The sequence below is a fragment of the Giraffa tippelskirchi genome, chromosome X (assembly GCF_054371585.1).
Source record: "Giraffa tippelskirchi isolate mGirTip1 chromosome X, T2T-mGirTip1v1.2.pri, whole genome shotgun sequence".
In the NCBI taxonomy this organism is placed as follows: Eukaryota; Metazoa; Chordata; class Mammalia; order Artiodactyla; family Giraffidae; genus Giraffa; species Giraffa tippelskirchi.
The window spans coordinates 138,854,467-139,957,625 of NC_137289.1; the positions used below are offsets into that span (position 1 = coordinate 138,854,467).

The window sequence follows — 1,103,159 nt, forward strand, 5'->3', positions numbered from 1 at the left end:
TTAAAATAAATTTCAACATGGATTCTGGAGAGTAGAAGGAAGCTTGGAATAGGAAGGCCGTTGGGTCAGCTTTGGATGGCGCTCAAGGGCTTCTCTAGTAGCTCAGCTGGTAAAGAATCTGCCTGCAATCCAGGAGACCCAGGTTCGATTCTTGGGTCGGGAAGATCCGCTGGAGAAGGAATAGGCTACCCACTCCAGTATTGTTGGGCTTCCCTGGTGGCTCAGCTGGTAATCCGCCTGCAATGCAGGAGACCTGGGTTCGATCCCTGGGTTGGGAAGATCCCCTAGAGAAGGGAAAGGCTACCCACTCCAGTGTTCTGGCCTGGAGAATTCCACAGACTGTGTAGTCCATGGGATCGCAAAGAGTCGGACACAACTGAGCGACTTTCACTTTCAAGGACTGTGCTGTGAGAAGCAAGTAAAGAATTATAAATTGGAGGGGTGTGTGTGGCGGGAGCTCACAAGGATACCTACATTATAGATGAATCATCCTGGCAGCCAGTGGGGGTGGGGAGTCTCAGCAAACAAAACCCATAGATCGTCTGCAGAGCACAGAGCCTCCGAGGCACCCCCGTCCACGTTATGTCCTTGGGGGCGACTCCAGCGGTTTCATTCTACCTTTTTCTGAGCTCTTCTCAGAGGAGGAGGCGTCCCTGTGAGACGCCTGAGTTGTTTGCTGGGTTCAGCACTGCCCGCAAACAGTCCAGCACAACCACCTTTCTCTTTCAAGTGACATTAGCAATTCCTTTCCAGATCACCAAGGTTTGGGAGGTCCAGCTTTTGGCAGGGGTCTCAGAAGAGCTTTGAGGGCAGGGGAAGAAGCCAGGAAGGCACCCAGAAGCCTTGACCGCTGGCGATGCGGATTCCAGGTTGCCGACCCCTGCACACCCGGCTCAGGAAAAGAAAGTTCTGGACCCGACGGGAGGGCAGTGTACGCTGCGGCCACTTCCCAGTGCTAAAGGGCAGTGGGGTGCAGACGGATCTCCCCACCTCACCCAGGCACCCAGGAGCCACGCACCGCGTCCAGGAAGCCACGTGGGACTCGCGTCACCGCCACAAAGAAGGCAGGTGAGGAGAGGCCCCGAGTCCTGTGTCTTCAGGTGGCCACCACCTGGTGGGGAGAGGGTGCTCCCTGGAGCCATCAGGGGCCCAGGCTCAGCCAGGGAGGCAGACAAGCTGGTGTCCCACTTACCTTGCCTGACACCACCTACAAAGTGTAGGTCACACAGCAGTGAAGAGGGGTTGGATTTATTTCCCTCCATGTCTTCTCTGAAGTGTCTTTCCTATTCTCAGCCCCTGGCATAGCCCCATTTTCCCCCACAGTCTCTTTCACACACTCCATCCCCGTTTCGGGCTTAATGAGCCGATGGGATCCAGTTTCACCACCACTGGAAGTGGTGTTCTGTGCCTCTCCCAGGCCTTTTCCTGTCTTTACAAAGAGAGCTTAAGTTGGTCAAATTTGTACTTGTGTTGTTTGCACCCCTCCTCTCTCCCCCCACCCCACAATGAGAGCTGTTTTTCAGGCCTTGGATCTAATAGCCTCACTGTGACCCTGTGAGGTGGGGGTGGGGAGGGGTCAGCAAGGATGCAGGGACACACGTCTTGGTCAAGTGTGAGTTTCCATACCTGGACTCTGCAGTCCCCAGCATTTCAGGCTGTTTGGCAGCTGTCAGTACTGCCTTGTGAAATCCAGCCCTGGGTTGCAGTAGTTTTTTGTTTGCTGGATCAATAATTTTATAATTTATTTATTTAAAATTAAATAATTTGAGTTGAATATAATCACTTATTTAATTTTAGTTATATATATATATATATATATATATATATCACATCTTCATATCCATTCATCCATTGATGGACACTTTGGTTGCTTCCATATCTTGGAAATTGCAAATCATGCTGCTATGAGCATTGGGGTCTGTGTATCTTTTCATATTAGTGTTTTTGTTTCTTTCGGATATATACCCAGGAATGGAATTGCTGGGTAATACGGTAATTCTATTTTTAGGTTTTTGAGGAACCTCCATACTGTTCTCCACAGTGGCTGCACCAATTTACATTCCCACCAACAGTGTACAAGGGTTCCCTTTTCTCCACATCCTCATCAACATTTGTGTTTTTTTTTTTTTTTTGATGATGGCCATTCTGACAGGTGTGAGGTGCTATCTCATTGTGGTTTTTGACTTGCATTTCCCCAATGCTTAGTCAGGCTGAGCATCCTTTCATATCCCTGATTGGTCATCCAGGTTGCAGTAGTTTTGATGAAGTTGAACTGTAGGGGTCACTGCTGTTTTGTGAGAATATTTATTTGTACACTTCTCTGTCTTTTGGGCAGAGTGGGCATTTAGTCATTTCACTTCCTCTTCCCTGCTCACGTAGCTGTCCATGAACCAGGTTGATAACATGAACCTGTCAGGTGATGTGATAATTAAATGCAAAGATTCTGTGACCAGCCTCTGTGGGGTACAGAGCAGTGCCTCTCAGCCTGGTACCTGTGAGAAACCCCTGGAATTCTTCAGCCTCAGAGCCTAGCTCCCCCTGACCAGGGACCTGGGGATCTCTGGGGCCCACACCTGGGCACCAGTGTTTACAGCTCCCCTGGCATTGGTGGGCGCAGCCTGGGTTGGGTACGTGAGTGAAGACAGTGAGCAATGCCTTGGCTGCCCTCCCTCGGGAGCAGTGGCTGGAGCTGGGCCCTGTGCTCCCCAGCTTGCTCCTCCAGCTTCCTTGGAGACCCTGCTTTCCATCCCCTTCTCTGTTGTCTCCCAAGAGCCCTGCCAACCTTTCCTGGCTCTATTTCTCTCACCCTGGCAAATGTTGAGGTCTTTAGCTCCACACACTGTGCAAGGGGTGGTGCCCTCAGCTGGTATTGTCACCTGTAGGGGATGCTAGAAAGGCCTGGGACTGTGAGTCTCTCTCCCTGGCCTTGCCGGAACACAGTTTTCTGTCACTAAAGGGTGAGGAGGCTTCTTCCTGAAAACCTGGGGCTTGAGGATTTTCAGTCTGGATCCTTCCTATGGATGTCCTGAGATGCCCCCAGACCAGCTTCCTCCAGAGGACCTGGGTCACTAGCAAGGTGCCTGTGTCAGGGCCACTATGCACAGAGGCCCCGTGTTGTCATGGAGGGTAAAGGGTGCAGCAGAAGCCTCTGTCCCCCCAGCATAGATTTTTTAATTGCTTCTTTCTTCAGCTGTCTTATGTTTTCTATATCTGATCATATTTCACTTCATGCTAGATATTCTATTTAAATATTGTTTGGGGAAATAAGTTGATGTTCTCTTCCTAGGAAAAAAATTTTATTTGCTTATGCCAGACACCTGGGAGTGCTGAATCCCTAGATGAGATGAGACTGAGCTACAGCTGGTGTGGTTAATTATTGGTTAATATTGTTGTTGTTGTTCAATCACTCTGTCATGTCCAGTCTTTGTGACCTCATGGACTGCAGTGCACCAGGCTTCTCTGTCCTTCACCATCTCCTGGAGCTTGCTCAAACTTGCTCAATATTGTTTAATATTGGATCACTTTTACTCTGAAGGGATGACTCTTTATGGTCCCCATTCAAGGGAGGAAGTGGTTTACCAGCCCTGTTTGTTTGGTGGCTCCCAGAGTATAACTTTGTCCCTCAGTCCAACAAAGCCAACAGTACTACAGCAAGGCCTCTCATCCTTTTATGGAGGAGCAGTAAATACCCTAGAGCAGAAGCCATCCACTCAGCTGCTCACATTTCTCTAGTTTTCTGGTCTTTCCCAGGTCTTAGCTCAGTAATTGCTCATAATGTTAACTTTTTGATGTTCTTGAGACTATTTTTATTTTATTTATATTTTTAGCTTTTTAAAAATATATTTTAAAAATTAATTTATATTGGAGTATAGATGCCTTACAATGTTGTGTTAGTTTCTACTGTATGGCAAAATGAATCAGCCAAACCTATACATATATCCCCTCCCTTTTGGACTCCCTTCCCATTCAGGTCACCCACAGTGCATTAGGTAGATTTCCCTGTGCTATACAGTATGTTCTCAGATACTATTTTTAGAACATTTCATCCAGCTTTTTTAGTTGTCTTCCAGGAGAATGTCCAGTCCCCCTGTCTATTATGACAGGAAGCAGAACTCCATGGCTGCACTGGGTATAGATTAAAATACCTCCTCTTCTGTAGGGATGGTGGCTCAGCTCTCACCTCAGCCTAGGTTGATGGTACTACCAGCATCTCTTCCCACTTCTCCCATATCTGCAATATCTCCTGGGCACTATGTTCTGCCCTACTTGGTCAGGTTGATGCAGCTTAGGCCAACTAGGAGGAAGAAAGCTAGCCTTAGGAGAGAACCATGGTAAGAAAGCATTTCCACCTACCATTCTGTGTCCCTGCATGGAGAAGAGGGGTCAATCGAAAGAATGGAGAATTCTGAATAGAAATGAAAGTGAAGGGATTGTTGAGCATCTGTTGGATGTTCGGTAACATTCTAGGAACAGACATTGGGTCCTTTGGGTGAGTGGATCAGTCTGGATATACAATGAAGAGAAGAAAAATCACATAATTGGAACAGAGCAAGTTTAATACAAAGATGTATTAAGTATAATGGTGTATTGTAGTAATGAGGGACTGGCTAGTAAGAAATACAGAAAACTCTAACGAATATAGAAATAACAGCTATAAGGAACAGTGGCTACCCCTAGGGCTGACAGTGGGCCCAAGAGGGCACAACTATGACTGAATGATACAAATCATTGTGCTGCTGTGCTGGTGGAACTTGTTGTAAATTGACCCTCTGGAACTTGCCAGAAATATGCCCTGTAGGGTAAAACTTGTTTCTTCTGCAATCTGTCTTCAACACCTCCTACTGAAAGAAACTTAAACTGTGCTATTGGCAAAGGGAAAAATTAAGGGACCATATCCATTTTCACAGAGAAGACAAAAGGGTGAATGTGAAGTTGAAAGGGAGCACCAGTGTCAAAAGTTCAGAAAAAATAAAAATAAGTAAAACCAATGAATCACTGAGGCAGTAATTAGTGAAAGTTTATTTTCCACACACCAAAAGGACCTTTTGCAGACCAGAAGCACTGAAACTAAAACATGGAATGAGACACAGAGGTATATTGTTATAAAGCAGCTTATATAGTGTGGAGGCAGTGATTGTCTTCAATTCATTATATTAGAATTTTCTTAAATGAGAGAATTGGTTAGTGGTCTGCTGCTGCTACTGCTAAGTCGCTTCAGTAGAGTCCAACTCTGTGCGACCCCACAGACGGCAGCCCACCAGGCTCCCCTGTCCCTGGGATTTTCCAGGCAAGAACACTGGAGTGGGTTGCCATTGCCTTCTCTGTGGTTAGTGGTCACCTCGTATCAATTTTGGGGAATAATTTGTTTCACCTATGATTTTCAGAAGCATAAGCAAGAAGTGAGCCAGGCAAAGTTAGCCTCACTTGCTTTGCAAAATAAACTAAATTAAGCTTTGCTTGTATGACTAAATTGGTTTTGTATGCTCAGGGAATTTTCAATTTTCTGGTCTCCGTTTGTGTTTGATTTTAACACCAGCATACTGCATCCTTTCTATCACTCAGCTTCCCTGTACACCCTCTTACACATAATTACACTCTTCTACTCCCGGGAAGCAACTCTACATTTCTACCGAAGGAGATAGATCCTTCTTTCTTACAAGTGAAGAAACTCTTACCCTTCCCCCCAAATGACAAGATGTACAATGCCAAGAGTCACTGTATAACTGCCCTGGTGAAATGAAACCAAAATTCCAGGCACTGTGCTGGGTGCTCTGTATTTTATAATATTTGATTCTTAGAACCTTGGGAGGGAAGTGCCATTTAAATATAAAGAAGACGTGGTGCTTTTCTTCTGGAACTTAGAAGGAGAGAAGAATGTCCAGAGATTTCTGTTATCAGGCAAAGTGACAAGTGCTAAAAAGAGGTGACAGAAACCCACTGTGGAATCCTAGAGAAGAAGCTACTAGTTCCTTACCAGGGGGCTGTAGAAAAGGGTCTTGGTGCAGGTATTATTAGGACAAATGTCCTTCTGGAACAGGCTTCAAGGGATGTGAGAAAGTTCCAGAAGCAATTGAGCAGGATAGAATAACAGGGGATGGGAACATCTGCTATGGGACTGGGAGGCGTGGGCCTGGGCGTTGGGTAGGGGGGCAATACCTTTGTTCAAATCATAACTCTGCCACGAGCTTTGGGGCTTTGAGCATGTTAATGAAACTCTTTAAGCCTCAGTTTTCTCATTTTTACTATGCAACAGTAATACCAACTTCTTAGTGACTGGCATGTGGTGAAAGAAAGAAAGAAAGTGAAGTCACTCAGTCGTGTCTGACTCTTTGTGACCCCATGGACTGTAGCCTACCAGGCTCCTCCGTCCATGAGATTTTCCAGGCAAGAATACTGGAGTGTGTTGCCATTCAGCACTCGGTAAATCGTAGCTGTTATTACTTAGTGGAGGAATGGTGCATGCACATGGCTGTTGGAAAATAGCAAGTAAGGAGCAGTCCAGCTAAAGGGAAGGGTGGCACAGATGTGTGCTGTGTGCTAAGTCGCATCAGTCGTGTCCGATTCTTTGCGACCCTATGGACTGTAGCCTGCCAGGCTCCTCTGTCCATGGAGATTCTCCAGGCAAGTATACTGGAGTAGATAGCCATGCTCTCCTCCAGGGGATCTTCTCGACCCAGGGATCTAACCCCTATCTCTTATGTCCCCTAAATCGGCAGGCGGGTTCTTTACCCCTAGTGCCACCTGGAAAGCCCCCAGCACAGATTTAGTGGGCCTTATTAAGGGCACATTTTGAAAGTTGGATTATTCCCAGATTTGTACCCAAAGCTGGTGTTGAATATGAGTACAAAACCCGGAAAACTTTAGAAAAAGTCTGAACTCAAATCTCTTACATTCTACAAGGTTTCTATGGTGGAATTACCCTGGTGGCTACCAGTTTACTTTTTTTTTTTCATATGTGTCGAAAAAGTACACTTAGGTATAAAGGGAGGGAGGCAAACCGCCACACTTGGCGTCCTGCCTGATCGCCCCCTCCCCTGCGGGGGAGCCAGGCACTACTGCGCAGCCGTAGAAGCGTGGGTGGTTTGCGCGGTTTCGCTTCCGCGCCTCAGTCCGCGGCAGTTATTCGGCGAGGGCGGTCGTGTTCCGGCAGCAGCGCAGACGCCCAGCCTGAGGCGCTCAGAGCTGGGCATCCCGCCTCACAATGTCCGAGGAGGAGGGTAAGACGCCCCCAAAGCTGACCCCCACTAGCTTTTTCCTCTCTTTACCTGGTTCGGGGAAAGGTTCTGATAACGGCTTGAACCCAGTCCATTTAGAGTGTTGCGCGAGCAACCACGGAACTGACTGGATATTGGCCAGGGCACGACGGTTATGGCCTCTCGGCTTCAGTCCCGTATTGGTCAGGCACGCCCGGGGCCTAGGGTGTTTGAGAGGCTGTAGCTGGTCCTGGGGCTTTTGGGGTCCCAGGGTTCATGGTGCCCCAGGGGTTAGAGGTAACCCAAAGCTTGTGGGTTTCCAGGGTTGAGGGGTTCTGGGGCTTTTGGGGGTTCTGGGGCTTTGGGGGGTTCTTGGGTTCGTGGAATCCCTGAGATATAAGGTGATTTGGGGCTTCTGGAGTCCCGGGATTCATGGTCTCCCAGGGCTTGAGGTAATCTGGGGCTTGTGGGTCCTGGAGTTCATGGCGTCCCTGAGGCTTGAGGCTATCAGGACATAATGGAGTCCTAGGTTCATGGCGTCCCGGGGCGTGACGTGATCCGGTTCATGGCGTCCCGGGGCATAACGTGATCCGGTTCATGGCGTCCCGGGGCATGCAGGGGGGTGCAGGTTTTCTGGTGTCCTAGGGGCTCAAGGTGGCTGCAGAGTTCATGGCGTTCTGGGGGGCTGGAGGGGATCCTGAGGCTTTCAGGTCTCTGGCGTTTATGGCGTCCTTGGGACTTGAGGTGATCCCAGAGGACGCTGATTCTCACGGCGCCAGCACGTGGTGAGAGCCAGCCTCGTTTTCGACATGAGGGCGGCAGTTCTTTCCAGGACCTCTAGTGGCGGTAGAACAGGTGCCAGAGGGTGGGCCACCTAGGTTGTTCCCCGCGCCCTCTAGAGAGCGGTGTGCCAGACTGGCGCGCAAGCAGTTCTGTGCAGCCGCAGTTTTTTTTCTGAACTTTATTTTAAAGCTTCCAGTGCTCGCGCCACCAGCAGCTGCAGAGTGTGGCGCATTGCACGTTGCACAGGAAAGTGATTTGGCTTAGCGGCTGGGGCACTCCTGGGAGGAGAGGATTTGCTTTGCTGGCGCAGCGAGTTCTGCACTTGGCAACCTCAAATTGTAGCAGCGCTTTGAGGGGTGGGATGTCTGTCCCCCGCCCCGCCTCTCCAGGGGTGCCAGAACATTATAGGCTTTTGAGATTTGGCCACTGATTTTTTAAGTACTTCGTGCTGACTTGCTGGAACAAGTTGATCCTTTATTCTTTCTTTTTCTCTGTCAGAGGGGGTTGGGGTCCAAGAAGGACCAAGACTTTCAGCCATTATGTAGACTTTTAAAAAATATTGCAACATTATTATTTCGTTTTAGATTTGCATTTCACTGAGGTAACATTGGTTCCTAACATATGTTTCATGTGTGCCTTATATTTCTACTTCTGTATACCCTACAGCATACTCAGCACCAAAATGTTATGTGGAATTTTGAGTTTATAGAATTGACAAGCTAGCGAGTTGATTGATTATAACATCTTTTGAGATTGGAGCATTGATTTTGAGGCTGTGTTTGAGCAAAGACAGATTGGGCAGCCTCTGTGTTTTATGGTAAATATGCAAATTAGGAGAAAGAAAATAAAGATATGTGTATGGAGAAATCCCGACACAGAGTGCATTCTTTGCTTCAAGAGGGCAGATGCAGGAGTCAGAGAACACTGCAAAATGTGAGGACCCCTGTAGCAGGGGAACCCTTCTGTGCGAGCTCCAGGACCAACCTGCCAGCTATATGGGCTGAGCATGGTTCGGTAGAAGAGACTAATTTAGTAAGTTGAGGATAGCTTCCCTCCCTCCTCTACCCAGTTTTCTCCGAATTAAGACTGCTCCCAGGTTTTATAACAGGAGGTTGTCAACTGGTTTAATGTTTACAAGTAGAGATTTTACAAGCATCTTTTGTATGCATTGTTTTATAAAGCAGGGAATGGGGTCAGTTCAGTTTCAAGCCTGCCTGTAGCGAATGCAGGGCGACGGACACAGTATTATCATCCTTTGGGATCAGGCGGACTTTGTAGTGTCTAAAGTTTGATTGAGAGAGTAGAAGGACTGCTTTGTAGAGTCCTGACAGAAGATTTAGAAAGTGATTGTTTTGATGCACGTTTTTGCTAAAAAAAAAAAAAAAGAAAGAAAGGAGTGATCTGGCCATTGTTATCTGTCCTGTTGTGTATATCTGTAGTTGTGTATATTCTGTGTATATTCTTTGCAGTAGGCTTCCCTGGTGGCTAAGACAGTAAAGAATCTGCCTGCAATGCAGAAGACATGGGTTCAATCCCTGGGTTGGGAAGAGCCCCTGGAGAAGGGAATGGCAACCCCTTCCAGTATTCTTGCCTGGAGAATTTCATGGACTGAGGAGTCTGGCAAGCTCCAGTCCATGGGATCACAAAGAATTGGGCATGACTGAGTGACTAACACTTTCAGTTTTCATTTTTTGCAGTAGTTGTCATGTGAAAGGCAGGTTTCAGCTCTCATCATTGTGAACTATATGTTACTTGATAAATTATGGCAACTTAGTTCCTTGTACCTTGGGAGCATAATCTTCAAACAACTTCTAAATGTTATAGTGTCTTAAAAATTGCCTGTGAAGGCTATGCATATACCTAAAGAAATTAATTGGAATTTTGCAAATTAACTGAGAAACTGTAGTGGAATTGTCAATTGCTTTACTCATACTAGTTTGAAAGATCTGTTGATGTACAAAAGCTTATCTTAAAAATAAAATTTCAATTACCTTTGCTTTTGTTATTTTCTTTTGATTTTGAAGCCTAAACTTTATTGTAGAGAATCTTAACAAATACAAAGAAATCTAATGAAGATAATTTTGCCACCCAGAGATAGTGACATAGAGATAACCATTGGGATGTTTCCTTCTGCTCTCAAAGTTAAGATTATGCTGTATTTTTCTGCTTTGAATCTTTTTGCTCCTTTAAGATTATTTCACAAGCATTTCTAAATATTAATAAATGTTGAGAATGTTCTGCTCATTGGCAATATACCATTCTATCATATGGAACTACCATAATTTATTTAACCAGTTTCCTTTTGTTTGGATACCAGGTAGTTTCTAAAGTTTTGTTTTATTTCTGTGAGGACTATTAAGTAGATAGAGTTCACTGCAACTCTCCAAAGCCAATGCCAAAGTTTTATGGATGACAAAACAGAGGCAAAAGAGTAGATGTATCTGGCCCAGAGTTCATACCTCTGGATAGCTAAAGAGCCTGAATTGTAACCTACACCACGTGACTCCTAATTTAGTACCATTTTCACACCACCTTACACTGGCTCATTACTTTATTCTAGTACTTTGATCTATTTGAAATAAATATATATACAGAATCCATAGTATGCAAGGTAAATGTGACCTACAAGTTAATACTTCAAGCTTAAACATGTTCTTTTTTCAGACCAACTTTAGGAAATAAGAAAGCTCATTTATATACTTTACATTTTGCATATTGTGCTATCTTTTGTATTCATTAAAATACGAAGTTTGCCAAGTTTATATTTCACATGTAGTTTACTTGTAGTCATCTATTTCACATTTTGTGAGAGTCAATTTATATTTAATTTGTTTGATAATAACATTACTTTTGTATGTTATTTCTCCATTATTTAGTATCCTAAAGATTAATATTAATTTTTTAGAGAACAAGTTTGGAAATTCATGGTCACCCCAGAGTGTGGTTGTATAATCTCAGTTGTATCATTTAAAAGTTAAAAGCATAACACTGAACACAGCACATGGGCCAGGTGGTCTAATTTCTTAAAGGAAAAGAAATTTATTACTCTATAGAATTGAAGGTCCTAGAAATAATACTATTTGTGTTTATGTATACATATATCTCTCTAAGCTTTATACTAAGCATTTGATTTCTTAGCTAACTTGGTGATGACTGGAGATATGAAATATTTAATATAATTTTTTCAGCTAAAATGTTTTTTAAACACTCCATAACTTTATAAGGTGGTTTTCGCTAGAAACTTTTTATTTACTGTGGCATCTAATCTACATATTCTCTTTGCTTCTTCTTAGATTGTATAATTTTATCTGTTGGAGAAGACAGTGATGATGATGATGATGATGATATTGAAGTTGTGATAATAGGCTCTGATACAGATATTACTGAGGACTCATTTTCTGACGATGAAGTGGTGGTTCTACTAACAGATTCTGAAGATGACGGTGATGTCCCTGAGGAAGTGCCTGAATTTTCATATGGTAATTTTGTTAAATTTCCTCTTGTGCAAAATTTTGATCCCCGGTCCCAATTTCCAGTAAATTGCTTAAACATTCCTCTAACTCTTACCTTAATTCTTTATTATCAGAAGGCCAAGTTTTGTGGTAATAGCACAGTGTTTACTTGTGCTTGCATTTTCCATTTATTTAAGCTCTGTCATGTCTCCTTTTCTGTTTTTGTTTTATGGGGAGTGGGGAGGTAGCCTGGGAAAGCACTGGGGAGAGTATATTTTGTCTCTGAAAAATTATTTATACCTGGCAACTAAAATTATAACTGTTTGGTGACAAAGCTAAAACTGAACTTTTGGGAGAAACAGCTTGGGTCAAGAGTCCATGGAATAGATGACATGATTTTCTATATTGAAGATCTCAAAAAATCACCAAAAAAACTCCTAAGCAATTATATAATTAATAAATAGCAGTTATAGCAAGATTCTGAGGATACAAGGTTAATATCAATACCTTCCCTGTATACAAGCAATAAACATTTGGAACTTGAAATTCAAAACACAGCACTTTATTTACATTAGCACCCAAGAAAAAGCCCATGGAAAGTAGAATCCTGCAACCAGAACTCTAGCTACTTGTCCTTCTAGTGGTTGCTTCTCAGCCACAATCACAAGGAAATGGGAGACCCATTGCCTCCTCACTTATACACAGAGCCGGGAGACATTAACCCCTTGGGAACATCCCTTCATTAAATATGTGACAGTATGCTCTTCGCTGTTTGCGTAGAGAATTGGGTTTACTACTCTTTAAAACACTGAAATATTGCTGCTTTGATTGGAGGTCAGGAAACTTTTTCTGTAAAGGGCCAGATAGTAAATATTTTAAGATTTGCAGTTTTAAGGCCTCTTGCAACTACTCAGCTCTGCTGTTGGAACATGAAAAGAACATTATATTAGTAGACGAGTATATGGCTGTGTTTCAGTAAAACTTTATAGATGCTGAAATTTGGATTTCCTATAATTTTTCCATTTCATGAAATATTCTTCTTTTGTTTGTGATTTTTAAAATTTAACACTTAAAAATGTGAAAAATAAACCCCAATTAAAACCGTTTGTAGCTCCTGGGCTACATAAAAACAGGCAGCAGGGTGGGTTTGGTCTGCAGGCTGTAGTTTGCCAACCCTGGTCTAAATGATGCCAGAAGTCATCACTTTTTATTGGTTCTGGTTTTAAAACTATATACAAGACCAACAGGATGCTTTCTTAGTGTATTATAAACATTGACAACAGCCCTCCTTAGTGTGGAAAGAAATAGAGGAGAATTTTCAGTTGTGGATACCCTTTTACCTGTCATTTCTGCTTCTAAGAATTTATCCCACAGAACTACTTGCAGAAGTGCAAGACTGTTCAGCAGTATTCTTTGCCAGAGGGAAAACTTTAGAAGTAACTTGAATATACATGAGTTAGGAACTGGTTAAATAGATTATGCATGGCCTATTTGCATGATAGGAAACTGAGAAGCTGTTAAAGTGATTGCAGTATACCTAGAGGTTTTTGTTTGGAAAAACCAATACATGTTTAGTAGAAAAAGGAGGTTGCAAAGCAGTACTTATAGTTGGATCCCTTTTATTTTATCTAACTGAAAGAAAAATTTAGGAGATTTCAGAGAAGGTGGCTAGATAGTTTTCTTATTGTGGTAAAATATATATATTTATAATTTTAATCATTTGTAAGTGTTCAGGGTAGCATAAGACAGCCTAATTGTTGTTGTTCAGTCACCAAGTTGTGTCCAACTCTCCATGACCCCATGGACTGCAGCACGCTAGACTTCCCTGTCCCTCACCATCTCCTGGAGTTTGCCCAAGTTCAGGTCCATTGAATTGGCGATGCCATTCAACCATCTCATCCTCTGTCTCCTTCTTCTCCTTCTGCCCTCAATCTTTCCCAGCATCAGAGTCTTTTCCAGTGAATCAGCTGTTCACATCAGGTGGCCAAAGAATTGGAGCTTCAGCTTCAGCATCAGTCCCTCCGAAGAGTATTCAGGGTTGATTTCCTTTAAGATTGACTGGTTTGATCTGCTTGCTTTCCATGGGACTCTCAAGAGTCTTCTCCAGCACCGTAGTTTGAAAGCGTCAGTTCTTATGGTGCTCTGCCTTCTTTATTGTTCAGCTGTCACATCTGTACATGACTACTAGAAAGACCATAGGCTTGACTGTATGGACCTTTGTTGGGAAAGTGATGTCTTTGCTTTTTAACACACTGTCTAGGTTTGTCATAGCTTTCCTGCCAAGAAGCAATAGTCCTCTAATTTCATGGCTTCAGTCACCATCCTCAGTGATTTTAGAGCCCCAAAAGAGGAAATCTGTCAGTGCTTCCACCTTTTCCCTTTGCCATGAAGTGATAGGACCACGTGCCATGATCTTAGTTTTTTTAATATGTAGTTTTAAGGTGGCTTTTTCACCCTCCTCCTTCACCCTCATCAAGAGGATCTTTAGTTCCTCTTTGCATTCTGCCATTAGAGTGGTATCATCTGCATTACCGGAGAAGGCAATGGCAACCCACTCCAGTACTCTTGCCTGGGCAATCCCATGGACAGAGGAGCCTGGTGGGCTGCGGTCCATGGGGTCGCTGAGAGTTGGACACGACTGAGCGTCTTCACTTTCACATTTCACTTTCATGCATTGGAGAAGGAAATGGCAACCCACTCCAGTGTTCTTGCCTGGAGAATCCCAGGGACGGGGGAGCCTGGTGGGCTGCCGTCTATGGGGTTACACAGAGTCGGACACAACTGAAGCAACTTAGCAGCAGCAGCAGCATCTGCATTACTGAGGTTGTTGATATTTTTCCTGGCAATCTTGATTCCAGCTTGTAACTCATCCAGCCCAGCATATCACATGATGTGCTCTGCATATAAGTTAAATAAACAGGGCGATAGTTAACAGCCTTGTTGTACTCCTTTATTAATCCTGAACCAGTCAGTTGTTCCTTGTAGAGTTCTAGCTGTTGCTTCTTGACATGTATACAAGTTTCCCAGGAGACAGGTAAGATGGTCTGGTATTCCCATCTCTTTAAGAGTTTTCCACAGTTTGTTATGATCCACACAGTCAAAGGCTTCAGTGTAGTTAGTGAAGCAGAAGTAGGTGTTTTTCTGGAATTCCCTTGCTTTCTCTATGATCCAGTGAATATTGGCAATTTGATCTCTGGTTCCTTTGCCTTTTCTAAACCCAGCTTGAACATCTGGAAGTTCTCAGTTCACGTAATGCTGAATCCTAGCTTGCAGGATTTTGAGCATACCCTTACTTGCATGGGAAATGAGTGCAATTGTCCATTGGTTTGAACATTCTTTAGTACTGCCCTTCTTGGGAATTGGGATGAGGATTGACCTTTTCCAGTCCTGTGGCCACTGCTCTGGTTTTCCCAAATTTGCTGACATATTGAGTGCACCACTTTAATAGCATCATCTTTTAGGATTTTAAATAGATCAGCTGGAATTCCATCATCTGTACTAGCTATATTAGAAGCAGTGCTTCCTAAAGCCCACTTGACTTCACACTCCAGAAAGTCTGGGTCTGAGTGAGAGACTATACCATCGTGGTTATCTGAGTTATTAAGATCTTTTTTGTATACTTCCTCTGTGTATTCTTTCCATCTCTTCTTGATCTCTTCTGCTTTTATTAGATCTTTACGTTTCCACCATTTCTGTTCTTTATTGTGCCCTTCTTTGGATAAAATGTTCATTTGATATTTCCAGTTTTCTTGAAGAGTTCTCTAGTCTTACCCTTTCTGTTATTTTCCTCCATTTCTTTGCATTGTTCACTGAAGAAGTCTTTTCATCTCTCCTTGCTATCCTCTGGAACTCTGCATTTAGTTAGGTGTACCTTTCCCTTTCTCGTTTGCTTCTGTTCTTTTCTCAACTCTTTGTAAAGCCTCCTCAGACAACCGCTTTGCCTTTGTGCATTTCGTTTTCTTTGGGATGGTTTTGTTGACTGCCTCCTGTAACAGTATTACAGACCTCTGTCCATAGTTCTTCAGGCACTCTGTTTACTAGATCTAATCCCTTGAATCCATTCCTCACCTGCACTGTGTGTTCATAGGGAATTTGATTTAAGTCGTACCTGACTGGCCTAGTGGTTTTTCCCGCTTTCTTTAGTTTAAGCCTGAATTTTGCTGTGAGGAGCTAATGATCTGAGCCACAGTCAGCTCCATGTCTAATTTTTGCTGGCTGTATAGAGCTTTTACTTCTTTGGCTACAAAGAATGTAATCAATCTGATTTCAGTTTTGACCATCTGATGATGTCCATGTGTAAAGTTGTCTCTTGTGCTATTGAAAAGGGGTGTTTGCTATGACCTGTGCTTTCTCTTGGCAGAATTCTGTTAGCCTTTGCTTTGCTTCATTTTGTACTCCAAGGCCAAACTTGCCTGTTACTCCAGGTATCTCTTGACTTCCTACTTCCTATCCCCTGTGATGAATAGGACATCTTTTTTTTGGTGTTAGTTCTAGGAGGTCTTCTAGCTCTTCATAGAACTCATCAACTTCAGCTTCTTTAGCATCAGTGGTAGAGGCATAGTCTTAGATTACTATGATGTTGAATGGTTTGCCTTGGAAAAGAACTGAGATCATTCTGTCATTTTTAAGGTTGCACCCAAGTACTGCATTTTGGACTCTTTTGTTGATTTATGAGGGCTACTCCATTTCTTCTAAGGGATTCTTACCCACAGTAGTAGATATAATGGTCATCTGAATTAAATTCACCCATTCCTGTCCATTTTAGTTCACTGATTCCTAAAATGTTGGTGTTCACTCTTGCCATCTCCTGTTTGACCGCTTTTAATTTACCTTGATTCATGGATCTAACATTCCAGGTTCCTATGCAATACTGTTCTTTACAGCATCGGATTTTACTTTCCTCATGAATCACATCCACAGCTTAGTGTCAACTCCCCTTTGGCCCAGCCGCTTCATTCTTTTTGGTGGTATTAGTAGTTGTCCTCCGCTCTTCCCCAGTAGCATACTGGACACCTTCCGACCTGGGGGGCTCCTCTTTCAGTGTCATATCTTTTTGCCTTTTTACATAGTTCATGGGGTTCTCACGGCTAGTGTACTGGAGTGGTTTGTCATTTTCGCTTCCAGACAGCCTAATAGCTCTGGTTAAGATTTTTAGTATAATGTTGATAGTGGTGAAAGTGGGCATCCTTGTCTTGCTCCGGATCACAGGGGAAAAGCTTTCAAGTCACTCACTACTGAATGTGATGTTAGCTGTAGGTTTTCATAAATACCCTTTATCTAGTTGTGGAATTTCCCCTCTGTTCCTGGTTTTCTGAGAATTTTTGTAAGAAATGGTGTTGGATTTTGTCTGATGTCTTTTTGGCATCAATTGATATGATCGTGTTTTTTTCCCCTCTTTATTCTATTAATGTGATGTGTTACATTGATTGGTTTTCTTATGTTAAACCAACCTTGCATTCCTAGGATAAATCCCTCTTGGTCATGGTGAATAATTCTTTTAATATGCTATTGGATTAGACTTGCTAATATTTTGATGAGGATTTTGACATCTGTATTCATGAGGGATATTGGCCTGTTTTTCTTTTCTTATAAGGTCTTTATCTGACTTTGGTATCAGGGTAATTCTTAAATTTTTTGGAAGAGTTTGAGAAGGATTGGTGGGTTAATTCCTCCTTAAATGTTTGGTAGAATCCAGCAGTGAGGTCTTCTGGTCCAGACCTTTTCTTTACTGGGAGGTTTGTGGTGATTGATTCAATCTTTTTACTTGTTATAGATCTGTTGAGATTTTTTTTTCTTGGGGCAGTTTAGATAATTTTTTAAATTACAAGGACAGATTATTTTCTCACATACCAGCATCAAACAATTTAGAAGATATATAGGGAAAAAACCCCAACAGATAATGGCTACAAATAAATATTTAAAATTGTAAGGAATAAAAAAATAGCAGAACCTATATGAAAGGAAAGCACATACTTTACTGAGGGTCATGAGAAAAGGCTTGAGTAAGTGGAGAGACACAAATTTTTCCTGGTTGAGAAAAAAATACCCTAATGTACCTTTAAAAAAACCTTGGGAAAATCTATTTAATGGACAGGTGGTAATTTACCATATCAAGCACACAAAAAATTTAAAAGTACAATTATTGAAATATTATGGTACTAGTTTTGAAGTAGGGAGCCAGATTTAATGCAATAGGAAGATCATAAACAGAATAAAGAATTTAGAGTTAATAGACTACAGTATATTAATATGAATAACATATTACATAGCAAATCATGCTGGTATGAGTGGTTAACTATTAGAAATGGGGAAGCCCAGTTGATTTTGCCTCACATCACTCTTAAATAATTTCAAGATGAATTAAAGAGCTGAGTATGCAGTAAATGGAAGTATGGAAGACTAAATGAAAGCATAGTTGAATGTTTTTTTCTAATCCTAGTGGAAGATTGAATATAGAAGCAGTTCAAGAAAACACAAAAATATTAATGAATTTGATAAAGTTAGGGACAAATAACCCCTCCCTATCTCACAAACATCAGACCTCAAAAATCATATCAATACCTGGGAAAAGTATTTCCTGAAAATATACATTTTCCAGAGTTACTATCCTTAAAATAGCAAGACATCATGGAAATCAAACAGGAAACATTGAAACTCTAATAGGGCAATGAGCAGAGGACATGGACATGAAAAATAACAAGTTGCAGGACAAGACATCTTAATAGATAGAAAACATCTGAAAAATATTCAACTGCATTAGTAACAAGAGAAATGCAAATTAAAATAGGATACAAAAATGAGATAAACTTTCATCTATCAGATTAGCAATTTTTACATGATTTGTTTTAGTGTTAATGGAGAAAAATAATTGCACTACAGTTTTTATGAATGTAAATTAAATTAGTGTAACCTTTTTGGACATTTTGGCAGCACCTATCAAGAGCCCCTGAAAGATTCATAGCCTTTGACCTAGGGATTCTTCTATATATCCATTATAAGAAACTATTCAGAGATATACATAACTATTTACATTTGAATGTGTACACATCATTATAGCAAAATAGTGAGGAATTGGAAGCCATATTAATGTCCTGCAACAGAAAACAGATAACATAACCTGTGGACATACACATAATGGAATATTATACAGGCATTTAAAATATTTTAAAAATTATAAATGGCATACAAAATTGCTCAGTGTACAGTGTGGGTCAAACTACTATATAAAATAAAGAGAGAGTAAAAGAAAAGGAATTATATTTCAGGGTTATGATATTTATTAGTGATGGATTACTTAATTTAGATTCTGAATTTTTTATAAAGAGCTTAATTTTAGGTTGACTTTTTATAGAAATCTATCACATGCAAATATGCACAAATCATAAATACACAGCTTAAAATTTCAAATTAATTCACACATATAGCCAACACCCACACCAAAACATAGATGGTTATGAGCTCCCCAGAATCAGCTCTCACCTCCCTTCCAGTCAGTACTCTCTTGCAAGGTAGTGCTATCCTGATATCTCTCACCATCCATTATTTTTGTCTGTCTTTAGATTGAGCTTTAGATCATTCAAATCATACAGTATCCTTTTAGGTTCTTGGACCCAATTCTACTGAGTGTGTTGGGGCTTCCCACACAACATCAAGCAATTCTTGGACACCAGTGGGGTGTCTGAGAATTCAACTCAGTTCTAACACTGCCTAATGTAGATAGTGTCAGATTCCACAGGTTGAGATATCAGTCTTACAAGACTGCCTCCCCTGCCCATACCCCAGTCACAAGTCCAGGCTGTTACCCGTGCTTCTGATCGACTTGCTACAAATCAGAGGTTCCCACAAACTGCTCAGGTTCGATTAGTTTGCTAGTGAGACTCACAGAATTCAGAGAAAGATTTTAATTACTAGAATAACGGTTTATTATAAAAGGATATAACTCAGGAACAGGCAAATGAAAGAGATGCACAGAGCAAGGTATGGGGAAAGGGCACAGAGCTTTCAAGCCCTCTCCTAGCTCCACTCTCCTCAATATCCATGTGTTCACTAACCTGAAAGCTCTCTGAACTCGCTTTGAGTTTTTATGGAGGCTTCATTACATATTCATGATTGATTAAACCATTGGCCATTGATGACTGATTCAACCTCCAGCCCCTCTCCCCTCCTGGAGGTCAGGGGAATGGGACTGGAAGTACCCATCCACTAGTCACATGGTTGGTTCCTCTGGTGACCAGCCTCTATCCTTAGGTGATCCAGAGACATTCCAAAAGTAACCTCAATAATATAACAAAAGATATCTGATCACTCATCACTTAAAACATTTTAAGGATTTTAGGAACTCAGTGGTAGAAACCAAGATAGAGACCAAATATATATTTCTTATTATAAATTCGTGATATCACAACTATATTCTCTTTTGTGTCTAGCTTTTATTCAACACTATGGTTGTGAGGTTCATTCTCACAGTGTATAGCAGTAGTTGGTTTATTCCCATTGCTGTGTAGTTCTTTCTTTGTATGAGAACACTACAGTTTAATTACTCATAGCTTGTATTAGTCAGAAAAAAGCAACTAGTTTAAAAAATAAAAAGTGAGGTTTTTTTTTTTAGAAGTGAGGTTATAGCTCAAATTGGAGGTATTTCATAATTGAATTTTCCCCACAATATTAGTCAGCATTTATCTAACTTGAGATTCTTTATCCCCTTTGATTTCTTGCTTGTGAACCTTTGTTCATGACTAGTATCTCTACTGTAGAATGAAAAGGAAATAGGAAAAGAGATGAAACTCGAATCCCATCATTCTGCCTCTTACTACTCTGGCTCAGGATGGATAAAGGGTATTAACTCTCTCATGAATGACCCTCCCAGAAAGACATGCTATAATAGCATTGCACTCAATGTCTTTTTCTGGTTACAGAGATAAATGACTCAACTGTAAACAAACCTTCATAATTCTAGAAGAGATTTTGGCTTATTTTTCACGTGCAGTTATTTAGGTTCAATATAAAATTTAACTATGGAAGCAGTCATAATTTTAGCACTGAGATGATCTTAGATGTAATTTCACCCAGTTTTCACCTGTCAGGGGAGGAGCTGATGTCTTAGCGGTCTGCCCAGGCCACACCATGGTGGAGGCCCAAGCTCGAAGAGACTCCTGACTTAAATTTGGAGGCCTGCAGCCTCCCTGAATGAAAAGCCTCTGAGCTCCTTGACCAGAGCAGTTAGGACTCATGCTCTGTTCATTTGTTTTCAGCACTTACGCTGTAGCCTTTAGATTGTAAAGCATTTGCTTCACAATTTGGAACTGTGTTTGTTCTGGGTTCTTATTCCTACTTGTGGGCAGTAAAGCCCTTCAATTTTTAAAAGTTTATCCTAAATCACTAATAGAAGAATTCTCATTTTGTTGCTCTCTAAAATTCAGCCAGAACTCCAATCAACCTGAGTTGGCATTCTGAAAACATATCATCCATATTAAGTTTATTAAAGCAGTAAGTGTGTTAAGTAACTTTTTTTGCATTTGCTTTTCAGACATAGAAGATCTTGCAGCATTAAATAACCAAGTAGTTTCATGTCTGGCAAGTTTAAAAAGACGTAACCCTGACTCAGAGGAAGTGGAGTCTATGCCGTTGTACAAAAGAGGGCGACCATCTATTCCAGAAGACAATTGCATGGTTTGTACAGTAAAGTGAAAATTTTTCTTTTTTTCATTCAGCTTTATAAACAGATTGAGTTTAATTTCATACAGTGAAATGCACAGATCTTAAGTATAACTTAAGATCTTAAGTTCAGTGAGTTTCAACAAATATGTATACCCCCCTCTATCAAGGTAAAGAATATTTACATTAGCCCAGAAAGTTCCCTCATGACTGTTCCCAGTAAGTCTCCATCCCCTTGAACGTTGAAATACCATTCTGATGGTTTTTTCTATCATAGATTAGTTTTGCCTGTTCTAGAACTTTATAATAACTAGAATCACACAATGTGCATTCTTTCATGCCATGGTCTCTTTTCCTTAGAGTAATGTTTTGAAATTCATCTGGTTGTAGCAATATTTCATTCCCATTTGTTACTGAGTAATATTCCATTGTATGAATATCTATGATTTGTTTATTGATTCTCCTTTTGATGGACATTAGGATTGTTTCCAGTTTTTGGTTATTACGAGTAAAGTGGCTATGAACATTATTATGGGAGTCTCTTTGTCAACATAGGTTTACATTTAATTTGGGTAAATCCTCAGGAGTGGAGATACTGGGTCACAGGGTAGATTAAAGTTTATAAGAAACTGACAAACGGTTTTTTGAAGTGGTTGTGGTATTTTACATTTTCATCACATTGTGCTATGCTTCTAGATCTCTGAAGTTGAATAAAATAGATTATTAAACTGTTTATAATTAAGCTTAACAGAAAATACAGTAATTTACTTACATAAGGATGAGGATAGTAATACCACCTAATTAGTGTAGGCAGTTCTTTTAACTTCTGTCAACCCCAATGTTTTAATCTTTGGGGGATAGTGTTATTTGCCTTCCAAAAGCCATGGTTTTTGACGTACTTACATGGAAGTACTTTGAAAAGCATAAAGCATTGTAGAAGGGTAAGATGACAATATTGTTTTTATAATTACTAATCTATAATTCCATAAAATTTTTACTGCCTAATAAATTTGTAATGTGGGGCTAATTCAGATAATTTTAAAAACAAAGACACTGATAATTACTTGGTATATTTCTATTAAAATTATCCTTATAGTCCATAATTTATCCTTAGAATAAAGAGTTATTATAATTAAATCAAATGACTATTTGCTGTCTGTTTACTTATTTATACTGTTTTATTCCAAAAAGGGATTTTAAGGTGTCTTAGAGTAATTTTATTAAGAAAAACAGGTGCTTAAGTGCTTCCTGCATTGTCCACAGAGTGTCACTGTTAGATTATTTGAAAGTTAAAAGTCATGTAACATTTAGTTCTTTGTGGTTAGAAATATTTGCTTTTAAAGCAGTTCTGGTGCCATAGTACTAGAAGACTAGTCTTTCCATCCTGGAGTACATAAGGGGTTAAGCTTAATGGAAAATGTTGTCTTAAGTATAGTTGACCTAATTAGAAAACAGTTCTGCAAATATCTTTCCATGTTATTGTAATGCTTGCAATGGGCAGAGGTCCTTTAGTCCTTTGATGCTTAGTGTAAGCGAAATTGAAGTCTTAAAGATTTTCTTTCAATTCTTCTTTTATATTTCCTTTTGGTTTATTAATAAATCCTATGTAGGAACATGAACACCTGATTGTGAAGAAGGTGGAAGTGTCATTAATGAATGTACATCAGACTGAATATTTTTGTAGTATTAATTGATAATTGCCAAATATATTCACATTTACTGTCATAAAGAAAATGATTAAAATTCTTTTCAGCTTTCATCTACTGTGGAGTTACTCTGAACTTGTGAGCCCAAGGAAATATTTCTCTTACATGAGTACTTTACCATTTTATTTTCCTCTTTTCCTTATCTAATAGAAATTCATAGCAGTTTTGTACCCTGCTTCAGTAACTTTTCTAATTTTTGAAATAGTTTTAGATTTATGGAAGAGTTATGAATATATTACAGAGAGTTCTTGTCTTTCACAAAATTTTCCTTAATGTTAACTGACCTGCGTAACTTAAAGTTATGGTAATTGTTTAACCACAGTACAGTTTTCAAAACCAGGATATTAATATTGGTACCTTACAATTAGCTAAACTGTATCCTTGTTTGAATTTCACCATCCCTTCTCCTCCAGTCCTTTTTCTGTTCCAATCCAGTATTCCTCATTGAATTTAGTTGTGTCTTGCAGTTTGTGACAACTCCTTAGTTTTTCCTTGTCTTTTGTGACCTTGACAGTTTTGATGAATGTACTAATCATTTATTTTGTAAAATGTGTCTCTTGATTTTTGTATGTCTGATATTTTCTTTTGAATAGATTGAAATTATGCAATTTGGCAAGAACACCACATACACCATGTTGTCTCCTCATGAATCATATCAGGAGTTTGAGATGTCCATGTGTCTTTTTACTGGTGATGTTAACACCAATCATCTGGTGGTCTTCTGGATTTTCTCACTGTAAAATTACTATTTTCCCTTTGTAATTAATAAATATTTTGGGAAAGAGTGTACTTTGTGCTAATATCCTGTCCTCAGCTATTTGCTCTGTGTTGAGTTAGCTCATGGATTTTACCATGGATTTTATCTGCAACATTTACTACTGTGGTGTTTGCCTATTGGTGACTTTCTGTTTCCCGTAGTTCTTTGTATTTATTAAGTGGAATTAATTTGTAAGGAATAACTATCCTTTCTCCCCCATTTATTTATTCAGTTATATATTTTATATCAGTATGGACTGGTGGGCATTTATTGTATTATATACATTATAATCCAATACTGCCACTATTTTATCATTCAAATTTTACAGCTTTGATGATATATTGAGAGCTCCTTCTGGTTGGCTCCTGTCACCTTTTGACATGCTCCCACTTCTTTTTTGAGCAATTCCATATTTTCTGACATTACAAGGTGTTCTAGCCTCATATATACTTTCCCTGTCCCAGCTCTAGAATTCATCTCTCTTTCAATTCACCTCTGATTCCTATTATTGGAGAGTGGTATTTAGAAACCAAGCTCTGGATGCTAGGTGTGTTCATTGCTACTCTTGTGTCATTGATCTTAGTCCCACTTAGTGGACAGAGCTAGGAAATAAGTGTATCTACTAATCCAGCATACACATACATTTATGACTATGTCTGTTTGTATGTATATTATAAACTGTTCATATGAATATTCAGGAGCTTTTCTTAAACTTAGCTTCTTATATAATAACTTCCTTCTTTTAGCCCTCTTTTTAATTGGCTCTTATCTTTTTCATTCTCATTATTGTGGGGTTTGGTTTTACTTCATCTATGCTTTATATTGTAGATTTCTGAAATCCTTTTGAGGTAAAAAAGAAAACAATTAAGATAGAGAAGTATATATTTTTAGTGCTTTATTTGGTTGCTAGAGATATCAGGTATTGACTTACTTATTTTTCTGATATTAACAGGAGAACAATGCACCTGAAGATTTATTTTGTGGAAATCGTCGTAACCAACTTACTGAACTCCAACGCTATTGTGAGGTATCAAAGTTGTGTCTTAAATGTAGTTTTCCAAAATATTGATTATAATTTTCTTTACGTCATTTAATGTCATTGTACTCATTTTAATAATATTTTATTTATTTATTTGGCTGCTCTGGGTCTTAGTTGCAGCATACAGGTTCTTCCATCTTCATTGGGGCTTGCAAGATCTTTTAGTTGCAGCATGGGTGTCATTGTACTATTAGTAGAAATTTTGCTATGCCAAGTTCTCTATGATTATTCATTCCATTGTGATGCTTTAAAAAAAATATCTACTTAGAACAACATTCCTAAGTGAAAAACTTGAAATAAAAATATGGTTTTTGTTTTCTAAAAAATATAGCCTGTAACTGGTCAAATGTAGTTAAGGGTCTTTCATCTAGACTGTTCAATACTGAATTTCTCCAATATTCTCTTTTAAGGAAATTGGCTGATTTGGATGAAATTTATTATGCCTAAATGTGTGTTAAAATATCTCAGTTGAAGCAAAATGGCAGCCCACCACTATTTTTTAATGAGTATATCTTATATAATTTTGAGGGGATTTTGTAAAAATTGACATATTGGTGGAGACTGATAGAAGTATGTAACTATCAAGGATTTTGTGAGCTGCATACCCTAGCAATAATGAACATTTGTAAAAAATAAATGTTTCTTAACATATAAAGTTTCTTGGATACAATGAACTAACATACTTTGAAAAGTAAGAAGTATTTATGAGAGTCTTTATCATTATCACTATTGAGAACAGAAGTGGAACACTTAAAGGGGACTTGGGGCATCTTCTGGGGGAGGATGTACAGAGAGCGGGAACGTAGGGGCCAAGTAGGGAGTTCTGATTTTGAGCAGTGCTAGCCCAGCCTGCTTTACATCAGCATCCACGAGGTTGATGAATGAGGTTGATACGGCTCTGCCAGGACCTTCTGAACGATTGTGCAAGATGTGGTGGGAGGGAGCATCTCCCATAAGACAGGCCCAGGTTTCAGAGTCACAGCCCTGCAGTGGGCCCTGGGGGATCCTCTCCTTTTCTCCTCCGGTGCCGGCTCCCTCCTGTCTTCAGCGCCTTCCCTTCCCAGTCTAGGCCACACGGGGCAGCACTTCCATCTGTTCTTTTTTATCCTTCCCAGCATCCCCTTTAGTAAAACCCCAGCCCTGTCCAGCCAGGCTGGGAAGCAGAGGGGAGGACCTCTGCTGGGGACCGGTGACCCTCAGACAACCCCAATCCTTCTCTCTTATTTCATGGAGAAAATGGGGACGTGTGGAGCAGAAATCCCCTCCAAGTCCCGATTCTTCTCCTCACAGCCCACAAACCTGCCTAGTTCCATCTCTGTTGACCTCCTTCCTGACCGCTGGAGTGGGAAAAGGGTTCCCCCTGTAAGACTAACACTAACACCTCCTCTGGTTTCTGCATCTGACCCTCTTTCCCTGTGTTCAGACACCTCCGTTCATCCATCACCCCCTTCTCTCCCGCATCTTCAGCCTCTGTCTCTGTCACACTCAGCATATTCATTCTCCCACTGTTATTTTTTAAAATCACTTCTTTTGGCCTCCTATCCCTCTCTAGCTGTCATCTTCTCTCTCTGCTTACCTTTGTAACCCAGTTCTGTAAATGTCATTTATGTTACAGAGAAGGCAATGGCACCCCACTCCAGTACTCTTGCCTGGAGAATCCCATGGACGAAGGAGCCTGGTGGGCTGCAGTCCATGGGGTCGCGAAGAGTCAGACATGACTGAGCGACTTCACTTTCACTTTTCACTTTCATGCATTGGAGAAGGAAATGGCAACCCACTCCAGTGTTCTTGCCTGGAGAATCCCAGGGATGGCAGAGCCTGGTAGGCTGCCGTCTATGGGGTTGCACAGAGTTGGACACGACTTAGCAGCAGCAGCAGCAGCAGCATTTATGTTATCTAAGCACCTGACTTCCTGTTTTTAGCTCTCTTTTAATCATAAAAGTAAAACATATGCACGTAGTTCAAAGAAAAGTTAAAGAATAGAGAATGGCTTAAATGAAACATGGAAGTCTTTTCTTCTCCACCTTTGGCCCTATACCTTGGAGGTAACCACTTTTAACAGTCTATTTTAAATTCTTCTTGTAGTTTCTACCATTATACAAATAATACACCCTGTTTCTTTTTGTGTTAACTGTTAACTTATCACTTTGAAAAATTAGGAATTTAGCTCTTTCATCTTCCCCACTCTGAAATTAGTTATACTGATATTTATAGTTTATTGCTTTCTGTTAGTTTTTGCTATTAAACTTCTATTACCTGTTCTGTCAGCTTTAGACAGCAGTCTTTTAACTGTAATCACACCCCATTGTATAAGAACTAGACATTTGCATTCCATACACTATCCTCCATTTATTTTCTTTCTATTTCTCACATTCCTAACACTGACAAATATATAAATTCTGCTCTGTAAACTATTAATAAGCCTTCCATGTTTTAGATACAAATTATTTATAGAAATAGAAATTAATCAGTACATACAGTGCTAGGATTTTATAAACATTTTTTTCTATAGAACCAAATGGTAGCTTTGGCCTCATAGGGAAACATATATCTTTATTTTTAACTGAAGCATAATTGACATACAACATGATACTAATTTCAGGTGTACAGTGTAATGATTAAACATTTTTATACATTGCAAAATGATTACCACAATAAGTCCAGTTATCATCTGTCACCATACAGAGTTACAAATTTTTTTTCTTATGGTGACAACTTTTAAGATTTACTTTCTTATGTTACTTTCAAATTTGCAATACAAGGTTATTGGCTGGAGTTGCCATGCTGTACATTACATCTCCATGACTTATTTTATAACTGGAAGTTTGTATCCCTTAATCCACTATACCCATTTTGCCCACCCTGCAACAGCACTCCCTTCTGGCAGCCACCAACTGTTTTCTGTATCTATGAGTTTTGTTTATTAGGTTCTGCATGTAAGTGAAATCATGGTGTTTGTCTTTCTTTGACTTATTTCACTTAGCAATCCATGTTGTCACAAATGACAAGGTTTCATTCTTTTTTATGCATGAGTGCTTTTCCACTGTATGTATATATACCACATCTTCTTTATTCATTTGTTCATTGATAGACAGTTAGGATGTTTCTATATCTTGACTGTTGTAAATAGTGCTTCAGTGAACGTAGAGGTGCATTTATCTTTTCAAATTAGTTTTTCATTTTCTTTGGACAAATACCTAGAAGTGGAATTGCTGGATCATATGGTATTTCTATTTTAAGTTTTCTGAGTAAACTCCATATCGTTTTCTGTAGTGGCTGTGCCAATTTACATTCCCACCAAAAGCACTGGAGGGTTGTCTTTTCTCCACATCCTTGCCAACACTTGTTATTTCTTGTCCTTTTGATAATAGCCATTCTGACAGCTATGAGATGATGCCACGTTGTGGTTTTGATTTGTGTTTTCCTGATGAGCAATGTTGAGCATCATTTTTATGTGCCTATTGGGCATCTGTATGTCTTCTTTGGAAAAATGTCTGTTCAAGTCCTCTGCCCATTTTTTAATCAGTTTGTTTGTTTTTTGTTGAGTTGTATGAGTTCTTTGCATGTTTTAGTTATTAACCTCTTATCAGATACATGATTTGCAAATATCTTCTCCCCTTCAACAGGTTGCCTTTTTATTTTGTTGATGGTTTCCTTCACTGTGCAGAGTTTTTTTTTTTTAGTTTGATGTCGTTCCGTTCGTTTATTTTTGCTTTTGTTGCTGTTGCCTTTGGAATCAGATCCAAGAAAACTTTGCTAAGACTGATGTCAAGGTGCTTTCTGCTTATGTTTTCTTATAGAAGTTTTATGGTTTCTGGTCTTACATTCAAGTCTTTAATCCATTTTGAATTAGTTAAGAAATATAATCTTATAAGTTGCTAAGTTGCTAATTCTCTACTAGTCAGGGTCCTAAGCGTTAAGGTTAATGGATTCTCTCCTGTCTTCCAATGGCACTCAAGATCATGTCGTATTCTAGTTGGATTTTATTTGAACAGTGACTTTTTATTTGTCTAAACATTTTCTTATATAGAAGATTATTTCTTTTGGAGTTTCTCCTGACTACTTTTGTTGAAAGGAGAAATATGCCTTTTTATTTCTTTGCTAGGATTTTTGAGCTTCAGAGTCATTTCCATGTTGAATGGAAGCTGCTTTCTTAACATAATTTTTTCCCCACAAATCCTTCCTGTTATAATTTGCACCAATTACTCTAGAGGCACAACTGTCATCTCAGTACTTCTTTTGACTGCCTGCTGTTTCTTGGATCCCATGGCTTCTTCATCTTGGATTCCCCTCTTGCTTTCTTTATAATTTTCTCTGAGTAACTACTTTTTAAACTTTTTTTTTTCACAGAAAGTTGCATAGGAGTTGAATTTCCAGTCTTCGTATATCTGAAATTTTCTTTGTGTCCCTTTATGTCTCTTATGCCCCATATTTGTCCCACATGCTGAGTATGCAATTCTAGATTCAAAATTACTTTCCCATAGAAATTCTATTCTAGTATCCAGTGCTCTTGAGAAGTCTGTTAGTATTATGATTTTTTATAGGTGAATTTTTTTCTCTGGCTTTAGAAACTTTTAGAATCTTTATTTTTTTCCCATGTATCCATGGACCCTTTCAATTTGAAGATTTGTGCCATTCTTTAGCTCTGATAGAATCTTTCTTCATTTCCTCCTTTCCGTATACTGTATTCCCTCTGGAGTAACTTTTATTTTATTAAAAAATTAATTAATTTGACCGCATCAGTCTTAGTTGTAGCATGTGGGCCTAGTTGTCACATCGTGTGTGGGATCTTAGTTCCCTGACTAGGGGTTGAATCCATGTCCCCTGCATCAGAAGGTGGATTCTTAACCACTGGACCACCAGCGAAGTCCCTGGAGTGACTTTTAATTGGATGTGACAACTCTTACATCATCCATGTTGCTTAATATTCATCTCATTTTCTGTCTCTGACCTGTGTACAGCATTCTGAGAGATATTTTTGTCTTTGTCTTCCTGATGTTGTGTTTGTATTTTTGGGGCACAATCAATTATATTTGTAATTGTCAGTAATTTGTTATTTTCTGATTGCCACTGTTTTATAGCATTGTAATATTTTTGTTTTATTGTGTGATATCATCCTGAGTGTCTATGAGCATTTGGATTATTAAAAGTGTTGCTCTGTTTTTGAAATTACATCTTTCTCTTCTAAGTTCATTGTGCTATCCACTGGTCCCCCTCTGCTCAGTCTAAATCTACCTGAATGATTCTCTCTTTATTAAAGGTTTTGCTTTGATACAATTCTGATTCCCAAATCTATGTCTTTAGCCTCTGCCACTTTTCACAGCCCCAGAATCATGAATGTATCTAGCCAATGCCTGCTGAAGAACTCAGTATAATGTGTACAAAATCATCTTCTCCATATTCCCTCTCTCAGGTTAACTACCATCATGTCTTTAATTAAGCTAGAAATACAGACATTATCTTTGACTAGTTCCTTCCCCTCTCCCCCATTAACCAAGTCCTGAAGATTCTCTTTCTTTAATATCACTCAAAACAGTTTCTTGTACATCCTAAGCACCACATCTTTGATTCAGATCCTCACCATTTTGCATTTTAATCTTTTCCAAAGATGAGTTTGCCTCATGTCTTTCCCATGCTTGAGTTTCTATTGGGTAAAAATCTCAAAATGGCACTACTTGCCTCCCCAGCCTCCTTCCCCAATGCTTTTTCCTCTAGGTTTCACATTTTGTATTAAGCCATAGATAGTTCCCGAAATATATTATGCTAATTCATGTTCTGGTATTTTAGAATTTTCTGTTCTTTCTGAACTATATGCCCTTCCATGCATCCTCACCAAGTGAATAGTTTCTCACCTTTTAATTCTCAACATAGACATTTCCTTCTCTGAAAAGCCTACCATGACTGCCAGCCTGGATTGGGTCCCATTTTTTTTCTGTGCACACTTATTACTTGTGTCATGGCACTGGTAGTAATAATAATAATAGATGAGCGTTATTGGACCGGTTACTATGTACTATTATTATTATGTTAGTATCATTATAAGACTCCATTACCTCATTTTGTCCTCAGGATAACTTTGAGATTTTTATCCCCAATTCTACATATGAGAAGATTGAAGCACAGAGAAGTTAAGTGATTTGCCCAAGTTTACAGAGCTAATAAGTGGTAGAACTCTAGTATTTGAACCCAACCTTGTTCCCCTAGACCCTGTGCTATTTATCCCAGTGTAATAAGCCAGTGAGTCTCACACTTGATCATGCATTAGAATTACTTGGAGGGCTCTCTCCTAGCAATGAGTTCCTGTATCAGCAGGTCTGAGATGGGGGATTTTGCATTTCTGACAAGCTGTGGGTGATACTGATGCTGCCAGTGCATGGACCACAGTTTGAAAACCACTGTTCTAGGCTGCTAATCAATTTATTTATTGAAATCGTCTATTTTTCTCTCTCCCCAGCTAAAATAGAAGTTCCTTAGGGGAGGAGTTTTTTTTTTTTTTTTTTTTTTTTAAGTGTCCACATTCCCAGCATCTAGCAAAGTTGTTCTGACAGGTAGTAAGCCCTCAATAAATGTTTACTTGAATTAATGAATGAATGAGGTAGTGGTTCTGGCCTCTTTGTATAAGTGTATTTTTGCCTGAATGAAATTTCTGTGTATTTCAGGATTTTTCAGGTTTTATCAGTCACATACTGATTGGCATAGAGGGGCTGTGTACTCAAAGGTTTTGTAAGGTTGTTAATTGCATGACTTTAAAATACTTTGAAGCCAAACATCTGTTGTATTTGGCTCACTGTTCTTTCTGGAATGGGCTGCTCTCTGCCTATTAGTTTATACTGACATTGTATGGAAAGAGACTCTTTTGCCTTTTGGCAGATTTGAACATTTCTTTCCTAAAAAAGCACCTTCCTTGATGTAAATTGACTCCATCATAAATGTGATGGCTTATAGGAATTGTGGTACATTTAAGAAGCTTTGCAGTATTCAAGCTTCTTCAAATGCATGTATGATATGGAGTAGTTGAGTGGGAGGTTGGAGTGTTTTAGCTCAGCCAGCTTGGCTCTGGATCACCAACAACCAGGCATCAAGTGAGAAACAAGTTTCTGATGGCTTGAGAACTTTCTTTGATTCTGGCAGTCAAAGTTTGGTTTATTGGTATTTTCTCATATGTTACTGTTTTTTTCAAAATAGGAACACTAAATTTTTTATTGTAACAGAATTTGCACGAACTTACTGAAACTGTGAATAGTCACATTAACCACCTTCGTGGAATAGTTTCAGAAATGCAGCGTTCTTTGGGGAGACCACAGATGCTAACCTGTGTAAGTGTTATAAGAACATTTTTACTACTTCCATAAACCTATATTTCCTAAAGATACCACTCAGTTAGAAGTGAGAGAGAGCTAATAACTCGTGAGATTAGCAAGACTGATCTATACTTTAGCAGTAGGTTGGAAACTAAACTTCTGTTGGAAGAATGCTAAAGTTTAGATTTGAGACATGATGCTGAATATTTTTGTTTGTAATCATAAGGTATAAAGTGCGATCAAAATGTATGTATGAAGAAGAATAAAAATCATATAATCGAAATTCAGCGCTTATACTTGACTGTGGAAAATGATGTTGCAGGGAAAATAGGTATTAATGATTTAACTACTTTTCAATGTTTATTTTTACTCACAGAAGATTTATACTGGCTATGTGTCATTTTAGAGATCATCTGGATTTACACGTAAAGGTTTTGACTGTGTACTCGTGGAAAAATTAAGGTCTAGAATCCAAAGAAAGGAGCTTAACCCATCCTGTTCTTTGATCCTGGACAGGGAGATGGTAACCCATCTTCACCAGCAGAAAGGCAGGAAAATGATGCTGAGACCAATCCAGGAGGAACATCTTTTCAGTTAGCAGCATCCCCTGAACTGCAGCAGCTGGCGCCCAGCGAGAGTCCACCACTTCCCAGGATTGTCTCTACGTACTCATTAGAGCCGAGTCACGACTCAGACAGCCCGTGTCCTAGGCTTACTCTTCTGTCCATTTTCAATGAAGGTGATAAAAGTACTAACAGTGATGTCTCATCTGCCCAGGATCCTCCAGCAGAACCCACAGCAGATCGTCGACAAGCAGAATCCAGTCTGCCCAGCAACTTTGAGGCAGTGAGATATTCAACTATAAATAACAGCATGAACCCAGACACTGCCTTGCCATCTCTCTGCATCCTTTCCAATTTTGGTGAGTTTGAAATGGCACACATTGTAAATAGCATCTTAGTAATCTAGATTCAAAAGCTTCCTTAATGCAAACTAGTGCTAGCTGTTTTTCGATTCAATGGACATGAACTTGGGCAAACTCTGAGAAATGGTGAAGGACAGGGAGGCCTGGCATGCTGCAGTCCTTGGGTTCACAGTCCAAGAGTCGGACACAACTGGGTGACTGAACAACAACAATAAAAATACTGAGATAATTGTAGCTTCACATGTAGTTGTAAGAAATAATACAGAGTCATAGCCTTTACCCAATTTCCCAAAGTGGTAACATCTTGTGAAACTATAGTAAAATATCACAACCAGGATATTGATGTTGATATAATCCATGGATCATATTCAACTGTTCCCAGTTTGACTTGTATTCATCTGTGTGTCTGTACTTTTAGTTTTATTCTGATTTATCATGTGATAAGGTTTGTATATCCACCACCATAGTCAAGGGACAGAACAGTTCCATCACATGGATCACTTGTGTTGCCTTTTTATAACCATGCCCATCACCCTCTGATGACCTGGCCCTCTTCATTCCCTTATCCCTAATTCTTGGGAACCACTGATCTATTCTTCATCTATAGAACTTTGTCACTTCAAAATTGTTATATATTTGGAGGCATATAGTATGTAACATTTTGATACTGGCTTTTTTCACTCAATATAAGGCCCTGGAGATTAAACCAAGTTGTTCAGTAGTTCCTTCCTTTTTATTGCTCAGTACTGCTACTTGGTATGGATGTGTCATAGTTTAACCATTCATCTGTTTAAGAAAATTTGAAGTTTCGTAATCCAGGTTTTCATGTTAGGACTAAGGCTGCTGTGAATCTTCATGTACAGGTTTTTGTGTAAATAGAAGTTTTCATTTCTCTGGCATGAATACCCAAGAGTGCAATTGCTTGCTATATGTTAACCACATGTTTAATTTTATGAGAAACTACCGGGCTTCCCTGGTGGCTCAGATGGTAAAGAATCTGCCTGCAATGAAGGAGACCAGGGTTCGATCCCTGGGTTGGGAAGATTCTCTGGAGAAGGGAATGGCTACCCACTCCAGTATTCTTGCCTGGAGAATCCCATGCACAGAGGGCCTGGCAGGCTATAGTCCATGGGTTGCAAAGAGTCAGACATGACCGAGTGACTGTCACTTTGTACTTTGACCTATTTTCCAGTGTAGGTGTACCATTTTCCATTCCTGCCAGAAAGGTATGAGTGATCCAGTTTCTCTGGAGCCATATTTCTGCTCTTTCATTGTTCTTTCTCCTGTTGATGCTTCATGATTCCTTCTTTCATCATATCCTATGTGGTAGAAGATTTTCTTTTAAATTTACTTTTAAGAATAAGCCTGCCAAGGACAAAATCTTTTAGTTTTCCTTTGTGTGATAATGTCTTTGTTTCCCCTTCTTCTCTGAAGGACAGTTTCACTCAGTATGGAATTCCTGGATGAAAATTTTTGTATTACAGCCCTTGAAAACTTTTTATTTGTAGAAACACCAGGAGAAGCAGAAACCAGCCTTGCAAGCAACAGTGAGACAATGCATTACCCACCTTTACTGGAAAATGGCAGTGGCCAGGATACTGTCTCATCTATCTGCATTCCTCCCAATTTTGGTGAGTTTGAAATGATACACATTGCAAGTAGCACTGTTTCATCTAGATTCACTAACATCCTTAATGCAACTCAGTGGTAGCTCTTTTATATATTATGCTTTTAATTTTGAGGTAATTTTAGATTCATGTGTACTTGTAAGAAACTATACAGAGATCCTATTTTTGCTTCATCTATCTTCCTTAATAAAAACATCTTGCAAAACTATAGCAAAATATCACAACCAGTATACTGACATTGATTAAATCCACATTTGTCTGTGTGTGTGTGTGCATTGAGTTCTATGCAATTTTATTTCATGCCTCAGTGTGTTTGCTCTGGGCTTCCCTGGTGGCTCAGATGGTAAAGAATCTGCCTGCAATGCAGGAGACCAGGGTTCGATCCCTGGGTTGGAAAGATTTCCTGGAGAAGGGAATGGCTGCCCACTCCAGTATTCTTGCTTGGAGAATTCCATGGACAGAGAAGCCTGGTTGGCTATAGTCCATGGGTCACAAAGAGTCAGACATGACTGAGCGACTAATACACACACAGAGTCATGATACAGAACATTTCCATCATTACCACAAACACCCTTCATATTGCCCTTTTCTTAACCACAACTACTTCCTTCTGGACACCCTTTCCTCCCACTCTGCCCCATTCTAACACCCTAGACCAGCCCAGAATTGACTTTCTATGATTTTGTCATTTGAATATTGTTATTTAAATGGAATAAAGTACTATAGAACCTTTTGGGCATGGCTTTTTTTTTTTTTAACTGAACGTAGGTGGCTCAAGTGGTAAAGAATCCACCTGCCAATGCAGGAGACACAGGAGATGTGGGTTCGATCCTTGAGGTGGAAAGATCCCCTGGAGGAGGAAACGGCAACCCACTCCAGTATTCTTGCCTGGGAAATCCCATGGACAGAGGAGCCTGGTGGGCTACAGTCCATGGGGTCGCAAAGAGTTGGACACGACTGAGCACATGCACACACACATTGCTTGTATCAAGAGTTTCTTCCTTTTTATTGTTGAGTTGTATTCTATGGTATGGGTATGTAACTGTTTATTTGTTCACCCACTGAAGGACATTTGGGATATTTCCTATTTTTCGCTGTTACAAGTTTAGCTCTATGAACAGTCCTTTGCCAGCTTTTGCATAAATATAAATCTACATTTCTTTGAGATGAATGCCCAAGAGGGCAATTCTGGCTCACATGTAATTCCATGTTTAGTTTTATAAGAAACTACTAAAATTATTTTTCAGAGGAGCTGTATAATTTTTCTTTCTATCCATAATATATGTGTGATATAATTTTTCTTCATGCATATTTATTCTCTTTCCATTGTTCTTCTTGATGCTCAAAGAGACAAGTTCTTTTAGTTTTCCTTCATGTAAGAATATATTTATTTCCCATTTCTTAATGAGGCATAGTTTCACTGCATATAGAATTAATGATTGACAGTTATTTTCTTAAGCACTCGAAAAATGTTTTTACTGTAACTATGCCAGAGGTAGCAGAAACCGGCCCGGAGAATAACCCCGAGACAGTGAGTTACCCAACTTTATCAGGAAATGACAGTGGCCTGAGCTCATCATCTGTCAACCTCCCACCTAATTTTGGTGAGTTTCAAATAATACATAGTATAAGTAGCACTATGTAATTTAGATGCATCAGCATCCTTAATGCAAGTTAGCAGTAGCCCGTTTTTTAAAATTAAACTTTTTATTGTGGGATAATTTTAGATTCACATATATTTATAAGAAATAATATAAAAAGACCCCTTTTACACTTTACCCTTTTCTCTCAATGATAACATCTTGCAAAACTAGTAAAATATCACAACTCAGGTATTGACATTGATATAATACACAGATGTTACTGAGATATCCCTAGTTTTACTTGTGGTAATTTGTATGTGTTTATATTTATTTCTGTCTGATTTCATCACATGAGTAGATGTGATATCCACCACCATGTCAAGACAGAAACATTTCCATTACCATAAGGATGCCTCTTCTTGCCCCTTTATAGACACTCCCACCTCTCTCAGTGACCCTCTCCTTCCCCATTGTTCATTCCCTAGCCCCTGGCAAACACTGGTTTCTATAATTTTGTCACTTCAAGAACATTATACAAAAGGAACCTTACAGTACATAAACTTTGAGGATTTTTTTCACTCGCCATAATTCTTGAGGGTTCATCCATGTACAAAACTTCCTTTTTTTGCTGAATAATTTTACAGGAGTTCAATAGAATCCTTGAGGATTCATCCATGTACAAAACTTCCTTTTTTGCTGAATAGTTTTACAGGAGTTCAATATGCAGTAATTGTTTTTAACCACTCAGCCATGGAAGGACATTAGTTTTTTCCCCATGGTTTTTAGTATTAAGAGTAATGATGTTATGAACATCCATGTACTGGTTTTTGTATAAATGTAAGTTCTAATTTTTCTGTCTTGAATTCCAAAGTGCAATTTTTGAGTCTTATGGTAATAGCATGTTTAATTTTGTAAGAAAATGCCAGTTTTCTGGAGAGGTTGTACCATTTTTCATGCTTACCAGCAATGATCCAGTTTCTTTATATTCATATTTCTGTTATCATAGCTCTTTCTTTCTTCCTGATGCTCCCAATTTCCTTCTTTCATCCTATCCTTTCTGTTTGAAGATATTCCTTTAACCTCTCCATATGGGTAAGTTTGCTAGGGACAGATTCTTTTAGTTTTCCTTTGTTTCAAAATGTTTTTGTTTCACCTTTTACTTGAAGGATAGTTTCATTTCATGTAGAATTCACGATTGAGAGTTCTTTTCTTTCAGGGGTTGAAAAATTCATCCTTACACAAATGCCAATAAAAGAAGAAACTGGTGTGGAAAACAGCTCTCAGACAGTGTATTATCCAGCTTTCTTGGGACGTATCACTGGTCAAGGTACTGACCCTTCATCTCACTCCGTCGTACCTAATTTTGGTGAGTTTGAAATGATACATATTGTGAGTAGCACTGTTTAGTGTAGATACATCCACATTCTTAATTACAAACCAGTTGTAGCTCTTAAAACTTTTTGGTATAATTTAAGATTCACATGCAGCTGTAAAAATAATGCACAGAGATCCTATTGATCCTTTACTTATTTTTCCCAATGACTACACATTGCAAAACAATGGTACAGTGTCACAACCCATATACTGACATTGATACAACCCACATATGTTATTGAGGTGCCTCCAGTTTTACGTGTGTGTGTGTGTGTACACTCTCATGTGTGTATTTAGCACTATGCAGTGAGTGAGTACACCACAGTCAAGGTAGAGATTATTACCATCACTCAAGGATCCCTTGTTACTGCTTTTATACAAACACAACCAGCCTTTCCTTCCTCCAAGACCCATCGCTAACACCTGGCTACCATTGATCTCTTCTCTGTTTCTATAATTTTGTCTCAGATTGTTATATATAAGTGGAATAATGTACCATATAACTTTGGGATTGGCTTATTTCACTCAGGTTATTTCCCTGAAGAGTCATCCAGTTTGTGGCATGTGTCAATAGTTTATTACTATTACTGCTGTAGAATATTCCATGCTATGGATATACAACATTTTAACTCTTCACCTGTTGAAGGGCATCTGGATTTTTTTTTTCAGTTTTTGGCTATTAGGAGTAAAGCAGCTATACATATTCATATATATACTTTTGTGTAAATATCAATTTTTATTTCCTAATAGATCCTTCCTATTGATGAAGAGTTTTCCATGGTGTGTGTGTATACACACACACAATGGTTTATTTTTTTTTTAATTCATACATTGAAGGAAATTTGTTTTTTTTTCTTTCTGAGTTTTTGGATACTTCAAGTAAAGTGCTGTGAACATTGATATATTGACTTTTACGTAAATATAAATTTCCATTTCTCTGTCATGAATGCCAAAAGTGCAGTTGCTGGGTCTTATAAGTAATAGCATGTTTAGTTTTGTTAGAAACTGCCAAACAATTTTCCATAGAGGCTGTACCATTTTACATTTCCAGCAGCAAAGTGTGGTTGATCCATTTTCTCTCCATCCATTTCCCTGATCTGTCCATTGTTATTTCTTCCTTCATGATGCTCCAAGATTCCTTATCTAATAATATCTTTTTTTTGAAGATTTTCCTTTAGCCATTTTTAAGGGAAAATCTGCTAGGGAAAATTAAAAATTCTTTTTTCCTTTGTGTCATAATGTCTTTATTTACTGTTCTTTCCTGAAGTACAGTCTCACCCAGTATAGAGTTCACAGTTGCGAGTTCTTATCTTTCAGCAGTTGAAAAAGTTATACTTATAGAAATGCCAGGACAAGCAGAAACCACCGTGACTAACAGCTCTCAGACAGTGGGAAATGAAGCTGTAGTGGGAAATGACAGTGACCCAGATACTGGCTCTTCACCTCTCTGCACTCCACCCAGTGCTGGTGAGTTTGAAACGATACTTTGACATATCTTTAATCTAGATTCATTACTCTCCGTAGTGTAAGATAGAGGTAGCTCTTTCTAATTAAAGTTTTTATTTTCAGAAAAATTTAGCTGTACATGCAGTTATAATAAATAGTACAGAACGATCCTGGGTTCTGATTACCCAATGTTCCCCAATGGTAAAACGGTATCTACCATTGTAAAATGGTAAAATGGTATCATCTTACAGAATAATAGAAAATTACCACAACCAAGATATCAACATGATACCATCCACAGATATTATTGAGATGCCCCCAGTTTCACTTGCATTAATATGTGTGTATTGAGTTCTATACAGTTTTTCCATATGTACAGATCACGTATCTTCTACCACAGGTAAGCCTTGAAACAGTTGCATCACTACCATGCTCTCTCATATTTCTCTTTTATAACCACACCCATCTCTCTCCAACTGACATTTGCCCTCTACTCCTACCCTCTGCCCTGTTTCATGGTAACTATGAATCTGTTCTCCAGATCTATTATTTGTCCCTTCAGCATTGTTATATAAATGGAATCATGTAGTGTTTGAGATTGGTTTCTTCCTTCGATGTAATTCCCTGGAGATTCATTCATACTGTTGTGTGTAGCAGTGGTTCCTTCTTTTTTATTGCTGACTATTATTTCATAGTGTGAATATACCAGGGTTTATTTTTCTGTTCATCTGTTTTGAAAACCTCTGTGTTTCCTCTTTTTGACTGTTAAGGGTAAAGTTGATATGAATATTTATTCATAGTTTTAAACTTTTTCATTTCATTCATTTCACTCTTTCACAAAAGTTTTCACTTCTCTGGATGAATGCCCAAGAATGCAATTTCTGGAACCTGTGGTAACTGGATCCTTCATTTCAGTTCAGTTGCTCAGTTGTGTCCAAATCTTTGTGACCCCATGAATTGCAGCACGCCAGGCCTCCCTGTCCATCACCAACTCCCAGAGTTTACCCAAACTCATGGCCATCGAGTCAGTGATGCCATCCAGCCATCTCATCCTCTGTTGTCCCCTTCTCCTCCTGCCCCCAATCCTTCCCAGCATCAGGGTCTTTTCCAATGAGTCAACTCTTCGCATCAGGTGGCCAAAGTATTGGAGTTTCAGCTTCAACACCAGTCCTTGCAATGAACACCCAGGACTGATCTCCTTTAGGATGGACTGGTTGGATCTCCTTGCAGTCCAAGGGACTCTCAAGAGTCTTCTCCAACACCACAGTTCAAAAGCATCAATTCTTTGGCGCTCAGCTTTCTTTATAGTCCAACTCTCACATCCATACATGACTACTGGAAAAACCATAGCCTTGACTAGACGGACCTTTGTTGGCAAAGTAATGTCTCTGCTTTTTAATATGCTGTCTAGGTTGGTCATAACTTTCCTTCCAAGGAGTAAGCATCTTTTAATTTCATGGCTGCAATCACCATCTGCAGTGATTTTGGAGCCCAAAAAAATAAAGCGAGCCACTGTTTCCACTGTTTCCCCATCTATTTCCCATGAAGTGATGGGACCAGATGCCATGATCTTAGTTTTCTGATGTTGAGCTTTAAGCCAACCTTTTCACTCTCCTCTCTCACTTTCATCACGAGGCTTTTTAGTTCCTCTTCACTTTCTGCCATAAGGGTGGTGTCATCTGCATATCTGAGGTTATTGATATTTCTCCTGGCAATCTTGATTCCAGCTTGTGCTTCTTCTATTCCAGCGTTTCTCGTGATGTACTCTGCATATAAGTTAAATAAGCAGGGTGACAATATACAGCCTTGACGTACTCCTTTTCCTATTTGGAGCCAGTCTGTTGTTCCATGTCCAGTTCTAACTGTTGCTTCTTGACCTGCATACAGGTTTCTAAAGAGGCAGGTCAGATGGTCTGGTATTCCCATCTCTTTTAGAATTTTCCACAGTTTATTGTGATCCACACAGTCAAAGGCTTTGGCATAGTCAATAAAGCAGAAATAGATGTTTTTCTGGAACTCTCTTGCTTTTTCGATGATCCAGCAGATGTTGGCAATTTGATCTCTGGTTCCTCTGCCTTTTCTAAAACCAGCTTGAACATCTGGAAGTTCATGGTTCACGTATTGCTGAAGCCTGGCATAGAGAATTTTGAGCTTTACTTTACTAGCGTGTGAGATGAGTGCAATTGTGCGGTAGTTTGAGCATTCTTTGGCATTGCCTTTCTTTGGGATTGGAACGAAAACTGACCTTTTCCAGTCCTGTGGCCACTGCTGAGTTTTCCAAATTTGCTGGCATATTGAGTGCAGCACTTTCACAGCATCATCTTTCAGGATTTGAAATAGCTCAACTGGAATTCCATCACCTCCACTAGCTTTGTTCATAGTGATGCTTTCTAAGGCCCACTTGACTTCACATTCCAGGATGTCTGGCTCTAGGTGAGTGATCACACCATCGTGATTATCTGGGTCATGAAGATCTTTTTTGTACAGTTCTGTGTGTTCTTGCCACCTCTTCTTAATATCTTCTGCTTCTGTTAGGTCCATACCATTTCTGTCCTTTATCGAGCCCATCTTTGTATGAAATGTTCCCTTGGTATCTCTAATTTTCTTGAAGAGATCTCTAGTCTTTCCCATTCTGTTGTTTTCTGTATTTCTTTGCATTGATCACTGAGGAAGGCTTTCTTATCTCTCCTTGCTATTCTTATTCTCTCCTTGCTATTCTTGCTATTCTCCTTGCTATCTTTCCTTTTCTCCTTTGCTTTTGGCTTCTCTTCTTTTCACAACTATTTGTAAGGCCTCCTCAGACAGCCATTTTGCTTTTTTGCATTTCTTTTCCATGGCGATGGTCTTGATCCTTGTGTTCTGTACGGTGTCACAAACCTCCGTCCATAGTTCATCAGGCACTCTGTCTGTCAGATCTAGTCCCTTAAATCTATTTGTCACTTCCACTGTATAATCATAAGGGATTTGATTTAGGTCATACCTGAATTGTCTAGTGGTTTTCCCTACTTTCTTCAATTTAAGTCTGAATTTGGCAATAAGGAGTTCAGGATCTGAGCCACAATCAGCTCCCGGTCTTTTTTTTGCTGACTGTATAGAGCTTCTCCATCTTTGGCTGCAAAGAATATAGTCAGTCTGATTTCGGTGTTGACCATCTGGTGATGTTCATGTGTAGAGTCTTCTCTTGTGTTGTTGCAGTTGTTGGAACTGCATCCTTAGTTTACAGGAAATTTTCAAACTGCTTTCCAGTGTAGCTGTACCATTTTCCATTCCTGCCAGCCATGTATGAGTGATCTGATTTCTCTGCATCCATATTTCTGTTCTTTCCATTGTTCGTTCTCCTTCTTAATGCTCCAGAATTCTATTATATACTTTTTTTTAGAAGATTTTCCTGTAGCCATTTTTAAGCATAAGTCAGTTAGTGACAAATACTTTTGGTTTTCCTTTGTGAATATCTATTTTTTCTTCATTACTGGAAGATAGTTTCATCGGATATAGGTATGAGGGTGGAGTCTTTTCTCACAGCATTTGAAGAACATTTTACTAACAGAAATGTTGGTCAAAGCAGAAACCGGCCTGGAAAATGACACTCCAGTGATGAGTCAGTCACCTTTCTTGGAATATGACAGTGATGAACATGCTTCATATATCTTCATCCCTTCTGATTTTGGTAAGTTTATAATGATACATATTATAAGTAGCACTATTTAATTTAGGTTTATTAACACCCTTAATATGAACTTTTCCTAATTAAAAATTAAGTTTTTTTTTAAAAGAAAATTTTAGCTGCCCATGCCGTTATAAAAAATAATAGAGAGATTTTGTGTATACTTTACCAAGTTTCCCACAAAGATAACATCCTGTAAAGTTCTAATACAGTGTCAGAACCAGGATATAGACATTGATAAAATCCACAGATTTTATTGAGCTGTCTTTAGTTTTATCTTTATTTGTGTGTTTATATTTGTGTGTGTGATTTATTATTATATTATTTTGCAACCTGAATACATTTCCATATCCTCCATCACAGTCAAGATACAGAACATTTCCATTACCACAAGGATTCTCCCTTTTGCCCTTTAAAACCACACCTACCTTTCTTCTGTCATGCTCCTACCCCTACCATTCCCTGTACCTGCCCTCAGCAACTACTAATCTGTTTTCATTCTTTATAATTTTGTCATTTCAAGAGTTTTATATAGACTTACATAATATGTAACCTTTTGGGATTGCCTTTTTTCATTCACCATAATTCCCTGAAGATTTATCTAAGTTGCTTTGTAAATCAATACTTTTTTATTGTTGAGGACTACTCCATGGTATGCGTGTACCATCGTTTATCTATTCACCAGTTGAAGGATGTCTGAGTTGTTACCAGTTTTTGGCTATTTGGAGTAGAGCTACTGTGAATGCTTGTGTATAGGTTTCTGTATGAACATCAGTTTTCACTTCTCTGGGCTAACACCCAAGAGCACAGTTGCAGCATCCTATGGTAATTGTAAGCTGAGTTTTGTAAAATATTGCCAAACTGTTTTCCAGTGTAGTTGTACCATTTTATAGTCCCACTAGCAATGTATGAATGATCTAGTTTCTTTGCATGTGTATTTCTACTCTTTCTTTTTTATTATTAATATATTTTTAAAGTTTTTTATTAAAAAATTTGGCGGGGGGTGCTGTACCACATGGCATGTGGGATATTAGTTTCCCAACCAGGGATCAAACTCATGGCTTCTGCAGTGTAAGCACTGAGTCTTAACCACTGGACCACAAGGGAAGTCCCTTTGTTCTTTCTATTGTTCTTTCTTCCTTCCTCATGCTCCAAGGTTCCTTTCTTCATCATATCCTTTTGGTCAGATGATTTTCCTTTAGCCGTTTTTAAGGATAAGTCAGTCGTGACATTTTTTTAGTTTTCTTTTGTCTAGGGATGTCTTTATTTTTCCTTCATTCCTGAATGATAGTTTTGTATGAAATAAAAATTACTGTTGAGATTTCTTGTCTTTCATTACTTGAAAATGTTTTCCTTATCAAAATATTGTTCAAACAGAATCCAGCACAGAAATGAGTTCTGAAGCAGAGAATCATGCAAGTGTAATAAAAAATGACAGTGACCAACAAGCTGATTCAGAATGTATCTTCATAACTCCTGAATTTGGTGAGTTTGAAGTGACACCTATTATGAGTAGCACTCTAATTTAGACCCATCAGCATTCTTAATATTAATTCTTAGTGATTGCTTTTTCAACATTAGACTTTTCATTTTTAGATATTTCAGAATCACATGTAGTTGCAAGAAGTAATACAGAGAGATCTTATGTACCCTTTACCCAATATCTCCCAATACTAGTATTTTGCAAAAATATAGTAAAATATGACAACTAAGATTTTGAGAATGATATGATCCACAGATCTTTTCAGATGTACTCAGCTTTACTTTTATTTGTGTGTGTGTGTGTGTGTGTGTGTGTGTAGTTCTCTGCACTTATGTGAAGTGTTAAGGTTTGGATATTCACCACTACCAGTCATGATACAGAATTGTTCTGTCATTCAAGAACCGTCTTTTGCCTTTTTATAAACACACCCACATCTTTCTTGTCATTCCTTACCTGGCTTCATCTGCAACCCATCCAAATATTAATGTGTTCTCTCTCTTTATAATTTTGTAATTGCAAGACAATGTTCTATTAATCGACTCATAGTATTTAATAGTTCAGTTCAGTCCCTCATTCGTGTCCGACTCTTTGTGACCTCATGAACCGCAGCACGCCAGGCCTCCCTGTCCATCACCAACTCCCGGAGTTTACCCAAACTCCTGTCCATTGAGACGGTGATGCCATCCAACCATCTCATCCTCTGTCGTCCCCTTCTCCTCCTGCCTTCAATCTTTCCCAGCGTCAGGGTCTTTTCAAATGAGTCAGCTCTTCACATCAGGTGGCCAAAATATTGGAGTTTCAGCTTCAACATCAGTCCTTCCAATGAACACCTAGGACTGATCTCCTTTAGGATGGACTTGTTGGATCTCCTTGCAGTCCAAGGGACTCTCAAGAGTCTTCTCCAATACCACAGTTCAAAAGCATCAATTCTTCAGCACTCAGCTTTCTTTATAGTCCAACTCTCACATCCATACATGACTACTGGAAAAACCATAGCCTTGACTAGACGGACCTTTGTTGGCAAAGTAATGTCTCTGCTTTTTAATATGCTGTCTAGGTTGGTCATAACTTTCCTTCCAAGGAGTAAGCGTCTTTTAATTTCGTGGCTGCAGTCACCATCTGCAGTGGTTTTGGAGCCCCCAAAAATAAAGTCAGCCACTGTTTCCACTGTTTTCCCCATCTATTTGCCATGATGTGATGGGACCAGATGACATGATCTTAGTTTTCTGAATGTTGAGCTTTCAGTTCAGTTCACTCACTCAGTCGTGTCCGACTCTTTGCGACCCCATGAATCACAGCACGCCAGGCCTCCCTGTCCATCACCAACTCCCAGAGTTTACCCAAACCCATGTCCATCGAGTCGGTGATGCCATCCAACCATCTCATCCTCTGTCGTCCCCTTCTCCTCCTGCCCCCAATCCTTCCCAGCATTAGGGTCTTTTCCAGTGAGTCAACTCTTCACATGAGGTGGCCAAAGTATTGGGAGTTTCAGCTTCAGCATCAGTACTTCCAATGAACAACCAGGACTGATTTCCTTTAGGATAGACTGGTTGGATCTTCTTGCAGCCCAAGGGACTCTCAAGAGTCTTCTCCAACACCACAGTTCAAAAGCATCAATTCTTCGGCGCTCAGCTTTCTTCACCGTCCAACTCTCACATCCATACATGACTACTGGAAAAACCATAGCCTTGACTAGACGGACCTTTGTTGGCAAAGTAATGTCTTTGCTTTTAAATATGCTATCTAGGTTGATCATAACCTTCCTTCCAAGGAGTAAGTATCTTTAAGCCAACTTTTTCACTCTCCTCTTTCACTTTCATCAAGAGGCTCTTTAGTTCTTCTTCACTTTCTGCCATAAGGGTGGTGTCATCTGCATATCTGAAGTTATTGATATTTCTCCCGGCAATCTTGATTCCAGCTTGTGCTTCATCCAGCCCAGCGTTTCTCATGATGTACTCTGCATATAAGTCAAATAAGCCCGATGTCAATATACAGCCTTGCTGCTGCTGCTGAGTCACGTCAGTCATGTCCGACTCTGTGCGACCCCATAGACGGCAGCCCACCAGGCTCCGCCATCCCTGGGATTCTCGAGGCAAGAATACTGGAGTGGGTTGCCATTTCCTTCTCCGATACAGCCTTGACGTACTCCTTTTCCTATTTGGAACCAGTCTGTTGTTCCATGTCCAGTTCTAACTGTTGTTTCCTGACCTGCATACAGGTTTCTAAAGAGGCAGGTCAGGTGGTCTGGTATTCCCATCTCTTTCAGAATTTTCCAGTTCATTGTGATTCACACAGTCAGACTCCCTTGAGATTCATCCAGGTTGCTGCGTATATTAGTAGTTCCTTCCTTTTTGGTTGCTGAGCACTATTCCATGGAACTGGTGTACCATGATTTGTTTATCTGTTCACCTACTGAAGGATATCTGGGTTGTTTCCAGTTTTTAAGTATTAGGAGTAAAGTTGCTGTAAACATTCTTGTGCAGGTTTTTGTCTGAACATAGTTTTCATTTCCCTATGATAAATGCTCAAGAGCACAGTTGCTGGGTAGTATTTTTAGTTTTATAAGAAAGTGGCAAACTATTTTCAGAATGACCGATTTTATAGTCCCACCAGCAATGCATAAGTAATTCATTCTCTCTGCATCCTCACTGGCATTTGGTATTTTCACTATTTTTAAAAATTTTATCCATTCTGATAGGTATACAGTAATATTTTGTTGTGGGTTTAATATGCATTTGCCTTGGATAATGATGTGCAGCATCTTCACATGTGGTAATTTTCCATCTGTATGTTCTTTCTCTGAAATGTCTGTTCTGTCTTATAATTTTTTTCTTTTTTTTTACTGCTGTGTTTTGGGAGTTGTTTAGATATTTGAGATACTAGTCTTTTGTTGTTTCTGTGGTTTGCAAATATTTTCTTCCTATCTGCAGCTTTCCTTGTCATCCTTTCTCCAGGTGTTTTTGTTTTATTTTGAAGAAAGAAAATTTTTAATTTTTTGAGGTTCAATTTATACTTTCTTTTTATGGATTTTATACTTTCTGTATAGAGTCTATGAACTCTGTTTAGTCTTTGATCCCAAATTTTTTCTCCTATGTTTTTTCTAAAAGTTTTATATTTTACAGTTCACATTTGTGTTAATTTTGTATAAGGTGTGAGATGTAGGTCGAGGTTCTTCTTTTTGTTTTTCCTATGCCTATCCAGTTGCTGCAGCAGTTTCTACCCCTCTGCCAAACCACAACTTTGTAATTATTGTTGTTATACAGTAAACGTCGTCATCAGGTAGAATGATTCCTCCTACTTTATTCTTCTTTTTCAACAATCATTTTAAATATTCTAGGTCCTATGCCTTCCCATCCTCATTTTAGAATAAGCTTGCTTATGTTTCCCCCCAAAATTGCTGGGATTTTGATGGGAATTGTGTCAAACCCACAGATCAACTTGGGCTTGTAGATTCCTTTTTTGGGGAGCTTTTTAATTGCAAATCTAATTTCCATGATGGTTATAGGACTATTTAGATTGTCTCTGTAATCTTGGTTAAGTTTTTGTATTTACAAATACTAAAATACTAAAAATTTTGGGAGAATTGGTATAGTTCTTCTAAGTCATCAAATTTGTGAGGGTAAACTGAATTGTAGTATTCCCTGTTATCTTTTTAATGGCTGCTAAATATGTTGTGATATCCCATTGCATTCCTGATGTTGACAATTTGTATCACCTCTTTTATTTTTGTGAGTCTTTCTAGAGGTTTATTAGCTTTATTAATCTTTTTTGCGGTACCAGCTGTTTGCTTCATTTCTTTTCCTATTTTTCATATTTTCAGTTTCATTGATTTCTGCTTTTTATTATTTCCTTATTTTTTGTATATTTTGGGTTTCTTTTACTCTTCTCTTCACTTTTGGTGCAGGAACTTTGATTATAGATTTGGAACTTTTCCCTCTCTTCTAATGTAAGCATTTAGTGCTATAAATTTCACTTTCAGTATTACTTTGGTTGCATCCCATATATTTTCATGTGTTGTATTTTTATTAAGTCCTATACATTTTATCATGTCCATGGAAATGTTCTCTTTATGTATTAATTAGAAATATGCTGTTTAATTTCTAAGTGTTTAAAGATTTTCTACTTTCTATTATTGATGTCTAATTTGATTCCATTATGGTCAGACAATATACCATATATTATTTCATTTCTTTTAAATTTGTTGAGATTTTTCTCTGGCTCAGAATGTGGTCTATCTTGGTGAATGATGCACAGGCATTTGACAAAAATATGTATTCTGCTTTTATTGGGTGAGTGAGTGAGTGATAGTCACTCAGTCGTGTCCAACTCTTTGCAACCCCAGGGACTGTAGCCTGCCAGGCTCCTTTGTCCATGGAATTCTCCAGGCAAGAATACTGGAGGGGGTTGCCATTTCCTTCTCTACAATGAGAATCCTGTTGGTTGATTGTATTGTTTGGGTCTTCTATATCTTTGCTGCTTTTTCTGGTTGTTCCACCAGTTGCTGAGAGGAGGGTGTTGAGGTCCTCAAATATAACTGTAGGTCTGATTATTTCTCCTTTCAACTCTTTCACTTTTTGCTTCATGTATTTTGAGACTCTGTTGTTTGGTATATTAAGGATTGTTATGTCTTCCTGGGGGGTTGAGCCTTTCATCCTTATTGTCTCTAGTAACTTTGTTTGCTCTGAAGTCTATTTTTTAAAAAAGATTTATTTATTTTTGGCTCTACTAGGTCTTCATTGCTGTGCCTGGGTTTTCTCTAGTTTCCATGTGTGGGCTTTTCATTGCAGTGGCTTCTCTTGTTGTGGAGCATGGACTCTAGGTGGGCTGGCTTCAGTAGGTGAACCGTGTCCCCTGTATTGGCAGGTGGATTCTTAACCTCTAGATCACCAGGGAAGCCTGTGAAGTCTATTTTATCTGATAGCCACATAACTACTCTTTTTTTAGGGTTAATATTTGCATGGTATATATTTTTCTATCATTTTACTTTCAATTCATTGATGTCATTGAACTTATAGATTTTCTTGTAAACAGCATATAGTTGGATCTTGTTTTTATTCACTTTATCAATTGCTGCCACTTAATTGATATGGTTAAGTCATTTACATTTAAAATAATTATTGATATCAGGGTTTTAAGTCTGCCATTTTATTATTTTTTCTTTGTTTCCTGATTTTATTTCTTGCATTTCTGTGGGTTACCTGAACATTTTCTAGTATTTCATCTTGATTTATTTGTTTTTGAGTGTATTGCTTCATATAGTTTTCCTTCTGGTCACTCTGGGTGTTATTATATATGTATGTGGCTTGTCACAGTCTACTGGTATCAACACTTTACTCCTTAGAATGATGTATTGAAACTTTAACTCTAGTTTCCTTTGCCCTTCTCAATTTTAACTATCATTGCCTTAGGTGTCAAATGGTATTCTCATTTCAGTAATTACATATGAATTACAAAACTCATGATAGTATTGTATTTGCCCATATTTCTGCTCTTTCTGTTCTTTATTCCTTTTTATTGTTGAATAATATTCTGATATTGAATTTACCAGAGTTTGTTTAACTGTTCACCTGTTGAAAGACATCTGGGTTATTTACAGTTTTTGGCTATTACAAATAAAGATGTTAAGAACACTCACATGCAGATTTTGTGTCATCATGAGCTTCTATTTCTCGTGATTTCTAAATGCCCAAGAAATTGCTGTGTCATGTAGTAATTACAGGTTTAGATTTATAAGAAACTTCCAAACTGTTTTCCAGTTTGTTCCATGTTAACGTCTCTCCCAGCAAAGTATGAATGATTGAATTTCTCTATATGCACTTTCCTGCTCTTTTTATTGTTCTTTCTTCCTTCCTGATGCTCCAAGATTCCTTCTGTCATCATAACCTTTCTGTTTGAAGATCTTCCTTTTGCCTTTATTTAAGAGTAGGTCTGCTATTGACAAACATTTTAAATTTTCTTTTGTCTGAGAATATGTTTATTTCTCCTTCATACCTGAAGGATAGTTTCCTCTATACAGAATTTGCAATTGAGACTTCTTTTCTTTTAGCATTTATACCTGTATTAGTGAAAGAAGATAACAGCGTGGAAAACAGACCTGAAACAATGAATCACCCAACTGTGTTGGGCAATGACAATAGTCAAGCTTCTTCCTCATCATCTGTCCCCATGCCTTCCAATTTTGGTGAGTGTGCAATGATACTATTTAACCTATATTCTTCAGCTTACTTGATACAAACATTTTTTTCCTATTCTGAGGACAGGTTTTAGATGATAATAGTAATAAGGAATAATATTTATTGAGTATGTATTATGTGCAAGACACTGTCCTGATCAACTGACATGCCTCTTCTCTATTAATAGTCATAATGACTTCATGTAGCTACTTGTATTACTTGCATTCCCAAAGTCACAGAGCTGGTGAGTGGCAGTTCTGGAACTCTAACCCAGCTCTCTCTGACTTTAAAGTTCATGTTTCTTAACATCTCTTGTGTTGCCTGTCAAGCCACAGTGGCAGAGATGAGAACACCCCAGGTTCCGTGGCCTCTAAGGTCAAGTCTTCCTAATACTTAACAGTTACATGTCCCTACTTCTAAGTAGGTAATCTATTATTAATATCCATGGGGAGGGCTCAACATACTTTTTCTGTAAAGTGCTAGATAATAACTATTTTAGGCTTTGTGGGCTATGTAGTGTCTGTCACACCTACTCAGCTCTGCTGCTATAGTATGAAAGCAGCCACAGGTGTAGGTAAGTGAATTGGTGTGGCTGTGTGCCAATCCAACCTTATTTACCAAAACTGGTGGTGGGGTTGGCCTGTGAACTGTGATTTGGTGACTATCATCCCAGAGGAGACCCTTTTTCTTTAAATTATTTTACTACCCAAACTAGAAGAAACTTAAAAAACTGTGTTCTTTGTATAAAGTAGTCACTGTGATATGCTGTTGTTAGAAATATAAATTGGTGTAAACTTTCTGAAGGGTAATTTGTTTAAAAATTTGTAAAAGTATTTATTTTACTTGACTCAGTAATCCCACTTCTATCCAAAGGTATAATAAAAAGATTTGCATTAAAATTTTGGTACAAGAATTAATTTCTATAGACTCATGAGAAATTCGAAACAGTTCAATAAGCAACCATAGAGAAATAGTTACGTGACTCCTGGTATACCCCGATATATGAGGCAGTAAGCATAACGGTTAAAAGCATGGACTACTGAGTTGGACTGCCTGTGTTCAAATCCTGGCTTTGTGTCTTACTAATTATATGACCTTCAGCCACTTCTCTGACCTAAATATTAGTTTCTTTATCTGTGAAGTGACAAAAATTATAGTGCCTACTTTATAGAATTGTGAGGATCAAATGGGATAATTCATTTAAAGCTCTTCACACAATGCCCAGAACATAAGTGCAACATAAATGTCACTTGTCAGGAAAATCATGATAAGAATACAGACTTGGAAAAAAAATAAAATGGAGAAATATGCGAAGTATAATGATAACTGAAAAAAAGCAGGATCCAAGCTACATGTAAGGTATAGTTTCAGTTTTGTGTTAAGAAAAAAGAATAGAAAACATTAGGTTTGAGGCACTTGGCATAAAACTAGACAGACTTAGCTTATAAAACTAGCTCTATAACCAGCAGCGTGATCTTGTTCAAATAACTTACCTTCGTTGGGCCTCAGTTTCTTCATCTGTTAAGTGAGAATAGGTTGTTAGGATGATGAAACTGAGCTTATAGATGTAAAATATTTAGCACAGTGCTTGATATATAGTAGATACTCTATAAATGCTAACTATTTAAAAAATTTTCAAATTGTATCCACTCACACTTTCTAAATTGTCTTCAGGGACCACATACTCACTCAATAATATACCTCTGAGTGTACTTTTAGAATTTAGAAGGGAGCAATGGGATCTCAGAGCAACATGATTATATATGCACCTGTGGCCTAAGAATTAAATTTATTCAAGACAATGAACTGATGAGTTCAAGTACAGCAAATTCAAGACTAACAAAGGTGAAACATGCTAACAGTTATGCAGATGGCATCAAATAGACTCATTTAAGAAAAAGATGAAATAAGTATAGAAAAAAATTCACCCAAGTAGAAAATTTGTGAATTAAAAATCAATTGGTTTAATGTTCTTAGACACTTTATTGGTAACCTTGCATGAAAAAAAACAAGGATTTTAATTTTCCCCTATATTTTTAAAGGATACCTTGGTGATCCAAGAAGAAATGTCAGAATGCTTGATATTCATTTGATGGCTGTACAAAAGAAGGCCATACCTAGGCACGCAGCCTGCTACTTGGTTCATATTTTGTTCTCCAAGGAAATCCTGATTTCCAGCTCAGTAGGTGTCAGTTCCCAAGGCTGCCAATCCATGGATCCAAACAAAATGGCTGCAATAAGAGGTATGTAGGGACTTCCTTGGTGGTCCAGTGCTTAAGACTCTGTGCTTCCACTGCAGGGGGTGTGGGTTTGATCCCTGGTCAGAGAACTAAGATCCCACATGTCACACGGCATGGGAAAAAAAAAAAAGAGGTATGTAAAGTCATTATAGAATCTTTGTTCATTTAGTTATCTGATGAGTGTTATTGATAGTTGAAGAAATAATGATGAAGTCTGTGTAAATCTTAGAACTGTTCACTTTCACCTGTCTAACCTAGATTTTTACAATTTAGTAGTGTATAATGGGTAGCAACTTCTAAAGAATAAAATATATTCATAGACTGATCAAATAAGATAAACTTCATTAGTTACAGTTGCTTATGGTTAATACTAGGTCAATTCTTCAGTGCTGAAACTTGGCACTAAAAAATAAAGAAAAAACCAAAATAAGAAAAAGTGGGAAAATAAAGCACGTTTCATTGTTAGGAACTGAAAACACAGAAATAGCATCTCATAATTAATCCATTCTGGCCTCCTGCCTTCTTGTCTTCCAGTAATGTGTATGGAGGTCCTGGAACACATAGGCACTAAGAATACAACAATGAAGAAGTAGTTCTAACTGCAGGAGTTCACAGTCTAGAAAGGGACACATTGGGGAAACAGATCAATTCCATTCCAGTGTGGTAATGTGGAAACTCAGAGAGCAGAGCACCTACTTTGAGGGCATTAGGGAGGACTTCCTAAGGACAAGACATTTGAGCTGGATTTAGAAAGACTCCTTAGCTACATAAAGAAAACAGGAAGAGTATTCTAGGCAGAGGGAGTAGCTTGTGGGGAAGATAAACATGTAATATGCACAAGTAACTGGATCATGATGTGATAATGTTTGTAATAACACTGTTTTCTCCTTACAGGTTTCCTTCTGTTTTTAGATCTAATTTATCCATAGGGTTATTAAAGGGTATTAGCATCTGAAATAATTGACTTTTTGTTACACATTTTTTTCCTTAAAGCACTGAAACCTCATCATGGGCTCCTTAGGTCAGTGTTTTAGGGAATTGCACATTAGAAGAAATGAGATATTCAGCTAAGCATCCTCTTTGAGTAGAATTCCTAAACTCTTACTTACAGAAAAGAATGACAATGAAAAAGAGAAAATTTCAGTATTTTAAATAAAATTTTTTTGTCAGTTTCTTTGTTATTTTCCCCTTAATTTTCGTGAATTCTTGGTGCTATTTGCAGAACATCTGGCAACAATTTTCCCCAACTATGATTTGAGTGAACATGGAGAAGAGTGGCAAGCCTGTATTTCCGATATCAATTCTCTGATCCACAATTTATGTTCGAGAAGAACACCCGTAAGTGATTTTTTTTTAATCTAAATATGGTCACTGCCATATAAGTACATACTGCATACAACTCCAGAACTGATGGTATGACATACAAGATCTTCAGTCCATGTGCTCAAATTCTTGTTTATTTAATTTAGAGGCAAGGTGTGTTCTCTTGCATCCTGCCTGTTCATTTTACTCTTTGACATTTTGTGCCCCATAAAAATATCCTAAAGATAAAATAAATACAGTGTTATAATTAGTATATTTCAAGCCAAGGGTTACACCAGAAAAAGATTTCAACTACAAAGATATTTGGCAAGTCTTTTTTCAGGATCCCACTGAGTAACACATAAAAGAGCAGACTGTGGTGCTACTTAGCTGTTCTATTGGTAGTTAAGAATGGCACAGAAGAAAAGGAAGGTACTTCATTACTTGTTCACTTTCAGTGATGGCAGAAACTAGTGAAAATGATGCATATCATTAGGTTAAGTTTTCACAGATATTTTATAATCTGTATAGTTACATGGTAAGTGGGAATCTGACTTCTCTCTCACCAATCCTATCTTCAGAGTGCATTTTTTTTTTTAACACAAACAAGTCAGTAGGGAAGAGAGTCATGTCTATTGCCTTCTGATGAAGCATTTAACATAATGACAATTCCTAACTTCCACCCACCTCTCTAAAGCCTCCATTTTATTCTCACCATATCTAGTCACTCCTGTGTCTCTAGAGTAAGTTGATGGAAACTGTTTGCCAAGAATATTTGTAGCTGAGCTTATGTTTTCTTGGTAAATGGCTTGATTTCAGTGATAACTCAAGCACCATCTGTATGAAACCAATCTGCTTATTTTTCACATTCCCTTTTATATCCTACAAAAATTACACCTTAAACATTTGAGTGTAAAATTATGATACTGCCTGGAAATGGTAATTTGAATATTGCTTAGGCATCAGAAGAGAAGCAGCATCTGCCAGTGCCTGCTGTGTCCTTAATTAGGAGAAGGATAGGTCCTTACTACTCAAAGTGGGTCCACGGACCAGCAGCAGCAGCACTGGAAAGCTTGTGAGAAATGCAGTCTTGAGTTTCATACCAGGCTCACTGAGGCAGAATTTGCATTTTAGCCAGACCCCCAGGTGATTTTTGTGCACATTGAACTTCGAGAAGCCCTAACCTAGAGTAGTGGTCAACTCTAGGTATATGTTAAAAACATGTGAGACACTTTTTTAAAAAAAAGTTAGTAATGCTGGAGCTCTCCCACTCCCTCCACCAGAGATTCTGGTTGAATTTGCCATGAGTGGGGCCCCAGGACTGCTTTAAGAAAACAGATCTCCAGGGTAATTCAAATGCTCAGATGTACAGCCAGATTAGAAGACCACTGGGGAAAGAGAAAAAAAATTAAAAAAAAACAACCTCAAAGTTGTCATCTTTGAGAAACTCATGTATTCATTTATTTATGATATGTTCATTAAGCACTTATTTTGTGCCAACAACTGTTGTTTGTTGTTGTTGTTTTGTCACTAAGTTGTGGTGTCTTGACTCTTTTTGCGACTCCATGGACTGTAGCCATCAGGGCTGCCTCTGTCCATGGGACTTCCCAGGCAAGAATATTGGAGTGGGTTACCATTTCCTTCTCTAGGAGATCTTCCTGACCCAGGGATTGAACAATCGTTTCCGGCATTGGCAGGCGGATTCTGTACTACTGAGCCACCAGGGAAGCCCATTTAGTTCGTTAAGACTGCTACTAAATCCCCCAAGAGCCAACTCATTGGAAAAGACCCTGATGTTGGAAAAGATTGAGGGCAGGATGAGATGGTTGGATGGCATCACCAACTCAATGGACATGAGTTTGAGCAAACTCTGGGAGATGGTGAAGGACAGGGAAGCCTGCTGTGCTGGAGCCCGTGGGATCAGGAGGAGTCAGGCAATGATTGAGTGACTGAACAACAACAAAGTCCCCCAAGAAGTAGCGAGCCATGGCAGCTGGAGGAGGAATCCACCTGTAGTTTTACTTCATGCCACACAGGATTCATGCTCTTGAGCCCAGCTGATTAGAAACAGTTGCTTCCCCATCACCCTGGAGGACCCTGGTAGATGATAAAGCATGTCCATATTTTCCCACTATGGGACTTTGTTTATAGGTACAATTTTGTGTTTCAACAGAAAACTGTTCATAACAATGGAGGGCCTACCAACCCCGAAAGAGATTCGAATGATAAAAGAGATGGTGATGACAATGCAAGTAGTTCCTGGATTTCTCAGCAAGCAGCTATCTCAGAAACAAGAGAACATGGGAATTCTCCCCAGAACAGCAGAGCTCTCCCTGAAGGAATTCAAGAACCTTCCACTGATGGTGCAGCAGTCTCTTATGAAACGCTAGGTGAGTGTTAAAATAAGTTCTCTTGGTGATAAATGTTGACTCTCAGTGATGCATTTGTGGGGCTCATACATTTCTGTCTACTTTTATGTATGTTTGAAAATTTTCATGAGAAAGCTAAACAACTTAAATCTCTTGTATCTGTGATTAATGAACTATAGAGACCTAGTTCTGAGACTGATAGTTTTTAACATTAAACTAAGTCTATTATTTTTTCCTTTGAAAAGTGGTTCTCAGCTGATTCCTTTGACTGGTGTGAACTCTCAGGTTAGTCACCTTTCTCTGCAGGTAAAAGAGGAGCTACAGCTGGATGGCCCAGGAGCAGTTCGGGGTCTTGCTGTCTGTGTGTCAGGCACATTGTAGATGCTTCATAAAGTGATTCTGCTTGAATTAATGAATCTCGTTCATCAGAACACTGGCCCTCATTGCTAGTTAAGTGCTGGAGGCATAGCCTGCTTTGTTAGTGTCAAGTAGAGTGGGTTCTGTAGGTGACTGTGCACTCACAGCTTGCATTGCCTTTCCCCAGGATGCTGGAATTTAGTGGCACCTGAGGCAGGAAAACTGTTTTCTGTCTTTCCCTGGCCCCCCATATCAGCCCTAAGTAGACTATTACCTATGAATCTGATCAGACAAAATTATTTAAATAATGTATCTTTATAGTGTATTTTTTCCATTATAATCAGGTTGTATGTACACCATGGAAACAGACTCTGGTCAAATTATACCACCACAACAAAATCATTGGGTGAATAGTTCCTAGATTAAAAGGAGCAAAGAACAAACAGCCACAGGCAGGAGCCTGAGCAGCCCTGAGACCGTGGCATCTGGGGTCCATTGATACCTCTGGGGCTCTGTGTCTGTAGCTTCCATGATTTTTAGGTTCTAGTTTTCTGTTGTCATTGTTCAGATTCCCAGGAGAGGGAATCCAGTTTGGGCAGTTTAGGTCACAGGTCTCTGACCCTGACTCAGCTAGAATCAGAGGACAGGGCAACTAAGCAGATGGTGGGTGAGCCAGGCAGCCATCACAATTTATATGTAGTCTATTATGCCATTTTATTGAAAACTGGAATATATTTTGGAGGAAAGAAAAGTTTCCACAATCAAGATACCTTAACAAACTATTGTGGATGTTTTAATTTTCTCCCAGCTTTTTTTTCTTATGAACATTTTAAAGACTATGGTCTCCATATAATTACTCTTCTTTTAAATATATGTTTTTCCTTAAGAATATCCAGTTTTCATAATCAATTCATTTAACAGGCATATAACATTTCATTGAGTAAGTATAACATAATGTATTTAGCTACTTCCCTCTTTTTGTTGTTATTTTTTGTTTTTCATTTGAGGACTTTTTAGAGAAAATCATCAGTCATGAAAATCATGCCACCAAAAAAGAAGAATTGTACACATTTTGGATTCTTTTAAATTACGTCCTCAGAATTTGAATTACCAGGTTAAATAGTATTTACCTTTTTTTCTGAACTCGATAAATATTGCTAGATTAACCTTACAGATGTTAAGTCTTTGGACCCACTGAGTGAATTTTTAAAATAATTTAATCTCTCTTGCCAGTTGTTGGATCTGGGTGATTCAACAGTTTATACTCTCACCCCTTAAATGATGGATTTCCAAGATGAAAAATATGTTTATTGTAAGAATCATACCATGTTTGTCTAATACATTTTCTTGAACAAGTAATTCTTTGTTATATGTACAATAGAATATTTTTTAAGTATGGTTAATTTAATCACTATGGACTGAAGAAAGATGGTGATGATTAGGCTATAGAGTTGAGAAATAAAAACAGGCTTAAAATTTATTTTTAAGTTCAAGTAACATATCTAAAATACAATATTCTAAGATAAGTTTGTTGATATTTGAATGATAAACAATACCAAATAAAAAAGCCGACATTTTAAAATTATAAACATTTTAGTAAGAATCATGATCCTTAATTTTGAAAAAGCCTTTTTTATGAGTAGGAAAATAATAAAAACTACTTAGAATTTTTGATGCAATAAAAATTAATTTTAAATAATTACTTAGAATTTGTTACCAAATGTAATGTTAAAACTGATTGTATCCTAAAAGGTAGATTGTCCTCTTAACAATCAAAGCATGTACCATTATATCAGGAGTGATTCCTGTCTCATTTCTAATGCTGTCTCATGATACACTAAAAAGTTAAAGCTTTAATTTTTTTAGCCTCTCAATTTCTCGTTTTTTTAACTGTAGAAATTTTTATTTGAATTTCATTCCATCGATAGATCACTTTAGGTAAAACTGACATCTTAACTATACTGAATCTTCCAATTCATTAGCACAGTGTAATAGGCAGAATTCTGACGTGACTTCAAGATTTCTGTTTGTGCATTGTGCATGCAGAATGCATCTCCCCTTGAGTGTATCCTGCTAATGAGTGTTAAATCCACTAATCCACACTCAAGGGGAGATGGAAGCTCTCAAATTCTTGAGCCTTGAAAGTTCAGAAAAATCATCTTTTCTATTACAATGTTTTCAAAAACTTGAACCTAACATTTGCCCTGAAAATGGACATCTTCTTTCTCTTTTGCTTCTAGAATATCTTGGAGATCCACGTAGAAATATACAGATGCCAAAATCACTTCTGATTACAGCAAAAGAGAAGTCTCGCCCAGAGCTATCAGCCAGATACCTTATTTGCAACCTGTTCACAGAAGAAGTCCTGATAAGTAGTATCCATGGCCAGGTGGGGTGTGGAGTGTACTCCCTGAACGCCAATAAGATTAACGCTCTTCGAGGTTTGTTACATGTTGAGTATGTGAGAATAAAAGCAAAGTGTGTTAGAAAAGGATAAAGAAAAATTTATTCAGTTTGTGTAAGTTTTGAGGAGAGAGGCTGCTCTTTTACTAATTCCCTCATTAGGGTATGACAGGAGTAGGTTCATGAATGTGTTTCTTTTTGCCTTTGGGTTCTTGGGGCTAATTGCTCTGTCTTGAGCAGCATTATTAGAACAGGAAAGGCATTATTGACTGTGACTTCTGGTATGGACTGCCAGATGTATGGAAACTCAAACATCTTCATTTACTGGGGATCAAAATTGAAGCTGCTGTGCTTTATCAGTTTGCAAAAGTGTCAGCAATAGTACAGCAGGTTAATTTGCTAGTTTTCCCTTGTGCACATGAGCATAGTATAGTCTTTATCTATGACATAAATAGATGAAATAATAAAGCTTCCAGAAACAACTCTGTGAAATACTAAATTTAGACCAAGCAGTAAACAGAATATTTCTCACTTATGTCACTGGTACCCAGCAAAGATACAGTTCTGAGCCCTGGCCTAATCTCAGTTGACTGGTTCCTGCCTTCATATCACATGTTTCACATCCATCAGATTTGAAGAACACTTGTGTTTCACACTACACTAAAGAAATCTGACTTACAGCACCTTTTGTAAGCAATTGCTATCTCATCTAATCCAGTGGTTTTCAAACTTTTTTTTACTGCAACACATAGTAAGAAATGTTTTACATTGTGACTCAGTGTATGTGTGATTTTTTTAAAAACTGAAGCAAAAATTTCACAAACAATACTTTTTCTGTAACACTTATGTTTCAATATTTTCTATTCTATTACCTTTTATAAAAAAAAAAGTGCTGCTATTACTGATTTCACAACCCAGTAATTGGTCACAACTTGCAGTTTAAACGTCTCTGAACTAACCCACCAGGCAAAAAATCAAAACCCATTTCCTCTTACCTTACAGTAAAAAAAAGAACAGAGTTTGTAACCAGTTTGGAAATGAAGATGTTTATAGAAGAAATAGTCTTTCTAATTAAAAAAATGTGTTTTAACTGCTGATTGCTGATTGCTATCAGCAATGTGTAAACCTTATTATTCTATTCTCATTTCACTTTTTATCCTAAGATTTTATAATTTGGAGAGAACTCTTCTGGAAATTAGTAGTCACAGATAAATATGTCCAGAAGCCAAAGATATTGATGTCATATAAGAAACTATGATTTGATGCTCTCTGAGAGCTCAGTTATCATTTAAGGTCTCTTTAGAGAATGGTCCATATGGAGAAAGTTAACTCCTGCCCCTCTCTCCTCCATTTCTGAATATCACAGAACTGGAAAATTATAGCAATAGGAAGTACATTAGGTCCTCTAATACAGCGAATCTTTCAGAGCAGGCATTCCCACCTGCATCTGTCACGTTTGATTCACCATATCTCTTTACTGTGGGATTTTTCAGTGGAGACTAACTCTGGAGTTAAGCATTTCTTATGTGCACAACCAAAATCTTTCCCCACTAAGAAACTTTTATGACTAATGTTTCATAAAATGCATTTTTGGAAACAACCAACCAATTTAGGTTCCTCGTTGCAGTCTATTGAAAGCTTTGCAGGTACTTGTCTTCCAGTCTATTATCTGTCCCAGTTTTGCTGTCTTTGGGAGATGGGACAAGCCTGCTTTCCATAACTTCTTTTTTGTTAATAAAAATGTGCAGCAGGATAGAACTTGATACTGAATCCAGTGTCATACCACTAAAGCCTCCTTCCAGGCTACCACTGATCTGTTAGCCCTTTGAATATGAAAGCTTTTTTACTTTGTCACATGACGTGCTAAAAAAATTTGGACATACACTGCGTTTATGGCATTGTCCTGATTTCCCAGCCTGTTTTTTAAATTTTAAACATCTATTTTATTTGACCAGAATATATTAAATATCATCACTTCAACATGTAATCAATATAAAAATTACTGACAAGATAGTTTACCCTTTTTTTAGCCTATTAATCCTATCGAAAAGCAGATGACATTAATGTAGGCAAGTAATGCTGGCCTGTAGTGATTGCCAGATCCTTTTCTAAGAGCTCAAAGGTACTTAGGAAATTACCTAAGAAAGTATCTAAGAGCAGCTCTGCTCTTCTGGTTAACACCTGTCTCCCCCACCTTTCACTTTGTCCTCCCACTTTCTCTAAGAGTGCTCCTTGAGGTATGTTGCCCTGTCACCTTTTTTACAGAAGTTTTCATTTAACTGCAAGATCTAAAGACTGTTATTTCTTTTGTCTGAGATAAACCAGGCAGTGGCAAAGAATTTAGCAGTCATAGCTTCTTGTCTCTAAATGTATGAAAGACACTGCAGCCTCTGGTGTATTAGAGGCTTATTATTAATAGTATGTCTCTGGGATACAATGAATAGCATGTTAGATGTGTGTTTGATAAATTTAAGAATAAGGAAAGTTTACATTGGGTACTGAAGAGAGCAGAAGGTTTCCATCCTGGTTATATAGCAAGATCATGGGATATTGGGTTTTTGTGTGTGTGTGTGTATGTGATTGAAGAATGGTGCTATTTCATATTATTATCCTTTCAGATGAAAAGATTTGTTCAGCTAATTTAATGAAAGTTACAGTCCATGTGTTTTAATTAAAGTCTTAATGACCTTTTCACAGACAGAGAAATAGTACTAAGGTTGAATAAATTCATTTCTCTGAGAAGTGATTTCTAATTAACTGTCATATTTTGGGACTTTACCACCAGAGTTTCTCCAGGACATCTATCCGACTTGTGATCTATCGGAAAATGGATACGACTGGAAATTGTGTATGATAGCTATGAATAGTTATATTCATAGTCTTAGATGTGACCGGAAGAGGTCCACAGCTGAATCACAGTAACCTCCAGCAACGACTCCTTCAACAGAGTCCAAGCCAAAAGATACCGACTTAGCTGACTAAATGTTAGCCATCCAACGTTTTCTCTTTTGCTATTGTACCAGCCTGTAAGTTTCTCAAGTTATTAATTCCAAAATTAGCCTGTTGTAGTGGCATTGTAGATCAGTATTCACACCCAAAGAAATAACTTCCATTCTTTTTTTGCCCACAAGGGAGGCAGAATTGCATTAGGAAGATAGGTGATGTTTCATCTTATGAGTAAAGTGATGGGCAGTATTCCAATAAGAACCTCTCAATAAGAGAATGGTAGTAAAACTCCTAAAGACTGTTATTATTGCTGTTTTAATGTAGAGTGAAAATAGTACATTTAGCTCTTAATGACAGATGTAACCTGAGTGTTAGTGATGTAGATATGAGTAGTGACGTAGAGCCATACTTGGATAGGCAAACCATAATACCGAGCACAGGAACTTGCAGGTATTGACACTCAATATGTCAAGTGATTCTGCAGTACAGAGCTTGAGTTAAGCTACACTGTTTCAGAAGGGCAGTATGGCTTACATATAACCAAACAACCTTGCAAATTCTTAATTTCAGATTAATTCATCTAAATTAGTCTTTGGCTTCACTATTCACTATTATTTTGCAAATTTTACAAACTACTAGTAATAGAGTTAATATAGAAAAGTTAATTTACACCCTAGGCAAGACTAAATTTCAAATTGTACATGCAGATTTAAAATTTGATTTGTATTTTGTGGTATCTGAAATAGTTCCTGTATTAGAAGCAGAATTACAAAAACAAAAACTGCATATTTACAGAAGTTTTTGAAGATTTATATAGTTAGCTTTATTATGGTGTTTGTTTATATAAGTTACTAGACCAGCCCTGTCCAATAGCACTTTCCATTATGTTGGTAAAATTCTATGATTTTACATTGCCCAACATGGTAGTAGCCACCTGTGGCTTTTGAGCACTTGAGATTTGGCTACTTAGATGTAGGAATTACATTTTAAGTTGTATCTTATTTTAGCTAATTAAAATTTAAATAGTCACATGTGGATAGTGGCTACTATATTAGCACAGATTAGAATGCACATTTTTTTTTAAAAAAGTGTTTACAATTGTCCCCATAGTTTGAGTCATAGTAATATACACACTGGAGAAGGAAACAGCAACCCACTCCAGCATTCTATTCTTGCTTGGGAAATCCCATGGATAGAGGAGCCAGGTGGGCTATAGTTCATGGGGTCAAAAAGAGCAACTGAGTAGCTTTCATTTCACTTCCGTATATACATAACTTTCATATCATACCCATTGAGCAAAATAAGTTTCATAAAGGTGTTTCAGATCTTATTTAAACTAAATTAGACGTTTTGTTATTGTATTAGTCCAATGTTAAACATTTAAAATGCCTGTTCATAAGACTTGTTTTTGATAAGTTTATCTTTAGTATATTGTTTTCCAAATAAATACAATAAATAAACATCTTGTTTTCTTAATACAGATGCTTTGTTTTTTTTTCATGTAATTTTATAGAACTTTTATAGAACTTTTACTAATGTCATCTATACCATTTTTATTCCCTGGTGGCTCAGATGGTAAAAGAATCTGCCTGCAATGTGGGAGACCCAGGTTTGATCCCTGGATTGGGAAGATCCCCTGGAGAAGGAAATAGCAACCCACTCCAGTACTCTTGCCTGGAGAATTCCATGGACAGAGGAGCCTGGCGGGCTACAGTCCATAGGGTCACAAAGTGGTGGACACTACTCAGCAACTAACACTTTCTGCATAGCATTTTTAATTTAATGATAACATTTCCAGCCAGGTTCATAAATGTGGCACAGTTAGAATGTTTGCTTTCTTGCTTGATAAGCAAACAGAATAGTTTAATCCAGTAACAATAATTTACCATTGTGGGTATAACTGTAGGGATCTTGAAAACTTTGGAAGTGTTTTGTCCTTCCTGGGTAAAACAAGTGTTACTAAAGCATAATATTATTTTATACTTTAATATTTATTTAAATATATGCCAATATTTTAATTTTGGTCAGCAAGGCTTCAATGTTTAGCTCTGGCTTTTACTTTTCTTTATAGCCCATATCCACATCTAGTGAAATAATATCTTTGCAACATTAGGCAACAGTGGTGATCTAACCACATTCACTCTTGTGTAGAAGTAAAGCACTTGTCACTCCTTCCTTCACCCTAATTTAACTCACGTTAAATTTGCAATGAATTTTTTCACCATGGAAAAAAAACAACCCTGCACATTCACTCTGAGATGGAATAATTGGGACTCGCAAATGATCAGTAAAATTAATTTGAAAGATTGGCGGGTGACGAGTTTAAATCTCAGGACACCAACACAGGTGGGCAAGAAACACTTTTTCTGTAACAATTCCTGTTTTGATTTCACAGCTTTCAGGTGATCTCGCCAGCCCCTTTGGGTCAAGACCCCCGCTCCGCCCCGCCCCCAGGAGTCCCCAGTGGGCAGGGCTAGGTTTTAGCTCAGTAGGCTGTGCGAACCGGGTCGGGTAACGCCAGGCTTTCCAGGCAGGGTTCGGCTCTGAATTCCCCTCCACCCTGGGCAGTACCGGACCGCTTCACGAGGTTCTGGCTGTTCTCAGGAGGTTTTCAGCCCAGCCAACCCACTCTCAGCTCCCGCACGGCTGGCCTCCCAGCGTCCAGCTGTCCGCTTCTCTGGGGAAACCGGCCAGGAGACGGTCTCCTCAGCGCCTTGCCTGAGTCGGCAAGTCAGGCTCTGGGGCCGGCAGAAATCCTCGTTTGTGGGCCCCGCCGAGGGGCCTGGTCAAAGTGCTGCAGCTGAGCGCATGGGCTGCTTGGGACTACTGCTCGGGCGCTGCAGGTACGGTCTCAGCCCAGGTACAAAGTGCTGGTTTGTTGCCAGTCCCTCGGCCCCTTCTGAGTCACAGTCTGACTCCCAGTGGGCAAGCCCTGTGGGGCGACACTGGACTAGTGGCTCCCACAAAGTGACCCACTTTGTCACTGGCTTCCCGCCACCACCTGCCCTCAGCCCCTTTCCCACCTGAGGACTCGGAGACGGGGGAGACGACAGTGAGGGGCTGCGCGGGCATGGGGGAGGGGCAGTGTGGTGTGTGGAGCCACTTCCCCGAACTTTGCACGTGGTGTCTGGGGCTCTGCAGTGCAGAGCGTGCTTCAGCCTCACCCCCGCGTTCTAGGCTCCCCTCAGTGGTGTCCTCTTCATGAATGGTTGGTGGTTCCTGGGAGGGTGAGCGAAGTCGGAGCGACCTGTGACGCCATCTTGATGACGTCGCTCTTAGGCTCGGGTTTCAGCTTCCACGCGCTGGAGTGGAAACTTAGCATTAGTTATTCAAGACATGTCAGTTTCCCACAACTGCGAGGAGAGCCCCTAGGATGTGAATGGAGATAGTAGGTTGGGGAGAATACCAACTGGTGGGAGTTTTCATCCGTAGCTGTAGGGGTCTTCCACAGTGCTGTGGCTGGGGAGAGGTTTCAGAATCGGTTTCTTGCCATTTTTCTTAGCCATCATCTGAGATAGCTAGTTGTCCCGTCTGCTCTTTAGTCGCTGGCCCAGAACCATCCTTATTTCTGTCCACAGGACCCATTCAGATGGAGCAGCTCCTATCTCTACTCTTTCCAGGTCCCCCTGGACCTCATGGGAATTGTTTGGTTGCCACTTCATTATTTTGCATCACGAGAAACGGGTTTTATCCAGTTTTCCATATACTTTTTTTTTATATTTAATTTTTAAAATTTATGTTTGGTTGGGCTGGGTCTTTGTTGCTACAGGGGCTTTTCTATAGTTGCGGCAAATGGGGGCTACTCTCTAGTTGTAGTGCTCAGGGCTTCTCCTTGCGGTGGCCTCTAGCAGAGGAGCACAGAGCTCTAGGGTACTGGGGCTTCAGTAGTTGTGGCGCAGGGGCTCAGTTGTTCCAAGGCATGTGGAATCTTCCTGGATCGGGGGTCAAACCGATCCAGGGAAGATCGGTTCTCTCCTACATTGACAGGCAGATTATTTACCACTGAGCCACCAGGGAATCCCGTTTTCCATATACTTCTGTTACCGAATTAGGTAACAGACTGCCACTTGGGCCCTAGCCTGGCCAAGGCCCGCACTGCCTGGAGGTGAAGATTCTTTTTATGTTCAGGCTCTGGCAGCCAAAAAGTAAACTCAAGCTGACATCAAAGCAGGGCAAGCTTAATTCAATGGCCAGAGGATGGAGAAGTGAGAACTTACTTTGCCAGTCAACTTCTCTATGTGGGGGTGGGAGGTGGGGGTGGGGGATGTGGTCATGAATAAGAAAGATTTTTAACTGGTAAGGTCAATAAGGAGGAGTCATATACTTTGATTTTCTGGGAATAGGTGGGATTCTTCCTGGAACTGGAGTGCCATCTCTTTTCTGCCCTTGTATGGTCCTTTGGCATTTGGGTCAGAAGCAGGTCAAACCATCCTGGCGAGGACAGGTGGAAATATTACTATTACAGTGAGTTGGTAATGAGATGCAGGGCAACCTTTGTCCCACTTTGGAAGCTGAAGAAGCTTTCACTAGTTTTCTTGTGGATAGATGCTATTGTTCTGTGCTGTGAACACAGCTAGAGGATATGGTTAGTTGTGGTTTTCTGCTCCTCTGCCTGGATGGAGAGGGGCAGAGGTATGATTCTGTGGCAAGAGCCTTGGGAACACTTCCATGCAGGACCAGCTACTTAATTTGCAGGGCCCCATGCAAAATGATGAATTCAGGTTTGATACTGTTTAAATAGCATGGTTTTAATTTTTTATTATTTAAAAGTTTTTTTTTATTTGAAAGATAATTGCTTTACAGAATTTTGTTGTTTTCTGCCAAGTATCAACATGAATCAGCCATAGGTATACATATGTCCCTTCCCTTTTGAACCTCCCTCCCACCTCCCTCCCTATCCCTCCCCTCTAGATTGTTACAGAACCCCTGTTTGAGTTCCTTGAGTAATACAGCAAATTCCCATTGGCTATCTATTTTACATATGGTATTGTAAGTTTCCATGTTACTGTATCCATACATCTCACCCTCTCCTTCCTCCTCTCCCCCCCATCCATAAGTCTGTTCTCTATGTCAGTTTCTCCATTGCTGCCCTGCAAATAAATTCATCAGTACCATCTTTCTAATTCCAGATATATGGATTAGTATACGATATTTATCTTTCTCTTTCTGACTTACTTCACTCTGTATAATAGTCTCTAGGTTTGTCCACCTCATTAGAACTGACTCAAATGTGTTCCTTTTTATGGCCGAGTAATATTCCATCATATATATACGTATCACAGCTTCTTTATCCATTCATCTGTCGATGAATATCTAGGTTGCTTCCATGTTCTAGCTATTGTAAATAGAATAGCACAGTTTTAATTTTTAACATTTTGTTTTGGGATAATTTTGGACTCAGAAAAGAGTTGCAAAAGTAGTACAGAGAGTTTCCATACACCCTTCACCCAGCTATTGTAAATGTGATACAATTATCAAAACTCAGAAATTAACATTGGTACAGTGTTGTTAACTCCAGACTTCATGTGTATTTCACCAGGTTTTCTGCTAAAGTTCTTTTTCACTTCCAGAAGTCAATCCAAGATCCTATGTTTTATTTAATTTTCATGTGTCCTTAGCCTCCTCCCACCTGTGGCAGTTCTCAATATTTCCCTGTTTTTCCTGACCTTGATACTTTTGAAGAGTACTGATTAGTCATTTTGTAGAATGTCCCTTAACTTGAGTTTGTCTGATGTGTTCTTGTGATTAGACTGAGGTTTTGCATTCTTGGGAAGAACACCCTAGAGGTGATGTGCTGTTCTCAATATCACAACCTTTTCAATTTTTCAGTGAAATGGTTATAAGAATGTTCAGTGGTTTGCCCCAAATCAGAGCTGCTAGTGCCAAAGCCAGGACTAGACCTCAAGTCTCACTTTTATGCTAGAGTTGTTAGTGCAAATCTGTAAATTCTTTCATGTATTTTTCAATACTACTGAATTATTCAGCAGTTGCCTTTTAGGATTATAACTGCTGAGCCCTTGTTTGGCACCTGCACAATGAAGTAGGGGGAAGGGGAGACTAGATGATAGATGGACAGAAATCCTAAAAGAAAAATAGTACAGTTGACCCTTGAACAACGTGGAGGTTAGGGGCTCTGCCCCTCTGCAAAGTCAAAAATCCATGTATAATTTATAGTCAGCTCTTTCTGTATACCTGGCTCCTCTGTGTTTGCAGTTACTCTGAATCTGAGGTTCCACATCGGCAAATTCAGCCAACTGTGGATTGTGTAGTATTTACTGATGGGAAAAAAATCCACATATAAGTAAACCCACACAGCTCAGACTTGAGTTGTTCAAAGGTCCCCTGTACTTTCAAATGCTCTGAGGCTGAGCACTTGCTCAGTGACTCTGCCAGTTCATGGATGGTAGGGGTGATGGTCACCACTTAGTGAACCCCAGCTATGTGCCAGGTCTCAACTCAGCATCACCATCTCCCCTTTCTAGAATCTCTGCTTTGCAGAAGAGAAGCTGAGAACCACATTTCCCAGAACCCCCGTCTCAGTATGATTCTAGTTTAGAGTTTGTTGATGAGAGGAACTAGCATGAAATTTGCAGGCAGAGGAAAAGAAGCCATTTTTCTCCACAACTGGGACACATGGGCAGACTGTGATTAACAGAAACTTCCTGAAGAACTCATGAGAATCACAGACTTCACTGCTGCAGATGGGTCAGGGCTGGAGGGGGCGATTTTCAGAGAATCTTCATGAGCTTCCCAGTAATCTTTTGAGAATTTTCCACCTTGGTGCTTCAAGCTGAGGTCTCCAGTGTCTGTTTCCTTGATCTTTGGTGACACTGTCTTTGACCTATCTTTCCTACCTCTTTTAATACTCCTGTAAACCATTAATTGGGGCTTCTCAGGTGTCACAGTGGTAAAGAATCTGCTTGTCAATGCAGGAGACACAAGAGATGTGAGTTCAGTCCCTGGGTCATGAAGATCCCCTAGAATAGAAAATGGCAACCCACTCCAGTGTTCTTGCCTGGAAAATTCCATGGACAGAGGAGCCTGGCGGGCTATAGTCCACGGGGTTGCAAAGAGTTGGACACGACTGAGTGTTCACGCACTAGCAGCAGCAAACTTCTCATTCCTGAGCTTCTTGAAGGCAAAGACTGTGTCATCAGTACATAACCCAGTGATCTTGGATTAGTAGGTGCCCAATAAACAGGGACATTCCTCATTCATCTTGTCTTACTGTGCTTCAAATTCTACCCTTGGGAAAAAAAAAAAAAATTCTACCCTTGTTACAATTTCTCCCTATTCATCTTCTGTGCCTTCATGTAGCTGAACTTGTTAAGTCCATTCTTCAAAGTTGGTTTGTTTTGGAGTGCGAGAGAGCATGAGCACTTCTTAGTCTTGAGACTTCTATACAAAGATAAATGTGCAGTAATGGTTGCAGCATCCTTTCTAATAGGATAAAAAATTAGAAGCAATATGTAAAAGGTAAGATATGCCTTTTGTACAGATATAAAAGGGACACACATTAGAGATTTTATTTAACTCATTACTAATGAGGGAACTTGTAAGATGTCACAACCATTTAAAAGGACAATCCAAAGAACAGACACATTTATAGATTAAAATTATTAAAATTAAAGCACAGATGAATAAAAAATTGGCTTTTCCCATAATTGGGGAGGAAAGTCAATTGAATTTTCACCAGACAATTTATTTGCATGTCTATAGATAAGAATTATTTTACATTGCTATCAGTTATATGCAATTTACAGAATGGAAAATAAGAATCAGATGACCAAGAGTGGTGTTCTCTAAACAATGTGGTTTTGCACTGAAGCACAAATTTTTCCCTATAAGTGTAAATATCCATTAATAGATAATGGTAATATAAATTAAGAAACTACTACTACAGTGGGAGAGAGTGAAAAACCTGGCTTGAAACTCAAGATTCAAAAAACTAAGATCATGGCGTCCGGTCCCATCATTTCATGGCAAATAGATGGGGAAACAGTGGAAACAGTGACAGACTTTATTTTCTTGGGCTCCAAAATCACTGCAGATAGTGACTGCAGCCATGAAATTAAAAGACGCTTGCTCCTTGGAAGAAAAGCTATCACCAACCTAGATAGCATATTAAAAAGCAGAGACGTTACTTTGCCGACAAAGGTCTGTCTAGTCAAAGCTATGATTTTTCCAGTAGTCATGTTTGGATGTGAGATTTGGACCATGAAGCAAGCTGAGCACCAAAGAATTGATGCTTTTGAACTGTGGTGTTGGAGAAGACTCTTGAGAGTCCCTTGGACTACAAGGGGATCAAACCTATAATCCTAAAGGAAATCAGTCCTGAATATCATTGGAAGGACTGAAGCTGAAGCTCCAATACTTTGACCACCTGATGTGAAGAACTGACTCACTGGAAAAGACCCTGATGCTGGGAAAGACTGAAGGCAGGAGGAGAAGCAGATTACAGAGGATGAGATGGTTGAGTTGGATGGACATGAGTTTGAGCAAGCTCTGGGAGTTGGTGATGGACAGGGAGGCCTGGTGTGCTGCAGTCCATAGGATCACAAAGAGTCGGACACGACTGAGCAACTGAACTGAATGGGAAAAAACACATCTGTTAAACAGAATGTAGCAGATGTTAAAGTGAAAAGCAAGCCCTAGGTTGAAAATACTCACTTGTCTGTCTGATAGAGGACTTGTATCCATTATATATTAAAAAATCTATAAATTGATAACAGTGAACACCCCAGTTTTAAAATGGGCAAAATTCTTGAATGGGCACTTCATGAAAGAAGATTTAGGAATGTCCCATAAGCACATGAAAATGTGCTCAATATCATTGTTCATCAGGAAACTGAAAATTAAAGTTGTAAGGTGATACCAGCATACATCCACCAGAATGGCTAACACGTAAGGACTGACAGTACAAATTGCCTGGATTTGGACAATTGAAACTCCATACACTGCTAGTAGAAGTATAAAATGTGATAGTCTCTGTGGAAAAATATTTGGTAGTCTCTAATAAAATTAAACATATACTACCTGTGACCCAACAGTTATAAGCATATTCTCAAGAGAAATGAGTGCATATGTCTACAGAAAAGTTTCTAAAAGAATGTTCATAGTAGCTTCATTCTCCAGAGCCGCAAACTGAAAACAACCCCAGTTGTGGTGGGAATATCATTCAGAAACAAAAACAAAAAAACACAAAAGTAGCATACATGCAAAAATATGGATGAATCTCAAAGGTATTTTATTGCATGAAAGAATCCAGACACAGAAGAATAGTTACTATGTGAGTCCTTGAATGTGAAGTTTAACAGGAAAACTAATGCTTGGTGTTGGGAGTCTGAGTAGTAAGTGGCTTTATCAGCGGGTGGTGGTATTGACTTGAAGGGACATGAGTGAATCTTTCTGGGGTGATGGAAATTCTATATATTGATCTGGATGGTGGTCACATGAGAATAAACATGTGAAAAATCCTCAAGCTGTAATTAAGTAATGTGCATTTATTGTATATAAATTATTCCTCAACAAAGTAGTATTTGAAAAAATTCAGTCAATCTAGATAAACTGATTTAAAATTTGTCCTTACAAAGACGTGTCTCTTAAGTTCAGACAGCAAGTCACAGAACAGTAAATGTAATGCAATTCCATTTGGATTATTAAAAACCATTGATGTGTGGTTATGGGCAATATATGAATGCATCACAAAAGATGGAAGATACTTGTCTGGATATTTACTGTGGCTCTTCTGGGCAGTGGGTAAGAACAGGTGTGGAGAGGTTTATGGTTTGAATCATTTACAATGTAAATGTATGCATAATTTTAAAAGGCTAATTTTAATTAAGGTAATATTCACAGAATATTCGGGCTTCCATGGTGGCTCAAATGGTAAAGAATCTGCCTGCTGTGCAGGAGACCTGGGTTCTATCCCTGGGTTGGGAAGATCCCCTGGAGGAGAGCATGGCAACCCACTCCAGTATTCTGGCCTGGAGAATCCCCATGGACAGAGGAGTCTGGCGGGCTGCATTCCATGGAGTCACAAAGAGTCGGACATAACTGAGTGACTAAGCATAGCATAATATTCACAGAAAATGGAATATACCATCTAAAAGAAGAGTGCTGAAAGGGACACTTATGCAGTTGGACCAGGCTAGGCCTGAGGTCTCATCTGGATGTATTTTCAGAAAAAGTTCTCTTGGCAAATAGAGGGATTTTAGTCAGCTCTAAAAGCCAGAGCCAGAGATGGTTTGTGAATCTAGTCTAGTGCAAAAATACAGTTTGGGTTTTGGCCCTCTAGTATCGTGTCTTTCACACTGAAGATCATTTCCCTTCAGTGTTGGTGAAATCAGGTTAATGAGTTGGAACTAGCATTTTAAAAAAATGAAATAGAAAATATCAGAGGGCAGTATTATTTTGGAAAATGTTTGTCTCAGTTTGGAATCTACACTGTTTAGGAACTGAGTTGCCATGTAAAATGTGTTTCCTATTCAGGTCACAAGTCAAAAATAATGAAATCTACTGGCTCTGGTAACTTTAGCTCTGCTCTGCTTAGGTCACTGCATTGATGAGTACAGGGTGACTGGTTTTTCCCTTGCCCTGTAATTTAGAGAGATTTAAGGGACAGTCCGTAGGAAGGGGAATGATTTTCCCTCTGGCTCCAAGGAGAGCACTAGCTTCCCTTCAATCAGAGTCACAATGACTCCATCAGCAATGGCCTTTGGCATCCAGATCAGATTTGGGAAGCAGGGACTGTACCACAGTGGGTTGTGTTTAGTGGAATGAGCTTCCTTGTTACATTCCACCTGTCATTTGACCCTTGAAATACTTTCTTTTTAGTCCTTGAAATCCACATTGTTGTTTTAAACAAAAGCAATTTTATTTTATTTTTTAAACTTTTAAATTTTATATTGGAGTATACCTGATTAACAATGTTGTGATAGTTTCAGGTGGACAGCAAAGGGACTCAGCCATACATATACATGTATCCATTCTCCCCCAAACTCTCCTCCCATCCAGAAACAAAAGCTATTTTAGATGTTTGTTTAAAGGAAATGCCAACTGCCAGCCTTCAAGATGTAGTCAATGGTAGGTTTCTCTTCTTTCCCCATCTCAAACACAGAGTGATGTGGGAATGAGTCGGGGGGGAGACAGACAGACACACAGAGAAAAAGGAACATATGTATTACCAGGACCATTAATAACATATATATTAAAGGACCAATATGTTATCCTTATCCCTAAATGGCCAGATAAAAGTGAAGGTGGAGGTCGCTCAGTTGTGTCTGGCTTTTTGCGTTCCCATAGACTGTATAGTCCATGGAATTCTCCAGGCCAGAATACTGGAGTGGGTAGCCTTTCCCTTCTCCAGGGGATCTTCCCAACCCAGGGATCAAACTCAGGTCTCCCACACTGCAGGTGAATTCTTTACCAGCTGAGCCACAAGGGAAGCCCAAGAATACTGGAATGGGTAGTCTGTCCCTTCTCCAGCGGATCTTCCTAACCCAGAAATCGAACAGGGGTCTCCTGCATTGCAGGTGGATTCTTGACCAACTGAGCTATGAGGGAAGCCCAGATGGCCAGATAAAGGCCCTGCTTAACTGAGATACGAAGAAGGAAATGGCAATCCACTCCAGTGTTCTTGCCTGGAGAATCCCAGGGACGGGGAAACATGGTGGGCTGCCATCTATGGGCTCGCACAGAGTCGGACACGACTGAAGTGACTTAGCAGCAGCAGCAGCAGTAACTGAGATATTTGACTTGGACAGGACCATTCAAGCCCAGCCTGAGGAGGCACTAATATATTTGCATTGCTAACATATTCATTTCTCAAGAATGTTGATACTTCAGGTTTTTAATGGCACCACTTAAGTGAATTTCTAGGTAAGTCACTTTCTTTAAAGTGATGTTACTGAAATAAAATATTCATTTTAGTGGATATCACTTTTCTCTATTAATGCTTGCATTTTCAAATTAATTGGTTTACTTAAGTAATGAATGATGTCTATTTACGGAAGATGTAACACATTGATATCTTTTTGCAGTGCCTGGCAATGCAGTATCCTGTACTTATATCTGTGCTTACTTACTGGGCTCCAAGAGTGATTCTAGTTTTAACACCATTTTGATCTGCTTATGAATGTGCTCAGTGTGCTCAGTTGTGTCCAACTCTGTGCAACCCTTTGGACTATCCCGCCAGGCTCCTCTGTCTGTGGGACTTTTCAGGCAAGAATACTGGAGTGGGTTGCCATTTCCTTCTCCAAGGGATCTTCCTGACCCAGGGATCAAATCCTCATCTCTTGCATTGTAGGTGAATTCTTTACCATTGGGGAAGCCAATGCTTAAAAATACTAAGTAAAGTTGTTACCAAATTTACAAACTGGGCTTAAGAACAGAAGTGTTCACATAGTCACATTTACCAGCTTGTCAGTCACTAAAGCATATTAACTAATTCATAGACTTTAGTGTGCATCTGCATATGCAGGCAAGTATTCTAATGTGTGATGGGTATGATACACAAGGCTATTATTGAATACTATTTGGGTCTATTGAGGGGGTAGCAGAGGAGTCAAGCTTTGTTATTCTTATATTAAAGATTGATTCTTTTTTCTCAGATGGACCTGTGCTTTCTAGATTATTACTCTAGAAAAGTAGCTTTCAAACTTCATTCTAAGAAACCCCAGGGATTTCACAAATGATTGATTAGAGTATCATTGAAAGCAGCATTAAAAAACTTGAACCTGTCATTAATGGAATTATTGTTCATTTTCTTAGGTGTGATGATAGCATTGTGGTGTAGATTGCATTTATTTTTGAGTGGTGCCTGCAAAAGTATTTAGGAGACAAGTGAGATTATGTCTTCAATCCTACTTTCAAATTGTATAGCAAAAAGAAAAGATAGGGAAAAAGAAAGTATGCTAATAATTATTGAATCTCAGTGGGAGTATATGAGTATTTGTGGTGTTAGTCCTTCTGTAGATTTGATGATTTTCAAAGTAAAAATTAGGGGAAATTGTGTGTATACACTGAGGGATCAAACTCAGATCTCCTGCATTGCAGGCAGATTCTTTACTGTCTGAGCCACCAGGGAGGGAGGGAGGGAAGTCGCTCAGTCGTGTCCGACTCTTTGCGACCCCGTGGACTGTAGCCTACCAGGCTCCTCCGTCCATGGGATTCTCCAGGCAAGAATACTGGAGTGGTTTGCCATTTCCTTCTCCAGGGGATCTTCCCGACCCAGGGATCGAACCCAGGTCTCCCGCATTGGAGGCAGACGCTTTAACCTCTGAGCCACCAGGGAAGCCCTATATATATGTATATGTCGTTTTTGTTTGGTCACTAACACGTTTCTGACTCTTTTTAACCCCATAGACTGCCGCACGCCAGGCTTTCCTGTCCTTCACTATCTCCCATAGATTTGCTCAGATTCATGTCCATTGAGTCAGTGATGCTACCTAACCATCTCATCCTCTGCCACCCCCTTCTCCTGCCCTCAATCTTTCCCAGCATCAGGGTCTTTTCCGGTGAGTTGGCTCTTCATATCAGGTGGCCAGAGTATTGGAGCTTTAGCTTCAGCATCAGTCGTTCCAATGAATATTCAGGGTTGATTTCCTCCGGGATTGACTGGTTGGATGTCCTTGCTGTCCAAGGGACTCTCAGAGTCTTCTCCAACACCACAGTTCAAAAACCTCAATTCTTCAGCGCTCAGCCTTCTTTATGGTCCACCTCTCACATCCATAAAACAACAACAACAGTGTGTGTGTGTGTGTGTGTGTGTGTATAAAATACTTATATATGTTACATGTATATGGAGAGAAAGCATTAAAACATAGTAAAAGGAGAATGCTTCTTGGATCCAGGTGTAGGCTACATGGGTATATGTTGTTCCTTCAACTGTCTGGGACACTGAGGCAGGTGTTTCCCTCCAGAAGGTAGTGGTGGAGTGCTTTTGTGGGGGAATGAAGGCAGCAGGATTCATCAGGAGGAGGAGTCAGTCACAGCTAAGGCCTCAGCTCAAATCATGGAGCTCTGTGTCTGGGATGGCCCTTCCCTGTTGTCTTCCTTGAAGCATGGGCGTGAAGGCTTTATGCCTCCTCACCCACCAGTCATTGGGTGTGAGCTGCCTGCCGTTGGGTGTGTGACTTTGGGCGAGGTGGCTCTCTTTGGCTGAGAGCAAGTCCCAGATGGGGCCTCAGCTGACAGCTGTCAGCCTCAAACACTGCACCTGGGGGATGGGCATGTCTGTCCTGAAGGGGAGGTCTGGGTGGCTCACCACAGCATCCTCGATGCAGTTTTTCTTTCTGGTGTGTTCATTTGTTTACTGGAGTCATATTCTTGTAAATGTGTTATTATTTTGGAAGTTTACAGCTTTGTCATGTGTTTCTGTTTTGTTGGTGGTGGTTTTCTCCCCCCGCAGTAATTTAGGCTTGTAGATTGGTCCTCATGTAAAATACTGCCCCCATTCATGTGTGCTGTGCTCAGTTATATGTCATCATCCCCAAATAAAAGAACTTGTAATAGCTCTCATTGTGTCAGTATCATATTACACACAATTGTAGGTTTTATGTTTTCTTTTTTCCCTTTCTTTCTTTTTTGGTAAACCTTGAGTGCTGCTTATCTGACTTAGAATTTATAAAATACATTTAGACAAATACCACTTTTAAATCTGCTTTATATATTGAAGATTCAAGTAAGACATAGTCTACATGAAAAAGAATTTGCTCCTTGAAAGCTATTGGTCTACGAGTCCTCTCTAGTCTCTACCCGAGGCAAGACAGTGCTTGACTTCCAGATATGCCATGTGAAGTTTGAAAACAATAAAGATAAAAAGAAAAAGTTTGTGATGCTAAGTATAACTGGTATCTGACTCTGCTGAGCCCATCCATTCTGATTGTAACTGAGCAAGAACACTTTGCCTTGTCTGTATGCACTGACCACTTTCTGGAACAAGAACAAGAAAGAACAAGAGAGGTTCTTTCCTGGTTAAGCACATGTTTTCTTCTGATTTTCTTGTTCCCCTCATTGCCACAGTTTTTAATATGAGCTTCATTTATTCAGCCAAGGGTATAATATTATCCCCCTAGAGGGAAAAAAAAAAACAGTAATTCCAAAAGCAGAGCCCACATGTTGCAGAGAATTCAAAGTTATTCTTCCTGGGAAAAAAAACCTTATTTACTTTAGAATGTATTTGACTTTTTAAAACATGGATATAAGAGTGGGCAGGTTTGCCCAGACAAAGTCGCTGCTTTCACGAAAGGTCTCCAGAGAAAGACCAGTCCCCACTGAAAGTGACAGTGTTGAATGTTGAATGTTGCAGTTGCCGCCTGGAAACCCCACTGCAGTCTCAGGATACCTTTGGAGAGTTGACCTATGCAACTTTTTAGAGCATACACAGACAAATCATTTGTGACAGCCATAATATGAAGAATTGCTAACCCCTTCCTGGCCCCATGTCCTTACCAAATTACAACCTTAAATAGTCTACTCTTCTTTAGTACTTTCTCCCTCTGCAATAGCCTAGTATAGCCCTTATTCTATGGTGTCATATTGTAAATAAGACCATTAGTACCCAGCTATGCATGCTGAGGGTGCTCACTAAATACTGAGTTCATTGGTTATATTTTACAATAAATTCCCTACATTTCAGAAGATCAAAACCAAATGTTAATGATTTGATTATCTCTGACATTAAGCAGTAAGCACAGGGACTTCCCTGGTGGTCTAGTGGTTAAGAATCCACCTGGCAATGCAGGAGGCACAGGTTCGATCCCTGATCTGGGAAGGTCCCACCTGCTGCAGAGCAACTAAGCCCATTCACCACAACTACTGAGCTTGTGCTCTAGAGCTTGGGAACCACAACTACTGAGCCTGCATGCTCTAGAGCTCATGCTCTGCAACAAGAGAAGCCACCACAGTGATGAGCCTGCACATTGCAACTAGAGAGCAGTCCCCTCTTGCTGCAACTAGAGAAAATCCTTTGCAACAATGAAGACCCAATAGAGCCAAAAATTAAAATAAATAAAATTATTAAAAAAAGAGAAGAATCTGCTTTCCAATGCAATGGACATGGATTTGATCTCTGGTCAAGGAACTAAGATCCCACATGCCACAGGGCAAGTAAGTCTGCATACCATAACTAGAGAAGCCTGAGCACCACAATGAGAAGCCCTTGCAGTGCAACTAGAGAAAGCCTGATGCAACAAAGACCCAGTGCAACAACAGCAATAAAAAGCAGCAAGTACAAATTGTGCAAAACATGATGCAATTTTTTTTTAAGTATAGAAGATTGTCTTAGTTTGAGTTCCTGTAGACATAGATCCCAAGACAAGGATTCAAGTGCAAATCATTTAACTGAGAGGTGAAGGAAACACTGGAGTGGGGTGAGGAAACGAGATAGACATGGGAAGGAGCTAATATCAGGTGCTACTGGAGCTTAAGCCTACTGAGGATCTCTGGGAGGTGGTATAAGAAACTCAGAGTTCTCCTACCTGAGGGTGAGGAGGCTGAAGCATTTCATAGACAGATCCCGTCAGTTCTGGGTTGAGGACCGTGAGGGTTGAGGGAGCCTTAATTTTCTAGCACTTTCATAAAGCCCTGGTGGCAAAAATGGGCTTTATGTTAGTGGATTAGGGATATGTGTGGGTGCTACAAACATGCTATTGGATATCTAGAATGATATGCCAATATTTTTCAACAAGATCTTGCACTTCTATCATTAAAGAATTGTTTTTTTTTTTTTCCTGGTGATGGGCAGGAGGCTGGTTTCATTTACTTGAGTTTAGTAGCTAAGAAGAATAATGCTTTTTCAACCTCACAGGTTTAATGTGAGTATCAAGTAATAATATCCATGAAAGTACAACAGAAATGGAAGATGGAAGTTGAAATGATTTGATTGTTTGCAATGGATACAAAAATGAACCAAGGAAGAACAGCAAACAGGAAAATAAAACTATCACAGATTTTTTTCTTGTTTTACTGTGTTTTAAGTGGTTTTGCTTCTGAATCCCAAAATGTGGAGTTTCAAGTGATTTTGTTTATTTCATGTTTTCTGATTCATCAGAAAGCCTTCTTGGAATCTGACATGTATTTTGGGACTGTTGACCAGCTGTTCCTGACTTGGCCACATGAAGCTCAGACTGTCTCAGTCTCTGAACTAAAGAGAACCAATAGGGACTTCCTTGGTGGTCTAATGGCTAAGACTCCATGCTTCCAATGCAATGATCTGGGTTCAATCCCTGGTAGGGGAACTAGATCCCACATGCTGCAACGAAGAGTTCACGTGCCGCAACTAAAGATCCCACATGCTGCAATGAAGATCAAAGATCCTACAACTAAGACCCTGTGCAGCCAAATAAATACAAATAAAAAATTGAAAAAAAAAACAGAGCCAATAGTATTAGCAGATCTCTTACCACCAGGAATGCAAGGTTAATAGTCTCTTTGTAATCAATTTTTGTAACTGTTACATTTGATTTCAAAATGAGTGTGTATTCTCTATTCATTGAGTGTAATATTCTTTGTATAGATACTAGATCAGGCTGTGTTTTTAGTGTGGATTTAATCTATACTGTTTTTAATATATATATATTTCTTGCCTACCTTATTAATAACTTTTTGAGAGAAGTTAACTAGAAATCTTTAATGATGGTGAATCTGTTATAAAAATGTGACTGTGTATTTTGAAACTACATTATTCGGTGCTTACAGGTTCAAAATTATTATAGCTTCCTTGTTCTTTTTATCATCTAGTTAGGTCCTGGTTTATTCTTTCTGTCCTTCTCCTTTAAATTCTGTTTTGCCAGATATTAATTTTGCTAGATAGATTTTTTGTTATTATTTGTCTAATATATATATATTTCCAGTCCTTTTATCTTATGTATGTCATTGTGTTTTAGGTGTGCCTCCTATAAATAGCCCATGTCTAGTTTTTGTTTTTCACCTACCAAATATTAATAGAAATAGATTTACTTATCTATTAAAGGTAGTATTAAAACCATAGATTACTGCTGTATTTGGGTTTAATTTCTGCTTTCTTGTTCCTCTTTATTTTTTCATTTTTGTTTTCTTCTGGTTTGAAAGTTATCTACTCTAGTTATTTCTTTGTCATTGATTTCTTACTCCCATTTTGAATTGCCTTTTGACCTTTTGTTACTAATGAGATGTTTTCTGCAAGGTTAATTGTCTTTCCTTATCATGGAATAGAGTGAAAATATTATAAACATTTATCTTCTGGAATAACATTCATGGCACATTTGAGGGTTGCTGCTGTGTACCTAATGACGTATAGTGTATATGTTGCTTTATTCCATGCTCACAGAGGATACAAGTGCAAATTACTGAAATCTTCCCAAACTTTCTTTGGCATTTCTATCCACATAATTTGGCTGGCCCTCCCTTTTCTTCCCCTTTCTCTTTCCTCATGATTTTTCTCCAGTAGCCTTTGAAACGGAGAAGGCAATGGCACCCCACTCCAGTCCTCTTGCCTGGAAAATCCCATGGACAGAGGAGCCGGGTAGGCTACAGCCCATGGGGTCGCTAAGAGTCAAACATGACTGAGCGACTTCACTTTCACTTTTCCCTTTCATGCACTGGAGAAGGAAATGGCAACCCACTCCAGTGTTCTTGCCTGGAGAATCCCAGGGATGGCGGAGCCTGATGGGCTGCCGTCTATGGGGTCGCACAGAGTCGGACACGACTGAAGCGACTTAGCAGCAGCAGCAGCCTTTGAAAGGAGGCTTAAATAGTGACAGGTGTTGCAAGAGGTAGCATGAAGAAAAGTGAGGTATATCAAGTCCTGAAGCCTCAGCTACCCAATTCTGTAAAATTAATAGTTTTTAAAGGGAACCTATTTTTTTTTCCTTTCTCTCCATTTGTGTGACAGCTTTGTCCTGTGACACATGCACCTTCAGCTGACTTTCCAAAGCCTTCTATTTTGGAGGTCATAATTTTGACTGATAGGCCTATAATTAGTAAGTGCTCATTAAGTACTCTGTCCGGAGTATTTCTGTGGGATGGTAGAGAATGTTCTTAGCAGCTGCCAGGGTGATAACAGTCCTGCAAATTGGCATGACTCCAAAAGTACTAAAGAACTTCGTTAATATTAAAAGCAAATGAACGAAGAAGCATAGCAGTAGCTGTAGCAGCAACTGTAGCAAAGGAGAAAATAGTGTCAATGGTTTTTAGTCACCAAATCTAAGGACCTCATTTTTCTCCATAGTGTTCAAAGCTTGATACTGTCAGTTTTCCTCCCACCCATCTGAGTCATGCCTGTTTCTACTGACTCTGTCCTCCTGCCTTCTAGCTACAGGTGTTTTCCACCTGTTGATCCAGAGTCCTTTTCTCTCCTCTGTGGTCCTCCCCTACACAGAGCATTCCATTCCATTGGCTTTAAATATAAACTTTATGCCTTCCAAATCCACATCTGTCTTTTACTCAAACTCCAGTTCCACGTTTTTAATTGCTTACTGAGTATTTTCCCCATACAGGTCCTGCTGAAGCCTTAACTAAATGCACCTAAAGTCATACTCTTCCCTTGAAAGCAACTTCCACACTCTATATGACCCAGCAATTCCACTCTTATATATGTAGCACAGAAAGAAATGTGTGCACAGTGCACCAAGAGATGTGTAGTTAGAATGTTCATGGAACATGATAAAACATGACCAAGTAGAAATTGACTCAGGAATGTAAAGTTGAGTTAAAATTAGAAAATCCAGCAGTTTAATTTATCACATTAATAGAATAAAGATGGGGGAACATGATCATTTCAGTAGCTGTAGAAATTCATTTGATAATATTAAACATCCTTTAATGGTAGAAACTCTTAGCAAAGTCAGAGAAGATGGGAACATCCTTAATCTCTAAAAGATTTACTGTAAACATGCTGTGCTATGCTTAGTCACTCAGTCATGTCTGACTCTTTGCAACCCGGTGGACTGCGGCCTGCCAGGCTCCTCTGTCCAAGGGATTCTCCAGGCAAGAATACTGGAGTGGGTTGCTGTGCCCTCCTCCAGGGGATCTTCCCAACCCAGGGGTCGAACCTAGGTCTCCTGCCTTGCAGGCAGATTCTTTACCATCTGAGCCACCAGGGAAGCCCTCCTGTGAACATACTAAATGATAAAATGTTGAAAACTTTCCCTTGGAAATCAGGAATAAGAGAAGGATGCCCTGATAACCACTGTAATTCCACATTGTTCAGAGTGTTCTGGCTAGTACACAAAACAAGAAAAAGGCATAAGAATTGTAAAGAAAAAAACAGAAAACTGTCATTATTTATACATATGATTATATTCATAGAAAATCCAAATGATTTGGCAGATAAACTATTTGAATTAATATGAGAATTTTAGCACAGACCCTGGATGTAAAAGCTCAGTACTCCAAAATCCAATATATTTCTCCATACCAGCAACAAACTGAAAAATTGATCTAAAATACCAAGAAATATATCTAATAAAGGATGTGTAAGATTCTACAGAAAAAAATGATAAAACCTTATTTTCTGACATTAAAAGAGTCTAAGAATGGGAAGATATACAATAGTAAATATGAACAAAAAAGATGCCCATTCTCCCCAAATTCATTTCTAAATTTAATGCAATTCCAATGAATGTTTCTTGGTGGATATTGACAAACTGATTTTAAAATTCATATGGAAATCCAAAAGGCCAAGGATAGCCATTACCCTTTTAAGCAGAAGAATAAGGGAGAAAACTTGATTCATTGGATAAGAAGGCTATTATAAATCTATAGTAATCAAGACAGTATATCATTTTTCAGGGATAGAAAAATAGACCAATGGAGTAGAATGAATAATCCAGAAACATATCCACAGTTAAGGTTAATATTTGTTGTATGTTGCACTCTAGAAGAGAATTGTCAGTCCTTAGAATGAATAGTACTGAGACAATGGGTGCATGTGTGTATGCTCAGTAGCTCAGGCGTGTCTGACTCTTTGTGACTTCATGGGGTGTAGCTCGCCAGGCTCCTCTGTCCATGGAATTTTCCAGGCAAGAATACTGAAGCAGGTTGCCATTTTTTACTTCAAGGGATCTTTGCAACCCAGAGATCAAACCCTCATCTCTTGCTTCTCCAGCCTTGGCAAGCAGATTCTTTACCAGTAGCGCCACCTGGGAAGCCCAGATAGTGTGTTCAGTTCATTCTCTCAGTCGTGTCTGTCTCTTTGTGACCCCATGGACTGAAGCACGCCTGGAGCTTGCTCAAACTCATGTCCATCGAGTCAGTGATGCCATCCAACCATCTCATCCTCTGTCGTCCCCTTCTCCTGCCTTCAATCTTTCCCAGCATCAGGGTCTTTTCCAATGAGTCAGTTCTTCGCATCAGGTGGCCACAGTATTGGAGCTTCAGCTTCAGCATCAGTCCTTCCAATGAATATTCAAGATTGATTTCCCATAGGATGGACTGGTTGGATCTCCTTGCAGTCCAAGGGACTCTCAAGAGTCTTCTCCAACACCACAGTTCAAAAGCATCAAGTCTTTGGCACTCAACTTGCTTTATGGTCCAACTCTCACATCCATACGTGACTACTGGAAAAACCATAGCCTTGACTAGATGGACCTTTGTTGGCAAAGTAATGTCTCTGCTTTTTAATATGCTGTCTAGGTTGGTCATAGCTTTTCTTCCAAGGAGCAAGCGTCTTTTAATTTCATGGCTGCAGCCACCAACTGCAGTGATTCTGGAGTCCAAGAAAATAAAGTCTCTCACTGTTTCCATTGTTGCTCCATCTATTTGCCATGAAGTGATGGGACCAGATGCCATGATCTTCGTTTTTTGAATGTTGAGTTTTAAGCCAGCTTTTTCACTCTTCTGTTTCACTTTCATCAAGAGGCTGTTTAGTTCCTCTTCTCTTTCTGCCGTAAGGGTAGTAGCATCTGAATATCTGAGGTTATTGATATTTCTCCTGGCAATCTTGATTCCAGCTTGTGCTTCATCCAGTTCAGCATTTCACATGATGTACTCTGCATATAAGTTAAATAGGCAGGGTGACCATATACAGCCTTGACGTACTCCTTTCCCAATTTGGAACCAGTCCATTGTTCCATTTCTGGTTCTATCTGTTGCTTCTTGACCTGCATACAGATTTCTCAGGAGGCAGGTAAGGTGGTCTGGTATTCCCATTTCTTGAAGAATTTTCCACAGTTTGTTGTGATCCACACAGTCAAAGGCTTTGGCGTAGTCAGTGAAGCAGAAGTAGATGTTTTTGTGGAATTCTCTTGCTTTTTCTGTGATCCAGTGGATGTTGGCAATTTGATCTCTGGTTCCTCTGCCTTTTCTAAATCCAGCTTGAACACCTGGAAGTTCATGGTTCACATACTGTTGAAGCCTGGTTTGGAGAATTTTGAGCATTACTTTGCTAGTGTGTGAGATGAGTGTGTGCAGTAGTTTGAACATTCTTTGGCATTGTCTTTGGGATTGGAATGAACACTGACCTTTTCCAGTCCTGTGGCCACTGCTGACTTTTCCAAATCTGCTGGCATATTGAATGCAACACTTTCACAGCATCACCTTTTAGGATTTGAAATAGCTCAGCTGGAATTCCATCACCTCCACTAACTTTGGTCGTAGTGATGCTTCCTAAGGCCCACTTGACCTCACACTGCAGGATGTCAGGCTCTAGGTGGCAATGTGTAACTGTGATTAAGTTAAACCTCTATCTCACACTATATCCCCACGTCTATTCCAGGTATACTAAAAGCCTAAACATGAAAAATAAAAAAGTTCCTAAAAGACAATATAAAGTATCTTCATGAGGTTGGGGGGTAGGGAAGAATTGCATAAACGAGATACAGAAGATACCTAACCATAGGAAAGGGGCATTATTGATAAATTAGATATTAACTTTAAGAACTGTTTATTAGAGAACTCTGTAAGAGTGAAAGGTAAACCAAAGGGTGAGAGAAGATATTTGCAAACTTCTGCAGCTGACAAAACTAGTATTTTGGTGTATTAAAAACTCATATAGGCAAGTCTTGAGGAAAAGGATGAGGATGGTTCTGACAGACACATTTGGGGAAAACTGAGGCCAATGAACTTTTGCCTCATTTACTGCTTAAAAGTTTCAGAGGAGTCTTCTGGACAGAGACCCTTTGCCATCATGAGATGTCTCAGCCTAATAAAGAAAGGCATGGTCAGACATGGTATTTTAGGTCATGTTCATTCAAAGCAGAACTTGAGACAGGGATTCCAGTGCATGCTGTTTATTGGAGGAATGCTCCTAGGAGAAAGGGAATGTGGGAAGGGTGATAGGGCAGGGGAAGGTGCTAGGCAAGTATGTGTTCTTAGCTTCAGCCTGAACCCACAGAGAGTTCTATAGCATGAACTGCACCACAGAACTGTTTCCCCTTGAGATAAGGAGGCCATAATTCCATACCTATGTGGCATTTAGTCATTGACTGTGGGCTGTACCCCAAAGGTGGGAAGTGGGCATAGCTTCCTAAATAGATGTGGCTCCTACTCAGCTGGGGGAAATTTTCCAAAGAAGGGGACTTTGTAAACTATTAGCAGCCACCTCACAACATCTGGAGGAAGGGGTGAATTAGTTTGTAACAGGCATCACTGTGGAGCAACAAGAGTATCCTCTGCAGTGAGGACTTGGCTAGTATGCCTGAGTCAATCTCAGTTCCCTTGTGGTGTGGATCTTATGTTGGAGCCCAGAAGCCTAAATGAGACTGGACATCACAGGGCACAGTGATCTAGAGTAGAAGATAAAGAGTGAGCTCTGTTTGCAGAAGAAGGTAAAGAGGAGGTTGTGACAGGGACTCAGAAGAATTTCTAGAGAGGAGATTGAAACAGCCACATGAAGAGGGCCAATATTCTCCTATAACACTGACTGAGCCAAAAACACAAAACCAGAAACACATCACAAGTTCATCAGCTGGCAACACTGACTTTTTACAGCCAGCAGTGAACACAGCACGAGAGAATATAAGGGCATCTCTGTAAGATCAACCCATTTCCATCATCCAAGCTCTAACCCCGAGAAGACCCTAGGCATTGAAAATAAGTGCCATTGGGGTTTGTGAAGAATAATATGTTAGGCTTTTAAGAAATAAACCACAGTTACACTACACACCTGAATTGTAGCATAAATGAAATTTCAACACCCACTTTAAAACACCTTACCGCCACTAGATTGTTATAGTCAGACACATAAATGGAGTAAACAAAAGTTTGACCTTTGACAACAAAATCATTAACCCTTTGAGAGCAAGGTGATTAAACCCACACAGTGAAGTGTTAGATAATTCTATTTTATCTCATATTGTTTCCCCTAATGAAGTTTGAAACTCACCCTCTTGTTTCAACCCACATATGTTACCAAGAGCCACTGGTAAAAGTCAAAAGACACCATGGAAAAAGAAAACTTGACTAGAAATTGCATTGGGATATCTGTTACTGGGCTTCCCCAGGTGGGTCAGCGGTAAAGGATCCGCCTGTGTTGTGGAAGATGCAGGAGATACCACAAGTTCAATCCTGGATCGGGAAGATACCCTGGAGGAGACCATGGCAACCCACTCCAGTATTCTTGCCTTGGAGAATCCCATGGACAGAGGAGCCTAGCAGGCTACAGTCCATAGGGTCGCACAGAGTCTGACACAACTAAAGCTACTGAGCACACATCTGTTACTGATTTAGAGAAAAATCACTTTATTTTTTTTTAAATAAATTTATTTATTTTAGTTGGGGGCTAATTACTTTACAATATTGTAGTAGTTTTTGCCATACATTGACATGAATCAGCCATGGGTTTACATGTGCTCCCCATCCTGAACCCCCCTCCCACCTCCCTCCCCAGAAAAATCACTTTAGACTCATGAATCACACGACAATGCCAGATTAAAAAAAAAAGAATATATATATATAAATTAATTCATAAGGAAAAACATTGAATTTTATGTGGTCTCTGGCATTCTCTATTAATTGTATAAGCTTTAAAATGAAAACCATCACAATTATAACTGACAATTTCTGACTATGTAAACATTTAAAGCTTAGTATATAAGAAACTAAAAAACACAGGGGAAATATTTTTTAACAAATATGGAAAACAGAACTCTATTAGCCTTTGCCCTGCTTCATTCTGTACTCCAAGGCCAAATTTGCCTGTTACTCCAGGTGTTTCTTGACTTCCTACTTTTGCATTCCAGTCCCCTATAATGAAAAGTGCATCTTTTTTGGATGTTAGTTCTAGAAGGTCTTGTAGGTCTTCATGGAACTGTTCAACTTCAGCTTCCTCGGCATTACTGGTCGGGGCATAGACTTGAATTACCGTGATATTGAATGGTTTGCCTTGGAAATGAACAGAGATCATTCTGTCGTTTTTGAGATTGCATCCAAGTACTTCATTTTGCACTCTTTCGTTGACTATGAAGGCTACTCCATTTCTTCTAAGGGATTCTTGCCCACAGTAGTAGATATAATGGTCATCTGAGTTAAATTCACCCATTCCAGTCCATCTTAGTTCACTGATTCCTAGAATGTCGGTGTTCCCTATTGTCATCTCCTGTTTGGCCACTTCCAATTTGCCCTGATTCATGGACGTAACATTCCAGGCTCCTTGCAATATTGCTCTTTACAGCATCGAATCTTACTTCTCTCACTAGTCCCATTCACAACTGGGTGTTGTTTTTGCCTTGGCTCCATCCCTTCATTCTTTCTGTAATTATTTCTCCACTGATCTCCAGTAGCATATTGGACACCCACTGACCTGGGGAGTTCATCTTTCAGTGTCCTATCTTTTTGCCTTTTGATACTGTTCATGGGGTTCTCAAAGCAAGAATACTGAAGTGGTTTGCCATTCCCTTCTCCAGTGGACCACATTCTGTCCGACCTCTCCACCATGACCCATCCGTCTTGGGTGGCCCCACACGGCATGGCTTAGTTTCACTGAGATAGACAAGGCTGTGGTCCATGTGATCAGACTGGCTAGTTGTCCGTGACTGTAGTTTCAGCCTGTCTGCCCCTGATCCCCTCTCTCAGTGCCTACCGTCTTACCTGGGTTTCTCTTACCTAGGATGCGGGGGTCTCTCTTCATGGCTGCTCCAAAAAAGCGCAGCCGCCGCCCCTGACTCGGGCGTGGGGTAGGTCCTCTCGGCTGCCGCCCCGACCTCCGGCCCAGGGTAGCTCCTCTCAGCCGCGCTCACTGTGCCGTCACAGCTGCCCACTAGACCATTCAGGTATGACCTAAATCAAATCCCTTATGACTATACAGTAGAAGTGAGAAATAGATTTAAAGGACTAGATCTGATAGACAGAATGCCTGATGAACTATGGATGGAGGTTCGTGACATTGTACAGGAGACAGGAATCAAGACCATCCCCCAAAAAAAGAAATGCAAAAAAGCAAAATGGCTGTCTGAGGAGGCCTTACAAAATAGCTGTGAAAAGACGGGAAGCGAAAGCAAAGGAGAAAAGGAAAGATATACCCATTTGAATGCAGAGTTCCAAAGAATAGCAAGGAGAGATAAGAAAGCCTTCCTCAGCCATCAATGCAAAGAAATAAAGGAAAACAATAGAATGGGAAAGACTAGAGATCTCTTCAAGAAAATTAGAGATACCAAGGGAACATTTCATGCAAAGATGGGCTCAGTAAAGGACAGAAATAGTAGGGACCTAACAGAAGCAGAAGATATTAAGAAGAGGTGGCAAGAGTACACAGAAGAAGTGTGCAAAAAAGATCTTTACGACCCAGATAATCACGATGGTATGATCACTCACCTGGAGCCAGACATGCTGGAATGTGAAGTCAAGTGGGCCTTAGAAAGCATCAGTATGAACAAAGTTAGTGGAGGTGATGGAATTCCAGTTGAGCTATTTCAAATCCTGAAAGATGATGCTGTGAAAGTGCTGCACTCAATATGCCAGCAAATATGGAAGAGTCAGCAGTAGCCACAGGACTGGAAAAGGTCAGTTTTCATTCCAATCCCAAAGAAAGGCAATACAAAAGAATGCTCAAACTACCGCACAGTTGCGCTCATCTCACACGCTAGTGAAGTAATGCTTAAAATTCTCCAAGGCAGGCTTCAGCAATACGTGAACCATGAACTTCCAGATGTTCAAGCTGGTTTTAGAAAAGGCAGAGGAACCAGAGATAAATTGCCAACATCCAATGGATCATAGAAAAAGCAAGAGAGTACCAGAAAAACATCTATTTCTGCTTTATTGACTATGCCAAAGCCTTTGACTGTGTGGATCACAATAAACTGTGGAAAATTCTTCAAGAGATGGGAATACCAGACCACCTGACCTTCCTCTTGAGAAACCTGTATGCAGGTCAGGAAGCAACAGTTAGAACTGGACATGGAACAACAGACTGGTTCCAAATAGGAAAAGGAGTACGTCAAGGCTGTATATTGTCACCCTGCTTAATTAACTTATATGCAGAGTACATCATGAGAAATGCTGGGCTGGAGGAAGCACAAGCTGGAATCAAGATTGCTGAGGGAAATATCAATAACCTCAGATATGCAGATGACACCACCCTTATGGCAGAAAGTGAAGAAGAACTAAAGAGCCTCTTGATGAAAGTGAAAGAGGAGAGTGAAAAAGCTGGCTTAAAGCTCAACATTCAGAAAACTAAGATCATGGCATCCGGTCCCATCACTTCATGGCAAATAGATGGGGAAACAGTCGAAACAGTGGCTGACTTTATTTTTCTGGGCTCCAAAATCACTGCAGATGGTGATTGCAGCCATGAAATTAGAAGATGCTTACTCCTTGGAAGGAAAGTTATGACCAACCTAGACAGCATATTAAAAAGCAGAGACATTACTTTGCCAACAAAGGTCCGTCTAGTCAAGGCTATGGTTTTTCCAGTAGTCATGTATGGATGTGAGAGTTTGACTGTGAAGAAAGCTGAGCGCCAAAGAATTGACGCTTTTGAACTGTGGTGTTGGAGAAGACTCTTGAGAGTCCCTTGGACTGCAAGGAGATCCAATCAGTCCATCCTAAAGGAGATCAGTCCTGGGTGTTCATTGGAAGGACTGATGTTGAAGCTGAAACTCCAATACTTTGGCCACCTCATGCGAAGAGTTGACTCATTGGAAAAGACCCTGATGCTGGGAAGGATTGGGGGCAGGAGGAGAAGGGGACAACAGAGGATGAGATGGCTGGATGGCATCACCGACTCGATGGCCATGAGTTTGGGTAAACTCCAGGAGTTGGTGATGGACAGGGAGGCCTGGCGTGCTGTGGTTCATGGGGTTTCAAGGAGTCAGACACGACTGAGCGACTGAACTGAACTGAACTGAACTGCTGGAAAACAGAGGTTTAATACGTTAGGAAAATTTTTAAAAATGATATCCTAATAATAAAGAAGAAAAAGACTAGCAATTCCAAATGAGGATCTATGCTAAATAAAGAAGTATGGCAAAACAAAAACAATATTGTAAAGTTAAAAAATAGATAAACTAATTTTAAAAAAAGAAGTGTATGGGAAATACTTATTGAGTATAGTATTATGGCTAGACACAGTTCTAGGTACTAGTAATTGAAGAATAAAAATCAAATAACTAATTTGATACTAGAAAAACTGATACTTTCATATACTGCTGATGGAAGTAAAATTATGCAATCCCAATTGAATTTGGCCATACCTATCAAGTGATAGTATTGTTTTAACTCAGGGATGTACTTTGGGGAACATATCTCCAGAGGACAAACTAATCCCAAGAGGGGAAGAAAACATGTGCCTGAAGATGTTCATCACATTGTATTTTATAACGAGAGAGAAAGAGAAAAAAATATATATGAAAACCCTTAAATTATTTAGAATTTTTATTGAAGGTTTCTCAAATTTATTTTTCTATATAATCTCTTTTTCATAGAATATTAAGTTGCTTGAGAACATGCCTTCTGAAAGAAGGGGGCCCATAATTTTGGTGATCTTCCTCTTGGGGATTATAGAATTAATGATGTGGTTCATTTGGCAATAAAGTTCCAGTTGGGTGAAAAGTTTGGAGCTCAGGCCCCACTAAGCACTAGCCTTTCACCTAGAAGAGAGGGAGAGAGCTTCTAGAACATAAAGAGGATGAAGTCTCTTGACTAGGTACTCTTCTAGATTTTCTGAAGTGTAAACATCTCATGTGGCCTTTTGGCTAGATAAAGCAGCTCCAACCTACCTACTGGACACAGGCCCTGAACTCAGAAAAAAATGAGAATGAATCTCTTATTCTGTAAAGACTAAGATTCATAGAAAGGACAGGACCCCTTATCAACTAGACGTTCAGAAGGAAGGGCAAAACTACGTGATTGGGTCTCAGAATAAATAATCTCAGAGTAGTGGTGATCACCCGTAGCTCTCCGAGGTCCTGAACAACTGCCTGTGTCTCGACAACCTAATAGAACCTTCCTCTCACTAGTGTCTCTCACCTAAAGGATTCACTTCTTCTGCTTGCCTTGACAGTTGGCCTCTGACTCTCTGACATAATTTATGACCATACCTAATGGAACTTCAGTCACTGTTTCCTCCATGTACTGGCAGCTTCATTCATTAGGTTTCTTATATGGTGATTGCAGCCATGAAATTAAAAGATGCTTACTCCTTGGAAGGAAAGTTATGACCAACCTAGATAGCATATTAAAAAGCAGAGACATTACTTTGCCAACAAAGGTCTGTCTAGTCAGGGCTATGGTTTTTCCAGTAGTCATGTATGGATGTGAGAGTTGGACTGTGAAGAAAGCTGAGTGCCGAAGAATTGATGCTTTTGAACTGTGGTGTTGGAGAAGACTCTTGAGAGTCTCTTGAACTGCAAGGAGATCCAACCAGTCCATCCTAAAGGAGATCAGTCCTGGGTATTCATTGGAAGGACTGATGTTGAAGCTGAAACTCCAATCCTTTGGCCACCTGATGCGAAGAGCTAACTCATTGGAAAAGACCCTGATGCTGGGAAAGATTGAGGGCAGGAGGAGAAGGGGATGACAGAGGATGAGATGGTTGGATGGCATCACCGACTCAATGGACATGGATTTGGGTGGACCCCGGGGGTTGGTGATGGACAGGGAGGCCTGGTGTGCTGTGGTTCATGGGGTCGCAAAGAGTCGGACACGACTGAATGACTGAATGGACTGACTGACAGTAGGAGAGAATGGACTTCCCTGGTAGCTCAGACCAGGTAAAGAATGTGCCTGCAATGCAGGAGACCCGAGTTCGATCCCTGGGTCGGGAAGATCCCCTGGAGAAGGGAGCAGCAACCCACTCCAGTATTCTTGCCTGGGAAATCCCATGGACAGAGGAACCTGGTGGGCTACAGTCCATTGGGTCGCATAAAGTTTGACACAACTGAGCAACGAACACTTTCACAGGAGAGAATATATGCTTTATTAATTCTTGGTTGTACTGTCAGGAAGGAAGGGAACACAGGAGAGGTAAATTTCAGTTATGAGTCCTCTTAGATCAGTAAAGCCTAGTATCTGTTACTGTATTTTGTTGTTGCTTGGGTGCTGGAGAAAGGAACTACAAGAAGATTACATGGAAGAAACAAAAAGAGGAGACTTTCAGAGAGGGGAGAGACATAAAGAGCTTCCATGTGACTTACCTGTCATACTTTTCAATCTTTCAATTACTGGATTACAAACAGGGTGCCTTACATATCATTGGTATTGATAAACAAGTGAATATTAAACTAAGCACTAGAAGAACAAAGTTCTTGTCTTGGCGTGTGTGCCCACTCTCTCTTTCTCCCTTGCTTTCTTTTTGAAAACTCTTTGTATAGCATTGGGTAAAATTGTTGAAGTTCTCTGTATTAAGGTAGGGTAACTGCTGCAACAAGCTACCCCCAAATTCCAATCACTTACAATAACATAAATTTATTTCTCACTCAGACAACAATCCAATACATATGCCTGGTTGACTGACTTTCCTGGACAATTCTCTTGAGTCTCCAAGTGGTGACTTGGACTTCTTCAATATTGTAGCTTTGCTGTTCTCTAAGTCCTTGTAATAGTCTTCATTCATCTAGTCATTAAGGAAAAAGATTAGAAGCTTATATATTGGAGGGTTTTATGGGTCAGGCTGTGAAATGGTACACATCGCTTCTCCCCACATTCTACTGGACAGGAGTCACATGTTCATGACTAACTTCAAGGGATCTATATGCTAAAAAGGAACACAGCTTGATAAATAACTGGCCAGTCTCTTCCATATTCTCTGGGTTTTAGTTTCCTCAACTGTAAAATGACACAAATAATATCTGCCCTTTTTCATTGAGTTACTGTAGCAATCAAAGATTATCTCTGTGAAAATGGCTTTTAAACTGTAAATCAGCATATACAGGAAGGGGATCATTGCTTGGCTTACCTATCTTTGAATGTTAATTTTTAGAGTGAAAGAAAGGTGTTCCTTCTTTGGTAGGACTCTTTATAGTTGATCCCAGAATATACCAAGTATATTTAATGGGATAATGTATTTTTTCACATGGGGTAAAAATAGAGATTGTAAATGGACCTTTGACATTTCATAATTTGAATGTCTTGATAGATGTATGTATGTGTGCGTGCTAAGTGACTTCAGTCATGTCCAACTCTTTACAACCCCATGGACTGTAGCCTGCCAGGTTCCTCTGTCCATGGGATTCTCCAGGCAAAGATACTGGAGTGGGTTGCCATGCCCTCCTCCGGGGGATCTTCCCAACTCAGGGATTGAACCTGGTCTCTTACATCTCCTGCATTGGCAAGTGGGTTCTTTACAACTACCACCACCTGGGAAGCTTCTGATAGAAGTATATTGCTGCTGCTGCTGCTGCTGCTAAGTCGCTTCAGTCGTGTCCGACTCTGTGCGACCCCATAGATGGCAGCCCACCCGGCTCCGCCATCCCTAGGATTCTCCAGGCAAGAACACTGAAGTGGGTTGCCATTTCCTTCTCCAATGCATGAAAGTGAAAAGTGAAAGTGAAGTCGCTCAGTTGTGTCCGATTCTTCGTGACCCCATGGACTGCAGCCTACCAGGCTCCTCCGTCCATGGCATTTTCCAGACAAGAGTACTGGAGTGAATTGCCATTGCCTTCTCTGAGAAGTATATTAGGATGAAGTTAAGTGAAAGTACCATTTGCATCCAAGCCTAATTTCTTGCCAGGCTCCTTAAGATCTTATAACCTCCCAGACAATAAAACTACCACAGGATTGATTATGCATGATAAGTTCTATAATCTTGGACAGTCTTCCCTAGACTGGTTACTGGAAGTGGGATATCTATTATGATTGTTGTATATGACATCCAATTACTCACATATAAACAATGCACATACACACACAACTCCTTTTTCACTTTTCTGAGGCCCTCACCCTGAGCAGCCAGAAGCTCCTCTTCCCTCTAACTTTCCAAACAAACAAGCAAAGAAAACAAAAACTAAAAAGACAAAAAACTCAAAGTAAAAAAGAAAAAGCCTCCAACTTCTCTTCTCCTTCTCAGGTTTGCCATGAAGCAGAAGACCTGATAGAGTTGCATTATGCTTACACACCGAGCAACATGGCAATGATTTCTGAACCCTGATCACTCTTTAGTTTCATTATCTTTTGACCTGAAGCTAGAAACAGCCATCTGGGAATGACTGTTATTTAAGCAAACATCACTCAGCCAATTGTGACTGAAGCACTGGATCATGCTGAACTATGAGATTTCTTAATGAAAGGAAATAATAAGAAATCACAATAGTTAGGGACGTTCTTTGAGACTCAGCTTAGTTTCCTGAAAGGAGAAGACATCTGTTTGAAACTCCGGGACCTTAGGGTAGTTCACCAGAGCATACTAAGCCTTAGGAATAATGTCTAATTTATCTTAGAGCAGAGCAAACTCACAGCTTAAAATTCAAAGCAAAGATGGCTCTGTTCTCAATCTGTATAAAATATCTGAATGTGAACATGACCTAAAGGAAATTAGACTGCACATAATCATGCATTCTGGTGCAGTGTGGTATTAACTCGAAAATACTGAGCCTTGGGTTTTGTGGAAGGAAATAGAAGTTTGGATGTAAAATGAAGCAAAGAGATGCTCTTGGAAATATGAATTGGTATAAAATGAAAGTAGTGTCTAATCAAATAAGGGCCTTCTACAGATAGACTGTCCTTTACATCTGGGTATCTTGGCTGTTTGTCTCTTATCAGGAGAAAAAAATGGGTCAGGGAGTTATACCAAAGCATACCTCTTTCAGCTGGACTAACTTTGAAAGAATTAAAAAGTCTCCTCTTTTCTAATGCCTCTCAATGTCTTTTTTTTTAAAAACTAAACAAACAAAGAAACAAAAAACAAAACTCCTCCTACTAGCCATTTCCAAGATATATATCTACTTACATTCCATTCTGGTCTGTGTTGTACTTATCCTATATGTCTCATGAAGCTATGCAAATTGGTGCCAAACCCAAGCATGCTAAAACTGATGCTGGAGTCCTGACACAGATTGGACTCACCACTTACTCACTGACTGTTTGCATTAGTGAAGAGGAGATGGTTTTCTTTTCAAAAGGTTTTGAGTATTATGTGTTATATTTGAAACAAAAGTTTTCCCCTTTTCAGGACAATACACATGCATCCTCCCAGATGTTGTAATGAGAAAGACATGGAGAAATGTAGACAGTGTGAGAGTGGAAGAGGAACTGGGATTCAGGGGTTCAGGAAACCTGGAATCTTATACTGTCTCTCACTGAATGTAGGAAATTGGCAAGTGGCTCATCGCTCTGAGCCCCCATTTTCCCATTTGCAAAATAATAATAATCAACAATTAAGTGGCAGAGTGGTATAGTGGGCAAATGCACTCACTCCAGAGAGATTGCCAGGTTCAAATTTCTGGCTTTGCTCTTGTTACCTGTAACACTTCTATGTCTGGGGGTTTTGTTTGTTTGTTTGTTTCTGTTTTTACATCTAGCTGAAGCTTGAACTATATTGCTCATTGCAGAATGTTCTATTTTACTTTTTGCAAAATTAATAAACTTATTTTTTGAGGGAAATTTTAGTTTCACAGAAAAACTGAGTGGAAAGTACTTTTGATGTTATACATTCTGTGAGTTTGGACGAATGTATAATGACACACATCTACCACTGTAATATCATATAGAATAGCTTCACTGCCCTAAAAATCCTGTGTCCTGTCTATTCATTTCCTCTTCAGCAATGCCTGGCAACCACTGATCTTTTTACTGTGTACATACTTTTGCCTTTTCCAGAATGACATAGAGGTGAAATCATACAGTATGTAGCCTTTTTACATTGTCTTCTTTCACTTAGTAATATTCATTAAGTTTCCTCCATGCCTTTTCATGGCTTGATAGCTCATTTTTTCTTTAGCATTGAGTAACAAACACTCCATTGTCTGGACATGCCTCTGTGCTCCATTGCTAAGTCATGTCCGACTCTTTGTGACCACATGGACTGTAGCCCACCAGGCTCCTCTGTCCATGGGATTTTCTAGGCAAGAACACTGGGGTGGGTTGCCATTTCTTCCTCCAGGTGATCTTCCTGATCCAGGGATCAAACCCCCATTTTCTGCATCTCCTGTATTGGCAGGCGGATTCTTTACCACTGAGTAGCATAATTTATTTGTCCATTCACTTTCTAAAGAACATTTTGGCTGCTTCCAAAACATACATATTATGTCTTCTTGGAGAACTGACCCTTTAACATTATTTAATGCCCCTCTTTATCCCTGATGACTTTTCTTGCTCTGAAGTCTGTTCTGTTGAAAACTAATTTAGCTACTACAGTTTTGTTTTGATTCTTAGTGTTAGGTAGCATTGTATATCTTTCTCCATCCATTTACTTTCCTATATGTGTCATTATATTTAAAGTAGGATACTTGTAGACATATAGTAATCTTGTTTTTTTGACTCACTCTGAGAGTCTTTGTCTTTTAATTGGTGTATTTAGAACATTGATGTTTAAATGTGATTATTGATATAGTTGAATGACTATACCATATTTGTAATTGTTTTCTATTTATTACCCTTATTCTTTTTTTTCCCTGTTTTTCTTTCACACTTGTTCTGCCTTTTGTGGTTTTAACTGAGCACATTTTCTCTTATTTTTAGCATATCAATCATACTTATTTACTTTTTTAGTGATTGCTCTAAAGTTTGCAATATACATTTATAGCAAACATGAGTCCACTTTCAAGTAACACTATAGCACTTCATGGGTAGTGAGTAGTACAGGTACTTCATAACAACAAAATATTCCTAATTCCTTTCTCCCATCCCTTGTATCATTACTGTTATTCATTTCATTTATATATAAGTATATATATACATATAAGCATACATAATTGAATACATTGTTGCTATTATTATTTTGAATAAATTGTTATCTGTTAGAGCAATTAAGCATAAGAAAAATAAGAATTTTACTTTTCCTTTTTAAATTCATTCTCTTATTCTTTCTTTATGTTCAGTTCAGTTCAGTGGCTCAGTCGTGTCCGACTCTCTGCGACCCCATGAATTGCAGCACGCCAGGCCTCTTTGTCCATCACCACCTCCTGGAGTCCACCCAAACCCATGTCCATCGAGTCGGTTATGCCATCCAACCATCTCATCCTCTGTCGTCCCCTTCTCCTTCCGCCCCCAATCCTACCCAGCATTAGGGTCTTTTCCAATGAGTCAACTCTTCGCATCAGGTGGCCAAAGTATTGGAGTTTCAGCTTCAACATCAGACCTTCCAATGAACACCCAGGATTGATCTCTTTTAGGATGGATTGATTGGATCTCCTTGCAGTCCAAGGTACTCTCAAGAGTCTTCTCCAACACCACAGTTCAAAAGCATCACTTCTTTGGCACTCAGCTTTCTTCACCGTCCAACTCTCACATCCATACATGACCACTGGAAAAACCATAGCCTTGACTAGACGTACTTTTGTTTCTGACCTATATCACTTTCCTTCTCTCTGAAGAACTTGTAACATTCTTGCAAGGCAGATCTTCTGGCAACAGATTCCCTCAATTTTTATCCTAGAAAATCTTTATTTCTCCTTACTTTTGAAGGATAATTTCAAAGGTTACAGAGTTCTAGTTTGGTGGGTTTTTTCTCTTAACACTTTAAATATTTCGGTCCACTCTCTTCTTGCTTGCGTGGTTTATGAGGAATCAGATGTAATTCTTATCTTTGCTTCTGTATTGGTAAGATAATTTTTCCCTCTGTCTTCTTTAAGAATTTTTTCTTTATCTTTGACTTTCTGCAGCTTGAATGTTTTAAGCCTAGGTGTAGTTTTTTGGGTATTTATCTTGCTTGGTGTTCTTTCAAACTTCCTATATCTGTGGTTTGGTGGCTGACACGTGCCTCAGTTAATCCATTTGTAAAGTGGGGATTATTATAGCAGCTACTTTCTGAAGTAATTGTGGGAAATAAGATGAATTTGATATGCGATGAGTACTTGAATACCTAGATTTATTGACTAGGCCAAAGCCTTTGACTGTGTGGATCACAATGAACTGTAGAAAATTCTTCAAGAGATGGGAATACCAGACCATCTGACCTGCCTCTTGAGAAACCTGTATGCAGGTCAGGAAGCAACAGTTAGAACTGGACATGGAACAACAGACTGGTTCCAAATAGGAAAAGGAGTACGTCAAGGCTGTATATCGTCACTCTGCTTATTTAACTTATATGCAGAGTACATCATGAGAAACGCTGGGGTGGATGAAGCACAAGCTGGAATCAAGATTGCTGGGAGCAATGTCAATAACCTCAGATATACAGATGACACCACCTTTATGGCAGAAAGTGAAGAAGAACTAAAGAGCCTCTTGATGAAAGTGAAAGAGGAGAGTGAAAAAGTTGGCTTAAAGCTCAACATTCAGAAAACTAAGATCATGGCATCTGGTCCTATCACTTCATGGGAATAGATGGGGAAACAGTGGAAACAGTGACTGACTTTATTTTTCTGGGCTCCAAAATCACTGCAGATGGTGATTGCAGCCATGAAATTAAAAGATGCTTACTCCTTGGAAGAAAAGTTATGACCAACCTAGACAGCATATTAAAAAGCAGAGACATTACTTGGCCAACAAAGGTCTGTCTAGTCAAGGCTATGGTTTTTCCAGTAGTCATGTATGGATGTGAGAGTTGGACTATAAGAAAGCTGAGTGCTGAAGAATTGATGCTTTTAAACTGCGGTGTTGGAGAAGACTCTTGAGAGTCCCTTGGACTGCAAGGAGATCCAACCAGTCCATCCTAACGGAGATCAGTCCTGGGTGTTCATTGGAAGGACTGATGTTGAAGCTGAAACTCCAATACTTTGGCCACCTGATGTGAAGAGCTGACTCATTGGAAAAGACCCTGATGCTGGGAAGGATTGGGGGCAGGAGGAGAAGGGGACGACAGAGGATGAGATGCTTCGATGGCATCACTGACTCAATGGGCATGAGTTTGGGTAGGCTCTGGGAGTTAGTGATGGACAGGGAGGCCTGGCGTGCTGTGGTTCATGGGATCGCAAAGAGTCAGACACGACTGAGTGACTGAACTGAACTGAATGTTGTTAGTACTACATTAGTGTTAGCTAATATTTAATATAGACTTGCTAGGCAACAAGCTAAGTCCTTTTCATACAGGATCTCCTTTCTTCCTCACAACAATCCTGTTCTCAGGAGGTGCCTATTAGCCCCGTTTTACAGATGGGGAGACTAAACGCTTAAAGAGAGCAAATGTCTTGTCTGTGATCTCACAGGTAGTTAAGTGGCAGGTCTGGAACTCCTCCTCAGGTCTGTCTGATTGCCAAGACCATGTGTTAAATTATCAAGGAGTAACATCTCAGAAGGAACTTGGATGCTATTTAATCTCTGTGGTCCCCTTCAGTGTTAAAATTCTACTGTATGAAGTTTGAAATAATGACAGAATAATACTATGGTAAAGTGCACAGGCTTGAAAGTTGGAAAGCCTGTGTTTAAGCCAGTCAGGCATACTCTCTGCTTCCCCTGCTGTGACATGAAGCTAATCCACTTACCTTTCTTATTGAGTTGTTTTGAGGATTGAAAGAGCTGCTGTGTGTAAAATATTTTTTTTGCAGCACTTTGTAAGTGGTACTGACACATTGTAGGTGCTCAAAGAAGTTAGATAATAAAACAATTATAATTTAAAATCTTCTTTAGTAGTTATATTATTGGAAAGAACCATGAAATGCTTTGATTGTCCAGGCAGGAGGGCAAATGGTGAAAAATTTTGATGTGGAGCTTGGCTGGATGAGGTCAGAATAACTTCTATAATAGAACCCAGTCCTTGGGCTGCACAGAAGCCCTCCTGCACAAAAAGCTGAAATGACTGTGGTATTTTATTTGACTGTGGAGGTTTTATTTCTTTTCTTTTTAAAACAATTTATTTATTTTTTAATTGAGGATGGAGGTTTTATTTCTAATGTTGGCAGTCATAAGAGAATTGGGACACTCTTGGGCATTATGACAAGGCTCTTATTTATGATCAGTCTCATTCACAGGAAGGATTAAGTTGGAGGAAGTATTCCCAACATGGCTGGTCCTGATTAGAGAGGGAGCAGATGGCCTTTAAGCCGGACATCAGCCATGCCAGACAATGTTAGAACTGCCTGCTTTCTGAGCTTCTCAGAGTGAAAAGGCTGCCATAGTGATGTGATTTGGGCATGGCATTTCTTAGAGTAGCATAAAGGGATATATGATTGTTAGAATTAGAGGTGACAGCTGCTGTGGGAGCCAGACCTATGGAGCATGGGGAAAGGGGCAAAATTCCTCTCTCTCACATTTCTCTTTGTGTGTGTGTGTGTGTGTGTGTATGATTCTGTTACTGCTATTTCCATCTCCTCTGAAGAAACAGGGATTAAAAGTAGTAATTCTATGCCCTTTCTTTGGCCCCCCAAGTAGCTCTACCTCCAAAAATGTGAATTATAATCTCAAAGCCCCTTGCCATCCTTCTTCAATAACCCCTGCTCATCACACATCATGTTTATAAAAAGCCACTACTTTGTTTTTCAGATCTCTCCCCTTACTCATAAGGGATGGATGGAGGACATATTATGTCCTCCTGACATTGTGTTATGACTGGAGGATACAATAGGGACCTTTAAACTGAAGTACAGCACTATGTAATGGGCTATGAGAGAAGTATCTTAATTTGGGTTTCTCCCAAAGTAGGCTTGTGGAACAAGGATTTAAATGCAAGTAATTTATTTGGGAAGTGATGCCAGGAAACACTGGTAGAAAAGATTTGGGAATTGAGGCAGGAAACAGAAGAAATCTAACTAAGGGTGCATTTTTAAGCTAGTTACTACCATAGGCAACTAGGGTTCTTTCTCCCTGGGGAACTCTAGGAGCTGATGTAAAGGTGCCTCATTCTTCCAATCAAGGGGCCACTCGGCTGGGGCAGTTAGCCATCAGATCCCTCTTCATCAGTGTTTGGGGGCTGCCCAGAGTGGCATTAACTCCCTGGCACTCCTCCTGCACACCTGGCCAAATGTGCTCTAGTGGGCCAATATAGAGTCACAGGTGTTCATAGTAAGCATCCTTCTGTGTCTTCCTTGTCCTAGTAAACATCTCTTCCAAGGAGATGTGGGCAGAGCCCCAGTTGCATCTGCTAAAGGAAGTACATTGCATTTACAGGGAGGGTACACAGGAAGGCTAGCCATTCCTAGTTTGGGTGATCAACAAAGACTCCATAGAGAAGAGCTTTCCAGGCCGGAACAAAGGCATGGAGTGTTTGGAAGAATGCAGTGACTTCAACATGGTTGGCATGAATGTGGTCAGGGATATGGTTTGGAGCAGGGGAAAAGACAGTGCCCGTGAGCAGACCAGGACCAGCTCTAGGAGGTCTGTACAACAAGCTACACTCCACACTCTACTGGGGATGCAGTGAAAGCCACAGCTTTAAGAAGGTTTGTGACCTGGCCACATTTGCTTTTTAGCAAGATCACTGTGGCTATGGTAGGCAGGCCAGGTGGCTGTTCCTTCCTGTTTGCTTCCTGTGAGTTTAATGTCTATTTCCTGTTGCTGTGAGCATCATCCTAGCACTAACTGATTCCCATCCAGTTTGCATTTTTCTCAACACTCTTATAATCAGCCTATGTCTCCTTGTATATGGGTGTTACCACCTCTGTGAGGATCTGGGTCGCAGCCCCATGGGGTCCCTTCTCCAGGTTTCTAGGTTCTGATAACTTCAACCTCTTCCCTTTGTTCTTCACATCCCCAGGAGGCCACTGATTCTTGTGTTATCTAGTGTCCCCTGTCTACTTTTCAAGTTCTTCAGTGTCTGTTTCAGCAGTTTCACCTCCTGTCCCTGGTTTACCTCTACTGAAATAACAGTGCTTTGTCTTTCTGCCTGGATCCTGGTTGATGCATGGGGGCACACTGACGGAGTATCTGGAGAACATGAATTGGCAGTCCACACAATTGTTGGATTTTCCCCAAAGCTCTCAACAGTCAGGACACAGACATGGAGAAGGCAGATGGTTGGCTGATCAGATTTCAGGGGTTTGAAGAGGAAGATGTTCAAGAGGGTATATAAACATCATGGGCAGGTGAACTAGATAATAACAATAGCAACAGCAGCAACAATAATAATAGATACACTTAAAATTTCATTTACTGTATGCCAGGCACTGTTTTAAGTGCTTTATGTATACTATTATTTAACTTATCCCCACAACAACCCTAGGGCATATGTACATACTTTTCTCTATTTTACAGATGAGGATACCAAGGCACCAAGAGGCACAGTAATGTGCCCAAGCTCAAATAGCTAGTAAGGGGCAAAGTTACTGTTTGAACTTGGGTAGTCTGCCCCCATAGTTGTGACTCATCATCTTTACAAGTGGTGAATTTCCTCCCCTACAGATCTGATTCCATGGATATATGACTTAATGCCTCCATGACAATCTGTGACTTGGCTATGAGGTTTTAGTGATGAAAATACATTTCCAAGAAGCCCTCACAGGAAGTCAGAGAAAGCTGAGCTTAATCTGCAAAGAGGAGACTGAAGAGAAAGCTGAAAGAGAAGGCATGGACTGATAGGGGCATGGAATGCCTTTTCTGCAAAAGCACAGATGGAAACAAGACAGAGGAGCTAAGAGTTTATCATTCTCTGTAAAGCTTAATTAGGTCATTGGTGAAGACAGAATATTAAAAAAAAATCCCATCAGCTAAAGACCTGTGGAATTTAACTCCCTCATTCCTGCTCCTTAGATCTTAGAATAAATGAAGCCTTTTCCCAGTTACAAAAATGATGGTGAAAAATGATTGATTGTCCTAATGAGGAAAGAGAACAGCTGCCTGAACAGCAGATGTAACTTTTATAATCATTTCCTCTTCATTGGTTTTCTCCCTAAGGACCCCAGCACTGATGATAGTATTTAAGAAGGAGGGCGTGTAATGGGCAGAGGCCTGGAATTATCAGGAAGCTTGGGCAAAGAGGGAAATGGTTGGCCTGAGTTCCTTGTGATTGGCTGCATTTCTAACAGGCCCAAAGTTATGGCTATTCATCAGGCTGGTTGAAGACAGAATAACTAAAGTTTGTGGTGACCCAGTGTCCCAGGATTGAGGGCCAGGCCTGATAGAAAAATCACCCACAGCTACCACATGTACTTAAATCTGCTCCAGCTTCACTAAGATCCTAGTCTGAATAGTCATGCAGAAAGGAACATCCCTACCAGGAAACATTTAGCAGCAAGTCTGCAAAGAAACTGAAATATGATACCATAGGCAGCAGGCATGGTGGTTGGGAGCATGGGCCCTGGCAGCAAAGGCTGTATTCAAATCCTGACTCTACCACTTATCAGCTGTGTGACCATGGGCAAGTCACTTAAACTGTCTGTGCTTTGGTTACTAGCTATGTGACCTTGGGCTAGTTTCTTATATCTCTGTGCCTTATTTTACGTTTCCTAGTCTGTAAAATAAGGATGATAAGAATACCTATTTCATGGGATTGCTGAAGGGATTAAATAAGTAAATGCAAAGCCCTCAGTACAGTGCCTGTCATTATAGCAAGTCTATTTATGTGCTTCATAACTATTGTAAATAAACATGCCATTGGAAAAACTGTAGATCATTCAAGTTTTTATGCCATCTGCAAAAGTGTGATGCAGCCAAGTTAGTCTTCAGTGCCCTTCAGATTCCTGGACCTCTTTCTTTGTCCCTTCACCTCCATGACATAGTCCTTTATTCTGTACAAATATTGCACACAGATCTCAGGCAGGCCTAAGACCTCAATTCATGGTGTGATGCTAGTGACTGTAAGTCTTCATCGTGTTTCTCCTCTCAGCCTTAAATCAAAAGGCTCATATGGCATTTCAGACACTGGCCAGAAGTGATGGACATCTTGGGGCTATGTGGTGCTCATTTTGAAGACCAGTTTTATGTGACCCCTCCTGGTGTCCTTTGCCACAGCTCAAAAATCTTGAGCTTATACTTCTGCCAGCCCGGGCCCTAGATCCCAGCACATCTTGTTCAGGCATTCCCAACATTGCGCCCCCGAAGCAGTCATCTGTTCAGCCTTTCGATGAAACCATTGCTGGTTCTGGATGTGTTGGATCAGACATGCTTGGTAATAATTTTATCCACATATCAGGTTAGCTGTCCCAAATTTTCGTGTGGTTCAGTTCAGTTCAGTTCAGTCGCTCAGTCATGTATGACTTTGTGACCACGTGAACCGTAGCACCCCAGGCCTCCCTGTCCATCACCAACTCCCGGAGTCCACCCAAACCCATGTCCGTTGAGTCGGTGATGCCATCCAACCATCTCATCCTCTGTCGTCACCTTCTCCTTCTGCCCTTAATCTTTCCCAGCATCAGGGTCTTTTCAAATGAGTCAGATCTTCGCATCAGGTGGGCAAAGTATCGGAGTTTCAGCTTTAACATCAGTCCTTCCAGTGAACACCCAGGACTGATCTCCTTTAGGATGGACTGGTTGGATCTCCTTGCAGTACAAGGGACTCTCAAGAGTCTTCTCCAACACCGCAGTTCAAAAGCATCAATTATTCAGCGCTCAGCTTTCTTTATATTCCAACTCTCACATCCATACAAGACTACTGGAAAAACCATAACCTTGACTAGATGGACCTTTGTTGGCCAAGTAATGTCTCTGCTTTTTAATATGCTGTCTAGGTTGGTCATAACTTTCCTCCCAAGGAGTAAGCATCTTTTAATTTCATGGCTGCAATCACCATCTGCTGTGATATTGGAGACCCCAAAATAAAGTCTCTCACTGTTTTCACTGTTTCTCCATCTATTTGCCATGAAGTGATGGGACCTTATATGCAGAGTACATCATGAGAAACGCTGGGCTGCAAGAAGCACAAGCTGGAATCAAGATTGCCGGGAGAAATATCAATAACCTCAGATATGCAGATGACACCACCCTTATGGCAGAAAGTGAAGAAGAACTAAAGAACCTCTTGATGAAAGTGAAAGAGGAGAGTGAAAAAGTTGGCTTAAAGCTCAACTTTCAGAAAACTAAGATCTTGGCATCTGGTCCCATCACTTCATGGGAAATAGATGGGGAAACAGTGGAAACAGTGTCAGACTTTATTTTTTGGGGCTCCAAAATCACTGCTGATGGTGATTGCAGTCATGAAATTAAAAGACGCTTACTCCTTGGAAGGAAGGTTGTGACCAACCTAGATAGCATATTTAAAAGCAGAGACATTACTTTGCCAACAAAGGTCCATCTAGTCAAGGCTATGGTTTTTCCAGTGGTCATGTGTAGATGTGAGAGTTGGATGATGAAGAAAGCTGAGCGCTGAAGAATTGATGCTTTTGAACTGTGGTGTTGGAGAAGACTCTTGAGAGTCCCTTGGACTGCAAGGAGATCCAACCAGTCCATCCTAAAGGAGATCAGTCCTGGGTGTTCATTGGAAGGACTGATGTTGAAGCTGAAACTCCAATACTTTGGCCACCTCATGTGAAGAGTTGACTCATTGGAAAAGACCCTAATGCTGGGAAGGATTGGGGGCAGGAGGAGAAGGGGACGACATAGGATGAGATGGTTGGATGACATCACTAACTCAATGGACATGGGTTTGGGTAAACTCCGAGAGTTGGTGATGGACAGGGAGGCCTGGTGTGCTGCGATTCATGGGGTCCCAAGGAGTCGGACACGACTGAGCGACTGAACTTAACTGAACTGATTGGACCAGATGTCATGATCTTAGTTTTCTGAATGTTGAGCTTTAAGCCAGCTTTTTCACTCTCCTCTTTCACTTTCATCAAGAGGCTCTTTAGTTCTTCTTCACCTTCTGTCATAAGGGTGGTGTCAACTGAATATCTGAGGCTATTGATATTTCTCCCGGCAATCTTGAATCCAGCTTGTGTTTCTTCCCGCCCAGCATTTCTCATGATGTACTCTGCATATAAGTTAAACAAGCAGGGTGACAATATACAGCCTTGACGTACTCCTTTTCCTATTTGGAACCAGTCTGTTGTTCCATGTCCAGTTCTAACTGTTGCTTCCTGACCTGCATACAGGTTTCTCAAGAGGAAGGTCAGGTGATCTGGTATTCCCATCTCTTGAAGAATTTTCCACAGTTCATTGTGATCCACACAGTCAAAGGCTTTGGCATAGTTAATAAAGCAGAAATAGGTGTTTTTCTGGTATTCTCTTGCTTTTTCGATGATGCAGCGGATGTTGGCAATTTGATCTCTGGTTCCTCTGCCTTTTCTAAAACCAGCTTGAACATCTAGAAGTTCACGGTTCATGTATTGCTGAAGCCTGGCTTTGAGCATTTTGAGCATTACTTTACTAGCGTGTGAGATGAGTGCAATTGTGTGGTAGTTTCAGCATTCTTTGGCATTGCCTTGCGTTGGGATTGGGATGAAAACTGACTTTTTCCAGTCCTGTGGCCACTGCTAAGTTCTCCAAATTTGCTGGCATATTGAGTGATGCACTTTCACAGCATCATCTTTCAGGATTTGAAATAGCTCAACTGGAATTCCATCACCTCCACTAGCTTTGTTCGTAGTGATGCTTCCTAAGGCCCACTTGACTTCACATTCCAGGATGTCTGGCTCTAGGTGAGTGATCACACCATCGTGATTATCTGGGTCGTGAAGATCTTTTTTGCACAGTTCTTCTGTGTATTCTTGCCACCTCTTCTTAATATCTTCTGCTTCTGTTAGGTCCCTACTATTTCTGTCCTTTATTGAGCCCATCTTTGCATGAAATGTTCCCTTGGTATCTCTAATTTTCTAGAAGAGATCTCTAGTCTTTCCCATTCTATTGCTTTCCTCTATTTCTTTGCATTGATCGCTGAGGAAGGCTTCCTTATCTCTCCTTGGTATTCTTTGGATCTCTGCATTCAAATGGGTATATATTTCCTTTTCTCCTTTGCTTTTTGCTTCTCTTCTTTTTAAAGCTATTTGTAAGGCCTCCTCAGACAGCTATTTTGCTTTTTTTGCATTTCTTTTTCTTGGGGATGGTCTTGATTCTTGTCTCCTGTACAGTGTCACGAACCTCCATCCATAGTTCATCAGGCACTCTGTCTATCAGATCTAATCCCTTAAATCTATTTCTCACTTCCACTGTATAGTCATAAGGCATTTGATTTAGGTCGTACCTGACTGGTCTGGTGGTTTTCCCCACTTTCTTCAATTTAAGTCTGAATTTGGCAATAAGGAATTCATGGTGTGGTTCAAGTAGATACAGTTACCCCTAATGTTGCAAAGCAAGATTTTTTTTTTAGTGAAAGCATTTGTCTTTCATTTCTTTTAGCCTCATGATATCTCCATTTTGCAAGTGGGAAAAATCAGGTTTGGTTGCACATACTAGGAAGCCTATCTTAAAGTACCTTCAAAAATATAGGAGGTTAATTACCCCAAATAAAGGACTAGCTCATTGTCAGGGCAGTGATCAGCTCTGGTCCTAAGAAGACTGACTTATTTTCTCTTGAGAATCTCTCAGCTCTACTCCATTGGGTGGCTTGATTCTCAGGCTGGTAGATGGTGTTTCAGCACCCCTTGGGCTCAGCTCCACACCCCAAAACACCTGAGGAAGACAGGAATCATCTTTTGTGATGGCTGTCTTTTTAAAAAAACCTTATTTTTAATTGGAGGATAATTGCTTTACAATATTGTATTGGTTTCTGCCATACATCAACATCAATCAGCCATAGGTTTACACACATCCCCTCCCTCTTGAACTTCCTTCCCACCTCCCGCCCCATCCAACCTATCTAGGTCGTCACAGACCACTGGATTTAAGCTCCCTGCATGATACAGCAAATTTTCGCTGGATATCTAATTTTACATATGGTAATGTATATGTTTCAATGTTTCATTCTCAATTTGTTCTGCCCCTGTGTTCACAAATCTGTCCACTATGTCCGCATCTCCATTCTGGTGGTTCTCTTTTAAGAAGCACCCCAAAAGTGTCCTCTTATGCCTCATTGACCGGAATGATTCTGGAGGCTTGGAGAATATTGTGTGCTAACTAGCTTAGGTCTGGAATTTTGAGCCAATCACTGTCAAAGGGACTATAATTACATTTAGCTCAATTAGTCTCACCAGTGGCATTGGGGATGGGTTGGATTCCTTTCACTGTGACAGGATTGGGGAAAGAAAGACATCTAAACAAAAGCCTGTGGTTTTGTCAGGAAGTGGTCATTGTCAAGATTCTGGATAGGTAACTGGGCAGTCCGCTTCTGTAATGGCCTCCACCATTTTTGCCTCCTGGTATTCACACCCGACCCCTCCCCTCCCCTTTCCTCTTCCATTGAATAGGGCTAACCTATGTCACCAATACAATATTCTAGAAGTGACAATGTAACTGCTAAAGCTAGGTCCTAAGAAGCATTGGGGCCTCTGCCTTGATTGCCTCCTGCTAGGAGAAGGCAATAGCATGCCATGAAGACACCTTTGTAGCTCTGTCCTGGGGCCCACAGAGAGAGGAACTGAGGCTTGCAGACAACAGCTTGTACCAATTTACCAGCCACGAGTGTGAATCGTGTTGAAAGTGGATCCTCATCCAGCCCCAGTCAAGCTGACATCTTAATGCAACCTCATGAGAGACTGAGCCAGACTCACCCAGATTCCTGAACTTCAGAAAACCATGAGAGATAATAGATTATCTTTGTATGAAGCCACGAAGTTTTGAAGTGATGTTACACAGCATCCTACAACCAGAATGGCGACCTTCAATGGATACTGCAGCCATTTTTTAGGTCCAAGGGGTTTCCCTCCTCCCTTTTCTTTATAAATAATTAAAGTGAAATGAGTACTTTTAAAAAGAATTCTCTATCTTTACTCCTCATTACTTTCACTGCTTCATTGAATTGGCAACTACTAGCCAAATATGTTTTCTGAGGAATTTCACTTGAGTTCTTAAAAAATTCAGAACTTCTAAGCTGTGCCACAGAGAAGGCTGGCATGGAAAACATTGAACTGGGAAGTTGCCTGAGAAACAAAGTAAGAAGTTTGCCAGGCCCACCCAGATAGCTGACCTAGAGTCAGTCCTCAGCATGTACAGACTCTTTCAACTTGGAAAAAGAACATTTCACTTGACAAATAATCAAGACAGAATTTCCCTCTGGAAATATGATAAAGCTAAAAAGGATTATAACATTTCATTTGCTTTTTTTCCTGATTATATAGGTAATAACTTTTAAAAATAAAAAATGTGGAGATAAACACTGAAAAGAATAAAGAAGACACTAGAAACCATGCATAATTTCACTACAGAGACTGCTACTAACGTTTCTTCATTGCATTTCACTATAAAATTGTGACATGAAGTATACAGTTTTATATCCTGCTTTTTCTGTTATACTTTGAACATTTTCTCATGTGGTTGAATATTCTTTGAAAATGTGTTCTTTACTGGATTCTTAAGGTTTTATTAAATAAGTGTTGTTGTTGCTGTTTAGTTGCTAAGTAGTGCCCAACTCCTTGTGACCCCATGGACTGCAGCATGCTGGGCTTCCCTCTCCTTCACTATTTCCTGGAGTTTGCTCAAACTCATGTCCATTGAGTCGGTGATGCCATCCAACCATCTCATCCTCTGTCATCCCCTTCTCTTTCTGCCCTCAATCTTTCCCAGCATCAGGGTCTTTTCCAATGAGTTGACTTCGCATCAGGTGGCCAAAGTTTTGGAACTTCAGCTTCAGCATCAGTCCTTCCAATGAATATTCAGGGTTCATTTCCTTTAGGATGGACTGTTTTGATATCCTTGCTGTCCAAGGGACATTTATTTAGCTATTCTTCTAGGTGATTCCCACTTTTTTCTATTATAGACAAAGCTGGGGGGATAATACTTGTACATTCATCATTGCCCACTTTTCTGATTATCTCTTTAGTATTAATATCTCTAATTCCTAGAAAAAGAATTATTGGATGAAGTTTGTGGTATTTTCTAAAGACATTGTTCTAAGATTGCCAAATTGCCCTTCAGAAAGTCTTACCAATTTATAGCATTTGAAGAAGGTGATGGGATTGTTCATGTCACTGCGCATTTATCAAAACAGAGTAGGACAGTTTCTAAATTATCATTTCTAAATTATCAGTTTGAAAGGTAAAAGTAGTATCTTGCTTTAATTTGCATTCATTTATTAGTTGGAAGTTGAATACTCTCTCACACATTTATTAGCCATTTTTATTTCCTCTTTTGTGAAGTATTTATCACAACCTTCACCAGCTTTTGCCATTAGGATTTCATCTTTTAAAAGAAACAGATTTTTAAAGTAGCTAGATCAATAATATTAAATATAATACAAACATGTTCCTTGATTGCTCATTTGCCTTTTAATTTTATTTGTGGTGTTCATAGATGATCATATTGATTTCTTTCTCTGCTCTTATATTTTGGAAGTATGTTACCATGTCCATATGATTTAAGCATTTGTATTTAAATTTGTGTTTCTCTTAATTATCAACCCATCAAGAATTTCTTTTGTGGTACGGTGTAAGAATCTAACTTTGAGGCTATTTTTTTTCTGATTTAGTTAGTTCATTGGCCTGAGAGAGTTTATTTAATAAGCCTTTAGTTCACCACTGATTAGTATGATGACCTTTGTTGCATATGAGATTCTTATGTATATGCATCTAGCATGGTTCACTGTGGCTTTAGGTAGGGTACATTTTTGCCTCCCAGGTGGCTCAGTGGTAAAGAATCTGCCTACCAATGCAGGAGACATTGGTTCATTTCCTGGGGTGGGGAGCTCCCCTGGAGGAGGAAATGGCAACATTCTCCAGTATTCTTGCCTGGGAAATCCATGGATAGAGGAGCCTGGCAGGCTACAGTCTGTGGAGTTGCAAAGAGTAGGACATGACTGAGCACACATGCTAGTTAGGGTACATTTAGATACAGTTGAGGTCTCCTTTTAATATTCAAAATGTTAACAGGGACCAACCATACTCTACTGGACTCCATGTTCTCTATAGTAACAGAAACAGAATTGGTGTTCACCAGTGGGTGAGATAGCACCTGAGGTTCTCTCTTTTAGGGATGCTAGAAGCTGGACTGGTCCATAAGCTTCTAGGGTAACTGGGAAATTTAACTGGGGCTGTTACAAGAGAAAGGTACTATACATATTGCTCAACTGGGGCAGGGGGAGAAAGATAAGGGAGAATGATGTGAAGTGTCATTATTTCAAGATAAAGTCTCATTTGAAATCTTCATAAGATATGGAGTCTTCATAACATCACCCTTGTGACAGAATCTTCAGTGTTTCCTAAACAATTGAAGAAGGTAGTTTATGAGACATGTTACCTCAGTAGTAAGTTTTTAATGTTGGTAATTCAGGATTCTTTTAGAAGCAAGCACCTTTTAAAAGTGTGAAAAGTGAAAGTTAGTTGTTCAGTCATGTCCAGCTCTTTGTGACCACATGGACTATAGCCCGCATGGCTCCTCTGTCCATGGAATTCTCCAGGCAAGAATACTGAAGTGAGGGGGTGGTCCCAAGATGGCGGAGGAATAGGATGGGGAGACCACTTTCTCCCCCCAAAATTCATCAAAAGATCATTTAAATGCTGAGCAACTTCCACAAAACAACTTCTGGACACTGGCGGAGGACACCAGGAACCCAGAAAGGCAGCCCATTCTCTTTGAAAGGAGGGGTGTGATTACTGGCTTGATTGCTCTCTCCCCTTTTGACTCTCCCTTTTCTCCCCCAGGTCACTTATATTTTATCCCTCCCCCTTCTCTTCTCTGCTTAACTCTGTGAATCTCTCTGGGTGTTATGGGCTGTGGAGAACACTTAGGGAACTGAGTACTGGCTGGAATGGTCTCCCCTCCTTTTGAATCCCGCTCTTCTCCTCCTGGTCACCTCTGTCTTCCTTCTCCCTCTTCTCTTCTCCATGTAAATCTGTGAACCTCTCTGGGTGTCCCTCACTGTGGAGAATTTTTTCACCATTAACCTAGATGTTTTATCATCTGTGCTGTATGGATGGAGAAGTCTTGAGGCTACTATAAGAATAAGACTGAAAGCCAGAGGCAGGAGGCTTAAATCCAAAACTTGAGAACACCAGAGAACTCCTGATTCCAGGGAACATTAATAAACAAGAGCTCATCCAAAAGCCTCCATACTTACACTGAAACCAAGCTCCACCTAAGAGCAAACAAGTTCCAGAGCAAGACATACCATGCTAATTCTCCAGCAATGCAGGAACACAGCCCTGAGCATTAAAATACAGGCTGCCCAAAGCCATGCCAAACCCATAGACATCCCAAAACTCACCAATGGACACTTCATTGCACTGCAGAGAGAAGAGATCCAGCTCCACCCACCAGAACACAGATGCAAGCTCCCCTAACCAAGAATCCTTGACAAGGCACTAGTCCAGCCTCACCCACAGGGAGCAAACTCCACAATAAAGAGGAACCACAAACTTCCAGCCTACAGAAAGGCCACCCCAAACACAACGATCTAAACAAAATGAAAAGGCAGAGAAATATTCAGCAGGTAAAGGAACATGATAAATGCCCACCAAACCAAACCAAAGATGAGGAGATAGGGAGTCTACCTGAAAAAGAATTCAGAATAGTGATAGTAAATATGATCCAACCTCTTGAAAACAAAATGGAGTTACAGATAAATAGACTAGACACAAGGATTGAGAAGATGCAAGAAATGTTTAACAAGGACCTAGAAGAAATAAAAAAAAGAGTCAATCAATAGTGAATAATGCAATAACTGAGATCAGAAGCACTCTGGAGGGACCTAATCATAGAATAACTGAGGCAGAAGATAGGATAAGTGAGGTGGAAGATAAAATGATGGAAATAACTAAAGCAGAGAGGAAAAAAGAATGAAAAGAAATGAGGACAACCTCAGAGACCACTGTGACAATGTTAAACGCCCCAACGTTTGAATCATAGGAGTCTCAGAAGAAAAAGACAAAAAGAAAAGGCATGAAAAAATACTTGAGGAGATAATAGCTGAAAACTTCCCTAAAATGGGGAAGGAAATAGCCATCCAATCCAAGAAACCCGGAGAGTCCCAAACAGGATAAACCCAAGGCGAAACACCCCAAGACACATATTAATCAAATTAATTAAGATCAAACCCAAAGAGCAAATATTAAAAGCAGCAAGGGAAAAGCAACAATAACACACAAGGGGATCCCCACAAGGATAACAGCTGATCTTTCAATAGAAACTCTTCAGGCCAGAAGGGAATGGCAGGACATACTTAAAGTGATGCAAGAGAAAAACCTACAATGCAGATTACTATACCCAGCATGGATCTTATTCAAATATGAAGGAAAAATCAAAAGCTTTACAGACAAGCAAAAGCTGAGAGAATTCAGCACCACCAAACCAGCTCTTCAACAAATGCTAAAGGATCTTCTCTAGATAGGAAACACAGAAGAAGTTTATAAACTCAAACCTAAAACAACAAAGTAACTGGCAATGGGATCATACTTATCAATAATTACCTTAAATGTAAATGGGTTGAATGCCTCAACCAAAAGACGAAGACTGGCTGAATGGATACAAAAACAAGGCCCCTATATATGCTGTCTTCAAGACACCCACCTCAAAACAAGGGACACACACAGACTGAAAGTGAAGGGCTGAAAAAAAATATTTCATGCAAATGGAGACCAAAAGAAAGCAGGAGTAGCAATACTCATATCAGATAAAATAGATCTTGAAATAAAGGCCATGAAAAGAGACAAAGAAGGACACTACATAATGATCAAAGGATCAATCCAAGTAGAAGATATAACAATTATATATATATACACACACACACACTCAACATAAGAGCAGCACAATATGTAAGGCTAAGGCTAACAAGTATGAAAGGGGAAATTAACAATAACACAATAATAATGGAAGACTTTAATACCCCACTCACATCTATGGATAGATCAACCAAACAGAAAATTAGCAAGGAAACACAAATTTTAAATGATACAATGGATCAGAGAGACCTAATTGATATCTATAGGACATTTCACCCCAAAATAATGAATTTTACCAATTTCTCAAGTGCACACAGAACATTGTCCAGGACAGATCACATCCTGGGTCATAAATCTAGCCTTGGTAAATTTTAAAAAATTGAAATCATTTCAAGCATCTTTTCTGATTACAATGTGGTAACAGTAGAGGTCAACTACAGGAAAAAAACTATTAAAAATACAAACATATGGAGGCTAAACAACATGCCTCTGAATAACCAACAAATCACAGAAGAAATAAGAAAAGAAATCCAAATATGTATAGAAACAAATGAAAATGAAACCATGACAACCCAAAACCTATGGGATTTAGTGAAAGTAGTGCTAAGGGGAAGGTTCATAACAATACACGCTTACCTGAAGAAACAAGAGAAAACTCAAATAAATAACATAACTTTCCACCTGAAGCATCTAGAAAAAGAAGAAATGAAGAACCCCAGGGTTAGTAGAAGGAAAGAAATCATAAAAATTAGGGCAGGAATAAATGAAAAAGAAAGGAGACTATAGCAGAAATCAACAAAACTAAAAGCTGGTTCTTTGAGAAGATAAATAAAATAGACGAACCATTAGCCTGACTTATCAAGAAAAAAAGGGAGAAGAATCAAATCAACAAAATAGAAATGAAAATGGAGAAATCACAACAGACAGCACGTAAATACAAAGGATCATAAGAGACTACTATCAGCAACTATATGACAGTAAAGTGGGCAACTTGGAAGAAATGGATGAATTCTTAGAAAAGTATAACCTTCTAAAACTGAACCAGGAAGAAACAGAAAACCTTAACAGACCCATCACAAGCATGGAAATCAAAACTGTAATCAAAAATCTTCCAACAAACAAAAGCCCAGGACCAGATGGCTTCACAGGTGAATTCTACCAAAAATTTAGAGAAGAGCTAACAGCTGTCCTACTCAAACTCTTCCAGAAGATTGCAGAGGAAGGCAAGCTTCCAAACTCATTCTATGAGGCCGCCATCACCAAAACCAGACAAAGATGCCACAAAAAAAGAAAACTACAGGCCAATATCACTGATGAACATAGATAGAAGCAAAAATACTCAACAAAATCCTAGCAAACAGAATCCCAACAACATATTAAAAAGATCATACATTATGACCAAGTGGGCTTTATCCCAGGGATGCAAGGATTCTTCAATATCTGCAAATCAATCAATGTGATACACTGCATTAACAAATTGAAAGATAAAAACCATATGATTATCTCAATAGATGCAGAGAAAACCTTTGACAAACTCAACATCCATTTATGATAAAAACCCTCCAGAAAGCAGGCATAGAAGGAACATATGTCAACATAATAAAAGCCATCTATGATAAACCCACAGCAAACATTATCCTCAGTGATGAAAAATTGAAAGCATTTCCCCTAAAGTCAGGAACAAGACAAGGGTGCCCACTCTCAACACTACTATTCAACATAGTTTTGGAAGTTTTAGCCACAGCAATCAGAGAAGAAAAAGAAATAAAAGGAATCCAGATGGGAAAAGAAGTAAAACTCTCACTGTTTGCAGATGACATGATCCTCTTCATAGAAAACCCTAAAGACACCACCAGAAAATTAGTAGAGCTAATCAATGAATATAATAAAGTTGCAGGATATAAAATTAACATACAGAAACCCCTTGCATTCCTATACAGTAACAGTGAGAAAAAGGAAAGAGAAATTAAGGAAACAATGCCATGCACCATTGCAATGAAAAGAATAAAATATTTAGGAATAAATCTACCTAAAGAAACAAAAGACCTATGTATAGAAAACTATAATGCACTGGTGAAAGAAATCAAAGATGACACAAATAGATGGAGAAATAGACCATGTTCATGGATCAGAAGAATCAATATAGTGAAAATGAGTATACTACCGAAAGCAATCGATAGATTCAGTGCAATCCCTATCAGGCTACCAACGGTATTTTTCACAAAACTAGAACAAATAATTTCACAATTTGTTTGGAAATACAAAAAATCTCAAATTGCCAAAGCAATCTTGAGAAAGAAGAATGGAACTGGAGGAATCAACCTCCTTGACTTCAGACTATACTATAAAGCTACAGTCATCAGGACAGTATGGTATTGGCACAAAGACAGAAATATAGATCAATGGAACAAAATAGAAAGCCCAGAGATAAATCCACGCACCTATAGACACCTTATCTTTGACAAAGGAGGCAAGAATATACAATGGATAAAAGACAATCTCTTTAACAAGTGGTGCTGGGAAAACTGGTCAACCACTTGAAAAAGAATGAAACTAGAACACTTTCTAACACCATACACAAAAATAAGCTCAAAATAGATTAAGGATCTAAATGTAAGACCAGAAACTATAAAATTCCTAGAGGAAAACATAGCAAAACACAGCAAAATACTCTCTGACATAAATCACAGCTGGATCCTCTATGACCCACCTCCCAGAGTAATGTAAATAAAAGCAAAAATAAACAAGTGGGACCCAAGGAAACTTAAAAACTTTTGCACAATGAAGGAAACTATAAGCAAGGTGAAAAGACAGCCTTCAGAATGGGAGAAAAAATAATAGCAAACGAAGCAACTGACAATTAATCTACAAAATATACAAGCAGCTCATGCAGCTCAATACCAGAAAAATAAACGACCCAATCAAAAAATGGGCCAACGAACTGAACAGACATTTCTCCAAAGAAGACATACAGATGGCTAACAAACACATGAAATGATGCTCATCACTTATCAGAGAAATGCAGATCAAAACCACAATGGGGTACCATCTCACACCGGTCAGAATGAGTGCCATCAAAAAGTCTAGAAACAATAAATGCTGGAGAGGGTGCCAAGAAAAGGGAACCCTCTTACACTGTTGGGAATGCAAACTATTACAGCCTCTATGGAGAACAGTGTGGCAATTCCTTAAAAAACTGGAAATAGAACTGCCTTATCGCACTGCTGGGCATACACACGGAGGAAACCAGAATTGAAAAGAGACACGTGTACCCCAATGTTTATCTCAGCAGTGTTTACAATAGCTAGGACATGGAAGCAACCTTGATGTCCATCGGCAGACAAATGGATAAGAAAGCTGTGGTACATACATATACACAATGGAATATTACTCAGCTATTAAAAAGAACACATTTGAGTCAGTTCTAATGAGGTGGATGAAACTGGAGCCTATTATACAGAATGAAGTAAGTCAGAAAGAAAAACACCAATACAGTATATTAATGCATATATATGGAATTTAGAAAGATGGTAACGATGACCCTATATGGGAGACAGCAAAAGAGACACAGATATGAAGAACAGACTTTTGGACTTTGTGGGAGAAGGCGAGGGTGGGATGATTCAAGAGAATAGCATTGAAACATGTATATTACCATATGTGAAACAGATCACCAGTCCAAGTTTGATGCATGAAACAGGGCATTCAAAGCTGGTGCACTGGGACAACCCTGAGGGATGGGATGGGGAGGGAGGTGGAAGGGGATTCAGGATGGGGAACACATGTACACCCATGGCTGATTCATGTCAATGTATGGCAAAAATCAGTACAATATTGTAAAGTAATTAGCTTCCAATTAAAATAATTAATTACAAAAAACTAAAAAAAAAAAAACAAAACCTAATCCCTACATCAGGTGACATGTGTGCCACCTGCTGGTTTTATGGGGTATGAGGTCACTTAGGAAGCTTATATTTTCACTAAATTGCACTCAAAATCCAGAGTTCTTTGACACAGTGTGCTTGATTATGTCTTTTTACATTTAACAAACCAGGGACTGAACAACATAGCTTGCCATAATTTAGTTACAAAAGGAAGTTTTTCACGCAGACCATCAACATGGAAGTCAAATGATACAAATCAGTACTGAATACCAGTGTCCAAGAAAAGTGAAGCATCTGATATAATGAGAACAAAGAATTCTAGGGTTTTATAGACTAAATACTTGTGACAATAAACTCAATTAGTCTGTTCTATTTATCCTCTAATTTCAAGTCCAACCTATTTTTAGCAGACTTATTCAACGTCTAATAGACTGATGAACTAAGCTACTGTCCTATCAAAACCAATATTAGACCTTTTCACTTAAATTGTTAAGTTTCACTACTCTTGGTTCTCAAGGTTTTAATTGTTAAAATGATATCATAATTGATTTCTGGAGAGGAGAAGAAATAAAAATAAAGGAAAAAAAAGAATACTGGAATGAGTTGCCATGCCCTTCTCTAGGAGATCCTGCTGACCGAGGAATTGAACCGCCGTCTTCTGCATCTCGTGCATTGCAGGCAGATTCTTTACTGTGTGAGCCACCAGGGAAATCTACACCTTTTAAAATGTTCCCTGTATTAGCTAGAGAGATACTAGCTGCTATAACAAGTATTCCTCCCAATTTTAGTGGCTTTAGTCAGTTCAGTCGCTCAGTCGCATCTGACTCTTTGCAACCCCATGGACCGCAGCATGCCAGGCTTCCCTGTCCATCACTAACTCCCAGAGCTTACTAAAACTCATGTCCATCGAGTTGGTGATGCCATCCAACCATCTCATCCTCTGTTGTCCCCTTCTCCTCCTGCCCTCAATCTTTCCCAGCATCAGGGTCTTTTCCAACGAGTCAGTTCTTTGCATCAGGTAGCCAAAGTTTTGGAGTTTCAGTTTCAACATCAGTCCTTCCAATGAACACCCAGGACTGATCTCCTTTAGGATGGACTGGTTGGATCTCCTTGCAGTCCAAGGGACTCTCAAGAGTCTTCTCCAATACCACAGTTCAAAAGCATCTATTCTTCGGCGCTCAGCTTTCCTTATAGTTCAGCTTTCACTTCCATACATGACTACTGGAATAACCATAGCTTTGACTAGACGGATCTTTGTTGGCAAAGTAATGTCTCTGCTTTTTAATATGTTGTGTAAGTTGATCATAGCTTTTCTTCCAAGGAGCAAGCATCTTTTAATTTCATGGCTGCAATCACCATCTGCAGTGATTTTGGAGCCCAAGAAAATAAAGTCTGTCACTGTTTCCACTGTTTCCCCATCTATTTGCCATGAAGTGATGGGACCAGATGCCATGATCTTAGTTTTCTGACTGTTGGGTTTTAAACCAGCTTTTTCACTCTCCTCTTTCACTTTCATCAAAAGGCTCTTTAGTTCCTCTTCACTTTCTGCCATAAGGGTGGTGTCATCTGCATATCTGAGGTTATTGATATTTCTCCCGGCAATCTTGATTCCAGCTTGTGCTTCATCCAGCCTGGCATTTCGCATGATGTACTCTGTGTATAAGTTAAATAAGCAGGGTGACAATATACAGCCTTGACATACTCCTTTTCCTATTTTGAACCAGTTTGTTGTTCCATGTCCAGTTCTAACTGTTGCTTCTTGACCTACATACAGATTTCTCAGGAGGCTGGTCAGATGGTCTGGTGTTCCCATCTCTTAAAGAATTTTACACAGTTTGTTGTGATCCACATAGTCAAAGGCTTTGGCATAGTCAATAAAGCAGAAATAGATGTTTTTCTGGAACTCTCTTGCTTTTTCGATGATCCAGTGGATGTTGGCAACTTGATCTCTGGTTCCTCTTCCTTATCTAAATCCAGCTTGAACATCTAGAAGTTCATGGTTCATGTACTATTGAAGCCTGGCTTGGAGAATTTTAAGCATTACTTTACTAGCGTGTGAGATGAGTGCAATTGTGCAGTAGTTTGAACATTCTTTGGCATTCCCTTTCTTTGGGACTGGAATGAAAACTGACCTTTTCCATTCCTGTGCCACTGCTGAGTTTTCCTATTTTGCTGGCATATTGAGTGCAGCACTTTAACAGCTTCATCTTTTAAGATTTGAAATAGCTCAACTGGAATTCCATCACCTTTACTAGCTTTGTTCATAGTGATGCTTCCTAAGGCCCACTTGACTTTGCATTCCAGGATGTCTGGCTCTAGGTTGGTGATCACACCGTCGTGATTATCTGGGTTGTGAAGATCTTTTTTGTATAGTTCTTCTGTGTATTCTTGCCACCTCTTCTTAATATCTTCTGCTTCTGTTAGGTCCATACCATTTCTGTCCTTTATCGAGCCCATCTTTGCATGAAATGTTCCCTTGGTATCTCTAATTTTCTGTAGAGATCTCTAGTCTTTCCCATTCTATTTTTTCCCTCTATTTCTTTGCATTGATCAGTTAGGAAGGCTTTCTTATCTCTCCTTGCTCTTCTTTGGAACTCTGCATTCAAATGGGTATCTCTTTCCTTTTCTCCTTTGCCTTTACCTTCTCTTCTCACGCATTTGTAAGGCCTCCTCAGACAACCATTTTGCCTTTTTGCATTTCTTTTTCTTGGGGATGGTCTTGATCCCTGCCTCCTGAACAGTGTTAGGAGCCTCTGTCCATAGTTCTTCAGGCACCCTGTCTATCAGATCTAATCCCTTGAATCTATTTGTCACTTCTACTGTAGTATCCTAAGGGATTTGATTTATGTCATACCTGAATGGTCAAGTGGTTTTCCCTACTTTATTCAATTTAAGTCTGAATTTGGCAATAAGGAGTTCAGGATCTGAGCCCCAATCAGCTCCCAGTCTTGTTTTTGCTGACTGTATAGAGCATCTCCATCTTTGGCTGCAAAGAATATAATCAATCTGATTTTGGTATTGACCATCTGGTGATGTCCATGTGTAGAGTCTTCTCATGTGTTGTTGGAAGAGGGTGTTTGCTATGACCAGTGCGTTCTCTTGTCAAAACTCTATTAGCCTTTGCCCTGCTTCATTTTGTACTCCAAGGCCAAATTTGCCTGTTACTCCAGGTATCTCTTGACTTCCTACTTTGCATTCCAGTGCCCTATAATGAAAAGGACATCTTTTTTGGGTGTTAGTTCTAGAAGGTCTTGTAGGTCTTCATAGAATCATTCAGCTTCAGCTTCTTCAGTATTACTGATTGGGTCATAGACTTGGATTACTATGATATTATGTGGCTTAGCAGACTAAAACTTATTTTTTGTTTAGACTAAGCCACTGTGATATTAGTGGCTTAACAGACTAACACTTATTTCTTGCCTTCATAACTGCACGGAGAGTTCCTGGTCAGCAGACAGTGTTCCATGCAGTTATTCAGGGACCCAGGCTCCTTCTATCTTGTGTCTCTGCTGTCCTGTAAGGCATAAGACACCACCACTTAACCTTGTTCATCTAGCTCACAACCACATGAAAGAAAAGGTAGAGAAGACACACTTGCTTCCCAATGACCTGAGCTCAGAAGAAGCATACATCACAGCTGGTTACTTTCTTTTGTCAAAAACTAGCCGTATGGCTCTACCTAGATGTTGGAAATATAGTATCTGGCTGAGAAGTGATTTTCTAGGAACCTTTTTATACCATGCAAGCAAATGAATGAATTTTATCATATGGCTAGCTGTCTCTGCTATATTCACTAAGAAAATTTTCAGATATATAATTCATGGAGTTGATAAGACATTGGTATAACAGAGTTTATCAGCCTTGTCACTACTGACATTTTGGATTGAATAATTCTCTGTTGCAGGGGCCTTTCCCATACATTTAAAGTTGTTTAGCAGCATCTCTGGACTCTCCTCTTTAGATACCAGTAGCATCCCCCTAGTTGTTGCTGTTTTTTATTCATTGCCTTTGTCCTTTGTTTGTTTGATCTTGTACTTTTTCTGTCTTCTCTTGTTTTAATTGAGCATTTTCTATGATTCCATTTTCTCTCTTCTCTTAGCATATCATTTGTACTTCTTTTTTTATAACTTCTACTTAGTGATTGGTCTAGAGTTTTCAACATATACAACTATTCCACATCAACTTTCAAATAACCCTGTACCACTTCACAGTAGTATAAGTAAGTACCTTCTAACAGAGTATTCACAGTTCCTCCCTCCCATCCCTTATAACCTTGCAGTCACTCATTTCATTTATTTGTGAGCTATATTTGCTGAATACATTGCTGCTTACAGTTGTTATGAGCTGTTGTGTATTAGGTTAATTAACAGTTAGAAAAATAAAAATATTTTATTTTACCTTTATTCCTTCTATTGTACTCTTCTTTATGTAGTTTTGCCTTTCTGAGCTATATCACTTTTCTTCTTTTAGAAGAAATTTTTTTTAACATTTCTTACAAGGTAGGTCTACTGGCAATAAACTCCATCAATTTCTTTTTTGTAATATTTATTTATTTTTATTTTTGGCTGTGCTGTCTTCGTTGCTCTGTGGGCTTTTCTCTAGTTGCGGTGCATGGGCTTCTCATTACAGTGGCTTCTCTTGTTGAGGAGCACAGGTTCTAGGTTCAGGTTTCAGTAGTTGCGGCACATGGGCTCAATAGTTGCAGCTCCTGGGCTTTAGAACGCTGGCTCAGTAACTGTGGTGCACAGGCTTAGTTGTTCTGAGGCATGTGGGATCTTCCCAGACCAGGAATCAAATCTATGTCTCGTGCATTGGCAGATGGATTCTTGACCACTAAGCCACCAGGGAAGCCTCCTCAGTTTTTGTTTGTCTAAGAAATTCTTTAGTTCTCCTTCACTTTTAAAGAATAATTTGACTGGATACATAATTGTAAGTTGGTGGGTTTTTTCTTTAAACACTTTAAATGTTTCACTCCAATTTCTTTGCTTGCATGATTTCTGAAGAGAAATCTGTTGTGAATTTTAACTTTCCCCCTCTATAGGTGAAGTGTTTTATTTCTTTGTCTTCTTTCAATATTTTTCTCTGTGTCTTTGACTTTCTGCAGTTTAAATACAATATGTCTAGGTATAGATTTTTTAATATTTGTCTTTTTGGGTGTTCTCTGAGCTTCTTGAATCTGTGGTTTGGTGTCTGTCATTAATTTTGGAAAATTCTCAGTCATTATTATTTCAAATATTTCTTCTCTTTCTACTCCATCTGATATTTCTATTATGCATATATGACACTTTTGTAATTATCCCATAGTTCTTGAATATTATGCTCTTTTAATTTTTTTCTCTTTGTATTTCAGTTTTAGAAGTTTCTATTAACGTATCACTGATTCATTCCTCAGTAATATCTAATCTGTTGCTGAGCCCATCAAAGACATTCTTTATTTCTGTTAGTGTTTTTGATTTCCAGCATTTCCTTTTGATTCCCAGAATTTCTGTCTCTCTGCTTACATTTCCATCTGATTTTGCATGTTATCCACTTTTGCCATTAGAGCCTTTAGTATATTAATCATAGTTGCTTTAAATTCCCTGTCTGATAATTGCAAAATCTCTGCCATATCTGAGTCTGATTCTGATGCTTGGTTTATCTTGTAGACTTTTTTTTGTCTTTTGGAATACCTTGTAATTATTTGTAGAAAGCCAAACATGATGTAATAAGTAAAAAGAACTGAGGTAACTTGGCCTCTAGTGTGAGGTTTTATGTTTTATCTGGCTAGGAGTTAAGTTGTGCTTATTGTTTGCTGTAGCTGTAGGTATCACAGGCCCCTAAACCATCCTATGTGCTCTTCTCTCATTGTATTCATTGGTCAGCTACATTCAGAGTATCCAAAGCATATAGGGAGGTTCGAGAAGGAGGGGACATATGTATACTTATGGTTGATTCATGTTGTTGTATGGCAGAAATCAACACAACATTGTAAAGCAATTATCCTCCAATTAAAAATAAAATTTAAAAAAGCATATAGAGGATGATAGGCTTATAAGGTAGGGGAACCTGAACCCCCTGAATCATTGCTTAAAGAGAAGCCACCATGGAGAGCCTTTCAACTCAAATACCTGCAATGAATTTCGTGTGAATGAGAAATAATCTCTATTAGAATTTGGAATTAATTCATTTCTGTAGCATAGTGTAGTTTAACCTGAATAATTCAGGAGCTCAAAACATTTGATATTAAAGAATAGAGTGACCCTAGAAATTTGGAAGACTTGAGGAAATGTAGGGATAGATATTAGTGTTTATGCCTATCAGTAAACAAAATGCATTTATTCCCATTACTTTAAAATGATGTATTATAATAATTCTAATTGCAGAAAACCATATAGGCAAAATGATAAAGTCCTTCAACAGTCTCACAGTTCTGCAGCATCTACCTGAGGCTCTAATGTGTCAGCTAGGCACCCAAGAGTCAAGATAACTATAAAGTGGGGCCCAGCCTACTTCCCTACAGTCTGATTCTGATAATGCTGACCAGTACATTCTTTTCCAAGGTAGGAGTCAGAAGAAATTTTCCATTTTGGTTGCTTTTCATAGAAATTGAAGAATGAGATTAAGGGACTCATTCAGCTATATGCAGATAATAAGTCAACTGAATGGCAGATATTAGAAGGAAGTCAAACATGTAGATGTTTAATCCTTCCCATTAATTAGAATAAAAATCCTGTGGAATGTGAAGTGTTGGAGGTCACTGGGTTAAATTAATCCCTGGTTTTTCTTAGACTACTTAAGAGACTTTGGAGTTGCTGTCTTTAAAAATGCAAACTGCATTGCACTATTTACATATTTTATGTGAGAAGTGGCAGGTTTTAATTTTAACTGCATACCAACTTCTCAATTGTTCCCTGAACAGAGTAGAAACTTAGAGAAAATTAGATGGAGGGAAAAAAACTGATAGTAAAACCAGAAACTGAAATGAGTTTAAAGTTCAAATAAAGTGCATTCCAATGTGCTGGAACATTCTATAATCCATGCACATTTGATCAGGAAAACTACATGATCTCTTATAGTGTTTTTTACCTGTCTGAAGAGACTCAAAGCAAGTAAAATTCATTCTAGAAGAAAAAAAATAGATAGACTCATGATATGCACAAAGAGCTAGTTGTAGGGTTTTAAGAATTTCTTCAAATATGATAGTAAACTTTAAGGACAAAAAGGGGTTGATTTTATGTTTTGGCCTTCCTTGGTTTTGTGCTTTGTAATAGTACCTACCTTCTATTTAAATTGTGTGAAGGAATGTTAAATGACAAATGACAGATTAATTTTGAGCCACATACAAAAAAGAAAAAGTCTGAAAGGAAGAATATTCTTTTTCTTTTTTTGACTAAGTTCTTTTGTGTGCAGCTTCATGAATTGAGGTGCCTGACTTTGAGGTGAGGATATACTCTTGTAAAAGCTACCTTATCACTTTTGAGCACACTTTCTTCAGGCAACATTTATAGACATCTGCCTTCTGCTTGCAGTAAGCTCTTTGCCCTCTATCACCAAATATTACATTAGTCAAGATAGGATAGGCTGTACTGCAGTAACAAAACCACCTTTGTGAGTAGGATGAAAACTGCCCTTCTCTTACTGTCAAGAGACTTTCTTTTCAACCAATCCTGCTTTCGCCTTCAAAATGATGTTGTTATTGTTGTTGTTTTTCCTGAGGGCTTCAAGTTCTTATTTTGAACAGTAGTACCTGAGCATCTTCTCTCTGTATTCCATCTTCAGTAGTCCTCAAGGCAATGTGGATGCTCCTGACTGTCCAGATGAGAGTCATGCTAATGAAGTGCAGAAAAGAAAAACCCCAAAGTGAATTTTCATTTTCAGCAATTAGTCCTGAAACACACTGCTTTAATTCTTGGTGTTCACGTGTACTTTTGTGACAAGCTTTTGAGTGCAAAGCACCCAGGCTCAGCTCTATGTCCCCTTGGGCATGTGAGCAGATGTGTATAGGACTGGGGAGTTTTTAAGTCTCTCATTAGGCATTTACTTTCTAATCAAAGACTCTTTCACAAGAAGCTCAAATAAACTGTTAGGGACAGCAATAAGGCACTAAAGTTTGCCAAAAGATATGTCCAACCTGCATGTTAATGTGGTGCCATTTTTTTATAAATATTGAAATGTGTTTTTTTTTTAAATTGGGGTATAGGTGGAAGTATCATGTAAGTTACAGATGTACAACACCTTATGTAAACCCTACAGTCAGGTTTCCTGTGGGTCATTAAATCGTGAGTGTTCCCACAGTGACATGCAAGAGGCAACCTGACCCATTACTTGGGAAGAGACTATGAATCATTTTTAGGTTATGTGTTTTGCATAAGAAATGATCTTACTTTATATTTTTATTTCAGTTTGTAAATTCTACTCTGTAAGAAAAGCCCATTCTTACCTTGTAAGAAAATTCACAGTTTTTAAAGTTTATACTCCATTTATAGATATTATAAAATATTGGCTATATTCTCTGTGTTGTACAGTATATCCTTGTAGCTTATTTATTTTATGCATAATAGTTTGTACCTCTTAACCCCCACTCTTGTTTTGCCCCTCCCATCTTCCCTCGCCTCAATGGTAACCACTGGTTTTCTGTATCTGTGAGTTTGTTTCTTTTTTTTTGTACTGACTAGTTTTATTTTTTAGATTCCACATATGTGTTATCATACAGTATTTGCCATTCTCTCACTTATTTCACTTAGCATAATACTCTTCAAGCCTACCCACGTTGTTGCAGATGGCAAAATTTTATTCTTTTTTATGGCTGAGTAGTTGTTGGAAGAGGGTGTTTGCTATGACTAGTGCATTCTCTTCGCAAAATTCTGTTAGCCTTTGCCCTGGTTCATTTTGTACTCCAAGGCCAAACTTGCCTGTTACTCCAGGTATCTCTTGACTTCCTACTTTTGCATTCTAGTCCCCTATAGTGAAAAGGACATCTCTTTTTGGTATTAGTTCTATAAAGTCTTGTAGGTCTTCATAGAACCATTCAACTTCAGCTTCTTTGGGATTAGTGGTTGGGGCATAGACTTGGATTACTGTGATATTGAATGGTTTGCCTTGGAAATGAACAGAGATCATTCTGTTGTTTTTGAGATTGCACTCAAGTACTGCATTTTGGACTCTTTTGTTGACTATGAGGACTAATACATTTCTTCTAAGGGATTCTTGCCTGCAGTAGTAGATATAATGGTCATCTGAATTAAATTCGCCCATTCTGGTCCATTTTAGTTGACTGATTCCTAAAATGTCAATGTTTACTCTTGCCATCTCCTGTTCGACCACTTCCAGTTTACCTTGATTCATGGATGTAACATTCCAGGTTCCTATTGTATTGTTCTTTACAGCATCGGACTTTGCTTCCATCACCAGTAACATATACAACTGGGCATTGTTTTCACTTTGGCTCAGCCTCTTCATTCCTTCTGGAGCTATTTCTCCACTCTTCTCCAGTAGCATATTGGGCACCTACCAACCTGGGGAGTTCATCTTTCAGTGTCATATCTTTTTGCCTTTTCATACTGTTCATAGGGTTCCCAAGGCAAGAGCCTCCTGAGAAATCTGTATGCAGGTCAAGAAGCAACAGTTAGAACCAGACATGGACCAATGGACTGGTTTCAAATTGGGAAAGGAGTATGTCAAGGCTGTATATTATCACCTTGCTTGTTTAACTTATATGCAGAGTACATCATGAGAAACTCCAGACTGGACGAAGCACAAGCTGGAATCAAGATTGCCGGGAGAAATATCAATAACCTCAGATATGCAGATGACACCACCCTTATGGCAGAAAGTGAAGAGGAACTAAAGAGCCTCTTGATGAAAGTGAAAGAGGAGAGTGAAAAAGCTGGCTTAAAGCTCAACAGTCAGAAAACTAAGATCATGGCATCTGGTCCCATCACTTCATGGCAAATAGATGGGGAAACAATGGAAACAGTGAGAAGACTTTATTTTCTTGGGTTCCAAAATCACTGCAGATGGCAACTGCGGCCATGAAACTAAAAGATGCTTGATCCTTGAAAGAAAACCTATAACAAACCTAGATAGCATACTAAAAAGCAGAGACGTTATTTTACCGACAAAAGTCCGTGTAGTCAAAGCTATGGTTTTCCCAGTAGTCATGTATGAATGTGATAGTTGGACCATAAGGAAAGCTGATTGCTGAAGAATTGATGCTTTTGAATTGTGGTGTTGGAGAAGACTCTTGAGAGTCCCTTGGACTGCAAGGAGATCAAATCAGGCAATCCTAAAGGAAATCAGTCCTGAATATTCATTGGAAGGACTGATGCTGAAGCTCTAATATTTTGGCCATCTGATGTGAAGAACTGACTCATTGGAAAAGACCCTGATGCTGGGAAAGATTGGAGGCAGGAGGAGAAAGGGACAACAGAGGATGAGATGTTTGGATGTCATCACCGACTTGATGGACATGAGTTTGAGCAAGCTCTGGGAGTTGGTGATGGACAGGGAAGCCTGGTATACTGCAGTCCATGGGGTCACAAAGAATTGGACACAGCTGAGCGACTGAACTGAACTGAACTGATGGCTCAGTAGTATTCCCTTGTGTGTGTGTGTGTGTATATATATATATATATATATATCTCACATCTTTGTCCATTCATCTGTTGATGGATGCTTAGGCTGCTTCAAAAAATCTTAACAAGTTATTCAGGAAGCTTGAGGCTAGAATCATTTTCAAGGGAGGGGATTGTAAAAGTTACTTTCTATATCAGAAGGGAAGAGAGTTGTAAATGGCTGCTTTTCACCCTATGGAGAGGCTATTTTCCATACGAACGAGATGCGTAAATTCCTATTATTCCGGGAACTGCCTGCGGTTCCTCTAGCGCCTGCATTCAGGTGCTAATGAGGAACAAAGGATTTATGCAAGACCAAAAACAGCATACAGGAAGCCTCCTGTTAAATGCTACCTTACAATTCCCCCTATTTTATTATATTTGTAAAAAAGGTCCTGACCATTTGAGTTTGTTTAGTATAAACCAATCTTATAGAAAGGCAACGGTAAACAACAAATAAAGTCACCAAGACAAACACCAAAGTTACAGTTTCAGACCCAATGCTGTGAATAATATTTTGAAATCAACCTCGTGGGTTTAGCCCAGATAATTAAACTGCTAGTCGCTCAGCTAAAGTCTCTAGATTAGTGGAAAGAGGCAGACGTTTTTTAACAAGGAGTTCTTTTTGTACATACAGTGAGGCATTATTATGTATGTTTAATAAATGAATTTTGATTTGTACCCAGTTGTAGGTACTATAATTAGATTCAACAGGAGTAACACAATATTGAGTAGAATCCCAATCACAATCAAAAGTGAATCATTTCTTAACAAGTATATAGTTAGCAATTAATACAGGTTACAGAAGGTAAAGTCTTATTAGCATGTAAGTTTCCTATAACAAAAGGAAGTGGAGCACGGGCCTATAAAAAATAGGATTGATTGATTATAGCAAAAGGAATAGTTATTAAAACCACGGCTAGTCCTTGTAAAATGTCCGTTCTAAGTTTCAAGTTTTTCGGTGCTCACAACAGGTTTCCAGGTGTCTCGTAGTTTAGGCCCATTCTGTTTATAGATTTGAAGGTGAAGTGGGGAGATTTTTCTGTCAAGTCACTCAAGAAGTCCTTTGTCATGGTAATAAATTCTTTCCCTAAGGTTTTTGTAGTGTAACCATGGTTCACAATTCAAGCAAAGTCTTTTTTGGGAGGCAGGGCGAAAGACCAAGTTTGTTGAAATTCTGTTGGTCCCATGCACAAAGGAAGGACTTCATAACCTAGAGAAATATTAATTAGTTTTTTCTTCTACTTTAGGGTGTGAGGGCCCTTTAATGCTCTAGGGAGAAGGCATATGTATAGAGTCATTAGTATAAACAATTGATCTTCTCTCCTGTCCATTTTACCACCTGTAGTAAAAAGGGGGTTGGGTATGAATAATTAATTTGCCTCGGGCGAGGGGGAGGCACAGGCGACCAAGCTAAGCATGGCGAGGAAAATGTTTTCTGGATTCTGCAGCATTCCCTGTCGAGAGACCAGATTTTCAGCTCGATTAGTAAGGGTTTTTATTTGTCCCCAAGTGGGGAGGTTATAAGGTTGATGTCGCCAAGGGCGGCGCTTCCTGGAGATCTTTAGAGCCGCCATGGCCCATATTGGAATTTCTTCCTCCTGGGGTTTTTGTTGTTTCATCTCTGTTTTGAAGGCTGGGGGCCCCCTTGAGTCGAATTTTCCGAAGAGGAAGCTATGTGAGTTTGTTGGATCCATCTGAGGAGATATAAACATACCCCTTTCCCTGTAAGATTAGTTTCCCAGATTTCCATTGTTTTGTTAACCCGTGTTGGTACCAAATGGGCAGAGGAAGAGAAGTGTCCTTCAATTCCTCAAAATGTTTTTCTGCTCTAGTTATCTCCCTGTGGTAAATTTAAAAAATTTAAAACAAATAAAGCTGTATTCTAGTAAAGTCTTCTTTAGATAGGGGAGACAGTACTGTTCTGTGTATTCCCTCTTTTTAAGTTTTTTTATTTGCAGTTTTAGTGTGCAATGTGCTCGTTCGACTATACCTTGTGCCTGTGGATTATAAGGAATACCTGTAATATGTTTAATAGAGAATGATTGTAAAAATTGTTTAAAGTGCCTAGAAATATAGGCAGGGCCATAGTTCATTAGGTTTCAACCCGCGAGGATTAGTTTCTTGTGTGATGGGTTAAAGATGTAAGAGTCTACAAGTGGAGCATTTTATTAATAATTTTTTTTTTTTTTAGCCTGGCAGTATGTGATTTTCTATAGCTGGTGTAGGGAGCCAGCATTGTTATTTTAGAGAGCATGCTGTTCCTCTGGAGTAGCAAAAGAAATAAGTTTGTCAGCTTGTACATTACCATAAGTCATAGGGCCGGGAAGACAGGAGTGTGCTCGCATATGGGTAATATAAATGGGATAAGTGCGGTTTCTGATTAAGGATTGCAGTTCGAAAAAAAGTTGTTGAATAATAGGTTGATTGGAGTTTATGGTGGAGGTTTCTATATTTTTTAATACAAAAACTGAATATAAGGAATCAGACACTATATTAATGGGGTAAGGATGCAGGCAAATGACTTGAATAAGAGCATACAATTCATTTTGTAGAGCAGAATGAAATTTAGTATGAAAGACTTTATATTCCTTAAGAGACCAGAATGAGGCTTTGGCACTTTTAGTCCCATCTATATAAAAAACCTCAGCTTGCGGTATAGGCTGTGAGCTGATAACGTGGGAAATAATAAATTTAATATTTTTGAAGAAATTTTACAGCTTACCAGAAGGATAATGAAATGAAATTTCTCCAAAACATTTTAGAAAAGCTACTTGGAAATCGGTAGAAATTTGTAATGCATTCTCAAATTGAGATTTATTGATTGGTATTATAATTTTATGAGGATCAGAGCCAATTAGAGTTTTAGTCCTATTTTTACCATTGATAATGATTAGAGCTATTAAATCAAGATAGGGGGTAAGTGACTTTATTCCCCTAAAATGAGTATAGATCCATTCTATTGGGTGCTCTTGTTGAGCAAGAAGTCTTGTGGAAGAATGGAGAGAGGGGAGTATAAATAAATCTAGTCTGATGTGAGTAAGAAACTGTTGTTGTAATTTCTTTTGTACTAAATAGAGTTCCTCTCATGCCTTTTGAGAAAGCGAACGAGGGCTATTTAAATCAGGATCTCCTTTTAAAGTATTAAATAGGTTATTTAATTGGTAATTAGCAATGCCTAAAGAAGGTCTAATCTAATTTATATCACCTAAGGGCTTTAGCTACGTAGTATTGACACATGGAACAAGATCTTTTAATATGTTTTAATTCCAGTTGTGTATCTATAAGTTCTTTAGCCACCTGTAATTTCTTTTTTTGTGAGGGGTCACTGCTCTGTCTAAATAGGCTCATCATTTTTTTTGAAGTTATTTTAATAATTGCATTGTTTGTTAAATGAGCAGTGGCCCCTAGGAAAAATGTGGAATGTGAATTTGAGTCTGTCATTGCATAAGAAAGTCTCTCCCTATTAAATTAAGGGGTGCATCTATCACATAAGGTTTTAATGTTGCAGGTTGGCCTTCTGGTCCCTCACATGGATATATTTGAGTACTAAGATAAACCTCCTGTACTTTAGTTTGAGAAATTCCTGCAATTTGGCAAGAAATTTTTTGTATAGGCCAAGATTTGGGCCATAAATATTTGGAAATAATAATAATATTAGACCCAGTGTTGAGGAGACCAGAAAATTTTTTACCATTAATTTTGATATTTATATTTGGTCGGGCAAATTCAGATATTAATGAAGTCCACAAGGATTGTTTTTGATCCATGCTGCTGAATCTGCCCATCCGTACATCTTTAGAGGAGTTAATAGAAAGGTAAGGTAAAAGAAATAATTGGGCAATTTTGTCCCCCTTTTTGAATTGCCATAAAATCTGGGATGACATCGTAATTTGAATTTCTCCCCTATAATCTGAATCAATTACTCCAGGGTGAACAGTAATTCCTTTAGAAGTCAAACTAGAGCGGCCAAGTAAAAGACTGAAAGTTTGTGGGGGCAGGGCTTCAAACAGTCTGGTAGGTATTCGAGAGGGGACTGTTTGAGGGTTTGAGGGAAAAGATGGAATTTGTCCCTGGTTATTGTTGGAGGTGACCTGGGGGGGTCGGTCCCCTGCTTGGAGTTTTTCGGAATAAGTTTCCCTTTAATGTCAAATTTAGATTTACAATCTTTGGCCCAATGCATTCCTCTACGGCAGTGAGGGCAGATTTTGGGAGGTTTTTTATTAGCCTTCTTAGGGCAATCCCTTTTTAAATGGCTTTTATCTCCACATGTAAAACATCCTTCATTTCCCTTTTTAAGGGCAGCAACCATTGTTTCAGCTAGCAATTGCATCTTTTGAATTTCTGATCCTAGATTGCAACAAGCCTTCAAATAATCTATAATAGTCCCTGCCTCCCTAATAGGAGCTATGGCCTTTTGGCATTCCTGATTTGCATTCTCATAAGCAAGTAGTTTCTCTAGTTGTCTTTTAGCTTCTTCTCCGATTACAGTACGGGAAATAGCAGTTTGTAATCTAGCTAAAAAATCAGCATACGTTTCATTAGGTCCTTGCAATATTTTAGTGTAGCTACCTGTAGGCTCCCCTTGAGGAGTAATTCGTTCCCAAGCCTTAAGGGCCACTGTTTTTACTTGTTCATGCAACAAAGGAGGGCACTGTATTTGAGAATGTGGGCCGTACATAGTTATAGCCTTTTTTATTTGTTGCATATGATAAAAGTTAATAGCCTTATATTGAGGTATTACAGGCCCTTGAGCATCAGGGTTTTTTAAAACTGGAAAAATGGAAAAACCATCGGCTTCAGAGACCTGTGATTGTAAAACCATTAATTTAGAAAGCCTCTGTCGTGAAGGAGAGTGGGCAGGTAGCAAATTTTTACAATTAAGAGTATGTGGTAAAAACTCATCATTGTTATTTAGAAAGGTGTTAATTTTAATGTCAAAAGGTGTCCTAGAGGAGTTGTCGCCAGAATCATTAGGTTTTAGCAAAGGAGAGGCTTTTAGATTTGTGTCTGCTGGCAGATGGGGAGCACTTGGAACAATCTGGGGAGGGTTTGTAAATATATTATGTTGTTCCAATTGGGCCTTTTGTAAGGTTTTATCATTTAGTTTATATTTATGTAATAAGTGTTCTGCCTGTTGTTGAATATCAGGAGGGCCAGGATTACCTTGAAGTGGCAGAATCATAGTTTCAGTAGGAGCCCATAAAGGCCAGAAATCTGTAGGAATGTTTTTTCCCTTTCTGGCGGCTTGTTTAACATTCTTTTTGACCTGGTGCCAAATTTCTAAATCAATATCGCTTTCCTCAGGGAACCAAGGGTTACATTCAACCACTGTTTGAAGGCCAGCCTCTATTTCCTGGCCTGAAACTGAAAATCCCTGAGCTTTAAATAAGTGATAAAGTAACAATAAGTGATAAAGTAAAGTAAAAAAGCGATTGGGCTTTCCCGCCATTATATTTACATCTTTAGTATTTACCAGCCTGAATAGGCTCGCTGTTATACCCATGTCTTTAGTACTTACCTGCTTCAATAAGCTTCCGGGGTCATTCTGCCCAACCTGCCACGTATTCCAAGTCCCTATTCTGGCACGCCAATTGTTGTGGTCCTTTAATGGAAAGGAACTTGGGGGTACAGAGGTGACTGATAAGAAAGTGAAGGAAGAAAGAAAAGAGGCTGAGCAGCCTGAAGGGGACAGAGAGAGAAAGAGAGAGAGAGAGCGCGAATGAAATGAGGAAAGACACGGGGACCAGTGTTCTGATGGAACAAAGGCGTTTATTCAACATATCGTGGGCATATATATACTCTCTTACAAGATAGCCTTTTTAGCAGAGACAGGGATAAAAAATTCTTGCAAGTTATTCAGGAAGCTTGAGGCTAGAATAATTTTCAAGGGAGGGGATTGTAAAAGTTGCTTTCCATATCAGAAGGGAAGAGAGTTGTAAATGGCTGCTTTTCACCCTATGGAGAGGCTACTTTCCATACAAACGAGATGCATAAATTCCTATTATTCTGGGAACTGCATGCGGTTCCTCTAGCATCTGCATTCAGGTGCTAATGAGGAACAAAGGATTTATGCAAGACCAAAAACAGCATACAGGAAGCCTCCTGTTAAATGCTACCTTACAGGGCCTGGTATCTGCTTGATGTTCCCACTTTCTGCCTCTCTGGTTCCTCTCCACGGCCATCAGGGTATGCATGCTTGTAAAAACAGTTCCCTCCAAATGGGCAGCTCCCATAGCCTTCATCAAAATACCTGCAGGCCTTGTTGCTCATTGCCTTCTTGTATTTCTGAATGAGTTTCTGCTTCTCTTCTTTCTCCTCCACCCAGTACTCACTTGGAATGACAAAGTTAGATGTGATCTGGCATTCTAGGCAGGACTTTATCATCTTGCTCTCAAATTGCTTAGCACTCCTCCAGTTGCGAATACACTTGAGACAGTAGGTGTGGTTGTGGTTTGAGAGGATCCCGAAGCAGCGCTCGCTGGGGTTGGCTTTCTTGTAGACTGCCTCCATGCAGATGCCACACACCGTGTCCTTGCTGCGCCACACCGCAAATGAGAGCTCCATGTCCTTCTCATGGGCCTTGATGCAGGATTTTATATGCTGTGACCTCTGGGTGGCATCCACGGGATGGAGGACCTGCAGCCTGCACATGTCACATGCATCTCCATGCAGATACTTGCAGTTCTCCCCATAGTGGCAACTCCCCCACCGTGGCATAGGGGCAGACCTGCTTCTTGGTGTCCACCGCGCTTTGCTCCCTCTCCGAGTCTTCCTTGGTCACTGAGCCCTGCAGGGGGTCTTGCCCCGGAACAAACTCGATGGCGTTCACGGTCTTCTGAACTGGCTCCTACAGTTGCAAAGTTTGAATTTCTTGACTCATCCTCGCCCATATTCATTTCAACAGTTGGTCCAACTGATGAGAGACTCGAGGAAGCAGCAAGGGATGACTTTGCTGTTAGATCTGTAGCAGTTGCTTCTTCCTGTTTCAATGGCTTGCTATGTTCATATCTGTAGCGGTCTCCATAAATACAGTACCCTTGCTGAAAATACTTGCACTCTACACCATATGGACCATCAAGAGAGGTTGTGTGAGTAGTGACAGTTGTCTCCTTCCTTACAAACCCCATGCATGAAATACCATCTGGGTTTCTGGTTTGTTTTTCATACCTTTTGTTTCTCAGTCTTCACAGTGATATCCCTTCTTGCCAACCCATCTCTACATCTCTTAGTGTTCCTCCTTTCCATCGAGTCCAAGTTCAATCTGCTTGCTGATGACAGGCCAGTAAATTGAGAGATGAGGTGTTGAGGTCAGGAACAGGAAAGCCAGCAGACTGAGGTGATAGCAGACTAGGTCTCTGAAACACCATCCTACATGTATCTTTTTGAGTTAGTGTTTTTGTTTCTCTAGGGTATATACCAGGAGTGGAATTGCTGGGTCATGTGGCAGATTTAGTTTTTTGAGAAGTGTCCATAGTGTTTTCCACAATGGCTGCACCAATTTACGTTCTCCCCAACAGTGCATGAGGGTTAGGGTTATCCACATCCTCACCAACATTTGTTATTTGTGTTCTTTTTGATGATAGACATTCTAACAGATGTGAAGAGATATCTCATTGTGGTTTTAATTTGCATTTCTCTGATGATTAACAGTGATGTGGATCTTTTCATGTACCTGTTGGCCATCTATGTCTTCTTTGGAAAAATGTCTATTCAGAACTTCTGTCCATTTTTTAATTGGGTCACTTATTTTTTTGATATTGACTTGTGTGAGCTGTTTTGTATATTTTGGATATTGACCCTTTATCAGTCATATCATTACCAAATACTTTCTCCCATTCAGTATGCTGTCTTTTTATTTTGTTGATGGTTTCTTTTGCTGTGCAAGAGCTTTTAAGTCTAATTAGGCCCCATTTGTTTATTTTTGCTTTTATTTCCTTTGCTTTAGGAGATAGATCCAAAAAATTTGCTATGATTTATGCATATTAATGGCGGTGCCATTTTGTTTGTAACTACTGGAATGTGTTGGCTTTTTAAATAGAATTTTATATATAGGTAAGAAATTCAGATCAAATGTTCATACAGATCAACTTGAAAATTATTGCTTTGGGACTTCCCTGGTGACCCAGTGGCTAAGACTCCATGCTCCCAATGCAGGGTGCCTGGGTTCGATCCCTGGTCAGGGAACTAGGATCCTATATGCCACAAGTAAGACCTGGTACAGCCAAATAAATTCATTAAATAAATAAAAAGAATTAAAAAAAGAAAATCATTGCTTTATTAATTAGTTGATAAGGCTCTGTGTAAAATCCTGATGTTGTGAACACATGATAGGGAAGCTTTGATGGAACAGGAAAGGACGAGCAAAGGGCTCAGAAAGTTCTTAGTTCTGAAAAGTTCCATTTATCTTTGGGGGAATGCAGGACAATGGAAGATGAATCCTGTGAGACCAAAAAGACCTGTTTAGCAAACTAGTGACATTTTCTTCCCAGAAAGTACACAGCTTATATATTAACTAGCAGTTGTTCTTGAATAAACTTTTAACTTTAGTACTATTGTTGCCTTGACTGTGGGTGAGGCAGGAAGGTACCCAGACCATCAAGGCTGTGTCACAGAGTCTGGTACAAGGAGAAGAGTAGCAGAGGGAGGAACTGGGGAGAAAATAAAGGGGACTGGGAGGAGGCAGCATGGCAGAACCCTTGGGGCATTCTCATGAGTGCAGCTTCAGAGGGATGGGGTCCATCTGTGAACACAGAGTCTTACTCCCAGGGTCCTAGTCACTGAGGTCAGAGGAGGTCCAAGCTGCAACCACAAGTTTTTGTGCCTCTGGGCCTGGAATACTTCCTGAAGAGAAGCCAGAATGCCAGAGTACAGTTTCAAAGACTGGGAAGCTGGAAGCCAGAGACCACTCCCAAAGGAAAAGCCCCCTTGTCTCAAAAGGAGAAAGGAAGACAATGAGTACCTGTCTGTTATGGTCTCAGTCTTTGTGTCCACGTGCATGCTAGGTTCCTTCAGTCATGTCTGACTCTTTGCAACCCCATGGACTGTAGCCTGCTAGGCTCCTCTGTCCATGGGGACTCTGCAGGCAAGAATACTAGAGTGGGTTGCCATGCCCTCCTCCAGAGGATCTTCCCAACCCAGGGATCCAACCCGTGTCTCTTATGTCTCCTGCACTGACAGGCGAGTTATTTAATACTACTAGTGCCACCTGCCCCCCACCCCATCACCATATAATGGAAGCCATAACCATCAATGTGATGGTATTAGGAGGTGGGGCCTTTGGGAAGAGCAAAGCCCTTATGAATGAGATTAGTGCCTTTATAAAAGAGGCTGCAGAAACCCTCCTTGCCTCTTCCAACTTGTGAAGACATAGAAGATGGCCATTTGTGAATTAGGAAGTGGGCTCTCAACAGACACTGAATCTGCCGGTACCTTGATCTTGGACTTCTCAGCCTCCACAACTGTGAGAAATAAATTTATGTTTATAAGCCATACAGTCTCTGGTGTTTTGTTATATCAGCCTGAGTGGACTAAGACACCATCTATAGGACAGAGTTTAACTCTTTGTCCCCTGTTCCATCTCTACCTCTAGTGCTGGGAAAATGAGGTTGTGATGTGACCTTTGGACACTGGGACCTGGCCTTCCACTGACAGAAGTGGTACTGAATTTTCAGTTTCAAAGTTCTGCTGGGTTGATTCTTAGAGACCCTTTCCTGTCACTGAAATCCTTTGACAAGGCAGCTCAGCACCAATACCCTCACACACAACCCAAGAATGCATATGGTTCTCAGCAGCTGAGAGAGTTCCATTGATCTGATGAGGCCTCTGCTCTCACACAGCCCTCCCTGCACATGCCCAGACAGTCCAGCTCATTAAGCTTGCAGCCTGGTAGGTGCCCAGTGGAGGCCCCTTTCCCATCCTCCAGACCCTCCACCCCAAGCTACTCTCTGCAGAAAGGGGACCCTGCAGTGAAGCATTTTGGCAAATGTGTGTTTGTGAATGCAGATGCATCATGGGTGATAGGAAAGGGAGAAAGAGAAACTAATGGACTGATTGGGACAGATGAACCAAGAAAGAGGGAAGTGGGGACACATGCGGGACGTGTGAGTGAGAGAGTAAGTGAGAGAGAGAGTGAGGTGAGGGAGAGCACAGGGCATTATGAGTAGAGATAAAGATGAGTAGTAGTGTGGGGAGCCATGGAAGTGACCTAACAGATGCTGCTAGAAGAGGGGCTGGGACAAGGTGGCCAGGTCCTGGGAGTGGTCTAGAGGTGGGAGAGAGAGATTAAAGATCTATTGGGGTGGAGACTGTTGGCATTTACCTCATGGTTTCACAAGCTCCTCAGGGCACAGGCTGCACTTTGGGAACATTCTTTTCCTTTTATCCCCCTTCACGGCTTTTGCTGACTATTTAACTACTTCTTACCTGATAAGAGCAAATCTGGGAGTTGAGAGGGCTCTCTTGTGGTATGATCTGCCCCACCCTGAAGAGCTGCTGCTGGGGCCTGACTGTGTGGGAGCCCCGGCTGAGGGCTGCCCAGCCAAGAAGCAGAAACCAGACAGGTCTTGCTTTTTAAATTTTTGCACACAATAAAAACAACTCTTTTTTTTTTTACATGTTCTTGTTCACTGTTCACTATTCTCACCTGCTTATTCTTCAATGTAAACTCTAGAATCAATTTGTCAAGCTAAAAACATTACAGTGAGGTCTTCATTGTAATTGTGTCAAAGCAATACATTACTGCTTTTCATTAAAATTGAATTTGAGCCTAAAATAATAAAGAACTTTTTTAGTCAGAAAGGACTTATTTTTGCTCATTCATTTATTTTATTACCCAGTAGTATATATCAAAAACTTAGGAAAGTGCTGAAAAAGTGGCCCCATTGTCTAATGACATTTGAGGCAAAGGAAAGAGGAAGAACAGTCCTTGTACTTGCACCACCCACCCTCCTCACCTGGTCCCAATCTCAACCCTAGTGGAGCCAGTTATTTAAAATTTTGATATTATCTTCATCATGAATTTTTGCATTAATTTTAATATAGAAATATTGTACTAAAATATTTATCTTGATTATTGAGTTTTTTGATATCCATTTAAGTTTTACACCTGAGGTGGTGCCTTGCCTGTTTCCCCCATGTCCCCAGTCCATGTGGTACTTAACAGTGGGTGAGAATAGAGAAGGTAAAGGGTTGTAGACTGCTCATGGAGCCAGGATGACTGAGGACCAGGAGTGAGAAACTTTTCTGCTTAACTCCTAAACAGAACTATGCAGCTCTTCTTAACAGGCCTTGTATAAATGTCTGTTCTCTGAAGGGCTGCCCTGGCTACAAGTATGGCAGGCGGCTTGCAGCTGAAGAGGAGAATGATACAATTCAAGCATTGCCACCTCCAAAGGGTCCTGGTATGGGAGCCATGAGCCACATGAGGCTCTTAAGCCCTTGAAATGTGGTTAGTCCGAATTGTGATCCGCCATAAACATTAAGTTTGCACTGGACTTTGAAGACTCAGTATATGAAAAAAGATCGTATATATTATTCAAAACTGATTGCCTGTTGAAAAGATAATATTTTTGGATACATTAGGTTGAATAAAATGTATTACTAAAATAAATCTCACCCTTTTCGCTTTTATTAATGTGGGAACTAGCAAAATGTAAATTTCATGTGTGGCATGTGTTTGTGTCTCATCCTATTTGTGTTGGAACAGCACTGGTCTGGGTGGTAGCAGGAATGTGTCCTTGAACATATGCAGGGGCCCTGATCACATGGCCCCTGGGAATTTTATCACCCTTTTAGGCGCTTCCTCTAACCTCTTCTGTCTCACAGGATGCTCACTATGTAACCTGTATTAAGAGGTCACCAGCTCAGCAGATATAAATTGGAGCTCACAGGCAGTCAGAGATAGGACCTGATGTTATGGCAGTAGGGGAGGGCACTGGAGAGTGATGGAAAAGGAAGTGTGGTGGAGATCCTTTTAGACCCAGCATCTTTAAACACATTTCTTGTATTTCAAAAATGCCCCACAATGGATGAGATGCTTACTTTCCCAACCTACTTTGCAGGTAGGGATTAGGGCTCAGCCAGTCAAACACACAGAGGGCAGCATCTGAGGTGATGTGGAAGCAGCCAGTGTTACTGCATGAATCCACAAGGTTGAGGGTGGCAGCAGCAGTAAGGCAGAGATTCAGCATTAATGGGTGGGTGATGCCAGCTGTTATGATGCTGCCCAGGAGGTGGCAGGAGTGTCTCTACCAAACCAGTCCTTGGTGGAATTTGTGGCATTGTTTTTCTTTTTTTTTAAACTACATATCCTTTAAACTGGTTCTCTGGCCTTTCAGAGATTCTCTGTATCCTTCACATTTTTCCTAGCTAGAATGCTGTTATCTGCAATAAAATCCTGGCTGATATACAGTGGTTTCTGCACCTGCTGTATGAAAGTGAAGTGAAAGTGTTAGTCGCTCAGTTGTGTCTGAAGTCGCTAAGTTATGTCTGACTCTTTGCGACCCCATGGACTGTAGCCCACCATCCTCCTCTGTCCATAGGATTCTCCAGGCAAGAATATTGGAGTGGGTTGCCATTTCCTTCCCTAGGGGATCTTCCCAACCCAGAGACTGAAACCAGGTCTCCTGCATTGTAGGCAGATTCTTTACCATCTGAGCCACCAGGGAAGCCCCACTTGCTATATAGTAGTCCCCAAATACCCAAATGGTGCTTTAAGCAGTCACTCTTGCTTGAAGACCTATAAGTACTTTGTGTTTAGCATTGTGATAACAGCTGGAGGGACTCAGAAAAAAATGACCCTTCATTGCCTTGTTCTAATAACTCACACAGGTGATGTGTGATTATTGGCATTCTGGTACCAAGGTCTTCCCAAGGGCAGAGGAAAACAGATTCTGATTTGTCTTTAGCTTAGAGCTGCATTTAACTCTTCAATTTGAATTCTCTAAAATAATTAGCTGCCTGCCTTCTTTTCTGGCAGCTGTTCTCAAATCAACTTTGAGACCAAGGCTACTCTGGACATGCACAGAGTCACAAAATCTCACTTACACCACTTAGTGAGTTTACCACTCTTCCTGCCTCTAGGAAGTTAAATGATGGAGTGTGTGTTGCTCATACAAAGGAGGACATATTTTCAAATCATACACTTATAATTTTGCAAACACCAACTTTAGTGTTTGAGTTCCTCCAAAGCTAGACTCTGAGATGAGGACTTAGATGCAAGTGATTGATTTGGAAGGTGATCCCAGGAAGCACAGGGAGGGAGCAAGGAAAAGAGGGTATGTTGAGGAGAAGGTTATTGCTGTGGCAACTGGGTTCAGTTCTGCTAAGGATTCTCTGAAAGATTGTGTAGAACATAACTCAGAACTGTCCCACCAAGGGGCAAGGAAGTTGGGGTATTTATCTGTCAGCTCTCAGTCCTCACTGAGAGTTACTCATGAGGGTATTAGCTCCCCAGAACTTCTAGTTTGCCCTGCATGGACAGAGACTGCTACTTACTATGGCCAGAGAAAGTCCTCAGGCAGAGAGACCCAGATACATGAGGCTGGGATCTTCCCGTATGTGTGGGAACTGTCCACCAAAGCTGTTGATGACCTTCAGGTGGGCCAAAGGCATACTGGCTATATTGGTTGGCTATATCTAGTTAATAAAACTTTCATCATGTCTTTTTTCTTTCATTCAACATATGTTTTAGAGCACACAGTATGTTTCCAGCATGCATTTTGGCATGGTGATGTAACAGTGAACAAAACAGATGCAAAACCCTCCCATAATAGCTTATTCTAGTGATTGTTCTCAGGAGTATCAAATTCTTCCAACCACAAATACCTAACAGATTTTCAGTAATGTATGCATTCATTGTGGCTCAGCTGGTAAAGAATCTGCCTGCAATGCAGGAGACCTGGGTTCGATCCCTGGGTTGGGAAGATCCCCTGGAGAAGGGAAGGACTACACACTTCAGTATTCTGGCCTGGAGAATTCCATGGACTATACAGTCCATGGGGTTGCAGAGTCGGACACAACTGAGTGACTTTCATAAATAAACATATGCATTCATTTAATATTAGTATTAATACTTGATATTGTACTAATTGGATAAATTGTGGCACTGTTTCTATTATTTTTCTTTGTTAAGAAAATATAATTTCAAAGACTATTGGAGCTTAAAGTGTTCCTAAAATGACTGAGGCATGCAAAGGTGAACTAAACTTTCTGAAAGACATGTAGCAGAACAAGGACCGAAACCTCAGTTTTTTTCACATAAATGCAAAATAGCACCACATTGTCCGAGATTGGTGATTTTTTAAAGCAAAAACCAAAAGGCAGTTTAAGTGCACCTTTATATGTTGGGGTAAGAGTGGAAATTGATGCAAATTTTTTGTAAAACAATTGGCAATAAGCATACGAGCTTTAGAGGTAAACATTCCCATTGACATAATAATTCAGCTTTTAGGGATTTATCTTAAGAAAATAATCAGAAAATTGCAAAAGCTTTATATACAAGAAATATTAATTTAGTCAAAAGAATGTTTTTAAAATAGTGATATGGGAAAATACAATGCTTAGTGATGAAATGAGATTATATAGCTTCATATACTGGGTGTCTCATTTTTTCAGAACGATCCGCATAGAGAATAAAATATAGCAAAGGAGCAGTTATAGCTTCATGGTATGACATGTGGAATATTTGTTTTTTCTTGTAAAATTGCATTTTCTGCAATAGACGTGTGTTAACTTTTATAGTCAGGGGATACAAATCTAAACATTATTTTGCCTTACTTTTCACCTCTAAGCATTTTGCTAAGTGTCAAGGAAGTGTTTAGTGGGTATTTTTGTGTCTCTTGCCTTGAAAAAAAAATCATCCTGTTTTAATCTAGGCCCCGATATTCAGAAGCCTTCCAGCTAGAGTGGCTGTGGAGAGGGTACATTTTGAAATGTCCCTCTGCAGCTTCATCTCCCTTCACTGGAGTGTTTCCCTTCTCCCCATGGACGTCCCATGGACATGGGTCCCTTGTCTGCATCCTGCTAGTAGTGTTTTCCTGCTTTGTGGCTTCTATTCCTTTGTTTCCTTCTTCCCCATCAGCTCCCCCTTCATTGTGTTTCTTTCAGTTCCTCTTATAGAAACTGAATCCCATGCTGCTGCTTTCAGTCTTTCTCCCCTCTTAGTTTTAGCCACAAAGTCTGATGGGGACTTCATCTCATCTTACCTGCTGTGTCTTGCCTTTGGGATTAGACACTTACTATGAAGATGAAAGAAAATGAGACGTCTATTAAATATATCACCTTTGGACTTTCCAGACCCTCCAGCTCTGCCAAACACCATAGGAGCCTTTGGCCCCCTGTGGCAACACTTCCCGAAATGCATGCTCTCTTCCAAAGCAACTGAAGAACACAGACCCCCTACTTTCCCCCAAACAAGGCTGTTGTTTTTATCTCCCAGGTTGCTACCATGTGGGAATGTCGTGGTGTGAGAAAATATCAATACCCAAAATGCAGATCGCACTTGCTTCCCATCAACTATGAAGGGGCCATTAATCATTCTCCACCCTCCCATCCTTCCCCGTCTTTATTACAGAGAAACTGTTCTTGTAATTTCTGGGGAGTATCTGTGGGTGGTGACTAACCTTTGGCATTGTCCATGTGGTATGACAGAAACGGTCTAGTGTCTCCTAGCATCAGCCTGGAGAGTTCAAGGGCATCGGAGGAGGCCCCATGACAAGGTGCAGCCAAGCAGAAGGAAAGGAAGATGTTGGGATGGGAGCAGCCTGAGGCTGGCTCCCTTAGGCCTGGTGTTGATGCATTCTTGCTTCTTTGCTGACTAAAGCTCCGAAGGCATTTGCTTTTTTCGTTCTTGGCTCAGCTGAGTAAAACTATGCTGTCTGGGCAGCATTTATTAGAAAACCCCTGCTCATAGGGGTGCAATAAATATTCTTTTTGGAAAATCTGTGGTACTTATATGGTTGCTACTGTAGTTCAAGCCCAAGAGAGATACCGTGCTATAGCTATTGGGATTCAGTGCTAGAAACAGAAATCCCTTAAAGTATTTAAATAGAAAGGTTTTGAGTTTAGAGAATAAGGTGCTTAGCATATTGTTGGAGTGAAGTGTGAAAGTCGCTCAGTTGTGTCCGAATCTTTGTGACCCCATGGACTGTACCTGGCAGGCTCCTCCACCCATGGAATTCTCCAGGCCAGAATACTGGAGTGGGTAGCCGTTCCCTTCTCCAGGGGATCTTCCCAACCCAGGGATCAAACCCAGGTTTCCCACATTGCAGGCGGATTCTTTACTGTCTGAGCCATCAGGGATGTCGGGCTGGGCAAAGAGGAATGATTGCCAGGGTATCACAGAACTGACTAATCCAAAGAAATCCTACCTCCGTCACGATTAGGAAGGTGGAGGATCAGAGGCTGCTACTGGAATACACTATCCAGGGTCCAGGAAGCCACCATTGGTGCACTTCTTGACACCCCAGAGATGCAAAATAAACATTGGAAATCTGCTCCAGAAACTCCTTATGTTTGCTTCAAGGTATAAAAGCAATAAGATGATGACCTCTGCCTCATGTATTCTTTCCCATTGGTGAAACCTTTTCAAGTACAGAGGCTTAGCTGCAAAGGAGTCTGAGAGATAAAGTATTTAGCTATCTGGATTTTTTAGTACAGTGAGACACAATGGAAGGAGGTGGAAATGGAGGCCAAGTGCCAACAGATCATACCTTATAAACACACATACCTTATAAAATGGCACTGGCCTTAGAGCATGCAGGGGACCCAGTTAGGGATGCCTGAGGGCTCAAGAGGGTCTGAGACCAAGAAAAAGTGGGGTAAACAGAAAACATGGTAGAATCTCTTCAGGGAAGAGAGAAGGTAGAATTCATCACAGAATTGTCCCTGTCTGATTTTTAGCAATACACAAGGAAATAAGGAGACTATACCCCTGCTAGGGAAGTGGCTTGACTTTTGGCTTATGGAAATTGCTGATCATCAGTGTTAAGTGCAGATAACATTATTACCTGGGACATTAATTACGTGGGACATGGAGTGGATCAGAAACAAAGGTATAGTTCTTGGAAGGAGCTGGTGATGGAGTCAGGTCTCTGGCAGCCAACTTCTCTGGCATTTTCCATGCTGTGGAATGGGGTTTAGGGAAAGGCGTAGTGAAATAAGAGTCCTGACAAGACCCAGGCAGAATGAGGCCATGTAAATGGATGGGCTCTTTGGGCCTGATACTGAAAATGAGCCTCTGTATACCAGCACCAAACTGAATCTCAGAGACAGAGTTTGGGGAAAGCAGAAAATAACAGTTTTATTGCTTTGCCAGGCAAAGGGGGCCACAGTGGGCTAATGTCCTCAAAACTGTCCTCAACCTGGGGGAGGGTGGGTTGTGAGAAGTCTTGTAGTCAAGGGGCAGGTTTCCTGACAAGGATCAGGGTGTGTGCAGGGCCTGCATTCATTCAGTCTCGATATCATCTGGCATTTGGTGGTCCTGATGGGTTTTGTGGTTCTTGAGGTTATTAAACTGTGACTTTCTCTCTAAAATGAAGAATGCTTCATTAAGTAATTAATATCTTCCCTTTGCTGGGGATTTTAGTTCTGCAAAAGACCTCAAAAATACTGTTATGAGTATCCCTTGAGGGGGAACCAGAATCCTGCCCCAAGGCCACACTATTGTTTTTTGACTACATCTCCTTTGTCCCCACATCCTCCCTGTTCCCTGATTTGCAACTGTTTGAACCTGCCCTTTGGAACTCACAGAAGGTCATGGAGGCTGAATGAAGCCTATTTCCTACAAACAAGAAACGGGGGACACAAAAAGGGTTTTGTGCCCAGGAGCCCCACAGGGTCCTGCTCGGTTTTAGGCCCAAGTAAGCAGATGAAGAATACTGGGAAGTTGGCTTAATTAGCCCCAGTTCTACATCCCTCCCTGTATCCATGCCCTTTGCCTTGTAATTTTGCATCTTCTCTTACAAAAGGCAAAATGGGTTTCCCTATCCCATGATTTTTTGGGCTTGGCCTTGAGACTTGCTTTGGACCACAGAACAGGGGAAGAAGCAGCACAAGTTCAATTTTGAACCAAAGCCTTAAGAGAGCTCACATGTTTCTATTTTCCTTCTCATGCTTTTACCAGTTCATGAGAAGAGCTTCCCCTGGGTTCTGCTTATTCAGCCTAGGCCCAAGAATCAACCCATGTGGGAGAGACTAGAGCCCAGCCCATTGCAAGGAACCAATCCCAGTGGACCTACAGCTTGAAAGAGGGCCTTCTAGCTGAACTCAAGCTAGTTCATCTGAGCCCCAGGCAAACTAATGGTGTGTGAGAAATAAATGCTTATTGCAAACACTGAAATATTTGTGATTGTAGTTATGCAGCAATAGCTGGCTGATACAGGGACTGTCACTGAATACTCAAAGGGTTTATCGTTTCCAGGTATTTCAATGAAGAGTATCAGGAGAACATCTACAAACCCAGACTGGCATGTGCAAGTTCTTAGGAATGGCAGCATAACTCAGTACATCCGGGTGACCTTTGGAGACAGCTGAGACAGAGCTATGGCAGGTCAGTGGCTGACACCCAACTCATAGCCCATCTTCTCCAGATAGGTTTCCCTAAATGGCCAAGCCCACGGAGATCTCTTCATCCTCTTCTCTCCTCATATATAGCCTATATTCCTCCATCAGTTCTGATCATATGCCATCACATTTAGAGTGACCTAACTGCAAATCTCTCCAGGTAAATGGACCCACGTCACTGTATTTTTATCTAACCATGTGTCTATATTTTTTCTGTGTGGATTTAATAAGGGATTAGTCAAGTATCTTGTTCAGATACACATGCATTATTTTTAAAGCAGTGGTTTTTGAGATTCAGTCACTTCTGAACCATCTTCATAATATTTGTATATTTCCATGTATAAGCAGGAAAATAAGTGTCTAGGGGGTGAGAGATTGTAGGCGGGCTGAGGCTGTGACTGGCTGTGACTCATAAAGACTAGAATGCTGAGAGGAAAGAGAAGTCTTAGAAGAAGTTCTTTAAGGTAGAAGGAGAGACTGGAGGAGGCGGAGGACTGGACTGGAATTAAAGTGGAGTGGTGGTTAAAGAAGGATACTGAGAAGGAAGCCTTTGGAGGACAGCATTAAGAACCAGGAAGGGGCACTGTAAGAGGTAGAGATGAGAGTATGTTGGCGAGGGCTGCAGGGTGAGTGCTGAGGAGTCTCACTATAAGACAGGGCAAAGGGCAGATGGAAGAGAAGCAGGAGGAGGGTAAATATTGGGCAAGTGGTGTCTGTGGACCATCTTCATGCCATGTAAAATCATCTTGTTTTCCATGTGAAGAGATGTCTATGTACCACACTGAGGAACTTTGGTCTAAACCAGTGGGCTTCCAAATCTTTTTTGCTTGCATGTCCTCTAAAAGAATTTTGAAAAATTACATATCCCCTCACATTTTTAGAGTTCATATTTAAAATGCTTTATAAGTTTAAATATTGTAATTCCAAAGGATGTAATAGCTAGTATATTATAACTCACTTCAATTCAATCAGTCATGTCCGACTCTGCGACCCCACGGACTGAAGCACGCCAGGCTTCCCTGTCCATCACCAGCTCCCAGAGCCTACTCAAACTCATGTCCATTGCATCAGTGATGCCATCCAACCATCTCATCCTCTGTTGTCCCCTTTTCCTCCTGACTTCAATCTTTCCCAGCATCAGGGTCTTTTCCAATGAGACGATTCTTCACATCAGGTGGCCAAAGTACTGGAGTTTCAGCTTCAGCATCAGTCCTTCCAACGAATATTCAGGACTGATTTCCTTTAGGATTGACTGGTTGGATCTCCTTGCAGTCCAAGGGACTCTCAAGAGTCTTCTCCAACACCACAGTTCAAAAGTGTCAGTTCTTCGGTGCTCAGCTTTCTTTCTAGTCGAACTCTCACATCCATACATGACTACTGGAAAAACCATAGCTTTGACTACACGGACCTTTGTTGGCAAAGTAATGTCTCTGCTCTTTAATATGCTGTCTCGGTTGGTCATAGCTTTTTTCCCAAGGAACAAGTGTCTTTTAATTTCATGGCTGCAGTCACCAGCTGCAGTGATTTTGGAGCCCCCCAAAATAAAGTCTGTCATTGTTTCCATTGTTTCCCCATCTATTTGCCATGAAGTGATGGGACTGGATACCATGATCTTAGTTTTCTGAATGTTGAGCTTTAAGCCAGCTTTTTCACTCTCTTCTTTCACTTTCATCAAAAGGCTCTTTAGTTCTTCTTTGCTTTCTGCCATAAGGGTGGTGTCATCTGCATATCTGAGATTATTGATATTTCTGCCGGCAATCTTGATTCCAGCTTGTGCTTCATCCAGCCTGGCATTTTGCATGATGTACTCTGCATATAAGTTAAATAAGCAGGGTGACAATATACAGCCTTGATGTACTCCTTTCCTGATTTGGAACCAGTCCCTTGTTCCATGTCTATGTGTTTTCACCATCACTGAGCTACTGGGCAACTGGTTATCTGCATCTCATTGTCCATGTGTAAAAAAAAAAATGTGGTTGAAATCTACTCTATGCATCCTCCTGTGTTGCTGTGAGACTCATATGATATCAAAGGATACTTGTGACAAGTAAACTGTCAAGAATTCTCTGATTTTTATTTGTAAACTTTTTATTTGGAACTAATTAGAAATTCACAGGAATTTGCAAAGACATGTACAGGAAGGTTCTGTGTATCCTACGCTCCACCTCCATCAACTCTGACATCTTGCTTAACTCCAGTTTACTATTAAAACCACAGCTTATTCACATATAGCCAGTTATTGCAAGTTATACTTGTACTCATTTGTGTGTGTGTGTGTGTGTGTGTGTGTGTGGCTTCATGAAATTTTATAACACGTATTTGTTCTTTAGTTGCTCAGTTGTATCCGACTCTTGGCGACCCCATGGACTATAGCCCACCAGGCTCCTCTGTCCATGGGATTTTCCAGGGCAAGTACTGAAGTGGGTTGCCATTTCCTTCTCCAGGGTATCACATGTATAGCTTTGAGCAATTACCATCACAGTCATTATACTGAACTCTTCCATCATCACCAGGCTCATTCATGCTACCTTTTTATAGCCATGTACTCCTTTCTCACAATCCCTAACCACTGGCAATGACTCTGTCTTTCATCTCTATAGTTTTATTTCTATAGTGTTATATACATCAAATCACAGTATGCAGTTATTTGAGATTTCTTTTTCATTTAGCATAATTCCCTCAAGGTCCATTTAAGTTGTCGCCTGTATCAATAATTCATTCCTCTTTATTGCTGAGTTGTATTCCATGGTATGGATGCAATGCAGTTTGTTTAACCATTCACCTTTTGAAACACATTTGTATTGTTTCCCATCTTTGGCCATTGTGAATATAGCTGTTTTGAACATTTACATACAGGTTTTTGAGTAAATATAGGTTTCCTTTTCTTTTGAATATGTGAAATACTGGGTTGTATGGTAAATGCATATCAAGGTTTATAAGAAACTGCCAAACTTTTCCAGAGTGGCTGTACCATGTTACATTTCCACCAGCGTTATGAGTTATCAATTTTCTCTGTATCCCCATCAGCATTCAGTGTTCTCACTATTTTTTATTTTAGACATTTCCACATTGCCACAGGTGTACAATAATATTTCATTGTGGTTTTAATTCACATTTCTCTAATGGCTAATGATATTGAATATCCTACACCTGCATATTTGCCATCTTTAAATAATCTTTGGTGAAATGTCTCATCCTGTTGTAATAGATAAGAATAAGACTGACTCCATACTGGATCTATCCTTTAGCTCTAAGCCTTGTGCTTTGTTGCCTGTGCTGAGTCATGCTGGCTCTGCACCTTCCTAAAAGAATGTAGCTTATAGCCAGACATATACATAATAGCCTTTTCTCAAGGTTCTGCCTCCCAGGCTTGATATTCATATAAAGATAAAAAGTTGTATTAACAGAAAATAAGAGTATCTTGTTGAAGGTTTACAGGAACATTGTGACCAGACTTATGTGGACAGCTGCAGGAATGAAGGATTATCACATCCCCTCTGGGGTCTGGCCAGCACCGAGAAGTTTCCAATAGTATGCCACATGCCCTCCCCTTTGCATAGGCCTAGATCCCAAAGAATTTCTCCTATTTTTTTTTTCTAAAAGTTTTATAGCTTTATGCTCTGCATTTAACCCTGTGATCCATTTTGAGTTAATTTTTCCATGGTGTGAAACTTAGGTTAAGGTTCATTTTTTCTGCCTATGGATGTCTAATTTCTCCAACAGCATGTGTTGAAAAGTCTCTCTCTCCTCCCTTGAATTGCTTTTGCACCTTTGTCAAAAATCAGTTGGGCACAATTGTGTAGCTCTATTTCTGGGTTCTTTGTTCTGTTCAATTGATCTATGTGTCTGTCCCTCTGCCAATACTACACTGTCTTGATTACTGTAGCTGTACAGTAAGCCATAGTATCAGGTTAAGTGATTCCTTCGATTTTATTCTTTGAAAAATTGTTTTAGTGATTCTAGGTTATTTACCTTTTCATATAAATTTTACTACAGTCTTATCCATGTCTCCAAAAATCCTTGATGGGATTCTGATAGTAATTGCACTGCTGCTGCTGCTAAGTCACTTTAGTTGTGTCCAACTCTGGGCGACCCCATAGAGAGCAGCCCACCAGGCTCTGCTGTCCCTGGGATTCTCCAGGGAAGAACACTGGAATGGGTTGCCATTTCCTTCTCCAGTGCATGAAAGTGAAAAGTGAAAGTGAGGCTGCTCAGTCATGTCCAACTCTTAGCGACCCCATGGACTGCAGCCTACCAGGCTCCTCCGTCCACGGGATTTTCCAGGCAAGAGTACTGGAGTGGGTTGCCATTGCCTTCTCTGAGTAATTGCACTAAGCCTGTAGATATCAGTTTGGGAATAACTGACACCTTTACTGTATTTAGTGTTCTAACCTATGAGCATGATACGTCTCCATTTATTTAGTCCTTCTTTGATTTTTTCATCAGCATTTTGTAATTTTCAGGATACAGATCCTGAACATGTTTTTCTAAGATTATACCTAAATATTTCTTTTTTTGTAGTGAGTATAAATGGTATTGTGTTTTAAATTTTGGTTTCCTTATGTTTATTGTTAGAATATATAAATGATACAAGTGTTTTTGTGTGTTTATTTTATATCTGCAACCTAATTGAATGCATTAATTTATTTATTAGTTCTAGGAGGTTTTTTTTTTTTTCATAGATTCTTTGGAATTTTCTATTTAGAGACTGTCATCTGCAAATGGAGTGGTTTTCTATCTTTCTTTCTGAGTTGTATGCATCTTATTTCCTTTTCTTGCCTTGTTGTGCTTGCTAGGACTCCTGGTACTATGTTGAACAAGAATGGTGAGAATAGACGTCATTTTCTTGTTCCTGATCTTAGAGGGAAAGCATTCATTAAGCTTTCATTAAGTATGATGTTAGTTGTAGGTTTGTTTTTTTTTTTTAATAGATGATCTTTATCAAGTTGAAGGCATTTACCTCCCTATTTCTAGTTTTCTGAGCTTTTATCATGAATGGCTGTTTTCAAGAACTTTTAGAATGTTATTTTCTTTTAACATTTTAAAAATGATGCTTAACTGACATCTTGGTTCTGAGTGAAGTTCTGATAATATGAGGGCACATCATTTTACTTGTCAGTTCTGCCCCTCCTGGCTGGACTGGGAGGACACAGGTGAGGGTGGGGCTTCTTTTTGGGTGGGATTGAGGAAAACTGGAGGGGGGTGATCTTGAGGCTTTGTGGAAAGGGGTTTGTTACCAAGTTATCTAATAGAAAACCATGGTGCTGAGAGGGTTATCAGTTTCCCAGGGCTTTTGTAACAAATTGCCACAAACTCAGTGTCTTAAAACAACACAAATTTATTCTTTTACAGCTCTGGAGGTCAGAAGTCTAAAATCAGGGTTTTATCAGGGCTGTGTTCCTTCCAGAGGCTTCAGGGAGAGCCTGTTTCCTTGCCTTTTCCAGCTTCTGGAGGCTACTTGCATTCCTTGGCTAGTGGTCTCTTCCTCCATTATCAAGGCACATCACCCCACCCTTTGGTTCCATTAGCACATCTCCTTTTTTCTCTCTGGCCTTAACTCCACTGCCTCCCTCCTATAAGGCCTCTTGTGATTATTTTGAGCTCGCCAGGGTAATCTCAAGATCCTTATCTTAATTACACCTGTAGAGTCCCTTTTGCCATGTAAGGTGACATAGTAACAGGTTCCAGGGATTAGGACGTGGACATCTTTTGAGAGAGGGGACAATATTCAGCCCAGCACAGAGGTGTGACCATGGATATAATGATAAGGTATTCTGGAGAGCAGGACTATGGAATTAGACTGTGGTTTGAATTCCCATTCCAGATTTACAAGCTGTATGACTCTTAATGAATTTCTTCTTCTGGCTAAACCTTTGTTCATTTGCAAAACTGTAAGCCCTACTGTGAGATGACAGCTGCCCATCAAAAATGTACACAAGTTTTCCAGAGTATGCAGTGGTGACTGAAAAGCACCTTTCTAGACAGGAACTACATTTTCTCAGAACCATGTGCATCTAGGTGAGGCTCATATGAGTACCAATGGAATGTGAGTGGAAGTGATGTGTGTTACTTCTGACTGAGGTGCCCATGACAAAGGGGTAGATTCTCCATGCTCTCCTCTTCCATCTGCTGGCTCCATGTTAACTCACAGATGACCCTGAAAGCCTTGTGATGAAGATGGTAAAGCTTCCACTAGCCTGGTGGTGGTGGTTTAGTCACTAAGTCGTGTCCAACTCTTGCGATCCTGTGGACAGTAGCCTGTCAGGCTTCTCTGTCCATGGGACTCTCCAGGCAAGAATACTGGAGTGGGTTGCCATTTCCTTCTCCAGGGAATCTTCCTGACCCACTAGCCTAGATCCCTCAATAACTGAGTGGAGCAGAGTCTGTCCTCCTGTCACTGCCAAAATGGACACTTGTGTGGCCTATAATGTGAACCAGAAATAAATTTATTTTATGTTAAGCTGCTGACATTTTAGGTTTATTCATTGCAGCAGCCAGTATTATCTTAAGCAATACATCTACCTTGCAGACTGTTATTATCCCCTGGAACTATAAAATGAAATCCTGTGTGTAAAGCGCATATGAAGGGACTAAGAGACTCACAGATTAAAAAGTCATGAACTTTTCTGCCTAGATCAGTGGTTTTCAAGCTGGAGCATGCATCAGAATCCCGAAGAGCTCCTTAAAACAAAAATGCAAGACCCCACTTCAAGAGTTTCTGGTTTGGGGTGAACCTCCTGCACCCTGAATTTATCCTTAGGCTTTTCTCTCTTGCCTGTGTGTTCTGTGTGGCTGTCACCTCCATGAGGGTAGGCATTGGGTCTACCTTGTTGGCAACTCCCTTCCAGAACTAGCACAGTATCTGGCAAATCACAGGCCTCCAACCAGAAGTGGAAGAAGGAAAAAGGAACAAGTTGGCAGTCTGCGGCTCCAGGGCTGGAGCCAATATGCTTCAGTTAAAGGTTTGACCATTTCCTCGTTCTTAAATAGCCTCGGGTGGGATTCTTTGTTCCTCCATGACCCTGTGAAGGGGAAGGGCAAGAGAGGCTGCCACAGTGTAGCCTGTGCTGTTGTCTACCAAGTAGATTTTTTTTCCCTTTTGCTGGTATCTCTTTAGAACAGCTCCTGGGATTGATGAAATATTTTGCATCCCACAAAGTATATCCATTCTCCTATCAGGCAAACTTTATTTTGCCTTTACATTCTGGGGCTTTCATCTATGAATGAACATATTCACTTGATGACACTGGAGGATTTCATTTCAGAGAGCTGCTGCCCATTTGAGAAAGTATGTCGACTGTATTTCCTCTCAGTGGAGCCTCCCTGCAGAATAGAAAGCACAGGGCTCACAGCAATGAGCTATCACTTCTCAGGGCTGGCTCCACACAGAGGCTGAGGAGGTAGCCCTCTCGTGGTGTGAGGAGAGGCCTGGGGGGACCAATGAGGCCTGGGAAGCAGCTATTAAAAAGCAAGTGTTATCTGGGAAAGAGGGAGATGGGTTCAAAGAGACAAATTCTGTGTACTTGGCAATTTTGCCCATGGTGAGCTCTGAATTCTTTCTGTGAAGTAAGAAGTTCGGTATTAGCAATTCCAAAGAGTCATTCTGATTTCAGCAGCTTTGAAAGCGGGCAGCGGTGGGGAGACAGGAGTGCAGTCAGAATTTCTTGGCTTCAGCACCAGTGTGTGGCTGCCAGAGGACCAGGGGGAGGCAGGAGGCTGGCTGCATTTAGTTTACCGTCCCAGAGCTCTGACAAGACAGGGCAACCTCTCCCTGATCACCATTCTCTTGGGTCACATTTGGAGGCCTGAGCTATATCAGATTTAAATTTCTTGGGTTAATTTATACTCCACTATAAGCACGTTTTTGTAAAAGCTGAGAACCAGCAAGGATAAAGAAGCTGTATTTCCATTACAGTCTTTCTTGTGATTTGTTGTGAAATGAGTAGTCCACCAGACTCCTCTGTCCATGGGATTCTCCAGGCAAGAATACTAGAGTGGGTAGCCCTTCCCTTCTCCAGGGGATCTTCCCAACCCAGAGATTGAACCCGGGTCTCCTGCATTGTAGGCAGATTCTTTACTGTCTGACTCACTAGGGAAGCCCCATTGGAGAGGAGGTGAGGGGAAATTCAGCACGGGCTTGCCCCATGCTTGGCTTTGTGTGTTGGGGGACTTCATTTGTATTGAAGCAATGGGAGCGGGAAGTTGTGCTCCCGCCCCACCCGCCCCCACCCCTCCCCCATCCCCGCCCTGTGACCTGGAGTTTAATCATAATCCACAGTGTGGTGCGATGTGGGAAAGTGTAAACAGAGCTATGTGGCCAGCCTAGGCCTCTCAGACTCAAGTTCATTGCTGCCTAAATGTCCTCACTCAGCTGATGTTTCAGTATTAAGCTATTCTCTAATTGAAGTTTTAAATTTTACTTGGAGTATTTGGGGAGATGTGGTGTCTTATGTGGGAATTTTCTGAGAGCTCTATTTCCCCCATTTCAAATCCTTGCTAATGTAGTGTATTTGGGCGCCTGTATGATTTTTATTCATTAACCACTCATCTGAACTCATCCCGGATCATCTCCTCTATTCTATGTGCTTTGTTTCTGTTTTCTCATTTTCATCCCCAAACTTTCGGAATTGTTGGTTTTCCTGCTCTGGATTTTGAGGACAAGGCCTGCCAGTGATTTGTTTCATATGTAGGTTCATTTCTTTGTGTCACTGGTAAGTATCCACTGATGTCTTGGAGTTGTGGGAGATCTGATTCTCAAAAGCTTGTAAGTTTTTGCGTTGAAACGTGTATTACCATATGTACAATCGATGACCAGTGCAAGTTCGATGCATGAAGCAGGGCACTCAAAGTTGGTGCTCCGGGACAACCCAGAGGGATGGGGTGGGGAGGGAGGTGGGAAGTGGGTTCAAGATGGTGGGACACATGTGCACACATGGCTGATCTATGTCAATGTGTGGCAAGGGCCACCACAGTGTTGTGAGGTGATTCTCCTCCAATTAAATAAATAAAATTTTTTAAAAAAGCTTTTAAGTTGCATTTTAATTTCAGATCCTTTCTTCCAAATGTGGGAGTAAAAAGAGAGGTTATGAATAATCACACATGCTTTTTAATATATTTGTATGTAAATAAATTTGGGGTAAATGATTGCTGGTTTTTTGAGTAGTCATGTATGGATGTGAGAGTTGGACTATAAAGAAAGCTAAGCGCTGAAGAATTGATGCTTTTGAACTGTGGTGTTGGAGAAGACTCTTGAGAGTCCCTTGGACTGCAAGGAGATCCAACCAGTCCATCCTAAAGGAGATCAGTCCTGGGTGTTCATTGGAAGGACTGATGTTGAAGCTGAAACTCCAATACTTTGGCCACCTGATGTGAAGAGTTGATTCATTGGAAAAGACCCTGATGCTGGGAAAGATTGAGGGCAGGAGGAGAAGGGAATGACAGAGGATGAGATGGTTGAATGGGATCACCGACTCAATGGACATGAGTTTGAGTAAACTCTGGAAGTTGATGATGGACAGGGAGGCCTGGCATGCTGCAGTCCATGGGGTCGCAAAGAGTCGGACATGACTGAGTGACTGAACTGAACTGATTGCTGAGAGATCACCTTTAAACTTTCTCTTTTAGTCTCTAGAGTTTAAAATAGTTGCTGTGGATTTTATTTTGCACCTTTAGAATATTCAAGTATGAGCTGAGATTTTTTTCAGCTTTATTGAGGTATAATTGACAAATAAAATTGTAAGATATTTTAAGTCCATTGTGATGGACTTCCCTGGTGGTCCAGTGGCTAAGACTCAACGTTCCTAATGCAAGGGCTCAGGTTCGATCCCTGGTCAGGGAACTAGATCCCACATGCAGCAACTAAGAGTCCACATGCTGCCACTGAGACCTGGCACAGCCAAATAAACAAATAAGTAAAAGTAAGTACTAAAAATAAATAAAGTGTACATTGTGATGATCTGATATATGTGTATGTTGTGGAAGGGTTTCCCCATCTAGATAATTAACACCTCACATATTTATCTTTTTGAGTGGGTTTGTCTGTGTGTGTGTGTGTGTGTGTGGACATTTAAGTTCTATTCACTTAGCAAATTTCAATTATAATCACCATCCTTTACATTAGATTGAAAGAAAAGATCAGACCTTATTCATCTTATAGCTGAAACTTTGTACTTCTTTACTAGCCTCTCCCTATTTCCTCCATGCCTGGAAACTTTTCTACTCTCTTATTCTGTGAGTTTGACTTTCTTTAGATTCCAAATTTAAGTGCTAGCATGCAATATTTGTCTTTGTCTGACTTAGTTCACTTAGCATAATGCCTTCAGGGTCCATCCATGTTGTCACAAATGGTAGGATTTCCTTCTTTCTCATGGCTGAATAATACTTGTGTGTGTGTGTAGCACATCTTTTGGTTGATTATGCAGATCATTTTATTTAGCACCTCTGATATGGAAGGGACAGCACTAGGTGTTATGAGGATTCAGAGATGAATAAGGACAAGCTAGGAAGCTGACAGATGATTATGTGACACCAATCATAATAACAACAATATCTAATATTTCTTAGCATTAAAAATATGCCAGTATACTAAAATTCACTGAGCTGTACACTTAAAAATATGTGTAAAGTCTTGTAATAACCTGTAATGGAAAAGAATCTGAAAAAGAATATGTATATATAACTGAATCACTTTGCTACACCTGAAACTAGTACAACATTGTAAATCAATAATAGTTCAATTTAAAAAATATGTGCCAGGCATGCCACATACATTTCTCATTCTTTATATCTTTAAAAATCTAGATATAGTTGACATATGACATTATATTAGTCTCAGTTGTACAATATAAAGATTCAATATTTGTGTATTTTTGAAATGATCGCAAGTCTAGTTAACATTCATCACCATACACAGTTACAGAATTTTTTTCCTTGTAATGAACATGCTTAAGATCTACTCTCTTAGCCACTTTCAAGTATACAATACAATATTATTAATTCTAGAACCCATGTTGTACATTACATCTTTCAGGACTTATTAATTTTACAGCTGGGATACCCCATCTTCTTTATTCATTGATGGATACATAGGGGACTGAGATTATTTTTAATTCTAAACTTTATGTCAGTAGCAAATTGTCACAGGAATAGTTTCCTCTGGGGCAGTGAATGCAGATTTGAGTTCATATAAAATTTAGGAAGAAGACATTACATTTAGGAAGAAGACAGAACATTTGAAAAGCAGTGAGTGTCTCTTCTCTCTTCGGCTTGTTATTCCCACTCAACACATCCATCTCCTTCTTGTAGATAAAGACCAGTCAAAGGCAGTTTGTAATCCTTTTTCTGGGTCCTTTTCACCTGTTTTTGAGTTTTCCACATCTGAAGCTTGAAGCCAGTTCTGATCTTTCCTGAAGCTTCCTCCCAGATTCTGCCCCCTCCCCATGTTGTCTGTGATGGTAGGAGTCTGGCTTGTGCCAGTCACATGGCTAGCACCTCAGTTGATGCAGGACAGAAGGGTGCAGCCCTTTTCCCAAAGGAATATGCTGCCAGGAAAATTTTAGGTCACAAGGGCTTAGGCTCCTGGAAGATAGACCCTTATTCCTATGGCCAAGGCCCAAGGAACTGTCAAGATAACTTTCTATTGGGCCTAAACAGTCATGGAGGAGTCTGGGCCACTTTTGGCTCAGGCAGAGGGACTCAGAGCTGGGAAGTACCTAACCCCATTGTAAGACTTCAGCGGGAGTGTGAAAGAACTACTGATATTACACTTGATGATGGAGATAAACCGGAGACGATTGGATGTGTTTTATACAGTAACTGTGCCCAGTTAGGAATTTTGGAAATGGTATGGAATTGACCTATATATATATGTGTGTATGTGTATATGTATATATATATATATTTTTTAAAGCATGTTAATTTTTGGCTGACAGAAACATTTCATTAGAAAAGCCTATTCTATGACCTTGATACTCAAAGGAAGGTCTGTGAACAGCTTTGGCATCCCCTGGGAGCTTGTTGAGCTTCCCTGATAGCTCAGTTGGTAAAGAATATGGCTGCAAAGCAGGAGACCCCAGTTCAATTCCCGGGTTGGGAAGATCCACTGGAAAAGGAATAGGCTACCCACTCCAGTATTCTTGGGCTTCCCTTGTGGTTCAGCTGGTAAAGAATCTGCCTGCAATGCGGGAGACCTGGGTTCCATCCCTGGGTTGGGGGAGCTTGTTAAAAAACACAGTCTCAGGCCCTGCACAAGCCCTACTGAATCTGCCTCTTAATAAATCCCCCAGGCAATTTATATGACATTTCCTCTCTCTCCCCTGCCCTCTTTTGCTTTTTCACAAACTTTTTATTTGAAAATAATTATAGATTTACAGGAAGTTGCAAAGATATAATAGAAAGGTCTGATTAGACCCTTCACCCAGTTTCCTCCAGAGGTTACATCTTACATAATTATAATATTATCACTTTTCCACAAGCCTACAAAACCATTACCCTTCCTTACTGAAAGCTAGTGAACCTGACGGCACTCACCTGGGTTGCAGGCCACTGTTGTGCCTCATTCTACTTGGCAGGATTCCGTAAGTAAAGGAGATGATGCTGCCAGGTGCAACGGAGAGACAGTGTGGCTCACAGAGTGAGGCGCTGTTGCTGTGCAGGTGTCCCTTTGTGGGCTCTATAGTGGGGCTTCAAATGGTCAATGTCAAGAGGGGTGCTATGGATCTGGACATAGGGAACAGGTTGAGGCCATACAGGAGAGCTGGGAGATGGAAAAGTCAAGCCAAGTCATTACACCCTAGGTAAGCACAAAGGAGGAGAAGAAAGCTTGAACGTGAGAGGCAAGGTCTTTGGGACAAACCTGGAATTGCCAACACTGATTTCCAGGTGTTTTCACTGAAGCAAAAGAGGACTTATTAGAACCGTTTGGAAACCCACAGCAGGGGCCAGGAGACAAGTTTGGAGTCTCATTGCTGAGGTTCAGGCCAGAGATGGTGACAGGATAGGGTGGTGGCTGAGGAGAATTGGATCCTGGGAAGGTCAGGACCTTGTCTGAATCCAAGCCCTCCCTTGCCTCCTCTTCCCGATAGTTCGCCTCCCACTGGCTGGCTCAGCCCATCAAGGCCAGAAGACACTTGAGGGCTTGTCTGTCAGTGCTCTGTGGCTGAGTGGCAACCAGCCTTGATCTAATGTCCTTCATCTGACTTTCTGCCTTGCTTTCTGCTCACAACATGCTGAACCCTGCTCAGAACTCATTGCCTGCTGGGACTAGTACTCTTCCTTACTTGTATTTTTCCTCCCCCAAGTCTATTCACTTTCTTACCTGGCATCTAGCCTATCTAGATCAAATAGAGAAATAAACTGCAAATTGTCCCCCAGTACTCGCTCTTCCTTTCTTTTGTGATAAGAAAACTCTTAATTTTTAGTAAGGTTCCTTTCCCAGGCTTCCATAAAACTGGGTGTGGCCATAGGACTAAATTCTGGCCAATAGGATATAAGAAGAAGTGACGTGTCCCTCTTCCCACTTGCTGGGAAGTGAATCTGGTCAGGAACCATCTTGATGGAACAAAAAGAGGGATGAAGCCTAGGTCCTTGATGACTTCATTAAGTAGAGCTACCACACCAGCTTGGACTTCTTTGTGAGTCAGAAGTAAACTTCTGTTGTGTTTAGGCCACTGTTGTTTGGGGTCTCAATTCTCATTTCTTTCCCATAAAAAATTCCCCAATTTCTTAGCTCATGGAGTTTAACATCATAACCCTTTCTGAGTGCCTATATGTGCTAGACATTTCTACAAGCTTCAGATCACCACACACTAAAGCTTTGAGGTAGATACATATCACTACCATATTTACGCATGACGTCTTAGTCTCAAGTGCCAATAAAAAGATCTGAGATTTCACCTAGGTCTCTGCGATCCCAGGTCTCTGGTGATTGTGCATTAAGCCTCATAGGAGTTGATAAAAATTCAGGCAGTTTGGGTTTTATTAAGTATACAATAGTGAGTGGAAGCCAAATGGAAATTTAGATTTCCAAAAGAAAATCTAGGCTCTCAGAGGTGAACTAGAGCAAGATGTCTCAGGCTTGAATGTGCATAGGAGTCTTTGGGGATGATCCATCCTTACCTAAAATAGAAGGCAGCACAACAAAAAATATGTGGGCCCAATATTTTCTGCCCCAGGTGTTGGCCTGAACAGCCCATAACTAATAATAAAACCTTGTTTTCTGATTTTAGTATCACTTTACAGTGATATTCCTGGGGTAGGGTTAGTTGGAGTGGATTGATGGACAGCAGAGTCTCTCAAAGTATGGTCCCCAGACCAGAAGCATCAGTGTCACCTGGGAAGTTGTTAGCACTGTGGATTCTCAGGCTCTGACCGAAAGCTGCTGAATCAGAGACTCTAAGGGTTCAGTTCAGTTCAGTCGCTCAGTCGTGTCCGACTCTTTGCAACCCCATGAATCGCAGCACGCCAGGCCTCCCTGTCCATCACCAACTCCTGGAGTCCACCCAAACCCATGTCTATCGAGTCAGTGATGCCATCCAGCCATCTCATCCTCTGTCCTCTGTCGTCCCCTTCCCCTCCTGCCCCCAATCCTTCCCAGCATTAGGGTCTTTTCCAGTGAGTCAACTCTTCGCATCAGGTGGCCAAAGTACTGGAGATTCAGCTTCAACATCAGTCCTTCCAATGAACACCCAGGACTGATCTCCTTTAGGATGGACTGGTTGGATCTCCTTGCAGTCCAAGGGACTCTCAAGAGTCTTCTCCAACACTGCAGTTCAAAAGCATCAATTCTTTGGCACTCAGCTTTCTTCATCGTCCAACTCTCACATCCATACATGACCACTGGAAAAACCATAGCCTTGACTAGACGGACCTTTGTTGGCAAAGTAATGTCTCTGCTTTTTAATATGCTGTCTAGGTTGGTCATAACCTTCCTTCCAAGGAGTAAACGTCTTTTAATTTCATGGCTGCAATCACCCTCAGCAGTGATTTTGGAGCCCAAAAAAATAAAGTCTGACACTGTTTGCACTGTTTCCCCATCTATTTCCCATGAAGTGATGGGACCAGATGCCATGATCTTAGTTTTCTGAACGTTGAGCTTTAAGCCAACTTTTTCACTCTCCTCTTTCACTTTCATCAAGAGGCTCTTTAGTTCTTCTTCACTTTCTGCCATAAGGGTGGTGTCATCTGTATATCTGAGCTTATTGATATTTCTCCCATCAATCTTGATTCCAGCTTGTGTTTCTTCCAGCCCAGCATTTCTCATGATGTACTCTGCATATAAGTTAAATAAGTAGGGTGACAATAATCAGCCTTGACATACTCCTTTTCCTATTTGGAACCAGTCTGTTGTTCCATGTCCAGTTCTAACTGTTGTTTCCTCACCTGCATACAGGTTTCTCAAGAGACAGATAGGGGCCCAGAATTCTGGGGATTTCTCTGGGGAATCTGATGCACATTTAAGTGTGAGAAACACTGGTATAGAAGAAGAACCTGAGAAGAGGCAGTTATAGTATAATGGAATAAAAGCTTTCAACTGAAAAATCTAGGTTTAATCCTAGCTGTTTCTTTGTTCTTAAGTGGAGATGGAAGCACTAAGTTCACTAAGTAATTTGCAGAATTAAACGTAATGATGTTTTTGCTGTGTACCAGTTAAGAGCACAGACTCTAGAGCACAGTCTGGCTTCACATCCCAGCTCTGCAATTGTTAGCTTGGACAAGTCACTCCTTCCTCATCTGTTAAAATGGGGATAGTAATAGTATACCAATCTCATATGTTTATAAGGATTACGTGATTTAACATTTGTAAAGCCCTTAGAAGAGTTTCTGGCATTGAATAAGTGCCATATGTTTGTTAACTAATAATAATAATAATAAATTCAAGGCTTGGTATACACTGTGACTACTCTGAAAGTATTTTTGGTTTAAGAAAGAAAACAGCAAACTGGGATTATGGGGGAAAGGCGATTGGAAGGATTCTCAGGGAATCAGTATTCCTGAAATCAGGACAGAATGCCAACTGCTTGAGGCCAAAAGAACTCCTCTTCCCACTTGAAACCCATCCCTACCCCCAGGGTGACTGTCCTGGCACAATCCAGAAGTGTGTAAGATCCATCTGCTGTGGTCGGATTCGGCAGGCATTTGGTTGGAATTGTCCCCTGGATGGCCCAGCATCTCTGCACAATGTCCATTCAGGTTTAAGAGTGGTATTAATAGAAACCCAGCCAGTGCAGTTTAAGGTACCCCTGCCATCGCTCCAGTGAACTGATTGACCTGTAGCGGCCTCACAGGGCTTAAGACCACAAAGGGACCCCAATCAGCTGAGCTGGAGAAAGGAGGGGCTGGTGTTATGTAAAATGTAACTGTTTAAAATTATTTATTTATTTTTTTAAACAATGGTATTGAGGTATACTTTACATACCATAAGATACACCCATTTTTAACATTAGAATAGTTTTTCTTCCAATTTTACTTTTATATAATTGATATACAACACTGTATAAGTTTAAGGTGTACAACGTAATGATTTAATATACATATGTCATGGAATGATTATCGCAAGTTTAGTGAACATCCATCATCTCATATAGTTGCAAAATTAAAGAAAGAAAAATTTTTTTCCTTGTGATGAGAACAGTTAGGATTTACTCTCTTAACAACTGTCATATATGACATATAGCAGTGTTAATTCTGTTTCTCATATTGTATTAATACATTACATCCCTAGTACTTACTTATAACTGGAAGTTGTACCTTTTGACTGCCTCCATCCATTTCTCCTCACCCTACCCCTCTCCTCTGGTAACCACAACTCTGATCTCTTTTTCTATGAGTTTGTTTGCTTTTGAAGTATAATTGATCTACAATATGTTAGTTCCTATTCCACAACATAGTCATTCAATATTTCTGTACATTTCAAACTGATCATAAGTCTAGTTATGATATATCAGTATACGAAGTGAAGTTGCTCAGTCATGTGCGACTCTTTGTGATCCCATGGAATTCCGTCCTTGGAATTTTCCAGGCAAGAGTACTGGAGTGGGTTGCCATTTCCGTCTCCAGGGGATCTTCCCAACCCAGGGATTGAACCCAGGCCTCCTGCATTGCAGGCAGACGCTTTACCCTCTGAGCCACCAGGGAAGCCCTACATTCCCCACACTGTTCCACCCATTTTGTGTACAATTTAATGACTTTTTCGTGCATTTACTGGACTTTCCTGGTGGTACAGTGGATGGGAGTCTGCCTGCCAATGCAGGGGACACGGATTCAGTCCCTGGTCGGGGAGGATTCTACTTGCTGCAGAGCAGTTAAAGCCCGTGAACCACAATTACTGGAGCCCACACACTCTAGGGCCTGTGAACCACAACTACTGAGCCCAAGTGTTTGAACTACTAAAGTCCATGCGCCTAGAACCTGTGCTCTGCAACAGGAGAAACCACCACAATGAGATGCCACTGCACCACATTGAAGAGTAGTGCCTCCCCACCCATTACAACTAGAGAAAGTCTGCACACAGCAATGAAGACCTAGCACAACCAAAAAAGTAATAATAACAACAAAGAAAATTTTAAAAATTTACTGAGTCATGCAACCATCACTGTAGTCCAGTTTTTTTCTTTTTATAAATTTTATTTTTATTTAAGTATTGTTGATTTACAACCATGGTCCAGTTTCAGACACTCCTAGCAACCCCGTAAGATTCTTCATTGCTTATTTATAGTTGATCTGTGGAGATCAGTCCTGGGTGTTCATTGGAAGGACTGATGTTGAAGCTGAAACTCCAATACTTTGGCCACCTGATGCGAAGAGCTGACTCATTGGAAAAGACCCTAATGCTGGGAAGGATTGGGGGCAGGAGGAGAAGGGGACGACAGAGGATGAGATGGTTGGATGGCATCACTAACTCGATGGACATGGGTTTGGGTAAACTCCGGGAGTTGGTGATGGACAGGGAGGCCTGGCGTGCTGCGATTCATGGGGTCGCAAAGAGTCGGACACGACTGAGCGACTGAACTGAACTGTCTTCCCATTTCTAGCCTCAGGCAGCCACTAGTCTACTTTCTGTCCCTGTAGGGTTGACTTTTCTGGACATTGTCTATACATGGAGTGGCCTTTTGTGAATCATTGTGTGGATATATGTTTTTATTTCTCTTGAGTAGATAGATATCTGGGAATGGAATTGCTGGGTCATAGGGTAAATTTAGGCTTCAAGTTTAAAGAGTTGCCGAACTATTTTCCAAATTTGGCTGTACCATTTTACATTCTCACCAGCATTGTAATGAGAGCTCCAGTTTCTCCACATCTTTACCAGTGTTTGCTATTGTCTGTTTTTTTTAATCATCATTTGAATGCATGTGAAATGACATTTCATTATGGTGATTATTTGTATTTCTCTGATGACTAATGCTGTTGAGCATATTTTCATGTGCTTACTGGCTATTCATTTATCTTCTTTGCCAAAATGTCTGTACAAATCTATAGAATTTTTGTGTTTAAAAGTAGATATGAGGTGGATACCACCTCTTCCTGCCTCTTGGCACCCAGAGAGGAGGACTCTTTCCAAAATGAGTCCAAGTCCCTCAGGCTAGTGGTAGGCTGGGGTTTCCAGGAGATTAGCTCTTGTATCTGTCACTTAAAACCTTTTCATTGGAGACTTCTCTGGTGGTCCAGTTGCTAAGACTGTATTCCCATCGCAAGGGACCCAGGTTCAATCCGTGGTCAGAGAACTAGATCCCTCACGCTGCAACTATGAGTTTGCATGCCACAACTAAAGATCTTGTATCCCACAATGAAGATCAAAGATCCTGCATTCTGCAACTAAGACCCAGTGCAGCCAAATAAATAAATATTTTTGGAAGAACCTTTTCACTGCAGGATTAGGGAGCAAATCTGTAAACTGCTGAACTAGAAGAAAAGGGAGTTAGTTAAAGTAAATGCTTGGTTTGTTTTCTGTGATTTACGTTTTTCCTTATTTTTTTATAAAGCCAGTTAACCTTCTGTGGGAAAAAAAATTACCAAGCTAAGGTTAGATTTATTTAGCTGTTATTCAGATATGTACATAGTTTAAAGGATGGGGAGTTCGGTTGTTTTCTATTTATGCCTTTTCTTTTTCATTATGAATACCCACATTGCAAAGTGAATTGGCAAATTCCAAGCAATTTTCATTTGTGTGCAACTGATTAACAAATGATGCCACTAAAAAGGGCCCTGCCACTTTCTTGGACAAAGAATGTAGATGGCATACAGTAAGTAAGAATAAATTTCTAACTACCAAATAGCAGTGCATCATTAGTGAGATGGCATGTAAAGCTAATGGCATCAAGAATAATGGAGAAGGAGTGATGAATGGGAGCCAAAATGTTTCCTAGAAATTTGTAGTGTGGTCCCAATAAGCTCAGCAGAAAAGGCTGCATTACTGGGAAGGCCAAACCATTCCCTGGCACTTGTAGAGAATCACCACAGAGTTTACACCTGAGTTTTCAGAATTGCCTATAGCATGTTCTAGATATGTTGCTGCTCAATCTGGACAACTCAGGGGCTCAGAATGTGAAAAAAGTGTGATTCCAAGAACTAACATTATCAGGAGAATGCAGAGTACCATTATTACTTGATGTCGAAGCTATCTTTAGTGGCCAATGGTGGCTACTGGTCAGCAGGAAGATGCTAGGGAGAGCTATTGGAATAGGCTGAGAGGGTCTGGATTCCAGATTTCCTCCTTACTCCATCCATCATGCTCCCAAGATGTTGAGGGATGGATATCCTTCCTTTAAAGGGACACAAAGCTGAGGGCCCCAGTTACAAAAGATTCCTCATAACTTAGTTTATTATTTGTAAAATGAATATAACAATAATCATAGTAGAACTGATGTGAGATAATCTGCATTGTGGCAGCAGAAAATAGGCACTCAGTGAACAGAGGCCGTTACTATGCTGTGTTCATACATTTTGAGTGGTTAGCTTGTAGGCAGGACAGTGCACATAGTTGCAATTTTTCCAACCATTGATTGTGTCATAATTGAGTCATTCGTCAACACATTTTTGAATACTTACTATGTAACATTGATTGTTCTGGCTATAGAGCATGCAGAGGTATAAAACAGAGTCTCTATCCCCAAATTGTTAAAAATCCAGTTGGAAAATTAATTCTAGAAGACTGTGTGAATGACTATGACAGAGGATTGACAAGGTACCATTGGAGGACAGAAAAGGAAGTGATTCACTGTGCCTGGGATTAAGGAGGGAGCAAGAGTCTTGGAAGGTATTCCAGAAGACGTTATATTTGAGCTGAGCTTTGAAGGATGGATAAGAGTTCATGAGGTAGAGATGGCAGGGAGAGCATTTCCAGAAGATAAAATAGGCAACAACATGGACCTAGTCATAAGATTGTGATGTGTTTGGAGAACTTTAAGTATCCTAGTGACTAGTGGGCATAGGATTGGATGGTCACAGGGTTGGGAGCATATGGACTGAAAATATACTTCAGAGTGAGATTTCACAAGACTGCTTGGGATTTTAAGGAATTTAAGCTAAACACTGTAGGCAAAAAGAAAACAGAATGGGTTCTGAAAGCAGTGGCATGACTGTTTTCCCAAATTAAAAATGTTTTTCAACCTGCTGGGCACATGTCAACTAGTAAACATAACCTAGTTGTACAATATCTTTAGAAAAATGACTTACGGAAGGAGGAATCCAAAACTTAACAGAAACCTAATAGATCACCTGACCTCTGACCATCAATTTAAAAAATCCCATTACAATAAAAACTGTTATAAAGACTGCCTACTATACTATTTCTCTCTCTAGGCATATGGCTTAGAAACAGCATTTTCTTTTTATCTAGTCACAATAACTTATATAGAATGGATAACCTGGTGCAATAAATTCCATCTTTGTTCCTGACACACATAACAGTTTCTTTTCTGCAGGGAGAGCAACTGCTTCTGGACCGCACACAGGAAGAGGAGGCTGAGTTGAACTGTAGCTGAACTCCATTTAGTTTTTCTCCTCAATTATCAATCCCCAACTATTCCTTGACCTTCCTTTACCATCTCCTCCTTAAACATTCCAACCCCTTCATCCAGAAAAGCTCATTCAGACTCCCAAACCACCCACCCAACTTCCCAAACAAAATACTCTAATCCCAAATATCTGGAGCTCAAAAAGGAACCCCTGGTGATTTCCAAATAAGGTGGATTCTTGGCATTTGAAGATTCAACAACTGCCATTCCAACTCTTCATCAGTGACCCTGACAGTCATTTCTATTTTTGGTGGGGCATGGATTTTGAGCATCGCAACAAGCCTCTTACTAGGGAAGTCCAGGCAATTGCTAGCCACATCTCAAGGTGGCTTTGTTTTCTCTGCTTGTCACATATGCAGTTTTGCTCAAGAAGTTTTGTTTCACTGCATTTAATGAGGGATGCTGTGTTCTCTGGATATTAACCAAGTCAAGAATTCATGGAAAGTCTTATGACTAATACCTTAAGAATGCTAAAGACCTATTCTGCTTCTAACACTTGCTGATATGGAACGGGGATGTGGCGTGTTTGTGTGTGTGTGTCTTTTTTAACCTTATTTATGAAAAAAACTAAACCTACAGAAAAATGATGGAAATAGAATAATGAACTTGCACAAACTTTCACTTAGATTTACTTATTCACATTTTTCAGAAGGTGAGACAATAAGACCGAGTAATTGGTGAGACAGAATGTTAGTTAAGGTAACTCTAGCTACTCTAACAGACCTCCAAATCTCTATGTAAGTTTGTATAATTATCATTATTTACCGAATCATTTGAGACTAGCTTGCAAGACAGCATGACCCTTTACCTCTAAATATTTCAGTATGTAAATGGAATTCTCTTACAAAACCACAGTGTAATTATCCAATTCAGGAAATTGAGCATTGATATTCCACCATTAGCTGGTATAGAGTGCATATTAAAACTTTGCTGATTGTTTCAATAATGTCCTTTAGAGCAATTTAAAAACATTTTATTGGAGTACAGTGACTTACAATTTTGTGTTCATTTCAAGTGTACATGAGAGTGATTTAGTTGCGAATATACATGTATCTGGGTCTTCCCAGGTGGCGCTAGTGGTAAAGAACTCGCCTGCCAGTGCAGGAGACATAAGAGACCCTGGTTCAATCCCTGTGTCGGGAAGATCCCCTGGAGGAGAGCATGCCAACCCACTCCAGTATTCATGCCTGGAGAATCCCATGGACAAAGGAGCCTGGTGGGCTATGGTCCATAGGGTCTCAAAGAGATGGACATGACTAAAGTGACTTAGCACACACACATACATATATCCACTCTTTTTTAGATTCTTTTCCCATATAGGCCATTACCCAGTATTGAGTAGAGTTCCCTGTGCTATACAGTAGGTCCTTATTAGGTATCTATTATATATATATAGTATCATGTATATGTCAACCCCAGTCTTCCAATTTATCCCTACCTGCTCCTTAACCCATGGTAACCATAAGTTTGTTTTCTAGGCCTGTGAGTCTGTTTCTGTTTTGTAAATAAGTTCATTTATAAAATTTTTTAGATTTCACGTGTAAGTGATATCATATGATGTTTGTCTGCCTTTGTCTGATTTCACTCCGTATGATAATCTCTAGGTCCATCCATTTTGCTGCAAATGGCATTTTTCTTCTTTTATGGCTGAGTAGTATTCCATTGTGTATATATAACTTATCTTCTTTATCCATTTCTTTGTTGATGGATATTTAGGTTGCTTTCATGTCCTGGTTGTTGTAAATAGTGCTACAATGAACGTTGAGGTGCATATATCTTTTTGGATTGCGGTTTTCTCCATAGAGCAATTTTTAAAAATAGTCTGTGTTCCAGTCCAGGCTCAAGAATAGCATTCAGTAGTCATGTCTTTAGTCCATTTTAATCTAGAACATTTCTTTTATCTGTCTTTGTGAAGTTTCCCGACTGTAATTTATTTTGAAGTGTACAGTCCCAATGTTTCATAAAATGTTCCTTGATTTAGGTTTTTCTGATGCTTCCTCATGAATGGATTCAGGTTATGCATTTTGGATAAGAACTTCACTTGGATTTTTTTTTACTTTAATTAATTAAGAATGTGATTTTCAAACAGTACAGTCATTATCAAAAAATTCTCCTGCCACAAAATGTCATGGGTAGATTCCAAGGAGACTCATTTTAGTGGAATTATTATACCTTTACTAACATAGATTTATGAAAATCACTTCCCAGGTTGCTGATGTGGAGTAGAAGTTGACACAGCAGACAGTTATTCTGGTGGGTCATCTCCTTCCAACGTTGCCCGTCTGTTCATGGAGTCTTGGTGCACCATACTGCTGGCCCTCAGTAAAGCATCCAAAAGTCAGTAATGGAGGGAGTGTGCAGACATGAAACAGCATTTACCAACAAGAAACTGGCAGTGACTAACATTTCTAAATCTTACTTTTACAAAACACATCAAAAATATAATAAATAATTCACATTAAAGGGTACTTATCAAAACATGAAAAGTTCATTTCATGATACAGCACCTTGACTTGGGTAGTTTTGAATCCTCTATTATTTGTTAAATGGACATGGATAGTATCCACTCACTGACACTAGTAAGAATTCCAAAGCTTTCACTGATTCAGATGTGGAGTGCCGACTCTTCTAAGATGGGATGCGGAAACAATATAAACTTAAATCTGTACTTATTTCTTCATTCTTTCATTCACTCAACAAAATGTGGACTAAGCTACTTAGTGTCTGGCTTTTAGGGATTAAAGATCTAGTTCCTGGCCTCAGGGAGCTCTTATTAGAATTTGATATTTGGACTCAAAAGTCAGAGCCCAAGTTATCTTCTTGCTTAATGGCATCAGTTCACATTTTGTCCTAATTTAGATGGTAATAAGGCAGAGAGCTTCCCCGTGGTAATTTCGTGACTCTTGCTTCATCTCATTGGCTCAACATTGCTGCTATCATATATTGGCATGTCCTTGTACCTCCCCAAGAGCTAAGAAGCCCACTTTCAGGGTTGTCACATGCCATGACCCTGTCTTCAACCTGCCACTGACCTTTTTAGCCTGCATTCTACCAAATTTCAGTGGCCTTCAATGCCTCTCTTGTTAAAGTCTGCAGAGGTGTCCTGTATGCCTTGGATTATGCCGTGTAGATGTATTAACTCATTAAAAATCCATTATGTCATGAACCCAGTATAATAGTAAAATTGGACTTGGATTCAAGTAATGTGGTTTCTTGGCTGTGGTGGGGATGGGTCAATGTTGTTCATCACACCTGTGTTATCCTCTTTTTGGACACAGAGCTAGTCTTCATTTTCTAGACTCTCTTGCAGTTAGATGTGGCCACGTCACTAAGTTGTGTCCAGCAGAATGTGAGCAGAATTGGTATCTATGTGTACCACTTCTAGGCCTGACTCATAGAAACATGTGTTCTGCCATGCTCTTACGGAGCATGCCCTTCTTGCAGAGAAGCCACATGTTGGTGATGGAACCAAAGGGTGCCAGGCACCTGAATCCCTGAATCACCATATAGACCCCTGCTATCCCCAGTGAACAGGGATACCCACCTTGGATTGTCCTAGAACCAAGAAATACATGCCTATATATTAAGTCCCTGAGATTTTGGAATCTGTTATTTAACAAATACTGTCTCATCAATACCTTTGACTTGTCTTCATGTTCTGTTTACCCTTGGGCAAGTCACCTTGCCTTTCAGAGTCTCCATAACCTCCTCTGTCAGTGGGGAATAGGATGGGCATTCTTGGCCCCATTTTACAGATGAAAGGATTAAATGAGGTAACATTTGCAAAGATACTTTGTAGATGACTGTACAATACAAATGTAAGGTGGTGCTATTATTTTTGGATCTTGTCCCCGTAGGTAGCTAATATGTTTTCTATTCAAGTACATCTATTCCTGGGGCTTCCCAGGTGGCACAGTGGTAAAGAATTGACTGCCAATGCAGGAGACACAAGAGACGTGGGTTTGATCCTGGGTTGGGAATATTCCCCAGAGAAGGAAATGGCAACCTACTCCACTATTCTTGCCTGGAAAATTCTGTAAACAGAGGGGCCTGCTGGGCTACAGTTCATGGGGTCGGACACGACTGAGCGCGCGCGCGCACGCACACACACACACACACACACACACACACCTTTATTCCTTCCCTAACCAAGTAACATTTCTTGGTAAATGTATAGCTGGGACTCTGAAACATACTGCTCAATGAGAGAAATCACCATTAAGAAGCACTCAGACTGTGCATGTCAGTTTGCAGACCATGCCTGCCTCAGTCAGCACTGAGTAGTTCCTACTGCCTAGGTGACATCCTGGAACTGGCACTTCTAACCAACTAAAATTCCTATGATCATCTAGGCCCAATCATAGGCATCAGAACTGTAAATTTCCCAAGGCTTTCTTGGATCCCTAAAGGTCTCATTATAATAGCAGACATAATATTGAGTGCTCCTGATATACTGTTACTGGCTACATTACTCCAGGTCATCTTCACAACCACCCAAAGGAGATTCTCTCTCATTTTGCAGATGATAAAGCTGAGGTTGCCCTTACAGAGGGTAAGAATTTCACTCAAAAATAACTCATGTAGACAGATTCAAACTTGTGTCTCTGAACAGCCTATACTCTTAACCTCTATGTATCCAATGGTTAACTCTGCTTCACAGCCCACCATTGCCCATTCCCTAGTAAGAGTCTCATTGCTGAAAAAACCAAATCTCCTTTTAGGAGAAAAGGATTTTACTTTGTGAAAGGAGCCAGCAACAATAATCCCTTTGAATGTTTCAAATGGACTTTAATATTTCTGAAATAATGACATTTCCTCCAAATTTGTTATTTATCATAGTGATTGTACCTTAATTTGCCTGCAAGCTATATTCATGCATTTTTTTTAATGTGAAGAGAGAATTCTCTGGGGGCAATTATACAACAACATTGCGGCATCAACGTTCAGCATCTGAGAGAAAGTGCAGGGGTGAGTAGTCTTCCTACTTGCATAGGGCTGACTGCCTTCAGTGGGTTCTGTGTTGGGATGGGAACCTAAATCCATCCCAGTGTGCTGGCCAGTGCAGTGCATGAAAGGGATGCCCCAGATGTTTCCTACTCTACCGGTTGTAATTGCCTGACAAGGGGCAAAATCATTGGGTTATTTCACTTGACATCTGACGGGCACTTAACATTCCAGATTTCATGTCTGTCTGTGCTGAACCAGTATCCTATAGGATCGTTCTATATTTATTCCAAGTTTTTTCCCTACCTCCTACAGAAGCTGAAGAATTCTGTTGTCAAGCAAATGTCCTGTGTCATAAAGGAAAGGCAATATGTGACAATTTGTCCTTATGACGTGTATAAAGTCCAGAGTAAAGTAGCTCTGAGTTGAACTCTTGAAATTTCAAAATATTCAATCTCTTGAAAATTCAGACAGATTAAATCTCATCTTGACATCTTCACTGTCATCAAAAGTTTCAACTCATGAGTAAGGAAATGCTTCCCATGGGACAATATCACTGAATTCATCACTGAAGTCAAAAGGAAAGCAGTACTGGGTCAGCCAATACTTCATGTGAAAAAGTGAAAGTTGCTCAGTCATGTCCAACTCTTTGTGAACCCATGGACTGTAGCCCCCCAGGCTCCTCTGTCCATGGGGATTCTTCAGGCAAGGATACTGGAGTGGGTTGCCATGCCATCCTCCAGAGGATCTTCCCAACCCAGGGAATGAACCCACATCTCCTGCATTGCAGGTGGATTCTTTACCAACTGAGACACCAGGGAAGCCCAATACTTCATGTACATTTCCCCTAATTCCCCAACCACTTGACAGGGTAGGTCTTAGCTCCATCTTACAGAGGAAGAAGCTATGCTAAGCAGGCCTAATTAACTGGCCCAATATGCACAGCTAACAAATGGCAGATCCAGGCTTTGAAGCAAGACAGTCTTGGCCTCACAGCCCATACCCAGCAACCTCTCTGCTCAGAACACATCTGTTTCCTAAATAAGGAATTCCTATAATCCAAACATCCATAGGAAGTTGTTATGAAGGAACTTTGAAGCAAGAAACAGAAGGCCTGCTTTTTCAGAACCTTTCTGGTCAGCTGTTCTGAGCCTTCCCTCTTCACTGTGAATTCCCCACAAAAGAACCTTGCTGATGCCAGAGTCCACCCCACACCCCACACCCCCACGCCAGGGAATGAAAGAGGACCAGGCAGGAAGATCTTAGCGAATATCGGAAAGATGGAGCCAAAGAGACCCATGCACTTCTAATTAAAGAGCATGCCTTCCATGGCCTGCTCAACGTCCTGCTGCCTTCTCAAAGCGTACCCAGAGAGTTTCAGCTTTGGCAAAGGCCTGTGAGATTTCATGCTCCTTTTCCCCATGTAATAAAAAAGTCATTTTTGCCTCAAGCTAAGGAAAACACTGGCATTTTTAGCTTTTAAATGTTTGGGTGAGGTTTTTGTTGTTGTTGTTGTTGTTATTGTATTTTATTGTTGCTGTTATTTGGAAATCTTGTGGACATTCGCAGTTTTTGGTTCCCTTACTGAATTTTTCTGGAAACTTCTATGGAAAGGATGGTTAAAAGCAGAGGAAAGAGGTTGGTTTTTAAGCTCCAAGTCTTTGGATGGATGGAAGATTTTAAAAACTGTGCTTGCTGGGTTTCAGATGGCATACAATTTAGTCCTAGCCTTGATGGAGAGCAGGGGACTGGCATGGATGCCATCTTGCTCTTGACTCCTTGTAAAAACTAGAGTCAGATGCCCTGTCCGTTTTCACTGACCAGCCTAGGGGAGGTTTTACCCATGTACACATCTTCCTTTGCTTATTTAGAGGGTGAATTCACCCTCTAAAAGGAAAGCCGGAAAGAAGGATCCAACCCTTCATAATTCGAACAATACAGGGAAGAAGCAAAGCAGAGCCTTCACCGAAATATTCAACGTGGTGGTCAGACCTCACCACCCAGGCTCCAAATTCCAAATGAGCTTTGCCCGTTTCCCCATTTTGTCTCTTGCCATCTTGGGGCTGCACCAAAACATGTCGCCTTTAGCTTTTTGCAGTCCACACAATTGCCTTGTACAGCCTCACCCTCTAGTGGAATTCCCTTTCTGCTTTAAGGATCAGGGAACTGATCCTAAAGTGATACACTCTTTAAAAACACTCCACCCTGTCCCTCCTAGCATCATCCTCTCTCATCCCAGTCCACTTGGATCCCTCCAGTTTTTCCCTCTTCCACTCAGTTTCTGAGGGTAGAAAACACTCCATTTTCCTCTTTCCTTTTGGTGACTTGAATGTCTCAGAGGATATTTATGAGGGAAGTCATGCATTTCCCGGGCTTCCCAAGTGGCTCTGTGGTGAAGTATCCACTTGCCAATGCAAGAGACCCAGGAGATGTGGGCTCAATCCCTGGTTTGGGAAGATCCCCTGGAGAAGGAAATGGCAACGCACTCCAGTATTCTTGCCTAAAACATCCCATGGACAGAGGACGAGCCACAGTCTATGGGGTCTCAAAGAGTTGTACACGGTGAGTGAGCATATACGCAATTCCCCATTCCACTTCCTACCCACATTTCCAGATCCTCAAGGCTTCTTTAGTAGCACAGCATCTGCTCCATCTCCCAAATCTTCCAGCCTTAGACCCAAGTGAAAGGAGTGAGTCATTCAGTCAGTCGACAAATTTCCGTGCAGTGCCCACCAGGTGCTAGGCCCTTGGAGATGCAGTGGAGAAAAGACATAGTCCTGCTCTCATGGGGACTTCTCAGTTAAGTGGCAAGCTTGCCACCATTTAGGCTTCTCTGTCATCCCCACACTAATCCTAGCCTCAGGGGAACATATGGAAGCAGTGCCAGAGCCTTCCATCCTGGCTTGGACTACCTACCACCATCACTGCTGCCACCTTCACAGTGTGTCCCAGAACTGTCCACCTAATTGCATACTCATTCGGGGGTGCTCATGAACACCCCCCCTCCCCCCGCAATTCCTAGAGTCAGTTACTTGGGCACTTTTCTAGCCTCTTTCTTACACACATGATTTGATGGGTGTGTTTGAGCTATGCCAGATCTACATTCTTCGCGGTTCTGTCCAAGTTTATGTGAGCCGGATAAGTGACTTCCAGTTAAGGGCAGGTCACTATATCCTTAGTTTCTACAAAATCTCTCTCCACACATTCTCCTTTGATTTAGGGGGTGACTAGAGAGAAAATTGCACTCATCTCACACGCTAGTAAAGTAATGCTTAAAATTCTCCAAGCCAGGCTACAGCAATACGTGAATCGTGAACTTCCAGATGTTCAAGCTGGTTTTAGAAAAGGCAGAGGAACCAGAGATCAAACTGCCAACATCCGCTGGATCATCGAAAAAGCAAGAAAGTTCCAGAAAAGCATCTACCTCTGCTTTATTGACTATGCCAAAGCCTTTGACTGTGTGGATCACAACAAACTGTGGAAAATTCTTAAAGAGATGGGCATACCAGACCACCTGACCTGCCTCTTTAGAAACCTGTATGCAGGTCAAGAAGCAACAGTTAGAACTGGACATGGAACAACAGACTGGTTCCAAATAGGAAAAGGAGTACATCAAGGCTGTATATTGTCACCCTGCTTATTTAAGCATTTCCCATGCTTAAATGAGAAATGCTGGGATGGAGGAAGCACAAGCTGGAATCAAGATTGTCGGGAGAAATATCAATAACCTCAGATATGCAGATGACACCACCCTTATGGCAGAAAGTGAAGAGGAACTAAAAAGCCTCTTGATGAAAGTGAAAGAGGAGAGTGAAAAAGCTGGCTGAAAACTCAACATTCAGAAAACTAAGATCGTGACATCCGGTCCCATCACTTCATGGCAGATAGATGGACAAACAGTGGAAACAGTGGCTGACTTTATTTTTCTGGGCTCCAAATCACTGCAGATGGTGATTGCAGCCATGAAATTAAAAGATACTTACTCCTTGGAAGGAAAGTTATGACCAACTTAGACAGCACATTAAAAAGCAGTGACATTACTTTGCCAACAAGGTCCGTCTAGTCAAGGCTATGGTTTTTCCAGTGGTCATGTATGGATGTGAGAGTTGGACTATAAAGAAAGCTGAGCGCCGCAGAATTGATGCTTTTGAACTGTGGTGTTGGAGAAGACTCTTGAGAGTCCCTTGGACTGCAAGGAGATCCAACCAATCCATCCTAAAGGAGATCAGTCCTGGGTGTTCATTGGAAGGACTGATGTTGAAGCTGAAACTCCAATACTTTGGCCACCTCATGCGAAGAGTTGACTCATTGGAAAAGACCCTGATGCTGGGAAAGATTGAGGGCAGGAGGAGAAGTGGACGACAGAGGATGAGATGGTTGGATGGCATCATCAACTCGATGGACATGGGTTTGGGTGGACTCCGGGAGTTGGTGATGGACAGATTCTGCGGTTCATGGGGTCACCAAGAGTTGGACATGACTGAGAGACTGAACTGAACTGAACTGAGAGAGAAAATTTTTATCTTAAATCTTATTTTGCATGTCACAATATGGAGATTTATCCCAGACACAAGCATGCATTCTTAATTATAATCATAGCATTGATCTGGGCAAGTATAAGATATATGGCCACAATTTACTGGCGGTTTTGCATTACCATTTTAGTGCAATTTACATCTACCACTAAAGCACCATCTTACGCATAAGACAAAATTAAAAAGATGCTTGAAATGTTATGTCCTATCCAGGAAATGTTGTTACTATTGCATTTTAAAGATGAGGAGTTAAGGTTTTCATTTTTAATTACATTACTGAGTGATTCGTCTTAAGGGAACCTAATTGTGAAGAATATAAATTACTTCGCAAGTTTATGGTGAGGGACTAGTAAGCCTTTTGGGAAGCAAACAAACAAGCAAATTAGAATTCAGCAACATTCAATAGTAAAGTGTAAAATTTCTCTCTGGTTGTAACTCTTTTAAAAAGCCTCTTTACAAGGATATTGTAATCAATAATTTAATCATTCATGAAGCATTTGTTTCTGTGATTTGAGGGCAGTACATACTACGGCAGAAAGCTTATACAGCTTCAAGGCTGCTGCCCACCCCACTTCTAGGCCTGTCTTCTTCCCTGAAGAGTTTTCTCTCCTCTCACAGGGGCCCTGTATTCCCAGAGCCATCCTTGGAGTGCCTGCTTAGACAGGAGTCATTCTCCAGGGCAGTGCCCCAAGTTTGCAAATTCTCTTTTCCTCTGCTACCTTCACAACTGCTGTTCTTTCCCTCCAAGCCACTCAGCTAACTGTTAGGGGAAAGCAGCTGATTAAACAAAGTCACACTCCAGTGTTGATGAATAAAAGCACTTAGTGCTCCCTGGGGTGTCTGTAGCTGAGACTGTGAGCCTATAATGGTGGAATTTCAGGCTGTAGTACAGGCTGGTGGGGTATAATTTTTGGTGTGTTTTGATGCCACTCAAGTCATACGACTTGTAGATGCTAAAGGAGCTGATAGAAAAGGATCTCATAAAATGACATTTTGCCTAAGGCCTTTCTTCCAGGGCTTCAAATAGTCAGAAAGAGGTCTTAGTGGTCTCCTAGTCCCAGGAAAGCTTTGTCTGGGTCACATCCATCTGCTCCTTCTTTGAACTCCTCTGTGACCTTCAACCATAGATGCCACCTCATAGAGCTGTAGCATTGATGCTTGGACCGATTCATTCCCCACAAATGGAGTCCTGACTTCAGGAGAAATATAGCAGATCCTTAACATTTGCTGAGGAGGCATTCCCAGGCCTTTTGCTTTTCCATGAAAATAAAGTGTAGCTTCCCAGGTGTTAATGCACATGAGGATAATAATAGACATTTCCTATGTTTCCAGCACTGTTCATGTGCTCTCCACATATGCAAAATAAATTCATGAAACTAATGTGTAAAATTAATTTATATGTTAATTTTTGAATAATTTTTATGAGTTTGTAGCATTTATACTTTTGAAATTATTAAAGGTTAAAATGGCACTCATCCTATATTAACTCATTTAATTTTCATGACAACTTTAACATGTTGGTAGCATTGCTCACCCTATTTCATGGATGGGAAAACAGAAGCACTGGGAGATTACTTTGTGCATTGTTAAATAGCTACTAAGGGGCAAAACAGGGATTATAAATGCTGGCAGTGTAATCCCTATGTTTGTGCTCTTAGCCACTATGCCACACTACCTCTTGGTAGTTGCTAGGAGGCAGCAGAGATGCTGCCATGCCTGAAGAACAGCTGGACTCAATCATTAGTCAAATGTTTCACTCTCCACACCAACCTCAAATTGTCATAATTCAGTTTCAGCCATAGCAAGATGGCACCTTCCCACATATCATGGATTATCAGGGCCCTCATTGGGATCAAAACCATGAATGACAAATCTAGAATTGCTAAGTGTCCCCTGTGTACCCCACTTTTGTGTTTCCTACACTTTTACATAGCATGACCCAATCCACACTTGTTAAATTGAATGAAAGGGAATTGCCACTCTCTAGTGAGTTTGGGCAAGTCCTCCTGTCTTGCCAGCCACTTAATTCCAGACCTATTGGATAGCCTTGGCATGGCCACATTTCCCTCCTATATTCTCCTTGTGCATCACATGGCAACTTCCTCCATAAACCCACCACACATGCCCCAGCCTAAAGAGCCATAGTGAGGGCCTATCACTGCTACATAATAGCCTCCAAGGCTGCTACATCCTCTAATGGGAGAGGAGGCACAGTGCTCTGTTTTGGGGAGCCAGCCCCATCTGGGCCAGAACTAGACCTGAAGCTGTTCATGTCTGTGGTCAGGCAGTCAGTCAGCCTCCTCTAGGTGATTCCAGGGATCTCATTTGTTCTTCCCAGACCACCTGCATCTCCTTTCCCAGACTAACTGGCCTCCCACTGACCTTGGCTGGAGGGCTCTGGTCTCCTCATCCTGTTTTCTTGGCAATAGCCTCATGACCCTGGCAAACAGGAGGCATTAACACCTAAGATCCAGGGAGCCTCGTCTGTCTTTCATGGCCCACAGACAGAGGGCCTACTTGTTAACCTAACTTTATGGCGCTGTCCCTGGCACCTGGAACCTCCTGAGACTGACCTAGTCCCATTAGCCAAGGCTGTATCAACGGTACTTTATTTCTTGCTGGAATTTCTGAAAACTGAGAGGTTGCTCAGGGATTTCTGAGCCTTGAGTTGATTAGCAGTTAATGATGTGTGTTTTGATGAGAAAATAAAAGATTTTGTTTATCCACTTGAGAGGAGGAAAATTAGGAGTCAAAAGCAGAGAAGGAAAAACACAAATTCTCAGCTTTTCAATGGGGTTTTAAGTGGTTTGGGTCTGCTGAGTTCCCAGTCATTGCTGGAAAATTCTCTGGGTGTTGATTTTATGTATCAGCTCTCAGAAAAATTCATGAAGTGTTCGGCTCTGCCTAAAGCTGTCAGGAGACACACAGAAGGCCGAAAGGGCTGCTGGACAAGTCATTTTACCATTCAGAGAATGTGTGAATACAGCCAGGAGGTCCATTCATATTTCCACCTGAAGCAGAGGGAGAGAGGACCCCACTGGGACCAGAGGCAGTTTCCAGCGTTGAATCTTCCAGCCAGAGCCATGGTTCACAAGGATGTCCCCAACTGAGTCAACATGTATAAAAAAGATGTCTTCTGAACCAACTCTTGGTCCACCATTGTTTAAGTCATGGGGAAATGCAGAAGGGCTCCATAAAGGCAGTCTGTGGTAATCTAAAAGGAATAGGCTTTGGAGTCAAACCAATCTGGGTTTGAATCTCACTTAACTATTCCAGATTTCTCAATCTCTCTGAGTTTCATTTCTCATTCATAAAATGGGCCAGTACTATTTAACTTCCAGAGTTGCCATGAAGATTAAATGGGTCACTAAGTGAAATTAACTAGCACAGATTTACTCTCACTACCCCTTCCCTTTTTTCTTGTAGAAAGTCTGCATTCTCCCCTCTCTAGAGCACACATGGCCTTTAATGGCAGACACACAAAACAAATAGACCAAGGTGGTTAACATCTTCTGGGGGGTTGGGTTTTTTTCAAAAACAACTCACTGGGGAACTAGTAATTCATAATCCTTCCTTTCAGCTATTCCCTGATCAAATCAACAAAGTGTCCTTTATTAAGTGCTGATGTTGGAGTTTTATAGATGGTTTGGGCCAATAAACTCAGCTGGCTGGCGTTAGGCAATCAAAGCCTTGATTTCCAAATGGGCCCATAGAAGGGATGTTCTTTGACAGTAAGTCTTACTCAGGCCAGTTCAGCCAGTCACATAACAAATAGGTATTGGCAGTTATATGTGGAGCTAGATGAGAGACTGGGTGAGGGTCTTTCCCTATCACTATTACTAAAATGACAACTTTGGGCACATCTTACTGGCCAGCAGCCTTACCTTTGCTTTGCAAGGCCTGTCCACGGGATAGGAAGTACCCTTTGGTGAGAATCTGTTTTGAAGACTTCGCTGATGTTCTTAGGTAGTCCTAACTCTGAGGGCAGATGACAGCGTTGGAGGCTCTCAGCTCTTCTGGAATAGTCTCTTCTCACTAAACTGCCTTTGCCTCTGGGGTTGGAAGAGTCAAACTTGTGACTTGGGTCATCTGGAAAGGAGATATTGAGGGAGCAACTCATAGGTGTGGTTATACGTAGTAAAGATATTAAAGTAGAGATACTCCAAGGTCACTGACACATTTAACAGCAGGTTCAAAAAAGAAAGCCTAAGACTTAAGTCTTATTATTCTTTATTTTTGATTCTTCTTTATTTTGCTCCTTGAACACATTAAACCGTGTTCTTTCCAGTTGGAGGAAGTTTTTCCGTCAAGGTTAGGGCCTATCAGAATTTCCTTTCCATTCTGGCACTAATTTAATTCTGTAGGGTTATTTTAATGGAGGAGTTTCCCATTTAAGCAACAATTTTCAGGAACATCTCTGGGTTTAAGGTAGCTTTAGTATGCCTATAAAAAACCAAGAGCCATTCAAAGCAGCTGGTTATGAATTGCTCATGAGATGGGTGATAGTGAGTTCAACACTAACATTGGCAATTTCTTTAAAACTGAAGAAATGCACCTTGGAATTGCTCAAAGTCCTAGAAGGATAAAAGAAAAGAATATTCAAGTTTTCTCACATGAAGATAGTGGTGGTAATGGAAATGAGGGGGGTTGACAGCTGCAAAGCAAAGGACATAAGTCAATTGGGAAGTCATTTGGGGTGTGGCTGAGGTCAATATCATAGGTGAAACTCAATGGGATATTTTATTTCTCATTTGGGGAGAGATGGATAAGAAAATTTTCTTCAACAAAATCTAAGCCTTGTCATGTTCCCTAAAAGCTTAGAGGTATCATTTCAGTGCACCCCATGCCAGGAAATAGAACAATAGGCATTCCTGGTGTCCCAAAGCCCAGCGCCTGCATTTGTCCAGTGAGGGAATTTCCTCCTGTACACAACTGTGTGAAGTAATATTCCTGAAGCATGTTTGATCCATCCAAAATCTTTCTAAAGCTTTTTGGACAACTACTGATGTGGTTCTTTATTTTTTTTATTATTTTTTTTAATAAATTTATTTATTTTAGTTGGGGGCTAATTACTTTACAATATTGTAATAGTTTTTGCCATACATTGACATGAATCAGCCATGGGTTTACATGTGTTCCCCTTCCTGGACCCCCCACCCACCTCCCTCCCCATCCCATCCCTGTGGGTCATCCCATTGCCCCGGCCCTGAGCCCTTGTCTCATGCATCGAACATGGAATGGTGTTCTGTTTCACATATGATAATATACATGTTTCAATGCTATTCTCCCAGAACGTCCCACCCTCACCTTCTCCCTCAGAGTCCATAAAATTGTTCTATGCATCTGTGTCTCTTATTCTGTCTCGCATATAGGGTTATCGTTACCATCTTTCAAATTCCATATATATGCATTAGTATACTGTATTGTTGTTTTTCTTTCTGGCTTACTTCACTCTGTATAATGGGCTCCAGTTTCATCCATCTCAGTAGAACCGATTCAAATGTATTTTTTTTTAATGGCTGAGTAATATTCCATTGTGTATATGTACCACAGCTTCCTTATCCATTCGTCTGCTGATGGACATCTAGGTTGCTTCCATGTCCTGGCTATTGTAAACAGTGCTGCGATGAACATTGGGGTACACGCGTCTCTTTCAATTCTGGTTTCCTCGGTGTATATGCCCAGCAGTGGGATTGCTGGGTCATATGGCAGTTCTATTCCCAGTTTAAAAGCTGCTTACAAGACAGGATCTGCCGATGAGTGCTAAAATTAGTGGGTAAACATTTGTGGAGAAACGCTTTCTCTCTCTCAAGGTATTTATTAATTACAAAGGGAAAAACAGTAACAATGTGCAACCAGCATAACAGTCACACCACAAGCAAGTGATCAAAGTTAACGTCACTAAAAATCAGAGGTGTCAACAACACGTACCCTCTGATATGATGTCCTGAAAAGGGTACATTATCACTTCTCTGTATTTCTTACCCAAAATGCATAGTTTTAACTTAACTATGAGAAAGCATCAGACAAACTCAAATCTTCTAGAGGGAAATTTTATAAGATAACTGGCTAGCAGTCTTCACAAGTGTCAAAAAAAAAGGGTGGGGGGAACCGAGGAAGTGTCACAGATTGAAGATGCCTAAGGAGTAGATTCTGAAACAGGAAAAGGACATTAGTGAAAAGAGTGGTGAAATCTGAATAAGGCCTATAGTTTATGTAATAGTACTGTGCTAATGTTTATTTTCTGATTCTGATGGTTGTACTATGATTATGGAAGATGCTAACATCAAAGGGTGTACATATATGAATTCTCTGTACAATTTTCCCAACTTTTCCATAAGTCTAAACTTATCTCAAAATAAAAAGTTAAAAAACAAGTTTCCGGGGGAAAAAAGACCCACCAAGCAGCATAATATTGCCCTCTGAAGTGCCTCAGTGCCTCAGCGAACCAGATGGGGGTGCATAATTACCTTCCTTCACATTCTGTGTTTAATTTCTACAAGTTGTAACTTGTGCGGCCTCTCAGTCCCGTGGGTAGCCTAGGAAAATGATATTTCATGTTTCAAGACTAAAAGGGTAAAATTGAGAAGAGCCTCTCTAGCTTGGTTTCACAAGCTTTATTACTTGTGAGAAACATGTCTTGAACAGGGAAATACCAATGATGTGAAAAGATACAGTTTTAAAGGCTAAAACATGGAAGAGGGACTATAAGTCAGGAGGACTGCCAATTATTTGATTTTTTTCTCCTTAAAAGCTGTGTACTTCTTTGGAGTCAGAATCCAATTGTTTCAAGTCTTCATTAATCAGTGACACCATTCATCAAATGGACACATTGGCATAACAAGCTCTCATAAATACAGTGTTTGTGATCTTTCTGAAATTATTAGAGTGAGGAATGGGGGTGGAGTGAAATCACACAGTACCCCATCTACTTAGTCTAAAACATACTTACATATGCCACAGCAAATTAACATCCTGTCATGTTTTCTGTTTCATCTCTCGTCTGTTTCTCTGTCTCCCTTCGGTTCTCTCTCTTGCATGTATAACGAGCAAACCAAGGGCTCCCCCCCAACCCCTTAATTGAGGCAGTTCAGGTCAAATCATGATTGCTAATGGAAAGAAACCAAATCATTTGTCACAGAGCTTAATTTTGCCTGCACTGCCTGATTTCTTGCTGTTATTATACTTACAGTAGATGATAAAAGCAGTTGTTACAGCCTCTTCATAGGAAAACAAATCCCAGCTGCAATCTGAATCAAAGCACCTGGGGCTGCGGATCAGCTGGGATTGAACAGGTATTTTTCCAGCCTTGGTTGCTCCTCAGATTGATTGAAAAGAACTGCTTCAGTTTTGAATGAAATTTAACTCCCACATTTCCAAGTACTATATTTAGTCTCATATGAGTGAGTATTTGAGGTCGCTCTTGAGAAAATATGGAGGCCTGGGAGCCCTTTTCTCATTCTACCACCTCAGAGCTCAGACTTGCTCTAGGTTTCTGAAACTGCAGTTTGTGGGCTTGGAACCACCTGTGTGTTAAGATGGAGACTGAGGGTATATACACTGAAAGTTGGAAAGCCACCACCAAAAGCCCAAGAGAATAGTTTCTTCTCATAGGGAAAGGATAAAGCATTTGATTGAGCATTTATGGAAATGATAATTCCCTGGAAACCTATGATTTCAATACTTTCTCCAATTTTTACCTTGCTAATGACCTGTTGACAGAGGTGGTGCCGGTTTTGAGACCTTTTTGTCAAACTTGTTTTGTCTTACAGATGGACAAACAGGCTTGATAGGCATGACTTTTGCCACAAAGGAGTTTCAGAAGTAATGTGATAGCTGCTAGTCATGATCAGCCTTCTGGTTAGCCACCTCATGGGGCTCCAAAACCACCACATAGGGCTCCCCTGGGGCCACTCTAAAATGCACATCAGTAAGAGTGTAATCCCACCTTTCTGGAATCCAACCCTGGCTGTGGTGTGTGATCCAGGTGAGTAGGATGTGTGTGTCCTGTGTTTATGTGCGAGTGGGGCAAAGCGTTATTTGGCATGAAAGAGGACAGATCCTAAGAGGAAAGATTGAGGGATACCAGGCATACCCCTGGATGAACCAATTATAACTTCCCAAACCACTGCATTTGAAGATTTGCTCTAGGTCAGACATTTCCAAGTCTGACTGAACGTCTAAGTTACCTGGAGAAGCTTCAAAAGTACAGATTCCAGGGCTCCACCCTAATTTTATTAGATCAGAACTTCTAGGGGAAGGACCAGGGAAAAAGTCTTTTCCAAAAGCCCAGCAGGTAGCTCAAACCAAGTTCCAGGTCTGGTAACCACTGCTTCTGACTGTGCTTAGTCGCTCAGTTGTGGCCGACACTCTGCGACCCCGTGGACTGTAGCCTGCCAGGCTTCTCTGTCCATGGGATTCTCCAGGCCAGAATACTGGAGTGGGTTACCATGTCCTCCTCCAGGGGATCTTCCCAACCCAGGGATTGAACCCAGGTCTCCCGCATTGCAGGCAGATTCTTTACCACCTGAGCCATCAGGGAAGCCCAAGAATACTGGAGTGGGTACCCTAGCCCTTCTTCAGGGGATCTTCCTGACCCAGGAATTGAACCCGGGTTTCCTGCATCGCAGGCAGATTATTTACCAGCTGAACTGCCAGGGAAGACCCCTGCTCCTAACTACTAAGAACCAATCACTATCCCTGACTATATGGGATACTGTGAATAAGTAATAATAGCTTAACATTTATCAAGCATTTGCTATATGCACAGTGCTTAGAGCTTTATACACATAGTCTTATTTAGTCCTTATAATAGCCCCATTAGTGCACATTAGTGCACAATTGCACTCATCTCACATGCTAGTTAAGTAATGCTCAAAATTCTCCAAGCCAGGCTTCAGCAATACGTCAACCGTGAACTTCCAGATCTTCAAGCTGGTTTTAGAAAAGGCAGAGGAACCAGAGATCAAATTGCACAATAGTGCACAATTGCACTCATCTCACATGCTAGTAAAGTAATGCTCAAAATTCTCCAAGCCAGGCTTCAGCAATACATCAACCGTGAACTTCCAGATCTTCAAGCTGGTTTTAGAAAAGGCAGAGGAACCAGAGATCAAATTGCACAATAGTGCACAATTGCACTCATCTCACATGCTAGTAAAGTAATGCTCAAAATTCTCCAAGCCAGGCTTCAGCAATACGTGAACCGTGAACTTCCAGATGTTCAAGCTGGTTTTAGAAAAGGCAGAGGAACCAGAGATCAAATTGCCAATATCCACTGGATCATCGAAAAAGCAAGAGAGTTCCAGAAAAACATCTATTTCTGCTTTATTGACTATGCCAAAGCCTTTGACTGTGTGGATCACAATAAACTGTGGAAAATTCTGAAAGAGATGGGAATACCAGACCATCTGACCTGTCTCTTGAGAAACCTGTATGCAGGTCAGGAAGCAACAGTTAGAACTGGACATGGAACAACAGACTGGTTCCAAATAGGAAAAGGAGTACGTCAAGGCTGTATATTGTCACCCTGCTTATTTAACTTATATGCAGAGTACATCATGAGAAACACTGGGCTGGAAGAAACACAAGCTGGAATCAAGATTGCCAGGAGAAATATCAATAACCTCAGATATGCGGATGACACCACCCTTATGGCAGAAAGTGAAGAAGAACTAAAGAGCCTCTTGATGAAGGTGAAGGAGGAGAGTGAAAAAGTTGGCTTAAAGCTCAACGTTCAGAAAACTAAGATCATGGCATCTGGTCCCATCACTCCATGGGAAATAGATGGGGAAACAGTGGAAACAGTGTCAGACTTTACTTTTTTGGGCTCCAGAATCACTGCTGATGGTGACTGCAGCCATGAAATTAAAAGACGCTTACTACTTGGAAGGAAGGTTATGGCCAACCTAGATAGCATGTTTAAAAGCAGAGACATTACTTTGCCAACAAAAGTCCGTCTAGTCAAGACTATGGTTTTTCCAGTGGTCATGTATAGATGTGAGAGTTGGACGGTGAAGAAAGCTGAGCGCCGCAGAATTGATGCTTTTGAACTGTGGTGTTGGAGAAGACTCTTGAGAGTTTCTTGGACTGCAAGGAGATCCAATCAATCCATCCTAAAAGAGATCAATCCTGGGTGTTCATTGGAAGGTCTGATGTTGAAGCTGAAGCTCCAATACTTTGGCCACCTCATGTGAAGGGTTGACTCATTGGAAAAGACCCTAATGCTGGGTAGGATTGGGGGCGGGAGGAGAAGGGGACGACAGAGGATGAGATGGTTGGATGGCATCACCGACTCGATGAACATGGGTTTGGGTAGCCTCCGGGAGTTGGTGATGGACAGAGAGGCCTGGCGTGCTGCAATTCATGGGGTCGCAGAGAGTCGGACACGACTGAGCGACTGAACTGAACTGAACTGAACTGAATAGCCCCGTAGGAAAGGTACTATTATTTCCATCTTAAAGATGAGGAAACTGAAGTTTAGAGAGATAAAGTAACTTGCCTAAGATTTTACAGTTAATAAGTGGAAGAACCAGGATCCATACACAAATGGTCTGATTTATGAGTCGAGGTTCTTACTTACAAGGTCATAATGCTTTGGGACACTGAGTATTCTCTTAGATAATTTTGGCCCTAGGATGAGTGAGTGGAGGAGAGAAGTAAGTATATCAAAAAAGAATGAAGCACAGTGTGTAAGCCTGTGCGTGCTTACTACATGAGTGTTAGCAATGTGGGGAGCAGATGGAGAACTGAAGAAACTGATAGATGGCTAAGCCTGAGGGAAGAAGAGTACAATGGAATAGTGAAACAAGAATGAATTCTGGAGCCAAAGACTTAAGTGTGAATCCCAGCTCTGCCATTTGCTAACTGTATGACTTTATGCAGTGCATTTAACCTCTTAGGGCCTTGGTTTCCCTGTCAATAAATAAAAATAATAATACTTGTGTTGCAGGTTTGTAGATTGTAGATAAGGGCTTTGCACGGAGTAGATCCCCAGTTATGGCAGTTATTATTACATGTTACTATATTGCAAAGAAAAAAGGGCAACAATTCTCAAAGGACTGATGTTCTCACCCCAAACTGAAAGTGGTTATCAGAAATAATCTGACTGAAGACATAATTCAAACTGACTAGAAAAAGTTCAGAACAAAATTCTTTTAGAAAACTGCCTGGGAGACATAGGATCTTTAGATGTGAAAAAAAAAGAAAAAGGAAAAAAATGTAATCCGAAACACAATTGTTCTCTGCCCCACATGAGGAATTATAGGAAAAGTGGGGGTTTGGTAAAGACCTGAAGAGTAGATGTAAATTCTTTCAAGTATCAAGATGATTATAAAGGATTAGTTGATTTTCTCCCCTATAGTCTCCTCTTCTCTCAAAGGCAGCCTTGTGCTTTTAGACATGACAATGCTGGTTCTAATCTGGGGGCATCAGGAAAGAGACCTCAGGGAAGAACAAATTCTTCCCTTAGATGAAGATTGTGTACAACCCAGTGTGTGTCCATTGGCTGGACATGGTCCTTGGAATTTTGCTGATGGGTTTGGACCCTAAACTTCAAAATGATGGCAGGAGATAGAAAGACATTTAGACGTCGTTCTACAAAAGCAAGAAGAAAGGCACTACTGCCAAAAAGATGACTAAGAGGGAACAATAATAGTCTTCTGTCATTGGAAGAATATAATGGTCCCAGGGAGAGTAATTAGATAATATAAAAAGGATTCTTGGGGAGGAAAATTCAGGCTCTCAGGAACATTTTCTACATGTTAGGACTTGTGAAATAGTGTTCCAAAAGAAGAGGAAGAAACTGTCTTCACTGAATCATGGAAAGTCAAGTGAAAATTGAACATGATAAAACACTCCAGCTGGGCATCTCCAATATAGTTCTTGAAGATGAATTTGCCAAGATTTAGATTTAAGAAAAATTTTGAACTATAGCCCAAGAATGAACAAGCTATTGCTGCATGGAAAACATAGACAAGTCTCATTAAGTATAATGTTAGGTAAAATAAGCTAGACACAAAGATGCATACTGTATGATTCTGTTCATGTAAATGTCCAAAAGAGGTGAAACTAATCTACATGTTGAAAGTCAGGCATCCTAGTTGTCTTTGGAGTGTGGTGATTGGGAGAGACACAAGAGAGTTTTCAGGGGTGCCAGTCATGTTCTGTTTCTTGATTTGGGTGCTAATTACATGGATGTGTTTTGTTTGTGAGTATCCATTGAATTGTATACTCATGATTTATATATTTTTCTATATGTGTATTTCAATAAAAAGTTATAAAGTTTTCATCTATAAACAGAGAGTAATTTCTTTCAAGAGTAGCAAACTCCAGATATCTAACTTTAGAGTTTATTTCTAATTGCTGTACCCAGGAAAATTTTATCTTTTCTTGAACTGCCAATTCTTCAACTTCATGTGCTGGTCAGAATAAGCCTAGTATGTCAGTTCAAGTGTTCTGACAAGCATATATCAATGCTAAGATGGACTTAGATGTGCAAGAGGTTTATCAGAAGAAATCCCTTTGAGGGATAAAAGGGAAGGAAACTGTGGAGAGCCTTTAGGCTAAAATGCAAATTTGACAACTTTGTAAGGGATGGAGAGGATAGAGGGTTGATGTAGGAAGACTTTCAGCCCATAGCATGATCCTGAGAAGATCTCATCTAGGTTGATGGTGAAGTCTTGGCAAGTGTTGCTCAATAGAGGAATACTATACTGGGCAGAACTAGTGCTTTTCTAGTATCCCAGCATAATCAGTCCTGACTGGGTGCAGCCCAGAGGAAATGGGGCCTTGGCGTGAATGCTGTAGTGAACTTGAAGGTGCAGCAGTTTGAAGCTGTCAGTCAAACATAGTCACAGCAAGTAGGTCCTCTTGAAAGGAAATCTGGGCAGAGCCTGTCCATGCCCACCACACCTTTGTGTGCTGTGATGCTCATGGGATGGGAGTTGGCTACAGCATACTCCATACAGAAATGTTATCTAGCATGTTATAAACATGAAGATTAATGTGCTCCAGGTTATTTCCTTACTGTTTAATAGCAAGGAAAGAAAGAAAAATAAAATGTGGCACATACCATATAAACACAGTTGTTTCTAAATCAAGTGTATTTCAAAGCTTGTTGGGAAATGTAGAGAGCTTCTTAAAAGAAAAACAACTACTTCTCAGGTTCCATTTTAGCCCACTTTCTAGAGAATATTCTTGGAGCCACTTAAAGAAAAATGACTTGTGTTATATTCTGCTAGGGTCATAGCACAAAATAATGTAAATATTGTTATCCTGGAATTTTAACTCCTGTTTCATTGATTTAACTGCCCAAATTCTCAGGAATAATAAGCTGGTCATTTGAATTAGGGACACCTTTCTCACAACATATGGGTTCCTTTTCCCACCTATTCTATCATCTATGTCCAGAAATAAAATCCTGTAATTAGCTTAACAAGGGGGCCTTAATATACTGACAAAGTTGCTAACTTCAATGTGACAACTTGTTTTTGGCTAGCTATTCCTCCTGCTGGTTACCACCACAAATTTCCACAATTCAAGAAAAAATAAGATTGTTCATCTATTTCTTAACAATGCAGAGTCTCTGTTGCGGCAAATGGCATTTTTCATTCTTTTTTATGGCTGAGTAGTATTCCATTGTGTGTGTGTGTGTGTGTGTATACCACATTTTCTTCATCCATTCACCTCTCAGTGGAAAAGAATCTGAAAAAGACTATACACACACACACATTATATAATTGAATCACTTTGCTGTACGCTTCAAACTAGCACAACATGGTAAATCAACTATACTTCAATAAGAAAAACAATGGGGGAGTTTCAATTTATCTGATAGAGTGCCTGAAGAACTATGGATGGAGGTTCGTGACATTGTACAGGAGGTGGTGATCAAAACCATCCCCAAGGAAAAGGAATGCAAAAAGGCAAAATGGCTGTCTGAGAAGACCTTACAAATAGCTGAGAAAAGAGAAGTTAAAGGCAAACGAGAAAAGGAAAGATATACCCATCTGAATGCAGAGTTCCAAAAAATAGCAAGGAGAGATAAGAAAGCCTTCCAAAGTGAATAATGCAAAGAAATAGAGGAAAACAACAGAATGGGAAAGACTAGAGATCTCTTCAAGAAAATGAGAGATACCAAGGGAACATTTCATGCAAAGATGGGCACAATAAAGGACAGAAATGGTATTGACCTAACAGAAGCAGAAGATATTAAGAAGAGGTGGCAAGAATACACAGAAGAACTATACAAAAAAGATCTTCATGACCCAGATAACCACAACGGTGTGATCACTCACCTAGAGCTAGACATCTTGGAGTGTGAAGTCAAGTGGGCCTTAAGAAGCATCACTATGAAAAAAGCTAGTGGAGGTTATGGAATTCTGGTAGAGCTATTTCAAATCCTAAAAGATGATGCTGTGAAAGTGCTGCACTCATTATGCTAGCAAATTTGGAAAACTCATCAGGGGCCACAGGACTGGAAAAGGTCAGTTTTAATTCCAATCCCAAAGAAGGGCAATGCCAAAGAATGTTCAGACTACCACATAATAGCATTAATTTCACATGCTAGCAAAGTAATGCTCAAGATTCTCCAAGCCAGGCTTCACAGTACATGAACAGAGAATCTCCAGATGTTGAAGCTGGATTTGGAAAAGACAGAGGAACCAGAGATCAAATTGCCAACATCCATTGGATCATAGAAAAAGCAAGAAAATTCCAGCATAACATCTACTTCTGCTTCATTGACTATGCTAAAGCCTTTGACTGTGTGGGTCACAACAAACTGTGGAAAATTCTTAAAGAGATGGGAATACCAGACCACCTTACTTGCCTCCTGAGAAACCTGTATGCAGGTCAAGAAGCAACAGTTAGAACCAGACATGGAACAACAGACTGGTTCCAAATTGGGAAAGGAGTACATCAAGGCTGTATATTGTCACCCTGTTTATTTAAATTATACACAGAGTACATCATGCGAAATGCTGGACTGGATGAAGCACAAGCTGGAATCAAGATTGCTGGGAGAAATATCAATAACCTCAGATATGCAGATGACACCACCCTTATGGCAGAAAGTGAAGAAGAACTAAAGAGTCTCTTGAAGGTGAAAGAGGAGAGTGAAAAAGCTGGCTTGAAATTCAACATTCAAAAAATGAAGATCATGGTATCCAGTCCCAGCACTTCGTGGCAAATAGATGGGGAAACAATGGAAACAGTGAGAGACTTTATTTTGGGGGGCTCCAAAATCACTGCAGATGGTGACTGCAGCCATGAAATTAAAAGACGCTTGCTCCTTGGGATAAAAGCAATGACAAACCTAGACAGCATACTAAAATGCAAAGACATTACTTTGCAGACAAGGGTCCATCTAGTCAAAGCTATGGTTTTTCTGATAGTCATGTATGGATGTGAGAGTTGGACCTTAAAGAAGGCTGAACGCTGAAGAATTGATGCTTTTGAACCGTGTTGTTGGAAAAGACTCTTGAGAATCCCTTGGACTGCAAGGAGATCAAACCAGTGAATCCTAAAGGAAATCAGTTCTGAATATTCATTGGAAGGACTGATGCTGAAGCTGAAGCTCCAGTACTTTGGCCACCTTATGCAAAGAACTGGCTCATTGGAGAAGACCCTGATGCTGGGAAAGATTGAAGGCTGGAGGAGAAGGGGATGACAGGGTATGAGATGGTTGGATGGCATGACCGACTCAATGGACATGAATTTGAGCAAGCTCCGGGAGTTGGTGATGGACAGGGAGACCTGGTGTGCTGCAGTCCATGGGGTCCCAAAGAGGTGGACACGACTGAGCGACTGCACAACAACAACCAAATATCATCATAAAAATAAGGACAAGAAGGGAACTTCCTCACCCTGATAAAGGGCATGTATAAAAAATTCACAGCTAACATCATACTTGATGGGGAAAGGCTGACTGCTTTCTCCCTAAGACCAGGAGCAGGGCAATGATATCTGTTCTCGGCATTTTAATTCAACATATTACAAGAAGTTCTAACCACTGTAATAAGGAAAAAAACAGAAATAAAAGAAATACAGATTTGAAAGGAAGAAACAAACTATCCCTATTTACGGATGAAATGATTGTGTACGTACAAAATCCCAAAGAAGCTACCAAAAAAAAAAAAATTCCTAGAACTAATAAGTGAGTTCAACAGGGTCTCAGAATACAAGATCAGCATGTGAAAATCAATTTTCTATATATTAATAATGAACAGGAGGAAAGAAAACCACTATGCTATTTATAATCACACCAAAGAAAATTAAATACTTCAGTATAAAACTAACAGAACATGTATAGAATCTGTATGCTGAAAATTACAAAATGCTGATGAAATGAATCAAAGAAGATTTAAATAAACGGAGAGACATATCTTATTCATGGACTGGAAGACATGAGTTCTTCCCAAATTGATCTATAGATTTAATGTAATTCTTGTTAAAATCCAAGCAAATATGATAGCCCTAGAAAGGTTAAATATAAAATTTATATGGAAAAGAAAATGACCTAAGAATAGTAAAAACAATTTTGAAAATGTAGAAGAAAGCTGGAGGAATCAACATAATCCATATTAAGACTTACTGTGTAGCTGTAGTAGTAATGAAGACAATTTGGTACTGACAGAAGAATAGACACAGATCAGTGGAACAGAATTGAGAACTTAGATATAGACCCACACAAGTGTGGATAACTGCTTTTTTGATAAAGGCATAAAAGTAATTCTGTGGAAGAAAGATAGCCTATTCAACATGTGGTACCAGAGCAAGTGGACATTCAATTCCCACTCTAAATCTCTAACAAGGAACCAACCATAGTAAGAGTGAAAGAGATAATCCAGGATGATGGTAGTCTGCAATTTTTGCAAATACTCCTGTCAAGTTTGGGAGCAGTCCCTTTAAGGCAGGATGTCAGTGAATGAGAAAGTAACTTTAATCCTGTGTAGACAGAAATGTGGATCTCAGAGACCAATGGGGACACTTTGGTGAGTGGGGGTTGATGGTGGGGTTTGATTTACATTTCCAATGGAAGGCATGAGAGCTATGCAGAGTCACAGACCCAGAAGCCTGATCCTAGGGCTGGGGCCAGTGTGGGGAAGGGTCATGGAGAGGACGAGCTGGTGAATGGGGCTGAGCGATGCCTCAGGGACACTGGGAGAAGCCATTTTCAACCTCAGACCCACACACTGGTGGTCTGGCCCAGAAATTAGGCAGGGATAATCCAAGGGTTAAAAATACCAGAGAGTCACCTGGAGGGGCCAAGGTGGGCAGGAACTGATGGAGAGTAATCTCGCAAGAGCACTTGGATGTTGACCTGGCCGAGAGACCACAAATGCAAAGGACAGCAATGAAGACTGTGAGCCATCTTAGCCAGAGAGATTTTACTTTTGCTCTCTTTCCCTCCTATAAAATTGTTCTGTTCATAAAACTCTGTGATTTGAGAAATCCTCCCAACTGAAAAAAAATGAAATGATTGGAGTCCCTCCTGTATTATACATTGATGTCCTGTTCAAAAATGAAGGATCTTGCAAGTTGTTTTACCCTTGAACTTACAGCAACAGAAACCTTGTCAGTTGTGTTGGAGAGAGTTGCCACTCCTGAATCGGACACACCTGACAGTCCCTACACACTGAAGCTGCAGGAGTGCAGTGCATTTTGTGGCATAAGCCATTTGTGAAATCGATGTCTGTGTTCTTGTTTGTTTATAAGCTGCGTGCTAGCTAGGTCAGATAGGATGTATCTGTGGGAGAGATCATTAATCCCTCCCAGAAGCCGATGGGTTTGATGGCCGAGAAAGCCCTCAGCAGCTCTTCTTCCAAGGGCCAACTGCAGAGATAGACTCGTGTCCTGACCACAGGGCCAAGCACCGGGGACTGTGGTTTTCAGTGATTGGAGATGTTAAGGGGCCACTGGTCGTTGTCCCCTTTAACATAAACACTCCTGCCTTGGAGTGTCTTAGCAGTTACTTTATAGGATTGTTTTGGATAATGTTCTAATTGTCATTGCTCCTTACTCCAGGGCAACTTTGTCAATTTTTCCTTTGTCACTGGGAGATCAGGCTGGCTCATTTCTGAATGGATTTTTGGGAGAAGAAAAGGTGAATTAGCCCCCTGGAAAGAACAGAGGAGTTGGCAGGTGTAAAGGGGTGTGTGTGTGCATGTGTGTGTGTGTGTGTGTGTGTGTGTGTGTGTGTGTGTGTGTAGTTCTCTGAGCATCATTTCCCCCATTCAAAGGCTGGTGGTATGTGGCCATCTCTGAACTAGCCTATCCTTGGTCCTTTATGTGGCAGTATTTCAATCACACTCATGTTGGTGCTGTTAATCCCATCCAGCAAATTGTCACCTCTCCAAAACCAAATCTGGGTCTGTTTTCCACTTAACCAAAATCCACTGCCTTATTGTTTCACACCTGTGACTATTTGTTTCTGGTCCTTTCTTGGTGACGAATATGCATGCCCTTCTGTCTTATGCAACTTGGCTTCTCACTTGGCTTGTATAGGACTCTCCGTTGATTGGACAAGCCCCGAAAGCATCAGGAGATGATCACATGGCTTCAACCCCAAACCCACTCAGAGCAGAGAGGACAGGAGATAGAAATAACCTCTCCTGACACTGGTTGCAGGAGTCTCACCCTCTGTCAGAGGGAGGAGAATGCCTCCAAGGTGCTGCTGGCATGAAAACCACCATGTGCACAGTGAACCATGTACTTCAACATGTTCTAGTTTAGACTATTTTCTGCACTTGTCCTCAGTCAGATTAAAATATCAATTACTGACCTACTTTCTCCCTCCACTTATTTTTGTTAAATCTCTTGATTTAAGAACATCCCTTACCCCTTGCTGTGCTGTGCTTAGTCGTGTCCGACTCTACAAGCCTGTGGGGTGTATCCCACCAGACTCCTCTGTCCATGGGGATTCTCTAGGCAAGAATGCTGGAATGGATTGCCATTCCCTCCTGAAGGAGATCTTCCCAACCCAGGGATCAAATCCAGGTCTCCCGCATTGTAGGCGGATTCTTTACTCTCTGAGCCACCAGGGAAGCTCAAGAATACTGGAGTGGGTAGTCTATCCCTTCTCCAGGGGATCTTCCTGACCAAGGAATTGAACTGGGGCTTCCCTGGTGGCTCAGATGGTAAAGCGTCTGCCTGCAATGTGGGAGATCCGGGTTCAATCCCTGGGTCGGGAAGATCCCCTGGAGAAGGAAATGGCAACCCACTCCAGTACTCTTTGCCTGGAAAATTCCATGTACGGAGGAGCCTGGTAGGCTACAGTCCATGGGGTCGCAAAGAGTCGGACACGACTGAGCGACTTCACTTTCTTTCTTTCACTTTACTGCATTGCAGGCAGATTCTTTACCAGCTGAGCTACCAGGGAAGCCGGCCCTTACCCCTTACCTGGTGAGAGTGTTAATAGCCTTGGTAGGGAGGCCAGAGGTCCCCAAGCGGTAGGAGGAAATAAAACTAGAGGAAATAAAAAAGTGGCAGACTTTTTTTCTTTTCTCTTCTAATCCTGTGTTGTCATGGCGACACCTGGTTCCACGTGAACTTAACTTTATCTCAAACCTTGAGCTAACCAATGTGTTTTTCTCATGGAAATATCTTTCTTAAGTTATGTTAATGAACTTGCTTGGAAATCTGCCTTTCTTCAAGATTCATGTCAACTTATTTATGGCTGAAGATGACTTTCCTTGTGCCAATGCTATCTCAAAATGCATGCTGAGGGGCCTGGTGCAACTCTCTGTTTTGAGGTGTTTCCTTTCTCTGATTAGCAGCTTGCTAATAGGTCTATAACTCCTTGATAAAAACTAGCGGGATGATATGGGAGAATGGCATTGAAGCATGTAAATTATCATATGTGAAACGAATCACCAGTCCAGGTTCGATGCATTATATAGGGTGCTCGGGGCTGGTGCACCAGGATGACCCAGAGGGATGGGATGGGAAGGTAGGTGGGAGAGGGGTTCTGGAAGGGGAACACATGTACACCCATGGTGGATTCATGTCAATGTAGGGCAAAACCAATACAGTATTGTAAAGTAAAAAAAAAAAAGCTAGCAAGGGGGCACTCTTTCTGTCCCCTTCTGAAGTCTCTGTCAGAAGCGTTCTCTATCTCTTTTATACTTTAATAAAACTTTTATTACACAAAAAGCTTTGAGTGATCTAGCCTTGTCACTGGCCTCACATTGAATTCCTCTCCTCTGGAGGCCATGAATCCTGGCGTTGTTCATGGTTCTTAGCGGCAACCTTTCACTGGGACTAAAACAAAACATAACTAATCCTGTTATTGCATCAGCATCTATCTCAATAAAAATCTTTAAAAAAATCCCACCAAAAAACCAACACTATACAATATAAAAATCAAATAACATTGTAAGTAGACAAATAATGTTTGCTAGTTGAAGGGACTTTATGGCATATGAATTACCTTCCTTACTGTATATGCACATGTATAATTTTTACATGTGGATTTTGTGTGCTTGGATCTTCTTAAAGCAGGATCCTGTTGTGTCAAGATTGGAGTTTGTATCAATTATATGTTATCATAATAATATCCTCTTGTATGTTCTCCTCCAAAACTCAGTTGCTTACAATGAGTGTTTTTTCGCATTCTCATAGATATATGAGTTCAGTGTGGGTTAGGCTCAGTTGGACAATTCTGCTTCAGAATGCAGATCTAGACTAACTTGGTTCTTTGATACATTTTGGCTCCAATACTGGTCCACATGTCTCTCATCCTGTTTGGACCAGTGGGTCCCTTGAGACATTTCTTTTTTTTTTTTTCCACTGTAGTTGATTTACGATATTTGTTATTTTCAGGTACATAGCAAAGTGATTCAGTTTGTATGTATATAAACTGTTCTGTTTCAGATTCTTTTCCATTAGAGATTATTAGAAGATATCAAATATAGTTCCCTCTGCTATACAGTGGGTCCTTATTGTTTATGTATAGTAGTGTATATCTGTTAATCTCAAACTCCTAATTTATCCCTCCCTCCTGCCCCTTTGGTAACCATAAATTTGTTTTCTATGAGTCTGCTTCCATTTCTCAAATAAATTCATTTGTATCATTTTTTTAAGATTCCACAAGTAGGTGATATTATATGATATTTGTCTTTCTCTGACTTCACTTAGTATGATAATCTCTGAATCCACCCATGTTGCTGCAAATAACATTATTTCATTCTTTTTTATGGCTGAGTAATATTCCACTGTGTGTGTACATATATATTGAACTGGGGTCTCCTGCATTGCAGGCAGACTCTTTACCAACTGAGCTACCAGGGAAAGCCATATATGTATATACAAATATACATATACATATGTGTGTGTGTATACATATATATATATATATATATATATATATATATACATATATATACACACGCTTCTGCGCCGAGCCGTCGCAGCCGCCTCGCTTCTGCGCCGAAGCGTGGCCGAGAGGGGCTAGGCCGGGCCGGGGCCGGGGGCCGGGGGCGGCGGCCGAGAAGGGCTAGGCCGGGCCGGGGCCTGGGGGCGGCGGCCGACAGGGGCTAGGGCGGGCCGGGGCCCGGGAGCTGGGGGCGGCGGCCAACAGGCGCTAGGCCGGGCCGGGGGCCGGGAGCTGGGGGCGGTGACCGAGAGGGCCTAGGCCGGGCCGGGGGCTGGGGGCAGCGGCTGACAGGGCCTAGGCCGGGCCGGGGGCTGGGGGCAGCGGCTGACAGGGCCTAGGCCGGGCCGGGGGCTGGGGGCCGAGGGCCGGGGGCGGCAGTCGAGAGGGGCTTGGCCAGGCCGGGGGCTGGGGCCGGCGGCAGCGGTGGCGGCAGCAAGAGGAATTACCCAAGGCCCAAGGTAAGAGAAATCCAAGTAAGACGGTAAGTGTTGCGAGAGGGCATCAGAGGGCAGACACACTAAAACTAAAACTACAGAAAACTAGCTAATCTGATCACACGGACCACAGCCTTGTCTATCTCAATGAAACTAAGCCATGCCGTGTGGGGCCACCCAAGACAGATGGGTCATGGTGGAGAGGTCTGACAGATTGTGGTCCACTGGAGAAGGGCATGGCAAACCACTTCAGTATTCTTGCCTTGAGAACCCCATGAACAGTATGAAAAGGCAAAAGGATAGGACACTGAAAGATGAACTCCCCAGGTCAGTAGGTGCCCAATATGCTAATGGAGATCAGTGGAGAAATAACTCCAGAAAGAATGATGGGATGGAGCCAAAGCAAAAACAATACCCAACTGTGGATGTGACTGGTGATAGAAGCAAAGTCCGATGCTGTAAAGAGCAATATTGCATAGGAACCTGGAATGTTAGGTCCATGAATCAAGGCAAACTGGAAGTGGTCAAACAGGAGATGGCAAGAGTGAACGTTGACATTCTAGGAATCAGCGAACTAAGATGGACTGGAATGGGTGAATTTAACTCCGATGACCATTATATCTACTACTGTGGGCAAGAATCCCTTAGAAGAAATGGAGTAGCCATCATGGTCAACAAAAGAGTCTGAAATGCAGTACTTGGATGCAATCTCAAAAACGACAGAATGATCTCTGTTCGCTTTCAAGGCAAACCATTCAATATCACGGTAATCCAAGTCTATGCCCCGACCAGTAACGCCGAAGAAGCTGAAGTTGAATGATTCTATGAAGACCTACAAGACCTTTTAGAACTAACACCCAAAAAAGATGTCCTTTTCATTATAGGGGACTGGAATGCAAAAGTAGGAAGTCAAGAAAACACCTGGCATAACAGGCAGGTTTGGCCTTGGAGTACAGAATGAAGCAGGGCAAAGGCTAATAGAGTTTTGCCACGAGAACGCACTGGTAATAGCAAACACCCTCTTCCAACAACACAAGAGAAGACTCTGCACGTGGACATCACCAGATGGTCAACACCGAAATCAGATTGATTATATTCTTTGCAGCCAAAGATGGAGAAGCTCTATACAGTCAGCAAAAACAAGACCAGGAGCAGACTGTGGCTCAGATCATGAACTGCTTATTGCCAAATTCAGACTTAAATTGAAGAAAGTAGGGAAAACCACTAGACCATTCAGGTATGACCTAGATCAAATCCCTTATGAGTATACAGTGGAAGTGACAAATAGATTTAAGGGACTAGACCTGATAGACACAATGCCTGATGAACTATGGACAGAGGTTCGTGACATTGTACAGGAGACAGGGATAAAGAAAATCCCCATGGAAAAGAAATGCAAAAAAGCAAAATGGCTGTCTGAGGAGGCCTTACAGATAGCTGGGAAGAAAAGAGAAGCGAAAAGCAAAGGAGAAAAGGAAAGATATTCTCATCTGAATGCAGAGTTCCAAAGAATAGCAAGGAGAGATAAGAAAGCCTTCCTCAGCGATCAGTGCAAACAAATAGAGGAAAACAACAGATTGGGAAAGACTAGAGACCTCTTCAAGAAAATTAGAGATACCAAGGGAACATTTCATGCAAAGATAGGCTCGATAAAGGACAGAAATGGTATGGACCTAACAGAAGCAGAAGATATTAAGAAGAGGTGGCAAGAATACACAGAAGAACTGTACAAAAAAGATCTTCACGACCCAGATAATCACGATGGTGTGATCACTCACCTAGAGCCAGACATCCTGGAATGTGAAGTCAAGTGGGCCTTGGAAAGCATCACTACGAACAAAGCTACTGGAGGTGATGGAATTCCAGTTGAGCTATTTCAAATCCTCAAAGGTGATGCTGTGAAAGTGCTGCACTCGATATGCCAGCAAATTTGGAAAACTCAGCAGTGGCCACAGGACTGGAAGAGGTCAGTCTTCGTTCCAATCCCAAAGAAAGGCAATGCCAAAGAATGCTCAAACTACCGCACAATTGCACTCATCTCACATGCTAGTAAAGTAATGCTCAAAATTCTCCAAGCCAGGCTTCAGCAATACGTGAACCGTGAACTTCCAGATGTTCAAGCTGGTTTTAGAAAAGGCAGAGGAACCAGAGATCAAATTGCCAATATCCGCTGGATCATCGAAAAAGCAAGAGAGTTCCAGAAAAACATCTATTTCTGCTTTATTGACTATGCCAAAGCCTTTGACTGTGTGGATCACAATAAACTGTGGAAAATTCTGAAAGAGATGGGAATACCAGACCATCTGACCTGTCTCTTGAGAAACCTGTATGCAGGTCAGGAAGCAACAGTTAGAACTGGACATGGAACAACAGACTGGTTCCAAATAGGAAAAGGAGTACGTCAAGGCTGTATATTGTCACCCTGCTTATTTAACTTATATGCAGAGTACATCATGAGAAACACTGGGGTGGAAGAAACACAAGCTGGAATCAAGATTGCCAGGAGAAATATCAATAACCTCAGATATGCAGATGACACCACCCTTATGGCAGAAAGTGAAGAAGATCTAAAGAGCCTCTTGATGAAGGTGAAGGAGGAGAGTGAAAAAGTTGGCTTAAAGCTCAACGTTCAGAAAACTAAGATCATGGCATCTGGTCCCATCACTCCATGGGAAATAGATGGGGAAACAGTGGAAACAGTGTCAGACTTTACTTTTTTGGGCTCCAGAATCACTGCTGATGGTGACTGCAGCCATGAAATTAAAAGACGCTTACTACTTGGAAGGAAGGTTATGGCCAACCTAGATAGCATGTTTAAAAGCAGAGACATTACTTTGCCAACAAAAGTCCGTCTAGTCAAGACTATGGTTTTTCCAGTGGTCATGTATGGATGTGAGAGTTGGACGGTGAAGAAAGCTGAGCGCCGCAGAATTGATGCTTTTGAACTGTGGTGTTGGAGAAGATTCTTGAGAGTTTCTTGGACTGCAAGGAGATCCAATCAATCCATCCTAAAAGAGATCAATCCTGGGTGTTCATTGGAAGGTCTGATGTTGAAGCTGAAGCTCCAATACTTTGGCCACCTCATGTGAAGGGTTGACTCATTGGAAAAGACCCTAATGCTGGGTAGGATTGGGGGCGGGAGGAGAAGGGGACGACAGAGGATGAGATGGTTGGATGGCATCACCGACTCGATGGACATGGGTTTGGGTAAACTCCGGGAGTTGCTGATGGACAGAGAGGCCTGGCGTGCTGCAATTCATGGGGTCGCAGAGAGTCGGACACGACTGAGCAACTGAACTGAACTGAACTGATATATATACACACACACATATATATTTGGTGTACCAAATATTCTTTATCCATTCGTTTGTTGATGGAAATTTAGGTTGCTTACTTGTCATTTTAGCTATTGTAAGTAGTGCTACTATGAACATTTGAGTTTGTGTGTCTTTTCAAATTAGAGTTTAAATCTTTTCTGGATTTATGCCCAGGAGTGATATTGCTGGATTATATGGCAACTGTATTTTTAGTTTTTTAAGGAAATTCCGTATTATTCTTCATTGTGCCTACACCAAATTACATTCCCATCAACAGTGTAGAAGGGTTCCCTTTTCACCACACTTTCCCTTTTATTATTTATTTATTTATTATTTATACTTTTTAATGATGGCCATTCTGGGTGGTGTGTGGTAATACCTTATCATAGTTTTGATTTGCATTTTTCTAGTAATTAGTGATGTTGAGCATCTTTTCATGTGCCTGTTGACCCTCTGTTCGTCTTCTTTGGAGAAATGTCTATTTAGCTCTTCTGCCCATTTTTTGATTTGGTTGTTTGGTTTTTGTTACTGAGTTGTATGAGCTGTTTGTATATTTTGGAAATTAAGCCCTTGATGGTCACATGGGTTGTAAATATTTTCTCCTGAGGTTGTTTTTTCATTTTGTTGATGTTTTCCATTGCTATGCAAAAGCTTTTAATTTTGATTAGGTCTCAATTGTTTATTTTTGCTTTTATTTCTTTTGCCTTGGGATGTCCTAAGAAGACATTGCTATGATTTATGTCAAAGAATATTTTTCTCATATTCTCTTCTAGGAGTTTTATGGTGTCATGTCTTATATGTAAGCTTGTAAGCAATTTTGAGTTTATTTCTGTGTATGGTGTGAATGAGTGTTTTAACTTCATTGATTTACATGTGACTGTCCAGCTTTTCCAACACCACTTGCTGAAAAGACTGTCTTTTCTCCATTGTATATTCTTGTCTTCTTTGTTGTAGATTAATGGACTATAAGTATGTGAGTTTATTTTGGGGTTCTCTATTTGTTCCATTGATTCATATGTCTGTTTTTGTGCCACAGTATTAGCCGTTTTGATTTGTGTGCCTGGTAGTATTGTCTGAATTCTAGGAGGGTTGGAGGCATTTCCATTTTTGATGACAAATGTACAAAAGGGGCAAGCAGAAAAATGTCACATCCCTTAGTGCCTAGGCTCAGAACGTCACAACATCCCTTTTGCCCATACTCTACTGGCTAAGTAAATTGCATGGCCAAGACCAGTGTCAATGGAGTGGGAACATGTACTTGAATTCTAGTGGAGCTACAAACCCACATGGATGGCAAAGGTCATGAGGACATGGAAGAATAAGGATTCAAAGAATTAAAGCAATCTGCTGAACTGGAACGGGTGAAGAGCCCCTGTGTGGAGAATGACTCAAAGGGATTTAATTAGTATGCTTGGGCTGCCATAACAATACCACAGACTGGGGACTTAAATAACAATTTATTGTCTCACGGTTCTGGAGGCTAGATGAACAAAATGAAGGTGTGGGCAGGTTTGGTTTCTTCTGATGCTTGCAGAGGGCCACCTTCTTGCTATATCCTCTTATGATCTTTTCTCTGTGTGCCTGCATTCTTCATGTCACTCTGTGTTCTAATCTTCTCTTCTTATAAGGACAAAATCATATTGAATCAGAATCTACCTTAATGGCCTTATTTTAACTCAGTCATCTCTTTAAATCTCGTATCTCCAAATAAAGATTCACATTCTCAGCCACTCAGTTCAGTTCAGTCACTCAGTTGTGTCCGACTCTTTGCCACCCCATGAACCGCAGCACGCCAGACCTCCCTGTCCATCACCATCTCCCAAAGTCCACCCAAACCCGTGTCCATCGAGTCGGTGATGCCATCCAACCATCTCATCCTCTGTCATCCCCTTCTCCTCCTGCCTTCAATCTTTCCCAGCATCAGGGTCTTTTCACATGAGTCAGCTCTCTGCATCAGGTGGCCAAAGTATTGGAGTTTCAACTTCAACATCAGTCCCTCCAATGAACACCAGGGACTGATCTCCTTTAGGATGGACTGATTGGATCTCCTTGCAGTCCAAGGGACTCTCAAGAGTCTTCTCCAACACCACAGTTCAAAAGCATCAATTCTTCCGTGTTCAGTTTTCTTCACAGTCCAACTCTCACATCCATACATGACTACTGGAAAAACCATAGCCTTGACTAGACGGACCTTTGTTGGCAAAGTGATGTCTCTGCTTTTTAATCTGCTGTATAGGTTGGTCATAACTTTCCTTCCAGGGAGTAATTGTCTTTTAATTTCATGGCTGCAATCACCATCTACAGTGATTTTGGAGCCCAGAAAAATAAAGTCAGCCACTGTTTTCCCATCTATTTGCCATGAAGTGATGGGACTGGATGCCATGATCTTAGTTTTCTGAACGTTGAGCTTTAAGCCAACTTTTTCACTCTCCTCTTTCACTTTCATCAAGAGGCTCTTTAGTTCTTCTTCACTTTCTGCCATAAGGGTGGTGTCATCTGCATATCTGAGGTTATTGATATTTCTCCCAGCAATCTTGATTCCAGCTTGTGTTTCTTCCAGCCCAGCGTTTCTCATGATGTACTCTGCATATAAGTTAAACAAGCAGGGTGACAATATACAGCCTTGACGTACTCCTTTTCCTATTTGGAACCAGTCTGTTGTTCCATGTCCAGTTCTAACTGTTGCTTCCTGACCTGCATACAGGTTTCTCAAGAGACAGGTCAGATGGTCTGGTATTCCCATCTCTTTCAGAATTTTCCGCAGTTTATTGTGATCCACAGAGTCAAAGGCTTTGGCATAGTCAATAAAGCAGAAATAGATGTTTTTCTGGTACTCTCTTGCTTTTTCGATGATCCAGTGGATGTTGGCAATTTGATCTCTGGTTCCTCTGCCTTTTCTAAAACCAGCTTGAACATCTGGAAGTTCACGGTTCACATATTGCTGAAGCCTGGCTTGGAGAATTTTGAGCATTACTTTACTAGCGTGTGAGCCACTAGGCATTAAGATTTCAACATATGAATTTTGGGAGGACACAATTCAGCCCATTACAAGGATTGTCTTCTAAGTAGCTTAAAGCACTTCATAGAGGAATATACTGAGTTGGTCATTACGTGATGAGGAATTTAGAGACAAGGGAAGTAGAAGGGGTCCAGACATGAATATTATGTGAATTAAACCAATTTGAAGAGACCACTACAGAATAAAGACTGGAATACATTTCCCTTGTGACAAATGCCTGCGATTTTCTTCCACTTGAGTCCACCTGAGGTACCTGTCACTGAAATAAGTCAAATGAAATATAATAGAAAGATCAACCTACTTTTGACAACAGGAATCTTTGCTTATTTTAATCCCACTGACCTCAAAATCAGTACAATTCAGTCCAAGTGTTCTGGTCATTTTGTCTTAATCATCCTAGTCAGTTATCTGCCAGCAGTAGGAGAGAGGAAAATTCATTCTACAGGCATGAATATTCTTAGTGGAGAGGTATAGGAAACCCCTCTACCTACAAGTCAAGAAGCCCTGGTGGACTCATTCTCTGTAAAACAACAAAATCTAAAACCATCAACAACAATAAAAAAAAACCTTTCTAATAAAAATTAGTATGAACAATAACTTACACTACCAAAAATCACCCCCCCAAGCCCCAGATGAACACATGAATGTAACTAGCAATATTCTTTATTGTTCACTTAGAGGAGATTTAATCTGTGTGGTTTAAAGATGTTACCTCCTTCCTTAATTTTAAAGAGAAACTCTCCTTTTAGTGCAGTAGGGACTGGTAATGAATTTTCTAGTAATGAAATTAGTGTTAATGGATCTAATATCAAAAGGCAATTGTAACCATTTAAAAGCAGAGGAAGCAGAACTGTATGATCACAGACTTCTAAACCTTCTTTTGAGCTAAGTTTCCTCTTGTTCTTAATCTCACTGTGCTTTTTAACTCTTGAAATTTGTGAGTTAATGAAGTGGGGAGTGTAGAGATAATGGCAAGATTCCAATTTGCCAAGTAAACAGATCTCTTTTTTGCATATAATTCAAGGATGTCAAGCATCAGGATTCAAATGGACACTGAAAAACTTTTTTTTTCTTCCTATTCTTTGAAGGGGCATTAGAGAAAGAGGAAAAGATGGACACTCTTGATTTTTAAAGCAAATTTTACAAATTTTAATAAAATGGATCCAGATTAAATTAGAAAATGGACTAAAATAATGCTTACAGTTTAGGAGTGTGGTGCAAACCAGCAGTTACCCTGCATGGCAGAAAAGGGTGGCTTTTATTCATTCATTCATTTATTCTTTGTTAATATATGTATTTATTTTTCTTTCTCTATTTTGATGACTCCTATCATTATGGATGCTAAATTCTCAGGGAGTCACTTATACTAACACTCTTAAGTGTATCTCCCAGGAAGAAAAACTTTTCTTAAAGTTGCTGGGCATGTTTGAAAAACATCAATTAGATAGTTTCATCAATAAACTGGCACCAAATATGGATACACAAAACTCTATTTTACATATCATTTGTCCCCTCCTTCTGGTGGCTCAAAGGGTAAAGCGTCTGCCTGCAAAGTGGGAGACCCAGGGTTTGATCCCGGGGTCAGGAAGATCTCCTGGAGAAGGAAATGGCAACCCACTCCAGTACTCTTGCCTGGAAAATCCCATGGATGGAGAAGCCTGGTAGGCTATAGTCCATGGGGTCACAAAGAGTCGGACACTACTGAGTGACTTCACTTTCACTTTCTTTTCTGTCCTAGGCAACTTGATTCTAAGTTGTCCAAGTCAGCATACAAACATTTATTTGGTTATCTATTAAACCAGTTTTATTTTTTTCGTCCTTTTAGGTTATCTTTCAAACGATATTGATTGGAGACTAATTTTGAGGTCTTCTTGGTAGAAACTGTATTTTTCTTTTTTTGTCCTTTGGTCGCAAAGAGTAGGACACGACTGAGTGACTGAACAGAACTGAACTGGACATTTAATTTTTTTTTTTTTGAATGGATAGTACATTCACATGATTCAAAAGTCAGAACAACATAAACAGTTACATGTTGGTTGGGAGGTGTCACATCCATTCCTTCCCCTATCCTCCTGTTACCTGTTCCTTTATCCCCTAGAGGTAGAGATTTTTTATTAATTTCTTATACATCATCTTATACAACGCAAATCAACATGGAAATATATTCTTATATCCCTCTTTCTTATACAAAAGATAGCCTATATGTGGTTCTCTACCTCAGTTTTTTCAGTTAGGCATACAGTCTGGAGTTAGTACCAGATTTGCACTGGGAGATCTTACTCATTCTTTATTTTACATCTTCATAGTATTCTTTGTATGGCTGTCACAGAGTTTATCTAACCAGTTCCCTATTGGTTGACATAGGGTTGTCCCAATCTTTTTGCTATTATAAATAATACTGCAATGAGTGACTTGTGTATATGTTATGTCTGAAAGCGTATCCATAGACTACATCCCAGGAGTGAAATTATTTAACCAATGGGTATTGAAATTTTGATAGATATTTTCAGTTTGCTTTCCATTAGAGTTGTACCATTATGAACTCCTCTTACCATCCCCACCCTGCTGCAGTGTATGAAAGTGCCTGTGTCCCCACAGTACAGTGAGAAGTGAATATACTTAGAAGCCTAAGTTGGTACTTAAAGTGCTCAACACTTATCTGTGTAGCATAGCTGCTTGCTCTGATCATCTTCTCTAATGGAATAATTCCAAGTAGCAGTCAGTGGCTGAACTTTCTGCTGAATGCAACTTAATCTTTTTCTTTTAAATCTTTTAAATGGTGAAATACAACACATATGTGTAGAAAAGTTCAGAAAACAAGGATGCCTAGCTTAATAAATGATTGTGAAATGAACACATGTGAACCACAACCCAAGTCAAGAAAGAGAGCATCTGCAGCACTCCAGAACAGCTTTGGTGTGCCTTCCCTCCTCACAAGGAAGTCACTGTCCTGTTTTTTTGTTTTTTGTTTTTTTTAGTACATATTCAGTTCCTGGTGTTCTTTATACTTTGACTTCCTATAAATGCAACCTTAAAAATTCTAGGTTAGTTTTGCTTTGGTTTGAACTTTATATAAATAGAAAAATGCAAACTTTACTCTTTTTTATTATGGTAAACTACACATAACATAAAATTTACCTTATTAACCATTTTTAAGTGTCCAGTTCAGTTCAGTTGCTCAGTCGTGTCCACCTCTTTGTGACCACATGGACTGTAGCACGCCAGGCTTCCCTGTCCATCATCAACTACTGGAGTTTGCTCAAATTCATGTCCATCGAGTTGGTGATGCCATCCAACCATCTCATCTTCTGTCATCCCCTTCTCCTGCCTTCAATCTTTCCCAGCATCATGGTCTTTTCAAATGAGTCAGTTCTTCACATCAAGTGGCCAAAGTATTGGAGTTTCAGCCTCAGTATCAGTCCTTCCAACGAATATTCAGGGCTGATTTCCTTTATGATTGACTGGTTGGATCTCCTTGCAGTCAAGGGACTCTCAAGAGTCATCTCCAACACCATAGTTCAAAAGCATCAATTCTTCAGTGCTCAGCTTTCTTTATGGTCCAGCTCTCACATCCATACATGACTGCTGGAAAAACCATAGCTTTGACTAGATGGACCTTTGTAGGCAAAGTAATGTCTCTGATTTCTAATATGCTTTCTATGTTGGTCATAGCTTTTCTTCAGTCCAGTTCAGTGATATTAAGTGCATTCACATTGTTGTGAAGCTGTCACTACCATCCATCCCCATAAGTCTTTTCATCTTGTAAAACTGAAACTGTATACCCATTAAATTATAATGCTCCATTCTCCCATCCCCCCAGCTCCTGGCAACCACCATTTCACCTTCTGTCTTTATGATTTTGACTATTCTAAGTACTTCATATAAGGAAAATTATATAGTATTTGCATTTTTGTGATTGGCTTATTTCACTTAGTATAATGGCCTCAATGTTCATCCATGTTGTGCCATATTACAGGATTTCCTTCTTTTTAAAAGCTGAAGAATATTCTGTTGCATGGATGGACCACATGTTGGTGTTCTGTTGATAGACACTTGAGTTGTGAATAACGTTGTTATGAATATGGGTATACAAATATCTTTTTGAGGCCTGCTTTCAATCCTTTGGTTATATACCCAGAATTGGAATTGCCAGATCATATGGTTCATAGAAATAGACTAGTATAGTCTATACTCTTTTGTGTTTAACTTGTTTCTGTTAAATTTTGCTGTTGAGATGTATCCATGTTGATGCCTACAGCTATAGTTCATTTGTTTTGGGAGTCTATTATTCCATTATATGAACATGTTACAATTTATCCTTTCTACTCTTGATAGATCTGTGAGTTGTTTGCAGTTTGGGTCTACAGTACTATAAACAGTGTTGCTGTAAAGATTTTGACACATTTCTCTACTGCACACATCTGTACTTTGTATGCACCTAGGATTGGAATTGCTGACTCATAGGGTGTGTACCTTCAGCCTTAGTTGACTTGGATGTGTTTCAGTGAAAAGAATGAGAAAACCTGAGTTAAATAGAATTTTATTTAAGTTAAATTGAGTTTTAACTTAAATTTAAATTTAAGTTAAAATTTAAATTTAAGTTAAAATTTAAATTGAATTTGAGAGTTAAATTGAATTTTATTTTTAAACTCCTTTCAAAAGATAATTTCATTTTTTAGGTCTTTCAGTCAGTTTTTTTGTGACCCCATGGACTGCAATACGCCAGGCCTCCCTGTCCATCACCAACTCCTGGAGTTTACTCAAACTCATGTCCGTTGAGTCAATGATGCCATCCAACCATCTCATCCTCTGTCATCCCCTTCTCTTCCTGCCTTCAATCTTTCCCAGCATCAGAGTCTTTTCAAATGAGTCAGTTCCTCGCATCAGGGGGCCAAAGTACTGGAGTTTCAGCTTCAGCATCAGTCCTTTCAATGAATATTCAGGACTGATTTCCTTTAGGATGGACTGGTTGGATCTCCTTGCAGTCCAAGGAACTCTCAAGAGTCTTCTCCAACACCACAGTTCAAAAACATCAATTCTTGGGCTCTCAGCTTTCTTTATAGTCCAACTCTCACATCCATACATGACTACTGGAAAAACCATACCCTTGACTAGATAGACCTTTGTTAGCAGAGTAATGTCTCTGTTTTTTAATATGCTGTCTAGGTTGGTCATAACTTTTCTTCCAAGGAGTAAGCGTCTTTTAATTTCATGGCTGCAGTCACCATCTGCAGTGATTTTGGAGCCCAGAAAAATAAAGTCAACCACTGTTTCCACTGTTTCCCCATCTATTTGCCATGAAGTGATGGGACCGGATACCATAATCTTAGTTTTCTGAATGTTGAGTTTTAAGCCAACTTTTTCACTCTCCTTTTTCACTTTCATCAAGAGGCTCTTTAGTTCTTCACTTTCTGCCATAAGGGTGGCATCATCTGCATATCTGAGGTTATTGTTATTTCTCCCAGCAATCTAGATTCCAGCTTGTGCTTCATCCAGCCCAGTGTTTAGGTCTTTAGCTCTTGGTATTAATAGATGTACACCTCACTTTTTTTAAGCAAGGTTTCTGTATGTGGGCTATGACCCATAGGACTCAGAAGGATGACTGCTGATGTCTCCTAGATATCTAGAACAGGTACTAGCAAACTAAAGCCCTGTAATCTGTTTTCATAAATGAAATTATATTGGCACACAGCCACCCCATCATTTACATATTGCTGATGGTTGCTTTTGTGCTACCATGACAGAGTTGAGTGATTGTAGCAGAGAATATATGGCCTAGAAAGCTCACCCAAAATTTCCTATCTGGCTATTTTTTCCATGACAAATTACCAACAATATAATGGCTTAAAACAACACTGATTTATTATTTTACAGTTCTGGAAGTCAGAAGACTCACAGGGTCTCACTGGGCTATAATCAAAGTGTTGGTAAGGCTAATGTTCTCCTCTGGCAGCTCTAGGGGAAAATCTGTTTCCTTTCCTTTTCCAGCTTCTAGAGGCTACTTGCATTCCTTGGGTCATGGCCCCCTTTTCCATCTTCAAAGCCAGCAATGTTGCATCTCTCTATACCTTTCTTCAATAGTCATATAGCTCTCTGACCACTGCTGGGAAAACTTTTCTGATTTTAAGTATCCATATGATTAGATAAGGTCCTAGACTACTCAGATGTGTGTGTGTGTGTGTGTGTGTGTGTGCATGCACGTGTGCACGTGCACATGTGCACGCTCAGTTGCTCAGTTGTGTCCAACTCTTTGAGACCCCGTGAACTGTAGCCTGCCAGGCTCCTCTGTCCATGGGATTCTCCAGGCAAGAATACTGGAGTGGGTTGCCGTTTCCTCCTCCAGGGGATCTTCCCAACCCAGGGATCAAACCCACGTCTCCTGGATTGTCAGATGCATTCTTTACCACTGAGCCACCACGGAAGCCCAGACTACTCAGATAGTCCCAGAATAAGTTCCCTCTCTCAAGATCCTTAACTTAATCAGATCACTGGCATCCCTTCTACCATGTAGGGTAACATATTAATAGATTCTGGGGATTAAGACATAGACATATTTGTGGACCGTTATTCTGCCTAGCATACTAGCCCTTTCCAGAAAAAAATTTGCTGACTCCTGATCAGAAAAAAAACATTGAGGAATTTCTAGTTGGCATCTAATGTAATCTAATAGGAATGTGGCCAGAGTATTAGAGTTTCAGCTTCAACATCAGTCCTTCCAATGAACACCCAGAACTGATCTCCTTTAGGATGGACTGGTTGGATCCCCTTGCAGTCCAAGGGACTCTCAAGAGTCTTCTCCAACACCACAGTTCAAAAGCATCAATTCTTCTGTGCTCAGCTTTCTTTATAGTCCAACTCTCACATCCATACATGACCACTGGAAAAACCATAGCCTTGACTAGACGGACCTTTGTTGGCAAAGTAATGTCTCTGCTTTTTAATATGCTATCTAGGTTGGTCATAATTTTCCTTCCAAAGAGTAAGTGTCTTTTAATTTCATGGCTGCAGTCATCATCTGCAGTGATTTTGGAGCCCCCCAAAATAAAGTCTGCCACTGTTTCCCCATCTATTTCCCATGAAGTGATGGGACCAGATGCCATGATCTTAGTTGAAGAGCTGACTCATTTGAAAAGACCCTGATGCTGGGAAAGATTGAGGACAGGAGGAACAGGGGATGACAGAGGATGAGATGGTTGGATGGCATCACTGACTCAATGGACATGAGTTTGGGTAAACTCTGGGAGTTGGTGATGGACAGGAAGGCCTGGCGTGCTGCAGTCCATGGGGTCGCAGAGTCGGACACGACTGAGCGACTGAACTGAACTGAACTGAATAGGAATGTAACTTCCTAGTCAAGAATTTGACATTTCCATGGTCTTTAGCTTCTCCTATACAATCTACCTAAAGTCATCCTGGCAAATGAGACAAGTGGTAGGGCTATATTATGGACACTGGAGTTCTGTGGAGGAATTAAAGGCATCCCTTGATGCCTTTCTCTTGCAAAATTCTATCTTCTCTGACTTTCCCAGTGGACTTTAACATGATTTTCAGCATCAAATTCAGTAGCAATCTCTCCCAACAGGCTAGCAAATTTTCATTCATCTTTTAGTATTCTGACAGGTATTAGCATTTTCCAACTCAGCTGAAAATAACCTCACTGAGATCATATTATAAAACCCTATTAAACACGATTGGCAATATAAAGCAATCAAGAGCTGCCTTTCCATATTTACTGAACATATTAATAGTCTGTCAGCCTCTCTCTCTCTTCCTAGTGCATTTCTTAAGGAATCAAATATTTAGGAAGCACTGTTTGCCTCCCCTTTCATTCACTCTTGCTTTTCAGCAATCCTATATGATAATCATCTTATTTCTTCCCTTCTGAATTCCAAGATAATATACCTGCTATTGTATTTGGTCTTAACTGTAGTCCCCGCATTGTCAGATCTCAAAATGGTCCTTTTCCTACTTCCTTTAGTGCTTAAAGCTGAGGATTCACTCAAATCTCACTTCAAATATTTTCCTGAAGATCACGTTCTTTACTCATTTTTTCAGTCAGTATGTTTTGAATGACTTGTTAGCTCATCCTTCTGTATCAGTTTCTTTGATTTTTCCCCAGAGGGAGAAAGTTATAAATCATAAAGAAAAATGAAATGATTCTAATATTTTAGCTATTTATATATTCAATGGGATAGGGATAGATAATAAATGTTAGAGAAAATTTTTTGAAAGACTGAAACATTAGGATTTCATGTTTTTGTATATTTTGAAAGATCTCTTGAGGGGGAGAGACAAATTGGGAGATTTGGGATTGACATATACACACTACTATATATAAAATAGATAACCAACAAAGACCTACTATATAGCACAGGGAAACTCTGCTCAATACTCTGTAATGACCTATATGGGAAAAGAATTTAAAAAGGAGTGGACATATATATATATAAACTGAGTCCCTTGCTGGATACCTGAAAGTAACACAACATTGTCAATCAACTATACTCCAATAAAATTTTTTTAAATAAATAAAAATTATCAAAGAAAAAATTTTAAAAAGATCTCTAATTGAATTTTTCAATCAAAATCTTGAATAAAAATTCCATACTAAGTAAAAATTTTCTTGTTAAAAGACAGCCCAAGACATAGTAACTCCCAAGGAAGTCACTAGTGTGGGGCCAAGGGACTGGCCACTGGGGCTTTCTCTGCTTTAATATTTTGGCTTAAAATGTAGAAGGCATGCATATCAGTTCTGCACTTGACCTGAGACTGTGAGGGATCCTGAGGGATGTAGGTACCCAAGGGATGTAGGTTTAACACACAGATACCAGCTGGGAAGCTGTAACTATAGCTATAGGATGATGGTTAGGGTTAGCCAAAGGCTGTCACTAGTGAATTGTCTACTAAAAGCCCTGAGTGATAAAGGCTTTGCTGAAAGTGCCTTTCACGGAAAGTGGGGTGTGGGATTGGGCAGATATGAGTGGTGTAGATTCCAGGAGAAGATCCCAATCAAAGAAAGGAGGATGATTAACTAGGGGGCAGCAGTCAGGAGCTGGCAGGGAGGATTGGGCTGGAGAAGGCATTTGGAGATTAGTTGAATAAGAGCATCAAGGGAATGCCTGATCTAGATAAAAAAAAAAAATCCCAAGGCAAAATCAAATCATTATTGCTGAATAAAACAAAAGGTCAAGAGGCCTGATTGTATGGAGATCCCTCTGAAAGTCCCTTTGGAGGCAACCAGTCCTCCCCAGATTAGAGCCTTCAAGCGAGAAAATGACCAGGAAAAATGGCAGCATTTAGATGCCAACATGTTGGAACATTGAACTAAAATATTTAACAGGAATGAATGGAAAAGTCTGCTTTTAGGTCTAAAACAATCATTTATAAAAATAGAGAATGAAGGAGACTTCGCCTAACAGCAGTTTGTATTAAAATTCTGAGGAACTTTTGTTAATCAAAAGTTCAGAGGTAGCCAACAGGGATGAAAAAATATCCTCAGACTAAACCTTAGCATTTCCTTGAGGGTCTCACAAAATTCTCTTTGAAAAAGTTTTGTGGTCATATTCGTTTGGAAAATACTGCATGCTCTCTTGGAGATTTACAATATTTTTTAGTTGGTTAAAGGCTCAGAAGAGTGCTGTGGTTAAAAAGTCTTGATAAGCTTTAGTTAATCCAGTGTATTAATCAGGATAGGACAGGTTATACTATAAGAACAAACATCCCTCAAGTGTCAGTGGTTTAAAATAACAAAACTTTATTTTTACTTATGCTATGAATCCCTCAGGGATCAATTGAGGCTCTGTTTCTTGTCATCACTGGACCTAGGTTGAAGGGGCAATCACTATGTAGAGCACTGAAAGTCACTGGAGCAGATGGAGAAGAGAATATGGCAAAACATGCCCTTGCCCTTAAAGCTTTTACCCCCAAGACGATATACACCCCTCCTACTCATGTTCTATCAATCAAAGTAAGTCACACGGCCATACATTACAGGGATGTAGTTTTGAACTAGATATGAAGAAGAATTTTCTGCAAATTTGAATAAAACCCTGTCCCAATCATGGCACATAAGGCATCACAAGATCTGGCCCCTGTTGGCGACTCCAATCAAATCTCATGGCATTCTTTCTGGTTACCAGGGTTGGTTTTAGGCATTCTCACCTTTCTAAGAATGCCAGCAGCATGCCAGGCTCTTTTCTGCCACAGGATGTTTGTACTTTCTGTTCTCTTTGCCTGGAAATATCTTTCTTTACCTTTTATGTAGTTAGCTCCTTCCCATTCTTCTAAACTCAGCCTCAGTGTTTTCTCCACATGCAGGCTTTCCTTGACTATTCACTCAAAATTAATACCTACTTCTTGTCACTTATTTTCTCTCCTGGTATCCACATTTATCAATCATAGCATTAGTCATAAAAGTGTAGTTACTGTATCTACCTATTTATCTTCTGACTCCATCCATATGTAAGTTCCATGTGGGCAGAAAACTTATCTATCATTTCACCACTGAATGAAGAGTAGTTTCTTTTATGGATCTTTTTTTCAAGCATATACATGAGAAAATAGTGTAATGAACTCTGACATCCCCATCCCCAAGCTTCAGCAGTTTTCAACTCATGGCAAATCTTGCTTCATCTAGATCCCCAGCCAATCCTCTCCTGAATTATTTTGAAATAATCACTATTATCTGCAAATAATAAATATTTCAGTATGTCTCTCTAAGAGATAAGAATTCTTAAAAAAATAACCACAGTATAATTTTCATACCTTAGCATCTTACCAGTACTAATGCTTAGAGCTATTTGGGAAGAGCATGGGCTGTTTCAGAAAGAGGCAAGTGCCTGGTTGGTTGACAAATGTTTCTTGAGCCCCTGTGCCAGCCATAGATTTTGAAGTGAATGATACAGACAAGGTTCCAGGAGCTGACGTTCTAGGGAAGGGGCAATGGTTAGAAATGTGAGATGAGGTCCCCTTCTCCACAGAGCTGCAAACATGGGCTGTGTCCAAGTCAGTCTGTATGAACAGGGATTTAAAGATGTCATAAAGAGGAGTTCTGCTTTATGGGGGGATATCAGACGACCTGATCTGCCTCTTGAGAAACCTGTATGCAGGTCAGGAAGCAACAGTTAGAGCTGGACATGGAACAACAGACTGGTTCCAAATAGGAAAAGGAGTATGTCAAGGCTGTATATTGTCACCCTGCTTATTTAACGTATATGCAGAGTACATGATGAGAAACGCTGGGCTGGAAGAAGCACAAGCTAGAATCAAGATTGCTGGGAGAAATATCAATAACCTCAGATACGCAGGTGACACCACCCTTATGGCAGAAAGTGAAGAGGAACTAAAAAGCCTCTTGATGAAAGTGAAAGAGGAGAGTGAAAAAGTTGGCTTAAAGCTCCACATTCAGAAAACTAAGATCATGGCATCTGGTCCCATCACTTCATGGCAAATAGATGGGGAAACAGTGGAAACAGTGTCAGACTTTATTTTTGGGGGCTCCAAAATCACTGCAGATGGTGATTGCAGCCATGAAATTAAAAGACGCTTACTACTTGGAAGGAAAGTTATGACCAACCAAATAGCATATTAAAAAGCAGAGACATTACTTTGCCAACAAAGGTCCATCCAGTCAAGGCTATGGTTTTTCTAGTGGTCATGTATGGATGTGAGAGTTGGACGGTGAAGAAAGCTGAGCGCCGAAGAATTGATGCTTTTGAACTGTGGTGTTGGAGAAGACTTTTGAAAGTCCCTTGGACTGCAAGGGGATCCAACCAGTCCATCCTAAAGGAGATCAGTCCTGGGTGTTCATTGGAAGGACTGGTGTTGAAGCTGAAACTCCAATACTTTGGCCACCTCATGCGAAGAGTTGACTCATTGGAAAAGACCCTGATGCTGGGAAGAATTGGGGGCAGGAGAAGGGGACAACAGAGGATGAGATGGCTGGATGGCATCACCGACTCCATGGACATGAGTTTGGGTAAACTCCAGGAGTTGGTGATGGACAGGGAGGCCTGGCTTGCTGCGATTCATGGGGTTGCAAAGAGTCAGACACGACTGAGCGAACGAACTGAACTGAACTGGTCCATCTTACAGTTTATGGATACTTATTTTCATGATGTTTTGGCCTTCATTTGACACAATTCCTTATTTATGACCCAAAATGTTCGTATGAAAAGCATTTTCTATGGTTTCTCTTTGCAGGAAGTAGCCTTGATTTTTCTCATTTCTCTATGATTTACCCCTTATATTTACCAAACAGGTCACTAAGGTGTAGGAGGCCATGACTGCTCCCAGCCCGTATGCCATGTCTGTGTGAATTTAAAAGGCATGCTTTGCCCTGGACAAAGCAGCCTGTATCAGAGTGCAAGGCTTGGTGTGCAGATCACAGAGTTGGGTTTTAGACCCCTCTTGCCCCTTAACCAAGCACTCACCCTTGTGTGGTAAAGCACTCTATTTCAGTATGGGGCAGGCCTGTAGGTGACTATCTCCTCAGGGTACTTTCCTGATTGTTTTAATTCTATGCAACTTACGTTCTTGCCCCTGAACACAAGTAATTCAGTAAAACCATCAAATGTAAAGGTGAGAAATGACATATGATTTGTGACAGATATCTGCTATTTGTTTGTCAAAATCCAACTCTATGTGTGAGGAGCAATTAGTGGGATGATGGGAGCAGTGGGTGCCATCTGTGAGGAGACACCCCAGGCCCAAGAACGAAGGAGAAGCCCCAGCGAGATGGTAGGAGGGGCAAAATCACGTTTAGAATCAAACCCCTTACCCACCAGAAACACTCAGAGGGCTCAAACAAACCTTGTACGCACCAGGACCCAGAGACTGAGACAGAACTGTGTTTGAGTGTCTCCTGTGGAGGTACGGGTCAGCACTGGCCTGCCACAGGGGCAAGGGCTCTGGGTGCAGCAGACCTGGGTATGGCATAAGCCCTCTTGGAGGAGGTTGCCATTAACCCCACCATAGAGCTGCCAGAACTTACACAGGACTGGAGAAACTGACTCTTGGCGGGCATAAACAGAACCTTGTGCACCAGGACCCAGGAGAAAGGACCAGTGACCCAGACTTGCCCGTAAGTGTCCAGGAGTCCCTGGCAGAGGCATGGGTTGGTGGTGGCCTGCTGCAGGGTTGGAGCAGTGCATGCATGGGACCTTTTGAAGGAGGTCACCATTATCTTCATTACCTCCACCATAGTTTAGAAAGAAAGAAAGATAGCGCTAAGTCTTGTCCGACTATTGCGATCCCATGAACTGTAAGCTGCCAGTTTCCTATGTCCATGGGATTCTCCAGGCAAGAATATTGGAGTGGATTGCCATTTCCTTCTCCAGGGGAACTTCCCGACCCTGGAATTGAACCCAGGTCTCCCGCATTGCAGGCAGATGCTTTAGACTGACATACATGGGAAACTTTTCTAAACTTTTCTGATCACCATACTTTGGCCCCAGGTAAATAACAAGGAGGGAACACAGCCCAACCCATGAACAGAAAATTGGATTAAAGATTTACTGAACATGGCCCTGCCCATCAGAACAAGACCCAACATCCCCCTCAATCAATCTCTCCCATCAGGAAGCTTCCATAAGCCTCTTACTCTTCTCCATCAGAGGGCAGACAGAGTGAAAACCACAGTCACAGGAAACTAACAAATCTGATTATATGGACCATAGCCGTGTCTAACTTAATAAAACTATGAGCTATGCCGTGTAGGGCCACCCAAGATGGACGGATCATGGTGGAGAGTTCTGACAAAACGTGGTCCACTGGAGAAGGGGATGGCAAACCACTTCAATATTCTTTCCTTGAGAACCCCATGAACAGCAGGAAAAGGCAAAAAGATAGGACACTGAAAGATGAACTCCCCAAGTCAGTAGGTCCCCAATATGCTACCAGAGATCAGCGGAGAAATAACTCCAGAAAGAATGAAGAGACAGAGCCAAAGCAAAAACAACCCCCAGTTATGGATGTCACTGGTGATGGAAGTAAAGTCCAATGCTATTAAGAGCAATATTGCATAGGAACCTGGAATGTTAGGTCCACGAATCAAGGCAAATTGGAAGTAGTCAAACAGGAGATGGTAAGAGTGAACATCAACATTTTAGGCATCAACGAACTAAAATGGACTGGAATGGGTGAATTTAACTCAGATGACCATTATATCTACTACTGTGGGCAAGAATCCCTTAGAACAAAAGGAGTACCCATCATAGTCAACAAAAGAGTCCAAAATGCAGTACTTGGGTGCAATCTCAAAAACGATAGAATGATCTCTGTTCGTTTCCAAGGCAAACCATTCAATATCACAGTAATCCAAGTCTATATCCTGACCAGTAATGCTAAAGAAGCTAAAATTGAATGGTTCTATGAAGACCTACAAGACCTTCTAGAACTAACACCCAAAAAATATGTTCTTTTCATTATAGGGGACTGGAATGCAAAAGCAGGGAGTCAAGAAATACCTGGCGTAACAGGCAAATTTGGCCTTGGAGTACAGAATGAAGCAGGGCAAAGGCTAATAAAGTTTTGCCAAGAGAACGCACTGGTCATAGCAAACACCCTCTTCCAACAACACAAGAGAAGACTCTACACATGGACATCACCAGATGGTCAATACTGAAATCAGATTGATTATATTCTTTGCCGCTAAAGATGGAGAAGCTCTATACAGTCAGCAAAAACAAGACCAGGAGCAGACTGTGACTCAGATCATGAACTCCTTATTGCCAAATTCAGAATTAAATTGAAGAAAGTAGGGAAAGCCACTAGACCATTCAGGTATGACCTAAATCAAATCCCTTATGATTATACAGTGGAAGTGACAAATAGATTCAAGTGATTAGATCTGATAGACAGGGTGCCTGAAGAACTATGGACAGAGGTTCGTGACATTGTACAGGAGGCAGGGATCAAGACCATCTCCAAGGAAAAGAAATGCAAAAAAGGCAAAATGGTTGTCTGAGGAGGCCTTACAAATAGCTGTGAATAGAAGAGAAGCAAAAGGCAAAGGAAAAAAGGAAAGATATCCCCATCTGAATGCAGAGTTCCAAAGAATAGCAAGGAGAGATAAGGAAGCCTTCCTCAGCGATCAGTGCAAAGAAATAGAGGAAAGCAATAGAATGGGAAAGACTAGAGATCTCTTCAAGAAAATTAGAGATACCAAGGGAACATTTCATGCAAAGATGGGCTCAATAAAGGACAGAAATGGTATGGACCTAACAGAAGCAGAAGATATTAAGAAGAGGTGGCAAGAATACACAGAAGAAGTATACAAAAAAGATCTTCATGGCCCAGATAATCACAATGGTGTGATCACTCACCTAGAGCCAGACATCCTGGACTGTGAAGTCAAGTGGGCCTTAGGAAGCATCACTACGAACAAAGCTAGTGGAGGTGATGGAATTCCAGTTGAGCTCTTTCAAATCCTAAAAGATGATGCTGTTAAAGTGCTGCACTCAATATGCCAGCAAATATGGAAGAGTCAGCAGTGGCCACAGGACTGGAAAAGGTCAGTTTTCATTCCAATCCCAAAAAAAAGGCAATGCCAAAGAATGCTCAAACTACCGCACAATTGCACTCATCTCACACGCTAGTAAGGTAATGGTCAAAATTCTCCAAGCCAGGCTTCAACAGTACGTGAACTGTTAGCTTCCAGATGTTCAAGTTGGATTTGGAAAAGGCAGAGGAACCAGAGATCATACTGCCAACATCCGTTGAATCATCGAAAAAGCAAGAGTTCCAGATAAATATCTACTTCTGCTTTATTGACTATGCCAAAGCCTTTGACTGTGTGGACCACAACAAACTCTGGAAAATTCTTAAAGAGATGGGAATTCCAGACCACCTGACCTGCCCCTTGAGAAATCTGTATACAGGTCAGGAAGCAACAGTTAGAACTGGACATGGAACAACAGACTGGCTCCAAATCAGGAAAGAAGTACGTCTAGGCTCTATATTGTCACCCTGCTTGTTTAACTTATATGCAGAGTACATCATGAGAAATGCTGAGCTGGATGAAGCATAAACTGGAATCAAAATTGCCAGGAGAAATATCAATAACCTCAGATATGCAGATGACACCACACTTATGGCAGAAAGTGAAGAAGAACTAAAGAGCTTCTTGATGAAAGTGAAAGAGGAGAGTGAAAAAGTTGGCTTAAAGCTCAACATTCAAGATCATGGCATCTGGTCCCATCACTTCATGGAAATAGATGGGGAAACAGTGGAAACAGTGACAGACTTAATTTTGGGGGGCTCCAAAATCACTGAAGATGGTGACTGAAGCCATGAAATTAAAAGACACTTTCTCCTTGGAAGAAAAGTTATGACCAACCTAGATAGCATATTAAAAAACAGAGACATTACTTTGCAGACAAAGGTCCATCTAGTCAAAGCTATGGTTTTTCCAGTAGTCATATATGGATGTGAGAGTTGGACTATAAAGAAAGCTGAGCACTGAAGAATTGATGCTTTTGAACTGTGGTGTTGGAGAAGACTCTTGAGAGTCCCTTGGATGGCAAGAAGATCCAACCAGTCCATCCTAAAGGAAATCATTCCTGAATATTCATTGGAAGGACTGATGCTGAAGCTGAAACTCCAATACTTTGGCCCCCTGATGTGAAGAACTGACTCGTTTGAAAAGACCCTGATGCTGGGAAAGATTGAAGGCAAGAGGAGAAGAGGATGACAGAGGATGAGATAGTTGGATGGCATCACTGTCTCAATGGGCATGAGTCTGAGTAAACTCCAGGAATTGGCAATGGGCAGGGAGGCCTGGCATGCTGCAGTCCATAGGGTCTCAAAGAGTCAGACATGACTGAGTGACTGAACTGACTGATTGAGTGGTACAAATATAAATCATGGTATTTTACAAAATTCTCAAATACGCTGACAGCCAATTATGTGAATTATTTCATAAAAGTGTGGTATCCTTGTCTCATTCTGATGCATTTCCAAAAAATGATATATAGATAATAAATCCAGGGCTTATAAATTTACTTCCTGTCAAGAAGTACATATCATTATAATGTCTGTTGTTATGGAAATAGTTGGGATTTTTCAGACATATAAGGGCATCTCAATAGGTTGAAAATGTGTAAGTGTGTTACACTCCTCTGTCCCCTAAATTTTCTTCAAATGTTTCCTATTGGAGGAAGAATCGATCACAAGAAAAAAAAAAAAAACCCTAAAATATGCTGAGATAGCATACCTTCAATTTGAGAAAGCTAGTTTCCCCCACTATTTAAACAAATGAAAAGGTAGCAGTTGTTTGTATCCAAGAACTAGCTGAAGTTCTGCACTTTGGTTTACTGTGGTATAGCATGTATATGCTAAGAGGCTGGAGGAATGCTATGTGTTACCTTGCTCTGTACCAGACCCGGCAATTCAGTGATGTTCGATTCTGTGTGTTAGCCACAGCTACGTGGGGCTATTAAGCACTTGAAATGTGGCTAGTCTGAGCTGAGATGTGCTGTAAGAACAAAATGCACACTGAATTTCGAGACTTGAAATGAAAAAGAATGTAAAATGTCTCACTAATAAGTTATTAATATTGACTTCATGTTGAAATGGTATTTTAGATACATTGGGTTAAATGTTATGATATTAAGATTATTTTTACCTGTTCCCTGAGTAAACTCCGGGAGGTGGTGATGGACAGGGAGGCCTGGCGTGCTGCAATTCATGGGGTCGCAAAGAGTCGGACACGACTGAGCGACTGAACTGAACTGAACTGAACTGAACTTTCACCTTTTATAATGTGATTATTAGAAAACTTAAAATTATCTTAATTTTAAACTTAATGTGGCTCACATTATGTATTTTTTGGGCAGTGCTGATTTAGATATAGAAAGTGCTAACATGATGCCTAGGTGTCAACTGTGATGAGGAAAAACTCATCTATTCCTGTGAATATTTTCTCCATTTGGCAATCAGACTGCTGGCCTGGTTTTCTCTAGGGGAGACACAGGCAGAGAGGAAGGTATTGTGGAAATGGAGTGATAAGGGGCTTGTGCATCATAAGACAGGTTTGCAATGGTACACTTTTTAGGTAAGGGCTTCCCAGGTGACTCAGTGGTAAAGAATCTGCCTGCCAAGCAGGAGTCCTGGGTTCATTCCCTGGGTTGGAAAGATGCCTTGGAGAAGGAAATGGCAACTCACTCCAGTATTCTTGCCTGGCCAGTGTCATGGATAGAGGAGCCTGGTGGGCTACAGTCCATGGGGTTACAAAGGGTTGGACACAGTTGACTGCTTCTAGCCAGACCTCCACTCACAGTGGCCTGCCTCTCAGGTGTTCTGTTAGTCTCTTTGGAACAAATCACATTACCTAAGATGTTCAACTTTTTGGAAGAATTTGTCATTACATGTAAAGGCTGCATTATGCATGTGGATATTTTATGTAGAATTTTTGGACAGGAAAATAACTAACCTAAGTCCAGTGAATTGGGAAAACGTAGCAAACCTTTGGCAGAGTCCTAGTTGATATTCTTCATGGCAAATCCATTTTTCTTTCCATACTGTGTGAAAGTCCAGACTTCTCTTATCAGGATTTATAAGGTATAAATCTCTTGTTAAAGAAAAAAAAAACTACTGCTGAAATTCCTACATGATACCCATGTATATATTTGAATTCAGTTACCGTTCCACATTTTCAGCAATGCCTCCTGAATGTTGGATCTTTATTTATAAGAAATAAACTATTTCTTATCATATATTTGCAAGGTGGGTATTTTGATCCCATTCTACAAATGAAGAAACTAAGATTCAAATGCTTATGTAGGTTTCCCAAGGCTTCAAATCTGCTCAGTGGTAGGTGGACTGAGGATTTGAAAACAGGTCTTTCTGGCTCCGAAGTTGTTCTTTGCTCCAGAACTTACTGCCTCCTTTTAAAACACTTAGGAAGAATTGTTCCAGAGCCACAAAATTCTACATGTAAATTAAAAGTTTGGGTATGCTTTAAGGGCTGGTCTTTATTCTAGATTCTAAGAGGTCCCCAAGTTGGAAGGCCCACTGCCAAAGATAAATGGGCAAGGAGGAGGTCAGTGAACACTTTGGAGAAAAGGAAGAAAAAGAACAAGACTGTAAGCCAAATGGCAAATTCTTCATCATTGTCCTTGAGACCCTGGGCAGACCATGTAATTTCTGAGGGTCTTACTGCTTTACTTGAAAAATCAAGATGGTATCTGTCCACTCTGCCTCCTTTATGGGGTTATAATATGGACCAAATTTAGATACTCTATGAAAAGAGCTTTGTAAACTATAAAATGCTGTATAAGTTAGGTACTATTAAAGTAAAATTTTGTTTTCATATTGTTACTATTTTTAATATGGTATGGTATTTGATTCCTCTTAAGTGGGTAATTGTCAAAGGAATGAAGAAAAGCTTATTTGTTTCTGTATATTTCAAGGAGAACAAACCTAAAGTTCATCATCTAGAATGGTCATGAGAGAGAATGAATTTTAAACACTTTGTAGTGGTAATACAAAAAGTTAGATGGCCAGAAACTAATGCTCTGTGGCCAGAATGGAACTTATGGTCACTTTGGTCAATACCTAGAAATTTTCTTATTCCTAAGTATAGAAGACATATTTAAAATAGACTATACATTTTTTATGAGGGACATAAAAATAAGACCTGACTGAATTATAGACACATACTGTGTTCTTGGATGAGAAGATTAGAAAAATGTTAGTTCCACTCAAATTAATTGATAACATTAACATAATCCCAATCAAGAGTCCCACAGGACATTGTTGATAATTTAATTCAATTACTTTAAATTTTATATGGAAAAAGAGCCAGGATAATTCAAAAAAGAGGAGTAATAAGTGGAGGGTTGGCATTTAGGTTAGACTCCTATCCTCCTCTCTTTGCTCCAGTTCCTCACCTTCCCTTTGTAGCTCCATCATTCGCCATGCGACTCTGCAGTTCTTCTAAAGGCCCCTTAATGAGCAGCTTAGCCATGTGATTTGCTTTGGCCATTGGAGTGTCAGCGGGAGGGGTTTGTCAGTTCTGGGCCTAGGCCTTGTGAGGCCTTCCAGGTTTCTACTTGTTTCTTATATCTCTCATTGAGCCGGGAAGAATGCTGGTTAAAGGAGGATGAGGGATGCATGGGGCAGAGCCACCTCATGTGACTCATAGACCTGCAGTGAGAAGCAGGTCTCCTCAGCCATTGCAGCCTGAATCAGACCCAACTAGATAAGTTGAATTGCATTCAATTTGCAGATGCCTGAGTGATAATAAATGATTATTGTTTTACATCCTTAAGTTTTAGGGTAGCTTGTTATGCAGCAATAGCTGACTGATTTGGCCCTATAACAGATGAAAATCTATTGTATTGTTATAACCACTAAGAGCTGGAAACAGCATTCAAATCTGAGTCTGTTTTACTCCAAAGACCACATCTTCATTTCCTGAGAAAGTTATTCCAAGGTTTTTGTTAAGAGACAATGGCCATACTATCCAAAGCAATCTATACATTTAATGCAATCTCGGTCAAATTACCCATGACATTTTTCACAGAAATAGAATCAACAACCCTTAAATTATAAGAAGCCATAAAAGACCCAGAATTGCCAAAGCAATCCTGAGGAAAAAGAACAAAACTGGAGGCATAGCCTTCCCAGACTTCACACAATACTGCAAAGCTACAGTAATCCAAATAACTGATACCGTGGCAAAAAAAAAATAAAAAACCCAGGACATATTGATCAGTGGAACAGAATAGAGAGCCCCAAACACACCAACAGTCAATTAATCTTTGACAAAGAAGGTAAAAATATACAATGAGAAAAGACAATCTCTTCAGCAAGTGGTGCTGGGAAAGCTTGACAGCCACATATTAATCAATGAAGTTAGAACAGTCCCTCACACCATACACAAAAATAAACTGGAAATGGCTTAAAGACTTAAATACCAGACATAACACCATAAAACTCTTAGTAGAGAACACAGACAAAACATTCTCTGAGCAATACTTTCTTAGATCACTCTCCCAAGGCAATAGAAACGAAAGCAAAAATAAACAAATTATAAGCTTTTGCACAGCAAAGGAAACCATCAACAAAACAAAAAGACAATCTTAGAATGGGAAAACATACTCACAACTCATGTGACTGACAAGGGCTTAACTTCCAAAATATATAAACGGCTCATACAACTCAAGAACAACAACAAAAGAAAACCAAACAAAAAATGGACAGAAGACCTACATAGACATTTCCCCATACAGATGGACAATAAGCACATAAAAAGATGCTCAGTATCAATAATTATTGGAGAAATGAAGTCAAAACTACAATAAGGTATCACCTCACACTGGTCAGAATGGCCATCATTAAAAAGTCTACAAATAATAAATGCTGGAGAGGGTGTGGAGAAAAGGGAACCCAACTAAACTGTTGGTGGGAATGTAAATTGATACAGCCACTGTAGAGAACAGTATGAAGCTTCCTTAAAAGCCTAAAAATAGAGTTGCCATATGATCTAGCAAGTCCACTCCTGGGCATAAATCCAGAAAAGATGAAAACTATAATTCGAAAAAATACATGCACTCCAATGTTGATAGTAAGACTGTTTACAATAGCCAAGACATAAAAGCAACCTAAATGTCTATCAACAGATGAATGGATAAAGAAAATGTGGTATGTGTGTACACACACACACTCACACACACACATGGGGCTTCCCTGGTAGCTCAGCTGGTAAAGAATCTGCCTGCAATGCAAGAGACCCCAGTTCAATTCCCGGGTCGAGAAGATCTGCTGGAGAAGGGATAGACTAGTCACTCCAGTATTCTTGGGCTTCCCTGGTGGCTCAGACAGTAAAGAATCTGCCTGCAATGCGGGAGACCTGGGTTTGATCCCTGGGTTGGGAAGATCCCCTGGAGGAGGGCATGGCAACCCACTCCAGTGTTCTTGTCTGGAGAATCCCCATGGACAGAGGAGCCTGGTGGGCTACAGTTCATGGGGTTGCAAAAAGTCGGACACGACTGATTGACTAAGCACACACATATACATATATATAATGGAATAATATTCAGCCATGAAAAGAATGAAATAGTGCCATTTGCAGCAACATGGATGGATCTAGAGATTATCATACTAAGTGGAGTAAGCCATACAGAAAGACAAATACCATATAATGTCACTTATATGTGGAATCTAATTAGCCCCCAACTAAAATAAATAAATTTATTTAAAAAAATAAAATATGATACAAATGAACTTATTTACAAAACAGGAACAGACTCAGATATAGAAAACAAACTTAAGCTTACTAGAGGGGAAAGGGGGCGGGGGAGGGATAAATTAGGAGTTTAGGATTAGCAGAAACACACTGCTATATATAAAATAGATAAACAGCAAGGACCTACTGTATAGCACAGGTGACTATATTCAGTATCCTGTAATAAACCATAATAGAAAAGAGTATGACGAAGTTATATATATCTCAATCACTTTGCTGTATACGAGAAACCAATTCAACATTGTAAATCAGCTATACTTCAATTTAGAGAAAGAGAGACAATGTGCATAATACAATCATTGTGCACTAGACCCAGACCATTCAGAAAAATATCCAAAGACCTGCCTTTTCGTGCAACCTATACATGAATGCCCTTGCTGTGCTAGGGGAATTGATAAAAAATCAACCCATGTGCCCCAAACCTTCCAAGACCATAAATGGTTTTAGCTCTCTTGTTAGAAATTCTGTCCAAGGCAAATGGGACAAAATTAAACTTTGTTATGAAACTCCCACTCCATTCTTTCCAGAAAACTAACCTCTTCAGATGGTATCTTCTCCCCAAGAGGTCCTGAAGGTATCTTGGAAGCTGTGGACCTGCTAGGGCGGGATAATGTACAATAGTTCAGGCAATAATTCAGGACTTAGAAGGGCAAAGCTTTTTAGTTTAAAGAGAAAGAGTGACTTCTGTGTTACCATTCTACACAGACTGCAAGAATCTTTCAGGAAGCTCCTATTGTCAACTTCTCAACAACTGGTAATGACTCTTGGCTCCCACACTACACATTTCTGTGGCTGTGCAGCAGTATTTCAGTCTCTTTCAGTATCTCATAAAAATCACAGCTAATAAACTCCAATCGGCACCTGAAGGAAAGGGTGCTTGCTTCTGACTGTAATATACTGGCCTTTGCAGCACTTCAAAGGGCAGGCGGCTGCTCAAGTCTACCTTGCCCTGGTTTCCATCCCTAGGTGAAGATTAACCATGTGTGCTCTGGGAAAATCTGTTCTGAGTTTGCCGTCAAGTGTTTTGTATCCCTTTAAATCAGCTGTTCAATTTGACAGCCCACTAACACAGGCACCTTTTTCAGTTGAGGGAGGGCACATACTCTGTTTCCATTTGATCCTTTAGTTTCTTCATGTCCTCTCTTACCCCTCTTAGGCTTCTGATTTCTTCTTTTCAGAAGATGAAGCATGTATGTCCATGAGAGAACCCTAATAATTTAAAAGTTTAATAACAAGTCAAAACTAAATTTGAGAGTTATTGGGTGCCTGACTCCTGATACTTGAAAATATTTTGTCCTTAGCTAAGGTTGGGTGTCAAATTCATGATGATAGGATAAGTGATATAATTTTTTTAATGGAATTTCAGTTGAAAAAAATTTTCATATGTATCCAGAGCCTTCTTCTCTGAACTTTTCCTTGTTACTGTAGCTTTGCATTGAGATCTCAAAGTTTGGGTTCTTAGAAAACACCGTGTGAAAATGCACAGACTATTTTTTTAAATAGGCTATTTAAAAATATCAATTTCTTCTTTCATCACATCTTAGAAGTGTGGAGAGCATTGTTGAATCCTGGCAAAATGGGAGAGCAATATTTATTGACCAGAGTAAAATTACTCTGAAATGCTATGTGATATATATCACAGAGTGGGGGTATTACTTAGCGATTTAGGAGAAAACTTTCCCCTAAGTTTTAACCACATTTCTCATTCCTCTCAAGAGAAAACATTATTTCTCAATTTGCATTCACATGTTATTGACGAGGTCAAAACAACTTACGACTTCATGTTCACATCTCTGAAATCGAGATGCATCTAGTTGATGGTGCCTTATTTTTGTCAACCAGGCAGTGGGCATTGTCTGCCCCCATGCAAACTTAGATCGAAAACTTTCTGTGCTTCTTCCAGGTAAAAGTCTAGAAAGCACACAAATGCCGAAACTTGCAGAATGGGCATCAGTGACTTGGAAGAAAACCCCAGAGACAACAGTGGAGACCACTTCTATGAAAGGCAGTGTCATCCAAAACTGTAGATGGTCAGTAAGTATTATGTGGGCAATGTTCTTTCTTCTTGGTGGTGCATAAAATCATGGTGTATCTTATAATCGTTGGCAGACTTGCTGAAATGCAAAGGCCCAATGGGCCACCTTCTTCCTTTTTCCTCTGATCAGTTGTGTCCAGCCAGGGAAGTTTGACACATAGATTTGAGTTTGATGCTGGCACCAGCCTATGATTACTCCTGGCATAGTTCACCCTGTAGCTTAGTGGCTAACAGGCAGTAGGACTTGCCTCCTGCTGTTTTGTCATTGCACTATGGGTGCCCAAGTCACTGGATGTGGGGTACAGATCCCACCAGCTCTCCACATATTTATTTGCCACTTTGTCAGATATTTCCCTTTCTGGCCATGCTTTTTTATGTAGAATGTACTGTTCAGGCCCAAAGAATCTTCTGGGAGGAGAGAAAGTTTAGAGTCACCTGCCAGTAATCAGACCTTTCACAGTTTCAGTTGTCTAAAACAGAACACCAGATCTAGGAGTGTGTGAAAATGTCCTTCAAGTGGCAAAAAACTGTCACAGGTTTCTACAACAGGAGCACAGAGCCTCAAGCCTTCTCTCAGATAATTAGTTGTAAAATAAATTAGGAGTTTAGAACAGTCATATACACAAATGGAAAAAAAGCAGAAGCCAAAGCTATGAAAACGTGGAGCTAGTGGTAAAGAACCTGCCAAAGCAGGTAGACATAAGAGACGCGGGTTTGATTCCTGGGTCAGAAAGATCCTCTAGAGGAGGAAATGGCAACCCACTGCAGTATTCTTGCTTGGAAAATACCATGGACAGAAGAGCCTAGTAGCTGCAGTCCATAGGGTAACACAAAGTTGGACACGACCAAAGCGACTTAGCATACTAAGCTGTGAAAAGGAAAAAAGAAAAGAGCTATGAGAGTTAATGCATCTTTGTCTAGAGTTGCATAGAAATCTGATAGCCAGAGACATGATGGATAAGTCTTTTCATGCCTTTAAGTCTCAGTTTTCTTATCTGTAAAATGGGATAAACCTACCTCATAAAGTGACTGGAGTCATTAGAATGCTTTCAAAATGCTTGTGTACAATAAAATCTTACACATTGAAACAATTACATGTATTAAGAACACCATATGACTTGATAATCTCTAAATGCACATGACCCTTAAATAAACAATGGCCTTAAGTCATGAAGTAAGAATTAAATATATTCTGAATAATCTGTTTAAGAAAGTGGTCGCTTGGTGAGGGGAAGTAGGGGGAAGAATGCAGGCCATATTTTAGAAAGATTTCCCTCAAAAATAGTTGTATATATTGGAACTTAGTGGCTTTTAGTTACCTGTATAATTCACATTATGGAAAACCTCATCTTCAATAATGCTGAATAAATGAAGCATGGTTGTAAAAATATACTCTAAGGTCTCTGATCTCCAAATCAGGCTTTGGAAGGCTTTAGTGCTATCACTGATAAAAACCATTGCAAATCATTTAGCCAAAAAATGTTCTTTGAAAATGGGCCTTTTTTTTCTTGGTATCCATGTAAACATAGGAAACCAGGACTGTTTTAGCTACAAATTGTAGCAAATACTTAAAATGAAAGTGTAAGAGCAGAGCTCCATAATGGGCACCTTTCTAAGGTTACCTTAAAGTTGAATCCAGAAAACAATGTTGACCACCTGCCATTACTGCACATTGGAAACTTGTATGTAATTGCACCTTCCCAAAAGTGGCCACCATGGACTTCCCTGGTGGCTCAGATGGTAAAGAATCTGCCTGCAATGCAGGAGACCTGGGTTCGATCCCTGGGTTGGGAAGATCCCCTGGAGGAGGGCATGGCAACCCACTCCAATATTCTTGCCTGGGAAATCCCATGGACAGAGGAGCCTGGTGGGCTGTAGTTCATGGGATCGCAGAGTCAGACACGACTGAGTGACTAAGCACAGAAGTGGCTAAGAAAAAGTGGATGAATAGAATGCAGAAACACACTAAGTAATTAAAGAGTAAAAGCCCTATGTGATTCAGCTTCTAGCAAGCACATTTCTCAGCTTCTCTCTCATCCGTGTTATTCATTAAAATCATCTAAACTGATGTTTATGCAGGTCATCCAGCCCTGCCATCATTCTCCAGTGCGAGTTCTGTAGACAGACTGGCTATATAGGAAGACCACTCATATATAAGGTTCCCTAATGCTGAATATGTTTTTTATCTTAGAAACTTAAGCAAATTTGTAATCTTCTGAAACAAGCTACTCTGACTTTCAATTTAAAAGCATAAAACTAGACTTTCAAAGAGTGAAGAGTATGTTTTGCAGTTTTCCTTGGGAGGCTTTCTAGGGGTTTTCCATAAGACAATTGCAGTGTTACATACATACTCAGACTTCAAGGACTTGGTTTTTTTAAAAGTTAAATATATCATTAATATTTTAATATTAATACATATTGAAATTAAGATATTTGGGGTTGAATAAAGTATATGGTTATAACTAATTTCATCTAGTTATGCCTCCCTTTAAAAATAAGGATACTGGAAAATTTACGATTACATATGCAGCCCATATTTATGGCTTGCATAATATTTCTGTTGGACAAATGGGTCTAGGGAATGATAAGGTTGGCTCACCCTGGTTCCCTGTATCGAGTCCTTTTAGGACTAAGAAACTAAGAGTGATAAATGGGAGACACTGATCCTAGACCAGGCTCTGACACTAACCATGCCAGTCTCCTCTGTGCCTCATAATCTAGATCTGTGGTTTGGGGTAACATAACCTACCATCCACACCTCACAGGTTGGCTGTGAAGATAAAATAAAATCATGTATGAGAAAAAAGCCATTGGCACACTGCTCAGGGCTGTTGATCTCGTCTAGAATACTCTCAATGCAAAATAGGTATCAGCAGGTTTTCTGAGGCTACTTCTCTTCCCTATTCCAGACCTCAGAGGACATCATATTATATTTCCTTTTACCTGGGAACATCACACTACACCCACAGCTCACATTTACTGTCTGCTTTGTATAGTGGGCATTGTGTGAGGACTTGATAAACATTAGCCCATTTAATCCACAAAACCAGCCTACGAGATTGATACTGTTATTATTGAGCATCAGAGCTGTGTGGCATTTAAGATGATGGGCTCTAGAGCCAAACTATTTGGATGCATAACTGAGACCCACCACTTAATAGCTGTATGACGTTGGGCCAACTACTTAACCTCCCTGAGCCACAGCTTCCTCATCAGTATGATGGGGAAAATAATAAGACTGTATTAGTTAAGGTAATACTAACTGATATAACCAGCAAAATCAAATGGGCATGATGGCTCATATATAACAGAATATTTGCACATGTAAATGGGATATTCCAAACAGGGATCCAGGAATGCAAGCTTCTCTATTTCTCCTTAAAATGACTTTCAGAGTCACTGAGCTTGTCTGCAACAAGCTGTAAGAGGAAAGAGTATGGAAGATTTTGTATGGCAGGAACCTGAGGTTCAGAGAGACGTGTCCTAGATCTTACAACTAGGCAGTAGAGGCGTTGATATTGACACTCAGCTCTATCTAGTTCTGGAGCCCATATCGACTGCACAGATCATAACCCTAGTATTAGGGACACCAGTTTGCTGTGCAGATAGCTGAACTATCACCAGAAATGGGGGCACAGTTGACCGCTTGCCTTAGACTTTACATCTGAGAAGATGGAGAAGGATCTGACCTACAGCTCCACTGGCTTCACACTAGAGGGTATAGTGGAGAATGTGCTCTGCACAGAGTAGAAATTGGACACCATTGCTGGTCCTCCTGGGCATCGCCACTTTTGTTGCTACCATTCCCACACCCTTTTTTTTTTTCTCATTGCCTGCCTTCACTTCCTTTTGAAACCACTACAAACCCTTCATGAGCTTGATAAAACAGCTCCTAAGACAGAGAAACAAAAACTATTCAGACACAGATCTGCAAATGAGCTGGAAGTCAAGGGTTCCAGTTCTAATTCTTGCTCAGTCACTTACCAAGTGTAGTAGATTTCTTCATAGCTCTAATTCTCCACTCTTTATTGTATCCATGCTCTTTGCTATGTGTTTTTGTAGTTCCTATCACTAGTAGCAGAGAATATATCCCTGTCCTGTCAGTGTTGGACTTGGCCATGATCCTTGCTTCGGTGAATGAGCTATTAGCAGACATGTTGCAAGCAGAGGCTTGAAGTATGCTTACATCATTAAGCTTGTTCTCTTGCCTGCCTTAAATTCTCCATTAGAAGAAGAAACTTTGGCTAGCCCACTGGTCCAAGGGATGTGAGACACTTGGAAAAGACTTGAATTCAACTCGCAGTTTGGAACCTAGCCCAATCTAAATCAACCAATCCCTGGTCAGAGAAGAGTGAATGTTTTTTAAGGGACTAAAGTTTGGGGTAGTTTGTTACACTCATTGTTTTGGTAATTGCTGACTAATAAGAGCTTCCCAGGTGGCACGGTGGTAAAGAATCTGCCTGCCAAAGCTGGAGATCCAAGAGACCCAGGTTCATCACCTGGAGAAGGAAATAGCAACCTGCTCCAGTATTCTTGCCTGGAAAACTCCATGGACAGAGGAGCCTGAGAGGCTACAGTCCTTGAGGTCGCAGAGTCAGACACTACTGAGTGACTGAGCACATACATATCAACCATGAGTACCCTCAGCAAGTCATTTTTCTCTGGAACTTAGTTTACTTCTCTATGCAATGAAAGCATTGAACAAGGCACCCTAAAGCCCCTTTCAGCTGTCCTAAAGACAAAGGCAAGTTACCTTGCCACATTTTTCCCTAAGGCTTTGGGTTTAGGTATAGAAGTGGGACTCTTAAGTGAGTATCCTTTAAATATGATAATTAAGCAACTCTAATTGTATTTTTGAGCAATATCACATTGATTTATTTTCATATTTTAATGAATAGAAGCAGATTTCATTAGTTTTCAAATACCAAAACCTGGCTTTACTAGCCCCTTCTCCATAGCCAGCAAGGACTGTTTCTGTGGCCCTCCTGGTAGCTCAGAAAGTAGAGCCTGGAGGGTGCTGAAGTGGTGGCAGGTGGCCTCCATTCAATATCCAGCCTTGAGGAGATGGAAGTATAACTTGAAAGGTATTAGAGACATCCAAGCAGTTGTGAAAAGAGGTTATGTCCATCCTCCCATTTTTCAAAGGTGCTTATATTGGAGAGAGGTCCAAGGAGATATACAGCCGTGGAATGTACATATGTGCCTTACTGGTCCCTCAGAAATCTCAGTGATTGTGGTAGTAGATTTATTGTGCATACCACAGGTCAAGGTTCATAGGTTACTTTCCAAATATCCTTTTCAGGTGTCTGAGAATTCCTAGAAAGATACATTGTGGTACAGAATACTATTGAACAAAGTCAGATCACTACTTGCTCCAGTTGGAGCCCAAATGAAAATAAGATAAATATTCTCTCTGGGGTCTCCAGGTCCTGATGAAGTTTCTGGCACTAACTGCCAGGGGCCAGATGGGCTAGAACTCTATTCTGACTGGAGTAGATACACCCGACATTCTGTACCTGACATATTTCTTCTGACACTTACTTATGCAGCAAAATAAACTGAATCTAGTCAGCTTTCCATTTGATTAAAAAGAATGGTTTCTTCTTGCACCCATACATAAAAGTACATACCAGGAGAAACATTTTAACCTTAGTTTCACAAGCCAAACACTAGAAATGACAGAAATCTCCACCAATAGATGACTAGTTAAAGTAGCCACTGAAGTGGTCTAGGCTAGTGCTTAATATGAAAATACCTTAGGTCAAAGACCCAAATTCAGATTCCATAGTGTTGATTACATATTTGGGGTACAGGGCTAGTCATGTAATATCTCTGTAGTTCAGTTCCTCATCTTTGAAATGGGGATGGTACACCTCTATAAAAAATGTTTGGGGTTAGTGGAAATTAAATGATCCAAGATAAGTAAGGCACTTAGAACAATGCCTGGTACATAGTAAACATATATGTTAGCTATTATTATATTGTTAAAAAGAAAAAAGTATATTTACAAACTCTATTGAAATGGAATACTCACCCCAAAACTTAGTGGCTTAAAATATCAACCACCATTCATTATTTCTCGTGATTTTGAGAGTTGACTGGGCTCAACTGGGCTGTTCTTCTTCTCCATGGAGTAACAGTTGTTATCGTCTGAAGGCTCAGCTGAGGCTAGAACATCCAAAGTGACTCACTCATGTTCGACTGTTGGTGCTGGCTGGGGTTCTTGTCCAGAGCACCTTGGATATCATCTCCATATGACTTGGGATTCTCAGCATGGTATCTGTGAGAATTTCTGAAGTGTGAGAAGATGGAAGCTGCAAAGCTTGTAAGATTCAGCCTTGGAATTGAGACACAGCTTTGGGAGTTGCTTCCCTGGTGGCTCAGATGGTAAGGAATCTGCCTGCAATGCAGGAGACACAGGTTCAATCCCTGGGTCAGGAAGATCCCCTGGAGAAGGAAATGGCAACCCACTCCAGTATTCTTGCCTGGGAAATCCCATGAACAGAGAATCCTGATGGGCTATAGTCCATGGGGTCATAGAGAGTCGGACATGACTGAGCGACAAACACTTTGGGAGTTGCACACTTCTGCTGCATTTTATTGGTCAAAGCAAGTCACATGCGGGCCCAGATTCAAAGAGAAAGGAAAAAAATTCCAGCTCTCAATAGGAGAAATGGCAAATTATTTGCAAGCATCTTCAATTCATCACATATTGTTAAGTAGAGGGGAAAATGTAAAGAAGGTGTGGATGTGTTACTATTTATGTAACAAGGGAGCTTTTATACATATATATGTACAGGCATATACATAAAATAACATATAAACCATACCTAAAACAACATATATGTTCACATATATGTATATGAATTTGTATGTGTATATACTGCATTGAATAAATATCTTTTGACAGATATAGGAAAAACTGGTAACTAGAGGACTAGGAGACTGAACTGCAAGATTGACTTAATTTTCACTGTGAATTGCATTATTTGAATTATTTTCACCATATCCATATTTTATGCAAAATGAATAAATAAAAATGTAAAAAAAGAGCAATAATATTGTTTCAGCTGTTATTAGTACAAGGGAAAATCATTCACAAAGAAAGCAGTTCCATGAAACCAGCCCTTCACTCTCCTCCCAGCTATCAATACTGAATAGCTTTGGGTAACTTTGAATTGTCCTCACTGACAAGAGAGGTCCCCCCAACATATGCATGCATGCATGCACATGCACACGCGCACACACACACACACACACATACACACACACACTCTCTCTCTCTCTACTGGTATTTTTTTTTAAACCACCAAAGTAGTTCATGTGTCTGTCAGGTTCTCACTCAGAATCAGGTTACTGGATATTTGAAAAACATTTTTCCATTCCAATTAAAAATGATCATTTATTTGTGACTAGCATAACATCTCATTTGTGTTTGAAACTGAAGAGCAGAATGACTCCACCAAATCGGGAATCTGTAAACACAGTATCATATTTTGATAGACACATAGCTGTGGATTTCAGCGTCATTGTTTGGTAGCTGTGGTTTTATGCTATTTCTCTGTGGTATTAGATGGTTGCAAGGAGGTTTAAATTCTTCTCTTACAAGGGAGTAAAAACAGAAAGTAAAGGCACAAATTCCCAGCCGTCTCATGTGCTGCAGTAAGGAAGGCCATAAAGTTATTCCAAGGTGCCGGACAGGAATGTTCTGTCTACTCTGCTTCTTGCTGTGTGAGTCCCTCTTGTCCCTACAGTTAGCTAGTGATGCCACTGAGGTAGAAAAAAGATGATTCCAGGCTCCACAGATTATGTTCATTTTGTTCTTATGATGTTTGGATTTTTATTCTAGTCATGTGCTTGCCCATAACAGAATCTATTGCATTTCATTTTTAAAAGTCTTATTCTAAGTTTATGGATTTGGAAGCAAGTGTTGCGCATGCATATATATATATATATTTGACCATGTCATGTAACTTGTGGGATCTTAGTTCTCTGACCAGGGATTGAACCTGGGCCCTTGGCAGTGAGAGCATGGAGTACTAACCATTGAACCACCAAGGAATTCCGTCACTTTCATTCTTAATTTTTTAAAATATCCATTTGCACTTCCATTTGTGACCCCATTTAGCATGATCTTTTGAATCAAGGCCAGCCAAACTGAACACTAGTGAATTTCATGCACAAATAAATCAAGCAAGGGCCAAAGTGCAATTCATAGAGAATTTTAGAGGTCAGATTCACTTTCTCATTCCCCCTTGCCTTTAAAAGGAAATTTGGGGGTATTATAAATATTCAGCTTCTCTGTAGTCACCAGGATCATTATTCAGGGCTTACAGATTATGTGACACAGTTGTGCTTATAGACTTATAACATTTTGAAGCTGAAAGGGGCCTTAGAGATTATAATGAAGAAATACAAGTTCATAGAGGTCTAATGACATGCAATCACATACGCGGTTAGTGAAAAATTCCAGATAAAACTTGCAGATTTTACAGCTTGGAATCCATTGCTCCTTTTCCTGTACCATGATATTATAGTTATTATCGTAGTGTTCAATGTCGCCCTTGCCTTCAGCACGTTTACAGTGTTATGAAATGCACTGGGAGGGGATAATTCTGTAATGAAGCTTCAACAAAAACCATGCTGCTTACATCCTTATATGTTTGTGCTTCTGGCTAAGATTTCATTGGAAGAAACAGTTCCACGACTAAAGCATTTGGAAATCGCATCAATAGTCCGATTCAAATATAATGCAGGGTATAGGTTTAATAGAACATGTATAAAGCTTGCATATGAAGTGAATTAACATGCCAAAAGAAGTCAGGTTTGTGACTGGGTACAGCTGTGGATCAAATCAGGATTCTAAATTAAGTAAGTAAATCCTTTTTCATTACTCTAAGTTCTAATGTCCTCTTTCTCTTCCATTTAACTCAGCAGTTGGTAACCAGAGTGTGATTTTGTCCCTCAGGGGACATTTGGCATTGCCTGGGGACATTTTTGGTTATGATAACTAGGGAGGGGTTACTACTGGCATCTAGTAGGTAGAGGCCAGGGATGCTGCTAAACAACCTACAGTGCGCAGGACAGCCCCCCTACAACAGAGAAATGTCTGCCCAAAATATCAACAGTGCTGAACTAAGAAATCCTGATCTAGTTAAACCCTACCTATTAATCAGGACCAGCTCAAAGCCCATTGCTCCTCTTTGATGTTTTCCTGGCCTCTACCAACACTTTCTGCTCTGAAATTTTATGGTTTCTACTCCCCAGTTTAGCACTTAGTTGTTTATCTTCAGTTCAGTTCAGTCGCTCAGTCGTGTCCGACTCTTTGCGACCCCATGAACCGCAGCACGCCAGGCCTCCCTGTCCATTACCAACTCCTGGAGTTTACCCAAACTCATGTCCATTGAGTCAGTGATGCCATCCAGCCATCTCATCCTCTGTCGTCCCCTTCTCCTGCCTTCAATCTTTCCCAACATCAGGGTCTTTTCAAACGAGTCAGCTCTTCGCATCAGGTGGCCAAAATATTGGAGTTTCAGCTTCAACATCAGTCCTTCCAATGAACACCCAGGACTGATCTCCTTTAGGATGGACTGGTTGGATCTCCTTGCAATCCAGGGGATTCTCAAGAGTCTTCTCCAACACTACAGTTCAAAAGCATCAATTCTTCTGCACTCAGCTTTCTTTATAGTCCAACTCTCACATCCATACATGACTACTGGAAAAACCATAGCTTTGACTAGACGGACCTTTGTTGACAAAGTAGTGTCTCTGCTTTTTAATATGCTGTCTAGGTTGGTCATAACTTTCCTTCCAAGGGGGAAGCATCTTTTAATTTCATGGCTGCAATCACCATCTGTAGTGATTTTGGAGCCTGGAAAAATAAAGTCAGCCACTGTTTCAACTCTTTCCCCATCTATTTGCCATGAAGTGATGGGACTGGATGCCATGATCTTAGTTTTCTGAATGTTGAGCTTTAAGCCAACTTTTTCACTCTCCTCTTTCACTTTCATCAAGAGGCTCTTTAGTTTTTCTTCCCTTTCTGCCATAAAGGTGGTGTCATCTGCATATCTGAGGTTTATCTTACTTGTGCATAATTTTTCAAGCTGAGATTAGTCATAGCTGTTCAACTTGGTTATAAGTGTCTCGTGAGAAGAGAGAGTGTTTTGTGAATGTACTTGTTCTGGGTGCCTTATAAGCACCTAACCTAGCCAAACATGTAGGAAATGCTTTTCTGGGGGAGATGTGACAGGAGAAAGTTCAGAAGAATGTCTCAGATGCCCAGAGGAGCTACTTAAACAAATATCTGGAATCACTAGTAAAGAAAGTCAGTATATTTTTCTAGTTGATGTGAGAGTATGGAAGAAGGTGGTGGTAAAAAGCAAGAAGGCACGGGGAAGAAGATGGAGGAAAATGGAAGAGGAGTTTGAAGTCCACAGAGGAGTTAATGATAGAGCAGGTTGATAAAGGGAACCTCTAAAGATTCATTCACCATTCATCCATTCAACAAATACTTATGGAACATCTTTGAGATATGGGTACTGTTGTAGGCATAGTAAATAGCAATGAACAGAACAGGGTGTATGAAGGCTGATATACCTTATGCTGGAGAGAGGGGTAGATCATTAATAAACTAATGATGTAACATAATGTCTTATCTGTATACACACACACACATGTGTGCATGCTAAGTCACTTCAGTCATGTCTGACTCTTTGTGACTCTATGGATTGTAGCCCTCCAGGCTCGTCTGTCCATGGGGTTCTCCAGGCAAGAATACTGGAATGGGTTGCCATTTCCTCTTTCAAGGGATCTTCCTGACCTAGGGATTGAACCCATGTTTCTTACATCTCCTGCATTGGCAGGCAGGTTCTTTACCACTAGTGCTGCCTGGGAAGCCCACACACATATATACAGCTTATACAATGTAAAAGTCACATATATGATATAAATCTAGATAGTGATAATCAGTGCTATGCTAATAAGGGATAATTGCTGACTTTAGAGGTATGGAGAGCCCAGATTTATAGTGTTTGCCAATTTCAATGGTATAAATACTCTGACCATAGATGCTTTTAAACTACAAATGTGAGGTCACTGAACACAGTTAGGAAGAGATGTGTACAGTACTATAAAGAAGATACAACGTGGGTCTGAGAGACTGAGGATGACAAAGATGGTATTTTCTTTTTATTAATTGAGGTATACTTGATGTATAATATTATTTAAGTTTCAAGTGTACAACATAGTGATTAACAGTTTTTGAAGGTTATATTCCACTGGTAGTTATTATAAAGTACTGGCTATATTCCCTGTGTTGTACAATATATCATTGTAACTTATTTATTTTATACATAGTAGTTTATACCTTTTAATCTCCTACCCCTATCTTATCACCCTCTGCTTCCCTTTCCCTACTGGTAGCTACTAGTTCATTCTCCGTATCCGTATGCTTCTTTTTTGTTATATTCACTAGTTTTATTTTTTAGATTCCAAATATGTGATATTATACAGTATTTCTGTCACTTATTTCACTAAGCATGATTCCCTCCAAGTACATCCATGTTGTTGCAAATAGCGTTATTTCATTCATTTTATGACTGAGTAGTATTCCATTGTGTGTGTGTGTGTGTGTGTATATAGATATACCATATCTTCTTTATCCATTCATATGTTCATAGACACATCAGTTGCTTCCATATCTTGGCAGTTGTAAGTAATACTTCTATGAACATTGGAATGCATGTATCTTTTCAAATTAGTGGTTTTGTTTCTTTAGGATATATACCCAGGAGTGGAATTGCTGGGTCATATGGCAGCTCTCTTTTTAGCTTTTTGAGAAACTGCCACACTGTTTTCCACAGTATGCAGTAGACTGCACCAATTTACATTCCCACCAACAGTGCACAAGTGTTACCTTTTCTCCACAAACAGGGATACTATCTTCAATGCTTCAGTTAAAGGAAATCTCTCTGAGGATGTGACATTTGAATAGTGTGGTTTTTGTACAAAGTAGTGACTTTTGTTTTATCAATATATTTACTGACTCACAATACTACACCTATTTCACCTTCTCCCTGAAGGGCTGTGAACGTGAGTAAAATTAAACTTCTGCCAGATCTTCTTTCTGTCCCTCAGAGGAGCAGCTGGTGAGATGCCTCAGAGGAGAAGGCTGAAAAGAGCTCCCTTTGCCACATCACAGCCCTGGACCTAGCATGTGCTTGGTCGTCTGTGTAAGAGTAAAGACTATCATTCTATCTGTTGGGGTACCAGGGTCCTACCCAGAGCTGGCTGGAAATTTTGCCTCTTTCCCAGAGATAGACTGTAGATTTTTCTAGGAGTCACTCCACAACACGAGCCTGGGATACTTGGCAAGGCAGTCCGACTTCAAGTCATAACATTCTCTGCATGCTTTCTGGGTTGTTGTTGAAAGAAACTGCATGTAAATAGGATTTTCCATTTTCAAACGAATGCCCACAGAAATCCACAATTACAAACTGGTGTTGCCTAAAAGAGTGGCAATTTGGTTGAGAAATGGGTTTCAGTTTGTAACTTCCAAGGATAGATGATAAATTTCTAGAAGTAAAAAAACTGGAAACATTAGGGTAATGTTTTCAAACTATTCTCAAGCAAGCCACTGATTTAAATGAAAAAAATTCCCGTGAATGCCAAAAAAGCATACTTCAGATGTCCCCATCAACTGTGAGACAGTTGCTTTCCCATGAAGACCCACCATATGGACAGTGTGAGAAATCTCAAATTAAAATAAATTGTTATTCAGAGAGAGCCTTTCAATCGAGCCAAGACTCCCAACTTTACATTTTGCAGCCTTTGCCACACAATTATGAGGTCCAGTTTGAGTTGTTTAAAATTTTTGTAGTATTTAATCTCCCAAGTGCAGCAATCTTTGTTTTAATCTCTCCTCTGCAGTTCAGTGGCCTTGTAGCCAGTGTGAAAGAAAACAGGAGCCCTGGGCCCCAACTTCTAGCCTCCTGGTTTCCCTTCCCCCTACTCTGGCTTCAGACCTCAGACTGAGCTGGGCTGCTCAGCTCTCCAGGATCCAGTCCTCCTTTAAAATTCTAGGCTAGCATAGGGAGGCCCGTAGGGGACAGAGGGGAAGATGGGTTGAGTGGGACCCTTGGTTCTGTTTGTACAGTCAATGTAATTGACACGGACATTGCCTCAGCCACTGAGGATTTTTACCAGGGAGATAGAATGGTCTTGTTTTGGCGACATTAGTGTCAGGAAGGGGGACACTTCATTCTCCCCTGTCATGCTGCTTGGTGATTGTAGGTCAAGCTCTTCCTCTGGGATTCTTCTCCTTTGGCCCTTCACTTCTGGTGGTTGTGCAGGGGTAGGAGGGGTGGGGGGTGGGGTGTGTCACTGGAAATGGAGGCAGGAGGCAAGAAAGCCAAAGGAAAGGTTAAAGTCAATGATGCTCATTTGCTGAGGCTGCCGTAACAAGCTAAGTTGATGGCTCAGAAGATTCTTCCTTGCCTTTTTCAGCCTTTGGTAGCCCCATGTGTTCTTTGGCTTGTGACATCATAACTGCAACTTCTGCCTCAATCTTTATATGGCTTTCCTCCCTCTGGCTATGCCCTGATTTTTCCAATGAGCGCTGACTCATTGGAAAAGACCCTGATGCTGGGAAAGGTTGAAGGCAAAAGGAGAAGGAGGCAGCAGAGAATGAGATGGTTGGATGATGGCAGCATAGACTCAGTGGACACGAATTTGAGCAAACTACAGGAGTTAGTGAAGGACAGGGGAGCCTGGCATGCTGCAGTCCACGGAGACACAGAGAGTCAAACACAACTTAGTGAATGAACAACAGCCCTACCTCAGTATGACCTCAACTTACTGTCAGTAATTATATCTGCAACCACCTATTTCTAACAGAGGTCACATTTTGAGGTATTGGGGGTTTGGACTTCAACACATCTTTTGGAGGGAAACAATTAAACCTATGATGCCACTGAAGAAAGGGTAATTTTTTTTCCAATGATGATACTCCACTCATACTCCAGTCTTAACATATGCCCAGTGCCTCAGTGTAGATGCAGCTAGGAAACAAGTGCGTGGGAGGAAACAGCCTGCCAGTCCAGGCCTAGATGGCAGTTCTCAAACTGCATCTTTGTTGAAATTCTTTTCTTTTTTTAAAATTTATTTTAAAGATATTTTCATTTTATTTATTAATGTTTTGACTCCTCTTCGTGGCATGCGGGATCTTAGTTCAATCTTCATCCAGACATTGAACCCATGCCCCCTGCAGTGGAGATGTGGACTCTTAACCACTGGACCACCAGGGAAGTTCCCTTTGTTGAAATTCTTGCCCTAAGTCACAAATTAAGGGTGTTTAGGGCAACCTCCTAGTTTGGAAGTCTTAACTCCAAATTTCCCAAGTCCTAGAGATGTAGCTAGACCTGTAATGGCATTTTAACTATGTCATTTGTGATCTAATACAGTTGATATGCAGTGACGTGGATATCCGATCAGCAGCTGGATTAAGAGCTCTTCTGCAGAGCTCACCCCTCCTGGGGAAAGAGGCTTGTGGACGTGAGAGGGTGGGAGCTCCCCAGTGTTACAAGAGTCACTGAAGAAGTCTTCTTGGTCAGGGTTCTCTCTCTGTGTCAGCAGCACTGAAAATCCTTTTTCTCTTACTCTGACTTTGACTCCAATATTTACACTGGAGCCCTTCAACTACCTCCCAGCTAAACAAGCTGACGTGATGAAGTTTGGCAAACAGAGGAAGAGAGAGGGGTGTTCCTTTTCTCTCCAGGTTTAGAGGTGAAAGGGGGCTTCCTGGATAATGGTATAACCTACTTATAAGTAAGCTGCAAAATGAAATGATCTCCCTCATTCATTCTCTTGGTAGGGGGCAGGGCATAATGTAGACATTTCTCTCAAATGAACACAGCCATAACATTCACACCCATCACACAGATATTTGCTTCTTAGGTGTGCTCAAAATGCAAATGCTTTTATGATTGTAAGCTAAACAAAGAAAAGAAAAGTCATACCAACAACTCCCCACACTCCTGGAAATCAATTTGAGGCCTCCTGAGATTTTAGACCACCTTCCACAAGACTGACAAACCCTGGCCTAAGTGGTTCCTGTCCTCATTTTGAGATATGGAGCTCTGGAGGCCTGGGGAAGACTGTAGATCCTTTCTCAGGAAAGTGTTTTTAAATGTATTAAACACAATGCAAAGATTTACAGAGGAAGCCAATTATATTTAATATAGTTACCAAAATATTAAAAAACAAAATTTTGGTATAAGGTTATTTTTTTTCGCATTTGTTAATGCTTTAAATAAGAAGTTCAGTTCAGTAACTACGGTAATGTCTAAGTGGTAATGAGTGTAAGAAATGTTATTTTAGGATATCTGAAAGAACACTAATGTGTTGTGAAAAAAATCTGATTGCTGTTGGTGACAATCACTGGTATGGTTAATACTACTGAGATATGTAGCCTATATTCCTAAATGAAGGGCATGCTCAATTTCATCTGGAGGTGAGTAAGTATTGCTGCTGCTGCTAAGTCGCATCAGTCGTGTCCGACTCTGTGCGACCCCATAGACGGCAGCCCACCAGGCTCCGCCGTCCCTGGGATTCTCCAGGCAAGAATACTGGAGTGGGTTGCCATTGCGTTCTCCAGTGCATGAACGGGAAAAGTGAAAGTGAAGTCGCTCAGTTGTGTCCGACTCTTAGCGACCCCATGGACTATAGCCTACCAGGCTCCTCCGTCCATGGGATTGTCCAGGCAAGAGTACTGGAGTGGGGTGCCATTGCCTTCTCTGGAGTAAGTATTAAGGTGTCATTTCTTCCCATCCAAGTTCACAGACCCTTTGGCAATCTGTGGACTCAGACCAGAACCCCTGACCTATGGGCCTCTGGGTCTCCTCAGCCCTTTACGACCCAAGTCCTCCTCAGTGGCCCATGTAGACCACATTGTCCATACTTACCATCCCTCCCTATCAGAGGAAGCTGAGCCAAATTCTGAGCCCTGCCTGAAAAGGGCAGAACTTAGAAAGTCTGCATAAGGCTCCCTGAGAGTTTGTCTCTTCAGATACCCCATCCACCTCTCCTAAGATAGCTCTGACTTCTCTCTCTGCAAACGCCCTTCCTCTCCCTCTCCCTCCCTCATGGCCGTGGGCGTGGTCCCGGGAGACCCTATTCCTGCCCTTATTGCTCATCTGTGACTCCTGCAGCCAGACAGGGGTTGGCCCCTGCCTCCGTGTGTGCTGGCCTGTCTGATGCCACCTCTGAAATGAACTGCTCCCCTAACCCCATCCACCATGGGCCCCTCTGCACCTACCCCCTGCTCTTCTGTCCAACCCTCAGCTCAGCCTGCCGCCCCCAGAGCATTCTAACATCCTTGTCCCAGTTAGTTCATACAGAACAGCAAGGCCTCTGTACTTGAACCAAAGAATCAGTAAGCTTCTCCAGATCGTCCACCTGTTCCAGAACACCCTTGATCAAATTCCTTTTTAAACCCAATCTCCTCAACCCTCACCATATATTTAATAATTTCCCCTCTCATCTTGGGAAAAAGATGAAAATAATAAAGTCCTCATGCATGTTGAATCAAAACTGCATTTCAGTATTTCAAGAAAATCTTATGTAGCAGTATGATGTTCTGGAACTGTTCTGTATATATTACAAACACTATATCATTTAATTCTTGTAACAACCCTCAGATCAGTTCAGTCGCTCAGTCGTGTCCAACTCTTTGTGACCCCATGACTCACAGCACGCCAGGCCTCCCTGTCCATCACCAACTCCTGGAGTCTACCCAAACCCATGTCCCTCGAGTCAATGATGCCATCCTGCCATCTCATCCTCTGTCGTCCCCTTCTTCTCCTGCCCTCAATACTTCCCAGCATCGGGGTCTTTTCCAATGAGTCAGCTCTTCTCATCAGGTGGCCAAAGTATTAGAATTTCAGCTTCAACATCAGTCCTTCCAATGAACACCCAGGACTGATCTCCTTTAGGATGGACTGGTTGGATCTCCTTGCAGTCCAAGGGACTCTCAAGAGTCTTCTCCAACACCGCAGTTCAAATGCATCAATTCTTCAGTGCTCAGCTTTCTTTATAGTCCAACTCTCACATCCATACATGACCACTGGAAAAACCATAGCCTTGGACTAGATGAGGTGAATATAGATGAAGAGACTGAAGAACAGAGTAGGGTTGCCAAATTCAGCAAATTAAAATACAGGATGCCCAGTTAAATTTGAATTTTAGATAAACAGCAAATATTTTCAGTTGTTTCTTAAATAGACCCCATGCAACATTTGGAACATACTTATACTGAAAAGTTGTTTGTTATTTATCTGAAATTCAATTTTAACTTAGTGTCATGTATTTTATCCAGAATCCTATACAGAGAGGTGAGGCAACTTGCCCAAGATCACACAGCCAGAAAGATTCAAACTCAGATAGTCTGGCTCTGGAGTCTTTGTTCTGAGCCATCAGTTTCCCATGGGTTTTTCCTTGGAACAGCTAACCTGGAACCAGAAATTCATCTGGGATGGCTTCTCCTTATTTTAAAAGGTCAAGGTCATTGTTAGTTCCACAGGCTAGCAGAAAAAGGGATACAAGCCCAAAGTTCAACAGTCAGGAATTTCCTTGTGGAGTAGAGTTGGCTTCTGTACAACCTCTAACTTGGTCATTTTCACCAAGAGCATCTGATGTTTTGCACAGACTTATGGCACAGGAACCACTAAAACAATTATGCTGTTGCTCATGTGGGGTTCAGCTCCCTGAGGCTGTGATCTGAGATGGCACACCAAGTCCCCGGGGAAGGGGCAGAGGCCTCTTTGGTACTGGTCATCTTGAAATTTAGAAATTTGAGTAATTGGTGAAGAACAGGTTCTGGGATACCATATAAACTTGGATTTCTATTTATTTGTCTTGCAAACTCACATGTGGCACTTTTTACGTGGCAACACTATTTTACAGTCCATGGGTTGCAAAGAGTCGAAACAACTAAAATGACTAAGCATGCACTATTTTACTTACTTTATAAATATTAATTTGCTTAATCTTCTTGTCTACACTATATCAGGTAGTTACTATTAATATCCTCACTTTACAAATGAGGGTACTGAGAAGTAGAGAGCTTAGGTCACTTGCTCAAAGTCATACAGCTTAGTAATCGACAGGGCTGGAATTCAGATCCAGCGGCCTAACTCCATAATGCATATGTTTAAACATTAGCATAATGTGAAGTGGATGAGTTTCTGAGATTAGATGACTTGTTCAGTTCAGTTCAGTCGCTCAGTCGTGTCCAACTCTTTGTGACCCCATGACTCACAGCACGCCAGGCCTCCCTGTCCATCACCAACTCCCGGAGTCTACCCAAACCCATGTCAATCGAGTCAATGATGCCATCCTGCCATCTCATCCTCTGTCATCCCCTTCTCCTCCTGCCCCCAATCCTTCCCAGCATCAAGGTCTTTTCCAATGAGTCAACTCTTCGCATGAGGTGGCCAAAGTATTGGAGTTTCAGCTTCAACATCATTCCTTTCAATGAACACCCAGGACTGATCTCCTTTAGGATGGACTGGTTGGATCTCCTTGCAGTCCAAGGGACTCTCAAGAGTCTTCTCCAACACCACAGTTCAAAAGCATCAATTCTTCGGCACTCACCTTTCTTCACTGTCCAACTCTCACATCCATACATGACCACTGGAAAAACCATAGCCTTGACTAGACGGACCTTTGTTGGCAAAGTAATGTCTCTGCTTTTAAATATGCTATCTAGGTTGGTCATAACCTTCCTTCCAAGGAGTTCAGTTCAGTTCAGTCGCTCAGTCGTGTCTGACTCTTTGCGACCCCGTGAATCACAGCACGCCAGGCCTCCCTGTCCATCACCAACTCCCAGAGTTTACCCAGATGACTTGAGCATTCCCTAAAAGGGCAGATTAAGTCCGTGTAATGATCAAGACTATTCTAGGGGTTCAAGATCTGTCCAGATAATTAACTGGATTGAAATTAAAATGGTCTGGACAGATCTTGAACCCCTGAGGTATTCTTGGTTGTTAACATGGAATTATTCTGCCTGTTCAGGAAATTCTCAAGACATCTGATTTTGAAATCTCATGAATTTTCCATTGCTTTAGTCCCCAGTGGTTCAGTGGTAAAGAATCTGCCTGCAATGCAGGAGCTAAAGGAGATGCCAGTTCGATCCCTGGGTCGGGAAGATATCCTGGAGAAGGGCATGGCAACCCACTCCAGTATTCTTGCCTGGAGAATCCCATGAACAGAGAAGCCTGGCAGGCTATAGTCCATAGGGTTGCAAAGAGTCAGACATGGCTGAAGCGACTTAGCACGCATGCTAATGGTTTAAAATGAAAATATTTGGGGAGAACACCTTTATCACTACCAGCAACAGCCTAAGTAGATGTGCTGTGTGCTTAGTTGCTCAGTTGTGTCTGACTCTGTGACCCCATGGACTGTAGCCCACCATGCTCCTCTGTCCATGGCAAGACAGAGGCAAGAATACTGGAGTGGGTTGCCATGCCTTCCTCCAGGGGATCTTCCCCACCCAGGCATCGAACCTGAGTCTCCCGAATTGTAGGCAGATTCTTTACTGTCTGAGCCACCAGGGAAGCCTAAGAATACTGGAGTGGATAGCCTATCCCTTTTCCAGGGGATCTTCCCAACCCAGGGATCGAACCGGGGTCTCCTGCATTGCATGATGCTAACATATAAATAAATGGTTTTGTAAAAAATGTAGATTTCTAACATGCAATGTTAGAAATGTAGATACTAACATGTAAATAAATGATTTTGTAAGAAATGGCCAGGGTGCTTGGACTCATGAGAGAAAGAGAGGAAAGTTTTTATTTTGGTTATCAACATCCAAAATGGATATGAGACCCAGAAAATGATTGCTGCTTAGTAGGACGTGGAGCACAATTTCTGCAAAAAGATGTGGCAAATCAAGAGTTAATTCAGGTTTTTCCTGAGTAGTCTCAGTCAAGTCTCTTCTTCTGCTTTCCTTCTAAACACTGAAAAATTGAGACAAGGTAACAGTTTTCCCAGGCAACTCACCCTCCTTTTGGTTAATCTCACCTCCTCCCTCTTCCCCCAACAAGGAGGAACATCCAAACCCATTCCTTGTCACCCTGCAATCACACCAGACACCATGGCCACCGTCTTCTGGTTTTCCCACTGTAAAGCAGCTTCCAGAAGATGTGCTGTGCACAGCTGTAAGAATGCAGGCTGCAAGGGCTATTTTACTCTGTTGCGTTCTGTGACAGCATGATCCATTGGCTGCTCTTTGGAACACAATATAGTAAAAAGAATTGGCCCCTGCTGGTGCTTAAAAGGTGCTGGAAGGGGAGTGTTAATTTATTGCTAATATACACTGTGTTAAAAATAGCAAGAAAAATGTCTTTTGTTCCCACTTTGCCTTTTGGTGCTCTAGAAGTCGGGTGGCAGGATGCAGTGGTCATGATTAGAGGTCACGTTATGGTCACAACTTAAACCTGTACCATTGCTGAGAGGTAGGGGAATGAAATCCTTTGTTCTGTGCCTGCAGGAAAGCTTCCCGAAGGAGCTGTCCTCCACAGAGGCCAGGACACGCTTGCCACACTAATGTTGGGGGCATTTATCTCCTGGCCCCAGACCTTCTGAACTTGCATTTGCACTTTCTGCCTGTCCACCCGATGCTGCGGTAATGGGCTCTGGAAACCTTCTGCGGAAGATCAAGTCTGCTGGCGACAGGCAGAGAGGAAACAGGCTTGAGATCCCAGAGACCTCATTTCAGGGTTCTGGAAACAGAGGCTGGGAGAGAAAAATGGCCCTTTGGCGAGGCGCCCAATAAATAGTCTTTGGATTGAAGACTTGTGGACTCAGAGTGGTCAGATGGGAGCAATGTTTAAGGGAGAGGCGAGGAGGCTTCTGAGAGCTTCAGAGAGTGGATTTCCTCCCGCACTTGGGTATTTTTAAAAGCTGCTTATGGGTGTTCGCTGTAAGAAACAAGCACAGCCAGAGGGGAAAAGCAGCAGAGCTCACCAGGACTTTCTGGAAGATTGACTGCCGGATGCTCTTTGACTCCTGCATCTCAGTCACCAATTGCTTCTTCTGTCCCTGGCAGTGCCAGCTCCGAAACCATCCTTCTCTTTGAGGAAGTCAGTAGACCCCCTGGGAATCATGTTTGGCTGCAGTCAAAATTAGTTTCCATGATTAATTAATTTAATTAATTAACACATATTACCATATTTGGAGTTCTGACCGCCTTTAATATCATTTACCTCTGTAAAAACTCCTATGAATTAAGGCAAATATTTTTGTGGAAATAGCCTAAAATAGCCTCCCTGACCAACCTAGAAGAGGGGAAATGATAGTAGCCTGGATCTAACCATCTCTACTGCTCTTTAGGGGCTTTCCAACATATATGATTCTTTTTTCTAGAGAAAAATTCAAGTACACATTTCTTCATCTGATTCCCTCCCTGTTCTCTCCCTTCCCCTCTCCTCTCACTCTTTCTGATTTATCTAAATTCCCTAGAAACGGGCTTCCCTGATAGCTCAGTTGGTAAAGAATCCACTTGCAATGCAGGAGACCCTGGTTCGATTCCTGGGTCAGGAAAATCCGCTGGAGAAGGGATAGGGTACCCACTCCAGTATTCTTGGGCTTCCCTTGAGGTTCAGCTGGCAAAGAATCTGCCTGCAATGTGGGAGACCTGGGTTCGATCCCTGGGCTGGGAAGATCCCCTGGAGAAGAGAAAGGCTACCCACTGCAGTATTCTGGCCTGGAGAATTCCATGGACTGTATAGTCCGTGGGGTCGCAAAGAGTCGGACATGACTGAGCCACTTTCACGTTCATCTGGAAATGGACTAGCCCAACCCATATGTGAAAAGAAGGGCAGGTGGATGGAGCACTTAGTGAGAGGCAGTGGGGAGAATCAGTCTTCCCCCAGGGGGCCAGGAAGCTGGGAGAAGACAGTTAATTTCTCCATGCTAAGTGTCCCAGCCTCTGGCCTGCGCTCTTGTTAGCAACTCACTTTCAATTCAGTCGTGTTGTGTGTTTTCCCTGGCTTAGCCTAAAAGGTCATCCACTCTGCTTTCTGTGCCATTAAGAGAAATTTGTCAGGGCCTCTCTGAGAGTGGGCCCTTAGCTGTTCATCATTTGGAGTGAGTTCTCCAGCTTTGCGCTGGCCCAGTGGTTTATTAAGCAAGGGCATCACTGGTAGGTAGCCTGGGGCTGTGTAAGAAAGATGTGTGTTCTGTGCTTTTAGGAAGAAAGGGGTAGGGGTGGGATGGGGCTTTAGAGAGAAAAATGATACAACCAAAAAGTAAAAATAAGTATGGAATAAATACCATAATTAGATCTGTTATTTTTATGTCATACAGTCGGAAACCACATTTGAAACCTTCCTCCTCCAATAAGAATGTGCATGTCAATCATTGCTGGGCAAAATACTTTTTTCTTTTTGTTGTTGTTGTTGTATTACATTTCATTAGAAGTCTGAGGGGCCTTTGAATCTTAAACAGCAGCCAGATAACCTGGCCCCAGCTGTACAAGCCTATTTTCCTTTTCTTCTTGTCCTCCCTTCATTCCTACAGAAATAAAGTGCCCCAGACCTACTGGCAGTTCAGGTAGGACATTAATCAAAAACCTAGTAGAAACGAAAAAGTCCTTCCAGCAGCAGGCAAGAGTTAGAGCTGTGAGCCAGGACATTCAAGTTTGCCTTCAAACTGACATGAAAATAAAAAACTTTGTTTAATTTCAGAACCTAATACCAGACCCAATCTAATCCTCATGGGTCAATCTATTAACTTATGTTTAGCGTCAGTATCATATCCTAAACCCTCCCCACCTCCCCCACCCTGCCCCTGCCGCCACCACCTGCACCCTGGAAAGAGCTATCTGTATTTAGAAACTATTCAGTTTATACAGATTATATATAACTACTATTTCATTTATTTGTGTTTGCTATTTCTGTGCTTATTGCACTCAATTGAGGACACACATAACACTCAAAAAGAAGTTCTTAAAGATTTATCAAAGGACAGGAAGAGAATGAAAATGGTGAAACAGCTTCCCATGAAGATGATAAATTGAGTTGGTAGAAAAATCTTTGGTTTATTTTCCCATTTTTACCCTCTGATATACATGAGATGTATGGCTAATTATAATCATTCTAAAGCTTATGGCAATGAAAGGAATAAAACGTTTGAAGCCCCTTGGTCCTGCCTGCCTTTAGCAACCACACTTAAAGGGCTTCAGTACAGAGCATTTAACAACTGTGACCAGGGCCAGTCCATGAAATGAGCTGGTGGGATTTTTTGGCCCCAAAGCATCATTGTGGGGGAAAATTTGATGCTGAACAGGACAACCAGTCGGCCACACCTCTGGCTCTCTCTGGGATATGGAGCAGGTCATAGTAACTTCCATAGTACTTGGATTCCTCGTCTGTAAATGCAGTAGGATTCTATTTAAAAAGCTGCTAAGTCTCTTCCACTGGAATACTCTAGGATTTTGGAGTAGAATAACATTTTCTTTGACCTCATTTATCTTATAGGGAGATGTAAATAAAGTTAAATGTGACAATTCAGTTGAAGTGGTGCCCTCTCTTTGGGCCATAACTCTGATGTCATGGAGATGAACTAGTAAGTAGTTTTAACCTTTTGTGGATCATGGGTCCCTCTGAGAGTCTGATGAGAACTCTGGATCCTCTCCCCAGTAAAATACACATATGTCTATTTTTGCTCACTTTGTACAAAGGCCACATCAAGGATGGTGGATTTCTAGGAGCTCGTCATTGGATCCCAGTTAAGAACTGCTGAGCTCCTGAGGTCTGTGCTCCATTATACAGCTCCAGGTTGGACAATATTTTTTAGCATTTACTAGTTCATTAAGCATTTTAGCTTGCAAGATCATCTCAAGACAGAGGTGAATGACTACACTCAAACATTTACTCACTCTCCCAGATCTTTCCTATTCTACTTTCCTCCTGAGTTATACCCTGGTTAACATTATATATATCTAACAACTACTTACTAAGCACACACTATGTGGCTGATACTTATATTTTAAAAACATTAATGTCTTTAATCCTTGCAAAAACCCTACGACATAGATAGTATTGACATTTTCATGATATAAGTGAGAAAACCAAGGGACAAGGAAGTTAAATAATCTGCCCAAGGTCATTGAGTTACTAGGTGGTGGATCTGGGTTTTGAACACAGCAGTATGGCTCCAGAGTCTGTGCTCTTAACCACTGTCACTGTTTTCAAAGAGTTTGGGTAATGGAGATTTCAAGACAAAAGCTATTCTGTGAAAATTCTTCAAGTTGTATAGTTATAATTTCTGCATATTTCTGTATGTATTATACTTCAATTTTTAAAAATCGCTCTAGAAATCTACTGTATCAATTGGGAATACTTTTGGCAGTGTGAAAAATCTCTTGAATAGTGGACTAAACCAGAGAGGTATTTAGTATTTATTTAACAAGGGAGTTGGTGGTCTCAGAGTTGATTTGGCAGCTCGGGTGCAGCCCAGTGACTCAGGCTCTTTCCAGTTTCCCTCTTGCCCATTTTCAGTGTTCTGGTAGTGTCTCTCCTCCTGGTCACAGATAGCTACTATGTCTCCAACCACCACATCTGTGTAAGAAGGGATGGGCAGTAGAGGCAGTCTCCTCACATACTTTTCTCCTTCTGCAAAACCTCTCTGCAGACTTTCCCATTAGTCTCATTGATCAGAATTAGGTAACATGGCCACTTACATATAAGGGAAAGTGGAAACATGAGTCTGACTTTTCCAAGCCCTGTGGGCTGTGATGGAGAAGGGAGAAAGGGTAGGAATAAACATGGTACCTGTGAACAGTGTCTTCTACACAGTCCTTAGGTAACAACACTTCTGCATTGAGAGAGGAGGAGAGGAGTGGAAGTGAAGGGACAGCCTTCTTTGAGATCAAAGGTAACTAATTACTATTTTTTTCCTCTGCATTAAAAAAAAAGCCTCATACTGATTCCTTCAGAAGATGTAGAATATACCTGATAATGGAAACTACTTGGTGTGGCATATTTGAAAGTCTCTGCCAGCAAAAAATTAAATAAATAAAAAAGGAAATCTCTGCCAGGAGATTGGAGGGATGAACTCTTACCCAATGGTTTAATTTAAATCTTTGAACAATGGCTATTTCATTACCTTCTTTAATGGAATATACATCAAATTTAGTGAATCTCCTGGACACCAGGCTAGATTTAGCCAGATGGTACAAGTTTCCAAACTTCTACTAATTCTTGTACATTTTAAGCAGTTAAAATGCCTAAAGGGACTGGCATTCTGATAGGAGAAGAGTGGTTATTTAAGTGGTCTTGCCCACAATTTTGTACCTGAATGGCAATGATCCTTCCTTTCTTCACATTATCTACTAAACTCCGTAAAATTCCTGTCTGTGGTGAGAACCATTTTTCTGCAGCCTTCAAGAACCCTGTTACCACAGTGTTTGGTTTGTGGAGTTTTGTCTTAGTTTAAGTTCACCCAGAAGATGATCTCAATATCAAAAAGTGTTAGTCACTCAGTCATGTCCAGCTCTTTGCAACCTCATGGACTGTAGCCCACCAGGCTCCTCTGTCCATGGAATTCTCCAGGCAAGAATACTGGAATGGGTTGCCATTTCCTTCTCTGTCAATATCAAGGATTGTGGTATACATAGTTTCTTTGGGAGATGTCTGGTGGGGGTTTGGGGAAGTGATACAGGGAAGGGAAAGCAGTGAACAAAGGATACATTATCAAATAAATTACCATGTTAATTGAGTGGAACTTGATCTCCCTGGGAAATTCTGAGGAGATAGCATAAAACACATAGTTCAGGGTTCTTCTACCTGAGGGTGAGAGAGCTGGGGTATTTATACACCAACTCTCCAGCATTATTGGAGGAGTTCCTTCCAAATGATGTTAATTCCCCGTCATTTCTGTCCTGCCACATAGGCAGACAAATCTGACTTCAATGACTACAGATAGTCCTCAGACAAAGAAATGTAGCTGCTGACGTTTGGAAGTGGAAAGGTAGGGGGATGTAAATTTCTTAGAATTAAAGTCCAGAGCCCTCTGCTCTTACTTCCTCATCCTCATTTTATAATCAAAGTAACTGTGGTCCAGGGACTTCCCTGGTGTTCTAGTGGTTGGGAATCTACCTTCCAATATGGGGGATGTAGGTGCTATCCCTGGTCAGGAAACTAGGATCCCACATGCCATGGGCCAGCTAGCCCCATGCACCACAACTAGAGAGCTGGAGCACTGCAACAAAGACCTGATACAGCCATACAGACATAAATAAACATTTTAAAGAATAGTAACTGTGGTCCAGATAGGTAAAATCTTACAGCTAAACAGTGGCTGGGTTACAATGACAACCCTGTTCTCTCACCTTTTCATCTTAGCTTCTTTCATCCTCACCATGTTATTCACAAATGGGAGGAGACTTAAAATAATAAAAGATTATTGCTAGGTCGGGCTTTCCTCGTAGGTCAGTCAGTAAAGGACCTGCTTGCAATGCAGGAGACCCGGGTTTGATTCATGAGTGGGAAAGATCCCCTGGAGAAGGAAATGGCAACCCACTCCAGTATTCTTGCCTGGAGAATCCCATGGACAGAGGAGCCTAACAGGCTACAGTCCATGGGTTTGCAAGAGTCAGACACGACTTATTGACTAAACCACCACCATTGCTAGGTTGTCATGAAATTTAGAAAATGATTTTTCTTTGTGTTATTAGTGCTGTGGGTGCTTAGTTGCTCAGTTGTGTCCAACTCTGTGCGACCCCATGGACTGTAGCCTGCCAGGCTCATCTGTCCATGGGATTCCCCAGGCACGAATACTGGAGTGGATTGCTATGCGCTCCTCCAGGGGATCCTCCCAATCCAGGGATTGAACCCAGATGTCCTGCATTGCAGGCAGATTCTTTACCATCTGAGCCACCAGGGAAGTAGCGTGTGAATATTAGGAAAATATAATTGTCAAAATTAATAATTGGTTTTGGAACAAAGTGAAAATAATCATGAACACCCCTTTCTCTGCACATATCCCTCTTGGACATTTGATGATCTTCCCACAGCTGTGAGAAAGACTCTTCTCAGTTCTAGGTCCTTCTGCTATGCCTTTTGGATATTCTCTGAGGTCTACATAAAGCCTGTCTGTTTGACTCTTAAATACAAGACCATGTGATGTAGCCAGTACCATCCTCTTATAGCACCCCTAGTGCTTCTAAAAAATGCAGTGAGGAAAAAATTTGCAAAACCTTCTATTCCCACAGGGAACTGAAGAAACCCTGCTGGTAGAACTCCTAAAATATAGGGGCGTTTAGAAAAATCTTAGGGAAGAGCAAAGTTCAGCTTCACAAGAAGATCTGAAGAAGAACATTTGGCCAGTTTTTCTCTCCAGACGCTCTACTCCGAGATACTCAGACTGTTCTTCATATACTTCTGGGGGCTCCTAAGGCTCTTGAGAGTCTGCTCCATTCTGATTTTCTTCCTTTTCTCTAATTTTGTTTTCACCTCATTCACTCATTTCTCCTACTCTAATAAGGGCTTAATTCTGGGTCAGAGATCAAAATAATTGGAATAGAAGCAAGGTGTTCAGAATGACCTCTCTTTGTTAAGTAGGTTTTGACATCTTTATACCCAGAGGTTCATGGCTGCATTTTCCAACTAAAACTTTAAAAAGAACTCTGCAGCTTCTCATTCTTTTGCTTAAATTATGGAATAATATGCATAATATAAAGTGTAGGTATTTCACGTGTATAGCTCAGTGAATTTTAACAAAGTAAATGCACACCAGGTCAAAGTGTACATTATCAGCACCCAGAAGCCTAATTCATATATCCCCAGACATTACCAACACCCCAAAAGTAAAGATAATCTTTCACCAGATTAGTTTTGCATATTTTTGAACTTCATATAAATGGAACCACGCAGCATGTACTCGTGCGTCTGGCTTCTTTTGCTCAACATTAGGTCTGCAAGACTTGTCCTTGGTGCATCCATGGTGTTGTGAGCAGCAGTAATTTCTTTCTTTTTTAATTTCTGTGTAGTAGTCAAGTGTATGAATCAACAAGTTATCCATCCATTTGGGTCATTTACAGCACTTTAGTACTGAATTCCGTAAGGTCATTGAGATGGGATGAGATCATATTTATATTTAGACATTTGTGCCTAAAAACACTCATCAGCAGGTTGACAATGGCCAGTCAAGTCTATGTATTTAGCTAACGTGTATATGCAGCTTATGGGCTTCCCTGGTGGCTCAGGCAGTAAAGAATCTTCCTTAAATGCAGGAGACCTGGGTTTGATCCCTGGATCAGGAAAATCCCCTAGAGAAGAGAATGGCTACCCACTCCAGTATTCTTGCCTGGAGAATCCCATGGACAGAGGAGCCTGGTAGGCTGCAGTCCATGTGGTCGCACAGAGTCTGACACGACTGAAGCGACTAACACTTTCACTTTTCATATGGAGCTTTCCTTGTGTCAAGCACTGACCTAAGTGCTTTATAAATATAAACTCATTTAGCTTTCATACCAACACTCTGAGATAAGTCACTGTTATTGTTCCCATTAAACAGATGCAGAAGCTTAGACACGAATTGATCTGAAGTCACTGTCTAAAGTCACATAGCTAATCCAACAGACAGAGAAAGTGCTGGCCAGTGGAACTGGCTTAGATCATGTCTCCACCATGACCCTTGGATGTATTCTATTACAGTACCCAGAACACTGTGGTATATGTCTTTATTTACCTCCGTTTTTGCTCCTCTGGACTATGAGCTTGAGCACAGCATCTGTGTCTTATTTTTGCCAGTGTTGGTTTAATGAACAAGCCAGGGCTCTGCTGAAGTAAATGCTTGTGTGAGGAGGGAGTTTAATGTGGGGCAATGAACTCATGGGCCCCTTTTGTTAAAGTGCCTAAGATTTGCTTATATTTTCCTGGCGAAAACTGGGAGAGCAGGATCTGCGGGGAGCTAGGGAAGAGAGCAGAAAAGGTGAAAAGGAGAGAGGGTGCATGCCCATCACTTGTGGATTAACCATGCAAACTGCTCAGTACTGTTTTTATAACTTAAATCAGAGGAGAGAGTGAGGAGGAAGAGCCTAGAGCTGTGCTGACCAATAGAAATAGAACACAAGCCACATGTGTAATTTTAACTTTTTAGAAGCCCCATTTTAAAAACTGAAAAAGAAAGAAGTTAAAATAATTGTAATAATATATTTTATTTAACCCAGCATATCTAAACTGTATCATTTCAATGACACATTGTAGATTCTTTTTTTTTTTTTTTTTACTAAATTTTTGGAATATATCAATACAACACACCTTAACTTGGATCAGTCACATTTTAAGTGCTCAGTGGCTACCAATGGTTACTGGCTACTGTGCTGGACAGTGTAGGCCTAGAGCCTGGCTACTCAAAGTGTGGTCCTTGGACCAGCAGCATCACAAATGCAGTTTGCTAGAAACATAGAATCTCAGGCCCCACCCCAGCCTTACTGCCTTTTAAAGAGCTCCTGGGGTGATTTGTTTGCACATCAAAGTTTGAGAAGCCAACCTAGTGATCAGCTGCACTGAAAGGGTATTTTCTAATGAGGGGCAGATAATAACTCCCTAACCCTGAAATCACTAGCACAGGGCCTCTCATTAACTTCATTTGTTAGCTCCCCTCCCTCTTTCCTTTCCCCCCTCCCTTCCTCACTTCCTTCCTTCCTTTCCTGCTTCCTTCCTTCTCTTGGTTCCCATGTTAAAAAGAAGACTTTTTTAATCATGACCGCGGCTTCTCTTAAATGACAGTGCCAAGCTATGAAATTCTGCCAGCTCATCCTTTGTGAATGAAGGGAAGCGGATCCAGCCGCAGTCCTATCTTTCTGCTATTATCCTGTATTAAATGTCCTTCAATTAGTGTGCGCTTTGGGTCCCTGCGAGATCCCCTGCTGCTTTATGTCACTTGTGCATTAACCTCATTGGTTACCAAACATCCCTATTATTAAGCCATTAAAAGCCAGTCTTGTTCACCTGCCAGCCCTTTAGTTTCCTTTTCCATCTCCTGGATGATTTTCCCAGATGGAATTTTTGTGAGTCTCTCCATATCCATCCTCTCTTTTATCTTTCAGGAATTTATTTCCCTGCAGCCCTCTCTTTCTGTGTCCCATTCTTCCTCTCCCCCCACAGAAAGCTGTATTTCTGCAAATTTTTAATACCACTCTCTCTCCCCAGGAGAAGGTAATTACTCGGTTGAGAACAGGTTGGTTATAGCTGTGTGTGCATTCACCAAGCTGGAGCCTCGTCAGCAAGGCTGTTTCCAGCCCCTGCTGGCTCAGGCGACATTTGGCAAGTCATCATTTTCCAACCCTATCCAATTGTTTCTGCCAAATTGATGAAATTGCAAAGCAGGTTGCAATATTGGCAGTTCAAAAATGGATATTGCATAGAGTTATAGAACCATATTTTGAAAACTTGTTTTTGTATAGCTTGTCCACCTTACCTGTTTGTTTTTAAAGGGCAGTACAATACAGTTTTAGCAATGTCTGTATAGTATTAAGCTTGAATTTTTAGAGAGAAAATTCAGGATGCAGACAAAAATGCCCAGCCCCATGGGATTGTGCTTTATTTTCAAGTTGACATTTCACCAAGGAGGCAATGGAAGCTTTCCACTTTGTTCTCCTTGCTCCAGTGTCTCATGTTGCCTATAGCAGGAAACAGCCAACAGTGGCTGGTGGGCCAAATCTGCCTGCCTCCTGTTTTTGTATGGTTGGTAGCTAAGAATGGTTTTTACATTTCTCAATGGTAGGGGAAAAAAATCAAAACACAAATATTTTGTGACACCTAAAAACTACATGAAATTCAAATTTCAGTGTCCATAAATCAAGTTTTCTTAGTGACACAGCCATGCTATTCGTTTATTGTCAGTAGCTGCTTTTGATCTGTCACGGCAGAATTGAGTGGCTATGACAGACTATATGGCCTGCAAAGGCCAAAATATTTACTCTCTGCAGATTTACGGACAAAGCTTGCTGACCCCGTGTCATGTGGGCACCAATTCCTTACTTGGACTGCATCTTGGGGAGCTTTGAGAAATACAAATGCATGTGTCTTGCCCCTAAAGATGCTGATTTAATTGTTTGAGGGTGTATCCTAGGAATTGGTCATTTCCAGGTGCTTCTCCTCTGTAGCCAAGGTCCAGAACCACATAAGCCAGTATAAGGAGATGTAACACTTTATTCATTCATGGTGATTTGAGGACCTAAAGAATATTTACTCCCTTACTTAACATGAAAATACTTAACTTCATTTCCCTTCCTTACTCTTATCAGGCTATTTCTGATTCTTTCCCACTTGCCTAGTTCTGATTTCTTTTCTTTTGACTGAGTGTCTTTTTTAGCTCAAACACCATTGAAGAAAAGCAAGGAAAACAAGGTTGAATGATGGTCACTTCTAATTTAAGGACCACCACATTGGGGTCTTGACTAGGAATTCATGGTTCCTCCTGTTAGAGGAAGATAGATGGTGGCTGATGAGTGCATAGCTGAGAAAATTCCTTTATCCTTCACCACCTAGCAACATTCCATTCACCCTTCTTCCCAGGTAAAGCTTAAGAATTAACTTCTTATGAAACCCTTTCTGCCACTTCCCTCTCCAGACCTGGCAGAATTGTCCCTTCCAGCCTTTGCATCCCAAGTGCAATCCCCACGGACTCTCCCCCCGAGCAGCTGGGACACCATCTGGCATTTACTGGTTTTATATGCCTGTCTCCCTCCACTAAAGTGTTGTTTGCTTGGTGGTAGAGCCATGTCTTATTAATCTATGTGGCCCTTGCTCCCAGAATCATGCTTATTATCCATCAGGTACTCAATAAATATCTTATAACGAAGGAGGCAAGGAGGTAACGAAGCTGTTTCCTCAGGAATTCAAGGCGTTTCCTGAAATGCCTTTACTGATAGTGGCAGTTGCAGGCTGGAGACATAATGTGTTGTTGGAGATAGCATCTTAAGGCAAATCACTATAAGATGAGCTCGTGGTTTTAGCAGAAAGCTTTGGTGGAAAACACTAGCATGGCAAGGAGAATCATAGGTATCGTTACTGAATAGTATCAAATTAAATAGGACTACCCATCACACTGAAGACCAGGCTTTACTGAAGACAGGACTATTCTAGAGAGGCACTCATCAGCGGTCCAGAGTAGCCCCACTGGAAAGCCTGCTTTGCTCAGGAGAAATTCTTGGCAATTACCTGTAATGAATTCAGCTAACATCTTATCCATTCTTTGGTTTGAATCAGCCCTCTAAATTCCAGCTCAAATGGTCAATTTACCCTCTCTCTGAATCTTCAGATCACCCCCATTTACATCTTTATTGTTTTTCCTCTCCAGTGGCCTAAAAACTCCATGAGGCGAGAGATTATGTCACTTAATTCACCACTGAATACCTGTACAAAACATGGTGCCTTACACATAGTGGGCGTGTAACAAATAAATGTTGATTGATTGAATGAATGAATGAATCTACAGGACCTAAAACTCCAGTTTCCTTCATTTACTGTGGTGGGTCATGGTTTTCAACCCCTCAACATCCAGACCACTTCAACTGATGAAGTCCAAGTTTCAGATGTCCTTAACCTTGGACCTATGGACCCTAAATTGGTCCAAGGGTAAAATTTGAGCCATCTATGACTGTGCATGGAAAAAATACCTCTTTATTTTCACTAATCTTTAACTGAAACATAGCTTTTCCTTTAATTATAAATGTAGGCAACAAACCACAGAAGTATATTAGCAGGAGCTTTTATATATGATATATATAATATGACTCTGGCACTAGTGGAATCCTTTATGCTCATCAGCGATTCAGAATTATTATAGTAATTATATCTACTACCAGATTTTGTTGTTTAATATGTTGATAAAGAAGCATACATATTGTTATATCATGAATTTATTGAATGACCAAATTAATGTTAATTAACCAGAATGAATGCATTAAAATGCTAATAATGCCATTTGTAGATAACTGGATTTATTTTTATTCTTCATATTTTACTTTTTATGTTAAAAGAATTCTTTAAAAAGGTCCCTAGGCTTCACCACACTGCCAAAGGATTCCCTGGCACAAAGTTTAAAATGCTTTCTAGTGCTGGTTATAGAGGTGGACCCAGTTTGTAAAAAAAGTGCATCAATCTATAGACATATTTTGAGGTTCATTATACTTGAGTAAAATGTCTTTTTGAAAATTGGTCTGAACCAATCATGGCAATCCCATATCAGTAATTAATTTCAGTTCAATTCAGTTGCTCAGTTGTGTCCGACTCTTTGCGACCTCATGGACTGCAGCACGCCAGGCTTCCCTGTCCATCACCAACTTCCAGAGCTTGCTCAAACTTATGTCCATCGAGCCAGTGATGCCATCCAACTATCTCATCCTGTGTTGTCCCTTTCTCCTCTTGCCTTCAAACCTTTCCCAGCATCTTTCAAAATCTTTCCCAGCACCAGGGTCTTTTCAAAGGAGTCAGTTCTTCACATCAGGTGGCCAAAGTATTGGAGCTTCAGCATCAGTTTTTCCAAGGAATATTCAGGACTGATCTCCTTTAGGATGGACTGGTTGGATCTCTTTGCAGTCCAAGGGACTCTCAGAGTCTTCTCCAACACCACAGTTCAAAAGCATCAATTCTTCAGCGCTCAGCTTTCTTTATAGTCCAACTCTCACATCCATACCTGACTACTGGAAAAACCATAGCTTTGACTAGGCAGACCTTTGTTGGCAAAGTAATGTCTCTACTTTTTAATATGCTGCCTAGGTTTGTCATAGCTTTTCTTCTAAGGAACAACTCTCTTTCAGTTTCATGGCTGCAGTCACCATCTGCAATGATTTTGGAACCCAAGAAAATGTACCAATGAAACATAAGAGGAAATTCTGCCATGGCGACTGGAAAGGAGACACACAGAGAGAAGTCTTCTCTTGACCTGAACTTTGTTGTGTCTGCATGTTTTATCTGGAGCTGCTGTGGCCAGTCCACAGAGGTGGACAAAGCAAAGTGGAGCTAGAGATACAAAATAATGTGCTTGAAGTCTGCCCTGACTCTGGACACCTTGTGATTGGGCTAATATATTTTCTCATTGTTTAAGTCAATTTGAGACCACTTTCCATTACTTGCAACCCCACGCATCCTTAATGATGCACAAATGTGAACACAGAAAAGTGAACGGTTCTACTCATACTGTACATGGACAACACAAACATGATTAGTACTTGCGAAATTAGTAAGATAAATTCCAGTGCTGAGTGTAAAACATTTACCAAGCATAGATGATGGTAGAGTCTCCTATAAACACCCTCACATATTCTGCCTCTAATATGAGATGGTTTTCAGCTCAAGAGCCGATTCCCTGCTGGCTACTAATCTTCTGTTCACTTTGTGCATGGAGCTTGGTTGACCACCTGTGGACCACAACCTGACTGACCACACAAGTGAGCAGCTAATATGTGCTGATAGAATAGTCTGGGCCCTATTCAGTATCCATTCTTCCCTTTTGTGACATTGGCATTACCCAAACTTTGATGTTCCAGTCTGGTCCCTGGACTTGGAAAGCTTCCTGACATCCTCTATTGTATCAACTGTATTAATCTTTAAAAAGAACCAACTTTTGGATTCATTGCTTCTTCTCTACTATTTTCTATTCTCTGATTTCCTTTATTATTTCCTTCCTTCTCTCTTTTCTGGATTTGATTTGTTGCTCTTTTACTTTTTGAAATGGAAGCATAGATCATTGATTTTCAGCCTATATTTCCTAGTACATACTTTTCAAACTATCATTTTCCCTCTATGTACAGCAGTACCCATAAGTTTTGATAGGCAATGTATTTCCTTATCATCAGTCCAAAATGTTTCTAATTTCCATTGTGATTTCTTCTTTGACTTATGGATTATTTAGAAGTGTATTGCTTAACTTTCAATCAGTTGTGAATTGCCTAGTAATCTTTTTTGTTATTGATTTCTAGCGTTAAGATCTTTGTGATGAAAGAATATACAACTGAATCTGAATGATTTCCATCCTTTGAAATTTGTTGAGACTTGATGACCCAGTATATGGTGAAGTGTTCTGTTACTGCTGGGGACTGCCCCTATTTTGAACCTCTCTCCATACTTTGTTACAGTTTTGACTGGTCCAGCTTTTCAGGCACAAGTATCATCTCCTGCAATGGGACTCCCTGATAAACACTTCCCAGTCTCCAACACCCAGGCCACTGAATGCTTCCTCACCCCCACACAGGGCAACTTGCATGGAATATGGACGACCGGTGCCTTATCTCTAGTTCCTAGCGGGCAGTTTAGGGACAATCACCCTGCATCGAGGAGAATTACTTTAGCACTCAGATCTAGAAATGGAGCAATATCATGAGAAACTGCTTCACTTCCACAGAGAGTGATCCAAATATCCACCTCCCAGATAAAGACACACTTCCCCATATTCACATAGTTTCTGTCTGGGGGCAGGTGGCAAGTGTCACAAATGGCCATGGAGGAGGTGTGCTTGGGGAACCTGAACTTTAACCCATATATCACTGCCACATATGCAAGACAAAGTACACATGGCAGCGGCCGCATGGTTATTCCAAGTGCCTCTGGGTGGCTATTAGGTTAAATCCTAAAGATAAACTGAAGTAAGGGTAGATCCTCCATATATGTTTTCCATAATAGGAATAATTTAGGATAAAATATGCACAATTGTGAGGGGCAGGGAGGCCTGGCCTGCAGCAGTCAATGGGATAGCAAAGAGTCGGACACGACTGAGCTACTGAACAACAACATGAACAATTGTGAATCAGTGCTGAAGAAAATAACTAGAGAAGAGAGATAAGGGTGCTAAAATAGATGACAAAAGAGCAATACACTGCTTAGGATGATATTAAGGAGACGGAGGCAAAGCACATTTGGTCTCATAACTTCATCTCTATGGAGGCAGATGTATGGAAGACAGGTTCTTGATGTGAATGACCTTGAAGACCTGAGGTCAGAATCAAATTTCCGTAATCTCACTTGATGGGAGGGGATGACAGAGAAATGGTTCTAGGTAATTAAGGATTTTTCCCTCTGTAGTTGACACACAAATTCACTTCTCTGTACAGGTTTAGGGAGCTAGCAGTTAGTCTAGGGCCAGTGAGTCTTCCTGAGGGGAAACTTAGAAGAGAGAGACTAATGTGATGAACTCCAGTCTCCATTGCTGCAGTTGGACTTGGGACTGCAAATGGTATTTGCTGCCTTCGTAATCCACCATCCTTTCTAAATGCCCTTCGACTCTCAGCTACCATCTCTGCTGGTCTCAATGGCTTTCCCTCACTCCTTAGGAGCCTAAGCCTTGGCGACTGTTCTCGTCTCAGACTGAGCTTGATGCACATGTCTGTGACCCCTTTGGACACACTATTAAGCAGAGCCCAAAGTTGAAGGAATGGGAAGCACAAAGTCCGCCAGGGGGTCATTGGCAATAATGTCAGGTGAAATCACTCCTACTTCCATCTCTTGATTCACCTATCCACAGACTTTTCCTGTGGGAGATTTAGTGCCATATCAACACCTCTGATTCAATGTGTATACTGAGTCCTGGAGTATGGCACTGCAGCCTTGCCAAGTCTTTCCTCTGAGCTGGCATTTCAGCTGTACTTCAGTAGGCAATCCTATTACTCTATGACGGCCAGTTGTATTCTGAATGGTACAGTGTGTAATACAACCAGTGCCTCCTATGGTTATGAGCCCACTCCCACACCTCCTTCATGTGAAATGAAGCATCCTGGTCAGATGCTATGTTTTATGCAGTCAGGCATTTTGTAAGCTTCTGAATAGTGGAGTTAGTTGAGGCTCTGCAGGCAGAAAAGGCAGGCCAATATCTGAAATAAGTATTTCTGTGAGAATGAACAGTTAGATGGTCCAGGATGGAAGGGAGTCAAATGATGTCAATTGCTATCACATGGCCCATCAGTCTCCTTAAGGAAAAGTACCTTATCGGAGGCTCAACATTGGTCTATGATGCCAACAGGTCAGGCAACTGAGGTGGCAGTAATAGCTTCCTGTTGGGCTCCCATGTGACCTCCATCTCTGACACCACTGTTGCTCCATTGTTTCCATTGTGCCAGTTCTGTGGTGGCCAATGACAAAAGCTGGATGGCATCAGTTGTCCGGGTCATTTTGTCAGCTTAGTTGTTCAGTGCCTTGTCCGTGGTCGATGCTTTCTGGTGGGTGTTAACCTGAGAATCGTGGATCTTCATACTTTGTACCCACTTCCACATGTCCATCCACATACCAAAATTAGTCACCAGGCTCACCCAAATTGGAAGTGTATTCTAACTCATTTGCTCAGAAAACGGAGAGCAGGAAATATTTGGAGAATAGCAGTAATGACTACCACAATCTGCATGTGTTATCCTCGGCTAGAAGGGTCTCAAGGCATGTTCTTTCTCTAATATTCTACAGTTGTAGTGAAAGTAAATGTTTACTTACAGCTTTCTTTCTTCCTAGAATCCAAGTGATGTTTCCTTAGAGCTGGGTTAAATACAGTATAACTTGTGAGTTTTACTCAGAACACTATTCCCTTATGCTTTGTACTGGTAAAATGTTATTTGTGGGGTTTTTTCTTTTTGTCCTGTTGCAGAGGGATATTTTTTAAAGCAGCTGTTCAATACCCATGCAAATAGGCTTCCAAGTGAGCCCACCAAACCGATCTGGCTGGTCATGCCCATGCACATCTGAGTCCCACTGAGATCTGGCCTCCCACCATGCTTATATTACTATTTATATATTTTTGGCTCTCAATTGATCCTCTTCCCAACTACTGTATAAGGTCCTTGAATACCGAGACTGTGTCTCCTTTCTCTTTATAACCCCAGATCCTTGGATGGTATCCTACCCCTTCAAATGCTATGTAAAAATTTGTCATTGGTGATGAAATGATTCTAAAAAGCAAACAAAATGAGCTTTATGACAATAATAGCCATCCATGCAAATAATTCAAGGCGAACAGTTCTCAGAGGATAAACAGGACCTAGAATGCTTTTTTACCAAGGGTGCCCACTGCTCTGGCCTGTGCCAAACAGAATTCTGTGAGTTGGAGGACCTGTTTGATTTTTCGTGTGGCGAAGGTTCAGAAGGTCACAGCTCCTCAGGCAGGCTTTATTGAATCAGAATCCCAGAAAGCAGGACAGCCTTAGTCAAGTCTATGTAAATTAAAAGAGTGTAACCATTTTATTTTCCATGCAAGACCTTAAGGTGTGAAGGCCACCATTTTCAGTCTTCAAGGCCCTTGCTTTCTATTTCTATTCATTTCTCCATTTTAACTTTTACCCCCAACACAGAAGCACAAACCAAATGCCTTCTATTTGGGGAAACCAAGAAGTTGTTTTGATGTTTTGTTTTATGACCCACACCTATATATTACTGGCTGCTGAGGCATTATTTCTCCCTACATACTCATCATTCATAGCTACAGGGCTGAAAATATTCCAAAATAGTATGTAATGTCTGTTATACATTTAGATGCATAAATTTTCATTGTCATGATAGTGATTTAATAAAAACTTATAGGTTCATAGTAGAATATTTTTAATGCCTAGGCTTTTTTTTTTTTAAAGTGTGTGTGTGTGTGTGTGTGTGTGTGTTCTTTTCATTTCTCTCTTCTTGGAAATGTTATTTCTTTGTAATATAGTCTTTATTTATCATGGCTGGGTCTAACAAATTTTGGCAATAGGTTAAAGAAAATCCAAGGGAAAGCATTTGTTCTCTTAAGAGTCAGGAAGTAAAGCATCTTGGTTTCATATCCATCATGTCAATGATAAACCCAAAGTCTCAACTCCTGTGACATCAGGCATATAAGTTGAATATGGGATTTCTCATGTTAATGTAGTCTTTCTTAGGGACTATGAATCATAAACATTGGATTAGCCCTCCTGAGAATTCAGATTTGTGCTGGCCTGTATTATTTTGAGTATTTTTAGTCTAATTTGAAATTTTTATTTTCAGTGCTTTTATAAGTGTAGTTTTTTCTCTTTCCCTTCCTCTCTCTCATTCACTAGCTCTTGTCCTCACTCTTGCTCTTGTTGTTAGTTTGGTGTTACTGATTTTTGCCACTAATTCCCTCACTGATTTTGGCAGGAACTTCTTTTCAAAAAAAATATAATCACTCTTCTTGGCTATAAAGTGACTTTGGCCCAGTAAGATTATACTGAAGGGAAACTAAGGAGTTCCTCAGGTGTCACTATAAATAAGTTGTCTCTATATGTTTTTAGAACCATTGTAATACTTTCAAGCTTCTAAAATCAAAGTTCAATTTTTTATCCTCATGTAGGTAGTCCAGAATGAAAGTCGAGATATAAACTGCAAGACATTTTTCCACTCCAGTATTCTTGCCTGGAGAATCCCATCGACTGCGGCCTGCCAGGCTCCTCTGTCCATGGGATTGCAAGAGTCACCACCAAACCATTTTTCAAGTAATCTTAATTATTCAAATTCAGATTCACTGGGAATTTAAGTTGTGAATGCCTCTGCTACATTCTTTTGAAAGTTAGAACAGAGTGAGTTACAGTAGTGAACAGCTGACATTTTTGTGCAATGGAAAAGGCAATGGTGATTTTACTTCATTGTGTTTAGTGATTCATCTTCAGGAACTGGGCCCTTCTTACCAGCCAAGGCTAGGGACAGGGAGAAAAATCAGACAAGAATGCCACTAGAAATTGTACTGTATCTCATCCCACTGGCTGTCATTTCAGACTTCAGAAAATACCACCAATGCAACTCAAGCAATCAGAATATTGTAGAATAATATACAATTGGAGCAAAAAGGAACCATAAGGCAGCCCTGTTCAATGCAAATATAATGTGAGCCACTTCTGTAATTTTAAATTTTCTGGTAGCCACATAAAAACAGTGAAAAGAAACAGGTGAATTGAATTGTAATAACATTTAATTTAACACAATATATTCAAGGTATTCTCACTTCAAGATATGATCAATATAAAAGATATTAATGGGATACTTTATATTCTTTTTGGCACTAAATCTTCAAAATGTGGTATTGTACATTTCTAACATATCTCAATTCAGACTTGTTACATTTCAAGGGTTCAGTAGCCACACATGGTGAATGACTGCCACAGCAGACTGAGCAGACATGGAGTATATCTCATTCAAAACCCTCTCTCTGACAAAAAAGGATGCAGGAACCAGAGAAGTTAAGGCACTTGCCACACTCAGACTGCTGTGTCAGAGAGCAAGACTCAAAACCAGATCTTCTAGTTACCTATCAAGGCCACTTTCCATGACTTCAAGAGGCTCTTTTGTCCTGAAATCTTATTAACTATCCCCCTCCAAATTTCAATTGCCATCAAGAAAAATAATCTTACAGTATAAATGGGGGAAGGAGACAGATTCATATGTGAGACTTCAGCAGTGATCTCATACAAGGCTTAAGAAGGAAGTGAAGAGATATTAAACAATATTTTAAAATCTCTTATCTGCTTTAAAAATCTCAATGCCTGGGCAAATTATATCTGGGATCATTGAAAGGATAAGAAGATGAGATAACAGAACTGCTATTGGTTACAAGGAAAATGATGAAGAAGGGAATAAACACTAGAGAACTGGCATATATCCAGATTTTTTCCAGTTGGAAAAGGCAAATGATACTAGTTGCAAACACGTATATGGTACTTACTAGGTGCCAGGCACTGGTTCAGAGTGCTTTACAAATGTGGCTTCATCAGTTCCTCACAACAGTCTTATGAGATAGCTACTAATACTGTCTTCACTTTTCAGTTGAGAAAACAGAGCAAAGAGGGGTTAAATAATCTGTTTAAATAACCTGTCCAAGAAATACTGCCAGTAGATGGTGGAACCAAGATTTGACTCTGAAGTCTAATTCTTTAAATTGTCTTTGCACCGTGCTGCTCACAGATTTAAGATTTCAGTATCTGTCTACTTCTGTGCCCTCTTATTCTCTCTTTCCCTGTGGCTAGGAATCATGTGATATCCTCTTGAAAGTTCAGCCCAAGCTAGGCTCTGAGGCAACAGATGATTTCAGTAAGAGAAGTCCTAGCTTAATGCCTTTGTAGTCCACCATCATATCCTATTGGCTACCATCCCCACCCTGACGTTATGCCTCAGTTTGGGGCCCTGGATCCTTCCTTGCATTATGCATCCCTAATTTAAATACTGGAGTCTGTTCTTGTACCCTAGCTTGCAACTTGTGGACAGAAGACTCTTATATCCCAATCTCTTCAGGTCACTGTGCAGAACCTTCTCCTTGCCTCTATTTGCCTGCTATTTCTGTTCTCTGTTACCTCTTGAGAGACCTCCATGGCAACAAATGCTTTGCCCAAGCATTGTGTGAAATTATACTCTCCACCCACCATGTTGTACCCATTGGTCAGAACTTCCTCCTGTCACTCAAATCACTTCCAGCTCTCCATCCATCCCAGCGACTGAGTCTAATTTCAAGGATCAACCCCTCCTAGTTTGCTTGGTTTTCTGCATAGGTGAAACCTTCCAGTTATGAGTGAAACACTGTAGTATCAAGTCATTGAGCTAGGCATTGGTCCTTGGAAAAATTACAAGTATATTACTAAACAGTTGATTTGGAGACAGTTAAAATGAAAAGTGATTAAAAAATCGTTCTAAAACCAAACTTAATTCCTCTTTCCCTCATCTGGATAGTCTTCCTAAAATTGCCAGTAAGAAGAATGACTTAGATATAGTATATCTGGATCTCAGCAGGCTATTAAATGGGGCTATCATATTTTTGTGGATGAGAAGCAAAGAGGTGATAGGATAGATATGTGAATTCATATCTGGTCTTGAATGTCAAGTTGAGCTAGATTCCAGTACTGTTGTAAGAGCCTTCCTCTTAACCTTGTCCTATTATACTTCTTATTAAACACTCTAATAAACTCTTATGAGGAAAGCTCAGTGAATGTGTAGAAAATGCAGAGCAGAGATGAAAAGATTCCATAGCCAGTGACATGTTCATAAGTCAGAGGGTTATCCACAAGGTAGAATGAAGAGTTAAAATGAACAAGATTAAATTTAATAAGGATGCATGTAAATGTATATATTTTGTTTAAAATCAAACTATACAAAAACAGTATGAAAAAGACACGGACCAGTATTAGTATGGTGATGATAAAGGGGGAGTCTCGAAATTGAAAGTCTGACTCTTTGCAACCCCATGGACTATACAGTCCGTGGAATTCTCTAGGGCAGAATACTGGAGTGGGTAGCCTTTCCCTTCTCCAGGGGATCTTCCCAACCCAGGGATCAAACCCAGCTCTCCCACATTGCAGGCAATTCTTACCAGCTGAGCCACAAGGGAAGCCCAAGAATACTGGAGTGGGTAGCCTATCCCTTCTCCAGCAGATCTTCCTGACCCAGGAATTGAACTAGGGTCTCCTGCATTGCAGGCAGATTCTTTACCAACTGAGCTATCAGGGAGTTTTATTATAAACTCATTGTGAGCCAAAGTGTGCACAGCTGCCAAGGATCAAATGTGATCTTGGACTACATTAATTATAGTATAACGGGAAGGCTAACTCCATTGCACTTGGTACCTGCCAAATTCTGTCTGGGTTTTTGTACTCAAATCATGGCAGGCTGACAAACTGCAGTGGATCTGAGACAGGTAGCCAGGGTGGAAAAGGGTCTAGAACTAATGGTACACTGCAACCAGTTGGTACTTGCTTGTTAGAAATTGCTAGGTATTCAGGAATTTTGTGAACTGGTTGCTAACCACTTGGTATCCTGAAACAGGCTATGGTGGGATTATTTATTTATGCCATGGTAATCAGCAAATGTTACAAACCTCCATCCATAGTTTTTCAGGCACTCTGCCTACCAGATCTAGTCCCCTGAATCTATTCATCACCTCCAGTATATAATATAAGGGATTTGATTTAGGTCATACCTGAATGACCTAGTGGTTTTCCCTACTTTCTTCAATTTAAGCCTGAATTTTGCAATAAGGAGCTCATGATCTGAGCCTCAGTCAGGTCTAGGTCTTGTTTTTGCTGACTGTATAGAGCTTCTCCATCTTCAACTACAAAGAATATAATCAGTCTGATTTCGGTATTGACTATCTGGTGATATCCATGTGTAGAGTCACACAAGTTTGGCCTTTGAGTACAAAATAAAGTGTTGGAGGACAAGTGTTTGCTATGACCAGTGTGTTCTCTTGGCAAAACTCTGTTAGCCTTTGTCTTGCTTCATTTTGCACTTCAAGGCCAAACTTTACTCCTGGGATCTCTTGACTTCCTACTTTTATATTCCAATCCCCAGTGATGAAAAGGACATATTTTTTTGTGTGTGTGTTAGTTCTAGAAGGTCTTGTAAGTCTTCATAAAACCATTTGACTTCAGCTTCTTAGGCATTAGTGGTTGGGGCATAGACTTGGATTACTGTGATGTTGAATGGTTTGCCCTGGAAATGAACCAAGATCTTTCTGTTGTTTTTGAGATTGCACCGAAGTACTGCATTTCAGACTCTTCTGTTGACTATGAGGGCTACTCCATTTCTTCTAAATGATTCTTGCCCACAGTAGTATATATAATGGTCATCTGAATTAAATTTGCCCACTCCCATCCATTTTAGTTGATTGACTTCTAAAATGTTGATGTGCACTCTTGCCATCTCCTGCTTGACCATGTCCGATTTAACTTGATTTGTGGACCTGACATTCCAGGTTCCTATGGAGCACTGTGCTTTACAACATCAGACTCTACTTTCACCACCAGACACAGGCACAACTGAGCATTGTTTGCACTTTGGCCCAGCCTCTTCATTCTTTCTGGAGCTATATCTCCACCCTTCCCCGGTAGCATATTGGACACCTACTGACCTGGGCGGGCTCATCTTCTGGTGTCATATCTTTTCATCTTTTCATACTGTTCAGGGAAAGTGGTTGTCTGAGGAGGCCTTACAAATAGCTGAGAAATGAAGAGAAGCAAAAGGCAAAGGAAAAAGGGAAACTTATACCCAGCTGAATGCAGAGTTCCAGAGAATAGCAAGGAGAGATAAGAGAGCCTTTGTAAGAGAAAATGCAAAGAAATAGAGGAAAACAATAGAATGGGAAAGACTAGAGATCCCTTTAAGAAAATTAGAGATACTAAGGGAACATTTCATGCAAAATGGGTACAATAAAGGACAGAAATGGCATAGAACTAACAGAAGCAGAAGAGGTGGCAAGAATACACAGAAGAACTATACAAAAAAAAATCATAATGATACAGATAACCACAGTGGTGTGGCCACTCACCTAAAGCCAGACATCCAGGTGTGTGAAGTCAAGTGGGCCTTAGGAAGCATTACTATGAACAAAGCTAGTGGGGGTGATGGAATTCCAGCTGAGCTATTTCAAATCCTAAAAGATGGTGTGGTTAAAGTGTTGCACTCAATGTGCCAAAAAATTTGGAAAACTCAGCAGTGGCCACAGGACTGGGAAAGGTCAGTTTCCATTCCAATCCTGAAGAAAGGCAATGCCAGATAATATTCAAACCACCATATAATTGCACTCGTTTCACATGCTCAAGTAAGGTCATGCTCAAAATCCTTCAAGCTAGGCTTCAGCAGAACATGAACTAAGAACTTCCATATGTACAAGCCAGGTTTAAAAATGGCAGAGGAACTAGAGATCAAATTGCCAACATCCATTGGATCATAGAAAAAGCAAGAGAATTAAAAAAAAAAACAACCTACTTCTGCTTTATTGACTATGCTAAAGCCTTTGACTGTGTGGATCATAGCAAACTGTGGAAAATTCTTAAAGAGATGGGAATACCAGACCACCTTACCTGTCTCCTTAGAAACCTGTATGCAGATCAAGAAGCAACAGTTAGAACCGACTGTGGAACAACCAACTGGTTCCAAATTGGGAAAGGAGTACGTCAATGCTTTATATTGTCACCCCACTTATTTAACTTATATGCAGAGTACATCATGCATATGCTGGACTGAATGAAACTCAAGCTAGAATCAAGACTGCCAAGATAAATAACAACCTCAGATATGCAGATGATACCACTCTAATGGCAGAAAATGAAGAGGAGCTAAAGAACTTCCTGATGAGGGCAAAATGGGAGAGTGAAAAAACTGACTTGAAACTCAACATTAAATAGCAGACAATCCACATTAGGAAAAACTAACAGGTATGTCTGCTTCAAGCCACAATTCAAATGCCTACAAATATTTAATATGATTGGATAAAAACTAATAAAACTTTCACTGTTTCAAAAAAAAAAAAAGAAACTCAACATTAAAAAAACTAAGATCATGGCATCTTGTCCGATCACTTCATGGCAAATAGATGGGGGAAAAGTGGAAACAGTCACAGATTGTATTTTCTTGGGCTCCAAAATCACTGTGGATGGTGACTGCAGTTACAAAATTAAAAGACACTTGCTCCTTGGAAGAAGAGCTCTGACAAACCTAGACAGCCTATTAAAAAGCAGAGACATCATTTTGCCAACAAAAGTCTGTGTAGTCAAAGCTATGGTTTTTCCAATAGTCAGGTATAGATGTGAGAGTTGGACCATCAAGAAGGCTGAGCACCGAAAAATTGATGCTTTCCAATTGTGGTGCTGGAGAAGTCTCTTGAGAATCCCTTAGACAGCAAGGAGATCAAATCAGTCAATTCTAAAGGAAATCAGTCTTCCCTGGTGGCACAGACAGTAGTCGACTCATTGGAAAATACCCAGATGCTGGGAAACATTGAATGGACATGAGTTTGAGCAAGCTTTGGGAGATGGTGAAGGACAGGGAATCCTGGCGTGCTGCAGTCCATGGCGTCGCAAAGAGTGGGACACTACTGAGTTACTGAACAACAACAAAAGGAAATCAACCCTAAATATTCATTGAAACGACTGATGCTGAAGCTCCAATACTTTGGCCACCTGATACAAAGAACTGACTCCTTGGAAAAGACCCTGATGCTGGGAAAGATTGAGGGCAGGAGGAGAAGGGGGCAGCAGAGGATGAGGTGGTTGGATGGCATCACTGACTCAATGAACATGAGTTTGAGCAAGCTCCAGGAGATGGTGATGGACAGGGAAGCCTGAAATGCTGCAGTCTGTGGTGCCTCAAAGAGCTGGACATGACTTAGTGACTGAACAACAATGAACAATCAGCAAATGCTATAAAGACTTTTTGTTTTCCAGACAGTGTGTTTGCTAGGATGCCACTGTCAATAATACCATGATTTGAAGAATGATAAAAGGCAGACAAGGTTGTACTTCAATTAAAAAAAAAACCCAAAAAATCAAAGTGAGGAGAGGATGAGGACTTCAGAGCAGTCTTTAAATACTTATAGAGTTTAGATCTTTTTCAGCAAATCAGAGCAATCTTCTCCAACACTTCTATCTTTAAGGACAGAACAGCCTGCACTCTACAACCTCCTGACCCATCCAGAGGTGTGGCCCCAACTGCCAGTCATTAGTGGGTTTCTAATATTATCAGTTATGCAAATTTTCTATTTTGCTCCACAAATGATCCATATGTCTCTGAATATAAAAAATAATGGATTGAAGAGGGACTTCTCAAACTTTTCTGTGTACAAATCACCTGGGGAAATCGTTAAAATGTGGGTTCCAACTGAGTAGTTCTGGAAGAAAAATTGAGATTCTGAATTTCTAACAAGCCCCCAGCAGCCAAAGCTGCTGGTCTGTGCATACTTTGAGTAGCAAGGGTTTCAATGATGGACCAGTCTCTTCTTGGTTTCTTTTTCCCCAACTCCAAATTATAGTAAATTTAGCACCTAGGGTGTTTAAGCTGTATTTAATTTCTGTCTCTGATGGAGAAATAAGCTTCTAGGAGTATACACATGTGCTTCTGAAAAACTTGGAGTTAAAGCTTTTTAGACTTACTTATATTTCACTTTTTGTCCTCTTGTACAATTCCTTTTTACTGAACAGCACTTCAGCCCTTGTACTTTCTGCCTATATTGAATATGATTATGAAAAACAGTGGAGGAAATTCATTCTTTGACCCATTGTAGCAAAATTGTCAAGGACCTCATCCACTATGTTACATTCTGTTCTCTGTTTGAGGACTCAGCAGGGAACAAGACAGACACATATTTCTGCTCTCATGGAGCCTTTCTTTCGTGTCTCTTCCCTCGGGTTGTTAGGAAATACGGAACCACATTGGCGGCCACCTCCAACAACTCTAAAAGACCTGATAAAAGATATTTCTGGTTTGAATGTGGCTCCTGGTATATGAATTTCTAACCCTCATGTTCTCTTTACTGGATTGTCTCAACTTTATACCCTGTGCATATTATTAGTTGTAAGTCGCCTCAAATCCTCTATGGAATGAGGCAGTATATAAATAACTCATTAAATATGTGGGGCTGGAAAAATCAGAACTAAAGCCAATGCAGTAAAGTTATAGGGAATCAGACTTTAGCCTCATATACAAATAGTCTGATGTCCTGTAAAGAAATGGCTCGACTTATGATACAGGGGCTTTTTGGACACTAATATTGGCAGTCCACTTTTGGGGAATTTTGACATGATGCTTCCCAACATGAAGGGCATTCGTACTAGATAATACCTCAGGTGCCTTTCACTAATCTGATTGTAAGGAAATATTCATGATTCCAGTTCTTCTGTAGACAAGAATAATAGCTCCTCTTTTGTCTACTAGCCTCAGCATCTATTGGAGAAGATGAATCTTTAGGGATGGTGGTGGCTCTGGGGAATCCCACATGTTGGGGACAGTTTTGGTGTGAGAGAGAAGGGCTTCTGCTAGAAAAGCAGCCCAAGGCTCAAATCTTCCACCTGGGATGTGTTTTGTGACACCCACTAAAATCTAAACTCCTGCTTATTCTTCTAACTTGTCTTGATCCAATTCATGATTTTCTTCAGATGAATAAAATATCCTTGTATTTATCGTGGATGCCGTAAACCAGCCAGCCATCATATTTTTTATATCATAAGCAGCTGCTCTTTGAGCCGACACAGAGTAAAAGAGGCCGATTTGTATTTTTACAACCAGATATGAAACTAACTTTCAGTAATTTGGGAAGCACGTGCTGCCACTCGTGATCCTCAGGGTGCTCATGTTTAAATACGTCCCTAAAGGTTGCAGAGACTACAATTAATATAATGCTGAAAGCATTAGTCACTTACTTGAAAACAGGAAATTTGAAAGAATTAATTGATTTTAACTTCAATATGAAATATTGGCACTTGTAATGATACTACTCTGTGAACAGATAGAGGCAGCATTTATGACCTTTTTAACTACATTCCGTTCACTGAAAAATGACAACTATGCTAAAGAAATACTTTCTTCCTTGCTGCCGGCTTCTCCCAATGAGAGCTTTTAGCAAAGGGCATAGAAAGTCCTGCCAATAAATAACAAAAATTTACTATCCCCACCATCATTTTACAATCTTGCCCTCCCACAAGAGGAACACAGAGAGCAGACTAGATGAAATCAACCTGCTTTGCTCAGCACCAAGGACATATTATTACTCAAACTGGGCACATAAGCTGGGGGTGGGGTGGGGGTGGGAATTAGTCTAGAAGACATATACAGACTGAAAATGATGTTGCCCTAGACATGCTTTGTGGTGATTGTTGTCGTCGTCATCATTATTCCAATTTTCTACCACTAATGGATATCTGCCCCAATTTTTTCCAATGCCACAGAAATTGGAATTGTCTTCACCTTCTGAAGACACTGAGAAATCCCTTGAGTTGAAAGCCATCTAGAAGGAATCATTTCTGTATTCCTTTTGTGAGACTGAACATTCCTCTCCTGTAAGAGAGAGACTAGGAAGCTTTAGAAAGTGCGTCTTCAGACTCCTCGAATTGAGGAAGGAAAAGAGACAGAGCCAGAAAGAGCTTAACTGGAATGAAAAGCATTTTCCTGGACGCTGCTCTCCTGAATTAATCAGGTCCAGCATGGGAGGCTTAAAGAGCTTGTTGGGGAAAAATTCCTTTCTTGTATGACTATTTCTAGCCAGACTGCATGGAGAGGAGTGCATTCTAGCCTTTGGTCCGGGCCATTGCAACCAGAATCCAAACAACTGTTTGTTATTCCTATAAGGATCTTTGATGATATGAAAGGAAATAGCAGGATGTACAAAAAGACCCAAATTTCTCTCCATTAGTGGTTTCAAGGGCTCTTGGTATAGTGATTCTTGAAATTACAATTACAGTTCATGAAGTTTCTCGGACAAAGCCCAGCTATTAGATTTGGTTTAAGAAAAGGAGCAGGAAGTGCTCAGCCTCTATGTCAGAGAACCTCAGCTTTACTCTCCTTGTTTGAGTCTTTAGGAAAATAGCTTGCACTGGGGGGTGGAAAAAATGTGTCTTTCTTCCTTAGTAAGCACGTCTTTTTAAAACTTAACTCAAGTTCTCTTTTGTCTCCATGTTCTGGAGTTTAATTCCTATATACGGGCTATTATTGTCATAGCTAATCCCTTGCTGCCCTAAATACATCTATTATTATGCTGCAGATTTCAATAAATTCTTATTACTCTTCGAGTTACAGCAATGATATACCCAAACTCTCCCCAAGCAAAACATGCCCAGGAGCAAGAGGCAAGTCACCAATGATAGTTGGGTGTTTACGATGGATCAGGCACTGGGCTAGACGTTTTTACCAATGTGATTTTAAGCCTCTATCCATATGCTGTGGGCTTCCCCAGTGGCTCAGTGGTAAAGAATCCACCTGCAATGCAGGAGACACAGGAGATGCAGGTTTTATCCCTGGGTTGGGAAGATCCTCTGGAGATGGGCATGGCAATCCACTCCAGTATTCTTGCCTGGAGAATCCCATGGACAGAGGAGCCTAGTTGGGCTACAGTCCATGGGATAGCGAAGAGTTGGACACGACTAAAGTGACTGAGCACGCAGGCACCATATGCTGTAAGGATAGTATAATTAGCCCCACCTTAGAGAGAAGAAACTGAGGCTCCCTTTCAAGGACATTCAGCCATTTCTCCCAATTTCTACAGTTTGCACGCAGATAGTCTGACCACAGAGCCCATGCTTTCTGATATGCCAAACTGCCTCTTGCTGAGGACAGATGATATAGTCTCCATTTGGCAGATGGCAGTATTTAAGGCTAAGAAGACTTAACTTTCCCAAACTCCCAGAGTAATCCTTGCCAGGTCGATGTTCCTGGAAATCTGTTTACTGTACCAAGCCATTCAGTATAGAGACTCAATACAGATCATATGGCTGAATCAAAGTGTTGCTGGAGCAGTGTATAGATTATTTAAGAGAAGCTCTGACTTGATTATGGAACCTCTCAAAAGGTTCCATCATCTGATACAGTCTTCATGGGGGATTGATCCCAGGACTCTTGCAGGTAACAAAATCTGCAGCTGTTCAAATCCCTTATATAAATGACTCAGTATAGTCAGTCTGCTTTATGCATAGGTTTCCCATCCATGGATTCAACCAACCATGAATCAAAATACCAAGGGCCAGCTGTACTCAGTGTAAAGAATAGCTTCAGATCAAAGCTTTCCTCAGGGATGGTAGATTCCTTCCCACTATGACATCTACTAACTTGGTTATATTATATTGTCTCATTGGTGGCCTGCAACCATTCATCTTTACTATTTTGTTGCACTAGCTCATTAGTGGAGTTTCCTATATTCATGACAGCAGTGGGGGATTCTGATGTCCCTCTTGAGCTATACAGGCATGGTACCCATCAGTATTGAGTAATGAGTCAAAAGCTGTGTTTCTATACTATTCCTGGGACCACAGCTCAGAGAGTAAATATGCACTCCAGTAGGCCTCATTGGAGCTGTTCCTGGATATTCCCAACCATAAAAGGTTAGCAGAATGGGACAAGGACACCTTCCACCTTCTCCATTACTTATACAAACTTCCCCTGCACATCTGTGTCTGTGGGGGACTCCCTCTATTTCTGCATACCTCATAGGAGACTTGGGTCAGGGCAGTAGATGGTCTCTAGTAGGTGAAGGCTAATAGCTGGTCACTAAAATCCATCTGCCCCATCAACCATAATAATAGAGTTGTTGCCAGACATGTTGAATACCCTTCCCATATTCTTCTATTTGAGCCCTTCTGTATGGCTAACACTATATTTAAACATGACTGCCTGGTTACACATTTCCCAGCATTCCTTGCAGCTATTTATGGCCATCTGACTATGCTCTATACCAGCAGTTCTCAAAGCATCAGCATCACCTGAGAGTTGGTTAGAAATGCAAGTTCTTGGGCCCCACCCAAGAAACTCTGAGATTAGGACTTTAACAAGTCCTCTGGGGGATTCTGATGCAGGCTAATATTCTTGAAACTGGAATGTGAATAGAAATAATATGTGTCCCTTCAGTGCCTACTCCAGGGGATCTTCTCAACCCAGGGATGGATTCCAGGTCTCCCACATTGCAGGCAGATTCTTTACCGTCTGAGGCACCAGGGAAGCCCATGAATACCAGAGTGGGTAGCCTATCACATGGCAACCCACTCTAGTATTCCTTCCTGGAGAATCCCCATGGACAGAGGAGCCTGGGAGACTACAGTCCATGGGGTGGCAAAGAGTCAGACAGGACTGAGCGACTAAGCGTGGCTTCAGTGCCTAGGTCTAAAGACATTGCATATGCCTCTTTCATGCTTCTTGCTACTTTCAGGCTAGAACCAGACAAGCTTTAACCATGCAGGTGGTGACAATGCTTTAGGGAAGGTTTTATGATAAGTTTTATGCCAGTTTGATGAAGCTAAAGAATATTTCAAATTTAAGTTTAAATGCATAGGGTGAAAAACATAGGATTAAAAAGAAAGCCATTTGTATTTATCAAGTCTGTGGAATTGTACTGTATGTACATTTATAGTAATGCATTAGCTAACAAGATCTGATAGTGGGTCTAATGACTTCCATAAATCCAACTATCTGCAATAATTATAGTATGAGATGGAGAGTATCTGTGATTTCTATTGGTGACAAAGTCCCATGCATGCATGTGTACTCAGTTGTGTCTGACTCTTTGTGACCCCATGGACTATAGCCCACCAGCCTCCTCTGTCCATGGAATTCTGCAGGCAAGAATGCTGGAGTGGGTTGCCATGCCCTCCTCCAGGGGATCTTCCCAACCCAGGGATCAAACTCATGTCTCGTGTCTCTTGCACTGGCAGATGGGTTCTTTACCACTAGTGCCTCCTGGGAAGCCCAACAAAGTCCCAGGTACTGCTAATACTACTATGAGTTGTTGTCTGCATTCATAATATAAGGAAATGCTGAGTTTCAATCAGGGATTTGTGGTAGACCCAATACTGGCCCCCAAAGGTATCCATGTCCCAATCCTCAGAATATGTGACTTTTGCCTTACATGGTAAGAAAGACTTTACAGAAAAATGTGTTTAGGTTAGAATACTGAGATGGGAAATCATCCTGGATTATTCAGGTGAGCCCTAAACATAATCACAAGTGTCCTCCTGATCTCCAGAACTTTAAGAGAATACATTGTGTTGTTTAAAGTCACTAAGTTTGTAGTAATTTGTTATAGCAGCAGTGGGAAACTCATTCAAGGTTAGTTAAAATAATGATAATTTTCCCCCATGCAAGTTCATGAACCTCCAGAATTTGATCCATGGACCCCCAAGTTAAGGATCCTTTCCCCTAGGGGTTTGTCAAACTACAAAATGGAAGGAACCTGAGTCCCTAAATGACTCTAGGAGGCAGAGCTGCCTGGATTCTCTTTGTTATAGTACCTTAGCTTCCCTTAACTATTATGAGGAGTAGGAAATTCCTCAAGAGAGGATAGGGGATAGATGTAAAGAAATCATATGTGTACAGGAGAAAGAATCCATAACACCTCAGCCTATCAGACTAAGGAGCAAACAGTACTGGTGAGCAGTCAGGGCTGGAAACTCATCAACCAGAAAGTGCAAACATTAGCCAAATATGAAGAAATAAAAGAATATCTAGTTTTAGTTATATAGGTTCATTTTTCATATCAATGAATGAAAAATGTCTAAATTCACTCTAACGTAGAAATATATAAATTGTATTAGAAAGTGATTATAATTTAATTACAGTTTTATTTCCTTTAATGCCTTAAATGCTTTCCTGTAAAGTTAGGGGGAAATTATCAGTTTTTTTTTCTTGAATGTAATTATGATTTTAGAGCTTCCATCAGTATACAAAAATCAACTTGATTTTTATGCATCAAGAGTTTTACATATCAGGAAAATAATTTTTAAAACTATACCCATTATACTGATAACAGAAGTATATAATGTATCTAAGAATAAATCTAATAAAAATATTTAAGAATTCTATGAAATAAATTGTAAAATTTTATTGAAAGGTGTTAAAGAAAATCTAAATAAGTCAGTTATGAACATAACTATGTTCATAGATAGGAGGATTCTACTGTCTCCAAATTGATCTACAAATTCAGTGGAATTTCAACAAGCTTGATCTTGGCATACTGTTTCTAAAGCATACATGAATAATAATACCCAAGGATAGCCCAGATGCTTCCATAAAGAAGAGAAAGCAGGTGGAGAAATTTGACTCCCCAAATATCGTGACTTGTTATGTAACTATACTCTTGACAAGGGCTAGACAATGAAACAGAAAAGAAACCCCAGACAGAGACTCATACATATATGAAAACCTGATATATGACAGTTATAATTTCAAGTTGGGAAGAAAAAATGAACTATTTGATACATGGGTTTGGGAAAATTGGCTATCCCTATGGGGAAAGAATGAAAATGAATCCCTATGTCATTTACACCATATGAAATGAACCGTTACATCCATTCCAGATGGATTAAGAACTTAAATGTGAAAGGCAAACCTTAAAAACTTTTAGAAGAAAATGAGAAAATATTGATATGACTACCCTGGGAGTAGGGAATAATTTCTTAAATAAGACACAAAAATTTAAACTTTAAAGAAAAAGATTGACGCATTTGGTTACATTAAATTTCAGAACTTCTTTATGTAAAAAAATTAATAAAGTGAAAAAAAGCCACAATTTTAATGAAGATGTTTGCAAGACATAAAACTAACAATTCTTATCCAGAATGTATGTATGTATGAAATCCATTTTTATACAAGCTCACACATCTTTATGTGTGTTTGTGTGTTTTATATCGCTGTGTAACAAATAACCCCAACACTTATAAGTTTAAAGCAATGTAGATTTATGACCTCACAGTTTCTGTAGTTCAGGAATCTGGACAAGGTTTAATAGGGTCCTCTGCTTCAGGCCCTCTCACAGGTGGCAGTCATCTCAAAGACAGACTGGGCAGGATCCTCTTCCAAGCTCACAGTCATGTGGTTGTTGGCAGGACTAGGTTCCTCGCGGGTTGTTGGACTGGGGCCTCAGTTCCTCATGAGCTGTTGGCAGGAGGCCTCTCTCAGTTCCTTGCCACGTGGGCCAGTCTACAGAGCCTCTCACACGTGGCAGTTGGCCTCATCAGGGGAGCAAGCCAGAGGGCAGCAGAGGCTGCCAGCAAGAGAGAGCGTGCTAGCAAGACACAGTCACGGTGTTTTGTAACCTCATCTTGGAAGGGACACCTCACCACTTTTGACATACTCTGTTTGTTGGAAGCACATCACTAGGTCCAGTCCACACTCAAGGGGAAGGGTTACAGAAGAGCAGGAATATTAGGAATTGGGGATCATTGGAAGTCATCTTAGAAGTCTGCCTATTACTACATATTAACCCAAGAGAAAGTTATGTGAAAGGCTTAAACAAATATTTTATAAAAAGAGAAACACAAATGACCCATTTGCAATTGAAAAGCTGCTCATTTCATTAATAATTAATCCATTAATTATTAATACCACCATGAGATACCATTTCATGCCTACCAAAAAGCAAACTTGAAAAGTGACCATAACAATTGTTGACTGTTTCTGTATCTTAGAGCAATACTATTCTGTATACACTGTTGATAAGTGTGTAAATTGGTACAACAAAATTTTGGAAAAGAATTTGGCATTGCCTAGTAAAGTTCACATGCAGAAACCTTCAGCCTACTAATTTTACTCTAAAGAAACCCTTGTGCATGTCCCCCAGGAGAGAAGTATAGCAATGTACATAGCAGCCTTATTTATGATAGACAAAAACTGAAAAAGCAATGTCCAACACTGGTAAAATGAATAAATAAATTGTGACATAACCATGCAGTAGAATAATACACAGCATTGAAAATGGATAAGCGATGCCTTTACACATGAACATGGAGAAACATTAAAAAGCAAACATTGAGTGAAATAAACAATGCACAAAAATATTTGTATAGTATGATTCCATTTATGTAAGGTTCAAGGAAAAGAAAAGCCAAATAACTTATATATCTGTATCTCTATCAAGGACATGATTAACATGAGTAGAATAATGGTTTTCAGAAGTGAGTATCAGGGAGGAAACATACAGGAGTTTCAAAAGGGTTGAGCAGTGTGTACTTACGTGGTTTTCGTTATTTATTATCTTAACAGTGAACCCACAATGTGTTATTTTGTGTATATGTTTTTTTCCATGCTAAAAATGTATGAGAAAATAACCATAGCTGATGTTTATTGAACATTCCTCTATGCCAGTCACTTGGCAGATGTTCTCATCGAAAGAATGAATTCTGTGCTTTTATTCTTAATTATTTATTTTACTTTTAGGAGTGTTTACCTAAAAACAAAGTAGAACATACTGAGGTTAAAACAGGGGAGAAATGATGTGATAATAAAAACAATGAGGAAAATACTAATAGCCAATTCGAGACGAATTTTGCCTTTATACAGAATATAGAATTTTAAAACCATTTAATCTACCCATAGAACCCTTTGAACCAAAAGTTGCCACGTGGACAATGAGACTAGGTTAGAGTTTCTCCACCTCAGCATTATTGACATTTTGTGCTGGATCATTCTTTGTTGTCAAGGGCTGTCCTGTGCACCTCAGGGTGTCGAGCAGTGTCCCTGGCCTCCACCCACTAGATGCCAGTAGGACCCCTTCCCTAGTTGGGACAAAAATGTCTCCAGACATGGCCAGATGTCTCCTGAGAGGCACAACTGTCCCTGGTTGAGATCCACCCAACTTAGATGGTCTTGGTGTATTCAATGGAGGTACACATATAGGAAACCTATTGCATGTCTATTTCATATTCCCTTGGTAGTTCTTGTCCATTCATTTATTTGCCCAACATTTATTGAAGTACATTCTAAGAACTAAAGATTAAGGAGCTTCAGTAGTTATGTCATCATCCCAGGTATCTTGAATATTGCTCACTTGCCAGCAGAGGTGCCAGCTCAGAAAGAACCCAACAGTTTATAATCACCATCCTGTACTTTTTAAGTTTCAAGTTTCTTTAAAATGAAATAGAGGAACTTCCCTGGTGGTTCAGTGGATAAGAATCTGCCTGCCAATGTAGGGGCACAGGTTTGATCCCTGGCCCAGGAACCAAGATCCTACATGCCTCGAGGCAACTAAGCCTGTGCATTACAACTACTGAGCCCACAAGCTGCAACTACTGAAGCCCGTGACCGCAACTACTGAAGCCTGTGTACCCTAGAGCCTGTGCCCCACAGCAAGAGAAGCCACCACAATGAGAAGCCCACGCACCATAACTACAGAGTAGCCCCCACTCACCAAGCAACTAGAGAAAGCTGGTACACAGCAATGAAGATCCAGCACAGCAAAAAATTAATTAATTAATTAGAAAAAAATAAACAGTGAGGTAGACTTCGGCAGGATTCAAAGATGCATTAGTGACAAATAGGTTTTTACTGACCTTAAAGGGGGCCACTTATGCCCTCCATAAATCAGGGCTAATGCGGTTTCTTTGAAGTTTTGTTCAGTTTAGCATATGAGGAGCTTCCAGCTATGTAAATTCAGTGGTTGCTTTAATTGATTTAATCATAACCTGAGCTAAGTGGATATGCTGAAAGCAAGATTGACCTGTATTAAAAATTTAAGGAAAGGACATTTAAAAAAGTTAATGCACGCACTTATATGCATGCATAGATAGTTTTTCTGTTCTCATATGAGAAAGATTTTCAATCTCTTCTGTACATAGTAAGTGTAGGCTGCAGACTTTATCAAACCCTTTGGATATTCATTTTCTTCGCTTAGTCATTTTAAAGACTCTCCTCTAGCTGTGCATGATTTGCTCTTTCTCTGTCCTTGCTCATATTTTTAAATCGTGCATTTACAAGGAATAAAAAGAAACTCCTAACTTGCAGTGTAATTGTGCACAAGAAGTGTATTTTGGTCCCTGCCGCTGTGTCAGAGCCTCAGAGCAAGGATGCTGTTGCCATGGAGACAGAGATGTTGAGCTGGTTTCATCACCTTTGCCCTGCTATTTAAAATCATACTCACAGTAAAGCTCTGGCAGACATAGGGCTTTCTCTGGTAGGTCAACCACCGCCTCCCTTTTTCTCTTTTAAAAACAACAACTTGGCAGATTAATGCCATTTTCATTTATGACTGTTATAAAACGTAATGTAAATATCCTCCTGCACAGAATGAATGGGTAGCTCTTTGTGTTGTCTTGTTCCAGCATGAAGCTGAAATTCCTTGAGAGTTTGCCAAAAACAGTTCCTTTAATGGATTCTGCTTAGGGTTCTACCCTCTTTCTTAGCTTTCTGAGTACCAGAGCAGTGGGCAAAGAACAGAGAGATGCCAAGGACATGATAGGATGAAGTGAAAAGCAATAGAAAGGAAGTTAATCACAGGCTTTCAAAATGTTGTTTAAACAAACCCCCACTGTGCTTGGGAGTAGGCACTCTCATACACTGGTGGTGAATGATTGGGCCTGTACCGCCTTTCTGGAGGCAATTTGGTAATATACATCAAAAGCCTTAAAAATGTCCTTTGCCCTATCAGTGACAATTCTAGCAAGTTTTTCTAAGAGAACATGCATGAATGTAAACAAAGATTTGTGTACAGGATTGTTCTTCACAGTTTTATTTATTATTTATTAAATATGAGTGAGGTCATGTTTTAATAATGGAAGGAAGTTAATTAAAAATCTTCAGGTTTTTTTTGCTTTTGTTTTTTGATCATGCCACACAGCTTGCAGGATCTTAGTTCCCTGACCACGTCTTGAAACCGGGCCTTTGCCAACAAAAGCTCCGAGTCCTAACCACTGGAGCGCTAAGGAATTCCCATCACAGTTTTATTTCTGATGGTGGAAAACAAGAAATAATCAGTTTCAAGAACATGTCCATAAAAAGGGATTGATTAAATTAATTCTAGTACATCACACAATGGAACACTAGGCAACTATATTAAATAATAGTGCAGAGGCTTATTTACTAACTTGAAAAGATGTTCAAGTGGTATTATTTATGGAACAAAAAGCAGGTTACAAATTACTAATACTAAGCGTGTTCATATTCCATAAAAAATTATTATAGAAACATACACATATACATTTGGGGAAATGAAGTTTATATGTCAAATTTTGGTTCTTTTAGTGTTGTAATTTCCTCTTTTTACTTCTCTAATTTATCAGTTTTACAGTGACCCTCCATTACTCGCATAAATTTAAGTCTATTAATAAATAGTTGTACTTATGTAAGATATTTTTTAATTAAAAAAGCCCTAGAAACTTTCTTTAAGAAAGGAAATTTTTACTCAATGTCCGAGAATTCCAAGACTAACTCACTGCCTTCTGTTCTCAAATTGATTCTTTAAAAATTTGGAGGGGTGGCAATTTATTATTTTGGATCCCATGAAAGACAGCTAGTTAAATCCAGGTGAAAGCATTGAACCTACTGAATTTTTGAGTTACTGTCAACCATTGTCCAGAATAGCCCCCAAGAAAGCAGGTCTCACACTATCCATCACTTCGCAGAACTCCCGGCTCCTCAAATAACGACCTCCCTGAGTACCAGCTCTGTAGAGGGGAGGCACCAGCTGCTGAGAGAGCTGAGATGAGCTGCAGATGAGGGGATTTAATAGCCCCATCTCTGCCCTCTCCGAGCCCTGCCTTGGGGGTGCAGGGATGGGGGTGGGGAATAAACCTTGAGCAAGTCATAAATAAACTTCCAGCTTCCGCCTAGGATGTGATTGCAACCCTCCTTGCGTGTTTTCTCTCTCTCTCTCTCTCTCTCTCACACACACACACACACACCACAGATAAATTTGTCATTAGCAATGACAACTTTTTCCAACTCGATTGGAGGAGGGTGGCAGTGAAAGAGTGAGTCTTCCCTTATAGCCTGTATTTATTTCCTTTCCTAATGGAGAAGAGTTGAAAAGTGAAAGTGAAAGTCAGTCGCTCAGTCTTGTCCAACTCTTGGAGATTCCCACGGACTGTAGCCTGTCAGGCTCCTCTGTCCACGGAATTTTCCAGGCAAGAATACTGGAGTGGGTTGCCATTTCCTGCTCCAGGGGATCTTCCCTGCCCAGGGATCGAACCCAGGTCTCCTGCATTGCAGGCAGATTCTTTGCTAACTGAGCCACTGGGGAAGACTTGGGGGGTCCGAAATAATGTGCAGAAGTGTTTAATGTGAACAGTTGAGACACAACCTCAGTGTTCATTGCTTAGATAACTCTCCCTCACTCCAATTTTCTCAGCACTACCACACCAAACCGATAAACTCTTGGGGGCACAATGAAGCCTACAATAGCCTGAACGAGAATTTCATGAGCCCACTGTAATGCATGGATGCCACAGTAACTGTGGAAATCTTGAAACTGCCTGGTGGGAGAAGTGGCCCTTTCCAATGCCCCTTTGCTACTTTGCTCCTGGACGGTTGTGGCCTTCATCCTCTGCCAGACCTGACAGGAAACCTGAGAGCCCTGAGCTCCCTGGACCTGCCTCAAAACTTCACTCTCAGGGGAACTTCCCTGGCATTCCAGTGGTTAGGGCTCTGGGCTTCCACTACAGGGGGTGTGAGATCGATGCCTGGTCAGGAAACTAAGATCCCAGATGGCGCATAGTGGGGCCAAAAAGAAAAAAAAAAAACCTTCACCCTCAGGTTTCCATTGACTTCCTGCCCTCCATGGGTCCAGAGGCAGCCCTGTCACTGGGCAGGTGAGGCAGATCAAAGGCAAAATGCCTCCTCAGGTTGCCACTGACTGAGCACTTCAAGGGGAGAAGGCAATGGCACTCCACTCCAGTACTCTTGCCTGGAAAATCCCATGGACAGAGAAGCCTGGTGGGCTGCAGTCCATGGGGTCGCAAAGAGTCGGACACGACTGAGCGACTTCACTTTCACTTTTCCCTTTCATGCATTGGAAAAGGAAATGGCAACCCACTCCAGTGTTCTTGCCTGGAGAATCCCAGGGACGGGGGAGCCTGGTGGGCTGCCATCTATGGGGTCGCACAGAGTCGGACACGACTGAAGCGACTTAGCAGCAGCAGCAGCAGCAGCAGAGCACTTCAAGTGATAGCCTTTAATCACAAGAGCATCATCTGCATGGTTTGGACTTTGAAAAATAATACTGACCAAGAGATACCAGACAGAAAGGTCTAGGAAAAAGAAAAAAGCTCACTAAAACACAGGGGAGAAAACATATGTCTATACTAAATATAAGGCAGGCCATTGCTTTTTATTTCCCCAATTTTGCTTTATATATGGTACTTTTCTTAAAAAAATAAATGTTAGAAAGGATCTGTATTTCTGGTCAGTTCAGCCAAATTTTACTTAACCTCTCTGTGCCTCACTATTCTCTTCCATAAAATAGTAATAGAAATAGAAGCTGCCTCGTAGGGTTGTTCTGATGGTGAAATAAATTAGTCTGTGTAAACCCCCAAAAGCCCCTGGCACATGGTGAATGCTCAGTAACTACCATTGCCACTATCATTACTAAGCGTCCCCTACTACCAGGCCCTCTGCTGAGACTTGTATATGTAATAGTTGAATTTTTTTTGGTCATTTAAAAAAGCTGTTTATTTTGTATTGAGGTATAGCTGATTAACAATGTTATGATAGTTTCAAGTGAACAGCAAAGGAACTCAGCCATACATATATGTGTATCCATTCTCCCCCAAACTCCACTCCCATCCAGGCTGCCACATAACATTGAGCAGAGTTCCCTGTGCTGTACAGTAACTCCTTGTTGGTTATCTATTTTAAATATAGCAGTGTGGACATGTCCACCCCAAATTCCCTAACTGTCCCTTCCCCCATCCTCCCCTTTCCCCGGTAACCATAAGTTCATTCTCTAACTTTGAGAGTCTGTTTCTGTTTTGTAAATAAGTTCATTTGTATAATTTCTTTTTAGAATAGTTGACTGTTTTTTCTTGAACTATGTCATTCCACTGTATGAACACTATCCATTCTCCTATCATTGAACACTTGGTTCTTTTTTTTTTTTTTTTGGCTATTATTGATAATGCTGCTATAAATCATCTTGTGCTTGTCCTTTGCAGGACGTATGCACCCATTCCTTTAGGGTACACATCTTGGAATATAGTTACTAGATTCAGTTTCAGTAGATGCTGCCAAATAGTTTCCAAAGTATTACTAATACTTTCGGGCTTCCCAGGTGGTGCTAGTGGTAAAGAACCCACCTACCAATGCAGGTGACATAACAGACACAGGTTCGATCCCTGAGTTGGGAGGATCCCCTGGAGGAGAGCATGAGAATCCACTCCAGTATTCTTGCCTGGAGAATACCATGGACAAAGGAGCTTGGCAGGCTACAGTCCACAGGGTTGCACAGAGTCAGACACGACTGAAGTGGCTTAGCAGGCACGCCAATACTTATTATTAAGCACTTATTTTGTGTCAAGCATGGACCCATGGAGCTGCAGGGTAAACAGGACACAGTCTCTACCCCCACAGAGTTAGAAGTGCTACCCACACTGAATAGCACTTGAAATGTCTTTTACTCTCCCCCTTTATCTTTCAGTAGAATAGTATGGGTACCAACAAAATAGAATTGTTGAGAAGCAGAGAATATCAGCAGTGTACTCCCAGTCTCCCAGATCACAAAGTCAGTTAGCAGCAGAACTAGAATTAGGAGAGGAAGAACAACAAAAGTCCTCTATGCAACTTGGTCAGAAACCTTCAAATGGATGCCATCCTGGGCTTTACCCAGTAGTGGGCAGTTCCTGCCCCTGCCTGCCTTTATTAGATCAATGTTCGGTACATTAGCAGAGTGTATCTAGGACCCTGGGGGAGCTCCTGAAATCCTTTTCTGTGCTCTTGAAAATCCCAGAATTGAGCTAGCTGAACTAACCCTTAGTTTGGCTCCAGGAGAAGGCAAACAAGAGGAACATCAATCAACGCCTACCTTTCCATCAGCGTAAGGAACTTGGCCATCTTAAGAAAAAAGAGAGAAATGAAATATTCTGATAACTACAGTTAAATGTTCTCCTCACTACAGATCAATACATTCTAAATTCAGTGTAGGGATGAATGGATCTGAACAGACCAGGGTTTCTCTGCTTCGGCACTATCGACATTTTGGACTGGATAACTCTCTGTTGTTGGAGGCTGTCCTGTATATTGTAGGATGTTCAGCAGCAGCCCTCGCCTCCACTCATAGATGTCAGTTGTGACAGCCAAAAATGTCTCTAGACATTGCCAATTGTCCCTTTGGAAGCAAAAGTATCCCTGCCTGAACCACTGGGATATACTTATGGTAAGAATGTGGGACAGTTGAATTTTTATAATTTTCATCATTTCAAATCCTGAAGTTGTAAAGATTGTAAACCAAAAGGGCTGACATTTAATATCACAGAACTTTGATATTCTCTAGACAAGTGTCAGGAACACTTAGTTTTTTACTTCTTTAAGGGAAGTACTCTAGAATACCAGCACAGAGTAATAAACAGAAAATTCCATCTCAATTTTTGAAAAGTCTGAATTATTCAGTTTTTCAATATGATTTTATTTCAAATTCAGCAGAGTGAGGCCTTCAGTTACCTCTTTGTTGAATGATGATTTGCAATGCATATCAGTTATATATTAATAGTTATTTCCAAAGAGCTTTAAGGTCTTTGAAAACAATTTCTTCTCTTAAGAGCTTAGTTCTTGTTGATATTATTGATATATATGATATTCTCTATTGCTGAATAAAAGCTTTGGTAAACAGATGTAAAATATTATTTGGACCTTGTCTAATAATGGTCAGCTGGGTCAGAGGATTATTTATTCCGAAGAAGGAACTTCTTTCCCATAATGATTAAGTTTTCATAGTGTGTATATCTCATATTCATTCATTCAGTTAAAGTAAGTAGTTACTGAGCACTTACTAGGTGCTCTGCCCTGGGAGGTATAATGATCCACATGACAGGCTCAGGGAGCATGCTGGTGGTGTTAGGTGGAAAGGGCACTGTTGAGCCACCAATAGTGGCAAGTTCTTAGTTCTGATCTGAGACCTTTGGAAGGACATGCTGTCTTTCTAGAACCATCTACTAAATGAGATAGGTAGATTAACTGAAAATGGCTGCCCAGAGCACTTGATGATGAGGCTCCATCTTCCCTCAATGGCAGAGAGGGCTGTCATTGATTATTGGCATCTGCCATGGGAAACAGACGGCACCCACATGAATATGCCATCCCTGAATTCCTAAGGCTTCAGATTCTATGATTTGCAACCTATCTCCCCCCCCACCTTGGTATTGTTTAGCATGAGAGAGCAAGGTTATTTAAGTTTCTTACTTCAGAAACAGGCATCCTTTTCCCTTATCCTCCACTTCTAATTCTCTCGGTCCTAGAGAAGAATTGTAAATTATTTCACAATATAATTCCCCCAAAGGTTAGTTTGCAATATTCTCTGACATCTTGTTCCATCTTTGAAAAGATCCAATTAGACAAAATTTGACCTCCGTTCATTTAAAGCCTTTTTGGGTAAATGATTTTCCAGGACAGTGAGAGATGACTGTTTTCTTAATTTTGAATAGATGAAAATAGACACCAATCAACAAACCTTTGGCTAAGGAGAAAAATCTTTTAAACTCACATTTTGCTTCAATTACATTGAGGACAAAGGAGCACATTGCACCCTGTGCATGAATAGATGCTTCATTATTCAAAACAAGCATCAAAGAGCATTCCGTCCCCTATAGAAAATATGCAATCACTGTTTAATTCAATGGTAGGATGCAAATTTAAATTCCCAGAAGGGGAAGACTGTTAATGCCATTTAAATTGGTTGTAAATTACAGATAATACGCTTGAGACCCCCGAATACAGATTAGTGGAGTATTGCTTTAGGAATTCAATTCTAGTTTGAACTTATTGTGTATTTATCTATGAAGAATAAAGCCATGAAGGCTTGTTTACAGCTACATTTTATTGCCTATCTTTTTATTTCTGAAGCAAATATTTCACTTTTAAATGCCACGGAGATGGTTCAGCATACTATAAGGAAATGCCATGATGTTAAAGACAGATTAGCACTCTCAGAGGCAGTTCCTCATTAAAAAACAAACAAACCTAACACAGGGACACTACAACGGAATTTAATCAAGATATCACACTAGCTGACTCTTCTATCTTTTTACCTCGTTTCTATTGGTGTTCCTGTGGTTTAAAAATCCCATAGTCACAAGACAATCATGAGTTTCAGAAATTAGGGGCTGTGATTATCTCTTGCTGCTAAAGTGTATCAGCCACTTAGAGGTTGTTTCTCATTTTCACAGATTAACTAATCATGAGTGAGATGCCTGATGGGTGAGTTTTTGTTGGAAGAATTATTCCTTAAAAACAAGGGCTTTTCAGAAGGAGAAAGTGTTAGATAAAAATGGACACTTTTCAGCCAAGGTTTCAGAGTTCCCAACTTGAAGAGTAGAAATTTCCCCGGCTTGGTTCATAGAAGTAAAAAACAGTTCCTCCCTTGATGTGGTTTCATGTCTCAGGTAGGAAATAGGTTACTCAGGGTGATACAAATAAATCAGCTTTGAGCTCGTGTTCTCTCCCCTGGCAGCCTATGGGGTGTGTTTTTATTTTGTGTGTGTGTGAAACTGAAAGATATAAAAAAAAAAATTGCCATTGATATATACACACAGAATGGAGCCAAGCTACAGAACAATGGAGGAATGCCTAATTCATTATGCCAGAAAATGGATTGTTACCATCAATACCACATGGAGTTAATCATTTCCAAAGAACTATAATGCCAAGTTATCCATAACACTGCACCTAAATGGAATAATGTTTTATTTTTTCTTTGATCTGTCAAAGGTGCTTCAAGCTTTGCCAGGACCTTAGTGACACTATCAACATTTCATTGTATAGTTCCTATGAATTACGCAGACCTTGTGATATCCCTGAGGTTAACTGGATTTTAAAAATCCCTGGTGTTATCTTTTTTACTTGTCATTTGTTTATGCTTTGTAAAATGACACAGAACCTGCCCCATGTTTGTTTTTTTGGCTATTGGCAATTAGCTTAAACAGAATTTTTTTTTTCTTTATACTAACCCTAAGGATAAGGATGAAAACAGCTAGTTGAAACCAAAAGCTTCAAAAAAAGGTGGTTGAAATTCAGGTAATCTCTGCCTGTGTTAGGAGACTCTGACAAAATGTGTGTGTGTGTGTGTGTGTGTGTGTGTGTGTGTGTGTGTGTGTGTATTAGTAGTGAGGGTGGGATCTCTCTGCCTTTTCCTTGATAAGATCTGGGTTAGAATAGTCCTGATGCACACAAAGTAGGTGAGGAGACTCTGGATTTTGTTGTTAAATCTTCGGTGCTCTGAGCATTTATACATCTTATCAGATGAGGCTGGAGACTGGCCTCCAGCGCACACTGTGTCCACCTGCACCAGCAAGGAGTGGTCAGCACAGCAATGGCCATTTATCTCTTGTTTCTGTCCTGGGGGGTGCGGGATTTTGGGACTCGCACACTCTGTCTGAGAGAAGCCACAGGCCAGTGTTCCAATATGGTGGGTGAGCAATGCCAGCCTTCTCTACATCCCCATAGCCTTACCTCCAGTCCCCCAAGCTAACAAGAACATGGAGGCAGGGCAGAACAAGTGCCAGAGTGGGGGCAAGGCCACCCGGGTTCTTGTCTGGCCTCTGTCATTGTCTTTATCAGATCTCTGGGTCTCAGTTGAGAGTTATGAGTTCCCTCGAAAGCAAGGAGGGTCATTCATTTTAACTAACATTTGGTGAGCACTTAACATATCCTCTGCGTTGGATCCTGGACAAAAATAAAAGTAAGGCAGGATTCCTTTCCTCAAGGGGTTCAAGGTGAAGAACCAGGGCAGATATAGACAAACTTGTAGACAGATAATAGCAATTGAATGCGGTAAGTTCTTAACTCTAGTATAAACAGAATACTGTCAAAGCCTAGAGGGAAAACCACCAGGTCGATTTAAGATCACTTTAGCATAGCCATTAAAAGCATATACTTTCAAGCCAGACCGCTTGGGTTCAAGATCTGGATTTGCCTTTATAGGCTGTGTGATCTTGAGCCAGTTCTTTAACCTCTCTGTGCCTCGTTTTTCTCATCTTTCAAATGAAGGTGATAATCATACCTACATCTTCATATTATTCAAGCAGTTATGACAGTGCCTGGCATGTAATGGGCCCTAGCTATATTCATATATTATGGTAATGTTCTGGAATTCTTACAAGTCCATGGGGCTGCAAAGGAACTAGTGAATGAAAGGGAATCCTTAATTTTAAAAAATGAAATGCATTTCATAGAGAATGAAGATGAATAAGCATATTCCATGCTTATTAGGAATCAGTTGGTTCACTAACATCCCTGCTCCCCTGAATGCCCCATAAGTCAGGCCCAGGCTGCCAAATAGCGTTTGGCATGGTTAGGGGTGTTATGCATTAAGACTAGGGAAGGACCGTCCTTTGATCTGCAGTGGGCTCCTGGGAACACACACGGAGAAGCTAAGCATTCCCTTGCCCACCAGTCTCAGGCTGACCGTGGGAGAGAACAGTCAGCCTCAGTGACTCCAGCGCCTGAGAGGGAAAACAGGAGGGTGAGTGCGTCTTTGTGCTTGGAAGTTGCAATGAAGGCAAAACTTGGCCCTGGCAAGAATGAGAGCCAGGCAGGGGGCTGGATGTCAGCGACTCAGGCCAAGTGCAGGCAGCTGTGGGCTTCTGGGGATGGTCCTTCCGGCAAGTGGGAGTCCAAGAGAGAAAGGACAGAGACGCTGGAGACTGGGCTGGGGTTTTGTTAAGGAATTTGGGAGGAAGGAGACCATGTTAGTTAAGTAGTGAGAAGGACAGGCAGATAAGACACAGGCAGCACATACCTGAGACATGCATGGAGCAGAGATGGTCAGACTCATGGGAATAGGGATGCACTAGGAAATATTTAATAACTAGCTCCCTTCAGGAAAGAAGGGCAGAGAGGGGATGCCTTTCTAGAAACCTGCTGATTTCCTTAGTATAAATACTACCTGACTATAAATACTAGTCAGCTGTGGCTGACTTCGATCTACCAGTGTGATGTCAATAGATACAGAGCTGGGAAGAGTTGCAGGGTGGCACCCTATTGTACATGCTTCCCTCCCACCCCCCGAAACATGCAACAGAGATACAGGTAACCTCAAGTGCCAGGAGAAGAGTAAAATGGCATAAATGGGTTAAGGAATTATGAGTTTTGAGTTTTTCTTGCCTTTGTTTGAATATAATTTAATTATAAATTTCTACAATTTCATTTAAAAAAATGACCATCATTTATAATGGGCTTCCAAAATTCCTGAAAATTTAATAGTTGGCTTTTGAAAGCTGCTTCAAGCTGGCTCTAAAGCATATCAATTTTCTTCCTGATAAACTAGGAGCCCCCTTATCACATGCTGTCTAGATCACAGGGTTCTTGTGAGGATCAGAAAGGTATGTGAAACCCTTTCAGGAACTGTAAGCAGCATATAAATATTATACACAAATAAAAATTATTCTCAGGAGAAGAGTATAACCTAGTAGTTGAGAAGGCAGTTTCTGGAGCCAGGCTGCCTAAGTTGAATCCTGGCTGTACTCTTTTTTAGCTGTGTGAGCTTGGGCAGATCCTTGCCCTCTGTGAGCCTCAGTTTTCTCATTTGTAGAATTTCTGAGAGGCTTAACTGAGTTAATATTGTAAGGCACCTGGAACCATGTCTAGCACACGTCATTAGTCACTCAGTCGTGTCCAACTCTTTGCAACTCCATGGACTGTAGCCTGCTAGAATCCTCTGTCCATGGAATTCTCTAGGCAAGAATACTGGAGTGGGTTGCCATTTCCTACTCCAGGGGATCTTCCCAAGCCAGGGAACCTGGGTCTCCTACATTACAGGCAGATTCTTTACCATCTGAGCCACCGAGCACATGATAAGCACCATTTAAACACTGACCAAAACTGTTTTCAACTTGAATGGCAGTAAGCCAGCAATTCTTCCAGAACCAGAAAGTCTTTTAATTGGGGAACCCAAGAGCCTGGCCTCCACTCTGCTGCTTGGTTTTAAAGTGACAGCTCTACTCTATGGTAATAGAATTGCTACTTTGCTAACAGCCAATGCTTTTTAGATAATGAACCCTGAGGCCTATTGTAGAGATAAAGATGCTGTTAGAATCAGATTCCATGGCCACTCACGGCAGTAGTGGGGGGGTGGAAGGGGAAGCAGAGAGCAGGGAGAGCTATCTTATTACATGCCTGGCTGGCTCAATTACTTCAGTCCTGACCTAGGCAGAGCCCCACAGTTCCAGGGACCATTAGCTGCCCCGCAGAACCTGTGTCTCGTTTTCTATCTCAGGACAGGAAATGGAAGCAAAGCCTGCTCCCCACAGTGCCCCAGGGCTGCCCAGGGTAAGAAGGTAGACAGACGGGTTGAGAGAGCTGGAGGACAGCTCAAGGCAGGAGACAGGAGCCATGGCTGCCACTCCTTCAGGGAGTCTGGGATGTGAGGCAGAAGGTTCTCAGGCAAAGTCAGGGACAGATTTGGTGGTGGGGTGGAGAGGAAGGTGGTCGGGAAGGTGGTCAGGGTCTCCTTGTCAGGGACAACGCAGTCAAACGCCATGAAATGAGAGTAGAAGGGCAGAAGCAAAGAAAAGTTAGTCTACAGGGAGAAAAAGTCAAGGCAGGCTGCTTGGGCCAGGTTTTTCCAACGAAAGCACTGGCAACCATTACAAGAGTCCTGACTCCCATGGAGTGGGTCAGAACCAGCATTCCCTCTTTCTTAGCAAACTACAAAAAGACATATACTAGACATAACTAGTGTGGCATAGACTGCCTGGGTGCTCATCGATCCCACTTCCTCTTCCTTGGATGCTCAGACTATGTTTCACGGTGGCCTGTAAGGGCCTGGTTATTAGTTTCTGGCCATTGACTGCAGGCAAAAGTCAGATAAGCCATGAAATCCCCTGAAGACTCTGTGTGTGTGTCTCCGTGTCTCTCTTTCTCTCCTCCTCTGGCTCCTATCTACCACAATCCTGTGTTGAAGATGGTGGCATCATAATATGGAAAGAGCCTGGATCCCTGGAGTAGGAAGGAGGCCACTAAGTAGAGCTGCCGATCTGCACTGGGCTAGGACATGAGCATGAGAGAAACTTTTATTTGGTTAAGCCACTGAGATCTAGGGCTTTAGCGCCTTAAGCATTGCCCTGACTGATAAAAATAACAAAACGAATTGGAATGGAATGGAAAGGAAGGAATATAATGGACTAAATTATAATGGAATGGAATACAATAGAATAGAAACTATCAGAGTACACTGCAGTTAATAAAAAGTAAATTTGTTGAAACGTTTCAGTTCATATATGTACTACTTGTCAATGTAAGTTTTATTTTTTGCTGAAGGAAGAAGTTAAAAGTTTTGAAAATCACTGCCTTAGAGCTAGAAGGAGGTTTGTGGGGTTTGATAGAAGAATAAGCTTTAGGTAAGATGGGGGTTGCATATTTACTACCACCCTTTTAAGGAAGGTGCTGCAGACTGGCTCAGCACCCCTTCTTCTGCCTAGTTATGGTAGAAGATTGTTATTTGTGCCTGCCCATCTCCTTTCTCTTCCACTGGAATAGCATCTTAGTCTTAGTCCAGATAGTTTGTCTGGGGCTGGCTCTACTGAGATCAAGGTGGTGGACACGTGTATGAAGCCTGGAAAATCAAAGTGTTTCATTCCGAGAGGCACAGTGGTGGTTCAGGAATGAACACAGGACCCTAGTTGATCCACTCAGAGCTGAAACTGGGACTTTGCCTGGAGTGATAAAAGTAAGTACTTTGTTTCCCCTGGTTTTGGAGTGGGGATATAAATCTGAAATTGCTGACGGCCATCCTGCCATCACAGGGGAGAACTTGCCAGAGAATAGAACCATCACTGAAGAAGGCAGAGCTAGAGATCAAACAAGACCAAGTCCCAATGACATCATTTGAATCCCTAGATCTAGCCATGCCCGAAGTCATCCTTGTAGTTTATAGTTGAGTCAAGAAATTTAGTTCTTGGCTTCTATCAGATTGGGCTGAGTTTTTGACAGTTGTAACTGAGCATCCTAAAGCTGTGGTCTTCCACATTTTTAAGATGTCTCTTCCTGGGTAAAATGGGCCTCAGAAAAGAATTAAAGTGGAAAACAGCTGGTCCTCAGGCTCCTCCAGGCTTTGCCAAGGAACAGTGGTTTCAATCACAGAAGAATCAAGCTTCCACATATGGAAAAACTATAAGGTAAAATCAAGGAGAAACTCTTTTTTTATTCTTGTTTTCTGTTTTGAGAGGATGAAGAACAGATGAATGCCATTACAACTACTAATATATTTCTCTTCATTTATTCAACAAACATTTATTGAACACCTTCCATGTGCTGAAACCTATGTTAGGCCCTGGAGACAACATTGAGTAATAACAGAACAAATTCTTTTTAAGAGCTCACTATGTGTCAAACACTGTTCTAGGAACTTTATGCTTATTAGTGTTATTTGCCTTTTACATCTACCCAAGCAGATAACTATCACTATCTCCCATTGTATAGATGAGAAAACTGATGCACAGTGAGATTAAGTTAGGAAGAAGCAGAACTTGTGTTGAACCTTGGGATGCTGGCTTCAGGTCTGAGTCTTAAAACCACTGAACCACATTGCCATGGTCCTTACTCACTCTAAGCTCATAGTGGTTTCTACAAAGGACCATCCCCAAAGTCTCCTAGGCTCTCTAGTCTGAATTAGAATTTACTTTAACAAAGTCTGACTTTGACTTGAACTGCAGAATCACTTGTTGCATTCCAGGCACTGCTCAACTTACCTTTGTGAAATTGGTCTATTAACTCTTAATATATGTGACCCTGGGAGGGGAAGGGAGGATAAAAGGTCACTACAAAACACAGTTTAGTCTAATGGTTAAGAGCACGGTTCGGGGACTCATCCTAGACACTGGGTTCAAATCTCTACACAGCCATTTTCTAGCTATGTGACCTTGCAGAAGCTACTGACTCTCTCTGAGCTTCTGTCTCTTCATCTTGGAGATGGGGTTAATGATTGCAGTTCGTCTGGTGGTTGCACAACTGGAATAAAGTAATGAAGTGCCTAGGGCAGAGTCAGCACCCAGTAAATGCTGGTTGTTATAGCTCTTCCTCTTTGGCTCCCAGCTCCCTATTTGTTACAGGAGGAGTTGGGCAAGATGCTCTCTGAGGTCTCTGCTGGCATATGTTTATGTGACTAGAATTTTCCAAATGCTGATTTGGGAATGGCAGATTCCTATTGTCATGTTTTTTCTTCTTAAAGAATCCTTTTCTGTTGTGTCTCGGTAAATTTGGGCTTTTTGTGCTAGTTTGCAACCACAGGAGCTTTAAGCCTTTCACATGACATCATAAGTTGGTGCCCATAAAAGTGATGAAACACCATATACCAAAGCAGTGAGGAAGAGAATTCCAGGGACTGATGGCTCTAATCCAAGTCTGGACATTCTCCAGGGGAGGAGGGGTGACTTCCCATTCCTTGACTCCTCTCACAATTCTGAAGATATCCCATCCCCAAGCTAGAGGAGGTAACATTGGAGGCAGAGTATGGAGTAAGCAACAACAGGAGAGGGGAAAGGAAAGACAGCAGGATGGGGAGGGATAGGGGGAGGGGAAAGGGATAGAAAGACTAGAAGTCATCTAGGAGAATACAGAGAAAGAGGAGCTGGGCAGGCAGACTGAGGAAGTCAGCTCAGACCTCACCATGAAATGTTCAATCTGTTCTGGTAGAACTTGATTTCTAAAATGGTCTGTTGGAAACCATGCAACAAATTCAAGCATAGGAGACTGTATCGGGCTGAAGAAGAATTAATGACCATAGAATGCTCCTTAAGAGCACAGGTATCATAATACCGTTGACATTATTTTCCACTCTGCAGGTCTTTTACAAACTGTTATTTCCTTTATTATTGAAACAAAAAACCAAATGCAATACAAACAAAAATAGGCAAAAATGACTAAATGTCTATATTCCTCAGAGTGACCCTCTCCAATGGGATGAATTTTCCTTCCTTTCATTTATGCATTGCTTTATCTACCAATCACTCATGGGGCATCTACTCTGTGCCATGCCCCAAGTTAGATGATAGGGACTCAGAGATAACTATGACACAGTTCCTACCCTATAAAAAGTAAAAATGTGGTGCTTGTTTTGACACTCCTCCCATCTAGAGGTGGGTGACCATATCCATTCTCCTTGAATCTTATCTGGTTCTAATGACTCACTTATAACTAATAAAATGAAGTAGAAGGAGCATATAAGGTTAAGTTATAAAAGGTGATACAGTTTCTGCCTTGCTTTCTGGAGCATTCACACTGCTATAAAAGAAGTCCTACCATCATGACGCCACCATGGTGTGAGGAAGCCCAAACAGGCACATGGAGAGGCCATGTGTATATGTTCTGATAAACAGACACTCCAGCCAACAGCCAGGACCAACTGCCAGATGTGGGTGAAGATCCTCCAGGTGCTTCTAGCCCCCAGCCAATCAGTCACCTCTAACCACTGAGTCTTCCTAACTTAGGCCCCAAACAACATGAAACAGAGGCAAGGCATCCCCACTGTGCTCTGTTTGAATTACTGACTCACAGAACCCATCTGTGGGCATAATAAGAGTGTTGCTTTATGTCGATAAGTTTTGGGATCATTTGATATACAGTAGTAGTAACCAGAATACTTTGTAGTGATTGTTAAAGTCCCAAATAAACATGAAAACACAATTATTCAATTAATCCACCATGGTCATCATCACCAGAGGTGTTCATCACTTGCCCATTTGTGATATTCACTGGCGCTTATGCACAGATTTTAAAGAGAGTTACTGTCCTCAGGAAGTTGACAACCTGAGACGGGCAGACCCACTCAAGGAAATTAACACCTGAGAACTGGAATGTGTCAAGGGGACTAAAACTCGGGCCCTTCAAGGTTTATCAACACTGACTTTACTTTTCAGTTTTAGATCTATAATCCAGTTGATCCGTTTGGCACTGGTATTTGTATTTGGTGTATCAGTGGCCAAGACACGGTATGGTTTACATATGTCTACCCTATTAATCCAACACCATTCTTTGCAAAGATCATCCTTTTCCCATTGTTCTGTCATGAATCATTTTTCATAAATCAAGTGCTCACATCCCTGTTCTGGATACTTGATTCTGATTCATTGATCTCTTTGATTTTCTTAGTGCCAAAACCCACAACATTTTATATATTAGAGCATTGTAATAAAGCATAATTTCTAACAGTAAAAAAGATGGTTTATCAATGCAACAACCTAAATATGACAATGAAAGGCCTTCTCATACCATGATTCAGGAATATGCCAACTACTTAAACTCAATTCCATATTCCATCAGTCGATCTTTTCATAGACCCCAGATACCCACCCTTGAAAACCATCCATCAGAGAAAATACAGTTCCACCATAGACTCGTAAAATGCTAAATCTAAAGGAGATTTACAGTCACAGTCTTGTCTAATGAGGAAATTATTGAGATCCAGAAAATCAGGTGCCTTATCCAGGGAAACACAGCCAGTTAGTGGCCAAGTGCCAGGGGCCAGGGTCCCTACCTTGTTTCTATACAGTCTCTTCTCCGGGGATGTCAGGGAAGGCGTTGCACTTAGGGTGGCATTGTGCAGAAGTTCCAAACATGGATCACGGGGCCCGACAGAACTGGTAAGGATCCCGGTTCTGCTCCTTAGTGATGGTGTGAATTTGGCCAAGTTACTTCACTGAGCCTCTGATTTCTCATCTGCAAAATGGAGGATACTTATGAAATTTACCACCCAGGGTTCATTATGGGAGTTCGTTGAGTCGATGAACAGAAAGCACATAGCATCTTACCTGGTTCAGTTTGTGGTAAGCACTCATAAAATCCAGATCTCTCAAGAATGAAACATTCTGGCCTGTACCTTAAAGAAGCAGACTCTCAGCTGAGTGAGGAGGTTTGGTTAATTATTTTCTAGTTTGAGGCTGGTTGAAGATTGTCCAGGCTGGTGCTGCCATCGGCCTCTGGGAGGAGTAAGCGGCTGCTGGTCTCACTTGAGTACCTGTGAGGTTGCTGCATACTCACCTCTCCTCCCTAGATACAGACACCTAACTGCTTGGCTGTCCCTTTGGAGATATTCCCCTGCACCTGTGAATGATGTTTCAGCTTCTGCAGGTATAATGCACCTCCATCTGATTCCTTCCCCTCCTGAGTCTCCTTGTCACCCCTCAGAATTGAGGGCTCCCTGTGGGTGTCTATGGGGGCTGCCATGCCATTAGTTTCCTGCTTCCTCGTGCCTGTGGAGCCTCACAGAGCAGCCCTGGGGCAATAAAAGTCCACCTGCTCAGCTTTGGCACCTGGCACCTCAGAGCACCCTGGTGACCTCAGATCCTGGGGCAACCTCCAGAGCTCAGCTATAAAGCAAGGGAGAGAAGCGGTAGGGGCCCAAAACAGAAGCAGCTGAGAGGACAACCCAAGTGAACATTCCCATCCAGGTAAGCAGAATGGATGTTACACCAGGAATGGTACCAATTACTGAAGAGAACGGCTTAAATCTCCTTTTGGCTTTCTGAGGTCTGGGTAAGTGTTTGCAAGCATTTCTTACAAATGTACAGTGTGCCAGGTATTGTCTGAAGCCCACCAGTAGGGTACAAAGATGAACAAAAATGGCAACACCCCTGCTTTCCGCACAGACCCAGAAACAGTGGTAGCATAAGGTACTCAATACTGAATTTGCCACATGTGCAACAACAGCAAGGGACATAGAAGACATGGCTGTTGGTGCTGTTGAAAACAGAGGAGGGGGTGAGCAAGTGTTCACAGGAGAGGTGACATTCTAAGTGGGTGCTCAACAGTGACTGCTGCTGCTGCTGCTAAGTCGCATCAGTCGTGTCCGACTCTGTGCGACCCCATAGATGGCAACCCACCAGGCTCCACTGTCCCTGGGATTCTCCAGGCAAGAACACTGGAGTGGGTTGCCATTTCCTTCTCCAATGCATGAAAGTGAAAAGTGAAAGTGAAGTCGCTCAGTCGTGTCTGACTCCCAGCGACCCCATGGACTGCAGCCCACCAGGCTCCTCCATCCATGGGATTTTCCAGGCAAGAGTACTGAAGTGGGGTGCCATCGCCTTCTCCCAACAGTGACTAGGGATTGGCTAAAAGGATAAGTGAGATTCGGGCCTAATGAACGGCATATGCGAGAGGATAGTGGTCTGAAAGATTGTGGAGTGTTCAGGGGAATACAGACCATCTGCTGGAAGAGATAAAGGTGGGAAAGGACCTTAGGAGGATGGTGTAGAGCCAGACTGGAGAGCCCTTGGCTGCACATACAGTCAGAAGTTTGTCCTTTATTTCACAGGCAAAGGGGAGCTACTGACGACTGTTGAGCAGGGGAGTGACATGCAGTTTTGTATTTCAGAAGGATAACACTGCTTCCAGGGTGGAGGGTGAAGCAGAGAGCCCTGAAATAATTGAAGGGAGAGCATTCAGCAGGCTCTAGCTTCATCTAGGCTGGATGGGAAGGGAGCTTCCATGTGACCAGGCCCTCTGGGGGAGGGGCTGGTAGAGCTGCATCTAGCAACAGCTTGAGCAGACTTAATGCACATCCCTTCTGGATCCCCCAGACTCTAACTAGCAGTAAGTTCTCCACATACATTTGTTAAAGGGATGCACAAATGCGGGATGTCCTGTCCCCCAAGGATTCCCCATGGTGTGCATCAGTGACCTCACTAGACCCCAAATTGTGCTTGGATCTTGAACACAGAGGGTTCAGTCTGCCACAGAGCAAACGGAGACTGGTGTTGTTCTGCTCCTGTCACTCTAGGTAGCAAAAAGCACTTAATTTAGGAGGAGCAAAGAAAACAGGCTATCAAGATTACTCAGCATTCACAGATTTTGTACAGAGGTCAGCAATACGGGAGCAGAAATCAGTCAGATGATTTTTAACCATCACACCAAAATGCTACAGTTGCAGGTGTTTGCTGGCCTCCATTCTTGCCTCTTACAATTCCAGGGTCTGTTCAGAGCTGTTAGCTCACCTTTGTGTCTTTTACGTCCTGATGGGTGCTCCCAGAAGCAGATCCAGGGACAAAAATTCAAATGCAAGTTGGTTTTTTGGAAGGCAGTCCCAGGAAACACTGGTAGGAAAGTGGAGTAGTTAGAAGAGAAGGGAAGGGAGCCATAGCTGCCTGTGATAATAAGCAAGGGCCCATCATGGGCTCTTGGAGATCAATCCCAGGGGCGTCTGGAGGAGAATATTGATCATGTTGCAGAGTTATCCCGCTGGTGGGATGAGGAAGCTGCGGGTATTTCTCTACCAACAATTTGTCATCGTTTGAGGCCTGCTCTCAGGGGCACTGACTCTGCAGTACTTCCATCTTGCCCTGAGCACCAGGTAAGTGTGTTCTCCTGGACAGTTACAGATGTTTGCAACAAGCAGCCTTGGGAGTGTAGAGGGAGGAGGAGGATATGTGGGGATGTCAATAAGTTCTGTTACGGGTGCCTATAATCACAGGGAGGGCAGCCAGGTCCACCCTCAGGAGAGTCTTCAGTCCTGAGTCGAAGGAGGAAAGGCAGCATGATAAACACTGAGGTTCAATGGAAATGCATTGCTCTTTTCATTTGGGGTATTGAGGTGCCCATGTCAGGAGGCTGGATTTTTAAAAAAATTTCTTTGTGTCTCATTCAAAGTGCAAATCACATTATGACTTGAACTTCGGCATCTCTTCTAGCTTGTAGCTGGATGGATGGTGGGGTAGTACTATTACATGGCATGGCTGGGGTGTAGGCTTTAGTATCCCTGCCATTTCCTTCCTCCAAAGCCACTTTTTGGGGGGCTGCTTGGTCAATAAATTTATTGCTGTCTTAATCGAAAACATCTTCATAGAAAAGTGTGGTTTGCTTTACCAGCTCTCAGCAGACCATTCCTGAGTACTAAGGAAGCTTGCCTTCCGAGCTACTCAATCTCTGCTCTGGGCAAGTGACATTTTGGGATGGTTCCTCTTCTTTTTAACCTCTTTCTTAAGCTTCTTATCATAGACTGGATTCTCTCTTATAGCAGCATGAGCTTTCTCATACCTCTCCTCCATCATGTCTGGAGTTATGTTGTTCTTTATATATTAAGAAAATTGTTTCTTATAATCATCTTCATCTTCTTCAGTTAGGTAATGCATGTCATCTGCATTGAATTCCTTGCTTTCTGAATCATAACCAGAGAACCATTAGGTACTATGAGGGATAAACAAACCTCCATCACAGCAGCCTTCAGGATCCCCAAAATTTTATTTCTAGTGTTAGATCTGGCAAGATCCTGCATCCAAATATGAGGTGAAGGCACCAGGTTGACCATCAATGCTTTCCATGTTGTATTCATCGCTGGGCAGCTCCACATGGCCTTCATAGACCTTGTCCATGCCAAACTGATCGAGAAGCCTTTGGGCCATCGGTGGACCAGTACAATGTGCGACAGCATAATTTGTCAGGTCAGCCTTCTCGCCATACTTCGAGAGTTCATGGGCATTAGCTGCACAGACTGTAATATCTCCTTATACACGGGCATGAGCAATCTGACAAATGATTGTTGGTGATATGAACTCATCTTGTATTAGGATGTATTATTTTTGTCCTGGATTACCAAACGTTTCCCGGCATGCTGCTGCTGCTAAGTCACTTCAGTCGTGCCTGACTCTGTGCGACCCCATAGACGGCAGCCCACCAGGCTCCCCCGTCCCTGGGATTCTCCAGGCAAGAACACTGGAGTGGGTTGCCATTTCCTTCTCCAATGCACAAAAGTGAAAAGTGAAAGTGAAGTCGCTCAGTCGTGTCTGACTTGTAGTGACCCCATGGACTGCAGCCTACCAGGCTCCTCCATCCATGGGATCTTCCAGGCAAGAGTACTGGAGTGGGGTGCCATTGCCTTCTCCGTTCCCGGCATAGTAGTCAGTGTTACTCTCTTGTCTTCTTCTAAGTTTCATTTGGTACCTTTCGAAGTAGGTATTCTTTACAACCTTGACAAACTTCATCCTGCAGAACAGAGACCCATATTTGCAGCTCATCATAGATCTGCAGCCTCCAATGCCACTTTGAACAAACACACAGATACCATGGAGCAGCCAGATGATTGCTAGCTAGTGTAGCCAGACATGTCTCCTAGCACACCGCAGTCCCTGGAGAACAGAGTGCCATGCCAGAGCTGCCACTCCTCAGAGACCTTGGGCCAGGGCTGGGCAAACCAGTGAGACTGAGAGTCACCTGGGGCATGTGTATAAAAAGCGGTTCTTGGGCTGCACTCCTGAGATGCTGATTCAGGAGGTCTGAAGTAGGACCTAGGAATCTACATTTTCAACCAGACTCCCAGGTGATTCAAAATAAAGTCCAGAATGTTCAAAGAACAGACTCCTTATCTACAAACTGCACAACAAGAGAAGGTATCGGTAGACCTTAGTTAAAAACACGGGGTGGAGGGGGGATCCGGAAAGTTTAACTCTCCATTACCACAGATGAATATTCCTACCTCCTACATGCATGCTTGCTCTTGGGGAAAAGGGACGTTGTGTGGTGGCTCCACACTCCTCCACACGCCTTCAAGATGAATATGGCATATCCATGTTTGCTGTATTAAAAGACACTAAGCAAATGGGAAAGGTCTACATCAACCCTGGCTTAGAATTCAAGTCATTCACAGCCTCTGAAGAGAAGACTAGATAACTTCATATGAATAATAAACTCTCTGGAGACCCTTAGTTCCACCCAGTAATTTTCAATGCTTGGGACAGGCATGATCCATTGTCTCAGATTTCCAGCCCTTTGCAGAATCCTATAGCCACCCCCGCTCCCAGATTTTTAATTGCCCTGGCATTAACATGGTTTCATTGGACATAAACTTCTTAGGAAATATAAGTTGAGCTAGAGAAGAGCTGCTTCTCAGTATATGTGTGTGTATATATATGTATATATACGTATATACATATATATATGTATACATATATATACATATACATATATACACACATATATATATATATAACAAAACAGAATCTCCTTAGTCGTATGCCATAAATTAGGCTGTTGGAAAGGAAGATGGTAGCTCTCTTAGGTCATCAAGATATGCTTTGGGACTGTACTTATGCAACAGGAGAAAGGCAGTTACTTAATAAATCTCAGAAGGGGCTTTCATTCAGCTTCTTCAGTCCACCGATTTTATTCTGTTCACTTCATGATGTACTTCTATATTTACATTCACCATCTAGTGTGCGCTTTTTACTTTTGCTTTCACTTCAATCTGCATCCATGAATTACCCGTAGGTACTCAGATCTCTAAATCATAGGATGAATTAAGGTCATGGATTCAATTAGGAATATGACATTGAAGGTGAATCTCTTAGAGCAGCTCTTCATAATAGTTTGAGGGGCTCCCAGGCCCATATGAAATGCCCACGAAAGTGTGGACCCTCTTCCCAGAAAAATACAGCTACAGACAGCATTTTGCATACAATTATGTAAAATTCCACAACTCGTACCAAAAAAAATTATAATAATCCCAATTAGTCATAAGAGGCTATGTGGGAGGAAGAGGAGGGGCAGAATAATGAAGGGCCAGTCTCAGGTAAGCATCTCTGTGTTGATTAAAGTGACATAACACTGGCTACTGTAACAAACAACCCTCCAAACTTAATGGTGCCTTGTGGGTGTTCCTGGTCAGTGACTAAGTGACTTTCCCATGGCAAGTGAGTGACTCAGGCTTCTTCCACCTTGTAGTTCTGCCATCCCCCAGAGCCTCAGTCCTGTGCAAACAGCCAGCAAGAGGAGAAAGACCATGGATAAGGTACATTTACTTCCTCAAAATCCCAGCCCAGAAGTGCTACCTCTCACCTCCAGTCTTATTTCGTTGATGGGAACTGGTTACAGGGCCACATATGGATGGAAATGGGGATGGCGAATGTATCCCCTGTCTGGGTAGCCATGCCCTAGCAACAACACCATGGAAAGGGGAGCATGAGCTTTTGGTAGGCAGAAAGCTATATCTCTTCCTAAGCATTGCATGGGCTTCCCTGGTAGCTCAGTGGCAAAGAACCCACCTGCCAACGCAGGAGATGCAGGTTTGATCCCTGGATTGGGAAGATCCCCTGGAAAGGGAAATGGAAACCCCTCCAGTATTCTTGCCTGGGAAGTCCCATGGACAGAGGAGCCTGGAGGGCTACAGTCCATAGGGTCACAGAGAGTCAGACGTGACTGAGTGAGCATGCACACAAAAACTGCATGCAAGTGAAATCAAGTTGAAATAAATGGCGAGGATGGCCTGGAGAGGGAAAGAAGACACCAAAAGACAATAGGAAGCTTCAGGTGTGTTTACAATAGGGCAGCTGTGGCTCCATCTTATTGATAGCAAGTAATAAGATTGCAGATAAATTGCCTTCCAGTCTCAGAACTTTCTAGAACCAGATGATCGAGCCCCTCCTTCTCTCTATCTTGCTTTCATCCTACTTATAAACAAAAGTGCCAGTTCCAGAAGCAATTTCCCATGTTTATAACGGATGCTTTGTACCTATCCATGTGAACCAGAATTTGGTTGCTTAATTGGAAAAAAAAAAAAGAATGATAGTTAAAACAAGCAATCATTGAAAAAATGGTATATACAAACTGTAGATATTTTATTTAACTTAAAACATGTAAATATACATTCATTCACTAAGCTTTTGATATATAGCCAAGTCATTTTCTTTGAATATAAATCTGCTGATGGGAGTTACAGGCTTCCCTTCTCTCATGAGCTGTACCTAAAATGCAGTCTATGATTTCCAGTTTTGAAAGGGGAGCAAGAGTGTAAGACATCTGTGAAACAAGCTCAGTGTATAGTCCTCCCAATATTTAAATGATTTTCAATCTTTTACAATTGTTTGGCACATACATAATTCAACAGCAATTTTTGTCTATTTTTTAACTCAAGTATAGTTGATTTACAATGTGTTAGTTTCTGGTGTACAGCAAAGTGACTCAGTTATATATATTTACACATATATATATATACACACGTTATATATATATAAACATATATATTCTTCTTCATATTATTTTCCATATGGTTTATCAAATATAGTTCCCTGTGTTGTTATACAGTAGGGCCTTGTTGTTTATTTATTTTATATGTAGTAGTTTGTATCTACTAATCCCAAACTCCTAATTTATCCCTCAACCACCCTCTTTCCCTTTTGTAACCGTAAGTTTGTTTTGTGTGAGTCTTTTTCTGTCTTGTAAGTAAGTTCATTTATATCATATTTTGGATTCCACATATTTACATAAGAGATATCTTATGGTATTTTCCTTTGTCTGCCTTACTTCACTTCGTATGATAGTCTCGAGGTCCATCCATGTTTCAAATGGTATTATTTCAATCTTTTATGACTGAGTAATTTTCCATTATATATATGTGCCACATATTCTTTATCCATTCATCTGCTGATGGATGTTTAGTTTGCATGTATTAGCTATTATATTAATAAATACTGCTGCTATGAACATTAGGGTGCATGAATATTTTCAATTTAGGGTTTTCTCCAGATATATGCCCAGGAATGGGAGTGCTAGCTCATATGAGAACTCCATTTTTAGTTTTTTAAGGAACCTTTATACTGTTTTCCATAGTGTCTGCACCAATTTACATTCCCACCGACAGTGCAGGAGGGTTCCCTTTACTCCACACACTCTCCAGCATTTATTATTTGTGGACTTTTTAATGATGGCTTTTCTCACTGATGGAGGTGATACCTCATTGTAGTTTTGATTTGCATTTGTCTAATAATGAGCAATGTTGAACATCTTTTCACGTGCCTGTTGGTCATCTGTATGTCTTTTTGGAGAAATGTCTTTTTAGGTCATCTGCCTATGTTTTGCGGAGAAGGCACTGGCGACCCACTCCAGTACTCTTGCCTGGAAAATCCCATGGATGGAGGAGCCTGGTAGGTTGCAGTCCATGGGGTCGCTAAGAGTCGGATGCAACTGAGTGACTTCAATTTCACTTTTTACTTTCATGCATTGGAGAAGGAAATGGCAACCCACTCCAGTGTTCTTGCCTGGAGAATCCCAGGGACGGAGGAGCCCGGTGGGCTGCCGTCTATGGGGTCTCACAGAGTTGGACATGACTGTCGCGAGTTAGTAGCAGCAGCAGCAGCAGCAGCAGCCTATGTTTTGATTGGGTTATTTGGGTTTTTTTGTTGCTGTTGTTGCTGAGTTGTATGAGCTGTCTGTATATTTTGGAAGTAAAGCCCTTGTAGGTTGTATAGTTTGCAAATATTTTCTCACATTCCATAGGTTATCTTTTCGTTTTATTTATGGTTTCCTTTGCTGTGCAAAAGCTTATACATTTGATTAAGTTCCATTTGTTTATTTTTGCTTTTATTGGATTTGCCAAAAACTTCACTGGGGCTTTTCTATAACATCTTATGGAAAAACTCGAATGAACGTTTTGGCTTATCCAGTATTTCTATAGCCTTGGAAAACCGACCTAAGAAAACATTGCTGTGATATATGTCAGAGAATTCAACAGCATTTTTAGCTACCTGTTACTATTACATCTTTCCAAAATTTTCAACTTTGTTCCCAAAGAAACAACTCCTTTTGCATCCATATTTCATCAGTTCACATGTTGTTACTGTGAAATTGTGAAAGTGAAAGTGGCTCAGTCATGTCTGACTCTTTGTGACCCCGTGGACTATATAGTCCATTGCCGGAGTCCAGCTCCAGCAGGTCCAGGGGCTCCCTCAGGATGGAGAGCGTCGGCGATGTGAATGAGAAGACACAGCGAGTCTCCTGTGTTTCCAAGTGTCTCCCAAGTGTCTTCCCCTTTTTTATTTTTAAGACAGCTTTTATATTTTTTGTGGTACATAGAAACAAATGTAAAGTATAGAGTCATACCAATTCAGCTTAAGGGACATACCAATTCAGCTTAATGGGTACATCTTAATGGGCCCATCAAGTTAGCTCAGTGGGCCAGCAGCTTCGACCCTCATCGAAGCCATTTGCATGTCTTTAGTTACAAAAAAGCCTCATTTTGTTTACATCATCTTCTGGCCTGGGGGCCTGCTAACACCTTGTGACTCTCTATTGATAAAGGTTGATCAATCAGAACACTTTTGTATAGGGCACATCAGGAAAGAATTCATCAACAGGAAGTTTCAAGGTAAAACCTGTTTTCAGTAATTTACTCTACGCCTAGAGCTTAACAGGAAAGAATGTAGCTCCATAAAGTCAAAGAACAGCAAGCTGAAGTTCAGCTCTAAGTAAGAATCAGTTAAATCAACAATTGTCTTATTATTTGTATTAAAGCTAAACTTCTATTTATATAAATCTCTAACGATTATGCTTTCATTATATAGGCTAAATATGTTAAGAGTAAAAACATAGTGAGTAAATATAGATTAAGTAACAGTTTCACAAAGCACTATTTTTTATATTTCCTAACAAGCCTTTTTTCCTGCGAAGGGTTTTGTGCCCATTGGGGCTTTCTGTGCGGAGGCTCTCAATGCTGTTTTATTATTAAGGAATAGTCATGCACATTAGCTCCAAAGGCACAGGTACATTTATTAAACAAATCAATATGTTAGCAAAAGGAATTTAGATCAGCATACTCTATATCCCAGATAATTTTATTTAGGGTGCTACCGTTCAGGGGCCTTGTTGATATGAGGTTTCAGAATGATCTTTTTTAGAAGGGAATCAGGAAAGGCCTTTTGCCTAAGTCATAGAAAATAAGAAGAGGTTTATTATAGTAAACATCAGAAAGACAGATAGCTTTAAGGTGAGCGCTGAGGCAGCCTTCTGAGTATCCCTGAGGCCTGAGAAGCCGTGCTCAAATCAGTCCTCTTTCTCATGACCCTGTCATGAGTGGGGATCTCGTGAGCTGGCTCCCGGCAGTCCATGGAATTCTCCAGGCCAGAATACTGGAGTGGGTAGCCTTTCCCTTATCCAGGGGATCTTCCCAACCCAGGGATCGAACCCAGGTCTCCCACATTGCAGGCGGATTCTTTATCAGCTGAGCCACAAAGGGAGCCCAAGAATACTGGAGTGGGTAGCCTATCCCTTCTCCAGCGGATCTTCCCGACTATACATGACTAAATTTTAGTAACAAGTACAGCTGAAACAATCATCATAAACGGGTTTGGAAGCAAGCAGAAACCTTGCTTGGGTCCTTGGTATAGGACCCAGCCATTGGGAGCAGAAGTGTATGCAGTATTAGAGTGTGGCTGTGAGCATTCAACAGGCCATGGACCTCAATCTTTGTATTTTGCAGAGGGAATAGGGTGCCTTGGCTTATTTGGCGTGGTCCCCAGCCTCCAAGATGGCCCTCGATGAGCCTTGCCTTTTGGTATTGACACCCTCGTGTAGTCTCCTCCCACAGTGAAGTCATGACTGGTCTGTGTGACCATTAGAATACGGCTGAAGTGTCAGTAGTGTGACTACCGAGGGTAGGTCACGCAGGGTGTTGGGAGGAGAGGCCATTATGGCGGCAGCACTGGCATTACTTGGGAACTTGCTAGAAGTGGGGCATCTTATGCTTTCCCGCAGACATCCTGGCCAGTCTGCCTCGCTCTTGTTTGCAAACTCATCAAAACCCAATGATGTTTTCACACTACTTGAGAGTGTAGCTATGGCTCCAGGGGAAAAATATATTTTTCTGATGGTGGTATACCTAGGACACATGGCTTCCAGGGAGGGTGAGAAGGCAGAATGCTGTGTCCTGTTATTTACATCCCGTGACTCTCTGTGGGGTAGATGTGAGACGAGTCACAGTGAGCTGGGAGGCAGGATTTTTAAAGAGCAAAGAGGAGGCTGGAAAAGCCATTAATTATGTTATCACAAAAAAATATTTGGTGCTTTTTCTTAACATTACAGCTACCATTGCTGCTGGTAATGCCCTTTTATTTGTCCAGGGGGGTTTGCTCCCATTAGATTAGGTTAAGTGTCTCATCTAAGGCACAATAACAGATCTGGCCCCATGCTTTAGCTGCTGGCTGCGGTTGACTGATACCCAAGCTTTTGACTCCCTGCTGCGTATCTAAGCGGTACAAGCTGCAGTCAATGCATTTAATCTACATAAAAAGAACACAAATTGCACGTTAGCCTTTTTGAGTCCAGTAATCAGGTTCCCCCCACACACACACACCTCTCCCCCTCACCCCACCCCTGCTCTACTGGACAATTTGAGGCACCCTTGTGTCACAATTTTTTTTTCTGAGTCAGGTAAAAAGAAAAGTCTTTTGCATTTTAATTGCACTTGATCTGCTCATTGAACGACCCCTGTAATTTATACATTGTTCATAGTTAGTGCTTTCTGCAGTCCTGCTGTGAAGCTGATAACATAATTCACAGGCGCACACCTTGGGCTCGGTGGGTAGTGGCTTGGCTTTTCTGTTCTTTCTGAGTTTGCAAAATTCTCTCCCTCGTCCTTCAGATTCAGGCAGCCATGGCTGATGTCAGTCACTATCTGCTTATGCAGGTGCAACAAAAAGGCCACTTTGAGCCCCAGCCCTCTCTGTTTACATTTAAAGATTGCCCTCTCCTAGCCAGCTGCCTGTGCTGTTGGCAGACCACTGGCTGTTTGTGACGCAGCTTCCTCCAATACCTCCCCGCATCCTGCAATGAATTGGCTTACACTAGAGCTATGAAAAGAACCACAAACACAGGTATCACGCACTCACAGGCTCACTACAGAGGCACTGAGACTCGAGACAGTAAATACAAAGGGCATAATAAACAGAGAATGCAGAGATGGCTTTTCTGAGTACATGAGATAGTTAGCTTTGGGGAATTAGAGCCATGCTACCTTGTGATTGGGAAGATATTCTAAGCAAGTAGTCACGCTGAAGCTGTATTCCACACATTCTCCAGAAGGATAAATGATGGAGTTGAGTTGGATTATTTTGGCCTATCTCAGGTTTTGCTTTAGTGGTTTTGTTCTCAAAAACTTGGAGGCATAAGAGACTAGATCCTTGCTGCTCGAAGTATAGTCCATGGTACATCAGAATCATCCTGACCTGTGAGGGTTCTCAGACATGCAGAATCTCAGGATTTGTGTTCTAATGTGTACACCACCGTTTGAGAAGCACTGAGTTAGACAACCGGGTCTCAACACTGGTTGCACATTCAAATAATCCTAAAACCTTTAAAAAAATGCTCATGCCTGGACCCCAGCCCCAGAGATTCTGATCTGATTGCTCTAGTGTAGAACCAGGCTCAGAGAGTTTTTACAACCTACTTACATAATATAACATGCAGCCAAGGGCCAGAATCACAGGAGTATGCAAAATCTGAGAAAAGGATTCAAAGCAAACAGTTTTAAGCCTAAATCAGTGCCCCTACAGACATTTCCAAAATCCCCCACCCCCACCCCAGGCTCCCTGGGAACCAGCAGGATTTTCAGTGCGATTTAACTTGATGAGTATTTCTTCAGTGCCGCCTATGGGTTCATCTCGCTCCACCTTAGAGGTCCACTCAGGCAAGCTGGGAGGCCAAATCACCTTGTGAGCAATGCACCATAGTACTGAGAGATCATCTTGTGCATCCGCTGGTGGCTCCATGGGACTCCAAGAAGGGGGCTTTGGAGACAGCTCTGAAACATGCTCCTTTATAGAAGTTGTAGGACACACCAGTCTAGGTTCCTTAGAACCAGTTTAAGGAATCCCTGTTTCATGGGAATGCATGATTTACTATTTTGGCATCTTTTTTAGCATATGTTTAGTGACCTTTCGGATTTTTTTTTTTTATTAGAAGAGAGGCATGTGGCCCTTTGAAAAGGATTTTGGAATGGAATCAGAAGGCCTGGGTTCGAATTCTTATTTCACCACGAAGCTGTTTGTTATCATGTGTGAGATTTATGTTAAAATTCTTCACCAGTTATAGATTGATATTGTGAGGCACACAGACCAGCCCTGGGGTGTGCATGCATGATTCACATCTGGGTTAAGCATTCTCAGCAGAGGAGCCACCGTCCAGAGGCTGCTGCTACAGCTATTTCTGCTATCTAACCCTTAGGGATGGCCCCCAAGTATTGAACCCTAAGTGTGCCCTTGCCCAACCATTGGTTTAGGAGGATTTCTTGTTGCCTGATGCTGGCTATAATGATAACATAATCCTTGTCATGCTATGTTGTGGTTGTGTCTATTTTTGCGTGAACCTTTCATGCATGGTGATAGAATATGGTTTGAGAATTGCTTTCTTCATAACCTTGTCCTGAGGCTGCAGTGGAGTAGCTAACTCATTCACTCAAATCCTTTCTGCATTTACCATTAAGTACCAAAAATATTCTAATAGTTGAACATGAACAAATAGGAATGAATCTGCCACAACCAAGTTGTGTGACCTTGTGTCTCACATCTATTTGTTATACATCTCTGGCTTTCAGAAATTTTAGTTTTTAAAAAATGGGAAGATCATCCTAAAGATTTTTTTCTTGCTTAAGATTCTCAATTTCAAAAAATTCTAACATGAGGAAAAGTCAAACACCAAGATACTCTCTGCTGCTGTAGATCTTGCTTTGAGTCCCCTCTGTCCCCCTGTCCGGCCCCCTCAATTGCAGCTCATACTGTGTGACTCTTTGCAATAATCCCAAGCCCTTGGGAAACTTAGCCCATGCTTGCGATTCTCTCTGTATGACCGCAATTAAGTCTGTGGACTGAAAATATGGAATTCTGACAAGGCTCTGAATGTTGTGAAGTTAATAGAAATTTCTGGCAAAAAGCAGAGTGGAGGAGATGATACTTTACAATTGTCTCACTTAGCTGGCTCTTTTTATTCTGAGAAACACTGGAAATGGAGTTGTTTCAGTTTAACATTTTCCTTCAAGGGAACCTAGCAGTGGCACTCATCTCCCAGAGTGTGTTAAATGAAGCATCAAGTCCGATGACCTCGAGGCAAGCCCTTGCAACTTCTGCCCGGTGCTTTGTGGGGTCAGTGAAGCTATTGCAAGAAGAAAACCCCAAATGGTGAGGTTCAGTCACTTGCTTCTTCCAGCAAAGGAGGAAGAACAGCTTTAATTGACCCGTTGGTAGATAGTTGTTCTTATTTCAGTCTCCTAAACAGCCTTGGTATCTTTCTATTGTCGCTTCCTAAGGATTCCTGGCATCGAGCCTTTTATAGCCACTAATGAAGCAATTGTACTATTTTCAGTCAAGATCTGTGGCATGAAACAAAGAAGGGACTTAACAGAGCTGTTTCCAGCGCACTTATTCAAAATAATCTCAACCTATTGGGGCCAAAAAATAAGTGAGACCAAGACAAAGGTCAAGCTGTTGCTGCAATCTTGTGCAATAGCAGCTCCAGTGAAAAAAACGTTGGGCAGCAAACCAATGGAGACAGTTCATCTCAAAGATTTTTCCTTAGAAAAATTCTTCAAGACATATGGCCCCCAGCTCTGAAGTTTTGTTTCGTGCTATATAAATGTTTGTTGAGCTTCAGCTTTGCTATGTGTTTTCTAAAAGAACATACATTTATCTTAAAAGACAGTAATTACCTATTATTGTACCTGACTGTATTTTAAATAATGAGAATATTAAAATGTGAGAATCAGAAGTCTTGGTTAAAATGGCCGTGAAAGATAATCAGGAAGGGCTTATAGGTATTTCCTTAGGCGATTTGGATTTTTAAAATCACATCTACTTCTGCTTCATTGACTACACTGAAGGCTTTGACTGGATCACAAAAAACTGTGGAAAATTCTTAAAGAGACCGGAATACCAGACCACCTTACCTGCCTCCTGAGAAACCTGTATGCAGGTCAAGAAGCAACAGTTGGAACCAGACATGGAGCAACAGACTGGTTCCAAATTGGGAAAGGAATACGTCAAGACTGTATATTGTCACCCTGCTTATGTATGCACAGTACATCATGTGAAATGCCGGACTCCATGAAGCACAAGCTGGAATCAAGATTGCCAGGTCAGTCAGTCAGTCAGTTCAGTCACTCAGTCTTGTCCAACTCTTTGCGACCCCATGGACTGCAGCACACCAGGCCTCCCTCTCCATCACCAACTCCCGGAGTTTACCCAGACTCATGTCCATTGAGTCAGTGATGCCATCCAACCATCTCATCCTCTAGATTGCCAGGAGAAATATCAATAACTTCAGATATGTAGATGACACCACCCTTATGGCAGACAGCGAAGAGGAACTAAAGAGCCTCTTAATGAAGGTGAAAGAGCAGAGTGAAAAAGCTGACGTAAAACTCACCATTCAAAAAACAACGATCATGGCATCCAGTCCCATCACTTCATGGCAAATAGATGGGGAAGCAATGGAAACAGTGAGAGACTTTATTTTCTTGGGCTCCCAAATGACTGCAGATGGTGACTACAGCCACAAAATTAAAAGACGCTTGCTCCTTGGAAGGAAAGCCTTGACAAACCTAGACAGCATATTAAAAAGCAGAGACATTACTTTGCCAACAAAGGTCCGTCTAGTCAAAGCTATGGTTTTTCCAGTAATCATGTATGGATGTGAGAGTTGGGCTATAAAGAAGACTGAGCGCTGAAGAATTGATGCTTTTGAACTGTGGTGTTGGAGAAGACTCTTGAGAGTCCCTTGGACTGCAAGGAGATCCAACCAGTCCATCCTAAAGGAAATCTGTCCTGAATATTCATTGGAAGGACTGATGCTGAAGCTGAAACTCCAATACTTTGGCCACCTGATGCGAAGAGCCGACTCATTGGAAAAGACTCTGATGCTGGGAAAGATTGAAGACAGGAGGAAAAGGGGATGACAGAGGATGAGCTGGTTGGATGACATCACTGACTCAATGGACATGAGTTTGAGCAAGCTCCGGGAGATGGTGAAGGACAGGCAAGCCTGATGTGCTGCAGTCTGTAGGGTTGCAAAGAGTTAGACACGACTGAGCGACTAAATAAAATTTGGCTACTAAATAAGTTTGTTTGTCTGCAGTTATATAACGCTAAAAGGAACATTTAGTCTGTTTCTTTGAAGGAGTCTGAATATAAAACCCCAAGGATCCAAATGTTTTCCTCAAACCAAATGCAATGCTCCTTGAACTCAGGTCAAGACTTTTTCTTAGAAAAACATTTACTGAATATCCACTATATGTCCATTACTGTGCTAGGTTAAAAGTATATTCTCAAAAAATGAAAGGGGTACAAATACACATTTGAGAACCACCAGCTACCACCCTGACTTTGAAATGCATGATCAAGCTTTAGTGACAGCCACCCAATACCCTAAGAGACCAGTAGAAATAGATGCAGATACAGCGGTGAGCCATCGGAAGTGCTCTAGAGTTTGGAAAGAGGAGAGGTTGGAAGGCTCAGGGGTTCAACTTCTTAATTCACTCCATTCTCATCTCCTCCTCATTGTTCTTCTGTCTTTGAGGACATGGGTCTCTAGTCAGAAGTAAGTCAGTTGGTCATTGCATTGAATGTCTCAGCCACAGCTGTCCTTCAGAATCATCTGTAGAACTTAAAAAAAATACAGATTTCCCAACCCCTGCCCAGATTTCAGAATCAAAATTACTAGGATGGGGTTAAGGATTCCACATTTTCAAAGCATTCCCCTCACAACTCTGATGGACATCCAGTGTCAAAACTTACTAGACACAGAACAAGTGTACCCAGAACACTTTGTGCTAAAGGGCCAGAGGGCCACGGAAGAAATAGAAAGCCAGGTCCCTGCCTGCAAATGATATATCACAAACCAGAGGGGAACTTTAGGGAGAGAACAAGAAAATAATAGAGGAAGTGAGAGGAAAACAAGTAAGCCAGCAGGAAGACCATGGGACTGTGTGCTACATTTGCTGCTTCAGATATAGTAATATTTAAGTTTTTATGCAAGCAGCCTCACTGCTGATAAAGTCCTGAAATCAGAGTAGAAATTGAGGCCCAAATATATATCTAAACACTTAAAAGTTATAAAGCTAATAAACTGTTATCAAAACATGTCCATCTTCCTGCCTTGACAAATATACCTTTGCAAGACCTGGAAGACCAGGTTTGAATTTAAAGTTGCACCTCTTAGAGTTCCATACTGGATCATAACAGCATGGAGAGAGGAGGCCTGGGTTACCAGCCTGTAGCTCACCCACCCATCTCTTCCCTTATAGACTCTACCCCTACTATAAGGAGCCTTGTGGGCACATGGACCAATGGGCTGGAGTGTCCACCTAAATTCTATTCACACGTCCCTGCAAACAGCTACTCCATGGCCTTATGTCTAGCGTGTGGTATTCATACTGGCTACATAATCTGCCTTCAGGAGGAAGGACCCAGGGAAGAAGCCCATGCTGGTTCTGGAAGCTGGCTTGAGCCATCTGGTCAGGGAATTCCAAGGTTCCCATCACATAAACCATGTTTTAGAAAATTTTGACCTTGCTGGTTCCCCTTACATCCTGCAGGAAGGGGCCCAGCCAGAGTGGAGTTCTTGAATGGTCACGGCCAAGGATAGGGTCCTTCTTGATGAGATTAAAAAAAAAATAGCACTGTGTACAGGCAGGAAAGTGAAAGAGTCCTAAAAACTGTAGGCTTGGCCCACAGAAACATGAAAATCAGAGTGTGGTGAACAGTCTTAGAGAAGAATAAGTTTAAATTATTCCCCATCCTTTTAGTCCCAGTTGTGGCTTCAAATTTAGATCTACCAGCCACACTTGTCTCAGGGTTTTTAATCAGTTAGGATTAGGTTTGGATGAAAAGTAGCTGTAGGATTAGGTTTAGCCAAAAAAGACAAAAAAACAAAACCCCACAGTGACTGTTTTTTTCTCTTTCACATAGATGTAAGCAGTAAAATCTACTGTAGCAACTTTAGAATCCCCAGGGTCACAGGCTCCTTTTATTTTGATACTCTGCCATCCTCAAGACATGGTTTCTACTTTGTGGTCCAGAATGGTTGCTCAGGCCACACCCAACACATCCATATTCCAGCCAGCTGGAAGGAGAAAGAGAGAAAAAATGTAACCCATTTAAAGATATTCTGCAGAATTTGTATAGCACATGTCCACCTCTGTTTCATAGATCAGAACTTAATTATGTAGCCACAAGTAGCTAAAACTTGCACCCAGCTAAAAATGGAAATTCTCTTCTAAGGAGAGAAAGGAATCGGGTGACAACTAGCAGTGTCTGCCAAGGGACTTTTGACTTCAAACAATAGAAACTTATTCTGGAAAATTTAAGCAAAAGAAAAATTTATTGAATGGCTGTTGGGTGGTTTAGATATTTGATAGGCTGAGTAGAGGGTCAGGCTCTGAAAGTGGGCAAGTGATCTATCTAGAATACCACCATCACCCCAACCCTTAGAGCTGCCAACACCACTAGACTCTAAATATTGCCATCAGTGCTGTGTATAATTTCTCAAATGGCCCTGCAGCTTCGCATCATTCTAAACAATGCCTAAAACAATACTGTCCAGTAGGGTAGCCATTACATGTGGCTAGTGGTACCATAATGGACCGTATAGATATGGGACATTTCCATTATTACAGAAAGATGAACTGGATAGTGCTACTCTAGACTCAAAGTCCTAGACCAAGGCATCAAACTTGACAAACTAGTTTACATACCTACCTAACTCTGGGCCACCAGGAGTACCCTCACCAAGGTGCAATAGAACTCATTCAAAACTGGAAGGGAGGTTTGATGCTGAGCAGCTGAAAAAGCAGGAAATGTCCTCTGCACACTTATTGACAGTGTGATCTTCAGCTAAATACTTCTCTAGCCTCAATTTTGGAGAAGGCAATGGCACCCCACTCCAGTACTCTTGCCTGGGAAACCCCATGGACGGAGGAGCCTGGTAAACTGCAGCCCATGGGGTCGTGAAGAGTCGGACATGACTGAGCGACTTCACTTTCACGCACTGGAGGAGGAAATGGCAACCCACTCCAGTATTCTTGCCTGGAGAATCCCAGGGATGGTGGGCTGCTGTCTATGGGGTCGCACAGAGTCAGACACTACTGACGCGACTTAGCAGCAGCAGCAGCCTCAATTTTTGCATTTGTACAATGGAAATAATGATAACTGCCTCTTAGGATTGTTATAAAGATAAAATGATATGAAAATTACTAGGACCATCTGGGCTAATAGTCTTAGATATAATGCCTTGATGGGACCCTGGTTTGAACAACCAGCTGCAAAAGACATTTGGTAGAAAACTGGAGGAAATTTTAATAGAATGAGTATTAGATAGTATCAGAGAATTATTGTTAATTTTGTTAGGTATGATAATGGCATTGTGATTATATAGGACGTGATAAAGTTTTTAAGGGTAAAATATTATTATGTCTCTAATTCTAATACTTATTCTAAATACAAAATAAATGAAACAAATACGATAGAATTATTAAACCTAGGTGATAGGTAAATGGGTGTTAGTCTCCTTACTCTCTGTTATTTTATATTTTTTTCATAGTTTATACCAGGAGTTCAATAAATTTGATTTTCTCTCCTTCTCTCCATAGTCTTAGGGACCTCAAATCTTCTCAAAATGGAATGCTTCCCACACTTCCCACCCAGTATGCCCCACTTTTCCCAAGACTTCACCTACTTAAAGGCTTCCTGCCCTTTCTGTGACAGCACACTCTCTGTATCTGTGGGGACCTTTGAATACAAGGAGTAGTTTGCTCAGTAATGGAAGTAATCTTGCAAAGAGGCGCTTGTTGACAGCATTGATATTAGATTTAAGGTTTCTCCCCTTGTGCCACAGCGGGGGTTCATTTTCACATTTGTCAGATCAGCCCCCTTTTTCCAGATGCCTAATTCAGAAAGATGTGGTGTTGAGAAAGAGAGGGATGTGGCAGTCAGTTTTCCATTTTCAGTTGATTCACTTTTTCAGTAAACGTAGAGGAGAAAAGGATGGACATTTGGAAGGATCAGAGTCTTCTCATAAAGATCTACACTGGAAGACATGGAAACGGATCTAGAGTGGACTGCCTGACTTTCTCTTTGAGTGCTAGTGAGAACTGAATTCTCAAAAACATGGATTGTAAAGCATTTGGTAAATAAACAGCAAACTATTAAGGCTAGATAATGTCTTCCTGTTGAAATATGAACAATTTCCCTGTGTACGTGAGATTAAGGCAAGTGGAATGCCAGCCTCCTGGCCAGGATCATCAGTGCAAAAGCAAACTGACTCATGGTAGTGGATCTATCTTTTAAGTTCCACATGCCAAAATATCAGCTCTGTATGCAGGAAGCAAGTGTCTTGAGGACCATAGCCACTCTCAATATTCAGTTCAGTTCAGTGGCTCAGTCGTGTCCGACTCTCTGCGAACCCATGAATTGCAGCACGCCAGGCCACTCTGTCCATCACCAACTCCCGGAGTCTACCCAAACCCATGTCCATCGAGTCGGTTATGCCATCCAACCATCTCATCCTCTGTCGTCCCCTTCTCCTTCCGCCCCCAATCCTACCCAGCATTGGGGTCTTTTCCAATGAGTCAACACTTCGCATGAGGTGGCCAAAGTATTGGAGTTTCAGCTTCAACAACAGACCTTCCAATGAACACCCAGGATTGATCTCTTTTAGGATGGATTGATTGGATATCCTTGCAGTCCAAGGGACTCTCAAGAGTCTTCTCCAACACCACAGTTCAAAAGCATCAATTCTTCGGCGCTCAGCTTTCTTCACTGTCCAACTCTCACATCCATACATAACCACTGGAAAAACCATAGCCTTGACTAGACGGACTTTTGTTGGCAAAGTAATGTCTCTGCTTTTAAATATGCTATCTAGGTTGACCATAACCTTCCTTCCAAGGAGTAAGCGTCTTTTAATTTCATGGCTGCAATCACCATCAGCAGTGATTTTGGAGCCCAAAAAAATAAAGTCTGACACTGTTTCCACTGTTTCCCCATCTATTTGCCATGAAGTGATGGGACCAGATGCCATGATCTTAGTTTTCTGAACGTTGAGCTTTAAGCTAACTTTTTCACTCTCCTCTTTCACCTTCATCAAGAGGCTCTTTAGTTCTTCTTCACTTTCTGCCATAAGGGTGGTGTCATCCGCATATCTGAGGTTATTGATATTCCTCCCAGCAATCTTGATTCCAGCTTGTGTTTCTTCCAGCCCAGCGTTTCTCATGATGTACTCTGCATATAAGTTAAATAAGCAGGGTGACAATATACAGCCTTGACGTACTCCTTTTCCTATTTGGAACCAGTCTGTTGTTCCATGTCCAGTTCTAACTGTTGCTTCCTGACCTGCATACAGGTTTCTCAAGAGACAGGTCAGATGGTCTGGTATTCCCATCTCTTTCAGAATTTTCCACAGTTTATTGTGATCCACACAGTCAAAGGCTTTGGCATAGTCAATAAAGCAGAAATAGATGTTTTTCTGGAACTCTCTTGCTTTTTCGATGATCCAGCGGATATTGGCAATTTGATCTCTGGTTCCTCTGCCTTTTCTAAAACCAGCTTGAACATCTGGAAGTTCACGGTTCATGTATTGCTGAAGCCTGGCTTGGAGAATTTTGAGCATTACTTTACTAGCATGTGAGATGAGTGCAATTGTGCAGTAGTTTGAGCATTCGTTGGCATTGCCTTTCTTTGGGATTGGAACGAAGACTGACCTCTTCCAGTCCTGTGGCCACTGCTGAGTTTTCCAAATTTGCTGGCATATCGAGTGCAGCACTTTCACAGCATCACCTTTGAGGATTTGAAATAGCTCAACTGGAATTCCATCACCTCCACTAGCTTTGTTCGTAGTGATGCTTTCTAAGGCCCACTTGACTTCAGATTCCAGGATGTCTGGCTCTAGGTGAGTGATCACACCATCGTGATTATCTGGGTCGTGAAGATCTTTTTTGTACAGTTCTTCTGTGTATTCTTGCCACCTCTTCTTAATATCTTCAGCTTCTGTTAGGTCCATACCATTTCTGTCCTTTATCGAGCCTATCTTTGCATGAAATGTTCCTTTGGTATTTTCTTGAAGAGATCTCTAGTCTTTCCCATTTTGTTGTTTTCCTCTATTTCTTTGCACTGATCGCTGAGGAAGGCTTTCTTATCTCTCCTTGCTATTCTTTGGAACTCTGCATTCAGATGGGTATATCTTTCCTATTCTCCTTTGCTTTTCACTTCTCTTCTCTTCCCAGCTATCTGTAAGGCCTCCTCAGACAGCCATTTTGCTTTTTTGCATTTCTTTTCCATGGGGATTTTCTTGATCCTTGTCTCCTGTACAATGTCACGAACCTCTGTCCATAGTTCATCAGGCACTCTGTCTATCAGGTCTAGTCCCTTAAATCTATTTGTCACTTCCAGTGTATACTCATAAGGGATTTGATCTAGGTCATACCCGAATGGTCTAGTGGTTTTCCCTACTTTCTTCAATTTAAGTCTGAATTTGGCAATAAGCAGTTCATGATCCGAGCCACAGTCTGCTCCCGGTCTTGTTTTTGCTGACTGTATAGAGCTTCTCCATCTTTGGCTGCAAAGAATATAATCAATCTGAGTTCAGTGTTGACCATCTGGTGATGTCCACGTGTAGAGTCTTCTCTTGTGTTGTTGGAACAGGGTGTTTGCTATGACCAGTGTGTTCTCATGGCAAAACTCTATTAGCCTTTGCCCTGCTTCATTCTGTACTCCAAGGCCAAACTTGCCTGTTACGCCAGGTGTTTCTTGACTTCCTACTTTTGCATTCCAGTCCCCTATAATGAAAAGGACATCTTTTTTGGGTGTTAGTTCTAGAAGGTCTTGTAGGTCTTCATAGAATCGTTCAACTTCATCTTCTTCAGCGTTACTTGTCGGGGCATAGACTTGGATTACCGTGATATTGAATGGTTTGCCTTGGAAACGAACAGAGATCATTCTGTCATTTTTGAGATTGCATCCAAGTACTGCATTTTGGACTCTTTTGTTGACCATGATGGCTACTCCATTTCTTCTAAGGGATTCTTGCCCACAGTAGTAGAATAATGGTCATCTGAGTTAAATTCACCCATTCCAGTCCATCTTAGTTCGCTGATTCCTAGAATGTCAACGTTCACTCTTGCCATCTCCTGTTTGACCACTTCCAATTTGCCTTGATTCATGGACCTAACATTCCAGGTTCCTATGCAATATTGCACTTTACAGCATCGGACTTTGCATCTATCACCAGTCACATCCACAGTTGGGTGTTGTTTTTGCTTTGGCTCCATCCCATCATTCTTTCTGGAGTTATTTCTCCACTGATCTCCATTAGTATATTGGGCACCTACTGACCTGGGGAGTTCATCTTTCAGTGTCCTATCTTTTTGCCTTTTCATACTGTTCATGGGGTTCTCAAGGCAAGAATACTGAAGTGGTTTGCCATGCCCTTCTCCAGTGGACCACAGTCTGCCAGACCTCTCCACCATGACCCATCTGTCTTGGGTGGCCCCACACGGCATGGCTTAGTTTCATTGAGATAGACAAGGTTGTGGTCCGTGTGATCAGATTAGCTAGTTTTCTGTAATTCTAGTGTCAGTGTGTCTGCCCTCTGATGCCCTCTCGCAACACTTACCATCTTACTTGGGTTTCTCTTACCTTGGGCCTTGGGTAATTCCTCTCGCCACCGCCGGCCCCCAGCCCCCAGCCCGCCCTAGCCCCTGTCGGCCGCCGCCCCCAGCCCCCGGCCCCCGGCCCGGCCTAGCCCCTGTCGGCCACGCTTCTGCGCCGAGCCGTCGCAATATTAGGGGTGATAAATTAGTGACTAAACAAAACAGCTAGTTATGTATTTGGCAGAGTAAGTGAAACAAGGAATAATGACATTTAAAAACCAGATTTCCTCCTAAAACAGTGTTTCAAAGTTTAACTTTCTCCTTCCAGCAATGTGGTAGTGGGTGTGGTGTGGTGGTGGTAATGGTGGTAATGGTAATGTGGTGGTGGTGGTGTGTTGGGGGTAGAAGGAGTGCTCGAGGAACTGCCCCACTGCATAGCAGCTATATCCTGGGTTTAAAACACTCTTCAAGGCAATTCTCGGCTTGCAAGTAGTTACAGAGATTCCCAAAGGTTTCCACAACAGCTACCTACCAAACAAAAACTAATCCAAACCTAGACCAGAGCAGGAAGCCTTACACTGCAAGTAGCAGTTGTGGGGTGAGATGCCCTGGGAGTAGATACCAAAAGCAATGCTTACAGGAACACTGAGACATGGACCAACACCGGGCAGGGTGCTGATCCTGGAACTCATTTACTAAGCTAAGCTCCTCACAGTGGCTGAAGGGGCATAAGTCAGAGGTGTCTCCAACTTCCTGCTGAAGCAAATCCTCCTTGGAAAAAAACCTCTCTAATTTAGATCTAGAGGACTCCCACAGATTAAAAGCAAGCAATAAGCTCACAATATGCTAAGGCAAGTAATCGTGAGCCAGAGGCAGCACTGTTGTTATTTTTGTTGTTGTTCATTTGCTAAGTAGTGTCCGATTCTTTGTGACCCCATGGACTGCAGCACACCAGGCTTCCCTGTTCCTCACCATCTCCCGGAGCTTGCTCAAACTCATGTCCATTGAGTCAGTGATGCCATCCAACCAGCTTGTCCTCTGTCATCCCCTTCTCCTCCTGTCTTCAATCTTTCCCAGCATCAGGGTCTTTTCTAATGAGCTAGCTCTTCACATCAATCAGGTGGCCAAAGTATTGGAGCTTCAGCTTCAGCATCAGTCCTTCCAGTGAATATTCCATTAGGATGGACTAGTTTGATCTCCTTGCAGTCCAAGGGACTCTCAAGAGTCTCCTCCAACACCACAGTTCAAAAGCATCAATTCTTCTGCACTCAGTCTTCTTTATAGTCCAACTCTCACATCCATACATGACTACTGGAAAAACATAGCTTTGACTAGACGGGCTTTTGTCGGCAAAGTGATGTCTTTGCTTTTTAATATGCTATCTAGGTTTGTCATAGCTTTTCTTCCAAGGAGCAAGTGTCTTTTAATTTTGTAGTCACCATCTGCAGTGATTTTGGAGCCCAAGAAAATACAATTTGGTACCGCTTTCACTTTTTCCCCTTCTATTTGCCATGAAGTGATATGAGCAGGTGCTATGATCTTAGTTTTCTGAACGTTGAGCTTTAAGCCAACTTTTTCACTCTCCTCTTTCACCCTCATCAAGAAGCTCTTTAGTTCCCCTTCACTTTCTGCAATTAGAGTGGTATCATCTCCATATCTGAGGTTGTTGATATTTCTCACGGCAATCTTGATTCCAGCTTGTGCTTCATCCAGTCCAGCATTTCTCATGATGTACTCTGAATATAAGTTAAATAAGCAGGGTGACAATGTACAGCTTTGTTGTACTCCTTTCCCAATTTGGAACCAGTCTGTTGTTCCATGTATGGTTCTAACTGTTGCTTATTGACCTGCATACAGGTTTCCAGGAGGCAGCTAAGGTGGTCTGGTATTCCCATCTCTTTCAGAATTTTCCACAGTTTGTTGTGATTCACACAGTCGAGGCTTTTATGTAGTCAATGAAGCACAAGTTGATGTTTTTCTGGCAACATAAACAACACCTAATAAATTTGAATCTCCACACTGGTAGGAGATATAGAAATTTTCTGACAGACTACAGGACAGCTATGTAGGAAATGTTTAAAGACATAAAAGATGCAATCACACAGATAAACAGGCAACAATAGGCTAGTAGAAATATTCAGGAAGGTTTTTTTTAAATTGAAATATAGTCGCTTTACAATGTTGTGTTGGTTTCTGTTGTACAACAAAGTGATTCAGGCATACATGTGTATATGTATTCTTTTTCAGATTCTTTCCCATTATGTTTTATTATAGGATGTTGAGTTCCCTGTGCTATACATGAACTTTTAAATGGAGCTTCTATAAATTAAAAAAAAAAAGATATTGAAACAAAACCCCAAACAGACTGGTTAAACAACAGTAGATTAAATCTGGCTGAAGACAGGATTAGAAATTACCCAGAATGCAGCACAGAGAGGGAAAGAGATGCAAAATATAAAGGAGAAATTAAGTGATTGGAGGCTAGAATGGGAAGGTCAACCAAGAGTCTAAATGGAGTTTCAAGCTAAGGGGGGAAATGGGGAGAGGGAGAGAAAAGAGAGAGAGAGTAATTGATTGATTTGAAGAGATAATGGCATGAATCTTCCAAGACAGATGAAAAAGGAAATAACACATACACAGGAATCATAACTTATACCAAGAAGGACATTAAAGAAAAGAGAAAACTTGTGCCTAAACATATAATAATTCAACTGCAGGCCAGCAACTGCTGAGAGATCTTAAAAGGGACCAGAGAGAAAAGATGGATCATCCTCAAGGTAATGACAATTAGTCTGTGAGTTGCCTTCAACAACAATGGAACTCAGAGGACAGTAGCATAATATTTCGCAATTGTTGAGAGAAAATAACTTAAAGCTTAGAATTATGTACTCAGAAAATCCTATTTCAAGGAGGATTAAAATTAAGGTATTTATAAATACACAAAAATCGTGGGATTTACTACCAAAAGATCTTCACTGAAGGAACATCTAAAAGATATACGTCACCAAAAAGGAAAATTATGTCAGAAGGATGATCTGAGATGCAAAAAGAAATGGTGAGCAATAGAAAAATATATGCATATGAGCAAACATGTAGAAATGTGTGTGTATATATATATATATATGCAAATAATATTTGGGGAAAAGTAATACTAAAGTTAGATTTATAGTGTTAAGAAAAAAATAACAAAAATAAAATATTGGACAGTAATCACATACAAGTCAGAAGAGGGGAGATCAGAGTTAAAATCTCCTAAAATCTTCTGGAATAATATTAGAGAACAGGGGTTAGCAATTTCTTTTCTGTAAAAGGGCAGATAGTAAATATTCTAAGTTTTGCAGACCATACAGTTTTTGTCATGACTATGAAACTCTGTCATTGTAGCGTGAAAGTGGCCATAGACAGTATGAAAATGAAAAATGTGGTTCTGTTCCAATCAATCTTTATTACAAAGACAGGTGATGAGCAGATTTGATCATTAGGCCACAATTTGCCAATTCCTGTTCTATAAGGAAGTTAAAATGTTGTTTAATTTTTGACTTTGTAAGTTAAATATGCATGATAAAATTTATATGATAAAAGTAATAGTAGTAAATATATATGATAAGAGTAATCACTAAGAACATTTTAAAAAAGAGTCAATAAAATCCAAACAACTAAAAAGGAACAAAGAAATAAGGAAACAAACATAAAACATGCCACAAATAATCCAAAAACAGGACAGAAATGGGAAAGAAAAAGAATCACAGCAAAAGCAGGGCAAATAAATATTAAAATATCAGGTGGCAAACCAAGTCCAAATGTAATAATTACTATTAGTCACCAAATATATAAGTGAATTAAACTAGACAATTAAAAAACAAAAATTGTCAGATATAAGATTTTTAAAAATAGAGCTATATGTCCATTACAAGAGCCACACTTAAGGCATAAGTATGCAGAAAGGCAGAAAGTAACAGGATGAAAAACACACTCAAGCAATTACTAACCCAAAGAAAGCTGCACTGGGGAATATAGACTTTAAGATACACAGCATTATCAGGGTTAGAAGGGGTCACTAGATCATTAGAAAGGATTCAATTCCTCACAAAGATAAAACAATTCTAAACTTGTACACACCTAATAAAATAGCCTAAAATGCATAAATATTGGCAGGGGGAATAGCCCATTGGGAGACCCTAGGAGTAGGTGATGATTTCAGGAGCTTAATGAGATTGAGCACTTAAGTAACCAGGGTCACAGAATCATGTGCTCTGTATCCTTAAAAGCAGAGCCACACCCCGAAACAGAGTCATGTTAAGGCCACCTAACACCGTGAAAAGGAGTACTTGTGTGTGGGAGTGTTTTAAACTTAATTAATTAGAGAGATTCCCAAGGGAGTGTGGGGCTAGGAGAAGATTCCTATTTACATAATAGCCCAGGGGCTGGCTGGAATCCATTATTAGATTCCCTGCACATGTGCCCTGGAAAAACTGAGCAGAAGCGAGACCATATGGCCAGCATGAGAAGGCTTAGTGGGGTCAGTTCACAAAGGTAATGCTCACCCTACATAAAGGAGATCCACCTCAGCTTCATTTATTTCAGGAAATGGTGACTTGGCCAGCCAAAGTAGATATTAAGAACACTGGGAAGAATCTTGTAGGGGAAAAAAAAAACACTCAAAACACAATTCTGAGGTCATTAATCATCATTCTCATCTTCATCATCATCAGTCAGTTCAGGCTGCAGTGGAGTATCTGCTCTTTGTCTTTAAAGATCACCCACTTCCTTTATAAAGGCAAGAAACCAGTGATAAGGCCAAAAAATGTCCATCTGTTTATGTACATGACTCATCTCTAAATGGCTGATTCCAGGACTGGTGATGACTCAGAGGCTCTGGGCATGGCAGGGGTTGAGTCTCCTAAAAAATGGGGAGTGGGAGGGGCTAAGGGAAACTCACAAAGCATGACTGTTCTGAGAATCAAGGGTGGGACAGAGGGCTGGGACTGAGGGCTTGAAAAGCCAGATGCTTTAGGCTTTTGGTTGCTATAGGAGTAGTGAGGTGCGCGAGTGCTATCCCTTTGTCCTCTAGATCAATACCCCGCCTCTCTCTCTGCCTTACTCTGTGCCTGTGGAAGTTGAGCACTGTGGACAGCTTCACCTGGGCTCACTTGCTGGCCACTGACCCCACTAAGCAGGAAGGCGGAGGGCAGGAGAAGAAAGCAGTGAGGATATTTCCTCCTTGTTTCCTCCCTGCTTTGGAAGTGAATCACTTCAGGACTCTGGTGAACCTCCAAAGATCCTTTGGCTATAAACAGCCCAACTATAATGATAACAGCTAGCATTTATGGAGTGCTTGCTATGTTCCTGTGCTTACTGTAACTCAGCACATTATATAGATGAACTTGTTGGATCCTCCATACTCTATTTACGGATGGGTAACTATGACACAGAAAGGTTAACTAACTTGCTTAAGGTTAATCACTTTCTTGGGTCAGAGCTGGGATTTCAACCCAGGCTGTTTGGCTCAAGGGTCTATATTCTTAACCCCCAATAGAAATATAATGCAAGTCACATGTGTAATTTAAAATTTCTACTATCCAGGGATTTCCCTGGTGGTCCAGTAGCTAAGACTCTGCACTTCTAATGCAGGGGGCCTGGGTTCAATCCCTGGTCTTGGAACTAGATTCCACATGCTGCAACTAAGATAAAAGATTCTGCATGCTGCAGCTAAAACCTGGTGCAGCCAAATAAATAAATAAAAATAAAATTTCTATGAGCCATATTAAAAATCATGAAGTGAAATAAGTGAAATTAACATTAGTAATATAGTTTATTGAACCCCATATATCCAAAATATCATCTCAACATGTAATCAGTGTTTTAGAAATTATTAAAATATTTAGCTTTCTTTTTTTGTATGAAGTCTTCAAAATCTGGTATGTATTTATACTTATAACACATCTCCATGGGATTTTCCAGGTAAGAATACTGGAGTGGGTAGCCATTCCTTTTCTGCAGGGTATCTTCCTAACCCAGGGATCAAACCTGGGTCTCCTGCATTGCGAGCAGGCTTTTTACCATCTGAGCCACCAGGGAAGCCCCAAATTTTATACTTATAATACATCTCATTTTGGATGCTAAATTTTCATTGGAAATACTTAATCTGTATTTAGATTTCATAAAATTTACAGTTGGAAAAGTAAGTTTTCATACTCAATTCGTTCCAAACACACTTAGAAATTTTCCAGTAACTGAATTGAGTAACCGTTTTATTCTTTATTTTTATTTTTAATAAGCTTTTTATTTTAGAATAATTGTACATTTACAGAGAAGTTGCAAAGATGGTGCAAGTTTCCTGTATAGAGGTCATGTTTCACTATTGTGATTCTGTGTGATTGATTGATTTGGCTGTATTCAGTCTTAGTGGTGGCCTGTGGGATCTTCGTTGTGTCATGCAGAATCTTTCATCATGGTGTGAGGGCTTAGTTGCTCGGAATGTGGAATCTTAGTTCCTCAACCAGGGATTGAACCCACATCCCCTGCATTGAAAGGTGAATTCTTAACCACTGGACCACCAGAGAAGTCCCTCTCTATTGTTAACATCTTGCATTACTATGGACATTTGTCATAACCCAAAACATAATACTGATTCTGTTCCAAAGTCCAATCCAGGACACAACATTGCATTTTATCCTGTATCCTTAGTCTCCTCTGGTCCATGATAGCCTCTTAGACTTTCCTTGTTTCTTGTGACTTTGACAGTTTTGAGAATTACTGCTCAGGTATTTTGAAGAATTTCCCTCAATTGTGATTTGGCTGGTATTTTTCAATGGGATTTGGAGAGGAAGACCACAGAGGTGAAGTGCCTTTCTCATCCCATCATATTATGCTATCAATGTGACTTATTATTGGTGATGTTGTTCTTGATCACTTGACTAAGGTAGTGTTTGCCAGGTTTCCACACTCTAATTCCATCTTCTCTTCTATACACTGTTCCTTGGAGAAGGTCACCAAGCACAGTATGTGCTTACAGATGGGTGGGGAGGGGCAGGAATAAAGCTCCACGTATCCATTTTAAACTTAAATTTATTAAGATGAAATAGAAAATAAGTTCTTCAGTCATGCTGTCCATATTTCAAGTGACCCTTGGCTGCCATATTGGATAGTACAGCACTGTGCATGACTACATTTCAATATTTGAGGCAAAAGGTGAGGAGATGAGGGGCTGAAGAGGGAGCTGATAGGCCTATGTTAACTGGAAGGAGGAGTGATGATGAAAGATGAAGGTGTCATTAGCCGAACTGTTGAAGAAGAAGTCAATGCAAAAAATGTTAGCCAGAAGTATTAACATAACATGATGTGTGTATGTGTAGAAAGGGGAGAGGGTAAGAATGGAGAAATGTTCCAGAGAATATATACCCTAACTGTGTGTGCATGTTGAGCCCTGGATTTTGGTTAAAAAGTTTGAACTCACAAATCTGGGCTCATTTTTTACCTGTGCAATTTCTTAGCTGTGTGATGATGTTGAGTGAGTCACAAATTCTCTAAGTTTGTTTCTTCATCTCTAAAATGGGTTAGGTCATAGCACTTAGCTCATGAGGACGGTGTGAAGATCAAAGGATGTGTGTGTTTCAAAGGGCTTCAGAGTATGTACTGTAATCTACAAATGGAACCATGTTGTGGGATGGTGTTGGTGGGACCTGAAAATTAGCTGTTCTCTTGGATGGTGAAGAAAGCTGAGCGCCGCAGAATTGATGCTTTTGAACTGTGGTGTTGGAGAAGACTCTTGAGAGTCCCTTGGACTGCAAGGAGATCCAATCAATCCATCCTAAAGGAGATCAATCCTGGGTGTTCATTGGAAGGACTGATGTTGAAGCTGAAACTCCAATACTTTGTTTGCGAAGAGTTGACCCATTGGAAAAGACCCTAATGCTGGCAAGGATTGAGGGCAGGAAGAGAAGGGGACGACAGAGGATGAGATGGCTGGATGGCATCACTGACTTGATGGACATGGGTTTGGGTGAACTCCGGGAGTTGGTGATGGACAGAGAGGCCTGGCGTGCTGCAATTCACGGGGTCGCAAAGAGTCGGACACGACTGAGCGACTGAACTGAACTGAACTGGAGAATTGAGGTGTGTTGTTCCCCTTTTGCCCCTCCCAACTTCCAGATCCATTTTCTGCCCCTCTCTGCCCTGTTCTGAGCCTCAGGAGCTTATACACTGCATCGCCCAGTTTCCTTTGCATACATACAACTGGGGTTGGCCAGTGGGAGACACTGGCAGGAGAGCTGAGTGGTGGGAGAGAGAGGCCAGGAAAGTTCTTTCACTGCTTTGGCATCCTGTCTCTGATAATATCTGCAACTCTCAGAATTACATCTCCCAGTGGGAGGCCCCTCCTTCGTGAGTCCACCTCCCATCAGACTTAAGTAACACTATTTCCTTCCCTCCTCCCTTCAGCCCTTGGGGTGGCAACAGCTTCCCACTCTGGCTGGTTCCAGAGTGCTTTGCCATCCTACTTTGTTTCCCTCACCCTGCCCCTACCTCAGGGTGGTGTTCCTTCAACTGAGTTTTTCTTAATTTAAAAAATCTGGTGTGAATTCTATTAATACATCCTGCTTGGCCGCTGCCTGTGGTGGAGAAGCTGGTGAAGAAGAGAATGTTGAGAGTGACATGTAGGGTCAACTGAAGGAGGTGAGAGTAAAACGAGGACTGTGTGGCTTGATCTGGGGCGTAATCAGGCTCTGGACCAGCACCTTGTCAGTGAAATCAGAGGAGAAAATGCATTTTGGAGCAGAGTTGTACAAAGAAGCATGGAAGATGCCAGTGGTGTGGGTGAGTTCGAGAACAGAGAGAGAGTGGGGAGTTAAAGGCTAAACTGAGGTTTCTTTGCCAAGTGTGCCAAGAAGTCAGCCAGACCCCAAAAGCCAAAGGCACGTGGCCCCCAGCCAACCAGGCAGTACTATCCACAATGACGAAGATATCAGGAGGTCGTACTTAGTTTTGAAAAGCATGTAAATACTGGATTCATACAAGCGTGGTTCTACAACTGAAGGCTGTGTATCCTTGGGATATTTAATTGACCTCTCTGTGCTTATTGTCCCATATGGAAAATGAAGTAGAGTTGCAAGACTTAGATGAATAAAAGCCATTCATTTGTAGTCTGCAAATATTTCTTGAGCACCTGTTATGCACGTGCCAGGCACTATTCTAGGCCCAGCAGTAAATAAGACAGGCTGTCGTGGAACATCCTAGTGAGGAGACGTGACAGTGAACAAGTGCATGCGTTCGTGCTCTGTCGCTTTAGTCGTGTCCAACTCTTTGTGACCCTGTGGACTGTAGCCCACCAGGCTTCTCTGTCCATGGGATTCTCTAGGCAAGAATACTGGAGTGGGTTGCCATGCCCTCCTCCAGGGTATCTTCCTGACCTAGGGATTGAACCCGCGGCTCCTGCATTGCAGTAAGCGGATTTGTTACTGCTGAGCCACTGAAGAAGCCGCTTCTTAAGTCAGGTTCCCTGGAAACAGGCTGCAGTGGAGATCTGCATGCAGGAAATTTATTATGGATGCTCTTAGGAACAACACTGGAAGGAGGAGGGAAGAGAGACAGTGGAGAATGGCAGGGAGACGTTGAACTCTGATGCAGATATAGCACTGGCTTCAGCCAGCACAGAAACTCTGGAACAGAAGTAGCCTTTCAGAGTTGCCCTGAGGCAAGGCAAGTATGTCAGCATTTATACCCACACTGTGATCAGGCTGCTCCAGGGACAAGGTGGGATCAAAGGCCAAGTGGTCCCTTCCAGGGACAATTCTTGGAGGGGCACTCAGCTGAGAACACTCGGCAGCCATCACCCTGCACCCTTACAGGAATGAGAACTAGTCCAGAAAGGATGAGCCAGAGGGCACAAACAGCATTCGTTACATAAATTAGCAACTGAACATGATCATTTCCCATAGTAATAAGTGCTAGGAAGACAACCAAACTGGGTAATACGACAGTTCAGGGAGTAGAACACTTACATTAGTTTAGAGAGTTAGAGAAAGCTGTGGTTCATCTATAGCTGCTCAGTAAGAATTTGTTTCATTGCTTTTCCTTTAGTTTTGTTGGGACATATGGCTATCAACCCATCATGAGAAATATATGGTGCCACTTCTGAGTGAGGCAGACGCCTAAGTGCTATGGATGTGGCAGAAATGTAGAAGACATTATCTCTGCTTGCTAGGAGCTTGCAGTGTAGTTGAGGAAGATAAGAGCTATAGAAAATTAGCAAACAATACCAGGTGGTATAGCATTAGTGCCAACAAATGGTACAAACCAGGTTAGGAGTGTCCTAGTCCTTTAAGCCTAGGTGGAATTTCACAGGTGGACAAGAGTCAGGAGGGCAGTTTTGGTCAAGAAGAATAACTGGAGCAAGAAACAGTGGTCTGGGAATGGGCCTGGAGTCTCTGAGTGTTTAATTTGTAGGTTACGAATAGCAGAGCCAGGCTGTTGTCCTTTTCCTTGGTTTCTGATGTTTTTCTAAAGCACTGTCAGGTTTGGCCACGAGAATGTCACTAAGACAGACATAACTTTACCAACAAAGGTCCATCTAGTCAAAGCCATGGTTTTTCCAGCAGTCATGTATAGATGTGAGAGTTAGACTATAAAGAAAGCTGAGCGCCAAAGAATTGATGCTTTTGAACTGTGGTGTTGGAGAAGACTCTTGAGAGTCCCTTGGACTGCAAGGAGATCCAGCCAGTCCATCCTAAAGGAAATCAGTCCTGAATATTCATTGGAAGAACTGATGCTGAAGCTGAAACTGCAATACTTTGGCCACCTGATGTGAAGAGTCAACTCATTGGAAAAGACCCTGATGCTGGGAAAGATTGAAGGCGGGAGGAGAAGGGGATGACAGAGGATGAGATGGTTGGATGGCATCACCAACGTGAGTTTGAGTAAGCTTTGGGAGTTGGTGATGGACAGGGAGGCCTGGCGTGTTGCAGTCCATGGGGTCGCAAAGAGTCGGACACGACTGAGCGACTGAACTGAACTGAACTTAAGACACATTTCTTGGACGTGCTTCCCAGGTGGCTCAGTGGTAAAGAATCTGCCTGCCAATGAAGGAGATGCCAGAGACGCACGTTCGATCCCTGGGTTGAGAAGATCCCCTGGAAAAGGGAATGGCAACCCACTCCAGTATTCTTGCCTGGAGAATCCCATGGACAGAGGAGCCTGGTGAGTCCATGGGGGTCACAAAGAGACACGACTGCACGACTGAGAACATACACACATGAGATCTTGCTGTGCTTTGGTGGTGGTGATTGTATGGGGTGAGAATGACAGAATGGGACCAGGCAGTTCCAGGAGCCTCTTAATAAGGAGGGAAAGAAGCCTGAGAGTTTAAGTCCAGGAAATTGTGAGAATAGTGGTCCCACCCATGGATGTGGAACTTATAGGCAAGTGGAATGTGGGACTAGATTCCTTGAGAGAGGTTGGGAACGAGATGTACTTTTGGAATGATACCTGTAGAGCTAATGTCTTAAAACCAGGAAAGAGGATAACATCCCCAAGAGGGAACTTATGAGAAAAGAGTAGAGTGCTGGAAGGCTTTGAGAGGCATTTGGAAAATGGATCCTGTATTACTATAAGAGGGACAAACTTGCATCCTTGCAAATGTATGTTCTAAAGTGTTTTCAGAAGATCAGGATGGTCAGCAAGACTCATAGGCATCAAGAAGAAAGAGAAATGGCAACAGTTTCAGAGAGAGCTCTGGTATATTTTCTGTTTTCCTGCTTTGAGAGACTTTGTTGGCAGCAGGGGTCTGTGCATTCCAAGGGTTTGAACTTGAAGGGGATGTCATTTTTGTTAACCTTTAACCAAGAAGGCAGCCAGAGAGGAGATAAATTATCTGTTCAAGGAGGAATAATGGGTGCATTCAAAGAGAGAATAGGAGATTACTGAAGCACTACTGCGAACGACCCCGCGACCCTATGCTTCACAAGAGGATTGATGGAGAAAAGGTTCCCCCCACTTTTCCTCTGGGCACTAAAGGTGAAGTCCCAGGAGTACTAAAGAAGGAGTGACAGAGCAACTTGAAAAATTAAGCAGGATATGAATCATCTAAACAAGGAGGCATTTATCCAAGACTTCTAAAGCAACTAAAGAAAATGTTGTATTAACCTCCTAATGAAAATATTGTTATCCAATTCATCATTAGAAACAACTCTTTTGGTAACTGCTGCATTCTCACTTCAGGAAGTTGCTTAGCAGGATCCAGGATCTTGGGATTTCATAGGCAAAGACTACCTGTTATTGGTCAAGAGGCAGTGACAAAGGATTTAGATTAAAAGGAATGGAATTTTGTCCCACAGTTTTGAAGTGTAGTTAGGACAAGTTGCAGGTGCTCAGTCAGTACCTGCTCCTATGGGGTGGACACTAAGACTTAGTGATGCAAGTGGCTAGTTTATACTCCTCAAAAGTCTCTAGAGATGAGGAGAGTGGAGGCCAGAGGACTGAGAAGAAATAGAATGGCAGATTGGTAAGGACTTTAAAAGCATAAAACTGACTAAGGTCAGTAGTCTAGTTAACAGCACTCTAGAAACATTCATTTCCTGGTTTTAATTTCCTACTAGACATCATATTAGATGTCACCATCGGAGGAAGCTGGGTGAAGAGGATATGGGACTCCATGTACTAATGTTGCAATTTCCCTCGAGTCTATAATTATTTCAAATAAAAATGGTTAAAAGAAGTCTTGCCTGGGTGGGGGTAAGGAGGGAACAGTCCTCATGAACTGCAATGAATATTTGTGTGGCTCTTTACAGTTTTTAACATTCACATATGTTTTCTCATTCACACCTCCCAACAACACTGTTAGACAGCAAAGGTGTACTATTATCCGTATTTTACAGATGAAGAAACTGAGGCTCAGAGAGATAAAGTAACTCACCTATGGTCACACTGAGCAAATGGCAAAGACAAGGCTCAACTTCATGTCTTTGAATTCTGATTGTCATGATTCCTGAGTCCAAACCCAGCTGGCCTAAGTTAGGTAACAGAGACACAGATCCCCAAACAAGGATTTAAGGGCAAGAAGCTTATTTGGGAGGTGATCTGAAGCTCCGGTAGGGAGCAGGGAAGCACGGCAGGAAAGAGTACATTATGGAGCATGTGAGCATATTGCCTCCATAGGCTTGCTGCCCACCGGGGCACTCAGGGAGTTATATCCAACCAAGGGGCAAGGAAGCTGGTGTGTTTACCTCTCAGTCCATCCAGTGTGAGCAAGGACTTTTCTTGTGAGGTGCTTATACTCCATGGTCCCTCTAGGTCCCTCCATTCTCAGGCCAAGAGAAAAGTTCAGGCAGAGAGTCACAGCCACTGCTTGAAGTAGGACTCTGTCAGAATATACTGGAGAGGTTAGTGCACAGGGGTGTGATCAGGGTCCCCACCAACAGTGACTGTCCCTTTATTCAGCATCTATACCCTAAGCGTGCTGCCATGCAGACCATTTCCTCTCATCTTAGAATATTCTCGAACCACACACACATCCAGATGGTTGAAACAAGGAAGGCAGGGGTGCCCTGATCTTGTTTGCTGGGCCCTGAGCAATGTTGGTGTCCACTGGGTCAGAGGTTAAGTCCAAAGTCAGAGGTTAGTTGGCATTTTCTATTATACCAGTATAAGCCTGGGCCATCTGTTGGCGCTTACTTAAAAGGATCTAAAAGGGCCAAAAAGAGCAATTGGCTAAGGGATAGAGTTGCAGATAGTATTTTATTTAGTTCAGTGAATACCACAGAGGAGAGTAAAGGGATTCTGGAGAAACGAGCTAGCTGGGTGATCACGTGATTGGAGGGCTAGCAGCAATCAGCTGCCTTTCTCTTGGTGACGCCACCCAGGAAAGAGCTGATTGGCTCATTCCTGATTCATACGGCGTTTCTTCTCCAGGGTACATGCTGATATACTCTTCATCTCTCTAGGCTAATTTAATCATTATGTGCGCACTGTAGAAATTAGTGCCATTTCCCCTACTTGTGCCTGAAATAGACATTTCAGACGTTTATAACTCTCAGTCGTTTTAATCTAGTCGTTTGCCCAAGTATGTTCCCAATTAGAGCCATTTTGCTCTGTGTGTGATACCATGAAGTGGAACACATGTTCTGATCTTTTAAAAAACTCTTTTAAATAGCAAAGGTATACTGTGTTTCCCGCTATTGTAATAATTCAAAAGCAGCTGATGGAATCTTTTCAACTGTTTACACAGCCATAAAAATTTGACCCTTGAATTAAAATCAAATAAAAATATCCAGGGGATGTAATGCCTTGAAATATAGAGCATTTTTTGTCTGTAGAAAACCTCCAAAGCTTTAATTCATTATATCCTCACAGGTTTTTTTTTTTTCATATTTAAAAGATGCCATAAGGTTGTGATACCAAGTCATAAATAATAAAATAGTGTTCAGTTTTGGTACATGCAACATCACTTTTTTTCTCAATTTAGCATCAATGCCTTCTAAATCATAGCCATATACATGCATTAATACTATCACATTTCCTAAGCCTACATATAAACAAACATAAAACCACTTTAACCTAGAAAATGTACTTGGATTTATTCATATTTTGACTCCAAGCTTCTCTGTGCTCTTCAGACTTTGGGATTTTATTTTTGTCTCTCCCATTTTCTCATCATAAACTGGAAACCACATCCATCCACTGACAGCCTGATGCTTTTCCATCAGGTCTGCCTCCTTTGCCAGCGGCTGGCAATTTGAGAGGAACTGTCTCAATGCTGGGCTCACCAGGCATCCATTTGTTTCTCAGGTTGAGGACTTAAGGTACAGGTCTGCTTCCCTTTACAAAATAAAATTTCTCTAACAGCTGAGAAGGGAGAGAAACTGAGCACAGTGAACTTACGAGGTATAAGCACTGGGAGAGAGTTACACTGACTGCTCTGCCAGTGGCATATTCAACATAGAAACTTAGTTGTGGTGGTTTTTCAGTGACCTACCACCAAATGGGTGCACTTGAATTACTAAACACAAAATGAATAATTAAAGGATATTCAAATGCAGTGTTAAATGGCAGAGGCTACAATATAAATACGAACAAATAGTAAGCAATATCAACAGAGCCTGCCATGTAACTTATTTTTAAAAAGTGATTTGGGAAATGATATGACAAGTTTGGCTTTGCCAAGAAAGGACAATTCAGAAGCCACCTGACCATCAATCATTGGGGTCAATTCATAAAAGAAAGGCCATTTGAACAGTCAAACCGTGCCAGGCATAAGATGTTTATCAGTGCCTGAAAATATAGCTGTGCCCTTCTAGGAAGGATGGGTCTTTATCTCAGAGGGACCTAAGTTCTGGGGGGAAAGGGATCAACTGTGTTAGAGGAAAGTAGAGATTTCACCTAAAGCTCAACCTTTTGACTGGACCTTTTCTACCTGGAAAGCTATGAGTTCCTCGTGAGCACAGCATTTCATCTTAATCCAGGCCCTCTTAAATTGCCAGAACTTTGCAAAGCCTCTTTTTTTTTAAATTTATTTTAATTGGAGGCTAATTACTTTACAATATTGTAGTGGTTTTTGCCATACATTGACATCAGTCAACCATGGGTGTACATGCATTCCCCATCCTGAACCCCCCTCCCACCTCCCTCCCCATCCCATCCCTCTGGGTCATCCCAGTGCACCAGCCCTGAGCACCCTGTCTCATACATCAAACCTGGACTGGCAAAGCCTCTTTATTCTGAATTTTTATAAATTACTTTTCTTTTTTGAGGTCTGCTTACAGGAGAGTGGGGCTTCCCTTGTGGCTTAGCTGGTAAAGAATCGGCCTGCAATGTGGGAGAGCTGGGTTCAATCCCCGGGTGGGGAAGATCCCCTGGAGAAGGGAAAGGCTACCCACTCTGGTATTCTGGCCTGGAGAATTCCATGGACTGTATAGTCCATGGGGTCGCAAACAGTCGGACACAACTGAGCGATTTTCACTTTAACTTTACAGAACAGTACACAATTCAGTGAATGTTTACCTATGTCTATACCTGTGTGACCTCCATCAGATCAAGATACAGAACATTTCTAGAACCCCAGAAAGCTCACTCTTGCCCACCTCAGCCAGTGCCCCAGGGTGAGCACTGTTCTGACCTCTAGCGCTGTAAAGTGGAATTGCTTGGACCATAGGGTATATGCACATTTAGTTTTAATAGATACTGCCAAATCTTTTGCACAAGTATTGGACCAATTTATAATCCTGACTAATTACTTTTTGTTTGCCCAGATTTTCTGCTTTTGGCACTGAAAGTGCTCAATAGCACTTTTCTTGCTAGTTGCTTGACCTAACCCGTGACAAGTTTTCATTACCCGCCTGCACTCTTAATGGTGTACTAGCCAACATGGCTATCATTTGTCATTTGCTTGTGGTGGCAACAGCAGAATGAGCAATATGGTGACACACGATGATTTCACAGCTATCATGAGTGTTACTGTGGATTTCATGGTAACTCTCCGCAAGACAAAACAAGGTCATCTCAGTAAATTTCAACAAATCATGACCTGTGGAGTTACCTTATGAGAACCCAAAGCCTGAACTATTTCTTATGTCTCCCCAGCAAGGAGATACATAATTCTCAAAGGTCCCCCAAGAGCTGTTTGGAAAACAGTGGATCTTAAAACCCAGAAGGAGTATGAGAGGAACCCAGGGACTTTGCCAGTGGAGTGTCATCATTTAGGCCCTATTTGGAATCTAAACCAGCTGATGGTGTCTCTTGACATTTTTCTGGGTTTCTTTCCCCCAAAATAATAGTTAGGCTTGAATTTTTGCATTTCAGCTTTTATTCAATTAGTCTTGGGGAAAATGTGTACCTTTAAAGATCTGAACACAGCTGACAAAGCATGTGTGACACAAATACTCTGTTTGGTATTTGTGTCATAGACTATTAGCACCATTTGTTTAGAATTTGGTTTTATTTTAAACATTGCTCAGGGGAAAAAAAGAGACAGCAAATGCCAAGTGTCAGTGTGTCTGATCTGCTAAAAATGTTGCATTTAATCTAATCCTTTTCTAGGGATTTAAAAGCAAAATAAATATATAAATGCCTACCAGAAAACACCTCTGCATTTTCTTGGTGCTGACCAAGCTAAGAATGCATGCCCAATGACAGGAAATGTCTGAGAATTGTCTTACAAACAGCCAACGAAAGGGGAAGATGGAAACGGGAAACTAGATGAAGCAAAATTGGCCAAATGTAGACAATTGTTGAAGCTGAATGATGGGTGCAGGGCTTTCATCATACTATTCTCTCTACATTTGTGGATTTGAGATTTTCATAATGCAAAAATGTTAAATATGTATCAATAATAACAAAAGTAGTCAATAAGAATGGAGGAGTATAGAACTGTAGAATAAGCAGAATTTTGAGAATAATTTGTGGAAATATGAACATGGACTGGCTATTTGCTGGTGTTAAGGAATTATGGCATTGTGGCTGTGTTTTTTAAAAAATATTCCTCATCTTCTAGAGACGTGTCCTAAAATTTCTGTGGATGAAATGATAGGGTATTTGGTTTTGACTTCAAGATGATATAGGGAGAGGGCAGGAAAGGGGCAAGACTGGTCATGGGTAAATATTTATTACCGTTTGACAGGGCTGCGGGGGTTCATATGCTGCTTGAGCTACCATTGTCTGCATTCAGAAATAAAGTAAAAAGTAATTTATGCATATGAATTCAAAGAAAACAGATTAATTCTTTGAAATTGCAGATTTGTTTTTCTCTTCATCCTTAGGTTATGAAAGCTAAAATTGAAATGTTTTAATGAAACCAGCTACTGTATAAAACACCTCCAAAATTATTTTTTCCTTTGGGGAATGCTTTAAAACCAATAAAAATGGAAAGTGCAAGTCCAAACAAAAAGGTAATTGTAGGATTCAGATAAACATCACCCAGTGGACCCACAAATTCCCATGGTTCCAAGGTTACAGGGCAAAGCTGCCAGGGGAGTAGGGCTTCCAGGCCTCTGTGGCATGGCTATTGAATCACCAGTTGATGGGCTGGCTAGGGCAGAGGTGAGACACAGCTGCCAGATGGTGCTTCCTCAACCCTGCTTTTTCTAGAAATTCACAGGCCATTATATGCAGAATGACCTTCTTTTCTGAATGTATCAGAAGTTACAGTCTGGCAAATGCACTGGCTCAAAAGCTAGACTCCCTAGGTTCAAATCCAGAACTGTGTGACTTTGAGTGAGTTGTTTTAACCTCTTTGTGCATCAGCTTCCTCATCTTTAAAACAGGACTGATTATAACAGTGCTCCATCGCATGGGGTTATTGTGAGCCATGACCAAGGTCAAGCTGTTAGGACAGCACTTGTTACACAAGTGCTTCACAAATGATAGGCATCATTATCATTATTTATACTCGGATCTGTCCTAAAATATCCTCAAACTGTGATCTCTTTACCCATAGAACAGCAGGCAAGTGCTCAGACAACTAACAGCCATGCCTCCCATTCTTTTTACCCACATACCCCCAGCCAAAGGAGAAGGAATGCTTACTGCCAGGAACTCTGGGAGTGTAAGTCCCCTTGCCACTACAAATCTCTTTCAAGTTTAATGTTTTCACTTAAAATCCCCACAGATATTTGCATCCTGTACCATAACTTATATGCAGAGTACATCATGAGAAACGCTGGGCTGGAAGAAACACAAGCTGGAATCAAGATTGCCAGGAGAAATATCAATAACCTCAGATATACAGATGACACCACCCTTATGGCAGAAAGTGAAGAAGAACTAAAGAGCCTCTTGATGAAAGTGAAAGAGGAGAGTGAAAAAGTTGGCTTAAAGCTCAATGTTCAGAAAACTAAGATCATGGCATCTGGTCCCATCACTTCATGGCAAATAGATGGGGAAACAGTGGAAACAGTGGCTGACTTTATTTTTCTGGGCTCCAAAATCACTGCTGATGGTGATTGCAGCCATGAAATTAAAAGACGCTTACTCCTTGGAAGGAAGGTTATGGCCAACCTAGATAGCATATTTAAAAGCAGAGACATTACTTGGCCAACAAAAGTCCATCTAGTCAAGGCTATGGTTTTTCCAGTGGTCATGTATGGATGTGAGAGTTGGACGGTGAAGAAAGCTGAGTGCCGCAGAATTGATACTTTTGAACTATGGTGTTGGAGAAGACTCTTGAGAGTCCCTTGGACTACAAGGAGATCCAAACCAGTCCATCCTAAAGGAAATCAGTCCTGAATATTCGTTGGAAGGACTGATGCTGAAGCTGAAACTCCAATACTTTGGCCACCTCATGCGAAGAGTTGACTCATTGGAAAAGACCCTAATGCTGGGAAGGATTGGGGGCAGGAGGAGAAGGGGATGAGATGGTTGGGTGGTAAACTCCGGGAGTTGATGATGGACAGGGAGGCCTGGCATGCTGCAATTCATGGGGTCGCAAAGAGTCGGACACGACTGAGCGACTGAACTGATACCGATACCATAATATAGCAGAATTGAGAGTCAGGAAAGATGCTTCGTGTTCATCCCATGGCTTTCCTGATCCTCTGGATATGCTTTTTAGTTCAAGAAGCTGAGACATTGAGAGCCTTTTGATTTAGTTAATTCCCCAGACCCTCCTCCTCTTAGACATCTGGTGTACTTTCTACCAGCTTCTCCTTAATACTACCTTCCATCCTCCAAAGGCCACTGCCTAGCTTTTTACCTGATGCCCTGTTATGGTCAGGGTACTGGGTCAAATCTCTTGTCCTGGTTTTCACTGTCTCCTCTATGAATGTTGACTCAGTCCTTTTTGAAACTCACTGAGTTGGTTTCTGGGACATCACTGGCTTCAGGATCTTCTCCTACCACTCTTGCCACTCTTTTTCAGGGTCATCTTTTTCTATTCAACCTCAAATTGTCATACTCTGGGTTATAGGCCATGGCTCAAAAATAGACATGTAACCCTCAGTGTACCTCAGTGTAACCTCAGTCTTCACTGAGACTTTTCCACTGAAACTATCAGAAAAACCAAACCAAGCAAAAACAAAAGCAAACTTCTGCTGAATTATTGGATGATTAGATGTGAATTGGAGACTTTGGGATTGCCAAGGGCCATCAAGCCCAAGAGAGTCCAAGAGAGGGAAAGAATAGACAGAAATCCAATACTATCATTTAAACCTCTGGATCCTGCTATGCTTGAAGTTGCAGAAACAACTTTGAACTTTTTGGTATCCTTGTTTGTTTGTTTGTCACGTACAACTACTCATATGCTCATGACTCCCAAATCTACATCTGTGGCCAAGGCTTCTCTCCTGAGCAAACAGACTCCTAGAATAACATGAAGTTAACCAACCCTCTCTCCAATCTGCCTGCTATTATTTTATTTCCAATTCCCCAGTGAACCACAGTTCACAGTAGTTATTTTTGTCTCTTGTCTAGAGCTTTCAGTTGTAATCAGTAGGGCAGATGGATGTAGGATCCATCTTGGCCAGCACTTCCTCCATCATCTTATTTTTATATCAAGATTCCTGTTTGAATACCTGGCTTATAGTTAAGACCTTAACAATGGTTTGCTCAGTGGACTTTTAAATTATCCTGATTCATAAAATCAACCGTGGCGTGCCCTTACCAGAACAGTGTTTCTTTTAAAAAAATATATTTATTTTTATTGGCTCAATCGGGTCTTAGTTGTGACATGCAAAGTCTTAGTTGCAGTATGTGGGATCTAGTTCCTTGCTGCTGCTGCTGCTGCTAAGTCACTTCATTTGTGTCCGACTCTGTGCGACCCCATAGATGGCAGCCCACCGGGCTCCTCTGTCTCTGGGATTCTCCAGACAAGAATACTGGAGTGGGTTGCCATTTCCTTCTCCAATGCATGAAAGTGAAAAGTGAAAGTGAAGTCGCTCAGTCATGTCCGACTCTTCTTGACCCCATGGACTGTAGCCTACCAGTCTCCTCTGTCCATGAGATTTTCCTGGCAAGAGTACTGGAGTGGGTTGCCATTTCCTTCTCTGCTAGTTCCTTGACCAGGGATTGAACCTGGGACCCCTGCATTGGGAGTGCAGAGCCTGAGCCACTGGACCACCAGGAAAGTCCCCAGAACAGTATTTCTTGCTCTCAGTTACAGTTTACATAAGTGTGAAAATATTTGCAACGGTTCTCAGGAGAATTGCAGATGTGATTAAGAATGGCATGTAGATACTCCGAAGAGAGGTTATACTATGTGGCATTACTTAGCTTTCCTGGTGGAAGAAGAAGTAGTAATGGTAATTTTACAAATAGATCTTCAAAATAATAGAGTAAGGAAACTTGCAGATCATTCTTTTGTAAACTGACTATGGCTTGTTTCTTATACCTTATATGTATATTAAGCAGATATATCACTCAGTTAACACGTGTTTGTTAAGACCTCCTACATGAAATGCTCAATGAGGGTTAAAAGAAGCATAAGAATGAACTCCTGATTGAAAGAATAGTAAGAAAATCCCAGTGATGAGAATGTGACATTTTACAAAGCACTTTTACTCTCCTTACCTAGATTTTTCCCGAAGAGGTAAGTTTTAGTTCCATTTAACAGAATCTACAAAGACTCATAGAGTCTGAGGAATCTGTGATCACATGGATAATAGCAAAATTGAATCTTCTACCCAGGTCTTCTGTTTCCAATTTCTGTTCCCTTGTCATTATATCTCAGTCTAGCTGGGGAATAAAATATCCCATCCACAAACAGTTATCCAGTGGTTCAAGACAGGCCATGACAAATGCCAGGGAGCACACTTCTCCAACCCCCATCCCTAACTCTTGTTAAGGAGGGCAGCGTTCTAGCAAGGGTACCATTGAACTGATCAGTTCACTCTGAGCCCTAAACTTACACTTGCAAATGTTCTTATCAATCCTGATATGTTATTTTATTTAGGACATAATAAATAAAGAGCACCCAAAAAAGACTGAGAAAATACCTAAGTCCAAACTGTGCGAACTAGACACCTTTAAGACAAATTCTGTATACAGCAGATTATAAATAGTAGTTCTGTATTCACTTTTGATACTTCCTCACCAAGGAACTATGGAAAGCTTTAGCTAATCATTTTTTTCCTTGTAAGTAATTATGTGTATTTAAAAATTTCAGCTATCAAATTAAGCATGTGCCAAAAGAAAGCTAGGGTGAGAGTCAGGAAATGGAAGATTATCTGGAAAGGCGCATGAAGGGCAATTGGGGGGAGATAGAAATTTTCTACAGCTTATTTCCAGTGGTGGGTACTCAGATGTCTATAGCTCATAGGAGAGCAACCCTTAAGATCTGTGTGTTTTACATTACTTAAACTTCAGTTTTTTAAATGTGGAAAAGAGTGTACAGCTTCTCAAAATTCTTTAGGGTATGTTAGCAAGAAGTCTAATAACCGTTGTTCTAGGCATCCGTTCAGCAAATCTCTCATTTTTCAAACTCGTACTCTTTAGGTTTCTCAGAACTATGTAACTTGACTGTAAAGTCATCAATAACACGTAACATTATTTGTGTTTTTTGATTTTTAGCTTTAGTATTTTTCTCATAGCCACTTTGAATTTTTATGCCTAAGAACATGCTCTAACAGAATAGAAGGGTGAGGAGTAAAATTAACTAGGGAAAAGGTTAATCTTCAGATAATTTGATCAATGAATGTAGTTTCCTGTTTATCTTTGTAATTGCTCCCCCCCAGAATCTTTTTTAGGAGAACAGTGTAGTAATTGAAGTAACTTTTCATGTAAATGGAGTCCCCAGATTGATAATCTACTTTTAAAGAATTGCTCTTGAATTCCACACGAATTTAGAAAGGAAAATGTATGAGTTGCATTAATCAATGAACAATGGATGATGCCCCAGGTCACACTGAGTGGAGATGCTCAGTACTGATGATTTTATCCTGACCTGGCCCTGGTAGTCATGTCTCTGCAACCCGCCGATTCAGCTTGGCCATAAAACCTTAATAACCAGCAAAATCTTCTTGCAAAGAGGGCATGAAGCCCCAGGCTTCTTTAATCTTCTGGCGCTGTGACAACAAGTGACAAGGTGGCCTGTGCTTCCATGAATAATATTCCCATTTCGTGGGCACTTCTCACCTATTCTACATGACTTCAAGAGATTGGTTTCTGCTCCAAAAGGCTGCCTGATTGTTCTCCTGTGCTTCAGATGGTCTGTGGACTTTCAGACCTATGAGCCAAATTTGAAAATTTCCCTGAGCTTCAGGAATTAAAAAGTTTTGTGTTGTTCTTCCTTCATTATAAGATCTTTGGCTATAATGATGAGCTGAAATAGTTTTTTAGCAGTAAAGAATTATCAATTCCTTCATTTTCCTTCTTTTCTGGTGGAGCAGTGATAACAGGAATGAAGAGACAATGGGTTCACTTAGCGCAATTTGAATACTAATCTTTCCTCAGGGCCAAGCATGGAAACACCTCTTGTTGAAAGAGTTGGATTTCTTGTACTCAGTAACACTACCACGCATCTTTAAAAGCAGCTTCTCCGTCAGTGTCAGCACAGAAGGATGTAGTGTCCCCAAGGTCATTTTTTTCTACTTCCATTACCATTTGTCACTTCTGTTCCATATTTTTTTTTCACTTGTTTGATGTGTATTGGTAGCCTCTACTTTTATTCCAGCACTTCAGTTCAGTTCACACTCAGTTGTGTCCGACTCTTTGTGACCCCATGGACCACAGCACAGCAGGCTTCGCTGTCCATCACCAACTCCCGGAGCTTGCTCAAACTCATGTCCATTGAGTCAGTGATGCCATCCAACCATCTCATACTCTGTCTTCCCCTTCTCCTCCACCTTTAATCTTTCCCAGCATCAGGGTCTTTTCAAATGAGTCAGTTCTTCCCATCAGGTGGCCAAAGTATTGGAGCTTCAGCTTCAACATCAGTCCTTCCAATGAATATTCAGGACTGATTTCCTTTAGGATGGACTGGTTGGATCTCCTTGCAGACCAAGGGACTCTCAAGAGTCTTCTCCAACACCACAGTTCAAAAGCATCAATTCTTCAATGCTCAGCTTTCTTTCTAGTCAAACTCTCACATCCATACATGACTACTGGAAAAACCATAGCTTTGACTAGACAGACATTTGTTGGCAAAGTAATGTCTCTGCTTTTTAATATGCTATCTAGGTTGGTCATAGCTTTTCTTCCAAGGAGAAAGTGTCTTTTAATTTCATGACTGCACTTAACTGCTCTAATACTGACTCATTCAAAATCCACAAGTCATCCTGAATGCCTAGAACTGCGCAGGACCTAGCTTCCCGCTTTAGGATTTCTGCATGTACTTGATGAGGTCGGAAACATAGGGATACCAACCCCAAATATCCATGCTGTGGCCGAAGAGTGGTGGTGACAGGATTCCTTCTTAGCTTGTCATAGAAAGGACTTGGATATTTCAGAGAAGTGATGAGGTCCAGATAGTTCTCCAAAGATCTCCACCACAGGATCCCAGGCTGCTTTGCCAGTATATATTGGCCTGAATCATGCCTGACCACTTCAACAGTGCACATTTCACCTTTGGGCCTGCCACCTGCAAAATCCTCAAAAGGGACAGTTTTATTGTATCTGTTGTACACGAGAATTGTTCTGATCGATTTGGTCTGGAGAGAACCCCCAAGCACTATCAGATGTTCAATCCTGGATGGAGGTAGAAAATGATGTTATTTTGGCACTGAGGAAATTGCAGTCCGTTGATGTCAACATCCAACTACTCCATGGGTTGCTTTCTGCTCCTCCACTGCATCTGGAGGGTGTCAGTCCCAAGGCTTTAGCAGTTTCCAAACAGTGAGTAGCTGAAGAGTTTTAAGAAACATTTTCTGCCCTGAGACAATCTCTGCGCTCTTCTGGACTGGGTTGAAAAGCTTCCCCCTGATTCATGTCCACCCAGAATCTCAGAACGTGATCTTATTTGGAAATAGGGTCTTTGTAGATGTAATTAAAGATGAATCTATCCATACTGGACCAGAGTTGGCCCTGATGCAATGTTGTTGTTCAGTCACTAAGTCATGTCCGACTCTTTGTGACCCCATGGACTCCAGCACACCAGGCTTCCCTGTCCTTCACCATCTCCCAGAGTTTGCTCAAACTCATGTCCATTGAGTAGGTGATGCCATCCACCCATCTCATCCTCTGTCGCTCCCTTTTCCTCCTGCTTTCAAATTTTCCCAGCATCAGGGCCTTTTCCAATGAGTCAGCTCTTTACATCAGGTGGCTGAAGTATTGGAGCTCAGCTTCAGCATCAATCCTTCCAGTGAATATTCAGGATTGATTTCATTTAACATTGAATGATTTGATTTCTTTGCAGTCCAAGGGACTCTCAATAGTCTTCTTCAACACCACAGTTCAAAAGCTTCAATTCTTTGGTGTGCAGCTTTCTTTATAGTCCAAGACTTCCCTGGTGGCTCAGATGGTAGAGTATCTGCCTACCATGCGGGAGACCAGGGTTCGATCCCTGGGTTGGGAAGATCCTCTGGAGAAGGAAATGGCAGCCCACTCCAGTACTCTTGCCTGGAAAATTGCATGGACAGAGGAGCATGGTAGGCTACAGTCCATGGGGTCACAAAGAGTCGGACACGACTGAGCGACTTCACTTTACTTTTCACATGCATACATGACTACTAGAAAAATCATAGCTTTGACTCTACAGACCTTTGTCGGCAAAGTGATCTCTCTGCTTTTTAGTATGCTGCCTAGATTTGTCATAGCTTTCCTTCCTAGCAGCAAGTGTCTTTTAATTTCATGGCTGCACTCACCATCCGAAGTTAGTTTGGAGCCCAAGAAGATAAAATCCATCACTGCTTCCACTTTTCCCCCTTCTGTGTGCCATGAAGTGATGTGACTGGATGCCGTGATCTTAGGTTTTTGAATGTTGAGATTTAAGCCAGCTTTTTCACTCTCCACTTTCACCCTCACCAAGAGGCTCTTTAGTTCCTCTACCCTTTCTGCCATTAGAGTGGTATCATCTGCATATCTGATGCAATGACTGGTGTCACTTTTTTTTTACCTTTTTTCTTTAATTTTTTTACATTATGAAAGTATGATAACACATTTAGAGGAGACTTGGAAAATACAGAACAAAGTTACATATAGTTCCATAATATATTACAATTGTTTCAAGTAGATAAGATTTTTGGAGTGTCAGTATCAAACTCTCAAAAATTAATAGAATGAATAGACAGAAAATTAGAAGGATATAGGAGACCTGAAAAGCACTATGAACCAATTCAACATAATTAATATTTACACAATTTTCACACAACAACAGGATAAATTCTATTCAACTTCCCATAAACTTTAAACCAGGAGACACTGGAATGTATCCAGGGACATAAAACAAAGTGCAAAAATTTCATGGCCTAAAGGTATTGAAATCATACTGAGTCTGTTCTCTTATCACTATGGAATTATGTTAGAAATCAATATCAAAAGATATTTGAGAATAATCCACATATTTTCAAGTGCAGTGTGACATTTACTGAGAGATCTTTGACTTAGCCATTGAAAGCCTCAATAAAGTTGAAAGACTGAAAAAGAAAAAAAAAAGTTAAAAGACTGAAAAAAAGAGGGTGATTGCAAAGAAGAAAGCATTTAAATGAGAAATAAATATCAAAATGAGAAATTAATATCAAAGATACTTTAAAAACCTCATGTATTTGGAAATTAAATATCCACTCAAATAATGGGTGTGTCTAAAAAGCTATAACAATTAAAATTGGAAAATATTTGTAACAGATTAAAAATGAAGAGAATTTATCAGAATTTGTTGCATGCAGCTGAAGCTGCTCAATATAACTAAATACAATGTGCAATCTTGAATAAGATATGAAAACAAATAATGGACACTAGCATAAATGTTTGTGAAATTTGAACAAAATCTGTACTTTAGTTAATAATACTGTATCACATTTTAATTTCCTGTTGTTTTACAACATAGTATTTCTTTATATTCTCAGATTTAGAAGTTTCAAGCCTCATTCAAATTTCTTTTAAATCACAAAGATAATAAGGTTTCTAGACTTTTAGCAGTAATACTAGATGCCAGAATAAGTGAAACTATATCAAAGTTTTGAGTGAATATAAATTAGACATCTAACATTCTAGTCATACTTAGTCAAACAAGTGGAACCAAAATGTCATAAATTTTTTAGCTAGGCAGAAATTCATAAGTTTTCTAAAATATATATTATATCATACATACTACATATATACATATGTATACAAAAGCTTTTCTACTACACTTGATAAAGGCTTGAGAAAGAATGACAACATATGAGACAGAGAATTTGGAAAATATTAAATGAAATGGAAGCACTGAATATGAAATAGAATAAGTGAGACAAACTAGATAAAAGTAAAAGATCATCATATAGTCCAGTTGTTTTTAAACATGACTGTTCATTAGAATCACATCTGGAGATTTGGAGGAAAAAACAATACCTGGGTGTTTGTATTTTTCAAAAAATTCCAAGACAGTTATAATGTGCATCTGGATTTTAAAAAGTGGTTAGAGGTTTTTCTAGTAAATGGTAGTTTTGGTAGTACAGAATTATTTTATTTTCTGTTGGCCAATCATGATACAGTGGTATTAAAACTAATAATAGTTACCTAATCACAATAGTAAAAGATGTTTATCACTTTTCACAATCAATAGGCAGACAAAAAATAAAAGATAATTGCAATTACAAGCTGTAATGGAAACAAGATTAACCTAACAGTATAAAATAATTACATACAATTTGGGGGGTTTAGTAGAGTGATGTGGTAAGTGGAAGTGCATACATGCACATGTTTTCATCCACCCAGTCAGCCTGTGTCTTTTGGTTGGTACATTTAATCCATTTATACTTAAGGTAACTAGAGATATGTATGATTCTATTGTTCCTGTTCAGTCTCTAAGTCCTGTCTGACTCTTTGGTACTCCATAGACTGGAGCACACCAGGCTTTCCTGTCCTTCACTATCTCCCAGAGCTTGCTCAAACTCATGTCCATTGAGTCTGTAATGCCATCCACCCATCTCATCCTCTGTCGCCCCCTTCTCCTCCTGCCCTCGATTTTTCCCAGCATCTGGGTTTTTTCCAATAAGTCAGTTCTTTGCACCAGGTGGCTAAAGTTTTGGAGCTCAGCCACAGCATCAATCCTTCCAATGAATAGTCAGGGTTGATTTCATTTGAGATTGACTGGTTTCACTTCCTTGCAGTCCAAGGGACTCTTAAGAGTCTTCGCCAGCACCACAGTTTGAAAGCATCAATTCTTTGGCACTCAACCTTCTTTATGGTCAAACTCTCACATCCATACATGACTACTGGAAAACCATAGCTTTGACTATACGGATTTTTGTCAGCAAAGTAATGTCTCTGCTTTTTAATACGCTGTCTAGGTTTGTCATAGCTTTTTTTTTCCAAGGAGCAAGCATCTTTTAATTTCGTGTCTGCAGTGATTTTGGAACCCAAGAAAATACAATCTGTGACTTTCCATTGTTTCCCCATCTATTTGCCATGAAGTGATGGGACTGGATGATTCTATTACCATTTTCTTAATTGTTTTGGGCTTACTTTTTGTAGGTCTTTCCCTTCTCTTGTGTTTCCTTTAGCATTTGTTGTAAAGATGGTTTGGTGGTGCTGAATTCTTTTAACTTTTGCTTGTCTGTAAAGCTTCTGATTTCTCCTGGACATGCAGTATCTTCGGTTCTAGCATCCTTCTGTAGATGGTTGTTCAGCAGCTAGTTGCAATTTTGATGCTCTTACAGGAGGAGATGAGTGCATGTCCTACCCTCCGATCTTCCTAGTGTCCCTTTAAGGAGAGGACAGGACACAGAGAGAGACAGAGTAGAAGACAGTGTGGTGATGGAAGCAAAGTTGGGGTGACGTATCTGTAAGGTAAGGAACACAGAGGATTGCTGGTGACCACCGTGAAGCCAGGAACAGATGAAGAAGAACCCTTCCCTAGAACCTCCAGAGGGAGCATGACCCTGCCCACAATGTGAACTCAGACTTCTGATCTCCAGAACTGTGAAGGAACACAATTTCTGTTAGTATAAGTCACCCAGTTTCTGTTAGTATATAGGCACCCACCTAGTACTTTTGTTGTGGCAGCCATGGGAAATAAATATATTTTCTTTCACTATCCACACTCTGTATCATTTGCAAATCCTTCTACATCCCACAGCAGCAAGAAGATTCTTAGTGTTGTGGTTCAGCATAGTGATTTGGAAGCCAGGCTATTTGGGTTTGAATCTTGACACTACCATTCATTAGCTGTGTGACCTTGAGACGTACCCTGCTGCTGCATCTCAGTTTTCCTAACCTGTAAAATGGGGGTTATATGAATGAATAATGTTAAGGGCTTAGAATGGTGACTGGCACATAGGAAATGCTATCGTGTGCATTTTAGGGGGAAAAGTCTGTTGGGCTGAAATGGCCACATGGAAATGGGAATGGTTCCATAGAAGAAGTATTAGAACATGAGCTTGAACTTCAGAAATTGGGTGAGGCTGGCCAGAGGCCACCCAGGTGGGAGAAATGGAATGAGCAAAGGTTTGCTGGAGGTGTGAGGCCAGAGGGAGCAAGACTTCTCACCTCTGTCTCCACGGTGGTCAGTGGTGAATCTTAGAGCGTCTGCATCCACATGGGGTCAGTGAGGCTGCTTGCAGCTGGACCATGGGGGTCGCTGCCCAAGTTCCTAAGGGCTGAGGGGAGGCAATACCTTGGCACATCTGAAACCCATCCTCAGCACCTGTGGGAAGCTCAGGATTTCAGCAGCACTTCCCAAACTCGGATGGGGCCTGAGAGTCTGCATTTCTAACAAGCAGGGGATGCAGAGGCTTCTGACCTAAGGACCACCCTTGGCCTCAGAATCCTTGCTTATTCCAAATGTGGTCCATGAGCTGGCAGCATCAGCATACCCTGGGAACTGGTTCGAAATGCTGACTTTCTGATCCACCTCAACCCACCCCGCCCCAAACTTACTGGATCAGAATCTGCATTTTAATCCGGTCCTCAGCTGATGAATTTGCCCATTAGCATGACTTCGCAGGTGGCACTAGTGGTAAAGAATCCACCTGCCAATTCAGGAGACATAAGAGATGCACGTTTGATCCCTCGGTTGGGAAGATCCCCTGGAGGAGGGCATGGCAACCCACTCCAGTATTTTTGCCTGGGAAATCCCATGGACAGAGGAGCCTAGTGGGCTACAGTCCATGGGGTTGCAAAGAATCAGAATGACTGAGGCGACTTAGCATGCATGCATACATCCATTTGAGAAGTGCCAGATTAGAGGACTGGGATGGGAGTAGCCCAGCTTGCTAGAGGGAAGGACCTAGCCACCTTGGTTGTCAGACCCAGCTACACAGAAGATCCTTGAGGGCAGCTTTTAAAAATACTGAAGTTCAGATCAGAGTGACTTCATTAAATCAAACCTCTGTGAGTGGGGCCCTGAGGAATGAATATTATTTTTCAAACTCCTTGGGTGATTTTAATGTGTGCTTAGGGTTCAAGAACCACTAGGCTAAGGAAAGACCCCTAAGCAGAGCTGGAAAGAGACTGAGACCGTGCAGAGTTCTTGCTGGGGTTCAAGGTCCTTCCCCCAGCAGAGCACAACAGTTAAAGGAGTGGATTCTGAAGCAACGAGGGCCTGCCTGGGTTCCAATCCTGCTCTGGGCCACTTGCCAGCTGTGTGATGAGCAAGGTACTTAACCTCTCTTTGCCTCTGTTTCTTTACAATGAAGCGAAGTGACGTGTTAGTCACTCATAGTAACTATGCCCCAGGGTATTTGTGAGGATCAAATGAGTTAGGATGTAAAATGCTCATTACAATGCTTGGCACACAGTCAGTGCTCTGGAAGTGTTTGTTTATTTAAATACACATTTTATTCTTTCTGATGAGGATCATGGCAGGTTTTCTCACTTTCCTGTTGCCCTACCCCATCCTTGGTGCTAGGTTCTTGGGCAGCAGTCACATCTCTAATTAGGCGCTCAATAAATGTTTGAAGAATGCATGACTGAATGGTTACAATGCCCCCTTGTGTATTCAGTGGGAAGAAATAACAAAACATGCAGTTGGTTCTCCAAACTAGTACAGGTAGTGTGACCAACTGTTCCGGTTTGCCCAGCAAAGAGAGGATTCCCTGGGCATGGGACTTATGGTCATAAAACTGGCAAAGTTCCTGGAAAACCGGGACAAGTTGGTCATGCTTAGTATGGGTACCACCCAAATGTCCCTTTCCTCAAAATACTGTTTCCAAGTGAGCACACAGAGAGACACCCGAGGCTAACTCATTTATGTGCACACGACCAAGGCAATGACAATTCACTTCCTGGCCATGGTGTGAGTGTGTGTGTGTGCATGCATGCGCGCATGAGTGCATCCACATACACACGTGTACACCAATAATAATAGTAGCCAGAATATAATAACAGTGTGACACATGATATCTGCTGTGGTGAGCAGTTCACACACTTCAGAGGGAGCATCAGATGGCCTAGCTCAAATCCTGGTTATGCCACTTAATGGTTTTGTGACATTGAGCATGATTCTTAGCCTCTCTGTGCCTCAGTTTCTCCATCTGCAAAATGGAAACAGTAGTAAAAGTATGAAAGTGTTCGTTGCTCAGTCGTGTCCTACTCTTTGCAGCCCCATGGACTGTAGCCTGCCAGGCTCCTCTGTCCATGGAATTCACCAGGTAAGAATACTGGAATGGGTTGCTATTTCCTTCTCCAGGGGATCTTCCCAACCCTGAGATCGAACCCTGGTCTTCTGCATTGCAGACAGATTGTTTACTGTCTGAGCCCCTAGGAAAGCCCTAGAGACAGTAGTAGTACTCATTTTTCAGGGTTGTTAGAGTAGATGGGTTCATCCATGTGGAGCATTTAACAGAGTGCTGGGCACCTCATAAATTTGATTAATGTTAGAAATTACTATTAATATCATAATTAACATTACCAGGCAACCTGTGCCCCCCTCTGCTTCCCTCCTTTCTCACTTCCCAGACGCTTCCCTTTGCCATAAGCCCTTTGCCTCCTGCCTTCTGTTTCCTCTTCCTGCTCTCTTCTTTCCCCACTAGAGGGGCCATCAACAATTCTACCCATCTTAGATGGACAGAGCCCTCAGTCCATGCTCAGACACACAAACCGAACACAGCTTGATGTTGTGTGCCACTACAGCATTAGGCTTCCCAGGTGGCACTAATGGTAAAGAACCCGCCTGCCAATGCAGGAGACATGAGATGCGGGTTCAGTCCCTCGGTTGGGAAGATCCCCTGGAGAAGGGCATAGCAACACTCTCCAGTATTCTTGCCTGGATAATTCCACAGACGGAGGAGCCTGGCAGGCTACAGTCCATGGGGTTGCAAAGAGTCAGACATGACCAAAGCGACTTAGCATACAGCGTTGCATTATGAATCTGTGTTAAGCCGCATGAAATAAGTACAGAAAACCAATACACCTATTTTTTTCCTTTGGTTGACAGATCAAAGCCAAGAGATAGATGGCAGTGGATGTGAACTTCAGCATACATGTGGTAAGTTTTATCCCTACAACCTTAAAGACAAGATGGAGACTCATAAGCTGATCACTATTAAAATTAAGTTATTAATGTTTAAAGAACGAGCAAGAGTGCTAGGTACATATAGGTTTCTGATAGAGCAGTAAGACATTTCTCAGTATTATCCCATTCACTATTTCTCACTCATAATTTGGATGAAAGTATACAAGCTACACATCAGATATGCAGGAGATTAGAGAAATAACAAATACTTTTAGTGGAGTGTAAGGACATGAAAATATCAGGACCCCTGAAGCAATGGATAAGATATAACCAGATGAAATTACCACTGATAAATGTAGGTCTTGTATGAGGGTCCAAATAAAACCCCATTTGAACACATATAAATTGATACATTATCACATATATCATGTAATTAAAACATTAATTTCTAGTTATTGTATTATAATTATATTACTATGATGTTAATATATTATTATATAATTATATAATGAATAATATAATTGCATATATTACCATATATATATAGCTTTTGATATTGCATATCCTTTGGACCCAGAAATTCTACTTCTAGAAATTTACCTAAAGAAAAATTATATGTACACATGACCAAGGCAATGGCAGTTTGTTTCCTGGCCATGGTGTGTATGTGTGTGTGTGTCTGTGGGTGGGTAGAGGGAATTATCAAGAGAAAGCCTAGAGATAAAGTCTGTGCCGAACTAATACCAATATTAAAAAATTGGAGAACAGTCTAAATACATGTTAGTGAGTATTAGTAACTAAATTATTGTTAAATGTAAGCAAAACAAAACAAGGCAATTCTTAAAAATTGTACTTTACCAACATTATTTCTCCAACTGGGATCCAAAAACCTTATGCATTAGAGTTTTCTGGAATACTGGTTAAACATACAGGTTCCTAGATCCTCCTCAGAATGCTAGATGAGTATCTTTGGGGGAAGACAGGGAAATATATTTTTAACAAGTGCCCTCAGATAATTCTGATACACACTTAGAATTTGAGAATTACTGTATAAAAGAACATTTAGTGGAATAGGAAATTGTTTATGATATAATGAGTGACAAAACAAGTTCCAAACAAGATAATCCCTTTTAAGTAAAAATACTTGTTTGTGTAGAAGAAATTATGGAAGGACAAAAGCCAAAATGACAGCCATGGTTAATTTAAGGTTATATAGCATTAATAGAAAGATGGTGTTCTGATGGAGAGCTCCACGTTATTCTGCACTTTTTAAGTAATACTCGAAGTATTCCATGTGAAAAGCTAAAATCCATTTAGATTAAAGTAGTATTGGATGTAAGGACAATGGAGAGAAGGAATCACAGATCGATCCAAAGTTTGGAAGACTGGTGATGTGTCAACAGAGCAAGGAAGTCACAAAGAGAAGCTGGCTTAGGGAAGAAAGATGAGTTGGTTTTGAACATGACAGATTTGAGGTACTGGTGGTACACCCAGCAGGAAACAATCAAGAGGCTGGTGGGCTTCTGGGTCTAGACTTCAGGAAATCGAGTGGGGCTGGAGATGTAGATTTAAAGACAAAAGAAGTTGTAGGAGTGTATTAATCAAGGAGGAAGATCAAGTAGAGACAGAAGTGGCTGAGATCAGCTCCCTAGAGAATGCCTTTGATTCATGGAAAGGAAAGGGAGAAAAGCCAGTAAAGGAATAAAGGAGAACATGGTCTAAAAGGTAGAAGCTGAACCAGTAAGATCCAATGTCACCAACCATCCCTCAGAGAAAAGAGTTTCAGGGAGGAGGAGAAGGTCAAAGAGGATGAAAGACAAAGAGTTGGCCACTGGTCTGGACAACCGGATGCTGGGGACCTTCGCTGAGTTGTTATGGAGACCGGGGGTGTCTGTAGCCAGGTGGTGGGAAGTTAAGGAACAATCAAGAAGTGAGGAAAGCCCAAGAATTAGTGTACTCATTGTGCATTTTTAGGGCACGTAGTAGCCTCTCCCCGGAGAAGGCAATGGCGACCCACTCCAGTACTCCTGCCTAGAAAATCCCATGGATGGAGGAGCCTGGTAGGCTGCAGTCCATGGGGTCGCGAAGAGTCAGACACGACTGCGCGACTTCACTTTCATGCACTGGAGAAGGAAATGGCAACACACTCCAGTTTTCTTGCCTGGAGAATCCCAGGGATGGTGGAGCCTGGTGGGCTGCCATCTATGGGGTCACACAGAGTCGGACACGACTGAAGTGACTTAGCAGCAGCAGCAGCAGCAGCAGTAGCAGCAGTAGCCTCTCCCACTGTGGAGAGATGATCCCATGGTTTTTGTGCTCCTTTCAAGATGAAGCTTAGACACTTTGCCCCAGCATTCTTTCTTCCAGAAAAACTGAACTGGAATTTGGGTTGTTTTTCCTTTCATGAAACTTTCATTCTGTGCAGTATAATTTTGGGGGAAAATAATTTGCATTTCCCTTCCCTGCACTTTTCCGTTTCTTTCCCCACTCTTCTTTCTTGTCTTGGTAAAGGTTTGGGGCTGGACTAGAGTAGAACTTACTTCCATTTTCCTTCCTGGCACTTGTTTCTAAAAGCCTGGGTCCCTCTAGGAACTTGTAATGGTATCCTAGAGTATGAGGCAAGAGAGAATATTCCTGTAACTTGGAACAGGAAAGGTATCTGAAAACCTGGCAAGCTCAGGTCCCTATAGTTTTCATCCTGACAGTAACAGGGGAGGAGGCTGATTTTAGACAGTAGAGCTGAGGGAGAGAGGACCAAGGCCTAGGCTCCCAGCCAACCAGGGATCCCCCAGTCCCCAGCACAGTCAAGAAGCTGCAGTCTGGAGAGCTGAAGGGGCCCTGTGGGCTGAGTCTGTGACATCTTGATGATACCTCTCTATCTCCCTGAGATTCAAAAGTGCACGCTGATGTCTTAGCACTTCCTGAGACCCAGAACCTTGACACCCCGGCAGAGTCGGGGAGAGCACTCGAGAATGTCTGGGATTGTATTTCCTGCTTGGCAGGACCCGGCTGGTCTCTTTATTAGAAAATAAAGATATGAAATGTTTCTTGCTTACCTGAGTTTGTGCCTGGAGATTTGTGTCTGCTACATAGGAAGAAATCAGGTTTGCATCCTCAAGCAAGGTGGGTGCTTCCTTTACCTGGGACGAAAACCACCAAGGTGGTGGAATGGGGGTCTCCAGATGATGTGACAACTGGTGTATAGGTGGTCATCAGTCTGGTAGGATGTGTGAAGGAGGGTAAAAAACAGTGATCCCATTGTCAGAGAAAATGGGTCCTCGTCCACTTCTGCTGCTTGACCATGCCCCAGCTCTGGCCATTTCATCTCCCTGGGCCTCAGTTTCCTCAGATGCAAAACAAAAGCATTAAATTCAGTGAATGCTAAGGCTCCTCCCACATTCTGAGAGACCTTTTGGCTTGGTTCTCCTTTTTCTCAAGGTAACCTGAGTTTCTTACCTCTCTAAGAAACAAGGTGGGTTAAGCAGCCCTACTGCCGCTGAGCTACAGTCAACTTAGCCTAGCACACGGGGAAAGCAGCAAACTGGGACACTTGGCATAACTGAGGAGACTGCCAGTGTGTACTTTAATCTGCACAGCTCCAGGGTTTCAGATATGCTGTATGAGCCCCTGCACATGTAATTGAAAGGAGCAGAGGATGATGAAACTGCCAAGTGTGCTCTTTAAGGCTGGGCCATCCAGTGAAGATGGGTTTGCATACTAGTCTCAGAAGGCTAATTTATCACTCTGGAGAGCAATTTCTCATTAACACAATGTCAATACTGCTGGGGATTGGCTAGACCACCTTTGGAAGAGGTTAAATTACCTTTTAATCAGTGTATGGAAGAACAAAGCTTCTGTTCCATCATGGCATAGCAGCCTTGCTAATTTGACATCTTATAAAAGCCAAGGCAGTTCTAACTATACCGATGTGATATGACCAGGATTATTTCCAGAGAGGCAGAAGACAGGAAAGGAGGGTTCCTGTGGCTGTTATCCAAACTGGCATAATTGATGTGGGTGCAGTGGGTTAGAGCTAATGGTCTGGGTTTAATTATGGAGGCAGTGACACAAGGGCTTGAGGATGGTAGGGCACTAACCAGATGATGTACCACTTTCTCAGGATGAGCTTGCTGAATCGGGTCCATAGAGTGGCAAGGTGGTCTACATTCCATGTTTCCCCTGGGATTTGGGCTTGGTCCTCAAGAGGCACAGGGCTATATTCATATGATGTGTCTGGATTCATACTGAAATTCACACTGAAGAGGTCCCTTGGGAAAACAGTCACACAGGCCCCAGCTGAAAGTGCTTTGAAATCTACTGCTCTAGGAATTCATTCCTCATTTAAACCAGGATCATTTGCTTTGAAACATTAGTATGTATGTAAGCCTCATCAGCCACAGAGTAAAGATGGGACTTTTCATCTTTTTCTGATTCCTCAGAGCAATAGAACAACAAACAATTCTTTATCCACTAGCCTGAAAAATAAGGACAATAACTGTTGTCAAACTGCATATCATCCACCGTATCCATTATCAACTTTTAGCAATAGAAACTTAAGATTTCAGCAAGACACTGGCTGCCCAGCCAGAGAGTACATTTCTCAGCCTCTGTGGCAGCAGTGTGAGACCATGTGACCCAGTTTTAAAAAATAAGAAAAGAACAGAAGTGATGTATGTAACATCTGAGTCATATGCTCTTAAAGGAAACTGCTCATCCTCCATTGATTCTCTTCTTCTCGTGGATAGGAACGAATTTGTGTTGGGTAGCAGTTCACTTTCAGTCTAAAAGATAAGAAAGACAGTGGCTGGGATAACAGAACAGTAACAGAGAAGGAACCTGGGTCCTTAGATGACCTTGGGAAACAAAGTTATCCTACCTCCATTGACTGCCTATAAGCTTGGACGTTTATAGAGAGCCAGATCTTCTATCTTGTTTAAGCTGCTGCTGTTTTGGTCTCTGTTACAATAAATACAGCAATTTACATGGGCAAGGGACCTTGAAGTTTGAAAAGCACTTTCTCTTGTATGTTTTATCTCTTAGCTTCACAAGACAAGCAGATAGAGTACACAGATGAGGCAGTGGTCAGAGCCTCTACTTAACAGGAGGGAAACTGAGGCTCAGAGAGGCCATACCTTTTGAATTCAGATATGCCGCCACATCTTAGCCCAGGTATTCTGACTCCTTCTCCAGTGCTCCTTTTACTATAATACTGTCTCTTGGTCCTTGGAAACCTTAAGACATAGTCCAATATGTGCATGAGAGGGACGTCTCTGTTTGTTAAGACTCTTGCTGTTTTGATGGCCTAAGCATCCCCATCTAGCTCTTCTCCTCTCCTTTCCACCTCCTACGGATCATCCCACAAACAACAAAAAAGCAACTCCATAAAACGGGGTTTTTAAAAATGGTTGATGGACTTGCTTAATATCAGAACTGCCAAGGTTCTAGGGGGAAGGGGAGTTGCAGTGGGAGGAGTATTTTATTAACGACATTGTTTAGAATTGTCAGCACAGGGTAATAAAAAGCAGAACAACTTTTAGTCAGTTTTATTATTGTTTTTAAATTCTCTCCAGACAATGATCCCCCTATTACCTGTACCCCCTTTGTGCCTGCACCTTGTATGGACTTCTTCCGTCATCCCCTCTTTAGTGTGCCACAAAATAATAGTAATGAAGGAAAGCAAAATCATAAAATGCAAAATCCAATGGACTCTTGCCGTGCTCTCTTTGATATGTATACATGTCCAGGAAATGGCTGGGGTGTTTGTACCAATTGTCGCCTGTTACATTTAGAAAAGCTTCTGTAAAGAAAAGGAAAGCTTGTCTGTTTCCTTGGGTTTTTCCTACCCTCTTATTTCTATAGTTACAAGAGTTGGTTCTGTACATTTTTTTTAAAGCTGGCATCTTGCCCAACTCAAATTGATTATAAAGGTTGGGAGGGACAGTTGAGATCTGCAGCTTTATTCCCCAGTAAGTTGGCTGTTAAGAAGGATAGCATTGACAGCCGAGACAGCCTGCAGATGGGAGGGCAAGGCTGGAGATTCCCTTGTTTATTATGGAGCCACTGAATGACTCACTAGGTTGGGCTCTTCCTTGGAGGAACACAGAAAGATTAATGCCTGAGTGCCTAGGAGAGATCAGTGAAAAGGTTCTCTTCTCAAAGGCTTTACAGTAGGGTTGTCAGATTAAATATAGGACACCAGTTAAATGTGCATTTCAGATTAACAGCAAACACTTTTCTTGTGTGTAAATATGTCCCCAAATATTTCATGGGATACACTTATACTGAAAACACAGGTGCTCAGTTATATTTGCATTTCAGATAAACAAGGAATAATGTTTAATAATAAGCATGTCTCATGAAATATTTGAGACATGCTTATAATTAAATGTTATTTCTCATTTTTTTGGAATGGTAATGTTTTACAGGGAGGTGGGAGGGAAGTTTAAGAGGGAGGGGCATATGTATACTTATGGCTGATTCACATTGTACGGCAGAAGCCAATACAACATTGTAAAGCAATTATCCTCTGATTAAAAATAAATTTAAAAAAAGACATACAATAAAAAATGTTTAACAATTAATTATTCATTTCATTTTTTAAATTTAATTTCATGTAATATTGGAGTATAGTTGATTTACAATGTTGTGTTACTTTCAAGTGTATAACAAAGTGATTCTATTATACATATACCCATTCATTTTCAGATTCTTTTATATGAAATGCAGATTTTAACAGGTCATCCTATATTTTTATTTGCTAAATCTGGTAGTCCTACTTATAGAAATCTAGCAAGATTTTATTAAATGTTCTCTTTCAATTTAGGAATAGCTAACACTGCTTTTCTCTCATAGGATTATATGGGCTGTTGGTTTTATTTATTGCAGGGTGGAGACATACAGGGGGGAAGGTCAAAGGGAAAAAGACTGGACTGGAGGACAGGAGACTGGGGTCTGAGTCTTGTTCTGCCAGCAAATGGCTGTGTGAGTTGAATAAGGCACTTCACCTGTCTGAGCCTTAGTGTCCTAAAAGGAGAAGTCCTTCTAAGGATAAAATGATTCCATAGTCCTATGTCATTCCTTGTCTTATAAATATTATGATAGAATTCATTTTCCCAAGAAATGATACAGGTTGGTGCTGTCCAATACAAATAAAATGCATGTCACATGTGTAATTTTAAATTTTCTAGTGGTCACATTATAAAAACAAAAATAAACAGGTAAAGCTAATAGTATATTTTATTTAACCAATTATATTAAATATTATCATTTTAATATGTAATCAGTATTCAAATTAGTAATGAGATCATTTACATTCTTTTTGGTATTAAGTCCTCAAAATCTGATGTGAATCCTTACAGCACACCTCAGTGGAGACTAGCCACATTTAAAATACCAATAGCCACATGTGGCTACTGTGTAACACAGGTATTGACTAAATAAATAACTAGATAGATACACAGATAAATAAATAAATTTTAGCAAGTTAGACAAATTCAGAAATGAGCAATCTGTAGTGGATTATGGAGGTAACTTAGGCTATTGGGGAACATAGTCATAAACTTTTAAAAATTAATATACAATTGATCCTGATTATTCATGGATCCTATATTTGTGAAATCACCTACTCACTAAAATTTGTGACCTCCAAGTGAATACTTGTGACACTTTTGTGGTTATTCGTGAGCGTGGCATGTGCACAGGGTGAAACAGTTGAGTTATCCAGAGTACATGTTCCCAGCTGAGATGGAGCAAGAGAGGAAGCTCTGCCTTCTTGTAGTAACTCTCATACTACAAACAAGTGTCCTTTTTATGATCTGTTTCGTGCCAAATTTTTGTGCCTTTTGTGAGTGATTTCGCTGTTGAAAATGCCCCCCAAACATAGTGGTGAAGTGCTGTCAAGTGCTCCTAAGTACAAGATGGCTGTGGAGAAAATCCATGTATTAAACAAGCTTTGTTCACAAATGAGTTAGAGTGCTGTTTGTCCCAAGTATTTACTATTAACGACTCAATTGTATATTAAATGAAGTGTCTTTAAACAGAAACACATGTAAGACAAGGTTATATATTGATCCAAAAATGTGACCAGAGGCTCTCAGCTGGGGGTGATGGTTCAATATGCACCTATTCAGTGCCCGTGGAGATGTTGTAAAACACAGCTATCACGAATAGTGAGAACCGACTGCACTCTATTGTTTAGAATGGTTTTAGATTTATGGAAAAGTTAAGCAGATAGGACAAAGATTTTCCTTACACCTACCTCCTGCACCCAGTTTCCTCTGTTATTGACACTTTAGTATGGTACCATTGTTACAATTGGGCTACCCAGGTGGCTCAGGGGTAAAGACTCCATCTTCAACACAGAAGACGCATGAGACCTGGGTTCAATCCCTAGGTTGGGAAGATGCCCTGGAGGAGGGCATGGCAACCCAGTCCAGTATTCTTGCCTGGAAAATCCCATGGACAGAGGAGCTTGGCAAGCTATGGTCCATGGGGTTGCAGAGTGGACATGACTGAAGCAACTGGGCACAGATACATTTGTTTCAATTAATGAATGAATATCAATACATCATTATGAACTAAAGACCATACTTTATTCAGATTTCCTTTGTTTTTGGTTGATGCCCTATCTCTGGCTATCAGGATAATATGTAGTTATCACATCTCTCTGGGTTCCTCTTGGCTGTGCTGGTTTCTCAGATGTTGCTTGTTTTTGATGACCCTGATAGTTTTGAGGGGGACTGGTGGTATTTTGTTGGATGCCCCCCCACACACACACACATTGAGATTTAGCTGATATTTTTCTCATAATTGGACTGGAATTATGGGTTTGAGGAGGAAGACCATGGTAATAAAGTGCTATTTTCATGATATCTTATCAACAGTATATACTATCAACATGATTTATCACTGTTGATATTGTCCTTGATTAGTTGGTGGGAGTTGTGTTCGGAGCCTCTCTACCGTAAAGCTTGTGTTTTCCCCCTTTCCATACTGACCTCTTTAGAAGGAAGTCACTCTGCACAGCTCACACCTAAGGAGTGGGGAATGAGGCTCCACCTCCTTTAGGGAGAGTATCTGCATAATTTACTTGAAATTCTTCTGCACAGGAAACCTGTCTGTTCTCCTCCATTTATTGAGGTATTCGATCATTTATTTGTATCAGTAGATTTTCAGGGATATGTATTTTACATTTTGGATTATAATCCCGTACTACTTTATATATTTTGTTGCTCAAATTATTCCAACTTTGGCCACTGGGAGCTTTTTCACTTGACTGCTGTGACCCTTTGACATAACCCCATCGGTGTGTGTGTGTGTTTGTGAGCACTTCCTTACTTTTTGGCTCTACAAGATACCCAGACTCATATTGTGCGTTTTCTGTCCCAGCCCTAGAGTCTGCCATTTCTCCCAAGAGCCCTGGTTCCTTTTATTGGAGAATAGTGTTAGAAACCAAGATCCAGTCACTAGGCTTTGTTGTTACTGGGGTGTTGTTTCTTTTTGGCCCTCTCAGCAGACAGAGCAATGTGTATACTAACCCATGCATACATACATATCTATAAATATTTCTTTATCAGTAACTATATATATAGATAAATATTTATATAAATATGTATTTATATATTTCTTTGTCAGTATCTATCTATCTATATATAGATATATATCAGTATCTATATTAAGCTAAACATGAATTTGTATTGATGTCTCCATCAATGGATCATTCTAGCCTCCTCCCCTTGATGATCTGTAAATTTCTACTCCAACAGTGGGAAATCTGGCTTCTGCCATCTGCCATCCATTTACTTAATTGTTCAGTTCCAGTGAACATATATAGAAGTATTAGCTAAACATGAATATCATAGGCTTTTATGAAGCACATTTATTTCCACTATGAAAATAGTACATGTTTAACAAATAAAAATTGAAAACTAGATACAGATTGGGAGAGAGCATCAAGAGTAGGCTCATACACCCAGACACAACCTTTGATGATATTTAGGCTTATTTCCTTTCTCACTGGTCCTTAATTCAGTCAAACTCCCCCCCCCCCCGCCAAAGTTGCTCTCTGCTGATGTCATGTGTTCACAGGCTGTCACTAGCTACTGAAATGAGAGGAGAGCTAGCCTTTTGGGCACTGAGCACAGAGATCCCAGGAGAATTTGTGATTCTAGATGGTTTAACCATAAAGTAAGAAATGAGCACAAGATAAGAACAGAAAATGTAATGTGGCATGTAGGAGAAAGAAATAGGGGAAGTTTGAATGGAGGTAAGGCCAGCATGGGATGGTTTCTCCGACAGGCTTTGACTTAGCTAAGCAACATAAAAGCTTCTTGATGTTTTAGCACAAAACAAAGCAAAAACCAGATGTTCTCTTACTGCATGGCCTTGTGCATGACACTTGACCGCTCTGGGGTTTAGTTTATGCAAAATGATGATGTTAGCCCAATTGTTTCAAAAGTGTCTTCTATGATCCTATGACCTATGAACTATAGAATGGTAATGAGCACTTCCAGAACCCTCAGAAAAGCCTCCTGTTACATATCTTGATCAGGCTGGTGGTTACACAGATGTGTTTACTTTGTGAAAATTCTTTGAGCTGTACACTTACAATTTGTGCACTGTCTTTATGCATGTTATTCTTCAATTTTAAAAGTTTATGAACTGATCACCTGATCCACTCCTATACAAATAGGGAGCCTCACATAGTTTTTCAGAGTCCAAGAGTCATAGAAATGGCAGAGTCCAAAGATGGCATCCAGGAAACCATGAGCTACCAATGAAGAGGTCCCACAACTCCATTCCAGCTCCCACAAGGCCATCTGTACTGCCCTTCCTTCAAGGTGTAACTGCAAGATCAAGATCACTGTGACTTTCATTTAATTTCTCAGTTCCTCCATCCATAAAACAAAGATGATATTTCTAAGCATTTTGTGGAGATTAAATAAGTCAAAACATATAAAGTGTTTAGAATACTGCCCCCCCAACTACTGAGTGCTCAGTAAACATTTGTTAAACTGATGGTGAAGATGATGATAATTTTCACAAGTGTTCTTAAGCCCACATGACCCAAGGCAACCAGAGTGACTCTGTTATTTTCAAACAAGAGTCTAGTTATTTTAGCTGGTATTTTAACTCCAAAGGGTATGGATTAAAATTAATTCCATGCTGGCCTTACCTCCACTCAGACTTCTCTTCCAAATACAGTCCAGTGTCCTCTCTGGAGGCTCTGTAAGATGGTCTTCTAGAGGGCCTCTAAAGTGGAAGATTGTTTAGTGTCATGGCTATTAGTGGTTTCACCATCATATGAAGGGAGCCTGTGGATGTTTTAGGCACTAAAGAACTTATGGAGAGCTAGAAGCACAGAAAATTTACAACAAGGCTGATCTGAGCAGTGAAGAAGAAGGACATGCTAGGTATACAGATGTGAGCTTGAAATGCAGAGATAAGTTTTAAGATGAATAGTAAACTGAAAATGTGTGCTCAATTGATACAGCATTCTTGTTTTTAATTGAAGTGTAGTTCAGTTCAGTTCAGTTCAGTCGCTCAGTCGTGTCCGCTCTTTGCGACCCCATGAACCACAGCATGCCAGGCCTCCCTGTCCATCACCAACTCCTGGAGTCCACCCAAATCCATGTCCATCGAGTCGGTGATGCCATCCAACCATCTCATCCTCTGCCGTCTCCTTCTCCTCCTGCCCTCAATCTTTCCCAGCATCAGGGTCTTTTCAAATGAGTCAGCTCTTCGCATCAGGTGAGCAAAGTATTGGAGTTTCAGCTTCAACATCAGTCCTACCAGTGAACACCCAGGACTGGTCTCCTTTAGGGTGGACTGGATCGCCTTGCAGTCCAAGGAACTCTCAAGAGTCTTCTCCAACACCACAGTTCAAAAGCATCAGTTCTTCGGCACTCAGCTTTCTTTATAGTCCAACTCTCACATCCATACGTGACCACTGGAAAAACCATAGCCTTGACTAGACGGACCTTTGTTGACAAAGTAATGTCTTTGCTTTTCAATATGCTGTCTAGGTTGGTCATAAATTTTCTTCCAAGGATTAAGCGTCTTTTAATTTCTTTTTTTTTTTTTTTTTTTTTTTTTTGTTTTTTTTTTTTTTTTTTTAATTTTTTTATTTTTTATAAATTTATTTATTTTAGTTGGGGGCTAATTACTTTACAATATTGTAATAGTTTTTGCCATACATTGACAAGAATCAGCCATGGGTTTACATGTGTTCCCCTTCCCGGACCCCCCACCCACCTCCCTCCCCCTCTCATCCTTCTGGATCATCCCATTGCCCCGGCCCTGAGCCCTTGTCACATGCATCGAACATGGAATGGTGCTCTGTTTCACATATGACAATACACATGTCTCAATGCCATTCTCCCAGAACATCCCACCCTCACCTTCTCCCTCAGAGTCCATAAAATTTTTCCATGCATCTGTGTCTCTTATTCTGTCTCGCATATAGGGTTATCGTTACCATCTTTCAGATTCCATATATATGCATTAGTATACTGTATTGTTGTTTTTCTTTCTGGCTTACTTCACTCTGTATAATGGGCTCCAGTTTCATCCATCTCAGTAGAACCGGTTCAAATGTATTTTTTTTAATGGCTGAGTAATATTCCATTGTGTATATGTACCACAGCTTCCTTATCCATTCATCTGCTGATGGACATCTAGGTTGCTTCCATGTCCTGGCTATTGTAAACAGTGCTGCGATGAACATTGGGGTACACGCGTCTCTTTCAATTCTGGTTTCCTCGGTGTATATGCCCAGCAGCAGTGTACAGCCACTATGGAGAAGAGTGTGGAGATTCCTTAAAAAACTGGGACTAGAACTGCCATATGACCCAGCGTCTTTTAATTTCATTGCTGCAATCACTATCTGCAGTGATTTTGGAGCCCAGAAAAATAAAGTCAGCCACTGTTTCCACTGTTTCCCCATCTATTTGCCATGAAGTGATGGGACTGGTTGCCATGATCTTAGTTTTCTGAAGGTTGAGCTTTAAGCCAACTTTTTCATTCTCCTCTTTCACTTTCATCAAGAGCTCTTTAGTTCTTCTTCACTTTCTGCCATAAGGGTGGTTATCATCTGCATATCTGAGGTTATTGATATTTCTCCCAGCAATCTTGATTCCAGTTTGTGCTTCCTCCAGCCCAGCGTTTCTCATGATGTACTCTGCATATAAGTTAAATAAGCCGGGTGACAATATACAGCCTAGACATACTCCTTTTCCTATTTGGAACCAGTCTGTTGTTCCATGTCCAGTTCTAACAGTTGCTTCCTGATGTGCATACAGGTTTCTCAAGAGACAGGTCAGATGGTCTGGTATTCCCATGTCTTTCAGAATTTTCCACAGTTTCTTGTGATCCACACAGTCAAAGGCTTTGGCATAGTCAATAAAGCAGAAATAGATGTTTTTCTGGAACCCTTTTGCTTTTTTGATGATCCAGCGGATGTTAGCAATTTGATCTCTGGTTCCTCTGCCTTTTCTAAAACCAGCTCAAACATCTGGAGGTTCACGGTTCATGTATTGCTGAAGCCTGGCTTGGAGAATTTTAAGCATTACTTTACTAGTGTGTGAGATGAGTGCAACTGTGCGGTAGTTTGAGAATTCTTTGGCATTGCCTTTCTTAGGGATTGGAATGAAAACTGACCTTTTCCAGTCTTGTGGCCACTGCTGAGTTTTCCAAATTTGCCGGCATAGTTTTAAGGGACTAGATCTGTTAGAAAGAGTGCCTGATGAACTAAGGACGGAGGTTTGTGACATTGTACAGGAGACAGGAATCAAGACCATCCCCAAGAAAAAGAAATGCAAAAAAGCAAAGTGTCTGTCTGAGGAGGCCTTACAAATAGCTGAGAAAAGAAGAGAAGCAAAACACGAAGGAGAAAAGGAAAGATATACCCATTTGAATGCAGAGTTCCAAAGAATAGCAAGGAGAGATAAGAAAGCTTTCCTCCGAGATCAATGCAAAGAAATAAAGGAAAACAATAGAATGGGAAAGACTAGAGATCTCTTCAAGAAAATTAGAGATACCAAGGGAATATTTCATGCAAAGATGGGCTCAATAAAGGACAGAAATGGTAGCGACCTAACAGAAGCAGAAGATATTAAGAAGAGGTGGCAAGAATACACAGAAGAACTGTACAAAAAAGATCTTCACAACCCAGATAATCACAATGGTGTGATCACTCACCTAGAGCTAGACATCCTGGAATGTGAAGTCAAGTGGACCTTAGGAAGCATCACTACAAACAAAGCTAGTGGAGGTGATGGAATTCCAGTTGAGCTATTTCAAATCCTGAAAGGTGATGCTGTGAAAGTGCTGCACTCATTATGCCAGCAAATTTGGAAAACTCAGCAGTGGCCACAGGTCTGGAAAATGTCAGTTTTCATTCCAATCCCAAAGAAGTATAGTTAGCTTACAGTATTTTATCATTAGGGCTTCCCTGGTGACTCAGTGGTAAAGAATCCACCTGCAATGCAGGAGATGCAGGTTTGATCCCTGGGTCAGAAAGATCCCCCAGAGAAGGAAATGGCAACCCACTCCAGTATTCTTGCCTGGGAAATCCCATGGCCAGAGGAGCCTGGAGGGCTATAGTCCATGGGTTCACAAAGAGTCGGACACAACTTAGTGACTAAACCACCACCTCCACCACCACCATTACATTATTCAAGTATATAACATATGATTCAATATTTTTATACGTTTGAAAATAGTCACACCATTATCAGTCTAGTTACCATCTGTTGCCATACAAAGTTATTATAATATTATTGACCATATTTTCTGTGCTGTATATTATATCCCATGACTTATTTATTTTATAGCTGGAAGTTTGTATCTCTTAATCTCACTCACCTATTTCACTCCTCCCTCCAACCCCTTCCCTCTGGCAACCACTTGTTTGTTTTCTGTACCTATGGCACTATTTTTGTTTTGTTATGTTTGTTCATTTTTTGGGTTTTTTTTTTTAAGATTTCATATATAAATGAAATCATTCAGTATTGTCTTTTCCATCTGATTTCTTTCATCTAGCATAATATCTTCTTAGTCAATCCATGTTGTCCTAAATGACAAGAAATTATTCTTTTTTATGGCCGAGTAATACTCCATTGTGTGTTTTTGTATGTGTAAAAAACACACACACACACAAAAAAACATCTTTCTTATCCATTTTTCTAATGATAGGCACTTAGATTGCTTCCATATCTTGGCTACTGTAAATAATGCTGCAATAAACACGGGTGCATATGATATAAAATTCTAATATGTGTCCTCCTCCACTGAAACCCTGATATCTTGAAACTTGCCAAAATGCCAAGTTGCCAGGACCTCTGGGAGAAGATAATTGTCTTAGCCTAGGTTCCTCCAGAGGCTGACTCTGAAACAGAGACTCAAACACACAAAGCTGATTGGAGAGCTGGTCTGAGGAAACACAGTAGGGGAGCAGGAAAGTGAAACAAGGAAGCAAAGGCTGCCAGTAAAGAGTGTGGAATCAAGCCAATTATCACTGTGGGCAACTGGTGTTAATTACCCAGCACTTCCGGCCTGCCACATGGGAGGGCAGTGCAGCCTTCAGGGGCCAGTAAAGCAAAGAAATGCAGGTTCTGGCAAGTGGAAGTCAGGCTGGAATGCACTGAAGTGGTAAGGACCAGGGGACACAGGCCAAACCCTGGCAGTGTCTGCTACAATAGCCCAGGCCTTATTTGAAGTTGTGGCCACGTCTGCATTTCTGGGGATCAGGTGATTGCCTTACAAGCCATACTGACAAGCCACGATTTGTCATTTTGCAAATCATTTGGGTTGAGACAAATGTGATGGTTCTCCTAAAATGGTAATTGCGTTTTCCTGGAAACCAACCCAGGTTTGTTTATATGCCACTTGGATGTTGCAGCACATAGCACATGCAGATCTTGAACATCTTGAAAAAGCAGTACAGGGACCCAGCACAAGTCTGTTCACAGACCTGCCCAGAGGACACCAAATGGTATGTTATTTCCTCCTCTCAACTGCATGTCACCAACAAAGGAACCCTGCGTGCTGGAAGTGATGCTTTTTGGAGATCTCTCAGCAGGCTACAGACGTGAGATTTCTGTCAGTGACAGGTCTGGCATCCTTTCTGCAGTGTGTCAGTGGCACGGATGAATACTCAGGATGGGGAAGGTTGCTATTTTAATTTACATGCTATTGCTACCCGTTTTGGCTGGCTTACCCAGAATGCCCCAGATACCTATTTGAATGGGAAGTGTTCCATATTTGCAAGACAGACCATCTTGTGGAAATTGGTGTTTTGTCACTCTCCTGAACAGTGTGAAGTTAGGAAAATGGCTTGTGTATCTTGTTTGTGTTATAGAATTCTGGAATTTTTTCCTCCCTGTCTTTCTTTCTTATCAGCATCTTTCTCAAGGGAGCTGAGAAAAGCCAAAAGTATCCTTTTTACCATTTTTTCAAAACCATCAAAAATGGAAAATACAACCTTCTGTTACACACCTTAATTATTTTTTCAGTTTTGTTTTTGAGAATTTCTTCTTTTTATTTTTCTCTTGGAATATTGATAAAATAGACAAAAGTGATCCTTTGTCCAAAGCCGAATGTGATGGTCTGATTTGCTTGAGATATCTACTCTTAAAAGTCATATAATTTCTTTTATAGTTTCTTATTTTTGTTGCATATTCCTATGAATTATTGAATTATCACATTTTTCTTCATTCTTATATATGAATTGTTTATAGAACACTCAGATTTCTGTATATAATATATATGCATATTTAAAATGATAAAGAGAAGCATTCAAAACCCCAAAAGAGTCTCATATAATTGCAGTGATATAATACAATGCAATAGAAGTGCAATTTATCCCAAGGACATCTTTGGCAGAATGCAAAGGTCACTGTTTTCTGACCCTAATTTTCAAGCTACTGTCTGACATTTACATTGTATATCATTAAGAGCATACACAAGTATATCATGTCTTTTGGGGACTAATTTTACATAAATTATGTGTCTTTATGATTTCTTTGCATGATGGGGTAGTCAGTCTATATTAGGAATGTCACATAGATCATCCTCCAACCCCCTTCACCCCCATCACAAGAATGTCGGAAGTAAATCAGAATAAAGAGACTGGAGTGTTCTTCTGAGACATTCTAAAAAGAATCAACAGCAGACTCCTTCCAGCACTTAGATGGACTAAGACCTCTCTCCTATTACTAACACATACTAATGCTGTAAAAACATATCTGCAGAATTTAAATACATATATGAGCTCAGAAAAGGATAAAAGGGCAATCTCCAAATGCCAGGGAAGAAAGCAATCATAGAGCAGTAAGGCCAAACAGCCACCACAGCCGACTGCAAAGATTTCACTCCCAGATACAGGCTCCAGAGCCTGGGACTGGGGTTCTAATACACATATGGTATAGGAAACAAGGCTCCAGACCTTGATGATGCAAGGGAGCTGCCATCCAGGTTCTGAAAAGTGGACTGGGAATCTTGCTAGGGAAGCAACCCCAGGCAAAGGAAGTTACGACAGCTCTCAAGGGGAAAGAAGTCATCTACAGAAAATTAAAAACCCAGGACTGCACCCTACTCAATGCTGAATTCACATTCACAGAACCTGTATGTCAAGAGGAGACCCAAGCCAAACAACTAACATCAGAACTTATCTAGAACCTTTGAAGCCTCCAGAATTCTCAACTGAAACAAAAGCAAACCAGTCCACAGGCGCATTCTAGTGGCTAGTCCATTCTAGTCCACCTAGTGGCTCACAGAACTCCAGGGAAAAAAATAACCTGCTAAAGAGAAATTGACAATAAAAGTTTATAGATGTATATAGAATAATGCACCCATTGTGAGGGACAGTTAGAAAACTCAGCAAACAAGAGAATTAGCACCACAAATTAGATATAATGGATTAATCTTGAAGACAACGTAAAATAAGTATATATTTTAAATACTTGAAGACATAAAAGAAATAAAAATGAAAGCCCAAAATAATATAAAAAAATGACCAGAGAGATTTGAATGAGAACCAAGGAGAGTTTCTAGTAATGAAAAACAGAGGGACAAAAATTAGTCAACAGGTTAAACAGTGGTCTAGACAATGATAAGGGGAGAGTTAGTAAGTTAAGGACTTCCCTGGTGGCTCAGATGGTAAAGGATCTGCCTACATTGTGGGAGACCCAGGTTCAATCCCTGGGTCGAGAAGATCTCCTGGAGAAGGAAATGGCAACCCACTCCAGTATTCTTGCCCGGAAAATCTGTTGGACAGAGGTACCTGGTAGGCTACAGTCCATGGGGTCGCAAAGAGTTGGACACAACTGAGTGACTTCACTTTCTTTTCCTTTAGTAGCTTAAATGATATGTGTGAGGAGATTACCCGAAATGTGGCACAGAGTCAGGGGAGAGAGAGGAAAAAAAAAGAGAGACGGAGAGAAAGAGGGAGAGAGAAAGAAATGAACTATGACAGTAAATTAGAGAACGTTCCAACAGATGTCTAATCAAAGTTGCAGAATGAAAGATTAAAAGGAAATGGAGGGGAAACAATATCCCAAGAGATAATGGCAGAAAATTTTCTAGGACTAAAAAAAGACGTGCGTTTTTAGACTAAAAGAATATCATGTCCCAAATAAGATAAAATAAATCCACACATAGTAAACTGCAAAACTACAGAGCATTCCAACAGAGGAAAAAAATCTCAAAAGAAACCAGAGAGGGATAAACAAATAGCCTGCAAAGGAACCATGCAGGTTATAATTCAGTCACATGACCAGACCTAACTGCAGTAGAAACTGTGTTCAAAAAGATAAGAACATGACTTTGGGAGACCAGACACCATCTCTACCTTGTATACATGTGGCCCTCTGTATCCATGAGTTTTGCATTTTTACATTCAACCACCTGTGGATGAAAAAAATATTTGAAAACAAATTCCAGAAAGTTCCAAAAGGCAAAACTTGTGTCCTGGCAACTGTTTACGTAGCATTTACATTTTATTTACAACTATTTACATAATATTTGCATTGTATTAGGTATTATGTGTAATCTAGAGATGATCTAAAGTATATGCAAGAATGTGCCTAAGTTATATGGAAATACTGAGCCGTTTTATATAAGATACTTGAACAGCCGTGGATTTTGATATCTGTGGGGTTCCTGGAACCAGTCCCCTGCAGATACTGAGGGCTGACTTAATTATCACCTTCTGAGTGATGAATTCAGACCTATGGGAGAAGGGAGGAAGAAGGGTGCTCTTGGGAAATGAAGCCTCTCCAACTATCCTCAAATCATGAGAATCACTACACAAATCACAGTAACTGTCTTTTGGCTTTACTGTTGTAAGTGGTGGTGAAGGAATTCTCTCACCCAGACTGAACATAACATGTTCTAGAAATGAATCTTGTCCAACTTAAGCTCACAGAGAAGGCTGAAAATTTGGGTTTGTTTCACAAACATTGAGCTGAGCCCCAGGCCAATGCCCCAAAAGTAACCAGTGTCTCATTTGTGTGTGTGACACATAACAGAAACTCAGCCAAAGCCTATTGAACACATTCATTGATTCTTACATTCAACAAATATTTACTGAATGGTTACACTGAGCCATTGTTCTAGATCTGCCCTGTCCAGTACGATAGCCATGTGGCTATTAAATTAACTAAAATGAGAAACTTAGTTCCTCAGTCACACCAGCTACATTTCAAGTGTTCAACAGGTACATGTGGCTAGTGGCTATCACATTGGACAGCACAGATATAGAATATTTCCATCGCCACAGAAAGTTCTATTGGAGAGTACTGTTCTAAATGCTGGAGATACAGTAGTGTACACAACAAACACACTTTCTGTCTTCGTGAAACCTAAATACTCTATCAGAATGTAATAAGTTTATGGGGAAAAATTAAGCAACAATGAAAACTAGGGAGTGGGAGTGGAGACATGGAGGGGAAGTAGTTATAATTTAAAATACAGTAATCTGGGAAGCTCTTACTGAGAGAGAGAGACTGTATTAGTTAACATAATGCTAGCTGCTATAACACATAAGCCCTTAAATCTCAGTGGCGAAACACAATAGTGTATTTCTTGCTCCAGTCAAGGGCTCTAGGGAGAGACTGTGGGATCAGAAGGAATCTGTTCCATGTGGTCATTCAGGGCCACAGGCTAACAAAGGATCTGCTGCTGCTGCTGCTGCTAAGTCGCTTCAGTCGTGTCTGACTCTGTGTGACCCCATAGACGGCAGCCCACCAGGCTCCGCCGTCCCTGGGATTCTCCAGGCATGAACACTGGAGTGGGTTGCCATTTCCTTCTCCAGTGCACGAAAGTGAAAAGTGAAAGTGAAGCTGCTAAGTCGTGGCCGACTCTTAGCGACCCCATGGACTGTAGCCTACCAGGCTCCTCCGTCCATGGGATTTTCCAGGCAAGAGTACTGGAGTGGGTTGCCATGGCCTTCTCCAACAAAGGATCTACCATCCACAATACAGAGCTTCCACGGTTGCCCTGGGAAAAGAGAAAGAATGGAATATTGTTGAAGAGGTTTCTGTGGTCTGTGGGTCAGGCCTGGAAATGGTGTAATCATTTTCAGTGGCATTCACTTGGCCAAAACTTAACCACATGTAGGGTGACCAGCTGTAGCAGTTTGATCATTATTGAAAGTATTCCTGCAATATGGGGCTTTCAGTACTCAAATTCCAGGCATACGAGGATGAGTTGGTCACATAAGTGCATATTCTTACTTAGATGCAACAGAAACTATACCACTTTCTACACTATGGAAGGGGAGCATGAATTTTGGTGAGCAGCTAATGTCTGCCATAGTAACATTTCCCTCAAAGAACTGAGGAAGTCAGCATGCAGATCTGGGAGGAGGAGAGAAGAATATTTTAGCCAGAAGGGACAGCAAATGCAAAGGCCCTAAGGGAGTGTATCTGGCACAGAAGATGGGAAGTAAAGCAAAGAGGGCCAGGATGGCTGGAATAGAGTAGATGAGGTAGAATATCCCAGGGTATTCTTCCAAGTGCACATTCATCCACCAGCAACCCTCTTGAGATGTGATTGTTCACTTCCATCCAGTTAGCCATAATTTGTTTATAAAGAAATGATGTAGATCTTGGCTAACTCCTTTGCTGAAATCCAGATACACAGTGTATGACCTTTCCTTGTTTAATAATATGACAGCCCTACCAATAAAACTAACTGGTAATGAACTAACAAAATTTAAGTTTCAAGGCCCCTCACCTGCACACCCTAGCAATGTGTTCAGATGGCATGTATTTTTTGCAAGATTTGCAAAAATAAGATGTTCTGACCACAGTTGGTTAAGTCCTCAGTCTCAAGTTCTTCCCCTTCATGGATCACAGCCTTGCCATGGTGAAAGGGCTTGCATAATTTAATGAATCTATGAGCCATGCCACACAGGATCACCCAAGATGGATGGGACATAGTGAAGAGTTCTGACAAAACATGGCCCACTGGAGGAGGAAATGGCAAACCACCTCAGTATTCTTGCCTAGAGAACTCCATGAACAGTATAAAAAGGCAAAAAGGATATGACACCTGCAGATGAGCCACCATCACCCCCCAGTCAGAAGGTATCCAATATGCTACTAGGGGAAGAGCAGAGGGCAATTAATAATAGCTCCAGTAAGAATGAAGAGGCTGGGCCAAGGTGAAAATGATGCTCAGTTGTGGATGTGTCTGGTTGTTAGAACTGGACATGGAACTACTGACTGGTTCAAAATTGGGAAAGGAGTACAACAAGGCTGTATATTGTCACCCTGCTTATTTAACTTATTTGCAGAGTATGGAGTCTTCCCTGATAGCTCAGTTGGTAAAGAATCCACCTGCAATGCAGGAGACTCCTGAGTTCGATTCCTGGGTCGGGAAGATCCACTGGAGAAGGGATAGGCTACCCAGTCCAGTATTCTTGGGCTTCCCTTGTGGCTCAGCTGGTAAAGGATCCACCTGCAATGTGGGAGACTTGGGTTTGATCCCTGGGTTGGAAAGATCCCCTGGAGAAGGGAACGACTACCCACTCCAGTATTCTGTCCTGGAGAATTACATGGATTGTATAGTTCATGTGGTCACAAAGAGTTGGACATGACTGAGTGACTTTCACTTCACTTCACTTCATGCAGAGTACATCATGTGAAATGCCGGGCTGGATGAAGCACAAGCTGGAATCAAGATTGCTGGGAGAAATATCAACGACTTCAGATTTGCAGATGATACCATTCTAATGGTAAAAAGCAAAGAGGAACTAAAGAGCCTCTTGATGAGAGTAAAAGAGAAGAGTGAAAAAGCTGGCTTGAAAGTCAACATTAAAAATACTAAGATCATGACATCTGATCCCATCACTTTGTGGCAAATAGAAGGGGAAAGAGTGGAAACAGTGACAGATTTTATTTTTTCTTGGGCTCCAAAATCACTGTGGAAGGTGACTGCAGCCACGAACTTAAAAGATGCTTGCTGCTTGGAAGAAAAGCTATGACAAACCTGGACAGCGTATTAAAAAGCAGAGACATCACTTTGGCGCCAAAAGTCCATATAGTCAAAGCTATGGTTTTTACAGTAGTCATGTATGCATGTGAGAGTCGGGCCATAAAGAAGGCTGAATGCCGAAAAATTGATGCTTTCGAATTGTGGTCCTGGAAAAGACTCTTGAGAGTCCCTTGGGCAGCAAGGAGATCAAACCAGTCCATCCTAAAGGAGATCAGTTCTGAATATTTATTGGAAGGACTGATGCTGAAACTGAAGCTCCAATACTTTGGCCTGATGCAAAGAACCAACTCATTGGAAAAGACTCCAATGCTGGGAAAGATTGAGGGCAAGACGAGAAGGGGGCAGCAGAGGATGAGATGGTTACATAGCATCACTGACTCAATGGACTTGATTCTAAGCAAACTCCAGGAGACAGTGTAGTATAGAGAGCCTGGCTGCAGTCCATGGGGTCACAGAGTCAGACACGACTTAGTGACTGAACAGCAACAACTCAAGTTCTTACTTCCCCTCTCTCATACTTCCCTTCAAGTCTGGTTGTCTTGAAGTGACCATCTACATTTTTGAAATCAGGCTGAAGGTAATTTGAGTTGGGATTACACTTAGTGTACTCTTCAGTTCAGTTCTGTTCAGTTGCTCAGTCATGTCCGACTCTTTGCGACCCCATGGACTGCAGCACGCCAGGCTTCCCTGTCCATCATCAACTCTCAGAGCTTGCTCAAACTCCTGTCCATTGAGTCAGTGATGCCAACCAAACAATGCATCCTCTGTTGTCCCCTTCTCCTCCTGCCCTCAATCTTTCCTAGCATCGGGGTCTTTTCCAATGAGTCAGTTCTTCCCATTAGGTAGCCAAAGTATTGGAGCTTCAGCTTCAGCATCAGTCCTTCCAATGAATATTCAGGATTGATTTCCTTTAGGATGGACTGGTTGGATCTCCTTGCAGTCCAAGGGGCTCTCAATAGTCTTCTCCAACACCACAGTTCAAAAGCATCAATTATTTGGTGCTCAGCTTTCTTTATAGTCCAACTCTCACATCCATACATGACCACTGGGGAAACCATAGCCTTGACTAGATGGACCTTTGTTGGTAAAGTAATGTCTTTGCTTTTTAATATGCTGTCTAGTTTGGTCATGACTTTTCTTCCAAGGAGCAAGCATCTTTTAATTTCATTGCTGCAATCACCATCTGCAGTGATTTTGGAGCCCCCAAAAATAGTCTCCCACTGTTTCCATTGTTTCCCCATCTATTTGCCATGAGGTGATGGGACCAGATGCCATGATCTTAGTTTTCTGAATGTTGAGTTTTAAGCCAACTTTTTCACTCTCCTCTTTCACTTTCATCTAGAGGCTCTTTAGTTCTTCTTTGCTTTCTGCCATAAGGGTGGTTTCATCTGCATATTTGAGGTTATTGATATTTCTCTCGGCAATCTTGATTCCAGCTTGTGCTTCACCCAGCCCGGCATTTCACAGGATGTACTCTGCATACAAGTTAAATAACCAGGGTGGCGATATACAGCCTTGACGTACTCCTTTTCTCCCACTAAGTATACTCTTAGCAGGAGGTATTTATGTGGGTTCACAGTGACTTGGGTGTTTAGTTTATTGCTAGTCATTCTGTTTTAAGAGTGACTCTGGAATCCTTCTGCTACCCACTGTGCCAACACATGCAGTGTTGTGACATGAAGACTCAAGATGCATATAACTCCTGGCTGTATTGACATATCACTTGGACCTATAGCACCTAGTACCAGAGATATGTGAGTAGTGGACAAGAAAGAAGGTTTGGAAACTTTGATAGCTTGATGCTGTAGAAGAGTCTTCCCATCAACAGACTCGAGTGGAGGATTCCATTCTCATTGATGCCTAAACAAAATAGGAGTTCTTCTGACAGTGATATACTGGATGTGCTGGGTTGAATAGTGTCCCCCTGAACTCGTGTCTACCAGGAAACTCAAAATGTGACCTTATTTGGAAATAGAGTCCTTGCAGTGTAATTAAGTTAAGATGAGGTCATACTGGATTAAAGTGGGCCCTAACGCCAATGGCTGGTGTCCTTAAAAGAAGAGGAGAGAGACTCAGAGACACACAGAGAAGAAGGCCATGTGAAGACAAAAGCAGAGTTTGGAGTGATACTGCCACAGGCCAAGAAACACCAGGAGCCATGGGGAGCTGGAAGAGGCAAGGAAGGATTCTCCCCTACCAACTTGAGAGGGAGCACAGTCCTGCTGACACCTGATTTTGGACTTCTGGCCAAATTTCTGTTGTTTTAAGTTACCCAGTGGATTGTAATTCATTAGGAAATGAATAGACTTAATAGATGCAACATTTGCAATTGTAAGCACATGATGTGTCTTTTTTCTTTTATTAATTGTAAGAAATAGAAATAGAATTCCTGTGCATATTCGCACAAGCTTGTAGCAATAGTATAAGGAATAAGCGTGTATGATTTGCATGTTATATGCAACCCAGATATCAGTAACAAAAAGGCATATTTCAATTGGCCATGATGGAAGTAATACTGAATTATTTCTATTATTTCTATTGAAAATGATATTATAAAGTTGTCACATGAATATGTGATCAAAGAGGATCCAGCACAAAATGGGAGGAAAAAATATTATAGATATATTTCAAGAAGTTAATTAATACAAAATGCTCTTATTTTTATTGATTTTTGTTTGGTATATTTATCACCTTTTAAAATTTATAATTTTTTGCAAGTTTTGTTCTCTTTCCAAGTATATATTTATGTTTGTACCTAATTTTGCATTTGCTATTTTGTATGCTTTTTAAACCATCTTCCATCACCAAATTATATAAAGCTTCAGTCTCACTCCCCAAAAATCTGGTCTGTCCTTGGGCATGAAAAACTGACTCCAGTTTTTGCATCAGCATCTGTTCACAGCATGGTTTTCAGAAGTCTACTAGCAATTTAAGCCTTCTGGAAGCTTATATCCTAAGCGAACCCAGTAATCTCTAGATTTACAACTATCCTGCACAAAAAGGATTTTCATGAGATCGTGTAAACAGCTCAAAAATTGCTTGGGCTTCTTGTGGTTTCTGAACAGCAGTTCAAATGGCGTCTTGGGTGGGACAAAAGTTTGGTGTTCCACACTGTCTTGTGTGCTGCAGAACGTTTGGCATCCTTGATCCTCTGCCCACTAAATGACAGCAACAGGCTCCATCTTTGACAATAAGAACCATCCTCAAACATCTTCAAACATCTCTGGGCTTATTGTGGGCGAGAAGTACTGGCTCCATTGAGAACCTCCGGATGGTAGATAGCCCTGAGATATTCATTGTAAATCCCATTTTATCCAGTTTTAAAATCAAATGAGATTAAATTCAAGTTAGAATTTAATGTGAGGGCAAGACCTCTTGCTCTGTATCTCACTTAGGGGGCAGACCCTTTCCAGCATTTCCAAAGCAGCCCCACTCCCCTACAAGTGAAGCCCAGGAAGCCTCTTGGAAAGACTCTGCAGATGTGTGATTCTGACATTTACTGAAATTTGAGAACGCTGGTTCTAAAACTATGGTGATATTGCCCCCCAGGGGACACCTGGCAATGTCTTGAGACATTTTTTGATGTTGACAACAGGGAAGACGGTACTACTGGCATCTAGTGGGTCGAGGCCAGGGATGGCATGGAACACCCAACGGTGCACAGGACAGGCCCCCTACAACAGAGAATGAGCAGGCTGCAAATGTCAGTACTGCCGAGGTTGAGAAGGCCCAATCTAGATATTAGGTGAGTCCCTGAAATAGTCTATCTAAGTCCCACTTTAATAAATCAAGTTGTATTTTGACAGCATTGAGAGACTTGGGTCCACCCAACTCTCTGGCTTTCAACCAGCTGACTTGCCTGGGAACCACGGGCAGTGTGCCTGGGGCATTCCCACCATGCTCTGAATTGTTGGGAGCCCTCTGCTTTCCTCCCTATCCCTTTCCCGCATCTGTCAGGCTAAGCTGTATCAGCCCTTCTCAGATCCAACAGGGTTGGTCTAAGCCCTCAGTGGGTTCTGGTCTTGCTCAGCCTCTCTAGGTAATTTTGCCACAGCCACACTCTTAAGTACTCAGCAGACCATCTTGTTTGGCATTCAGGAATCTTCCATTTCCCAGCCTCCCTTGCAGTTAGCTTGGGGGCCACATGACCTAGTACTGGCTCATGAAATGTGGGTAGAAGTGACGCATGGACTTTGCCCGGCTGGCTGGACTCTGGGATAGCAGGGAAGTCATCCAGAAGGGTCTTGTAGATGATGCTGGTTGGTGAGCCCACCACCAGGGCACAGTGACTCCAGGGCTGAGGGCTGCAAGGTGAGCCCCAGACCAGGGGCCCTCTGAGGCCCTAGCTAGGCTTCAGGGTATACATAGCCCATGTAAGAGCCGGGAGAGAGGATGTGGGGCCCTGGCTGGCTGAGTCCCAGTTTTTCCAGCAGCAGAGACAGCAGAGTGAACAGGGGCAGAAGGACAGGGATGTCATTGCTCTTGAGGCCTGTAAGGACCTGAAGAGTGTCATGAGGGCATGGCAGGTCTCTGACTCCCTGCCCGCACCCCCATCCCTTGAGGATGCTAAGTGGAGGGAATTTTCTCAGATCTTCCCCCCAAGTTTTATTTCTAAAATTGTTAAACATTAAGAAAAGCTGAAAGAATAACACAATTACCACCTATAAACTCTTCACCAAGAGCTCCCTAACATTTCTTCATTATTCTATTATTCTAACATTATTCTCCCCCATCCCAACTTCCTCTCCCCTCCTCTTCTTGCTGAACCATTTGAAAGTAAGTAGCATAATGTGTGTTATAATCTACCCCTGTCATAAGTCTTTGTGGTGGTTAATTTTGTGTCAACATGACTGAGCTAAGGGATACCCAGATAGCTGGTAAAACATTATTTCTGGGTGTGTACATCAGGATGTTTCTGGAAGAAATTAGCCTTTGAATCAGTAGGCTGAGGAAAGAAGATCCATCTCACCATTGTGGCTGGGCATCATCCAATACCTTAAGGGCCTGAGTAGAACAAAAAGGGAAAAGGGCAGATTTGCTCTCTCTGCTAAAGGTGGGAGCTCTGTCTTCTCCTGCCCTCAGACATTGGTGCTTCTGTTCTCAGGCTTTTGGACTGACCAGGACTTACACCATGGAGCCTCCCTGGTTCTCAGACCTTCAGACTTGGACTGAATTCCACCACCGGCTTTCCTATGTCTCCAGCTCACTCATGACAGGTTGTAAGGCTTCCTGGCCTCCCTAGCATGTGAGCCAATTTCTACAGTCAATCTCTTACTGATCTATTTATCTTTCCTATTGCTTCTGTTTCTCTGGATAACCCTGGCTAATACAGATTTTGGTACCAAAAGTGGTATTAGAGGGACAAAATTTAAAGGACGAGTTTTCTGACTTGATTCTGGGGTTTCTGGAACTGACTCTTTAATCTGATTTGATTTAAAGATGCTAGTGACTCTATTTCCAGTAGTAAAGAGAGTGAATGTAATTTTGTCACATATTGCCAAATTCCCCTCCAAACTGGTTATACCGTTTTTCACTTTCACTTGCCATGTAAAAGAGTTCCTGTTTCTGTACAGCATTGCCAGCAGAGTGTTTTGTCAAGCTTTGGGATTTTTGCCCAGTGCATGGATGTGAAACGTGTAGTTTTAAGTTATTATGTGTGACATTGAGCATATTTTCTAACTTTTAAGAATCATTTGTTCATATTTTTGTCTGGACTCTCTATACTTGTCCATTTTTAAAAAATTTGCTTTTTGTCTGTTTCTTCTTGATCTTTAAGAGCTCTTTATATATGTGAGGGAGATTAGCCCAGAAAAGGACTTTTTTTAAGCTAGAAAGGAAGTTTTAAAACTGGGGGTGATGCAGACATGATCAATAAAAAGTTGAGCCTGCTCTGCTACTAAGCAGCAAGGAACATGAGGATGATTAGGTCAAATACAGAAAAATAAATAGGATAGTTTTAATTTTTTTCCCCACATGAAAGTCTAGTGTGAATAGAGCTGTGATGCACTACATATGGCTGATGCTCAGAAGAATTTCAAATCAAATGCGCCTTCCCCCTGGACTTCCTGAAAGTGAGACCAGCTGCTGATATATGCAGCAAATGTGCCAACCAGCTCCTTTCTCAAGAACACGATGATGCTGTGATCTCAGAAAGAAAACTCTTAAAGAAAAGACACATTTCTAGTTTTTAGAGACTTTAGCTGGTGCCACAATTAGAGGATATCTATTTAACTGTCCCAAAAGCCAGGTGTTTCATAACTAGCACTAACACTATCTTGGCCCTAATTTGAATTTGAGAGTATGTTTAAAGTAGAAAATAGTGATAGAAAAATGTGGAACTCAAACTATTGTCTCTAGATAAACATCTTGCAGCAGTGGTAACTTGAGAATGTTCTGAATTCAGAGTTTCGACACTCTCATGCTGCGTCTGCACGGGTATTCTCTTTGATGGGAAATAAAGGCGAGAGGAAAATAAATCAACCACTCTAAGGGAAGGCAGCTTGATTCTTCGTTTGAGTCTTTGCTGTGGCCGAGGGGTTCTCCAAGAAGAGAGGCCTTGGGGGGACAGGTTCCAGAGAGATTGATTCAGCTGCCAGTCTCAGCCTTAGAAAGAGATGGCAACAGCTCTAGAGGCAGCCCTGCAGGCGTGCTCAGCAGGCAGCTCCATCAGGGAGGGAGAGGGAATGGGAGCAGCCAAAAAAAAAAAGAGGCAAGTGCAGATGGCAAGTATAAACAACCCATTCTAGGGATTCGGGTGAAAAGCAGAGTAAATCAGTCATTAGGACAGTAAGTGGCACTGGGCGTAGGGATGAGGGAGGTGTGTGGTTTTGAAATTTTGAAGCATTTACAGAGGGTTTGTAAGCTGGCACCCATTCTCCTGTACAGAAGGGGAAATCAATGAGAGAAAGGTTGGGGTGAGGCCTTGAGGAGGCACATACATAGGACTGGCCTGCAACCCATGCAGGCGCCCAGGCCCCATGCTCAGAAAGGCCCTGTGCTTGATTTAGGGCTCTCTTGTCAGTCTTGAAATTCTTGGTAATTTTACCTTTGTGAATAGAGTCTAGAGGAACACGTGCCAGGGGTTGCACCCTTGGCTCACTCAGAGTCCTGCTCCTCCACTCCCTTGGGACAGTCTCTTAGACACCTGCTCCTTAGTCCTTTGGTGCCCCAGGTCTCACCTAGCTTCCCCACCAGTTCCCATGAGCTCCCAGCCCTCTCTGCCTGGGAGATGGAGGGGGGGCCTGGTTTCTGCTGTCCTCCTTCACTCCCAGTGGGGCCCAGGGGCAGAGTGGTGGAGCTTCAGGGCAGACTGTGGTGGCAGCTGTCTTGCCCTGGGGTTGGCATTGCCACGTCCAGGCAGCGTAACAGGCTGCCTCTTGGTGGGGACACGCCTGTTGCCCACTGTCAGTCTCGGTATCTAGTGTGCCCTGGTGCAGAGGTTTAAACACCCTTGAGGGTCATCAAGCTGCCTCAGATGGGGGAGATAAACCCATGGGAAGCCAGGCTGGTCTTCCTCAGAGCTCACCCCCATCTCTATGCAGTGGGTCCACATGGAAGCTGGTGGGAGGGGTAAACCAGCAGCCATCGGACCCAAGTGTGAACAGGAAAATGCATGCCAATAATTTAAACCTTTAACTTTTTTCTTTGCCTAGAATGACACTAAATAGCAGGTAAAAGTGCCACGTTAGGTCGAGAGAGAGACTGAGGAAGAAAGGAAAAGGATTTCTGCTTGAGTACTTTTGCTCCCACTTTTCAAACAAGATGGCCCATGTTTTCATTTTGCACCGTGCCCCCACAAATTATGTACTGAACACCTACTCTATGCCAGGCACCGCTCTAGATGTTTCTTGCATCCATGACCTCATCTCGTTCTCCTGTAAAGTGAAAGTGAAGTCGCTCAGTCGTGTCCGACTCTTTGCGACCCCATGGACTGTAGCCTACCAGGCTCCTCCATCCATCCATGGGATTTTCCAAGCAAGAGTACTGGAGTGGGCTGCCATTTCCTTCTACAGGGTAGGATCTTTCCAACCTAGGAATTGAACCCGGGTCTCCTGCATTGCAGACAGACGCTTTACTGTCTGAGCCACCAGGTAAGCGGCCATTCTCCTGTAGTTCTGCCCTAAAGACCCTGTTCTTAGAGCTAAGGAAGAGCATCCTTGCCTGAGCTCAGCCCTTAAGGAGGGACAGGAACTCAAGTCCGTCCTTTTCCTGGGAAGCACCTTGGAATTCTTCAGGCAGCAGAAGTGAGCAGTATCGTGACTTGAGCCTTTATCTTTAATATCAACTCTTATCAATTTTAGTAGCCCTACCAAGTCCTGCTCATTCCTAATCTACTAATCCCTAAAGAGTTCTGTTTGTAAGTCTTTCCTTTAAAGCATGTGTAAGTGCTCAGATTTTTGAAGAAGCATAGAGGCTTTTGCAGGTGGCTTGGTGTGCAAAAATGTTCGATATTTGTAGTTGGAAGAGAGGATGGGAAAGATAGCCTTATCTGCCCTCCCTTCTCTCTGGTGGAATGCTGGCAAATATTGAACAACCAGCTCTTGGTAAAAATTAAAAACCTGATTTATAGCATTTGCCAGTTTCCATGGTGTAAATCCTCCCACCATAGCTGATTTCAAGCTACCAAGGTGATAAGGAGCTGGAGAGAAACACACAGCAGGCAGCACAGTATTGAATAAATACTGTTTCCATCGTACAGACACTAGACATTGAAAAACCCTCAGCAGCAGAGATCATACAAAATATGATCAAATGAGTAGGGAATGATGAGTGTTGAGTGCTTTTTTCTAGTACCTTTGTTTTTAATATAATTTATGGGCTTGTGTGTTTATTCAATTTAATTTTAAACAATGGCTTTTTCAATTCCTATAAATTGAACACTCAGCTCCCGTGAGCCAGTGTGAGTGGGTATACCAACCCGTGAGCAGTCTGGGCAGATATGAGTTGGCATGAACAAGCACAAGCCAGCTCCAACACATCACTGCTTCCGGGGAGCCATGCCGGGAAGCAGGGTGAGGTTTGTTTATGCAGCTCCTGGGAAGTGGGTCCCAAAGAGGTAGGACACGGGGATTCCTGTGTCAGAGCTTTAGCCATGGGCCTGTCCCACTTTCTCCCCTCCTATCCACTTTCCTTTCCAGTTGCTCTGAAGAGCTCGCTGGATCTTTCTTGTCTGTCCCTTTCTCCGGCTTTCCCCCAGCTATCCCCACCCCAGCTCAGAGGGAGCTATTTCTGTCCTGCCCAGAGCTGGAGGACTTCAGAAGGCCACCTCCATGGAGGGCCCTGAGCCTGATCCTGGGGCCAGTTTTCTTTCCTGTGTGCACATCCCAGGGCAGAGACAGAACTGAAGAGTGGGAAGGGCCCTGGGAAGCCGCCAGGTGCCTGCCCATTTTACAGATCTGGAAATGGAGCCCCAGGGAGTGCAGAAGGCTTGCTCCCAGTCTGCACATGTGTGGACCTCAAGGATCTTTGGCAAGCTGCATGTCTTTCCCCCCTGCAGTCAATCCAGGTGTTGAGAGTCAATTCTCCACCAGGCGCCAGGCCAGGTGCTGCAGACTCACCAGTGACAAGCCTGCCATGGAGTCTGTGTTGGGGACATGGAGCAGGAATTCACTTTGGGCATGTTAAATAAAAGGCAGGGGGACTTCCCCGGTGGTCCAGTGGCTAAGACCCTGCACTCCCAATGCAGGGGGTCCGGGTTCGATCCCTGGTCGGGGAACTAGATACCATGTGCCACGACTAGAAAGATCCTGAATGCTGCAACCAAGACTAGGCACAGCCAAATAAATAAATAAAGAAATATTTAAAAATAAGTAGATAAATAAATAAGAGGCAGGTTCAGACCAACCTTAGTCTGAATCTTGACTGCACCATTTAGAAGTTGCCTGTCAAGTCACTTAAACTCTTGAGCCTCAGCTCCCTCTCTTCTTCTTTAGAGAGTGTAGCACTTTTCTTGGGACATTGTTGTAAGACTTCAACAGGGTGATGTAAGTGTCTGACCTGTGGAAAGAGTTTACCGTGTGAAAAGAGAAGAGGGGCGACCAGGAGACCATGCGGGAGCAGCTGTGGTTTGCCCAGTATCCTGGGCCAGCCTGAAGGCTGCGGGATGGAGGTGTCAGAACCCCATCGCCCTTCTCTGCCCACACAGACCAGACAGCCTGTCTCCCAGCGCCCTGGGCCCCAGGTGGGTGAGCCTCCTTCTACCTAACCCTGGGCCCGATCACCTCATCGCTGGAGCAGCGCCTGGCCCCTTCTCCTGTACCACTCAGTGTCTCCAGCCCAGGCATCCCTAGCGACGAGCGGCCTGGATGCGATCTGCTTGACCTTTGTCCTTAGCTCCCTTACTGTGGCCCAGCGGGGTGGACACTAGTTGTGTCTGACTAGGGCAACCAGCGGCCCCAGTGCTGAGCATGAACCCTCTGCCTGCCCTGTCAGGAGGCCTGGGTCACCCAGGGAAGACGGGCAAGCCTGCAAGTACTGCCCCCTCACTGTGGCCAGGACTGCCTGACGGTCAGCCTTTCAGAGAGGCACACCCAGTCCTCTGCAAGCAAGAGGTCTGCCTGTGTGCACCTGTAGCATTGACTTCAGAACCCCGAGCAAGCTATATAAGCACAGATGCAGACCCACCTCAGCCACTCCGGCTGTCCTGAGTCTGATGAGGTCAAGGGGAGCCCCCTGGAGGAGGGAGACAGTCTGGAGAGACACTCGGAATGGAGGAAGGCTGATGGCACATCAGAGGGACCGCCTTCGGTGGGCACCCAGGGTGCTGATCAGTGTCCAGGGTCCACCACGCATCTATCCCTCGCTGCTAAGAGTGTCAACATAGAATCAGAAGCTGTTCCATCCAGGCCCTCACATAGAGCCTGACAACAGGGAACCACTTCAGACTCAAAAGATGACTTCCCCTGGGTTCCTCCTGGCATAAAATGCCAGAGTAGACATCTCTGATGGCCTCTAAGCCTTGGCTGTGGCAGTGACAGCAGACAGCCTCCCTGGAGAAGTCCTGGGACAGACAGCAAGGCCTCAGAGGGCAGGCTGAGAGACAGAGAGAGAGCATGCGTGCACAGACTCAGGCTGCCTGCCCCCCTCCAGGGGTGCAGAGTGGCTGCTGACCCCTCCAGCACCCTGTGCCTGCAAGGAGCACTCCTTCCATTTTGATATCCAGGCTCTGGAGCCCAGGCGAAGAAGCACTCTGCCATCTGCTTGGCCTCTCTACCTGCACTCCTCTGGACAAGTGTTCTTGCACTCTGTTCCTATTAGTTCTCCCCCAGAGAATGTGTCTCAGTAATCAGGAGCTACTTACTGCTCTTCACCCAGAGCAGCACCACATGACTCAAACTTGGAGTCCTTTGGTGGCTCCATAGCTGCTTCTTGGGTTGTCCTGAGACATGTAAGGCTGGGGGCAAAGGAACCCTCATTTCCTACTGTGGCTACCGGGCAGTGTCCCAAGACCCCAAATGGTGGTGGCTCCCTGCTGGCCACTTCACCTTGGCTTCCTGGGTGGATGGGTGGGGGGGAGGGTCTTTGTTCTCTGGAAGACAATGCCTGTTCTCCAAACTACCTCCCCGACTTACCTCAGGGAGAAACCCACTCACCACTACCAGGTTTCTCTTTGTGGGGGAGGGTGACCCAAAGAATGTGTATCCTTTCTTGGGCCAGGGATGGAGGCCCATTTCATGGACGTGTGACCTGTGTGGTCACACAGGACTCTGACCTCTGAAGGGCACCACGCTTTGCTTAATGTTATGCTATTGGTGTCTTCACATTTTTAATAATTTTTGAATAAGGGACCCTGCATTTTTTTTTTTCTTGAGGACTTTGAGACTTTCTTTTTTTTTTTTTTAATAAATTTATTTATTTTAGTTGGGGGCTAATTACTTTACAATATTGTAATAGTTTTTGCCATACATTGACATGAATCAGCCATGGGTTTACATGTGTTCCCCTTCCTGGACCCCCACCCACATCCCTCCCCATCCCATCCCTCTGGGTCATCCCATTGCCCCGGCCCTGAACATTTGTCTCATGCATCGAACATGGAATGGTGTTCTGTTTCACATATGACAATATACATGTTTCAATGCTATTCTCGCAGATCATCCCACCCTCACCTTCTCCCTCAGAGTCCATAAGACTGTTCTATACATCTGTGTCTCTTATTCTGTCTCGCATATAGGGTTATCGTTACCATTTTTCAAATTCCATATATATGCATTAGTATACTGTATTGGTGTTTTTCTTTCTGGCTTACTTCACTCTGTATAATGGGCTCCAGTTTCATCCATCTCAATAGAACCGATTCAAATGTATTTTTTTTAATGGCTGAGTAATATTCCATTGTGTATATGTACCACAGCTTCCTTATCCATTCGTCTGCTGATGGACATCTAGGTTGCTTCCACGTCCTGGCTATTGTAAACAGTGCTGCGATGAACATTGGGGTACACACGTCTCTTTCAATTCTGGTTTCCTCGGTGTGTATGCCCAGCAGTGGGATTGCTGGGTCATATGGCAGTTCTATTCCCAGTTTTTTAAGGAATCTCCACACTGTTCTCCATAGTGGCTGTACTAGTTTGCATTCCCACCAACAGTGTAAGAGGGTTCCCTTTTCTCCACACCCTCTCCAGCATTTATTGCTTGTAGACTTTTGGATAGCAGCCATTCTGACTGGTGTGAAATGATACCTCATTGTGGTTTTGATTTGCATTTCTCTAATAATGAGTGATGTTGAGCATCTTTTCATGTGTTTGTTAGCCATCTGTATTTCTTCTTTGGAGAAATGTCTGTTTAGTTCTTTGGCCCATTTTTTGATTGGGTCGTTTATTTTTCTGGAATTCAGCTGCAGAAGTTGCTTGTATATTTTTGAGATTAATTGTTTGTCTGTTGCTTCGTTTGCTATTATTTTCTCCCATTCTGAAGGCTGTCTTTTCACCTTGCTTATAGTTTCCTTTGTTGTGCAAAAGCTTTTAATTTTAATTAGGTCCCATTTGTTTATTTTTGCTTTTATTTCCAATATTCTGGGAGGTGGGTCATGGAGGATCCTGCTGGGACCCTGCATTTTTATTCTGCACTGGGCCTCCCAAATTGTGTAGCTGATTCTGCAAGTGGGGATGGTAACCAGTGCACACGTGATGGGTCAACCTTAGCTAAGAACAGTTCTTAGAATGAAATTAGAACATTCTCTAACACCATATACAAAAATAAACTCAAGATGGATTAAAGACCTAAATGTAAAACTGGATACTATAAAAATTCTAGAGAAAAATGAACAGGACACTCTGTGACATAAATCTCAGCAGTATTTTTTGGATCTGTCTCCTAGATGAATGGAAGTGTAAGCAAAAATAAACAAATGCGACTTAAGAAGCAAGGCCATCAGGTGTAAGGAAGAGAGAGACATGTTTGTGATTTGAAGAAACAGGATACGGTGTGTGAGATATGGTCTATGGAAGGGGACTGACTGGGTCCTTCTCAGCGTCTGGGATGATTTGTGGGCCCATCAGGAGCACTGTGTCTAAAGGGTCTGAGAGGGTCAACTGGCCAGGAAAGATTTCCATTCCACCCAACTGACAGGCTGCTGGAACCAACCTTGACAACCTTGTCCAGTCTGGGGGAGGAGCTTCAAAAACAGTTCACCTGATTGATATGAGAGCTGATAAAGCCATTCCAGTGCCCCTACCAGTCCCTGAATGGGAACACAGTCTGAACTGCAGGTAGCCAAAGATAAACCAAAGACAAACCACTGAAATGGTTCTTATTAAGGATGCTAATGACCTGCATGTTGCCAAATCCCACAGTCAGCTCTTAGCCCTCATCCTGCTTAACCCACCAATAGTTGTGACACAGTTGATCACCAGCTCTTCCTTAAATTCTTCCTTGGTCACTGAGACAGCACCCTCTTTTGGTTCGCCTTTTCCTTACTGGATTCTCCTTCTCACTCTCCTTTCCTATGAGACTTCCATGCCTTCATGACCTCTAAGCTTTTGAACACCCCCAGACTTGGTCTTCACGTCTTTTCTCATTCCCGTTACTCCCTAGTTTTTATCCAAGCCGACAGCTTAAAACACCATCTATATACAGATGCCTCCCAAACTTGTATCTCTAGCTCAGTACTCTCTTCCTAAACTCCACATTTGTACTGATATGTCCACCAGCCTATTGGACTTCTCAACTTAAATGAGCCTAAAATGGAGCTACTGATACCTGTCTCAAATTTTCGGCCTTAAAGACCTGTCCCTCTCAGTGAATACCCAAAGCTCTGCCACTGCTGCCTCCCACAAAGAAGGGTTCATCTCCAGTGCCTATCTCCTAGGCCAGTTCTGCATGGAGCCCACTCCCTTTCATCTTAAATTCTGATTGCCAGAGACTTGTACCTACTCCCTAGCTGCATGGGAGGCTGGGAGAATGAATTCTGAGTTGTACCTTGAGAAGTGATGTTTTCCAAACCTAGGAAGGATTTTCAAAAGATGCTGAGTAGCCACAACTTATAATTTCCTCATATTTTTTGAGGAAATCTGAGTATAAACTCTTGTGAGGGTTTTTAAATATTCACCTAATATTTTACACCTGTATCTACTATATCCAAAAATAGCATTCTTTTTTACTCACCAGAACTTGCCTTAATCAAGTCTATCTAATAGCGCTCAAGCTTTTTTGGTCTTTTTTCCATCAATTTAGGTCATATCTAATTAGATTACAGAATTCTAATGACAGCTACAAGCATAAACAGGTTTGGAGACAAATGTAGCTCATTCTTTGCTAAATACACAGCCCAACCAGTGGGAATGAAAGTATTCTGGCATCTTAGAGAGTGGCTCTGTAGCCCTGAGCAGTTTCAGATCCTAGGCATCAGTATTGTTTCCACTGTGTGGAGCATTGGTTAATCAGGTGCATCAAGTAAGTAGAGATGGCTTGACAGTTCCTGCATGCTTTACTTACTACTATCATGGGAGTGATGGCTTTACATTTAGTGTCCATCTGACTTCCCTTCTGATGTTGAAAACATTGTGCTCTTGTGTTCCCTGCCCCATACTCAAGGAAAGGCTGGTTCTTTTCTCTTTCAGAACCCTTTGCTGACACATCAGTCTATTGCTTTCTGGAGGAATAATGTGTACTTCCAGCCTGATTCTGAAACAATCTGATTGCAGGAAGAAATAAATCATATACATACATAAATACATATTTATTTATCAACCAACCAGGACATTTTTTAACTTTATTTTCTATTGGGGTATAGCCAATTAGCAAACAATGTTGTGATAGTTTCAGGTGACTAGCAAAGGGACTCAGCCATACATATATATGTATCCATTCTCTCCCAAACTCTCCTCCCATTCAGGCTGCCACATAACATTGAGCAGAGTTCCATGTGCTATAGTAGGTCCTTGTTGGTTATCCATTTTAAATGTAGCAGTGTGTATGTATCCATCCCAAACTCCCTAACTATCCCTTCCCTTATCCTTTCCCCTTCCCCCACAACCATAAGTTCGTTCTCTTAAGTCTGTGAGTCTGTTTCTATTTTGTGTGCTCATTTGTATCATTTCTTTTTAGATTCCACATGTAAGGGATGTCATACGATATTTCTCCTTCTCTGTCTGACTTACTTCACTCAGTAGGACACCCTCTAGGTCAATCCATATTGATGCAAATGGCATTGTTTCATTCTTTTTAATGGCTGAGTAATATTCCATTGTATATATGTGCCATATCTTCTTTATCCATTCCTCTATTGATGGATATTTAGGTTGCTTCCATGTCTTTGCTATTGTAAACAGTGCTGCAATGAACAGTGGGGAGCATGTATCCTTTTGGATCATGTTTTTCTCCAGATTGCAGGGTCATAATGGTTGCTCTGTTTTTTAGAGAATGAGTAAAGGGAACACTATTAAATATTAGGATGAACCAACAGGTTTAAAAACTGAGATGTTTGTCTTGGTAAAGTGGAACATCTGATAACCCTGATACATGTATGCTCATACAATGGCAATCTTCTCCAAAGCTCACAGAGAGGCTAGTAGGCATTGTCAACGTGGTAAAATTTGCTTATTATATGTCATATAGAGGATGCAGGGATGCTTATTTTAGGGATTGAGATAATCCATTTTATCTGTGATACAGTGTCATTCCAGAAGGATAGACTGTGATCCTATCAGATAAGATTCTGACCCATATCTGGAAAATGAACATCTCGTTCTGGTTCCAAATCAGTGAGTTCTGGCATGTACTTTGACTGTGCCAACTCAGTTGGAGGGTGATGGATACCACCTTCTTTATGCTTGAAAATGCCATACCCCGCAATGGCATTGTGTATTGTATAACTCCAAGATTGATGAGGGGTACTTGGACCAATGGCTTGAGTCTTCCCAGCCCAGGTGCCAGGCTATGTGAATGAGTGAACTTTCAGATGACTTCAACTCCAGCCATCTGCATCCATCTGAGAGATCCTGGGCTAAAATCCGCCCAACCAACCAATCTCAGGTTCCTGACCCATAGAAACTATGAGAGAGAATAAATTATTGCTATTGTTTCAAGCCACTAAGTCTACGGGGTGATTTGTTAGGCATTAGTACGTAACTGGAACATCTGGAACAGGTCTCAACAGAGTATCCAACAATCAATGGATTTCATGAGTTGGAACTTCAAGGGAGAGCTCAATGCTGAAGATGATAATTTGGGGAGAATCTTAATATACCTAATGGCTAAAAGGGCTGAAGATGAGACTAGAGGCCAATGCATCCGTGAAAAAAGGTCAAGAAGGGATAGTCGGAGAGTTAAGCCCTGGTTTCCCAAACCCCACTTTCTCATGGCTCTCCTCTATCTCATTGGCCATTGCTTCTTCTTAACATGTGTCTTTGCTGCTTTCTTCTCATTTCTCTGGCCTCTAAACTTTGGAGTCCTGGGCTGCCTCTCTCCTGTACATATTACCTAGACAATCTTATCTAAACTCAAGACTAGATGTGATCCATGTGCTGACGACTCCTCACTTTCACTCTCTGGACCTAACCTCTCTTTTTCACTCCAGACACATGTATCTAATTGCCAGCTGTATATCTCCATTTGGAATCCTATCAATACTAGGAATCTCAAACTCAACATATCCAATACCAAACTCTCAACTTTTTCCAAACATGCTCCTTTTTCAGTCTTCCTCATCTCAGTAAGTAATGAATTCATCATTTAGATGGCTCGGAAAAAATTTGGTGTCTTGTTTGAATTCCTCCATTTGTTTCACGTATTTGGTCCATCCACAAATCCTTTTGGTTCTGCCTTCAAAATACACCCAGAAACCACCCACTTCTCACTGTTTTCACCACTTCCTTCCTACTCCAAGTCATCATTGACTCCCACCTGGTAGATGGCAGTGATAAACAGAGATAGTGAGTGATACAGTCAGAAGATAGTGATTCAAAACAAGAGGTTTATTTTATATGTTTTAATTAAATTAAACCTTTTATTTAAGATAATTATAGATTCCCACGCAGTTAAGAAATAACACAGAGAGATCCAGTGTTTCCCCAAAGGGTAGCATCTTGCAAAACTATAGTACAATATCACAACAAGGATATGGACACTGGTATGGTCAAGAGAACATTTCCATCACCACAAGGACACCTCTACTGCCCTTTAATAACAACATTCACCTTTGTTTCACCCCTCCACCCCATCCCTAACCACTGACAACCATTACTCTCTTTTCTATTCCTAAAACACTGTCAGTTCAAAAATGTTATATAAATATTATCATACAGCTTGTAATCTTTAGAGATTGGCTTCTTTCACTCAGCATAATTCCCTGGAGATTCATCAATATTTTTGTTTGTTTTTTTGTTTTTCTCAATAGTTTGTTCCTTTTTGTTGCTGAATAGTACCATAGCTAGTTTAACCATTCATCTGTGATAGAGCATCTTGTTGTCAGTTTGGGGTTGTTATGAATATAGCAGCTATGGATATTCATGTATAGTTTTTTGTGAACACAAGTTTTCATTTTTCTGGGATAAATGCCGAACAGTACAATTGCTGAATCATGTGATAGTTGCATGTTTCATTTTAAAAAAATAATTGCCAAACTATTTTCCAGTGTAGCTGTGCCATTTTACATTCCCACCAATAGTTTATGAGTCATCAAGTTTCTGTGCATCCTTGCCAGCATTTGGTGTTGTCACTGTTTTTTGGATTAGTCATTCTGATAAGTGTAATGAGAGCTCATTGTGGGTTTTATTTGCATTTTCTTTAATTGTTCACAATGTTGAACACCTTTTCCTGTGTTTATTTGCCATCTGTATATCCTCTTCCGTGAAATGTCTATTCATGTCTTTTGCCCATTTTCTAATTGGATTCTTTGTATTTTACTTTTGAGTTTTGAGAGTTCTTTATGTATTCTAGACAAAAGTGCTTTGTTGGATATGTGGTCTGCAAATATTTTCTCCCAGTCTATAGCTTGCCCCTGTATCCTCTTTCAAGGTTCTCATAGAGCAAAAGTTCTTAATTTTGGTAAAGTTCAGTTTATCAGTTTTTCTTTTTATGGGTCTTGCTTTGGTGTCAAGTCTAAGCATTTCTTACCTAGCTCTAGCAAAAATCTTCTGCTATGTTTTTTTCTAATATGTTTTATAGTTTTACATTTTGCATTTAAGCTTGTGATCCAGCACCCTTTGTTAAAAAGGCTGTCTTTCTTTTGAACTGTTTTTGCACCTTTGTCAAAAATCATTTGGACATATTTATGTGGCTCTGTTTCTGGGTTCTCTATTCTGTTCCATTGATCTATGTGTCTATCTGTCAACCACATTGCTCTGATGACGGTAGCTATTTAGTAAGCATTAATGGTATGTAGAACTATTTCTACTACTTTATTCTTATTTTCCCAAATAGTTTTAACTATTCTAGTTCCTTTACCTTTCCGTATATATTATAGAACAATCTTATCTATAACTACAAAAAATCTTGCTGGGATTTTGATAGGAATTGCATTAAACCTGCATATCAATTTAGTGAGCACAGACATTTTTTCTATTTTGAATCTTTCATGCCATGGGCAAGGTATGTTGTTCCATTTATGTGTATCTTATTTGATTTTTTTCATCAATGTTTTGTAGTTTTCAGCATGGAAGTCCCACACATGTTTTGTTAGATTTGCACATAAGTTTTTAATTTATTTTAGGGGTTATAAATGGTATTGTATTTCTAATTTCAGTGTTCATATATTCACTGCTAGTATATAGAAATGTGACTGACTTTCGTGTGTTCACTTTATATACTGCCACCTTACTGAACTCATTCATTCTAGGAGTATTTTGTAAATTTCATTTTCTACATAGATGACTGTAGATGGGGACAGTTCATTTCTTTCTTTCCAAACCCTATACCTCATTGCTTTTTATTTTCTTATTATGCTGGCTAGAACCTCCAGTACTATCTTGAATAATAATGGTAAGAGAAGACATTCTTACCTTTTCCTTGATCTTAGAAGGAAAGCAGTCAGTCTTTCATCATTAATGTAATGTTATCTATAGTTTTTTAGTAGGTGTTCTTTATCAAGTTGAGGAAATTCCCCTCTATTCCTAGTTCTGAGATTTTTCATTTATTGTAAAAGGGTGTTAAATTTTGTCAGATCCTTTTTCTGCATCAATTGATATGATCATATGATTTTAATTCTTTAGCCTGTTATTATGATTGATTTTTTTATTTAAACCAACCTTGCACCCTTAGAATAAGACCCATGTGGGCACAGTGTTTATTGTGTGTGTGTATTAGTGAATTTGTTTGCAAAATATTGTTAAAGGCTTTTGTATCTATATATATGAGAGATATACTTTTTTGATACTGTCTTTGTCTTGTTTGGTATCATAGTAATACTAGTTTAATAAAATTAATTAGAAGTGTTCCTTCCTCATCTGTTTTCTGGAAGAGATTATATAGAATTGGTGTTAAGTATTCTTTAAACATTTGGTAGATTTGCCAATAAAACCATCTGGACCTGGAGATATCTTTTGGTGTAGTTTTAAAAGTATAGATTGGATTTCTTTAATAGTTATAGGGCTATTCAAATTATTGTTGGGTGAGTTGTACTGTTCACACTTTTTGATGACTTGGTCCATTTCACTTAAGTTGTCAAATTATATGCATATAGTTTTTATAGTATTTCCTTATCCTTTTACGTCTACAGAGTCTGTTATGATAACCCCTGTTTAATTCCTGATATTGGTAATTTGTGCTTTGCTCTTTTATACCTTTCAGACTTCCTAGATGTTTGTCAATTTTATTGATGTTTTAAAAACCCATCTTTTGTTTTATTGATTTTCTCTTTTGTTTTTCTGTTGTCAATTTCATTGATTTTTGTTCTTATTATTTCCTTCCTTCTGCTTGCTTTGGGCTTATTTTGCTCTTCTTTTTTCTAAGTTCTTGAGGTGAATATGCATATTATTTATTTGAAGTTTTTCCACTTTTCTGATGTAAACATTTTGTGCAATAAATTTCCCTCTCAGCTCTAGCTAGGTCTCACACATTTTGATGTGTGTATTTTCATTTTTGTTCAGTTCAACATATTTTTAAAATTTTCCTTGAGACTTCCTTTTTAACACATGGATTATTTACAAGTATGTTTAATTTCCAGCTGTTTAGAAATTTTCCTGTTATCTTTCAGTTATTGATTGCTAGTTTAAATCCATGATGGTTGGAGAACATACTCTGTATTATTTAAATTATTTTAAATAAGCTGAGGTTTGTTTTATAACCAGGATATGTATGGTATCTTGGTATATGATCTTGGGAACTTGGAAAGAATATATATTCTTCTGTTGTTGGGCAGGGTGTTATATAAATATTAGATCCTGTTGGTTGATTGAGCTCTTCTATATCCTTCTTGATTTTTTATCTAGATGTTCTAGTTGTTAAGAGAGGGTATTGTAGTTTCCAAATATGATTGTAGATTTGTCTGTTTCTCCTTTCAGCTGTATCATTTTATTGCTTCACAGATTTTTCAGGTCTGTCATTTAATGCATATATATTTAAGATTTCTTTTTTTTTTTTTTAATAAATTTATTTATTTTAGTTGGGGGCTAATTACTTTACAATATTGTAATAGTTTTTGCCATACATTGACATGAATCAGCCATGGGTTTACATGTGTGCTTGGTGGGTTGACTCTTTTATTGTTATGCCATGTGCCCCTCTGTCTCGGGTTATTTCCTTTGCTCTATTTTATCTAATATTAATATTAATACAACCACTTCTGCTTTCTTTTGACTACATGATATTCTTTTCCATCCTTTTACCTTCAACCTACATATATTGTTCTATTTAAAGTTAGTCCCTTGTAGATACTATATAGTTGTGTCATGTTTTTTATTGACTATGCCAACTTCTGTCTTTGAATTGATGTTTACACTTACATTTAATGTAATTATTAGTATCTTAAGGCTTGTCTTCCATTTTATAATTTTTTTTCTATTTGTTCTCTATGTTTATCATCTCTGTTCTTCCTGCCTTCCTGTGGGTCACTTAAACATTTTTTAGAATTAAATTTTGAGTTATCTATAGCATTTTGAGTTTATCACTATATAATTATTTTATTAGCTGTTCTATGTATTACATTTTATATATATATATATATATATACATAAACACACACATATATATAACTTACTTATTGCAATCTGCTAGATATTTTACCAGTTAAAGTGAAGTACAGAAACTTTACTTCCTTTACGCTTCTTCATTTATAATTGTCCTAAACCTTCTCTCTGTGTACCTTCAGAAACACAGCATGTTTATCTATATTTTTACTCTTTCTGTTGTTCTTTCTTCCTTCATGATATTCTAAATAAGGTCTTTTAGTGATAAATTCTCTTAGTTTTTCTTCATCTGAGAATGCTTTAATTTCCTCTTCATTCCTGAAGGATATTTTCACTGGATATGGAGCTCTGAATTTACACTTTTTTCTTTCAATACTTGAAAAGTGTTGTGCCACTTTATTCTGGGCTCCATGGTTTATGTTGAGAAATCTGCTATTATTTAAATTGTTTTTCCCCTATAGGTAATTTGTTGTTTTCCTCTTACTGCTTTCAAGATTAATATTTGGCTTTAGTTTTCAGAAGTTTGACTATTACTTGGTATAGATTTCATTGAGTTTGTCCTGTTCTAGGGTTTGTTCAATTTCTGGAATGTGTTAGGTTTATGTATTTTGCCAAATTCAATGAGTTTTAATTCATTCTTTCTTTGAGCCCCTTTTCAGTCCCATCCTCTTTCTCCTTTCCTTCTGGGATTCCAGCGACCCAGATGTTAGATCTTTTGTTATAGTTTCTCAGTTCCTTGAGAAACTAAACAGTTCGTGTTTTTAGCCTGTTTTTTCTCTCTTATTCAGATTGGGTAATTTTTATTCTTCTTTCTTCAAGTTCACTAGTTCTCTCCTTCATTTCCTCCATTCTACTATTGAACACATCTATTGAGTTTCTTATTTTAGTTATTGTATTTTAAGTTCCGCAATTTTCATTTGGTTCTTCCTTATATCTTCTCTTTCTTTGCTGAAACTTTCTACTTTTTCATTTGTTTCAGTCATGTTTGTAGTTGCTCATTGAAGCATTTTTCTGATGGCTGCTTTTAAGTCTTTGTCCTATAATTCTAACATCTCTGTCATCTCAGTGTTGTCATCTATTGATTATCTTTTTCATTTAAACTGAGATTTTCCTGGTTCTTTGTATAATGAGTGATTTTTTTTTTTAATTGAGACCTGGACATGTATACTATGTTACTTTGGCTGTGATTTAAACCTTTCGCTTTAGGTGGGTTCCTCTGACACCACTCTTACAGGGGAAGTAGGAGTGCCATTTTATTCCTGACATGTGAGTGTAGAAGCCCAGGTTCCCCTCTCAGCCTCTGTTGTCATCCTAGAGAAGTGCAAACTCCCCATATAGCCTTCACTGACACCTGGGTGGTTGTATCATTACCACTGGGTAGTGGTGAAAGTCCTGACTTTTCACTAGGCCTTCCCTGGCATCACCCACTGGGGAGGAGAAAGGGAGGGGTGCCTCATTACTGCTAATTGGAGGTGAGGTCCAGGCTTACCACGTGGTATCCAGTGGCACTGTAAGGGAAGTGTGTTTGTTACCACACAGCAGGGATGAAAGACATGGCTCCCTACTCAGCCTCCTCTGACACCCACTCTGGTGAGAGGATAGTCTAGGCTACAGTTGTTGGTGTTTGGCTGAAGGAAGCTGGTTATTTTCTAAAGCTAGGTGTTCTGCATTGCTAGGCTCTCCTTTTCCTGGTACTTTCGCTGGAAACAGCAGGCTTTTGTTTGGGCCTTTTTTTGTCTGCTCATGTTTGTATCCCAGATTGTGAGCTTCTTCAGCTCATAGTCTATGATATATGAAACAAAAGGAAAACCCAGAGAATTCACCACCCTTTTGTTCCTCAGGTCTTGAGGTCCCTAGCCAGTCTCCTTTCCTCTCCCACCTTTCAGAGTCTTCTTATGTTTGTTTCATTTAGAATATCTACAGATTTTAGTTGTACTTAGTGAAAGGAATAGGGGAAAGTACATTTATTCCATCTTCTAGAAGGTGGAAGTTTCCCAGAAGGTTTTTATATAAAGGCAGAGAAACAACAGTTTGGAGGAAGGACAGTTGGATGATGATGATGATGATGATGATGATGATGATGATAATTTCCATGAAACCCAATAGAATCAACACCATCTACCTAAAGGAGTTTTAGGAAATAGAGCTTCACGGGAGAGCCAGATTTCAGTTAACACTAGATGTTAGAGAAGTGATGGTACACAGGGCTATTTGCTAGGGAAGGGGCACTGGAGTTCCAGTGGACACAGTGTACAAGACTTGGAGGGACAGGAAGAGCAAGAGGGGTGATGAGCAGAGCAAAGAAATCCTTGGCTGAAAGTGTGAGAGATGACATGTGGGGCTTATATTTGAGAGGTGACACAGGTGTGATGAGCTGAACTGACTGCCTCAGCAGTAACAGATAAATTTGTGTCATAGCAGAACCCAGTCGCAGTACACTACACTCTTGGTCCCTTAGTAGCTGGAGAATGTCTCTTGCTGCAATGGGGTACAGGTAGGTGAGAGTGGGAATGGCACTTGGAACCTTTGGGTTCCATCTTCCCATTGGCACAACCCAGCCCTGATACAAATAACCTCAGGTGAAGGGTCTAAGTTCCAAAATGTTCTGGAAGAGTGGTGAACCACTCATGAATTCATTCCCTACCCCTCATTTTTTCATTCTAATAAGGTTCTCAGGCAAACCAGTATGATTTCTTTGCAGCAAGGCATTGTCTGGTATAAATCTTGGAAGATTTGAATATTGAAGTTGTCACTTTAAAATGAATTGTTTTTGCTATTGCAACACAACCAACAATAATAATAAAAATAATAAATGTATTAAGTGCTTATTAGATAGCCCATACTGTTCCAAGTGCTTGACATGTTTTAAGTCATTTGATCCTCAAACCGCCCTATAAGGTAGATACTAATTATTGCATTCATTCCATTTTATGCATGAGAAAACTGGGGATATGGCAGAGGAATTAGAAATATGTTCAAAACCTCCATTGAATTAAAAACTGGCATAGCCATCTTCTTTGTTACCACATGCATTACATGAGAATCACAAAGAATGATGTTTTCCAGTGCTTTTGCAAACTATTGCTACAATCCAGTTTTTGTATTTATTTCAGTTGCTGGGGTAAAAAGTAATGATGCTAGTCTCATTCATTTCACCCCTGGCAAAACACTCAATCCATTATCCCTATTTTTCCTGTCTTTAAAATTGGGGCAGTCGTACCAGGCCACCACCCCTCTATCCACATAGAACAAAAGCAATAAGTTTTTATTGCAAAACATTTTGAAAAATATTAAACTTGTACTAAGTTATTATTCAACCCATAGGGAGATGGGTGGCGGCTGAAGAAGAAGAAAAGCAGGAAATGGGCAAAAAAAAACCGCAGAGGAGAAGAAGGGTTGCCTAGCAAGGTGGAACCCAAGATAACAAAGATTCCAGGACATTTCAAGCTACCAGTTTGTTTTCAACTGTACCCACCCCCATGTTGACTCTAGGCTCCTTTAAGCAGGCCAGTGGGCTTACCTTGGGGCCTCACAGATGGCTACATCAATGTTAAATAATGACTTGAGTATAGATAAAGCTTCCTTGTATTGTTTTCCAAGTCATCCCCCTTGTCTCCCATTTCCTCTTCCATCTACCATTCCAAAGGTTCCCAACAGATGTTTTTCAGGTTGTCCCATACTGATTTTGCTTCATGCAGAAATATGCCCCCAAACAGGCATCTCTCTCAAAGCAGAGACTTGTTCAATGCTCAGCGGTGTGTGTGTGTGTGTGTGTGTGTGTGTGTCTCCTCAGATCACAATTCTCTTGCTTAATGTAGTATCAGTGTCACACACATTGCATTTATCTTCACAGAGGAAAAAAAGAAAATTTCAATGTGATCTCATTATAAATCATTTTTAAGCATTGAAAATTCCACCTTTGTGATACACTCCCAGGGTGGGGCAAATTTGGATATTTTTTGAGTCAAGACTATAAACAGAAAAATTCCTCACTCCTGGGTTGAAGGCTACCACTTACTGCTTGAAAATCTGCAGATTCTCCCATCAAATTGGCACAGATTCTGAGCAGACTTGAATATTTCCATGCTGTCACTCTTTAGGAAAACTTGAATAAGGAAGACCAAAGCTCAAATTCCATTTGTTTGCCTCTGTCTTCTTTTCCAAGAGGAATGCTGGCCCAAGCATCTCACCAAAATTTAATTCCCTGAGAAACACTTCTTCCTTCACCTCTGTTTGGAAAGAACACGATACAAAATAGACTTTTAAACAACTTAAATAAATTCACAAGCTCTTACATGTACTTTCTGTGTTCACCTCTTCCTTTCCCCTGCTCCACACCATGGAATATCCTGCAATCAGATTAAGTAGTCAAAAAACAAGGTTTCTATCACATCTTGTCGCCACTCAAACACATTCATTTACTCCCAGTTGCCTGCAGGATGAATTCTAAAATCTTTAGACAGACCTTTACATTCTTTTCTCCCAGTCTTCTGTTATACAGTCTCTTCACTTCAGAATCCTCCTCAACATGTCTTCTGCTTTCCCAACCTTATTCCTTTTAACACTTCCTCCTCTCAACCCTTGACAGCCCTCTCCCTTTTACATAGCTAAAATCCTTTAGAGGAGTAGTTCTCCAAGTGTGGTCTCTAGGCAGTGCATCAGCATCACTTGGGAACTTGATAGAAATGCAGGTGCTCAGTTCCCACCACAGATCTACCGAGTTTGAATCTTTGGGGGTGGGGACCTGCAATCTGACTGAACAGTCTGATGGTTATGGTGTACATTCAAGTTTGAGAATACGATTTTATTTCAGATCTCAACTCTTCCTGGACGGTTCCCTGATCACCATATCTTTGATCCGAGTTCTTGAGATGTTCCCATATTTGTCCACTTCATTTGGCAATCACCGTGTGCCACTTGGCCTAGGTTAACTACCTTTTAAGGAAACCAGAGATGATTTTCATCCCTACCTTCCTCCATCCCACTCTCATACTCTGTCTCCCTCCCTTCCTTCCTTTCTAATATATCACAGGTCCTAATACAGACACTCAGTCAGCAGTTATTGATTGACTGTGGTTAGGTGGCCAAGCAGAGTTCATATGTTTTGGTAGTAGCTTTCTAGCTTTGAAGTCTACAAGAAAAACATATCTTTCTAAAATGTGTCCTTTGGTTCTTCTGGCACAAACAGAATGCTAGGGAAAATGCCTCAGACCCTGACCCTTCTAGCATTTCTTGAGGCTTAATATTCTGGAGATACTGTAAGTGATTGATGTAGACCGTTGGTGTGTAAACTACCAATGATGAAAGGAGGTCCCAGAAAACTCTTGGTTTAGGAAAGTTCGTTAGCCCAGCTCTGGATACTTAAGACAAAAGGTCGGTAAATGGTATATCTGATCAACTACTAGGACCCTGTGGCTCTCACCCACCCCAACCCTACTCCCTGGGGAAGTGACCCTTCTCAACATCGAGGGCCTCATGGATGAACATCAGGAGAGGTAGCTAACCCTCTCTCAGGAGGTAAAGTGAGGGCCCCACCTTTTCAATACCATCTTTTTTTTTTTTATCATTTTCTTCTCTTCCTGACCACCATGAATCCTGCATTCTGATGTTTTCATCTATAAGACAACCTGCTCTTAAATGTCGTGATGCCCAAAGAGAAGTTAACTAAGCAAGTTGCAGGAGTTTTGTGAGAGAGGGAGGGAGAGAGTCCTTTGTAAGACACTTTGGAACAAAAAAAGGGGGGGAGTTTATGATTTTTGTTCTGTGACTCTACTCAGGATTTGTGGCTCATAAACCATTCTGAGATTCCAACCCAACTTAGAGGAGTGAGTTCTAAAACTGTTTTGATCCAGGTACCTGTATCAATAAGAATATTTTGTACATGAACTGCCAATACAGATATATTTGTTTCTAAATTATATTTGTGTACCCCTGCTCTAATATACTGTGTACATAAGTTACATACACAAAAATACACTTTGAAAAGTCAAGAAACTATATGCTCGGTCGCTCAGTCATGTCTAACTCTTTCAACCCCATGGACCATAGCTCACCAAGCTCCCCTGTCCATGGGATTTCCCAGGCAAGAATACTGGAGTGGGTTCCTATTTCCTCCTCCAGGGGATCTTTCCAACCCAGAGATCGAACCTACATCTCCTGCTCCTCCTGCATTAACAGGCAGATTCTCTTCCATTACACCACCTGGGGAGCTCCCAAGAAACTATATACAGTCACAAAAAGACTTATTGTGGTTGCAGGCACTGTGAGTGTCCAACTGAGATCCCCTTGGCCTTATCAGTCACCTGCAGACATTTCCTGTGCAAGCAAAGGCTTCCTGTGTCTCTCTTCATGAAAGCATTCTCCAACTATTAAAGTGTGGCCAGTATGCACAGGAGGGGCTAGAAGTGCCAGGGACCTAGCAAACCCCAAGAATAAGCCTTAAGATGAGACCTGGGTCTCATCAATGAATAAATACTCCAACTTCCCTAAACCTCAGAGGGGCAATTTTGTTCCACAAAGTCCCTCAGAGAGTCCCCAGCAGGATGGAGTCCTGGTCACCGGAAGTAGTAATCCACTACTTTGCTGCCTTTGTATGTCACTTCCCCACTCCCTCACTGTGCTTCCTGGAATTACCTCCCAAATAAGATAGTTGCATCTAAATCCTGGTCTTAGACTGTGTTCTGGGGGGCACTCCAAATGAAGATAATTGTTAATAACATATTTTTAAGTGATCTCCTTGACAAGTAATTTGAAGAAATTCCCTAGCAGCCCCATGGTTAAGACTCTGCGCCTCCACTGCAGAGCGCCCTGGTTTGATCCCTGGTTGGAGAACTAAGATCCCACAAGCCATGCTGTATGAAAAATACATAAATAAAAAGAAAGTAATCTGATTAGAATTCCTTATTTTATGTAATACGTTGAGCTATTCTAGGGTGGGAGAACTAGCAGTGTTGCCAATTTTCCTGTACTTTTGTGAGTTTGAGTTAATGATAGTGTCTTGATCTATGATTTCTTTGCAGGGACTTTTTAAAGTTACTTGCCAGTTTTGAAAGAGTTATTAATTAAAACTGGATAGCATAATTTGTAATGTCACCTGACCAGGAACATGTAAACTGTAATACTTTGCAATATGCTGGAAGGCACAATCATAGAAGGGCTCCGTTGTCAACTATTCCTGGTGTGGAACATTCACTCCTTCCTCAGGACACCTTGTGAAATAGAAAACCCATGACCCTATCTTATAGACCAAGGGAGGGCACTGGTGGTGTTCTATATATTAAATACTAGTAAAACTGAATTTATTTATTCATGCTAACATTTGCTCCCTACACCCCAATGTATTGTCTCACTTCTGCAATGTGATCACCCCATTTTGGAGACCACTGCTCTAGAGACTCTAAGGCCATGTCTTAGACTGAGACCAGTAAAGAAGACACTGTCTCACAGAGAATCACCACTCGGCACACAGGGGATATGATGGGGTGGACAGTATTTCTCTGAACTGATGTCCATGAGTCCTTGAGTTCTGTATCTGAAGGAAGAAAGAGGCATTAGATAGATGCATGAAGTATGGAGGTAGAGAGGGTGGAGAAATTAGAAATGAGGACAACAGAGTAGAAGGCAAGATTTTTGTTCTTGCCCAGTTGGCAGAACAGTTTTGAGCCTCAGTTGAGAAAGGTATTATTCAGATCCAACATGGAAGGAGCCATTTTATGGGGCACACTGATGAGACTGAATAGAAGCATCTTTATTTTGGGGCTCAGGTGACAAAGAGTTTGATCCCTGGGTCGGGAAGATCCCATACCACACATGGACCATTTAGAGAGCATGGCAGAGAGCACACTTGGTGGGGAAGTTGGAATACTCACTAGCAGCAGCAGTAGAGACCATCACTTCACTTTTTAGCAAGCGAAACTGACAAAGGGAAGCCATGGTGGGAAAGGAGCAAAATTTGACTGTAGTGCATGTATGGGGCTGGCAGCTGCCATATTGGTTCATGAGCTCCCTGTGGAATCCCCCAGGGACATGCAGGAATACTTGGTTGGGAGGGGCTTTTACAGAAAGCTGTTTGTTTGGGCTGCTATAACAAAATATCATGCACTGGATGGCTTATGAAAAATAAAAAAATATTTCTGACAGTTCTGGAGGCTGAGAAATCCAGTATCAAGGTGCCAACATGACCAGGTTCTAGCAGAGATCCACTTCAAGGTTGCAGACTGCTGACTACTTGCTGTGTCCTCACATAGTGGAAGGGGTCAGGGACCTCTCTGGGGTCTCTTTTATGAAGTAGTAGTCCCAGTCATGAAGGCCCCATACTCATGGCCTAATCACCGCCCAAAGGATCCAGCTCTTAGTACCATCAGTTTAGGGGTTAGGATTTCAACATACACATTTTGAGGGGGACACAAATATTCAGACCTCAGCACTGGTGACTCAGAATTAGCAGGTGGGGTTAAGAGCCAGGAAATTTGGATTCATTTGACCTCATTCATCTCTCCCAGGAGACATTTGATTGACAATAATAATTTAGGTTCTTTTACTATCAAATAAGTAAGTGATTATTTAACATCAAATAATCATTTATCCACTTTGCTTTGGCACTGCAGAGCTAGCCACACTACAGAGAAAATAATGGTGGCTTTTTACCTGCCACCATTTACCTTCATTTCACATGAAGGCTGTACTTGGTGCAGGAGAAAATTCTGAAGCATCAGTTGATATGATACTGAAGAACAAATGAAGATGAGAATTAAAAATATTACTGCTTCTTTTAAGCAGTTTTGCAAGGGCAGACTTGCTTCCTGCTGCCCTGAGTTACAGAATTATAGATATCAGAACTTGTCCTATGAATGAGCATCACTCCTCTTGGTGAATCACTTGTACACCGTATTGTTCAGTCTCTAAGTCATGTCTGAGTCTTTGTGACCCCATGGACTGCAGCACACCAGGCTTCCCTGTCCTCCACTATCTCCCAGAGTTTGCTCAAATTCATCATACGTCGTACATCATACAACTGATGTTTTGTGGCTCTGACCCTTAGATTCTTCCAGGTTGAGTAGTAATTTATACTATTGGATGAAATTTGCACTTGTAATTTATAAACTTGGTCATTCTTACCCAGATCCTTGCTATCTCACTTCCTCATAGAGTCATGATTTAAGAGCTCAGCTTTGAGGTAATGTCGCAAATTACCAAAGCATTTGTAACTTACCACGAATACTATAAGACATGCAGGAGGAAGTTAAGACCTCCTCAAATCAACTGCACCTTAAATAGAGCTGTCAGCTAACTGCACGGTGGACACTTTTGGAACTTGGTTCACTTTGGGGGGATGCTGGGGAGCCATTTAATGTGCTGGAAGAAATTTGGGGTGGGTGAGTTGACATCCCAATGTCTTGAAAGTTAAGAGATTTTCCAATGATACCTTAATCTATTTCCAGTGAATAGTTTCCCATGGCTGAATATAACAGATAGTCACCGCCCAATCATACTTGTCAAAATTCATAAACTTGTTATATTGGGTAGTGAAGATTTAAATTTCATCCAGGATGCTATCTGCAGTTTGGTTTTATTTGGAGGTAGTTTTCCTAGAGGATTTGCGGGGGAAGAAGTTCTTTTATTTTGAGTTTGTTTTAAAAATAATTTCTCTCTGGGAAAAAATCTAAATTATATGTGTGTGTGTTTGAGTCTTTCATTAGATTTCTAAAAATTGACCCTGAAAAAGGCAGAAATATAGATACCATTGGGCTACCCTGGTAGCTCAGATGATAAAGAATCCACCTACAATGCAGGAGACCTAGGTTCGATCCCTGAGTTGGGAAGATCTTCTGGAGAAGGGAATGGTGACCAACTCCAGTATTCCTCCCTGAAGCATCCCCATGGACAGAGGAGCCTGGCAGATACAGACCATGGGGTTGCAAAGAGTCAGACATGACTGAGCAACTAAGCACACATAGATATCAATATGTAGAGAGATCTAATGAGAAATCTAATGAAACATTTAATTATGACATGGTCAGCTTTTATCTGAAATCTTGTATATACCATTGGGAACAAAGGTTTAGTTTATATGGAAGTGACAATGAGCAAATGAAGCTCAGAAATGTGACATTGTAAAAGTAATTCGAGAAGTCAGAAGCTTAAAGAAAGATAAGATACAGTTTCACGAACTTATCCAAATGCCGATTATAATTTAATGCTCTCCTTCTAGGAATAAGCACTCCATTGGTAATTATTGTCTTGAAATGAATTCGTGAACATTAATTAAACCCCCTCCAAGCTAGATGATTAAAAGACAGTTAATACAAGACATTTAGTACTAGTCAAATTTAGTAAACATTTGTTTCTATTGAAACTTTTTGTTCATTTGCCAGATAGGTAAAAGGTACTTGACTGTTGCAGTGTATCTTCTAGCAAAGGTTGTGGTTGCAGTTTGAAAGCAGCACCCTGGGAAACAGTGTGCTGTTACCATGGTCTTGGAATGTCATAATCCTGAATTCTGCAACCATCCTACAGCCAAATGCCAGAGCAATTTTGGGCAAGCAACCTAGGCTTCAGCTCCTCTGGTTTCTAATCCCATCTTAAAACAAATATAATAATAACCTCTCTCAGCTTCTTAACACTCTTTCTAGCCTTGGCTTCAAGGCCCTTCTTCAAAATCTTTCTAATCTCCCCTTTTACTTTGTTCACTTTCAGTGGCAACGCTAGTATATTTGACACCTGGACCAGATCACTTTTTAAAATGCCCTTTATTTCTGTGCCAAAATTATTTTTAGCATCAATCATATAATAATCACAGTGACCATTTTCTTCAATTATTCTTTGGTCTTAAAATAAACAATCAAAAAGAAATTTTGGCCTAGGCAAGATGGCTCAGACCCATTTCTCCCTGAATTCCCCTGCTAAGTACAAGTAGTATATAAACTCTGGAAAGAACTTAAGAGGTAACTAAAGGAGAACTCTGAACTGTGCAAAGAGGAACTGTTTTGGGATCCCAGGAGGAACAACACAGCAACAGGATGTCTTACATTAGTACCTCCCCTCAACAGAAGAAAGCACCCCAGGCCTAGCATATCCAAACCCCCAGCCTAGTAACACAGGCTAGCCCAGGTAGGCTCATTCTTCCACCCAGATGAAACAGAAGGCCCGCTGACAACACAAGGTGAACCTGCCAGCAATGGCAAGGGGGATGTATCAGGAGCCCCTCTAAACACAAGCAGCTAAAGGAACCTCTTTTTGCCAGACCTGAGACGCCTCTCTCTTGCCAAGAGACACCTAGTGACACAGGTTGGCACTAGCAAGAGAGATTCTGCCACACACAACCAGCTGCCTGGGCCAGGAATCGCTCTTCATCCCTATGGGCCCCCGACTCCCTTCCTCCATATAGAGACATCAGATGACCCTGCCTGGAGCAACCTCTTTGGCCCTCTCAGATAACACCCTCAGGGACCATTGGGAGCCCCAGCAGCATCAGATAAACTAAGCACATCAAAAATTACTGCAAAGGCTCGAAAAGTAAGCTCTCATTCAAACCACACTCCATGCAGGTCAGGACCTGCATGCTACACCTAGACAGGTGAACTACCTGCTAAAATAAAAGATTTAAATAGGGCTTAGAGTCTCACAACATAATAGTAAATGACCAGGATCCTATTGAAAATCACTCTTCAAGGAATTCCCTGGTGGTCCAGTGCAGAGTGCATGGGTTTGATCTCTGGTTGGGGAACTAAGATCCTGCTTGCTGTATGGTATGCCCCCACCAAAAAAAAAAAAAAAAAAACAACGAAAAGAAACCACCCATTATATCAAGAGCAAGGAAAATCACAACATGATGTTGAAATTATCTGACAAAGAGTTTAAACTAACCATAACAATAACAACAAAATTTCAACAAGCAATAACAAATTCTGTTGAAACAGATGAAAAAATAGAAAATCTTGGCGAAGAAATAAAAGTTATGGAAAAGAACTAAATGGAAATCTTCTAACTGAAAAATGTACCAAAAATTTAAAACTTGCTTGATGGACTCAACAGTAAATATGCCAGCACATACATTCAGTGAACCTGAGGAAAAATTAATAAAAATTACCCAATCTGAAAAAGACAGGAAATGGATTGGAAAAAATGAACAGATTCCTGGGGACCTGTGGAACAATAAGATCCAACATTCATGTCATTCTAGAGTCTCAGAAGAAGAGGAGAAAAAGAGTGGGGCTGAAAGAATATTAGAAGTAATAATGTAAAACACTCCAAGTTTGGCAAAAGAAAATGCAAAGATACAAAAGTCTGAGCAAACCCCAATCAAGATAAACTCAAAGAAATTCACATTCACACATCATAGTTAAACCTCTGACAACTAAAAGCAAAGATAAAATCTTTAAAGCAGACAGAGAGAAATGATTATCTATCAGGTGACACCACTTTGAATGACTGGATTTCTCATCTGAAACCACAGAGGACAGAAGGAAGTGGTACGGTATATTTCAAATTCTGAAAGGAAAGAACTGCCAACCCAGAATACCCTTTAGGTGAGAAGGGAAATCAAGACGTTCAAAGATGAAAAATATTAAGAGAATTTGTAGGGGCCAGACCTTACTCTTAAATAGTGGCAAAAGAATATTCTTCAAGAAGAAAGGAGATTATAAAAGAAGGAATCTTGAAGCATGAAGAAAGAAAGTTAATTTTATGTCCTGAAACTTTACTGAATGTTTCTTATTAATTCTAACAGTTATTTGGTGGAGTCTGGGATTTTCTTTATATAGGATCATGGGATCTGCAAACAGGAGCGATTATACTTCTTTCTTCCAATGTAGATGCCTTTTATTTATTTTTCTTGCCTAATTTCCGTGGCTAAGATTTCTAGTACTATGTTGAACAGAAGTAGGGAGAGTGGGCATTCTTTTCTTATTCCTGATCTTACAGGAATTGTGTTTACCTTTTCATCCTTGAGTATGATGTTAGCTATGGGCTTGTCAAATACACAGTCTTTGTCTTATTGAGATACATTCTTTCTATACCTAACTTGTTGAGAGTTTTTATCATGAAAGCATGTTGAATTTTGTCAGATGCTTTTTCTATATATATTGAGAAGATATGGTTTTTCCTTTCATTCTGTTAATGTGGTATATATCATGCTTATTGATTTGTGTGTGTTCAGCTACCTTGCATCCCAGGGATAAAATCTACTTGATCATTGTGTATGATCCTTTTAATGTGATGTTGAATTCAGTTGCTAGTATTTTGTTGAGAACTTTTGCATCTGTGTTCATCAAAAATATTGGCCTGTGATTTTCTTTTCTTGTAGTGTACTTGTCTGGCTTTGATACCAGAGTAATGCTGGCATAATAAAATGAGTTTGGGAGTGTTCCTTCCTCCTCAACTTTTTGAAAGAGTTTGAGAAGGATTGGCATTATTCTTCTTCAAATGGCTGATAGAATTCACTAGTAAAGCCATCTGGTTCTGGCATTTTCTTTATTGAGAAGTTTTTTATTACTGATTCAAACACCTTAATCATTATTGATCTGTTCAGATCAGTTCAATTCATGATCCAGTCTTGTTAGGTTGTATATTTCCAGGAATTTATCCATTTTTTTCTAGGTTGTCCAATTAATTGGCACATAATTTTTCTTAGTAGTCCCTTATGATCCTTTGTATTTCTGTGATATCAGTTGTAAATTCTCCTCTTTCATTTATAATTTTATTTATTTGAGTGTTCTCTTTTTTCTTAGTCTAGCTAAAGTTTTTTTTTATTTTATCTTTAAAAACCTCAGTTTTATTGATTTTTGTATTTTTTTCTAGTCTTTATTTCATTTATTTCTGCTCTCATCTTCATTACTTCCTTGAAAAACAGAAATAGGAGACATATGGATGAAAACAATAGACTGTCTTCTCATGAATTTTATGTTATATTTTACAATTGAAACAAAAGTTATAACACAATCTGATACTTAAGACAATGATATTTGAAAGCAATGATAGTAAAGGGACCGAAATGGAAGATTTCCACAGTTTACTTGAAGTGGCAAAATGTTGATATCGTAGACTATGATACTGGCTTCCCTGGTAGCTCAGTGGTAAAGAAACCACCTGCCAATGCAAGAGACATGGGTTCAGTCCCTGGGTAGGGAAGATCCACTGGAGAAGGAAATGGCAACCCACTCCAGTATTCTTGCCTGGGAAATCCTGTGGACAGAGGAGCCTGGTGGGCTACAGTCCATGGGATCGCAAAGAGTTGGACATGACTTAGCAACTAAAACCACAAAGCATACGCCAAACAACAGAGACTTAGAATGAGTGAAGCAAAAACCAATTGAGCTGAAACTGGAAATAGACCACTTCACAATTATGTTGTTCAGTCACTCAGTCACGTCCAATGCCATCCAACCATCTCATCCCCCGTCGTTCTCTTCTCCTCCTGCCTTCAATCTTTCCCAGCATCAGGGTCTTTTCTTATGAGTCTGTTCTTCACATCAGGTGGCCAAAGTATTAGAGCTTCAGCATCAGCCCTTCCAATGAATATTCAGGATTGATTTCCTTTAGGATTGACTGGTTTGATCTCCTTGCTGTCCAAGGGAGTCTCAAGAGTCTTCTCCAGCACCACAGTTTGAAAGTATCAGTTATTTTGTGCTCAGCCTTCTTTATGGTCCAACTCTCACATCTGTACATGACTACTGGAAAAACCATAGCTTTGACTATATGGACCTTTATCATCAGTACCATCCTTCTAGATTCCATATATATGTGTTAATATACCATATTTGCTTTTCTAACTAACTTCACTCCATGTAATAGGCTCTAGGTTCATCCATCTCATGAAAACTGACTCAAATGCATTCCTTTGCATATATATTCCATTGTATATGTATATGACAGCTTCTTTATCCATTCATTTGTCGATGGACATCTAGGTTGCTTCCATGTCCTAGCTATTGTAAATAGTGCTAAAATGAACATTGGGATACATGTGTCTTTTTCAATTTTGGTTTCCTCAAGGTATATGCCTAGTAGTGGGATTGCTGGATCATATGGTAGTTTCATTCCTAGTTTTTTTTTTAAGGAATCTCCATACTGTCTTCCATAGTGGCTGTATCAATTTCCATTAAGATTGACTGTTTTGATATCCTTCACAATTATAGAAAGGAACTTAAACATCTCCCTCTCAGTGACTGAAGAATTATTATCAGAGAAGATATTGAAGATCTGAACAACATAATCAACCATCAGTAAATACTTGGTAAGCTTCATTAGAAGTTAAAAGTTCTACTTTGCAAAAGACAGGGTCAAGAGAATTAGAAGATAAGCCACAGCCTGGGAGAAAAGATCTACAAAAGACACATCTGATAAAGGACAGTTATCCAAAATATACAAAGAACCCTTAAAATTCTACCAATTTTAAGAAAACAACCCAATTAAATTTATTCAAATTTAAAGAAAGCAACCCTATCAAAAAATTGACCAAAAACCTTAACAGACACTTCACCAAAGAAGATATATAGATGGCAAATCGGCATGTTAAAAGCTGCTCCACATGGTATGTCATAAGGGAAACATAAAACAACAATGAGAACCACTATACACCTATTAGAATGGCCAAAATCTGGAACACTAACAACACCAAATGCTAGTGAGGTTTGGAGCAACAGAAACTGTCATACCCTGTTGGTGGTTCAATGTTGAATGCAACATGGTACAGCTACTTTGGAAGACAATTTGGTGGTTTCTTACAAAATGAAACATGCTCTTACCATAGGACGCAGCAGTGCCACTCCTTTATATTTACCCAAAAGAGCTGAAAACTCATGTCTACACAAAAACCCGCACATGGATATTTATAGTAGCTTTATTCATAACTGCCAAAACTCTCAAGCAACCAAGATGCACTTCAGTAGCTGAACAGATAAATTGTGGTACATCCAAACAATGGATTATTCAGCACTAAAAAGAAGTGAGCTATACAGGCTGTGAAAAGACATGGAGGAAACTTAAATGCCTATTACTAAGTGAAAAAATCCAATCTGAAAAGGCTAAATATTGTATGATTCCAACTATATGACATTTTGGAAAATGCAAAAACTTTGAAGACAGTAAAAAAAAATCAGTAGTTACCAAGAGCTGGGGATCAGAGAAGGGATAAATATGTGGAGTACAGAGGATTTGGGAGCAATGAGAATACTCTAATGATGGATACATGTCATTATACATTTGTCAAAAATCACAGAATGCACAACACGAAGAGTGAAATCTGAGGTAAAGCACAGGCATTGGGTGATTATGATATATCAGTGTAGGTTCTTCAGTGGTAACAAACATAACACTCTTGTTGAGTGATGCTGATTACAGGAGAGGCTATGCATGTGTGAGGCAAGGAGGTATATGGGAAATCTTTGTACCTTCTTCTCAATTTTGTTGTGAACCTAAAACTGCTCTAGAAAAATAAGTCTTTTAAAAAATAAATCAATAAAACCTATCATATCAACAGAATAAATAAGAAAACCCAAATAATCAATAATTGGTGCAGAAAATGCATTTGACAAAATTTAGCAGTCATTCATAATACAAACCCTCAGCTTTGTTCTTGACAGTGGTCTTGGCAATGATTTTTTTATATGACATCAAAAGCAAAAGCAACAAAAGCAAAAATAAACAAGCAGGAGTACATCAAACTAAAAAGCTTCTAGAAAACAAAGGAAACAAGCTACACAAAGAAAAGGCAACCAATGGAATGAGAGATAATATTGTAAACGTTATATCTGAGATATATAATGAGAAGTTAATATCCAAAATATGTAAGGAACTCACAGAACTCAATGGCAAAAAAGTCACAAATAACCTGATTTTAAAATGGGTAAAGAATGTCAATAGACATTTTCCCAAGGAAGACATAGAGATAACCAACACATATCTGAAAAGATGTTCAACATCACTAATCAACAGAGAAAGGCAAATCAAAACCACAATGAGATATCACCTTACATCTGTTAAGACAGCTATTATTAAAAAAAAAAAAATACAGTAGTTAACAAATATAGGCAAGGATGTGGAGAAAAAGGAAGCCCCCCGCCCACACACACACTGTTGCGTCCATGCTCAGCCACTCAGCCATGTCCAACTCTTTGCAACCCCATGGACTGCAGCACACCAGGCTCCTCTGTCCATGGGATTTCCCAGGCAAGTATACTGGCGTGAGTTGCCATTTCCTACACTGTTGGTGGAATGTAAATTGGTGCAGTCATTATGGAGAACAGTATGGAGTTTCCTCAAAAAAATTAAAAATAGAGCTACCATATGAACTATCACTTCTGGGATTTGTTTTCTACTATAATGATATGCATTTATGTTGTACTAAATAAAAGACACATCTAAATAAATAAGATGTAAATTTTATTGTTTAATTAATGTGAGTAAAAACAGTAGACTCACAGTTCTCTTAGGTATATGAGTGGACAGCACACAAATAAAAATTGCCCATCCCCCTAGTAACCAGTGAAGTATAATTTAAAACAAAATAAGACAAATATTTTGGTCTATACTAGTAAATACTCATAAGGCAAGTACTCTAAGAGCTCGTATTTGGAGTTGTAAGTGGAGCATCCTTTTTAAAATCAGTTTGGCAACATGCAAATGTTTCTGTGTCTGCTCCAGAAATATTCCAGTTGTGTATTTATTCTGAGAAATAATTATAATAAGAAACATTGGTATACACAAAGATACTAATTGTAGATTCTTTATAACAGCAGGATTTGGAAATAGCCTACATTTCCAACAATAGAGCAAAATCTTAAGTATATGGTGATGAATCCACTTAATAAAATTGTTTATTGAACCATTGAAAATGTTTATTTTGATTATGTAACATTACTAGAATGCTATGGGAAATCTTAGTTGAAGATATTAAGAGACAAAAGCAGGACTACAATTATATGTAATATTATATCACTTGAGTAAGTGCTATAAAGAGAAAAATTTGGAGAGAATATATGGATATTTGAGAGTGGATATGATTGAATGTTTATACTGAAGATAGAATAGCCTTTTACACCTATATTTAATTTTTAATGAATGTTATAATGCAAATCATTTTTAAAGAATTATATGTAGTCTACAGTATTTCTATATTAAATGTGAATATTTTCTAAGGCAACATTTTTAAAAGGTCACTTCATTTGCAGATAAAATGTTTGTTCTTCAAAAAAATCAAAAACAACCACTATAAATCTCGTAATGAGGACCCATCTAATAGGAGTGAAAGAGATAATCTAGGATGGTAGTAGGCTGCAATTTATGAAGATACTCTTGTCAAGTTTGGGTACAGTCTCTTTAAGGCAAGTTGTCCGTAAGTGCGAAACCAACTCTATATTATACATACAGAGACTGATGGGGATTCTGGTGAGTGGGGTTTGGTGGTGGGGCTACATTTCCAATGGAAGGCATGAGAGCTATGCAGAGTCACAGACCCAGAAGCCTGATCCTAGGGCTGGGGCCAGTGTGGGGAAGGGTCATGGAGAGGACGAGCTGGTGAATGGGGCTGAGCGATGCCTCAGGGACACTGGGAGAAGCCATTTTCAACCTCAGACCCACACACTGGTGGTCTGGCCCAGAAATTAGGCAGGGATAATCCAAGGGTTAAAAATACCAGAGAGTCACCTGGAGGGGCCAAGGTGGGCAGGAACTGATGGAGAGTAATCTCGCAAGAGCACTTGGATGTTGACCTGGCCGAGAGACCACAAATGCAAAGGACAGCAATGAAGACTGTGAGCCATCCTAGCCAGAGAGATTTTACTCTTGCTCTCTTTCCCTCCTATAAAATTGTTCTGTTCATAAAACTCTGTGATTTGAGAAATCCTCCCAACTGAAAAAAAATGAAATGATTGGAGTCCCTCCTGTATTATACATTGATGTCCTGTTCAAAAATGAAGGATCTTGCAAGTTGTTTTACCCTTGAACTTACAGCAACAGAAACCTTGTCAGTTGTGTTGGAGAGAGTTGCCACTCCTGAATCGGACACACCTGACAGTCCCTACACACTGAAGCTGCAGGAGTGCAGTGCATTTTGTGGCATAAGCCATTTGTGAAATCGATGTCTGTGTTCTTGTTTGTTTATAAGCTGCGTGCTAGCTAGGTCAGATAGGATGTATCTGTGGGAGAGATCATTAATCCCTCCCAGAAGCCGATGGGTTTGATGGCCGAGAAAGCCCTCAGCAGCTCTTCTTCCAAGGGCCAACTGCAGAGATAGACTCGTGTCCTGACCACAGGGCCAAGCACCGGGGACTGTGGTTTTCAGTGATTGGAGATGTTAAGGGGCCACTGGTCGTTGTCCCCTTTAACATAAACACTCCTGCCTTGGAGTGTCTTAGCAGTTACTTTATAGGATTGTTTTGGATAATGTTCTAATTGTCATTGCTCCTTACTCCAGGGCAACTTTGTCAATTTTTCCTTTGTCACTGGGAGATCAGGCTGGCTCATTTCTGAATGGATTTTTGGGAGAAGAAAAGGTGAATTAGACCCCTGTAAAGAACAGAGGAGTTGGCAGGTGTAAAGGGGTGTGTGTGCGTGTGTGCGTGTGTGCGTGTGTGCGTGTGTGCGTGTGTGTGTGTGTGTGTGTGTGTGTGTGTGTGTGTGTGTGTGTAGTTCTCTGAGCATCATTTCCCCCATTCAAAGGCTGGTGGTATGTGGCCATCTCTGAACTAGCCTATCCTTGGTCCTTTATGTGGCAGTATTTCAATCACACTCATGTCATAGTTGGTACTGTTAATCCCATCCAGCAAATTGTCACCTCTCCAAAACCAAATCTGGGTCTGTTTTCCACTTAACCAAAATCCACTGCCTTATTGTTTTATGCCTGTGACTATAATTTTTGTTTCTGGTCCTTTCTTGGTGATGAATATGCATGCCCTTCTGTCTCATGCAACCTGGCTTCTCACTTGGCTTGTACAGGACTCTTCATTGATTGAACAAGCCCCGAAAGCCTCAGGTGATGATGACATGGCTTGTACAGGGCTCTCCGTTGATTGGACAAACTCCAAAAGCCTCAGGTGATGATCACATGGCTTCAACCCCAAACCCACTCTGTCCACATCCTCCTTCCACATGGAAAAGAAAACTGCATTGATGCTCCTTAGTAATAAGACCAAAGGACTCATTGAGTGAGGCGAGATCCTCATGAATTTAGCCATTACTTTAAAATTTTATTTTTAATATATTCTTATTGAAGTGTACTTGATTTACAATGTTTCAGGTGTACAGCAAAGTGATTCAGTTATACATATAATATACATTGTTGTTGTTGTTCAGTTGCCAAGTTGTACCTGACTCTTTCTGACCCCGTGGACTCTAGCCCATCAGGGTCCTCTGTACGTGGGTTTTTCCAGGCAAGAATAGTGGAGTGGGTTGCCATTCCCTTCTCCAGAGGATCTTCTTGAACCAGGTATCGAACCCATGTCTCCTGCATTGGCAGGCAGATTCTTTACCACTGAGCCACCAAAATTATATATATTCTTTTTCAGATTCTTTCTGTTGTAGGTTGTTACAAGATATTGAATATAGTTCCCTGTGCTATACAGTCGGTCCTTGTTGTTTATTTTATACTTAGTAGTGTGTATCTGTTAATCCCAAACTCCTAATTTTTCCCTCCCCACCCTTTCCCCTTTGATAACCCTAAGTTTGTTTTCTATGTTTATGAGTCTATTTCTGTTTTGTAAATAAGTTCATTTGTATCATTTTTACATCCACATATAAGTGGTATCATATGATACTTGTCTTTCTCTGTCTGACTTACTTCACTCAGTATGCTATCTCTATGTCCATCCATGTTGCTGCAAATGGCATTATTTCATTCTTTTTTGTGGCTGAGTAATATTACATTGTATATATGTACCATATCTTCTTTATTCATTCCTCTGTCAATGAACATTTAGGTTACTTTCATGTCCTTAACAGTTACTTATGGAAGTCCTCCTAACTAACATAGGTTCAGCAGGAGACGTAAGCCATGGGTCCTTCCTTGATATTGCGATTAAGTCAGTGAGACAAGACATGAGGGGGTGCCGGCTACTGCTGTTACAAGGTATCTGAGGCCAGAGAGAGAACTTTGCTGGCTCAAAGCCACTTAGACAGAGCAGAGAGAGGGCAGGAGATAGAAACAATCTCTCCTGACACTGGTTGCAGGAGTCTCACCCTCTGTCAGAGGCAGGAGAATGCCTCCAAGGTGCTGCTGGCATGAAAACCACCATGTGCACAGTGAACCATGTACTTCAACATGTTCTAGTTTAGACTATTTTCTGCACTTGTCCTCAGTCAGATTAAAATATCAATTACTGACCTACTTCCTCCCTCCACTTATTTTTGTTAGATTTCTTGATTTCAGAACAGCCCTTACCCCTTACCTGGGACTAAAACCAAACAAAAACAATTCCGTAATCCTTCATGTATGTTTTAGGATGCTTTCAATTGCAAGCAGAAGAGACCTGATTCAAAGAAACTTAACCTATACAGCAGGGTAAAGATTTACATAATAGGAGGTGCAATTTCAGGTGGTTGTTCTAGCAGTTCAATAGCATCGTAATAGTTTCAGATTCTTTCTCTGTTTTTGTTGTGCTGCTTGAGCATCAGCTCCCTCCTAGCATTGTTGTGATCATCCATTGTGGTTTGTTGGGAAAAACCAGTTTATGCCTTTTGCCCTGACATAATTAGTAATAGCAACCCCTTTCAACCTTAGTAGTGTCCAAGTTTAGATGGTCAATTACATGGTCAGCTGCATCGTGTTCTTGCTGCCAGTTGCAACTGTGGTTATACTGTCTTCACGTCCATTGGGAGAGGGAGGTATTCTTCCCAGCAAATCTCTCCTCTCACCTATTTGGTCCAGGTTATAGCAGGAGGAAAGCAATTATCCTCAGATCAAACAGACTTCACCCTAAAGTTAGGATCAAATTCTAAGGTACATGATTTCAAAGGAGAGGGATGGATACATGAACAGCATTAGGGCTCTGTCAGGAAAGAGGAATGGCGAATGCAGAATGGAGCAGCCACAAGCAACACCCTTTATAATAAGCCTACTTCTTACCCTTGACAATTTCCACAAATCCTCTGAAATCAAATGCCCTCCTGACTGAGACTAGACAGAGCTACAACTGGACTATGAGAGATCTCAGGCTCTCATTGCCCAGTACCTCATTGCTCCATGTGTTGTGTGTGTGTGTGCACGCGCGCGTGTGTGTGTGTGTGTGTGTTGGTCGCTCAGTCATGTACAACTCTTTGAGACCCCATAGATTGTATGGGGTCCATACAGGCTCCTCTGTCCAAGGGGGATTCTCCAGGCAGGAATACTGGAGTGGGCTCCCATTCCCTTCTCCAGGGGACCTTCCCGACCCAGGGATTGAACCCAGGTCTCCGACATTGCGGGTGGATTCTTTACTATCTGAGCCACCAGGGGAGCATGTAGCTTATTACTGTAAAGTAATAGCTGTTGGAGATATGCTTGTTGATTGCCTAACTGAAGGACCAACTCACAAATCCTTTGATTCACTCTTTGCCAAAATTATCAAAAATTTCACTGGACTCTATTATGGTCTTTGGATAAAATCAGGGCATAGGAAATTTCATAAGAGATCTCTGAATGAAGAATACTGAAGCCCCCATGCCGACCACAAAGTCTCTGTTCTATCAAAATAGTCAAAACCTTTCCCTTACCCTGTGGTTCCGGATATTCCTTAGGTCAAAATGTCATTGCAGCTGGACTGTCTCTCTGAATGCTCTCCATCCTCTTTCCCGGAGCCTGGGTTGGATTTCAAACCTCTGTGATTTAATTACTGCTTGCATTTTTTTTCCAGTATTTATCCCTTTTGCATTGTGATTATGTTTTCAAATGCCTGCCTCATTCAGTCACTTAATCATCCAGTAAATATTCTTGACCACAAAAATTTTTTAAAGGTTTCAGTTTTAAATACATTATTCAACTTCAGTAAAATACAGACCCCTTAAGAATTTCTTGCAAGCAGTGGACCCTTTCCCCCAGTGACATCCAATACCAATGAGCATTAAACTGGCATCAACAACTTCAGGGCTTCCAGCAACTCCTACAGAAATCCACAACAGTGTTTATGCAGATTAGATCAAATCACGTTGGCACAGCCCAGGGTGATGGACTCAGCCTTCAACTCAAGTCACATGTGTCTTCTGTGGAGCTCATCAACACCCACTGATTCTACCAACACCCAGGGCCCAATCACTCCCCAATATAGGTCTGCAGCTTAGAGTTTGAATTCCAGACCCGTTCTTGTGAATGCCTCTTGGACTTCTCTATGTGGTTACCCAAGAGGCACTTCCAACTCAAGATGTCCTAACCAGAGCTCCTTGGAGTGCACAATGACAGGGCTCCACCCCCATCCCTGGGATGCCACCATTTCAACGTGCTCCACACACATCCAGCTGCCAGTATCTTCTCCCAGTACCTGGGAAGGGCTCTCTGCCTACGCTGGGTGGCAGGTTAAAATTGCCAGATAATCAGTGCCCCCTGGGCCCTAAATCAGCTTCCTCACCTCTTGAGTGGGGCAATTTTGAAATGAGTGCTTTGCATCATGTCAAAGAGTTTGCTTGCGGGATTCAGCTCCAGTTGCCTGTGGTGGTCATCGGCACCCCCACTATTGGCTGCTGCCTCTCTCTTTCCCTTCCCTACACCCCTATCAGTGTTTCCTTCACCTTCACATTCAGGATCTGCTTCTGGGGGACCTTAGAGTGTTCATCATCTCCAGCTCCGAATCTGCTTCTCTTCCTCAGGACCTCTATCACAGTGATCACACCCCCACCCACTCTGTCACCCAATTTAGAAAGTCAGGCATAAGTTATTCCAACTCCTCCTGATTGCTCCATCACTCAGTCCTGTTGATCCTATATCCCCAGAATCACATGACTCAAGTTCTGATCTTTCATGTCTGCTGGCACTGCCTTGACTCAAACTTTGGTCATGCCACAGTCACTCTCACCTGGTCTCCCTGCTGCCTATCTCATCCCCCTGCAACCAGCCCTTCCCACCCAACACCAGAGTGATCATTCCTTAATCCAAATCTTTCCTGGTCACTCCCTTGCTCAAAGTCCTTCAGTAGCTCCCCATTGATTACAGGAAAAAGCTCCTTTATAGGACAGACCCTAGCTAACCCGTAGCTTCCTCCACTCCTCCTTGCTGCTATTCTTCACAGCCCCTTCTCCAGCCTCACAGAGCATTTGAAGCCTCCAGAACGTGCTTTGCATCCGAGCTTTGGTGCCTGCTGTTCCCTTCACTTGTAATGACCCTCTCTTCGAAAAACTCCCATTCATCTCTCACTGCTCTGCTCTTAGCAACATCTTTATGCCATCTTTTCTGACCCCCCCTGCTCCATGCCACTCGCTACATCTTCCTGCACAGTGATAGGCTCATTTCCCTGGTGTTCACCTCCCATTTTATAACTCCTCAAGTACACATAGTGTCACATTGTATTGTTAATAGTTTGTTGACTGGCCTAGGAGCTCCTTGAGATCAGCAGTATATGTTGACCATCTCTAACCATAGTCCTTAGCTCAGTGAGTAGCATACAGTAGGTGCTTCATAGATGTTTACTGCACAAAGGAATGAATTACTCATCTGGCAAGTATGTGAAACTGGATTATGAGTCAATTCTGTATTAGAAAAGCAGGATATAGATCAAAGAACCAGATCCAAAATGGGAAATTTCCTGAGTCTTTACTTAAAATCACCAAATGTTTGAATTACAGATCTCAACAATCACCCTGATTGACCCTGAAAATTTTTTTTTGTTGTTCTTTCCTGCTGTTTGGGCATGTCCTCTCCTCCCTCCATTTTCTGTATGAATAAAATTCTTTCATATTAATGTCCTATTTCTATCCCCAAACTTCTCCTCCCCACAATGCAGACCCTCCCTTATAGACTCTTCTTTTCCCCTTCTCTCTGCAAGAACAGCTGCAGTGAAAGTACAGAAGGGTGCCACTGCACATTTCTCTGGAAATGGGGGCCATGATGCCTGTTTATTATGCATTAATCTGAATCAATACAGTCTTTCCTGAAAACATAAGCACCTCAAAGGGCATCAAATATGAATCACAACTGCCAGTGAGGATCAAACATTAACCCAGGGCTGTGATGAGGCCAACAAAAGAAATAGGCTAGTAATTGCCTTCCAGGGTATCAATCCCTACCTTATACACACATACCCCCTCAACACACACAAAACCTTTATGGTTCTTTCATCCATGAACTTGCCCAATTATAATTGCCCAGCTGTGTCTTTAGTTGTATTCAGACTAGGTCCTGGCAGCCGAGACCTCACATACCTGATCCACGACTCAGAACACTTCTCAAATCTATAGAGGAAGTCTTTGGTTTCTGAAATGGTTGAAGACGAATTCACAGACAAATATTTCCACAGGTATCATTAATGACTTGGAGCTGATTTAAAACCTCCAGAACCTGACCGCAACAAGCAGGAACTGGTACTTTCTGTTGATACTCGTTTCTATCAGTTCTTAAACTTGCATTGTGTGTCTTTCTGCCCTTAGGTCGATCGGGCACTTCTAAGTTTAACTCATTTCTTTTTTTTTCAAAATAAGAAATTCAATATCAAGGAAAGGTACCACTAGGGCTGACTTCTCCCTTAGGGGCAGTAGGCATGATGCCTGAGGCCCAAAATACTTTCAGGGGCTCAGGGAAATGTTTTAAAATCAGAAGAAAACGTGTTGTTTTAGGTCAAAGAAAATGTTTTAATATATAATATTAATTCATTAATCTTTATACAAATGCAATCATAAAATGTAATTTTTACCATTTTTTCTATGGAGGAAACAGTCCACAAAGGCAAAGTGCCCACAAAAGGTATAACGTGGCCCTGGTTTCTACCACATTATGCTTGTAACACTACAAGGTTAGAATTGAACTTTTCAAACCCAAGTTCCAGTTCCCATACTAATCATAAACGTGCAGGCTGCTCTGTATGTACTGCACACTCTGGTCACCCCCAGTTCTACAAAAGGGCAAGTCATGGCCACTACTCATGTGAGTGTCCAGACTCAAGGAGGTTTGAACACGCAAAGGACATCCAGATTCAGACCAGCACTCTGCTCTGATTCAAGTAATTTCTGCTCTGCCTTTCTTTCTCAAATATCTGCATCCTGTTTTGATTACCAGAAAAAAAATCTTTTCATCTTTAGGGATTAATTAAGCCAATGTATTTGCTTCCTTTGCTCTCTTAAAACATTTATACTATTTAGGTTTTTTTTTTTTTACTTTGTTTTAAAATGATCAATACTACTACTGATACCTATGATTTATTTACTGGTTGGCGACCACATAGTCATCATCTGTGTAAGGCCAGTTCTTAGCCCAGTGTCTGGCAAACACTGGGTGCTTAATAAATGTTAGATTAACAGATGCATCACCTCTCAGGCAAGTATGCGGAAATGAGATTATGCCCGTGGGCTAATTTTGTCTTCAGTAATCTCACACCTTGCGAGAAAGATCTTCGACCTGTATCACAATTGGCATTTTAGGAGATGGTCGCTGGGCCCTCGGCACCTCTGCCGCCTCCATCCACCAGCCAGTCCCGCCCCCCTGGGCTCTGTTCTCTCCCAGCATCCTGGGGTCTGAAATGGTCCCCAGCCTGCAGGAAGGCAGCAGGGTCCCCGCTCCACCGGCCCTCCCCGGCGTCGCCCCCGCGCCCCGGCACCCCTTCCTCCCGCCACCCCGCGCCTCCCACAGCCACGCCCTCCCCGGGGGCGAGATCACCTGTCCGTCCCCAGCAGCCGCCTCCTGGGTACCCTTTCGCCCCCCTCCTGCTCCCCCTCCTCCGCCACCTCCCCCAAGCCCTCCCCTTCCCCGCCTCCTCCCACCCCTCGGTGTATATAGTAAAGGCCGGGCGCCGCACGCAGACACACACTCGTCCGGACACAGGCGCACACACGCTCACGCACGACCGGCAGCGGCGGCGGCGACAGCAGCTCGGTGACAGCGGCGACGGCAGCTCCCACCGCTGCGCACCCCCTTCAGGCGGCCGGCGGCGAGGCCAGACCGGAGAGTCCCCGCACCCGCGACCACCCCACGGCTTCCTGGAGGCGGCGGCCGCGATTGCGAGGTAGCGGCCGCGGCGCCCCCGTGCGGGCCGGGGTACCCCCCCACCCCGCGCCCTCCCCGCGCGGACCTGCCACCGGGACGCAGGGGGCGCGCCGGGCTGGGCGCGCCTGGCGGGGCCCGGCGCCCGGGGAGGGGCCTGCTCCCGGGGGCAGGACGGCGCCTGGAGGCCGGGGCCAGCGGGGAGGGCCGGCGGGGGCGGGGACGCGAGGCGAGGCCGCCACCCGCGCGGCGTCCCCGGGCCCCGCTCCTGCTCCCAGCGCCGCGCACTGGCCGGCGGGGCTGGGGCCGGGCGGGGAGGCGGCACAGGGCGGCGGGGTGGGGGCCCCGAAGTGGGTTTCGGGCCGCCACCGGCGCTGGCACAGGGCGCAGAGGGCGGCGCGCGGTGGACTCCGCGCCCGGGCATCGCACCGGGCCGCTTTCAGCTCTGTCGCTCTGCCCCGGCCCGGAAAACCCGGCGCCTTCCAGGCCCTTCGAAAGATGGATTCCGTTGACGTATCTGGCGGCCCTGGCGAGCCGGGTGGAAAGTTGGGTTTTGCCAGATCGCACTGGGCTCGTCTTTGTGACGCTCGGTCAGCCCCGCATCCTCCCGGAGCTGGGTGAGTGTGCATTGGCGCCCCGGGAGCCCTCGTGCCCCTCAATGCCCAGACCCGGGGTGGCCACACCAGCTCGGGCTTTCTGCCATGTTAGGCACCGAGCAGCCTTCTCGCTGCATTTTGGCGTGCGTTTCAGCGGTGCCGTTTGCTGCGGAGGGAGTTCTTGCCTCTCTCCCCGTTGGCCTTTTCGGGGTTGGGGTTATGTTCTGTGTGTCTTCTTGTTTGCCGTTTAAAGCCCGACTATTGTTCAGGATAAGCTCCGCCTGGGTGGGGAAATGGCATCCCACCACAGTTGCCGGCGAGGGGTAGAAATGTTGCCAAACAGCTGCTGCTTTGTGTTTCCCTATCAGAAGTCCCTGTAGTAGGTTTGGGGCACGACGGATGGACGGAGAGAGGGATGAGGCACGGAAGAAGAAGGTGGCTTTGGAGGAGTGAATTGTCACCCACCCCAAGGCACGCAGTCCGCTTCCCTCTCTGCCTGCCAAACTTTTATGAATATTCCTTTTGTGATGGGGGAAGCTTAATGAATTCAGCCCAGTTTTCCAGGGAAAAGCAACCCGGCTTTAACAATGGTTTGAGAACTTAATCAATGAGAAGGGCAGGGGAGGAGGAGCAGGAGGCGCTGACACCAGTAATCGGCGATGTGGTTGCTTTTTGCAGAGTCAGGTAGGGGAGAGGTGGGCAGGGCAGGGCGCAGCGCCTGGGTGGCCGCGTTCCGGGAGACTGTCAGGCGTTTTTACCTGTGTCCGCTGGAGCCACCCACCGTCGTGCCCCCACCTCACGGTCTGCCCAGAACTCTGCGACGGGGCTTGAGGGGCCGCTCGCGGCAGTGCGCGGGCGGCCCCCCTCATCTGGCGTTTTTAAGGATGTGTAAATATTTTGCTGAGGGTAAGTGACATCAACAGAATGATATTCCGCAGAGCCCGGGTGTGCAGCGATGATAAATAGATACGGCCAAACAAAGTTTTGATAACTGCGGATTCTCATGGCTGGCTCTGTTTCATTTTGGGTCTTTGTTTTTGTTGGTTTAGCATTATCTCTCATCCTCTGGTGTGATCCCTTTATTTAGCTGATTCTTGGAAGCTTCTCTTTAGAACGGAGAGAAAAGCAGCCAGCAGGGAGAAAACGATTCTTAGCCTTGCATGCATCGGGCAAGGTTTTCTATGCTTTCCCCGGTGAGTCTTTCCGGGACGGTTTTCTATGTCTCTCTTCCTCCTTTCGAGTCACCAGAATCGTTTGTTGATTGACCAGGAGATTTCGGATAACTTTGAAAATGTGTTGTGATGTGCCTTTGTTACAGGAAAGAGGTGGCAGTACAGTGGGGAGGCTTGTGGGAGAACAGTGGGGAGGCTAGCGGGTGGGAGCCCCTACCCACTGATTGTCCTTGGCGTTTTCTTCTCAAAGGGGAACACGGGGAGCTGTGCTTCTTTTGGAAGGCGGCGGGGTGGCTGGAAGGCTGAAAGCCGGGGGGCATCTGAGTTTCTCTGCCCCTTAGAAGCCCAGAGAAGGCACTGTAGCCACCCCTATACACAATATCCTGTGAGCGGGTACGTCTGTCTCATCCTGCCAGATGCCCGCCAGAGGCATCCACAAGGTGGCTGGGCACCAGGAGCCAAGTCAGACTGGATCTTGGGGGTCCTGGCTACTTTGGCACTAGCCCATGGGACCATTTAGCCACCCAGGGAGGCCCTTTATCATGCAAAGAAGCCCCAGACCTCCAGAGGTGAGGTTTGGCCCAGGAAAGTCTGCCCATCTCAGAAACAAATGAGAAAACAGCTTTCCAGGTGATGCCAGTTGCCAGTATGAGAACTTGGTTGGTGGGCATTTGGGCAAGAACTGTAAAATAAATGAAAAGTCTTTTAGCCAGAAGACAGGGCCCCTGAAATGCAAAAAAAAAAAAAAAGCAAGCAAAGAAAAAGAAAAGGCTGGAAGGTGTGTGACAAGGTGTTGCTGGGAGCGCTATAACACCAGACGACCAATATAGCTCTGGCTATGATGACCCCGAAAACTAGATAGGACTGGTCTTACCAAAGCCATTTGACCCAGAATGGAAGTATTCTGTATGTGGAGACGTCCACACACAATGTGTTCTGAATGGACAGTAAGAAGAGAGCAAGTGTCTATCCTCTGGCTCCTTCTCTAACCTTAGTTTTTGGGAAGCAAGGGGTGGTGGAGGGAAACAAGTCGAGAAGGAAATGAACATTTGCTTTTGCCCTGTGTCTGCCAGACACTGTGCATATGGGAAACCATGATGTGATGGAGGCATTATTTTACAGATAAGGAATCAGACTCGGAGAAATTTCCAGTGGAGTGTCTGATTCCAGACATCAGTGGTTATGACTTAAAGGGGCAACATGTTCCTCTATCCTTCTCTCAAGGCTCTTATTTATTTCTCCCGGAGACTAGAGTTCTCAGCCCCTACCAAATGCAATACCTAACTGGGGGAGGGGGGCACCAGTGAGGCAGCTCAGCCACCCCAGCAGGATACATGCTTATGTGCTAAGGAGATAGATCCCAAATAGTCCCTAACCATTTCAGATGGAAAGACTGTGCCGTTTCATCTTGGAATTCCCAAAAGTCAACTGTCGCTTAATGAATGAAAGTTGAGTGACTAAATGATGAAACTGATGGCGTGAATGGTGGTGGGAGGGAGCTATGTCATTATCAAGGGAGACCAGCCGGGAGAAATCCGGAGATTTGTGTGTGGTTGGGGTCTTGGAGCGCCTGGTGTGATGCTGCAGTTCTAGCCTTGAGGAGTTCCAAGCCGAGGAGCCTGTGTGAGATGAGCAGTCACATTCCCGTCTTATCCATGAGGAAACTGAGGATGAGAGAGTAGGTAATTAGCCTGAGGGCCATGGTGGGGCCAGAGGGTAGGTAAGGTATTTCTGACTCTTAAATGTCTCAAATAAATAGACTCTGAATACAAATGAGATGGGTTCTTGCTCTGCAACTGCACCGTCAAAGCAAAGTCCTTTAGCCCCCTTCCAACCAGATGGTGGCCTTTAAGCCCCTAGAAATTCTGGGGCCACTGGGAGAGCCAGGATTTGAATCCCTATATGAGATGTTTCTGACTCTCCTGCCTCCATGATGAGAATATAAGGGGGACCTCAGAGAATGAGGCTCTCGAGGAGGGGGAAAGATGGCTAATTGCACTCTCCCCTGCACAAAAGCCTGCGTGGGATTCTGAATTAAGCTTGATTTGGGGATCAGGGTGACATCCTTTCTGTAGAGTTGGCAGCGCTTGTCTTTGGAGAATGCCTCTGATTACCACTTCTCCCTCCCACCTGACCGTCTGCCCGGATGCCCATCATCTCATTCTTTGTAGCTCAAGGCGTCTCCTTTGTGACTCGTCATTTCTGATGAGCCTCTCAAGGCTACCGCTCTCCTATGTTCTGATGGCAGCTGCTGAGGAGGTGACTCGTGTTAGTACTTCTGGATTTTGCACATGACACCCTCCTTCTCTCTCCAGCCAAGAACACACATAGGAACACGCATGCACGCGCAGAGGCAGGCGCACGTAATTTGATCATGTTTCTGTATCTGCTTCACCAAATTAGATTGCAAACCCAGAATTGTTATTGAAAGAACATACGTGACTTTGGCGATCTTCTGTCCCAGCCCCTGCCTTAAACAGATCTGAAGAGCTAAGATGCAGGCTGCTCAAGCTGCAGATGCCTTAAGTAATGATTATACTCTCTGGCCTTGCCATGCCGGCCCCCGGGGCCTTTCGTAAGAGCCCATTTTAATCTCCACTTAGAGGTAGGGCTGGCCTCCTAGAACATCCCAGTCTTACTGTTCCCATCTCTGCTATAATTCTTATCGCCCACCCTGCTCTCACCTGTCATTCTTGTTCCCACAGTTTTTTTGGTCTTTCAGCACAGCACTGTCTAATAGAACTTTCTATGATGATGGAAATATTTTATATCCGCACCATGCTATATAGTAACTACTAGTCACATGTGGCTTTTCAGCGGGTGAAAGGTGGCTAGTCCAAAGTAGGATATGCTATGATGATAACTTGTGATAACAGGATTTCTATGACCTGGTGTAAAGAATGCAAAATAGCACATTAATAATTTTTATATTGATTACATGTTAAAATGATCATATTTGGAATGTATTGGTCAAATAAGCTAGAGTGTTGAGATTAATGTCACCTGTTCCTTTAAAATTATATACGTATTTCTGTTCGGCAGCTCTGCTCCACCAGCCTGTGCCTTCAGCCTCATAGCACCTCCAGGAGTTTCGGGTGGCATGAACACCCTCCATCCCCATGGCAGGTGGGAGGCCTGGGGCTGACTCAAGAGCCACGACAGCCTGGCATCAGGCCGCTCTGATTTTTGGGAGCTAAGGTGCCATTTGGGGGGGTCCCCATCAAGCCCACCTGTGAGCATGTTTGCTCAGTCACCTTCTGTGAGGAATTTGGGCTCTGAAACTTAATGGAGACGAGAGAACAGGGCAGGGGTAAGGGTGGACAGGGCTGTCTTCCCTTTTCCTCCACCCCAGGCTGGTGTCCTTGTCCATCAAAGAGCTGTCTCTCTCCTGAGTGACTGATTTCCTCGACACCTGCTCTAATAATATCCTTCCTGGGGATATGTGTTTGGAGAGTAGTGGCCCAAGGAGACACCCTTGCACTGAGAGTGTGTTATTTGGGGCTGGGGTCAGTCTTAAAGAAGAGAAGGGAAAAGGGGGGATGCATGTAGTCATTTCCTGACAGCTTGATGAAAACAAGAGCAAGGGAATAAATGTAGTTTCTGCACGAGAGACAGAATGAACACCAGGAAGGCCAGTTTCACACACCCGCGGTGCCGTAGATTAGAAGCCCTGAGGAAGGGACAGTTCGGGGAGGTGGGGGAAGGCTCACTGCGGGCATTGTGCCCTTGGCCCTGGGCATGGCCCGAGGAGACAGAAAGAGCTGGAATAATGGACTCGGGGCTTCAGTGATTTATAGGTCAGGCGCCTGTGGCTCTGGCTCCTGAGGGGGCTGCCCCCACAGGGGACCCTTGGCTGACCTCGAGCTCCTCGGAAGGAGCTGGTTTTGTTTCCCATGGCAGAAGCAGACTGTTTACTGGAGCACAGGAAGAATCCGACATTCTGGCGAAAAATAATTCATTAACAGCCAGGGTATTACCAGTTCCCTGGAAAAGCTCCTCCAGCTGCACTGGAGCAACTGTTCTTTCTCAGCAGTGAAACTGGGCCTTGCTGGTGGCCAGAACTGGGTATGCTTGGGCATTTTTGTCATTGTTGTTATTTTTGCCTTTGTGTGTGTGCCCACTTTGGCCTTAAAATTCAGACAAAGGAACAGTGGCCTGAAAGGGTTGAGATAGTATAGCCGTCAGCCATTCTGTCCTCCATGGTTTTAGCCTACAAACTCTAGGCCAACTCTAGGAACATGCATCTTCCCTGACCAAAGTCCATCCTCATGCTGGGGGCACTGCACAATCACATAGGATGTTCTAGAACTAAAAGAATTTTAGAGAATCTCAGCACCTGCTCTTAAGACTTTATGGAAACAATTGGCTGAACGACTCCCATACCCACCTCCCCCTCCCCAACACACACACACACACCGGGCAGAATGTCCTATCTTGCTGTGTTGAAGTCTTTGCTTACTATGAATTGGCACAGCGGGGCCAAAGTATGTGATTCATCATCCCAGTTTTGCGGGTATTTGAAAAGCCAGGCAGGCATAACCAACAGAATGGTTTGCATGTTTTGTTCACTAAGAATGATTGAATCTACAGTAATAAATAAAATGGAATGATTCAGGAAGCTTTTTATGCTCTGGAAAAATCTGCTTTAAAAGAGGGGGGTGGTTGTCTGCTTGTTTGTTTTTTAATGCCTCATGCTCAGAAATGTGTATCCAGCTAGCAAGAAATGGGGAAGAATGACATTTCCTTGGTTTAGTTTTTAAAAACACTAATTGCAGGTTAAGTAAGATGCAGTGTATTGATTTTGGTTTTGTATGGAACATAACGAGATAATCATTTTATTTTATGAGATATTAATTTCCATCCATTTAGACTGATGAAATATGCATTTCGCATGCACCCTGCTAACTCCACCATCACAGTATTTCTTTAATGTTCCTAGATTCTGACTGGGAACCTGTTTCATTTATTTGGAAAAGAATCAGTATGTCCTTAGTAAACATATGTGTAAGCCAACCTTAGATTTCAAGGAAAATGGGATCTTTCTTCTTTGATGACTGCCGAAGATATGAATATTAAAGGCCAACTGTGTTTGCCTTTCATTAAAGCACAGTTTCTCCACCTTGGCCCTGTTGACATTTTAGGCCAGATCATTCTATGTCGTAGGGGGCTGTCCTGTGCACTGGAGGGTGTTTAGCAGCATCCCTGGCCTCAACCCACTAGATGCCAAAAGTGTCACCCCTCCCCCCTACTTGTGACAGCCAAAAATGTCTCCAGATCTTGCCAAATGTCCCCTCTGGGGCAAAATGGACCCTGATTGAGAACCACTGGTCTAGACCAAGATTTAATAAGTAATTTGTGGCTTTTGGATAATTCAATTTGAAATAATATAAGACAGAATTTCCCTCTCTGACTTATATGTGCAATTCATGGGAGAGATTAATTAACGGTTGGAAGTGGGTCATGTGCCTGATTTAATTGTAAGTTGGATGCAAGGGTCTGTAAGATTGTATAAGCGCAGAGATTTTTCTTTAAATTCAGGTGACTGAATAAGTCATAGGTAATTGGGGGACACCTTGTAACAACTAACACCTTTTCTGTTTTTTCATGAAGAGAACAGGTTTATTTCTCCTCAATTTCTTTTTCATATGCACCTGATTTCAGACACGCCTTCTCAGCTACCAGGCATCCTCCTCCACCCCCTCCTCTCCCCACTGTCATTTCTCCTGTAGCATCTTAAGCCTGAGCCAATTAATTTAGCCCTTTAGTGTACTTGGGAGAGCCCTGCTCATAACACTATAATAGACTCACTGCAGATCGTGGCAGCCCTTTACCCACCACTAATTTCTCTGTTTTCCCGTTCTGTTGAGAGAGAAAGTCAATGGTGAGCAGATGGAGCATGTTGCGGAATTATTGTACATTCACATTCAGGTGGACTTCACCACCCCTCCCGCCTTTTCCCCCTCTTACACACATTTATTTCCCTGCAGCAGTTCTGCTTGGGAAAAGGAACGGCAGCAGGGCTCCTCTAGCCAGCTCGGTCCTGGTAATGCCCGAGGTCAGCAGCAACAGATGGAATGCTGCTTCTGGACAAGCTGCAAGAGGGGTAATCATGCCTTCACAGGGAACGTGTCATGGGGTAAACCATTCCTGCTCATCCATGGAAATGAGATGAGCCCTTGGGGGACAGAGAGAGAATGGAGAGGTGGATCACTCGTTACATAGGACAGTGTCCTGAGGCCAACCTCATCCTGACCGTCTTTGGGGTAGGATGGGTGTTTAGGGAGTGCTCACAGGTGTGGCCAGGTGCTCAGGGCAGACATCACAGGGGGGCCACTTCACTTTGCAGGCATCCAAGGCCGGCTGAAGGCTGACCTTTTCCAAAGAGTGTCTGAAGGAGTTCTGAGTGTCAAGTGTGGAAGGAGGCTTAGCCAGTGAGGAAAGATAGAAAGGTGAGCACGTGGGGGGTTGGCCAGGCCAGCAGTAGCCCTTCATTGGCGAGTTCGTGCCTCCCTTGATGAGTCGTTTGATTCTTGGCAGACATCCACTGAGTGCTTGGGTCCAGGCAGAGAAATAATTGATTAGTAGCACGTGACGCTTGGTCATCCTCAGTTGGCTCTCCCTCGTGGACCAGGATTTGGGTGATGGCTGCAACACTAGGAGAGGAAGTGGGATCAAAAATCTGGGCTTGGAGGCCAGTTTTGTGGTGCAGAGGCCACACTGAGGCCACCGCTGTGTGCTGCTGAAGCCAACAGACAGGTCCGAGTGGTATGTTGTTCCTCAAAATAATGGCAATGGAAATGACTGTGAAAAACATTTAGACCCTTGTCATAAAAATGCAAACAGTCTTCCTGCTATAGGGAAAAGCTAAATAAACTCTATTGCAGCTGTATTAAGTAGAAACAGATTTAAAAATCGGGTGTTTTTTTTCCTGAGACACTTATTTATAGCAGGTTGGGCAAAGGCTGCCACTATCTTTCGCGACTCTGGAAGACTGTTTTCCAGATGGTCCTTGCTGTTTTTCTCTTTATTAAGCTTAGCTGAACCCGGCCTTGCTTGGAAAGGTTCATAGAAACTGATGTTATTTTTTTTCAGATTACAATGGCCATTGATTGGCTAACAAATCAATGAATGGGAATGGATTGAGCCTGTGCCGATGGATTTCCTTTCGCATTTCAAAATAAGAAAAATGTCAAGGAAAGCTCAGAATAGGAGTGCTATTTCGACTGTGTACATCAAAGCTTTGAAAACCATTCAGGGCTGCATTTTCTATTAATTTACATTTGCATTTTTTTCTAAAATAACGCCCTCCTCTTTGCTAAAAACTGCAACGTTACCATTTCCTTTCCAACATCTAAACAATGTCCAGATACATTTCAGATTGAGCAATTAGCTCTGGCTGCAATTTCCTTTTAGGAAAAAAATCACTAACCCACTAGACTAAATATGAAATTATTGAATGTGAAGATATCAATATTTGTTCTAGGATCCTTTGTGGATTATCACTTGCATTTTAAGAAGGCTAGAAGAGGCTGGTTCTACCTGGCTTTTCCATGTTAGACACACCGACCACAGAAAACTCAAACTTTGTGTTTTTGCTCTTAGGAGCTGGGTAGCTGAATTTGGGGTCATTAAGGCTGATTCTTTGGAGAAGGCAATGGCACCCCACTCCAGTACCCTTGCCTGGAAAATCCCATGGACGGAGGAGCCTGGTAGGCTACAGTCCATGGGGTCGCTAAGAGTCGGACACGACTGAGCGACTTCACTTTCACTTTTCACTTTCATGCATTGGAGAAGGAAATGGCAACCCACTCCAGTATTCTTGCTTGGAGAATCCCAGGGATGGCGGAGCCTGGTGGGCTGCCATCTATGGGGTCGCACAGAGTCGGACACGACTGAAGCGACTTAGCAGCAGCAAGGCTGATTCTTACAGCTGAAACTGAACAGGGAACCATTTTGGAAAGGCACATAAACCAGTGATCCTTGCAGACCAGGCTTGAGTACCACCGCCCTACATGGGGCAAAATTTCTACCCATTCACAGTTAAATGAAAGAAGAGTGAAACTGTATACTGAGTTTCCATTTTTATAGAAGTTCCCTTTATTGTAAAATGGCCTTTCCCACTTTTTTTTAGTGTTAAAGTCTCTTTTGTGAATGATGATATTTGTAGTTTAGCATCTTTTTTTCACAAAGTCAGAAGTTGAACTCATGTTGGATCCTACTTTTTTTTTAATGTTACTCATTCAGAACATTAGAAAGTCTGGGATTTACTGTGGAGGCCTGAGTAGATCAGGAAAGGAAGCCTTTGTTGCCATTTCTAAGCCAGAAAAATCCACCTGAGCTACAGTCCTGCTTCCAGTTCCTTACCTGATTCCTTTGACCCATCAGCCACAGAACTGTGGCTTTGTCCAAAGCCCATGTGAAGAATGGAATTGCTTCTCCAGAGGAGGTTTTTTGTTTGTTTGTTTGTTTGACGTTTTGTTTTTTTGGTTGCACTGTGAGGTTAGTGGGATCTTAGTTCCACCAGCTGAGATTGAACCCAAGCCCCCTGCAGTGGAAGCACGGAGTCCTAACCACTGGACCACCAGTTCACACAGGCTCGACCCACCATCCTCCTTTCCTCAGCATGGCTCACCAGGCAGTATCCTCAGCCTCCTTACTGCTCCAGAGATGCTCCCCCAGCTGCTCCTCCTCTTGCTAAAGCACCCTTCTAATTTCATCACTGTAGCTCAAGAACATGCAATGACTCCCTATTTCCTAATTAGAATAAAACCCTATATGAAGCCCTTTTTTCATTTTCCCAGGCCACTCTCTCCCTCAGGACTGCTCTTCAGTAGAGAGGATGCCTCCTGGTTGTATACTTGCTCTCACCGTGTGTGTTTTTACTGAAGTATGGTTGATTTATAATGTTGTGTTAGTTTCAGGTGTACAGCAACCCACATATATATGTAGGGCTTCCCTGGTGGCTCAGCTGGTAAAGAATCTGCCTGTAATGTCAGAGACCTGGGTTCGATCCCTGGGTTGGGAAGATCCCCTGGAGAAGGGAATGGCTACCCACTCCAGTATTCTGGCCTGGAGAATTCCATGGACTGTACATGGGGTCACAAAGAGTTGGACACGACTGAGTGACTTTGACTTTCATATATAGGTGTGTGTGTGTGTGTGTGTGTGTGTGTGTGTGTGTTGCATGCTCAGTCACTCAGTCGTGTCTGATTCTTTGACTCTTTTGCGACCCCATGGACTGTAACCCGCCAGGCTCCTCTGTCCATCGGATTTCCCAGGCAAGAATACTAGAGTGGGTTGCCATGCCCTTCTCTAGGGGATCTTTCTGACCCAGGGATCAAACCCGGGTCTCCTGCATTGCAGGCAGATTGTTTACCACCAGAGCCACCAGAGAAGCCATATATATATATTATTTTTTAGATTCTTTTCCTTTATAGATTATTACAAGATACAAGATAGATTATTACAAGATATTGAATATAGTTCCCTATGCTATACAGTAGGGCCTCATTATTTATCTATTTTATATACAGCAGTGTCTGTTAATCTCAAACTCCTAATTTATCCCTCCTTCCCTTGTCCCTAGGTAACCATAAATTTGTTTTCTGTCTGTATTTCTGTTATATATATATAAGTTCCTTTGTATCAGTTTATTTTTTAGTTTCCACATATAAGTGATATCATATGATACCTGTTTTTCTCTGTCTTATTCACTTAGTGTGGTAATCTCTGGGCCTATCCATGTTACTGCAAATGACATGATTGTATTCTTTTTTTATGGCTAAATAATATTCCATTATATATATATATATATATGCATGTGTGCATGCTAAGTTGCTTCAGTAGTGTCCGACTCTGCGACCCCATGGACTGTAGCATGCCAGGCTCTTCTGTCCATGGGATTATCCAGGCAAGAATACTGGAGTGTGTTGCCATGCTCTACTTCAGGGGATCTTCCTGACCCAAGGATCAAACCCACCTCTTGCATCTCCTGCGCTGGCAAGCTGATTCCTGGCCACTAGCACCTCCCAGAAAGCCCTACACACACACACACACACACACACACATCATATGTCATCTTCTTTATCCATTCATCTGTCAGTGGACAGGTTGCTTCTATGTCTTTGCTACTGTAAAATAGTGCTGCTATGAATATTGGGGTGCATGTATATTTTTGAATTAGAGTGTTTGTATTTTCTGTATACATGCTCAGGATGGGATTGGTGGATCAACTCTATTTTTGTTTTTTAAGGAACCTCCATACTGTTTTCCATAGTGGCTATACCAGTTTACATTTCCACCAACAGTGTAAGAAGGTCCTTTTCTCCTACACACTCTCTAGCATTTATTATTTGCAGACTTTTTGATGATGTCTCTCTCAACTGTGTTTTATTTGCTTTCTTTATGGGAGGAGGTTTGCAAGAAGGTTATGAGATCTTTTGGGCATCTTTCTCTAGATGAAGAGCACCAAAGCCTGAGTCTAGTGTAATGGACCTTCCCATGGATTGTGACATCAGTGGTTTAAAAAAAAAAAAGGAAAAACTCCACACAAAATGAAGCTCTCTAGCTTCAAGAATTATAGCCTTACTATGAGTCTTTCCTACAGTACTGCTTCTGGATTAGAATGCCCCATTTTTGACCTGCTGGCAGATGGGTGTTGCTTCAGGAGGGGACTGCTGGCTTGACCTACTGAAAACAGAGCCACTTATACAAACTTTGAAATTTGCAATTAAGACATAGTGAAAGATATTAGCCAGTGCAAACTGTCCATTCTATTAGAAATGTTTCCAATGGCTTTTTATAAAGTCATAGTAGGACAGTATTAACTATTATTTGTCAAGCTCCTGCTATAACCTGGACAGTTGTACCAGGTGATTTACATCTATTATTTTTGTTCCAGCTCCATAAGAGTTATATGATGTAGGTGGGTATTTTGAGCTTTATATCATAAAGGGGGAATTAGAGGCTCAGAGAGGGTTAGTAACTTAAACAGAGTCACACAGCTCATAGGAGGTATAACTGGGATTCCTCCACAGTGTGGTTCAAAAGAATTTTCTGTGATAATGGAAATGTCCTTCACTATCCAATATGGTAGCCAGTAGCCAGCCTTAAGTTGCTGTTGAACACTAGAAATGTGACTGGTGTCTGGCTGAGGCCTGACTTTTTAATTTTTTCTTAACCATTTTTTAAGTGTACAGCTCAGTGGTATTCAGTGTATCCATATTGTTGTGCAGCCATTACTACCATCCATCTCCAGAGAACCCTTTTCATCTTGCAAATTGAATCTGTGTCCTCCTTAAACACTAACTCCCTGTTTACCCTCCTTCCCCTAACCCCTGGCAACCACCCTTCTGCTTTCATTTTTCTTTCTTTTTCAGTCTCCCCTTTCCCCTCACAGCCTCTGGCAACCACCATTCTACTCTATGTTAATATAAATCTGGGGAAATTTTTTAAAAAATATTCTACACTTACAGCTGCGCAAATTTCCCTGTTTGTAAGTCTTGAAAGGCATGAATGCAAAGCCTGATTTCTGTTATTTACAGGGGTCTGTCCCCATTAATCGGGGATGAGATGTCAATGCAGTATTTGTCTATTTTAAATGTAAATTGCCCCTTGTGGCTAGTGGGTGCCCTATTGGAGAGTGCCGCTCTGGACCGACTTTGCTGTGCCATTCTGCCTGATACGCACCTCTCCTGGAACGCCCAGCCACTCTGCATCTCTCTTCTTCCCTCTCTGCCCAGCACAGCTCCCCTGTTTCTCAGAGGCCTGTAGACCAGTGGTTCTCAAGTTTTAGCAGGTGTTAGAATCATCTGGTGAAGTGAAAGTTGCTTAGTAGTGTCCGACTCTTTGTGACTCCATGGACTGTAGCCTGCCAGGCTGCTCTGTCCATGTGATTCTCCAGGCAAGAATACTGAAGTGGGTAGCCTATCCCTTCTCCAGGGGATCTTCCTGACCCAGGGATCGACCCAGGGTCTCCTGCATTGCAGGCGGATTCTTTACCAGCTGAGCTATCAGGGAATCATCTGGAGGGCTGGTTAAGATACAGATTTCTGGGACCTGCCTGGCAGGCCTGGAGTGGGGCCCAAGAATTTGCATTTCTGGCAAGTTCCCAGGTGCTGCGGGGCTGCTGGTGCTAGGATCTTTGGTTGAACATTGTCTATCCAGGCTTAAAGACTAATTCCTACATCTTACAGTGGTGTGGCCTGGGGTTTAGCTGTTACCTCCTGGCATGCAGGGAGCAGTGGCTGCTGGCTCACCTCAGCTGGGAGAAGCCTCCTTCCTGCTCCTGTCCTGGGGACCTGGCCCTCCCTCAATCCCGACTTGACTTGGACCACTGTTAGCTTGGGTCACTCCCTTGGCAGTTGTTCTGGAATGCATTCATTTTCATTTGGGGCTCCTTAGGAGGGGCTGGAAAGCCAGGCAGGGTGAAGGAAAAAGCATAATCTCTAAGAATTGCCTGACCACGTAGGGCAAGCCAGGAAGGAGAGGCCCATTCATTGTCCATGCTGCTATTCTCTGCAATTAAAGGTGGCAGAAAACTTAACTAGAAAAGGAAAAAAAAAGTGAAGCAGGTGAGGCAGACAGATCAGGAAGCCTAGTCTCCCTATCCTTGTATTCTTACCCTAATAAAGGTCTCTGTCCGTTTCAGAGGGCAAAGGCCAAATGCCCTGGGGCAGGATTGGAGGTGAAGGGGTGAGTGTGGCCAGGAGGGCCCAGAAGTCCTTGGAAGGGGTGCTGTCATGTTGGCCACCTTGACTCTAGATTTAGCTTTCATCAGTCCTGAGAATGTTGTTCTTATTAAAAATAAACACACATGTGAAGAAGTAGCTGCTAGGCTGTTTTTCTTATGAATATTTGTAAAACAAAAGAGCAATGTGGAGTCATTTTTTTTTTCCCTAAGTGTGCACATATCTGTGTTTTCTCCCACAGAACCTACGCTTTTTTCTTTTCTTGTTTCTCCCTCTTTGTTTTGTTTTGTTTTTTTGAGAGCAGGAATCATACGTCTTTTTTTTTTTTTTTTTTTTGTGGCTTGGTCTTAAACCAGCATTCATTCTCTTGAGTCAGGCAGCACTTCCTAAAGTTCATTTTAATCACCATCTAGAACAACCCAAACCCTTTGTGGCTCCTGGCAGCATGCTCTGCAGTACTTAGATGTTGATAATATGTTTAATTTTTAAAAGTTACAACTGTGCAAATTTCCCCGTTTGTATGTTTCCAAGAGCAAGTCTTGAAAGGCATGAGCTCAAAGCCTCATTTCTGTTATTTACAGGGGTCTGTCCCCATTAATCGGTGATGAAATGTCAAATTCTTGTGCTTAGAGTACTTCCATCTTCCCACTCGGCTCTATGCCGTCTCCCCCTGCGTGAGCTCAGCAAATGTGAGCACACCGGTGAGGCCCCAGCCTTGTCCCTCTTGTTTTTAATCACTGCACCTCATCCTACTTTCCTCTGGTCCATTGGACCCACTCTCAGCTCCATCTCAGATATTTGGAACACAAGGCTCTTCATCCTCCATCTCTATGGGATGCTTCTTCCCTTCCTGCAGATCTGTTGCTTTCCCCTTCTCTCTGTGATGGCCATTGCCAAGTTCCCCATTCCTTTTTTCACTTATGTGGGTGGGGTGAAGATACCAGGTTCTCCAAATCCATGATAGAGCTGAAGCACCTGGCCAGGAATTTCATTTACATGCTTGCAGGTAAACTGCACCGTAATATTTAGAAACAGCTATTTTTCTTTGCAGTTTTCATGAGATAACTGAGGCAGAAGGGCAAGTTATGGATGATGAGCAGAAAAGATTGGCAGGATCCAGATCATCATGGGTCTTGTAAGCCTTGGCAAAGCACTTGGACTTTATCCCTAAGCAGTTTTACACAAGCCAGTGACATTATTTACTTCACATGTTTTGTTTTTCTCCATAATGGAGAACAGGGCAGAAGGGAAGGTAGACCAAAAAGGCTCTGTTGTAGTAATCCCAGTACCCAGTATGGGTACGCCACCACCGAGCAGAAAGGGAGCTTGGGAATGGCAAAGGAAAGAACATAACCCCAGCCCTTTCAGATAGTTTCTCTGGGTCTACATGAAATGCTTCTCTTAAAATAGGAGCCTGAGAGGTCCATTCCACTTTCCTGGAACTACCCTATGCCTCGTGCTCCTTATAATCCTGCCCATCCGGGGATTCAGCTGGACATTTCCAGTGAATATTAGGTGAGTGAACAAATTCTTTGGTCCTGCTGGCCTCCTGGACATGCAAGTCCTTAACCAGATGTGGGAATATTTAAGGGAGACCAGTGACCTTGACCTTGAGTGGAAGCAGCATGGTGCCTGTGAATGGGGAGGCACGTGGCTGGATTCTAGAACTATTTAGGAGGCTGACTCTGTGGGACCTAGTAATGGCTGGTAGACAGACTAAATTGTGACAGCACCCTAGTTTCTGTCATTTAGGCCCCTTAATGAGCCAGGGAACACAGGAATGGGGGACAGTTTAAGTACCTGGGCCCCACCCCGCCTTTACAGCCAGGGGTGGGGCAGCCCAGATCTAGACAAGTGGTCAGAAAACCTTGGCACTGGCCCTCAGTAATCATCTTAGCACCCAGCTCTGAAGGGAATATGATGAAAACAGTGAACGAACCAGAGAATGTGGGGGAGAGAGGAAACTTGACAGACATAGTGAACAGCCAAGAGCACCTTCAGTCAGCAGCTTTAAATACACTTTCCAAATTCACATGCTTTAAATAGGTCAGACTTTGTAAGCAGTGGCAGACATGGGTGATCCTGCTGGTAGAGAGGAGTTTGGCTGGTGGCCTGCCACCAAGGTGACCAACTGTTCTGGTTGGCCAGGGATTCAGGGGGTTCCGGGGACGTGGGACTTTCAGCTTTAAAACCCAGCAGTCCTGGGCAAACTGGGAAAGTCGGTCACCCCACCTGCCAGGGGAGGAGTTGCAGTCTGGACACCTGGCCTGATCAGGGCCAAAGCAGTGGAGACTCAGTTCAGCCTGGAGACCCAGTATGGGTACGCCACCACCGAGCAGAAAGGGAGCTTGGGAATGGCAAAGGAAAGAACATAACCCCAGCCCTTTCAGATAGTTTCTCTGGGTCTACATGAAATGCTTCTCTTAAAATAGGAGCCTGAGAGGTCCATTCCACTTTCCTGGAACTACCCTATGCCTCGTGCTCCTTATAATCCTGCCCATCCGGGGATTCAGCTGGACATTTCCAGTGAATATTAGGTGAGTGAACAAATTCTTTGGTCCTGCTGGCCTCCTGGACATGCAAGTCCTTAACCAGATGTGGAAATATTTAAACTGGGCCCTGGGTGAGCCGAACAGTTTCTTTACATAATGTGTTCCTATATCCAATCATGGTTGTGTGTGTGCGTGTGTGTGTGTGTGTGTGTGTGTGTGTGTGTGTTAGTCACTCAGTCGTGTCTGACCCTTTTCGACCCCATGGGCTATAGCCCACTAGGCTCCTCTGTCCATGGAATTCTCCAGGCAAGAATACTGGAGTGGGTTGCCATTCCCTTCTCCAGGGGATCTTCCCAACCCAGGAATTGAACACAAGTCTCCTGGATTGCAGGCAGATTCTTTACCATCTGAGCTACCTGGGAAGCCCAATCATGGTTAGAAAAGTCTTTTTATTTTTTAAGAACAGTAAAAGAATCATTTGTTGCAATAGAACATTCAGACCTTTATTTGCAAAGAGACCGTAACCCTCCATTATTCATAACTCTTTTAAAACCAAATGACAAGTTTTTTGTTTTCAAAGGCTTCCCTTCCCCACCCCCATCCCAACTATTTTCTCTTCCAAAATAAACCTCAGTAAATAAGCAGACAAATGTTGCAAATGGCAGGATAGAGGAGCACTTGGAAGAGAAAACTAAAGAAACAGATTTTTCCTCTGAAGGTCTGGCCTGGTGGGAGCCTTTCACTCCCTTGGGAAATGCAGAGAGAAATGGAGTGAGGTGACCCCCATTCAAGGAAACCCCTGACACCAGGGAAAGGGAAACATATGAGCCCATTTTTGAGGTGGACAGCCACAGCAGGAATAAGGAGAAATTCCGTGCAGGGAAATAGAAGAATAGAGGAAGGTGTGAAAAAAGTAAGAGTGAGATTCCTCAGGCCACGAGGCTCAGATAGCGTAGGAATGAGAAGGGCCATAAACGGGACTTGGGTCTTTGGAAAGGAGCCTCCAACCATACCCTGTCTTACAATGAGTCGGAGGGTGAAAATGAGCTTTGTCATTTGCCTGTGCCTTTCTGGATCACTTTATGAGGAGTTGTAGCAAAATTGCCTACAGTATATTCTTTTCCAAGCGTAAAGGACTTGGTGGGTAAAAACTTAAGTAATAGCATCAGCATGTTAAAAAGGTTTTCTATTTCACATACACTTTAAATAGATCAGAATTTTTAAGCAGTGGGGGGATGGGGTTTATTTTTTATTGGTAATATTTGACTTTCAAAGTCAGCTTTGTGGATGGGAGAAGTCCTAAAACTTTTCCATCACGGATTTTTATTTTCAAATTTTTGTCCAAACTCTTAACATACGTACAGGAAAGTGCCTGTATTAGTAAGTGTACTGCTTGAAGTATTTTCACCAACAGCACACCCAGGTCACCAGCATGCTGGTAGAGATAGGGATCGCACTAGTCCCTTAAAGCCCCAGTGTCCTTTTCACCACCCCTTACCAATAGTGACCACTATCTTCCCACAGCACAGATGAGTTTTGTCTCCCACAGGGCTTTTTCAATTAGGGCTTTGTGTGTGACTACCAAAAAAAAAAGTCCTTGCAATGTGTTTTAGGGAGCAGGGAAGAAATTTTGTAACAGTTTCCTTTCTCTGGCAGATCTGAGTTAGGCCTGTTAAACAGGAAGTTCCCGAGCTGGGTCCCTGCTGGTGCAGGGTTTGGGGCAGGCTGGTCTCTGCTGCCCAGAACGATGCCCAGGCCATGAGCCAGTAGCCTGCCCTTGGCACCACCTCTACCAAAGGCAGCCACCGAGCTGGCCTTATCTGCCTCATTAAAGCCTCTGTCAGATCCTGCAGAGACACGTGTCCGGAAGCACTGGGGACAGGACCACAAAATGGCCGAAAGTTCCCGAACGTACTGGCCTTCTGGAAAGGAAGGGCAGGCACCACTCAAACAGCTTACCCGACGCACTCATTTTTTTTCCAACTTCCAAATGAGAGTGTGATTGATTGATTTTGCTTCCTGGTAGGTTTCGATGTGCTTTCTGCCCCCTTTTCTTATTGCTGCAGGAAGCAAACAGTATGAATGTGGGAATAAAGCTATGGAACATACATCGTAATGTGTCTGGAGCCGCATCAGAAAAGGACTTATTTGTTCTCCTGGGTTGTGTAGTGCCGAGTGATTGAATGCTCGCCAAGCTGTCAGTTTTATGAAACAAATTCCCTAACCCCTTTGGCCCAGAGCTTTGCTCAGCCTGAGATGGAAAAGAAATAACTTTTAATAGAAAACTCATTGCTAAAATCTAAGATAAGATTTCAGAGTTACTCCTCTCCTAAGAATAAAATGAAATACGGAAGAAAGCATTTGATGGGGGACTCTTAGGGAACCTTATTTCTCAGTTCTTGGTTAACAAACTGTGTTAATAAAAATATTTAGACCGTCGTGATGCATAATGCATTTTTATTCCTAGTGAGCTGGCCTATTTGTATACACAGATGTTTCCTGTGGTCCTTCTATCATTGCTTCCACTTTTTCTGAAACAATATTTCTAGCAGGAAACAGAATCTTATGTTAAGATCCTAAGTCCCCCGCAGACCCTGTTAGTTTGAGAGAGGATATTTCCAATTAGATTTGATATTGGTGGGGTAGGGGGTGGTAGGAATCTTCTTTTATTCAAAAAACATGGAAGATAATGCATTGAATCCACCATATCGAGACATTATTAGGCAATTCTTCCTTGGCTTCTAAATTAGACCTGGACAATTCATCCAGGCACATTCATTGCTGAAGGGCTGGATGGATTTTCACCCTCCGTTCTCACTGTCAAAGGTGCCATGAGTAATGCCTGCTCTTTCATACAAACCTTAGGTGTGTTTAACTGGGTTTTACAGATTTTCCAAAGCATTGTTCTCATAGAGCTGCAGTTCCCTTTCCAGCACCAGGAACACTGTGGCAACACAGCTCACCAGCCCAGTTTCTTTGCTAGTCTTAGCAGCATATGGAAATCAATTAAAAATAAAATCTATAGGCCAGCGTGCTAAGGAAGAAGATGAGGTTTTACACATCAGCATTTCTCAAAAAAAAAAAAAAAAAGATGAACCTGTCTTAATAGATAAATGGCACAATGCCCTAATGAAAAATTAAGCTTCAGGACTTAGTCCCTAATATCTCAGTGCTGAGCATGTATTTCCTCCTGTGGCTACCTCTGTGAGTGAATTCTGAAATAATCAGGCAGTATGTTGAAATAAGATATCATTCTGCATGGCTATAGCAGTGAAGCTTCGCCTTGTTTGGCTGACTTGTCAGTTACCACTTGAATACTAGGAGAGGAAGAATCTGGTTCTTTGGAAGTTTATTTTTCTCTAACATTTTAGTTAATTTGTTTCTTTATGATTATAAAAGTAATAATGCTTATTTTAGATAATTTACAAATACAGAAAGGTGACAAGAAAAGAATAAATGTTGTTTGGGGTTCTTGTCCTAAAGGGTCTTATTCTCCCATACATATGTCCTTTATCTTCTTCAGGCGTTTGAAAGATATATTCTACAATTCAAAGTCTTCCTGTGCTTAAATGGATTATTACCCCCAAAACTTCATTAACATACATTTCTCTAATTATCAACGTCAAGAATGAAATGTTATCTATTTTATTACCTGTCATGTGTGGCAAAGAATGTTGGCCTATTTACCCCCGCCCACCTTCCACTGTCCCTTCCCACCCAACTTATTCATTGCTGTATACCCAGCACCTAGAACAGCACTCAGCACCTTGCCAGCTGTTGCTTCATAGATTTATTGAATCAAATCAATGAATGAATGCTGAGAGCTTATCCTCACATTATTTGCAGGAGGTGAGCGCTGACTCCTGAGGCTGACCTCTTTCCCCCTTCCTTTGCTGCGTCTCCCAAGCAGTCCATTTAAGCCATAGCTCCCGTGGCTCTCTGTTGTGCCTGCTTTCCCAGATTTCCACCTGGGGAGGCAGTGAGAGGTGGCGGTGAAAAGTGCCTGGTCTTTGGAGTCAAACAGACCAAATTCTCAGGTCCGCAGATGACTGAATAATGAGGCATGAGTCTTAATCTCTGTGGGCTCAGAGATGCTATCTATAAAATGGGCAGTGATGATACTTACGTGACAACATGAACGACAGGTATCCATGATATTTGGTACACAGGATCCAAAATCTGTAGCTCCTAATATTGTTGCCACTTCTTTTTCCAATGACAGTGTAAATAAAGAGCCCATGGCACCCTAGAACACTGCCTTTCTCCTTGCATTTCCAGTCATTTCATCTCGTGAGAATAGGAGACTTTCAAACGAGTTACTTTGTGCTTCTGTGCCAAGTAAATTGTCAGAGGCAAAGAATTAAGTGGCCTTTCTACTGACTGTGTTTCCCCTGCTGTCACACATGCTTCCCCTTGGTGAATTGTTCTTGTGTGTCTACCTAGCTGACCCCCACTAGATGGTGAATGACCGGGCCTTCCTCAACCTAGGACCCACAGTGCTGTAACCGAGGAGTCACTCAGTATGTATTTATTAAGTGAATAAATAAATGAATAGTATCATGTTGTACACATCTTGCCATATCTCAACCATACCTGTGGGCTTTCTGTAATCTTCTGGATGGCAAAAGTAAACCAGACTATAGAATTAAGTTTCTAGCCCTCTGAATCTATAATGTAAGCTTCTGGCAGACAGATGCAATACTTATTGGTTCTGCAGAGAGCCAGCTTAAGAAAAAAAAATTCTAGTTCCTCTTAGTTTCCATGATTAAGTCCATGGATTCACTGGCTGGCATATAAGGTTCTTTAGGAGAGGAGAAATGATACTGTGTGCACAGTAGTGCTCATGTCTACAGCTTTGACTTATGTGTGTGTTGGCACCTTTTTCACACAGAACCTGATGAGTTGGCATTTATTTTTGACAGCATCTCAAATCTTGTGATAGTCAGAGTTGGGAGCTGATGTTGTTTTTTAGTAATATCTCAGATGAGGGCAGAACAACCTTGATAATAAAAAAAGAGAGATTTAGAAAGATGTCCTCTTAGAGTTCTTCCAGAAAACTAAATGTTCAGCAAAGAAGAGCTTCAAAACTTTCCAGAACAAAGGCTTCCTGAGCATTGGAATTTTGCAGACTGAACACAAATAAACACACACACACACACACACACACACACACACACACACACACAGTCTCTGAGGTGTGTTTCCTCATCTAATTCACTGTGACAGCACTTGCTGGTTAGGCCCCCAAACTTGTTTTGTTCATCTTCCCAGGTACCCAACTAGACTACATTACCCAGCCTCCCTTGAAGTTTTATGTGTGGCCATGTGACTAAGTTCTGACCAATAAGATGTTAGTGAAAATGATGTGCGCACCTCTAGTTCGGTCTTAAAAGCTTTCCAGGTTTTCCTCCATACTCTTTTGTCATCCACAGTGAATGGGCAGTTCTGGGATGGAGCAAAGTCCCAGAGGAACCTTGGAAGGGGCAGAGCCTCCTCTGCCTGGGGAGGATAATTTTATAAAATGCAAGTGCCTGATTTGGAGCCCCCACCCTAGACTATTACATAAACAAGAAATAACCTTTCATTAGTGAGCCATTGCAAGTGTGGAGTGATTTGTTAGGCAGCTTATCCTACCTTAATTAAGTCATACTCTTTGGATTTTTTTTTAAAAAGGAAGAATAGCCAAGATTTTTCAAAGACTTTTTGTTTGCCAGGAATTGTTTATGTTGATACTAATCCTTTCATCAGTCCTGCAAAGTTAAAACCTCATTTTACAGCCATAGGTACAACTCCCTGTGGGAAGCAGGTGAGGATTTTGTCCACCATGATGGTCGTTAGGGCTGGCACGGAGGGTGGCATTGAGTAGGCTCTCGATGAGGCTTGATAATGGAGGAAAAGAAGGCTCAGCAAGGTGAAGCCACACTCCCAGGAACCCACTGCTGGAGAGAATGCTGGACTCACTATGTAATCCCAGTCTGCCTGGCTTCAAGATCCAGCTACCTCTGAGGACCTATAACCCAAGACTTTAAAAAGAATGGGTGGGGAGCCAATGATGGGACCTTAAGAAAAGGTTTTAGTCTCTCATCTTGTATTTCAGATTGGAAAAAGTAACATATATTTTAAAAATGAAAACAGTACAGACATCTAAAACAAAGAAAGGAACAACCCTCTGTAATCTTACCAGAGAAAACTAGTACATGCTTGGTTTTATTCTTTAAGTTCTTAATGTATACACATATTCAACAAAAATTAGTTCACTTTGTGTATAGAAAATCTATAATTCTCTCCCGCCTCATGACCTTTACACTTATTTTCCCCTTAAATAATTTCCTTAGACATTATTTCCGTGTCAGGACATACCAATTTGTGTCATCGTTTGCAATGACTGGTGATATTAGGTTGGTGAAAAAGTAATCGCGGGTTCGGACTGTGAATTTTAAATCATTTTAACTAGGCTCAAACACATCTTTAATAATCAAAATAGGAACCATTACAATCAACACATTTTTTACCAATGACAAATAAGTTTGTTTATTCCTGTTTAATCCTGTGCTTCAGGATTCGATTAATTCTTTAAAAGCATTTTTTTTTTTGCCTCCTGCTGGTTGTGGAAACATTTTCCCTACAAAAAATTGTCGAGATGCTAGAAGAAGTGGTGGTCGGCTGACGAGAGGTCAGGTGAAGATGGTGCATGAGGCAAAACTTTGTAGCTCAATTTGTTCAACTTTTGAAGTATTGGTTGTATGACATGTGGTTGGGCGTTGTAGAGAAGAATTGGGCCCTTTCTCTTAACCAGTGCCGACCGCAGGCATTGCAGTTTTCAGTGTATCTTATCGATTTGCTGAGTATACTTCTCAGATACAATGGTTTTGCTAGGATTCAGAAAGCTGTAGTGGATCAGACCAGCAGGAGACCACCAAACAGTGACCATGACCTAATACAGAGTATTACAATCTGTGCTAGTTAACCAGTTCCCTCTTGGTTATCATTTAGGTTGTCTCAGTCTTTATAATACAGAGGAGCTGTGATCAACATGCTTGTGTGCACCTCTGGGATAGAATCCCAAGAGGGGAGACATGTGGGCATGTCTCACTGCCTGACACTTGTGGAGACCTATTGCTACAGAAGGTCCAGATGGTCAACAGGTATGAAAATGGACTTGATTGGTTTAGTACGTCAAGCGAAGGTAACAAAAAAGAACAGTGGAAGAAAGGGTTTCTAGCATCTCAGGTTGTTGCAGAGATGCACAGTGAGGAGGCCCTGGCATCCCGACCAGAGGCGGTGGCACTGCTGCCTGTTGGCTGCTTTCTCGGCCGCCTTCTGGCAGAGACATCAGCCTTGTCCGAAAGACCAGGGATGGTCCAGACCCCAGGGAGGACATTGTCCTGCACTCTAAGAAGTGAAGCAAGACTTCCTTTCGGGGGAGGGGGCAGTGGCCAGTAGGCCAGAGAGAAAGGGAGGGCTGGGGTATGTAGATGTCACCACAGGGTTCCTGCCGGGGCTGGAGCTGAAGATGGCAGGACACATTCCTCAGGACCGGATGTAAACCTGATGGGCCTGGACAGCTTTCGGGGTGAGCAGGCAGCTCCAGGCAGATGTCTTTGTCTGTGGGCACAGCTGTGTGCGCACTGAGACGTCCTGTCCGTGAGGGATGTTCCCGGAATGATGGTGATGATGATAATGATGATGACAGTGGCCTTGGTTGGCAGCGGGAAGAGAAAGATGGTTACCCAGACAGCGCTGGAGCGCTCAGACCTGAAGTGTGTGTGTGTGTGTAGTCCCGTGTGGTATGAGCATCTGCTATGTGTTGGAGTGGGGGAGTCTGTGCAGTGTGTTGTGTATGTGACTGGGATGTGTGTGGTGTGGTGTGGATGGGTGATGTGTACAGTGCTCTGGATGTGTTGGAGGGGGTGCCGATTAAGTCCCCTGATGCATTCGTGTGGTCTACTGAAGACTCCCAAGCTACTCATTTTTGAGTTTTTCCTCCTGTCTCCCCTGTTTTCCTGTGTCAGAAATGCCAGCTTCACCCAAGACAACCCTCTCGACTCTTCTCTCCCTTAGGAAGCCAAGCTCTAGGGAAGCACTTAAGTTTCTGCTGGTTATCGCATTACCTGATCGAGAAAGGGAGGCAGTGTTCTCCAGAGCCAACCTTGTTTTAGTCTTATTTTAACTTAGCTGTTCTCTTTTACCTTTTCACTAAGGTACATACATACAATACATACAGTAAGGTGCACGGACTACATGAATCTGACAGATGTGTACATGTGTAGCCACCCGTCAGATCACAGCAGAATCCATTCCCAGCACCTCATAAAGCCCCCTTGTGCCCTTTCCCCATCATTATCCCCAAAAGGGGATTTCCCTCGTGGTCCCATGGCTAAGATTCTATGCCCAATGCAGGGGGCCCTGGTTCGATCCCTGGTCAGGGAACTAGATCCCACATGCTGCAACTAAATCCCAGTGCAACCAAATAAATGTTTTACAATTATATATATATATATATATATATATATATATATATATATATATATATATATGTATGTATGTATGTATATGTATACACACACACACACATATATTTATATATCCCCAAACAGCAACCACAGTTCTGTCTTCTGTCTCCATAGATTCGTTTTGTCCGTTCTAGAATCTCCTGTCCATGGAGCCATGTGGTGTGTGGTATTTGGGGCTTGGCCGCTTTCACATCACATGGTGCTTTTGAGACCCGGCCACGTTGCCCACACGTATCAGCACTCGCATCTTCTTATTGCCTGGTAGTACCTCATTGTATGGATGTATCACAGTTTGTTTATTCATTCTACTGCTGACGGACCTCTGGGTGGTTTCCAGTTTGGGGCTATTGCAAATGAAGCTGCTACGAACATTCTTGAACGTGTCTTTTGGTGGCCGTATGTAGAGCTGTCTTAATGTTGCCTGTGAGAGCATTTGACAAAGATAGAGCTTACAGAAATCAAACAATGACAGAAACCCCCAACTTACTCCAGCAGGTTTCCCCGAGGAAGGAAGCAGCCAACTTGCTGGCCTTGCCTCTGACCACCCTCTGCCTTTGGGAGGAGAGAATGGCCATCTTGGGGTGGCAGGCTGTCTGTGTGCAGAGTGTGGAACAGCCACCACCTCTGAGGAGGGCACTGTTTGCGGGTTTCCCAGTGTGACGGTTACTCCTTAGGGTCACTGGGTCTTTGAAAGGGCCAGTGGCTGCTGCAGTTCCTGTGGGCTTCCACAGAACCTTCCAATGCCCAGATTTTCCCACCAGGAGCCCCTTAAGGCTGGGTCCAGACTACTTCCAAACGATGCCCAACTTAGTCCAAGGGGGCTAGGACCTAGGCAGAAACCAGCCTGCTGTTGGATCCTGGGACATAGGGAGGGTCTTCCAGGAGTGAAAAAAGGAACAAGCACGCCTGCATCACCACCACCACCACCCCCAGTGGCCCTTTCCGACCTTCTGGTGTCTGCAGCACCTAGCCTGTGGCTGCGCTCTCCAGCACAAGCGCTTGGGTGACCTCTATGTCCCCGGCCCTCCTTCTACCTGCCTGTCTGTCCACACCACCCCCTGCCCCCGGGGCTTTCTGTGGCAGGTTTCCAGGGGCCCTGGGAGCATGCTTGGCCCAGATGCAGAGCAAGCAAGAGACGCTGGAGTATATGTTCCCAGGGGCAGCCTCCAACCAGTGGGGCAGTGGAATTTGGAGGCAGATCCTATGGCTTCCCCATCTCAGCAGGGATGGCGCTGAGGTTAACTCCCGGATGGACTGAGCCCCACGTTCCATAGCAGGACCTGCTCATCAAAGCACCTGGGACCAGCTACTTGCCCATCCCCACAGTGAAGCCATGCTTCTCCCCAAACCCCAAACACTCTCTGGCACATACATTCATTCTGTCTGGGAATTTTCCAAATTCGATGGTGTCTTTTGACCACCCACCCCACCAAGCCAGTGCCAGCTACCTTTGTTGTGGAGAAGTTTGAGATCAGTGGCTGACCCAGGGGGAACAGGGATAAATTAGTAGTTCATTTTCAAGCTGCAGTGAAGACAGAGAACCTTCTTTCCATTGCTCTCCATCAGCCTTTCTCCCCATAGTGTGCACGATGGATGTGACACAGTGGAACGTTGTGCTTAAATGAAATCATTTAAGACCCCCACAGGAGATGTGGGGACTATGGGGGTGAATGGAGTAGGATGGGGGATGGGCACTGCTATTTAAGGAGATTTCAAGCCACTCTGTTGCCCCAAGGAAGATGGCTTATCATAAAATACAGAGTGGGAAAGAAACAACAAAAATGACGTCCCTGCCATGACAGGTCAGTTTTCTTAAAAAAAATACGAAATTAAATAGTTTTGATTTGTTGGGGGCATACGACTCCTGATTGAATTTTTCCTTTTGTTTTTGTTTTCCCAAAATGTGGCTGTAATGTAGGTGTGAACATCTTCAGAGAATTCTAAGATGAATTGTTTTGTGAAGAAAAATCATAATGCACAAAGCAGCGGTTTCTTTCTAATGTTTTCCTGGACAGGTATTTCCCCACATAACTGAAGAAAGGAACAGAGGAGGATGGTGGGGCTGGGGGCAGAGAGCTATAGTTAGAGCATTCGAGGATTTGAGTTTGAGTTTGTGGTTCTGAAAGGATAAACACGCAGACCTCTTAGCGAGGCTGGGGTAATTGTCGGCGATAGCACCGAGGGAGGGCAGGATGTGAGGCTGCAGGCACAGACCTTAGTCCATCTGTGCAGAGAGCACAGATACCTTCAACCTACAGAGATCGGGATGGTAGAGGGACAGATGTGTTCTGGGTTCTGAAGGACTCTCTTTGGCTTGGTTCTTCCAGGCATGGTTAGAAGCGGACAAGCTGTTGAAGCTACTACATTCTATTCATCTTTCCCCAGGGCTGTGTTGGCCTGCATTGATCCAGCATACCACAACACACATCTTCTAAACATTCTGCTGTTTCACTGCTTGTGGAGTTAGAAGCCTTGCCTGTCTGGTAAAAAGTAGGTCAGGAAGTTCCTGACTTTGGGATGCTGCTGATAGACTTCTGAATGGCAGTGTAAGGGTGCCTGGATGTGACATTGAGCAGAACAACGGCGATCACTCACTGATGCTTCTGTGTTGGAGTCATTCTTTTCTCCAACAGGTGCACATGTGGGCGAGGCCCTGCAGATTGGAGGTGCTGCTGAGAAGTAAACTGACCCCGGGCTGTCAATTTAGAGGCAGAGAAGTGCTTTTTATCTGCGCCTTATCTCACCTCTTCGCGGAGCTCGCTGCTGGTTGGTTCCCTTTCCCATCAGCTCTCCCCTCCCTGAGCCACTGCCACAGCCTTGCACAGAGTCCCGTCTCATCACCCCTCCATCCCCTCCTAGAAGCCCCCAGGGCTTGGCCATCTCCCTTCTCTTACCTGGACCTCTTGAGAGCTTCCTTCTCCTGGTAGTTTATTCTGTTCCCATATCTTTCTAGCTTTAGGATACTGCTGGCCAGGCGGAACCTGTAGAAAATGACACTGCATAGCCTTATGATAAAATAATTAAGCCTTTAGGTTGCCCTCAGGAAAAGAGTAAATTGAATCAAATTATTAAGACCTAGACATTTGTCAGATTCACCATCTGGGCATTTGTAGGGTGAAAGTAATTATCGAGCTAGGGTGTGCTGTGGGTGTCTCTCTTGCTTGCTCTCTCTCCTTTTAAATTTTTAATGGGAACATTTTTTGTTTAAACCACTTTTTTCTTCTAGTAGACAGTGGTGATCATAACGGTGTCCAGCTAAAACATATTGCTCGTGTGTGTTCAGGTTTAATTTGAAAATGACAACAGTAATTTCTTTGAAGTCTCATACTCACCCAGAGCTAGCCTGCCATTGGCTGCTTTAGAATCCCAGAATTTCCTAGAGGAGGAGAAAGAATAAATCAACATAAAATGATGTAATAAAATCCTCTTAAATAACAACCAGGTAGTAAATTAACATATACACGACCTTTGAAATGATCATGTACAAGGAAGTCGAATATAGCAAACAGCTGGCTGGGTGCCTGCCCTTGACTAATACGCTGAGAGATACAGCTGCTGGAAAGATATTTGAGATTGAGTCCTAAATGCAGAAAGCTGTCTTTTATAAAAAAAAAAAAAAATGGAAAAAAATCAGATCCTTCGTTTGACAAACCCTAATTTCATTGAGATTGACAGCACTGCCTTTGTAGAGCATACATTTAACAAATGAGATTGAACAACCATGCCACTCAGTTTCATCTAATTTAATTTGACAACCAAAGCAGGTAGGTAGAATAATGTACTTGGGGGGGGGTGAGAAAGCTTCCTAGGGTTCAATGACACGGCTTGCTGGATCAGGCTAAAAGCGGAGAGCTCCTCTGTTGCTTTTGTATTTTTGTTGTTTTGTTTTCTTTTACTTCTTAAGTTGATGTATAAAAAGTACATCAAGTGAGTTCATCTTAAAGGTACAACTTAATAGATGTTTGCCAGTGTGTACTTTTACATAGCCACCATCCAAACCAAGACATAGGACATTTCCATCCATATGAAAAGCTCAATTCCCAGTCAATATATCCACAGCTTGAGGGCAGAAGAAGGTGTCTGTTTTCTTTCACTCACTGTGAAATTCATCCATGTTGTTGTGTGTATCAGTAATTCACTCTCTGCTATTGCTCTGTAATATTCTGTTATGTGAATATAGCAGCACAGTTTATATATTATTGATGGACATTTGGATTATTTCTGGTTTAAGCCTTCAGCTTCAGCTTATTTTTCTAGATAGTCTCTACAAGGGCATCCTAGAAATAACCAAAAGTGATATGCCCACTGGTGAACTTGTTCCAAACTGGTAGCAGAACCCACTCATCATCACGTGAGCAAGTGTTCTGTGTCCTGAATGAAAGGACATTCTTGGGTTATCGTTCTCCTAAGAATCACGCCAGCTTCATGTTCCCTCATCCCATCTCCCACAGAATTGTGGGGTGAGGATGCTGCTTCATTGCCTTGCCTCCTGTAACCCTGAGATGCAGGAAGGGGAGGTGAGCAGGGTCTGCAGCCAGTTAAAACGAGACAGCTTAGCAAACAGATGGGAGGGTGGGCCTTGGAGGGGGGAGTTTGAAGGCAGTGAGGTAGGGAGAGGAGTAGTTTCTCATCTGGATGCCTGTGTATCTGGCACCCTGCCCACCTTTGGGCAGACTCAGGGATGCAACTTAAATTAGGGCATCCTTCTGGATCATTCTGACACCTTTCCATTCTCTGAATCTGGGAAATAAGCCACTATCATCTCTCATAAAGACATTGACCCGGTTTTAGGGCTGGATTTTTTTTTGTCATTGGGCAGAGACGGGCACAAAGGGCAGTCATCTTAGAAGGCCTCCCCCTCCCTCCAGCTGATGGGTAAGGCAAGCAGCTGAATATACAGATGCGGCAGGCCTGCGACCTTCAGGGATAGGCAGGTCTGCAAGCCAGATCTGGTGGTGTGGAAACGAAGGGAGAGGAGGGTAAGCCATTTAACAGTCTTGGCTTGCCTGGGACTGTCTTGGGGTGAGCACTGAAAGTCGCAGGTCCCAGGATGGTTGGTCGCCCCAAAAAGAGGAAGAACTTTTCACTCACTTATCTGTGCATTCAGTTTACAGACAGTACTGAACTTTTAGTATAGACCATGCACCTTGCAAGGTTTGGGGGTAGAGGGCTGATCAACAAGGAAGTAGTGATTCCTGCCTCCCTTCCTCTAGGGAGAAGAGTGGGATTGAGGGAAGTGATTACAGTCGAGTGCAATGCTCTCTTTGATTGGGATAAGAAGGCGCTGGGTTTTTTTTAATTAATTAATTTAAATTAGAGGCTAATTACTTTACAATATTGTGATGATTTTGCCATACATCAACATGAATCAGCCATGGGTTTACGTGTGTCCCACCATCCTGAACCCCCCTCCCACCTCCCTCCCCACCCCATCTCTCTGGATTGTCCCAGATCACCAGCTTTGAATGCCCTGCTTCATTCATCAAACTTGCACTTGGTCATCTATTTTACATATGGCACCAGGTGTTTTAACTGGAAAAATACCAGAGGCTATGAAACAGGTGGGGAAGACAATACACAGCGGATTCCTCATCTCCTTAACATATCCACAAAGTTCTGGAGTTGCTCAGAAAAGCAATGTATAGCAAACTGATGCATTCAAAACCTCTGTGGAACAGAGAAGGTGGGGCTGGGGGGTGATAAGGGAGTAGACAGATACAGGTTGTCTGCTGTGATCCTCCAAGCCACTCAGACCCCCAGGACTTGTTGTTGTTCAGTCACTAAATTCTGTCTGACTCTTTGCGACCCCATGGACTGTAGCACACCAGACTTCCCTGTCCTTTACCAGTTCAGTTCAGTTCAGTCGCTCAGTCATCCGACTCTCTGCCACCCCATGGACTGCAGCACGTCAAGCCTCCCTGTCCATCACCAACTCCCAGGGTTTACTCAAACTCATGTCCATTGAGTCGGTGATGCCATCCAGCCATCTCATCCTCTGTCGTCCCCTTCTCCTCCTGCCTTCAATCTTTCCCAGCATCAGGGTCTTTTCCAATGAGTCAGTTCTTCGCATCAGGTGGCCAAAATATTGGAGTTTCAGCTTCAGCATCAGTCCTTCCAATGAATATTCAGGACTGATTTCCTTTAGGATTGACTGGCTGGATCTCCTTGCTGTCCAACGGACTCTCAAGAGTCTCCTCAGACACCACAGTTCAAAAGCATCAATTTTTCGGCGCTCAGCTTTCTTTAGAGTCCAACTCTCACATCCATACATGACCACTGGAAAAACCATAGCTTTGATTAGATGGACCTTTGTTGACAAAGTAATGTCTTTGTTTTTTAATATGCTGTCTAGATTAGTCATAACTTTTCTTCCAAGGAGCAAGCATCTTTTAATTTCATGGCTGCAGTTACCATCTGCAGTGATTTTGGAGCCCCCCAAAATAAAGTCTGCCACTGTTTCCACTGTTTCCCCATCTATTTGCCATGAAGTGATGGGACCAGATGTCATGATCTCAGTTTTCTGAATGTTGAGCTTTAAGCCAACTTTTTCACTCCCCTCTTTCACTTTCATCAAGAGGCTCTTTAGTTCTTCACTTTCTGCCATAAGGGTGGTGTCATCTGCATATCTGAGGTTATTGATATTTCTCCTGGCAATCTTGATTCCAGCTTGTGTTTCATCCAGTCCAGCATTTCACATGATGTACTGTGCATATAAGTTAAATAACCAGAGTGACAATATAGAGCCTTGACATACTCCTTTCCCAATTTGGAACCAGTCTGTTGTTCCATGTCCAGTTCTAACTATTGCTCCTATATAAAGATTTCTCAAGATGGTCTGGTATGCCCATCTCTTTCAGAATTTTCCACAGTTTGTTGTGATCCACACAGTCAAAGGCTTTGGTATAGTCAATAAAGCAATGATAGATGTTTTTCTGGAACTCTTTTGCTTTTTTGATGATGCAACGGATGTTGGCAATTTGATCTCTGGTCCTTTACCATCTCCCAGAGTTTGCTCAAACTCATGTCCATTTAGTTGGTGATGCCATCCAACCATCTCACCCTCTGTTGTCCCCTTCTCCTGCTTTCAATCTTTCCTGGCATCAGGGTCTTTTCCAGTGAGTCAGTTCTTCGCATCAGGTGGCCAAAGTATTGGAGTTTCAGTTTCAGCATCAGCCCTTCCAATGAATATTCAGGACAGATTTCCTTTAGGATGGACTGGTTGGATCTCCTTGCAGTCCAAGGGACTCTTGAGAGTCTTCTCCAATACTACAGTCCAAAAGCATCAATTCGTCGGTGCTCAGCCTTCTTTATGGTTCAAGTCTCACATCCATACATGACCACTGAAAAAACTATAGCTTTGACTACACAGACTTTTGTCAGCAAAGTGATGTCTCTGCTTTTTAATACACTGTCTAGGTTTGTCATAGCTTTTCTTCCAAGGGGAAGAAAAGTCTTTTAGTTTTGTAGCTGCAGTCACCATCTGCAGTGATTTTGGGGCCCAAGAAAATAAAATCTGTCACTGCTTCCACTTTTTCCCCTTCTGTTTGCCATGAAGTGATGGGACTGGATGCCGTGATCTTCATCTTTTGAATATTGAGTTTTAAGCCAGATTTTTCACTCTCCTCTTTCATCCTCATCAAGAGGCTCTTTAGTTCGTCTTTGCTTTCTGCCATTAGGGGTATCATTTGCATATCAGAGAATGCTGGTATTTCTCCTGGCAATGTTGATTCCAGCTTGTAACTCATCCAGCCCAGCATTTCACATGATATACTCTGCATATATGATAAATAAGCAGGGTGAGAATATATAGTCTTGTCATACTCCTTTCACAATTTGGAACCAGTCTGTTGCTCCATGTCTGGTTCTAACTGTTGATTCTTGACCTGCATACTGGTTTCTCAGGAGGCAGGTAACGTGGTCTGGTATTCCCGTCTCTTTAAGAATTTTCCACAGTTTTTCGTGATCCACACAGTCAAAGGCTTTTGCATAGTCCATGAACCACAAGTAGATGTTTTTCTGGGATTCCCTTGCTTTTTCTATGATCCAACGGTTGTTGGCAATTCTATCTTTGGTTCTTCTGCCTTTTCTGAACACAGCTTGTACATCTGGAAGTTCTCGGTTCACGTACTGCTGAAGCCTAGTTTGAAGGATTTTGAATATAACCCTGCTAGCATGTGAAATGAGCCCAATTGTGTGGTAGTTTGAACATTCTTTGGCATTGCCCTTCTTTGGGGTTGGAATGCAAACTGACCTTTTCCAGTCCTGTGGCCATTGCTGAGTTTTCCAGATTTGCTCACGTATTGAGTGCAGCACTTTAACAGCATCATCTTTTAGGATTTGAAATAGCTCTGCTGGAATTCCATCACCTCCACTAGCTTTGTTCATAGTAATGCTTCCTAAGACCCACTTGACTTCACACTCCAGAATGTTTGGCTCTAGACTGTTGATTACACCATTGTGGCTATCCGAGTCATTAAGACCTTTTTGATATAGTTCTTCCATGTATTCTTGCCACCTCTTCTTAATCTCTTCTGCTTCTGTTAGGTCCTTGCCATTTCTGTCCTATATAATGACCATCTTTGCATGAAATGTTCCCTTGGTATCTCCAATATTCTTGAAGAGATCTCTAGTCTTTCCCATTCTGTTGTTTTCCTCTATTTCTTTGCATTGTTCACTTAAGAAGGCTTTCTTATATCTCCTTGTTATTCTCTGGAACTCTGCATTCAGTTGGATATATCTTTCCCTTTCTCCCTTGCTTTTCTCTTCTTTCCTCATCTATTTGTAAAGCCTCCTCAGACACTTTGCCTTCTTGCATTTCTTTTTCTTTGGGATGATTTTGGTCATTGCCTTGTATACAATATTATGAACCTCTGTCCATAGTTCTTCGGGCACTCTGTCTACCAGACCTAATGAATCTATTGAATCTATTCATCACCTCTGGTGTATAATCATAGGGAGTTGGATTTAGGTCATACCTCAATGGCCTAGTGGTTTTGCCTACTTTCTTCATTCTAGTCTTGAATTTTGCTATAAGGAGGTGATGATCTGAGCCACAGTCAGCTCCAGATCTTGTTTTTGCTGACTGTATAGAGCTTCTCCATCTTCAGCTGCAAAGAACATAATCAGTCTAATTTCGGTATTGCCTCGCTGCATTTATTCGCCTGCTCAGAGGGCACCTATTGGGTGGTGCAGAGCAGGCAGTTGTGTGGTGAGGAGATATTGGTGTTGTCCATGCCCATAAATTCACACTAATGAGCATGGCCTGGCAAACCCCCTGCCGTCTTTTCGGGTTGTGTGGATAAAATGCTGTGTTTGGGGGTGGGGAGCAGGGATGATGTACTGGGTTAATAATTCAGTGCGTTTGTAAACAGGGCTCTAGGAGCGAAAAGTTAGTGCCAGAACAGAACAGCGTGTACTTCTAAGTATGTAAAACTAATAGACATGTGTTCTTGCCTAAGAGGCCCAGTTATTGTCTGTTTAAAAGGAAAAACATTTTAATGCATTAGAAATATATGGCAGCTGTTGTAAGATCTGAAAGGCCAGCCCAGTACAGTTTCGTTCATTTTTCATCCATTTCACCAATATCTATTGACATATATGCCCCTGAACATTTTATTTTCTACCCAGTCAGCACATAGCACCAACAAAACAAAACAAATCCCCCCAAACTGAAGCCCTTATCTCCATGAGAAGGTCCAGACTTTTATTCCATTGTCAAAGACACAGCCAAGTAGGATGGCTTTTGAATTTTCAAGTCTCTTTCTTATATTCCTCAGCTTAGATGGTATCAGCGGTGTTTCTGTAAAGTGTGTCTTTTTATTGGTGTCTGTAGAAAAGAGAGGGATGAAGGATTTTTTCTAGAGGGGGATTTTGATGATGTGTCAGAAGTAGTGCAGATCTGTTGGGTGCAGGTTTTTGTTTGTGTGTTTGTTTCGCTTCTTTGCCTACTTTTGCCACTGTGCAGTTAAAACAAATCCTTCCAGAGGATTTTTTTCCTATCACATGGGAGGCAGACCCTTTGAGGGTTCCCAATTACCACGCAGCCCCTTTCTAGTTGAGCTGTGGTGGGTTAGGGAGGGACCATGACGCCCTCCCCTAGGTGACCTCCAGGCATTCCTTTGAAAGGAAGCAATGATGGAGACTTAGCCATGAGGAACGAAGTGCCTCTTCTCTTTACAGTTTGATGATGCCTTCCTTTGTAGCTAGTTCAGCACGCTTGTCCTGATTTATGATTTTTTGCCATCTGGTTTATTTCTCTTGTTGTTTTGTATTGTTTTAAATATGCCCGAGGCCATCTTTGAGTCTTTTCTTTAAAAAATACAAATTGAAAAAGCAAATCATAGGAGTGTCATTTGAAGGTTAGGGATGAAAGAGAAGTTTAAATAGGTCTTGGATCTTCCCTGTGAAGTTCAGTAGCTAAAAATAAAGTTCTTTTTACTTTGTTGATTATGTAATAGAACACATTCTCAGATGTGAACGCTATGGAATGTCTCAGTTGTTCAGAGAGTTCTTGTTTGGGTTTTCTTAAATAGAGGTGCAAGGGTTATATCAAACAAGTGAATTCGTTTGCTTAGTGACTGAGCACCTATTGGGTGGGAGCCACTGTTGGGGATCACTTGTGATGTTGATGAATTTCAACCAGAGGCAGGACTTGATTTTCACTTGGTCTAACCTCACTTTTCATTCTCTTGAGCTAGGTTACTCTCTCTAAAGAAAAGCTTGTGTGTGGAGGGAGTGGGGAGGTAGTCCTGTTGTAAGAGGAAAGGGTGGAGTTGGGTCGGGGATGTCTTTGTTTTTAAAAGAGAAGGTTCTCCGGGTGCTGTGTGCTGTGTTCTGGGCAGCCATGAAATATCGGTGACCTGGATAACTATGTTTAAACCATGTTCTTATTAAAACCAGCAGTCCTGGCTTTCCCAGACAAAGAAATTCTGAAACAATTTTGGAAATACATTCACAAGAGTGGAATTCATAAATGGAACTGTACAGCCATCAGCTGCACTATTTAGACATAAAGTTGGATGAGCAAAGGGGGAATTTTACAAGTATGGATTCAAAGCTTTTAAATGAACTTGCCTAATTGGTAGTAGTGATGTAGAGCATCTTGCTGGAAGGAAAACAAATCTTGTATCTAAAAATGTTCTCTTAGATGGGAAAGCAAACGCAGCTTCAAACAATGCTTGGGAAATAGCTCGGTTAAGGATTTTAAAAACGATTTAAGGATCCAGGGTTAGTGCCTGGCACGTGGTCAGTTGCCTCACACAATTTAGCAACCTCATCAAGAGGTTCCTAAATCCAGTCAACTGACCTTAGCATCACCAGGGTGGAGTTTGGGACCCCGTTAGATGTATTTGGCCAGGTTCCTAGGGGTCAGACAGAGAATCTGTGTGCTCAGTGGGCTCTCTGGGGATTTCGATGATTGGCCCAATTTGAGAACTGCTGGCCTAGTCCCTTCCTCTGGACAGGATCCTGTACGTACCATTCCAGACCATTTTTTTTGCCCCACAACTGGCCATGAAACAGCATCTCTACAAATGCCATCAACTCTGGATTATACCTTTATTCATTTGCTGAAGCCAGTTTTAAAATCCAGTCAACTATATGATTCCTTTAAATGACTTTGAATCAAGTCACATACAGTGCTTCTCAAGGTTTATTGCTGTTTGTTACTATTCTGCTTGAGTCCTCAGGCCATCTGACTGCTCCTGGGTGGGTGGGCTAGAGGCATCAATAGCATTGTCCCCTCGGGTATGGGGACAGTTGGCAAGGGATTGGCACAACATGAGGCATGCTGACCCTCACAGCTTCTTTCTGGGGAGGCCAGGAACCCCACTTCACAAACAGATAAGGTAGAGTGATGATCCAGGTCGCAGAGCTCAGGAGAAGAGCCAGCAGTGAAGCCAGGCCTTCAGGATTTACCCCCCACTTGTTCCCCCACTCTCTCCCGCCCCAAGCCTGATGCTATGTTTTCTTCTTTGGAGATGTGGTCCAGCCCCAGCTGGGCTCCTCGAGGCGCACTGGCTCCTCAGGAGACCTCCGTAATCTATTTGGAGGGACAGCACGTCCTGTTCTGATTTGGCATGTTTGAGAGCCATCAGAGGTAGGACTGTTCGTTTCTGAATTATACATAGGCTTCCTTCCATCTCTAGAATGTAATTAAGAAAAAGGGCTTGAGGAATACCAATTTCCAAGCCAAGAGTCTTATGAAGCTGCCAAAGGAAGTAGATACTAGCAGCTTCTGCTGGGTGCCGTGTGGGCCGGGGCTGCTCTTAGCTTCTCGGCAGGAGGGAGCGGCTATGTGTGGTGCCAGGAGGCAGCAGAGAGGCAGGCCGGGGAGGCGCTTGCCTTCCGCCCTTCAGACATTGCAGAGGGGAAGTCGGAGCCAGGCTGGCATTGCTCAGAGATTCCCAGATGGGCCCTCCGTTTCTGGCCTTCCACCATTTTCTGGATCAGCAGGGTCACTCACCCTTAGCACTGTTAACACGGGACCAGATCTGTCTCTGTTGTGAGGCTGTCCCTGTGCACGCTGTGGGATGTTTGGCCACATCCCTGGCCTCCACTCACTGGATGCCTTAGCACCCTCCTCTCACAAGTTGCAACAGGAAAAAAATGTCTCCAGACACTGCCAGATGTCCCCTTGGCAGCATAGACGAAGTCACACCAGGTTGAGAACCACTGGCCTAGACCTAGAGTAGAAATAAGAAAGAAAGACAGCATCTACTGTGGCGGCAAGGGACACTGGGTGGAAATGCTGGCAGGAGCCCCCAAATTCCCATCTCCCCACCTTCCCTCACATGTATAAACCCTCACCACCCAGGGTTCCCTTAAGGGGTAGATAAGCCTCCAACTTGCTCACTTGACCTTCTCCTTGCTGTGCTTCGCCTCCCTACCCCCTGTCCTTGGTACACGGTGCTGTGACCCCAGTTCAGACCCCAGCCCTGCCACCGAGTAGCAAGTGCCCTGTTCTCTTCACACCACCATTTCCTCATCTGTAAAGTAGTGGTAATAACAGCATCTCCCTTGTGGGGTGCTTGGTGAGGGCTGAGTATTTATAAACATTTAGAAGAGCACCAGCACATAATAAGTGCTTTGTATAAGTGTTCTATAAATAAAACAAGTGATCTGGATGAAGAACCTCTGTTAAATACAGCCATTCAACAAATGCTTATTAGGTGTTGAACAGGGCCCCACCCCTACCATCCAGGTGCTCAGTTTGGCCATGAGCCCCCAGTAACTTAGGTGTGTAAGTCAGTTTAGTAAGTTAGTAAGAAGCACTGCCCTGGACGTGCTCTCCCATATATTCCCCGAGGAAAGCCCTCAGCATCCCAGTGGACACAGCACCCAGCCTTAGTGCCCCATGCGCTGCTGCTTATTCATCGTAAGTGGAACCCTGCTTCACCTTGCCATAAGCTCAACACTCCATTTCACAGTGACTCAACTCTGTATAGCTCCAGCTATAGCCAAAATACGTGGAACCCATTATTCAAAATTTAGGAGCACCTCTGTGAGGAATTTGAGGTATTCTGGAGGCTGGGTACACTAGTTGGGAACACTTGCCTCCCTCCCTCCGTCTCTCCTTCCCTCTTTCTTCCCCTCCCCGTCACCCTCCTTCCCTTCTTTCCTCACTTCATTCCTCCAAATATATAGTCATTGAGCACTGTCTGTGGACTGAGCATTATTCCAGGTGCTGGGGATACTTCGATGAACATGGCAGATGAGGAGCTTGCCTTCTGGGTGGAATGGAGAAGACAGAGTATAAATAGTAAATCAAGGGGAAAACGAGAATTTGCAAATGTGATAGATGCCGAAGGAAGGACACATAGAAGTGAGTGATGTGAGCGTGAACAGCTGGGTTGAAGTTGTGGGCTTACAGATGGTCATAGAATCTTATGTAATGAGACTGGTTTGATTTGAGACTTAAAAGCTGAGCAAGAACCAGCTGTGAAGACACTCCACACTGAGGAAACAGGCTGTGCAAAGGCCCCGGGGCAGGAAACAGTGGTAGTTCTAAGACAAGAAGTATTCTGATGGAGGAGAAACGTGCAGAACAGAGCAGAGATTGGAAAGGGGTAAAGTGGGGCTAGTCTGTAGGGCTTTGTACAGCTTGGCTTTTGGTTTAAAACCCAGTGAGAAGCCATTGGAGCTGAGTAAAACAATCTGATTTGTGTTGGAAAAGAAGGAAGGAATCAGCCAAGCATCAAGTAAGATGAGGATTGACTTGGTGGATCTGGCCATGCGGTCAGGGAAGGAGTAGACAGCAGCTGCGCCCTCTGTCTTTTGGTTTTGGAACACACAGTCTCACCAAGGAACAGGCATTTGCATTGCAAGGGATCCTTAATTTGATAACATTTCTTAACACTGCTTTGGTCAGTTTTCAGGGAGTTATTTGGCTTTAATTCTCTCTTTAGTAAGAGACTTACTGCAGTGGTCACAATGATGTTGGTGGTGGTGATCTCATTCTTGGTGTCTATGACATCACCAAGTTCCTACTGTCAACCTCTTTGGTGATATTTTAGTTGGGAGACAGTGCCAGCCCAGCCATACACTGCCACTGGGCCTGCAGGTGATCCGTGACCCAAGTTCATTGCAGAATGGCTGCCCGAAGCTGGGGGCTGCCTGTGACATGGAAGAAGTACCCAGGCCCCTTGCAGGTGGGCCCCGCAGGGCTCAGAGTGGTGACCTTAGCCTCCAGCGCCGTGTTGCGACGGCTGTGCTCTGCATGGCCTTGCACTTCTAAAGTCCACCCACCTCTGTAACCTTGCCTGAACTTTTAAGCCCAAGAATGGTAGGAAATCCCTCAGGATAAATCCTTAAAGAGGCATTTGACAAAGCATATATAAACTTACACTTGGTGAAAAGTGACTGTAGAAGAAAGTATGTTTAGCCCAAGCTTAAATATGACCATGCTTTTTCTGTGGTCTCCCGCAGCATTTTGGAACCCTGACATTTTTCCTGACTGATCATTCCCTTTGATTTTTTTTTCCTCCACTGCTTTGATTTTGTAACACAAGAATAATATTTTTTCTGGACTAAACTTCTTATAAGTGGTCTTACCCTGGGAATGTTTTTAAATTTAAAGATGATTCTATTTTCTCTTAAGTACCAAGAAGTACGTATACATACAAACACATTTAATAGCTTCAGATGGGATATTTTGACTTTTTAAAGACATATTTGCAAAATTTGTTCCTCTTTATTTCAGCTCCTAATTCAAAGTTCCATCATATTAGTGGAGAAGATGCCCAGTCACCCGCAGGGTAGAGGTCTCTCCCGAGGGTCAAACCTTGGTTCTGTACAGATGGATCCACCTTCATTTATAGTGCTTTCAGGATGGATTCAAAGGCAAATCCATCCCATTTTCTGAAAGGGAAGGTTTTTTACTCTCTCAAGGCAAAGACCCATCTTCAGTGTGATGGAAGGCTTCAGAATGCCAACACCTTTGTTTTTACCAGCTGGCAGGACTAGTTCCTGTCAGTAACCACGTGGGGGCGCATTTTGTACTTAACCCATCCTGGGAGTAGGGGGCTGACAGAGGACTGTGCTGTGCTTAGTCATTCAGTTGTGTCCGACTCCTTGCGGCCCCTCTTTGTGACCCTATGGACTGTAGCCCACCAGCCTCCTCTGTCCATGGGGAGTCTCCAGGCAAGAGTAGTGGAGTGGATGGCCATGCTCCTTCCCAACCTGGGATCGAACCCAGGTCTCCCGCGTTGCAGGCAGATTCTTTACCATCTGAGCCACCAGAAAAACCCAAGAATACTGGAGTGGGTAGCCTATTCCTTTTCCAGGGGATCATCCCGACCCAGGAATTGAACCAGGATCTCCTGCATTGCAGGTGGATTCTTTACCAACTGAGCTACCAGGGAAGCCCAACAGAGGACTGCTCTTCTCCAAATCTATTATCAGGCCCTGCCTTACTGTGAGTTTTTTTAATAGCTTAGCTGACTGGCTGGTGGGACTTTTCTATAATCTCTCTCCTATTTAGGAGGGTCTCTCTTGTGCTTACGCCACTGAATTCTGGGATGGTCTGAGTTCTTACCTGAAAAAGGAAAGTGAAAGTGTTAGTCGCTCAGTCGAGTCCGACTCGTTGCAACTCCACGGACTGTAGCCCACCAGGCCCCTGTCATGGAATTCTCCAGGCAAGAATACTGGAGTGGGTTGCCATTTTCTTCTCCAGGGAGTTTTCCTGACCCAGGGATCAAACCCAGGTCTCCTGCCTTGCAGGCGAATTCTTTACCATCTGAGCCACCAGGGAAGTGTTTCTTCTTTCTTATTTGAAAGTCTGTGAAAATCTCAATCTGTCATGAAAGAGAATAAGTATTGGCCTTGCCTAAGGGTGACCTTCTCCCACCTCCCCACAGAAGTGGAATTTCAAGGGCGTGGGTGTCCTGGACTATCCACTCTTCCTCTCCTGTTGCCCACAGATCTCTCCGTAATCAGAACTTGGGAAAAAATTCAGCCAGGGCCTGCATTGCTTTGGGGTGATGCCAAGAAGTAGATTTTCTGGGTCAGTGAGTGTGAACACTTTTAAATTGCCCTCCAGAAAGTTTTTAACCAATTTGACTTCCATATCAGCAGATACTTGCTGTGGTGCAAGTATTCATTCATTCCTTCATGTATGTATCTATTCACTCCCTTACTGATTCTGCACCACGATAGTGTCCCAGGCACTGTGGACTCACACAACTACTAATGAGCTCCTGCACTGGATGAGCTTGGTGGGTTTTCTCTGTCTCTGTCATGAGAATTGAGACTGTGCGTCTGGGCCTCCTGAGGACTGACCAGGAAAAGCGCTCAATCATGTCTGGAGCAGGGTGGGGGAAGACCTGAAGGTGGGGTCCTTGCCACTGGCTGCACATTCAGATCACCTAAGGAAATCTCAAAGATCCTGGTGCCCGAGCCGACCATGGAAGATTCTGATTTCACTGGTCTGGGATGTGGCCTGGGTATCCGGATCTTTTAAGGCTCCGTAGCCTAGTCTCATGTGCAGCTCACCACCCTTCATCCAGGAGAGTCTGCCTAATGAAAACCCTCCATCAGGTCCCCACTGCCTCTGCTTCTGACCTTATGCTTGTCACTTCAGACTCATAGCATTTACTATTCCTTTGCACACCTTGCCCACCATGGCCAGCACCATGCCAGGCTGACAACTTGCTGAGAAGAAAAGTCACCTTCCTTTTATCTTATTTATTGCTTATTTATAATTTAAAATTAAATTCTCACCTCATTTAGTGCTCCACAGTGAGGGTCCTTTGGCTCCCCTATCTTTATTATAATAACAATAGCTTGCCCCTGCTAAGTGCTTACTGTGTGCCAGGAACTGTTCTAAGTGTTTTTGCATGTTAACCCGCTCACTCCCTTCTGCACCCCTACAGCAGAGATTCTGCTCTGACCCCGCCCCCCCCCATTGTACAGATGACAACACTGAGGCATAGAGAGGTTCGGGCACTCGCTCCCATGCCGACAGCCAGGGCATCTCCATCCTATTTCATTAAGTGAGGCTCTTCTCTCCCAGTCAGAAGGGTTTCTCTTGGATTACTTATGCTTCATCGTTGTGTTTCCTTTCTCAAATTGGATCTTTGGGGCGTGAGTAAGGGTACACCTGTGAGGTCTCCCAGCGTCCCGATATTTCCACAGTGGCAAACAGTGGCTTAGCACAGAGAACTTAGCAAGGGAAACAGGCAACAGCTTCTCAGCCAGCAGTTTGAGTCACTTTAGTTGCATCCACTGTGGAGACGCAGCTTAAGTAACTAAAAGCAGACGGTTCTTACCTGCGCCAAAAGATGTCAGGCCCTTCTGCCATTAGCACCCTCACATCTCCATACTTTCAGAATTGTCCTCACAAGAAAAATGAGAGGCAGAGAGAACCCTGGGCGTGATTCTGAAACAGCCTGTATTTGTCTCTTTGAAAATACGTAGAACTTCTCATCTGCTTATTCTCCCAGGAGAAGTCACAGACTCTCGGAAGTCAGTAATTGTGATCTCTTGAGTCATAATTTCGGCAGTTGTATCAGAGCCCAGGGTGGGGACGCCGGATGGAGGTAGCATGTGGGTCTGTTGCCATAGATGAGTGTAGGGTGGAAGGGCTGAAATCTCCTCCTGGAAGGAAGGGATTAGCTGGTCAAAGAGGAAAACAGATTTGAGAAATCTATTCACCCTGAAGATTTAATAGGGAATGCAGGTCAGACTGACTCCAGTATCTCTAGTCACAGCACTCTGTTTTATCTTGTACACAACTCAGAGTTGCAAAAGAAAAGGGGAGGTGAGCCTTTAAACTCTGCCCTTAATATTTCTATCTGTATTTTAGGAGTAAGAAATCTTATGTGTTGAACTGAAAGGATGGCCTTAAATTACATGTTAAAGTGTTTATCTACTACTTATGTATTTCTCACTTATTTATAGATTATTAAGAAAAATTCTTTTTTCTGCTTTTGTGGTCATAGTGCCCAACTCAAATTTCAAAGAACATCACCAGCGTATCCTTGATGTTTTTCTTGAGAATATCACCCATGATAAAAAAATACCTTGGAAATACTCACATGGTTTTTGACATGGCCTTAAGGCCATTAAAGAATGTCAGAATCCTAATTAGTCATCAAATAATCTTTTTTTGTGATACAGAACTTCTGGTTAGAAGAACACCATTTCAATATGCTACTTTGTCACCTTATTACCTGGAAGCCACTTGGAGGCATTTTGTGGAATCAAGCCATTTGAGGGCCTAGAGGAGCAGCACGTTGCCAGGAACATTGCCTTGAACAGAAGGGACTTTGAATTCTAGTCATAATCTTGCCCCTAAATGGATGGGGCAAGTCACCTTTTCTGAACGTTTGTTTCCTCATCTGTAAAATGGGTTGTACTAGGTAGTCTTTGTGAAATGAAAAGTAGAAGGCCAGGCGTGACCTAGTCCCTCACCTTTTTTTTTTCTGTCACTCAGGAACTTTCTCACTTCCCTCCTCTGTCTCCCTGTCTCTGTCTGTCTGTCTCACACACACACGTGCGCACACACTTGTTGGAGCACTGGAATGCCGCTATGCTATGATGTTTTCTCGTCTTTTAGGTCTTTGCTCCCTGAAGCAGTCTCTCCCCGACCCCATCCCCAGTGTCACTAACCCTGACTTAGTTTCTTCTTAGTACTTAGCCCCATCAGAAAGTATAAGAAGGCACTCCAGTGCTGGTGCTGGGGTAAACAAAGGAACTGAGAGCATAGAAAGTCCAGAAATGGACCCACATGTTGTTGAGTGGGCCATGCCTTCATGAGTGTTTGTTATTTTAAATGTTATAATATTAAAAATAAAACACAGTTTTTAAAATAAAACCCCAAAAAGGGAAAGCCATGCATGGAACAGTGTTATGAACCAAAGATGATGACTACATACATTCTGTGCACCTGTGGCCCAGAGAGTTAACAAGGAGGTCTCTACTCTGGGTGGGAGTTTGGCGTGCATGACCAGGAAAGACCTTTGGAGCCCAGACACAATTCTGTGTTGAGCATATACTGGGCACCAGGCAATTTCTCTTTCACCAGCAGTAGGTGTTCTTTCCCCATTTCACAGGCAGGGAAACTGCAGCTCAGAGAGGCTGAGTCACTTTTCCAAGGCCACACAGTTCTGAAGGGGCAGGGCCAGGGCCAGTTCGTCATAAAGCCACCCTGGGCTATTTGAGGGCTGCACACCACAGCAAGTGGGCGAGACTGCTGTGGCCTCTTACTAGAGAAATAGAAGATTCCTCACCCTCATGCAAAATAGACCTTTGCCCTTAAGGAACTTCCAACTTCTGCTCCTGCCCATGCTATTTTCTGGATGCCCCACCCCAGAAGCCCTTGAGGAGGTCTTGGTAGCAGCACTTTGAAGCCTCTCCCACAGGGCCTCCCAGTCAGGCAGCAGTTGTGCAAAAACCAACACGTTTTGGCTCTTGCTCGCCTTAATACTCCCTCCTTTTCCCAAACACAAAAATATTGGCATTTCCTGGAAAGTGGTTTGGGCTCAAGGCCTGATAGCTATCCCACACTCTTGGACCAGCCTCCTTTGGGGCCTCTGTTCTTTTATTTCATGGAGCATTTGTTTGGAGGCTGACGTTGCTGCCTCCTTCAATTGTACCTGGGATAAAGGACCCTGGCAGGTTCCCTGGTAGGGGGGTGCTGCTCCCTCTTACCAGCAGCATCCTCCATCTCACATCCCTTCACTGTGCTCAGAATTGGTCAAAACTTACCATGCGTGCACACAGAACCACTTTGGGTTGTTTTTTTCGTTTTTGCAGTTTGATAGTATTTTCAATGTCTAGTTTCTTAAATCAAGGGACAGTTTACATCAAATGTGTTGAGGTTTGAGAGAAAACAACAAAATTCTGTAAAGCAATTATCCTTCAATAAAAAAATAAGTAAATAAATAAAATGATTTAAAAATTTTACATCAAATGATTCCTAAGTGGCCAGATTTATCAGTGTTGACTATTGTGCTCACCTGTGTAACCACTGCCTGAGAGAGGTTATAAAACATTTCCATCACCTCAGGAAAGTCCTTCTCCCTCCCCCGCTCACTGGAACAACTATCTGATTTCTATCATTATACATTTTTTTGGCTTGTTTTTGAATTGTGTCAGTGAAATCCTATAGCACGTACACTTTCGTATCTGGCTTCTTTCGCTCAACACAGTGTTTTCAAAACATCGATGTCATTGCTTGTGGCGGAGTTCACTACTTTTTATTGCTGAGCAGAGGTCCCCTGGGTGGGTGTTGCCCATTGTGTTTATGCATTCACCTACTGACAGACATTTGGGTTGTTTCCAGTTTGTGGCTCTTATGACCAGACTGTTTGGAACATCTGTGTACAAGTCTTTTGTGAATATATCTTTTCATTCGTCTTGAGAGGGTACCTCAGAGTGGAATTGCTCAGCCTGAGGATGGGCAGTTGTTGAACTTCATTAGAAACCGCCAGACAGTCCTCCAAAGTGGCTGTGTCATTTTACCAACAGTGTATGAGCGTTCCGGTTGCTCTGTATCCTCACCAACTTTTGGTGTTTCGGTCTTTTTTATTTTAGTCATTCTAATGGATGTGATATCACCCTTTAGGTTTTTCTTCTAAAGGCCATTTTTAAGAATTTTCAAGCATGTCAGTCAGTGCCACATGCTTGTGGAATGGTCCTGTGGAGGGGAAGCAAAGTGCTGGATTTTTATGGTCAGGAGGTTTCTGCTTATCAACCTTGTCCCTGAAGTGGAGTCTTTCCAGCCCTGAGGGCTGTCTGTGGGCTACTGTGGGGCAAATTCAAGGCCAGGGCCCCAGAGAGGCAAGGCAAGCCAGGAGTCAGAGTCGAGACAGGAGGGGCCCCCACTGGGGGAGATGAGAATGACACGTGACAACTGCAGGAGACAGATCACAACATGTGTGCATGCACATGTGCACACACACACACACACACACACACACACACACTGAGAATCTAAGCTTTAAGTAGTCAGCAGGCACGGGCCAGTTCACAGTCCTGCTGTCATTTCAGCTTCAGTGATCACCCATGGTACGAAAGCTCCACTCAGTGGAGACATGACAACATTTCCGATTTCTTACCTTGTAGTTGGCCTAAGCAACTGGAAGTCTTCCAAAACCAGTTGCCTGGCATGGGACCACTTAGATGGCAAGCATCAGAAGCATTCCTGGATGGGGGGGGGGAGCTGGCTATGGCTTTCCTGACTTCTCCAACCCTACCCACACAGGGGTGTGGGGAGAACCTCTAAAATACTTTAGTTGATCTGTGTATCTTGAATATCACTAGTTTTACCCATTTCTAACAGTCATCATGCTAATTAGCCACTCATTTTACCACCAAAAGAGCATTTCTGATATTCCCTGTGCTCTGCTAGCCAAGCCTCAAGTATTGATAGAGATGAAGAGATAACTAGAACTCAGCTAGCAGTCCGGAATCGGGCCTCCCTGGTTTGAACTCAAGCTGACACCTAACCACCCCCCTTGGGGTTGGGGGGGGAGTGCATGCTTGATGACAGCGGTGGCTGGCTGACTGCCGGAGGGCTTCACCTGCGTTAAAAATGTCCCACTGTAGGCGGGGGTGCCCCTACTATGTAGAAAGTATTCTGATCAGTTTGCTCCCATGTGGCAATGCCCCAGAGGCTTTAGAGGAATGGATGTCTTGGAGAGAAACCCAGAAAGAAGGCAGTAATATCAGATGTCACACAGAGCTCACTAGTAGTGAAACACCAGTGTTTGGTGGAGCGGGGCATACGTTTGAAAGGGCAGTCTTTGCCTGGACATTCGATGATGTAGGACACCAAGGTAAAGCTGACCAAGCCCCTTGAGCCACGGATGGTAGACTCCCTGAAAGGAAAAGCTGCAGGGACCTCTCCTGTAAAGAATCCCGTGTGGCTGGGCAAAGGGCAGAAGCCCAGGCCTCCCTGCTCTTCAGACAGCAAAACATCAAAGGATACAAAGAGAGAGGGAGGTGTTGTGGTCCTCGCAGCTTCCTCTGGCCTGATGCCAGGCACGCCAGCTTCCCGGATCTGTTTGCCTGTGCCATGCCAGGCCCCACTGCTCCTCCCTCCCATGCCCCTAACCACTCACATTGACTGGCCCCTAGAGCTCTCTCGAGAGAAAGGCTCCCAAAAGGCCGGCCTCCTCTGCTCTCTGATGGCAGCTCCACTCCTCCAGGCCTCTCCGAACCCCGCCAGCTCTGTGAATGCCAAGGGGATGAACTCTTTTAGAGGAGATTTATGCAGGAATCAAGCAGAATGGTCCCGAACCCACGTTCATAAATCGATTCAAGTCAGGAAGAACAGCCAAGGGAGTCAGTGCTTTTAGTGCAGAAAAGTTTGCACATGGAGGTTCAGAAGTGCTGGGCTCCGAGCCCTTGGGCTGCTCCTGCCATTCTGGTTTTCAGCCAAGGGGGCTTGAGTTGCTCGGAGCCTGCAAGTCGGCCTGCCCCCAGCACACGCTGTGCCCCAAGCTGTCCCAGGAAGCATGGTAAGGTGATGCTAGCTGCTCTTTCGAACAAGCCGAACGTGTATTGTGGCTCAAGTACACAAAAGTTTATTTCTCACTCAAAACCCAGAGTGGACGTTCCTTGTGGCAGGTTGCCCTCCTCCAAGCCATGACTGTGGTGTGCAGATTCCATCTTGTGGCTCCACTGTCTCCCCATTAGGCAGCTTCCATGAGGTCCCTGTGCATCAAGCTGAGGGGAGGAGAAAGAGCTTGGAGCATCGTTTGGGAAGGTTTGTAGGAGCCAGGCCTGGAAGTACTGTACTTTGCTTCCACCCACCTTCTGTTTGCTAGAACTCAGGCGCTGGGCCACACTGAACTGCAAGGGAGGCTGGGAAATGTAGTCCAGGCAGATGAAGAGATGGGTATGGTGAACAGCCAGCTAGGCAGCCACAGATGACCTACTGTTGAGGGAAGGATGGGAATGAACCACTGAGTGGGATGCACTGAGTTAGGAAGAGAGAGTTGTCCTTCAGGGGCCAGGAGTGGCTGGTGCAGGGGTAGTGGTGGAGCAGGGAGCTGATGCAGGGGCCGAGATAGGCTGGGGAGTTCTAGGCTCTGGGCAGAGGCGAGAAGACACTTCCCCCTTCGCCAGCCCCACCAGCCCCCACACGGTGCCCTCTCTTTCCGCCACCCCGCCGCTCCCTCTTCCCGCAGACTTGCCTTCCCTGCATTCAGTGTTGTCCACCATTCTTGGAAGGCTCTGTCCCTTTCATTCCCTGGGGATTCACAGCTCAGTTTGTGGGGAAAGAAAACCAACAAACCAGTTCAAACCAAGGTGGTACTGATCCCACAGATTAATCTACAAATTAACCTACTCTTTTCCTCCCTATCTAATGGTCTCCTGACTGAATCATGGCCTTAGGGCCTGTGAAAACATCAGAATTGTTCTGGTTGAGTCGGCAGGCCTTTCGCACACAGGCTCATTGCCGAAGGGTACCTTTTACACCTCCTTGGAGGAGCCGGCCACCTCCGTAATGTTCATAGTACCCCGTCTCCCCCTCCGGCCCTCACCCGCTCCGGGCCCCAGGCCCCGCATCTTTTCTTTAGTGCCTTTCCTCCTGCTTTTGGACACTTGCCCGCCCCCACCCCCCACCCCCACCATTCCACCGTCTCCGCTGAAATTCTGTCCCCGTGGCAAGACCCAGTTCACAGGTCACTTCCGGGAATAAAGGCTTAATGACTGGAACTTAGAGGAGCAGCAGGTGAGGACAAAGGAGAATTATGGATCCTGGTTTGGGCACCTGGAGTGTTAGAGGGACAACAATAACTCACTAATAATAATAACAATGGACTCATCCCTCCCGGCCCCCCATGGGGTGAATGACGTGTTCCAGAACTCTTTCCCAAATGAATAGGAAATGACACCTAGTCAACTAGTCAGAGGTTACACCGCAGCTGCCGCTCCCCACCCAGCACCCTTGGCGTTGTTTACGCTGTATTAGTTGCAACCATGATACAGTGAATTTCTGGAACTTCAAAAGACTCACCGACCCAAAGGTTCTGCAGAGTGCCTTGTGCTGCTCTTGAGAGAGCCGCCTCCAGGCAGAGGAGTGCTTCTTACAAAACAGAATTCCAGAAAGAAGGCTCCCCATTTAAAAGGCGAGCACTCTCCGCCCCCCTCTTCCAGTGTTGTCTGGCTACTTCTTGGGTCAAGGTTACTATTATTATTTTTATGCAGTGTGCAGCTGATGAAGTGAAGTGGCATTTGTTTATTTATTGCTTTTCCATCCCTGTGTTGGAACACAAGATCACCAGCAGAGAGACTCCCTCTGTGACTCATCCCAGCCACACATATATGATTAAAAGAACTTTCTCAAGGGCCCCAGTTATATTCTAGCAAAGGAACACATGAGCCAGGCTGACCACCTCTGGAACAGTTTGCTTTTGAAAAGAGAGCTGTCTCTGCCTTGTTGTGTCTCTAGTTCTTTATGAGATCTTGGGGCACACTTCTAGCGAGTTCCTCTGTGGCTTGGAGGTTGCTATCATAACGGAGTGTCTTTTTCACATGGGTCATAGATAGTGCCACCAGTTGAGGAAACACCTGGTCAGAGTGGCTTGAATTGGTGACATTTGGGTCATCACATAATAAACACTAGAACTTTCCAGGGCATGATTGGTATAGCAGACATGGCTGATATCCTGTCCCCATGTCCTCTCAGACTGACCTCTATATTCCAATGGCACCTCACTGAAAATACCTGTGGTTTTTCCCTGAGGCTTTTTTTTGGTCTCAGGAGTGCACTAGGCCCACATGCTGGACCGGCTGGAAGTGCCAAGGAATTAGCACATTGTCCAGGAGCAGCCCTTGACCTCTGACGGATGGATGGGAGTAGGTGAATAAATGCCCCAACTCCCAGGCAGGTGTTCTCCACTGTCTCCCAGTGTTCCCTGTGCAGCTGAGCCTCAGTTGCCTGTGGTGGTAACTGACTTGATAAGTTGGCTTCCTTCCTTTCCAAGTCTCACTGCTTTACTTCTCTGCTGGTGTTTTCTAGACCTTCTCCCAAAGAAAGTCAAGCCAGTCTGTGAAGGAGCCCAAATTACAATAAGAAGCCAGTTGGGATCATCAAAACTCAACAGCTTTGCTGCTCCCCCACTTCTTACCATGTCGTTAGGCTTCCACCGTGGCTGTGGCATTGCAATAGCATGTGCGCATGGGAGTGCAGTCCTTTGAGAGCCCCTGACCTTTGCACAGAAACCTCGAGAAACAGAAACCAGAATTGGAGGGAGTAGCCACTTCAGGAACACGGCCCTGTAAGGACAATTCCAGATATTACTAACACCTCTGCACCTGGGAGCCACATACTCATGTGGTTCCTGGTGTATGAACAGCAAGTGTTTGTTGATTGAGTCTCAAAGGATGATCCTATAAAGGGGGAAGATCCCCTGGAGGAGGGCATGGCAACCCACTTGTCTTGCCTGGAGAATCCCATGGACAGAGGAGCCTGGCAGGCTACAGTCCATGGGGTCACAGAGAGTCAGACACCACTGAAGTGATTGAGCACACTTAGCACAGCATAAAGCAATGAAGAATTGACTTTCATTCGCTTCTTCTCCTAGTTCTGAAGGCTTAAAGGTTGAGGCCATGTTCCATCCCCTTTTTGAACATCAGTTCAGTTCAGTTCAGTCGCTCAGTCATGTCCAACTCTTTGCGACCCCATGAACCCCAGCACGCCAGGCCTCCCTGTCCATCACCAACTCCCTGAGTCCACTCAAACCCATATCCATCGAGTCAGTGATGCCATTCAGCCATTTCATCCTCTGTCGTCTCCTTCTTCTCCTGCCCTCAATCTTTCCCAGCATCAGGGTCTTTTCCAATGAGTCAGCTCTCCGCATCAGGTGGCCAAAGTATTGGAGTTTCAGCTTCAACATCACTCCTTCCAATGAACACCCAGGACTGATCTTGAGGATGGACTGGTTGGATCTCCTTGCAGTCCAAGGAACTCGCAAGAGTCTTCTCCAACACCACAGTTCAAAAGCATCAATTCTTCGGCACTCAGCTTTCTTTATAGTCCAAATCGCACATCCTTACATGACCACTGGGAAAACCATAGCCTTGACTAGACAGACCTTTGTTGGCAAAGTAATGTCTCTGCTTTTTAATATGCTATCTAGGTTGGTCATAACTTTCCTTCTAAGGAGTAAGCGTCTTTTAATTTCATGGCTGCAATCACCATCTGCAGTGATTTTGGAGCCCAGAAAAATAAAGTCAGCCACTGTTTCCACTGTTTCCCCATCTATTTGCCATGCAGTGATGGGACCGGATGCCATGATCTTAGTTTTCTGAATGTTGAGCTTTAAGCCAACTTTTTCACTCTCCTCTTTCACTTTCATCAAGAGGCTCTTTGGTTCTTCTTCCCTTTCTGCCATAAGGGTGGTGTTATCTGCATATCTGTGGTTATTGATATTTCTCCCAGCAGTCTTGATTCTGGCTTGTGCTTCCTCCAGCCCAGTGTTTCTCATGATGTACTCTGCATATAAGTTAAATAAGTAGGGTGACAATATACATCCTTGACGTACTCCTTTTCCTATTTGGAACCGGTCTGTTGTTCCATGTCCAGTTTTAACTGTTGCTTCCTGACCTGCATACAGGTTTCTCAAGAGGCAGGTCAGGTGGTCTGGTATTCCCATCTCTTTCAGAATTTTCCACAGTTTATTGTGATCCACATAGTCAAAGGCTTTGGCATAGTCAATAAAGCAGAAATAGATGTTTTTCTGGAACTCTCTTGATTTTTTGATGATCCATCGGATGTTGGCAATTTGATCTCTGGTTCCTCTGCCTTTTCTAAAACCAGCTTGAACATCTGGAATTTCACAGTTCACGTATTGCTGAAGCCTGGCTTGGAGAATTATAAGCATTACTTTACTAGCATGTGAGATGAGTGCAATTGAACACCAGGTGGCTTTTAATGGAGCCAGAAAACTTAGTTGTAGTTATAGACTCTTGTCTGTATGGAGGGATTCAAGATAAGAAGTTTCCTCTCTTTGTTTGGTGTCTAAAGTCTCTCAATTAGGATTTCATTTCTTTGTGTGTAACGTTATCACTGACTGAATTAAGTTTGTTAAACCAATAGAGGAAATATAATTCATGAATCTATCCATCATAGACTTCATTAAAAGTGAGTTTTTATCAGTTCCATTCTGGAAAACCCAATTTTGATACAGGAAACCCAATTCTGACTGCCCAAGGAGGGGTGAGAGGTAGGCAAAAACTGTAAGATAGGCACCAAAAAAAGATAAATCTATGTTGTTTTCTACAACTTGACAAGTCACAAGTAAATGTGCTTGGTGGTTTTAAGAGCATGGGAGAAGCTTTTCCCAAATTTGGATCACCTTTTTCATGTACCTCTGGTGGTGGTGAACGATTTCTTATTTTCCTGACCTCCTCTTTCTACCGGAGGAGGCAATGGCACCCCACTCCAGTACTCTTGCCTGGAGAATCCCAGGGACGGGGGAGCCTGGTGGGCTGCCGTCTATGGGGTCGCACAGAGTCGGACACGATTGAAGCGACACAGCAGCAGCAGCAGCCTCTTTCTACTGGGAAGCTCTACTCCTGCCTTTCCCTGCACCACACTGCACAGCAACCAAGCTGTTGTAGCTCAACAGCGACTCCCTGTGGGCAACTGAATAAAGCTCGTTCAGTGTTTTTCTCAAAACTTTTCTCAGTTTATGTTCCAGCTGAGCAACCACTTTCTCATTGGCAGGTGCACATACTTTTTTATCCCCAGAACCCCACTACCTTTTTCCCTTCAACTCTTGCTCGGTTATCTCAGAAAATTCTTCTGCTTTCTCTCTCCCTCTTGTCCTTACCCTCTTCCTCCCCTCTTTCACCCCTCCCTTGTTTTTGAGACGATGCCCCTAATCTTGCAGGCAGCAGAGGAGAGCTATTTGGGCCTTTGTGTCTAGAATAAGCAAAACAGTAGGATCTGAAGTGAAATTATGCATCATAACCAATCAGCGATAGCTTTGGAACCTTGCAAATACTCATGAGTCCATATTCAAGATACAAAAGGCTCTGGCCACATCTTCTTTCTCCCCCAGCCTCTCAGCCTGAATGAGAAATAGATTTGTGTATTTACTGAATTGTTTTCCCTTTGTCTTTCATTTCCAGTTGTGCAACAGTGTTGTTTTTATTCACTGCAAATATTAATATTTCAGCAATGTTGGGGGTTAAGTGAGTTTTTTTGCCATCAAATGTAACATTAATTCTATGGTAACTTCCTTCCCAGTTCCTAGCAAGTGATTTTAAAATGAACTTTTGAACAAACAGGGTTTTAACTCATAAAATGAATATACAAACCCATTGGGAGCATTTGTCATGCTACTTAAGATGCTGAGAGGAACTATGGGCCGTGGATCTGATAATGAAGACGGTGATGCTGGTGACAAGATGACAGAATGATGGTGATGATATGATGGCTGTGACAGGAGGATGATGATGCTGAAAACCATGACATTGGTGATGGCAGTGGTGACGATAGGGGTGATGATGATGTTAGCCATGTTTTCTTGAGTACTTTCTAAGTGTCAGGCCCTGTGCCAGGTGCTTTACACCGATTATTTCCTTTCATCCTTACAGCGGCCCAAGGTCTTCCCGCCCCCACCGCCCCTGACCCCAGGCCTTTTTTAATCTCCATTTTGCACAGAGGGAAACTGAGGCTTAAAACTAACCTGTGCAAGGTCATACAGCTAGCTAGGCAGAGCTGAAATTTGAACTAAGGTCTGTCTGAGTTCAAAGTTTGTACTTCTGACCTGTCTGGTGGGGGGTGCGTGGGGAGCAGAGTGCAGTGCCCGCAGTGAGCCTGGCAGTGTTCATGCAGAGAGTTGGTGGGGATAAAGGGAAAATCTGAAGTCCAGGCCTTTGCACTTTGCAAATGTGCACCCCTTCCTTCCAGTGACCCGCTCGGAGGGTCTATTTCTGGCACACTAGTCTCTGGAAAATTTCCTGCTAATGACACGGGATTATAAACAGTCCTTTTCCCAGAACAAAAATTTAACCTTTGTATCTCAACCTAATTAGAAGTATTTTCTCTTCCACGGCCACAGGCAGGTTCCGTGCTCCACCCCCCCGCCATCTTTATTCCTTACTTAAGAGGTTTCTTTATGGCCAGGAAAAATCTCCAAAAACCATAGCTTTTTAGGATGATAGACCCTGGCCTGAGATCTTGAACATGACCTGGGCTCCTGCACGAGACAGCGCTCCGACACCAGCACCTGAGGTGTTCGAGTGGCATGTGTCCAGCTGACGGCTACGGGGCCTTGGCCACATGCAGGGACAGACGCTCACCAGCTCTCACAGCCCATGTGCCCTGAGCATCCCCTGCCACCACCAACAGTTCTTCATGATTTTCTCCAGTGATTCTGAGGCATGCCTCTTCCCTTCCACTGTGGTCACCACCACTTGAGGATGGCACTTCTTTCCTCTTAGTTTCACAGGCAGCCCTCTCTGGACAATAAGTATTTCGTCTAGTCCTCACACTGACAACTCTTCCCACTGCTGGTTAGGGCCTGGCATCCTTTTAGCGACTTACTCTTTTACCTCTGCAAGAACTGTGGGCCTTGAGGGAGGCTCATTAGAAGCAGATTGCCGTGGGAGAGTAGCGAGTGGTTAATCCTTGGAGAATTGAGCCAAGAGAAAAGGCAACAAGCCTGTGGAGAAAGCAGCATCAGAGTAGATGACTAGGAGATGCATGCCTGGCACGCAGTAAAGGTGCTCGGTTTCTGAAAGAATAAATAAGTGAATGGACAGAAACCTAGTTCCCTGTTCCAGCCCTGCTCCCAGACCTGCAGCCGAAGGACCACCATAGATCCTTTGTGGGCAGGCTGGAGGTAGTTGGGGGTCTAAAATGAGATCAGAAATGCCAAGACACCTGACACTCTCCTTCTGGAGCAGAAAGGAGCCAGGGCAACCCCATGGCACCCTCCACAGCCAGACCGCCAGATCCCACCTGTGCTCTGGCAGAACCCTCCCAGGGCCACCGATAGAAGACCAGGCCTGGCAGCTGCTGGCTCTGGTCATGAAGTTGTCTCTGTACTCTTCGGATTTGTTCTGCTTTAGTATTTCAACCATAGTTTACTTGGTGATGCCCAGCCCTAAGCTGAGACCCTACACAGACCACATCGTAGGTCCGTTTGGCACATCATGGGTTCCCTGCCAGTGCTGTGATGTCTTCACCCACAGACACTGCCCTGCTCTGGGAAGCTGAGGCCCAAGAGACACAAACCATGCCCTGACTGAAGCTGAAGAGGTCTTCTTACCTTCTCCCCTCCTTTCGGCCTTCCCTTTCAGCCTTCTGTTCTCCCCTGGCCAGCAGAGCTTGCCTTCTTTTTCTAACCATTCCTGGTCCTGGGTGCTTTGGAGTTGGGAGGATAGGGAATGGAGTCTTCTCAGTGGTCATGGGAGTGGCCCCAAGAGACTCTTCCATTCTGCTCTTCCCTTACCCCTTTGTGCACTTTCCTTCCTGGGTCCAATTCTCTTGAATGCCCACACCTCCCCATCTTTCAAGGCTTGCTGCAATTCCTTCCCAGCAGGCAGCACTCACTCGTGGGAGGCCTGAGTTAACATTCCACTCCCCCATGAGAGTGGGCAGTACCCTGTGTTACAAAGGAGGAAACTGAGTCCCAGGGACTTAAAAAGGCTTTACCACAGTCACAAAGAGCTTGTGTGTGTGTGTGCGTGTCCTGAATCTCATTTTCTATTTCAATTACTTGTCTATTAGGTATCGCGGACTCAAGGATGTATTTCATCTTTTTTTTTAGTCAGATTCCTCACCCATCAAATTATTTGACATTTGGTGATTGAATCAGACCATCTCACATACTTTAGTGTTTGATGCTGGGTCAGGGACACAGACATAGCAAGGGATCTCTTTGACTCATATCAAATGTGAACCCAAAGCAGTGGCTGAGGGACTGTACTTCTGAAGGAGCAGGGGTCTGAGAGTCTTGAGTACCCCAGCCTCTAAGCCTCACTGAACCTCTGAACCTCAGCTTCCTGCTCTATGAAATGGGAGATGTGGCCTGGGCCAGTAACCCTAAGACGTGTTCAAGCAGGAGGGACCCTTGGAAGTCTCACTAGGCCTTGGAAGCTCTGTCTCTCCTGCTGAGTTGCAGCTTCTTCATGCTTGGACTCCTGTCAGAAAAAGAAAAAAATTTGGATACCCTCTCAACACATAATGCATTGTTAAATTATATGTCTTCCTGTATTTATTTATTATATACGCCATAAAATAGAAAAATGGGAATAAAAAGGATGAGATGGCAAAACAAACATAAATAAGTTTTATGATGACTGCACCCTGCTCCCGGGAAGACCTGGGAGCTCCCTGGTGTCAGTGGCCAGTTTGTGATGCTCAGGCTCACTGCTTCCTCTGCTTGACTGGCCATCGTCTCCCATTTTTTTTTTTTTACCAATATCACATCAGAGCTAAGATTTGCACTCTGTCCTCTCTGGCAGAACTCCCCACAGCCGCTACCCACCTTCATGAAGGTGAGACTCTGTCATGAACTGCCTGGCCACCACTATTTTCATAAATTAAGTAACAGGTTGAGGTACGTGTTCCTAAAGGTAACCTAGGTGCTCATAGTCCTTTCGGAGGGCTGTGTAGATCTCGGCATGTAAAAGGCAATCAGCTGTAAGCCAGGTGACTATTTTGCATATTCTCCATATTTTAGCCAATTTGGGAATACATTCATGTGGTAATTATGTTCACAGCTTCAGTAGAAAGGCCCTGTGCTGATGTTTAAAGCTCAGAAAATTTAATCACCAGGGCAAGTAATTGACAATTATTACACCCTGTGGGGACAGCAAAACCATTTTTTTAACCAGTTGGAATTACTTCTTAGATATTTAGTGCATATCAGGTCCTAAATGGTGAAACCATATCCATGTTGTAATAAAGAATGAAAATTAGGCTTTGCTCATTTCACTCATAGTAAGTGGCTGGTGGTTTTTACACAGAATTAAGTCGATCACTGACAGTGTAGTTTAAATGCTGGATTGAAAGCAGGAAATAGAATACAGGGCGCAGTTGGGAGGAGCGGGATATTTACACAGGTCTCTGGGAAGTCAGTCTTGCAAGAGGGAGTGACGCCTCAGTGTTTTCTGGTGGGCAGGAGAGCCAGGGTGGAAGTTGAGGGAATTTGAGGATAGATGGCTTTAGGCTTCTCTGTGAAGTAAGAACCAAGTGAAAAGTGAAAGCGTTAGTCACTCAGTCGTGTCCAACTCTTTGGGACTCCATGGACTGTAACCCACCAGGCTCCTCTGTCCATGGAATTCTCCAGGCAAGAAGACTGGAGTGGGTTGCCATTCCCTTCTCCAGAGGATCTTCCTGACTCAGGGATTGAACCCAGGTCTCCCTCATTGCAGGCAGATTCTTTACCATCTGAGCCACCAGGGAAGCCCAAAGCAGCCACTGAGAAGCAAGGGCACTCGCTAAGAACACGTTTGGCTGACCAGGTGCCTTGTTCTCTGGCCTTTGGATTAAGGCCTTTCTGCACAGTGGAGTCACCTAGGGAATTTTTTTTAAATCCCGATGCCCCGGCTGTACCTGAGACCAATTAAGTCAGAGTCTTGGTGGTGGGACCCAGGCATCGGTTTTTTTAAAGCTCCCAAGTGACTCTAATGTGTAGCTAACTCTGAGAAGAGGGCTGAGCCAGCACTTGTCAGATGGGAACGTGCACACGGGTCATCCCAGGAGCTCGTGGAAATGCCACTCCCAGGACTCAGGAGCAACAAGGACAAGAACGATCCCATTCTGACCTGAAAAATGGATGGCTGCCTGCAGTCGTCATAAAAACCAAAGCTGTCGATATTTTACAGCTGGAAAACGTATCAGGATGTATTTTTAGAAAATTAATGTCTTAGAGGAAGAAATTTATCCTGATAAAAAAATCTAGGTGAGGCTGATTTCAGCAGCAGAGAAGGGCAGGTCACCTCGTCAGGGTGGGGACCAGGGGACTCGGGAACTGCCGGCCTCCGAGCATCTGGCTCATTGAGACTGCCTCCCCTGAGACTGAGCTCGCCTTCCTGTGACCTCACTCCAGTGGCTCCAGGATCCTCACAGGGTTCCGAAGCAGGCAGTGGTCCCCAGCTTGATTCCCTGCGAGGTAACCCTGCCCACCAGACCCAGAAACCTAGGCCTCAAACCTCTCCCCAGGGGTGCTTAGCTTTGTGGTTTGCTCAGTAGTCACTTCTGTGGTGAAAACGTTCTCAGTTCACAACATGAAATCAAGATGCTCTCCAGAAGGTGATATAGGGCTCCCTGGCATGCTCCCAGGGGATCACTTAGGATGTAGCTGAGGGTATTAGGTTATTTGAGTGTGTGAGCACGTGTGTGTGTGAGTGTAGAGAGAGAGATGGAGAGAGAGATTAGGTGTTAAATGCCCACAATAAGGAAATAGATGCACTGTATAACCTAGAGAATAGTCTGAGTGGTCAAGTGTTTTCACCTTTGAAATTAAGCCATAGTTGAATCCTCATCATAAAAATGTCAGTCTGTACAGAAGCCCATAGGGTAAATTGAGTCCTCTGTGCAATGCTTTGGAAGCGGAAGCCTGAGAGGCAGACCTGGCTTGCAGGGCACCCAGTGGAGTGCAGATGCAGGGCGGGTCACTTACTGACTGCCGGGAGTTGGGCCCCAGGTCGGCTTCTTCCCAAATGAGAGAAACAGCACATGTGCCACTTTGCCTTGGTCATCTTTTTCTGTGTACATCAGAGAAACACAGGACCCTAGGACGAATCCATTCACTGGTCACGCTGGCGGACTCTTCACTGTCCACAAAAGTGCTTTTGCATCGCCTGCCTCATCATCATCGGAGTCTCCCTCTGGCCAGCAGGGGGGTTGGCTGCCACGTTTCCCTCCGTGGGGCCTATGGGCTCAACCCTCTGTTCTTAGGACAATGCAAGCATGTGACCTCTGTGATAGCTGGCCTCTGATGAGTTGTAATCAGAATTTCTGGGTCACAGTCCCTCATCGATAAAAAGGGTTGAGAAGAGGATAGAGGTGTGAGGTTTCATGCCCTGCCAGCCTTGACCTGCCCTGATTCTATAAATATGACAAGAGGCTGGTTATAAGAACACCAGGCTGTGAAAGGCCTATGTGTGGCAGTCTGAGAGCAGGTTGGAAAAGAATTTCCAGACATGAGGAAAAAAATGAAAGGAGAATAGACTTTATTAGAGGAGGAGACACTTTTAGAATAGTGGGCCAGCTCAAGGGAGAGCTGCCACTTTCGTGGGCTTGCGGCCAATTTTATAGCCTTAGGACAAAGAAAATTCCTATAGAAAGAGGTGGCGATAGGTCATTGGTCGGGGGTCCTTTGGTGCCCACTTTGACTAACATGGAGAATGGAGACAGGAGCTGGCCAGTTAGGAAAGGATGGCTCGTGAGAGACAAGATGGCTCCTGACAGTGGTTGCCATGGAGCTTGGCTGATTCTGGATTTATTGCTCTATGACCTCAGTATAGGGCTCCACAGCCAAGACACTCATTGACGCTCTCCTTCATTCTGAAAGGATTCGGGGAACACCCGCTGTTCATCAGTTATGGGTATAAAGGGAGCGAGAGCGAGAAACTTTGTTTCTCTTGCTGGCCATGAGGGGGAGGGGCAGGACTAGACAAGGCAAGTCAAGGTCCTGTGGGAACTCAGTGGGGTTGGGGGAGGTAGAAACTTCAGAGTGTGACAGGTGAGCAGGAGTTGGCTGGGTGAAGGTCAAGGCCCAAGGGGGCGCCAAGCTAAGGGGCAGAGCCCAGGGACAACGCCCCTGTGGTGTACTTAGATCTTCGTGATAGTTAGACAGAGAGCTCAGGTGGCAATTCTGTGACCCCACAGATCTCTGAGCCCAACTACTGCCCCCTTCCCTAGCTGCCGTGTGCCCTGAGGCTTCTCCCCAGAGTCTCTGTCTGCAGGGCACACAGGCTACACTGGGGTGGGCCCCAGCCCCCTGCCTTCCAGCCCCAGCAATTGGCCCGTGGGCCAAGAAAGCAAGGGTCTCCAGCAACCGCAGATCCATAAGGCCCAGTTCCCCTCCCTCTACACCACACCCTATGCCCCCAGGGGTAATAGTGAGGCTGGGTGGCCGACCTCATTTAAATTCATTTGCAAAGAATACCTTAAAATATGCAAACAAAGGGTTCCCTGCCTCCTCTGCTGGAGCATATTTGGGCAGCCCATCTGGCTTCCTGGCTTGTTCTCAGGGACAGAGACTTGCCCTCTGAACCCTCATCTCTTAAGCTGGTTGTTCTCCTTAGGACATCACTGAGGCTTCCAGCAGCGGCTCCTGCAACGGTGTAACCCACTGAGGCCCCCCAGAGCTGAGGCGACTGCTGGCAGAGTGAACAAGGGAAGGGAGAGCAGAGAATAAGAGGGGAAGAGCCCCCTGGGAGGTGTGTGTGATAAAGGCAGGGTAAGTCCTGGGCCCTGCATGGTACCGGAGGGGAGCCACTGCCCAGCCCATGGTGGGGAAGCAGAGTGTCGGCTCAGCGGACCAGCGGCAATCTCGGGAAGGGACTGGAGCTGTTCATTGGGCTTACTCCCGCTGAGCCGTCAGGCAGCTCCAAAGCTGTGGAGCCGGGAGGAGGCAGGAGTGAGATCTGGGCCCCTTGGCCCCTGAGGTGCCGCACGCTGCTCACCTCCACCTGTGCCCCGGCCTCTCCTGCATCCGTCTGTCCCCAGTCCTGTTCCCAGAGGCTCATGGCCCCCACAGGTCTGTTACCAAGAGCTGAAACTCACTGGGTGCCACCTGTGGGAGAAGCAGGGGTCCATGGGATACACCCTGACCTGGCAAGGTGGCTTCCTCACACTCTGAGCGGCAAGGTGCTGGAGGATTAGCTGCCATAGAACCAGGGCCAGGCAGGGAGAGGAGTGGGGTTGCGGGAAGACATGAGGGCCACTACCTGAGCTGACGATGTGTGCCCGGAGCAGGTGGAGATGGTGCTCAAAAGTTTGCCTTCTTACTCTTGGTGGGCGGGGGAACGGGACGGAGGAAGGCAGAGAGAGAGGGAGGCCCACATCTGGAAGGACAGACGGTATAGCCTACTATGAGGAAGCAGTCTCTCAGCGGGGTAACCCCAGACCCACGGGAAGCAGGGAACAAGATTTCTTCTGGTGGCTTGCCTCGCAGGTCCTCAGAAGCCACCTCAGATGGACAGTCGCGGGTGCCTTCTCTGCTGCTGTCCGTGCCCTCTCCAGCCCCACCTCAGCTTCCCTTCAGGCTCCTGTCACCCCTCCCAGAGTTCTGGCCACTGTGACAGACAGGGCGGCCCTTCTTGAGGAGGCCTGGGGTGCTCAGGGCCTTCCAAGGGCTGCATGTGAATGGCCGACAGAGCTCTGACCTGCCAAGCCTGCTACCTCTCCTGGCTTCACTCTGAGGCCTTCTCACGCTAGCCAGTCTCTCTCTGATCAAAGACATGCCCCTCCACTAGAATATAGTCCCCATGAAAGCATGAGCATCTCTAGGATCACAATAGCATCTCCAGCTCCCAGCAAAGCTCTGGCATGCAGTAGACATTCAGCAAATTGATTGTTTGGATAAATGATGAATGAATGCATGGAAGAATGAATGAATGAACGGTATATCAGAGGCATGTCACTTTCTGGACTAAATAAGAGAGCACTCCTCTCAGGAAAAGCAGACCCTTGACCTGGGGCAAGCCCCCTTGCTACTCTGCCCCCAAGGGCATCACTGGCCAGCACACTTGGCCAGCTCATGGTCATCTCCGGAGCACACCTGGGCCCTAGGGAGCTGGGCTCTGGCGCCCTTCCTCAGAGGCTCTGCAGTGTGCCCAGCCCAAGGTATCACTCACCCTTCCTTCTGCAAAAAGTCATTGCACAGCCTCCTTCGTCTTGCCCTCCCCGCCTCCTACTTCAGAGAAATTCCTTGTTCTGTGCATTCAACATGTTGTGACTGTCTGGAAATATCACAGGGTTGTTCCGTTGTTAAAGCCGCCTTCCTGTAGGGAAGGCTCATGGGTTGACTTCTAATCCCATGGTGTTCTGGGCCGCCTCTCTTGTTTTGGAGATTGTGTTGGTCATTTAGGGGTGAAGAGAGAAGGATGAGTTGACCACAGGATGAAAGTCTAGACAGCTCAGACAGGTGAGGTCAAGAACTGGAGTTGCCCAAGGCCTGCCCAGCAAGACTGAGGATTATTGAATTATTCTTGAGCCCCACCAGACTCCAGGGCTGCACAGATCCCTGAGTTAGACATGGTGCCTGCCTTCTCCATGGTAACAAGCCTAAATATGGACATGTTTCCATGGAGAGCCATATTGCAGCTGCAGCCCTGCTTCCTCCAGGAAGCACCAGCGCTGGGCTCCTTTGGCATCTTAGGAGGTGGCCAGAGGTGCCAAGGACATCAAGAAAATATATCTCACCTTTGAGGATGTTTGTTTCCAACAAGAGTTCCATTTCCCCAGCCCTAGATTCATCAACACCCCCTCCTCTTGACAGCTAGAAGTTAGGGGAGGCCAAGGGTCAGACAGACTGATTGGGAAAGTGACACTGGACCCCAGTGAGTGTTTGTGCAAGTTACCCCATCTCCCCCTTGCTCCTCAGAGTGACTTTTCCTCTGACTGGAGGAAAGAGGGTGCCATTGGTCAGAGAGAGGGACACAACTGTAATGACCCTTGTATAAATACACTGATGTTCCTCTCATCAAGGCTCTTTTGGAAGAATTATTGCTGCTACAAAGAGGTTTTTTTTTTTAATGCTTTTCATAACTGGGATGGCCCCTGTCCAATTTTATAGAATATTCTAATGTGGCAGGGCTCAGTTTTTTTCCTTAAAGAAAAGTAAGTCTTAGCTCCTTATTTGAATTTGGACAAGTTCAGTCTCCACATATCTTAACTGTCCAGTAGAGCGATGTGGAATGGAACTTTGTGTTTGTTGAAGGCTAAACATAAGCTGAGTGAGTATTCGACTTCACAATACTCTGTTCAACCTCACTCAGCTATTTAGTCATGACATCATCTGTGTTTATAGTTTAATCGTCTGTTAAATTGGGACTGTCCATGCACAGCTGATCGTATGGGTGTGTTCGTATATATTAGGAAATAGCTGTCACATGTATGTGTACACTGAGAAATGGGTGTGCTCCCCGGGTAACTGAGACATGGAAACTTTTAAGAGATGTAGGGAGAGCTCTGGAGGCAGCTATAAATGGTCTCAGAAGGAAGATTCACATGGTGTATTCTGTGTTGCAGGCCAAGTGGCATCCAAGCCAAGTGATGGACGATCTGCAGTCCCAGAACCTCACCATGGACATGAGCGACTCCTCCCCCGCCTTGACCAATAACAGACTGGAGAATGGCATGGCCCAGCTGATCACCACCGAGGCCTGGAACATCAACTCCACTGACCTGGTAAAGAAGGCGCTGGTGACCGTGCCTGCCCCATCCATCCTGAACCCCCCGGCTGAGTCCCAGAGTGGCGTGGCTCTCAAGGTGGCGGCCACCGTGCTGCAGCCCCTGTGCCTGGGGGAGAGCCCCGTGGTGATGCCCATTCACATGCAGGTGGAGGGCAGCTCGGCGCCTGAGCTCAACCAGAGCGGCAACGCCACTTACGTGATGACAGCGCAAGGGCCCGTGCAGCTTCCAGTGGTGCTGGAGCAGCACGTGTTCCAGCACCTCAACTCCCCGCTGGTCCTGCCGCCAGAAGCCCCGGGCTCCTCCAGCGCCATCCACAACAACCTCTTCCAGGGGGCCCGGGACCCCGAGGGGCAACCCCAGCTCCTGGATCTGCGGATCCCCAGCCAGCCGCAGGAGCCCCCGCTGCCCTTCGAAGCCGTGCTTCACAATCTGTTTCCCGCCCAGGGCGCGCTCGGCCCCCCGCCCTGCCAGCCTCCCCCAGGCTATGCCCCGGTGCCCCCCCAGCCATTCAACTCCCCTTTGTCACCCCTGGTCCCGCCGGCCACGCTCCTGGTGCCCTACCCGGTGATCGTGCCCCTGCCTGTGCCACTCCCCATCCCCATCCCCATCCCCGTGCCTCAGAGCTCCGAAGCCAAGTTCAGCCCGACTTGCCCCAAGCCACCATCTGCCTTCGGCCTCCACCCCTTTAAAGGCCCTCAGAGCCCTCTCCAGAAGGAGGAAGTAAAGCCCTTCGACCTGTTCCAGCCCCGGGAGTACTTCCAGCTCGGCCGCCACACCGTCATCAAGATGGGGAGTGAGAACGAGGCCCTGGATCTCTCCATGAAATCGATGCCCTGGCTCAAGGCTGGCGAAGTCAGCACCCCAATGGGCCAGGAAGACACAGCCCTAGACCTATCGCTGGCCGCCCACCGGAAACCTGAACCTCCCCCTGAGACACTGTACGACAGCAGCGGGTCAGTGGACAGCCCAGGTCACCCGGTGCTGGAGAAACTGCCCAGTGGCATGGAAGTGCCCTTTGCCCCCGTCATGACACAGGAGGCCGCATCTATCATGGAGAGTCATGGGGGCGGCAGTGACACCACCGAGCTGCCCAGCCATCTCAGCGGTGAGGTCAGGGCTGAAAATCACATGGAGATGGTGAGCGAGTCCCAGGCAGCCAAGGTGATCGTCTCCGTTGAAGACACTGTGCCTGCCATCTTCTGTGGCAAGATCAAAGGCCTCTCGGGGGTGTCCACCAAAAACTTCTCCTTCAGACGAGAAGACTCCGTGTTTCAGGGCTCCGACGCCAACAGCCCGGGAGAAGAGGCCCTGGGAAACACGGAGGCCCTCAGGAAACCCACCAAAAACCGGAGCATAAAGTTAAAGAAAGTGAACTCCCAGGAAATACACATGCTCCCAATCAAAAAACAACGGCTGGCCACCTTTTTTCCAAGAAAGTAAATAATGGCTTTTTAAAATTTTTATGATTATAATATGGGGAAAGGTGCATTGGTTTTATAAAAAGGCATTTAAAACAAATTATCTTTGTTAATTATTTTGGGGAGTAGCTGGGAACCAGGAAAGCAAATTGGCTCTAGAGGCCCTGTAAGCTAGGATCATTTTCTTTTTTAATTTTTGACTTTTCACAAATGAGTAAATAAGAGCAACCTATTTTTCAAGCAGATTGCACATTTTTTGCAGCTTTAATGGAATATTGGGTGAATCAGAGGGGGTTAAAAAAAGCTATTTTCATTGCCACAAAGTGCTTTGATGATGTAATACCTAATAAAGGGTAGGATGAATATTTCACAATAAATGTTCGTTTGCACTAATTGGTTGCAGTATTCTATCATTTATAAAATTTGCGTGCCTGAACTGGCATGGTTTGGCCAAAACTGTCGCTTGTAAAGCACTGAAAGTTATCCGTGTTTAGAGACCGAAGTTCTTCAGACATGCTGGACAGAGAAGAATCATACTGGCCTTTGCCCTCAGAAAAGGAGGATTAGGAGTATGTATGACTTTGAGCAATTTATTTCCCCTTCTGGCCCCTTTCTTTATTTGTAAAAATGTGGCAGAGGGAGGTGAGTTCCAAGTACCCACGGCCCCCTCTAGTTCACAGAGACCCTGGATGTGCAGAATTTGGTCTGAAACCCTCCATAGACTAAGACAGACAGATGTCTCTAAAGGCATATTTACCTGCCTCCTCTCCTCCCTCTCCCAAAATTTAGCTGAAAGGACTTTCTTTTCAAGGGCAGCAGGAGCATTGTTCTGAATGAGTAATAGTCTAGGAAGTCAAAAATATTACCGAAGGCCACTCAGAACAAGAGGAAAGTCCAGTGGATTAGGAGGTGTGTCATAAAAGTTCCCAGCCCTGGGTAGAGATGTTTGGGAGTGGGCTCGGGGAGGGAAGAGAAAGCCATTCCAGCAACTGGGGGTGATTGAGCCCTCCAGGGAACATCTGGCAGTGCCTGGACACGCTTTGGGTTGCCACGGCTGGGGGAGGGGGTGCCACTGGCATCGGGTGGGCAGAGAGTGATCCAACCCCATGTCCACAGCGCCGAGGCCGAGAACCCACGCTTAAAGCATTTCTCAATGGACAGAAGTGACGCACCTGGAAGAAGAGAACAGCGCGAAGTCAGCCACACCAACGAGGAACTGTGAGTGTACATTTACAATAGACATGCTAGGCGGCACAGCACACTTGGGTCTGAAGCTGTGCCAGTGAGGGACTGATTGCAGCATGCCTGCTTTTAAACTTAAAGCTCTTTTCTTTCACTTCTTGCAATTAGTATGTATCCAGCTGTTACTGTGAACATGGACAGGAGGGGAAGCAGTTGTGAGGCTGTTCTTTATTACCAGACCCTCTGTGTCTAGGGTTACAGTTTTAGCTGGTCCTGTACCATACCCCTATGGTGGGTTTACTTTTTCCTGTTTTTTGCCTGTGTTGTTAAAATGTCTCTTTCAAAGTGTGACACGATGGGAAATAACCAAGTGGTTATTTCCTGAGGCTAACTAGTTCCATTCTCTTACACCAGCCAGACTCCATCCTTTCAGCTTCAACATGGGGCAGTCTTTTTCCATTCTTACTCCCATTGTGGGTTTCTGGCCATGTTTCCCGAGCATGGCGTGTGTAGTTCAGTTTCAAATACAACCAACACAGATGTGCCTAGGGACTAGCAGTTCCCATTCACCTGCTGTCTTCTTCTCACCACGTTTGTGGTTCTTTCTGCTGCCCCCGCAGTGCTAGGCAGCCTTTGCACAAGCCAGCAAGGATCCCTGTTTTCACAGTGTACTGGGGAAAGCTGCTGCTTATCTGACTTTAAGGGAACAGAATTCTCACTTTGCACTTTAGAAGCAAGTGCTTAAAGCTGAGGGATAGCTAGGTGGAAAGGAAGGCATTTGTAACCTGCGATCATGTTATAAACATCAGTCTACGAATTTCCCTTTGCAATATCTGGAGATGCCCTTTTCTCTTCAGATGTCAGCTCTGATTGGGTGAGAAATGCTGGCTCCACTGCCATCTGGGTGTCGAACCAGCGTGGGGCCATGCCCCAGCTCTGGAACCGGCCTTTGCTCCTCACCCCAGCCGCGCACATCCATCGGCCTTGCCAGTCACCACTGGGTCTTGGGAGAGAGGCCTGTGTGGTGGAGACTGGCTGTTGGGTTGGGAGACTTGCTCACTGAGATCTGTGAAGGCTGAACACAGAGCTGTTGTGTTGGGACCAGGGCTGTGCTACAGGGGCAGTGACACCCTCTACCTGCCCCCCTTCCCAGCCTTTGGTGGAAACCAAAATCTACTTTGCTTGGGAATTAGGAGAAAGGAAAAGGGCCTGCTGCTGTGGCCAGAATGAGCCTAAGGTTCCCTGGAAGGACAACTCTCTCCAGCTACCCTTCTTCCAGCTTTCAGTCCTGCATGATTTCCATCAGGTTTTTTTCTCATGACTTAACTTCCCATCTCTCCTCAAAAAAATGTTTTAGCCAACTAGCCTAAAGAACAGCTTTTCAGAGTCTTTTAGGAAATATGATTAGTTCCCAGGAATGTTGATATTTGCTCAGACTTGTCAAGATGGCGTCAGTTGGCTTCAGTTCAGAAATGATAAAAAATTGGACCACGTTACTAAGATTCATATTTGAGGGTAGTGATCCTCCTGGTAAAGTAAAAACTAGATGATCTAGAAGAAAAGAAGAAAGAGTTAAGGATGATACAGTTACTATCCTAACCAAGGAAGTCCTTGACAGTGAGTAGGAAACCTAAAGTGAGGTCAAACATTTGTTTAGATTCAAAGGCAAAACTTTCACACTTTAAGCATGAAAAAAAAAAAAAACACAGCATGTTGGCAATGGTTAAAAACTCTAAGAAGAAGGAAGGGAGGAAGGGAGGAAGGGGGAAGGGATGGGAGGAAGGAGGAAAGATGAAGGTGGCCGATTACTGAGACAGTATGTCAGTATAGTCATTATCTTTATAAATAGCCTAATTAATAAAGCGGGAAAAGATTTAGATTTCATTTTATAAGTGAGAAAATCGAGGCTCAGAAGAATTTTCTGCTTCCAGTTTTTAAGCATCAACAACTCAAAAATATGTACTTTGCAATGATTCTTAAATATTGGGTTTGAAGCCTGATGAACCCACAGGAATTTGGATCCTTTGGGGGCAAAAACCAGTATGAATTAGTGAAGAGTCTGAATTACAGATTTTTTTTCAATTATTTTCAAGACCATTCCAGTTAACTGGAACGCCCAGAGCACTTGGCACAACGGTAAAGGGGAGATTTCAAGCTGAAGTGTATGGATGCCAAGCCTCTAACAGTCACACTCAAAAGCTGCTAAGCTGAAAACTTTAACAGCAGGGGAAAAAAGCGTTAGAGGTCATTCTGGCCGACTTTACTCCTCATTAAATAAAAAAGGCAATTTTCCAGAATAGCTCACTACCACCAGGTCAAATAACTGAACTCCCACATCAGCGAAACAAAAAGAGAGTATATTTGAAGTCTTTAGGGTGCCATTTTAATAAATTGAGATTCTATTTTAATTAACACATTGGTTATTTTATAGTAAGTAGTATATATGAGTACTTGAAAGAACTAGTTCCAAAATATTGTAAATAATCCATCTGCAACTGTTATTAAGCCAAGGGATTTTTAAGCGAAGTGAGATTTTAGCTATGCTCTGCCAAAATTATGAACAAGTTCAAGTTAAAGGAGATGAACTGTTGAGGTTTACTATATTAACCCAACTCATAGGTTATTTTCCATCCAACTCTATTCTGTATAGAGGCTCAAATGAAAGTGTAGGCTTGCGCTGCTGATAACGATGGTAAAGGCCACCTGGATCCTGTCCTCCCTCTGCTAAATCATTTTTTAAAACATAAGGTTTGATAACCCAGTCAATTAGTAAGAATGTGATGAGCCCCTTTACATTGATAGCACCATGCTGTTAGTCCCAAATGGTGTCAGGAATTCAGTTTTATTTATAACTCTTCAAACAAGGGATGTGAAGAGTGTTTTCAATGCAGAAACTTTCATTAGGACTCATTTCAAGCCATATTAAGAAGCAACACAATGAACAGACCAAATTCTTTGAGAGCAGGAGCTGAATCTTATTTATCTCGAGGTTTCTTCAACTCAGTACCATTGGCATCTGGGACTGAAGGGTTCTGTGTTGGGGGGCTGTCCTGTGCCCTGTAGGATGTTGAGTAGCATCCCTGGTCTCTATCCGTGAGACACCCACAGTACCCCTCCCATTGCTCCGACTGTGACAACAAAAATGTCTCCAGATGTTGGCAAGAGTCCTCTGGGGGCAAAGTCACCCGTGGTTGAGAACCACTACTTTATTTCTAGGATCTAACACCTGGCCCACAGCAGGAGCTCAAAAATTCTTTGAAGAATGAATTTAATCAAGAAACAATCAGAAAGAGATCTGTAGCTCTGATCTCTGGTCCCTCATATCTCCTGGTTTACTACCTCAAGGCTGATCTGACAGGAAACTTTATTGGGAAAATCCATTCATCCATCCAAAGGGCCATCACTCATCCAGCATGTTACAGGGTCCTCCTGAAGTTTCTCCCTCGTCACCGGGGTTCAACAACACTACTCCCCCTCACAAAAAGGGCAGGCATTTGCTCAGCCAGTTCTGGAGGGATGCCTCACCCCTTTACCGACACCATGAAGCAGGAAGAACCCATTATTCATAACTCGCCCTGTGATGGCTGTTCATCAGTCTTACTTCCAAGGGCAGCATAACCCAGGAATTCACCAACGTTGCCAGGAAGCTCAGTGTGTCTTTTTTCCCTCATGCTTTACCTAAATCCTTCTTGCTGTAATTGAGCCAGTTTTTTGTTTGTCCTCAATGGAAACAAAGGCCAAATCTTCTCCTTTGAGTAGTTTCCTATTTAAACACCAGATCTTTCCACAGCCTCCTTCCCTTCAACTCAAAAGTCCTATTTCCTCTCACACTCTCTGAGATCCTCTTTATACTCCTTTTGTCATCATGGTTGTTCTTTCTCCAATTTTTCCATCTACTTCATAGAGTCAAGAACTCCAAGTAGTTGGTGAAAATATTCTAAAATTGATTGTGGTGATGACTGTACAACTCTGTGAATATGCTAAAAAAAAAAAAAAAAACCCAAACATCGAATTGTGCACTTTTAATGGTTGGATTGTATGGCATGTGAATTATATCTCAATAAAGCTGTTATCTTTTTAAGAATAATAAAAGAACCCCAGATAGAAATTGAGAACTGACTGTGGGTTCCAGCAAAGCCTCCTAAAATGAATAGTTACTGCCCACCTTTGATCAGCTACATCCCTGTGCCCACCACCCTTGATATGCCTGTGATACATCCTCACTTCCCTTTGAACCCCACTCAGCTGACTTTCCTGGTTTTTCTTTACGGTCAAAACTTTCCTTGGAACATCATCTGCCATGTCTCATTTCTTAGAATCTAGAATACCTTCCTCCAGGTGGTTTGTCGTGAGCAGGCCTTCCCAGTCCTGTAGTTTGGTCCTCACCATCTGTCTACCCAGGTTCAAAGTATATTTGGCCACAGGCCTCTTAATTCAGAGGAAATCACATGTAAAAGACCTGTATGTGAAAGAATCGCAGGGACTTCCCTGGTGGCTCAGTGGATCAGAATCCACCTGCCAATGCAGGGGACACAGGTTTGATCCCTGATTTGGAAAGATCCCAAATGCCGTGGAGCAACTAAACCAGTGCTCCGCAATAAGAGAAGTCACCATAGCAAGAAGCCGACGCACCACAACAAAGGATGGCTCCCGCTCGCTGCAGCTAAAGCCCGCACAAAGCAACAAAGACGTAGTGCAGCCCCAAAGAAAAGAAATGATTTTTTACAAAAGGATCAGAGAGCAGCAGCTGTGCTGGTCTGGGGTCCCCCTCTGGTCCTGCCCGCAGGGCAGAGGAAAGCTGCTAGGTGATGGGGCACCCCGCATTCCCTAGCACACCAGCCCCTTCTCCACTAAGGACTCGAGATACCGGTGTGTGTGCCTTCTACTGATTCTTCGTATGTCCCATTCAGGAGTAGGAGGGACATCGAAGCCACATATGGTCTAATAACCTCTGAACTCAGAATTGCGGGGCCAGGTTCTCCGCCGTCACTCCCTCCCCTGGAAGGGGAGCTGGATCCCAGGCCAGAGAAACAGTCAAGTCTCCCAAGGGTCCAAGTGCCATCCTCACAGAACAAAAACTCAGCCCCTGATTACAGGATGTCAGCAGGTGTCAGTCCCCAGCATGGCCACGCGATGGCATTGGAGACAACCAAAATGCCCCCGGGAATTCAGTCTTCCTGGAGGCAAGGCCAGCACTTGAAGTCAACAGCTTTTTGTCAGCAAGTGATTTTTTTTTTTCATGCAGCTTTATGATTTCAAGTGCTGCACGAATGGAAACCAGCTAACAAGGTCTTGCCTGGCAGAAGTCCTTGGGGGAACTCGTCTTAACACAGGGATAACGTTATTTGTAAAGAGGGTATCAACCCTTTGTAAGTGAATGGTGCTCCTCTGGTACTTGAGTGTGGATGTGAACAGTCTGTTTTCTTTGTGTGGCTGAGGAATGCCACTCTCAGGCAGTGGGCGAGCCAGAGAAGGGAGGGCTAATTCTTTAAGCTCCGAGACTTTACTGCAAGTGTTTTCAATGGGAATCTTTTCAAAATGCATCAAGCATCTGGCAGAGGAAGCCCCGTCTTGACTCCGTCATTGTTCTGGCCTCGGGGGCTGGCCTGGGCTGGAAGGCCCTGATGCCGTGCAGGCCCTCCGGGGGAACGGGGGCCTCTGTCTCCAACAGTGTGGCTCTTCTGTCCCCAGTGCTCCCTCCACATGGGTGCTGCTCTTCTTTTCCATTAAAAAAGCTCTTCCAGTTGTGTCCCTTCTCACAGCGTGCAGGACAGCAGGGCACGGGTGGACCGCGGGCGCTGGCCGGCTGGCTTCATCCACAAGCTGACGGACAGCATGGAACGGCCCCCACCCTCCAGGCAAGTGTCTGCTTACTGCCCGGCCGGGCCCAGCCCCAGGGGCACCTCTGGGAAGGTCTTCCCCAGCTCCTTTCCTTGCAGGCTTCTCTGAGAACAACTGTAGGGGGTGACACTGCCAGGGAAGGCTTCTCCTGATGTGATCGCTGGGGCCTCAGCTTCTGGCCTCCACAACTGTTTAGTGAACTGGAACACAGCATGCCTTCTTTACATTCCCACTGATCACTTGGTGGCGACACTGGTCCCTGCTCTGGGCTTGGCCAGGGTCGGGCCCTTCTGCTTTGGGCCTGTTCGAGATCTTAGTTCTGGACACTAGGTTTTACACACTCCACTTGCAGCCTACCTGTCCTATTTGTTTACTCTTTAGACCCTTCTCTTGTCACCATGAAGGTTAAAATCCAGCAGAGCCCACTTGAGACAGTGTAAATTTCCAAATTAATGGCCTTTTAGTGAATGTTTTACTGAAGCTCCTTCCTCCCTCCTTCCTTCCCTCTCTCTCTTCGTCCCTCCTTCTTATTTCCCTTTTTAAAAAAACTCCTAGAAGTCCTGCTCCTGTTGAATTTTACAAGTGGCAGTACTTATCCAAGGAGCTCTGGTTGCCTCTCAGGCTTCATCTTCCTGACCCTTCAGAGTCATGGGATGCTCTTAACCCTGCTCTTTCTCCTTAGCTTTCTGGGCACATCTCTCTCTGCAACCTCTTGCCTCTCTGACTTGCTCCCTCCTCAGAAGATGCTCCTAACACCCCTTTTCTTTCTCCTTCTCCCTCCATCGCAGACTCTGTCCCAGGCCCACAGCTCTCATTCCCATGCTATGGGGACCACATCCACTCTCCTAGTTGTGTCCAATACCTTTGTTGTGTTTATTCCTCCCTATCTCTAGGCCAGCCCTGACTTTTCCCTCCGTCTATCCCTTTCTCAGCATCTCCCCCCTCCCTGTCTTTCTTCAAACACCCAAGGTCCGGCCTGCCATCTTCACAGGGTGGTCACACAGGTACCTCAGATTCATCACCCCTAAAACTTAAACTCAGCTTCTCCCTGCATTGCCCCTGGCCCAGATCTCATCGCACGACCTATCCTCTGCTGCCGCCCCCATCCCTGGTTGCCCTCCATGACTCCTCCCTAGCCTTTACCTCCCACATGCCCCATCTCACTGACTTTGCCTGCTTGATGTTTTTCTAATCCGTCATTCCTTTCTTCTACACTTCCTGTCCTTCACTCAACCCACATCATCCTTTGCCTAAACTTTTGAAACGGCCTCAAAACTGGGTGGGTCTGTGCCTCTATCTTTAGCCCCTCAATCTCTCTTCTAGATTTTCACCAGAATAGTTTTGGTAAAAACATTCTGCTGCCTAAAAGTGTTTGCTCTTAGATGTACCCTCATACCCCGCAGAGGCCTCCCACACCAGGCACAAGCCTCTGTAGTTCTATCCTTGAGTACCCTGATGCTCCTTTCCCACCTTCTTACTCTGTCTAATCCTTTAAGATTTAACTCCAAACACCACCTCCTCCAGATGACTTTCCATGACTGCTCCTGTATAAGCTAAGAGCCATCTGCCAGCCCACAGTGATGTGCATGCTTCTATCATCTTGTCTGCCTAATTCCAGAGAAAGCGGGTCTCTGTCCACCCCACTACACCACAAGCTCCTCTGGGCCCAAGGTCAAGGCCCCTGCATCTCACACACCTAGCACAGTGCTTGGTATTTAGGGGACCCACAACAAAGACACACAACACAAGCACACACACAACAAATGTGTGTGGACTGAACTGAACCCACAGGGAAAGTACAGTGTGCCCTTCTTAACCAGATCAGTAGGGCATGTGGAAATCCAGACAGAATATCTGAAATCTATCATTCACTTTGCCAAAAAAAGATGTACTGATTGATTCTCTCAAATCATATGGTTCACTATGCTTCAAAACAAGGTGGAATCTTCTAGAAATATACTTAGAACATAAAGCAAGCCATAGTCAAAATCTCTTCAGAGGTGTACAAAGAAAATGTGTTGGCATTCACCTCCTCAGAGTTTGAGGATTTACTTATAAGTTACAGGCATGGACTATCAATGCATAGACTATAAAACAGTTGCAGAAATAAAAATTTTGAGAGAATGAAACAAATATAAGGAGGTTTAATATATTCTTTCCATGCCCCAATTCATCATCTTATGTACCCTACTGGGTTATAATAAAACGAGAAAATTCTAAATCTTTCTACTGAATGAACGAACCTTTCAATCCAGGCATCACTTTGGCTTAAAATGTGGAAAACACCCAAGCACAAGATGTTTCTGTAGCAGCACTAGGAACAGTTTGGGTCACTACATCTAAGCAAGGGGATGGCTGGGGACCCTGGGGGGAGTTAGAAGCACTAGCTTCAGAGCTACAGAGTCCAAATTCAGTTCCTACCTCCGCTGTCGCGTAACTGTGTGACTTTGGGCAGGGCACGTAACCTCTCTGCCCCCATTTCCTGATCTGTAAAGTGTGAGTAATACAGTATGTGCAAGCACTCGAGCTAGAACATTTGGGGCACCCAGGACAGAGTGCTCAATAAATGGGTTCCTTTTATACTTATTTACAGAGAGTAACAGAGAGCGCAGCCATCAAGGGTCATGGAAATGCCTGATTTGACAAAGCCTCTCAAGGCAACTGACATTTTTAGTTTTCCCTCTGCTCCACAGAGGTGGTTCTCTAGCCAGGCACTTTCATGCCTTCCTCCAGAATACATAAATGTCATCTCATTGTCCTTCCTCTGTGTCTCAGAGTGGGGTTGATCACTTGGCTTAAGCACGAAATGGACTAGTTAGAAAAGGAGAAAAAGAGACTCGGGCAGGGGGGGAAGATCTCAAGGGCAAGACTGGCCACAAAAGCAGTGGTTCCTGTTCTTAAGCATCACTCTGCTTTGGATTCCTCATCTGTAAAACCATGACTTGTTGCCTTTTGGGGATTGATGACAGAAGGGCCACCATTCCCTTCCTCTCCCACAGCGGATGGGCCCCCAGAGCAGGGCTGGGGCAGGATGGGGGCAGGGCACAAGGACAGGCCACATCCAGAGGCCTCCACCCAGGCCCAGGGCCCACTGAAGCCAGGGGAATGGAACCTACCCCCAGGTCAACATACAGAGCTGTACTCCCTTTTATCAACCCCTTTCTGTAAACGTCTGATGTCTCAGAGAAAACTTTCATTTGGGTTAGAAATATAACTTTGCTTTACAAGAGATAACAGAAGTTCCTGTTTTCAATGAGAGAGTTTTCTCGAGCCTTTAAGCACAGTCTAGCTGGGCAACCTCTCAGGAACCCAGACACTAGACACATTGGGGGCATCTGTAATTGAAATAACTACCCTAAAGGGTTTGTGAGGTGAGGATAGAAGAGGAAGCCCTTGCTCACCCTGTTTAAGAGCCACTGATCTCTTCATCACAGGAAGAGGAGCCTGCTCTCGGCAGCAAAGGAACTGTCAAAATGTCAGGACCAAGGCTGCTTTCTCTGAGGGCGTGCTGGGGAGAAACTACCCCACACCCCACCTCATCCCCTCCCCCCGCCCACGCCCCACCCGGTCCCGCCCCTGGGCCCCACTCCACCTGCGCCGCTGGGGGGGGGCACAGCGCCCTCTGCCGGCAGCCAAGGCAACAACACGGGACCTCGGTGCATAGTGGCCCTGACACAGGCACCTTGCTAGTGACCCAGGTCCTCTGAAGGAAGCTGGTCTGGGGGCATCTCAGGACATCCTTGGGAAGGATCCAGACTGAAAATTCTCGAGGGCCCAGGTTTTCAGGAAGGAGCCTGCTCACTCTTTAGTGACAGAAAACTCTTCCGGCAAAGCCAGGGAGAGAGACTGGAGGACCCAGACCTTTCTAGCGCCCCCTACAGGCGACAATACCAGCTGAGGGCACCGCCCGCTGCACAATGCGTGAAGCCGAAGACCTCAACATTTGCCAAGGTGAGGAAAATAGGAGCTGGGAAAGGTTGGCGGGGCTCTTGGGAGGCAACAGAGAGGGGGGTGGAAAGCAGGGTCCCCAAGGGAGCTGGAGGAGCAAGCTGGGGAGCACAGGGCCCAGCTCCAGCCACTGCTCCCAGGGCCAGGCAGCCGAGGCATTGCTCACTGTCTTCACTCATGTACCCAACCCAGGCTGTGCCCACCAACACCAGGGGGGCTGTAACAGCTCCTGGGGGGCATGGCTCTGCCCTCCATGCAGTGCTGGCACTGGCTCCTTGCCCAGCTTCTGTTCCCTTTGTAAAGATAGGAAAAGTTGGTTCTCTATGTCTGCCTCTCTATTCCTGCCTGCACCTAGGCTCATCAATACCATTTTTCTAGATTCCATATATATATGTGTGTGTTAATCTACTTGTTTTTCTGACTTACTTCACTCTGTATGACAGCCTCTAGGTACATCCACATCTCTGCAAATGGCGCAATGATGTTCCTTTTTCTGACTAGGTAATACTCCACTGTATATATGTACCCCATTTTCTTTACCGTTCATCTATTGATGGACGTCTAGGTTGCTTCCATGTTCAGGCTATTGTAAATAGTGCTGTAATGAACACTGAGGTACATGTGTCTTTTTGAATTGTGGTTTTCTCAGGGTATATGACCAGGAGTGGGATTGCTGGGTCACATGGTAGTTCTATTTTTAGTTTCTTAAGGAACTTCAGTAGTGTTCTGCATAGTGGCTGTATCAATTTACATTCCCACCAATAGTACAGGAGGGTTCCCTTTTCTCCATACTCTCTCCAGCATTCATTGTTTGCAGATTCTTTGATGATGGTCATTCTGACTGATGTGAGATGCTACCTCATTATAGTTTTGATTTGCATTTCTCTAATAATGAGTAATGTTCAGCATCTTTTCATGTGTTTATTAGCCATCTGTATGTCTTCTTTGGAGAAATGTCTGTTTAGGTCTTTTGCCCATTTTTGATGGGTTGTTTGTTTTTTTCTTTTGATATTGAGCTGCTTGTATATTTTGGAGATTAATCCTTTGTCAGTTGCTTCATTTGCAAATATTTTCTCCCATCATGAGGGTTATCTTTTCACCTTATCGGTTTCCTTTGGGAAGGAGAGGGTGAGACAAATTGAGAGAGTAGCACTGACATATACACACGACCACGTGTAAAACAGCTAGCTAGTGGGAAGCTGTTGTGTAACACAGGGAGCTCAGCTCTGTGATGACATAGACGGTGGGATAGGGGAGACGGAGGCTCAAGAAGGAGGGGACATATGTATACTTATAGCTGATTCATGCTGTTGCACAGCAGAAACCAACACAACAGTGTAAAGCAATTATCCTCCAATTAAAAAATAAATAAATAAAAGTAAAGACAGGAAAAGGCCCAGGAGAGGCACAGAACATAGCGTACATCCGAGCTGTGAAACTGGATCCCATTGGCTCATTAAGGCTGAAATGGGGATGGAGTGTGTGAGAGAGACTGGGGGGAAGATGGGGTTATGCCAGGGGCTGAGAACAGAAAAGACACTCCAGAGAGGACATGGAGGGAAATAAATCCAACTCCTCTCCACTGCTGTGTGACCTACACTTTGTAGATGGCACTGGGCGAGTTAAGTGGGACACCAGCTTGTCTGCCTCCCCGGCCGAGCCTGGGCCTGGGCCCCTGGTGGCTCCAGGGAGCACCCTCTCCCCCCCAGGTGGTGGCCACCCAAAGACACAGGACTCGGGGCCTCTCCTCACCTGCCTTCTTTGTGGTGGTGACGCGAGTCCCACGTGGCTTCCTGGCCACGGTGTGTGGCTCCTGGGCGCCTGGGTGAGGTGGGGAGATCCGTCTGCACCCCATCACCCTTTTGCGCTGGGAAGCGGCCCCAGCATACGTGACCCTCCCGTCAGGCCCAGAACTTTCTTTTCCTGAGCCTGGAACCCACATCACCAGCGGTCAAAGCTTCTGGGTGCCTTTCTGGCTTCTTCCCCGGCCTGAAAGCTCTTCTGAGACCCCTGCCAAAATCTGGGCCTCTCATACCTCAGCGATCCTGGAAAGGAACTGCTAATGTCACTTGAAAGAGAAAGGTGGTTGTGCTGGACTGTTTGCGGGCAGTGCTGAACCCAGCAAACAACTCGGGCGTCTCTCAGAGGGACGCCTCCTCCTCTGAGAAGAGCTCAGAAAAAGGTACAATGAAACCGCTGGAGTCACCCCCAAGGACATAACGTGGACGGGGGTGCCTCGGAGGCTCTGTGCACTGCGGACGATCTATGGGTTTTGTTTGCTGAGACTCCCCGCCCCGAGACTCCCCTCCCCCACTGGCTGTCAGGATGATCCGTCCACAATGTAGGTCTGCTAGTGTGACCCCTGCCCCATTTATAATCTTTTAATTCCCACCTACAGTTCTTGAGATTCATGTGAAACTGACATATGAGCCCTCCCATTCCAAGTTCATAATGACACCCCAACACCCATTCCTATTTCAGTTTCTCTCAATACTTTGTGGTTTCCCCCAATGCCTGAAGATGTCCTAGCCTGGCAATGACCTAGAATGCAGGGGAGCTTGTCCTTTAAGTGTGGCTCAAAGTGCTTCAGTGGTCAGCTGAGCTTGTGTGAGGATGATGGATTTGAACCTGAACCAGGGTGAGCAGAGGGGATGCTCCCAGGCAGAGCCTGATTCTTAGAAATGTGGGATCAGCTCTACTTCACAGAGAAATAAAGGGTCAGTTAAGATCCCAAGTTCCTGGGCCAAAGAGCTAACTACGATCTTAACATTGGTGGTACATAGGTCCAGTGAGACCTGCAAGCACATTTTGTTTGGCCTTATATTTTCATATACTTAAGCCTACATTTTAAAATCGGGAGATTTCACATTAAACTCTGCTTTTCCACTTGCTTTGGAAAAACTGGAAGAACTGTAACATAAGACTCAGAACCTTGCATGGCAACAGTTGGGCTCCAGTCAGACACAGCTCCTTCCAGTCACCTGTGCACACCTATGCACTCCACCCAACCAGCTTCTCCCAGTTAGGCCACCAGCCTGGTCCAGCCCCAAAGCATGTCTGCAATCATTTTAGCTTGAAAAAAATCCTTAAAGCCTTGTGGTGGAAGCCATGTTGTATCTTCACGGAATCTTCTATTTTCTTCCTACTTTTCTTGTTAAAACCACTCTAACTAACTCTCTTGCACTTAAGCAGGGCTGTGTAACTAGTTCTACTAGTGGGTTCCAAGTAGAAGTGCCACATGTCAGCTCTGGGCAACAAAAAGATTCTTGGAGGCCATGGGCGGAATCACAAAAGAAGCGGTAGCTCTTGGGACTTCCCTGGCTTACACTCTGCGCTTCTGATGCAGGGGGTGTGGGTTCCACATGCTGCATGGCAAGGCCAAAAAAAAAAAAGAAAAACAAAAGATGTAGCTCTGGAAAATCAGACTTTTCCTGGGAGAAAAGCAAAACCACTGAGATTTCAGGGTTTGTTTGTTAAGAGACAAAGCATAGTTTATCCTGACTGATGTAAGCGTAGTGACCAAAATCACATCTTATTAATCAGGCAGTTTACTTATTACATAATAATAAAGCTTAAAATCCTTTGCACTCTGGTCATGAGTGTATCCACTTAACAGGTACTATAAACACTGGCAATATCTGGAATGGAACTCAATGCTGAGCACTGCTGTTCCCCATCCTGGTCAGGTTCTGTTCTTAGTCCCCTGATGGTGAGGGGCGGGGGGAGGTACATCACTGACTAACTCAAGCATTTCAGGAAGGGATTATATCAGGATGCTCTTTTTCTGACCAGAGTCATTCCTTACATTCCTGTACTTCTTCTAATAGCAATGTTGCTATTGATTTTGCCAGCATCCATGCTAACTTCTGTAATTTTTATACAAAAATTAATAAAGCCAGGTGCACCATTGGAAACCAGTAAGCATCACTTAATGAACACCTCTAAATGGTGATACTTCTATGGTGATTGTCCATTTTACATCAATTTTCCATATAGAAATGAGATATATACTCACGTATGGGAAAAGCAAGCAACGACAGACTGTTTTTTAAGGGAAGAAAAGGAAAAGAAGAAATCAATCTACATGGACATACATAACTTTTCCGTTAAACATATGCTGTAACTCCTTCTTCCTGGGAGTTGACCTCATTCAGTCACAAACAAACATGGAAAGACAAGTGAAAATAAGACCCAAGCACTCATCAGAGAGATCTAAAAATAACTACTGGAGCAGGTTGCACATATCAAATATTGCATGCACCACGAAGAAACTTTGCATATTTTCCTTTTAAAGAAAGAGCAGTCACTCCTTCAGAATCTCACTGGGACTTTGGACAAAGATTTTCACAATTCAGATTTGAGAGATCAGGACTTTAAGCAGAATACTGCATGAGTGTAGGATCATAGAAGGGAATAGTTAATTTTTTAATAACCTTTTGATTTAAAACAGTTTTTTTCCCTTTTTGGGCCATGTTGTGTGACATGTGGGATCTTAGTTCCTAGATCAGGGATCAAACCCATGCCCCTGCCATTGAGAGCTCAGACTCTTAACCACTGGACCCCCAAGGAAGTCCCTAGAACCATTTTAATTTACAGAAGAGTTGCTAAGATAGTAGAGAGAGAACCCACACCCATTTCCCCTCATTGTTAATATCTTACATTATGGTACATTTGCCACAACTAATGAATCAATATTGGTATGTTATTATTAACTAAAGCCTACACTGTATTCACATTTCATCACTTTTCACCTTTTTCTGTTCCAGGATCCCATAGTATGTTTACTCATCCTTTCTCCTTGGGCTCTTCTAGAGTGTGATCGTTTCTCAGACTTTGCTTGTTTTTGATCAGCTTGGCAGTTTGGAGGAGGGACTGGTCAGGTATTTTGCAGAATGTTCCCCAATTGGGATTTGTTTGATGATTTTCCTCATGATGAAACTGGGCTCATGGATTTGGGGGAGGAAAACCACAGAGATAAGGGGCCATTCTCATCCTGTCATATCAAGGGTACATATTATGAACAGAAGTTCTCACTGTTGATGTTGACCTTGATCACCTGGCTGAGGGTGTTTGCCAGGCCTCTTCCCCGGACAGTTCCTCTTTTCCACCTTTCCATACTGTCCTCTTTGGAAGGAAGCACATACTTCTCGGCACAGCACACATTTAAGGAATGGGGAGTAACGCTCCACCTCCTTGGGGGTGTCCACATAATTTGGGATTCTTTTGCACAGATTTGTCTGCCTTCTCCTGTTTCTTTATGTAGTCAATCGCTGACAGCAGTATGGACTGAGGGATATTTGTTATCCTTTGGGTTATGATCCAATACTCCTTTGTTTTGCTGCTCAAACCATTCCAGACTTGGCCACAGGAAGCTCTCTCAGGTGGCTCCTATGTCCCTTTGATAGACCTCATCACTGTACTTTTTGGGAGGACATCCTTCTGACACTGCAAGATACTCCAGAGTCAACTCAGATATTCCCTGTCCCAGTCCTAGGATCGGTCCTTTCTCCAAGGAGCCCTGGTTCCTCTCAGTACAGAATGCTGTTGCTGCTGCTGCTAAGTCGCTTCAGTCGTGTCCGACTCTGTGCGACGCCATAGACAGCAGCCCACCAGGCTCCCCCGTCCCTGGGATTCTCCGGGCAAGAACACTGGAGTGGGTTGCCATTTCCTTCTCCAATGCATGAAAGGGAAAAGTGAAAGTGAAGTCGCTCAGTCGTGTCCGACTCTTAGCGACCCCATGGACTGTAGCCTACCAGGCTCCTCCGTCCATGGGATTTTCCAGGCAAGAGTACTGGAGTGGGGTGCCATTGCCTTCTCCGCAGAATGCTCTTAGAAATGAATAATCTTTAAAATGTCATAAGGGTATGGTACTTTTTAAAAGTTTATCTCTTTGGGCTGGGGGCGGGTTCGTGGGCGGGGCCTCCGCCGCCTCCTCAGCCCGGGGCAGAGCAGTGATGGCGGCCGCCGGCGAAGTCGGGGAGGCCGCGCAGGGCGGGGAGCCAGGTCAGCCGGAGCCACCGCCGCCGCCCCAGCCGCATCCTCCTCCTCCGCCTCCCCAGCCGCCGTAGGAAGAGGCGGCGGCAGCGGCGGCGTCCCCTATGGACGACGGGTTCCTGAGCCTGGACTCGCCCACCTATGTCCTGTACAGGGACAGAGCAGAATGGGCTGATATAGATCCAGTGCCGCAGAATAATGGCCCCAATCCAGTGGTCCAGATCATTTATAGTGAGAAATTTCAGGACGTCTATGATTATTTCCGGGCTGTCCTGCCGCGCGACGGGAGAAGTGAGCGGGCTTTTAAATTAACCAGAGATGCTATTGAGTTAAAGGCAGCCAATTACACAGTGTGGCATTTCCGGAGAGTTCTCTTAAAGTCACTTCAGAAGGATCTACATGAGGAAATAAACTACATCTCGGCAATAATTGAGGAGCAGCCCAAAAACTATCAAGTTTGGCATCATAGGCGAGTGCTGGTGGAATGGCTGAGAGACCCATCACAGGAGCTTGAGTTGATTGCAGATATTCTTACTCAGGATGCAAAGAACTACCATGCCTGGCAACACCGACAGTGGGTTATTCAGGAATTTAAACTTTGGGATAATGAGCTGCAGTATGTAGACCAACTTCTCAAAGAGGATGTGAGAAATAACTCTGTCTGGAACCAAAGATACTTCATAATTTCTAACACTACGGGCTACAATGATCGTGCTATATCGGAGAGAGAAGTCCAGTACACTCTGGAAATGATCAAACTAGTCCCACATAATGAAAGTGCGTGGAATTATTTGAAAGGGATTTTGCAGGATCGTGGTCTTTCCAAATATCCCAATCTGTTAAATCAATTACTTGACTTATAACCAAGTCACAGCTCTCCCTACCTAATTGCCTTTCTCGTGGATATCTATGAAGACATGCTAGAAAACCAATGTGACAACAAGGAGGACATTCTTAATAAAGCATTAGAGTTATGTGAAATCCTAGCTAAAGAAAAGGACACTATAAGAAAGGAATATTGGAGATATATTGGAAGATCCCTTCAAAGCAAACACAGCACAGAAAGTGACCCACCTACTAACGTACAGCAATAACACCATCTCGACGAACTTGATGGGATGCTTTTATTTTTTTAAGAGACTCTAATGAAGGAGTTAAAAACTGGAGCGATCATTCCCTTCGCCTGTGGTGTAAAACATACAATGCACAGGTACTGCTTTTTAACATGAACTGAGTGTGATGCTCCTTGGGTGCTGCTGCTATTCAGATTAGTTCCAAGTAACTTGATTTTTTTTTAAGCAGAGAATTTGGGGGAGGGAGAGGAAACAGAAAGTCCCATAAAGGAACTTTTGTAGTCTTATCAACATTTACTCTAACCCCTTAGCCTCAGCTCCTCCCGAAATGGTTTGTGTGTCAGGATTTGCAGTGTTAATGTTTGCAGGTATGTAAATGATATAAGTAACTTACCTTCCAGTTCAGAAAGCAGGGAATGCAGTTGTTAGATCAGAGCTGCTCTGCCACACTCACATCGTGCTCTCACTGTACCCAACTAATGCCAAAAGAATGGTTTTGTAATAAAATTACAGATGTATCCTAAAAAAAAAAAAAAGTTTATCTTTTAGATATACATGTGTGTGAAAGTTGCTCAGTCATGTCCAACTCTTTGCGACCCCATGGACTATACAGTCCGTGGAATTCTCAGGTCAGAATACTGGAGTGGGTAGCCTTCCCTTCCCCAGGGGATCTTCCCAACCCAGGGTTCAAACTCAGGTCTCCCACATTGCAGGTGGATTCTTTACCAGCTGAGCCACAAAATGACCTATTAGATTTGCTTCAAAAGAACATGGAAATGGGAGATGTGAATGGGAGTATGGATGAAACAGGATAGGTTATGAGCTGATAAATATTGGAGCTGAGTGGTGTCCCTTCACTACTCCTATGTTCACATGTACTTGAAATGTACCCTAATACAGCTGTTTTTTTTAAACAAAGGAGTAAACTTGACAGGGTTAATATTTGCACATTGAATCAGGTATTTTATAGGAGCTATCAACAGCAAGCACAACTTTGACTTTCTATATTTATATTTTTAAATGCTAATTCCTAGCATGAAATAGTTCAGTTCAGTTCAGTTCAGTCGCTCAGTTGTGTCTGACTCTTTGCAACCCCATGAATCACAACATGCCAGGCCTCTCTGTCCATCACCAACTCCCTGAGTCTACCCAAACTCATGTCCATCGAGTTGGTGATGCCATCCAGCCATCTCATCCTCTGTCGTCCCCTTCTCCTCCTGCCCCCAATCCTTCCCAGCATCAGGGTCCTTTCCAATGAGTCAATTCCCCGCATGAGGTGGCCAAAGTATTGGAGTTTCAGCTTCAACATCAGTCCTTCCAATGAACACCCAGGACTGATCTCCTTTAGGATGGATTGGTTGGATCTCCTTGCAGTCCAAGGGACTCTCAAGAGTCTTCTCCAACACCACAGTTCAAAAGCATCAATTCTTCGGCACTCAGCTTTCTTCACAGTCCAACTCTCACATCCATACATGACTACTGGAAAAACCATAGCCTTGACTAGATGGACCTTTGTTGGCAAAGTAATGTCTCTGCTTTCTAATATGCTATCTAGATTGGTCATAACTTTCCTTCCAAGGAGTAAGCGTCTTTTAATTTCATGGCTGCAATCACCATCTGCAGTGATTTTGGAGCCCAAAAAAATAAAGTCTGACACTGTTGACACTGTTTCCCCATCTATTTCCCATGAAGTGATGGGGCCAGATGCCATGATCTTAGTTTTCTGAACGTTGAGCTTTAAGCCAACTTTTTCACTCTCCTCTTTCACTTTCATCAAGAGGCTTTTTAGTTCCTCTTCACTTTCTGCCATAAGGGTGGTGTAATCTGCATATCTGAGGTTATTGATATTTCTCCCGGCAATCTTGATTCCAGCTTGTGCTTCTTCCAGCCCAGTGTTTCTCATGATGTACTCTGCATATAAGTTAAATAAGCAGGGTGACAACATACAGCCTTGACATACTCCTTTTCCCATTTGGAACCAGTCTGTTGTTCCATGTCCAGTTCTAACTGTTGCTTCCTGACCTGCATACAGGTTTCTCAAGAGGCAGGTCAGGTGGTCTGGTATTCCCATCTCTTGAAGAATTTTCCACAGTTTATTGTGATCCACACAGTTAAAGGCTTTGGCATAATCAATAAAACAGAAATAGATGTTTTTCTGGAACTCTCTTGCTTTTTTGATGATCTAGAGGATGTTGGCAATTTGATCTCTGGTTCCTCTGCCTTTCCTAAAACCAGCTTGAACATCTGGAATTTCACAGTTCACATACTGTTGAAACCTGGCTTGGAGAATTTTGAGCATTACTTTACTAGCATGTGAGATGAGTGCAACTGTGCGGTAGTTTGAGCATTCTTTGGCACTACCTTTCTTTGGGATTGGAATGAAAACTGACCTTTTCCAGTCCTGGGGCCACTGCTGAGTTTTCCAAATTTGCTGGCATGTTGAGTGCTGCACTTTCACAGCATCATCTTTGAGGATTTGAAATAGCTCAACTGGAATTCCATCACCTCTGCTAGCTTTGTTCGTAATGATACTTCTTAAGGCCCACTTGACTTCACATTCCAGGATGTCTGGCTCTAGGTGAGTGATCACACCATCATGGTTATCTGGGTCATAAAGACCTTTTTTGTACAGTTCTTCTGTGTATTCTTGCCACCTCTCCTTAATCTCTTCTGCTTCTGTTAGGTCCATACCGTTTCTGTCCGTTATTGTGCCCATCTTTGCATGAAATGTTCCCTTGGTATCTCTAATTTTCTTCAAGAGATCTCTAGTCTTTCCAATTCTATTGTTTTCATCTATTTCTTTGTATTGACCGCTGAGAAGGCTTTCTTATCTCTCCTTGCTATTCTTTGGAACTCTGCATTCAGATGGGAATATCTTTCCTTTTCTCCTTTGCTTTTCGCTTCTCTTCTTTTCACAGCTATTTGTAAGGCCTCCTCAGACAGCCATTTTGCTTTTTTGCATTTCTTTTCCATGGGGATGGTCTTGATCCCTGTCCCCTGTAAAATGTCACGAACCTCCGTCCATAGTTCATCAGGCACTCTGTCTATCAGGTCTAGTCCCTTAAATCTATTTCTCACTTCCATCCTAAATAGCATAGAAAAATATTAGCCAGGCTCAATAAAAATGGCACCTCCAGCAACTGGTTTGCAGACATAGAAGTTGTCAGTAGGACATGGGACAGCTTTGTTAAACTTGTTTTAAGTGTTTACAGCTCATAGTTACATCTTTAAATCCTAAACACGCACACATATACACACTTGGTTTGTGTCTATGATAAATTGTTCAGTATATTCATAAAGATTAGGGATTATTTTTTTAAATTCTACAAGACCAAAATCTCTGGGCCTGTCTTTGCCTGGAGAGTCCTCTGGATCAGCCATCTCCCACTACCGTTCAAACGTATCTGAGCTGCTCCATGGTGGTAGCAGTGAGCCACACTGCATTAATGAAGTATAAGCATCAGTAAAAATTGTTTTATTGTAACCTGGGAGATGTACTGGAAAGAGCCATGATTTTTAAGAAAATTTGCTTCTGTGTTCTTTCTTTTTTTATTTAACCAACATCCAAGTACCTATTATGTGGAAACAATATGCTAAATCCTCGGAATACAATAATAAATAAGTGTGTAAGCCCTGGAAGTGCTTACAGGAAAGAAATTTAGCATTTTTGAAGTGTCATCTGGCAGCAAAACTCGGGAAATAACAGATTGGGGGGCCCAGACAAGAGAGAGTTGGGAGAGGCAGGATATGGGGGATCAGATGACCTCAGGGATACAGGCGGCAATGAGGAGCTGAGGACAACACTGGCAGTCACTGTCAGGTGCCCGGATGCAGCAGTGGGCGAGGTGCTGTTCACAGCGCAGGGACTGGAGAGGGGCACGTCTGCAAGGGAAAATGGGGGAAGATTCTGGTGTGATGAGGAGATGCCTGTGGACTTGCTGGTAGAGACATCAGTAGACAGGAACATACCCGGGCCTAGAACTCCAGGACAAAGTTCAGGAAAGAAGCTGTGACTAGAAAGGTAGGGGTGCTTATTTTTCTTGTTACCATTTGAGAAGTATTTCATTAAGATCTAAATTTTACGCTCCAGCCCGTAGCCTGTACTAACTTTGTTACCTGTATTTCATAGTCTTCTATGTAGCTTAGTGTGTGCTCATTTGGGGAAAGCTCCATGGATTCTTGTTAACAGTGAATCCTCTTTTTAAATCTAATGCCTATAGATAATGCCTTTTTAGTTATACCAGTATCTCCCCTTTAATTTTGTCTTTTAATTTTATTTCAGTCAAAAACTGAAAGACACAATAAAGTCTTTTTTTTCCTATTGCAATTCTATTAAATTATGCATATGGTCTTTCTGGTTTTGCTTTTTACTGTTGATTTTGTGTAATTGGTTATACACAAGTTAATAATCTGTCATCCCTGTACTTGAACCTCTTACCAACATAAGGACTTCTGATGCATTGATTGCTTTTTGCTTGTAATTCTACCTTGCAGGGATTAGTATTATCTTTGTGGCCTACTTTTTGTTTATTTGCAGATCAGTTTCTGTCCAGCCCTTTATTTTTTAGTGTCTAAAGCAAAGGACACGGTAGGTAAAACCACATAATTGTTAAGATCCATCCTTGAATCTTTTTAATATGGGCGTGTGTTTAATCTATTTATACATAATATTAAATTAAGTTGGTTTCCTGACACATGCTATGCTTTTTTCTTAAGGTTTTGCTGTTTCTGCCTCCCACTAAATGGCACTGTGTTATTTCCTTTTATCTTCCACAGTGATGTAAACATGATATGGCCTGTGATTTTGTAATTAAACAATAATTATAAAAGCCATACACTACAGACAAATCAGAAAGTAAAGATAAGCAAAATGAAAAGAAACATACTCAGAATCCTACCTACCCATAGATGCCCCCCTGTAAACATGTTTGTATTTCTCTTCCCAAATGTCTTCCAAGCAAATAAGCACATCTGTATACAAACACACACTGGAATCTTCTAGAGATGTCATGCTTCTCATGGCTACTTCACCTTTGCCTCCTTTTGTTCACTCATCAATTACCCAAATACATGTGTTTTTTTGGGTTTCCCTGGTGGCTCAGTGGTAAAGAATCTGCCTGCAATGCAGGAGACCCAGGTTTGATCCCTGGGTCAGGAAGATCCCCTGGAGGAGGGCAGGGCAACCCACTCCAGTTCTCTTGCCTGGAGAGTCCCATGGACAGAGGAGCCTGGTGGGTTGCAGTCTATAGCATTGCACAGAGTCAGACACAACAGAAGTGACTAAGCAGCAGCAGCAGCAGCAGCAGCAGCAGGGTTTTCTAATGCTGTCCTCCCAGACAGACAGGAAGCAGTCTAAGGTCAGGGATCTCACCTATTTTGTTTATTCTTAAGTGCCAAGCTGCGTGCTAATCATTTAGTGCCTTTCTGGGGGCACTTTCTCCTAACTCCAGTTTTAAAAACACATTAAAAAACACACACAAACTTTCCCAACATTTGCTCCTAGCAGGCTTCTTCTCAGCTCAGATTCCACGTACTGTGCCGTATCTGTGACCCATAGCAGGCACGCACCGTAGCTCCATGGGTAGCATAGTCTCCTCAGCTTCTTTCCCAGTGGTTTGCTGGGTGGGGGGTTAGAATTGATATCACTGAAGGAAAAAGCAAGAGGTAGAGCTTGGCCAAGCCATGAATGACCATACTTCACGGGGAGTGGGGTATATTGGCAAAATTAAACCCCGAGGGGCTTTTTCTAGTGTATGTGAGAGACTTGCTTGTATTTATAAGTGTTCTGAGACTGATCCAGGGAATGGGGAGGGCCAAGGTAGGGGGGTTTCCCTGGTGGCTCAGATGGTAAAGAATCTGCCTGCAATGCCAGAGACCCTGGTTCGATCCCTGGGTCGGGAAGATCCCCTGGAGGAGGGAATGGCAACTCACTCCAGTATTCTTGCCTGGAGAATTCCATGGACAGAGGAGCCTGGCAGGCTACAGTCCATAGGGTCACAGAGAGTCAGACACAACTAAGTGACTAACAGACACACACACACACACACACACACACACACACACACACACACACACCAGGGTAGGGAGGATGCACAAACCTTGGTGGACAGTTTGCTTCCTCTCTCTCACAATTTGATATTTCCCATTTTCTCCAGGAATTGAACCTTTTTAGACAAAAGGATTCATTTTCTTTCCCCCTATATCTTAAGGTTTTCCCCTCAGTGCTGACAGCACCCCTAAAGCCAGAGAAGGTGGCCCCATAATACCCGAGTTGCCTCTAAGCACACCAGGGAGAGTGGGCAAGCTTGGCCTGAGGACATACTCGTGGTGGAGAGCTGCTTTCAGGGTTCAAGTTCACCAAGCTGTTGGACAAAACAGGGAAAACATCAGGAGTCCTCAACCTTGGAGGGCTTATAAATATAAGCAAGTCCCAGCATCACACTGTAAAAACCACCCCAGAAACTTAAAACGACTTCATTTACTCAGCCAACTGTGACTACAGTTCCTTATGTAGTTTGAAAACACAGCACTTTTCCTCTCATAATCACTGTTCCTAGTCGTGATGTTTAATTTCTAATATTATTACAGAAGGGCATGGCCGTTTCATGCTTAGAGAGAGTCTGTATGGTCAGGCCACCCAAAATGGCTGTTGTCTTGCTCTCTGTACATCCCCTGCTTGGGCAGTGCCTGCTCCATCTGATCTTTAGGTCAAACATCTCCACCTGATAGCTTATCAAAGGGGAGATGAGGGACATGCCCCTCAGCTGGTTTCCATGGTAACTGATGAGCCAACCTGATGTCAGTTTCGGCTGTAACCCAGACCCTCCCTCTCTCCGGAGGAGCGTAGCATAGCCTGCTGCCATGTTCTGCCCACTGTCTGTCGCTGCACACGCAGGTTGTTGTTCCAGGACCTTGCTTCAGACAGGTAGGCTCCCCCAGCCATTAAACCGTGTCTCCGTCGCCGACTCTGGGCCTTTTCTTTGGTCTTAAAACTGGGCAAGTGCAGGCCTTGTAGGCCTGTGGGGTGCAGCACAATTGGTAGAGCCGCCAGGAGACCAAGCAAATGCCGATGAGTGCCGAGATGTTGGGAAATAAGGATGGGGGAACGGAAAGTTGCTAGGCGTCACCGAGCTTGTGGGGCCTGAAAATTTCAGGGGTGATTCTGAAAGTTACGGAGTGTCACTTAGCTTGTGGGGCCTGAAAGTTCCAGATGGTAAAGAAGCTGCTTGCAATCTGCCTGATAGTTGCAGGGGAAATCCTGGGGTGGCCGTTCACTAGCATGTGGGACTCTGGGGCGGCTGTCCTTGATGAATGTGAGGCCAAGAGAGTAGTGAGGACTCATAGACACCCCAAGGCCACAGCGGAGATATTGGCATCATTATGATGGGAAAACGAAGTGGCTACAGCTGTGCGCTGGCAGGTGCCCACAGCTTTATATTGGGAAAGGCCACGGAGGCTGAGCTAATAGATGAGGTGAAGGTTAACTTGAATGCCAATTCTTATTCCTCTGAAAGTGAGGCACATGCATGTGAATGAGTAATATATATTATTGTATATTACTTTTATTTGCTTATACTGAATTGGCTTTTTAGAAACTGAAAAAAAAAATCCCTGAAAGTGTCCAAGATGGGATTCTTTTGACATTCTAAGACTGGTTTTTCCATATGCCCTCAGAGGAAGTTAGCTTTCTAGAAAGAATTGGTGTTTCTCTTCCTGTGACTTTGCAATATATGTGATCTACCTGGGCTCTCTGGAACTGTAATCATCTGTGATCCCAGAGTGAAGAGAAAAAAAGAGGACTTTTAATTTTAAGAGTTATTTTTATCTTTTATTGTTTTAATTGATGTATAGTTGATTTACAATGTATTAGTTTCAGGTGTATAGCAAACTGATTGAGGTATTCATCTATTCTTTTTCAGGTTCTTTTTCATTAGTTTATTTACACGATATTGAATATAGTTCCTTGTGCTATACAGTAAGACCTTGTTGTTCATCTGCTTTATATATAGTAGCTTGGGTCTGTTAATCTCAAACTCCTAATATATCCTACCTCCCCTTTCACCTTTGGTTACTATAAATTTGTTTTCTATGTCTGAGAATCTCTTTGTTTTATAAATAAGTTCACTTGTATCATTTTTATGGATTCCACTTAAAAGTGATATCATATGAAATTTGTCTTTCTCTGACTTATTTCACCTAGTATGATGATCACTAGGTCCATTTATATTGCTGCAGGTGGCATTATTTCACTCAAAAAGGTCTTATTACATTTTAGCAGGAAAACTGAGATCTCTTTCTCTATATAGATAAATGTATGCCTATGCGTACCTTTTAAAGTGTCTCCAAATGGCATTGCCAAGATGGGTTCATGGATGAACTGTTTAATTGGTTTAAAAGAAATTTAACGTTTGTTTAAATTCTCAGAAATATAAAAGACTGGCTTGAATAAATTTCAGGTTCATGTGGCCTGAGAAATACTCAGTAGTTACTGAATATCTAGTATTGAAGCTAGCTAGCTTAAGCTTGTTAGTGTGATTAACATAGGCATGTCTTTAGAGTCATCAGTTGGTATACTTGTTTAAAAATAATTTTATTTGGCTGTGCTGGGTTTTTGTTGCTGCTCAAGCTTTTCTCTGGTTGTGGCAAACGAGCTTCTTATTGCTGTGGCTTCTCTTGTTGCGGAGCACAGGCTCTAGAATGTTAGGGCTTCAGTAGCTGCAGTATGTGGGCTCAGAGATCGTGGCTCACACGCTCCAGAGCGCTGGTTCAATAGTTGTGGCCCATGGGCTTAGCTGCCCCATGGCATGTGAAATCTTCCCAGACCAGGGATCAAACCCATGTCTCCTGCATTGGCAGGTGAATTCTTTACCACTGAGCCAACAGAGAAGCCCATCAGTGTTATACTTAACACTTCTGTTGTACCTAAGTTTACTAGAGAGCAAAGAACACCTTATTATATCTGTTGAAAATTTTTCAGCAAGGAAAAGAACAATATGATGAAAGTTTAAGTAAACATAAGTGAGATAAAACTTTTATGTAAATGCTATAGTAATAAATATGTTTTGGGAATGAGAGAGTTAATTCTTAGGTAGGTTGATAAGGAGTCTGGGGCCCTCCAGGAGAAAGGGGTCCGGGAATCTTGAGAAGGAGAAAAAGGACAAACTTTTTCTTAAACTCTGAGTTGTTATGACAACAATCTTGAAGACTAACTTTAAGCCCAGAGCTGATGATTACACAGAAAACAACTTATCTTGCTTAATGTTTTTCTTTAAACTCTGAACTAATGATTATATAACAACAGTGTATCTTGCTCAAGGACATGTTTCTCCTTCTTAACAGAAACCTTCTGACTAATCTTATGTGGGAGTGGGTCTGGTAAGACCTTTCTGTAGTTAGTTCTAATGTTGTTAACTTAAGATGTATGTTGTAGGAGTGGGTCTGGTAAAAGTATATAAGGCCTTGATAAGACTAGGGAGTGGGGGCACTCTCCTATCTCTTCTGATGTCTATGTCAGAAGCTTTCTCTGCCCCTTTTTATACTTTAATAAAACTCTGCTATACAAAAGCTCTTGAGTGATCAAGCTTGGTCTCTGGTCCCAAAGCTAAATCTTCTTCTTTGGAGATCATGAATCTGACATCGTTCACTGTAAGCTATCAGGAATGTCTATCTAAAATAGTCTTTCCAACAAATACTGTGTTAGTCACTCAGTTGTGTCCAAATGCAACTCCATGGACTGTATAGCCCACCGGGCTCCTCTGTCCATGGTATTCTCCAGACAAGAATACTGGAGTGGGTTGCCATGCCCTTCTCCAGGGGATCTTCCTGACCCAGGGATCAAACCCAGGTCTCCCACATTGCAGGCAGATTCTTTACCATTTGAGCTCGCATATATATGGTTCAGAACGGGGGGGGGGGGGCACATGTATACCCATGGCTGATTCATGCTGATGTATGGCAAAACCCACCACAATATTGTAATTATCCTCCAATTAAAATAAATAATTAAAAAAAGTCTTTCCAGATTTTGGTAACTTGATACTAAACCAAGTTAAATGAAGAGAATTCATTCACTACCTGTATCATTTCAAATAGGATAAAGTAGTGGAACATTAATTGCTGGGTGGGTCTAAGTTTACCTACCTTTGCTTTCTTAGGAGAGGAAGATGAGAGGATAAGTTTTCCAATCAGTAAATGTTGGTATGATGAACAGTTCACAGTTACTTGCTTCTTGATTTTCGCGAGTGATTAAGGTTTTCAAGGGTTAAGATTATCATTGGTTATAATTCTAGTTATCATAACCAAGTTTCTTTAGCGAGTACATTATAATCAGGTGTCTGTGCCTTTTTAAGTCTTTTGTTATTTATAGGCAGTTATTTTACTCTGATGCTTTTGCAAAAATGCTTCATTTTCAAGATGATATACATAGGAAGCCCTTTTTGACAAATGCAGGTCTCTGATAAATTTCAGAATATACAGCTGAACTGGGTAAGATAGTAAAAAATCCTAATGGAAAACTTGAGGCTTCATAAAAAGTTAACAAATAGTTACTGTGTGAAGTGGTGAATATGGTTATAATTTTTATGGTTTTGCCTATAATATTACTGGTTTTGATCTGTATTTTCCAGATATAGGGATGCCCTTCCCCTCAAGTTATTTGTGACTTAAAGCACTTTGGTAAACTACACCTGTGGGTAGGATTGAAAGATTTTTCCGTCTCTCTGCCTGGTCCCTCCAGACATTGGAGACTCGTGGGTGCTGAGCAGCTGTGGCAGGAGAATGTGATTCCTGCTGGCATGTGCAGGAATCACGTCTTAGGGATTCTCTAGAAGAGTGAAATCCATTGAAGTACAGCCTGATGGCAAGCCTTTTGTATGTCTTTCCTGACCTTGAGAGGCCTTTTGGAAATTTGGTCTGAGATGACTCCTGAGGATTTCTACCACAGCCACTTTGGAGGAGCCTATGTGGTCAACTGGTCAGTTGACCATTCCATGAACAAATTTAATCTTGATTTGACTATGTTTCATGAAGATGAGGGTAATTTTAGAGAGAAAAATTTGTTTCAGTGGATATGAAATTCTGGTTCTGGTACTTGAAGTCTGTATTTATGAAAGTTACTGTGTTAGCCCTACTTTTGCTTTGATACTCAGGATGGAAAGAGAATTCTCTAGTGAGGCTGTCACAAAGCGTAATGATTCATGACATGCATCACTGCTGGCTTTAAGTCTTTAAGCAAGTAAAATCAAATCTGAGGCTTTGACATTAATGGCTGTAATTATTAAACTTTATTATATTTAAAATTTAAAAAGTGTAAAACACAGTGCTTATACAAACACCTGAGGACTGTTCAAGTGGGCACAGCATCTTCACATAAACAGTTTGAAAGAAGACCAAGGTGAAATCTGAATCTTCTAACACAAAAGGAATAACATAGATGAAAAAGTCCTTTAAATCATATATGCCCAGTAAATAGTTACATTTGCTTATAAGGTACACTTGGTTTTCTAAAAAGATAATGTATATTCTTAACCCTGGTGAACATCTTATTGGCATTTATAACAAATGGCTAATAAAATCAGCACCATTTCTCATAGCTTATTAACATTACACTGAATATTATACAACCTAATGATGTAATAAATAAAATAACAGTGAATGTTTCACCTGAAGGTTCTAATTTTTAAAGTAAAGTTCAAATCAGAATTAATGTACTTGTCCAAAGTTTAGTAAGATAAATGGCTCAGAAAGGAAATTAACTAGAAACATTGCACAAGATAGAACTTCCCTGTACGGAAACCCTGAAGTGTGAGCTGAGAGGTACCAGTGACAGCAAACAATGTGCATGTGTTTTAAAGAATTAAAAAACTCATTATATATAGAGATGGTCTTTAGCTCAGTGGAGGTGTAAAGTGCCATTTTAAATTAAAAAAGAATTTAATTGTGTGCATACTTCAGATGCAGAATAAAATATAAACACAAAACAGTATCCATATGAGGAATGAACAGACAATAAAACACCTTTTAAAAACTCAGACATAGGCATCTTCATGGAGAGATATGAACAATGAATGCCTAGTTACATGTCCAAGTTTAGACAAAATATGGATGTTGTAAAATAACATGTATTTAGTTGAATATAGTCAGACTCAATCCAAACCACCCTTGTAGTGTAATATCTCTTGTATGAAATGACTATCTTCGTGATAATTTTTTAAAAAGCTGGTAAGAACGCCTCATGAAATCTTAAAAGGCTGCTTTTTTCCTTCAAATAGGAACAGATAAAACATACAGTGAAATAATAACAGAAAGGAAAATAATTTATGTTGCTATTCCCTTTCGGGAAACTGGTAGAACACAAACAGAACATTGCAGTAACAGACTTAAGATATTTGAGAAGAATATGATACTTGTAGTTGCAACTTTAAATTTTCTTCTAAGGAAAACATCACATGGATTTCTTTAGAAAGCTTGTCAGTGTCTGATAGTTTGCCCTTTGGGATTTGGCTGTTTTGGTTTTACATATAAACATTAACCAAAATCAAAAGGTGTTTCTGTTTCCTGCATGAAGTATATCTGTAAACTATACAATGAAAATAATGAAAAGATAAGAACAAAAACCAGTTTGACTATGCTAGCACTAACACATTAAATGGCTTCTAAAGAAGTAGACTGGACTATCCCAGGTTCTGCTATTTTGGATATACCATATCTTAAAGGAACCTTCTACACAACAAAAACTACTAAGGGCAGCGCAAAGACGGCATTGGTCTCCCCAGAATTAAGTCCAGTCTAACCTACACATGTTTTATAAATTGTAGATATATCTTCCTTCTTTAAGCCCTTCAATGTAGTGGCACACCTTCAAGGCTGTCCCCAGCTTAAGCCCCATGTACTTTATCATCATGTCACTCTTGAGCAGCAGCAGAGCTTTCCCATCAATGGCCTACAGAGCAAAGGAAATTAAAATAATTAATAAAGCATTCATATTGAATCAGAATAGTTTCTCTTTTCTATATAAGAACATGTAACACAATTAGAGAGCAGCTCATTCCAGCTATATATTCTCTGAATCTGCAACTGATTGATGGAAACTATCAAAAATCTAATTTGTAGAGTGAAGCATCACTTAATCACTTGTAAATTTGCTTCAAATTTTAAGAAAAAGGAAGTTTAACTTAATATCTTAAAAATGTCCTAAGTGTCAAGCTACCTAATTTTAAATACCTTGCGTTAAACAAAATACTGCATAACTATGACAAAAAGAGTAAAAACTTAATGAATCATAAAAATGAATTTCAAACAGTCACTGACTTTCTTAGAAGGGCTGGAACATGAGTATCTCAGCTATTAGTGTGCTATACAGTGCTGTCTTAACATTGGAAGGTAATCAGTTAGTTGTCTGAAGCTAATTAGATGCTGAAAACTAATGACTGATTTTTTTTTTTACCATATTGAAAATGGTACATTAGATATGTGGGCACTAATTTTATTCATTAGGAAACACTACAAAAATATTACTTGATAGTCACAAGCCATCCTGCTAGTGTAAAAAAGAATTAATTGGCCAGGTGATGCTGCTGAAGCATATTATTTGGTTTTTATGAGATCTAGTTTAAAAATAAAACTGTGCTGAATCATTTATCACTGGCTGAAGGAACCTGAAGTCCTTCACAGTACTGCTTTTGTCAGGTACCTTCTATATATTTTCTAGTAAGTAAAAGTAGAAATTAAAGAAATAACAATTTAAAAAATTTAGCCCATGATGTTACTTTGTAAATGGCATGAGAGTATCAGCATCCCAAATCGTCAGTAATCCTATAAGGTCAACAGAACAGAGCCGAATGGAATCAGTTACTGGGTTCATCTGGAATCATAACAAGGAGGACACTGTATTACAACAGTGGTCACTCCCTCCTACTCACAATCCCGGGGCCAAGCAGGGAGCAGGTGGGGAGGAGGATCTTTGTAGCTGGTCTTACAAAGGAGAAGACACCTGAGAGTGGCCATGCTGAATCATCTTCTCTTGCGAACTCAAAGACGTGTAGTATGTTAGGTGCTTGGGTACCCATTTAAAGCACAGATCCACCCTCTACCCTTTAAGGATCTGACTTTGGGCAAAGTAAACTCTCTCAAATATGGAAAAATCAGTTGATAGGGTTCCCCCACCATCCACACTAATCAGTAACCAACTGAAGGGTCTGCAGAGAGATAATTCAAAGTCATTAAGGCAGAAAAACCAGATCGAAAGATACATTACATGTTCCCTGAAGAGGTCGGCCAGGGGATCGAGTGTCTGAGGATCTACATCTTGCAGAAACGAGATCACATCATCCACACTCCAGATTGTGGGGTCCTCAGGGAAGTTGTCTTTGAAGAAATCCAGGTTGTTTCTAACTGGTGAAGTTGGAGCTTCAAAGAGGGGGAAAAAGACAAATCATACTTGACCTGATATTATCCTGAAAGAAGAGATGTTAAGTAGGGAGTAATTGTATCATTCCTGGAACATTCTGTGAAGTATCCCGGCATGGATCCAGAACTTCAAGGTAAAACGTAGTGACAGCCTAAAGATGACCTGAGGCCAGCTACCCGAGAATGTCCCACGTGAGTGACTGAGTAAGTGAAGTCGCTCAGTCGCGTCCGACTCTGTGCGACCCCACGGACTAGAGCCTACCAGGCTCCTCCGCCCGCGGGATTCCCCAGGCAAGAGTACTGGAGTGGGGTGCCATTGCCTTCTCTGTCCCACGTGACCTCCCCCAAACAACAAAAGCCACTTCAGAAGGTAACTTAGAGTTTCAGAGATCATAAAACAGCCCGAGCAACCCAAGGCCTCTTTGGCCACAGGCAAATATAGCAAAAAGACCTGTAACTTAGGTTGAATTAGGTTAATCTAAGCCAAACTACTGCTCTCTTCCTTTAAGAATTTCAATGAATTTCTCTCAATTTCTGTCCTCTTGGTCTATCCAGATGAGGTTTATTTTACTAGCTAATTTCAGTGGAAATTTCCAGAATTTATAGTTCTAAGGTTGCTTAAATTTATTCATTTTAATTAATGAACTTCAATAACTTCCATTATCTTTGAGAACCACATGAGTTCTCTTACCAAACCTCCACCATGGCTTTAAAAATTCTTGTCTCTCAATGCTTAAATGCTTATCTGAATTTTGAAGAAAACAAGATTATTTTGTGCTTAGCTAGGTCAAAAGTAACTTTAACATTACACTGAATATCTCTTTCAAGTTTCATTGCATAGTAATAGATATTTTGGTTGGAGGTTTATATTTAAAAAATAAATAACTGAGACATGAAACAATGTAAGTGCTCATACCTCAAGAAGTTTTAGCTGTGCTATAAAATAAAAATGAGAAAGTGTTAGTTGCTCAGTCATGTCCAACTCTTTGCGACCCCACAAAGAGAGACTGTGGCCCACCAGGCTCCTCTGTCCATGGGATTCTCCAGGCAAGATTACTGGAATGGATTGCCATTCCCTTCTCCAGGGGATCTTCCCGACCCAGGGATGGAACCTGGGCCTCCTGCATTGCAGGCAGACTCTATACTGTCTGTGCCACAAGGGAAGCCTGTGCCGTAAACTAAGTTATACTCAAATTTCTTTGTGTCCAGACAAGTACTCAGTTATTCAACCAGAGTGCTCGACTCCTTAAAGTTAGTGTGTTGTAATGGAAGTGGGTTTTGTAATTCGCTAGGAAGATTTGTTTCTCTAACCAAAGATGTCACCACAAGTTTGATCTCTGTGTGAATTAACCTAAAGTGTGCCTTTCCTTTTCTGTCATCTGGGCTCTAGCCATTTTAGGAACATGTGATTGTTTACACAGGGAAAGGGTAAAGAAAAACAAGATGGAAAAACTCACAGTGCGATCATTGTGAGTATTAGTGTAGAGGGAGTGTCAGTTGACTGGCATAGTGAGGGCACATTAGAGACACTCAAGAAGTGGTAGTCATCGTTAAGAGTATCACCCCAAACTAGTACTCAAGATGAGAAACAGCTTCCACAAGCTTGCATCCAAGTGCTGAGGAGTAGAGGGTAAATAATGCTACCTGTAACAGGTGTCAGTTCATACTCACCATAAGCGCTTGGAGTGCAGGGAGATGTGCTAGTACGGCTGGGGCCCTGGTTATCAAATGAAGCCGGATAGGTCTCAACGTCAGGGTTAGCTACTGGTTCAGGTTCCATCTGGGTCAGTATGGTTTCAGGTGGAGTTGCAATGGCCTGGTTCGGTGGGAAGAAATTGTTGGTGCTTTCGTCTCGTGGGCTGCTGCAGTAAGGCACGGAGGAGGAGCCCTGCATGGGTTCCTCCTGCACGTTTTCGTATGGCTCGTAGGGATGTGCCAAGGTGTTGGGGATCCCTGGGCTCTGGTTGCAACCGGGCTCCTGATCCTGGACGACTGACTCCTGCTCCCGCTCTGGGGACTTCTGGGACTCAAAAGATGTTCCCACAGTGTTGCTCTGGGACTCATTATCCTGCCTGCTTACTGGTGTAGTGGAGCTAGAACTTTCAGCGTGAGAGAATGAAGAAGAAAGCTCCCTTCTCTTCCTTTTCTGGCATTTGCTCTTTCTAGAATGCAGGTAATTATAATTTTTATGTCTATTTCCATGTAGTTTCTGAAATGACACAAACCCAGCACAAATTAACTGTGAGTAAAAGAAAAAGGACATATATAGTAAATACATTGATAGTTACTTTCTATGGAAGATTGCTTTATATTATTAAAGATAAGTGCTTTATTCCTCTTCACCCCTACATTTGAATCGCATTTTATATATTATGGTTACAAATATAACAAATATACAAAAATACCTATTGTCATACATATCTCAAACCTAAACAGCATTTTTCCAGCAGAAGTTTAGTCTCCCATCTGCTGCTATAGCAAATACAGATCAGCCTTACTCCTCTTTAAGAGTTATTAGTTCTCTCTCACTTCTAATTGGCATCTTTAGAACCCAGAGGTTTATTTATTATAGCTGTGAAAATATTTTTGTAACACTTACACGATTTTGCCACACTGACTTCATACGGCAACGGAAACGGTGAATTTTTGAAACCTTTCCCTGAATAACATCACACTTCTTATCCAGGTCTTGAATATACTCATAGATGGCCTGTTATAATACAAACTGTTACTAATTTCTACTTCAAAAGAAAAGTAACATAAAAAATACCATTAAGCCAACCTTTGCCAGAAACAAAGAAAATTCTCAAGCCATCAGAAATTTCTTGTTTCCCACTTGATGCCTGGTTGTTGGTGATCCAGAGCTGAGCTGGCTGAGATTAAAGCACCCCAACCTCCTACTCAACCATTCCATATCATACAGGCATTTGAAGAAGCTTCAATACTGGAAAGTAAATGTACCACAATTCCTATAAGCCATCACATTTATGCTCGAGTCATTTTACATCAAGAAAGGTGACAGTTTAGGAAAGAAATTTTAAAATCTGCTAAAAGGCAAAAGAGCCTGTTTCCATAATGATGGTATAAACTAATAGGCAGTGAAGGGTCCACTCTGAAAGGAACAGTGAACCAAATACAACAGATGTGACCTTTGGCATCAGCATATTTTATTTATTTATTTTTGGCCATGTGGCATGTGAGATCCTAGTTCCCTGACCAGGGATTGAACCCTGCACTGGAAGTGTAGAATCAACCACTGAACCCCCAGGGAAGTCCCCAGATTAAAGTCATGCAATTAACAATTAACTTTATAAAACATTTAGAGTACACAGCCCCTGTATGCCAATCGGGTATGTGACTGATAAAACCTGAGAATTCTTGAAATACATAGAAATTTCATTTGGGCAAAAATACACTTAAATAAAAAGTCCAGAACCATTACATCATTCACTCAACTAAACATTTATTGAGAGCTTACCACCTGCCAGAACTGCTTTGCTAGATGCTGGGAATGTGGACATTTAAAAAAATAAAAAACAGAACCAGCTCCTGCCCTAAGGAACTCCCATTTTAGCTGGAGAGAGACAAGTAAAGAGACAGGGTAAATAGAGTGATTAGCAACTGGGAGCAATTGATTTCAGTGCCAGAAGCAACAGCACCATCTACTAGCTTGTTGGAAATGCTATATCTTCCACCCCAGATCTACTGAACTGGGAAGTCTGAGAGCGAGACCAGCAACCTGTGTTTTCACAAGCCCTCTAGGTGATTCTGACATGATCAAGTGTGAGACCTGCTGGCTCTCAGCACAGGCTCGAGGGGAACACAGTGGGGTTCAAGTTACTTCTCTGCTATTCAATTTCCTTATTAATATAATCAGGATGAAAATATCTCTTAGTTCTCTTAAGGACAAAGCAATGTGCTATAGTATTAACTACTAACATAATAATAATACTGCATAATGGCTAGTCCAGTAGTGTTCAAGCATTATTAATATTATGGCCATAATACAGATAAGAATAAGAAGCTAAGTGTTCTCAGAAGGGCAAGACCTAATCTAGGTGGGCAGTTGTAGGCGTTATCTGTGTTAAGAGTGAAAAGATGAGAAGGTGTCCACCAGGTAGAAATGCATGCAAGAGCATACAGGGCAGAAGGAAGAATATATTCAAAAATACCCAACAAATTAGGAGTATGACATTAACTGACATTAAGTACTATACATAAAATAGATAAGAAGTAAGGATTTACTGTAGAGCACACCCCAAATTTATGCTCTACATCTGGAAGTAACACAGTATTATAAATCAGCTCTACTTAAATAAAAAACAAAACCCCCAAATACCCAAACAGGAAGTCAAATGTTTACAGAGTGAATATAAATGACATTCAAAGTGCTGGGTTATGAAGGGAAAGAGAGAGGGATAGGAGGCCAAAAGAAGTGATTTTAATAAATAACAGTGGGAGAATAAGTATGCTGAAAGAGACAGAGGCTCAAGATGCGGGAGAGAAGGGGGTGATGGATGAACGGAGGTGTCTGAACACAGGGAAAGAGGGTCAGATGCAGAAACCAGAGGAGGTGTTAGTGTTAGCCTTACAGGGGGAACCCTTTTTCCACTCCAGCGGTCAGGAAGGAGGTCGGCAGAGATGGAACTAGGCAGGTTTGTGGGCTGTGAGGAGAAGAATCGGGACTTGGAGGGGATTTCTGCTCCACACGTCCCCATTTTCTCCATGAAATAAGAGAGAAGGATTGGGGTTGTCTGAGGGTCACCGGTCCCCAGCAGAGGTCCTCCCCTCTGCTTCCCAGCCTGGCTGGACAGGGCTGGGGTTTTACTAAAGGGGATGCTGGGAAGGATAAAAAAGAACAGGTGGAAGTGCTGCCCCGTGTGGCCTAGACTGGGAAGGGAAGGCGCTGAAGACAGGAGGGAGCCGGCACAGGAGGAGAAAAGGAGAGGATCCCCCAGGGCCCACTGCAGGGCTGTGACTCTGAAACCTGGGCCTGTCTTATGGGAGATGCTCCCTCCCACCACATCTTGCACAATCGTTCAGAAGGTCCTGGCAGAGCCGTATCAACCTCATTCATCAACCTCGTGGATGCTGATGTAAAGCAGGCTGGGCTAGCACTGCTCAAAATCAGAACTCCCTACTTGGCCCCTACGTTCCCGCTCTCTGTACATCCTCCCCCAGAAGACGCCCCAAGTCCCCTTTAAGTGTTCCACTTCTGTTCTCAATAGTGATAATGATAAAGGCTCTCATAAACACTTCTTACTTTTCAAAGTATGTTAGTTCATTGTATCCAAGAAACTTTATATGTTAAGAAACATTTATTTTTTATAAATGTTCATTATTGCTAGGGTATGCAGCTCACAAAATCCTTGATAGTTACATACTTCTATCAGTCTCCACCAATATGTCAATTTTAAAAAAAAATCCCCTCAAAACTATGTAAGATAAACTTGTTAATAAACAGTGGGCTGCCATTTCATTTCAATTGAAACATGCTGACATACATTTAGGTACATACTAAATTTTATCTATATCAGCCAACTTCCTTTAAAGAATTTGTAGGGGAAATTAATTTGGTATCGAACAGTTTAGATGAAAGAGCTATAACTACACTTGATCAGTTAAGGGCTTTTACAAAAGGCTACAAAACCTACACACTGCTATTTTGAAACTTTCACCGAAGAAAATTGTTAAAAGATCATAATGAGAGTGATAATCATAAATAATTCAATCCAGAAAAATTTCAATTATATACTTTATATGAGATAAAGAGAATTTTAGCTTAGTATTTTAGAAAACTGCATTTGAGACAGACAGAACTTTTTGTACCTGGCAATAAATAAGGATAGTCTGAATTGATTTTTGTTGTTCTTCATTGTAAGTTGTGTCAGATACAGCATTGCAAGATGTGTCAGATACAGGAGCTTCCTGGTAATATTTTAAAAATTGAACAGTTAATAATTCTGTGAAATTCAGGCTGAACAATGAGAGGAAAAAATAATATTAACTTATTATTTTATATCAACTTTTCAAAGAGTTTCAGAGGTCTTAATCTAAACCAGAGACAAAAAAAAACCCATGTTAATATGAGAATGAAAATACTGTTGATTAAGAGAGGGAGTAAGGAAAGAATTCATGTCAGAGGGACTTAGGTTTAGAGTTTCACACTGAAAAATATGTAAAAACTGCTCTACTTTCCTACTCTACAAGGAAAAAAGGAAGTGAAATGGTTAATTTGCTCACTGTTTAATGAAAGGAAGTGGACAAATTTAAGAGAGACTAGTATTTTTTGAGTGCGAGTTCAGAGGAAATGTATAGTTTATGAAGAATTGAAATCTTTTTCTTTAAAGTGGTTAAATGTTAATGTATTTGGCAAGTGGCATTTAACATTACTTACATTATTGAAATATGCAGTATTGGATTCATATGCATAAGGAAGAGTGTTATCATCATCATAAGCAGGGATTCGTGTTCTTATCTAAGGAAGATTTATTAACAAATTAAAAGGAATGATGATAGGACTTAAAGAAAAATTGAGGACTTACTTCACTTTCAAGAAGCTCCAAAAGTCAACTGGTGATATCAAAGGACCTTTGTTTATTTTCAATACTATGACTACAGGAAAAGATGCACTTTCAAAACTTCTCATTATCACAACTACACATAAGACATCATTTTCCTCCTGTGTACCTTAAGGTAGAAAGTCTAGCCTTCTAGTTATTTGGCACCAGAACTGCTATAAAATAAGCAAGTTTTCTAAAAGCAACTACAAAGAATCCTCTTCATGGTTTTTGATTTTTTTAAATAATCTAACAGTGCCACTCTGTGGACAAAATAGGAAACACTTAAGCATATATTTTTTTTATTATTTTCTTCCCCTGCACTGCGAGGCTTGTGGGATCTTAGTTCCCAGACCAGAGATTGAATGCAGACTCTCAGCTGTGAGATCTCAAGAGTCCTAACCACTGGACTGCCAGGGAATTCCCCACATCTACTTTTCTTGAAAAGTTAATCACCTAAAACATTTTGGGGAGAAGGAGATAGGGCATAAATAAGTAAATAGATAGTAAACAACCATGATATTTAATAGCGCTGTATTCTAAGAATGGATTATGAGCCACAGGAATAATTTTAACCATTTAAAAGTACATAAGTCTGTTTCAAAAGCCATAAGCAAGATAATGTAGGATTGGGTTATAGATTAGTACTTAAAAAATATATAGATAGATAGACAGAAGACAGAGCCCATGTTACCTTTGTATACAGGGTCTTATACTTTTCAAAATGCTTTCATATACTTATGTGAAAAGAGTAAGGAAAAATGACCCTTGGTAGGTAGTTGAAATTTTAACACTTGTACACATATGCTCATCATTTAAATACTTTAAACATCACTGTCTGGAACTCGTGAACTGTACATTTACAATCGCTGCATTTTACTGTATGAAATTAAACTCAAGTTGGAAAAGAAACAGAACACAATAAAATGAACAAAAGCAGATTTTCAACTTGAAATACAAACCACATCAACTTCAACAGATCCGCTTGACATCTTTTTTCTGCAACCAGAGCAACTCCACTTCCTGAGTTGGGCCTAATTATTTTTAAACTTGCTGGAGGATTGATTCGTGAAAATGCTTGAACGTCTAGGACTGGTAAAGCTTACTCCTGAAAAGCAATGCATAACAAAGTTACTTCACACACTTATTGCCTTTAGTAAACTTAACATGGGTATATTCTCAGAATGCCAACTCAAGTTGAATTGGAGTCCTGGTTGAATTTTAGAGAGCAACGAAATGCGAATTCTTTCATTAGTGATTTAGGATAAACTTAAAAATTGAAGGGCTTTATTGTTCACATGTAGGAATAAGAATCCATATCAAACACAGTTCCAAATTGTAAAGCAAATGCTTTACAACCTAAAGGCTACAGAGTAAGTGCTGGAAACAAATGGACAACAGAGCATGAGTCCTAACTGCTCTGACCTTTTATAAACCAAGTTTGCCAACCATGGTTATAGGCTCTAACAGTCAGACAGTCCCCCACTGGCTTAATTACAATGCTGCTAAAACTCTGCTGTAAACACAGAGGCAGCGTACATGGAGTCACCCAGTAGACACCCACCCAGCACCTCTGTCTCTGTAGGACATGGACAAATCAATACTGACCTGGCATTCTTCAAACCTCTGCACTTGCCATGCCCTCTGCCCTCAGTACCCTGCACTCCACGAGACCACTCCACATAGGAGAACCAACTCACAACTTCAAGGCTTCCTTCAACTTACAGCTCCATAAAGCAAGGGTCCAATGTCACACCACCTGGAAGTAAAACTGCTTTCCCAGAAGTACCAGAACACTCACACTTCAACACTTTTAAAGCAGTTGTCACATGCTGGCGAGTTACAGGAGAGGTGACATCAAATAGCATTAAGACCTTAGAGTTTGGGCCAGAATACAGGGTGTGGGTCCCAGCTCCTCCATTCACTAGCTGTGTGACTCTGGACAACTTACTTCTCTGTGCTTAAAAAAAAACTATAAAATGGGGATAAGAGCACAAACCATGGAGTTATGAGGATGATGTGAATTAATATATGCCAAGTGCTTAGAACAATGACTGGCATAGCAAAGCCACCTTTTTATTATTTAGGTAGTCATGACACCCTCTCAAAGAATCAACTTGTCATGGAGCACATGGACAACAAATCCTCAGGATCATGTATGCTTAGTTACTCAGTTGTGTCCCACTCCTTGTGACCCCATGGACTGTAACCCCTCAGGCTGCTCTGTCCATGGGATTCTCCAGGCAAGAATACTGGAGTGGGTTGCCATTTCCTCCTCCAGGGGATCTTCCCAACCCAGGGATGGAACCCTGGTCTCTCGCATTGCAAGTGGATTCTTTACCATCTGAGCCACTGGGGAAGCCTACATAGATGCTATAATTTAAAAGAATGTATACCATCTACAATAAGTACATAGGGTAGATGTTAGAAGAATTAAAAAGCAATTATTGCTGTATATTTTAGTATAAACTAAAAAAATTTGAGTTTTTCTACTTTTTCAGAGAGATTTTGCCTTCACTAGGAACAATAGCAAAAATGTACCTTGAAAAGGATACATTTCAAATATAAAAATGTTCTACATTATTTTAGGTCAGCTTTTCCTTTGATAGTTACAATCTGATGAAAGCATAATTTTGCAACATTCAAGTAACCTTTGAAACACAGTTTTATTACATCAAAAAATGTTTCAAGGTTTTTGGAAATCAACCCAGCATTGAAGAGCTGTAACTTCTATGACATCCTTTTGGTAATTGGAACACCACCAAAAAAACAATTGTCAAGGATTTCTTTTTTGCTTCCTATATATATATATTTTTTTGCTCAGGATCATAACATATAATTATCACTCATGTTGCACCATTCACTGCAGGTATAGCAACCATTTCCCCTAAATGAATTTTAAGTAGCAGGCCACTGTGCAAAGAACTGGACTTTAAGAAATACATGAATCTGAATCCAAACTGCAAAATTTGCTATTTTGCTTAGGCAGAGATTTAACCCCTCTGTGCCTCAATTCCTTAACCTGTAAAGTTGGAATAACAGCTACTTCATAGAGCTGTGAAAGACCAAATTACAGTCAGGCACTCAGCATCATGTCTGGTTCACAGCAGGCCAAGTCTAAGTTTTAGTTCCCTTTCTCTTCTTTCCACAAGGTAAGTAAAGGTTTTGCAACATTTTCTTAGAGCCCAACTATGACTAGATTATGCAAAATTAATATAATTTGTTAAATTCAAAATCTTGCAAAATAAGTTTCATTACAGTGAAGTGCACTTACATTTTATACTAGGAAGTCTAAACTCTTAAAGCGTTAAGAAAAACCATCTGGTTTTCAAACAGACACAGTTTAGACATTAAAAACATTGCAAAGGGGGCTTTCCTGCTGGCTCAACAGTGAAGAAACCACCTGCCAATGCAGGAGACAGGGGTTTGATTCCCACTCTGGGAAGATCCCACATGCCAGGGAGCAACTAAGCCCCTGTGCCACAAGTATTGAGCCTGTGCAACTACAGGAGCCACAACTACTGAGCTCGCCTGCAGCAACTACTGAAGCCCGCACACCTAGAGCCCGAGCTCCACAACAAGCGAAGTCACCACAACGAGAAGCCAGTGCACCACAACTAGAGAGTAGCCCCCAGTGGCTGTAACTAGAGAAAAGCCCGCGCAGCAAGCAAGACCCACCACAGCCCAAAAAAATACATTAAATTTTTTTTAATTAAAAAAAGACATTGCAAAGACATTTTCTCAAAAGTCACTTGAGGATTCTGCTCTTCAGCTCTTACTTGCCATCAACTCATCAACTTATCCAAAAACCACTGCAAGAAATATTTGGCAAGACAGGGCAGATTACAATCGCCAGACCACTCCAAATTTTTTTTTAAACAAGTCTGTGTCGATACACAATCACTTTCTAAAATTCCTGTCAGGACTCTGAAAAGCAGCCCTTCTGCTGTCAGTATCAAACTTTAGAGGCTATAAAGTCAGCCGACAGGGAATCGAGCCCATGCACTACTCTTTATTCAATACTGTGTATACAAGCTTTGCTTGTAAAATCACTATGCATAAACATTAAACCAGTTTAAAACGCTAGAGCAGTACCACTTCAGGGAGAGCCAGGTAAACGGAGGGAAGCCATCCCCAACAGATGAAGTTATCAAACGACCAGGCTCGAACCACATCTTTACTTTGTTTCGAGCCACATCTTTACTTTGTTTCGCCTGAAACTCACTCAATCGTGTTCAACTCTTTGTGACCCCATTGACTATATAGTCCATGGAATTCTCCAGGCCAGAATACTGGAGTGGGTAGCCCGTTCCCTTCTCCAGGGGATCTTCCCAACCCAGGGATCGAACCCAGGTCTCCCGCATTGCGGGCGGATTCTTTACCAGCTGAGCCACCAGGGAAGCCCAACAATACTGGAGTGGGTAGCCTATCCCTTCTCCAGCGGATCTTCCCGACCCAGGAATTAAATCAGGGTCTCCAGCACTGCAGGTGGATTTTTTACCAACTGAGCTACTGGGAAGCCCCTGGTTTCGCCTCGTGTATGTATTTACAACACCAACAGCTTAGCTGCACTTTATTTGACTAATGCCGGTTACAGTCAGATGTCTCAAAGTCAAAGTTTACATCATCTCAAAAAGTGTTAAAACAAAACTCGCTAGTTAATAGGATTTTGAGTTTGAAGAATCTAAATAAAGCGTGAGAGCCTCGGTCATTCGTCCCCCTTGGCCCCCTCCCACGCCAAGGAAGAGAAAGGATGAAAAAGGATCAACTGTTTTCAGTCAGCACCCAGTACCCACTAAGAGGCCAAATCTCAAGTGCCTACGCACTGGCATCCCAGGAGAGGCAGTGGGAACCACCTCGAACCAGTTAGAACCTCGACAAAGCACTCCGAACCATCCCAAGCCACCCGAACCATCCCAAACCACCCCACCAGTGGAGCCAGAAAAAAACTGGCTCTTTCCGTAAGGGCAAATCCTTTCTCTTCCCTCCAGTAAATCCTCCTCCCCCGCCACCTCGCTCCGGAGCCCTTCAGCCATTAAGTCAAACCTCTTTTCAACTGCTTCTAGCTCACACTGAAAAGAAGTTCAAAGGAAGGAAAAAGTGCCACTTGACAGACCTTTGTTGGTACTGGAGTCAGCGAAATCGGCCTCGGGAGGGGGCGGGAGCCGGTTAACCCTGCGGGAGCCGGTTAGCCGTGGCCCGTATCCCCAGCAGAGGCTGAAAATGACGGTTAGATTTCTACCGGTGGTGGGAAACGGTCCTCGCACCGGAAATAGGGCTCGTCCACGTGACACGCCAGTCGCCAACCGTCCCCCCCGCCCCCCCCTCCGGAAGTTGGAGACGTAACCAACGACCACCCAAGGCGCTTAGCATCCCATGCACACCGCTGACCAATCAGCGGCCGCTACAAGACACGCCTCCGCTGACCAATCAGTGGCCGCTACAAGACACGCCTCCCAATCCAGGGTGGCTATCAGCCACCCAATCCAGGGGACCCCTGAGCTGTCGCAGGGGAATGGGCGCTATTAGAGAGATGGCCAATGGCAAGGCTTTTGCTTCCCACAGTGTAGCCGCACTGCTGGCCTCCGAGCTCCTGGACCTCCAGTTTGTTTGTGGAGGCTAGTGGGATGCGAACCATGCTTGACTGAAAACTCGGGCCTCTAAAGCTTAGAGGGGTTTTGGCAGCTGCGCTAAGGCGCCTGCTCGCGGTATTTCCCGCGACGGTGCGGGTTTGAGGCTTAGTGTGCCGCCTCACCACCTGTTGGCTAGTTCTTTGGAGCTTGTTTTTTTTTTTTAATATATATAATTCCCCCCTCTGCCCCCACCCTCGCAGTCCCTCTATGACGCACCACAGGCGTTGACTTTGACTCAATCCTAGGTGTACATGTCAGTGCTGGAATTTGAAGCGGGAGGGAGCGGAGGCTTTAGCAATTGTGATTTGGTACAAATGGGGAGTTCAGTTCAGTCGCTCAGTCGTGTCCGACTCTTTGCCACCCCATGGACTGCAGCACGCCAGGCTTCCCTGTCCATCACCAACTCCCTGAGTCTACTCAAACTCATGTCCATCACGTCGTTGATGCCATCCAACCATCTCATCCTCTGTCGTCCCCTTCTTCATATGGGGAAAGTTATTTCAAAAAGTTATCTCTCCACAGGGCGAGGCAAAACAGACCTTGGAGCCAGATTTGCTGGGTTTATACTCCAGCCCCAACATTTAAGCGCTCTATGGCTTTGAGCGAGTCAAGTAAATGGCTCTGTGCTTCAGTTTCCGTATCTGTTAACCGGGCACAGCATGGCGGCACAGCATGGCGGCACAGCATGGCGGCACAGCATGGCGGGGGCGGGTATTCTTGAGTTAGAGTAAGCAAAGCACTTGGAACAGTATCTGGCACACAAATTTGCGTGATAAAGGGTTCGTGACATTACTTAGTGGTGTATCAAGGTTGCTCATCACAGTCAGTAATTATCAGAAACCAAGCAGGTTACTTCAAAGAAAAGCCATAAGTAATTTCCTGGCCTGGAGAGGTACGAGGAAAGTATACTGGACGTTGGAAATGTATTCTCTCTCCTCTCAAATACAAAGCAAAATTAGAGCCCATTACAGAGACAGTGTTTATTATTACCATTATTATTTTGCTCATACTTTTACCATAGCAGTTCCCCTCACTTCTGTCCAGGTCTCCTATGAAACACTTGCTGTTTGTGAAACCCCAGGCGTGCAATTACATAACAATGAAGAGAGAAGCCAATCGTTTAATTGCAGTCACGTTTATTTGCAGTTTCTATACACACTTTCTAGGTAATCAAACTTTTCTGGTACATTTTTTTGAGAGGGGTTCACAATGAAATTGTCACCATTTTTACTAAAAATAAATACAAGACTTAAAGTGTTGCACAGCTCTAAAATATACAAAGGCTTGAATTGAATGTAAACGTTGAAAACATCTTACAAAAGAAACCATTTTTGCAACAATTTAAAAAGTCCGTATTTACAAATATTACAAAAATACAAAATGGAGGCAAGTCCATAAACCATTGTCTTTCGGCCAGCATGAACTGGTTCTAGTACCAAAAGAGTTACACTATAACCTTCCTCATAGTTGTAAATCTTTGTCATGATCTAGTTCTCTAAGTCTGCCACCGCTGCAGCATATGTACTCTCTCACTGAACTTTGGCAAGAGCAAACAGCGTGTTGTTTGCTACAACTAGTCCATGTCCTCTACTTAGCCAAAAAAAAAAAGAAAAAAATCAAAAAATAAGGAAAAAATATCTCCCCCACACAACATAGACATGTTGTAGAACATAAAAGAAGAAAAAAATAGCATCAGTGCAAACAACAGAAGAAAAGTTTGGGTTGATGTTCCTCACAATACCTAATGTGTGTACCCTGCTTCAAGACGGCAGTGATGTTGAAGACAGCCCTCTAAATCTTGGTCTTATATGCTATGTGATAAAGCCATGTAGACTATTCCAAATTACAAAGGAATTTCTTGCCTTTTTTTTTTTTTTTTAACTCTGTTTGTTACTCAATACTCTCTTGCACAGTGAATTTTAAATCCATCTTTATCTGGGTTTTTTTTTTTTTAATCTATGAAATATAAAATAGAGAAACTCTGCTATAGATTTTTAGAGTAAACAAAATAAGTAAAACTATATTCTAAGGGTTAGTTCTGTGATCATTACATATAGATGCTATCTTATTGCCTCACAATTCAAGTCAATATGTATTTTAAAATATATATGGTACCATTACTTAAATTAATGTCAATAATAAGGTGACATATTTGTTAAAGCCAATTTGTGTTTTCTGTTCAAGATTTAGAATCACTTTTAAAGCCCACATACCTTTCTTTACACTAAAAACCCCCTAATTACACAAAAGCCATACTGCAAACGAACTGCTTTTATGAAAATTACAAAAGATCACCTATTGTGACTGGAAATGAATTCTTATCGCATTTGTCTAAAAACCTTATTTTTAAAAGTTTGCCAAGTGTACTTTTCAAAGCATGAGAAAAAAGTTATTCATGTTCCCATGTGGTGTTAAACCATGCTGGTTTTCTTAACTAATGGGTTCCAATGAGAAATGATGGTCCAATTTTTCCAAACCCCCAAACATTTTTCTTTTAATAAAAAGTATAACACTTTATAAATGTTCAAATGTATCCTTTACCAGGTAGCTTATCTATCCCTGCACAAGCGCGCACACACACACATTCTCCCTCCTCTACCCCACCACCCCAGCACCCCTTTTACATACAAGGATGACAAGAAATTAAGAAACACATTTTGATAGCAAAAACAAATAGAATAAACTGGATATTTTTTTTTTCTTTCCAAAGAAACAAACGGAAACCCAACAGCAATCAGATTCTGTAATTCTTACTCTGTAATGTCTTATAAAGTGTTTCTATTGAAAGATAGCATCTTCTTAGACCAGGCTTTCTCCTTCATATTGCATGAATTAAACCAAAACCACAAACCCCCTTTCACACATCCTACTTTTCCAAATACCACTTGCATAAGCTTAAAACCAGCTGCTTATCAATTTCTTGGTAACTCTGGTATGTTCTATCATTCTAATCACATTCTATTCTTTTATAGGCCATATTCCTTCTTAGTTCTCTACTTTCTACCTTCTCTCATTCAAAACATATTCCAAGTTCATAGCTGCTTATATTTCTGACATATCATCTCAAACATTAGTATCAGTTCATGTTAAAATCACGGGTGTATAACACATTGGCAGATTTCAACTTGTAACTACATTTTTTTTCAGTTTTAAGACAAGAAAATTCAAGTAATTTCAAGTAATTCAGCTTGTTTCCCTGCCTTCATTTTATCAGAGCACTTGCCCTGACATTTCTCGTCCCACCCACCACCCTCCCCTTTTGCCATCAAGCAGATAAGAGTAAAATCAGACAAAAACTCAGTTGTATGTAGCATTGTGAACCAGAGATGCTCCCCAATCCCATTTAACAGTGAATATAAATAATGCATATACACATACCTATTTCCCAACTACGTTGTTCACAGTGTCATTTCTGTTAATTTTTAGGTAGCATGAATCTCGTCAGCACAGAGAGAAAGCGTCACTGAAAACTCATTGCAGGTACCTACTGATAAATCCACAGCTCTGTGGCATGCTTATGTTTTATTGTTCATTAAAGAACCTGGAGCTAATTGCTAAACTGTTGAAGGAGTTTAAAGGTAATAGTCATCAGATTATGACTGTTTATGTCCCCAGTAGTGTAATATAAAATGTAATCTAAAATTAACTACTGTTTTCCCTACTCATTCTCTTTAAAGCAATCCATTGAAAAACTGAAGTTAAAAGGACACTGTCAAGTGCTGTTGTTCAGGGCTTTGTATTGAAAATGATGATTTCTCTCACTCATTTTGTTTTTTAAATCAAAAGCATGCTTTTAATTCTTCTCAAATTACCACATGGCGAATCAGCCATGTGTTACCAGTAGTTTGTGTGATGCTGCAATTTGTCACAAAAATGGTTAAGTCTGAATTCATTGTTTTAAATTAATCACATTTCACTATATGACCTCAAGATTTCCTTTATTTCACCAGTTTAAAAGTCATATTTGAGGTTTATCACTCAGAAATCATATTGGTGGACATTTAAGTATGGTATTTGATATGAAGATGGTATTCACAGAATACAATTATTACACTGTATTTGTTGTGTTCTATAAACAGTTGGTGTGTGGTAGATAATTGGCCACATGTCCACTCGTCGTCGATAAATCTATTTACACATTTTTATCAAAAATATGGTATTTACATGTGTGTAGTTCTTCTAAATTTTGCTTTAGTTCATTTGAATGTAAAAATATACCAAACCTCCAGAGTAATTTCATCTTTATATGAATTATGACAGTGAGGGCTTTGTTTTCTGAATAGGCAGCTCTGGGAAAAATTTTTCTAGGTTTTGTGAAAAGCACACATTTTAAAATTCTCTATTATCAAAAGGAATGAGACTGGGTAAATCAAACTATGCTAAAGAAAAATATGAAAGACAGTGCAGCTACTTAAAAATATGGAAAATAAGAAAGACCAAACCACCTTCCATTTCCCCAGCAAATATTTAGGAACTCGTTGGTAAACGTGATGGGACCCCACCACATGCTGACTTGTCCCACATCTTCCGTTTTGTTGCTCCATCCTCATATGAGTAAGGTTTTGGCCTTGGATAGCCAGCCTGGTGGGGTCGCCTACGTTGAGCTCTGGGACGATCGGTCGTCATGTGGGCTCCCATCAGAGTTTTCGGTCTCACCCTCGGAGATTGCCTGCATGGGCGCGTTATACAGCCTGCAGCGGACACTGTAGCGGCTGCTGCTGGCCGCAGGAGGGGCCCGGGAACGTCCAACCCTGGCCGATGCCGAGGTGGCAAAGTTCTTCGAGGAAAACCCTTCTGCGTTAACCCGTGGGGAGCATGGAGAGAGGGGAGACAGTGCTTCAGTTCCTGGTGACCCCTGATGGGCCTCATGGGTGCTTTGGGGGGACTCGGCGGTGAGGTCCCCAGGAGGTTTGGGCAGGATGGGACTCTTCAAGATCTCAGTAGCAGACATACGGTAACTGGAATCTGAGCGACTGCCTTTCTTCAGGAGTAATAGCTTAAACTCTTCATTGGATGTGTTGGACTTTTTGGCATTTCGGTAGATGAGGCCAGGAGACCTCTGGCTGTTTGGGGTAGTCACATTGCTGTTGGGCGAGGTGACAGAACAGGCGCTGTTGCTGCTACTGTTACCCAGGGAAGCTCTCGATTTACTGCGAACAGACATGTCCCCAGAATCTTTTCTTCCAAGTACTTTCCTCTTGGACCTTTTAAGACAGGGAAAAATCTCAGTCCACAATACATTTGAATGAAACTAAAAGTGTTAAGTCACATTCCTGCATCCCCTTAAAGAGCAGTTTGGTGACCTCTGTCTGCTGGGATATTAAGCATTAGGGCTGCGGGAGTGAGGAGTAAGACCCAACCCTTGTACTTGCAGCCTGCGGGAAATTCTCCAATAACCAGTAGACAGGAATTAGGTTTATGGAAGGGACCATTTCAAATAATGACTCATGGGGAGGCTAGAGGTTTTAGAGGAGGACTTACTGGGATGTTTCACAAAAGTATAAAAAACTACTGCTCTCTGACTTCTGGTTAGCATGTAGATGGTGAAGGACTGTCCCCTTCATTCAGCCTGTCTCCGTATTACAAATGAAATACTCTGATGTCTGGGACTGGCTTCCACTGAATACTGGGAGAACAAAGTGGATAGAGGTACGGATGGGACAGGACTAGCCACAGGCTGATGGTTGATAGGTTTGGGTGATAGACATGTCTATGTGTGTGTTTAGGTGGAGGGGGGAGGGGTAGGTGTATTACACTATTCTGTCTACTTTTAAAATTCCTCCATATAAAGATATTTCTTCCATGACTCCTTAAATAAGTCAATCTATTTTGGCTGCAAATACCATTTTCCATAGCTACCTAGGAATGTCAATGCTCTATTAATCAATATCTAGGCCACCTCTGGAGCTCTTAAAGCTCTGTGCACTATAAGCTCTCAAGAAAAGAAAATGTTTCTTGTCACTGTGCTGCACATAAATAAATGCTGCCTAAATGTAAATCTAAGATTACCAAACTCTGCTAAGTCTACCAAACCTAGGCACCCACCCATCATTGTATTATTTCTTTAGCTAAAATAAACAGGCATAAATTTAGTGAACTTAATCATGAGTCAGCATGACTTCAGTTCATTGCAACGTATTGGTGACTTGCTTTCTCACCAACCTAAAAACCTGTAGGTTAGAGAAGATGTCAGCTTTGCAATTGGAGACCAGCCTGATTTTCATTCACGGGAAGCTCTGTGGTTACTATCTTGTGTATGCCAGTGTCTGGCACTCCAATAAGGTAGGGATTTCAAAATAATGTCTGCTTTTAGTATCTATCATATTCTAGACAATGACATGATACTGTATCATCAGAACTGAATATATGAGCTATAGGTATCCTATTTACAGCAAGGGAATAGGTACACAGGTTTTAAGTGACTCAAGACTGGACAGGACGTGGCAGCATTGGGTTTCAATTCAATGTCTTTCTGACTCTACTCCTTACATTCTGTCCACTCTTCTAGACACTAGCATTGGTTCTTTAACTCACACAGCATTTAATAACTTGTCCTAAGGTTGGGGATAAAAGCGGGTGAGGGGAATGTAACTGGGGACAAAAAAAAAATAACGATTCTTCTTTCTCCGAATAGAAAGGTGAGCCTGCTAAGGTCTACACAGAATGTGCTTGTGATTGGCCCCTTTAAAAAAGAGAAAAGTTGTTGGGGAGCAGGTGCTCCTTCTTTATGAGAGAACCACATGAAGAGAAAACACAAGTTCCCCTAGGAGGTATGATCCTGGGGAAAAAACAGTGGTAAGCTACTTGAGAAGAACTTGCTTCACAGTATAACTTCATGAGGAAGACAAGACAGTCGCCAGGTTTTGTCCCTTGGGAGCCGCATCTAGGTCACTGAGATGTAGTGAAGTAGGCAGTCGCAGCTGTGAAAGGAGTAGGCGTGCTCTGGATATCTCAGTCTGATACGGGTTCAGTTTCCAAGGGCTAGTTCCTGCTCTGTTCTTTGGTCACAGCTTGTAAGGAGTGTTCTTGCAAATAGGGGCCCTGATCACAGGGGTACGGGGACTGATGAGAGAATGTGAATGATCAGCATGGAAGCAGCCCAGAGGACATCCCCTGTTCATGGGATGCTGCTGCTGCTAAGTCGCTTCAGTCGTGTCCGACTCTGTCCAACCCCATAGACGGCAGCCCACCAGGCTCCTCTGTCCCTGGGACTCTCCGGGCAAGAATACTGGAGAATCCCAGGGATGGAGGAGCCTGGTATGGAGCATTAAATCTATAGAAGGCCAGTGTTATTAAAGAAATGTTAAGTTTTAGGAAGAGAAGGGGAAAAGAGAGTAGTGATTAGTTGTTGCGGACTGTGAAATGGGCAGGTTTCTACACTGTCTTGTCTTAAATCTGGGGCTGTGTGTAGTGAGTCAACTTATCTCTGCTAGTGTAGGGTTATAGCTTTGAGCATGTTTTTTAGGTTAAGCAATTATTTGAAAGTCAGAGATTACACTAGAATTTGAGTTTTCACTCTTAAGTTACTTGACCACAAATTGCTTTCAAATAAACACTTGTTCCAGAATGTCTTTTCTCTGGGGGAAAAAACAGCTTCCCTCAGCAGTTCTTAGGAAAGTCTCTCAATTGAAGTCTACCTTACTACATATAAAGCCACATATTTCTCAACTGGAATGTAAGTCTGTCAATTTGATTTGGAAAAATCATTTTTTTCCCTTGTGTTTTTTGAGGAGTGTATTATAAGTACCCAAGGCTTTTCCATATTTGCGTTTGATGAGAAGCATCCTCAGAAGCAAAACCTTTGGTGTCGTTGCCTCACCTGTGAATAACTGCAAACAAATCCTCAGTTGTTCGAGGTTTGTTGGGAGACACGAACACACTTTCTGCTTCAGCCTGAGAGTCTTCACTTACTGGTGACATCACAGAGTCATCACTCGGTGACGATTCTTAAATTAAGAACAAAGGCATCTTTAGGAAGAAGTCACCTGGCACATTGCTGGGCTTCCCTGACTTGGGGAACAATAAACAGCAGTTACCTGGCTGCCATTTTTACAGTGAAAGAGCTATCTGTCACACTTAGTCCCTCCATAACAAAAGTTTTGATCGTAATTGTTTTAATAAGTTAAAAAGGAGGAGGGAAACCAATACCCAGGGCTGTACTGTATTATGGGAAAGGGAAGAAAGAACACTTCAGGAAGTGCCACGAGACACCTTTCCATTGTGACAAAGGTGTCAACAACTGACCTTTCAATGAAACCTCATCCACACTTCCTTGGGTCTCCTCTGCTCCGCTGTTATCAGAGGCACTTTTGGCTGAAATCCCTGAAGCAATATTCTCCTGCTCAGAACACTTTTCAGGGCATGGATTTATAGTTGATATCTCTGCTTCAGAGCTGATAGTCCCAGGCACTTTGTCATGGTGGTGGCTCATCCCAAGTTGAGGCTTAAGTTGATAGCCTATGTCTGTGACTCGAGTTGGAGAGTCTGACTGAGGTGTGAGCACATCCACAGACTCTGGGGGTGCAGCTTCCTCGTGATCTACAAAAGACAACTTCTGGACCTGCGCTAGGGCTCCATCTGGACCAGCTCCATATTGCAGTGTCTTACCATCTGAATCATTTGGGCGAGCTGCAAAGACCCTCTGAAAGCCTTCCGTGAGAAAGTCACAACTTTTACTTGGTGTGTTTTCTGAAACAGGCTCACTCTCCATCTGCATTTGGTCTCTTGTGACATTTGAATCTAGAAGATTGCTGCCAGCTGAGGTTACCGTTTCTGGATCACAATGATGCTTCACATCAAAAGTACATTTTTTTTCTAACTGTAGTTTATCTGGTCCCATCTCAACTGCAGAGGAGTCTAAAAAGGACAGGATGGTGTCTTCAGTGGCATACTGACATGGTAATGATTTCTTAATCACGTGCGGCCTAATCTTACCTGTGGTGAGAGTGCTTTCCTCCAGGTAGGGGAGATCTGTGTTGTTTCCTTCTTTTTGCTTAACTTCTTCATATTTACTGATGGACCTAAGGTTAACTGATTTCAGGACCGTGGGTGTAATTGCAAGAGACGGTGGAGGATTGGACCTCAGTGTTTCTCCTACTGTGTTCTGCTTATTATGACTGAAGACGTGTAGTGGGTGGCGGTGGTGGAATGGTTTGTTCAAGACATTATGAAGAGCACTTAGGTCAAGATGGGTAGGAGGTATAATTGGAAGTTCCAGATCTTTACTCAGTGACAGAGCACCATCTTTTAAGGAGGGTTGCTGGAGGGAGGATTTCCTTTCTGGGACTTTCGGCTTTCTTTTGCTACCTCCAGGAGACAATGGGCCAGAAAAGAAAGCAGTAGGGAAAGAGGACGTTGGCGTTTCAGACTGGCTGGAGTAGCCGCTTGATGGAGATGCCAGGCCAGCCAGCTTTTCTGGTGAAGCCAGTTTAAATTCATTGTCGACAGAAGGAAGGGAGGGGGTGGTGGCTCTAGATTCTGACTGGGATGTTTGGGATTCAGAACTCTCTGGAGATTTAATGCATTCAATAACGGTGGTACCTGTAGCAGTGCTTGAATTAGATAAAGATCTGTAAGGGTCATTTGTTTTCAAGTCATTTAGAAGCCAGAGGTCTGCATAGTGAGTTGATTCAGCACCTTCATCTTTGAATGGTGGAACATCTGGAGTGTCTAACTGAGGTTCCTTAATACCATGTTCATTCTGGTTCATCCACGAAGGTTCTGGCTTGGGAAGATTGGCATTTTCCATTCGAGAAGGTGTGTTGGAGAAATCGAGAGGCAGCTTCATTTCCCTGGAACTGTGAGGCAGGAGCTGGCCACTGCTTGTCTTTGGTTCTTTCTTCTCAGAAGTGTCTGCATTTCCGTCAGACTTCCTCAACGATGAGCTACGTTTAGGTGGAGTTGGCTTTGCCTTTGGTTTCCTGAAAGAGATGCTTGGTCTCCCCTGCCTCCTGTGGTCTAAGTAGTCCTGCCAGGCACAGTCTGAAAGTGCAGGAGGAACCCCAACGCCCTGGCCATTCTCTGGGCCCAGGGCTGCATAGTGACAGACATAATTCTTACTGCCTTTGAGACCACAGTCAAAGTGCATGGAGGTGTAGTATCCTTCTGTGTCCACTGAAAAGTGAGAGCTGGTGTCGGCTTTGTCCGACGGAGACTTTTCCAGAAAGCTGTCATAAGTGGCCATGCTCGTGAAGCTTGGGCAGCCCAGGCTGTCTGCCTTGGGACGCTCAGGACTAAAATCCTGGCGGCAGGAGGCGTCGTGATGATGGTGTAGGTAATTCCACTCGCTGTCGCTCGTGTTGCTGTTGTTGGGGTCATCCAACAGGTCTGCCACCGTGGAGGTAAAGGAGTTTGTCCGGTGGCCTCTCACTTTCTCTAGTTGGTCGTTGTACTGCTCTGTCACGAAGACACTGGTGTCCTCGTTAGCATGAGGGGCCGTGTTGAGTGACAACTCCGAGTCACAGTGTGAAGAGCCAGTGAGGGGAGGAGAAGCTGCAGGAGGGATCGTCTCTGAGGTCTGTGAGGGGCATGTGGAGCTGCTCCCGCTCCAGTTGCCACTGGATGACTGGTGGTCATCTTTCTGGTCCATGTGGCTGCTGAGGAGGACGCCAGCTGTGGAAATGCAGTGGATGGGGCTCCCAAAGGTGTCTGAGTTGGAGGAGATGTCACAGCTGCCAGAATCCGCAGCCATCCGGGACAGACGCGACCTCCCTCTGTCATTTAACTTGTGCTGGGGGCTGTGAAGATGTTGAGAACAGGCCAGGCTCAAAGCAGGCTGGTGCTCCTGTGCACTGGGGCTGTTGGGGGCCTCACTGCAATCAGTAAAGGTTCTTTCTTGGTCTCCCACGAAAGGCTCCCCCTCTTCATATGCTGAGGGTTTAGCACCAACTTTGGGCTCAGCATCCCCACCTCTGTTGCCCTCCCTGGGAAGGCTCCGAGATCTCGTGCGGCTGCTCACTGCAGTAGTAAACATGGTGTCACCTTTGTCTGCCAGTGCAGAAATGTTGCCAGCAGAATGAGAAAGGGAAGCTGCAATGCTTTGACCCCTTTGAGCTCTGATTCTTCTTCTGGATGGAGCAGCAATCAGAATATCCTCAGTTTGGCACTCCGAGTCCCTGGTTCCAGACCTCCTGTTGACAGTGTTGGAAGGGTCTGGATTTGTGTGCACAATCACATTCCTTTCCCTGGCCACAGGCGATTCATCAGAATCTAGGGCACATGGAAAGCACAGTGAGATACTTCATACATCAGCAGATGAACAGACATTCTGAGAGCTGTTCACAAGTTTGGATGCTAGCATGTTGAAGTTTTTCTTACAGGAAAAAAAAATCAGTGTATAAAATGAGGAGAAAGTTACAATGCTTTGGGCAGTCTCTCTCTGTCCCTTTGCCTCTCTGATTCTCTCTCTCTATATATATACACACAAATACACACTGTATGTATGTATGTATATACACTACTACTACTACTACTAAGTCGCTATAGTTGTGTCTGACTCTGTGCGACCCCATAGACGGCAGCCCACCAGGCTCCACCGTCCCTGGGATTCTCCAGGCAAGAATACTGGAGTGGGTTGCCATTGTCTTCTCCAGTGCATGAAAGGGAAAAGTGAAAGTGAAGTCGCTCAGTCGTGTCCAACTCTTAGCGACCCCATGGACTGTAGCCTACCAGGCTCCTCCATCCATGGGATTTTCCAGGCAAGAGTACTGGAGTGGGGTGCCATTGCCTACTCCGATATACACTAAGAGAAGATAAGTATCTAGATCTCTTGTGAATTCTCTCTCTTCATGATCAAATTACTTTACTCCAGTAGGTCTAATATTTTTTAAGTAAAATACATCTTGTTTTTTTGGCAACTATACACTGTAATTTCTTGATATAAGCATAATGAAATAAAAATCATAGAATTCATTATGATATAATCTTATATACAAGAGATACTATCATAATAATTTTTAAAATTATAGGAAGAGATATCTTAAACACAATGAACAAAAAAAATAGAAAAACTGTAACCAAGGGTATCATGTTATCAATATTCAATACCTTTTAAAATAATTAATGTCATATAGTATATCTCTCTTCAGACAAATCTATACTTTTCTAAAAGAGTCTTTCACTGAATCTTGTTTTGCTTAATTTCTACCTTAAGAATACTTTTACAAGTTAGCAAACTACTATATTTCAGCCATAAAATCTGAATGTGCATGCTGTGCATGCTAATTCACTTCAGTCGTGTCTGACTCTCTGTGACCCTGTGGACTGTAGCCCACCAGGCTCCCCTGTCCATGGGATTCTCCAGGCAAGAATACTGGAGTGGGTTGCCATGCCCTCCTCCAGGGGACCTTCCTGACCCAGGATCGAACCCACATCTCTTTCGTCTCCTGCATTGGCAGGTGGGTTCTTTATCACTAGCACCACCTGGGAAGCCCCAAATCTGAACGTATATGAGTAAATCCATAAAGTCAAGCTTTCACAGTCAAGAATGGAAATTTAAAAAGTAATACTACCTGGCTTACTGAACACAAAACAAGTACACATCATTTCAAAACCTCTATGAGTTACAGTAATAGTTGATGTTTTTAAGGAAGCTGGTTAAAGGCCAGCTTCCATTATGTGTCCATATAATTGGCACCTGACAGACTATTAACCATTAACAGTTTTATACCACACCTATTTCTTGTTGGACTCTTCTGGGGATACCCGAAATGGTTTTCCTCCTCCTCAGTTTTCGTCTCCGCTGTAGCACAGATTGTGAATGAACAAGAGAGCAGCGTATACTAGCTTCTCTGTCAAAACCGACTCCTGCAACCCACAAATAGGTCTCATTAGCCTTTAGGAATGGCAAACAAATTTTCATTTGCTTGGAACACAATGATATTTATTGATTGGAAGGAAGGAAGAGTTTGGATTAAGCCTGTAAACAAATATAAGGGAGACCGTATTCAGCTCTTATTTAAATTATGCTGTAGTACATTAGGCTTTACTTCTAAATGCAGCTCGCCACAATAGCTTGCACTGCCAAAAGTAACAAGCCAAGAAGGAAAATCAAGAGAGAGAGGAGAGAAAAATAACATCAAAGAATCACTCTCACACAGAAATGGCTCCTTAAGGACTTCTACAACCTTTAGTTACTACTACTTACTGGTCTCTTTCTGGGCTTTCTGAAGTGGATATCTTTGCATAGCACAGACAGACACATACACCACCTCTCTCTCTCACACACATACACACACACACACACACACACACACACACACCACCACCACCACCACCACCACCACCACCACCACCATCACCACCACCACCACCACCACCACCATCACCACCACCACCTGTGAGGAAAACAACAACCGAGAGATGTGTTTTTAAAATCATCATGTAACTGCCTATTTCTTCTGCTGCCTAAATTGGACACCTTTTGGTTTAGCAACAGTGTCTCATCAATAAAACATACAAGGCAGTCCCCAGTTCTTCACTTAAGTGGACCTACCTTCTGTACCAACTGTCAGTAAAGCTGGAATTCCCAGTCTTTACACGTGTCATTTTCTTCTGTAAATACAGGTAGCAAACCATGATTCTCATTAGTTTCTCTTTCCATAGTCTGTTGACACACTAATGCAGCCCTTTCAAAACTAGAATGATGGAGGATGTGAGGAACTTGAACTGCCATAAGCCAAAAGTGCTTTGGAATCTGGTTGCCTCATCATGTATCCTGATTGTTAAACATGGGGCAGGATGGTCTTGTTAAACTTTGGTTCGGTTATGTAATGAAACGGTTTGAGTTCTGCTTAGCTTCACAGTAATAACAGTTTCTAGAACTCATGTTGAAAAATCTGAATGAGATATCATATAATGAATAATTTCAAATGCTATCAAAGAATTCATACTAATGAAATTTTCCTTTTTTAGTTCCAACCAGAGATTAAAATCCTTCCTTCTAATCATAATAATTACATTACAGACACAGATATTTTGTGTCGTATGGACATAATTGACAACTTTCTCATTAAAGTTCTTGAAATCAACATATAATCTAGGCTTGAGCCTGAGAGTTCCTGAAATAAAGCAGAAGGAAAGATCTTTCATTTTCCTGAATCACAAGACCTATAATCAAAGGGCTAAATTTGAAAACAAAATTTTACTTACAGTGCCATGAAGAAAGCAGGTGCTGCTAATAATCGATATTTCCAGAACTGAAAGTTAGTTTAAGAGGATGCCAAAATGATCCATTTTGACAGCCATCTCATTTAGATTATGGAGATCAGATAAAGTGCACATCTCTAGGATAATTTATCCTACAAGTTGAATAGGTCATCAGGAAAATTAACTCCCAGCTCACAATCAGCCAATCAACTAGAACTCCTATTTGTCAGGAAGAAAACAGTATCTACCCTGATACCTGGTCATCATTTGCTCCCCATTTTATATAAGAGAAATTTGAGTGAGGTTAGTAATGGCCATGTCCAAAATGCATCCTGAACAACATACAATCTTCAGTTATTACATGTTACCAGGATGGAAGTCACTCATAAAATGGCCATTCTAACCTAAGTTAGAATTTAACTATTAGAGATGCTTAAAGAAACCCCAATGGATAGATCATTTAATTTCTATCTTTGAAAGTGAGACTGTTTTACAGCAACGTTTTGCTTACAGCTAAGGTTACCGCATTGGAAAATCACCAATTCTGAAGTTTTCAATTGCTGCCAATAAACTTTCTAAGAAAAGTCCACACAGGCTTGCCTTTGACTTAGACTAATATCCCAACTGTCAGTACACAGGAGGAGGAAAGCAGAGGGTGAACAGAAGACAAGCTTGCTGGGTTTAGAGTCGAATTCAGCTTTCATCCATGAATCCATGTATTTTTAGGTCAAAAATCCCTAAAAGCAGTGCAGAAGTCTAAATGATCTTTTAAACAAGCCTACCTCCATCCAAGGAAGCATGAAAATAGATTTGATAGTTGATCTATAGAATCATTACTTGTAGTTTTAGAAACCTGGGGCTTGCTGCTTCCTCTCTGGCAGCGCCCCGCCTCATTACCATAGGATTAATCACTGCCACTTCCTCCATTATTTCAGTCAGCTCTGGCCAGAGAGCTGTTTAGTGACTTTTTTTTTTCCCCAGAAAGAAACTGTCCATCATTTACATAACAAGCAGCCCAGCAGAACATATGCAAATTGATGTTCAAAACCTGACAAAAGCATATTGAACATCTTCTGGGTTGTGTCCTGATGAAAAAGGTATTATTTGGTTACAAAGTGGTATTCTTAACTGGTACTCCCACCAGCACAGGCTTTGACCATATTTAATACACTGAATATTCTGACCCGACTGCCCCAAAGGAAACGAACAGAGCAATACCAGTGACGTTGATGGGAATAATGCAGGAAGAAATCACTTGGGCATCTTGTTTCATCTTTTCCTCTGGCGTCGGGAGAGGCAGTGCTTTGCTCCAGTTGGTCTGCTTGTCCAGTGTTGAGGGGATATTGTGTACTGGGTTTTTCGGCCTTTGCCCTAACATGACATCTGTATCTTCATCCTCTGGGGGATGGGACTGCAAACAAAGTACGTTCAGACTCAGCTCTCAGGAGTTTATACACAAACACACATGTAAGGAATTTCAGAGTTTAGTTAAGAAAAATGAGGTCAGAAATAAGCTTTCAGGTCAAACGAAGAATTCCTAGGCATAGTTAGTAAGCACAACTAATTGAAAGTTATAATTTCAACAGTCAAGCAACACAAAGGAAAAAAACTGGCTAAACATGCTTTTCAGGTCAAAGGGAATTAAGAGGAGAGACCAGGTAGCCAGAAATCCCCAAACTTGAAACTGAAGAAAGATGTGAGTCTCTAACCCGCTGAGAGGTAGGTTCACTTTCTGGATATCTGTCTCCCCATAAATTCTTATTCAAACTCTAGAAAGCTCTAGGTGACTAGGATCACAGACAGAAGATGATTTAGATGCCCTTGAAAAGGTTTGGAAAAGTGGCCAGAAAGCCTGGAGTCAGGAGACATTCCAGAACACATCACCAGAAGGACAAGCTGACCTAATCTGAGAGGCCAGATTCAAATATGAGGAGTTAATTTTACTGCAGGATGATAGCATTTATGAATGACATTTAAAAATGCAGCTTTTCAACACTATACACATGGAAAAACAAAAGTGAAGAACTTCCACCCACAGTCGATAGTGGAAAATACAAATTCTATTACTGGAGGGAAAGACTCAAGTGGGTTTCTTCTTCAGATTTGGAAGAGTAAAACAGTCTTAGTTTTTTTTCCTTCACCTTTGCAGTGTGAAGCTTTTCTTCCAGCTGTGTATTTAAAGACCTTGACTTCCATGTGATGTTTGAAAATTCTCCATCCAAACCTTTGACTGCTATTAATATTGTCTAACTTTTATTTCAGGATTGGGCTCCTAGCCCAGATTTTTAAAAAGGCTCCATCCCAAGTTAGATTTCAGGGTTGGGCTTCTAAACCAGATTAGTAAAAGACTGTTTTCACCACTGAACCTAGTATTCTTTCTTTCCACAATTGGCAGGAAGGTGGCTGTATAAAATAAGCATTTTCCCCTCTTATTCCAGTTATGTTTTAATAATACTCTGTGCTAAAAATCAGGCTCATTCAATAAATTCTCATCCTCATATTTGGAAGCATCACACCCTGTTGACTCAGAGGATTTCACATATCGTCAAGTGAACTGTCCTCAAGTCCCCCTAAAGAGAAGATTCCAGAGCCACTTGTTTTAAATTAACCCCCAGCATTTGCTTACCTTGTCAGAGGTATCTGCAAAGCCCCCCAAAACACCCAACAGGATATGATTACCCCCTTGAGAAAAATGTGTTCGCCATGAACGTTTGTTAGCAAAACATTGCAACCTTCTTTCTCTCTCCAGCTTTTGTGCAGATTCCCAGCGAAGCGAATAGCTCAAATAAAGTTGGAGCACAAAAGACTTTGTTTCCTAGGTAACTTCCAAAAAGGAAAAAAAAAAGTTTGGTGCATGCAGAAAGAGAGACAGAGAGGGGGAGAGAGCAGGAGCTGGAGAGACTCCCCCCCACACACACACCAGAGGCCACATTTTGTAGGAGATTCCTTGCTTGAATAACAATGGACTTGGAAACAAAGAAGGAATAGTGACCTGACTACAGTCTCTGACTGGCAGCCAAAAGCACTTTGTATTTAATGGTGACAGGGACAATTGGCTGCCAGAGAATCCTTTTGTCCTGTTCTCTTTTGATTTGAGAAGCTGAACCTTTACAGTTCTGATAAATATAGGGCAAGTTGAAATTTCTTTTCTCTGAACTACAAAGTCCAGGAATGTCGTTAGGTGAGGCTTTGAACAGAGCCTTCATGCAACTGGGGGAGGGGAAGGGATAGAAAAGCCAATGACATTACTGTCTGCTTCATATTTAATTCAAGTTAGGAAAATACTACTCTTTAAACTGATTTAAAAGAAGACCTGTTGGTTAGTTAGAAACAACAGAGTTTTCCATAAAGAAAGAGAGAAGGAAATGACAGCGTATAGAGAGAATGGGATAGGCTGTGATGGAATGTTCTCAAAACCAGTACCTTTCTACTCCATGGGGTCATGTGGCAACATTCAGTGGGGGAGGGCGAACGGGAGCTGTTAAACTATGAACATGAAATGTAAAAAAAAAAATAAAAGAGAAAATTAAAAAGATGCACACAACACACAATATGGTTAAGCCAAATCTGTGATATGAATGAATGAATATACCAGGATAACTTCTTTCCTTCCTTCCTTCTTTCTGAATGCATCTTTGTTTTAGAAGAAGCGGCATAGGGTGGTTAAGAGCACAAATTCTGGAGCTAGACTGAGTTCGAATCCTGGTTCTACCTCTTATTTGCTGTGTGACCAGGGGCACTAAGGTCAGTTTGCTCATCCTTAAGGTAGGAAAAGAATAGTATCTGCCTTCCAGGGCCATTTTGAGAGTTAAATGAGTAAATATATGTAATAGGCTTAGAAGAATCATGGCACTTAATAAGTTCTACATGTTAGCCGTCAGATACTATTACCTATTATTATTATCCTCACTTTGTAGCTATGAAGTAGCTGTGAAATTATCTTTGTACATTGTAACTTGATACCTTTTAGATCCCAGTCGTACTTGCTAATTTGGGAAAGACCAAGTTATTTTCTTAGAGTGAGTTTATTTTCCTGTGAACTATTTGGAAGAAAACGTCTTGTGTATAATTTCCTCGGCTGGACTCCTCAAAATTTGCCTCCTCCTCATATTCATAGACTGTATTTGAAGACAGGGCCAGTTTCACAGGCATGTGACCTGTGCAGTCATGTAGGACCCCGCACTCAGAAGGACTCCATGCTTGGTTTAATGCTGTTGCTATCTTGAAATTCTAAGTTTTTGAGTAATGAGCCCTTGTATTTTCATTTTGCACTGGATCCCACAAATCACATAGGCAATCCTGTTAGAACAATCTAGTAACCAGAATCCCCTTTTCAAGATCTACTGAGAAGGACAGTGAAACTTTTAAACTCTGAACCATGTTAGCTTTGGATTCAATTAGCCCTCTAGTACAGCATTTGGCATACAGTGTTGCTTTAATGTAACATGAATTATCTCTGGATGTGTATTTTCATCTAGTAAGGTTATTAACTCCTAGAGGTCAGGCACCATATTTATCTTTCCTTTCAGTTATCCATGATGCCAGCAAAATGCCTCCTCATTTGTAAGAGCTCAACAAATTATTTGTGTATTTGAATGATACCAGCTCTTTGTGTCTTAACAGTGATGGGAAACCCAAATAAAGTAAGGGTCATGTTCAGTATCTCAGGAGGAATCAGACACCACAGACTCCAAGGGTACTTACCATCCTAAGGCAAATAGGCGAAAATATAGAGGAAACCACAACAACTCTTGGTTTCATCAGAGGCTTAGCATTGGTGTATACAGTTCTAGTTCTTGAGCCTGTGGCAGACGTGTTTCGGAGGGGAGGAACACTCCAGGTCTAATTCTATCCTAAGTTTGTAAATTTTAACTGACAGGGTTGCTCATTAACTTTTAAGCAAAGCAAAAGCCATCTCCTCCTGCCCAGTAAACTTTGCTCTAGATCTTATTTAAGGACATAGTTTTGTGGAGTCTATGGCTCCCTCATTGAAAGCGATTGTTTTGAAGATGTGGTGTATGTGGACAGAGACTAACTGGGCTCTATCATAAGAATCAATCATAGGTAGTGATATGCAGGTCTCAAGTAAGACACTGGAGCGTACAAAATAGAGAGCTCATGGAAGCAGGAAAAAAGGAACCTGAATGCAAAATCTACATGGAAATCGAACCTGTTTGCAAGAAACCAAACCAAAAGTGCTCATGAAAGGATATAAAAAAATTACACATCAGGAAACAGCAAGGCAGAAAATATATTAGTGATATTAATAATAATATAGTAATTTTGGTAGTTTGTCTTAAATCTCCTTAGTCAGCTTTCCTGTTGAATATTTTTTCCGGGAATGAGGGATGAGGAGTAATTTTTATTTCTCATCTGTTTGAGAAACGCCCCCATCCCATTAAACAAGCATCAGGTGACACCTGGGAATGACTAAGGATGGAACAGCCAGAGACTGCTCTGACTGTTCAGTTCTGGTCACCATCATTAAATCGAGGTTTCCATGGGTTATACTCCACAGAAGATTCCTTCTCAGCTAATCAGCCTCTCCACTCTTTTTTTAAATTGCAGTATTTACAATATTGTATTAGTTTTCAGGTGTACGATCTATTCTTTTGATAGTAGCTCCAGCCTCCAGCTTGTGAGGGCTGAAACTAGGTACTCTTGAGCTTGTACGTGTAAGGATTGTGTTCTTTGGTTCCACCACCTAGACACAAGCATGCAAGTCCCTGCAGATGGTCTGTCTATGTAGAGTATTTAAGTTCATAATATTCACGTGGGCTGTGGTTTTATTCTCTCCATGACTTAGTAACTGCCTTAGGATAATGTTTTAGACTTTCCTCTTTCTTGGGTATTTGGTCAAAGGAACTAAAATCATTTGGATTATTTCTGATTAGGTTTTTCTATGGCGAATACAGTAGTTCATACGGTGTTTCCCCTTCCTTTTGCAGGCTTCCACTCTGGCCCTCCCACTAAGTTTGAGAGGCCTCAGACTCCATGTTGCACCATTTTAGAATCAGCCTCCACCAGTCATCTTGTCCCTGACAAAAGATGCTTCTTTGATGCTTTTGCTGTATTTCTGTTCCTGCTGGCCCCATCAGTTACAGCCTCAGACCCTTTCCCTAGCTTCCTGTGGAACTGCTTCAACAAGAGCTGGAGCTGTAACCAGTGTTTAGAACAAGAAATAACAGACATTATACTCAAAAGCTGTCAAAGAAATGTCTTTCGTGAATAATGAAAGAATATTTTCCAAAACCTCAATTTCTCTTGTGGGGTGTGTGTGAGAAAAAGTTCATTTCTGCACTTTCGTGGCTATGAACAAGTATTTTTCTCCAAAGATCTCAAGACTTTCTCCAATCTTTCTCTTACTGCCAAAAGAAAAAAACAATCTACCCACAGTTTACTTTCTTTTCGGTTTTATTTTATATGCTGATGGGGGCTTGTTTTGCCTCAAAACTTTCCAAAAGACATCTGTTAAAATGTTGTGGATATTCCAGCAGGAAATGTTTTGAAAAATTGGCTTTGGTTTGTGATCTAACTGATACCACATGGCATGTATAGCAGTCAACTTTCAGAGCTGATTTATTACTATCATGCTGTCTTAAACACGAGAAATGTTTACTAGAGAATCAATGCTGCGGCACATTTGAATACAGCAAAACTGTCCACTGCAAGCCACTCTGGGCTTCTAGTGAGGTGAGGTGATCTGAGATCTTATTCACATCCTTCCCTGGGGCTTGTTGTCCTTAGACTGAGTCTTTGCGTTTCTACACGGAGTATGACCTGTCTGCGAGATAGAGAGGAACTGTCTGCCTCAGATTTTTCTTCATTGGAGTGTGTGTATGTGTTGTACACAAATAGGAAGTGCTGTGGTCTTTCTGAAAGGCTTAAAGGTGTCTGGCATACCTTCTTCACATATGACTCTCGCTGCTACAGTTACACAGCATCGTTATTCCCTTGAGACTCCTGCTGGCTGACACTGGGCTGCTATCTTCCCAACATGTTTAATAACATCATGTTAAACTCATACTGTGCTTCTCTCTTTCCTCTCTTCTCAACTCCAACCTTTACCAAAGTGTACAACCATGGGGAAAACAAAAGGATGAGGTAAGTCAAAGTCTAGGGCCCATCCCAGGCTCTCTCTGTCCCTTTCCTGGTCTTTCCCTCATAACCACACTCTACCAGGCAAAGCAAGGCCTTCATACTTCCCCAGAGGGCCTGAATGCAGCACCTCACATACTCAAAGCCTTCACACCACACTCCTGGCCAATTGTGAAGCTGGAAAGATGCCCACAGATGAGCTCACATCTCCATGCTGAGAACTCCTGGTGATAAACCCAAAGAAATAAATCTCTCAAGCAGAATTCTAGACAGTGATTGTAGGCTAAGAGGAAGATATTTAGGAATAGGTGTCTATTGAGTTCTTCTTTTAAACACTTTACACACTAATATCTACTTAAAGCACATGTACAAATATTCACACTGGGAAAAATGGCCTTATCATTGTTATGTCTGCTTTTCCAAGTCATACGTTTATTTTTATTCCCTGATATTGGCACCACCGCTTCCTCAATTCTCCTGAGAAGCACTTCACAAAAGGCCAATATGCATATGCAAAGGCACTCAGTATCATTTCTCATCAGGAAAATTCAAGTGAAAACCACAGTGATATACTAGGGGCTAAAATTTAAAAGATTAATAATACCAAGTGTTGGCAAAGATGTAAAGCAACTCAAACTCGCATAAATTGCGGGGGGGAGTTGAAAGTGGTGTAGCCACTTCAGAGACTAGTAGTGTCTGAACTTAAATACATGAACTTAAACAAGCGTCTACCTTTTCTTTAATTTTTTACTTTTAAAACGTTGAAGTATAGTAGATTTACAATACTGTGTTAGTTTCCGATATATAGCAAAGTGATCCAGTTATACACACATTCTTTTTCATATTCTTTTATATCATAGGTTATTACAAGATACTGAATATAGTTTTCTATGCTGTACAGTGAATCCTTCTCTTTTTTTTTAATCTATTTTATATATAAGGGTGTGTATCTGTTAATCCCATACTCCTAATTTATCCCTCCCTCTGATTGCCCCTTTGGTATTCATAAGTTTGTTTTCTATGGCTGTGAATCTTGTTTCTGCTTTGTAAATAAGTTTGTTTACATTATTGTTTAGATTCCACATATAAATGATATCATATAGCATTTGTCTTTCTCTATCTGACTTATTTAGTTACTTAGTATAATAGTCTCTGGGTCCATCCATGTTACTGCAAATGACAGCAGCTCACTTTTTAAACGGCTGAATAATATTCCATCATTCCATTTTGTGTGTGTACATGTGTGTGCATACTACATTTTTATCTATTCATCTGTTGATGGATATTTAGGTTGTTTCCATGTCTTGGCTATTGTGAATAGTGCTGCTATAACCATTGGGGTACATGTATCTTTTGGAATTAGAGTTTTCTTCAGATATATGCCCAGGAGTGGGATTGCTAGATCATATGGTAGCTCTGTTTTTAGTTTTTTAAGGAACCTCCATACTGTCCTCTATAGTGGGCTGCAGCAATTTACATTCCCACCAACATTGTAGGAAGGTTCCCTTTTTTCCACACCCTCTCCAGTGTTTATTTGCAGACCGTGTCTACCTTTTACTTCTCTCTTAAGTATGTGGAAGTGAGAAATATGAGTGTCCACAAAAAGCCTTTCACAGAGATATGTATAATAGGTTTTTTCATAAAAGCCCCCCAAAACCCCTAACTAGAAATAACTACCAACAGCAGTATGGATAAACAAGTTGTGGAGTACTGTATTCACACCATGGAATACTACACAGTAATGAACAAGAACATGCTATTGATACACATAATACTGACCTCCAAAAAAAAACATGTGGAGTGAAAGAAGCCAGATACAAAAGAGTACCTGCTGATTCACTTTTGAATCACATACCACTGACAGCTTGTGCATGAGATCTGCTCCTAGTGAGCAGAGCTTGAATGGCAGTGGCAATGGCAGTGGTACATTTTTCACCCTCAGAGAGGCTTCCTGAAAGACCCTGTGGAACCACAGAGAATCACTCTCCTTTTGATCTCAGCTAGAACCGAACAAAAATTCTCAGCGTGATGGAATGCAAAATGACGTTGTGTATTTCAAAGTTCAACAACCCTTTGTTTAATGGAGTCCTATTAATGAAGTAATTTCAATGTACAAAGCACAATAAAATTATATTTTGAAGCGTATGTGGAAAGTATTCTCCTTGTGGATGGAAAAGAAGGCTACAAGCAGCACACTTCCCACCACTGCTCTGTTGTTAGTTCACAGGAAGTGCTCTGGCCTGTCCAGAAGGGCACCAAACAACGCTCACTGTGACCACAGTCACTGTGATGTTGCTGCCAGTGAGTACCTTTTTCCTCCCTGGTGGCTAGCTTTGCCAATTAGTGGGGTCACTGCCCAGGGCCACTCAGCATCAATCCTCAAAGGTCCCTGGCACCAAATAAAGACATGAGTGGGGGAGAAGCAGGCCAGGCTTTGAAGTGCTGCAAACAGCACAAATAACTTCCCCAGACCATAGGAGCTGGCAGTATGAGTCCCAGCACAGCCCTGAGGTGTGGGGAGGTTCCTCCCTCACCCTCTGCACCCAGCCCTTGGCTGGGGGCTCCAAGGTTGAGGCTGAGCCGGGGGATTCAGTCGCCTCAGCCCTGGTGACTGAAGAGCTTTTGTGCATCTGGTCTCCTGCTAAGGGACACACGCCCCTTGTGACTCAGGCAAAAGCTGGGTAGGGTCCTACTTGACTTTACCACAGCAAAAAAAAAAAAAAAAAAGCCAACCTTCTCGCACATAAGCTGTGCATGTTCCTTCTTTACCTTTCCTCCATTTTTTCTTTTCTTTAAAAAAAAAACTGTCTGGCCACACCGTGTGGCATGCAGTATCTAGCTGCTTGGGCAGGGATCAAACCCATGCCCGCCCTGCAGTGGAAGTGGGGTGTCTTAACCACTGGACCACCACGGAAGTTCCTCGTTTTTATTAATTGGCTCTTTTCAAATTCCAGCTCTATGAATGTTATCACATGCATGGACTCCTGTAATCCTAGCACACTTAGGATTCAGAACATTTCCAACATCCCAGCAAAGTCCCCCCACTCCTACCCCTGACAGCCACTCGTCTGTCCTCCATTACTATGGTTTTGTCTTTCTGAAAGTGTTATATAAATGTGTCATACCTTTTGAGACTGGCTTCTTTCACTCACCCATTATGCCTTTGAGATCCAGCCAAGTTATTGTATTATCAGCAATTTGTTCCTTTTTATTGTGAGTAGTATTAATACCTTACTGTCTGCTTATACTTTGAACAATGAAATGTCTCAGGCATACAAGAGAATGTCAACCTGAGAATGTTCTGTAATGATGTGTACAAACAAGTAATTTTATTGGCTGTTCCACAGCCAGGGTAATGTTTTACAAAGAAAGAAACTAAAGTCTGCGACAGGGAATTTTCTTTGTTACTCACAATATTTAATATAAACCAGACTCATTGGCTAATGCTCTCCTTAGCTATCGTGCTGACTCTTAAGCTGTGTCTGTCAGTTCCAAGCCTATCCTTCCACACACTGCGCTGGTACTGCCAGGACTCTGAAAACATTTCTGCGCCAGCTGCTCCTTCTTAGCTTTTGCCCTCAGAGCGTCAGCTGCTTTCTGCAGTTACTGTCTCTGTGTCACCTCAGTTTCCCATTTGCCATGCCAGTCTTATAATGCCTTCTCTCTTTTAAAATAACTGTGTGCTTTCTGTTTTCCTGACTGGATCTTGACTGATAAGGTACCAAGCTTTGGCTCCTGGCTTGCTGATGTCTGAGGCCTCTGAAGTGCTTGCTACTTCCAGTTCCTCAGTCAAAGGAGGAAAATATGAACAAGTGTGATGTTCCATGGGATGTCAAGATTTTAATGCTCTCTGCAGTTTATGGCGGAGAGCAGGGGAGCCGACATAGCGTCAAAAGCTAACTGCTTCTAATGGCCCTTGACAATGGGTATAGAGGGAAAAAAGTATTTGCTTGGGTCACTCCACAGGCTAGGTGCTGTGCGAACATGCTCCAAGAAAAAGACCATATTGGAATAGCAGCTACAACGTCACAAATTACTTACAGCCATTTTCCCAGATCTGTCTACCTGCTGTGAAGACCAAACGGGTGAGTGAAGAGGAGAGTGTGAGAGGCATCACCACTCCTCCAGTCTTAGATTTGAAACTTAAGCCAGGCTTTTCTCTCCCTTGGATACTATGAAGGAAGCTCTAGAAATGGAGGAAATTAATCCTGTACATACACAGCCTCGTATCTTCATAAAGCACTGCTCTTTGTGATCATGTTATTTCTATGCCCAGAACTCTTCAATAATTTCCCTTGCCTATGGAATAAATTCAAACTTTTTAGTCCGACATGCAAGATCCTTCAAGATCTGGTCTGTTGAAGCACTGCAGCCAAATGAAGCACTGCAGCCAAACCAAACTTTCAAAATTCATGTATATGCACTCCATTTTCTCCTGTCTCCGTGTGCTCGCCCTTGTGGTTTCCTCAGCCTGCAATCCTTTTCAAAATTCCACCCCATCCTTCAAGGTCTTCTCAAATGCTCCTTTACCGTGAAGTTTAATCCTAACAATTGACTCCATTCTAACACCCTATACCAGTTAGATATTAACACCTGACATTCAATACCATATAATTTCCTCTAGTAGTCACGCACTCTCGATGGCAGAGATTATGTCTTGTTCATTTTTGTATCTTCCTAGTACTTACTTCAAAGTGAAGGAATAAATAAGAGGCTACAGTAAGGGAGAGGGTATTCCAAGTGGCAATACTGCTTTGAGAGTGCAGGATATTTTCTAGAGAAGCACATGGAGTTTGGTTTGGCTGAAGTCTAGGGTCTGCATGAAGTATCTGTGGGAAATCCATCTGGAAAGGTAGGTTAGGACCAGATTGTACAGAGGCTGGAGAGTAGCTGGATTAAGGATTTGAAATTATTTCTTTGGGCAGAATGGAGGAATAGAAGGCTTAGGTTTAGGAAAGAATTTGTATGTCAAAGGTTCTCATACCAAAGTTAGAATTTTTCTTAACTGGTTTAAAGGAGCAAACTAGATGAGATAAAGGGAAATACCTAAGCTGAAGCAAGACAGACTTGACTTCTATGGACAGTACCTTTTTGAGACAGGTCATAAAACAACAGAATACTTCTGAGAAACCTTGCAAAACTATGAAGATATTTTGTAAAAGCAAAACAAGACTTGTCTAGGACACTGTGGTATGTGTAATTCTTTTGCAGAAAAGGAAAGGCGTGGTAGCATTTCTTAGTCCCAACTCTTACAAACCAGTAGAATACTGAAATCCCCAATGTGAATGCACGAAGAAAGGGAAAGAAGGGAGAGACCGGATACGAGAAGACAGAGCTGGGGATGGGGGAGAGGGTGAAGCAGTGTGCACCTCCTTATCACCAGGGCAGGTAAATGGTATTGAAACACCCCTCCTGCCAACTCTACTCTTTAATCTCTCATGGCTCAGAACTCCATTCTCAGCCTTCTAATTCTTCTGTGAGCTAGGTTAGTTTTTCTCAGAAGCTGCCTTCTGATAAGGCTGATTTTTTTTTCTTCTTGATAAAAAAAGGAAGAATAAATATGGTCATTATTTATAGCTTTGGACTACGACCAAAGGGGTGTGGGTCAGAATTTGAATGATGTCCGTCCTCTGTTTACTTCTGAATAAGGCTGTTGGAATGTCCCCTGTCTTTCAAATGCACCCCCTTAGTAAGAAGAAAAGTATGATTTTACAGATTCTTATTTTAATATCCCTGGACGCCACAGTGTGGTAAGTAAGGAAACTACTATCAGGCTATGAAAGGACAAAGAATCTCTGATGTTCTTTCCTGGTTCATTGTATCAAGTCTGACAAAGAATATTACTGTGAACATGATTGGAATAAGTTAACTGTCAACCATGATGATAAGGATTTAGGTCTCATTGTTTCTCTGGAACCTGATCAACCTCTGCCATCTCATAGCAAGCATCTCCATCCCATACCACAGAGCCCATTTGACATCATACCCTCCATTGCTGAGGAGGCTTGAAGAGGGACACTTGGTGAGACTGCTGGAGCCTCTTCCCACATTTGCAGAAGAGTGACTTCCATGCCTGTCTATGAGACAGCAGAATCTAAGCAGGAACTTAGACTCCAAGAGTCCTGGAGACTTGACTGCAGGCCAAACGCAGCAATAGACTGTTCAGCTGAAGTGCTGACTCTGATCAGCTGGGGCGGCAGGGACTATGTGGGAAAGAGTGTTGTAACCTTCTTGGGAATGCCTGCCTTAGGTTTGTGTAGGGGAAGAACATGTGAATATTCCAAGTATGTGCAGATCTGAGCCTGGACCAGGGGTCTTGATTGATGAGAACAGATAAGCATTCAGCAATCAGAGTGAACTGCTCTGACAAACTGATTCTACACTCTGAAATGGGAATCTATGCCATGATGGTACATTAGGGGCCAAAGTGTCATATACCATGGCAACTTCTCATCATCTGAGAGTAGATTTTTGTGGGCATCTAAATTTTGCTATTTAAAGTAAATAAACTGTGTACTAAGCATTTCCTGGTTGAACTTACCTTTTCCTGAAGCCATATATGTATCATAGGCATTGTGGTGTAGGTCTCAACTGTGAAATATCTATGGCTAAGAGTATACATTTATTTTTAACTTTATATTTTGAAATAATTTTAAACTTAGCAGGGAAGTCATCAAGAAATAGAGTACATATAATCCTTATCTAGGTTTTCCTAATGTTAACATCTCACATAACCATAGTACACTTATTGAAACCAGGAAATTAACATTGATAAATACTATTAACTAATATAGTAACCTATATTCTATACTATAGTATACTATATTCTATCAGTTTTCCCAATAATGTCATTTCTCTGGTCCAGGATTCAATCCAGGATCTCACATTGGGTTTAGCTGTCAAATCTCCTTAGTCTCCTTCAGTTTGTGATAGTCCCTCAGTCTTTGCCTTCTGTGACCTTAATACTTTTGAACAGTACTGGCCAATTATTTGCTAGAATGTCCTTCAAGTTGGAGTTCTATAATATTGTCTTGTCATTAGATTGAAGTTACTAAATTTTGGCAAGAACCCCACAGAAGTATTATCTCAGTGCTTCCTGTCAGGGGGTTCTTGCATAGGCATGCCTATTTACTGCTGATGTTAACTTTGATCCCTGGGTTAAGATTGTGTCTGCCAGATGTTTGCAGCTCAAGTTATTTTCTCTTTTGTAATTTTTTTTTTGTATTTTTGTATTTTCTCTTTGTAATCAACAAGTATCTTGTGGGGAGAAACTTTGAAACTATGCAAGTATCCTGTTTCTCAACGTAATAACCCAACTATTTTAGCATCCAGTGATTATTGCCTGTAAAAAAGTTTGCTGTCACATTTGGCTAAATGGTGATTTAAAACACCTTTCATCACTATTTCTACATTTATTAGTTAGAATTCTTTGGTAAGGAATAGCTACTCACCCCAATGTATTTATTTACTTATCCCAGTTTACTTATGTCAGTATAGACTCCTGGATATTTCTTTTATGCTGTGTCTTATAATCTATTACTATCATTATTTTACTGTCCCAGATTTGGCCATTGGGAGCTCCTTCAAGTTGGTTCTTGGGCCCTTTTCACATGGCATTATTATTATTATTTTAGTACTTTCTTGCCTTCTGGCCTCTCAAGATATTCCAGGCTTGTTTTCTATTTTCCCCAGCCCAGTCCTAGAAAGGAGTCCTGGTTTCTTTTATTACAGAGTGGTATTTAGAAGCAAGTTCTAGGTATTAGATATGCTTAAATATTACCAGAGTGTCATTGCTTCAAGGCACTCTCAGATGACAGAGCTAGGAAGTACGGTTGAATACTCGTAAATGCATATGTGCACATATTTTGTGCCTAACTACCTGCATATGTATGTGTGTGTATGTGTGTGAAAATACATGTATGAATTTATACTGGTACTTTAGATTCTAATCTAACACCAAGGGATTCATTCTTGATGTCCCTCTTTCCTTATGTGGAACTCCTTTCTCCAAAGGTGACAAACTCTAATTATCCACAAAGTATTTGTTCAATCCTAGTATACACAAAAAGTAGTTTCAGAATTTCTAACTCGTTCTCTTGTAAAGAAGAAATTTACCAACTAAAGTACAATATTTGTACTTTAGTCTACACTGTTTCTTCAGGTGTGGGGGCTCCCCAAGGAGCTCTCATGTGCGAATGGGGTCTCGGGCTTCCACGTCACTGTGGAGGGAAGAGCTTGAGGAGGATCCAGATGGAGACCTGCTTCTCCCACAATCAAATCATCTACCTCTACAGCCAGTTCACCAGCCTGGACAAAGGTGAGAATGGGACCCTCAGCTGGGAAGATTTCCAGTGGATTCCAGAACTTGTCATCAAGCCACCAGGAGACTGACTCATCAGTGCCTTCTTTCCAGAGGGAAAAGATCAGGCAGGCTTCTGTGGCTTCATAAAATTTTTGGCTCATTTCTGATCCACTGAAAATAGTGCAAAGTGCAAAGATAAGAATGGACCAGAACCACTTAACAGCCGAAGCAACAAACTGTACTTTGCTTTTCGACTCTATGATTTGGATAAAAATGACAAAATCTTCCACAATGAGCTATTCCAGGTTCTTTGCATGATGGCTGGAGTGAATGTCTCGGATGAGCAGCTGGGTGGCATCACAGACAGGACCATTCAGGAGGCTGATCTAGGGAGGGATGGTGCCATATCTTTTGAAGAATTTGTTAAGGCTTTGGAGAAGGTGGACGTCAAGCAGAAAGTGAGCATCTGATTTCTTGACTAAAAGGCCAAGGCCAGACCATTCCCTGCTCTCTAGTATCTAAGAACTGGACGTGAGAGTCCTCCTGTCTCCCAGCCCTCCCTCTCCCCTATTATCTATCCAAGATACTACAGCTCTTGTGTGGCAACCTCCCTTTGGTGTACACAGGGCATTACAGAACAGCACAGTCCATTTCTGTTCAGTATCTATTCACCAGTTCCCCATTTATAAATATCACTCCCCCATCCAGTTATGCTGCTGAATGCTACACATCCACCTAGTCTGAGAAAGTGAGAGAGCGACTCCAGCCAAGAAGCAGCCAGGCAAGCTCTGTTACTGATACAGACCGTAGCCACCTCATTGTCCCTCCTCAGCATGCAACTTCGGCCTTTCCCACATGGCCTTTGCTTCCTGTTTCTCTATCACCCAGTCAACCATTGCCTTGATCTTTCAGTCTGCATATGCTTTGTCATGCCTCCAAATCTCTTCTCTTAAATGTATGTCTAACTTGACAAGATGCTTCTGTGGCCTGGCAGCTTTTATTTAACCTTTGCTCATAAATGAGGCTCTGGGATGTTGTCTCCCCAGGAGCATTCTGGGAACCAACACTTGTCTCAGAAGAATGTGACCATCTGCTTGTCCCTTGCACTCTGCTCCGTCGTTAAAGGGCTGCTGGAGGGAGACGTTCTTCTTGAAAGGTGTCGAGCCAAGTCTTCCAGGTGGCTTGCAATGGGTGCTTGACCTCTGGCCTCTGATTCTGCACATGAAGGGTGGCTACTCTGTGGGTATTCGTTAGTACAGTGTTGTTTCTTCAGAAAATAACCACATGCCTGCTGTTCTGCTCAGCTTTGGGGCACTGTCACAAGCAGAGGAGCTGCCCTGACAGTCTGCCTGGGACTCTCCAAACAAGAAGGCCGGGCACCCTAAGAGCCTCCTGTGTTCCCACCTCTGCAGCATGCTTTATACAACTCGTTACTGCATGCCCTGGAATGTTTTTCACTTCACGTTTCCAGGGGGAAAGAGTTATGGAGATGCCTAACTCATCCTGTCCAAGGCATTGCAAGATTGTCCTTAGAATCCTCAAGGTTTTTGCACATGGCAAATAATTACATCAGCAGCCACAGTTAGCTCCCAGTAGAGGTCCAGAGCACTGACTATATTGTCACATTAGCTGTCCGGTTACACTGGCTTCCTACCTCCACTGGTAATTGCTTAGAATCAAGGAGTCTGGCAGTGGTGGCACAACCTGAGGTATCATTGTAGACCTTTCAGCGAGCCAGGAGTCAGAGCAGCTTCTTTGCCAAAGTCAGCTTAGTTTAGACCTCACCCCAAAAGGCTGTTGCCATCCTAACACCTAAATCTGTTCATTCATATATCTCCTGTGGTGGATTTTCTCCTTATTGCCAAATTCAGACTTAAATTGAAGAAAGTAGGGAAAACCATGAGACCATTCAGGTATGACCTAAATCAAATCTCTTACGATTATGTGGTGGAAGTGACAAATAGATTCAAGTGTTTAAATCTGATAGACAGAATGCCTGAAGAAGTATGGACGGAGGTTTGTGACATTGTACGGGAGGCAGTGATCAAGACCATCTCCAAGAAAAAGAAATACAAAAAGGCAAAATGGTTGTCTGAGGAGGCCTTACAAATAGCTGAGAAAAGAAGAGAAGCTAAAGGCGAAGGAGAAAAGGAAAGATATACCGATTTGAATGCAGAGTTCCAAAGAATAGCAAGGAGAGATAAGAAAGCCTTCTCTGCTATCAATGCAAAGAAATAGAGGAAAACAATAGAATTGGAAAGACTAGAGATCTCTTCAAGAAAATTAGAGATACCAAGGGAACATTTCATGCCAAGATGGGCACAATAAAGGGCAGAAATGGTATGGACCTAACAGAAGCAGAAGAGATTAAGAAGAGGTGGCAAGAATACACAGAAGAACTGTACAAAAAAGGTCTTTATGACCCAGATAACCATGACGGTGTGGATCACTCACCTAGAGCCAGACATCCTGGAATGTGAAGTCAAGTGGGCCTTAAGAAGCATCACTATGAACAAAGCTAGTGGAGGTGATGGAATTTCAGTTGAGCTATTTCAAATCCTAAAAGATGATGCTGTGAAAGTGCTGCACTCAATACACCAGCAAATTTGGAAAACTCAGCAGTGGCCACAGGACTGGAAAAGGTCAGTTTTCATTACAATCCCAAAGAAAGGTATTGCCAAAGAATGTTCAAACCACTGCACAATTGTACTCATCTCACACACTAGCAAAGTAATGCTCAAAATTCTCCAAGCCAGGCTTCAACAGTACGTGAACCATGAATTTCCAGATGTTCAAGCTGGTTTTAGAAAAGGCAGAGGAACCAGAGATCAAATTGCCAATATCCACTGGATCATCGAAAAAGCAAGAGAGTTCCAGAAAAACATCTATTTCTGCTTTATTGACTATGCCAAAGCCTTTGACTGTGTGGATCACCACAAACTGTGGAAAATTCTTCAAGAGATGGGAATACCAGGCCACCTTACCTGCCTCCTGAGAAACCTGTATGCAGGTCAAGAAGCAACAGTTAGAACTGGACGTGAAACAATGGACTGGTTCCAAATTGGGAAAGGACTACGTCAAGGCTGTATATTGTCACCCTGCTTATTTAATTTCTATGCAGAGTACATCATGCGAAATGCTGGGCTGGATGAAGCACAAGCTGGAATCAAGATTGCCAGGAGAAATATCAATAACCTCAGATATGCAGATGACACCACCTTTATGGCAGAAAGCAAAGAACTAAAATGCCTCTTGATGAAGGTGAAAGAGGAGAGTGAAAAAGCTGGCTTAAAACTTAACATTCAGAAAACTTAGATCATGGCATCCGGTCCCATCACTTCATGGCAAATAGATGGGGAAACAATGGAAACAGTGTCAGACTTTATTTTCTTGGGCTCCAAAATTACTGCAGATGGTGACTGCAGCCATGAAATTAAATGATGCTTGCTCCTTGGAAGAAAAGTTATGACCAACCTAGATAGCATATTAAAAAGCAGAGACATTTCTTTGCCAACAAAGGTCTGTCTAGTCAAAGCTTTGGCTTTTCCAGTAGCCATGTATGGATGTGAGAGTTGAACTATAAAGAAGGCTGAGCACTGAAGAATTGATGCTTTTGAACTGTGGCGTTGGAGAAGACTCTTGAGAGTCCCTTGGAGTGCAAGGAGGTCCAGCCAGTCCATCCTTAAGGAGATCAGTCCTGGGTGTTCATTGGAAGGACTGATGTTGAAGCTGAAACTCCAATACTTTGGCCCCCTGATGCGAAGAACTGACTCATTGGAAAAGACCCTGATGCTGGGAAAGATTGAAGATGGGAGGAGAAGGGGACGACAGAGGATGAGATGGTTGGATGGCATCACCAACTCGATGAACATGAGTTTGAGCAAGCTCCAGGAGTTGGTGATGGAGAGGGAAGCCTGGCGTGCTGCAGTGCATGGGATCACAAAGAGTTGGACGTGACTGAGCAACTGAACTGAACTGAACTGGTGGATTTTCTCTGACTCATTGTGTGCTTCCTAGCTTGGGAAGAAGCAATTCTTTAGAAAAGGAATGGCCAAAGTACACCACTGCAAAGGGAAAGGAAAGGAAGGAAAGGAATGGGCGACAGAGGAGTGGCTGGGCGAGATCGCTCAAGTACAAACAAATGAGGAATTCTGTATGATGTATCATTCTGGCTTTCTGATGAAGTGATATAACACAGGAATTGTTTACTAGGGGAGAACTGTCTGATAAGCATCTATTTAGCACCTCAGAGGCTCTTTGACTTGAATTTTTAAAGTTCCTAAGTTTATGGCTTTGCCCTCTTTCAGCAGTAATAGCATACCGCTTAAATCCTTGGCTGTGCCTTATTCTTCTATTTAAAATTACATTCATCAGTCCATCAATAAATATTTGTGATTAAGACAAAACAACAAAATAAACATAGGCCTTTCCAAAGTTACTTAGGTTAGCTATTTTCTTCCCCATCTCCTTCAATGTGGTTATGATACTCATTTGTAATATAGTTAGGTTTATTTGTTATTGCCTGTTTTCCATTTTGGCTGCTCTTTACATTCAGGCTGATGTTAATTATTTATTTATTGGTTTGGGTATGTGATACACTGAGGCTTCCCAGGTGGCACTAGTGGTAAAGAACCCACCTGCCAGTGGAGGAGACATAAGAGACATGGGTTCGATCCCTGGGTTGGGAAGATCCCCTGGAGGAGGGCATGGCAACCCACTCCAGTATTCTTGCCTGGAGAACTCCATGGACAGAGGAGCCTGGCAAGCTATGGTCCATAAGGGCGCAAAGCGTCGGACACGACTGAAGTGACTTAGCATGCATGCCTATGAAAGACTATTGGGTTCTAAGAGTTAGAGCTCCCCAAAATATACTCAGAGACATGCTCCCTTGACCCTGCTACCTCCTTCCCATCCCCCATGCTTTCCACCCCATTCCTACCCACACCCTGTTGGTAAACCAGTCTCATTCGTTTCTGGTTTCTCTCTCCTGTATAGTCAGTTTTGCTGTAACTCTTGTTTTGAAAAAGCAAGTTTTTCCCAACATGACTGCTATCTTAGAGAACAATCTGAGCTTAGCATGAATTTTGTGTTTGTTTATGCACGATCTCGTGCATGAGAAGCTCTAGGTGAACGCAGGAACTGACCCAGCTGACCTGAACTGTGGAAAAAACACAAAATGCACACACCTCAATCATCTCTGAGCCCCCTTGGTTCACCCTTTGTCTTAGCAGCCATGCCCATCGACATCTGGTACTGCAGCCTGCCTTCTGATTTCAGGTACCCCTGCGTCTCCCCCTCTTCCTGACGCCCACTCCACAAGCACACTTTAGGGCCTTTTCTAGGGAAAGTAACATATTTATTGTATTATGCATTTCTTAACCATTTTGCACACGTAAACCTGTGCTACTGTTTACTAGGGTCCTATCTTTGTGTATGTGTGTGTGACAGAAATGTTTTGAGTGTTGTCCTCTGTTTTCTCCAAAAACCTTTTGATTTTTATTGTGCAGTTCTGCATAATGTGAAGGTTTAGCATAAGGATGGCTATGTTGTGCTATAGCAGAATTGACTATTTCTTTTACACAAATAAGTGGATACCTTCATATTTTCTTATATATCCTTCTTTGTAACATGAAGGGTAGCATGACTGTGTGGATCACAATAAACTGTGGAAAATTCTTCAAGAGATGGGAATACCAGACCACCTGACCTGACTCTTGAGAAACCTGTATGCAGGTCAGGAAGCAACAGTTAGAACTGGACATGGAACAACAGACTGGTTCCAAATAGGAAAAGGAGTACGTGAAGGCTGTATATTGTCACCCTGCTTATTTAACTTCTATGCAGAGTACATCATGAGAAACGCTGGGCTGGAAGAAACACAAGCTGGAATCAAGATTCCCGGGAGAAATATCAATAACCTCAGATATGCAGACGACACCACCCTTATGGCAGAAAGTGAAGAAGAACTAAAGAGCCTCTTGATGAAAGTGAACGAGGAGAGTAAAAAGTTGGCTTAAAGCTCAACGTTCAGAAAACTAAGATCATGGCATCTGGTCCCATCACTTCATGGCAAATAGATGGGGAAACAGTGGAAACAGTGGCTGACTTTATTTTTCTGGGTTCCAAAATCACTGCAGATGGTGAATGCAGCCATGAAATTAAAAGATGCTTACTCCTTGGAAGGAAAGTTATGACCAACCTAGACAGCATATTAAAAAGCAGAGACATTACTTTGCCAACAAAGGTCTGTCTAGTCAAGGCTATGGTTTTTCCAGTGGTCATGTATGGATGTGAGAGTTGGACTATAAAGAAAGCTGAGTGCAGAAGAATTGATGCTTTTGAACTGTGGTGTTGGAGAAGACTCTTGAGAGTCCCTTGGACTGCAAGGAGATCCAACCAGTCCATCCTAAAGGAGATCAGTCCTGGGTGTTCACTGGAAGGACTGATGTTGAAGCTAAAACTCCAATACTTTGGCCACCTGATGTGAAGAGCTAACTCATTGGAAAAGACCCTGATGCTGGGAAAGATTGAGGGCAGGAGAAGAAGGGGACGACAGAGGATGAGATGGTTGGATGGCATCACTGACTCAATGGACATGGGTTTGGGTGGACTCCGGGAGTTGGTGATGGACAGGGAGGCCTGGCGTGCTGCGATTCATGGGATCGCAAAGAGTCGGACATGACTGAATGACTGAACTGAACTGAGCATACTGTAGACACTCTTTGGGGCTTTGCCTTTGTCCCTTAAGAGTAGTCCTGAAAAGCACTCCTTATTAGCTATGAAAATATTTTTTACAGCTGCATAGTACTTCATCATGTGGCTGTCCTGTAGTGTATTCCATCACTACATGTACAGAACCACAGAAAAAGGGCTAGTATCATTAATGACTAAATACCTCTTAAATATATCCATCTGTTTATAGGCACCTCGGTTGTTTCCAGTATCTCATAATTGTAAACAACACTGCAGTGAATAACCTTTTGTATTATTGGATGTGAAGGTATAGCAAGATTTCTAGGGCAGAAAGTGAGTGCATATGTAGTTGTGTCAGAGATCGCCAAATTCCCTTCCAGATAGGCTGTCCAAAAAGTTTGCATTTCCACCAGCAATATTTGTGAGTACCTGTTTTCTCCCCAATTGCACCAATGGAATAGAGTATGTTGTTGTATTGTTTAATTTTTCCTAATCTAATAGGTGATAAATGGTATCTGTATTGTTTGTGTTTCTCTAATTATGAGTTTGAACAATTTTCCCTAAGTTTAATAAACATTTTCATGTTTTCTTCTGGATTGTCCAAGGCTTTTCCCCCACATTTCTACCAGATTTTTGCTCCTTTCTTTGTCCTTCATTTTTAAGAGATATTTATCTATTAGTGATATCAGTCCTTTTTCCCTATGGTATACGTTTCACATATATTCTCCCAATTTTTGGTTATTGTTTGACTTTGTTTATGGTATCTCAGAATGTAAAAAATTTAATGTTCAAATTTATCAGTATTCTGTTTTATTGCCTCTGTTGTCAGAGTTGCAGAGCCGTTTCCTAGACCAAGGTCAAAGAATAATTCACTCCTACTCTGTAATAGTACTTGTATGGTTGCATTTTTTTTATGTTTAGGTCTCTGATCCCTTTGGAGTTCAATCTTGTATAAGGTGTGAAGTATAACTCTAATTAAATGGTTCTCAACCAGGGGCGATGTAACAGTGTCTGGAGACATTTTAGGTTGTCAAAACTAGGGGAAGGAGTGCTCCTGACATCTAGTGTATAGAGGCCAAGGATACTTCTAAACATCCTACAGTGCATAGGCTAGCTCCCAGAGCAAAAAATGATCTGACTCAAAATGTTAGTAGTGTTGAGGTTGAGAAATTCTGATAAAAAAATGTTTTCTTCAACAAGTGGCTACCCAGTTGTTTCAGCATCATTAAAAACAATTAACAACTCTCTATCTTTTTGCCTCAATGTTTAGCGATACTACCTCTATCAGATGTTTTCATATATACTTGGATCCATCTCTGGAATTTGTGTTTTACTCTAGCGGTATATTTGCGCCAGTATCACACTGTTGTAATTCAGTGTATTTAGGCTTTAAAGATATTTTAATATCTGTTAGGGCTAGTCCCCCCTTTAGGTGTCTTTTTTCAGGGTTTTATTGGCTATTCTTTTTTTTTTTTAATGTAATAGACTATTTTTAATTGAATGAGTCTTTAAATTCTATAGTACTTTGCAATTTTCAGAAGTTTCACATACACAATTTCATATAACCCCATAATAACCTATGTTACCCCTCCCCTCTTCCCTCTCCTTATGGTAACCACTAGTTTGATCTCTCTATCTCTTATTCTGCTTCTTTTTTTTGTTTTCTTCACTAGTTTGTTGCTTTTTAGTTTCCACATATAGGTGATTTTCATACAGTATTTGTCTTTCTCTGTCTGATTTATTTAATTTAGCATGCTGCTGCTGCTGCTGCTAAGTCGCTTCAGTCGTGTCTGACTCTGTGCGACCCCATAGATGGCAGCCCACCAGGCTCCACCATCCCTGGGATTCTCCAGGCAAGAATACTGGAGTGGGTTGCCATTTCCTTCTCCAGTGCATGAAAGGGAAAAGTGAAAGTGAAGTCACTCAATCGTATCCGACTCTTAGCGACCCCATGGACTGTAGCCTACCAGGCGCCTCCGTCCATGGGATTTTCCAGGCAAGAGTACTGGAGCATAGTGCCTTCCAAATCCATCCATGTTGCTGCAAATAGCAAAATTTTATTTTTATGGCTGAGTACTATTCCATTAACAGAATAGAACATAACAGAAGCAGAAGATATTAAGAAGAGGTGGCAAGAATACACAGAAGAATTGTACAAAAAAGATCTTCATGACCCAGATAATCACGATGGTGTGATCACTCACCTAGAGCCAGACATCCTGAAATGTGAAGTCAAGTGGGCCTTAGAAAGCATCACTATGAACAAAGCTAGTGGAGGTGATGGAATTCCAGTTGAGCTATTTCAAATCCTCAAAGGTGATGCTGTGAAAGTGCTGCACTCGATATGCCAGCAAATTTGGAAAACTCAGCAGTGGCTACAGGACTGGAAAAGGTCAGTTTTCGTTCCAATCCCAAAGAAAGGCAATGCCAAAGAATGCTCAAACTACCGCACAATTGCACTCATCTCACATGCTGGTAAAGTAATGCTCAAAATTCTCCAAGCCAGGCTTCAGCAATACGTGAACCGTGAACTTCCAGATGTTCAAGCTGGTTTTAGAAAAGGCAGAGGAACCAGAGATCAAATTGCCAATATCCGCTGGATCATCGAAAAAGCAAGAGAGTTCCAGAAAAACATCTATTTCTGCTTTATTGACTATGCCAAAGCCTTTGACTGTGTGGATCACAATAAACTGTGGAAAATTCTGAAAGAGATGGGAATACCAGACCATCTGACCTGTCTCTTGAGAAACCTGTATGCAGGTCAGGAAGCAACAGTTAGAACTGGACATGGAACAACAGACTGGTTCCAAATAGGAAAAGGAGTACGTCAAGGCTGTATACTGTCACCCTGCTTATTTAACTTCTATGCAGAGTACATCATGAGAAACGCTGGGCTGGAAGAAACACAAGCTGGAATCAAGATTGCCGGGAGAAATATAAATAACCTCAGATATGCGTAGGACACCACCCTTATGGCAGAAAGTGAAGAAGAACTAAAGAGCCTCTTGATGAAAGTGAAAGAGAGTGAAAAAGTTGGCTTAAAGCTCAACGTTCAGAAAACTAAGATCATGGCATCTGGTCCCATCACTTCATGGGAAATAGATGGGGAAACAGTGGAAACAGTGTCAGACTTTATTTTTTTGGGCTCCAGAATCACTGCTGATGGTGACTGCCACCATGAAATTAAAAGACGCTTACTCCTTGGAAGGAAGGTTATGGCCAACCTAGATAGCATATTTAAAAGCAGAGACATTACTTTGCTAACAAAAGTCCGTCTAGTCAAGGCTATGGTTTTTCCAGTGGTCATGTATGGATGTGAGAGTTGGACGGTGAAGAAAGCTGAGCACCGCAGAATTGATGCTTTTGAACTGTGGTGTTGGAGAAGACTTGAGAGTCCCTTGGACTGCAAGGAGATCCAATCAATCCATCCTAAAGGAGATCAATCCTGGGTGTTCATTGGAAGGTCTGATGTTGAAGCTGAAACTCCAATACTTTGGCCACCTCATGCGAAGGGTTGACTCATTGGAAAAGACCCTGATGCTGGGTAGGATTGTGGGCGGGAGGAGAAGGGGACGACAGAGGATGAGATGGTTGGATGGCATCACTGACTCGATGGACATGGGATTGGGTAGACTCCGGGAGTTGGTGATGGACAGAGAGGCCTTGTGTGCTACTATTCATGGGGTCGCAAAGAGTCGGACATGACTGAGTGACTGAACTGAACTGAACTATTCCATTATATACCCACATGCACCGTATCTTCTTTATTTATTCATCTGTTGATGACACTTAGGTTGCTTCCATATCTTGGCAATTGTAAATAATGCTGCTATGAACACTAGGGTGTGTGTACATTTCTGAATTAGTGTTTTGGGGTTGTTTTTTTTTCCAGATATATGCCCAGGAGTGGAATTGCTGGGTCATATGGTAGTTCTACTTTTAGTTTTTACAGAAATCACCATACTGTTTTCCACAGTGGCTGCACCAATTTATATTCCCACCAAGTATTCAAGGGTTCCTTTTCTCCAGATTCTCCCTTGCATTTATTATTCATAATAAATATTTTTGATTATAGCATTCTGATGTGTGTGAGGTGATACCTCATTGTAGTTTTCATTTCCATTTCTCTAATACTTAGTGATGTTGAGCATCTTTTCATGTGCCTGTTGGCCATATGCATTTCCTTTTGGAAAAATGTCTGTTCAAGTCTTCTGCCCATTTGTTAATCAGGTTGTTTCATTTTTTGATGTTGAGTTGTTCAGTTCAGTTCGGTCGCTCAGTCGTGTCCGACTCTTTGCGACCCCATGAATTGCAGCATGCCAGGCCTCTCTGTCCATCACCAACTCCTGGAGTCTACCCAAACCCATGTCCATCGAGTCGGTGATGCCATCCAACCATCTCATCCTCTGTCGTCCCCTACTCCTCCCGCCCCCAATCCTACCCAGCATCAGGGTCTTTTCCAATGAGTCAACCCTTCGCATGAGGTGGCCAAAGTATTGGAGTTTCAGCTTCAACATCAGACCTTCCAATGAACACCCAGGACTGATCTCCTTTAAGATGGATTGATTGGATCTCCTTGCAGTCCAAGGGACTCTCAAGAGTCTTCTCCAACACCACAGTTCAAAAGCATCAATTCTGCAGCGCTCAGCTTTCTTCACCGTCCAACTCTCACATCCATACATGACCACTGGAAAAACCATAGCCTTGACTAGACGGACTTCTGTTGGCAAAGTAATGTCTCTGCTTTTAAATATGCTATATAGGTTGGCCATAACCTTCCTCCAACGAGTAAGCGTCTTTTAATTTCATGGCTGCAGTCACCATCAGCAGTGATTCTGGAGCCCAAAAAAATAAAGTCTGATACTGTTTCCACTGTTTCCCCATCTATTTGCCATGAACTGGTGGGACCAGATGTCATGATCTTAGTTTTCTGAACGTTGAGCTTTAAGCCAACTTTTTCACTCTCCTCTTTCACCTTCATCAAGAGGCTCTTTAGTTCTTCACTTTCTGCCATAAGGGTGGTGTCATCCACATATTTGAGGTTATTGATATTTCTCCCAGCAATCTTGATTCCAGCTTTTGTTTCTTCCAGCCCAGTGTTTCTCATGATGTACTCTGCATAGAAGTTAAATAAGCAGGGTGACAATATACAGCCTTGACGTACTCCTTTTCCTATTTGGAACCAGTCTGTTGTTCCATGTCCAGTTCTAACTGTGGCTTCCTGACCTGCATACAGGTTTCTCAAGAGACAGGTCAGATGGTCTGGTATTCCCATCTCTTTCAGAATTTTCCACAGTTTATTGTGATCCACACAGTCAAAGGCTTTGGCAGAGTCAATGAAGCAGAAATAGATGTCTTTCTGGAACTCTCTTGCTTTTTCGATGATACAGCGGATATTGGCAATTTGATCTCTGGTTCCTCTGCCTTTTCTAAAACCAGCTTGAACATCTGGAAGTTCACGGTTCACGTATTGCTGAAGCCTGGCTTGGAGAATTTTGAGCATTACTTTACCAGCATGTGAGATGAGTGCAATTGTGCGGTAGTTTGAGCATTCTTTGGCATTGCCTTTCTTTGGGATTGGAACGAAAACTGACCTTTTCCAGTCCTGTGGCCACTGCTGAGTTTTCCAAATTTGCTGGCATATCGAGTGCAGCACTTTCACAGCATCACCTTTGAGGGTTTGAAATACCTCAAGTGGAATTCCATCACCTCCACTAGCTTTGTTCGTAGTGATGCTTTCTAAGGCCCACTTGACTTCACATTTCAGGATGTCTGGCTCTAGGTGAGTGATCACACCATCGTTATTATCTGGGTCGTGAAGATCATTTTTGTACAGTTCTTCTGTGTATTCTTGCCACCTCTTCTTAATATCTTCTGCTTCTGTTAGGTCCATACCATTTCTGTCCTTTATCGAGCCTATCTTTGCATGAAATGTTCCTTTGGTATCTCTAATTTTCTTGAAGAGATCTCTAGTCTTTCCCAATCTGTTGTTTTCCTCTATTTCTTTGCACTGATCGCTGAGGAAGGCTTTCTTATCTCTCCTTGCTATTCTTTGGAACTCTGTATTCAGATGGGAATATCTTTCCCTTTCTCCCTTGCTTTTCGCTTCTTTTCTCTTCCCAGCTATCTGTAAGGCCTCCTCAGACAGCCACTTTGCTTTTTTACATTTCTTTTCCATGGGGATTTTCTTGATCCCTGTCTCCTGTACAATGTCACAAACCTCTGTCCATAGTTCATCAGGCACTCTATCAGGTCTAGTCCCTTAAATCTATTTGTCACTTCCACTGTATACTCATAAGGGATTTGATCTAGGTCATACCTGAATGGACTAGTGGTTTTCCCTACTTTCTTCAATTTAAGTCTGAATTTGGCAATAAGCAGTTCATGATCTGAGCCACAGTCTGCTCCTCGTCTTGTTTTTGCTGACTGTATAGAGCTTTTCCATCTTTGGCTGCAAAGAATATAAATCTGATTTCGGTGTTGACCATCTAGTGATGTCCACGTGTAGAATCTTCTCTTGTGTTGTTGGAATAGGGTGTTTGCTATTACCAGTGCATTCTCGTTTCAAAACTCTTTATTAGCCTTTGTCCTGCTTCATTCTGTACTCCAAGGTCAAACTTGCCTGTTACGCCAGGTGTTTCTTGACTTCCTACTTTTGCATTCCAGTCCCGTATAATGAAAAGGACATCTTTTTTGGGTGTTAGTTCTAGAAGGTCTTGTAGGTCTTCATAGAACCGTTCAACTTCAGCTTCTTCGGCGTTACTGGTCAGGGCATAGACTTGGATTACTGTGATATTGTATGGTTTGCCTTGGAAACGAACAGTGATCATTCTGTTGTTTTTGAGATTGCATCCAAGTACTGCATTTTGGACTCTTTTGTTGACCATGATGGCTACTCCATTTCTTCTAAGGGATTCTTGCCCACAGTAGTAGATATAATGGTCATCTGAGTTAAATTCACCCATTCCAGTCCATCTTAGTTCGCTGATTTCTAGAATGTCGACGTTCACTCTTGCCATCTCCTGTTTGACCACTTCCAATTTGCCTTGATTCATGGACCTAACATTCCAGGTTCCTATGCAATATTGCTCTTTACAGCATCAGATTTTGCGTCTATCACCAGTCACATCCACAGTTGGGTGTCGTTTTTCTTTGGCTCCATCCCATCATTCTTTCTGGAGTTATTTCTCCACTGATCTCCATTAGCATATTGGGCACATACTGACCTGGGGAGTTCATCTTTCAGTGTCCTATCTTTTTGCCTTTTCATACTGTTCATGGGGTTCTCAAGGCGAGAATACCGAAGTGGTTTGCCATGCCCTTCTCCAGTGGAGCACAGTCTGTCAGACCTCTCCACCATGACCCATCCGTCTTGGGTGGCCCCACACGGCGTGGCTTAGTTTCACTGAGATAGACAAGGCTGTGGTCCGTGTGATCAGATTAGCTAGTTTTCTGTAATTTCAGTTTCAGTGTGTCTGCCCTCTTATGCCCTCTCACAACACTTACTGTCTTGCTTTGGTTTCTCTTACCTTGGGCCTTGGGTAATTCCTCTCGCCACCGCTGCCGGCCCCGGCCCCTGGCCGGCCTAGCCCCCGTCGGCCGCCGCCCCCCGCCCCCCGCCCCCCGCCCCCGGCCCGGCCTAGCCCCTGTCGGCTGCCGCCCTGGCCTAGCCCCGGCGGCCGCAGCCCCGGGGCCCAGGCCCGGCCTAGGCCCCGTCGGCCACCGCCCCCGGCCCCCGGCCCGGCCTAGCCCCCGTCGGGCCCCGCCCCCGGCCCCCGGCCCCCGGCCCCCGGCCCCCGGCCCGGCCTAGCCCCCGTCGGCCGCCGCCCCCCGCCCCCCGCCCCCCGCCCCCCGCCCCCCGCCCCCGGCCCGGCCTAGCCCCCGTCGGCCGCCGCCCCCGGCCCCCGGCCCGGCCTAGCCCCCGTCGGGCCCCGCCCCCGGCCCCCGGCCCCCGGCCCGGCCTAGCCCCTCTCGGCCGCCGCCCCCAGCCTCTGGCCCAGCCTAGCTCCTCTCGGCCACCGCCTCCGGCCCAGCCCCTCTGGACCGCCGACCCCGGCTCCCGCCCCCAGCCCGGCCTAGCTCCTCTCGGCCACGCTTCTGCGCCGAGCGGTCGCAGCCACCTCGCTTCTGCGCCGAGCCGTCGCAGCAGATGTTGAGTTGTATGAGCTGTTTATTTTTTAACTGGAGGATAATTGCTTTACAATATTGTATTGGTTTCTGCCAAAATGTATGAGCCGTTTACATTTCTTAGATATGATCCCTTCATTGGTCATATCATTTACAAATATCTTCTCTCATTCAGTAGGTTATCTTTTCATTTTGTTGATGGTTTCCTTTGCTGTGTAAAAGCTTTTAAGTTTAATTAGGTCCCATTTGTTTATTTTTGCTTATGTTTCCTTTGCTTTAGGAGGTAGATCAAAAAAATATATTGCTGTGATTTATGTCAAAAGAGTGTTCTGTCTATGTTTTCCTTTAGGAGTTTTATAGTATATGATCTTACATTTAGGTCTTGAATCCATTTTGAACCTATTTTGTATGTGGTGTTAGAGAATTCTTTTACATGTAGCTGTCTAGGTTTTTCAGCACCACTTATTAAAGAGACTACCTTTTTTCCATTGTATATTCTTGCCTCCTTTGTTATAGATTCACTGATTTTAAGTGTATGAGTTTATTTCTGGGCTCTCTATTCTGTTTTGTTAATCTATGTGCCAGTACCATATTGTTTGGATGACTACAGCCTTGTAGTATAGGCTGAAGACTGGGAGCATGATTCCTCCAGCTCTGTTTTTCTTTCTCAAGACTGTTTCAACTATTCAGGGTCTTTTGTGTTTCCATACAAATTTAAAAATTATGTGTTCTCATTTTTTGAAAAAATGCCACTGGTATTTTGTTAGCTCAGTTGGTAAAGAATCCACCTGCCATGCAGGAGACCCTGGGTTGATTCCTGGGTCAGGAACATCTGCTGGAGAAGGGATAGGCTACCCACTCCAGTATTCCTGGGCTTCCCTTGTGGCTCAGCTGGTAAAGAATCTGCCTGCAATGCAGGAGACCTGAGTTCGATCCCTGAGTTGGGAAGATCCCCTGGAGAAGGGAAAGGCAACCCACTCCAGTATTCTGGCCTGGAGAATTCCATGGACTGTATAGTCCATGGGGTCACAAAGAGCTGGACATGACTGAGCAGCTTTCACTCTTTCCCTTCCTTGCACTCAATCTGTAGATTGCCTTGGGTAGTATGATCATTTTAACAATATTCTTCCAGTCTAAGAACATGGTATACTTTCCATCTGTTTGTGTTGTCTTCAGTTTATTTCATTAATATCTTACAGTTTTCCAAGTACAGGTCTTTTACCTCCTTAGGTGGGTTTATTACTAGGTATTTTTTTTCTTTTTGATGCAATGGTAAGTGGGATTGTTTCCTTAATTTCTCTTTCTGATTGTTTATATTAGTGTATACAAGTGCAACAGATTTCTGTAGTTTAATTTTGTACCAAATTCATTGATGAGCTCTAGTCCTTTTCTGGTGGCATCCTTAGGATTTTCTATGTATAGTATCATGTCATCTGCAAAAAGTGAGTTTTACTTCTTCCTTTCCAATTTGGATTACTTTCATTCCTTTTTATTGTCTGATTGCTGTGAGTAGGACTTCAAAACTATGTTGAATAAAAGTGGCAAGAGTGGCCATCCTTGCCTTGTTCCTTATCTTAGAGGAAACGCTTTCAGCTTTTCACCATTGGGCATGATGTTAGTTGTGGGTTTGTCATGTATGACCTTTATTTAGTGGAGTTATGTTACCACTATGCCCACTTTCTGGATTTTTTTTATCATAAATGGATGTTGAGCTTTATCAGAAGATTTTTTTGCATCTGTTGGGGTGCTCATATGGTTTTTATTCTTATATTTGTTAATGTAGTGTGTCACACTGATTTGTGGATATTGAAAAATCCTTGCATCCCTGGGATAAATCTCACTTGATCATGGTGTATGAGCCTTTTAATGTATTGTTGGATTTGTGTTGTTAACATTTTGTTGAGGATTTTTGCATCTATGTTCATCATTGATATTGGTCTGTAATTTTCTTTTTTTGTGATAACTCTGTCTGGTTTTGGTATCATGGTGACACTGGCCTCATAGAATGAGTTGAGGTGTTCCTTCCTCTGCAATTTTTTGGAATATTTTGAGAAGGATAGGTCTTAACTTTTCTCTAAATGTTTGGTGAATTCACCTGTGAAGTCATCTAGCCCTGGACTTTTTCTCGTAGGGGGGTGAGTTTTAAAATTACTGGTTCAATTTCATTATTGGAAATTGGTCTGTTCATATTTTCTATTCCTTCCTGGTTCAGTCTTGGGAGAGTGTACCTTTCTAAGGGTTTGTCCATGTGTCCTCTAGGTTGTCCATTTTATTGGCATATAGTTGTCTGTAGTAGTCTTTTGGTGGTTTAGTCATTAAGTTGTGTCCAACTCCTGCGACCCCATGGACTGTAGCCTGCCTGCCTCCTCTGTCCATGGGATTTTCCAGGCAAGAATACTGGAGTGGGTTGCCATTTCCTTCTTTAGGGGATCTTCCCAACCCAGGAATCAAACCTGGGTCTACTGTATTGTAGGCAGATTTTTTTACCGACTGAGCTACAAGGGAAGCCCTAGTAGTCTCTTATCCTTTTTATTTCTGTGGTGTCTATTTTATTTATTTATTTAAATTGGAGTATAATTGCTTTACAGTGTTGTGTTTCTGCTGTACAACAATATGAATGAGCTGTATGTATACATATATCTCCTCCCTCTTGAGCCTCCTCCCTCCCACCCTCTAGGTCATCACAGAGCTCCCTGTGTTACACAGCAGCTTCCCACTAGTTATCTATTTTACACATGGTAGTGTATATGCTACCCTCTCAATTCATCTTGTGTCCCCAAGTCCATTCTCTCTGTCTGTATTCCTGTCCTGCAGATAGGTTCATCAGTACCATTTTTCTAGAGTCCATATACATGTGTTAATATACAACATTTGTTTTACTCTTTTTGACTTACTCACTCTGTATCACAGACTCTAGGTTCATCCACATCTCTACAAATGACCCAGGTTTGTTCCTTTTTAGGGGTAATACTCCATTGTATATATGGACCATATATTCATCCATTTATCTGTCAATGAACATTTAGGTTGCTTCTATGTCCTGACTATTGCAAATAGTGTTGCAGCGAACACTGGGGTACATGTGTCTTTTCGAATTATGGTTTTCTCAGGGTATATGCCCAGTAGTGGGAATTCTGGGTCATATGGTAGTTTTGTTTTTAGTTTTTAAGGAGCCTCCATACTGCTCTCCAGAGTGGTTGTATCAATTTATATTCCCACCAACAGTGCAAGCGGGTTCCCTTTTCGCCACATGCTCTCCAGCATTAATTGTTTGTACAATTTTTTGATGATGGCCATTCTGACCAGTGTGAGGTGATACCTCATTTTAGCTTTGATTTGCATTTCTCTAATAAAGAGCAATGATGAGCATCTTTTCATGTGTTTATTAGCCATCTGTATGTTTTCTTTGGAGAAATGGCTATTTAAGTCTTTCACCCATTTTTTGATTGGGTTGTTGTTGTTTTGATATTGAGATGCATGAGCTGCTTATATATTTTGGAGATAATATTTTGGAGATATATTTTGTCAGTTGCTTTGTTTGCAAATATTTTCTGCCATTCTGAGGGTTGTTTTTTCATCTTATGTAGAGTTTCCTTTGCTGTGCAAAAGCTCTTAAGTTTAATTAGGTTCCATTTATTTATTTTTATTTTTGTTTTTATTTTCATTACTCTAGGAGGTGCGTAAAAAAGGATCTTGCTGCAATTTATGTCAAAGAGTGTTTTGCCTGTTTTCCTCTAAGAGTTTTATCGTGCCTGGCCTTACATTTTGTTCTTTAATCCATTTTGAGTTTATTTTTGTGTATTGTGTTAGGAAGTGTTCTAATTTCATTCTTTTACATGTAGGTGTCTAGTTTTCCCAGCACTACTTATAGAAGAGGCTTTCTTTTCTCCATTGTGTATTCTTGCCTCCTTTGTCAAAGATAAGGTGACCATAGGTGCATGGGTTTATCTCTGAGCTTTCTATCCTGTTTCATTGATGTATATTTCTGGTTTTTTGCCAGCACCATACTGTCTTGATGACTCTAGCTTTGTGGTACCATCTAAAGTCAGGGAGCTTGATTCTTCCAGTTCCATTTTCCTTTCTCAAGATTCCTTTGGCTCTTTGGGATCTTTTGTGTTTCCAAACAGATTGTAAAAATTTTTTGTTATAGTGCTGTAAAAAATGCCATTGGTGATTTGAAAGGGATTGCATTGACTTTGTAGATTGCTTTGGGTAGTATAGTCATTTCACAATATTGATTGTTTCAATCCTGGAACATGGTATATCTCTCCATCTGTTTGTATCATCTTTGATTTCTTTCATCAGTGTCTTATAGTTTTTCTGGATACAGGGCTTTTTTGTCCATAGGTAGGTTTATTCCTAGGTATTTTATTCTTTTTGTTGCAATGGTGAATGAGATTGTTTCTTTCATTTCTCTTTCTGATTTTTCATTGTTAGTATACAGGAATAGAAGAGATTTTGGTGTATTAATTCTGTATCCTGTGAGTTTACTAAATTCATTGATTAGCTTTAGTAGTTTTCTGGTGGCATTTTTAGGATTTTCAGTATCACATCATCTGCAAACAGTGACAGTTTTACTTCTTTTCCAATCTGGATTCCTTTTCTTTTTCTTCTCTGATTGCCATGACCAAGACTTCCAAAAGTATGTTAAATAATAGTGGCAAGACTGGGCACCCTGAATAAATTTCAAAAATCCTGCATTTGTATTCTCCTCCCCTCATGATTGCTTTATTTTTGCTGCAAGGCTTATGGAATCTAAATTCTGCAACCAGAGATTGAACCTGTGCCCCATGCATAGGAAGTGTAGAGTTCTAACCACTGGCTGGCAGGGAGTTCCCACAATTACTATTTTTAATATCATATTTTTATGAGGTTATTTTGTGTATTCCTTAACAGTTTATTGTGGATATAGATGATTTTACTACTTTTGTCTTTAACCTCCCTACTAGTTTTGTGTGTGGATGATTTCCTACCTTTACTGTATATTTGCCTTTACTGGTGAGCTTTCTCATTTTATAATTTTCTTGTTTCTACTTGGGGCCTTTTCTCTTTTTGCTTGGGGAAGTTCCTTTAACATTTGTTGTAAATCTGGTTTGGTGGTGCTGAACTCTTTCTGCTTGCCTGTAAAGCCTTTGATTTCTCTGTGAAATCTGAAAGAGAGCCTTGCTGGGTAGAGTTGTCTTGGTTGTAGGTTTTTCTGTTTCATCACTTGAAATATATTGTGCCATTCTGTTCTGGCCTGCAGATTTTATGATGAAAACTCAGCTGATAGCCTTATGGGAGTTCCCTTGAATGTTACATGTTGCTTTTCCCTTGATGTTTCTCATATTCTCTCTTTATCCTTAATTTTTGTCATTTTAATTATAGTGTGTCTTGGTGTGTCCCTTTTTGTGTTCTTCTCTATGGGACTCTGCTTCCTAGACTTAGGTGACTTTTCTTTCCCAGGTTAGGCAAGTTTTCAGCTATTAGATTTTCAGATATGTTCTCAGCCTGTTTCTCTCTTTCTTCTCCTTCTGGGACCTGTATAATGCGATTTTTAGTAGCTTGATGTTGTTCCAGAGGTCTCTTAAACTGTCCTCTTTTCATTCTTTTTTTTTTTTTTCTGTTCACCGGTAGTGATTTCTACCACTGTCTTCCAGCTCATCGATCCAGTCCTTGATATCATTTAGTCTACATTCCTCCTAAAGTAAAATTTTTCATTTCAGTTATTGTTCTTCATCTCTATTTCATTATTCTTTATATTTTCTAACTCTTTGTTAAAAACTTCTAACTTGTTTTGTGCATCCATTCTTCTCCCAAGTTGTTTCATCATCTTTACGATCATTACTCTGACCTCCTTCTAAGGTAGAATGCCTGTCTCCTCTTCACTTAGTTCTTCTGGGGTTTTATCTTATTCCTTCATCTGGAACGTGTTCCTCTGCTACCTCATTTTTGTCTAAGTTGCTGTTGGTATTTTTACATACGTAGTAGGTTAGTTATGTTTCTCAACCTTGGAGGAGTGCCCCTCTGTAGGACAAGGCCTATGCGTCCCTGAAGCACATTACCCTCTTGTCACCCAAGCTATATGCTCTAGGGATTCCCTGTAAGATGGCTGTATGGGTCCTTCTGTTGTGGTGGGCTGACTATGTGGGTGGTCTGGTAGGCACCTAGTCCAACTGGTTGTCAGGCCCTGCCTTGTGTGGATGCTACTGGCTGCTGGGACTTGTTTATGAGGTGTCTGACTGCAGAACTCCAGGGGGCCCTGGGGCTAGGGCCAGCTCACTGGTGGGTGGAGTCAGGGTACAGAAGACTCAGGGGCTATTGTCCTCTTTAGTGGTGGGTGAAGGCAGTTCTTGGGATTAGTGCTAGACTACTGGCAGGCGAAGCCTGATCCTGGAGTCTGGCTGCAGGGTCCAGGGATCCAGAGCTGGTGTCAGATCACTGATGGGTGGTGGAGGCATAGTTCCTAACACAGTTGAGTATGAGGTTTGGGGTGTCCCAAAACTTGTGTTGTTCTGCTAGTGGGCAGGGCTTGTCCAAGAATTGGGTCTGATGTACTTTTGGCTGGGTGGGTCTACAAGCTGTGGGATTGTGGTTTTCTGGCATCTGGTGTCTGCCCACTGGTGGGTGGTGCTGGGTCTTGGCCTTCTGCTGGGCAGGGCCATGCCTAGAGGTGTGTCTAGAGGGGGCTATGAACTCAGGCTCATATGAGCTCAGACGGTAAAGAATCCGCTTGCAATGTGGGAGACCTGGGTTCAATCCCTAGGTCAGGAAGATCCCCTGGAGAAGGGAATGGCAACCCACTCCAGCATTCTTGCCTGGAGAATCCCCATGGACAGAGGAGCCTGGCGGGTTACAGTCCATGGGGTCACAAAGAGTTGGACACGACTGAGTGACTAAGCACGCATGAGCTCATGAAGTCTTTAGGCAGCCTATGTGCTAATGGGTGGGGCTGTGTCCCCATCCAGTTCCTGAGATTCCCCAAAACAGGTGCCTACAGGCCACTGGGTAAGGCCATGGCTTGGTGCTACTGAGCTAATGGCACCTGCCAGCACTAACTTCCATGGGGTAGAAGAAGTTCCTAAATACGGCTGCTGCTGGTGTCTGTGTCCCCAGGATGAGCCACAGCTGCCCCCACCTCTCGGGGAGGCTCTTCAAGACCAGCAGATAGTTCTGGTCCTGGCTCCTATGAAATTACTGCTTTTGCCCTGGATCTTGGTATGGATGAGGTTTTTGTGTGTGCATCCTTCAAGAGTGCTTAAACCCTGCTGGCCTTCAAAGCCAAATGCTCTGGGGGCTTGTCTTCCCAGAGCATTGCAGGACCTCTGGGCTAGGGCACCTGATGTGGGACTCAGATCTCTCCTGTGGGAAAAACTCTGCAATGTAAGTATTCTCCAGTTTGTGGGTCACTCACCTTGCAGGTATGGGACTTAATTATATCACAAATCCACTCCTACCCATCTTGTTGTGGTTCCTTGTTTTTTTTTTTTTTTTTTTACGTCTCTAGTTATTAAAGATCTTTTCTGGTAGGTTTTGGTCTTTTTCATAGATGGTTGTTCTGCAGATGGTTGTGGTATGGGTGTGCTGTGTGAGGAGGTGAGCTCAGGGTTTTTCTACTCTGCTATCTTGGCCAGAATTTTCTCTAGCTGTTCTTGTATGTTTGCTTCTCCATTAGGACTTCAGTATCAATGGATCTAACTCCCTTTTAAAAAAAAGCTTATGAGTAATTTTTGGGGGGATTGTGTTAAATTTCTAAGTTAACTTAGAACTGACTTGTTGATAGTGCTGAATCATTCTATACGAGAACAAGGGATGTCCTTCCATTTGAGAAAGTCTAATTTTGTGTCTTTTAGGAATGCTTTCAAGCTTTTCCAATATAGGTTTTGTACATTTGTGAAAAATTAATTTCTAAGTAATCTTCTTTGTTATTGCTGTAAATGGAATTTTCTATAGCACTAGGTCATCTAATTGTCTCTCATTTGTGTAAATGAAAGGTATTGATTTTTGTGTGTTTATGTCCTGCTACTGTACTGAATTCTTTTATTGTTTAGTTTTATCATTGATTCTCTACAATTTTCCTGGTACAGCATCACATCACCTGCAACTAGACCTAGGTTTACTTCTTCTTTACCAATTCTTATACCTGTAATTGATTTATTTTGTCTAACTTCATGGATTAATCCCTCTAATATAATGCCAATTAGTACCAGATAGTGAGTATCCTTCTTTTGTTCCTGATTTTAGTAGAAATGCCTCTGATGTTTCCCTATTAAGTAAGATATTGGCTTTAGGACTAAAGCAGAAATATTTTATCCTGTTAATGAAGTACCACTCACTTCCTATTCTCTCAAGTCTTTTCATAAAGAATAGGTCTTGTATTTTATTAAAGGCCTTTCCATCACCTATGGAAGTAATCATATGGATTTTTCCTCCTTAGATCTATTAACGCAGTATATGATGCTAATAGATTTCCTAATACTGAACTAACCTTCCATTCCTGGAATAAATCCCATTTAGTCATGGTATATTAATTTCTTAATGTGATACTGTATTCTGTTTGCTCAAAGTTAATTTAGTTTTTTTAAATGTATTTTATTTATTTCAGCTTTGCACTGGGTCTTCATTGATGCATGTGGGCTTTCTCTAGTTGTGGCAAGCAGGGGCTACTCTTTCTTGAGGTGCATAGGCTTCTCATTGGGGTGGCTTCTCCTGTTGCAGAGCGTGGGCTCTAGGGCATGCAGGCTTCAGTAGTTGTGGCACGTGGGCTTATTAGTTGTGGCACACGGGCTTAGCTGCTCCACGGCATGTGGAATCTACCCAGACTAGGGATCAAACCTGTGTCCCCTGCATTGTCAGGCAGACTCTTATCCACTGTATCACTAGGGAAGTCCTAATTTAGTAGTTTTGCATCAATAATCATGAGCTGATATTGGTCTGTCCTTCCCTCCTTTTACTCTCCCTCCTTCCCACCTTCCCTCCCATCTGTATCAGGTTTAAGTATCAAACCTTCAGAAAAAGTTCATAAAAGAAATGGGGAGGTTCTTTATTTTCAATGTGCTGAAACAACTTATAGAGCATTGGTATTATCTGGACTTTGAAGGTTTAGTTGAATTTCTCTGGGAAACCGTCTGGGCCTGAAATCACCTCCTTTGCCACCCTTGCTGAGGGAGGGTTTCCCCATGGGCTTTAGTTAGGAGATATCCCTTGGATTTTTCAGCTTACAGAGCAGGGATTTAAACCTAGTTAGACCCATGGTCTTATCACTGTATCACTGATAACCTCAGGGATTTGATTGCCTAATTATAATAATGATGATGGTGTCTAATACATATTGAGTGCTTATTAGGCTTCAGGTACTGTTTACATGTATTAATACATTCAATCCTTATTTCAGACTTTTGAGGTACTAGCTCTTATTATCCCTGAGACACTGAAATGATTAGCTTGTTTAGGGTCACATAGCTCGTAAATAGCAGAGCTGGTCTTCAATTCCAGGCAGTTGGCTTCACAGTCTATGTCTTTAATGACCAAGGTACAGTATAATAGTTTGTAGAATTTTGGATGATTATATATCAGAATCTCAGTATGAATGCTTTTTTAAAGGAAAAAAATGATTTAACTAAAGTCTTGTAAATGAAAGAAGAGTTGCCATTTCTGACAATATCTGTCTAGCAATTTGGCTACAAATTTCCTATCCCTATACCAACAGCCTTTTCTCTTTTAGCAGTGTACATCCTTTGTAAGAATAATGTACAGAACTCAGTCAGCTCCAAGTCTGAGGGATTCAACTTGAATAGAAAATCTTCCAGTGACCATGGTGACCCAAACTCAATCAAACAAATGAAACAGTTAAAGTTTTCCCAAATTACTTAGATATACTAAATAGTATCACTGAGATGGGTAAATTTTCTGCTTTATATAAGTATGACCTCTTATTAAGGTCTATTGGGAAAATGAAGCACCCTCACTGCTATTCATTAGTCTAAGCTTTTTCCTATAGTCTTACTTTGGAATTTAGACATTATTAAAAATTATGCAGATGAAGACAAAGGGTAATATTTTTATGTCATTTCTGTAAACGCTTAACATTCTTCTCTCCCACCTCCCCCCTGCCAAAAAAACCAACTTAATGAGCCACAAAACATGTTACAATGAATGGGAAAAATATTTTTAGCATTTTTATGCAGAAAATGCCTCATTAAAAGCAAATGCTTCAGCAAGCAGATTTGAGGTTAATAGGAACTTTTGTCAAGCAGGGGCTTTTATGACAAATCATTAGCATGTGTAACTATTCTATATAAAGACCTGGAAAGCCCTCAGAGGCTCTTACCTTCCTTTCTGGTCCCTGGGCTGCATTGCGGCAGTGTGGTTTGACATGGCACTTAGCAGACATTTGATGAGCCTGAAGGACGTGAAGCCTACTGTCTAGCCACAGGTAGCATAAATGTCTGTCTACTGTTAAATATCACCCATTGTTTTATCTGGATATATCATGAGAGTCATTTAGATAAAATCTGTTCTCATCTGGGTGTCTGGCATCATGTGACCCAAATATTTTGCATCTAATTTGCATGTTATAAAACCCATAAGGATACAGGGTTTATAATCATACATACAACCTTAATTTCAAATAAAACCCTCAACCTCTCCCTACACTATTATAACTTCTTTAGACTTAGGGCCTCACACTGGCATGACAAGGGTGCAGGAGTCCAACCACTCAGGCAGGCTATGTGGGCTGATTTGGTCACAGAAATAGCAGTCCCTCACCTCAATGATGGCAGAAAGTGCTCACCTGTCCCTGCTGAGGCCTCAGAAGACACACCTGGAGTAATGGTGTTTCCAGGTATTCTGAGCTGGTCTCAGCTTCATCATCTCTGATCCATACTTGGGGGCTTGAGCCACACCCACCCAGGCAAGGCTGACATCACCAGTGGTGGTGCTATCACTCTAGTAACTGGTTACTCAGAACACCTTTCTTTATAGAATGGGGGAAGCATCAAATTATGACATGATTCATCTTTAAACAGTAATTTTTCACATCACGTAAGTTGTTTCTCAGTTCACCCTACCAAGACAGCCACGCTATCACCTGGCTAGTAACAACAGTAGTGGTTGCAGCAATTAACATTTACTGAGGTCTTGCTCTATGCTTGGCATTGTGCTAAGATCTTTGCATGCCTTATCTCATTTAACCCTCAAACTCTATAAGCTAGCTACTATTAATATCCCCATGTTACAGATAAGGGAGCTTAGGACAAAGAAGGTAAATAACCAGCCCTAAATCTTTCAGCTTGTATGCAGAAGAATTAGGATTTGAAGGACTTTTCCCCCTAATTTTATTTTTATTAAAGTATAGTTAGTTTACAATATCATGTTAGTTTCAGGTATACAACAAAACTATGCAATAAATCCTGTTTATCTTTTTTTATAGATAGCACTGTATATGTCTTAATCCCATACTCCTAATTTCTCTTAGAGTTGTTAACTGTTACTGCTTTACAGCATTGTGCAGCCAATTAACCGAAAACAAATCTGTATCCCCACTCTATTCCAAATAAAGAGGCATTCCTTTCAGAAACAAAAGGGGAAAAATTCAGCTGTCAAATGCCCATGACTAGCTCTTTCAGGCAGTCTCCTTTGGTAGAAGGGACACTGACTCCCAAGACCCACTCAGACTTCCCACTGAGCAGGCACAGGGTGGCCGCTTGGCCACCAAGCTCACCGTTAAGAAGTGCCGGTCCTTGGCTTCGCGCCTCCTCTGGCTGTGAGCCGGGGGGTAGGCGGGCAGTGGAGGAGCTGCTACGGAGATGGGTGCAGCAGCTCTCTGCTCCCGACGATCGCTCCGGCTCCGGTGTTCTGGGGGCAGAAAAATCAATAGTACAGAAACACACTTGGCATTTTCCATTTGTTTCCCCCTTGGGAGGATGAGCAAAAGGCTGGAAAAAAGGGAGTTTTTGCTAATCTAGCTCATCTGTATACCAAATAAGATTTTCAGAATGGTTCTAAACTCAACTTTTACTTCATAGTAATATGAAATTGGATGCCTACATTTCAGTGGGTCCGTCTCAAGACGGGATCACTCTGCGTTTGATATTGCTCAACACAACTTGTTTCAAAACAACATGAGCAAGAAGAAAAAATCTAGAATAGTGGTGCAAGATCTGCTGACATGAGTCCTGGAGTGGACCATAGGCACAGACATGCCAGAGCCTCCCAGGGCGTGGTAAGGTTAGATGCTCACAGCTATCCAGTGGGTGATGGAGCCAGCTCACATTGGCTCAGGGGCACAGATAGTTAGGCGTTCAGGAATTTTGCAAGCCAGCTTTTAAATTGTCAGTAACTTGAAATAGGCTATAGTGGGAATATTTATATCACAGAAACTGGTGAGTCCTACACATTAGGGCCTCATTCATTTATTTCTTTATTACATTTTTTGGGCTTCCCTTGTAGCTCAGTTGGTAAAGAATCTGCCTGCAGTGCAGGAGACCCAGGTTCAATCCCTGGGTTGGGAAGATCCCCTGGAGAAGGAAATGGCAACCCACTCCTGTATCCTTGCCTGGAAAATCTCATGGACAGAGGAGCCTGGTGGGCTGCAGTCCATGGGGTTGCAAAGAGTCGGGCACAACTGAGCAACTAACGCTTACTTACTTACCTACACTTATTAAAAAAGAGACTGTGACCAGCACACCATTGCACCCATCTAAGCCCTGTCACCCACAACACCCAGATGGTTTTCAAATTCTGGGTTCCTAGAGAAAGCAAAGGAATCCCAATGATGACAACTGTCTGATTTAGGAATAAGGCTACTTTTGGGAAAAAGCAAGAAATATCCATGTGTGGGGTGAAGTGATCCTAACTGCATAATAAGAATCACAGGAACACCAGAAGCACAGTTTAGCTTTCTGGGTATATCAGTGAGCCTACTCAACATACCCTGCCCAACAAACTGGCCACACCAAAGGCTGCACTACCTGCCAAAACCCAGCCCACACTCACACCCAGGGCCTAAAGTCCCGTGACCCCCACCCAATGTGACCAGGGTACAAATTTGTGCAGCAGGTGTCCTAAATTGCCTTCTGTTGTTTAAAACTGCCATTACTCAGCACATCTACAATAATAATTGTGATGCCCAGTATTTGTTGGGCAGTGGGCATGCATCAGAGATGCTTTGCAAAAGCTTGTAGGTGCATTATCTTGACAACTGCACGAAGCAGGCACTGATAGTGTCCCTCTTGTGCAGATGCCTAAATGGATCAGGGAGGCTAAGTCATTGCCGAGCTGTCACTGGTACACACTTGGCCCCAGGGCCCTGCTCGTGACCACTCCTTGACTTGTAAGCTCTAGAAGATCTAAACATATCTCACTCATCGGAGCAAGACTGCTGGCATTTGATAGTATTTGTTATAATTACATTTTATCACATTCTAATTCTTTGGACACTGATAATATAGAATATTTGGCTACTCATAAGACAGTATTCTTTTCCCCGTATTGTTGTTTAGTTGCTCAGTCGTGTCCGACTCTTTGCGACCCCATGGACTGTAGCCCGCCAGGCTCCTCTGTCCGTGGGATTTCCCAGGCAAGAATACTGGAGCGAGGTGCCATTTCCTTCTCCAGGTGATCTTCCTGACCCAGGGATCGAACCTGCATCTCTTGCATTGGCAGGCAGACTCTTTACCACCGAGCCACCAGGGAAGCCCTTTACCCATATTAGGAAACAGCCAACTACACTGACCCTCTCAGGTGGAGTCAGGTGTCCTTTCTCTAAAGGCCCTGTAGTGCCCAGGGCCCATTTCATCTCTGTCATTGTATTGATAAAAGTCAGGATCTCTCTGTATGTCTACCTCTGTATAGAAGTCTGCTCCCGGACAACAGAGATGACAGTCAGCTTTCCATCACTGTGCCCTGCTGTGCCTGTGATATAGAGGATTTTCAGTAAATGTTTGTGGAGTGACTGAAAGGAAGAAGAAATTAATGCTTTCATGAAGGTCTGCTTTTGTAACCATAGAATGTACTCTAAAGCCCTGTCTTTCCCATGGGCTGTGTACTGAGTCAGTGCCCTCACTGTGCCCTTGCTGTTAGGTCCTTCTCTGGGTCTTGTTGCCCGTTTACACTGGTCTCCCTAATGCTGACCTCTTTCTTTGCTGTATTCAGTGTGCTGCACTCTAAACCAGTACCTGAGCACTCTCAAGCCTTCTGATTTCTGTCCATGTCTGATTGGCCTGTCTGTGGGCCTCCCTGCTTCAACTGCCAACTTTGTCTGCCAGGAAAATGTGGCAGAATTACTCATCTTCCTTTGCTTGGGGTTCTTGAGACAAATGTTGACTCCCATTCACAACCAGAGAAAAGTCCTCAACCCCATGTAGGTGCTCTTTGCTAAACTGCCTCCATAGCCGTTGCTCATCAGGAAGACTTTTTAAAAAAGTATTTATTATATATAGTAGATTTACAATATTGTGCTAGTTTCAGGCATACAGCTTCAGATTCCTTTCTGTTATAAGATACTGAATATAGTTCCCTGTGCTATACAGGTAAATCCTTGATGTTAATCTATTTTATATATAGTGATGGGTATCTGTTAATCCCATACTCTTAATTTATCCATCCCCCTTTGGTAACCACAGGTTTGTTTTCTATGTCTATGAGTCCATTTCTGTTTGGTAAATAAGTGGATTTTATTTTTTTTGGATTCCACACATAAGTGACAACATATATTTCTCTTTCTCTGACTTAGAATGATAATCTCTAGGTCCATCCATGTTGGTGCAATATTTCATTCTTTTTTCATTGCTGAGTAATATTCCATTGTATATATTCCACATCTTCTTTATACATTCATTTATTGATGAGCTCTCATGTTGTTTCCATGTCTTGGCTATTGTGAACAGTGCTGCTATGAACATAGCAGTGCAACTATCTTTTTGAATTATAGTTTTCTCCAGGTGTATGTCCAGGAGTGGGATTGCTGGATCATATGGTAACTCTATTTTTACTTTTTTAAGGAACCTTCATACCGTTCTCCATAGTGGCTGCACCACTTTACAGCCACACCAACAGGATAGAAGGGTACTCTTTCTCTAAACCTTCTCCAGCATTTATTATTTGTAGACTTTTTCATGATGGCTATTCTGACTGGTGTGAGGTGATACCTTGTTGTAGTTTTGATTTGCATTTCTCTAATAATTAGCCATGTTGACCATCTTTTCGTGTGTCTGTTGGCCATCTGTATGTCTTCTTTGGAAAAACGTCTGTTTATTGAGTTTTTTTTATATTAAGTTGTATGAGATTTATGTATATTTTGGGAACTAAGCCCTTGTTGGTCTCATTATTTGCAAATATTTTTCCCAGTCTGTAGGTTGTCTTTTTGTTTATGGTTTCTTTGTTTATGGTTGTCTTTTTGTTTATGTCTTTGCTATGAGAAAGTCTACAAACTTCACTGCTAAGCTGCTGCTGCTGAGTCGCTTCAGTCGTGTCCGACTCTGTGCGACCCCATAGATGGCAGCCCAGCAGGCTCCGCCCTCCCTGGGATTCTCCAGGCAAGAATACTGGAGTGGGTTGCCATTTCCTTCTCCAGTGCATGAAAGGGAAAAGTGGAAGTGAAGTCGCTCAGTCGTGTCCGACTCGTAGCGACCCCATGGACTGTAGCCTACCAGGCCCCTCTGTCCATGGGATTTTCCAGGCAAGAATACTGGAGTGGGGTGCCGTTGCCTTCTCCGACTTCACTAGGTCCTATTTATTTCTGTTTGCTTTTATTTCTTTTACCTTGGGAGACTGAGCTAAGAAAACATTACCATTTATGTCTGAGAATCTTTTGCCTATGTTCTCTTCTAGGAGTTTTATGGTGTTATATCTTATGTTTAAGTATTTAAGCCGTTTTATATTTATTGTTGTGTATGGTGTGAAGGAGTGTTCTTAATTCATTGGTTTACATGAGGCTGTCCAGCTTTTCCAGCTCCACTTGCTGACAAGAGTGTCTTTTCTCTATTGTATATTCTTACCTCCTTTGTTGAAGATTAATGACTGTAGGTGTGTGGGTTTATTCCTGGGCTCTCTATTCTGTTCTTTTGATCTATCTGTTTTTTCTATTCTGTTCTTTTGATCTGTTTTTGTGACAGTACCATGCTGTTTTGATTGCTGTAGCTTTGTAATCTTGTCTGAAGTCTGGGAGGGTTGTGCCTCCAGCTTTGTTCTTAAGGCAATTCTTGGTCTTTTGTAGTTCCATATAAATTTTAGGATTATATGTTATAGCTCTGTGAAAAATGTCATGGGTAATTTGATAAAGATCACATGAAATCTGTAGATAGCTTTGGGTACCATGGCTGTTTTTAACAATATTAATTCTTCCAGAACAAGTGCATGGGCGATCTTTCCATGTATTTGTATCATCTTCAGTTTCCTTTATCAGTGTTTTATAGTTCTTACATATAGGTCTTTTACCTTAGGTTTTTTCCCTAGGTATTTAATTTTTTTTTTTTACACAACTTTAAATACACAATAAATTTTTTACTTTCTCTTATATTTCATTGTTAGTGTAAAGAAATGCAACAGATTTCTGTATGTTGATCTTGTACCCTGCTACCTTGCTGAATTCATTTATTCTAATAGTTTTTATATGGAGTCTTTAGGGTTTTCTATATAGAGTATCATATCATCTGCATACAATGACAATTTTATCTCTTCCCTTCTAGTTTGGATACCTTTTATTTCTTTTTCTCATCTAATTGCTGTGGCTAGGACTTCCAATACTATGGTGAATAGAAATGATGAGAGCTGGCATCCACGTTGGTGTTTCAGAATTCAGTGGAAGGCTTTCAGCTTTTTGCCACTGAGTATCATATTAGCTCTGAGTTTGTTGTAAATGGATGTTATTCAGCATTACATTGTTATACCCATTTTTGTGTGAGTTTTTATCATGAATGGATATTAAATTTTACCAAATGCTTTTTCTAATTTTATTGAGATGTTCATGTTGTTTTTGTCTTTTTTTTTAGGGCATATGGTGTATCACTTTGATTGATGTGTGTATGTTGAACCATCCTTGGAATGAATCCAAATTGATCATGATGTATGATCCTTTTTATATGTTGTTGGATTGATTTGCTAACATTTTGGTGGGGATTTTTGCATCTGTTGATACATGTTTCAAAGATATTGAGCTGTAATTGTCTTCTTTTGTAATGTCTTTGATTTTGGTATCAGGATGATGTTGGCTTCATAAAATGATTTGGGGAGTGTTCCCCCCTCTTTAGTCTTTTGGAAGAGTTTGAGAAGGATAGGTATGAGTCTATGTTACTTCTAGTGATTAGTGTATTTAAATTATCTGTTTCTTGTTGATATTGAGTTTTGGCAGGCTGTATGTTTCTAGAAATTTGTCAGTTTCTTCTAGGTTGTCCATTTTGTTGGCATATTACTGTTCATAGTATTTTTCTTATTTTTTTTATATGTCTGCAGTATTGGTAATTATTTTTCTTTCATTTCTTATTTTGTGTATTTGGGTCCTCTCTCTCTTGTTATTGGTGAGCCTGGTTAGAGGTTCATTGATTTTGCTTACTCTTTCAAAAAAACAGCTGTTGGTTTTATTGATTTTTTTATTTTTAATCTATATTTTATTTCCTCTCTGATCTTTATTATTTCCTTCCTTCTGCTGACTTTAGGTTTTGAATGTTCTTTTTGTAATTCTTTTAGGTGGAAGGTCAGGTTGTTTATTGGAGATTTTTCTTGTTTCTTGAGGAAGGTCTGTATTGCTATGAACTTCTCTCAGGTCAGGACTGCTTTTTCTATATCCCAAAGATTTTGGGTGGTTGTGTTTTTATTGTCCTTTATCTTGAGGTATTTTTAAATTTCCTCTTTAATTTCATTGTTGGCTAATTGGTTTTCAGTAGCATGTTGTTTAGTATCCATGTCCTCATTTTTCTTTCTCTGATGGATTTCTAGTTTCATGCCATTGTGGTAAGAGAAGATGCTTGAGATAATTTCTATCCTATTAAATTTGTTCAGGCTTTATTTTATATCCTAGTATGTGGTCTGTCCTAGAGAATGTTCCATGTGTGCTTAAAAAGAGTGTGTATTCTGGTTTCCTTGGATGTAGTGTCCTGTAGATATCAATCAAATCCAACTATTCTAAAGTGTCATTTAGATGTGTCTATTGCCTTACTGATGTTCTGTCTGGAAGGTCTGTCCATTGATATCAGTGGAATGTTAAAATCTATTAATGTATTCCCATCAGTTGCTCCTTTTATGTCTGTTAGTATTTGTTTTATGTATTTAGGAGCTTTAGTATTGTGTGGATATATGTTAATGAGGATAATATTTTCTTCTGTTGATCCTTGTATCATTAATATAGTGTCCTTTTGTGTCTTTATTCATGGCCTTTGTTTTAAAGTCTATTTTGTCCGATATGAGTATCACTACCCTTACTTTCTTGACATTTCCATTTGCATGAAGTATCTTTTGCCATCCCCTCACTTTCAAAGATTTCAAAGAAATCTATGTATTTCTTTCACCCTAAAGTGGGTCTCTTGTAGGCTGCATATTGTAGGTTCTTATTTTATTATCTAGTATGTCATTCTATGTCTTTTATCAGAGCATTTAGTCTATTGACATTTAAAGTAATTATTGATAGTATGTATTTATTGCCATTTTAAACCTTGTTTTCCAGTTGATTTTGTATGTCTTCTTTGTTCCTTCTTTTTGTTTTTCCTTTTGTAGTTTTATGGTTTTCTTTAGCATTGTGCTTGAGTTCCTTTCTTTTTAGTTTTTGTGAGACCACTGTATGATTCTGATTTGTGGTTACCCTGGTTTTCAAGTGTGTTAAACTGTAACTCTAGCTATTTGTTTTAGACTGATAGTCATGTGAGCTCAAACACATTCTAAAAAATCGACATTTTCTTACTCTCCCACATTTTGTGATTTTGATGTCCTATTTTAGATCTTCATGTTTATCCTTTTGCTGTTCCTTATAGTTTTAATTGCTTTCACAATTTTAATTGTTTTTTAATGCATGCATTGGCTTATCTAAGTTATCTTCAATCCTTTCATATATTTACCTTTCCTGTTGTGAATTTCCCTTTCCTATAGATTCTTGCTATTTTTCTACTTAGGGAAGACCTTTCAATATTTCTTTTAGGATAAGGTTTAGTATTGCTGTATTCTTTTTTTAAGCCTTTATTTGATATTAGAGTATAGTTGATTAACAATGTTGTGTTAGTTTCATGTGTACAGCAAAGTGATTCAGTTATACATGTAGCTATTCTTTTTAAAATTCTTTTCCCATTAGGTTGTTACATAATATTGAGCAGTTTCCTGTGCTATATAGTAGGTCCTTGTTGGTTGTCCATTTCAAATACATCAGTGTGTACATGTTAGTCCCAAACTCCCTAACTATCCTTTACCCACACCCCTCCCCAGTAACCATAAGTTCATTCTCTAAGTCTGTGAGTTGGTGTTTGTTTTGTAAATAAGTTCATTTGGATCACTGTTTCTTAGATTTTGCATATAAGTGTTATCATAACGACATTTCACTTTCTCCGCCTTACTTCATTCAGTATGACAATCTCTAGGTCCATCCATGCTGCTGCAAATGGCATTATGTCTTTCTCTTTTGTATGTACCACAGCTTCTTTATCCATTCCTCTGTCGATGGACATTTAGGTTGCTTCCATGTCTTGGCCATTGTAAACAGTACTGCTATGAACACTGGGGTGCATGTATCTTTTCAGATCATGTTTTTCTCCAAGTATATGCCCAGGAGTGGGATTGCAGGATTATACGGTAGCTCTATTTTTAGTTTTTAAAGGAACCTCCATACTGTTCTCCATAGTGGCTGCACCAATTTACATTCTCACCAACAGTGCAGGAGGGCTTCCTTCTCTTCACACCGTCTCCAGCATTTACTGTTTGTGGATTTTTTGATGATGGCTGTTCTGGCTGGTGTGAGGTGATATTTGACTGTAATTTTGATTTACATTTCTCTAGTCATTATCAATGTAGAACATATTTTCATGAGTATTGCTCTATTCTTTTAGTTTTTGCTTGTCTGAGAAATTCTTTCTCTTCTTCTATTCTAAATGATAATCTTGCTGGGTAGAGTATTGTACATTGCAAGTTTCCCCTTTAAGAGCTTTGAATACATGTTGCCACTCCCTTCTGGCCTGCAGAGTTTCTGTAGAGGTGTCAGCTAATAGCCTTTTTATATTCCCTTGTAAATGACTCTGTTTTTCTGTTGCTACATTTAGAATCTCTCTTTATCTTTCACTTTTGCCATTTCAATTATATATCTTAGGGTGGATCTGTTTGGGTTCATCTCATTTGGGACCCTCTGTGATTCCTGTACCTAGATATCTGTTTCCTTCTATAGATTTGAGAAGTTTTCAGCCACAAGTTCTTAACTCCATTTTGATCCCCTTTTTTCTTTCTTCTTCTGGAATCCCTTTTGTGTGGAGGTTGGCATACTTGACATTATCTCATGGGTCTCACATGTCGCTTTCATTTTTTTCTTTCATTTATCTTTCTGTCTACTGATTGGGTGCCTTGTGTTAACTTCCAGATGACTTATTTGTTCCGCTATGTAGACTTGGTCTGCTGTTTATTGCCTTAGCTTGGTTTTTATCGCAGCAGTTGAGTTGTCTAATATTGGTTGCCTTATGGTTTCTAGTTCCTTGTTACAGTGGTCTGCCTTTTTATCAATAGTTTTTCTTAGGATCTTTAGTGTTTTTATCACTTCCTTTTTGAACTTGGGGTCTGGTAGACTGGCGAGGTCTGTTTCTCTCAGGGAATTTCTCTTATTCTTTTTCAGTGGGAATAATTCCTCTGCATTTTCATTTTACTTATATTTCTCTTACTCCATGAATTAAGGAGGAACAGTTATCTCCTGTGATCTTGAAGGACTGTTTTCCTGTAGGAGTGTTCTGGTATAGACTGTGTGAGTCTAGTAGTTTTGATGTGAGGGCTGTATTTGGTATGGATGCCTGCCACATCTTTCCTTAGCATGTGCTGGTCGTTATCCTCCCTTGATGAAGGGTGTGTTTGGTGCTGTGCTGCTCAGAGCTTGCACTGTAATGTTGGGTGGGGCCCCCTCTTTGCTCTGTAGTTGCCACAGCTCTGTTGGAGGCAGGGTCTGCTCCCCAGTTGGAATAGAAACCCTGACATCTGGTTCTCGGCTGTAGTGTGAGGTAGGTAAGACCAGAACACTCAGCTGTGTGCTGGGACATGTGACTCTAGGAAGAAGTATCCTGCCAGCCAGTGTGCACGCCTACAAAATCAGCTGGTGCCACCCTGAGACCCGTCTCAGCTGTGAGGACACTGATAATTGGCTCGGGTGGCAGCCTGGCCTTCGGTGTGTGCACGCTCACAAAGCATGAGCTCCTAATGCCTGCTGAAGCAGTGCCCCGTGGTGGGAGCACTGATAATTGGTTTTGATGTCAGCCCTGGGTTGTGTGTGTGTGCTTCCAAAGTCTGGTGTGGCTGGAGCCGTGCACCACTGTGAGGCATACACAGTCCTTCCTGCGTCGACTGGGGCTCCTTTGGTGGATCTGTGCCCCTTCCTGTGTGTGCCTCCACTTATAGCCCAGACCACACTCCAGGCTCTTCTGGATATCTCTGCATAGCCAAACCAAGTCCTGGCCCCGTGTCTGTCCACTGAAGCCTGAGTTTCCACACCTAGCAGTCTGCAGACCAGCAGGCGCACCTCTCTGGCTGGGCAGTGACATAGCAGCTCAGTGCCCGTCCCTCTCTATCTTGCTTGGCAGCAAGGTAGCATGGGCACACTCCTCTCTTGGAAATTCTAGACCCCTGAAGCTCCCTTGTCCTGGCAGACCTCCCAGCTAGTGAAGAAGGTTCCCAGGGTGCGGACCCCAGTTCTCTCTCACAGCTCCCTCCCAGGGGTGCAGGTCCCTCTTCTTTAGTGCTACCCAGGTATATGGGGCTCTTTGGTTGGTTGAGCTCTTCTGATGGCTTTTAGCTGGTATGTTGTGAGGATTATTCCAGATGCAGCTGGAATTTTCCTGTATTTGTGGAGGGAGGTGGGCTCCATGTCCTACTCTGCCACCTTGCTCTCCCTTCCAGGAAGGTGTTTTCAGATAAATGTCTGTCATGTTAAAGTGTCTACCTCTAGCACCACCCTCATTTTTCTCTACCAGGAGAAAGTAGGCTTTTCTAAATGGGCGGTGGGAGGAAAAGCTTCTACATTCTTAAAATCGTAAGGAGAGTAAAAGATAGGTGTCACTGGTTAGGAAAAGGTAGAAGGAAGGGCGGAGCCTGGAGGGAGATATCAACTCAGTTTCCCATTCAGCTTCTCCTCGCTTGCTCTTTCTAAAGCTCATCTCTTTCATGTGCCCCAGGCCTGCAGGAGGCAGGTAGATTAATGGCTCCCTAATACTTCCTTCTGGTGGTGGTATGGGGAGAACATTTATCAACTAGAGCCTGAAACTGCGGTAGACTCTTGGTCCTTATTTCCTTAGACCAATGAAATGTAGACCCCAGCCCCGAAACTTGAAAGAGAAGGAAATATAAAATGTAAATCTCTCTTTATAGCCTCATAATAATCTCTCTGTCGCTATCTTACAAATGTAAACATTGGCATCACTTCAAGCGATTGCTGGCTCTGGGCATAAAGAACTGCTAAGAAGAAAAAAAGGGGAAAAAAGAAGAATCAGAGGCTTAATAACTTGAACTCCATTAAGGCATTGCTTCCTCTGAGGAGCCTTTCCTGAAGCGCCATGGCCTGGTTAGTGCCTTTGCTCTGAGCTCCCATGGCCCTGTGTTGAAATGACCCAGTTACTTGCCCTTCTCCCTCACTAGACCAGGAATTCTTTGTGTGCAAGAGCCACATGCTATTGCTCTCTGCATCCTAGGTTTACCACAATGCCTGGCCCCTCAGTTGACTTTGTTGAGGGGGGTTCTGCAGAGTAGATCTTAAAGGCAGCCGATTTCTCAGTTCTGATCTCAGGATACTCCAACTGTTTAAATAGAGCACCTACAGGGAAGCTCAGTTGTGAGCAAGGGCTTGTCAGATAGGTCAGAATTAGTCATGGCCACCAGATGGCGCAAGTGGTGTTCTGACAAATGCACTAGTAAGCTTCTGTTTCTTGGACAAGGTTTAAAAAAAAAAATCACTTTCTAATTTCAATTCTACACTGCATGTTTTTAATTCTATGATGCCTATAATTCCTGTTTATGGCTCTCTGCAGTGCTATTAAAACTACTACATCCAAGATTTGCTATGGAGACAACCACGAAGCAAGCCTGTGTGTGGAGGGCAAGACACAGCTCCTCCGTCTTTCCTAGAAACCCCAGGAGGCCCCATATCCCTCTCTCAGCCCCCCAGGAGGAAGTTCTGGGAAAATTGATATTGGCACTTGCTGTTCTTTAGTTCTGCCATTAAGTCCAAACCTGACAACACAGTGAAATGTGGTAGCTTATGAGCAGCTTAGTGTTATCTGGTTGAATCTGGAAAAATCTAATCAGAGATGACTTATGAATAAAAATAAAGGGATAAAAATAATTATGTCTAAAGGGCTAACATTAGTGAAGCTCTCTAATGATGGGATCAGAAAAATATTTAGTGAGAATGATCAGATTCCTCGGTCATCATTCTCTACCCCTAGTGCTCAAGCAGTTTTCTGCAGAATTTGATTCAGGCACACAAACATTCATTGAGGACCTACTATGAGTGAGAACCTATTATGTCAGGGTTATAGTAAATGCTCTGAATAAAAAAGAAAAAAAATCTATGGTCATTCCCCAGTGGTACAGTGGTTGAGACTCAGCACTCTCACTGCTGAGGGCCGGGGTTCAGTCCCTGGTTGGGAAACTAGGATCCCACAAGCTACTCAGTACAGTCAGTCAAAAAAATTTTTTTTTCTATCTTCCTCATCCTTGACTTGTTCATGGATTGATGGTAGGAGACAGGCTGGTAAGTGGTTGGTGATGATATAAGCTTTTAAGTGGCACGATGGGAGGATGCACAGGCTATTATGGGAAGAGTGCCTAATCCAGGCCACAGAGGAACAGGAAGGGTGTTGTTAAGGAAGCTTTCTGGAGGGTGGCTGGCACTAAAATATCAGTAAAGAACTTTTCAGCCAACTATCAAATCCAGGTGAATAGTAAGAATGCCAGAGGTAGGTCGAGGGGATACTGACGGTCAGTCTTCATGATAAGGCTGATAGTATCAGCTACTAATAACCAAGGAGAATTGTCAGAAACAATTGTATTAGGGATATTAGGACGTGAGCTCTTGTGTTACAGGTGAAAAAGACAAGGGATGGGGAAAAGGGAGAAGTCATGTACATGAGGAAGAAAAAAGCTGAAAACATTTGCTATTTTATTTCTCTATCTTGACAGTAACATGAAAGCCTTTTATGTGAATGTTAACACTCTCACCAAATACCATTCCTTAAAGTAGCATAGGGTATCTGGAACAAAGACACTGACTGTACAGGCCCCATATGTCCCCACAGCAAAAATCTAAAGGTCAAAAAATCTGGCATGCCAAATTCTGACACCAGTGGAGGGGACTCTGGAAGGATGATGCCAGGTTTTAATCTCCTTGTCCTAAGTAGAGTAGCTTTACGGTAGTAAAAATGCAGTCAGTGGAAGAAGAGGCTGCGTGCCTATCTCTGACTTTCACAGGACTATGAGAGGACTGAAAATATTTACTTCCCTAGGACAGTGCATGATGTGGAGGAAAATAACTCTGGCTGGGGGTCTGGAGGCTCAGGTCTGGGCCCTGGCGCTGTACCTACCCTGTTGTGTGTGGCCCTCACAGGTGTCTTGCTCTCTCTCGGCCTCCATGTGCTGTGATGCAGAATGGATCACATCACTGGTTCTCAACAGGAGCAGAAGCCTCCACACCCACCCTGAGAAGCTTTTGGTTCATAGAGGACCAGGCTGGAGCCAAGGACGGGAGCCCCCCTACAATGTGTAGGACAGTGCTGAACAGTGAATCAGTGCCCCAGGTTCCACAGCTAACACACCAGAACTTCTTTTCAGGGAAAAGCCTAGAATGTATTTGAGTCAAACCTAATTCTCTTGTAACTGTAATCTAGAGGTGTTTTATTTTTTTGGTTCATGTTTAATACGTGCTGAATGCACCAGTTTCTATGGTTGTATCCTCTTGCCCCTTGACACTTTCATGTCTCTGTACTTTTTGATCAGAATGACTTGTGTCTCTACTTAATCTGAACCTACTTTCGATAGGCGTAAACATCTGACTCCATGATGTCGTCTAGTGCTGCCATGTCTGGCCATTTATACTCTGCAAGTATTATTATTATAAACCATTGTCCTTTTAAATTCTCTTTATTGCTATATTCAGGCCATAATGCTATTATTAATTATATCCATAGGCAGGTTCTACTAACCAAGAATTTCATTTCAGGGTAGAAAAGGGAGCATTTCCAAGTACTTGCTCTAATGAGGGGAGGTGTTGGGACCAAAGGGACACAGAACAACCCTAACCCTTGTGGGGACGAGCTCCAAATTCTCTCCCCCAAAAGCCCCTAAGCCCGAGATCAGTCACCTCTGCGTAGGGCTTGCAGGCTCTGCCGGGCCTGGCGGTGCAGCTCCTCCACGCAGGGTGGCCTGGTGGCTGGGAGGAAGATGTTTCTCTGCTGGTGCCACGGTGCACGATAGTACACACTCAGCTTGCTCTCGACGTCCAGGTTGGAGACAGCTGCGAGACCAAGAGGGAAACAGGGCATTAGACAGGAGAGCTTTTAGCTGTGCATTGCGCTGTCCCCGGGGCGGGGAGGGGAACAGGAGTAGGGCCTGGGCACAGTGGAAATCTAGTCTGCTGCATTGACCAGAGGAGCTCAAGAAAGGTTTAAAGTTGCCAGTACAGACAAGGACAACCTTTGCCCCCCCAAGCAAGGGACGAGCGACCCTGGCTCTTTGAGCCAGGCCTCAGAGTGGGTTGAGGTCCTGCCTTGTAGGAAGGCAGAGAAGCACCAGAGGAAGGACTGGACCAGTCTTCTGGTTCAGGGCCTTAGAATTACATAGTTCTGCACAGCTGCTCCCAATGCCTACCTGATCAGTGCCCTTGTCTTACTTCCTATCTCCCAAACCTTACCACTGAGCCATATATTATCCACTATACTATCTGCTATCATTCAAAGCACTGCTCAGCTTCCTTAGTTTTGCCTAAGTAAGAGCACGAGAATTAAAGAACTTATTAAATAAGTGTGTTAGGAAGGGAAAGTACACATAGTGTTGAAGTACACAACGCCTTTGGAATTATTGCAGAACTCCTGAGCACCGTGCGAGCATCAGGATTGGTAGGATATCTACCTCTGTGGTGGTGGTGATTTAGTCGCTAAGTTGTGTCCAACTCTTGCGACCCCATGGACTGTAGCCTGCCAGGCTCCTCTGCCCATGGGATTCTCCAGGCAAGAGTACTGCAGTGGGTTGCCATATCCTTCTCCAGGGGATCTTCCCAACCAAGGAATCAAACCCGGGTCTCCTGCATTGCAGGCAGATTCTTTACCGACTGAGCTGTAAACTGAGGGTAAGTTCTCAGAGCTAGTGGGGGGAAGTAGAAGGTTACCGTTTGAGAGTTGCTAGGTGGTATAGTGGTTAGGACTTTGGTTCCCAATGCAGGGGTCATGGGTTTGATTCCTGGTGGGGGAGCGGGGGAGTGAGGAAGCCAGGTCCATACCATATTAGTGCATAGTGGATACATGGATTCTTTGTTGGACAGTGCAACAGTGATGATGTAACTGTAACTTACAGGTACATGGGGGTACTTATTTTAATTCTTGATTTGGCTGTGCTGGGTCTTATTTAGGGCTTCCCTCAGAGCTCAGTCAGTAAAGAATCTGCCTGCAATGCAGTAGAGACAGGTTTGATTCCTGGGTCAGGAAGATCCCCTGGAGAAGGGAATGGCAACCCACTGCAGTATTCTTGCCTAGAGAATCCCATGGGCAGAGGAGCCTGGCAGGCTACAGTCCATGAGGTCATAAGAGTTGGACATGACTTACCAGGTCTTATTTACGGCATGTGATCTCTTAGTAGCGGGATATGTGGATCTTATTCCCTTACCAGGGATCGAACCTCGGCACCCTGAAATGGAAGCTCAGAGTCTTAGCCACTGGACCACCAGGGAATTCTCCCTTTTTACATGCTTCATCCTGGGAGAAGGACTAGCTGCAGAGAGAACACTAGTGGCGTGGAGACTCGGGCTCCAGTGGTTTTCTACGAAGAAAGGCCAGTACTAACCCCAGACTGGGGGCCGGAGAGACTCAGCACAGGATTCTATTTACTCCTGATTCTTATATTTCCCAACAGTTCCTAAACCCAAGCCTCCACCTGTCCTTAGAGATGAACCTCACCTTCCCATAAGACGGGTGGACACCAACTTCAGATGAACCCAGTGACCATAACCTTGTGGTCGATACATCACTATCTGTCAAGGTCTAAACAAGCCCATGACCTTCAGAGTTCCCAGGGGATAGACAGTAAGTTCAGCCTAAAAAGACATCACACTGCCCTGTGGACAATTCTTTCAGCACTTTGGTTCTCTGGTCTCTGTCTGCAGTGCTGTTTGTACTTCTGGAATATGACTATCACTTCACATCTCCCTCCCCCAGTCAGCCTTCCTTTAGGCCAACATCTCTCAATGTTGCTTGGGGAACAGACAGCAGCTTGGAAGCCAGAGCTGGTTTCCAACCCCAGATCTTCTAGGCGCCAGCTGTGTACCTTTGCACACGTCACCAGGTGAAACTCCTTTCTTTCCCCCTCTTGCTCCGTCCCTTCCTGCCCAGTGTGCGGGAGGAAGCAGCCCAATGCCAGAGCCCAATGTCCACAGTCTGTCCCTGCCAGGCAGCCTTTTCCAGAGAACCACAGATATTCCGCGCTGTGGACACAGCATCCACCATGGACCCCCTCAGCGTCAGAACTTGTCAGGAAGCCTAGACTTTTCTAACACCGACGGAACAGGGAAAACCTGGCTGTGTATTTATTTATGCACTGCATGGATCCAGAATGATTTTTCCCCTATAAAAACTTCTCTAACTTCTAAAATAAAACAGAGCTTCACACTAGGAATACTGTTTCCTTATTGGTGCTGCTGTTTGCACACTCGACATCCTATAGAAAGACCAGCAGAAGCCTGGGTGCTACTCACAGTTCTCTGCCCTGGGGCAAGTCACTGACCGTGTCCAGGACTCAAGTTCCCCATCTTTACAAATCAGGGTTTGTCCTTCCCGGTGGCTGAAGGAGGCCCGTCTCCCCTTTGTGCCTCTCCTTTCTACCCATCACCAAACTTCAGGATGCACTGGGGGAAGGCCCTGGGCTCTGGGGTGGAGAGACCAGGTTTCTGCCTGCCAGCAGTGGTCCAGAGAAGGTGACTGAAATCTTTGGGCCTCTGTCCCCTCCTCCATAAGTGGGGCTCCTAGAGCCTTCACAGAATCCAATGAAATGATCATGACATTATCATTCCTTGACATGTCTCTGCTTACTAAATACTAGCTCCCCTTGCTGTGGTGGGAACCGATGAGATGAAGGGGCCAGGCTTGGGTTCAAAGACAAAAGTCTGGAGCTCTCTTCCTTTTTTATTTTCCTGTCTTCATGGTGAGTCATGTGTAAACAAACATGAGGCTACCAGAGATGACTGTTGGTGGGGGGTAGGGTGTCTTACATTCTGGAAACTGTAAAGAAAGCTGCATATAATCAGGGAGCCTGTGGCCTCTCTGAGAGGTAGGATGTCCCCGGTCTCTGATATTAGCTAACTTGGGCAGCATTCAGTGCGGTGACTTCGAGATGCTAATTCTCTGAGTCACTGTGAGAGCTGCAGCGCTACACGTTCTCCCCGGAAATGGTTTATCATTTTCTTGTTTATCTGTGGGTCATTCTGCTGCCGTGTTCTACACCATGCACTTCCTCCAGAGTGTGTGAGCACGCATCCATCTGTCACAGCTCAGCTATTGTTTTCGGAAAATTCCTGTGGGCACTGGGCAGCGCCATTGGATTCTATTGCTGAAGAAACATCAGAAATGACAGAGTTCTGTGTTTTTTTTAAACCACGGGGCATGACCCTTGAGTGGATTGTGAAATCCACTCAGCAGATCAGGACTAGCATTTTTTAAACAAAGACATACAAGAGACTGGAATAGAAAATGCCAACATGCTTCGCATGTAGTATTGTTTGGTGAAGCTATTGGTTCTGTTACATATGTGTTCATTTGTACATGTGTGTGCGTGGATGCTGGGGTGTGATGCAGACATGTACTTCTTGCTCTGGGTACCAGTCAACATATGGAAAGTTACTGCTTAGACCACCGCTCTCAGGTACTAATGAAGGAATCAAGGTTCCAAGGTATGACCCAAGATCCCAGAGTTGATTTTTGGCAGAGGTGGAAACAAAGCTTAGGTCTCCTGAGGCCAGGTCCATGCACTTCCCTAGGCAGCCTCTTCCTCCCCTGCTGTCACTGGGCCTGGCCGCTGCTCCCTTCCTCTCCGTTGGTGACTATTTGCTATCTATTGCATCTATTAAGTTGTCCTTCCCAAACCAAAACTCTCAACTCACAACACATACAAGTTTCACCTGTTGTTTGAGAAAGCAGCCATTTGAATTTTAGGATGCCAGCAACAGTTCAGCCCAGGGAGCAGAGAACAAGTTTCCCAGGGATGCTGACGCTCCTGGTCTGCAGACCACACAGTGAGGACCACTGCTTTCCAGAAAGAGATACTGAGGCAACAACGTAGGTACTTGACTAAACAATATTAAACGAGTGAGGTTCAACCGTTTTGCTCTACACAAACCTTCTTTAGAGTTCAACCTAGTAAATAGATCAACCCCAAGGCCAGCTTCACTAGAGAGGCTCTCATGTTCTCAGAGGTAATACGCCTCCTTCCAGCAACCTGAACTGAAAGCAACCACTCCATCACCAAGTCCTGACACCTCTGTGCCAGTCTGCAAGACTTGCATGCCTGAGCTTAAACCAGAGTGGGAGCCTGATGCTCTGCCCTTGCCTTGTCAGCCCCACAGACCTTAAAAAGACACTGGCACTTTTACATGGTGGCAAACAAGTTAGAGTATACAAAAGATAATACAGATCAGAAATAAGGAATTGGATCTTTCAGGAGAGCCTGATGGATAACTAAGGAATGCTTCTAAGATTCAGAGAAGGATGACTTGTCACAAAGCTATTTTTATTATTTGCAAAGAACTGGGTGAGGTTGGTTCTTTGAAAGCAGGAAAATGGAGATGCAAGAAGGCACTCTAACCACAAAGATGCATATGGTGTTTTAAAGTCCCTTCACTCCCGCTCAGACTACGGATGTGATGTTACAAACGCAAGTACCTCTCACATTCCAGGGAAGACAGTGGAGCTGGAGTGGGAGAGACAGATCAGAGAAAGCGAATGAAAATCACCTTTCTGTTCAGGAGACACTGCATACTTATCACCAGTATGGCGCCCAGACTCTCTGGTCTGCTTGGACAGGTGCCCTGGGCTTGAGTAAATCATGACACAGTAAGGTAATTAGCACATGACACCTGATTATACATGCTAGTAAATCTCTTCTCCTAGGTAGAGGTGAGACTCTTAAAAATTACTTAGAGACCACCAGCAACAATGGAAAATTTAAAAATATCCAGACTTACAGAAGGTCCCACATACCCCTCCACTGCACTCCACTAAGACTTATTACTTACTTGCTAGTTAGTATCTTCATAGGTAGAGAAGTAATGCTCTTTATTGGGCCCACAAAGAAGCTATAAATACATGAGCCTGCAAGCCAAAAGAAATTCTTTTCCAAGGACCTTTCCACCCGCAAAGCCTAGAGATTTATGTGTTCTGTGCTGTCTGTAAAAGACACATGTGATATATTGAATCTGGAGTCACAAAAGATGTGTTCTTTTGACTCAGTTAGCCTGAGTCTAGCCAAGTCTGCAGCAAGACTGAGGGAGGCCCGCTCTTCAGGGACAGTGGCTCTTTCTCTCCATCAGCCCAGCGAAGACAGGCTCTGAGAATGATTCCTCATGACTGGCACTGAGACAAAGCTTCAGGAGGTGATACTAAGAAGCCAGCAGTACAGGGAGCAGGGAAGTGACACACCGAAGGGAAGAAAGCCAATAAAGGGTACACAGGCTGGAACCCCTTAGAAGCCAGTGCAGAACACACACCTTAGAGGCGAGGGAGTGGGGATATTTATCTCCCACTTCCTATCAGCCATCGGTTGAAGGCTGCTGAAGTGTCAGAACTACTGTTCTGAAAAGCATGCTCCTCTGTCGGTTGTGGGAGCTGTAAGTGAGGCTGCCTGCTGTGCACTGACGTGATAAGGGGAAGGGCACTACTTGGCCTGGGGGTTTTAAGGGGAAGGGCACTACTTGGCCTGGGGGTTTTAGGAATGTGACCCTTGGAGCACACAAGCATTTGCATTTCAGATCTGGGATGTCTGGATTGTGCGCCAGGCTACTTTGACAAGTTCTCCAATGCCAAAGTAGCTTAAAATGGATTTGTTGTCAAAATCCCCCAAGCCTGGCAGTGAAAAGCCCTGGTCAGACAAATCTGGATCCTGGTTGGAACATCAGCAGGAGGGCCGTGGCCAGAAGGCTGGGCAGAGGGGCAGCTGCCTCCTGTGGGCCCTTGAGCAGATTGCTGGGCCTCTTAAGGTCTCTTTCCGCCTTGGTGGGAGTTTCTGGCCTGGTGTGGTATCCCAGGATCATCTCCAAGAAGTCCGGGCTTCTTCCTAGGGAACAGGCTTTAGAGAGCACGTCGTGCATGCCGGGGGTATTCACTGTTGCTAGGTGCCCATTGCCTCTAAGCTGCTCCAACCGATAGGACTAGAAAATATGTAAGTCTTAGAAGGTGAAGATAAAAGCTGAGTTGAAACTGCTATTTCCAATTCAAATCTAAGATTACAGATTTTCATTTAACTTACCTGATTTTATAATTGATCTCTTTTGTGCTGAAAATCTTGATTCTTCACGACACTGCCATAATTTCCTATTTGAATAGTCTCAAAATGACTACAAGAAGACAACTGATTTCAGTTGTAGGTATCTTTTTGTTTTCCTTTGTGTCTTTAGGATATTTTCTACTAGAAATGGATATAGCAAGACATAATTTGTTTAAAAGGCAAATGACATGACTGAAGGTGCTGAATACGATGATTGTTAAGGTTCTGAATAATCCTTTCGGGACATGAAATGAGAGAAGTTCCTGATTGCCCCATTCAGGTGTTCATCACTAACTAAAATCCATTGACAGTTTCTGCACTGGTAAGTTACAGCTTATTTGAGAAAAACATACAAGCCTTCTTGCCCTTCATGCTGTCAGGGCCCTCAGGAGGTTCGAACCTGGCAGCCACGTGAGACAGACGAGATGATGAGCCCAGTGGGCCCAAGTGTGCACCCTGAGAGAGGTACAGAGGGCCGGCCAGGTGTGGGAGAAATGCTTTCTGCTTGGGAAGGGACATGGGGAAGAGGTGGTCTTGAGGTGGGGGCAGAGGTGATGGACAGGATTCGTCGGGAGGTTGGAAAATGCTGGAAGAGAACCACGAGAGATTTCTATTTTGAGGTAAGAAAGATCTGACTGTTGGCAATTTCTGGTGAGGCAACCCAAGAGGAAGGCTAGAGTCGGTCAGGGCTGGTCCCAGGAGTTGACTGCCACTGGACCAGGGCTTGTGAGGCAAAGGGGGCAGGTTAGGAAGGAAGACCATGCTACCAGTGAGCTTGTGCATGGAGCAGGCACAGCGTTAGCCTGTGATAGAGCCCATCTCATTTGGTTCCCATAGTAAGCCCAGGAAGCACATCTGATCATCTCTACTGTGCTGAACAGTCACAGAGAGGTTAAGAAATTGCTCAAGGCCCCAAAGATTATGAATGATAGAGCCAGGAACTTAGAGTGAGCACCACTGAGTCCAAAGACCCATACCACGTTCTGCCTCGCTCCCCCATTTTCTAACCCACACCACTGCCCCACACAGGTGCAGGAATCTCTGTGGGAAGGCCACATCCATCCTGGACAGGAAGACTGAAGCCGTTCCATAGAGAGCCCTGGTGGTTGGGACGAAGAACCTGCTGTATCATGGGGAGCAGCTTCCGTGTCCCACAGCCGAGTGCATGACAAGCTGTTTAAGGTTAGAGAGGGGCTTCCTTCTGTACTTTTTGTACCTTCCAGATAAGCAAGTCTAGAATATGGACCTATATGTTGTACAAGCTCAACTATTTTGGTTGACTGGATGGGACTTAACCTCATAAATGGTTCAGTCTACACGGACCTATATGTTGTAGAAGCTCAACTATTTTGATTTAATGGATGGGGCTTAACTTCATAAATGGTTCAATCGATACATCTTTGGGGGCTTCCCTTGTGGCTTAGCTGGTAAAGAATCTGCCTGCAACGCAGGAGACCTGGGTTCTATCCCTGGGTTGGGAAGATCCCCTGGAGAAGGGATAGGCTACCCACTCCAGTATTCTGGCCTAGAGAATTCCACAGACTGTATGATCCACGGGGTCACAAAGAGTCGGACACGACTGAGCGACTTTCACTTTCACACATCTTTGTGGCCCTTTTCTCTCCCCTTTACTCTGCCTTCTTTCTTCTCCTGATCTCTTTTCTCCCAGAAAAATGCTACTCTATATCCAGCTCAAGTTGTACCTCCTCCACGAAGCCATTAAGACCTCCAGAGCCCAGTAGGCTCACATTCATTCATTCATTGAACAATGGGTGATTAAGGATCTCCCATGTGCCAGGCACCATGCTAGGCACTGGGGATACAGTGATGGACATGACAGACACAGGCCTTGCCCTCACAGAGCTCACATCCAGGTCAGAGGTAGGTGAGGAAGTAAAGACTGACAGATAAGGAAGGATGTAATCAGGTAATAATAAGCACTCTGATGAAATAGAACAGTGGGGCGTGAGAGAGAGCAAGACTACACGGAGGCATGGCATGGAGTAATGACAGTAGATGACCACAAAGGCCAGAGAGCCTCAACTAGCCATCAGAGATATCAAAGTAAAAGTGAGAGAGAGGGTACCTGGCCACAGGGAACCAACCTAGTGGAGTGAGCGCTTCCTCTAGCTCAGTGTGGCCTAGCTGGTTACCAAAGTCATTTCTTCTTTTTTGGCACACAGCTGGACTACATTTCCCAACCTCCCTTGCAGTTGGGTATAGCCATCTGTGGCGGTCTAGCAGTAGCATGTGAACAGAAGTGAGTGGAACCACTGCCAGGAAGCACAGCCCATGGAAATCTGCCACACGTTATCATTCATGTTCTTGAGAAGCCATACAGGGAAGATGGTAGACTCCCAAGATAAACCAGAGATCCTTGAACTCCAGCTAGGAGAGGAGCCACCCACCCATGAAGAAAAACCCATTTTTGACATTGCGCAAGTGAAGAATAAACCTGAATTTTATTAAAGCGCTGAGATATTGGGGGTTATATGTTATGGCAGCTCACATTACATGAATACACTGACGTCACTGTGTCGCTGCCATAGCTACTCATTTGACCCATTCTCAGCCTAGGACACGGTTTTCTCCTATTCCTCTTTACCTTTCTATTTTTAGTTCGCTTCTGCTTTCTGTAGGTCCTACCCCCTCAACTTAGATGATCACAGTGCAGCCAGAGGCCTGCCCTTCTAGGGTGAGTACTTTGATACCTTATCTGCGTATCAGAGTGGATCCCGCTTTCACTGCTACATCATGTCAATGGATGCTGTTATGGCCCTTTAAGTCATTTGTACTTTTAGGGAAATGCTGAGTGCTTTCTCTTTCACTGTGTTTAGAAGGTATGTTTTCTCGACTACCACAAACACAATCCCGATCTCAATCTTTCCCCAAATTAGGATCATTCCTGAATTGGCGGGGCCAGGGTCGGTATGACAGTTCCTGCTCATACAGGGGAGCCACTTATTTCCCTGTCAGACTGTATGCGTTCTCAGGTGTCTATCTCAGCACCAGGCACAGGCAGGCGCAGAGTAGGAGCTCAGTACCTGCTGGCTGAGGAAACAAATAGGGAGCAGGGTTATTCACTGTGGCTAGACTCAATGGCATGCGAGGGAGATAATCTGCACCAGTTTTTGTTCTTCAGAAAACATCTTTAAAGCCACCCCCTCAATTTACAGTCAGCATTAACAAAAGCTTTTCCTTGAAAACCAAATGCATAGAAGTCAGGCTGAATTACGAGGCGCTCTGGGGCGTCCACAGAAATGAGGGTTGTGTGGAGGGCATGTGAAGCAGGACTGTGCTCTCCCACTGCTTGGCTAAGTGCTGGCTCCCCCGCCCCGCCCCACTTTGCTCACTCTTCTCAGACTCTACCTCCAAATTATCTCTAGGCGTCTACAGGCAGAGCCACTCTTTATCCTGACACACGCCTCCCTAAGTCACCTACCCTGTGAAAGCTGCGCGCACCCACTTAGCCCAATACTGGGCTCCATTCTCTCCAAGGTCAACAGGCTGGCAATGCTCATGCAGCGGGGTACTGATCTTGGAGAGCAAGACACTGTCTCCTCTGTGCCCTCAGAGCCAGTGGCCCAGCCCTGCACAGGCTCTCGCCTTCACACTCCCCGCCTGCTCCAGATAGAAACTTTCTTCGAATGTCACAAAGCAGAGCTTCACTGGTCAGACACCAAGGCCAGACTAATAAGGCAGAGGACCAAGAGCAGAAGAACGGGTGAAGAATCCATAACCATGAAGAGTCAAGGAATTCCCTTACTGTGGTTTTTCTTTTACAGCCTCAGACCCCTGCTGCAAGAGGAACTGAGGTTAAAACACAGATGCCACTAAACCTGCAAACCGAATGGCATGAGACACCAGCTCCAAGATCTGTTTTGAGCCCAAGCAGTGGTCCAAGTTGCACAGAGGTCACCTTGCTTGATCTATCAAGAGGTCAGCCTCAGAACAAGGCATTTGTGACAGAATTTCACCCACTGAAAAAACAGGTGGCTAATCTGTTTTTTTTTTTCAGGAATAAATGAGAAGCATTTATTACTTCATTACACTTACACAACCCATAAGCCACCTTTTAAACTGGCTGTTTCCCCAAAGCTGCCCATGAATTGAAAGGTATAGATGCAGTCCTGTGTAGGCAGGGGACAGACCTCTCTCACTGGGCTGTCATGGGGGCCCCTCCTGTCATTTCTGCAGGACATTAGATATTAGGGCAGGAGGTTTACATGAAGAGGTAATGATAGTGGAGCAAAGGTAGTACTTAAACACAATGTGGTGATCTCAGTTAAGAATGAACTTCAGCCAGTGTTCTCTCTTTTAAACTTTCTTTTAAAGGCTGTCAAACCAATAGCTTTGGTGAGCACAACATTTATGTAACTTTTATCTACCCAAGTTAATGTTCTTTCCAGAACAAAAGCCACCTGGGACAAGTGACACAGAGCGGTATCCAGATTCCCATTTTTCTTACCACTGTGTCAGTATGCTCAACCAGATCCTTTTTAGATATTGGCTACTGGCTAAAGCCCACTGCAGAAATACCAGTGTCCTGTGTGGTAGGGTTTTCTGCCGGGACTGTCCAAGCAAACTGCCTTTTCACAGGTAACAGATGCCAGAAGTTCCCTCCTCCTGGGGTGAGTTCAAGCCAGTGGCCCAGAGTAGACCATTCTAGGCCTGAACTGTAGGACTGTTGGGGCCTTCTCAGTAACAAGTGTGGATTTGGGCCTTTCGGGTGGTTGTATTTATTTGGAGAGACCCCAGAAGGCTCTATGCAGTCCATGGGGTCCATGGGGTCCATGGGGTCACAAAGAGTTGGACACGACTTAGCAACTGAACAACAACAACAATAAGTCTCATCTCAGCAATTAAGAAAATCCTACCTAGGTGACTATTCACTTGTGAATGAGGACTCAGAGACCGCTAGCCCCTCCCCCTCCCCTGCTTTGCCTCCTGCTTCCCTGGACCACACGTTTCTGTCACTCCCTTCCTCTGTCCCCTTCATACTCCTTTCCCTTTTGTGCTGAGCGAGGGCCTGGGTCAAGATCAAGAATAGCCTGCTCTTTTTGGATACATTACATTTTTCAGCCTCTAAGGAAAGTCCCGGTGTTGGTTTTTTTCCCGTTTGGTGTATGGGACTAGAGTAATAGCTAGTATGATAATTTCACTCATGACAAGAATGAAATTGTTAAGTACTGAGAAAAATCTTACCAAGAAACAAATGACTAGTCATTCTCTTCTCTTCACTCTGTATCCACTGACACAGATGCACATAAACCACAACAATGCCTGCTCAGCAGATCACTCAGCCAGCACCTACATGGCCCACCATTGGGTAAACGTCACTTCTGTTGCTACAACTTAGTTCAGGCCTGCTCTTCCCACTTGCACTGAGGATAATGGTGCTGTCGATGACAACAACGAGCCATCTTCTCTGAATATTCATTCAGCAGATGGTCCCTGCACAGCCTCTGATGCTGTCCCTGCCTGAGGCAGAGGGAGTCTGGCCTCCTGGAGTGGACCAATCAACACCCAGATCCGGGATCAGGTGGTACAAGTCCTGTGAGGAAGTCAAAAAGCAGAGCAAAGGGCTCAAGAGGGGAGGAGCTAAAGGGTTCAAGAGGGGAGGAGCCAACAAGCTCAGTGCCTTGCTGACATCTCCCCAGCATTTACCTAGATGCAGGAAGGTCCTCTGCCTTTGGTGATTGTCTTCCCCGCCCTGGGAGAGTGCTTGGCCCATGAGCAGGGTAAGCAAGAAGTACGAGATGATTCATGCCAGTAGGAGTGGCCCCAGAGATGACAGACGCCCTCATCCTTCGAGGTTAGGCCAACTCCTGAGAGTGCTCTGGCCCTCTCCCCAAGGTGCTCAGCAGGCCTGAGTTCCATGGTCCCCACGGTGACTGCTGGCCAGCACATGCGCCCCCTCGGCCTGTGCCCCTCCGGCTCGCTTCCCCACACCCTGCTGGCGTTCCCCGCGTGCACTGCTCCCTAAACCACCTGCACTCCAGCCCTTGGCTCAGGGTCGACTTCGGGGAGAATCCAAACTAAGATGGCTACTTAGGGCTTCTCTGCCAAGGTGACCTTGGAGCAGACGCCTCGTCCAGTGAGGGAAACGTGCTATAAGGCAATCCCAAGCAGAGAGAACAGCGGAAGTGAAGGCCCCGAGGTGGGCTCCTGCTGGAAAGCCTGAGGGGCAGCACAACTCGGGAGGGAAGGACAGAAAGCTCGAGGCAAAGGGCACGAGAAAACGGCTTTCTCCCTTTCCTCCTCTCATAGTTACCATAGCGCCTGGAATTCTTTCTGTCGCGATTTCCTCCAATTGCTTCACTTCTCATTACTCTGATGGCTCATTTTCTGAGAGTTCTGCCATTTAAATGAAATAGAAATAGCACTTTTAATTTCACTCTATTTAAACACATCTACCACCGATTGGCGCGGAGCTGTGGGGACTGTCCGCAGCCCTGCTTAGGGAGGTGGCCTGGGGTGGGGGAGGGAACAGCTCGCTCCCCACAGTGGTGCCCCACCCCAGATAGTCTTAAAAGGTGGGAGAGGGACCCTCTTCTCCTGCTCTATCAACCATCATCCTCAAGGACACCTTTTCTTAAGAAACCACTATGTGCTGTACTTTGGGCCATTTGTTTCACCTTCATCATCTCTGACCCTTATGCCAGCTCTGAAAACCAAACAGTAACTACAGCCCAGGGAGGCTACCTTCTTTGTATTTCCCCCTCCAGGCAGGTGCCCCTGGCTACACAAGATACACCGCAGCAGCGATTCCCAGGGCCACAGCGCCCTCGCCATGCATTTGGGGCCCTGCCGACGCGGTTGCTTTGATTTCAAATAGGAGACTCCAGATCACAGAGGATTTGGAGTTCTTTTTAGGCGGCTGGCATGAGCTCAGCACAGATGCCTCCCGGAGCAGGACTGCTTTGCTGCCTCCTGGGAGGTTCATCATCAAAACTTCCTGCCCTGACCCACATCACGACTCTCCATTTGTGCTTCTGGCTGCAGCTACTGGGTAACCGGCAGTGGAGTCTATTAGTGCTTCATTCTGCTCACAGTTCCTTCTGGAGGAGCTGGCATCTAAAAATTAGTTAGCAGTAAGCGAGCCCTGAGGTGATACCTATTAAGAACTAAAAGGTAGGCCAGGGAGACTGAGCTCTGTTGGCAGAACTAGCCTGCTCTCTGTGTAGCTGGTCCTCAGGAGTCCCTAGCGTCTCTAGGCTTTTGGTGTCTCTTAGGCTGGAAGCGATAACAAATAGGTTTTAGGGCTCCCTGTTACCCGTCTTGTCCTTAGTGCTCACCAAATGTTCACATATACAGCTACATTTTCAGCTTCCTATGTTGTCAGACTGAGGCCAAATGACAGAGTGTCGGCTCCTAGCCAGTGGGATGCAGGCAGAATTAATGTACACCTTTTCAAGGCTTGCTCCTTATAAAACCTCCCAGAAGCCTTGCTTCTCTTCCTCCGCTGCTTGAGAACTACATGTTCTAGGCTTATGTCAGACTTTGCGTGAGGGAGAAATAGAACTTTTATTGTATTAAAGCACTGAGCTTTGTTGGTTTATCTGTTAGCATAGCATAGTATATAGCCTATCCTGACTAACACAGTTTTCCTTTATTATGCCTGTTCATCCTTCCATCCATTCATTCATTCATTTGTCCTTTGAGAGGTCATTCATTCACTTGATGGTACTTAAGTGCCCACTACCTGGCTAGTACTTTAGCATGAAGACACCTTGGGTTCTTCCTCTGGAGAACAGGTGTATATCCAGGTGAGGAGATGGACGTGGGAGCAGAGACAATAATAATACAGGGTGCTAAGTGTGTCCCAGCTGCATAACATTCTGTTACGTGCAGAGAAATAAATATTCAGAGGTCTTTACCTTTAAAAAATGCAACTATCCTCTTTTTACTTTCATTCTTTATCAGACTCCTGTTTTTAAGACAGTGCCCACCCCTACATATTGCACCCATTCTTAAAAAAAAAAAAAACAACTGCATTTACCACCAGTCTCTCCTTCCTAGTGGCCCATCATTCCAAACCAATCTTCCCTAAGTACCATTTCTACAGATCATGCCCCTGTATGAAAATCATCCAGGGGTCTCTCATTGCCCACATAAGGTCCAGAGTCCCCAGTTTGGCATCGATCCAGATCTGAGCTATCTTTCTAACTTTATTTTCCACTTCTCCTTTACCCACAACTACTTGTTCAACCAGATTGGCATAATCCATGGCCAACAACCCACACCATTGGTGACCACACTTCCATGTCTTTCTCACACCACTGCTTCCCCAGGACTCCCCTCCTTGTCTGCCTAAGTCCCTTCCTCTCTTCAAAGTCCCACTTCAAGTGGTATCTTTGACCTTTGTCTACTCCAGTCCATAGTATCAATATACTCAACAACTTAGATGAAATGGACAATTCCTCATGGAAAAAACTAGCACAGGACATAGGAGAAATAGAAAATATAAATAGTCCTATATGTCCTAAAGAAATCGATTTCTTAATCAAAACTTTTCCCACGAAGGAAATTCTGGGTCCAGATGGCTTCACCAGTGAATTCCATAAAGCATTTTAGGAAGAAATAATCCAATTTACACAAGTTCTTTCAGAAAATAGAGAACTTTCCCCAACACATTGTATGAAGCTTGTATAACCTTGCTCAAAAAAATCTATAGCTAACATCATATTTAATGGTTAAACATTGGCTGCTTTCCCTAAAATTGAGAGGGAATCAAAACATCCTCTTTCTCCAGTATAATAAGACACAAGGATAAGAAAGGAAGTAGCAAATACTGTCATTATCAGCAACATGACTGTGTAGGTTAAAAGCCCTATGAAACTGACAAAAACTGCTAGAACTAAAGAGTAAAATTATAAGTCATTGGATATAAGGTCAATATATAAAAATCATTTGTTGAGGGGGACTTCCCTGGTGGCCCAGTGGCTAAGACTTTGAGCTCCCAATGCAGGGGGCCTTGGTTTGATTCCTGGTCAGGGAATGAGATCCCACATGCTGCAACTAAGAGTTCGTATGCCACAACCAAAGATACTGCATGCTGCAATGAAGACTGAGGATCCTGCATGCCTCTACTAAGACACATTGCAGCCAAATACATAAATAATTATTTTTAAACAATCAATTATGTGTGTGTGTGTGTGTGTGTGTGTGTGTGTGTGTGTGTGTGTGTGTGTACAGAGAGAGAGAGAAAGAGAGACTTCCCAGGGTGCTAGTGGTAAAGAACTCATCTGCTAATGCAGGAGATTAAGAGACTCAGGTTCAATCCCTGGATCGGGCAGATCCCCTGAAGAAGGGCATGGCAACCCACTCCAGTATTCTTGTCTGAAAAGTCCCATGGACAGAGGAGCCTGGTGGGCTACAGTCCATGGGATCACAAAGAGCTGGACACGACTGAAGCAACTTATCATATGTATGTATATATACACATACACACACACTAGTAAACAAAAATGGAGAATTAAATAAAGAAAGTGTGTTAGTCACTCATTCATGTCCGACTCTGTCCATGTCAGGCTCCTCTGTCCATGGAATTCTCCAGGCAAGAATACTGGAAAATGGAGGATTAAATAAAAAGGTATACCATTTACAATACTATCAAATATTTAAGTCTAACAAAAGACTGCATGTCTTCTACACTAAAAGCTACAAAGCTAAGAGAAATTATAGACGGCTCATGGGACCAAAAGCTATACTATATTTGGGAACTGGAAGCCACAACATTGTTAAAGATGTCTATCTCCCCAAATTCATCTATCAGTCCAAATAAATGGCCAATCAACATCTCAGTATTTTTTAAAAGAAATTGACAGGCTGGTTCTGTGATGTATGTGAAAATGCATAGGTTCTAGAATAGCTAAAATAATCTTGAAAGAAAAGAACAAATTTGGAGAATTTATGCTACCTGATTTCAAGACTTACTATAAATCTACAGAGGTCAAGACAGTGTGGTTTTGGCAAGACAGTAGACATATAGATCAATGGAGCAGAACAGAGTCCAGAAATAGACCCACACACATACCGTTGATTTTTTGGAAAAAGGCATTAAATCAATGGGGGTTAAAACAAAGTTTTTTTTGTCTTACAAATGGTTCTGGAACTGAATATACATATGGGGAAAAAAAGTAATTTTGACCCCTACTCCACTCCATACACAAGAAGTAATTACAGAAAGATCACAGACTTAAACATAAAAGCTCAAACTATAAAATCTCTTGAACAAAATGCATGAGAAAAATCTTCACGAACTTAAGGGAAATGGATTTCTCTGACAGGGCTCTAAGGGACTAAGCCATATGAGAGAACACTGATGAACTGGACTTTGTAAAAAAATACTTTTTAATGTCTGTATAGTAACAGACTACCATTTAGAAACAAATTGGCAAGGCACAGACTGGGAATAAATATTTGTAATCCATATATCTGATAAAGAGCTTTCATTCGGAGTATATAAAGAGGTATTACAAATCAATGATAAAAAGACAACCCAACTAAAAATGAAGAAAAGGCTTCATGACAGTGCACAAGAGAAGATATACAAATGTCTAGTAAGCTCATGAAAAGATATTCAACATTATTTGTCAGAGAAATTAAAATTAAAGACACAATGAGATACCATTTCATATCCACTGTAATGACTACTGACATACCAAGTGTTACTGAGGATACAAAGCAACTAGAACTGATACATTGCTGGTGGGAGTGTAAAGTAGTACAACTGTTTTGGAAGAATCTCTGACAGTTTCTTATAAAATGAAACATACACTTAACCTATGACTAAGCATTTTCACTCCCAGATATTTACTCAAAAGAAATGAAAATGTAAATCCACAAAAAGCCTTGTACAAAAATATTCTTTGCAGCTTTATTCATAATAGCCCCAAACTGGAAACAGCTCAACTAAATAGATAAACACACTGTGGTATATTCTTACAATGGATTACTGCTCAGCAGTAAAAAGGGATGAACTACTGATATATAAAACAACATGAGTAAATTTCAGAAATATTATGCTGAATGAAAGAGGCCAGGCATTTTTAAAGCATCATACTGTATGGTTCAATTTATATGTACTCTTGAAGAAGCAAATCTAATCTATGGGACAGAAATCAGAATAATGGCTGACAAAGGGGGTAGAAGATTGACTGGAAAGGGGTACTAAAATTTGGGGGGTGATGGTAATTACTATTTGTTACTTAGGTTGCACAAATGTACGTGTCAGAGTCACTGAACTCAACACTTAAGATGTGTACACAACTTAATTGTCTGTTAAATTATATCTCAAATTTAAAATTACCCCTGCTGCCACCCCCAAGAGCCATGTTGGGTACTACTGTAATGTCCTGTTATTTATTATTTTCATATGCAGTTATGCATTTTAAACTTTCTTAGGTCCCTGAGCAGGTCCTGCACCATACTTGGGACTCCACATTTGTTGAACCAATGAGTGAGTAATAATCAGTGTAAAAGGGAATTACAGGAAAATTAGAATACAACACACACATAATTTTACTGTTCCCGTTTTCCCGTGAGTCAACACCACTGCAAATGCAGGTCCCTAACTCCCAACACGTAACAATAACCCAATATCTAAGACAGCTTGCTTTTATTTACAATAAAAGAGGAGGCAAGGAAATAAGAGAAAGCTTTTGTCTCCTATATTTTGAGGTAACACCACATAATTACTACTCTATTTCTTAACTCTAGTGCAATAGACCAAAAGACATCTGATGAATCACCTTTTCATTCATAAAACCCTGCTTATATCTTTCATCGCTTTTATCCTGCTAGAATAATAGCAGAGACACAGTGCTTGATGGGCCTGCATTATCAGACGCTATTGGCAAGGTCTAGATAAGAGTGCTGAACCACCTATTAGTATTCCGCATGCAAACCCTTCTCTATAACCCAGAGTCATCCGTATCCTGGCAACCCTCAAAATTTCATTCTCATTGAATTGCTAGATCTTTATCAAAATATAATTATAGCCTTAATTTGAAAGATAAATTTTGATTGCCAGTGCCATGCCCAAAGGAAGAAATAATCAGGTGGGAGAGTGCTCAGGCACAATTGTTCACCATATAATCAATGTCATGAATCACCCATCCCCTAAAAAAAAAAAGTAACTTTGGGGGAAGTTGTGAGGGGTAGGGCAAGGAGGGGGAAAAAATCACTGAGGCATCAGACTGACTTAGGACTCCGTCACTTTCTGTTTGCTCTTTTTCTCACATTTCTGCTTCAGCATCTGTCATCTCTGCCCAACTGGAAGAGTCTGGGGACGGCCCATGCTGTGTGGCCTGCTTCTGTGTGTGCTCACAGTGGCCCAATCCTCAGCAGGAGGTAACCCGGTACAAGCCACCTATCTTGGGTCAGGTTTCCGGGAAGCAGGCTTTCACATAGACACTGGAGTGTGGGAAGCTTAGCAGGAAAAGCTCTTTGGGTCAGGGAGGGAACTGAGCAGGACTGGGCAGAGAGAAGCTTCTCTCTCTGCTTGTGGAGGGATCCTCTGCTGATCCCCGCCACAACGAAGGATCAGCCAGCCCCATGAGGGAGCTCTGGAGTTGGGGTGGCTGCGCAGAACTGTCCTCAATGGAGGCAGTGTGGCCAGTCGCTGGTTGTGTGCTGACCTGGGAAGGTAAGGGGTGTGACCTTGAGCGAGGCAGCTCTCTTCAAGGACAGTTCCCAAAGAGGGACTGGGCTGTGAGCTGTCAGCCAGCCAAGCCCAGCGCTGGGGAACGAGTGCTCGAGTCCTGAGGAGGAAGGGGTTGTGTGGGTGCATCAGAGTAGCCGCTGCACCTCTAAGGGCCTGGGGAGGATGATCCGAAATGGAACCCCTACACACTGAACCCACGAGCCCATTGCTGCGGGAGAGCAGCTGTCCCTCCTGAGGCAGCCAGGTGCTCCCGTTGTGTGTGCTCAGTCATCTCAGGCTGGGAAAGAGGAGGTGGATGTCAGAGGGACTTCTGTGTCCTGATCCAACTGGTATGCTTCTTATTTGAGGGTGTGTACTGATACTTTGTAAAAAATAATCGATACCTGTGAGACGCTGTCTGGGAAGGACAAGAGAACAGAAGCCACATACTTCAGTCCCCTTTCCTTTTGAGCACTTACATCCGCAGCCTCAGTGCTTTCATGGTCATAAATGGATCATGACTTTGGGATGGAGAAAGACCCAGGCACGTGTAGCCGTCTTTGTCCACTGGAGTACAAGGAATAGATTTCTTTAACCTACATTTTAATGTACAGTCAACTTCTCCTGAGACCTCTGGGAATGCTCAAGTTTGTAAATACAGAGCCTTCAGAGTTCACCACTGTAGTAGTCTCTCTCCGCCCCACCAGTATTCACAGTCTGTTGGCAAAACAAGTCACAGGCTCAACCTTGAGAAGGCCTGGAAGCTTCTGCCTTTGTGCTTTTGGGGACCCCGAGTCACTAGGTAAGAAGTCCAGCTACCCTGCTGGCAAGGGCACTTGGACTAGCCCTGAGACTATCCAGAGACAGAAGCAGAGCCGAGCCCCCAGAGTACATACTGCCAGTAAGACTAGCAGAAGAACTGCCCCGGGAGCTTACCCGACCCTGCAGAATCTTGAACCAACAGATCGGCAGTTGTTTCTTAGGCCAGTGAGTTTTGGAGTGGATTCTTACAGAACAGTAGACAGACAACATAACCACAACTAGCAATTACCTCAAGAGTCAAATGGCTATGCTGGCCTTGCCCCTCCCCTCTTGAGTCAACTGCCTTTTCAGATTGGACTAAAGAGCCCTTCCTCATTTGACGGCCACTTTTCACAAGGAAGAAACATTTTTTATGACTTCATAGTAGATACTGCTTATCCAGGGATGTGTGGACCGAAAAAGGAGGAAAAAAAAAGCTTCACTGGACGGTCAGAGGTGGAGGTGAGGATCTGGGCTGTCTCACTAGCGACATAGCTTAATCCTGTGTATCATTTTCATATTCTGGGGGCTCAAATTCATGCCTCAGGCCATTTACAAATGACTCCCTGTCGTGGACCTCCAAGGTCACTCACGAAGAGAAGAAACTCAGAATATTATATCCTGAGCATCAGGGTCTGCATTCAAAGAAGGCCAGAACCCAGAGCCCACTGGAGCAGAGACGGAGTGTAGCCAGATGGTCCAGGGTGGGATTCTGGAGCCACGTCACCTGGGATCAGATCCCAGATCTGTCACGTGTTACCTGTAAAACCCTGTGCAAGTTACTTAGCTTCTCTGCGCCACAGCATCCTTACCTATAAAGTTGGTATGATAACAATCCCTCCCTCACAGGGTTCTTATGAGGATTAAGTGAGTCCATCTATGTACAGGGCATAGACCAGTGCCTGGCTCTTCTGAGACTAACTCTAACTGGTTCTACAGTAACAACTGGGGGGAAAAATCTCACATAGATTTTAGGTAATATGAATGGCTATTATACAAGATGAAGGCTATCTAGGGGACTGTATATCAGCTTTCTGAAACTCTACCCTATGTAACTGTTTTCCTAAGAGGGCAGAGTGATCAGCACATGGCAGAAGGAACACAGAGCTAAGAGAAGGAGACCTAGGTTCTAACTGCAGCTCTGCCATAAACTAGCTGTATCACATTGGGCAAGTGATCTATAACATGGGGAATAATGACAATGACCAGATGGTCCCTCGAGAAGTCTGTTATGTCTCGACACCTTTCCAAATCCTGTGAGACAGGAAAGGGCAGGTGGAATTACCACCATTTTAAAGAGAGAGATATGTATTTGGCTACACGACCTGCCCAGAGCCAAATCCAGTCCTAAAGGAGAGCAAAAAAGGGGCATCTTCCAGGCACAGACTACATTTCCCAGCCTCCCTTGCAGTTTGCTGTGGTCACATGATTGACTTCTAGCCAGTGGAATGTGGACAAGGATGAGATGCGTTACTTCCAATCCCCAGTGCTCCTCCCCCTTCTGTTGGCTAGAAGCAAAGAAACTCAGGAGGGACTCTGAGGCCCTAGAGGATAGCAGAGCTGCAAGAGGGCATGAGACCAGGTTCCTTGTCATCACAAGCTAAAAGTTGATTACACTTTATATGATAAAGAAAAAAACTGCATTGTGTTAAAATCCTGAGATCTGGGACTTATTATGGTATTCCTTAACCAATGCACTCAGTGTGAGTCTCCAGTTAACTGCTGATCCAGGTTCTGAACTTCAAGAGGAAGCAGAACCTTTCTGTTTTGGTTTAACAGATCATTGACATCTTATTTGCTACAGGCAGAGCCAAGTCAGTGAGTCTTTAGGAAAGAATTCTGCATCCTAGCTCATGGTCTTCCCATCTGCTCTTCTAAGGGGGCCAAAGAGTTAGCTACTGTTGCACTGGGCCTTTGGGCTAAATGGAATCATCAGTAATCTTGCATCTTCTGTAGGGAACATCAAGGTGAGGGACATTTCTAAGGTGAACCAGCAAATATTCTGAGGCCTCTACTAGAAGACTGATCAGGAATGGTTAGAGGATTTATCAGAGGTATTTGGTTTCCTAATCTCTTCCTTCCCCCAATCAAACGCTATCTTAATATGGTCCTGATCTCCTCTGTTCATGGGGTTCTCCAGGCAAGAATTCTGGAGTGGGTTATCATGACCTCCTACAGGTGATCTTCCTAACCCAGGGATCAAACCCAGGTTTCCCATATTGCAGGCAGATTCTCTTCCATCTGAGCCACCAGGGAAGTCCAAGGAAAATAAAGGTACAATTTAAAAATCAAAATCCACTTTGAAAAGGAAGAGAGACTCACCCAGTAGGTTCTATCTTGAATAAGGGAACTGATGGTGGGAATGTGCACCTTCCCTCCTAAATTCCCATACACTCTAGTTTATTTCTTTCAGTGTTAAAAGGTTGGGCATTCACATTTTTTCAGCAGTTACCACTGCATTTTTGCCAAAAAAAAAAAAAATCCTATGATTCAATCAGATCAAGAACAGATGGGATCTCTTTTTTTCCTTCATGCTGGACTTTGCTATCTTTGCCACCAAAGAAAAGGCAAACATGGGGGAAATGAAGGCTTATGGAAATAAATAACAGGAGAGCCCTGGCAGGCTCAAGGGATACAGGAACCCAGGAGGAGACCACGGCTTCCTGCCATCCACTAGCATCACTGAAGTCCTCAGTCCCTTCCTGTCTCCTTCCTTCCATGTAGTACCTTCCCCATCAGCTGGGGCTGCCCCTCTCAGATAGACCAGGTACCCTGCAGTTACCAAGAAGAGGTTCCTCATTCAACTGTCCAGAGATTTCCATCTGGAAAAGAAATAGTGGCACCCCAGCTACTATCTGCACCCAGGGAGGTGGCATGATTTAAGTACCACCTGGACCCTTTGGTCCCTCTATATTAAAGGCCAAAGGCCTCTGGGAGGGGGTGTGGCCTGCTAGCCCCTGAAGCACAGAGGAGGAAGCCCCATATGGATGGCTAAGCAGAACTCCCAGAGAATGTAAAACTGCAGAATCCCACGGCTGGGGGGGTAGGGAGGGGTCCCTGTCTGGGATCCCATCCCCCAATCTTGCAGCCCAGTAGCTCTGGCCCTCACAGAGGGGTGGACAGGCAGCTGCTCTCTCACCCAGACCAGCGACCTAGCATCCCCACCCTGTCCGGAGACTGGAGGCAGCACTGCCGCTGAAGGCTGTGTGGACCTGGCCTCAGGCTTCCTGGGGGCCCAGCGGGGCTCACTCTCACATATCCGGGAAGGGAGACCCCATCCTTGTGATGGTGGGGTCCGGCTAAGCTGCATCTCCAGCCGCGCAAGGCTATTTTTAGATGCTGTTATCTTTGCCTTGCTCACAAGCAGCTGTGAAAAACAAACTGGGGACCAGGAGGCACGAAACTGGAAAATTAAAACCTCATAAAACAAGAGCTTCCAAACTCAGGAGCAGAGCACACGGTGGCCACAATGCCGGGCACCATCATGGCGGGCCTGCTTAACCTTCCCCTGAGGGGGTACCGGGGGTGGGCGTGGGGGGCTTCGCCCTTCTACTGTCCAACCATCCCTGGCCTGGCAGACCTTGGGCAAATCTCGTTTTGGCCCGCTGGCCGGCGGGACTAGTCAACCAGAAGCCGGACTCACGACCCCCCAGACAGTGACCCAGGTGGACAGGTGTACCAAGGGAGCTGGCTTGATGGGGTTAACACTGCCACAAAAGCAAAAGCTGCAGCTCGGTCGCCTCTCTCGTCCAGCTCGTCCTAACAGTCCACTTGCCTTACAGCATCACAGCCAGCTCTGTGACGGGGAGACCCTTGCACAGGCAAAATGTCACCCAACACCCAGGGGCAGGGCAGGAAAACAGGAAGTGGCACCAAGAGGTGCCCCTGACTTCTCCCCAGCCCCTAGAGCTCCCATAAGGCCGAGCCTCGGGGTGCCCTCCCACTTCCAGTGCCTTTAGTCCCTGTCTCCACCAGCCCCTGCAGTCCCTGCACCCAAGCTAGGAGAGGCCTGGGCAGCCGCGTGGAAGAGTGCCGCCCCGCCCCAAAACCCAGGATGGGGGTGGGGAGGAGGCGGCAAACTTCAAAGCTGCAGCTGCAATATGCTTAAAAAAAAAAAAAGCCACCCCCCCCAAAGCCAGAGTGGCTCCCCTCATCCCTCAGAGCTATGCGCGGTCCACCTTGACCGCCCGCTCCCCCTCACTCTGCTCTGCCAAGGGGACCCGGCTCTTTGACCTCAGCTGGGGGTATTTCCTCTCAGGCTAGCGCGCGGCGGGGCTGCGGCTCCTGCTTCCTCCGTTCCCCAAGTTTACCCACCACCCAGAGGTGTGAAAAATTAGTTAAAAATGATGTCACCTGCCCCTCCCCCCTCCCCCCCACGCCGGTCCCATCTCTCACACACCGGAACATCCCGGGGGGTTGCGGTGGGGCTCCGGGCCGAGGCTGGCCTCCCCGGGCGCCCGCTCAGGCTCGGGCTCGGCCCTGGGAAGCCCGCCCGCGCTTCGTTCCCCCGGTGCAGAGATCCTACCGCCCGTGCGCCCTGGGCGCGCCGCCGGGCCCCGCGCCGGCTCCCCGGGAATGCGGCCGTCAGGTGAGGTAGGCATGCGTGCCGGCTCCGCAGCGAAGCAGCAGCTGGCTGTGGCGCTGGGCTCTCGATCTGCCTCTTCTCCCTCTCCCTGCAAAGGAGAGGCCTCCCGGGGGGCTTTCCAGCGCCTTGTTGCGTTAGGACTGCATTCCCCTTTCCTTCTCCCTTTTATCTTAGTTTCTGCTTCAGATGCAAAAAGGGAGATCGCCGGAGTCCATGCCCAGCTCCAGCCAAACTCGGTCCACAGGCTGAGAGAGAATTATGAATGGATGCTGCCTTCTGATAAGGAAGTCGACTGGGGAGGTCTCTGCGCACGGCGCGCTCCATCAAAGCCGGGGCATTGGCCCCTCCACTGCTTCAGTGCTGCAGGCAGAGACACCTAATTGACCACTGGGAAATCAGGTGCCAGGAGACCTGGGCGGGACGTAGCCCCAGGACCACGCTGGGATCGAGCGCCTTGCCGGTGTAGACAGCTTCGATTTACAGCCCAGTGAATGGAGGGGACTGCGGCAGCCAAACCTCCCGGGCAGCAGGCACGGTTGCACCAACGCTCTGCAGACAGCCGCCCGGCTCTGTGAACATCTCCTGGCTCCACTGGGCTAAAGAGAACCTGCTAAAAATAATCCGTCCCCTGCTGCCAGCCGCAGTGAGCTGCAGGACTCAGACCCCAGCCCCAAACTCGGTGGCGCGCAGGAGCTGGCCACAGAACGGGCCCTGCGCGCTTAGACGAGCCGGGGGCTGCGGAGGATCCTGGATCCGGATTTCTGGTACCTGTGCGTTTCCTTCTCCGGTAGCACGACCGCTGGCGCTGCGCGTTACCCATGCCCAGAGAGGCGGCGGGCTCGGCTCATCACCAACAGGCTGGACCGACCGCGGCTGCTCAGCACCGCACCCCCGTGGTTCCCTTCTCACCTCCCCGCTCCCTGGTCTTGAGCCAACAGCAGAGGAATCAGACGCCGACCGTGCCAACTCCTCCAGCCGGGGCAAGAGGGAGGCTGGAGACTGGCGCGGAGCATGTGCCCGCGTGCGTAACAGGATTAGAGCGGCCGAATATTGTAACATTGCCTCCCCTCCCCCCTTTCATTGGCGAAACCTCGCAGCCTGGACACAACTCAGCCTGCCCAGGCTCCAAAACACTGCAAAGACAATGCCTTACCGGCGACGGGCTTATCTCCAGGGATGGGTGATTTACTAAACCAGCTCCAAGAAGAAACCAGGGTTAAAAACCATGGCAGTGTGTGCCCATGCCTTAGGCTGGCAGATTCTATATATAACCACCACATGCAGAAGACAGAAAGCCATTTAGGGCCACTAAAAACACAACACTTATGGATTTATATCCTAATATATAACCAGGGGGAAAGCAGTGAATGAAATTATCCAAAATATGCCTTGTGGGAGGCAGTTTCTGGTACTTTGTCTTGAAGCCTTGGAAACCCATTTAGGGAAAATTTGCCCCTGTTTTGACCAGGCTACCTGTTTTCAAATAGGGAGACGGAGGTCCTGGGCAGATTTGCATGCAAGAGCAGTCCTGTGTCCACGAGGCCCCTGACTCCTCCATAATTCACAAATTGTGGTGAAACACTCTACTTGCCAAGGTCACAAGAAATCACGGGGTTGGCACAAGCCCTGGCAGAGAGTATTTCCTAACTGGCATTACTATGAATTACGATTGTCATCACACAAAGGATCACGTGGAAGCCAAGTTAGTCCAGGCTGGCTGCTCTCCTCTGACCCCACTTGCACCAACCACCTCCAAGGGCTGCCAGCCTGCAGCACAGGCTGGAGTCCCCGCTGGAAGACAGAGCGAGGCGAGGTGAGGAAGGATGAGGTGGGAGGAGGTGGCGCGGTCACTCCCCCAAGTGAGGCTGAGAAGAGTAGTGAACCCCAAAGTTCAAGGGGTGGGTCGACAAAGGAAAAGAGCCCACCAGGGAGATGAGACAGAGAAGCAGCAGACCAGGAAGGAGGGATGGCCCCTCCTGGACACCAGGGGACCACAGGGTTTCACGAAGGCGGCATGATGGAGAATGCCAGACATCCCTGAGGAGTCAGTGGGAGCAGAGCCTACCACTCCCTTGGCTTTGGGGGACCGTGGTGGAGTGGCCACAGCGGGTGTGGAACTGCTGCTGAAAAAAAGAAAAAAAGGAGTCTTTCCCTTAGACTTGCTTGTCGAAGGACCAGAGGCACCTGGGAGCTTGCTAAAAGCTCACTGAGAGCTCTGGGACAGACTCCACCAGGCCACGGGAAGCCCTGCCATGTGCGGACTCAAACCACTTGGGCTTTGAAATGAGAATTTACGTTCCAGCGAGCAAAATAGCCACCCTCTACAGCAATCCCTAGCAAGAGCAGGGGGAGCTGGTGGCCAAGTCACTAATCACACATCCCATGGAGATGAACTGTCTTGCTCCAGCTTTTCAGGGCTGCTCTACCAAAGGAGAGCCTTGGCAGTGAGGCCTGCAGAGCTCCATAAAGTGATGAAAATGGCCGTTCATGTCTTCCCCTTTGCATTCATCTTTATGGTGGTGAGGTTGTTGTTAACAGTGACAATGAAAATAATGATATAACTAGATCACTTACATTTGGATACGGTTTTGGCAAGTCCTGTGGTAGAGAGAGAGAGAGAGAAACAAACAAACACACCCTGGACTTTGGTCCCAGAAAGATCTGAGTTGGAATCTGAGCTTTTCCACTCTTAGCAGTATGGCCTTTGGAAAATCATTTGACTTTTCTGAACCTTGGTTTCCTCACTTGTAAAAGGCAAACAGGATGCCTAATTTATAGGGTTGTTAGGAAGAGGAAATAAAATAATAGATACAAAGCACCATGTTGGTGCCTGGCACATAATAAACGCCCAATGAAGATAGCTCCTTCCTTTGTCTTAGGTCTTCCCGAACATGCTCAGATTGTAGTTTTTCTGAATTCCTACCCTGTTTCTGGTGGTTAGGGTACCTGATGCTTCCTATGGCTCACCGGTTCAAACAGAAGTACTTATTGAACATCCTGAATGCCAGGTACTGTGCTGGGTACTAGAGTGGACAGAGTGGACTCCGCCCTCTTGGAGCTAGCATTCTAAGGGCAGAGTTTATGTCCCAGCCCATGTGGGTGTCCTGCTTGTTTTTTCCTGGAAGCCAAGGGTACCAGGTCTCAGGAAGAAAACAATGGCAAACGTGTCGTCCCTTTAGGACAGTGATGATCTAGAGTAGGGATCAGCAAACTCATTCCATCAAGGGTCAGATAATATTTTAGGCTTCAAAAGCCATGAGGACTCTATTGCCATGACTCCACTCTGCTGCTATAGCTCAAAAGGCATAAATGAATGGAGGTGACTGAGTTTCAATAAAACTTTATGCACAAAACAGACAGGGGATGGGATTTGGCCTGAGAGCCACAGTTTACCGGCCTCTGAATCTATGACGTGACTCAGGACAGGACTGTTCTCTTTAACTGGTATTCCCAGGAAATGTATAAATCCATTCAACTCAAATGTGTAAGTCCATTCATTCAATTATCAGTGACTGTCCATTCAATTCAAGTTGATCTGACCAAGAGGAGTTCACCGAAGCCCCTCATTGTTTTAGAGCACTATATTTTCCCTGGAAGAAAATAGCTAGTTAGTTATTCAACCGACTGTCCCTGTCTTGCTCCTCTAGCCAGCCTCCCTGGCCATCAGGCACAGCCATGTAACTCCATGTTGCCAGTGGGAGGTGGGAAAGGCTTGTGTGTCCCAGGCCAGGCTCAGGAAAGCTCCTTTCCATTCCAACACATATTAAGAGAACCTGGGGTAAAGAAACCCTAAAATGGAAAGAGCCTGGGGCCACAAGTGACTGCATGCCGACCTGCATTAGACTGCAGTGCCAGAAAGAAGCCACTGAAATGTTGGGGGTTGGTTACCAGAATTAGCCTACCTTGAACAAGTCACTCTCCTATCTCTTTAATCAGATGATACAAAACACAATTTAATGCTCTGCTGATTACTTAGGGTCTTTATTAGGAAGGCTTATTATCGGTCTCTATGGCAACACATTTCAAAGACTCCTTTTTGGATTTCCAAGCTCTTTCCCTGATGGTTGTTAGTTCCCCACTGTCACTCCTTTCTCACCTTCTTCTAGCTCCCTCCCTATACTTTGAAGCCACAGTAGGCTGAGGGAAACAGACATCATGGCTGGGTAACAGCTGCCCACTAAGGAAGAGTTACTAGTGGCCTGAGCAAGAATCTAAGTGACAAGGTGTGTGGGCTTGGTGACAACTATTTGCAGCCTGGGGAAGCACCTTCCACTCTGGAAAGAGTGGGCCCTTTCAGCATTATCTAGCCTCCAGATTTTCAAAGCTTTAATGCTTCTACTCGTCATCTCAGGGGAATCTATAAGAAAGGTTCTAATTCTGTCCCCTGACATTCATGGTCTATTCAACTTTCAAAATACTGTCACTTCCTGATTTTCTATACATAGATGATATCCAATGTATGCCCCAAGTCTGTTCTAAACTTGCCTTTCCTGCCTAATTATTTCATTGTTATCTTATAGGAGCTGAAGAAATTGATCGGAAAAAGCTAAAAAATTTTATTCCTGTTCTAGAAGTGATATGTTATCTTTATATGTTGGTGCAGTTTACCAAGAAAACCCAGCTGTGCTTTAGACCTGGGCTTCTCTGGTGGCTCAGATGGTAAAGAATCTACCTACAATGCAGGAGACCTGGGTTCGATCCCTGGGTTGGGAAGATCCCCTGGAGGAGGGCAGGGCAACAAACTGCAGTATTCTTTGCCTGGAGAATCCCATGGACAGAGAAGCCTGGTGGGCTACAGCCCATGGGGTCCCAAGGAATCGGACATGACTGAGTGACTAACACTACTCTGATGGGTATGGGCAATCCTTCCCTAGCATAAGGCTGGGCAGCAGGAGACATACTTGGTGGGTGGGGGAAGCAAATCAAGGAGAGAGGTGGGGAGAGGCCTACAGACTCCACAAACCCTGATAGTCTGCGTTCACTTTTTAATTGAAAGAACCAAGATGACTGGATGTAAGTGATCCTCTCGGTCTGTTTCTTCAGCTATAAAACAAGGACAGTGGAGATGATCTGAGAGGTTTTCTCTAGGTCTCTCATTCTGGAAGTTTATTGTTTTATGAAACCTGGAACCAAAACCACCTTCTGAAATGATTCCTCATCATCACTTCTTATTTCTTCTTGCCATTTCTGCTAATCTTCCAGCACTGACCACTCTACACATGAACTTCAGCATCTGCAAGGGCAATAATATGACCTGGGGTGGGGGAACTTCTGGGTGGTCCAGCGCTTAAGAATCTGCCTTGTAGTGTAGGGGGCGTGGGTTTGATCCCTGGTCGGGGAACTAAGATCCCACACGCTGTGGAGCAACTAAGCCCACACAATGCAACTGCTGAGCCTGAGCCTGCGAGCCACAACTGGAGTCTCTGTGCCACAACTAAGACCGAAGCAGCCAAATACATAAATAAATCTTTGTAAATAATAACAGTATGAACTGCGATCTGTCCAGTCTGGGAAACCCTTTTGCCTCAGACTGACCTTGTTGGTGACCTCGGGACTCCCAATTCCAATTTCACTTTCCAGCATACATACCCTCCCCAGATGTTTCCCTAAGGTGGCCTCCCTCCTTTCCTCTCTTGGGCTCCAATGATAGAAACCCAGTTTGGCCTCCAATGTTTATTTCCCTGAAGCAAGCTGGATGCCCCTGGCATCACGTGGGTGTGGCAGAGTCTCACTCCTCCTGGCTCCTTGTAACGTCACATCACAGCTGCCAGCCCACCACTGCTCACAGGAGATCTCGTGACTTCCACAAGACACCACTGCTCTAAAATGGCTTGCTCGTTCATAAGGAACTATGTGTTTATTCATATACATTTTATATCATAACAAATGTAAATTAATTTCAGGGCCCAACTACCCAAGCTAGTGTCTGTATGGCTGCCTGTATAAAATTTCTCTCTCAAAATTCTCAAAACCATCTGGCACAAACTACTGTATTGTGACCTGTTAAAATAAGTAACAGCTGTGATAATCCCTCTCGATTTATGGCAAGCCATAAAGCTTTGCATATCCTAGCAATGCATATAAAATAATAAATAAAACCATTATCATTCTGTGTTGTCTTGGTGGGAATTATGATGATTTAGCCAAAATGGAGCCCCATGGAATGCATCTGAGAAGCAGAGGTCTGGCCCCATCTGCCCCCCCTCCCCAGCCCCTAAAGCCCCAGCTCACCACTTAGAGCCCCTAGATGTGTTTGCAAACCTTCCCCACTGTAAATACGTCCTTTCTGAGAGAACTCCATTCCCATACACTGCTGCCCACTTTTTATTAATTCAAAGCCTTCTTTTCTGGTGGTGAGTTTCCAGAATTCCTCAGGATATCCAGACCATAAAGAAAACCAAGCTGTGCACAGTTCAAGAGTGTGACATCATGTATAGCACCAAAACTAAGAATTGTCTTGGAATTGTTAGCTGTATGCTTATATTGACAAATACTGCCAAGATCCCAGGTTGAAAAATACTATATCAAAGTCATTTCTCTAAAATATGCAGGATGTAGAAAAAGAAAACCTGGTACCTGGCAGAAAAGGAACTTAGCAGCTGTGATTCTAACTGGAAGCCACTATGCCCACTGCATGTGAATTTCAAAAAAAGAAAAAAGGAAGGGGACTGGGCTTCCCAGGTGGCGCTAGTGGTAAACAACCCGCCGGCAATGCAGGAGTGGCAGGATACCCGGGTTCCATCCCTGGGTTGGGAAGATCCCCTGCAGGAGGGCATGGCAACCCACTCCAGTATACTTGCCTGGAGAATCCCATGGACAGAGGAGTCTGGCAGGCTACAGTCCATGGGGTCACAAAAGAGTCAGATACGACTGATCACTTAGACACACAAAGAAGACCTGGTGCAGCCAATAAATAAATAAATATATTAAATTATTATTTTTTTAAATGAAGGGGACGGGGAAGGAAGTTAGCATGAAATGGCTCTTTACTATGTACAGGTGTTATACAAAATCTCATTTAATCCTCACAACAGCCTCAGGTATCACTATGCCTGTTTTATGGTTGAGGAAATTGATACTTAAAGAGGTTAAGTAACTTGTCTAAGGCCATCCAGCTAAAAGTTGAGATGAAGTTTGAACTCAGATCTGTCTTTCCAAGGTTTGTGCTCTTTCCACCTCACCACATTGCCTTCTGGACAGCTGTTCACAACATTTTAACAATATGACTCACATGACAGACAGTATTTACATGGATCATTCATTGTCATGGCCATGGACAATTCCTAACCCACTTAAAAAGTCTATTTGAGGGCAAGTGAGAGTTACGGCTTATTGCCAAATTCAGACTTAAATTGAAGAAAGTAGGGAAAACCACTAGTCCATTCAGGTATGACCTAGATCAAATCCCTTATGAGTATACAGTAGAAGTGACAAATAGATTTAAGGGACTAGATCTGATAGACAGAATGCCTGATGAACTATGGACAGAGGTTCGTGACATTGTACAGGAGACAGGGATCAAGACCATCCCCATGGAAAAGAAATGCAAAAAAAGCAAAAAAGCAAAATGGCTGTCTGAGGAGGCCTTACAGATAGCTGGGAAGAGAAGAGAAGCGAAAAGCAAAGGAGAAAAGGAAAGATATTCCCATCTCAATGCAGAGTTCCAAATAATAGCAAGGAGAGATAAGAAAGTCTTCCTCAGTGATCAATGCAAAGAAAGAGAGGAAAACAACAGATTGGGAAAGACTAGAGATCTCTTCAAGAAAATTAGAGATACCAAGGGAACATTTCATGCAAAGATGGGCTCGATAAAGGACAGAAATGCTATGGACCTAACAGAAGCAGAAGATATTAAGAAGAGGTGGCAAGAATACACAGAAGAACTGTACAAAAAAGATCTTCATGACCCAGATAATCACAATGGTGTGATCACTCACCTAGAGCCAGACATCCTGGAATGTGAAGTCAAGTGGACCTTAGAAAGCATCACTACAAACAAAGCTAGTGGAGGTGATGGAATTCCAGGTGAGCTATTTCAAATCCTCAAAGGTGATGCTGTGAAAGTGCTGCACTCGATATGCCAGCAAATTTGGAAAACTCAGCAGTGGCCACAGGACTGGAAAAGGTCAGTTTTCGTTCCAATCCCAAAGAAAGGCAATGCCAAAGAATGCTCAAACTACCGCACAATTGCACTCGTCTCACACGCTAATAAAGTAATGCTCACAATTCTCCAAGCCAGGCTTCAGCAATACGTGAACCGTGAACTTCCAGATGTTCAAGCTGGTTTTAGAAAAGGCAGAGGAACCAGAGATCAAATCGCCAACATCCGCTGGATCATCGAAAAAGCAAGAGAGTTCCAGAAAAACATCTATTTCTGCTTTATTGACTATGCCAAAGCCTTTGACTGTGTGGGTCACAATAAACTGTGGAAAATTCTGAAAGAGATGGGAATACCAGACCACCTGACCTGCCTCTTGAGAAACCTGTATGCAGATCAGGAAGCAACAGTTAGAACTGGACATGGCACAACAGACTGGTTCCAAATAGGAAAAGGAGTACGTCAAGGCTGTATATTGTCACCCTGCTTATTTAACTTATATGCAGAGTACATCATGAGAAACACTGGGCTGGAAGAAACACAAGCTGGAATCAAGATTGCCGGGAGAAATATCAATAACCTCAGATATGCAGATGACACCACCATTATGGCAGAAAGTGAAGAAAAACTAAAGAGCCTCTTGATGAAAGTGAAAGAGGAGAGTGAGAAAGTTGGCTTAAAGCTCAACATTCAGAAAACTAAGATCATGGCATCTGGTCCCACCAGTTCATGGCAAATAGATGGGGAAACAGTGGAAACAGTGTCAGGCTTTATTTTTTTGGGCTCCAAAATTACTGCTGATGGTGATTGCAGCCATGAAATTAAAAGACGCTTACTCCTTGGAAGGAAGGTTATGGCCAACCTAGATAGCATATTTAAAAGCAGAGACATTACTTTGCCAACAAAAGTCCGTCTAGTCAAGGCTATGGTTTTTCCAGTGGTCATGTATGGATGTGAGAGTTGGACAATGAAGAAAGCTGAGCGCCGCAGAATTGATGCTTTTGAACTGTGGTGTTGGAGAAGACTCTTGAGAGTCCCTTGGACTGCAAGGAGATCCAATCAATCCATCCTAAAGGAGATCAGTCCTGGGTGTTCATTGGAAGGAATGATGTTGAAGCTGAAACTCCAATACTTTGGCCACCTCATGCGAAGAGTTGACTCATTGGAAAAGACCCTAATGCTGGGAAGGATTGGGGGCAGGAGGAAAAGGGGACGACAGAGGATGAGATGGTTGGATGGCATCACTGACTCGATGGAGATGGGCTTAGGTAAACTCCGGGAGTTGGTGATGGACAGGGAGGCCTGGCGTGCTGCAATTCATGGGGTCGCAAAGAGTCGGATACGACTCAGCGACTGAACTGAACTGAACTGAACTGAGAGTTACCTTATCAGTGGAAGAATGCCAAATGCATTTTAATATATATGCATCAGTATATATTAAATTACAAATAAAGGAGCTTGGTTACTGTATAGATTTCAAAAGAGAGCTGTAGTACTTTTCAGCTTTGCCTGTCGAAAGGTAGAATCTATTTTTCCAGCCCGAATCTGAGCAAGTCCTTGTGACTTCATTTGGTCAATAGAATGTAGTAGAAGTGACACTGAACTTGTTCTGAGCCTGGGACTCCAGATGTGCTCCGGCTTCTACACCTCTGCTGATCATGGTGCCTACCCAGGCTTATAGCCACTGGGGGCAGGGCTAGGCTAGGCTGGGCTAGGCTGTTGGCTGATGACACACATGGGGTCCACTTGTCCCCCTCATTCTGACCCCAAGCCCGCTAACCACCAACGTGTGAATGAGGCCACCCTAGATCATCCTGCAGGGTTTGACCAGAAGAACCACCCACTGATTTTTAAGCCACTAAATAGTAGGGGGACTTGTTACACAGAAAAGGCGAACTGAGGAAGTTCTGTCCATTTCTAGCCACTTGTCAAAACAGATACTAAGTGTTGAGACCTGGTTTAAATGCAGATATCAATCAACTAAAACCTTCCTAAAAACAAAATGAATTCATTTTGATGGCTCCACACATTGCCATAGCTTAAAGTCTTCACATCATTTCATTTATGCCCCATGAAAGTGCCAAGCCAGAGAGGCTTCCTATGACTAGCCTTCAGTCATGGAGATCCACCTTCCCTCCTCAACTCTGGGCTTGTCAGCCTGATGCTGGGTCGTGTGGTTTGGGGGAGAGCATCTCCAAGGGGAGTGGGTCCAGAGTCACCCCCCGGAGATGGTCAGTGCATAGGAGGAGGAAAAGGAGAGACGGTGTGTTCGACCCCAGAACCCACTCAGGGAAACAGAGGAGTAAGCCCGAGAACAAGAGCCAGTTGTGTAACATTCAACAACAACAGTCACAGTTGTCTTCTTAAGAAAATGGGGCAGCCAAAGACACAGGTGGACAGGGGAGAAGAGATGCACACCCTCCCCTTCCCACACACTTGGGGAACTTACAGATGGAGACTCTCAAAAGGAAGAAAGGAACAATTACAAACTAAATTAGGGCCGCACTCAACAGTCTCAGACAGGAAGAAATAATGGTTACAACTAAATACCTCAACGGTAGTGCTCAAACTTGGCTGCAGGACGTAGTTTCAACATGGTGAAATCAACCCCTGCACTCTTAATTGCTACATTAATTACTAACTTTATTTAATAGGAAAAATGCTCAGCATTCAGAGTTCCCAGCAGTTTCATCAAAAGCCATTTCTTTTGCACAAAGTGCTGGTGAGTAACATATGAGTTGATTGTTTTGCTGTCTTTGCATGAGATGCTTGGGCTCTTTTCTTTTCTTTCCTAATTTTCTTAGTAAATCTGGGAACCTTTGAACTTAGGGTAATTTCTCTTTTCTTTCTCTTGGTGCCCTCTAGTTATATAAACACAAAAAATAATTACAGAGGGAGTATTTACATCTATACATCTATGGTTTCTTCATTTGGTATTTACAGTGCTGAGTGAATGAATTAATTTAGTTCATTTTACTTCTTGGGAAAAAGTGTATATGATGAAAAGGGGTTCTTTTCAGTTGACTCGGGCAAGGCTTTGCAAGGAGCGAATAAAGGAAAGGGAGAAAGAAAGAAACCTTCTTTGTAGCCCTGTGAATATATGTGGGTCTGTACCCTCAGCGATTTTCTACATTTGTGGTTCAACACATGCTAATTATGTTCCAGAAAAGGGGATGTTTTGCTGAGAAACTTTAGGAATTAAAAAAAAAGCCCTCTACACCAGTGGTGGCAGCTTCCCCCAGTTCAGGCCCTGACCCTGCTTCCCAACCACTTTGCTCCGCGTGAGAACAGGGATTCCGGCTCTAGGCTGGGACCTCCGTGAGGTGCCTTCAGGGTGGAATCAGAACTGCAACTTCCAGATCAGAGGAGACAGAAAAACAACGTCATGTGCCAAACTGGGAGGGAAGGTTTTGTCATTTAAGGATGAGGTGACATCAAACAATAGAGAAATGACTAGGTGGGCTTCATAAGATATACCAGAGCAACGCTAGAGAAGCCAGGTGGGGTATGACCTGGAGGAGGATCGAGGCATGGTTTGGCCTGCTCTTGAAGGGTGTTCCATTTCTGTGAAGAGTAATTCATTTCTAAAGAAGGAAGGGGGACTTCCCTGGGCGTCCAGTGGAAGACTTCGCCTTCCAATGCAGGGGGTGTGGGTTCAATCCTTGGTCGGGAAGCTAAGATCCCACATGCCTGGAGGTCAGAAAACCAAAATGTAGAACAGAAGCAATGCTGTAACAAATTCAATAAAGACTTTAAAAAAATAAAACTCACAAAAAGAAGGAAGGGTACCGGTGGGAAGTTTCTGAAGAATAATTTAATAATAAATGGATCCTGTGTTGAAAGTTGCTTTGCACAGAGGAGTTCCTTTACTCAAATATTTCTTAAGAAACTTAAGTTTAGTTGAGAGTCTCTTTTAAAGGAGAGATGACAGATGGTTCAGGTGTTCATTTGTCTGAACCAGAGAGAGACAAGAGTTTTGGGATCACAAATGTCAGTAGGATTTGTGAGAATGAATTTTTCTCACTTCCTGAGACATTCATTACACATCCAAGGTAGCCTGATGCTGCTGCTGGTAGAACCACAGAGACCCGAGGGAAGGACCAATCTGAGGTCATCCCTGACCACTCCAGTGATTCTGGGATGTCACTCTGTGGCTCTGGCTTCAGGCCTCCTTACCCCACTTCCTCAGGCTGTGGGCAGTAAGCCCTATAAACAGAAACTGCAGAATGGAGGGGCTTGACCCTTGAATATAGTCAGTCTCCAGCCTCAGAGTGTTCCAGGGTTCATGTGTAAGTTTTTTTTTTTTTTTTTTTTTAATTCAGGACCAATTTTCCCACAGAAAAGAAGTGACAGATGACATTTAGAGTTCCAAGTCTGCCCATCAAGGCTTCTTTCTTCCACAGTATTGCTGAGGAAATATGCATTTGCCGTGAACAAGAGTGGAAAACAATACTGGTATCATGGTAGTGACTAAATGTTAACATAACTGCAGAAGATGGTTTTAAAAATTAATCTTTAGGGACTTCCTTGGTGGTCCAGTGGCTAGGATGCCACGCTCCCAATGCAGGGGGCCTGGGTTCAATCCTTGGTCAGGGAACTAGATATGCTGCAACTAAGACCCAGCACAGCCAAGTAAATTAACTTAAAAAAATAAAATAATAAATATTAATCTTAAATGCCAGTGCCCAGTGAAATGCAAGAATAACTAGAGAAAGAGAAGTGGGCTGATGGAGACCTTGGGGTCAAAGAGATGACCCCATCTCTTTGAGGTTTAATAACACTGGTTCTTTATTATGTCTAATATCACGAGAAAAATTCACTCATTCAAAAAAAAATTTTTTGAGCATCTAAAATCTTATAAATATTACAGCCGAGATGAAAGACTTAGTCCTTACTCTGAAGGAGCTCATAGAATGGCCAACTAGAAAGACACTGTACTATACATGGTTTTCAGAGGGACTTCCACATATTCTCAACATATACTGTGTTGTGCCTGGGGGTTCAGGACGCCACAGGACAAAGGTGGGGGATCTTCCTGGACCACAGTTCTACTCAATAATTATTTGGGAGATTATTTTATATTAAATACTGTAGGGAATAGTGCAAATTTTATAGAAATGGTCCAAATTTTATAGATGCATATAATTACAAAGAAATCTTAAGATCTCTGGAAGGCAGCTTTGGGCCATCTACATCTCCACCCTGTGGCTCAGATCCCCTCAGGGGCACTAGTTCATGCTCTGCCCTTGGAAAAGTGAAAGTGAAAGTCACTTTGTCATGGCCAACTCTTTGCGACCCCATGGACTGTACAGTCCATGGTATTCTCCAGGCCAGAATACTGGACTGGGTTGCCATGCCCTCCTCCAGGGGATCTTCCCAACCCAGGGATCGAACCCAGGTCTCCTGCATTGCAGGTGGATTCTTTACCAGCTGAGCCACAAGGGAAGCCCAAGAATACTGGAGTGGGTAGCCTATCCCTTCTCCAGCTGCCCTTGGAAGCACCACTAAAATACAGGCATGTACAGCATATGGGCTATGGGAAGGGAGATGACAAAATCCCTCTGAGCAATGTCAGGAAGGGCTTCCAAGGAAGGTGATGCTTAAGCCAAGCCTTCCAAACTGCCTAGGAGTTGGCCAGATGAAACCAGTCACAGAAGCATTCTAGAGAGGGAACACTGTATACAGGCTTGGAGGTGCATGCAACAGCATGGTGTGATGAGAAAGTACAAAGAATTCTGCATGACTGGAACACTCAGCTGGTGTAGGGAACTTCAGAGACACACATGCATTTCATCTCAAAGTACTGGAAAGGATGCTGAGTCTCAGGGTTCTCTGTTCCAGCCAACAGGCAGCGCTGTGGGCGCAGAACAGCCGGGCCTGAGAACTCTGGGAAAGCAGATGATGGTGGGAAGATGGCCAAGAGGAGAACGGAAACCGTTACAATCAGATTCCTGCAAATCCAGGAAGAGCTGTAATCATACCTGCTACTTGTTACTTTGCTCACAACCTTTGAATGAGATGAAGTATAATCGCTGTGAGGACCTTCACCAGGATGCTGAAGTCAGGAAGTCAGAGAGGACCAACTCTCCTCTCTCTCACCACTGAGAGACAACATGTGACCTGCCGACCCTCGCAAGCAGTGGTGTGGGAAACCCCACATAGTAACTTCTTGACCTGCTGCAACCTCCCCCACTTGTTAATCCATCACCTTTTATGATTCCAAGAGACATTTACAACCCTCTCCTAGGAAATGAATATTTGAACAATATGTCACTGATAAACAACGCTGGCTAATAAATATATCAGTTACAGGCAGTCAGGTTAACTAGCTTAGGACTGAAAGAGAAAGTCAAAGGCCTTCCCTATACCACTCTGTTTTCTCAAGACACGGCGGGCCGGCGTGGGGGGCAGGCGAGCGGACACTCTTGGTTCTGTCCCTTCTCTGGCACCTCTTCTTAGCTCAAGTCTCATGTTGTGCTGGGCCTATCTCTGCTGATCGGGTGTTGCTCCTTCAAATAAAAACTAAATTTCCTTCTCTTTGGATGACCTCAGCAGAGACTGGAGCGTAGGCCATGGCACATCTTTTAACTCTTAACCTGTATGATAACCTAAAGATACCACCCCCAAGTTTAGTTTGGAGTCATTATTTTCAAATCCTCACAGTCAGTATGGCCTGGTGGTAAAAAGCCTGGGGTTTGGGATCAGACAGACATGGGTCCAAGTTCCGGTTCCCATCGACTGAGCTATAATCTCGGGCAAGTTAGGCAAACGCTCTAAGCCTCATGTTCCTTCTCCGGGGAAAGAACATAATTGTGCCTGCATCAGAAGGTTGCTATGAGTAGATGCTGTGACCCACACAGTTCTGCTGAGCACATAATAAAGAGTCAGTAGATGGGTTTTAATCTTAACATCCTGGTTTTCCCCAAGCTCCGGGCTCCAAATCTCCTCAGCCCCCAATGTTAATGGACAGACCCCTTTCAAAAACAGTATATTGATCACTTATGATACAACAGTACTTCGCCTTCTATTGTAAATGCTAAACTTTAGAAGAAATAAGTTTCGTTGCTTTTTTCCAGAAATACCTTTCCATTTGTGACCCAAACAAAAGCACTGGAGGATAAACAGATTAGAAGAAAAAAACTACCAAGTGAATGTTTTTTGAAGTTGCGGAAATGAGTTGTTGAAAACAAAGACCCAAGAGCAATGCTCACATCTGCCACTGGTTTTATGTCTATGAAGCGAAGAAGTGAAATCGCTCAGCCGTGTCCGACTCTTAGCGCCCCCATGGACTGTAGCCGACCAGGCTCCTCCATCCATGGAATTTTCCAGGCAAGAGTACCGGAGTGGGTTGCCATTTCCTTCTCCAGGGGATCTTCCCAACCCAGGGATCGAACCCCGGTCTCCTGCACTGCAGGCAGACGCTCTATCGTCTGAGCTACCAAACGATATGTCTATACCTCCACGTAAATATCCACCCACTCCTAAAATTATAAACCCTGTGTACAAGATGCTATATTGAGAAATGGAGTAGGGTTCAAAACATCTTTTGAAATTTGGTTGAACCTGCTTTCATTTTGCCAGAGGTGAACTAATATTAGCCAGAGTCTGCCAAGATATGAGAAATGAGAGTCAAGTCTTAGAAAGAGTGGGTTACGATTAGAGGGCAAAGGGTTTTCATGGCCTGTGACTGAGAGCCTTCAAGTTCTCCTCACAACACCATCTCCTGATGATGACAACGACAGCAAACAGTTACTCAGTCTGCATCGGGGGCCAAGCCTCGTACTATGTGCTTTGTTTTCATTACATCCTCCAGGCTTCACAACAATCCTATGAGATCTTGCCAAAGAAACCACAGCTCAGAAAGCTGTGACCCCAGAATGCTTCTTGGGGCCAACAAATTCCTAGCAATCCATCAAACTAAACCTCACTCCCTTCAGGGCGCCTCCTTCCCTTTTCCTCCTCCATCCCCCACTCACTTTCTCTTCAGTCACTTGGAAGCTTGGTTTGTTTGTTTGCTAATAGGCTGCCCTTGGACCCGAGGTGACACACCAGTTGGGTTTGCCAGCTCCTGCACAGAGCACTGGCTGGGTCTTTGTATGTGGCTGTGATACCTTGAAGGTAGGCGAGTCCTCAGTTTCGCTCTGAAAATAGGGCAGGATGTAGGCAGATTCTGTAGCTAGAGTCTGATCCAGGCCTACACGTCTATTAAACTGCAATGAATTGGATTTTCATCCTTTATCAAGTTTCAGATTTCATAGTTATTTTCTGCTTGATACTGTGGACCAAGGGTAGAGAAATGTCACTGTTCTACAGAGAGTTCCAGCCACAAGAATGTTGTGCAACAGGAAAGGAAGTCATTTTTTATCATTGAACTCAAAAGCTTCCCTTCTTATATGAATCAAGGGTGTATCTTATCTGCCAGCGATTTCTTCTGAGTCCATCAGCAGCCAGCCCTGCCACCCTCCCATAAGAGGAGAGCAGACAAAGAGAAGCGGAATGCGATTTGGCGGCAAAGAACATTTTTTCCCAGGAGAAAATGGAGTGACTTTTAGCTTATCTGCTGTCACCTGGTTAATGTGATCATTGTTCTTCAAAATAAAATCTCCTCTCCTTGCCCATGATGTCGTTAGTGTAAAAACAAAACAAAACAAAACAAACAAACAAAAAAACCCCAACAACAACAAAAAAGCAGCAGCAGGAACAAGTAAATGCCAAGAGGAGATGGGCCGAGGGGAAAAAGAGAAGGCTCATCAAGCGAAGCTACAAATCAACTTCTTTTCAAGGAAAAGCATTCAATACACAATTCTCTTAATTCTCCCAGCCGGCCACTTTGCTGGCTTTCCAAGGTAGCTGTGGAAAGTACCAGACACTCATGGCCCCCGTCATCACCTCTGGCTTTCAGAGCAGGAGCTATAGAGGCCTGCATTAGGTGGGATGAGTAATTTGTCATCCATTTAAGCCAAGGGCCCTGTGGCTACTGATGTGTGCCCCTTGCCTATTCTCAAGCACGTCCTTATTTCAAAATTAATCATCCAGCTCTATCTTGCTGGTGAAGGTTTCCAGGGATAAAAACTTAGATGGAAGAGGGATCTTAGTTGTTAAAGGCCAAATGCCATCCATGGCAAGCATAACATGGAGACAAGGTGGTGAGAGAAGAGTGATTTACTCTGTCTTGAAGAATAAATCAAAACTTCCTCCTTGCTCGGTTGTAGAGTGGGGGCCAGAGGGAGAAAAGATAACATTCCTGGGAGGCCTCAGTTCTTCAAAGCCAAGGAAACATTTGCATCTTTCCCTTCATTGGTGTTTGACATTTGGCCTCTGGATGCTGAACAAGTAGGCCTGCGTTTCAGATGAGAGGATATGACTGAGGTGAATTCCTTTCCACATTTCCTTTCTGCCATTTCGGGAGCCAGTGGGTGTCACCACACTCAAGGTCACTGAGTTAGAGCCACACGTAAGGCCAGCCATCCTCAGGAGAGTAGACTTCCTCAGTATCCCTCCTGACTCCAAATGTGGCACCCAGGAGGAAGAAAGCCATGCGATCCAACAGAGCATTCAGAAGCACAGGGCAGCTTTGGAGAATACTAGAAGATTCTGCCTTGAACACAGACATGTAATGTCTACCTAAGTCTACATACAGAGGACTTGTGCAGGGTAGAGAGTGGACAGCAGGTTACACTGGCTTCTGTTTTCCTGCAGCCTTAACCCTTCCTAACCTTCCCATCTCCTCTACCTCCCCACCCTCACCTCCAACTCAGAGAACACAAGAATCAACCCCAAGCAAATAGGCTTTCATTTTCTGCAAAATATTGCCTCTATAAAAGACGGTAATACCTAGATATCTAAAGATGGCAAAACCTCTTGGTTTTACAGACTAGGTATTTCTTTCTTCATATTGAAGATCAGAGTGAGCTCATTCTATCATGTTCTCAAAAACAGAACAAGACAAAACAGACAAGCAAGCAAGCAAACAAACAAAAACCCCATAAACAAAAATCTACCCAAAACTTGATACACCTTAACCCATTTATCCTAACGTAGTAGGTTCAAAGGTTCCCTGCTCTGTCAGCCACACTTGGCTGGCCAGGCCACACCCCACAAGGGAGAGCTGGTCCCTCCTTCCTGTGGATGGGCCCTGAGGTACTGTGACCAGCCTTTCTGCCACTCGTGGGTCAGTATCCTCCTGACTTGTAAGTCCTTGAGCGCAAAGCAGGGTCTTAGTCATGTCTGAGGCCCAGAGCCAAGCCTGGTGCCCGGCACAGAGATGCTGCTCCATCAAGTTCAGCTCCCCAGATGCTCGGCTCCTTCAAGGCCCTGGCCATGCCAAGTAGTCAAGGCCCTAGAGAGGGGAAGCAACCTAGTTGGGTAGCTGGGAAAGAAGCCAGGTCTGGGACAGAGCAGCTCCAATATTCTATTGAGGAACATTCCACAAGAGAGGCAGACTAAGGAACTTCAGAGGAATTTCTCAATGGTGCGCTTTTGGGTTATGCTGAGTTTTTTCCTGGCTCGCCTCAGCATGCTCAATCCAGTGTAACACTTGGCTGCATGCCCTTCCCTAGGCACACTGTTGGTATTTTCATGTCCCATCTGCTAGTGCCTCTGGAGGACGTTAGGATAAGTGGGTTGATCCAAAAAGGACACCCACTGTCCTGGCCCCCTGCCTAAGACATGCAAATGCAGAGTAGCTTCCCAGCCAAAGGCGTGTTATTTTAAATATGATTATTATCCACAACTACTACAGACTGAACAGTTCCTAGGTGAGTTATGCTAAGCCCTTTGCCTGCATTCACTCATTTCATCCTCATTTAAAGAATATACAAGGCAGATTTTGCCATCTCTATTTTAGAAATAAGGAAGGTGCAATTCTGTAACTTGACCAAAGTCACACAACTGATATATGGCAGAGTAGGGATTTAAACCCAGATGTGGTAGATACCAAAGCCTATTTTCCCCACACCATGCTGCCTCTCCAAAACCTAACTATCAAGAGGATGAAACCCATAACAATGAACCCAACTAGTAAAACCAGTGGAAATTACCAAAGCTGTCCTCTGAGGTAAATTTATAGCTAGCAATTCACATATTTATTTTGTAAATTAAGCATTCAATTTAAGGGTTAGAAAAAAAAGTTTACAATCTGAAGTCAGTGACTATAAAATCAGATAAATGAATCAAAATGGAAAACACTAATAAAATGGACAAAACAGACTTTGCCAAAAGATGGTGGCAGTCTACACAGCACTTCCTCTGAATGTGGAGTTCCCAGGAATGAACTAAGGAACCTGAGAGGATATTTATACTAATGTGAAAGCTTTGTTTCTGGTAAATATGAATGCCCAGAGATTAGGGCATAAATAATGGCAGTAGCTGTTGGGCCCTGTGGCCCTGGACTATGGGATGGTATAGGGGTCCGGGCCCCAGGAGCCAGCCTGATTAGCTTAGGTGGTTCCCACACTTACCCAAGCCACTAGGACACCCTTGTAGGCTAGATGCAGCAGGAGCCTTAAGCCTAAGTCCCACTCTGCCCTCCTTCTGAAGACCATACTACTTCACTGAGGCTACCCACATACAGCTTAACAGCTACAAGATCTAGCATGGTGAGCTGGTGGCTATGCCTGCCTCTAGGTTGGGGAGATCTGGCAGGGGCTGAGAAGGAAAGAATAAGGGGAGTTTGCTTTTTCCCTGAATTATTTCTATGCTTATAAGGCAATCGTATGAAACAATTGTTCCATGGCTTTAAATCTAGTAAATAAAACTCCCTTTGAGACTCCGGTTTGAAAGATGGTGAAGATCAGAGTAACTACATTGTTTATGTAATAAACACACACCCAAAACTATAACATTTTTATAATGAAACCTGGTGTAATAAAATTTGTGTTGAAGCAAAAAGCAGTCATTTTCCCCTCCGCTTTTATTGTGCTGAATGCAATCTCTGCCAAGTCCTACTTGGAGGCATCTTTGATTAAGGGCCTGGTCTCCCCTCACTGGTGAGCTGTCCAGAGTTGGCAGAGGTGCCATGACCTTGCTGAAACTAATGCCAGAAGATGGCTCCATTCACAAAGTGCCAGTGGCTCTGAGAGGGTGAGCCCTCCAACTTCCGCCCCCTCCCCCGGACCCCAGCCTGCCCCCAACACCTCGGCCTTGGATCTTCACCTCTCCAAGGTAAACTGGGTCAGGCTGTCCTAAAGGTCTTCCCCCCACCCCACCATCTTTCTCCTTGAACACAGCCTGGAAACTTCTGGCAGGCACCTGCAGGGGCCTTATTTCTTTGACACTCCTTCCTGTTACTTAGTCCTTCTGTCCTGATAAAACACTACCTGGCTGTTTATTCTCCCCTGAATCCACAGATCCTCATGAAACTGTGTGGTTTTAGGTCCTGGATTGTCGTACTTGGTTCCCTGAGGGAAAGTAGGGGTTAGGGTGGGAGTGAAGTTCTGATTTCTTAACTAAGGCAGTGATTCTCAACCCTGGCTGCACACGGCGATTCAGCTGGGGAGTTTTCTAAAGAAATGCTCTGATGCCCAGGTCGATCCCCAGAGGTTCTGACTGAACTGGCCTGAGGAGCGGCCTACATGTCAGATAATGGTGATTCATTGCAAGTATATAAGCTATTTGAGATGTGGACTGAACAACCTCTCTGCTCCCAAGTTCAGAAACTGTGATGCCCTGAAGAAACACAGAGGTTCAGTGGTGCCCACCGGAAACCGCCAGGCCCACAGGCCTGTTTCCTTCCCCTATTAACGGATCTTAGGTAACTAAGCGACAGAAACCAGTGTCTCCTCATCACCACACCTGAAGAAGCAACTCAGAAGGAGTGCTGTTAGATGGTAGAGCAGAATAGCATTGTCAATGAGTGAGGCTGCAGACGACCATATTGGTAGTGGTTAGGCCAACGCATGGCCACAGCACACTGCCCCAGTCTCCACAGACCCAGTGGAGACAAATGCGCACCATGGTGGCTTAGCTAGGCCAAGAAGAGCGCCAGCTTCAGCCAGCACACCGCCCTGCCTCATGCTCACGGTGACCGACACGGTGGTAGCATCTCTAGAAAAAAGGCCTCGTTCCCGCCATGCAGGAGCCCGAGTTAAAATGGAAGGACTAACCATGGTGCAGGACGGATACTGCAAAGAGTTCGACACTTTTCAAACAGGGTTCACTGGTGTGGCCAAGCTGATGTGGCAAAGAACTAAAAGGAAGCGGGGGTTTGGACCAAAGAAGTCAAGATGGCCCAGAGTGGGTTAAGACCACTGCAGATGGAACAGAAATGACAGGGAACTTGGCTCTGGGAACTCCCAGATCAAGGCTGTTTGGGGGCCACCGGGAGAGACATAAACCTCTACTTCTGATCTCAGGATGAGGACAGGATACTGAAGAATTCCAACAAGACAGAGGGGGCGAGGTGCTGGAGGAGAAGCAAGGGCCTAGCAAGCCAGGCACAGGGCTAGACGGTGCAGGACGCGGGGCCAAGCCCACAGCGGCCTCCCCAGCCACCCAGACTGGAGCCTGCCGATCCTGCCCTAACTCCTCCTCCATGGGCCACCCTCTAGGCCCTCTTAGAAGACAGGTCAAGGTTGGTGCAGAAGAGGAGGAGGGAGAAACCTTGTCCTCTCTGTCTTAAATGGTCCAGCACCTCAGAAGGAGCACAAAGTTGCCAAGTTGGCCAGCCGGGAAGAACCACCCCAAGTCCCTGGAGCTCAGGAGCTGCTGAGCACAAAAGTGAGGGTCATCTCTGCGGGTCAGGCGTGGCCTCCCCTTGCTTTTCCCTCACTCTCCCCAGAAAATGAATGATTGCTGGCACCACGCTCCCTCAGCCTGGCCTCCCCCGTTTCCCTCCCCTCTTTGTCTTGCCAGGAAATGCTGCAAACTCCCAAGTACCTGCATTCTTGGGCATGCAGCAGGCGAGAGGCATGCTTGGATTCCCGCTCTGCTTCTTGAGGCTGGGCCTTTTCTTTCATCCAAAGCCCTCTGGAGTCCCAGGAGCTGAAAGCTGATCTGCTTAAGTCGGCAGGCAGAGCAGGGGGGGTGGGAGGGCGAGGGAGGGCAACCTTCTGTGAGGAGGGTGGCAGATTCTCACTCGACATCTGTGCTGCCTCCGGGACTCCCCCCTGGAGGGGGAGATGGTCTCACCCAAGCAAGCGCTGGGCCAGCTGCTAATCCCTGGGGGTTCACTTGAATGGCAAATCAGGACTCCGGGGCAGCCTCCACCATACCCTGTCTGCAGAGGAGGGGCTCAACGGCACTCTTGAAGGCCCGGTACTTTCTACAGCTGCACTGGCATCACCTGGGAGCTGGTTTGAAATGCAGACTCTTAGGAGGAGCTCTGCCAAGAGCCACGTGGCTATGGAAACCGTGAGCACGCCACTGGACACAGGAAGCTGGTCCAAGGCTAACAGCCAGGGAGCCACAGAAGCCCAGCCCCTGGGGTGACTGTCCAGTCATAAGGAACACATCCCATCTCATCACCCCATGCCAGCCCCACAGTGCCCCCATCCCCTCCCCTGCCTTTCTTCTCACTAGGCTAGGGTAGGATCACTTGGCTGTGAAAAAACGTTAGGTTGGTGTGAGGCTGAGCTGCTCAACAGGTCTGCAAATATTTGCACACCCGCTGAAAGGATGAGGGGCAGCACACAAGTGGAGTTTGCTCTTTGCAGGTTGCAAATCAATTTCAGATCCCCTCCCACCCCCAATGCACACACCACCTGTATCAACACGTTAGACTCATGCGATGCCAATAACAACAGTAACAGCGCCCCGAGCCCTTTCACAAACATCCACCATCCTGGGGTCTGTTGAGAGCGTCTTCTTGGCACCAGAGGGAGGAGGCAGAGATTTCCACCGCTTTGCCCTCACAGCCTTTATGTTGTCACGGCACGCACTTCACCTCCCAGCTGAGCCCAGCAACAGAATCGGTGTGCAAAAACTGGAGGGAGGAGGGAAAGAAAGGAGACAAATGGAGGGAAAAACTGAGAAGAGCACTGGCGCTGCAGTCCAGAGAGGTCACTGAAAATGACTAACGGTGTCAGCTCCTCGCTTCTGCTCCATAGCCATGTGGAGCGAGAGCCAGAAGGGGTGACTTCGTGTCTGAGGGGAACTGCTAGGCGTTGAGCCCTGGGGTACACCAGGATTGCCCCAATCAACAGAAAGACTCCCCAGCCTTGCAAGCACCTGTCAGCAGCATCAGGGGCGGGCCTGGCCCTCACCTCCTCAAACCCTGCTGGAGGGAAGAAATCAAAGGGCTGGGGAGAAGAAGGAAGAGGAAAAGTCAGCCAGGGATGATGACAGACAAGCAAGAAGGCAAAGAGGGTGGCCCTGAGCTCTGCTGGAATTCGCGAGGGCCCTTAAAAGCACTCCCGGTGGGCTTCTGGGTAGAGACCCAAGCTGAGACAGAATTGAAAAATCCGTGGATTCCCAGTCTTGCCTCTAACAACAATCACTCATAAAACGACTCACGGATGGAAGGAAATGAGGCCGTTGTTTTATTTTCTATGGGAAGTCATAATAGTTTTTAAAAGGTTAATCTCCTTCTCAGCCCTGTTTTTTCCCTTCCAGTGACCCCAAGCTGAAAAGGAAAAATATTTGCACTTGGTGTTTAAAAACCACAGTGAATTAGCTTTTGTTGTTCATGGCAAAGCCACTATTTAGCTGCCCAGAATCAAACCAGATGTCAGGGAAGAAAGAACGCCTGCATCCTGTGAACTTGCCTTTCACCTTTGGGGGGGGGGGGTGGCGAGGGCCAGGCTGGACTGAGAAGACAAGATGGAGGGAGTGGGGTGGTCAGCAAACCCGCCGTGTGGTTCTGAAGGACTCGCTGGTTGGGTCTGTGTGGGGGGCTGCCAGCAGGACTGGAATACAACAGCTCTGCGACCCTGCATGTGCAGTGCCTCTGGACTTTCCGAACTTTCTCCTGTGGACAGTATGGGAGGCACTATTCCCACAGGCAGCAGAGACCACGGTGAGCGACAGAAAAGCAGGGAAGACAGGATGAGGAGACAGAAGCAACACAAGAAGAGGTCAGCAGGGCTTGCTGGCACACTCAATCTATCAGAGAAGGTGAAAACAAATCCTGAAAGGAAAAAAACTACATGTTCTTTCTGGGGCCTTCCAGGAGAGTATGAGGAGGAGATTAGTATTCCATTCTGTCAGGCTTGTTTTCCTTTAGCACACCACCCACCACAACTCACTGCTTAAATTGGGAAAAATAAAAGTTCCTCTGGGGCTCACTCTGTTTCTCAGTTTCCTAACTCAGCAGCGTAAGGAAAGACGAAGTTCTTTCTAGCCCAGGACCCTTTGTATCCACTCAGTGAACATTTACTAAGCACCCCCGCCACACACACACACAGTTTGGTAAGCAAGATATTTGGGTGATAACAGAGGCCTTGGCTACTATTCCTGTCCATTATAGCCTACTGGGCAGGACAGACATGTTCAGAACAACACCGATCCTAATAATAGCTACAGGTCCCACTTTTCAAAATGTAATGATGCACTAAGGACTGTGTTTTCCATAGAGTATCTTATTTAACCCTTACAATAACCCTATGCAGTGACTTTTATTATCCCCATTTTATAGATGAGGAAACCAAGGCTCAGAAAGCTTAAAGAACTTGACCAAGATCACACACCTGTTAAGCTAAGAGGGGTCTTTGTTTTTTCTGCTGATGGAGCCCAAGCACCTAGAACAAAGCCTCGTGCATAGTAGGTGTGAAATAAATCTTTACTGAATGAAAAAAAGCAGCTGGGGGTGCAAGGAAGGGCTTTCGGGGGCCTTGGAGATGAACTGTGAAGCACGGCTGGGATTTACACAAAGAGGGTAAAAGGCACACTGGGAAGAAAACAGGAAATGAATGAATGCACCCCTAAGGAAACACAACTGTTTTACAAAATAGCAGAAGGAGTAGGAGGAAGTTGTAGTTAAAAGAGGGAGCCTTGAGTCAGAGAGATTGCAGTCCTACCGTAACCCTGCTGCCTATGAACACGACTAAGTCAGTCAGACTTCAGCACCTCATATTCCTCATCTGTAACATGGTGAGAAAAGCATTACCTACTATGGCAGAAACTGTTCACCTCCTACCAGATCTTCCATATGTGCCCTCCCTTTCGAATTCATAAAACCTCAATTTTTTAAACTGGGTCCATTGCCAGAAAACCAAATGGCTCTATCTCCAGGCCTCACTTGTAACTAGGGGCTGCTATGTGGCCAAAGAGCAATATTGCATAGGAACCTGGAATGTTAGGTCCATGAATCAAGGCAAACTGGAAGTGGTCAAACAGGAGATGGAAAGAGTGAACGTCGACATTCTAGGAATCAGCGAACTAAGATGGACTGGAATGGGTGAATTTAACTCAGATGACCATTATATCTACTACTGTGGGCAAGAATCCCTTAGAAGAAATGGAGTAGCCATCATGGTCAACAAGAGTCCAAAATGCAGTACTTGGATGCAATCTCAAAAACGACAGAATGATCTCTGTTCGTTTCCAAGGCAAACCATTCAATATCACAGTAATCCAAGTCTATGCCCCGACCAGTAACGCCGAAGAAGCTGAAGTTGAACGGTTCTATGAAGACTTACAAGACCTTCTAGAACTAACACCCAAAAAAGATGTCCTTTTCATTATAGGGGACTGGAATGCAAAAGTAGGAAGTCAAGAAACACCTGGCATAACAGGCAAGTTTGGCCTTGGAGTACAGAATGAAGCAGGGCAAAGGCTAATAGAGTTTTGCCATGAGAACGCACTGGTAATAGCAAACACCCTATTCCAACAACACAAGAGAAGACTCTACATGTGGACACCACCAGATGGTCAACACCGAAATCAGATTGATTATATTCTTTGCAGCCAAAGATGGAGAAGCTCTATACAGTCAGCAAAAACAAGACCAGGAGCAGACTGTGGCTCAGATCATGAACTGCTTATTGCCAAATTCAGACGTAAATTGAAGAAAATAGGGAAAACCACTAGTCTATTCAGGTTTGACCTAGATCAAATCCCTTATGAGTATACAGTGGAAGTGACAAATAGATTTAAGGGACTAGACCTGATAGAGTGCCTGATGAACTATGGACAGAGGTTCGTGACATTGTACAGGAGACAGGGATCAAGAAAATCCCCATGGAAAAGAAATGCAAAAAAGCAACATGGCTGTCTGAGGAGGCCTTACAGATAGCTGGGAAGACAAGAGAAGCAAAAAGCAAAGGAGAAAAGGAAAGATATTCTCATCTGAATGCAGAGTTCCAAATAATAGCAAGGAGAGATAAGAAAGCCTTCCTCAGCGATCAGTGCAAAGAAATAGAGGAAAACAACAGATTGGGAAAGACTAGAGACCTCTTCAAGAAAATTAGAGATACCAAAGGAACATTTCATGCAAAGATAGGCTCGATAAAGGACAGAAATGGTATGGACCTAACAGAAGCAGAAGATATTAAGAAGAGGTGGCAAGAATACACAGAAGAACTGTACAAAAAAGATCTTCACGACCCAGATAATCACAATGGTGTGATTACTCACCTAGAGCCAGACATCCTGGAATCTGAAGTCAAGTGGGCCTTAGAAAGCATCACTACGAACAAAGCTAGTGGAGGTGATGGAATTCCAGTTGAGCTATTTCAAACCCTCAAAGGTGATGCTGTGAAAGTGCTGCACTCGATATGCCAGCAAATTTGGAAAACTCAGCAGTGGCCACAGGACTGGAAAAGGTCAGTTTTCGTTCCAATCCCAAAGAAAGGCAATGCCAAAGAATGCTCAAACTACTGCACAATTGCACTCATCTCACATGCTAGTAAAGTAATGCTCAAAATTCTCCAAGCCAGGCTTCAGCAATACGTGAACCGTGAACTTCCAGATGTTCAAGCTGGTTTTAGAAAAGGCAGAGGAACCAGAGATCAAATTGCCAATATCCGCTGGATCATCAAAAAAGCAAGAGAGTTCCAGAAAGACATCTATTTCTGCTTCATTGACTCTGCCAAAGCCTTTGACTGTGTGGATCACAATAAACTGTGGAAAATTCTGAAAGAGATGGGAATACCAGACCATCTGACCTGTCTCTTGAGAAACCTGTATGCAGGTCAGGAAGCAACAGTTAGAACTGGACATGGAACAACAGACTGGTTCCAAATAGGGAAAGGAGTACGTCAAGGCTGTACATTGTCACCCTGCTTATTTAACTTATATGCAGAGTACATCATGAGAAACGCTGGGCTGGAAGAAACACAAGCTGGAATCAAGATTGCCGGGAGTAATATCAATAACCTCAGATATGCGGATGACACCACCCTTACAGCAGAAAGTCAAGAAGAACTAAAGAGCCTTTTGATGAAGGTGAAGGAGGAGAGTGAAAAAGTTGGCTTAAAGCTCAATGTTCAGAAAACTAAGATCATGGCATCTGGTCCCATCACTCCATGGGAAATAGATGGGGAAACAGTGGAAACAGTGTCAGACTTTATTTTTTTGGGCTCCAGAATCACTGCTGATGGTGACTGCAGCCATGAAATTAAAAGACGCTTACTCCTTGGAAGGAAGGTTATGGCCAACCTAGATAGCGTATTTAAAAGCAGAGACATTACTTTGCCAACAAAAGTCCATCTAGTCAAGGCTATGGTTTTTCCAGTGGTCATGTATGGATGTGAGAGTTGGACAGTGAAGAAAGCTGAGCACCGAAGAATTGATGCTTTTGAACTGTGGTGTTGGAGAAGACTCTTGAGAGTCCCTTGGACTGCAAGGAGATCCAATCAATCCATCCTAAAAGAGATCAATCCTGGGTGTTCATTTGAAGGTCTGATGTTGAAGCTGAAACTCCAATACTTGGGCCACCTCATGCGAAGGGTTGACTCATTGGAAAATACCCTAATGCTGGGTAGGATTGGGGGCGGGAGGAGAAGGGGACGACAAAGGATGAGATGGTTGGATGGCATCACCGACTCGATGGATATGGGTTTGGGTAGACTCCGGGAGTTGGTGATGGACAGAGAGGCCTGGCGTGCTGCAATTCATGGGGTCACAAAGAGTCGGACACGACTGAGCGACTGAACTGAACTGAACTGATGTGGCCCATGAGATCAAAGCAATTGTGGTGTTCTGAAAAGTCTCCTTAGAACACAAGAGACATGACCCTTCTTTCATTCTCCTGTTTGGGCCAATGATGTGATGGCTGGAGCTCCAGTAGCCATCTTGGACTGAGAGGATGAGGGCCGCAAGGATGGCAGAACCAACAGCTGGGAGAAGTCTTGGTGTCTGGACTAGCCCTGGACTTCTATTACATAAGAGAAAAATAAAGTTCCATCTTTTTGAAGCCTTTGTTAATCCCCAATGGATATATTTACCTCAAAGAGTTGCTGGGAGGATTAAAAAGATAATGCAGACCAAGTAATTAGTGCTGGGCCTTACACATAGTGGACACTCCAGCAAATCTTAGAAATCATGTTTTGCTGCTATTCTTATGACTACTGTCATCATTACCATTACTAAAATCCAAAATGTTCCCTTATTCTGCATCAGGCTGAACCATCTTCATTCAGTTATTTAATCAATTTGTGTAAAATTCCTTAGGATTATGTCTTTCATGAGAACCTGATCAAGAGTCTTCCTATCACAGGGTCCTCTTTGAATTTCATTACCAAATCATCCACATAACCAATAATATTGAAAATCTAGGCCACCCCACAGTGGGTGGGGGTTAGGAGGTTAACACTTCTGAGCATGGTGACTGGGAAGCATTAATTAAATTCCAAGTTGGGTCAAATGTCCCCTTTTAGAAAGCTCCATGGCAACTCAGTGCCACAAGAGACTCCCTTTTCCCAACCAGACAGACCTTTACACTGCAGGACGAGGGGAAAAAAAATGTAAAGATACAACAATTTGCTTAAAAAGTTCAGAGAGTCAGCATAGTATGCTGGACTTCAAGAGACTTGCCAAGAACTGTGGATCCTTTTACTTAAATCTCTGCTTCTTAGTGTCTCTGACAGATTGTGTGGTTTGTTCCTGAATTTGATCAATAAATGTTTGCTAAAAGATCTAAGGAAGGAAATAAATGCCATGAGTTAGAAGGCGTGGTTCTCATAGGTCAAAGGATTGGCTGCATTCAGATGATGAAGGATGCACTCAGGAAAACTACAGTATCTCAGGCCCCACCCTAGACCCACTGAATCAGAATCTCTGGGTGTAGGGCCTGGGAATCTGTATTTTTCAGCTGCCCTGGTGATCTGATGTGTACTCAAGTTTGGGACTGTTCTGAAATGCCCCCCTTCCCCCGACTCTCTCTTAAGTTGGGTTGGTATGTGCTCAATCGCTCAGTCGTGTCCAACTCTTTTTGACCCTAGGCACTGCAGTCTTCCATGCTCCTCTGTCCAGGGGATTCTCCAGGCAAGAATACTGTAGTGGGTTGCCATGCCCTTCTCCAGGAGATCTTCCTGACCCAGGGATTGAACCCACATCTCCTGCATTGGCAGGTGGATTCTTTACCACTGAGTCACCTGGGAAGCCCCCCTTAGGCTGGGTTACTTAGAAGCAAAGTCTGTGATTGGGATTCTTGTTGAAACGCTGTATGGAGGGGATGCTCTCAGTGGAGGAGGAACATGCCAGCTGATGGAGAAGACAGAGGCAGGGCACCAATAGCACCCAGTCCCAACTCCACCATTCTAGGCTGGAGTGGAGTCAGCCTCAGTACTTGTGTGGCTTTGTTCTCCATGGAAGCCCCTGACTCGGTCCGAGTTTACCATTTACACAAGGGTCTTGAAGAAGAGTTTAACCTGGAGGGAGGTTTTCAGAATCTGATATGGTCCTTTCAAAGACCAGGGCCCCCAAGTAGGTACACCGATTACCAACGAAACTGCTGGGGTTATCATTTGCTTGGTAAGTTCTGCCAGGAGTTGGCCCAAAGTCAATGTCCCAGAATCCTTGTCAGGAGTTCCAGCCATATTCACTCAGATTCCAGAACAAGCGACTTAGAGGACTCTAGCCACCTGGTGGTCCATCCCCTCTTCCTTCTCAACCCTGACAAGTCCAGATGCAAGCTACAGAGCTCCTTTTGGCTTATTCTCAATGACTCCTAAATATGTCAAATCACTTTGGAGACTGGCCAAAAGCTAACTTTGTATTCACCGCTGACCTGTTTGTTCTCCCCCTGGCACTTCAGGAAAAAGCTGGGTGAATGCCTTTTCTCCTGGTTTCAGTCTCTCCCCTGGAGCAAAACTTGCTGCCCAGGCCACCGTCATTTATCCAGAGCTTCTGCTACCCTGTCCTGGGATCAGTACCCAAGCTCGCTCACTGTCCATCTGCAGCATCCCTGTACCTAAGTACACGTGTGGGGAAAATTAAAGGCCTAGTAGGTCCCCAGTTGGAGCTGCCTGGCCCCACAGCTGTTCCTGCCCCCACCAGGCTTAATGCCAAGGTTTGTGGAAGGTACCTTAGAAATGGGGAGCATCACTGATAAAGCACAACTCAGTTCCCCATCTGTCACCTGCTTTTCATCCAGAGATCAGCCAAGCACAATGTCTGGAGCACTCCAACCCCCTAAAGGGCTCCACAGTGACTCTGCTCTCATCAAGGAAATGCCACCATTTTGGTTTCTTGTATTGGAACAGAGTTCCAGGAAAAGAAGCCGAGAAGGGAGGAAAGAGTGAGGAGTGCTGAAAAAAAAGGGGGGGGGTGGTGGAATGAGAGGTTTTCCTTTTGTGGTTCATTCAAATCCAAGTGGAAACTCAACACTTTCAACCAGTCAGAGTCTGGAGCTAGGAAAATAAAAAACCCAGGCCTGGCTCAACTCTCTCTCCAGAAACTGCTGTGTGGCAATGCCTTAATTTAATTGTAAGATGTCAATCCCCATCTCTGTCTCATCCCAGATTTCATCATTTGTTTTGTTTTGAGACATTGAGTTGTTTTTCCTTTCCTTTATAAACTGAGAACTCTCTGCAGATGAGTCTGTGTGGCAATCTGGCCCTGCCATAAACAAAAACAGCGATTCTTAATAGGGCTCTCCTCAGATTGCCCACTAAAGCTGAAGCCACCACATTGAGTTTCCTCCTGGGAATTACATAATCATGAAAAAACGAAGAGTCTATTCATTCAGCAGATATTTATTGAGCACCTAGTAGGTGTGTTTCCCTGGTGGAAACTTATCTTAGGGGCTTCCCTGGTGGCTCAGACAGTAAACTTATCACAGGGGCTTCCCTGGTGGCTCAGACAGTAAAGACCTGCCTGCAATTCAGGAAACCAGGGTTCAATCCCTGGGTTGGGAAGATCCCCTGGAGGAGGAAATGACAACCCACTCCAGTATCCTTGCCTGGAGAATTCCATGGACAGAGGAGCCTGGTGGGCTACAGTCCATGGGGTCGCAAAGAGTCGGACACCACTGAGTGACTAACATACACAGTAGGTGTCAAGCATTATTTAAAATTCTCTGTAATTCTCACAACAATTCTATGAGGTACATATTAGTATTACCTCTACTTTACAGGTCTGGAAACTGAAGTACAGAGAGGTTAAATAACTTGTTCAAGGCCTTGGAGGTGGTAAATGGTACAGCCTGGCCTCATAACCACTATGCTGGGTTACCCCAATGGTAGACGTTAGGGAACTCATTATCCTGCCTCGGAAAGCACAGACTTACCATCTCTCATCATTCACATTCAAACCCAAGTTAATCATGAGGCAGGACCAGGACAGAAGTCCCAGCTATCCACAGGAAATACCTGGTGCTTGCTTTGCCGAGTGTTTCAGGAGAACTTTTATGTAGAGATGGAGTCTAATGCTGAAAGGATAAACCTCAAAGTCAGCAGGTGGAAGAGAATTTGGGCATGAAAGGGGAGGAAGAACCATTGGGGCTTTCTGTAGCTTTAGAATTAGCTAATGCTTCACTTAAGATTTCTTGAGGATCCTTAGTAAAAGAAAACTACGTTTTACCCAGAAGAGGAAAGAACATTAAAATGACCTCAAGAGCAAGCTCATTCAGGTCAGAGAGACAGCAATAGATAATCTCCAAGGTTCCTAATAGTTCTAACATCATGATTTAATTTCTTTTCCCCCCATCTTTTAATGACTCTAGCTCCTTTAGTGCAAATGCTGAAGAAAAGACTTGGCTTCCCCAAATCCAAATGCATTCAAGACGGTGGCACGACTGCTGTCTTAGGCAATTCTTGACACTAACAGTTGAGTGTATGAAGCGAAAGGCAATTTGTGTCAAGCCAGTACTGTGTACTCCTGGCTCCTCTGACACTCTGCAATGTGGACCTGCAGGCAGAAAAGTAGGGTATCCAGTTCAATAAGGAGCCCAGGAAAACAGTCTTCTCATGTCATTCCCATGTCATTTAGCATGAAATCACTTCAACCACAATGGTGCTAGCCTTCACTGAGATCCTGATGGATGTGAATTAGGTTTATTTAGTTTGGCTACCTCAGATAAGGAAATTCCAGAAGCTTTCCAATTGCTGTTAGATTTATTAGAAATGACATCATGCACTCAGATGCAGAATTCTTGAGTGAGTCCAACATTAAGAGAATGGATATGATGGAATGAGAAAACTGGCAAAAAGGTTAAGTAGTCAACTTGGAAAAAGGAGAACATTTGAAAGGGATAAAAGTCATTTTTCTCATGTGCCCACTCAATGAGAAGACTCAAACACCTGACCAGCCACAAAACTTGCAGTAATGGGACCCAATGGGCAGACTTGGAATTCTAATCTTTTTCATTTGGGAAGTATAAGTAAGAGATCCATCAATGTGTAAAATGGGATAGCTTTTCATTCTCCTGAATTTGAAATGGTTGGGAGATGATGTAATTCAAAAACAGAACAAAGTCTTTATGCTGTACCGACTTTCTCTGGCTATCTCCTTTGAGCCTTGTTAAAGTACTTTTGCTGCTTTTGAGTTACAAGATGCTAACCTCACTGCTGCATCTTTACCCTGAGTCTGTCTGATCTGGAATTTCACTCCATCTCTTTTCCAAAAGGTAAAGGGAATCAATGGAATGAAATGTGGAGACAGGAAGACAAAGGGCACTGATATGGAATTTGTCACTAAGAACTTAGCAAACTTCCTAGGGCTTGGTCCCAACAAACACAGCAGCCCAAGTCCTTCATGGTGGCATCCCATTTAAGCTCCCACCACGGCAACCAGAGAGAGGTCCATTCCAGGGCTGGCTGTGGCCGGCAGTATACATCACAGCTGCATCGGTAACCATGTGGGATTATTCTACATACATGAAAACATCAAATGAGAAGGTCATAGAAGCAAAGCCAAAAGGGAAGCTGCCATTGCTAGGTATGGCTGCTGACTCCTTCTTTCACTCTGATAGGTCTAACACCCTAACCAGCCTGTGAAGAAACACACTGTGGCACTAGCTTGAAAAATAGCAAGAATGATTAACCTTTCATAGTCAGGCTTTTAAGCACTAAAGAACCACAGGATGGGACAGATAAGGAAAGCACAGGATAAGGTTGAGATCTGCTCTGTCCAGTAATGACAGCCCCTAGCTGTATCTGGCTATTGAACACGTGAAATGTGGTTGGTATGAGCGAGGAACTGAATTTTTTATTTCTTTTAATTTTAATTTGAATACTCCATTCAATTATTAGAAGAACTTGAATAAGAACCATTTTTTTTCTAATTTTGTCAACTTTATGAAATATAAGTACAGATGAAGTATTTTCAATGAATATTTAGCATCTAAATTAAAATGTGTTATACATGAAAATACACACTGGATTTTGAAGACTTAAAATGAGAAAAAGAGTATAAAAAATTTGTCAATAATGTTTCATATAGATTTTATATGATTTGATTTCCATACAGAATTTCATTGGTTTTATATGCCAAAATGATACTCTTTTATAAATATTGAGTTAAATAAGATATATAATTAAAATTAGTTTCTGTCATTTCTTTTTCACATTTTGAAGTGGCTACTAACATTTTTAAATTATATAAATGACTTGCACTGTATTTCTAATGGACACTGCTGGCTTTGAATGAACAAGATTCAAAACATTTCAAATCATTGTTTTTAAATGTATGAATTATAAGTTGAGAAGAAAATATGAGTTTTTAATCAGCTAGGAAGAGAATTAACTCATGGTGGTTTGCATTAAGTTACCAAAACCCCTCAGTGAGTGGGCTAACTTAGAGGCCCCTGTTCACTGGAACTTTGTTCCAACTTTGTTCACAGCCAAAGTTGGGCTGACTGGGGTGTTCTAGAGTAGCAGTTCTCCAGCTTTGGTCAGGGGACACCCTGGGGTCCCTGAAACCCTTGAGAGAACCTATCAAGTCAAACTATCATCATCATGATTTGATGACATTCCTTGCCTTTTCACTCTCATTCTCTCCTGGATGCCACGTGACACCATGCCAGCTGGAACAAAGAAGCAGATACGAGAATCCAGTGATCTTCTACTAAGTCAACTACTATGCAAGATACTCACACACAAAAAAGTAAAAGAATGCCACTCTTCCCATTAACATTTGTCTTGGAAAACATAATTATTTTTTTCCTCAAAATATGTAGAATATGTACTTATTATTGTTAATTTTGAAATAAACTACCAAGTAAATTATTTTTACTTCTCAGTTTTAATTTTTAATATGATAATATTGATATTCACTCATATGAGTTACAGCCCTTTGGGGTCCTCAATAATTTTTAAGAGTGAAGAGGCATCTTGAGATCCAACACTTTGAGAACTGCTATCCTAGAAGGACTTCGTAGCAGATGCTGCTGATGGTTCATCCTCTAGTTCCTTGGTGCATGTCTGAGTCCTCCTATGGCTGCTATGAACACTTTCCCACTTCAAACAACTAGGCATCTCTCTTGCTCAGCCTGAGGGCTTTCTCTCATGCTATAAGACCATTAGTTCAGTTCAGTTGCTCAGTCGTGTCTGACTCTATGCGACCCCATGACCTGCAGCACGCCAGGCCTCCCTGTCCATCACTAACTCCCTGAGTCCACCCAAACCCATGTCCATCGAGTCGGTGATGCCATCCAGCCATCTCATCCGCTGTCGTCCTCTTCTCCTCCTGCCCTCAATCTTTCCCAGCATCAGGGTCTTTTCCAATGAGTCAGCTCTTCGCATCAGGTGGCCAAAGTATTGGAGTTTAAGCTTCAACATCAGTCCTTCCAATGAACATCCAGGACTGATCTCCTTTAGGATGGACTGGTTGGATCTCCTTGCAGTCCAAGGGACTCTCAAGAGTCTTCTCCAACACCACAGTTCAAAAGCATCAATTATTTTGTGCTCAGCTTTCTTTATAGTCCAACTCTCACATCCATACATGACCACTGGAAAAACCATAGCCTTGACTAGATGGACCTTTGTTGGCAAAGTAATGTCTCTGCTTTTTAATATGCTATCTAGGTTGGTCATAACTTTCCTTCCAAGGAGTAAGCGTCTTTTAATTTCATGGCTGCAGTCACCATCTGCAGTGATTTTGGAGCCCAGAAAAATAAAGTCAGCCACTGTTTCCACTGTTTCCCCATCTATCTGCCATGAAGTGATGAGACCAGATGCCATGATCTTAGTTTTCTGAATCTTGAGCTTTAAGCCAACTTTTTCACTCTCCACTTTCACTTTCAGCAAATATGGAAAACTCAGCAGTGGCCACAGGACTGGAAAAGGTCAGTTTTCATTCCAGTCCCAAAGAAAGGCAATGCCAAAGAATGCTCAAACTACTGCACAATTGCACTCATCTCACACACTAGTAAAGTAATGCTTAAAATTCTCCAAGCCAGGCTTCAGTAATACGTGAACCGTGAACTTACAGATGTTCAAGCTGGTTTTAGAAAAGGCAGAGGAACCAGAGATCAAATTGCCAACATCTGATGGATCATCGAAAAAGCAAGAGAGTTCCAGAAAAACATCTATTTCTGCTTCATTGACTATGCCAAAGCCTTTGACTGTGTGGATCACAACAAACTGTGGAAAATTCTGAAAGAGATGGGAATACCAGACCACCTGACCTGCCTCCTGAGAAACCTGTATGCAGGTCAGGAAGCAACAGTTAGAACTGGACATGGAACAACAGACTGGTTCCAAATAGGAAAAGGAGAACGTCAAGGCTGTACATTGTCACCCTGCTTATTTAACTTATATGCAGAGTACATCATGAGAAACGCTGGGCTGGAGGAAGCACAAGCTGGAATCAAGATTGCCAGGAGAAATATCAATAACCTCAGATATACAGATGACACCACCATTATGGAAGAAAGTGAAGAAGAACTAAAGAGCCTCTTGATGAAAGGGAAAGTGGAGAGTGAAAAAGTTGGCTTAAAGCTCAACATTCAGAAAACTAAGACTATTAGTGAGAGTCCAAAATTAGAAACAACCAAACACCAATCAACAGTAGGCTGAACAGGTAAGTTAAAGTGCTTTTGCACCATAGAATACTATATTATATAATACATGGAATATAATACTATATTATATAATACATAAATATAATACTATTTAGCAACAAGGGTGAACAAGGCACTGCTACATGTAACAACATGGGACCCTCCTATACTGTTGGTGGGAATATCAACTCGTGCAACCACTGTAAAAACAGTATGGAGATTTCTCTAAAACCTAAAAATAGAACTACTATATGACCTAGCAATCCCACTCCTGGGCATATATCCAGAGAAAACTCTAATTCAAAAATATACATGCACCCCAGTGTTCATAGTAGCACCAGTTTCAACAGCCAAGACATGGAAGGAACCTAAATGTCCATCAACAGATGAATGGACAAAGAAGATGTGGTATATATATACAATGGAATATTACTCGGGCATAAAAAAGAATGAAATAATGCTCTTTGCAGCAACATGGATGAACCTAGAGATGATGATACTAAAGTGAAGTCAGACAGAGAAAGACAGATCTCATATGATATCACTTATATGTGGAATCTAAAGAAATGATACAAATGAGTTTATTTGCAGGGCAGAAAAAGACTCACAGACATAGAAGAGGAACTTATGGTTACAAAAGGGGAAGAGTGGGGTAGAAACAGGTTGGGAATTTGAGATTAGCATAAGTGCACTGCTATATTGTATACAGAATAGATGAACAACAGGGACCTACTGTACAGCACAGGGAACTATATTCAGTGTCTTCTGGTAACCTATGGTGGAACAGTCTGAAGGAGAATATATATAGATATATGTATATGTATAACTCAGTCACTTTGCCATGCCCCTGAAACTAACACAACACTGTAGATTGATTATACTTCAATTTTAAAAATTGTAAACTAAACAAATATATATAAAAAAATCAGGCACATCTAATTGATGTTATTAGAAATCTATATAGTAATTGCCTTTGGGCAGGAAGAAGAGCCTGTGGGAGGTGCTGGGATCTGATAATATTCTAGGTCTTGACCTGGCTAGGGGGTACAGGGGTGTGTTCAATTTTTAATAATTCATTGATTTGTATGATTTGAGTACTTTTCTGTATATATGCTAGACATCATTAAAAAGGTTAAAAAAATCAACTATTTATTATTGATTTTACACTGTGCTCTGCTAGGCACAGGAGGGGATAAAATAAAATTTTCAGACATGGTTCCTGGTTCCTGCCTTTACATCAGTCTTTCTTAGAGAGAAAAGTAGAAGATTTAATTTGGAGGTGGGCAATTTGGGGCGGCTTGTTTTGCTTGGACAACATGATGGCTTACTTTGAATTTACTTGCAATGCTTTTATTTCCTTAGAATGCACACAGCATCTCAGGCCCTACCGCTCCTTGTGGCCCTGTCCCACACTTGAGGTACCTGCCTGACCCTGAAGGCACCTGAGTTTGAGTCCTACAATGTCAGTGATTCCAGAGGAGGCTCAGGCCATTGGGCGGTGGAGACCCAGCTCACTGCGCTGACACTGATGGCCAAGGGTGGGGCTATGGGGGCAGGGAGGGGGTGCTGGTGTGAGGGGGAGCAGCACAGGGGGTGCTGTGTTCTGGAGGGGCCCTCTGGGGAAGACGGACTGACAGGCCAGGGTTTGTGACTGGGGGGCTGCTGTCAAGAGGATATGGACATGTTCTGACCACCAGTCTCCTGGGACAGTCTTCACCAAGAAGCCACTTCTGCCATTGCTGCCATTTCCAATACGGGGTTTCCCGTCAGTCAGGACCTGTGCTTGTATCCAGCTGTTAATGTGTGCCTCTAGGGGAGATCACCTTTCAGGACCTTTCAGTAGTCCCAGCGCCCTAACCCTTACCTTAAATGGGCATAAGTTACACCCTTAACCTCATCTCAGTCCCCCCTACACCCACAGAGGCCAGAGCGCAGGTAGGGCCAGGGAGGAGCCTGGCTCCATGTGCCACAAGGAAGGAGGAGCAGTGGAGCTGGTCGTCGTGTGCCCAGAGGAAGAGTGTTTCACACACTGCTGAGAGGGCTGCCTCTGCCTCCTGGGGGCCCCCTCCTTCCTTCCTGGAGAGCCAACACTTGGCAGAAGCCATAATAGAGAGCCCCCCACCCCAGTTGGGGCACTGGGACCCAGTCAGAGCGTTCCCAGTCACCTGGCCTCTGGCCCCAAGGCTGCAGCCCCCCACCCCCACCCCCGCACCTCACCTCTCAGACCTTTACTGAACCCAGAGCCAGCGGGACCACAAGACTCATCCCATTCTGTCGGCCCAGATCCTCATGGCTGGGCCACCACGGCTGCTAAGTGGCCTCCCAGCCCACCTCTGCCTTCTCCTGGCTCACCCTGTGTGCCCCTCGAGCCTGGAGATGACCCCTGGGTGGGGACGGATGCCGCCTCAGGCCTGTGCACAGGCCCACCCTGAGGTCGGCGGACAGCAGCCCAACATTCCCGAACAAGACCCTGTTTGGAAAGCTTGACTCTGGTCTTGGCTGGAGGAGGGAAGATTGCTTCAGGATGACCACAGAAGAGTTGGGAGACTGTCTTCATCACAGACAGACCCACTTTCTCGCTTCAGCTCCTGAGAAATGATACCAGGGTTGAAAATTTGCCCAGATGCCAGGGCTCATAAGCATCTGGGGGCCTTGCAGGAGCCCTCGATGGGGAATAGATCACGTGCACTGGAATCTGTTGCCCACGGCTTCAAAGCCGAGGTAGGGTCTCCCCTCATTTTTTCCAAGGCTTTGAAATCTCTCCTGCCCTCAATAAATGAAATTTGGGAAGTGGAAGAAGGAGTAGAATGGGGCCTGTGGACTGGCACCTCCTCACACCTTCACTGGAGCCTAAGGAATTCAGATGTGTTCAGTCAGACGGTCAAGGTTTGAAACCGAAACAAAGCGGGAGGCTTCTGTGTGTTTTTAATTGAAGCTGAACAGCTGCAGCCCACCCAGCCTCCACAGGGCCTTGCACAAAAGAACAAAAAGCTATTCTCTCCCAAGTATTGATGGCTATTGTACCAGCTCTGACTGCCAGTCCTGTAAGAGGCCACTCACTTCACCCTGTGGGCTGAGACAACTTAGAATCAGAAAATGTTTGAGCTCAGAGTACTCTTCAAGCCAATCCTCTCATTTTACCGATGAGGGAAAGGAGCCTGGACCACATGGCAAGGGGACTCGGGGCTCAGACCTAAAACCAGGCTCAGCAAGATCCCAGCGATGCCTGACTCATCAGCGGTGTTCAGAGCCATCATTGGGGGGTTCGTTCCTCAGAGCTGCTGAGGAGGAGGAACAAGCAGCAAGACCACGTAATAGGAAGGGGACGGCCCCTGAGGAGACAAGTCACTGGCTACAAGCATCATGGAGACCAGGAGAAGCCAAGATGAGACAGACCGGATAATCACACTATGTGAAGTCAGTTAGACAGAGAAAGACAAACACTGTATGATATCACTTAGAAGTGGAATCTAAAAACAGAGACAAATGAACTTATGTACAAAACAGAAACAGACTCAAAGACACAGAAAACACACTTATTATTATCAAAGGGGATAGTAGGGTGAGGGATAAATTAGGAGTTTGGGGTTAACAGATACACACCACTATATATCAAATAAACAACAAGGTCCTACTGTATAGCACAGGGAACTATAGTCAATATCTTGTAACAACTTATAATGGAAAAGAATATGAAAAAGAATGTATATATATATATATATATATATACACACTGAATCACTTTGTTATACACTATAAATCAACTATGCTTCAATTTTTAAAAAGGGTGGGGGCAGACTAGCTTGGAGAGGCAGAAATGACTCTTCAGCATCTTGAAAAGGAGATGGGCAAGGAAGCCAAAAAAAATAAATAAATAAATAATGTCACCTAAAATCAAATGGCTAAGGTTCAGAATATGACCTCAAACTTTCTTTCCTGGTGTTCCTCCTCTTTGTTAACATCTGATTGCTTCTTCAGAATGTGTTCCTCTTCTCTTGGCCTGGCTACATGTTCAGTTGTTTTTTGCATATTCCCTGCTGGCAAGGCTATGGGTACGTCGACTTCACCGTGTCCCGAACCCCTCAGCGGCCTATGCACACCTGCTCCTCACCAGAGTTTCCTGTCTCAGAGGAGAGCACCCCCACTTCTGCATCCACGGCCCAAGCCAGACACCTGAGAGCCCTTCAGTCCCCATATCCAGGGATTTCTGAAACTGCCTTCTTCCTTCCACATCCCCCTGACCCTCACTCTAATCAGGCCTCCACTGGAGGCTTGGGGTGGTGCAGTTTCGCCACAGGACAGCCAGTGTGATATTCTTCCTCAAATACACATTGGCTCACTTCTCTCTTCCGCTTACAGTCTTTCTCGTGGTTCCCACTGCTCACAAGCTAAACTCCAGACTGTGGAACCGGAGCAAACAAGGCTCTTCAGAAATGACCCTCTGCCTCTTTCTCTTGCCATCATTCCCTTTCCAGTCCCACCCTCCTCCTTCCACACCCAACACACCCTCCGCTACCACTCAAGCCATGTTCCTAGTCCTTGACAAGATACTCTCTCACCTCATGACCAGAGAAAACCTGAGTGTGTCCCTCTGCCCGGAACATTCTCTGCCCTATGTGGCTGGCCCCTTCTTGTCATTCTGTCTTCAGCTTGCATGTCACGGGAATACTTATTTCCCAGAGGCCTTTCTGACCACTGATGGAATCTTCCTAACCTGGGCATTTTCCATCATGTTGACCTCTTTGGATTTTTTTTTTTCACAGAACATTATCTCCATTTGACATTTTCTTGTGTGTTTATTGTTGGTCTGTCCCCACTTGACTGGAACCTCCCGGACGGCTGGGCCACCGTGTCCCAGCACCTAGAAGCAGTCTCTGCCCTGAGAGAAGTCCAAGAAATGCCGGCTTAGTGAATGCATGGAAGTGTAAAACAAGATTGGTTCTAGGCCTTAAATAAGGTGATTTGGCTTTAACTGCTACTTGCACGTTTGTTCTCAAATGTTTTCACTAAGGGATTTGGGCGATCAACTGATTGAGCTCCAGCTCTCAAAACCTCATGGCGATTGGGAAAAATAAAATCTGAAAATGGATCCTGCTCTTGTTTCTAATACAGATTTCTGTTTAAGCTGAAGTCAGTTTATTTCCTTAAGTTTCCTGTTTTTAAAAAGGGAAAACTCTATCCCGCCTGTCTAACTTAAGTGGTCTGAGGACCAGCTCTTGATGATCCTAAGGCTATTGCTCATCCCTGATCACCAGAATCTCACTGTAATTCACTGCCTTCATCACAAACAACACGTATAGGGCAGGCATTGGGCAGAATGGAGGGCATATATCAGCGAGGCAGTTGAAATGGCCTCTGCCATTTCACATGTTCTACTGGGGGAAGAGAGGCAAGCTCATGAGCAAGACATGACCAGCCAGTAAGATAAGAGTCTGATGAAGGCACATGGGTGGTGATAAGACCACAGAGTGGGAAGCAAGCAACCCAGACCTGGATGGGAATGAGGAAAGTCTCTTCAGAGGCAAAAAAAAAAAAATTGAAGCTAAAACCTGGAGTCCTCTGTAATTCATACGGATTTCTGCACTCTCCTCTGGGGAAGCGGCTTACTGAGATGATCAGTTTCCACTATGTCAAACTGTCCACGGTTGCATCTGCCCCAGATAAAAGGCTGACTCAAACCGGAAAAATCACAGTAACTGTGTGGCCTAATTGGACATGCTGATCAAAGAGCCCCACGGCTCATTGGTTACACATTCTCACAAGCTACTATTCAACACCAGCAATGTGCTCTGCCTGTTCCATGCCCCCTTGGAAGCTCTGGAACATGTATAAAGAGAGTATTGGTTCTCCACTACAACTATAAGAATATTAGTTAGGGTAGGCTAACTTGTATAGCAAACAACCCGCCGATCTCACTGGTTTTACACAACAACGTTTGATTTCTTGCTTATGTCATACTTGAGACAGTTCAGCTGAGATGCTCTGCTCCATGCAGTCATTCAGGAACCCAGATTTCTATCCTGTGACCCCATCATCCCCCAGGGGCCTGGGGCCCTCCACCGGGCTCTCTGCACCTAGGTAATGGGCAAAGGAAGAGAGAGTGTGGAGGATGAGAAGGAAAGATTTTAAGGCCAGGGCTCAAAGAGGATTCTATTACTTCTGCTCACATCCCATTGGTCATAACTCAGTCATAGGGCTTCCCAGGTGGTGGTGCCTGCCAATGCACATAGATATGAGACACAGGTTCGATCCCTGGGTGGGGAAGATCCCCTGGAGGAGGAAATGGTAACCCACTAGAGTATTCTTGCCTGGAGAATCCCCTGGACAGAGGAGCCTGGCAGGCTGCAGTTCATAGGGTCTCACAGAGTCAGACACTACTGAAGCAGTTAAGCATGCGCACATAGTCAAAGGGGTCCTTCTAACTGCAAGGAATGCTGGGAAATGTAGTCTATCTGTGTGTCTGGGAAGAAAGGAAATGGGGTTGGGTGAACACCTAGCATTGTCTCTGCCATCGGACATTTAATAGTGAGATAAAATACAGAACAGGTCAGTGCAGTGAAAATAGAGCAGTGGTATTGTGCAAACCAAACCATCAACCACTGATCACAGAGAATTAAATCACAAGTAACTGACTGCATTTTCCAGTTGGTGAGTTAATCCTGCTTACTTAGTCAAAGCATTCTCCCTTCCAGGTAACAATTGGAAACAGTTGTTAATGGAGGAAAATAATTTTTTCCATCTAATGCACAGGACGTAACCCTGAAAATGTTCACGTATATGAAATTAGTAGAAGAAACGAATGCGTGGCTAAATTCTCAAGAGCATACCTGACTCTGTATCTAATCACTTACTCAAGGGATATTTATTAAATATGTCAAGCCAAATTTAAGTCTGCATGTTACATGTCTATATTCCAAAGTGAACATGTAGAAAGCCGTAATTTTTCTCGGCCCGTTGAAAAACCCCAGCACGAATAAACATGCTTGAATATACACGGTTCTCTGAAGATATTTATTTGTACTTAGAAAAATAAAAGTTTGCAGAGGGCCTTGCAGTTTTCTGATGAAAGTCGCTCTCTAAGCACAAAGCATTATTTGATGTCGGAACAAAATCATGGAGCAAGGTGAAAGACTGGAGATGCTGGGAAGAAGCCAAGAATTAATGATGTAGATCTGCTGTAACTTTGCTCAAGAATTCTTCATACTGGCGGCACTGTGCTAACTTCAAAAGTAATAATGATTAAATATACTGAGGACTTATATATCATCGACTCCTAAACCAAGCCAAAAAACAGATAGTTCCAAATGTGTTAGCACCACACTGTCACAGATCACAAATCCAGACCACCCTCAGGATGGTTATTTGGATATGTAATGAAATAATTGACAAAAGCCACTCCGAGGGCCGTGACTCCAATGTGTCAGCAGATCTGAATGGCTCAAGTTCATGGAGCTTGCTAGCACAGATGCCCACGTACATTTTTCACATTAAGGAACAGATGGAAGCTGTAATTCCTGCCATAGCTCAAGGATGCCTTGCACCCAACAGCAGCAGATAATAAGCTCGTTTGGGGAGAACTTTGCTATTTTCATCCAAGAGCTCAATGAACTGCTGCTGAAGCACTCAGCCAACTGTGGATAGCACACTTCCCAGAGGGAGAGGGAAGTGGCACTTGCTTCAAGACCCCGAAGGTTCTTGAGTCACTTCAAGTTTCCCCTTAGGTCTCAAATCTCACATCAGAGCAATAACAGGGCCATGACCCACCCTCACAGAATTCTGGGGAAGTCAATGCTTAACCCCGGTTTCCTGGTATAAATAAGTAATGCCGAATGCTTTCACGTTTATATGAGACATGGAGGCTAGATACTGGGTGAGGTGACACACCTCATTTTCATTTGGTCCAGAACATTTTTGCTCTCAACTTTTCAAGCTCGAAAGTGGTCTCTGGGGTGCCATTCAATGGGAAACTTGAAGAAAGAAAAAAGAGATATAGTCAACTATTTTGGATTTGGAAAATATGCTGTTTGGCTGAGAAAGACGTTTTCCACATATTTGATCACTCAAAAGCAGTTAAGCACTGAAACATGCAATATGTTCTAATCTGATAAAAGCTGAGAGCATTGAAAAATGAGTCATCCCAGTGCTATGGATGATCAAGTATGGAACTGACACATGCAATTGACATGTACCATCAGACACTAGTGCAGACGCACACTGCAGAAGGAAACACAGATCAGAGTAGTTGTGTAGGGTGGCAACTGTATAGACACAGACCTCGATTCTCAACCCTGCCTCACCAACTTCACCTCTGGATTTTCAAGTGCTTCATCAACAGAATCCTATTACCTTTCATGGCAGGCCCAGGAATGCAGCAGGAAACAGGCCCCAGTTTCATGAAGAACTTGGTGGCAAGGCTGGCTAATCAGAGTTCTCTAATACCACTCTCCATCACATTTTTTCTTTACTTAAAAAAACTAAGTTGTAGGAGAAGAGGAATGAACTAAATGATACTGAGCAATCTGTGTCTCAAAATGGTAGCCATTAGCCACATTTGGCTACTGAGTATTTGAAAGGAGACTAGTGCGGCTGAGGAATGGAATTTTAAAACTCTAATTCTATTTAGTTTAAATTTAAAAGCTGCTCAGTTACTGGAAAAATTTTAAACACACTTTGAAGACCTTGGATACGTGAGTCTACTTTTTCAACTGTAAATTCTAGGAAATGTAAATGCAGATCAAGTGTACTCTGATGAAAATTTAGCATTTGCATGAACATTTGTTCTAAGTATGTAATACATAGAGCTTTTGAAGACTTAGTACCAAAAAATGTGAAACATCTCACTAATAATTTTAAAATATTTGTTGTATTCTTAAACTAATAGATTTGATGTATTGGACTAAAAAATATGTATTATTAAAATTAATATCACTCCTTTTTTGCTTTTCAAGTTTGAGTACTAGAAAATTTTAAGTTACATCTAGGGTACACATCGTATTTCTGTGGGATGGTGCCACTCAAGACTAAAAACAGCCTCACACAGCTATCTACCTGCCTCCCCAACTTCTTCCCACACATACACATCTATACAGTCCCCATCTCAATGTGTAAGATAACAAATGACAACTGAACATCTAGAACCAAGATCTCTGAAGAGGTGGCATTGCCCAACCACTGAGGATGGTGACAGAAGGGATAGGGTCTCTGACTTGACTTGTCCTTTGAAGGGCTGTGAATAAGAGGATCCATTTACCTGTCCTTAGAGCAGTGGATGTGAGCCCCTCCCCAACAGGGCTATCGTTCACTCACTCAGTTCATTTCATGAGCTCTCCTTACGGCCCAGCCACTTGCTGGATACTATAGCGGAGCCCAGAGAAAAGTGAGACAACATCCTGGCTTTGCAGTCAAGCTGTTTCCATGCATGTACTTAAGTAGCTAGGCTGTATTCTGGTTAGTTGTTTCAGCTTGAAATAAATGCTGAAATTGAGCTCACATACAAGGGCTCCAGAAGTACAGGATGAAGAGTGATGAGTTCCACCCATGGAGACTTCGGTGGAGCTCAACACCCAGGGTGAGCTTTCTATGGGGTAGCATGCAAGAGGAACCTTGATAGACAAGGGGGATTTTCCTGATGGGAATGGGGGAGAAGGAACCACACATAACGGAAACAGCCTGAGCCCAATAAAGGACAAAGGTGAGTGCACAGTGTGTTCAGGGAATGGTGAGGGGGTGAAGGAGGGAAGTCCCAATGGATGATGCTGGAAACGTTCAAAGAGGCCAGATGATTGAGAATCACACACACCAAAGGATCCTTTAGGACAAGCACAGTGTTAGAAGACAAGAGTGACAGCATCACGGGGATCACGGCATTATTCCAAGTGAGAAACGACTGGAGCCTGCCCTGGGATGGCAGAAGGCAAAATGGCAAAGGAGTGGCATGTGCAGATGCCACCACGGAGGAAGATGGGGCTGCTGCTGCTGTTGCTGCTAAGTCGTTTCAGTCGTGTCCGACTCTTCGCGATCCCATGGAATGCAGTCTACCAGGCTCCTCCGTCCATGGGATTTTCCAGGCAAGAGTACTGGAGTGGGGTGCCATTGCCTTCTCCGGAAGATGGGGCTATCGTGGCACTAAGGGAAGAGAAGATAGGAGCTAATGGTGTTGTCATGAAGCAAGATTAAGGAACATGGGAGGAAGAAAACATCTGACACAATGTGTAAAAACAAAAAACCAGCACAGCAAACTCCTTGGAAGAAAGCCTAGATTAATACAGGACACAGATAATAGACCCACAGACCCATGTATGCCTAACGTTTGCCTGAGCTGTTACCAAAATCCTTCATCACACAACGAAGATGGGAAGTTGCCAAGGGGGGAGTATCTTATTTTGGAATTTCCTGAGTTCATTTTCAAATAGGAGGGACCATGAGTGTACACTGTTGACACTTAATATGTGAGGCATTGGAAATAGAACAAACACACGTTAAGCATGGGCGCTTGAATCCTAACAATACACCTATGATCGGTGGAAAGTCAAAGCTCTGCCCTTGGAAAATGTAACCCACTGTGATGAAAGGATTCTGTAATTTTTACAGGGTCAGAATTATCAGAGGTTTGCTTATACAAGTGGAACAGACACCTATCCCCCCTACCCACCCAGCTGCCCACCCCCACGGCAAGAGGAGCTCAGGTTTCAAAAGCCAGCTTCTGGCCGAGCCCTCGGGCTGAGGCTCTGTGGTTTCAGATTGGTTTTGGCTTCAAGCGAAGGCAAGTCCTTCCTTCTGCTCTCTGAACTAATTCCAGCATTTACGGCTGAGCCTTGTGGCCCCTTGTCTGCTCACCATGTGGGGAGCTTCAAAGTCTTTTCGATGTGATTATTTGTTCTGTCAACAGCTCCGTGCCTCTGAAAAGTGAGGGCCACTGCTTCAAGCGATCACTCATCCTCTCTCTCGGCCCGGATCACTTCTCAACAACGCAGACCTTCTGGAGAGACGCTCAGCATTTTAAAACCACCTCCCCACCCGGATCCATACTAAGTGATACCAGGCGTCGCTTTTAATCTCACAAGAACAAGCCAAACATTCTGTTCCTGTTCCCACCCCCCAAAGAAAAGTGCAGACCGAGCGAAAGAGAAGGTTTACCAGCAGATAAACCACAAAACCATTAATTAATTCCATTTCACAGGAGCTGTGGGAGCTGAAACTTTGTGTTTTAGCCCTTATTTTTAGTTGTCTTCAATAGACTCACTGGTCAGAATGATCTAGTCGACCATCAGCCAGAGTGCAAGCCCCTAGAGCTTAACTTCGCTCTCTGTATTTATCCCACTGTCACAGTCAATTACAAATATGTCTTTAAAAGGACATGCTGAGAGGAACCAAACGAAGCCCCTGTCCTGTGGAGGGGAAGGGTCCTCTCCTAGGGGAAATAGTGAGACAGAAGTGACGGTGTGTTGACCCACGGACTTGGGCTGAAGTCAGACACCACGGATCATTTTGCCCTCACCACTGTGCCATGACAGGCGCCTTCAGAAACTCAGTTCCTCAAGCACTGCAAAGAGGGCTGGAAAATGCTGCTTTCCTCACACCAAAGGCAGAAAGGAAGAGCCCTTGTTGAAAACATTATGACAATCAGAACAAGTAGAAGGTTTAAAGGACATGAAGCCAGGGCCCCAGATGAACCGAATCTGGGGGAGTTACTACTTTCGGTAAAAATGGCCAGTCAGATCTTGATTCTGGAATCCAGAAGATGCAGAGTGAGATTCCGCCCTCACCAGCCACTGAGCACCAGCACTTTTTGGTTCAATGTCATTACCGCCCCATTCCTATGAGAGGTGTACAAGAGAGATGACAACACTGGTCACTTCTTAAAAATAACCAGCCAATATATCCATACAGCTGAGGGCATGCACCTAGTTTGGGAGATGAGCCATGCACATGGGGGTGGGGGGAAGACTCGAAAGGCTGTGTCTGAGAGGAACCAGGGGAGTGGCACAGGCAGTTTGAGCCATAATTGAAGGGGCGATGGGAGATCATTCCCAGCTGTGGAAGCCAGGGCCAGCCCGGAGAAATGAGTACAATTTGGATGGTGGTGACAAGAGGAAGGCACATAAAACATGGGAAACAATGGCCCAGAAATAGGAAGCCCCTAGGCATGTCCAGGGTCCAGTGGAGAATGAGTGGCACTGCAGTCTGGGAATAAAGTCATAGGGATCTACTTTCCCACCCGTTAAATGGGGATAATAATTATCTTCCCCACTGAATTGCTGTGAGGATTAAATGTGATAATATGTGGAAAGTGCTTGGCATGGAGCCTGGTAGAGAAAAATTACTCAACAAATTTTGGGGCAGAAGGGCAGCTGTAGCCAAAAGGATCGGGGAAGGCTGGGAAGGCTGTTCCCACGGGTGACCTGTCAGGATCCAGCTGGTCATGGGGAAGAAAAGGACAGGGCATATCAAAGTGAAGGTGAAAGTCGCTCAGTCGTGTCCGACTCTTTGCGACCCCATGGACTGTACAGTCCATGGAATTCTCCAGGCCAGAATACTGGAGTGGGTAGCCTTTCCCTTCTCCAGGGGATGTTCCCAACCCAGGGATCGAACCCAGGTCTCCCACATTGCAGGCAGATTCTTTACCAGCTGAGCCACAAGCGAAGCCCTGGGAACACCAAAGGGGGCTTGGAAATTTGGGGTCTAGGAAGGAGGAACATGGAAGGATGACTGGCAGAACCTGGGGGATGGGCAGAGAGGGTGCGTTTCACACACATGGTGCTCCGAGTGCCAGAAGGCGGTGTTTGTCTACTTCAACAAGACGAACAACCATGTTTTCACAATAACAAAAAGCAGCTAAAGCTTCATGGGGAGCTACACAAAGTAAATTTGGTGTCCGAATTCATCTGCTTTGAATTCCTGCTGTTTGTTCCAGTTAGGTGATGCTGGGTACTCTGGAAAAATTGTGCTGTCTATCTGAAACGTTTCATAATAAAATGCTGGGGTGAGGGGTTGGGGGAGAACACAGTCCTAGAAGAAACTTATTGAATCTCGCTGAGCAAACGTGCATTTACATTCTCCTGAAAGTTAAATTCTAGTCTACTTCCAGCACACAGGATCCGAACAGAGGCTGAGACTCACATCATTTGCTTCCTTGACAGTTCTCTAACCAGCCGTGTCTCTGCTTCCAGAGAACATACAGCTCTGACAAGCTCCCCTGCCTGATGGCCGGACACTGTGGATCTGAGACTCAAGGGGACACACTCTTGCACACATTCACAAACCAAGAGAAGTGCTCTCTGCTGGTAAAACAGTATTGCAAAACTCAGTCACCTGATACAGACTCTTCTAAATACCTGGGTCATTCGGCTCTTGTTTGCCGAAGGTATTGGAAGTTTGAGATTACTGCCCTACAGTCTTCCTTAAATTCCCAATGAATGGGAATTTAAATGTAACTCACACCGCTAAGCCAAACTTTATTGTGAAAAACCCAAGCATGTTTTTATTAGGTAAAAAGGAAAACTTTAAAAACTGTTTCTTCCCTCTGATAGTTCTTCTCCTCAACTTCTGCCCCGGGAATCAAATGCTATGTTTGAGTAATGGGAGGGCCGTCCCCAGTCTGCCCTCTGATCTAGGTCCCTGTGCCTCTTTCTGCAGGCATAGCCGAGGCCCTGAGCGCAGGAGAGGCGCCTCAAGAACAAGGAAAACAGAGGGTGGGGGAGGAATCCAATGAATGGTGTGGCTTTCCCCCTCCCCTCCACTGCGTTCACTGGCTTCCCTCACATAAATGCAAGTCTGGAATTAGTTCTTAAATCTGACAATGTGCCTAATGACAGGATATGGTTGGAGATCAAATAACCAACCAAAACAAGGGGTCTGTTTCACCTCAGCCACTCAGCATTTTGCTTTTATCTCCCCTATTTGTTTCCTGATAACTTTCAAAGGAGTTGGCTGATTCTGATCAAATGTGGGGCATGGCTAAAGGGTTTCAAGATACATCTTAAGCTCAATTTGTGGTTCCGCCAGCCATCCTGAAACAAAACAGTAGCCAGTAAAAGTTTCTAAATGGGCATATGTGCTGTAATCTTTAGCAGACTTCACCAAAGTTCATACACGAGGAGTGGTTACAGATCTGTGCGATTACACGGAGTGAAGTCTGCAGACCACAGCCCCAAGAAGGGGTCTGAATTCACTGCCTACAATGCCGTCTCACAGCCTCTCCAGAGGCGAGGGTTATCTCTGCTTAGACAAAAGGGAATAAAATCCTTAATACAGGGGGACAAAGTTACATCACTTTGGCCATATCCTGTTAATGATTCGTGAGAGAAACACTTCAACAGATACAGAATCCAGCCCAGGAGAAACAAGCAATGCTCCAATGGCTAAATGTCTGCAGTGGAAACAGGATCTTTCAAGAAGCAATGAGGCCACCAGTTGATAAATCTGGATGTCCGCGAAGAAACCGTTCAGCCTGACACATTGAAATGAAGTCTTTATCATGGTGGCGCCAAAGGACAGCTTAGAGGGGTGCTCATCCCTCCAAGTCTTCATCAACTCCCACCAAAACCTCCCTGAAAAGAATGAATAATAACTCTGCCTCTATAAGCCCTTTAAGTATCATTTTAAATGAGCACAAAGTGTGGAGCTAAGCATTTTCATTAATCACATCTGTTTCCTTCATTTTGAGTTGATCAGTCCTGGACAGCTGATGACATTACTCATGTAGGAAGTAAAGAACGGTGTTTTGGTAATATTTCTATAATGACTTTTTTATATCTGTCTTTTTCCTTGCCGTGTTTTTATAAACCTGTAATATACGACTCAGTTAAGGGCAACATGCTTCCCTACACAATAGCACTTCCCGAGGAGCCCTCTTTCAGACAGGCAGTCATCCTTAAGTCCTTCTCAAGTAGAAACTGTACAGTCACTGTGGGACCTTGATCATTTGATTGGACGAATGAAGAAAGTCAGTCAAATATAGCAGATCATTAACAACTCAGAAAGAACTGAAATAGGGAAGTCTTCACGCCCAATTGTAGGGCTGGAATACCAGGTTGATGGGTTTACCATCACCTTCTGGAGCAAGCACCTCCAAAACCTCCTATCTGGGGCTGAAAATCCCATGTCCACCTTAGGCTGCTACATCTTAGTTAAGAATGTCCACTCCCACCAGGTCCACCGAGCTGGAATCCTTAGAACCACCCTCATCTCCTCGCTGCCTTCTGAATACAACAACCAATCGCTCTGAATCCTATCTCGTAATGGCTCTCAACTCTATTGATTTCTTCCTTTCTGTTGCCTCCGCTGCTGCCAGAGGCCGATGGTCCCCTTAACCGTCATGTTGACTATGGCCTCCTGGCTGGTTTCCCTGACACAAATCCATTTCTCCCTCTCCCAGGCCTTTATATGTCATCTTCTTTCAACTCAAACCCCGCCATCACTTCTGTGCTAAACTTGACTGGCTCCCTGTTGCTTACAGATTTAAATCTATTTTTGGCATGGCATTCCAAGCACTTCACAATATGACACCAACACAGACCCTCCACTTCATCTCCTATTGGACTCCCCACCCTGACTACCACCACCCAACCTTTATGCTCCAAACTCGTGGCACTTGTAATTCTTCTCTGTTCTTTTACACCTTGGGGCTTTTCAATTTGCCCTCTGCCTGGAATGCCCCATGTCCTGATGAATGTTTACTCATCCTTCAAGACCCAGATCAAATATCACTTTTTTCTTCACACTTTCCCAATACCCCCATGTCAGAGTAAAGACTTCCTCCTCTGCCTCCCACAGATTTTTATAACCACTTCCATTTTAGCATTGGCTCAGGGTTTTCCATACTGTGATTATTTGTTTGCCTATCTGTCTCTCTCACTGTCTGACTCAATTTGAAGTTAAAGAAATCAATGATGGGGTGGCTCTGTGCCTTCCCACTGAAATAATTTCATTGCCTGGAGGCTGGGCAAAGCCACAATGTTTGGGGGTGATATTACAGATATTTAATAACTGTACAGTATGGGCTCAGACCAATCAAATGGGTTCCTGGCTGGGCGGGTGCATTTCAAGTGAAGACCAACCTTGGCCACAGCTCAGACTGTTCCATGTCTAATTCTGTCTTTAAAAAATGCTAAGGTTTCAAGGTGATTCGGTCAGCTAGGGCCTGAGGCTTTGGGTACTGGTGGTTAAATTCTCCAGGCTCCAAGATATTGCCCTGAGTGTAGGCAGCAAATTAAAAAAAAGTTACTCTCATTAATTATTTTTAGAAAGATGGTGACGAGATGGACAGTACCTAACTGTGAGATTGCTTTGTAGTAATAGGGCCTTCAACACAAACACAGAGACACACACTGATATTCCTCCTCCCCCCCAAAAAAGTTTTTCATTGTCTTTGTAGTCACAGTATAGCCACACAAAGCGGGCTTTCATTTATGTTTCTCTCTTTCTGGGAAGCCAGGCTGGAGAGTAAAAGATATCTTAATGTTCTCTTTCAAGGCTGCTGCGATTTAGAAACAAAGATTGGTAGGATGCTACAATATCGGCCTTTCTTTTACTCTCCTCCTGCCCTTTCTCTTACCTTCCATTTGCCTTAAACAAGATTTATTTGAAGCAGCTCCTATTTTATTTAGCTACCTGGAAATGTGTTTGAAGTAAGGAGCAGTGGGAAGAAATTCAACTCTGAAGAGAAAGACTGAATTGGGGGTTTTGTGGCCAATGTTCATGGATTTAAGTTTTAATCCAACAGTGCACATTTGAAAGCTGCAGTTCTGGCCTCCTGTTCAAACTTCCCCTGGTGAAATTTAGGAACTTAGAATCATGTGGACTAAGCTGGAAGGAGAGGGCTTGATGCCATGTTCAGGCAGGAAAGTTTTAGGGCTGTGCAGTCCACTACAGAAGCCACCAGTCATACATAGCTATTTATATTTCCATTTTAATTAATTAAAGTGAAATCATTCTTTAGTCACACTAGCCACATTTCAAATGCTCGACAGCCACTTAAAGCTAGGGGCTACTCTGTTGAAGAGCATAGATAAAGAACATTTCTGTCGCCCAGAAAATTATGTCGGGCAGTGTTACCAGTGATTAGACTTTATTTGGCTTGGGGGTGGGAGACAGAGTCTGGCTGGGAAACAGAAAACTCCTCATGGGGGAGAGACAGAAACTCCTAGAACATTTCTCCTTCCTCCTCATTCCCTGCTTTTCTATTTATTTTCCCATCCTTGATTCTCCTCTCCCGCATCTCTGTGGCTGGAAGAATCTGATCCAGATGTACACCAGAACGGCATCTCCTCAAGGGCAGGGAGTTGGAGCCCTTCGGCTCACTGTTGTAGTCCTTCCAGTACTGCAGCGCTAAAGGGCAGGTGCTGAGTGGCTGGATGAGTGCTCCCAGCAGGGTGGGATGTCACTAACTTCCTCTATGAGGCAGGAAACTAAAACGTCTTCAACTTTCTGCGTGGTTGGAGTTGGGTGAGGAAGCTGCTGTTTAGACGGAACAAGCACACCAGGGACCACCAGAGGCCCTCTTAGTCTCTATCCTCAACTCCCCAACGCTGGGCAAAATCCTGCCTTCACTGTGAGACTCGGAGGGGCAGCTTGTCGTAGGGGATAAAAACTCGACTCCATGGGTGTGAACACTGGCTCTGTCACTTATGAGCTGCATGGCCCTGTGGGAAGCCATCTCACCTGCTCGGAGCCTCAACTGCCTGGTCTTTAAAATGAGAATAATAAATAATAGCTCCCACCTCATAGGGATGTTGTTTACAGGTTAAACCAGATCATGCACTTGGGGGCAGTTGTGGGCTCATAATAAGTGCTCAATAAATGTTAGCAATTGAAATGCCCCTGCCAAGCCCATCTTGCTAAACGAGGCAAGATCGTCCGAACCGTTGCCAATGAACCCACAAGAGCAGCAGAGCTGAATGTACTGAATAAAATGAAACACTGAAAATCTGCTCCAGCCATCCAAAGCCCGTATGTTAGGAGGCTTCTGGGAGTGCCAAGGTATTTGAGAGATTTAAAAGCAGAAGGAACTCCTCCATAAATAGGAAACATCAAACTTTTAGAAAAACTGAGGGTGGAAATCCTTTTCTGTCCCTTCAACTGGTCACTTCTGTGGCAGGAAGATAAATCAACTGCGTTGTTTCAGATGGAAATGGGCTCTGAGTGTCTCCCAGTGACAGAGGAAGGACTTGCTGCAAACTGAGATTTGAAGGGCCAGACCCTCACGGGTTCTGAAAGCTGACAGGCAGCCCTGGCAAGCACGGAGGGCATGCCCAGCCTCTGCGCCCGCAGTGCCTACCAGGGGCCTCTGCTGGTTCAACAGAACAGTCTGATTGCTGTGACCACCACAGGCCACAGCCAGGGTGGGAGTCTACTGGGAAGGGAACTGACGAGGAGCTGCCCTGGCTGGCAGGGCAGCCTCTGGAGCTGACCCCTCATCTGTGGCGGTCCTTACAGGTGCTCACGTGCCAACAGACAAGATGCACATCAGAGAGGGCAGGGTCCATCTTGGCTTAGAAGCCCCCTGCCCCACAGGAGCAAAAATATCTAATATAGCGAGCAACTGGAGTTTCCAGGGGCTCCAGAAGGAACACGCCGGCACCCAGCGCTGTGTACTCGGGGAAGCCCAAAGCTATGGCTTCCTGCCAGGTATTTAGATTCGTTTACAATTCTGGTGAACCAGAAGCAATTCCACAACTGGGTCATTTTTACTATAAGCAATATTGCCTGGTAACACAGCTGACACTCCACCTTTACCAGGTTTCCAGAGCAACAGAGCTAGGAAGTTAACACAGGGACCGATTTCCACAGAGAAGGGGCAGGGTTCCATTAACCCCTTATCCACAGTGATGGATTCTTCCACAGAAGGAAGCCTGCCAGTCCCTGCTAACTGGGGAAAAGCAGGACTCCCATCCTGGCCTGGGAGCAAAGGGTAGCCCTCAGAACTCCAGAGAGGGGTGGGGCTTCCTGGGTCACAAATGCCAAGGAATGGAGCAGGGCTGATCCTCTGATGGAAAGGCCACGAGCGAGAGGTCCTCAGGACTGCTACAGTACTGGCCCCCACAGGAAGGAAGCTTCATGATTTGCACCCCAGGGGAAACTAGAGGAATCCCAAAGAAAGGAAAGCCAATCTCTGTTAACCAAGCTACTCGCTGACCTAAGTGCAGTTAAGGACTCTTTACCGAGGCAAAGGAGAAAAGGAAAGATATACCCATCTGAGTGCAGAGTTCCACAGAATAGCAAGGAGAGATAAGAAAACCTTCCTAAGTAAACAATAAAAAGAAACAGAGGGTTCAATATTGTAAAGTTAAAAAATAGATAAATAAACTAATTAAAAAAAAAAAAAAGAAACAGGGGAAAACAACAGAATGGGAAAGACTAGAGATCGCTTCAAGAAAATTAGAGATACCAAGGGAACATTTCATGCAAACACAGGCACAAGAAAGACAGAAATGGTATGAACCTAACAGGAGCAGAAGATATTAAGAAGAGGTGGCAAGAACACACAGAAGAACTATACAAAAAAGATCTTCATGACCCAGATAACCATGATGGTGTGATCACTCACCTAGAGCCAGACACTTGGAGTGCAAAGTCAAGTGGGCCTTAGGAAGCATCACTGCGAACAAAGCTAGTAGAGGTAATGGAATTCCAGTTGAGCTATTTCAAATCCTGAAAGATGATGCTGTGAAAGTGCTGCACTCAATATGCCAGCAAATATGGAAAGCTCAGCAGTGGCCACAGGACTGGAAAAGGTCAGTTTTCATTTCAGTCCCAAAGAAAGGCAATGCCAAAGAATGTTCCATCTACCACACAATTGTACTCATTTCACACACTAGAAAAGTAATGCTCAAGATTCTCCAAGTGAGGCTTCAACAGTATGTGAACCAAGAACTTCCAGATGTTCAAGCTGGATTTAGAAAAAGCAGAGGAATCAGAGATCAAATTGCTAACATCTGTTGGAGCATAGAAAAATCAAAATAACTCCAGGAAAAAAAACATCTATTTCTGCTTCATTGACTACGCTAAAGCCTTTGACTGCATGGATCACAACAAACTGTGGAAAATTCTTCAAGAGATAGGACCACCTTACCTGCCTCCTGAGAAATCTGTATGCAGGTCAAGAAGCAACAGTTAGAACTAGACATGGAACAACAGACTGGTTCCAAATTGGGAAAGGAGTATGTCAAGGCTGTATATTGTCACCCTGCTTATTTAACTTATATGCAGAACACCTCATGTGAAATGCCGGGCTGGATGAAGCACAAGCTGGAATCAAGATTTCTGGGGGAAATATTAATAACCTCAGATACATAGATGATACCATCTTTATGGCAGAAAGCAAAGAGGAACTAAAGGGCCTCTTGATGAAGGTGAAAGAGGAGAGTGAAAAAGTTGGCTTGAAAATCAACGTTCAAAAAACAAAGATCATGGCATCCCGTCCCATTGCTTCATGGCAAATAGATGGGGAAAGAATGGAAACAGTGACAGATTTTATTTTCTTGGGCTCCAAAATCACTGCAGATGGTGACTGCAGCCATGAAATTAAAAGATGCTTGCTCCTTGGAAGAAAAGCTATGACAAACCTAGACATCATATTAAAAAGCAGAGATATTACTTTACCAACAAAAGTCCACAGAGTCAAAGCTATGGTTTTTTCCAGCAGTCATGTATGGATGTGAGAGTTAAGACAATAAAGGAGGCTGAATGCTGAGGAATTGATGCTTTGGATCTGTGGTATTGGAGAAGACTCTTGAGAGTCCCCTGGACTGCAATGAGATTAAACCAGTCAATCCTAAAGGAAATCAGTCCTGAATATTCATTGAAAGGACTGATGCTGAAGCTCCAATACTTTGGCCATCTGATGCGAAGAGCTGACTCATTAGAAAAGACCCTGATGCTGGGAAAGATTGAAGACAGGAGGAGAAGGGGGCAACAGAGGATGAGATGGTTGGATGGCGTCACTGACTCAATGGACATGAGTTTGAGCAAGCTCCAGAAGATAGTGAAGGACAGGGAAGCCTGGAGTGCTGCAGTCCATGGGGTGGCAAAGAGTCGGACACGACTGAGCAACTGAACAACAACCTAGTTTCCTGGCTCAGCGTTTGCCTGGAGAACACCCGTTCACCCTCATTGTTTCTGCTGCAGGATGCAGCATACATTTCCAGTTCCTAGTAAGCAAGCTTGTTTCTCTCCCACTCAAGAAAACATATCAAAATGGGATGAAAGTGATATTGGCTGTAGCCTTAAATCCACTCTAATTTATATTTAAAAGTAAATTGTTCCCAAATGTCTGTCATGAATAACAAAGTACTTCAGGCTTACAACTAGAGCTTACGAGTGACACGTGGATGTGTCAGGACATGCATCTGAGAATCAGTGCCCCATCATATCAGCACAGGGGCAGGGAGACTATGCCCGTGCTACCCTCAAAGCCCCCCACAAGCTGTGAGCACACATGCCTTCATCTTTCTAAGTCCAAGTGGGGAGGATCAGGCATCTTTTGCCCCAACCTGCACTGCTCTCGAGTGTTTTCCCGGGGTCAGGCTACAGTTCTGGGATACCCAAGGTGAGCTGGTTCTGGTATTTTCTTCACCAGATTTGGTCATTTATCTAGTGTATGGGGTCTCAAATTCTCAAATCCCAAAGTATTTTATATTCTCATATGACCTTAACTCAAAGGATAATCAGGATTAGCTGGTGCTTGGCTTAACTCAAGCTTGGAGAAAGCATTCATTCATTCATTCATTCACCCAACAATCAGGTATCCAAGGCTCATGCTAGATGCTGTTAAAAGTGACCTCAAAGGGTCCTCATGGGGTTTCTGGCCTCAAGGAGTTCAAGACCTTGCTAACTCAGATACCTGATTATCCTCTCTCGCCAACTCCTCCCCCTCCTTCCTCCCACTGAGAAGTCCCAGAAACGCTTTATCACTGGAGGCCTGACCTGGCCGCTCTGTAAAGGATCACCCTTGCAGGAAGCTGCTTTCTAAACAGCATCTCCTGAAATGTTTCATGGAACCCGAGACTCAAATGTGTTAATAGAGCTCTGTGGTCAAATGAACTTGGGAAATGCTTCATGATTGAGTCTTGTTTTTAGAGTCACAATGTGCTTCAGGATATTAAAGGCTCTCACCCGTTCTGCAATAAAGAAACTTAGCATTTTTCTTTTTAAACTCATCCAGTTTTCTCAAACCTTGACCACAGAAACCTGTGTGTGACCTACTAATCCGACTGAGCGACTGAGCACACGCGCATGACCTGCTGATATCCTGAGGAACCCACATAGTGGGGGAAACACTTCACTAAATCAATGCACCCTTCACTTGTCTCCCAATCTGGAGATGTGTTTATTAACATGTACATACATAAAATACCTTACATTATCATCAACTTGACCAATGCCTTTTAACTCTTATTAAAAAGTACTGTTAACATAGTTTATTATCAGGATGCAAATATTGTCTAACTGAGATTCTTAAGGTCCCAGAGTAGCATGCTGTGGGGTACAGATAATAAATCATTAAAGCAGCAAATTCATGGCCCTCAAGGAAATTACAGTCTTCTCTGAGAGGTCACTGAAGCCAGGTCACATTCTTTTCCTCTTGGGCCATGGGTCCCAGGGACTTGGGCAAAGAAAGTTCTAGTAGCTATTTAAAATATGTGCCCCCATCTTACTGCCACTCTAGCTTTGGGTGCCAGTCAGAGTTAGGACTAAAGAGGCTGAATCACTTGGCCATGGAAGCAGTAACTTTAGGATGGTGTTCAGCCATGGTGTGAAGTCACAGAAACATCTTTTAGCACTTATAACTATATTTTATTATGTTCTTTGTTTGAACCATTAATAATGGGAATGGGAATGACTGAATGAATGTCTAACTATATAACAGATTTGGCAGGCATTCGTGAGAAGCTGTGGACTCTGGAGAGAGAAAAAAAGAATGCAAATTCCTTTTGTTCTATTTTCTGAGCTCTGAAATATCTTGGAGAGAAGTCTGAAATGGTTACAAGTATCAATTCAATGTCCCCAAAGGAAGCCAGCATGTTTTGTCTGAGGCTGTTCTGGCTCTTGGCCGACATACTTCTTGAATCCTGCTCTTCAGAAAGAAGGAAAGTAGTTTATCTTGATTTACACCCCTGAGCCTGAAATCTGCTGCTCAATGCCTGAGAAAAAAATGCAAGTCTGTATGCGAATGTATGTAAGAATGGAAATGAAATGTTTAATAAGTTTATCATGTTAACAGTAGCTGGGTTGCTGCCATGTAGCCCTGTGCTCTAAGGGACCCCCTACACAGAGGAGAAACCCCACTTCAAGAAGTGTAAAGAATTTTCTTCTTTGAACTTTTTTCTTTTCCTTAACTGCTGTTCTCAGACAGAGAAGGGGAAAAGTTGAGTGGCTTAACAAGCAGCAGGAAGCTTTCAGCATCCACGCCAGAACCCCCACACTGCCTGCCATCATGGCCACACGCCCCTCCCCAAGACACCTGGTCTCCCCTGGACAGCACACACACCCCAGTTCTCCAGTGCTGTCCCATGGCTCCTTCCTTCCTTCCAGCGGACTTGGCTGCCTCCAGCAGAGCAAACTTCCCTTTTCTTAACCAGAGGCCTATCTGATCCGGTTTGTGACGAGGTTCAGGAGGCCTCTTCAGTTTCTCCCAAAGGCCAAAGTCTCGCGTGAAAGGAAGCTGTGACTGGCCATCCTTTTTCTGTCGCACCAATTCTAAGTATTCAGGATGCTTTCCTGGGAAGACTCTCAAAGGATTTCTCAGATTATCTCCTAGTGCACCAAGGAACAGCTTGCAAATCACACAGGTTTGATTCTCTGGTCGGGCTTGTGTGTGTATGCTGTGTGTGTAGTGGAGGGGGGTGGGGGGGTGGAGGTGCTCTTTAGGAAGCCTAGCCTGCCTTATTTAGAAGGAGTGTTCACTGTCCTAGCCGACAGCTCAAAGCTCCTCGGGAGGACTTTGCTTCTGGTCCTGGTTCCTTGCTAGCATGCAGGGCCACTTCTCATTTGCGCTTTAAAGTCCAATTTACAAGAGAACCGATGTTTAAATAACAGTAGTCAAAACTTGATTTGGGTTCTTTAATACGCTTTGCGACTCAAGACACAGACTTTATGCCTCTGAGCTGAAACCTTCTTGTAGGTAAAAGAGGCTGGCCCTTCTCACGGTTGCTCAACAGACCTGTTGGCTCCGTGCTCTTTCCCCAGAGTGAGAGGGTGAGGTCAGTGGAAGTGCCGGCTAACAGCAAACCCTTCTAAAACAAGTACTTAAGTGGAAATGTTCATCCTAGGTGGAAACGTCTCTGTAAGTTATCATTTCGGGGCCATGCTCCTTCAGCCACTTAAAAATGTACGTGAGACTGCTGGTATCCAGGCCAACCTGAAGGAGTTTTTCAAGCGAGATTGTCTAACAGTGCAGAAACATCTTTTAAAGCTCCAGACATAATGTTCTCCTTCTCATCCAATAATTATGTAATTTTGAAGATAACTGCTCTTTTCCATCATCAAATCCATTTATCTTGATTTAAGATGAGTCTTTGCCCACAGCAAACACTCCTGCCACACCCAGATCTTTTACTATTTTCCTTCTGGGTTTACTTTGTACTTCGATAGGGAACTAATGCTCATTTTCTGACCTGGAATGGGCAAGACTGGTCTTTATGTGCCGCCCACCCACCTCATGAAAGACAAATGCTCTGCAAAGCCATCTCTCTACGTGACAACCTTCCCGCTTCCCTAGGATTTTTCAAAACATCGAAAAGAGACAGGGTCCCCATTGCTTCACCACACCAATCATCAGATTGGCTGAGTCTTTAAGTTGGGGATTTCTAAGCAGCTTAAAAAACGAACTCCATCCCCTTTCTCTTCTCCATGACCTGCCACCACTACCACCTCCTGCAATGCCATCACCACCCTTGGTTTTACCACTTTGTAGCTAGTTACACCACCAGCACCCACGATGGTTTCCCAGGTGTTTCCACCAGAATTTCTCACTGACCTACTTTCTCTCTAGTTTCTTTGCACTTCCTTGTACTCTGAAACTAGTCTGACAAATGGCTTGATCTAGAGTCCCTGTGTGTTTGTTCCTGGAGGTTTGATCACAGCATTTATTATGATATGACTGGTACCTTTGCCTCAGGGTTCACCATGCCACATAACATACCAGCTCATAGGCACCCACTCATCTTCTCCTTCATCTTCTTTCCTTTTTTTTTTTTATCCCCTCTCTCCTTCCATCCCCATTAACTTAATTCAGCCTCTCTAAATGCCACCTCTCCAGGAATAGAGTCTGACAATACCAGACAGCTGAGATCTACTGGAAAATACTAAAAATAATTGCCTTTTGTTATTAAAGTCAGGATTGGGGCTGCTGTTCCCTCCCAGGAATTTGCAGAGTTTCCTGCAGGGATTCAGAGGTCTGTAGCCCAGTGCTTTTTTTAGAACACGAAGGGCTGTTTCAATAAACATGCCACTAAATTGACGACGTCGTCGTCTTCAATTAATGTGTATTGTCTCTTGTCCCATTTAGCTCTGACTGTTGCTTTTCTGGAATTTGCCATTGGAATATTTTATACACTGATCTTTTCCTGCTGTCCTCCACACCCTCTTTGACATGAAAGTTCCTTTTGAGATTTCAATGGGGCCAAGAGCCCTAACTCTCTGCCTTAATCTCCTTACCCACTGGGGACCAGTTGCACCGTTTACGTTTTCCAGTGCAGTTTTTGTAGTCAAGGTCTTGGGAAACCTAATTCAAGAGTCATCCTCCTTAGGACTCTGGTATTAATAGGCTGCCTTTTTGCCCATGAGCCTTTATTTTATTAAAATACTGGGTTGGCCAAAAGGATCATTTGGGCTTTTCTGTTACATCGTATGGAAAACCCTGAATGAACTTTTTGGCCACCCCAATAGACACAATGCGAACCCAGACTGGGAAATGTTATATCTCCTGGATTTAAAACATTATTGACATATATATACACTAACATGTATAAAATAGATAACTAGCAGGAAGCTGCTATATAACACAGGGAGCCCAGCCTGGTGCTCTATGATGACCTAGATGGGTGGAATGGGGTTGGGGGAAGGGGGGCTCAAGGGGGAGGTTTTATATATATATATATATATATAATTATGACTAATTTGCATTGATGTAGGGCAGAGACTACCACAACACTGTAAATCAATTATCCTTCAATAAAAAATTTAAAAAACATTATCAGCGCTATTAATTGGGCATGATTTTCTACATCTAGAACACAGGCTGTAAGGATTTAGCATGCATTAGAACCAACTGAAGTTTCTTGTTCAAAAGTTACATTCTTGACCTCTAACTCCAGAGGTTTTGATTCTTAGTGGGGGATAGGGTCCAACAACTGGCATTTTAACAGGAGCCCCATGTGCTTCTAGGGTCCATGTCTAGACAATCCCCGATCAGGAATGTTGACCATGAAGGCTTACATCAGGTAACAATGCCCCACACATCATCTGGTTGGGCTTGACTTCACTGAGCAAAGAACTCACCAGAATTATCAACCCACCTCTGGTCCATTTGAAAAAGCTGACCATGACACTGTTACCTAATAGTCCTCGATTTGACATTAGGAGAAGATATTAACATTGCTATTCACTTCTCAGGTGTGTTTGCTGTTTAACAAGCATTACACAAACGGTAAGGTATCAACACTGGTTCATGAAACAAGTGTATTACACTAACGTAAGGTGTTCATAGTAGGGGAACCAGTGCCTGGTACATGGGAGCTCTTTGTACCATTTCTCAATTTTTCTGTAAGTCTAAAACTCTTCAATAAATAGGCTAATTTTGTTGAAAAGTGATACATGCCACCTGCCAGAATGTCTAAAAATAAAAAGATGGAAAATTGCAAATGTTGCCAAGAGTGTAGGGCAACTGGAGCTGTTGCACACTACTGATGAAATTATAAGATGGCACACCCAGTGTGGAAAACTGCTTGGCAGTATCAGCTAAAGCTGAATATTTGTATTCCCTATGATCTTGCACTTCTAGGTATATACCCAACAGAAATATGTCTGAGTTCACCAAAAAGATGTGTACACAGCAGCAGTATTTATAACACTCCAAACTGGGTATCAGCAAAATGCCCATCAATCATAAAATGGATAAATCAACTGCAACATGTCCCAAAACTGAAATACTACATAGCAATAAAAACAAATACATTTCAAAAAGAGGAAAAGTTGTTGCAGAGGGAAAGAAATCAGACACGAAAGAATGCATACTGTATGATCCCATTTGTACACAATTCTAAAAACAGTTCAAACACATCCATGTTGGTAAAAGTCAGAATATGAGTTATCCTCAGGGTCAAGGCAGAAGTGAGGGGGCTCCTCTGGGCCTGGTGATGTTCTGTTTGGGGGGATGTTGTGTACTTGGGGGCATTCAGTTTGTGAAAATTCACCGAGCTGTATAGTTAGGATTGGTGCATTTTTCTGTATGTGTGTGATACTGTTTTATGAAAGCAAACCACATTATCTTTGGGGAAAGAACATATAAAGAATTGGCCTAGTTGAGTTACAAATACAGACTCCAACTACATGGGCTTGGTTCAGGTTCTTGGCTTACTACCTAGGAGCTGCATGAAGATGGGGAAGCCATTAAGCTTTTCTTACCTCAATGTCTTCACTTGTAAAGTAAGGATAATAACAGTTATGGGGTTGTGGTGAGGATCCGATGAGCTCAAATTGGTACAACACTTAGAATAGTGTGAGGCCCAGAGCAAGTGCCCTAAGTGTTTGTTAAATAAATAAAACAGTTTTCTTGAAGAGGGGTGCACTTTAAAAACAAATCTTTAAATGATCACTACTCTAGAGGAGATTGAAGAAGAAGAAAATCAGAGGGGTGGAACTTATTTCCTAGGCAGAGTTCTTGATTATGAGGGAAAATATCATCTTGGCGCTTGGCCAATGAATTCTGTTCTTCTTGACTGGGAGTCTGGACTTCCAACAAGCTCCTGGGCACCAGTCCAGAGCCTTGACAGCGAGCCACACTGGGGACTGCCAGAAACTGCCACAAAAGGGTCCGCCCCAGAGGGCCTGTGGGAATTGCTAGGGAGGGAGAACACGACACAGTCAAGAGCCGCACCAGGCCCTGCGCCAGGCTGGAGGCCCCCGACGCTACCTAAGCCCTTGCCTCTCCTCCAGCTCCCTGCCAGAACCTTCCCTCCCATCACAGGTCTCCTCCGATAAAAAAGCTGCCTGGAACGTGGCTGCGCTCATAGACAGGAAAAGAAAAGAAAAGACAAAAAGAATCGAGCAGGAAGGGCCTAGCCTTCCAGAAATGAGCCTGTGTGTGTCCTGGCCCCTCTCTCATTCGAGTCTGTTCTTCCTGGAACGACCCTTGTGAATGAAGGGCCTGGGGGGCCTCTGGTTCTACAGGCCACCCCTAGAGTCGGCCACAATCAGGCGCCCGCGGTGGGGCTCGCCCTGCTCTGCTCTCCCGGTTACTTTCTGACTCAGCTGGGTCCTCCATCAAAGCACATTTCCCTCTCATCTCATCCTTTGCTTTGGGAAGTTGAACTCACCCTCTGAAGCCTGTGCCTGAACAAAATAACCCAAATGAGAACAATTTTTATCTCCCATTATGAGTGTAAGTGAATCCACTCTCACTTGGCAGCTCTCCTGGAATACCCACTCACTGTTAACTAGTTTCTTGCTTGTCCTCTTTCGTGGCTCTTTAGCTTTCTTCCACATGCTTGCTGGAGGACAGAACCTCTCCCCCTCCCCCTGCTCCCTTTTGTTTTTCCTTTTTTAGACGAATGGTCTCAAGTTCTTCAAACCACGTGCAGCAGACTGGCTGGTTTCACACAAAACCACTTCCTTTTACGTCTTGGGCACATGGATTTCCCAACCTCCCTTGCATGGCTGTGGGGTCACGTGATAGCTCTGGCCAGAATAGAGGCATGTCGGTAAAACTTCCCACCCTATCTTCCATGCTCTTTTTGCTTCATCTACTGGCTGGAGCAGGGGCTCTGGAGGTAGAGAGGACTAGAAGGTTTCAGTGGATAGTGAAGCCATAAAATGGAAGGAGTTTTGGTCTCTGAATGCCCACAGGAACGCAGCCCCTCTTCCTTCAGAACATGACATGAACAAGAAATAAGCCTTGATTTGTGTGAAGCCCCAAGACTTGGAGTGGTTGGCACAGCAGTTCACCTATCCTGACTACTACACCATGCTCCAGACACTCAAATTTCTTTCTACCAGTGTGGACACTCCAGTCCTGTCTCTCAGTGGTGCCCTGTGGAGGTGTCCTTGACCTCTCTGTGTGGTAGACCACACCTAGAGTATTAGCATCAAAGTCTGGACCCTCCACCTGTAACCCTGGTTCAGGTTTCAACTTTTAAATATGGTTTTCTGCCTGCTGATTAAAATGTACTTGTTGGAAGTGAACTGAATGTCTCACAAATGGTGCCCATTATTCCCTTAACTGAGTCTTCAGGCCATATGCTGTGTGTGTCCATGTGGACATGTTCAGGATATTTGAATTAGTCCCGCTGGCTGCAGTGTAGACAAACAAGAAAAGAGACTGGAAGCTGCCAACTCCCTCCAAGCTGGACAACTTCTCCCAAGCCACCCTTCCCATTCTCAGGCAGAATAATTACAAGCACATTACAAAGAAAAAGCCATTCAGCATCTTGGCTTTGCCTGTACCCTGACTTGCATCCATAATGACAAGAAACAGGCAGCTTTGTGGTAAACAGAGGCTGACACAGAACTAAAGACTGAGAAACTGAGTTGATTTATTATATTTGACTTTGTGAGTTTGGGGGCTGCCAGATTTCAATGAATAGCGGTGAGTATAGCAAATCTTCAGTGTTTTGTGTGTGTGGTTTTTTTTGCGGGGCGGGGGGGAGTAGGGGAGTAGGTGATACATTATCCATAATTTAAGCCGAGCTCAGAGCTCTGAACATCCTTCTGTCAGTTCTCACTTGGCGGGACATTAGAGCTCTAAGAGCTACATAAAAATAACTTTTCCATTATTAAAGAACCAACACAAGCAACTGTTTGACTCAACATTCACTCCTTGGAATAGATGATGGGTAAATGTTTACCCATTGGCACAGCTGTTGAGTAACTGCCCATTAAGAAAGTTAAATGTTAATCACTAATTTCTAAATTGAATCATTTCAACACAATCCTATGACTAATCTTTAAGACCTAAAAGCAAGAAAACAAGTCTACATCCATTGGTTTCTTTCAATCTTGAGCATAAAGGAAAGGCACACTCTTAGGAATTGAACACATAACTAATACTCACTCCCTTAGCACTCCAAGGCAGCTTGATTGCTTTTTCATTGTTCTTCGCCCAAAGAAACCTTGACCTCCAGTTAAGTATTAACAGGAATGGAGAGGGAAGGGTTGGGTAGGAGCTTAGCAGGAATATGGGGAACATGTGAACTAAGAGGAGAAATAAAACTTGGGAATAGGAACTATCACCTAGAGGTGATGATGTTGGCTGAACTCCACCAAAGGGGACCATGCAGGACAAATACTGTCAGAGTACAAAACCCTAGGACATACTTAACCCAGAACATTAAGTTTCAGCTGAGTATGAGCAGGGGCTCTCAGCAGCAGACGGCCAACAAAGAGTGGCTGGGGAAAGTCTCCCGACTGGCAGGCTCATGGGAGGGAGCCTCGCTTGGTACCCATCTCCCCCAGGGTCAAAGAGTAAACTTCTAGGTTAACTATCCCCATCCAACAAGTCAGTCTCTCTTTGGGTGAGAAGGGCAGAGGCCAAGATACCTGCAGAAATTCCACATAGACCCCAGGACAGTGGGAGCATAGATGGGAGCTTGCTGGGTATGGTGGGTACTGTTGATGCCCCACCCAGATCCCCTTAACTGGGCTGGAATCCCTTCCCCAGCTGCTATGAGTGTTGGTTACTAACAGAAGCTCACGGTTGATCCCTTCTCTGGAGAAATGGCCTTAGTCAATGGGAGTCAACCTCCAGCCCAGGAGGTTATGCCTGCTTCCCCAGCGGCACCCCATAGCCAATGACTGACTGACCCGAGGACACGAAAGGCCAGCTCTTGCTTCAAGGTGGGATCAGCGCTGCAGTGCAATTCCTGCTCCTGCGAGGTGAGGCTGAAGCTGGTCTCTAGCGAAGACCACGAACGTGCTCAGAGCTTTTCCCTTTAGCCTATCCTGATCTCCTTCCTCCCCTCTCTTGAGAGCACTCCCTTGATGAAGCACATGCACAAGAATCAATGTCTTAGTTTCCGCTCCTGTTCTGCTTCTTTTTCTGAATCTGGGCAAGGACAGCAGGACACACAAGACATCTGATTTCCTTTCACTGTTTCCAGGTTGTCTGAGAATCTGTCTGCAGAGGCTGCCCCTGTGGGCAGGTGCAACAGCCTGGTCCCAGAGGTGTCCCCAGCATACCTAAGGCAGAGAAATCCACTTCACTCCTTCCAGCCAATGACTGAATTCCATATGGAGGACCAACCTGGGACTGCAAGACTGGCTGGAACCTCTCTGCTCCCTCCATGGATCCATGAGCTCCTCTCATCTGCCACCTACCTTCCAGTGTATGCCCAAGTGAAGACCCTCTTCCTTCCACTGGATTTTCTTCTGACTCCCTTGACTCTTAGCAACATATTTGGGTTAGTGACTCTCTTTCTCACTTCTGTACTGGTATCAATGGCTTTTGCTATAATTATGCTTGCACTGCATGATGCACAGAAAGAATATGGACTTACATGGTACATGAACTTGGGCAAGTTTTTCAATCTTTCTGAGCATGGATTGCTTCATCTGTAAAGTGATATTAATAAGGCCAACTTTATAGAGTGTTGTGAGAATTAAATGATCGAAAAACTCAGGGTTCACTGATACCCTACTTGGTACACAAAAGGCACCCAGTGGTAGACTATTTGGTATGTCATAGGTTCTTCTTTTTTTTTTTATAGTTTGTAAAAAAAAAAAATGAATAACATAGGTTCTTCTTAGCGAGAATTTTTTTTTAAAGACAAGTAAGATATAAAAAAGAAACTGAAAAATTAAACTCTACTCTTGGCACACAGAGAAAATAGGTATCCTGCCTCAGGTCAGTTCCACCATCCGTCTGTCTATACATCTACCCAACCACTCACCCATCCACCCAATCTTCTATCCACCCATCCACAAAAACCCTTAGACTTCCTTGCGAGTCACGTATTAGGAATGCAGAAGTAAATTAGAGACAGACTCCATGTAAGAAGCTCACAGTTCGCTGCTGACAAAGTTGTATGCTGCTTCCCCTGGGAGTCCAGGGACATCTGGATAGAGGAGGAGACAGGAGATTTGGGGCTCATTTCCACACTGAGAAATCACTTATTTTAGAAGTCTTTCCGGTATATAGGATTCTCGCACTCCCACTCAATGAAACAACTAGGTATCTCTTGGGATTTGATGGGACCTTCTCCGTCATTAAATTCTTGCTGAAACGTGGAGGAAGCTCCCAAATCATCGAGTTCCAAGAACGGGGAACTGCTGGGCCAGTCCTCTCTGTGGAACCTGAGAGCTCCTGTTTTCCTGAAGACTGAAGGAATAACTGCTCCCAAACATGCTTCCTCCCAGAGGGCCCACTGGAATCCATTGGGGCTCTTAATCCACTTAGAAGATTAATAATAAAAGCAGGGACTACTTAGAGGGGATGCCTACCAAGGCCAGGGAGAGTTCTAGGTAATTGACACATGTTCATTTCTCACGGAACCAACAACACTGGGAGGTGGATGCTGTATCCTCACTTTACAGCCGAGGGGACCAAAGATCAGTGACTCGCCCAGGGTTACAAACAGAGGAAGTGACATGATTCGAACTCATGTCCTTCTTCAAAGTCTGTGCTTCTGATAACCTTTGTGCTATGGTGTTTTAATAACTATAGTCTTGCAATAAGTATATTGTTTTTTTCTGCCATTTACTTGCTAAATGATCTTGGTCAAGTTTCTTCTATTTCTTCTCCTTTTGGGGGGACGGGGAGCAGTTTCGGTTCTTATGGAAAATTTCTAATTTATACCCCAGGTTGACAGAACTTAGCTGTGAAACTCCATGTACACATCACACGTACGGAACAACCGTCTAGGGTTCATCTGTGCCGTTCACACCCCTGTCTGCTTCGCCCTCCCACCTTGGCAATGCGAAAAAACAAACCTTGTAGATCCGGCTTCACAACCCCTTCCCATGCTGATCCCTGCTCTTTTCCTAGCACTGTGCCCTATTACAGCACCTCAGCCCACTTTATATAATTGTTTATGTGTCATTCTCTTTTTAAAAAGAACTCATCACAATTAATAAATTTGATAATATTCAAGTTGACTGTAGAGAGCACTTCAAAGCTTAACCTCAGACTTCCAATTGGAAAAGGTCTAAGGTCCTGTCAATAAGCTACCTTGGTAACTGTTGAGACAAAGTTAGACCATAATAGAATTCAAAGCACTTTTACTCCAGCAAAAATAAATATGTAACCAAGTAGCTGGCTTACCAGTTGGGCAGTACAAATTGTTCTTTTTCCTTCCCTTAATTACCTCTCAATGGAACATTCTAGAATACCCAGGGGGTAAGTCCCCACTAATTTTCAGGCTGCTCTAAAAGCCAGTGCCAATACAAAAGTTAAATATAGAACAACATCCTATAAACAAACTCCTGAGTCTAAGGACCCAAATGATTCCAACATTATTCCTATTCATGGCTTACAAAGAAAGTAAAATGAATTGTGTCAATGGCCCCAACACCTCTAGAGAATATTATATTGGAACACAAAAAGATGCAGACAATCACTTTCAAGGAATTTATAATAGGGTTGAGTGTACAGAATAGGCCCAAATAAAAATACAGCGATACACAGAAATACCCTGACAGTTACATATACAGACTTACTGCAGAGTACTATGCACATGTGTGCGCATGCACACACACACACACATACACACACTGGCTGACACCTCATCTCAGATGCACACAGTCACAGTGTCAGTGCGATGTAAATGGAGAGAAACACAAGATGACCCAGGGACAAGGAAGAGTCTGAAGCTTTAGTTTGGGTTTCAAGTTGGTGACCTTGGATAAAGGCAGCCTGAGGGAAATAGGGGAGTCTGCTGGAGAAAATTCTTAAGACTGGAATGGGTTCCATTCCTGGATCAGTAATGAGTCATTTCTTTAAGCCGCTTAACTTCACTGGGGCTCAGTCTCTTTGGTTCTAAGGCACCTTCCAGCTCTAACTTTCTATGATGCTATCAAGACCCACTTGAGAAACAACCCACAAGGGGAATTTCCCACAGTATGGAGTTCTGGGACACACAGTGTAATCAAGGCTCACACATTAGTTGGTGTGTCTTGCGCAATTTAAGAAAAAGTTATAACAAAATGAAGCAGTATCAAGTGACTTGGACACAGCCATGGAGTCAGAGAAGGCACCACTGTATCTGGCAAATACAGAGGGTTCCTCCTTCACAGTAAATGCTATGGCCATGATGGAGACAGGCATTTTCCTACCCCTCATGAGGGCTTGAAAGTTCATCCGCAAGTCTGCAGCAGTTTCTAAACATCCTGGTTTACCTAGTAGATCTTGGGTTTAGTTCTGGGAGTACAAAAAATGTTGCGTTGACGCCTCTTGGCCACCAGAGAGCTCCATGCATCCAGCCAGAGGCACCTATTTGATCAGCAAAGCATAGGTTTTTTAAAAAAGCAGACTGCCCTTCAGTGCCTGCAGCCTGGAACACAGGTTCTACAACAATTTCTTATACCAGCAAAATGCAGTCATCTGCCTTGTCACTAGTAACTCTGGCCTTGTTTCCCTGCCTTTGAGATTGTGGGACGTGGTGTATTCAGGAGGCGACAAACATGGGTACCAGGTCCCCACATTGGTTCAACGACTTTCAGGCTGTGGGGCAGGAAAAGCCTGGGCCTTCAGACTTCCTTGTTTTGCAGGTAGCTACCAGCACTGATGGCTTTGTGCAATACAGGACTTCTTTTTATAGATTTTACTTGGTGGTAATTTTCTTTTGCTGCTCATATAAATAATATATGCCAATCATGAAAAAGTTGGAAAATACAAACTAGTATAAAGAAGAAAATAGCAATAATCTATCATTCCATCATCCAGAGAAACTCACTGATATGATCTGGACATATTTCCTTCCAATCTTCTTTTTATTTTAGGACGTGTGAGTAATAGGGTCAGTTTATTCTGATTCTGGGGTTAATTTTTCAAACCTGATATTTTCTCTTAATTTTATAAGTGTTTTTCCATGTCATTTACATGTGTAGCGCCAGACAATTTGGAGATTTCAGAGCAACATAGAAGAAAATTAAAACGCCTTGTTTTTCTGGTCCCCAGAGATAATCATTTTCACATTTTGGTGTTCTACCTTCCGGTCACTTTTCTAAACATGGTATTTATTTACTTTTACAAAACTGAGACCTTGCTATATAAACTGTTCTAAAGACTTCCTTTTTTATGTTAGTATTATATTATGACCATTTCCCCCATATCATCAAGTATCTTCCAATAACATGATTGTTAATATCTGGGTAATATTAAAATCTATGAATGGAGCTTAATTCATTTAATGACTTTATTGTTGGCCATTTGTGTTGCTTCCAATGCTTTTAATTCCAAATAACACCAGGATGAACAACTTCATGAAATTATACCATATGTTCACATCACTGATTATCTACCAAACATAATTTCTTAGATTTTGAATTACTGGGTCAAAGGATTTGTACATTTTAAAGAGACAGATTCTAGTGGCCACAATGTCCCCCAGAAGTGTCATTACCAGTTCATCTTCTCATTAGCTGTCCATGAGAGTCCCTGTCTGACCAGACCCTCACCCATTCCGGGGTCACCAATCTAAGAAATCTTTGCCCATGTGAAATATACACACTAGCACGTGAAGTTATTCCTCACTGAACATTTAAAACTTGGTGTGTTAGCCATTTGTATTTCATGGTGAATTACTGAGATCTTAGTAACTATCTAGCACTGTGCTACATGTTTAATAACAACTAAGTCTTCCAAAGAACCAAGCAAGAAAAATACCATAATCTCTATTTTACAGATGAGGAAACTGAGACGTAGAGATCTGAAGTGTCTTCTCAAGGTCACACAGTGAGTAAACGGCCAAGTTTGGTGTTCAATTCAGATCTGAGATTCCCAATCTCATGCTCTGCCTATAATACCACATTGTCCCCCTGAGAAATGTATTTTTATAGAGGAGGTAAGATTAAAGAAACGTCTCTACTGTTCATGTAAGAAATGGTGTGGGACTGCTTGGTAATATCGTCTTCCTAAAACTCAGAAGGTAGACAAGGAATGAATGAGAGCACTTTGGAGACCTTTTGAAAATTACAGAATTCCACTGCCTCATTTTTATAAATGAGGACTCTGAGACCCTGAGGAGTTCAATGACTTGCTAGGTATGGAAGTTTCACCAAAAGATGGGGGAAAGAGGACAAGAAAATACAAACAGCACAAGAATCTGACAAGCTCTTGCATGTCTCTGTGTCTCTGCCCACTGGATTTCCTGATTGAATTTCTCTCCCCATCTACCTGGGGATGCTGCTCAAATGTAAGTCCCTCTGTAAAACCTTCCATCATTTTTCAAGGCAGAATTAACTGTCTCCATACTCAATGGACGTGAGTTTGAGCAAACTCTGGGAGATAGTGAAGGACAGGGAAGCCTGGCGTACTGCAGTCCATGGGGTTGCAAAGAGTTAGACATGACTTAGAGACTGAACAATATACATCTGTACTTACTATATTGTGAGCACTTATTGTATTACGTGGCAGAGATGTCCCATTGCCCAATAAACTTTTAAAATCCCTTCCACAGGGATCACAGGAACTGAGATGATGATGGAAAGTGGTTTCCCAGCCAAGGGGACTTGTAGGCACCCCCTCCAACCTTTGCAGGTAGGTGTGGCCAGGTGACTGGTTCTGGCAAATAGCATGTGAGTGAACATGATCTTCTACTTGCTTACTGTTTATGAGCTCTGTCATTTGAGAATATGATACTTGGAGCAAGACAATCATATTGTTACCACGAGACAACAAGCCTACAAAAAGCCCACATGATGAGGATGGCAAAGCAAAAGAATGGGAAGACCCTGGTGTGAATGATACTGTCAAACTACTAAACCAACCCTAGAACCATCTACCTTCAGACCCTATATTTTCTAAGGTAATTAAATATCTTTATCATTTAAGTCATCATTAGTTGGGTAGTCTGTCAAAGCACCCTACTGCTATCTTTGATTATTTGCCTCTGTCTTTCATTAGATTATTAACTTTAAAGGGCATCCTTTGTGTCTAATTCATCTTTATATCTCTCTTCCTCAGGCCAATCACAGACCCTTCAGGGGCTCTGCAAATGTTCCCTGAATTGAAACCACCAACGATGTTCAACTTTGGTAGAAACATAGTGCTGTGCCCAATAATAGCTGATTTCCACTGGCCAAGTCCTGTAGGAACCTATTTACTTAAAACCAGACTCGCCCAACTGTGGCTCCATGAAGCGCTCTGCCATTCCTACAGTCCATTTCAGAATTTCTAGGCAAGGGTTTATTTAACGCTTGTTAATTAGTCAAGTGCTAAGTGCGCCACGTGACTCATTTTTACATTATTCGCACAACTGCACAATTAGCATTTTAAAAGGTTTTCTAGGAGGCTGGCCCAAGTAAGTTTATCTTGAAAAATGTCACAAAAAGAAAAGAATAATTAACAAATCAGTTCCCAAGCAGATTCAGTGGACCACTGGCTTCAGCCCAAAAGGCATTGCATACAGGACTCACTTTTAGTACATGGTCAAGCAAACCGATTTTTACAGGACTTAAACCTCGTGGGTCCTACCTCCTACCCCCAGAGCAGCAGACCTGCTGAGGAGGGGAAGGCATGCATTGTGCTAGGAGGTATTATGTGGTTTTTACACTGCTTAGTTCAATAATTAGCTCAGGCACCTGTTCGACTGACTCCAACTGGACAGTTACCAGTTGGGTAGTCTGTTTTTGAAAGAAGCTAAAGAAGAGTGTGAGAGGCATCTCATCTTTATTATTAAGTGAAAAAATTGCATTCTTTGATGCAGATTTGCAGTTGTTGCACATAGTAATGACTCAGTAAGTTAATATATGTCAATGTACAGTATTTGTATCTTCCCCTAGGAAAGCCAACTTACTAAATCAGCACTGTCTTTGGTATGAGGAAATCCAATCGTTAGGTCCTCGTGCTCCCCTCATGGTTCACTAATAAACCAGTCACTCAAGAAGTTAAGAGAAAAATCGTATTATCATTCCCTGTCTTGTCAACCTCAGAGGTTCAGAAAAGAAACCTCCAATGCCTGTACAAAGCCTACAGCATAGCGAAGGACTGAGCAGGGCGCCTGCGCTTCTCACTGGTGTTTCAGGCTTTTGTTTATGGGATCTCAGCCCAGCTTCCCAAGTCCTGGTAGACAGGGAGGGTTGATTAGAGGGCAAGGCGTGGATTCTAGTCCTATCAGAGGTCAAGCGACATGCGGGGGCACTCTCAGAACTCAAGTAAATGGCTATGTTTGTTCATAGAAAGTGGCCGGGGGTGTGTGGCTCAAATAGGGAACCTGATCTCTTTACTGAAAAAGCAACTGACAAGGTATCCTGTCACTCTGTCAACTCCATGTGGGTTTCCAGCCATATTTTCTCTCAGCATCCATCATCTTACTCTGAAATACTCTTGTGGTGACTCTCATTTTATCCTGTGCCTCAGTAAGCATTCAGGCAGCTTTTATACCTGTGCTCTGTGGTCTCTTGGTTTCTAAGGCCCTTGAGGGCAGTGGCTCATCCTCTGCTTTCCTTGTAGCCATTCTCAATGCAGGCACCCAGAGCTCTCCATACTAGGAAGGAAGCCTCCAGGAGAGAATGGACAGATAAGCCCACACTCACCCAAAAAGGTGACAGCATGACCCACTGTCACATCTCTCATTCCCCCAAAATAGCACTTCTAGCCTCACTTTCTTAAATAGATGAGACACCTGGGCCCAGACAGGTTAAATAACGTGGTCCAGGCCACACAAGGTGGAACAAGGCCAGCGAGACAGGCTCTCTGACTCCTTCACTGCACTTTTAAAATTAAGTGATCTGATAACAAACACCCTTGGTTTTGGAGAGGGACACAAGCAAGCAAACAACTCTCTCCAGTCTGGTCTTGCCTTTTCTCAGATAGCACCCACACAGATACGCTTTTACTCTGGCTTTCATAGTGAAATTGGCGTGCACACACACACAAAACCTCCCAAAGCTCTTTTTTTCCACTTCATTAAAAAAAAGAAAACAAAACTAAACCACCAAATACTTCTCCATCAGCTCACCTAGTATGAGATCTTGGCTCCCTCTTCTTTCCACCTACATCATTCTGAGCTATTTTGGGGGCCATAAGTCCCCCATCATATTCCTGAGAAGTGGAGCTTCCTCTGGGTGATGGCACCCACATTAAGGCCTCATGGGGCTTGCAAGGGAAGGAAGAGCCTTATCTGTCAGGTCGCTCCTCAGAGCCAAAGGTGCATTCTAAGTCACCACCTCTTCCTACTCAAAAAGGCTGGGTGTTTCTTAGAAGCCATGAAGAAAATGGAACCACACTGGATCCCTCTAGACAGAGCCAAATAGAGGCAGGGCTTATTTACTTACATGAGCTCTATCTACTGAGTGAAGATGCTATTGACAAAATACTGCTCACTAAGGCTACACGTGGACATCACCAGATGGTCAACACCGAAATCAGATTGATTATATTCTTTGCAGCCAAAGATGGAGAAGCTCTATACAGTCAGCAAAAACAAGACCAGGAGCAGACCGTGGCTCAGATCATGAACTGCTTATTGCCAAATTCAGACTTAAATTGAAGAAAGTAGGGAAAACCACTAGACCATTCAGGTATGACCTAGGTCAAATCCCTTATGAGTATACAGTGGAAGTGACAAATAGATTTAAGGGACTAGACCTGATAGACAGAGTGCCTGATGAACTATGGACAGAGGTTCGTGACATTGTACAGGAGACAGGGATCAAGACAATCCCCAAGGAAAAGAAATGCAAAAAAGCAAAATGGCTGTCTGAGGAGGCCTTACAGATAGCTGGGAAGAGAAGAGAAGAGAAAAGCAGAGGAGAAAAGGAAAGATATTCCCATCTGAATGCAGAGTTCCAAAGAATAGCAAGGAGAGATAAGAAAGCCTTCCTCAGCGATAAGTGCAAAGAAATAGAGGAAAACAACAGATTGGGAAAGACTAGAGATCTCTTCAAGAAAATTAGAGATACCAAAGGAACATTTCATGCAAAGATAGGCTCGATAAAGGACAGAAATGGTATGGACCTAACAGAAGCAGAAGATATTAAGAAGAGGTGGCAAGAATACACAGAAGAACTGTACAAAAAAGATCTTCACGACCCAGATAATCACAATGGTGTGATCACTCACCTAGAGCCAGACATCCGGGAATGTGAAGTCAAGTGGGCCTTAGAAAGCATAACTACGAACAAAGCCAGTGGAGGTGATGGAATTCCAGTTGAGCTATTTCAAATCCTCAAAGGTGATGCTGTGAAAGTGCTGCACTCAATATGCCAGCAAATTTGGAAAACTCAGCAGTGGTCACAGGACTGGAAAAGGTCAGTTTTCGTTCCAATCCCAAAGAAAGGCAATGCCAAAGAATGCTCAAACTACCACACAATTGCACTCATCTCACATGCTAGTAAAGTCATGCTCAAAATTCTCCAAGCCAGGCTTCAGCAATATGTGAACCGTGAACTTCCAGATGTTCAAGCTGGTTTTAGAAAAGGCAGAGGAACCAGAGATCAAATTGCCAATATCCGCTGGATCATCAAAAAAGCAAGAGAGTTCCAGAAAGACATCTATTTCTGCTTCATTGACTCTGCCAAAGCCTTTGACTGTGTGGATCACAAGAAACTGTGGAAAATTCTGAAAGAGATGGGAATACCAGACCACCTGACCTGTCTCTTGAGAAACCTGTATGCAGGTCAGGAAGCAACAGTTAGAACTGGACATGGCCCAACAGACTGGTTCCAAATAGGAAAAGGAGTACGTCAAGGCTGTACATCGTCACCCTGCTTATTTAACTTCTATGCAGAGTACATCATGAGAAACGCTGGGCTGGAGGAAACACAAGCTGGAATCAAGATTGCTGGGAGAAATATCAATAACCTCAGATATGCGGATGACACCACCCTATGGCAGAAAGTGAAGAAGAACTAAAGAGCCTCTTGATGAAGGTGAAAGAGGAGAGTGAAAAAGTTGGCTTAAAGCTCAACATTCAGAAAACTAAGATCATGGCATCTGGTCCCACCAGTTCATGGCAAATAGATGGGGAAACAGTAGAAACAGTGTCAGACTTTATTTTTTGGGGCTCCAGAATCACTGCTGATGGTGACTGCAGCCGTGAAATTAAAAGACGCTTACTCCTTGGAAGGAAGGTTATGGCCAACCTAGATAGCATATTTAAAAGCAGAGACATTACTTTGCCAACAAAAGTCCGTCTAGTCAAGGCTATGGTTTTTCCAGTGGTCATGTATGGATGTGAGAGTTGGACGGTGAAGAAAGCTGAGCACCGAAGAATTGATGCTTTTGAACTGTGGTGTTGGAGAAGACTCTTGAGAGTCCCTTGGACTGCAAGGAGATCCAATCAATCCATCCTAAAATAGATCAATCCTGGGTGTTCATTTGAAGGTCTGATGTTGAAGCTGAAACTCCAATACTTGGGCCACCTCATGCGAAGGGTTGACTCATTGGAAAAGACCCTGATGCTGGGTAGGATTGGGGGCAGGAGGAAAAGGGGACAACAGAGGATGAGATGGTTGGATGGCATCACCGACTCGATGGACCTGGGTTTGGGTGGACTCCGGGAGTTGGTGATGGACAGGGAGGCCTGGCGTGCTGCAATTCATGGGGTCGCAAAGAGTCGGACAGGACTGAGTGACTGAACTGAACTGAACTGAAGGCTGCACCATACCCTGAAAGGTCTGAATCCAAGAAAGATGCAAAATCAACACTGATGTATAGAAAAAGTACATACTACTGACAACAGCAGCTAACATTGGTTTAGTCAGAATATATGTCAAATGGTGTACTAAATCCTCAGAACAACTCTGAGATAAGTACTAATACCAGATCCCTTTTTCAGGTGGAGAAACTGAGGCACAGAAAAGTTAGGTATCCTGCCCAAGGACATACAGCTGGAGCAATAAACCATGGTTAATGTTGGGGCACAGTTGGAGAGGGGCCACTTTCCACTTTTGAAAAATTGTATACATCCCTTTTCATCTTTATTATGTATTTTTTTGCCACAAGTAAATAACTATATTACTTTGTTAATTAAAATGACGTAACCAAACTGTGGGCTTCCCTGGTGACTCAGCGATAAAGAATCCCCCTGCAATGCAGGAGATGAGGATTCGACCCCTGGGTCAGGAAGATCCCCTGGAGAAGGAAATGGCAACCCACTCCAGTATTCTTGCCTGGGAAATCCCATGGACAGAGGAGCCTGGTGGGCTACAGTCCATGGGGTTGCACAGAGCTGGACACAACTGAGCAACTAAACAACAACAGCAGGCAAACTATAAAGTCAGCCTAATTCAGACTAAATGAAAAAATGGTAAGTCCTTACACTAGTGATGAGTGTAAGACAGAAAAAGTTATTTTCAAATGTATAGTTTTTCATCTTTAAGTGTTGAAGCCAGGCCAACCTAATACCATGCAGGAAGACTTCCTTGGGCAACTATTTGTTTGCAAAGAGGTATTTGAAAGTAGGGACACTTAAATGACTGGGAATGCTTAAAATGCTTTCTCATTGGAAGCATTTTAGGCATTCTATCAGCACTCCCAGCAATATTCTTTTTCTGGTTCTTGGTGAATCAACCTCCCAGATTCCACCCGAGTAACCTGCGGTCTAATAAGATTTGTCTGTATTACAAAAACAGAGCAGCATAGTTAACACTGATATTAGTGCCAAACTCAACTTTTGCCTGTGGTTCAGTTCAGTTCAGTCACTCAGTTGTGTCTGACTCTTTGCGACCCCATGGACTGCAGCACGCCAGGCTTCCCTGCCCATCACCAACTCCCAGAGCTTGCTCAAACTCATGTCCATCAAGTTGGTGATTCCTTCCAACCGGCTCATCCTCTGTCGTCCCCTTCTCCTCCTGCCTTCAACCTTTCCTAGCATCCGTGTCTTTTCTAATGAGTCAGCTCTTTGTATCAGGTAGCCAAAGTGTCTGAGCTTCAGCTTGAGCATCAGTCCTTCTAATGAATATTCAGGGTTGATTTTCTTTAGGATTGACTGGTTTGATCTCCTTGCAGTCCAAGGGACTCTTAAGAGTCTTCAACACTGCAGTTCAGAAGCATCAATTTGACTGTGGTACCACCTCCTTTTGCAGAACACAACTTTGTGTGGCGGCTGCCTTGTAGACACCAATGTGCACAAGGCAATGAGAGGCACACAGAGGCATCTGGCAAGAGGAGAAGGAGAAACAGGACACCCAGCTACTCTGCCCAGGAAGCAGACCTGTGGCCACATGGAGGAGCCTGTGGGGCTGCGCTGGGCACCCTTTGCTTTGTCCTCCTGCCTCAGAGCCTGGTTGGGGTGAAAGCTGAAACCCAGAGGAAGTTCAGCAGTGTCGGGATGCAATTACTCCGGAAGGACAGACTTCCTTTGAGTCCCTGATTTTCAAATCGGAGAATCTAGAAAACTCGGCCGCCCCACCTCTCCTCAGTGCCCATCATCCCCTCAAAAGGAAAGCTTCCTGTCTTCCTGCACAGACACAAACAGCCTGTCTCAGTGACGGGCTTATCCATGTTGATCAAGGCCGCCTCTGTGCCAACTTCCAGCCCTCTCAGAAAACAAAGAGAGAGAGGAAGAGTTGGGGACATCTGCCTCGTTGCCACATCCACGTGCACAACTGGATCAATAACCTCCAGTTTGCAAACAGCCTAAATGAACTTTTACACAAACATTGTCCTGAAAACTCGATCAGAGTCAACTTACAACTCACTCAAAGGCACAGGATCCTGACTAGAGAAATGATATTTATCCCCAGTCTGGCCTGACAAAGGAAATGGTACAGGGAGCTCTACAATCAATTGGGGGCACCTTTGGCCTGAACATGAAGAGGGACAGGCTGGGGCAGCAGGAAGGCGGATTTCCCCTCATTTCCTTTTGGAGTCCTGTATGTGCTGGGAATTCCTCCCCCAGCTGCCGGTTCAGCTCAAGGCCTGCAAATGCACGTGTGTAATGCCTCTGCCGGAAATAATTTGTCTGGGTGGCCACGCCTGGCAGACCTCGCCACACTGAATGACTTTGACTCAAAATTAACTGCCCCAGGTCATTCTGTTGAACACAAGATGCCTAGTTTGGAGAGGAAGGGGCGAGGGATGGTTTGTGTAAACACTTAGAGGGCAGGCAGCTCTTTAGATTTGCAACTGCCCTATGGAGACCTTCTGAATAAAAGAAGGAATGGGTATGAAGGCATTCCTTGTTGAGCGATGGATCTGTGACATCTTTTCCACAGCCCTCCTGACACACATCACCATCTGACATAGTTTATTGTCTGCCTCTCTTCCCTGGAATATAAACTCTATAAGGTTAGGGGCCTTATCTGATTAGCAGCCTATTGTATTAATATCTCCAACACCTAGAATTATGCAGCAGGTGTCTAATAAATATATGTTGAGTGATACTCATGACTGAATTGGCTATGGGATATCATTGGAGAGTGGTACCCCAAGTGACATGAAGAGAGAGCCTCGTGGAACGCTCTACTGCAAAGGCCATGAAACACATGTTCAGATGCACCCCAGCACAATTCAACCCCCATCCATGACAGGAAGTCCAGTAAGTCAATCAGTAGGTTGACATGTGGTGCCAGTGGTAGTCAAGGTGTGGTTTTGATGCCCATTTGATCCTGATCAAGTTAACTCAGTCTCACAGTCACAGGTTCTCCTACCCTGGCAGCCATCAGTAGTGTGCATTCATACGTGGATGTGTGTGTCTACCTGTGGACACATGCTTTTAGAACTTGGGTTTATTCTCTTTATTGTATAGAAGAGGAAACAAGGGCACACAGAGACTGACTAAGGGGCTAGACCCAGGTCATGCAGCTGGTAAGTTGCAAAGGCAGGATTCACCCCTGAGTGCTGAGCTGCACTTACCCAGACCACGGGGGACCACACAGGACACCACAACGCCTCTCTGTGCAGAGTCTGGCTCTGCCCTGGCTGGCCCGGAGAGAGCACCGTTCTCCTCTGTGTCTGAGGAAAAGCTCAAAGGTCTCTCTCTTCACAAAGTCACCAGCAGAGCAGTCCCTGTCGACCATCCCTGCCCCAATCCCGCTCCCATCGGACATCTCTTCTCACTTACAGACTTGCATAGAGTCAAGATGGAACATCACTCTATAATCTTTTTTTTTTTTTTTACAATCTCCTGTGGTACTTCAGCCTTTCTTGGAAAAGAAATACATCAATTCTTAGTCATCCTTCCTAAGTAACGGCACAAAGAAAACCACAGAATTTTCTAAACTTTCCTTTTGGCCAGCATTTCAGCTGCACTGCCTACCAAATCTTCTTCCCAGAAACACCCCCAAGCAGGAAAATAAATGACTGACTTGGGTTCTATTCCTTCATCCCATTTCCCCCAGCAGTCAGTCAGTTCAGTCGCTCAGTTGTGTCTGACTCTTTGCAACCCCATGGACTGCAGCACGCCAGGCCTCCCTGTCCATCACCAACTCTAAAAAGTGGGGACATACTCAAAAAGTCAGGTAATGGAAGAGTAAAGAGGAGGCAAGTGAAGGAACCAAATCAAACCAAGATCTAAACACGAGCCCCTGAAAACCCAAGCAAATTATTGACAGATGCTGGCCTGACAAGCCTAGCTTAGTAGCCCCGTGAAGAAAGGGGGGGGGGGGCGGGGGGGCGGAGTCTTTGGCAACTTTCAGCAAAGCAAACAATACAACTTCTTGCTCTGCAATTCTGAAGCCCATTTGTTTTTTCTATTTTGGGAGAGAGATTAACGTCACTAAATAATAGAAGACCTCCATCCTTGAAAATTTAATGACTGTCCTACATCAAGCAGCTGTCAAATTTATTTGCTTGTTTTCCTGACAAAGCGTTTCATCCTACACATTCACACAGGATCTTGCCTTCATCAGTCTCAAGTCACTAAGCGGGGAAGCGGGTGGGGTGGGGGGAGGTGAGAGGCAACTCAAAAAAAGCAGGAAATCCCCATTTCCTAATTAACTCCTTAATTTCGAAGACTAGATCAGCCTGCCTTTCCCCCAAGCAATTGCACAGAAATCACACAGTAGAGGATAAGCCAGACCCAGACAATCTCACTTTGTTGGAATTATTAGCCAATTCCAACAGGATTCTATTGTGTCTTTGGCTTGTCTCTCTTCCTTCAGTTCACTTCATGGCTGGTGGTCCCAGTGTCCCAAACGCCCTCCCTCTGAGGTGGTTTCTTTGGCTCCTCCCCACCCCATTCTGCTCCCAGTGTCTCTTTCCACCCCTGGGGTGCCTCTCTACTGTCAACCCTTTGGTGAAAGTGGCCATTCTTGCCCCAGCACCAGCCCTCCATCTTCCTCCCCAACCACTGACCTGGGCCAGTTCTCTTTCTACACTTTTCTTCCTCCCTGGGAATAATCCCAGAAATAGGTGCTATCATAAGAAACCTGAGCTCCATCCTTAACCACTGATGCCTGCTTGTGGGGAGGGATATTAAAACTGCCCCCTGCTCCCTGTCTCCCTGGTAACCGCATCCAGAGTTGCATCTTTGAGACCAGCCCTTTGTTCCAGTATTATGTACGCCTGGCCCCAGGAGGCAAGAGAGGGTGAAACTCGGATTTCTCCCCTGTGCACAAGTGTTGCCCCCCTGCCCTTGTAACTAATGATTAAGCTTCATGAGTAATTACACGGGAATTGGGACTAGGCACACTCTCCTATTTCCTCAGTGCCCTTCCTGCCCTAGGGGTCTGGGCTCTTGCAAGGTTGGCCACGAATGTTCAACTGGGCTTCAGAGAGGCAGTTCCTGGCACACATGCATCACTAATTGACCATTTCCTTCTTGGTATCTTCTGTTAGTCAAGCTCTCAATTCAGTTCAGTCACTCAGTCGTGTCCGACTCTTTGTCACCCCATGGACTGCAGCACGCCAGGCTTCCCTGCCCATCACCAACTCCTGGAGCTTGCTCAAACTCATACCCATTGAGTCAGTGATGCCATTGAACCATCTCCTCCTCTGTCGTCCCCTTCTCCTCCTGCCCTCAATCTTTCCCAGCATCAGGGTCTTTTCCAATGAGTCAGTTCTTCCCATCAGGTGGCCAAAGTATTGGAGCTTCATCATCAGTCCTTCCAATGAAGGACTTACCTAAGCTCTAGGTTTGAGCAAAGAAGTCAATGTGAGTAAAAAAAATTCATCTGCCAAGAAGAGAGACATTTGTTTCCTGTCCTTTGTGGTTATTAATAATGTTAACTTCTGCTTGGAGGCTGATTTGGAAAATAAGGAGAAAGAAGCAGGCTGTTCCGGGGGTGGCGGGTGAGGTGGGCAGCTGGTCCCAGAATCAAGCTCCACTGTCTCCCCTCTGCAGGAGACAGAAAAGGGACTGACAAGCTGAGTTAGAACTGAAACCATTCCCCCACACCTCCCGCTGCCAATGCCCCTTGTTTAATGTGATTTCTTTAGTCCCGAGCAGTTACCCTTTTGTAACACACAATAGACTTTACACATTCATACATTCATTATGTTAATTGTTGATGGTCTGTCTCCTCCCATGAGACTGCCATCATGAGTGCAGAGGTTCTGTCTGCTTTGATCACTGGTATAAAGCCAGAAACCAGAGTCGTATGTGGTATCTTAGTAGGTGCTCAATAAAGATTTGCGAAGTGAATGAATGAAAATCAGCAGCCAAAGAAACCTTAGCTTCATAACCTAAAGAGAACTGCATATTCCACATGAGAGTACAGCAGTAAAAATGCTGCGATTTCCCCAACTTTCATCCTGGCGTTCAGACAGTGTGGGGAAGAGAGGGGCAGGATATGAGGTATAACTGGGTAAATAGTTTTAGGTTTTTGTCCTATTTTGGGTTCCCTGAAAAAGCAGCCCCTGAGTGGATGATTTAGGAGCTTGAGGTGATTCTAGAAAGCCCAGCAAGGGAGGGCGGGGGGTGGGGTGAAACAGGGGAAGGAGAGAAGCCAGTGTGAGTCACTGTGGGTGATGGGGGCTTGATTCAACAGGGGACCAGCTGAGAGAGCGTGCAGTGCCTCTCAGGACTGCCCCACTGAGGGGGGAGGAGGAATTTCGAGTATTCCTCCAGCAAATCCCCCCCTACTCTTTGGATGAAGGTTGCTGTGTGTGTGGAGAGGTGTGGATCACGCTCCTGAGAAAGCCTCGGACAGAAAGGCTGCAGTGGGTGCACTGCAGTCAGAAGCTGGAGGTGGGCGGCGGACTGTCTACTGCGCTAGAGGTGAACAAACCTCTTGATGGGCCTAGGGGTGGGGGCAGGCCGCCGACCGCACCTGCTACACGTCTTCACTGTCTCCTTCTGAACCTGGTACACCTACATGAAGAGGCATAATTGGTTTTGCTCTGCGCTGGCTGTCACATCAGCCTGCCTCTCATTAGCTTGGTTGCCTGTTGTTTAGATTTTTCCTCTCCTCATCAATAAAAGCAATTGAAGTGTTTCCTTTGTGGGGAAAAAAAAAAAGAGCGAGCAAGAGAATGGAATCCTGCAGTGTTTGAAAAAGACAGGAGAAACAAGGCTGCTTCCAAATCAAAATAGCATCAAGACAAAAAATAGGAAAAAGATTGCCTGCGGAAAGTTCCGCTTTTTTTCTCATTCATTGTTAACACTAAAATAAAGCACGCTATAAATATGAAGCACTGGGATGTTTGCAGAACATCAACCTACTCGAGTTTAAAACATGACACACATTCCTGAGAAGCTAACTGTAAATTGTGTCGTGTACTGAGAATGATTTTTTTTTTTTCACTTTTTACTTGCTTTGGAAATGCAAGACTTCCTGGCCAAAACAATCTGATTAGGGGAAATGTTTCTTGCCTAGAAATGGCAATAAATGTTGAAAAAGCATCTGAATCTCACGAGGCTTACAAAGCTGAATTAGGTTTCCTGCAATGGAACTTCTGACTGATCTTAGCCACGAGACACACCTTGTCCACAAACACACACTCACACATTCACACATGCCTGCACAGAGTGGGGCTTGGGAGCATCATCTCTGAGCTCCAATGAAGCTCTTAAAACCCCCTCTCCAACACTGCAGGGAAGGGAGACACTATCATGACATAGATAAGGCTAACACCTCTGGAACACTTAAGAGGTGCCAGGCGCTGCTGGAAGCAGGATCTTTATTTTTAATAGACACAATTTACTCAGGAAATATCTTAGACATATCTAAGATCCAGCTATAACACGAGTTTTGATTATTTAATACTGGCCGCTGATTTTAGGCTGTATGTTAGGATGCATGCTAGCCTTACTTCTAGTTGCTAATAGCTATTATTAAACATGAAACTGAGCATTTAGACATGTCGTAACTCAGTTAATCCACACACCCTATGCGACCAATTACTCCCTAGTCCCATTTGATGGAGGGGGGAAATAAGAGAAGTGAAATAACTTGCCCAAGGCCACCCAACCTGTAAGTGGCAGATCCAGAACTTGAACCTGGTAGTTGGGCTCCAAGTCCACTTTCTTAATTATCAACTCACCCAACGCTGGGGTGCCTGGAGGGCTGGATGGATCCTAGTCCAGGCTAGACCTCTCCCCATGTGTAACTGCAACACAGTATGGAATCCCTCTGGGTTTCTATGTCTGAGAGCATTCTTCATAGTTATTGGGTGTATACACTTCTCTGATCATTTCCAACAGCTGGAAAATGCTAAAAGTCTTGAATAGGAGACACTGAATGTTGGCAAAATTAAAGAGCATCATTAATCCTAGCATCATTCGGTACAGCTGGTGACCTCAACTTTGCACACCTTTCATCAGCATTTATAAAGCGTTCACTGCATATTTAACAGTGTATACCCTTTCTAGGATAAGAATGGTATCTCATTCATCTTTTTTATCTTTCTTGACTAACAAAGTAGCACTCGAACTGGCACTCAAACAGGTTTGTTAAATGAATGAATAGCTCATAATTAAATCAGGGTGTATGTGTGTGTATATATATATATATTTTTTTTTCCACTAAATTGCAGAACTATGGTACTGCAAGAGTCCTTAGACATACTCTAATCTCTCTACTCCCACCCTCTTGTACAGATGAGGAAACAGTTTGATGAAGCTGAGAAGGTAGGGGAGGGGAGAGAAGACAGGTTTCTAACTCGACCTGACTTGGGTCCTGCCATTTCTCTATGATGGTATTTGAAGGCAACACTCAGCATGTCAGCTAATAAACCAGGGGCACCTTCCAAAGTCAAATATAAGTTCTGAGGTGCTGGCAATTTTTTGGTTACTTAAAAAATGTTTATATCTATATATATATAAATTGAAGTACAGTTGATTTACAAAGTTGTGTTAGTTTCAGGTGTACAGAAAGTGATTTAGTTATACATACACATATATCTATTCTTTTTCAGATCCTTTTCCCTTGTAGGCTATTACAAAATATTGAGTAGAGGTCCTTGATGTTTATCTATTTTATATATAGTAGTGTGTATCTGTTAATCCCAAACTCCTAATTTATCCCTCTCCCCCCTCCACTTCAGTAACTGTAAGTTTGTTTTCTATGTCTGTGAGTCTACTTCTATTTTGTAAATAAGCCCTCCAGCATTATTTTTAAGATTCCACACAAAAATGAAATCACATATTTGTCTTTGGCCACTTTTTAATAGCAGAAAAAAACTGAGGTTGAAATTATATTTCATTCATTCTACACCAAATTTTGAAACTCAGGTGACTAAGGACATATAGACGTTAGAATCTAAGCCTGCTTTAAGATAGTCATATTTCATTCCCTGATTTAGGCACACAATAGAAGAGATATTGAACTAATCAAAATGAAGAAGGTTCTATTTATTTATTTATTTTTATAAATTTATTTATTTTAGTTGGGGGCTAATTACTTTACAATATTGTAATAGCTTTTGCCATACATTGATATGAATCAGCCATGGGTTTACATGTGTTCCCCTTCCTGGACCCCCCACCCACCTCCCTCCCCATCCCATCCCTCTGGGTCATCCCATTGCCCCGGCCCTGAGCCCTTGTCTCATGCAAGAAGGTTCTATTTAAAATTTTAATAGTGAACTCTCAGTAACCCTAGGAATGTACAGTGTGGAGGTTCCAGAATGCTGGCATCTCCAGAGGTCATCTTCATTTCCTTGTGTATCTGAACTTTTTCTCAAATTAGGTCCATAAGGATTTCAATGGATCCATCACAATTCCCTAGGCTCCTAGTTATTGTTCATGAATTCCAATTACAGTTCATAGTGACTTATAAAGCTACTCATTGAGACACTTGGGAAGTTGATGGGCCCTGGACATCTTGGATTGTGGGCTAAGGGAAGAAATCCTGGCTATACTCAGCAACTCTAAGGGACAGTCAGGTTGGTTCCATTTGCTCTTCCTACTGGCAGGGCAATTAGGAGAAGGAAGAAAATCAGAGAAGGATGTCACGTCCAAAATCCCAATCTTGGGCAACTGAGATCTACCAGATAATCTTTTCATTCTTTCCTTGTTTGTTCTCCTGTCTGTAAGCTGGAATCAGAATGAATATACTATTTGTTTTCTTTGAAGATTTCCTTCTTCTGAGAGATTCTGGGAGCCCATCAAGTCTAGATAGGTGCCCATCCCTCAGTCTTAAGATGTAAATGGAGTGAATCTGGATGGGGTCCGCCAGGTCGTCTCTCCTGATCACTACTCCCTGTGAAAGGGAAAACAGTTGTGTGTTTATCCTGACTGCTGACAGTGTGCAGATGTGTTTTCTTAATGGCACTTGCGACACGTTTATTTATCCTCTTTGGTGCTTGCAGCCCATGCTTTTCACATCTTTTCCAGCTGTACAGGGCAAGTCTGTTGGTCACCTCCTATTTTTTTCAGGCTGATTCTCTTACCCTGGATTGTTAGTTTTGTTTTTTAAGTAATTTAAACCACACAAGTAGCCCTTGGGAGAAGGGTTATTTAATCAAGGGAAAGCTGTTTGGAACACCACCCATGAGATTTTCCCATAGTTCACCCCTTGGCCAGGACAAAGGCTGGGGGTAGGATAAGCCAAAAAAAAAAATGAGATTTGTCTTATATCAATCATTCTGAGAAAAATTCAGGTAATGTCTGGAAGGTGAAAAGAGACTAAAATCTACACACTTCTCTAATTTTATCAGAGTGTCTCCAGTAACACAAAGGAGAAATTAACTGCCAATGGTGCCAAGCTAAATTCTCAAATGGACACTGCATTAGCTTATTGCTTCACAGTCTGTAATATTATTTGAAGGTGAATATATACATGATGGACTAGGGTGTGGGTGTAGATCCAACTCCTTAGGTGGCTGAGGACAGTGAGGAAGGAACATGATAGGGGTCTCCAGCTGCTCCTTAGGGAAAGAGGCCTGCGCTAGGGTCTGAAGCATGTGATGGCAGGATGAGGAAGTGAAGCAAGGTGATCCCCAGCCATAGCCTGTCACATATCCAGACACACATTGCAAACATTCCCAGATATGCCAGCCATTCGTGTACCAACAAATATTGCCTGCACACCTACCAGGAGCCAGGCCCCGTGCTGAGGACACAAGAGCGAACACTGTCAACCTGATTATGAGCTTGCAGTTTAGTGAGGGAAGTAGAATAACAGCAAGGACGTGACCAAACAAAAATACTTGTCAATTGTGAGAAGACCAAAGGATAAAAAGAAGGTACTGAAATGGAGAAGAACGGGGAAGGAGGGGTACTGAAGGATGGGCAAGGTGCTATGAGATCATAGGAGCTAATATTTCCTGACCACTTACTACACACATGCCATATGCGTGACATGGATGCTCTCACTTAGGGTTTACCCTGTGTGTGAAAGTCACTCAGTTGTGTCCGACTCTTTGCGACCCCATGGACTATACAGTCCATGGAATTCTCCAGGCCAGAATACTGGAGTGGGTAGCCATTCCCTTCTGCAGGGGATGTTCGCAACCCAGGGATCGTACCCAGATCTCCCACATTGCAGGCAGATTCTTTACCAGCTGAGCCACAGGGGAAGCCCAAGAATACTGGAGTGGGTAGCCACTTGAACCGGGGTCTCCTGTATTGCAGGTGGATTCTTAACTAACTGAGATATGAGGGAAACCCAGGGTTTACCCTCAATGGTACTAATACATATGGCAGACCTCCTGGGCTCTCCATGGTGCCTGTATGAACATTCCATCTGGCTCACGTGCAAGGCAAAGGCCCTCTCTAGGACTGCCTTCTACACAGGACAGGGCACCCAGGTGACACTCTGGGACTATGAGAGCTGAGACATGCTTCCCAGCCGCCTGCCAGTGGTCTTCAGGTGAGCTTGCTGACACACAGGGAATGTGGGATCCCATCGCCTTGACCTTTGGGGCCACGTGGCACTGCTGCAGAGGGCCAACTCCCATGGGGAGGCCTGACTTATCTGCTGCTTCGGAGGAGAAATACTGTGGTGGGGGAGGGTGCATCTACAACTCTATCTGGAAGGACAGGAGGGGAAACAGCGAGGGGTAAGATACTTTAAATAGCTTTATTCGCATTTTGAAAACTACTTGAATCACCTTCTCTCCCTTTTAAGGGGGTCCCTTTTCCTCTCTCCCCCTCCCCAGCTTCTCTTTCCCCCTTTCCCCGTGTACATGTGTGTGTGTGTGTGTGTGTGTGTGTGTGTGTGTACAGCTGGAAACAGCTTCTTTTCTTCCCTGGACTCAGGGCAGGGTGACACTGAGGGGAGGTGGGAGAAGCCTGGGAGCCCATCCATTTCCTCCAAGACAAAAGGCAGGGTGGACTCTGCTTGTTTGTTGATTTTTTTCCTTCGAAAGCTATAGATCACACTTGAGTAGAGGAGACAGCGCGTAACCCCAGCATAGTCGGCCGGGGCCACGGCCTGTTTGTCTGTGTGGGGGACTGAGAGGAGGGGGAAGGAAACCAACTGTCTTTCTCATTTAGGTCAGCAGAGAAAACAGAGTGAGTGGGTGGCAGGGGGCTGGGCTTAGCTACCCCCAGAGCGGAGCACTCCCACTGCAGCCTCGCCTTCTGCCCCAGGCAGCAGGGTAGCCCGTCTCATCCTTTCAAGCACCCAGCACACAAGTGGTTACTGAGAAACATGGAGAATCAGCCCATTCTTGGCCCGCATGGGGACATTTCTTTTATGGCTTCTGTAATTATTTTTAAAGTAAATGAATTAACTATAAGCCTCACCCTAGAGGCCAAATCTTCAGTTCAGTGTTAAGTAGAATCAAGATGAGAACTATTATTAGCTTCACATCAGAAAAGGCCATTTCGCTTTCCCATTCGGTGGCTGAGAAAAGGACTTGGCTTGACAGGCAGATAAACAGTAAGAAGAATGTAACTCTGAGAGGTAGATCTTATGCCTGCCCAGTGCCCGGGTGGGCCTGGCAGCCCCTCAAGGAGTCACAGGGCCAAGCGGGGTGGGCAAAAGCCTACTCCCCAGGGCACCAAGCCAGCCACGTCAGGGATGTTCATGGCATGTCCCACTGAGCCCAAGAAGGAATTCTCAGTATCTCCTCTCCCATAATCACACACTGTGACAGATCAGATAATCAGGTGTGTCAAGTGGCTTTTTAAAGGAATGAAGTCCTGGAATCAAAAAAAAAATGCAAATCATCTCTGAATCTTAGCGTCCTCACTCATCAAGCAGAGCAAGAGACTGAAGGCAATGAATTCCAAGCTCTCCCCTAGCTCTCAGGTTCTCTAATTCATTCATTCTTTATTCATTCACTCATTAATCCATCCCATCCATCCATCCACCCACAACTGTACTGAGGAACAACCAGGAGTCAGACTCCCTGCTATGTGCTGGGGATGTCATGAGCAAAGAGAAAGACATAACTTCTGATGTAAGTAAAGCTCAGTGGGGGCTGGTATGGAACATTAAAGAAAGAAGTCACAAAAAATTATTGTCGTGAGTGCTAACTACAGCTTTCTTTAGATAATAAAGAAAGGGCTTCCTAAGGCATCTGCTTTAGATCAAAAGCGATATTCAGTGAAAGCATGAAGATGAAAAGTCAATTACTGCCCACCATTTGTGAGGAAATTCTTAGTGTGAACTACCCACTTCCAAAGTGTGACTATGGCAAATGGAGGCTGAAGATATTTTCCAGCATGTCACCATGCCTAGGAGATGTGTCATAGTCAAGTCAAGCGTGGTGAAAATGGCTGCATGTGTGTGACACATGGCATATATACAGGAGCTGGACACGTGAGGCATCCTCTACATACACATGCTATGCAGGTCATCATTCTATAGTGCAGACATTTGGCCTTTGTAGCTTTTACTCATAAGTTTTGGACCTTTTCTTGTGGTCCCCCAATGTAGAAACCAGCAGTTTTCCTAAAGAATGTGACAGAACAGTGCTCACAGGGGAGGCTGGTGTGAGTGCCTGAGACACTTGGCAGGTGAGTGATGCCAGCCAACCAGCTGGCAGTCTGGAGGAGCAAGGCTTTGCTGCTCTTTATGTGAAGTCACACTCTTATAGATTGTTAAAAACTGTAATAGTGAAAATAGGTGTGTATCAGTTTTTGACTGCTGCATAACAAACCATCCCAAAACTTAGTGGCTTAAAACAGCAATGATTCATCATTTTTCATGATTATGTAGGCCTACTGGGTAGTTCTGCTGGTTTTATCTGGCCTCACTCATGCGGCTGGATTTAGCTAGGGGGCAAGGACTCTGAAGGTCCAACATATTCGTCTGGCTGTTAGTGGGGTGCCTTAGCTCTCCTCCACATGCAACCCATCCTCCAGTAAATGACACCAGCTTCCATCTAGGGAGGTTTCAGGACCGTGGTCAAGAGGGCCAAGGCAGAAGCTGCAAGGCCTCTAAAAAGCTCTAAGCTCTGGAACTTGAACAATGGCACTTCCACCAGATTCTGTTGCTCAAAGCAAGTCACAGGGTCAGTGCAGAGTCAACTGGGTGGAGCACGGCCTCCGCCCCTTAATGGGAATCACTGAAAGGACTTTGTGGCCATACTGAATTCACCACAGAGTGAGAGAGAACTCTGGAGGGGAGTTTTGCAATGTGGTTAGCTTGCGGTATGAGGCTGTGCATGGAAAACATTGGACTCGCCTGAGAAATGTGCCTGCGAAGAGTCCCGAGCCTAAGCAAACATTTCCACATCCCAGAACTGGGGAATTTTGAAAGGTGTTCAGGACATATCTCTTAAGGCCCCGTGTTTAGGTTGAACCTTACAAAAACTGCTGATATTTGACCACTGGAGCCTCAAAAAGGGGCTATTTCATAGGCTCTAACCAACCCATGCTGAAAAAAATCCTATCTGATTTAGAGCTGTTCCGAGAATGGAGTGCCTGCTAAGATGAATCTCCTGGTTGGTCATGTGGTCATTGCCAATTCTCTCTTGCACACCACATGTGCAATCATTTCATTTAAATGTTTGTGCATGATTCTGAAGACATATGAGGCACCATCTGAACACCCAAATTGCACAGAGCAGTACAGCCAGTGTTGGATTCTAGGACCCACCAGGCTTATATCTAGGCCAGTGGCTCTCAATTCGGGGTGGTTTTGGCCCTCAGGGGTTACGGGCGATGGCTGCAAGTATTTCTGAAGGCAACAACTCAAGGGAGGTGATACTGACATCAAGAGGTTAGAGGCCAGGGATGCTGCTAAACATCCATCCCAAGACAGTCCACCACAGCAGAGAATTACCTGGCCCTGAATGTCACTAGTGACAAAGTTAAGAAGTTCTGGTCTAGGAATTCTACGTATTACATGTCTGCAATGTCAATGGAGAAGGAAATGGCAACCCACTCCAGTATTCTTGCCTGGAGAATCCCAGGGATGGTGGAGCCTGGTGGGCTGCTGTCTATGGGGTCGCACAGAGTCAGACACGACTGAAGCGACTTAGCAGCAGCAGCAGCAGCAATGTCAATGTACTTCTTCAAGTTTTCTGATTACTTAGATTTTGTGTGAATAAGATGCCAAGGGGTGTGTGTATTGAAATGGCCAGATTGTATCGGTTGACAGATGTAGATTAGATTAGCTTTAGCAACAAACATAGTAAGAAGATACTGAGTCTGGGAGAACACAAGCCGTTGGAAAAACACAGGTCTGTGCCAAACTCTGTAGCATAAGCATAGTGTTGCCCTGCAAATGTGACTCACACCTACACACCGCCTTGCCCTCTCCCCCTCCTTGGGCACCTCTGCTCTCCCGCCCCATCCCCCCATCACACACACTCACTACCCACAGAAACCATACCCAGCCCCCCCAGCACCCCATCCCCCACCCCTGCTTCTTAGCTTTCCATTCACCCTCTCATCACCCACCAGTTCTAGAGAATGACAAAAATTTTCTTGCGTGACTGATCGACCCTGTGAGGCTTTTGTGGTTAAGATATAAAGTTCCTGAAAAAACCTCTCCGAATCTGACCAGGATTGCAGTGACATCAAAGCTTTTCCCCTCTCAATGTCTTTCATCCTTTGCAGCCTCTGGCACTCTCCCCACCAGCGTCAAGTCAATTAATTGAAAAGTCATTAGAAAGGCCCTCCGCTGTGAAGGCCTACCTCGTCAGCTGCAGATCTGGGGCTATTGAGAAAGAACAGAAGGGCTCAACAGCTTCCACTGTATCCTGTATCAGCATTTCTCCCACCTCTGTTCCCCCTACCCTTTCTGTTCTCAACTAAGGCTGGTCCAAGGAGTTATCAGTAAACTGGAGGGAATCTGCTCATCCCATCAAACATTTATTGAGTGCCCACTATGTGCTCGTCATTGAAACTGAACCTGACCTAGTGGCCATTCTAAAACATCATCCCATCCTTATTTCCCCATCCAGATGTGGCCTCATAAGATCAGACTCTTTCTCCATCAATTTCTTCTGCATCACAGATGTCTGACTTGTGGCCTCAGATATGGAATCTCTAGCCACTGCTCTTGTAAAATGCAGGCCACAGTTACCAGGAGAACCTAGCCGGGGCTGCGTGGGCACAAACCATGGCTAAGAAGTAGCTGAAGGAGCCTGCCTGGTTGTGGAAGTCACTGCTGCTGCTAAGTCACCTCAGTCGTGTCCGACTCTGTGTGACCCCATAGACGGCAGCCCACCAGGCTCCGCCATCCCTGGGATTCTCCAGGCAAGAACACTGGAGTGGGTTGCCATTTCCTTCTCCAGTGCATGAAAGGGAAAAGTGAAAGGGAAGTCGCTCAGTCATGTCCGACTCTTAGCGACCCCATGGACTGTAGCCTACCAGGCTCCTCCGTCCATGGGATTTTCCAGGCAAGAGTACTGGAGTGGGGTGCCATTGCCTTCTCCCGTGGAAGTCACTACCCAGAGTAAAATGCACTGGCTTGCCAGAACCCCAATTTTAGCATTTCCTGACTGAAATTCTAGAAAAAAGGTTTCACTTGTTGATCCACAGGCAGAAGTTTAAGGATGCAGGCAAGTAAACCCCAAATATGCGGGAACTTAGGATTCTACTGAATGGTATTAAAATCTAGAATTTCATACTGGCTTCTTTTTATATTTAGGTAAAACTCACATGGAGTCAAATGTGCAGATTTGAAATGTACAATATAAGTAATGACAAATGTATGTACCATGGAACCCATACCACTATTCTCTGGCTTTCGAAAATCTCTTTCTTTAAAAAAATTTTTATTTATTATCCCAAATCTTCTTCTGTATCTTATTAAAGGTTTATTAGAAATGTTTATAGAGACCATAACTGTGAGAAAGTGCCCTTCCCCAACAATCTAGGTACAAACCCCTATCAGACTGTAACTACCACTTTCAGAGGCTCCCCTCTTCCCTACAACCCTTGGACCGTACACCTCGGTGCATTGCGGCTGACTTCCAAAGGCCTCTATCTGTGTCTCTGGATCTGGATTTTTTTCCCCATAACTGATGAAGGCCACTCTATCCACAGGTGCTGGGACACCAGTAACCCAGAAATGCTGGGGATTCAGCAAACCCTAGGAAGTATCCCTTAACAAATGACTATTGGGAGTTGAAGTATCAATACCTCAGCTCCCTCACCTCTAAGGTGGGAGCATTCTGAGTGTTCTACACTCCCAGTATCTCCCTTGGGATTCAGTTCTAGTTGCTCATAGTGGTAATTAGCTTAATCACCCTTCCATAGATTCAATCCCTCCCCAGTTCCCTTCTCTACTCTGTTACCAGTGTTTCCTTCACCTCTCAAATAAACTACTTGCACTTCAACCTTTGTCTCAGGGTTTACTTCTGGTGAACCCAAACAAAGATGATCATCCACAATCCATTTATAGTATCTACCATCTATAATATCTACTGAAGGCATTAGCATTAGGGTTTCTCTATATTCTGTACACATACACACATACTAAGGAAAAGGTTGAGAAAAAATAGGAAAGATGAAAGCCAGAAACTTCAGATCCTGGTTCATCTGGATTATGATTCTTTTCCTGGCTAAAAACTTTGCCCATGAGCCTTGGTCATTTCTAAAAGTTGGCGCCACATAGTGGGCAGCTCTCCAAGCCCTAACCTAGTCCTGCCAAGTCAAACCATGCTTTGAGAAGGCATGATTTGTATGTGTTTGTGTGTAGGTACACTTGCATGTCTGTGATCCTACTCACTGACTTGAGGAGTCAAGAACTGGGAGTGCAGGAAAATGGACTCCTCTTTGCTCTCACTCTCTCCAAGTCCCCACAGTGGAGGAGTTGTCACTTTAATGCACTCTTGATACGTGTGTGCACCCCCCTTCCATTCCCAGACAACAGAGTAGAAACAGCACCTTTGTATCCCTTCCAAGTGGGTAATCTGGCAAAAGTAAAAAGAGAGATTCACGTGGGTTGGTAATGAGGAAACAGCAACAGAAATGTTTTTATTTCTGCCTGTTCCATCATCACAGATCCTGTTTCTCACTACACAGCTGAGCAATATGGAGTCAGTGGGAAATTCAAGAGAACCGAGCAAGACAGGGCTCGGTGACGTTATGCCCTGGATGGTCAACCTGGCAGGGCAGAGGGCTGCCCGAGGCTTTCCTTATAAACTAGGCCTCATTGGACATCCCTCTGCTTCAGTTCATTGCAGACAGACTAAGCTAGCTATTTTTAAAGACATGGGAATTGTTCTTGAGCAGCACTGGTGGGCAGGCGAGTGCTCTGGGAGAGTGTTCTCAGGATGGTGAAGGCCATCTTATTTAAAGGCCACTGGGAGGCCCTGGGGAGAACATCAGCTTGTGCTGTACTGTCAGCCTGGCCAAGCCAGCAGAGTGGGCCTCTGCAGTTCAAATTTTAAAGGCTGAAAAAATGTGATCACCTGAAAGACAATAGGAGGCTTTGTTCCAGGAAGAGAGACAATAAGAGAACATTCAGCCCTCCCAGATCTCTGTGCTGAGGCCAGCGGGATCTGTTTTCAAGCCGGAGACTGTTTGAAGTGTGTTTATATGTCTACACAGTGCTGAACCATGTCTTGGAGCTACAGCTTGCAAATGAGAATATTCATGCCACCCTGATAGCATGAGGCTGCTCATCATGGACTGGCAGGATGATTCAAAATGTACACAGTGCTTGGGCTCCCTTACATGGAGAGCTGGGCAGAGAGAACCATGGGTTTCCCATGGGCAGCCAAGCATCCATGGGGAGCTTTCTCTTGATTCTCAACTTGAAGATTTCTTTCTTTGTCTTTGGAAGTCCAAGGTAGGACAATCACTTTTTCTAATACAGGAGAGTTTAGCAACCAGTCCTGAAGATCTCCTTCCAGTCGGCTAGCCTGTGGCCCCTCAAACCGCCACTACAAATCAATGTGCAAGTCCAACAAGCTGCCCAAAATAAGTCAAGTGGATCCTAGAAGCAGATGCCCAGGGAGAGGGTACTGGAACATCAATGTCATGACACCAATAAGAAGACTGGAAGGGGAGCTCTCTCAGCTTCCTTAAACCAGTGGCCTTTACAAAGCAGATTGTATGCAAAGAAAAACACTAGACCATGGATGTATGTACGTATATTCATCTCCTCTTTTTGTATTTTCTATTTTTACATGTCTTTTAAGATGCAACTGTTTTGAAATATAAGTAAATTGAGTTTCTCTAGCAGCTTGGAGTCAAGGATTCAAGGGTAAAGAGTTTATTTGGGAGGGGCATGAGGAAGGAAGGAAGGCAGTCAAGAGAGGCAGCAGGTAACTAAAGCTCACTTCCCCTGGGATACTGCAGAAGTGCAGAGAACCGACACCTCCAAGTACTTCTCCTGGGAACAAGGGAGCTGGGGCATGTACACACCAGCCTACATTACTAATGGGATGAGGCTCTGCAGGGGTATGCGAGTTCCTCTGCACTTCTGGCCTGCCCAGGGAGCCAGCGGAAGGGTCTTCCACATCTTTAGAGCAAGCCCACAGGCAAAGAGATGGAGAATCTGGCAGCTGGCTAGCAGATGGCTTGCCCTAGGTGTGAAGGCTCAGGAAGACAGGCAGGAACTGCTACAAAAAGCACCATATTACTACAGTCACTCATGCATATAACTCCTCAGCAACTACTATGGACTCTATTATTTTTACAGTGACCAGGTTGCAGGGAGGCCACTATCTTAACCATGCTCTGGCTAAAAGTACCTCTCCTCACCTTAGCTTAGAGGCCAGAATCAAGTCTCTGCTTAAAGGTCTCCAGAATTAAATATTACAACCTCCTTCAGATGCTAAGGCCAATAGCTAGTTCTCGGTCAACCAGCAAGGATGGACTGTGTCCTAGCGGCAGGCAGGACTCCACCGAGGACATGTCTACCTGGACTTCCATCCACAGTGCTGCGTTGCCTTCATGCCATTAGCTCCCCTCTCCGCTCAGCAAAAATCCCAAAGGCCGGCATTCATATAAGCATCTTCACTTGATGGAACAACCCTCCCCAAGTAGCCACAGGGAAAAGAGGTAGATTGGAGCCACTTCTGAGGCTTCTGCTACCCTGGACATGAGGAACTGTTCACCAATAAGTCAGATTCCCTTTCCCACTCCACATAAAATCGCCAATATTCAACCATCTTTTTAACTTACAAAATAGCTGTTTCATGCCACTCAAACTAATACACTGTCATACATGTAAACCAGGGCCTTTTATTAACAGTGTTAATGCTAGTCAGATGGTTGTGTGGTTTTTGGAAAATTACTTGACTTCTCTTCATGCACACCATCTACAACATGGAGAAAATGAAAGGCTCTGCTTTATGGAGCTAGGTGAGGGTTTAATATGAAGATGTGCGTTCAGCCACGTACATGATGAGGACCCAATAAACATGAGCTGGTGCTCTGCTTGTTTCTTTAAGCATGCCTGTGATGGTTTACCCTGACAATGACCCATTTCCACCCTGAGGGTCAACAGAGGCAGCCTTTGGGGTGTGGCCGTTGGCATGTGTGGCTTTCACTCAGCTTAGGGCTCTTCCTGGAGTCTCCCCCATTGCCTTCCCCAGGACGGTTCCACAGGCTTTAGCCAGAAATCCCAAGGGGATATCCTCATCTCCTCAGATGAGACTTCTAAATCAGCCTCCTCCAGATCAGACCCAAAAAGCTTGAAATTCTAGGAACAACCTTTTCTACAGAGCAAATGCTTCTGTAACTCCCAGTCCCAACCTAGGAAGTATTTTAAAAAAAAAAGAAAGAAAATCCAGACTCGATTCTTCTCCATAGTCTAACTCCAAGCCCCTTTAAATGCAGTCTGGGACTGAAGGCCAGGTTCAACAGAGTGTGTATTTTATGCAAACCCGTCTGCTCTCTTCTCTTGCCAGCAACACATTTTTTAAAATCTAATCTGTGTTTTCTTTACATGAATCTAGACCAAATGTGATTTCTCCCCTGCATGTGAAAATAAATTATTTCAAATGTAATTTTCTCCTCCAGTTTGTTCCTGCTCCTCCAGAGACCTTTGAAGGGTGTAACTCCAGATGCAAGCTGCCTGCTACTGCCGCACCAGCAGGAACTCCCAGGCCCCTGAGGTCCCCTGGGGGGTGGCTGGGAGGGGAAGCCTGGGGGGCGGGGGGTGGCCAGGCTAAGTCCTTAGCACCTCAGATTCCCGCTTCACACTCGGGATGGTATCTTAACTGCCCCCATAAACGAGGATTGGGGGAATGGAAATGAAGTGCTAGGCTCAAAAGGAAAGGTGGCGATCCCATTGAGTTCTGATCCTGACAGAGTCAACCTGTGCTAAGGAGGGAGGGGTAGAGTGAGGGGAAGAGCACTTGGCATCTCTCTGGGGACACTGCTCCTCAAAGTGTGGCCCACAGACCAGCAGCCTGGGCACCATCTGGGAGTCTTCAGAAATGTCAGCTCTTGAGCCCCACTCCAGACCCACTGGATCTGAATCTCTGAGGGTGGGCCTCAGCGATCTGGGTGCTGTCAAGCTTTCCAGGTGATTCTACGCACGCTCCCATGGGAGACGCCCTGCTTTAGGGTGTTGGCCACACAGAGTGGAGACCTGTGACCTTGGAGCTCAAATCTGTCACTGCCATCTTGTGAGGGGACAGATGAACTACTGAATGTTCAAAAATCCAAACCAAGGTCCGAAAGACCACAGTCCCACTGACTAAGCAGGCCCCAGATAGCCTCTCACCACAGTCCTGTGACGCACTCACGGACAGGAAGGGTCTTCTGACTGGAAGAGGATGAACGGTCACTGCGGTTGGAAACATGGACATGGCCACAGAGCCTGCACATACAGCTGTTCCTACAGTACTGCAAACAGCAGCACATGTCTTCCAGTTGGGCTTCAAACTCTTGTAGACAAAACAATGTCTGAAGAATGAGACAACCCTTCATCTCACCAGATCCCAGTCAATGAGAAATGGCTCCTTCTAGAATGGTCCTACCAGGCCGGCTGCACTGCCATTCCTAGTTCTGCACGACAGAGAGCTTCCACATTTGGGGGGAGAGGGGTCACCTGGCAGGCACTGCCCTTACTCCGTTCACCTGGTCACCCCTGCCCACCATCATGACCTATGTCCCGCTACAGGTCCGGCCTGTGTCTGGGAATAAGGGACATTTACAAGTTTTCTGAGAAAATGCACTGGAGAAACTCAATCACAGAGGTCTGGCTTGAGGAACTACACCCTGATACCCCACAGCTGTCTTTCTAGATGGCACAAGAGTCTGAAGCAGCCCAGCAAATATAACAGCAAGACTCTGGGCTGTACCATTTGCCTGGATCCAAAACATCGCTCAGACAAAAGCAAAGCGGTTAAGGAGACAAACAGAGAGGCACTGGCCTCAGAAAGCCAACTTAAGGCCCCAGGACAGCTCTCTCTCCCCTAAGTTGGGTGGCAGAGGGTCACAGAGCTCCCATGCAGAATGGCCATGCTGAAGGACTGAATCCAAGTTCAGGAAGTTGCTCCCGCTACTCTGGGATTTCTTGCCCCCTCCCAAGGGTGGCATAGAGAAGTCCTAGCATGTGGCACTATGCTACTTGCCAAGTGGCTCCTAGACACCAGCCTTCAGTAGCCAGGGCCCCATCTTCTCCTTTCTACTCCCACAGATCCATGGCACATGCTTGTTAATGGAGCGTGAGGCCTGAGAAATCCACCAGCCTCCAGGCCCCCCAGACAGGAGTTTCTGGGCAGCCACATGGGCCGCCCAGGGCATGAAGCAGGAGGCTGGAAGGCAGAAGGGGGAGGACTCAGAGGAGGCTCAAGGTCAGGAAAAGTTGGTTTTTTTCCACTAATAAATCAGATCACTCCAGCTCATTCCTGTTGCTCTTGGCTGGCAGGACTGAAAAATAACTCTGAGTCACCAATGCGACTCATGACAAGTGCTTCCTGTGTGGGATTCAGGCATTTCTCTTCTGTTTTCTTGGCAGAAGGAAGAAAGAAACATGAAGGGGTGGAAGAAAGGAGTGAGGAAAGAGTTAATCTGCTGTGTTACCAGGTTCTTAATCCAAAGCCCATTCATCCTGGCTGTTGATGTGTGATTAAGTCCAGTAATGATACCTCCAAACCACCCGGATAAAAAGCCCACCGGGTTCTTAAGCATCTCCCTGCCAGCTCTCCACACCTCCCCCCAAGAGGGCAGGGCCCCCGCCATGTTCCCCTGTGGAGGAGTCAGGCTCAGGCCTTGTGCAATCCTGTATCCCAAGAGAAAGGCCTTCTAGCTATCTTTCCTGAGCTCTGCAAGGAAGCTATCTAGGTGTTTAGTTATTGGGTCTGTCTTTGTACAGGCAGAGGGAGAGAAGGCCCCCTCCACAGATGAGAACTGATGGGGTAGCTAGTCCTGGACTGGGAGATTTCTCAGCATGCGGGACTGTCAGTGCTAAAATCAGGACAGCCCTGGGACAACTGGGGTGTATTGGCCATCCTAGAGCTGAGGGTTGGGAGGGTTGGTGGAGGCCAGGGAGAAGATCCCGTGTTCTCAGTCCATATTCTAGAAACAGCACTTCTCGACCACTGATGTGCACAAGGATCACCTGCTCAAAGGTGGATGCTGATTCAGAGATCCAGGATCACTCCGTATTTGAGGAAGGTCACACTCCATGAAGAGCATCTCTCTGCCTTCTCATGCCATATTTCAGCCCAGGAGGAAAAGTACATCCTATTGCCCTGGTACAGCCAATAAAGAATGGGACGCTGCTGGCCACGGCGTCTGCTGAAGGTGCTCCCGGCCAGGAAGTGGGAAACACTGGTGTGGTAGGCACTGTTGGGCCACAGTTCCCTCTCCAACCCTCTTCCTTGTCATCTTCCATTTCAAAACCTCGAACTTTGGAAACACTTTTTCCCCAGTCTACAGCTAGGGGTGCTCCTGTGCCCGAGCTCTGGTGGATGAATCGTAAGCAGAAATCTTCTGGCAGCTGGAGATGGAAGACTGGGAAAATTTAGCTTTCAAGATAAAAAGGGAACCGATGTGACTGACACCCCCTTCCCCACCTTCTTTCTCCCTAGAACACAAATGTGAAGCTTCAAGCCATAGTAGCCATGACGAAAGGACCAATATGAGGCACAAAGCCTGGCATTGCTGAGCCACTGATGCAATCTCTGCAGCCACTGACCTCCAGACCTTCGCCTGTGTGAAAACACTAAAACCCTGCTTTGTTTAATCCCCCTCCCTCCAAGAAAGCTCAGCTTTTCTATTCCTTCCAGTGCAAAGCATTCCTAACTGATACCACTGGTCTCCCTAAGCCAAGTACTACTCCAGCAGACAGTCAGGGTGGCTGTGTACTCTAGAGAGGGTCATTCACGATGCCCTTGGAGCTGTGCAGTACACCACTTGCATTATCGTACGAGGCAGTCTTGGAGCAGTCCCTGGTTTTGGGAGTCAGACCTTGGTAGAAACCCAGTTCCATCACAGGCTTTCCTAATCAGTCCTGGTCTAGCTATGGTACCTCTCTGAGCCTCAGTGCCCTCTCTTTAAAGAGAAATAATAATGACTCCTCTGGAGGATTCTTGTAAAGATTAAAGATAAGTGTAAGACACCTGGCATGTAGCAGATACTCTATAAATAGCCGATATTATTACAGAGAACGGCACGCGATCTGAGCTGGCGTCTGTTTGGAGCGACCGCCTGGGACGACTGCAGCAAAGATAAGGGTCGCCTCCTCCCACAGCTGCAGTACGTCAGGCCCAGGCTGCGGCCAGGGACATCGGTGGAAGGGTGCAGGGAGGCACGTTCAGAGGCCACCCTTCTCTGTTTGATCACGTGCCCCGGAGCGTCTAGTGTGTGCTGCCACTTATGGAGACAGCAGGTCCCTCGCTGGAGCCCTTGCACCCCCATGACCAGGAAGCCGTGGATTCAGGCCACGTTCTGGGGAAACCATCTCATCACCAGACCGAGAAGTTCTCACAGCTGAGAAACAGGCTATCCTCTTTGTTCCTAGATGTGTGTCCATGGGAGCGAGAGCAGACCAGACAGTTTTGGCCATTTCTGGGCACAGAAGTGAACATCAAGTCTGTGGATATAAAGGGGATGGTCTCCTGGAGATGCATGAGCCCACTTGTGCTAGTCATCAAGGGGAGAAAGAGCTGGCTTCTGCAGCTCAGTGGAAGCACTAAGATTTATGACAGCTTGAGTGCCATCCCCAAAGGCAGCCTCGGGTGTGGGTCCATTCATACAATTTGTTAGATGGTGATCAATGCTATGGAGAAAAATTAACCAAGGAAGGGGGACTCAGGGGGCCTAGAGGATGGTCAGCAAAGACCTCACTGTGAAGGTGAATTCTGAAGGAGACGAGGGAGGGAGCTGTTTGAGTAACTGGTGAGAGAATGTTCCAAGGGAGAGGACCAGCAAGAACAGAAGCCCTGAGGTGGGAGTGCTGGCTGTGTTTCTGAAATTGCCAGTGCAGGAGAGTCAGGGGATGAGGAGACAGAGACGCTGGGGTCTATCACATTGGGCGTGGGGGCTGCCCTGAAGTGAGGGGTTGGGTCCCCCTGAGTGAGACCCAGGACTTCTGGATGAGGCCTCTTCTAGCAGCTGGGCGCAGAATGGACTAGATGCAGGCAAAGGCAGAAGCAGGGCGACAGTGAGGCACTGTCGCAGTCGTACAGGGGCCAGAGCTCCAGGGTGCTGGGGTAGACTGTGGGTATCCACAAGGCCACCTCTGTCCCTCCGGGGGCCCAACCAGGCTCCATCTGGAGCTCATCACCTCCAGACATGGGTGTCCAGTGGCCACCCCGTGGCTAAGTGACAGCAAAAGCCAGGGGCCCTGGGCCACATCCTTCCTTGGACTGTTCACTGCTGCAACACCATGGAACCACCAACTGCCAGCCCGATCTTTAACCAAAATCTTGACAAGCAACCAAACAATAAAACAGTCGTCTCCCTCGGATGTGACCTTGAGAGGTAATGCCAAGTCCAAGGAAGGTTTATAATGTTTAAAAAGGAAGCGTTAAACATGTGGTCAAGAAGAAGATGAGCTCGTCCTATGAGGTGAATTTCTTTCTGTTTCACAGAGCCAGCTGCCTGGACTCCGTGTGTGTGTGTCCACAAATGCACATGCAAGATGCTGAGAGAACTAGAGAAAACAGTTAACTGTTTCTGGTCACTTAGAGTATCAAGAAATTACCTCCTCACCTGTTCTTTACATAGATTTTCATTCTCTTAAGAAAAACCACAGTCCTATGGTTAGTGGCTCAGATGCCCAGCATTTGAACTCGAGTTCATTGGCAGTAATGAAGTCAACGTTTCTTCCAAAGCCTCCGTGGTCTCTATCGCACACCCCTTCTAGACTCCAGGGGTCTCGTGCAAGTCCTCTCCCGCAGATCAAACATGTGGCTCAATTTGAACACACTTGTTCCTGAGCTGGGGTTCAAGGGCTTGACAAATTCTGATTTTATCCACTGCCCCCCCACACACAAAGTCCTCCAGCTGTTCCCTGGGTGTTGATAGCAGCGCACCTGAGGAAATCAGCTTCCACTGACTTCCACTCACAGAGCCCATCTCTGGAGGGACCCTGGCCACAGCTGCCAGCCTGGCTTCTCTCGCTGCTGCCCAGTGGAACCCAGCTTTCTTGCCATCTGCGTTCTCACACTCAGCACCACTGTAAAGCCACTGAGTGCTGGCTGGAAGATGACACTCCTGTGAGCTGACAACCTCTAAACACAGACAAGAGGAAGGCCTGAGTTGCTCAGGAGGGACGCCTTTCTCTCTCTTCCAGCGGGAGTGAGGCCCATGTTTTGACTGTCAATGAGTGTCCGGGATGAAGAGACCAGGGGAAGACTTAGAGGAAAAACTCAGCCCCGCAGGGCAGCAGGGACAAGGCTTTCTGGCTTCCCCAGTTTCCACAAGAGCCAGTTACTCACAGCCTCTAACATAAGTGGCCACCACAGGCCCTAATGGAAAGCAGGCACTGAAGAGGGTTGCTTTTCTGATGCTAACATACAGCCTTCTTTTTCCCTTTAAATGAGGGGCCTGCTCATCTTGAAACCTTTTAAAATAGGTCTCCTCCCCTTTTTCCTCCCGCCCTGTCACTTGCTTCTTTGTTATTGGCCTGAAGACTTGTCTCCCCCAAGTGTGCACACAGAGATGGGAAAATTCATTTAAACAGACACGTGTCAACCTCTCTCTTTAAACAACGGGACAAGTCTGATACACAAGAATGTACTTCAGGAATCAGTCTGTAGAGCAGAGTGTGGGGGTTTCCTGAATCGATGTTCACCTTGAAGGCAAAAGGGGCAGCCTTCCCTCAGGGCCTACCATAGCCCTCTTCCCTCTTGTGTCTGCACAGTCTGCTTTCCGTTTGGCAACTCAAGGATCCCCTGGGATCAGTTTCCATAAGTCCTTAGAGGTTGTTTGGGAGGTCGTGCATGCAGGTACACATTGCGCATGTGTGTGGTGTGTGTACGTGTGTGGTGTGCAAGCATGCAGATGTGGCTGTGTGGACATGTCAGGGGGAGTGAGCATGCACGTGTAGGGTCCATGCACACTTGTGCCTGTATGCATGTGTGGGTGTGTGTGTGTGCATGTGCTACATGTATGTGTGTACACACGTGTGTCTCTAGATTCCAGTAGAGGCTCAAGTTTGTCCACCTTTTCTCCCATCGTCTCCATGGCAAGAACTCTGACATTTGCAGTCCACTACTGCCCCCACCCAGGCTCTGTCCTAGGGGATCTGAGCTCAGGAAATCTTTGTGGAATGACTCTGAGTAGCCTGTCAATGATGGGGTGAGACACATCAGCACCCCAACATGCAGAGAAACAAAATCTCATTCAGCGAATCTGTTCCCCCTTCAGATTTTCTACTTCCCAGTGGCCTCAACCTTCTGCTCACCCAGCTCCTCGCCCTGACACTGTCACAGCCAGCTTCTCTCTCACTGGCGCCACATGTAAATAAACAAGCCACCAACATGTCTAAAGCTCTCTTACCGCCTGTGGAAACTGTGTACAATGGTCCTTGAGTCATCCCCAACCATTCTGACTCTGACTTGGCCTTGCCACTTGCTCTGGTTCAAGAAACAATAGCAAACCTGACTCAAAGAGAGAAAGGCAGAAGGACCTGGAGGCTTGCCCTCTCTTGCTAGTGGGGGTCTTTCACCCCTGCCACATGAACCAGCCTGGGCTAAGCCCCTGGAGGATGAGCGATCACGTGGGGAGAGGGCCCAGCTAACGCAGCTGTTCAGGCTGAGTCCCCAGCCCTGGGAGCAAACCAGCCTAGACCTTCCAGCTCAGCCAGGTCAGCCCAGACCTGACCTGCCCACTGACCCACACGATCACCAGACAGAGTCTGCGTGTGTGGCCGTAGGTCACTAAGTTACAGCAAAAGCTAATAGATAACCTCCATTACCTCCCCACAGCCACCACCTCTACAATTGACCTGCTCATTTGCTGACTCAGTTCAAAAGTCTACAGAAAAGAGAAAACATTAAATCACATTGGGTTCTATATTTAGAAGCTGACTTTACTGAAATGAATCAAGATATAGGAAATCAGGACTGTCTCAGAAATGCTAAGTTAAACAAGTCACCATAATAACAGCCTCAAAATAACACAATGCCTGGCACAGAGTGCCCTCAATGCAAACTGGCTGGATCCAGAACTAACCGACTCACCATTTTAAAGATGCAAAAACAGAGGTCCAAGGAGGTTGATGACTTCTGTCAGTCCTAAAACTAATGGCAGGCCTCCTCTGCAAGATGACATTCGGTTTTTATAAAAGGGGTGTCTGGATGACTTGTAACTTTCCTGCATCAGAGGGATGGGGCTACAAGTCATCCAAACATTCAAATCCATAGGATCTCTCTGGTTCTTCCTTACTGGCACACAGTAGGTGCTCAGTCAACGTTGAATGAGGGCATGCATGTGGAAAACCTGCCACACTAAAGGACAAATCTACAGTTCATAACTTCAGGGTCCTTCCTCTGCCCTCACACAGAGTCACAGAAAATGTACCACCTTCCCAATGTGTCAGAAAAAAATGTAGCTCTGAGTGCTCAGTAGCAAATGCCTAAAAGACGCAAATCAAAGGGACTCCTCTGGGCACCAGGGACGAAAGCACAGGCTTCCAAGAGGCCAATGTGCATTGACTGCCCTCATTTAATTTCTACTTCTCTCATTCTGTTCAGTCAAGGTCAGCCTCCCCTTGATTTACCCCCCTGATCAGGAAGGCTGCTTGCTGGGAGAGCAAATTCAGGCAGCAGAATCATCGAAGCTTTCCATGCCAGGCCAAGGATGTGCTCATTGTCACTTGCTCCTCCTCTCTTTTCTCCAATGAAGAAGAACTAACCTCGTTTCCACCCAGCCCTGCAATGGAGGCAGCCAAGAAGAACCACACTCTGCTCTCAAGCCCGGTTATCAGTGCTTCGCTAGTCCTTTCCTTGTTTATATAATGAGTGTGCATGCCTGCGTATGTGTACCCACATGCGTGTGGTGTGAGCTTCTTGTGGGCAGGAGCTGCCTTATTTATAGCTCTATCCCCACTATCAGGCACAAGCCTGGCCTACAATAATCTGTGTTCAGTGAACCAATGAATGAATTAGTGGACTGTACTCAGAACTCTGAGTGACCCTTTGAGATTCCACTGTGGTTACACCATGTAACCAAGGCACGAATCATGTGAGCTTGAAACAAAATCCCCAGTACCAGTTATTAAGTTATTGTTTCTCAGTTCCAAATCCACCCTTTCTATATGCTGCTCTATAATATGTGGGCTGAGACTCTGCACACCTTTCTGCTTTGCCAGCTGCTCCCTGCTGGGCTCTGCCAGTAGGGGGAGCTAGAGGGAGGTTGGCAGCTGGAGGAAGAAAGGACTTGTGCCTGTTGGCTTCCGGGTCCCAGGAGCATCCCCTTAGTAACAGCCCTTTTTAGGGTCGTGGCCACTGGTTCCAGAATCAAGCTGTTTTGTTTCACTTTGTTTTGTATTGGCAATCCCAGAACCAGTCTCACTGCACCCCTACAAGACAGTAGCACTAGCCAGGCAGCATTTTGTCCTCAGGGTCTGAGTCTCAGCTCTGCGGGGTAGCCCCTCCACACTTCTAAGTTTTAATAACCTCAACCCCTTCCCTTCATTCCCTCAGTCCTGGGGGCGGTCACTACTTCTTGCACTTCCCATCTCTGTATCACTTTTTGCCTTTTCAGTCCTCTAATGCCTGTTTAACCAACAGCTTCTGTTGAAGTAACTGTCTTGGTTGCTCCTCTCCTGGCTGCATCCTGATTGACACGGGAACCAAGGTGTTCCCAGGGGCAGAAGCCCCCTGCACACTCCTCCCAGGATTTGAAGTCAGGCACAGGGACCTCTATGTAGTCTGGAATAGGACCCTCCAAATTTAGCTCTGACCCAAAAGACAAACGACAAAATTGCCTCATGCCTACAGCCAACAGGACACACACAGCATCTATGAGCCTGACACAGCAGACACTTCAAAAATATTCACTGAACAAATAAATGGACCTGTAGCTGAGACGCTGCTATCTGGTCCCCAGGACCTGTTACCTCTTCGTCTCAAAACACAGCTGGACTACATTTCCCAGACTCCTTTGCAGTTAAGGTGGCCATGTGACAAGATGCTGGCCAATGGAACATGCAGATGTGATCTGTGCCACTTTCAGACCTGGCCCATGACCATGGGTGAGACTTCCCTGTCCACTGGTCAGGTTTATAGGATAAGGAAGATTGTAAAGCAAAACCACAAGGTGGAGGGGCCTGGTCTCAGACCAAGAGGAGGATCTCCTGCCAAATGTGGAAATAGAAAGCGATGAAGTAAAACTGTTAGCTGAGTACACAATACATGCCTATTGTACTAAGCTGCTGAGATTTCAGCATTGCTGGCAGCAGCAATAAACCCTAACCAATAAAGAGGCCAAGGGCACGAGGTTGATCTCTAGCCCTGACCCTCCAGCTCTCTGCTTTGGGGCATGAAGGTGGCTAAAAAGGAATTTGGGTGATCAGCAGAAGTTCACTGTAACAACTGGAAGAACAGTTCTAAGGGCAGAGCCTCCTGACAGCAGGTCCCTAGCTGGCAGGAAAGCACACGATTACAAGGAGTCCTTCCATCCAGATAACCGAGTCAGCCACTTTCAGGGGCCTCACGGAGGTAACTCTACAGAATGATTAACTGAACTGACTGGCTCCAGCAGAGTCTGTATCCCTATGACCCTTCAGAGAACAACAGACAATCACCTGCCTGAGGTGACTTTAGACACTGAACTAGAAGGAAAGAGATCAAGCCAGTGATTTTTCACTCAACTAATAAGTCTATTTTATTGTAAATTAATATATCATAAAGGGGAAAGCAATTAGAAAATCAGAGAGGAAAAAGCGCACAGTTGTACAACTGCACCATCCAAACAAATCATTGTCAAAATGCTGATATATTTCCTTCCAGAATTTTTGCCTGACTTATATTTTTCACATGGTTATGATTATGCACAAATAAAGCCTTGTGGTTAAAAACTGAGCTCAAAATGTCATACTTGAAGCCTATCTTTGCTCCTTCCCAGCTCTCCAGCTGTAAACAAGTTACTTCACCTTTTTGTGTCTCTGTTTCTTCATCTGTTAAATGGGGACGATTCACATCTCATTTACCTTGTGGCAAGAAGTAAATGATGGCATGTCTGAAAGCCCTCAGCACAGTGTCTGTCTGGCTGAGACAAAGCACTTGTGAAATGTCAGCTGTTGCTATAGGCTATGGACAGAATTATCAATCTTGACTGAAAAAAAAAAAGAGCAGTGAGGCTTTCTGATTGAAGAAGTGGTATTTCCTCATGGTAGGCAATTAGGAAAAAGGGGCAGGACACCACAAAAATAAAGAAGCCATGATTTCCAGATGCCCTACAGCTCCACTTCACTTGCATTCTGTCCCCAGGGAAACCCAAATTCAGGAACTCCCCAAACCCAGGCAGTTGTGAGCTGAAGGAGCCTCTGGTGTCAAAAGAAAAAAAGGGGGGGGGGGTACAGAGAAGAAAGCAAAATCCCAAACTCTGTGGGAAGGCATTGCATTCGAAGATGTAAGGGGAAACTGACAGGACACTGAGGGCAATGTAGCCCCTTATTTTGATAGCAGTGGTATTTGATTTTCAAGTCTCATAACTACAAAAGAACAAAAAAATCAAGAACTGCCTGAAGAATATTTCTGAAGCACTCTTATTTTCCTCTCTGCACAAACTCTGTGCAAGAAAAGCAGATGAGAACACGTTTCCCTCCATCAGCTCCATCTGCCTCCCTGGGGACGGGGAACCCTCACTTCTCTGTGACGGGAACATGCTCTGACTCCTAAGTAGCGCTCCAGGTCAGTGGCAGGATCAGTCTGCAAGCCCTCAGCATTTCTTAGGGATGTCAGTTTTTCTCAGCATTAGCTTCTGCCTTCCTATCTTATCAATGCTTAGGACAACGTTAAGCGTGAACTCTGCAGCCAAATGGAATAGAAACTGCAGTCAGATCAAAGTCACGTGATTCCATGTGGAGCTTGTGGTGTGAGCTAAGATGAAATGCATTGCATCCATCCCTCTAGGCTGCAGAATATCCATTGCAGATAACGACAGTGCTGTCTTGTGGTTTACAATAATACCACTGCTACTCAAAGTAGGGCCCGTGGGCCAGCAGCAGCAGGACCTGGTTAGAAATGCAGACCTGTGGAATCAAAATCTCTTAGGATGGGGCTCAGAGATTTGCATTTTTCACCCACTCTCCTGATGATTCTTAGGAATACCAAAGTTTGAGAAGCACCAGTTTATTTATACCACCTTCCCTAGACGGTCAAGCACTCAAGAAAATATTATTAATAATAATAACAGTAAGACCTAGCACGAAACAAATACTTCCCATGTGCTAGAAACTGTGTTCTTACTCATTATTTCCTTCACTCCTGATAACAACTGGTAAGCTAGGTCCAATTATTATACCCATTTCATAGATACAGAAACTGAGCATTAGAATGGTCATGCAACTTGCTCAGGGTCACCCAACCTGGAAATGATGGATCACAAGCCTGAATCAAAGCTGCTTGATGCAAAAGCCCTACACATCTCAACTGCTCTCCTTCTCTCTCTCCTCCCATTCATATTCTCTCTCTCAACTCAGGACTTCCTGGAGGAAAAGTTCCCCAGTGAGTCACCATGCTGGATTCAGGCACCTGAATAACAGATGCCCATAAGACTGACCCAGGAAGCCCCAACTGCTAGGAGACAGGAAGCTGTAAGAAAATGAGCCAGCCTTCGACATTAGTTTTAACGACAACCGGGCAGGTTCAAGCATCCTCAGGCTTCTGTTCTTGTGGAACTGCTTGGCACAGCTACGGGAGCATACTTGGCACTGTCCCTGTTCCTGCTGGCATGGGCCAGTGCCAGGAAGGAATGGGCACCAGCGCCAGGCCAGGGTGCCAAGTCTCCCCAGCGGGCTGCTTTGCCACAGCAGGTCAGGCAAGTGAAAGAAACGTAAAGACTGCTTCTCGCAACTGGGGAGCAGGCATACAAGTACAGCAAACCCTGGCAGGCTTTCCGCAGGAGGCTTGCAAAGGCTCTGGCCAACACGCAGGAAAGTGCTGATGGGGGCCAGGTGGAGACCAGTTCATGGCAGGTCCAGCTCTGTGACCATGAGTGAACAATGCCTGCCCACACCAAGAAGATTCAATTCTCTTCGTCACATGTCTTTGAAAGGTTTAGATGCTAAAGGTTGTTTAGTTGCTAAGTCATGTCTGACTCTTTGCGACCCCGTGGACTGTAGCCCACCAGGCTCCTCTGTCCATGGGATTCTCTGGACAAGAATACTGGAGTGGGTTGCCATTTCCTAGATAGATGCCCCTATAAGGGTGTTTTTTCAGTGTTTCCTCTTCTCGTCCTTTCCAGTTGAAATTGGCATTATAAGGTACTAGGAAGAGGTTTTTCTTTTTGGCTGCACTAGGAGGCTCGTGGGATCTTAGTTCCCTGACCAGGGATTGAACCTGGGCCCTCGACAGTGATAGCAGTCTTAAGCACTAGACCACAGGGAAGTTCCATGGAAAGGCTTTTTGTGACCCTTGGCGTTTCACTCTTAGGTCATGTTCTATCGAAAGCAGACTCCGAGAGAATCCTGACAGATGATTCATGTGCACATGGTTTATCAGAGAGATGCTCTCAGGAGAGACAGGCCAGGCAGAAGCAGCAGGAAGAAAAGAGAAGAGCCGAGCAAAGGTGGGTGTCAGGCAGAGCTCCTGCAAGGCTGAGGGAACTCCAGGAGGGGAGTTACAGCTCAGAGCTGTCACAGCTGGGGCAAGGGAGCTGGGCTCTCGTCCTCTTCAGTCTTTGGCTGAGGCCTGTGTGTCTGTGTGCCTGTCCATGGGTGCTCCTGTGTGTGTATATGGGCACACACATGTGAGCATCAACGTAGGCACTTGGTCTCTGCCAGCCTGTGGGCAAAGCAGGTTTAGGAGTCCATGGATGGTTCTCATAAGATGAGCCAGGGGGCACCTGCCACTGAGAGTTATCACAGCTAGAGTGTCTAGACACCTACATTCTTTACTGCATACACCTTTCCTCCCATTTTATTCACATGTGATAATGGAATTAGAGAGCAGACTGGTGGTTGCCAGGGGGAGTGGGTTAGGGGAAGGATGGAAAGGGAGGTTGGGGTTAGCACATGTAAGCTACTGTATAGAGAATGGATAAAAAACATGGTCCTACTGTGGAGCACAGGGAACGGAACTATACTCAGTATCCTGTGATAAACCATAATGGAAAAGAATATGAAAAAAAGAATATATATAACAGAGTCACTGTGCTGTACAGCGATAATTAACATTGTAAATCAACTATACTTCAATTAAAAAAAAAAACAAAAAAAATATGGTAAGTGTTACCTGTGAGTTAAAAATTATCACTATCATAATCAACATTTATTAGTCTCCTTGAGCATGCTCACCGCACTGAGACATGGGCTGCCTTGAGACCAAGCTGCCTGTCTTCACAATGCTCTCATGAGGAAGATGGAAGACAAATATTGAGTAACCCCTCTCTTGGAGGGAAAGAGAGAAAGATGCTCCAACTGAAAGCATTTTACACATCTCACAGAAAAGCCTTGTGCAGCCACCTGCTATGTTACAGAACCACGGTCACCTTCACGCCTCACTCTGAAGTCAGATTATCTGGGTTTGAATCTCAACTCTGCCACTTCACTCCAGGCAAGTCACTTAAGCTCTCTGTGCCTCGCTGTCCTCATCTATGAAATGAGGATCTTAGCACTGCCCCCTTCAGAGCATTATGGAGAGGGTAACATGAGGTGACTCAAGTGACCCACTGAAGTCAAGTTGCTGGCCCACAGTGAACATTCACTCAGTGGGACTCTTACAGTTGTGACGATGTCTGGGTCGGGAAGATCCCCTGGAGAAGGGAATGACAACCCACTTCAGTATTCTTGCCTGGAGAATTCCATGGACAGAGGAGCCTGGCGGGCTACAGTCCATGGGGTCGCAGAGAGTTGGACATGATTGAATGACTAACATTTGGGGCTTCCCAGCTGGCACTAGTGGTAAAGAATCCAGCTGGCAATGTAGGAGATGGAGGTTCGATCCCTGGGTTGGTAAGATCCCAAGCAACCTCCAGGAAATGGCAAACCCCCTCCAGTATTCTTGCCCAGAGAATTCATGGACAGAGGAGCCTGGTGGGGAGGAGGACAGATGAGTCCATGAGGCTGCAGAGTCAGACATGACTGAGCACATACATATATACACACATACACACAGACTCTGCATAGCCTCTTGGGAAATGCCTGGTGTTTTGCCCTAACCAGGATTCAGAGATGTGAAATTAACTTGCAAAGCTCTTCAGAGGGTTGTCTGTTTATAAAGAACAAGGATCTTCATTTCTGTCCCCTTTCATCACCCTCTCTCCACCACCCAAGTCAGCTGCTTGGTAGTTCTGATCTGATCAGTCTCTTTTTCCCTTGGGCCAACATTCCACCTTCTCAAATACAAAGTCACCTGCTGTTACGGCCTGGATGTCATATCTAACTGTCCCAGCCCAGAATGCTTTAGCTTTTATCATTCACAATCAGTTCTGCCATTTCTGGTGACAATCTCTTCAATCTAAAGAAGCCAGGTAAAGGCACAAATTCACCAAGAAACTTCCTGATGCCCTGAGAGTCTGATGTCATGGAATTTGTTTCCTTTTCTGATTCCAAAGGCAGTGTGCTATTTTTTCACTGGGATGAGATACTGTACCTTCCCTAGGGCTACTGTGGAAGTCACAAGTTAAATCATGCACGCCATCGCCCACACAACCCCTACCCCAATGGTGAATATCTGCCTTACAGTACAAAGATTGTTTCCTTTGTGAATAAGAAAATAGGGGTTCAGAGTGAAGTGACTTACCTACAGCAACACCACTAGTACTTGATAAGATTAGGTAGGATAGGCTAGGTCATGCTGCAGTAACAAATTATCCCCAAATTAAAGGTTTGTTTGGGCCCATGCCATATGTCTAAAGCAAGAAAGCAAGGGCTCTGCTCTGAGTCATTACTCAGGGACCCAGGCTGACATAAGTTCCACCATCTCTACATGTGGCTTCAGCGATTTCTGACATAGGTGACAGGGCATGTGGAGGCTTCACACTTGCTCTACTGTACCCCAAGCAGGAAGTGACAAGCCATTTTCACCGAACCCTATTGGCCAGAAGCAGTCGTGTGGCCCTGGCCCACTGAACAGGGCTCAGGAATGTAATCTTCCCTGTACGTAGAAGGAGAGCTGGATACTGGTGAACGAATAACATTTAGAACATTGCGGGAGGTGGGCTCTGAACTTAGAGACTCCAGTCAAGGTTGCTGGGGCTCTCAAAGCCTCTGTTCTGTCCTTTGCACAAGGAGAAGCCTCTGTGGGTGGTTAAACTTTAGGACAGAGTGGGTCTGTCAGTCTTCTAGGCACAGCACTAGGAGCTAGGAAAAGGCTAGGGTGGGAAGACTGTAGTTTACTCTCCATGGACCTCCATGATCCTCTGCCTTCTGTCAGCCATCTTGTTTCATATCTACTATATGCCAGGCTCGATCCAATACACTGGGGATGCAATCATCAACCAAACAGATACAGGTCCCTGCCTTCGTGAAGCTTCTATTCTAGAGGGGCCAAACAGACAAGGAGATGGGTGAGGTGAAACTAGACAAATTTGACAGTGTACCACGGGGCAGTGAGGACAACGGAGAACAAGAAAGCAGGGGAGGAGGGCCAAGGAGGTGAGTGGTTGTGTCACATTTTAAAAGAAGGAGTCAGGAAGGGCAAGCTGAGAGGAGGCAGAACCATGGGAGATATAGTGAAAAGCCTGCAGGTGGGGGGAGCCACAGGGCTTGACAAAGCTTGGCTAAAAGGGGGGTGGGAGACAAGGGCAGCAGCTGGAGGGAGAGTCGCTGGACGTTTCACTTGAACTTCTAACGTGCTCCCAGGAACAGAGACGTGCACACCATGGAGAGTGCAGAAAAGCGCTTTTGATCTGCGGGATGTTGAGCCCTCAGAGAGGTGCTTGCCTGGACTCTGGCCTCCCCGCTCGCCAGAGATGACTAGGTGCCCCTTGGCTAAAGTCCTCCCTATTCTGCACACTCTGGGCACCTGCGGTGTTTTGCCGGAGGGCTTTCTCAGAAGTGCCAGGGGCTCCAGGCCTCTGGGGGCAGCTCTCAACTGAGGAGGGGCAGGAACTGTGGATCAATCAGCCCTACAGGGCACCCTGCTCAGTCTCCCAAGAAACAGGCTGAGGTCCAGCCTCCCCACTCCCCCACCCCCCCAACTCCCACACCCCTGTCTCTCAGTGGCTTTCCTGGGATAGCCTCCAGATGGTGCCTGCCCCTGTCCCATGTCAGGTTCTAGAGGAATCCAGTCGGAGACACTGCCTGAGCCCAGGAAAGGCATTTCACTTCCAAAGCCTCATTTCCTTCAACACAATTTAAAAGGAGAGTGTGGGACTGGATCAGCCACGGGGCCACCTTCTGCCAGGAACCTCCCTAGAACCCCAGAAGAGGCCACGGCACAAACCCCCTGCAATGGGAGTAGCAGGACAGGTCCATGGACCTGGACCTTCCCCTCCTCTGTCCTTCTCCTTCTGCGAAGCGGGCAGAGCCCCGCCAGCCCTGGGGAGGCTTGTCTCACACAAGATGGGGGACCCCAGCCCCCCAGCCAGGCCACGTAGGAAGCCCTCCTGCCGGCAGCCGGCTCTGCTGCACCCCCCACTCCTGTGGATGCGCGGGGAACAGTTTCCCCTTTGTTTGCCCCTCTGATCCCCATCTGCTCAGCAACTGCCCAAATTCAATTCTGGCGTCCCGTGCCTCCAGCCTCCAGTCCGGCATTGTCTCTTAGGAATCACTCCAATCCCCCCAAACAAAAGCCCTCAAATCTGAATAAACCCTCTGACATCAGCCTGGCGGGGCAGGACGCTGAGTGGGACAGTCCCCACGCCTGCCGCTTTGCAACCCTTGGGCTTTGCTGACCTCTGTCTCACCCCCTCTACGTGTGCTCCCTGTCCCCGCCAGGCCAGACACCGCATTTCCTGGGGCTTGAGCCCCTGTGCTGAGCCTCCAATTTTTGTGACCAAAAGCCTTCCTTTGCTCAAGGTCAGCTTTGTTCTCTTACAGAAATTAACCTCCACAGGGTCTGATCTGTGACAAGCAGACAGGATCAGGGTAAGACCAGACAGGACCCTGTGGTTACCTCTACCTGGGACAGACTAGGAAGCAAATTTTTTTCAGAAATCCTTCAGTTTCTACATAACGGACTTCTAACTCATTTTACTTTCTCCTCCTTATACAAAGAGATTATGTCTTGCTCTACTTTGAGAGGTAGATTTCCCCCCACTTAAATTAGCCTCCAATTAAAATAAATAAATTAATTTTAAAAAATGGTCATCACAGCTATTTCATCATTAATTATGCTTGGAATCCAACTTAGAGCCCAAGCTCTGCCATCTCCCTGTGAGGCTTCAGCTAGTGTTCGGCTGGTGAGTTTTATTGATGCCTAACAGAACAGGCGGAGAAGGCAATGGCACCCCACTCCAGTACTCTTGCCTGGAAACTCCCATGGACGGAGAAGCCTGGTAGGCTGCAGTCCATGGGGTCGCTAAGAGTCGGACACGACTGAGCGACTTCACTTTTACTTTTCCCTTTCATGCACTGGAGAAGGAAATGGCAACCCACTCCAGTATTCTTGCCTGGAGAATCCCAGGGACGGCGGAGCCTGGTGGGCTGCCGCCTATGGGGTCGCACAGAGTCGGACACGACTGAAGCGACTTAGCAGCAGCAGCAGCAGCAGCAGCAACAGAACAGGCAACATGTCTCCCAGAACTCCATTTCAAGGTTGATGCCCTGCACCTGCCTGCAAGACAGAAGCAAAATGCTTTTTTTCTTCCCCTTTTGGATGGGTCCTTGTTTTGCCTAGACATGACAAGAGTCACTGCTTTGCTTTCTACTGGAAAGCCTTTTCCTGTTATCTCCATAGGTTTTATGACTCACATTTCACTTTATCTCCATAATTCAATCATTTTATAGAAACTCAAGATAAACATTCCCTTAGACTTTCCCTCCTGGAAATACTAAGCTCACTTCACACCAAAGAAGCATGGTAGCATGGTCTTCCAAGGCCTTTAGAAAGGGAAAAAATCTTTGCAAAGAAAACGTCTCAAAGGTCTCATGTAGTGAACAACTTGTTGATTAGTCAATCCAGTCCCCATTTATGGAAAGTTTCCTGCCTGTCAGACAGGACTAGGCCTGTGGCATAATGAGACCAGTCTTTCCCACACTGGGGCATATTTTTACATTTTCCTCAAGAAACAGTTTTTACTGGGCTCCTCGAATCCCTTTGTAAGAAATGAAGAAGAAAATGGTGGTGGCCACAGATCACTTCAGTAGTAGAACAATAAATGACTCAGGAATAAACTGCAAATCTGACTCTAAGACAAAGCAAACCTTCTTGAACTTTCTCCTTTTCTCTTTTTCTATACTATATCTGTGGGTCTCTGACAAGGTGGAGATTACCAAGGACGAGCCTGCTCTAAGAGCCAATGTCTTCAGAGCATGTGTATGTCTGCAGGCCAGCTTTATAAAGTTCCTCACTGACTACAAGGGCAGGAAATCCTGTCAAATGAATAAAGTGGGAAATGAGTCAAGGAATTTAAGGAGGCAGAGGGCCTGAGTTAAATGTTCCTTTTTTCAATGTTTTAAGAAGGAGGCAAGTCAGTGGTTAGACCTGATATCACAGAATCTACTATAGAGCTATCACAGAACCCCCACCTCAAAAACTGAAATATGCCATGGTAGGTGCTGCTCCATGTCTGAGGTTCTTGGATAAATTAACTGGAGAATGTCAAAACTAGAAAAGACTGTAGAAATGATCTGGAATCAGTTCTCGACCAGGGGTGGCACTGTCTCTTGCAGGAATTTGGCAGGATGTGGGGAGTGAGGAGGGGGTTTGTTTCACCAGGACTAGGGGAGGGGCCCCCACACTGGTCTCAGGAGGCATGGCCACAGATGCGAGATGATTTGGGATGCCCAGTTCATTCCACACAAGTCACTGTCCTAGCCAAACCACCTCTTTTATCCCAGCTGAAGCAGCTCATGACCCTCATTTACAGAAGAGGAGAGCTGTCAAGAAATGAGGTGAATTGGCCAAGGCCAGAGACAATGCTGAGGCTGCGGTTGATAATCTAGGTTTTATATTGTACTGCAGTAAATAAGATCATTACTTTTCTCTTTTAGGGACACTCTGAAATGTTGCCTTAGGATAGGTTCCCCATGGGAATCCTAAGACAAAGATTAGCCAACCCCAAGACAAAGATTCAAGTATTGGGAAGTAGCATATTTGGGAAGCACAGTAGCGCAGAGGGGGAAGTGAGACAGGGAAGGGAAGGCAACCATAAAGGGGAGGTTAGCAAACAGGTTCCCACCACGGGCATGGGGTTTCCATATTATTGGGGGATTCAGGGACACTGTAAAACACAGTTCAGCGTTGTCCCATCGGAGAGGTGTGAAAGCTGGGGTATTGATCCTCCAGCTTCATTCTTCATCGGCTGTAGGTTGCTCTCAGGAGTATTAATTCCCAGGCACTTCTGGCCTGCCCTGTTCGCAGGCTGAGATAAAGTTCTCAGGCTGAGAAATGGAGCTCCTTGGACTGGGACGCTGTCCAGGTATGCACCAGAGCAGAGGTGTCATGAGCATATGCAAGACCTAAACTGAACAGTGCGTCCAGTCACTTATTCAGTACATGCATCAAACAGCCTGGGCTTACAGAAACTGCTGAAGATAACTTTTTAAACACTTGCCTTTATGTGTGCAACAGTTTATAACATTCAATTGTGGATCCCCAAAGCAGATTTGGCCAAGGGTCCTTCATGAAGCCTCAGACACTGGGCCATTGCCATTTATGGGGCCACTAGAGCCATAACTGCACTTTTTATTTCTCTCTTTGAAGTGGTTGCTAGCTTTCCCAACCCCAGTCCTTAACTGTCCAAACAGGAGCACAGAATCCAGCAAAAGCCACCAAGGTTTCTAACCACACTGGTTCCTCACGGTGTGTGCATGGTGAGCAAAGGTAGCCATGGGGCAGGAGTAAGAAAAACATGGCATCACTTTCCAGAAGCCCCAGTGTCTCAGGAATCACTAGCCACACTGGCCTCCTTGTGACCTTCTCCAGGCGGTATCCTCCAATGTTCTGTCATCAAAATATATAATTTTCAGCTCATGAAATTAAATTGTGGTCCCAATTCTATGAAATCTTTCCAAAGGCCCATCAGCTGCCAGGGCATCATGAGTATGTCCTGGGAAAAATGTGTTAACTTGGGGGTAGACACACACATACACACACACACAGACTTTTCAAACAACTGACTCTGAAGCCCTTCATTCCCTCAGAAGGTGAGAGAAATCATCACCAAAAAGAGAAAATAGTAAACTATCACACTCATAGACTCCCTTAATTTGGCTTTGTAATTAATTCTGTTAAGTGCTGACAAGACTTTTGCTCACAGAAAGTGCATATTAACAGAAAAGAAGGGAAACTGACAGTTCATTGAACAGGTTATTAGACACTTCTATGTCTATGTCATTTAGTCTTCAAAACAGCCCTTGGAATAAGCATGACTATAAACCACATCGTACAGGCCACAGAACATGAATTAGAGAGGCCCTGGGGCCTGCCTGAGGTCACAGAGTCCATGGGACTGCGTCAGGATTCAAAGACCCAAGGCCCTCCCTAGCAGGAGTCGGCACTTTGTGCTCCATACTTGGAAGTGATGATTCCCTGATGGCTTTCAACATATTTTTTTAACCCATAATTTTAAAAGACAACAAGAAGCCTTACAAAAAAAGCTTGCTGAAAAATACATCAACAACTTAGAGTAATAAACAGTTGAGCCACACGGACTCGGGCACTGGAGAAGATGCCATATAAAGCCACATCAATGATCTTTACTCTTTCAAGAGCATTGACCCACCCGCATCTCTCTGATGCCCCAGCAGGCCTGTGTGGTGGGCAAGGCAGAGGCCTGCCAGCAATTTAATAGGCTAGGTGATGGGTTTTGTTCACCGCAGAAAATTGCACATAAGTCTTTGGTAGGCATTGCTCTGCAGGCCTGAAATGGCTCATGATGATACATCCAGCTTCTCTACCTATAGGCACAGTAATAAGCATACTCCATAGATCATCTTGTTTATTCCTCGCCATGGCTCTCTGGGTAGATATTAGGATTCCCATTTCACGGATGAGGAAAGGAAGACTCAGAGAAGTTCAGAAAAGTGAGTTGGGCACCAGTGAGTGACAGGGTTGGGACTGCTGCCGGGTGAGCAGCTGGTTTGCCTGAGGCCCCCAGCCCCCGCTGCTTCTTTGGTTTGGACCTCTCCCAACCACGCTGACATCTTCCCTGAAGTTACTCAAATCTCCCCCGCCCCCGCAGACATCCCGTAGAAGACTTCTCATGGGGATGGCTCACGGTCTCGCAAGGGGAGCACTGACGTGTGCTTCTCATGCCCTTGTCCGCATCATCTCGGAATTCTTCCCTCCAATTAAACACTCCGGGGCCTGCCATCTGCTGCCCGGCACTGCAAGGGCAGAAACTGCATCATGCAGCTCCGTCTCCTAGGGCTCCAGTCCGATGCTCCGCATATAGTCAGGGCTGAAGAAGAGTCCGTCAATGGCCTGGTTAATTCACAGAGCGATGGCTTCCGCTCATCCTAATTAGAGCCAGAGCAAAGAAACCTTCCTGACCTCGAGGGCCGACTCATGCTACCAATTATGGAGACATTTAGAGCCGAATTCTTGTATGTGTAAGACAATTCTAAAAAGGCAGCTGTTAGAAGTTTGGAGGGGAGTCTGGTTTTTGTTTCTCAGTATCATATTTGAGGAGACCTGCACTCCCCCACCCTCCCTACACCAGGCAGACAGTCCACCGGGGCTGTGCCCACGTGCATGCCACCACATGGAGTTGCACAGGATCCCAATGGCTTCCACAGCTGCTATTTATTGGGTGCACTGTGGATGCCAGCTTCTGAAGATACAGTTGTAGGTGCATGCTAAGTCACTTCAGTCATGTCCAACTCTGTATGACCCCATGGACTATAGCCCGCCAGGCTCCTCTGTCCATGGGATTCTCCAGGCAAGCATACTGGAGTGGGTTGCCATGCCCTTCTCCAGAGGATCTTCCCAACCCAGGGATCGAACCCAGGTCTCTTCCATCTCCTGCACTGGCAGGCAGGTTCTTTACTACTAGCGCTACCTGGGAAGCCCCTGAAGACACAGGGACCAACACAACTGAATCAGGTCCTGTTTCCTAGAACGTATAGTACAGGAGCAGAGATACCCACTGATTTCATCATCACACTCAAAGGGAACCCCTCAGTTGGGGAGGGGTCAAAACAGGCCTCCCTGGGGCAGCTTGGTGAGTCATCTCAAGCACTGCTGAGGCACTGCTCCAGTGAGGGTGAGGTGGGGAGCATCTTGGCTCATGCCAAGGCCCTGTGGCACCTGACAGTAGGGACTGTGGCTGGAGCAGAGAGCAGAGCCGCCGGATTAGGACAGCTGGTAGAGGAGGCAGGGCCCACCCACAATGCCTCCTGGGCCATGCTCAGCATGGTAGTCTAAGATCCCCATTTCACGGATGAGGACACCGAGGCCCAGAGAAGTTAAGTGACTTGCCTGGAGTGAAGTGGCAGAGCTGGGATTCAAGCCCAGACAGTCTGGTTTCAGAATGCGGCATGAAGGTGACAGTGGATCTGTAACACATCAGGTGGCTGCACAAGGCTTTTCATGAGATGTGCAAAATGCTTTCCTGGACGTATATCTCCATCTTTGCCCCCTAGAGGAGAGCTCAGCTGGTATTAACCAATGGTTAGCCACTGAAAGGGTGAAAGCCGTGGCAGAGGAGGAGAGGGAGTGATGATGGGGAGAGTCTGAAAAGGTCACTGGGCCACGAGGCTGGAAGAGACTGGATGAAGGTAAGCGAGGCCATGAGCAGTCCCCCGTGAGGACACTCGCTGGGGAGACCATAGTGCAGGTGGTCAGGGTGGAGGAGAGATGCTTGGGAGGTGAGATGAATGACCAGGGGATAGACAATGTGGGGGGTAGGGAGGGAGGGCCACAGGGAACTTACTATCTAACTGGGAAGTTGGGTTCCCAGGTGATGCTGCGGGACTAGAGTCTAGGGCCACACCTGGAGATCCCTGGACCTGTGGTCAGCCCTTATTTCCCGTCTCCTTATAAACCATCCTCACTAACCCGGGCCTCCCTTCCCTGTTCCCTTGATCCCCCTCTTTAGGGAAGCCAGTTTATCCCCCTTAAGTACCTACCCACGTCCTGCCTGGGAATCCAGGCCCACATCATCTTTCCCACTCCCTCTGCTCACCAATCACAAAAGAGCAGACAACATCAAGCCAGACCATCATCTCTCCAGAAACCTGAAAACCAGCATGCTCTGTAGCCAGGAGATCAAACCAGTCAATTCTAAAGGAAATCAACCCTGAATACTCATTGGAAGGACTGATGCTGAAAATGAAGCTCCAATACTTTGGCCACCTGATGTGAAGAGCCAACTCACTGAAAAAGACGCTGATGCTGGGAAAGATTGAAGGCAGGAAGAAAGGGGGATGACAGAGGATGAGATGGTTGGATGGCATCACTGACTCAATGGACATGAGTTTAAGAAAGCTCTGGGAGATGGTGAAGGACAGGGGAAGCCTGGTGTCCATGGTGTCCATGCTGCAGTCCATGGGGTCGCAAAGAGTCGGACATGACTGAGTGACTGAACAACAAAAACAACTGTAGCCAAACTTCTTCCAGGGAAAGCCCAGCCCAGGGAAAGGTCCCTCACTCAGCAGGGCTGGAAACCTACCCAGCAGATAAGGATAGCCCACCCCATCCACCAGCCTGGCTGGAGAAGAGATAAGAGATTTGAATCCAGACCTATTAGATGTGTTTGCTGAAACTCACTTTCAAGTTTTCCTCGAGCAATTTTTCAATTGTTAGCACCTTTAGGAGGGGAGTTTTATTAACTCAAGTTTGCAGAGAAAGCATCTTTGCAGAGGAAGCACCTCTGTTCTTCCTTCTCCGTGGCCCAGAAATAGAGCGGTCCAATCCCCCTTGGCTGCCACCAAAGTGCCAAAGACCACAAAGCGGCACAGCCATGCAGGGAGTCTGGAAACCGAGTCAAAGGCACAGGCCAAGAGGAGACCCAGAGGGGAGAACAAACCAAACAAACAAACAACAAAGGTAAACAGGATGCAGGTGAGTTTCAGCTGACTTCCTGTTCTGTGAAATTCACATTATCATCTTCCAAACATGAAATCTCCTCGTAAGAACGACACCTACAAGTCCTCTCTTGGGACCAATAGAATCCTGACAAGAAGGCCCCTTTTGTGTTTTTTAAGAATCAAATAAATTATTCAAAGACTTTGAGCTGGAGTCTGTGTGGACTCAGGGCAGTGGGGTCTCATTTCGGTTTTCTGCTGCTTGTCTGCACTGAGAGTATAGAGGGAAAGGTTTTTTTTCTCCCAGAAAAGCAGTGTGTCAGCTCTCTGGGCCAGCTCAGAGACACTAAAGGCATTGCAGTGTTAGCCAGACTGGAGCCAACTGAAGCCTGCCTGCTCCCGAGCAGGCATCCAGCCACCCACTGTGCCCAGCCCTCCCCATCTCTTCTGATGGTTCTCATGCCGTGCTGTCCTGTGTTTCGGACACATCGATGGCTCACGAGCAATTTTTAGCTCTCTGACACATAATAAAGGCATCCGTTTCCAGCTAAATCAGGTCTTCTGTTCAAAGTGTTTTCCCTAGAAAATATGGCGTCTTCTAATTAAATAACTCACCAAGCAGCAGGAAGAGATAATGTGGAAATTAGAGCAGCATTTCAGCTTACGTAGCACCCTTCCTGACAAGCAGCCCATAGTACTAAGAGTTGACGGGCTTCAGAAAGTCAAGTTGTGTTCTCTTCATGCTTATGTGCTAAGAAAGAAAGAAAAATCGAGAGGGAGCGAGGGGCGCAAACCCCTGCTAGGTGCTCGTTCTCCCAGCAGCATCTCGACGCGGCTCTCCAGATTCATCAGTCTACCCCAGGAAGACACTTGGAAGATGGACAGAAATTCCAAACAGCAATTCTACCTCCCATAACTCCCTTCTCTGGAGGGAGGGGACAACAAAACAGCCCACTAGCCACGGACAGAGCCTAGGAGCCCGAGAGCCAGCAAGTCCTAGCCACCAGCGTCTCTCTCGGGTTATGGCCAGGAGCTCCCAACTGGCTCCCCACTGGGGCCCTGGTCTCTCCATTATGTAGCCTCCAGGTGTTGCCAGAGCACTCCAGCTGGGATGCAGGACTGGCACATTGATCCTCACCCCAAAAGCCACCACTGGCCCCCCTCAGGCTTGGAGTCAACCCCCAAGTTCCTGCCCCAGTTTCCCAAGACCAATGATAGGAGTGCTCCCCAATGGCCCCTTCCCTTCTCCTCCATCATCTCCTGCAGCTCGCCCCTCATCTCCCCACTCTGGCCTCACCAGCATCTGTGCTGCTCCTGGAACCTGCCAAGCACATTCCCACCTCAGGGCCTTTGCCCTTGCGCCTCTGTCGGCCAGAATGCTCTTCCCCAGAGAGCAAGCCACACAGGACTGGCTCCTCTGCCTCCTTCAGGTCTCTGCTCAAATATCGCTTCCCCTGAGATGTCTCTCTTAAGCCCTCCCCACCGCAGTCTATCCCCACGCCCAGGTCACCTGTCCTCGCAGCACTAAGCACAACCTGGCCTCATATCACCCATCGTTTTGTGGCTCCTGTATTGTCTGTCTCCACAGCTGTGTTCACTGCCACCTCTGCAATGCCTCCCGTGGTGCCTGGCACATAGGAGGCATGCCACAGACACTCCTCCATGTTTACTGCTGTGACCCTAGGAGAGGGGAAGATGAGGAAGGAGCCAGGAGGAGACATCCCTGGAGTGTCCATCTTCCGAACAGTACTGCTGCCGGGCTGGTGTCAGGAAAGGCAGGACAGCTCCAGGTCTCAGGTCTGGGTCAACACTGGCAACCTTTCGCCATCCTAGGCCTCCCTCAGCTGTCAGTCTGCTGTTGGTTACGGTGCATTGTGCTTGTGAAGACAGATGGTGGCCCAGGGCTGGCTAACTTTTGCAAATGACAGATCTGGAACATTCCAAGGAGACCATCTATTTATAAATATTTAAGAAATGGGGCATTTCCAATGTAACATATGTCCATAGGGGTTGCCTTGAAGTGTGGGTGTTTTCACTTATTTTTATTTCTTCCTTTAAAAAATTTTTTTTTCTTAAAGCCAGCAATCCTACCCTAAAGCCACACAAGTAGTCTTTGAAGAAGGAGTGAGTTAGTCAGCACACCCAGTGAGAACGGGTTCCTCAGAGCACAGTCAGAGATCAGCCACCATGGAGCTCCCTGTGGGTCAGCCCAGCACAGTTCCTGCCCCTAGCCACCAGAACTGGGACTCCTGCTCCCAATTCCTAGTGCTCGCTCACATGACCCAGTTACTCTTATGGACTGAAGAATCCTTCAGCGGAATGTCCTTTCCCTCCGTGGGTCATACTTATTTACAGGGAACCAACACCAGACCCAGGAACAGTTCTCTCCTGGATGGAGGGATGGAGGAGCCACACTGAAAGTGGGGGCAGAGTCATCCCCAGGTGGAAAGCAGGGCCATAGACAAAAGCCAAAGGAAACCAGAGGCAACTGTGCAACCAGTCAGCAGGCAGCCATCAATGTGGGGGTGGGGTGGGGTGGGGACAAGAGGGAGAAGGAAGGAAGAAATCTCGAGACGAAGGAGCAGAGATAGAAGGAAAAGATATATGGATGTAAGGAGGACCACACAGGCTCCAGCCAAGAAGAATTCAAGTTCTAATTCAACTTGCAGATAAGACCTGTGGAGAGAGCCTTCCAACACCAAAACTCGCCTGGATATGGGTCCTACGGAAGGTAGCTGTGTGTTTGTGAACAGGCCAAAGGGGCAGAAAAGCCAGTTAAGAAGGGAGTGTCTCATGGCTCAGCAGATAGCTTATCAAACTTACTTGAAGAATCCAAGCAATAAAAAATCTCCAAGTGCCACCCTGAATGCTCCTTTCTTTAAACTTGAAGACTTACCAAACTTTCTGTCAACACATGGGAGCCTGAAGTGATTAAAGCAAAAGGGAGCACTCCCTCTATTGTGTCTGCTTTTAATACTCAGAGAATTTGTCTTCTACACACACACAGACAGAGGATGTGCTGATGTGAATGGCACGGGGATTTGAGGACAGAGGACAGGGGGACCCCTGAGACTAAGAAGTAAAGTGAAGGAGAGAAAGAAGGACGGTTTCCTCCTCGTCCCCTGTCTGGAGTCAAGAGCATGGGCAGTGGACTGCTCCCCCGAGCATTTGCAAGGGACAGACCTGGGGAAGCTGCCCAGCCCTCTCCCTTTCCCACTCAAGAGCCAGATCAGACAGTGGAAAGTGAGGTGCGGCCTTTATCATATAACAAAGGAGCCTGCAGAGTGCCTCCAAGGCTTAATAAAGTCTAACTAACTAAACAAAGAAAAAGTCTAGAGAAGATAAAAACCTTCACACCTGGGTATGCTCTTTATTACAGACTCCAGCTTAGCCATAACCTGCCAAGCTCTGGTCTTCCGTCAGAAACAAGCCCAACAGGGTGAACTGGTCAGTGAAGGCAACACAGATGTCTTTTCAAGCATTGGGCCCCAGGGGAAGAATTTGTCTAGCCCACACTCATCGTTTCTGCAGTGCATTTGATTATCCATTTTGCGAATGTATCCAAAGCTTGTTCACCTTATGTCAAGTGAATCCTCAGCTTCGTTGCTAAGTAAGGCTGCACACTCATTCACCAACACTTACAGGGCACTTACTGCATGCTAGTTCAAAGCACTTTACTTGGGTTCACTCATTAAATACAAACCAAAGCTTTCAAAATAACTTCTGTAATTATAAATTAGCTGTATCTAATTTTCTTCCTTCTCTATGCATTTTCTCAAATATAGAAATGTGGATAAAAAGAATAGCCAGGCTCAATTGAGTTGGTCTCTGCAAAGACTGCAAAAATGTCTCCAGGCATCACTCCTGGTATCCCCACCCCTCTGCAAGGAGACCTTGTAGGCCCTCCCAGACGGAGATGGAGTCTGGGCTTCCCTGGCGGGCCAGTGGTTAAGAATCCGCCTGCCAATGCAGGTGACGTGGGTTCAATCCTTGGTCCGGAAGATCTCATGCTGTGAAGCAAGTAAGCCCAGGAGCCACAACTGAGCCTGTGCTCTGGAGTCCAAGAGCTGCAACTAACTGAACCCGCATGCCACAACTACTAAAGCTCATGTGCCATAAAGCCTGTGCAGCACAACAAAAGTACCCACTGCAATGAGAAGCCTGAGCACTGCAACTGGAGAATAGCCCCCACTCGATACAACCACAGAAAGCCCGCAGGCAGCAATGGAGATCCAGCACAGCCACAAATAAATAAATAAATCTTAACAAAAGATTTGGCCAATACACTGCAGCGCAAGTGGCATCGTATCACTTCTAAGCCTGAGTCTAATAGGCCTTCTGGTCACATGTCTTGACCAGCACGTGAGCAAGCCTGGGCGAACGTGCTAGAGGATGGGCGGACACTTCCAGGAGAAACACTGCGGATGAGGCCACTCGAGGTTGGTCGGTCGGTCCCCAGCCAACCTGCCAGGTCACCGTGGACACACGACAGAGCCCAGCCAAGAGGGGCTGACCAAGGCCCAGGAGAGAACCACCCGGTTCAACCACAGACTAGAATATGTGCTTGTTGTGTTTCGCCACTAAGTCGTGGGGTAGTTTACTCCTCGGCAGAGGTGTACAATGCGGAGCAGTTCTTTTGTCGGCTGACTCTCTGAGAGGGAGTTAGGACTTGCCATGGGTTTGAAATGGATGGGACCACCAGCTTCCTTTCTCTTTTCTCTCATCTCCAGGTCTGCACATGTGCATATCCCAAGGAACACAGGCACTCAAGGGGAAGACTGCTCCAGATCACACATCTTGGGACTCACCAGCATTTGTTCATTGGTAGGTTTTATGGAAAACAGCTGCTTTTCCTTCATGTCCACTTACAGCTTGCACTGCCATTCTGAAAACAGTTATCTTAATGGGAACTATAACAACCGGTGTTCTAACAACACACAGGAGTTGAGCAACCTCCCAAATAGTTCCTTTGTTCCTATGGTGGGCTATATAGAACTATCTGAAAAGGCAAAACTCAAGGCCAAGAACCTCATATTCTTGCCCCAGTAAAACAACAGAAGTTCACCCACAGAAACCCCTTCCACAAATAGCAGTCAATGGCTTGCAGAAACTGGAGCTAAATGAACAGGCTAGAAACTGGTTAATGATTCATTTCAAATCCAATTAATAAAAATCCAAAATACCTAGCAATGCCATTCACTGCTTCAACCCCCCTGCCCCACAAAAGAGCTCCTACCCAAGCATTTTGAATCATTCCTGGAAGTTCATGTTTTACTTAATTCATCTGCTTCTAATAGCTAGTTTTCCTTTCCAGTCCAAGAATCCTTCTCAGAGTTCAAACAACCTTTCTAATTTCCCCTGTTTCTCTGGAGCAGGGTTCAGATGGTGAGAAGGTACTATTTTAATACTCTCTTTATGATCAAATTTCTACTGAACAACACTTTGTAAAAGATCCAGGTGTAATTTTACCAGTAGATGCCACAAAAATTATTTATCACACGTGACCAAAATCCCACTTTTTTTGTAGAGCATTTAAAAAGTTATTTCAATTTATACAGTGATGTATGTTGTCTTTCTCAATAAAACTGGGAGAAAAAGGGGTTATTCCAAAGTCATCTAAGATCTAATCAATCAGTCAGTTCAGTTGCTCAGTCGTGTCTGACTCTTTGCGACCCCATGAACCTCAGCACACCAGGCCTCCCTGTCCATCACCAACTCCCGGAATTTACCCAAACTCATGTCCATTGAGTAGGTAATGCCATCCAACCATCTCATCCTTTGTCATCCCCTTCTCTTCCTGCCCTCAATATTTTCCAGCATCAGGGTCTTTTCAAATGAGTCAGCTCTTCGCATGAGGTGGCCAAAATATTGGAGCTTCAGCTTCAACATCAGTCCTTCCAATGAACACCCAGGACTGATCTCCTTTAGGATGGACTGGTTGAATCTCCTTGCAGTCCAAGTGACCCTCAAGAGTCTGCTCCAACACCACAGTTCAAAAGCATCAATTCTTTGGCGCTCAGCTTTCTTTATAGTCCAACTTTCACATCCATACATGACTACTGGAAAAAACATAGCCTTGAATAGATGGACCTTTGTTGGCAAAGTAATGTCTCTGCCTTTTAATATGCTGTCTAGGTTGGTCATAACTTTCCTTCCAAGGAGCAAGCGTCTTTTAATTTCATGGCTGCAATCACCATCTGCAGTGATTTTGGAGCCCAAAAAAATAAAGTCAGCCACTGTTTCCACTGTTTCCCCACCTATTTGCCATGAAGTGATGGGACCGGATGCCATGATCTTAGGTTTCTGAATGTTGAGCTTTAAGATTTAATAAGTATTTCCAAAACGAGTTACTACACATGTCAAAACACATCCAACTGACCAGGACTGCTTTACAGAGTTCAATGAGGATGTCAAGGCCCTCCCTGCCCCATGAATCAGCTCCACAGTGGGTATGTGGCTCCCTACCCCATCCAGAACTATTTTGGATTCACAAGGATAGGAGGGACAATGGACGCAACCATCACAGTCAACCATTATTCAGGCAACAATCATCAGAGAGCACTAAAACTAGGTGGAGAGGATTTGAGGAGGAATGGGATGTTTACAAAGAATCGAAGTATCTTCCTACAACGTGTACTTGTTCATTATGAAGGGGAAATCAGTGACTACACAGCAACCACCTTAACCAAGTGATCAGACATGACATCACCAGTAAAAGGCAAATGGATGTCTCTGCCTCCTGATATGGCTCCCTGAGAAGGACAAGTCACCTATCTCACTTAAACAGCATTCTACCCAAAGATGCACATTTCTCAAATGAAACACAAGGAAACATCAGAGAGTCATAAATTAAGGGATATTCTATAAAAATAACTGGGTAGCAGTCTTGAAAAATGTCAAGGTCATCCAAAACAAAGGAAGACATAGACTGCCCTGGATTAAAAGAAATGACATAACAGGACAATTAATATGTAATGTGGGACTCAGAACTAGCTTATAAACTGAGAGAGAAGTGTTATGATGGGCATTATTGGGACATTTTGGAATATGGACTCTGGATTAGACAAAAGTATTAAATCAATATTATATTTCTTAAATTTGATGACTGTAGTTATGGAAGGGCCTATTTCTGTTCTTAGGAAATACAAGGGGAAAGGGATTTTGATGTCAACTGCTTACTTGCAAATGCTTCAGGAAAAAAATTTACATATACACATGAATACGTGTATAAGTGCAAAACTTGCATATGTAAAAAGAGAGAGAAAGAGCGAAGAGACTGAACAAATGTGGCAGTGAATCCAGGTAAAAGTACCCAGGACTTCTTCATACTGTTCACGTAACTTTCTTATTGGTTTCCTAGAAACAGAAAGTAAAACAAACAACATCATAAATGCGGAGGTTTGCCGCTGGTAGGCATGGCCAGGCTGGACCCTCAGAGCGGTCAACTGGGGAGCAGGCCCCCTTCCAGCCACCTCCCACAATGCCATCCCCCCAAAAGGACCCCCTCTCAGCATCTTCTGAGATGGAGCCTTTGTGACCACAGACCCCTGGCACTATGGGATGATGTGCGTCTTGAAAGTCAGGAAATTGAAACGACTCCAGGCCACAGTTTGATTCTTTTTGAACATTTTCTTCCTGTGGCTTTTCCATGCTGGCACTGGAGTAAGAGAGACTCTGCTTTTATGGAGGCGCAGGGGGGCCCCTGGGGTGTTGCCTGCTGCCCTATCTCGACTGTCTTCTCCCTTTTGCAGAAAGCCCCGCTTTGGGCAGCTCCCCTGGAGTTACTGTCCGCATTACTGGCTCTGCTCAGTTTCCTTATCCGCTCAGTGAGGATAAGCAATGCTGCTGTGGGAGCTCTGCCCCTCCAGGGCGGGGTTGTCCCTGCAAGGACAACCCTTCAAAAGACAGTCACCGCGAGAATTTTCCCTAAATAAGGATCTTCCCTGTCCATTCTTTTCCTAACAAGCCTCAGATCAAGTAAGCCCAGAGATGACCCCTGACCTCTAGAGTCATATGCCAGTGCAAACCTGACTTCTAGGTGAGACCAGGCAGGCACCAGAGCAAAGGTCCACCATAACTGCACCAACGAGCCACAGCAGCTCCCCAAGCATAGCTACTGGAACTTCCATTGCTGGGTCGTCACATACCTTTGAGAGGAATTATTCTAAGAGAGCAAAGAGATTTGGTGAGAGTGTCATGAGACAGCTCCTCACAGGCTGGCAGCCACTGTCAGAAGGTAGCGTTCTAGGCCTGTCAACCACCGCTTCACAAAGAAAGGCTCCCCCTACTCCAGGCAAGGCCATAGCCGGGCCTGAGCAGAGTCCAGTCCGGGTTTCCCAGACAGCAGAACCAGGAGCTTCAGAAGAGCTCACCCAGGCTGAGACAGGCAAGCTCCTGAAACCTGGATCACAGACGGCCCTGGCCTGGCCCCAGGCTGCTTCTCAGAGGCTTCTGGCTACTACTTGGGCAGATGTGTGTGAGCTGTCCCAGGGGGAATGGTGGGTCTGGCACAGAGCCCTACCGCAGCCCCTAAATAAGTTCCCTTCAGAGGCTATGGCACCCAGCAGGCCACACCATCCTCCAACAGCCAAAACTTTCCCAAGTCAGCTCCCTGGGGCCCACACATCTAACAGTACAGCCTGGTAGCTGGAGGGGTCCCTGCACATCTCTGAGGCCAGAACCACACACTAACCTGACAGCTTGCTCCAGGCGACTTGAGGGCTGGACAAAGCGAAGATTTGGAAGAACGACCTTAAAATGCCATGGAGAACAGTGGACTCCATCTTCTGAGTGGCCCAGGACTGGAGGTGGCTACAGCCCAGGACCTGTCTGTCTCTGTCCTCCAAGCCAGGGCCTCCCTCCACGGCCCCCAGGGGAACACAGACCAAGGTGTTCTGACTGGACAGAACCCAGTTATAGGCCGAGTGTGTGGGCAGCTTCCTCTGTCAAACAAACCAAAACACAGTTATGAGGCGACTGTCCAGAGAATTGGAGCCAGACCCTGATTTGCCAAGGTCACTCAGCGAAATGGAGGCCATTTCTTCATTTTCCACTTTGCTTCAGCTATGGTAACCTGCCCTTCAGCTTGACATTTAAAATGAAGCAGTAGCAAATAAAAATACATTTGGTTTTGCAAAATGAATGAATGAAGAAAATTCAGCTAGTACAAGTACCCGCTCTTCCCAAAGAAGCACTTTTGGAAACCTAAGGTGTCAGACAATAAATATCTGTGTGCCAAGGGATGGGGACAGTGAGTAGAGGACTAAGGTAGAATGTACTAGAGGTTTCTGCGCTGGCAAAACCAGAGGAGAGGGAGAACCCAGTTTAATCCTGCAAGGTCTCACGGGTCATATGTGACCAGGAGAGGAACCTTGAGGTGACCCCCTGCCACCTCGCCCACGCTGCCCCTCCCACAAAGCTTTCCGAGGCCAAGCATGCCTATTTCCACCTTGGAGGTGGGTTGGTGGAGCACATAGTGCTCTGCGCTCCCTAGGAAGGGCCAAATTGGGCCCCCACATGAGATGTAACTGACTGGAGAACTCTCTGTGGCTTTTTAAAAATACCAAGAGCAAGACTCCCTAGACTGTACTGTGCACACGGGCCACCCAGCCCAGGCTCTTGCTGAAATGGAGATTCTGACTCAGTGTCTGGGGTGGGCTGAAAGCATCCATTTCTCATCATCTCCCAGGTGATACAATGCTGCTGGCTCCACAGACCCCACTTGGAGAACGGGATGAGGGTCAGGGAGGCACTTGTTCCTTGCAGTGGTCTCTTGCCCATCTTTCAATCCAACTGTCAATTACAAAAGTGGGGTCGTTACTGAGGGTGTCATCTGGGATGGATGCAAACGTGTTTCTGTTTTCCAGTCATTCTTAGGAAATCTTCCTGTACAAATTGCTAATTTCCTTCCAGCCACCCTCTCCCTCTTTTCCCCCATGACTCCTCTCAACACCACCTTAAACTTGATGCCCTGCAGCCAGCCCAGCTGGAGGGCCATGACTCTAGAGGCAATTCCTAAAAGGGGTAAAACAGTGCAGGTCCCACAGTTCTCCTTTCTGTCTAAACAGAATGTGAGCAATCCAGGCTGTGCTCTGAGCCAGCCCCGAATCCCCACAGAGTTGGCTGTCTTGGCAGTCAGTGGAACTATCAGTCTGTCCTTTCATTATCGGCTCTCAGATCTTCATCATTTGGAGACATTCCTCTTTTCCATGTTGGGGGGGAGGGGCGCAGACAAAAAATGAAAACCTACCTTTCTTACGAAAAGCCCACAGATATCAGAATTTACAGCAATGGCATTTTATTGGTCATCTGGCCTGCTCTTTCGAGGACTCATGCAAAATTGTTCCCTAGGGCAGATTCAACGGGTGCAGCCAAGTTTTAAATGTCTACAAAGATGAGATTTCCCATAAATTCACAAATGTCAAACGCAACTAACTCTCTGATGTGTGTATCATATGCAAAGAATTAAGAATGATCAGGAAAGAGATCCTGGAAACAGAAATGTAAGTCTTGACATTGGCTCATTAAATTATTCAAAGCTCCAGAACCAAAAATGGGGTGGTGGGGGTGGGAGGAATCTAATCTCAGGAATTGAGACACTAAGAAGCAAGGAACTTGCCAAATCAACATTCAAAGGCTGAATCGTCCTGCAGGCTTATTTTAAAGGAAGCAGGGATGAGAGAGATGCCACAGTGACAAGCTCCCCCTTCCCAAAGGGCAGTCCCCCAGGAGGGTGGTCCCAGCGAGTCATCAGTAACAACAAAGACATAGGACTCAGAGCAAAAGCAAGAGGTCAGAGCTCTTTTAAGCTGGTCGCCACCCAGCCTCTTCCTGGCACTTCCCACATCTTGTGTTTGAAACATTTCAAAGTGAAACCCAGATACACACAGGAACGTCTGGGGACAGCGTGCGCGTATGAGCACTCCTGGGGTCCAAGCCCAGCTGGCCTGGGAGGTCCTGGGAGGAAGGGAGGGAGGTGCTGCCCTGCCTGCTTCCCAAAAGCCTGCTCCTTCATGCGGGAAAGTCAAAGGAGCAGCAGGGCCACAGAAAGATATTTTGAAATTGCTGCTTTTCATTCTTTTTCTTTTTGACCATAAAAGCTTCCCCCAGCAAAGGAAGCGGGCTTCCCTGGTAGCTCAGCTGGTAAAGAATCCGCCTGCAATGCAGGAGACCCCGGTTCGATCCCTGGGTTGGGAAGATCCCCTGGAGAAGGGAACGGCTACCCATTCTAGTATTCTGGCCTGGAGAATTCCATGGACTGTATAATCCATGAGGTCGCAAAGAGTCGGATACGACTAAGCAACTTTGACTCGACTAGCTAAAGAAGTGCAGTGAGAGTCCAAGGAGATCCCCACCTGGTTCTCCTCTCTGAGGCCCGGAGAAGCCAGGGGAAGCCAAGAGCTGCCTTCATTCCCTTATCCCAGAGCATTGCAAAGGGCAATCATGTGGACGAGCCTCACGGCTTTCACAATGCCCCGTGCCTTCTCCAGCCAGGCTCTGAGAACAGCTGGATTCTCCAGGAAGCAAGCTTCAGCCGGATAACAGCCATGCCCACAATAACAAAAATCACTGCATTGATCACCCAGCGAGCGCTGACCCACAGTACAACGCTTACTGTGTTAGCCACCTCTCATATAATCATTACCACCAAAGTCTCCCCAAACCAAGCAGTGGAGAAATAAAGTTACTGGGGCAAAAGCAACACAGCTGTGAAATGGAGACATCAAGTTTGGAACCCAGGTCTCAGCGGGCCCAGAAGCAGGTGCTCTGCACCAGAGGAGCTCAGAGTGGAGAGCAAACAGGCATCTTTCAGCAGATGCAAAGATTTCGGAAAGGTCACAGGTTCGCAGAGGCCAGTCTGACAGGAGTTACGGCTACAAGAGGCCTCAGGGGCTCCTGTCAGGTGTTTCAGAATGCAAGTGAACTCCAGTAGACTGCCATGCCAGCTGTGAGCTAACCTTGGATCATGGCTGCTCAGGCAATCCTTGAGTAGACAAGAGTTTGGACTGTACTGTTGTTCTCACCCTTAGCCCTGCAGAGGGTTGACACATCACCAGCTGTGCTCTGTTGAACTCAGAGTTGGCTTGGCCACATGACTTGCTTTTGCCAGTTAAGTATAAGCAGAAATGTGTCATTTCTGAACATAAGCATTGAAAGCAAATGCATGATAGCTACTTTCCCTCTCCTCATCTACCACTTGGATCAGCAGTGTTCTAGACCGATAACGATCCCATCAGCTTCAGTCTGACTGTGAAGGTGATGAAGGACAGAACTGCAGCTGACTCCTGATGGACATTTTTCATGAGCAGGAAATCAACTTTTACTGTTGTAAGCCACTGAGACTTGGGGGTCACTTGTTACCAGGCCTATCCTGACTGATACAATAAGCCACCTTCAGAAGATTCTGATTCCATTTATGCTTTAGAGTGGATGAGATACACCAGAGTATTCACTTCTCTATGAAACTCTTCCCAGGAGGAAGGGATGGTGACATCCAATATTAGTTCCCCTCCCTGACACCTTAAATCCTTTCTGAGATGAAAAAGGGCCTAACCGAAATTAAAATAAATGGATTTTCTCTCTTATATTATAAACAAACTGCATTTGAAATTAGAGACCTACATGCCCCACTTCTCTCTCCCTGGTCCTCTGATTTTCCACCAAAAAAAGGGAAGGCTCATTTCCAGCACTGACAACCTCAAACTCAGAGATTCTGATCTCACTGGTCTAGAAGCAGGGCATCAGCATTTTAGTATATGTGCTGCTGAAGTGAGCACGTGGGCATCAGCATTTTCAACTATACCCTGGTTTCTCTAATGTGCATCCTAGATTGGAATTTAATCCCACTCCCCTTTCTTATCCCAAAGGCTCAGAGAGATGGAGGGCAAATAGTTAATGGCAGAGCTCAAGACCTTTTGTCCATGATCTTACTAGAGTATGTTGTTTCTCAGTGATTATGAATGTTTTTCTAGAAGAGCCACTTGTTGCCATGAGTTTAATAAATGGAAAGATGACAATACCAATGCTTTTGTTGGCCTGTCTGCGTGTTCAAGGGCACCTCTGTGCATTTCATTCATCAGTCAGGGATTGCTGTCTTCTACTAGAAAGATACAGAAAACACACTTGCTCTTTAAAACTTCAGTAAAACAACTATGTGTATCCTTGGTATTTAAGCTCATCTGTAATTATCACACTCCTATCCTGCAGAGTTGTGGTGAGGATTAAATGAGCAAAATAAATGGACGATTTTTAGAAGAGCATCTGGCAGGTGTGATTGCTCAATTGATATTAGGTATTAGAATTATCCAAACCATGTTGACTTTTCCAGAATTTAAAAAGATCCCAATGGGTTTTCCAGACTTTTAACAGGTTACAGATGAAAGAGTTTCCACCTTCGAACTAGAGCATACACAAAACATTTTAATGATAAACAGGAATTTGTAAAATATTACTAAGTAGCACTCCAAAAATCCTTCTTTGTAGATTATCTGACAAATCTTATCATTGCATAACAGGCTTATAATGGAGATACATATTCTTTGGCCTATAACAGAGACACTATACGAGAATCACTGATTTTCAATTAGTTCATGACACAATGGAATACTCCCGATGTTGAAATGACACTGAACACTAACTCCTCTTCAGTGATTTAGAAGGTACTTCTAGATCTTTCATAAGCAAGGGTCAACAACAAATGAGGCATGGATGTCCCCATGTAGGCACTGTCCTAGGTGACAAACAGGGCCAGCTTTCACTATATCATGCACAGATCAGGTAGGTGCTAAAAATCAACTACGTTTGACAAAAAATCTACACACACTGATGAAAAAGCTCATTTCTGCATCTCCAAGTTTGTGGTATTTGTTCTAACTCCGCAAGAGTCTTTAATTCCTAGGATGGCTTGAAGTGACCTGATTTACGGTTCAACTCCCGGATGCTGGAGGAGGCACCTTTAAGAGTCAGCCGTTACCCCCACCACCCCGATTCCACCTATGAGAAGCTGCCAGTCAGTCCAACATGCTCATCCAGAGAACACTGTCGCTTCTAAACCACCCAGATGTGAAGAAACCAAGGGAAATAACGCCAAAGAAGCAGCTCTATAAGTGCAGCTGACTCCAGAGAAATCCCTGAGGGTCCCAACCAGGGTTTCTCAGTCTTGGCACTACTGACATTAGGAGCCAGATCATGCTTTGTGGTGGGGCTGTCCTGCACGCTGTAGGATGGCCACCTACTAGAAGGCTGCAGCACTCCCCTCGGAGTTGTGGCAACCACAGTGTCTCCAGATCCAGCCGGATATCCCCTGGGGGTGCAGCTGGCCCCAGTGGAAACTCACGGGTCTAAACTTTTCAGTTTCAGCTTAGGCGGTACAAAAGCATCATGTGGTAGCTGGTAGAAAAGGTATAGCCCTGAGGCCCACTCCCAAGATATTTTGATTCAGGAGGCCTGGGGTGGAGCCCAAGAAGCTGTGTAAATTTCTAACAAGCTCCCTAGGGATTCTGATGTGGGTGGTCTGAAGTCCACACTCTGAAAAACACCGATCTTGCAGCCTGGGTGCACGCCCAGGTCAAAAATCAAGGCTACAGAAAGTATGAATCTGAAACCAAAGCAGGACCAGTTAAACAAATAAGCCATGTGGTATAAAAGTTGCCTGATTGTGCAGAGCTACATGTGGGAGAAACCAGGTGCTGAGATGAAAGAAGCCGTAGACTAGAAAAGAACCCATTGGAAATCTACCATGGGAAATTAAGAATGAGCTGAGCTCATGCTGGAACTTTCTCTCCTGGGAAGCACTGAATGCAGGTGAATAATACATCTACCAAGGTTCTATGTTCATCTTTCTTTTTCATAATAAAGGAAGGAACTGAGCATGTACAGAATTCTGCTCTAGCTCATAATAATCTGACATCTGATTTTAGGTTTAAATTGGTTCTGAGAAATTGCAAACAGGCAACCAAGATTTTCAGGACTTGGACAACAGGGTTGGAGTCCCCTAGTGAGGTATAAGACAATGAGGAGTTGAGGCCGTACGGTTTGGGGGGTGCAGAACCTTCCATGGGGACATTTTAGGTAGAGACATCACTTCCTGCATCCAGCCACGGTCTCTGTTGAACTCATCTGAGAGCACTTCTGTTCAACACGAGAAAGATCCAATTACAAAATAAGAACACCATAAAGCTGCCATTAATAGGTATCTTACTTTAGGTTTAGACACAAGCTCTGCAGCCAGGAGGCCTATGCAAGTACAGTCGCTCTGCTTTCACACTTGTCTTGAAAACAAATATGTTCCAACCTGACGGATGTATTAGGAAAAGATTTGAACATCACGCAAATATTGCATTTGCTTATGTGCAACTTTGTCTGTAAGAAACAGTACAGGAGTACAAGAAAATGTGCCCAGCTGAATGGAGCCATTTTTACAGAAAGCACACACCTTAAACTTATCTATTAGCTCCTTCATTTCACCTTAGGAGCCCTGACCATCCACCCTTGGGGTTACAACTGTCCATCCAGTTCCTGATAATCCTCCAACTACCCCTTCACAATAACTCATGAGTTGCAATCCCTCTGATGACCACTTCTGCAGCCACCTGCAGGGCTTTTTCTGGGTAGAGTGCCACTGTGATTGGACTTATGCATTTCTTTAGCATATAGCATGTGCAAAACTGTGCTACCATTTTTATTAGGCTCCCATCTTATTTTTTATGTGCTACTAAGTTTTTAAGTGGCACGCCCCTAGTCTCATTTATCCTATAAGCCCTGTTGTTTTTATTGCATAATTGTGCACAGCACGATGCTTTTCTAGGAACTCCTGTCACATTACAGTAGAGAATTTGAGCGGCAAGGCAATGCAGGTAGGAAAACGAGGAAGGGAAACAGGATGGCAAGGCAGCTGGTAAGAGTGCACTGTCATGCATGTTACTACTGGGGAGACTGGAGTTCAATACCACTGGGAAATTCTAGGCAACAGTGCAAATGCAGCTCAGATTTTATGCCACCTCAGAGGTGAGGGAGCTGGGGTATTTATACACCAACTCCTCGCCAGTCCCACTTGAGGGCCACTCTTGGGGGTGTTCATTCCAGCCTGTTGAGCCCTCAGGAAGGCAAGAAGATGCACTTACTGACAGATGGAAATCCCCCTTGGAGCACACTGAAGTGGTGAGACCCAAGGGATGTGAGTCATCTCTCGAGGAGCCATAAAGGCAAAAGCGGGGAAAACACTGCAGAAGAAAAGAAGACAAGAAAGAGCATGGGACTGCGCACTGCAAAGCCTCTAACTCCAGGCCAGCATCTCCCCAGCATGCCTGCTCCCAGGAACCACCTGAGGCTTGTTAATGTCCGGATTCCTGGGTCTCATTCCCCATCTGTTGAATAGGGGTCTCCAGAAGAAGAGCCTAGGGAGCTTCTTTATGGCCCACCACACTCCCTCCCCACTACCACTCTCTGAAGACGACTGTCTCATCGACAAGCCGGGGAAACAATCCAGTAGTTCTGCCAGATTCCAACTGGCCCCAGGAGAAGTCCCCATACTGAGCCCCAGGGACAGAAGAGAGACAAGAAATCACTGTGGCAGAAGCCTGAGGGGATGCTCAGCCCCCCCCCCCGCCCCTCTGTCACTGCACCCACTCTCAGACAACAAAGAGGTGGCAGGCCAGCTGTGGTCCTTCGTCTCTCTCCTTAATCTTCCACAGCAGTGAGAGGCTTTTGGAGAGCAAGGGGCCAGGCATGCAGGCCTGCCGTCCAAGGTTACATCCTGCCCACCCACAAGCAAGGTCACATAAGGCTCCAGAATAGCTCCTCTCATCCTTGAGATAACTCAGCTTCAGGAAATTGCTGTACATTTAATCTCCTAGAGCTTAAGGCCAAGGGACTTGCACCTCACTACTGAGCTCAGGCACAGGGCTGGAATTCTACAGACAACCAGCCCATCCACCACCAGGGTCAAGCTCTGGTGCATCAGCTTCAATTCCTTATTTTTCCTTAACCCAAAAGACGGCTCATTTCCAAGTCTTGTCAAGCGAACAAACTCCTCATCTATGAAACAGAATGAAATAACTGGATGGAAAATGTTGCTCTCAAGTTGATAAGTAAAATAAATCTAGGCCATCAGTTAAATTGGCCATCGAAGCTTCATGGCTGCATCCAAAAAGTCCAAAAATAAAATGTCAGAGTAATGAGGTTGGAGTTTATTTTTACATGCAACAGTGTATGAGTCAGAAGGACAGAATCGTCTCTCATGGTGAAGGGGAGATGGAGGGACCAGCCATTCAGGCTCCTTTGGGAAAATCTAAACAGCTTCACCACTCAGTTTATAATCTCACTACTTAAGTACCACCTCGGCTGCTGCTATAGAAACAGTGTTAATCTTGGCCATGTGTTTGTACTAGGCATCTTGGAAAGCACTGCTCATTAATGGCAGTTCGTCACATGGAGCCCATCTCCACGTGACATCTTCTGAACAATACGTCAACAGGAAAGCAGGAGATGGGAATGCTGTCGACCTGTAAACCTGCCATGAGGAATGAGACCGGAGGCTGTGTAAAAGCCCACATCCAGTACTCCGGGCAAACTGTGGTGGGGTTGGCCCTCCACTGGAAAGGCACAACAACCTGGGAAGTTCTAGAAAGGCACCCGGAATTCTGAGTGCAGCTTTTACTGTCCACCTGCTGGCTCTCATTTCCAGAGTCCTCATCTAAAAAAGGAGATGGTTCCTATGATGTGAGAAAATCATGGGGAAGGTATTTAAAAAGGGAAAAAATAACAGTTGTCACTTGTAGTCAAGAGTAATGTCACCAAGGGTGAACAGCTTCCAGAGATAAACTCTGAGACAGACCCTGAGGGATGGGGTGTACCTTTTGGGGACAAGAGCTTTTATGATGTTTGTTTCAGATACAAAGGTGCTGCTGGGCACATGCTGGTAAAAGGTTACCATGCTCGACTGTACTGGGCTGCACGGGCACAGACACTGGAACCGTTTACTGCAGCCATTATTATTTAAGTATCATGGCATGATTGCTTTAAAATAACATTCCTTTATTACAAGTGGGTTTTGATTTAAAGAAAGCAGTTTGTATTCCAATTAAAATTAATTAATTAATTAAAAATAAAGAAGGCAGTTTGTATAACTGCATAGCACAGCAGAAAGGCCAAAGGAGACCCAGCATAAGCCCAGGATCACCTACCTGTAAGCTGTGTGACCCTGAGCAAGTTCCTTAACCTCTCTGAGCCCCAGCTTCTTCACGTGCAATATGGAGATGCAAGTTATAAAGCTGGCCCTTCCAACCGCAGATGGTTGTTAGAAGGCCCAAATGAAAACCCTATGCAGAGATCTTTCATAAAAGTAACATGCCACACAGATTCGAGTTAGGTCCAACTACTACCTAAAATTCAGGAATAAAGCAGGATGCCTCCCAATGACACTATTAACCGGAGAGCAGTGACCCCATTTGAACTCCTCCATCGCCAGTAGACTTTCAATGTCAACGCTAAAGAGACCACGCTGTAGGATAGTTCCCCAGGGAGGATTCCAGGGACAGCCCCGAAGTATAGGTGTGGTGAGTAGCGTAACTAACTGGAGGTTACATGAAGTTTCTGGGTTGACTTCTATCTCTAACCCTTATTAGCACATAGTTTCTCTGTACCAAGCTTCCACACAAAATACTGACAAAAATAATACCAAGCTCATATATACTCCCAAAGAAATGAAAGCTGGTAGGCAAACAAGCTCTATACCTGTGTTTGTGCAGCCCTCTCCACAGCAGCCAACAGGGAGAAAGAGCTCAAAGGGACGTCAGTGGACGAACAGATCAACAAAACGTGGCCTTTCCATACAATGGAGTCTTGTTCAGCCATCAAAAGGAATGAAGGAGCAACACAGGCTACAAGGTGCAGGAGCCTTGAAAACTCATGCTCCTGTGAAAGCAGCCAGGCACAAAGGGACAAATATTGTATGACTCCAATTCTGGGGAAAGTCAAGAACAGGCAAATCCAGAGCATCGTGAAGCAGACTGGTGGCTGCCAGTGTTGGGAGAGGGAGACACGGGGCCCAGCTGCTTAACAGGTCTGGGCTTTCCTCTGAAGGTGAGGGGGATACTTAGCACTAGGCCTGGCACAGAGTCAACACTCAACAAATGCTGACCTTTATCACTCCTGCCTCTACCTTTCAGAGAAAGACAGTGAAATGTTTGGCAAAACGACACTATGAGAGATGAACTAGATGTAAAGCGAACGTTGTTCTTGGCTCCTAATAAAAAAGAGCTAATCTAACTTGCACTCTAAAACCAGATGAACACACCCCTCACCCTCACCTCACACACCCCGCGGCTCTCCAGTGGTTTTGTCTGAGTCTTGGGCAAGTGTCAGGATGAACAGTGACCAGGTACCCTGGGTAAAGCAAGGTGAGAGCACGCCAAGTCTCGACTCAAACTCCCCATCAGCAACAGAAAGAGAAGCGCCTGTTTTTTCCACTCTGAAAGGGAAAGCCCTTTCTGGCAAGAAGCAGGGAGAATCCCCAGGGGCAGAATTTTCCGGAGATTTAAAGACACACCTGGGATGTCTTGCCATTCTTCTTTTTTTCACTTTGATCTTCATTACGGTGTGGTGAGGTGTGCTTTTAGGTATTCGTGTGGTTTTTTTTTTCCCCCCAGCTCAAAGCAAAAATCCAGCACAAGTAAAGACGGGGAAAGGTGTGACAGACAAGTTCACAGGAGTGTACAAGTCACAGTTGAAAAGATGTCATCATATAAAGACCCCAGATGTCAAAACAGCAATAAAGCCCTCTCTTCACTCATTTCAGGGCTGTCAGTGAGCCATGAGCTAAGTATTCATTTATGACCCAGGAAACATGGCATCTGAAGATGTCACCATTTACAAAGGAAAGCACAGACATTTTTGGTACCAGTTTAGTTTACTGACTATTTAGGGATTGTTTGTTTTAGCAAAAAGTCTTAGAAGACTAGCCAATGGGATTGTAGAAACCCAGACACAGGCTGGAGAAAAGAAAACTATAAAAGGTAGGATGGAATCTTAAAAGTAGACACTTCAAAATATATTCCATCGTATAAGATTGCTCATCTAACATGTATGGTGTTTTTCTCAGCTTTAAGAGTGTCCAGAGGAAGATTCATCCAAGATTTATTCCCTAGAAAACAGTGAATGTGAACCCCACCCCCAACCCCACCCAGCAGATCCCAAAAGCCACAGCTATGTCTAGTTCAGCTCAGTTCAGTTCAGTCGCTCAGTCGTGTCCGACTCTTTGCGACCCCATGAATTGCAGCACGCCAGGCCTCTCTGTCCATCACCAACTCCCGGAGTCTACCCAAACCCATGTCCATCGAGTCAGTGATGCCATCCAACCATCTCATCCTCTGTCGTCCCCTTCTCCTCCTGCCCCCAATCCTTCCCAGCATTAGGGTCTTTTCCAATGAGTCAACCCTTCGCATGAGGTGGCCCAAGTATTGGAGTTTCAGCTTCAACATCAGACCTTCCAATGAACACCCAGGATTGATCTCCTTTAGGATGGATTGATTGGATCTCCTTGCAGTCCAAGGGACTCTCAAGAGTCTTCTCCAACACCACAGTTCAAAAGCATCAATTCTTCGGCGCTCAGCTTTCTTCACCGTCCAACTCTCACATCCATACATGACCACTGGAAAAACCATAGCCTTGACTAGATGGAACTTTGTTGGCAAAGTAATGTCTCTCCTTTTAAATATGCTATCTAGGTTGGTCATAACCTTCCTTCCAAGGAGTAAGCGTCTTTTAATTTCATGGCTGCAATCACCATCAGCAGTGATTTTGGAGCCCAAAAAAATAAAGTCAGCCACTGTTTCCACTGAAGTGATGGGACCAGATGCCATCACTATTCCCCATCTATTTCCCATGAAGTGATGGGACCAGATGCCATGACCTTAGTTTTCTGAATGTTGAGCTTTAAGCCAACTTTTTCACTCTCCTCTTTCACTTTCATCAAGAGGCTCTTCAGTTCTTCTTCACTTTCTGCCGTAAGGGTGGTGTCATACGCATATCTGAGGTTATTGATATTTCTCCTGGCAATCTTGATTCCAGCTTGTGTTTCTTCCAGCCCAGCGTTTCTCATGATGTACTCTGCATATAAGTTAAATAAGCAGGGTGACAATATACAGCCTTGACGTACTCCTTTCCCGATTTGGAACCAGTCTGTTGTTCCATGTCCAGTTCTAACTGTTGCTTCCTGACCTGCAGACAGGTTTCTCAAGAGACAGGTCAGGTGGTCTGGTATTCCCATCTCTTTCAGAATTTTCCAGTTTATTGTGATCCACACAGTCAAAGGCTTTGGCATAGTCAGTGAAGCAGAAATAGATGTTTTTCTGGAACTCTCTTGCTTTTTCGATGATCCAGTGGATGTTGGCAATTTGATCTCTGGTTCCTCTGTCTTTTCTAAAACCAGCTTGAACATGGAAGTTTATGGTTCACGTTTTGCTAAAGCCTGGCTTGGAGAATTTGGAGCATTACTTTACTAGCGTGTGAGATGAGTGCAATTGTGCAGTAGTTTGAGCATTCTTTGGCATTTCCTTTCTTTGGGATTGGAATGAAAACTGACCTTTTCCAGTCCTGTGGCCACTGCTGAGTTTTCCAGATTTGCTGGCATATCGAGTGCAGCACTTTCACAGCATCATGTTTGAGGATTTGAAATAGCTCAACTGGAATTCCATCACCTCCACTAGCTTTGTTCGTAGTGATGTTTTCTAAGGCCCACTTGACTTCACATTCCAGGATGTCTGGCTCTAGGTGAGTGATCACACCATCGTGATTATCTGGGTTGTGAAGATCTTTTTTGTACAGTTCTTCTGGGTATTCCAACTAGGACCTCTGCAGGCGAGCTTAGGAAATTACAGTTGCTTTGAGCGTTCCAGGCCCTCTAGGACAGAACAGGAAGGCTTGCTGGAAGGAGGTAAAACTGGCTGCTGGAGCCAATGCACCGTCTTGTCAATAATTAGCGAGGCAGAAACTCTTGTAACCCCCTCCCCCTTTCTCTCAAGGAATTACCAACAGTCACAAGGAGAGAAGAGGGAAGATTAAAAAGTCCCCAAAGGTTCTCCAGTGCCATCAACCAGAGGGCCACCTGCGTTTAATCACATGATATGTGTAACAGTCCCATCTTTCTGACAAATACATTTGGGAGAATAAGAGGTGGGGGAGGTGGCCCGTGAATGCTGCTTCTAGGACTGAGTGCTTTGGAGATGCAAAGTGACAAAATTCATACATGATTCTAACTTAAATTTCACCCCACATGGTACTTAATTCCCTATTGCCTGGTTCTGTTTCAGTGGGATCCACAAAGAGACGATTTGTCTGGAAGTCAGATGAGGAAAAAGAATGCTTGGTGTGAGAATTAAATTGGATAATGTAGAGGGAAGGATCTGAGGCTCAAATGTGAGGTTTGCAGGGTATTAGGGGGAATGGCTGGGAGCAGAAGAGAAAGAGCCTGCGTTCAGCCATCTTCCTTCTCAGGTCCTGGTGCCACATTACCCACATATTCACACAATGTTTCCACCCTCAGCCCTGCTGGAGAGACAATGCAATTGAGTGAAAACAAATGAAATCTCAAGGCAGGAAACCTGGTTTTGATTCACTGTTCCCTCAGCGCTTGGCTCTGGTCACTTTCTCCCTCTGAGCCTCAGCTTCTTTGTATGGAAAATAACACTAATCCCAACATCACTATTCAATGGAGTCTAAGGTATTCTGCAAAGGAAATCACACTAAACATAAGACCTGTCATTTAAAATCAGTACACATTGCTTGCGTCACCTATTTCAGGTGAGCAAAGGTTAAAAGCTTGGTCATACCCCAAGTTGCTACAGGTTGGAAGAAGGAAGGTTCTGCTCCACACAAGAGAGAAGCATCAATGGTCAACCTAATCAGAGGGCAATTTGGCACTTATCTCTCCAGCTGGAAAACACAGCACCTTTTAAACTGGCAATTCCCAGATGTACTTACAAGAGGAAGCCAAGTTCTGAGCAAAAGAACATACAATGCAGCAATGTTGGTAGCAAAAGATGGAAAATCTTATGTCTTTCAGTGGGGACTGGTTCAACAAATTATAGAGTTGTAAATACTATGCATCTGATGAAAAGAAGAAGTAGCTCATTTGGATCTGGAAAGATTTCGAAGGTTTGTTATTAAGTTAACCAAAAAGCCAGATAATGAATATTGTGTGTACTATGAGATAGATTGAGAGATATTCATGCATACACACACAGGCAGGTAACTGCATAACACCTTCCTGGAACAATACATGTGAGTCTGTTGTCAGTGTTTATCTTTGGAGAGAAGAAGAACAACTCAGGAGAGAGAAAGGCTTGCATGTTTCATTTTACTTTCTTCCTTTGTTTCCAGGTGGAAGTTTTATTTGTAATCCTGGGCATCTACTTTATTTTTTAATCTCAAATGACATAGCATAAAAGAAAACCAGCAAATGGAGTAAAGAAGCCCTTTTGGCACATGGGTGTTGTAAAAATAAAGAAACAGCCAATGGAAACGCTGAGACATGGCACAAGGTGGCCCAGGCTCAGGGTTTAGGAAACACTGCTCTCCCAGGAGCCGGGCCTCTGTCCCTGTCCTCAGGAATCCTGAAAGGTAGAGGCTTCCAGAGAGAAACTAGAGTAGAAAGCCAAGGAGAGTAAATATGGAAGGAGTCCAAGAGTAAATGGGGAGAAAATGAGGGGTAAGAAGAGGGTGAGGAGAAGTCAACAGAGAAGCACATTCTCAAGCTGACACAGGATGGTGACGGGAGAGATGCCGGCAGGGGGTGGGGTGCAGTTTCACATCTGAATGTACAGTTTGCACTGAAGTGACTACTTTCACCATCAGGGTGGCTGCGGTGAAGCATACATTTCTTGTTAGCTGAGAATCCCAAGAAGGAGCAGATATGTAAGCTTTTTCAAGGAGACTCCTACTGTTTCTAATATGGTACCAGCACCAAAGACCTAAACTTTCAAGTCCTTGCAGATTCGAAACTGGAGACTCCACTCAATAATGCATAAGCCATGTGGCCCTAGAGTGTGCCAGAACTCCGGCCCTGGGAGACATTCATAAAATGTTACCCCAAGATTGGATTCCAGGGCAAAACAGGGATGGTAAACATCTAAGTGGAATCGTTTTTTCAACTGGGAACATCTAGGTTCCTTTAACAAGCTCACATACATTATGAATTCCCGGAGGGTGAGACATGGTCTGCTGGGCTTCCCCAAAGTCCTGCCTGGGAACCCTTTCTTTTGGGCCTGGTGCTGGACTGGCAAGCCTCAGAATGCACTTTGAGAAGCCAGTTCATTCAGGGGTCATTTCTCCTCCTCAATGTTGAGATCACAGAACGAGAATGAGAAGTAGGACCTATGCCACAGAACACGGTAGCTGAAAGAACTATTTCAACATGCAGACTGGGGCAAAAATGATGAAAGTCAGGTGTTGTGGCTAAAGAAAGCCTGAGAAGCTATTGCTGTCCAAGAATAGAATTTAGGAAGAATACAGCTCATCCCTCAATCCGTTGTACAAATAAGGAAATGGGGCCCCAGATAATGCCCCACAGGGAACAGAGCCAGCGGTTCAGAGCTGGGACTCAGGGGATAGAAGGCTTGGGTTCCAACCCCAGCATCCTGCAGCACCTCAGGCAATTCGGTCCACATCTCTTGACTTCCACTTCCTTATCTGAAGAATGAGGATAATGGTAGTCTCTACCACAGAGGGTTGAGATAAGGATTAAGTGAGCTGGTATTTGTAAAGCACACGGGCCAGTGCCTGGTGCAGAGTTGGTGCTAGATAAGTGTTTCTTTAAGCAAAAGGACGTTACTGGGCCCTCAGGGTCCCAAACGGAGGCATCTTTATTCCAATATCGCCCCTCTCCTAAAACACTCATTTAATAAAGTGAAATCAAAAGGATAATGGGTTGGCCATCATCAAAAAGTCAATGTTAATGGGGAGTTTATAGATGCACCATTGCCAGAGCGAAGCTCCACAATTCAAATAACACTTCTCCCTCTAGAAACACATTCTGTGTAATTAAAAAATACATATATGCGCCAGGAAGGCAAGGGATTCATGCATTTTTTTCCATCCAGGCTTAAGGTTCTAGAAAGATCAGGTCATTTTCAAAGAGGATGTTCACAGTCAGCACGGGGGACTAGAGGGTGGCAACTGTAGATGTGGACAGACGGGAGAGGGAAGGGTCAATATGTCGGCGGAACTCAGAGCAAAATGGAGGTGTTTCTGGCAGCAAAGTGGATCCAGTCCGGATCTAAACAGGGCTGCAGTTCCTCCCTCCCCTTGAATCTGTGTTTAGGCAGGTGTGTTGGGCCAAATAGGAAGCTCTGGCTCCTTACGTCAGGTTTTTCTCAAGTCATCTGGCATTAGTTGCCTTGCGCTGGCACTGGGGTTTCAGCCTGAATGCTGAAATGTGGATTTGCTAACTGGAGCGTGGAGAAGGTTCCAGAAAGAGAAAGGACAGGAAGGGGGTGGGGAGGAAGGGCCAGTAGGCCGTCTGTCCACTGTCCCCCACTCACCCTCCCCAAGCTCAGAGGGAAAAGCGGGGCGAGGATGACAAACTGCTTCTGAGACCTCATTCACCTGCTTGTCCTTGGCAAACGGGCCCCTCCTAAGCTTTGGGAGAGCGCTTCCAAATATTCGGTGAGGAGAACGGGAGGTCAAGCAACGCAGACAGAAAAAGATGGCAGGAACCAGAGAGACAAACAGAATCTTTTTCTCCTGAGCTGACATGGGCATCCACTAAACATGGTGCTTAACAGGCTGGCCTATGATATCAAACACTGAGGTTAAAAAGAAAAAAGAATCAACTGACTTACATGAACTCTTCACCGAACAATTGAAAGTGGAGTTTTAAACACCAAAAGTAATCCCATGAGGAAACTGCTTTCTCTCAAGATACTCCAAGGACTCCTAATATTCCCCCAGCAGGTTGGCCCAGAGCTATATTTTTCCCTACAAGAACAGTGATCATACTTTATGAACCCCAAGTCTGTACATTTATTTGGCTGCCCACTGAGGCAGAATATCTGAAACTGTAACTCCAGACATATTTGAGACATATGGCCGCCGTGACCACACATTCGAGATGGGATGCCTGTGACCTGTCTTTTCCTGCCATGGCTGGGTCTCAGGGGGAACTCTCAAAATACCCTTGTACCATCTACACTCCCATAAACCAGGGATGCATCAGGACTTCCTTGGGAAGCCATCACAGCTGCCACTTGCTGAGTATTTATAATGTGACAGGCACTTTACACACTAGGTCATTTAATCCCTCACCCGCCACCCCCAATTTAAGACAGGTATTATCTTCCCCACTTGGAGGCAGAATGACAGTGCCTGGGAGCAGTGAAGGGCCTCTGCTAAAGAAGCTCCTACAGTTGATGAGTGGTGGAGCCAAGATCGAGCCCAGCCCCACACGCTGAAGGAGTAGCTGGAGATGTCCACAGAGGCTTAACCCCCAACGCTGAGTTTGTATGGAAAACTCCGGACTCCTTTCCCTGGCCTCCCACAGAAAGGGAGCTACAATCTTTGCTATTTCTGTCTAGTGCTGTTTCTTCAGAGTGCAAGTTCTAACCAGGCACCCAAGGAGGAAACGTGGCCACATAGTACAACAGGCAACAACAGGATGCCAGCTGGGGTGTTGTGATGAACCCTTTTGTCTCCCTGCAGAATCTCCAGCAGACAAACAAACAAGAAGACATGATCGGAATAAAGGAAGGCTGAAAACCTGCAAAAGAAAACCTGATCTGGGCCCAGCAAACTTTGGGCGCACTTATCTGGGTTGCCCATGTTTATGGCTTAAGGAAGAAATTGCATCCAAAGCTATTGGGGCTGCTGTTTGCTTTCCAGGCCTTAAAGCCCTGGCTGGGAATCCACCTAGCTTGGGAGCCCAGACCAGGAAAGGCAGTGGCCTTCCTCTGCCATCTGCTAGGGGATTAATTTCATCACCACATTCCTGCTTCTCAGGTCACACGTGTGCCTGAGAACGCTTTTCAACATACAAAGTGGCTCCTAGGCACGCTGCGGGTCTCAGACTCAATTCCAGGGTTAAGATGGAAAACAGCAAAGCTAGACTCAGATCTGGCCAGAAGAAAGATGCATTATTTGGCAGAGTCCTCTCACAACGTGCATGGCAATCGTGCTTACTATTTCCCTACCTACATGAGGCCTGTCTCCATTCAGAGTCCTGCATGGCACTATGTGAGAGCTTTTATCCTCCAACTGCTGGGAGTGGGGGCTTCTAGTGGCTGACAACTGTCTCCTCCTTGGGACAGCTGCCCTGAGGAGAGCCACCTGGCCTGGGAGGTTAGGCCCTCCCTCTTCACAGGCAGCTCCCAGCCACCGCCAGACTGGGCGAGTGTACACAATCCCTCTGTCTAAGACACCAGACCTGCCCCATTCTGCTGCCTGCACACCCTTACCAGCTTCTCCTGAGGTTGATCTCCTGGTAAACTGCATGCACTAGCATCCCAGATTAGGCACCTGCTCCAGGACATAAAGTCAAAAGCAACATTAGGCAGCAGAGTAAAACCCTGCAAGGAGGTGCCCCGAAACGAGATTCTGGACGCAAATAAGTTGTGCTTTTTAACAGGGCCAAGGTGGGGGTAGTGGAATACGGATGGGAAGGTGAGGATGGAACGGGCAAAGGTAGTTAGTCCTCGAAGTCCTCAGGTTTCTCCCTGCCCAATCTTGGCAGAGAGGCCAACAAAAGAGGTGCCAACTGACCAGGAGATTCCTAGCCAGCCATGGGACCCAGAATGGGCCCCACTGATATTTAAGCCAGAGAGAGTGGCAGTCAGCAGAGAATGCCACCAGACACTGCACTGGGACAGATCAGGATCACACGGACTCCTTGAAGTCCTGGCCAGGGAGCGATGTAGACTTGCCCCCCTTCGTTGGCCCAGCATTTTACATGTTTGAACTATTTTGGGGTTCTCGCTTGCATACCATGAGGAAGTTTACTCTATGAGGGTTAAGGTGGCTAAGTCCCAAGTGGAAAACACTGACAGCCTCTCTGATTTTCACCCATTCAACTTTCCAAATCTTCACAAATCCAGAGAGATGAAGATCGATATGAGCTTTCAGTGTGTGAGCGGGTGAGAAAGCCTCACTGAAGTATCCAGAACATTCCGAGCGAAAGGACATATGAGCAGAAAGATATGTCACCGCTGCCAGGGCTGGAGGTAGGCTCTCTCTGAAGTTTTTCTGCCACAGTTCTGAGGGAACCACCCTGGCAGTCTGGGCTTGGCTCAACATCCCGTTTCTCCAGCTGCTCAGGGGACGATCGCATTGGACCTGTGGCAAAGCAACTCAAGAACCACCTGGCCTGTGCCCTTTGTCACTTGAACCCCCCAAACTAGACATCACAGGTAAGCTCCAGACCACGCCCTGAAAAGCCTTCTTGACTACACCAACTAGTACGGATGGCAGGAGCCTCTTAACCGCAGCACTTTAAGTTTCAAAATAATGTGGTATTTTAGGAGCCCCAAGCTTTGAGTTATGCTTTGTGAGAACAGTTCCTCCTCTGCAACCTTGGGGCACGGCAAGATTTTATCAACAGATGAATCAGGTGGAGGCAGGCATGGGAGGCCATCAAAGGGATAGCTCTCTGCCTCCTTGGAGATCCCTGAGGGATCAATACAGTGTTGGGGAAGAGGTGACACCACAGGGACAGGAGACCTCATACTCTGCTGGTGGCCTCAGCACCCGAAGGATGACTTCGGGGAGTAACTTGGCAACATTTACAAAGCTGAAAAGGAACAAACCCTTGGACCCAGACATTTCATTTCCAGCTAGCTACCCTAAAGCAATGGGTGTCCATGCCGGCTGCACATTGGGATTTTCTAAGGGAGTTTTAAAAATATACAGGTGTGTGCCTGCTTCACACCTCCAGCAATGTGGATGGAGTTGGGCTAGGTACAACCTGACTCTGGGACATTTCAAAGTTCCTGGACAATTCTGATATGGAGAAAAAGTTGAGATCCACTGCTTCGAGTCCTTTTTTCTCCCATGTGCCACAGGGACATTTGACAAGATTGCTTGTGGCAGCACCATTTGTAGGAGCAAGAAATTAGAAGTAACCTCAATACTCATACCTGATAGCTCAGTTGGTAAAGAATCTGCCCGCAATGTGGGAGACCTGGGTTTGATCCCTGGCTTGGGAAGATCCCCTGGAGAATGGAAAGGCTATCCACTCCAGTATTCTGGCCTGGAGAATTCCATGGACTGTATAGTCCATGGGTTTGCAGAGAGTAAGACACGACTGAGCAACTTTCACTTCACTAAATACTCATCCAGAGGAGGGGGCATAAATACATTGCAATGTATTCCTCTCACAGCATTCCTCAGGGCAGTGAAAGATGAAGACAGCAGGGCTGTGCAGATCAATATGCTTGAATCATACAGCAAATTACAGAAGGACACACAGTATCATAGGATTTATGCAAATTTGCAAACATGGCAGTAATGTTTTTGAACATATACATGCACAGTAATAGTATTAAAATGGATGGAGGCAAGGCTTAAAATGCCAAAATGAGGATAATAGTTCCCAGTGGGGAAGGAGAGGACCATCAGATTAGACAGGGGCCACGGGAGCTTTCGATTCCTACTGTAACATTTTCTTTCTTTAAACAAATAAAGAGCAAGCCTGGGAGAAATGTTAGCTTTGATAGAATTGGATGGTGGGTACATGGCTGTTATGTTATTCTTGGTTTGAAAGCTTGCATAATAAATATTTAAAGCTACAGAACATAAAAACGATCAAGCTGCTAAAATGACTCAACATATACATAAGCCCCCAAATCCATCATAAACTGAACAGTACAGACAGCACAGGTAGTAACTCCTTGAAATAACTGAAACCAAACAAAACCTCGCAGAGACTTTATTCTTGAGGCTTTATTAAATCCTTAGAAACACTCCATGACATTGGTTGCCTGCTACCAAATGCTGCCGTGTGTATTTAACACAAAAAGACACCTGTCAAAGGAAATGAACAGGGTACTGTACATTTTGCATGTTCCCATCCACTTAGCGAGCGTTTCTTTTTTGAGACGCTATTGTGCGCCTGGCCCTGAATGAGGTGTAGAGTTTCCCTTTTATCTCTTCCCAATCGTGAACCCAAATGACCATGAGTTTCCCTTCTCACTGCTAAGAGTTCACAGAACTGTGCTAGGAACCACAGAAGTGACTTTTCTCGTGCCAGGGTTTTCCCATTTTGGTTTAAGGGCAACAGATGTGTCCAATTATGCACACAGAAGGTTGTGAATGAAGGGGGAGACATGTCCTGCAAACAAACGCACCTTTATGAGAGAAATACAGATGAAACAGGGCCCTAGGGGTGGAGGGAGGAGTGGTAAACAGAGGGAGACAACAAGCCGGCAAAATCCAGCACACCAGGAGAGGATTTGACAAAACAAAAAAGGGTGAAATGCATATTTTCATCAGGTGAACTAGGCAGTATCTGGAAGAATGGGTGATGGATGCCAGTCCTTGGGGCCTATCAACTTTGTTGCCAAACCAGTTCTCTGGGCAGGGCATTGGGCAGTGTTCTCTTTGACATCTGCTCACTGACGTAGTCCTCTGTGGGATCACTGGAGCTCTGGTCTCCATCTCCCGCAGTGACAAGAGGTTTCTATCTGGGCCTCAAATATGTAAATGGACCAATCTAAACCACTTTCTCTCACCTTTGCAAACTCCTTTTTTTATTTTTGGGGGGTGCGGCGGGGGGCAGCCCTGAAGAATAGTCAGAAGTGGATAGCTGCCAAACCTCCTGCAGAAGGAGGAAGGTCAGTGGGAGGGGGCATCCTCAAGAAACCAGGGGAACTGGGGATCGTGAGGGAGGTAAAGGCTTCCCTGGTGGCTCAGACGGTAAAGAATCTGCCTGCAAACCACAAAGCTATTGCTGGGAGGATACACATGACTAGGTGTAGAGATGCCATGCTGGGCTTATCACCCCTAGATCCATCTGCTCTGCTGGGCAAGCAAGGAAGCCTCACCTCTGCAGGCTGCATCTTCCAGGGCCTGTGGCTGCCAGCTAGCTGCAGTCAATGGGAAGGCCTGAGATGAGGCTGGAGGGCAGGAGGAGGGAAAAAGTATTTCTTCCTCTCATTCTCAGCCCACGGCCATGTCTCCTGTGTGGTCCCAACTCCTACCAGGCTGGCTCACCTTTGGTCCAGCCTGTCCAGGAGGCCTCCAGCCCCTAACCTCTGTCCCTCTAGCTTTCAGAATGGTAGCAGCTTCCTGCCATCACTAAATTCTGACTTCCCTCACCATTCTGTTTGGCGTCTCAGCTCTTCCATAGTCAGGGTTACCAATTCCCTGTATTAAATTCTCCCTCTGTAAATACCTTGAATGGTTCCATTATCCTGGTTAAATGCTGAACGGTACACACACTTTGAGGCAGCAGTGTACCACTGGGTTTACAGCTGGCTTGTATGTTACTCTTGGCTGATGTGGCATTTGGTTTTGAGTCAGAAGACCTAGGCTCATATTTCTGCTCTCACTGCCAAAGGGTGTGACATTGGCCATTTATATAACCTTTCTAAGGCTTAATTTTCTCATTTTTAAATGGAACTCACACTGTCTACTGGATCGACTGCTGAGAAGCTTAGATGAAATGACGATAGGAAAGGGCCTCTATATCTACAGAATGCTAAAGAAACTTAAGTAAGTATTATCATCCTCTCAGCAATATTCTTGTTGCTAAGTTTTTGGTCTGTGGGTAACATTTTTATAAAATGATTCATTTTACAAATATGAAATGTTTGCTCTTTCCTATCCACTCACCTCTAAAGGGCAATTTTTATAAGGTATTTTAAAGTGAATATTTCCCTTTCTTTTATAGAAATGTTTACCATGTAAATACATAGCCAGGCCCAGTTAGAAGTAGGATTGCTGAGCTCTGTTGGAACAAGCCCCAGGTAAACACAGTGTATCATGTAATGGATGTGTGAGGCAAGCCCAGGGAGGGATGGGTGGGGGGGCGGGCAGTGTGACACATTCACCTTGGCCATCATTATTTCCTGGAATCATGAAAAAGCTTGAGTTCTGCCTTACTGCATGGCTCAGTTGTAGAAAATCTCTCCAGATTAGAAAAGGGAAAAGTTGCCCCAAACTGTCTAATTACCCTTGAGCTGAACTGACTCGAACTTGCTGATCCATGCTTATGGCTAAAAGTAGACATGACCATCAGGACTCATAACATCCAGGGCGAAAGCAGGCACCTCTCCATGGGATGTAATCCTCGACACATGCACATATGCAAAGCTTTCTTTTCTTTTTTTTAAAGGTTTCCCCCACCAGTCTTCTGATACCTACATCAGGGGAAAAACAAACTTTTATTCCATGATCAAGAACCCAAAGTTCTTAGGGAAGGGAATGCTTGGTGACTGCTGATATGGGGTGTCTTGCCTGGGAGCAGGATCTTAAGAGACAAGGTGAGTGATGTCTTAGAAGGAGAAGGATGTTGCAGAAAAGGGGAAAAGATGCATAGGTGAGGCGCTGGGGCATCCAAGCCATACTTCACACTTCACAGGTTTTCTAAGCATTCTCAGTTATCGTGATCAAACAAGAGGGGGAAAGATTTCTAATGCAAGCAAAGTTATCAGAGCTTTTCAAATTTGTCTTTCCCTCATATTTCGGAAAGATAGCTAGGTAGAATTAGCCCAGGAGTTATTTACAACTTTCTCTGTACTCCATACCACAGTTGCTGCCCTATTTCATCTTTCTGTGATCTGGGAGATATGCTTCATTCATCCCACTTTTCAGATGAGAAAATAGAGGCCTACAGAACCAGCAAGTGGGCAAAGGTGAGTTATGCATCACATCGAGGATGCCTGACTCACGGATGAGTGCACTTACCCATCCCTCCCCCAGGTGGGTGGGGTCTTTGAAATCACAGTGGGAAGCTCTTCCTAGCTGGCATGCTTACTCTTTCCGGTGAAGGGCTCAAATCAGCAGTGACCCTTAAACTGTGATGTGCCTATAGCATCACCTGGGAATCTTATTAAAGTGCAGATTCTGTGGCAGGAGGTGTGGGGTGGCACCTGAGATTCTGGGTTTCCAGAAGATGTCAATGCTGTGGTCCAGGGACCCCACTTTGAGCAGCAACCTCATATATCACCATCACCTACCTTTTTTCCAGCTATTTACTCATTCAAAATGTCTTGTGATTACTAAGTGCTTACTCTATGCCATGTACCGTGCTAGAAGCTGGCAGTGCAGCCATGAACAGATAGACTAAGCCTTCTCTCTCATGCGGTAGAAAGAGACAAAAAATCCATGTGGAAGTGAACAAATAAGTCACCGTCAGGTACAGGCTGGGAAGCACTGGAGAGACAGTGACTGGAACAGGGTTCTCTGACCCAGTGCTATGCTCCTGGGACTCTGGTCCATAAAGATTTAGTGGCCTATCTGCTATGTAGAAATCAAAGTATGGGATGAAATGATACAACGTCTGGGATTTGCTTCAAAATAATATGGGAAGGGGAAGTGAATGAGGGTACAGGTGAAACATAACTGACTGGAGTCGGTAAAAGTTGAAGCTGGGTGATGGTCATCATATTCTACTTATCTTATGTTGGACATTCTCCAATTTAAAAAAAAAATAGAATTAAAGAACATTAAGTGAGGGACTTCCCTGGTGGTCCAGTGGTTAAGAATCTGTCTTGCAATGCAGGGGATGCAGGTTCGATCCCTGGTGGGGGAATTAAGATTCCACATGCTATGGAGCAACTAAGCCCACGCATGCACCACAACTAGAGAGCGCCACAACTAGAGAGCATCCATGTGTTGCAACAAAAAATATTCTGCATGCCACAGCAAACACCCTGCAGCCAAATAAATGAATAAATGAACATATTTTTAAAAAGCTCTACACTAAAAAACAAACAAAAAAGAACATAAGTGGTTTAAACATAATAGCTGCCCTCAAGGAACTTACAAACTGCCATGCAGCCTGCTTCTATGTCGGGGGTTCTTCACCTAGAATTCAAGGGGTATGGAGACCTGGAGGGAAATTTTACATTTTATTTCATTCATCTCTAACTGAAAGCTCGCATTTCTTCCAGTTATGGATGGAGGCAGCAAACCATTGTGATATTACCATGACTCTGTCGCTGAGAGAAACCACTGGCATTTTCATGTCACAGTCATTGTCCTTTCAGGACTCTCGAAATAAATATCACTTCTATAACCCTTCAACTCGAGCTTGATAATCAGTGGGTTAATAAGAAGCTCATATTTCACTACATCACAAATTCCTATCTTAATAGTTTAATAACTGTATTTCTTTAGCCACTGTGTTTAATAACTGTTGGTCTCTTGTAATTCTAGATGTTTCTACATTTTCAATTCTTAGTTGGAGTAGGGTCCAGGCCTCACCAGGCCACCAGAGGGGCCCACAGCGAAAAGAAGGTTAGGAATCCTGCCCCTAGGTCAGGACACAGAGGGACCGCACACCTGCCCAAGCAATGCTGTGCCCCCACCACCGCCCCCTGCACACCCACAGGAGGTCGGTGTTGCCCGCAGCAGTCATAAATCTCCCATCCCTTCCCCCTTCAAAAAAAAATGTAGGTTCTTCAGCCCTCGAGCCCCAATGCCATTGTGACTGCAGCACTCAGAAGAGGGGGAAGGGGGAAGCATCTGGAAGTTTCCAGTGTTTTGGAGATAAGCCTTGACTCTAGTATGAAAGATAATTCAGGCAATGGGTTAAGAAACATTGGGCAGCAGGCCAAAGAAATGTAACCTTCTTCTCTGCTTGTTCTTTCTGGATCATTGGGGCCTTATCTATGGGAATCTCTGCCTGGAGCAAAGACTCTGCATGACAGGTGTCATTGTCAGATTGTGACAGGACAGAAGTTGGGAGGTGGGATGGAAGGGCTAGGTGAGATGCCAGGAGAAACAGGTGAGCAGAAATACTCGCATCAGATTTTTGCTGGCTTGGAGATGTTTTCAACCCGGTTGCAAGGGTGGGTGTATACACTGGCACAACTTCTCCGGCTGATGGGCAGCAAGACCAAGGTTATGTACAGAGCTGCTGATGGGCACTTTATTCGGGTTTGGGAACTTTCAATTTCCTGGAGCTCCCCCAAATTGGTGGCTTCGGATCGTCTCCCATCTTTAGGGTGAAAATGTTGCTTTTTCCTTGGCTTCAGGCGACGGAGACTTGTGGCTTAGGGACATCTGTTAACATGCCATAAAGAGGCCCCTTTATTTCCCCTGACTTCTCACGCAGCACTAAAATCACAGCCTCACAACTGGCCTCACCCTTTGGAGCCTGTAACCAGACACCACAGGACAGCCAGGGCTGCCACAGGAGGAAGACAGCCAGGGCGGGGTGCCCGGGGACACTGGGGACATGCCATGTCATGAGAAAGGGCTCGGAGACCATGAGAACTACTGCACAGCTATTGGGCCGTGGCACCCAGCCCATGCCAATGCACCAACCAGGGCGTGATCCCCTGGCTGGAGAATCAAGAAATAAAAGGCCGCCCTGTTAGGCTGGGAGCCCTCAATCAGAAGCCTCCCAAGGACCCAAGGCAGGATGAGGAAGAAACAGCCGTCGGGTGACCGCTGAGTCGCTCCTCAGTCTGTGGAGGGGTTCCTGCCAGGAGCCAGGCCTAGGCTGCCATGCTGGCTCAGTCGCTCCCCAGCTGTGTGACTTGGGCAAGTCCCTTAACCTCTCTGAGCCTCAGTGTCCTCACCCATAGTAAATGAAGAGAGCAAAACCTCCCCGACCCGGGCTCCCACAAAGGTTAAAGGAGCCAGGATCTGTGCTAGCATGCAGCTTACCTGGAGGCACGCCAACATCGGCCAGCACCTTTCCTGCTGTCTTGAGTGGGAGACCAGCGGTTAAGAGAGCAGGCGTTGTGCCTGGACTGCTGGGATGTGAATCCTGGTTCAGCTGCCTCCTACTGTGTGTTCTGCCACAAGTGCATCAGAAATTCTGTGCCTCAACTTTCTTATCTGTAAAGTAGATTTTAAACCTGATGGTGTCTACCCCCTGGGGTTGTCAGATGGTTAGATGAGTTTATTCACAGAAAATGCTTAGTGTGGTGCCCAGCACAGAATAACAGCCAATAAATGATCACTATTATGAGAGTCTGGATTATTGCTCAGTGATCATCCGTTGCCTTCATGGTCCCATTGAAGGGAGAGTATACTTTACCACCCATGGCTTTTGGGCTTGCTTGGCCAGAGGGAAGTTGGAAAATCTGATGTGAGCTAAAGCTTAAAATGCCCTGCTTTGAGCTGCAGGGCTGGCCCTCTTGTGCTTCTGTGATGGCCATGAAAAGAATGTACCCTGGTTAGCCCACTGGTCCTAGAAGGATGAGAGCCCTGTGAAGCCAACTGGACTCTAACCTGAAAACTAGAGCCAAGCCAAAACGAGATCAGCCAATTTGCAGACCTGTAGCTCAAAGCAAGGTCACCACAGTCGATGTGCAAAACTGAAAGCCTGAGAATAATACTCATTGTTCTAAGCAACAGAGTTGAGGGTTATTTGTTATGCAGTCATGGCTGACTGACAGTTATTATCATTAGTTTTACAAGCCAGCTACAGCTTGGACATTTTGGGGGCTTTAATGGTAAATTTTAAAACGTACTCCATTCCATTTTTGGACAACTCTCATTCTAAAAATCAAACAAGAAGAACTGTTGTCTTTCTGCTATAAGATATATAAAACAAGCATCTGTTCATTCACTCAATCACCATTTACTGAGCACCTACTACATGCAGATACCACACTAGGTGCTACAGAAACATATGCTTCAGAGACATCTGCATTTAATTCCTGCAGCTAAATCATCTTTCGCTGCCTAACATGCTGGTTCTTAGAAAGCCAAGTTGTGCCCTGTGATGCCTGAGTCCTGGCCAGGGAGGAAGGCTGGCATGCCACGATCACCAGTGGAATCCACCAAAGTCTTTAGCCAGGCATGTGTCTGCTTAGCAGGAAGGCTGTCTCTGTCCAGGATCCTCTCAGCCCTGTAGAAAGTTCTACAGCCTCCAAATTGCCACTGATATTCAGAATCTAAAGTGCTGCCATCTTTTTCCTGGCTAAAACCCAGCTCACACCTGGGATGAGAAAGGCCATGAGTTGCATCCCTCTCACCCTCAGGCTATTAGCAATCCTGGTCTATAACAGCCAACTTCTTTCCTGAGGCTCAAGGGAATCGCAGAGCAGTCTGTCTGGAGACTCCTGCAATAGCTGATGCTGTTTAGAACCTGGCAGGGGCAGGGATCAAGGGCCCGGCCACTCTTTTATCATCCCTTCGATGTAGGCCATCTAAGAGTCTATTATCCAACCTGCGCCAACTGGCAAAACTCCAGGTCAGCACATTTCAGAGTCAGACAGCCCCTCAGAAGCCATTTCACCCGTGCTGCCCTCACTGCCCTCTGCCTCGGCCCTGGGGATAAAGAAAGGGTTTAGTCTGCAGATTATTCCATTAGGACTCCACTCCGAGCCTGGGAATAATGGGCCTCGGGCACAGCCTGTGTACAACTTTGTAGAAAGCATATTTCTCTTCTTAAGCGAAACACGGAACATGGTTACATAAAAATAACTGGTGAGTGCTTATTTCTTCTAAACACTCACTTGGTTTCTGGAAATGTTAAATGTGTGTCCCCTCAAGTCGGAATTAACACACAGAGGGCTAAGACTGGGGACCTCGTAGACCTATCACAGCACAGTTACCTCAAGCATTAAATTGGCCGTAAATCTCCACATGGACTTCCTGTCACACTTCTTCTGAGGGCAGCTGTTGCTGCCAGTGTGTGTGACACGAGACACTCTCATCATGGAGCCTGAGGCAGCAGGGGGGCATCTCATGCTACTTCTTTGGAAACCACACCAATGTAACGCCACTGCCTGCCACTCTCAGGACAATGTGGGCTTCTGTATTAATCATGTCATTTTATTCTCTATTTTTAATGCTCTGACACCTTGGGGCCTTGATGACCCTGGAGGGACTGCCTCTCCCAGGGTTAGCTAACTCAACAGTCAACCACTCCCCTGGGACTCTGTCTCTTTGATGCAAGCTAGCCAGTCCACAGCCCAGATGCCCAACTGCCTCCTTTATGGACTCTTGCTTTCTAGGCCATGATCCACCTGCCCGAACCACCCCAGGTCAATGAGACACAGCTCCTATATGCCAGAGCCCACTGACATGATTCTGAGTCGCCAATCCTATGGTGGCTTACCCTCTCTCATACACTCTTTCTCTTGGAAAATCACAATAAAAGCTCTTGCCCGCAGTTCTCCCCTCTCCTTGACCAACCCTGGTACAGTATTTGTCTTTCTCTGACTTATTTCACTAAGCATAATAACCTCTAGGTCCATCCACACTGCTTTAAGTGGCAGAATTTTGTTCTTTTTATGGCTCAATAATATTCCATTGTATATTTATACCACATCTTCTTTATTCATTCACCTGTTGATGGACACCTGGGTTGCTTCCATATTATGGCTATTGTAAACAGTGCTGCTGTGAACATTGAGGTGCATGGTATTTTATTCAAATTAGTGGACTTCTGATCCTGGATAACTCTCTGATCATAGTCAACACGTCAGCCTTGGATACTGAAGAGGACATTGAAGAGGACAAAGTACAAGTACAAAATACAAGTTAATTTGACAACTGGGAGTCAAAGGGTGCCTTTGTCAGCTGAGTTATTCTGACGAGGGCATCAGCTGCATGGAGACAACCCTTCCAGGTCCCTTGTCACCCTGCCTGTCTCCTAGAGGGATGTGTCAGGAAGGATCATTTCAGCTCAACTCTATGGGGCCCTGAGGTGAATGCTCCAGAGTTTGCCCCTTGGTGGTTTCAGACTTTCTGCTTCCAGCTTCAGCAGAAAATCCCAACCTCCTTTCTCCCGTGTGACTTTCAAACAAATCAAGAACATTCATCACCATGGTCTACCTCTGAGTTGCCCACTCTAAAATTCTGATAGATTCATTGATATAAGCATTATCAGAATTCTTCTACAGTTCCTCACAGTGCTTCTGAGTTCATGGAATGCCTTGTAGTTATTTCCTTTTCCACATAATGACTTTTTTTTAATTTTTCAAAAAATTTTTGGCTGTACAGCACAGCACGTGGGACCTTGGTTTCCCAACCAGGCATCAAACCCATGCCCCTTGCACTGGAAGTACAGAGTCTTAACCACAGGACCACCAGGGACATCCCAGTGGCATCAACTTTACTTGACATAATCACATGTTGAGCACCAGTGACACACTAGTGAATGTTTAACAACGGACTGTCATAGGGGAATAAAAAAGCCCTAACTTGTAGTGTTTGCTGATTTCTGCGGTGTAAATACTCACACATTGGCTGATTTGAAGCTACTAACTTGAAGTCACCAAACGTTAAGTTGGCAGGACATGTGCATAGTTGGTTCCTATGAACCAGCACAAGCTGACTCCAGGACCCAGCACCCAAGTGTGTTATGAAAAACCTCATCCTTTAATAGTTCTCAGAATACCAAAAACTCACTATGAGTCTGTGGTGAATAACAAGTGATTAAGGTATTTGAGACCCAGCTGAGCAGCAAGATCTTGGGAGCTGATAGCATTGTACCTCTTCTGTTCAAAGCCAACTGCTAGGGCAGCAAAAGCAGGGATCAAGCAAAAAAAAAAACCTGGGCATGTACCACAGTCATTAAAGCTGTACACCGAAGGGACAAAGCTCATTCCACTACGTAGTGGTCAAGCACTTTGTACATGGGAAGTATTCCCCCCCAGTTTATTCCTCAAAGTAACTAACAACAAGGCTCACACTTCCAGCTTCTCCAATGCCTCTGAGATGAACATCAGCTTGAGGTAGGCATTTCTGAGCCTCAATGTTGTTTTATTTCCCTTTGATCATATTTATTACTTACTGATGTCATCTTGGCTTCCCTGATAGCTCAGTTGGTAAAGAATCTGCCTGCAATGCAGGAGACCCTGGTTTGATTCCTGGGTCCGGAAGATCCGCTGGAGAAGGGATAGGCTACCCACCCCAGTATTCTTGGGCTTCCCTTGTGGCTCAGCTGATAAAGAATCCGCCTGTAATGTGGGATGTAATGTTTGATCCCTGGGTTGGGACGATCCCCTGGAGAAGGGAAAGGCTACCCACTCCAGTATTCTGGCCTAGAGACATGTTATGCTAGATATTTTTCTGTCAACTCTTTCAAAACTTTTCCAGGGTATCAATAAATAAACAAATCCACATAAATGAAAAGAATGAATGAATGATATGCAAACACTTGGCAAACTGCATAACAGCTGTTGTTATGACTAACAGTAGCTCACCAACCACATATCCCTGCTTTCAGGTTCAACCTCAATGGCATTCACCTCCACTCAAACGCTCAAGAGGGTCCTAGACAAGCAAAGAGGGCTAAGTCTTCATCATCTGGATGGTTATGAAAATAGCAAACACTGATTGTCTACTGGCTTCCCTGGTGGCTCAGAGGTTAAAGCGTCTGCCTGCAATGTGGGAGTGGCAGATATTTGCCCTGTGTTACAGGAGAAAACACTCAAGATTAAGAAAAATCACAGCCTCTTTCCCTCAGATTTACTTGAGTGAAAGAAAAAGAATAGAGGTAGGATTAGGAAAAGGGACAAAAGAGAAGCACCCACATAGGTGGGATGCTGGAGACTGTCTGGGAGAGTTTGGGAGAACTGAGAGGAACTGAGGACATGGAGAGAAAGAACCTTCCAAGGTGCTTAGGTGTGTTTGAAAGATGAAAAGAGGCAGGTTCTGGGGCAAGTACTGAGAACTATTGCTGTGAGTTATAAACTGGATCTTCTTTAACAAGAATTACACTTAATCTTCTAGCTGTCAGATATTTTTTCTCATGACAGTACACCAAGACTGGACCATGTGGCGCTCCAGTTATACTGGGTATAAAATATATTATCTCCATTACTTAAAATGGTTCATCAAGGTAGGCATTTGTATTTCCATTTCATGGATGGTGAAACAGAGGCTCAGAGAGAATAAGCAACCATTTTAAGACCAAACAAACTTATAAGTGACTGAGCCAAGACACAATCTCCTACCAGGAAAATAATAACATTGAAAATAATGAGTAGCAATTCCTCTTTTCAGAATATCAAAAACAAAAGCAAAACATTATTAGGGAGACATCTGTATACAAGTGATGAATGAACTCCATCCATGATTAAAGAGTTTGGGGGTGATGGCTAGTGCAAGTGCTCCAAAGAGTGAAGAAAAATTCTCAGAGATTCTCCTAGCCCAGGTGTAAAAGAGCTGAACATTGATACCTGCTCGCTCATCCCCCCTAACGCGGTGTATGCCAACCCCAAAAAGTAAGCTGTGGCAGAGACTTTTCGTAATATCCCAGTATCTATCTCCCAGCACAAAGCTCTTCAAAATAAAGATGACCTCTGGCACTCTGGAGGGCGTAGCATTGAATCAAGTTCTGGTGTGCACAGTCTCAGTGGAAGTGGCATCCCCCCTCTCAGAAGGTCTGTCTCTGCAGGGAAGGGACTTTCCCTTTGTCTTTCTACCTTCCCGTGTGGAATGTAGGCATGGTGGTCAGCCATCTTGGACCACCAGAACAGCGGTATCTCCCTGGGTATGCTAGAGCACCCCAATGGACAGACTCTGGGTCTCTGACTACTGTATGAGGAAGAAGTAAACTTCTCTCTTGTCTAAACCACTATTAGAAGGAATCTCTGTTAGAGCAACCCAGCCTTCCTTTGAACCTGACAACTCAGTAATTCCACTTCTGGGTGTACATCAAAACAATGGAGGGCGGAAACCTATCAGAAGACAAGAATCTTCACAGTAGCTTCGTTCCTAATGGTCAAAAAATAGAACCAACCCAAATATCATTCATCAGTGGGGAAATGGATAAATCAACTGTGGCATATTCATCTAGTAGAATACTGCAGAGGGCTTCCTGGGTAGCTCAGCTGGTAAAGAATCTGCCTGCAATGCAGGAGATCCCAGTTTGACTCCTGGGTTGGAAAGTTCCCCTGGAGAAGGGATAGGCTACCCACTCCAGTATTCTTGGGTTTCCCTGGTGGCTCAGATGGTAAAGAATCTGCCTGCAATGAGGGAGACCCGGGTTTGATCCCTGGGGTGGTAAGACCCCCTGGAGAAGGGCATGGCAACCCACTCCAGTATTCTTGCCTGGAGAATCCCCATGGACAGTGGAGCCTGGTGGGCTGCAGTCCATGGGGTTGGAAAGAGTCGGACACAACTGAGCGACTAAGCACATCACAGCACAGCACAGCACAGAATACTGCAGAGCAATTAAAAAATAAAGTACTGATCCACACAACAACATGGATGAATTTTATGGACATAACACTGTAAAATACATTTTGTATGATTCCATTTATGTACGATCAAGAACAAGCAAAACTAATCTCTGGTGACACATGTCAGAATAGTTACCTCTGGGTGGGATATACGGACTGGCAGGGGACAAAAGAGAAGCTCCTGGGAATGCTGACAAGGTTCTTTGTCTAGATTGGTGCAGAAGTTACGCGCTTGAACAGTCATGCTTCTAGGTGTCGTTACAATGCATCTCTGTAATACTGTAAAATCTGTTTCCTTAAATTCTCTTTTTTCCATATGTTTTTCTTCTAAACAAGATGGAGCAAATTCCATGTTAAGGAAAAGCATGTGCAGACACACACACACACACATGCACACCCCTCAGAACAAGACAAAGTTCAAGCACCATGGAAAACACAGTCGACTCACTACAAGTAATTGTGCCAGACACACAATGGAGAAATTAATTTGTGGCTGCATATTGAAAGAAAAAAATAGATTACTTCCAAAACCCAGAGAACACAAGATGTCTCTCAGGAAACTAAGTTTCCATGGAGGCAAGGCCATGAGTCAGGAGGAGAAGAAAAAAATCATGTCAGGGGCAGCCAAAGTTTGTCTTCTCTCCCTTAAATGTCAGTGCCCACTGACCACCAAGTCACCCTCACGGCTTGTTAAAGTAAATGTCACAAAAAGTTATGGACACCACCAGATTCATCAAATGCACTTGAAGAGGTTTCTGGGGCTGGAGGGGGTTATTAAATAGACAGTTTGCATTGCAGTGAGAGGCTTCTAGCTCACACCAGCCAGAAGGTCATTCCTAACGTGGAATGGGTGGTGCATGAGATGTTTTCATTCTCAGGCTGTGCTCAAAATAGGAAGAATGTGGTGTTTAAACTTTAAGCCAGCTTCCTTGCAATGCATTCACCTATCTCAGCTGACACACATGAATCTACAAGAGTACACAGCAGTGTGTGTTAAGGAGGTCCATCCACTCTGCTCCACAGTGGAGGAGACATATTTAAAATCACATATATTATGAATGCAAAAATCATCATGTGTTCTAAAGTCAAGACTTTCAAGTAATTTTGTATTTGAAAACGTGTACCTGCCATACTATCGAGATATTAATTCTCTTTTCTCTACCACCAGGAACACTTCAGTGGAAAAGTTTGAGAAGTACTATCTAGAACTGCACAGTCTACTCTGATATTGAAGTTAAAATTTAAATTAACTAAAATTGCAAATGAAATTAAAAGAAAATTAAGGCAAGTTAAAAATCCAGTTTCTCAGTTGTGCTAACCACATGTTCAGTGCTAAGTAGCCAGCCATAAATGGTTGGTGGCTACCATATTAGCACAGATATGGAACATTTCCATCATCATATAAAGTTCTATTGGACAGTGCTGGTCTAGATTACAAAAATCTGGTTAATCTACAGTGGTGCTTCAAGATCCTCCCCCCCTAGTTTGAGAAGAAGAGGGGAAGGTCTGAGGTATCAGGCAGACTACTGCAGAAGCTGATCTCAATTCCACGGTCATATTAACTGAAAGTCTACCAGGTTTTAGGTGTTGGGAGGAAAATTAAACAAACAAACAAACAGGTATAGACCTCAGGAAACATCTTCCCAAACCAAGGATTGAACCCAGCCAGGTCTCCCACATTGCAGGCGGATTCTTTACTGTCTGAGCCACCAGGGAAGCCCAAGAATACTGGAACGAGTAGCCTATCTATTCTCCAGGGGATCTTCCCAACCTAGGAATTGAACCAGGGTCTCCTGCACTACAGGCAGATTCTTTACCAGCTGAGCTACCAGGGAAGCCCCGTCAGGAAACATACCCATCAATCATTCTGATACAAGAACCTAGTATCAGATCTTTTGGTCAACATCACCTTCAGACTACTTCTCTCCGCACTACTCAGAGAACAACCCCGAATAGCTTCACTCTCAAATGAGGCTCATCCTTTAGTAAAGCAGATAGAAAAGGAGCATTAACAACTGGCACAGAATCATCTTGGGGGTTAGGGTTGGGGTCCTGATTTGGGTTGGGAAAATCCCTTGGAAATTACTGGAAGTGAACTGGGAGATTCAGTGCAAAATGGTCAAAAGTAAATTTACTAAAGATCTGGAAAGTTCTCTTCATGATACAAAAGATGGATCTTTATTCTCAAGAAAGGAAGACACAGAGGCCTGGAAGAGGCAGCAATGAGAAGGGAAGAAAGAAGCTGAGAAAGAAACACTTCATGGTGTTAAAAGGAACAAGGCCATTACATGGAAGTGCTTTTCCAACTTGCCCACACCCCATCTTGAATCTTGAGTTGGTATATGCATACCCACTGGCAGACATGGCCACCATGGTCTACATTGAACATGGGACATCTTTCTGGACCTTCCATTTTACGCCATCATATGAGGTGCGCTGACCCAAGGATATTTTAAGAACAGGGATACTGGCAGTTCAACATGACATTGTTCACCATGGAGGATTGTTTGCCAAAATAGTCATGGTAATTACCCTTTTTAGTTTCCACACCCCATACAAAATTACTTTGCAGCTCCTCCCATCGAGAGGTGAGACTATTTCTCCTTCCCATGAAATCTAGGCTTATCTTGACTTGTTTAAGCCAACAGAATGCAGCAGAAAATGTGTTACGCTGCATGTGGCCTCAAGAGGTCTGTTCTGACTCTCAACTTTTATTCATGGAGTGAATATGGAGTGAAATGGAAGGTTCTAGAAGATGTGCTTCCTGATGGGCCTCTTTGCTTCCATCCACCCCTCCCCTGTCTCAGGATGTCCTCAGCACAGCAACATAAGCCAGAGTAAGTCCCTTCTTTGTTAAAAAGCCCTTCAGTGGCTCTCTGTCTCATTCGAAGTAAATGGCAACGGACCTACAATCACCCAAAGGTTCTGTGACCTGCAGGGTAACCCCCACCCCATCACTTCATGCCTCATCCATTCTGCTCCTAGCACACAACAGCAAAGCCTCATTGCTTTTCCTTGAACATGCCAGGCACACACTCCTGCCTCAGGACCTTTGCATTACTGTTTCCTCTGCTTGGAACTGTTTGCTCTCAGATCTCCACATAATACATTCCCACCCGATTTTAACTCACATGTCAACTACTCAGTGAGGCGTCCCCCAACTGCTTGATTTAATATGGCACCCTCAGCAATCTATATCCTCCATCTTTATATTTTTCACAGCATTCTCAGCACCTGACAAGCTATACAATTTACGTATTCTATGTTGGTCTCCTTAGAATCTAGCTTCCTGCTTAGACTGTAAGTTCTCTATCAGCAGAGATCTGTATGTGCTTTGTTTATTGTTGTATCCTCAACACTTAGGACAGTTACAGGAACATAGAAGCAGCTCAATAAATAACTTGTTCAGTGAATGAATGAATAAAACTTAGCTATTGGAGCAGATCCTGTCAGTGCTCCATACATATCCCTCAGACGTTTCAGGTTAGCACCAGTAGATTTTCAACTGCTAGAGTGCATCTCTGAGCCTGAGGGCCAATTTTCCTGAACCAGTACTGCAAAAGGCCACTCAGACCATGCACAAGGTGGACTGGAAATGCTGGGGAACTAACGCCCCCAGAAGCAGCCTCCAACCAATGACTCAGGAAGTGAAGTGAAAGTCGCTCAGTCCTGTCCGACTCTTTGCAATCCCATAGACTATACAGTCCATGGAATTCTTCAGGCCAGAATACTGGAGTGGGTAGCCATTCCCCTCTCCAGGGGATCTTCCCAACCCAGGGATCAAACCCAGGTCTCCCGCATTGCAGACAGATTCTTTACCAGCTGAACCACTAGGAAAGCCTTGATTCAGGAAGGCAGAGTATAAATACTCCAGCTCCCTTGCCCCATGCAAGAGATAATTCTCCTGCAGGACTAAGCTTGGCAATACCCCTTCACTGGCTCCCCTCTTCCCTGTGTCATATCCTCATGATGTGCTAGTGTTTCCAAATCCCCCAAATAAACTACCTATGTGCTTAGTCACTCAGTCGTGTCTGACTCTCTGCGACCCCATGGCCAGACTCCTCTGCCCTTGGGGATTCTCCAGGCAAGAATGCTGGAGTGGGTTGCCATGCCCTCCTCCAGGGGATCGTCCCAACCCAAGGATCGAACCCAGGTCTCCTGCATTGCAGGTGGATTCTTTACCATCTGAGTCACCAGGGAAGCCTATACTAGGCTCATTGTCTCAAGTTTATTTCCGAGAGAACCAAAATCAAGACAGCTGAGAGACCTGACTGACTTCACACTGAGTGAACATTTTCTGAGTCCCCACTATGTGCCAGACCCACGAACTGAGCCCAACAGAAGATGTCTAATTCCTACCTGATGAGCAGGGCAGCGGGAGACTTATGAAGCTGTTATGAACTATATGACCATCCTCACTACATACCACTTTCCGAGAAAAGAAAGAGAAGGATTAAGAAGTTCATTATAGCTTTCCTCAACGGCTGTCCCAGAGCCCCAGTCACGTGTCTTCAGCCCATCTTGAAAATTAAACAAACAAAGGCTGCCTTGCTTTTCCTTTAGACTACTGATCAGATTCATCATGTGACCTAACCCAGCTAATCCAAGCATCCTAAAGCTCTGAATACTGTGGTCCTTCCCTGCCAATCCCCCCACACACACACACACTCCATCCTTCCTCGAGTCATTCCCTCTGGTGGATAAATCAGAGCTCCGAATTCTCTTGTGATGCTGTAACAAGCTGGCAATGGTCATGACATGTACCAGGGGAGGGCATAGGAGCCCCTAAATCAGAAATAATGAGATTTCTCTCTCAGAGGCAGCGTGAAATGAGAGGCAAAGAGTGAGGCAGCTGGAGATAGGAAAGGGACGAGAAGGGCAGGAGGGGAAATGAGGTAGCTGGGGGCAGCTTTAACCCAGTTCATGCTAACACACTCTTAGAGGTGTGTGGGAGTTAAAAGTGTACGCATCCCTGTGTGAGCACAGACACACATGACATGCACAGCTGTTAAATTACAGATAATGAGCTGCAGAAGCAGAAGAGGCCTATGGGAAATGTACCTGTCTAGTGATCACAGACTACTGGGCATTTACAAATACGCAGGGGAAATGCTTAGGAAGAAGCGGGATCATGATGTAAACATAGCCTAGAGGACACAACTGAAAAGAGGAAACAGAATCACCAGATGGATGGACAGATAGACACACAGAGAAAAATCAGAGTCAAGCTACCAGGGACTGATTGGCAGTCAGAGGAGGATGAGACAGCGGTATTCAGACCTCGCCCACCGTGGGACTGAGGACATTGGAGGCTGTGGATTCACCCTTCTCTTCTCCCTCTCCATTCTTCTCTCCCTTCTCCCAACCCCTCAGTCTTTCCGTGTTCTAGACATTAGGGTTCATTCCAGGACAGGAAGGAGAGGAATTTGAGAAGACACATACCCTCCTCCTCACTCTCCAGGTCTAGGATGATGGCACTTGAAAGGTTTGGTGTTGCTAAGTCGGGCTGGGGGCTGACGATTAGAGCAAGACTGAGACGTGATGGTGGATGCTGTGGCAGGTCGCCCAGACACCCTGTCCTAGATGGAGGGCTTCTTCCCCCAGCAGCTGGCAGTGCTGGCTGCTGTTTCCTGCTCTGGGGATTGCAGTCTGTGAATGGAGCTGCCTCCCTCAAAGGTCATTCTGTCCCCTCTCTAGGGGCAACCTGCATCCAAAGACTGGTCAACCGGTGGACATGGACGCCCAATCTCCTCACCTCAATTTGGGATGACTCCAAAGGGTCAACTCGCCTCCAGAGCGGACGTCTGCACTGTGTGGCATGGCCATTCCTGTCCTCCCCTGCTGGTCCCCGTACTTCCCTCCAGCCTGTGTTGATCCTGCCAGCTTCCCCAGTCAGTTTCCTGGACACAAGCCTCTGTCTCAGAGTCTGGCCAGGGAACCCAGATTCAGATAGTTTCTAGGAAGAAGCCCAGCATCCTGAAACCATCTACCAACTAGATTCTTCACCGAGTTTAAGGCTTAAACAGAACACGCCAGAATCCAGTAAAACCTAGCTTTTTCAGCATACAGAGATTTGCATTAGATAAATCACCTAGTGTTTGGGTTCAGGGAACCGAAGGAAAGAACAAGGCAAACTTTCAGTTCCATGTGAGGCTAGAGGGGCCACCATCGTCCTGAGGTTTCAATTCATTTCAATCTTCAGTGGCAAAACTAGCCTTAACCACCAAACGTGGCACCTAAAGCACTATCCAATTGAACTGTAATTCAAGAAGACAAGCCACATATGTAACTCTACTTTTTCCAGTGGCCAGATCTTAAAAAGTAAAAAGAAAAAATGCAAAAGAATCAGGTGAAATGAAGCTTCATAATGGATTTTAACTCACTGTCTAAAATACTATCATTTCAAAATGTGATCAATGTAAAAAAAAATACTAATGAGGTATTTTGCATTCTCTTTTTCATATTAAGTCTTTGAAATTCCATGTATTTTTCCTACACCCAAAGGACATCTCAATTTGAGTGATAAATGTTCATCAGAAATATGGATACTTGACCTGTATTTTGATTTCATGAAATCGACAGCTGGAAAAGTAGATTCACAATACCAAAATTGCTCCAAAGACACTAAAACTTTTCCAAAAACTGAATCAAGTGTCAGTCTTTTAATTTACATTAATTAAAATAACATTTAAAATTCGGCTCTTTAATCACACTGGCCACATTTCAAGTACTCAATAGCCACTAGTGGCTAGTGGTTGCCATATAAGACAGTACAGCCTTAGAGTTCTTGACAATTGAATATTCTGGCCAGCAGTAAACTGATTATTAAGCTGAGAAAAAAACAATCAGGTTACTCTTCCGATGGGAAGAGTCATCCTTCTCAGTGAACTGGCTTACTTGTATATGTCAAAGAGAAATCTTCCAGTATAAATGGGCTACTGTTCAAGAACACTACACTTATTTCTACATGGGCTCTATAAAAAGAATTCTATCACCACAGATTCTTTCCCACCACTTACTGAGTTGGGTTCTCATTTTCCTTCTGGTATTTGTCAAGATTTTACTGGCACACTCATGCTTCCTGGCCTGGCTTGATATTCTTGATATTGTGTGGTAAATAAATCATGTGTGTTTATGCTGAAACTTTTCACTCTCTGCATATCATTGGAAAATTTGAATCTTCCTTACTCGAACTTATACTTAATACACATTGTTCTCTGACACCTTTGAAAAAGTAGAACATAACCTGTTCCTCCTGCTACAGCTGCTATCGGGAACTTGAATGCCATTTGCTAGAAGAGAACACTGCCTTAGTATTATACACTGAGGGACTGACCAGTGAGAACGGTTCTGCATATAGTGGCTACACCATCCCACTGGATCATCGTACCTGGAGTCCAGAGAATCCAGACTGACTCCCACGGGACTCCACAAAGTCCCCTATCCTGGGTCTGTGACTGTCTAGACACTGGACCCAAATGCCTTTGTACACAGGATCTGCAGGGAACACTTCCTATATTCACAGTTGGATGGCACTAGGTGACAGCCACTGACCTCTGATCTCTCAACTTTTGTTGAAAGCTGTCCTGCCTCACAGACAAGGTGTTACTTGTATCTGGAATCAAAGGAAGTTCCAGCTGGAAGGAGCATTAGGAATCAACTCATCTCTCACTGTGCAACTCAATGGTGGGAGCCTGGAAAGCTGAATTGGGTGAAATGTTCATCTTTAGGAGGGCAGTACCGGTCTACTTTTTCATTATCCTCAACAGCCCAAATGTATCTGTCTGGTGCCGTGGCTCGCACCCTTGCTCTTCATGTCTCTCTTTCCCCCTTTCACTTTCTCTTTAGCTCCTTCTTGCCCCCAATTTTCCTTCAAGTCAGAGACCATCTCTCCAAGATGCAGAATCCTCAGTGCTTTCCCTGATCACATTTCACATAGCAACTAAATGCCTTGATCTTAACACAAGTGGACATGGTGTCAGGGGACTCCTGGGGAAAGTCAAGCCTATCGGATTGCAAACCAAAGCCAGAATGAGACATGAGAATCTCCGAGCAAATTTACGACCACTTCTCCACCGCTTTATAACGCAGGGTTCCTCAGATGACATTTCTCCTGTAAAACCATTCAGTGTTCTCTGGACTACAACTTTACCCCAGAGGTTAAGGGTTTTAAACAGATATTAGGCTGCCATCAATCCCATTCCTGCTCCCCAAGCACACACCTCCACTCATGAAGATCCACGCACAGGATTCTCCTGGTCCACACATAGGTCTATTTGCTACTGGCTTCTGTGCTCACTGGGAGAAGCAGCCCTTAGCACTGCACCTTCTTACCACTTTCTTCTGACTCCACTCGTTTCCTAATTATAAAGATAGATTTCCTGTCTTATTATTCTAACATAGTTATATTTCACTGAGAGCCAGAGGAAAGAGCCTTGAAATGTGGTTTGAACTTTTTCATTCTAGCATAACCTTCATCTCCCCATAGCTTTAATTACAACAGTAAAATCATATAAGCAACACTGCAATTAATAGAAGACATTTGTAGGAAGGGCATTAACAAATTATACTATAATAGCAATCATACTCACAGGTTAGAAACCAATCCAAAGGAACTGAGATGTTGTTGAAAAATAGCTTAGTTTAAATGATAACTGGATAATCTGTTCATTTTTTAAAAATCTAAGTGTTGCTCTTTTCCACTCGAGTGGCTCATGTAAAACCAGGAGGGCAGGAGAAGGAAAGGCCTAAACCACGGACTCCCAAACATGGAGGTACAAGGTCTAACCGAGTCAGCAAGCCTCATCACAGTTGTGGTTGGCTACGGTCTCACCACTCAAACAATCTTTAAAGTGCGGAGATAAAACAGACATATACAAACCAAAGTAAATAAATACAGAGTTGGACAAGAAGAAAGGCATCAAATAAAAGTCTCGACCAAACCAAAAGCTGGTTCTTTGAAAAGCCTAATGAAAAGATAAACCTATGACGAAAACAATCAAGAAAAAAGAAAGAATGCAAAAATAATATTGGAAATGTAAAAGGATATGGTGCCTAAGAATTTCCCCCATTCAATGTCAGTTCCAGCTACCTTCTTTGGGTATCAATTTTCTGAATTTTCAAGCCAGTTTCGTTAATTCATTCAGTATTTATTGGTGTGCCCAGGATGCACAACGGTCAAAAGCCTACCTTGTCTGTCAACTGATATAAAACAAACAAAGCAAATAAATTTATCACATGCCAGGTAGCAGAACTACTTGGAAGGAAAGTGAAGCAGGTCAGGAAGTGGAAAGCAATGAAGAGTTAATTTGATACAGGGAGGGTCAGAGAAGGTCTCTGTTAATTTGGTGACTCTGAGCAGAGCCCTGGAGGAAACAAGAAACTAAGCCATGAGAATATGTGGGAAAGAGAATTCCAGCTGGAGGGACAGTGAATGCAAAGGTTCTGAGGCATACTGAGGAGGCCAGTGTGGCTACAGTGCAGTGAGGGGGTGGGGTATCTGAGCAGGAAGAAGGACAAAATAAGAGCTAGTAATATTAGTCATGCTTATCTCCCAGGTTTTGAGCAATAATCACAGAGGAATGAGCATGCCGAAGGGCTAAGACAAAGGGTTAGATCCTGCTCTGAAATGGGCTTAGAAAGGGGAAGAAAAGAGACTAAGGAGATCGTTTTTATTTGGGCCTGTCTCTATGATACTGTGGCTCCTTGGGCAATAGCTTTACCAGGGAAATGAAAATTTGGACCAGAAGGGTCAAACACTGTGACCATAACGTATCGCACCGGCTCTTGACAGTCTGTGAGAGATTGTGAAATGGAGTGCATGGGAGCAGAATGTTCTGGTTTGGATCATTAAGGAGAGGAGTCCTGGAGTCAGACTGCTTGGGTTCAGCTCTCTTTTAGATGTCTGTGCTTTGGAACGTCACCTAACTGCTTTGCCCTTTAGTTTCCTCAGCTGTAAAACAGGAAGAAGGACATGGTGGCTTCCTAGGACTGATGGGAGGGCTGAGTGAAGAAACAGCCATAAAGAGCCAGCACTGTCCAGGCGCATTGGCCCTCCCAAGGCCATCATGGAGGCCTGTTTTCCCCTCTCTTAACCAAAAGCATCTGTTTCCAAACTCATTTTTTTAAAACTATAGAACTTGTTCTTAAAACAAAATATTGTGTGGAATTCTAGCACTGTCTCTGAGCCAGATAAAAGGGGCACTGCTCCAGTTGAAGGCAGAATCAGAAAAACACCAGCCAGGTCTATGTTCTGAGACGCCCCATCCAGGCCTAAACTCCCATAACTACCATCACCTACAGAAGATGGAAGGGTGGGAAGAGAGAAACAAAACAAGATTTCTGGCTAAATAATCCCTCCTGAATGATCCAGAATTTCTTCTTTGGGATATGGATCTATCCAAAAGAAATATAAACACATATTCTCCAAAAGTCATGGGCAAGAATGTTCACAAAATCACTATTCGGCATAGTCTTAAACCAGAAAAGACCCAAATGCCCATGGACAACAGGCTGGATAAATAAATGCATTGCGGCCTATTTCCATGATGGAATGCCATATGATGATATGGCTGAATGAGCCCTGCTATATCCACGACAGGCTTGAATCTCACAAACATATGTGGAGCAGAAGAGGCCAGCTACAAAAAAGCACATACTGTATGATTCCATTTATGTGAAGTACAAAAATAAGCAAAATGAATCCATGGTGTTAGAAGTCAGAATAATGATTTTCCTGTGGGCAGGAGGGAACAACGTGCCCCTCCCCCCACCCTGCCCTGTGACTGTCCAATCAATCCAGAAATATTTCTAGTTAAGAAAAAACTCCTTGTGTGGACTTTGTTTGGTTCTGTTTTCTTTTTTGCTTTTTCTGTTAAAACTAGACTATTCAATTATTGGGTTAAGAGCCAATTAAGTAATTAATCAGTAAAATGGTAATTAATTAAAAATTTTTAAAAATATGTCTAGGGGAATAACTTTAGGCAAGAAAATTGAGGTTCTAAAACATGTTCAATTATAATTGGCAGAAGTATCATTTGGAAGAATGGTAAACTAAAAATCCAATGTTAATCACTATGAAAGTTGATGTCACCACTCCATGACCCCTCACCCTCACGAAAAAGTCCTGAAGTAGCAGGAACCCATATGTCCAACTCTTATTACAATGCAATGTTATTAAGTTCATTTGTTTAGCTTGAAATGAAACCAACAGATGAGATGCCATGTTTGACACTGAAAGGAAAGAGTAAGTGTTTGGGGAAACTACAGCCACTCCCTGTAGTAAGTAAAAGTAACATTTCTGTGTCTTCTTTTGAAACTGAAAGGAAAAAAGGCAACTTGGATGGGATCATCTTTGTTCCTTAGGAGCATTATGGTAATGTAGGGGACAAGAGGAACTGGGAAACAGCAGAATAGAAAGAGCAGTGGATCAGGAGTGGAGGCGGAGACCCACGACTGTTTCCGTCGTGTCTCCATGGCTAAGATGCAGGGGTCTGAAGCCCTCCCAGGCCTTCTAAGTTCTCCAGCCCTAAGACTAGATGCTGTGTACAGGAGCCAATAGAAAAAAAGCCTTCACTCCACGTGGAGCCACTGGCCACAACCCCTTAACGGTTGGTTCATAGGAACATCTTGGACTTATATGTAACTGCAAACATGACTTCTTCAATAGAAGCCCATGAAAGAATCCTCTGAAGAGGGCATGCTGTTGCTCCCATCATGGGATCAAACACATCAAATGAGCTTCCATCACCTCTAGAGGTACAGTCAATAGATCCAAGTTGGGTGGATGCATGGTCCAGGGCAGTGAGGTCTATGTTTTGGGACTACATCAAAACCCATTTTGGAGATGATAATTAAGAATGAAGTATTAGGGGTCTGATGCTGGGTAACAACAGATCTACTGGCACAGGCTCCTTCCCCAGCAATGCAGAGAAACTTTCTGTTCCCCCTCTCCATTTTATTGTTGACAAGATTACAGTAAGATTATTTTCAGACTTTTTTCTTTCCACTAAGAGGTTCCTGGTTACCCCAACTCTAGTCAACTCCTTCCACTCAAACTCTGCCCAATACACAGACCTAGTCTTTCCATTGATCCCTCAGCCCTGAATGAAGCATCATTATTCAGTGGTTAGTTATATACCAATCCTACCAGGGAAGCTTTGTATCATCTAATTCTAACTTGGGCTCTGAAATCCTTTCTAACACCCTAATGTCAAGACAGTCCTTAAAATACCTGAGGACAACAAATTGGATTTTTTCAGACTTCCCCCATCTGTTTTCCAACTACTTCCATATGGCGTCTCAAACTCCCCCCCTCCAGCCTCACCTGCCTGTCCAACCTACTGCAGCTCTCTCGCGGTCAGTGAGGTAAATATGATGCCCGTCAGGACATGGGGGCAAAACTTTATTTGATTACCCCCATGATAAGAATATGTATGCTGTATGTCTTTGGAGGAAGGCACATGCATGCATATACATGTCATTTTACAGCACACGTGTGCACACCCAGTGTCACAGCTAATTCCCATATGCTAGACATTCAAATCCCATTCTATACTGAGGGCAGGCCATACATGAGAGAAGAGACGGGCAAAAGACCACTTCTCCTGGGGGCCAAAAGGGCGCTGCTGGATAAGTACCTAGCCAGATTTCAACTCCACCAGGAAATGTATATAAAGGAGCTTGGGCACGCTGGATGCTGCTCATGATAAACTAGCACCGTACACTGAAGAACTTGATGCTTTCAAAATAGACAAGGCAAACAGACCAATGGAAATTTCTGCACACAAAGGTATGTAGAGGTGAAAAACAAGAACACATACAAATGGTGTGTTTCCAGAGAAAGAAAACGCTCCCTAGATGCCAGCCTCCACTGTGTACGGAGTATGCTTTTCCCCCCTGGGAGAGCAGATTCTTCTAAGAGGCAGGCAACCCAGTTCCTGAGCCTCCAGCAATGAATGGTTCCAGCAATCTGAGAAATTAGCCAAAGGGAATTTCATTTTTATTCCCCTCCACAAATACCAGTACAAAGATTAACAATGAACAACCTCAGCCCCATCTGAGCCCCACACCGACAAGGGCATAAAGAGCCCTTTCCTTCCATGCTGTTTGCTGCTGTCTTGACCATATATGACACACAGAGAAGAAATTTCAGTGGAGGCCTCCTCCAAAGTGCTACTCTAATTCTTTCCATATTTTTGGCTCCAGGGCATTTACGAAGACTTTTAATGAGCTGAACAGCCAATTGCATCATTTCGTCACCCTGTAGTATCATTGTACTCTCACCAAATCCATCCTAAAGCTCCTGAGTCCCGGTCAAACTCGGCACCCCAGTCACCTACAATCCACATTTGTAATCACTCAAACCACCTTACCTTGAAACGTGGGTCTCCTTTCTCTCCTGGCTCCATGCATGAAGATGCATGCGTATGTCCATGACTTAACCAGCTGCAGTGAACACTCTCATGATCCAGCCCATCTTCTGTATCTTTCATCCCAGGAATTGAAGCACTTTGCAGCATTATACCAATGTCCAAACATTGCCAACCAGAGCATTAAACTCTATCTACCTTGAAGAATTGCCCTGAAGGCCAGGTGCAAACCCTCTCACTGAGGAAGCAACTACCTCTGGAGGCAAAAAGCTGCTTTTGCACAGGTCTTAAATGGTCACTGGGCCACCACCTTGATCCCTGAGAGCCTAGTTGGCCCCACTAGGTACAGTGGACAACAAATTAATAAATCCCCTGACAAACGCATGGGTTTTGTGAGGACAACTCTTGCTGCATCTCTAGATGTCTTTATTCCTTGTTATTATCAGCTATGTTTCAGAGAATTCCAAGATCCCACCCCGCACCCTCACCACCACTGTAAATTTAGACTATGAAATAAAGTCTGGGTAAGTGAAATGATGCTGTAAATTAGATAAGAGTATAAGCTCCTTGGAGAGTTGAGTATTAGCTTGCTTGTGGACAAGTTGTACAGCCTTATACATATAACTTACTTCTTGGAGCTTGGGTTTCCTCATCTAGAAAATGGGGATGGAAGCAGTCCTTGATGGAGCAGACAGCTGTAGGAATGAAATGCCACAATATGTTAAAAGATGACCCAGAGGGATGGGATGGGGAGGGAGGAGGGAGGGGGGTCCAGGAAGGGGAACACATGTAAACCCATGGCTGACTCATGTCAATGTATGGCAAAAACTACTACAATATTGTAAAGTAATTAGCCCCCAACTAAAATAAATAAATTTATTTTAAAAAAAAAGCATTTGGAACGGAGCCAGACATATCCTAAGTCTTCAATACATGTTAGTGAATATTAGTCTTATGCCTATAGTTTGGTAGCACATCAATTCAATTTCACTAACGGGTTAACGGGCAAGATGGCACAGTGGGTAAGAGTCCACAGGCTCTGGAGTAAGGCTGCCTGCATGAAAATCTGGGGCCACCTCTTACTAATTTAATTGTGTGGCTTTGGGCAAGTTACTTAACTTCTCAGTGAGTCAAGTTATTCCTCTGAAAAATGGGAAAATGGTAATACCTAGCTCTCAGGGCCACTGTGTGATTGAAATGCCTTAAGATACCTATATAAAGTACTTCTAACAGTATTTGCAGCTTGTACACATTTAGTCGATGTTGGCTAATCTTATTGCTATTTTATGCTCCGACTTGGAGAATAATTATTAAAATGGCTACAGATTCACCCTCTCCCTACATTCACACCCTTGAAATATGACACTGCAGATCTCCCTTCAAGTGGTAGAACTGATTTTCCCACTCCTTGAATTGCAGCTGGTCACGTGACTTGCCGTGACCAACGGACCATTAGCAAACACTATGCAGCAGTGGCTTGGAAAAGTGCTTGTGAACTGGGACTTGCCCTCTGTTGCTGCTCTTGAGAGCCCTGTGTCCACCTTGTAAACAAGCCCAAGCTAGCCTGCTGGAGATAAGAGGCCACATGGAAGAGAAGTAAGGCACCTGGGCCAAGAGCCATGCCCTGACTAACAGCCTGCAATGAACCGCCGACCTGCCTGTTGGCCACAGATACACACATGAGGCCAACAGAGCTAAGCTGAGCCAGTCCAGGGAGAAGAACTGCCCTTACAACCCACAATATTATGAGCCAAATAAATGGTACTGTTTTAAGCCATGAAGTTTTGAGGTGGTTTGTTACATAGCACAAGCTACCTAAACCAGGCCTTCTGGAGATTTCAATGCACTTCCATGTATTAGTCTTACTTCTGAATTCTTGTCTGCCAGGGTTTAGTGGCCAACCTGAGAACTAGATGCTGTAAGTCATTTTACAATAAACACACACACACACACACACACACACACACACACACACAAACATTAAGTCCTGTGCCTTGGCTAACCAGTTTTTCTAAAGACAGCAAAACCCCCTCAAGACACTTCTATTAAAAACAGCTTAAGAGGAAAAGCTTCTTGGTATAATTATAGACACAGATGGGATCTAAAAGTTGGAACATAACAAGCAGAAAACTTTGTGGGTGGAAGGGACATTAAAACACAGGGCAGGTTCTCAACAATTACAAGCTTCCACTCATGAAACCGGGGACTGATTAGGCCAAGGGCTAGAACTGGCTCCTGGCCATGGCCTCTGAAATGTTTTCCTCAGCTCTTTGCACTGATGTCAGCCTCTTCTTGTTGATCTCCTCTACCTGGAGTACCATTTAGGCTTTAGGTCATATATGTGATCCTATGTGACCCTCGGGGAGCTACATTACTATGTGCATCTGCATCTTGTCTACCAGGCAGAGTGCTAAATTCTTGGAAAGTGTTAATAGAAATCTGTCTCCATCCCTCAGAGCACCTAGTGAAGTTCCAGGCACAAATTAGGCATTCAAGGAAACCTTAACTGATCACACAGAACTAAGTATTGAGGTTTTAGAAACTCGGCGGTCGTCCACAGAAAAGAATCATTGTGCTTCAAAGTACTGACTGCACCTCAGTTTCCGCATCTGTGAATGGTGAGACTGTCGTGAGGAGGAACTGAGATAATGAATAAAAAGCGCTGTAACTATACCACCAAATACTACTTGGCAATAAAAGGGAACCAACTTCATACGTACTACGCTCAGTGAAAGAAGCCAATCACCAAAGATCGCATATTACAGGATCTCATTTATATGAGCTTTCTGGAAAAGGCCAATTCATAGAGAGAGAAAGTAGGTTAGTAGCTGCCTGGGGCTGCGGTGAGATTGGGGATTGACTGTGGCAGGGCAGGAGGGCTGAGAGAAATGTTCCACAGTCAGACTGTGATGGTGGCAGCATGACTCTATCGACTTACTATAAAAATCATTGAATGGTACCCTCAAAACAGGTGAATGGCTTGATGTATGAATTACACCTCAAGAAAGGTGTTTAAAAATACGCATAGGGTTTAGAGAACAGTGCCTAGCCCAGAATGAGCACCACTTAAATGTTTATCAAATCACATAAATAAGCCTTATTCTTGGGAAAACCCAGGGAAAGTAGTGCTCACAAGGATGCTGAACCAGCCTAGTCTTTCTAACCTCTTGTTCACCCCATCTCCTCATCTTGGGGAGCTAAACCCAGGGATCCTCTTCCCATGAGTCCAGGATGCTGTTAAGTCCGCCATATGTGTCTCTTTGGCTGCTACTGTCCCTCCCACTGCCAAAATGCTAAACAGTTTATTAAATGTCTCTTGTTTATGTAGCTCCTGATGCCAAGCTGTGTTTTATTATACTGAGCCAACTGCTCTTAGGCAAGGTTTTGCGGGTGTGGTGGGGGGAGGTGCTGGGAGGAGGGAACCATCACACTATGAAGGGAGGGAGATTCCTTAAAACCATGACTCCAAAACAGCTGCTGATTACTCACAGAAGCCCACACATCCCTGCCCTTGACAAATGTCAGGCCACAGGGTAGTCTGAATCCTGATCAAAGCCTGGACAGCAATACCCTTTGGGCAGAAAGAAGGAAGGAGCTGGGGAGGGATGCGAGTTCAACAAAGAGAAAAGGCAAAAGGGATGGGAGAGAAATCCCAGTTTGAAAGAGATTTACACCCAGGCTCTGCCACATAGGCAAGAACAGGGAGGGTTTCATTTGTAACACGGTCCTGGAATAGACAAGAGCCCCAACCATACAATTCTTCTCCACTTGTGGCTTTAGCATCATGCCCTGAACCATCTGTGTGGAGTTCTCACTCCGCCCTGTTTTATCTCCTGGCCTTCATTATAAACTGGCCCGGCCACTTGGTTCCCATCAGGTCACATGCTCATTGATGCTGGTGGAGTTAATCTTCCCAGCCATTAAAGTACATCTATCCAAGTTTTTTTTGAGAGGGAGAGAAATATGACTCCATCTCCCCACAGTCTCCTCAGACTTGGCAAAACAGATACCTGGAGTCCTGCCCAGACCTAGTAAGGCCAACCCGGTTCCTCCACTCAGTGTCAATATGCATGCAATCATTCAAAGATTATTTATGGAGCACCCACACATGACGGGATCTGGGCTCCCTACCCTAGCAGTGCATCTAAACTTGAACTTGCATCGGGATCACCAGGAGAAATGGGCAAACACAAATTCCTGGGCCCTAACCCCAGAGCTCCTAAGTCAGTAGAAGTCAGCATTTCTAACCAGCTCCTAGGTGATGCTAACACCACCGGGGCATGGACCAAACTTTGAGCGGCACTGTTCTAGAGGTGACAATGGTGAGTAACACATGCAGCTGGCCTCGAGCAGTCATTAATATATTACTGGACACAAGACATGTATGAGCACAAAACAAAATGTACCACCGTGTAAAATGTGGTAAGTCTTAGCCTAAGGAGAGACCCACAGAGCAAGTGTAGGAAATGCAGACAAGAGGTTGGGCCAAAGACATATTTGCGCACATTACGTCCAGGTGCATCTACTTCCAGACACAAGCTCTTCCTGGGCGAAGACCTCATTGTATTCATCTTTCTACTTCTAATACCTAGTACAATGCCTGGTACACATGCTCAATGCAATGGTTCTGGAGCGAATGAGTGAATGAATGGAAGAATCCATCCATCAAATTGTATGTTACAAAATTGCAGGTCCTGGTATTTTTCTGCCTTGTCAAAAATCAGTGTGTCAACGAGCACTGAAAGAGCACAAAGACTGTGCCTAGAACATTCTGTCCTGGATCCCAGAGTGAGTATGACATATGTGGTTCCTGTTCTCCTCAAGCTGACATTCTCCACATTTGAGTCCAGAGTTCATTGGAGCCTTTTCTGAGCCCTACCTCTGGCTGGCATGCCATGGTCCTGGGCTTTGAATCCTGGCTTGCTGGTCCTGAGTCTTAGGGTAAGTTACTTAACCTCTCTGTGGTTCACTTTCCTCATCCCTAAAATGGGAATAACAGCAGACATCCTGTGAAAGGACTAGAATGCAGCTGAAGATGTACTGAGAACAGTGTCTGGTCCATAGAAAGTGCTTGTTAAGTGTCGCTTATTTTTATTATCATGACTATTATCACCATCACTATCTTCATCATCATTATCATCAGCAGCAAAAGCTGACATTCCCAGGAGCACAAGATGCTATCAGCCTATAAAGTGCAAAACTCAGAAGTCTGGAGACAAGGAAAACAAGTCTTCTGAGCTTCCAAAGCCCAGCCTAAGTCTTATCGTTTCCTTCCTCTCCCCTTACTTTTCCTGTTCCCCCTCAGTGTGTTCTCACAACAGCTTCTGGAAACACCTTACCCGTCTAGAAATCAGGGCCATGGCTGTGATGGCTGGAGTCCAGGCCTGAGTTGGCAGGATTCAGGCAAGTCGGGCCCCTCTCATTCAGCCACACACAGTGTACTTGACACCCTTTTGGAAACCAGTGACTCCGATGTAAGCCTCCTGCAAGGTGGCAGCTGGTGGGCTTTGGCAAAGCACACAAAGGGCATGTGTCCTCTCTCCCAGCGACCCAAGGCACCCGGCAGAAGGCCTTCATGTGACTCCCATTCAGGCTTTTGCCTAATTAAAGTGGCATTACCACTTGCCACGGCAGGCTGCTGCCACCACCGGCTGCCGCATCCGGTTCTCTCCTCTGGAGCTTTTTCTTCTTGTGTTTAGTATTTTGGTACCCAGCATGGAACTGAAGATGACTGGATTAAGAGACAACTGCTTGGCCCTCTTTCCCTCTACCTCGCCCTGAGATCCCAGGTCTGCAGACCATTATTTGCCATCTCTGTTCAGTTAAACAGAGGTTAGCTCAGAGGCCTGGCCTTCGGCATGTTTCTAAAAACCGACAGGCCAAAGTCTTCCGGGTTAACAAATGGACTTCATTTTATAATTGAATATAAGGCCTCTAGGGGCTGGGAGCTCACATTTTATATGAAGCAAGACACTCCTGGCCTGCCCACCTTAAAAAGACACGATGTCCATCGTGGTGTCTGGCCAGCTGACAGGATAGGTCACTAAATGGATCTCACATTTTCTCTGCAAATTCTAAATTCCTTCCTCTCAAGAGGGGGCTACTTGACTGCAAGTATCTCCAGAAAATTCTGTGAGAAACTCAGTTCTGTCCACCCTGGCACAGACTGAGCGCCACCTTGCAGTCTACGGCTCAAGAGCCCTTTAGAAGCCACATGGTGGCACTTAGGGACAAGTTCAACTGCCCCAAGAAGCAAAAGCAGTCAAACTCCAAGGTGAGATTTATAGGAACAGAGCAATACTGTTTATAGTATTTGGGATGGGCAGTGAAGAGACAATAAAAGAATAAATGACACCTCAGTAAATCCACTATTACCACAATCTCCAGTCCTTTCTGCATGCTGTGGTGTTTACTCTTTTATCCATTTGCTCATGTATTCATCACAGCTTATTCAAGTACCAAAGAGACTGCATAGGGCATGCTGGTTGAGGGTAGAGGCTTTGTGTTCAAGGAGACCTGCTCAATTTCCAGTTCTACCACTTGATCAGCTGTGTCCCTGGACAAGTCATGTGCCTTCTCTAAGCTTCAGGTGCCTGAGTGCCATGGAGTGTGGTTGTGGGAGCTAAATGACACACTGTATGTAAACCACTCAGCACAGTGCCCCACACCAGCATTAACTATAGAATATGTGATGATAGTGATGGTGATACGACGATGAAGATGATGAGAATGAAGAGGAGGAAGAAGATGAAGATGAGGAGGACTGCTCTTGGGTATTGGGATGAAGCCACTGGTAGCTACAGATCTGGCTAAGGAGTCCTGGGAAACTCCTTTTCCAGCTCCAAGATTCCCAGCCTTTTTTGGATGAAAAACTACATTTGTTCCTTCCCAAGACCTGAGATTCCAGCTCCCAGTTTCTGGAGAAGACAGCCCCCAACAAGGGTAGTAGGTAAGGAAATCAAATGGGGGATTCTGCTCTGTTCTTCACTGTTACCTACAATCCTCTCTCTTCTGGGACCCTCTGAATAGAAGAAAATCCACCCACTCACCAGACCCTCATGCTCAAGCTTAGTGCTCAACCTGGTAAGGGGAGAAACCAACTGGGACCTTGTTGTAATAGAGCATAAAATAAAAGCCTTTCATTGTAATCTGGCAGCTGACCACTAGAAGTAGTCCAGGCATAAAACAAACCTCAGGTCTTTAGACTCTTCAATGAACGTTCAGTGGAAAGACAACATTAAATCACTGAGAGGCTCTTGTGATGGAGCCCATAGGTGCCTTATGAGATTCCCTTCTGCTCTCACCAAGTTCTGTTCTTCTCCATGTGTTTTCATAACCTTTGGTGCTCATGAGAATTCTAAGCAGGGCCTTGATTGAACTCATTTAGCAGATGAGGAAGCGGAAGTGGACAGAGGCAACACAGCACCACCAAGATCACGCTGCAGTCACTAGAACAGGAAAAGTTAGAAGCTCAGGTTCCAAGCACCAAACCTGTGTTCCTTTTCCCCAGTGGCTGTCTAGTCAATATTCAGCAGCTGAACTTGGCTTATAGACTCCTCACTAGCAGAATGAGAGGAGGGAATGCCTGTGACTAGACTAGAGGAGGAATCAGGATCTCTGAGAGAAGATACTAGGGGCGGTTCAGAGTTCATCTGGGACTGGCAATGGCCTGGGACACCGACAAGATGGTGCCCATGCAGAGTTCTCAGTTGCCTCCAGCCCACATCTTCTGTGGCCCCTTCTGCCCTGAATTTATCCCCTCATATCAGCTACCCCATAGCTTCCTTTATGTGGTTCTGCAATGGCTAAGTCCTGCATGGTTTAGTCACTAAGTCGTGTCCAACTCTTTTGCGACACCATGGATGCAGCCTGCCAGGCTCCTCTGTCCATGGGATTTTACAGGCAAGAATACTGGAGTGGGTTGCCATTTCCTCCTCCAGGGGATCTTCCCGACCCAAAGACTGGACCTGGGTCTCCTGTGTCTCCTGCATTGGCAGGTGGATTCTCTACCACTAGCCCTGGATAACCCAGCCTAAATGAGCTCTAATGACATGACTTGGCCTACAAATCAACGAAGGTCCAAAGACTCAGACTTAGGGTCCTGAACAAAAACATGCCCAATTTACTTCCTTTTCAACCACCAAAGAGAGGCAACAACTAAAGTCTCAGTTCATCCCACAATACAAAACATATGGGGCCAATTAATGCCAGATAGGAAGACATGCACTCCATGGTGCATGTTCATACACATACCATGGGGTGAGTGCATTGGGGTGGGGGGGACTTTAATTAAAGGCTGCCTGTCACTGTCCTCTTGAAGTCATTGTTCCACCCCTTGATAGCTTTGTCCCTAGACTACAAACCACCTGACTCACTCTCCCCAGGACGACTGCAGGATTTCAGCTTCAGGCTTTCCCTCCTTTAGACTAACACACACCAGTGCAGGTTCCATGAATTAGAGACCCCAGGGTGAGCAGCAGCCTCCACAGTGAGTACATGCATCAGAGGATCACTTCCTTGAGCAGGAGTTCCTAATTCTTGCTGTGCCATGCCCTCTTCAGTAGGCTGGGGAAGCCCTTTTCAGAATGCTTAATGATAAAAGAAAATACATAGGCTCATAAAGCAAATCAATCATATCAAAATGCAGTTATCCAAATACTCAACAGAAAATTGGTAATAGAGTATTATGTATTCTTGTTTCTGTAACACATGAAATAACAAGATCTAGTGGTGAGTCTAATACCACCATGACTTTAAAGTAATGAACTTATTTTGAGATCTCTCTAGTAGTTGTAACATGATACAGAAATGCAGTTTTATTAGCAATCAAGTCACAGGTACACTCCTGTGGTTTGTGGCTTTATTTACAATTGAAGGAAATGCCAAATTTTCGGTTAAGCTTAGTGAAACTGAAGATGTCATTTCTTCCCAAACTTTCTGAATTCTGTCCACAGACTACTTTGAGCTGGGTCATTTCAGGTTAGGATCAACTCTTGTCCCAGAGAAGGGCTAGCCCTGATGGACCGCAGTAGAAGACATGAATGAGCCACGTGTACCAATAAGAGGTATGTCAACAACGAGTTGTTGTTGGGGAGGGTGGAGGGACAATTTCTAAATACTGAAATAACACTCTGAGCTCCCCTTACAATGAAGAAAAAATGATGTTCTGGGCCATGACATTACAAGCATGGTGAAACCACAGCTAAAGCAATCCCAATGCAAGAGATACAGATACCTGCCCTGGTAAAATGAAAGTGGCAGGCTTCTAACTTACTCACTTGTTATCCATTATATTGTTTCTCTTGGTATTAAAATAACTTTCTATATTAGTGATCATGCCTGTCATGGCACATCCTTGGATAAACTATCCAACCCACCACAGCCCAGAAAAGGTATATGTGTAGGAGGGTGACTTTGACGGCCATTTTTTGTACCTTGTCCCCGCCACACCTCATATCATGGTTGACTAGATCAAGAGTGAGCATCAGCTTCAAGAGCAGCCTAACTATTGGCTGGTCAGCAGCCAATGACATGGCTTGATTTTTTTTTTTTTTAGTGATTTACGTCAAACAGCCTTTCTTCCTCATGCTCTGCTTGAGAATATGAAGCGAGACACCCTGTAAGGAGGCAATTCTAACTGGAACTCAAAGCTAAAAGAAAACAAAGAAGCAAGCCAGACTTTGCCTCAGGGTCCTAAGAGGAAAGAACCCAGAAAGAATCTGAGCCCAGCTAATGGTGGAGAGGTCCACTGGAGACCATAAGCAACAAAGATCAGTCTCTAGGGTGACCTCAGATTCAGCCTGCCTTCCATTTCCTGTCTCCAAAGTAAAATCCATGAATGGAATTCAGAGGGTCCATAGGGGGGAAAAATCACATTTTAAATATCACTAACCTGGAAGTGAAACTTAGCATATCCTTTCCCTTCCTCTGGGAAGCCTTCTAGAACCTCTAAGATTGGTTGAGGTGCCCCAAGAACAAGCTCCCAAGCCCCTTTCACCTCCTCTTAACAACAGAGGGGCAACGTTCATTGTAACGCATACCTATCTCTATCTCACTTCAGACCCTAAGTTTTTTTGTGGGCCAGACCCCTGTTGGTCTCCTTTCGATTTCCAGGGCATGGCAAAGTAAATGTACTATAGTATATACTGTAGTTTCCAATGTTATGGAATCAATCAACAAATGAAGTTTCTACAGGAAGTCATAGGGACATAAAATAACAATTTAAAGATGGAAGCTTAGTGACCAAACCACAGCTCTAAAGAGGAAAATAATGGAGCAGATACCAAACCTTACAGGAGAATATTAGCATTAAGGCCTCTCACACAACAGCTATTAAGGCAATTCAGTTCAAGGAACATTTACTGTGACCTACCATAGGTCACACTCCCTTCCTATAAGGATTTAACTATTAAATAATATGAGAGAGTAAGACATAGCTTAAAAACAATGCATATACAATGAGATACATATGGCCCAGGATACATCATTTGAGGGGAAACTGTCATTAGCCTAGAGTCAGATGACCTATATCCAAATCCTGGTGGTGCCACTTATTAGAAAAAGAAACTTAGGCAAATTGCTAGACCAAGCCTCCATTTCCCTATCTGTAAAATGGGGCTAATGATACTTACCTCACAGAAGAGTTAGGAAGATTAAATGCAACCCTTATGTGAAAGCACCTAACTGGTACCTAAGAGACATTCATGGGGTTTAGATCTTTTCCCTCACATACAAAATGAATTGTACATAGTAAGGTGGTGGTTGCAGAAGACAGGAATGTGATCTGTGGCATATTACTACTCCTAAATCCACTCTACACATGACTGTGATGCAACCAAATTTTACTCTATTTGGAGCAGGCCGGAAAGAAGTTTAAGCTCAGCACTCAAAAACAAAACAGAAATGCAGCATGAGTCATATATATAATGGTAACTTTTCCAGCAGCCACATTAAAAAAAGTAAAAAGAAACTGGGGAAATTAATAATATATTTTATTTAACCTGGTATATCAAAAATATTATTTCAGTATATAATCAATATAAAAATATATTAATGATGTATTTTACATTCTTTTCCTGATACCAACTCTTAGAAGCCAGGTGTATATTTTACACGTGGAGTGATCTTCTAGATACATTTCAGGTGCTCAATGGCCATGTGTGGCTGGAAGCTGTCACACCAGACAGCACAGGGCCACCTACCATGGTGAGAGCTATGGGGACCACCCCACTGGAAATCAGACTGTCAACATTCTATTTATACAGTGGATAAGAGCTCAGACTCTGGGACCAACCTGGGTTTGGATGCGGGCTTTGTCACTTACCAGCTGTCTGATCTTGGGCAAGTGACTTCAGCTCCCTGTGCCTAACTCCTTCATCTGTAATAGGGCCACAGCCATGCCAGCATCCAGAGCCGGCAAAGATGAAATGAACACATGCAAAATGCTTAGAACTGCATCAGGCATGTAGTAAGCTTTCAATAAATGTAATAGTGTTACTATTACAGCTCCAGCAGCGGGTGGGGAGAGAGTGGCGGAGAAGTGGAAAACCTATAGAGGATTAGAGGTTTGCCAATTCCCTTTTGGTGTCATCCAAACCAATTAGGTAACTCTTGCTGTCCTCCCTTACAGGCCAATGCAAGTGAGAATCCTGGGACATGGCAACTCAGAGAGAAACAGTCCCTTGGAGGGTGGCGGGCCCTCAAGTTTATAATCTAGAAGGAAGCTGAGGAGCTATGGTTCCAATGAGGAAGGCAAAGCTGGCCCCAGTACCATTCCCCACAGCTTGGCAGGAAAAGTCATTTGCAATACACCAGACCATGTCTCTCACTTTCTGTCTTTGTTTCTCTGTTCAAACATTTGCAAGTCATTCTGAGTTTGGGAGAGGCGGCAGCAGGAACTGTTTTACAAGGCAGAGCCAGGATCAAATGAAAGCAGACCGACACACAAGTGGGCAGGGGCATTAGAGGATGGACTACAGTTCATGAAAACAAAGAAGAAATTAAGAGTAATAAAATTAGTGCCTGCTGAATATAAGCACCTCTGATTCTTACAGATGAAGAGCTATCTGCATTTCTGAACTCCTGATGCTCAGATAGGTCTATGTCTCCTCCCTGGCATTCCTTGGCCAGGTTTCCACGATACTGTTACAGGTCAATTCATTTTTATTTTCTTTTTTCTTGAGGTATCACTTACATAAATCTTAGGTGCATGACTTAAAACTTTTTTACATACACCTACAGTGAGGTTCACATCATTCAAGTCAAAATATGGAATACATCCAGCGCTCCAGAAGACTCCATCCCAAGATAACCACTCTTCAGACCCCTTTCTCCAGAGATTAGCTCTGCCCAGTTTTGAACTTCATATAAATGATATGCCTCCTGTTTCCTGAGTCCTCAAGCATGTACTTAAGTAAATTATAGCAGAGATGCAGAAGAAAAGGGAGCAATAGAAAGTGACCAAGGACACGAGATTGGTCTCATTTATACAACCTGATGCCCAAACAGGGCACCCGCAAAGCAGCCCTCTAGAGCAGGGGTCCCCAACCTCTGCAATCTAAGGCCTGATGATCTGAAGTGGAGCTGATGTAATAAGACTAAAAATAAAGTGCACAATAAATGTAATGCACTTGAATCATCCCCAAACCATCCCCACTCTGCCTAGGTCTATGGAAAAATTCTGTTCCAGAAACTGGTCACTGGTGCCAAAAAGGTTGCAGACTGCTGCTCTTAGAGGATGACATCCCACACACTCCATTCAGGTCCCCTGACTGCAATGCAACCACCACTCTCCTAGGTTCCCAGGTACTGCACTGGAGGATGTCAGGTCCACAGCCAGCAGGCGCTGAGCTGCAGCTCGACACGATGTCACTCTATCTGGGGAAAGGTAAGGAGGCCTTAGGAGAAGGCAATGGCACCCCATTCCAGTACTCTTGCCTGGAAAATCCCATGGACAGAGGAGCCTGGTGGGCTGCCGTCTATGGGGTCACACAGAGTTGGACACGACTGAAGCGACTTAGCAGCAGCAGCAAGGAGGCCTTGCTTCTCCTGGGACCTTCTTTTCAGTCGAGCATGCAAGTTACGAGTTGGAGACAGCCAGCCTGGGTCTGAAGCCAGCCTGGCCACTTCCTAGCTGTGTGACCTCAGGTGCGTTTCTTTACTTCCCTGTGCCTTTGTGTGCTCATCTGAAAAATGGGGATAGCAACAGTACCTACTTCATCAGACATTACAAGGAGTTAATGCCTAGAACAGTGCTTCATACAAATATGCACCTTCAACTCCCCTCTTATCAGGATACAGATGACAAAGTCTTCCAATCTTCCTGGAAAGCTCGTGTTGACTAAAATCAGGAGGCAAGAGATCAAAGTCAAGGAAGCATAAAACAGGGAGAGAAACTTCACTCATAAAGGAAAATCTCTGACATAAGCAGGTGTGGGGAATGAAAACATCGCACTCCCTAAATGCATGTTGGGTTCACGCACGCTCAGGTGATACTGTGTGAGCTGGACTTCACAAAATGCCCCTAACATACTGGCAGGAGACCAGACTCCTAGCCCCAAACCAGAGAGGGTATTCACAAGAGAAAGGGAGGCGGGTTACTGTCATTCTCATGATAGCAAACACTAAATCGAAAATCCAATTGTCCCAGAATATCATCTTGGAAATTCCATCCACCTCTAGAACTCCATACAACCTACAAAAGGTACCAAAGCCCCAGGGCTAGAGAGATGAGGAAGTGACATTAGACAGTATCAAGGGACATTTCATACCTCTAAAGACTTTTTTCCTAGACAGCAATGAATTTTCAGAGATGCCATGAACAGAGTAAGAACCTTTCCTACTAAAACATTTTCCAGTATTATCACAAATCTCCCGTAACATATTTCTTTCAGGCATCTCACCTAGGAGGCGAGCATGGAGCAAAAATATACTGTTATATTTACTCCCCAGGAGAGTTATAAGGAAAAGCAACTCAAAACCCAACCTTAAAGGTCAGTTCAACAAGGGGCAAGGGTCAGAGGGTCAAGGTGATGGGACAGTGATAGAGTTTAAAGACTCCTAAAAACCCAGGAAGGCCAGTTATTTGTTGCCTGAAATTTTAAGACCTTGCTAGGCAGAAACAGTTATACATCTTTAGGGCACACATAAGGAAGGGCCTCAAAGAATTTCATATCCAGCAATTTCTTCTTGTTTTATGATTAATGGAGAAAGGACTAAAAAATTCTCTCTCTCTCTCTCTCTGTCTCTCATCTCTGCCCCCCAACCGTGTACGTGCATGCATGTGCATGTGTGTATGACCACAGTCTCAATTTTACTTCTGACTCAAAATCTTGCTAATACTGTCTATTCCTAAAGTGCTAGCCAGAAAATGTTGATATGAGCCAAACTGACTTGGACTTTTTCCACAGCATGTGTAAAGATACAATGAAATTTTATTTCCTTTTCCTCATCATTAATGAGTTTATTGCCTCAAAGTGCTTTAAAGTTCTCCAAAGTAGTTCCGTGGTTTATAAATACCCTAATAGCATCCCCAATAAAAACGACAATGTCCACCTGTCTGGTGTGACCCTCAGAAGACTGCATAAGAATTAGGGATCTGGTTACCATTTAATCTCTTTTGGTAAAAAGGTAAAAGGTCAACCAAAAGCCCACAGGTGCTAGTTAACATAAGTGAATAACTCCATAAAATTTAAAAGGTGTGCCTTCAAACTGAGAATCCTGTGACCCTAATGTCTAGCAAACGCACTTTGGCAAGCAGGGATGAGAAAATTCCTAATCCCAACCTAAAGGTGAGTTAGTGAAAAATCACCCCTTCACTCTTTACTTTCTGAAAATAACCAGAGATCAGGACATTAGAAATCTGGCTGGCCTTCATTTCACAATCACATGGAGACCTTCTCCTTTTGACAACTCTGCCCACCCAGCAGATACCAACTGGCACCCAAAAGACTGAGGCAAACACATCATTAAGACACAAATTAAAGCCTGATTTCCTTCAAAAGAGTTGGCAATGTGACACTGATTACATTTTTAGGACATTTAAAGCCATTTAAGGCAGCTCATAAACCTAATAGATTAAGCCTAATTTTGCTATACAAAGAAAAATGATGGAACTATTAAAGAGGATGTTAGAGAAGAATATTTGGTGACACAGAAAGATATTCTTGTTCTAATAAGTGAAAAAAAATCAGTTTACAAAAAAAAAATCAGTTATAAAGCAATATATAGATTATAAGCCCATTTTATTACAATACATCGAAGAAAAAAACTGGACGATATACACCAAAACATTAAAAGTGATTCTCTTCGGGTGAAAGATGCAGAGATTACTTTTATTATTTCATTTTGTTGATCTTTATTTTTAAAATTTGGTTCATTTTACAGGTCTTAGGTTTCCATACTAAGGAAAAAAAAATTAAGCAGCTACATTTAAGTTTCACTGCAGTACTAACTCTACCGAGAGTCCAAGATCAATATTTGGTTGAAATGCTTCCCTACCATGATCTACAATTACACACACACACACACAGTGAATCTCACAAACACAATACCAAGCAGAAGAAGCCAGACACAAAAGCGTAGAAAGTGAATGATTCATTTACCTAAAACAAGAAAACAACACTATGATGTCAGGACTTAGGGCAGGAGTTGCCCTGGGGCTAAGTGAGTATTCAGAGCATGATTTAGTGTCTTGCAGCGTTTCTAGTCGTACTTAGTGGGGAGGAGCTGGGAGAAATGAATCTCTGCCAACTCTCGTGGGCCGCCCAGGCCAGGAGTTCTGTTTAAAAACACCCGACCTACCCCTTATAAAAGACAGATCTGGTGGCCAAATGACATGCCTGCTGGGCCCTCGGGGCTCTGACCTAACACCAGGAGCAGCCAACAACACGCACAAACAAAGTGTGAGTCTGGATTCCAGTGCAGGTACCAGGGAGGGAATGTTTCCCAACTCATTCTCCTCTACACTTGGTTTCCCACTGGCTGGTCATGTAAAATCACAATGGATAAATGAAACAGGGATGAACACACACACACACACACACACACACACACACACACACACACACACAAATGAAGCTTTTGCTGTTAGGTTGCAAAAAACACAAAGATAGCCAACAAGATAGTTCTGGATGAAAATAATGCCTATGGATTCCTGAACCCTCCTCGGCACCAGCTTCCAACATCTTCACACTCGGTGTCCAGGAGGCTGGGACGACTTGGCGAACTGCAATCTCCCCTAAACACTGGGGGACCGAGGCACAGCCTTAGTGTAGTGCTTCCTGGCCCAGGGCCCACTCCAGACCAATGACCTTTGGGTCTCTGGGGGGTGGGATGCAGGCACTAGCATTTCAAAAGCCCTCCGGATGAATCCACTGGGCAGCTCAGGTTGAGAGCAATGGTTTTAGAGCAGCACATATGAAATCTTATGTGCATCCATTGCTCAGGACAAGTCAGGCTGAGAACGAAGGTGCTGCTGATGCTCTCGGTCCTGATCCCCACTGGGACCAGTGAGTGAAGGTCCAGACCACAGCCTGAAGCTACAAGCCAACTTACTGAGTGGGCATTTCAAAAAGGGGCAAGTACCCTCCTCAACAGATTTCTCAAGCCCCTGAGGCCCACGTACACACGATGGGATGCCAAGTCTGTGTCCCCTGGGCTACTGCATAGGTGCGGGTGGCTTCTGCCCTCCTCTGCTTTAGAGAGAGGCCATTAGAAGTGGAGGACACCAAGTGTCTGGAACATCACATGAGAGAAAGGCAGTCAGCCCCCTACCAGCTCCCACCCCATTCATCACTAGAGGCTGCTCAAGAAGTGAGGGCTCCCTGCCGCTGGTGGTCTGCAAGGGCCTTCTCTAGTCTCCCCTATTTGACAAGATATTATGCACAAGCCAGACCAGAGTCTGCATTAATGAGACCCACATGGGACTGCTTAAGAATAAACACTCACTTAATCCTATGTAGCTGAACAGTCTAACAAATGAATTAGCTGGTGGCATCCACTTAGGATATATGATCCAATTTATACTACGATTTCTTTCTAAGGGCTGAACTGATTTTGACACATATAAAAATGTGGTTTCAATCACCCACAATTGCACCGTTTGAACAAGGGGGAGAGAAAGGCTTTAAAGGGCCCAGACCTGAGGAGAGTCAACAACAAGGTGCAGCGGAGGCGCTGGGCTGGGGAGGGGCCCTCCGAGGCATGAGTGCTGCCCCCGAGGAGGAGCCTGAACACTTTCATCTCTGCTGCAGGGTCCACTGATCAAACATGCAGGCGCAGCCTGGAGAAAGAGCGCAGAGAATTCCTCACTGCCTCCTCCTGCACACCGAGTTCAGGTCCCCGGACAGTGCAGGGGCCTCTGGATAAATGAAAGGCACTCAAGCTGTGGGGAGGCAGGCAGGTCATCCTATTGACCTGCTGGCCTATTGACCTATTGCCCAAGCCAACGATGGTCATCCTAAGAGCAAACAAAAGCTAAGGGGTTTATATGCCCCTAAGAACTTGCACAGCTAATGATGTCAGAAGGGAGAAATGGCAGACGAGGCCATTCACAGATCTCTGCCCCCACTCTTCAGTAGGGTCCTTAGCTTTTTCCCATCCCATCGTCACAATATCCGTAGGAGGCAGGTGATACGATCAGCCCCTTTGGACACGGGAGTGAGCCAAGGCCCAAAGATCCCAGGCAGTTCAACTCCACAAGCTAAGTATCAAATGAAGCGCTATGGCTCAGGCCTGGGCCACTCCCTCAGGCCTGACTCCCTTGGCTGAGTCCGGGGTACCTCACTGCAGCCTTCGGGACAGCCGCCCAGCTGCTGAGATGGGTGTGCGCCTGTGTTCTTTACAAGCAGATCCCACAGCTGTCCACATGAAGGGGCTCCCAATGCCACAACAGCTTGGCTCCGTCTCTCCATCTAAGTGCAGGAAACGCAGAAATAACTACTCTCTGTTGTTATGTGCTTGGCACTGGGCTAGTAATGTTCAGATCTCTTACCCCAATTTTCATAGGAAAAACAAAAAAACAAAAACAGGTACAGAGAAGTTACGTTAACAGTTTTTCAGTGAAGAGCGTCTGAACCTAAATCTGGTGATTATTTTTTTCCCCTTCTGTAGCTCCACTATAATGATGCTAAATAACGATCTGAACTGTCTGTAGCATATTTCCTTGGAAGAGCGTGAAACATTTATTTATTCTCTCAAGACGAATGTTCCTTTCTGGTCAAATCAAGTTCCTCAAGGATCCTCAAATAGGCTGCAGCAAAGACTGCCGTATATTCCTTCTGTGTTCCCTCTTCTACCCAGGCACTTGGCTGAGACACAGTTCACAGGCTCCTTTGCAGTTGAGCAGAACTATAGGAGTTCTGACCAAGGGCATATGGGCAGCAATGACATGCTTCTTTCTCCTTTAGGCCTGGCACATAAAAGCCTTCTGCACAATGCTCCATTCTCTCTTCTCTCAACTGCTGGCTACATTCAGATGCTCTAAATGCAGGACTTCAAGTCCCCAGGGACTGGCAGAGCCACAGAGAGAAGGAGCCCGAGGCCCTGAAGACCTGCATGGAGTAGAGCATTCCCTGAGCAACCCACACCGGACTATTAAAAAAAAAAAAAAAGAAAACCAGTAACACTTTGCTGCATTACTGCACAGACTTTAGGGCTTGTTTGAGACTTAACCTACTTTAATAAAACAGATCACACTCATTTCCTATTTCTTGCACTTTTCAAAATCTTCCCTATTGCTTAAGTCAGTGATTTCCCAAGTGTGGTCCCTAAACAGCAGCAGGAGCTGGCTAGCAACCCAAATGCGCAGGCCTCGCTCCCACCCTACACAATCGGCGATTTGGTTTGGGGAGGTGGGGAGTGGGGGTCCAGGTGATTCTGCTGCCCACTGGTCTACGTGGACTGAAATGTACCAGGACGTCTCCAAGGCAATCTCCACGCCTCATCCAGCTCTCCCTTCTCTGACTCCTGTGCCCGCCACTCATTTCTGCCCTTAACTGCACATGCTTGACCACACTGCTTCCCCTGCCCCAAATTTCCATGGGCAGAGACCATCTCCCTTACCTATTGGTAAATGCTGGAAGAAAGGGAGAGAGGGGCATACCCATGATACAGAACAGAGCAGAACAGCCCTTGATCATCAAGTCACTGATCATCTCCATTCAACAGATGGAAAATGTTAAATATCAGAAGACTAGGTGATGTGTCAGGCTGTAATTTAATAACATGCTTGCTTTGGGAGGCTTGATGTCTTCACAACGGCAGAGAGTGGACACAGTAAGGGGTTCTGTACTCGGTACTAAAGCCAGATTTTCTGAGCTCAGATCTGGGCTTTTGTACTAACTGGCTGTGCAGTTTCACACTGATTATTTAACCTCTCACTGTCTCAGTTTGCTCACCTGTAAAGGTGGGATCAAAGTGGTACCTACCCTCACTGGGCTGTGAGGATTTAAAGAGAAACTGTGTTTGGTTCCGAGAACAATGCCTGGTGTACAGAAAAGTGTTGCACCAGGCTAAGAAGTATATTCTAGGGTGACCTCAGCAAGTCACCTACACTCTGAGCCTCAGTTTCCTCATCTATAGAATGGGGTGTTGTAAGGATGAATTGAGATGGTGAATGGTAGGGACTAGGTGGATGAGGGGCCAGGTCAAGGGCTCAGGGGTTTCCCTCCCCTCCAAACCAAATCGGCCTTCTTTGCAACTTGAAGTCATGCTTGTGCAATCCTGAGTTGGGGGAGAGCATACACAGGTACACATTTCCAGGAAAATACAGTGCAAGTCAGCCAGCAATCCATTCATGGAGGGCTCGGCCTTCCTAGAAGGGTTCAGGACAGGAACTGACCCGACTCTCCAAACCCTTGCTTCATTTCTAAACAAGCAACAATGAAGGCACCATTGCTGATGACCAGAGAAATCTTTGTCCAACTATGAAAACTGCCCACAGCAGTTACAGTGCAAAGGTTAGACACAGTTCTCCTCAGACTTGTTATTAATGGATTCCAAAAAGGAAGGGGGCTGCTTATTTATTACCTCCTTCTAGCTCGTCTCTTTCTGAACTAATGCGAGAGAGACAGGAAGACAAGGAATTTCCTTCCAAACTTTTTTTCATATTTTAAGATGAGAAGCAAATTTACAAGGTCAAGAAAATCCACGATGTCTGCCTCGGGTGAAGAGGCAGGCAAGACAAGCAGGGACGTGGAAACTGTCAGCTTGACTCTTTTTCTTATTCATCCTCCAGCTTCCCTCTGACCTGGGGTGGGGGGTCCATTTTTCTTGAGTTCTTTGACTTAAAAGAGTGGGAATACTTAGAAGAGGAATTCACCAAGCTCTCACAAAGCCAAAGATACACGCAACCTTCAACCCAGCAAGCCCATCCCCAGGTTGACTGTGATCCACAGTGAACCTCATTCCATCACACTTGTTACAATGACAAGGCCACTGGGTGTCAAAGTAAGCTGTGTCACATTGTCATTGAAATAAGTTTAAAGAAACACTTAACTCCTCTTACCATGGGGAACATATTGTGATCTTTCCTAATGTGTTTGATTTTATTCCCGATTCAATACCATTTTTTCCCACGCTGGTTACAACCCATTGGGAAAAACCCTGCCCTGAAAAACTGCCATATACCTGCACAAAATGACATACATTCATCGTGGCATTGTCTAAAAGAGGAAAAACTTGAGACAAGAAGAAAAACTCGAGACACCTTACTTGTCCATCAACAGAACAGATAAACAAATGGAGGTACTTTCATATAATGAATTATATACAGTAATTAAAAATGAATCAAGTAGAGCTCTCAGTAACAGCATGAATAAATCTCCATATGGAATGTTGAGCCTCGAAAGGCAAGTTGCAGAAATATATAAGCAGTATAAACAATATACACAAATTTAAAACCAGGCAAAGCAATACTAAATGCTGCTTAGGAATCCATACATATACATTAAAATATAAACACATGCCAGGGAGTTAATAACACAAATTTAAGGGTATGGTTGAAGAAGGTGAAGCTGCCAAGGGTCTATGCTATAACTTTATTTGTAATAGTTTGTTTCTTCATCTGGATGATGTTTCTTATATTATTCTCTATCATTTTCACATATCTGAAATTTTTATAACTAAAAAATCTGTCAAGGGGATGGCAATCTTGGAACAACTTTGCTTCTTCCTTTTGGATTCAGTGAAATAAAAGTTCTTCAGTTTCAGCCCCAATTCCCATTGGAGAACAGAGGGTGAGTCCAGAACGTAGACCTGTGGGAACATGCCACCGCCTTTCTTCCCAATCAAGCCAAGGCGCACCAACTTCGAAGGAAAATGGTTGTGACTGAAGCAAGTTAATGAAATAGTAACTCCTCTCACCATGGTGAACATACTCTGATTTTTTTTTCTAATGTGTTCAAGTCTATTATGGATTCAACTTCATTTTTTTCCTGTGCCAGTTACAACCCCTTGGTTTGAATTCATCACCCATCAATGGGTCACAACACACTCTGAAAAATCCTGCCCTGAAAAACTAGCACCTAGCTGGGGCTAGGTCTAGGAAAGATGGGGAGACCATGGCGCAATTCATCAAGGATCTGAGAGATGTGTCAGTGTGGAAGCCGTTACTCCAGGGAACACAGTCTAGAGGAGCCACAGAATCTGAACCATAAAGTCAGCTGTCGATCAGGGCTGTCTCTAACAATGCATATGGCACCCAGTGCCTCCTTTCTAACTCTACGGAGATTCTCGACTCTCTCCCATACCGTGTGAATTCAGGCAAATGCTGGTTCAGAATAAATGTTACTGCTTTGACCTTCTCTGTATATTGCCAAGGATAATGTTGAACTAAAAGAGGATATTTCTTGATGAAGATCTATTGTGCAAATGGAGTGATTGATTTCTGAGATCTCTGTCCTCACAGCTCGAGTTAGAACCTACCAGATAAACAGAATCACTTGGCTGGAAGGAGTCTTAGACCAGTGTTCCTCCAATGTTAACGTGCAAGTGAATCCCCTGGAGATCTTGTTAAAGTGCAGCTCTGTGTGCATGAGGTCTGAGGCAGCCCAGTGACGCTGGGCTGAGAAGCACTCTGGAAAGATCAAGAGTGATACCCTAAACTGCCGTCTGTTCTAAAGCTGCCAAGGTCGAGGGATGGAAAGGTCCTGATCCCTCTCTTTCAGTACTTTGCTGGGATGAGAACCTGGCTCTTCAGAGCTGTGCTTCAGTACTGATCCATTCATCTACAGCACTTCTCTGCTGCTGGATACAGCAAGCCAGCAAACTGGCCATGAAGTTTCTGGCTGCTCCCAACTTAGAGGGCAGCCCTGGCCCACAGTCCTCTGAACTCTTGCATCTCAAAGTGGGATCCATAGACCAGAAGCATCGCCATCACTGGGGAGCTCCTTAGAAATGCCCAATCTCAGGCCTTCACCCCACATCTACTGAATCGGAATCCGCATTTTAAGTGAGATCCCAGATGACCCACATGCACATGAAGGTTTCAGATGCACTAGCCTAACCAATACACAATCTGATGTACTAGACAGCAGTCCTCCACAGTGTCACTGCCTTTATCATGGGCACAAACTGCCAGCTCAGGTGTCCGCTCCCTCTCTCTCCACCACCCCCACAATGCTCAGATGCAAAACAACGTGTGCACGACTGATCCTCCTTCCAGGGAACACTTATTGGACACATGCCGAGCACTCTCCATGCTTTAGCTAATCCTCACGACACTCTGGGATGTGGGAAGTTTTGCTATTGCTATTTCACAGATGAGGACACTGAGGCTTAGCACCATTAGGCAACTTTGTTGAGCCTTCCAGCAAGCGCTAATGGCTAACAAGGAAAAAACCAGACTGTCAGTTGCCTCCCCCAAAAAAGTGATTCAAATGCAGCTCAGGGGAATTCCCTCGGTCCAGTGGTGAGGTCTCTGTGCCCTCACTGCCAAGGGTCCAGATTTGATCCGTGCTCAGGGAATTAAAATCCCATAAGCCTCATGGCTGGGCCAAAAAAACAAAAAAATGCAGCCCGGGAGCTGATGACTCTGACTCTGAAAATGAACCTCCCAGGGAGAGGCCCGAGGGGTTTCATCCTTGTCCCATTTCCCAGGGACAGAAGGGAGGGTGCTTCTGACCCTAAGCCCAAGGGCCTGCCTCCCAGGGAATCGGGCTTCGGGAGAGAGAGCAGAGGACAGCGAGAGGGGAGTTCCAACCTGAAGTCATTCAAAGGAAAACTGCACCAGATGAGAGGCTTGCCTGGTGCTCCTGGACCACAGTGTGTGTGTCTGCATGTCTGTGCGTGTGCGTGTGCATGTGTTGACGTAAACTCCCGAAGTGATTGCCTGCTTAGACCTGAGCCAACTACCATCAGATAAAGGAGGAAAGACGGAGGGAAAACTGCATCTGGAGGGAAGGTGAGAGCACTGTTTTGATCTCATTTTCCACTCCCTGAAAGGTACATTAGAGACACCGAGTGGAACATTCTAGGGGCAGGCGTCCTATGGGGCCTCATTCAGAAGCGTCAAGAGGAAGAGCCCCAATAGATGAAAACCCTCTGCTGATCTCCTCCAGGGCTTGCCTGCGGAGCCCTGTCAGGTCACCCTGAAGAAGCTTGGGCTTACATTAACCAGAGGAGTGGAGGCAACAAGAGCTTTAGATCCTACTTTAAAAATAAAACCACAGCGTGGTATAACAGCTGGAGACACACAGAAGCTTCAGTAAATCCTCCCACCTATACCTGACGTAGACCAAGCTAATGACTCACGGTACTTCGAGTCAGTGACTATCAAGCCTCAAAATCCGTCTCAACACAGTGCTTCCACAGGCGCTATCAAATGATGAAGATAGGCACACCTTGGAAAGCTTGCCTGCCATTGGTGTTAAGGTAATGAGCTTTCTGTGAGACTCAGGAGACCGGGTTTCTATTCCTGGGTTTGCAGTTAAATAGTTATATGACCGAGGACGAGGTCGTTGACATCTCAGCAATTTTGTTTTCCCACGCGTCACGTGGGAGAACTGAGAAGTAAGAGACCTTGAGTTGCAGAAAGGGGTTGTTTCTGGCAGACAAGCTAAGTTGACTGTTGGACATCTTGGATGCCAGCAAGTTTCCTGTCTGCCACACCTCATTCTTGCTGTGTGGCAATGGCGACCCAGGCATTCAGCTGGGTGTCAGGTTCTAACATCTGAGAAAGTCCAAGCCCATGCCGTGTTGCTGGATTGGCTGATCAGCCACACCAGAAACTGATGGGAGAGCAGGGCTTGATACTTTTAGCCTAAATGTTCCCCTGAAATCTCCTGGCCAAATGGCTTCAGCATATCACTGTAATTTTAAGACAGTTTCTAGATATTCATAAGTATTCGGATATAAACCATTTCCAAATTTTTGTTCCCACACCCAGCATCTAGGGTGCTTGGAAAAAATGTGTGTCCAAGAGGGCACCGTGCAAGGGCAGAGCTCAGATATAGAAGAGAGGTGATTTTTTTGCTTTATTTCTGAGGAAAACCAAATAGCCATAGGTTTTCTGTGAGGAAAAGACTAAAAATGGGTCTAAACTTTACATTCAGTTTTATCTTAAACAAGCCAACCTCTATATTTGGGATGAATCCCCTCAGACCTCACAGACTTCTGAGAGACACAGTTCTGACTGGCTCCATACCTGGCCACAACATTTTTATGCCTCCAGTTTGGTAGTTTGAATGATCAAATTACAAGGTTAAGGCTTTACGCTTTCCAAACAGGAGCACAGTTTTGCTAAGGTAACTCTTCATGGGTGAGAAGGTGCATATTTGCCAGCAAGCAGGTACCAGGCGCTTCCAAACACATGAGAAGAATGGTGCATCCAGGGAAAGGCATGAGGCCTGAGAGCAAGCAGGAGTGGAAGGTCTGAGAAGGGGTAGAACAACTGCCTGCGGACCCTCCACTATGTGCAGGACTCCATGCTGGCTAGGTAAATCCTAACGGGTTCTTTCTAAAGGAACCCTAGTGCAGGCTGCCAGGCGGCTGGATGGCTGGGGCTGCACTCACACCCCCGCCCCGGGAAACATAGATTCCAGCCAGAGGCAGGCATGGCCTGATGTTGGCTCTTCTCTGTTTAAGAAACCAGGGAGGGAGGCTGGGTTTTAGATATTCCATCCTTCCTCTGGCCCTACCTTCCCCCAAACCACCAAATGCAATCAGCTCATGGGGCCCTGCGGGAGTTGGGGTGGGGGTCTCGGTGATGGTGGAGCCCCACCAGGCTGAGAGCTCTGGGGAGAAGTGAGTCCTCCCTAATACATCCTGGGAAGTAGCTTCTCCTCCACTAAGCATGCCCCCTTTGCCCTCCGCCAACCCCAAACCTCAGTATGGAAGCAACTTCAAGCTTTCAGTGTCTCTCTCTCTACACACACACACACACACACACACACACACACACACACACACACACACGGGTGCTCCCATAACACCCCGACTTTCCAGAGCACTTCCAGAGCTTTTCAGAGCATTCCAACCACAAACTAAGAAGCAACTGTGATTAGTTTCAAAGTCTGGAACCCGATGCAAATAATCCACTATTTATCAGACAGAACCAAAGGATTTTCATGTGCTTTTGTTTTTTTAAACACAACAGTTGCAGGAGTTCAAAGCAGAATGAAACCTATATATTTTCTAAAATTGCCAAAGTCTAATGAAACTTTAACACCAACCTGTTCTTTGAACTGAACTCACAGTTTTATTTATTATGAGTCTCTGGCACCCACTGTCACTCACCTCTTTAACTTTTACCTTTATCACTTCCTTTAGCAAAAAAGAAAGCAAAGCCACATGCCATGAAATTGTTGGAGAGAGATCCTCTCTGTATGTCTATGTTTCTGTGTTTGCATTTAGTTAAAAAAAAACACCCAGAAATTTCATGGTTTAAGACCATCGTTTCCAAAAGGGATTAATTATTTACCAAATACTTATGGCCCTCCAAGCAAAGCCTCACAGGAAATACCAAAACGATTGACCCAGGCTCCACACTCCAACGGCTGACCATCTGGATAAGGAAACTACATTTAAAGCACAATTAACTCCAATAAAGGTTAAACATGGAAACATCATAAAGGGAGGTAGAGACAACGTGGTAGCCAAGGAGCAGTGGATGGCTCCCAGATAGGAAAATGTATGCATTCATTCAGTCAACAAATATTTTTTGAGCATTTGTTATACACCAGGCACCATGCTTGCTGCTGCTTGCACAGCAGTGAACCAGACAGACAAATGCGCAGGCGCAGCTGCGCAAAGGAGGTGGTACCTGAGCTGGGCCAGCAGCCATCAGTGGTCAGAACAAAGGATAACAACAACAACAAAGACAACTAAGCACTTCCTAAACACATTCTAAGTGTCTAACATCTGTCAACCTATTTAATCTACCCAACAACCAGAGGTAAGTATTTTTATTTGCATTTTACAGAGGAGGAAATTGGGCTTCAAGAGGTTAAATTACTTGCTCAGGGTCACCCAAAGCCGGATTAGCCCCAGGCAGTACTCTCCGTGGCCTTGGTTGTTATACACCACACCCTAAATCATGAATGGTCTGGAATTCCCGGGCAGAGAATTTCAAGCCCAGTCTTTGCCATGATCTGAGTCAAGGCGACGACACATGGGATGAAGACACAGAAAGGAAACTTGTGCAAACCTGCTAGTGGCGCATGTCAGGGAAGGCATTCCACCCTAAATTCAGGACAGTTCAACAAAGCACAAGAAAATTGTTCTATGTGCCCAGAATGTAAGTGATGAAGGTCTTGCTTTTCATGGCCAGTGCCATGGAAATTCACACCAGTGGGCCACTGAACAGTGAAACTACACTACCAGATGCTTTCATTCTTTAGTAATGAAAGCCCCTGGGGAGAAGAAGGTCCTGTATGGAAAGTAGAGGTGATTTTCCAGCCTGACCTGACTGTTTTAAACATGACTTCTCCTTGGTTCACCATGCACCTCCTCACCACTACACACACACATACACACACACACACACACTCTCTCTCTCTCTCTCTCTCTCTCTCTCTCTTTCTCCTCCCATTCTTATGGAATAGATTCATCACTGGATTCCATCAAACATCTTACTAAACTGTTGAGTTTAAGACAAATAGTGGCCCTCCAATCACGGCCCAGACACAATGCAAATAACAGGCTGTGAAATGAAGGACCCAATTAAAGGAGACCAGCAACTGCAAGGCTCTAACTTGGGCCACTGTTTGGGGGGAAGACCTAAAAAAGGCATTTGGAGATAAGACAGAGCTAAGGGAGCTGAACAGCTGGTTTGTGTTCCAGCAGATAGGGGCTGACAGTCCATCAAGCACTCCAGGAGGTCGTGTTTCACAGGCATCCCTCAAGAGAGGTTGAAAATAAAAAACTCCCTAGTTCTGGGCAAGGTCACAGACCCGGGAGGGTTGTTAGTCTCTGGAAAACAAGGTCACGAAGGCCTGAGGAGGATGAGCACACCCAGGCTGGGCATGGCCAAGATCCACCAATGGCTATCCTGTAACAACTGACCCGTCCCTTTCCTATCTTCAAGCCTCAATGGACAAAAACAGGTCAAAACTGTACAACGTGTTCCTCCAAAAGTCATATGGTGTGACCATATGAGCCAGCAAGTAAGTCTGCTTGTAGACATATACCAAAAAGAAACGAAAATATGTGCTCACACAAAACCTTGTACACAAATGATTATAGTAGCATTATTCATAATGGTCAAAAAGTACAAACAACACAACACAGCAGATGACTGGATAACTGAAATGTGGTAGATCCATGCAATGGAATATTATTCAGCTATAAAAAAGGAATGAAATACTGACATATGCTACAACATGGATGAACTTTGAAAACATCATGCTAAGTCAAAGAAGTCAGACATAAAAGGTCATGTATTAATATTCTGTGATTCCATCTATGTGAAATGTTCACAGTAGGCAAATCTATAGGGACAGAGAGAGATTAGCGATTGCCAGGGGCTGGGGGGAGGGGCAAATGAGGAATGACTTCGAATGGGTACAGGGTTTCTTTTGGGGGTGATGAAAACTGCCTAAACTAGATTGTAGGAATGACTGCACAACTCTGAATCTAGCACCGAAGTATATGCTTTCAATGAGTGAACTGTATTTCACGCAAAAATATCAGGCAAACTCAAAATTAGGAAAATTCTATAACGTAACTGGTTCTTCAGAAATGTCCATGTTCTAAAAGGAAATGTCAGGAAAGGCCTCTTTGTATTATTCTGGCAACTGTTCTGTAAGTCTGAAATGATACAAAAATGCTAAACTATCAAATTAAAAACAGACAGAGACCTGGTGGTGAACGCTTCTGATATCTGGGTGCACTCCCTTATAGAGCTGAGCCTCTCTCATAAGCTCCCCAGCCTTCAACCACGTTAACCAAAGTGGGTGGGGGCAGCAGGTAGTGAGTGCTGCTCCCTGGGCTGCACTGGCAGGCCTGAAGGGGAGGCAACTGGGGCCAAGCGGCCCCCTAACAGCCCTGGTGAGAAGTCCTGTGTTGCCACCCCGAGAACATTCTCCCCACCAGCACCCAAAATGACCTTACCCTAGGTACCAAAATGAGAGTGCCATGTTACAATCATTAATGCTAATGACCGCCATAACGCTCAGCCATAACCTGACCCTCTGACCAGACTCAACAAGTTGCCATAGGCCGCAGCTCCAGGAGGGCACTAGAGCCTCTAGAGCAGGGGTCCCCAACCTCTGGGATCTAAGGCCTGATGATCTGAGGTGGAGCCGATGTAATAATAATAGAAATAAAGTGCACAATAAATGGGACATGCTTGAATTGCTTGGAAACCACTCCCCCTCCCCACCCCCAGTCTGTGGAAAAAATTGTCTTCCACGAAATCCATCCCTGGTGCCAAAAGTTGGGGACCGCTGCTTTAGAGCATTTCTTTTCTGATGCCCGGATCCTGGGTTTGTCTGACTGCCCAGTGTGCATACAGCCCCAGGGCCTTGTTGGCCTAGCTTTCATCCCAATCAAACATTTGCTTATTTTTCTCATCTTAGATCTTATGATTGGCAGGATACATGACTAACAGGTGAGGAAAGATTCTGTGCATGTTCGTCTCAGACAGAAAACAGAATGAACACATAAGACTGACCTAAAAAAACAATCAAGTTCCCCTTCTCCGATTTCTCCAAAAGTCTTACTGGATTTTGATTCCCAGCAAGGCTCCTCGATGCTTTGGAACTGCCCACAGAAATACCTGATGTTACTGTGGACTAAATCAAAGGGAATTAAACATTAAAGCACTCAGATAATACTGCAGGTTTGTGATGGTCTGAGCTACAAGACATATGCATGTGCACACGTGCACGCGCACACACAGAGGAGGTGCAGCTTTTCTCTAAGATACTTCATCATCTCCTCTTAAGGGATCTCTCCCCTACTAAGGAAGCTGAAACGCTAGGTTAACAACGGGAGTTTCTTGCCATCCTCCTTCTTTCTGATTCCTATGAAAAACTCTATTTGAGTCACACAAGTGTTTCCCTACTAGTTATTAAAGGGTGACATTCCCTGTGCACACATGGGTCATCTCTATATCCCCAACTTGGAATGCAAGAGCAGATGAGACAAAAGGCAGAAGCTTTGGTCATGGTGAACTTGGGCTAAATATCTTTTGTTTAAAATACTTGCATGTGTGTGCCTGTGTACACACACACAAACACATGAATTCAAGGGCAGAAGGCAGATTAAAAGGTTTGCATCTAGGAAATTCCAAAAGGGTATCAATATTCTCCAACTGAACATTCTTAAACTGAGGTTCACCTACCACAGGTGTCCCCAAAGACTTTCTGGCAGTATATTGGGTATCCAGATCTTCATCTTCCATGTGTTTGCCTCCCTGAAGCTGACCTGCCAGATCTGTGGTATCCTGCTTCTCCTTACGCCTCCTCCAATGCTTCACCTCCCCCTCCTCCTAAAGTAATGTATGAAAAATAGTAGTGTCAGTTGCTCAGTCGTGTCCAACTCTTTGCAACCCTATGGGCTGTAGCCTGCCAGGCTTTTCTGTCCATGGAGTTCTCCAGGCAAGTATACTGGAGTGGGTTGCCATTCCCCTCTACAGAGGATCTTTGTGACACGAGGATCAAACCTGGGTCTCCCACATTGCAGTCAGATTCTTTACCACCTCTGAGCCACCAGGGAAGCCCAAAGTAATGTATATTGCCCACCTATCCTCAAGCTCACCAGGGTGCATAATCCCAGGGAATAAGGATCTCCCGGCAGCCAGACAAAGGGATAATTTAAGACAGCATCAGTTTGGAGGGGCAATTCCAAGAGCAGAGCAAAGGAAGCTTCAATAAGAAATATTGAAGGCTATGGCACTGTATTTTATTCAGGTGACAAATTCACAGACGAGCTTTATGTCTTATATATTTATTTAGCTATGCAGCCACCCATCCATCTCAGAATCAGAACTCAAAAGGGAGATGGGCCAACAGCACCTATTAACATATTCACTTGAGTCAACCAAGAAATTCAGTTCTTTTTACTGACTGAAAGCAAGTCTAGTTGGGCTGACTGGTTTGACAAAAAGAAATGGCTTCTGCAATTAGGGCATATAGCAGACCTTTTTTCATAAATTGAAAGGTTTTGATGAAGACAGGCTTAAAGCACATATACACATGTGTGTCTTTAACATGCACAGAAATCACCCAAGAATCTTTTTAAAATGCTGGTTCTGATTTAGTGGGGCTAGGGAAGGCCTCCAGACTCTGCATTTCTAACAAGTTCCCAGGGGCTGCTGATGTTGCTGGTCCATGAATCACACTCTGAACTGTGAGAATATACAATGTGCTGGGAGATGTACTTTTTGCAATGAATTAAAGTTATTTAAAAATTCAGATATCAAATATAAAATGTACAAGGGGGTGCTGAATTTTTTTAAATATATTTAGGAGATATTCCAATAAGAAAAGCTCAAGCAACTCTGATTTGGGCCACGGTTGGCAGCCTGAGGATAAGAAGCTTGCATCCTGCCCCTGTCATGTATGCAGAGCTGAACTCTGCTTTTCCTCTGAAGCCAAGTCCCAGAGGAATTTACTGCTTTGCTAGCCCTTCGTGCAGCTTATGCTTCTGGTGGCAGACTCCATGGCCCAAACCTTCAGAAGTAGAATCATGGTTGCAGCCGTTGAATGTAAACAGCCTAACTGGGATGGCAGGGTGGGCAACCAACCCTGTAAACAGTCAGCAAAGCAGTCAGGATTCCTGATCCAAGAGTAAATGGCCTCCTGGGCACATATGCACAAAAGATGAAAACTCTAATTCAAAAAGAGATATGCATCCCAGTGTTCAAAGTAGCATTATTCACAATAGCCAAGACACGGAACAACCTAAGTGCCCATTGACTGATGAATGGATAAAGAAGATATGGTACATATGTACAATGAAATATTACTCAGCCATAAAAACAATGAAGTAATGTCATGTGCAGCAGCATGGATGGACCTAGAGATTATCATACTAAGTGAAGTAAGTCAGACAAAGACAAACATTATATGATATCACTTATTTGTGGATGCAAAAAATTATACAAATGAACTTATTTACAAAACAGAAATAGACTCACAAACATAGGAAACAAATTTATGGTTACCAGAGGGGAAAGGGAATAGAGAGGGATAAATCAGGAGTTTGGAATTAGCTGATATGCCCTTCTGTATGTAAAATACAGGGACCTAGTGTATAGCACAGGGAATTCTATTCAATATCTTATAATAACCTGTAATGGGAAAGAATCTGAAAATATATATATATATATTTGTGTGCGTGTAACTGAATCACTTTGCTATACACATGAAACTAACACAACATTGTAAACCAACTATACTTCAATAAAAAAATTTTTAAAGAGTAAATGGTCTAATAAACAAAATCACATTAACAGCTGGTATGAATTGGCATGTGTCAATGTGCACATTTGAGCAGAGAAGGCTCATCTCCTGGACATGTATTTCTGCAGGTGTTGAAATATGGGCTTACATATCTTGACAAGATTCTAAGCAAATCACAAAGTTGCCCAAGTCTGCAGTCGGTCCCAACCTACCCATCAGTGACCCATCTCCTTCCAGACATGCCCCGCCCCACGGTGAACTGGATCTGTTCTATATTCTAGTAAGTTTACTCTCAACTCCCCAAACAAGCCTATACCATCCCTCTTTTAACGAAATTTGAAGAGAAAGCTTTATTTAAACATGTGTTTCCCTATATCTTAATATCTTTGAAATCAGAATGTTTATGATTGAAGGTGTGACACATTTTAATTGGCATCACTTTCTCTTTCTTAATGTTATAGTGATAATCATGCTCTTAGATTAGGTAGAATACTAAAATACCAGATAAAGTTGTTTTCCCTCAACATGAGGACCATGAGTCTCTGGATTAAAACGGCTTACTGAAAGCCTGTTAATAATAATTAAAATAAGCCAGAAAGACCACCCTACTCTAAAGAAGGGTCCTTATAAAATATCAAAACACCAGGGATAAAGAGAAGATCCGGGGATAAAGAGAAGTTTTACTGTGGGCTAAATGTGTTTCCTCAAAATTGATATGTTGAAGCCAATGTGATGATATTAAGAGGTGGGGCCTTTGGGAGGTGGCTAGGTCACAAGGGCAGAGCCCTCATGAATGGGATTAGGACCCTTATAAAATACACCCTAGAGAACTCCCTCACCCCTTCTGCTGTGTAAGGAGAAAACACAGCAAGAAGATGGCTATCTGTGAATCAGGAAACATGTCCTTACCAGACACCATATCTGCTGGCAACTTGGGCTTGGACTTCCTGGTGTATAGTACTGTGAGAAATAAATTTCTTTGGTTTACTGTAAGCAACCCACTGTATGGTATTCTGTTAGAGTGACCCAAACAGACTAAGATAAGCTTTTAGAGATTTTTTTTAATACCATATATAAAGGAGTGGGTATAAGAACAATATCAGACATTTCAGCATTGAAAGTTGAAAATCAAGGAGCAATGCCTTTGAAATGCTTAGTGAAAATGATTTTCAAGGAAGACATTTTCACACATGTACCTATTCTTTGGAAGTTCCTAGAAAATGGGCTCTGCCAACAGTAGAAGACTGTTAAGTAAAGGAAAGAGATTCAGGCAACAAAAGACCCAACATTTACAAAAGCACAATGAGAAACTTCCTTCCCATTATGATGAATAAAGGCTTCCCTGGTGGCTCAGAGGGTGAAAGCATCTGCCTGCAATGCAGGAGACCGGATTCGATCCCTGGGTCAGGAAGATCCTCTGGAGAAGGAAATGGCAACTCACTCCAGTACTCTAGCCTGGAAAATCCCAGGGATGGAGAAGCCTGATAAGCTACAGTCCATGGGGTCACAAAGAGTCGGTCACGACTGAGCAACTTCACTTTCACTTTTCCCAAATCTTCTGGACTAGCAAAAACCTATTTGAGCATATTTCCACTTCAGAGAGATGGAAAATATACAGAGCTCTGTGGCAAAGCAGACAGGCCACATAATCTGGGTTTGTGGACAGCTGATAAATCTCAAAACTGGAACTTCTTTAACAGCAGGAAGTAGGCTCTTTTCCGATCAAGAGCAGAGAAGCCACTAATTCCAGACCCTCAGCTCACTATCATGATAGACCCCTCGTGAAGCTGACACACTCATTCAGCCTTCCTCCGAGAGGGCTGCTATCTTGAAAGTGCTTTGTCACCTCTAGAGAAAAGGAACTAATTACTGATGTTCGCACCTGGAGGGGCCCCATTCATTCAGGCTGGAGGCAGAAGTTTAGATAGAACTGAAATGACTGGGAACCCAAGATCTGGAGAGAAAATAAGAGCGCTTTGAAGGGTCCTGAGCCTTTAAAAGACATGCCATCTCCCAGCAGCTAAGCTTTCGCTGAACTGCCAAATGTCAGAGCTAAAAGGAAACTGAGCAATCATCTAATGATTCAAATTATTTTTATTATAGTGAAGAGGAAGTGGGGGACTAGAGAGGTAAAATGACCTGCCATACAGCTTCTTAGTGAAAGGAGCAGAAGCGTCACCCCAGTGATCTTCCGCCATACAGCCCCGCCCTGCCACACTCTGTCTCAGGCTGACTATTGTAGATGAGAGAACAAGGGCTAGTCTGCCTGGACACAGCAGGTACACTCAATGAAACCACAGCAAAGGGAATCTCTTCCCTATAAGCTAACCAGTCCCATAACTGAGGCTGAGGGGATGTCAAGAGTGAGGATAACTTCCTGGTTGTGCAGACATACATTTAACAACCAGCTTGGGTGGTGGGGAGCCCCAACTTGCAGCCTTTGCTGATTTCTGTGGTGTAAACACCCCCAGCATGGCAGATTTCAACCTCCCAACGTGTTGTCACTGAGCAGAAGCTGGGGAGAGACATTCTGCAATCAGCTCTCGAGGGCTGGACTAGTGATGCCAGCACACTACTACAATTTCTGAGAAGTCCAAATGACTTGTGTCGCAAGGTGGAATGACCCTTTGTATCATGAGGAAAAAAAACATCCAGGTTTGTAAGAAAATTTCTAGCAGCATACCCTTCTCACTCATTTAATCCTAAAGCCTCTACTGCTAATGTCCATGGGACCCAGGGAGAATCAAAGTTTTGAAAATGTCACTTGGTGCATCCTGCCTGTATCTCTGATGACTCCAGGCGGGGTGTTGAGAGGTGGAATCAACATCACGTATGTTAATGTCTGGGCAACCAAGCATTCCTTTCCCAGAAGCAGTGAGATCCAGTTTCCAAGGTGATGCATGAGCTCAGACCTCCATCTTTGCCAATGTCAATGGAAGTGCCTGGATTCAGCTTTGGGCAGCCCTCCACAGGTCTCATAAGCAGGGAGGAAAACATGAAAAACCAAATTCCTCCTCAATTTCCTTTCGCTGAGAGTAGTTCCAAGACTGAGGGGAGCAACTCATCAGGCAAAGTTCTTAGCCTGTGCTTTCCCTGTGCCAAACATTGATTGGCTAATGGAGAAAAAAAACCTGGTGTATAAACAAAGGTGGCTGATGACATCCGAGGGTCTGGAGCAATTCCTTTACTTCGTTCTGACAGCTAACAAATGGAAATAGCTCTCAGGGAGCGTGTTTAAGGAACAGCTGGAATATGTAACGGACATTTTTCTGTGAGTTTGACAGGTTGAGCTCTCTAACAGTTGAGCTACACTCACCGGACACCGATCAGAATGAACTCTGCCATTCCTTGGAAGGTTGCCAAGAGGCCTTTGAAGAGAAGGGAATCTGGGGCCTCAGTTTCAGAAATGGAGGAGAATAAATACCAGACAGATCATAAGCAGACCTGATTTAAAGAGAAAGACCTATAAATGCCAGTCTCTCGGCTTTCTCCCAGGTTTCCTGACCCTGTGACCCATCCCACCTAAGTGACACACATGCAACCCTTCCCAGAGGGTCGCCTGTGGGGAGATCCTGCTGTGTGTTGCCTATTGGTCTTTTCGTCTTATCTCCCCACACACTCATGATAAAGTCAACAGATATAAGTTCCTGATAGATACACAAGACATAACATACTATGCCTTATATACAAGGACTCCCTCTAAGCACCATTTAAATGGCAAACTCTCATGAGACCCCTAAGATAACCTGATTAACCAAAATCTGGTTTGCCCTCAATGTTTCAGGAGCACACTCATTCTCCAAAGCAAGGTGGTTTGCAAAATCAACAACCAGAGAAACTTCTCAGAAGCATGAGATTGAATTTTAAAGACGCCAAGATTCAAATCAAGTACGCTGGTACTATCATTTGTCTTCTTTCAGGCTCAAGGGTGTTACTATAAACAATAACGTGCCTAGAAAAGAGCCTGGGAAAGTCACAAGATCTAAAGAAGCCAGCAGTCCAAGAGTAGGAGACATACTTCTCAACAGAGCAGCCCTGCATCCAGCCCTGTGACCATGAGGTCCATCCAGATACACAAACTTATGGCAGCAAAGGATGACTTGATTAGCTGCAAGGGGCATGACCAATCAATCCTCCTCACGGTCTGGATGCCATGTGGAAGCTAGGAAGGAGAAATTGACCTCTCGAAAGACATCATCAGAAGTTATGACAGCCTGGAGGGGCAAGCTGCTGCTACGACAGTGGAAATCCTACTGCCACTGGTAAAAGTGAGGAGAAGAACACAGAGCGTTTTCCTCACACCTTCTCTCTCCCTGGCAGTCTTCTCGCTTTTCATAACTCTAAAACTGACCTCCATTTCGAGAAATCCAACTCAAGGCCATCCAGCTTGACCTCTTCTAATCCACTTCCTCCCTCCACCCCAAAGGAGATTAAGCTCACCTTGGATAACCACCAGAACTTGATGATTACAACATTCTGAGTCAAAGATCTTCAGAAGGCATGCCAACTGATAAGCCGAATTAGTACCAAGGCATAAAATCGAGCGGCACTGTCTTTGTTCTCTAGTGATCAGTGCCCCATCCTGCCCACCGTGTGGCACTTTGTGCCATGAGACACACTTAAAAGTCAAGAGAGACACAACTGCTGAAAAAAGAATGAGGAAAACAAGGGCACTCCCAACAGGCACTCTCTGACTTTCCTTAAGACAACTTAGCACTTCCACAAGCCTTTTCATCTTCAAAGCATTTGAGGAACATCAGCTAATTAATCCTCCCAACAGCCCTGCAAGGTGAGGAAGGATTATCTCCATTTCACAGATGGGGAAAAGGAATATTTTGAACACCAGCATAAAACCCAGGGACAGACCAAATTGCCAGAAACTGGGCTGGGTTCCCTCCCAGTGTCTTTGATGCGCATCCAGGCCTGCCACGGTATCTCATCCCCAACCTGAGCACCGCCGAGGGCTCCAAACCAGGAGGGAGCCAAGCAGACAGAGAGCCAGAGGCGAGAGAGACAAGACTCTCATGCTAACACTTTCAAGTCTATAATTAATTCATGATTTCACCTGACTGTCTGGTTAGAGGAGGTCCTTTTTGAAGGTTAGATGGAGGATGAGAAGGATGTAGAAGGAGGAGATAGCTTCTCCACTCACCTCCTGAGCAATGACTCTGATGTTCCTTGCTCTACAGCTCTACTCCAGTGGGAATTTTCAACCAATGCTGAAGACGGTGTAAGCTCTGAGGGACAGCCACCTTAAATCCTTCCTGGACCCAAGGCAGGTTCTTAAATATGTGAAAAGCCTTCGGCATCATGCTTGTATTATCCAAGTTTTCTCATATTTTAGGACCAGGCTTTTTTCTGACCAAACCTCAGTTGCAAAAGCCAGTTGGAACCCTGGTCAAAACCTCATAATTAAATGCAGTATAGGAACTCTATGTCTATCCAGGCTTATTACTCAAGGCAGAATTCCAAACTGTGGCAGTCTCAGAAGTTCTTGAATTTTCAAAAGCTTTAAAAGCTCTTAGAGAGTCAGGCTGCCAGTGCAGACTTCACAATTGCCACTTTTAAGTTTGACCATCTGCCCTGTCAACAGCTACAATCCAAGCTTACCCATTCCAACCCTCATGCTTTCTTTCAAACTACTCTCCACTCATAGATGTGAACTCTGTGTGCTTTGCACATCCAGGTACATAGCAAATGGAGAACTCGGGAGACCCCCGTCCCCGTCTCTCCAAAACCTCTCTTCGGTTCTTCCTATTAGAAGCCCATAGTAAGTATCTAAAAAGGTGTATGAACTAAAATGGAGGAAGCAACAGTATGTTGAGGTCAGTGATTTTCAGCTGAGGGAAAAGACCCTGATGCTGGGAAAGATTGAAAGCAGGAGGAAAAAGGGACGACAGAGGATGAGATGGCTGGATGACATCACTGACTGGATGGACATAAGTTTGAGTAGGCTCCAGGAGTTGGTGATGGACAGGGAGGCCTGGCGTGTTGCAGTCCATGGGGTCGCAAAGAGTTGGACACGATTGAGTGACTGAAGTGAACTGAGATTATGACCCCAGGGGGCATCTGGCAATGTCTGGAGACATCTTTGGTTGTCAAAGCTGGCATGGGAGGTGGCATGGGAGGTGGCATGGGCAAGGGGCATCTAGGGGGCGGAGGTCAGGGATGCTGTTGAGTAGCCTACGGTGCACAGGACAGCCCCGACCACAAAGAATGACCCCGCCTCCAATGCCAACAGTGCTGAGGGTGAGAAACTGGGTTGGATGACAACCATCTCGGTGAAGTGCATGCTGAGCACATTGTAAGTGGGTTTTCAATAAAAACTGACAGCTTGATGGACTGAACCATTAGCTGCCTCTATCCCTGGGACCAACCTCTGTTACCACAATAAGAAAAAGAAATCAGACAAACTCATGAAGAGCAACGCAAGTAGCAATTCCACTTTCTTAGAATGGAGGCAGGAATCTTGACTGTTCTGCCTGTGAACCGAAAGCTGATGGTTTATCTACTTTAAGTCAACAATGAGATGTTTTATGGCAGGGATCACATCACATACTTCTTTTATCCCCAGTGATGCTGGATACACAGTACATGTGAAAAAAATTTGTTAACTGATGGATGATCATGGACTTCAATTACATCATAGGGAGGGGACAGACAACCAAATACAAAGGAAAAAATAAATAGAACATTTTATCTCTATCTTATTATAGTTTTAAGATAACATACCCAGGGAAATGGTCAAAAATCAGTCATTATATAAAAATACAACACAGCATTCCCCCCTCAAAAAACCAACAGCTCTTCAACACACAACGACATAGATGAGTTACATAGACATAAGATCTGTCAAAGGAAGCCCTGACACGAAAGATACATACCGTGTGACTCTATTTTCATGAGGTTCAAAAATAAGCAAAATGAATCTATGATAGTGGTCAGAATAGCAATTATTGTTGCAGGAGGTGGGCTATGACTAGTGACTGAAACGGGTATGAGGGAACTTTCTGGAACACTGGAAATGTTCTATATATGGATCCAGTTGGTGATCAGATGTGTGTGAACACACAAAAATTTATCAAGCTGTACACTTAAAGGGAAAACAATGAAAAATGCAAAGTACAAAAGAGGAAAAACTCAGTCACAGTATAAAGTTTAAAACTAGCTTTTAAACAGGTAGACTTATGTTAACAAGGTTCTTTCCAATGATAAATATGCATGGCTTTCATCCAAATTTCAGCCACAAGAGTTGTCTTCTTTCTTAATTAAAATGCAAATATAGACTCGATGGCTAGACAACAAGGCAGGAAAAAAAAAAAAAAAAGACTCAGCCAAAAAGAACACACTAACTTATTTCCCATTCAAACAGTGAAATTAAATCCAAGTCTGACAGACCAGGTCTATCTCCAAGATTCAGGCCAGCATCTCACACACACACACACACACACACACACACACACACACACACTGCTGCTTTTGATGTGGCTGCCTAGGGCAGCTCATAACAAGAATACTACTACTTAATATCTAAGCAATTGCATTTCATAATTAAGAAACCATCCATGCCCTCTCCCTCCCAAGAAACAAGGAAAAATCATTAGTTTTCTGCTACTGAAAAAAAAGATGGTCTTTTTAAAATTAGTAAATTCTCAGCTCTGTCCCCTTAATTCCTTAACACCATGTAACACCTGCCTCTATTTTTCTAATCTCCATTTTAAAAGCATACCTTTATAGATCATTGCAAAAATTCTCTACCTGTACGTAAGAAGTCAGAGAGAACAGGCAGAGAATATTCAGTTGCCAAAGCCAACCTTAGCATTGTCTTTTAAAACAATATTAAAGAATGCCCAATATATGTTTATTGATTAGGTCACCATGCATTTAAAGAATGCTTTTCTACTAGCTTAAAGTCTTTATAAAGAATTATTTTATTTATCCTGTCTCCCTACTCAGATTTTGAGCTTCCAGAAGACAGGGACTGTTTTGTCAACTTTGTATTTAAAATACCGAGACATGTGCATGACCATGAGGCCTTCAGCATCTGTCTGGTGAACAACTGATGGATGGGGTGATGAATTGATGGGGAAAGAGGGATGAGTGGATGGGGAGAGGGAAGGATGAAGGAATGGGGGATGCATGCATGCATAGGTGGATGGAAGAGCAGGTTGAGGGATGAGAAGATGAGCGTTGGGTTAATGGGTGAATGGATAAATGAACAAAGTACTATCAAATGGATTATATACTTTAGCAAATTATTTTTAAATTCTCAAACCATTTCCATTAGACATCTACTTATAACATTTCTCAGAGTCAGATTTGTAGTAGGTACTTAGTTAACACTTGTCAATTTTAAGAATTAAAATAGAACCTCATTTTCCAAAAGTGAAGCAATGAGTAGATTGCCTACTGAGGTAGAATACTATGGCATAGAGAAGTTAAAGAACAGCCACTACTCAGCTATTAGATTTGCTGAACAAAGTCAAGGTTGATAAAATGGAAATTCATAGAGAACTTGAAGAGGGTGAATATAAATTGCTCCCCACATTTAGAAGTATTAGGAACAACCTGCAGAATTACTTATTCTAACGTGTGTATGAACAGAACACTTAAATAATTCAAAACTACAAATGTCTAGGAAAGAAGTATCGTAGACTTCACCTCTAAAAATGACATCAGGGAACAATTTTAACTTTTCATGGCACATGCCTTAAAGTTGGTTGATGGCAGAACCCCGGGCTGAGTGGACCATGGTCATAACTAATGGTTTCTCACCTTCCAACCCACTATTCTTTATACACTGTATCTAGAGATATTCTTTCTATCATGCATGTGTAGACATGGATCTATAGACAGTTCTTGAAGCCTCCAGGTTTGATGCATGAGACAAATGCTCAGGGCTGGTGCAATGGCATGACCCAGAGGGATGGGATAGGGAGGGAGGTGGGAGGGGGGTTCAGGATGGGGAACACATGTAAACCCATGGCTGATTCATGTCAGTGTATGGCAAAAACCACTACAATATTGTAAAGTAATTAGCCTCCAACTAAAATAAATAAATTAAAAAAAAAAAAAACTGAGTTTAAGCAACACTATATAAGCATATGTGACAGACCAAGTATACCCAGTCTTCCCAGACATTAAAGACAACAGCTATTGTCTTTTCATGTTTTATACCTGTGTACTGTGTCTACATTTTTGTTCCTACTTCAAGCTAGAAATAATAGCCATCCAAAAGCTTCAAGTGTTATTATTCTCAGAAATGCAATAGATTTTGAAAGCTCATGTCCAAGTTCGAAGTTCCGTTTAAAAAGAAAGTCTCAACTGACAACTTCAATGCAAATCAAGGATAATACTTCAGAATCCAGTTTGAAAATATTCCTGGTGCTGATGGCAAGTCATTAAGGATTTTAAACAAAAGATCTGCTCATAAGAAGGATCATGCCCTTTAGATATCCAGGCTTCACACTAAAAATAAAATTATGTTTTTACAAGTCTATACCAAAGTGTGCTGCCTTTAAGATATATTGATCAAAGGAAAGGATCTATGTTAAATCATGAAGATGCTAAGATAAAACTGCAACAAAAATATTCACAATGGAATAATCCCATTTCTTCGTGGCCCTATCCACAAACACATATACACAAACCAGAAAGAGAGGTCTCTCTGCTCTGAGAGCCTTAGCTGTGAAATTCATGTTTTTCAGCTACCAACCTGAACGCCAGTGTTTTCTTCTATTTGCCCCTTGCTGTTAGTTGCTCTTTCCCTCTTTCTTGTCCTCTTACTGACTCCTTCTCCTCCTAGTTTTCATTAACCATTCTCTGATTTTCAATCTCTTTCCTTCACTTACTATTTGATGGGCTGGATGAATCTCATCACAAAGGTAAGCCCTGGCAAACTGCACTGGGAAGAACTCTTGGCCCAGGCTTTTGAGAGAGTGTATCATAGGTGGCAAGGCCACTCGGAGAGTTAAGGATTAACAAATCCTAAAAGGGTGGAGATGTTTCTTTCTACAAGGTTCGTGTGAATGTGGAAGAAGTCGAGGGAATTTCCAAGCTTCCTTGGTGTTGGGTTGAGGGCAGCCAAGCACGAGGAGAAAGAAACTCTGGTGTCCTGACAGACTGGACTTGAGGACAGGCTCCAGGCAGGCCCAGAAAAAGAGACTAGCACTCCTGAGGGTGAAGGCAGAAATGACCCAGACCAGCCCGGGCCAGACATGGAGAGGCCCAGGGCAGAGCAACCACATGGCGGGGAGAAGGGGCAGAGCGTTATGGAAAGGAGAAGGGAAGGGCTAGTTCCTGGAAGCGTGATGAAGAGATCATCTCTACACCTCAAAACCCCTTTAAAAAGGAGCAATAGTAAAGACTCCAATAAAAGGAACGAATTCTCTGAACCCACCATCTTGCTTTCTCATAATATTTAAGCATCATTCAGCTCCTTGTCCTTTACCTCTTCTTTTTGCATTGATTTTTTTACTGCTGAGTTTTTTAGAAGCTCTCGATGTGCAAGAACAGGATACAACCCTCCAAATACTCTGCAGTGAAGTCAACAGGCTTCACGCTTATACGGAACTGTGAGCAGCCCCATAACAGGTAAGAACATTGAAGCCCATGCTCCTGTGGCAAGTCTGCCATTTCCAAACTGCTATGCCCATGCTCTCAGGTGGCATGCAGTGGGTATTCATTAATTCCCTAAAATGAGGCATTTGTGAATGTGGGTGCAAAGAAAGGCCATGGCTGACAAAGCAAGAAACCATAAAATTAAACAAAGGCATGACATTGATGCACAGAATCTACAGTCCCTTATTGCTCATCCAGAGACACATCACTAGAGTGGTTCACGGAATAATCTGCAGCCCTATTACCAAATATGCAAATACCTTGACCACGCTGTAACTTCTACAAACATATCTTTGATGTCCAATTCTGACTGTTCTGATCAACACAGTGCCAAAAAGGAAAAGAAATTGTCTCTGCAAAAATTCATCTTTCTCAGATAAGCCAATGTCTGACCATCGCATATGAGAAAATGAACCATGGAGGGCGTAAGTAAGTAAACTTATTGCCAAAAACTTGGATTTTGTACTGCATTTTATTTTACTTGTGGCAGCTTGAAGAGCTGCATCATAAATATTCGTGGTTGACATGAAAACAAAACTGATTCCAATCTGTTCACCCATTCTCAGGGCATTTGCTCCCACTTTATCTACCCTCACGTGGTTTATATAATCCCAAAAAGCTGTAGGAAAAAAATAATTTTAATAAATGTCATTGCTGATTATTCACTATTCAAAAGAGATTATGTTAATTTAAAAATCTTTTATTTTAAAAAATTATGTTGTGTAAATTATGTATTGTTTATGGCTTCTGTCTTTCTACAAGGCCAACTTGAGTAGTTATTTGAAAAAAAAAAGACTACATGTCTCTCAAAGCCTCAAGTATTTACTATATGACACTTTATAGAAAAAGTTTGCTGACCCCTGATATGTAATAACTCAATGAACAGAAAATCTCAATTTGTGTGTTTTTAAAAGAGTTTGTGTGTGTGTGTCTTTTGAAATTCACAAACAGGAATGCACAGCGCATGTGCAGCAGGGAGCGCCAGGGCGGCAGTGGAGCCCCAAGGGATGAGCTGGAAAAGTGGGCCAGGGCCAGGCCTATGCCCTGCTAAGGAGTCTCGCCTTTATCTTTAAAGGTGGGGGCTATAACAGGTGTTTCTTAAGCAGAGGAATAACAAGCTCTGATTTCTGTTTTAAGATAACATTGGAGATAGGATGGAGGAAGGATGAGAGGTGAGAGAGACATACAGCGACACCTTCCCAGATTTATCAGTGTGTGTCCAGCCACAGGCCCTCCCCAGCACACCCAGGGAAAGGGCCTCCATAAATGCAAGATGTCCTAGTGCCTGGGTGAACCAAAGAGAGAGTTCACACAATCTGTTCGTTAGAAAGTATAGGACAGTCATAATGTGCCAATTTTCCTTCAGAAGAGGCAAAAACCCTTCTCCTCCGTATTGCTGCTTATGTGTCTAAAAATCCTGCAGTATCCCCAGCAGAGCCCTGCAAATGGCAACAAAAGTAGACTGAAATGCCACAGTTACCAGCTTTTGTGCTCGTGGTCAAGAAAGAATGAAGACTCTGTTTCCAAGCCCAGAAACATCGATTAGTACAACATCCCGATCGCGGCCCAGACATCTCCAACTTGTGGAATGTTTGCTCCACACTTTCCCTTCAGAAATGCCTCCTCATTACAGAATTCTTGCAAAAGTGAAATAATTCCAGCTACTGTTTTTCCCATAAAAGGGACCACTGTGCTTCTGCTACTTTCCCCCAGCATGTTTCTGTAGGTGGTCATTTCAACAATAAAGGAAGTTCAAGGGTTCAAACAGATTTCCACTGTTACAGCCCAAAAATTTGAGGTTTTTTCAAGGAAGTCCCCCCTACCGAGCAATTATGCTTGAATTCAAGGCTGGCTCTTTCTTACTGACTGCTGTGGGGAGAGGAGGGCAGAGGGGACCGGGTGAGGAACGGGGTGGGGGAGGAGAAGATAAGAGACTAAAGAAATCAGAGCACTCAATCAGAAGTAAATGGTTGCAACCAGCCATCCGACACCATGGAGACTCAGGAAGGGGGAGGAGAGAGGAGTCTGGGGGATTGTTTCATTCCTCACTCTTATTCTTGGCCAGTTTTTACTTTGATGAATTGATGCACTGAAAGCGGGGAGTCCTACAAGGGGCCATATGGGCACTATCGCCTGCCCCAGAGATCATATTCAGAAGGTGCTAGAAGGAGCCAGGTAGGGCTGCAGTGTCTAGCAGGGAAGGTTTGCTTGTTTCCAGTGCAGTCTTGTGATTACCACACTGCTTAGCCCTCCCCAGCGAGGTCTCCACCCCTGTGTGATGTCCCTTAACCCCAGAACAGGGCAGGCCTGCTCCTAAGATGCCAGTGCCCCCATCGCCCTGCAGTGTTGCCAAGGGCAACAGAGAATTGCTGCTGGGCCAATTTCTTTTCTTCTTTCAAAAATCATTTTTAATCGAAGTATAGTTAATTTACAATGTTGTGTTAGGTTCGGGTATACAGCAAAGTGATTTAGTTATACATGTACATACAAATATATCTTTTCAGATTCTTTTCCATTATAGATAATTATAAGATATTGAATATCATTCCCTGTGCTATACAGTAGATCCTTGCTTTTTATCTCTTTTATATATATATTAGTGTGTATATGCTAATCCCAAACTTCTAATTTATCCCTCTTCTCCTCATTCCCTTTGGTAACCGCAGTCTGGGTTCTATGTCTGTGAGTCTATTTCTGTTTTGTAAATAAGTTCATTTGTATCATTTTAGATTCCACATGTAAGTGATATTATATGATATTTGTCTTTCTCTGTCTGGCCTATTTCACTAAGCGTAATAATCTCTAAATCCATCCATGTTGCTGCAAATGGCAATATTTCATGCTTTTTATTGCTGAGAGATAATCTCCATTTTCTTCTGCCTTTCTGCCACCCCATTCTGGGAAGGACCAAGACTAAAGGTGACTCCAGACACATATGACTGAGGGCCCTGCTACTCCACCCTGAATCTCTCATCTCTTTCTTTGGCCTCAGTGTGCGTGTGTGCATTTCTGTCTTTCTGTGTTGTGCATCTAAAAGTGGAATTCATTATCCTCACCTGCTTCACAGAGTGCATGCGTGAAAACATCACAAGCTAGAAAGTCCTTATCTCCCTTTTCCCCTTCTGCTAAAACTGCTGAGGCCCCAGCCACCCAGTTGCCCACCTCCCATGTCCCAGTGGATCCCATTCTCAAAACCTGCTAGGGTACCATTTCCTTGCTACTGCTGCTGCTGAGCACAGAGCAAGGAACCACTTGGAGCCAACAGGCACTGCTAAGAACAGGCACTCTTTTCCACGTATTGCCCGATCATTTGACCAACAAGAGAAAATGTTATGAAATAAAAGCCCTGACAGCACCCACATTTTCAGAACCGACAGCGCAGGAAAGCACAGCACTGCCAATGATGAGAATGACTGAACTGCCACACTAACATCTGCAAACTCACGCACCCAGGGGAGTTATGGAGGCACCACCGCGCCCTGAGCCACACGGACTCATTTCTGTCCTTCCTCGCCGCAGGTAACTTGCACATCTCTGCTTGCTGCCGCCTGTGCTAAACGTTAGCTCATTTTACGAGGAAGTGGACTGAGGTGAAGCAAACGTAGGCGGTTTGGCATGGCAGGCCGTGAGGGAAAACAAACTCTCATCTGGACACTGTCTGGGCCAGTCCCCCCTAATAAAACCTGGGAGAGAAAATGCCAGAAGTAGTAGTCCAGACCCCAAGTGGTGGTAATATTTTAAAAGGATGGGCCAATGTCATTCAGTGTGGTTTTCCAGGCCTGCGGTGGAGGTGTAGGGTGTGTCAAAAGGAAATGAGGAGATCAGTAAAAAAAAAAAAAAAAAATTACGGGAATGTTTCCTCAGGCTTGCCCACGTTAAGAAGTATCTGACTGGATTTCGTTTAGATTTCCTTCAAATGAGCTTCCTCCCATGATGAAGGGGTTATTCTGTTTCCAGATGCCTTCTGAGGGTTTTTTTAAGGGGTGCCTCAAAAAAGGCTACATTAACTCTTCTCTTTTTATTTTTTAACTCTTCCGTTTGTTTATTTTTTTTATTTTGACAATTTGGGTCTGCTTTGTGTTACCTCAGAAAACTCAGATGGCATCCGTTATGGCTGAAGGTGGGAGTGAGGGCAGAATACCCCTTCCTGTAGGGAGGTGATCTCAAGAAAATGCTTCAGGAAAAGAAAAAGCCATTTCCTAGAAATAAAACATAAATGATATCTGCATCATTTTATTTGAACTTCTAAACTTATCTTCCCTTGCCATTTCACAAAGTGAAATTCATCCTTTCAACTTAAATTCTTCCTATTTAGGAAAGATCAGTCATTTCTTTGGACAAAAAAAATATGTTTAGTCCAATAGTTAGAAAGTAAGACTCACTGCCTGAATCTCTTTAGAGACAGAGCTTCTCAAATAACAAGGCAGAACCTAGTTACAAAAAGCCACAGCTCTTGTCTGACAGCCTGTCTCTTGTAAGGAGATGCTCCTGGATGCTGATCCAACACGTATCCAAAGTAGAAAAAGTAATTTTTTCAATGCTTATCAGCTTTTTTGGTCCAACTTTTGAGACTGTCTATCATTTCAACATTTCCAGTGTAGAAGGATTAATAAAGAGTGATAGTTCCCCTGAGGACAAACAGGTGAGCAGATAGTACAAGCCAGATTTATCATCCCAATAAATCCACTTCTCAAAACAAACAGCCTTATCATTTAGAAAAGCATTGTCCTCTCCCATTTCTGGGCAAATGACTACATTTTTTTTTTTCTGGGAAGGAAAAAGAGCATTTTGCTTAGAGTCTGGAAGGATTGATCAATCTGACCAAACCTGTGGTTTCATTTCAATTAATGCCTCAGTGAAAACTGTATCATGACATCAATAGAGAATGACTCATAACAAAAGCGACTTGCATAGCCCACATTAAAAAAAAATCCATGTGAACAGCACTGTCACCACTAAAGGGTATTAATTAAGCAGCCCCTATGATCATGATGCAATGAACTTGAGAGGAGAAAAGACAACAATGACAACACTGCATAAACTTTAGATGGATAAGGTAGCCACAAACCCAGACAGAATCAGAATATTTATTTAGAAAATGGGGCATGTTTATTTACTGTAAGAGAAAATTACATATACAGGAATTCTTCCAGACTGATCTGAAAAATTCCTCCAACTACTCTATCTCATTCTTGTGTGTTTTTGTGTGTATGCATTTGAACACACACACACACACACACACACACACACACACACATATTTGGATGCACATGCATGCGTCAAATATAGGCATTCTCATATTCAACTAGGTGCCATCTATAAATTGCTTTTCAATTAAGCTACAGTTAAAACGCTTCCTAGTTAAAGACTGGGGACTGACAAACTTCAGCCCATGAGCCAAACAGACCCAGCATCTGTTTTTATAAATAAAGTTTTATTGGGACATGGTTGTGTTCACTCACATACTGCCTACAGCTGCTTTTGAGTTAAAATGACAAAGCTGAGAAGTTGCAACAGATGTTGTAGAGCCTGCAAACTTAAACAATTTACTATGTGAATCTTTACAGAGAAAGCGTCAATCTCTGATGAAGAACAATGTATACCTTCTCACTCACACATAGGTCAGACTGGACTCATTGTTCAGGTTTCATTCAAAAAGCTCTATACATTTTCCCCCAAATTATTGGAAACTGTTAAGTATTATGACACACTAAGAATTCAGATAAGAGAAACTTCTGAAACTTAGTAGAATTACTACCTTCGTTTTGAACCTTAATTTCTTTGGAAATGTTTTTGAGCTACGCTCTTGATAATGATGCTATAACAGATACCTATTACTTTACTATATAATATGTACTATAAATACATTATTTAAGTGTATAGATATCATTGAAATGGAGCTACATAAATGTTACTCAAATGTGTTTTAAGAGCTTCATACGTGCACAGGATTTTGCCATTATTTCATATGGACTGACACACACAACTCTGTAACTATGTTTACTATCATTAACTATCACTTCATTCTATCTCATTGCAAAACTCAGGAAGATATATAACAGCCAGAGGCTGCTGAACAGTCAACTGAAATCCCCTGGTACCAAAAAGTATGACACTACATGTAATTCTAATACCATCATGAAATACATTTCTCACATACATCTTTCCTGAATATAACAACCACTCACCCTTTACAAGATGAGATTATCCTATTTCTTTTTAAAAAAAAGGTACTTGTTCTTATCTCTCACGTTATTTTTCCTCATGCACTGTGTTTAAAAGTGCATTTGGGGCAAATATGAACATGGAGCAAGCAATTGTTGGGGGGGTGCAAAACTGTTACAGAATCTGGTCACGAGTTACTCTATACTATCTGAGTCTATTTCAAGGAATATTCCATATTTCCCTCTATCTCTAAATATAATAAATCTGATTTCATTTCTCACGCAGAACCTATTAATTATCCCTAGGTGATACAAAATTCTCTTTTTTAAAAAAATCTAAAAGTAAGGCTCTCACCGTTTGAGGCTAAGGGCTGAGCATAATACACATCATTACTGTCATCCTCTGTCAAGCCCATGCCCCGCAGATGACAGAGACGGTGACAGAGTGTAGTAGAGTAGCAATGATTGGGTTATTCTGTATGTAGATGCAGCCTGTCACATTCATGATGTGGATCTAGGGTACATGACCTCATTCCATAGCTAGTCAACCCAGAGCAAATGTAATTTATTGGAGCCAGGAGGCCTCATTATGATCTGGCATTCAACATAGCCCATTCTTCTTACTGAAGCAACTTCTCTTACAAAGAAAAATGATAGCCATGTAAGAAATCTGTATTACCAGTCTTCATTTTACTGACAAGGTTTCTAAGGTAGTGGAGAGAAAATATATTGCCCAGGGTTTGCCAATCCATTACAGAACATATTAAAATGAGTGCATATTAAAACGATTATGCAAAATGAATACGGGAAAATCATTCACTTGAAATCTCATCGGAATTTTTGGCTTTGGCCTAACACTTTTATGACACTTAGCCAAAAGCATCATCTCCCGGGAAAAGTTTAAGCTGCTATTGCTTAACTTAGGATTCCAAAATATCCTTAATGTCTCGAAAGCCACTTGGAACTATCATTTCTCTTCCTCAGTGGAAGTACCCCACCCACACCACAATGCTTGCTAAGTTTCACACAAAGACAATATGGCAGGCTGGCTCCTTCCAAACGAACCATAATGGGCTCTTTGAAGGACAATTGGAAGATCCAGGCCAAGAGGCCGAAGTTTCCTCTGACTAAGTGACAGCAATTTTGCCTTTTGATGTAAAGACTAAATGTAGGAGTGAGGAAGACATGTGAAAGAGAGTGTAAAAATGGGGGAAATGTAAGCTAGTAACATTTATTCACAGGCTTATTTGAGGTTTTTCCAGGAATTTTCCATTATATCACAAAGTAAGTTAAACAAAGACAGCCACTAGAAAATCAATGGGAGTGAAGACCTATGTATTGAGGAGACTAGGGAAGCGGAATGAAGGGTGTCAGAAGAAACAGTGATCTCCTTACTCACTGGTTTTCTAAGGTCTGTTTCTTTTTTAACAAAAAAATTGGAGCAGAGAGTTGCTGTCAGAAAGGTCAGTCTAGTCTCCTTTCCATGCTGTTTCTGAAAGTCTATGCGACCTTTATCTGGGTAGATAATGAACTAGCTATTATCTCCACGGAAGGTCTTGACTCTTTCTATGCTCCCCATCATCAACTCGCCATGCTTAATTCAACCTGTGTTTATGCAGCTCAAATGTAATCCCACCAGATTCAGCCATCCCCTTCCAGACAGCGATACTCTGCTAACATCACGCTGGTATCACTTTCAGGAAGGACGGAGAAAAAGCTTTATCATTACAAGCAGACCACCCTCAGACATAGCCACTTTTTTTTTTTTTTAATGTTTTGGCATGTTTTGGGGTTTTCATTTCTCAGTGGATCTGAGATAAGCCACCTGGAGAGCTTTTAATTGTTTCTTTGAGGCTATTGTTATTTATACTCTATGGACACTTGAAAGGCAACTCTCATGATCTCAATGAAAAATAGTTTCATTTGCTGGATCTCATTCCAGGCACAGAGACACTCAGCTAAGCGAGAAATTCCAGACACAGGAGCTCTTTTACAAACAGATTTGTTTTAAAAGAATTTTAAAACTTCTCATTTGCGCCACCAATTCTGCTCAAGTTCTATCCACATTTACCTAAGCCTCATTATTACCCCATCATAATAATAAGCAGTGCTGCTTGCCAAATACTTTAGCTTTTCCTCCTTTGTTTTATCAACCTCTTTGAGATTGGCTGTGGCCATGTGACTTACTTTAGCCAATCAAGGATAAGCATGAAGGGAAATCTTTAAAGGCCAGTAGGCAATTTACTACATTCCCCTTCACAACACACGTCTCAAAATGGAACCTCCATCAGACTGGATCCCAGAACAATTAAAACTAGCAGAGCACTCCTGCTGACACTCCTTAGACATGGAGTGGGAAAGGAGAACTAGACATTTGTTACAGTGAGCCCCTGGGACTTGGGGGATGTTTATCATCACAGCATAATCCAGCTTATCCTGACTTTCCTATTTCATTTCCTTTGACTACTGCTGCTCTGTCTCCAAAACATGAATATCTTTCTGCAACACACATGCTCAGGAAAATTCCCAAGGATTCAAAAAAATCATAATGAAAAGACAAGGGCATGGTGAAATTAGATTCAATCAACCATAGACTTTCATTAACTGTTCCTACCTGATTCCTTTTAGACTCTTCATGCATGGTATTATGCTTATTTACATAAATAGTGTAGCACTGTGTTTAGTTTTCATCACCCTTTTCTTGACCAGGAAACTCCAGATGTTATGGTAGGCAACAAGTACACTGTGCTATGGAATGAATGTTTATGTTCCCCCCAAAATTCATACTCTAAAATCCTAATCCCTCAGTGGTTGTATTTGGAGATGGATCATCTAAGGAACTAATTCAAGTTAAAAAAGGTCATAAGAATGGGGTCCTGATCCAACAGAATTAGGGTCCTTAGGAGAAGAGATGCCAGAGAACTAACTAACTCTCTCTCTCTCCCCCCCCCCCCACCACGTGAAGACACAGTGAGAAAGGGGCCATCTGCAAACTAGGAAGACAACTCTCACCAGATACTGAATTGACCAGAACCCTGACCTTGGACTTCCAGCCTCATTATGCGAGAAATAAATTTCTGTTGTTTAGGCCACCCAGTCAGTAGGTGTTTTGTTCTGGCATGCTGATACACATTGGGACTAGTCATATGGGCATACAATGAGATGAGATGGTGATCACATGAAAGGAATTTCTCTCAGGACTAAGGCGCTAGGATAAAAAGACCTCATCCTAAGGAAGGAGGGATTTGAACAATCCATGACAGACAGATAAGTGTTAGGCACTGGGCATGGAGCTGGGGACATAAAGGCCAATGACATGAACACATTGGCCCTGATGCCAAAGAACTCAAATCTAATGGAAAATACACTGAGTAAGCACATTACTTCAATCCCACCAACACTTGCTGAGCACCTACCACGAGCTATATTAAATACCATGTTGAGATTTGGACTAGGTAATACATAATTATTAACTCATTGTTTTCATAGAAGTATATATGCTGCTCAATCATGACAAACATTCCATGGCCTTCTCACCACGTGGTGGTACTATTATCTTCAGAACCTTGCCATCTTCTCCCTGAGTTGGTCTCAGACTGACTGACTTACCCTGGAAGATTATGAAAGAAGTCTGACCACTATGGTGCCTTGTAAATAGCTTGTTTTTGTTGTTGTTTAGTCGCTAAGTCTTGTCCAATCCTTCCCCGACCCCATTGACTGTAGCCCGCCAGGCTCCTCTGTCCATGGGATTTCCCAGGCAAGAATAGCTGGAGTGGGTTGCCATTTCCTTCTACAGGGGATCTTCCTGACCCAGGGATTGAATCCACATCTCCTGCACTGGCAAGCGGGTTCTTTACCACTGAACCACCAGGGAAGTCCTTGTATTAATAAATAGCAGAGGCTCACAAAAGATGAACTAGTAACAGCCTCATCCTGAGCTCTACTAGGCAAATGCTTGGCTCACAGAAAAAGTTCTATGATAACATGTCTTCATATACAATTCAAAACAAGTGGTCATTGTGTAGCACACAGCACAGTATCTGAAGCAAGCATACCATTAGACTCTCATGAAGGGTAAGAGAAGCAGGTTTGAATTCTTACCTGAATCCTGGCAAAATAATCCCTCCAAAAAGCAACATCAGTATTCCTTAGAGAGAGCCTGCTGTCCAGAGCCTTTCCTCAAATCTCTCAGATCAGGCATCACTTCATGCCAGTCTCTCACAAGGGACCTTAGGCCAGATCACAGAAGACCCGTAACTTCTCTGTTAGAGAAAAACTGGGTTATCTTCCCTAGGAGATGAAGTACAGATGTCATCCAAATTGGGTTTTTTATTACTATCAGGAAAAGTGAGAAATTGGAGGAAGGCTTCAAAATATGGTTTATAGGGATGAATAGAGAGCAAAATAAAGGAAAACAGAAAAAAAGTGGTAATAAATAAGTCCCTGATGGCAGAAGACTAAACAACACGATATTCCCCAACTTTGGATTTACTACATTAATGTTTCAACATGGGAAGAGATTTGTTGAGATTCTATTAGATGGCATTCATGCTCTGTACCAGAGAAAACAAGGCAAGGGAGACCACGGCAGAAGACGCAGGTTTCCCAGCGTACCTGAGCCAGTGGGATGGAAGGAGGAGGTTTAGGAACTGATATCAGCCATCCTTTCCTCCAGCCAGACACCTTTGCGCTGTGAAGATCTGGATGCTGGAAACTCTACTTTGGGTTCTCTGGGTAAGGACCCCATCCTGACCCCTCTGCCCCTTCCGGCATCCTCCCACATTACAGACAACCTGCAGCGTTTCCCTCCTCCTCTCTGCTGGCAACGCCCAGAAACCAGATTATGATAGACCTGGGCAAACTACAGGCTTTGCCTTTAATTAGACAGGATAGCAAGGTTAATGTCGGCTTTCCGTCTGAGTGAGGTCGGGAGAGAGTGTTCACGGGTCCTGGGAATGACACTTGTGCTTGCCAGCAAGCGTGCACATGGACAGTTATGGAAACATCCTGGCCCTGGGCATTCTGGGGTTTTGTTTTAATCAGAAAGAGCCCCATGGCACAACCCTCCTAGACCCTGCTATAACTAACTGGGGTGCAACTTGAAAATGGTTTTCGCTGTCTCTTGTCTTCTCCACCAACACTTGGGGGAGGCCACGATCCACAAGGCACAGGATCTGAACACAGGAGAGGACCTTGTGGCAGCTTCTGGCAGACCTGCTGCTTATAGACAGGAAAGTACACGGGCAGTGCTGACAGGGAAGGGTGGCCGTCATACATATTTGCGGCCTCATGAATTGCAAGCTAAGGGGGAATCTTCTGGAATGCAGTCTGCCGATTTGAGCAATGGGGCCCGCGGTGGAAATAGCCAGTGTGGAAGAGCAGCCACGTGGGCTTGGGAAAGTCAGAGGAGCAGTGCGAGCCTCAGTTTGCTCATCAGTAAAACAGACATAATCACCCTTGGCTCTTCTGACCTCACCGTGCTGTGATGAGGGTGAAATGAGATAAGGTGTGGGAAAGTGCTTTGGAAAATTCTGGAGCCACCCACAGGCAAGGAGTTATTATATCCCAGCCCATCCAGAAGGTGAATCTTTGGAGGCTAATTTGCAAGCTAAATTGCTGGTCACCAGTAGCTCTCGCCAAGTGGTTCTCTTGCACCTTCCTATCCGTGTGGAGAATGAGGTGTTGCACCCATAGGGGGCTGGGGTGTAGGGGAAGCCCAGGTGGACACTTCAATCAGAAGGGAGCATGGCCTCTGGGATGCTCTGACCACACAAGGGAGAATGGACATATCACATGTGTTACATAACTGCTCCCTCCCGGGCAGGAGAGTAAGAGGCAGCTGGGCACATGCATGGGCATGCCACGTGCTTCCTCCACACACCTAGGAGCAACGTGTAGAGGAAGCTGACACCATTACCTTCTAAAAATTAAAGAAGCAGTCCTTACTCCTCCTCTCTGTTATCTCCTCCTTTGTCCCCTCTGAGAAAATAAATTTTAGTATAAAAATCTCTTCCCCTGGAGGACTGGGAAGGGTAGCATCTCACTGTCTGGGTGCCAGATTCTCCGATGACACTGCCCTTCCCTCTACCACTGTCTGGAACACTTCCATGGCGCTCAGGCCCCTGGAACCCACTGGGCACTTTCTCTGTGATCTGTTACATATATCCCTCTTGATGAGTAAATCGAATTACCTAAGAACCAAGATAGAGCCTAGCATAAAATGTTGACTCATTCAACAAATTCAATAATGATTTACTCAGTTCCTACAATGTGCGAATTAAGCACTGGGATATCAGAGACCAGCTACTTGCTCACCCAGCCTGCTCACCACTGAATGACATTTCCCAGCATCCCTTGAAATTATATGCAGTCACATGACTGTGTTCTGCACAAAGGAATATGGGTAGAAGTACCCAACTTCCAGGCAGGACTGTAAAAACCCTCCTATATGATCTCCATGTGCCTTCTCCCATTTGCCTGTCAGAGGCAGACTTGGAAAGAGAGAATATCCCTAGGGGATAAGAGAGCTGCCACAAGAAAGGGATCTAGATTTCAGAATAGCCTGTGGAAGACCATCTACCGAACACCCACAACGAAGTATTATGTGGGCAAGAAATAAAACTTGTGTTTTATTTAGTGACTTAGATGTTTGGAGTTCTTTGTTGCAGAAATTAGTCTACCCTCACTAATGCAGTTGGGAGCATGATGGGGAACAAGACATGGCCCCTGAGCCTATGAAGTTTTTGGTTTTGTGAAAGAGCCCAAAAACAAACAGGAAATTACAACATAGCAAGATAACTGGTGTGGAGAGGGAGACACAGAGTACAGTGGCAGTTGGCTCAGTGAAGGGCTTAGTCAAAAAAGCAACTCAGAGAAAGGGGTATGAAGGCCAGGACCAGACGAAGCCGGAGGAGCTATAGAGTTTGGCATGTAAGAGGACTCTGAGCAATCTTAGACCTGGGGCCAGAGCCACGAGTCTAGGGAAATGAATGAAGAGATGAGGCTGGTGAGAGGCTGGACCAGTCATGTGGTCTCCAAAACCAATTCATTTAGATGCTACCAGGAAGAGCAGTGAGAGACCACGGAAGAATGTGAACTGAGGAGTTATGTGACTGGATCTGTGCCTTGTCAGATGCACTCTGCAGGAGTGTAGGCAATGGATTAGGAGAGAAGAAGACAGGCAAACACGATGACCAACCAGAAATCTCTTCTGTGCACCAGACCCTTGGGCACTGATGTCAGTCCAGACCCCACCCACAGTGATCCCAATCCTCAGCCATCATGATTTGGACAGTTGGCCATCTTCTCTAAGGGCCTAATCTCAGCAGAATCACTTCTCCCTGGCCCCGGTGCTTCCCTTCCTCTCTTCCTGCCAGCCTGTCCTCAAGGTCCCAGCAGGACTTTCAGCAAAGCCCCCGGGGGCTGATACCACAAAGGAAGAGGCGCTCCTATTCCATCTTACACTCTCCATAAACAAAGCTCATTAAGCATCCACCCCAAGATGAGTGTCACTGAAAACAAGGACAGGATGATGAGGTGGTTTTCACTATGGCCTTAGCAGCCAGACACAACCAAACAGGCTGTCAGAAAGACAGGCAGTGCTTGCCTAGAAGGGCAGAAATGTCACTAAAATAGCCAGACCTGTCCAGGCAGCCCTGAAAACAGGCACTTGGAGGAGGAAGCTGCCATCAAAGTGATCCACTCAGGCGACCTGGTCCCCAAGCAGAGCTCAAGCCCCTCGGCCACAAAGGAGCAGATGTGTCTGGGAGTGAAGGAGACTCCAAGGGAGCCAAGAAGAAAAGATCAAGAAGAGCCTGGGGCATATTTCTATTTAAAGCACAATCCTTATTTTTATTCATCCCATGTCCAAGCGCAAAGAAACAGCAATTTATTTCCCACATTCATCTCTGGCTCCCCTCAGAAGGACAACGTGGCTCTGTCACTCCGTCGGCGAGATGCTCAAGTGCTCCAGGTTGCCCTGGCTCTTCATTTCCCTCCCCAGGCATTACTAAGGGAAGCGGGTGACAGGCATGATAGGAACGTGCCCTTTGGCAGTACTGGGGGCCTGGGACCGTTCCGCCAAGAACAGAGGGAAGAAACGAAGCTGGGCCTGTCTCAGCAGCGGGCCATCCTTCTCCCTGCCCTTGGTCCGCCCATGTGGCAGAGGCTGGCTAGCTGGTTGGCATACCTGTCTCCTTTCTTCTCGGACACACAGGCAGGCTGTGTGCACCAACCTCCCCCACATCACAGTGTGGCCATGGGACCAAGGTCTGGCCAGTGGAAATGAGTGAAAGAGAACTTGCAGGTCCTCAGCTGGGCCTGGATCCCAAACTCAATCCTCCACTCTCTCTTTCCCACCCGGCAGCTGGAAGGAGAGGGCACCCAAGTTCTCAGCAAGGGCACAGATCAAAGATGGAAAGAACCTAGGTCCCAGAGTCAGCATTTGGGGAAGAAACGATCGCTGAGGATGGTGACCTGACCAGGGTCACACAACTGGTTGAAAGAAACCTTTCCCAAAGTTGGGGGCAGCTGGTTGTGGGAGCTGGCCAAGCATAACTTACACAGCTCCTCCCCCATTCGTCTGAGTGAAGACTCTAAACTGTTAACGTTTCTCTCAAGTTTCCTAACATCCTCTACACCTCACACACACACACAAAAACACACCTTACAATGTTGAAACAAACACTGATTCAGTTATACAAATATTGCATTTTTTTCTTATTTTTTTCCACTATCATTTATTACAGGATGTTGAATATAGTTCTCTATACAATAGGACCTACTTTATCTATTTTATATACAGTAGTTTGTATCTGTTAACCCCAAACTCCTAACTTTGCACTACAAAATGTGATGCCTGCTGTCACTTTTTCACAGATGGCTTTTATCAGGTTGAGGAAGTCCTCTTCTATTCCTAGTGTGTTAAATGTTTTTGCCATGAAAGTGTGCTGAATTTTCTTGAATGCTTCTCTGCATCTACTTAGATGATTGTGTGCCTGCACCTTTCAATTACAAAGTGAATAAAGACCACTAAAAAAAAAAAAATTCAACATGCAGCCCACTCCCCATCATTTTTCCACGATAGTAATCCATTTACCTTTCCTCCTTCCCTTCCAGACTGTGAGTTACCTGAGGATAGGGGTCCTCCTTAGATGTATTTGTATCCTCAATATCTAGTGATATGTCTAATACATAGGAGTCCCTCAATACATGTTTATGGAAATGATGAGAATCAGGGTAAACAGGAGCTGAAAGCCCCTTTCCATGGAAAGGGCTACTGATGCAAAGACTGTGACTGGGATTAAGGCAGGGATGTTCTTAAGGTACAGTGTCCCTTACCATAAGCAGTAGATACCACCTGTCTAAAACACAAAGAATTTAAAAACTCAAGTAGGCAAGAGGCTTCATGGTCTATAGACAGAGTAATGGCTACGGTCTTCTTATAAAGATGGCTTTGGAACTTTTTCCAATGCCCAAATTAAGGAGACAAGATACAGTAATAACTCAGTATTCTTGTGGCAGATAGCAAAAAGGGCAATGATTCTTCCCTTCCTGTATCTACACCCCTTACTACTCTCCAGTGAAGAAGTAGAGTCTCTTTCTCCACCACCTGAGTTTGAGTTGGTCTTGTGATTTCCTTTGACCAGCCTTAAGCCCAAGCCTCAAGAGGTTATGCATGTTTCCCTGCTCTGCTGGAATCCTGCTGATGATGACAGACTCCAAGCTCAGGGACCTCCTTACCCCAGCCAATAGCCAGCCATCCCTCAAATGGAAGGTCATCTTAGACTGGCCTGTTCTAAGGTGACTTGACAGCTAATCTGCAACTCGTCACTGACCAGAGGGAGCTCAGCTAAGACCAGAAGAATGGCCCAATTGCCAACTCATAGAATTATGGGCTAAATAAATGGTGGTAGTTTTAAGCCACGAAGTTTGGGGGTTATCTGTTACAAAACAAAAGCTAACTGATACAGAGTTAATGTCTGCCTGAATCAGAAGACCAGGGCTATTCCTGGATTGCTAACTAACCAATTTGAAAACCTTGGATAAACCACTCGACCTTTTTGGACCTCAGTGTCGAAAGCAGAGAAACAAGGAAAGATGGTGGACTGGTCCAGTGTTTTGCAAACATCATTAAGTAGACAAGGCCCTTCCTCAGAAGATATTCTACAAGGAACCTCAATATATGAAACAGATGAAAAAGGACCTGCTCTGGTTCTCAAAGAAGCTAAACCCTGTCTGTTCAGCTTTCCTCTAACTCTGCCATCTTTCTCCCACCTGCACTCCCTGAAATGGTACCCCAGAAATCTGTGGATCAGGCCCGGAAAGCATTGTGCCATTCAGTTTCTCTAAGGCTTCTTCTGGGCTAACATCCCATGATTCCAAGCCTGAAGGGGAGACTTAGTTTTGCATAATCAAGCCAGGTTGCCCTCTCTAGTAGCACTGCCCACAGTATATGGTAAGTAGTTGTTTACTTATCTGTCTGTGCTGCCAGACTGTGAGCAACTCAACTACACAGACTGCTCTTCCTCCTTTTAGAGTTCCTTCCCTACTTCCATGCTTGCCACGTGCCCCACAATACAAAGCATCTAGCCAAGAATATCAAGTAAGCAGATGCTTAAATGGATGGGTGATGGATGAAAGAATAAATGAATGGACAAACGACCACATGAATGGATAATTCATCAGATAATAAATGAATAAGTAAATGAGCACATGAGTAACTGTGACATGTTATTCACAATGTTTCAAAGATAGAATGTATTCAACCTTCTCCCTTAGCGGAAGGCCATGGCTCCAAATAACATTTTTAGCATTGTCAGATTACTCTCAGCAGAATGTCTGAAACAACAGTAACTAAATTAGTACCTCTTGGAAAGCAACCCCAGTTATTTTCTCAGATTTCCTATCATTAATTCCCTTCAAGGACAGGAAGCATCTCTCCTCAGGCCCAACCTTGAAAATGCCAGCCAGCCTCTTCCCAAACCCAACCCTATGGATCACCCTCCCCCACTTGACAGCTGGCATGCATGCCCTAAGATTTGCTTATGCCCTACATAAACACAACTGTCTGCAGAAATCTCTGCCTCATTTGTCCACTGTTTTCCCAGAGAAAGCTCACTTCATATGCCACCCACTTTGGCTTGGTGGGGTTCTGGGGTGGGCTCCGCAGATTTCCAGCTGTGTGCTGAGAGCAGGGACTGTTCCTGTCCGCTGTTAAAGCCTCTGCTCCTTGCTCTAAGTTCTTAATGACTACTTTCCATTTAAAATCATCTTTAGCTTTAAAGGAGGTTAAGTTTGACAGGGCTGTAAGCCAAGATAATGTGGCCAGAAAATAGTCTGATGAATTTAATATCTATTTCTTTTAAGGTGGGGAATGAGCATGACAAAGTGCAATCTGGAACAGAAATGGAAATAAATCCCAGAGAACTAATGCAGTATCACTGGGGTAAAGCAGTAAGTAGGCATGCTTTAAAGAGATGGGAGTACCAGACCACCTTACCTGTCTTCTGAGAAACCTGCATGCAGGTCAAGAAGCAACAGTTAGACAACAGACACGGAACAACAGATTGGTTCAAAATTGGGCAAGGAGTACGACAAGACTGTATACTGTCACCCGGCTTGCTTAACTTAGATGCAGAGTACATCACGTGAAATGTTGGGCTGGATGAATCATAAGCTGGAATCAAGATAGCCGGGAGAAATATCAGCAACCTTAGATATGCAGATGATACCACTCTAATGGCAGAAAGTCAAGAGGAACTAAAGACCGTTTTGATGAGGGTGAAAGAGCAACGTGACGAAGCTGGCTTGGCTTGAAACTCAGCATTCAAAAAACTAAGATCATGGCATTTTGTCCCATCACTTCATGGCAAACAGAAGGGGAAAAAGTGGGAAGAGTGACAGACATTATTTCCTTGGGCTCCAAAATCATTGCAGATGGTGACTGCAGCCACGAAATTAAGACACTTGCTCCTTGGAAAGAAAGCTATGACAAACCTAGACAGTATGTTAAACAGCAGAGACATCACTTTGCTGACAAAGGTCCATACAGTCAAAGCTATGGTTTTTCCAGTAGTCATGTACGGATATGAGAGTTGTACCATAAAGGAGGCTGAGCACCAAAGAATTGATACTTTTGGACTGTGGTGCTGGAGAAGACTCGAGATTCCCTTGGACAGCAAGGAGATTAAAAACCAGTCAACCCTAAAGGAAATCAGGGTTGATTCATTGAGAGGTGAAGCTCCAATACTTTGGCCACCTGATGAGAAGAGCCAACTCATTGGAAAAGACTCTGATGGTGGGAAAGATGGAGGGCAGGAGGAGAAGGGGATGGCAGAGGAAGAGATGGTGAGAAAGTATCACCCACTCAATGGATATGAATTTGAGCAAACTCTGGGAGGACAGGGGAGCCTGGTGTGCTGCAGTCCATAGGGGTGCAGAGCATCAGACATGACTTAGTAACTGAACAACAACAACAAATGGATGCCTGGTGACCTTTTGAGTTTGAAGAAATCTTTGCGACCCCATGTACTACACAGTCCATGGAATTCTCCAGGCCAGAATACTAGAGTGGGTAGCCTTTCCCTTCTCCAGGGGGTCTTCCCAACCCAGGGATCGAACTCAGGTCTCCTGAATTGCAGGTGGATTCTTTACCAGCTGAGCCAAAAGGGAAGCCCTTAAAGAGATAAGGTCATGTTTAATTGTCTTGTTATTCTATTTTTTTAAACTGTGTGCCTCAATGGATATATCAGTCCTGCCATAAAGTTCTTTAAGGTCCCCAGAAAACTCTGCATGCCCAATAATTATGATATAAAGTGAAAGTCGCTCAGTCATGTCCGACTCTTTGTGACCCCATGGACTGTACAGTCCATGGAATTCTCCAGGCCAGAATACTGGAGTGGGTAGCCTTTCCTTTCTCCAGGGGATCTTCCCAGCTCAGGGATTGAACCCAGGTCTCCCACATTGCGGGCAGATTCTTTACCAGCTGAGCCACAAGGGAAGCCCAAGAATACTGGAGTGGGTAGCCTATCCCTTCTCCAGTGGATCTTCCCGACCCAGGAATCGAACCAGGGTCTCCTATGTTGCAGGTGGATTCTTTACCAACTGAGCTATCAGGGAATCCCTGATACGTAAATATTTTATGCAATCAATATGTATATTCCTTAAAAGTTGTTTTTCAATGGAATCATTATGCCCTTTTAGAACTTTCATTAGCCCTTATATTATACAAGTAACATGGAAAAGCAAAAAGGACCTCCTTTCTCAAAAAAAAAAAAATGGTCTAGTATAATCCCACCTGCTAGAGATACACACTCTACTTTTCTATATATTCTAGAGCAGTGCTTTTCAAACTATGGCTTGTAGTCCATTAGGAAATCATGAAATCATCTTAGTGGGTCATGACCAGCATCTTAAAAAAAGGAAATAGAAAAAAAGGAGAAGAGAAGAAAATGGAATTTGAATAAAGTAGAATACAAGAGGGAAAGATAGAATAAGATAGTAAAAAAGGAAAAAAAATAAATACATCAGAATGCATTAGAGAAAAATAAGTATTGTTGATAAAATTATTGTTCCAGCCACGTGCATCTACTGGGTCACAAATGTAAAATGTGTTTTTCACTGTGGATCATGATAAAACATTTTGTACAAAGTACCGATTTTGTATATATCCTTCCAGACATTTTTTCCCAATATTCCTACATCCTCTTAATAGACATGCAATAATCTGCATACTATTTAGTGGTAAGTGTTTTTACCTTTGGAATATATCATAAACATAATTTTGAGTTAATAAATATTTATTTGTATTATTTTAATGGCAATAGATTATTTCACTGTTCCAATATGTAGTAATGTTGTTTGCTGTGCCAATATATAGTAATGCTGCTTGTTTGATCAATTTTCTATTGCTAATCACTTAGTGTATGTCCAGTAACTCTTAATTCTAAGCAACACCAAGGCATCTATACATTCTTTTGTTCTACTTATATACTTATTTTCTCAGGTTAAATTTTGAAACATCATCTCTGGCACACAGCTTTTTGATATATCAATTTCATATAGGCCAACTGCCTACCAGAAAATTTATACCAGTTCCACACTTCTATCAGCAGTGTCCAAAGATTATACCAACTCACACTTCCATCAGCAATGTCTGAAAGTACCCTTATATCCACCCCATTCTCATTCCCACCCCAAACCTGGTCATTATCAGTGTTTTATTTTGGCCAATTTGAATAAATTAAAAAATGGCAATTTATTTTAATCTGAGTTGATTAGTTATCTGAATTGAGGTCACTCACAATTAATTTACACCTGCCTTCAAGCAACACTACAGCATACAAATAGGCAACCACTGAACTAGAAGAGAATCCTGTGTATCCAGGAGGTGAATCTTTTGGGTCTAGGTAATCAAGGCCTTAGTATAGAAAATGATTCCTGCTACAGCCACTGCTTTCACCTTATCCAATCTACTAAGTTACAACAGAACAACGAATTAGTTATAGCCAGATGTGCAGCCACTGCCTGTTCTCATCACACATTGGAAACACAGCTGGGACTCCTCAACTAGGGAACTCTTCTGTCCAGAGGCACAATCCCAGCCCTTCTGAGCATCCAAGGTCCTACCTGTACACCGTCTGTATGTTTTTGGCTTGTTTCTTGTTTTGTTTTGTTTTTTTGCCTCTGCTTCCCCATCATAACCTGGAGGCAGAAGGCTATGGCAGTAGCGATCAGGTGGTGGTGAAGGGAGACACCAGGCTCACACGCACAGGAGCTGGGCAGGGTAAATGAAAGACCAAAGCTAATGTCACATGTGGATCCTGACTGAAGCCCTTTTAAGCAGTGTGCCCTTCCAGCCACCAGCGGAGCCTGGAGCCTCGAGCCTCTGTTTCCTCAACTACCAAAAAAAAATTCCACATTTGCATCACAGCCATTTGAGGGGCTTGTGAAGCAATGTACTGGCAGAAAGCAGTCACACAACAGATGTTAAGGGAATGTGTGTGCGCCCATGAATTTGCTTGATGTCCGCCTGAACACATCTAGAAGAATCCCCTTGATGACAGTCATCTCGGACAAAAATGTAGCCATTTTCTAGGAACTCGGGAGGGGTCAGGCTACAGAAAAAATTCAAAGGGTGAAGAAGAAGAAACTGTAGCCCCTTGTCCTGACTGTGCACCCCATTCCCAAGAGAAGGGTAGCTGGTGAGCAGTGGATTTAAGCACGAGGTACCCAGGTCCTCAAGAGTAAATCTGCATTCTTAAAGGCCTCTTATTCTGCATAAAGCTCTCTGCATTTCCCATCTGGTAAGTAGAGAAAAGTACATCCCACCCACCTGCCACTTCTGACCTTACAGAGTGCTTGGCACCAGGCCTCCAGGGCTTAAAAGCCAAAAAGTCAGTTACAGTCTCCTCTACATTTGAAGAAAATCTTGATTAATGTTCCAAAGCAGTTCCTTCATAGAAAAACTCGCTCACTTATCCTCTAGCTGGGAAAAGGAACACAGCAAAGTATAGTCAAGTTGAAAACCATGTTCAAATTTATTATAAAAACCCACTTTCAAAGGCCCAGATGTGTGTCACTCAGCATCAGGGTCCCCTGGGGGCATCGCACACCTTCACAGCCAAAGGAACCAAATGTTCCATCAAAACACCCAGCACCCCAGGGGGCTGCCTGGGTCTTCAGGAGGTCACACATATTCTCAGGAGGCTTGAAGGAGACAGCTCAGACTCAAACAGTCAGGCCTGAATTCTCCAATCAGGCTCATTTCAAACCAAAGAGGAAACCTGGAAGGTTGGTGGCGTTAGGGGGATTACACTACTTATGGGGTCCAGGACTACCAGCCTTGGCAGTGGAGTCTGGAAAGCTAGCTTCTGTCAGGGGTTTGAAAGAAAGTCTGGTGGGCAGTTTTTAAGAGTTTGATTGAAGTGAAGTGAAAGTTGCTTAGTCGTGTCCGACTCTTTGTGACCCCATGGACTGTATAGTTCATGGGATTCTCTAGGCCAGAATACTGGAGTGGGTAGCCATTCCCTTCTCCAGGGGATCTTCTCAACCCAGGGATCAAACCCAGGACTCCCGCATTGCAGGCAGATTCTTTACCAGCTGAGCCACAAGGGAAGCACACACCCCCCCCACCACCACCATTTGCTTGAGGCCTTTTCAACCCCCAGAAGCCACAAAGTTCCACCTAGCCCAGGTTGCTACTTTGTGGATCAGAAATCCAAGATTCTGAAAGCAGAGTCACAAGAATAAACCCTGTTAGGGGGACAGAAAGGCTTTCCCCTCTTTGTCTCTTGCCCTTCTGAGGAAATGTTCTGCTTTGCCTGCTGCTGCTGCTGCTAAGTCGCTTCAGTCATGTCCGACTCTGTGCGACCCCACAGACGGCAGCCCACCAGGCTCCGCCGTCCCTAGGATTCTCCAGGCAAGAACACTGGAGTGGGTTGCCATTTCCTTCTCCAGTGCATGAAAGTGAAAAGTGAAAGTGAAGTCACTCAGTCGTGTCCGACTCTTTGCGACCCCATGGACTGCAGCCTACAAGGCTCCTCCATCCATGGGATTTTCCAGGCAAGAGTACTGGAGTGGGGTGCCATTGCCTTCTCCATCTGCTTTGCCTAGATTCTGCATAAAATCTTAATGGTCCAGGTAACTCCCGCCAGCTCTAAAGCTAATCCCTTCAAGGGATTAGAGGACTCAGGACTCTCCCTCCTCCAATCCCTCTCCAAGGAAAGGAAGCAACCTGAAAACCCACAAGAATCCTCCTCCTCACAAATGAAGAGCTGAAGCAGCTCCAATCAAGATTCCAACATCAAACTCTGATGACACAGTTTTTGCAAATAAGTTGAAACCTAGCTTTGTGAAGAGGCCTCATCTGAGAATCAAAATGCCCCACAGCTGTGCTTTAATAGAAAGAGAGGCAAAAAAAACAGATCCTTTGAAGCAAATCACATTTCCTTCACTTTAGACACCAAACTTGGCTATTAAGGATCAGTTATCATCTTGACACTCCAGAAAAACAGAACGAGACTTTTACTTAGTCCAGAAGCCAAGAGACAGAAAGGAATAAGAACAGCTACTGTCACAGTCATAGCCTTGAAATATCTTACCAGGGAAGAGTTTTGTAAAACTACAAGGCAGAGAGTTTTTACCCAAAAGAAATGTGTAGGTACATTCACCAAAAGATAGGAAATAGAATTTTCATAGCAGTATTATTCAGAATAGCTCAAATAGGAAGTTATCCAAATGCCTATCAATAATAGAATGGACAAATAAACTATGATACAGCCATACAGAGGAATACTATATAGCAATGAAAATAAATGAACTACACCTATGTAAATCATAAATAAAATTTTGACCAAAAAAAAAAAAATCCATGTATCAAAAAGCACATACTGGATGATTCCATAACATTAGAAGTCAAGATAATGGCCACCTGGGGATGTGCGACTGGAAAGGAAGTGTCAGGATTTCCGGAGGGCTGTAAATGCTGTTTCTCATTCCAGGTTCTAGTTAAAGAGGTGTGTCCAATGTGTAAAAATTCACTGAGCTGCAAACTTACAACTTAGGCATGTTGCTTTATAAGTAGCTCTTAAAAGTTTTACAAATATATGTGTATCATTTTTATATGTGGGGAGAGAAAGAGAATGAATGAATGAATATGAATGCATTCTTTTGGTTCCAGGTAGCAACATTTCTCTAGAAACTACAATTCTGTTAACAAGTTTTAATTTCCATTTGCTTATTTGAGGAAAGCTGTTACACTGCTCTGGTCCCACACAGAAGCTCTTTATGTCTCTCAGGAAGAAAAAAAAAAGACTATACAGTTTAAAGTCTCTTTCATTTCATGAAATGATGCCAAATACTTTGGAGTACTTTTGTCATCTGTTCATTTTCAGGAAAACCAGACCTTTTTTCTCCCTGCGCTGTACCTCTATGTCAGTTAGGGTCAGTTAACTGCTGTAACAAATATCCCCTGAATCTCATAAGAAGAGTTCACTTCTCCTTCATGTGAAAGCCAATCAGGTGGTGGCAGACAGCCTTCTATGCGGTAACTCTGGGACCCGGGGCTCCTTCTTTCTGACGGCTCTACCATCCCTAAGGGCCTTGGCTGCTACTGCTACTGCTAAGTCGCTTCAGTCGTGTCCGACTCTGTGCGACCCCATAGACGGCAGCCACCAGGCTCCGCCGTCCGTGGGATTCAAAGGGCCTTGGAGTCTTCTGCTAAATCCTCTGCATGCAGCCAGCAGAGGGGGGAAGAAATAAACCTCAGAGGACCGTGCAGGAGCTTTTATATGCCCATCCCAGAGTAATTACCCCTTCCACATTCCACTGGACAGAACTCAGTCACATGGTCCCACCTAACTGCAAGGGGAGCTGGAAAATGCAGTAGAGCCGTGTTGCCCAGGGGGAAAGGGAAAGAGCTGGTGAGCACCCTAGGTATTCTCTGTCACAGTCTGCTCAGATCCGTCCTCTTCTTTCTTCTGCTAGATGTTCCATGCCTGGTGTCTGACTGCAGGGAGCAGAACACAAAGCCATGGACAAGTCATTACAGGACACGATACACACAGGCCCAGAAAATGAGGGCTTGGGTGTCCACACTCAGCACCACTTCCACAATGGCGCACGTCCTCAGCCAGGCCATCAGTGGAAGTCCATTCTCCTTTTCACCATGCATCCAGCTGGCTGGAATATATATGCTGGTTGAGGAGCCATAGAGGCTCTGAGTTTTACCCATTGTTCCATCTATTTCCTTTAACTAAGCCCCGTGATAATGACAAAACAACAATAAAAATAGTAGCACCAATAGCACACAGGTATTCATTAGCCCTTACTATATATTCTGTGTATATGGCACAGACTGCTGGACCTGTCCACGGACTGATTTACTCAATCTTTACTCAAGAAGATTGTTGTGAAGATTCTCTGTGGTTAGTCCTAAAAGTATTCCCATTTCACAGATGAGGAAACTAAGACCAAAAAGACTACAAATTTGCCCAGGGCCACACAGCTGGCAAGCGTCAGAACTGAGAATCAGAGGCCAACATGCCCTTTCATGAGAAAGGCAGCTGGGGTCAGGAATGCAGCCTGTGATCAGGACAAAATCCCAACCTTCTGGGTATAAACCCTGAACTCAAGCTTCCTCAAGAGGGATTGACCCAACCAAGGTGAACAGGCCACAGAAAGAAGTACAGAGCAATTTAGAAAGAAAACCAAGTCCATCCTGAGAAGTCAAGGAGGGTATACCTTTGGTTTAGGTTTTGGCGTGTTTTTTTTTTTTTTTTTTTTTAATTTTCCTTCTCACTCAATGCGCTAAGTCGCTTCAGTCGTGTCCGACAATTTGCGACCCCGTGGACTGTAGCCCTCCAGGCTCCTCTGTCCAGGCATTCCTGGTTCTCCAGGCATGAATACTGGAGTGGGCTGCCATTTCCTTCTCACTCAATAGCTGTTTAAAAACTCAGAACTGACAAATCCATCAAGAAAACCCAAAAGGGCTTCAAAAATTTACCCTGACCAGCCAACACTCCTTTATAGCCTACACCACTCACTGTCTTTATGCAAATGTGTTTGGAAGTAAATCTCATTACTCACTATCACCTCTCACCCTATCACGAGGCTGAGATTTGCTGGTCTTAAGGCTACGGGGAAAGGGTTAAAATAAAGCCACACAAGCAGCAACCTTATGCAGCATATTTTCCTTCGTGCAATTGGATTAGTTTTAATTAGTGAAGGCTCAAACTTTGCCAGATGAGCACTAGTGACATCTGATACCTGAGGAGGGTTCCAAAATCTCTTCTCTCACACTGAAGGCATTTAACCCAAGTGAAACTCTCCAAAAACTTTCCATGACATCCTTCCCGGTGTCTTTCCTCAGTTTGCCCACTCTGCCCCAACACTGCCCCAAACTTTGAAGCATCCTTCTCTCAGGTTTACAAGGCAGAAAGCCCTATGGCTGTCGCATGGAGAAGGATTTCTGTGGTATTTATTCATGCTGCACTCCCCACACCACACACAAAGTTCATCTCCAGAATCCAAGTCTTGAGAAACATGCGCCATCTTACAAATGGAAGAACTTCAGGGGTGAGGAGGGGGCTGGCTGGGGCAGCTGAACTCTGACGTGAAATTCAAATGGAAAACACAGTTATACTCGCATTATTAAAATACATATCCAGGCTAAAGGAATGGAGTCCAGATGCACGCTGGAGAGAAACATAAATATTGATATTATATTCTAATGAACATTATGTCTCACTGGCTGTCATCCTTCCTCCTAGCTCCTAGTTCTTTCCTCCCTCAGATGTCTAGTAGCGAAAATCAAGAGTAGCTGAACTCCAGAGTACAGCTCCTTTTTCCACACATCTAAATGCACTTCGATGTAATAATAATAAATCATCTTTTAAACAACTTTCTTCATCCTCCAGCCAGGCTTCAAGCATCAGCTGAAAACAGTTGCAAATCAGCATTCTCTGCTACTTAAAAATTTGCCTGAAAGTAACAAGTTCTTTTTTTCCCATCTCTTTTTAAATGCTACTTTAGCTCTATCTTAGAAAATTCCTACTTCTAAGTTACCCCTGGGGCCTCCGAGGCCAGATTCTTATCCTTGTGTCAAATGGAACTCTCCCTAACGCCTGCCACCAAGACATCGCAAAGAGCCAGCACCCTCAGACTGAAGTGAGGAAACTCCACTGTTTTCAATCGGTGTTAGAAATCTTTTTTTGGCATTCAATCTTGTTTCTTAATCAGAGTATAACCACCATACATTATATTAGTTTCAGGTGTACAACATAATGGTTCAATATTTGCACATATTGTGAAGTGATTGCTCCAGTAAACCTAGCTAACATCCACCACACCTTACATAATTACAATTTTTTTTCTAGTGATGGGAACTTTTAAGATTTACTGTCTTAGCAACTTTCAGATATACATCACTATTGATCATAGTCATCATGCTCTGCATGGCATCCCTGGCACTTACTTAGCTTAGAACGGGAAGTTTGCTCCTTTGCAAATCCTATACATGGAATCCCCAGTTCTTAGTCTGATCCTACCGGAGAGTCCACAAGTTTCTGTGGAATCATTATCTTCCATGGCCGTATTCACACAACAGCCCTGGCAGGGGCTGGGCTAAGGGCACCAGAGTTAACATGCTGCTTTCTTACCTTAAAGGAGTACTTACTCTATCTGAAGTGATAAAACAGTTTCTATCTTAACCAGAGTGTGGGTTACACAGTGGGTCCATTTATGAAAACTCACCAAGCTACACATTTGAGGGCTGAACATTTCACTGGATGGAAATTGTACACTGACTTTTTTAAAAAGACTATCCATTAGGATGCCTTTTCCATTTTTCCACGACAGCAAAATAAGATTAATCAAGACTCCAGGAGAAGTGCCTGCCTCCTCAACATTCAGAAATGGCTTTGCAAGACGCATTAGACACGTTGAGATTTTGCTTTTGCTCCTCCTAAAAGGAGCAAGACACACTGTAGCCTGGTTTCTTTTGGAGCAAGTCTGGCAGAGTAAGAGGGGAGGAGGGCTTTCCTCTCATTTTAAGTTTTAGGCCCATCTGTATAAGCGGAGTTACCTAGCCCTGAACGTGCAACAAAAGATGCCAACAGCTCTAAGCTGGATCCAGCTGCTTCTCGTTACTTCCACCAAACCACTGCTGCTTCTCACCAGGATGGCCTCCAACTTGGACTGTCTGTTTCTACCTCTGCCTCTCTCAACAGTCTCTTCATGACCCAGTAGCCAAAGTGATGCTTTTAAACTCAAAGTCAATCATGTTACCACTAGGCTCGAAACTCTCCAGTGAGTCCCCACTTCACTCAGTGCAGAGGGCAAAGTCCTCACTCACAATGGCCTATTTGACAACGCCGAGCCGCCTTTCAGCCCCCATCCCTGGCCTCCTCTCCTGCCACTCGCCTCCTTGCTCGCTCGACCACACGGGCTGTCCCTCCATCACACAAGGCATACTCTCACCTCAGTGCCGTGGCAGGAGCTCTGGTTTCCTCTGCTGAAATGCTTCCTCCCTGCTCTCCAACTCATTAATTCCCTCACATGTCCCCAATCTTCACTTAAATGCTGTTTCCTCAATGAGGCTCACCTGACCACCCCATCGAAAATGGCAACCTCCTTCCAATCCTACGGATGACCCTCATCCTGCACTAGTAGCTTTTCTGCCCATACCACTGATCACCTACTAACATGCTTTGTAATCCCCTGAAAAGTGTCAGGTTTGTTGTTTATGGATTGTCTCTCTCCTCTGTAAACACTTTGTAACTTCTTGTTCACTGATGAAACTCAAGGGCCTAAAAGGGTGTATGGCATATAATAAATGAGTGAATCTGCATGAAAAGGTCACTGGTCAATTTTTTTTATTCTGATACTTCTCTGCATGACAAAAATGAAGCCACAAAGGACACAGAAATCTTAAGAGCCATCTGAACGCGAAGAGGGACAGAGCATTCCTTGGTCAGCTGTCTCCTTCTCCCTGAGCCACCAATTCAAAGATTCAGGCACACGTTTATACTTACTTGGAAAAAATGAACACGGGCCTCCCACTCTGCATGATCCAATTATACTTCCAATAAAATAACAGCCAATAATTACCAGGGGCTCACAGGGACAGCTCTAAGTGCCTTAACACCTGACTCCTCAGTCCTATCAACAACTGGATGCAGCAGGTACTGGGTTTATCTCCATCCCATAATAGATGAAGAGCGAGGACCCAGGATTTGAACCACGTGAGCAGACTTCAGCATCCATTTTCTTCACCACATGTTTGCTTCCTCTCAACAATTAGATAAACCAGATACCTGACAACCTTGCTCAAACTAAGCCCAAGCACACTATGAACGTCATGAATTCCAAACCTTTCTTGAAGGTACAGAGTACAAGGACATAAGGTGCTCACCAGGCATCCTCAAAGAAAGGCAGGGACAAGCACTTGAATTCTCTGCTTTTGACAAACCAGGGACTTCGGAGTCAGAGAGATGGACTCTAGGACCCAGAGAGTCCCCTTGCTGTCCAACTTTATAGTCATTTGATGGCTGCAACACCAAAGCAGATTCCCCCAAATAAACTCTTTATCCATTATACATAAGAACATTTAAATAGCCCCTCTGATGGCTGTAAGTGAGTCCAGTTTGAGCCAGACTAACCTCATTTCCCTTTTGAGTAGGGTTATTAGACTGGGAGATCAAAGGAATGCTACAGACATATGGTATCTTGATTTCAGCAAACCATTTGACAATCACTCATGATGATAGATCTTGTGGGCAATGTGGAGAAATGTGGTTTGAATGGGAAGGTGGGGGGAGCATTCAGGGCTGCTGCAACAATGGTACCCAAGGAACAGTGATTAACAGACATCAACTTGGAGGGATGCTGTTATTACTGCCTGCCAGTGGGCTCTGGCCTTGAGTCCATCTGAACATTAATTTTATCAAAGACGTGGGTGATGGGCTAGAATCATGTTTATGATGTCTGCAGAGAGCAGACTGCTGTGGGCAGTAGCTGACACACTGAATCAAGATTTTAAACCATCACCAGTGATTGGAAATGAAAGAGCAAAGCAAGCAAGATTCAATTTAACAGAGACAATGGGGGAGTCTTGTGAAATTTAAGTTCAAAAATACCAACTACACAAATGGAACAGAGGAAGCCACGTGTAAAAGAACTGCCACCATAAAGGATAGGGGTTTGTTGGGCCACATGAGCAATCATGCACCAGCAGTGTCCTGCAAATGGTTAAAGCAACAAGGGCCACCTTAGTCCTAGGCGGACATCAGACAGAGAAAGGAATAGGTACATTCCTGCTCTCCACCTGTGGCAGGGGGCAACCAGAGTGGAGGGGACAGGAAATTTGGCATTAAGAGTCCTGGTTGAAGGAACCAAAGTTGTTTTACCTGGGATGAAGAAAACTTAGAAGTGACAATAATAGTCACCTCTAGACACTTAATGATGTCCTAGAAAAGAGATTATAAGCAGATTCCATATGGCTCCAGACACAGATCAGGACTAAAAGGCAGGCACTGCCAAAAGACAGATTTAGTCTCAGTGTAGGTAATGACTGTTTTAGAGTGGTAACTCTCCAGTAACAAAGTTGGGATGTGAGTGGCCTTTCCTAGGAATCTTGGAGGGCACAGAAATTCAATGGGCTTCCACTTGGGACATCTTTAAAAAGAATCCCACCTTGGGTGGGCAGTTGGATGTGATGGATGCTAAGGTCTTTCCCAACTCCAAGATCCTAAGACTCTCCAACTCTCGTTTAACTTCATTTTATTCTTGATTAACTTTGAGAGTCCCTTGGACTGCAAGGAGATCAAACCAGTCAATCCTAAAGGAAATCAACCCTGAATATTCACTGGAAGGACTGATGCTGAAGCTGATGCTCCAATACTTTGGCCACCTGATGCAAAGAGCCGACTCATCAGAAAAGTCCCTGATGCTTGGAAAGACTGAGGGCAGGAGGAGAAGAGGACGACAGAGGATGAGATGGTTGGATGGCATCACTGACTTGATGAACATGAGTTTGAGCAAGCTCCAGGAGTTGGCAATGAACAGGGAAGCCTGGCGTGCTGCAGTCCATGGGGTTGCAAAGAGTCGGACACAACTGAGCAACTGAATGACAACAGCTTTGAAGGACTTAAATGTTTCATAATTAAGTGATTTTTCATCATATGGATGATCAGGTCGTCAGAGTCCTATTTCAGTACACTCAAACCTTCTCATGTTCTCATGCCTGTCTTAGTCATTTACAAAAATGAGCTAGACAGGGTCTCTGCCCTTTGTGGGCTTACAGTCTGCTTAGGAGGGTTTGCCAAAACCCTATTTCAACAAATTAAGACCTTACAATGGGAGCCTTACATTCAGAAACCATTCTCACCTCATTATCTTCTGTTTTCACTTGTTATCAAGATGTGATTCATGAGGAATTCTTGATGTAAAAAGAACTTTCAAGAAGTTTTGTGACTGAGAGTTTGTTCTGGAGCTACTCTTCCCATGATTGTTTTTAACAGAGTGTCTTGCAAAATCTTGTGGTTCACGATTTTTATTAGAGTAAAAAGAAATTCAACTGAACTATCAAAACAAAATTCCAACTACGTTTAAAAATGTCTTTGTTCTAAAATTTCAAAATATTGGGAATTCCCTGGTGGTCCAGTGGTTAGGACTCGGCACTTCCACTGCCATGGGCCTGGGTTCAATCCCTGGTCAGAAAACTAAGATCCTGAAACCCACAAGAATGGCCAAAAAAACCCAAAAATTCAAAGTCAGTGGATCTTTAATATGTTTGGGCTAACATGGGACAACAGGAAAGATGTCATGTATAATTGGAACTTAAAGGTGATGACCATTGTGGACAAGAAGCCCTGAGATTGAAGATGTGTCTGAGTGCTTCTGTGGAATTTACACTTTCCTGATGGCATTGTGTGGAAAACACTTCCACAAACACAAAGAGAGAAATCTTTACTGTTACCATCTTAGAAATATCAGCCCAACAGAATCACAAATATTTCCTAGGTAAAATAGTTCGGTAGTTTTGATTTAAAAGCCCAATCCAGTACAACAAGAAAAGTCTAGAAAGAAATGTGTTGCTGTTACTGGTTATGAGGAAGTTACACCCATGGATTATTAACCTTTGAAAGATTGCTTTCTTCTCGGTTGCTCCACAAGAGGTTTTAAAGCAGCTTTCAGTAGAGCTGTTCAGATTCCATAATGTCTCAGAAAGATTTGCTGAGTAGAGCCAGGAGGAAAAGACACCTCACCGCAGTGACGAAAACATCGCTCCCCTCCCCCAAAAAACTCCACATTAACCAGACTGTAAAGGAGTTTTGTGAGTGGTAGAATGAACAGAATGGGGAGGAAAGGGATCACCCTTCCAAAAGCAGGCTGAACCCATGATGGGTGTTGCCATACCAAACCCAAATGAACAATTCACCCCAAGTGTTACTTCTTAGACTACTTCTGGCTTTAGCAGTTTGGGGCTCAGCTGTGGCTGAAATTATGCACTCCAAATAGGGAGCATGGATCTCTTGGGGCCATCATTGGCCCAATTCCACAGGAAGACAAATGGTACTCTCAAAGGCTGGCTGACAGAACACTGAGGAAATGACAGAGTATGTCTTCATCATTGTAGGCCTGAGTTGGCTTTGTGTCCCTTCTCACCTTTGAAGCACTGAAGACCTCCTCCCACCCCAATAAGAGGTTCAAACTGTTAGCCCACTTAAGGGTGGCAAGTTATATCCAGACCCACCACTGAGTGTCTGGAAGGGCATGCCCATGTGGCAAATCTAATAATCCTCAGGAAAGAAGTTTAGGGGAAAAAAAAGAGAAGCGTGACCTCTACCATACTCTCAGTCCCAGGTCTTCACCTTCACAGGTCAAAGATTAAACAGACTGTTCTGGCATGGGTTCTCTCAGACCTTATGAGCGCAAGTACAAGCTCAAGGCCAAGAAGGTTTTATGGGAGTTGACCCCAGGGAGCACCCGTAGGTAAGAGATGGGGAAAAGAAGGCAGAGAATACACAGTGTGTCTGAAGACAAGTCACCACGGTGAGCAGCTGCAACTCAGTCCTCTGGTGAACTCTGAGAGATGGTACAGAACATGCCTTGGAGCTCTCTCATCCAAGGGGCAAGGAAGCAGGGCCACTGGTCCCCCAATGTCCTATCCATAACTAGTTGAGTACTGCTTCAGGGGCATTAACTCACTGGCACTTCTGGATTGCCCTCTGCACAGGGCCTAGCATGGTCCATCAGGCAGAAGAAAAAAAAAAAGAAGCCCTAGGCACAGTCACAGGAGTTAGCAGTAAGCAGCCTTCAGAATGAGAGGTGAGGGCTGAAGGAATCTAGCAGAGCACCCACACAGTCTGCTGTCCAGAAGGAGAAAAGCTAAGATAAAGGTTAGCACTCAGTTCTAGAAAATTCGCAGGTGGAAGGCAGCAGGCAAGGGATCAGGTTCTACTGTACCAGGAAGATGACAACTCCACAGATTAGCAAAGAAAGCACAGAAATGAGCCAGTGAAATGTTCCAGAGAGAAGAGCAGTACACACATTGGCCTGAAGAACAAGAAAGCCTGGCGACTTAGGGAACAGCCAGGAGAGCTCAGTGTGACTGGACTGGGGTGGAAGGTGGGGAAGGCAGGGAGGGACATGACAAGTGGACAGAAGCATATTGATTTAAACATTGGAGCTGCTCTAGATTTGCGCAGCCACTCATGGGAGAGAAGTCTATTGTTTGCAAATATAGTTTGTGCACTCAGACCTGGACCCTAATTCTAGGCTCCAGCACTTTCCAGCTGTTACTACCCAAAGTAAGTTGTTAACTCTCAGTAAAGTAGGAAAATAACAGGACAATAACTCTCATAGTGTCATTGTGAAGATTCAACACGATGATTCATACAATGATCTTAGCACAGGGCTTGACATAGAGCAGAACTCAATGAATGTTAACTAAAAAATAAAATCAATCTACTTGTTAGATAACAAATGTGTCACTGCAGTAACATGGGGAAATGATGGTCTTTTCAGTACGTGGCAATGGATTAATTGTGCATCCACAGGGAAAAATGCATTTGGACCCCTTCTTCACACCATGTGTAAATATCAATTCCATGTGAATCATGGATCTAAATGACGAAGTTCAAACAAAAAAAAACTTCTAGAACATAGAAGAATATCTTCATGACCCTGGGGTTAGTGAAGAATTTAAAAACAAATAAAACAGAGCACAAAGAACACTAACCATAAAGAAAAGGATCCATAAAGTGGATTACATAAAAACAAGAACTTCTGCTCACCAAGAGGTGACACTAAGAGAGTGAAAAGGCACATGACAGAGAGAGGGTAATTGCAATATCTATAGCTCACAAATAACTTATATCCACAACGTATAAACAGCTCCTACAAGAGAAGAAAAAACATACAAAGAATCTTATTGAAAAATGAGGAAAAAATGAGGAAAAGAGAATATTCAAGTGGTCAAAAATATATATGAAAAGGTCCTCAATCTCATAAGCTGTCAGTAAAATGCAAATTAAAACCACAATGAGATTTTTATTAGCTACCCACAGAGTAGCTATACAATTAAAAAGACCATGCCAGTGTTGGTAAGGACATGGAGCAACTGGAACTTGCATATACTTCTGGGAGTATAAGTTGGTACCACCAGTTTGGAAAACTGTTAGGCAGTAGCTACGTATAGTAGCTAGGCAGTAGCCAAACGTATATATCCCCTTTGATCTAGCAATTCCACTTTTAGACAAATTCCAAACAACTGTGTGTGTGTGTATATATATATATATATATATATATATGTAGATTATATTCCAAACATAAGCCCACCAGAAAGCACATAGAAAAACATCTGTGGTGATAGCCCTACCCTGGAAATAACCCAAATATCCATCATTAGAATGGACAAACAAATGGTGGTATATGCACACAATGGAATTTTATTCAGCAATGAGAAGGAACAATCTACTGTATATACAACAACATAGAAGAGTCTTACACATTTAATATTGGGTGAGGAACACTAGACGCTTAAAGGTATATACTATGTGACTCCACTTACACAAAGTTCAAAAACAGGAAAACCTAATTGATGGAGGAAGTCTTCCCTTGGGGAAGAGGGTAGTGACTGATAAAATGGGCCTTGGGAGGGTGGTTCAAGATTCAGCAATGTTTCCTTTCTTGATCTTGGCGATGACTATGTGAGACACTCACTTTGTGAAAGTTAACCAAGCTTTACATTTATGGTCTGTGCCATTTTCTGTCAATTTCCCCGGTGGCTCATCGGTAAAGAATTTGCTTGCAATGCAGGAGCCACAGGAGATGCAGGTTCGATCCCTGGGTCGGGAGGATCCTCTGGGGGAGGGCATGGCGATGCACTCCAGTATTCTTCCCTGGAGAATCCCATGGACAGAGAAGCTTGGTGGGCTATAGTCCATAGGGTCGCAAAGAGTTGGACACAACCGAGCAACTTAGCGTGAATTTTCAGCTTCAATATAAAAAGTACTTTAAGACTCAGAAACTAAATACAATCAACAGCAACCCAAAAGCCAATGTCATTCAAATGTCTCAGGAACAGTTTGGGGTTGAGGCCCATGAAATAATCCCCAAATCTCCAGTTTTAGTGACCAAAAAGCTGGACTGAGTCCATGTTTATGACCGTAAGTCTCAGAAGGCTCTCCATACACCCAGGGAACCCCTCCATACTTCTTTCCTGCATCCACATTCCCTTCCTGAGACAACACTAATGCCTTGTCCTCTCTCCTCACATTATCAACACCCTCTCAACTGATGATCTCTCCAAGAAAGTCAGAGAAAAGAGATGGAATTGGGTAAGAACACCCCATTGCACTGCTACCAGTTCACCAGTCCACCTGTCCCTCTGCCCGTATCTGTCATCTTCCCTCCTATGGGCAACGATGCTCTGATCCCTTCCCCTCTCAGCCTCTCAAGGACTTCCATAATTATCCAGTTCTTTCTCCAGCATCATCAATTCTTCCCTCGCCATGGAATCTAAACATGCCTCAATATCAACACCTTTTATGAAAATCTCCCTTGGCCCTGCATTCCCCTCCAGCCACAGCTCCATTCCTCCCCTACCTTCAGAGCAACACTCCTTACAAGAGCTGTCTGTGCTTGCTCTCTCCTCTTCCACTTCTCCTGTTCTCTTCATCCCCTCTTATGTGGCCTTCCTCTCTACCCCTCCACTGAAATGGCACTTAGCAGGGCCATTCATTGCTAACAAGGTACCAGACTCAATGGTCTTACATCAGCACTTGTCTTCCTCTCAGAAGCATTTCACCAAAACAATTCCCCCTCCACTCCTGAGACACTTCCTCTTGGCTTCCATCGTACCACTCTCCTGATTTACCTTCTGGCTTGCTCACTGCTCTTTCTTCTCTACTAAACTTTCGAAGTTGTACTGACCTAGGGTAAGTCTTGGCCCCCTTTTCTTTACTCTCTACCTGGTCCTGAGCTCTAGGGTTTCACATATCATCTCTGCCCTTACATCTTGCATCTGCATCTCCAGCTTGGACCTCTCTCTTGAGTTCTGAATTCACACATCTAATTGTCTTAGACACAAGCATCTCACGTTAACATACCACAAACAGAAAAGTATCAATTCCATTCTCCCCCTACCCCAACCATAAAAGATCTACTCTTTCACAAACCTTACCCATTTTTGGAAATGGACCTTCTATAAGCTATTTAAGGAAGAAAAAAAAAACCCACTAGGAGTCATCCATAATAATTATTATTATTTTCTGCTCTTATACCCTGTAACCAATCCAATTGGTAAGTCCTGTCAATTCTATTTGCAAAATGAATTTACAATCTGAGCTTTTCTCACTGTCTACTGAGTCCCAGCCATGGTCACCACTTGCACTGTCTAACTGGTCTACCAGCCTCCAGACTTGCCTCCAGAGTGACTTTGCTGAAGTGTGTGTCAGATGATGTCACCCCTGCAAAAACCACCCCAGCCTGTCTCAGGGCAACAGGAAGCAGCTATCCAAGGATGAAGCAGCATGGAGAATGGTGATATGGGTGGAAAGGCTATACAGGGGTATGGAGGCACCCAGACACATTCAAGGGGGGAGAAAAGGAAAGTCCGGTCACTTTTAGGCTTCCTCTCCCTTTGAAACTCCCTTAGGCTTTGAGCAACGCTAAAGGGAGACGCATAACATAGCAGATGCCACTGGTTCTACACCCACACACAGCCCCTTTCCCCTTCCCAGGTGACCCCTGCACACATTCCCAAACACACCACAGACATTTTATTTTAAATATTTATTTACTTGGCTACACGAAGTCTAAGTTGTGGCATGTGGGATCTTCACATCTAAAAGGTCCCGCATGCCACACCACAGACTTTTGACACCTCTCTGCATGGCCCAGGAGCCTGCTGAGCCCACACCTGGGGTGGGCCTCAGGAGCCAGGGATTTCAGGCTCCAAGTGCTCTCCATCAGTGAGTGGTGGAAGTTGATGGAGAAATACTCCAGCTTCCTCATTCCTCAGCGGAACACTTTCGGGTGTGTGCTGGATTGAACCCGAGTTGCCCACTCTCCCACTCCCTCCCTGTGCTTCATGGGATCCCCTCTCACAGAAACTCCTTGCACAGAAATCCTTGTCTCCACCTCTGCACACTGAGAAACCCAAATTAAGACACAATACTGTGCTTTTCCTCCCAAAGGTAATGCCTTTATGACATCAAACAGGAACAATGTCATCCTAAATTTATACGGACAAGAGAAGAGAGAGGTATGGGTACAAAGCATGGAGATCATGTTTCAGAAAAATGTAAAAATAATAGGAGATTTTAAGTCTATCCCTTTTATTATATGAGCCCCATCTTAATTTATTTATTCATGTATAAATACACATAAACAGAGTATGAAAGAAAGTGAAAAGTGAAAGTAGTCAGTCATGTCCGACTCTTTGTGACCCCATGGACTGTAGTCCACCAGGCTCCTCTGTCCATGGAATTCTCCAGGTAAGAATACTGGAGTGGGTTGCCATTCCCTTCTCCAAGGGATCTTCCCAACCCAGGGACTGAACCCGGGTCTCCTGCATTGTGGGCAAATTCTTTACCCTCTAGGCCACCAGGGAACTGCCTAAACAGAGAACACATTCATCATATGTTCATCACTTGTAAGCATACACCAAAAATCTCCTTTTCTCCATTAACCATTAGTCTGTACTCCAAACAGTATAAAGGATTGTATTAAATAATTCTGGGCACATAACTACCCACCCCTGCCTCTAAAGAAAAAAGGGAGAAAACTCATTCTGCTCCAGAAATCTCATTTAAGGGGCAGTGTGTGTCACACACACACACACACACACACACACACACACACACACACACACACGGGAAATGTATGCACCACTCAACAGTCTGCGCGCACACACACACACACACACACGCACACACACACACACACACACGGGAAATGTATGCACCACTCAACAGTCTGCGCGCACACACACACACACACACACGCACGCACGCACACACACACACACACACACACACACACGGGAAATGTATGCACCACTCAACAGTCTGCAAAACTTCCCTCCACTCCTTTTGAAGTGAAATCACCACTCCTCCGACCGCACTCCCTAGATATCAGCGCTGTTGAAAGTGAAGGGCCTGTCCCTGCTATGTGGTTTGGGGTAAAAAAGGAGGTAGGATTAAAGCGCTCATTTCAAGTCCCAAAAGTAAAATACGACTTGGCCCACGGCAGTCCTAATTCTTTCCAGAACTCATCCCCGGAATTGCCCTTTAAACAACCAGTCATTAACCCAACTCTGGGTCTTTTATAGCTGCGAAAACCGATCGCGCACATCATTTATTCATTACGCTTATTATTATTGTTATTGCAGAAAGCAGCGAATTCCCGGGCCAGGGTTCAAAGGGGTTTTACTTTATTTTATTTTTGGGAAGGAGGGCAGTGCTCGAGCGGGAAGGGTTGGTTAGAAGGCTGGGCCAGGTTGCAGGGCAGAGGTGCCCGGAAGTCCCCGGGGAAGAATGCCGAGAGCGCCCCCGCCCCGCGCGCTCAGCGGCCACCGCGCACCGGCGCAGCTGCTGCAGCAACCGGGGAAGCTTCTTATGTAAGTCAGAGCCGCTGACATCACCTTCGCTGTGAGCGTCGCAGCCGCTGAACTAGGCACCAAAGGACCTGCATGCTAGCCTAGGGCCCCCGCCCACCGTCCGCTCGTTTCTAAATGACTCCGACACCTCCTGATTTGGCCAACAGTGCGCCAGGGGATCCTCCTGAGCGCCAGAATTACATTTATTGGGAGCCCTGGGATGTCGCAAGAGTGAAGTTAACAGGCAGCAAAGGTGCCCAGGGGTCTTGCACACGCGGGTGAAATTGGATGGTAGTACACGTTGGGGTGGGGGGGGCGCGGAGCACCTCCAAGATTCTTGGAGGGCAGATGGCATAGAGAGTCATTCAGTAGGAACCCTGTTGTGGTCAGGACAGGAGAGATGACCAAGGGTCTCCTCGATCTCCCCAGGGTCCGGGGCACTTCTCCCTCCACGCCCCTCCCAGGCCACAAGGCTGGAGCAGAGCGCTTCGGAGTTCACTCTGGGAGGCGTGCGGCGCCGCGCTATGGCGCACACAAGCACAGGGCACAAGTTCGGAGCTCTGTGCAGCCCGTGAGGTCACAAGAGGGCCAAAACTGCCACGGCGTAGCAGAAGCCCTAAAAGACCACTCTACTTCTCGACCCCCTCCCCCGCCCCCAGCACTCACTGGGGTTGGGGTGGAGGGAACTACAGGGCTCAGGACGGGCGGCTGGAAACCACACAAGTAGCACCAACCCTCTGCCTCCCGGGGAGGGACGGAGAAATCGAGCCCCAGGAGTCAATGACAGACCCCTCTGCCTCCTCTGTCCCCATAAATGCTCCCTCTCAGTACACAGCTGCCTTTGAGGTCAGAGACCGCCCCCTTTAACTTTCTCCCCTGGCGTCTGCATCCCTCACCGGAACTCCGGGAGGACTGGGGTGAGTCCCAGAGGAGGGGAGGGATGGGGAAGCAAGAGTAAGGTGTAAACCGCAGCAGGCGCGGCGCCGCCGCGGGGCTGGGATTGCGGCGACCACGGAGGGCGCGAGGGTGCGGCGCCGGAGCGAGCGCTAGGCGGGCGGACCGCGCGGGTACTCACGCACTGCCTCCTGCTTGGGGTCCAGCGTGCCGAGCACGCGCTGCACGCCGCCGAGCTTTCCCTGCAGCGCCCAGACGCGACGGTGGGTGAGCTGGATGTCACTCTCAAGCTCCTGGAAGAGACTGCACGCGTGCCGGGCCACGTCCGAAAGCTGCCGGAGGACGCGGGCCAGCGCCGCGTTGCTGACCGCGCACAGGTCCAGCATGAGCAACACCGCGGTGGCTGCCGCTGAGGACGCCTCACCAGCCACGGACGCCGCCTCCAGGACCCCTGCCACGCTCTCCTCACCCGCCGCGGGCGCCTCTCCGTGCGGTGGCGGCGCCTGGTCGGTTGGCGCGGGCAGCGGCGGCCCGGGAGGCGCGGGGGGTGCGCAGGGAGGATTCTCTGGCCCCGGCGCCACGGCCTCGTCCCGTCGGCCGGGCGGCTGCAGGGGCGGCGGCGGCGGCGGTTCTGCGCTGCCTCCGATCGCGTCCTCCGCCGGGTCAGGCGCCGGGCGTCGCTGCCGGCACAGCCACTGCGGCTCCACGATCCGCTTGGCGAAAGGCATCCCGCGCAGCCGGGCCGCGACTTTCTGGTCTCCTCGAAGCGCCCCTGGCGAGTGGGGAAGCGGGCGCGCCCACCCGGGTGGAGAGGCGGCTGGAGTCCGGCGAAGGTGCGTCCGGGCAGTCCAGATACGCAGGGGGCTCCTCGCTCACCTGGCTTCCTCCTCTTCCCCTCCCTCCCCCTAGCAAATCAGTCCAGCCGGCCCTCCTCCTCGTGCACCGTTCCCTGAGTAGGATGACAAGCACGGGGCACAGAAATCCCGGGGCGCGCCTAGGCTCTCCTCACTTGCTTCCAACCCGGGTCGGCTGGCTCAGCTCCATCATTCCTGCGCTCGCCGCCGCCGCCACCGCCGCCGCCCCGGCCGCTGCCGCCGCCACCGCCTATATAAATGGGCGTGTGTGTATGTGTGTGTGTGTGTGTGTGTGTATGTGTATGCGCGCGCGAGCACGCGCACGCGCGTGTGTCTGGGTGGGTGGGTGGGTGTGAGTGTGTGCGCGCGCCTCAGTTTGAAAGTACCCCGGCACAGGCCTCTCCCCGCGCGCCCGTCGGCCGCTCCGGGGAGCAATTGCGCCCGGGATCTCTCGCCCTCTCTGGACGGGGAGGTGGTTTCGGAAAGGCGCTTTGAAAACCCGGAGAGAGGAATCTGCCTCCAGCCCAGTCGCAGGAGGCGGCGCGGGGGCGGCGGGGCGGACGCAGGGCAGGGGAGGGGAGGGGGGAGAGGCCGGGGCGAGGGGGCGCAGCGCCCTGTGCGGCCGCTGGGAGTCACTGGTGGCCTCACCTCTCCAGACTTGTTCTGATGCAAAGACACTTCCTCGCATCGGTAGGGTTAGGATTGAGACTGTCAGCGTGGTGGGGCCGGGGAGTCCTCAAGTTAGGGTTGGGGGTGTAAGCGTGGAAGAAGGAGGGTGGGGTATTGGGGATGTAGCAGCTTTGACGTGTTGGAGCAAGTTGCTTCGCCAAATTCCAGCTCTGAGCAAGTCCTTTGAGTTCCTAGCAGGGAAAAAAACCTGGGCTGCCCCTCAGAGTGCATCCTGGTGTGGCCAGACTGGCAAACATGCGGCTTATACCCCTTCCTGGGTATTCGTCTGCCGCTGGGCTGGGCCAGGTCTCTATAGAACATCATGAATGAGACCCAAACCACCCATGAGCAAACCCCCAGAAAACTGCTTGCAGAACTCATTGACACGTCAGGTGGGATAAGCCAGATTACCTCCCTGTCACCCTATTCTGCTGATCACACACAGGGATGTTAAAGCTCTCCATCACAGAGCTGATGATTCACAGAAGAAAAGAAACTTTCCCCCTCTGGTTAACTGAAAGGTGTAATTTCTAAAAAGGCATGCACAGTATTTCGATTGCACCAGTCTAAGGCTGGATGCTGTCAGCCTAAAAGCTAAAAAAGAGTTTGAGAAATGTTAATAAAATGCATGCCTTCATCTCTCCAAAAAGAATACTGTAAAAATATTTTTTTTTTTATTTTAAAGCCACAAGCCAGATCTTGGGAATGCAGACTTCATTTCATGTGTCTAAAGAGAACATGGAAAAAATATGTTTTATGGCAACAATAAAGCCCTCCAGACCTGTGGTGGGGTCTCCTTTCCACTCTCCCTGCCTTTAGCAGCAGCCTGCATAAGGCCCCACACTCGGCACTCTGGACTGGCTCACACTTCAGTTATAAAGGCTTCAACAGACACCCCTCTCCTACCTCAAAAAATAACATTTTTGTCGAGAGAGTGTCCTTGTTCATAAAAGATCCAGGCTGAGGATGTGGGGGTAAAAGGACATGATGTCTTCAAGGTACACATGGAAGTGGTTCAGTAGCAACAAGAAGAATGATGGTGATAATGTATATGGGCAAAGAAGGAGAAAAAGAAAACAGGGCAAAATGTGCAAAATAGTGAGTCTAGGTAAAGGGCATATTGGCATTCATGGTACATTTCCTGAAACTTTGAGTTTGTTTCCAAATAAAAAGTGAAAAAAGAGAATAGCATATGGAAAAGCATATTTTGGGAGTTTGTTTGTTTGTTTGGTTTTTAATCTCACAAATCTAAAGAGCTCAGACCTGGCTGTTTTCAAACTCAGCTTGACTTTTTTAATATGTTCACAATTCTGAACATGAGTTCTTCTAGGTAGCCAAGCCACCCACTCCTCCCTAAACACTGAGGCAGAAAGAATAATGAGGGTATGTAAAAGCATCCAGTTAGGGGGCCTTGCAATGGGTCTGCCCCACATCTCACTGCCCCTCTCCTGGTACTGCCCTAGTCCTAGCCTTCAGGGGCCAGTGCTGCGAGGCCAGCAGGACATGACCAGGGTGATGAGCAGGGTGGGGTTTCATTCCTAAGGGAAGCTTCAGATTATTGGGGAATTCCTTCCTTGGCCCTGACCACCAGACAGAGGTCATTGAAGGAGAGGACAGAAAAGTCCCATGGGGAGGGGAAGCTGTCCTCCAGGCCCAGGATGGGTAGAATTCCAGGAGGTAATTAAGTTCTAGAGCAGGCTAGCTACCTTGGTGTCTGCCCCAAAGTGGTCAGCAGAGAGTCAGGACTTCAAAACAATTCAAAGTACAGTTCAGCTGTGTGAAAAGGGAAACTTTTTGTCATCTCCTGGATTCCTGCTCATGTGCTAAATAAAGCCACGTGGACAAAATAAAAAGCTTTGATTGTGGCTATTGATCTCATTCATTCTCAGTGCCCCCCGAAACCTCCTCTGGTAGCCTGCAGGGACCTCTCAAGGTCACTTCAGCATTTTCTTCTTGATAAGTCTGAAGGATAGCTTTCCTTTCAAAGTCACCAAAAATAAAACTGATACAAATTAAAATATGCATTCATACCGGTGGGCTGATGTGTTTCTCAGTCCACTGGAAGGTGTGAATAAAGGCACTTTTAGAGAAGTGATTGTTAGGCTTCCCAGACACTGTCTAAATAAAAACGGTGTGCTAGCTTTGCAAGGGCAACTTCAGACCACCTTGGGCCTCACTGTATCCCTCCCACTTCAAGCTTCACCACCACCCCCCGTCCCACCCCACAACCACGGTTTTAGTTTGGTTCCTACTTCATAGAACTGAAACACTGAAATCATGTCATCATGAGGGGGTGCGTGAATATTCTTTGTGCAATGAATTTTCCATACATCCAGGAGCTGTAGCTCTTATTCAAATCTCAGATTGCCCCATTTGACTCCGAGTTTTCCCACAAAAAGCTCTGATGAAAACAAGATTGACATCTGAAGCCAGACTGTTACATCTACTTATGTGTGTGTTCATCTCTCTGGGTCACAATCCCCTCCCCCCTGCCCATGTACACATTTATCACCAAGAGCTTGCAGCCAAAAGGGAAAGAAAGGAGGCATTTAAAAATGACCCCACTGCCTAAGTCCCAGCAGTCATTCATGCAGCTCAAAGGCCAGCACAATCCTCCCATAAATTTAAATGTTCGGTCAGTACAAACTTTATGCCATTATAAAACGAACGAAGTATACTGTGTCAGCACACGCCCCAGTTACACTCATGCCCGTGGCAGTCCAGGGGGGCCGCGGTCTTTGCTGAAGGAAAGGACTGGCATGGAGGAGCCACACAGCCCCTTGGCCTCCAGTCTGGGTAGCCTCGCACTCCGCAGAGCCATCAGCAAGCGGCCCCTGGAACCTCACAAGCAACCAAGCAGAAACCCCTGAAAAATTCTTCACAGAAAACGTCTGTTCTGTTTTAAATACCCCGACATAGATGCTGCACCGCCATTATTTATACTTGAAAAATATTTCTTTTGTCCAAGAAATTCCAGGAGACACATGGGCTTGTTAGAATAATCATGTAATTATAGTGACTGGAGTCTCCCTCCCTCCACGCAGTGGCACCTATTCCTCACAGAATCACTTTCATTCACTCTTAAAAGTCCTGCCACTAAGTAAAAAGCTATTAAATAAAAACCATTTTCAGTCAGTTTACTGGTCAAAATTATGAGCCTCCCATCTCAAGCCAAGTTACCTAAACCATTTTGCAATAGGAACATCTATCAAGTTTACATAAGGAAAAAGCAACAATTGGAAATTAAATGAATGTGGTTTGTCCATAAAATGTAATGTGAAGATAGCTTGTAATGGGGGTGCCTTCCACTTGCCAAAGGTGGAAGCACAGATTTCAGAGTCTGGAGCACGGAGTGGAGAATAAAGGAGAAGCTGCCGTTCTTGGGAAACTACTGGAGAGTCATATGGTTCACATTCAAGCAGAACACTTTTAGGAGCTCACGGTTATCCTATACTCAAACTGCACCCACAAATAAAGTTAGAGCACAGAAGAACACCTTGAGGGCAAAAGAAAAGCTGAAGATGAGAGAGCCGTGAAACATGTGGGAAGACGGCATCCGGACGGCCACAGGGAAGGCTGCAGAAGATATTACTGGCCTCTCTCTCCACATCAGGGATCCCATGGATCTTCTCCCCAGTGCTATATTATTTGCTGAGCTCTGAGATTCCCCCGTTCCCGCTCTCCTTTAGCTGTGCTGGGGCACGGGGGGAAGCCAGCAGCCCGTGTTTATATACCGTCCCGTTGGAACCAGCAGGCTTTCTCCCAGATCTGTGGTTCACAGCATGGACATTATGTCCAAAGCCTTGTTGAATTAGTTTCTGAAACTCAAAACTTCAAGTTCTTCTAGTTCAAGAACCTTAAATTTGGTCTTATGTACCCATGTTCCCATGGCTTCCCCGGTGGCTCAGTGGTAAAGAATCCGCCTGGCCAATGCAGGAGACATGGGTTTGATTCCCGGCTCAGGAAGATCCTGGAGAAAGAAACGGCAACACACTCCAGTATTCCTGCCTGGGAAATCCCAGTGACAGAGGAGCCTGGTGGGCCACAGTCCTTGGGGTGGCAAAAGAGACACGACTTAGTGTCTAAACAACAACAATCCATGTTCCCAGGAGACATCAGGGGGAAAAATTCATAAAATATCAAAATGTGAATCCACCGTACACGTAAGTTCAGGTACCTGCCTATTGACAACTATCATGTGTATAATTTCCAGGGCGGTGGTGGAGGGCGGGGGGTGGTGAAACTATATACCACAACAGAAGGATTTCCTTTGTTTTAGTTTGTACTTTTCTTCCTCAAAATCTTCATCTAGTTTATGAAGTATGCAGGACAGAGGTTTTTTTTTCCCCTGCATTTTACTGGCAGGGAAACATGGGCAGAAGAAAAAAAAATTATGCTATTAAATGGTTTTCCCAAAATGCCAAAGACAGCAAATCCAAAGACTGTTCCAACCAGCCTTTTTATCTTCCCTGCAAAGAACTGTTGATTACTCACATTGTTTCCAATGGGAGAGATTTCAACTTCTTTCTTATCTTCAAAAATCCTAGCCTCATATTTTAAAACTGAATATAATTTTAAACATGCTAAATCTGGATCTAGTCAGAACTGCAAGTACATCAAAATAACGGACAGAGTTAAAGCAGATGGTGATAGCAAACAACCAGGGAGTTTCATTCACTTATTCGTCCCTCTGGTTATGCAACAAACATTTACCGGAAGCTTTATTTACTGAGTGCAAACATTTATCGGGTGCTCAGGCCTCTCTTTGCTGCCAGGGATATAAAAGGAAAGAAGACACAAACATCGCTCTCAAAGGGTGGAATCTAGCAGGGTAGATAGACACGTAAACAAACAATGGTAGGGCAATGCGGGCAAGCTGTAATAGAGAGAGGAATTAAGTGCCGCCCAGAATCCCAGGGCGATTACCACTGTCTAGGGGGAATCCAGACTGGAGCAGGGATGCTGAAAGCAACTCGGGTTTCAGTGCTGCTTCTTACAGCTTAGAAACTGAAAGATTGAAGCTGAGACCAAGCATCACCACATGGTTAAAAGCAAAACACGGTGGCCCAAACTGAGACCCTCCAACCAGCTGCAAGGGAAGATGAGCTTCTGACTAGTATCATTAAAGGGCATTTGCAACAAATCTTTTCAAAATCCTACAAACCAGTTGGTAGGGGAAAGAATGTGGAAATTATGTTGCTTTTCTTTTGAAAGCTGACTTAAAAAGTTCATTCTTTGGCAGGGCTTGCTTTAGAAAGAGGAAGTGGATTTTTAATATACTTACTATAAAGCAAAGTCTTCAACTGGGTAAAGTGAACCACCATCTCTGGAGCACATGGCCCTAATAAAGCGAAACAGCCATTCCCCAAGGGTTCACAAGCTCCCCGCCGGCACCGCCCTTTTTTTTTTTTTAAACTGTTCAGTTTGCTCTCCAAGCACCCTTCTGTGACGAAAACACCCAGCGCTGGCCTTGACCCAGAGGAAGTGCTTTGGACTGTGGTGGTCCTGAAATAAATCAGCTCCAAGAGAGGAACTTGAGGGAGTGAAATCTACGACTCGCATTATCAGTCTGGGATGGAGTCCTTGTGAACGGCGGAGGCAGCAAACTTCAAACTTTATCAAGATCGTTGTGCTCATTAAGGAAGTGAAATTAAGCCAGATTTGAAGGAAAGCACTGGAGTAATTACAGAGTTATGAAGATTTAAAAGCTATGCGCCTGGGCACGCAGAGCGCAACGTGTTTCCTTTGGGTTCAGAGACACCGCAATTACAGGGCTTAAGGGTAGCAGAGCACCGAATTAGAACTCCCCATTAGTTTGATTAATCACTGATGTAAGTGCAGGCACTGCAAATGGCTATGGCTCAGCCTGATTTGTGTCTCTTCCTCGCCTCCCTCTCCCCCTTTCTCCCTCTATTTCCTTTACAAGATGAGGGGGTCAGGGAAGAATAGGAACCTTGTATTAATGATAAGACACTGGGTGCAAGAAAAGTTAAAAACTTCCTGAAGCTTAATGATTTCCCTACATTGGTGCTGGCTTTGCCAAGACTTGTATAATAGTGTGTTCTTTCTGCCTCCCAGGCTGTTAAATGGTAATGGTACAGCAGTGACATGTTAGTAAATCTAATAAGAAAACCAGAGAATAAAGTATTTTATGTGGGTGTAGAACAAGTTAACATCCCCATAGAAAGCTCACCAAGATAATAATATATGATATTGCATTCGATGGGCTATAACAAAAACAAACAAACAAAACCCCCAATATCTAGCCAATTAGCAATAATGGGTGAGAGCCTGGCTCTTTTGAAGGAATTGTTACACCCTTCAGATAAAATTGACTTATAAATCTACTTGCAGAAATGGTGTCTTTCCTGGGAAAATGATGCTGCTGGTGTGAGGTAAGTATTTTGGGGTCAGTATATTTGACTAGGTGGCTCCATGTCAATATAACCAAAAATACGGCCAATTTTTTTATGAACGGGGAGGACAAAGGCTCAAAAAGTCAACGCACTAATTCAAACCTAGCACAACCACTCAGAGGAAGAATGTTGTAAAGGAAAATCCAGAATTCTTGGCACAAAGGCACTTTACTGGACAGGCCAGCCTTTGAATTGTGCGCTGAGATGACCCTTAATGGGAAAAGTGGTTTTGTCAGCGGGAGATTTTTAAATAAAAAATGTCACTGAAATTTACTTCTGTGGCCCTTTTCATATTTGCATGTGAACTACAGGGCTCCTGGGATCAAATGGGAGACAACTGACCAGCCATGCCTCTTAAATTATTTTTCCGGAGGTGTTTTCTTTCTCCACCTCAATTGTAAAGATCCAGGAATAACAGCCCAGTGAACAAAGTAGACATTTTTATTTCTCATCCTGTCTCAATGGTCTCATAATGGGTTCAATAAGAGTCTGGAAATAATGAAAGCTTCTCCGTGGAGAAACACAAGACTCACTATATGAAAACAGCAGCGCCTTGGAGTCTCCTATAGTAACGGCAACACCAGCAGAAACATTGCAGCAGTCCGATTTTCCTCCTTAAAAGAAAAGGAATTTTAACGGTGATCATCGTCCACACTCACTAGGGTACAGACGGAATATCAGGCCACTAAGTGAAAAATAAAACAGTTATCCAAGAATTCTGTTGGAAAAAAAAAAGTGGTAAGCAAGTGCCTGGGTTACAGGCTCATTTTGATTTGTTTTGAAACATGTCTCAAGGATTTCCTGGGCTTCCCTTGTGGCTCAGCTGATAAAGAATCACCTACAATGCAGGAGACCTGGGTTTGATCCCTGGGTTGGGAAGATCCCCTGGAAGAGGGAAAGGCTACCCATTCCAGTATTCTGGCTTGGAGAATTCCATGGACTGTAGAGTCCATGGGGTCGCAAAGAGTCGGACACCACTGAGCCACATTCACTTTCAAGTATTTCCTGTGGGCTTTGGGAAGAAGTTCAACCCAGGTTGCTATAAAAGTCATAAGAAAATGGATGGGGAAGGAGACAAAGAGAAAAAAAGGATTTGAGGGTTTTAAATCATTTTCCATTTTTCTTTGAATTTTGCCTTTCTTTTCCCTTAGGAGAGACAGTGTTCATTTTTAACCACCCATAGCCTTGCTCAGGTTTGCTACAGTGACAGACACAGTCATCTGCCTCCCCACTAACCCCTTCTCCTTTTCTAACAGCATCTCCATTGTGTTCCGGGTGGCAATGGCACCAGCCAATCTGCTCCCCATCCTAGACTCCCTTGCATTCAGGATGGTCCAGATGATGCAGTTCTGGATAAAGACTTCCCTTCTCTTCTTTGGCCCTGGGGAAGAGACTGGAGGCTGAGAGGGAAGGGCTGTCCTGCCACTGTGATGGACACAAGGATGAAAGCAGAGGCATAAGCCTCTTGGGGTGTAAATAATGGAGCAGAGTGATGCCCCAGGCCTAGCTTCCCCCATTCCAGATTTCTTGCATTGTGAAAAAATAACCCTCTATGCAAGCCAATTATTACACATGGTCAGATGTAGTTCTGATTAACAGGAGTCCCAGTTCCTTACAAAAGCATTGCTCCAATAGTTCAGCACCAGAGCTCTGGATCTTCCTCATTCATTCATTCTACAGATATCATTCAACAAACAAATACCTATTATGTGTGCTCTGGATCTTCCTCATTCATTGATTCCACAGATGTCATGCAACAAACAAATACCTACTATGTGTTTGTGACTATTCTGGGAACCAAGGAATTGTCTTTGAATTAAACAAAACAAAGACATGCCCTCAAGGTGTTTCCCTTCCAGTTAAACAGCAATAAATAATGATTGTCCAATAATAAACAGTTTACATATTCAAAACATGGGGCTAGTCCAGTTCTAAGATAAAGAAGTACTACAGATGTCATGTAGAGCATGACAAATATAATTAAAATGGCTGTATGTTATATATGAAAGTTGTTAGAGTAAATCCCAAGAGTTCTCATCACAAAAAAAAGACTGTTTTTCTATTTCTTTAATTTTGTGTCTATATGAGATGACAGATGTTCACTAAACTTATTGCGATAATCATTTCATGATGGATGTAAGTCAAATTATGATGCAGTACATCTCAAACATATAAGATTCTACATGTCAATTATACCTCAATAAAAGTGGAAGGAAAAAAGATGATTCTACTGGGTTCATATACTTAAAATAATAAAAAAGAAATGATGTCTGTAGCAGGTGATGCTGAGTCCCTTGCAGAATGCCTTCACCTGGCTGGAGCACTCAGCCTCACACGGCTATAGATGTGGGCTGCTCACAGTTGCCACCTGCTCCGGAGGATTTCCTGTGTCCCACTCGAGCTACCCGGGAGGTTACATCCTCTGGAAGGGCAGGCAGGGCCAACGACTCAGTGGTACAGGCTGGAACACTCTGTGCTGCTATCCACACCCCAGAGCTCTTTGTGGCATCAGGCTGAGGCTGCCTTGTCCTGAATCTACATCTTTGCTTAGCTCCTTCCCCTGCCACCCTTGCTTCCCTCACCCACTAATCCCCGAGAGCTCTCTCTCATGACATCATCTGCACCAAACGTTCCCTTCCTCAGGCTCTGCTGCTGAGAACGCCACGTATGACAGGATCTGCATCCATTTTTCTTTCATTGATAAAGAGTATATTTTTTTCATTTCCCCTGCTTGAACAAACCATCTGACCACTTTCTCATTTTAATTAAGGTGCATAGAAATTAGAGGGGCTGACTTATAACTCAGAGCTTTTTATCATTTAACTAAATACAGCTAGCTACCATGTTGGTTCTGACCAGTACAACACCCTAATTGTTCTAATAAATCGTTTCTGTTGTTCAGTTGCTAAGGCATGTCTGACTCTTTGCGACCCCATGGACTGCAGCACACCAGGCCTCCCTGTCCCCCACCATCTCTAACTAATAATAACAAGCCATTAATCTTTCACCTTCAACTGATCAGCAGATAAGAAAAGATGCATAAAGCTTCTGAATACTGAAGAATGTCATGAAAAATATAAAAACAAGAAAAGTTATGAAAATCTCCTCTAGATCAGTATTCAACTGATTTCAAATCTTAGGTACACATTAGGATGTGGCTGGTACCTCAGAAACTAATGTTAAAAGTATCATGACAAAAAAAAAAAAGTATCATGACAATTATACCCATTTTGCATTTGTTGGGAATGAATACTATCCATACTGTGATTTGTTATACTCATAAACAATAGCACCCAAAATTTCATATTTTGTCTTAGTCTGCTTAGGATTCCATAACAAAATACTAAAGGCTGGGGGACTTGAACAACAGAAATGTATTTCTCACAGTTCTGGAGGCTGAGAATCTGAGATAAGGGTGCAAGCATGGTTGGGTTCTGGTGACAAAACTTTTCCTGATCTGTAGGCTGCCTTGTAAGTGTGTCCTCATATGGTGGAGAGAAAAGGGCTATTTGGTCTCTTTCTCTTCCTGCTGGAGTGGGTAGCCATTCCCTTCTCCAAGGGATCTTCCCGACCCAGGGATCAAACCCAGGTCTTCTGCATTCCAAGCAGATTCTTTACCATCTGAGCCACCAGGGAAGCCCTTCTCTTCCTTTGTTGTTGTTCAGTCACTCAGTTGTGTCTGACTCTTTGCAACCCCATGGACTATAGCATGCCAGGCTTCCCTGTCCTTCACCATCTCCCCAGAGCTTGCCCAAGTTCATGTCTATTGCATCAGTGATGCCATCCAACCATTTCATCCTTTGCCGCCCTCTTCTCCTTTTGCCTTCAGTCTTTCCCAGGATCAGGGTCTTTTCTAATGAGTCAGTTCTTTGTGTCAGGTGGCCAAAGTATTGGAGCTTCAGCATCAGTCCTTCCGATGAACATTCAGGGTTGATTTCCCATCATGGGGGCTCCACCCTCATGACCTCAGGTTAACCATATCACTTCCCAAAGACCTTACCTCCAAGTACCATTACATATTATTTTTAAAACTCCCCAATGTGTCAATAAAAAGCACAAAGTGAAAGAATTATTAACATTATGTCATGAAAATAGTTTTTGTTTATTTTGATGCTTGAACATAAATTTAAATTTGCACTAAACTTTAATATACATTCAGTCTAAGACCACATAGGAAATAATCTGTCAATTTAAAATGAATTTGTTGACATTCTCATATAAACAACTTAAAGATAAATAAATTGTGTCACCTGTTGAGTAGAAAAATATCAAAATTTATCTTTATAGCTTTTTGAAGTGTTAAAATTGCATTAAGATGAATTTCCTAGTATAAGTTTGAATTATATGTTAATCCCAAATTAAACAGTATTTGCTTAAACTCAGATATTTCACCATTCACTACACAAAAAAAGATAAAATGACTTTTTAACATTTTAAGGGACTGAAAAGATGGCAGGTCATTTTCAAAGTGGTTGAAGTGTCCATGAAATGGAAATACTAAAACAAGTTGATCTCTGGGGTTGCACATGATCTGAATAACTGTGACTGTCCTGTTCTAAGTTGATCTGGGAGCTGTAGCATGCCTGGGGCCCTTGATTTATCAGCCATTATATTAGTAGGTAGTCAGATAACAGTCCTTAAGTACTTAAACACAGGACAACTTCCACAACTCATGGAGCCTTCCTCTCTCCTAGAACCTGTCTTGTCATACTCTATTTTTTGGAACAAGTAGTAGTGGACTTACTCAAGGGAAAAGATACACAAGATGTGAGATGAACAAGTCTCTTGACTGGAAAAACTCTGAGCTGAGTTTATGGAATCTCCAGCTTTAGAGATATATTAGAATGTCTCTCATCTCAACATCTGGTGTTTAAACATTCAAATACTTAGAGGGAAGGAAATGAACTAAATGACCCTTTCATTTCTAAGACTACATGTTTCCAACCACTGGTGTTCAATATTAATCCAAGCTGAGCTATTCCATGCTGCTTTATGTCTTCAGTGTTAAAGCCCATGAAATGCATGCACATTGTAGACCACAAGCACAAAGCAGTGCATACAATGAAGATAACCAGAGAGAACCATGACCTGAAAGATAAGATACCCAAATTGAGTTTCCATTTGGAGAAACTAACTCATCAACTTTATAATAACTGCTGTGTTTTTTCCCACCCAAAACACGGGATTCCATCTTATTAAAGCCCTGAAATTCGTATGACTTTTTTTCCTCCTTCGTCTCTTTTTCCCACAGATGCCAACCGAGTGGCTAAAACCTAGAACTAATTGATAGGTCTGCCCATGCACTGCCAAAACTCTGCAAAATCCCCCTGGGCAATTTTTTGTAAATAGAGGTTTGGAAATATTTTTAAAGATAGCATTTTGATTAAACATTATACTGAGTTATAAAACCAAACTTAAGTACTTTATATGAGTTCTTTTTATATCAATGTTGACATCTATTTATTATGTATGTTGTAAATAGACAAAAGCAAATTCAAATCTTTGCTATTGAATGGTGGTTTACTTTCCTCTTTCCTCACATTTTAAGAAATCCTGTAATGGGTCTAAAAAGTTGTCACTGTAAGGAGTTCAACTGGTATGAAGTTAGCCCTCCATGCTTAGGGTAGGATCCAAAGGGTGGAGCCTGGGACTCAGAATCAGAATCTCAGAGAACAGCACTCTCTCAGTGACTTCAATGACATTCCTTGGGCAAGCTACTCATCCTTTCTTTTCTTGCTTCTCTTTTAAGTCATAATTCTCATCTTTACATATAGCAGTTCTGAAAATAAGCCTCAACAAAAGAGCTTGGTGATTTGGGGATGAAATGAACCACCAAGTACTGCTATCTCCAGTATGATGTTTTCCAAGGAGAAAATGACTCCTATAGCCTTTTCTCCATCACTGTCAAAACTGATTTCCTTGGTAAACATGCCTGGAGGTTTGTCCATTTCAAGTGACTCAAAAAGAATCCTCCCTAACTCTGGGGTTCTCAAGGCAAGAGTCAGACACAACTGAGCGACTGAACTAAACTGGACTAACTCTCTGGAGTTACTCTCCTGTGGTCTAAGAGGATGATTAGGCAGCAGCTTCCCAGGAGGTAACCAGTCCCAAACAGGTTCCCACTACTTCTTCCAGTGCCTCCACCCACCTTACAAGACCACTTCTCTGTCTTCAGGATACACTTCTGAAAATGAGTACATGCTGCTTCTTACCATGGTGTGATTCCAAGCCAACGTGAGCGTGTGCTCCCCTTCTCCCCCAGCTACCACTATTTCTTCACATGTGAATCCAGGGTTCAATCCATTCAGTAAGGTTTTTGATTTTTCTCAAAAATGTTCTATTAGATACAGGATAAGAAACAGGGGGTTACCTTGGGTCTACTTCAGGGTTTTATGTGGTTCTCAACCTTGTCTGCACATTGGAATCACCTAGGAAGCTTTGAAAATGATCACTACCTGGCTTCCCATCACCAACTCCACCAAGAAGGTCTAGTCTAAATGGTCCAGAGTGCAGCCTGGGCATGAGAATTGTTTAAACCCCCTAGATGTTTCTAAGATTCAACCAAGGCTAAGAATCAACTGGAGTTACAAGATTTGACTTAAGTACTGTCACTAATTATTAGCTCTGTGACCTTGAGCAAAAGAAATATTCATTTATCCAATAGGTATTCCTTCACAGCTTGTTGTATGCAAGATAGTGCTAAGGACTTTATCTCTACAGCCTCGGAGATAAATGAATTGGACTCAATAATTTATTTATTCATTCAGCAAATGAGTATTGAGTGCCTACTATCTGCCAGACACCAGGCAGGGTACCAGTGGTACAGCCGTGAATTCAATGGACAGACTCCCTGCCCTTGTGGAGCTGACGGTTTAGTTAAGGGAGTGAAAATGAAACAGCAACATCATAAAAAGGGTGGGAAGATAACAAGAGGGACTGGCAGTCAACATGAAGGCAGTAGGAGGAGGGGTGGAGAAGGTGGAGAAAGGAGAGAGGTATATGTAGTTTAGTTGCTAAGTCTTTGAGACCCCATGGACTGCAGCCTGCCAGGCTCCTCTGCCCATGGGAGTTCCCAGGCAAGAATACTGGAGTGGGTTACCATTTCTTTCTCCAGGGGATCCTCCCGACCCAGGAATTGAACCTGGGTCTCCTGCATTGCAGGCAGATTCCTTACTGTCTGAGACCCCAGGAAAGCCAATAAGAAAAAGTCAAGGAGATAATATCTCCAGGACGTGGTGATGGACATGATAGAGGGGTGAGAGAGAAAGGGAAGAAGGCCAATTCCTAGGTCCCAAGATTGAGGGTCATTCACTTAGGGCAGAATGTGAGAGAAGAACCATAGCCAACCCAAAAGGTTGTGAGGGTCTAGAGCTAAAGCATATGAAACTGGGGCAATGGAAGCAACTGCCATCTCAGACAGAGCTCAAGGCAGAGGAGGGACCTTAGCTGAGAAATGCAATGATTCTCACAAGAAGTCATTTCTGGACCTGGGCTGGGTCTTTATATCGCTAAAGGGGAGGCCACTAAGGAGCCTGTTGCCACACGCAGGAGAGTGGGGAGTAGTAGGGAAAGAGAGAAACAAGATCCACACCTACTGTTGGATAATCTGAAGAGTAAACACATGTATGTCTCTCTCTTGGGGGGCAGCTCTGGAGGACCAGTGGACAGAACACCACTGCTTGACTGAATGTATCCTGGGTGAGAACAGCTCCAGTGGATAAACATTTCCACAAGGCGGGAGGTGCATGTGGAAGGACGGTACTCCGCAGAGAGGGCAAGGGAGCTAGCTGAGAAACTGGGCTCTTCCTCTAAGTGTTTCTACCCTCTCCAAGAAAACTTCAACTTCTCGTGTGTTTCTGAGGTTCCAGTCTTTCCTTCACATATGTTTTTCCCCCTTTGCTGCTCCTCCAACCTTGAGCACAGACTGAGAGACCCACATAAGGGTGTGCCTGTGCAAGGGAGGAGAGTGAGAGCTGGGACTCCCAATTACTTCCTAAAGCTCCCAGGGATCCTTGCAGAGGGAACAGCAACTTACCAAGAGGAAGGTCCTTCTCAGAGTCGGACATCTATCCTTGGGGATGTTAGTAACGCCTCCTGGTGGAGTTGGGAGTAATACACAGAGAAGTGGAGTGATAGGGGTGGACAACTTGAGAGGGGACTGGGAATCAATCCGTCCCTTTCCCATATACCATGGGGAAGCAACCCTGAAGAGTGAGATGGAAACTTCCATTTGATGTACAGAGGCAGAACACCAGGCACAGTGCCTGGTTCAGAGTTGGCAATCAGCAATTGGCAGCCATGATGATGGTTATGATGATTATGACTATTGAGATTCAGTTGCTATAGATATCCTGTGGCCTTAAATGATCCTAGAATGGTTCACAGAGGAAAAAGCCCCGCAGGCTTAGAACAAGTAGATTGTAATGTGGAGGGTTTGAGGACACAGTCAATAATCCAGCTCCAAATCAATCCTTAGCCTTCCTTTCCAGCAAGTGTATGCTGGCCAACTGATGTTCATGTAACTCCCACTCAGACCACTGCCTGAGGAGTGCAGAAGACGTTGCAGGAGGCGAGAGAAAAATCAGAGCAAAACAGGGCCAAGAGGTGGGATGGGAATGGAGAAGAGAGGAGGATAGGGCCAGTCAGGGTCCCAACAGGAAACAGACGAGATATTCCAATGAGGATGATTTGCAAAGGGTTCTTCCACAGAGGGCAAGGCCAATGGCAGTGTGTGGGAAAACGCAGGGACTCAGAGCAAGAGGCAGCAGAGCTTTTACCATCCCCAGGCTTACAGGGATGAGGGGAGAGAAGTTACCCGGAGAAGATGGTCACACAGGCTTCCCTAAAAGAAGCAGTGACCTTAGGTCAAGGGACAGTCAGCCCAAAGAGCTGACTGAGCAGAATAAATGTCTGGACCTCAAGGTCCTCCCACCTTCTGATCTACTTCCAGAACTCTCAATAATGTAAACCTAGCTGGAAGTCTCTGCACAAGGGAACCATGTTGACATAATCCACAGAGCACCCAGGCCACAGAGCAGGCACCCCACTTCCCCCACCACCACCACGCCCCACTTTGGGAAGTTTGCCTTAGGCCACTTTGCTTTTACAAAAGACATACATCCATGCCTGTATTCCCTAACCAAAAGAAATCCAAAGAGATTCTCACTTTTACAAGAAAAGGCAAAAAGGGGAAGTAGCGCTCAACGTTTGTTTTGCAAGGAGCAGGTTACAGAGGCAGCGAGCACCCCCAGCGGTGAGAGGGTCGCTGCCACACTCCTTCTTGGGACCTGTGCTCAGCATCTCAGCAGCCAGTCACCATGCTTTCACCCAGGTCTGGGAACACCTGGGCTTTACCTTGATTTATTGGGTGCATCCCTTAGCAAGATGTGTCTGAAGGTCATTGCTTCCTGAAAGTTTTCATAGGAACACTCTACTTTCAGATAGTGGAGAAACTTATATTGGGTTTTTTGACGTTTGTGTGTGAGAGTGTGTGTGTAAAGAGAAGACCACGGCCCGTCGGCAGCAGGACAGGCTGAGTTTATCTCAGAAATGATGATGGGTTTATATTCGTCATCCAAACTCTCTCTTCACTCTTGGGGTGACAGACAAGCCTCATTTTGAAAATAGCCACATACAGGAGTAATCAGAGAACACCCTGGCAAAGAAGCAGAGTCTTTCTGGGGGAAGGGCACTAACAGGACCACGGGGAACTAGAAAAGGTACTATCAGGGGGCAAGAAAAGGTGCCAGGGTGGGGGGGGGGTGCAAAGCAGAAGAGTTCATAAAGGAAAATAAACATTGGGCAGAGAACAGCACGGAGTAGAAGGTGGCTGGACAACATGTAGCTGGGGTCTGTGATAAAGGGCCGTGGCCTGAAATCAGGGAGTGATGTGGGGGGCAGGGGATGGGTTCCCATTGAGATGTCACATCTTTCATAGTCCAAGACTTCACTTCCTTCTCTTTCACCCAATGTCCTCCCAGAAGTCCTACAGAGCTTTCCTTAATGCCGCAGGGTGTGGGGGTGTGTGTGTGTGTGTGTGTGTGTATGTGTGTTTTCACTTGTCACTAAATGATCAGCATTCAATGAAACACTTCTATTTTGGGGGCATTACCATCTCTAAAACAAGACACAGAAAAGCAGAGGCAACTAGGGGCTGCATTTAATCTTCTCTAATATCGCAGTGCGAAGGAAACTGGGGAATGAAAACATAGTCATTTAGAAAATGGTTGATGAGTCACTGATTGGCACTGGGTAGAGAAAAAGAGAAGTCATTATTCATTCAGAGTACGCCTGGTCTTTTAAAAATAGGCTCCTCACTCTGCTGGAGGGGGTGTCTGGGCTTTAGAGACTGAGCTGGTGGCAGAGGGCAAGGGCTGGACCGCCTAAGGCTGGGAGGACCGACCCTCCTCCTCCGTCTCCCTGCATCTCAGCGGTGGAAAACCCTCCAGCTTTAAGAAACAGAAAGACAGCTTAATGCCGCCTTGTTCCTCCTGTACCTCTTTCTTGAGGCCTTAATAATACTTTGGGGGAAACTTCAGCTTCAGCGGAACCAGGCCAAGTAGAAGAGACGGCACTTTTTGTGACCATAATTTTGCCAACAGACCCAACCCTCCATTACTCACAGAGTTCCTTTCCCAGGTCCTGGGCTACCCAGGTCTCTCTGTCTCCCTGCTCTTGACATCTTTGTTGTTTATTAGTTCTGTCATCAAATTGGTGGGGGTGGGGAGATTAGATTAGAACATGGTGAACCATTCACTGGGAAAGGAAAATGAAAGTCCCAGGAAGGCAGAGCTTTGGGGAAATGCTTGGGAATTTTGTTTCTGCGTGTGTGAGAGGAAAACAAAACACAGTGAAAATCCTGCCCACCAAAAGGTTTGCCTTTGCCTGATAGTTCTTGGGCCTTAATGTGCAGATCTGGGCAATGGGTGAGGCACGGAACCAAGAAGAACTTGACTGCTTCACAATGAGAAGGACAAAGAAAAGAATGGATCTAGAAGGGGAGAGAGGACAGAGGCCAGGTCAGACTGAATTGGAGAGAAAGCCGAGGGACACTGGGAGAGAGATGCTGGGAAAAAGAGGAGCAAATTTTGGGCTGCATGGAAATGGAGTTTTGGGAAGAAAGATAAGGGAAGAAGATGGCTGTGTGCTACAAATGTGAGTTCTTCTTTACGTTTTGTTGATATGACGTGAAAAATTTAAATAGCTTTTTAGTTATTTTGGGTTGCTGGAGTGTTGTTTCTTGTGGATGTAGCACTGAACTGAGATGGACAGCAGGGTGGCCAGGATTTATGCAGATTACAAGTCTAGAGTGTCCCCCCCATCCCACATATGTTACGACATATGCTTAACTTTCTTATATTTTGGCTTCCCACTTGTTTAGTTAGTTGTGCTTGTTCATACTGGGCTAAATTTACCTACCCTAAGTAAAGACAAAAGTCTTATGTTGGATCTAGTTTCGGAAACAGGGGCAGATCTGCAAAGGCTCAGTTCATCTCTTCTAGGAATTCTATCTTGAATATTCAGCTGTGAATACCCAGAATATTCCAACTTTTCAGTCTCTATATCCTTCGAGAAACTGCTAAAGTACTGGAGGTAAAGGGAGACTCTGACCTACAGACTACTGGGGAATGCTCCCATTTTGTTTGGAGCCTACAACTATAATTACTTCTCATACAATGTTATTTTAAATATCATTATATGAATAATATACAATTTTACATATCTTTTCTTCATCAGAAAAAAATTTTAATTGTACGTACTTTGTTTAGTTCCTCAAAATCCAGAAAATGATTTTAGGCATATAAACCCTCCTTTAGTCCCACCAAGATGGAACTCTTCTAGAAAAAAAATTGTAGAGCAATATACTAAAAGAATTAAACATCTTAATCCAGCAGAATTTAGTCTAGGATTGTAAAGTCTCAACAGACATCTAAGAAGTATTTCTTAAGACATAATGCCCATTCTTGATATTAATAATAATCCTTAGCCAACTAAGACTATATGGACACTTCCTTAACAAGATAAAGAATCTCTCATAAGCCAACAGCCAACATCATGTCTAATCTTACCAAACAAACAACAAAAGAATTAGAAGCATTTCATTAAAGCAAGGAAGAAACAAAGAAGTCCTGCTATCACCATTATTATTCACGGTCATTGAACACTGCCCTGTAGGTTCTAGCCACAATGGTAAGACTCTAAACAGCAAAAAGTGGAAAACCTTATCAGCATTCCCAGATAATTTACTTGTTTGCCCTGAGAAACCAAAAGAATCTAATGAGAAACCAATGGGCCAGAATCAAATTCATTAAGGTGGGCCATTTATAAAAAATATATACAAAATTCTATCATCTTTTCTATAAAATAGCCATCTCCAATTAGAAAATATATTGGGGAAAAAAGTGCATTGTTAATAGTACTATACGTTTTTAACAGCTAGTTTCAATGTGCACAGTGTGCTCCACTGCACACTCATCTGTGACTTTACCGAGTCTTTACTATGTTCCAAGTACCGAACTGTGGCAGAGCTCCCCAAGGTATACGTTACAGAGAAAAAACCAGCACATCCAATCTGTGATTTCACAGGTATCTCTGCTTAGGATAAAATGTAAAAGTTGCCTGTTTAAAGTAACTGTATTTCAGTTACTAAGAGGGGGTTCTGTTAAAGGGGGAAAGAGGGTTGTGTTGAAAAGGGAAATGGGAAAAATGCTAATAGAGGCGGTGAGCAGCCGGGGTTCCATTTGCTGCGCCCCATCCACCCATTCTCCTCAGTCCTCCTCCCTGAAGGCTAGTCACCCTGTGGGCTCCCTTGCTTCTGGCTGGGTTCAGCCGGTGGGGAGCCCCAGCAGGAGATGGGGGATGGTGGAGAAGAGTGAGGCTGGTGTACTGCTTCAGTCTTCTGCTTCCTCTCCTGTGGGGGTCACTGCAGGTTGCCTGAGCCCCAGTCTCACAGCCTTTTCTAAACATTCCCCAGTAAAGCCCATGTTTGCTTCTCTTGCCTTCTTCAAGCCTGGCATGATAAGAGCTCCCCACAACTGCCAGTCCTGGGTCCTTGCACTGTCCCTTAGCTGCTTTCTTTGAACCTTGCCCATGCTTTTGTAGCAGATCCTTTTACTAAACCTTCCTCAAAGTTGCCCTGACTGATTCAGTGATATATGCGCATGACTCAAGTTTGGGAAGCTGAACTGTGCTATTCAGTCATAATAACCTTTTAAGATGCGTATCATTCTCCACATTTGACACAGGAGGAAACTGCAGTGTAGAGAGTCTGGAGAGCTAAGCAAGTATCATCAAACTACTAAATGGCTGGATGGTCCCCTGCTTTAGCACTTCGCCACACAGCCTCTCAGGTAAACCCAAGGCTGTATCCCACTTCCAACCCACCACTTTGTCATTCCTTCAAGCAAAATATAATACTAACTCTGGCCAACCTAGCTTCTCGAGTTTCTTTTCTTTCAGGCCAAATGCTTTAGAAGGCTGGGCTTTGAGGAGTGGTTGCCTATATATCCTTGCACTTAAAATCTCTTCAGCGAGCTGGTGGATTAGGAGTTTAGGGAGGAAAGGAGTCCTACACTAACCTTTAGGCTCCCACAGAACTGACACTGTTGTAGGTGGCTATGTTCAACTTGAAGTGATAAAAAATAAAGCATAATAAGCCTACATCCACCCAAGAGTGACAGACTTCTGAGCTGATTCCTCTCCTTCTGAGGCCATAAGAGGTCTCACAAAATTTAAGCTAACTAATAGACTCATGTTTTTTCTCTATCTTCCCTTAGATTATAAAGGTTTCATAAATAACATGACACTTCATAAAATCATTTATGCAGCGAGGATGAGGACTTACACATTACTCTCTAGACGGGGAGAGGAGAATGTTAAAATTTTAAATAATCTGATGAAGCTCATTTAACTATTTACTGAAGAAAATCTGAGCTATTAACCTTTTATTTTATGCTTCATTTTTGCTTTCTTTCTTGCAGGACAACTGTTCTTATAAATTTGAACACTGAACTGCTTTTTTAAAAAATTACTTTTTCCGTATTTGCTAACAGTGAAATAAATCCAAATCCTCAGATAGCCCTTAGAAGGAAGTGCAGCATTATGGAAAATAGCTTGTATGGCATCAGCAACTCTGAGACTGACTCCCCAACTGTGTTATCTCAGGGAAGTTTCTTAACATCTCTGTGTTTTAGGATCCTCATGTGTACAATGAGACTAATGATGGTGTTTGCTTCATAGGGTTACTGGGAAAAGTACATGAGGCAATTCATGTGGTGCTTAACATAAAGTAAACACTCAATAATTGCTACTGATTATTTTGTTTCCAAGGCAAACCGTTCAACATCACAGTAATCCAAGTCTATGCCCCAGCCACTGATGCCAAAGAAGCTGAATGGTTCTATGAAAACCTTGTAAGACTAACACCAAAAAAACATGTCCTTTTCATCATAGGGGACTGGAATGCAAAAGGAGGAAGTCAAGAGATACCTGGAGTAACAGGCAAGTTTGGCCTTGGAGTACAAAATGAAACAGGGCAAAGGCTAACAAAGCTTTGCCAAGAGAACGCACTGGTCATAGCAAACACCCTTTTTCAACAACACAAGAGATGACTACACGTGGACATCACCAGATGGTCAATACAGAAATCAGATTGATTATATCCTTTGCAGCCAAAGATGGAGAAGCTCTATACAGTCAGCAAAAACAAGACCTGGAGCTGACTGTGGCCCAGATCATCAGTTCCTTATTGCAAAATTCAGGCTTAAATTGAAGAAAGTAGAGAAAACCACTAGGCCATTCAGGTATGACCTAAATCAAATCCCTTATGATTATAGAGTAGAGGTAATGAATAGATTCAAAGGATTAGATCTGGGAGACAGAGGGCCTGAAAAACTATGGACAGAGGTTCATAACACTGTACGGGAGGCAGTGACCAAAGGAAAAGAAATGCAAGAAGGCAATGTTGTGGTTGTCTGAGGAGGCCTTCCAAATAGCTGAGAAAAGAAGAGAAGCGAAAGACAAAGGAGAAAGGGAAAGATAAGATAAACTGAATGCAGAGTTCCAGAGAAGAGTAAGGAGAGATAAGAAACCCTTCTTAAGTGAGCAATGCAAAGAAATAGAGGAAAACAACAGAATGGGGAAGACTGAGATCTCTTCAAGAAAATTAGAGATACCAAGGGAACATTTCACTCAATGACGGCACGACAAAGGACAGAAACAGCAAGAACCTAACAGAAGCAGAAGAGATTAAGAAGAGGTGGCAAGAATACACAGAACTCTACAAAAAAGGTCTTAATGACCCAGATAACTATGATGGTGTGGTCACTCACCTAGAGCCAGACATCCTGGAGTGTGAAGTCAAGTGGGCCTTAGGAAGCATCACTACGAACAAAGCTAGTGGAGGTGATGGAGTTTCAGTTGAGCTATTTAAAATCCTAAAAGATGATGCTGTTGAAATGCTGCACTCAGTATGCCAGCAAATTTGGAAAACTCAGCAGTGGCCACAGGACTGGAAAAGGTCAGTTTTCATTCTAAAGAAAGGCAATGTCAAAGAATGTTCAAACTAGTGTACAGTTGCACTCATTTCACATGCTAGCAAGATAATGCTCAAAATTCTTCAAGCTAGGCTTCAGCAGTACATGAACCGAGAACTTCTAGATGTACAAGCTGGATTTAGAAAAGGCAGAGGAATCAGAGACCAAATTGCCAGCATCCGTTCGATCATAGAAAAAGCAAGGGAATGCCAGAAAAACATCTACTTCTGCTTCACTGACTATGTTAAAGCCTTTGACTATGTGGATCATAACAAACTGTGGAAAAATTCTTAAAGAGATGGACATACCAGACCACCTTACCTGTCTCCTGAGAACCCTGTATGCAGGTCAAGAAGCAACAGTTGGAACCAGACATAGAACAACGGACTAGTTCAAAATTAGGAAAGGAGTATGTAAAAGCTGTATATTGTCACCCTGCTTATTTAACTTATATGCAGAGTACATCAGGCAAAATGCCAGTCTGGATGAATCACAAGCTGGAATCAAGATTGCCAGGAGAAGTATCAACAACCTCAGATATGCAGATGACACCACCCTAATGGCAGAAAGAGAAGAGGAACTAAAGAGCCACTTGATGAGGGTGAAGAGGAGAATGGAAAAGCTGGCTTAAAATTCAACATTGAAAAAATTAAGATCATGGCACCTGGTCCCAAAACTTCATGGCAAATAGATGGGGAAAAAGTGGAAGCAATGATAGATTTTATTTTCTTGGGCTCCAAAATCACTGCAGATAGTGACTGGAGCCATGAAATTAAAAGATACTTGCTCCTTGGAAGAAAAGCTATGACATACCTACAGAGCATATTCAAAAGCAAAGACATCACTTTGCCAACAAAGGTCTGTATAGTCAAAGCTATGGTTTTTCCAGCAGTCATGCATGGATGTGAGAGTTGGATCATAAAGAAGGCTGAGCACCAAAGAATTGATGCTTTCGAACGGTGGTGCTGGAGCAGAGTCTTGAGAGTCCCTTGGACTGCAAGGAGATTAAACCAGTCAATCCGAAAGGAAATCAATCCTGAATATTCATTGGAAGTACCAATGCTGAGGCTCTCCAATACTTTGGCCACCTGATGCAAAGAGCTGACTCATTGGAAAAGACCCTGATTCTGGGAAACATTGAAAGCAGGAGAAGGGGATGACAAAGGATGATATGGTTGGATGGCATCACCGACTCAATGGACATAAGTTTGAGCAAGCTCCAGGAGATAGTGAAGGACGGGGAAGCCTGGTATGCTGCAGCCCAGGGGGTTGCAAAGAGTCAGACAGGACACAGTAACTGAACAGTAACAATTATTACTATCTTGAAGCTTCTAAAGATGTCTGCATGCAAGTGGACTGTAATTTATAGAGAAAAATTAGCATAAACTACCATCATACAAGGGAGAACTAACGGATGGTCTGACTGGACTACAGAGTGTCATAGAAACACAGATGATGGAGAAATTCCTTCCAGCCTGGTGTTCTAGGGAAGGCTGCATGCTGAAGTGCTATTTGGATTGACCCAGAAGATGGTTGGAATTTTGATAGATTAGGAGCAAAGGAGACAAAGGGGACAAAGGCCCAGAGGAAATGGAGGCAAGGTCATGCCTGGGGAAGAGAGGAGGCAGGAGTTCAGCTGGAGCACAATATGCATTAGGGAGGACGGAAGCCCAAGGGCCTGGAAGGCTGGATGGGAGAAGACAAGGCATAAGATAGGATGCAGGTGGGTTGGTCTATGGGCCTGTGAGAAACTGAAGCCAAGGACAAAAGGAAAACTGGGGTTGGAGTCAGTAATTTGGGTGTACTCCTCCTGATTTTCTATTCATTGGCCCATGAGACCTCTGGATTCAGTTTTTTCACTTAGGAATGGAGAGCACTGGACATGGCTATCTCTTTGAGACTCTGGTTTCCATTCTTTTGGTCATACATTTACAAGTGCAATTTCTGGATCGTATGGTGGTTCTATTTTTAATTTTTGGAGGACCCTCCACCATGTTTTCCATAGTGGTTACATTGTTTTACATTCCCACTAACAGTGCACAAGCGTTCCAACTTCTCCACCTCCCCAGCAACATATGTATTTTCTGGTTTTTAGATAGCAGTTATCCTAATGGGTGTGAGGGGATATCTCACTGTGATTTAGATTTGCAATTGCTCTGATGATTAGTGATGCTGAGCATCTTTTCATATGCTTGTTGGCTGTCTGTATATCATCTTTGGAGAAATGTCTATTCAAGTCCTTCGCCCATTTTCTAATTGGGATATTTGATTTTTTTTATTTTGAGTTGTAGGAGTTCTTTATATATTCTGGATATTAACCCCTTATCAAATATATGATTTGCACTGTTTTCTCTTATTCTACAGGTTGCCTTTTCACTTTGTTGGTCATGTCCTTTGATGAACGACAGTTCTGAAGTTTTATGCTGTCCAGGCTGTCCATTTTTGCTTTTGCTGCCTGTGCTTGTGGTGCTATGTCCAAAAAATCACTGCCAAGTCCAATGTCATGAAGCCTTTTCTCTTCGTTTTCTTCCAGGAGTTTTAGCATTTTGTATGTCACCAGTCCGTAAACTTCCCAGTTTGCACAGGGCCTTGGCTTGCAGTGAGAAGCCCGGGGGCACCGGAGACAGCTGCAGCAGGAACACACGGGGTCCAGACACCAGAGCGGTGCAGCAGAGAGGATGTGGGACAACTCCTTGGGACACAGGCACCGGCTCCAACATCCAAGGATCAGTTTTATTGTGTAAAAGAGTGAGAGAAACTGCAAGTCTTTATAGCTCTAAGCATCCTCTCATGTATTAATTCAATCTACACTTACCATGCATCATACATGATAAAAGACGTGGTTCTAGGTACTTTGCATGTGTTCTTTTCATCCTCAGGATGCACTAACTAAGCATCTACTAGGTACTCGTAGGCACTGGGGATTAAAGGTGATCAAGACACACCACACATGCTCGAGGAATTCACCATCTTGCCAAAGTCACCAGGGTTTGTGTTCATTTCCCTGTTTCTCCTTATCCCTCTCTTTCTTACACTCTGGCTCTTCTTTCTCTCTGACTAATCTTGCTTATAGCTCAACATATGTCAGGCTGTCAACATATGGCATATTTTGCAAACAGATAAACAGTGGCACATATGCAACCATATATTCCTGGCACGCAGATGCCCCAGCTTGGCTTCGTCAGCCTCAGCAGAAAGCACTTGGTAAGTCTCTCTCAGAAATTCAAGAACGCAAGAGCTGCTCATGTATCCTCTGACAAGTGGTTAAATGAAGTTTTTCCTTGTCTTAAGTGTGAAAGCGGGAAAGCTGCCTCCCTGCTCTTTCAGTCCAGAGGCATTCAAGACCAAAGACTCTGTCCTCACTCTCCACTGTCTGGGATGTTCTGACCAGAGGTCAATTTTCTCATTAAAGATCCTTTTGTTTCTCCATCTGGCAGTGATTCATTATCTCCTCTGTGGCAGTAGATCAGCCCTCTGTGGACGTGCATGGGCTGGACTCTAAGAGTCTCAGGTGTATTTTGTCCATGTAAAAATAAAAATAAGTGTGCAGCAGACTCTGTAGATGTCCCCTCCGCCCCCCCACAATATCCTTCCACACTCTCATTTCCCTGCACATCAACCCTAATGTCTGGATCTGTATTTCTTTGCCTGAGGGCATTCTCAGCTTGTGTATGCAATAGGCCCTTACTGCCCCTCCTCCAGCATCCTTCAACCCACTACTCATGAGATATGCTGGATAAATACCCCAGTTTTCTCATCCTTCATAGATAATTCTGAGGCCTTGGCTCCCAGAGCTCCTATGGGGAGACGTGCTGGGGTAGTATATCCTAGTAGGCATCCTTCTTCTTCCTTCCTCTTTCCCACCACTCCTCTACTGGTGTTTCCTGCACTTACCCCATAAACAAAGTACTTGCACTTGAATCTTTGTGTCAGGGTTTTCTTCTGGGGTACCCCAATTAAGATACTCTGGAACTCAACTTTGGGGGAAAGGGTGAGCAATTATAACACAGGATCTCCTCAAATGTGGACTTCTGATGGTGGCCCAGGAAGCAATCTGCACCAAAAAGGAAAATGCTCCTGGATGGCAGTGGAAGCAGCAGCAGATCCCACACTATTGGAAATACTCTGCCCAAATCAGAGTGGGTCACTGGGTCTGGGAAGAATTTGTCCCAGCAGCTAAACAGAACTGCCCAGCCCTTGTCATGAGAAAATGGAATCCAAAGATAGAGTGAGCAAGTTAGCTTCTACCCCTTTTTCTACTCCAGTGCAACTTCTTGCCTCCTGCCTCTTAAGATCATGTTTTCTTCCTTTTCCATGTAAAGATTAAAATGTACACAAATGATAAGACCAGGGAAAGCTGCAACCTAAGACGAAAATGAACGTGACTGTTGGGTTGTTACAACAGCTCAGCGTATACTAAAACTGAGTTAACATGTAACTGCTAAAAACTCGGGTTAGACCCATGGAAGCAAAAGTCATTTAACAAAGGTAACTCCAGGTCAGGTCAGGTCAGTCGCTCAGTCGTGTCCGACTCTTTGTGACCCCATGAATTGCAGCATGCCAGGCCTCTCTGTCCATCACCAACTCCCGGAGTCTACCCAAACCCATGTTCATCGAGTCAGTGATGCCATCCAACCATCTACTCCTCGGTCGTTCCCTTCTCCTCCTGTCCCCAATCCTACCCAGCATCAGGGTCTTTTCCAATGAGTCAACTCTTCACATGAGGTGGTCAAAGTATTGGAGTTTCAGCTTCAACATCAGTCCTTCCAATGAACACCCAGGACTGATCTCCTTTAGAATGGATTAATTGGATCTCCTTGCAGTCCAAGGGATTCTCAAGAGTCTTCTCCAACACCACAGTTCAAAAGCATCAATTCTTTGGCGCTCAGCTTTCTTCACCGTCCAAATCTCACATCCATACATGACCACTGGAAAAACCATAGCCTTGACTAGACAGACTTTTGTTGGCAAAGTAATGTCTCTGCTTTTAAATATGCTATCTAGGTTGGCCATAACCTTCCTTCCAAGGAGTAAGTGTCTTTTAATTTCATGGCTGCAATCACCATCAGCAGTGATTTTAGAGCCCCCCAAAATAAAGTCTGACACTGTTTCCACTGTTTCCCCATCTATTTCCCATGAAGGGATGGGACCACATGCCATGATCTTAGTTTTCTGAACGTTGAGCTCTAAGCCAACTTTTTCACTCTCCTCTTTCACTTTCATCAAGAGGCTCTTTAGTTCTTCTTCACTTTCTGCCATAAGGGTGCTGTCATCTGCATATCTGAGGTTATTGATATTTCTCCCGGCAATCTTGATTCCAGCTTGTGTTTCTTCCAGCCCAGCGTTTCTCATGATGTACTCTGCATAGAAGTTAAATAAGCAGGGTGACAACATACAGCCTTGACGTACTCCTTTCCCGATTTGGAACCAGTCTGTTGTTCCATGTCCAGTTCTAACTGTTGCTTCCTGACCTGCATACAGGTTTCTCAAGAGACAGGTCAGATGGTCTGGTATTCCCATCTCTTTCAGAATTTTCCACAGTTTATTGTGATCCACACAGTCAAAGGCTTTGGCATAGTCAATAAAGCAGAAATAGATGTTTTTCTGGAACTCTCTTGGTTTTTTGGATGATCCAGCGGATATTGGCAATTTGATCTCTGGTTCCTCTGCCTTTTCTAAAACCAGCTTGAACATCTGGAAGTTCACGGTTCACGTATTGCTGAAGCCTGGCTTGGAGAATTTTGAGCATTACTTTACTAGTGTGTGAGGTGATTGCAATTGTGCAGTAGTTTGAGCATTCTTTGGCATTGCCTTTCTTTGGGATTGGAACGAAAACTGACCTTTTCCAGTCCTGTGGCCACTGCTGAGTTTTCCAAATTTGCTGGCATATCGAGTGCAGCACTTTCACAGCATCACCTTTGAGGATTTGAAATAGCTCAACTGGAATTCCATCACCTCCACTAGCTTTGTTCATAGTGATGTTTTCTAAGGCCCACTTGACTTCACATTCCAGGATTTCTGGCTCTAGGTGAGTGATCACACCATCGTGATTATCTGGGTCATGAAGATCTTTTTTGTACAGTTCTTCTGTGTATTCTCGCCACCTCTTCTTAATATCTTCTGCTTCTGTTAGGTCCATACCATTTCTGTCCTTTATCGAGCCCATCTTTGCATGAAATGTTCCTTTGGTATCTCTAATTTTCTTGAAGAGATCTCTAGTCTTTCCCAATCTGTTGTTTTCCTCTATTTCTTTGCACTGATCGCTGAGGAAGGCTTTCTTATCTCTCCTTGCGATTCTTTGGAACTCTGCATTCAGATGGGAATATCTTTCCTTTTCTCCTTTGCTTTTCGCTTCTCTTCTCTTCCCAGCTATCTGTAAGGCCTCCTCAGACAGCCATTTTGCTTTTTTGCATTTCTTTTCCATGGGGATGGTCTTGATCCCTGTCTCCTGTACAATGTCACGAACCTCTGTCCATAGTTCATCAGGCACTCTGTCTGTCAGGTCTAGTCCCTTAAATCTATTTGTCACTTCTACTGTATACTCAAAAGGCATTTGATCTAGGTCATACCTGAATGGACTAGTGGTTTTCCCTACTTTCTTCAATTTCAGTCTGAATTTGGCAATAAGCAGTTCATGATCTGAGCCACAGTCTGCTCCTGGTCTTGTTTTTGCTGACTGTATAGAGCTTCTCCATCTTTGGCTGCAAAGAATATAATCAATCTGATTTCGGTGTTGACCATCTGGTGATGTCCACGTGTAGAGTCTTCTCTTGTGTTGTTGGAGGAGGGTGTTTGCTATGACCAATGCGTTCTCTTGGCAAAGCTCTATTAGCCTTTGCCCTGCTTCATTCTGTACTCCAACGCCAAATTTGCCTGTTACGCCAGGTGTTTCTTGACTTCCTACTTTTGCATTCCAGTCCCGTATAATGAAAAGGACATCTTTTTTGGGTGTTAGTTCTAGAAGGTCTTGTAGGTCTTCATAGAACCATTCAACTTCAGCTTCTTCGGCGTTACTGGTCGGGGCATAGACTTGGATTACCGTGATATTGAATGGTTTGCCTTGGAAACGAACAGAGATCATTCTGTCGTTTTTGAGATTGCATCCAAGTATTGCCTTTTGGACTCTTTTGTTGACCATGATGGCTACTCCATTTCTTCTAAGGGATTCTTGCCCACAGTAGTAGATATAATGGTCATCTGAGTTAAATTCACCCATTCCAGTCCATCTTAGTTCACTGATTTCTAGAATGTCGACGTTCACTCTTGCCATCTCCTGTTTGACCACTTCCAATTTGTCCTGATTCATGGACCTAACATTCCAGGTTCTTATGCAATATTGCTGTTTACAGCATCGGACTTTGCGTCTGTCACCAGTCACATCCACAGCTGGGTTATCGTTTTTGCTTTGGTTCCATCCCATCATTCTTTCTGGAGTTATTTCTCCACTGATCTCCAGTAGCATATTGGGCACTTACTGACCTGGAGAGTTCATCTTTCAGTGTCCTATCTTTTTGCCTTTTCATACTGTTCATGGGGTTCTCAAGGCAAGAATACTGAAGTGGTTTGCCATGCCCTTCTCCAGTGGACCACATTCTGTCCGACCTCTCCACCATGACCCATCTGTCTTGGGTGGCCCCACACGGCATGGCTTAGTTTCATTGAGATAGACAAGGCTGTGGTCCATGTGATCAGATTAGCTAGTTTTCTGTAATTTTAGCTTCAGTGTGTCTGCCCTCTGATGCCCTCTCGCAACACCTACCGTCTTACTTGGGTTTCTCTTACCTTGGACGTGGGGTATTTCTTCACGGCTGTTCCAGAAAAGTGCAGCCGTTGCTCCTTACCTTCGACAAGGGGTATCTACTCACGACGGCCCCTCCTGACCTTGAATGTGGAGTAACTCCTCTCGGCCCTCCTGTGCCCACACAGCTGCTGCTCCTTGGGCCTGGGGTAACTCCCCTCGCTGCCGCCCCTGGCCCCCGGCCCGGCCTAGCTCCCCTCGGCTGCTGCCCCCGGCCCTCGGCCCCCGGCCCGGCCTAGCTCCTCTCGGCCACCGCCCTAACTCCAGACATCAAATTTTAAAATTATCTTTATATGATTGTCCTTCAAATTTTTCAGCAAAGTCGTAGTGGCAAATTTTATAAGCTGAATATGGTAAGGAAGAAAATAAGAGTCTGAAATGAGAATGGGGCTCATTACATCTTGACCCTTGATCCACTGAGTAAGCTCTAGGCCAGTACTGTCCAACAGAACTTTCTATGATGATGGAATGTTCTAGAGCTACGCTTTCTAATACAGTAGCTGCTAACCCCATGTGGCTATTGAGTACTTGTAATGTGGATAGTGCATTCAATATGTATTAGAGTTACTTAAATAACTCACCTATTGCATTATTACATATGCTGTTCAATACAGTTTTATAACTGCGATACAATCACAGAGTGGTTATTTCAGTGCCAGCTGTTTCCCCATCCCCTTCTTCTTCTTCTCCCCAGTGAAGCCCTGACTTGAGACCATTTTCCTATCTTTGACTCAAGTATCCCTTTCAGCAGGGGTCCCCAACCTCCAGGCCATGGACCAGTACCTCCTGTCAGGTCAGTGGCAGCATATGAGATTAGAAATAAAGTGCATGATAAATGTAATGTGCTTGAATCATCCTGTAACCATCCCCTCACTCCTGGTCCATGGAAAATTGTCTTCTATGAAATTGGTCCCTGGTGCAGAAAAGGTTGGGGACCACTGCCCTATAGGATTGATTTTCTGTCTGTTCTTCAGACCTGCTCGCTGTCCACCACCTCCCAGGTTTTGGGATCTATCGGTGGAAAGGATCACAGAGTTTGTCCGTCTCCAAACCAAACTCCTTTTTAATCTCTTTCCTACTGACTCAACCAGGGGGTGAGGACACCAGAGAAAACATGGTGACTTGCTGCAAACCTTACATCATGGACATCATACCCCTTCTTCCCTTCATCCTTAGGCCTGCTCCAGTTCCATTTCCTTACTGGTTTTTATGAACCTTCATCTCAGAGTCTACTACTGAGGAATCCAATCTAAAAGAACTATTTCTTACACTCAAAAAGGGATTCCCAGGTGGCACAGTGGTAAAGAATCTGCCGGCCATTGCAGAAGATGCAACAGACATGAGTTTGATCCCTGGGTCGGGAGGATTCCCTGCAATAGGAAATGGTAACCTACTCTAGTATTCTTGCCTGGAGAATCCCGTGGATAGGGAGCCTGGTGGCCTACAGACCATGGGGTCACAAATAGTTAGACATGACTGAGTGACTAAGCACACACACAATAAAAAAAACCCAAAAAACCTAAAATCCTCTAAAGCTTCTTCTCCTTGTTTGGTTTTTTGGTTTGTTTGTAATCTTTCTTTTTTTAACCTTGTTTTCCAAGAGACCAGTGGGCAGAAATATTTTCCAATTAAACATTTAAAAATATTTTGAGCCTAGCAGAATAGATCAGTGTTACCTTATACTCTTGAAAATGGTGTTCTCTGTCCAACAGATACATTCTTCAGAGGTCCTCAACCTAAACATTTGAATCATTACCTCAGTGTCAGGCCGTCAAAATATAAAGGGAAAGAGAGGGACGTGTCACGATTCAGCAAATATCTGTCGCGGGTGTACAGCATTTGAGGCATTCATCCCAGACGGAGAGAGGACAGTAACAGGGTGCCCTGAGTTGCTCTCACTTCACACAGCTTTGGATGAATCTGCTCATCAGACTGCTGAGCAACATGCTTGGTGACGAGGACTTATTAAAGATGGAATTGGGCTCTTCAAAATCTTTTTTAAAAATTACCGAAGGGCTACTTCATGGCCTAGTTTCTTTATTAAGCAATAACGTATGGAACGTCTTGTTTTCAGTCCTCAGCAGCTGCCAAAACCTGAACATGTCAAATCCAAGCGATCACAGCCATCCAGGAGATCTATTAATAGCAAGATAATTTTCAAGTCCACTGTACCGAGTGGTGTTTTGTTTTTTGGTTAGGCATATAATACATTCCATATCATGTCTGCTGAGTTCTGTTTTGAGGTTCCACTTTTAAAAATAAATCAGGCTTGTTTTAAATTAGGGCAACAATAAATCCATCAGTGTTTGGTATTTTGGCTTTGGATACTGTGGGACCACAGCTAATATCAGGTTTATGGAACCTAAATTAAAACACTCTTTTATATTCTTGTACTGTGTTTCCTGGTGTTTGTCTGGAAACACAGAAGTGAAAGAAGGAAAAAAGTTCTCTAGCAAGGAAGCAAATTGTAATAATACAAAGAGGCATATTATCTAATATTGATTCTGGTCTGCTTGGGGGCATCTCACATGAGGGGAAGAAAGGCACAGGTAGGAAAATACATCTCCCCCTGTTCAAACCATTTACCAGGGCCTCTGCCTCTGTGTGTGTGTGTTGTTTAAAAATTCTTCCCTACCGCAGGGTCATAAAGCTATTGTGATGGTTAATTTTTCAACTTGGCGAGGCCATGATGCCCAGTTATTTGGTCAAACACCAGTCTAGACATTGCTATGAAGACATTTTACAAATGTGATTTAACATTTACATCAGTAGACTTTGATGAAAGAAGTCTTCTTTGATGGTAAAGAAGGTTACCATCCATAGTGTGTAGGGGCCTTATTCAATCAGCTGAAAGCCTTCAGAGAAAAGACTGAGCTTCCTCAAGGAAGAAGGAATTTGTTCTCCAAACTGCCTTCAAGACTGTTAATACCAGCTCTTGCCAGAATTTCCACCCTGCTGGCCTGCCCTGCGGATTTTAGACTTTCCAGTCCCACCCCTACAATGTTTTCAGTCAATTCCTTAAAATATCTAAATAATTAAATCAATCTCTCTCTCATATATATATATATACATGCACACATATACATATATATGTATCACGAATTCACACACATACACATATACCAATTCACACATATACTAATAAGGTACATACACCAATCTATACATATACACACATCCTATTGGCTCCATTTCTCTGGAGACCTCTAATACAGATATTCTCCTATGTGTTGTTCTAAAAGTTAAGTTTGGCATTTTACAACTAACTTCTTAACCCATCTGGAATTGATTTTGATGATATATTCTTAATTTATTATTTCTTCAGTCAATTTCATGTGTTTGAGGAAATAAAAAGAGATAAATGTCTGCCTTTGCCAGTCCTCTTGGTTGTAATTTTGTGTGTCTTTTTAAAAGCATAAACATCTAGTTCTCACTGCACAAATTCTGATTCAACAGGTCTGAGTTGGGGCCTAAGCACATATATTTTGTTAATACAGGCAACTTTGAAGTTCTATCTAGAAGAAAATATAGAATGAATATTTTTAATATCCTTTAGATAGGAAACATCTGAAAATGACATCAGAGACAAAATCCACTGAGAGAAAAAGCATGAAATATTTGACCATATTAAATATTTCTAAACTGTATAGAACTATCAGTTATAAGATGAATAAGCTCTAAAGATCTAATGTATAACATGGTGACTAGTTGATAATACTGAATATTGTGTAACTAAAATTTGCTGAGAGTAGAACTTAAGTGTTCACACCAAAGATAAGGTAAATATGTGACGTGATGCACATGTTAATTAACTCAATGGTTACAATTCTTTCATAATGTATGAAAAAAAAGTGTTAGCTGCTCAGTCATGTCCAACTCTTTTGCGACCCCATGGACTCTAGCCCACCAGGCTCCTCTGTCCATGGGATTCTCCAGGCAAGAATACTGCAATGGGTTACCATGCCCTCCTCCAGGGGATCTCCCTGACCCAGGGATTGAACTCAGGTCTCTTACATTGCAGGCAGATTCTTTACTGTCTGAGTCATATACATATACCAGGAAAGTATATGTATATCAAATCATCACTTTGCACACTTTAATTACAATTCTATTTCTCAATTAAACCTCAAACAAGCTGAAAAATTCATATAGAAAAGTGCATCCACAAGATTTTTAAATTTCTGTACAGCAAGTACCACCAAAAGGAAAGTAAAAAAGTAGAAGGACAAACTGGGAAAAATGTATGATACATATTAAAAATTAATATCCCTATATAAAAAGCTCTTATAAGTAAATACTACAGGAACAACAAATAGATCAGAATGATTAAGAAACTGAGTTATGGGATCTCCCTGCCTAGTTCTGAATCCTCGCTACAGCACTTACAAGATCCTGGTGTGCCGGGAGCCAGCTCACGAGATCCCATCCATGACAGGGTCATGAGGAAAAGGACAGATTTGAGCAAGGCTTCTCAGGCCTCAGGGATTCTCGGAAGGCTGCCTCAGCACTCACCTTAAAGATATCTGTCTTTCTGATGTTTACTATAATAAACCTCTTCTTATTTTCTATGACTTAGGCAAAAGGCCTTTCCTGATTCCCTTCTAAAATAGATCATTCTGAAACCTCAAATCAACAAGGCCCCTGAACGGTAGCACCCTAAATAAAATTATCTGGGATATAGAGTATGCTGATCTAAATTCCTTTTGCTAACATATTGGTTTGTTTAATAAATGTACCTGTGCCTTTGGAGCTAATGTGCATGACTGTTCCTTAATAATAAAACAGCATTGAGAGCCTCCGCACAGAAAGCCCCTATGGGCACAAAATCCTTCGCAGGAAAAAAGGCTTGTTAGGAAATATAAGAAATATTGTTTTATGAAACTGTTACTTAGTCTATATTTATTCACTATGTTTTTACTCTTAACGTATTTAGCCTATATAATGAAAGCATAATCGTTAGAGATTTATATAAATAGAAGTTTAGCTTTAATACAAATAATAAGACAATTGTTGATTTAACTGATGATTCTTACTTAGAGCTGAACTTCAGCTTGCTGTTCTATGACTTTATGGAACCACATTCTTTTCTGTTAAGCTCAAGGCATAGAGTAAATTACCAAAAACAGGTTTTACCTTAAAACCTCCTGCTGATAAATTCTTTCCTGATGTGCTCAATACAAAAGTATTCTGACTGACCAACCCTTATCAATGGAGAGTCACAAGGTGTTAGCAGGCCACCAGGCCAGAAGATGATGTAAACAAAATGAGGCTTTTTGTAACTAAAGACATGCAAACGGCTTCGATGAGGGTCGAAGCTGCTGGCCCATTGAGCTAACTTGATAGGCCCATTAAGATATACCCATTAAGCTAAGTTGGTATGTCCCTTAAGCTGAATCGGTATGTCCCTTAAGCTGAATCGGTATGTCCCTTAAGCTGAATTGGTATGACTCTATACGTTACATTTGTTTCTATATACCACTAAAAGTATAAAAGCTGTCTTAAAAACAATAAAGTAGAAGACACTTGGAAACGCTGAGACTCGCTGTGTCTTCTCATTCGTATTACCGACGCCGTCCATCCTGAGGGAACTCTGGACCCGCTGGAGCTGGACTCTGGCACTGGTGGACACATTATTGCACCTCTGCCTCTATTTTTGCATCTCTAATATCAGAATAATAATAACTTCATCGGCTGATGATGAATATTAAAATAGGTAATGACTGCTAAGGGCTTAAAATAGTGATACATTGTAAGGCATCAATAAATATTAACTTTCTAATTAAAAGAGGAACTTTCCAAAGAAAAGTGGACAGATGCTATAAATGCTTGATTCACTAAAAGCAACAATAACATACATAAATCAATATCTAAATGACAAACTTATTCCAAGATATACTTAGCATACAACCACCGGATGCTAAATCAATCTTTCTAAATAAAATAATAAATTGGCTGCCACCAAGAATATAAAAATAATGTAATGACCTTTTAAATTTTTAAAATGAAACATGAAAACCTATGCCTGATTTAAGCTGTTTAACAGAGTAACAGTATTAATAGCTAACATTTAAACAGCACTTGCTCTATGCCAAGGCATCATGTGTTTTGCATTCTTTTGCAAAGAATACTATTATCATTTCTTTCTTCTGGCTGAGGAAACTGAGGCTCAGAGAGGTCTAATAATTTGTTCAAGGTCACACAGCTAGTAAAATGGCAGATCTGTGGTTGATCCCAAGCAGTCTGTTTCCTGGGTCTGTGCCTTTAACTGGCATAAGACAGAAAAAACTATATATAAATATGAAAGATCATTTCTTAATTATTTGGTGTCTGAAAGTTACAGCTGTGAGATATCCAGCATGCTCCCTGGTCTCCTGCAGGTTTCCTAACTTCGTGCAATTTCATCAAGCATTAAAGCGCCAGGGTGGATGTGGTGGTGAAGATGTGCTAGCTGTCAAATGGTTCCATTGTGCTGCTTGCTGTCACTCTCTGAGAGGGATCTGTTGAGGGAGACGGACGACATGAAACCTCGAACTAAAAGCAGGTCTGTCAACTGACAAGGTTCTTATCATTTCTGCTTTCCCTCTCCACCAAGACCACCAACTATAAAAAGCTATTTGTAAGGTTGTTTTTCCCAAGGTTGTTCATCCCATTCTATTGTGCAAGAGGCATTTTTATACCCCATTACCAGCACAGCTCTGTATACACTACAAAGAGCAAATGTTCAACAAAAGTATAGATGAGGAGGAGGAGGCTCAGGCATATTACCTAGCAAATGCTCAAAAGGGGGGTGATGTGGCTGACTAGTTAAAAGCAGAACTTTAGGGTCAGAGTAGACCTGGGTTCGAATCCTGTTACCACCGTTTACAACTTGTGGGTCCTTGGGCAAGTCAGTTAATCTCCTGGTGTCAAACAGAGATAAGAGGGCATCATAAAGATTAAATGATATAATTCTTGTCCAGAATTCAGCCAGAGCTGCTACTCTCGATCATCATCAACATCTCAACTTAATAAAAAGTTTAGAAACTATGACTTCATCACATTCAAAATTATCTATAGACTTCAATGTCATCTGAAGCAAAGACATAGATCTGTGCCATGGAAGACATAAACTGAGAGTCTCAAGTTTTTGGTGACAAACCTTTCTTGTGGTCTCGATAGTATAAAGTGAGTACAATATGGTGGCCTCAGGTGGTCAAATGTAACCAAGACTGGTAATTCCATCTGGAGTCACCTGATGAACCTTGCCATTTCCCAAGATAAATTACTCCTCCCTCCACCCCCAATACTTTTGTGACTTAGAGATGTTATCCTTTCCCAGCTCAGCATGGCCACAGTCATCCACTGTCAATGCTTGAGGACAATAGAAAGTTGGCCTGGACCTATTCTGCCTGTTCGTTATTGCCCCACATAACCCCACTTCTTTTCTCCCAACAAACAGGGTTAATATGTCCAGCCTTAGATTATGATTTGAAGTCTGCAACAGAGTCGCATTGGAAAAAGCCAAGGAGTAGATTTTGTTCAACAAAAACCAGTGAAACTAAAGGAAACGTCATAATTTTTGTACCGAATGCAATCTAATGATAAGCTGTATATGTGAGAATCCATCTGTTCCTTGGGTTGTAATTAAATTTCTCCTTGAACAACCATCTTGTATACTTAGGGGAAACTGTTTACATTTCATCATATCTTTGAAAAGGTAATCGATCTCTATCTTAATCAACCTTTCTAACTTGGATCATTTCTTTGAAAGGCTGATGAACCTGGTTGCTTTTAAAAATACATCTCGGCAGTGAATTTGACTGGTATCAGAAGTACCATAAATCAGTGCAGTTTTAGAGATAGTTTTGATAATGAATGGCTCTGATGCCCAAAGCACCTTTGACAGACTGATGTAGCAATGACTCCCAATTTGTTCAAGTCTCTCTGTATCCATACCCTTGAGGAGTCTCCTTCTACTTAGACTCTAGACTTGGCTGTGTGATCGTCTGATCAACAGCATAAAAACAAATGTGATGCAAGCAAAGAATTGAAAAGCACGTGCACACTGGAGCTCTCCCTCTCTTGCTCTTCTTGGGACTCTTGTTATAGCTGCAACGTGAACAAACCCATCTGGCGCTGTCTGATGAAAGATAAGAGAAATCCATAGCTGGAACTTAAATGGCTGCCTCAGCTAACAGGCAGCCAGCATCCTAGCTGACCCAGTGGCCACCTGTAGACACATAGGAGTGACACCTAGTTGAGACCAGCAGAAAGCTCATCCATTTGAGCCCAGTCCAAATTTCCAGATTACAAAATTGTGGGGGTTACTTTAAGCCACTAGGCTGTGGGGAGGTTTGTTATACAGTGAAAGCTAACTGACTCAGTGTCCCAGTTAGAGCAGAGTTGCTGCACCAGCTCTGGGGCAGGCGTTGGACTCCATCTGAATCATTTGCTTATAAACAGCTGTGAAGGACATGAACCCAGAACAACCAAAAGTGAGCAAACACTAGGTGGTCCATCCATCCACAGACACACGGGTACATCACTGTGATTAGGAAAACTAGAATACACATAGTCACAGAGGATAGGGATGGGCTGACCCTTCACTCTTCAGTGTTTGGGATCAGTTGAGTAGACACTTGAAATTATGAGGATTTTAGGAACACTGAGAGCCTCCATTTCAGCACCACCTAAAACTTTGTTTGTTCGCTATTTTGCATTTCACGCTTTGCACAAAGCTCCTGAAGCCCTTGGTTAGATCAGATCAACTGACTCGTGAAACTGAAACTTGCTGTATGACTTTTTTCCATCTACTTTTCCTAAGCGTACTCTCTGTAAAATCTCCCTTAGGAAAAGGGTTCTGTGGTCATATAAATTATTAGATACTCCTGATTCCTCTTGGAATTTCACAATGTACCTTGGTATACTAAAGTCCTGATTATTTTCATTTATTCCAGTGCTGAGATGTATAGGACCATGGAACTATTTTGTGAGTAACATATATTAAATCCTCATTAACCAATGTTTTTCAGAGAATGCTTTGAGAAAGGTGTTTTAAACAGCTTTCTTACAGTGAGATACAGCATACACGTGGAAAAGTACATGAAGCACAAACATGTAGCACAATGAATTACTGTACACCAAACACTCCTGCCGCTGCCACCCTGACCAACAAGTAGATCACTTTCAACACCTCCACTAGACCCCTGTGCCCTCCTAATCCATCAGGGTTTCCTCCTTCCTCTCGAGAGAGAGAACCGTTGCCCTGACTTTATGGTAATAACTTCCTTGCAGTGTTCACTGTTTTGCCACCTAGTATATATACCTAAACTGGAGATTTGTTTTGTGTGTTTTTGAAAGCTATATAAATGGAATTACATGCTACATTTTGGAGGGGCTGGTGGTGTAAGTATCTTCAACTTGAACAGATAATGTCAAAGTCTTTGCCAAATCGAGGGAAAGGGTACCCACTGACATGCCTATCGCTAGGGTACGAGAGTTCCAGTTGCTCACTAGCAGATGTTTTCATTTCTGCCATCTACTCAATGGACAGTGGAGCTTTGAATTTGCATTTCTCTGTTTAGTAAGGAGGTTGAGCACATTTCATTATGTTTACCGGTCATTTGTGTATCTTCTTTTGTGCTGCTCATGTTCAAGCTTTCTGCTCATTTCTCGATGGAGTTTCTACTTCTCTCTTAACGGACAGGAGTTCTTTATCTATTCTAGATAAAAGTCTTTTATTGGGTACAGGAGCTGCAAATGTATTCTCTTGCTCTTTGACTTGTTTTTTCTCTTTCTTAATGGGGTCTACTGTTGAACAAAAGTTCTTCGTTTAAACATAATCACATATATCAGCTGTTTTCCTTTTATGCTTAGTTCTTAGTGTGACACCTGTAATAACACCTGTCTCTGTGTCCAGTGGTATTCCAAGGAGCTGGAAGTCACTGGTCACTGGTCACTGGTAGTAGTTAAAGCCAAAAACTGCAGGTTGGAGAAGAAAAGGGAGGTGGGTGGGAATGGGGAGGGCAGAATGCCATAGGAGGAACAATAGGGGTTATCAAGAAGGCAACAGGGGCCCTTCAGGTGGATGGAGGGTATGACTGCAAGTGGACTGAATGCCACTTTCACCAGACAGCTCCTTATGCATGGAAAGGATGTTGGCAGTATGTCAGAATGAACAGAGAATCAGTTAAGAAGATGTGTGGGGAGAGTAATGTACATATCAACATCTCCAAAGGGAATTGTGCTGAGAGAATTACCACTCTGGCTGGACCCACGAATGCCATCTTTAAAGCCTTTGCTATCATCATGGATGAACTGGAAGAGGACATCAGCATAGCTGCCAGCAAACCCCGGTCACCCTGAGCCTAGTGGTCCCTGCTAGCAGTGTGGCTTTCTCACTTGGAAAGGTGGTTTAGAGATCAACAAAATATGACAAGGGAGTACAGGGGTTCAGGGCCAGGTGTCAGGGAATATGCTTCCCGACTCGAGTGACCAGGCCATTATAATCTCTGATGCAAGCTATCACTGAGTGTATCTGACAAGCCCTTCTGGTCATGTTGGAGTCACCCTGACTCCAAAGGCCATCCAGCTCTCTGGTCATCTTTGCAGTGATCAGGACATGTAAGACACAGGCAGCAATGGCAGGGGCTTTCCTCATCCTTACTCCACTGCCCATCCATGTGCCTCAACCCTGAAGGCCTACAGAATTCAAGGATGCTACTTCACAGCCACATTTGACCAAGCTTCCCCTGTTCGCAATGTGAAAATCTGGTTTTCCTCTGAGGCATGGCAACCCTGGATTCAGTGACATTGAATCCACTCTCCAGAGATGTATCTACTGAGACTACTCATGGACTCATCATTTCAAGCATTTTCATTGACCTCTTATGGGTACCACCATACAAGGGGTAGCTATTCTCTTCTCCAGGGGATCTTCCCAACCCAGGGATAGAATTCAGTCTCCTTCACTTCAGGCAGATTCTTTACCATCTGAGCCACCAGGGAAGCCCACTACCACCACACAATGGGGCATTAGGGTGCCCAAATCAGTAAGAGTCATCAGACATCTGGGGCATAGTTCATCAATGCAAACACAAAGGAAGGACCTACCATTAGGCCAGTGGCCATCATTGGATCTGCCGCCAGCATTAGCCTGGTTCTGTATCTAATTGTCCAACTGTCCTCAGAAACAGGTGGCACAGGGAGCTGCTAAGACAATGCAGATCTGTCTACAATCCTCTCTGGCTGTTCACCACTCTTGATTCATCTGTGTTGTTTCTGAACAGTCAGCATTTCCAGGTTTTAAATAGTCTGTAAGTTTCCATTTCTTTACACTTTACCATCCACTTGTGACTTTTAAATTATTCTAATTCCTTTCTCCATTCAGCTGTTAGAGCTGAGTTCCATATTTAGTTTTATAAGCTTCTCCCTGTTTTGTTTTATTTTGGGGTTTTATGGTCATGAGTTTCTTTTTGTCACAGAACTAGAAGACTAGAATATTAATACAATGCAGCTTAGTCTATGATGTCAGAAATATCTCAAAAACTAATTAAAAGATGGACTACAAAAATTGTTAGCCAGATAAGGTTTTCCTCATGGTTGTCTTTGCTACTGTTTTGTAATCACAGGAAGCTTGAAATCTCGATAGATTCTTGCTCTGGGTATCTTTTCACTTTATTCTCCTGCGACAAAAGCTACAAGGACAAGAACATCACATTCTCTTCGTAGTGACTGTGGAGCAGCCTTTTGGAAGTCAAAGAACTGCCATTTATTGGTTTGCTCCTACCTGTTAAGCATTGTACTGAGCTGTGGACATACATCATGTAGTTGATTCTCTCACCAGTTCTGGAGGGAAGTGTTACTAGTCCTCTTTAATAAGTGGGAAAATGAAGATTCACTGAGGCAAAATACCTTGAGCAAGGTCACACAGGTCAGCCAGCCAGTCAATGGCAAAGGATGGATTTGAACTCCAGATTAATCTCACCCAAGCTCATGGCTTTCCCACTGCAATGTGCTACCCTCTGGTCAGAGCAGGGGACTTGGCTAACCGGTTCTGTGAAATGGAAGAATCAAGTGGCACCTTTGCTGCAGGATAAATGATGAGGAAAAATCTTTCTATTTACTGTCTTGGTGTGGCTTACCCTAGAAGTGGAACCTAAGAGAGGAATGTGAGTGCAAACTATTTCTTTGTGTGGTGATTCCAGGAAACAGTAGTAGAGGAAGTGAGATAGGAAGGTATGGCAGCCAAGAAAGGGAAGATTATCAAACATTGGGGGTCACTGGAGCACAGTCCAGCTGGGGAACTTCCAGAGGTTGCCCTGTACCCCAGAGTTAGCAGAATTCACCGTGGCTCCAGTACAGGGCTGAGGCAGCTGGTTTTTTAATCCACCAACTTCCACCCATCATTAGATGAGGGCAGCCATGGAGGGATTAGTGCTCTGGCATCTGGGTTCCCCCTGAGGACTCAAAAGGGTCCTGTTGGCCAAGCCTCGCAGGTGTTTGTAGTAAAGAGCCTTTGGTGTAGAGGTGGACACCCAGGGGATGTGGCAGAAAACCAATACTGTCTCCTCCACCCTCTGCTAATAAAACCCAATGCGAAAGAGAAAGAAAAGCTCCGGTAAAGAAGAGAAGGCTATAGAAAAGGTTTAGATCCCTCCAAAGGGTTGTGCAATGTAATATTCCTGAGACATTCACAGTGGCACCTTCCAATCTAATTTGCCACACTCAGGAAGTGACACCCACCACACTACAGTTTAATAATTTAGCTATTATTCCATAGCGATCCTATTAACAGTCCATTTATTTTCTCCCCAGTGGTTCAGCCATTGAAATTCACCCACCGCGTCTTGTGACTATTAGTGATATTCCAGGAAGTATTATTCAGGAGCATGTACCGAAAAAGATTTGACAAAGATTTCACACGCAACCTGATACGAAAGACACGATTTCCACATTGGACTGGGGAATGGGCTGGGCTGGGTTGAGTCTCAGACACTCTCTTATAGCTGGAGTTTTTCCAGCTCCCTTTTCCATTCACAAAATGGGGGGAAGGGTGGCCAGTCCAGGCGGTGTTTAGAGATTTTAAAGACTGACTAAATAAAGGGGCTTTTTAATGCTAATTAACCCACTTAATCCCTTTCAGAGACCAGCATTTTCATCAGCTTTAAAATAGAGAAAAATGTAATAAATGGGGAGGGAGGGAGGGAGGAGCTGACTATTGAAGAAGGCGACAACTGATGTTAACTTGCACTGACTATGAAGGACTCTGATGCTGGGTAGGTTCAGAAAGAGCAGACACCGGAAAGAAAACCAGTACAATACTGAAAAAATTTTCAGTTTCTGCCTCAATTTCTTGTTCAGCGATGTACAACCCATGTCCTGCCTTGGCCAAAGTTGCTACAATTTAGTTCATGTGCCCTTGTGAAAGTAGTTGTAACCCAAGGAATACAAGTAAAATTAGGCCAAAGTAAAATTAGTTATCAAAGTAGACACTCTTTTTAACCACCACCCCCACTACACACACACACACACACACACACCCCTTCACACACATACCTTTCTGAAGACAACATTTTCTTTCTTCAAGATGAAATAATTTCTAAGGTATTCTGATGCTTGGTGTGTACTTCAGCCTCAGGACTTTTTGTTATTAGAGTCAGCTAAATTGCTTGCTGATCCTAGCACTAGTGATGGAATCAGGCTGACCTAGGTTAGAATTCAGGTTGTGTCACTTATCTGGTCTTAGGTTTTTTAACTTGTAAAATGGAGCCAATATTGGTATATTTCTTATCAGCTGTAGGAAAAATTCTGCTTCAAAGGAAAACAATACAGTCTCCATAGCAGGGAGGTCAAGTAACCTTTTCTGTAAAGGGCTAGAGAGTAAATATTTAAAGTTTTGTGGACTACCTGCTGCAACTACTCAATTCTGCCATTGGAGCATGAAAGCAACCACAGGAAATGCACAAATGAATACATGTGGCTGTGTTCCAATAAAACTTTATTTACAACAGCAGGCAGTGGGCTGCATTTGGCCTGTGGGCAGCAGTCTCCAGCACAAGTTTCTAGGTTTTACCATTCTAGCTTTTTGCTGCCATCGAGCCATTTTACAACTCTGTATTTGCAAAATCATTCTTGTCTATAGACATGCAAATTCTGTCCTTTAGAGGTTCAATTTGATGTGCCTCCAGCCCTGTGGAAGAGATCAAATTTGCCAGTATTTGCATATTCATTTCAATATTCCTGAGCTATAAATGTGTCTGCTCTTGAACTGGTTGTATCATCCTACCAATTCCCTCATTAATGAGCAAAATATTTAATACTGTTAAAGAAAAAGGTATTCTGACACCTGTTAAACTGATACGAAAGACTGTATCATCACTATTGCAATAGGTGTCCAGACTATTATAACAGGGGAGAGAAATCAGCCTCAACTTGGAATACTGGCAAAGACAGATGTGGATTTATAACCAATGATCAGAGTGAAGGAGTCAATGGGTATAAAATTATCAATACCAACAGGAAACATCAAGCATATGAGGATTCTTGGTGAAGGCAGGCCAGGGTAATGAGATATCAAGGACAGAAGTTGAGGAATTTGATCAGATATCAAGGGTGATCAGATGTCAGGAATGGAGTGATTCTCACTAACCTGATTTAGCAGGATTCTTGCTAAAACTGGGCTAGGCTGGCCAAAGACAAGGCCCAAAGATGAGGCCTAATCAAAAGGAGACCTCAGAGGACCCTGTCTCAAGTTTGGTCAAAGAGCTTCTGTCATGGTAAAGAAAAAATGTCATGACACTTCTTAAAGACAGTAAGGCAGATTTATCCAGGGGGATTACAACAATGAGGTTTTGCACAAGGAGAGAGAGAGATCAGACTCATCTCTGAAACCAGGAGAAGTGAAGATTTATAGCCAAAGGTGGGGTGGGGGTGGGGGTCAGTAGATGGAAAACTACTAAGAGGAAACTTAGGGCTGAGGGAGATTCTGGCTAAGCTGACTTGACAGGATTCTTGCTGAGGCAGGTCTGGGTGATAAGATATCAAGGGTGAGGGGATGAGAAATGTGATCAGATACGAGAGCAGTAGATTCAAATGGAGGATTGTGGCTGAACTCAGTGAGATTCTCAAATAAGGAGACCAAGGACAGCATCCGAAGCTAGGGTCTTGCAGATTTAGAGGAGCCTGACTAGAGTGAGGTTGAGGAGAGAGTCTTTGTCAGTCAGCATGTGTTCATTTTACATCTGTATGAAAGTCACGGATGAAGCTCTTTTGAAAATTAACCTTAAATCCAGCCAATATTTTTGAAGGAATTAACACAGCAACTGGCACATGGAGAACACTTAATAAAGTTGTTGTTGAGTTGTTACTGCTGGTTTGTTGTTATGATTGGATGAATGAGCATGCCAAGAAGAAACAGAACTCAGCCCAAATGGTTCAAATGAAGAAATTCTGGTGGAGGGACTACTTTGCGGGAAAGTTAAGGGAACCAACAAGAAATGTCAAAGGCCAGAGGCTATGACAAGGAGCCATTACCATGTGCTGAGGGGACAAGGGGAGGAAATGGTGTCACTGGATTGCAGTGAGAGCTGGGACCATGGGCCACTGGTCAGGATCTGTAGTCATAGAGGGACTCAATTCTTGCCAGAGATGGGGTGCTGAAACGGAAGGAACAGGGAAAAAATATTTCAGTCTCTCTCTCCTCTTGCCTTCTGATCTCTTGCTGGGCCCATTCCTTGGCTGAACTCAATCAGAAGGCAGCTACCAGGGAACCTGGGTGATATAGTCTGCCTCCTGGGGCACAGAGGTAGGCAAAGAAGGATGTAGGATGCATCTTGGGGTGGGGGGGTGAAGAATACCCAGCACAATTATTACTATTATTTTTTTATAATGCTCAAAACCCACAGAATGTACAACACCAAGAATGAAACCTAATATAAACTATGGATTTTGAGTGATAATGATGTATCAGTGTAGGCTTCTTAATTTTAACAAATGCCCCATTCTGGGGTGTGGGGGGGTGCTGCTGACAGTGGGGGAAGCTGTGTGGGCTGGGACAAGGGGCAGGGATTATATGGGAAATCTCTGTACATTCCACTCAGTTTTACTGTGAGTCTAAAACTGCTTCTAAGGATAAAATCTATTACACATCATCTATACTTCAAGTAAAATATATACATAATTTAAAAGTTTATTAAATTAAAAATATTATATAGTACTTTAAGTGCTTTATATTTTCTAAAACCTTTGCATAAAAGTCCTTGTGAAGAGAAAGACAAGGAAAATTAAGCCTCACATATTATACTTCAAGTTCAAGGTAACAAGTGGGAGAGCCTTCTGATTCAAAGTTCAGTGGGCAGAGAAAAGAGGTCAGTTTTGTGAGATGAAATCCTAGGGAAGCTGAGGAAGAAAGTAAAGAGCAGTTTTCCTGATTTGCACATTTTGTCCCTGACAGAGACAGAGTAAATCCTATCTACTTCTGGCCAACAAAGTGTGTTTGAGTTTGAGGGTATGTGTGTGTGTGTGTAGAGGGAGTCAGCCTCATGTAATGGACACTCTCTGTAATTCTTCTCCCAGAACTCTTGTGTGTTAGGTTGATTCTATCTTGTGAGACCCTCCTTATATTTCAACCTCCCTCCTTCCACACACTTGCTTCGGCTCGTTTCTCCAGGGCAGAGTGCTCCTTGGAGGATGCCTCGTGCAGAGGGGATCCAAAGCTCAAGGGCAGAGCGGAGGGCTATTAGGGTGCCAAGTTCAGAACCTCTCCAGTGATCTTCAGAACCTCTGCCTGAAAGACCACTCTCTCGCTTCTACCCCTGTCTGACTACTCTTTCTCTTTGCACATGTGTCAATTTAAAGGTTACTTCCCCCAGAGATGCCTTTCCTGACCCTCAATACAAATCAAGTTTCTCCCATTATTCTTGACCCTTTGTCTCGTTTTTTCTTCAGAGAGCTTATCACCAGGTAGGACTGCCTAGATATTTGCCAATCAGTTTATTGCTTGAGTTCCTCTCTACAGACTATAAGGTTCATGAGAACTGAAACACCACCTACCACTAATAACCCAGTGTTTAGAAGGGGCCCTGACACAGAGGTGATAATCAATAAATGTGTGTCTAATAAGTGAATGCATGAATAAATCAATCAAGTCACTGAAATTAAATGAATGAAAACTAGTTGCCCCTTCTAACCTCACATAACAGCTTTCTCTACTTCCAGCCAGCCTATGAATATCAAGATGCCAGCAGGGTAGGAAAGGGCAGGGGAATCAGGACAGATTTTAAAGACGGCTATAAGGACCTGGGCTTGGCTTCCGAGTCAAATGGAGAGGCACTGGACGGGCTCGGATGTCTTCTGCCCCTCCTTTCACTTCACTGAGCACTCTCTCCCATCCCTAGGAGAGATTCAACAGTAGGGACTCATAGTAGGCATTCAATCAATTTGTTGAATAAATGCATGAATGCATGTGTGCATGAATGAATAAAAACATGATTTCTGTCCCTAAAGAACTTATGAGTATTGTAATAAGATACAATTCATATTCATGGAATTATTGGAGAATTCCAGGGATGGGAGAGGGTACAAGACACATGCCAGACTGCAACCAGATATTTGGTGGGATAAACTCAGGAATCACATTTCTATATTTTGAATTGGTTCATTGTCTGTCTTGTCTCCACTGTTTCAATTAGAAACAGTTTTAGGGCAGAGCCCAAGTTTACGACTGATTTGGATCCCTGGGGCCCTAGCACAGGGCCCAGCGTCATGAGGTGTGCCAAGAATACTCTTCTGGTTCTCATGCTGCTTCAGCAGGTTGGATTAATTTTTAGGGCAGTGCATGTCACATGCCAGCCCTCTAGACAGACCTTGGGGGATCCCTCTTGGGGAATCACCCAGTATAGTTCCCTTCATGCCGTACAGCTAAGAGACAGCTCTGAGGGGCCTGGTCTTTCACTGCATTGCCTTAACTCTCCAGTCCCAAGGTAGGAGCAAGGGTTGTTGCTCTGGAGTCACTGGCTTTTCTTTCCGTACAAAGACTAAGCGGGGTGCTCCAGGGTTATAGGAAAAGCACTGGACACTTACTATCTGTGTGTCTACAGATGCATCATTTCATTTCTCTGGGCCTCAGTGTTTCTCATTTATAAAACTAGAAGGTGGAGAGGGGATAAGAGAATTCCTAAGATCCCTTCCTGCTCTCCAAGGATTCTAATTCCTGATTTGACATGAGAAAGTGATTCCTTAAATGGCCATAATCCATCTTCTAACTTCCAGAATACTCCTAAGCCATGTATGTGCTGTATCTCTGGACCATTTCCAGAGATTTCAGATTTTGCTCATCTTAGAGACGCCCTTATTTCTAAAATGCCAGACCCTGATCTGTTTAGTAACTGGAGCTTATTTTTATTTTTTGGCATTGAGTTTCTGACATCTGGAACAACTTCCTGTCAGATCCCAGAAGGTTCCCTCCCAGAGTGTCTTCAACAGCAGCAAACAATTTACACCCACCCAGGACCCATCATGCCTAAGACGTCTTGGGGGCATCTTACTGCAATTAGGAGAAAATGAAACCAGGAGCTCAGACTGATGAAAACTGAGGTTGGAAACTAGTACTGAAATAGAAATCATTAGTGTAGTTAAAATGTAGCTGAAAGTGCCAATTCCTTTGAGGTAGCATGTTTGGGAGGGCAAGCAAAGAATGCCAAGTCATTGTGCCTGTAGTTCTGTGGACAGGATAAACTCTAGAACAACATTAAGCTTCTACTTGTTGGTTAATTGGCCAGAGATTCTGATGAGCTGATAAAACAGGAGAAGCCACTGAAACCTGGGCAGTGCCCTTAAACATCATTCTCTTCGAGCTCCAGTAATTGACTATTTTAGGTTGCGTGTATCCAGGCGCAGACTCCTAAAAGGACGGAAGTGTGGTAGTTTACATAGGCAGTGATCCTAGAAAAGTACCTGTAGACAAATGGGGAAGTAAGATAGGGAAGGGAAGAAAGCCAATAAAGGGAGGATTATTGAGCAGGGTACCACTGTGGGTGCTGAAGCTCAGTCCTGCTGGGGAACTCTGGGAAACTGCAGAACACATCTTGGAGTGTGTCACCTGAGGGGCATGAAAACTGGGGTATTTACCCTCAACTCCAGTCTGTCATTGGCTGAGGGCTATTCCTGGAGGCATCGTTGGCCTCCCCATTGAAGTGGCACAACCTTAAGAGGAAGAGCTATGGGTGCTTGAAGTAGGATGCCTTCAGAATGGTAACTGTTGAGGGGATGTGAGTGGGGCCCTGAGGGCACCTGTCACGTTAACCATGACCATAGTTCACATTGCTGGGTAGTCAATCTGCACAGTGAGTCAGGTGTGGGGGGAAATCATAGCATCCTGGAGATGAGTACGCATTACTGATCGCTAGTCTATCCCCCTCATTTTCCAGATAAGAAAATAAAGATTTAGAACCGCACCATCCAATAAAAATGTAATGCAAGCCACCTATGTAATTTTTTTTAATGCTAGTAGCACGTTTAAAAAGTAGAATGAACAGGTGAAATTGACTTTAACAGCATACTTTATTCAACCCAATATGCTCAAACTATTAGAGTTTTAACATAATCAACATAAAAATGATTACTGAGATATTTTGCATTTTAGATACTATAGCTTTGAAAATTTCCACTTACAGCACATCCCAATTCAGATTGGTCACACTTCAAGTGCTCAGGACCCAGCTGTGGCTAGTGCCTACCATAAAACAGCACAAAGTGAAACATTTCCATCATTGCAGAAAGTTCTATTGGACAGCTCTGGTCTAGTTAGTGTCATCTGCACCAATTTAGAGTGTTTGTGGGTAGGAGACGTAGTTGACAAGAAGCCAGAAAAGAACCCTAGGATCTGCAGTTAGGCTGGAACCCTGGGCTTGAAATCTCCCCAAAAATAAAAGGAAGGAAGGAAGTTCTGATGGTCCCTCAAGCTGGTGAAAGCCAAGATTAAGTTGGCTGGTTGTACAACCTCCTAGATACAAGAAGATCCTGAGGTCCTTCTCCCCTGGAGAAGGCAATGGCAACCCACTCCAGTTTTCTTGCTTGGAGAATCCCATGGACAGAGGAGCCTGCTGGGCTATGGTCCACAGGGTTGCGAGAGTCGTACATGACTGTGCAACTAAACCACCACCACCACCTGAAGTCAAGCTCAGGAAGACCTCTGGAGGGAAAGGTCGGGTTTCTCTTGTTCATCACCATGTCCCCAGCCCAGGACCTGGCCCACAGGAGGCCCTTGAGAGCTCTAGTGAATGGTGATAGGCAGCATCCTTGGGGCACTGTCACAGATCATCAGTAGGTGGGGGCTGGGGAGAAGCTGTGAGGTGATCAGCATCACCATTTTGGGGGTCACTAGGTGACATGGTCATGAGCACAGTGGTGAAGGGATGGTTGGACGAAGGAATCTAAAAGAGAATTGTCTCTGCCCACTCACTGATCCTTTCATAACAACCATGTAATATGCCATCCCACAAAGAGAGGAATAGAGGCACAGAGCAGTTAAGAAAATCTTCCAGCGAGACCACTGTGTTTGCCTGGCATGAACTGCTTTGACATTGGGCCCTACACACATACTTAACAAGAGGCACTTTGCCTGGGGTTTTATTCCCACAATAAATCTTGTCATTTTCTGCTCCTGAGACTGGCTCCTCTCCTCTGTACTACACTAACAGCTTCCTTTCCCAGCAGCCGCAGCAGTAAACAGTGCACGCAACGCTGAAGGTAAGGTTCCAAGGTGAAGCCTTTAGAAGCGACTTCTTTATAATCTCATTTATGGCCATGCCATATTTCATGCTGCAACTCCCTAACGCAGTGGGTGGCTCTCTGTGTGTTCTGGCAAAAGGGAGACTTGAGCTGTATCCCACCCTCAAACCCGCACACAACCCTCCCAGTGGAATTTGGAAGTGAAAGCGCCTCCTTCGGTTTGAAAGGCGAGGTTATCCTCTCTTCGTGCTCTATGGGGCTACTTGCTACCCAGCCAGTCAAGAGAAGAAATGCGGGAGATGCGGCTGCTCCAGGAAGGCACCTCTAATTCATTCTGCGCACTGAGAGGCACCTCCCCAAGAACTCCTACTGTGCTGTCAAGCCTCTGTCTTCTCTTGGCCACGAGACAACCATTCCTCTTGAGTAGCAACGAGGGAAGGGTGTTACTCTACTGTTTCCTCCTCTCCTCCGTATATCTAGCCCAACTCCATCAAAGCCCTGCAAATCGGCTGACTGATCTACCAAATGATTGGCAACCTCCATCTTTGGTGTATTCAAATCACATAATTGGTATGGCCTCTCTAGTGGGCAAACAATGCAATGTGACTGGTCTATGTCTTCCAAGAAGGGGCCAAGAGTCCTACAACCGAGGGAAAAATTCAATGAATATATTAATACTTGGGGTCGAGATCAGTTGCAAGTTCTGTCTGAAGCCAAAGCACAACCTGACTTTGTACACAGACTCCTCCAACACACACATTCACATACACACAGATGATGAGAGGTCCTATGGGACCTTTTGAGGACATGATCCTCAAATATTCTTTATTTGGCACACACTGGATGCTTAATAAATATATGTTAAATAAAATCAATGAAGGCCACTTGGTTATCCTGGGGAGACTGCATGATCAAGTAGGAAAAAAAAAGTATGGGCAATAGACAAATCTTGCCTCCACCTACAGCTATCTGTGTGGGCTTTGGCAAATGCCTTGACCTCTCACAGTGTCAATTTTCCTCATCTGGAAAATGGGAATGATCATATCTACCTCCCAGAGTTGCTGTGCTGATTACATGAGATATTCTCTATAAAACTCCTAGGTACCTCATAGGCACATGGGAAACATCAGTTACTTTCCCCACTGCCTGGAATATTCTTGCTCACGTGGCAGATCCCCAGGCACCCTCTAAGGCTTGCCTTGAATATAACAGGCCAGGAAGAGGCACTCCCTCCTTCAGCACTGCTTTTCTCGTATCACTTAGGGCACTTACTGCACTTCTCACCCCATACTGGGTCACTGAGCTTTGGGTCACTGCTCTCCAATTGTGAGATCAAGACCAAGCTTCCAGCATTTTGCATCCTCAGCACTTAGCATACTGCCTGGCATGTAGTAGGCATTCAATAAAGACTTCCTTTTCTGTGTAGCAAAAAAAGGTAAGAAGTACACATACAAAATGTAACCATGGTTATTTAAAGTTGGTGGGATTATGGTTGGTTTTTCTCCTTTGGCAGGGGGGTCTTCTGTATTTAAAAAAATCTTTTCCCCTACAATAGCTGTGTTATATTTGAGTAACAATGCTGTGCTGTGCCATGCTTAGTCGCCCAGTCGTGTCCAACTCTTTGCAACCCCATGGACTGCAGCCCACCAGGTTCTTCTGTCCATGGGACTCTCCAGGCAAGAATACTGCAGTGGGTTGGCATGCCCTCCTCCAGGGTTTCTTCCCAACAGAGGGATTGAACCCAGTTCTCCTGCGTTGCAGGTGGATTCTTTACCATCTGAGCCACCAGGGAAGCCCTAAGTAACAATATGATTCTGTAAAAATTAATAAATGTATGCTCCATAAGATGATGAATGGATGGGTAGATAGATAGGTGTATTTGACACATGTAGGCAGTTTCCATTTCCCCGGATTCTCAGTGTCTGGGTGTGGGGCTGAGCCTGCTCCCTATTTCCTACCAAATGGTTTTGAAGCTCTATTCCTCCCGTTCAATCTTACATTTTTCTGAATACCCAATCCAGGAAGGAAAAATGACTCCCAGTTCACCAGGATAGCACTCAGCAAACTTTTGTTACAAAGGTGTAGGTAATAAATATATCTCAGTCTTTGGGGGGTGGTACAGTCTCTGTTCACAATGTCTCAACTCTACTGTCATAGCATGAACACAGCCATAGACAACACGTAAGTGAATGAGCGTGGCTGTGTTCCAATAAAATTTTATTTACAAAAATGCAGCAGGCCAGGTTTGGCCCAACAGCTGCTTGTTGCCAATCTCTGGTCTGTGACTTTGCCAATGGTGCTTCTCTTCCTGGAAGGCCCCCTCTCCTGCTCCCCTATTTAAATTCTGTCCATCTTCTATCTTTCAGCTACAACATTACTACTTATCATTTACTGTCTTAGCCTGCTGTTATTGCACTAAAATTACACGTATTCTCCCTGGTGGCTCAGATGGTAAAGAATCTACCTGCAACGTGGGAGATATGAGTTTCATCCCTGGGTTGGGAAGACCGCCTGGCATGGCAACCCACTCCAGTATTTTTGCCTGGAGAATTCCATGGATAGAGGAGCCTGGCAGGCTACAGTCCATGGAGTTGCAAAGAGTTGGACACGACTGAGCAACTAAGCACAGTAAGTGCTAGATAAATATTGAAGCATTGGCTAAGAAGTGTTCTACTTCGGGGGGATTTTTTAAAAGTGTATGTTTTGGAATCATGCTTGGAAAGCAGTGGAATGGGAGAATGTAAATATTCCTAATAATAGACTACAGGGCTTCAGTCTTATAATGATGTGGGCAGCTTAGTAATTCCCATCCTAGAAGAAAAAGCCACACCAAATGACCTAATGGCAGAGCAACAAGAAGAAGTCAGGTACTCAATGTCTCATTCCTTAAGAAGGGTCCTCACTCGATTTCTAAGATCTAAAACAAACAAACAAAAGTGAATCTTCTGTTAAGGAATTTAAGACCCAAGTGCAAAGGCATTTTTAGTAGCTTTGGCTAAGCTGGGGATGATAAATCAAGCCCCACCACTGGAGATGTGACATCTCTCTTTTAAATGAGCCACCATATAACAGTCTGTGCAGAACTCTGGCTTCAGCTTTTTGGTTTTCATTTTTTCTGCTCTGTCGAGCACTGAGCCTGTGCTCTTGGCTCCGGGAGATGGGCTAAGGTTTATGCTTAAGATCACGTGGCAGTCCCAGCGGCTCTCAGCAAATATGACCGAGTCGTCCATAAATGGTCCTTGTCTGGTGGCAAAATACTTGGCTCCCTCTGCCTAAAAAGGAAATACTGAAGAAAATGTGCATTATGGTCGCCGTGCTGCCGAGAGGACAATTTCCTGGCCTGCAGACCACTTGCTGACAGAGCAGAGCCAGGGAGAGGAGAGATGCCAAGCCTGTTGATTCACACTCAGGGCTTTTCTGAGTGTCTGACAGCCCCATACTCACAGCAGCGGTGGTGGCTCTGTTTGTGAGCATACACCATCTGGCCTCAGAGCCCTGCAACTAACTGAAGGAAATCTACTTGAACAGAGCTTTGACGTGGGGGTTGAAAACTCATCTCCTAAGACTCCCTCTGGAATTAGATTTAAAGACGTCCCCTTTCTTTTCCCTTCGGTCATTCCAACCACACCACACCTTTTCAAACAGACCTAGTGTGTTCATTCATCCACACAGTCACTCACTCACTCACTCAGTCCACACGTCATCAGTCTATACTGAGCACCTCACAAATGCCAATGCTTCAGCTCCAGCGATGCAAAAGTCACACATGGTCCCCATCCTCCCTGAAATTACAGGTCAGTAGACAAGACAGACGTTCAACATTTATGATTCTGTGTGAGGAAGGTTATGTGAGAGGCAGTATAGTGTGCTATGGGTAGGATGACTATGTAATTGCCATCTGAGCCTGGATGCTCTTGAGAGTAAGAGGAGGTGCTATAAATAACTACTCCAGAACAGCAGGAGAAGCTAGGACTGTCCTGGGCCAGCCAGGTCATATGGGTCCTCTAAGCTGGCCGTGCAGCCAGGGACATCAGTTGACAGGTTCCCTCCTTCCCTCCCTTTGTGACTCTGTTCCTGCTCACCCCCATTGTCATCCTGCTGTTGCTCCTTTACAGCAGAGCAAAGTGCGGTGGTCTGAGTGATGGAGTCCACTGATGTCAGTGCTTTAAATCCCGCACTCAGCAGCACTGCCAGGCACTGAGCTGTCATCACCTCCTCCTACTCCAGGTTACCTTGAAAAGAACCTTCACCACACGGAGGCTCTAAATCCTGACTCCTGCCTTTGATTCCAGCTCCTTCCCCATATTTCAACAATGTGGCTGGGCCTCTGCCCAGGGCTGCCCTATGATTTTATACTCTTTGGCAATACAAGGAGCAGGCTGGCTTTGTTGTTCTGGAAGCTTCTTCTTCAGGGAGGATGGGGGTCCTAAAAGCGAAAAGCTCATTGATCTGGCAGTCACCTGGAGCATGTACCAAAGCATAAATACCTCACCAATAAGCTATCATTTTGTTGCACCTGTAAGCCTGACCTGTGGAAGATCTCTCTCTTCATTATTAAGTGTGGACCTGCAAAACCAGGGGTCTACCTTGGTGGCTCAGCTGGTAAAGAATCTGCCTGCAATGCAGGAGACCCTGGTTTGATTCCTGGGTCAGAAAGATCCACTGGAGAAGAGATAGGCTACCCACTCCAGTATTCTTGGGCTTCCCTGGTGACTCAGACAGTAGAGAACCTGCCAGCAATGCAGGAGACCTGGGATCAATCCCTGGGTTGGGAAGATCCCCTAGAGAAGGGAATGGCTGCCCACTCCAGTATCCTGGCCTGGAGAATTCCATGGACTGTATAGTCCATGGGATCGCAAAGAACTGGACAGGACTAAGTGACTTTCACTTTTGCAAAACCACACCATTAATGCCAGCCTTGGGGCACATAGCAGATGCTAGTGAGGCTCGGTCCCACAGTCCCAAGGCCCACCTCTGAGTCCACTTACAGCCACACAAACACTTCCCAGCAGGCTGGTAGCTTCTTACCACAAACATATATAAACCCTCTGCCTGAGTCTTCACCTACCCATCCTCAAGCTTGTTCAACCCGCAAGAGGCAACCCTCAACCACAGTGGGACAGAAGGCAATGGATGTGGTAGCCAGGCTCCAAGATGGCCCCAATGAACCTTGCCTCCTGCTATTCATGCCCTTGTGTAGTTACCTCCCACAATGAGTATGGCTAACCAGGGTGAGCAATGTAATACAGCAGAAGTGATGATGTGTGACTTCTAAAGCTAGATCATAAAAGGCATTTCTGCTTCTATCTTGCTCTCTTCTGGATCTCTCTGGGGGAAGCTGGCAGCCATGTCATGAGGACACTCACGTAGCCTTATGGAGAAGGCCACATGGTGAGGACCTGAGGCCTCTGGCCAATAGCCAGCACTGGTGGTCAGTTAGGTTACCGAGCCATCTTGGAAGTGGATCCTCAGCCCCAGTTAAGCCTTCAGGTAACTGCATCTGATATCTTATGAGAGATCCCATGCCAGACCACCCAGCTAAGCCAACTTCAAATTCCTGACCCTTAAAACTGTAAGAGATAAGAAACATCCATTGTTGCCTTGGACTGCTAAGTTTAGGGTAACTAGTCACAAAGCCCTCGGGAACTAATATGGTGGATGAATATCCCAGCTTGCCGGGAGCCAGCTCACAAGATTCCCACCCATGACAGAGTCATGAGGAGAAGGACTGACGAGCAGAGCAACTCAGGCCTCAGGGATTCTTGAGAGGCTGCCTCAGCGCTCACCTTAAAAATGAGATCTCTCTTTCTGATGCTTGCTATAATAAACCTCTTCTTATTTTCTATGACTTAGGCAAAAGGCCTTTCCTGATTCCCTTCTAAAATAGATCATTCTGAAACCTCAAATCAACAAGGCCCCTGAACGGTAGCACCCTAAATAAAATTATCTGGGATATAGAGCATGCTGATCTAAATTCCTTTTGCTAACATATTGGTTTGTTTAATAAATGTACCTGTGCCTTTGGAGCTAATGTGCATAACTGCTCCCTAGTAATAAAACAGCATTGAGAGCCTCCGCACAGAAAGCCCCCATGGGGACAAAAACCCTTCACAGGAAAAAACGCTTGTTAGGAAATACAAGAAATATTGCTTTGTGAAACTGTTACTTAATCTATATTTACTCACTATGTTTTTACTCTTAACATATTTAGCCTATATAATGAAAGCATAATAGTTAGGGATTTATATAAATAGAAGTTTAGCTTTAGTACAAATAATAAGACAATTGTTGATTTAACTGATGATTCTTACTTAGAGCTGAACTTCAGCTTGCTGTTCTTTGACTTTATGGAACTACATTCTTTTCTGTTAAGCTCAAGGCCTAGAGTAAATTACCAAAAACAGGTTTTACCTTGAAACTTCCTGTTGATGAATTCTTTCCTGATGTGCCCTATACAAAAGTGTTCTGATTGATCAACCTTTATCAATAGAGAGTCACAAGGTGTTAGCAGGCCACCAGGCCAGAAGATGATGTAAACAAAATGAGGCTTTTTGTAACTAAAGACATGCAAACGGCTTCGATGAGGGTCGAAACTGCTGGCCCATTGAGCTAACTTGATAGGCCCATTAAGATATACCCATTAAGCTAAGCTGGTATGTCCCTTAAGCTAAGTTGGTATGTTCCTTGAGCTAAATTGGTATGTCCCTTAAGCTGAATCGGTATGTCCCTTAAGCTGAATTGGTATGACTCTATACTTTACATTTGTTTCTATATACCACTAAAAATATAAAAGCTGTCTTAAAAACAATAAAGTTGGGAGACACTTGGAAACGCCGAGACTCGCTGTGTCTTCTCATTCGCATCGCCGACGCCGTCCATCCTGAGGGAACCCCTGGACCTGCTGGAGCTGGACTCCGGCACCAGCTTGTGCACAAGCACAGTCCACGTGGCTCCTCAGGCAGTCCTCAGTGGGACTGAGCCCTGGCTGTTCACAGTGCTAATCTTCTCATTGCATGCTTTTAACTATTTTGTTATTTTTTCCCCCCTGGGTCTCATTCTCCCTGCTCCCTCAGTTCTGCTTCTGTGATCATCTCCCAACTAAACTGCCTGCCCCGTGTCCTTGCTTCGGTGTGTGCTTTAATGGAACCCCAATCAATATAGGGCATCTTCTTCCTATTCAAAGGAAGACTAGCTTTTGTGAATATTCTTATGTCTGTAGAAAACAACTATTCTAAGTCTTGATCAAAAACAGTGCTAACATATATTTTATGATTCTGTGTATATGACATGTCCAGAACACACAAATCTACCAAGACAGAAAGTAGATTAGTGATTGCCTTGGACTGAGGGAGGGAATGGGGACTGACTGCAAGGGGCCCAAAGTGACAGAAATATATGGGGTAATAGAAATATCCCAAAACTGGATCATAGCAATGGCTATAAGTCTCTCTATATTTCCCAAACATCAAAGTATTCATTTTAAACAGGTAATTTTTATGGTATACAAATTATGCCTCAATAAATATGAAAACCGATTTTCATAGCTGAAACAAGTGTAGAAAAGAGAAACAAAGAAATAAGTACAACAGGAAAATCATGAAGTAAAGGATTCCTATTGCCAGTCACTTCCCTAGTGGCTCATACGGTAAAGAATCTGCCTGCAATATGGGAGATCTGGGTTCGATTCCTGGGTCAGAAAGATCCCCTGGAGAAGGGAATGGCTACCCACTCCAGTATTCTTGCCTGGACAATCCCATGGCATGGACAGAGGAGCCTGGTGGGCTACAGTCCATTGGGTCGCAAAGAGCTAGACACGACTGAGCGACTAACCGTTTCACTTTCTTTTAGAGCCATGAGAACTAGGTTTACTACAGTCTCTTCCAAAATAAAACCAACATATTTGATACAAGACAAGGAGTAATGAAGCCAAACTATGCCTCTTCAAATACATAAAACTAATATGAAAGACAGAATCTCATGAAGGCTTTGTCTAACCAAAGAAGACTCCCCCACAAAAGCCACATCTGTGGTTTTAGTAACCAATATTCATGTATGACATATAAGAACACTTCTAGGGAGCTTGTGGAGAAGGAAATGGCAACCCTGTGGGAGAATGATGTAAGACACACACAGGCACACATATACATGTACCAGTGACTTGGTTGTATCAGTTAGCCTTTGCTATAGAACAAACCACCCTAAAACTTAGTGGCTTAAAACAACCATCATTTATATAGACAATGATTCTGAGGTTTGTCCAGGCAGTTCTTTTGGTCTGGGCTGAGTTTTCTCACTTGCCTGCAGCCAGTTGGCTAACCTGGAGGCTGGGTGATCTAGGACAGCCAGATGCACGTGTCTAGAATCGGGAAGTTATTGGCTAGGGCAACAGGGGAAACCACATGTCTCTCACCATTGGGCAGGCCATCTTGGGTCTCAGGATCCCAGGAGCCGCAAGAGAGCAAGCCCCAGAGCACAAGCATACTTAAACCCTCAGCTTACTTCATGTTTGCTAATTTCCCATTGGTCAGAGCGGGTCACATAACCAGACTAGACTAAAGGGAAGAAGAAATAGATTCCACCTCTGGATGCATAGAGCTGCCATGCCAGGGGCAGGGGAAGTATTGGGGGCTAGCATTCATATACTCTACCACATCTGTTTGTTTTTGTTTTGTTTTTTAATGTTCTTCTCATTTAAGATCTGCAGGTTGTCACTCTTCTCACTTGCTGGAGAATGTGTTTTGCTCAACAGCTGTTCTAGCAGCTAGAGAATATAATTTATTTTGAGATGAGCCATTTTGCCCTGAGATAAATTAAACTCTAGCTCTTTCTCTTGAAGAGAAAATTCTCTGTTGCCCTAATCAGCTATTGACTAAGCAGCTACTGACTGCTATGGAGACGCCCCCCAGAGTCCGATTTCAAGCCAAATCCAGGACAACATGCCAAGGAACCTGCTGACAGGGTGAATTTGGCTCCCAGGTCATGGTGGGCCTGAAGGAAAGAAAAACAGCAGTGTCCAAGTCCTGCAAGAGCAGAGGGGAAGAGGGAGGAAGAAAGTGAGAAGAGAGGAAGCTCTCAGTTAATAGAACTGGCTTTGCTGTCACCCTGGAGCAACACCCAGGCACACAGCACTTGGCACTTCAGGAGGAATTCGTAGCCCGGAGACCTTAACTGCATCTTTTTAAGGGTTGATTCAACTGCATCTGGGGTTAAGTTTGACTAATCACAGGGAAGACGCTGTGTTCAATTACATACTGTCATAGGCAGCCAACACTGTTGGGGTCTGTGAGGGAGGAGGGCAGAGAAAAGACTATTGGGGAACAGAGGTGGGGAAGGGCACATCTGGCTTGGGAGGATTTTCCAGGGAAAGAGAGAGAGATTTGAGAGGAGTCTCAGCTCCCCGCTGTGAGACAAACATGCGGGGGAAGGAACAGGGCCCTTCAGCTCACTCCTCTCCTGCTTTTACCCAGCTCCTGAAACATAGTTTAACTTGGGAACAGCCGACTGCTCGAGAACTAGCAAATAACCCTCTTGTGCAAAGCCCATGTGTGAGCGCGCCCACAGGGCAGAGGCAGGGCAGGCCAGAGTAGAGAAACTTCTCATTGAGACCTAAAGAATGTCGTTCTTCCCTCAAAGCATGGGTGCGGCAGTTCCCCAAGTAGCCCACTGGGGGTTTCAGGGCTTGCTCTTTGGGATGAAGGTTGCCAGATGCCCATTACAATCCAACTGTCCCCTTCTTCCTGGGCACAGAGCTTGACTACATTTCTGTCTCCTTTGCCATAAGGCTTGATCATGTCAACTGAATTCTGGCCAGTAGGATGTGAAAGGAAGCAATGCCACTTCCAGAACTGGGATTTAAGACAGCAGACATGTCTCCTCCATGTTATCGTTCTCCTTCCTGCCACCTGGAAGCCACCACAACCGAGCTTCAAGCAAACAGCTAACAACAATATCCCCAGGGGATCCCAGAGCTATACAGTAGAAGGAGTTCGGGTTTCTGACTGACTGGGGAGCAGAGCCGCTTCACTATCTGAATCAGGCCCCTCTGAATTGCTACCTGAAAGACAAATAAACCTCTTGGCTCTGTGGACTACTGTGTTGTTAAGTCTCTTTGTGACAACAACTTAGCCTTTTGCCTTAACTAATGCTTTCATTCATTCAACCTCAATGTTGTAGGGCCCCTATGGGAGATTCTCCTCTGGTCTCAAGGTCACCATGAGGCCAAAGTTAAATACTAAAGAATAAAAAGATAAAAATACATATAGAACTCTGAAAAGATTGTAGAATGATGGCTGTTTTCCCTGAAATTTTTACGGGGGCTTAGAGGGCAGTATATGTGCACAGGATGTACTGACCTTGCACATGACTCAGCCAAACTGCTTCAGAACAACTTTTTTTCCCCCTCAAAGTTTATTCCCTGGCAACTATCATCTTCTGTGTGTATGTATCTCATTCTTTCTCTTGCTCTTATGCTACATACACACACACACACACACACACACACACACACACCCCTCCTCCTCCTTCTCCTCTTGGGTTTGTCTCCCCCTTCTACTCTTTCTCTTCTTCTGCAGCCTCCCTCTTCTTCTAGTCTCAGCTCTCTTGTATCCCCTTCCCCATTTGTATCCCTATAGGATATCCAGGTCACAGAAAACAAAGACCATCCTTAGTATCACCTCTTATTACGAGGCAGGAAAATCAGGGAAACAGGAACAACTTTCATGTTTTTGAAGTCAGGAGCAATCAAAATAATTTAATATTTGTCTCCATCCTGCCTAGGAAAACAAGTTCTAATGGAGCAGCTACTAAGTACTCACGAGACAGAACCACCTGGGAGGAATCCTGAAGAGCAACAGACAAGAACACCAACGTTCAGAAAGTTACTTTTCTGGAACTTATTAATGAAGAACCAAGAATGGACCCTGGTCCGTCAACCACTTGTGCTCAGCCTCTAGCCCTATGCTCCCTCCTGCCCCGATCCCTGCTCTGAAACTTGGAAGGAAGTACATGAGGCCCCTGGACAGAATGTGTGCTGGAGTTTCAGCCGCCAGATCCACCAGAGGGGGAGGAAGGCAGGCCAGATGCAGGGCTGGGGAAATGGAGCCAGCCATAGAGGCGGCCAGAGCAAAGGCTTCACACCTACCTTACCAGCCAACAATTTCACTCCTAGATATTTACTCAAGAGAAATGACAGCATACGCCTGTAAGAACCCTTGTACATGTATATTCATGGTTGCTTATTCACTGGAGATGAAAACAGGAAATAGTGCAAATATCCAATGTGATGGGAACTAGTAAATAAATTACAGTATAGTCACACAAAAGAATATGATCCAGTAATAAAAAGAAATGAACTGGCCGTATCACTATTCCAAAGGCCAGCTATTATAAGATGGCATGGAACAAAGTAAGACAAGTATGGTAGTCAGTTTTCAAGATGGCTCTCAATGAACCTGCCGCCTGGTATTACACTGTACATAGTTCCCTCCTACACTGTACCAGGCTAGAGTTGTTCTGTGCACACAACAGAATACTGCACGAATGATGGTATGTCACTTCTGAGGTTAGGTTATAAAAATCTATGACTTCCAGTAGGCCTGTCACTTGACTGGGGAGAAGCTGTGCTATGAGCAGCCCAAAGAAGAGTACCAAATATCAAAGAACTGAATTCTCCTACCAAGAGTCACGTGAGTAAGCTTGGAAGCAAATCCTCATGAGAGACACTCATGAGACATCCTGAGTTCAAACCACTAGCGCCTCAATTTCTGACCTCTAGAAAATGTGTTGAGCAAGAAATGTTTTTTTACATCTACTTTTAAAAAAGGAATGAACTGCTGATATATACAACAACATGGATGATCTCAAAAGCATTATAGTGAGTGAAAAAAAAGCAAGACACAAAAGAGTACATACTGTATGACTTCATTTGTGTGAAGTTCTAGAAGTAAGACAAATATATGAGAGAAATCCCAGCAGAGATTGCCTCTGCTGGGGGTGGGGACTGACTGAAAAGGGGCACAAGGGAACATTCCAGGGTGAGTGAAATGCACCATATTTTGATTTGGGAGGTTAGGGTTGCCTGTATACATTTGTCAAAGCTCACTGAATAGTACAGTGAAGAATTGTGTATTTCACTACATGTAAACTATACCTCAAACACACACACTGAGTGCATACACACACACACACAAATGGCATTAGGAGAAAAAAGATTATTACAAAGGAAATGGATACATTAAACTTGTAGCTTTTGTTTCTTGCCACATGATGTTACAAAGCAGATTTTTCCCAAACTCATTCTTTACTTATATCTCTTGGCTTCATCTAGCCTTCACCTCCATTCCATCTCGGATAACTGTAGCAAAAGCTCTCCCCCATCCATCAAAACCACCATGCCAAATCTGCTGGGTGCAAATGAACAGCTTCACCTGAGACACACTGAAATGAGCATCCTAGGCTCAACCTTGGGTTGCATGCTTCCAGGTCAGGCTATGAATGAAAAAGAAAAGATCAGAGAGATAATGGAAGCTCTTTACCAACTCTTAGAGTTCCCCTGGAGAAGGAAATGGCTACCTACTCCAGTATTCTTGCCTGGAGAATTTCGTCAACAAAGGAGCCTGGTGGGCTACAGTTCATGGGGTTGCAAAGAGTCTGACAGGACTGAGTGACTAACACTTTCACTTTTTTTTTTCAGAGCTCCATCCCACTGGGGAACTCTGGAAGAGAGGATGGGATGATCTCATGCAAATTATGAGGAAGCTGGGGCATTTATACACCAACTCCCATGGGTCACTGGTTGAAGGCTGATCATGGTGGTGTTAATTCTCCAGAAACTCTGTTCTACTGTGTGGGTAGGCAGGGTGGGATCTGGCAGACAGAGAAAGCCTTCAAGCAAAGAAAGGCCTAAGTTGGCAGCTGCAATTGAGATCAATATGGACAGAAATGGTAAGACATCAAGGGCTAAGGGTGGGGCATTATAACTGTCTGCTATAAGATCTAACATAGAGGGCCAATATTGTTCCCTGATTGAGTCTGGGGTCTTAATCCAGGCCCCTATACTGGTTAGCTTTTGCTGTGTAACAAACCATCCCAAACCAAGATGGCTCAAAACAATAAATATTTTGTTTAGCTCACAATTCTGTAGATTGACAAGGAAATTTCTATCTGGGTCAGCTCAGCTGATCTCTGCTTGGCCCTCTCATATGTCTATGAATTTGAGTTAAATGAATGGGCGCTTTAAGCCACTCACTTGGTTGCAGATGGTCACATGGCAAAGGCTAACTGACACATGGGCTTAAGGAGCACAATTAGATTAGGTGGCCAGGTAAAGCCTCATGAGAAGGGCCCATTTCACGGAGTCTTAAAAGATGCCAGGAAGATGGGGATACTAGAAGGGGGCAGAGTGGTCAAAACACAGAGGACAGCAAGTGCAAAGGCTGTGGCAGGAAAGGATTCTGTTTGGAGGGATTTGAAGGAAGATGAAGAAATGCCACTAGGACTGAAGGACAGAGAGATAGAAGATTAAGACACTTGTGGAAAACCTATTCCTACCCTGACTCATGAGAGGAAAGTAGTCATAAAAATATGCTCCTTAAGGGGGACACATGTACACCCATGGCTGATTCATGTCAATATATGGCAAAAATCACTATTGTAAAGTAATTAGCCTCCAATTAAAATAAATATTTAAAAATAAAATAAAAATATGGTCCTTATTAATATCTTTCATTAATAGAGCCTTATTCAAAAATATATCCTGAATACATAGCCTTTTTAATGTAATTAATAGAGGGTACGCTAATAAATGACTCATTGGAAAAGACCCTGATGCTGGGAAAGATTGAAGGCAGGAGGAGAGGGAGACAGAGGATGAGATGGTTGGATGGCATCACCAACTCAATGGACACGGGTTTGAGCAAACTCCGGGAGTTGGTGATGGACAGGGAAGCCCGGCGTGCTACAGTCCGTGGGGTCACAGAGTCAGACATGACTTAGCGACTGAACAACAACAATGCTAATAAAATTATTCACATTTTTCTCCAGTCTTCTTATGCTCTTCCCACCCCCCTCTCTCTCTTCTCCCCAGGCTCAGACAGCTACAGGAGGAGGGAGATGGGGCAGAAGCAGATGGAATATTCCTGAAAGTGGAGACAAAATGAGAACTAAACCAAAGAACTCGGCTTCCCTGGTGACTCAGTAGTAAAGAATCTGCCTGCTAATGCAGGACACATGAGTTCAACCCCTGATCTGGTAAGATCCCACATGCCAAGGAGGACCAACTACGCCCGTGCACCATGATCACTGAGTGCTCGAGCCGCAACTACTGGATTTCCTGCACTACAGCCTGTGCTCAGCAACAAGAGAAGCCACTGCAATGAGAAGCCCGCACACTGCAACTAGAGAGTAGCCCTTGCTCGCCACCACTAGAGAAAAGCTCATGCAGCAACAAAGACCCAGCAGAGCCAAAAATACATATTTAAGAAAAGAAAAAAAAAAGTTCACAGAACAAGCCATTAGTGGGAGGAGGCCACTCAGCAAGTTGGCAATGTGGCCTGCTGGATTCTGGGAAACTGGCTTTCAACTTTGCCACCCTGAAAACTTCCAGCTCTTCTCTGAGTGTTGGTCTTCTCAGAAAATAGCCCAGGTGAAGCCTAAGGCCCTTCTAGCTCTGGTGAAATGAGGTTTTAGGGGACCCAGGAGTTTCATGGGGTTGTGTGTGGGTGAGCAGATGAGTAAGTAGAAATTAATTAATCTCAGATGCTGGAAAAGTATGAAAATAGAAAGGGAGTGAGAGACCTTGGAGGCTGAAGAAGAGAACAGGAGGCGGAATGCGTTCACTAGGTCATCTTGAATTGCACCAGATTTCAGGTCAATAATAAACTAGCCCTCTGATTTCAAACATCTCATGCTTGGGCACAAATGTGTCTGAAAAGGAGAATAGATGTGGAGATAGACCAGAACTGAAACCCTTGTCTCAACAGACAATTGAATTCAGCAGGCAAATCCCCAAAAAAGATTTGTTTAGTTTTGTTTTCATAAATGAAGGAAGCAAACTATACCATATCTGGCATGGAAGCAGGCTTCCAGGACAAAACATGGGCAAATGTGGAAAGAAAACTAAAAAAATATACCATGCCTGAGGCACTAATTGAGAGACGAAGGATATAGACTTGCTTCTGCTATTAAGGGACTATGTAAGATGGAGAAAATCACATCATCTTTCTGGGCTCCAGTTTCCTTTTATGAGGATGTAAGTGGATCACAGATGGCAAAAATAGCACATGTGACACCAACAGCTCTGTCCAGGCCACCGAGATACATCAATCATCAGTCAGCATGATCTTTTCTGTAACATCTAGACAGGAACATCTAGTGTTCTCTGAGTCCCTCTCAACACAGGGCTTCCAGTGACCACTACCAAATTAACAGAATTGACTTTCAAAATGAAACCTATCCACTTTTCTGAACTAGACTACTGGTTCCCAGCATTTGGGCTGCAGACTCCTGGGAGTCTGCAAGGTTACTGAAAAATGTCTGATGTTAAGTCATACACTCACCAAACTTTGTCTCTAGGATCAGTGAAGTGCTATCTTATCACTGCCTTCATTCCCAAAAGAGAACGGGAACATCTGGCCAAGGGCATTTCAAGCTCCTCTTCTGTTCTGGAACTTTCTATTCTGAGGGTGAATTTCTCTCTCTCCCCTACCCACTTCCCTCAAACCTCATTCTTCTAACACTAACATGGCTTCTATTGGTCAGGAAGGAATCTCCCAACCTTGGTTGACAGGGGACAGAACCAGGCAGCAGATGACAGCAGGTAAGTGACAACAATCATCACTGTTTTGTCCTTGAGATGAGCTGTGATCAACTTGAGGGTCATCTGCCCAAACTGCCTCTCATACTTCAGGTCATCTGGCCAGGGTCTTTCTTTCCATATCATTCCTAGACTTTCCTAAATGTTTAATGGCATCCCAGATGCAAGCTTAGTTTCTCCTTCAACATTTGGGGTGGAAAGCTAAGACCCAAGGCAGTATGGAGAATAACCTTGGGCACCACCACTAACTAGGTGAATGACCTTCAATAGCTTTTTTCATCTCTTTGAGCCTCAGTCCCCTCATCTATTAAATGGGATAGTTGTGGTGATAAGACAATGCATATGAATTGCCTAGTACAGTACAGAGTCTGCTACCTAGTAGGTATTCAACAAATGATATTCATAATGATGATAGATGTTTCCTGGCCACTTCCTATGATGTCAGGTATTCTGTTAAGCATGTTACAGGCAACCTGTTTAACCAAACGCATTTCCTTTTGGTGACAGGTTACAAAACTAGCACAGCTTCTGTATCTCAACTTTTGGATCCCAGGTATTGGCTAATATAACATGACAGAAACTATACTCTGTCATATAGTTCTAAGCCTGGGACCCGAGAGATGGTGCAGCCTTCTGCTGCTGCTCTTGGGACTCAGCCCAGCTGCTATGTAAACAGACCTAGCTTGGTCTACTGGAGAGTGACAGACAAATGGAGCAAAGCCATGCTTTCCCAGCTAGAGTCATCCTAGCCCAACTAGCCCCGAGCCAACACAGCAGCTGACCTCATGCGTATAAGCTGGCTGAGCAGGCAAGCCTGACTAAGATCAGCAGACCTGCCTAGCGGATCCCAGGACACATTGCTGCCCCACAGAATTCAGTTCAGTTCAGTCGCTCAGTTGTGTCCGACTCTTGGCGACCCCATGAATTGCAGCACGCCAGGCCTCCCTGTCCATCACCAACTCCCGGAGTCTACCCAAACCCATGTCCACTGAGTCAGTGATGCCATCCAACCATCTCATCCTCTGTTGTCCCCTTCTCCTCCTGCCCCCAATCCTACCCAGCATTAAGGTCTTTTCCAATGAGTCAACTCTTCGCATGAGGTGGCCAAAGTATTGGAGTTTCAGCTTCAACATCAGTCCTTCCAATGAACACCCAGGACTGATCTCCTTTAGGATGGACTGGTTGGATCTCCTTGCAGTCCAAGGGACTCTCAAGAGTCTTCTCCAACACCACAGTTCAAAAGCATCAATTCTTTGGCGCTCAGCTTTCTTCACTGTCCAACTCTCACATCCATACATGACCACTGGAAAAACCATAGCCTTGACTAGACAGACTTTTGTTGGCAAAGTAATGTCTCTGCTTTTAAATATGCTATCTAGGTTGGCCATAAGCTTCCTTCCAAGGAGTAAGTGCCTTTTAATTTCATGGCTGCACTCACCATCTGCAGTGATTTTGGAGCCCCCCAAAAATAAAGTCTGACACTGTTTCCACTGTTTCCCCATCTATTTCCCATGAAGGGATGGGACCACATGCCATGATCTTAGTTTTCTGAACGTTGACCTTTAAGCCAACTTTTTCACTCTCCTCTTTCACTTTCATCAAGAGGCTCTTTAGTTCTTCTTCACTTTCTGCCATAAGGGTGGTGTCATCTGCATATCTGAGGTTATTGATATTTCTCCAGGCAATCTTGATTCCAGCTTGTGTTTCTTCCAGCCCAGTGTTTCTCATGATGTACTCTGCATATAAGTTAAATAAGCAGGGTGACAGTATACAGCCTTGACGTACTCCTTTCCTGATTTGGAACCAGTCTGTTGTTCCATATCCAGTTCTAACTGTTGCTTCCTGACCTGCATACAGGTTTCTCAAGAGACAGGTCAGATGGTCTGGTATTCCCATCTCTTTCAGAATTTTCCACAGTTTATTGTGATCCACACAGTCAAAGTCTTTGGCATAGTCAATAAAGCAGAAATAGATATTTTTCTGGAACTCTCTTCCTTTTTTGATGATCCAGCGGATATTGGCAATTTGATCTCTGGTTCTTCTGCCTTTTCTAAAACCAGCTTGAACATTTGGAAGTTCACGGTTCACGTATTGCTGAAGCCTGGCTTGGAGAATTTTGAGCATTACTTTACTAGCATGTGAGATGAGTGCAATTGTGCGGTAGTTGGAGCATTCTTTGGCATTGCCTTTCTTTGGGATTGGAACGAAAACTGACCTTTTCCAGTCCTGTGGCCACTGCTGAGTTTTCCAAATTTGCTGGCATATCGAGTACAGCACTTTCATAGCATCTTGTTTCAGGATTTGAAACAGCTCAACTGGAATTCTATCACCTCCACTAGCTTTGTTCGTAGTGATGCTTTCTAAGGCCCACTCAACTTCACATTCCAGGGTGTCTGGCTCTAGGTGAGTGATCACACCATCGTGATTATCTGGGTCGTGAAGATCTTTTTTGTACAGTTCTTCTGTGTATTCTCGCTACCTCTTCTTAATATCTTCTGCTTTTGTTAGGTCCATACCATTTCTGTCCTTTACCGAGCTTATCTTTGCATGAAATGTTCCTTTGGTATCTCTAATTTTCTTGACGAGATCTCTAGTCTTTCCCAATCTGTTGTTTTCCTCTGTTTCTTTGCATTGCTCGCCGAGGAAGGCTTTCTTATCTCTCCGTGCTATTCTTTGGAACTCTGCATTCAGATGGGAATATCTTTCCTTTTCTCCTTTGCTTTTCGCTTCTCTTCTCTTCCCGGCTATCTGTAAGGCCTCCTCAGACAGCCATTTTGCTTTTTAGCATTTCTTTTTCCATGGGGATGGTCTTGATCCCTGTCTCCTGTACAATGTCACGAACCTCTGTCCATAGTTCATCAGGCACTCTGTCTATCAGATCTAGTCCCTTAAATCTATTTATCACTTCCACTGTATAGTCATAAGGGATTTGATCTAGGTCATACCTGAATGGTCTAGTGGTTTTCCCTACTTTCTTCAATTTCAGTCTGAATTTGGCAATAAGCAGTTCATGATCTGAGCCACAGTCTGCTCCCAGTCTTGTTTTTGCTGTCTGTATAGAGCTTCTCCATCTTTGGCTGCAAAGAATATAATCAATGTGATTTTGGTGTTGACCATCTGGTGATGTCCACGTGTAGAGTCTTCTGTTGTGTTGTTGCAAGAGGGTGTTTGCTATGACCAGTGCATTCTCTTGGAAAAACTCCAAGAATTGGAGAAAGCCCCACAGAATTAAGAACTAAATAAAGGATGGTGGTTTTCAACCACTATGCTTTTGTGATGACTTGTAATACAAGCCATTTTCTTCTTGAGTACACAATTAGACATCATTTCCCATGCTCCTTTGCTCCTAGGTTAGTCATATGACTAGTTCACCCCAATGAAATGTAAGAAGAAAGTGGTGTGTGTCACTTTCATGCCAAAGCAGTTTAGGAGCTGGTGTGCCTTCTTGCTTCTTCTTCCTTTGTCAATTGATGGATGCACAGGCTCCAGCAAAGGGCACCAACATTTTAGGGGATGTGGAGCCACAATATGGAAAGAACCTGGGTTCCCGAATCACCACATGGAGGAGAGCCACCCACCATATGAAAATATCATATCCATTTGGACTTCACATAATCAACTAATAAACTTCAGTTGTGTAAAGCCACTGACATATGGGAACATCTCCGTTGTGGTAGTTAGCATTATCTTAACTAGCACAGGGATTATATATTTAAATTATCCCCATTTACCAATAAAGAAACTGAGTAAAGAGAAAGTTAAGCTAGTACAAATCTGAATATGAAACTAGGCTGTCTGATTCACAGCAACTCCACATACTAGCTGCCCGAGGTTCTTGTCACAGTCAATCTTATTAAGAGTCCTTGAGGCCTTCATTAATGAATTACTGTGTAGAGACGCAAAAATACAAGCCTTTACCATTTCTTGCTCTTCCCTCATTCCCAAAACTTCATAGACTTTGAGTTCTGCATGAAGGGAGAAATTCATACTGATGTCCCTGTCTCTTCAGATGCTACCTGCCCTGTCTGTCATAGTCAGAGACAATGGCCTAATAATCCTGCACCTATAGAACTTCTCACTCATGGGGAAGCCAGCTGCAAGCACAGCTTTCTTTGGAGCTCTGCCTCTGCCACAAGGGGAGCATTCCTGTGCATTTCAGCACTCTCCCTCCTTCCAATTCCTCTTCCTTCACTTACACCACAGCCTCTCTCCACATTTCAAGGATGAGGGCGGTGGAAGGGAGAATGAAACGTTCATTCCCTTTGGTTTCGTTCAACAGTTACTCACTGAGCACCTACTGTGTACCATGTATTGTGCTGAGCCTTGGCAATGCAATGAAAATAAAACCCGGTAGAATCCCTGCCCTCCCCAAGCTTATAGCTAATGGGAAAAGGAAAAGCAGTACATGGGCCACTGATCAAGGTGTGAGCCTGCTTAGTTCGCGATGAATATCCAGGACAGATGAATGACGGTATATACAGTGTTTCTTTTGCCAACACCTAGGGCAGCAATTCTTCATGTTAGCCTGAATGAGAATCATCCAGATAGGCTTTAGTTTAAAAAGCACACCATAGGGCCTGATCCTCAGAGATTTTGATCTGGAACATCAGGAGTACGGACTCAGGAAATCTGCACCCTTAACAAACTCACTGGGAGGTTCTAATTCATGTTGTCCTTTGAGAAACTCTAGTCTGTAGTAGGGTAGGGTTTTCTTAGAACATTGTGGATGTGGTCCTGGGAATCATGAGCAGATGTAGGCCAGGCCTTTGAAGCCAAAGCCTGGGGGCATCAAGTAGCACCGTAATGGTGCCCATAACTGCTAGCAAGTCAGCAGCACAGAAGACCCAGAAGAACAGAGAACAAAGACTCTGATTAAACCCATCGAGTCCCCATGAAAACATGGAGATAAAGGGCAAATATCATCACTGAGGTGATAAATAACATGCTGAATGTGAGTACGCAGAAAAGCTGCTTGTGGGAACACATTAAAATAGCATAACAAACAGCAGCACTTTCTGGGAAACTCTGATTTTTCTTACCTTAAATCAAATCTTCAGGGAAGAATTCATACCCCAACAGCAGCACTGAATTGTTGTAAGAAGAGGCACCAGTCATAGCTGCATCCTCAGCCAAGGCCCAGCTCTGGGAGCAGATCACCGCCCTTTAATAAGAGACTTGGTTCCTAAGGATACAACAAGGACAAGTGGGTAGAAATTACAGGCAGGCAGTTTAGTGTGCTGTGAACAAGAATTTTCTTTTTTTTTTTTTTTTTAAATTTATTTATTTTAGTTGGGGGCTAATTACTTTACAATATTGTAATAGTTTTTGCCATACATTGACATGAATCAGCCATGGGTTTTCAAATAACGTAACAACGGAACAGTTTGCCTTTTGGGGCAGCAAACTGTTCTTCGAAGAATTTGAGTCAAGCCTAGATGCACTGCTGTAAATTTATCAAGTTCTCTTTGTATCTAGAAATACAAAAAAAAAAAAAAAAAAAAACAAGATTAAGACACTGTCCTTTGTCTCAATGGAATCATAGTCTAGTGGGACAAAAACACCTGTGACTACAATATAGTACAATGAGGCCATGACTGTAGTGTCCCTGGAGACCGCAAGGGTGCAGGAGAAGAGGTTCTGACTCAGATGGAAAGGTTGGGGAAGGCTTCCTAAAGGCAGTGTCATGAGATCTGAATGCTAAGACACTCAGAGATGGAGAAGGAATGGCATTCAGGGCTGGAAAGGCAGGCGCAGATCAGATCAGGAGGAATTCTTGGGCTAAGGAGAGAGGTTATCTTGATAATGGTGAGGAGCCACTGAAGGTTGACCTAGGTGACATCTGGAGTGAAAGTCACTCAGTTGTGTCCAACTCTTTGTGGCCCCTTGGACTATGGAATTTTCCAGGCCAGAATACTGGAGTGGGTAGCCGTTTCCTTTTCCAGGAGATCTTCCCCGGAGATCGAACCCAGGTCTCTCACGTTGCAGGAGGATTCTTTACCAGCTGAGCCATTAGGGAAACCCAAGTATAGTGGAGTGGGTAGCCTATCCCTTCTCCAGGGGATCTTTGCAACCCAGGAATCGGATCAGGGTCTCCTGCACTGCAGGTAGATTCTTTACCAGCTAAGCTACCAGTGTGACTTCTGGAGTCCTTTTCAATTAAAAAAAATTTCTTCGAGTCTAGAAAACTATTTGCTTCTTTTCAATTACTTTATAAATTGGTAATATGTATGTAAAATCAATGCAATTTTAGTCACAATTCAGCATTTATAGAATCCTGTGATGTGAATGAGGTGGAATTTTAAATCAGGAGAGAAAGCAGACATTCTTAATAAATAGTATTGGCCCTTTTTTCCTCTTAGCACTCAGCTCGTCCACCTGAGTTCCTCTTTTTTTCCCGTTTCCACCTAGTTAGTTCCCAGATCACCTGTCACCATGGGTTTGAGAGACTCAAAAAGCACCACCAGCCTCCAGGTGTTAAACAATTACTTGGTGGAGGAGTAACGAAAGCTCTGGGCAAGTATGGCCCTGCTAGTATGGAAAACACCACAGGAAGTGGGGCTACAGAGAGTGAAGATAGATGACACTCATCTCTTGGGATCTGATGAGGAGGAAAGTGAATAAGCCAAGAAGCTAAGGGAAGACCGCCTCACACAGTATGAGTCAAAGAAAGCCAAAAGACCAGCACTTGTCGCCAAGTCTTCCATCTTATTAGATGTGAAACCGTGGGATGATGAGACAGATAACAGCAAAACTAGAGGGGTGTGTCAGCAGCATGCAAGCAGATGGCTTGTTCTTGGGCTCTTCTAGACTAGTTTCAGTGGGCTATGGAATTTTAAAACTTCCAATACAGTGTGTAGTTGAAGACAATAAGCTTGGAACAGAAGTGCTGGAGGAGCAAATCACTGCTTTTGATGACTATATGCAGCCATGGACGGGGCTGAGTTCAGCAAGATCTAAAGTCTATCATGGATTGGTGCCTCTAAATATAGTGGTGGTGGTGGTTTAGTCACTCAGTCGTGTCCAGCTCTTTGCGACCCCATGGACGGCAGCCCGCCAGGCTCCTCTGTCCATGTGATTTCCGAGGCAAGAATACTGGAGTGGGTTGCCATTTCGTTCTCGAGGGAATCATCCCAACCCCAGGGATCGAATCCACATCTCCTGTGTCTCCTGCATTGCTGGCGGATTCTTTACCACTGAGATACCAGGGAAGCCTACACACACACACACACACACACACACACACACACACACACGCACGCACGCATGCGCACGCACGCACGTGCACACACACACACACACACACACACACACACACACACACACACACACACACAAGAAACCTTTCCCTACATCCAGATTCTAGAGGAATTCACCTATATTTTCTTCCGGTATGAGTGTGGCTCATTTGAACTTTTTATATATATCTCACTCTTTCTTACAAGCATAAATTCCAGATGGATCAGGGATCTAAGTGTTAAAAAAAAAACACACACACTCATAGTGGAAGAAAATATAAGTGAATCCTCTACAATCTGGGTGTAGGGAGAGGTTTCTTAACTATGCCTCAAAATCTAGAGGCAGTAAAAGAAAATTTTGACAAGTTTGATTACTTAAAAACAAAATTTTGCATGCCCCAAAACACTATAAACAAAGTCAAAGCACAACTGACAAATATAGAGAAAAATTCTTAAACAAATCATAGAAAAAAACATTACTATTCCTAATATACAAATAACTCTTGAAAATGGGGGGGACAAAGGGCTGGGGGAAGGATGTGTTGAGGAGTTTGTGCTTAATGGTTATAGAGTTTCTATTTGGGATGATGGAAAAATTCTGGAAATAAGACATTGGGGATAGTTGCACAACAGTATGCATGTACTTAGTGCCAATGAAATGTATACTTAAAATGGATAAAATGCAAGTGTTATGGCTATATATATGTATGTCTATATATACCATGCACATGCATGTGCTTAGTCATGTTCGACTCTTTGCAACACCATGGACTTTAGCCCACCAGGTTCCTCCGTCCATGGAATCCCCCAGGCAAGAATACCGGGGAGGGTTGCCATGCCTTCCTCCAGGGGATCTTCCTGACCCAGGGATCAAACCCATGTCTCCTGCTTCTCCTGCACTGGCAGGCAGGTTCTTTACCACTGAGCCACCTGGGAAGCCCCTGTATATACTGTACACACACACATATATAACCACTATAAACATTTTTTAATCACTGAAAAAAAATGAAGGACAAAGGACAAAAAAAAAAAAAAAAAAACACCTAATGGAAAAATCAGAAAAATATTTGGACAGGCAGTTCACAAAGAAATTATAAAAATGGCCCTTAAATGTAAGAAAAATGTTGAAACTCATCCATAATTAGAGAAATACAAAATACAGCAATATTAAAAAATGCTCTCTAAACTATCAGATTGGTAAAAGTTTATTATGTTGACAAGGCTGTGAGGAAAGTGGCATTCTCCTACATTATTGGTGGGAACGCAAACTGGTACAACCCTTCTGCAGGAAAGTTTAGCAATATGCACAGAATTACATATTCAAGTTTGCTTTTGATCCAGCAATCTCTCTTCTGTGAAAAACATCCCAAAACACAAGAATACATATGTATAAGATTATTTGTAATTACAAAATATTGGAAACTACCTTAATGTTGATGCATGGGAGATTGGTTGAATAAATAAATGAGGCTTTGACACGATGGAGTACTATATGCAGATACAAAAAAAATAATGAGAAAGATATCTATGAACTGATTTGGAATGAATTGCAAGATGTAATGGTAAGTAAAAGAAAAAAGCACAGTACAAAATAGTACCCATAGTAAGCTCCCCTCTGTGTGAGAAAGAAGAGGAAGAAGAAGATACACATGGGGACTTGCTTGGTGGTCCAGTGGTTGGGACTTCATGCTTCCAATGCAGGGGGTATGGGTTTGGTCCCTGGTCGGGGAACTAGGAGCCCTCATGCTGCATGGTCAAAGAATAATTAATTAAAGACTCAAACTAGAAAACATGGGATAATTTTTTAAAAAAAGAAAATATACCTGTATCTGTTCAATTGTGCAGAAGAAATGGAGAAAAGATAAACTAGAAACTGAGGATACTGGATAACTATAGGGAATAAGAGGGAACAGAGTGGGGAAAATGGGGGACTGGGAACAGGGTAGTAGAGATGAGAGGGAAGTGACATTTTTATGAGTATACATCTTTGTTTAGTTCTGGCTTTCAGAACTTTGTTAATGCTTTGATTACCATAAAAAATTATTAAAACCAGGATGTGAAAAGAGCTCAAGATGGTATGCAATTGGCAACAAATAAGTGAAAGTTGTTACAAGTGAACAATAAAACCACACTGAAGGGAAAATAACTAACCCAAGTAAAATTTTAAACAGAAGTTTGATTACATACCTTACGGTTAAAGACATGAAGAACTGTATATTATTCTCTAGTTAGTAAATTGTTTTTCATGGAGGTTTAGTTTAGCACTTCCAAAACTACTTTATATGTGTGTATTAGGACTAAGCAGTAGATAAATTTATCATGGATAACGAGAAACAGATTTCTCACTGTTGGAGAAAGGAATTAGAAACAAGAAAAAGAGGAAAGCTAGAATGAACTCTGTAATGATGGACTGGAGGAAATATCAATAGGAACACATGTTTTTTTAAACACATGTACATAATGAGGTGAAGAGAAATAAATACAGGTATATGTTATAGGTGTGAACATACATGCACATGTTCTCTACTTCCATTTACCGAGAGCATGGGGAAGTAATGACACCCCAGTAGCAAGAAGCATCCCTATCCCAACATCTTGGTTTCTAAATACCATTCTTCAATAAAAAGAACCAGAGTTCCCTAGAAAAATGGTGATTTCAGAGCTAGGATAGGGAAAATATAAGTTAAACCTGGCATATCTTATGGTGCCAGAAAGTAAGGAAGTGCTCAGAAAATGATGAGGCATGTTGAAAGGACATGGAACCAACTCAAAGGAGCTTCCAAGGGTCAAATCTGGGACAATTTGACCAATGAAATAATGACAGCAATAGATTATAACCCACAGGAAAAGTATCTATACTGATTTTTTTATATATTTATAAGTAAATATATAAATAAATAAGTAAAATATCAGCTCCTCCTTGCAGTCGAACTCCAATCAATAAATGTAGAAGAAATGTTGGAAGATGAGAAACACTACTTGGCAAAGACCACAGTTATTCTTGTTGCAGGTAAGAATCATTGATGGGTGCTATTATGCTATGTTCCCTCAAAATTCATATGTTGAAGCCCTGACTCCGATGTGACTGTATTTGGAGACAGGGCTTTTAAGGAGGTAATTGAGGTTAAATGAAGTCATAAGAATGGCAACCTATTCCAGTAAGACGGATATCCTTACAAGAAGGGAAAGAGGCATGGGGGATGCACATACACAGAGAAAAGGCCATGTGAGGACATAGTGAGAAGGCAGCTGTCTACAAGCCAAGGAGAGAGGCCTCAAGAGAAACCAACCTTGCCAACACCTTGATCTTGAACTTCCAGCCTCAAGGACTATGAGAAAATAAATTTCTGTTGTTTAAGCCACTCAGTCTACGGTATTTTGTTATGGCAGCCCTAGCAGACTATTATGGATGATAAAATTAGTGTACACAAGTTATCAGGAGAAGATATGTACATCATTTCAATGTCTTTCCTCACAAGACACTTTTTAACTACAAGGGTTAAAATAGTAACTACATTGGAGGACCCTGTAGATCCCACCTTAACTAAGTGATCAAGGTTAACATCACTAGTAATAAGACACCGACATCATGAACCCCTGAGACAACAGACACAACATCATTTCTGTTGAATTCTTGCCTAAAATGCAAACCTCAATGTTTAAAAAATGAAAAAATATTAGATAAATTCAAATTGAAGGGCATTGTACAAAATAATTGACTAGAACTCTTCAAAAGTACAAAAGTTATGAAAGACAAGTAAAAACTGAGGAACTGTCACAAACTGCAAGAGACTAAAGAGACAAGACAACTTAACATAATGTAGGACCTTGAACTGGATCCCAGACCAGAAAAAGACATCAGTAGGAAAACTGGCAAAATCTAAATAAATCCTATACACTAATTAATAGTATTTTATCAATTAATATTATTTTATCAGACCATTTTTGCAATTTTGTAAAACTAAAATGATTTTGATGAAATTTTTAAAAGACCCAATGTTGAATTAAAAAGAGTTCAGAATGTTACACTATGAGTTTGTTTACATATTCTTCTAAAATACGCACACGCTTCCCAGGTGGTGCCAGTGGTAAAGAGCCCACCTGCCAATGCAAGAGACATAATAGACGCAGGTTCAATCTATGGGTTGGGAAGATCCCCTGGAAGAGGGCACGGCAACCCACTCCAGTATTCTTGCCTGAAGAATTCCATGGACAGAGGAGCCTGGCAGGCCACAGTCTGTAGGGCTGCAAAAAGTCAGACACAACTGAAGTGACTTAGCATTCATGCACATAAGCAATGAAAAACATTATTCATAGATAGATACATATGTACCAAAAAACATACAAACCTGAGCTAGATGGTGGTTTGGTTCTCACTGTTGGTTGCACAGTGGAATCAACTCAAGAGCTTTAAAAGCTACTGATGCAGGCTATCTTAGAAGAAAGTAAGCTACAGTCCTTTCTTTGGCCACCTAGCACTCCCTAGTTTCAAGAAAGAAAACTAAGACCTATTCAAATCTACACTAAATAAGAGTTTCAAAATACACACAAAAACATGCTTAGGAGTCTGGAAAATCATACTGAAGTAGCAAATAAAAATCACTCTGACTTGGAAAAAAACTGATGCTTGAGTTCTTCCGTTCTTTCCCTCCCCTCTTTCTGATTTTATCTGTCTGGTCTAAGATCCAAGCACAAGGGATTTCTAAAAGATTCCCAGGTGATCATGAATGTGTATCCAGGGTTAAGAACCACTGGGCCTGAAGGAGACTAAAGAAATCAGTGTTGGCTGCCACTGCAGAGGGAGGGAAAAGCACAGAATTAGCAGGAGAAAATCAACTTTACTTAAAATCTGAAGGAAAAAATTACTAAATGTTAGGATGTATAATTCTGGAAGGTGAGACCACAGGTATTTGTTACATTATCCTCAAGTTTGTCTCTATTTCTTTAAATTTATAACATTTTTCAAAGAATAAAAACAAGCTTATTTGCAAATCCATAGGAGTATCATTTTGACGAAGGTAAGATACAATCAAGAAACATTGTTAGTTTCATTTTATAGAGACAAAGAAACAAAGAAATAAAGAAACACGGGCTTCAGATTTGCAGCTGTTAAAGGCTCACTGGAAGTCCCATCAATAATTTTGGCATCTTCTCCAGACCTCTTGTCCACAGCTGAAACACTTTAATCCTTGCTCTAGGGATTCGCCCTTAAATTTCTGGTCAGTGCTATAATTCGATGGCTCAGTAAATTAGAAGAACAAGTGTTTAGATGGGAACAACAACAGCGATGTTGTTTATAAACAGAAATTAATCTTAAAAGATAAGCATTTGCAATTTCTAAGTAATTCTGAACAGGCTAGTATTCAGCCTGTTTGCAATAGCTTTAGCTGGACCAGTTGTTCTCAGCCTGAATGGCTGGCTGTAGTGCTGCAAAACTGATAAATATTTTGAATTTCCACCTAAGTCTTGTTAATCTGTGCTGATCTATTTGCCCTTTTTCATCTTGCTCTGCAGTAGGTCCAGTAGCCCATCTCAACAAGAACGCCACTTTGCAGCCAGAAAACAGAGGAAGGCTGGTGTCTCTCCAAGGGGATCAAGTCCATGATCATCAGGAGGCTTTGTCTAACCAAGCATACAGAAGGTACTACACCAAAAAAGAATATCAGTTAATGTAAGGAAAGCTATTGTGGGGGAAATTATATTCAGTGCTGGAAAAGGGGGGGAATGAATGCTGAACAAAACAGAAAATGTGAGTTTTAGTCCCATTTCCATACAGTGGCTATGACATGTTCTGTTTTTATTCCTCCTCTTGTTGTCATCCATCTCCCTTTTTCCTTCCTTTCTTAAAGACTTCAGTCAACAAACATTTATTTATCCAAAAGGAAGTCTAAATGTTTCTGGAAATAATTTGGCTTCTCTGACATTATCAACAACTGCCTTGCCACTCAGTAGGAGAAAATCTCTCCTCCATAATTAATGGGACAAAGGAAACTTCATGAAATGGTTGTTTTCTAAATTATAATGTCTTTATCTGGTGCTGTGTGCTCAGTAGGATGATACTGCACAAAACTTAGATGATCACATATTCATTAAGCTGACAGCCTCCTCTGCACCCCATTTTACCTGTTCAATGCTTCTATCACCATGTCGAGTGCTGGTTAATTTCTGATACATCTGTCTTTCCACCAAACCATGGGTCTCTCAAAGGCAAGAATTCTGTCTTATTCATTTGCATATCCACAGTCAGTGAACACTCAAATTAGCATGTCCACCTGTCGCTGGCTTCCTTCTAGAGAAAATTCTTTGCCTTTGTTTCTAGGTCAATGCAGTGGAGGCCATGCTGTGCCTCTCCAGTCCTCCCTTCAGGACTGGAGTGCTCATTCCACCCCCAGCTCCCTGACTGGAGTGTTGGGCACCCAGCATTCCCCACTTAATGGGAGAGCCGCCTCAACAATGCTGTACCCCTTCCTGAGGGTCCATGTAAAGAGATGAAGACTTGGGCCCTCGTCCTCACCCCCAGACAACTCTGCAAAGGTCCTTCCCTGCTCCAGCATCAACAGAGGCCTATGTGGCCACAGCACTAAAGCTCAAATTCTCCCTGGCCTCATTCCACTGCTTTCTCTTCTCTCCCAGGTTGTTAATCCCAAGAGTGCCCCTAATAAACTCAGCAGACTGATCTCTCCATCAGAGTCTGCTTCCTGGGGAGCAGGCTAGGCAATGCTTTCCAACTGCTGTTAGAGATGTGTGCTTCTTAGACCCAAGCCATGTAACACAGATGCCTGTTGGAGACCAGATCTACATCTGAGCTGAGTCTTCACTAAAGACACCCAGAGCATAAGGAGACAGGGCCACCATCTCACTCACAAGACACCCCTCTGTTCCCCAGCGCCACTCCTGCCCGCTCATCTAGAAACGTCTTCACATCCCTACTCAGACACTGTGTTACGATCACAATCCAAATAGACGAAAATTCCCTCTTTGGGCCAAAGTAACTGTAAACTGAACACCATGTAGTTAAAACCGAATCCCTCTACAGGAAGCGCCTGCTTCCAATATCTTTTCACAGCTGAGACACCCCAAGCTCTAATCCCAGCCTCATACAGCAAAACCCTCAGCTCGGCAGAGGCGCCCCTGGCACAGACCAGCTGTTGCTCGGGTTTTCCACCACTTGGTGCTCCTCTCAGCTGGGGGTGGCTTTGCGATTCCTGTGAAGGAGATGGCCCCCACTGCCCCTGGGCAGAGCTCGGCTAGTCTAGCCCCGAGCCTACCAGAGATGAGAATCACTGAGAGGACTAAGATGATGGTAACTATCAGGCACAGGTGTGACCTGACTGGTTTTTGGTTCATAGCTAGGGCAGCTAAGTCCCTTCACTTCTACCCTGACCTGTCCTCCAGCTTGTCACATGAGATGCAGCAGTAAACACCCAACACCAGTCATGCAATTGGCTGGGTATCATTGTGCAAATGTCTCTTTGTTAGTCATGTAGACCTTTTCATCTACTTCCCCCTCTGTCTGTGGAACATTCTCTCATGCCCACAAAAAAAGAAAGCCTTGTCAGGAGACACTACCATTCCTTTTTAAACTATCCCCTTCTCAAGCAATACAATTTTTTCTTTGTATTTGATAGAGTAAAAATCAGATGCTTTGACATCAGGATATCATAAACTGTACTCTTGGTATTTCATCATAATAGCAGGTTTGGGACTAAAGTCAAACAGTGGCAATTTCTCCCTTTCAACGAAAAACTACTTTCAAGAATTAAACAAAATTCTCCTTCCTTATACCATCTTCAACAGACCCTTCCCCAACCCATGGTACATTATTTGAGGAGGAAGATCATTTTGTAGAATATCTTGAATATTTCCATGTTTTAAATCAATGCATTTGATGCCTTCAGCAAAAATAAATAAAGTGGAGGCTTTAGCAAATCATTTTAGAGTCACAGACCAGGCAAAAATGAAGGTGAAATCTGGCCTTAAAGAGGAATTAAAAAAAAAAAAACCAAGTAGAGGTGGAAGAGACCATCCTGTCTTGCTCCACAAGCAGGGAGAATCAATCTGGAGTGGAGATTTGATGGACTTTAATCTTACCCCTGGCATCTCGGCCCCTTATGGCACCCAAACATTTTTATCAGGCAATGTTTACAAAGAACTAGAGAAGCAACAGCAATTCAGAAAAAAATATTTGGTTTCAGGATGGAAACAAGTAATCAAGAAGTCAGAGAGTGTATTATTATGCAACAAGAAGCAATGGGCTTATAAGTAAGTGGTGAAAGAAATTACTTAGTAAACAAACCTTTTTTCCCTCTAAGACGAAAAGAGGAAGAAGAGCTAGAGACCATTTCAGGACTTTTTAGGAGGTATGATTTGAGGTTTGATCATTTCTGAAGATCCAAAAGAGTAGGCAGCCCTTTTGAAGCCACCATAAACACTGACCATATAACTGCTTTAGATTTACCCTGGGACTCTTAACTGGGATAATTTTCTCAGATGGAGGTTTTGTCATGGCAGCTAGCCCACCAGGTCAAAGTGATTGTTCCTTCTGCTTCCTGTACTGCAAGTTGGTTTATTGCAACCCCCATGCAATGAGTATCCCCACCAATCATCCTCATCTAATGGAGAGAATGGTGGCAGCGATGGTGATGTTGATGCTGGAGATGACAGTGATGCGGGTGATGGTGGTAGGCACGGGATCGTGATGGAAACAGGGGTGGTGATGGTAGTGATAATGATGATACAGTAGAGGAGATGATGCTGGAAGAGTGACAGTGACAATGTGGTAGAGACACTGGTGATGCTGATGTGGTAAGAGCGGTGACAGTAATGGTATTTAATAGTACAGATGATAGCAGTGGTGATGACGATGGTGGTGATGTTGATGGAGATTAGGATGGTAATGGTAACAGTGATGATGGTGATGGTAGTGAAGGCAGTCACTTAACAATGGCAGCATGGTGATGTGGTAAAATATAGGGACAAGGCTAGTCTCTTGCAGAGATTATGTCTCTGTTCCAAAGGCCGCAAGATCCTAGAACTCATTTCTGAACTTCCTTACTGAGTCTTGCCAATAATCAGTGGACTTATTCTGTGATTCAAAAAGCATTCATTCAGCATCCACTCTGTTCTGGGCTCTGTTCAAGGTGCTGGTGATACAGAAGTAAACAAAACCAATGAAACTCTGTGCTCTCAAAGAGTCTGTATTTCAGCCAACAAGAGAGACAATAAATTAAAAAGATAAATAAAATGTCATGTGTAGGGTGACAATAAGTCCTGAAGAGAAAAAGCACAAGCCTGGAGGGTGAGGAGGGCAAGCAGGGCTGGGATGTGTGTGTGGAGAGAGAGTGTGAAAGTCTGGATGATCGTTCAGCAAATTCTCTCTCTCTTCCCACTCCCACTGTGGGCAGAGTCTACTTCCCTAACTCCTTAATGCTGGACTTGGTCAGGTGATTTCCTTTGATCAACAGAATATTCCTGGAGTGTGAAACCAGCTAAGATCATGCATTGGCTCTTGGACCCCGGTGACAGATCGGGAGGAGAGCATGCCCCGAGGAACCACTGCCCCTTCCTTCTGGGCCTCAACACGAGCACACAAACAGCAGACCTGATCCACCCCCACCCCCACAGCAGAGCTGACAAGCCCATCCTGGAGCAACCAAGGCTCAGTCCAACCCAGGAGTATGGAAATAAGTGCTTGCTGTAAGCTACTGAGTTTAGGGGTGCTTCCTAACTCTGGTAAGAGCTGACAGCACAGAGGCATCACAATTTCAAATAAGGTGATCAGGGGGTCCCTCGCTGGCGAGACGGCACCTGAGAAAAGATCTGAAGCAACAAATAATGCTGGGAACTAGTGAAAGATGGTTCCAGGCAGAAGGCACAGCAAGTGCGATGGAAGCTCAGAGGTGGAAACAGAAAGAGCAAGTTCAAGGAGGCCAGTGTCTCTAGAACAAAGTCCAAGAGGGAAAGCCACAGCAGAGGGGGCTGGAGAGGAGACGGGAGTCGGGGGGCAGACGGCACAGGGCTTGGTAGGTCAGAATAAAAATGATGGGAAGTCATCAGAGGGTTTTGAGAAGAAGAGTAACTCAGTTTCACCTGATTTTGAGAGGCCTGCTCTGGTTTGAGAGCGGGGAAACAGTCAGCTCTTGGGAGGCAAGAGTGGGAGACAAGCACGGAGAGCCCATGAGAGATGGCCAGGGAGACGCCCGGGTGAGGCATGGAGCAGGGGGAGCTGCCGTGGTGATTTATTGTCTCGGACCATCTTTGATGGGATGGCCCAGGCTCTTCCTCCTCCCACGCTAGGAGCCGAGGAAGCCAAGGCCGGTAGGGTTGGGCTCAGGGCTAGTTACTGGTAACAGCACTGAGATGAAAGGCTCCACTCCCACATCGCCAATCTGTTGCTTAGCACAGGGCGCGTCGCTACTCCATCCCTCTATTGTCTGCGGGGGTCTCAGCAATTCGGAAATGGAGGATCTTTTCAGAACAGCTCAGGCAGATGCAAATACAGCCTGACAACCCAGCCACCATCTCTTGTGTGCGTGGATCCTTCCCACTTTGTCCCAGCTGGCAACAGGCCTTTTATTCCAAGGATCAGATGAAGAGCTTGCTTGCATCTTGGGAGCTCAGGCTGCTCTTAATCTTTCCTGGTGGCACCTAAAGGGCCGATATGCCTACATTCTCAGCCTCTTTGTTTAGAGGCTCCATGTGAAACGAATTTGGGCACTCCAATAACCCTCCACTTCCCCTCTGTTATCACATCATCCTGAACCAACTGCTTCTCTACTTGGCCTTGGACTTCTGTGCAGTGATCAAGAAGGCAGACTTAGTCCAGCACTTTTCAAACTCTGTGGGAGATGTTCCTCTTTTCTTCAAGTTTCATCCCATTATATGGGAAGGCAGATAAGACTCTGTGTGTGTGTGTGGGTGTGTGTGTGTGTGTGTAGGCGTGCAAGGAGATGATATTGCACAGAATATTGATTTCGGTATTATCAAATAAGATTTGATTATTATTATCTGAATATGATTATCTAACTTTGTGCTCCCTGTCTTTTTCTTTCCTTGGCTCAAGTTCAAGCATTCAATATGTTTTAGAAGAGAATCTTTTCCAAGTCAAAAATGGCATAAGATAAACGCATCTCTCTGCAATAATGTTTTAAAAGATAAGCAAATTAAACCAAACTGGCCTCAGTCCTCTTTTATTCTGTCAAGTGACCTCTAAGAAAAAAAGGAAAAAAATTATGAAAAAGGTATCAGAGCAGCTAAATGCTTTGTTTCCTATTAATGAATCATCAGGTTTGGAGAAATACTTTGTTCTGACCTTTTGAAGCCACGGGTGTGAGTCCCTTTGGCTGGATTCAGTGTCAACCTCAGAGCCTTTGGTTACAGGTTACCACGACAACAAACTCCACCTCCATGGAGAAGGAGGTTCTCAAAAAGAAAAAAAACTCCAGACAGATGTGTTCTTTGGCTTTTGGGAAAGAAAGCTAACTCTATTAGAGATCTCGGGTAGACACTCAAGGGAGGGGTCACAAGACTACCTCCTAGCATCATAGTGGGCTGGGACTGGAGAGCAATTCTGGGTGCATCAGTTGAGCCACCCCATTTTACAGATGAGGAAACTGAGGCCCAGTGTTGGAAGTCCCCAAATCTGGTCCCCGGTACAGTCCTTGGGAGGTGGAGTGAAGTTCCTAATGCAATTCATTCACAAATATAAACAGCTGATCAGAGGTGTAGAAGAGTTGCTCATGGAGAAATTACATTGCATTATATAAACTGTCACTGAAGGGTGTCAAATCTGTGTTCATGATGAGGGAGGATTGGATAAAATGTTGAAGGTGGGCCACTGCCCTGTTTGGATTCTCTTCAACGACTGTATTTGAAAACAAACCAAAAGTATAAAACTGGCTGAAAAAGAAAAAGGAGTTGGGTGGTTCCCATCAGCTGCTGGTGGCCTGCAAGCACTAACCAAGAGCCTCTCACTGCCTCGTAGCCCTCACAGCCTGGCTTCCCAGAAGAGGCTGTGGATCTCCTAACTTCAGACTTTCCTACCTTCCCTCCAACTGTATTTCTCTAGTCACATAGCCTGTAATTAACTGCTGTCATTGTAACTGACCCTGAGATTTTCATGTATTCACCCATTCTCATTACTGAGCAAAACAAGTCTCAGGGAGAGACAAGTTCAATGATTCACCCAAGGTCACATATCTTATAAGAAATAGAAGCAAATGTCTGGGACTAGAAATCCAGTGCTTTCTCCACCAACTATGCCACTCATCAAAAAACATTACAGATTTCTAACTGGATGGCACAGTTTAACACCAGAAATTATTAACGAGTAGAAATGCCACATAAATGCAAAGGTAAGGACAATCTGTTAGCGAGACAAGAGGAAAATAATTGCAAAAGCTAGCATAGAAATCAAACCATCAACAAAAGGATAATATAAGTAACTACTATTTGATTATCTGGACAGGCAGTCAACACAAGGAGGAAACTGAGGGATGCCAGCATCACTGGCTGTTAGATCATGAATCTAAGATAGTAAAGCAGAGGCAAATGCCGAGATAAATACAGAATTTTTAAGAGAAATACTTCATTTATGAAAGGCAAAACTAAATAAAATGCATAAGTTTGAGACAGGCCTCTTTCAGGAAAAAAACTAAAATCCTCCATGTGACTGCATGCAAGAGAACAAAACTCAGATTATCTTAAGCAAAAGGAAGGAATTAATTAGCAGGCTATCAAGGGCTAACAGAATCAATGAGAAGCTGGACGAGAAGGCTTAGAACAACCAGCAGGATCCAAGGCTGCTGCTGAAGTAACAGAAACTATAGCTGAAGCCCAAGTGCGGGCAGCACAGTATTTTCTTTGTTTCTGCTACCACTGCTATGTACCTGATCCTGAAGTTTTCCTACATCTTTGTGCCCTTGTTTAGGATTCAGCATCTCAAGTCTGTGGCTGAAGCAAAAGCTCCAATACTTTGGCCACCTGATGCAAAGAGCCAACTCACTGGAAAAGATCCTGACGCTGGGAAAGACTGAGGGCAAGAGAAGGGGGTGACAGAGGATAAGATGGTTAGATGGCATCACCAACTCAATGGACATGAGCTTGAACAAACTCTGTCTGGGAGATAATGAAGGACAGGGAAGCCTGGCATGCCGTAGTCCATGAGGTCCCAAAGAGTCGGACACGACTTAACAAGTGAAGAACAACAACGTCCCAGGAACAAGTGTCTAACCATCTATGTAAACCTTAGATGACCAGGGGTAAGACAGAAGGAGGAGCTGTCCCCTTTGCCTTCTATAATCAGACCATCAGCAGGAGGCTTAGATAGCTACTGCCCTCCTAAAACTATGCCCAATGGGGATACGTTAGTTGGGCAATACTAACTGCTATCACAAACCTCAAAGTTTAATGGCTTAACACAGCAGAAGTGTATTCTCCAGGCATGTAACTATCCAATACACACATTCCTGGTTTGGCAGTCAACCTTCCCAGGATTATTCACAACCCAGGCTAATGAGTCCTGATGCATGTCCAGCAGTAGACAGGGAAAATCTCTTCCCCGACCATGAGATACAGACCTTCCTTTAAGTCTGACTGGGCAAGCTTATAGTATACCAACTTCTGGACCAGTAAGAACTACTAAGAGAATGCCATATACCAAATGACTGTGACTAATCGGGATCTGTCCCTGGAGCTGGGGATGGTGTTCCTTGTCCATAATCACATGGAGATGATACTTCAACAAAATTGGGGTTCTGCAGTCCAAGAACTGGGGAAGCAGGGCAAATGGCTACTCAGTGGTAACTCAACAGTATCCACTAAAGATGGACAAAGTTTTACTTGGTAAGAAAGGCCATTCCACTTCAGGGGAGTGCTTGTCACTCTTCTTTCTCGTTTATGTACATGTTCCAGTTTGATAAAAATCCCTCTTATAGGGTCATGACTTCTCTGGTGGCTCAGGCGGTAAAGCATCTGCTGACAATGTGGGAGACCTGGATTCAATCCCTGGGTCAGGAAGATCTCCTGGACAAGGAAATGGCACCCCACTCCAGTACTCTTGCCTGGAAAATCCCATGGATGGAGAAGCCTGGTAGGCTATAGTCCATGGAGTTGCAAAGAGTTGGACACAACTGAGCAACTTCACTTTCCAGGAACAGCAAAGCAATACCCTCCTCTGTTTTCCCTACAATCCCTTTATTAATAAAGACAAAGACTAGGTATCAAACTAAGGAACAGATAAACCCTCATATCTCAATGCCTTTATATACAATAAAGGTTTATCTCTCACTCACATAAAGTCCTAACTGACAGGTAGCTCTCTCCTCCAAGTACTGGTGACCCATGCTCCGTCCAACTTGTGGCTCTGCCATACTCTACAGTCCAAAAGTCACCTTTTCTATCAGTATCAAGCTAGAAGGGGACAGAACTTAAAGGATCCCGTGAGGGCAGAATTTACAGGCCAGGAAACAGACCATCTCACATTCTGTTAGCTAGGACTCAGTCCCATGGCCACACCTAACTGCAAAGGAGCCTGGGAAAAGGAGCCCAACGATTTCTCCCCCAGATATTTAGCCACTGGGCACTTGCATTCCACTGATGGTTTTTCTTAAGCTTGCTGCTGCCCCAACACTACCAGCTTTTATCTTAATGGGCTGCTGCTAGGATGGCCTCCCAGTCCTGTAAATACTAGATTTCCTCATCTAAACCTAGGGGCAGGGCTCCTCATTCTGCTTGGAGCTTGTACTACTCCCCTCCCTTGTAGGAAGGTCTCTGTGAGCTTTAAATAACTAAGACCCACCTAGAGAAGAGCAATTTCTGAGTGCAATCAAATTTGTCTAAGGCAAGCAAGGGTGCTGACCCATTTCAAGGATATCAAGGGCCCGAGGGAGTTACTAATTAATACCTCCAGTGAAAATCATGTTAACGTTGTCACTTTCTATATTCTTTTTGCCACTCTGGGTTTTCTTCTTTTCTGAATTTACAAGTAGATCTCCAGATCCTCGGTCAGTTCACTCTTCTGTGTCTTAAGTGCCACGTGAAAAAGAGAAAAAACTGTATGTCTGCTTCCGCCTTGCAATGCTGGGAATTTTGAAAATGAACTTGAAGTCTATGTTGCTTTCATTGCTTTTTGAGGCTTTGTGGGCCAGAACATTTGCTCTGTGTATCTATTTCCAACTCATAATGCAAGATATGTAATTAGTGGTGCCTCCACCCCCTCCCTGGCAAGCTCAATCAGGCAGAGCCCATCCAAATGTACTGCACAGAATCCTCTTCCACGGCAAACCAGGGCAGATGTTTCTTCTTCCAAAGAATCATATTCCAACAATTCTCCAGCCAAAGAATCATCACTGGGATGTCACAAAATGTATCTGCTCTGGAGGAGCTCACATTAATTAACAGAGTTATTAAATACTGGACAAGGGGTTGTATGCGGCTAGAATTCTATTATATAAAGCTTCAAAGGAGATAGTACCATCAGTTCAGTTCAGTCGCTCTGTTGTGTCTGACTCTTTGCGACCCCATGGGCTGCAGCTTGCTCAAACTCACGTCCATCAAGTCGGTGATGCCATCCAACCATCTCATCCTCTGTCGTCCCCTTCTCCTCCTGCCCTCAATCTTTCCCAGCATCAGGGTCTTTTCAAATGAGTCAGTTTTTCACACCAGGTGGCCAAAGTATTGGAGTTGCAGCTTCAGCATCAGTCCTACCAATGAATATTCAGGACTGATTTCCTTTAGGATTGACTGGTTGGATCTCCTTGCATTCCAAGGGACTCTCAAGAGTCTTCTCCAACACCACAGTTCAAAAGCATCAATTCTTCAGCACTGAGCTTTCTTTATAGTCCAACTCTCACATCCATATATGACTATTGGAAAAACCACAGCTTTGACTATATGGACCTTTGTCAGCAAAGTAATGTCTCTGCTTTTTAATATGCTGTCTAGGTTTGTCATAGACCAGCAAATCTGGAAAACTCAGCAGTGGCCACAAGACTGGAAAAGGTCAGTTTTCATTCCAATCCCAGAAAAAGGCAATGCCAAAGAATGCCCGAACTACTGCACAATTGCACTCATCTCACACGCTAGTAAAGTAATGCTCAAAATTCTCCAAGCCAGGCTTCAGCAATATGTGAACCGTGAACTTCCAGATGTTCAAGCTGGTTTTAGAAAAGGCAGAGGAACCAGAGATCAAGCTGCCAATATCCACTGGATCATCAAAAAAGCAAGAGAGTTCCAGAAAGACATCTATTTCTGCTTTATTGACTATGCCAAAGCCTTTGACTGTGTGGATCACAATAAACTGTGGAAAATTCTGAAAGAGATGGGAATACCAGACCATCTGACCTGTCTTTTGAGAAACCTGTATGCAAGTCAGGAAGCAACAGTTAGAACTGGACATGGAACAACAGACTGGTGCCAAATAGGAAACAGAGTACGTCAAGGCTGTATATTGTCACCCTGCTTATTTAACTTATATGCAGAGTACATCATGAGAAACGCTGGGCTGGAAGAAACACAAGCTGGAATCAAGATTGCCAGGAGAAATATTAATAACCTCAGATATGTAGATGACTCTACCCTTATGGCAAAAAGCAAAGAAGAACTAAAGAACCTCCTGATGAAAAGTGAAAGAGGAGAGTGAAAAAGTTGGCTTAAAGCTCAACATTCAGAAAACTAAGATCATGGCATGTGGTCCCATCACTTCATGGGAAACAGATGGGGAAACAGTGGAAACAGTGTCAGAATTTATTTTTCTGGGCTCCAAAATCACTGCAGATGGTGAGTGCAGCCATGAAATTAAAAGACGCTTACTCCTTGGAAGGAAGGTTATGACCAACCTAGTTAGCATATTTAAAAGCAGAGACATTACTTTGCCAACTAAAGTCCGTCTAGTCAAGGCTATGGTTTTTCCAGTGGTCATGTATGGATGTGAGAGTTGGATGGTGAAGAAAGCTGAGCACTGAAGAATTGATGCTTTTGAACTGTGGTGTTGGAGAAGACTCTTGAGAGTCCCTAGGACTGCAAGAAGATCCAACCAGTCCATCCTAAAGGAGATCAGTCCTGGGTGTTCATTGGAAGGACTGATGTTGAAGCTGAAACTCCAATACTTTGGCCACCTCATGCGAAGAGCTGACTCATCGGAAAAGACCCTAATGCTGGGAAGGATTGAGGGCAGGAGGAGAAGGGGACGACAGAGGATGAGATGGTTGGATGGCATCACCAACTCGATGGACATGGGTCTGGGTAGACTCCGGGAGTTGGTGATGGACAGGGAGGCCTGGCGTGCTGCGATTCATGGGGTCACAAAGAGTTGGACACTACTGAGCGACTGAACTGAACTGAACTGAACTAGGTTTATCATAGCTTTTCCTCCAAGGAGCAAGCGTCTTTTAATTTCACGGTTGCAGTCACCATCTGAAGTGATTCTGGAGCCCAAGAAGATAAAGTCTGTCACTGTTTCCATTTTTTCCCCATCTATATAGGTACAAAAATATTTCTTTAAAAAGCCCTTTCAAAAAGCCAGTGTGCAGTTGAACCTCATGCTGTCACAAGTTTTTTAGACCTGGAAGGAATCTACAGATTCACCCATACATTCAATGATTTACTAAGTATTAGCTTGGTGCCAGGCACTAGAATGGGTGAGACAGATGGAGATGAATCCCTGGTTAGAGAAGCTTCCAGGTCAGTAGGGAAGAAAGACACAAATCGGCAATTTGATAGTATAACAGAAGTGATTAATGTAAAATTCAGCTGAAAGATATTAGACCTGGATGAGGTCTCACAGATTATCAAATTCAGTCAGCCTTTCAGAACCAATACCTCTTTTTTATATAAAAACAAAACTCTAGGCTACCCTTCAGGAAAATACAACACTATCCTCACTCCCAGAAGATATGAATATTTTAGGAACATGGAGCTGGCTGTCTTCTGTGGATCTTACCCAGCTCAGATTTGTCCCTACTTTGCTTTTTGGGTAGTTTTATTAAAAAAAAACTACAACACAATCTTAATGTTTTCTAAACACTGAAAGGCTATTTCAAAACTCCTCCCTCTGCTCCTCCCCACATCCACTACCCTAGTTAAATTCATCTCATCCACGAGCTCCATTTCAAAGATGAAGACATTGAGGTCCAGATAAGTGAAGAGCAAGGCTCAGGGATCCTGGTGCCTCCAATATGGTGTGGGAGGATGAAAGAAATGGCAGGACTGGTTTAAAGAACAACATAGACTTTGCTTCTCAAAATGTGATCTATGGATCAGCAGCATCAACATCATCTGGGAGCTTGTTAAGATTACAGAATCTCAGCCTCCACCCAAGATCTACAGAATCAGAATCTGCATTTTAACAAGACACCAGGTAATTTGTATCTCCACTAAAATCTAAGAAGCACTGCTGTAGCAGTCACTGTGGATGACCTCATGCCGTATCTCATTTGCCCAGTTGAATTCATCAGCAGATATGGTAGACAGTTTCCAACAGGCAAGCAGGTTCAACTGCCGGCATCTTAACTCCTTGCAAGTCTAGTGGAGTTGATGCCACAGGGTAAACCCACAACCAGTGGGGGACTGAAGCCAGCAGATAAATGCCCCATTCTCCCCATCAACAAACCAGAGTTGATGAACCCCCAGCTGGTATGGTTTGTCCAATTCTGTGAACATCTTAACAAAAAGAATTCCAAATAATCCTGAAAGATTCTGTCTCAAGCTGACTGGAGGATCTTACCAAGATCTACTTTGTTCAGGTGACTGTTTTTTTCCCTGGCTCCTTGCCATCTCTCCACCTCCTAGTCATCTCCCATGACTTAGGATTACCCCAGGCCTGGGAAAGTAGCACCCAGTAATTTCTTGCAAACAGACTCTACCTGCTTCTCTCATACAGGTTCCCCATGTTGCTTTGGGAATTCATCCAACAATCTCTACCTTTCAAAGCCTTGAATCAGACACCAATCTGACTGAGGCTGGAATTTCAGGGCACTGCTTTCTTTCTTTAGATTGGGTTTTAATCATAGGCTTGCCCTTCTCAAATCACACTGACCATCGTCCCTTGGGGTCTCTTATTATTTTACTTACTCTTTCTAAGAGGCATGCCTTCCATGGATGATGACTGTTGATATTCTGCCACCTAGTGGAGGAACCGGAACTGCAGCGATGGAGCTGAAAAGAAGGGATGAATAAGTTAACCACCACCATGATCCTACTGAACGTGTGTTATGTAGAGAGCACTCTATATAGAGGAGCTCATTTAATACTCATAACAACCCCACGATGAAGATGTTTTCCTAATCTCACAGGCTTAAGAAAATTAAGGAATGTGGTGATAGTGATACAGGGAAAGGACAAAAACCAATTAAAGAGCTCATTAATGAATGGGTTACAGCTCTAGGCAACTAAACCTCAACTCTGATGAGGATCCTTTGATAAACCACGTGAAACACACGTCAGAATCATCCCACCTGAGGGCAGAGAGGCGGCAGCATTTATACTGACTCCCATTCCTCATTGGTTGAGGGGTCCTCAGGAATGTTAACTCATCCACAGCTCTGGGTTGTACCCACTTGTGGCTGAGCAGACCTCAGTGGTGTCAGAGACTGCTCACAGCAAAGAAATGAAGATTTGAGCTCTTGAGGTGGGGAGCTGCCAGCATGCTGGAAACAGAATATGGTAGAGTAAGATTCTGGTCCAGGCATATCACACTCCAAAGTCCATCTTTTAACCTATCCATCTACACTGTCTCAATAGCTCAACCACATATAAAGTGTATCACTCGTCAAGTTCTTCTATGTAGTCAGCACTACCAGGCAACAGTTGGCAGAGCTTGAGTTTTCCTATCAGTTCTGGGTCAGACTGTAATTTGAAGCCAGGGTCCACATCTATGGACCCCTGATCACTGTGGATGATTATAGCCTTTGAAATGCTTCATGTCATCATGCTCATAAACAGGTACACTGCATGAGCTGTTTGAGCTTTAGCTTGGCAAGGCCTAAGGGCTGGAAATCCCAAAGCAACTAGTGGCCACCTAGGGCACATTTTGGACATGGGGTGCCACAGCCACACAAGTCTTGGTTTTATCCAGGCCCTCCCATCTTTGCATTTTCTTGTTCAACAGTACCAAGATACAAATAGTTATCAGGGAAAGAGCTTTCACAAGACAGACCCAGATTTCACTCTGACCTCTGCCATTGACCAGCTGAAGGAACTTGAGAAGGTCACTTGACTGGCCTGAGTCTGTGACTTCATCCATCAGTGGGAGCTGATACTACATACTACCCGTAGGATTGCTAGAGTGAATGAACAAAATAATGTGCATAAAGCGGACCAGGATCCCAGGCTTCAGGTGGCACTAGTTTATTCAGGAGGTACAGACAAGAAGGGCAGGGAAGCAGGAGGACTAAAGCTGGGAAGGGAGGGCAGCCACGGCAGGGTGCATTGCTAAGCTGGCAGCCACTGTGGGCAGTGGGAACCTCATTCTGCAGAAACAGTACAAGTATGAGGCCCTCAGCCCAGAATCACCCAAACAAAGAGTGAGGGAAATGCTATATTTGTGGACCAGTTCCTGCGAGTCACTCATTGAGAGCCACTCCCTGGGTGCACAGCTGTGGGGGCTGGAGGGGGCAGGAATGAGCCCCTCCAGCCCAGAGATGTGGATGCTGGCAGGTGGAAGGGGCCGGAGTGCCCCGACAGCACCCTAGACCATGAGCAAGGTGTTAACAGCATCCGCTCTCAGCAGCCAGCCTGTGCCACTCAGTATGTTGGCCCCCCTCTCTTGCTGCCGTGCCAACCCATCCCCCATCAAAGACTCTTCCGCCATTCTGCCCAATACGATGTGTGAGGCACTTGCCATTCTTCTCTATCATCATGTTCTGCTGTAATCCCGACGCATTATTCTTTTAAATATTTGTGCCTGGGAAATCCCATAGACAGAGGAGCCTGGCGGGCTATAGCCCAGGGAGTCGCAAAGAGTCAGACATGACTTACTGAGCAGACGCACATAGCTGATGTACAATGTTGTGTTAGTGTCAAGTGTACTGCAAAGTGATTCAGCCATACATAAACATATATCCACTCTTTTTCAGGCTCTTTTCCCATATAGGCCATTACAGAATATTAAGTAGAGCTCCCTGTACTATACAGGTCCTTGTATCTATTTTATATACTGATGCATCACTCTTCATCTCTTTTCCGCACTACAGTCCTCTCCCCTCTCATCCAAACTATATGACTACCCAACATCTTTTCCTCAGTTCTCTCATGTTGCAGTCATTACTCTTTGTTTTCCCACTCTCTGGCAACCATCAAATTCCAATTATTCAGGAGTCAGTCTTTGTGCTATTTCAGAAGTCTTCTCCTATGACTTATACTAGCAAAACCATTTCTCTCTCTTGCTCCATGAAAGGGCAGGTTACCATGTAAAATGAGTATTAAAGAAAAGAGCACTGAGGCAGACACTGCAGATTGCTCGGTCAATGGCTATTCCATCCCCTTCTTCTTATCAGGAACACACTGATTTTTTTTAAACTTTCAGAAAAAGGCATGTTCTTTAGCGAGGTCAAGATCAAAGGAGAAGTACTTTTGGGTCTAAGCCAATCAGGGGCTAGTCTTTCCCTTGCATGTGACTGATTTAGACGTTGCCTGGGTAGGCAACGCTGGCCAAGGAGACCTGGGGAATGCCCAGGGCAAGGTAGGCCCTGCTCATGAAAAGGGATGTTTTTTCTGCTTCTGGACATTGTTACCTGCATGAAACATCCAGAATTGCCATAATCCTCTTGGAACCATGAAGAAAATACAACAGAATATGAAAGAAATAAACTAGGGTCACTGTGCTGTTGAGCCACTGTTTCCACCAACCCTAGAGCCAACCTATCAGATTGTTTACGTCCAATATGATATGATAAAGTCCTTATGCTTTAGAACTTTGTTTAAAAAGTACTTATGAGAGAATGATTTTAATTCACAAATGTTCTTAATGGCCCGTATATTTCACTGGGCTTGGCCACATTCTCTAGCATAGTGTCATTATGCATGTAATGTCTGTAAGAATGAGCCTGAAGAGACACAGGAGCACATCTAAATGAGCCCATCTGGCCTTTAATTAATACAACTCCTAAAAAGTCGTGTGGAAACTGAATTTTTTCTATGTTGAAGAGGAAGTGAACTAAATTAGATCGAAGTGTTCTGGATAAACCTGAGGTCATGATAGTTTATGAATCACTTTCAACAATAAGATTTCCTTTAAATAAGCAAGCCCATGGCAAATCCTTTTGGGTTTGGAATTTTATTATAAAAGTATATATTCTCCCTGTGATGAGTGATTCCTTAAATTGGAATTTGGCTTCAGGGAATCCGTGAATCCCATGAAATTAGAAGCAACATTCTATGTGTAAATGTGAATTTCTCTGAGAAGATAACTAAGCTTTCATTAGATTTTGAAAGGAATTTATAATTGCCCTCCTACCTACATACACACACACACACACACACACACATACAGAGTTTAGTTCAGTTCAGTTGCTCAGTCATGTCCAACTCTTTGTGACCCCATGAATTGCAGCACGCCAGGCCTCCCTGTCCATCACCAACTCCCAGAGTCCACCCAAACCCATGTCCATCGAGTTGGTGATGCCATCCAGCCATCTCATCCTCTGTCGTCCCCTTCTCCTCCTGCCCTCAGTCTTTCCCAGCATCAGGGTCTTTTCCAATGAGTCAGCTCTTCACATCAGGTGGCCAAAGTATTGGAGTTTCAGCTTCAACATCAGTCCTTCCGATGAACACTCAGGACTGATCTCCTTTAGGATGGACTGGTTGGATCTCCTTGCAGTCCAAGGAGTCTCAAGAGTCTTCTCCAACACCACAGTTCAAAAGCATCAATTCTTCGGTGCTCAGCTTTCTTCACTGTCCAACTCTCACATCCATACATGACCACTGGAAAAATCATAGCCTTGACTAGACGGGCCTTTGTTGGCAAAGTAATGTCTCTGCTTTTTAATATGCTGTCTAGGTTGGTCATAACTTTCCTTCCAAGGAGTAAGCATCTTTTAATTTCATGGCTGCCCTCACCATCTGCAGTGATTTTGGAGCCCAGAAAAATAAATTCTGACACTGTTTCCACTGTTTCCCCATCTATCTGCCATGAAGTGATGGGACCTGATGCCATGATCTTATTTTTCTGAATGTTGAGCTTTAAGCCAACTTTTTCACTCTCCTCTTTCACTTTCAAGAGGCTCTTTAGTTCTTCTTCACTTTCTGCCATAAGGGTGGTGTCACCTGCATATTTGAGGTTATTGATATTTCTCCCGGCAATCTTGATTCCATACAGTAGAAGTGAAAAATAGATTTAAAGGACTAGATCTGACAGACAGAATGCCTGATGAACTATGGATGGAGGTTCGTGACATTGTACAGGAGACAGGAATCAAGACCATCCCCAAGAAAAAGAAATGCAAAAAAGCAAAATGGCTGTCTGAGGAGGCCGTACAAATAGCTGTGAAAAGACGGGAAGTGAAAAGCAAAGGAGAAAAGGAAAGATATACCCATTTGAATGCAGAGTTCCAAAGAATAGCAAGGAGAGATAAGAAAGCCTTCCTCAGTGATCAATGCAAAGAAATAGAGGAAAACAATAGACTGGGAAAGACTAGAGATCTCTTCAAGAAAATTAGAGATACCAAGGGAACATTTCATACAAAGATGGGCTCAATAAAGGACAGAAATGGTATGGACCTATCAGAAGCAGAAGATATTAAGAAGAGGTGGCAAGAATACACAGAAGAATTGTACAAAAAAGTTCTTCATGACCCAGACAATCACGATGGTGTGATCACTCACCTAGAGCCAGACATCCTGGAATGTGAAGTCAAGTGGGCCTTAGGAAGCATCACTACAAACAAAGCTAGTGGAGGTGATGGAATTCCAGTAGAGCTATTTCAAATCCTCAAAGGTGATGCTGTGAAAGTGCTGCACTCAATATGCCAGCAAATCTGGAAAACTCAGCAGTGGCCACAGGACTGGAAAAGCTCAGTTTTCATTCCAATCCCAAAGAAAGGCAATGCCAAAGAATGCTCAAACTACCACACAATTGCACTCATCTCACATGCTAGTAAAGTAATTCTCAAAATTCTCCAAGCCAGGCTTCAGCAATACGTGAACCGTGACCTTCCAGATGTTCAAGCTGGTTTTAGAAAAGGCAGAGGAACCGGAGATCAAATTGCCAACATCCACTGGATCATCGAGAAAGCAAGAGAGTTCCAGAAAAACATCTATTTCTGCTTTATTGACTCTGCCAAAGCCTTTGACTGTGTGGATCACAATAAACTGTGGAAAATTCTGAAAGAGATGGGAATACCAGACCACTTAGAACTGGATGTGGAACAACAGACTGGTTCCAAATAGGAAAAGGAGTATGTCAAGGCTATATATTGTCACCCTGTTTATTTAACTTATATGCAGAGTACACATGAGAAATGCTGGGCTGGAAGAAACACAAGCTGGAATCAAGATTGCCGGGAGAAATATCAATAACCTCAGATATGCAGATGACACACACACCCACGATTTAAGAGCCACTGCTAATGTAGGTGTTTTCAAAGCCTGGATTTTCTTACAGAAGCATACTCTTGCATTTGAAGGCAATCAGACAGAGGGCTAGTGTATTATTTTGAGGAACCAATGTTCATATCCAATTTGTGAATTCTCAGATATCACACCAGATGTCCTTATTTTCATGAGGGCTCTTAGGCCCTATAGGGAAAAAAAAATATGTGAAGGAGATCTTGGAACTAGTTGCCATACCCTGTATTCCCAGGAGACATGGTCGACTATTGGATTAATGACCCCCAATTTTTTCCTCTGTATGTCTCTGTATCAATATAGCCCTTACATCTCCCATACTAACTCTGAACTTGGCCACATAACTTGCTTTGGCCAAAGGAACAACAGCAATTGTGATAGAAGCAGAGACTTTAAAAATACTCAAATATTGGTGATTTCCCTCTTTTTTAATGTTACTGGAGTCCCTGCCACCATCTCCATATGAAAAAGCCTGGGTTAGCCTGATGGATAAGAAACATACGATCCAGTCACCTGCATTATCTGTACAGTCAATCAACCCTCAGAAGCAGAACACTTATCTTGGTGGCAGCTGACTGCAGGCACATGGGTGAGTCCTGTCAAGACAGCAGTAGGACCACCCCACTGAGTCCAGCCCAAACTACCAACCCTATAAACTGAGTAAATAGCTTATTGTTGTAAGCCACTAAGATCCCTGGTAGCTCAGATGGCAAAAAAATCTACCTGCATTGTGGGAAACCTGGGTTCCATCCCTGGATTGGAAAGATCTCCTGGAGAAGGGAACAGCAACCCACTTTAGTACTCTTGCCTGGAGAATCTCATGGATAGAGGAGTCTGGCAGATTACAGTCCATGGGGTTGCAAAGAGTTGGACACAACTGAGTAACCATAGTTTCACTTTTTTCACAAGTTTGGGGATAGTTTGTTATGTGAAAGCAAACTGATACAGGAGGGAAGACAATGGCTGTTTTTTCCCTGGCACCAACATTGTTTGTGGTCGTATATGGTGGAGACAGCTGGAAAGAAGACCAGAGCTGCTGTAAAATCATGTTCTAGACCATGGGAAGGATCTGCGACAGCTCCAGAGTGGTGGTCAGCAAGCAGGCTGAGGAGGATGGGCGGCCAGTAAGCAGAGGGGAAATAGGAGCCCTATGCTAGGTCCTTGCTGCCCCTGGCCTCGCTAGAGTGATCTGTACCCCAGAATAACTACTGGGCTCCTCCCTTCAGCCACTCTCTCTCTCACCAAAGGAAGGTCGGGTAGGGGTAGCTAGAAAGTGGTTTTCAAGGGTTATTCAGGCCTCTTTTATAGAATGAGAATTATAAGAGATTAAACAGGAAAAAGGAACATCAGGAATTGAGTGTCAGAGATGGAGAGAGGGAATCAAAGAACAAAGGAAATAAAAAAAAAATGATAGAAAAAAAAACACAGGAGAGAAAGATGTGAAATGTTACCCAGACTTGATTATAAAGAGTACGAAGGGTGCTCGCTTCGGCAGCACATATACTAAAATTGGAACGATACAGAGAAGATTAGCATGGCCCCTGCGCAAGGATGACACGCAAATTCGTGAAGCGTTCCATATTTTTGGAGCCCATTATACAGAGTGAAGTAAGCCAGAAAGAAAAACAACAATACAGTATACTAATGCATATATATGGAATTTGAAAGATGGTAACGATAACCCTATATGCGAGACAGAATAAGAGACACAGATGCATGGAACAATTTTATGGACTCTGAGGGAGAAGGTGAGGGTGGGACGTTCTGGGAGAATAGCATTGAAACATGTATATTATCATATGTGAAACAGAACACCATTCCAGGTTCGATGCATGTGACAAGGGCTTAGGGCCGGGGCAATGGGATGATCCAGAAGGATGGGATGGGGAGGGAGGTGGGTGGGGGGTCCAGGAAGGGGAACACATGTAAACCCATGGCTGATTCATGTCAATGTATGGCAAAAACTATTACAATATTGTAAAGTAATTAGCCCCCATCTAAAATAAATAAATTTATAAAAAAAAAAAAAAAAGAGTACGAAGGAAAACATATGATTATTATTTTCAGGCGCCTGCACTCCCGGTAGCCATTTAACCTTCCCTACTGCCCTGGAGAAATTGAGGCTCACACAGGTGCCCTAAAATTACACTGCCCCAAAGTGGCAGGACCATGACCGAGGCAGTCCTCAGCCCACAAAGAAAAGCAGCCTTGACGTGGATAATAATAACAGACTACACTTCCGGGTGCTTACTATGTGCCACACACAGATGAAGTGCTTTACACAGCTCGCCCATTCGGTACTCGGAGCGGCCAGGCATCAGGATAACCATCATGTCCACTTCACTGATGAGGACACAAATATAAAGAGAGGTGAAGCAGCTCGCCCAAGAGCACAGAGCTGGGAAGTGGTGAGGCCAGGGTGTGAGTCTGGCTGCAGAGTCTGCACCGGCAGCAACTACACCACACCTATCAGTGCGCTACCGGAGACCACGCCTACCGCGGGCGCTGCCCTCTCAGGGTTCTTAAGTGGCCTAGGGCTAGGTTCCCAGTACTGACAGGCCTCAGAGGAGAACTGGTCACAATGTAAAGATCTGTGAAGGCAGGAAAATCCACAAGGAGACCAAGTAGAGCCTCCCTCCTGTGAGAGAAAAAGGCCTGGCTGCCTTGTGCTCCACAGCCAAGCTACAGCCAAGCTACTTACAGCCAAGCGTCCCTCTGGGATACACTTGTATGACAGCCCAGTGCACTGAATTTCACGAGAAAGAATCAGGAATGGTTCCTTCTCATTTTTGATGTCTGGGTCTTTGGAAGCTGGAAAGAGACTTTGGTGGGAGCTGTTTGAAGAAACAATGAGAGGTGGTGAGGGGGAGATGAGAGCACAGAGAGGATACTGGAGAGACAGGCAGAGACATGTGGAGGGGAGGGGAGCCAGAAAAGAGGAGGCTGCTTCCCCGGGGTGGTTTTGCACTGTTGACTGCATACCTCTTACACTGAAGTCCCCTGGGAGCCACAGGTGCATCCCAGGTGCACCCAAGTGAGTCTGATTCAGAACTAGATTCCCTAGCAGTCTCCTTCTGTCTAGATCTTAGATAATAATCCCAGGAGAAGAAAGAGTGGAAGATTCCACAGAGTAAAATGTAATTCAGAAATCTGTTTCGTTTTTGAAGTTCCTCTTAAAGAAAAGCAATCACCTTTGTCTCCGCATCTCCACTAGCCCTTCCTCTTTTCTGAGTTTCTTCTTGGTCACCAACATGTGTTTAAGGCACTTCAAGGCGAGACACACCAGAAATCAGTTTAGCAGGAAGACTCATTTTAAAAAGCTAAAAGAAAAGAAGAAGAAAAGGCTTTGGTTATGATGGCAACGCTCATTTTTGTGATATGAACCCAACTGAAATAAGGAGACTGTGGCTTTGGCAACCTGGGGGGTCTTTTGTGTGTTTTTTGCAGGAAATTTCTGGATCTCTGGGCTTTGAGGAGTTTCAGCATCAAATCATCTGCCCCCTTTCCACACAGAACAGAAGAAAGGCAGTGTGCAGGCCCTGTTTCTCTGCTCTGTGGTTTGAAATGTTTCCAGGGAAAGCACGAACACTCCCGAGAACCCTAAGGTATGTATTTAAATTTCTGAGATGGAAGTTAAAGGTAAGGAAAGAACACAAGGTTTCCAAAGGGAAAATTCCAGAAGAAGTAACCATGGAAACTGTTCCAAGGTCTTCAGAGTAGTGTCACATGGAGCCGAGAGACAGCCAGCCCCATTAGTGGGAAACAAAACCCTAAAGCTAAGCAAAGGACTAAAATGAATCGAAAATGATTGAAGCGATTTTTAATAACCAGGAAGCAATGAAAATCATGGGCTTCTGTACATGAGCGATACAAGCATCCATATGCTTTTAGTAGCCCTTCATCCCCTGGGCTAGATTGCAGTCACATGCATACCTCCAGGCTTTCCAAGTGGACCAGCACCGGATTTCAAGACTTTAATTATTCCCACACATGTATTCATCAGTTTACTCTTTCGATCAACAGCTGTTATAAGCTATCAGATGGCGACACCTAAGCATCCACTCAGCATTTATTCAGTACCTACTATGTGCCAGATATTCTACTACATATGAGATATGATTGTAAATAAGACAGATGTATCACCTGTCTTCAAAGAGTTTGCTATCTAGCTTATGTTGTGCTCAGTCATATGAAGGATTCAGAGAAGAAAGAAGTAAGTTTGTTAACCTCAGGGAAGCCACAATGTCATTATGAGGACAAAAAAAAACACAGGATCAGGAAGAATTAAATACTTACACAAGCACTAGATCAGAATTCCAGGCAAGAACACAAGCAATGTCATGGGCAATATATTTCCACTTTCCCCTTTTATCCCTGCCCAAGCTCACCCCCAAGCTTGTCTCCAGTTATTTAATACATTGTGAAGTTCCTTTGTGAGGAGAATCCTTAATGAGGTGAATGTCTTGAAGCAAATCTACCCAAAGCCTGTCTACACTGCAGTCATCCTTTAACCTGTATCTCCAGAGACAATTTTGGGTGTAGGTAAATTTCCAAAGCTACTGATGGAGGGATGGGGTAAGAAGAAATACATCTTTGGACCTGCTACTTTGACGGCATCACAAATAACCAGTCCACTGTGAATTATGTTCCTGAATCAGCTCTCAGCCTTTAGGAACTCCCAATGGTGTCTTCGCTCTCACCTCTGGAGCTGGACCAGTACTAGGCAGCCCTGCAGAATTCAAAACAAAACGACAGGTTTCTGCCTGCTACAAGACCAGGAAAATGTGTGGGTCTTATAAGAAGAGAAAAAGTGGAATATGATCATCAACCTTGACCAGGCATCTCACACTGATGACTGTGTGAAAATGGGGTAGAGTCAGGCCTCAGGGCTGGGGCAGGGGGAGATAACACTGCCCCCTTCCTCTCACCGGCACTGGGCATGCCCCTCCCTTTTTGAATGACACAGATGACTAATTCACCACTTGGGAGGACCTCTGTGCTTATTCCCAGAAAGTGACTCCTGGTTTATAGAAGTGTGGCTTGTTTGAATCTTTGGCTATGTAACTCCCAAGATGGACTGACTGGTGGGGAAAAAAACTGTATGATAGGTTGTGGTGGTGCTTAGTCATGTCCAACTCTATGTGACCCCATGGACTGTAGCCCGCCAGGCTCTTCTGTCCATGGGACTCTCCAGGCAAGAATAGTGGAGTGGGTTGCCATGCCCTCCTCCAGGGGGTCTTCCGGACCCAGGTGAGGGGAAGACTATTACTATCACCACAGACTGTGCTCCCTTTCTCTTCTGTTTCTAGTTTACTTATCACTGGCAGAGAAACAAAACCTGGTAGACAAAGCAAAACCATGATCCTGGGCTATCATGGGCTAACTGTGAAGAAAGTGGAGTTGGAGAGCAAGTCTCAAGAGGCTTGGCAAGGCTGACTGATGGACTCTTTCCAGGCAAAAGTGTGGCGGTCTTGCTGAAGAGAGAATGCCGACTTTGGTTCATTTCAACTTCCTTCCATTTCTCCATGAATCAAAATCATTTTCACTTCATTGAGTTTTGATGGTAATCCGGTGATGAGCTACTCATTTGTCAGAATTTTCTAATTAGCACGGAAAGGAAAGGAGTCTTCAACATGGTTTGTCTCGTTTGCTTTCCTCTAAGGCAGAGGTCATAAATTTATGTAGTTGGCTACCTTCTCCGTGGTTTTTTGGTTTCATTCTTTATTTCACTTGGTAGAGGGAAGAAAAAACTGAGGTCTCCAGATCTGACCCAGGCTCACAAATTTATACTGGGCCTAATCCTTACCACTCTAAAAGGAAATATGTGCTCAAAATAAAAAGCATATATTAGTTTACTGTTCTGTGAGTCAGTGATCTGGCCTGAGATCATTGGACAGTTCTTCTGGTGGTATCATCTAGATTTAGGAATACAGCTGGTGTTGGCTAAAGGACTGACTGGAATCTGGTCATCTATGGTGGACTCATTCACACGTCTGGTGGTTGATGCTGGCGCTTAGTTGGGACCATGTAGGTAATTGATCCATACATCTTTGGCCAGCCAGCCCCAGCTTACTCATATGATAGAGTTCTCAGGGTTGCCAGGAGCATCAACAGAGGACAACTTCAGTGCGGAAGTACTTCTCAAGTTTCTGCTTCCACCATGTTTTCTAATACCCCACTGTTGAAAGCAAGTCACAAGGTCAAGACCAGATTCAAGGGGTGAAAAAACAGACTCCGTATCTGGATAGGAACTGTTGCCAAGTCACACTGCAAAGCGGGGGGGGGGGGTGCATGTAGGAGAAGACAAAGTTGTTGTGGCCACTTTTGCAAATAATCTCCCAGAGCCCTGTTGCTGTTTGAGACAGCAGCCCATGAAAGGACTCTCTTTGCATCTGGCTGGCAGCGTAACAGGCTTGGTTGGACTCCATGTTTCATGCTTTTCCTCTGGTAAAATGAAATGGTTTGGAGGAGACAAAGGAAAAGATGTGAAGTGCTTAAAGTTGCCAGAGGGTATTGTTTCAATTACCTTTCCATATCTTTACAAGAACAAAATCACACACATATGTATATCTTATATGTATGTATATACACAGAGAAATTATGTATATACACATACATACTGTGTTCTTTTGATAACACACATGCTAGTACAGAGTCTGGGCACCTCTTTTTTTTGTATGTGAAAGCAGTGTTGATAATGTCTATCAAATAAATAAATGCTCCCAACCCCTGACTTATTCATTTGATAGAAATAGAAAGTTTTTACATCAATCTGTAAGCTGATCTATATAATCCCCATAAAATACACACATACTCAAACACAAACTCATTATATTTTCAAGCTAAGTAATAATTATTTAGAAGTGATAAGATTTTCTTTTCGCTTTCTTACTTTTATGACAACATACGTTGATCCAGTCTATTATTTTGTGTAAGGTGCATATGCCAAAGATGACAAAAATGATGGTGGTATGAGTGGAAGAGGGGGCTTACCTGGTGGCTCAGCAGTAAAGAACCTGCCTGCCAATGCAGGAGACATGAGTTCAATCCCTGGGTGGGGAAGATCCCCTGGAGAAGAGAATGGCTACCCACTCTAGTAGGTCTTGCCTGGGAAATCCCATGGATGGAGGAACCTGGCAGGCTACAGTCCATGGGATCATAAAAGAGTCAGAGAGTCAGACGCAACTTAACTGCTGAGCACGCACACACATATCATACATCAGTCAGGGTTTGGTCAGGGAATCAGAAACCACTCTAGGTACTCTGAGAAGAAAAAGATTTAATGCATAAAATTAAATGTTTACAAAACCATTGGAAGAGCTCAAGAAATGATGGTAGGGAAAAGTTGTCCCTAGCTTCCAAGAAATCAGGAACTGGCAAAAATTGTAGAAAGCTAGCATTCATGGAGATCAACACTGAAATGGGTAATCTACAAAAGGATGTCTAGAAGCTGCTGGAAAACCTCACATCTATTGTCTCAAAAAGCACACACAACTTCTGTTGCAATTCTAATAACTTTTGCTTCTCTTCTGCTTTTCAAATCTTGCAAACATCCCTATCATTGGAGGACTTTATTATGAAATCTGGCTGGCAGGGGTTTCTAGAAGATGTAGCTACTAGTCTTGGCACCCTTCAGTAGAGGGGAGGGCATATAAAGAAATGAGGGTGAATGCTTGTCAAAATAAAACCATTTAGCACAGACCCCCAAGTCTTAACCTTATAGCATGCAGTATTCTTAAGACTGTGATCCCATATTGTATGGACATATTGTAACAAAATGCAGTCAATCTATAAATACTAGTTTTGTGCTCTTTTTTTCCTAACCCAACTTTACTGATGTAGCCATATAACTCTCAAAACCCATAAATTGATCATTTTCATAGTAATAATATATTTCTTTTATTTAATATATGTAAGCACCTTTGAGTTCGTAATTACACAAGTGGATTTCTAATATTGTCCACTGCTATACAAAGTTGCGAAGATCTACTTTCCCTCTTTTTGAGTTAACTTCTTAAGTGTCATTCTCCCAAAGAATTAACAGGTCAAAGTACATAATCAGTTCCTTAAAAGATACTGTCTTGTTAAAGCTAATGTAGAATAGTAAATTGTACTAATAAACATTATGCAGAATAATCTTACACCATATGGCATTAATCTATTTGTTACTAGCTTTTATTTTCCTCTGAGTATATAAGGGATTAAAAAGTATAGGTTCACACTAAGACATCTGGCTTCAAAACAGTTTAAGTCACAAAGGTGTGTGTGTGTGTGTAGCTTTCTCACCATTCTTCCCTGAGTCTGACAATCCCACTCACAACTTTTGGCTAATCCCTCCCCAAAAGTCCACCCGCCAAACTTCTGATTACTCCTATCCTTCCATCATTTATCCAGTGTAACCCTGTGTTGAACTCTCTAGCTCAGAATGGGAAGGGTCCCTGGATGTTATAGGCCGTATCTCAGGGGTTCTGAGAGGCCTTTGGAGTCAGCCCGCACTCCAGAACTGCTGTTTGCCTGAAAGCGGGCCAGCCCTGCCTGCTCCAGGACTTCTGGGGAGAGGGATTAGGTCACCGCCACACCTCAACTTTGACATGGAGCTCTCTCCTTCAACTCTTGACATCTTTAACCACTCCCTTTGATTGCCCTCTCCCAGCCCCACAGAAGGTCAAGACTGACCAGGACTCAAAGTTATTATGCTCGAAGGCCACCTCCTCTAAGAGGCCCCTCTGCTATCCCAAATAAAAGACATCTCACTGCAGAACTGCCATGAGACTTCATCTGTACTAGTTTTTGTACAACTTTCATTTTTTCTCAATTGTGAAGTGATCCATGCTTATTGTAGAAGAGTTTGAGAAATATGGAAAAGATTAAAGAGATAATCACTGTTAATATTTTCCTGTTATCCCTTTAGCCTTTTCCATGATTTTTTTTAAAGCATAATTGAGAGCATACTATGGATATAGTTTTTTTTAATCTAACATTTTATCATGAGCATATTTTCATGTTGTTAATTTTTTGATGTCTCATTTCAACAGGAACATAAATTCTATTATACATATGTACTGTAATTAATTCTCAGTTGTTCCATATTTGGGTAGTTTCCAGTTTCATACTATTATACATAATGCTGTGATAAACATCCTTAATAATAAATCTTTGTCTACATGTCTAGTTTCTTAAGATGGGTTTCTAGAAGTGCGAGTATTATTATGAATTAAACAACACTTTTATTTGAGAATTAGACAAAATTAAGGATCCTTTTCCCAGAATAATGTACTCAAACATAGACCCACACTTATGCATATATTTCATAGAAATTTACCTGAAGCTCACGTGTGGATTTCCTGGGGGTCCAAGAATCCCTAGGTTAAATATATTTCAATCACTAGGTCAAGAGATGTGACAAAATTCAAGGATAATGATAAATAGTCCTAATTTTTTAGAGCACTTAGAAACATCTGTCCCACTTTTACAGTACAGATAGTACTTTACATCTTTTACAATTATTATTCATGTCTTATCACCTTGTTAGACAGCAAGCTCTTTGAGAAAAAGGGTCATGGCTGATTTGTCTCTGAATTTTCCACAGGACTGAGAAAAGTGCCTAACCCACAATGGATGTTCGGCAAAGGGTCATTGAATCAATAACTCAAAGTCAACAAGGAAAAGAAAGCTCCAAATATGATCACCTGGAAAGAGATTTGGAGTATGCTTCACACCCATGACAAAGGAACGATACTAAGAGATGGTCGCCAGAGCCGCCAGCAAGCCTGGTAAAGCAGAACGGGGCATGTCACTTTGCAGAGCCAAAGGGACAATGCTGCAAATAGATCTTCAGATTTCAGCGCAAGCGCCATTTCTGCAACGTGGAGGGTGGCTATTGTCTGTCTCTATGATACTGAGGACTCTGCACCAGCAACTGGCCATCAGTTCCTTGCTAGTGAAGTATTTCTAAGAACCACAATGACTATTAACTCCAGGATTAAGATTATATTCAAGTCATATTACCAACCTCAGTTAACTGCTCACAAGGTGCACATTTTTCAAGCAATGTGGAAGTGACCAGACGCATCACTGGCAGACATGCTTAGTGGCCTATCCCACAGCATCCACCGCTCTGCCCCCCACCCCCCGCCCCGGCATCCTTCTCCGTGAGAAGACATTCACTCTAATTTGGTTTGGGTTGGCAATGGGCCCAGGCCTAAAGAGTGACTATGATAAATGAGAAAACAATTGTGATAATTCCATCCCCCCTTTGCAGGTACTGCTTTACCTCACATAACGACTGCTCAGTCTTCAGTCAGACTTTTTACTATCGTGGCTCTTGAAAAGTTACACCACTTTGTGAACAATGACTCCCTTTTTCCCCCAATAGATTGACCTTTTCCACCCCAGAACACACTAAACAGATATGCTGTAAGATGTGATATGACATCATTGCAGTCTCAGGCTGAGTCCCGCTCACCAATTTTACTCGACATATATTTACTTGTCAGAGCATATCATATGGAATGAATCTGGATTGAGCATCATGTTTGAATGAGCCCACAATGTTCTGTTTTGCATATGGAAACCAAGCACAAGGGATGAAGAGGTGTCAGCTCCATCTCTTTTAGTCCTTGTGCATGTGCAACTGCCCAAGCTTCAAACCACTCTCATGTTTATTTTTTTATTTTGTCTAAAGATTATCTCTAGGCTGTAACTTCATATTGAAGTGCACTTAAGAACAAAATAACCAAGAACTCCCTCTCTAAAGTTGGAAAGCTGGAGAAACAAGTGGTGGAGACAAAAGAATTCACCTTCCAAAGAATGACTCACATACTCTCTCCACCACCATTCCTATCAAAAGTCTAGTTTTTCTACATTATATTTTGTGTACAAACAGCAGTTATTTACTTCCACATTGTTCTTCATTTCTTATGAAAATTTGATTTCACTTTCACGTGATATATTTTCTTATCTATGAAAATTATCTGGGTATCTTTGATTGAGACAGATTAAGTTGTCATTTTTCCCACAGAAATTAATGAATTTTTAAAAAGAAATGAATAGCTTTCGACTCAGTGGCAGGGCTTTCAAGACTGAATGAAAATCATAAAGTGTGAGACTGGGGTACTTCTCAGCCCACTGTGCAGCTAAGGATGGCAATGAGAGTCAGTTCTGGTCAAAGAGAGGGAAAGCCTCTTGGGGGTGGAGGGGGCAGTTTCTGGGGAAGATTTTTCTCCCCCCTACAAGAACACGTTTCTCCCATCCCAGTCTTCCTACCTTGAATTTTAAGGTGTTTTAAACACTGATTGGAATAGAGCTAGGGCAGCCTTCTCGTGAGGGAGCAAAGCATCAAGAGAATCACACCATGGCAAACCGGCACCCTGACCTGAGAGAGCTGGAGAAACAATCCTAGAGCGATCCACCAGACACAGCTCTGCGTGAAGCTGACTTAAGCTTTGAGTCTGCACCACAGCAAAGTGAAACAACGTAAAATTGACTATGAGTCTTGTCTTTATAAAATATTTTGGCCAACCCTCTGAGTTCCTTAGCCCAGCTGCTTGTCTTCTAAATTTCTTTGCTTACCCAGTTTAGGGATCATCATCTCAGGGTCCCCGCAAAAGCCCCATTCCTCTCATAGTATTATGCAAAGTCACTGAACTCTTGACACCTCCACTAGATGGACAGCCGTTTCCACACATCACTGTTCTATGTTTTATTATAAAATGGGCCAAACACTCCACTGGCAAAGATAGTGAACTATCCACCCTTGACTTGTGCCTCACTTTGCAGACTCTCTGATGGGAGGGAGGAGACATTCCATTCTTTATTGCTGTGGATTATGCCACCACTTTAGAAGGCAGATCTGGATACAGTCAGTTTGGGTTTTAAATGACACTTTTTCTCAGTTTCAAAAATATTGTCATAGTGTGTTTGAAAGAGCACAGAACTGGAACTCAGAAGACCTACATTTCAATCTAACCAAGCCAGACTATTTACAAGCATCTCAGGATGCCAATGTCCTCATATTGAAAAACACAGGGGAGGGGAGGGGTGTACTACAAAGTATCTATGGTCCCATCCTACTTGAGCACTTTCTAGATGAGCTATCTGGGGCCTGAGAAGCCAGCTGATGCAATGTTTAACTTACCACGTGTGATCAACCTCTTTTCTATTTTTAGTTCTGAGGCTTGATTTATCATGGTTAATTGTATACTTGATATTTTGTTCAGATGCTCTATTTCCTTTCCTGGCTTCCAAAGTTATACTGATCTCCGTACACTGACACCACAGGCAGAAGGGGAAAATGAAAGGTTTTGAAACAAAATCAAGTGATCAGACAGACTTACATATGTGGTGGTGGTCGGGGGGTGATGGGTATACAGAACTAGCTGTTCATTGCAGCTCTATTTGTAACAGCAACAGAGTGGAAACAATGTAAATGTCCATCACTAAAAGTCTGGTTTACCAAATTATGCTGCCAATAGGCAACCATTAAAAAGAGCAAGGCAGGGACTTCCCTGGCAGTCCAGCAGTCAAGACTCCGCACTTCAACTGCAGAGGACACCGGTTCGATCCATGGTCAGGGAACTAAGATTCCCACGTGCCAGCTGGTGGAGCCAAAAAGTTAAAAAAAAAAAAAAAGAATGGGGCAGATTTTCATGTACTGATATGAAAGGTGCTCCTAGATAGGTAGATCGACAGATCAATAGAGAGAGAGTGAGAGTGTGTGTGTGTTATGGTCCTCAATAATGTATATACTGTGCTGCCATGATGGAAAAAAATACATATGTTTGCTTGACTATACATAGACTATCTCTGGAGGAATATATCAAAAATGCTAACAGTTATTGCCTTCTGGGATAGGAGATAAGGATCTGAGGGATGAAGATATGAGGGAAACTTACTCTTTATTGTTTATTTTTGGCATCTTTAAAATTTTGTACTATGTGCATGCCTTATCTATTAAATAATAAATTCAGTTTTTAAACATTAAAAAATCTTGTAAGGAGCAGTACAGAGGTTAATGAGGTATGGGTATTATTGGTAGGTTTCAAATGCCCATATGCTTCCCCTCCTATGCTGGTAACAGTCCTCCACATCCTACATCTAGGCCTAGAGAACACCCCGTGACCCACAGTTGGTCAGTGCCATCCTATTTTGTAACCCTGTCTGTGTCTTGTCCTCCCAGAAGACCCTGGGTACTGGCTTTGAGCTCATAAGAGCCGGTGCCCCCTCCCTGGGACCGGCAGCCATCACTGGGTGGGGGCGACTCAGCATCTCTGCCCTTTCCTGGCCACAGTGGGAGGCAGCCCTGGGTTCTTGGTGGAAAGCACGTGGGTACTAGAGTTGGACAGCCTTGGACTGGATCCCAAGATCCACCTTCAGAGACACATGTTCCTTCTGTCCCCAAGCCTCCAGCTCATCTATACGAGGCAGGCGTTGTGAGACGTGAACCACATAAGAAAGGCAACACGGTGGGGGCTGGATAAACATGCATTCCTCTTCTCCCCCTCTCTTCACTTGCTTCACTGGTGCCCACTCATCATCACCCTTCTCAGTTTGCAGAGCAATTCCCCAGCTGCTGTTCCCTAAACAGTTTTTCTAGAGCAATGGTCTTTAACCAGAGGCCACTTGATAGTGTTTGGAGACATTTTGTTGTCACAACCGGAGGAGGGGGCACAACTGGCATCTTGTGAGTAGAGACAGGGATGCTGCTCAACATCACCTTATGCAAAAAACAACAAAGAATTATCTGGTCCAAAGTGCCAGTAGTTCTGAAGATGAGAAACTCTGATTTAAAGATGTTTATAAAGCTCCAGGTGGTTGTTCAAATTGGCAGGGCACTATATTTAAGAAAACTATTTTATTCTATTTTTTTTCCATTTTTATTTAATTTTTTTAATAAATTTATTTATTTTAGTTGGGGGCTAATTACTTTACAATATTGTAGTGGTTTTTGCCATACATTGACATGAATCAGCCATGGGTTTACATGTGTTCCCCATCCTGAACACCCCTCCCACCTCGCTCCCCATCCCAGAGCTGCTGCTGCTGCTAAGTCACTTCAGTCGTGTCCGACTCTGTGCGACCCATAGATGGCAGCCCACCAGGCTCCGCCATCCCTGGGATTCTCCAGGCAAGAACACTGGAGTGGGTTGCCATTTCCTTCTCCCATCCCAGAGCAGCCTGTAACTAAATTCACTAAGGAAATTTTCAGCAGTTACCATCTTTGCCCTGTGTCCAAGAATACGAGTCTATCTTTAAGTAAAGGAGAATGGGAAATTGGTGGTGGTTGGGGGTGGGGGAAATCATCACCACATCTTTTATTCCAAGAACTTGAGAAAACCTTCCTATGCCCTTTTAGACTATGAACTGAGGTAGCTTTATATCACTGATCCACTGGTGTCCAGCAAACCACCTGAAATGTAGTGACATAACAACAACCAGTATTTAGTTTATGTTCTTCTGGACAGTTCTCTGATCTGAGCCAGACTCAGCTGATCTCAGTTAGACCAGATCAGAAAGACCATCCAGGAGGGTTCAGCCCAAATTGCTGACCTGCAGAATCACAGGTTGATTATTTTAACCACTACATTTTGGAATTGTTTGTTACACAGCAGAAGCTAACTGACAGAACAAGCATTCGGTTTGGGACTTCTGGCAGTAGTGCTGCTATGAACATTCTAGTACATAACTCATCCACATGTACATGCAGTTCTGTTGAGGGTAGGAATGAAAATGTTGTTGGATCTGCTTCATTCTTAAAGTACCACATTATTCACAGATATATACACATGCACAGAGCTTCATTTTCTTTTCATAACTTCTCTTTGCTGCCTTCAGTTGCAGCAACTACCCTGAGCCCTTTTTTCAAAAATAAAAGGCAACTGGCAGGAAGCTAGTTCACGATGATTTTTCATAGCCAGGCAGAGAGTGCAAACTTCTGGTGCCCTGCCTCCTGTCCCTCCCACAGTGAAAACATCTTCTTTCATTAAAGCAAACAAACAAACTTTTCATCTTGTCTACACAAAGAACTGTTCCCAAACATTTTTGCACATAAGAAGGAAATGACCAAGAGCACACAATAAGAAAATAATCTCTCGGGCATGTGAGAACATAAGAGCCATTGTGGTTTTTTAAAAAGCACACTTCAATGAGTAGGACAGAAGTTTTGTTTGATTATGACTCAGGACCTTGAGGCAGTAAATGGGAAAGAACTGCCAATTCCTGTGGGGAAGATGAATACACGTCAGGAAGAAATGTCTGGGTTGTGCATGTAATCAATCATCAAACATTTCTTAAGTGCCAACTGTGCATAGAGTCCTGCACTTCTGTAAGTCCTCTGGACCCTGAGGAAGAGGAGGGGGCCTTGAGCTCAGCCTGTGGTCACAGGTGCTCCAGACCAGAAACTGGTCCCACCCAGTCCAAGTTTCTGTGATTTCAATCTGGTTCAGCTTTTTCTGCTAGTGTAATTGAGTTTCTTATTTCCAAAACTAAGAAAAAAATACATGGGCATAGGCAGTCCCATACCTCTGAAGAATTTACTAGATAATGTCATTAAACCCAAGAGACATTTTTCTGTTCTCCTCTGACTTGACTTCACAAAAGCTATAGCCGCTATGGACCACTCACTACTTTTCACAACTTTCACTTCTCTTGGCTTCAGTGATGAGGACCCTGCTGGTCTTCTTCCTACTTTTCTGGGCTCTCTGTCTCCTGGGGAGGTTGGTCCTCTTAACAAGCTGTTAGATTTTGGAGCTCCTCAATCCTTGGCCCTTGACTGTCTCCTGTTCCCACTCTCCCAAAAAAGTCTCATCCCCACCTATGCCTCAGACACGTGTATGATGATGCCCACACATTTCTTTTATACTCCAGACCTCTACCAGTGGCCTATCTGACACCTTCTCATGGGCGCTCAAGGGTACCCCAAGCCAAGCACTTCCAAATCAAACTCCCAAGAGTCCAAACAAACTCGTCCTTGCTTGTGAGCAGCACATCATTCATCCAGGGATACAGGACTGAAACCAGTTAGGTATTCCTGGTATCCTTCACATCTCCCTCCCCCTGAAGCCTCATGACCACACATCACCCCATCCTGTTGAATCCCCTCACATATCTCACTTCTATCTTTCCATGTCTATTTGCAGCTACCACAAACTTTCAGCATTGCTCGCCTTAATTACTAGCCCCTCCAGTCCATTCTCTACACATTTACAATGTATGGTATCCCATATATATTTTAATTAATCTTCAACACAATCTTAGGAGGTAGACTCATCATTTTATATAAGGAAACTGATGCTCACAGGAATGAAGTGAATCACCCAATGAACCACCATACCCAAGACACAAATCTGGATCTCAAACCCAGCCCTTGTGCCTCTAAATGCCCCATGAGTGCCCCACACCATGTTTTTTGCAGATTTATCAAGTTTCTTCATTCTAGTGTTGAGCATGCTACTGGTGAGTATGGCTCATCTCCATGAAGCAGCTCTTAAATAAACTAGCTAAAGCCATCCCACATTAAGGGTACTGTGTGTAATTTTGTAATGTCCCAGTTCTATTTTTTTATAGAGTCCAAACAACTGCTTGGACTGATGCCTTGGAAGAACAGAGATTATGAAGGAGATGAAGGAACTGGACATACTTCCAGAATATGACTATGGGAGAGTGTGGCTAAAGAGGGGAGAAACAAAATCACTGCGGGAGGAAAGTCAAAGCACAGACAGGCAGACTATTAGAAAGGTCACTGACATGATATGAAAGTCCCCAAGAATCAGGACTGGAGCAGCATCAGCAAGAGTGACAGGGAGGAGGATGTAAAATCATAGCGGAAGGAAGGAAGTGACCCAGGGTTGGCAGATGACTGTAACCAGGAGAGGAGGGTGGTACATTCAAAGATGGAGACAGAAGTGCCATTAGTGAGGAAGAAGAGAAATGGTCTGGGAATTAAGAAACAAATAGCAAGGAAAGGTACCCACTGTCCAGTCCAGAGATATGAGGAACATGGGAGAGAAAACAGCCATCACTGAGAAGATGGCATGAAAAGCTGTGTTCTCAAGACAAAGCCAGGTTTCATGGAGAGCAAAAAGATAAAGGAAATATTCACAGAAGAGATTTAGGACGGAAGGAATTTTACTGATCACTGACCAAGACTTCCAGATGGCACAGTAGAAAAGTTTAAGGAGTTGGGAAAAGGTGGACAAAAAGGTCAGGAAGCCAGGTGTGTGAGCTAGTATCCAAGGAAGTTCAATAAGTCCTGCCTTCCCGGCATGCTCATCAAGAGGTGGAGAGCCTGTTTCTTCTCCTCGTGAATTGCTGCCACTTGACCAAAGGGTACTGCTTTCCTTGGGCTACACCCTCTGGGACTCAGCTACTGTGCTGTGAGAAGTCCCAGCTAGATGGAGATGATACACAGAGGGAAACCAAGAAACTCTGGTCAACCACCCACTGGAGCTTTCTGCCAAAAGCCTGTGTCAACTGCCAGCCACCGGAGAAAGTCATGTTGGCTATTCTAGTCCAGTCAAGCACCGAGATGACTGCTGCCCCAGTTAACATCATCAGCAGAAGTGAGACAGGAAGAAAGGGAGACGGGCAAGAATGACATAGCCACTGAGAAAAGCGGGATATGACAAAAACTGGTTACGTCCTAAACTCCTAATTTACCTCCTCATACACCCTGCTATTCCCTTTGGTAACCAGAAGTGTGTTTTCTATGTCTGTGAGTCTATTCCTGCTTTGTCAATAAGTTTAATGTATCATTTTTTTTCAGATTCCACAAATATAGCACAGCGAACTGTATTCAATATCTTATAATAATCTATAATGGAAAAGAATATGAAAAAGTATACATGCATATACACATATACATATATATATATATAACTGAATCACTTTGCTGTACACTTGAAACTAACATAATATGGTAAATTAATTATCAGTTCAGTTCAGTTGCTCAGTCGTGTCAGACTCTTTATAACCCCATGAACGGCAGCATGCCAGGCCTCCATGTCCATCACCAACTCCTGGAGTCCACCCAATCCCATGTCCATTGAGTCGGTGGTGCCATCCAACCATCTCATCCTCTGTCGTCCCCTTCTTCTCTGGCCGTCAATCTTTCCCAGCATCAGGGCCTTTTCCAATGAGTCAGCTCTTCGCACCAGGTGGCCAAAGTATTGGAGTTTCAGCTTCAACATCAGCCCTTCCAATGAACACCCAGGACTGATCTCCTTTAGGATGGACTGGTTGGATCTCCTTGCAGTCCAAGGGACTCTCAAGAGTCTTCTCCAACACCACAGTTCAAAAGCATCAATTCTTCAGTGCTCAGCTTTCTTTATAGTCCAACTCTCACATCCATACATGACTACTGGAAAAACCATACCCTTGACTGGATGGACCTTTGTGGACAAAGTAATGTCTCTGCTTTTTAATATGCTGTCTATGTTGGTCATAACTTTTCTTCCAAGGAGTAAGCGTCTTTTCATTTCAAGGCTGCACTCACCATCTGCAGTGATTTTGGAGCCCAGAAAAATAAAGTCAGTCACTGTTTCCACTGTTTCCCCATCTATTTCCCATGAAGTGATGGGACCACATGCCATGATCTTAGTTTTCTGAATGTTGAGCTTTAAGCCAACATTTTCACTCTCCTCTTTCACTTTCATCAAGAGGTGCCGGGAGCCAGCTCACGAGATCCCCACTCATGACAGGGTCATGAGAAAGAGGACTGATTTGAGCAAGGCTTCTCAGGCCTCAGGGATTCTCAGAAGGCTGCCTCAGCGCTCACCTTAAAGATATCTGTCTTTCTGATGTTTACTATAATAAACCTCTTATTTTCTATGACTTAGGCAAAAGGCCTTTCCTGATTCCCTTCTAAAATAGATCATTCTGAAACCTCAAATCAACAAGGCCCCTGAACGGTAGCACCCTAAATAAAATTATCTGGGATATAGAGTATGCTGATCTAAATTCCTTTTGCTAACATATTGGTTTAATAAATGTACCTGTGCCTTTGGAGCTAATGTGCGTAACTGCTCCCTAGTAATAAAACAGCATTGAAAGCCTCCGCACAGAAAGCTCCTATGGGCACAAAACCCTTCGCAGGAAAAAAGGCTTGTTGGGAAGTGCAAAAAATATTGCTTTGTGAGACTGTTACTTACTCTATATTTACTCACTATGTTTTTACTCTTAACGTATTTAGCCTATATAATGAAAGCATAATAGTTAGGGATTTATATAAATAGAAGTTTAGCTTTAATACAAATAATAAGACAATTGTTGATTTAACTGATGATTCTTACTTAAAGCTGAACTTCAGCTTGCTGTTCTTTGACTTTATGGAACTAAATTCTTTTTTGTTAAGCTCAAGGCCTAGAGTAAATTACCAAAAACAGGTTTTACCTTGAAACTTCCTGTTGATGAATTCTTTCCTGATGTGCCCTATACAAAAGTGTTCTGATTGATCAACCTTTATCAATAGAGAGTCACAAGGTGTTAGCAGGCCACCAGGCCAGAAGATGATGTAAACAAAATGAGGCTTTTTGTAACTAAAGACATGCAAATGGCTTCGATGAGGGTCGAAGCTGCTGGCCCACTGAGCTAACTTGATAGGCCCATTAAAATATACCCATTAAGCTAAGTTGGTATGTCCCTTAAGCTGAATTCGTATGACTCTATACGTTACATTTGTTTCTATATACCACTAAAAATATAAAAGCTGTCTTAAAAAACAATAAAAAAAAGGGAGACACTTGGAAACACTGAGACTCGCTGTGTCTTCTCATTCGTAGCGCCGACGCCGTCCATCCTGAGGGAACCCCTGGACCCGCTGGAGCTGGACTCCTGCAAAGAGGCTCTTCAGTTCTTCACTTTCTGCCATAAGGATGGTGTCACCTGCGTATCTGAGGTTACTGATATTTCTCCCGGCAATCTTGATTCCAGCTTGTGCTTCCTCCAGCCCAGTGTTTCTTATGAAGCAATCTGCATATAAGTTAAATAAGCAGGGTGACAATATACAGCCTTGACATACTCCTTTTCCTATTTGGAACTGGTCTGTTGTTCCATGTCCAGTTCTAACTGTTGCTTCCTGACCTGCATACAGGTTTCTCAAGAGGCAGGTCAGGTGGTCTGGTATTCCCATCTCTTTCAGACTTTTCCACAGTTTCTTGTGATCCACACAGTCAAAGGCTTTGGCATAGTCAATAAAGCAGAAATAGATGTTTTTCTGGAACTCGCTTGCTTTTTCGAATGATCCAGGGGATATTGGCAATTTGATCTCTGGTTCCTCTGCCTTTTCTAAAACCAGCTTGAACATCTGGAAGTTCACGGTTCACGTATTGCTGAAGCCTGGCTTGGAGAATTTTGAGCATTACTTTACTAGTGTGTGAGATGAGTGCAATTGTGCGGTAGTTTGTGCGTTCTTTGACATTGCCTTTTTTTGAGATTGGAATGAAAACTAACCTTTTCCAGTCCTGTGGCCACTGCTGAGTTTTCCAAATTTGCTGGCATATTGAGTGCAGCACTTTCACAGCATCATCTTTCAGGATTTGAAACAGCTCAACTGGAATTGCATCACCTCCACTAGCTTTGTTTGTAGTGATGCTTCCTAAGGCCCACTTGACTTCACATTCCAGGATGTCTATCTCTAGGTGAGTGATCACACCATCATGATTCTCTGGGTTGTGAAGATCTTTTTTGTACAGTTCTTCTGTGTATTCTTGCCACCTCTTCTTAATATCTTCTGTTTCTGATTGGTTCATACCATTTCTGTCCTTTATTGAGCCCATCTTTGCATAAAATGTTCCCTTGGTATATCTAATTTTCTTGAAGAGATCTCTAGTCTTTCCCATTCTATTGTTTTCCTCTATTTCTTTGCACTGATCGCTGAGGAAGGCTTTCTTTTCTCTCCTTGCTATTCTTTGGAACTCTGCATTCAAATGGGTATATATTTCCTTTACTCCTTTGCTTTTCGCTTCTCTTCTTTTCACAGCTATTTGTAAGGCCTCCTTAGACAGCCATTTTGCTTTTTTGCATTTCTTTTTCTTGGGGATGGTCTTGATTCCTGTCTCCTGTACAATGTCACGAACCTCCATCCATAGTTCATCAGGCACTCTGTCTATCAGATCTAGTCCCTTAAATCTATTTGTCACTTCCACTGTACAGTCATAAGGGATTTGATTTAGGTCATACCTGAATGGTCTAGTGGTTTTCCCAACTTTCTTCAATTTCAGTCTGAATTTGGCAATAAGGAGTTCATGATCTGATCTACAGTCAGCTCCCGGTCTTGTTTTTGCTGACTGTATCGAGCTTCTCCATCTTTGGCTGCAAAGAATATAATCAATCTGATTTCGGTGTTGACCATCTGGTGATGTCCATGTGTAGAGTTTTCTCTTGTGTTGTTGGAAGAGGGTGTTTGCTATGACCAGTGTGTTCTCTTGGCAGAACTCTATTAGCCTTTGCCCTGCTTCATTCTGTACTCCAAGGCCAAATTTGCCTGTTACGCCAGGTGCTTCTTGACTTCCTACTTTTGCATTCCAGTCCCCTATAATGAAAAGGACATCTTTTTTGGGTGTTAGTTCTAGAAGGTCTTGTAGGTCTTCATAGAACCATTCAACTTCAGCTTCTTCGGCGTTACTGGTCGGGGCATAGACTTGGATTACTGTGACATTGAATGGTTTGCCTTGGAAACGAACAGAGATCATTCTGTCGTTTTTGAGATTGCATCCAAGTACTGCATTTCAGACTCTTTTGTTGACTATGATGGCTACTCCATTTATTCTAAGGGATTCCTGCCCATAGTAGTAGATATAATGGTCATCTGAGTTAAATTCACCCATTCCAGTCCATCTTAGTTCACCGATTCCTAGAATGTCGATGTTCACTCTTGTCATCTCCTGTTTGACCACTTCCAATTTTCCTTGATTCATGGACCTAACATCCCAGGTTCCTATGCAATATTGCTCTTTACAGCATCGAACCTTGCTTCTATCATCAGTCCCATCCACAACTGGGTGTTGTTTTTGTTTTAGCTCCATCCCTTCATTCTTTCTGGAGTTATTTCTCCACTGATCTCCAGTAGCATATTGGGCACCTACTGACCTGGGGAGTTCATCTTTCAGTGTCCCATCTTCTTGCCTTTTCATACGGTTCATGGGGTTCTCGAGGCAAGAATACTAAAGTGGTTTGCCATTCTCTTCTCCAGTGGACCACATTCTGTCAGACCTCTCCACCATGACCCGTCCAAGGTAAAAGAAAACTAAGTAAGACAGTAGGCACTGAGAGAGGGCATCAGAGGGCAGACAGACTGAAACCACAATCACAGACAACTAGCCAGTCTGATTACATGGACCACAGCCTTGTCTAACTCAATGAAATTAATTATACCTCAATCAAAAAAGTGAACATAATTGAAAAAATTGATTAGAACCTCCTAGGCCCAAGATGGTGGAAGATTAGACCTCCTGTAGACCTTGAGCCTCATCATATGCCCATTATAATGCATCAGCATGTTAATGACACACCCACAGGTGCCATGACAGTTCAAGGGTGGCCATAAAAGGCCAAAAAGTGGGCAGTGGCCCAATTCCAAGAGATCCCACCTTCCCCCCGCCCCATTCCCAAAATAGTTAGAATAGTCCTCCCTTGTGTTAACCTATGAAATTACCCAGCTCATAAAGACTAACCGTCCCATACCCCAGGGGCCTCTCGTGCTCTCCGAGACTGACTGCCCTCTGTCTATGGAGTGTGTAGCTCTCTGAATAAATCCACTTTCACTCTACTTGGCTCCCTCTTGAATTCTTTTCTGTGTGAAGCCAAGAACCCTCAGTTGGCAGCCTGGATGAGACCTGGAATACAACCATTCTCTCGCTCCCCCTTCTCCTGCAACAGAAGAACCATCCAGCTTGGCTCAATCAACCCATTAAATTGTGTGCAATTGAAAAAAAAGAGACTGATATTTGAGGAAAACAGAAGAATGGGAAAGACTAGACATCTCTTCAAGAAAATTGGAGATATCAAGGGAACATTTCATGCAAGGATGTGCATGATAAAGGACAGAAACAGTAAGGACCGAACAAAAGCAGAAGAGATTAAGAGGCGGCATGAATACACAGAAGAACTACACAATAAAGGTCTTAATGACCCAGATAACCATGATAGTATGGTCACTGACCTAGAATCGGACATCCTGGAGTGTGAAATTAAGTGGGCCTTAGGAAGCATTACTACAAACAAAGATAGTGGAGGTTACAGGATTCCAGCTGAGCTACTTAAAATCCTAAAAGATGATATTGTTAAAGTGCTGCACTCAGTATGTCAGCAAACTTGGAAAACTCACCAGTGGCCACAGGCCTGGAATAGGTCAGTTTTCATTCTAATCCCAATTAGAAGGGCAATGTCAAAAATGTTCAAACTAACATACAATTGTGCTCATTTCATATGCTACCAAGGTTAGGCTCAAAATCCTTCAAGCTAGGCTTCAGTAGTATGTGAATTGAGAACTTCCAGATGTACAAACTGGGTTTCAAAGAGGCAGAAGAACCAGAAATCAAATTGCCAACATCCATTGGATCATGGAGACAACAAGGGAGTTTCAGAAAAACATCTACTTCTGCTTCATTGACTATGCTAAGGCCTTTCACTGTGTGGATCATAACAAACTGTGGAAAATTCTTAAAGACACAAGAATACCAGACCACCTTACCTGCCTCCTGCAAAACCTGTATGCAGTCAAGAAGCAACATTTAGAACTGGGCATGGAACAACTGACTGGCTCAAAATTGGAAAAGGAATAAGACAAGGCTGCATACTGTCACCCTGCTTATTTAACTTCTATGCAGAATATGTCATGCAAAATGCTGGGCTAGATGAAGCACAAGCTGGAATCAAGATTGCTGGGAGAAATATCAACAACCTCAGATATGCACATGAAACCACTCTAACGCCAGAAACTGAAGAGGAACTAAAGAGCTTCTTGATGAGGGTGAAAGGAAAGAGTGAAAAAGCTGGCTTAAAACTCAACATTCAAAAAACTAAGATCATGGCATCTAGTCCAATCACTTCATGACAAATAGAAGGGGGAAAGTGGAAGCAGTGACAGGTTTTATCTTCTTGGGCTCCAAAATCACTGTGGATGGTGATTGCAGCCAGGAAATTAAAAGACACTTGCTCCTTGGAAGGAAAGCTACGACAAACCTAGACAGTGTATTCAAAAGCAGAGACATCACTTTTCTGACAAAGGTCTGTATATTCAAAGCTATGTTTTTTTTCCAGTAGTCATGTACAGATGTGAGAGTTGGACTATAAAGAAGGCTGAGCATCAAAGAATTGATGCTTTTGAACTCTGGTGCTAAAGAAGACTCTTCAGAGTCCCTTGGACAGCAAGGAGATCAATTCTAAAGGAAATCAACCCTGAATACTCATTGGAAAGACTGATGCTGAAGCTGAAGATCCAATATTTTGGCCACCTGAGGCGAAGAGCTGACTGGAAAAACCCTGAAGCTGGGAAAGTTTGAAGGCAAAAGGAGAAGGGGGTAACAGAGGAAGAGTTGGTTAGATAGCATCACCTACTCAATGGACATGAATTTGAGCAAACTTCAGGAGACATTGGAGGACAGAGGAGTCTGGCATGAAGCCCATGAGGTCGCAAAGAGTTGATCTCAACTTAGCGACTGAACAACAACAAATTTAAGCCATTCAATTTCTGAGTGGTTTGGGAATATGCTCAGTAGTGTCCAACTCTTTGCGACCCCATGGACTGTAGCCCTCCAGGTTCCTCTGTCCACGGAATTCTCCAGGCAAGAATACTAGAGTAGGTTGCCATTTCCTTCTCCAGGGGACTGTCCCGACCCAGGGACTGAACCCACATCTTCTGCACTGGCAGGTGGATTCTTTACCACTGCGACACCTTGGAATCTCCGTGTGTGTATAGCAGATGGCTGAATCAGGGATATACAAAGTCATCTGGGGTCTAGGGTAAGTAAGTGAGGGATGACTAGGGTACTTTGAGTTTCTTTTGTGATTCACGTCACCCAGGGCAAAGGCTTAATGAGCTAAACTTTTTTTTTTCCCTGAGCAACTGGAAGAATGGAATTGCCTTGGGAAATGTATCTTTGCCTAGAGTTTCTACGCTGAGTCACAGTACAATGAGGACTTCTTTTCTGCCTCAGAACACATACTCTGCACACAGGTTAAGACACAGGGTTTCCACCCCAAATCAGAAGAAAAGGTCTCCAGATAAACTGGTTTCAGGCTGGATCTTATAAACTGTTTCTACTTTGGACATAGCTTCATCTAAAATCATCACCCAGATCCCTGATAATTAGGACTCTGCCTCACCCTTAATGTATGATTCCCCTCCCCCTGGAAGGAGACTCTCTGAGTGGTTCTCAGGTTAATAGGAAAGGAGCTTGCAAATGAACTGAGTAACCATGACAACAAAGAAGGGAAAGAAACAAACCAATTATGCCTATGCAAATTCCTTCCTGAACTGACAAGGTGAGAGAATAGGGCCATCGCAGTAATGCCTAGTCGCTGAACAAGTTAGGGCCAGAGGCAGCTGTGGGGGCAGCTATGGTAGGGGAGGAAGCTAAGCCTTCACCAGTCACTGCTACATGTTCATATTCACAATGGCGGTACGTTTGCGGATGTGTTTGTATATGCATGTATATGTGTGTGTGTTTATTGAGCACCTATATACCAAAGACTTTAAGATAAAGCACACTGTATTTCACTTAATTTTCTTTAATTCAGGCCTTTCTGGACTTTAGCCCCCAACTCATCAACTCCAGTTGGCATGAGACAGAACAGAGGACTCCAGTTGTAATGTGCATGTGAATCGCCTGGGCATCTGGTTAAACTGCAGAGTCTGATTCAGGAGGTCTGGGGTGGTCCAAGACTCTGCATTTCTAACATGCTCCTCCAAGAACTACATCTTGAGAAGTGAAGGTGGAAGGATATAAGTGTGGGTTCTGCATCCAGACCAGCTGGGTTCACACCCTGGCTCTGTATATCAGCAGTGTGACTTCTGACAAGCTACCTGGCCTTCCTGCACTTCCTTATTTGTAAAATGGGAATGGTAAAAATGGCAAAGAATAGTGTCCAAGGATGCCTGGGTGACCTAAATCAGTTTATGTATTTAAAATGTTTAATCAGTGACTCACAAGCTGGAATCAAGATTGCCAGGAGAAATATCAACAACCTCAGATATGCAGATGATACCACTCTACTGGCAGAAAGTGAAGAGGAACTAAAGAGCCTCTTGGTGAGGGTGAAAGAGGAGAGAGAAAAAGCTGGCTTAAAACTCAACATTCACAACCCACTCCCGTATTCTTGCCTGGAGAATCCCGTGGACAGAGGAGCCTGGCAGGCTACAATCCATGGGATTACAAGAGTCGGAGGCGACTTAGTGACTAAACCACTAGAGAAAGACTACCCTCAATTTGGCAGCAAGTGACAACTGTCCTTAAGATTTCTTTTTTTTCCCCTGATGGAAAAAGAAAACACTTGGAAAATGAAAATAATAAATTTTCTATTCAAATGTAAAAAAAAAAAAAAAAAAAAACCTCAACATTCAAAAAAAAAACTAAGATCATGGCACCCAGTCCCATCACTTCATGGCAAATAGATGAGGAAAAAGTGGAAACAGTAACAGATAAGATTTTATTTTCTTGGGCTCCAAAATCACTGTGAATGGTGACTGTAGCCATGAAATTAAAAGATGCTTGCTCCTTGGAAGAAAAGCCATGACAAACCTAGACAAGGTATTAAAAAGCAGAGACATCACTTTGCTGACAAAGGTCCAGTAGTCATGTACGGATGTGAGAGTTGGACCACAAAGAAGGCTGGGTGCAGAAGAATTGATGCTTTCAAACTGTGGTGCTGGAAAAGACTCTTGAGAGTCCCTTGGACTGCAAGGAGATCCAACCAGTCCATTCTAAAGGAAGTCAGTCCTGAATATTCATTGGAAGGACTGATGCTGAAGCTGAAGCTCCAACACTTTGACCACCTGATATAAAGAGCTGATTCATTGGAAAAGACCCTGATGCTGAGAAAGACTAAAGGCAGAAGGAGAATGGGGTGGCAGAGGATGAGATGATTAGAAAGCATCACTGACTCAATGGTCATGAATCTTAGCAAACTCCAAGAGATAGTGAAGGACAGGGAAGCCTAGCATGCTGCAGTTCATGGGGTCACAAAGAGTCAGACATGACTTAGTGACTGAACAAAGACAACAAGCATGTAGTACACACTCAATAAATATTAATTACTGTAAACTTCTTATGACTTACCGACTAATAAAACATTTTATGCATACTGGGAATAATGTACTATGTCTTTTACGTTGATCATAGATATTACTTTTCACACCTCTGTGAGAAAATTGGCCCCATTTTACAAAGAAAAATAGGTTTTGTGAGGTCAAGGAGCTAGTTGGAAGTAGAATTTGAAGACAAACTGCCTGACTCCAGAACCCACATCTATGCAGTGAGTATCATGAGAGAAGAAACTACAACTATTCATGACCATATCCTCAGGGAGCTAACACAAAAATATTTGTTGAATGAATTACCTAATAGGTATTTTTGCCCTGAATTTAGAAATAAGTAAACTAAAGTTCAAAATAATTTTAAAACATGCCCAATTACACCACAAATGGGAGAGATGGGATTGAAACCCAAATCCCTAACCTATAAAGGCAGTGGACTATTCTTATCACAGAAGTAATCTTGACTTTACCACTGAGAGAGATGAAAGTGGGTAAAGAAAACTGACCAATGAGCAAGTATTCGAAAATACTCAACTGGAGCTGCTTGGCTTGTTTTGAGTATAACAGACCAATGCATTTGCTCACATGGAACTTCTTAGCCAAAGATTCTCCCCTCTGCTGAAGCCTCTAAGGCTATTGGGATCATGAGCCCATGCTTCCTTATCCTTACAGCTAAAGGGTTAATGGAAGCTTCTTTAATGGTCTTATATAATATTTAGAGGGTGTCTTAGTTTGTGTTCCCCCCAAGAATTCAGTACAAATAGTCTATTTGGGAGGTTTAGTGAAAACAAAGAGGAGAGTGGAAAAGTGATTCAGAAAAGAGAAGGCATCCAATAAGGAGTACATGATTAAGTCTTCTATCCACAATAGGTAATTGGCAATGAATCCCATGAAGAAGCCTGGGAAATAGTATGAAACACAAGTTTCACATTTATTCCACATGAGGAGAAAGGTTGCTGAGGTACTTCTAACACAACAACCAAGATTCACTGTGTGAAGGCTGCTCTCAGGGGTGTTAATTCCTTGGTACTTCAAGCCTACCACACGTAAGAGCATGGTGACCCCCACTGTTCCAGAAAAAGCCATGTGGCAAAGAGATGTAGATGCTGCCAAACGTAAACCAGTGGGAATGCTGTAACATGGCAGAGTTCAAGGGTTATGGACAGGGAACCCAGAGTCTGCTAAGAAGCAATTTTTTCTGATTCCTATGACAGCAGCTCACCAAGAGGGAATTAAATGGGGGAGAAAAGGACCTACCTGTCCAAATGCGGTTATTGGGGAAAGGGGCCATACGTCCTGTACATTATAGGCTAGGCCTCATACAGTCATTTCCAAAATGGGGGATGCAGGAGACAAAGGACCACCCCTACTGGGTAGAGTGTTGATAAGCGGCCCATGTCTGTACCTCTCAACCCTGACTTCATTTAAACACATTCTTAAACTTGGCTGCAGATAAGGAAATAAGAGGATCTATACATGAGGGCTGCAGAGACGGTAAGAGAAGGTTCAGAGGAGGCGTCCTGTGTTATTAGATTTGTTCTTAATCCCAGAAGGAAAAAATACATTTATTTTCAGAAACATCAGTGTTCTCCAGAATCAGTGAGGTCATGGAAACCCTAATCTTTGCCATGTGCTCTCACAGCCACAGTTATGCTAATTAAACCTGGGGGCTCCGGTGAACCTAGTGAAGTCAGACCCAAGTCAGCAGGCTGAAGGGGGATAGGAAAGCACCTGGAGACAGTATTAGTTGTTTTTGCATTCAAAGCTTAGGTATGAGGCCAATTTGCCCCCCTCCCTTCCTTTTATTTTCCCAACACCTGGGTCATGGAAGCCACTCAGAGTCCACCCAGAATGTGGAGTAGCAAACAGCAAGATATGCCATTGTCATTAACCTGATTTGTCATCACCAATGATGGGGGGGGGGAATCCTTCTAGAAGGGCATTAAAACTGGATTTGGGATCTAGAGTACTTCAAATGTTGTTGCTATTTTCACTCAGTTTCTTTTATTTTTTTGGCACATGCGGCCACATGTGCCACACAGTATGTGGGATCTTAGCTCCCCAGAGATGGATCCAACCTGCAACCCCTGCATTGGGAGTGTGGGGTCTTAATCACTGGACCTCCAGGGAAGTCCCTCCACTCAATTTCTTCAACAAAGGGGTGAAGATGCTACTGGGGAATTATGGGCATGTGGGCCTGAGGAAGTCACAGCAGCCATTCCCAGCCTGTGGAGCTCTACTTCTAAAGTGAAGTGAAAGTGTTAGTCATTCAGTTGTGTCCCACTTTTTGCAACCCCACAGACGGTAGCCCCGCCAGGTTCCTCTGTCCATCAAATTCTCCAGGCAAGAATACTGGAGTGGGTAGCCATTGCCTTCTCCAAGGGATCCTTCCAACCCAGGGATCGAACTCGGGTCTCCTGCATTGCAGGCGGATTCTTTACTGTATGAGCCACCAGGGAAGCCACTTCTAAAGGGAGAGTTAAAATACTCAATATGCTTTCGAATCGCCACACAGTATTTATTCCAAAGACATCTAAGAGCCCAGAGAAGGGAGATTTGTTCTGTGTGTCTCTGCAATCCTGTCTCTTTCACTCCGTCTCCTTCCCCTTCCTGCCATTCCTGGTTCTTCATACACCAAATGCCTTTAAGGCATAGAGTGAGTCTGTGTGTATTTGCATAACAGCAGTCCTCTATATAAAAATGAATCCTGAATAGATTGCTCCATTGTATATATGTGAGGGTATACATGTGCATACATGGATTTATTTTTTCAAGAATAAATGTCTCAATGTTTCTCTTCCTTGAGAAAAATTACCAACTACCAGGATCTCAAATTCCACATAGAGCTTTGTAATAAGAGAGAAAATATATGTTAAAAGCCACAAAGAAATGAAATACAGTGAAGACTCATATTTTTGTTTCAAATAGCCCTGAATTTCCAAAGACTTCACAAGTCAAGTAGAAGGCAATCTTGAAATGGCTTTGTTCCCCTCTACAGTAAGTGAATAATGTTTGGGACACTGGCCAGTGATTAAGTAACCAAGATTCATTGTCTCCCTGAAGCAAAAAGAAGTTACGGAATCAGGATTGCTCCAGGACTGTGGGAAACACAGCTTTGCAAACAGACTGTCCTGAGTTCAACTCTAGACACTGCTACTCACTTGAGCAAGTTTCTAAACCTCTTAGAATCGGTTTCCTTATCTAGAAAATGGGGGCAATTCACACCTAGACCACAGAGTTATTGTGAAGATTAGCCATATTGTATGTGGAGCACCTGACACAAAGCAGGTGTCAAGAACTGTAAAGGGCCTAAGAGTCCAGCCTGCTTGCAAACTACCAAGCTAGCCTGCCATGGTTTTATGGATACTAGTAGAAGACACAGACTCCTGGGTCAGAGATGGACAGTTTCTTATAGCAATAATAGTAGCCAGATTATCAGCATTTTCCCATCAGTTTCCCAAGCCTCAACTCTCACAGAGGCATGTGAAGAGGACCGGGTGACACCTGTATACACAGGCAGGTTTCATTATAGGAGAGTAACAGGGGCAGGCTGGGGTGGGGAGTGATGGATCAAGGGGATGTATGGGGGGAGTGGGCCCTGAAGATATAGTTGTTGTTTTAGTCATTCAATTGTGTCCAACTCTATGCGATCCCATGGATTGTAGCCCGTGAGGCCCCTCTGTCCATGGGGTTCTCCAGGCAAGAATACTGGAGTGGGTTGCCATTTCTCCCTCCAGGGAATCTTCCCAACCAAGGGATCAAATCCCTGACAATACAGAGGAACACTCATTTTGGAAGAAGATGGAAAGGCAAAGAAGGTGGACTAAGACCACATGAGGGGATGAAGAAGAAATGGGTTGAAGGGTGTCTAATAGTTTATAATCTGGTACTGAGAAAGGGAATAGACAAGTGAGGCAGATGATATTTTCCAACAAACGGCCTTAACAATATTTTCATCTGCTTTTCCAGAAACTTGCCACTCCCCCATCCAGAGGTAGACTCTATTTTTCCTCCTCTTGAAACTGGTTGGGATTTTGTAACTGCCTCAACAAATAGAATGCAGTAGAAGTGATGTGTGACTTCTGAGACTGGATTAGAAAAGCCAACATATCTTCTAGCCATTTCTCTCTTTCTTGGGATAGTCATCCTTGAGACTGAACCACCATATTATGAGGAAGCCCAAGCTACTCAGAGAAGTCACGTGTAGATGTTCTGGCTAATAACCTCAAGGAAGGTCCCAGACACATTAGTAAACAAGTCTACAGAGGATTCTAGCACCTGGCTGTTAGGCCATCATCACCCTCTGAGGTTTCACCATATAACAGAGATCAACCAATCCTGCTGTACCCTGTCCAAATTCCTGACCCACAGAACCCATAGAATGCATGAGCATAATATGCAGTTGTTTCATGTCACTGAGTTTGGGGTAATTTATTACACAGCAATAGATGACTATCACAACCAGGCTGGGGAGCAGGAAAGCCTTCCTAAAGAGAGCTGGGGGAAACTGAGCTGGCGTCTTTTAGGGAGAAATGAAAAGCTTTCAGTGGAGGGAAGCTTACCTGGGGAATGTGAAGCACAAATGTGTAGGGACAATAGGTTCAGTGTGTCACCATTCCTGAGCCTAGCTCACACTCCAGAAACAGTGGGTGGTCGCATCAGTCAGGCAGAGTCCAAGAAGGGCCCTGACTCCTCAGAGTCTCTGACTCATTATTCCAGCAGCATCTCTAACCTTTGTTGCAGACTCATGGCCACACCTTCTCCTTCTGCCAATCTGCGCTTTTCCCTCCTTATTTCTTGTTTTAGCAGCACTAACCAGCCAGGAAATTGAGGAGTAGCCCTCAAACGGAAACACTCTTCTTCATTCCCATGCATTTGCCACAACTCTGATACCCATGCTTCTTTGAATAAATTAGGCTTATTTTTTTTAAAATGTACCAGTTTTGGGACTTGCCTGAAGGTCCAGTGGTTAAGATTCTGCACTTTCACTACAGGGGGTGTGGGTTCAATCCCTGGCCAGGGAACTAAGATCTCACATGCTGCATGGCATGGCCACACACACAAAAAAAAAGTGTACCAGATTGAACACTGAAAACCTTCAAACTGAGATGTACAGAAACATAACTTTACTTCTTGTTCTTGAGCACCTACCTCCATTGATGGTGCTAATTATAGACATCTCAGTTTCTTCTAGCTTTCCTTGGTTTTTTAGGATAGTTATTTAGTTTTTCAGAATTCTGCCTCCTTATCAAAGATTCCTCCTTCTCTTGTTTTCTAATATGGTGACCAAGTGCATTTTTATGGCTGGGAGAAGGAAGCCTGGTCCTCCTGCTGTTCTTGAGGTGGAAGGTGGCTTGGCTTACCTGATTACTTGGCATCCTGCTCTGGTCTCCACTAAGGGGTGGCTGGTCTTTTAGAAATTGTGCTAGCAACCCCTGCTGCTGATGGCAGGTCCTGCCACTGCCTCTGCTGGAAGGTCCCCCAATTCTGCAAGGCCCCTGCAAGCCTTCACAAGTACCTCTGCCCTTCTAGTGCTTCTGTGCCCGAGTCAGGCACCCAGGAACTGCCCCCTGCCTTCCAGAGAACACAAGGCTGTGAGGCTGACGTCACTTTACTTCTTCTGTGTCCAGAAGATGAAAGCCAATGCTGCCACAGGTTCCTGAGATACTCGTAGTAATTCAGGATGTGCCTGGTGAGGTGGTCACTTACCCCGATGCTTTCAGGTTCTCCCAAGCCCAAGTGGGTGCTTCTCCCACACCTTTCTTCAGCCCCCATGTCTGATCTGGAGGGTGGGAAGGGTGGGGACTTGCTTCTTCTAGCTTCACCTCCCTGAACTGGAAGGGTGTTCCCTCTCTCACGTGTAGGGACCCCCCTTCCTTACACTGGGTCTTCATCCTTCCTACACTATGACTTTACCATGGCCAACCCTCTAAGCTTTGGTTTCTATTTTATGAGAGCCCAACTTTGGGAATCCTGAGAAAAGCCTTTGCTTTCCCTTGTTAGTCTACCTTCCGGTGGCTCAGACGGTAAAGCGTCTGTCTGCAATGCAGGAGACCCGGGTTCGATCCCTGGGTTGGGAAGATCCCCTGGAGAAGGAAATGGCAGCCCACTCCAGTATTCTTGCTTGGAAAATCCCATGGACGACGGAGCCTGGTAGGCTACCATCCATGGGGTAACAAAGAGTTGGACACGACTGAGCAACTTCACTTTCACTTTCAAGATTATTGTTCCAGGAAGGGCTTTTAAAAGTCTAGATGAAATGTCAAGCTAAGCAATGATTCATGTGTCCTCTGCCATACCCACTTCTTCCCAGGACACTAAGCCTTCATCTCCTGGCATGATTTTCATGACAGAACAGCAAGTTATTCTTTTTTTTCTCTCTCTCTTTTTTAAATAAAAACATATCTACAAACATAGAAAACACAATTGGATAGTATTTTTAAATATTCTCCTACCATCTATTAATAAGCTAAGTGGAAAAGTAACATTATGAGAAGTTGTGGCATATTGGCTTCTATTTTAAACTAAATCTACTCTAAAAAATGAAAATTGGTTTGCCAATAATTAAAATACTAAGCTATTTTCATCACATTTTGTATAAATCCAAATTTAAGTTAATTGTCATTATGCATGGGGGAATTTTGAAGCCAGAGGGAGAAATCTTTAAATATCACCTCAAATACACCAGGTACAACATTTGAAAAGTATCTTCTCAGGACAGAAGCAGTGAGATGATGAATGTAGAAGACAACATTCTCATCATCAATCATCATCTCATGCCTCGAACCCCCACCAGAAGTCACATTTGTGTTAATGACAATCTGATTTCCAATGTGTACATGCTGTTATACTTCTAGGCTGAATTTTTTCTTAACCTGAAAACCCATATTTCAGAAAAGAGGAGTTTTGTGTGTGGATGAGACTAGAGTGGACAGGAGGCTCTGTTGGGCTATTTGAACAGAACCAGGGAAGGTTTCCATCCCTGACTATCGTCCCCAACCAGGTGCCAAGGTGCTGATATTTCACCATTAGAGACGTATTCCTCAAACTTCAGAATTACTCAAATCAGCATTTCTCTTTTAAAATTTTTTTATGAGCTTTCAGTCCACTTCAGTCAGTTCAGCTGCTCAGTCGTGTCTGACTCTTCGCAACTCCATGGACCTCAGCACACCAGGCCTCCCTGTCCATCACCAACTCCTGGAGTTTACTCAAACTCATGTCCATTGAGTCGGTGATGCCATCCAACCATCTCATTCTCTGTCATCCCGTTCTCCTCCTGCCTTCAATCTTTCCCAGCATCAGGGTCTTTTCAAATGTATGAGCTCTTCACATCAGGTGGCCAAAGTATTGGAGTTTCAGCTTCAACATCAGTCCTTCCAATGAACACACAGGATGATCTCCTTTAGGATAGACTGGTTGGATCTCCTTGCAGTCCAAGGGACTCTCAAGAGTCTTCTCCAACACCACAGTTCAAAAGCATCAATTCTTCAGTGCTCAGCTTTCTTTATAGTCCAACTCTCACATCCATACATGACCACTGGAAAAACCATAGCCTTGACAAGATGGACCTTTGTTGACAAAGTAATGTCTCTGCTTTTTAATATGCTGTCTAGGTTGGTCATAAATTTTCTCCCAGAGTAAGCGTCTTTTAATTTCATGGCTGCAATCACCATCAGCAGTGATTCTGGAGCCCAAAAAAATAAAGTCAGCCACTGTTTCTACTGTTCCTCCATCTATTTGCCATGAAGTGATGGGACTGGATGCCATGATCTTATTTTTCTGAATGTTGAGCTTTAAGCCCACTTTTTCACTCTCCTCTTTCACTTTCATCAAGAGGCTCTTTAGTTCTTCTTCGCTTTCTGCCATAAGGGTGGTGTCATCTGCATATCTGAGGTTATTGATATTTCTCCCCACAATCTTGATTCCAGCTTGTGCTTCCTCCAGCCCAGCGTTTCCCATGATGTACTCTGTGTATAAGTTAAATAAGCAGGGTGACAAAATACAGCCTTGACGTACTCCTTTTCCTGTTTGGAACCAGTCTGTTCCATGTCCAGTTCTAACTGTTGCTTCCTGACCTGCATACAGATTTCTCAAGAGGCAGGTCAGGTGGTCTGGTATTCCTATCTCTTTCAGAATTTTCCACAGTTTATTGTGATCAAATATTTAAAGAGCACTATATACAATTCACTATACTAGAGCGCAAAGAGGAGTTAGGATGGAGGGTGGGCAGAGGTGAGGGAGAAGCAACAAACAAATTGATCCATTAAGTCACCAATACCTTAGTGTGACTATTTTGGCAGCGGTTTTCCTTCCTTTGAGAATTAGGCTCAATGAGAACTTTGGGTATCTGAAGAGAGACCATGAAGAAGAAAGAGAAATAGAAAATGGAAGTTGGGGGAGGGTAGAGAAGCTGCTAGGAACTATTATATTCCCTTAAGTTGTCATTTCTCCCTCTCTCACACATTTTAATAATTTCTCCTCAGGACTTATCCTGCAATCTATACATAGATTTAATGAGGCAGTGTATTTCTTCTTCTTTCTTAAGTTACTAAATTAAGCTTGATATTAAATAATATTTATAATCCATGGCATATAATACTTAGAGATCAGTAATATTTTAATTGAAATTTTAATCGAGATAATTATAGATTTACACGAAGTCATAAGAGATAATGCAAAGATATCCTGTGAACACTTTATCCAGTTTCCACCAATGGTGACACTGTATAAAGCTATAGTATAATATCACAACCAAGACATTAACATTGATACAATCCACAAGTCTTAATTGGATTCCCCCAGTTTACTAGTACTTCTGTGTGTCTGCTTAATTCTACGCAACTTTATCATATTTGTAGGTTCATGAATTCAACACCACAGTCAAGATACCACAATATACAAACAGCTCATACAACTCAATATCAAACAAACAACCCAATAAAAATGGGGCAGAAGACCTAAATAGCCATATCTCCAAAGAAGAGACACCATATGGCCAACAGACATAAGAGAAGATGCTCAACATCACTAATCATTAGAGAAATACAAATCAAAACTACAATGAGGTACCACCTCACACCAGTCAGAATGGCCATCATCAAAAACTCTACAAGCAATAAATGCTGGAGAAGGTGTGGAGAAAAGAGATCCCTCCTACACTGTGGCTGCATCCAGTATGGAGAACAGTATGAAGGTTCCTTAAAAAACTAAAAATAGAGTTACTATATGATCCAGCAATTCCACGCCTGGGCATATATCCAGAAGAGATTACAACACTAATTCGAAAAGATACATGCACCCCAGTGTTCATTGCAGCACTGTTTACAACAGCCAAGACGTGGAAGCCACCTGAATGTCCATCAACAGATGGATGGGTAAAGGAGATGTGGTACATAGATACATTGAAATATTAGGCATAAAAAAGAATGAGTTAATGGCACTTGCAGCAACATGGACAGACCTAGAGATGATCATACTAAGTGAAGTAAGTCAGACAGCAAAAGACAAGTATTACACAATATCACTTATACATGAGCTCTAAAAATAATGCAAATGAACTTATTTACAGAACAGAAACAGACTCTCACAGAGAATAAACTTATAGTTACCAACGGGGAAGGGAGGGAGGGATATATTAGGAACATGAAATTAACAAATACATACTACTATATATAAAATAAACAATAAAGATTTGCTGTATAGCACAGGGAACTATATTCAGTATCTTGTAATAATCTATAATGGAGAAGAATCTGGAAAAGAATATGTATATGTGTGTGTGTGTGTATATATAAATATGTATATGTATGTGTATATATATATATATTTGTGTATATATATATATATATATATATATATATATAACTGAATCACTTTGTTGAACACCTGAAACTAAGATAATATTATAAAACAACTATACTTCAATAAAAAAAAGACCACAAAATTCCTTCTTGGTACCCTTTTATAACCACACTCACATCTCTCTCACCTCTCAACCCCATCCTGAACCCCTGGCAACTGCTAATCTGTTCTCCATTTCTAAAATGTTGTCATTTCCACAATGATATATAAATGGAATCATACATTATATAATCTTTTATGATTTTTTTCTCTTGGCATAATACTCCGCAGATTTCTCTAAGTTTTGAGTGTATCAGTAGTTTCTTCCTCTCCACTGCTGTGTGGTTTTCCATGGGATAGACGTAGCATGGTTTGTTTAACCATTCACCTGGTGAGGGACATCTGAACTGTTTCCAGTATGGGGCTATTAGATTAGTAATATTTATTGAGCACCTACTACATATGTTGTAACTCATTTGAAAAGACCCTGATGCTGGGAATGAGTAAAGGCAGGAGGAAAAGGGGATGACAGAGGATGAGATGGTTGGATGGCATCACCGACTCAATGGACATGAGTTTGAGTAAGCTCCGGGAGTTACGATGTCAATGGACAGGGAAGCCTGGCATACTATAGTCCATGGGGTCGCAAAGAGTCGGACACGACTGAGCGACTGAACTGAACTACATATGTTAGGTACTTTCGTATGTGTTGTCCCAACTAACTTTTACTCCCCCAAAACCTTGCGAAATAAATACTGGTATCTGCCTTTATAATATATATTAAGAAACTGAGGCTCCATGATGCCAATTAATATGCCAAGGTCACACTAATGATAAGTGACATCATCAGAATTCATAAGCAGTTCTGTAAGCGCCAAGCACATGAGTGCTATTTGCCAGTTGATTTGATGGTTCTTCCCTTGGGCTAGCTTGGGTATCAGAGCCGGGGCTGGCCATAAGGAGCTCAGAGTGAGAGCACTTAGGGCTATTTATGCAACCCCAGGTTTCTTCATTATTTTCCCACCATAAATCAGGACAGGCCTTGGGAACTGGGCAGTGAAATGCCTGGTATCTCACCTGCTCAATGGATTTTTGTTTTAGAGCAGCCTGTCTGTGCTCAGAGGGTCCTCAACAAACCAAATAACAAGATGAAGGTGAGATTTGGTTCCCCCATCTTGATCAAGAATCAACTGTTTATTGTGCTCTTTTCCCACTTTCTCTGCCAATTGACAAAGGTATCAGGGGAGTGGTAGTTAAGCTGACACACTGTCATTCTGAAAACAAATGACTGGAAAGGCCATGCCAGCTCAGATAGTTCCAGAAAAAGCTTCAGAGCAGTCCATCTGCCCAGGGGAGGGACACACTGTGCCTGTCATAACCCAAGCAAGTCTGCTGGAGGCATGAGTATGCCTGTCAATAAGCAGTCAGCTCTCTGACGGAACAGCCTTTGGGAAAAAAGGCACGTGGATGTTACCCCTTTTGGACTTCAATACAGTTCCTCAATCTTCTCTCCTATGTAAAGTACTTCTCCCACCAGCCCACCACATACAATTGCCATGCCCACTCTATACCCCTGAAAACAATCGGAAGTTCTGAAATTACGGGAACAATTCCAATCAGAAATTGTGACAACAGCCAGGGCCATGTGTACGTTTAAAGGGGGGATGTGAAGAACACAGTAAGAGACGACCAGACATTCACCAGAATGGTTAAAACTAAAAACACTGGCAATACCAAGTGCTGGCAAGGGGTAAAGCAACCAGGAGCTCTCAAACACTGCTGATAGGAACACAAAATAGGACAACTGCTTTGAAAAACTGTTTGGCAATGTCTACCAAAGGCTTCCCTTGTGGCTCAGCTGGTAAAGAATCCACCTGCAATGCGGCAGACCTGGGTTCAATTCCTGGGTTGGGACGATCCCCTGGAGAAGGGAAAGGCTACCCACTCCAGTATTCTGGCCTGGAGAATTCCATGGACTGTATAGTCCATGGGGTCACAAAGAGTCGGACACAACTGAGTGACTTTCACTTTCACTAAAAGTACAATATGCATCTCTTAGAACCTAGCAATTGACTCCTAGGCGTAAATTCAAGTGAAATGAATGCTCATGTCCACCAAAAGACATGTACGAGAATGTTCACAGCAGACTTATTCATAATAGCCAGATGCCTAGCAATGGGACAATGAATAAATAAGTATTGAATATGTGTGCAATAGAAAACTAAAGAGCAGAAAACAATTACTGATATTTACAACCTGGATGAACTTTACAGAGGCTGAACTCAAGACTACATACTGTGTGATACCATTTACATGAAGTTCAAGAACAGGCAAAATTCACTATGGCAACAGAAGTCAGAAAAATGGTTACTTCCAGAAGGAATAGGAGATGGTAACTGACTGAAAAGGAGCATGAGAAGCCATCTAGGGTGTCTCATCTTGATCTAGGGGGTGGTTGATTGAGTATATACCTTGGTAAAAACTCATCAAGCAAAAGACAAGATTTGTACACTTTATGCCTTTCACTATATAAACAATATTGCCAAAATTTTAGAAGTTAAAAAATGCAAGGGAGAGTTGCTCTCCATTCACTTTAGGGGAGACTAGACAGGCTGCCCTTCTTTCCCGCCTTCCTCCACCTCATCTTTGGATCTGGTGGACACCGGGATGTGTGACAGAGCCAGCTGACTGTTCCACCCAATGGATTATTTGGGGAAGCCAAATTGATACAATATTAGGCATAATTAGTGGGAGAGCAGATGAAAGATTGGCACAGCAGTTGGAGGCAGGATAAGCACTTCATGCTAAAATGCCTCCAGAGACTTTTCCTGTCTCCCGTGAACAAAAGGGTGACTCACACTGAGGCGGAGATGGAGGAATTATTTGAGCATGGATGATTTCCACTCTCTTGGAAACTTGAGTTGGGGACACACACACACACACACACACACACACACCAAGGGATCTACTTCTGACAGGTACTGATTCCAGAAGGATTTAAATACTCAAAATGCTGCTGCTGCTAAGTCGCTTCAGTCGTGTCCGACTCTGTGCGACCCCATGGACTGTAGCCTACCAGGCTCCTCCGTCCATGGGATTTTCCAGGCAAGAGTACTGGAGTGGGGTGCCATTGCCTTCTCCAACTCAAAATGAGAGCTAGTGATTTAAGAAAAATCAGCAGGGTGTGTCAACCTCACACAATGTATGCATTTATTGTTTTTATTTAACTGACATGCAGTAAAATTTACTCTTCATAGTACATAGCTGTATAAGTTTGAACAAATGCATATGGTTGTTTAACCACCACTACTATTAAGACACAGAACAGTTCTCTCACACCAAAAATTCCCTCGAGGTGCCCGTTTGTAATCAACCACTTGCTCCACTGAACACCAACAATGCTCATCCCTTCTCCAGCCCTATGGTCCCTACAGTTTTACCTTTTCAGCAACATCACGTAATGGAATCATACAGTATGGAGTCCTTTGGGTTTGACTTCTTTCACTCAGCATAATGCCTCTGAGAATCAGCCACGTTGTTGTGTGGATCAATAGTTCATTACGTTTTACTGTTGAATATTAATCCCAGGTATAGAAGGAACACAGTTTAACCACCCACTAAAGACATATGGGTTACTCTTAGTTTTTGGTAATTATGAAATAAAGCTGCTACTAACATTCACATATAGGTTTTTGGGTGAACACATGTTTTAGATTCTTAGGCAAATACCTAGAAGTGGGACTGCCGATAAGTGTAGGTTTGACTTGATAAGACACCAACAGTCTCCCAAAGTGCGTGTACTGCTCTCTAATTTGCAATGGGTAAGAGTTCCACTTGTTCTACATCCTCACCAACATTTAATATTTTCACTTTCAAAAAATGTCAGCCACTGTAACAAGTGTATAGTAGCACGTTGCGGTTTTAACTTGCATTTCTCTAATAACAAATGAAGGTGAGCATTTTTCCATGTGCTTTTTTGCTGTCCACATATCTTCTTTGAAGGGCTTCCAACTAACTCTTTCACCTTACCTTCTTTGATAATGGGTCTGTTCAACTCGTTTGCCCATTTTTTAAATGAGACGTTTATTTGCAATAATGCTGAATTTAGGGAATTCTTTCTATATTCTGGATACCAGGGCTTGGTCAGAAGTATGATTTGCAAATTTTTTCTCCCAGTCTATAGCTTGTCTTTTCATTCTCTTCTGTTCAGTTCAGTCGCTCAGTCATGTCCGACTCTTTGCGACCCCATAGACTGCAGCACACTAGGCCTCCCTGTCCATCATCAACTCTCGGAGCTTACTCAAACTCATGTCCCTTGAGTCAGTGATGCCATCCAACCATCTCATCCTCTGTCATCCCCTTCTCCTTCTGCCTTCAATCTTTCCCAGCATCAGGGTCTTTTCCAATGAGTCAGTTCTTCCCATCAGGTGGCCAAAGTATTGGAGTTTCAGCTTCAGCATCAGTCCTTCCAATGAATATTCAGGACTGATTTCCTTTAGGATGGACTGGTTGGAGATCCAACCAGTCCATCCATTCTCTTAAGAGTACCTTTTAAAGAGCAGAAGTTTTAAATTTTGATAATGTCTACTTTATCAATTTTTTTCTTTTATGGATCAACATTTTCATGTTATATCTAAGAACTCCTTGGGTCACAAAGCTTTCCTCTTATGTTTTCCTAGAAACATCTTGGATTTTTACATTTTTTAATTGTATAGATGATCCATTTTGAGTTAATTTTGGTATAAGTTCTGAAGTTAGATTGAGGTTCATCTTTTTACATATAGATGTCCAATTGTTCTAGTACCATTTATTGAAAAAACTCTTTTCTCTATTGACTTGTCTCTGCAACATGGATGAAAATCAACTGACTCTATTTGAGTTAGTTAATTTATAGACTGTTTTATTCCACTGTTCTATGTTTCTATCCTTTCACCAATACCACACTGTCTTAATTAATGTAGCTCTATAGTAAGTCTTGAAATTATAGAGTGAGTCCACTGACTTTGCTCTTTTTCAAAATTGCTTTGGTTAACCCAGTCCATGTGCTCTTCCATATAAATTTTATAATCAGTTTAACAACATCTACCCCCAAAAATCTCCTGGGATTTTGATTAGAACTGCATTGAATCAAAAGATCAATTTATGGAGGATTGACATATAAATCCCGTTGAATTTCCCAATCCATGAACATGCTATCTCTTCCCATTTAGACCTCCTTTGACTTACTTCTTCAGTGCATTATAGCTTTCAGCATTCAGATCCTACGTGTGCTTTGTTATACTTACACTTAAATGTTTTATTTTTTTTGTTGCTGTTGTATATAGCACTGTTTTAAAATTCTGAATTCCAATTGTTTATTGTTAATACAAACAATTATTGCATATTTGCCTTGTATCCTGTGACCTTGATAAACTTACTTTTTAGCTCTAGGAGCTTTTTTGGTAGATTCTCTGGGACTTTTCTATATAGACAATGTTATCTTTTGTAAACAAAAACAAGTTTATTTTTTTCCTTTCCAGTTTAGAGGCATTTTACATATGCATTTTTAGGTCAATCCCATGGCTGGTTAAAATTTTTCCCTTCCAAAAGCCAAACTTTGCAGTTCTTAAGATGTTGCCTCTCTCATATACTCCACACTAATAACTAAAACTGGGGACCACTAAAGTATAATAGTCTGAATATGTTAGGTTTTGCTGTAGTAACAAATATCCCTGATACCTCAACAACAAACATCTCTTACAACAAAAATTTGTACAATCTTGCTCATAGTATATATCCATTCTTGGTTGACAGGAGTACTATACCCTCCGTGGCCTCTCAGGAGCCCAGGCAAATAGACTAGCCACTGTCTTAAATGTTACCTGTGACTATGCCAAAGAAAAGGAGAATTCCAGACATTTTTTCACAGAAGATTCGTTGGTCAATCCAGAAGTATCACATGCATTCCACTCACAAAGCATTGACCAGAACAAGACACATGATGCCACTCCCCCAGAAGAGGGCTAGAAAATGCTATTCTACCACATAACTGGAAGTGGAGAGTCAGAAGAATTTGGTGAAGAGCACTAATGACTACCGAGGCATAAACACACACACACAGATAACACATAAAAATCATTCTAATGCAATACAGAAAGTGGTAAAGGAAGTGCACATGGAGTTAAGACAAGGTTTCTCTTGCATGAGCTCAGAAGAGACTCCAGGTGAGGTTCCAGGCAACAGGAATCTTTAAAACTAAGCCTTGAAAGATGTTACAGATCAGATGTTCAATATGTTTACACTTCATGAAAGTGAAAGTCGCTCGGTCATGTCCAAATCTTTGTGACCCCATGGACTGTACAGTCCATGGAATTCTCCAGGGCAGAATACTGGAGTGGGTAGCCTACCCCTTCTCCAGGGGAACTTCCTGACCCAGGAATCGAATCAGGGTCTCCTGCATTGCAGGCAGATTCTTTACCAGCTGAGCCACCAGGGAAGCCTCCTTTGGATAAGCCGCATTAACCTCAGTTTAGCCTCAGTTTCCTCATCCATAAAATGAGGCAACTAACAGTGCCTGATTCATAGGGCGTTGAGAGGATTAAATGAGGTTATATTTGTAAATGTCTAGAGTATTGTCTGGTACATAAGCACTATAAATGGTAACCGTGTTCACATGCACACAAACACACACACGTCTTTCACCAATTTTAAATCCATGAGATTTTTTAATGTAGACACTAGATAACTAATTACCTGTTTTTTCTTATCTGTAGTGAAATTGACCCCTGGTTCCAGTACTCTTGCCTGGAAAATCCCATGGATGGAGGAGCCTGGTAGGCTGCAGTCCATGGGGTCGTGAAGAGTCGGACACGACTGAGCGACTTCACTTTCACTTTTCCCTTTCATGCCTTGGAGAAGGAAATGGCACCCCACTCCAGTAGTCTTGCCTGGAGAATCCCAGGGACGGCGGAGCCTGGCAGGCTGCTGTCTATGGGGTCGCACAGAGTTGGACACGACTGAAGCGACTTAGCAGCAGCAGCAGCCAATAAGCAAGGGTTGCAAACTGACAAAGTCCCACATTCCCTGCCCCCACTGAGCAGGAAGCACTGAGCAGGACTCTTCCTCCCACAAAACCAGCAACTCAGACCAGACTACTCAGCTCTAAGTCAGTATTTTCCCTTCCCTGTCCAGAGCTAGACCACCTCAGCTTTCTCTAGATTTTTCTTTCTGACTGCAGAGACCTCATCTCTGTTTAGAAAAGTCCTTCCACCAAGCTGTGTGGAAATAAACCTTCCTTTATCACCTGCCTGGGGCTACTGTGGGTACCATGGACGAGCAGAGCCCCACAGGACAGCAAGAGATCTGGCCCAAGACACTCTTTCAGGAAAAGGACAGAGCCGGCACTTAGAGACCTCCACATCTCCCTGAAGATGAGCAACTGAAGAACTATTTCTAGTGTAAACAGGACAATAACAAATCTCATAAGTAGATTGACAATGAAAATTTTCATGGTTTAGCTCATTTGTGCAAGTAAAGCTCTTTCGGGCGTATTCCTATGTTTGACTCTCAGGACAACTCTGTCAGGATTGCAGTCCCTCTCGCTTCACAAACAATGAAACGCAGACTCCGAAAGGTCAAGAGATTTGCCCACGACATGGCAGCCGGTAAGTAACAGAGGAGAAATTTGCACTCAGAGCTCCTTCTCACAGTTCCCTCTGATGCCTGTTTTCCAAGATACAGAAGGCACACTGAAAGCAGTGCGCCAAATGATTTCAGGCTTGATACACTGATTAGCAGAATGTAAATCCGGAACAAACTAGAGCTTTGAAGCTTCCCTTTTCAACCCATTTTATTTGTTTAAAACAGGAGGCAATTTCAAGAAAACCTTAAGCAATCAACGGTACAGATGGCAGACAGACGTGGCAAAAATTGTGAAGATGATCCTGAAAGGGCTGCAGGCTGGAAACCCTGCGATACGGTGAGTGGTGAGAACACCGACTTCAGAAGCAGTGTGCTAGGCCTGGCTCTGTCACGAGAGAGCTCTGTGACCTTGTGCTAGCCATGACCTCTCTGAGTGTCGGCCCCATCCTACATAGAACGAGAGGGTTGCTGCAGTCATTTCTGGAGCCTCTCCAGCAGGAGTCCTCTAGGTAGAAGCTGGGTGTTACATCCAGAAATGTGCTGGGCTGGCCGGCTTTGGCCCCCTTCTTTTGCAGTCCTCTTTTGTTGCCTGAAATAAAGCCGACAAGAGGCAGCCGGATCCAGGGCCCTTCCTCCATGGGAGCCGCTCAGAAGCTTCCAAAGAGGGCCCGGGTGGCAGCCTGAACTCTCGTCTCCTCCGCCTCATCAGCTGTGCACCCTGGGCCCTGCAGCCAGCCTAGGAGGAGAGACCATGACAGAAGGGGGAGGAGGGGGAAGGAAGAGCTTTCCACAGAGCCATCCTCCAACAAGAAAGGAGCAAAAGGGAAGCCTTGTAAGGATTCCAGCTGGGAGGGGATTGAGGGCAGCAAGAGCAATGGAATTCATAACAGGCCCACTCTGAATGGGACCAGGGTCAATGGGAAAGTTTCTTGGAAAGAGCCAGGATTCCCATTTGAAGGTCGTTCAAGGTACTTGTGGGTGGGTGGGTCGGTGGCAGCTCTCCTACCATTGAACCAGATCAGCACCCAGAACAAGAAGGTACGGGGGTGGGGGGGCGGGGTCACCATCAGTTCATGAAATTATGAGGAAACCCAGGGCCACCCTGACCTGTGTCTCTCTGTGCCTCTCTGTGTCTCTATGTCCCCATCTGTGACATAGACATAATATGGTGAGGATTAAGCAAAATAATACATGTAAAGCCTAGCACATGGTCAGAATGAATATTACTATTTATGTTTACCATTGAAAATCTGAGATGGGGGCAGCCCAGATGGTGTTCCCAGCTTGGATCTGGACAAACATGGAGAACTTTGGACTGCAATTTCTACTGATAAAATGGTGATACAAATAGTACCCCCTTCAAGAGAGGCCAGTTGTCAAAATTCAACTATGTGATCTCACAAAGCACTCGGAAGAATGCCTGCACATTTGATTTACTCAGTAAATTATGGTTGTGATAGACATGGAGCCATGCACCCGAAATCCTCTCTCAAAGACAGCTTCATGGCCCCAACTATGAGTAATACAGCCAGCAGGCTGGGCATGGTCATTGCCTTCAGGGCCTGGGTGTCCCTAGTAAGTTCTCTGAAGGCAGAACCTTCTGCTTCTTGGTGTCCACAGGACGTGCAGCACAGCAAGCATACAAGGTCAGCTCTAAATACTTACAGATGGGCTGACTCATTCAGTGACTTACTTCTGAAACTTGGGGTGTACTTCAATGGCGCCAACTGTTTTTTGGCCATGCTGAATAGCTTGCGGGATCTTAGTTCCCACAGCAGGGATTGAACCCAGGCCCTCAGCAGTGCAAGTGTGGAGTCCCAACCACTGGACTTACCAGCAACTCCCCAGTGGCATCTACTTTTAAATCTTCCAGGTGAGAGGAGAGGAAACTCCATGGAGCCTAATTCCAAGTCCTCAGCAGGGATGAGGCTACTACGCTTGCTCGCCAACTCAGCAGGCTTCTTTTCTGATATGGCTACAGAGCAGGGGCCTTGGAGGATGAAACTGAGTTCTCATCAAAACCCCTCCCCTCCTCCCTGAGCCTGGCTGCCAGAGAGGACACTCGCTCGTCTGACCTCGTTTCCGGGCAAGGCTGCCTGTGAAAGTGCAATCTTGGCAGAGGTGCCCTTTCAAGAAGATTTTTATCTTACAGAACTTGACAGATTTTCGGCTTCACTCTTTCATTTGAAATTTCTCATATTACCCCCTCTCCTCTTGCCATTCCGGCTTGGGTAATTTTTCTCTAAAAATGCCAGTTTCTCAGTTGGTGGTTGCATTCCAGAGTGGGTTAATGTGAAAGGCAGAATGGCCACATCTTGAATAACTTAAACCAAAGGGAGGACTGAATATGAGATGGACCAGTAGCTAGCACAGTCCTGGGCTTTTGAGCAGTACTTTCCAAACACTGTGGGGCAGGATCGGCCCCAGTTACAGTGAACTGCAACCTGGTAGTGGTAGGGCGGGGGCTGCTGGTCACATGGAATAAAGGCCAACATACTTGCCAGCTCCCTTGATCAAGAGGTGGTCCCTTCCTGCACCCTTTGAATCTGGGCTGGACTTGTGACTTGTTTCATCAATGGAATGCAATCGAAGTTAACACTGTGTTGATGCCTGGCTGAGACGTGGAGAAGCCTTGAAACTCCCACTCTAAAGTTCCTGGAACACTCCAACCATCATGTGCACAAGCCTGTGCTAATCTGCTGGAGGACAAGAGAGCACCTGGAGACAAAGGCCCAATGCCCTCCTTCCCACTGAAGGCTCTTATAAACCAGCCGGGCCTTGCTGACCCAGCAGCTGACAGTGGAAGCATGAGAGGCCTGGCCTAGATCAAACAAGTCTGGCTCAAGCAGAAGAATGACCCAGCTGAGCTTAGACCAGATTGGCAGCCTAGTAAGTCACGAGCAATTAAATAAGTGATGATTTATATCACTGAGTTTTGAGGTAGATTGTTTCATAACAAAATAACTAAAGCAGGGGACAGAAAGCCAGGAAGCAAAAAAAATTTTTAAAGACCATGATAATACAAATTGTGACATGAAGAATAAAGGAAGCAAACAGGGTCATGTAACAGATGACTAGGTGTGACAACTTTGGAAAGTGTAGTCAAGGGAAGACATCTCTAAAGAGGTGACATTTTTCCTGAGACCCAAATGACAGGACAGAGCAAGCAAGGTGAAGACTTAAGGGCACGAAAAGAAACAAATGGGAACTAATCAAAATTACAAGCTTTTGCATAGCAAAAGAAACCATAAACAAAATGAGAAGACAATCTACAGGATGGGAGTAAATACCTGCAAATGATGCAACTGGCAAGGGCTTAATTTCCAAAATATACAAACAGCTCATACCACTCAACAAAAAAATAAACCACCCTATCCAAAAATGGACAGAAGATCTAAATAGACATTCCTCCAAAGAAGACCTACAGATGACCAACAGGCACATGAAAAGATGCTCAACCTCACTAATTACTAGAGAAATGCAAATCAAAAGTACAATGAGGTGCCATCTCACACTAACAGAATGGCCATCATCAAAAAGTCTACAAATAACAAATGTTGGAGAGTGTATGGAGAAAAGGAAACACTCCTACACTGTGGGTGGGAATGTAAGTTGGTACAGCCACTATGGAGAATAGTATGGGTGTTCCCCAGAAAACTAAAATTAGAGTTACTATTTAATCCAGCAATCCCACTCCTAGGTATATATCCAGACAAAACTATAATTCAAAAACTTACATGCACTCATATGTTCATAGCAGCACTATTTACAATAGCCAAGACATGGAAACAACCTAAATTCCCATTGACAAATGATTGGAAAAAGAAGATGTGGTATATGTAAACAATGAAATACTACTCAGCCATAAAAAAGAATGAAATAGTGCCACTTGCAGCAATATGGATGCAACTAGAGATTATCATACTAAGTGAAGTCAGAAAGAGAAAGACAAATACCATATGATATCACTTATATGGGGAATCTAAAATATAACACAAGTGAATTTATCTATGAAACCAAAACAGAATCACAGACACAAGAGACAGGTGGTTGCCAAGGGGGAAGAGGTTGGGAGAGGGATGGAATAGGAGGCTGGAGCTAGCAGATGTAAGCTTTTACATGTAGAATGGATAAATAACAAGGTCCTACTATATAGCATGGAGAACTATATTCAATATCCTATAGTAACTGGTACAGCCACTATGGAGAACAGTATGAAGTTTCCTTAAAAAACTAAAAATAGAGCTACCATACGATCCAGCAGTCCCACCCCTGAGCATATATATGGAGAAAACCATAATTTGAACAGATAGATGCACCTCAATGTTCATTGCAGCACTGTTTACAATAGCTAAGACACAGAAGCAACCTAAAATAAACGTCCATCAACAGAGGAATGGATAAAGAAGATGTGGTACATATATACAATGGAATATTACTCAGGCATAAAAAATAATGAAATAAGGCCATTTGCAGCAACATGGGTGGACCCAGAGATTATCATACTTAGTGAAGTAAGTCAGACAGAGAAAGACAATATTAGATGATATTGCTTATATGTGGAATCTAAAAAAGATACAAATGAATTTATCTATAAGACAGAAATAGAATTACAGATGTAGAAAACAAACTTATGGTTACCAGCAGGTAAAAGAGCAAGGGATAAATTGGAAGATTGGGACTGACACACACAATTATATAAAACAGATAACTAATAAGGACCTACTATATGGCACAGGAAACTCTACTCAGTACTCTGTAATGGCCAATGTGGGAAAAAACTCTAAAAAGCAACACTGTAAATCAGCTATACTTCAATTAAAGATTGTTTTAAAATCTTGTGATAAATCATAATGGAAAAGAAAAAATTATATATATATATATATATACACATATACATACACACACACACACACACACACACACACACATATATATACACACACACACACACATTTCCAGATGTACAAGCTGAATTTAGAAAAGGCAGAAGAACCAAAGATCAAATTGTCAACATTCGTTGGATCATACAAAAAACAAAGGAATTCCAGAAAAATATCTACTGTTTCATTGACTATACTAAAGCCTTTGGCTGTGTGGATCATAACAAACCGTGGAAAATTCCTAGAGATGAGAGTACCAGACTACCTTACCCATCTCCTGAGAAACCTGTATGCGGGTCAAGAAGCAACAGTTAGAACTGGACATGGAACAACAGGCTGGTTCCAAGTTGGAAAAGGAGTATGTCAAGGTTGTATATTGTCACCCTGCTTATTTAACTTCTATGCAGAGTACATTGTGTGAAATCCTGGGCTGGATGAATGACAAGCTGGAATCAAGACGGCCGAGAGAAATATCAACAACCTCAGATATGCAGATGATACCACTCTAATGGCAGAAAGCAAAGAGGAACTAAAGAGCCTCTTGATGAAGGTGAAAGAGGAGAGTGAAATAGCTGGCTTTGGCTTAAAACTCAACATTCAAAAAACTAAGAATACAGCATCTGGTCCCATCACTTCATGGCAAATAGATGGGGAAAAAGTGGGAACAGTGACAGACATTATTTTCTGGGATTTCAAAATCACTACAGATGGTGACTGCAGCCATGAAATTAAAAGGTGCTTGCTCCTTGGAAGAAAAGCTATGAAAAACCTAGATCACATATTAAAAAGCAGAGATGTCACTTTGCTGACAAAGTCCATGTAGTCAAAGCTATGGTTTCTCCAGTAGTCATGTACAGATGTGAGAGTTGGACGATAAAGAAGGCTGAGTGCCGAAGAATTGATGATTTGGAATTGTGCTTGAGAAGACTCTTGAGAGTCCCTTGGACAGCAAGGAGATCAAACCAGTCAACCCTAAAGGAAATCAATCCTGAATATTCATTGGAAAGACTGATGCTGAAGCTCCAATAGCTTGGCCAGCTGATGCAAAGAGCTGACTTACTGGAAAAGACCTTGATGCTGGGAAAGACTGAGGGAAGGAGGAGAAGGGGGTGACAAAGGATGAGGTGGTTGGAGGGCATCATCAACTCAATGGACATGAGTTTGAGCAACCTCCAGGAGACAGTGAAGGATAGGGAAGTCTGGAGTGCTGCAGTCCACGTGGTCACAAAGAATTGGACACAACTTAGTGACTGAGCAACAACAACAATGTATAGCTGAATAACTGTGCTGCACAGTAGTAATTATCACGACATTATAAATCAACTATACTTCTATTTTTAAAAATGTACAAAAATTCCAAAAAAAAAAAAAAAGAGCTGAGGACAGAGGAAGCTCCAGCGCAGCCTCTAAGGTGTGTTTTCAAGAAAGAGAACCAAAGCCAGTGTGGCTGAAGTCTGTGGAGAGAATGAGAACAGGGGCAGGGGAAGTCAAAGAAGTCGGCAAAGAACAGCAAAAAGACATGGAGGGTTTTGATAGAAGACAGATGCCATCCGAGTCCCATCTTTGAAAGGTCACTCTTGCCACAGTGTCGGTGTGGAGGATGGCTCATAAGGTGCCAAGAGTGGAAGGCTACTGCAAATTCCAGGTGAGCAAAGATGTTGGCTTAGACTAGGTAATTATCAGTGGTGGTCAGGGGAAGGAGTCAGATTCTGGAACTACTTTGGAGGGAAAGCATCCTTACAGCACATATGCTGGCTTGAAACCAAAGTGTGTTATTTGAGCCGTATGTCTAATAAAGTTTAGGTCATTGGTATTGCTTTTATTCTCCATATGCTTATTCCACAAATTTTATTCAGAAGTTTCTAATAAGTACTAAATTTACTTGCATTTTATACCAGTTTTTATTGTTAATTATTAATAGGTGCATGCGGTTTTCCCTATACCTAAAAGTGGATGAAACACAAATCCAACATCTGGTTGTATATATTAACAGGATGGAGTATTTTTTCATAATTCTTATATTCACAATTTTGTGAACAGAATTAAATTTTTTTTCAGAAATCATTTAGAACATTTTAAACCAGTATCTCCATTATCATCTCCCAAGATAAATGTTTGCTTATAAAGCATTTTCTTAAAATGTTAGTTTTCTTAGAAATTAATTTGGAAACGTATGTTTGACAATTATTGATAAACAGTAGAGTTCAGTGATTAAAATCATGGACTCTGGAGCCAGTCTGCTGGGTCCAAATTCTAACTCTGCAATTTATTACTTAAGTGATCTTTGGCAAGTTTTTAAAAATAAGGTAATAACAGTATTTCCCAAATGGTGGTGTTGTGATTATTAAATTATTTAAATTATCTCACACACAGAAAGTGCTTAGAATAGGCTCTGGTACACAGCAGGGGACTTTAGGATGCCAATCACTGGGCTACATGTCTTTGTTGATGTGACTATTTGAAAGGTGGAGAATCGCATTTCATTTAAAAATTACCCCCAAAAAATCATATTTCAGATTTTTCCCTAATCCAGTATTCCCCTCCTAATTTTCTATGTCTGTGAATTCTGACTACAAGTTGTCATCTCATGCCTGGTTCTCACTCTCACTGTCTACTTGGCCAGCACCAGCCTTGAGTTCTCAGCTGTGGATTGCATAGGTAAGGACAAACATATCAACAGCACACTGCATGATGGCTATGCCAGACATGGCATGGCTGTGGAAAAGTTGCCTCTTCAAAAGAGGTGGTCAGAAAGCTAGTCCTGAGGTTGCACTTAGAGAGGACTGGGATTGAGGTCATCTTATAGACTTACTCAGTCAAATGTTTAGTGCCTGGACTGGGAGGAGCTGACCAGCTGGGACTCCTCAGGCATCTCTATGTGGTCTCTCCCTGTGGCTTCTCCAACATGGCAGCCACAGGGTACCCAGATTTACTATATGGTAGCTCAGGACGCCAACAGTGCCTGGAGAGGGGAAGAGGGCAGGGGAGGCAGGGGGGGAGAGAGAGAGAACTTGAGAGAACACACATGTGCCAGGCAGACGCTGTATTGCCTTTTATGACCCAGCTTTGGAAGTCACAGGCTAGTCACAACTAATATTGTAGTCTACTAGTTGAGGCTGTCAGACAGGCCCACGGATGTTCAAAGCGAAGCAACACAGACTCCACCTTTGGATGAGGGATGGAGAAGGTTCTGGGAAAGCATGTGGGACTGGAAATATTATGGCCATTTGGGGAAAATATGCTCTGGCACAGAAGACAAGAGCCAGTCAACTGAAGCATGACCTGTGCTGGTCCACCAGGAACAGAAAGTCACAAGTCCGCCTGAGCTGGTTTAATTTGTAGCTTTACATGAATGGCCCTGCTTTCATCGGGTTAAGAGAAAGAGTGATTACAGGGGAAAGAGAAGGAATAAAGTTGTATTTATTGAGCACCTATTATGAGTACCTATTGGGGCTTCCCTGGTGGCTCACTGGTAAAGAATTCGCCTACCAATGCTGGAGACACGGGTTCGATCCCTGGGTTGGGAAGATCCCCTGCAGAAGGAAATGGCAACCCACTCCAGTATTCTTGCCTGGGAATTCCCATGGACAGAGAAGCCTGGTGGGCTACAGCCCATGGGATCGCAAAGAGTCGGGCACGATTTGGCGAATGAGCATACACACACATATATTATGCCCTGGATGCTTCACACAAAGCTGACTGTGGATCAACAATGATTCTTCAGGAAGACAATCTGCAGAAGATTCAGCAGGGCAGAGAGCTGGGTTGGCTGGTGTAGCCAGCTGCCAGATCAGCTGGGGCTGGCCAACTGTCAGTTTGGGTATCTTGATTCTCCCCAGCCTGGTCTCTGGTTATATGATGGAAGCAAGTCCCATTATGCAGGCACTTTTGAAGTGTCTTCTTATGTCATGACTGCTATCATCCTGTGGCCCCAACTAAGTCACATGATCAGACAAGTTCCACAAATGTTGCAGGAGCGGGGGCACAGGGAAGGGAAAAATTTGTGGTCATTTTCTGCAGCTTACTGCAGCCTGAGAAGTCAAATTTTGTTCACCAGACCCACAATCATCTCTCACAGAAGTGGGACACAGTAAGAGAAGGGCCATGCTGAGACTCCTTATGCTTTACCTGAGGAGAGCCTGGGAGGACCAAGAATGTCTCCAGAACAGCTCAGCACACTACAGCAGCCCCATGTGGTCCACAGACACAAAGAGACATCCAGGGGTCACCTCTAGCCTGGAATGACAGCAGCATATTTTGACACAAAGAAAAATTATGAGTAAGAGAAGAGTGAGCGGGAAATATAGCAGTAACGAGGACATCAAAGGTAGAGAAAGAGTGAATTTTGGCGTGTTACTGAGAGACAATATGGTTAAGAATGGTTCTGTAGCCAGACTACATGGATAACAATTAGGATGTGATAATGCATGCAAAACACTTGTTCCCAGCACATCATCAAGGGTCAATGAATCATCACGGTCACCATCATCTGTGTGGAGGTTTCAGAAACGAAGTGATAGGACAGAGGATTTTGATGAAGTTTTGTAAAATTTCACTTGCCCCCAATTCCCTTTTGACATATCCTGGAGAAAGACAGAACAAAAGCCTAAAGTATTCACTTCTTTTGTGTCTGCCAGACTGTGTTTCTTCAAGTGGGATGTCAGCCAAGACTGGAGATGTAGAGCTGGGCTTCCACTGGGATTACTCACAGAAAATGATGTTCTCATTTCATCCTTACAATCACTCTGTAAGGTAGGTGTTATTATTCCTTTATAGCCTAGGAAACAGAAGCCCAGGGAGGTCAGCTGGATGGCTCTAGGTTACTTAGTAGATGGCAGATCCAGGATTTAAGACTAGATCTGTCAGAGTTCAAGTTCCATGCCCTTCCTCCCTTTCTTAAATTTAATAGTAGGCTTTTTTTTCCTTTACTGCATTACTTTTATCTCAAAGACAATATGAGCTTACTGTAATCCAAAGATGTAGTGTAAGTATTTTTACCCTAAGACCCTCTTCTTCTCAGTATCACCCATCATGACCATGGTCCCTGGCTGCCCCACCCCACTGTGCTGAAGTAATCAACGTTATCAACATGATGTGTATCTTTCTACACATTTCTCTACTCCTATAAACATATGGACACATGTATAGAGGGCATTAACTGTTTTTACTAACTTTTACAAAACTTCCATTGTATGATAAATTAATCTTCAAATGGCTTCTCTTCACAATACAGCACAAAGCAATCTTGAGAAAGAAAAATGGAGTTGGAAGAGTCAGGCTCCATGACTTAAGACTATACTACAAAGCTGCAGTAATCAAAATCATATGGTACTGGCACAAAGACAGAAACATAGATCAATGGAATAGGATAGAAAGTCCAGAGATACAACCACACACCTGTGGTCAACTAATCTACAACAAAGGAGGCAAGTATATACACAGAGAAAAGACAGTCTCTTCAGTAAGTGGTTCTGGAAAAACTGAACAGCTACATGCAAAAGAATAAATCAGAACATTAACACCATATACTAAAAAAACCTCAAAATAGGTTAAAGACCTAAATGTAAGGCTGGATGTTATAAAACTCTTAGAAAAAAAATCACAGAACACTCTTTGACATAAATCATAGCAAAATCTTTTTTGCTCCAACTCCTAGAGTAATGAAAATTTTAAAAAATAAACAAATGAGACATAATTAAACTTAAAAGATTTTACACAGCACAAGAAATCATAAATAAAATGAAAAGACAACCTATAGAATGGGAGAAAACAATTGCAAATGATATGGCTGACAAAGGATTAATCTTCAAAATATACAAATAGCTCATGTAGCTCAATATTAAAAAACAAACAACCCAATCAAAAAATGGGTAGAAGACCTAAATAGACATTTTTCCAAAGAAGACATGTCCTCAGATGCTCAGTTGTGTCTGACTCTGTGACCCATGGACTGTAGCCTGCCAGGCTCCTCTGTTCATGGAATTCTCCAGGTAAGAATATTGGAGTGGATAACCATTACTTTCTCCAGGGGATCTTCCCGACCCAGGATCGAACCTGGGTCTCCTGCACTGCAGGCAGATTCTTTATGGATGGTCAAAAAGCATATGAAAAGATGCTCAATATCATTAATTACTTAGAGAAATATAAATTAAAAGTACAAAGAGGTATCACCTCACACCAGTCAGAATGGCCATCATAAAAAAATATACAAACAATAAATGCTGGAGAGGGTATGAAGAAAAGGGAATCTTCCTACACTGTTGGTGGGAATGTAAATCAGTACAACCATTATGGAGAACATTATGGAGGTTCCAAAAAAAACAGAACCACTATATGATCCAGCAACACCACTCCTGGGCATATATCCAGAGGAAACTGTAATTCAAAAAGATACATGGACCCCAATGTTCACTGCAGCATTATTTACAATAGCTAACACATGGAAGCAACCTAAATGTCCACTGACAGAGCAAATGAAGAAGATGTGGTAGATAAATACTATGGAATATTACTCAGCCATAAAAAAACTAAATAATGTTATTTGCAGCAACATGGATGAACCTAGAGATTATCATAGTGAGTGAAGTCAGATAGAGAAAAACAAATATCATGATATCACTTATCTGTGGAATCTAAAAAAAAAAAGGTACCTATTTACAAAACAGAAATAGAGTCAAAGATGTAGAAAACAAACTTATGGTTACCAGCAATTGAGTGGGGATGGATAAATTGGGAGAGCGGGATTGACATATACACACTACTATATAGAAAGTAGATAACTCATAAGAATCTACTATAGAGCACAGGAACTCTGCTCAACATTTTGTAATGACCTGTATGGAAAAAGACTAAAAAAGAGTGGACATATGTACACATATAACTGCTGTATACCTGAAACTAACACAACATTGTAAACCAACTATAGTTTAATACAATTTAAAAAAAACAATAAATCACAAACATCCTAAGGCAATTTAATAGAGATCTAATTAATTCTTTGTAAGAATTGCACAGCCTACACACTGTCAACACGATATACAATTCATGCAACCATTTTTCTGTTGACTGATGTTCTGGCTACTTCCAGGGTTTTTTCCCCTATAGCCTAGACACAAATAAATCTTTATAGATCTACTCATATACCAATGATTGTGTATGTATAGAATATATTCTGAAATGTAGGTTTTTTGGGGTCCCAAATGTTGCACTTATTTATTATTATACAACAAGCCATACCAAAAATTAGTGGCTTAAAAAAATATCAATAATTACCTTTTGACCTCAAACCATCTTCAATTCAGGAAGGAATCAGTAGGGATGGAGCGCCTCTGTTCTCAGTGGGATTAGCTGGGTCAGTTCACCTGGGAGATAGAAGATCCACTTTCAAGATGGATCATTCACAGGGTTAGTAAGCAGTTGTCAGCCATTGATTAGGAACTCAGTCAGGACTGTTGGTCGGGGGCCTTAACTCCTTTCCACTTGGGCCATCACTCCATAGGCTGCTTGGGCTTCCTCACAGCATGGTGGCTGCTTACAAGCATGAGTGTCTCAAAAGAACTAGGCAGAAATTACATTATCTTTCTATAACCTAACCTCAGAAGTCATGCAGTATCACTTATACCACATTCTATTTGTGGAAATAGTCACAAGTCCACCTAGATCAAAGTGGAGGGGAATTAGACTCCACCTTGAATCAAGATTGCCGGGAGAAATATCAATAACCTCAGATATGCAGATGACACCACCCTTATGGCAGAAAATGAAGAACTAAAGAGCCTCTTGGTGAAAGTGAAAGAGGAGAGTGAAAAAGTTGGCTTACAACTCAACGTTCAGAAAACTAAGATCATGGCATCTGGTCCCATCACTTCATGGGAAATAGATGGGGAAATAGTGGAAACAGTGTCAGACTTTATTTTTTTGGGCTCCAAAATCACTGCAGATGGTGATTGCAGCCATGAAATTAAAAGACGCTTACTCCTTGGAAGGAAGGTTATGACCAACCTAGATAGCATATTTAAAAGCAGAGACATTACTTTGCCAACAAAGGTCTTTTCCAGTGGTCATGTATGGATATGAGAGTTGGATGGTGAAGAAAGCTGAGCGCTGAAGAATCGATGCTTTTGAACTGTGGTGTTGGAGAAGACTCTTGAGAGTCCCTTGGACTGCAAGGAGATCCAATCAATCCATCCTAAAGGAGATCAGTCCTGGGTGTCCATTGGAAGGACTGATGTTGAAGCTGAAACTCCAATACTTTGGCCACCTCATGCAAAGAGTTGACTCATTGGAAAAGACCCTAATGCTGGGAAGGATTGGGGGCAGGAGGAGAGGGGGACGACAGAGGATGAGATGGTTGCATGGCATCACCGACTTGATGGACACGGGTTTGGGTAAACTCCGGGAGTTGGTGATGGACAGGGAGGCCTGGCATGCTGCGATTCATGGGGTCACAGAGTCGGACGTGACTGAGCAACTGAACTGAATTGAACTGAACTCTGATCTTCTGATGGGGAGGGCAAGGTTTTGGAAGCATGTGGGCTGGAAGATACTGTTGCAGCCATCCCATCTTTTGAAAATATAGTCCTACCAAAGATGACATTGCTAATAAATAATGGAACTAAGACTCAAACCTTGGTCTGTTTTTCATTTCATAATGTGATGTGTTTTAGTGGCATTTGCATGCTTGAATTTGGGATATGCAATCAAGTCAAGGAAAAATTGAACACTGGGGCCAAGTGCGAACTAAACCTTATGGAAATAACCTACCAGGATTATCCAATGACTTAAAAAGCCCCTTTCTGCCTATAGCATAACACAGTTGAGGACAAGGTGGCTAAGGACCAACAGGGACTTCTGAATGGTCTTGGCAACCAAGCCCCATCCAGAGGATGTCAGTCTAGTACAGCTGCTCCCATTCATCATTTACCACTTGCCCCAGAAGGGAGTTTTCATTTAGCCTCAACACATTCAAACTACCATAAGCAAAAAAGTAAAATAACTCAGTTCTGCTTTTTGTTCTGTTTTTCTTCCTTTTCACATTTTGGTTTGGACACAGTGGAGCAGTTCAAACCAGGAGATGAAAGGAACAAAAGGTCAGCTGGAGCAGGAAAGCTACTTAGCCCACAAATGGACATGGTTACATGGTCAAAGCCCAAAAGGTAAGTGTGTTCTTGTGCAGAGTGAAGCCATCAGTGCATTTCAGAATGTTAAATTATCTTTAAAAATTGTCCTTTATTTCTTCCACTTATTAACAGATGCCTCATTTATTTAACCCAAACACAAGCCACAGCCTTCATCTATTTGGGGGTGAGCATTTAACTACGCTATGAATGATTTGTCTCAAATAACAATCCTCACTCCCACCTTTCATTTTCCTACCCCCCACCAACAGCTTGGATGCTAACCCCATAATGGAGTCCCAAATCTCAGTTCCTTCTTCACTCAGGAGGATTAGGCTTGTGGAACTTAGACCAGACTCTGACAGCAGACACATTCTTGGCCAAGGTTTATGGCAACATTTCCCCAACTCCTGATATCCTTTCAGAGTCTTGTGAGCTGTAAGTAGGACACTACTTGATTCCAGGATGCCCTCTAGTTGTTCCCCAAATTCGTGGGCCTGGTAGCAGAGGTAGAATATTAGCAACCCCAAAATGTATTAGGTTGTTAACACTGTGAGGAAGAAACTGTTACAGGACTCTCTCTTGGTCTCTGTGGCATTCTGCCAATCTTTTTATTTTTTAATAAAAACATTATACAATTTTAAAGGTTACTTTCCATTTAAAGTTGTAACAAAATATTGGCTACATTCCCGTGTTGAACAATATATCCTTGAGCCTATCTCACACCCAATAGTTTGTATCCATGACTCCCCCACCTCCATAATGCTCCTCCCCTACTCTCCCCACTGACAACCACTAGTTATCACTAGTTTGTTATATAAATCTGTGAGTCTGTTTCTCTTTTGTTATATTCACTAGCTCATTGTATTTTTTAGAGTCCACATGTGATAGCATATAGTATTTGTCCTTCTCTAACTTATTGCACTTGGCATAATGCCTTCCCAGTCCACATATATTGCTGCAGATGGTAAAATTTCCATCTCTTCTATGATTGATTAATATTTCATTGTGCTAGGTCACTTCAGTCATGTCCGACTCTTTGTGACCCCATAGACTGTAGCCCACCAGACTCCTCTGTCCATGGGATTCTCCAGGCAAGAATACTGGAGTGGGTTGACATTTCCTCCTCCAATATTTCATTGTGTGGGTGTGTGTATGTATATAAAACAAATGCTGTAGAGGGTATGGAGAAAGAGAAACCCTCCTACACTATTGGTGGGAATGTAATTTAGTGTAGCTACTATGGAAGCAGTTTGGAGGTTTCTTAAAAAGCTAAAAATACAATTCCTATATGATCCAGCACTCCCACTTCCAGGCACATATCCAGACAAAACTATAATTCAAAAAGATACATGCACCCCAATGTGCATTGCAGCACTATTCACAATAGCCAAGACATGGAAGCAAGCTAAATATGCACTGACAGATGAATGGACAAAGAAGAGGTGTGTGTGTACACACACACACACACACACACACACACACACACACACACACAATGGAATACTACTCAGACATGAAAAAGAATAAAATAATGTCATGTGCAGCAATATGGATGCAACTAGAGATTATCACATTAAGTGAGAAAGACAAATACCATGTGATATCACTTACATGTGGAATCTAAAACATGGCACAAATGAACCTATCTAAGGAGCAGAAACAGACTCACAGACATAGAGAACAGACTTCTTGTTGCTAAGGGGGAGGGGGAGGAACGGAATAGGAGTTTGTGGGTCGTAGATGCAAACTATTACATATAGAATGAACAACAAGGTCCCACTGTATATCACAAGGAGTTATATCCAATATCCTGGGATAAATCATAGTGGAAAAGAATATAAAAAAGAATGCATATATGTGTATAACTAAGTCACTTTGCTATACAGTGGAAATGAACGCAACATTGTAAATCAACTATACTTCAACTAAAAAGTTTTTTAAAAGAAAAAATAAAAGGAATCCTAATTGTAAAAGAAGTAAAATTGTCACTGTGGATGACATGATACTATACATAGAAAATCTTAAAGATGCTACCAGAAAACTACTAGAGATCATCAATGAATTTGGTAAAGTTGAAGGATGTAAAATTAATATACAGAAATATGCTGCATTTGTATACACAGACAATGAACTAGCGAAAGAGAAATTAAAGAAGTAATTCCATTTACCACTGCATGAAAAAGAATCAAATACCTAGGAATAAGCCTACCAAAGGAGGCAAAGGAGCTGTACTCAGAAAACGAAGACACAGATGAAAGAAACTGAAGATGACACATACAGATGGAAAGATACACCATGTTCTTGAAAGAATCAGTACTGTCAAAACAACTATACTACCCAAGGCAATCTACAGAGTCAATGCAATCCCCATCAAACTACTAAAAATGACATTTTTCATAGACTATAACGAATAATTTTAAAATATGTTTGGAAATACAAAAGATCCCAAACAACCAAAACAAACTTGAGAAAGAAGAAATCACAGTCCCTGTCCCTGACTTCAGACGATAATACAAAGTTACAATCATCACAAAAACAGAAATATAGATCAGTGGAAGAGGATAGAGAGCCCAGAAATAAATCCATGCACTGTGGTCAGTTAATCTACAACAAAGGAGGCAAGAATATATATGGAGAAAAGACAGTCTCTTCAATAAGCTGTGCTGGGAAAAGTGGACAGCTTCATGTAGAAGAGTGAAATCAGAACATTTTCTAACACCATATACAAAAATAAACTCAAAATGGACTTAAACAATCTAAATGTTAGATGGGATACTATAAAACTCCTAGAGAAAAATACAGGCTGAACACTCTGACATAAATAGCAGCAATATTTTTTTTGATCCATTTCCTAAAGCAAAGGAAATAACAGCAGAAACAAACAATTGGGGCCAAATTAAACTTATAACCTTTTGCATAGAAAAGGAAACCATCAACGAGATGAAAAGACAACCTACTGAATAGGAGAAAATATTTTCTTGCAATCTTTGATGTTTCTTGGCTGGTAGATTTCCTACTTTGGGTTCATGTGCTTGTTCTCCCTGTGTGTGTGCGTGTGTCTGTGTCCTAATTTCCCCTTTTTGTAAGGACCCAGTCATATAAGAATAGCACCCACCATAACGACCTTATCCTGATTTGATCATCTACAAATAAGGTCGCATTCACAGGTACTGGGGTGAGGACTTCCACATCTTTGGGGGAGACATAATTCAACACACAACGGATGTCTATGTACTAATCCCTGGAACCCATGAATATGTTACATTACAGCAAAAGGAACTTGGCAGATGTGATTAAGGTTACCCAAGGGACTCTGAGATGGGGAGATTATCCTGGGTTACCCAAGTGAGCCCAACAGCATCACATGAGTCCTTAAAAGTAGAAAATCTTTTCCAATTGTGGAGAGACAGATATGTGAGGATGGAAGAATGATGAGAGAGATGTGATGCTGAAAGTGATAGAAGAGGTCCAGAAGCCAAGGAATGTTGTAGCCTCTAGAAGCTAAAAATTTAAAAAAACAATTGAAGAAATTGATTTCTTCCTAGAGCTTTCAGAAAGGAATGCAGCCCTGCCAACACCTTGATTTTAGCCCAGGAGACTTATGTCAGACTTCTGACCTACAGAAATGTAAGATACCAAAACTGTCTTGTTCAAGTCACCAAATTTGTGGTCATTTTTAAGGCAGCAAGAGAAAATTTGTCTTAGGTCATATTCCCCAGAAGTGGAACCTGAGTGGAGCATTTTTGTGCAAGTGATTTTGATGGGAAGGAGCAGGAGAAGAGGGAAGCTAACTAAGGGTGTGGTTTCTACTGGAGACCAGCTTCAGCCTGATCCCATGAGGAGCTCTGGATCACAAATAGCACCACCAAGTAGGTCAAATTTCCACAAGGCTTTTCTACCCCCATGCCAGTCCATGACTGATCGAGGTTGTGGGGGTTTGGGGTAGAGATTTAAGTAAGGAAGGGGCACAGCTTGCAGAGACAAGAGCAGCTATGAGTTATCAACCAAAACTCCCAGTGGCTGGGAAACGGGGGTCCTACCGATAACCTTGGGCAAAGCAGTCAAACTTTTTTTTTTTCTTTCTTTCTTTATTTTTAAAAATTTTTTTATTTGCTTTGCCATACATTGACATGAATCCACCATGGGTGTACATGTTTTCCCCTTCCAGAACCCCCCTTCCACCTCCCTCCCCATCCCATCCCTCCGGGTCATCCCGGTGCACCAGCCCCGAGCACCCTGTATCATGCATTGAACCTGGACTCGCGATTCGTTTCACATATGATAAATTATCATATGTCAAAATTGGTGATCTTCAGCTGCCTCATGCATAGACCACCAGGACATTTGTTTTGCACAATTTTAGGGTACATTTTTCCTGTACCTTCTCAAGGACATGACTTCGCCCTGGTCAGTCCAAGGCCTCTGTCTCCCAGGAGATGGGGTGGAGCCAGGTAAGAGATTGAGATTTTCCTATAGAGGGAATGTGGCAAGAAAGACGAAAGTAGTATTTGGCTTTTGGCATCAAAATTGAAATATGCAGCAGGCAAGGGGCTTGCATGCCAAGAGATGATCTTCAGAAAGGATTTTCCAGAATCTTTTGTCTCCTCTTGGAGTCACTCAGCAAATGAACTTCAATGACTCCACTCCTGGGTATTTTCTTGGTGGAAAAGGGGAGACTTTTGTCTCCCATGAAGGCATAGCTGGAGACAGGAAGAAGGAAATATGACAGATGGGAAACAAAAGCCCACCCCTTTCCCAGCCGAAGAATTTGTGAAAAGTAGGAGACTCTGAGGTGAGGAAACGGTCACAGGAGTGGCTCCTGAGCGCACCTTTCCAAACTAAGACAAACCTCAGTCACTTTTTTTTTTCTGGCCACACTGCACAGCTTATACAACCAAGGATGGAACCCACACCCTTGGCAATGAAAGTGTGGAGTCTTAACCACTGGACCACTGGGGAATTCCCAAACCTCAGTCACCTCAAAGTGAACTGGGGGGTAATGGCATCGAGAAGAGGGGTCTCTGGTCTTCCCAAGCTGCCTTCAGTCCCTGAAGGGTACAGCACCTAGGTTTAGAGCCAGGGGGCCCACCACAAGCCCACCTTGGCAGGACAAATTCACCTTGTAGGGGGCTGCACAGAGGCCTCAGCAGGTACTCTAGGGATGCCTGGTCATCCTGGGAAGGCCACAGGCCTTGACTACACCCAAAGAATGGTCTGAACCCAAGTTGCACCAGCAAAAAAGACATCTGTCTCATGTCCAGAAGAGGCTGAGGAACCTGCCTAAGTCCCTCTTCTGGAGGTGGGAAAGTGCCCTGAGAGACAAAGTTTTCATCAAATCAAAGTCAGAATATCTCCTTCAAGGCCTATTTATATTATCACAACTGATGGTGCTAAAATCAGAACGGACATTTCATTTACTTTTTGCCCACCAACAAGCAAGTGAGGCCCTATCAGACTCACTGAGGATCAAATAATAACTTTTGGCATACCCTCTGTGCAGGTGTTGAATTCTATCATGTGCATCAGGAGGAGGGTGAGCCAAATGATCTTCCACGTTACTTCCTAAGGTTAATATTCTGTGACTGTATCCTGACAGAGCAGGAGGCCACCAGAGCTGAGAAGAATTGGAGAGGTGGACTGCACTGTCTCTCTGCAGCCTGGAGGCAGCCCTCAGGACAGTCCTCACCCCTGTTTCTGGGGCAGAGCTGAAGGCCCCCGCTTCCCCACTGCAGCCTCAGGCCTGGGCCCTCTAGCTTGTCCTTCTTCATCAGGGACTTTGCACTTTTCAGGGCTCATTAGTGTCTCTGTCATCTGAGAGAGGGCAAACTACAGGAAGCCAGCCTCCTGTGGTAGCTCTCAGGAAAGGCTTGGTGGAAGGAAGGTGAGGAACCCTGCTGAAGTTACCACGAGGTTCAGAGATGGTTGGGGGGTTCCAGCGGCTCACCCAACATCAACGAACTCGACATTCTCAAAACATGCTATAACAGTTATGCCCCCCATGACCATGGACTCACCTGCTTTTCCTTTTACTTCAACTGTTTTTCAAGTGCATGGTTTCTCCTTCAAGCCCCACTCAAATTCCACCTCATCAAGGAAGCAATGCCAGGAAGATGCTTCCCTCTCCCATGCTACATTTTGCCCTGGCTGCTAATACAGAATTAAGTCACTTTGGAGGGTTTCTGCCTCCACTGTTAGAGGAAACTTCCCTCAATTCAGGTGCTGCGACTCCAGGGCCTTGCACCTTGCAGACACTCAACAAAAGTTTCTGGAATGAAAGAGAGCCAGGAGGCGTGTCCCGGAAGCAGCTCATCAGCGCCACCTGGGAGCTTGTCGGAACTGCAGCAGCGCCGGCCCCGCCCCGCCCCCAGATGATTCCTATCTACAGTAATGCTTGCGCCCCAGCACACCGCGCACGCGCGCTAGGGACCCGCTGCCTGCAAGGTATGCAAGTGAAAGTCGCTGAGTCCTATCCGACTCTTTGCGACCCTATGGACTATACGGCCCATGGAATTCTCCAGGCCAGAATACTGAAGTGGGTAGCCCATTCCCTTCTCCAGGGGATTTTCCCAACCCAGGGATGGAACCCAGGTCTCCCTCATTGCAGGCGGATCCTTTACCAGCTGAGCCACAAGGGAAGCCCAGCAAGGTATGCAAACTTCTTCCTAAACGGCCTAATGGTAAATACTTTCAGCTTTGTGGGTCAGGTATGGTCTGTGTGGCAACTACTGAGTACTCTCAATGTGGAGCAAAAGCAGCCATCAGTTCAGTTTAGTTCAGTTGCTCAGTCGTGTCTGACTCTTTGTGACCCCATGGACTGCAGCAAGCCAGGCCTCCCTGTCCATCACCAACTCTCGGAGTTTACCCAAACTCATGTCCATTGAGTTGGTGATGCCTTCCAACCATCTCATCCATCTCATCCAGCATCAAGGTCTTTTCAAATGAGTCAGCTCTTCACATCAGGTGGCCAAAGTATTGGAGTTTCAGCTTCAACATCAGTCCTTCCAATGAATATTCAGGACTGATTTCCTTTAGCATGGACTGGTTGGATCTCCTTGCAGTCCAAGGGACTCTCAAGAGTCTTCTCCAACACCACAGTTCAAAAGCATCAATTTTCAGCACTCAGCTTTCTTTATAGTCCAACTCTCACATCCATACATGACTACTGGAAAAACCATAGCTTTGACTAGATGGATCTTTGCTGGCAAAGTGATGTCTCTGCTTTTTAATATGCTAAGTTGGTCATAACTTTCCTTCCAAGGAGTAAGCGTCTTTTAATTTCATGGCTGCAGTCACCATCTGCAGTGATTCTGGAGCTCAAACCAGGTGTAAATGAGTGAGCAGGGCTGTGTTTTAATACAGCTTTATTTACAAGAACAGATGGCTGGCAGGATATGGCCTGCAAGCCATAATTTGCCAAGCCATGGATTACCAAAAGGTAACGTGAAAGCATTCATGGAAACAATACTATTTTATCCCAATCTCCCCTCCCACCCATGCTTCCACTCTGAGCTTCTCAAAGGGCAGAAATTCCCAATAACTCTTAGAGAAATGAGCAGCTTGACTTCTTAGCAGCTGAGAGCTCGCTCTTATAGAATACCCCTTGCTTTTCACAGAGCTGTTCACAATTTGGAAGTTTCTTTTTGTGTGAAATTTTTGAGAGGAGAGATGCTTCAGAACTCACTTTTATTTTAAAAAGTGTAAATAAAAGAATCAATAAAATGTATATGTACAAAAGAATTATAAAACATATGTAGAGTCCACAGAATATCAATGTACCAAGGTACCATCACACGGCCTAAGAATCTCAACTTTATCATCCAACAGAAGCCCCTGCACCCACTATGTCCACCTATAATTGAACTATCCTCTCCACCCCCACCAGAGGTAAGTTACCCTTAATTGTGTTTTAAGGGTAATTGTGTATTAATCTCCTTCTTGCTTTGCTTTCTATTTTATCATTTGCACAGTTATTCTTAAACAATTTTTGCATTTCCCCTTTGTGGGACTTCATGCAAATGGAATCGTTCTGTATGACTCCCTCTGGAACTAACTTTTTCCCAGCAGCATCTAATTTTTGAGATTGAACTATGTTGATGTAGATAGTTGTGGTTCCCTCATTTTCACTGTTGTAGAGTATGCCATTATAGATACTACACTATCACAACATCCATTCGGTTGTTGTCAGACACGAGTTTATTTGTTTTTTTCCCAGTTTGGAGCTATTAGGCGTCCACAAGTATTCTTGCACACACCTCCTAGTATATGTGTGCAAGAGTTTCTCTAGGGCATACACTGTGGAACAGAATTGCTGCTTTGTAGAGTGTACACATGGGCAGGTCTACTTGGTAATACTAAAGTCTAAATTCAACCATTCTCCAACAAACAGTAGGTGAGGCTTCCTATTGTTCCACATCCTTGTCTCATGGATTTATCGATTCCAGTTCCTACAATCCTTTTGTTTCCTTTTCAGTCAGGGTTCTAGCTTCATGAACTTGGCTTTTTCCTCGGTTAACTCTTCAGTTCTCTCACAGTTTGTTCATTCAGCACCTACCCTACATCCAGACATTGAGTTGGGGGCTAGAGCTTGGATAAATTTAAGATGTGGGCAATGCCCTCAAGAAGCTCAGCCTGATTAAGACAAACATGTAAGAGTTGCCATATAATCCAGCAATCCCACTTCTGGGTATGTACCTAGACAAAACTATAATTCAAAAAGATACATACACCCATATGTTCATAGGAGCACTATTCACAATAGCCAAGACATGGAAAAAACCTAAATGTCCACCAACAGATGAATGAACAAAGAAGATGTAGTACATATATATACAACAGAATACTACTCAACCATAAAAATGAACAGAATAAAGCCATTTGAAGGAACATGGATGGAACTAGAGATGATCATACTACATGAGGTAAGTCAGACAGAGAAAGACAAATATGCTATCACTTATATGTGGACTGTGAAGAAAGCTGAGCGCCGAAGAATTGATGCTTTTGAACTGTGGTGTTGGAGAAGACTCTTGAGAGTCCCTTGGACTGCAAGGAGATCCAACCAGTCCATCCTAAAGGAGATCAACCCTGGCTGTTCATTGGAAGGACTGATGCTGAAGCTGAAACTCCAATACTTTGGCCACCTCATGCGAAGAGTTGACTCATTGGAAAAGACCCTAATGCTGGGAAGGATTGAGGGCAGGAGGAGAAGGGGACGACAGAGGATGAGATGGCTGGATGGCATCACCGACTCGATAGACATGAGTTTGGGTAAACTCCGGGAGTTGGTGATGGACAGGGAGGCCTGGCGTGCTGCACTTCATGGGGTTGCAAAGAGTCAGACATGACTGAGGGACTGAACTGAGCTGAACTGATACGCGGAATCTAAAATATGACATAAATGAACCTACCTACCTATGAAACACAAACATAATCATAGACAGAGAAAAGACTTGTGGCAACCAAGAGGGAGGAGGAGGTTGGGGAGGGATAAACTGGGGACTTGGGGTTAGCAAATGCAAACTATTATACAGAGGATGGATAAACAATAAACAACAAGGTCTTCTTGTATAGCATAGGGAACTATATTCACTATCCTGTGATAAACCATAATGGAAAATAATATTTTTTAAAAATGTATATGTGTGTGTGTGTGTGTATAATTGAATCACTTTGTAGAGCAGAAATTAACACAACAGTGGAAATCAACCACAATTTAAAAAAAAAACACAGGCACGTAAACAAATCATTGTAAAATGATGTGGTTCACACAATGACAGAAATGCTTGCAAGGCATTATGGGAGTTCTGAGGAGGGACACTATAGGGTTTGGATCCAAAAGGCCAATGGCTCTGCAGATGGGGTTGAATGGAGATGAGTGCCAGCTTAGACATCATCAACGTGGATTACTGATCTGTATGAGCACACACATACACACACACAGATTCCCACCCCCAGAGTGCCAGCTCAGCTTAAAACAGATTGTGAAGTGTCAAATCTGAGATTCCAGTCCCTTTCCCACAGTGAAAGGAATGTGACTTACATTGAAGTTTCCTTTGGAAATGCTTCTAAATTTCTAATGGCCTAGCACCACATGCCAGGCCACCACCCTGGTCTGCATTCAATTTATCTAGTGGCAACCACTGTCCTTTATAGAGAGGGGCTGGGGAGGCCCCGCACCTACCACAAAGCACCTCCCTGACCCAGGCCAAACTCACTCCGTGCTCTTAGGACAAAGCTGCTGTTAAGGGCTGTTCCACAAGGGAAAAGCAGCTACCACATGGGCCCCAAGTCACTGACATCAGTCAACCCCTCAGACCCCCTCAGAGCCATTCCCCATTTTGGCACATGGTGCCTGATGGGCTTTCCCACCCAAACACCAGCACCTGTGTCTCATTTGGTGGGTTGCTCTGATCATCGACCATGAGCTGCCCAGGGACAGTCGGTTGGTGACATACTGATGGGTGTAGAGTATAAACACTTTTTGTCCCTTAATGCAGACACAAACTCCAGAGCACCATTGCAGGCTTGAGTCAGGCCCCCATGTGGGGCTTTGCCAGCTGCCTTGCCCTCGCTGGATTCCTGCCCCTCCCCAGCTCCACCTCCCACTCCCCTCCTGGTCTTTAAATACAGTGCTGTCCCATGAAGCCTCAGGCCAGAGTTTGCTTTCAGGGAACCCATCCTAAGACAACAGGTGAGTATGACTAGGGGTGGTTGCTGTTCCCACTGGCTTGATTTCGGAGAGGAGCAGGTGGAGCTGACTGCTTAAAGCCTCTGGCCTTTGTTCCCACTACCTGGTGCCAAGGCCCAGCTCCCCTCACCAACGACCCTGTTTCTCCCCAATCTTGACAAAGTACTATAAGCTCACCAAACTTTCTGGGCCAAGATCTTCTCAGTTCAAATGTTAATAGGTCTCCTAGAAGCCATCGGAAGGAGCTTCCTCAGTCAAGTTTGTGTGGGCGAGCCCCAGTGGTTCTGCAAAGTGACAAGGAGATGGCACAAAGGTTTGAGTCCTGATCACTCATCCTGTGGGAGCACTTCTCCGGGGGAGGGGAGACAACCAAAGAATTCTCAGTCCACATGAAGCCTTTGTTCTGAAGGAAAATCTGTTAAGAGGCTTCCTTGACCACAGAGGATCACGAACGCCCTAAGGGAACATTTCTAGTCTGAATGGAGTGCCTCTAAATCATGTTTCTTGGCAGCACAGATCCTGCTGACTCAGGATGTCAGAACTGGCAGGTGTGAAAAATCCCTACTGTCCATCACTGCAAAACTCCTCCTCCTCCTGGGGTCCGAAGCCAGCAGAGCTGAGGAAAAAGAAACAAGGCAAGGAGGAGACCCTGCAGGAAAACCAGCCAGGGCTTTCAGATTCAGAGACCCCGACATTCATCATCATTAGGCAAATGAAGAGTTAAGCCAAGGGTCGGCAACCTCCATTACTGGCTCCCTCGTTGGAGGGCGGGTGGAAGGCGGGCCAGTAGCTGGTGAGAAGCCCACGGACTGGGGCCTCGATGCCTCCTGAAGACTTAGCAAAGCCATGGCCAGGAACCCCTGGGGCTACTGCCTTGATCTATGCATCCTGGATAGAAACTCAGTAGAAGGTCGTTGTCAACCAGAGAAGAGCAGACTTGAAGCACAAGATGGGGTTCAGGAGAGGGTGTGGAGAGTCAACAGGGAGAGGACTCGGGGAGGAAGAGACCCCAGGGGCATGCAGGGCTATGGCCAGGTCTGCCATGTGCTCACTAACTCCCTCTCCTGTCTTCACTGGCACACGGCAAGATCCATTTCCCAGACTCCCTTGCTTTGTGTGTGTGTGTTAGTCGCTCAGTCGTGTCTTTGCGACCCCATGGATTGCAGCCCGCCAGGCTCCTCTGTCCATGGAATTCTCCAGGTAAGAATGTTAGGCACTGACAAGTGACTGAGCTCTGGCTAATGGGATGTGGACATAATTGTGGTTTACTTGTCCTCACCTGAGCCCCAGAACCTCCTCCAGGAGCCCCCGTGCCCCCCTCCCCTGCCTGCCTTCCAGAGACAGAAGATCTAGCCAGCAACAGCGAAGCCCTTAGGAGGGCAGAGATGCAGGTAGATGGAATCTGGGTCTTTGCATGACCACGTGGAGCTGAACCTCCATCCCCACACCGCCAGCTGGGCTTTGTGTGAGCCAGAAACCAAGGTCAACTGTTAAGTGCTTGACATTAACGGGTTTCTCTGTTTTAGCAGCTGACATTACCTCAGTTAATTCACCATGGAAGTTGAACCATGATGAAAGCAACCTTTGATATTTCACCATTGGGCCAAGGACAGACCCCACAGACAATAATCCTGAGAAGCAAAGCAACAAAAAAACTAGCTACTTGGATCCAAAAGTCTCCTTGCCACTCTGACAAGCCGTGAACAAAGACCAAGTGCTATGCAAGCTGACAACCCAACACGTGATCTAGTTTGGTCACTGGCTAGTTGTGTGACCTCGCAAGGACAGTTCACCTCTAAGGCACAGTTTTCTCACCTATAAGCTACAGAGAACCACATCTCGTTTCTGTGGTTGTTGTAACGCTCAGATTCAACAACATGCATATCTAGTGTCCACCCAGTGTCCCCCTTAAATAGGAGTTTTTCATTCTCTTGTCTTTCTCTGAAAACTTCTCCACACTACCATTTCCCCCCATAATCACTGGTGGTGTCTGACCTCAGTGAAATCACTGAAACACATACCTCTTGCAATTTATCAGGTGCAGGAGAAAGACAGGGCCTGGTGCTGGCCTGCTGTGTCATGCTGGAGCAACTGGACCAAGGCTCTCATTCCACTGATGGATCACGTTCATTTCGAGCGTTGTTTGGCAGCTCAGAGAAATTCATCCCCAGCCCTCACAGAGAGTTGGAAGGCTGGCCTGGCCCCGAGGACACCTCAGCAAATCTGCTACCCAGCTCCAGTGGCGGGCAGCCAGGCGTCTGGTCCCTCGGCCTCAGTCGTGCAGCTGTGACTGACAGGCAGCAGGGAGCTGAAGATCTGCTCTGGCTTCTAGAAAACAGCAGCAGCAGCAGGCTCCACTGGAAAGCAGCCCTGCCAGCACGTCTGATGCTGACGCCCCGCTGCCCGGGGACCCACACCGGAGGATAAAACAGCAGGTAATGGATGGCTTTCCAAACTAACTTAGCCGACTGAGTTGACTCTGAAGTTTAAGACAGAGGTTTGATTCCGGGCTGATCCTTACAGGCTATTTCCTGACAGCTTGGAGCAGAGAGCAGGAGCTGACTGTTGCTTCTTTGGCTGCAGACGCAAACAATCCCTTGAGAGTGGGAGTGGCTCTAGTCGTGGGTCTCAGCCCTGGCTGCAGAGTGGAATCACCTGGGAGTTTTAAAAACACCTGCAGCTCAGACCACGACCCAGGCCAATGACATCAGTATTTCTGGGGCTGGGACCCAGCCATCAGGGGGTGGAGTTGGGGGAGGTGGACTTTAAAGGTCTCCAGGTGATTCCACTTTGCAGCCAAGGGCAAGAATCACTGGGCTACAGCCTCCTAGTTCTCACCTAGGCATTAGTTCCCTTGACGCTTGCCCCAATTGACAAAGCAGAGAATAAACTCAGACAGGATAAATCATTGGCTTAAAGTCACGTGCTTGGTAAGCAAAGGAGCCGGCATACAACCCGGGCCTCTGGGTATTTAATTCAGTCATCTTTCTCTTCACCCTTCTAGCCTCATCTTCCTCTTCTATAAAATGATAATATCATTAATACGCTACCTCACAGGGTTGTTGTGAGGATGAAACAACTCAATTTTCTTTCTTTATTTTACCTTATATCTACATATGGCCCTCTACTGTGCCCAGCACTACTCTAGCACTTCAAGAATACGAACTCAGCTAAGTTCACTAAAACAGCCCCTGTACCTTCTTACACCCCTGCTGGGAATTGCTCTGGGGAACAATTTAGCAGCCCCAGCAATCGCCTTTAAAATGTGTGAACTTTTTGACCAAGCCAAGTCTCATAAGTCATGCAAAGGAAATAATTAAAGATGTCTTTGAAAATATTTAACACAAGGGTGATCACTGTAGTTCTTATAATGACAAAATGGAAACACTAATGTTTGAATATAAAGGATTTGTTAAATAAATGATAGCACATCAAAAAAACTGAACTAGCATGGCTCAGTTTTAAATGGTGTATGGCACACCCTTTCATGTTATCTGACTGATTCCATGGGAGCTATTTTACAACTCTTGAAATATTATAACTGATAGCAATGTGAAACACCTCTTGCTTAGAGACACGAAAATCCTGCCCTGTCCTGTCCCACAGAGGTTAAAATGACTGCCCTCCCCCACTGGAGAAGAGGCTGGTTTTGCCTCCATTCACACATTCATGCCAACATTCTTGATCTATAAATGTCTATTCTTTGGATTTTCTTTTAACTGGTTATACCATCTTCCTGGTTCCCTCACTGATTGATTAATTAAATAAAATCATTAACAAGGATAAATAAAATAAAATTTGAAAATGAATTTGAATAAAATACAAAGTGTGTAGCAAACAGATTTCTAGGGTGGTTTCATGTTCATACCCTGCATAACCCCCTCCTCTTGAGTGTGGGTGGGACCTGCAACTTCTACCCAATAGAATAGGACAAAGGTGTATGGTTACATTATACTAGTGATAGAGATGTAGATGTGGATACAGACATAGGTAGCACACTGATCTTGCCAGGACACACTAGAGAGATTCTCTTGCTGGCCTGGAAGAAACAACCATCATGCTTATGAGCTGCCAAAGGAGACAGCCATGTGATGGGGAACTACGGTTGGCCTCTAAGTCCTAAGGGCAGCCCCTAGCCAAGAGCCAGGAAGAAGCTGGGCCCTCAGACACACAGCCTCAAGAGAGCGAATTCTGCCACCAGCCTGAATGAGCTCGGATGTGGATTCTTCCCTTATCAGGCCTCTAGATGAGCATGCAGCCTGGCCTACACCATGTCTATAACCTTGTGAGACCCCAAGCAGAAGCTCAAGCTAAACCAGGCCTGGACTCTTGACCCATGGAAACTATGAGATAATAAATAAGCCATTCAGTATGTAATAATTTGTTACACTGAAATAGAAAGTAATAGAGGTGTCGTGGAAGAATATTCTCTTACATGAAAAACATTTACAAAATTTTACTAAATTATAAAGCAATATGATCCAACATACCCCCCCCCCCCAAAAACATATAGAATTTGGAAAGCGAATACAGTAGAACTTGGAGACTTTTATTTCCTTCTTTTCAATTCTGTTTCTTATAAAGTTACTTGTATTACTAATATAACACTGGAAAACATTGAAAATAAAAACACTGAATAATAATTCAAGTGTTAACAGTGGTTATGTCAGGGTAGTAAAATTGTGGTTGAATTCTATATTCTAGAATTCTAGAAAGCTATTATAATTTTTCTCCTTTGAAAAGCTAACATTTCTTGGTGCAATTAAACAAAATAAATAACTCTCAATTATTTTTTTAATTATTGAAAAAAATCCCACCATCTGCTGCCGGATTGAATTAACAGGGGGAAACTAGCCACACAGAGTCTGTCTGTCATGTGTAGACATACAGAATAACCTAGAGCTTTCAGCACGGATTCTAGTACCATGTGACCTGGATTCCAATCTTGGCTACCCAATTGTTGTATTTTATGAAGTTGGGCAAATTATTTAGCCTCATCTATAAAATGGGAGAATAATAATATCAACCTCATAAAGTAAGGATATCATGGAGATTCTATAAGACAGTGTATATAATTTATTTTTAAATGAGCCTAGTATACAATAGGTGTTTAATCAGTGTTAGTGTTTACCATCATCATCATCATTATTATTATTAACCAACCAGCCAATTGTAGGGGTAGCAGTATATTTCAGTCCTTGTGTTATTCTTAGGTTCAGTTTTCAAGATAGATGCAAAAGAAAAAAACATAGGAATTATAATGATAGCATATTAATACAGATATTAAAAGGAATATCACATCCCTTGAAAGAGCTAAAGTGGATTCTATAGGTTGCTGTGGGTTCCTGAAGGCATATTTTGCCCACTTCAATGGTAGAAAGAGGTTCTTATATATAATTACCATTATGCTCTGCTGGGTGACATGAGGTAGTTGGAACTGACCCTTTAAGAATCTGAGTCAAGCTGGCTTGAGGTTGGTTGTATTCTACACTAAACTGCTTAGCTATGGTGTGAGGTGAGCCAGCTCTAGGTCAAAGCTCTCTCTCAACATTCCAGGGGCCTCTGGGCACTGGGTGGGAGGTGGAAGCATTCCAAGGCCACCAGGAAGCACAGCTGAAGAGCTACAGCTGCCCTTGGGATGTCAAAATCTGGGCTTGGTTGGGGCAGGCCAGGCCAAGGAGACTTGACAAACAGACTGAAGCAGGGAAGAAGCCAACATCAGGGGATCTACAGGTCAGGTATCTGGTTGTGTGGCCACAGGCAACAAGCAAATGGCCAGCCAGACAGGCAGATGGAGTCAGGGATGTCCTACCAAGTTTTCATTGCCTGGGACAGACCTGGCCTTGGGAGTCTGGCAGAGAGTGGTGGGCAGAGGCTAGGCCAAGCACTGACAGGGCAAGTGAGCCAAGCTACTGGAAGCAGTGCCACAGCTGTGACATGCTCAGGATGGCCTGTGGCCCCAAGGAGCAATTTTAAGGGATGGATCTCCCTCAGAAGCATGTGGCTCCAGAACACTTCCAGGGACAGGCATGGAACTACTCCCAGGATGAACAGGGTATAAAATGAAATCCATCTAAATCTTCCTCAAGAAAACTCCTAAAGTATCCTCATGTTTCCTCAGGAGGACCTGTTCCCACTCTCACAAAGAACTAAGCAGCAGAATGGTGCATTCCATCTTGTTTAGATCAGAGGCTTGGTCACAATGAGGAAGGTACCACATATCCTCAGACTCAAAGGAGAAATAGAACCTCTCTGGTGGGTCAAGCTTCATCACCATCACCATCATCATCCTTTAAAAAAAAACAAAACAACCTTCTGATGTATTTATTTTTGAAAAACTGGCCTTTCTAGACTCTAATCCTGAAATACCAAGGTGGAAAACAATTTAGATATATATTTTTTCCTGTGTATGTGGGAAGGTCCACAGTTTAACAAGTTTCCTCCCCAGAAGGAAGGTGTCTAACATCAAAGGACTGTCTACTTCAGTGCTATCCTTTCTGCTCTCATGGCCAAGGCCACACCCAGGTCATAGTCTCCTTAGACCCAGAGCACTACAGAAGGCTTTTAACCCTGCATTTGGCTGCGAAACCCAGCAACACCCACATCGCTGCTTTGAGGGTTCCAATACCTCCACTCAAAAGCTTGCAGTGGTGCCTACATTAGTCTGGGTGAGTAACGCCAGATGCTGTAAGAAACAACTCCTAAATCTCAATGATCTAAAAGCTTAACATGATAAAGTAAAATAGAACATGATAAAAGTCTATTTCTTGCTCATGCAAAGCCCACTCTGCTCAATGTTTCTCCTCTACGGGGGGACTCAGGAATCCAGGTTGTATCCATCTTGAGGTTCTACCATCCTGTGTGTTCAAGTCTGACCTGATATCACCAGCTACCAGACAGGACAGAGAGAGAGTATGGAGGATCCCATACTTAATACCTAGGTATCTCAACATGTAACACACACTCCTACTGCTCACATCCCACAGGAGAGAACTGGTCATATGACAAGAGAGCTGGGAAAACACAGTCCCTGGCTTGGCAGTCTGTCCCCTGCCTGTTGCAACTCTACACTATGCAACAGGGGACCCAAAGGTTTAGTCATAAGTCAATCATCTATTCCACAGTATCTCTCTGCCCAATGAATTGCTTTCAAACTCTTTAGGGTGGCATTCAATTTAGCCCCAATTCTAGTCATGAAGACCATCTTTTAGCCAATCAGGATGACCCAGTTTTCCCCCAAACATATTGGTTAGCTTTTGTTGCAAAGCAAACCATTTAAAACTTAGTGACTTAAAACAACCACCATTTATTTAGCTCACAATTCCTCATATTGGCCATTTCAGTTGAGCTCAGCTGAGAGATTCTTCTGGTTCAGCAATGCTTACTCATGTGTCTGTGGTCAGTTGCCAGGTTGGCCAGGGCTTTGGGTTTAAAGGGTTCCTCAGCTGAGCTGGCCTGCCTTTGCTTCCTGTGGTCTCGCATCCTCCAGCAGCCTAATCCAAGCTTGTAGACATAGCAGGCTTGGAAGAATGAGAGAAGACTGGGCAGAGCCACCCAAGGCCCATGATCCCAACTCACTCACTTCTGTAGCACTTTACTTGAAAAGCCAGAATTAAGAGTACAGATCCAAAGAGTAGAGAATAAATTCCATCTCTTGATAGAAGGAGCTTCAAAGTGACTCCACCAGATACGTGTGATATTCTCCATATGCCATCTACCTAAAACCTCCCCCTCCTCTTTGTCTTTGCCTGTGGACCATTCCAGCTCAAATGCCTCTTATTTCATAGTGACTTCTGCCTGAGTTTAGGTTCTCCCAAAAACAGAGTCTGAGACAAGGGTTTGTGTGCAAATATTGAGTGAAGAAGTGTGGGGAGTAGAAGAGAGATGCAGGAAAAGCCAATATAAGGATGCTTTGCTGAGATCACTGCTATGGGCATAAAAGCTGGTTCCATAGGGATCTGCTCAGCTACAGAATGCCTCTCAGAACTGTCCACCCTTCACAGAAGTGGAGGTGGAGCCTTTATTCACCAGTTCTCATTTTTATTGGTGGAGGGTGACCCCAGGGAGCAGTATCTTCCCTGCACTTTCAGGCTGCTCTTGCACGTGGACCAAGTCAACTCCACAGCACAAAAGACTGGAGGAAGAAAGATATTTGTGCAGGCTTGAAGTGGGATGCTGTCAGCTGGGACCCTGAGCTTGCCTAGAATGATCCGTTACAGCTATGTCTGCAATCAGAGACCAGGGAATGTTCAGCGAGGTACCAAAGAGGTTAGGTATAATTTCTCTGATGTCTGCTTGGAGGGGAATGCTCCCTTCTCAGAGATCCTATGCTCTCATCATTGTATAGCACCAATTACACACTATTTCTAATTGCAGACATTCATATATGTGTATAATCTCCCTTGCTAGACTACAAGCTCCCGGAGGACAGTGGCCACATTGGACAGAACTTTGTAGACTCCTGTGTTGGCCCCTAGCGCAAAGCCCTATTGGTTTTGTTGGCTGAGGAAGGGAAGAAACTCCTAGACCCAATACATTGTCATCTTTCACTCAAACACTCCTTCAACAAGTAACTGCAGGTACCTGCCATGTGCAGTGCTAGAGGGGGTGTAAAAAACAAACAAAACCCAACAGAAGACCCACTGTTCCCAATCTTGAAAATTTTTAATTGGGTATATAAACCACACACACACCATAAAGTCTAAAAGAAAGCATGTCTAAGGTAGTGCCATGGACATAATCTAGGGGGATGATGGTTATGCAGAGAAGACTCAATGGAGGGGGTTTATTGGTCTGCAGGTCACAATGAAGGCCGAGCTGAAGAAGGAGATGACACAATAAAAAGAGGCACCATCTTCACCAAAAGGTTCTATATCTTTACAATGTCCTTCTGACCATAAAAATAATACATGCTCATTACAGAAGAGCCAAAAAGAACAAGGAATAGAGCTAGCACTCCTTCATAATCCTACACCCAAAGGTATCCACTGAAAACATTTTGACAGAATTCCTTCTCGCCTTCCTCCTACACATTTATGTTACGTGACTGAAGTCACTCCTGGTTTATTTAGCATAAGAACCAGAAGAAACAGAGAAAAATGAGCCCAACTTCTTCACTATATAAATGAGAAACAGGCGGCCCAAAGAAATCAAGGGACATAGGAAGGCCCTAGAATTGAGACCAGAATGGCGGTCCCCCATTCCTAACCCAGTGCTCTTTCTTCACATCACTGCCTCTATTTACCTCTTCTTCCTCCCCATACAACTCTAAGTACAGATAAGAAACTTATGTTTAGGGCTTCAGAGTTCCCAAATCAGTATGTGCTCTTAAAATTGTCCATCTCCATATGCAAACATTGGTCTGGAGAGAGATCATGGCTGCCAACAGAGTCACTGTGAGAGGTGAAAAGGCAACAACACACATGAGAAATCTCCCTGCACGCAGCAGGGGCCTCCAAAGCAAGGCTGGGTGGACATGTGACTGGGGTATGGGGAGACTCTGTCTTCTTCCTCATGTGTTTGGGGTTGGGCTCCCAGAGTTCTGCTGCCTGTGCCCCAAGACAAAATAGCTATCTTCTCAGCCAAGAAGGTGGCTCGGTCAGGTCCCCTCTATGTCTGAGTGGCTTCATTTTTCTATAAACTTTATGCTGCTTTGCAAAGAATGACTAAAAGGGCTGCAGATGTTGCAGGCTCCTCTAAGCAGATGGTCATGCCTATAAAATCTCAGGGAAATTATACCTTAGCCTTTTGAGTCAATGAGCTAAAACCCAACAGAACATTCTGGGCTCATTTCTTATTTTCCCCCAGAACAGCAGGCTGTGGAAACAAAAGCAACTCCTGGGGAGTAGCCCGTAGTCACTGTAGTCACAGGGAAGACCAAGCTCTCCGTGTCTCAGCCACTGTGATTCTCTCTCTTCTGGCAACACAAACCCTCAGGTAGCAGAGGAGAAATCCATTCATGGACCCTCTGTGGGTGACAAAGAAAGTAACATCTCCCCCACCTTTCTTCCCAGCAGCCACTTCCAAGTCCTCCACGGCCATTATCGCCTATGCCAGGGGTGAGAAGCAGAGCTGCAACATAGAGTTTGGGAATCATTTAACCTTCCTCCTGTGCTGGAAGCTGGTACAGGATTAGAAAACAATATGTGTAACAATCAGGAAGGCTTAAAGGAATTTCAGAACTAGAACATTAGATGAAGTCACAGTTTCTCGCTTGCTGTCTTTCAGTAAATGCAAGAACATCTCTTTTGGAGTGGATATATGTATATGTATAACTGATTCACTTCACTGTACAGCAGAAACAAACGCAACATTGTAAATCAACTATATCTCAGTAAATATTTTTTAAAAATAAAAATTTTAAATTCAAAAAAAGAATTAATGAAGCATACAGGGGAAAAAAAGAACATCTCTTTTGCTCATATATACCTCAGTGTCTAAACACACTTTTGTAAGAGGGGATCAGGTTACTTGCATACAGCAACACATCGTTTCTCTTTGAGAATAAGGACAGGGCATATCCTCTCTCCATGAAGAATAAGTTTGCTCTCCAGTTTGCTCTCTTTCCTCCCTCGACCCAAGCTCACCTCCCTCCATACCACCCCCCACAAGCATGGAGGTCAATGAGTAACGAGTAATCATCTCCCTAGAATCATGTTTCAACATGAGGCCAGGGCATTACTAATGGCAGACTCCAGGGAACTTTCCAAAGCATAGTCTGTTTGAAAACACATTCCACTCTTCTCTCAGACAATTCACAAGGGTGCAGACTGGGTCACAACCAGAATCCCCAAGGATGAGGGTAAGAGAGAGTGACATCCCTTGAAACAGAATTGGGGAGGTAAAGCCACATGAAAATGTTGGGTTCACTTTAAACGCCCAAGGGGAGAACGAGATTCCCAGGCGCTGAGAACAATTTCTAACCAGCAAACAAATAGGCACTTCATCTCTGAGCCCATCCCAAGCGAGGCAGCCAGGATCCAATCTGGTTCCATTGATGGCAGTGGGCAAAGGTCCATGTTTGCTTAGTTTCTCCCAACTGGTTTGTCCATCCCTCACTTAAATGTGGAGAGATTGTTTTTAAAAGTCATTGCCAAAGGCTTCTCTCCCAGTCTGACTGACTCACCGGATCTGTCCTCAGGTGGAGTAAACCAGGGCTGTTTAGTACGTGTGGTGGTCACAAGGTGAAAAAGTTCCATCTGATGCCTTCTATTTTCTCTATGAAGATGATGACAAATTCATCTCCTCCAAATTCAGTGCAGGTCTGTGTGCATGTGTGTGTTGGCAGAGGGCAGTGTTGAAGAAAGTAGAGAAGGCTGAAAATAACTCTGGCAGAAATTGGGAGAAGGATCTAATGACATAGAAAATGACTGCATATCAGTTTTGAGGCCCCAGTTAACTTGGACAATCTAACTTTGTATGTGCCATTGTTTTACTTTTTTCCATGGGCACAGGTACAGGCTGAATGAGCCTGAGCCCCAGACTGACTCAGAGTGGGGTTTTGTCAGGCAAGTGCAATTATAGGACAATGAGGTCATAGAGTTGAGGACATTGTCAAGAGAGTGAAGAGCAGCTGGAGGGAAAAATCAGAAACAAGATGACCCGGAGCACACACCAGGCAAGATACAGCGTCCATTCCCACCAAGTGGAGTGAAAAGCCTCAGAATTCATGGGGCATCAAGTAGAGTACTCAGAAGCCTTTTGACTCAAGAGTGGGAAATAATGAGCCTTAAAGTAAATGCTGCCCACTCCTGTCTAGCAAATCTTAAAAGCAAGACCAGAACTAAACTGTTTCTAAGTAATTTAACCACACCCCAGAAAAAGGGAAAGCAATTTAGAGGAACTAAAAAAAAAAAAATCCAACACTCAATAAGGTAAAATTCACAATGTCCGGAATCCAACTTTTAAAAATACCAGGAAAGCAAAGAAGCAGGAAAATCAATCAATTGAAACTGACCAAGAATGACACAAATGATTGAATTAGTAGACACAATCATTAAAACAGTTATTATAACTGTATTACATATATTCTAGAAGCTAGAGGAAAGAGCAAAAGTTAACTAGAGACAGAAAGGGGAAAAATATAGGTAAATCATAGTTCTTTAAAGCATATGTGAAGGTTGAAAGCAAAATACGTAACACTGGTGGGGATCTCAACATATGTAAATGTAATACATAAAACTATAACATAAAGAGAAGAGGAGAAATGGATCCATGTGGTAGTAAGGTTGCCACAATTTCACTGAATTAGGAAAACACTGATTCTAAGTAAACTATGGAAATTATGCATTTTGCAATCCCTAAAGCAACTACTAAAAGATAGTCTACCGTTTAGAACATACATGACTGATGAAGGAAATCCTACGTCTACTGCAAAAAATCCTCTAATTTTAAAAATCTTCCCTAAGCTGTATTGCAATTTTCCTTTTTCTATTCATCTAGTTCTTCTGTTGAATTTCTTTAGCTGTATCTTTTAATTTCTAAGATATCTTTTTTTGTTTCATTTTCATGAGGATGATTATGTTTTTTTTCTCATGTCCTTACTATTTCCTGCATTATTTGCACTTCATGGCAAATAGATGGCAAATAGATGAAGCACCATGCACTTCATGGCAAATAGTGAAAACAGTGACAGACTTAATTTTGGGGGGCTCCAAAATCACTGCAGAGGGTGACTACAGCCACAAAATTAAAAGACGCTTGCTCCTGGGAAGAAAAGTTATGACCAACCTAGACAGCATATTAAAAAGCAGAGACATTACTTTGCCAACAAAGGTCCGTCTAGTCAAGGCTATAGCTTTTCCAGTATTCATGTATGGATGTGAGAGTTGGACTATAAAGGAAGCTGAGTGCCAAAGAATTGATGCTTTTGAGCTGTGGTGTTGGAGAAGACTCCTGAGAGTCCCTTGGACTGCAAGGAAATCCAACCAGTCCATCCTAAAGGAAATCAGTCCTGAATATTCACTGGAAGGACTGATGTTGAAGCTGAAACTCCAATACTTCGGCCACCTGATGCGAAGAACTGACTCATTTGAAAAGACTCTGATGCTGGGAAACATTGAAGGCAGGAGGAGAAGGGGACGATAGAGGTTGAGATGGTTGGATGGCATCACTAACTCAATGGACATGAGTTTGAGTAAATTCCAGGAGTTGGCAATGGACAGGGAGGCCTGGCATGCTGCAGTCCATGGGGTCACAAAGAGTTGGACACGACTGAGTGACTGAACTGAACTGAACTTCCTGTTGTATTCATTTGTTTTGGATTGTGTCTTCCATTCTGAAGGCTTTCTCAGAAAGTTGGAAAGGTCATCCTTTCTTATTAAGAATTCTTATTAAGGTACTAAAAAGCCAACTTCATAGTTCTTTACATGTGGGCTGGGTTTATCAGTTGTCTGCTTTCAGGCAGAGAGCTGGCCTTTTTTCTTGGAGTTTCCTAAATCTCAGAGTGGATCCCAGGTGGCACTAGTAGTAAAGAACCCGTCTGCTAATGCAGGAGGCATAAGAGATGTGGGTTTGATCCCTGGGTTGGGAAGATCCCCTGGAGGAGGAAATGGCAACCCACTCTAGTATTCTTGCCTGCAGAATACCATGCACAGAGGAGCCTGGTGGGCTACAGTCTATACAGTCACAAAGAGTCGGACAGGACTGAAGCGACTCAGCATGCATGCATACTGCAACAAAAAAGCTAATAAACAATCATAAAATCACCATCACCACAATTATTGCTCCAGGACATGGGGTTAGCAAACTATGGCCCATGAGCCAAATTTTTGTAAATAAGATTTTATTAGAAAACAGCCATGCTCATTCATTTATGTACCGTATATGCCAGTTTCTCATGCTACAATGGCAGAGTTGAGTAGTTGCAACAGAGACCACATGGCCCTCAAAGCCAAACATACTTACAAACCAGCCTTCTATAGAAAAAGTTGGTTGACTCCTGTTCAAGCACTACACAGCCTCAACCAAACAAAAGCCCCATGACCTGTCTCTCAACACTCATTGAGGGAGAGCTTCAAGCAGGGACCACTGTGAATGCTGCTTCAGAAGAACAAAACTCTACAATTGTGTGTGCTATGAGAAGCATGGCATCCACCTCATTTCCATTTAGCAAATCTCTCACGAAGGTATCTTTGAGGTAAAACCTGGGACACATATGGAATCCAAGCTGTAAGAGAAACTGGGAAACGGCTTAAGCTTTTAAATCCCTACCATGTAGTAAGGTGTGCTATAGAGGGTTGGAATGGGAGTGGGCTGATTCATAGCATCTGTCAAACTGTCCATCTTGGTGGTCATTCAAAATAAGATATCCACAATCAAGCCAACAGGATGGAGACCAAGAGATGGTTTAAAGTGGAGAAGAGAAGGCACATTATTTCTATTATTTAACCTTTATTGAGATATAACTCACATACCATAAATTTCACCCTTTTAAAGTGGACAATTTAGTGATTTTTACTATTTCACAAAGTTATACAACCATCACTATCTAACTCCAGGATATTTTATCACCCCACAGAGAAACTCCATACCCATTAACAGTCACTCCCTACTTACCTCTCCTTCCAACTGCTACTCTACATTCTGCCTCTATAGATTTACTGTATACCTTTCATATAAAGGTACCGTATACCTTTCATATAGAGACTCATGCAGTATGTGTCATATATCACTTATCATACTAAGTAAAGTAAGTCAGACAGAGAAAGACAAATACCATATGATATTACTTATATGTCGAATCTAAAATAAGACAGAAATGAACTTACCTATGAAACAGAAACAGACTCACAGACATAGAGAACAGACTTGTGGTTGCCAAGGTGGATGGGGAGGGGAAAGGGAAAGACTGGAAGTCTGGGATTAGCAGATGTAAACTATTATGTATAGGATGGATAAACAACAAGGTCCTGCTATATAGAATGGGAAACTATATTCAACATCCTATAATAAACCATAGAGGCTTCCCTGGTGGCTCAGACAGTAAAGAATCTACCTGCAATGCAGGAGACCTGGGTTTAATCCACGGGTTGGGAAGATACCCTGAAAGAGGGTATGGCAACCTACTCCAGTGTTCTTGCTTCGAGAATCCCCATGGACAGAGGTGCCTGGCGGGCTACAGTCCATGGGGTCGCAGAGAGTCGGACATGACTGAGCGACTAAGCACACACAAAATAAACCATAATGCAAAAGACTATGAAAAAGAATACATATTTTACATATATAACTCAATCACTTTGCTGTAAACCAGAAACTAATACAACAATGTAAATAAGCTATACTTCAATTTTAAAAAGTGGCATTTTGTGTCTGACTTCTTTCACCTAGCATAATGTTGCAAGGTTTATCCATGTTGTAGCCTATTTGTCAATACTTCATCCTTTCTATGAATATGTATGGACACACAATATTGTGTTTATCTGTTCTTCCATTGATGGATATTTGGAACAGTTCCACTTTTTGGCTAATATAAATAATGCTGCTATGAACATTTTTGTACAAGTTTTTGCATGAACATATATTTTCAGTTCTCTTGGGTATATGTATAGAAATGGAATTTCTAGGTCACTTAGTAACTCTGTTTAACTTTTGAGGAAATGCCCAATTGTTTTCCAAAGGAGCTGCACCATTATACAATGTTAACAGCATTGTATGAGGGTTCCAATTTCTCTACATTACTGTAAAACTTATTTTCTGTTTTTTCTATTACCAACTTAGCATGTATGAAGCAATATCTCATTATGGTTTTGACTTGTATTTCCCTAAGGACTAATTGTGTCAAACATTTTGTCATGTTTCTTGGCCATTTGTATATCTTATTTAGAGGAAAATCTGTTCAAAAACTTCACCCATTTAAAAAATTTGGGTTATTTGATTTGAGTTGTAAGAGCTCTTTACATATTGGATACTGGCCCATTATCAGATAAATGATTTGTAGATATTTTATCCAATTTTGTGAGTTGTCTTTTCACTTTCTTGATAGTGTCCGTTGAAGTACAAAAGTTTTTAGTTTGATAAAATCTAATTTATCCATTTTTTTCTTTTATTTTTTTGCTATTATTGCTAGGAAACTATTGACTAATTCAGGGATATGACGTTTAATATATATACTTTCTTCTAAGAGTTTTAGCTTTTGCATTTAGGTTTTTGGTCCATTTTTACGTTAAATTTTGCATATGATGTGAGGTAGTGGCCCAGTTTCATTCCTTTTGCATATATGTATCTAGTAGCCCCATCACCATTTATTGGAAAGACTATTCATATCTTATCAAATTGTCTTGGCATCCCTGTAGGAAACCAATGGCTCATAAATGTAAGCGTTTGTTCTTGGAATCTCAGTTCTACTCCACTGTTCCATGTGTCTACTCTCATGCCAGTATAACACCATCTTGATTACTGTTGCTTTGAAGTCAGTTTGAAATTGGAAAGTGTGAGTCTTCCAACTTCTTCTTTCTCAACATTGTTTTAGCTGTTCTGGGCTTGAGTTTCCATGTGAATTTAGGAAAAGCTTGTCAATTTTAGCAAACAAAAAAAGCAGCTAAGATTTTTATAGGGGTTGTGCTGAATCTATAGATCAATATTGTAATCATAACAACATTAAGTCTTTCAATCCATTTATTTAAGTCTTCTTTAACTTCTTTCAATGATGTTTTGTAGTTTCTAGAGTACAAGTCTTACACATCTTTTGTTCAATTTATTCCTAACATTTTATTCTATTTCTTTTGTAAATGGAATTATTTTATTCTATTTTTGGATTCCTCATTGCTAGTGCATAGAAATACAATTGATTTTTTAATACCGATATTGTGTCCTGCAAATTTTCTGACCTGTTGGTTAGCCCTAATTGTGTGTGTGTGTGTGTGTGTGTGTATGTGTGTGCGCGTGCGCAAGCACGCATGAATTCCTTAGGATTTTCTATATACAAGATCATGTCACCTGCAAATAAAGATAGTTTTACCTCTTCCTTTCCAATCTGGATACCTTTTCTTCTATTTGCCAGACTGCTCTAACAATAACATCCAGTTAAATACTGAATAGAAGTAGCAAGAAGTGGACATGCTCATCTTATTTCTATTCTTAGGGAGAAACTTTCAGTCACAAGTATGATGTTAGCTGTGGGCTTTTCATAGATGCCCTGTATCAATTTAAGAAAATTCCCTTCTATTCCTACTTTGCTGAGTATTTTTTATCATGAAAAGATCTTGAGTTCTGCCAAATGCTTTCTCTTTGTCTATTGAGGTTATCATAGGGTTCTTGTTCTTTATTAATATGATGTATTACATTGATTGATTTTCATATATTGAAATAATCTTGCATAAATGGGATAAATACCACTTGATCATAGTGTTAAACCCTTTTAATATTTGGATTTGGTTACCCAGTGTTTTGGTGGGTGTTTATGCATCTATAATCATAATGAATATTGGTCTATAGTTTTCTTGTAATATCTTTGTCTGGTTTCAGTATGAGGGTAATACTGGCCACATGGAATGAGTTGATAAATATTTTCTCCTATTTTTTGGAAGAGTTTGTGATGGGTTGGTGTTAATTCTTCCCTAAACAAAATAGAATTCACAAGGGAAGTCATCTGGTCATGGAATTTACTTTGTGGGAAGTTTTTGATTACTAATTCAATGTCTTTACTTGTATTTAGATTTTCTACTTCTGCTTGAGACAGTTTCAGTACTTGTATCTTTCTAGAAATTTACCCATGTCACCTAGATTATCTAATTTGTTGCCATATAATTGTTCATATTATTCCCTTTTAATCCTTGTTATTTTCATAAGGTCAGTAGTAATGTGCCCACATTTATTACTCACTTTAGTAATTTGAATCTTCTCTTTTTTCTTCCTCAATCTAGATAACAGTTGGTCAATTTTGTTGATTTTTGCAAAGACCCAGCTTTTGGTTTCATTGATATTTCTCTATTGTTTTTCTGTTTCATAAAATTCCACTCTAATCTTTTGTCACTTCCTCCCTTCTGCTTATTTTGTGTTTAGTTAGCTCTTCTTTTCCTAATTCTTTAAGGTAGAAAGTTAAGTTATTTATTTGAGATCATTTTTTTAAAAATATAGGCATTCATACCTATAAATTGCTCTGTAAGCACTGCTTGAGCTGCATCCCAGTTTTACCTGTTTCTTCCGTTTCACCTTTTGTTTCATCTATTTTGGGAGTCTGGTGTTACATGCACATATATTAATAATTGTTCTATTTTCCTGATAAATTGACCCTTTTGTCATTGTAAAATATCCTACTTTGTCTCCAGTATCAATGATTGTCTTAAAGTGTATTTTGTCTATTAGTATAGACACTCTAGTTCTTTTTGGTTACATGTTCATGTTATTTTTTTTTTAACTTTTAACCAATTTGTGTCTTTGAATTTAAAGTGTGCCTCTTGAAATAAAAGCAAAAATAAACAAATGAGACCTAATTAAACTTAAAAGCTTTTGTGGAGTAAAGGAAACCATAAACAAAACAAAAGGACAACCTACTGAATGGGAGAAAATATTTGCAAAGAATATGATCTATAAGGGGTTAATACCTAAAATATATAAGCAGCTCATACAACCCAACGTTAAACAAACAAACAATGCGATTAAAAAATGGGAAGAAGACTTGAATAGACATTTTTCAGAAGACATACAGATGGCTAACAGGCACATGAAAAGATGCTCATCATTATTAATCATAAGACAAATGCAAATTAAAACTACAATAAGATATCACATCTGTCAGAATGGCTATCAACAAAAAGACCACAAATTATAAATGTTGGCAAAAATGTGGAGAAAAGAGAACCCATGCACACCGTTAGTGGGAATGTAAAGTAGTGCATCTACATTGGAAAGCAGTATGGAGGGTTCTCAAAAAACTAAAAATAGAACTACCATGTGATCCAGCAGTTCCAATCCTGAGGATTTAACCCCCCAAAACAAAAACACTAATTTGAAAAGATACAAGCACCCCAGTGTTTACAGCAGCATTATTTACAATAACCAAGATACAGAAGCAACCTAAGTGTCCAACAAGAGATGAATGAATAAAGAAGATGTGGTATATATATAAATATATATATATAATGGAATACTACTCAGCAATAAAAAAGAATGAAACTTTGCCATTTGAAACAACATGGAGACTTGGAGTGCATTATGCTAAGTGAAATAAGTCAAACAGAGAAAGACAAATACTATGTAATATCACTTATATATGGAATCTAAAAAACAAACTAGTGAATTTAACAAAAAAGAGGCAGACTCATAGACATAGAGAATAATGGTTACCAGTGGGGAGAGGGAAGTGGGTATGGACAAGATAGGGACAGGAGATTAGGAGGTTTAAACTACTATGTATAAGATAAAGAAGCTACAAGGATATATTGTACAGCACAGGGAATAGACCAATATTTTATAGTAACTATAAATGAAATTTATCCTCTAAAAATTGTGAACCACTACATTATATACCTGAGACTTATATAATACTATAAATCAACTATACCTCAATAAAAGAGAAAAAATATTTACGTGAAATGGAAAACCAAGTTTTGAACAGTGATAAGGTGATAGATGGCAATACCAACTGTTGAATCAATTGAAAGTTAATTCAGATAACCGTGATACACACACAAATATCTTCTGCTCTATTCAGTCTTGTTGTCTCCACCAATTAGCTTGCACAAGTTACTAAAATTTGGAAAAGCAGTGATAGTAATTGTAGAAGCAGTAAAATTATTATTAGTTGTACTAATAATATTGTTTAATGAAAATAACTATTTCAAAAAGATAAAGTATGCTTGTTATAGACAGACTATCATGGATTATTTTTCAAATATCCATTCTGCCAATCTCTGCTTTTTTATTGTTTAATCCATTTATATCTAATAATATAGGACCTACATATACCATTTTGCTATTTGTTTTCTACATGAATTATGGGGTTTTTTGTTCCCATATTCCTCCATTATGGCCTTCTCTTGTGTTAAATACATATGTTTATTATACTATTTTAATTATCTTTTTATTTCTTTTATTATATTTTTGAGCTATTTTCTTAGTGATTGCCCTGGGGATTATAATTAATACCTTAACTTATAATAGTCTAGTTTGGATTAATACCAACTTAATCTCACTGGTATATAAAAACTTTGCTATTATATAGCTCCCTGGATTGCTGTAACCTTCTGGGTAATTCCAGTTCTGAAAAAGTTGATCTTGATCATTAGGCCAGTGTTCTTATTGCTTTTATGGAGGAGAGAATTTTTGGATGTTCTTGCTCAACACCCCAGTGACATTATTCCCAGGCAGCTCATTTACTTTTCACTTTTAAAGTGCCTACAATCTTGGGCAGGAGTGAAATGACGTAGCTAAAGGCGTGGAAGAAATGATGGCTGTTGTTGCTTCACAATATATATGTAGCTGTGGAGGATTATATTTTGTTTCCACAACATAAATAAATGACTGAATAATAAATGAGGATGAAAAAATTAAATATTCCTTACAGAAGAATTTCAATTAACCTATGTAGAAAGAATGAGGGAACACCACATCCTTACAACACCACAGCAATAACTGCTGCAGGCAAAATTCATAGATGTGTATGCATATGTCCATTTCATTAAATTATACACTTTATATATCTACAGTTTCTTATATGGCAATTATACCTTAATATCATTGGAAAATGTATTAATCTAATGCATTTTATTCTCCAATGAAAAGTCAATTTGTTGCTTGACTCAAGTAGAGAAGGCAACCTTCTGTAGGCAGAGGAACTGTTCTAATACCTATAATTCAGCTATCCCTTATGCCCTCACCTTGACCACTTCCAACTGCCAACAGCTAGCACCTGCATTTGCCTGATGGATCTCTCTGGCTACTGAAGCCTAGTTTGCCCGCTCATATGTCTGGCCAGAAGTGCCAGCAAATTAATGGTCCCAGAGGAATCTCCTTTAACCAGTTGGCTCAACCTATCTCTGCAGGGAACTGACTGGTGTATAAATAACCCAGCTTCCTCATCCTCTGGGTACAGTAACTGAAATAAGTGTTCCACACCATTTTCCAGAGTTCCACAACAAGATTATGCTCTCCAGTTGCCTACAAAGTACCTGACTTGATAATGTATCCTTTATTGGTTGCCATCCCATAATTGTTTCATTTCCTCACTTCCATATTGGTGTTTCCTTTACCTCCAAATACACTACTTGCACTTGAATCCTTGTGTCAGGGCTGGCTTCTGGGGGAAACCAAACTGAGACAAATATTTAATGGGCACTTTTAGTGAATAATGAACATCTCTTAGAAAAATAGCTAAGGAACATACTTCTCTTGAATAGAAAAGCTACCAAGAACTTCAAGAGCCAAAAATTTGGTTGGCATCTCCCTGTTGCATGTAGGGTGCATGTGCAGAGGCATCCTGAGCCAGTGCAGTGAGGACTGGGTTGCTTCCGAACATCCTGTTCACTGGTACACCACGGACTAGAACAACTTCACCAGGCAAAAAGCTTCCACCAATAACAGAACTGAAATACATTAACATGGGTGATTTAATGATCACCTCAAGATGTCTGATCACTGGATATCATGGAGTGATATAATGATGGCTTCTCCCAAGAGCATGCCAAAACATACTCAGATGATGGCACAAGTCCTAAAGGATACAGGTATTATAGCTATGAGCCAAGAGTTATAAATCAGATGTTGGAGTTTGCCTTCTGATACATAATCATGATTCTATATGATGCAAAGTTTCATTCAGGTAATGCTAAGAACACTACTGTTTATGCAGATGATGTGAAACTGGCAATCTAGTATAGTGCTGACCAGCCTTTTACTTCTCCTCAAGAGATTTTCTATTAGATATTGCAAGGCAAAAAACTAAAACCCTTTGGTCACATACTGTATGATTCTATTTACCTGAAATGTCTAGAATAGGCAAATCCACAGAGAGAGAAAGCAGCTAAATGGTTGCTTGGGATTGGGGGAATGGGCCATGACTACTCAATTAACACCCATTCAATGTATGGGATTTCCTTTCAGTGTGATGAAAATGTTTTGTAACTAGATAAAGGTGGTGGTTATACAACACTGTGAGTGTACTGCCACTGAATTCTTCACTTTAAAATGGTGAATTTTATGTTATGTGAACTTTATTTCATTTTTTTTAATCTAAAAAAAATAGACACATGACAGAAAGTAGCTTTTCCCACCTGGTTGTTCAGAATAAAGTGGTTGGGACTGCTAAAGCCACCCTGTGGTCAGGAAGAAACAAGTCTGAGGAATAACAACCTTCTAAAGATGGCAGCACCAAAATCAGATTGATTATACTCTTTGCAGCCAAAGATGGAGAAGCTCTATACAGTCAGCAAAAACAAGACCGGGAGCAGACTGTGGCTCAGATCATGAACTGCTTATTGCCAAATTCAGATTTAAATTGAAGAAAGTAGGGAAAACCACTAGTCCATCCAGGTATGACCTAGATCAAATCCCTTATGAGTATACAGTAGAAGTGATAAATAGATTTAAGGGACTAGATCTGATAGACAGAGTGCCTGATGAACTATGGACAGAGGTTCGTGACATTGTACAGCAGACAGGGATCAAGAAAATCCCCATGGAAAAGAAATGCAAAAAAGCAAAATGGCTGTCTGAGGAGGCCTTACAGATAGCTGGGAAGAGAAGAGAAGCGAAAAGCAAAGGAGAAAAGGAAAGATATTCCCATCTGAATGCAGAGTTCCAAAGAATAGCAAGGAGAGATAAGAAAGCCTTCCTCAGCGATCAGTGCAAAGAAATAGAGGAAAACAACAGATTGGGAAAAACTAGAGATCTCTTCAAGAAAATTAGAGATACCAAAGGAACATTTCATGAAAAGATAGGCTCGATAAAGGACAGAAATGGTATGGACCTAACAGAAGCAGAAGATATTAAGAAGAGGTGGCAAGAATACACAGAAGAACTGTACAAAAAATATCTTCACGACCCAGATAATCACGATGGTGTGATCACTCACCTAGAGCCAGACATCTTGGAATGTGAAGTCAAGTGGACCTTAGAAAGCATCACTACGAACAAAGCTAGTGGAGGTGATGGAATTCCAGTTGAGCTATTTCAAATCCTCAAAGGTGATGCTGTGAAAGTGCTGCACTCAATATGCCAGCAAATTTGGAAAACTCAGCAGTGGCCACAGGACTGGAAAAGGTCAGTTTTTGTTCCAATCCCAAAGAAAGGCAATGCCAAAGAATGCTCAAACTACTGCACAATTGCCCTCATCTCACATGCTAATAAAGTAATGCTCAAAATTCTCCAAGCCAGGCTTCAGCAATATGTGAACCGTGACCTTCCAGATGTTCAAGCTGGTTTTAGAAAAGGCAGAAGAACCAGAGATCAAATTGCCAATATCCGCTGGATCATCGAAAAAGCAAGAGAGTTCCAGAAAAACATCTATTTCTGCTTTATTGACTATGCCAAAGCCTTTGACTGTGTGGATCACAATAAACTGTGGAAAATTCTGAAAGACATGGGAATACCAGACCATCTGACCTGTCTCTTCAGAAACCTGTATGCAGGTCAGGAAGCAACAGTTAGAACTGGACATGGAACAACAGACTGGTTCCAAATAGGAAAAGGAGTACATCAAGGCTGTATATTGTCACCCTGCTTATTTAACTTATATGCAGAGTACATCATGAGAAACGCTGGGCTGGAAGAAACAGAAGCTGGAATCAAGATTGCCGGGAGAAATATCAATAACCTCAGATATGCAGATGACACCACCCTTATGGCAGAAAGTGAAGAAGAACTAAAGAGCCTCTTGATGAAAGTGAAAGAGGAGAGTGAAAAAGTTGGCTTAAAGCTCAATGTTCAGAAATCTAAGATCATGGCATCTGGTCCCATCACTTCATGGCAAATAGATGGAGAAATAGTGGAAACAGTGTCAGACTTTATTTTTGGGGGCTCCAAAATCACTGCTGATGGTTATTGCAGCCATGAAATTAAAAGACGCTTACTCCTTGGAAGGAAGGTTATGGCCAACCTAGATAGCATATTTAAAAGCAGAGACATTACTTTGCCAACAAAGGTCTGTCTAGTCAAGGCTATGGTTTTTCCAGTGGTCATGTATGGATGTGAGAGTTGGACGGTGAAGAAAGCTGAGTGCTGCAGAATTGATGCTTTTGAACTGTGGTGTTGGAGAAGACTCTTGAGAGTCCCTTGGACTGCAAGGAGATCCAATCAATCCATCCTAAAAGAGATCAATCCTGGGTGTTCATTGGAAGGACTGATGTTGAAGCTGAAACTCCAATACTTTGGCCCCCTCATGTGAAGAGCTGACTCATTGGAAAAGACCCTAATGCTGGGTAGGATTGGGGGTGGGAGGAGAAGGGGACAAGAGAGGATGAGATGGTTGGATGGCATCACTGATTCGATGGAAATGGGTTTGGGTAGACTCCGGGAGTTGGTGATGGACAGGGAGGCCTGGCGTGCTGTGATTCACGGGCTCGCAAAGAGTTGGACACGACTGAGTGACTGAACTGAACTGAACTGAAAGATGGCAGAGCAAAAAGATGGAAGGAACCTGGGTTCTGGATGAGATGTCAAGACACAATTGATATGCCTCAAAACCACTCTTGCTCAGGACTTTTTATTTTTTAAGATAATAAATTCCCCTATTAAGACATCCTAGAGATGGGATGTTCACCAAATGTTTTATTTTTTTTTCCCTTTTATTTATATTTGCTGCCTAGAAGCTGGCAGGCTTCTGTAAATTTCCCTGAATGATCTCCAGATACTCCCATAATCATTTTCAGGCACCTCAGCTTTTAAAAACACTTCTATTTACCTGCAGAAACCAGACATGTGCCATTGCTGTTGTTATAAAAGTCAAGCCCGTGAACCTAACCACTTACAGAATCTGACTATTCCAGCCCTCCCAGAATAAGAGGCCAAGGTAGGACAGCACACAGGTGCACCACATCCAGATCCTATCCACAGTCCACTGGCACTGGAGATTCCCCAGTCAGCAGAAACCTGACCTTCAACAGAAGAGATCCCTCTTTGTAGTCCCAATCTCACGTCAATTAATTTCAGTTTTGCCATATATGTATGGATGCCCCTTCCCAGTCTCACCACTAGATACGTATATGCATGCACACATTTACAGCACCTGAAACCATGCTCCTGGAGAAACAGTTTTTACCTGAAAAGTCACTCAGAAATCACAATGCCACAAATCTCTCAGTGTAGTTGTACCTCACATTCTCCCAGCCCTCATGAGAAAACCACCTTGGGTGGAAGTAGAAAAGAGATAGGGAGGCAGCTTGTCAATTTCTGCCCCTGCCCCTGCCCCTGCCCTACACTGAGTCCACAAAAGGTAGCAATCCTCTAGGATACTGGAGCTAAGATTGTGGGGGGAGGGGAGTCCCACGTCAGCAGCCACATCTGCCATCAACAGGAGTCACAGCACGGTCTCCTTTGTATTCCCCAAGACATTTTTATATGAAGAACTCAACTGATGTCTATTGACTTGAGTTCTGTGTATCACAGTTGTCACAAATCCCAAGGTGACCTATGTGATGCTGTATAGCTGACAAAAAGCTTCTACATGTATCATGTTATTTAATTGGGGCTACAGTGTTCAGTGGAAAAGAATCCACCTGCTAATGAAGGAGATGTGGGAGATACAGGTTCAGTACCTGAGTTGGGAAGATTCCCTGGAGGAGGAAATGGCAGCCCATTCAATTATTTTTGCTTGGGAAATCCCAAGGACACAGGAGCCTGGCGGGCTCCAGTCCATGAGGTCACAAAAGAGTTGGACACGACTTAGCAGCTAATCAACAACAACAGTTCCTCAAGGTGGGTCTTTTCATCTTCATTTTAAGATAGGAAGCCAGGAGAAGTGAATGTCACACAGTCACAGCCTAAAAGTGATCCTCAAACCTCCAGCCAGACTTTCTGATCCCAGACCTCTTGCCATTTCTCTTTCTGTTCTCTATTTTGGACATCTATGCCCAGAAGCCAGTAGTTGGCCCTCGAGTTCTCCTCTGAAAAACTGCTGAGTCTCCAAGGACTCCTAACTCCCACCCCCATGGTGCAGGCTATCTGATGCTTGCTTTTCTAAAGTCATTGTTACAGTATCTATTTATAACTGTGCTAAGAAATGCTGCTTTCATGGCCAGGCTCATGAACTATGGAGTAAATAACAACCTTGCAGGACTGATGCAGATAAGAACAGAATTTCCTCTAGAAACCCACTAGAAGAACCCATTGTACCTCTATTACTTTTTTAAAACTTTTCAAGATAGCCTCATATAAACCATGAGTGTTGAGACAGGTCAGAAACAGCTTTTTATTTCTTAGCCTTTCCCCCATCCCTTCCTACCCCCAACTCAAAAATTCTTGGTAGAATAAGGACTTTCAATTAGTTTCCTATCACTGCTGTAACAATTCACCATAAATTTAGTGTTTTGAAACAACACAAATTTATAATATTACACTTTTGAAGGTCAGATGTCTGTGTACAGCAAGGCTCAAGTGAGTCTTCTGCTTAGAGTTTCACAAAAACGAAATCAAGGTGTTGGCAGGGCTGTATTCCTTTCTGGAGGCTCTGGGGATGAATCTACTTCCATGCACATTCAAGGTGTTGGCAGAATCAGTTCCTTGTGACTACAGGGCTGATGTCCTCATTTCCTTGTTGGTTGTCAGCCACAAGCCTCTTTCAACTTCTTTGGCCTCTTGTATTCCTTTTCACACTGCCCTTTCCACCTGCAAGTCCTCATGCTTCATGTCTTTCTGTCTTCCTCTTCTGCACTTACGGGCTTATGTGACCATATTAGGCCTGTTGGATTATCCCTCTATTTAAAAGTCAGCTGATTAGCAAGTGTAATTACATGTGCCAAGTCCCTTTTGCAATGTAAAATAACTACAGGATTAATATCAGACGACTAATACCTTGTGGTCCGAAATTCTGCTTATGACAGTCTACCCTCTGGTAGCCCCTATGACTTGCATCTATTCTACATGTATCCATTTCCCAGTGGCTTCCAAGTCCAGATTCCTTCTAAGCTTCTTTATGTTATTTAGGCTTTGTCTAAAGCGATTTAGGATTTCTCTGTAATTGTCCTTAATCCTTCTGAGTCCCCACCAGAAGTATTTAATATTCATATTTCTACTAACAGTCTGTGAACTGTGGTGTTGGAAAAGACTCTTGAGGGTCCATTGGACTGCAAGGAGATCAAACCAGTCCATGCTAAAGGAAATCGGTCCTGACTATTCATTGGAAGGACTGATGCTGAAGCTGAAACTCCAATTCTTTGGCCACCTGATGCAAAGAACTGACTCATTTGAAAAGACCTGATTCTGGGAAAGATTGAAGGTGGGAGGAGAAGGGGATGACAGAGGATGAGATGGTTGGATGGCATCACTGACCCGATGGACATGAGTTTGAGTAAGCTCCAGGGGTCGGTGATGGACAGGGAAGCCTGGCGTGCTGCGGTTCATGGGGTCACAAAGAGTTGGACATGACTGAGTGACTGAACTGACCTGAACTAATAGTCTAGTCAAGGAAAGCTAGGCTTTTCTCTATGATGTTGCCATGTCCTAGGTAAGTCACTTCATTTCTCAGGGCTAAAAACTTTATCTGCATAATAATTCTAGTTTTAAATTTTAGGAGAGACAATACTGCACAGAATAACTTTAATCATCTTCCTGTTGGCTTTGGATTTCAGCCATTACCAGGCTCCACAAGAAGAATGTCATCAAATGACCCAGTGGTCACATTTTGGCCAGTTCAAGGAAGGGGGAGCAGTTTGGCCAACCTGTTTGCCTGACTTGAAACCAGGGGTGGGTTTTTGGACTCTGAGATGATCTCTGAGATAGGGGCTCCTGTGTCTTCTACGTCCCAACACTGGACACAATGCCAACGCCTGACAACTACCAACTGTCAATTTTTAATTTAACAAACACATGTCTAATGCTTACTAGGCAGTATTCTAAGTACTTTATATTTATATTAACATATAGGCACTATTATTGGTAACTTATGGATGAGGAAGTGAGGCACAGAGAAGCAAGTAACTTGCCTAAGATCACATAGGTATTAAGAGACAGAACCAGACATGAAAAAATGTTCAACATTGCTCATTTTTTGAGAAATGCAAATCAAAACTACAATGAGTTATCACCTCACACCAGTCAGAATGGCCACCAATAAAAATTCTATAAATAAAAACCACAATGAGGTATCATTTCACACCAGTCAGAATGGCTGCTATCCAAAAGTCTACAAGCAATAAATGCTGGAGAGGGTGTGGAGAAAAGGGAACCCTCTTACACTGTTGGTGGGAATGCAAACTAGTACAGCCACTATGGAGAACAGTGTGGAGATTCCTTAAAAAACTGGGAATAGAACTGCCATATGACCCAGCAATCCCACTGCTGGGCATATACACCGAGGAAACCAGAATTGAAAGAGACGCGTGTACCCCAATGTTCATCGCAGCACTGTTTACAATAGCCAGGACATGGAAGCAACCTAGATGTCCATCAGCAGACGAATGGATAAGGAAGCTGTGGTACATATACACAATGGAATATTACTCAGCCATTAAAAAAAATACATTTGAATCGGTTCTACTGAGATGGATGAAACTGGAGCCCATTATACAGAGTGAAGTAAGCCAGAAAGAAAAACAACAATACAGTATACTAATGCATATATATGGAATTTGAAAGATGGTAACGATAACCCTATATGCGAGACAGAATAAGAGACACAGGTGCATGGAACAATTTTATGGACTCTGAGGGAGAAGGCGAGGGTGGGACGTTCTGGGAGAATAGCATTGAAACATGTATATTATCATATGTGAAAGAACACCATTCCATGTTCGATGCATGAGACAAGGGCTCAGGGCTGGGGCAATGGGATGATCCAGAAGGATGGGATGGGGAGGGAGGTGGGTGGGGGGTCCAGGAAGGGGAACACATGTAAACCCATGGCTGATTCATGTCAATGTATGGCAAAAACTATTGCAATGTTGTGAAGTGATTGGCCCCCAACTAAAATAAATAAATTTATAAAAAAAAAAAAAAAATTCTATAAATAACACATGCTGGAGTGGGTATGGAGAAAAGGGAGCCCTTCTACATACACTGTGATGGGAATGTAAGTTGGTGTAGCCATTGTAGAAACAGTATGGAGGTTCCTCAGAAAACTAAAAACAGAGTAACAATCTGATCTAGCAATCCTACTCCTGGACATACATCCAGACAAATCTATAATTCAAAAAGATACACACATTCCTATATTCATAGCAGCACTATTCACGATAGCTAAGACATGAAAACAACCTAAATGTCCATCAACAGAGGAATGGATAAAGAAGATGCGATACACATACACAATGGAAAACTACTGAGCCATATAAAGAATGAAATAATGCCATTTGCAGTAACATGGATGAACCTAGAGATAATCGTATTAAGTGAAGTCAGAAAGAGAAAGACAAATATTATAAGATGTCACTTATATGTGCAATCTAAAATATGACACAAGTGAACCAATCTGTGAAACAGACTCACGGATATAGAGAACTGACTGGTGGTTGCCAAGGGGGAGGGACTGGGGGAGGGATGGACTGGGAGGTTGGGATTACCAGATGTAAGCTTTTATATACAGAAGAGATAAACAACAAGGTCTTACTGTATGCATAGACAACTATATTCAATATTCTATGATAAATCATATGGAATTTTTTTTAAGAAAAGAATGTTAACAAAAGAGAGAGAGAGAAAGATGGAGCCAGGATTTGAATCCATGAAGTTGAACTCCAGATCTCATGCTTTAAATCACTATGCTATGCTGCCAGAGTACCATCCTTCAAGTTACCTCTTCTTATTCATTCTAACAGTGTGGTCAGAAGAGGTGACAAGAGAAAATTAACGCTCCTACCCAATTCCACTGCCTCCAACTGGACCATCAGAGAATTAAGGAAGAATGGTGCCTGGTAGAAGAATAAAAGGAGGAGGCTGAAACCAGAGTTAGAGAAGGTTGAAAGTAAGGAGGCTGGACATTAATGAGCTCAAAATGTTATAAGTTTAAGCTCTGTTTCTCCATATCTTCTGTGTCATTGCAGCTTGAAGCTGACTTCCAGGAATGCTGAGAAATTTCAGATTCAGGGAGCAGACAGAAAAATGGATCAGCTGTAGATTTCACAGAGCCTAGCAGGCTGAACACACAGTGGAAGCCAGTTAAAAATTCTTGCTCACATTTATGATTACCAAAGGGGAAGGGGAAAGAGGGATAAAGTAGGAGTTTGAGAATAACAGATACACATTACTATATATAAAATAAACAACAAGGACCTACTGTATAGCACAGGGAACTATGCTCAATATCTTGTAATCACCTATCATGGAAAAGAATCTGAAACAGAATACATATACAGTGTGTGTATATATATACACATATATATGTATTTGAATCACTTTGCTGTATACAGAAACTAACACACATTGTAAGCCAACTATATTTCAATTTTCAAAAACTTTATCAAGTCATATTTTAAATATTTTTTAAAATTATTGTGTCTATCAGAGAGAGGGAAGTGTTACTTAGAAGCTAAATTCATTATCAGCCATTCTTCCATTGAAGGAAAAAATTCTTATTAACGAGGAATATCTCTACATTGTTTCTTCCCCTTACAGAGGCTGGCAAGGAAAGAATGAGAAAATGTGGAAATGTGAACGCTTGCCTCACTCTTCTCTGCTGCGAAAGGTGAGGTTGCAAACTGGCCATGCTGGGGTCTGAGTTGGCTCACAGACATGTTTTGTTTGGCCTGCAGAATGTGAGCCTGCACAGTTGGGGTTTTTTCCCCCTCAATGCTTTAAATTGGAAATAGTGGCCAACATATTCTCAAAAATAGGCAGGAATCCTTTGACAGATGTATTGTAAATAACTTCTACTGTTCCGCAGCATGCCAAAACTCTCTTATGAATTTTGACAAACAGAAGTTCTTAATTTCAATGAAATCCAATGTATGAACCTTTTCCTTTATGGTGACTGCTTTGTATGCCCTGTTAAAAAACACTTTTTATGAAATTCATGAAGTTATTATCCTATGCTCTCTTCTAACAGCTTTATTGTTTTACCTTTCACATTTAGATCTAGGACCCATATTGAAATAATTTGGGGACATGGTAGGGATCCAGGTTCATTTTTTGCCATGTGGATATCCAATTGCTCCACTGCTATTTATTGAAAAGGCTATTTCCCCAGCGCCCTCCCCCATGGATTATGATAGTGTCTTTATTGTAAATCAAGGGATTGTGGATGTGTGGATGTTTCTGGCCTCTCTATTCGGTACCATTGATCTATTCATCTAATATTTGCAACAACGCCACATTCTCAATTACTGTGACTTTCAAGTAAGTCTTGAAATCTAGTAGTGTAAGTCTTCCAATCCGCTCTGCTTCAAGATTATCCTGGTTATTCACTGGGATGGACACCTAAAATTGGTACATGTATGTATGTATCGATGCTAACCCTCAATTTAAAATAACAAAAAGGGACTTTCCAGGGGTTAAGGGAGATGAGATATTGCACCTCTCTCAAGGACTCAGAAATCAGGAGCCTGTATGGTGGCAATAGTCTAGAGCTGCCTTTCTAGATACAGTGTGCAAGCTCCAATCTGTCACAAGCCCTACCTACTACTCCCCACCACTAAGGCAGATAGGTCAGCGCTCTCTCTCCTCTTACTCTGGACTCACTTCACTCATTTACCCTGTTGCTTGGACCCTGGACGTATGGGAACAAACAGACTAATTTAGCAGAACTAGCTCTGGCCATGTGAAGAAGTGTTCCTGGTAGTGTTGATAAGGCTGCAGAGCTCTGGATAACTGAGGGAGGGGGTGCTCTAGAGCAGGGCTCTTGTTTTGGGCACTGCTGACACTTGGGGCCAGCTCATTCTTAGTGATGGGGGCTGTCCTGGACACATCCCTGGATCCCATTAGATGCTACCCCAAGTTGCAACAACCCAAAGCGTTTCTAGATATTACCAAGGGTTCCCTGTGGACAGAGGCAGAATCGCACCCAGTTGAGAACTGCTGGCCTAGACCCACAACAGAAACAGGAAGTAGGAAGAGAGATGTGTAGGGGATAGGGGACCTGAGTTAGGAACATGGGCAGGACCCCCACAGTTCCCACCTACTAACTTTCCCTCAGCCAGCAGAACAAGAGATCTCCAAAACGGGAGAGGAAGACTGACAGAGCAAGAGTAGACGGTGCTGAAGGAAGCTGTGAGCAGGACAACAGCTTCACAAACTCCAAGAGGCATCTTCTGTGTAAACTACAAGAATGATGTCCTCTAGTGTTGTATGATGTGTGGCCCTAGATATAAACTATTTCAAAGCTCTCATCCTTCTAAATAGTCTATAAATTCTGTCCTTTTCTCATTCTACCCCATCCTTCATACACACACACACACACACATACAAATGCCTCATGTTTGTAGGAAGAGGGGCTGAGGGGAGGAACTAGATGGTTCTTCCATCAAACTAATTCCTAGGAAGTATATTAAAGCCAGGAGTGACTAGGATAAAAACATCAATTCCTCCACCATTACCTCTGGTTCTCAGAATCTCCAGAAAGATCAAGATGCAGGCTCTCACCACACATGGATGGAGGTTCAAGCCAATTTTATTTGCATTTCAAAGGTCCTGCATCACAAGTCTCTGTATCTGTCTTTCATTTGCTTTGCTTTCCCTTTATTTCATTCCCCAAGCATTATCTTTCTTCCCCTGGGCTTTCCTTCAGCCTCACAGCTTTGATGAAGTCTAATGCAGAGGTAGAGGAGACCTGTGCCCTATTCTGCAGTGAGATACCAAGGACAGGAGTGGTTCACACAGGTACAAAATTAAAAGGTGCATTCTCATTATAAAATTTCAGAACATTAATACAACTGACTAAAAGTCAGTCTGCTTTTATTATCAGCATGCATCAGCACTCCAAAATTGTTCAGACATTTGTCTATGATAAAATACCCCTTCTCCCACCCCAAAATTCTCTTGGCCTATGTTCTAAATGGTTACTGTGGTTATTTTTAATATGCATATGTTTACGTACCATAAACATAAGCAAGATCAGCAGATAACATAAATATTTTACACATACACACAAACATATAATATTTATGTCCTCTGCTGATGTAGCTTTTGCTTATGATGATACAGGATACTCACAGGTGAATCTTGAAAATATTACACAGTGTCTGTGCCAATTCCTTTTTTCTGCTGAATCTATTAAGAGGATTTCAGGGCAAATAAATGAAGGTATACCCGGGTTACAATCTTATTCTCAAAGATACTTTTTATTCAGCATTTCAAAGAAAATGCAGTGAGGGAAAAACCACTCCAATACCTGCAAACACTTATGCTGGCACTTACAGAACACCTCGTATTTATAAAACAATATGGCAGGGCTCTCTGAAGTTGCAGTTTGCCATGAAGATGCTATACTTGGAGCATGTCTCTCCCAGACTCAGGGATTTTTCAGAATTGTTAAATAAACTCAACTGAGAACTCTTATTCAAAAGGAACTGAATATTTAAGCTTCATTTCCAAACTCTTCTATACTCTTAATAAGCCTTCTTGCTAAAGAAAAAGGGGGCTTGCACCTCTGTCACCTTGGGCCCCTGCTATCTCCCCTCCAAAAGAAAGAGTTGAGGATAGATAAAGGTTCACATGACCAGGTAGGACTCCTGCCTACCAGGGTTTAGACCCTTGTGTTCTGAGCTTTGGTTCTTTGTCCAAGCAGACACCCAAAGTGTAACAAATTAAACTAGCAGGCTTGGTTCATCCCAGAAACACTTGTTTACAATCTTCCAGTGAGACATTTCCTTTCCAGGAGGAAGGGGAAAAAATTGGGAGAATATAAACCACTCCTCGAATACCAGTGAAGTGACTTAGATTCACTGTGCCTAGACCTCAAAAGGGGCTGCAATCGCAGGGTTCTGTTTTATGTCTTTTCAGGACATACAAGGCCTTCTCTTTCAGCCTTGTGCCCACTTCCTCCCCTTCACTCACTCCACCCAGGGGAGAATCTTTCATAATTCCCAGAAGACAGCCTGCTCTTTTCCTGCCTTGCCTTAGGGAGCTGAGCACACACAGCTCCCTCTGCCTGGAACACCCTCTTCTTCGTGGTTAACACCTGTCCTTCTTTTAAGACTCTTCCATGACGCCTTCGTGGATCACCAGTCTGAATTAAATGCTCATCATGTATGTTCTAGCTCCCAGATGGTTCAGTAGTAAAGAATCTGCCTGCTAATGCAGAAGATGCAAGAGACAAGGGTTTGATCCCTGGGTTGGGAAGATCCTCCGGAAAAGGAAATGGCAACCCACTCCAGTATTCTTGCCTGGGAAATCCCACGGACAGAGAAGCCTATTGGGCTACAGTCCATGGGGTCACAAAGAGTTGGACAGGACTTAGCAACTAAGCATGCACGCCTGTACGTTCTCAGAGCCACCTGGCTTTGTGCCATCTGACAGATGCTGTACTCACCACTTTTTCCTCCTGAGCTCACAGCTATACTACATGTCCCACTCACCCTTGCAGTTAAGTCTTGTCATATAACCGAGTTCCAGGAAATGAAATATGCATATAAGTGATGTGTGAAGAGAAATTGTATCCTCTCTACAGTTCTCTCTTTCTTCCACACACTGGCTAAAAAGAGAAAACTCTCGAGCCCAAGAGGAAGATGGAAGCACACATAGAAGGGATCTGGGTCCCTACAGAACAACAAAGAAAATGACACAGCTATGAACTATACATTGAGTGAAAAATAAACTTTCATTGTGTCAAGTCACTGAACTCTCAGGGTTCTTTGTTATAGACAGCAGTGACCCATCCCTAATACGGTAAGTCCCCTACATACGAATGAATTTCATTCCAAGAGCATATTTAAAGTTAAATTTGTTCATAAATCCAACAAAGTTAGTGTAGGTACCCAACTAACACAATCAGCTATATAGCACTCTACTATAATAGCTTTATAATGCTTTTCACATATATAAGACATAGAAAACACAAAAAATAAGAAAACATTTTAAATCTTATAGTACAGTACCTTGGAAAGCACAGCAGTACAGTACAACAGCTGGCATATAGGGGCTGGCATCAAGTGAACAGGAAAGAAAAGTTACTGACTGGAGGAGGGAGAGGAGGTAGGAGATGGTAGAGCTGAGGGATTGTTAGCAATAGGAGACGGAGGATAAGTTGCAATATCACTCATGCCTGACATTGTTAGCATAGGTTCTGGTTCTTTGTTGGATTCAATTCTATCTACCCTCTTGAAAAAACAATCCAGTGATGTCTGAGTAGTAGCTCTTTTCTTCTCGTCATAGATGACATGGTATCACTGGACTGCATTCTGAACTGCTGCTACAACCTTCGTGGACTGTTCTAGGTATGGGTCCCGTGCCTCAAAAACTAACAGTGGCTCCTCAAATAAAGAAAATCCCCTGCCGTTTCCTAGTTGTGAATCTCTTCAGTTCTTCGGTTACTTCTTCTTCCTCTTGTCTCTCTTCATCCTTTCTTGGCCACATTTGCATCTTTGAAAGTTTTCAACTTGAAGGTTCATATGTAGGGGACTTGCTGTACATCGTGTCACCTACCTCACACTGCCGTGTAAGTCATCTGGTCTCTGCAAGCTCCTTGAGGGAAGGGATTCTGTCCCCTAGGTCTCATCTCAAGCTCCTAACATAGTGTTTGATACACAGCAGGGCCAGAATAAATATCTGTGGAAGGAAGGTGAGGAGAGGGAACTAATTCATGAATGGACACCAGCACAGCAGCGAGTCAGCTCTGGAACCATTTTTATCCTTTGCTCAGAATTAGTTGAGTCCGTTGAGTCAGTTTTGCCTCTCTGCACCAGTGTCCTTGATTGTAAAATGTAGTTAGTGAGATCACTAGTTTAACTTTAGTGAGCAATCACCATCCCCAGGAGGGCCTGTTAACAGGAAAATTGCCAACCCCACTCCCAGGGTTCCTAATTCAATTGGTCTGGGGTGGGTCCCAAGATTTTGCATTTCAAGTAAGTTCCCCAATGATGCTGATACTGCTGGTCTGCAGCCCAGACTTGGGAACCACTTGCCTAGATGACGTGAGATCCCTGGGAATGGTCAGGGCCTGGTAGTCTCCAGTGGCCAAGCTTATCAGCCAAGTCATGGATGATTTTTCCAGAGTTAGTTTGGCACTTGGAACTACTAGACTGGAGATATCCTATGTGAGGCCAATTTGCATTCACAATACGGAATACAACCCCCACCTGATAGGAGACTGGTGCCTCCTAAAATTATTCAAGTTTTAAAGATAAGAAACTGCAACTAGGGTGCCAGATTACTTGGTTGGGATTTCAGGCCAGCCCTTCCTGATTCCTCCCCTTCACTTGCAATCTAGGTAAGGACATTATGTTGGAAACATTTCTGAACACAAAGAACACCAGCAAGATGAAGCAAACAACCTGACCACACATCAAGCCAA

General features: G+C 43.0%; 4 protein-coding genes, 2 non-coding genes and 5 pseudogenes across 41 annotated transcripts; 7 read left to right on the forward strand and 4 right to left on the reverse strand.

Annotated features, from left to right (window-relative positions):
- The first annotated feature begins 7,107 nt into the window (after positions 1-7,107).
- Positions 7,108-63,258, forward strand: BEND2 (BEN domain containing 2). Of its 16 annotated transcripts, none has more exons than XM_081564670.1 (18): positions 7,108-7,217; positions 11,270-11,455; positions 20,955-21,097; positions 24,498-24,572; positions 31,796-31,900; positions 32,402-32,807; positions 34,295-34,441; positions 35,932-36,042; positions 37,238-37,387; positions 38,713-38,862; positions 42,407-42,508; positions 43,883-43,990; positions 50,035-50,169; positions 52,204-52,404; positions 53,624-53,739; positions 55,877-56,093; positions 58,670-58,870; positions 61,618-63,258. In XM_081564670.1, exons 1-18 carry the CDS (start codon positions 7,202-7,204, stop codon positions 61,752-61,754), a joined length of 2,706 nt encoding a protein of 901 aa, XP_081420796.1. In that variant the 5' UTR covers positions 7,108-7,201; the 3' UTR covers positions 61,755-63,258. The 16 variants fall into 16 exon arrangements, with proteins under 16 accessions (XP_081420796.1, XP_081420797.1, XP_081420798.1 ...); XM_081564671.1 differs by having other exon boundaries at positions 38,716-38,862; XM_081564672.1 differs by having other exon boundaries at positions 34,319-34,441.
- A 973-nt stretch (positions 63,259-64,231) lies between these two features.
- On the forward strand, positions 64,232-546,670 carry RAI2 (retinoic acid induced 2). Of its 15 annotated transcripts, XM_081564707.1 has the most exons (7): positions 64,232-64,621; positions 146,734-146,862; positions 229,665-229,791; positions 359,938-359,988; positions 492,290-492,444; positions 495,240-495,398; positions 495,549-497,215. In XM_081564707.1, exons 6-7 carry the CDS (start codon positions 495,264-495,266, stop codon positions 496,842-496,844), a joined length of 1,431 nt encoding a protein of 476 aa, XP_081420833.1. In that variant the 5' UTR covers positions 64,232-64,621; positions 146,734-146,862; positions 229,665-229,791; positions 359,938-359,988; positions 492,290-492,444; positions 495,240-495,263; the 3' UTR covers positions 496,845-497,215. The 15 variants fall into 15 exon arrangements, with proteins under 15 accessions (XP_081420833.1, XP_081420829.1, XP_081420827.1 ...); XM_081564703.1 differs by having other exon boundaries at positions 495,240-497,215; XM_081564698.1 differs by lacking the exons at positions 64,232-64,621; positions 146,734-146,862; positions 229,665-229,791; positions 359,938-359,988; positions 492,290-492,444 and adding exons at positions 431,387-431,720; positions 497,939-498,040; positions 544,886-546,670 and having other exon boundaries at positions 495,240-496,840.
- LOC145535778 (E3 ubiquitin-protein ligase makorin-1 pseudogene) lies at positions 134,433-135,446 on the reverse strand (annotated as a pseudogene).
- Positions 307,013-308,100, reverse strand: LOC145535477 (large ribosomal subunit protein uL18-like; annotated as a pseudogene).
- TRNAG-CCC (transfer RNA glycine (anticodon CCC)) lies at positions 392,095-392,167 on the forward strand. Its single transcript has one exon. It is a non-coding gene; the product is annotated as a tRNA-Gly (tRNA).
- LOC145536105 (protein farnesyltransferase/geranylgeranyltransferase type-1 subunit alpha pseudogene) lies at positions 513,729-515,396 on the forward strand (annotated as a pseudogene). The gene has a single exon (XR_014075652.1). The product of XR_014075652.1 is annotated as a protein farnesyltransferase/geranylgeranyltransferase type-1 subunit alpha pseudogene (transcript).
- SCML1 (Scm polycomb group protein like 1) lies at positions 526,124-541,072 on the reverse strand. 2 transcript variants are annotated; one of them, XM_081564714.1, is made up of 8 exons: positions 540,943-541,072; positions 536,789-536,934; positions 535,664-535,744; positions 535,096-535,194; positions 531,866-531,976; positions 530,938-531,475; positions 529,115-529,266; positions 526,124-527,800 (listed from the first exon to the last, which is right to left on the reverse strand). In XM_081564714.1, exons 2-8 carry the CDS (start codon positions 536,816-536,818, stop codon positions 527,663-527,665), a joined length of 1,149 nt encoding a protein of 382 aa, XP_081420840.1. In that variant the 5' UTR covers positions 536,819-536,934; positions 540,943-541,072; the 3' UTR covers positions 526,124-527,662. The 2 variants fall into 2 exon arrangements, with proteins under 2 accessions (XP_081420840.1, XP_081420841.1); XM_081564715.1 differs by lacking the exon at positions 535,664-535,744.
- NHS (NHS actin remodeling regulator) lies at positions 542,579-898,923 on the reverse strand. 4 transcript variants are annotated; one of them, XM_081564689.1, is made up of 10 exons: positions 897,830-898,923; positions 611,323-611,475; positions 597,529-597,662; positions 559,028-559,090; positions 556,823-557,015; positions 554,132-554,263; positions 550,394-552,667; positions 549,704-550,315; positions 549,279-549,405; positions 542,579-546,663 (listed from the first exon to the last, which is right to left on the reverse strand). In XM_081564689.1, exons 1-10 carry the CDS (start codon positions 898,374-898,376, stop codon positions 546,054-546,056), a joined length of 4,845 nt encoding a protein of 1,614 aa, XP_081420815.1. In that variant the 5' UTR covers positions 898,377-898,923; the 3' UTR covers positions 542,579-546,053. The 4 variants fall into 4 exon arrangements, with proteins under 4 accessions (XP_081420815.1, XP_081420814.1, XP_081420818.1 ...); XM_081564688.1 differs by having other exon boundaries at positions 549,704-552,667; XM_081564692.1 differs by lacking the exon at positions 897,830-898,923 and adding an exon at positions 635,552-636,738 and having other exon boundaries at positions 549,704-552,667.
- On the forward strand, positions 565,488-571,486 carry LOC145536503 (calcineurin B homologous protein 1 pseudogene; annotated as a pseudogene). The gene has a single exon (XR_014075861.1). The product of XR_014075861.1 is annotated as a calcineurin B homologous protein 1 pseudogene (transcript).
- A 40,061-nt stretch (positions 898,924-938,984) lies between the features above and the next one.
- LOC145535779 (poly(rC)-binding protein 2-like) lies at positions 938,985-939,471 on the forward strand (annotated as a pseudogene).
- A 59,239-nt stretch (positions 939,472-998,710) lies between these two features.
- LOC145537323 (U6 spliceosomal RNA) lies at positions 998,711-998,817 on the forward strand. The gene has a single exon (XR_014076343.1). It is a non-coding gene; the product is annotated as a U6 spliceosomal RNA (small nuclear RNA).
- Positions 998,818-1,103,159: the final 104,342 nt, after the last annotated feature.

Bases quoted from the DNA above. Each gene is read 5' to 3' on its own strand.
- BEND2 (XM_081564670.1), top strand. The intron at 24,573-31,795 runs GTATCAAAGTTG...TTATTGTAACAG, and splicing joins AACTCCAACGCTATTGTGAG to AATTTGCACGAACTTACTGA. The intron at 38,863-42,406 runs GTGAGTTTGAAA...TGGTCAAAGCAG, and splicing joins CTGCACTCCACCCAGTGCTG to AAACCGGCCTGGAAAATGAC.
- NHS (XM_081564688.1), bottom strand. From the start codon at position 898,376: ATGCCTTTCGCCAAGCGGATCGTGGAGCCGCAGTGGCTGTGCCGGCAG. The intron at 557,016-559,027 runs GTACTGGTTTTG...CTTTGTTTGCAG, and splicing joins TGACCCCATGGAGTAGAAAG to TCCCATCCCCCAGAGGATGA. The intron at 554,264-556,822 runs GTATTGCTCTGT...TGTGGGTTGCAG, and splicing joins TATTCCCATCAACGTCACTG to GAGTCGGTTTTGACAGAGAA.
- RAI2 (XM_081564698.1), top strand. From the start codon at position 495,264: ATGGACGATCTGCAGTCCCAGAACCTCACCATGGACATGAGCGACTCC. The intron at 496,841-497,938 runs GTAAATAATGGC...CCATGTCCACAG, and splicing joins GCCACCTTTTTTCCAAGAAA to CGCCGAGGCCGAGAACCCAC.
- SCML1 (XM_081564714.1), bottom strand. From the start codon at position 536,818: ATGTCAAGCGGATCTGTTGAAGTTGATGTG. The intron at 535,195-535,663 runs GTAAGTAATGTT...AAATATTACCAG, and splicing joins ATACTGCATATTTCAATAAT to GAAGCTCCTGTATCTGACAC. The intron at 531,977-535,095 runs GTACAAAAAGTT...GTATTATAACAG, and splicing joins CTATCCTTATTTATTGCCAG to GCCATCTATGAGTATATTCA.